This window comes from Hippopotamus amphibius, chromosome 9 (assembly GCF_030028045.1).
Source record: "Hippopotamus amphibius kiboko isolate mHipAmp2 chromosome 9, mHipAmp2.hap2, whole genome shotgun sequence".
Classification (NCBI taxonomy): Eukaryota; Metazoa; Chordata; class Mammalia; order Artiodactyla; family Hippopotamidae; genus Hippopotamus; species Hippopotamus amphibius.
Window position 1 is genome coordinate 58,296,952 of NC_080194.1, and position 1,153,433 is coordinate 59,450,384.

The window sequence follows — 1,153,433 nt, forward strand, 5'->3', positions numbered from 1 at the left end:
AAATTTGCAGAAGTAGCAAGGGGAGATTCCTAGATTAGCAACAGCCCAGAGGAGCCCATGGGCAGGGGATCTTGAAACAGTGACAGGGCCGGCCCTAAGGGTGGAAAAGAGGACCTTTTCCTACCTGGTAGCCTGTGGTCCTCAGGGTCTTGCCTTCTGCCCTGGATGCCCTTTCTCCTCTGTAGGGTTCTCCTCTCCTCTCTCAAAGACAAACCAGAGTGTTCCCTTCTTTCCTAATATCTCCCCTGATGAGCCACCCATAGGATCCTGCAAAGCAGAGCACAGATACCCGTAGGACTCAGAATTTGGAGTCAGAAGACAGCTTAGATTTTTCTGCTTGACTTCCTGTGTTACCCTTCAGCAATTTCCCCATCTTTAAAATGGGAAAATATACGTTATTTCATAGGTTTTTCTGAGAATAACTTAAGATAATATATGAAACACTTTAAAAAAAACTCTAAAGGGAAATGTGCTTAAGCAGCTTCCATTTTTCATTTTTTGTTGTGTGTATATTTGTTATTTGTTTGTTTTGTCCTGTTTGTTATGACTGTGGCAGAGATTCATCCAGCAGTTATTTGTCAGAGGGTTACCATGTGCCCTCTGCTCTCAGGATCCAGCAATGTTCCGGTGACCTGGAGACCTGGAAGTTGCCAGTTATGTTCTCTACAGCCACTGGTTTCTGACTGGGCAGCTCACACATGCCTTTGCTTTTGGGGGGGATTTAAAAAAAAAAAAAGGCATTCAACACAGACATGGGCTCTGTCCGTGGTTTGGAATCGTGATGAACTGTATAGTGCAAGTCAATGGGAGCCAGTTGGCAATTATCACAATGAGGCTATAATTGAGAACAGCTTATAATAATCTAATTTCCCACTAGGTGACAGCAGAGCCCATGGTATTACCTTAATCACTGTTCGTCTCCAACAGCTAGGTCAGAATTTTCTGAAAGAAGATCCTGCCACTTTAGGGGGAGTAATTATTGCTGAAACGATGATACATGGATTTGAGATGTCATTGTTGGTCTCCTGAGAGACCTAAACTCCAAATTTTTTAAATGAATTTTAGTTTTGGACATTCTAAGTTACTTGACTTTATGGAAACAACCACAACAATAATTTTAAAAGCTATCATTTATTAAGCATTTGCTACGTGCCAGGCATTGTTATAAGTGTTCAGGGCCCCTGAGACAACCCTACTTCTTAGAGGCGTCTCCGGGACGGAAAATCCCTCCTTTAATGAAGAGCTAAGCCTTCCCCTGGCTGCTCCTGTAACCATAATACTAACTACATAAACATGTCCTCACAGCTTAACTACCCTGCCTAGGAGAGGAGGAGTTTGAAGTAAGCATATTAATAGCTTAGTCAAGAGTCCTTTACAGGGTTGTATAAACAATTTCAATTATAATTGGTGTTTCTCAGAGTGCTTCTCTTTTTTAAAAAATGTTTTTCCTTAGGCTCATGTTAACCCTTGGTCGGGTCCCCTGTTGGTGGTTCATTCATCTTGGGAATGTGTGGTGAGTTTCTAAGTGATTCAGTGGAGTCTTATTTTCAGGGCTGAGGCTGAGAAGCCAGGCAGAGTGAGTATGGCTCACCGTGGCACAAAGCCTTAACCAGCAGAAGGAAGAGGGAACTAGAGCAAGTGGCTGGCATTTGACTCTGTCCCCTGAATGGCTCCTAAATGCTTGTCTTGGCCCTGAGCAGAGCAAGGACTGAGAATTAACCGGACAGGGCTGTTCTGGAACACGCTGATGCGCAATCAGTCCTGCTTTGGTTTTTTCTATCAGAATAGAACACAGAAACCAGAGAGCCGTTCTAGCTGGCTCCAAAGCAGCTACCTACACAGCTATTTAAAATTTTTAACTAATTTCTATATCTGAAAGAATGCTGTAAGTATAGACAAAATTTCAAAAGGCACAACAGGACATACGGTTAAAAAGTAAGTTTTCCCTCCCACACCTGTTCCCCACAGGAACCCACTGCAACCACAGTTACCAGCTTCCAGTGCTACCCAGCTTTGGCACCCAGAGAGAAACGCTATGCTCGGCAGAGTCGCAGCAGAGATGCTGACTCCTGAAATAGCAGCTGCGGGTAGCTCAGACAGTGGAGTCTGTTAACATACAAACACCTCCTAATGATTGTCAGGGGCTGGGAGATCATGGCATGTGGGGAAATGAGCCAGAGAAAACTGGGAATTAATGAGAAGATGGCCTTATTTGTACCCACAGACTGGTGTGCCGTGGGAAAATGCAGTGTACTATTATTACAGACATGGCATATGTTCTCAGATGAAAGTTTAAAAATACAGTGAAGTATATCTTCTTATGTAAGTGCAGATATATACATGTGTGCATGTATATATACCCATACACAAGTGCATATACATATATGTGCATTTTCATACGTACATATGAATATACATGTGATGCAGTACTTCCCTGCAATATGGACCCAAGAATTAGCAAACAGTGTCTCCATGAGAGTAAAGCTGAGATTCCTAAGGTTACCAGGAGCTGGATCCCACAAGGTTAGCTGGAACCACGAGAAGAAGCAACTATTGCTGAGTGACAGGCAGGCCGGGCAAGCACACCCCAGCCCCTGGCACTGGCCCAATGCGCATTCACCAGAGTGAGCACGTGTGCTGGTCCACCAGCTCAGCTGACACCTGGCATAATTACTGCATCCTGTTTCAGTCACAAAAAATGTCCCAAGTTTGTCGATAAATTTTATGATCACGCTAATACAAATTTGTGCCTCATCTTCCCCAGCACAGCTTTTTCAGGGGGCTGGAACGATTATGGACCTCTGAGTTAGGGCAGGCTTAGGGGTCTGGCATCTTACAGACCCCAAGCTGCAGCTGCTTTCTCTTCCTGGGGCCTCTTCTGGCTCTAGCACTTCCCTTATTTCTGGGGCCCTTGAACATTAAAAGGACAAATTCTGCCCTCAGCCCAGACAATGAAACTCCCCACCCTCCCTTCTAACATTGGTTGTCCTAGATCTCTATACCCACTTTCTTCAAACAAGACCTTCGCTCAGTGGCACTAAGGGAAGTTACTGCTGAGGAGGGTAATTTCTTGGGATAATTCTTTTGGGCCTCATCAAATCCCTAGCATGTCATCTCTAACACAAGGAAAAGAAGAAAATAAAACTCCCCCATAACCCTCAACTGGAAATTTCCAGGGGTTGTTATTATTAAAACATCTCCTGGATATATATATAAAGTCTTTTATTGGAGCGAGCAGTTTTTCATCTGATTTTTGTAGCTTTTCCGGGTAGACAATCGTGATTTGCAACTAATAATTATGTTGATGCTTTTCCAATATTTATTTAATCTTTCAAATATTCTTATTTTAGAGTCTAAAACTTCTAGAATGAAATTAAATATAACAGTGATAGCTAGCTTGTTTTCTTCCTGACTTTAGTAGCATGTCTCTGGTATTCTATCATAAAAAATAGTATGTACTATTGATTTAGGATAGGAATTTGTGTAAAGGGAGTATCCTCCTATTCTAAGTTTATCAATTGCTTTGGTTATAATTTATAGAATAAGCTGTTAAGTTTCTTGATTTTCACTTCTGTCCAGATAAATGGCACTGGAACTAAACCTTTGCTAGGGAATAATAATTCTGATTTCATCGCATTGTTGCATTAACTTATCACATTGCCTAGAATGTAACAATTGCTCAATGAATGCATTACTATAGATAGTTAATAATTATTATTATTCTATCCTTCGATGGGATCATAGTGCAAAATCTCCTTAGAAAGTGCTAAATCTAAGGCTATCTAATGATCATTCGAAGGTCACTGTGCTCTTTTCTTTAAGGGTGGTAGGGTGACCAAATGCCCTAGGTTGTCCAGGATTGAGGGGTTTCCAGGGATGAGGGCTAGATGTACATTTCTGATTGTCTGGTGTCCTTCTCCACCTAAGGTTGCCCATGGTCATTGCAAATACAGTATGTTTAAAACCAGACATCATTTTAGCTTTCACATATGATCCTTTTTCTGTCTTTCCCATCTCTGCCAAGACCAGTACCATCCCCCTAGCCTGAGCTCACGTATCAGAGTTATATCATTCCCTCCTCCCATCTGGCCAACGCACAGACCCAGCTGATTCTAATATGGTGTCATGTCCACCTCAGCAGAGCACGGCTCCTGTCACCTCCCATCAGGCCTCCTCACACTCCACTTGTATTGCAGGGGTTTGTTAACTCAGCACCCTGAGATCAGGCTGTTTCCCACCTGATTATTCTCTACATTGTTGCTTATGTTTTCCTAGAACTGAGATCTAATCACAAAAGTTCCCAGAAGATGAGTGGTTCTCAACCGGGATGTCCCCCAAAATTGCCCAGGAGTTTCGAACACCTGCACTGCAAATGAGACTTACTAACTCAGTCTCTGGGAGTGGGGCAAGGGCATGAGCATTTTGAGAAAGCTCCTCAAGGGGTTCTGATGATTAAGAGTCACTGCTGTAATGGAACCTCAACGCCTAGTGAATAAACCTCAGATTTTTTATTGGGATATTTAAGGCACTAACTTTTGCTTTGAGCCTTATCTCCCTTATTCCTTACATATCCCAAAGCCTGGCCAAAACTGATGACAACAGGTACTGTTTCCTGAATGCCTCCTGATGTCACACCTTTCATTAGTCCGTTCTTGTTGCAAGGAATACCCTCCCTTCTCCATTTCTATTTCTCTCAATTATGCCTCTTCATCAAGGGCAAGTTTAAATGAGACTAATTTAGATAAAAATACATTTAAAGTACTTAGAGCAGCTCTTGAGTGATAAAAAGCCCTCCATAAATACCAGTGGATATTGTTATGATGATATAAATTAAAAAATTCTACCTCCATGAATCCTTACCATCCCCTAAGTCAAAACTACTCTCTCCTTCTCTTTTGTTTCTATTGCACTTTGTTTCTACTCCTTTTAGGGTACTTTTCAGATTCCATTTCATTTTCCAGTTATTTCTGCACCAGCCTCACCTCTCCTGGCAAGTGCAACCTTGTTGGTGAACTCCGTATTGATCAAGGACCACATTATAGTCAAAATCCTATAGTCCCCACTTGGTCTTGCTCACAGTATATTCTCAACAAATTTTTACTCTTTTAAACTGAGCTCTAAATGATCTCTGTTAATGGCCAACCCAGCCAGAACCAGATGTCAAGGGGCATCTCCAGCCTTCTTCACCAGCAGGTTTTGCCTCAGAGCTTAGCAGGGGAGACGTCTGACTCGGAGCCCTTTAAATTAAAAGTGGTGAGAGAATTTCCCGTTGGAGCTGGGAGAAGAAGACATTAACATCGGCTGAGTACGTACGGGCTGCCAGGACACTATGGTCTGTTTGCCCTCGGAACCGCTGTGTAGTGTGGGGCTGCTGCTGCCCCGTCTCGTACCCTTTCCTCCCGCTGTGTGCTTAACGAAACGTTTACGCCTGACATTTGCTCAGCTCACCTCTCTAGTTGTTTCTGAGCCTCGTAAAGAGGAAACAGTTCACCGGTGGCAACGCCAGGTACTCAAATGTTCCTCTGAGAATTCGGGAGCAGAGCTGTTGAGCAAGGGCAGAATTTGTGACTGATGTATGAGCAGTGCTCTTTGAGAAGTGTAATGTACTGTTAAAAGTCAAAATACCTATAATTTGTCGTTATTGTCAACCAGGTAGCTATTTAAACTGCTTTCGGAGGACGAGTTTCAAAGAGCAGCAGCCTTACCCAAATCCACATGCCTGGGAAGGGTGACAGTATTGGCCCATGGCATTATGTCCCTGTGAACAGTACCGGAAATGTAGATCTAACTTGCTGGACAAGAGACAAGAGTGGCTTTCCAGGCACACGCTCCCATGTTGGAAGGTGGCTAGCCCTGTGCAGAGGTGGCCATATGACTTACCATTTAAACTGGGATACTCCAAACAACAGAGTAAATTGGGGCTATCCCAGACAAACTGGGACCTTAGCTATCAGAGCATAAATCATCCCACTGGAAATGTAGTAGAAGCAGCCACACTTTTCAACAACAGATAAGCGCCAAAAGAGAAGGTGTGAATCCTGAGGGCAAGTACAAAGATCCTCTGGACGTGCCAGATTAATTCTGAAGTGACTGAACTATTCAATAAGCCTCTGTACTGTGACCTAATGTAAGAGCAAGCTTCTCAATGAAAACAGCCAGTCACGCCCTGGGTAGGCTGAGGAGAGTCAGTTCTCTCTTGGAAACACCGCCCTGTGACAGTGGCAATGCATGCATTCTGCCCGTACACTGAAGCTAATACCTGAGCTGGGAGTGTGTGTGTGTGTGTGCACGCGCGTGTGTGTGTGTGTGTGTGTTGGGGGGGTGGGGGCAGGTTGTCACACTGATTGCATTTACTGTTTTCTGGACTCTCCAGCCAAATGGTCATCCCAGGGCCTCTCCAAATTCTGACCTTATCTTCAAGGCTCAGTCAGAGGGGAACTGCTCTGGGAAGTATTCGCACTGTCCTTCAGATCCTGTCGTCTTCCCCTTCCTCAGCACTGCTATACCTTCTCTACTACAGATTTTGAGGTTTAAGGGGAAATGCATCACCAGCCAAATTAGAAGGCATCTCTACTTATTTTTTAACCCTTGTCACATTGAAAAGTTAGTTCAGTCCAGCTGGCCCCTCACATACAGCTGTGCATGGGTAACCGTCCTTACACATGGTCTGTTTTGTCTTCCCAAATCGATTGGGCAAATGAACCATAAGTTATTGTCCTTCTTCCACCCACATGACTCAGTCATCAGTGAATACTTGTTGATTTTGAGAAGCTTATTTTGTATGTAGAATCATCCTGGGTTTGTTCCAAATGGAAGAGTTATTGGGCTTCCTAGGTGGCGCAGTGGTTAGGAATCTGCCTGCCAATGCAGGGGACACGGGTTCGATCCCTGCTCCAGGAAGATCCCACATGCTGCGGAGCAACTAAGCCCGTGCACCACAACTATTGAGTCTGTGTTTTAGAGCCCATGAGCCACAACTATTGAGCCCATGTACTGCAACTACTGAAGCCCATGCACCTAGAGCTCGTGCTCCGCAACAAGAGAAGCCACGACAATGAGGAGCCCACACACCACAATGAAGAGTAGCCCCCACTCACCACAACTAAAAGAAAGCCCGCGCACAGCAAAAAAGACCCAACACAGCCAATAAATAAATAAATAAATAAACAAATAAATAACAAATGGAAGAGCTATTAACTTTAGCAAAAATTACCTGAGCTTTCTCCTTATTTCTCAACACATTACAAAAAAAAAAAAAAAAAAACAAAAAACACCCTATCCTAATCCAGTATCGATAATCAGACTTCTTAGAGGCATGGAGTCAATATTTTAGCCTGTAGGGTGATGCTGGCAGCCTGAAGTATACAGTGGAAATAGTACAATGAGTAGAAGCTTTGAAATCTGTCAAATCAGAATTGGGGTCCTGGGTCTGGTTCTTACTGACCATGGGGCTTTGGGATTCACTTCCTTTCTGAGCATCAGTTATTTCTAAAATATTGAGAATAACATCTGTTTTGCAGGGCTGTTATGAGGATTCAGTGAGATAACATACAAGACAGCACTTAGCATGAGGGCTAGAACAAAGTAAGTGCTCAGTAAATGTTAGATAATCCTCCAGTTGAATGGGCTCCTGATGTTGTTTTAAGGGATGCCAAATCCTGTAATCCTATGACAGAAGGTGAGAGTGGGTGTAAGTAAAAGAGGAATAAAGAATCTTAGTGATTGTACCTGATACCAGATGCCTGGAAAGGAATGTGGTAAAGAAACAATAACCTGGGGGTTTGGATTGGCTTCTTTGGAATGTTTCACTTTAAATGTAAGCAGTTGTAAACTGTATCCTCAGCCTGAAAATATTTCAGCAAATTTGAGAAACTACAGAAAAGCATTTCCCAAAGTTTTGTCCATGGAACACCAGTCCTAAGAGTTAATTCATGAAAAATGGTTCTGATGTCAAGTGCATTTGTTAAATACTGCATCCTATATCACCCTCTTGGAGATGGCTATGCACGTTAACATATTAAAACTCTGCATTAAATAAAACTGTTTTGTTTTGTTAAACTTATTTGACCATGGCATGCTTTCCACATAACATCCATTTACAGAGACTTTACTATTTCAGAAAACAAATTTTAGGAAATACTGCCTTAAAAAGTGGCTCTCAAACTTTAGCACGCATCAGAATTACCCTGGTGGGCTTGTTAAAATACACGTAGCTGGGACACACCCTCAGCATTTATGAGTGAGTAGGTTTGGGGTGAGGGCCAAGAATTTATATTTCTAACACGTTTCCAGGTGATGCTGATGCCTCTGGTCCAGGGACTACACTTTGAGAACTACTGTTATAGAATACAGGAATTCCATCAGGCTCTCTCATGTTATTTCTTAGAACGATGCTTCTCAAACTTGAATGTGCATGCCAATCACGTTGTATTGTTTTACAAATAGAGATTCTGATCAGTAGATGTGAGATATTGGCCTGAGATTCTGCATTAAAAGACAAGGATGCTGTTGGTCTATGGACCCAACTTTGAGAAGTGAACCAAGAGAACATGATACTGCCCAAGCTCTTTGGCTCTCCAAGGAATGAGGCATCCTTCTATAAAAACTTCTGGTAAGTATTTCTGTAAATTCCAAGTTAACCAGAAAAGTAAACTGATTTCCTTTGTCTATCTGAACAAACATATACAAAATTTCACATAGGATTTGTGTGGGGGAAGTTTTCTACTGACATTATCTATCAGGCTAACACAGACTTGAGTAAGAGTCTGTAACCTTTTCTTCATATGATTTACCCTAAACCTTATGGTCATCTGAATGAAAGCTTGTATTCATTAGCTGTGGGTGACAGTGACCCAACGTAACAATGACTTATATAAGATTTCTCTCTCACAGAGAAGTCCAAGATGATGTTACTAGTTCTACTCTAGGAATCATCAAGGGTCCAGGCTCCTTCTAGTTTGGTGGCTTGTCATCCCTAGAGTGTAACCCTTATTTGCATGGTTCAGGGACAAGAATCATATGCTGCACTTACTCTTTCTGTTCAGATTGCATTGGCCACAGTCTAGTCATATGGCAGGCGTGGTTAGGTTGCCATGTGCACAGTTAAAAGTTATATTTCAATGAAAGAAAAAGAAGGGACAATGAATAAACTCTGTTACAGCAATGATACTAATAAATTGGGGAAGGGGAGGGAAAATGGAGGCATGGGAATAGCAATTTGCTTGAGGAACATTAACTTAAGATATGAAGATAAGCTTCTGTGTTGGGACTTCCCTGGTGGTGCAGTGGTTGAGAGTCCACCTGCCAATGCAGAGGACACAGGTTTAAGCCCTGGTCCGGAAGATCCCACATGCCACGGAGCAACTAAGCCCAAGCTCCACAGCTACTGAGCTTGCACTATGGAGCCTGTGAGCCACAACTGTTGAGCCCACGTGCCACAACTACTGAAGCCCACAAACCTAGAGCCTGTGCTCTGCAACAAGAGAAGCCACCACAATGAGGAGCCCGCACACCACAACGAAGAGTAGCCCCCCCCCCACACCGCAACTAGAGAAAGCCCATGTGCAGCAACAAAGACCAATAAATAAAGAAAGAAATAAAATTTTTCTTAAAAAGATACTTGTGTGTTACTCTATACCTGGTGAAAAGTTCTGTTGTAATGTACACTTTTTAAATGTTTCCTGGTTTGTATTTCTTTCTCAACAGTAAAAGAAGATAATTACAAAGACATTAGGTGGTTCAGCAGCAAATCTGTATAAACCTGTTAAATGTGTTTCAAAAGAGTCCTGCAAGGAAACAATTCCTGTGAATAGCAGCAGTTAACAACACGTTCTTCTATTGGCTTGGATAGTATACAGGAGAGCGGCTTTTTTGGCGGGGGGGAATTCTTTGACTATTCAGTTGTAACAACCTGGAATTCAGCCCAATCAGGGCTAGTGGTTTCATTTTTCCAGGACATGCCTAAAGAAATCAAGCTGTGGAACATGCATAGCAATTGCGAGGCACTATTTTGTATAGCATGAGGCTGTAATTCATGGTCAACTCCTGGAGGTAACCTCTTATGCATGGAAAACCTATCCGCCATGAATGGAAAGTTCACTCTATCCCCATTCCTACTGTACTAGTCCAGGTCCAGAAAGTATAAGGCCAAGCAAATTTTATGCATAGAGATCTGTATTTCAGAATCAAGTTTTTTTTTTTTGTTTTTACATTTTAAAATTAAAATATAGTTGATTTACAATGTTTCAGGTGTACAGCATAGTGATTCAGTTTATACATACATATATATGTATATATACATACATATATATTCTTTTTCAGATTCTTTTCTATTATAGGTTATTACAAGATATTAAGTATAGTTCCCTGTGCTATACAGTGGGTCCTTGTTGTTTACCTATTTTATGTTTGGTAGTGTGTATCTGTTAATTCTGAACTAATTTATCCCTCCACACCCCTCTTTCCCCTTTGGTAACCATAAGTTTGTTTTCTATGTCAGACTCAAGTTGTAGTAATTGACATGTAAATAAAGATTATAATTAAGAGCCTTATTTATAAAAACCTAAATGCTGTGATATAAATAGCTTTGTCTTTTATTTCCTTAAAGAGCCACATTTGAATGATCGCCAGTAAAGATAGTCAGACTTGGTAGATGGTAAAGAATTTCTTGACACAGTTAAAGCAGATCCAAAGAGCTGATTAGAGGATGAATGAAGAAACATTTATATTATGCAAAATGAATTGCTCCTTGGTCAATTTCTCACTTCTCTGACTTATTACAATGGTCCATCTTTAAGAAGTCAGTCACTGAACTAACTTATTATAAAATGGATGCAGTTTATTAAGATAATCAGGTCAAAGTGCTTAGCCATTTTATGAAGGAAAAATCAAACAATGAACAATTATCATGACTGAGAAACAAAATTGACAGGAACAGAACCATATAAATGGAGACTAACGTGGCTGGCTCCAGCTTGCCCTTAAAAGAAACTGGTTGGTGATATTTTCTTTCCAAAATGATACGTTTCTAGGACATCTTGTCTTACAAACTTCCAAGGACATGAGCTGGAATGCAATCCTCTAACTGGAACATCTCCTGTCTTCTGAGTCGAAGCTTTCTAACTTCCACATCACTCCTTTTTACACAAAAAAGCAGATTCCATGTTTGTATTTATTTTCTCTAATGAGGTCCACTGGGGATTGGCAGCTCTTAGGCAGATTTCCCTAGTGAGTTATGGTTTTACTCTTCCCAATGAGGCTGGTATCACTCAACAACATTAAGCTGTGAGCAAGCTCCTCAGATCACCACAGAGAGTGTCCTAAGCAGTGGAAATTCTAGGATTCCTCAGGCCTGACATGTCTCTGGTGACCTACTTGCCATAAGTAAGTCTTTCACATACTCCCTTTGAACTGTGATAAAAAGTAGGCTGCACAAAAGCTGACAGGTACAGCCTATCAAATCAAATCCTTAACCAGACCCTGATGTTAAAACTCTGAATAAGAGGGGACTTTTCAAGTTAAATTTTACATGTGAGGATAATGAATTAAGTATCCAGAGAAAACCCAGACTTCTGTACTCAGTATGACAATAGTTTCATTAGAAGACAACGCAGGTTAAATAACTTCCTTGTAAGTTAATATATAACCAATACATAATGCTTAGAATGGAAAGAAGCACATATTTGAAAGCACTCTTTTTCTTTCGAGCCTTTTGGAAGGACACTTGAGATTTATTTAAGTACAAGCTTTAAAGCCTTCTTATCATTTATATTAAATACCAAGAGGAGTATATAACATGTGGGAAAATACGTATGTGCTTCCTAGCACTTGCCATTAAGTCACTTTTTCTATTGGCCTTCACAGAGTAATATTTTCAGAGGACAATGTTGAATGTGTTAGTAGTGACATTTATGTCAGAGTTAAGCCCCAACAGTGAAGTTCAATTACCTGATTTCCTGAGGATTTTCCTAATGCTTCATTGGCTCTATGAGAATAGACAGACAGACACCTACAATGCTCTAATGACTCAATCACAGCACCAAGCAGTGGCCTGCAGTGTGGAACTGTACCCACAACCCACCAGCTCGTGAGTCAGGCCCTCTCTCAAGTGGCTGGGAGGCTCAGTGGTTTGGAGCATGCATCCTAGTGCTGCAATTAAACTTGGTTTACAGCTGTGGGACTTTGGGCAAATGGCTTAATCTGTCTAAGCCTCAGTTATTCTGGCTAAAAAATTAGGTAATATAACACCTGCCTTATGAGGTTGTTGTGCAGGGTAAAGGGGTTAATTTATGAGTGAAACTCACTTAGCATGGGGCCTGCCTCCATGAAAGTTAGATTCTCTTGTTGATATATTTATTACTGTCACTACTTTTAATAAAATTAACTAGACTATTGTGATGCGAGAACTCATTTTCTTATCCTTTTAAAATATGACTTGGAAGAGAAGAGCGAGAATCTGGTTAAAGGGGCCAAATCAAATTAAACTAACCTAGCTCTTACCATTTTACCCCCTTTATTTAACCCCATCTTTGCCCCACTGCCAAATGGCAGAAAAACGGAGCCTCCATGGACAAGTTTTCCAGGATAATTTACAATATAATATACAGCCCTAGGAACTGGACATGGGGGAGGGAAGATGAGAGGAGGGGACTGCAAAAAGTTCTATTCCCAATTTAACAGCCCTGAAGAAAGGAGAAGAGCCTGGAGATGATAGATGGATAGGCAGAGTGAGTGACAGATGATAGGGGCCCTCACTTGGTACCCATGTACTTCTCTAACCAGCATGCTTTACTTTTTTGGTCAGAAGCCTGAGTGTCTGGCCAAAATCAAGGCAAAAGCCGCTTTAGTAACTGCTGCCCTTCTGACAATTATTGGCCTGAATCAACAGCCACCCCCAAGAAAGTTATTGAGGTGGTAATGAAAGCCCACAGGATTCCAAATTTTAAGAACTTTCTGGGATGCGGATGTGATTTCCCATCCCCTGAATAAATGTTTCTGGAGACAATGTAATTGAATCTTGATACCACTATTGGATTTTGAGCAAACTGTTTAACTTCTCTTACTCTCAGTTTCGTCATTTGTAAAATGGAGATAATACATGAAGTCTCTTAGGGAAATAAATGTGCTCATGCATGTGCATTTATAAAGGCCTCACCAGGAAACAGGGCGTACGCATACACACTCACACAAAGTGCTCATGAGGAGAGTTGAGGAGAGGAACTATTTACAGTGATACGGGTGGGTTTTCAATATCAACAGGGGACAATGTAGCATCCAAGGGCAGGCAGTGGGGAGGAAGAGCATTCCTGCCACTAGGCCTGAATGGGAATAGGAAGGATGTTTACAGGGAAACCTGGAGAGGGCTGCCCAACAGAAGCTGTGACTTTCTGAGAGGGATGCAGCCAACCTGTAGGACTTAGTGAGGAAGGTACCAGAGGAATGAATCCCTGATCTATTTCACCTCTGTCCTATGATTGACCTCCTTCCCCCACCTCCAATCCTCAAAACTAACTGGAGGCCCACTGAAGCATTAGATACCAGACAGCCTTCTGGGGCCCAGAACAGGATGAAAAGGTAGGAAAGAGGATCTGAGGGGGAAATGGAAGACAAGTGGAAAACACTATCAATCACTCTGTATTGTGCCTGGTGCATAGATGGTATGTACTTATAATTATTACAGCAAAGAAAAGAATACACAGACCAGGTTTTAAATTCTAGCTATACCTTTGGGGGTAAGTGGCAAATAATTCAAGAATTTTTCAGAAATGTTCAAAGCTTTATAAAGTTAGATTTCTGAACATTTTCAGAAATGTGTTTCAGTTGACTGCTTATTGTCAAGGATTTTTCTTATAGTATTGTCTTGTATGTTCAGTGGTACACGTTCCAAGCACAAGCTTAACTGTATTGCTCCAACTTTCTGGGAAAAGACACTAAGTGTGGTTGATCTGGAAATAAATGGTGATTCTACTGTTAACTTGTTCTTCCATTTGGGCTTCCTTTGTCTCTGAAGTGCCATGTTTTTCTAGGGAGTCCTTCTTAGGTCCGTTAATGAAACAAGTATTTCAACTCAGCATTTTCAATAAATGCCATGTTATGTAGAGAACTTACCTCTTCCCAATCCAAATGACAGAAAGACATAATTTATGATGGTGATACAATTTTGCATATAAATAATTTTAAAGCAGAATGTAGCAGTAGTTGGGTAAACTTATATTTAAAAACTCTATTTCTTGCAGGTCAGCAGACTTTCACAAGGAGGTTCCCTCTCATTTTGACTATAAAATTTCAAAGGACTTTTCAGAAAAGCTACTCTCTTCAGTCTTTCCCAGTCATTCAAATGTAAATTCTGAAACTGCTGTCTCCCCAGTCACAGAGATAACTGATATTAAAAACAAAGAACTTGGAAACAACTACAGAACAGGAAAACATATAAATTTAAAAAAATAATAAACTTCACTATAGATGACTTTCTTAAATATTTGTCTTAACAAAAATTAATAATTGGCAGGGACCATGCTCTCCCTTCTTGTAAATTTAGTGCTTGTTTTTATCATGTACCCGAAGAATCAGGCATAATGAAAAACAAGTTCTTGCCTCAATTCCCCTTCTCAAGAGGCAACCACTTAGAACTCCTTTGCTAGTTTCATTTGGCATTTACCTCCATACTTGTAAACAACACACTTAGAGTAGTATTGATGTTTAAGCTTTTGATGTTATCTATTTTTTCACAATTATGAAAAGTGAGAATTTAGCTCTTTTACACAGCCTTCACAGAGAATATTTCTCCTCACCGCACCCACATCTTCAAACAGAGTTTGTAATACAGTCTCTGTTAACGTTACATTTTGTGTTTTTATTATTATGACTTGACATGTATTATTCACTGCCAAGGAAAATGGTGCACTGTACTTAAATTTCTTTTATCAATGTTTTGTTCTTGAAGGTATCACTTCTTGGTACCTTCTGCTCTCCTGCCCCAATTTGAACTGCTTGCTCTCTAGGCCTGCTGCACAACTGGGACCCTGAAATTTCCCTTTGGAATTCTCTTGGTGTTCACCTGTTCTGTGTTGAATCCTTGCTTTCCTGGATCCCATATCTACTTTTTCCTAGGTTTACTCCTTAATTTTGATGGAGCATTCCTCCTGTGCTTTCTAAGAAAAGGAACATAGGAAGTATATTTTTTGAGCTCTTATATATCTTAAAGTGTGTTTGTTTTAGGCTTTCACTTGATAGTAGTTTGACTAGGTATCAGATTCTAAGTTGGATGTGTTTTACTTCAGAAGTTGTAATGCAATGCTCCATTGTCCTCTAGCTTTTGATGTTGCTACTCGGCAGTTAGATGCAACTGCAATTTAATGTGAGCCCCCCTTTTATTTGTTTCATCTCAAGAAGCTGTTAGGATCTTCCTATTATTTTCAATGTTCTAAAATTTTACCACATCTCTTGGCTTAAGTCTGTTTTCATCTGTTGTATTGGACATTCAGTGTTGTATTGAGCAATACTTCTAATTTAGAAACAAATACCCTTCACTTCTGATAAATTTTGTTTTTTTGTTTTGTTTTGTTTAGTCTGCATTGGGTCTTGGTTGCTGCATGCGGTTGTTCTCTACTTGTGGCGAGTTGGAGGCTACTCTTTGTTTGGTGCGTGGGCTTCTCATTGTGGTGGTTTCTCTTGTTGTGGAGCATGGACTCTACGCATGTGGGCTTCAGTAGTTGCAGTTCGGGCTCTAGAGCACAGGCTCAGTAGTTATGGCTCACGGGCCTAGTTGCTCCAAGGCATGTGGGATCTTCCCGGATCAGGGATTGAACCCGTGTCCCCTGCATTGGCAGGCGGATTCTTAACCACTGCGCCACCAGGGAAGCCCTTCTTGTATTATTACTTTGATTTTTCCTTCTTTCTTTTATCTCTCAAGTTTCTGATTTAAGATCTTGGACCTGCTAGATGAATACTTAATTTTTTTATTTTTTCTATTTTCTTTTCTTTTTTTCTTTTTGTCTTACTTTTTGTTCCCTGAACACTCCTTCTTCTGTGGCATTCTATCCTTGTTGTATGGATGCATTAGCTTTCAAAATAATTATTTGAGACTATCAGGTGTCCTTTTTAGTTACCTTTTTCTACTTGCATTCTCTTTTCTCCAGACACAGTTTTCAGTTCATTTTAATCTACTAAATCAGTCGTAAAGGGTTAAATAAAACAAATTTATTGGTAATAAAAGTAAGGTTATCAGTAACAATTATTCCAACAAAGAAACTCTTAAGGGGACCAGTGCTGGTCAGCACATTTCCTAAATTCTTCAACAGAATATGGAAGTCATTAAGGTAGATATTAGTTAGAAGATGGTGAGAAATTATATACATTGAAAACATAAGAGGCTAAAATGTATCAATACTTAAGACACATAATAAGTAACATTTTACACAGGGGGAATCAAAGTAGAGTAAGCATGAAGGATTTGGTCTGCTCAGCTTCTCTTTTTGGAAACTCTTCCCTTCTTCACATTGTCATCCACATGATTTCATCAGTATCTACCACATATATGATTTTGTTCACTCCTCAACTGACTAGTCTGGGGTGAGAATCTGATCTAAGTTGATCCAATCACAATTCCTTCCTGGGAAATTTAAAAACTGAAACTGAAAAAAGAAAACGGTATCTTTCTGGACACTTGAACTATAAAATACAGAAATTGAGAGTTTTTAGGAACCATGTTTCCTGCCAGGTGAACCTGAGAAGCAGAGGAGCTCTGCAGCAAAAACCTGCACAGATACATGTGCAGGTACACAGAGAAAAACAATGGCAGGAGAAGGAGACAGAGTCTCAGAGGCATCAAACTCAGCTGTTCCTAACCTTAGTCACATCCCTGTCCTGGGGATCTCAATATCCTCACTAAATTTCCCCTTAGTTTTAAATTAGTTTAAGTTAGCCTCTCTCTCTATTGCAATAAAAAAATGTTTAACTAATATGCTCAGTTTATTTGATGCTTTCTATGAACTAGGCAATGGACTAATGCTCTAAATACTTTATCTCATTAAATCTTCATAACAAACTGTGAGGTTGGTAATATTATTTTACACATGAAGAAACTTTTGAGATCTAACTACTGTATAAAATACAGATGTTCCACGGGTGTCTCAAATCAACATGTCGAAAACAATCCTTTCTCCATCTGTAAAATGGCGAAGGCTGTTCTCACAGACTGAACTGCTCTTCTCCCTACATACATCTAACCAACACCTTCTGACTTTGAGGTGTCAGCTTAATTGTCCTTCAAGAAGACTGTCCTGCCTACTCAATCTAAAGTAGGTTCTCCAGTAGCACCCTACTATTATTTTCTTCACCAACAATCATAATTACATAGTTAATATTTTGGTTAGTTCTTTTCTTTCGCACGCTGCTATACTGGACTACTAACTTCAGTTCAAACCAGTGTTGTTTGTCATTAGAGACCCTTCGTCTAGCACAGTCCCTGGCACAGGGGAGGTACTCCATAAATGTGTTTGGATAAATTAAAGAGTTCTAAGTATCTCCTTTTATGTATCCATGAGGCTACATTCAACGACTTTCAACACCTATTTATGGAGCCACTGGTACATGAAGGGCACTGGGCTGGGCCTTGCTGAGACAAAGACATAGACAAAGATACAGCTTCTCTCCTGCAGTCATTCCCAGGATAGCATAAGACTGAGATGGGGAAATAATACAATGCAAGGGGAGAGGTGTTACAACAGAGATATGAAGAAAGCATGGTTGTTACAAAGGAGGAAGTAATTGAGATATGATCTAGGAAGTTAAAGTGAGGAAAAGAAAGGAATTACCACGGTTCAAACAGTCAGATTCTTTTCAACGTCTTTAATACAGCTTTTTCCTATACCCTCTTCCAATTTACAAGATCTGGAGCAGAAGTCACAGTAAATATCTTCTCAAGTTGTACAATATGAAACCATATTCTCTTGAATTTTATGATCATCTGTATCACATGGCTTTTCTCTACACCAGTCTGTAAAAACGCTGAGCCTGGCTGCCTGCCTCAGCAGGGGCCTCCATTACAGGTCAGACCTTTTTTCCTTCCACACTACCAGATCTGCTTTTCTTGATGCTGAGATTAAAGGACAATAGTTTGGATGCCTTTTAACACTCAAAGGATAATACTGCTCCTTCAAGATATGGTCCCAAGTGTTCTCATTACAATGGTGGTTTCTTGGACGATTACCTGTCTGATGCCTGTCTTCTCTCCCACTGATCTGTAACCAGGTACCCCATCCCAACACAGCTTAGGGACTATTCCCCCAGTTATGATCCATTATAGAGTTCTTTTTTCTCTATCTCCCCTACATCTTTGTTATGTGTCAGGAATATTTTACATAAAACTTTTCTTTGGGGCTTGTGGGTATAGGTTTGTGAGGGATCCGGGTTGACTTAAGGAAAACAAAGGGTTTTGGCAAACCAGTACTAAAACTCACAAAAGATTCAACAGGAGGGAAGATACAGATATTATATAACTGTGTACTTTTTAAACCTTAGCATTTTAAATATTTATCACTACCACTACGTAGTTACATCGGTGATCCTAGAGACTAGACACCTCCCTCCCCTTCAAAATAACAACAAACCAACTTTCCTCAGAAGACCCTACTGAAAGAGAACAGACAAACAGAAAAAGTCTTGTCTCATGTCCTGGCTTTAAAGAACTATGAAATGAGAGAGAGAGAGAAAAGAGCAATTTCAAAATTACAGCCTTTTTATTCTATCCAAAAGCCTGCTTCATCCACTGGTGCACCCACCTGAGGGGCCAGCTTTGCATGCTGAAAGCCTCAGCTCTGGCTGCAGACAGAATTCCGTCTTTGCCATTTACTACTTCACTATCCTTGGACAGGTTACTTTGTTCTGTGTGCTTAGTCCCCGCATCTGCAAAACGGATATATATACACATTAGAATTATCGCACAGCCTTGTCATCTGAATAAGACCACGCATTGTACAGTGCTTAAGGATATCTGACACGACATCAGTATAATCACTCTTAACCTTAATTTCCTTTCAGCACTGCAGCTAACGTCCGGTATCTTTGAAGGGCACTGACAAATTCTTAAAGTGAAACCGTTTGACTAAATAAAATGCTGCTTGAGGGCACCCTATATCTCTAGAGGCACAGAGACCGAGAAACAAGGAGTAGTCAGTACTCCAACATGGATGGGGCAAATCCCCTCCTGCTTTGCATTCTTCAAGGGGCCTAACAGAATGCTAAAACGCCTTGCAAATAGACGGGCTCTGGAAACTTAAGTTCGCAGTCATCTTTAAAGACAACCGCCCCACCCCCGCCCGCGCCAGGGAGCCATAGGCCTGGGTCTCCGCCAGCTCGAAGTTACTACCTCCAGTTATCTCCAAAACGTCCCTCCTCTCCCGTTATCCCGCCATTCTCCAGCCCGACCTCCTGTCACTCGAGTCTCCGGCCCCCAGCGCCGCTCCCTGGCTGCGCCCCAGCGCCCCCAGAGGGCTCCTGGAGCCCGGGCTCCCCGGCCGGGCCGGGCCGCCCCACCGCGCATGCTCCCCGCCGCGCGGCTGCGGTGCGCGGGGCCGGGAGGCGGGCGTCGGGCGCGGGTGGCTTTCGGCGGAGGAGGCCTCGGCCTGACGCCGGCCACGCAGCGTTGGGAGCGCGCGCCCCAGGGCGGCGGCGTCCTGGAGACCCCCGAGAGATGGAAGCTGCGGCGCCGGCGGCGGCCGAGGCGGCTGGGCGTGAGGAGCTCGGTGGGTGCTGCGCGCCGGCGGAGGCGCTGGCCGACGGGGCGCGGGGATGCGCGGCCGCCGGGGGCGCCGAGGCGCCGGGGGCCCGCGCTCGGCTTCGGCCGCCCACCCTGCCCCGCGCATCCGGCTTCGCGTAGCTCGTCTCTAGACGGAGAAAGGCGGCGTGGCTCTCCGGTCGTTGTGGGGGTTTCTTGGGGGTCAAGGCTCTTGGGGTTGTGGGTCTGGCGAGGGTTTGAATGTAAAACCAGCAAAGTAAACCCCCCCGGGACATTTGGGGTGAGCCGAGGCTTGGGAGGTGACTGAGCTTCGGGTCAGCACCTGCACAGGAGCCGGTTTTCGGACCAGGGAGCTGGGTCAGGCGAAAAGCCAGGCCCCGCAGAGGGCGTCAAAATGGGCGGGTGTGGGTGTGGGTGGACGGGTGGCGTGCGCTGGGTGTACGTGTCAGAGGCAGTCCAGAGCCTGCGCTGTGACTCTCAGTGTTTTTCCAAGGATGCTTTAAGGAAGTTGTCATAGTTTGGCTTTTCAGAGCTGCAGCCCTAGTCGGAGTCCCTGGTGAATCTTTAATTGACCCTCTGTCACCCCAGGGAGGTGCTGACCAGACAGCTACGTGTAGTTGGCTCACTAGGCAGAGTTTGTTTTCCTGCTTTCCTCTGGTGCCTTATCGTCTAGGTGGCAGGGAATGGAAAACTTTGTTCATGGTTTCCCGCTGTTAAAGGGAAAACAAAAGTAGAGATCGGGATAGTAATAATATTGTTCCTCCCATTTCTATGCATTGTATTAGGAATATTTGTAATTCTTTGCTAAATGATTAAAAAAGAAGTTGAGCTTTTAAGAAATACTTCATTATAGTAACAGATTGCCGTCCTGTAGTAATGTGCAGGGCACTTTGCAATTGATTTCTTTCAAGTCACAGTAATGGTAGAAATAAACGGAACGTGTTATTGAATGCTTACTGTGTGTCAAGCAGTGTAAGTGCTTTACATCTTTTGTCTCCTTTAATCCTCACAACAACGGGTGAGGTAGGTACAATTATTATCCCTATTTTATAGATACAATAATTTTAAGCTCATTAATGGCGGTACGTAGATAGGAACCCGTTTATCTGTTTTATTTTTTATTTTATTTTTTTAGGCTCTTTATTGGAATATAATTGCTTTACACTCTTGTACCAGTTTTTGAGGTACACCAAAGTCAATCAGCTGTATTTATACACATATCCCCATATTCCCTCCCTCTCGCGACTCTTCCCGACCCTCCCTGGCCCGGCCCTCTAAGGCATCACCCATCAATCGAGTTGATCTCCCTTTGCTCTACAGCAACTTCCCACTGGCTATCTGTTTTACAGTTGGTAGTGTATATATGTCTATGCTACTCTCTCGCTTTGTCCCAGCTTCCCCTTCACCCCCTGCCGCCCCAACCCCGTGTCCTCCAGTCCATTCTCTGCATCTGCATCTTTATTCTTGTCTTATCAGTTTATCTGTTTTAAATTCGTTAATAACCCATCTTAGGATGTGGGGAAATGTGCATTCTCATGCATTGCTGGTAAAAGCAGTATGATATGTTTATCCTTAAAAACGCACACATCACTTAACCCAGAATTTCTACTTCTAGAACTATTTCCCAAGGAAAAAAGTCATGTAACATACTTATATCAATAGATGTTCATTACATTATTTATAAATGAGAAAAGCTGGTGACTATCTAAATATACAATTAAAGGAATTTTTTTAAGTAAATTGTGATATAGCCATATAGTGATATACTGAATAGCCATTTAAAGTCATATAGGAAGATGTTTGCCGTATATATTTTTACTAACTGAAAAAATTTTCTAAATTATTTTAATTTGTTTAAAGTTATGTCTCTTCATTAATTCAACACGTTTGTTGAGCTTCTCCTAGGTGCTAGGCACAGCTCTAGGTTTTAGGGGTATGTCTGTGAACAACACAGATCAAGATTCCTGCTCTCATGGAACTTATATTCTAGTAAGGGGAAGCAGACAATAAACAGTAAAGGCAATTGTCAGTTAATTTATCATACATTAGGCTAAAAGTGCTGTGGAAGAGCAGAGCAGAGTAAGGGAAGTCAGGAGTGAGCGTGGGGGCTGGGCAGTTTGTAGTGTTTTATAAAGTGGTCAGAATGAACCTTATTGAAAAGGTGGGATTTGAGCAAAGACATGGAAGAAGTGAGGAAATTAGTCAAGTGGATATCTGAGGAAAGACTATTATAGACAGAAAGAACAGCTGGAGTGAAGACAGAAATAGTGAGGAGGGCAAGGAGGCTGAAGCAAAATCAAGGTTGTGATGAGGCCAGATTATGTAGGGTCTTGCAGCTCCATGTGAAGCCTTTGGCTTTTACTCGGAGAGAATGGGGAGCCAGTGTAAGGTTTCAACAGAGGAGATACATGATCTGACTTAAATTCTAAAGGGATCACACTGGCTGCTGTGTGAAGAATACACTGTTAGGGGCAGAAGTCGAAGCAGGGTATTTCAGCAATTCAGGAAACAGGTGGACATGTCCTTCACAGCAGTATGGTAGCAGCAGTGGGTGTGGAGGAAAATGGTTAGACTCTGCATATGTATTTAAAGTAGAACCAGAATGATTTCCTAACAGATTACATGAGGGGTGAAAGGGAAACAGGAGATAAGGATAACTCCAGGGACCTGAGAGTCTAGAATAATGAAATTGCCATCAACCGAGATGTTGTGGTGGTTTTATAATACGTCCTCAAGTTCTTTGATGTTTCTTTCGTGGAGGAGGAACTTAATTTCCCTCCCTTTCAGTGTGGGATGTATTTAGTAACTTGCTTCTATTGAATAGATCATGGTAGAAGTGATGATGTTTGACTTCAAAGCTAGGTCCTAAGAGGCATTGTCCTTAGCTCTCTCTTTTGGATCAGTTACTTGGGGGAAGCCAGCTGCCATGTTGCAAGGATACTGAAGCAACCATAAGGAAGGGCCCATGTTGCATTGAACTGGGGTCTCCTGACGGCAGCGATAAGTTGTTATACAGTAATCGATAACCAGTACAGATGGGTAAAGCCAGGAGGAGCAGGTTTGGTGGCAAAGATCAGGAGTTCAGTTTGAGGCATACTAAGTTTGAGATGTCTGTTAGACATGAAAGTGCAGATGTCCAGTAGACAGTTGGCTTTATGGCTAAAATTAGACGTCTGGTCTAGAGATGTGAATTCGGAAGTCATCAGCATGGAGATGATATTTAAAGCCATGGGACTGAGTGAAAACATATTGGAGTGAATGTATGTGTTTGTGTACATGGTAAAATGTTGCCAGTGGTAGTTTCTAGGTGAAGAGGTCATTTTAATTTAAAAAATGTTGCTTATCTTGTATTTTCTGATTTTCTACAATGACCAAATATTGTTTAATTTAAAAAAGGATTTAAAAAATTGGGTGTCTATGTGAAAAGCCCTGTTAGAGTTGTTAAGATATAGGTTTCCTTAAGCTTTCTGTACTTTATTTCACAGGGCATGGGGACCTCTGGAAGGTTTCTTGCTGTACGTATTTTCTGTGCCTTGGAAATGAATAAAATACTTACTGTCCCCAATATATAGTAGTTTTTAGATTTAGGTGGCAACATTGTGTTATTTTTTAAAAAAGAAACTATTTCTACTTTCTTTTAGCTTATCCATTCCCAAAATATAAATAAGTGGTTTCTTTTATTTTTCTATTATAAAAGCAATGCAAGTTTATTACTTTCTTATTTTTGCATTTTCCAGAGAAAGATAGAAAAGAGGTACTCAGTGCTCTCATTGTCTGTATATATCCTTGTTAATTTATTCACATTTTTAAAAAAATTATTTATTTTATATGTTTATTGGCTGTGTTGAGTCTTCGTTGCTGCACATGGGCTTTCTCTAGTAGCGGCGAGTGGGGGCTACTCCTCATTGTCGTGCGCAGGCTCCTCATTGCAGTGGCTTCTCTTGTTGTGAAGCACGGGCTTTAGGCGAGTGGGCTTTAGTAGTTGTGGCACATGGGCTCAGTAGTTGTGGCACACGGGCTTAGTTGCTCCACGGCATGTGGGATCTTCCCGAAGCAGGGCTCAAACCCAGGTCCCCTGCATTGGTAGGCAGATTCTTAACCAATGCGCCACCCAGGAAGTCCCTATTCACATTTTGATATATTTCCTTTCTTTGATTTTTTATTTAACTTTTAAAAACATCACTGCACTCATAGTGTGATTATCCAGCATTTTCCTCCTCAGCAGTTGATACATTTTGTCTGTTTTATTCAGACTTCAAAACCATAATTTTATGTCAGTGTCATGGTTTATAAAGTGGATGTACTGTAGTGAATTTAGCAGTTTCCTGATTGTTGCACATTTAGGTGGTTTCCAAATTTTTAACATAAACAGTTTTTCGATTAACATCTTTGTACAGAAATCCTTTTCTCCATATACTAGATTTGCAGAAGTAGAATTACTCTGTGAAAAAGATAAACATTTTAAAGGTTTCAATACATATTGTTAAATGAATGTGATTTTTCTTTATTCTGATGATAGCTGGAAATTTAGGTTGATTTTAGGTTAGGAAATTGAGGTTGAAATAACTGCCTGGGCAATATAAGAGAGCATAAAAGCACTGCCTAAGAATGTTCCAATTGTATGCATCATTAATATATACATATGGTGTATAATGTATGGTTTATAATATTGAATGAAGCTAGTGTTTCTTATTTATATTTTTCTATTTGTAAATGGAAATAATTTTGTCTAGGTAGTTTGATATCCATTGCTTAATAATGTTTTATTTTATAAGGCATTGTTAATTGTTTTTTAAGTTGAAATATAGTTGCTGTACAATATTATATGTTACAGGTGTACATATAGTGATTCACAATTTTTAAAAATTATACTCCATTTATAGTTATAAAATATTGGCTGTATTCCCCATGTTGTACAGTATATCCTTGTAGCTTATTTTATACCTAATAGTTTGTACCTCTTAATTCCCTACCCCTTTATTGCCCCTCTGCCCTTCCCTCCCCCAGTGGTAACCACTAGTTTGTCCTTCATATCTGTGGGTCTGCTTCTTTTCTGTTATATTCACTAGTTTGTTATATTTTTTAGATTCCACATATAAGTGATATCATACAGTTTGTCTTTCTCTGACTGACTTACTTCATTTAGCATAATGCCCTCCAAGTCCATCCATGTTGCTGCAAATGGCAAAATTTCATTCTTTTTTATGGTATTCCATTGTGCAGTCTACAAATTGAATGCAGTCTCTATCAAAATACCAATGACATTTTTCACAGAACTAGAACAATTGCAGTTAAAATTGTTTGGAAACACAAAAGACCCCAAATAGCCAAAACAGTCTTGAGAAAAAAGAACAGAGCTGGAGGATCACACTCCCTGACTTCAGATTATATTACAAAGCTACAGTGATTAAAACAGTATGGTACTGGTACAAAGACAGACCCAGATCAATGGAACCAAATAGAGACCCCAGAAATAAACCCACACACTTATGGGCAATTAATCTGTGACAAAGGAGACAAGAATATACAATGGAGAAAAGATAGTCTCTTCCATAAATAGTGCTGGGAAAACTGGATAGCTATGTGTAAAAGAATGAAATCAGAACATTCTCTAACACCATATAAGGCATTGCTAATTCTTAAATATAGTATATTAATTCTTAACTATAGTAGTTAATTCTTAACTATAGTAATCTCAAGCATTTTTCAGAGCTGTCTTGCTCAGTACTTGGCCAAAGGCAAGACATTGGCAAGTAATAGACTTTACATGTAATGTAGGTTGGATTTTGTAATTTTTAATTACTTTGCATGAGTATTCCTGTTTTATTTCATAAGTTCTTAACTCTATTAAAGCTTATACCATGTTAGTTTTTAAGTATTTGTCTCCTTCACTAGTCTCTATTTCCTTCTGTCTGGCATAACATTTTCTCTGTATACATACTCAGTACGATAGCACAGTTTGTAGCTCATAAGTGCTCAGAATTATTAATTATTAGTAGCAAATGAATTAATTTCATGTCAGATTTACATTTTAAAATCCTGTAAAGCATAATTTTTTTCTAATATTTCATTATGTAGGAAGGGGAAGAAAACTAATATTTATTAATTACTTATTATTTGCCAGGGATGAAGCCCTATGCTTCATGTATATTATCTCATTTCATTATCACAAAACCACTGTGCAGTAGAAGTTACTATTCTCATTTTCTGCATGAAAAGATAGGCCCAGAGGAATCCTGGTTAAAATACAAGTCAGATCATCACTCCTCTGCACAAAACTCTACTGGTATCCAGCCTGGTAGCCTTTAGCCATACATGCATCTGAAATATGGTTTGTCCAAATTAAAATATGCTGTAAGTGTAAAATACACACTGGATTTCTAAGACTTCATATGAAAAATAGAATGTAAACTATCTTGTTAATGACTTTTATGTTGATTACATGTTGAAATGATAATATTTTGGATATATTGAGTTAAATAAAATGGTATTAAAATTAATTTTACCTGTTGCTTCTTCACCTTTTGCTTTTTGATAATGGCCACCCTGCCATGTGTAATTGATATTGTGATTTTGATTTGTGTTTCCCTGATGATTAGTGACATTGAGCATCTTTTCTGTTGGCCATTTGTATGTCTTCTTTGGAGAAATGTCTGTTCAGATCTTTAGCCAATTTATTTATTAATCAAGTTATTAAGGTTTTGTTCTTTTTACTCTTGAGGTGAAGGAGTTCCTTATATACTTTGGAAATTAACTCCTTATCAGACATATTGTTTGCAAATATAGTCTCCCCTTTCTTAGATTGGCTTTCACTCTGTTGATTGTTTCCTTCACTGTGCAGAAGCTTTTTATTTTGATGTAGTCCCACTTATCTATTTTTGCTGTAGTTAACTGTACTTTTGGTGTCATATTCATGAAGTCATTGCCAAAACCAATATCTAAAGCTTTCCCCCTATGTTTTCTTGTAGGAGTTTTACAGTATCAAGTTTACATATAAGCTTTTAATCCATTTTGAGTTGATTTTTGTGTATGGTATAAGATAAAAATCTAATTTCATTCTTTTGCATGTGGGTATCTAGTTTTCCCAGCACCATTTGTTGAAGAGGCTGTCTTTTCCTCATTATGTATTCTTGGCACCTTTGTTGAAGATCAGTTGCATAGATTGATTTCTGGGCTCTCTATTCTGTTCCATTGGTCTGTATGTCTGTCTGTCCTTATGCCAATATCTGCTGTTTAACTACAAAGGCCTCAAATATCCCAAACAATTTTGAAAAAGAACAAAGCTGATCACACTTCCTGATTTCAAAATATATTGCAAAGCTAAAGAATCTTTCAGTATCTTAAAGCATAACTTTACTCTTGTGAAAAACTGTTGTGCTGAGTTCCAAATAGTACTGGGATAATGGCAGCTGCCTAAATCCTAATCTCTCCACATATCCTCCCCCAAAAGCTGTTAATTCAACAAGGAGCACAAGTAAACACATTCATGAAATTATTCTTATAGCATTAATAGAAGACCAAGGACTCCACAAACTTCAAATAATCTGTAAATAGAAAAATAAACAGAAAATTTCATACAGAACTCCTGTTACTGTTGCAAACATAGAGAGTGAAGGAGGAGTCTTTAGAATCTCTGTGGAAAAGAGGAGACGGGAACAGGAGGCTTGGAAGAAGCACAATAAAAATCTCCCTTAAAAAAGAGAAAATCTAAAGTGTTAAAAGTCTAAACAGAGGTCAGGTCTGGAAGTTGGTAATTCACAGCACTGAGGACAAGGAAGGAATTTGAACATTATCAGAAATAGAGGGGGCAGCCTTGGCAAAACATTGCTTCTGGAGGAGAAGGAGATTAAAAAGCAGTAGAGATGCCCCTCAGGTCCCTGGAAGTAAAGAGAAGGAGGAAAGTAACAGGGGGGAAACTGAAGATTCTGCGGAAATGGGAAAGAACCAGAAGACATGCCGGTTACTCCCTATGACCCCTGATAACTCAACATCATCCATTAAATAAACTGAACTTCACTTTGCTGACAGAAGGAAATACTCTCAAACTAGGATCCCTGATCATGAAGTGCCCAGCAATAGCAGAAATCATAAATAAAGAATAAATTACAAACTGTCTAAGGGAAATATATTGAAATGAAAATTTGAGTCATTGAATTTAAAAGAATATAAATGAGTTAAAGAAAGGCAGTAAAAGTGTCCTAGAGAAAGTAGTTGAAATGGAAGACAGACAACGAAGATCCAGCATGTAACTGGAATCCCTAAGGAAGAGAAACAAAATATTTGAACCAAGCAAATACTTAAAGATATAATCCAAGAAAAATTTCCAGAAATAAGAGAAAACCTAAATCTGTATATCAAAAAGACCCACTTTGTACCCTTTTGATTCAGAGTGCTCAACCCTAAGACGTATCATAGTAAAACCATTAGACTTTAAAAACAAGGGACAGTGCCTCAAGACCTCAGGCAAAAAGAACAAATTGCATAATGGCTGAGAAAATTAGTCTGACATCAGACTTCTCAAGAGTAGCATACAAAGTAAGGTAAGAGTGGAGCAGCATTTTCCAAGAAACTCAAGGATAGAAAGAATGAGCCAAGGATGTTATATCTAGCTGTCCTCCATATCAAGGCTATAAATATAGTTTGACACACAAAAACTCAGGGAATATTGTGCCCATGAGCCCTTCCTGAGCAATCTACTAGAGCAGTGGTTCTCAGAGTGTAGTCCCCAGACCAGAAACATCAGAGTCACCTGGGATCTTGTTAAAAATGTATATTCTCAGGTCCACTTCAGACCTGCTAAATCAGAAGCTTTGGAGTAGAGTGTATCAATTTGTGTTTAAGTAAGCCTTGCAGGTCATTCTGATGCCCATTCTATAAGAGAATAAACTTCTTCCAGCCAAGGGATGATTGAGGAGACTTTGGCAGAGGACTGATCACAAGCGTTTAATATATTGATTGTAGATTTAAGACTAAGACATGGGTGGGGACATGATTGGAACAACAGTATGTAAAGCATTTCATATATTGCCAAAGTAGAAAGAATACAACTGAAAAATGAGAGAATAAGAGACTCAGAGAGGCGAAAGTAGAACAAGACCATTAATTGTTGTATAGGTGGAAGTCAGAGGATACCATTTAAAACTGACAAACAAGATAGTGAAAGATTAAGAAAAAAAAGAGGATTAAGGGCATCATAAAAGATAAAATGGCAAAGGTAACTAGTAGAATAACTTCAGTTAAATGCAATACATGATCCTGCACTGCAAAATTTACCAAATTATCAAGACCTTTATTAGTACAATTGATGAAATTGGAAAATAGAATGTAGATTAAATAAAAGTAATTGATCAGTATTAAACCACCTGAATTTGATAACTATAATGTGAATATTCAAGAAAATATTCTTGTTCATGGGGAATACATGCTAATGGTAGGGTAAAATGGCATGATATATGTAATCTACTTTCAAATAGTTCATAAAAAGTGATAAAAATTTGAGAGAGAAAAAGAAAACATGGCAAAATACCGAAATTTGTTGAGTCTGTAAAGGGTACATGGGAGTTTTTCTATACTATTCATGCAAATTTAATGTGTTTGAAATTATTACAAAATAAAAAGTTTTAAAAAGTTATGTCAGTCAGTCATTCCCAATTAAATCATTTAGGTTACATTTAGGTTACCCAGATTTCCTGTTACATAGATTTATTGTATGTATTTGAATGAAACAAACTTTCACTTCTTTAAAACATCCTCTACTTCAGACTGAGGTCTCATGCATATCACTCATCTCAATAAATTTGAATTTAGTGAATTTTACGAGAACAAAACAGTGATAATTAGTGTTATCGTTCTCCCCGAAAGGAGAAAAATCATGCTAAAAATTGCTAGATATAAGAATAGATTTTGATACTAAAAATTTAAAGATTGGAATGGCTTTATAATTTTCTTAAAGCATTTAAAAATATGCTTGCCAGCAATTCCACTCCTGGGTATACATACAAAAACCCCAAAGCACTATTTTAAAAAGCTACGTGCACCTCAATGTTCATAGCAGCATTATTTACAATAGCCAAGATATGGAAGCAACTTAAGTGTTTATGAACAGATGAATGGATAAAGAAAATGTGGTATATATGTACAACGGAATACCTCTCAGCCATAAAAAAAATGAAATTTTGCCATTTGCAACAACATGTATGGACTTCGAAGGTATTATGCTAAGTGAAATAAGTCAGAAAGACAAATACTGTATGATATTACTTACATGTGGAATCTAAAAAATATAACAAAATAATGAATATAACAAAAAAGCAGACTCACAGATACAGAGAACAAACTAGTGGTTACAGTGGGGTAAGGGGGGGGGGACAATATAGGGGTAGGGGACTAAGAGGTACAAACTATTAGATGTAAAATAAGCTCCAAAGATATATTGTACAACATGGGGAGTATAGCCCATATTTTATAACTATAAATGGAGTGTAACCTTTAAAAATTGTGAACCACTATACATACACCTGTAACATATAATATTGTATAGCAACAATACTTCAATTAAAAAAATTAAAAATAAAAATATGATTGCCATTTATGTACTCAGTATGATTTGAAGCTAACAAGAGATGAAATTTCATTTGATTATTTCTTCACATTTTTCACCCCATAATTCTATCATCACTTACTGTAAACCTCCTGTAGGCAAAGCACAAAACCATTCTGCACTGAATACTTATGCTTTTCACTTTGCACTGCTTAGTCCAAACAAAATATCCAGCAAATAAGTCTAGTTGTTTCTTTCTAAATAAGGTAAAACTCAAAAGTATTAATGTGAATTCACTTAAGGTGGAAATAGTAAAGATGTGTGGAAATGGCATGTCCTACTATTAAAAAAGTTATTTATACCAGCTTTAAGCCAATTTTTAAAATAGTGAAGCACTTTGTTTTTTCTTTTTAAAGATATGGATGTAATGAGGCCCTTGATAAATGAGCAGAATTTTGATGGGACATCAGATGAAGAACATGAGCAAGAGCTCCTGCCTGTTCAGAAGCATTACCAGCTTGATGGTCAAGAGGGTATTTCGTAAGTGTTAGGGTTTATATGTCATTTTCTTTTCATTCGGTGTATATTTTGTAATCATCTTCTATAGACCAGGCACTTAACTAGATACTACAGAAGACACAAAGATGAATAAGACATAGTCCCCACCCTCAAAGCATTTATAGTTTATTTGGGAAAGAAGAAATACATCTAAATTACAGAACAGTGTATAGGAATTCCTAAAATGATGATACATATCAAATGCTGTGGATCTTGAAAGAAGGGAGATCAGATTGAGAGGAATAGAAATTTTAAGAGGAGAGGCTTCTGAAATGGTTAGGAGTTGGACCGTGGGAAGTAAGTAGTAAACACTTCTTTATGTTGAGTGAACGGTGTGAAACAAAGTCATGGTCCCAGGAAAGCAGTGGAACATTTTTTAAACCATTTTTGCTATTTTGTCATCATTAATAGATTTGAAGGGATGGGGTGGGGTGAATTGGGAGATTGGGATTGCCAGGTATACATTAGTGATATGAAAAAAAAATCAAATTGTACACTTTAAATATATGCAGTTTATTGTATATCAATTATATCTCAATAAAAGTCCTTAAATAGACTTGAATAAGTTATTATTCTAATAATGATTTAATAATTAAGCAAAGTAAGATTTTAACTGATCAAAAAAATAGTATAAACTAAAAAAAATTTTTAGGCAAGCATTTTTGTTTCATAAGTTAAAAATTTGTGCTATTCTTCCTAATTTGTTTTTTCTTGATCAAGAGACCTCCTTCAAATACCTCTTGAAAACTTTAATTAGGTGAAATCCCTTGAGAATTCATTATGTCTGAAAGTTAGTTAGTATTTATCTTACCTGCTGATACACATAGTTTTAGAAATTATATGTTTTTTCTTTTAATTAATTTCCTCTGAGGTTGATAATCATAGGTCAACTATTTTTAATGTCAAGATTACATAGTGCAATAAATTGCTGTTTTAGCAGCTTAACTGTATATGATCTTCAGTATTGTTCTGAATATCATAGCAGCAACGAATCTTATGAGAAAATTACCTTTTCTTTATTATTTTAATAAGTACAAAAATACTTTCGCTTAAATAACTTGTTTAATCTCCGTAGTAGCCCTCTGTATTCCACTTTTAAGTAGCAAAGATAGGACTTGAACCAAGTAATAACTTCTGGCTCATTCAACTTCTGGTTAAATGGAAATGTTAATTTGATTCCTTGCCTAGATTAATTCTTAGTTCCCTTCTAAAGCTAAAACCATGGTCTTGTGATCTTAATAGCTTTTGTTCTAAAATGTTTAAATCTTACAACTTTTACTTTTCAGATTTGTACAAACTCTTATTCATCTTCTTAAAGGAAATATTGGAACTGGTCTTTTAGGACTTCCACTGGCAATAAAAAATGCAGGCATAGTGGTAAGACTCATCTTTGTAATCTCTGGTTAAAATACAGTTATCAGTCTTAATTTACAGCAAAAATTACAAGTTAACACCTGACCTAGTCAAATATAACCTGGTCAGGTGACAACTAGATAATCATTTAGCTATTGTTGGTAAAATTATGTGAACTGTGATAATAATACCTAACTAAAATGAGAATTACTCTTTTCGTTTCTACTTATTTATTTATTATAGTTGACAGAAAGATCGTAAATCAGTATTTGATTTTTCCAGGTATGGTTATATCTTATTATTCTTTCAGATTTTCAATAATTTAAGTGATATATTCATATCAACAAATATATTTATAAAGTATTTGTATTGGTGAAATTTTATAGCTTTTTAGATTCCAAATAAAATATGTAGTTTTCAGATTTAAAGAATAATAGTTAAGAAAAAGAATAACAATATCTTTTGAAAACAAATATTCAAAGTTTCATAAAATCAGTTATTGTAATTATAAGGAATCCTGATAGGAGAGAATTCACTTATGAAGTAATGAAATTACATTTAACTTCTTTTAACTGACCAGTTTTCTTAAGAACAGTTTTAACTATCATCTTTCTCTGTATTGGACTTTGTCCACCATAATTTAGAGAAACTTAAAAATTTCTTATTATAAAAATAAACTTTGGTAATATTTTGTCTCTCAATAAACCAGGCATCATTTTAATTTTAGTAAATAAATTCTTGAAAATTTTCATGTACCACTTTTTCAAATAATTATTTTCTAGGCACAGTTTCTCACATGTAATTCTCATCAAGCAACCTATAGAAGAGGTAGATTGCCCACAATCCCAGATGATACAGCACTTCTCAGTCATTTAGATAATGATTCATAGTTGTGTACACTTATAATGGTGGGACGCTAGTAGTCACAGACTTGCCAAATGCTGTTAAATATGGTGTTGTATTCTGTCCTACTTTATTGCATATCTGTACTCTACATCCATCGGTTCAGATAGCCAGGTTGATAAGATGGAATCACATGTGGTTGTCTTAAATATTGCTAAATTTTTTCTGTATCAAGTTCATTAATTTCCCTTATGCAAATGACTCTTTAATCAATTTGTCTAACAAATATTTATTCACTGCAAATTAGTAGTCTGTTGTCTCATTGTTCATAAGGTAACTTAACTTTTATTAAACTTAAATATTTAAATCTTATAAAATGTTTCCCCCACAGCTTGGACCAATCAGCCTTGTGTTTATAGGAATTATTTCTGTTCACTCTATGCACATTTTGGTACGTTGCAGTCACTTTCTCTGTCAGAGGTAAATGTGGATTTGTTAAGTCTATTTAATTTATTTTAAATCTATCTATTTAAAGCATCAGATAGTCTTATATTTCTACTGTGTTTTGCAACTAGAAGCTGCATTTGGTATAATCTGTTACATAGGCAAGTCTAAGGTAATGAATATGGGAAAAGATAGCATTTCATGTGATTGAAATCTGGTCAGAATATATATACTTCTTTTAAAAGTTGTGAAATAGACTATAATTCACTAAATACCCTTATTTAGTACAAGTGAAAAAAATCAGAGAAGATATATGGGGAAAATGGAGGCAGCAGGGCTACTTTTAGTTAAAGAATAATGGTCTTCATTTTGTTAGTAATTTCGTTATGGGTGTAATGGCTGGTATTCTTTGCTGATATGTGGGTTGGTAGATAGTCAATAAAATAATATTCTCTTTTCTTTATTTTTGTATCATAAAATGATTGGATAGTGAACCAACTTTTAAAAAAATAAATATTGTCTATTCTGATAAACTAATATTCTAATCTTAGCTCTTTTTTTGTTGCTAAATGTTCTTAAAACTTTAGGCACATCATTTCTGATCTTTAAATAACAATATGTACTTGAAAAAAAATAGAAGAGAGAACACGGCTATTTTTATGATTAAATAGGGTAGTTTGTGACAATACATTGTAAAGCCCTGTGCAGATGTATTAAATAATGCTATTCTAAGAATGGAATAATTTAGCCATGAACAGCATAGTTGATGTTTTTAGATAATTGAAACATTTAAATCAGTGAAACATAAATAATTACATTATATGAATTCAACAAATATATAAACTTTAACAGTGCATAAAAACTAATATATTGGTAAAAGGGATATATAAAAATTTTTTAATTTCATGAGATAACTTTAGAAGTATGCAGATCTCGAAATTTCAAAAACTCCTCTGCCAGTGTATAGCCCATTTATTTGATGTTTTTTTCGAGAAATGGATTTATGGACCAATTAAAAATTTTTTTTTCGTATGCATGTATGTCATCAAATTTCAGGTTTAAAAAGTCAACATTAGGATATAGTGACACTGTGAGTTTTGCTATGGAAGTAAGTCCTTGGAGTTGTCTGCAGAAGCAAGCAGCATGGGGACGGTAGGTACTTGCTATGTTATTAATAATTATTTTAAGTATTAGTAATACTTAAAATTACATTAATTTTAATTATTTTCATCTGACAAGATACATTAACAAAAGTATGATAAATTTGGGAAGAAACAATCTTTAGCGTTAGATAGACTTGGATTCAAGTCTTAACTCTAGCATCTTACAGATTTATGACCTGGGTCAAAGTATTTTTATTTTGTTTTAGTTTTTCACTAAAAATGAGTTAATAATAATACTTACTTTACAGGATTATTATGATAGTTTAAATAAAATGGTATTTATAAAACACCTAGCTAACCTAAGGTATAATGATGTTCAATAATTTTTAAATAAAGGAAAAAAAGCAAGAGAAATGTTGCAATCTCTACTTCATATAAAATTGTGGTATTTAACTACGTGTTCATAAGACATCTGAAGTATGTCTTGTTTTTATTGTATTGTTTAAATGTAACTCTCATTGGTGGACATGGCTAATCAAAATCAGGTAAATACAAGACTGGAAAATAAGCATAGGCAATTCACAACATGCTAACTATGGTACAAATGATATGTGTGGTGGAAATTAAAAAAAGGAAAAGAACAGTGTCAGTAGAGTAGTCCGTGGTTAAATGTGGCCATTCTGGGGATTTTCAGGACGTTAGATGTGTTTATGAGCTGCTCAGAGTTCACAGGCTGATATGCTGTGTAGGAGAAGGAAGAAAACAGAGCCTTATGCCCTTGGGATTTCCCCCCAGAACCCTCTCTTCTTCCTTCTTCTCTCCCAGTCTGTAGGCAACTATGTTTTTTTCTATCAAAAAGAATGGCTTTCAGATAGAAGTGGCTGGAATGATTGTTGGTAAGGATACTAAAATCAAAGGTGGATGAAGCGACCTCAAGCTTGAATTACCTTAAATGTAATTCATCAGTGAGAAGAAACTTGAATTCATTTCAGTGTACCAAGATTACTAACAAATGAGATCCTTGAAGAAGCATAAAGAACTAGAGGGTTATGGCAAGAATGAAGATGGGCAAGGCCCCTTCCCATTCCAAATGGGAGGAGGAGGGTCTGTAGATTTTTTATACCAGGTTGCTTGACAGCTTGATGTTAGTGGTCAAACAAGAGAGTATAATGAATCAGTAAGTGCAAGCTCTTGTGTGACTTATCGTTACCAGAACAATAGGGAGAGGTGTGGGCTGTATACTAATAACATGTAGGCAGACTTTTAACTTGATTATAATAATATCCAAATAATGCTAATTTGACTGGTGATTTCCCTTCCCTACTCCCATACGCTGTTTTGTGTGGCTGGAATTTTTTAGAGTATCTAAAAAAAGATGAACAGGGCTAAGCTCCTGGAGAGGTCTCTGGTGGGTTGATTTAGGGCCATGCCTCTAGTCCTCTCCCATTCCTGTTGTTAGTGATTTGAATAGTAAGGAATACGTTCATCCTGTTTGCTGAGAAATACACTGGGTTGATCTGAAAAAGATCTTGAGAAGTAGGAGAGATGTGCTTAATTTAATTGTTGAAATGTTTTCATGAAATCATTTTATAGACAGATAAACCATTGAATTTCAGAAGTAAATGATGGGAAAATATGGACCTTTTAACTTATGTAACTTTTTTTTGGTTAATAATAATTCTAGTGATATACACATCATAATTATATGCTCTTTGTAGGAAATACTTTAAGCCTATTTCTTATTTTAACGAAGTAAAAAATATATACTATTATGAAATGTTTTAAAATAGTTAAAAAGAAAAAATACATCGACATCTCAGCAGCTCTTATTAATACTTATTTGCATGTATCTTTTCAGGAGTGTGGTTGACTTTTTTCTGGTGATAACACAGCTGGGATTCTGTAGTGTTTATATTGTCTTCTTAGCTGAAAATGTGAAACAAGTAAGTATTTTTCTCCAGTTTTTGAAATCCTTTTCTTCTGATGCTATGCTAATGGCATCATATTTCCTCTGAGTAAGCTGTGGTTGAATATGAAAATGTGTTTCTTTCATAAATCATGTATCTTTCTAGATTTTCCTTTAGTCTTTTTTGCAAGTTGGATTCTGCTATTGTTGATTTTTACATTTCTTGCTATCATACCAATAATGCTTGTTCTTTCAGATCAAAACAGGCATAATTTACTGATTCTTGGCTACTTGAAATTTAGATCTCAAAAGCAGATATACAGATATTTTGGTAGCATATTTTTTACATCGATGTTTTATAAAGAAGTATATAAAATGTTAGCCAGCAGCCTAAAAAGTGAAATTAAAAAGTGGGCATTATTAAAATCTAATGATTACTGCCATTGTCTGAAAAGATACTATGTCTGGAAATGTACAGTGTCCTGTAGTTCTCTCCATTTTAATAAAGGTTTGTTTTAGGAAGAAGTGGTTTGCAGTCTTGGTAGAGACTGTCAATTTGAACAAACATGCAAAGCACTGAAATAAAAAAGCTTCCCTATCAGAAAAATGCCAAAGCACATTTCTTTATGTGCTTAAACTGGTACTTGGCCTTTATTATTCCTGCTTTACTCTCTGCTCTTCTTTAATTATTTTAATCAGTAACATTTATTAATATCTACATGTGCATGGTGCAGTAGTAGGCATCATACGTAGTAATATATACAACTTCTCTTGTAGATATTTTAATGCAAAATCATGTGAATATGTGTTCTAAAGAATCTACATGTATATATCTAAGTATATATTTGACTCATTTTTCTAAGTTATAAACTGCGTCATTTTATGTTTAGACCAAGATTTGGCAAACATTTTTGTAAAGGGTTAGATAATAATTATTTTCTGTTTTGCAGGCCATATGATCTCTGTCTTAACTCAGCCATAGGCAACAATATATTAGATATGGCTGTATTCCAGTAAATTTTTATTTGCAAAAATAGGTGGAGGATTGGGTTTGGTCTGTGGGCCAAAGTTTGATAAAGCCACCAGCTTAGATTTTTAATGTTGCAAAGGGTCACTGAGTTTTTCTCTTAAAATAAGAGAATCGATAGTTTTATCAGCACTACTCAGTATAGATAATGTGTGCTTTTGATTTTACAAGTATTTAATTCCACAAGTCACATATTTTCAGGACTGAACTCAGTTAAGAGGCTATTTATTGCCAAGATAAGCATACAACCTGAGCAGTCATTTACATAGAATACACTGGAAATGGTGCCTTTCTAAGATTGTACAACATGGTAGTACTGTATCTTTTCTATCATCTCCTGAGAGAGCTACCAACAAGCTTGATTTAAGTTATAAGTAATGCTAATAATGCCTTATAATCATATATTTATAAGCTATGATATATATCCTTTAATTTTTATAACTACTCTGTAACATAAGTATTATGCTTATTTTATAAATGAGGAAACAGAGTCTCACAGAGCATAAGCAGTGTGCCCTAGGTCATGTGAATTAGGCAGAAACGTAGGTGCCTGACACAGCTGCCACACAGTATATTAACTGCTCATCACTGGACAGGACGTTGTCTGATTTTAGTTGTGTGTATGTGTATCACATAGACTATGTTAAGTACATAAAATAAATATCTATAAGCTTAGGGTTGGTGACTTTCTCCTATGAAATGTTATCAGATGCTTCCAAAGTTGAATGGAAGAATTTAACTCATTTGCATATATTCTAAGAAGACCAGGTAGAGAAAGTGACTATCTGGAAGATAAGGAGAAGCTTGCTGTAGATAGAAAAATGAAAGTTCTTTTGAGGCACAAAGAGCAACATGGAAAAAGACATTGAGTCAGACTTGAGAAAAGTCGAAAGCAAAGCTGAGCACCTCACTTCAGCAGAGCAGACAGGTGGTCACTGAAACAGCATCATAGAGATTTTCCCTCTCTGCACAGGTGTTCTCACATTTGAGAGCAGTCTCCAATAGAAGATACATGGGTTGATTAGACCTTACTAATTGCTACTACTTTTACAGTTAAAACTTGTAAGATTATTACCACCTTATTCTACATAAAATTGAAGGCTCAGTATTTCATCAAATCAAAGGATTAAGGGTTTAGTTCCCATGCAGATGTGTACATCTCCTGCTTTGTAACTGTCACATAGCTGTTCTTGGTCCCATTAAGCCACTGTGGACAATTGGCAGAGGGAAAAGTACTATGGTGCTTCCAGTGACTCTAGTCCATCGTGTCTATCTCTGTTCTTACTCTAAGATGCTCAAGAAAATGTCAGATAGACAAAATAGTGTATATGGGCAAGAAGAGTGGAGACGGGGTATTACATTCAGAGGGAAAAAATGTTGTGATAGCAAAGACCATGGACTTTAGAGTCAGAAGATGTGAATTCAAATCACAGTTTTAACTCACACATTGGATAAGACCCTCTTATCCCAGCCTTGGTTTCCTTATTTGTAAAATGGAAATAGTAGCAAAATCTCCCCATGTTCCTCATAAACTTACTGTGAGACTTAGCTGAGAAAAGATTTGTGAAAGCATTTGTAAAATGCATTTTGCATTTTATGTGCAGTTTGCAAATGTAGCATATTATGGTTTTAATTCTGCATTTTAGCTTTGCTGAAGAACATAATCTGCCTTTGAAATTTTAACCATTAAATTATTGGATCATTGAAAAGTTAATAAATAGTGGGATTTAGTAAATTTGAGCTCTAAATGAAAGCAACTGAATTTAGTAATTTTATTTTATAATATTTATTTCAGTGTTTTGCATTTTGGTAAACATGTGAGATCATAGGAAGTCCTATTAGATAGCCAGTCTCTGTCTCTAGAGGGCACCAAAGGACTCAAATGTTTACCTGAATCTTGCTCTGGGTATGTATCTACAATTTTTTTTTACTTTATTTTTTAAACTTGAGAATTTTTATAACCATCTTTCTGCCAAAGAATACTAAATTATTATGAGAGATTTGTGATAGAATTTATTTCAAATTCTCAAGCACCTAATGACTCAGCGCTTTTAAAAATTGGTTATGTAACCACTTTTCTCTTGCCAGGTATCCTTGCTATAGCTTAATTTTGATCATTATTGGAGATACTTCTTTGATACGGAAATATTTGGCTGTAAATAATTTGGTTACAGAGAAAAATTGGGTCAACAAATAAAATATGTCCTGAAAAGCCAAGTAATATGAATTATAATTTTGCTTCTATTTCACATTATGAAAAATAAAATAAAAAATTTTAATGGCTAATTACAAGATAAAGGAGAGCTGTGCATTTCTTAAATGGTGCATGGTATCACCTGAGAGTTTGTTAGTCCAGTATGAGTTATAAATTGCCAACATAACTTAAAACTAGTAGATGTATTCCCTACAGTTTACGATGACATGTGCATTTGTAGTGTATTTTCACTAAATGTTGGTTATCGTGGTTAGGTGTAAAATTAAACACCTGAATTATTAATCATATCAAGATTTTGTTCTGTACTTCTGACTTTTTGGCCTCTTAGTACTGTATTTAAGGAGAGAGAGAGAGATGTCAAGGTAGAGGCCAGGTGGCTACTTGGGCATTTTGGTCAGGTAAACATGTGCCTGTCACAAACTAGATTCTGGGGTCTCAGGCCTGGGTTTGAATCCTAGAACCACCACTTATTGGTTTAATATTATATAGGGTTTTTTTTTTAACTCTCCCCAAACCTCAGTTTCCTCAGCTATAAATTGAAATTAATACTACTACCCACCTCAGAGAGTTGTTTTGAGGATTAAATGAGATGTTATATATAAAGTATTTAGTTCATTACTTGACACAGTACTCAGAAAATACTTGCTAGGATTCCCTGGCAGTCCAGTGGTTAAGATTCTGTGCTTCCACTGTAGGGGGCACCAGTTCGACCCCTGGTCTGGAAACTAAGATCCCGCATGCTGCACAGCCCCCCCCAAAAAAAGATAGAAAGAAAAAGAAAATGCTTGTGTTATTACTGTAGGGTCTGCTTCTTAAGAATTTATGTATCCAGAGACTTGATACTGTCATTGTGTTCAAAAGAGGGTACAGTGTTTGGGGCAAATAGATTTTCACTGGTATTTATATTATAGTGTGATCCGGCTCTGCTGTGAGTTTTTAATATTATTTTTAAAGTCCTCTGTAATTTTATTTCTATTTTTATGTCGGATTTTGTGATTAATTTTGATTTTTAATACATGGAGCCTATAAATCATTGACTCTTTTGAAAGCTGAATATTGGTTTATAGAAGTCACTGAATAAATTTTGAGATGAAGTTAACTTATCTTGTAGAAGGTTTTTGCTCTAATAAAATTTTATTTATTGTGTAGCATGCATGAAGTTAGTAGATTTTTAATAAATATTTATTGACAGTGATTATAATTTATCAACATTTACTTTATAAAATGCCTTTAAAGTTAGACTCTGATTTCTAAGTTTCATTTTGACTATTGTACATTTCTAAGAGGTTCTTAGAGATTGCTTCTTACTTTGAAAAAAAGTATGTTAGTAGAATACCCAGTGGTCATTCTAGACAAGCATGCTTCCACTTTAGGCTATCTCAGAAGCAGACTGAGCCTTTGTAGGCATCATGAGCATCACAGTCAGAAAGCTTCAAAATAAATTAGTAAATCCATCCTCATATTTTTCTAGTGAACACTCATCGCAGTATGATAAACTTACTTTGCAAAGAATGTTGTCCTATTTTAATTATTCTTAAATTTGATATATATATATATTTCCAGGATGCTAGAGTATCTTGAAATAGTGTGATTTATTGTAAAGGAATTTATCATAGAGTGTATATAGATCATAATGTCTTTATATTTCTCCTTTGTGATTTTAAGTTGATGGAATTTTTTTCTCCCCCCTTTTCCTTATTCTCCTGGTAATCTTGTATAGGTTCATGAAGGATTCCTGGAGAGTAAAGTGTTTGTTTTGAATAGTACCAATTCTTCAGATCCATGTGAGAGAAGAACTATTGACCTAAGGATATACATGCTTTGCTTTCTTCCATTTTTAATTCTTTTGGTCTTCATTCGTGAGCTCAAAAATCTATTCGTGCTGTCATTCCTTGCCAACGTTTCCATGGCTGTCAGTCTTGTGATAATTTATCAGTACGTTGTGAGGGTAAGTAAAGCATGTTTTTAACTGTGTCATATGTTTTTTAATAAGTAAATTTTTTTTCCTTTGGAGGTAAAAGTAATGATAAGTAAAGATCCTATTCATATGTCGCACACAGGAGATGCTCAGGGAACTCTGGTTTCCTTTTGGGGGATACTGGTTAGTTTAAAAAGTGTATGACATAGAGGTTGAAAACAAAGGTTGTAATCAGATCTGCTTTTGGACCTTGGTCAATACGCTTCTGAGCTTTGTGGCATTGCTTCAGATGACTGTAATACCTGCCCTACTAGAGCTGTGAGATTTAGGGTCGTGCCTTAGTACATGAAACAAAGAACTCATCAGTGTTTTGCTTATTCCTTTAAGGTTTAAACCAATCACAAGAGATAGGAGTAAAGATGTAATTTTATAATTTTCTTTCACTTCTGAACCTTTATTTGCCACCACCACTTCATCTCACTGCCACTACACTAGGCTGTAACCTCTTTATCTGTTGTATGCAGTAACCTCAACTGATTTCATTGTCGGTAGTCTGGAGATTCTTAACCCAGTTTCTTTAAAATAATCTATTGATGGGATTCAGGGGATCTGCAAATCCCTTAAAATTATTTGTAAGACTTAGTGTTTCTGTATGTATATATGCATTTTCCTACTGACCAGCTGTATAGTTTTAATCTCTCAGAGGGACCAATGACTCAAAAAAGGTAGAGCATCCTTGTTTTATTCTTTCCTGATACAGTCCATTTTATACATTGCTGCCAAAGCAGTTGTCCTAAAATCTCCATTAGTAATTCATTACAAATTCTCTTATGATGGGTCTATGTTTCCTTCCATCTGAATTCCACAGCCCCTGGACTCTTTGTTACAGCACGTGAGAGTGAAAGGGGACAGGCAGGAAGGTCTTATAAGGCTTTCTGGAGTTCATGAGCCATTAGCTGGACATGTAGGAGTTAGTGGAGCAGAAAAGGAGGTTCCCTAGGTAGAGGGAACCACGTGAGCCTTGAAGTACAGATTAGTGTTATCCAGTGATCCAAACACTTTAATAATTTTTTCATTAGGACCCCAGCTTATGTTTTTGTCATGTTGTCACCATTATATCACACAGTTCTACCTATGCTTTAGATGTTCTAAACCTCTTTATTCCCCCAATTTTCCCTGTGCTGTCACACTTCAGTTTCTTTGTTCATCCTCTTTCATTGACTTTGAATTCCACTTCTGGTCAGGTAAAGGCAGAACACAGGATGGTGAGGAGACTTGGGGTAGCTGGAAGTAGTGGCCAGTGTGGACCCAGGGATCTTGAGCAAGATGTGCAGTCTGTGAGTTTCCAGAGAGTGAGCGTTAGAACAAGGCTGTATGAGTCAGGACCAAGTAATCAAAGCCAGAGTCAAGGCACATGCACAGATAATAAGGGTAATGGCAACTGTCAGGTCAAAGAGTAAAACGCTGAAACCAGGAGGAGACCTGTTCTAGAGAACAGCACAGCACTATGAGGCAGAAAGCCAACGTCGAGAAATCTTAGAGACCAAAAGAGCAATGAAAGTAGAGTGCGGAATGAATTTCATTGACACCATCAGCAGTGGTTGATAACTGACTATATGGCTCTCAGCTCAGACATTGAATATTGCTTATGTGTTTCCTGTTGTGGCAGGAGCCATACCCAGTGACAACAGCCTGGGACTTTCAGGTGGAAACAGGTAATCAGGAGCATTTAGCTCAGATGGAATATGTGGGCTTGAGGGAAACAATTGCTTTTGGCAATGAAATCCTAACAGCTTGGCCACATTTAACATAGGATGCTTAAAGTTTTTGTTGGAAGAATTATTCACATTTATAATACACATTTGCTGCTGTGAAGCTCAGAAGTATATGATTTCGCTCTTCCATTTTAAATTCTTTCAAATAAGTAAAGATGTAACTTATTGATACCTTATTTTTTCTTTCTCCAGAATATGCCAGATCCCCACAACCTTCCAATAGTGGCTGGTTGGAAAAAATACCCTCTCTTTTTTGGTACTGCTGTATTTGCTTTTGAAGGCATAGGAGTGGTAAGGATTTTGTCATTATTACTATTTTTTAAAATCTGAAGTCAACACAAAGACTTATTTACATTTAAAAATGTATGTTTTTCTTTTTCTATTTTTTTATTCTTAGAAAATGATTTGCATTTTAGTGTGGTAGACTTGAATTATAGTTTAGTTCTTCTACTAACCAAGAGTTTTATCTTAGATGTATTGCTTTTTCTTAATCTTTAAAATGAGAACATTAGATGATTTTTAATATTTTATTGTGAAAATTTCCAGACCTACACAAAACTTAAAGAATAGTGTGATGAACTCCTATGTAAACCTCAACGAGCTTCAAAAACCATTAACTTACGGCTAATTTTGTTTGACCTATATTCTATCTACTCTATCAAGTCTGGGTTATAGTCAGACAAATCCCAAACATCATATTTTTAAATTAGATGATTTTAAATGAATTGGAATTGTTACAAAGTTACTATTGCATAAGAAGAGTCGAATATAAATTCTCTTTTTAGATTTATACATATCATATTTGTTTTGAGAAATGATGTTATCATAAAGATAATACCAGGAGATACAGACATCCTGAGGATTCTGAGATCCTAAATATTTCCATTCTATGCTTCCAGTTCATTTCAAGCCTAGAATGTATAGATTTGGGGAAAATAGAATATTGGTGTTTACTACATAGCTTATGTTTCATAGTCTTATGGTTTGGTATGGAAGTAAAACCACTCATAAACATCTATCTATATGAACCGCAGACAAAATAGACAATTTTATGCCATTTCACTTGGGTTTCTGCTCTCTCTGAATTCTCCTTTATAGAATTCTAATTCTTACAGCTCTACTTCTCCCTGTTATAGACATAACTGTAGATTTTCATTTCTGCTTTAACTAGTAAGTTCTAGTTGTCTATTGGACATTTCCAGTTAAGTGTTGTTCCTCTGACATCTCAAATTCAACAACTCCAAAGTCTGACACGTACTTTTTTTTTTTAATCCCAAACCAGTTTCACTTTCTCATTTCTCTATTTCTTTTAGTTTACTTTCAGTCACTCAAGCTTGAAACAGAGTAATTCTTTTAACTTGTCCCCCTAGTTTTCCCATTCCAGTCAGTAATTAAGGCATCTTGAGTCTTCTTTTCCTATTTCCCCAAATCTATTCTATAAATGAGATTATATGTAAAACACTTAATGCTGCTTAACATAGACAGGGAGCCTCTGTAAATGTTCATTTATTTCTCTTCCTCCTTTTCTTGCTGCACTGACACAATTCTTGACTTTAGCTTCTTATTTCAGGTCTGGATTATTTCTGGAACATACAAATTGTTCACTGTTCTCTTTTCTATTAATCACTTAAAACTTCCATATAGAGCTAACACACCTGAAAAGTGGACATAATATTAGTTATTATCTCATGAGGTTATTGTGAAGACTATGTGAGATACTACATGCAAAGCTTTTGAAAAATACCTAGCACATTGTAAGCACTCAGTAAATACTTGTTATTATTATTACTTAGTGTCTTTTCCTGTATTGTCAAATTGTATGCCCAAAACCTCCAAAGATTTGCCTATAAGTTTAACTTTTCTGTTAGCCTTTTTTCCTTTAAAAATTTTTTTCCCATAATGAAAATATTTATTCATCTCATCAAATTGACAGACATTAGATACACATGGCTAAGTATAGAAACAGTTATAGACGTATGTGTACATGGTTAGTATACATACATGTATTTCCTAACTCTGTCTGCTGAGAGAACTGGAAGCAGTGGCACCCAGTAGCAATGAGCACACTCAGCACCCAGACCTGGAGTTGTAAGTACAATTTTCCATCAAAGGAACCAACGTTCTTTGGAGAAGTAGCTCATTGTAGGGCTGAAGCAAGGAAATTCAAGGTCTGGAGCACCTTGTAGTGCCAGAAAGTATGGAAGTGCTCAGAAAACAAAAGAACGGATGCATGTCAAAGGGACACAGGACCCAGCCTGATAGAATTCACAATGACCAAAGCTGGAACAATATGAGCAACAGGATAAATAATAGTGTTTGGGATTCATACTCAAAGTATAAAACAAATATACGTGAATCCATGCTAATACAAATAAATGATTAAGTAAATAAGTACATAGGCCAAATTTTCAAGTAACTTGTGTAGATGCCCCCCTCCAGGAGCTCTAATCTAATCCCCTGTAGTCTATCTGTAGTGACTTACTTCCAGTGAATAGGGTATGACTAGGGAGAAGGAGAGATCTTTACAGGCAGAGAAACCTGGCAAACAGCTGCCTTACCTAAGTGATCAAAATTAACTCCACCAGTGATCAGTCATGTTGACAGCACATGTGATGAGAAGGGCACTGCACCTCTGTGGTGTCCTTTTCTGAAACCTATTATCCCAGTCTAGTCATGAAGAAAACATCAGACAAACCCAAATAGAGCGACAGTGTACCAAATACCTAACCAATTCTCCTCAAAACTGTCAAGATGATGTACAACAAGGCAGGGTTGAGAACCTGCCACAGACCAGAGGAGGCGAGACAGGACGTCAGAATGCAATGTGCTGTCCTGGATGGGACCCTGGAGCAGAAGAAGGACATTAGTGGGAAAACTAGTGAAATCCAAATAAAGTTTGAAGTTTAATAGTAATGTACCAATATTGATTCTTGGTTGTAACACAGGTACTTTGGTTGTGAAATGTTAACAACAGGGGAAACTGGTCAGGAGTATGTGGGAGTCCTCTGTTTATCTCTGCATCTTTTCTGTAAATCTAAAATTATTCCAAAGTAAGAAGTTTATTTTAAAAAACCTGAGTTTTGCCTACTAAGAGCTGATTTCAAATCTTTTTATTTTAAGAATTAAAAAATCTATAGTGTGAAAAAATATATAACATTTAGAAAAATACATCAACAATTATGTGTTGCATATAAACTATAGAAAGATTAATTTGTGTACATATAAGGCAGGATATTAGATTGTTTTAAATTACTTGCATTCTCTTTTAGGTCCTTCCACTGGAAAATCAAATGAAAGAATCGAAACGCTTCCCCCAAGCACTGAATATTGGCATGGGAATCGTTACAACTCTGTATGTAACATTAGCTACCTTAGGATATATGTGTTTCCATGATGAAATCAAAGGCAGCATAACTTTAAATCTTCCTCAAGATGTATGGTAGGTAGACAAGAGTTTGTTAACCTAGTTTGTATATTTTATAGGTATAATTTACCAATATTTCATGATAAAGGTGTATTCTTGGTTTTATGATTTAAACATTTAAAAATCTTTACTGTGTTTTCTACATTTGTATAACAGATTTTTTTTTTCATAATTTTCAGAGGAGGTCATCTGTGATTTTATAGATTCTTGTGGGATTTTTTTTAAAAGATTCAAAATGATAAAGAGTGTTCCAAATTTGAGTAACATATAAGAGTAAAACATGAATCTTTTAATATGGACTCACTTTAATAAAAAAGATTTTAATACTTATCCTTGCTGTCAAAAATCTAACACTCTGGATTCCTGATAAAATAATACAACCCATCACTTATGGCCCTTGCTGTTTTACTGGTCAGCTTTAATACCGGATGTGCCTCAAGTCCTTTCTGAACGCAGTTAGGATACCTTGTACAGTTGACCCTTGAACAACATGGGTTTGAACTGGATGGGTCCACTTATATGTGGATTTTTTTCAATTAACATATTAGAAAAAATTTTTTTAAATTTTTATTGTTTTACAATTAATAAGAATTAATTGTAAAGCAATTGTGTTGTGCTTTACAGTGTTGCTTTACAATGTTGTGTTAGTTTCTACTGTACAGCAAAATGAATGAGCTGTACATATGCATATATCCCCTCTTTTTTGGATTTCCTTCCCATTTAGGTCACCACAGTGCATTAGGTAGAGTTCCTTGTGCTATATGGTATGTTCTCATTAGTTATCTATTTTATAATACATAGTATCAATAGTGTGTATGTGTCAATCCCAATCTCCCAGTTCTTCCCACCCCACCCCACCCTCTGTTTTCCCCCTTGGTATCCATACATTTGTTCTCTATGTCTATGTCTCTATTTCTGTTTTGCAAATAAGATCATCTATACCATTTTTCTAGATTCCAGATATATGCATTAATATACAATAATTGTTTTTCTCTTCTGACTTACTTCACTCTGTATGACAGTCTCTAGTTCCATCCATGTCTCTACAAATGACCCAATTTCATTCCTTTTTATGGCTGAGTAATATTCCATTGTATATATGTACCACATTTTCTTTATCCATTGCTCTGTGAATGGACATTTAGTTGCTTCCATGTCCTGGCTATTGTAAATAGTGCTACTGTGAACATTGGGGTGCATGTGTCTTTTTGAATTAGGATTTTCTTTGGGTATATGCCCCGTAGTGGGATTGCTGGGTCATATGGTAGTTATGTTTTTAGTTTTGCAAGGAACCTCCATACTGTTCTCCATAGGGGCTGTATCAATTTACATTCCCACCAACAGCACCTGAGGGTTCCCTTTTCTCCACACCTTCTCCAGCATTTATTGTTTGTAGAGTTTTTGATGATGGCCATTCTGACTGGTGTGAGATGATGCCTCATTGTAGTTTTTGATTTGCATTTCTTTAGTAATTAGTGATGTTGAGCATCTTTCATGTGTTCATTGGCCATCGGTATGTCTTTGGAGAAATGTCTGTTTAGGTCTTCCACCCATTTTTTGATTGGGTTGTTTGTTTTTTTGATATTGAGCTGCATGAGCTGCTTGTGTATTTTGGAGATTAATCCTTTGTTAGTTGCTTCATTGGCAAATATTTTCTCCCATTCTGAGGGTTGTCTTTTTCTCTTGTTTATGGTTTCCTTTGCTGTGCGAAAGCTTTTAAATTTCATTGGGTCCCATTTGTTTATTTTTGTTTTTATTTTCATTACTCTAAGAGGTGGGAAAACTGGACAGCTACATATAAAAGAATGAAATTAGAACACTCCCTAACACCATATACAAAAATAAACTCAAAATGGATTAAAGACCTTAATGTAAGGCCAGACACTATAAAACTCTTAGAGGAAAACATAGGCAGAACACTCTTTGAAATAAATTGCAGCAAAATCTTTTTTGATCCACGTCCTAGAAAAATTTTTTGAGATTTGTGACAATTTGAAAAAACTCACAAACTACATAGCTTAGAAATATCAAAAAAATTAAAAAGTTAGATATGTCATGAATCTATAAAATATATGTAGCTATACATATAATATACAAAATATGTGTTGACTGTTTATGTTATCAGTAAGGCCTCCAGTCAACAGTAGGCTCTTAGTAGTTAAGTTTAGGGGGAATCAAAAGTTATCTGAATTTTCAGTTGTGCAGGGTCGGCACCCAACCCCTGCATTGGTCAAATGTCAACTGTAAATAAATAATATTAATATTCATTTGAATATTATTTGCATCTTAGTATCCTCTTTAATATTAGAACCATATTCTGCTAAGTGAAGCAATATATAAGGTTTTTTCTTCTTCCAGAGATTGGTCCTTGGAGATTTAAAAATAATATTGGCAGTTATTACTATGCAGATTTGCTACCTTATTTATGAAATGGAATATAACTCCTTAGTTTTGATAAATGCAAAGAAGACATGCTATGTAATTAATATCACACTGCTCCTTTAGCTGCCTGGACAGAAGTCTGTGAAACCTTACATTTAAATATTATATATTTTGCCTGGCTTCCTAATGAGAGTTTGACTGCTATTTAGTAATCACTTGAATCCTGGGTCTTCACTGGAGTCCGAAATGTTGTTTGAACAAATGTATGTAGGGAACCATTTATGATAAAGCACCTAGAATACTTTCCAGGTTGCACAGGGGGCATACATGCAGTGTGTTTATCTTTTTTTAAAAAAAATTATAGTTTAACTTTAGCTCTGACATATTTACAAATGTATTTCAAAATGGAACATGTTTTAATGCTATACATTTGTTTCAAGCTGGAGATATATGCTTGTTCAGCATTTATTTCACTAACCTATTTTATAGTTGATTATGTAATTTTGTTTCCTTCAAATGCGCTTCTTTTTTATAATAGTTTCATATGGAGTAGAAACTTAAACAGCTCAATATAAGAGAATCGAGACTAAAAATTATGATAGTTTAGTTCCTCTTTCAAGGACAGTACAGGGTCTAGAAAATAAAATGGTATTTTTCTCTGCTTGGAATAATATTTAGACTAAATCCTGAAAACAAATTTATAAATAAATTTGACGAGTAGTTTTAAAGTCAACTATAAAATTTAGGTGGGGAAACAATCTCAGAAGTCTTCCCTACTCTTACTCTCAAAAGTATGTAAAGAAAGTCTTAAGGGCGAAGGTGGGAGTGCATGCATGTCAAGTTGAGATGTTCTTGTCTCCAGGGAGTTAAGAACATGGTGAAGGAGCAGTGGGCAAGCATGCGGAGGGAATGCTTTTGGTATTCACAGCTCATTCCTGAGGGGGTGATTCTGTCCCTGCAGTAGCGCTAATTAATCCTTCCCTTTTTCTGCATCCCCTTCCTACCTCTCACCTTATCCTTAATTGCTATGGCTCTCCAGTTAGAATGGAACTAGTTGCAAGCCTTGATTAAAAAGGGCCTATCAGATCATAATTTCTATTCAAGAAAGCCTAGCTAGACACTCGCTTTTTTTTTTTTAATTTATTTATTTATTTTATCAGCTGTGTTGGGTCTTTTTTTTTTTTTTTTTTGCTGTGCACGGGCTTTCTGTAGTTGCGGTGAGTGGGGGCTACTCTTCGTTGTGGTGCGCGGGCTCCTCATTGCCTTGGCTTCTCTTGTTGCGGAGCATGGGCTCTAGGTGCGTGGGCTTCAGTAGTTGCAGCACATGGGCTCAGTAGTTGTGGCTCACGGGCTCTAAAGCGCAGGCTCAATAGTTGTGGCGCACGGGCTTGGTTGCTCCGCGGCATGTGGGATCTTCCTGGCGCAGGGTTCGAACCCGTGTCCCCTGCATTGGCAGGCGGATTCTTAACCACTGCGCCACCTAGGAAGCCCAAACACCTGCTTTTTATTTAGAAGAGGAAAGTCTTGTATCCTAAGAAACAAAAATCTGGGAAAAGCAGGAAAGTGTGTCAAGATACTCTCCTTTAGAAAACTTCTGCTGAGTAACCCTTTCTCATTGTGGATATATGCCTTTTGTGGCCTATAGTCTTTTTCTTTATGGTCTGCAGCTGGGACAGTTAAAATCCTAGCCATGGCTGAGGGTTACTGGAGAGGAGATGCCTGTCTGTTATAGTGATAGTCTTCCAAAATGAGAAGTTTGGACTAGAATAGTCATGGGTTATATCTAAGACTCCTTTCTTGAAATGCTATGCATGAGTGTCCCCCCACTGCCACCCCATGCTTGAGTCAGTAGGCCCACCAGTTTAGAGAATATGCAGTGTACTCTCTGTTGGCTGGGTACGAAAGCTAATGACTGTTATGAGAACTCAGGGAACCCATAGCTTCTAGCTGTGGGAAGCTGTAAAGGGCTTTTGATGCCACATTGACTTAAAGTCTCAGAGCTCATATGGGGTATTTCTACAAGAAAAGACTGAATTAGAAAGCAGCCCCAGAATAAAGCAAGTATGGATTAGAGAGTCTCCAAGGTATTATTTATTACCCTCAGTCCTAGTGAGGCATCATCTTTTAAAACTAGTTATGAATAATATTGTTCAGGTTATTGCAGTTAGCTGTTGAAGTAAAGGGTATGTTTTAAAGGTGACAATGAAGTAAATTCACGATTCTGAGCTAGAACATTAGCACCTTGAGGGCAGGAACCCTGCATCTTCTGGGCTCGTCATGCATCTCCGCAATCCAGCACATTACTCAGCGCTCTAAGAGGCCCTTCGTAAACGTTTGTTAAATAGTATTCTAGGCATAAAAGCGTTTCCCTTGTTACTAGTAGTCTTAGTTGAATGATGTTTTAGCAGTGGTTTTCTAAGATTTCCACTAAAGTAACCCAAATAGCAGACACACTTCTACTAAGCGATGTCAAGCATTTTAGGTTTTCATATAGACAAACATTTAGAAGCAGTTAGGTGACTTCTGCTGTCGCACACGTGGCATTCTCTGTGAAGCACACTGGATAGGGAAAATTCAACCAAAAATAGGAAAGAAGCATATAAGAACAGGGAAGGTATGGAGTAGATATTTTAATTTATTTAGATAATTGAACTGGGACTTCATTTCCCCCCCTGAAACAGAATAAACCTTAAGTCTGAGCTCATGTTTGTAGCACACAGGAACCAGGAGGCTGAATATTCTAGGAAATAAAGCTGACAAATAGTGGCAGATAATCAAGCTATGTCCTAATTGATCCTACCAGGCAATCAGGGAGTTTGAACTCTGGCAATGAACTCTGAGGAGTTTGTTACCTAAGATGAAAATATTTAGGCAAGAATGGACTCACCGAGAGGCACAGTAAATAAAGAAGTAGAGAAATAAATTTAAAGAAACTGGAAAAAGAAGATTTGTATATTTCTGGACTATTCCCTCTGTCCTTTCCCTCAGAAATTGTTAATGATTTTCTCCCAATATTAAAGTTGCCTGTATCTAGGAATCCTGGCCCAAACAGCCTCTGCTTTTCCTTTCCTCTGCCTGTCATTTTTTTCCCTCACAGTGAATATTATTAAATTTAAAATGAGGGGCATGTGTCAAATTCATTTTTCATCTAACAGATATTTATTATATGCATTTTATTTACTAGGCACTGTAGCCAGGCACTGGAGATACAGCAGTGAACAGATACACGTCTCTTCCTCATGGTGCTTACAGCCTAGTGAGCATACCAGTCAGTCTAGTGATGAACACCAGATAACCCTAGTTGTCTTTTTTTTTTTTTGGCTTAGAATGAGATGAGGTTCTTGGTCAGGATTGTAGCTAGTTCTCAAAAAGACTTCTTGACAGAGCTTAACCCTTGAGATTCTTGACAATTGTCCAAGAGGGAAAGTGAGTTATTAGATTCTTTCCAAGAGTAGCTTCTGTATTCAACTTTGAGAGAAAGCAAATCAGTCAACCACTTATTTCCCAGGTTAGCGTTAAAAAAATTAAGATCTTCATATCTGTAAATTTAGGTTAAGCATTGATTTGTTAGCCACTGTGGGGAAAAGAATAGAAACACTGCAGTTTTTGAAATCCTATTTTCAAAACTTATGTTTTCACTGGAACACTTAGTTGTTTTCTCCCCCATGGTTCTATATATTGACTACAAAATAATTATTTGAAAAATGTATTTCTTTTCTTTACTAAGATATTACATTTTTTGCTACCAGTATAACAGACTTTGTTTTCAAGCAAGAGTCATTTTATTTTTGAAGTATTTTTATTTGTGATATTGATTAGATGTGGTTTCTAAGAATCACCTATCCATACCCATTTTTGTTCATGAATATTAATTTCATTAATATTTAATAAGTATCTATCCCCTGTAAGTGCATATACAGAGAAGAATAAAACATAGCCTCTAACTTTCAAGAACTTTGGCACTGAGGTTTTTTTTGTTTTTGTGTTTTGAAGACTTTTTTTTCTTTTTAAAATTTTTGTCTGTACCCCACGGCATGTGGGATCTTAGTTCTCCAGCCAGGGATCAAACCCACACCCCCTGCACTGGAAGACAGTCTTAACCACTGGACCACCAGGGAAGTTCCTGGCAGTGAGTTTTAAAATACCTTTTAATGTGCACCATATGTTATTTAAAAGTTGCTTTGTGTTCTTATATATCATCAAAATAAATTTGTATCACTTTAAGCAGGTTTTTAATCCTTTTGAGAGACAGTTTACTGGGTAGATTCTTCTTTCAGCTCTTCATTTCTAAAACTTGGTACATATGGCAGTTACCACAGATACGAGCTTAAAACTGAAATGAAAACGAAGGTTGATAATATACAGAAAAGTCGAGTATAGAAAAATAGAGTGCTTGAAAATATAGATATCAAACATAGAAGTTAGTGGGTTCTTAAGAAAGAAGTAAAAGTGGAATAGTTGATTTTAAAAGATTATAGTGCTTCTCTTAAACATTCTTGTTTCTGTATTACTCTTTGGTAGATGATTAGCAAATATACCAGCTTCTAAAAGACCCAAACCATTTTATTTCCCGTATTTACTGTGTGTAGCACCAAATGATAGTAATTACATATAATTAATATTACTGAATGGTACTAATAATAACCTATACAATTTATTTTATATCAGAAAAGTAATTATATGCATAATGATATATTTTTAGATATATCTTTAATCATATTGTAAAAACATGTAAGTTAAAAGAATTAGAAAAATAGGAATGTTGTAATAATAAACTAAGGATATTTACTTAATTCTCTGCAATTACATATCAGAGTATATGAAGCAGTCTTTTGGTTATTTTGTACATTTCAATAGCTTGACCATTTGTATTTAAACTTTAAGCATCAAGCTGAGAAATATATCTTGAGATAATTTTAAAATTAAGATTGTATTTTTGCTGGCCCTAAGACATTCCTTCTTTAATTATGCTGTTTGTGGTACTTTCAAATCTATTTCTACTCAGCTTTCTTCCTTCCTCCTTCACTCCTGTGATGAATACATTATAGAAGGAAACTTAGCAAATTCCTTCTTGCTTGGTGAAAGTTTAGGTAACTGTTTATAATCTTGACATATAAGTGGTACTAAGCAGTATTTGTCTTTTGCTGGCTTATTTCACTTAGCATAATGCCTGCCAAGTTCTTGCAAGTTGTTATCTTAATACAAATCTAATTTTCTTTTTGTTTTTAATGACTTAAATAAACAGAGAATAGGTTGGTGGTTGCCAGGCACTGGTGGGTGGGGAAAAAGAAGAGAGTTTGGTAAAAGGATATAAACTTTCAATTAAAAGATGAATAAGGTCTGAGGATCTAATGTATAACATGGTGATTATGTTTGATATGTGTTGCATAATTGAAATTTGCTAAGAGAGTAAAATCAAAGTGTTATCGCCAAAACAGAAAAAAAAAAAAAGGCAAATACGTGAGGTGATGGATATGTTTGTTAATTCGTTCTGTTGTGGGAATTCTTTCACAATGTATACATATATCAAGTCATCACGTTGTAGACTTTGAATGTATTATAATTGTATTGGTCAGTTATACCTCGTAAAGCTGGAAATAAAAGAATGACTAAATGTCAACATTTTTTAACAGGTTGTATCAATCAGTGAAAATTCTGTATTCCTTTGGCATCTTTGTGACATATTCAATTCAGTTCTATGTTCCAGCAGAGATAATTATCCCTGTGATCACATCTAAATTTCATGCTAAATGGAAGCAAGTCTGTGAATTTGCAATAAGGTCCTTCTTGGTTATTATTACTTGTAAGTATCACTGCATATTTACATCATAATGATTTTTATTGTTGAAATTCTTATAATGAAGTTACTTAAAGTATATTTTTTATAATTTTAAAACAGTCTTTCACCTACCTGGGATACATTTTGGTTTAAAATTCTGTTACTCGACTGCTATAGAAGAACAGAAACCAAATCCTATCACACTTCAAACAACTAATCAGATTATTATTTTGGAAATGACATCACTCATGATTGAAATATAAGTCTATGTAAATCAGATGCATAAGTGACCCCTTATATTGTTGATACACATTTTACTTTGGTTTTCTAGTTTTCCTCAAGTTTTTTGTATCTGTTAACTTTTGTATATTTAACATTTTAACTCTCCGTGACTACCTTTTCTGTTTTGGTCTTTAATAATTTCAGTGGCTTATTTTACTTATTATTTGAGGGAGTGTATATAATCTCTTATTAAAGTTTCACATTATAAAATGCCTCTACAAGGTGGAATTAATGATGGAGACTCATGGAGAGTGAGCTTGAGTTTGGTACAGTGGAAAGAGTGTGAGTTTTATAGTCATACTTACCTGACGGTTCAAACTCAGGCCTTCCCACTTACTTGCTGGTGTCTTCAGGTAGGTTACAAACCATCTTTGAGTCCTTCTTTCCTCAAGTATGAAACGAAGATGAGACATTTAAAAAAAAAACAAAGTACTTAGAAGTTATCATCATCGTTATTGTCACCACTTTTGCTATAACCACAAATAGAAAGGTGACTACAACACTGAACTAACTAATGAGATTGCCTAGAATGATACCAGGGACCAGATTACTGGTGATTGGGGAACAAGCGGCTCTGGAAATTCTATAGAAGATATGAATAACCATCTTGGCCCATTCAAGGTTAGAGAATGGTAGAACTGGAAATTCTGGGCAACTCTGTAAATTACATTGAGCAGCTTGGGGTGGAGCTTATGCCTAGATTTAAAGAATTGGGTGTATTACATTTTGTTCAAATAAAAAGCAAAACTTGGAAAATTATCTGAAACTTATTTTTCAAAGCAATCATTTAAATGAAATATGTCAACTCATAAGGGAAATCACATTCAGGAATGAAGTCAGTAAGCCCATACTTTGATGACTAATGAAACATTCAGAAGGCAAAAGTTATTTTAAAACATTTTGGAATATTTTTTACACATTGCTTTTATTGACATTTTGACAACTGTACTAAACAAAAAGACTTATTTCAGTCAAAGTCCTTTTATTAATAGATGTAAGACAGTTCTATTCTGAAAGTATATATCCTTTTAGAGTTGGTTACTGAATTTTAACAGCTCCATCCATTTCTGCACATTGGCTGCTGTTGTTATGTTGAGCTGCCTGTCTGTTGAGGTACAGCCCATACTGCACATCTGCTACCAGGGTTTATTACCAGAAGCCAGGGCTTTTCCTCAGGAGCTGAGTTCATGGCACAGAGGACTGCAGCTTTTTCTTTGCTGCTTCTTTCTTTTAGTTAAAAATAGGGAAACCTACGTAACCATATGTGAGGACTATATTCACAGCATACTTTGGACAAAGAGAACACAGACCATGCCATATTCTGTCCTACTTCATTGAAACACGTCATTGGATACTGAGCTTCATTTATGTCTTTGGCACATCCTTCCAAATTAAAGTAAAAGCCAACTGGTATTTATGACAGGACTGTTATGACTCCATTCTTCAAAACACCTGAAAAGATTCTGGGTCAGACTCTTTATTGAGGAACGTGTGGGGAGCTGAGGGGACCTTATCCTGTCCGTAGAGCAGGCTGTGCAGCACTAGCCTTGAGTGGAGGCTCAGCTAGGTTCGCATGTTTCAGTGTTCCATAATCCTTTCTAAGTATTAAATCCACGTTTGCAGGACGGGTCTTCAAAGTAGTGGGTTCATCAGCTTGGATTATATGTCCAAGTCTCCATTTAACATTTGTATCACCATTTCACGGTATCTTCTTGGTGGAATTCAAACGCTTGAAAGGATGCGTCAGACTCTTACCTGCTACATAGGCATCACACAAGTGACGGAGAAGAATGGATAGAAACCGGCCAAAGGCCACCTTGGGCTACAATAAGTGTCTTTTATCAATATTTTAAAAGCAAACCTGTAGAAAAAGCTGTTAAATTTTGATTTGAGACCAGTATTTTGATTCCCTGTTTGAATTGAACCTGTAGAGTATGTTAAATACTACTTATTTCTGTTATTGTCCAATTTATTGATCTTTCTAGTATTTCTCATTTGAAAAGCCCTTGGATTTGAGGGTATACTTTCTCCCTTTAGTAAACTATGACTACACAAAGCATAAATCTTTGGTAGTTTGTAGAATACTAAGAAAACATACTAAAATCCTTCATTTAAGTTAGTTGTCACAGCAGATGAGAAAACCTACTATTCTGTACCCTAATATTCTATCTTAGAGTCAGTAGGTACATGGAGAAAACCATTCACTCTTTGTGTCATTAAAATTTGTGTGCTAGAGTGTTTCTCACAGTTTTGTTGTTGATGTAATATCAAGTATTTTATTTTTTTCTCTGATATATCTGCTTTCACCATTTAGATGCAAAAACTGGACTGAAATAGGCTTTTTTTTTCTCATGTTAGAGGAAGCTTTGTACCTTAAGGATACATTCTTTTTCTCTATAATATAGTTTCGGGAAATAATGAATAAGCTTAATTAGTATTTAATAGATATATTCATAATAACTGTCTGTAAATGACATGGGGCAAGCTATTTAAACTGTCCTTATCCCAAGAACTGTTTTTGTGATTTTTGAGTTCTTCTATGTCAGATTTGCCTCTTCTTTGTCTACTAATAACATTATCAAATAACATTTCAAGCCATTTTTTACTCACAAATATCTATTGGTTATATAATATTTGAAGAATAACTGATAAATTTCATGATTTAAAATCATTTGATAAGTGGAATTTTAGTCTAAATGAATAAATTCTAAAATACTATAGTGTTCCTCCACATGGTTTTCCAACAATATTTCACTTGATTTACTAGTAACAGCTTGGAATATTGGAAAACACTGATGATGAAAAGTAGATTCCAAAATGAAAAGCTCTTCAGATGACAAGCTTGTAGTCATGTTTGTGTGGTTGTCCTTTTAAATACTGCCACCTACTGTAAGTAGGGGAAGCATGTCTCCACAAAATGGATATAGTCAGTGAATTTGGGGTTCTAATTTTGTTTGAGAGTTATGCTTTATAGTTCCCTTGAGAGAAATGTTAAAAGGAAGTAGCACACATCCGTTAAACAGGGGTCCTTTATAAAGTATTTCTAGTTTAGAGTTCCACATTCTTCAAATTCAGTTATTTTACTTAGGAAAGTTTATTGTACTTCAGTCTTGTAGGTGTGTAGCTACGTTTATGATTTCAAAATAATTTTTAGGGTTTTAGCTTTCATAATAATTTAAATAAAAAGTGGTAAATAATTGTGGTTCTAAGAAATATGGTGGCTCCAAATTAGTCCCACATCCTCTCTAAATTTAAACATTGAGAGGCACAAAGAGAATAGGGGAGGGGAAAAAAAATCATAAACTAAAAATTAAGACGTGAAGAACCCAGTAGACTGCAAACTCAAGACTTAATTACAAAGAGCATGGATTAAATTATATATACCACAGAAAGTTCAGTAAGAGACAAAGACACAGAAAAAAGAAAAGCAAAAGGAGGTAAGCTTAGAAATAAAAGAGAGGGATAACAAAGATAAGAGAGAAAACTGATACCTTTTGAAGACAAGTAAAGGAAAGGCAACACATAGAGTCCACACAGCCAGAACTGTGGTTATGCAGTCACGTGTGGTGGCAGTGGTGATAGAGTTGTCACAGCTTGCATGTGAGCAAACTCAGCTGTTATTTCTGATGTCAACTCCAACCCTCAACAAATCATTCAATGAACCATTTAAGGACAATTTGGAGAAAGAATATGAGTCTTGATTTTTGCAAACCTTCTTTGATATTTGGTAAGATAAAGATAAGATCAAGAAAGTGCCAGGTCAAAACTTGCAGAAAACTTGACAGTAGCTTGGAATAAAATCCTTTTGGCAATAGTGGTGCATTATTTTTTTTTTTTAACTTTTCATTTTGAAATAACTTAGAAAAGTTGTAAAAGAAAGTAGAATTACCATAAACTCTTTACTCAGTTTCCTTGAATGTTAACAGCTTACATACCACAATGCAATGATTAAAACCAGGAAATTAACATTCATACAGTGCTGCTACCTAATCTATAGACCTTATTTTGACTTTGCCAGTTTTCCTTTTTTCTGATCTAGGAGCCAGTCCAAGGTCCCACTTGAATTTAGTTGTCCTGTCTACTTAGTCTCTTCCAGTCTTGAGAGTTATCTTTATTTACCTTGACGTCTTTGAAGTGTCAGTAATTTTGTAGAATTTCCTTCAGTGTGGATTTGTATGATGCTTTCTCATGATTAGGTTCAAGTTAAGCATTTTTAACAAGAAATCCACAGGTGATGCTTTGCACCTCTCAATACATCACATCGTGGCATCAGTATGTCTTATTACTGGTGATGTTAACTTTGATCACTTGGTTAAGGTGGTGTCCGTTAGATGTCTCCGCTGTGAAGGTACTCTTTTTCCCTTTATAATTAATAAATATCTTGTAGGGAGATATCCTGTTCTCATCACCGTTTTTGCCCACTAATTTTAGCATCTTTCAGTTATTTTTCCAACAACAGTTATTACTGTGGTGTTTGCTTAATAATGATTTTCTGTTCCCATTGTTTCTTCTATTTTGGTTAATTGGAATTCTAATGTAAGGAATAGCTATCTCTTCTCTCTCATTTACCTAATGATTTATTTATATCGCACCACCCCAGGTTTCGTGCTTTGTAGAATGAGCAATATGGCAGAGTAATGAAAATGCATTCTTCACCCAGAATTTCATAGCAAAAATTAAAAGTTGTTTATGTAAGAAACTCTTGTTGAGAAGTCAGAATCCGAGAAATATCACTCATTGTTTTGGTTTCTTTTTTTTGTTTTCTTTTTTAGCTCAGAACAAAATAGGACAGATTCTTCCACAAACAATAGTTTAGTAGTGCCTACTTGCATCAATTAATTTTAATATATTGAAAGTATCTACAGTTAGTATTCACGTAAGTATTAAGTATTTACATAAGAAAAATGTGTATTTTCCATTTTCTAGGTGCTGGAGCAATTCTCATTCCTCGTTTAGACATCGTGCTTTCCTTTGTTGGAGCTGTGAGCAGCAGCACATTGGCCCTGACCCTGCCGCCTCTGGTTGAAATTCTCACGTTTTCTAAGGAACACTACAATATATGGATGGTCCTGAAGAATATTTCTATCGCGTTCACTGGAGTTCTTGGTTTCTTGTTAGGTACATATGTAACTGTTGAAGAAATTATTTATCCTACTCCCAGAGTTATCGCTGGCACTCCACAAAGTCCCTCTTTAAATTTGAATTCGACATGCTTTACGTCTGGTTTGAAATAGTAGAAGCAGAATTATGAGTCTCACGTCTGAAAATGATTAAAATAAGAACCAGTAGAACACATCACCATATACTTAAAAACTGTTTCTTTTGGCACAGCATTGATATTTTGGCAGTAAGTTATAATTCTTTACCAGTGCTAATAAACTACGACGGATTCTTGGTTTTACGTATTAGCAGTAATTTCAAAAATTTTAGTTTTGAAGACTGAAAAAATTGAAATGTTAAAAAAAATTAAAGAATAGAAACGATTCTTTTATTCTTCACTCAGTCAGAAATACTTTAACCAAGATTCTCTCTTTTACCTCCATTCTACTCTTTTGCCACCCAGTTGAGGAGAGAACAGGGTTTCAACAGTAAGAGAATTAAAGAAGGTGTAGGTGACTAAAATCTCACCATGCCAATGAATTTCAAAGTATACTTTGTATGTAATGTAGAAATATCTCGATTATGTTTTTATTAGAGAGCCAAGTACTTACTTTTACCCCCTGGAAGTTTAGAGAACTCTCATTAGCCATAATGAGAAATGAGCATCAGAAAATCCCCCAAACCAGAATTATTTTTACACTATTCTTTTAGCTGATTTTCATAATGAAAACCAAGAGGCACTGTGCAACATCCTCACTTAGTGTTTCAACCAAATTTGAAAGAGACTTTAAGGGTATCCAATACAAATTCCTTTTTTTTTTTTTACCTGAGGAAATGGACACCCAGGATGGTTAAGTAACTTGATCAAGACCACTCAGCCATGAGATCAAGAGAACCTGATCTTTTGATTCCCAGTCCAGGATTTTTTTTTTTTTTTTTTTTTTGTTTGTTTTGTTTTGTTCTTTTTTTTTATTTTATTTTATTTTTTTTATTATTATTATTTTATTTTTTTTTTTGGGGGGTACACCAGGTTCAATCAACTGTTTTTATACACATATCCCCATATTCCCTCCCTTCCTTGACGCCCCCCCCTCGAGTCCCCCCCACCCTCCCTGCCCCAGTCCTCTAAGGCATCTTCCATCCTCGAGTTGCCCAGTCCAGGATTTTTTATCTTTCACTTTCATCCTAGAAAAAGAATAAATTGTGTTCAGTTTAACTTCAGTATTAAGCCTATTTAATTACATTTTAATACTTTGTAAGTCATGATCTTTGACAAGTATATGTGACCTGAGCAGAAAGGGAACTCTAAAAAGCCTGCACTACAGCCATGTAAGCCTCAACATGGGAAAGAAGTGGTGCTTTTTAAACAGAATAGAAACACCTTGGTGGTTTAACTGCTGGCTGGTAGAAGGTGCCCAGCTGTCCTGTGTGTGGATTCAGCTCTCCTTATTGTATATTCCTTTCTAGGTTTGTAGGCACCATCTTTCCTAATGGCAAAAAATAGAGATCTGACACAATACAGGACTTGAGCACTCTTTCCAGCCTCATGGCTTTCCTTATCATAGATTTCTATTGATCTGAATGGGCAGAATAAGAGAAAGCGATTCAGGCTTAGGAAAAATCAAGACAGTAGTAAACTCTGCTAAATACTGAGACGCTCCAGGCTTCTTCCAGAGAAATACCTTCTTTTCCTCTGTATTCTTCAAGTCCAGTTATTAACCAAAACAAAGAATCCCAATAGGCATGGAATATGAAAATGGTTAAGTTTAAAACTAAGAATCTTGATATTTTTTCATATTTTAAAACTCATTGAACTTTTTAGTCAGGTTGGCGATACTCTAATTTGTTTTGTTTTTAATTTGAAAGAGTTTTATTGAGATATAATTGACATATAATAAATTGCATATATTTAAAGTGTACAATTTGATATTTTTTCTTATTAGTTATCTATTTTATACATATTAGTGTATATATATCAATCCCAATCTCCCAATTCATCCCACTCTAATTTGTAATACTTAAGATATCACCACAATCACTGACTGTAGTATATATATTCTATATTTTTATATGTAAATGTTAGTTCAAGTATTTTTTTGCTTAAATCATTGTCATCGATTATAATCCTAAAGATATATCAGAAGCTTTATTTTGGTACAAATTCTTAAGAATCAAAACTTTTTAAAAAACATTTGCATTGAGAATCACCAATAATTGTTTCTTACACTTTTATGTCAAATCTGTTATGTTGAACCTTTAGTCATGGGAGAATGCGGAAGAAGTTATAGGAAAAGTAATTGTCATTGAAACTAGTGTTATATAATCTTGACTCTAATAGTAAATTAGGTGGGGTTTTTTTAGTGTATAACTTGGTATAAAGTGACTTGAAAACTATTATTTAATACAAAGCACTATTAGGTTTTTGTCAGCTGTCTTCAGATAATATTTCTAGTCTGTGTGAAATTTTATTTTTATACTTTTGCCTTTGTTTATTTTCCTTATGGAATTTACCAAATTTAATGAAATTTCAAATGGTTGATCATAGCAATATGTAAATTTTAAATTCAGTGAACAAGTGTTGAGTACATTATCAACCAGGCTTCCTTAAGCAGTGAGTGCTGACTTGACATCCAGTACTCAATTCACTAAATTATCAGTACTTTAAATACAAGAGAAAAGTTGAAATGCAGAAAGGAAGAGGGGCTAAGAAGGAAGAGAGTAGTTTTAACTCTTAACAAGAAATACTATTTAGGTGTATAAATGCACTCTTATTTAGGGATTTTTGATGATATGTTTTATTTGCAAAAAATCAGGCAATATTTTTCCTCTGAAAATTTAGTTTTAATGAGTCATAACATTTTCTAAAGATTCTTGGAGAAGATACTTTGATTAAACCAGCTGTTGATTTTATTTGGGGACCTAGAAAAATGAGAGTGATTGCACCTGTCAAATTTTGTATCCAGTATCTTTGATCCATTACATTATGGCTTAAATGTAATTCATCTGCCACCACAGTAAAGCACCCTCTTCTCTGACAGCTAATCAGGTGCCTATGAGCCTTTTCTGCTACTGGAGTGGGGGAGAGAAAGGAAAGCTTTATTCACCTCTGATGACCTCTAAGTCAGTCATCACTGTTTCCTTACACTCAAAAAGGTTTCACCAGTTTCAGAGTCAACTTGTCAAAACAGTGACTCTCAGACCTTTATTTTTTATCAGAGAATCTTCTTTTCCCCACAGGGCCAGGTTTCTCCACAATTGAAGAAATAAGACCTAGTTTTTTCTTAAAGACCAATTTGTATCGTGTTACCAAATGAAAAAAAGTACTGTGTTAGCAAATGCCACATTATGTTTTAATTCTGTCCTCTCTGGATTCTCCTCTATTAATAAACAGTTTCTGCCTCTTGTCTATGTGATGCACTTAACATTTTTGTAAGCATTTTATGCAGTGTGCATGTTGTAAATGTCCTAACATGGCCTAATTTCATTCAGTATTTTTGTAATAGTTACAGAAAAGATCTCTAACTATAAAGTACTATACAGATATTAATTGGGATAGTAAATGAAGTTCTACATTAGTGCCATGTCCAGCTGTGGACATGCTTACTCTAGCTTAACTGTGGCATCTCCTCTGGGACTGACATGCCAGAGATGGCAGTACAGCAGCTGAGTAAGTACATTTGTTTACTGATAATATGTACCTACTCCTTTCTTCACTTGAAAGGGAGAAGATACGTAATAGAGCTAATGGAAATAATAAATACAATTATTTAAGTGATACCAGTAGCTCAGTGAATGTTTTCTGTTTAGAAAATAATTTAACAAAAATATTGACCATTGATACTATAAAATGAGTTTTTAAAAAATGAGTATTTTAATCTTTTTTGGCTCAACTAGCTTCTCTTTCGTAAGAAAATTTGAGAGACCTTAATCTAAAAGGCATAACAAGATACTTCCTAACACTAAACGGTTGACTGTAATAGTTAACACTTTGGCAGTGTGAGTAACCATAATTAATCTTACGTATGCCACTAGTGCTCACTAGGTGAAACACCTTTCTGAAAGTGGTTGGTTTGGACCTAGGAGACAAGAAGACATGCTTTAGAAATGCTATTTATTGCCCTATGATAAAATGAAATGACAAATCACTCTCATTCTTAAAATTTTATATCAGGGTTACCTAGTTCTTATGTATACACATATACACTCTCCAGTAGTCTGTGCGAGTTAGATACTAACACTAATTTGCCATTTAAATTGGGTCCAGAAAGAGGATGTGTTGAAAGATCACTCCGAAAATTATTCCAGTAGAGTTTTCTTGATAAGAAATAGGAAAATACATGTTTATACCATGAATAAATTAAGCTGTGGATTTTTGTTTTTCAAAATGATGTTGTTTGAATGAAAACTAAGTATCAGTGCACTTGAGTCAATTCTTTTTCTTTAACTTATTTTTCTTTATAATATGAAAAAATGTCTTAAGGTACTGTAACTTCTGAATTTTCAATAAAATATTATTTTGCTTGCAGATGCCTTTCTACATAAATTTGTCTTTTATAAGGTTAAATGACATTGACAAATGTCATAAGCTGAAAAGGGCACTAGTATATTCTCATAATAACATTTTAATCAGTCTTTGCAGTTAATTCTTTGTCGTGTGACCTTCAACCTTGGAAGCTGATACTATGCACATCTGAGATTTAAGAGCAGAAGCTGACTAGAAATGAAAGGCTGTACTCAAAACCATGACCTGAACTTCCTGCACAGTGAATGCAGGGAGGGCAGTCTGCAGATGCTGCATCCTTGAGGTGGTTTACCACTCTCTTAAGGTCAAGAATATGTACCAGTCATGCTAATACATTTTGCTTGTATTATGCCAACCTCAAGTCAAAGACCTTAAAGATACTTATACTTTTACATCAATAATCCTGCTTTTGTGAACTTAATAAAAGGACATATCATAGTTCAACAGAAGAGAAAGACTATACCTAAAGGTGCACTGGCAACATTATGTTTAATAATGAAAAGTTGAAAACAACCTAAATGTTCAACAATAAGGAAATCATAAATTATGATACCTTAGCCTTAGATTAGTAACTTACTAAAGAATAAATACATAAAATAAAATTTTAACTGCAGCTCTGTAAGACTATGCTTTTGGACCAAGACAGGAAGATAAGCAGAAAGTGGAGCCAGAGTGCTAGGAGAAAGAGATGGGTTTTACTATTTTAAGTGAGTAGTTAAAGGAAGGCTGTAAGAGAAAAATAAGGTTTTGAGAGGGGAACAGAGAGTTTATAAAGTTTTAGTAGTCCATGCTTTTGTTAAAAAATAGAAGGAACATAGAAACCAAAAAAACCCAACTAAAAAAAAAAAATACAAGGCAGGCATAGGACTGAGTACATAACATAGCGATGTAAATGCAATGAAAAGCCCTATGGAATACTTGCTGGAGGAAAAAAATTAAATATGGCCACGCTGTAAAATTAACTTTAGGGTTTTTTTTTTTTAATGTCAGAAGTTTAGTGTTTGTTCTTAACAGATAGGCACATTGTCTCAATATTTTGCATACAGATTGATGGGGTTCACATTTCAAGGGGTCCACAGACCCCAGGGGAAATAGTTCTTAAAAAAGGTACATCAGTTTCTGAAGAACGGGTTTGGTTCAGAGTTTCCCTATGGAGGTATATTTGCTTGAAGGCTTAAAATGGTATGAAGGTCTTTGGTCTTCACTGTTTCCTGCTGCCACCAAGCACAGGACGACCTGGTAGGAGATAATAGAATGAAAGCTGATGCATTAATCTTGCCAAGGAATTAGGGAGTAATTTCCCCATCCTCTATCCTGGATCTAGATCCGGGCTACAGGGTGAGGACTGGACACTAACCACTCAACCTGCACTGGGTGGAGAGGAAATGTGTGCTGGGTGTGGATCAGGGCTGAGCAGGTCTTGAGTAGAACAAGGAAGTGGACAATAATAGTGCAGAAGCAAGCACCTTCAGATCACAGACCTACAGTACCTTACATATTTTTGTTGCTCCAGCATCTAACTGCACTTCACTAGGGCACAGAATAGGTGCTAGAAAAACTGATCTTGTGACTCCCCTGCGATAAATCTTTTCTCCTTCCCCAAACTGCAGCTGTGCAAAGATGAAGGGTCTCACTCCCTGCCTTAACCTCCAAGTTACAGCAACACCAAAGTGCTGCTTGCATCACAAACATACCACACACCATCTGGTTTTCATCTGCTTGACTTCATCACGTCTTCATGCTGAAACTACTTTTTTTCTACTTCCTCCCCCATTGTTTCCTGGCCAATCCTTGGTTATTCTTAAGATTCAGTTCAGGTGTGTCCGTGTGTCCTACCAGGAAGCTTATCCATCTATCCTTTCCTCCACCCAGAATGAGTTGTTTACCCTTTCCTTCATACTAGAAAACGACCTTAGGTTTGTTATTCCACTTTACACACTGTGGTAATTTAGTTTCTGTGTCCATCTCTCCATTAAACTGGGAGTTCTACAAGTATGCTGTATGTGCATGAGTGTCTGTGTGTGTGTATGTATATATAGGCAATTTTGTCACTTGTGTTCAGTACTGGATATCCGGTGTCTAGAAAGAGTGTCAGACACATTGGAGATGCTCAAAAAATATTTGTTGAATGAGTGAATGAAATGAAAATAATAATAAGGAAAAGCCCATATTAGAGTTCTGGTACTTAATAAAATCTTCAAGTGCAGGGACCAAGTCATACTTTTTGTACTGACTCCTCTAGCCCTGTGCCTATTTGTTGAATGACTGTGGCCAACTCTCTTTTTCACTTTTCTCACTTTGTATGTGATATCAGGAGGCTACAGAGCTACAAAGCACTAGAGTCTGGATGTCATAGAAAATCCTCCGAATTAGTTAAGCCTTAAAAACATATTCAGGAGCTGCTGGTAATGGATGTAAAGTCTATAAGAAGGAAAAGACTGAAAACCCTTCTTTGCAAGCCTTGATGTCTTCATGTTTTATATGAGTAGATTGCAGAAAAAAAAATCAGAGGTTATACTTTCTGCCTATCATATAAAACTTACAGGGGACTTCCCTGGTGGCACAGTGGTTAAGAATCCACCTGCCTGAGGTATCACCTCACACCAGTCAGAATGGCCACCATCAAAAAATGTAGACACAATAAATGCTGGAGAGGGTGCAGAGAAAAGAGAACCCTCCTGCACTATTGGTGAGAACGTAAATTGATACAGCCACTATGGAAAACAGTATGGAGGTTCTTTAAAAAACTAAAAATAAAACTACCATATGACCCAGCTATCCCACTCCTGGGCATATACCCTGAGAAAACCATAATCTAAAAAGAAACATGTACCACAATGTTCATTGCAGCACTATTTACAATAGCCAGGACATGGACGCAACCTAAATGCCCATCAACAGATGAATGGATAAAGAAGAGTGGCATATATATACAATGGGATATTACTCAGCCATAAAAACGAATAAAATTGAGTTATTTGTAGTGAGGTGGATGGACCTAGAGTCTGTCATACAGAGCAAAGTAAGCCAGAAAGGGAAAAACAAATACCATATGCTAACTCATATATATATGGAATCTAAAAAAATGATATTGATGAATCCAGTGACAGAGCAAGAATAAAGATGCAGATGTAGAGAACAGACTTGAGGACATGGGGTGGGGTGTGAAGGGGAAGCTGGGACGAAGTGAGAGAGTAGCATTGACATATATACACTACCAACTGTAAAATAGATAGCTAGTGGAAAGCTGCTACATAACACAGGGAGATCAACTCGATGATGGGTGATGACTTAGAGGGGTGGGATAAGGAGGGTGGGAGGGAGTCGTGGCAGGGAGGGGATACGGGCATAGGGATGTATGTATAGATACAGCTGATTCACTTTGTTGTACAGCAAAAACTGGCACAACAGTGTAAAGTAATTATACTCCAATAAGGAGCTGAAAAAAAAAAAAGAATCTGCCTGACAGTGCAGAAGACACGGTTTGATCCCTGGTCTGGGAAGATCCCATCTGCTGGGAAGCAACTAAGTCTGTGTGCCACAACTACTGATCCTGTGCTCTAGAGCCCATGAGCCACAACTACTGAGCCCACAGGCCACAACTAATGAAGCCTGCGTGCCTGGAGCCCGTACTCCACAACAAGAGAAACCACCACAATGAGAAGCCCGCACACCACAACCAAGAGTAGCCCTGCTCACTGCAACTAGAGAAAGCCTGCACACAGCAATGAAGACCCAATGCAGCCATAAATAAATAAATAAATTTATATAAAATGTATTACATATGACCTAGAATGCAAGGGGCCTGTTTCTGCCTAAAAAGAAGCATCTGTCTAAAGTATAACATCTAGGACTTCCTAGGTGGCTCAGTGAGTAAGAATCTGCCTGCCAATGCAGGGGACACGGGTTCAATCCCTGCCCCAGGAAGATCCCACATGCCATGGAGCAACTAAGCCCATGTGCCACAACTGTTGAGCGTGCGCTCTAGAGCCCGTGAGCCACAACTACTGAGCCCATGTGCTGCAAGCACTGAAGCCCACATGCCTAGAGCCCGTGCTCTGCAACAAGAGAGGCCACCACAATGAGAAGCCCGCACACCATAAGGAAGAGTAGCCCCTGCTCACCGCAACTAGAGAAAGCCCGTGTGCAGCAATGAAGACCCAACACAGCCAATAAAATAAATAAATAAATAAATTTATAAAGTATAACATCTAATAGAGCTATGTGAGGGTATTGTCCCTAACCTTTGATCCTCAAGGAATCCCTGCTGGTAAGAGTCATACATTCAGGTCTTTGGAATCTTCTCACACAGGAGAGTATTCTCTGGCTGTTCTGAGAAGCTACCTCTTGTCAAAGTGCATCACACTATATGCCAGAGATGGACCCCCATGCAATTCGAAAATGAGAACCTATCAGTGTTGGGAAAAGTGACTACCAAGATGATCCTTTTGTAGAAATAGCTAGAAAGGAAAGTGAAATTAAGAAGAATAGAAATAAATATTTGGAAACTGGAATTAATGTAACAGAAAATTCACTTGCTCCAATACATTGTGTTTCATGAGGCTTTGCCCAAGTGTGTTGTTTGCACATGAAGCAGAGAGTGTTCTGTGGTAATAAGAGTGACCACAGTCATACCTTTCAGTAAAAAACAGATGAATTTTGCCACTGGAAAAATACAAGAGAACTCAAGTACACTCTTCTGGCAAAAAACAGATCTGGGTCATCTTTTTCACTATATACCTTTAACTTGGCCATCCAATGTTAATGACCGGTCAATATCTATATCAAAAAACACTGCTGGGAAACAGTATGGAGGTTTCTCAAAAAACTAAAAATTGAACTACCATATAACCCAACAATTCCACTCCTGGGTCTATATCTGAAAAAAATTATAACACTAATTTGAAAAGATACATGCACCACATAGTTCATAGAGCAATATTTACAATAGCCAGGATATGGAAGCAACCTAAGTGTCTGTCCATAGATGAATGGATAAAGAGGATGTGGTACATATGCACAATGGAATATTGTTCAGCCTTAAAAAAGAAGGAAATGCTGCCGTTTTCAGTAACATGGATGGACCTGGAGGGCATTATACTAAGTGAAATAAGTCAGACCAATACAGGTACTGTATGATATCACTTATACGTGGACGCCAAAAGATACAACAAACTAGTGAGTATAACAACAAAAACAGAATCACAGAAATAAAGAGCATACTAGTGGTTACCAGTGAGGAGAGGGCAGGGGGAGGGGCAGTATAGGAGTAGGGAAGTAAGAGGTACAAACTATTAAGTATAAAATAAGCTACAAGAGTATATTGTACAACATAGGGTATATAGCCAATATTTTGTAACAACTATAAATGGAGTATAACCTCTAAAAATTGTGAATCACTATACTATACACCTTTAACTTACATAATATTGACATCAACTATACTTTAATAAAAAAGTTAAAATTTTAAAAATTAAAAAAAAGACCACTGCTGGAAATTGCATAATATCAGTGGTAGAAGATTCTCATCAAACGGGTGTGCCTGCAGAGTTTCACTTTTCAGCCGCTGCAATATAGTATGTGTATGAAGGAAGTGCTTGATGACTTAAGGTTATTGTGATACAGAAAACTCATACCACAGGAGAAGAGATGTTTTAATTAAAAGTTTATTTTGGGGACTTCCCTGGTGTTGCAGTGGTTAAGAATCTGCCTGCCAATGCAGGGGACATGGGTTTGAGCCCTGGTCCGGGAAGATCCTACATGCCGCAGAACAACTAAGCACATGGGCCACAACTACTGAGCCTGTGCTCTAGATCCCGTGAGCCACAACTATTGAGCCCACGTGCCACAACTACTGAAGCCTGCAAGCTTAGAGCCCATGCTCCGCAACAACAGAAGCCACCACAATGAGAAGCCCATGCACCACAATGACGAGTAGCCCCTGCTTGCCGCAACAAGAAAAAGCCCGTGTGCAGCAGCAAAGACCCAACTCAGCCAATAAATGAATTTTCAAAGAAGAAACTGCGATACATTTTTTTTAAAGTTTATTTTGGAGCCATTATACAGACTGGTGATATGTTGTGCTCAATTCTTAACAAAGGCCCAGACTCTTACAAGATTAGAAGAGCAGCCCTTACATGTGAATCCACATACTGCTTGATTTCCAGACATTAATTAGCAGTCTATGATAATAGTGCCTCCTGATTGCAATTTTATGTTTAAGGAAATAGTGAAAATTATAACTACCATCAACTTGCAGCTATGGAGTGTCCACCTTTCCAGCACGTTCTGCCAAGAAATGGACAGGGAATACAAGACACGGCTTTTCCCCACTGAAGAATGCTGGCTGGCAGAGAGAACTATGCTTCCAGGAGCTGTGAAGTAAGGGATGGGGACATTCCTTCATGACACTAATAATGTTAATAAAGACCATTTCTATCATTTCAAATCACAATGCGTCTCAGCAATATCTTCAGTTATCTTGACAATCCTGGACTCATCACACAGAGATGAACTATTGCCGATTTTCCATGGTGAGGATAAGGTGTCAGGATTAAAACAAGACAAGACAAGACAAAACAACCTAGGGTACAAATGCCCCAGTCACTAGGAATTTGACTCATTCCCAATATTTGATGATTTTCTTCCTCATTAGAGAAAACAAAACAGTGAAATCATGGGTATGTTTAAAAGCCACATCAAGATGCAGCAATAAAATAAAAACAATTGCTTGACAGCGCGCAGTGCAGCCAGAGTAGATTGAGAATTTGTCACTAACCCCAAGTAAACCCAAACTGCCAGGTTTCGAATTGATTGTGGAGTTTTCAAGGTACTACTCATTAAATCTCTCCATTAATTTTGGGTCCACATTTGACTTGAAAATCCTGATTTATCAGATAGAGCCATCAAACGCTTACATTCCCAATCATCTATAACTGTCCTTTTAATCCTTTAATTTAGCAGCAGTAAAAGAGACAGGAAAGAAACATAATGCATGTAGAACCTAATGCTTGAATTATTGAGCCACAAGTGAAAATGTTAGCTATGAGATCATGCCTCTTACACTGACATGAAACAATTATTCTTACCATTAATATTACTTTCCATTTTTATAATCTAAATACTTATCATGTCTTTCTATTCACTTCAAAATTTTCTTTTTTTTTTTTTTACTTCTTTAAGAACTTTTATTGAGATACAACTGACACAATAAACTGTATATATTTAACTATTCACTTAAAATTAATGGTTCACAAGTACACTGAGTAAACCATTTGGTGGTTTGGGGACAACAAAAATTTGAGAAATGCTGGTGAGATTGTTGGTGTAAGGAATGGCTAAGGAAATTGTCTAGGCTACACAGGACCTGACAGTAAAGAAAGAGCGCCCCCAAGTGGTTTTTCCTGGTTGTGGCCATGGAAAATCGGGAATAAGCGCTTAAAACTGTTGCAGATTCTGGGATTTGCAGTTGATGATGACAGTGAATATGGAGATGAGTGAATCTTTTGAGACTCAGGATATAAGTGTTGGAAATGATCACATTAGTGTAAAATAAATCACATCATTAGTCACCATTTTTCAATAAAAATTGAGACACTAACAGAATGACAACAGATCAGAAACCCTTTAAATCGGCCAAATGATGTAAACAATTTTTCCTCTGACAAGATTCACTTGCCAAAATTTCAACACAACTAGCCCCCAAATATTGTATTTTGTACGGTATTCTGGGCATCTTCTCTCAATGATCAGTGTGATAAAACTCATTGAGTTTTGGGAAAAAAGAAAGAGGTGAAAGGAAAATAATATTTTTGGTATCCACACATTTTGGTCATCTTAGGTCTAGAAATATTTTCACACAAGAAAAAGGAAAGAAATTGCCTAGATACTAAATCTCATAACATTATCCTTCAATTCAGCCCCATTTTCAAAATTAACTCAATGAAATTGCATCATGATGGGTATAACCAGTAGGAAAAAATTGTTCTGATGTATGTTAAGACAAGTAATATAGCTGCTCAAACAAATCACCCCTATAGTCTTAGTGGCATAACACAATAAAATTTTACTTCTTGCTCATGTCACAGTGTGCTGTATGCTATATATTGTGCCTGCCTCTTCCGTGTGAGGGTACAGTGATAACCAGCTCTTTGCATCTTGTGTCACTGCTGAGTTAAACTCATGGCTTCCAAAGACGCCACAGAAGAGAAAAAGAAAACATGAACAACCTTCTGCGGAGTTTTGTGGCCAGGCCTAGAAGAGGCGTACATCACTTCTTCTCACATCCCTTTGCCTAGAACCTCATCACATGGCCTGTGTTACTAACTCCAAGAGGGGCTGGGAGAGTCTTTCTGTGAGTCCAAGAAGAGGGAATGGGGCTGGCAATCATGTAGTAAGTCTCAGCTGGAGAAGGTAATAAAATACTATTTTACACCAAAAAAGTTATACTAATACAATCCAAAAAGCATCTAAATTTTTACAATAAAGCATAAAACTTCAAGGAAATTTTGAGCTTAGGGGTTTTGATGGGGTTAAACTATGGACCCCTGAGAAAACATTCACACACTGCTGTTCGAAGAGGTACCTCGGTAAAGATATTTGAGGAGTTAGTAGCAATGCCCTCAGACTGAGCTAGCCACACTTTCTCATTTCAGTTTGGTGATCAAGATCAGAGAACCGGCATCAGGTACACAATCTGCACACTCAGCACAAAGCTTCTCTTCACACATTCCCTCCCATCATTCCCTTAATGAGATAACAGACTCATGAACAATGGAAACAGCTGAGGTGCTGATCTTATTAGCACTGAGATCTGAACCAAGAGACCTCAACATGGGAACCTAAAAAGAGGAGGTGATTGAGGATTAATTGCTACTGTAAAAAGGGTGGAAGGAATCTAGTCTGTTCAGATTTTAACATTTAAAAAATGAGAGAGAAACTTCGCAATGGAGAGGAATAAGGAATGATGTTTCATGTGTGTTTCGCTTCTGAAATTTGCATGTGACTTTTTTTTCAAAATAATGGTTAGAACTAAATAAGCATGGTACAAGGAACCACTAAACTAAACTTAAAAGTCCCTTCTGAACACAGCAAGGTGTCAATAAACATTTGATGAGTTGAGGAACTGAGGTAAAGAATGGTATTGCAATACTGACAGCTCCTGAGTATAGCATCCTAACATTTTTGATTGAAAAGGTAAATTTAGTAATTAAACTTTATGTTTTGAGAATTAATTACCTGGAATTTCAATAGCATTAAACATGTAATCAATACATGACTTTAAGTGAATAGTTACTATAAGTTTCATGTTAAGTAAAAAGCATAATTTAATACAGTTAGAATAAATACATCTGGAGATAACAGGTAAAAACGAAATCAACCAAACTTTTACAGTAGCATGTAGACCCCGCCAAGTCACAGATTAACCCTGGGTGGTTTGCAAATATTTTCCCCCAGAGTATAGGTTGTCTTTTCATCCTTTTCACAGGATATTTTGCAAAGCAAAGATTTTAATTTTGGTAAAGCCCAATTTATAATTTTTTCATTTTATAGAGCATGCTTTTGGTTTCAAGTTGAAGAACTCCTTGCCTAGACCTAGATCCTAAGGATCTTCTCTTACTTTTAAAAAACAGGTTTTACCTTTTTACCTTTTGCATTTAAGTCCATGATCCACTTTGAGTGAATTTTTGTTTAAGGTATGATACTTAGGTTAAGATTCATTTTCCCCTTCGATGTCCAATTGCTCCAGCACCAATTGCTCCAGCACCATATAATGAAAAGGCTGTCTTTCCTCCATTGAGTTGCTTTTGCACCTTTGTTAAAAACCAGATGGGGATATTTGTGGGTCTGTGTCTGGGTTCTTTATTCTCTTCCGCTACTCTATTAGTTTATTCCTCCACTAATATCACAGTGCCCTGATTGCTGTAGCTATAGAGTAAGTCTTGACCTTGGATAAACTGACTTCTACTAGTTTGTTCTTCATTTTCAAAATTGTTTTAGCTTTTCTAGTCCCTTTACTTTCCCATACAAATTTTACAATAACCTTATCCACTGTATCCACTAAAAACCATTTAGTAGGTTTTTAGCACAGTTATTTGCTCACAACTTTAAAAACAACAAATGTGAGACGTCGTTGTGTGATCATTTTATATTCCCCTCAGTTATGTCCCCTTGTTTCTGGAAGGTTCCAGCTTCAGCCTGTCGTTTTCAAGCTGTTTTTGCTTAATGTACGTATCCCTGTGTGAGGGAGCATAGAACGGCACTATCAGAAAGAAGTGGAGGTCCTCAGGCTCCCTTCCGCCAGCTTCTCACCCCCAAGAGTTTGCCTCACTTGGCGTCCTGAGTATAGTGCTGTCTAACCCCTTGGTTTGGCATCTTGCTCCTTACTTTTAACCTGTTGCTTTGTGTCTCTATTAGACTCCATTAGTGGAAGTCCAATGCAGAAAATAAAATAATCTAGGAATTATGCCAACTACTTTTGACAGCCACTTTTCCAACGGTAGCGGAGAGTTGCCACCCAAGCCTCCTGTCTAAAGATTTTTCACAATATGGCTCCGCAAGACTTAGGGGCACTTCACTTCATTTTACAAAAGGGATTTTAACATCCCCAAATTTTGGTGTTGGGGTTGGGGGAGGTCTGGAACCAATCCCCCATGAACAAGGAGGGACAACTGTATATATTATATTTATCACTTCTTTGTGAAGGACAATGACACTGAACAGTTAGGGATCAAATTAATTATCATCCTACGACATTATTCAGCTTTAATGGTAATAGCTCTTGGCATTTTTCAAAAGTCAGACAATGAAGCAGTAACTTCTTTAGGTGATTATGTGATTGCTTCCAGGTTGTTCTACTCCCCTTAAAAATGTCAGGAGACAAAAGGAAGGAGACAAGCTCAAATTGGAGCAGGTCAGATGTAAAAAAGAAGTTCCCAAGAGTATGATAAACTTGGGAATGTTTTACTGAGAGATGGAGAGCATTATCTTGAGAGTTCTGCAAAAGGTTTAAAGATTTCAGCCTGGAGCAAGTGGAATTGATTAAATTACTTCAGAAAGTCTTTAATGGTTTTCATTATTAAGAAAATTTTGAACTAAAATTCAGATCCCTGAAAACATATGTGTAAAATCTCTTTAGTTATAATAAGGCAAGACCAAACAATCCCAAATCTCTCTGAATTTGAAGATTATTCAGACAAGATTTTGGTATAAATTTAGTAAATCCATTTGGATTAATGTTGACTTCATAAATCTTTTTTTTTATTTATTTTTTTTATTTTTTGGGGGGTACACCAAGTTCAATCATCTGTTTACTTCATAAATCTTAATCTAAATGAAAATCTAAACAAAAACCTTAATCTAAATAAAATTAAGATTTTATTGCTAATTAAGCCCTCCAAAGAAGAGTTGGCTCTGCAATGAGAATTGCATTGTTAATTCAATATGGCTGAAATATCTTGGACACACACAGACATATGTGTGTTGCAGATGAATGTGTGTATACTCAGAGGTCATTAAAATTCTTCTAAAGTATTTATATAATTAAATGAAAACTGCTAAAAAATAAACTTGTTGTTTCAGTTACATGTTTAGAGACATAAAAGCAAACCATCTGACACCCAAATGTTGTAAATACAAAAAACCCTCAAAAGCTGTACTATAAATGACATGTTATAATTGTTGAAATCCCAACACTATGGATTTAACTGAATTCAATTTCATGAACATAGAGGGAGCATCTCCCAAGTATTGATCTCTATGTTAAGCACAAGATTTTCATCTCATGATGGTGGATAAGCACATACTGGGCTGTCCCCTGTCATCAGACCCCTTTGAAATAACAGTGAAGAGATACAAAGGGAATAAAGGAATTATAGCAAAACAAATTGCAGGAGAGTCGTCAACAAATGAAAGAGCCTTGAACTCCAGGACCTTGCTTCAGACATGTAAAATCCCCCGTCCACTAAACCATTGATGTCTCTGTTGCTGGCTCCAGGCTCTTTCTTCAGTCTTGAAGCTGGGCAAGTATAGGCCTTGTAGGCCTGAGGGGTGCAGCCCAACACCCTCTCAGAGGAACCTGAACAAAGTAGATGATGTGGTGCTAGGTGGCAACTCTTTTCTTTTTTTTTAATAATTTAATTTTATTGGAGTAGAGTTGATTTACAATGTTACATTAATTTCAGGTGTACAGCAAAGTGAATCTGTTATACATATAAATATATTCATTCTTTTTTAGATTCTTTTCTCATATAGGTTATCACAGAATATTGGGGAGAATTCCCTGTGCTATAGAGTAGGTTCTTTTTGGTTACCTATCTTATAAATAGTATGTGCATCTGTTCATCCCAAGCTCCTGATTTATCCCTACCCCCCATCCCCCATGTTTCCTCTTTTGTAACCATAAGTTTGTTTTCTATAAATCTGCTTCTGTTTTGTAAATAAGTTTATTTGTGTTTTTTTTAAATTAGATTCCACATATGAGTGATATCATATGATATTTGTCTTTGTCTGACTTACTTCACTTAGTATGATAATCTCTAGGTCCATCCATGTTGCTGCAAATGGCATTATTTCATTCTTTTTTACGGCTGAGTAATACTCTACTGTACATATGTACCACATCTTCTTTATCCATTCATCTGCCGATGAGCATTTAGGTTGCTTCCATGTCTTAGTTATGGTAAATAGTGCTGCAATGAACACTGGAGTGCATGTATCCTTTCAGATTATGGTTTTCTCTGGATATATGCCCAGGAGTGGGATTACTGGATCATATGGTAGCTCTATTTTAAGTTTTTAAAAGAACCACCATACTGTTCTCCATAGTGGTTGTACTAATTTACATTCCCACCAACAGAGTAGGAGGGTTCCCTTTTCTCCACACCCTCTCTAGCATTTATGGTTTATAGACTTTTTGATGATGGCCATTCTGACCAATGTGATGTGGTACCTCATTGTAGTTTTCATTCGCATTTCTCTGATGATTAGTGATGTTGTTTTTCATGTGCTCTTTGGCCATATGCATGTCTTCTCTGGAAAACTATTTAGATCCTCTGCCCATTTTTTGATTGGGTTGTTTTTTTGACATACAGCTGCATGAGCTATTTGTATGTTTTGGAGATTAATCCCTTGTCAGTTGCATCATTGGCAAATATTTCTCACATTCTGTGGGTTGTCTTTTCATTTTGTTAATGGTTCCCTTTGCTGTACAGAAGCTTTTAAGTTTAATTAGGTCCCATTTCTTTATTTTTGTTTTTATTTTCATTACTCTAGGAGGTGGATCAAAAAAGATATTGTTGTGATTTATGTAGGTGGCGCTCTTTAACCCTTGTTCCTTGCCCGCATCAAGAAAGCCCAGCAGGGAGCGGAACTTATACCCTTACTCAGCAGCAATGAGACAGTGTGAATAAATGCTCCAGTTTCACCAGGATGTATCAATGTGGTAAAACTGCGAGCTGAACTTCCACTCTCACCTAGAACTGTACACTACACCTAAACATGGTGACTGCCAGCAAAAAAGAAGAGAAATAAGATCCAGGATCTCACAACCTAATATCCAAACTGTAGGGTACAACCAAAAAATCACTTAAAAGAAGAACCATCTCAACTTGAATGAGAAAACACAATCCACAGATGCTGCGATGATACAGATGCTGGCATTAGCTAACAAGGATTTTAAAGCAGCCATCGTAAAATGAGTAACTAAGAACATGCTTGAAACAAAAGATGAAATAGGAAGTCTCAGCAAATAAGTGAATATATGAGGAGAACAAAGTGGAAGTTTTAGAATGGAAAAATATAATAACAGACATTTAAAAAAGTTGTACATAGACTGACATAAAAAATGAATCCTCACTGGATGGACTCAATAACAGAATGAATATGAGAGAGGAAAGAATCAGTGAATGTGAAGACAGGAAAACAGAAATGACCCAATCTGAACAACAGAGAGAAAATGGGCAAAAAATAAATTAATAGAACCCCAGGAACCTGTGAAACTGTAACAACAGACCTAACATTTGTATAATCAGAGACCCAGAAGGAAAGGAGGAAAAAAGTAAGACTCAGCATATATGAAGGAGATAATAATAATTCAGATCTTTTTGAGCAAGACATCCCTTTTTAATTTTTTATTGTATTTTTTAAATTTTTATTTTGTGTTGAAGTGTAGTTGATTTATAACGTTGTGCTAGTTTCCGGTGTACAGCAAAGTGATTCAGTTATACACATACATATATCTATTCTTTTTCAGATTCTTTCCCTGTATAGGTTAGTACAGTTTACTGAGTAGCAAACATTTTCAGAGGCTTCTGCACGGTAGTTGCCATACTTTTTATGTGTATCCAGAGGAAAAATACAAATAGCAAAAAATTGCAATGAATTTAGTGGTGCTTTTAAGTAAATCTGTATTGTGTTATCACAATTACCTTGGACATTAGCAAGCACGGGTATATGTGTGAAATATTTCCTCACTCTTCCAAACAATACTTGTTGTACCCCATGGTTTGCAGATCCCATGACATAACTCTTTGACTTCTAAAAATGGTCTCTGTTCATTCATTTGTTCATTCATTCAACAAATACTTACTGTTCCCTTTCTCTGACCCACATATTGGGAAGTGTTGTGCTATGGAGAGATTTCTGCACTGGACATTGCTGTTTGGCAGCTGGCCCAGCACGTTCTGCTGCTCTAAGAAATGTCTCCTCTTGGCACAGGCTAGCATCAGCTTACCAGGGTGTAGTTTATAAATCTGATGAAGACCTAGTTGGTCTTTTTTGGTTTTGTTTTTTGAAGTTCTATAAATCTTCTTGTATTAGAAAGTCATTTTGGTATTTGCTATTAAATGTTCTGTAAACAATCTTACATTATACTTGGTTTTTCATTTTTGTTTTTGTTGTCACAAAGTCCTGTGCTTATTCAATTAGTCACCAAAATCCCAGTCTATTCTGATTGGATCTTTCTGTTATGGGACTGCCTTCTAGTTCCCCATGACAATCGCTGCCTGCTTTACTGTTACCATCAATGTTATAACCATCAATAGGCTTAGTAATGAGCATGTGAATTACTGTCAAACGAATTGGAAATTTGGGTGAAAGGAACATGTTTCTACTTGGATTGAATTTTAGGCCCAGCAAATATGTTGTGACTGTCTTGCTGTGTTGACCAAAATGGCGAAGGTCACGTTTCTATTCCACATCTTACTAATTACTAAATTAACAATTTAGTACAATCACTAATTAACTAAAATGTTGTGAAAGTTAAATGTGATGTCAAATGATAATTTTCAGAAATTGATAAGAAATCATGACTTTCAGATATAAAATGAACAAATATTGTATTCAACTTATTATATGCCTGAATTATAATGCAGTAAGGAAATGTTGAAATAAACTTGCAAAAACTATCCTATGCATAGGGCAATAGTCAATTTTATTCCAGCAGGGCACAGCTAATTTACATTTCCATAGACAAGAGTTGTTTGCATTGCTGTCAGTTTGCAACAAATTAACTTCTATCTCTACAGAGTTGTAAAATAGCCTAGTCAAAGTCACCTGGTGATGGAATTAAATATCAATAATTCCTGGGGCCTTCAGCCTTTTATTGAAAGGATATCCAGTAACCTCTTGCCCATTTCAAAGTCTTAAATTTTTCTCTATAGTGATAAAAGCTATAGTTCTGACAGCACAGTTATGGAAGGCAGAATAAAGAACAAAAATATTTGCTGAAATTACGGAGAAGAAATTACATCTTTTATGTCTTGTGCTTAGTTTTTTTTTTAACAGATAAAAAGAATAAAGCAAACATAAATATTAATAATTATGAAGACATTGTAAATACTAACTTCACTTTAGTTATCCAAAATACAAATTAAAAAATGCAATAGCCATGGTAAATGTGTGTTTTGCTTATGCACAAAGGGCATACACTCTATCAAATGAAAACAGAGATTTTTTTTAAAGATTGGAATTATTCCAATCAATTCTTTTTCTCTTTAATGAAAAGACATGCACCCCCATGTTAGTAAGTCAAGCCATGGAAGTTGAGGAAGATGAACAGGGAATGTGGGCTATTCTTGCTTTATGTAAACAGCCTAAATTGACATTCAAATGAGTCTGGAAGCAATTTCCATTAACTATTGACATTTGGTTGACTTATTTGATTTAAGATTAATTTATTCTTTTGTCTACGAGTTCAATGCATTTTATTTTCAAACAGTAGTTTGTTCAGCAAGCATTTATTACATATCCTTACTAAGTGCCTAAAACCATACTAAACTAGCTTTATCTTCTATTATTCAATTCTATAAAAATGCTATTATTAAATCAAATTGTAATCAGACCTTCCTTAAAATTCAGTCTTCCTTGATCTTCAACTAAGATTAAGGCAAAATTGTTGAACTCAACTGGTAGGAAAGCTAAGTGGGTAAGACAGCACTGGAAAATGCTAATTTCTTGGACTTGGATTTCCAAAAGACACCAAGAGCTAAGCAGTATCTCTCTCCTGAAGCTCCCCACCCCCCATTACAAATTCACAAGCCTCACAGAATTCTTTGCAGAGTTCAAACAAATATGTTCATTCACTTTTCCAGAATTGTACCAAAACAGAATTCCAAACCTTGTCACACTAATTTCCACTACCTGAATCCCACCCCTACCTCCTCCTTCCCTATTAGATCAAGTTCTTTTGAGGGCAAGATTTGTGTCTTGTACCTATGTAGGGACCATATACATTCTTAGCATCTAGAGTGCCTAGCACATAGCAGGTACTCGAAAAGTTTGTTGATGGTTAAAAGAAAGAAGAAGTAAGTTGAAAAAATGAACAATTAGAAATTTTTCTGAGTTATCAATCAAACAACCTCCATAAAAATTCAAACTTCTTAGAAAGGATTACAGGATCATCAATAAATGACACCTAGCTGATTTCTTTCTGATACCCAGCTGAAATCAGAAGGGTGTTGAAAGTTTTGATGAAGAGCTTGGGGAAAGATGGAGATGTTGTTTCTGACCTTGGGGCAGGAAGGAAAAATGGTGCCAGGAACTGGGGGAGAGAGAGAGAGATGCAAGAGGTTGGAGAAATAATCTCTTTTCTTTTGAGAAATGGAATATTTCCTGCCATATCAGTAAACAAAGGATTGTCACAGTCATCAACAGTTGCAGCTCTCCAATGTGAGCCCTGAGGGAACTCAGGATGTGAAAATAGACGATACTGGCCCCAGATAGCTGAGGTGCATATCAAAGGAATGATTTCAGGGAACCCAGATTCTTACATCTTCCCATACACAGAAAAACGCTAAATTCCTTAACTTGGGATATATGGTTTTCTTTAATTAAGAATAATCATTTGATGTTCCTGACTACCTGCCCTTGGTTGCAAAATGTCTGTATAACTTGGGTCCCCCTGCTCCCTCCCATTGCCTCCTTGGAGCAGTTCTCTCACGGTTACTAGTCTCCCAGGCTTGAAGTCCTAAAAATTCCTGCTGAATAAAACATGACTCTCAAATTTAGGTTGTGAATAATTTTTTAAATTGACACTTCATAGCTCTGCCACTTACCTACTTGCCTGGGAATGTTAATGCAAGTTCATGTGCCTGACACAGTGAGGCCAAACAAACTGAAACATTGAAGCTTGAGCAGAGGCAGGTTTATTGCAGGGCCATGCAAGGAGATGGGTGGCTCATGTCCTACGGCAAAACACTTTTTAAAAGGCAGGTGAGGGAGGGGGGTTACAGGGTATATGATCAGCTTATACATAATTCTCTGATTGGCTGATGGTGAGGTAAAGGTGTCACAGGAGTTAACATTATCAGTCTTTGCTTTAGGAGGCCTGGGGCTATGTGCTCATGGTTGTCAAGTAGTTAACATCTTCTGTTTGCTTTGTGTGTGTGTGTGGTGGGGGTGGGGGGGTTACATCTGCAAAACAGGAAATGTACATAAAATACTATTATCTAGATACTTCAGAGAGAAGCTAAAGCAGAGGATATAGGGGAAGGCCCCACGGGGTCTTGCTTGCTTATAGGAACTGCTGGAGAACCATTTCTTTTTTTTTTTTAGAAACCTGTGCACAGTAGTAATAAAAGTTAATTGGGTTGATGAATGCCTAACATCACTCATCAACTACACCATGCAACCTCGGAGATACCTGGAGAACCAAGGATGCCAGTGCAAAACCAGGGTTCTTATAGCCTATGTGAGGAGTGGATTCTCTGGACCCTTTCACTTCCTATAATTTCTGTTTCCTGTATTAGGGAATGTCATCCACTAGGAAGAGCAAGGATCAGCCCTGAGGGGAAAAGGGCCCTTTTTTTGTGAGCAGAACTGAACTAGATTGTCAACTTGCATCTCATAGGTGGCCTTGCCTGTAACATCACTGACAACACAGTGACACTACATGGGAACCCCCTCAAGTTCCCTCTCCTTCCTTCTTTTTTTTATTTTTAAATTTTTAAAAATTTTTTGCTTCATTGCATCTTTGTTGCTGCGGCAATAGCAGCTACTCTTTGTTGCGGTGCATGGGCTTCTCATTACGGTGGCTTCTCTTATTGCGGAGCACGGGCTCTAGGCATGCAGGCTTCAGGAGTTGTGGTGCATGGGCTCAGTAGTTGTGGCATGCAGGCTCAGTAGTTGTGGTTTATGGGCTCCGCAGCATGTGGGATCTTCCCAGGTGAAGGATAGAACCCCTGTCCCCTGCATTAGCAGGTGGATTCTTAACCACTGCACCACCAGGGAAGAACCTCCCCTCCCTTCTTAACACCCCTCACAGCAGCACCATCTGCATTTCTTTCTCTTTTGGGTGGGCAGGTAGAGATAGAGACATGAAAAATGCTGAGTCTCACAAATAAGTTGTCCTCTAGTAGATGAATGGATAAACTGTGGTACATCCAGACAATGGAATATTATTCAGTGCTAAAAAGAAATGAGCTCTCAAGCCATGAAAAGACATGGAGGAATTTTAAATGCATATTACTAAATGAAAGAAACCAATCTGTAAAGCCTACATACTGTCTGATTTCAACTGTATAACATTCTGAAAGATGTCTGTGAAACAGATATCCTAGTTAATGGTTTTAGTGCTATAAGCAGTTTTTGGCAGGAAAGAGCTCTTTACAAGAGGCCCCTTTTGTCTTGTCACTAACTTTAAACCAGGCACCCCCATGCTCTACTCATCTCTGGCCCTAGGACACCTTTCAAATCTTTTGATCACATAATACCTTGCCTAATCTGTTGGTTCTTTCCATAGATTAAAGAAGTAGAAATGAAGAATAAGCAATTAACAGATGACCAGATCTCTCCCCTAGCTTCCCCTTCAGTAATCTCATGAACAAACTGTGTGAACAAGGTAGCATCTAAAGAACAATCACAAGAAGTCAACAAGCCTGCACATGGTGGGAGATGGTGATGACTCTGACCCCCGTCTCAATGATTAACTGAGATTACTTCCCATTTTCCCTTTAAAAACTACCATGGCTGAGCAAAATCTTCGGAGGTGCTTTTTGTGGGGACACTGAGTCTGCCCTCTCCCCAGACTGCCGTCATTCTGATTAAAAGCAATTTTCTTTTCTACCAACATTTGCCTCTCTTGAGTATTGATTTTTGAGTGGTGAGTAGCTGGACCTTATTTGTTAACAGTGCTTTTTTAAGTATGAGAAGATGCAAGATTTTGGGTTTGTAAAATTTTCTCCTAGAAATATCTAACTATCTGAAGCCCTGCTCTGTCAGTTTTCCTAGAGCATAAATGCCTCATTTCTGATCTCCCCAAATTCCTTTCAGTGTGTGTTGAAGGTCAGCAACTGCAGTGGCTAATGACTTAATTCTTGTAGAACTGGGTGGCTAGTGGCCTTGTTTAGTTGGCAGTAGTGTGGTGGGAGCTCCCCCAGAACAAAGTAACACTAGGGCCCGGAGGCCATAACTCAACTAGAAAGGAATGCAGTTGGATCCTGCCGTTATCTTTATGTGCCCATTAATTCTGAAGCCCCTCTCGCATGGTTCCTGCATAAATCTGTTGCTAGGTAACTCCTGCCTAACTCTGTAACTTAGCAATAGCCCAGAGGCCATAGCAGGGGAAGTACCCAATCAGGTTATATGTCCCTTTGCTTGTTACCTTATTTGGGAGACAAAAAAATTCCAATGGATAGGAGTTTAACAAAAGCATATAAGGGGGTGCCCCACTGTGTTTGGGGCTCAGTCTTTGGATATGAATCTGCTGAGCCTGTGCTGGTACAATAAACATTGCTTCCTGCTTGTAACCTCAGTGTCCTGTCTGCTGCCGCCGATTCCTGTTACAGTGGTATATAGAGGAGGGGCCCTAGTGAAACGGAGTCCCCTTAAAACCAAGTTCCCTAGTAGAATTTATGATTAATCTCTCTATCCAAAACTTCATTCCCTTTCTTGTCCCCTCTTACCTCAATCCTGTGCTAACTGAATACTAATCAACCAGAGTTAGATGACTAAGATTGCTATTGTTGATAACATCATTAATGTACTAAAATTTCTATTGTGGATCTCATCATTAATATACAAACTCAGGTTCTTTCTCCAGGGCAAAATGAGCTCACAGACACCTGAGCCATGGACCACCTGACCAGATAATCATAAACCAGAGACATCCTGACTCCCAAAACTACCATTAAGAAATGTCACAGAAATGTCACAAGACAGTGATTAATCCGAGCCTCTTTGTCCTTCCCTTTAAACAAAAAAAAACCTTTAATAAAAACTTCTAATTCAAAGACCAAGCTGGAGTAGATCTGAGGCTTGTCTCTCAATCCCTTACTTGGTGCCCTGCAATAAAGGCTTATTTTGCTGCAAACTCTTTCTGTTCGAGTTTGGCTTTCTGTGCTGTAGGCACAGGAGCCCTTTACTCAGTTACACTAGGTGGGGATAAAGATTTGGGAGTTATCACTGTTGGTGAAAAATGGAGGTTCTAGAGAGGACAGCTCATTAGCACTGAAAGCATAAGAAAGACACAAGTCACATACACCAATATTGGTCATGATGCTTTAAGTATTCAATATCATGGAGGGGGAAAATGACTAGGTATATGCACGCATCTGCCTAGTTCTGGCAGATTCCAGTTACATGGGTGAGTCTTCTAACCAGATGCTATTATACATTCACACACCAAAACTAACCCAAGTTGTTCCAAGTTCATGCTCACAAAGCAACTGTGATATTGTGATTTATTACAAGAAATATATATATTTGATCTTTGTCAAAGATTCTGGGCTCACAGCTCCCCAAACCCTTGGAATTTCCTAAGCAACAAGAATAATGGGAACATATTTTGTTATACTATATAGTCTCTTTGTCCTCAGTTCCTGAAATGGCTTTGGAGCCACAAGGGTGAAATGGGTGTCTTGTTATTCATATCAAGCTCTTTTCCACCACAACTAGGTTTATGTTATGAAATGACTTCGGAAAGCACCTAAGGAAGGGGGTGTTGGCCAGAAGAACTGATCACGTGATAGTGATTAGAAAACTGAAACTTGCAGTCCCACCCCCAACCTCTGGGGAGAGAGAAGCTGGAGTTCGAATCAATCACCAAAGGCTAATGATTTAGTCAATCATACACATGTAACAAAGCCTCCATAAAAACAACAACAACAACAATGAAAACAGAATGGAATTCAGAGAGCTTTTGGTTTGGTGAACATGTGGCGATTCTGGGACAGTGGTGCATCAAATCTTACGCCGTGCATTTCCTCCCTCTGCCTGTTTCTGAGTTTTATTTATTTATTTATTTTAACCAGTGATCTAGTAGGGTAAAATGTTTCTCTGACTTCTGTGAGCTGCTCTAACAAATTAATTAAATCCAAGTCAGGAGTTGTTGGTACTACCAGCCAGTCAGAAGCACAGGCAATAACTGGGCTTGTGACTGGTGTCTGAAGTTGGGGTGAGGGGGAGAGTCTTGTAGGTCTGAGCCCTAAACCTGTGGGATCTAATGCCATCTCCAGGTATATAGTGTCAAAATTGAATTAAATTTAGGATATCCTGCTGGTATCTGAGAATTATTGAATGTGTTGGAATTATTGAATACACATTGGAATTGGGTACTAGAATTATATTAGCAGCCTTCTGATTTATATTTGGCTCCTTACACAGACTGACCACAGGGATATAAAGCCTAATAAGGCCAGCAAGAAAACCCAGTCTTCCAGGATGATCTTCTTTGCCATAAATTGATACACTCTACCTTGTGTTTATATACCAGTCTTTATAATATAGCTTTGTTAGCATATGGGAGCAAAACTTGTCACCTCAAAATATCTCTTTGGCATGTGGATTACTTCCAGCTAAAAATTACCGAGGTCCAACAGACTTAGGAAGAGCCTTTGACCTTCCCTCCAACTGCCTAAAAGAATTCCCAGCACAGAGCTATCACCAGAGATATCTGCAAAGAATATGGGCTAGGGGTGGTAGGGAAACTCTGTGTCCCATTGTCTCTGCAGGGCCCAGCAAACATTTGTTTACCAAACGTTTGCTTTTCCATCTCCATGTGAATTGCCTTCCTCGGCTTTGAGATCCCAAACCACTACCCACAACATCCTCTTTTGTCTTTAGCTGAAGATGGTATTTAAGGTGAGGGCTTCAGCCATTTTGGTGAGTTACTTAGTTTTCCTGAGTCTCTCCCATGTATACATGTTATTAAACTTTTGTGTGATTTTCTCCTGTTAACCTATCTCATATCAATTTAATTCTTAGACCAGCCACAAAAACTTAGAAGGGTAGAGGTAAATTTCTTCCTCCCTGATATTAGCATATGTCAGCATCTCAGGTTTAATCAGTTCTAGAACCCCATCCAAAGGGAGCATCTCCATGCTAGACCCTCGTGAAGGCAGGTGCCCCTGGAGACTCCTGGCAGGGCTGCCAGTTGGCGTCTCCTGGAAACAGTCTGAATTCTTGATGTTTTTCCTCTATGGTCTGTGTATAGGAGGAAATTGCAGTCATAAAAGCCCATGAGAACCTGCAGAGAGTGGTAGCAAGGTGTAAAGGGAATCAGGGAGAGATCCTTGGGCATATCATAAGGGCAATCAGGAAAAAGTCACATATTATCTGATTTCCATTTATATGAAGTGTATAGAAAAGGCAAATTCACAGAAAATGGAAGTTGATTAGCAGTTGCCTACACCTGTGGGGATGCAAGGGTTGGGAGGGATAATGGGGTTTCTTTTGGGGTTATGCAAATGTTCTGAAGTTGACTGTAGTAATGATTGCACAGCTTTGTGGATTTACTGCCTTTGAATCCTACACTTCCAATGGATGAATTGGATTGCATGTGAATTATATCTCAATAAAGCTGTCGGTAAAAATGCCCTTGGGGAGGCCTCCCTGGTACCTTAATTTTGGCCTGCAGTGGCTGAGGAGTCCCAGGACGTGAGCCTTTCTAGGGATCCCTGCCTTGGATGAGTTACTTCACTTCTCTGTTTCTTCCTCTGTGTTTCCTTACTCTGGGGATGAGAGTAATACTGTCCTTATAATGACATAACACATGTTATTTGTACAGTGCCTGGCAGATGGAAAGATTTGGGTAAACGTGGGCTAGAATTATTATATGTGAAGTGAAGATAATAACACCAATCTCACATGGTTGCTCTGATCACAAAATGAGTTAATGTAAGGAAATTACTTAACAGTGTGCCTGGCACATCCGCAGTGGTCAATCAATGGCAGATAGGAGGGGTAGCTATCATTGGGATTATTCCTATTATGATTTTGTGTGATTCAGGAATAGGAAGAGGGAAGGAAGGGGAAAGAATTTCAAAATCTCAGTCCTCACACACACACACACACACTTCTTAAAAACAATCTCAACAAAGAATCAAGGTTGTCTTTGGCTTTAAATTAGGGCTCCAGCATCATTTAGTCCCCAGGTTGTGGTGTATGAGGATTTCTCCTGGATGCTCCAGGCCAGGGGAAAGGAGCCACAGGGCTGGGGATGCCTCTATCATTAGGAGGTGCTGGGCAGGAGCAAGGAGATGGGAGCCTGTCAGGGACCCTCCCTGACCGTTGTTTGGCTCCCACTGCACCAGGTGAACCATCAGAACTGCCCTTCAGACTACAGGGGAGTTAGGATGCCCTTTGACAGACCTGCTCAAAGTGGCTTTGACCTTGACTGAGTAGTTCTTCAGTGTGAGGCAGCCTCTCTCCTAACGTTGCCTCCCCCTCCTGATGTTGTTCAGTTGTGTCGGTTTTGGGGGGTTTGCTTTGATTTTTGCCTCTTCCTCCACTTATTCTGCTTATACCACCTAAAAGCCCAGTTACCACATAAATTACTTGTTAGAAAAACAGCAAGAGGTTCTTTTTCAGCCTCTTGCTCCCAAATCTTCATTTTTCTCTTCTGTTTTTACTCCAATGCCCCTGGAAGGAGCAACCAAAGTCTTCTCCAAGAAGGAACAGAGTTGTGCTGCTCCTAGGACTCCCAGAGGACAACATACTGAGATGCTCCTGTAGCTATGGGAGCTACGGGGTCCGGAGAGGCTGGGCTTCTTTTCTAGCTCGCAATGCACATGTTACCTGGGCTTTCCTCAAAAATCTTCACCAAGGCCTCTTAGAACCATGGGGCACATGTACTTCAGGGACAGAAGGGTCTGGAGAGATCAGCTTCCTTGCCTCCCAAATAGTCCTGACCCGAACCTGCTCCATTCCCCCATTTTGGCGGGGGGGGGGGGGGGTTCAAGTTCACACTGTACATCCAATGCATATGCAATTCCTATTAGCTCAACTTTCAAAATACAGCCCACATCTGATCCCTTCTCACTAGCTGCTATCACACTAGCCCATGTACCATCTCCCCTCACTTGGATTTTTAAAATAGCTTTATCATGAATCTCCCCATGTAAAAAATTAGTAAACAGAAACATCAATTAAATAAAGCTAGGAGGGACTTCCTAGGTGGCGCAGTGGTTAACAATCCACCTGCCAATGCAGGGGACATGGGTTTGACCCCTTCTCCAGGAAGATCCCACATGCCGAGGAGCAATTAAGACCATGCACCACAGCTATTGATCCTGTACTCTAGAGCCAGTCAGCCACAACTACTGAGCCCATGTGCTGCAATTACTGAAGCCCACATGCCTAGAGCCCGTGCTCCTCAACAAGAGAAGCCACCACAATGAGGAGACTGTGCACCACAATGAAGGGTAGCTCCGGCTAGCTGCAGCTAGAGAAAGCCGTGTGCAGCAACAAAGACCCAATGCAGCCAATAAATAAATAAATAAGTAAATTTATAATAAAAAATAAAAAAATAGAGCTAGGAGACTCGCTCTGTGACTGTAGCAGAGCCCTACAGGAAGAAGAAAGACTCCTTTCTTGGCAAGGACTCAGCCAATGAAAAGCCGTGGGCTAAACCAAGATTTACTAGAGCCTTTCCAACTTCCTTTTCTTCTCTATAAAAGCCCTCTCCTTCCCTGGCTGTAAGGGGACTTGCATGTGGCTCTCCATGGTTGCAGACCCTGAATTGATATTCTCAACTGATCCTGGTTAAACCCATCTTTGCTGGAGAAACATCTGGCAGTCTACTGGTATCAGGTCAACACTTGCATCAATCTTGCCTTCCTATAGTCAATCACCCTCAGTAGCCAAAACGCTTTTTAAAAATTTGTTATGAAATTGATCATATAGATTATTATCATATGAAAGACAGCATATATGATTTAAAGAATAAGTATAAAAAGAACCCCCCCATAGCCACCACTCAGCTGAAGAAGCAGAATTCACCAGCACTCTAGACATCCCCTGTATTTCCTCCCAAACTGCATTTCTCTGACTTCCTTCAGAGGTCACTTGCATCCTGAATTTTGTGTTAATCATTTCTTCACTTTTTATTTCATTAGAAAAAAAATCATATCCCTAAATAAGAGATCAGTGAGTATTGTTTGTTTTGGACTTAATCATTTTTCTCTGACTTGCTTTATTTTTCAACCTTATGTTTTTGAGATTCAGCCATGTGATTCATCTGAAAGCATAAATGAGATTATGCCCTTGGCATGTTCAAGAACTCTCAGTGGCTGCCCACCACATTAGGAATGAGACGTAATCACCTTTCTTTCCCCAGAAGGCCCTGCGTGATTGGCTCCTGCTTGTTCCTCTCGCCTCCTCTCCTACACTCCTCATCTGCTCTGCTCCAGCTACACTGACTTCCCCGTTTCTCAAATATGCCAGTATTGTTCCTGCCTCAGGGTCTTTGCATCAGTGGTTTCTTTTCCCTGGAATTCCTTTTCCTATCTTCACGTGATTTGTTTCCTTACTTCTTTCAGTTCTCACATGGCATCTCTCAGAGGAAGTCTACTTAATTTATTCTACTTAAATGTTTCCTGCCTTTCCCTTTACTATCTATCTCCTTACCTTGATTTATGTTCATTTATAATCATTTGTCCTTATATTATGTATTAATTTATGAGCAACTTCTAGGCAATTACCTGCCCTGTTCGCATATCTATCAGGGTCTCGCATGTATTAGACACTCAATAATATTTTCGTACTGATGAATGAATGAGTGAGTGAATGCGGGGAGGCACAATCGCCACCAGTTCACCCTTTCAAACTACCCAAATATACAAACAATCTCAATGTAAACATTGTGTTTGCTTTCTAAAGGCAGTTTTAAGACAGTTACCTGCCCCTAGCCCAGGGTCCACGCAGTATAGCTGTGCAGGTTGCTGTAGTGTAAGCCCTGGCACTTGGCTTTTCCTTTTGTAATGCACGTGCCTAGTTTAGGCTTTGATTGTGGTGGCATCCACTTCAAAGAAGCATCAAAGAAGCATCTGCTTCAAGAAGGCTATCGCAAGTAACCACACTGGCAGCCTCAGGACCAGACAAAGAGCCAGGACTCAAGCCCCTGCTGCCACTCTGAGGCTCCTTTGTTTTAGAGAATCTGGTTGATTTAGATAACTGGTCATTTGGACTGCTATTTTCTTTTTCTTACTTTTTCTCTCCGACTGTACTTTATATTCCCACTCTTCTGTTTTAAATTTGCCAATAAAAAGTGAGCCTGTGAAACCCTAGGCCCCCAAACCCTAATAAAAGCAGAACCCTAGCTCTGTTCCCTCCCCCTCCCTCCACCCCAACCTCCACTCCCGCCTGCCTCATACACTCCAGGGCTTGTAAGTAATACGCTCTTTTTTTACCCAAAGTTTCCTAATGATTACTGCTGAAGGATGTCTTACAATCTTAAGAACCATGAAATTGGTCCAGTGGTAACATTGGATTGGAAACGGGAGACGTCTGTGGGGACCTCGCTAGGGCCCTGGTGGATGCTCCAGGCATTTCTGGCTGGTAATGTAATTATCGATAGGCTGAGACCAGCACAAAACAGTCACACACTGCGCGGCGTAAGAGGCGTCACGCACACACACTAGCAGTGCTGGAATGGCCACTTCTTATTATGCACTAGAATACTGGCTAGAACATTCACTTGTCTTGAGTGGCACGTAATAGAAAATGCAATCCAAACTGGGATAAACAAGAAAGATGCTTTGTGGGTCTGTGTGCCTAGAAAGTCCATCAGAAGAACAGGCATCAGCCTGTCTGATCCAGCAGCTCAAAAATGTTGTTATCAAGGGTGCACTTAGCCCCCATGTCTTTCTGCTCTGCCACCCAGAGTGTTAGTTCATTTACAAGTATATCCCAGTAAGTTGGAAGCTTCCTGACTTCTAAATGAAGACTTGCAGGAGAAAAGTTTTCATTTCTTCTGCACCAGCATTCCAGCTGGAATCCTGATTGGACTAGATTAGATCATGTGCAAAGTCTCAAGAAAATGGAGAAGACAGTCTCATGGTCACAGGTACTGCTCAGCCCTTGGTGTCAGGGTTCATTGCAGGCTGGAGGGGAGGCTAGCCTCCCCAGGTATAGGGTCTGCAAGGGGCAGGGCTGGAAACCTGAGTACTGTAAGCAAGAGGGAAGAGTGATCAGTGCTGGGTAGACTCCCGTAAATGTCCACTAAGTCGCCTGTGGACTCTATGTGAACTGTGAGTTTAAGTGCCAAGAATCACTGGGAGTGACTGAGTGAAACCAGAAGTAGAAGTAGAATAATGCTGGCTGTGAATGTTGTGAGCATTTCTTTTTTCAAAAAATTTTATTGAAATCTAGTTGATTTACAATGTTGTGTTAGTTTCAGGTGTACAGTAAAGTGATTCAGATACATACATACATATATTATGTATGTATATATATTATGTATATATATGCATACATGCATATAATATATATATGTTTTTTCAAATTCTTCTCTATTATAAGGTATTACAAGATATTGAGTATAGTTTCCTGTGCTATAGAGTAGGTCCTTGCTGGTTATCTATTTTATATACAGTAGTGTATATATTTAATCCCAAACTCCTAATTTATCCCTTCCCACCTTTTTCTCATTGGTAATTGTAAGTTCGTTTTCTGTGAGTGCATTTCTGTTTTGTAAACAAGTTCATTTGTATCATTTTTTTTTTAGATTTCACATATAAGTGATACCATATGATAGTTTCTTTCTCTGTCTGACTTATTTCACTTGGCATGAAAATCTCTAGGTCCATCCATGTTGCTGCAAATGGCATTATTTCATTCTTTTTTATGGCAAAGTAGTATTCCATTATATGTATAAATCACATCTTCTCTATCCCTTTATCTATTGATGGACATTTAGGTTGCTTCCATGTCTTAGCTATTGTAAATAGTGCTGCTATGAACACTGGGGTGCATGTAGTTTTTGAATTATAGTTTTCTCCCATATATGCCCAGGAGTGGGACCTCTGGAAAAAGGTATTCCATGCAAATAGAAATTGAAAGAAAGCTGGAGTGAGCATTTCTTTCTATAGCTAAGGTCAGTCACTAAGTGTGAGTGCCTGTTTGTTTTCAGTTAGGAAAAGAAGTCCTTATTTTGAGGAGTCAGATCTGAAATGGTGCCTGGGCTGAGTGTGGGCTTTTCCCTTGGTTGGGTAGTTTTCTCCTGGGCTGTAAGCAATTTGGCTAAGAGTGAGGAGGCAAAAATTATTGGGCTTCCTGGAGGTCAGCAGAGCCTGTGATGTTCTCTGTGTTGGCTGACTTGCATTCTCAGGACGCAAAGAAAATAACAACTTGAGATTCTGCTTCTTTGGAGCAAAGACGCTCATAAGGAGATCTCAGAAGTCAGAAAAGAGCTTAAGCCAAGTGTCTGGCAGTATCCTGATCTGAGAAAGGAAGGTCTGACCTTGGGGAGAATGTCTGTTACAGAGGCTTGGCCTCTATTACCTGGCGCCCACCTCTCTATTTGGGGCCACTTTGTGCTCTGAGAAGAATCTGACACATCATGACTCCTGGGTTTCTTCACTGCCCTTCAACAATGCTTAAGGAGTTGGAGAGTAGGGATGATAATGAACGTGTGATGTGATGGAAAGCAGAGGAAAGAGTGGCTGGAGTGTGTGAGGGCGTGTGGGGCATGTGCACACATGTATGAGATGTGATTGGACCAGTAGAGGTGGACTGAATCCTTGGGGGCTACCTCTAGGCATATCCCAGAAAGTCTCCTGACTCTGTGTGTCCTCTAAGTTTTCTTGTTATCTGTATATCTAAAGAATCTGGTCTGCAGGTCTGAGTCACCTAGACGTTAAGTTGCTAAAAGGGCAAGTAGGAAGGGAACAGATGGATCAGAACACACAGTGCCCACATGGCGCCCACATGGGCACAGTGCCACTGCACACCGTCACAAAGCCGGGGAGGGGCCCGCCTTTTAGACCCAGCTGGAAAGATGAACCATGCTGCTACCAGCCATGAACTCGCACCAATGCAGGGAGGAGGTTTAGTCAGGACTCAGGTGATAAAGAGCAGGAAGTCTCTCAAGTTAGTGCAGATAAAGGGGAATCTTCTGGACCCCAGTGTGTCATGCGCAGCTGTGCCTAATGGGGTCTGAGAGGTTGCTGGGCAGCTGCCCTCTCCACCTCGTTCTCCGTGACCATGTGGTCTCTTACTCTGGGTTCTCTCCACTCTTCTGCTCTGGTCTCCTCTCTGCAAGCAGCTTTCTCTATCCTCCTGTAAATTCAGCTTGCATGTAGCTTGGTGCACCATGGTGCTGGCATCAGTATGCCAGCTTCACAAGACTTTATATCTCCAATGCTCAAGACCCTGTGACCACCCTTCTTGTGGTGTTAGTTAGTTAGTTAGTTAGTTAGTTAGTTAGTTAGTTAGTGAGATCAAGCAGCTGTGTGCTTTGGGTGGAGTCCCTTGGCATAAATGTGGCTACTTTGGCTCATTCCTTCAGTATGGGATGTGGGGATGAGGTAGTCACGGTTATTGGGGGCAAGCTTATATTAAAAACTAAATTCTTATTTACCTGAAATTCAGATTTAATTGGGTGACCTATATTTTTATTTGCTAAGTCTGGCAACCCTATGTGGAGGCACTCTGAGGGAGTCTCCTCTAGCGGCCAAGGAAGTGATAATCTTTCAAGAGCACTTTTTGTTTTTCAGTGAAGGGCAAATACTAGCTTTGCTACTTATAACAAGTTTGAATCATGTAATCTTCTGAATGTAAGTTTTGAAATGGGAGTCATTATCTTATTAAATAAAAATAATTAGATACAATAGTTACACTGTTCTAAAATAAAATATGAAATGGAGTGAAAAATAAAGCTGATGTGAGTGAGTGGCAGATTTGAGCCTATGTGTCCCAGGGACCAGGCTGAAGAACCACCAGGTAAAGTAAGTTAGGCTCCTGACAAACAGTGGAGACTCAGCAATTTTTGGTTCCTTTACAGCTTTCACTTTTCCCCTGCTTTAATCTACCCTTTTACAATAAACAACTCTCAAGACTGTCCATTGAGCACTCAGCATTTTTTTCTGGGGGTTTCTAATCAGTAACTTGAGAAATACTAATTAGTTGCAAAGCACATTTAATAATATATCTATGGAATGATGGAAACCGTGTTTTTTTTGTGTGTGTGCTTTTTAAGTATGGATAAGAATTAAAAAGAAAATGCAAGAACTGTTAAGGTAATGGGATGGTGAGGGATTTCTTTTTTTATAATTTTATTTACAGTTAGTATAATGTTGTATGTGCAATAAATATGAATTATAAAATACATTTCTGGGGGCGTTGTATGAAACTGTACTGTTTAAGTATTCAAAAAAAAATCTCTGTGTGCTCTGATTGTTTAGTGATCTGCTTGGGGAAAGGTTTGTAGCAGTTTCTGCCAGTCAGCGGCAGCTAGTTTGACAGAGAGAAATGAAGAAATTGCTAAGTAATGCCATTCTTTACCCAAAAAAAGACAGATTTGGCAGCCTCAAGACCCAGAGCTGGAACAAGGGACATGAGGAGACCACTCCTGTGGCGGTTTATAAAATTTGAGGAAATCCAAGTCTTCACAGTGAGGAACCTCACCTTTCCGTCTCTGGGACTATTACAAGAAGGCCAGGGGTTTGACTGGACATTAGGAGCCTCTGGAGCCAGGGACTCAAACAACAATAAGACTTGCTCTGTCTCCAGGTTGTGGCGAGAATAAATAGGTAATGCTTAAAGCAGCGGGCACGTAGGAAGCGCACATAAGCATCAGCTATTACTATGATTACCTCTGTTTCTCATTTCTCATGCCAGCCTCATTTTCTGGTGAGAACTGTCTTTGTCTACATGGCAGGAAATACAGCTACTGATAGCTTTTAGGTTTTATATGGTGTTATTTTCTTCCCTGGAAGGGATTTGTCTCGATTTTCTTAATCCAGTTAAAAAATCCCACAGGTGTAAGGATGAATAAGAAGTAATCCAAGCCTTGCAGGGGCTGAACACCAGGTCCAAATCAACTGGGTGAAAAAGATACCTTAATCTATGGCACTACATTAAGATAATCCTGATTATTAGCAAAAGCAAACAAAAATCCTCTCTGGAGGAAGATAAAATAATTGTAGACTTTAAAATATTACTTAAAAGATTTTCGTATACTACATCTGGCACATAATCAATGACAACCAGGTATTTGAGAACAAGAAACAATCAGAACAAACATCAGCAGAAATAATAGACAATAGAGACAGACAGGCAGTGAGTCCGGATACCAGAACTATTTGACACAAACTTTCGAATAAACTATGCTTATTATGTTTATAAAGATAAAGGACAAGTTTGGAAATTTCCCACCAAGAGTTGGACACTCTAAAAAGTGACACAAATAGTTTGAAAGGATTTCTGCTTTGGGGTAGGATGAGATAACTAGCAGTAGACCAGCATTCCACTTAGAACAATTAGAAAACATGGATCACTTAAAAAGTCATCTCTTTAAGGCAGTGGAGAGCACCTGAAACAATGGGCATTAGTGGTCCTAAGATGCCAGAGAAGTAAGGACCTTGGAGAGGTGGGTTGACTGCTGCAGCCACTTTTTCCTAAAGTCATGTGCCAATTCTGAGTGTTGTAAGGAGGCTGAGAGTCTGGTGAAAAGCCTGATACAAAGCTTGGGAAGGATGGTGCAGGAAAACAAGGAAACCAGCAAAACTTTTGGCAGCGATGTTGGGAGAGGGGGTCAAGCATGCAGCTGGTTTTTTCCTCTGGACATTTCCTGAATACTAGGAATGTGTGGGGTAGAAAGCTAAAAACTTAAGTGAGAAAACTGAAAAGCACAGTGGAGTTTTTCAGCAATCTTTTGAGGCAAGGTTAGAGCTTGGGGACTACTGAGGAAACAGGCCCTGTAACCACATGAGAGTCTTAGTAGAAAACCCAGGAGAGCCAAAGGCAGTTGTTCCAATTGGATTAAAATGATAAACAACCACTCTATCTATCTGGAGGGGTAAATTCTTTCTAGAGGAAGTCTACATCATCTGGAGCTTAAACACAGTTTTGTACACAATGCCTGGCAATGAATAAAAATTATTAGTCATGCCAAAGACAGGACCCTATGACTAAGACCAAGAGAAAAATAGTTGTAGAAACAGACCCACAGTGATCCAGTTATTAGAGTTAGCTAACAAAGATTTAAAAAGAAACATGATTAATACATTTTTTTAAAATAGAATGGGAAATGGGTAAAATAGATGAAAGGATTTCATTTCATTAGAGGTTTGGAATATAAAAATAACTAAATTAAAATTCTAGAACTGAAAAAAGATTGTAAAAGAATTAAATAAAATTTTAACTTTAAAATACAATAACAAAAATTAATAATTCAGGGGTTGTGTTTGACAGAAGAATAGACATAACTGAATAGAAAACTAAAGAACTGGAAGATTGGTCAGAAGAAATTATATAGAATGAAACATAGGGAAAGAAAAGGATAAAAAATTTTAAAAAGAGGGTATGAGACATAGAGGAGGAGAAGGTATGCTATATGCTTAAATGGAATTCTAGAAGGAAAGGAGAGAAAGAACAGGACCGATGTCATGTGTGAAGTGATAATGGCTGAGAAATTCCCAAACAGATGAATGATTTGTAATTCACAGATAAAAGAAAAATTCTGCAAACCCCAAGTTTGTTAAATAAAAATAAATCCACACCTACACACCTCAAAATAAAACTGGTGAAAATCAAAGACAAAAAGAAAATCAAAAAAGTCAGTAGAAAAGATTACCTTCATGGAGGAACTTTTACACTGATAGTTGACTGCTCAGCCAATGTTGAAAGTCAAAGTATAGAATTTTGCAGAAAAATAGCTATCAGCCTAGAATTCTATACCTAACAAAAAGTTCCTTCAAGAATGAAAGTGCACTAAAGACATTTCAGATATGCAAAATTGAAAGAATTAATCACTAGCAGTCTCTAAAGGTAAAAAGAATATTAACCCTGAAAGAAGTTTACAAATACTGTAATAAATAATGAATAATGGGAGAAGGCAAATATATCAGTAAATGTAAATGAATGTTGCTCTATAAGCTAATAATAATAATAATATATTGTGACATATCCATATGTTAAAGTAGAGAGGGAGGCAGAAAGGGAAAGAAGGAAATAGAAAGAGGAAAGGGAAAAAATAAAGTGGGGGTGGGGTGGGGAATTTAAATATATAATAGCATATGTATCAGCAAAAGCATACAAATTGGGGGAGGGTAAATAAAGTTAAATTATCTTAAACTCCTTGCTTTTTGGGGGAAGAGGGTAAAATATTAATTAATATTTTTTTTGACAATTCTAGAATTTGTATTATAGTTTCTAAGAGACTAGGAACAGAATAAATTATTTCTACAAGACCATAAGGAAACAAAAGGAATCATCAAAAAGAATCAATCCAAAAAAAACAAAAAACAAAAATGGAAAGGAAAAGGAACATACAATAGGAAGGACAAATAGAAAGTACATACAAATGTATGAACAAATATAGAGCGAATAGATGTAAATTCAAATACATCAGTCAGTATATTTTAATGTAAATAGTCTTATTCTAAAAAAGGCAAAATAATTCAGACATTAAAAACAAACACAATCCAAACACAAGCTGCTTGTGTGACACACCTTAAATAAGTAGATACAGAAGGCTGAATGCAAAATGACAGAAAAAGAGGCAACCATACCAATAACAGACAAGATAGATTTTAAGGCTGAAAGCATTACTAGAGATGGGTGGTGCTTCATAATTATAGAAGGCTCAATTCACTATGATAATATAGCACTTCTAAGTTTGTACGAATGAAATAACATGGACTCAAAATATATAAAGCAAACACTGACAGAATTACAAGGAGAAATCGACAAATTAACAACTACAGTGGAGCATTTAACACGTCTCTCTGTAACAACTAGAATAATGACACTAAATCATTAAAGCTATGGAAGACTTGAACAACATGATAAACTTAATTTAATAGACATATCTAGAACATCACACGTGACAGCTATGACTAGACATAACGGGTCATAAAGCAAGTTGCAAAAAATTTTCAAAAGTGGAAATCATACATTATATTTTCTGACCACAATGCAATTAAGCTAGGAATCAATAATAAGATATAATTAGAAAACCCTTTTATATTTAGAAATGAGTAAATATATTTCTAAATTTTTAAGATGTCAAGTGGTAAGTTAGAAATATAGTACCTTGGACATAGCTCAAAGCAACACTTAAAGAAAAATATTTGTTTTTAAATGCATATATTTGAAAAGAAGTGAAACTGAAGATTAATGAGCTCAGGATCCATCTAAAAAATTGGGAAAAAACCTGCAAATTAAATCTAAAGAAAGTAGAAAAAAAGGAATAATGACAAGAACAGAAGTTAAAGAAATAGAACAAAAGTGGACTAGATCAGCAAAGCCAACATGGTTTATAACAGCCCAGGGGAAGGGAACTAAAATTTATCGCACGCCTGTAATGTGCCTTACAGTCTGCTAGGGCCCTTAAAAATGCTATTTCATTTAATTCCTTTTAATAGCTTTATTGAGATATAATTTACATACTATAAAGTTAATCTATTTAACGCATACAGTTCAGTGGGTTTAGTATATTCACAGGATATGCAACCATAATTACAATTTAATTTTAGAACATTGGTCCCCACACAAAGACACCCCACACTCCTAGGCAGTCACTCCCCATTCCTTTCCACTCTCCCCTCCCCTGCCAAGCCCCTAGCAACCACTGCTCTACTTTCTCTCCGTGAGTTTGCTTTTTTCTGACATTTCATATAAATGAAATCTTACAATATACTATCTTTCATGACTGGCTTCTTTCAGGTAGCATAATGTTTTCAAGATTCATTCATGTTGTAGTGTGGATTAGTTCTTCATTCCTTTTTATAGGTGAGTAATATTCCATTATATGAATTACCACATTTTGTTTATCCAATCATCAGTTGAATGACACTCAGCTTGTTTCAACCTTTTGGCTCTTATAAGTAATGTTGCTGAGAACATTTATGTACAAGTATTTTTGTGGATGCATGTTTGATTTCTTGAGTTGTAAGAGTTCTTTATGTATCCTGGATACAAGTTCCTTATTAGATACATGATTTGCAAAATGTGTTACCATTCTGTGGGTTGTCTTCTCACTTTCTTGACAGTACTATTTGCAAAACAAAAGTTTTAAATTTCCATAGAGTCTTAACAGTCTTGTAGTTTTAGCAGTTACATTTAGGTATATGACCCATTTTTTAGTTTATTTTTGTGTATAATTTAATGTTTACAACAGCCCTGTAAGATTCGTTTTGTATGAAAAATAACTGTGACTCAGAGTCTAAATTAGTTCTGCAAGATGAAACCAACATGCCTGGAAACTGGGACTCAGACTCAAATTTTAAGTCAAATCCAGATACAAAGTTCACAAGACCACAAAGCCTGACTGGCATTTCTATTTTTGAAGTTGGCATTTTATTCAACGGTATACTCAGGATTCATCTAAAAAATTGGAAAAAATTTTAATGAAATGCTATTTCATTAGGTGTTTAAATTGAAAAAAATAAAGCAGTTTGGCAAACATCTTCTGGGGCTGAAGTTCATTAAAAGGACATGTACTATAAGATGAAAATACATATCAGAAGACCAACTAGACTTTCCAGAGCATGGTTAATGAGTCTCCTAAACCACATCCCATTACACTTTATTTCTTAATTAAATGCTACATAAACTATTTAAATGCAACATTTCTACTATATAGCTGGCAACAGTGCTAATATCAAAGGACGGTAAAGAGGTGTCTTAAACCAGCTGCATCATGGCATCAAATAGTTGAAGTTTTCTTTGGGTGAAGAAAACTCAGATGGTGCGTAAATGAAAAATAGTTACCAGGAGAAAGAAGAAAAGTAAGTCAGGGAGGAGGCAGCCTTCACTTATTTTTGAAGGCAAATGATTTAAACAATGTTTGTTTATGAAACTGTCAGTGTGAAATGAGTCTAATGAGCTGACTACTTAGGAATCTTTTGGGGGAATGTTTCAAAGCCCTGTACAAAGTACAGAGAGAGAAGGAGGAGCGAAGGGGGAGGGGGAGAGAGAGAGAGGGACAAATGATGACTGCTTTCTTCTGTATAAAAAATCTGATGACTAAACACTTGTTCCCTGATTTGGAGGTGGCCTAGAACTCTACGCTCCTTTGGATCTCCCAAGACATAAAGTATTTGAAACTACTTTGTTGGAAGAAGAAATTGGCAGCAATGGAAGAAGTGGGCCAAGCAGGATATGCTGACATTACAAGTGTATTAGCAAGAACTTTAAGGAGAATTTTGCTTTTGGCTTACTATCTTAGTCAATTTGGGCTGCTCTAACAAAATACCATAGACTTGGTGGCTTACACAATAAACATTTATTTCTCACAGTTCTGAAAGCTGTGAATTCCAAGAGCAAGGCACTGGCAGCACTGGTTCCCAGTGAGCGCTTTCTTCCTGGTGTGCAGACTGGGCATCTTCTTGCTGTATCCCCACATGGCCAAGAGAGAAATCATCTTTCTTCAGTCTCTTCTTAAAAGAGCACTAATTTCATTCATAAGGGCTCTGTCCTCTTGACCTATCACCTCTCAAAGGCCCCACCTCCAAATTCCATCACACTGGGAATTAGGGCTTCAACATATGAATTTGGGGGAGACACAAACATTAGATCTATAGCACTTAGTAATACATGAACCGCATAATGTAAGTAAAAGTGTAAGACAAATTAGCAAGAAGAATTTAGTGAGCTTCACACAAGTACCCTAGGCAATCAGCAGTCAAGAAGTGTTTTGTTGTTGTTGTTTTAGTAACAAACATCCTCATTTTCTAATAAAATCTAATCCTTCTCAGAACTCCCAGTATGTGAAATAGGTAAGTACAGAACCTGTCTTATCTTAGTGGAGAAAATAGCCCAGAACCTTAAATGGTTCTATCTCCTCCACTTTCATCTAAGACCTTTTGTAAAACATCGTGAAAACTACAGTTGTTCCAGCACAATAAATTTTCTTTATTTTTTTATTGCAGTAAAAATATTTTAAATGAAATTGTAGAATTAATAGATGGCAGGTATTTTGTTTTTAAGACTTCAAGACTTGGCAAAAACAAAGTGAAAAAACTGGCAACTATACAGAAGTAACTCAATTTAAAAAAAAAAAAAGCAATTAAACTGTTATGTGTTGAGTTTTGGCCTAGCAAAAAAGATGTTGAAGTCTTAACCTTCAGTACCTCAGAATGTGACTTTATTTGGAAATCGGGCTTTTACATAGGTAATCAAGAAGGAGTCGTGGGAGGGAAGGGATATAGGGATATATGTATAAATACAGCTGATTCACTTTGCTGTACAGCAGAAACTGGCACAACAGTGTAAAGCAATTATACTCCAATAAAGACCTAAAAAAAAATAAAAACCTAAAATGAAATTATTAGGATGGGCACTAATCCAATATGACTGTGTCCTTATTTTAAAAAAGGGCAATTTGGCCACTGAGGCATATATGTATAGAGGAAGATGATGTGAAGACACAGGAAGAACACCATGAGGTGTATGAGTCAGGGAATGCTGAAGCTACCAGAAGCTGGGAGAAAGGCACAGAACAGACCCTTCCATTATAGCCCCCAGAAGGAACCAGTACACTGAAACCTTGATTTCAGACTTCTCACCTCCAGAACTGCGAGACAATAAATGTCTGCTGTTCTAGTCACCTCATCTCCCGTGCTTTGCTCTGTCACCCTAGGAAGCTAAAGCAAAAACAAAGCCTGAAATCTCAAAGTCTGGGAAACACTGGATAAGTAGACTCAAAAGAGAAATAAGACACTGTTTTTCCCAGAGAACGGAGGCATCAACCTCAAGGGAATCCCTCCCATGTACCAGGCACTGGGAAAGGTTTGGTTTTCCTCATCATCACACCTAAATTCCCCTACAGCCCTAAGACATTGCTTATTAATCCAGTTCCGTGGATGAGGAAATGGAAACTTAGAATAATCTGATCTTGTCCAAGATTACACAAACAATAAGCGATGAGGCTGAGTCCAAAAAATGATAGGTAATATTATTGAGTATTTCCTATGTCTAGGAGCTATTATAAAGACTTTACGTGTTTTAACTCCTTCAAGTTTCATAACAACCCTGTGAGGCAACAATAGAATTATCCTCCAGGAATTTTCCACATAGATATTTTGCCATTCCTTCTTAGATTAATTTCTTTAAACCATAGTTTTGTTGCCATTATAACATTTTTCAGTTTATTGCTAGTAGAAATGAGTGTTATTAATTGTTGTGAGTTATAGAACAATGTGGTCAGTGTCTAAGCTCTAGATCCATACCATCTGTAGTTTCACCCCTTGCTCTGTGACCTTGGGCAAGGTATTTAATCTCAGCTTTGTGGTTTAGTTACTTTATCTGTATAACGGGGATAATAACAGCACTTATCTCGAGTTGTGAGAATTAAATGAATTAACATATTTAAATTAAATAACTGGTTTATAATAAGTATTATCTCTCAGCATCATTATTTATTGTTATCCCATTTTATCTGTAAAAAGTAGTTTTTGCCTGTTTGGCCAGAAACATGGGTTTTGAAGTCAGGCCCACCTGGGTTTGAATTGCAGTTCTGTCATCTACTACCTGTGTGACTTTCACAAAGTTCTTCTCCAGAAGATGGGGAAAAAGATAGGCTCTCTAATAAGTGGTGCTGAGAAAACTGGACAACAACGTGTAAAAGAATGAAACTAGAACATTTTGTCATATCATGTACAAAAATAAACTCAAAATGGATTAGACCTTAATGTAAGACTGAAAACCATAAACTCCTAGAAGAAAACATAGGCAGTGCACTCTTTGATATAAGTCTTAGTGATATTTTTCTGGATCTGTCTCCTCAGGCAAGGGGAAAAAAGCAAAAACAAACAAGTGAGACAATTAAACTTAAAAGTTTTTGCATAAGGAAGGAAACCATAAACAAAATGAAAAAGCCTACTGAGTGGGAGAAAATATTTGCAAATTATATGTCAGATAAGGGGTTAATATCCAAAATATATAAACAGTTCCTACAGCTCAATATAAAAAAAAAATCCAATGGGTAGAGGACCTGAATAGACATTTTTCCGGAGAAGATATACAGATGGACAACAGGCACTTGAAAAGATGCTCAGCATCACTAATCATCAGGGAAATGCAAATTTAAACCACAGTGAGATATCACCTCATACCTGTCAGAACGGCTATTGTCAAAAAGAGAACAAATAACAAATGTTGAGGTTGTGGAGAAAAGGGAACCCTAGTCACTGCTGGTGGGAATATAAGTTGGTGCAGCCTCTGTGGAAAACAGTGTGGAGGTTCCTCAAAAAACTGAAAATGGAACTACCATATGATCCAGCAATTCCACTCCTGGTTAGAGATCCAAGAAAACCAAAACACTAATTGGAAAAGATCATGCACCCAAATGTTCACAGCAGCATAATTTACAATAGCCAAGATATAGAAGCAACCCAACTGCCCATCAACAGATAAATGGATAAAGAAGATGTGGTATATGTATATACAATGCAATATTACTCAGTCATAAAAAATAATAACTTTGTAATTTGCAGCAATATGAATGGAGTTGGAGGGTATTATGTTTAGTGAAATGTCAGACAGAGAAAGACAAATACTATATGTTTTCACTCATATGTGGAGTCTAAAATATAGAACGAATGAAATAACAAAACAGAAACAGACCCACAGACACAGAGAACCAGTGGTTACCAGTGGGGAGAGGGGTGGAGGGGTGGGGCAAAATAGCGGAAGGGAATTAAATAAAAAAGATACCAGGATATATTGCACAGCATGAGGAATATAGCCAATGTCTCATAATAACTTTAAATGGAGTATAATCTATAAAAATACTGAATCACTATGTTGTATACCTGAAATTATTATAATATTGTAAACAACCATACTTCAATTCAAAACAAAAAAGAATTAAAAGAATTGTGCTGCTTTAGATTTTTGAAGATTGCCAGAGCATATCTATTTTGAACCAGTGCAGGCAAAAGATAACAAAATGACTGTTATCTAAAGTACCAGAATTATTTTGAGTTTCTCATGGTATTAAAGAACAATGAGTTCACTTTTAGGCAGGAGATGAGAGAGAGAGAGGGAGAAAAGAGTGAATAAATTCATTTTAAGTTCAGTTACATGTAAAGTAATTCATGATATATACAACTTATTAAAGACTTCCTACAATTATTAAAACATGTTTTATAAATCTTGGCATCTAGTCACACAAAGACATCTAAAGCAGATTCTTTTTTTAAAGTTCTTTATTGGAATATAATTGCTTTACACTGTTGTGCCAATTTTTGCTGTACAACAAAGTGAATCATCTGTATTTACACATATATCCCCATTAAAGCAGATTTTCTCAATAAAACAATTTAACATCGTGGGAATATTCAGGGACCAGGAGGAGAGCATCACAGTGAAGTGTCAGTTTGATGGAGGAAGTGACATAACCAATTCTGTCCTACTTGGGATCAGCAGGTGGGTTCTGGATTTTTAGCTTTGATTCAGCTACTTTGTCAGCGCTGAATAAAACCTTTGGAACATAGCATCTGTATAAACTAAGTACTTTCAGGAGTAACTTTCCTTTATATTTTTCCTTTAATTAAAGCTGATGCCCTTGTTATACAAATTAAATAAGTGTTTGCAAAGTTCTTAGCATAATGGTTGGTAATGAGAAAACAAATCTTATTATAATTTCCTGGAAACCAGAACATTAACTATCTATGAGGAGGAACATAAAGGTGATTCCATTATTAGCAGACAGTACCATTCAGTTTCTTGGGGAAATGTGTCCTTCTACTTCTCTACTTTTCTAACTATGAGCTTTAAAGCTTCTTTTCTTTCTTGAAGTCAGTCTTCTATGTCAAAGCTCTTAGACATTTTCAAACTTGTTTTTCAAACTTTGTCTTATTTTCAAAGAGCAAACAGTGAATAAAAAAACATAGAAGAGGATCAAAAGATATTTGAAACAGTTTGTGACAGTTTGGTCATCAAAAACAGCAATGTTTTTGATTCATTCATGAGTTGGGAAAAGAAATGCCATTTATTGACGTTGGTGTACATTTGTTCTCTAGAAAAATCACATAAAAACCATGGAGTTCAACTCTACAGGGAGTCATTCAGCCATCTCACTTCATCACTTCTGGAGAAGTTTGCAATGCTGTCTCCTGAATGACAAAAATGAAAGAACAGATGGCATGAAAGAGAAGTTGCACAGAGTAATAAGAATAATTCCTATTATTTTGAACCAGTCCTTCAAAAAGGATTGCAGTCACCTCAAATTATTGTGTAATCTCAAACAAACTATGTATGTATGAAAATCAGTATTTATACTCCATCTATTTCTCCCCCAAATTTTAAAGTATCTTAGAATAAAAAGCTTTGAAAAAGAATAATAAGATTAGAATAGAAAAAAAAAAGATAGAAGTAAAAGACTATTACCATTATCAGGAAATAACATGGTTGATGTAATTAGCCTAAAATTTTGTTCTAAACTTCCTGGAAGCCTAGGCAAAAAAGGGATCTCCTTATCAGAGAAAAAAGACACATTGCAAGGCTATTAAAACTGAAAAACAGAAGAAACACAGCACCACGGACAATTGTACAGTGCTTTCTGTGAGACCTTTTCATCCACTGGAAGGTCAAATAAAGCCCCCTGTGTGCTGATTCTCAAGCAACCCAACCCAGCATGGCCAAAGATTGAAATAGAAAAGTGTATGTAGCTGCTCAATGCAATTGCTCACATAAAGAATTTGTTTTGTTCATTTAGTTGACAGGTGTTTTTGTTTCATTGGCTGAAGTGAACTGACCAGTCGATCTGATATGATCAGAACAAGCTGGCATCATTTTGGCTGATACATCATGTTACATGTAAAAGGAACCACGACTTATCCAAATAGTTATCCCCTATCACACAAAGAAAAAGATTTATTTTTTTTCACATGAAAAGGAATCTGGAGTTAGGCAGAGGATGGGTTTGGCAGTTTCATGATGAAAGACAGGAATCCAGGTTCTTTCTCATTTTCCGTTCCACCATCCTTAGTGTGTGGCTCGTTTCCTCCTCTTTTCCTCTCTAGGTATATGTCTGTGTTCTGGGCAGGAAGGATTGTGGAAGGACAAAGGGTTAAGGATAAAAGGCAAAAGATGCATGAACTTTTTAACAAGCTTTCCAAGAACCTCACATTCGCATGCATCTCATTAGCCAGAACTTAGTCACATGGCTACTCCTAAGGGCAAGAGAGCTTGGAGAAGTGAATATTTTTAACAGGGCATCTTGACATCCCAAACAAAAGTGCGTGTTTGTTGATAAAAAGGAAGGGAGAATGAATATTGGGTGTGCATTTAACAATTGCTGCCATAAAGCTTTGATTTCCTTACCTTTAAAAAAAGAGAAAGTAAGGCATATCAATTTCCTTATTCTCATGTCTTCCCTGAATTTCAGGAGGGGAGGGGATGTGTGTGTGTGTGTGTGTGTGTGTGTGTGTGTGTGTGTAGGTGATTTCAGAATCTTTCATATTTTTAAAAATAGACAATTTTTTTTAGCAATTTTAGATTTACAGAAAAATTAAGGTAGTACAGAGAATTCCTACATACTCGTTTACCCAGTTTCCCCTGACGTCTTATAGTGTGGCACGTTTGTTGCAATTAATAAAATAATATTGATACCTTATGATTAACAAAAATTCACAGTTTATTCATATTTCCTTAATTTTATTTAATATCTTTTTCTGTTCTAAGATCCCACTCAGGACACCAAATTACATTAGTTGTCATGACTCCTAGGTTCCTCTTGGCTGTGAGAGTTTCTCAGCTTTTCCTTGTTTTTGATGACTTTGATAGTTCAGAGGAGTATTGCTCAATTATTTTTTAGGATGTCACTATTGGAATTTGTCTGATGTTTTTCTCATGATTAGACTAGGGTTATTCACTCTTGGGAGGATGATGGCCATGGTAAAGTGTCATTTTGATGACATAATATCATAGGTATGTAACTATCATCATGATTTATCATTGTTGATACTGACCTTGATCACTTGACAGAGCTAGTGTTTGTCATGTTTTCCACTATGAAGTTACTCTTTTTTTTATTTTTCTCCCTTTTCAGACTGTGCTCTTCAGAAGGAAGTCCCAATACATGACCCACACTTAAGAAGTAGGGAGTTATCCTCTTAAAATATCTGCAGACGTTATTTGGAACTCTTATGCAAGGGAGACATCTCTTTTTCCTTATTTATTTATTCAGTCATTTATTTGTATCAGTGTGGATTCATGAATATTTTTTGTATACTTTGGGTGTATAATCCAATAGTTATTTATTTATTTATTTAGCTCAAATTGTTCCAGCTTTGGTCATTAGGAATTTTTTTTCAGTTGGCTCCTATGTCCCTTTGACATATCCTCATCAGTCTAGGTTGCTTGTTTGTTTTTGAGAACTTTCTTATTTTCTGCTACAAAATGCTACATGCTCATCTTATTTCCTGCCCCAGAGCTAGAACCAGCCATTTCTCCAATAAGGAGGGCAGGATTTTTAAGATATTATTTTTCCCACTTTACAACTGAGATAATTGGGGCAGACTAGGCAACTCATTTAAGTTTCCAGAGCTAACTGTCAATCGAATTAGTAGAAGAATCCCAGGTTCTTTCCACTAGACCATAATTTTTATCTGCTTATTTAATAAATCTTATTAGGCTCTATGCAGAAATTTCTAGTAAGCACGGACTTCCAAAATTTCTTAGTATGGAATCCCAGACATATCCCTGAGAACTGTGAAATTGTAAACATTGAAACCCAGTGAATATTACACTCTAAAGGAAAAGAAGAAATATTATGGGAGTATTGAGAAGACTTGCAGGGAAACCTTGGCTAATCACCAAGATGTCATTTTTCAGATCATCAAGATCTCTGTGGGGGTCTACATAGCTGTTGGAGCAGTGACGGGCCCCTGATGGGAATGCAGTCACTGCCAGGGCCGCAGGAGTCCTGTGACTCAAGTCAGGAGGGCTGGGGATACCCCTTGGGAAGCTGTTGTCTGTAAATCTCAGGTTCTCCTGCACTTGATTCCTAGTCCTCCAGGGAGCTTATGGAAAGCCTTGGGAGCAGGTAACATAGAAATGGCTCAAAATAATTTAGGATGTTTTAGGTATTAAGTTAGCCTTTTGACTCAAGTTGGGGATTATTACAGAAACTGTGTGATTAAAGTCCTCAGACAGTTTGGAGGCATAGCACAGTAGCTGGAAAAGATATTAAAACTGCCACGCTAGGGATATAAGCATGAAGTGTGCTTTTTACATGATTGAAACTCATTAATGTTCATATTCTATCACTTGAGGGAAAAAACAGTTGTTAACCAAAATGAACTGGTGGGATTTATCATCCCAGCCTCAGTTCCCTATTGATTTCTTTTCTTGAAGAAATCCCCTAATGTGCTGATCCAAAGTTCCCCCAGAGGAAACCCTATTCTCCTATATCAGTTTAATTTCCTACCAATAATTTACTGCTGTATTAAATGTACCTTTTTAAAAAAGTTCATTTCATACAGATTTTGTTGCCCTCTCCAGTGGTTGTGCCTGTTATCTGCATGTTCAGAGGCCCCACATGAAGCACAGGATAAAATCAGATGATAAATCATCTCCATCATTGCTTGTACCAGAGTCTCTATTTTATTTCTCCCCATGATTTCATCACAAATAAAAGATTAAATATGTTAGCATTCTTGATAAATATCACAATTCCCAGGAGTCACATTCAAAGCTCTGGATATATATGATAGTCACCTAGGTTACATAAAACAAATATATTCAGTTCTGCTCTTTGCCTCTGGGGGTATTTTTAGCAATGAACCTTGGTAAGTACTGAGGAGACTATGTCTTGGTCAGGGTTCAATCAAGACACAGAAACCACACCAGTTATTTCACAACAGAAGATCATTTAATATAAAGGAATGTTAGCTAGGTATCAAGAATTGTTAACTAGGTAATTAAAACGTCAGAAAGAGGATAAGAAAATATCACAGAGGTAGTAAATGCAGGAAGCAGCTACTACCCTGGGCTAGGAGGACAAAGGGATGAGGTTGAGATTACTAAAATTTAGAAGCTTGAAGAGCCCCTGCCAAGGTGTAATTTAGATCTCTGAGGAGGGGGCACTGTTCAGCTGGTTCTGGTGCTTCTGGGCTTAGCAGAGGGGTCCCAAGGACCTAAGACTGACATATCTGAGGAGGGGGCACATGCTGACTGGTACTGGAGTCTCTGAGATGGTTCAATAAGTCTGGCTCTGTACGTGTTGGAAAACTCCTGCTTCTGGAAAGAAATGTCAGTGCCAGGGAAAAAAACACGTGGGTGTGGGGATGCTGATAGGAACAGAGCCCAAACTGGGTAGAATGATGGTTACAAGTATCTGCTGTGAGGTCAGAAGGACTGCTTTTGCATCTCAGATCCATCACATTCTAGCTCTGTGACCCTGGGCAAGTTAGCCTCACTTTTCCTATACATAAAATAGGGTAGTATCCTTGATCTGATAGTCCTTATCTGAGGATCAAGAGTAATGGTCTACACATGGAAGCAAACTAAATGTCCATCAACAGAAGAATGGATAAAGAATATGTTGTACAATATACAATGGAATATTACTTAGCCAATAAAAAGAATGAAATAACGCCATTTGCAGCAACATGGATGGACCTAGAGATTGTCATATTAAATGAAGAAAGTCAGACAGAAAAAGAAATACCGTATGATAGTGCTTATATGCAGAATCTAAAAAAATAATGATACAAATGAACTTATTTACAAAACAGAAGCAGACTCACAGACATAGAAAACAGACTTACGGTTACCGGCGGGAAGGGTGGGGAAGAGGGATAGTTAGGGAGCTTGGGATTGACACGTACACACTGCTATATTTAAAATGGATAACCAGTAAGGACCTACTGTATAGCACAGGGAACTCTGCTCAATATTCTGTAATAACCTATTTGGGAAAAGAATTTGAAAAAAGAATAGATACATGTATATGGATAACTGAATCACTTTGCCGTATACTTAAAACTAACCCAACACTCTTAATCAACTATACTCCAATATAAAATAAAAAGTTTAAAAAAAAAGTGATAGTTTATGTAAAGTGCTTGGCAAAGTACCCAGTACATAAACTCCCAAGGTACTACTGCTGCTATTGTTATTAATCAATGCATGAGAATTTAAATTAATGCTTCTCGATCCAGGCCAATTTTGCTCCCCAAAGGACATTCAGCAGTGCCTGGAAATATTTTTGATTGTCATGACTTCTGGGCAGTGCTCTGGCATGTAGTGAATAGAGGCCAAAGATGTTGGTTAACATCCTACAATGCACAGGCAGCAAAGAATCATCTGGCCCAAAATGTCAACCATGCTGTGGTTAAGAAACCCTGGTTTAAATAAAAACAAAAACTGTGTTTGAAGAACTATGAAGGAACAATACTTCAGAGGGAGGAGAGCTCAGGAAAGACTAGAGTAGTCCTGGAACACTGGGGAGAAGGAAGGCCCAGAAAGTGAATGAATTTGGCTCAATGAGCAGAATAAGGAGGGCCACTCCAGGCCAGGCAATGACATGAGCAAAGGCTTGAAGGTGGAACCTTGTCTTCTTCTCTACCTTTATTACCAAGTTGCACATCCAAACCCTCACAAAGGTGGTATAAATCACTGACTCAGAAACGAAGTGCCTAATATGAGTCTCCATTCAGGTTGCTTTTCTAACAGAAATCTCACACAACCACTTCCTCATTATGTGGGAGAAGACAGCCCTGCAGGCTAGATCCCTGACTTAGCTGTCCTGCCAATCAGCATTTCACACAACCAACGCCACAATCAGAAATACCTCAGATGAGAGGAGAGGCAAGTGAGACAGGCTGGCACCTGGGAGCAGCCTGCAGTGCTGCAATACTTGCACCTGGACAAACCATCTCCTGAGCAACAAAATACAAAGAAACTATAAGGGACTAAAAATAACTGTATACATGGGCCGTTGGGGCAAATTATGGACAAGAGGCTACAAAAAGACCAAAAACCCAACTGCCACTTTTGAAGACCTGGGAGCAAAAACAGAGTGTTAGGAACAAAATCAGGGTACTGTGCATGCCCCCTGCACTCAACACCACCAAAGGGGTGGGCAAAGCACCCAAGCCACTTCTCCCGACTGACTGTTGGACACACCCCCTACCCTCACCTCATATAAGGAACCAGTTCCCCCCCAGCCCGCCCCCTCAGAGAGTGAGAAATGGAACCTGTTACTTGTTCTCACTCCCCTCTGCTGCAGCAGGGGCCCCAATAAAGCCTTGCCTAAATTTCTTGTCTGGACTTTAATCAATTTCTATTGATTGGGGAAGGCCAAGAACCCTGCTCAGTATCAAGAGGAGACCTAGAAAATGCAGCTACCTTTACAGCATCCTGCCTTCTAAAATCATATCTCCTCTAGCAACTCAGTGACCTTCCTGAGCCACAGTCTTCACAGCAAGCTGATCGCTCTGGCTAAACCATAATCTGGCAAATCAGCTAGCCTTTGGACCCCATACTTAACCTCATGCAAGTAACCTTACACAATTACGATGAAAAAAGACACCGATTCAGTCTTACTGGTTAATTTTTGCATTTGTTGACTTTGCTTTTGGTATCAAATCCAAAAATCATTGCCAAGACCTATCTCAATGGGCTAACCCCTTATGTTTTCTTCTAGGAGTTTTACTGTTTCAGCTTTTACCTTGAAGTCTTTAATTAATTTTGAGTTAATTTTATCTGCATCCCCAAGCTCATTGCAGCATAATTCACAACTAAGGTACAGAAAGAGTCTAAGTGTCCATCAATGAATGAATGGTTAAAGATGTTGTATGTGTGTGTGTGTGTGTGTGTGTGTGTGTGTATAATGTATATGTATATACATACACTGGGAATACCACTCAGCCATGAGAAAGAAGGTAATCCTGCTATTTGTAACAACATGGATGGAATAGGAGGGCATTATGCTAAGTGAAATAAGTCAGATACAGAAAGACAAATACTGTAGGTTATCACTTATATGTGGAATTTTAAAAAAGCCAAACTCAGAGGCACAGAGTGTAGAATGGTGGTTACCATAGGTTGGAGGTTGGGAGAAATGGGGAGACATTGGTCAAAAAATACAAATTTCCAGCTATAAGATGAGTAAATTTTGAGGATCTAATGTACAACATGGTGATTATAGTTTATAATCTTGTATTATATACTTGAAAGTTCCTGAGAGTAGATCTTACATGTTCTCACCACAAAAATGAAATGGTAATAATGTGATGGGTTGGAGGTGTTAGCTAATCATTTTACATATATAAGTAATATATAATCATTTTGCAATATAGAAGCATATCAATCAACACATTGTACATAAACATGCACAATGTTATGTCAGTTATTTAAAGCTGGAGGGGGAAAGACTCTGCTCACAGTCAAGGCTGTGCCATACAAGAGTTGCCTGAGAGTTGTCAGGTTTCAGAAGAATGAAGACAACACTCAAGGAAGAAATGGGGTCAAAGATCCAGCTCTGCTATGGATAAACCATGTGACTCTCCTTGACTAAGTCCATGCACATCTCTTTGCCTTAGTTTTCCTCACACTGAGAATAAAGTCATTGGGAAAAGGCTTGCTTAGGTTACTTCAGGGTGTATATTCCTACAGCTTTATCTTGCTTTCTTTTTTAAGAATCTAAAATTCCCAGGTGTTCTTTACTAAAGTGAGAAAACACAATGTAGTAGTTGTTTGGTTGGTTTGAATCTGCCTTTCCTGCTGGGGTGGAGACTCCACAGGGACATGAGTTCATGGCTGTGTCCTCCGCATGCAGGGTATTTCCTGGCTTATAGTAGGCACTCACTGAATATTTGCTGAATGTTGAAATATCTCAAGTTTGCCATGGTTCAGGATAGAGCTAGAAAAAAAACAGGGGAAGAAGAAAGAGAACAACAGGTGTTTTCCTAGAGAGAGCGGAGAACAAGGAAAAGCTTAGGGAGATGTTACTAGAGCTGAGTCTTTTAGTATGCGTAGGAGTTTGCATGGGAAGAAGTTAAGGAGAGGACTTCGTATACAGAGTATTAGATATGCAAAGACTTGGGGATCAAAAACTGCAAGTTTGCCATAGTTTAGGTCTGGGCATAAGATGCAGCAGGGCAGCCATCAGGAGGTAATCTGAGAAGAGGGCCAAATCAGAGAGAGCCGTGTGTGCCTGCTGGCTTGTCTTCAAGGAATGGGGAGCAATCGAAGAGCTATGACATGAGAGGCTGGGATGTGAGGAGGCTTTTACTGACAGCAACAGGGAAAACAGTTACAGGGCTGAACAAGAGGCAGGGAGTATGGTCAGGCATGACGTCTGCCTGTGGCCTAGAGGGAGATGGTAGAGAGCAGGTTGAGATCTCTCTGACCCATCCTATTTTCTGCACTAGGCTTGGTAGGTTAAACTAACCATTCACCAGAGGTTTCTCTGCTTTTTAAGACAATATGTAAAGTTCTCATAAGCTTCAAGACTCAAAACACCTTGTAGATTATTTGGTACATTCTGCTAAACTCAAGTGAGGTTGTATTTCCATTACTAAAATTTTCCTTTCTATAATGTGTTGACTGCTTTTGATATGTCTTAAAACAGGTGGGTTTCTGTATTTAGGTCATATTGTATACATTTCTGTGGAAATTTCAATAAGACATCCTATTCCTCAGTCGTCACCATCATCATCAGATTGTCTGGCAGGTTATTACATAAGTGTATATGTTGTTTTGAACTTCAAACTGATGGTGCACATTTCTCTACTAAACTCCTCGTTTTTGGAAAAGTAGTATTTGCAATACAATCATTTCTTATTAGGCATTATCAACATTCCCAAAGGGGCTCAAGTAAGAGATTGACCGTGTCCTTCCAGACAAAGGGATACATGTTGCAAACGCTCTCATGTCATTGTTAACTTCTCCTTTGCCTCCCTTTACCATTAAATTGTTTTTCTCTTTCCGTATAGACCTATCTTCATATTAAGAGGGGAAGATTGGCCATTAGCATCCAGACACCCCCACATTGTTGGATTTATCTTGCATTTTATGTCAGAGGAGAGGTGGCACATCGACCTTCTTCTTCTGCCAGGGTTTTCTTTGTGTGTGCGTAATTGTAGTGTTTTTATAATGAAGATGGCAAGACCCCTTTGTATTTAGAACTCATGCTCTTCCCCCAATCACAGGTATGACACAAAGAGCACCACTGGATGGATAACAAGGAGTGTCATATCATTAGTACTTAGCTGCCTCATTACTCTGTTTTAAACAGCCCTGTAATTCCTTTCAGCTGCTACTAACGAGCTTCAGCTGTGGGGAAAAAACTCTTAAGTAAACATACTGAAAACTACATTTGCTCACCTTTTCAGGTCAGTGGAGAGAGTATATTAACAGGTTTGTTGGCAGTAAAAGTTAGGGCGATTTCTTTTCTGTGGATAGTCATGTTGAACTTACATCAGACTGATCATCTTCAGTCTGCACTTTGGCTTGTGTTTTTTTCACGAGTTTTCTCTATTCGGGGCTCAATTGACAGCCTAAATGCAATCTCTGTTTCATTTCCTTCGGTTCACTAAAATCTGGAGAAGTTTAGCTGAAAGAATAGTTTTTTCCCCTGGTGAGCATCTTCAGCTCACGTGTTCAGAATGATTAGTGTAGCCTCTTAACAACCTTGGTAAATCATATAAAGAATTATGAATGGTGTTTGCTTTCCCAAAAGTACCCTCCTTCATTCCATTCCTCAGGAATTCACTGAGCATTTACTATATGTGTTATTGCATCACAAGGCTGCTGAAAAAATTTCACTGGTGTTCCATTGCTTACAGAATAAAACCCAAACCCCTTAGCCTAGTATTGGGGATACTGGTAGGGTGATTCCATTCCCTCTCTTCCCCCAATTCCTACCAACACACACACACACACACACACACACACACACACACACACACACACACACACAAGCCTCCAAACATGAATACTATTCCTTCTTTTGGACCTTTGCTTATGCTCTGGCTACTGCCTGGAGTCCTCCTCTCATCCTTATCGATAAGGATCCTCACCATTTTTCAAGGCCAACTATTACAAGGAAGCTATGATGAGCTGGTAAATATTTCACAATCAGCTCTCCAGAAAACAAACAAAACACCCCACTCAACCTAACAAACAAACAAACAAACAAAGCATTTACTTATTTCCATTGAGCAAATATTCCCACTCTGGCCAGTTTCAGTCTATCAATGTGATGTCACTGAATGCAGAGTTGGGAAGAAATGAGCAGTAGCACATCTTTATACAGTATTTCTGTCATCAGATACAATAAAAGTAAATAAGCTCAAAAATACAGAAAATAGTAAAAGAAAGTAAAATAATTAAAAAGTAAGCAGTTGAGTGTTTATCACTTTTATTTATAATATATTTAATTGTAACTTTAACTTGATTTTTAATAATGGCTGTATTTAACCACTGAAAACTTGACACTTGTCTCTTGCAAGCTGGCTAAATCAGCTCCAGAACGCCCCTGCATGGGCCCTACCATACTTCTCCAGCCCACAGATGTTTCCCTCTGTATGCATATACCATCTATATAACTATTTTCATAATTTATTCAGCAAACATTTACTGAATGGTTACTATGCGTCAGGATTCTAGTTCAGGAATCTGGGCAAAAAGCACATAAAGAAATAAAAACACAATTTCAGATGTAATCAGTTCCACCAAGAGGACAGTGACTGCAGGGTGAGAGGTACCATTTACAGGGATGAGAGAAACTAATGGATGAGCAAAATTGGGGAAGTGAGGCAGAGCAATAGGGGTTTGTTTTTAGAATATGTTAGGTTTCAGATGACTTTTAGACATTCAAGGAGGAGACGCAATTGGACAATTTCTATATAGATTCTAGAGCTCAGAGTCAAGGTTGAGGGCATAGTTCAGTGTATTGATAAATGGATTATTTCCTGTCCTATCAGTAAACAAAGGATGTCACAGTCATTAACCACTGTAGCCCTCCAGTGTGAACCAGTGAGCTCTGAAGAAACTGCCCTCTGGCAGCCATCAGACTGCAGCCACTCTCTACAGTGAACCCTGAGGAAACTCAGGATGTGAAAACAGGGGATACTGGCCCAAGATAGCTGAGGTGCATATCGAAGCAATGATTTTAGTGAGCCCAGACTCTTGCATCTTCCCATACACAGAAAAGTGCTAAATTCCTTAACTTGAGATAGCTGGTTTTCTTTAAATAACAATACTCTTTTGATGTTCAGACTATCTGCCCTTTGTTACAAAACTTCTATATAACCTGGCTCCCCGCCTCACCTCCTTGGAGCAGTTTCTCAGAGCTATCTGAAATGCTGTCTCTGGTCTGCAGTCCTCATTTTGCCCCAAGTAAAACAACTTGCAACTCTCACATTGTGCAGTTTTTTTAAGTCAACAGTATCATCAGCATAAATGGTATTTAAAGTCACAGGAGGCGATGAAATCACGCAGAGTAAAGATGGAGAAGAAAAAAAAAGATAGAACCCTGAGATACTCCGACGTTTAGAAACCAGGTGTTATAGGATGAACTGTGTCCCCCTGGGATTCTTATGTTGCAGTCCTAATCCTCAGTATGTTAGAACGTGACTGTATTTGTGTTAGTGCAGGTTTGTGTGCCCGATGCACAGTGAGGCCAGACAAACCAAGACATTGGCGTTTGGAGCAGAAAAAGGTTTATTGCAGGGCCCTGCAAGGAGGCAGGTGGCTCACGCCCTAAAAAGCCCAAGCTCCTGGAATGGGGGTCGCAGGGTTTGTGATCAGCTTGTGCACAGTTCTCTGATTAGCTGATGGTGAGGGAACAGGATGGTGTCACAGGGGTTAACATCATCAGCCCTTAAGCTCCAGGAGACCTGGGGCTCTGTGCTCCTGGTAGTTATCTTCCATTTGGTAGGGGTTTTCATGCTTGTAAAACAACTCAGGAAATGTGCATCAAATACTGTTATCTTGGTACTTCAGAGAGGAGCTAAAGCAGAGAATAAGGAGGAAGGCGTGTCCCGGAAAGGCCCCAGAGGGTCCTGCTCTGTTACATTTGGAGACAGGGTCTTTAAAGAGGTAATTAAATTAAAATGAGATCATGTGGGTGAGTCCTAATCCAATGGGCCTGTGGCTTTATAAGAAGAGACTTTAAGACACAGACAAGTACAGAGGGAAACCACGAGAAGACACAGGGAGAGGATGGCCACCTACAGGTTAAGGAGAGGGGCCTCAGATGTAACTGATCTTGTTGACACCTTTATCTCAGACTTCTACCGTCCAGAGTTGTGAGAAAGCAAATTTCTGTTGTTTAAATCACTCAGTTTGTGATACTTTGTTATGATAGCCCTAGTAAACTAATACACCAGGCAAATAACTATATTCTGCCTCCCATCAACTTTTCAAATAGGTATTTCTTCTTTCCTTAGCTAAGCTATAAGCTCCTTGAAGACAGAAACCTTGTATCTCCTCAGTATCTATCACACAGTAGTGGCTCTCACCATGCTTGCCCTTGCAGGAGTTTAATTGGGCCCAATGGCAGCAGAAGAGTGGATGGAGCCCTTTATAGAAAGCAGAAAAAGAGCTGAGAACATCGGGATCTTTGTTCCATACAAAACAGCAATCAGGCATTCAAATCATCCCCTAGCAGTGTGCTTGTGCTTATAGGAATTCTAGAATGTCTTATATGTACATTGAATTTCACACATCGCCTTTTCCTCCAATCAACCACCTGCAAGATAGGCAGAGTGGGTATTTTCATCACCATTCTACAGCAGAGAAAGCAGTCCCAGAGAGGGGCAGAGACCAACTGAAGGCAGATTTGGGGCAAGGTTAGGGATTTAACTCAGGTTTCCCATCTCCCTGCCTGTGCAGAGTCCTAGGGAGTTCTTGGTGCAAAGGCTGATCCCTCAAGGGAACTCCAGAATCCAAGAAAGTATCAAATTAAAAATATCTTCAAGAGTATAGGGCAAGATTTCCCCAGAGAACAAATAGCACATAAACCCAGGAAGGGAAAAACAATGTTTGTACCAAAGTCAGAAGTAAACAAGTGTGTGTTATGCATTATTCAGAAAAGACATTCCCTATCATGACCGAGAGTGTCATTCCACTTTACTAGGCTGCGAATTGATCATTTCAATCATAGACTCAGGGGTTCCAGAGACAGGAACTCTTCCTGCATTTGTAAATACAACCTAACTTCCTTTCTTTTAGGAATGACCAAAATTCAGGCTTCGGGTACCACCAAGGAAATTCATAGAATTTGCTTATAGTATGTTTCTCCAAGGACAAACCTCGAATACATATTCTGACACTCCTTCTAACTCACAGTCTCTCCAGACTCGTCAAAGACTGGAGGCAGACTGATCTGCAGCGCGATTATCTGGCATAAGTTGCTTTTTGATCTTTGTCTTTGCACAGGATGTAATTCTCACACAGCTGAAGATCTTGCAAGTGCATGTTTGCCCTTCCAACAAGTCCACCAAGTGTCAGCGGTCCATTTCACAGGAATGAGCGCCTAGCTGCCTGTAAGCCACAATTGGAAACTTTCTGCACATAAAACTGGTCGGACCATTTTAAGAAAGAACTGACTGGTGCATTTATTTTTTGCTTAATGTTGTTTTTGTTTTTATTTATTTTTTAAAAAGCCACATTAAGTTCAGTTTTATTTACTTGCAGCCAGACACATCCTAAGAACAAACATGTGTTCACTCTTCCAGTCTATTATTTACGTCTGTAATATGCTATTTCTTTTTTTTTCCATTTTGTATTGTGGTAAAACATACATAACATAAAATTTACTATCTTCATCATTTTTTAAGTGTACAGTCCGGGGTATTAGGTACATTCATATTGTTGTGTAGCCATCACCATCCATCTATATACATTGTGTATTTTTATATTTTTAAAATATATATATTTTTTAATATTTTAAAAAATCATCAAATCAATCTCTTAATCAGAAAGTCACATCTGTAATCCACATAACAATCTACATACATCACAGACATGAGAAGGTGGGAAGAAGAAGCTGTGCTGTCAGAGGGGTGCTGTTGGATGGGGAGAAAGTGGACTAATGAAGGCACTAGACTTCCCTGGGAGACCTAGGAGTGTTTTGAGGAGGGAGAGAACAAGAGAATGGGAAGGTCATAAGTTGTGTTCAGTTAGGAAGATAATGTATTTTGAGACAACACAGAGGGAAAATTTCAGGAGAGAGTGGAGGTGTGGCCTGAGAGGAAGTAGAAATAGAACAGAGGTGAAAAGTCATGGATTTGAGAAAGTCAGATATCAAGTTGAAAAGATAGAAAAATGCCATCCTGTCTGCCTTGGGTGAGTCACGGAGGTGCCCCACCTGTGGGGAGAAGCCCTTCTGAGGGTTCAGACTCCAGGCTCTATCAAAGGGCTAGTTGCATCCATTGACCTGTGGCCTTAAATCAGCAAACAATGCTCAGACTGCTAGTCCCACCAAGTGGTACCTCAGCTGTCCTTTTGGTCTGCTGTGAGTCTCTAGGAAGATGCAAGGTCTGGTGGAATCTTGATAAAAATGGCTTAAAGCTATAAAGAGTTCATGTTCACATGCAATCAAGACTCATGCTGCATCACATAGTGAGTCCTGTAACAGTAGCACGTGCACCTGATTTCAAACACAGGCAGCAGTAAGCGGCAGCTGGCAGCAAGCAGCAGCGAGCATAAGCTGGAAACAAGATCTCAATTCTTAGTTCCCAGACCAGAAGTCCTTAACCACCGGACCACAGGGGCCAGTGGCTAGGGCCTGCATCCCTACTTTTTGCCTGCTTTGTCAAGAATGAATTCAGGAGAGGAGGCAGAAGGTAAAGAGAAAAGTAAAAAAGTTTGTTGGAAAAGCAAAGTATATGTGGAAAGACACATGGAGAAAGCTCAGGGAGAGAGTCCCCAGAGTTATGCCTTTGGGGAGTTTAAATTCCCAAAGGGGAATTTAAAGGGGTAGTCTTCCCGGTCTTTGTCTTCTTCTTGGCCAATCATGTTGTTTTGACCCCAGCATTAATTTGCCTCTGGGCCTGCCCCTGGGTGCAAACACACCCCTCAATTAAGATGGATCCTATCACAAAGGCCTCTGGGAGGGAGATGGCAAGACTTATTATGGTCTGGCATCCCCTGCCTTTTTGACCCCGTGAAGGCTTTTACGCATGCATAGTGTCTCCCTTGTCCCAAAGATGGGGAGTGTATGACCTCTTGATCTCTTAACAGCGTTAGCCCCTCTCCGTCCCTGCCATGAAAGTGTCCAAATGTCCAGTTATTTACCCTATTTCTGTTGCTGTTTCTTATATCGAGGTGCAAATCTCTAAATATAGACAGGAGTCTGGTCATAAATATGTGATCCGGAGCCCAGTTATCTCTTGCTTTAGGAAGTGTAAACAGGGAGCTGGTAATGGATTGGAGCTCATCTTCGTCTCACCCCAGAGGTGTGAACAGGCCAGATGTAAATGCCTAGCCTGGAGCCCATCTATCTCCTACCTCACACCTAGTCTGAGGAGTCAGGGATCTTCCTCCAAGGAAATGACACTTGGGCTGATATCTGAAGGAAGAGTAGGTGCTGAGTGCACCTGATGATGAACATTTGTACTGTTTCCAGTTTGGGGAAACGAGAGTTCCAGTTGCTTCATGTTCTCACCAACACTTGGAATTCTCAGACTTTTTAGTTTTAGTTATTGCAGTTGGTGTATTATTGTATCTCATCTCTTTTAATTTGTATTTCTCAGAAAAGTCATGAGGCTGAGTCTCTTTTTATGTTTATTCGTTATTTGGATATCCTCTTCTTTGAAGAGCTTAGGTCTTTGACCCCCCCCCCTTTTTTTTTAATATTGAGTTCTTTTTCTTTTCCTTATTGACTTGTAGGAGTTCTTTACTCTGCATGAGCCTTTTGTTGGATATTGTTATTGCAAATATCTTCTCCCAATCAATGGCTTGCCTTTTCACTTTAATGGTATTTTTTTAAGGAACAGAAATTCTTTATTTTAATGAAGTTCTGTTAATAAATCTTTTTTATGCTTAGTACTCTGAAGTATTATTGAAGAAATATTTTTCTACCCCAAGGTCATGAAGATATTTACTTCCAAAATTTTCATTGCTTTACCTTTAGTACTTAGGAATGCAATCCATATGAAATTAATTTTTGTGTATAGTGTGAAGAATAGGTCAATTTTTTTAAAAAATGAATATGCAGTTGCTTCAAAAAATTTATTTAAAAGACCATTCTTTCTCCTGAATTGCAGTAGTGCCTTTATTATAAAATGACTATATAAGTATAGATTTGTTTTTGAAATCTCTATTCCACTTCATTGGTCTATTTGTCTACCCTTACAACAATACAAATTGTTTTGATTTTTATAGCTTTAAAATAAGTTTTGAAGCCTGGTAGTTAAGTGCTTTATCTTTGTTTTTCTTTAAAGAATTCTTGGCAATTCTAGATCCCTGCATTTCCATAAATATTTAGAAATCAACACTTAAATTTCCAGTGAAAAATCTGCTGGGATTTTGATTGAGACTGTATTGAATCAACAGGTCAATTTGAAGATAATTGACATCTTAAAAAGATTGAGCTGTCCAATCCCTTAATCTAGTTTATCTCCCCACTAACTTAGAAATAGAGATTTCCCCCAGTATTGTTCAATAGTTTTCAGTACGAGGGTATTGCATGTCTTTTGTTAGATTTACTTAATTATTTGGTGGTGTTTGATGCTATTGTAAATGGTATTTTCATTTTCCAATTGTTCATTGCTAGTACCTAGAAAAACAATTCATTTTTATATACTGTCCTATGTTGGACCATGCTAAAATCAGTATTTTTTAATCATTTATTTGATTAGATGTTTATTTTGGATTTTTTAATAAATAATCATTCCATCAGTGAATACGAAAGTTTTATTTCTTCCTTTCTGATATTTACACATTGTATTTATTTTCCTTGCCTTATTGCACTGGCTAGGACCCCCCAGGTCAATGATGAATAGACAAACTTTGTCTTTGTCTTATTCACAATGTGCAGATGCACCTGTGCCTCCTGAGACATGGGAATACCTAGGGGAAACAAATGTTTTTTTAAAAAGAGGACAATAATTGGAGGCTATAGCAAGGTTAAAAAAGGACTCCTGTTGGTTTGGGATGACTTCATGGAACTTCAGTGATGATTGGGACAAGGATGGATATGAAGCTTCCCAGGCTTATTTTGAAAGGCTGTACCTCTTTTGAAAGAAATGTTGATATTTTTAGGCTTCACACGAGGACAGTTAAAAAGTATGACTGTGAGTGTGTTGAGGAATGTTAAAAGACTGGTCAGAAAAATATTGGTCAAAAAGTGAATGAGACTTCTACAGAATGTAAGAGGATATTTAGAAGAGAACTTTCTAAAAAGTAAAAAATTCAAACAACAATGTATCTGGGAAGGAAAAAGTGACAGTGAGCCTTACAGAATTCCCATGGAGAACCATACCAGCACTCCATAGATTTTTCTCAGTATGTTTTACACACACACACACACACTCACACACACACACACACAAACACACAGTGACAATGGCTTTTGAATACATATGAAGCACAGTAAATACATAGCTCAATGAATGAACCAAGTCACAGGGACCTTTTTGAGACAGCACACACATATATACACGTTGAAAAAAGCATCAGTGACAAGGTACAACCTCCAGGAATATCTGACCCCTCTGCTTGAACTATATATAACTAGTAATGATGGAGGCTTTTCTGCAATGAATATCTGTTCTTCCTGTCTTGTAAAATTAGAACAGAGGCGCTTCTGTGGACTAGTCAATAACTCCATCTCTTAATTAAAGGTGGGTCTGACTGATCAGCCAAAGCAATTTGCTATCCTTAAGGGACCTTTATTGAGTTGTCACTTAATAATAGTGATCATATATGATCAGGTCTGTTGAAGCACTGCTGGAGGGAGTGACACAAATGCCAATTTCTTTTATTTTAATTTGTTAAGATTCTTGAAGTATTGAGATTTGATACAGCTATTAAAACTTTAAGGCTACTCCTTTTCAAAAGTAAAACTTTAAGTAAATTAACTTAAATGATAAAATTAAAGTGAAATTAATTTTAATAATATGTTTCATTTAACCCAATGTATCCAAAATATTATCACTTAATGTGTAGTCAATATGAGATATTTTACACTCTTTTATCTCATATGAAGTCTTCAAAATTCAGTATTTTACACTATAGCACATCTCAGTTCAGACTAGCCTCATTTCAATTGCTCAATAGCCACATGTGGTCAATATTAGATACTATAGCTCTAGGCTTGATTGGATATAAACATTTTTGGCAAGAGTACTTCATAGACAATGTCGTATACTTCACATCAGGAGGCCCAGGATGTCATAGTGTCCCACGATTAGTGATGTAAATTTTATCATTTGATTAAGGAAGTGATCATCAGATTTCTTCATTGCAAAGGTCTACTTTCATTTGAACATTAGTGAGAAGCCTGTAGGCTGATACTTCGACACCATGCAAATATCCTGTTCCCCAATCAAATTTCACATGCAGATTTTAGCAATCAGTGCTGATGTTTGCCTTACCATGATAGAGACTGGAAACTACTAACTAATTCCATTATTCTTTTTACATTCATTAAGTTTATATTTGTAAAGAAGAGCTTTATTTCATTCTTTCTCCCTTTTTTGAGGATCACTATGGCTTGTGGGTTTTTAATTACTTGGTATGCTATAATTAAATCAGTTTTTAAAGTATTCAAATTATTGTAAATTTTGGTGCCTTAAAAGCTTATTTCTGTAAAGCAACTGGTAAATTTGTCTTCACTCAGACACTTGCCTAAACAATAGTTTTCCAAAAAACTTCATAATCTACTTTAAGGTAAAATACTGATAATATTTCAGAATAGGAATATTCCATAGTCTGTAACATGTGGCTATATCACAGCTATTTTTAAAGGTTCATTTCTTATATGAATGTTGGCAGGAATTATCTTTTAGCCAGAATGTAAAAATATATTCCATCTTACTCTGTCTAAATAATAGGATGGTTATTTATTTTGTAAATAAAACAACTGGTGCTGGAGCAGCAATAGACTGGTACTGCTAATTGTTCACTCTCTACAGACATGTATCTCCCAACAGGTGTTCCATCAACCATGGCGATAAAGAAGATTATGATTTGTCACTCATAAGCTGACTTGTGGTGGTATTTTGTTTATTTTGTTATTGTATGGGTGATTTTTCACTCTTTCCCCAAACTCATACCTTCTCCCACACTGATAAACTAAGAAATGTATTAAAATACATTGTTTTAAAAGAAGAAAAGCAGGAATCATTAAAAACACTCTTTCATAAAGTAAGCCGGGCTTTTCCCATATGAGCAACTATCCTCATTCAACATCAGGATCACCTGTAGTTCCCCAGATTCACCAGACAAGTGTGTTTGCGCAACTGCACATCCTTCTAGGCCTCCATGTTTCTTCAGGATAAACAGTGGAATTTGTCTTACACTTAAGTGGTGATAGAAACATCCCTTTCTTGAGCTGGTGCTTGTCTGTGCAAAGTAGCCCAGGTCAGTAATAACACACACGATGTTTCTTACTTATACTCCTATAGCCCTCCTCTGATCTCATGGCCACTTGCTTATGTTGCTTCATCTTATTTAGCAGAAGTGCTGGATTTTATCTGTAGCATTAATTCACGCTCTCCAAGATTTCCACACTTGCAGTACAAGTTTTGTACAGGGATGGTCCACAGACCCTCAGGAAAAACAAGTCTAAACATCTCCTCTTTTGACCACACTCTTAACCAGAGTGGGTATAGAGCACAGCTGGAGACTTTGTCTTCCCCAGTCTACTCTAATCAGAGAAGGATGAAATTTCATCATTAGTGCTACCCAGTAAAAATATAATGTAAGCTATAAATGCAAGCAACTTATATAATTTAAAATTTGCTGAGACCCATATATTAAAAGTAAAAATGAAAGGTGAAATTAAGTGCAGTGATATAGTTTAATTAATCAATATACCAAAAATCATTTGAAGACATAATAAATTTAAAAAATCATTAATGGGATATTTTATACTTTTTAGAAATGATATCTTTGAAATCTGGTGTGTATTTCACCCTTGCATCACATCTCACTTTGGACCAGTCACATTTCAAGTGCTCAGCAACACTATGTTACCTAATGACTGCATTGAACAGCACATGTCTAACCATATTTTCCTCTGAAAAGGAAGTAGAAGCATATTCTTCATTTGTTCCATCTGATAGCAGTTCACCAGATACAACTTCTTGTTATATTATACTAACAACTGGTGAGAAATCTCAGAACCAGACAGATAACAGAATATGCTAGCATTTGAGGAATCTGACGGTCTCCTTATACACTTTTCAGTGCAGATCTGGTTTGGGTGGACAGAGGGCTTTTACCCTTAAGTGTATTAAGGGCAATCTCTGAGATGATAAGAAATAGATTGTCTGTAGCTTTGCTGTATTTGGAGGATGCTCACATAAGTAATTCCAATAGGATCAGATTCCTTGGCCTGCCCCCAGACACTGCCAGGGCTGTGCAGTGCAGAAGCGTGTGGCCAGATTGCTGGAGGATTACCCTTCTTTCAGCCTCCCAGAATGAGCATTTCTTTGAGGCACTCAGAAGCAGCTGATTGGGTGCAAAGACACCTGCTTTCAGGCGGAGTTTGTCAAGGAGCCGAAATGTTGAGGAGCCTCAAGTGCATTTAATTTACCTGGAGGTCTCTGCAGGGACAACTAGGCAGCACCATGGAAGGCTTCAGAAGGAAGCACACATGGATGGAGGAAATCTATCTGGCCTATGCAGTTATCTGCAATTTGCCTTAGGCAGGTGATAAAAAGAACTATGTATTTTGTGATTATATTGACAGCATGGTTTCCCCTTGCCCTGATCAGAATATACTTAGAATAAGGGTAAGGACCGTGATGGTAGCATGACATGCTTGGAGAGGCGTTTATTGATCTTCCCTGTTGTCCATACCAACAAGGTCACAGAACCACTGCCCTGCACCACTCAGTATTGCAGGAGGCTTCCAAAGATCAGATGTGTGGGAAACAGTGCTGCTCCTCACTGTGTAAAGACTGCCAGCACCAGACAATTTCCTAAGAAACTTCTGATAACATCTTATTTCCATTTCCCATCAGTTTTGTCCCCCCACCCTCCCCCGCAATCACACGCATACACAAGTTTTTCCCAGAATTAAAGGGCCTGGCTGGAATCACTGTCAAAGGATTCAGCAACCATAAAGGCATGTTGTAAAGTCATTACTCATCGCAGGCATGGGGTCACCTTGCAGAGTTTCTTTTTCATATTTTCTTGATCTTTCACAGTCTTCCTCACAAATGGTGGCCTACTGCTGCTTGACAGCACTTGACAGTTCATTTTCCAATTTTGCAAAAATCAAATCTGGGGTCCTTTAACCTGTCAAAATTAACTTTTGCCACTCTACAGAGCATTCAGCATGGTATCATTATTTTGAGCCTGTCATGTTTTAGAGCTATAATACTTGGGGTCTGCAGAAATAAATCCTCAATGTGACACCCAAGTGGTAATTCACTCGAACGTTCACCTAGATGATTACTTAGAGATGGGTCCCAGTCCTCCTCCGCAATGCTGAAAATCTCAGGGCCGCACACGCCCAAGACACCTGCTCTGTAATGGATGCTGCAGTAACGTAGCCTCTGAAGATGTCTGCTCTACTCCACGTGGGGCCTTTGGCATCCTTCCAACAAAATAAAGCCGTATCAGCACCTCTGAATTTTCAAGAGGACATATCCTAAGAAGATGAAAACTGATGGTTGCAAGCTCCCAGACTTCTCACTAAAGTGGTATTGGAAAGATTGGACTGTACTTCAAATTTATTTCTCCAGCAGCAATCTCATTAGTATGCTGGGAGTTCAAAGTAAACACTCTCTAAAGTAACTGCCTTCAACAGATTTTAATATTTTCTATCTGATAACCGCATCTCAGCTAGGGGATTAATGCTTCCTGCTGATGGCGAAGGTGATGAACCTGATCACCAAAAAGCCTTTAAAGTGCCAAACTTCACACATCTCAGGAACATCAGCTGTCCCTTCCGGCAACACATTTACCCCAACAGCATCCTACAGAACACCAAGTCACTGCTCTGGCTTTATATGCCTAGAGGGCTGGGTTAGCAGATCTTAGCCTGGGTGCCGTAGAGCACAAATATTAGCTTTCCATCCATCTTGAGAGCAGAGTAGAAAAACATGTCCATTAGAGTGAAATGATCCAGATGGTTTTTAGTATCTCAAAATGATCATAATTAATCTGTGGGTGTATTTCATCTTATCCTGAAAGTAATATACTTATGCTATTAGAATGTCAGAGTGGTGCCCCATCTCACCCGTCTTTGAACTGTGGTATAAGCAGATAGCATTCATTCAAACTCCTCTCCCCAGAAGGAGTCCCTGGGTTCCAGAGGCAGGAGTCAACTGTGCAGCCTTAGAAAGTCCATCCTGAAGAGAGACTCTCTAGAGAATGTAACTGACCACCGACCTAGTGGACATCACTTCATGAGTTGCTCCAATCACAGCACTTCGTTAACTCCTCTGAAGTAGGTGAGGCAGCCACAGAAGAAGACAAGCACTAAATTCACAGGACGCTCTGACTCCAGTGATCGCTGCTCCCATCACAGCAGGCAGGGCACATGGAGAGGTTCTACAGTGCACCGGAAACCCTAGCACTTGACAACTAACCAGGATGAAGTGACTTTCCCACCCAGGGGTGGCCATCGGGGAGTCACCAAGTCAGCACACATGTATTGACAGTAAACTCTGCTCGACCACGCACACAGAATAGAGAGAGCATCACTCACTGTATACGTACTTGAAAAGATATATGTGAGTCGCCTGAGTACTGTCTTTGCAAAATACCAGCCATAATCAGAAGCTGTACATTCTTCATACAGCGAAGCCATCACTCTCTCTATGGATCAAACAACTTATTCTCTTCATTCCACTGTAAAAGCTCTTCTCTGTAAACTGGCATCATCTTGTCAACCTCTAATATTTCAGAGCTCTCATGGACCTACATATTTTTGATTCTGAAACATTTTCTTAAAATGGGGGCATTGTCCCATATTCCCCAGGAAGCCCAAGGTTCAGACTGGTCTCTTCCCAAGTGATTGTCTGCTGTAATGAACTCACGCTAATACTTGAATTGTGGGTGATAAACAGTTTGAAAGATCAGCACTGATAAATTTGTTTAAATATTATTAAAATTGGTTCTCAAGTTCTCCTTAATTTGTTCTGAAGATGATGTTGCATAATTCAATATGAGGTGTGTAGCCTGGGTCCTTATATATATGTTCTAAGTATTTGGGGGATCCAAAAACAGGTAGATAAAAGTCCTCCACTCATAAAAGTCCTCCACTTACACCATAGCAAAGCCTCACATTCGTATTTCTTTGAGGAAACACATCAAAAGCTCTGACCATTCAGTGTGTTTCCTGAAAACTGATCAGTGTGGTATTGTCTTTCCCTTGTGCCATTCTGAAAGCACTGAGGGGGGCGGGGAAGGCAGTGTAGAACAATTCTCATGCTAGGATGATGGACAGCTGTGAGAAAAATATGTTTGCAATTTTGGTGGTGTTTATTCTTATAAGTTACAAGGCATTGGCCACAAATGTGAGTCAACCCAGAAACATCCTCCTATTTGTCATTCTGTTATAACGATCAGAGTACAAAACTATAAAAACAAATTGGGGGCATTGCTGACCCCCCAGAAGCAAGGTGATCCCATTTACCATGGTCACATAATAGCCACATCTAAACGTTCCCCCACATCTCTTCTGTGTCATTTTCTGCAAGGAAGACCCCCCAGGCCTTGTGAAGCACCCCTACCTGGGGCACCAGCAGCATCTTGCTTTCCTCTGGGAATTTCATAAGAGCTGCAACAAAAATAGTAGTGAGCCTTTAAGGGATTAAAACTCACAAGGTGCTGACTGTTATAGTGAATCACCTGAGCACAAAGAATAGGTTTTGCATTTCTATGTGCCCTTTCCTCTGATTATTTACCACCGTCATGTTATCTTCCTCGATCTATCATCAGTAAACTCACTTTACTCTGCAACAAGGAAGCCCACAGCCTGCTGGACTCACATGAGGACCAGGGCTGTTCACACTTCTTTTGACTATTGGAGATTATTATTATTAACCTCTAGGCCCAGCTCTGCCAATGAGTCTCTGCAAACTCCTGATGGCTTCTATAAAAGATAATGTCTAGTTTTGACTCTCAAAATGGAATTTGTGGTCATAGTCAACGTTATGAAAATTTCACATAGAAACTCTCAGTTTCTTTAAAAAAAATATTTTCAACCTCCCCATCGTTACTCTTGACTGCTTTGGACCCCCTAATACAGCTCCTGCATGTTGTCCAAGTCCCAGAGTTTCAGATGTTTTGTTCGGGGTGGGAGGGGATTGCATAGAGCATGTCCCCACTATATCTCAAGAAGGCTGGCCAATCCCTTGGCACTCTGATGCCATTACAGGTGGCATCACAGGCTAAAGAATGATATATATGGTTCAGAGATACTCTTTCTGCTCTAGGACTAAGAACTGTATGGTAGCAAAAAAATAAAATAAAACAGGGACAGGTCTGCCTTAGCCAGACCCTCAGCGCTATTGGACACGTGCTCCTTAAAATGACCCTTTAACATCGTCTGCCATATTCTTAATAAGCTGTGTTTCTAACGTCAATTCTGTTATCGTAAGCATCCAAGCATTGCCATCAAGATGGATGAGAGCTTGCTAGTTTAACCCCACAGTGGCTGTTGTTTGCTTTCAGCCATACTACATAATATTAGAATCTACATACGTACAAAATATATATGTATATATTATATATACATATATGTAGTATTACAATTTTCAATAGCACATGCCTGTATCACCATTTCCAGCTCTTCGCCTGCTTATCACTTGCACATTTTTGTGCATCCCTGGGAGGACCAGGAGTGGTATTTGAAACTGTTTCCCCATTTTTATTGCAGCTTCTCTCATATCCATTTAACAACAACCATCACCATTGTACAGAAGACAGGAATATGTGTCCCCAAAACCCACACATTCTCTTAAAAAAAAGTTATACACAACCAACTTTAACCATACTTTCCTACTAAACCTCAGAAAGAAAACGTTTTCACTTACCTTGTGTTGTAGGTATAATTGGACACATGGGGTGAAAAGTTATCAGTACAACAAACCAGCCTCCCACCATTTCCCACCATATATTGTTCAGTGGGTAAGAACTGTCCCATATGCACTCCCAAAACATTTGCTTCAGATTGCTGGCAGGTGAGATTCAGGGATCAATCAGGGTAACTTGGTGGGATTAGCAGGAGAGCACGCAGCCTCTAACGTGGAGAGAAAAGGGGTCGGCTCAGACTACCCCTTTAATTTTGTTCATGAAGGCAAAACTAAAGCAGAAATTGAGAGGCACACCTCTCCTTCCAAAACCAGGTTAGTTACTCCACAGATCGTTTATATTTTTGTAAGTCTTTTCTAGGTTGTCAGGAAAGGACTCTTTTACCATGACTGAGGAATAAGGAGGCATCTCAGCCTTTTGAAGTCAACAAAGTGTCTCTTATTCAAATGTCCCCAAATAAGATCACCACCCCCACCCCGGGGATCTGTTTGCTTCAGTTGTTTTCCTGGAGAATTGAATCTTACTGGAGTTCAATGGTTGATCCAGAGATACCCCACTCAGAAAGCCTCTTTCTTCAACGTTGCAGGGAAGATCAACATTATACCATCTGATTGTTAGCAAAACTTACGACCCTGATAAAAAAATCCTGCACTTATTAAGTGGTTAATGGGACATGCTTTTGGAACTAGTCTATCCATGATGGTGCTGGCAAACCTTTATCCATTATTTTGGGAATCAAAGGATGCTATGTTCATATGCTGACAAGATACCTCTACATATTGTTGACAAAATGTATTAATAAAAATTGCTACTCATTCCTAAAAAAAGTTATAAAAGTAGTACTTAGAAGAGCAGAAATGAGTCTCTTGGGAGTTATTTTACCCCTTCTTACAATAATCTTTGGAGTCGATGGATTGCTGTGCCAGCATCTATAGATCCAAGTCCTTTCCTTCCAAGGTCATGTCTAAAATGAGTGGTATGCATGCTGATGGGATGTTTCGTTTTGTTTTAGGTCTCATTGTCTCTTTTTTGGAAACATTTAATTTTTCAGTGGTATAGGAATGGGAGGTGCATTTTTGTATTGTTAACTATTGCCAGAATTATCAAAGGTCAATGGTGAGAATTTTTGAATCTGACTTTGTGAGAATTTTATACTTTTAGAAAATACAGTCTATTTTCTATATAGTAATTTATTTAAAAGTACATTAGTATTAAAAATGAGGTATACATCCCTGTTCAGGTTAACCTTATATTATTCAGAAAAATTTGTTCAACGGGCAGTGTCACTCACCCCTCCCCCCACCCTCACTGGAGAACATTTTCAGAAATGTTGGCCAATGGGTGAGGCTGATTCCCTCTCTGAGCCACGCAGCATTGCTGCTTGCTGGTTTACACATCTTCTGGCATTTGAAGGCAGCTGTTCTCATTAGTACTCACTAACTGTGAATGGGAGTCAGAGGCCACCACTTCACCTGCTTGCTCACACTCCAGAAATAAGAGAGGAGTCACTTTACATTTCCAAAGGAGAGAGGTACCTTCCAGTATGGTTCATAGGGCAACAAAGAGCATTTTTCAGAAGAGATTAAATAGGCCCAGAACACCACAGCTGGGCTCTGCACATGGGCTCTCTGTCCAGAGCGAAAAGAAATGTTCAACTGCTTTGTGGGCTTTCCCATTCACCAAAGTCTTTAATTACCTTTAGAATAATGGCAGCTCCAGATCTATTCTCCCCAGCCAGGAACTCTAACCTGAGCTCCAGACAGACAGATCCATCCAGCTGTCTACTGGCTTCACTGTCCCACACATGATCATTATTCTATCTCCAAAACCTGTCCCTTGCTGCTGTTTCTCCTCTTCTGCGTCTATGCCACCCAGTGTGTCCTTACATCACCCAGCATCCAGAATCCTGTGTGTGTGTTTGTCTACACTAGTGAAAGGTGAACAGCTTCATTCAAGAGAATTTTGCTCTTCATTCATGGTGGGGGAGTCTGTCTCCTTTCTGTCCAGCTGAAAGATACCATTTTCATGTGTGGCTCCCAAGGTCGCTCTGGGCAAGGAAACCAGGAAAATGACAAAGGCAGAGGGAGTAGATTTGGCCTGCAACCTGTAGGCTGCTGACCCTTGCTTGAGAATGTCAGCTCCATAAGATCAGGAGGCTTACCTGTCTCATTTATATTTCCTGTACACTCAGACATATTTGACCTTCTTGGGGAAGAATCTTCATATTGTGTTTGAACTGAAATCTGCTAGGAGTGCTCTTTATTTCAAGCAGAATGCAGAGAGAAAAATATTCACCAGACTCTGATGTTTTCTTGCTAATGAAAGAAAGCACTCAGCATATATAAAACAGTGGGTTAATTAACAGTAGACTTGGTGTGTGCTATTAAGGCTTGTGAGCAAAATCAGTTTCCTTTAACAAGTATATTTTACAGTCTAAATGAACAAATAAAGTTTCCTAAAATAAATGTTAAACAAGTTTTGTGGTTCTAACAAATGTATGGCTAAAATTTACAGTGCTGTGAAGGTAAATGAAATTTTTGTAGTTAAATAACTGAATATCTTGGAGAAATGTCAGCTTGCTTTTCAATACCCTGAAACTATTGGTGGGAGAGAAAGAGAGAAAGTTTAATCAAGAGAGAGATATGTAACCAAGATTCATTGGATATGAGTTGGTATTGAAAAAGGGAACATAATACAGATAAGGGATTACTTGGGCCAACTTTCCTTCTAAAAACAACTGCAAATACTATATTTAAAAAAAACTCCTCTGTCCAGCTTACTTCACTTAGTATGATAACCTCTATGTCCATCCATGTTGCTGCAAATGGTATTATTTCATTCTTTTTTATGACTGAGTAATATTCCATTATATATATATATCACATCTCCTTTATCATACCAAATATTATAAGATATCACTTATATGTGGAATCTATTGATTAAAAATGGTACAAATGAACTTATTTACAAAACAGAAATAGACTCGGACATAGAATACAAACTTATTGTTGTCAAAGAGGAAAGAGGGTGGAAATAAATTAGGAGTTTGGGATTAGCAGATACACACCACTATATATAAAATAAATAACCAAGAAGGACCTGTGGTATAGCACAAGGAACTATATTTAATATCTTGTAATAACCTATAGTGGAAAAGACTATGAAAAAGCTGAATCACTCTGCTGACACCCAAAACTGACATAACGTAATAAATCAACTATATTTCAATTAAAAGTAAAAAGTCTCCTTAAAAGCATTGAAGTATGCTAGTTATCAGGGATGTTTACCACTATTTCAAGTTCTCCTTCTGAGCCCATGGTAGCTTTGTACTTCCTACCTCCTTAAAGCTTATGCAGCCATGTGACTTGCTTTGGACAGTAAAATATGAGGAGGGGTAATTGATTTGTGCTCTTCTTGGAAGACCTTTAAGATCAATGTGTAATTCACCATGATCCCTCCTCTGCCATGGCAACCAACAACCTTCCAGATGATCTTGCCTCCATCAACCTGCATGGATCCATGAGTAAGGAAAATATAGAACAGCACTGCAAACTTGACAGAGATGTATATAATCACGAATATAACTGTATTGTTTTAAGTCACTGATATTAGGGGGCTTTGTACTGCAGCATACATTAGTTTATTCTGACTTATACATTAAGATTGTAAGAAATTACCAGACTAAATTTTTTTAGAGGGAGAATGTGAACCCAGATGGCTTAAGCAGGAATAGAGCACATAGAAGCTGCTTTTACCCTGGATACACTGATCTGGGAAAATTTGAACTTGATTTTGATGGTCTTGTGGTGGCAGGGATAAAGGCCAAAGTCCAGTGACTATCAAAGGAGATCCCTATCATGTTATTCTGGAATCCTAAAGGAGCTACACATTAGAGTAAGGTTGAGTCAGAAGGAAACTCTCTTGCTGTGCAAGAGACTTCAAAGAAAGTTACCTTAGCATAGAGTACAGCCAGGAAGAAATTAAAACCAAAAACTAAAACTCATCCCTGTGAAACTGAAACCAAAACCTAGCCCTCTAATGGATTTATAGTCCAAATTCACATCACATCACCTGGTGACACTAGCCCGAGAATGCCTCCTTAGATGCTTTACAGAAGAAAATACAAATTCTTCCTACAGGACCTAGACCTAAAAGAACACCAAAAGTAATATTTCCAGGGCAGTGATCAGTATAGAGTAAGATCAACTTTACTAAGTACAGAAGGAAGCAAAGCACTATAAGTGAGAGCCAGCAAAAGACAAGAATTAGCAGACAGAGAATTATGAGGACTTCAGATATTAGAATCATCAGGGGCATTTTTGTTTTTGCCTTTTGAATAGAGACCGTAGGGAAGAAGGAAGTTATAAACAGTGATATAGAAGATTACAAAAAGAATCAAATAGAACTTCTAAACATGAAAGATGCACTTCACTATTGCAAAATATTAATGATCTACCAGACAGGTTTAAGAGGAAATTACGCAAATGGAAGTCAAAAGAAAGCTGGAGTAGCAATACTCATATTAGACACATTAGACTTTAAAGTAAAGACTATTAGAAGAGACAAGGAAGGACACTACACAATGATCAAGGGATTAATCCAAGAAGAAGATATAACAATTGTAAATATCTATGCACCCACCATAGGAGCACCTCAATACATAAGGCAAATGCTAACAGCCATAAAAGGGGAAATTGACAGTAACATAATAATAGTAGAGGACTTTAACACTCCACTTACACCAATAGAAAGATCATCCAAACAGAAAATAAATAAGGAAACACAAGCTTTAAATGACACATTAGACAAGATGGACTTGATTGATATTTATAGGGCATTCCATCCAAAAATTACAGAATACAATTTCTTCTCAAGTGCACATGGAACATTCTCCAGGATAGATCACATCTTGGGTCACAAATCAAGCCTCAGTAAATTCAAGAAAATTGAAATCATACCAAGCATCTTTTCCAACCACAACACCATGAGACTAAATATTAATTACAGGGAAAATACTGTAAAAAATACAAAAACATGGAGGCTAAACAATACACTATTAAACAACCAAGAAATCACTGAAGAAATCAAAGAGGAACTCAAAAAAATACCTAGAAACAAATGACAATGAAAACATGATGATCCAAAACCTGTGGGACGCAGCAAAAGCAGTTCTAAGAGGGAAGTTTATAGCAATACAATCCTACCTCAAGAAACAAGAAAAATAAACAACCTAACCTTACACCTAAAGCAATTAGAGAAAGAAGAACAAAAAAACCCCTAAGCTAGCATAAGGAAAGAAATCTTGAAGATCAGATCAGAAATAAATGAAAAAGAAATGAAAGAAACAATAGCAATGATCAATAAAACTAAAAGCTGGCTTTTGAGAAGAAAAATAAAATTGATAAACCATTAGCCAGACCCATCAGGAAAAAAAGGGAGAAGATGCAAATCAATAGAATTAGAAATGAAAAAGGAGAAGCAACAATTGACACTGCAGAAATACAAAAGATCATGAAAGACTACTACAAGCAACTATATGCCAATAAATTGGATAGCCTGGAAGAGATGGATAAATTCTTGGAAAAGTACAATCTTCTGAGACTGAACCAGGAAGAAATAGAAAATATGAACAGACCAATCACTAGCAGGGAAATTGACACTGTGATTAAAAATCTCCCAAAAATCCAAAGCCCAGGGCCAGATGACTTCACAGGTGAATTCTATCAAACATTTAGAGAAGAGCTAACACCTATCCTTCTCAAACTCTTCCAAAATATAGCAGAAGGATGAACACCCCCAAACTCATTGTATGAGGCCACCATCACCCTGATACCAAAACCAGACAAAGATGTCACAAAAAGAGAAAATCACAGGCCAGTATCACTGATGAATATAAATGCAAAAATCCTCAACAAAATGGAATCCAACAACACGTTAAAAACACCATACACCATGATCAAGTGGGGTTTATCCATGGGATGCAAGGATTCTTAAATATACACGAATCAATCAATGTGATACATCTTATTAACAAATTGAAGGATAAAAAACATATGGTCATCTCAATAGATGCAGAAAAAGATTTTCACAAAATTCTGCATCCATTTATGATAAAAAACTCTCCAGAAAATAGTCATAGAAGGAAATTACCTCAACATAATAAAAGCCATATATGTGAAACCAACAGCCAAAATCATTCTAAATGGTGAAAACCTGAAAGCATTCCCTCTAAGGACAGGAACAAGACAAGGGTGTGCACTCTCAGCACTATTATTCAATATAGTTTTGGAAGTTTTAACCATAGCAATCAGAAAAGAAAAAGAAATAAAAGGAGTGCAAATTGGAAACAAAGAAGTAAAATTGCCACTCTATGCAGATGACATGATATTATACATAGAAAAGCCTAAAGATGTTACCAGAAAACTGCTAGCACAAATTGATGAATTTAGTAAAGGAGCAGGATATAAAATTAATGCACAGAAATTTATTGCATTCCTATACACTAACAATGAAAGAGCAGAAAGAGAAATTAAGGAAACTCTCCCATTTACCATTGCAACAAAAAGAATAAAATACCTCCGAATAATCCTGCTTAAGGAGGCAAAACACCTGTATGCAGAAAACTATGATGCTGATGAAAGAAAACAAAGACGATACAAACAGATGGAGGGACAGACCATATTCTTGGACTGGAAGAATCAACATTGTGAAAATGACTATCCTATCCAAAGCAATTTACAGATTCAATGCAATCCCTATCAAATTACCAATGGCATTTTTCACAGAACGAGAACAAGAAATCTTACGATTTGTATGGAAATGCAAAAGACCCTGAATAGCCAAAGCAATATTTAGAAGGAAAGACCAAGCTTGAGGAATCAGGCTCCCTGACTTCAAACTATACTACAAGGCTACAGTGATCAAGACAGTATGCTACTGGCACAAAAACAGATATATAGATCAATGGAACAGAATAGAGAGCCCAGAGATAAAGCTGAGCACAAATGGGCACCTTATCTTTGTCAAAGGAGGCAAGAATATACAATGAAGAAAAGACAGCCTCCTCAATAAGTGGTGCTGGGAAAATTGGAGAGCTACATGTAAAAGAATGAAATTAGAACACTTCCTAACATCAGACAAAAAATAAACTCAAAATGGATTAAAGACCTAAATGTAAAGCCAGACAGTATAAAACTCTTAGAGGAAAATGTAGGCAGAACAACCTATGACATAAATCAAAGCAAAATCCTTTTTGACCCACCTCCTAGAATAATGGAAATAAAATCAAGAATAAACAAATGGGACCTAATGAAGCTTAAAAGCTTTTGCACAGCAAAAGAAACCATAAACAAAACAAGAAGGCAACCCTCAAAATGGGAGAAAATATTTGCCAACGAAGCAACTGACAAAGGATTAATCTCCAAAATATTCAAGCAGCTCATGCAGCTCAGTACCAAGAAAAGCAAATAACCCAATCCAAAAATGGGCAGAAGACCTAAATGGACATTTCTCCAAAGAAGACATGCAGATGGCTAACAAACACATGAAAAGATGCTCAACATCACTAACCATTAGAGAAATGCAAGACAAAGCCACAGTGAGCTATCACCTCATACCAGTCAGAATGGCCATCATCAAAAAATCTAGGAACAATAAATGCTCTTGAGGGTGCAGAGAAAAGGGAGCCCTCCTTCACTGCTGGTAGGAATGTATGTTGGTACAGCCACTATGGAAAACAGTTTGGAGGTTTCTTAAAAAACTAAAAATAAAACTACCATATGACCCAGCAATCCCACTACTGGGCATACATGCAGAGAAATCCATACTCCAAAAAGAAACATGTACCACAGTGTTCATTGCAGCACTATTTACAATAGCCAGGACATGGAAGCAACCTAAATGCCCATCAACAGATGAATGGATAAAGAAGATGTGGCACATAAATACAATGGAATATTACTCAGCCATAAAAGGAATGAAATTGAGTTATTTGTAGTGAGGTGGATGGACCTAGAGTCTGTCATACAGAGTGAAATAAGCCAGAAAGAGAAAAACAAATACGGTATGCTAACTCACATATATGGAATCTAAAAAAATGATACAGATGAACCCAGAGACAGGGCAAGAATAAAGATACAGATGTAGAGAACCGACTTAAGGACATGGGGTAGGGGGCAAAGGGGAAGCTGGGATGAAGTGAGAGAGTAGCATTGACATATATACACTACTAAATGTAAAATAGGTAGCTAGTGGGAAGCTGCTGCATAACATAGAAACATCAACTTGATGATTGGTGATGACCTAGAGGGGTGGGATAGGAAGGTTGGGAGGGATGCTCAAGGGGGAGGGGATATGGGGATATATGTATAAACACAGCTGATTCACTTTGTTGCACAGCAGAAACTGGCACAAGTGTGTAAAGCAATTATATTCCAATAAAGAGTTTTTTTAAAAAAAGCCAATTAGACAATAGATGAAAGGGAGAGCTGAAAGAGAGGCCAGAAAATGTCATATGCAGCATAGAGAGGTAAAATAATAGAAAACATGAAAGTGAGGTTAAGAGACTTGAAGGACAGAGTGAGATATTCAGAGTGCTCAAAGGAAGAAAGAATTGATTTGGCAGAGGCAATATTTGGTTAGATAATGGTTGAGAGTCTTCCAGAAGTGATGAAAAACGCCAATTCACAGATTTGAAATTGTGATTCCCAAGTAGGATAAGCATAAAGTAATCCCATCAGATACCATAGTGAAAGTGCACACAGTTTTGCATACAAAGAATAAATCTTAAAAGCAACAAAGGAAAAAAAAGACAGTTTGCTTTCAAAGGAGCGATTTAGTTAGATCATCAGCTGCCTGCTGAAGAACTTCTGTGGGAGTTGGGAGACAGAAAAGCGATATCTTCAACGTGCTGAGAGAAAGTAAACGTCAACTCCTATTCTCAAAGAGTAAAACTGACATTTTTTCAGAAAAACCAGCACTGCGAGAGTTCACCAAGATCAGTTCTGATTAGAATGAAATTCTGAAGGATGTACTTTAAATAGATAGAAAATAGCAAGAGATGAAAGTTTGAGGTACCAGATGGAAGGAAGAGCTAAGAAATGGTAGCCACTTAGGTAATTCAAAATGGGATATGGATTGTATAAAACAATATGAATCGGTTATAGGATTTTAAAAATAGAAAACTGACAACATAGGAATTATTAGAGATGAAAATGAAGTAAGTGCTCTAATATCCATGTGTGATCCAGAAGGAGGGTATAAGATTTGATTAACTCTAGAGGTCTGTTAAATATGTATGTTTAACTTCTAGAGTAACCACTAAAAGAAAATAAACTTCCAAACTAATGGAATTAAAATGAAATCACCAAAGAAATTAGTCCAAAAAAAAGCAAGAAAGAAGTAACAAGAAAAATAGAATAAGCGGGACAAATAGAAAGTACAGAATATATAGACTTAAACCCATGTAAGTCAGTAATCATATTAAATATAAATGTATTAAATGTCTCAGCTAAAAAAATTAAACACTGAGAAACCAGGGGATTAATTTTGCTTACATGAGGATAGAAAAAGGTCAAAATTAAAAGATAGAAAGATACAAATGCAAATATTAACAAAAAGAAATCTAATCTAGCTATATAATATCAGTTAAAATAGCTTTAGAGCAAAAAGACTTATTAATTGCAAAAAGGTCATTTTAAATGATAAAGCATTAATTTACTAGGAAGCATAACAATTATAAAATCCTATTCACCAATAATGTCACCTCAAAATATATAAATCAAAAATTTATAATATAAGCATAAATAAATTCAAACATGGCAACAGATTTTAACATACTTCTTTCAGTAATTTGTAGAAGAAGCAGAAAAATGATTTCTAACTATATACAAATTTTTAAGTTAACAATCCTGACCTAATAGATGTATACATGCTCTATCTGACAAATGCAGAATACATACTATTTTAAGCCTACATAGAATATTTTTATAAATTGACCAAAATAGGCCCATAATACATGACCAATATATTTCAAAGGTTTGCACTTATCCAGAGTATATTTCCTGACTACAATGAAATAAAGCTAAAAATATAACTAGGACATCTCTATATGTTGGAAATCATAAACACTTTATATATCTCATGAGTCGAAGCAATTATAACAGAACTTAGAAAACATTTTACACTAAAAATTAACAAACTATGACATATCAAACTTGAGATGTAGCTAAAGAAAGACTCAAAGGTAATTTATCCTTTCAATGTGCATAACAGAAAAGACGGGACGTTAAACAATTAAGAGCTAAGAATTCAAACAGCAAAATGAATACAAAGAAATATTTAAAGAAGACAATAAAAATAAAAAAAATAGAAAACAAACATACAACAGAATGGTTCTTAAAACTAAGAAAACTGACAAATTCTTAGCAAGATTCATAAAGTGAAAAAGAGAGAAGGTACAAAGTAAAATTTCAGACAGGGAAAGACAAAAACCATATGACCTCATTTATATGTGTAATCTAGAAAAAAAAAACAACACTTAGATACAGAGAACAGATTGGTGATGGTTGGGGTGGGGCATGGGAGAAAAGGGTAAAAAAGTTCAAAAGGTGCAAACTTCCAGTTATAAAATAAATGTGTCATGGAGATGTAATGTACAGCATGGTGACTATAGTTAATAATACTGTATTACATATTTGAAAGTTGTTAGGAGAGTTGATCTTAAAAGTTCTCCTCACAAGGAAAAAAATTGTAACTATGTGGTAAGGTGATGATTGTTAACTAGACTTATTGTGGTGATGATTTCACAATCTATGTAAATATTGAATTATTATGTAGTACACCTAAACTAATTTGTCAATTATATCTCAATTTGAAAAGAGAGAGGAGGTACAAATAACCAATGATAAAAATATAAAGAACTATTACTACAGATGTTGCAGATACCAAAATATAGTAAGAGGATACTGTAAATAATTTTAGGGCAAAAACTTTGAAAATTTATATGAAATAGACAAATTTGTAGAGAAATGCAATTTATCAAAACTGACAAGAAGAAATAAAAATTTTGAATCAAGTGAAAATCATTTAACAAACTGGAATCAGGTAGCGAAGAACTTCCCACAAAGAATACAAGCCCCGCTTATTCGAAATTAAAATTCTATATAATATTTAAAGAAAAAGGAGAAAAGGGAGGAAGGGGAGAGAGAGGAGGAAAAGGAAAGGAAGGAGAGAGAGAATATAAATATTGGAAAGGAAGAAATAAAATTATCATTATATGAAGATAATGCATATTTATTTAAAATGTGAATGAGATCTACTGGGGACTTCCCTAGTGGCACAGTGGTTAAGAATCTGCCTGCCAATGCAGGGGACACAGGTTTGATCCCTGGTCCAAGAAGATCCCACATGCTGTAGGACAACTAAGCCCATGGGCTACAACTACTAAAGCCTGCATGCCCTAGAACCTGCGTACTACAACTACTGAGCCCATGTGCTACAACTACTAAAGCCCTCATGCCTAGAGCCCATCCTCCACAAGAAGAGAAGCCACTGCATTGAGAAGCCTGTGCTCTGCAATGAAGAGTAGGCCCTGCTTGCCCCAACAGAGAAAGCTCATGCAGCAATGAAGACCCAATACAGCCAAAAAAAGGAAAGAAAGAGAAAGAAAGAAAGAAAGAAAGAAAGAAAGAAAGAAAGAAAGAAAGAAAGAAAGAAAGAAAGAAGGAAAGAAATCTACTGAAATTGATAAAAGAATTTAGAAAGGTTGCCACATTTTAAAAAGTCAATGTATAAGAGTGAATTATGTTTCTACACAATAACAAGAAAATTCTAGAAATGGCATTTTAAAAAATATTCCATTTACAATAGGATCAGGGTTGTTAGTTGCAAACAATGGAACCGACTCTGGAGATTGGGTAGCTCATGTTGATGTTAAGTTTCTAGGAACAAAGGTTTAAAATCATGCAGTAGAGGGAATTCCCTGGTGGTCCAGCGGTTAGGACTCTGAGCTTTCACTGCTGAGGGTGTGGGTCCAGTCCCTGGTCGGGGAACTAAGATCCTGCAAGCCTCTGCTTGGTGTGGCAAAAAAATTAAAATAAAATAAAATAAAATAAAATAAAATAAAATAAAATAAAAATTTAAAAATAAAAATAAAATCATGTATCAGAACTGCCCTAAAAAGGAGAGGAATTCAACTACTCCTGCCCCTACTGATGCCTTTTCTGTTCTGGAACTCAACCTTGTGGCTGCCCTTCAAAGCTGAATGATTCTACCAGAATCCTTACCAGTGAAGACTTTCCCACGAGGCCACCATCCTCAAGTTGCTCACTTCTAAACTGAAATCTCATGTGAGTGAATCTGTTTGGTGGAGCCTAGGTCACATAAGTCTGTCCCAGGTGAAAAGGACACTGGAACCATCCTTCTGGGTTCACTTACTTCAAAAATATGAAGCATCTTGGAAAAAAAAAAATAACAAAATGTATTCAAGAACTTAGAAATTAATAAATGTTACTGAAATAAATTAAAACAGACCTAGATAAATTGAATAGTTTACTACGATCATAGATTCAAAGACTCAATATTGTTAAAGTGTAATTTTCCCCAAATTTATGAACATAATTTTTTAATTCCAATCAAAATCCTAACATTTTTGTGGATTCAACAAGATGATTCTAAGATTTTTATAGAAATTGCAAGAATAGGGTAGAGAATTTGGTCTACCAAAAATCAAATCTCATTTTAAAGCTATAAAAAGTAATTTCAAAGTAATTGAGAAAATGTGGTTTAGTTCAGGGATAGATAAATAGATCAATGAAACAAAGAGCCCTGGCATAAATCTATTAATATACAGGCCAAGAAACATGACAGAAGTGGCACTGCAGATTAATGGAGCAAGGTCAGTCTTTATGTAACAGGGAAAAACAAATCTGACTCCGTGTTAGATCTTTTTCATGTACTTTAACCTTTGTGTTCTACTGCTTTTGCTACAAGTTAGTCACTAAAGAGATGTTGCTTGTTTCTTGTAACAGTTGTTTAAGTATATATAATGGTCCATCTCCTGGAACCCTGCCTCCCATGCCTGAGCTGAAGCTAAAATACCTTTGTTTAGCTCACAGGAAACATCCTAACCAGGCCTGCCTGTGAAAGACTGCAGGAAAGAAGAAATGAACACATTCCTTCCAGAGTCTGGCTTTAACTAGGATATATTTGCAACAACTTATTGCCTTTTTTTACTTTACCTTTGCAACCCACTCTCTTCTTTGCAAAAGAAACTAGCATCTAACCCTGAGCAAGATGGTTCTTTGGGACATTACCATCTTCTTGGTCTACTGGATTTCTGAATAAAGTCACTATTCCTTGCCCCAATAACTTGTTTCTTGGTAGATTAACCTGTCATGTGATGAGCAGTATGAACTTGGACTCAGTAGCTGCTACAAGAAACAAGAGACAAGTGGATATTGATATGGGTAAAAATGGAATTGCATTCCTACCTTACACCATAAACAGAGTCAATTACATGTGGAAGGCCAGACTATAAAGAATGGAGGATGATTCTTTCAAAAGGTAAAAGGTAAGAAAAAAAGTAGTAACAGAGGAATTGTTTGACATACTGGATCACATTAAATTAAGAATGACAACAAAAAGACATGACCCAAAATGTATGGGATGCAGCAAAAGCAATTCTAAGAGGGAAGCTTATAGCAATTCAATCTCACCTTGAGAAAAAAGAAAAATTTCAAATAAATAATCTAATTCTACACCTAAAGCAAACTAGAGAAAGTGAACAAACAAAACCCAAGGTCAGTAGAAGGAAAGAAATCATAAAGATCAGAGCAGAAGTAAATGAAATAGAAATGAAGAAAACAATGGCAAAGATCAATAAAACTAAAAGCCGGTTCTTTGAGAAGATAAACAAAATTGATAAACCATTAGCAAGACTCATCAAGGAAAAAAAGGAGAAGACTCAAATAGATAGAATTAGAAATGAAAAAGGAGAAATTACAACTGACATCACAGAAATACAAAGGATCACAAGAGACTACTACAAGCAACTATATGCCAGTAAAATGGACAACCTGGAAGAAATGGACAAACTCTTAGAAATGTACAACCTTCCAAGACTGAACCAGGAAGAAATAGAAAATATCAACAGGCCAATCACAAGCACTAAAATTAGATGCCTTAGAGGGCCAGGACAGGGAGAGTGGGGGGGGGGGGGAGTCACAGGAGGGAGGGGATATGTGGATATATATATAAATACAGCTGATTCACTTTGGTGTGCCTCAAAAACTTGTACAAGAGTATAAAGCAAATATATTCTAATAAAGAGTTAAAAAAAAAAAAACCTAAAAAAAAAAAAAATCTTCCAACAAACAAAAGCCCAGGGCCAGATGGCTTCACAGGCAAATTCTAACAAACATTTAGAGAAGAGCTAACACCTATTTTTCTCAAACTCTTCCAAAAAAGTTCAGAGGGAGGAACACTCCCAAACTCATTCTATGAGGCCACCATCAAAAGCAGACAAAGATATCACAAAAAAGAAAATTACAGACCAATAACACAGATGAGCATAGATCCAAAAAGCCTCATCAAAATACTAACAAACAGATTCCAACAATACATTAAAAAGATCATACACCATAATCAAGTGGCATTTGACTCAGGAATGCAAGATTTTTTTTTTCTTTCAATCTTTACCATAGCTTTACACTGTTGTGCCAGTTTCCACTGCACTACAAAGCAAATCAGCTCTATTTATACATATATCCCCATATCCCCTCCCTCTTGAGCATCCTCCCACACTTCCTATCCCACCCCTCTAGGTCATCACCAATCATCAAGTTGATCTCCCTGTGTTATGCAGTTGCTTCCCACTAGGTATCTATTTTACATTTGGTAGTGTATAAATGTCAATACTATTCTTTCACTGTCCCAGCTTCTCCTTCCCCCGCCCCCACGTCCTCAAGTCTGTTTTCTACATCTGTGTCTTTTTCCTTCCTCTGCCACTGAGTTCATCAGTACCGTTTTATTAGGTTCCATATATATGTGTTAGCATACAGTATTTGTTCTTCTCTTTCTGACTTACTTTGATTCTAGGTCCATCTACCTCACTACAAATAACTCAATTCCATTCCTTTTTATGGCTGAGTGATATTCCATTGTATATCAAAAAGAAAAAAAAAAAAAAAACAAGTAAACAAGCCCATCCAAAAATAGGCAGAAGACCTAGACATTTCTCCAAAGAAGACAAACAGATGGCCAACAAACACATGAAAAGATGCTCAGCATCACTAATCATTAGAGAAATGCAAATCAAAACTACAATGAGATATCACTTCACACCAGTTAGATTGGCTGTCATCAAAAAAATGTAGGAACAATAAATGCTGGAGAGGCTGTGGAGAAAAGGGAACCCTTCTGCACTGCTGGTATGACAGTAAAGTGATACAGCCACTACGGAAAACAGTATGGAGTTTCCTCAAAAAACTAAAAATAGAACTACCATATGACCCATCAATCCCACTACTGGCATATACCCCAAGAAAACCATAATTCAAAATGATACATGTACCACAATGTTTATTGCAGCATTATTTACAATAGTCAGGACATGGAAGCAACCTAAACATCCAGCAACAGATGAATGCACAAAGAATGAAGATTCTTCAACATACACAAATCAGTCAATGTGATACACCATATTTAAAAATTGAAGAATAAAAACCATATGATCATTTCAATAGATGCAGAAACGCTTTTGTCAAAATTCAACATCTATTTACGATAAACACTCTCCAGAAAATGGGCATAGAGGGAACCTAACTCAACATAATAAAAGTCATATATGACAAATCCATAGCAAATATCATTCTCAATGATGAAAAACTGAAAGTATTTTCACTAAGATCAGGAACAAGAGAAGGATGTCCACTCTCGCCACTCTTATTCAACATATTTTTGGAAGACCTAGCCATGGCAACCAGAGAACAAAAAGAAATAAAAGGAATCCAAGTTGGAAAATCCTAAAGATGACACCAGCAAACTACAAGAGCTAATCAATGAATTTGGTAAGGTTGCAGGATATAAAATTAATGCACAGAAATCTCTTGCATGCCTATACACTAACAACAAAAGATCAGAAAAAGCAATGAAAATAACTCAATGTGAAGACACTTTTAGGAGAAAAAATGCAAATGAGATAAAAACTTTGGGTGAACTTTTTAGGAATAAAACAAGATACTAAAACGTTAATTACTGCACACTGGCTTCCTTTTACAGATAAATAGGAGGTTTAGAACTATTAATAAATGTGTTTGGTGCCACACTGAGATATTTTATACTATCTGACTGAGTGTTCTAAACCCTTTTGATATTGTATGGTAACTGTTTGCTAATGTGGATATTCTAGAAATAATATGAAGTTCCTACAATTTTGAAATGTCCTGGTAAAGCATTATCAGTCATAGTTCTAGTTATTATCTAAAAGTGTGTATGTCACAGCAATAACCAAGTTACTTTATCAATTGCATTGTAATCAGATGTTATACATGCTTTCTTAAGTCTTTTGTCATTATAGACAGCTGCTGTTTCACTTTGATACCTTTGCAAAGATAAAAGATACTGCTTCTTCAAGATTTATAAAAAGGACTTTCTAAGATTAAATTAAAAGTGATTAGGTAAATAAATATGTTATTAACAGTAAGCTGATACCAGACTGGAATTTCATTTTCTCTCTCTGTTAAGAAAACAAAGTTTTCTTGGAATGCTGCTTTTGATAACAGACTATGTAAATTACCTTGCCTTTAAGTGATTTATATTTGCTTTTAAGATCTTCCGTTACTTTGGTTAAGTGAATAAGTAGTATTTCACAGTGACCTATGAAGACTATGGCACGTAGATAAAGTTCATTCTGCTTCTACAAAAATTAACCCCCCATTGTCAGACTTTTGCCATCCTTATGTCCTTAAAGTATGGCAACAGTCTACTCCAAAATCAGGAAATTTAAAATAGGTAAACAATGGCTGTAAACTAAACAGTCAGGGCTGTGGGAAATCCAAGACGGCTGCTTGGCTTTTCCTGGCTCCCTGACAAACTACATTTTTTAATTTTTATGGATTAAAGCCTTTTCTGGCTGCAGGGCTGATGTCCTTACAGTGGAAAAAATGGTTAAAATTGTGTTTTCCACTTGGGGTATGCCTTCTACAATCTCCAGTGATCAAAGGTACCCACTTCACTGGACTCAGAACAAAGTTAATTACATGGGATTAAATGAACTGCTAAATATGAGATCATTTTTATAACTTTTGTCTGACATATTGCTTGCTTTTAATCTTTGTTTTTTTCAGATATAAAGAAGCTCTTCTCCTCAAGCTACTTATGGTTTACAACAATTTGGTAATTTATGCCTGTGGGTAAAAGTTAAAACATTTATCTTTCTCTCGGCCTGCTCCCTCCTGAAATTGGAAACTCTAAAATTCTCAGCATCTTTAGCAGCTCCTCTATGCTGGGAACAATTAAATCATACTAAGGATAACCTGTCTAGTTACACTAGAAAATTGGGGCAAATGCCTTATAAACAATGCCAATATATAATTTCTCTGAAAGATAAGGATTGGTACAGAAGAGACTAAATCAGATAACCTGGGTATATACTAGGCTACACCTAATGAAATTTCTTGACTTAAATTCTTACTTGTGACCTTACTAATACTGCTAGCAATATTGTTTTCTATAATTGCCTGTTTCAAAAAATTTGTTGTTTCTTGAATTACCAAATGTGTGACTGAGCCTCTGATAAAATGACGATATATAGTTCCACATGAGATCAATGATTGTAATAGGGTAACTCTAGATATGGAAAGATGCAACAAGAGGGGATTTTTCCTAGACCATAACACACTAGGAATACACGTGGTCCAGGGACAGTTCACTTTTGTTTAAAATACCTAGCCCCGTAATGGCACATTGAGTGGCCTATCAGTGAAATCTTCGCCAGACCTAGGAATGAGGCTCCCTAGCACCATGGGATGAAATGGTCATGAAATGCCTCCCAAAGCATGGTCACATTTATGACCACGAGGGGGCTCTGCCAACTGCAAGTTGGCCCTTGCCACGGGCACGTGTCTTCTACCTCTACAAGGACTGAATCACACGTGCTGCTGGAGCTGCTGACCTTCAATATCCCCTGAAAGGAGTCAGGCTGAAAATAAAAAATAAGGCACTCTGTGCTCTGGGAAAAACTGGCAGGGCAGGCCTTCAGTTAGATACTTTCCAAAAAGCATTTTATGAGCCCAAACTCTTTCATCTTCTCATATCTAGAAAAACACTAACATTATTAATGGTAATGTCTGCTTTGGCTTCTAAGGAAAAACTTTCCGACCAAGAGCACCTGTTATCTATGTGTTACTACCACACCAAAGGTTAAAATCTACTTAGATGAAACTAGACAACTGGCTACCTGGCTACAAGTCTCCCCAAAGCTCCAGATCCAGACTAGGTTTTAGGTTTATTTTCCTAAAAAAAAAAAAGAGAGATCTATTTTGTCTATTAATGTTCAGGTTGTCACTCCTCCAACTTCTTCTAAGTGGTTCTGCTACACCTACATCAGTTATACTGGGCTAATAGTAGAGGACATAGAAAATGTATATGACCAGGCCAAATGACTCCATTCCTTTGGACAGGGTAACCCAAGCACTAACTCCTCCTGCTTGGACCCCTGGTTACAATAATTCTTTTACTGATCTTTGGCTCCTGCCTTCTTACTCTACATGTCTAGTTTGTTCTTTCTAAGGACACAGAGGTTTCCCAGACAAGATGACGGTGATGTAGAGGTTCCAGCCACTGCTCGAAACAGATCCTGCTGGAGTAACAACAGAAGTCACCTTGGGCCCCTTAATGAGACAGGACGAGAGCTCTGTAACCCCAACTAGGTAGGGCCTATGAGCCCCATGCCAGCATGAAGAAGCTGCAGAAGACAGACCTTCGCCCCTCATCTTCCCAATAAAGATTTATTGGGGTTCATATCTCTCCGGGGGTTTTGAGGTAGGAGATAGATGGGCTCCATTTACAACTGGCCTCCCGTTTTCCATCTCATGAGGCAGAGGAGGAGATGAGCTCCAGGCCAGACATTCATTACCAGCCCCCTGTTTACATTTCCTAAGGCAAGAGATAACTGGGCTCCGGGTTACGTATTTATGGCCGGACTCCTGTCTTTATTTTGAGATCTGCACCTCCATGCAAGAAATAGCAACAGAAATAGGGTAAATAACTGGATATTTGGACACTTCCATGGCAGGAACAGAGAGGGGCTAACCCTGTTAAGAGATCAAGAGGTCATACACTCCCCATCTTTGGGACAAGGGAGACACTACACATGCGTAAAAGCCTTCACGGGGTCAAAAAGGCAGGGGATGCCAGACCATAATAAGTCTTGCTATCTCCCTCCCAGAGACCTTTGCGATAGGATCCATCTTAATTGAGGGGTGTGTTCGCACCCAGGGGAGGGTCCAGACGCAAATTAATGCTGGGGTCAAAACCATATGATTGGCCAAGAAGAAGACAAAGACCGGGAAGACTACCCCTTTATAAAGAATTTAAACTCCCCAAAGGCATAACTCTGGGGACTCTCTCCCTAAGCTCCCCCGTGCGTCTTTCCGCACGTACTTTGCCTTTCCAATAAACTTTTTTACTTTTCTCTTTACCTTCTGCCTCCTCACCTGAATTCATTCTTGACAAGGCAGGCAAGAACTGGGGACCCAGGCCCGAGCCGCTGGCCCCTGTGGTCCAGTGGTTAGGACGCCCGTCTGGGAACTAAGAATTAAGACCTTGCTTCCAGCTACTGCTCCCTGCTGCTTGCTGCTTACTGCAAGCTGCCGCTTACTGCTGCCTGTGTCTGAAATCATCCCCACAGGGGGAGAAAACACCCTCACACGCCAGATTTGCATTGCTTGGAATTTCTCTGGGGGATGAACAGGAAACAGGGGAATGAACAAGACACAAGCCCTGGTGTGTTTGGACTGGAAGAAGCCACTCTCCTTCCCAAACAGCGGAGGACTTACAGGAAGGCCCACATTACCACTTAACCAGGGTGGGGCTAGAAGCAGTGCTGCCCCCTTGCGGCTGTTTCCAGAAACAGCAAGTTGAACACCAGGGCTCAGGGGCACGGCAAATCCCAAGCTCTGCAGAGTTGGAAATGACACCTGCCCTGGAAAAATGTCTTGGGGATAAGTCACTGAAAGACACTCAAAAACAAGGCAGAATTGCAGGAACCGGATTTTAAGAGGTAGACTGGACTCGGCACGAAAGCACAGGAAGAGCTGCTCAACATCACCAGTGACCGGTCTGGCCTGAAACGCAAATACACACAGGCAAAGAGGCATCATGTCACTTCAACCCGAATGGCCGTGGGCCCAAAGCCTAGTAATATTCCCCAGCAAAAGCTGTGCACATGTGCACCCGAATACATGGCTGTTCCTGGCATAAAAGAACACACGATGTATGATTCCTTTATACCAAATTCAAAAACAGGAAAAACTGACAGATGTTATTTATGTTGTATACATTGGTCATAAAATGCTAAAAAAAAAAAAAAAAGCAAAGAAATATTTATCACCCAATTCAGAGTAGTGATTAACTCTTTCGGTGGAGAGGTTTGTGTTGGGAAAGGGGCCCAAGGGGGCTTCTGGGGTGTTGACGATATTCTCTTTCTTGTCTAGGGTGTTAGATAGATGGGTATTTGCTTTGTAATTATCACTAAATCATCCTTACATACTTTTCACACTATTTTTATGGGTCGCATTTCACAATTAGAAAAGAAGCAGAGCATGCAATGTTTTATTATTTATTTGTTTGTTTTTAATTATTTTTATTGACATAACATTGTAAAGTTTCATGTATACTGTATATGCAGCCTGCTCACCACCAAAAGTTTAATTTCCATCCATGGCCATTGTGTTGATTGATCCCTTTTACCATGTTGTCCTCCCCCTACTCCCTTCTCTTCTGGTCACCGCTACTCTGTTCTCTGTATCAATGTGTTTGTTTTTGTTTGGTTGGTTTGTTCATTTTTTTGTCTTTGTTTTTGTTTATATTCCACATACAAGTGAAATTATACTGCATTTGTTTTTTAAGTAAGACCTTTGTTGCACTTGCCTAATCCCCTGAGACTTCTTTTTCATTGTGCTCCTGTGATCACCAGAATGCAAATATTCCCTGACTTTTTCTTTCTAATTTGTTGAGTATCCAACACTTGGATTCTGCAAATACTTACTTCAACAAAATTATTCTCTCTATGAAATATCATAGTAACATCGTTGCTTTTAATATTTTCTAAGTCTGATATAAGTTTGAGCTCATCATCGAATTCCACACAACGCAGGTGCTCCAATTGTCAAACGAAAGCATATTCCACGCATACGATCGTTTTCAATATGAAGAACATATCTCTTTTTTTCTTCTAGGAAATGGCTTTCTTGATTTTAAGGTGCACTGGAGGCCTCCGTGGGGACATGTAAACATTGTTGAAAGTGCTAGAAACCAGAGTTGAATTAATTCCATTTTTCATAGTAAATTTGCAAGCCTCTTACAGGTAAGGTTGAGGTCAATTCAAAGCAAGATTCTGGAAGGGTTCATTGTGAGCAGATAGATTTGATTTTAGTACTCTTAATAAAACAGGATATGAACTTTTTTTTGTAGAACTAAATAGTAGACAATGCTTTTTCCTGCTGAGTAAACAGCACGAACTTTTTTGCAATTTTGATAAGATTTATGTAGTATACTGTCTCAATTTTGCTGTAAGCTCCTAGGAAACAACTTTAGGCTCTACTATATCAGCTATGAAAACCTTTACAGTCTGCACAATTGGATTCTATTTTCTGCCCCTGGTCAGTCTTCCTATTCTGATTTAGAACTCGATCCTGCTTTATCTTGCTTATTTGTGCTCTACAATTATACTGTATGGTTTCTGTATAGGACACTTTCAGATACTTAGTAAACAATACAAAGGCAGCAGGAAGAGGGAGGAGGTGATAAAGGAGGCCAGGACATATAAACCTGGTAGAGAAAACCATGACCATACGTTCCAGCATGGTTTCTTTGAGCAACAAGTCACAGTGGACAAATCTAATTTCCTTCTTTAATAATAACAAGTTAGATTGGACAAATAAATAAGGAAGGTAGGGAGCATAGGTACCTCTGATTGGGCAAGGCCTTACCTAAAGTGCCATGATACCCTTCTTGTCAGTATGGGGAAATCTATAACAGCAAAGCACCAGGGAAATTTAGAACATTTGCCCTTAAGTCAAGACAGCGACCCAGAGGGAGTTTCTGAGTGGCAGGGCTTATGCCTGGACCCAGGCCCCAGCCATAGGCTCGGTACCTTCACCAGGGACTTGGGTAAAGACCTGAATAGCATCCTCATCAAAGTTGCTAACAAAATAAATCACAATTAGGACAATGCATGGAACACAGCATGTGAAAACCAAACAAGGCACCGGGTGGGAGTGAAAAAATGCTGGTTTCAAATTCTACCTCTGCCCACATATTAGTGTCATCTTGGGCAAGTCATTGATGAGCCTTCCTTTCATAACCTTTAAAATGAGGGTGTTAATAATACTTACCTTTAGGCTTCTTATGAAATTTAAAGACGATACATACAGTTCCTGACATAGAGTAGCTACTCAATAAATGTCGAATATATTTGATTGTATAAGTAGAATGAGAAAAGATTAGGCAGGCTGGAGAGAGGAATCAAATCTAATAAAATAACATGAGATGGTTTTATTTTATAATTTAGATTTGGTTAAAAACAAACAAACAAGTAAATATACCAAAACAACTTACAAAAGTTCAGGGAGAGAAAGCTGTGGGCATAGCTCTCTCTACAAACCTGTCTGCCCTGGGCTCTGACCGGTTTGCTTTGTGCAAACCTTTTAGCCAAAGCAGACTGCGTAAAGAAACTAGGAGCTTTTAGTCAAAAAGCAAACTCCCCATATGTCAGTTGTGTGACCTGGCACTGCCCCAACAGCACAAGCTGGTGATTATCCTCCCCAGGAGTCTGCGTAGCAACCTTCCAGTGGTGGAGCCCATAAATCCCACCCCAGTCGTTTACAGCCCCCAGGGCAGCACAAGGAAAGCATTTGCTAAACTGCATCTCCTTTATTCTGTTTTTCCTCAGTCCATCTCATCACTGCTTTGAGCACATCCCAGGAAAGCTCTGGCCCTCCTTAGATTTCAGAGGTAGAACTTGTTCTTGGTGAGGACCAGAGATATGTTGGATTAATATTTTATCTGGAAAGATTCATGATAGCTCCCAATTCATAAAGAATAAAAACGATCTCTTGAACTTCTTTATTTATGCCTAAAGAGGCCAGGAGGGTTAAGAATTTCCCACAAACCCCCTTCACCAGGTCTGAGGAAAAACGTAAAGTTAGCCTTTATTTTGGGGCCCCATTTGTTCAACAGAATTTGGTGAGTAGCTACCGTGTGTCAGGTACCACATTAGGAATATAAAAATTGTTGATGGAAATAATCAATACACAGTCAATGATAATAGAAGAGAGTTTTATTTGTGCCAAACTGAGGGTGATAGCCTGGGAGACACAGATGCAGGAAGCACTTGAGTTGTACTGCACCAGACCACCAAATGGGGGAGGCTTATAAAGGCTGAAGCCACAGAATTACACAAGTTGTTTATCAAAAATTATAATTGGAGTTGGGAAGAAGTAAGGTGCTTGTTAAGCAAGGATTCGTTGGGGTCCAAAATGGTTGCATAGATACAAGGGGAGATCTTGAGATCGTAAGGTTGCAGTTGGCAGCTGCTAACAGATACTCTTTTGAGAACGGCCGGTGGCATCCTTGAATCTGATACAGTTCAGAAAATTCAGGTTCTCAGTGACTCAGAAACATGTCTGAAACCGTGTCCACAATGGTCCACCCAGCTCCATTTTAAATGCCTGAACCACAGTTACTCCACTTTGATGTTTAAAATGCATTATTTTCTTTAATGGTTACAGTAGATGTACAATGCATGTTTGATAGGCCACAAACAGGCTGTTCTAGTTGGCCTAAAATTCAAGTTAAATCATGTATAAGCCAGAATGACTTCCCCGTAATTCAACGTGTGAAAATTTTTTCCATCAAGATGAATAATGCTGTCTCGTGTTGGTCCCTTAACTGGCCATGCCCAGTCATGGCAGTGGTCACCAAAACCCCGTAAAAAAGCAGTAAGCTCGTCCCTCAATTCTAGCTCAACTCCTCCAAGCTTGTGTACTCTACGCGCTGTGACAGTCAGTTCCCTGAAATCCCCAACCTGCTTGCCTGTCTAACTCCTCATCTATTCCCATTTGATTTATACATTAGTCTCAGACTGTTACCTTGGCTCAGAAGCCCACCCCAGGCTGCATCTGGTGATCGCCTCTACATTCCACACCCTATCCCATAGGCAAGTCGGGCCCAGGGCTAGGTCGCTGCAGGCGCCTTCACCACCCAGGAGGGGCGAAAGGGCAAACCTCAGTTCATCTGTTAAGTCCCAAGGCCCTCCAGACCAAGCTGCCCATCCCACAGCTTGAAGGCCTTCCTACAGGCCCCTTGGACCCCCACGTGCAGAGCAGATGGGCTCTCTGACTTCTCCTTGGGATGCAATCTATGCAAATGCACAAGTATTGAGTGCTGGCGTTCACGGTGCTCCCAGGACCTAGAAGGGATAGCAAACCTGTGGGATCTCTGCTTGCCTTTAGCTGTTGCTTCATAGATGGCAAGCCTGCACCTGCTTCAAAGCCAGCAGAGCCCCTGCTTTTGACATCCCACAGCTGCGCTGCGGAGCTAGGTAATGGTCCACACAGCTGGGGCCCCGGCTTCCAGGTGACTTCTGCCTCGAGCAACTCTCAGCAGCATATGCTCATGCTAGAATCAAGGAGCCTTTCAAAGGAACTCAAACGGTGACTGCATTTCAAAGCCAGCAACTCTCCTTTCCTGCCTTTAACCTATCTCATCAAAAATGAGAGCGCTATTCCCCAGGCTTGAAGAGCTGGAATGTTTCTATTAAGAGAAATTGCACAGTGTCGCCAGAAGTCTGGACTAAGCGGAGAAAACTAAAATTTATTAAGCACCTACTATTTTCCAGTACTTTAATCTTCATTACCATTCAATTTGCTAAATATTTTTTTATCTCCATTGTACTGGTAAGGAACCGCACGCCTTTGGGTCCCGTGCCCGATGCCATGTGGTTATTAAGTGGCAAGGTCAGCACGCGCACCCAGCTCTGTCTGGAAGGCTCCTCCGCCAGCTCCCCCACCAGCCTCCTTCAGGCTAGGGCCACGGGGGGCCACCTGGGATGGCGGCCATCACACACCGCATGGACCAGCCTCCTTCACTCACTGGCTGAGCCCGGTGTCTCCCCTCTCAAAGCGGAACGCCCGACCTCACAGCACTTGCGATAATCTTGTGTGAAGGCATGCTAACAGCTCTGAAGCCCTCAGGCCTGAACGACACCCGTGAGGTCAGAGCTGCGGACACCAGGGCATCCGCAGGTGCCCTCCGTGGGGCTGGGATCTTAGGCCGCAATTTAGGGTGAAAAGGGAAGTCCTCCCCAGGGTAGGCAAAGGGAGGGACACAGTCAGGAGATTCAGGTGCGCCGCTTCACTCGCCCTTGGACCTGTCTCTCCATGGGGGCTGGGAGGCTGTGACTTAGAGTCCGTCTTGTCTCAGCTGCTGCGCTAAAAAGCTGGGTGATACCTCGAGTGAACCAGGTATGAGTATGAGCCTCAGGGAACATGTAGGGGTTTTTCTTTCTGAGTAAGGGGGAAAGAGGGTCCTGTAACCTTTGGGAGAAGGGAGGAGTAGCAGTGAAGGCTAGCGGTACTGACAAGGCCAGTGGGAGAAACCAGCAGCAGCCTCCTGCCTTTGTGAGCAGGGATTACAGTCACTCAAGACAGGCTACACCAGTAGGAGGGCCTTCCAGGAGCAGCTACAGAGAGGGTGAGAGTAGGTGGAAAATGAGGAACCCGGATAGGGACTCTCAGAAGGGGACCTCTGAGATAGCAGCGTCTGGGGCAAGGGCACAGAAGGGACTCTAGAGTCACCTTTGCATTGGACTGTCCACATTAACCACAGGAAAGAAATTCAGCTCCTTATGGTTGGTTAGGATTCACCTGTATGTTAAGCTGTGGGGGAAACAGTGGATCTTTCTTTCTAACCTGACCAAGATTCACATCATCTCGACTATTCATGCCCTCTACATGAAAGAGGATAACCTAAGTTTTCTTGTGAGGGTACCAGTCAATTTGCATAGAAGTATATGACATCAAAATGAAACAGTATCTCTATCATTTTAAATCAATGATAACATTTTTTTCCCCTTATAACAAGGTCAGTGCATATTCATGGAAGAAAATTAAAATATGCAGACAAGTGAAAAGAAGGAAAAAAAAATACCAATTCTCCTGTGACCCAGAGATGGCCCCTTAATGGAATCTCTTGTGGAATTATCCTTTCACATATATTTCTACAGATATATTTTCTAGAAATAAGATCATGCTATCCCTGCTGATTCGCTACGTACCCTTTATTCATTCAATAATCAGTGTTAAACATATCAATAACTATTCATCTTCAACATCATTTTTGATGGTGACATAGTATTCCATAGTATTGATGTAACTTGCTGATTCTTCTATTGGTTGAATATTTAGATAGTTGAAAATAGAATTTTTAAATTTTGCAGAGCATATTTAAAATAGACCTAAAATATTTTTTAAAAAGCACAAAAATATACATGTGAAAATTCATTTTGACTACTATAAAATAGATAATGACAAAAATTCTTCGAGTTGAATTGTTGTGCTTTATCTCTAATTACATCATGGGGATAAATTCTTGGAAGTTAACTACCGGCTCAAGTTGTATGCACATTTCCTCCCAATTTTTTATTTTTAAAATATTCAAATGTAGAAAAAAAGCAAAAGAATACTGCAATAAATGTATAACCTTCACCATTATTCATTTCCCTACATTTGGTTTATCTCTCTCATAATTTTATATTGGAAAGTATTAAATTCTAGAAACATGACATTTCACCCTATCTACTCTGGTTTGCATCTTCTAATAACAAAAGTCATTAACCCTTTTAGCCACAACACCATTTTCACACCCCAAAATTTTGACATTGATTCAGAAATGTTAACCAAATTTCCCCAATTATCCTTCAAGTATCCTGCTAGCTGTCACCGCCATTTCTAGCATTCAGCGAAAAGTTCTGCCTTTGGTTGTCATGTTCTTTTAATCTCCTTTAATTTGAGATAAATCCTTTGCCTTTTATTTTCTTCACAATGGGTTAATTATCTACTTCTGTATAATAAATCACCTCAAAACTTAGTGACTTAACTCTAAACACCTGTTACCTCGCATTTTTCTGTGGGTTGGGAATTTAAGAATGGCTTAGCTGTGCAGTTCTGGTTTAGGGTTGGTCATAAGGTTGCAGTCATCGGTCACCTGAGGACGCAGTCATCGGAAGGCTTGTTTGGGGAGGGCAGGGATCACTTCCAAGGTGGCTTACTCACATGGCGGACAAGATGGTCTGGCTGTCGGAAACAGCCTCACCACGTGGAGTTCTCCATAGGACTATTTATGTGTCCTTCTCACCACAAGGTGATTAGCTTTCTCCAGAGCAACTGAGCCAAGAGGATACAAGGCAGAAGCCAATGTCTTTCATGACCTAGCTTTGGAAGCCATACACAGTCAATTCTGCAATACCCTATTATTTACACAATTCAGCCCAAGTCAGTGTGGGAGGGGACAATACAAGGGCAGGAATACCTAAAAGGGCATGGATACCAAAAAGCTAGGATCACTGGGGGGACCATCTTGGATGGTGGCTATCGCACATGACATGGACATTTTGAAAAGCCCAAGCCAGTTGCCTTATAGGAAACCACACGTTCTAGAGTTGTCTGATGTTTTCTCCTAACTAGATTCAGAGGATGTGTATTTCCCATTGTATTACAGCAGGAGATACATAATGCAGTTTGTTCTCTTACTGGTCATGCTAAGCCTGGCTACATGGTTGAGACATGCACGCTAAGTCTTTCATTCACTGTTACCTTCTTGACCGTCTCTCTTGGCAAAGCATCAAAATCACACATGCCAATGTCTGGGGTGAGATCTCCACCAAAAAATGGAGAGTTTCCTTGTACTTTGGTTGCTGAACTAAACTTAGGTCTGCTTACCCAAGCAGCACAGCAAAGCCAATCTACTCACATTGGGTTGTGGTGAAGGAAAGTACAGCATTTATTGCAAGGTACCAAGCAAGGAATATGGGCAGCAAATGCTCAAAAGAGCCAAACTCCCTAATGGCATTTGGGGAAGGTTTTTTAAAGGTAAGACGAGGGAGAAGGTTGCAGGGTGCCTGATCAGCTCACGGACATTCATTCTTCTAATTGGTGGTGAGGTCACCAGGTAGAATTTGGGGAATCTTAATCAACCACCTTCTGGTTCCAACTGGTCTGGGATCTACATGCTCGTGGGCAGCAGTTAAGTCCTTCTACTTGGTGGGGTTTTTTGGTATCTGCAACACAACTCAAGGATATGGCTCAGGATTTTACCTACAGCCCATGAGGAGGAACTAAATGTCCCTGACTTCCTTTTATGGCTAAACGATTATTATTTTATCTTGCTTGACTGTTTTCCTTTGTTTCTGCATTTTCTTACTTGTCTGATTAAATTTGCTCTTTGGAACTTGGGGAAGGCCTAGGAGGCTAAGGTTTTTCTACAAACAAGAGGCAGGGGACAGGGGTGAGGGAGGGAACGTCTGTCCCCAGGAAAGCCCTACAGGGTTGTGCTCCATTTCATTTTTATACTATCAGTCTCTCAGTTAGCAACAACCAGCTGTGTGTGTGTGTGCTGTGGGGGGCAGGGTGTTTGATGTTGATATCAATGGATATTCTGAACTGAAGAATGCCATTTCAATAGGGAAGAGGTGAAGGGGCACACCAAGGAGTGAACTCTGTCTTATTTTTCTTTGTATTCTGATTGCCTTACACAGTGTTAGACAAATACAGTAACAGGCACTTAATAAACATATGTTGAAGAAATGCAAAAACAAACCAAAAAGCAAAGAAACCAGGAGAAGTAGAAAGGCAGTTTCTAATTTATAAAAATGTAGAAACCAAAATATTGCTTTCCACCAAAATAAATGGTTACGTCCCTGGGGATTGCAGCCCCTCCCAGTCCCATCTCAGGCTGGTTTTAGGGCTTCCGTCCCTGCTGTCCTCAGGCCCTGCCGCCACGAGGGCTCTGACTCCTGACAGTCCAAGTTTCCAGCCCCCATGCTTCCTTAGAAAACACACTGCATTCTAAACCCAGTTTTCCTTTTCTCTACCATAATGATAAACTGCTCGCATGGCATCTGGAGTCTTGCTGGACCACTTAGTCACTCTAGGAAGGTAGTAAAGTACTGAGTAATGATATTTTCCTACTGGGGAGAGCCACGGTAAAGGGAATTGCCTGAGCTAATCTGAATGCACTTCTGTGTTCAGAATTACCCTCTCACATTCAATTCCATTTTCAATTCATTTTTCTCTGTGCCGTATTGATTCGTGAGACCTCCCTGTGAGTTGCATAGAACTGCAGTAATGCGTCCCATGGTGAACAAAATAATTAGAACAATAGGTCTCATTTTGTAACTACCTTTTCTACTATAGAAAAAGAACGTGGAAAAGCACCAGGTACCACTGAGTTAAATGCCCCCTCTTCAACCTACCTCAGTCAATGCCCTGTTACCCAGCTAAGCAGGGTCAGTGGAGGATGACCTTCTCAAACATTTTCTTTCTCTGATCCATGCATACAGATCCAAGAACTGAGAAGCCAGAACACAGCAGAAAGAAGAAAGAAAAAGAAAAAGGAAGGAAGGAGGGAGAGAGGGGTTTACTGAGCCTACTGTGTCCAGGCACTGTCACACAAACTATTAGTACCTCACTTGAGAGATGTGGGCTGAAGGGCATTGATAACTGACTCAAGGCCACAGGTAAGCAGGAAGAGTCAGGCAGAATTCCAAAGCCAGGGTCTCTCTGCTGCCAAAGCCAGTGCCCTGAACATCGCACCACCACACTATTATGCCTTTTTTCACAAATTGGGATAAAAAGCCCTTCACCTCCAACTTTTTGGGGCTATCTCCTGTACCTCCACCCACCCAGCACAGTCATACACACCCTAAACTTCAGTGATAGCAGATGATGCTCTAAAAACACCATATGCTTTAAAGTTATCTAAGGGTATATACATCCAAAGGAAATGAAATAAGGATCTTAAAGAGATATCTGTGTTCCCATGATAATTGCAGCACTATTCACAATAGCCAGGATACAGAAACAACCTAAATGTCTGTTGACAGATGAATGGATAAAGAAAATGTGGGATATATGCACAATGGAATATTATCTAGGATTTAAAAAGAAGGAAGTCTTGCCATTTGCAACAACAAGGATGAACCTGGAAGGCATTATGCTAAGTGAAGTAAACCAGATGCAGAAAGACAATATTGCATTGGTCTCACTCATATGTGATTAACCTAAAGTCAAATTCATAGTAGCAGAGAGTAGAAGTGTGGTTACCAGGGATCCTGGGGCAGAAGGAATGGGGAGGTGTTGGTCAAAGTGTACAAAGTTTCAGTTACACAAGATGACTAAATTCTGGAGGTCTAATGTACAGCAAGGTGACTACAGTTAACAACACTGTATTGTATACTTTAAATTTGTTAAGAGGTTACACTGTAAGTCTTCTCACTACAAAAATAAAAATTGTAATTATGTGAGATGACAGATATGTTATTTAGTTTGATTGTGGTGATTATTTATTACATTATGAATATCTGTGTCAAAATGTCAAGTTGTACACCTTAATTAAATATATGCAATTTTATCTGTCAATTATACTTCATTAAAACTGGGGAAAATTTATCTAATGTTGTTTGACAGGTAATATGGTTACATTCAGAAAGTATGTCATGAATATCTTCCTGTCCACTTCTGTACCCCACCTCCCAGTTTCCCTCCTCTGAGTCAACACATTTATGTTTCTTGGTCCTTTTCAGAGACATCTTATGCATACATTACTGAATATTTCCATTTATTCTTTATTCTATTTTGTCCACTTTATTTACACAAAGAGTGGTTTTCCCTACCTGCTGCTCTACACATTGTGCTTTTCCTTTATAATGTATCTTGGATACTATTTCACATCCGTTGTCACTCTTTAATGGCCCCACACTGTTGCACTGTAGGACTACACCGATGGTCCTCTTCCTTGTCCCCTGTGACATGCGTTTGCTTCCAGTCTTTTGCTACTGCAAGTGATGTTGCAATAATTAGCCTAGTATGTTTTGCACATCGATGGGTGTATCTCTAGGACAACTCCTTAAAAGAAGACTTGCTAGATTACAGGTAGGTGCTTTTGTAATCGTGAGAGGTGTGCCAGGTTGACCTCAGTAGGGCGCAGACCAGCTTACACTCCAACCAGCAACACATGAGAGGGCTTGTTTCCAGCACTGCTGTCCACATAGTATCATATACGTTTTTTAATCATTGACTATCTGATAGGTTAAAAAAAAATCAGACTATACATTTCAGACTATACTATACGCCTTTGCTTTTGCAGTTTCCTCTGCCTCACACACCCAGCTCCCTCTGACCAGTGACCTGTCTACTCTGAGCACTGCCCAAAGGCCAGTCTCTATAACTCCCACAAGCAAAGGACATGTTCCCACAGCACGTTGTCCTTTCTGCTATTGCACCTTCCACATTATTTGTTTAGGTGTCTATCTTCCTATTAATTTCTCCAAGACAGGAATCTTGGCTTACTCACCTTGGTGTTCTCAGCATCCAACACAAGGTCTAGCAGATATGTACTTGTTTAATGAATGTTAAAGATACTTTGGTTGCATATGAATTGGTGACAAAATTAGCACACTAGGTTTTTGTAGTTTGAAGTAATTTCTCCTCTCTGATACCCTTGGGTGATGCTCTGTCACACTGAAGCCTCTCTATATTAGGATCCTCCCCTGCTTTGCCTCTGAATACTCATTGCGTGCAGAGATCAGGGAGATGGTGACTGGGAAAGAATTGTAGAGTCCATCACCAGACCTGACTCTATACTTCCTGGAAATGATCTGGCTTTGACTTCTGAATGCATGTGAGTAAAGTTGGAAAAATATCAAATCTTTACTGCTGTCAGGCTTCAAGGGAACTCATGCCATCCAAGACTTAACCAGAAATGTGTTATAGCTTTAATATTTCAGTCATGGAAAATTTCTCCCAATTTTCCTTACAAATGTTCATTGCTTAAACAAAATGTTATATTATTGCCAGATAGAACAAAATGTTATATTATTGCCAGACTGCTTTAAATGAAAGCATGGAGCTAGTTTGTACTCTAAATATGAATTTTAGGTTCACTTGGACCACTCCTGACTACTCTGAAAAGGAAATGAACATGACTTTAGCACCAACTCTGCCCATTTTTCTCATTTATGCAATGTGTCTTCCTCCCAGCCTACCTCTAAGCTAGGTTAAATGAAGAGAAATGATGATGTATCATACCTACTTACCTTAATTTCATTGTTTCTCATCATAAGCAATTTATATGAGAACTGACATTAATTAATTCCATCTTCATCTATCATGTAGTTCAACATTTAATCTAGTCCCATGCATCAGGTAAAAATGTACTATTCTAAATTCTGGACTTTTTACCTTGAGCGAAAAAGGAGGTCATAAATCTAAGCCAGCACTTGTGTCTCTTCCTTTTGCATGCCACTCCATCAACTGCAAGTAGATACCGGCTTCAGGAAAGTTCGGGAGACAGAGCCGTCAAGATTGATGGGCTGAATGTGGAGGTGTGTGTTACAATGACCAGACTCTCAATTCCTAATGACCCTCAAAATAAGAAGTCTATTCTGAGGAATATTATCAGAAATTCTAGAAGCTTTCATTTTGAGTCAATACTATTTCTAATATTTCTTTATTATTGTGGATTCCTTTTTTGACTCACAATCCAGACCAAACACATTCTGACTGTAGAGCTTTGGAGAGCCAACCAAGAGGCTAAGGTCTGCAGCACTTTCTCAGTTACCCAGAATAGCACCAACACCGGCCTGTGGTCCCTCCCTACAGCCTTCTAACCTGGAGCTCAAGTGTAGGCTTGGCCTTGCCTCCTGCACTGCTCAGTGCTCATGTTGTAAGTGAATGGATCTCTTACCTCTGTTCTAAAACTGGACTCTGCCTTTTCCATTACAGGTCCATGGCTGTGGCCTGTCATTCTCCCTGACTCAAGTTTACGTGGCCTCAGAATGTTCTCATTTGCTCTTGGCATCTCCCTCTGCTCTACCCTAATGGCTGAGGCCCATGCCCTGCACTTGAGGCTTTGACTAGGCCTCTGATTGCTGCTGTCAAGCACATTCCAGCCTACACTCCTAGCCAGACACCTGGGGGTGAGACTATCCAGTACATCTTTGGGACCACAGACACTGGCTGCTTACCACGGCCTATTTCCTCTCACCGTTGTTCCTGAATACCTGATTCTAGGTGTTGGATGTCCTTCTTCCCAGTCCTATCAATGCGACAACATGTCCCCCAGCCCATCCCCCCGTTAGCACAGGTAGACTCGGAGAATTCATCCAGACCCTGCTCTGTCTGTCCTCTTTTGCTGTGGGTAAGCCATCCTTGCCTAGTGATATCATGATAGATGACAAATCCTAGCCATATAGTGGACTTAAAAACATTTTGGGGGAATTCCAGTGGTTAGGACTCCGCACTTCCACTTCAAGGGACGTGGGTTTGATCTCTGGTCAGGGAACTAAGATCCTACATGCTGTGCAGTGCAGACAAAAAAAGAAAAAAAAGCTTTTTAATCTTTAATTGTTATTAAATAAGACCTCCTCACATTGAAAAAAACAATAAAGAAGTAAAGTGAGAAGTGAGGGTCTTGCTCCTTCAACCACAATCCATCCTTTTCCCCAAAAGTAAAAATTTGGTAAATATATCTCGAGACTTTTTACTGTGTTTAAACACATTGTAAGTAGATGAACACACATAAAAAAGATACAATTTGGGGAGGGGGGATGATACCATATGATACATGATTATCTCCAATTTGTTGTTGTTTTTCATAATGGACACAATTCCATGTTGGTATATAAACCTATCTTTCAACACCTATATAGTATTCCATAGTTTGTATGTACTGTTTTCTATTTAACCATAATTCTGTTGATATAGAATCCAATTTTTCAGTGCTGCAAATAATGAGGTGATATACCTTCTCATACCAAATGGTACAAGTGATTCCACAAGTTAAATTGTTAGGTACATACATTTCAAAGAGAAAGAGATGATGGAGCAGCTGATCATACAGTTGGAGAGAAAAGCGAGGAAAAAATCACAAAGAGCTTGTGAAATTCATAAATGTGAAGACATACAAGAATGATTTTCATAGGAGGATGAAATCACCATTGGTATATTTTGGAAAAATCACTTTGGTTAGATGATGGAAAACAGGTCAGAAGAGAGTGAGATTAGAGCCATAGCAATATTTAAAAGGTTCTTGTAACATAACACCCAGGCTATTGTGATATGTATATACCTGGGCGTGGTGGGAGGAGTTGTTCACACACCGTGCAGTAGGTTAAATAGCCCTTCAAGCTACATTAATAATGATCCATCATTTTAAAAGGCAAAATAATTAATTCACATATATACTGCTAGCATATTGATTTTCGTTGGCAATGAGGTAAAGCGGTCGACGGAGTATGTATATAAACAGGAAACTGAGCAGTAAAAGTTGCCTGCGAATAAACTCCTAGAAAGATTTTTCTGAGTCACCAAAATAAAGGAGACTGAATCCCAGGCTACATTTTAAATTCCATCCAACCTAATCTTCTCCCTGGATGAGATGTTGACAGGGGGTATCCCTATTTTGAGTTCTAAAACACGACTTTGGGTCCAACCAGTTCTAGACAATGACTCTGGCTATGGTGTGGGGATAACTGGTGAGGCAGGCAGTACCCTTCAAGGGCTCTTGGAAGGGACTCCAATCAGATGGGGCTAAGGAGTGGTCCCCTCCCCAGCAGCAGAGAGCTGGGGGCCAACATGCTTAGAAAATAGTTCATTTCCACTTGGCCCCCAGGATGCCACCCACTGTCCCTCTGCATTTTCTAATGGACTAGAAAGAACACATGCATTTCCTTTGGTCTTAGAAATGTTCACATTTGTCTTTACCCAAATCTGCATTTTATACTCATTTAATATCAACTGATCAGTTAATATTTGGAGAGAATCAAAGAAACACCCCTGAACTGGTCCTAGCATCCAGCTGGAAAGTTTTCAGTAGTTCACCAGCAGATATCATCTATCTCAAGATACTAAAAGCTCGCGGGAAGAGGATTAGGAAATCTGAGGCTAAATAAACTGGGAGTCATTAGGCAGATTTGTGTCTCCTATCTTTCCTGATAATGGCTCTGTCACTTGTCACAGAACGTGGTTATTATAGTGACAGCACAGAGGAGTGGGAGGCGGAGAAAGGGCAAACTTGGACAACAGAGTGAAATGTAGCAAGGTAAAAGAGCTGCAGGCATGTTTCTTTCCACTCATTTAACCTTGCTCAAGTCTTAAGCCATCCATAGCCCATTGCCAGGATGAGGCCAAGAAGACCTTGGATTTGCTCATTTATCCTCCTTGTCACCAGCACGCAGGCATTCACGCAGGGTGTGTCCCTCTCTGCCGGGCTCCTTCCATTCACTCTTGATGATTTTTCTATCATTCCCCCAACCCATGCTATCTTGCTCCCATCACAACCACTCTAGCAGTACATCAACCGTTGTCTGGTTGTGCCTAAGCTTTCATTAGAAACAGGGTACCTGTGCAAAATAAGGCATGTGTCTAGATACTGGCGGTGTGCTGTCACCTGTTCTCCCCCAGCAGCACATCCGAACCTGAGCTCCATTAAGGGGAAGAAGTAAATAAGTATCTGTACACACCAAACCAAAGGTACAAGACTTCCATCCACACTTCTTCTCCTACAGGACAGCGATCCTGCTGTTTACTGCCGTTACTGTCAACAGCTCCTGGCACCGTCCCCCGCTCTCCACCACCACCTTTGTCTACACTGAGGAGCACTCTCTCTGGATCAGGCTTGTCTAAGTGCTCTGCAAACGGTATTACATTGGGTCTTCACAGCGAGTCATGCAGGGGGATGGGGAATGAGGCATTTAAAGAAGTATTTCAAGTTTAACTTCTAAAGGGTTGAGTTCTTCCATTTTCTTGTGAGCATTTGACTCCAGGTGGACAGAAGCTAGCAAGACTGGTTCCGACAGATCTATCATTTCAATTTTCATGCAGTTTTCCCTTGTATCATGGATTTTCTCTAAACCAATGAGACCATAGTTTCCACATTACCCAGGATAATCTGACTTGGACATATCGTCTTTACAGAATCATTAACAGCTCCTCTTTCATTTCCAAAAGTATTTGGTCATCCTACCTAAATCTGCTTTTGCAGCTAAGGAGAAAGAGTACATGTTTTGCAAGGTCGTAGGCTCACTGCAGTCTGTAAGCCTGTGCTGGTCTCAGAAAGCCTTGCCCAGTGGTAGCATCTTCGCAACCAGCAGGTACATCCCACCTGTTTTCTTCTGGTCCAAGCCAGGCTTTGTTCAGATGAGCGATGCTGGCTGTGTGTGCATAGTAGCTATCTCCACGTCTGATGGGTCACGATAGCCCAGAAGTGGGCTAGAATTCATCTTCACAGGATGAAGATGAAAATGATGTGATCTGTAATCCATGCTATGGAAAACAGATAGCCAAAGAAACATGAAGGCTGGGGAATTTTCATGCCCCACATCGAGATAAATTGCCCTTCTTCCCTTAGAATGCATTTGTCATCAACAGCAGTGTACAGGCTCAGGCTGTGGGTTGGTGGTGGTACAGAACCTGATATGGAAACAGCAACTTGGTTGCCGTTTTAAGTGTTAAGAAGGTTCTGTTTTTTAAACTTCCATACACAATTAGAAAAATGTGCTACCCTGGCTATTAAAGAGGAGTTAGTCCGTGAGAAGGGGGTTATTGGGAACAAGGAGCTCCCTCAGAGATACTCTAGATAATGAAGCAAAGTTAAGAATATTTTGAAGAAAAAAGATGCTTGCTTATAGATAATCTAAATTGATACCCGTGTCAGTGTGCCTGCCAAACACATAAGTACCTTATGAAATATCTACACCACAGGGCTTTCCCTGATACAGGTCTAACTAGTCTAGTCTTACATCACTCCTGTGGTGGTGGGCAGATGTGATTGTTTGGTTTATAGATGGGGCAACTGAGGCTTGGAGAGAGCCCCGGATTCTTCCATGTGATCTCACACCTCCTGCTGGGTCTTCCTCCTCCTCCGTTCCCCCCATCATTGCCCCTCTCTACCACAGAGGTGGCGGAGACCACAGCAATCAGGTTAGGAGGAAAGCCAAGCCTGGAGGAGTTTTCTCCTTGCTTTTGCATCTCTCTGAGCACCTCACCACAGGACGGTGAGCTGCTCAGAGATATGCGATCATGTGTGACTCCCATCTGCACCTTCTTCTTCTGGCCAAACAGTGCCGAGCACAGGTAAGGCAGTCCACAAAAGAATCACTGAGTGCAGCTGACTTGGCATGCGGCAAATCAATGCCACCATCCCTCTCTCAGACCTGGCCTGTTGGGCAATGCACACCGGCCACTTGAAGCAGGTCATTGGCAATTGCTTCGTTCCACCAGGCCCTCTGACGTTTTTTGTTTGTTTGTTTTGTTTTATTTTTTCTAATTTTCATTTTATATTGGAGTATAATTGATTACCAATTTGTGATAGTTCCAGGTGTACAGCAAAGTGATTCAGTTTTACATATACATGTATCTGTTTGGCCCTTTGTTGACCTAGCTTCAGGATGGGGTCTGCTGGCATGCAGATTTGGGCCCTATCCAAGAGCATTGCAGGTAGCTTGTTGATCTCCAAACTTCCACGTTACTACCATAAAAGAAATTGCACTGATGTTCTATGAGCGTACTCAGATCTGGTCATAACTTGCCAGCATGGGATTTTCCAAAGAGAAGAAACAGAGAAATTTATACTACTTATAATCTTTTTTTCATTGCCCAAAACTGAAAAAACAGAGAATAGTGTTGCTTAATTTACCTTATTAAAACAAAAATGCATTTTGGAAAATTTTATATTTAACCATTTGAATTTATTTGCTAAGGTCATTAGGCCAGTCAATAGATCTTTCACATTTACAGTCCCTCCATTGGGTCTATAAAGTAAAAAAGGCAAAATGTTTGCTTGAGAGACACTAAGATTCATACGTCCAAGTGTGTGTTCTGCACGACAGTCCTCTTGGGATGTTATACACTTCTTTCTGCCATGCTGTGGTCCCAGGGCATGTGTGGAAATTCCTCTTTGGGAACTGCCTTTAGAAGTCAGTCTATAAACTGCACAAGAAAATCACCCTCAGCTAGTGGGAAGTTGCTGCATAACATAGGGAGATCAACTGGATGATGGGTGATGACTTAGAGGGCTGGGATAGTGAGGGTGGGAGGGAGTCGCAGGAGGGAGGGGATATGGGGATATATGTATAAATACAGCTGATTCACTTTGGTGTACCTCAAAAAATGGCACAACAGTGTAAAGCAATTATATTCCAATAAAGAGCTTAAAAAATTTTTTAAAAAAGAAAGAAAGAAAGAAAATCAACCTCAATTTCCAGTCATTGTTTTCAACACTGGCTGCACTTTAGACTCACTTCTTGGGGCTTTAAACAAGACTCATGACTGGCCTCCCATAAGCCAATAAGTTAGAATAGCTGAACATTCATGATTATTTCAAACTTCTCCAATGATTCTAATGTGCAGCAAGGACTGAGAGTTACTCCTCTTTCTTTAACAAACAGATACACCCACCCGATTTCTCTTTGAATGATTTTTGACTGTTTCCAAATTTTAAATCTATCATCAAAAGGCAGAAATGTAATACACACACATACACACACACACACACACACACACACACACAAGAGCTATAGTTTCCCAAAGCAGCTCCAAAATTTTTCTGAACCATGCGATCTTGTTGTTAGAATAAACATATACTTTCCCAGGGAGACCATTCAGAAAAATACAGAACTTGTCAGTTGCTCATTCACTCTTCTATTAACATTTGGGTTGCTAAATTTTGGATAGTTATAAATAAACTATGAACAAGTGTGTGCAAGTCTTTGTATAGACATATGTTGTCATTTCTTTTACATAAATAGCTAGGAGGGGAATAGCTGAGTCGTGAGACTCGGCTATTTATATGAATGTGTATGTTTATAAAAACTGTTAAACAGTTTTCCAAAACTTAATTGTACCCTCTGACCTACAATGTATCTGTATTTTAAATATTTTTCCCAGTCTACTTATTTTCTTAATAGTATTTTTTAGAAGCAGACATTTTTAATTTTGATAAAGTCCAATGTATCGTAATGAAGACTATGGTTAGTTCTTCTATGTCTCATCTAAGAAAATTTTGCCTACTCCAGAGGCATAAAGATATTCTCCTGTGTAGTCTTCTAGAATTTTTATCATTACGCCTTTTACAGTTAAGGCTATAATCTATCTTGAATTATTTTTCTGTATTGAGTAAGGGAAGGACTGAAGGTTGGTTTGTTTTTTCCTTACTAATATCCAGTTGTTCCAGCACCATTTGTTAAAAAGAATCTACTTTCCTATTAAACTGACTTGGTGGTTTGATTGAAAGTCAATTAACATATAAGGAGGAGTTTATTTCCTGATTCTATTCTGTTCCATTGATCTATATGCATATCCTTATGCCAAAATCACATTGCCTTTATTAATATAACTTTATAATACAACTTGAAATCAGATAATGTTGATTGTTTTGGTTATTCTACATCATCAGCATTTTAATATAAATTTTAGAATCCAACTGCCAATATCTTCAAAAAAACTTGCTAGGATTTTGTTTGGGATTTCATGGAATCTATAAATGAATTTTAAAAATAGGTATTTTAACAATATTTTTCTAATTCAAGAACATGGTATAACTCTACATTGATTTAGCTCTTCCTTACTTTTGTTCTGCAGTATTTTGTAGTGTTCATTATAGAGTTTTTGCACATCTTTTGTTTGATTAAATTTGTGTTTATTTTTGTTATTGCAAATGGTATTGTTTTAAAATTTTATTTTAAATTTATCATTGGTAGTCTACAGAAAAACTATTTAAAAACTATTAAAAGATTTTAAAAATTTACCCTGTATCATGTGACCTTACAATTATGTAATCTGAGAATAAAGACACTTTTACTTCCTTTTACAATATGTGTGCATTTTGTTTCCTTTTCTCGACTTATTATAATGTTAGGACTTCCAGCAAAATATTGAAATAGTAGATATCCTTGTTCTGTCTCAGGGAAAAACGTTCATGGTTTTACCACTAAGTATGCTATTCAGTTGCAGGCTTTTCAAAGATACCCTTTACCAGACTGAGGACATTCCCTTCTACTGCTAGTTGCTGTCATGAATGAAGGTTGAATGGTGTAAAATGAATTTTTGCATCTATTGAGATAATCTTTCTCTTTTGTTGTGTTAATATTACAAGTTATTTTGATTTTAAATGTAAAAATCAATTTTATATTCCTGGGGGAACCCCCGCCCCCACTTGGTCATGATGTATTATCTTTTTTGTATATTTTTGAAATCAACTGGGTAATATATTATTATGGATTTTTGCATCTTTGTTCGTGAAGGATGGAATTTTTCTCTTCTGCATGTAATTTTTGCTGTTTTTTTAATGACATTGTATGCTATAAGGTTTATGCTGATTTCACAAAATACATTGGGAAATGTTTTCTCTTCCACTATTTTCTGAGTGTGTGTAAGGTTAGAGTTATTTCTTTCTTAAATGTTTGATAGAATTCACAAGTTAAATTATGTGAGCCAGTACTTTTCTTTGTGGGAAGATTTTTTGTACTGCAAATTCAGTTTCTTTAATAGATAGAGTTTTTCAAATTTTCTACTTCAACATTTATCAGTTTTCATAATCTGTGGCTTTCAGGGAATTTATCCATTGTGTCTAAGTTGTCAAATATACTGGCATAAAGTTATCGAAATTGCCATATTATCATTTAATGTCTCTAGAATCTATAGTAATTCTCCCTTTGTTATTCCTGATATTTGTAACTTGTTTCTTCCTCTGTCCTCTTTCACTCTTTTTCTTAGTAGGCCTTACTATGGGTGAAACCTTACATTATTGATTTTATATCTTTTTTCCTTTTATGACATAAGCCTTTAAAGTCACAATCACTCTAAGTGCTACTTTAGCTTCATCCCACAAATTCTGATACACTACTTTTATTTTATCATTCCGTTGAAAATATTTTATTTCCCTTGTGATTTTTCTTTGACCCATGGTTTTTTAAACATATGTACTTAATTTGCAATTAGAAAATGTGCAGGAAAGAGTTAACATAGCAGGTCTGAGACTGCCCTCCTTAGAAAGGCCTGTTTGTGAGGTTGACCCTTGGTTCCCATCTGGGAACTTGGATTTTGAGGGTGTTCTCACCATTCAATAATGGAAAGAGTGGTTCACTCTACCAAAATTGTTTATACAAATAATGTTTCTTGTGATGAACACCAGCTTTCTTTTGGGGAATCTGGAATTTTGGTCCTTGCTAAGTATAGGGTGCCCATGTGCCTAATCTCCAATAAAAACCCTAAACAGGCTCAGACAAGGTTCCCTGGGAGACAACACTTTATGTGTGTTATAATAATTTTTTCTTGGTCACGCTGTACGGCATGCGGGATCTTAATTCCCCCACCAGGGATCGAACCCATGCCCTCTGCAGTGGAAGCACAGAGTCTTAACCACTGGACCGCCAGGGAAATCCCATGTTATAATAATTTGTTGCCGGAATAATTGTTTCCCATGTGGTTCTACTAGGAGAGGACTCTCGGAAGATGGCACCTGTTTTCCTCCAGATTTCCCCCAGACCCCCTTTTCCTTTGCCAGTTTCGCTTTGTTTCCTTTACTCTGCTCTGTCCAGTTTTCTGTTAAGCCCTTCAAACAAACTTTTCATATGTTATCACATTTATTTCAACATTCCCATTTTTAAACATAATTTTCGTTTCTGTGCTAAAATTCATATACATTGTCCACCTTATCTACTATATCCTTTAACATATTTTTCAGTTATTTTAAAGTCCTTATCTTCTAATTCCAACATTTGCACCATCTCTGGGTCTCCTTCTACAGATGATTCTTCTTTCACCCAGGGGCTGAATTTCCTTTCCTCTTTGTGTGTCTCATATTTTTTATTTTTTGGTATGCTAGCCATTTTGTGAAAAGAGCAGTCAAAACTGAAATAAATAACACTTATGCCCAGAAAAGGGCACACCTGTTCTGTCAGGCTTCTAGTATGTGTGTGCCCGTGGCGGGGGTGGCAGGGGTTGCAGGGTGGTCCTGCCTCAATCTACCCTGTCATTACCCAGGTCTAGTCTTGCGGCTTTAGTTAGATTCTGTTCAACACCAGCCTCAAACATTTTGAAGGTAGGACCAGGGTTTCCTTGGAATTAAGCCACCTGCTCTGTGGTACTTTCTCATGCCAGCCGCAGCAAACTAACGCAGATGGGAAGGAAGGTTGCAAGGAGGTATCTTTGACCCAATCGTCCAGCATCAAAGAGGGAGGCGGTGAACAGAGTTCCCACACTACTGCAGCAAAATCGTCTTTATTTAAAATCAGACTCCACAGTGTGAAGCCACTCCATGTGAGTATGTACATGCCCGATGCCCTGGGTTTTCCCTAAGCCTCTTCATTCTCTCGGCTCCTGGATCATCACCAAAACCTACGGAAACAAGAAGAGGTCCCAGTTAGTGGACTGTCAGTGCTGAGCCCTGGCAAACCAGGTGACATCTATAGGCCCAGCAAACGGAAGCGAGCTTTTGTTCCTTCAGTCGTGTTCATTGATCGTGGGCCATATACTCAACCCAAAGCTAAAAGGTAGCGGTAAGGGGAGCAGCTGGGGGACACCCCCTTGCCTCCATGTCAGGAGTGATGGGCCAACCCCTGTAGTAGGTGCCAGCAGGTAGAAGGCAGGGAGGACAGAGAGCAAACACGTGCCAGACCGGTCACCGCAGGCTCCACCCAGAGCCAAGAAAAGTGGCTGCAGCCCAGGGGGAAGCCTTAGGCTCCTGTGTTTCTCTCTCAGCCTGAGGTCTGGCCTGGGTGGCCTCCCTGGGCGGGACTCTCCACACCGGGGAGCTGGGTCCCCACCTGCAGGTCACCAGGGCTGGAACACCTACATTCCTAACAGTCTGGCTGCAGAACCACCAGGGTCAGAGTCAGATTCCTAGACCCTTTCCAAGATCTCCACAGTGGAAACCTTGTTGGTGGAGCCCAGGGCATTTGCCTGTTTAACAAGCTCCTAGGTGACCCGGTGACTAGGCACGGCCCCCACTCTAATTGCTCATATTATAAGGGAAAGGGGAACATCCAGCCTGACACTGAGGTCCGCATTCTGGGCTCTTTGTTCTGCAAAGTAGCAGCTGCCTGAGACAACTTTTCTCTCCCCCTGGATTCCCCAGCTACCCCCTGCATTTCGGTACTTCACCCAGTCTGCTTTGTTCCTGCCACACATTCCGAGGTATATGTCTGGGGGACAGGCATAAGGGGGTGCTACTGCCAGACAGACCAGGGCTCCACCTAGCTTTCAACTCAGCTAGTCTGTGAACTCGGGAAATCACGTCACTTCTTTAAGTTTCAGCTTCTTAATGTAAACATGGATAATATCTTTTCAAAGAGTTTTGTAAGAATTAAATCAGATAATGCATATCCAGCACTTATGACCCTGCCTGATACAAGCAAACACCCGATGAATGTGAGCTGATCTGAAAATGTTAGCAGGTGCTGACAGCCTGGAGGGCTGCCAACAGGCCTTTTGTTCCCCACAATGGGCCCGCCCGCAAAGGGCGCTCAACTCCTGTTTGTGGAATTGAAGAGGGAGGCTAAATCCACTGGTGCCAAATGAGGACCTGAGACGGCTACAGATAGAAAGCCTGATGGGGGAACACCTGAAACGAACACAACATTGTAAATCAACTCGACTTCGATAAAAATAAGTAAATTAAAAAGAAAAAAACATGAAGAAGAGAACGTGGTAGAAAAAATGAGCTGTCACCCTCGCAATATTTTGCTTCTCTACCAATCTGTTTCTCACTTGAAAAGTGAGCATCTACCTAGTATCCCAAATGTGTGTTTTAGTGACCGCTAGAACAATCTAGCAGCTACAATGATGACTAACTGTCCCTGCTCTGAAATGGCGAGTGTTTAAAAATGATTACCGAATGTTTAATAGTAAAATTCCAATGTTATTAAGTTTGGGGGGAAAAAGAAAGGCTGGGAATACACAGTCCGAGGAAGGAACTGGGGTACGGCTGCCCCCACTTCCACACATACCTTCCCATCCTCTTCCCTCCCTCCCTGTCTTTGTGTGTCACATCTCTCCTTCAAGGTGGCCTTTCATTTTATGCAGTTAGGATAGTAACAGGGTGAATAATAGCTGGGTGCCAGCCGGTCCTCAGCTCTTGACCAGTGTCATCCCAAAGACTCCTCACACAACCCCGGGAGGCAGGCAGCCTCATGGTCCCTGTTTTAAAGGGAGGAAACTGAGGAAAACAGGTTAGGGGACCTACCCAAGTCACACAGCTTGAACTGGAGGGAAACCAGGAACAGAAGCTGGGCAGACTTGGACTCCAGACACCTTGAGGAGAGCGTGTGTCTGTGTGTGGTGTGCGTATAGTGTGATGTGAGGGGTGTGCACAGTGCATGTAAAGTGGTGTGGTGTACGTGGGTATGTGTGTGTTATGTGTGTGTATAGTGTGATGTGGGGTGATGTGTACACTGTACAGAGTATGGGGGGTATGTGTGTGTGTATAGTGTGATGTGGGTGTGTGTACAGTGTATATAGGGTGGGGTGTGTGTGTGTATAGTGTGATGTGGGTGGTGTGTACAGTGTATATAGGGTGGGGTGTGTGTGTGTATAGTGTGATGTGGGTGGTGTGTACAGAGTATATAGGGTGGGGTGTGTGTGTGTATAGTGTGATGTGGGGTGATGTGTACACTGTACAGAGTATGGGGGGTATGTGTGTGTGTATAGTGTGATGTGGGTGTGTGTACAGTGTATATAGGGTGGTGTGTGTGTGTATAGTGTGATGTGGGTGTATGTACAGTGTATATAGGGTGGTGTGTGTGTGTGTAGTGTGATGTGGGTGGTGTGTACAGTGTATATGGGGGGCGTGTGTGGTGTATAGTGTGATGTGGGTGGTGTGTACACTGTATAGAGTGGGGGGGTGTGTGTAGTGTGATATGGGTGTGTGTACAGTGTATATAGGGTGGTGTGTGTGTGTAGTGTGATGTGGGTGGTGTGTACAGTGTATATGGGGGGCATGTGTGGTGTATAGTGTGATGTGGGTGTGTGTACAGTGTATATAGGGTGGGATGTGTGTATGTGTAGTGTGATGTGGGTGGAGTGTACAGTGTATATAGGGTGGTGTGTGTGTGTATAGTGTGATGTGGGTGGTGTGTACAGTGTATATGGGGGGGGCGTGTGTGGTGTATAGTGTGATGTGGGTGTGTGTACAGTGTATATAGGGTGGGATGTGTGTATGTGTAGTGTGATGTGGGTGGAGTGTACAGTGTATATAGGGTGGTGTGTGTGTCTGTATAGTGTGATGTGGGTGTGTGTACAGTGTATATAGGGTGGTGTGTGTGTGTATAGTGTGATGTGGGTGTATGTACAGTGTATATAGGGTGGTGTGTGTGTGTGTAGTGTGATGTGGGTGGTGTGTACAGTGTATATGGGGGGCGTGTGTGGTGTATAGTGTGATGTGGGTGGTGTGTACACTGTATAGAGTGTGTGGGGGTGGGGGTGTGTGTGTGTAGTGTATATAGGGTGTGTGTGTGTGCAGTGTGATGTAGGTGGTGTGTACACTGTATAGAGTGTGGTGGGTGGTGTGTGTGTGTGTGTGTAGTGTGATGTGGGTGGTGTGTACACTGTATAGAGTGGGGGGGTGTGTGTAGTGTGATATGGGTGTGTGTACAGTGTATATAGGGTGGTGTGTGTGTGTATAGTGTGACGTGGGTGTGTGTACAGTGTATATAGGGTGGTGGGTGTGTGTATAGTGTGATGTGGGTGTGTGTACAGTGTTTATAGGGTGGTGGGTGTGTGTGCGTGTATATATGCCTGCACACGTGCACACACGTACATGTAGGGAAGGTCGGTGGGGGAGTGTGCAGGACGCTTGCCCTCTGCACCACGCCAGCCCCCGAGGCGCTGCAGAGCTACCCACCTTCCTGCACTGCAGAGCTTGCCCTTCTGTCCTTGCTAACAGAGGAGATAGCCACTCCTGCTGCCCCTCAGGGCCCAGAGCGAAAGTAGCAAGGAGGCCAAAGCAGGAGGACAAGAGGGCCGCCCGTGGGGAGGAACGAGCCTCTTCCGCCCCAGGCCCCTTGGAACTCCATTCCTTCCTCGGCCCTTGCCTGCGCCACGCCCCCAGCACACCCCGGAGAACGGATCTGCCGGTTCCTGAGCTGTGCTCGCTGGGACGTGGCCCCCAGTACCTGCAGGAGCCCCGACCAGCCTGAACCAAGGCTGCTGACCGGCTTCTTGTGCACAGGATGACGTTCCGCCAGCCACGTGTTGTCCTGTGAGTGGCTGCCACGGCCCAGGAGGCCGCCTAATTTCACCCTTGGAGCAGATTCAATCCCATCATTTCGTGAGTTTGTCACCCGGCCAGGGATCGGGCAAAAGAGCACGTGCCTGGACAGAGGGCTGGGTGTTAACCACGGCGGGGAGCTTGGGTCTCTGGCCCCTCCGCCTGGCTGCCCTTGGAAGAGTCCTGCTGGCAGCGCCGTGGGTTCCAGAGGGCAGAGACGATCTTCTTGTATTCCCTGCGGAAGTTCTGGTTCAGAAGCCCGTAGATGATGGCATTAAGACAGCTGTTGAAATAAGCCAGGAAGTAGCTCGTGACAAAGAGCCCCTCTGGGACCCGGGGAGCCACTTCTTCTGGGTCGATGGCCACAGCGAGGCCAATGCAGTTCAGGGGCGCCCAGCAGATGGCGAAGATCACAAACACCACGAACATGGTCAGGAAGCTCCGGACGTTCCTGGACCACAGGCACGGCTTGCTCTCCGCCTTGACCTTCCTGCGGGCCCGGAGCACCAGCACCCAGATGCGCAGGTAACAGGAGCACACGATAGCCATGGGGAGGAGGAAGTGGACCACCACCACGGCCACCGTGTACCCGGCGCTGGCCGTCTGGATGAAGGTGCAAGAGTAGATGCGAGGGTCATACTCCAGGGACCCCAAGAAGAAGTTGGGTACCACGGCCAGCAGGGTGAGCAGCCAGACAAGGCAGATGTACAGGGCGGTGTGCCAGTGGCGGTAGATGCGGTGGTAGGTCACGCTGCGGCAGACGTAGCAGTAGCGGTTAATGGCGATGGCGGTGATGTTGAAGACAGAGCCGATGACGCTCAGACCCATCACGAAGGCGCTGGCCTTGCAGTGCGCCTCCCCCAGGGCCCAGCCGTTGTGGAAGATGGCGACGAGGATTAGCGGGTAGGGGTACAAGGCCACCGCCAGGTCAGCCAATGCCAGACTCACCAAGAACAAATTACCTGGAGTGGGAAACAGGAAGCAAGAGTCAGGACGAGACCCCACGATCTCTATTCTGTAGAATATTCTCGCCTTTGTCCCTCACAGGAGGGACTCTCCAGGACACTGATGCTGTGGGTACACACAGAGGCTGCTGTGACCACCTCAGGGGTCCAAAGCCTTAGGCAGAGGGAAAGGAGCCAGAAGGCACAGCAATCAGAAAAGTCAGGCTGTGGTCTGGCTTCACGGGGGTTTAGAAAAAGGGAACCTCAGAACCACTCAGCTGGGAGTTCCCCTGAGTCAGACTCGCAGTTGAAGCGGACTCTGTACTTGCAGCTACATACAAACCCCCAAGGTAGAGAAAGGTCTATCCCCAGTCCTCCCTGTCCCGACACACACTCTCCCCCCACCTCGGCGAAGACTCCATGGTAGTCTTGTTCAGCCTCGTTTTCTGTCTCCACTGACCGATTTCAGTTTCTGACTCCACTACTCGGATTTTACTTGGTCTCAAGAGAGTGAGGGATTTCCTCTCTCAAACTTCTTGTTTTCAGCTGACTCAGGAGCGCTTGTCTATTTCTAGAATTTTGAGTGTTCATTTTTGGTTAAAGTACAGCTGATTTACAATATTGTATTAGTTTCAGGTGTACAACCTATCAATTCAGTATTTTTATAGATTATACTCCATTTAAGGTTATTATAAAATATTGGCTCTATTCCCTGTGCAGTACTTGTAGTTTATTTATTTTGTACATAGTATTTTGTTTCTCTTATCTCTTAATCCCTTATCACTATATTGCCCCCCCTCCCTCTCCCCACTGGTAACCACTAGTTTGTTCTCTATATTTGTGAGTCTGCTTCTTTTTTATTACATTCACTACTTTTATTTTTTAGATTCCACATACAAGTAATAACATACAATATTTGTCTTTCTCTGTCTGACTTATTCTACCAAGCATAATGCCTTCGAGGTCCATCCATGTTCCTGCAAATGGCAAAATTTCATTCTTTATTATGGCTGAGTAATATTCCATTGTCTGTGTGTGTGTGTGTGTGTGTGTGTGTGTGCGTACACTACATCTTCTTTACCCATTCATCTGTTGATAGACACATAGGTTGCTTCCATACCTTGGCAACTGTAAATAATGCTGCTATGAACACTGGGGTGCATGTATCTTTTTGAATTAGTCTTTTCTTTTCTTTTTTTTTGGATATATACCCAGTAGCAGAATTGCTGGATCATACAGACAACATACTAAATGGTATAAAATATTTGCAAATGATATGTCTGATAAGGGGTTAATATACAAAATATAAGTAGCTCATAAACTCAAAATCAAAAAAAAAAAAACCAACAAAACCCAACCTGATCAAAAACTGGGCAGAAGACCTAAGCAGACGTTTTTCCAAAGAAAATATACAGATGGCCAACAGGCACATGTAAAAATGCTCAACATCACTAATCACCAAGGAAATGCAAATCAAAACCACAATGAGATATCACCTGACACTTGTCAGAATGGCTATGATCAAAAATAACACAAATAACAAATGTTGCAGAGGATGTGGAGAAAAGGGAACCCTCATACACTGTTGGTGGGAATGTAAAGTGGTACAACCACTATGGAGAACAGTATGGAGATTCTCTAAAAAAGAAAAAAAAAGTTAAATGTCATTTTGACATTTGAAAGTGGCGTTGGAAGTTGGAGTGACCTGGGGTAATCTCAGTCCTGCCACTTTGAACTTGATCCAGTCACTGAGCTTCTTTTCCCTGTGACTATTGCTTCATCGGTTCCCTCCTTTTCTTTTGGAGCCCTCCTTGCCCCTCCTCACGCACACTCCACATGGCTATTTCTGTGAAGAAAATCCCTTCTTTCCAACATGTGAATACCGGTCTCTGCAGGGCCCACTGGCTTCCTGGCTGAGCGGCAAAGAAGCTTTTGGCCCTTGCAAGCACGTGCAGAGAAAGTCAAGAGCGTCTGGGAGCCGGTGCCAGATCACCCAGCTGTTTCCCAGGAAAGCAAGTCAAGCTCTGCCGTGTTAATGTGGCTCATCCCTTAATGATGCCCCAGAGGCTGGCAAACAGCTTGTAAATAGTGGGAAGAACACATTCAACTCCACGTGGAAAGTGATTCAATTACTCTCCCCCATTACTCTGGCTGTTCCTAAAAGGCTGAAATCAACCAGTTCCTGCTGTAGATCCATCTGCGCAGACATCATACTGTCTCCCGACTTTCCTGACACAATTCCAAATTAGACGAATAAAATTCTTGCTTTGTCTCCCATTTGTAAGAAGCCAGGCCCTGTCTAGATGATGGTCAAGAGGAGTGCGGGCTCGCCATTCATATTTTCCCCAGACAGGTGAGAAATCAACCAGGACACACAGCACAGCCCTGCTCATCACTCCATGCACAGGCTTCTAATGAATACTTACATCACGAGTCTTGGTGTGATTTACTTCCATGTGCCTCCATCAAACATGACGTATTAGTGGAGACAGACCACAACAGCAAGGTTTTGTACTAATATGGAGCTCCCTTCCAGGACTGATACAAAGCACATCCCTCCACACACAACCACCACAGTTCCCTCCCTCCTAACCTACTTTCTCCTTCTTTTTGGGAAATCTAGTCCTTAATGGGGATCTGGTAATCAGGGAAAGAACAAGCAGATGTTGAGCTATCTAGTCTTCATCAGATAGGAGAATTCTTGAAGATAAAGCTACCTGCATCCCTTGCTCCTCTTTCCTGTACCCACCCCGTATTCCCAGAAGAAGCATTTGTTGGTTTTAAATTAGGCTAAAATAGGCAATGTAGAAATAGATAGGCATTTGCTTAACAAATATTGCTGAGTATTTACTAGGTACTGGCTCTGCCTATGCTGGAACCAAGGGTAGTGTAGTGACCAAGAAAGACACATCCCCTCCTCTTACAAAGCTCATGATCTCAGAGGAGACAATTAAATAAAAGTGGGATGTGGTGAAGGTTACGATGGGGAAGTCAACAGATGATCTATCATTTCCAGTAGGGTTAAACTTCCCACGCCTTGAGGTCTTCTTCCATCTTCCACTTACTCAAACGTGTAATATATTTACTGAGCACCTATCGAGCTTGGGTAGGACACAGTGATGGGTGAAAGACACACCCCTGTCGCTGAGATCCCAACAGTGCCGCTGGGGAAAGAGGCACAGAAGCAGTGGCTTTTCAAGGTGGCGAGAGCTGGGTTGGAGGCTAGCATGAGGTGGTGGGAACAGTGGGGAAGAAATAAGTCGTCCCTGGGGCTGAGGGCAGTGGTGGGGGATGGGGCTGTCAGGAAGGAGAATTTACCAAGGGGCCGGACAAAATCACGAAGGCCCTGCTACAGACCTGCCTCTATCCCAGGATGGCTGTTCACCTCAAATGGGATCTTGCATAGGAAAGAATTTAAGAAATAATAACAATCTCCAAACAAATGTAAGATATTTAGTTACATTCTGGGGATGAAATAACCGAACAGCTAATTTATTAAAAACATGATTTCCTCACAAATACTAAAACAATGCACTTTTATATTAACATAAGCTCCTAATTAGATTCACAAATTCTTTGAGGGTGAAGGTTATTTTTTTCCAAAATCATATTATTTATGAAAACCCTGGAGCATGTGGATAAATCATACAAGGGCTGAGCTGAAATCTAACATCACTTTAATTTTAAAAGAAAAGGATTGCTAAGCAAGTTAATAGTGTAAACAAAAATGTGATGGGGGTATTTTAACCACTTAAAAGAATAAAATATACTAAAGAGCATAAGCATCCGTTAAAAAATTAACTGGTGGGATAAAGAGCAGGGGGCCTGAAGAAATGGCTCCTCTGTTTACAACACACCCAACAGGAATCTGGGTTCATTGTGACAAGGGGCACAAAACTTGTGGCCTTCCTATGAACAAACACCCAACACGTGTCCCCTTGCACCTCCCCATGGGTGCTGGGCAGGACCGGTGGGACAGGGCTCAATATTGGAGAAAAGCTACAGTATTTAGTGGGGGAGTTTGCCACCTAGAGCTTGTCCAGTCCACGCATGGGTGGGCCACGAGTGGTCTTATAGACATAAAGGCTTTGAACCTCTCTTCAAGAAAACAGAAGAGAAAAGAAAAATAGATTCCAACTATATGCCTTTATGGAAAAGGCAAAACTATGGAGACAATAAAAAAATCAATGGTTGCCAGGAGTTTGGGGGGAGAGGGGAGGGAGATGAATACACAGCTTACAGAAGTTTTTATGAGTATTGAAAATACTTTGTATGTTATTATAATGATGAATATATGTCATTATACTTTTTTTAAGAACTTTTATTGAGATACAGTTAACATATAACAAACTGCATATATTTAGAGTGTACAATTTGGGGTTTTTTTTCTTATTAGTAATGTATATATGGCAATCCCAATCTCCCAATTTATCCCCCCCAACCCTCCCCACTTTCCCCACTTGGTGTCCATATGTTTGTTCTCTACATCTGTGTCTCTATTTCTGCCTTGCAAACCAGTTGATTTGTACCATTTTTCTATATTCTGCTCATATGTGTTAATTTACGATATTTGTTTTCCTCTTTCTGACTCACTTCACTCTGTATGACAGTCTCTAGGTCCATCCATGTCTCTACAAATGTCCCAATTTCATTCCTTTTTACAGCTGAGTTATATTCCATTGTACATATGTACCACATCTTTTTTATCCATTCATCTGTTGATGGACGTTTAGGTTGCTTCCATGTCCTGGCTATTGTAAATAGTGCTGCAATGAACACTGGAGTGCATGTGTCTTTTTGAATTATATGTCATTATACTTTTGTCCAAATCCATAGAACATGCAACATTATTCACTTCATTAAAGTGAAGCCTAAGGTGAAAAAAAAATTAACTGAGGTATTTATTACAAAATCTTATTCTATAACCACCAAGGCATTGCTTGGAGACTCTTATGGAAGCATTTTGTTACTTTAATTACACTTGGTTATAACAACACCAACAAAAAAACAATTGGTTTAGCACCTTAACGTTTATGTGCAATCACATAAATTGACTCAACTGCTCCTCAAAAGAATCCTTTAAGGTTGACGGCATGGCTTCCATTTTACAGACCAAGGAACCAACACTCATAATGTGTGAACAGAGAAGGAGTAGGGGAAAGACAAGGAGAGAAACAAGAGGAAACCAGGAAAAAGAAATGTCAAAGGGATTAGGGGTGTACAGTTGTTGGTCATCCACAAGAGGGAGAAAGAGCAGAAAACTGCCCATGTCACCTGCCAGCTGAGATGAGCAGTGATGTTGGCCGGGCTGAATTCTGTTGCGTGTTGGAGGATAAACTTTTGCACTGGAGGCTGCCCTCCCAATCAGCTTTGCCTTCAAGAGAAGGTGAGAAATGAATTGGTGCTTGGAAAGGGCTATCCTCTGATGGAGAGATTGTGTAAAAATTTTTTAGTATATTTTTTATTATTCATTTATTTTATACATACTAGCATATATATGTCAACCCCAATCTAAGATTTGTTTTCATTTCCTTTTGTCTTTTTTAAATGAGAGAGGCTTGTATCTGACACCTAATAAGCAGATAGTAATCTTTTTTTAATTTGAGTATAGCTGATTTACAACATTGTGTTAATTTCTGCTATACAGCAAAGTGATTCAGTTATACGTGGATATACATCCTTTGTTATATTCTTTTCCATTATGGTTTATCACAGGATATTGGATATAGTTTCCTGTGCTGTACAGTGGGACCTTCTTTTTGATCCATTCTATATATAACAGTTTCAATCTGCTAACCCCATACATAACAATTTTAGCTGTTATTTATTATTGTAATTTTATAGTATTATTAGCTGTATTATTATTTATATTATTAGTTTTTATATTATGATTATAATTATACAAAATTATAATAATTTTATATTATTATTACAAAGAATAAGAAAGAGGCTCATAATGTTGGATTAGGCTCCCTGGGAGACAAGATACGAGAAGTCCTATAGGGTGAAGAAGTTAGGATGTTGCCCTTAGAGTGTACACTCCCTCAGAACTGCAACTTGACTTTCCATAAGATTTAAAACTGTAAGACCTAATAGCAGCATCAGGATCTTCTGAGTTTTGCAGCATATCATGCTAAATACAGACTCCAACTTTGTGGAGGGCAAAAAAAGTAGTCTAACATGAAAGTGTTCACACGCAGGGCTGCTGAGGGCTTCACTGGAGGAATTAACAGGGATTATGCATTTTCCTCATTATTTGGCTAAAGACATAATTAAGAGATTTAAAATGTTTTCATTTTTGCTCTGTGAAGAGAAAATAAGTATTCAGAGCCAAAATGTGAAGTTGGAAAATTCAGGAGACATCTCCAGGGGTGCTTGATGGGAGGATAGAGCCTGGATGAAGTGGGCTCTACCCTATCTTGTAAAACCTGGAGAGCAGGGGCTGTGGGTCTATTAAATATTTCCTCCGGGCCATTCAAGAGTTTTTGCCCAGGGCCAGCCTGTTTATTCAATCATCATTTACCTCCTCAATCAACAAGTGGGAGGAAAAGGGGCCGCATGGCAGGCTCTGCTCTAATCTAACTGGGGATACCGACACGTGCCAGGCTGAAAATCCCCATCAGGAAGTCTGCAATGCAGCCACTGGTTCTGGATAAGAGATGATGCAGACTCTAAGCATCGCTAGGCATCCAGAGGACAGAGTGGATTCTGGACAAGGACCTGGGTATCCAGCAAGCAAATCCTCCACATTTTCCTATGTAATCCCAGTATCAAATATTCCACATCCTTCTTCCTCAAGAACGTCCTATGAGCCATGCATCCGCTCACTAACAACACCTCCCTGACAGCCTGTAAATCCAGCTCCAGTACAAGAATCTACTGTCAGACCATGGCTCCTGAACGTCACCTGGGAAATTCAGGTGCCTGTGCTGATGGACCAAGAATCATGAATGCTGTTGTGCTTTCCCCTTGCTAATGGAGACTATCTTGATGTTACAGTAAGGACACATTTCTCTCAGCTCTCTTCTGTGTGGCTGACAGTCTGCATGGTAAGGGCAGGTAAGGGCAGGAGGCTCAATTTTACAGGCAGTTTATAGGGGCAGTCTCAAGCCAGACCCACAAGAGGCATATACACACTGCTATATATAAAATAGATAACTAATAAGAGCCTGCTGTACAGCACAGGGAACTCTACTCAATGCTCTGTAATGGCCAATATGGGAAAAACAAATCTAAAAAAAAAAAAGAGTGAATATATGTATATGTATAACTGATTCACTTTGCTGTACACCTGAAACTAACACAACATTGTAAATCAACTATACTCCAGTAAAAATTAAATTTAAAAAACTCCCTAAGGAGTCACTGGGGCACAAGTTTAGGGAGCCCGCTGACCACAGAGGAACAGCAGGGGTCAAGATACACCCTAGTGCAGGTGCCAGTTAGCTTCTGAGGACAAGAGCGAGGTGTACTTTGGGCTTTTAGTGCTCGAAGCAATTCAGTTCCACGAGAATCGTGCTGGTGGCATGAGTGGTGCTGGGTACACCTCACCTCATGAAGCAAAATTAATACCTTCTGTCCCACTGCTTTCCCAGTGTCTCATCCACTTCAGTTTGTTTCAACAGACCTATATTCAGTTTCAGAAATGCAATAAAAGTCTCTGCTCTTGACGATCTCACAGTCCAGTGGGGAGAGAAAAAAACTAAGAGCAACGCAGGAAAGGAGGTACTGTATGGGGAGGGCAAGCGGGAGCCTGGGCTGGGTGGGGGCCGGGGGTGGGAAGACAGTAACCACCCTTTTATGGTATTAATGATGAAATCAACAACCTGCCGGGGAGCTGAGGAAGGGGTTGGAGAGAGAGATTCGCTAGCTGAAAAGAGGCAGGGGAGCTTCCCAAAATGAGGATAGAGCATCACCCTAGATGGGTAGGATGGGGCGGGTAGGAGGCAGGTCCAAGGGGGAGGGGATCTATGTATACATATAGCTGATTCACTTTGTTGTACAGCAGAAACTAACACAACATTGTAAAGCAACGAAACCCCAATTAAAGGAAAAAAAAAGAACACAGACCATGTGGGAGAGGCAGCAGTTCATGTCGCACTGAGTGAGAGAAGCAAAACAAGGCTGTGACACTGGGTGGGTTAGACCAGTCCCAGAGGCTTGGGCCAGCCATGCTCTGGAGCTGGACACCGTTCTGTAGTCCTGTATATGGAAGGCAGTCCCTGGAGGCAGGGGTGACTCTGGCCGTGGTAACAGGGAGGGTGGAGGAGCGTGGAAAGCTGTCTGGTGACTATGGATATGGTTTGCTCAAGAGATGATGAAGGGGTATGGGACTTCCCTGGCGGTGCAGTGGTTAAGAATTCGCCTGCCAATGCAGGGGACACGGGTTCAATCCCTGGTCTGGGACGATCCCTCGTGCTGCAACACAGCTAAGCCCATGCCCACAACTACTGAGCCCGTGTGCTGCAACTACTGAAGCCCGTGCACCTAGAGCCTGTGCTCCACGACAAGAGAAGCCACCTCACTGAGAAGCCTATGCACCACAACAAAGAGCAGCCCCTGCTTGCCACAACTAGAGAAAGCCCGCACACAGCAACAAAGACCTAGTGCAGCACCACACCCCCCAGAAAAAAGAGATGATGAGGGTGTATATTGGGGCAGGAGTAGGGGGCAGGAAAAGGGGAAATGGAGAGATGCTGTGTGACAAAAATCAGGAGGACTTGGGGAATGAAGGAACCACGGGTGACTGCCAGGGATCCGGTGTCTGGGAGTGGAAGGAGGTCCAAAAGCTAGCATCAGGTAAGCGGTGGGAGTGGAAGTTACCCAGGAGGGAGTGGTCCTCAGTGTCACACACAGCACAGAGGGGCATTTCCCAGGAGGGCAGACCCCAGGAGCTGAGGAGGAAATGGGAAGCGGTGAGCTGATTAACGGATGTAAACTGTTATATTAAGATGTCCAGCTGTAAAGAGAAGAAAGGTAGTCATGAAGTTAGGACACATAGATAGACCAAGGAAAGATTATTTTTCTTTTAAACAAAGGAACCCCTGTGTGTGTGGGGGGGGGGGGGAGCCGCTAAAGGGAAGGAGACAGAAATTGAAAATACAGAGGAGAGAGAACGAACTTGATGGAGGAGGGTTCTGTAAGAGCAGGAGAGGAAGAGAGAGAAAATGCAGGGATGAATATTGGCGAGGTCTGGATAGGGGATGAGTGCCAGCGGCAGGGACAAGGAAAAGTCCTCAGATGCTGTCAAGAGAGACTGAAGTGTAGCAGGCCCCCAGAAAGCACACACTGAGAAGTATGAAATGCCATCAATGTCATATAATGTGTAAGGCTCTGGAAACACAGCAAAGAGTGTAACACACACTGGCCTTACCTTCTAAGTTGGGGCAGTGCCCTGAATCTGTCTCCCATCTTCCCTCCATCCCCTCCCATCTGTCTTGCTCTAGTGCCATCTCTGAAAAAGTCAACCCAAGGCATGATCAACAGAAGCTGCAGACAGGGGAGTCCCCCCCAAAAAGGACAGTTAATCTAACCACCTACCCTGCTATCAGGAACATCCCTGTTATAAATAAGGAGTCTGCCACACAGAGATACTGGCTTTATAATAGCCAAGTAGAAGATACTGATACCTGCTAAGAACGGTGCTGTGGCCTTAAGATGGGCTGTGTGCCTTAGCTATTGGAAATATACATGTTCTTATTGTCATAGCACTATTTTCTTAATACCTATGAATTAAGGAACCAGACTCAATTACAGAAAGGTCTAAGATAAATGTTTCTTTCTTTTTTTCTTTATCTCTCTTTGTTATACAGCAACTTCCCACTGGCTATCTATTTTACAATTGGTAGTATATATATGTCTATGCTACTCTCTCACTTCGTCCCAGCTTCCCCTTCACCTCCCACCCCCTCAAGTTCGTGTCCTCCAGTCCATTCTCTGCATAAGATAAATGTTTCTTAAAGTAAGTCCAAACTCTTCAGTAAGAGAAAACTCAATTAATAACGGAAGGCGTGCTAACCATTCAAAGTGCTATAGGTTCTCAAGCATCTTTTAAAATCTCAGTCTGACAAAGTTAGTTTACATTAATACTATGATTTTTCATGACTATCATCAGTAAAGCCAAAGGTCAAGTAAAAACTCGTTACGTTGTGTGACTGGAGCAGCCATCAAAGTGTCAGGAGTTAATATCACTTAGATATGCTATTAAATTTTTTTTCTGGCGCTGGACTGTAGCAGATCCAGCGGGATGTGGGAAGGATGGAACACAGGGTGTGCCAGCCGTTTAACACGCCCATTACCCACCCCAAGCAAGCTCTCAAATCAATAAGATTTCTGTGAACTTCACTAGGAGAGCAGAAGAGGCCAGCTCTCCTCGATATGGAGGAGAGGAGAATAATCTTGTCTCCTTCAGGCAAAGGGAAGCAGCACCCTCTCCTTTTCAGGCAAAAGGTAGCAGCACACTCTCTACCAAAAGGTAGGCACCCCACCAGGTCTCTTCTAAACACTCGGCTAGTCAGGAAGAGAGGCCCTGCCTCCTCATTGCCTCCTTGGGCAGGAAATGAATACCTGTGGCTGCTACCAAAAGGCAATATGATGGAAATATTAGATCCAGCTTCCTGATGGTAACCTGCTCTTTCCCAATAGACAAGCCTCTACTCAAAGGACACAATAATATCTTGAATAAGTTATTGCAGATAATACAAGCATCTACTACTGAAATGACTAAGTTGGAAAGCTTACTTTTTTCTTCCAGGTTTATTGAGATATAACTGACATCCTGCACTGTATAAGCTTAAGGTGTACAGCATGATGATCTGACTTATCTACACCATGAAATGATGACCACAATAAGTTTAGTGAACATCCATCATCTCATATAGATACAAAAAGAAATAGAAAAAAAGATTTTTCCTTGTGATGAGAACTCTTAGGATTTACTCTTAATAACTTTCATATATAACACACAGCAGTTAGTTATGTTTCTCATGTTGTACATTACATCCCTAGTGCTTATTTATCTTACAACTAGAAGTTTGTGCCTTTTGACTGTCTTCATCCAGTTCCCTGTCCCCTCCACTCCCGACTCTTATAACCACAAATCTGACCTCTTTTTCTACGAGTTTGTTTTTGAAGTATAATTTACCCATAACAATATGTTAGTTCCTAATGCATAACACCCGGAATCGATACTTCTATACATTTCAAAATGGTCACTATGGTAAGTCCAGTTACCATCTGTCCCCATACAATTACTTCTTCTTAATAACGTTAAGTTTCCAATATTATGAATAGAAGCTCACATTTTAACTTTTTGTTTGATCTTTAGATAAAAATCTTGGAGTCACAGGGCCATGTAAAATATATATAACAATTTACTAGAAATAGCCTTTCTGAATGGTTTGCCTCCTTAGAAAAGCATGTTTAAGCTATATAATTGGCTTTCTGCTTTTTCATTTTAATTCGCTCTAATATTTGAGTTGCCCCAAGGCCCAAACTGGGAAATGACAAATTGACAAATAGGTCATTGAGCATCTCCCCAAGCTGGAATGGTCAGCCTGCTCCAATGACCCTCAGGGCCAGAGTTCAGAGACTCCCTCCCTCTGGTTTTGTTTCCTGGCACACCTGAATATGGGAAAGTTGAAACAAGAGGAAAAATATTCTCAGGATTGCAACACTATTTTGCCAAATCATTATTTTAATCTTCATTTAGTCCTACGAATTCCCTGTCGTCATTAAAGACCACAGTTATCTCAAAACAATTTAGTCCTATCCAACAGAGGCTACAGATGTCTGCCTTTGCACTCTCTTGTTTGGAACCAAGATAAGGAGATACCTCTCGGACCAAAATTCACTGGATAGTTTCCATTAATTCACACATTGTCTCAGCAAATATTTTTTAAGCACCTACTGCGTGAACCACAGTGCTTGGCAGGGGAGGAAGGTGTTGAAGATGGTGAGATTTCTGTGGCCAGGGAGGGGCACCATCGGGACCCGCACCAATTGGGGCGCCTTGGAGAGCTAAGGCTTCCAGCCGCTTGGGTTTCCATAGCGCCCCACTCTGCCAAAAAGTGCGCAAGAAAAACTTTGCCCAATTCCCGCCGGCACTGACGCGCCATGCGCTTCCTGGTCCATTTGCAAGAGCCGCACGTCGGGGAAAGGCAGCAACTCGCTCTGACTTTTGAATTCAAGACCAAACTCGGAGACTGGTTAGAGAGAATGGGACGCGGCGCGCGGGGCTGAGGAGGGACACGCCGGCGGAGTGCGGGTTCAGGGTCAGGATTAAGATCAGACACCAGGTCCATGCACCAGCGGGCGTGGCTCTCACCTGCGTTCCGGAGCTTGCGGTTCCCGAGCACCGAGAGGATGACCAGGAGGTTGCCCACGATGTCCACCGCGGTGGTGACGATGAGCACGGCGGACAGCGCGGGCGCCACCCAGGGAGGCCGGGGGGTCCCGGAGGGCCGCGCGCCGCCCGCCCCAGTCCAGCCTGGGCTCTCGGCTCGGCCGCCCGCCTCGCAGCAGTTGGCGAAGGAGCGGTTCTCGGGCATCCCGGACCCTCCCGCGCCGCTGCAGCCACCACACACCCGTCTCTCCGCAGGCTGGGCACTCCTGCCGCCTCTTTCCCTACCAAGACCGCGCGGGCGAGGGAGGAGGCTAGTGGGGAGGGATCTAGAAGAGATAATTAATTAAACGTGGGCAGGGGGCGGAGAAAAAACGTAGGAAAGGGAGGAGGATTTGGGGTGCAGGCGTTAACGAAGGCGCGCGTCCCCCTCGCTAGCTCAGGAGCAGCTGCGACCGCCCCGCCCGCGCGGCCACCGGGAGCCCAGCACGTGCGTGGCCCAGTTCGGGCCTCAGTGACTAGCGTACCGCCAGAGAAGCTGTGTTCAGGGCCACCCAGGTTTGCGGACTGGAAAAGGTGCTGTTTGTCAGGACCTGCTGATTGGTTGTCGGAAGGTCAGGGTTTGAGGTCCCTCTCGGGCTGTGCAGCTCCGAAGAGATGGTAGCTACAGGCTATGGGGACAGATTCTAGAGCAAAATAAGGGAGAGGGTTACATTCTAGGCAGCTGCAGGAGAAAGACGAACTATTTATTGAGCACTTGCTGTTTATGTGGGAAGTATTAATGATGTCTCTGCCTTGTCCTCTTTATAAAGCCGCGATAGTGATTTAATAGATTTAGGAGAATCTATTTAAACATGAAAATACTTAATAGATGTATGGTCAATACTAGGGGTTAATGTAATATGGTTTTTGGAGGGGTTAGGACAGAAAGAAGAGTGCACTACGGTTGTAGGAAAGAAGGAAGTTCGATGCTCTTTATGTAAAATGTTTGAGCACTTACTCTGTTAAGAACAACTGCTCACCCCTCTTGAGGGTAATTTTATGCCAAGCACTGTCTTAAGCACTTTTTGCATCACTAGAATCAAAATGACTATCTATTTGGCGAAGAAGTAAAGTACCTGGAACTCTCATACATTGCTTTTATGAGAACGCAAAATGGTACAGCCACTTTAAAGTACTGTTTGGTAGTTTCTTATAAATTAAGCATATACCATCCTATGACTAGAAATGAAATGAACGTGAAACATATGTCCACAAAAAGATTTGTGCAAGGATTGTCCAGAGAAGCCTTACTTAGAGTAGCCCAGACCTGGAAACGGCCCAAAGGTCCCTCAAGAGATGAATGGGTAAACAAATTGTGGTAATTGTGAATACCACTCAGCAATAAAAACTACTGATATACACAACAACGTGGAGTAATCTAAAAAACACTATACTGAGCAAAAGAAGCCTGATACGAAGTAGTACATTCTGTACGATTCCAATTATATAATATCCAAAAACAAGGGAAAAAATCATCTAAGGTGATAGTAACCAGAGCAATGGTTGCCCGTGGGGGTGTGGATTGACTGGAACAGAACATGAAATAAATTTCTGGGATGTTATTTGTATATGTGTTATTGTATGAAAATTATACTCTCACTCCCCCCCCCCCCAAAAAAAACACCCAAAACCAAAAACAAAAAAGAATGCAGTGGAGAGGGAGGGCCTCTAATGGTGTGACAATGCAGGAGAAAATGGTAATTAAAGCAATAAACTCTTTGAGAGGTAAGCCCATCCAGAGCCCAAGAAAGGTAGAGTATTGTTAGGCAAGAGAGGCTCTCTCCCCCACAGTAGAAATGAATCAGAAGCCAGTGCAAATTCAGAAGAGTTTCTAGGTTGGCATGAGATGAGGGAGTTCCTCAGTGGCTGCCGTAGTCTCAGGGTGTTTAAGGCTACCTCGTTAGCCAGGATTCAGGGGAAAAGAGGGTGGAAGTCTTGAAGACAAGAGAAGGTCTGAAATGTCATTGCAGAAAATAGGAACTTTAACTAGCAAAGCATGGCAGATGTGTCAGGAGAGCGAGCACCTCAGTGCAGCTTAAGATGATGGCTTGAAATGAAGCCAGTCAGCCTTGTTGGTGGTTATTAAGCAGCAACTTGGAGCTGCTCAAGATAGACACAGAGAAGGCAGAGTGAACTTCACCCAGGATTTCGATTTCCCAGTGAGGACTAACTAACAGAAGGAAGTGTGAGGGCGTGATGGGAAGATGGACCCTAGGAGGACATTAAATGAGAGATGATGAGGAAATGGAGGGGGCTGGTGGGTCATGGGAAAGAGGTGGGATCAAGGGATGGGAGGGGTTGAATTCAGAGAGTTGTGGTGGGTGAATTTGAGAAAATAGATTGTGTATTGAGAGTGACTTGCTTGAAATGGAGATTTCTGAGGAGTGTGGATTCTATTGATGTGAGGGCTCTGAGGGTGATGATGGGAGTGGGTCGCTGGAGGAAGCTTGATGGAAATGAGGGGGTCTAGAAGCTGAGAAGTCACAGGCTGAATATTATGGTGGTAAGAGAAAAGGAAACCCATGATTTGGGGGCAAACCCCCAATAATGAGGAGGAATGAGCAGCCAGTCAATAGGAGAGCAACAGGGATGAGGAAGAGACACAGCTGGATGGTGTGAGTGTCCAGGGGCATTTTCAAAGAAGGGACAGCCATGCTTTCCCTGTTCTTACAAGTGTACATGTAGCAAACACAGAGTAGGACTTCTCTGGCTGACAGTGGCCCTCAGAGCAATAGGTAAGTTGAATGCAATATATGTTGCCCCAGTTCAGGCACACCAATAACACACAATTGGTTAATTGTGTATGAAGCACAGGGTATTTACCCTGTGCTGCCCTGATCTGGGATCATTCACATGTCCACAACCTTTGGACATGTCTCAAGACCTTTGGACATAAGGAATTGGGACACTCGCTGCCTGAGAAGTCCATACTGTCCCCTAGCACTGACCAGGCTGTGCCTTAAAATGTCAGAAGAATGGTGCAGCCACCTTGAAAGACAGTTTGGTCGTTTCTTACAAAACTAAACACACTTTTATCACGTGATCCATCAATTGAACTCCTTGGTGTTTCTCCAAAGATGTTGAAAACTTATCTCCACACAAAAGCCTGCACATGGATGTTTATAGCAGTTTATTCATAATTTCCAAAAATTGGAAACTACCAAGATGTCCTTCAATAGATAAATGGATAAATAAACTGCAGTACATTCATACAATGAACTATTTTCCAGCACTAAAAAGAAATGAGGTATTAAGTCATGAAAGGACATGGAAGAACCTTAAATGCATATTACTAAGTGAAAGAAGCCAGTCTGAAAAGACTACATACTGTATGATTCCAAATATATGACATTCTAGAAAAGGCAAAACTATGCAGACAATAAAAAAACCGTGGTTGCCAGGGGTTAGGGGAGGAAGAGAGATGAATAAGCAGAGCACAGAGGATTTTTAGGGCAGTGAAGCTACTCAGTGTGATACTACAATGGTGTACACATGTCATTACATTTGTCCAAACCCATAGAATGTACAACACCAAAAGTGAGCTCTGATGTAAACTATGGACTTTGGGTGATTCATACATCTTCAGGTGAAACAGAATCCACCCCACTATCAAGAAGACAAACTAAGCAAATCTAGGGAGAAAAGTCATGATGATGGGGAAGTTGGAGCTATGACATCCCAAGTGATAGAGAGGAGTGCCCAGATTTAAGAGAGGGGGTATCGCATTCAAGGAACTAAGACATCCCTGAAGAAATAAGTTCAGGGCTGAGAATCGGGCTAGAAAAGTGGGCAGGAAGGCATCACAGTCACCTTGAGGACTCTGGACTTGATCCCAAGCACAGTAGAATCTGTTGAAGGGTTCGCCAGACATCTGCATCCTGCCCCACCCTGGCAGCTTTCCCTTCCAACACAGAGAGGATGTCTGCCACAGAAAGCAATTCCCACATTGACATCCAAGTGTAGAACACTGGTGATTGCTTCCAGTGCTCCAGGCTAATGGCTTCTTAACATAAGAGGATTCTTTTCATAACAGGTGAAACCACCAATGGCTGCCAACAGTGAACTGAAATTATATGGAAGGAAAATTCAAACCCTAGAGAAGGGAAGGGAGAGAGCCAAAGGAGAGAGGTTCAAGATTCCTAGCTGAGGGGCTTCCTAGGTGGCGCAGTGGTTAAGAATCCGCCTGCCAATGCAGAGGTCACAGGTTCGATCCCAGCTCCAGGAAGATCCCACATGCCGCGGAGCAATTAAACCCGTGTGCCCAAAAAAAAAAAAAACTTCCTATAAGATTCCTAGCTGGTTTCTTTAAAAAGTAAATCCACATTTGAACACCTATGGAGTATCCTAGGGCTACAAAAATGAGCAGGACTGGCTTTCTTTACACCTGCCCCAGAGTTGAGTTCAAATGCAAATCAAAATATGCTCACACAAGCTCAACTTCCCACATCCCAACAATAATGCCTTTCACTCTGGATAGAACTTGAAACCTTTTCCAAACCACTTTCACCCAGACGATCTTGTATTTCCTTTCAACAGCTCTGTGAGGCCTGGGAGTCAGGTATGATTGGTCCAGCTGGAAAAGATAGGAACAGACTCTTGAAGATAAATAATGTGCTAAGGTTGATGGCTGATGAATGGCCAAGATGAGTGTGTAACCCAGCTGTCTGACAGAATACAATTCTTTTTTTTTTAATATTTATTTTGTTTATTTATTGATTCATTTGGCTGTGCCAGGTCTTAGCTGCCGCAGGCGGGCTCCTTAGTTGCAGCATGCGAGTGGGATCTAGTTCCCTGACCAGGGATGGAACCTGGAGCCCCAGCACTGGGAGCACAGTCTTAACCACTGCACCACCAGGGGAATCCCAGAATCCAATTCTTTGATTAAATGTGGAATGGCTTATATTCCCCCAGTATGAAATATACAAAGCATATAATCAAAACTTTCTGTAGGTAATAAGTTTGCAATATGCTTGAAAGAGCCACTTGCCCTTTTAGTAATACCAGAAGAAATAATTATAGCAGCCACAGCTAACATTGAGTGTTTTCTATGTGTTAGGACACATAGGGATACCTTAATTTAACCCTCATATCTCTATGAAATGGTTATAATTACTGTGAACTGTGAAGAAACTGAGATTCAACTGGTGGGTCTCAGAGCTAGGAGGATTCCAAAACCTGGTGCCGTTTTGCTCTTGCATCGGGGAATATTAAAACCTCTGGGCTCTTTTTCACTTCAAGAGAAGGGGAGCTCAAGGATGTTTGGCAGGTTGAACCCTGGAAGGAAAAGGCTGTGTGAGTTTTGAAAAAGATGGCTGTTATATAGATCGCTTAGAAGATATACCACTGCCTAACACTGTGAAGCAGCCCTAATCTTTTCCTGAAGTGAAGAGTAGTCTGGAAAGAGGGATATTGTACAACAAAGAAATGAAAACAAGGCAAAACAGCAACAAAAAACCCCCACCTCTGGGCAGTCTTCTTCCTGTTACCCAGCATGTGCCCGTGGCAGAGACTAGCAGAGTGATCCGGGGACCCAGCTGGGCCAGGCAGGGTCAGAACAGCACATTCTCTCCGCTGCTGGCTGCATGATCTTTACCTTTTCTGATTTTCCTTTCCCTTCAGGGGAAACATCAGCATGAGAGTTACTGTCCCAGTTACTTCAGATTCGAATCAAATCTAACAGTTCAATGTTCAAGCAAAAGGGGTTGACCCTTGTCCTGGAATCTAGTGACCTCCAGGTCAGTGTTTCTCTATCATCCCATACTGTCTACAGTGGATTATTTAGCATAGATAGATGATAGATAGATAGATGATAGATAGGTAGATAGATTGATAGATAGATGATAGATAGATATAGATATATAAATATGGTTTATGTATTTATATAAATAATTGAAATTAATTTTTGCTTTATTGGAGGCTTTTTTTCCACTTTTTTCATTTTTTATTTTTGGCTGCATTGGGTCTTCGTTGCTGTGTGCCAGCTTTCTCTAGCAGCGGTGAGCAGGGGCCACTCTTCGTTGGGGTGCTCAGGCTTCTCATTGTGGTGGCTTCTCTTGTTGTGGAACATGGGCTTTAGGTGTGAAGGCTTCAGTAGCTGTGGCATGTGGGCTCAGTAGTTGTGGCTCATGGGCTCCAGAGCACAGGCTCAGTAGTTGTGGTGCATGGGCTTAGTTGCGTTGCAGCGTGCGGGATCTCCCTGGATCAGGGCTTGAACCTGTGTCCCCTGTATTGGCAGGCAGATTCTTAACCATTGCACCGACAAGTCTGGAAGTTGTGTTTTGTTTTGTTTTGTTTTGTTTTGGTTATAGTTTACAATTTACCAGGACAGTATATTTTCTTAGTAAAAATAAATTGAAGCAGAAAATCATAAGCAGAAAGATTCAAATGAAAGCGCAACACCAAGGTTGAGATGGTTATAACTTCTGCAGAAGGAAATTTATTTTGGAATCTTAATGCTTGCTTTTAAAACCTGGGGACAAGGGGATCCAGTGACAGGGAAATCAGTCAAGGGACAAGCTATTAGGGAAGTGAGGTCCTGGCACGAACAGTCTGGTCTAGGGGCCAACATGGATTCCATCTCTGGGGACAGTGTGCTGATGTATCATCCTAGAGCCTCTGCTGGGTGGGGTGTGTAACCACCCTCCTGTCTCATGGAGGCGTGTTTATTTTAGGAGAATACCCCGTGTTCCTGCAGAGACAGACTAGGCCTCTTTCCCAGAGGTTGGCTGTTATCAGCCCCCAAGAGCCTCAGTCAATAGCGTTGAACCTTTGTCTCAAAGGCCAGTGAGTGGGACATTCAGCTTGGGGCAGAATTTTAAACACAAGTGACTCGCTCTAAGTTCTCCCTGTGATTGCTTAATTAGAGCTAATTTTTCTTCCAGCCAAGTTAATTTGTCAGGGCCTGGCCTGGTCCCCGAACTAATATCCACAGTCAGCTGAAGCCTTCTTGATTACAGAGATTTAAGTCTGCTTCTGTGCTTGGAGAAGCAGCCCTCCATCACGCATGGGAATGTCTGGATCTTTGGCCCAAAAGTCACCTAGACCAGAGAAGCCTCGTCGGTCATTAAAGAAAATATGGATTAAACGTGGAAAACTTGCTTGTTTAGAAGGGCCTGTCATCACCTGAGCTACCAGGCAGGGGCAGAGTGCTGCCAGCCATCACTGATGAGTTGACTCTCCGTGATCTGTCATCGAGGACGTGGGTGGTTTGATTTGGAAAGTGGACTGTCCTAAGAGGAGACTGGATTCTTCATCCCGTGCCCAGGAACATGATGGGAACAGGTGGACACTTGGCTGAAGTTCCTGAGAATTCACTGCCCACGGTTCCACTCAGCACATGCCTATCCCCCTTGCTGGTCCCTGCCTCCACTCCCATACACAGGATACTCTGGCAGCCAGGATGTACCTTCATCAACAGGAGAAAGCAAAACAAGGTTGGTCCTCTTGCGGGGTCCATCCCCAGACCTCTCATTGTCACCCTTTACTCCTTCACCTCTTCTTTTTATTTCTGCACCTACATTCCCTGGCCAGGGCTACATCTAATGATAATAGTTGTTTATTGAACATATTTAGATAATGTGTTATGACTTCTTATGCATTACCAAACAACAGCTCTCTGAGGTAGATAAGTTTATTATCTATATTTTACAGATGAGGAAACCAAGGCACAGAGACCTTAACTAATTTTCCCAAGGCCGTAGAGCTAACTGGCAGGTCCAGGTTTGTCTGATTCCAAAGTCTCTTGACCGTGACTGTCTTCCTGGTTAATAATATGTCTGAGATATACAGTGTGGTAGTTAACCCTGGAGCCAGACCACTAGCTGTGTGACCCTGGACAAGCTGTTTAACCTCTCTGTGCCTTAGTTTCCTCAAGTGTAAAATAGAAAAATGTAAAATATATAAAATGTAAAGTCTTCACATGCACATCCAGAAATGTCCTCATTTGACACTGAGGTCCTGGAGGTTAGTTGGCCTGCCACGGATTTAGTGGCTGGCAGGGAAGCCAGGCCAGAGGCAACTTCCAGACCCCTATGCTGGACCTCTTCTCTCTCACCCTGTGAGCTGAGACAGGTGGCCCACCCAGGGTTCAAAAACATCTCCTCAGGATCCAATCTCATTTGCCATGTTGCAGGCTCAAAGTGATAACTGACTCAGCAGAACTGGCGAGTTCTGAATGTCTAGACCCAGATTCTACAGGCAGGAAAAAGTATAACCAGTGAGGTTGTGAATGCCCATTGCACACATAAAAATGTTTCTAAGATCCAAACCTTAGAGTGACTATGTCTGACAGCCTGGTCTCTAAGGATGTGATGCTGAGGGTCTTGTCTACAATCCTTTGACACACTGAGGGTGAGAGAGCAAGCTTGGAGCCTCAACTGAATTAAAGCTAACCTACAGCTGATGATGACTCGGGCCCCCAGCTATCATGGAGACATATTCTGGGTGTAAAACTTCTGTTCACCTCTCATCCTCAGGATGCGCCAGGCAACCCTTCACCTCCCCTGCCCTTTGCCTTCTTGTCTCCCGTTTTTAACAAGGCTTCTCTTTTTTGGCTACAATAGCCAATCCTAGAACCTAGACTCTTTATGACATTCCTTTATGGTCAAATATCTCATTCTGTTGTCAGACCATGGGTTCCTCCCAATTCTTGGTTAGAAAATGAGGGCAGCTCACCTTTGTCACCTTTAGTCATTACCACTGATTGTGGCACAGGCTGAGGTAACCCAGCCTGGCTGTGTTTCATTCTTATCTCAAAGAAAACACAAATAGGACTACGAATGCACTGAAGAACACTGTATATTATTTTTTAAATGTCTTGGGTGTACAGGGGATTTTGCACACACCACGTGGCAAAATATGTTGAGGTCCCTTAGAGCTGTGCCTTCTGTTTTCCCAAAGTTGTTTTCCCTTCCATCTCCTGGCTTCTGCTTCCCCACCCCACCCCGCTTTGCCCCACCTTTCTCTTTCTCTCCAGATTCTCTGGCCTTGAGTCCATTCTTGAGCAGAGAAATGTTGGCCTCCACTAACTTCCTTACCCATCACCCTAATTCGCAAAACAAATTCTCAGTGTTTCTCTTCTTGCCCACTTTCCTTCTCCAAATGGAGGAAGGGAATTCACCCTTCTTAGAAAGGAATAGGAAAGATATGGAAAAGTATTGTTTCATAATGAGAAAGAGAGGAAGAGCTACATGCCATTATGTGCCAGAGATATGCTCATTTCCTGCCCAAGTTCATGTGTGTTATCCATCAAGGAATGTGGCAGCTTGGCTGAGGACAGGGCCCATTTCTTCAGGGAATGAAAGCAGTTTTGCTTGACCACAGCATTATGGCTCCAAAGTATTTTCTAAATATTTTAATTAGATGCCAACAGTTAGAAATAAGAAGATCTCACACAAAAATATCGACCTCTGGCTTCCCTTGAAAAATTGGAGTTTTAGCATGACTGGCATGACTACAGTCAGAGCTTAATTGGAGCTGCGGCTCTCACCTTCCTTTGATGGAGACTGCATTCTGCAGGGTACCACTGTCCCCACCGCTCCATATCATATTCTTCATACCAAAGTAGAATCAATTGTCATCTATCATCATGCTTGTACTGTTTCCTTATGGTAACTAGAAAATTAAATTCGAACATAGGTAAATAAGAGACCTCGGATGCAACATGCTCCTTACTCCTACCCACTAGTTCATTGATCTCACCTGCTTGGTCCCTGAAAGCACTTAGGTTTGAGCCTGTGTAACTGAGTGCTTCCTTCCTACCTTCTCGTGGTGCTGGTGCCAAGGTGTGGCAGGTATCTCAGAACTCCCAATGGATTGGAAGACCGGATTAAATCCCACAGGAATGTCTGCTGTCTAATGTCTGCTCTCCTGCACTCTCCCTCCCTCTTCCCTGCTGCTGCCAAGGAAAAGTAGGCCTTCCGCAGTCCCTTGACAAATCTTTAAGTGCTCTTTTGGGCCAGTTAGTCCAAAATCTTCTGAAACATCAGTGACTATGCAAGCAGGGGAAATATTACAAAAATATCTTCGCAGCACTATATTAATAAACCAGAGTAGAGAGTTCCCAATTGCTGGCTTATTATAAGCCGAGTCTAAGATATAAATAGCTCACAGTTTTGTGGTTCAGCCAATTTAGTCCAGAGATTGATTTATAATCTTTTAAATCATTCAGTTTAGGCCCCCTTTCTCAAAGATAATCAGCCAAAGGGAGGGCAGGGAAGGCATTGACAAAGCCATAAATAGTATTATAGGACATCTGTTTTAGATTTTTCCAGTACACCTAATTGTACCTTTTTTAATAATGATAATTTATTAATTGGATAATCAAATGTGATCTAATTCTTATGCTTTTATAAATTTTTTCATGTAAATAATTTTAAGAATTAGGGAGAAAAATTCATTGTCACACCATCTGTCCAGATTTTATATGATAGTTAAAACTATATACCTCCTTTCCCAATAAAATTGGTACTTCCTAGGGAAAGACAAAGAATCCTGAGGCTAAGGTGATGGGGTGATGTTAGAGCTGGGGAAATAAGGTATGTACCCCTCAAGTGTCCTTGGAAAAATGTCAGTTTTATTTCTTATTTGTGCCTACCTCTCTCTCCAGTCTACTTCACCTTTATACTCCATTTGACTCCCTACTGGTTTCTAATAAATGCACACTCTCCCCTTCATTAGACCAGAACAGTTTGAGGAAGGAGTGTACCTTCATTTTCCTTTTTTAGCCCCATTAGTGCCTCACATGGTACTCAACATGCAGTAAGCTGAAAATTGCTCCTCGAATTCACGAAAATATTTCTCTGCTGAGTAGAAACTCTCATACTTTCCATCACTTTCCCCTCTCACAGCTACTCCTCACTGCCCCCTCCTCAACGTGGAGGGAGAGCCTGAGTGGAATGGGGACATCAGACCGAAGAAACCAGAACCAAAGCCACCTGCAGTTTTCCCTCTTCTCGAGGAAGTCGGGCATGGAGGAAAATCACTGCATCATGATTGTGATGCTGGTGTGAGCTGGGGGTGTGGGCCCACAGGAAGGGGTGGCCAGCTGGACACCAGGCCCCTCACTGCAGTGTGCACCCACTGTGTAGGACCCACCTGGCTATTTTATAGATGCCCTCAAATATCCTCATGCCCTCCTTAAACTAGTCTACTGGCACCTTATTGTTAATGCTTTAAAAATGAAATTATCACAGCCATCCGCAAACCTGCTGGCTCTCTTTCATCTCCTTATAAGGAAATCTCCCGTATTCATCCAGTTCTTTCCATTTGCTGCCACCATCCTATAGGTGTTACTGAACTCAGTTTTGGCTGCTCAAGAATCCAATCCTGAGAGACAAGCGTTGGGTAAAAGAAAAGACAGCTTTACTGAGGAAGCCGGCAGTCTTAAGGAGAAGGTGGACCCATGTCCCAAAGAACCAACTCCCTGCTCCCCGGGTTTTGCTCAGAGATAATACAGGGAAAAGAGGAAAAGGACTACTCACTGAGGGGAGGGTTGAGGGGTGAGTGACTGGCTTGTGGACATTCTTCTGACTGGTTGGTGGTGAGGTAACTGAGAGTCAACATCATCAACCTTCTGGTTCCAACTGGTGTGGGGTCTACATGCTTGTGGTCAGCATATAGTAAACTTCTTCCACTTGGTGGGGGTTTCAGTATCTGCAAATCAGCTCAAAGGATATGGCTCAGAATATTATCTAGAGGAGGAACTAAAGGTCCTTGACTTTGATTAATGGCTAAACTATTATTTCGTCTTGCTTGACTACTTTCCTTTGTTTTTTCATTTTATCACTTCTCTGATTAAATTTATTCTTTGGAACTCAGGAAAGTCTCAGAAGGCTAAAGTTTTTCTATGAGCAAGAAGTAAGGAGAGGACATGGCAGGGATCTGTCCAGGCGAGGCCCCATTGGATCCTGCTCTTTTTTTTTGGATCCTGCTCTTTTTTTTTTTTTGGATCCTGCTCTTGACAACTGCAAGAGCCCCTGATTAGTCTCCCTACTCCTACTTCGCCTGCCTCCAACCCATTTTCCATAAAGTAGCCAAGACTATTTTATAAATGTAAATCAGTTAAATCCCCAGTTCAGTACCCTCTAATGGTTTCCTTTCACGCTTAGAATAAAAACTCCAGTCTCCTTCCCATGGCTGCATGATGCGAGCTCAATTGCTACCAGTGTCCCCTTCTCTCCCATCATTCCAGCCTCCAGGCCTCCTCATGGGCAGGGTCTCTGCTGTGTCTGCACCCTCTCTCTTAAATAATCCACTTTCACCTTGTCTTTGGTGGCTCCTTCCTAAAAGAGGAAGCCCCCTTGCCAACCCCGAGCACCACCATACCACCATGCTTCATTTTCCTCCTGGTACTTAGTATTAACTGCAATTATCTATTCCACTTATTTCTTTACTTGTTTATTACCTGCCTCCTCCATATTGCAAGATATAAACAACACACAGGTTTCCAAATACACTGTTTGGGGTCTTTCCTCTCCTTTGGTGAGAGGATTCCTGAAACTGCAGTTGTACATGGAAACTCTTTAAAGATAAAATCAGCAACCTCAGAATAGTTCATTTTAGTCAGCAAAAAGATTAAAGAATTATTGTTCATTTCTTTTAAGGAATGACAATGGTATTGTAATCACATATCTAAAAATTCTTGATCTGTTAGAGATATATATTTAAATACTTAATACTTATATTGACACGCACCAATGTCTGAGAAGTGCTTTAAAATAAATCGGAACAGGGCAATGGGGGATGGACATGGATAGGAGTACTGATGAATTGTGAGAGTTATGAAAGTTGAGTAATACACTCGTGAGAGTTCTTTCCACTAGTCTTTCTACTTTTGTGTATGTTTGAAATGTTTCAAAATAAAAAGTGAGAAAGAAAAAAATTCTTACAGCATTTTCTGAGACCTGTCGTAGACATAAAGCCTCTTTCATTTAGACAGAGACACACTGTCTGCATTTCAGATTATGCCAACTTAAGCTCATCCTTGGACTGGACTATGCATGTCTCATTTTAGCAGCTGGCAGAGATCCACTGTGCCCTCCCAGAATGTGAACCATGAGAACAGGGAACGTATGTGATGCTCCTGGATGTACTCCAAGCCTCCAGACCGGTGCCTGGGGAAAAAGGTACACTCAACAAACATTGTTAAGCACATAAATAAAGTACCATTTCAGTTCATGTCATCTTTATCTTCCCAGTCACTCAGACTACAACTTCAAGATGACCACTACCATCCTTCTCTGGACCTCCTATCTCACATGGGGGGGGGGGCCCTTTGGTCCACCCCAGCGTCAATGTCCTTCATCACCGCTCACCTCCACTATTGCAACAGCCCAAATTGGTCTCTTTATTCCAGCTCTTCCCCTCATGAGAGCATGCTTTAAATGTTACCATAGAGTTCTTTCTGAAGCATGTTAAAAAGGTACTTGAAAACTTTCCCTGGTGACTCCCTTGGTGGTCCAGTGGCTAAGACTCCACACTCACAATGCAGGGGGTCGGGGTTTAATCCCTGGTCAGGGAACTAGATCCCACATGCCTCAACTAAGAGTTTGCATGCCACAAGTTAAAGACCCTGCATGCCTCAACAAAGACCCCACACGCAGCAATGAAGATCCTGTGTGCCACAACTAAGACCCGGCGCAGCCAAATAAATAAATATTAAAAACAAAACAAAACAAAACAAAACCTTTCCCTGGTTCCCCAATCTGGCTCCTTATTAGTAATAGGCATATTTTATATTTTCATAATGTCTTATAGATGGCGAAGCTCTCTCACATGTCTTTTGATTGAATCTTTATGGTCCTCTGAAGCAGAAATTTCTCTCCCCATTTTATAGATGAAGAAACTGAGACTCAAAGACTCAAAATTAAGCAGCTAGTAAGTGACGGAGAGTGGACAAGAATTCAGTGCTGTACAGACTAAGGAGTTAATGGGAAGGAATGTGACTTGGTTGGGAGTTAGAATGGGAGGTAGACAGGTAGACAGAGTGTACATGTATTGCTAGGTTGTTCACATCTTTTGTGGATTCTTGTGTGTGTGTGTGTGTGTGTGAATTATAACAAGGTAGACATTTTCACTGAATTCACTTGAATCCCAGGAGGGCTTGTTCTTTGAGAAAAGCTTGCAGGCTAGGAGGTGAGCACACTTCCCTGCAGAGGGGCTGGCAGGGCCAAAAGAGGCTGGGAGGGAGAGCTTTCTAGCAGTGGCAGAGCGTGGACCTCTCAGCCAGGAGCCGTGTCTACAGAGGCCCTTCGGAAGGCTTGCTGTGTGGTGTGCCAGGGTAGTTCTCTCACAGCTCCTTCAAAGAACCTGCAGTGAAGGCTAGTGGGTCACAGACTGGAGGCTGTGGGCCAGGAGATATTGGCAGATGTGATTTTTTAGAAGTGTAAAAGAATTTTTGAGCCAACATTTGCAAATGTCCAGAGTCTATGTGGCTTAAAAATGGAAAGATCTGGCGTCCATGGCCTGTCTTCCAGCACGCCCCCCCTGGGCTGAGCCACATGACAGCTGCCCTCTGAGAAAAGGCTGAGTCCCAAGCCCAGCCTAAGCTGGTCCACTTCTCCATCATGTCTTCTGGCTCCTGCAAGCATCTGCGTTTGGGATCCTGAAGCTTCATTAGCTTTAAGACTTCTGGAACAAAGGCCACCCTCACATGAGATGGGGCCAAGAGGTTGCAGAAGTCTTTGGGTTATTGAATCTTTTCAATGCTAGTATATTATCTGTATGTAAAATCCATGTGGATAAAGAGAAGAATAATGGAGTACTCTTCCTTCCAGTCTACAGCAGCCTAACTCACACTTCTACCTTATGACCCAGCACACTTCTCTGTAACTCAGGCATTCGAGCTGTGCCCATCTACCCTGGTCCCTGTCTCTGAGCTCGTGCTGTCACCAGGAACATCCTTCCTGCCTACTGAAAGCCCACAAGAGCAGGGACCATGTTGTATTCAACTTTGTATCCTTCAAGTCATTTCCTACTCATTTGCAAGCATACTCACATATGGTTCTTTTTAACCTAAATGAGGTCACCCTTTAAGCACTGATCTTCGACTAGAATGCAAATTCTATGAGGATGGGAATTTTCCCTGAATAGCTCATTGTTGTAGCTCCTCACCTACATCAGTGCTTGAATATAAGTGCTCAGTAAATACTTACTCCATGAGTAAAGTGAATGTCTTAATGTCTTAGAGATCTTTCCATGTCAGTAGATATACATATCTATTGAATTCTTTTGAACAGTTGCAAACCAGTCCATGGTATCAGTATACCGTAATAAACACCTTGGTGGAATTTATATGCTTTCTGATTTTTCATTATTTTAAATAACACTGGGAATGATCATTTCTCTTTATGCACAATATGACTTATGCAAGTAATTTTTGTAGAAATAATTCCTGGAGGTGAACTTTATGGGGTCAAAGGGTATGCACTTAAAATTTTTTGAAATATAGCCACATGGTGTTCTTAAAAGGCCAGGCCAATCTGTAGTTCCAACAGCAGAGTTGTGAAAGTGTCTTCTTCTCTATTGCCTTGTTAACCCTAAATATTACCTATGTGTTTTATTTGGCCAAATGGATTTTAGCACCTTATTTTCCAGGGGAGGAAAGGGAGGGGAGAGAGAAAGAAGGAAGTGAAATTGTGCCTTGTTGGATCCCACAGGGGAAAAATTGGCAAGAGGTATTTCATTTTGATTCTATAAGTTTTATGGGATTAATGCTAAATCTGGAACATTTTATTGGCTATTGATGCTTTTCTCTGAAGTACTTCTGGAAAGGTTGTCAGAACATAGGAAATTGTGGCCAAGAAAAAAAAAAGAAGGAAAATTATAATTAGATCTCTATAAACATTGCAAGACTACACCATACACATGAGGAACAAAATTTTTTCAAGGAAATTTTAGCTATTTTGTTGTATCTGATATTCACAAGAACCTGTAAGTATGTTTCTCCATTTTTATTGATTCTCTAAAGCATAGAAAATCCAAGCGATTAGCCCAACATCACTCACTCAAAGGCCAAGACAAGACTTAGACCCCTGCTTCTGACTCTCAGACCAGTTCTCTCTCCTCTAGACTCCGCACAGTTAGTAAGCCACCCTTCAGTCAAATGTGGTCCACAGAAGCACAGCAGAAACTTTTTTCAGCAAAGCTATCCCAACATGACACCTTCAACTTATTGTTCACAGCTGGTTCATGCTGACATGACATCAGGGTTCTGAGAAAGAGAAAATGGTTACTAAGAAAAGATCTTCTGTGTGTGTGCTTGACTTAAATCTATTACATCCCAAATGGTGCAGAGCCTCTGGAATAACCATTGCTAGCAATAGAATTAATACAAGTAGCTTTCAAATGTAAGAACTCCTCAACGTGGGGCCCAGTTTTAAAACAAACAAATGAAAAATTAACAAGCAAAAAAACTTGACTAGACTATGTTCTCAATGGCAAAAATGATTTTATTCACCTTTGTTTCACCAAGCATGGTGCTTGGCATATAGAAGGAGCTGAAATATCTGTTGGACAGTCACAATGATAGCACTCATATTTAAAAACATAAAAAACAATAACTTCTCTGGAATTGCTGAAGAGGAAGACAAACAGTTGCATAAAGATTCTTGCATACAACTCAATGATGGGTGATGCCTTAGAGGGCTGGGATGGGAAGGGTGGGGGTGAGTCGCAGGAGGGAGGGGATATGGGGATAAAAACAAACAAACAAAAACAAAAAACAAAACACAACGATAAAGTAGAGCAAAACAACTGTTTAGAAAAAAAGTTAGAAATGATGAGTTAGTGAGATGAGATTGAACCATGAGATATAAAGTTGAGGGAGATTCTATCTAAACTAATTTGTAAAATTCAAAAACCAACCAATCAAAGACACAAAAAGAGAAAAAGGATAAAAGGAATTCTTACCCCCACTGGCACTAGGTGAGAGGGTCTGTTCCTCTGCACACTCACCAGCACTAAGCTGTGTGTGTCTGTGTGTCTGTCTGGGGTCGGGGGTGCAGTGCTGAGTACGAGGAAGGGTAAGCTTCTGAATCTTTCATTTGCTAAATTGTATTTCTAAACATTGTCTCTCGAAGTGAGAGAGTAGCACAGACATATATATACTACCAACTGTGAAATAGATAGCCAGTGGGAAGTTGCTGTAGAGCAAAGGGAGTTCAACTCGAGGATGGATGATGCCTTAGAGGACTGGGACCGGGAGGGTGGGGGGGAATCGAGGGAGGGAGGGAATAGGGGGATATGTGTATAAAAACAGATGATTGAACTTGGTGTACCCCCCAAAAAATAATAAATAAATAAATAAAAATAAACATTGTCTCTATGTGCTTGTATTGCTTTTCTAGTTAAAAAGCGTTTCTAACCAATGAAGCACAATAAAGAAACCTACGGACATACAAAAAAAAAAAAAAAAGATTCTTGCATATGTGCAGAATCTCTACGTTCTCTGAAATGTATGGATATGTAATTAAGAGCACAGGTTTTAAAGCTCAGATTTCCACAAAAAGTCTGTTCAAGGCAAATTAGGATTTCTCTAACTCTCTCCTCAATATCCTTCCAGGCTCCATCCACTGCCTGAACTCCTACTTTTTTAGGTATTTATTTCATCACACTTCATTTCCAGGTACCGAAATCTATATTAGTTACCTGTTGCTGCCTGATAATTTATCATAAAATTAGCATATTTAAATAACAAACATTTACTGTCCCACAGTTTCTGTGGGTCAGGAATCCGGTGTGATGAGCTGTGAGTCTCTGACCCGGGGTTTCTCACAAGGCTGCAGTCATGGCAAGGATCACAGGAAAGACCCACTTCCAAGCTCACTCACGTGGCTGTCGGCAGGACTCAGGTCTTCTCAAGTTGTCGACCACACATCAGGCAGGACCTTGCCTCCCGGCTCTCTCAGTGGAGCAGCTCATGACTTGGCAGGTGGCTTCCCTCAGAGCAAGGGTCAGAGATCAAGAAAGGGTGCTCAAGACAGTAGTTACAGCCTTTTTGTCACCTAATCTTGGCAGTGACATTCCACCATGCTTGCCATATTCTATTTACAAGTGAGTCACCAGGACCAGCCTGCACTCAGGGGAGGGTCACACAAGGGCATGGATACTGGAAGATGGGAATTACTGGGGGCCTTCTACCACATACACTGGCTTAACATATGTACCTTGTATTCTTTCCTTCCTTTTTTCCATCCTTCCTCATTCCCTCTCTACTTCCTTCTAGCACTTACTGAGAGTCTACCACCACAAGGGAGCTACACCAGGCTCTGGGAATACGAAGCCTGAGAACACGCAGGTGCCCAGCCTAGTGGAGGAGAAAGAGCCAACAAAAGCCCAAGCTCAGTCACTGCCATTCAGCCATGCACAGGGACTTCCTAAATCCTTCTTTCTTTTTCTTTCTTTCTTTCTCTTTTTCTTTTTCTTTTTCTTTCTTTCTTTCTTTTTCTTTCTTTCCTTCTTTCCTTCTTTCTTTCTTTCCTTCTTTCCTTCTTTCCTTCTTTTTCTTTCTTCTCTCTCTCTTCCTTCCTCCCTCCCTTCCTTCCTCCCTCCCTTTTTCCCTTCCTCCTCCCCCTCCTTCCCTCCCTCTCCCCTTCTCTTCTCCCTTCCCCTTCCCCTTCCCCTTCTTCTTTTTTGGTCACGCAGCCTGTGGGATCTTAGTTTTCTCCAACCAGGGGTGGAACCCAGGCCCTCGGCAGTGGGAGTGCAATGTCCTAACCATGGTACTGCCAGGGAATTCCTCTTTTTTTTTTTCTTTTTTAAATTGAAGTATAGTTGAGTTACAGTATCGTGTTAGTTTCAGATGTACAGCAAAGTGATTCAGGTGTATGTACGTATTTTTTTCTGATTATTTTCCATTATAGGTTATTACTAGATACTGAATATTATTCTCTGTGTTATACAATAAATCCTTGTTGCTTATCTATGTATAGTGATTTGTATCTGTTAATCCCACATTCAATTTATCCCTCCCTCCCCTTTTCCCTTTGGTAACCATTGGTTTATCACTTATATGTGGAATCTAAAAAGTAATACAAATGAATCTATATACAATACCGAAACAGACTCACAGACATAGAAAACAAACTCACGGTTACCCAAACGTTTTCTTATTCATTGTTTTCTTTAAGTTGATTTGCCTCTAAACTTTGACCTCATCTTATGCCAGATCTCAACCCTGGCCGCCGCGTAGCAGGAGGCTCTGTAGCCTGTAGGTGAAGGAGATGTAGTCCGCATGCGGCAGTTCTTCCCATGCCCCACAGTTGCCTTACTTATACCCACTTATGCCTGCCCCACCCCAATGGTCACCAGCAGGGAGGTGGCCGCTTCCCCGGGAGGAACCCTGTCTCCTGGCCCTGCGGCTCCAAGCTCCGCCCCCTCATTGCCCCTCCCCACCCGCTGTCCCGGCTCTTGTCCCTTTCATCAATGAAGGGGCAAAAGAAGCTTGCTGCAGCCACACACAGCTCTCATTTCCCAAAAAGAAACTCCTTTGCTGTCTTGGAAAGAGATGGAGCGTTAGTGTGGGCGCTTGTGACCCCCGGTGGTAGAGAAGGGAAAATACAAGCAGTGGCGTCTAGGAGGCTGGAAGGTAGCGTCTGTCCCCTATGCCCTGCAGCCTCCACTGACACTGTGCACAGCAGTGTCCACAGGGGGTGAAAGCAACACACGCACAACGATGAAACACCCTGCCTCGCACCTCGTGTTAAGCAGCTTTATTCACTTCTAATCAGTCAACACCTCTACCTGTACAAAAAACCTCCAGAAGATACAAATGCCCCTATAGTATCTGCATCTTTGTCCCCAGTGTTTTGGAGTAAGATGTTGGAGTAGCTTCTCAAACGTCCCAGGTACCCTACTTGCCAAGAGGCCTAATCTATATCTCTGGGGGCCTGGGAGGGTAGTCCAAAACTGCAGTAGCCAAAACGAAATTGTTCTGAAGTTTCTTGATTTATTATAAAAACTCATGTGAATGCTGCCTTCTAATGCACTACTGTATCACTATATTTAACATGAAATGATATTTTACTCAAATCTCTGAATAAAATCAACTCTGTAGAAGGATTCACCATCTTTATGCAAAGCATCTTACCCATGACACCTGGGCCTACGTGAAGGGCATAGAGATTATGGTGAGCTCATGGGGCCAGGCTCCTCTGGTTGCAGTCCCAGTTCTCCTGTTTCCTATCCGTGTCACGTTGGCAAATTAACTCCCTACTCTGAAGCACAGTTTTTTTATTTGTAAGAGCAATGCGAAGCTCTGAGCTGTGGAGAGAGCCAGAACTGCCGAGAATGGTAATACCATTGTCCATACAGTGTTTTACAAGTTACGAAGCATTGCCACGTGTTGCCTTATTTGGATCAGGCACCTTGATATGGAAGGAAGCCAGAAACCTTGACTTGTGCCCGGAGGGGCTCTGTGCTCGCCGGCAAGTGACTTAACTTTTGAGAGTATCCACAGCCTCGTGCATGAATGACCTGTGATAATGAGGTTACAGGTTATCGGGATAATTAAGCATAATCTCCCCCCACCCTTCATGAGTTCTTTTGGCTGCCCTAATGATTAAACTGACACAAGACGGATTAACAGGAGAAAAGAAAAAAAATTTAATTCATAGGCACAGGGGTTTTATAGAAAGAGGACAAAAGGAAATGACCAAAGTATCATTTTTAGACAAAGAAACTATTTGTGAAGATTTGACAAACAAAGGGGCTTGTGCTTGGGGTAGCTGACTAATGAAGAAGTAATAGTCTGTCTCTACAGCTTTCTTAGCCTTGAATTCCCTGACTCTGGTGATAAGGATGCTTTCTCTCCTCCCCGTATGGGGAGGACACTTTTACACGGGAGATTTATTTCCTGCACTGGGGGGAAAGAGAGGGGTCAGTTGTTTGGGGTTTTGTTTTTTTGATCTCATTTTCCCCCCAAAGGCTGTTTCTCAAGTAACTTTAGTTCAAAATAATCTATATGACATTGACGCATATTTGGCAGCAGCCAGCCCTGAACCTCAACAATGTGTCTAAGACAGTCAAGCCTCAGTAAGTAGTCAGTTTTCCTGGTGCCTGGAAGCAGCTGCCGAGGGTGGGTGAGCATACCAGCTCTGCAGTCAGACTGGCTAATCTCCTACTAGCTGGGTGACCTTGGGCAAGTTACTTAACAACTTTCTGTGTCATTTCCTTATCTGTCAAAGAAGGATGAAAACAGCATCCTCTCAGAGGATTGTGAAGATAAATGACTTAATATAAGACATATTCACAATAGTGGCTGGCCCATAGGATGTTAAGGATTCCAGTAGGTATTTGTGTGTAGTTGACGGGCCATAGGGAAACAGAGACTCAGAGCAGTTCCCCTCCATCAGCATGCCTTCCTTTTCCCAAGTGGACGATCCAGGATTTGAATCCAGATTACGATTCCAGATCTAGTCATATTTTCACTGTTCTCCAACAGGGTCTCCTGGGAGTAGGGGCTGTGGACTCTAATTTATCCTCCACTGGAAGCCTCAAACCCTTGCAGTGGGCCCTTGGAGGCCAGGGCTCACACACAGTATTCCCAAATACAAACAGCAAAGCTTCTCAGGCTAATTACTTCTAGTTCATGAAATAATGCATTATTGCTTCCTGGAGAGGTTGGAAAATAGACAAAAGCCCTGTGTCTAATGGAATTTCTCTCTGGGACTAAGCAGCCTTTTCATCATGGTTCTGATACCGAATACCTGCCTGGGCTCAACAGAGTTATAAAAGGTAAAAGCAGAAAGAGATTTTAGATTGTTTTCTCCAAACATGGAAGGAAATTGAGGTCCACAGAACTTAGAGCCCTGACCCGCACTGCTATATCTGTTTTGAGCTATTCTATGGAATAACCAGAGACTTCACCTGGACTCCACCAAACATCCTCCCCAACCTATCAACGCTGCCACCACCCACCCTCAGCCATTCTGTGTCCAAATGTCGTCTTCTTCTTTCCCTGAAAGGCTCCAAACTTCCCTCTCCCCTGGCTCTCTCCCAGCCCACGAACTTCCTCTTACTTACTACAGAGGGAAAATGGAAACCATGAGGGGAAATGCCCATGGCTTCCGTGATGCCCCAACCCCTCCATCTCCTTGCCTATCCCTGGAGAAGAGTCGTCTCTTCCAATGCAGTGTCTGGGTACCACATTATCCTGCCTTCTCAAGGAACTTATATCATATTGGTTTTCCTCACTTTCTCATAAATCTCCCACATCACCCTCTGCTGGCTCCTTCTAATCAAAATTTGCATATGGTTCTGTCTCTCCCATCTTTAAGAACCAATGAAAAACTTCCTTGAACTCACAGCCCCATCCATCTACTCACTTATCCTTCTCTTCTCCAGGTTTCAGCCAGTTTTCTCCTGGTTGCCCAAGCTCATGGCACTTCATTTCTTCCCCTCTCATCCTCCACAACCCCTTCAGTCAGCCTCACACCCTCACTGCACAGTCAACATGGCCATTGCCAAGGTCACCAACAGATGACCACTGTGTCAATTTATTCATGAATTCAAGGTATGTATTTGAACATCTGCGGTGCTGCAGACACTGCCCCAGGCACTGGCAATACACTGTAAACAACTAGTAAAGATCCCTGTCCTCATGTGGGTCACCAGCTGCTCATGTAGGAGTACCAAGTTCACAATCAGTCTTCACTTTGTTACCGAAGCACAGGTCTGGCTGCTCACCGCTCAAAAGCCAATACTCGAGAGGCAAGTGTCGGTAGAAAGGAAAGTTTGCTTTATTTTGGAGGCTGGCAACAGGGGGAGAGGGCAGACTCATGTCCAAAGGCCAGCTCCCCAATGCCGATCCAGTGGGCAAGAGCTTTTAAAGGAGAGTTTCAGGAGGAAATAGGCAGAGGGAGGGGGCTGCATGCAGAAACAGTAGAGCCAGCTCCAACAGTCATCTTGAAGTTAGTCATGTGGTGATCTGGCCAGCGTTGTCTTGATTGTTTTAAGTGCGGTTAATCTTCTGTTCCCATTTCTTTGATTCCAGCTCTCAGAATTGTGGCAGCTATGTCACGGGTACAGTCTGGTCATCATGTCGTTAACTTCTACCTGGTGGAGGTTCCAGTATCTACAACACAGCTCGCAGGATATGGCTCAGAATATTATCTGTAGACCTTGAGAGGAACTAAAGGTTGTTGACTTTGTTTAATGACTAAACAATTATTATTTTTCCTGTTTGACTGCTTTTCCTTTGTTTCTTCATTTTCTCACTTCTCTGATCAAATTTATTCTTTGACTAATGTTTTTCTACAGACAAAAGGCAGGCGGAGAACATGGTGAGGAGGGTTCTGTCCTGGGAAGACCCCATAATGTCCTGCTCCATTTCAATTTTACTTCCTCTTCAATGGAATCTAATCACTCACTTATTTTTTTAAATATCTTGTACTGGACATCACTTTTCTTAAATAACTAATATAGCTCAGATTCCTTACATCCTATCTGACTTTTAAATTTTTTCATTTAACAAATTTTTATTGACTGCCAAGCATGTGCCAAGCGCTCTTTCAGGTGCTGAGAAATAGCAATGAAAAATAGAAAGATAAAAATCTCAGCCTTCATAAGGCTTATGGTTTAGTGGGAAGGTAGACGGAGAGTGCCAGGTGCAAGTGGGGTTAAAGAGGATGATCAGTGTCACTTCACTGGTAAAGTGACATGGATCTAAGGAGGCAATCTATGCAGCATTTGAGGGAAAAGCATTCCAGGCAGAGGGAATAGCCAGTGCAAATGCCCTGGTACAGAGTAAGAGGGTGAAGAGTTGACAATAAGGTCAGAGAGGTAATCAGGTAGGGGCGTGTGTGTGTTAAATTGTGAAGGGCCTCGTGGTCCACCACCCTAAGTGAGCAGAGGGCTATTGGAGGGTTTTAAGCTAAGGAGAGAAATGATCTGACATGTGCTGTAAAAGGAACACCCTGACTGCCTTGTGGGGAACAGAGATGATGGTGGCTTGCACCAGGGTGATGGTGGTATAAGGGTGAGAAATCACAGGGCCTTGTGGAGCTCTGCAGGGCTCTTCTCCCTGGGGAGAAGAACTCTGACCTCTTCTTCCCAAGGAGAAGGACCCTGGCCTCTTCTCCCTGAGGAGAACCATTACCTCTTCTCCCTGGGGAGAAGAACCACGACTTCTCCTTGAGGAGAACCATGACCTCTTCTTCCTAAGGAGAGAGCTCTGTAGTAAGATGCCACTTGGGGGACCCCATTTCCTCGCACAGCTCCAGTTGCCTTCTACTGGCTGACAGGCCCTACCCAAGCATCTTCTCTGAGCTCCCTCTCAGTGTTTCCATCTGGTTCTCACAATCACCTCCAAGTCGGCATGTCTTGCCCCTCTTAGACATGCCAAAACTCACTCAGTTGCAAAGCCAGACATTTGGAAATTCACCTTTGATATGTCCCCCTGCTTCACCTCCATATTCACTTAGCTCCATGCCTTGGAGTCATCACTTCTCTCCACATCCTCCCTAGGCCACCATAGTGTTGGCACTAGCCTCTCAACCAGACTCACAGTGTCCATGCCTGTGTCCCCAATCCCCACCCTTTCCCTAAACTGAGGCAAAGAGAAGTTTTTAACATGCAGATCTCTTCAGATCATACCTCTGCTTAAAATCCTTAAATGCCCTTCCATGGCTCCTAGATAAATCTTTATGAAACAAAATCCTCAAAAACAAATTCCAATCATACCCTGAAGTGTCTCACTCCTTCCTGCATCTCCTCCAGTTTTTCCCCACACCCTCTCCTTCTTTCTCTGTGCTCCAGACTTGTTAACCTTCTTCAGCTGCCTCCCATGTCAGGGCCTTTGCACATGATGTTTCTTCTGCCTGGAAAACTGTCTATCACACACCTTACTTGCTATATCCTCCAGGTCTCAGTTCATGTAGCTTTCACAGGAAGACCTCCCAGAAACCCACAAACCCTAGATGATGTCAGAGCTCTTTCTCCACATACTCACAACACCTTGGCTTTCTTTTTCATAGCCTCACCACAATTGGAGGGAATCATTTGCTTAAGTAGCTGTTTAATGTTTGTTCGTAAGCTTGGCTCTGTACCCTGTCTGTCTTCTCATTGTGGTATCTCCCATGTAAAGAACAGTGTGAGTAACAAAGAAGGGGCTTAATGAATGGTACTGCCCTTAGACACAAACAAGAAGGTTCCTGCCTGGCTTGTGCTCCTGCCCTGCTCCAGTGGTGCCTCCTCCTATGGGGCAAGGAGTCTATAGAACCAAGGGAATTGTCTACTCAAGGCTCTGTTCTCCTTCTAGATGCCCAGGACTCTGGAATTATATATCCCAAAGGCCCAGGATCCACTTCAATTGCCTGCAACACGTCTTACCTGAGTCTCCCCTCATGAGGGTAGAGGATGCCATCAGGGTGAGCACTCCTAGGCCTGGGGTGGGCGAAGCTGTACAGTGCAGTTGGACATGCAAGCTCAAGCATCCGCATGCTGTATGCAAGGACCCAGGGTGCAGAACTGTCCTGGGGTGGGAAGAGAAGGTGTCAGGCCATGGGCGGAATCAAGGTCAGCAGTCCCAGCCCTGCCACGTTTGGGCATAGAACTCTGGGAATTCCTAGAATTCTAAATTCAAACCAGGCTTTCCAGGTCAATCTGAGAGCAAATAAACCATTTTATGTAATGATTTGTTACCTTGATTTATAATTGTTAAACAGACACGTGCTATGTGGATCTCTATTTGTATTCTAGCCCAGAGCCTGATAACAAATTTTGTTAAATGAATAGATTTTATCCCTGGATCTCAGTATTTACCACATGGAGTGACTAGATGAAAAATGTATGGATGGTTCATGCAAATCAGTCTCTTCAATAGCAAATGCATTTTATTTATTTAAAGTGAAGATCCAGCTGCCAAGTGTAATCTGTCTACAGAGGGTGAGATATTTTTCTCGGGGCAGCTCTGACTTGAATGCGTCCTATCCATGATTCAGTGACAAGCATAATTAATCACCATAGCCAACATTTATTGGGCCCTTATGTTCAGGCACTGTTTGAAGCTGTTTACGTTGATTTATTTAATAGTCACAATCCTGTGAAATAGGTACTGTTATCATCCTCATTTTACAGATGAAAAAAAATGAGATTCAGAGAAGTTAACTGACTTGCCTGAGGTCACCCAGCTAGCAAGTAGCAAAGCTAGAATTAAGTTCCCAGCAGCCTGGGTTACGTATGTTGTAGTATGATTTGTGCAGAGGCCGAAGTCCTCCTGTGCCTCCCCTCATTATCAATCCCTGGAGTCTAAGCCCGAATCTAAAGGTGTCAGAGCCACACTCCCTAATGCTGAGTTGTCTTTGCAGTGGGTGAGAAATAATAAGGGATTAAATTTGGAGTTTAGTCAGCTAGATGACTAATTACCCCCACCCCAGGAAGCATTCCACCCAATCTCTACATTCGGTCTCCTCCTGTAGCCTTATAGTAAGGCAGAGATAGGACAATGAACATCTCATTTATTTTCAATAAAGTTATTGGATTTTCATTTAATAAACATGACATCAAGGGGCCTGGATGGGGGGAAAAAGTCATGGTTCCTTAAAGGTGAATTTTTTACATGTTGTAAACTTTATTTAGTAAATATATTATCACCCTGAAAATGCTCTAGTCCTACCTGAATAGATATTTATTATTAGAATGGGAAAACCCAAATCCCAGAGTGAAAGCAGAGATGCCCCTTCCTGTTCTCAGGCAATAAGATTACTGGTCATAGCTCTAGGAAGCCCCAGGGGCAGTCTGAGCGTCAGGGATGGAGTCTGAGGACTAGGATGGGGGAAAGAGAAGGGAGCAAGGACTGGACATAGGCTCAAAGCTATGGAGCCTTCAGAGTATTATGTCCCCAGCTACATATTTGCAAAAGATGCTCATATTCTCCCTTGTGTGTGTGTGGCGGGGGGGGGCAGGTTAATGAGGCCATTACCAAGGTCATGCTCAGTATCAGATAGGCCCTGCCCCTGGGGACATTCAGAAGCCTCTAGAGGAATACAGGGTAGTTGCAGACAATGTCAGTATTAATCAACAATTTAGATATTTTTGCGTGACAAAAATATTTTTATGTTAGTCTTACTCTCTGCAGCATTAGTCATAACAGCAAAAAATAAAAACACCGTTGGACTCTGTAATTGGTGCTCAACGAATATCAATTCTCTTTTCCTCTTCCACTCTCATCCTGATCTTCCACTTCCAGAATCATAAATCTGTGTTTCATGGGGTCATTATGAGAATGAAATGAAATCAAACATTTTTCCGCTCAATACAATTGCCATTTACTAGTGACCACGATTTATTGAAATGACGTAATGTAAAAGTTCCTAACACATGGTAAACGTTTAACACATTTGCTAAACAAACCAAAAATAGTTGGAAAATGGCTCAACTTAAAAAGACAGTGCTCTCCCCTTCCAAGCTCCCATGGATGTGTCCCAAACCAGAGTGATGGAAATAAACCAGACTGCAAACTTGGGATAGTCCCAGTGATTTCAAAGCAGGTGACAAAATCCAGGCTTTGGTATCATGTTCCTGAAATAAACTGTACACAGTTCTCAGAGGAGAGTTACTTCCGGTCCAGAAATTGGCTACTTTCTCAAATTGTCATTCAGAAGGCACATTCATCCTGGGCCGGCAAGCACTGGCTGTCACTGAATCTGATCTATTCCTTGAGACAGTCACCTGGTCTTTCACCTCTGCTTGGGCTCCCACCCTACTATACAGATGGTTCTTCCTTTGCTGTCACACAGCCTGTTTTGGTAGGTAGGTCACAAGGGCCTGGACTTGGGAAGCCTGGAAGTAGATTCTGGCCTTGTCCTGACCCTGCTTTAGCAATTGACTCTCAGCAAGCCAATGGCGTCTCAGTGCTTCTGTATCTACATTTGCAAAATAGTGATGGTCTGGGCCTTCCCTGATGGTCCAGTGGTTAAGACTTCACACTGCTACTGCAGGGGGTGCCGGTTGGATCCCTGGTTGGTGAACTAAGATCCCACATGACACATGCCATGCACAATGCAGCAAAAAAAAAAAAAAAAAAGTAATGATCTGGTCATTGTGTGGTTGTCATGTTTGAAAATCTCTTTCCTAAAACATTTACTGAACGCTCCCATTCTCTCACCTCCAGTTAGTGCTACCCTAGCTGTGTATTATCTCCCTACTAAAGCACTGTGGAAGCTTTGGTTTCATCTTTTTTTCCTGCATCCCTGGATCTCAGTCTCCTTAGTGCTCGGACAGAGTGATGCTCAAGAATGTTTAATGAATGGATGAATGAATTAATTGTGCTAAAAAGCACAATGCTCTAAATCAGGCACACTTATCTATAAAAGTCCAGATAGTTAATAGTTAAGACTTCGTGGGCCTGTTGCAACCACTCACTCGGCTGGTGTGTCTGAAAGCATTCATTTACACTGACATAGGTAAATGAATGGATGTGGCTGTGTTCCAATTAACTGTTATTTATGGACAATGAAATTGGAATGTCATCTGATTTTCACATATCATAAATTACCATTTTTTCTTTGATTTTACTCAATCATTTTAAAATGTAAAAGTCATTCTTTGCACACAGGCTACACAAAAGCTGGAGCAGGACAGATTTAGCCCACAGGCCATAGTCTGTGAAGCTCTACTCTAAAGTAATAATAGGTATGGTTTTTATTACAGGTGATGCTGAGACTGTCCACGGGTCCCTTTCCTTTCATGTGGATTGATACTGAGATCCACCAAGTATGTGACATCAGGCCTGTGTCTCCCCACCATCAGCAGGGAGGATCCTCCTGTCACCTGCTGCCCTTTCATACTGGGGTCTGACCAGCTACCTTCCCTTCACTCTGTCCCCTCAAAGGATCTGTGACCCTCCTACCCCTGGGGTGCCTGGGCTGGTTTTCAACACACAAGTCATTTTCCCAGCAGTGGGTCACATGTGAGCAGAGCGAGGGTTACAGGGGTTCTGGCATTTTTTGGATGTGTAATTTAGTTAAAAATTGGGGTGAACTTGCCTCTAGCCTTCCTTTTTCATTGCGTAGTTATAAATCATGATTCAAATTACAACACCTTTTGTTTATTGAGCACTTACTATTGCTCAATCAACCCTATGCTAAGGGATTTTTCATGTCTTACCTCATTTATCAAATGATTTCAAAGTAGAATTGGTTTCTTCATCACCAAGATGGGCTTCTCTCTCTTTGAAGACTTATTTAACAGAGGAAGGTGGGTAGGAACCAGCTTTGGAAGTATAACAGATTTGTTGAGAAGAGAGGCAGAGTAAAACCATTAGTTACTGAGAGTTTAATACAGATACCATTCTCTCATAAGAGGATCAAAGGAAATGTAAGAGGGTAGATAATATCATTATTTCAATGTCGTGGTGTAAACCAAGGCTTATGAAGGTTAACCTGGTTGAAAGTCTTCTGTCTAGGAGGTAGTAGACTGAGGTTTGGCCTGAGTGGTCTGACTCCAGAGCCTCTTCCTAACTTCTAACAATTCTGGTCCACAACCTTGAAGTCATAAGTGTATTTCATCATCTTCCACCATCAGTATAAAGTACTGGCAAAGTCCCCTCATCTCCTTCTTTTATGTTATTTTTATATTGTTATATCGTTCCATACTCTTTTAAAAATTCCTATTTCTTCCACCATCACCATCATCTTCCCTAGATCTTGTTATGATCTTGAACTTGAAATCATTCTATCAATTCGGTGCCACAAATTGAAAAAGGTATTGGAGGGGAGAGGACCCTTCAGAAGCTTTCAAAAGATGAACTAGTGACCTTTATTTCAAGCTCAAAGGATCATTTAAATTTCCTTTTGGTGAGGGTCCCAGCCTATTCATTCCAAATGAAAATATCCACTGTGCTCCCATAGGCCTCCATAAAATGCCACTTCTACCATAAAGACCTGAGAATAACCAAATATATTTACATTTTATCAGGAAAGCAATATTCCAATGAGCTTTCTGTATCTCAGTAGCCTTAGCTGTAAAATAAGGATTGTAAGAGTGTCCAGCTCGTGGGGTTATAATGAGGATGAGAAGAAGCAATGCACGAAGAGTGCTCAAAACTGTGTCAGAAGGTCAATATGGATTCTTAATGATTCTTGTTATTTCTCAGGTAACCCAGTCTCTGGGGTGACAATTCTAGCGGTGATCTTTGCAGTTTACGGTCAGGCTCTTGCTTTGTTCAACCATCATCAAGATCGGCTGGAGGCCTGAGTCGTTTATCTCCCCAGTCCAGACCCAAGATGGGGACCTGCGTGGATCCAATGGTCAGAGACAGGGCATGGTTCTGTGTTTTAATGATGTGAGAAAAGGACAGCAATAGTTTATATTAAAAAAAAAAAAAACCCAAAAATTTTATTCTCATGTTTACCGAACCAGTAGGGGTTGAAGGGGTCATTTCAATGTCCCAGTTATGCTTATACTACATGACATAGAGGAAATGATAAGCATAGATCCTAGAGGCACATGTAGTATATGCAGCATTCAGAAGTCTGGGGATTCAAGGTTTGGGGATATCTCTTGTGATTGCTAAGTGCCAAAGATAAACAAGAATGTGATTTGTTTCTTTGTAAGAACTATAACCTCCATAGGGACTGCTCTTTTGTCTTGTTTTTCTAGGCTCTAAACCACTATTTTCCAAACTGTATTCCTTAGTACATTAGTTCCATGAGTGGTTAATAGTGTACCTCTAAAAAAAGGATTCTGCAATCAAATACATGCAGTGAACTCTAAGATGAGTTTTCTTTCTATGAAACAGGGTTCCTACAGAATCTAAAGCTCTGTTCTCACCACTCATGAGGCTGCTGCTTTATGCCACGCTAATGAAGACACAATTCTCCTGAGATTACGTTTTTATTGGCTTCTCAGGTACTTAAAATGCACAGATTATTGTTCAGCTGGGGCTGCTTCTCCAGAACATTAACTTCACCAATTGCTAATGAATTTTCTCCTCATTTCTTTTTTTTTCCGTTTCATTTTCTGAGGGTTAGAAACAGAGAATTTCTCCATATGCTGATGATAGCCTCAACTCACCTGCCTGATCTTACCTTCCTTCCTTCAGTTTTCATTCCTTCTCTTCTTGCCAAGTCTTCTGACTACTTCAGTGCTTCCCCAAAGGTGGTAACCTTGACCTTTTCTACTTCGTGACCATCCCCCTCCACACCCTCATTCTCTGCATGAAAGCTACAGATGTTTATGGCCTTTTTAAAGTAACTCCTCATTCATTCATTCAGTTGTTAAACAATAAGGTCCTACTATGGGCTCGGCATCATTGTAGGATCTGATGGAAAGGATCAATAAATGAATGGATTTCCTCCTCATTGGAATTTGGGAAACTCCATTACATAATGTATGGCTAGGGAGAAAAGTGCTCTATAAATCAAGGAACTATTATAATATTTACATATCAACCCCATGAAAAATGATTTAAGCAGTTTTCACTATAATACAAATCCCGATAATTTGCATTTATATAGCACATTATTGGCACAACAACTTTGTCCCTCTGAGTAGCTTCACTTAAAGTGGTTTTGCTTTAATTATCTCTCACAGAGCAACTATAAAATGATTGTAAAACAATTTGCAAGTATGTGCGTTATCCATAAATGCTAAAGAACTGTTAAATTATAAACGCTATGCAGTGGGATCTGACATTTCTCAGGATAATATTTTAGTTGTTCACCTGAGGTACTGTCAACTCTGGAGCATTAACATCTGGATAAGGACAGATGTGCATCTGAGGAGGTAAGGAAGAGAGTGCGCTTGCCTTAGGAGCATCCCAGGGGAAGGAGAATCTTGTTTTACCCTCCGATTTTTTTCCCTTATCTTACTATCTCTCAGTAGACCAAAGGAAGTGATTTCCAAAGCAAAGCAAGGTATTTGTAAAACATGTATGTGTTCAAGGGCCTAACAGCGTGAGTTCAGATACATAAGATGCTTTAAACGTTAACTAATGAATGGACACAATAGACATATGAGCACTTCATTTGATCCTTTATTAATGGGCTTTATGCAAATTACTGTGAATGACATCTTAGACACAGCGATGAATAAGTCCGTCATGATCCCTGGGCATCCATCAAGCAAAGGAAGCGCCTGATGGTATTTACACAATCACTTTTCTCCTCCAGTGCTCCAGAGGTAACATCTATTTTTGCCAGCATTGCAGAATTAAGTTTAAAATTCTCGACCTCCACTCACTTTGAGTATAGTTGCTCTGTGGATCCTGCCTGGGACCTATGATTTCACTTCCAACCCACTGTCTGATTGTCCTAAGAACTGGTGGAGGGAAAGGGCAGGAATGGTCATTAATCCTATTCTACAGGTGAAGAGCCTACGATTCAGAGTGTCAAAGGCTTATGCAAATTCACACTGATAAATGAGAGAAAGAACCTGAACTTAGATTTCTAGAATCAAGGGAGGGAAAGGTGCTCACAAATATGGGATATCCACAAAACGATTCTCCCTGTATCATAGGCTTCACAATGAAAAAAGAATTGGAACCATGTACATTCACATTGCTACATGAATGAATGAAAGAATAAATGAGGGGATAGTTCTATGCTGACATCCTCCACTGACTTCTCAGACACTTGCTGTCTTCAAAAGGAAATCTCCTGTGATGTTAACTTTACCTATGTCCTTAGCATCACCCTTCTAGCCACGCCACTACCACCACCACCTCATCTTCTTTCCTTCTCCATCCCTGTTGAACCACAGATGAAACGAGCCCCTTCTTTGCCCCAATTCTTCCCCTGGGACACTTCTGTGAGCAACACATGGGGCTGGAGAAGGGGCAGCCTTGACACTTTCAGTCTCCATCCTGTGCTCTCTCCTGCCTCTGGGCTGAAGTTCAGAATTCACTTGCTTTTGGATTTATACTTCTATCTGGCTTATGATCCAAAGTGAATAGAGCTTGGGAGACTGCAGATTAACTGCAGTCTTGGCAAAGAGATGTCACCCCTGCAGCACTGGGGAAGAAAAGCAATTATACAAATAAATATTTTCAGGGGCTTCCTTTATTGGACTTGGTAGATGCACCTGTGATCAAGGCTAACAGCAGGGTCTACTGAAGGCTTGTGTTCCCACTGCCTGTGTGCAGACCTCTGTATTGTGATAGCTTACTGTGTGTGGGTGTGAGTGTGTCACCCTAGCTGCCTGGGATTGTAAGTGTGTCACACTAGCTGGCCTGGGAATTCCTAGAGGTGCAGATCCTTCTTGAACCATGTCTGACCTGTAAATGTTTATGGATTCAAATCAGATTGAACAGGACTTGCCTGAGACTCAGTTTCTACATCTCAGATGAGGTGCTGCACGAGAATGATCCCTAGGGGACTTCCAGGAGGTAGCCTGTCCTGGCTGTGGTAAGTATGTCATTTTTTGAAAAGAACGTGTCTTGATTAAAATTCCACCACTGCTACTGCCTACACACTGGTTGTGTGGTTTGGACAACTCATTTCACTTCGCTCAGCAATATGGGAAATGAAAGTTAGGCAAAAACTGCTTTGGGGTGGGGATGCAGTAACACAAAGTGTTCAGGGAATATTTGTTGAATGAATAATGCTCAGAGAATTCATAGGAAAAGCTTTCCATTTTAATTGGGCTTGACCAGATCCTTTCACACTGCCCTTTTGCCTTAAAGTTGTCAAGCTCTGGCACTTAAAGGAAAGGACCCTCTCCCTCTGTCTCTGTGCAAAGAGTTGTTTGAGTAGAAAATCACTAATTTAGAGTTACTCCAATATTCAGTCCTTTGTTTCCTCTGGTTCTTGGACTCCAGCTCCTAGGGTGTGAGCTAGGTGAGCCTGGCCTTGCTTCCCCCTTGCGATGTAGAGTCAGGGAGAACAGATATCCTACTCTGCCTAATGCTTCAAGACCACCATGGGAAAGATGCTCTATAAGTATCTGTGCAAAGAAATAACTCCTTCCTACTTAGGATTTGATGTTCTATTTTTGCAGGTCTGCAAACTAATCTCCTTATTCAAGCAATCAGACCCTGGGAAAGTTGGCTTTCTCGACTTCTCATGCACATGCTTGAAATTGGAATGAACGAAGTCAAAACAATTCTTTGTTTTAATTAATTAATTTCTTAATTATTGTTTGATTTATTACCCTCTGCTGTGCAGCAAAGTGATTCAGTTATACATGTATACACATCGTTTTCCATATTCTTTTCCACTACGGTTTACCACAGGATTTTGAATATAGTCCCCTGTGCTATACAGTAGGCCCTTGTTGTTTATCCATTCTATATGTAATAGTTTGCATCTGCTAACCCCAAACTCCCACTCCATCCTCCCTCACTTCTCCTTCCCCTTGGCAACCTCAAGTCTGTTCTCCATGTATGTGTGTCTGTTTCTGTTTTGTAGATAAGTTCACTTGTGTGGTATTTTAGATATCTTCTTTATCCATTCCTCTGTATATGGTCATTTAGATTGCTTCTATGTCCTGCCTACTGTAAATAGTGCTGCAATGAACATTGGGTTGCATTATCTTTTTGAATTATAGTTTTATATGGATATATGCCCAAGAGTGGGATTGTTGGGTCATATAGCAACACTAGTTTTGGTTTTTTAAGGAACCTCCATACTGTTTTCCACAGTGGCTGCACCAGCTTTCATTCCCACCAACAGTCGAGGAGGCTTCCCTTTTCTCCATACCTTCTCCAGCATTTGTTATTTGTAGACTTTTTAATGATGGCTATTCTGACCAGTGTGAGGTGGCACCTCATTGTAGTAAGTCAAACAATTCTTAAGCTGGAAAAATTCCATTTTATAAATTAGTATATGAGAAGTTTAGTTACTAGGAGGAATCAGAGAAGTGGCCTTCCATATGCCCACCTCAACCTAACTGCTCATAGTTACATAGCAATGCAATAACTCCACCACTTGGTTAAAATTAGTTTTTTTTTAATTGAACTATAGTTGATTTACAATGTTGTGTTAGTTTCCGGTGTACAGCACAGTGATTCAGTTTTATATATATACACATATATATATCTGAAATATGTATATATATTCTTTTTCAGATTCTTTTCCCTTTTAGGGAATTATGAGATATTGAGTATAGTTCCCTGTGCTGTACAGTAGGTCCTTGTTTATTTTATATATAGTGGTGTGTATCTGTCAATCTCAAACTTGTAATTTATCCCCCCTTCCGCTTTAGTAACCATAAGTTTGTCTTCTATGTTTGTGGGTCTATTCCCATTTTGTAAATAAGTTCATTTGTATCCTCTTTTTTAAGATTCCACATATAAGCAATATCATATAATATTTGTCTTTCTCTCTCTGACTTACTTCACTTAGTATGATAATCTCTAGGTCCATCTATGTTGCTGCAAATGGCATTATTTCATTCTTTTTTATGGCTGAGTAGTATTCCATTGTATATGTATACCCCATCTTCTTTATCCATTCATCTGTCGATGGATATTTAGGTTGCTTCCATGTCTTGGTTATTGTATTGGTATTAGGTGTTGAACATTTACCTTTAAAGTTCCCCATGAAAAACTCCAGTTTGTTTCACTTTGTGGGTTTCTTCTAAAGTATACTGGTACTGTTGTGCAGACTCAGTCTATGTCTGTGATGGGTTCTGTCTCTAGAAGCTTAAACTGGGGAGATCTCATAGCTACACCTCTGCTTACTAACTATAAAGACCAAGGGGGCTTTGGTTAATAGTTACATAGATAGATAAATTAATTAATAGATGTATTCAGTTCATATGTCAATATTGGACACATTGTCTAGTTTTTTAGGAAGCAACCTTCCCTGGAGCAACTTTTCAGTACAAAGTCACCTCTCGTGTTTATGCAGTTGCCAACAAGCACCTCTTGACCATATAACTTCATTTGTCTCAGTGACTTCTCATTGCATTGTGCTTGTCATCCTAAATGAGTTTATTTTATCCTAACTTGTCTGAAGCCTGCATTACAGTCACTATAGATTCATTTTTAATTCTAAGCCATCCTATTCCAGAAACCCTGATGACTTTATGTTTATACATTGTAAATACTATTTCTAGTAAAATGATAATGAATTGCCAGGGTCCTTCAAATTTGTAAATAATGGGAATATTTCCCTAGCAACAGCCAATTACACTAGGAGGGGAAAGTCATCCTATCAGGAGCACTTACCCTTCAGCTTATTTCAATGTCAGAAAACCTCTTCATTCTGATTATTCCTTCATTCCTGAGTCAGCCAAGACCACAGAGATACTATGTAAATGCCTTAAATGGAAGAAGTATAATAATAATAATTCTTAATGAGGAGACAGTCTGGCTCAGCAGAAGCCTGGAAACCCAGAGACTGAGGGATATCCTTCTGTTTCTTCATTAATGTGTTCCATGACCTTGGGCAAACCCTTTGGTCTGTATGTGAGCACTTCACCTCTCAGTGAGTGAAGTCTGGCAACACAGGACAGGGAGAGGAAGACAGTACTATAGTAGATACTGGTTACGGATCACTTGCCACCTGCCAGGCACCGTGCAGGATGATTGAGTTCAGTTCTCAAACGGGGCTTCCTTGGTGGCACAGTGGTTAAGAATCCGCCTGCCAATGCAGGGGACACGGGTTTGAGCCCTAGGCCAGGAAGATCCCACATACCAAGGAGCAACTAAGCCTGTGTGCCACAACTACTGAGCCTGCCCTCTAGAGCCCTCGAGCCACAACTACTGAGCCCACATGCCTCAACTACTGAAGCCTGCGTACTCTAGAAGAGAAGCCACCACAATGAGAAGGCTGTGTACCTCGACAAAGAATAGCCCCTGCTTGCCACAACTAGAGAAAGCCCGTGCACAGCAACAAAGACCCAATGCAGCCAAAAATAAAATTAAATAAATAATTTTTTTTAAAAAATCCTCAAAAAAGCAGGTGATAAGTATTATCCCCATTTTACAGATGAGGAAATGGAAGCTCAGAGATAGTAAATTCACATAATTGGGAAATAGAGGAGGCAGGATTTAGACCCAGGTCTACCTGATTCCAAAGTGAAATTGTCTTACATACTCAATTTGCCTTTGTGCTATTTCAAGGAGGCCAAAACGAGATGGTACTATAGTTCCATTGTAAGACTAAGGAATTTCAGATCCAGACCAGGGAGCGATCAGCTCAACTGTACCAGGTGAAAAGGCTGCAGAGTCATGAAGGGGATCTAGACTCTGACCCTTTAAATGTCACTGCAGGGTCCTCTGGGAGCTGTAGCTTGAGCTTGACTTTGGAATGCTTGAGCTTGAGCTTGACTTTGGGATGAGGGAGAAGACGTTGACAAAGTCCCTTATTCCCCATCTTGATGGTGAGTGCTCCCATTGTCACTCAGGGTCCCCCTCCCTCTCTTCTCATCCCCCCCTGTTTATGTGGAATACACATGTCAGCTGCACCCCTTGGCTGAGGCCCCATCCCCTCCTTCCAGGACTCCTGCAGTAGCCTCCTAAGGGGCTCCTTGCCTCCAGCCTCAGTCTCTTGGAGCTTCTCATCACTGAAAGAACAGAGTAATTTTTCCCCTGAGGGCAATGAAGAGTAATCAAGAGATTCAAGCAGGAAGGATTACATAATTAGACTTACAGTTTAGGAAAATTAAACTCTGAGGAATTAATGCATAACGATCTTCCCCCTTCATCTCTTTAGCCATTGTTTTCTCCCACCCATTCTTTGCCCTCCAGGCAAATTGAATACAGAACTGTACTCAACAGATTATTCTGCCTGCCAAGCCCCTCCCTCCTCTATGGGCCTTGAGACACCTATGGTCTTGAAGACCTGCTAAAACTTCTCTATGAAGCAGTCTGGTCCTCATCACGCCCACACACTTGGGAACTCCCCAAAAGAACTTCACTCACAGCCCTCATGACTCACTCATGACACTGAAATAGCTTCTTTGTGGCCTGTCTCCCTCACCCAAGTGTGAACCCCTCAAAGACAGAGGCTGCATCACTCACATTGAATCCACAGCTCCCAAGGCAGAGCTAAGCAGTGGTCCCTGCTAGATGTTAGTGGAGTGAACCAATGGGTTCCATGGCTCTGCCTCTTCTCTTCTAGAAGATGACTGGATGAGGGAAAGATACTCATAGTGGGGGCCAAGGAGCTGCAGAATCTTTGGACAATGCTTTGACCATCTAAGACCTTGATTCTTCCATAAAATGGGGGAAGGGACGGGACAGTCACATGCAAAGTCTGATGCCACGCAGCATTCATTCCTGCCAAAATTCTTTATCTTTCTTCTTCTTTTTTTCCTATTTCCAAAATCTTCCCTTCCCCCACTCCACCCACACACCTTCTCACCCACCCTCTCTTCACCCATACATCCAGTCAGTCAGAGAAGCAATCTGTGCAAGTGGGCTTGAGGGCAGGGAGTGGCATTCCTTAGCCAGTTCCAGCTCTGGTATCAGATCTGGGTGGGACCCGAGCCGGGGTTCAGTGCTAGGTTTATAAAAGCAGGAGGCAAGACAGCTCTTCACCATTGTCATGGCTGCTGCAGCTCTCGCTGGATTGACTTTGTTTTTCTTTGGAGGTAGGGACTTGCAGGGGGCAGGGGAGAAACTGCAAACTATGGGGTGTTGGGGTTTCTTGTACCACACGTGGGTCGGGGCCAGGGGTGGGGGTTGGGTGGGGAGAGTGTAAGGATGGGAGGAACGGAGGGGTGGCTAAGCCCCCACATGTCCTGGGGAAGGCCCACACAGGAGGAAGGCGGGCTGGGCCAGGACTGCTTGGAAGTACCAGCGATGGCCCTGGGGTCGTGACCCCTGCCAGCGTGCAAGCCTGGCACGTCTTGTACTTTTCAGGTGACCCCACCATGTCCCAGACTCTGAGCTAGGCTGCGCAGTGGGGAGGGGGTGCTGGGCAGGAGCAGAGTGGAGGCGAGGAGAGGAGAGAAGTGGGTCTGGAATGCTTTGGCCTCACCCACCCCTGTGCTCCCCTGTAGCAGTGACTGAAGGAAGGAACCCGTGGCTATGGGCAAAGAGAAGACCTATATCAATATCGTTGTCATTGGCCACGTGGACTCTGGCAAGTCCACCACCAGAGGGCATCTCATCTGCAAGTGAGGGGGACCGACAAGAGGACCATCGAGAAGTTTGAGAAGGAGGCAGCCGAGGTAAGGCACCCACCCGCAGTGTTGGTGTCTAGCAGTGAGGGAAGGGGGTTGGAGGATGGATGTCCCACTTCCGGGCAGTCTGGTGATGGAGCGCGGAACACAGGGTGTTCTGTGAGGTCTGTGGTGCCACTGAATTTCCCAGGATAGACCCCCTTGCTCGCCATCAGTGTGCTCTACTCCCTCCCCATCCCTCCGCAGATGGGTAAGGGCTCCTTCAAGTACACCTGGGTGCTGGACAAACTGAAAGCAGAGAGAGAGCATGGCATCACCATCGACATCTCCCTGTGAAAGTCTGAGACCAGCAAATACTTCATCACCATCATCGATGCCCCATGAACATAAATCACAGGCACCTGCCTGGTAAAGCAGCCTTTGTTCCCGGGGCCCTCCCTTTCGGATGAGGACAGGAAGAGTAAGGGGAGGAAACTCAGGCTTTATTTCCAGGGACTCCAGGAAGGACCGTATCATAAGCCTTAGAAGGTTTTCCTCACCCATGCTAATCATCAATTCTGAAAGAACCAGAGGACAGACTCTAATGAGGCTAAGATACGGTCACCCTTTTGGGCTGGGGCAGGGACCAGGTTTTCTGACACCCAGACAAGAAGATCACTTGGGGTGCATCTGGGAGAAAGGAACTAAAAAGCTCATTTATGAGACTAGGTGAGAGTTTAACTGGGAGGCGGGGCCTCAGCACACAGCAGCAACCAAGGGACCCACCAATTGGTCAGCTTCTGGGGAGTATCGGGTCACCGAGATTTCCCAAGGGGACTGGGACTGCCAGAACATCTAGCAGGCTTCCCAGCCCATGCAGCAGCCCCTCCGCTAACTAACCCCTTGACCCTGTGGCGTCTGTGTCCTGCAGGCCGACTGCGCAGTGCTCATCGTGGCAGGCGGCGTGGGCAAGTTCAAGGCGGGCATCCCCAAGAACGGGCAGACCCACGAGCACGCGCTGCTGGCGTGAAGCAGCTGAGGGTGGCCATCAACAAGATGGGCTCGACAGAGGCTGCCTACAGCGCCACGTGCTTCCACGAGATCACCAAGGAAGTGAGAGCCTTCATCAAAAAGATCGGCTATAACCCAACCTCTGTGGCCTTCGTGCCCATCTTGGGGCTGGCACGGCGACAACATGCTGGAGCCCAGCAGCAACGTGAGCACGGGCTGGGTCCCTGGGCGGTGGGCCAGCACGGGTCCTGGTGTTGATCCTGGTCCTGTTGGGGTGTGCGTGCTGGGAGCCACGCCCAAGGCTCACCTCCACTCCGCATCCCCATCCCCCATCCCACAGATGCCCTGGTTCAAGGGCTGGAAGGTTGAGCGAAAGGAGGGAAATGCCACCGGAGTGGCTCTGCTGGAAGCTCTGGACTCCATCCTCTCACCCATCAGCAAACCCCTGAGGCTGCCTCTGTAAGACGTGTACAAGATTGGAGGTGAGGTGACAGGGCTTCTTGAGGAATGAAGGAGCTGAGGATGAGGTCCGGTGTCTGACTTGTCAGGGTTCGGATCCCGACTTTTAAGCTAGGATAAAGTACCACAGTCTCCAGAGTTTCCAGTTTATCTGATAGATAGATACACAGCATGAATAAGCCAATCATTCGGTTCAGGCGCCTCCTACTAGTTCTGCAGGTGGGAGGACTAAGGGACCTGCCTGGAAGCCGGTTCTCCCTGGGTGGGTCTAGAGTCTCTCTGCCTGCCCTTCTCCCCATTGCACAGGCATGGGCTCTGTGCCTGTGCGCCAAGTGGAGATGGGCTTCCTGAGACCTGGCCTGGTGGTCACCGTTCCCCCCGGCAACATTAACACTGAGGTCAAGTCTGTGGAGATGCACCACGAGGCCCTGCCCGGTGACGGTGTGGGCTTCAGTATGAAGAATGTGTCCGTGAAGGACATCCCGTCTGGCAGTGTGGTCAGAGACAGCAAGAACGACCCCTCCCATGGAGGCCGGCAGCTTTGTGGCTCAGGTAAGCTGCTCCAGAGGCCAAGGGCCTTGGTGCTTGGTGGTGATGGAAATGCTTGCTAGACATTAGCCCTTATTTCAACAGAAGCCCCAGGTTGTTCAAGGGTTGGCCCCAGATCACGGGTGCCATCGGATCTCTTCTAATTCCACCCCCCTCCCCCTGCCAGGTGATCATCTTGAATCACACGGGACAGATCCACACTGGCTATTCCCCGGTACTGGACAGTCACACGGCCCACGTCTCTAGCAAGTTTAATGGAGGGAAATGATTGACCAGCACTCAAGCAAGAGGCAGGAGGACAACCCCAAGGCCCTGAAATCAGGCGACACTGCCATAGTGCACGTGATTCCTGGCAAGGCCATGTGTGTGTAGACCTTCTCTGGGTACCCAACTCTAGGTGAGCCAGGGACTGAGGAAATCACCTCTGACTGAGGCCAACGAGCTTTTCCTTCTGTGCCTCTTTCCAGAAATCTCTTTCTTCCTTCCTCCCTCTTCCAGGCTGTTTTGCTGTGCGGCACATGAGGCAAACAGTGGCTGTTGGAGTCATCAAGGCTGTGGAGAAGAAGACAGGGTCTGCAGCCAAGGTCACCAAGTCAGCAGCGAAGGCCAGCAGGAAATGAAGTGTGTTGTTCTCTCTGCAATTTAGTTTCCTCGGCAACCTCCACTATGTAGATAAGATACTTCTGTCTATTGACTGAATAAAATTAATAGTAAAACTTAAACTAGCTGTCTTGGTTTCTTCGAAGGAGGAAAGCATGAGGTCAATGAGGAACCTCTGGGTAGATGAATAACTTAAGGCCCATCAGCTTCAAAGCAGTTTTATGCCCTGGGTAGTGAACATACCATTCAGGTCTAAACAGGCTTCTCTTACCCAGGGCTCCATCCCATCCTTCTCCTGTTTCCCACAAGGAAGAATTGTCTGGGGATGTGATAACGTGTAGTCACAAAGGCCTGGGGCAGGTTATCAGTGCCAGTAGGTTAGTCCAGCACTACCATGTCCTCGATTCCTGGTGCCAGGTGCTTTAGCATTCAGAGCCCTGAAACAGTAAATACCAATTTCTCTCAGGCAGAAGGGAGGGACTATACATGGATGTTTGGGCTTCAGCTGCTGCCCACCATGTTCGTTTAGGTTAGAGGTTACTATGCCTAGAGGCTGGGGAATGAATGGAGCTCTGTGGTCTTTGTTCCCTAATTTTTGTTATTCCATTTTTTTGGATGCAGCAGGATAAAGCCTCATGGAATTTTATAAGCTATAGTATATGTTCATTCATCATATACTGGGAATCAGCTCCTCAAGGTCTGCCTGTGGGGCATTCATTCATTCATTCATCCACCAAATATTGACAGATATTTGTGCCAGATGGTAGTCTGACCCCTTAGGCTTACCTAGAGTGTAGAGATGTGTAAATATCAGGTGGTGATAAGTGCATAAAACAAATGAGCAGTAGGAATAGTAGAGGTGGAAAGTAGACCGTGAAAGATGCAAAGCAGTGAAAATTTCCAATCATCCAAGCAAGATGGCAACCTGGACCAGGAGGTAGTCGTGATGGAGAGAAGTGGTGAGATGTTCTGAATATATTTAGAAACTGACAAATATCTAAAAATTGGATGTGAAGTATCAAGAAAGAGAGTCAAAGATAATATCTAGGTTCTTGGCCTGAGGAATTAGAAGGATGGAATTTCTCTGATGAGAGATGGGGGTGGATTGCTAAAAGAGGTGCTGGTCTAGAGAGGGGAGAGGTCCAGCCTGAGATAATCAGGGGAGTAATTAAAACATGGAAGTGGGGTCCCTCGCCCAGAAGCATCTGCTAGGAGGTGCTGGGACATGCACATACACCCAGCCTTCCTGGAAGTAAATTAATCAGCTGTGTAGCAACTGCAATCAGTTCTCTATTGGAAAAGTCATTAATCTTCAAACATTGAGGGTGTTATTAAAATGTATCAAGACCTAAGAGGACTGTTGGAGTCCTTTCAGAAGCCAGGTTGGGAACGGACAGGAAGTGATATTCCTAATCTCTTTGGAAATTTGGTGTCCAAGATTTAGACCAGGCGTGCAGTGGCCTATTTTTTTCACTGATCAATAACATGCCTGTTCCTGCCTGTCAAGTTGGTTTCCTTTCATGTGCAAATCCCAGGGGAAATCCCACACCCAGCACAAACCTAAAAATAATAGCAGGATGACACATCAGAGCTGTCACCATGCCAGGTACCAAAAAACTCACCTGTCTCCAGTGCTGGGAAGGCTGTCAGATTCCAGCTGCTGTCAGCATAAATCTGCCTAATGGAACCTGGACCAGCTATGGAGCACCTCAAACCTGTCAATGTCAAAGGCTACCCAGACCCAGGCTAGCGCAGGAGCTGTGGCTGGGAGAGAATGCAAATTGCTCACCTGTTGGAGTCCTTATGCCTCCTGGGGCCTGTACAGAATGGCTAGTGCTTTTTGTCCTCGGAACATTTTATTTAAAATTCTCTAAATCATAACCACAGCTTTGCTTAGAATAATAAAGGAAATAAACTTCCAACTTAGATGTCTCCTTAATACATACTTGAGAAACAGTTGTTGATTCATGAATGAATGTCAACCTGCTTTTGTTGAAATAAGTGAATGTTTGATTGCCATTTTACTCTTAATTTTCAAGAATAATCATGGTTTTGATCCTTGTTTCATAAAGATGCCTTAAATTCAATCTGAAAAGGAAATTAAAAAGTATCATGGTTAATCCTTTAAGTACCATATTCTCTACTCAATAATTCCACACTGGGTGGGAGCAAATATTGCTGGTACATGAGAGAATCTCATCTCATTAGAAACTCCAAGAGCCTATCTGTGCAGCACTGCAAAGAGCCACCAGAATTGGCCAAAGTTTGGTACCAAACCGTGGCTATAGCAGTTCAGACTAGTAGCGAGAGCGCTTGCATTTTATCTGAGTAATAGTGCCTGCTGGCCCAAGCCCCTCCTTTAGTCCTTAACATAATGTTGCACATGGGCTTAAGGCACCTTGGTCAGTCACAATGATTAGGTTCTTGGTTGGCCACTATTGGAGGCCTCTACTTGTTAGACATCGCTCCCACCCCTGAAAACCAGTTAGTACAATGAACCAAATCTCAGACTGAATTCCTTCATATATACTTCTATTAGTGGGCATAATACAATCACATGTCTATTGTAGAGTTTGATGAAGTCTCTGAGTCACCAGAGAACTTTCTATCTCTGATGAGCACCTTTCATGCAGGTAGGTATCAGCATTCTGGCAGTAGGTTTCGCTAGCTTTCTAGTGGGGGCACAGAAAGCCCTGAAAATGACTCAATACAGGAGGGAATCCTCAGGGTCTGGCTGCCACTTCAAGGTCGAGGCTGCTGGGTTCACCTGTTCATCCAGGAAGATGCCTGTACAATAGTTTTAGTCAACCCAGGTGTCAACGCTGCTCATTTCACCAGTGAACACGCTTTACTCATACCCATTACAGCAAACGACACTCCCCCTGATGCTGATTGGAGATAAATAAGGTTGAGCCTTGTGGTAATGCTGTCCCTTCCACCCCTGGGGGCGGAGGGGCTTCTGATTACTCTTTCAAATGCTAAATAACCATCTCTGGAGTGTATTATTCCAGTTAGGAAACTTCAAATATTAAACAACCACCCCTACTGTACAGAATAAAACTACCCTACAGACCACATATCACATCAGAACACTCCATGTTGCATCCACTCTTTCTTGAGAGGTCATGTTGCCCCCCCCCCAGCCTCCTCTCCCACTTCCCAAGAGCCTCGACTTGCTCCTTGGGGTGGTCTGGGCTTCTGGGAAGGGCGCTCACTCTGCGTTGACACACAGCTCTTACCCGGTCCCAGCCACCCAGCACTCCAGGCTGCAGCTGGTAGCCCCCAGTTCTGAAGACTCACTGTGGACGCCCTGCTTCCCCCACCTGAGTGAGGCCAGGAGGACATGAAGTCACTTATTCTTTCATGTATTCATCCCCTCTTTCACCAGATATTCATTGATGGCAAATGGGGTTGAATTGGATTGTGCACTTTGACCTGCTCACTTAGATCTCACCATCTGGCACGGGAGACAGACAAGTGAATAGAAAAATATAATGTGATGTAAGAAATGCTGTGACAGGGCTAACTTCGGGAGGCTAAGGAGATCACAGGAGGGGCAACAACAACGTTTGAGGAATCAGAGAAAACTTATTGGAAATATTGACCTCTTAAAAAAATACACATGGGACTTCCCTGGTGGTGCAGTGGTTAAGAATCTGCCTGCCAATGCAGGGGACTCGGGTTCGATCCCTGGTCTGGAAAGATCCCACATGCCGTGGAGCAACTAAGCCCATGCACCACAACTACTGAGCCTGCACCTTAGAGCCTGTGTGCCACAAACACTGAGCCCACGTGCTGCAACTACTGAAGCCTGCATGCCTAGAGCCAGTGCTCCACAATAAGAGAAGCCAATGCACTGAGAAGACTGCACACTGCATCGAAGAGTAGCCCCTACTCACCACAACTAGAGAGAGCCCGTACACAGCAACAAAGATGCAACGCAGCCAAAAAACCCCCAAAACAAACAGAAAAACATGTACAAAGGCCCAGAGAGGAGCTGAAGCCGGGAGGGCAAGATGGTGGGCCTGTGGATTAGGAATGTCAAGAATGGGCAGGTCTTTGAAGGGCCTTGATGTCAAGCTGGGGCATCTGGACTTGGTGGTGAGGACAGTGAGAAGCCAGGCTCAGGTGAATAGCCTTCCTCTGAATGAAAAGTGTAGGCTTTGAGCTGCCTCAGAAACTAATCTTGGGCCCTAATGCAAAGAGAACACTACTTGACTCTCCCCTCTGCTGCTAGGTGGTCAGGGTACACACCACCCACTTTCATCAGGCCTGAGAGGGCCTAATAGTGAGGACATCCATGTCATTGGCATGGAAATAAAGGAGCAAGTCTACCAGACTGAGACAGTCCCTTCCCAGGGTAGAAGCTAAATTGGAATTCTAAAATGACTTTCTTGTCATTTGTCTGAATACAATGGATTTCTTCTTGTTATATTAAACCAAGTCCCAGATTCCAGAAACAGAAATCCAAGCTGGGACTTCCCTGGTGGTACAGTGGTTAAGAATCCGCCTGCCAATGCAGGAGACACGGGTTGATCCCTAGTCCGAGAAGATCCCACATGCCGTGGAGCAACTAAGCCCGTGGGCCACAACAACTGAGCCTGTGCTCTAGAGCCCACGAGACACAACTACTGAGCCTGCATCCTGCAACTACGGAAGCCCGTGCGCCTAGAGCCTGTGCTCCACAATAAGAGAAGCCACCGCAATAAGCACATGTACCGCAACAAAGAGTAGCCTCTGCTCTCTGCAACTAGAGAAAGCCCGTGCACAGCAATGAAGACCCAACACAGCCAATAAATAAATAAATAAATAAATAAATAAATAAATAAATAAAATATTTCTGTTGTTTTCAAAGAAAATTAAAAAAAGAAAAAAAAAGAAAGAAATCCAAGCTGCCATTGCCCATTCACAGAAACAATTGGTATTTTGGCCTTGTGGAGAGACGCACCAGCTCATGTTTACAGAGCTGTTTGCATTTAATGATGGCAACATGACGCAACTGAGAAAAGTCATCCTATGGAAAATCTGTTTTCCTTCTGTTCTGAAAAGAACAATCCCACCACATCAGAGAGAACAAACATGTCCAGCATTCACAGATAGCAGTAGATGAAGACCCTCCAAGAGAAATCTGCTCCCCTCCTGTTTACCTAAAGGCCAACTGGGGGTTGGCAATATTTCCAGAGAAAAACTTCGTAGCTTACTCACATTCCCATTTCCCATAATTAGCCAAGTCCTAATTATTCCCTGTATCGTCTCTGGTGCATTCCTTTTATGAGACAATGGCATGTAAGACAATGCTGCATAACTCAAACACAGGGCCAATCGAAATGAGAAGCTGGCGGAGGGCTCACGGGATGATTGCATTATTCATGAAAAGACATCAGAACAATTGGAGGATAACATTAGATTTTAAATCACAGTGGCAATTACAAGACAATTATCCAAAATGGTGTAATTGCCACAGCTACAGGATGTGTGGCAGAACCTACACAGCGTTTGTGCCACTTTCTTTTAATACCGTGATGAAAACCGGTCTGTTTATTGTAAGAGGAAATTCTACAGAAGAAAACATGTGTATTCCCTCCTTCTATGCCCCATAGATCTGGCAACCAGAGCCGAAGTGAAAAATGGAACCAGAGGCCATGCTCAAGTCTTTCAGGCCCCCTCCCCTGCTTTGCTTACTCCAAAATGTGCTGTTCTCATTTACGCTAGCTTGTCCTTGAATTTCAATCCAAGCACAGAACCTGAATTCACTTTTTCTACATGACGTCCCTCAGCCAAGGACACCCATGTGGGGCACTGGGAAGTCACTTGCTTTGCAGGCAGCAAACTGGGGTTTACTCACTGTTCTAATACTTACAGACAGCACAATTTAGTATCTGCTATTATAAAGGCAGCTACCATGTACTGAGTGCTTACGATATGTAATACGCTTTTCATATCTATCTAGCTAGCTAGCTAGCTATTTATTTATATTGCAATATAGTTGATTTACAATGTTATGTAAGCTTCAGTTGTACAGCAAAGTGATTCACTTATATATACATACACACACATATATATTCTTTTCCAGATTCTTTTACATTATAGGTTATTATAAGATATTGAATATAGTTTTCTGTGCTATGCAGTAAGTCCTTGTTATTTATCTATAGCAGCACTATTTACAATAGCCAAGACATAGAAGCTACCTAAGTGTCCATCAACAGATGAATGGATAAAGAAGATGTGGTATATATATACACTATATATATATACACACACACACAATGGAATACTACTCAGCCATATAAAAGGATGAAATAATGCCATTTGCAGCAACATGGAAATAAGACAAAGATAAATATTACATGACATCACTTACATGTGAAATCTAAAAAAAACAGTACAAATGAACTTATTTACGTAACAGTGGGTCTTGCTTTTCTTTTTATTATTTATTCAACAAATATTTCTCTATCTAGCCTCTTCTTTTTAATCAGGCTTTGTTTTAAGAGCTTGGATTGCATCAATGACAAAACAGAGCTCTGCCTTCTTGGCAGTTACCTCGTGGGAGTCATTTTGCATAACCTCATGGATACAACGTACTGTCTGCCGCACAGGGAAAGCCAAATGCAGATTGGTTGCCAAATATTCTTCACCTCTTTCCTAATCTCCCTTCTTTCCTTCCCCTTCATTTTCTCTCTCCTTTCCTTCCAGGTTGGATTTGCTTATGAACTCTGAGTCTTTTTAAATCAATTCAACAGAGGTCTCCCTGGTGGCACAGTGGTTAAGAATCTGCCTGCCAATGCAGGGGACATGGGTTCGAGCCCTGGTCCGGGAAGATCCCACATGCTGCAGAGCAACTAAGCCTATGGGCCACAACTACTGAAGCCCACACACCTAGAGCTCATGGTCCACAACAAGAGAAGCTGCCACAATGAGAAGCCTCCACACATAATGAAGAATAGCCCCCGCTCTCCGCAACTACAGAAAGCCCATGCAGAGCAACGAAGACCCAACGCAGCCAATAAGTTAAAAAAAATAAATGAAAAAACGAATCAATTCAACAAACACTCCTTAAGCACCTGTTAATTTGATAAGATCTAGCAATATTTAAAATGAGTGTATCTTTTGATCTAACAGTTTAGCTATCAAATCTTTATTGTACAATATTCTTGCACAGGGTTGCCAAAATATGTTCAGTGATACACATTGCAGCGTTGTTTGTGACGGTCCAAACTGGAAGCAATGAAAAATATCCATCAATTAGGGAACTGTTAAATAAATCAGGGTACATCCATGCAGTCGCATATTATGCAGCTGCTCAAAGAATGTACTGATTACGGGAAGATGTCCAGGGACTCCCATAAAGTGAAAAGGGCATGTTTCAGAGCAGTGTGTACAGTTGCGTCCCATATTTGTAAAACAAATTTCACACATTTACATTTCATTATCAAAAAAGACCAGAAGGATATGAATCAGATTATTATACGGGGTGCCTCTGGGGAGTAAGTTGAAGATAGGAGAGCTTTTAGTTTTCTTCTTCCTTGTCTTCTGATTTAAAATGTGTGTATATTACTTTTATAGTTAAAATAAAAACATACGAAGAATACGGATCATCTCTCCAGCCCTGAGCACTGGACATTCAGAGATGACTAAGAGGGTACAGCTTTCTGCCCTGGAGGAGCTTAACATTATATGTCAACTTGGCTGGGCTATGGTGCCCATATATTTGGTCAAAAATTATTTCTGATGTTTGGTTAAACATTATTTTGGTCAAACCGTATTCTCTGAAGGTGTTTTTTTGATGAGATTAACATTTAAATCAGTGGACTTCAAGAGTCAAGCAGATTACCCTTCATAATATGGGTGGGTCTCACCTAATCAGTTGAGGCCTTAACAGAACAAAGACTGATCACCCCAGAGCAAGAAGGATTCCTGCTAGCAGATTGCTTTTGGACTTGAACTATAACTCTTCCTTGAGCCTCCAGACTGCTTGCCTACCCCATCAGATTTTAGACCCACTAAATCACCACAATCGCATGAGCCCATTCCTTAAAATAAATCTCTCTCTCTATACCACCTGTTGGTTCTGTTTTTCTGGATGACCCTGACTAACACAAAGAGTATATGGTTTAATGGACCCAGGGGAGGGGTGATTCCTCCAGGCCGTCCTTGAGGCTAAACATGTGATCAGTGGGAACACCAAGGGGTGACTTAGAGGGCGTTTTAGAGCTCCATAATTTTCGGCAACCCCAAATAAATGTGAAACCTAAGAATGTGCTTGGCCTGCAAAAATATCTTCAAGAAAGTCCTCATAAGACCTTGTGCAGAGTGCCTCTGGAAAACAAGGCACAGAGTTTTAGAAAGCACCCATACCCATTCCTCACGACCAGCAGGGTCCTGGGCTGTGGTCTCAAGGTCTCCCAAGCCCTCATGGAAGCATCCATGTCTCCAAGGGGGCTCATTCTCAAACAAAAGGTCCTCTAACCCCAGTGGACAAGCCCACAATCCTGGGACATCAGCGGGAAGGGGGCCTCCTTCTTCCTGATACCAGCCTCAGAAGATTCAAGATTCTTCTCATTCCCCCTCCCCTCAGCCTTCCCAGCTTGGGAGCCCCATCTTCCATGAACTCATCCATGATCCTCAAATATAAAGAAGGTAAATTATTAACACTTAATTATGATGTCTTTGTAGAAGCAAGAAAAATGTTTACATATACAGAGTGAAAAAATAGAATATGAAATGATGTCTATGCTGTGATTACAGTTACAAAACATTATGTAAATGAATGAAAGACTGTAAAGTAGAAAATGAAAACAGAAATTGTTAGTGTAGTAGAAGATTGGTGAGTTGTCCTCTTCCACAACAAAAGCTTATTTCATATTGCTGTTGCTGCTTGTCAATCAAAAAGTGTCAATCAAAATGAAAGAACGGTCCTTTTGCCTGAGGAGGAAAGGGTTGGTTATCTCTATTGGGCCTGTTTCTTACCGCTAGGCATCCTGGAACTAGAAACTAGAATTTTAGTGTGTGTCAAGCACCTATCGTATTTGCACCTAGAAGCAGCATCTCATTTAACCACCACCCCAATTCTGTAAGGTAGAGAGGCTTGTTAGCACCAGATTTCAAACTCCATGTGTCAGCTGGGTTGGTTCCTTCCGGAGTTTCTGAGGGCAAATCTGTGCTGAGTCTCTCTCCTAGTTTCTGGTGGTTGACAACAATCCTTGGTGTCCGCTAGCTTGTAGACATTCCATTTCAGTCTCTGTCTCCATCTTCATATGGCATTCTGTGTGTGTGTGTGTGTGTGTGTGTGTGTGTGTGTGTGCACGCCTTCTCTTCTTATACGGAATATAGCCATACTGGCTTAGGGGCCACCCAGTGGCCAGGGTGACCTCATTTTAACTTGCTTATATCTGCAATGACCCTATTTCCAAATGAGGTCACATTCACAGGCACTGGGGGTTACTTCAGCATCTTTTCAGGGGATAAAATTCAACCCCCATCCATGGATATCAAACCCAGGTCTCTCTGGAACCAAAGCTGCACTCTTGGATGGGACCCTCAGAAATCTTGATAGTACAATTAGAGATTTCATAGATAAAAATGAGGCAACAGATGTCAGAACTTCATTGTAATTGTCTTGAAAATGCACATTGGATAATTGATATATTAATTTAAAGCATCTCAAGTAGCCTTGGAAATATTTAAATAAGCAATGCCTGAAACAATGTGAAAAATGGGTAATTTAAGCATAGTAGATTGTAGCACATCTTCTGTGAATGCTGGGTTCATCAAAAAGAGAGTTTTTAAAAAATTGAATTTAACTTTTAATTTTTAATTCTATGAGTACTAACTGGTTAGAGAGTAAAAACTGTTGACAGCCTCTTCCTGTCAAGGAAAGTGAATTTAATTTTTTGGTAACTCAACATAACCTCCATTATGTATAAGAACAATTTATTCATCCCCTTTGTTCCAGGGCAAGTAATGAAATAGATTTACACACACACACACACACACACACACACCCCGCACAGTAATTATAAAAGGAGAAACACAGGCAACTTAGTATTCAGCAAGACAAGAGATTCAATTGTAATTTGTATGTTTTTCTCTCAAGTATTTTTCGGCTCTGACAATCCTTTCCATGATTTAGATTCAATCATTTGATCCTAATTTTTGCTGTAAAATCAAAATTAAAAGAAATAATTTAATTTGCTGACTGCAGTGTATGAACATTGCTCTTTATATTATCCAAATTCAAAATCTATGCCACCTGACAGGAAAACTAAATTTTCTCATTGTTAAAAATGATCAGAATAATTCAGCAGCATGCCTCCAGGTTAAGGTTTCTCTAATTACCTTGTATCCTGAATTCTTAATTAATTATATTCTGAGACATGAAGAAGTCCCTTTGTGCTCAGAGCCCATCCTAAGCCTTTTTCTGTGCTAGGTGAATTATTTACACAGTAAATCTTATCACTGCATTTCAGTTTTGTCCCTGAAGTTGCTGCCCTTTTGGTCATTTTAATCTCATTCCTTTCAGAGTCAATTTCCTACCATTTAGAACAAGCATCCAGACCATTAGCCTCCCCATACACCAAGAGCTCATCACCTGTCACTGAATTCCTTTGTGACCTAGTTAAATGATGTTTTCTTCTGGGTTACAGGCATGATACAGCCTTAAAATCTCTGCCTGGAGAAGGAGCTCCTGAAATTGATCAGAGACTCGGCTTCATAAGAAAATGACTGGGTGAGAGAGAGGATGAGCCTCAACACGGATTTGCAACTGCATCAAAGTCCCATTCCTCCTATCTGTGCAAAACACATTTATTTAAATAAGATGCTGGATAACGGCTCCAAAGAGTTTTCTGGCAAAGCATGACACCAGAGAACACCTGAGCTTTAGCTCAAAGGATTTTTCTTTTTTATTAATAACTTTAATCATTATGAACTGAACTGTTCCTCTAGCAGCCAGACTAGTTGGGGCCCTTGGAAATGAGGAAAGCTGCTTCTATACAGGGGAACCTGGACGAAAATTAGGAAAAATCACACATGGCTAAGATTTGAGTGTTTAAGCTTATTTGTCAGACACTCCTTGTATGCATTGCATCATTGTCTTCCTGTAACCTGCCTGTCTTATAGATGAAGCAACTAAAGTACAGAGTGATTAAGTAATGCACCCAAGTTCACACAGCTGGTGTGTATCAGAGTCCAAGTCAAAAGTCCAGCCATGCTTCCCAGACATTCACGTATATATAAACATATCACCTGGAGAACTTGTTAACATGCAGATTCTGATTCAGTGAGCCTGGGATTCTGTATTTCTAGCAAGCAAGCTCCCTGGTGAAGCCGATGCCCCTGGTCTATGGACCACTGTTTGAGGGGCAGGGTGGTAGAGTCTAACTCCACAGCCTCTAAAGCAATACATTTATAGTCCCTGTCAATGATCCTTTTCTGTTTCCAAATGACTAAAGCACATATGCAAAGTCATGTTTTAAGGCTTCCTTTGAGTTTTTCTACATCACAGAGATAAACAATTTCAAGATTAAAGGTCGTGGAATAACGATGGCTCAGATATGGACTGATGCTATGAGAACTTCAGCATTCAAGTTCTGTAGGATCTGCTTACATTCTCTTGCCAAAATCTGCCTTGCCTGGACCCTCCTGTCAAATGTATGGCCTGAGAGCCAGGCATTTAGCGTTTCAGTGAGAATGAGTTCTTGGTGGTTCTGCTGGTCAGCTGTCTAGTCTTCCTCTGTGAGCCTTGCTCCGGACAGGCACAGAAGAGTGGCATAGGTGACAATATTTATAGAAGATGAGATAGCAGGTCAGCTCTCATGGTGGCAGCAAATTGCCATAGCAGTCCCCAACCTAGGATCTCCTAAGAATCTAGAACAGCAGAATAGCTTCTGCAGTATGGGGCTAGCTGCATGCACTTGGTGGAGAGAGTGAGTTATAGGTTGCTACATACTGTGTGTAACTGTTGATGGGACTATTATTTGATGAAACCATTTTGAAAGCAATTAAAATGGGAGAAACTCTCAGACTTAAAAATGGACATATTCTTTGACCTAAAAACTCTGCTTCCAAAAGTCCGTCCTTCAGAAATCCTAACACATGTGCGCATTTACACAAGAACGTTCATAGGAGCCTTGTCTGCAATATCCAAACACTAAAGCAGTCCACCTGAAAGGGCATGATTAACTTATATGTGGAATAAAAATAAACAAACGAATGAATATAACAAAATATAAACACATTCACGGATACAGGGAACAAACTAGTGGTTACCAGTGCGGAGAGGGAGAGGGACAAGGTGGAGGTGTAGAATTAAGAGATATAAACTACTATGTATAAAATAGATAAGCAACAAGGATATATTGCACAGCACAGGGAAATATAACCATTATTTTGTAATAACTTTAAATGAAATATAATCCATAAAAATATTGAATCACTATGTTGCACACCTGAGACTAATATAAGATTGTAAATTAACTATACTTCAATCAAAAAGGGCATGATTATATAAAATTATGGAATAATCATGATGTGGAAAATAATGCAGCCATTACGCAGAACACAGCACTGACCTGCAAAGATGTCTAAGAGCGTGAAGCAAACACAGCAAGTTTCAGGACACTATATAAAATAGGATCCTATTATGTAACTCCCTCCCATCTACACATGTGTATTTGCACATATACAGGAAGTCTTCATTATCTGAACCCCTCACTGTGGAAGGTTGAGTGGAAAAGCAAAGGTATTCCCAAAAATAATTCCCCAAAAGTAATTCCCAAAAGTATATTCATAAAGACTCTCCTTTTAAAAAAAGTCAATATATATCTATGTAGACAATGTTCTGAAATAATATACTCTGATATACAAGTGATTGTTTTTAGAGACACATGTAGGGGTTATTTAAGACCTTTTGCTTGTATCCATTTTTCTCATTTTTGTAATGAATCTGCACTGGTTTGGAAGAAAAAGGTAAAGATAAAGAAAAGAAGAAAGGAAGGAAGGAGAAAGAAAGAAAGAGAGAAAGAGAAAGAAAGAAAGAGAGAGAGAGAGAGAAAGAAAGAAGGAAAGAAAGAAAGAAAGAAAGAAAGAAAGAAAGAAAGAAAGAAAGAAAGAGAAGAAAGAAAGGAGGGAGGGAGGGAGGAAGGAAGGAAGGGAGGGCAGTAAAAAAATTGAAGGAAGAGTTTTAACAGATGCTTTAGAATTTTCTATTTTTAAGCCACTTCTTCCTGCTTGGTTTGTTAGGCTGTTTTAATTTTGAGGCCAGTTTCTTCCAAGTGATCATTTATTGTTAGATACTTAGGTTGTTCCAAATCTTCTTTATTAAAAACAGTACAGAACAGGCATAATTGGCTGAAAATTAATTGGAAATTAAAAAACAAAGGAATGGAGACAAAAATGGGAGAATTTTGAGAAATGGGCCAAAGTGCCTCAAGATAAATATCTAGGTTGGGAAACTAACCTGTTGTGCACCAAAACAAAAAGTTATCCAAAACTAGTGACTGGGGATGACAATTTTTGCTGAAATCATCTACTGATGGGCTTGCTTTCACCCAGATGTTTGGGCAGAATTGTGTTGGTTGGATCTTTTGTTTCCACAGAGAAGGGCAGGTAAAGATCGGAAGAGCCCCAGGTAACCTGGAGGGTCCTGTGAAAAATGAAAGTTGTTAATTGCTAAGAGTTTGGACAATCAGGGGAAGCCACCATTTAGTAGAAATTTTGGAGGGTCTTTGCGGGGACTAGCAGGGCTGACACTGTCCTCTGAAAGCCTTGCTCACAAGGTTGGACGCTTGGCTTGTGCTTGGGAAAGTGAATTTCAGGGGGGGTTCCCACCATTTCACTGATGCTGAATACCTGCATTCCTTCTGCGAGTCTAGAATTTTGGTACATCCCAGACGAAGGCTGCTGACAAGACCAGCCTTCAGTAAACCCCTGGATAATGAATGCCCAATGAGCTCTCCTGGTTGACGGTATTTCATAGCCATGAGTAGAACTCTATGCTGACTCCTGAGTTGTCCTAGGGAATCATTGAATCTCGGAGTGGTCTTGGGCACCCCTGACCCAGGCGCAGAAAAAAGAAAATGACCTTTCCACAGAGACCTTTTTCCAAGCTAAAAAACCGCCCCTTTATTTCCAAGAACCAGCAGAGAATGGACATCGACATAAAAAATCTTCTTTTCCTCTTTCCCTAGCTTGACCAATGTTATTTCTTAATTGACATCCCTAGGTGGCCCTACCATATTGGAGGTACAGATGGAGATTTAAACAAATTCTCTGCCAAGGGTGGCCACAGGAAGGACACGGGCATAAATACTTTCCTGGTGCTCAATTCACGAACACATCACGGTGCTGTTGGGTTCAAAGCCAGGAGATTTCAAGCATTCTCAACACTTGCCTCTCTTGAAATCTTTCTCACTGCAGTTACTAAATTCACCAAAATGAGGAAGGATTTATAAGATCAAGGGGATTTAGCTGGAGACCTCATGGATTAATTTTTCAACCAAAAAAGTCTAACGAGGGCCAGTATTGTACTGGGAACCTGGGAAACAAAGACACTGAAGGCTCAACTCTGCCTTGAGAAGCTTCTGGTCTAATGCGGGAGCCAGTTGCCTGCTGGCATTGGCTCATACTGGCTTTCCAGAGCCCACTGTTAGTCACCCAGGAATTTGTGATCAGGTTCACATGACCTTGGTAGTTTGAAACCAGCCATGATACAAGTGTTTATACCAAAACTGAAGCCTTTCTGTGTCCCCCATTTCTTGTTTGTAGGGAATAGGCTTCAGCCTCCATGACCCTCCCTTAGTTCCAAAGGGCAGCTTCAAACAGTTATCAATTCGGGAAGGGAGGAGGTGCAGAGACAAGGGAGGAGCCACCAAGAAACAATAGTGCAGCCTTAGGACAGGTTCCTGGTTCCGCCTCAAGGGATACACATAACAATATCTTTGAGCTCTTCTGCAGAACTAAAAGCCCCAACAAATGGAAGATATTAACTACTTGATGAAGTATTCTTCATTCCAGAGAGAAAGTCACAGTTTGATAACCTCCAGAGAACCACAGAAGCTCATCAGGAGACCACCTGAGGCCAGATTAGAGGAACCACAGAAGCTCATCAGGAGACCATCTGAGGCCAGATTAGAGGAACCACAGAAGTTCATCAGGAGACCACCTGAGGCCAGATTAGAGGAACCACAGAAGCTCATCAGGAGACCACCTGAAACCAGATTAGAGGAATGCAGGTCCTGCACACACGCTGATCCTCATCAGCAACCCCACCCTTGAACCACTGCTACAAAACTTCACCAAATCCCCCCCAGGTTGGGACACACAGTTTTAAAGGGCGTGATCCCACTGTGTCCCCCTTTGCCTGGCAAAGCAATAAAGCTATTCTTTTCTACTCCACCCAAAACTCTGTCTCTGAAATTCAATTTTGCACCAGTGCACAGAGGCTGAGTTTTCGGCATCGATACCATAGAAGTTGGCAAATGCAACCAATTGGTGCACCCTCTTGTATCCAGTGGTAAGCATTTACCTGCCTACCAATACATGGCTAGACAAGTAAACAGAGATCATGGCACACCTAACTGCCCGCACAGTAAGGATTTCCAGCAAGAAGAGATTGAATGCCTAGCCAGGGGAGAATGGCTCTAGGTCCCCAGGATCCTGGTCAGCGTGGGGTGGGTGGAGTTTTGCTGCTGGTGCAGACAGGGCCCGCTCCGGCGGCAGCCCCGGGACGGAGGAAGGGCTCTTTTTGCTGCTGGTGCTCAGACAAGGGTGTTCTCACAGCAGGCCCTGGCCCTCCCTCACTGAGGCTGGGCGGAGGGTGCCCGTCCCCTTCTGGAGTCCTTCCTGGTCTCAAGCTAACTTCTCATCATATCACTTCTTCAAAAGATCAATTCATCCCTCCTCCCCAGCTTCTCCTGTATATATTTTGATGGTCACTCTGTATAAAAATATTTCTAGAGCTCTGCTCTTTGGAGGAAAGCTCAAGTGCTAATTGTGCCCCAAACTTTTGGATTTATTTATTTATTTGGGAAGAGACTGGTTGGAAAAATCTGCCTAGACTGCATGGGGATGTGTTTATGAAAGATTTCTGCAGAGATGCGGCTCAACGACCCTTATTTGCTCATATCTTCCGTGCTGTTTTTGTTCTCAGTAGGAAAAAACCCTGCAAGTTATGTGCCCAGTAAGAAGCTACATAAAATTCCAATATAGGTGCACCAGAGCCAAGGGAAGTCTTTCTGGAGGTAATAAGTTTCTGTGAAAACTACCACCCTTACAAATATAAGTGCCATGTAAGCAATTAACTGAAGACAAATAAAAGGCAACACTTTAAAAAGAGTCAACGCAATTGCTAGTTTCATTTTTTTCTTTTTACTTGAAAACTTGTTTTAACCATCAAATTTTGGCAGTTACAAACCTGTACACTGTTGGGGTTTTTTTTTTTTGTTTTTTGTTTTTTTGTTTTGGCTGTCTTTTTTTGTTTTTTTGTTTTTCTTTCATTTTTTTAGAAAAAGAACACAAGACTGAATACTGCCAACAGCATTATATGCAGAAACAATCCATTTCCATAAGGGACAAGATCCACTTGAAGTGTTAGCTCTCCCTTTGCATAAGGTTTGGTGTGGGAGGTGTGTGCGTGTTTAGGTGAGTGCACATGTGCGTGAAGAAATGATGTACTTCATTCCGAATCTGAAATGGCATAAAAATCAGGTACTTAGAAACTGGGCAAAACACACTTGTTTTTTAAAATGTCAATTAAAAACATTTTCTTGGAAACAAAGTTAAATGCAAACAGTAGAACCAAAGAAAGGTTACAGCACATTTGGAAATGATTAAAAAAACATCATTTTCAAACCTAAAATGCTCTGCGTGTGTGTGTAGTTACCTCAAAAGTTTGCAGACCAACAGCATGAGTGACTCAGAATTATATTCGACCCCCCAAATTAAAGCATCCTGATAGGCATCAAATACAGTATATCTACAAAAGCCTGGAAAATTGAAACCATTATATACAATTTTATAAACATTTTAAACACCAAAACATACATCTTTTACAAACCAGCCTGTTTGTAACAGGTAAATTTACAAGACAATCTCTCTGATACAGTGCTTAAAAAGAACTGCTTCCATTTCTGAACACATTTGAACACATTTGTCACTTCCCGAAATGCAGTAGTATGGGCTCATAAAATTGTTAAATAGTAGCGATTCAGATATTTGTTTGCTACAGTACATACTAATGGGTCCAAACACGCTCCAAATGACTCCACCATTCTCGAGTGCATTCTAAACACTGGAAGAGACTAATTATGGCCTTTGTGTAATATTACATACTTGTAATTATTGCTTTTCCATTATTACATGAGAAAATCTTATTCTTTTCCTATCTCTTAGCCAGCTGGCTAAATATTAACTGATGCCAAATCCACACACGGCGACTTTAAACCCTGGAATTACACAACCAGAGGCTTAAAGACACTGTGGATTTCCACCAGAATAATGTGCAGTTGAACGTTGCAGGACAAACCCAGCAAAAACACAGAACCCGCCATCTCACAGACCACACAACATGATGGTGCTAAAGAAATGCCTCTTCAAATCTCCATTTCTCATGGTTTGAAGCTAAAACCATAAAACATAAAAGCCTAACCACTTTAGCAATATCGGTGCACTGAGAGGGCAGCGGAGTGGAGAGACCAGACAGTTATCTGGGCAACCTACGCAAAATGAACACCAGATCTTCCTGAATTATTCCCCATGAAAGTGTTTTCTGGGTCCTAGGTGATTTATTTTTCTAATCTCTTGTCTTGATTCCCCTGCCTCAGCATTAGCAGGGGCAGTGGGTGGGGTGGGGGTGAGAAGTAAACAGGAGTTGGCCAATGGTGTTTTTCTTGCTTTTTTTCCCCAGGATCTACTAGTGATTCCCTAGGGTGGTTCCAGGTAAGTTCCAGAAACACATCATCAATTCCCTTTCTAGGTCTTCACCCTGATTGTCTGATAGGGTAAACCTCAGATGTAGACTTGACCTATTCATATCACTAAGTCTTCCACAATGGCATCTCATGAGCTGGCAGGATATGAGTACATGGGAAGTTGGCAATGGAATGAAACTCAACAGCAAAGTATTCACAGAAGAAAGCAAATAAATTCAACACCTACTTTATTTATCTTTGACAGCCCCACAGCTTCTGCTTACTATATGACAAACATCGCTAGTCCAGCTATTCTCAACCTAATCAGAATGTATGCCATACAAGTAAAGTGCCTACAACAGGCTGTGGAAAATGGCTTCTAGAGGTAGTACATACATGTTGGAAAAACATGTATGGGAAAGATATCAATTGGCTTAAATATCTCCATATGGTTCAGCATGGTGGATGTGGTAGGAATAAATACCAGGGCTGGGAGGCCGGGGGGAAGAAAAATAAATGCACCCAGTAGGTAATATAATCAAAGTTTACTGTTATTTGCTGACTGGTCTTAGTTCTATCCTGTAATTATCATTCCATCCTCATTTTAGAAAACATTCATTTGGCAAAAGCAGTTTTGATAGATGTCCAAATAAATGTGTGAATTCTGTAACTGCACCTTTCCTATGGGGGCTGCAAGGAAACCTAAGACCATGAGGCTTCCAGAAAAATACTCCCCATAAGTTCTCTTTTCTAGTATATTCCAAAGCAGGAATGGTGGGAAATCAAAAGTTCCAGCAGAAGCAGGCAGATGCCACGCCCCGGGAAGTTTAGTGGTGGACAACATTAATAGAAAGAATATTGGCCAAACTGATGGGTTCTAGTTCTTGTTCAGCTCCTTAACTTCCTAGGTGAGCTTGGGCAAGTCCCTTCCCCTCTCTGGGTATGTTGCCTCTTTTATAAAATAAGAGGATTGGACAAGCAGACCTGAAGGACCCTTCCAGCTCTTGAATCAGTGGTCACTCCACCTAGTTCCATCTTGGCCTGACTGTAAACCATTTCGGAATCTAGAGGGAAAGCTAATTATCCAAAAAGTGAAAAGATATCATATGTTTAAAGGTAATGAATCAAAACATAACACATGCTTGCCTGGGATACATTGAGCTGCAGAGCTACTCTGCAGAATATCTGAGGAAGATATCCTGAAGAAAGAGGTATTTTATATAGGTCAGAGCCACGAGTAGGCACAGTTTTCTTGGGTGACTTCACAACCGCATTAGGATCTATTTATTCCTTCATTACCGTGTTGGTCAGGCCCTCTGCCTGGAGGGGATGCTGTGTAAGCAGGAGTGACTCATGGGCATTCATCTCCTTCTAATATTTCCTGGGGGCAAGAAATGAATTATTGGTTTTACTTTGATTGTTTTTTATGTCACTGCATTATCGAAAGTGCAGCAACAATTCTCTTCTACACCATTAGTTTGTCATTTTCTCCGTGATTCTTGCAAATGGTTTATTACATAAGAAAAATATCAAAGACTTTGTTCTCCCAAGCAGCCTTCGTGAAATTCATTTATTTCAAGACCACAGGGCGGATAATGCTTCCATGAGTAGGTCTGACTAAGAGACAGGAAGAGGAGAAAAGCTGAAAAATCTGTGAAGTGTATGTATGTACTCAGGACGCTTGGGAATGAAAAGGAATTTTTTTTTCTTTTTATCACAAACTTTCAGAAAAACTGACTCCTAGAAAGAAGGGGACTGAACACAACTGAAGCAATTAAAAATACATCTGTGTGGATGATACACAGATTTAGAACAGTACAGTGGACACACCAATGCCATATGTCATCAGAAACTGTGGACACAGAGATTTGCTCATATGCAGAGAGTGCAAATATGCATTTATTTAACCATGGCCGCTGCGTAGGCAGTCACGATCTGATTGAAGCAAAAGAGGAAAGTCACTCAACTCGTCAACGTTAAGCTTCGACTACTGGGTTATTGTATTTCCGGTGGGCTGATTCTCCTGTCAAATTTGGAAACTCAAGGCTAAAGCCCATAGGTTGGATGAGAGGAGACCCCCAGGGTGTAACGCAACTTTACATATTTTTCAAATGAGAGTTTAGTTCTGGAAAATTATAACAAAATACTGTTTGTTTGTTTTTCCCTAAAAAAGCACAGTTTTGCTTCAAGTTAATATAAATGGCAGTACCAAAATAAAGTTAACTGAACCAGAATAAAATATGGCATTTGGTGTTTCTCTAATATCATCAAGATCAGAGAAATTGGAAGGTTGGCCTCGCTGGCAGCATTTTTGACACAGTCCATATCCCGAAACCTTCACGTCAGCTTTCCTCAAGAGCAGCCTTATTGAGTGCAAGCACATATATTTGTACATAGGCCCAGACACACACACTACTATAATTTATACACAAGAACTAATCTACTTTCTTCTCCTTTTTTAAAAACGTAATTGCATTTATAGGGATGATGCTACCAATTTAAAACAACACGTATCTTTTATCTGCATTATCAAGAGCTGTGATTATCTAGCTGAAAACTTTGAAAGTATTATATTTTCTTTTTTTCCTGAATTTGTGAATTCTGTTTAAACATCTCAATATCTCTCATTCTAGAGAACAATATACCAAAATATTCCTTTTTTTTTTTTTGTCTTTTTATTTTCTGATTCTTAGAACAAAGGCCAATTTCTGCAGCAATGTTAAAATTATAGTTACAGCCAAGAATATTTACTGGAAAACACAAAGACAGATAATCACATTCTTTCTAATGTTTGCACAATGTTAACCTTCCCCCAACCTACAAAATGGAACCCGAATATCTTCACATATTTCTCTTCATTGATATCTTTCTCAAAGATCATAAAATCCAACTATATTATATAGGATGCTTAACACAAACAAACAAAAATAACTGAGCATACTAAACATGTTACCCAAACCTAATTTTATAGCTGAAAATTGGGCAGCTTATTAAAAAAAAAAGTTGATTTGAAAGGCTTCAGCCCATTTCCTTATTTGTTTAATAATATTTATTCCTCTTTTCTTTCGCCTAAGAGACTAACTTTTCCAACAATCATAACTACTATTTTCATTTCCCCTCACTGGCTCAAAATTACATGCAACAATGCCTCTTGGCTTGTTGCCAGTTATTAATACTGCAAGGACCGATGCTGTAACACTTTCCAGGGCACAATACTGCACAAAGCCATACAGATGGATTGTATAACTTAATGGGTGAAATTGTTTCCCCCTTTAAAAACTCGGTGTGTCTTCCTGGTCATAAATGCAGGGATGCACTACCAAGGTGATGGGTCACCTCTCAGAAACAATTTCTGAGCCTTTCCTTTTCACCCAGCTGGAGTCCAGCTTGCTTGTGACAGTATGACTCGGGAAGAAGTTCCCAGCAGAAAATGCCGCGTTTCCTGCTCACTCAATACAAGACCCTTCGTGGAGATGTGAGCCCAGCCAGCCTCCCTCTGTGTTTCCGTAACAAACCGCACGCATCACCTGAGCTCATCCTCTATACTTGGGTCTGGTGCTGGGTCTCCATAAAGGGAATGTGAAGGCTGGCGAGGCTGAGCTCCCCGACGCTCTCATAGTCACTCATGGCTACTTCGGAGTCGTCAAAGCCACAGCTGGCTGACACATCTGAGGATGAGGTGCCTCGGGAATTGTGCAAGGAGAGAGACACACTGTCTGCTGGGCCCGCTGCTGTCTCTGTGCCCTGGTTCATGCTCACGGCAAAAGTACTGAATTCACAGGCGGCCGGCGGGCCCACCAAATCCGTTTCATTGGGGAAGGGGTGGGGAGGGAGGTACTGGCTGGGATGGAACTGGGGCCTTCTCCTGCAGTCTGGGCTCAGCGTGCTGGCCAGCGAGACAGGCTGGGAGGGTGGCAGGGCCTCGTACTGGTCCGGGAAGTCCTCTGGCAGGGGTGGGGGCAGCTGGTCCTGACTCAAGAACTCCTCTTCGTGGGGGGGTGGGTACTCGCTGTCGATGTCATAGCCACCTAGGTAGTAATCGCTTTCCAACTCCCTCGTGCTGCCCTGGTGTGCGGAGCCTCCCTCCTGGTTCTCGTAGTTGGGTACCTCTTCTATATCTGACAGGCGGGCCCCTGGCATCCAGTCAGAGGTGTCCCAGTGATAGGCTGTGAGAGAGAAGCCGTGACAGTTAGTTTCCTCCAGGATGGAGTTGGAGGCAGGACTCAGAAAGGAGCAGGCAAGGGACCTGACATGCAATTCTTAACATCCAGGAGACCCTAAGAAGCCAGGGTCACCCCCATGCTTTTTACAACGGTCTCTCGGGGCCAACCATGCTCTGGCCTGGAGAGTACAAGATGATGGCAACTTGGAGGATGACACCTGGTTGCTGCAGCTTTCTCCCACTCAGCCATGCCGGGAGTGATGGCTAGCAAGGGCACGCCCAGGAAACACAGTTCTGGAACCCTCTACCCTCCATTCCCTCTTCCTAGCCAGAGGCCAAGTGCAGAGCCAGGCTGGCAACATGCTCAAAGAGGGAGATGCATCAGCCGTCCTGTGGACCACAGAAGGCAGGGAGATGTGCGTGCAAATGAATGAGTCTCTGGAGCAGGGGAGAGGCTGGGGGAGGGAGGATGCTGGCGGGGCTTTCACTTCCAGTACCAAGCACACAAGACACCTGGAACATGCAAAATTCAGATCAAAGAAACTCAGAAAAGATGGAAGGAGAGGGACAGGGTAAGAACAAAGTCAGCAATTCCAAACGCATGAGTAACATGTTATGCTGGGGGCGTGGCAGAGTCACCTCGGTTGTAGTTCTGTCCTTGATCCATGACAGACACTGTTTAAATACAAAGTAAGAGGTAAAACTGGCAGTCCAAGACATGTGAAGAAGGTACAACAGAACATTTTAGATGACTTAAAAAAATGCTCCTATTTCTCCCTGTTGTTATTTCCAAAACAAGATAAATCCCATCTACACCAGGCCCTAATCATATTAAATCACTAATAAAAGTTACCTGATTGAAATCAATCCCCATAATATTGTAGCTTTGAATGATTTCCTAAATATCCCCAGCTCACAGTAGGTGCTCGATCAATACATGCTGAATGTAAGAATGAATTTAGTATTAATCTGGATTTCAGTTAAGTGGGTACTCTTCTCTTGGAAGGGATTTTATAAAAAGAGAACCTTACATACTAAAAAAAAGTTATGAACTGGGTTTTTTTTTTCAAAATTGTAAAATTCACTTCAATCCAGAGAGAGACATTCAGCATCTCATTTGAAACCACCTATTTACCACCCCACCAGCTGATTAAAATCACCTCTAGTTTGTAAAATAAATAAGCCACAAAGATATACTGTACAGTACAGGGAATACAGCCAATATTTTACAATAACTATAAATGGAGCATAACCTTCAAAAGTTTTGCATCACTATGTTGTACACGTGAAACTTACATAACACTACCATACTATACTTCAATAAAAAAATAAAACAAAAAATAAAATAAAATCAACAAGAAGTGATATTTCCAAAATGGTAACTCTGCACAAAGAAATGCTATGAAAGAAAACAGTAAATACCTTCATTCTCTATAGTGTCAACTACATTGTTGACAAGCTGAATGACAGTCACTATGGATGCTTGTGTCCAGGAAAAGAAGACAGGAGGGAGGAGAAGGACAGCTTCAGGTTAGTTATGTATTTTAAACATACATTCACTTGTCTTGACAACGACAATGGAAACAACAAAGGCACAGCATGCAAACACCCAAAGCTTCCCATAGTCCACCCACTGGACTTTTATCCCCCGGATTCTTGGAGGAAGGGAAACAGCAGCAAATCTGGGGCCAGTCCCCCTGAAAGGCATGATCAGCAGGAATTGCTGGGTCATAAATTCACGCCTCGGGGCCCAGTGAAATCAATCTAGGAAGGCAGAGGCTCATAAGTTCATGCTAATTTCTCATTAGTAACCCCCAAAATCTCCAAGGAAAATCTCACTATTCCCAGGGACAATTACTTGCTGGTCAGCCATGCTGCTCTGAGCCAGATGCCAGTGATGAAGGATCACCTTTGCAGGACTGGTGGTTTCACACTCACATGATGCCACTGATAGCCTAGAACGACCCGAGGCCCAGCTCCCACTTGTAAAGTGTAGGTGGGAGTCAGCACTTGGTCGCTGAAATAGTCACAAACTGGGAAGGATAGCCTAGAACAACCAGAGGCCTAGCTCTCACCCATAAAGCATAGATGGGAGTCAGCATTTGGTCGCTGAAATAGTCAGAAACTGGGAAGGAGATTTCTGTGCTCATAGGGGTTACCTCAGCACCTGAAAGCAGTAGCTTCTGGAGAGGTGATCAGGCTTAAAACTAATTGGTGGAAAATTCCTAACACTTTGGGAAGCCTGCTTTAGTCAGGACCAACCTAGAAGGCAAAGCATGAAAGCCCAAGTGTGTGATGAAGCAGAGCCTGTGAGAACAGTCAACCAGGCATCATTGCTGGAGCTGCTGCCTGGAGTTTGGAAAAACTATGTTTTTGGGTGCTTCTACATAAAATGCAAACCTGCGACAGCTTTTCTCCTGGCTGGGGATGAGGAAGGGAGTAAAGGCCAAGGCAAACAGATCTGGAGGCCTGCCTCTGACCTTCTGAGCTTGCTCAGGAGAAATCCACTGTTACATGGTTTGTAACCCCAATGGTCAGATACACTGATGCTTCTGCACCTCTCAGGAGTGCCAGGGATTTGGGAAGGAGGTGGAAGAGATTTGGGGCTGGTGATGGGGAAAGCAGAGTATTTTACTTCCATAATTGCTTCTATGGCCTTGGGGCTCCCCTGTTCCTATCTTTATCTGCGGGTGTTTGGGGGTGGGGGTGGGGCGTGGTGCCTGCAAATACTATGTTGTTTTCATTTTGTACTTCCAGGTACAAATGCCCAGCGCGGGATTCAACACTCAGGAGAAACTCAGCAAGGGTTTATGGGGTGAACGGTTACATAAATTAATAAACATTCAACTTTTGCCGATTGTTGATAAATGGGAAAATGGCATAAGGTATAGACTAAGGTAAGGCTGCCTGTCACTGTCGATGACTATTTGAAATTACTCTTCGTTCACCACCATGGGGTAAATTCTCGCTGTTTTATAACCACTTCTGCACCCCTTTCCAGCCTTGGGGAGACCAACCTATTCTCCAAAGCTGGTTCCTCAAGCTCAAAAGACAGTCCAGCATTAACTCCCTCTCCATAAACACGGGTTCACAGGAGGTAGAGGCAGCAGCTTTGGAGGGCCAGCGAGGTTCATGGACCACATGTAACCGTATGCAACATTTTGGGTGACTGTGCATTTTTCTCAGGAGCTGATCCATCGTATCTAATGGATTCTCCAAAGGCCCATGTCCCCAAATGAGTATAAGGGGGACTCAGCTGAATGAAGATACCACCTCTCTGGGAAGGAAGTTTTATGGGAAGGGGGTCTGGCCTCTGAACTAATTTCTAATGATGGGGAGGTTGGCTAGCGAAGAGTGAAGAGACCGTCATGAGTTAAAATAAAAAAGGAGCCAAATTACACTTTGCTAGAGAGTATCCTTTGGGATGAGGTAGTTCCATCATGAACCAAATCAAAGAGGACGCGTTACTGGAGGTCTGGGGGAACCTCCTTTACTTCTGCGCCTGCTCACAGCTGCGGCTCAAGGAACGCTTGCTTTTTCAGCAGACACACAACAGTGGAGTCCACGGAAAAGCTGTGCGCATGCGCAAAAGCCCACTCTCGGGTCAGGAGATAAAACGCATCCCAACACCTTCCTCTCAACCAGCAATCGCCAGCACCGAAAACATAGCCCTCTGGGGGGAATGAACCTCATGACTTCTTACCATTGTCGTCGCCAGAATCCGACTGGAAGGAGCTCAGGGACTGAACTTCCGAGTTGCTGCCTTTATTACTGCCTGCAAAGCAGGTCACTTCTCCAGGATCATCAACCCCTTTGTCTTCGTGGACAGCCAGAGAGAAAGCAGAAATGACACTGGTTACCTTGTGCGTATTTCCAGCCCTGTCCCCTGCCAGAGTTCACTTCTTGGGGCGCTTTCATTTGCTTAGAGAAAATAATTTAGCTGCACAATAGGAAATTGATTGTGCCACTGGGGGCAAGGTCTGTCAATCAAGAGATTTATATTATGGATTCAAAACCCTTAACCCATGGTAAATGAGCTTCCAAACAGTTGACAGCGAAAGTCCCTGTTCCATCCTCAAAGGGAAGCGACTAAGTGAAGAGAAAAGTGAGGACAGAGTGGCTGGGTTGCTCTTTGCCATTCAGAGTTAATTTAAATCATTTACATGAACCGATGTGGTGTCAGCACCAGGTTAAATGAGATTACTTTAAAAATAGGGGTATAAATATTTTATAGGCAGGAGTGCCATTACACTTATCAGAACTTCCATCTACGGGGAGCGAGTGGAGTTCTCAGCTTTGCCTTCTAGAGGGCAGCGTCACATCATTTTTGGGAATGACAGCATTCCGCACTCCGGAAGGAGGGCAGTCAGCAGTGTGGATTTGCTCTTAGCCACACACTTCCTCCTTCTTTACCTACAGAGACAGCCTGAACGCACACACAGACACACACACAGACACACACACACACACACTACAGGGCTACTTTCTTATTTGATGGCCTAAAGGAAGCAATAAAAACAACCCATATATTGAAGTTGTCAAGTGAAAAAATGGATTAGTCGCCCAGAGATTGTCTCGCCAGCTTGCTCTGCCTTGCTTAGCAAAGGAGGAAATGTATTTGATAAAAACTCAACAATACTTTGGGGGGACATGTGAGTTTTGGCCTGAGGTGGATTCTGGAAATAAAGCTGTCACATTACAAAGCAGGTGGAGGGAGCTGATCACCAGGAAAAGCTTCAAATCATCACAGAATGTGATGGTATGAAGGGATGGGGACTCCCTGTATGAAGGGAACAGTTGTTCTTCTTCATGACTAGAGAAATTGCTGTTTCTTCCACAAAGGGTGATGTTGGTAGCAGGCACTGCAGCTCTGAATCTGCTGTCAGATGCTGAAGCCACACAAAACGATGAGTTGGATAAACAACTGATATATGAGGAGGGAGACGCCGGGGAGAAATTCACCTCCCAATAGCCACATTGCAGAAAATATATGCCTTGGAAAAGTGCTAGGTGGGCACCAGGCTTAGCCCTGAGCACAAGGAAGGAAATGCCAAGTGATCCACGCTGGTGAGTACAGTGCTGGGCACAAAACTCCTTTCTCCACTCCTCCATTTATTCAAACCCCCTTTTTTTTCTTCATTGCTAAATAAAAGGAAGTTTTCTGCTAACCAGGGGAATGGTAAGGCTGCAGTAAAGTCTCACTCTACAGATAATTTGAGAGGGAATATATTTATGGTTAAAGTCCAAGGGCAACGTCTTGAAGAATAAGAGTGTCTACTCAAAGGCGGAGTCAGCAGAGAGCGTAGTTGGAGTGGCACTAGAATAGAATAGAGGCTCTCCTCCATCATCAGGAGACCCTCTCCCTCTTTTGTCCCTCTCCCTTCTCCCCGGTAAAGCTCCCAAGAGTGGTCTGGGCAAAAAGCACAGGCTTTGGACCCTGATGCACCAGATTCCAATGCTCGTACCTTCTTTCCTAGTTACTGATTTTAGGCAAGTCATTTCACTCCTCCACTCCTCCAGCTGGCACCCATGTGGGGCAGCTGTGCGGATTTAAGGAGACGATCCAACACACAGCAGTGGTGGTTTTTCATGTTCATCAGCTGCCTCTGTTTTCTCACCGCATCTCTTCGTCCTTAACCCTTGCATTCTGAACCCTGTCTGAGGACTCACTGGGACATTCTTGAGATGGCTAAGAAACTTCTAGGTGTTAAGTGCAGTATTTTTTTCTTCTCTTTTTAAGATTGTGTCCTCCGTGACGGTTTCACAGTGCTCAACCTTGCTGACCTTGTTGCCAGTCTTGGCTTCTGCTCGGCTGCCCTTTCGCCTTTCCCTGCTCTCTTTTTGTTGACACATGTTTGTTTCCTTTCCCGGCCCCGCCCCCCTGCCCACCTCCCACGTGTAGGCATCTCCAAGATTCTTTTGGAAGCCCAGATTGACTGTCCTCTCTCCACTCCTGCTCCCCTGGTGAGCTCACACTCTCAGAGATTCAATCATCTTGCATGCAGCTGACATCCAAACTTTCACCTCCAGCCTCACCTCCCTCCTAAACAACAGAGCCCGACGCCCCTCAGGTAACCCCTCACATGTCCCCTACACCCACTGAGCAGCTTCCTGTTTCCATTAGGCCCCCTCCAATAGTTTCCTCCCCAAATCTTCCTTCTTCCTCCTTCCTCCATGGAGATGCCCTTCGTCCCCTTGGGTGCATGTGCTCCATTTGAAACCAGCCTCCCCCTTCACCCTTTACCCCAACATATATCATAGTACTATAATCCTAGCCTTTGGAAACTCCTGCTACCCAGGGTGTCACTGCTACTCGAATATAAAGCCATTAGGCCTGATGAAAAGTCATAGGATATAATGGAGCTTGCCTTAGTTTCATCCTGACTGATGTTAGGACAGAGAAAACAATCACCACCTCTCCCCAGATGGTCTCTCTGGTTCCTTCCCTCTTTGGTCCTGCTTAGTCTCTTCTCTGTGGATCAGTCAGAGCCATCTTTTGAAAAACGCGAATTAGATCAAGCCAGTTACCTGCTTAAAAACTGCATTAGTGTTGCTGTTAAAATGTATCCACTGTCCCCAGTTGCTCACCGAGATCAACCTACATTGACCTTGTCTACGTTCTTCATTACACTAAAGTCTTTCCCGCCCCAGAGCCTTTGCACTTGTGGCTCTTCCCTTTGCCTAAAATTCTGCTGTAGGAGGCCAAAAGGAGAGGGAAGCACTAGCATCTGGCCCAGACCACTTTTACTGCTTGTGGTTCACCTTCTTGTTTCCTGGACCCTGCATTCCAGCCAAACTGAAGGATTTGCTTTTCTTCTGATCTTGTGGGTGCCTCTATGTGGAACGCCCTCCTTTTTGGACCTTTGATCCACCATGGTCCAACTCTAATGTCCCTCTGCTCTCCTCAAGCCTTCACCCTAAGGGTAGAAATACTCTCTTCTGACCTTCCAGAGCACACTTCCTGTATATCATGTTAAGTAGCTACACTGCTTGTTTTACTGCCAGTGGTGTGCTATTGTGAAAAAAGCATGGGTTTTACCTAAATGGGAAAAGAATTTGAAAAAGAATAGATTCATGTATATATATAACTGAATCATTTTGCTGTACACCTGAAACTATCACAACATTGTTAATCACTTATACTCCAATATAAAATAAAAAGTTAAAAAAAAAAAAAGAGCATGGGTTTTAGAGGCTGGCAGCCCTGGATTGCAGGACCAGCTCCCCCTTACTAGCTGTGTGACCTTGGACACCTTATGTATGTTCTCTGAGCCTCATTTTCTCCATCTGTAAACGCGAATAAGAACCAGAGCAATATTTCAGGGCTGGTGTGAATATTTAGTGCCAGAATATGTCATACTGAGAGCTCTGTGCCTTCGGGGTCGCTCTCTCTTCGGGAATTTCCTTCCAGTGAACACTAGTGCAAGAAATAATGATACACTGCTACTTTCAACTCACTTTCAGTTCCCGCATCCCAGCCATTCTTCCGGATGGAATCGCAGTCAGACCGGCAGGGGGACACGGCGGGCAGGTTGGGGGCCACACTGCACACGACCACACCCCGCCTGGCTGTCAGGATGCGTGGTGACTCGGGGTGAAACGTGGTCATCTCCTGGTGCTCACCGCCCAGCCCGTCCACAATCTTATCCAGGTTGCTTCTGGAGTCGCTCTGGAAACACGGGGTGTAGGCCATGGGACGCACGGGGACCTGTGGGGGCCCCACCTCCTGGTACACATTGCGGCCGTCCCCGCTGCCCCGCAGGTTCCGGAATGGAATGCCGTTGCTCTTGTTGAGCAGGGCGGCCGTGGCGGGGTCCTGAACCAGCGTGATGTTGTTGCGGGAGTAGTTCTTGCGGAAGACCTTCTTGCGGAAGACGATGAAGAGGACGACGAGGATGAAGATGACAAAGAGGACCACCGCGATGCCGATGAGCTCCTCCTTCCCCACGTAGGAGTGGCCGGCCTGGATGTTGGGTACCACGACAGGGCGCAGGCCGCAGTACTGGCCCACATAGCCCTGCGTGCAGTTGCAGAGGAAGGAGCCAAACACGTTCACGCAGGCTCCGCCGTTCTCACACTCCTCCCGCTCGCACTCGTTGACGTCCTCCTCGCACCTTCGCGACAGAACACACAAAAGCCCCCTCTCAAATACCAGGACCTGCAGACCTTCGACTTTAAACTGACATCTTTAAAAGATAAAAAGCATCTAAAGGGTACCCGAAGCAAGACAAAATTAATGCGATGCAGTGTCATATGGGATGTGAGTGGGCATTTATGTGCACACCCGTGGCCCCCAGTCGTCATCATGCACTGAGGGATTTCTCCTATAGCAATCGCTCCCATATTCTGACCCTACTCGGGTCGGTGGAGGGAAAAGGCTGCCGTGGGAGAGAAGACAAGGCGCAGAAAAAGAAACCACAGATGCTGTTGGAGACATACTGGTTTCCAAATCCTCGGGGCCAGATGCATCTCAGAATGTAAAATTTTGCAATTTTAGAAGTGACATACAGTACATATCTTTTATGTTATGTAAAGTACCCACCCCATTCCAGGAACTAGCACTGGCATAGGATCCATAATCAAATATACCAGTGTTTCTACAGTAAAACATATGGATAGTCACACTAAATGAGGGAAATAAAGTCTAGAAATAGCCTCAGAATGGGTTTGGCTGGCTTTGCCACCAAATTAGTTTGCCACGAATTTATCCTCAATCTTTTTAGTTCTCAAGAGTTTTTGGGATCGTAGAACTGCAGATAAAGAGCTGGGAACCTAGATACCCTATATAGAGTTTCCTGGGAGGAGAAAGTTTTTGGTTCTGACATTTTCCTCTAATGAATACAGTAATTTTTGGTCTCCCTGGGAAGCAGGAGCTAATAGGGCGGTGGGAGGAGGGCTACGTAGCAACACATCTGCCGGATTCTATGCTTATGTTAAAGGCTAATGCTAACGCAGATTATCAGAAAAAAATGATTAAAACATTCCAATGAGAAATAAATCAATTTTATTCTCTTTATTCTCTTTAAAGCAATCCATGCTTGCTTTAAGTACAATTATAAGGCAAACATGTAAGTCTTACTCTTTCTTAGTTTAACATTCCCTGTCCTCTAATTTTGCAGTTGTTCTGATATGTTCATTTTAAAGGCCCAATCACTTATATCTTTGGTAATCCACCTTTTAAAATGTAGTCAAATGTCCCTAATTTGAACAGATTGAGGCCAAGTCAGCTGGAAATTAGTCAGAATCATAGAGTATTTAAAAATAAATGCAGCTTTATTACTTTAAATTACATCCAACGATTCAAAGTCGGCTAAGTATTTCCTGGTAAAGTCCTCGGGAGATTTGCTTTAATGAATACATAAGACTGATCTGTAATTAGAATATCACTTTGCTTGAGATTACATATATATACTTCTAAAACCATCCAGGATGGTTGAAAGCTGTGTTTTACTAAGAACTTAAAACATTCCCTTTCCATTTGGCTAACACTTTAATTTCCGTCATTTTGGGGGGAAAAAGATGTGCAGGGGAAAGGTAAGTTTTTAGTTTCTCAGAATGATCATAAAACGCAGGGCAGTAGAGTCCAGTTGATGAGTTCTGGGGCAATGGGTAATATATCTATCTCAGAATTACACTGGAAATATTAGGGGTCATAGATGACTTTCTTTAAAAGAATTGTTTTCCTGATTATAGAACATAGTAATTGTATAGATTTTTGAAAACATAGAGAAGAATAAAGTAAAATATATAATTTACCCATAACCCCACTAAGCAGAGATAATTCCTGATAACATTTCTGTCACTTATAGGCACTCTTTATATAAAGATATCAACCCTTTACCCACCTTATTAGTGGTGAATATTTTATCCCAGTTAGTTTTTTACTGTTTTGTTTTCTTAGCAACAAGAAGCAGTGTAGTAAAAGACTAACTGCACAATCTCACTTACGTGACTCCAGTGAGCCCAGCTTTGCAATTGCAGATGAAAGTGTTTCCTATGGGGTCGCAGGAGCCTCCATTCCGGCAGGGGTTTGGGAAGCAGGCTGTGATCTCTGATTCACAGTTTCTCCCAGTGAACTGGGAGAGACAGGTACACTGATAACCTGGAGAAACAGAGGAGCTCGTGAGCCACGGCTGCCACTATTAATGCTCGGAGTGCTGAGACTCGGCCATAACGTGGCCTCCTAATTCCTCTGAAGCAAATCTTAGGCAGGGCCCAAATTCCCCAGATGATCAGCAAATTGGTTATTTTGAACTTGGAACACATCTTGCCACAAAAATGCCAAGTAACAGTTTGGCGCTTGTGCTAGTCCACAAAAATTCACCTAATTAACCACATACATGAATGCTAGTGAGAATGCTAAGAGACAGCCAAGGAACAGATCCCAAGAACAGAGACCAGGATGGGGAGAAAGATGCTTTCCCCACCACATTGCTACTGTAAAAGGCAGGATGTCTCCACATAAGAGTTTATCATAGGTACCATGCTTATTTCATCAGAACTCACTCTACAGTAGCTTCCTGAGAAGCGGTTTAGAAGAGGTCAATGTTGTGAGACCTTGCACATGTTTTTACTTCACCCTTACACTTCTTTGATAATTTAAGTATGGAATTCTAAACAATTCCCTCTATGTTACTTTTGAGAAATCCAAAGTCATTTTGGTTCCTGAAGTTTGTGTGTGACCAGATTTCTTTTCCTCTCTAACACTTTGGAAGGTCTTCTCCTGCCCCTAATTTTCTGAGCTTTCACAATGATGTGCACTTTAGTGTATGTTTACTTCAACCAGTACTGGGTACTCAGTGGGCTCTCACAATATGGAAATTCTAACAACTTTCAGAAATTTTCTTTATTTCATTGATGATTTCCTTTGTTTTCTCTGTCCTGTTTTTATGGGAGTTTTATGTTTTGGACCTTAGATTCTTTGGATCGTCCTTTAATTTTATCTTTGTCTCTTATATTACACCTCTGTGGGTTTTTGCTTTACTTTCCGAGAGAGTTTCTCATCTTTTGAAACTTTTATTGAGATTTTCATTTATGTTGTCATCTTCCAAGAGTTCTTAATTTGTTTGCTGAGGTTTTGTTTTCTTAAAACACATAGCATCCTGCTCCTGTTTTGTGGTTATAGTATCTTCTCTTATGTCTCTGAAGATATTAATAATATGTTAAAGAAGCATTCTCCCTGCATAGTTTCTTCCAAGTTGCTTTTCTCTGTTTCTGAGGTTTGGTCTCTGCAAAGGTAGATTTTATGTGTCAAGCTGTCTAGGCTACAGTGCCCAGTTATTGGTCAAACACTAGTCTAGATGTTGCTGTGAGGGTATTTGTGGATGTGATTAACGTTTACAATCAGTTGACTTTAAGTAAAGCAGACTACCCTACATAATGTGAGTGGACCTTATCCATTCAAAAGAAGACCTTAAGAAGAAAGAATTCTGCCTCAAGACTGCAACATAGAAATCTTGGCTGAATTTCCAGCTATGAGGATTTCAAATTAAAGACTGAAAAATCAACTCTTCATGAATTTCCAGCCTGCTGTCCTGCCCTATAAATTTCAAACTTGCCAGCCCCTGCAATCCTATGAGCAAATTTCTTAAAATCAATCAATCAATCAGCTAATCTGTATCTATTATCTATCTATCTATCTATCTATCTATCTATCTATCTATCTATCTATCTATCTAATCTTTCTATCTACCTATCTTCTATCTCTACCTATCTATAATCTATCATCTATCTATCTATCTATCTTTCTATAAATCATCTATCCATCTATCTATCCTATTGTTTCTGTTTCTCTGGAGAAGCTTAATACAGTCCATATCTTCCAAATGAGAGGATTTCCCTCCTTTGCTGGTAATCCTCACTTATCAGCTCATATTGAAGAATAGGATTAAAGAAAACTAGAAATCTGATAGGAAGCTCTAAGCATATCATGGGGCTTGTCAACTATGATACTGCATCATTACCCTTGGGTTGGTCAGTTTCCACAGGAATGGCCCTTATCCCCTGCCCACAGGGAGGGTAAAGGCCTGGTTTCTAATTTTCAGGGGAGTGGGTGGTAGCAGAGGAAGAGTATTTGTGGGTCTCAGCATTCAATGAGCACATCATATTTAATCCGCAAATAACCATCCTCACTCTTCTTTGAAGGGCTCTTGGGCTAATCTCTGCTCCCCTAGTGGTCAGTGACTGATGTTGGGATATTGTAGATTCAGCTTTATAGGTATAAGATAGCTAATAATCTATAGATTGAAATAGAGTATGCTCTCATGGATGTTTTACTGAATTCACACTCTAGGAGGACATTATGACTGTGTATGGTGTTCATAGGTTCGAAAAGAGAAAGACATCTTCAGGAGGCAAGTGGAAGGGGCAGGAGAGAATTCTGTATGTTCCCAAGAGGAAGGAACTGTGTAGCCCCAGCTTCCTTGGCACTAAGAACCACCGAGGGCCAGAGACTGAGGCTCAGAGAGAAACATGATACTCTTGAACACAACGGCAATGAAACACCAAGGAACTCATTCATAAGGAAACACACTGTAGTGTCCAGAGACAGCTGGCCTGAAGTCCATGGGCGGGATGCAACAGTCTGAGGTCTGCTTGCTTCAAATTATGCTGCTGACTTGGGGTAATTTTTTTCCAATTTGGGAAGCTGCTCACCTAAATGGAAGTGGGGATTGTTGAAAGCAGTTGCAACTGGGAAAAATGCTTCTTTATGTCACCTGGCTAGTCTTTGGTGAGGATGGCAGGCCATTTAGAGGGAGAGTGACTTGTGAGGATGCATTCGGTTCCTTTTTAGGCTAAAGGGAGGGGCAGGACAACCACAGGCCAGGAATCTGCTAGGCATGGCAACGAGAAGGAGGGAGGGCCGTCAGGAGGGAGAACCTAAGGCAGGGTGGGTGAGCTCACGTAAGACTCCTGCCTCTTCAGCTCCTATGTGACAAGCTTCTGACCGTTTCTCAAATAAAACTACAGCAGAAGTAGCTGGGGGCCAGGGAGGGGCAGGGAGGGACTGTCTGGAAATAGGGGACATTTGAATCACTGTCATGGAAACTGGATTCTCACGAGGGTCATGGGTTTGATTTCTTTGATTTGGTGTCTCTGTGTCTTGGAAAATCAGAATTTAAAATAAGGCACTCCCCCTAGTGCACTATTTTACTCCCACACATTCCCTCCTGCACTTTGTCATTTTCATTATCTTCTGCGGGATAGCTAGTGCTACTTGATGCAGCCGCCAGCCTGACTGATTAACCTATTCATTGAGCGTCTAAGCCATCTGCAGTGTGCTGGAGCCGGCTCATCTAGGGCTGGGGGCACTGACTTTTAAGTATTCGGGAATTTGGCAGTTATTAAACCACTGGTAGCCTGACGCCAGCCAGGCTGGGAATATTTATACCATAGAAATCAGCAAACACTGCAGATCGGGGCTTTTGTTTTTAGAGAGTTGGTTTACCAGCACACCCCTGGAATAGGGACTGGGGATACAAAGACAGAAATAACACGAACTACGAGCACAGAGATCACTACAAATCCTGCAGGAGGGAGAAGCCCTGTGCTTCTGAGAAAACTAGCTGTCCCTCTGAAGATGACGACGATGATGGCAGCTAACATTCAGTGACATGTATTATGGACTAAGAACATTTCGAAGCACTTTACATGTATTAACTCGTTTAAATCTCAAAACAAGCCTATGATAAGGTACTACTGTTATTCCCATTTCATAGGTGAGGAAACCCAGGTACGAAGAAATAGATTACTTATTTGCAGTCATGAAACTAGTGTGGACTTGAACCCCAGCAGTCTGGCTCCAGAGTCCTGAGTTGTTCAGTATTCTCCTGATTTGTGGATTTAACAATCACACTTCATTACACTCTCTATCTAGATTTCTCTGTTTATTAAAAAGAGAAGCAAACCTTCTCGGATCTGTTCTTGTGATCTCAAGCCCACGGAACAAGAGAGGCAGAGACCCTTTGAAAGAAATCTTGCTTTTAGAATTTTAAATTTGGAGGGATTTTTATGTCAACATGATGAAAGGGAAAAGTAACTGGATTTTAAAAAGTGGTCAGATTTTTTAAAAATTAATTAATTTTATTTATTGGCTGCATTGGGTCTTTGTGCTGCACGTGGGCTTTCTCTAGTTGTGGCGAGTGGGGCTACTCTTTGTTGTGGTGCGCGGACTTATTGCAGTGGCTTCTCTTGTGGAGCATGGGCTCTAGGCACGTGGGCTTCAGGAGTTGTGGCACAGGGGCTCGATAGCTGTGGCTCACGGGCTTAGTTGCTCTGAGGCATGTGGGATCTTCCTGGAGCAGGGCTTGAACCTGTGTCTCCTGTATTGGCAGGTAGAGTCTTAACCACTGCGCCACATAGGAAGTCCCTGGTCATTAACTTTTAAGGTACAAAATCCTATATAATTTCTTCAACCATAAGGCCCCCCAGGAGCTAAAATGGGATCTGATTTCTTAAAAGGCAATTTATCCAGAAGTTGAAGGACATCTCAGATTCATCAGTTGAAATGCTGCCTTTCATGCCTGGTTTCAGGACTTAATGAAGCTCTGGTTCTTGATGTCTCATTGCAGAAAGAAGTCAGTGACAAAGTGATACGTAAGAAGTGGATTTATTTAGAGAGAAACACACTCCACAGACAGAGCGTGGGCCATCTCAGAAGTTGAGAAAGGCCAGATTTTTTTTTAATGAGAGAACAGTTATATTTGCTATTTAGCCTTTGTGAAAGAGTCTTGTTGATAAAATTAACCTCTGCTACTGAAGTATTATTTATGATCTCATTATCCTGGCCTGGGCCCTATTATGAATAATTTTTATAATAACAACAAGTCTGCCAGGATGATATTAAGTGATCTGATGTTTTAGTGGTTTAAAGTCACTTTGTTATTTTATGAAGGATCACAATAATCCCATGAAAGAAAAATAAGAGGCCCCATTAATATCCTAACTCCATGGGGGTGCTGCAGAGATTCGTGGCTTGTTCAAGTATGTATAGCTAGTAAATGATGAGTCTGAACTTGAATTCAGGCTTTCAGATTCTGAGATCTTTCTACAAGACTGTATTGGTATTGGAACTTGTCAGTAAACTAGAAGTCACTACTTACGAGGCTCCCCACAACTCTCCAGGGAGCCAATGAGATGCAGTGAGATGGACAGCAACAGACATCCTTCTGGGAGCCAGATAATCATTAAATAATAAAGATACTAGCATAATAAATCTTCTGCTCTCCCGAAGCATTACCATATGTTGATATAAAACACAAATGGAACAGAATTCCAAAAGATAGCCAGGCATTATTTGAGAGTAAATAATATTTTAACACTTTTGTGAATGTAAAAGAAAAATAAAGTTCAGTGGATAATCTCAGAGTCTTATTAAAAAGAGGAGATTTTTTTCTTGGGTTGGAGAATGCCAAATAAGGAAACTATTAGCAAGAGCAACAGCTTATTATGCGCCAGGAAAAATGCTAAGAACTTTTCATGCATTATCTCACTTAATACTTGACAACAATCCTAGGTTGAAAGTACTATTATTTTACAAAATGGGAACTGAGGGTTACATAAGACTGTTTGTCCAAAGTTATATAGTCAGTAAGTGGCAGATGCTACTTCATACCAATTTCCAGATTTAAAAAAGATGATTGTCCACTAGCATTGAGATACACCTGAAAAAACAAAGTCATAGTTTCTCTCCTCTCAAATCCTTGTGAAATGAGAAGTGTATTTTAAAGCCTTGCCTCAAAGTTGTGCTCTTGTTTATATCCTTCTAGTTAAAGCCGATGCAGAAGGTTTTGAAATCAGCACCCAGATGAACTTAAAATGCCCCCTCCTTTCCTTGCTCAACAAAGAACATTGCAAACCTAGTAAATGCAAAAATAGAAACGGCTGAGCAATTATAGAGTGAATTTGGGCTGTGTAGGCAAATAATCAAGATAATTCCTATTTTACTTCTTTGACTTAGTAGTCGTTTTCCAACCTGATTCATCCAACTAATGGCTTCCACCCTTGGCCCCGCTCACCAGGTTTAGGTGCACACCATTCTGATCGGGTTTGGCTGCCTTGATAAAGAAACATCTGCCTTCCGCACAAAGGTGGAAATAAATGACAAACGTGCAGCTAGCACTTAGGACGTGAAGGCAGCGTCAACCCTATGCTTGCTGAATTATGGACTGCATTTAGACACCCCAGGAACTTCATGATTTGGGGAGGCGGCTGTGATGTGGTGGTGAGGTCCTGGGCACACATCTAAGTTCTCGCTGTTCCCCACCAGCTGGGTGTGATCACAGCTGAGCTGCCTGACCTCTAGGAACCTCCCTGTTTTTATCTGATAATTAAGCCTCACTAATACCCACTTCATAGAGATAATAAGGTTTCTGGAGTCATCAACCACAATGCAGCCCACAAACATTAGGTGCTTTATTGTTGTAATTACCATAATTACTATGGATTCTGAAATCAGCTTCATTTCTGGGTTGCTCATAAACCAAACAACAGAAAGCCATAGGAATTTTTTCACTCAGGTTTTTAGGCTGAATACTGGGAAATACTAAAACTTCTAGTCCACGTGAATCTGAATGAGTTTGAGAAAACTGGTGGCTGCATTATCACATGAGATGCTAATCACAGGTGGAGTGAGCTTAGCTGTGGACTATGGCCTCTGTCATGACTTTACCCTCTCGACTTGCAATCACTCTGACTTTCCTCTTTCACCAAGCAGGGTCCATACAATACCGTTAGACCTTGTAAGATGAAAACCTTTGAAAGCGGGACCTCTAACTTCCCCCTAGGAAACCTGGCTCACATTTCACATGTTGTATATTGGGCTTAGGCTCTAATACTTTCCTTGAGGATCTGGAAACATTAAATACGTTAACAACACTAAGCACCCAGTAAATTTTCACCTTCGGGCGTGTTCTTTTGTGTCTGCACATAACTTCACTGCTTTTGAGTTTTTCTATTAGTTTCAATATTCTATTATTAATGCTATTACCGTGAGGTTTTTCTAAAGTATCAAAAAAAAAAAAAAAAAAGAGTTGCCTCAGTATTTAGAAGAAAGTCACCCAGAAAAAAAAATTTTTTCCCCATAAGCTACAAAGCTCAGATTTGTCCACAGTATATTATCTGGGAGCCTGGCTTTTCCCTTCTCTGTTTCCCTGTGCTCAGTGGGCCAGTGGGCTGAGCACATACAGGGAACCTATCCAATTCCCTTAAGCCAGCTGTGAAGGGAGGGAGGCCACACGAGTGGCTCCATCAGTCACAGAGACAGCAACAGGACCCCAGAATCTAACAGAGAACTCAGCATAAATCCGGCACTTGATTAAAGTTTGATAGACTGAATTAATCCAGACACTTACAAGTTAAGGACGAAGCATTATTTGAAATAGCACAGGTCACTCTGTAGCTGAAGGTGCTTCTATACCCAACTGTTTGCAACACCTGGGACCTTATTGTTTCATGCACCTTGCTTAGAGGGAGTAGGTACACACTATTACTTTTATCTTTGAAAGGGGGCTTAGGGTGACCCCAAACTTCTGACTGTCTGGGGAACAGTCAATTAAGTCAATTATTAAAAAATGCAGGTTGTGCACCTGACATTCAATTTCTGAATGTCTTATGTCTCCTGGAATTCCCTGATTCACATTCTGGCAAATACAGAGTTTATCGGGATTCCCAAATGTCAGTGGTTCTCAAACTCAGAATTGCATAGAACTATCTTGGGGGCTTGTTAAAAACAGAGATGCCTGAATCCCACTCTTGCAGATTCTGAGATTCTGATTTATACGTTTGGGTCTTTTTCTTCCTCCAAACTTTTCACTGAGAAAAAAAATTTTTTTTTTTTTTGGTGGTAAGTTCAGAAATTTGCAAATACAACTCAGTGACCTAGCAGAAGGTTCCTCTGACGTGGACTGCGGATGACAGAGGCAAGTCAGTAGATTCTCCTTTACCATTAACAACCAAGAGACTCTTCTATAACAAGGTCTCATTTTAATTAGGTCCTCAGGTGATGCAGAGACACCTTGGAGTTTGAGAACCACTATATACAATACATGAAAAGAGAAAAAGAACTCGTTTTCTGTTTTTGTTTTTGTTTTTTTGCGGGGGTGGGGTGGGGAGGAGTTCAGAGATGAGAAATCAGCATATCACCTAGGGATCTTGTTAAAATACAGATTCGGATTCATTCTGAGATGATGCCTTTTTAACATTTCCAGTGATGCCCTGCTGCTGCTGGTCCCTGGAACACACTTTGATTAACAAGGGTTAAGAGCATAGGCTGGGGGCTGGGGGCTGGGGGCTGGGGGTGGGGGATGGGGAGGAGTTCCACAAACCTGGATCAAATCCTGGCTTCCCCATTCTACACGCTGTGTTGATTCTGGGCTGGTTACTTAACCTCTCTGGTCTATTTCTTTATCTGAAAAATGGAGGTTGTCGGGGAGGAAAGAATAGTACAGATCCAGAGTATTGGGGTGAGAACTGTGTCACAGCACATAAACACTTGCAAGATAAACCCTTAGCAAAGTACCAAACACGTAGTAACAAACTAACAAATGGAAGTTTTTACCATTTAAAAAGTTACCGACTTCTCATTTTAAGAGTTAGTCTTGCAGTCTCATGAAAGCCATCTAAACGACTATTTCTGGCCTGGTAGTCATCAGTTGCCGCATTGCTTCACCAAATTATAGTTTAGCCTCAACTTGGTTTTCTGGTCACGGGCTTGAGCTGAGCAGGATAAGGCACAAACGACTGAGGCCTCCTTTTCAAATCCTGCGTGCTCATTGGGCTGCTGGCTACCCACTGGGTCTGCAAACACAAGGGTCACAGTGGGACTCGGCCATTTTCTTTCCACGGTGGTTGCTATTTCCAGTTCGCGTTTATGAAATAGATATAATTTTAGGGCTTTACCAAGAGAGAGCCTTCCCTCTGTGGTTGATTTACAGAGTCATATTTACCCTCTTATTACAAGTCAGCCTTCTGGGCTTTGACTCCTCTGGGGTTCCCGTGGCTTGCTCCTGGGACGGTCAGAGGTATAACACTGGTCAAATCTGCTGACCATGCCATTCCAAGAGAGCAGACCTGGCTTGCTTGCCCCTTATGCCAAGGGTTTGATTGGGTTTGGCGGTGGCTGGAGCAGAATCCTGCTTCTCTGAAAGAAATCTGCTTCTTGCTGTGGGTTGCCCGCTTTTAAAACTCTGAATCCTCTGGAACAAGGGCCTGGTGCTAGGATTGTCACAATTAGAGAGTGGAGTCTGTCACCAGGAGAGCCAATGACCAATACTCCAGCATTCTTGAAGCGCCAGGAGGATGATGATGCTAAAATATGTGTCATTGGATTCTGGAGCAACACATAACTCAGGGTTCCGACAACACCAAGATGTTCAAACAATTAACCTATGTTATCAACATCCTCATTCACATGGAGTCATTTTAAGCACCTCACTCTACTTTCTCCAGCTCGGATTTCCTCTTTGAATACTCCATGCCTCCTAGCCTTTGATCTGGGGAAGCCAGACTCTTTCCCTGTGATTACATACCTTGGTAGCCAGAGGAAATTCTTCCAGGCATGAATATTCTTTCACTAATGACTCAGTCTTACTGTTTTTTTTAAACCATCACTCACAACTAAGATGATTTTTTCCTTTCTTTCAAATAAGCTTATAATTAGCTAACGAGTTTCATAGATATGAGTTAAAGGCCAAATTGTTGGTTCTTCCTTTTCTTGCTCCCCCCACCCCTCCCTACTATTTGGCACCACTTTAGGGAATTTGCAGATAGGATACAGGGACCTAGTAAAAATCCGCCTGATATGAACAGATAATGGGGGCAAGGGAATGGATTCTCTCTCCTCTTTTCTTACAAGCCAAGCCCTGAATTCTGGCAGCCAGGAAGCAGGCAGGTACCTCATCACACATCAGAAGAGGCTCCTGTGCCTTTGATTCCCCCAGGGAAGCAACAGAAACCCTCGTCCTGGATGTCCTGGTGAGTGGCCAGGAATTTGCTGGCCCTGGGCTCAGTAATGCTGTGCATGAGAGCATGGTACTGCCCCATCTGGACCATGCCCAGGGGGCTGTTGAGATAAGGACCACTGGACCCTTTCAACTAAACAGAGGTAGTAGGCTTGAGAGAAGGGAGTTGTAGAGGTAGAGGTGAGGAAAGACACTTTTCTTTGCCTAAGGAAAACATTAGCTCCCTGGTACAAAGGAGGGAACTTGAGCTGATATAAGGCTTTATGCCCTTGGAAGAAAGAGTACCTGCCGCAGACTCCCAAGCCTAATCCCAAGCCCAGTCATAGGGGAAATTGGGCAGCAGGGGACAAAGAGGAGTTTGAGAGAGGATGCAACCCATGGGCAAAGCTGGGTCCCTGGGGAGGGGAGAGCAAGTTCTTTAGACCATGTGAAAAAGTATATGGCAGGTGGGTCCTCAGTCCTGAAATCTGGTTAAACCAAATGAGATTAAAAGAAAGAGAGGAAAACTGCTGTTTCTGATGTGGGTCATGGTCATTTAATGAACATACCTACACTGAATACTTATCTCAGGGCTTTCATGCCAATTACAAAAATTAAAATGCACACTGAAGAAAAAGCAAGACTCCTCAGTCTTTTTCCTTAATACAGTGATTATAATTATTTTAAAGCTAACCCATTGTGGAAGCCCATAGCTTTGCCAGCAAAAACAACGTCCAGCAAAAACAACGTCCTGCCATCGTTAAAAGTATGTTACAATTTGTGGCTGTGCACCCAGCATTTGACATGGAGTGGTGTTCTATTTCAACCCAATTTAATTATATGTTCCTTTTATATATCGTAGATGGCTCATACTAGCAGAATTGTTTTGCCTGGTGAAAAACTGGCCATGACTTGTCATAATGGGCTGGTTTATAGAACCACCGAAGTATAGTTACTGCCCATCATTCGGGAATTATGGCACCATAACAACCCTTTATTTACATATACTGCTGAGACAGTAAAAACAGCAAATAGATTTCTTAAATCGAGACGGCAGAAATTTCCCCCCAGGGCACTTGGCCCTCATTGTGGCAGTAACATATGCAAGTCTAAATAACTTTGGTGTCTGTATTTCGGCAGTGCATCATTTCATGGGCAGTTTATAACATTCTAATAATAAAATGGACTCTAAATTTGGAGTTGGGCTTCACGATCATTAGATGGTAATGCACACAGCAGAATCTCTAAGTGATTTGTGAGGAAGGTTTAAATTTGCTAATCACACTCCCACTGAGAGACTCTGCAGAGGGGTTGAAGTGGAACCAGTGGTTGGGCGTTGAGGTGGCAAAGGCTTCAACCAGGACAGCGCCTGGCCTAGTTTACACTAACACAGATCCTGCATCTGGGTAAAGTCAGGGATTCCTTCTTCTTCAGACTCCTAGGACTCAAATAATCTTGGTTTTCCCCTCAAACAATAGAAACCCTCTATAAATCTACACCATCCCTCCCCTCTCTTTTGGCCTACCCTATCCTTTCTTTTGTCTTCATGATGTATCTCTGGGGGAAATTTTACTGGGGTAAATCATCATTGTCCTCAATGACTGTTTGTCCTGATATTTTATGTAAATTGCCCTCTCCTTATTCTTGACTTTCTATTCCTTTATAGAGTTGTCACTAGACTTATTTGTAATACACACGTTTTAAAAGCACGCTCTGAAACATCTCCACTCTACTTCTATTTCTGGGGTGGTAGGTTCACCCCACACACCCGTTAGCTTCCAGTAAAGTTATATGTCTACCAGTGAAACGACAGTGCATGGATGTCAGCATACAGACTGTTACCAATCCTTCTGCAGTGACATGCAAGTGGTCCAAAGGGGCAAATACTTAGAGGGATCCTATTCCTTCAGGCTGCTGAGGCTTGTAAGGGTGTGGAGTGGGCAAGGGTGGGGGCAGCGATGACACAACCTTCTGGGCTCCTGCAGCCAGCGCACAGCGCCCGTGGGATGCTGCGAAGGAATTGGCTAAACCGGACCCTCCTGTAATTGTCAAGCTTTGCGACTTCCCTAAAGGGGATTAAGAAGCTGGGTCGGCAACACGGGTGCATGCGTCTCTCTGGGAGAAGCACTTGGGTTGGTCATGCTTGTGAGAGCGAGCCCCCTGCATATCTGCACCGCCTCCCCACCTCCCCCGGGCAGGGGCAGGGTGCCCAGGACGCAGGCGGACTCACCCCCGGAGGGCAGGCCGGCGCAGCTGCCTCCGTGCTGGCAGGGGCTGTGCTCGCAGGCGTCAGGGTAGAGCACGCAGCCGAGCTTCAGCTCGGTCAGGCCCACCACCTCGGCGAAGCTGCTGCGCTTGTTCTGCAGCGGCAGCTCGTTGTTATTCAGCACCACCGAGTCCAGGCAGCCCTGGAAGCCGCTCAGCACCTGCGTGACCCGCGTGTCGGTCAGGCTGCGGATGTTATCCGCCTGCACCAGGGCCCCGAAGTAGATGGTACTCTCGGTGCTCAGCGTCTGGAAGTAGAGGGGCGCCCGGCGCCGCTCCACGTAGCTATCGTCCAGGGACAGGCTCGTGAAATTGCGGTTTAGCTCCAGGAAGACCGAGTGCCAGCTCCCGTCATTGACAGCGCGGCCCGAGATGCCCAAGATTCCGGGGCCGCTGCCGCAGTCCAGCTGGAACCACAGTTTGCCGTCCACGATCTGTGCGGGAACGAACACCGGAGCGCTTTTTAATATGCATCTGGCAATAGGTTCCTGGACACCCTGTTCCCAACCAGCCTGGGCTCTAGAATGGACAACGCTTTTGATCCAGTCATAAATCTGCTGTGGTTTGATTTTTAATGCCATGCAAATGCATGTCTGATAGTTCACAAATCTTCTTGTAATTAGCAATATGAGCACAGGTTCGGAAATCCACCAATATTTAAGGATGCTCCTTTTCTTTCCGTCTTCATCCTTTGAAAATTCACAGCTATTTGTTGTGTAGGAGGTCTGTTTATTCTCTGCCCCTTCCTAGTTACTACCAGCACAGGAATATTTTCTGTGAACTCATTAAAATTAATTTACAAATATTTATTGAACATCTACTATGTGCTAAGCAGTGCTCTAGGTGCTATGGGGACCACAGTGCGCAAAAAAAGTTATCACCTCTACCTTCATGGGGCTTATGTTTGAGTGAGGGAGATGGCCATAAATCAAATAAGCACTGAAATACATACATGCTCCCCAAATAAGTTTGTATAACTGTGCTGTAGGGGAGAGACAGAAGCCAGGTAGATTTCCTACTTCCCAGCTTCATACATATTCAAGATTTAAAAACCCTCCTGTTAAACACTAGCCATCCTCTTAAAATAGTTCTTCAGGACTGCTGCTCATCATTTAGGTTAAGATTAACTCACAAAGTGCCCAAGTCTTGTCCATTTGCTAAAAATGTATGTATAGTTCATGACCTCTGGAACTGGTTAACTGTTTACACCTTGTAGATTCTTTCAGCCCCTGTCTGGGTCAGCTACAACAGAGACTTGCATGCTTTTTTGATTGTACTGGCGCAGGGAGGGCATCCAATTCCCCCCACCCTCAGCAGGCTAACCCCAGAAGGACATCAAAATCAGGAAAGTGTGCTGCTGAAGGACGCTGGTGTGTTGAAAGCTGTTGGGCAGGTACTGGTCCTCCATGGAGACCCAGGTTCAACTGTTGCCCAGGAGATAGGCTGGCCTTTCAATCCTCTGTCCTCTACCCTCATCTACATTTCTTAGAAATGCAAGATGGTTTGAGGATCCAGGGAATGAGGGCTGGACCCTGCCTGGGCAACAATTATTGGTCCATGAAGGAATTCACAGCTAGAAAACTGTGAAACAGAAGCTACTTTTCTGGTCTTTGTCCATGACCCAGAAGAAGGATCTTGTGGAGGCCAGTGTCTCAGTCATGCCAGGGCAACTGGCCATTACTTAGGATCTATGTGTAGTCCTATGCCAAAATCTGGGTAGAGTACATGAACTTGTGGAGAGAGAAAGGAAAAAAGACAGAAGGGGAGGGAAGACAGACCTTCCAGGGCACTAAGTGCCAAGAAAGTACAAATATCAAGTGAATTCATAGAAATAAACTGAACCAGTCTTCACAAAATGCGTTTGGCTCCTGATAGACCTATTAGGGATGATTGCAACATCACCCACCCTCACAAATGAGGTATTTTTCTAGACTTCAGTACTTTCTGCAGACATCTAATTCTTAGGGACTCTCATTTCTGCCTCTGTGGCGACATGAAATCATTGGCACCCTGTCTTCCTGCATATAAAGTTTATGCCACATAAATGTGTGTATGTGAAAGGCAGGGGGCTCTGTGAACCAGGCAGAGCCTTGGGAATTTAGGAATGAGAAATCTAATTCCGGCTTTGTCATGTATCACCCAGGTCCCTTGGAGAGAATCGGTTGGCCCCTCTGGGTTTGAGACCTTTTATATGGAAAGCAGAGATAAGTGCTGTGGCTTATTTTATAAGGAAACTGTGTCCACCGCAGAATGGTCAGCTGCCTCATATATAGTTAGCACATACGTCCTGTGCTCTGTAATGAAAATGTATGAATGTAAAAGGCTGGAGACAAATTCTTATTTTCTTCCAGAGAGTTTTCATGTGTAATCTATGCTGTTGTTTTTGTCATTTTTTTCTTGTTGTTCAACAAATATCGTAAATCAAGTGAATATCGTAAATCAAGCCAGAATACTTGCTCAGTGACAGCTCCTGGATAATATCCATATTTTTATTTCAATGTAAGTAATAAAATGATCAAATGTGACTTTGGGGACTTCCTGCCTCTGGCACAGTCCATCTGCTGTTATGCTCAGTGGCTACAGAGTCTATCAAGGAAAATCTTGTTGTGAGGGTAAAATTCATCTAAGGTTTTGTAAAAGGATATGTTCAATTAATATATTACTTGGTTCATTCCCCTCCCCAACCCTAACCCCCATCTCTTGCGATAATAACCAAATTACAAACTCATCCAGGAGAACTGATGTGGCTCTGATGTCGTCACATATATCGATGTTCTATCACTAAGGAACATAAAATTACCTCATGGTAACACTGAGCATGGTAAAGTTTCCTTTTTTTTCCTGTTTAAATAAATAACAGCAGCAATGCCACTGAATAAGTAGAAAGCCAGATTCCCACATGATCCTCAGCCTTTTGAAGACAAAAATGATTCATACCTTCAAAATCTAGGAGTTTGGAATTATAAGCATTACCTAGATGACAAACTAGAATGCTGATGCCAAAAGCTACCTTGCAAAAAGTTAGTATTTGGCTACTTCACAAATATATTCTGCAAGGGAGAGGAAAGAACACTTTCATAACTGAGTCCTCTCATCTTGGAAAATTATACTCTGATCATATTTAGTTTTTCTGTCTTCAGAATAGGGTTTGTCCAGTTTTAAAGGATCTCTCTTTTAAGAGGACAAATCTTTCTCAAATCAGAGGGCCAGCTATTTTGAGAGAAACTGAGGTGTGCATGAAACTGTAAGAAAAGAATACAGCAAGGACCTGAAATGATGTGATGTGCGGGGTACAGGGGCGGAGGCAGAGGCAGGTAGGCAGTATGTTCCATGAGATGCATAATTCAGAGCATGGCCCTAATGTTATGAAATATGCAGGTATTCGGGGTTGTCTGAAATCAGTGATGTGCTTTAACCTGGATCTTCAGTGGCTTGGGGCTTGGAAGACAAGCTATCTGAGCTACAAGAAGTCATCCTGTAGGAAAGTAGGATTTTGAGTAAAAAAGTGTGAACTATGGCATAAAGTCTTACTGCTTCAGATTGTTGGTGTGTGACTCTAGCAAATGCACATCATCATAGAACTTGCAAGGGGGTTATTAAATATTCTTTGAGAAGGGAACTTTTTGAAAACCTATTTTTAAGGCAGCTGTTAATAGCTATCTGGCATACAGTAGGTGCTCAAAAATACACGTTGAATGAATACATGAATGAATAAATATCTGCCCTCCAAGTCTCTTCTTTTGATAAACACTGTCCTACTCCTGACCTGCTTGCCACTGCCAGAGGGCCAGGTCCACTATTGATTAGCTTAGGCAAGTCATTGATTCTCTCTGAATCTCAGTTTCCTCACAGGCAAAAATGTAGGCGCTCACATCTACGCACAGGAGAGTGAAAATAAAAATACATGTATGTTGGCCACTTTTAATCTCATGCAACAAATGTTCATTGTACTTTATATACATAAAGGTATATATACCTTTTATACAGTGTTTTTTTTTTTTCCCTTTGCTCATTTTTCTCTCCTATTGTACAGTTTGTATGTGTTTCAGATGATAAAGATACTGCTACTTAAAGAAAAAAATATATGTATGTGAAAGTACTTCATAAACTCTTAGGTATTTTATTATTATTATAACATGGAATTATTATGTTAGCTCACTTGTCCATGATATTCTTTCATATATCCTTGAAACTCTGGAATCTTGTGGGAGCTTCCTGGTTAGTCTTCTGATCTGTTGGAAAGGCTGCCTATTCCAAGTGGACTGTTTTACAAACCAAATGAGCTTTCCCTGACTATCTTCCTCTTAGTCCTGGGATCTTAACTAGCCATGTCTGAGAATCATCAAAATGGAGCCATGTTTCATCTATAAATTCCCCCCAGAATAAAATGTGATATTTCTAGATTAACAAGCAAGTACTTCTTGTGCTTTTGATATACTATTGGATCTGAAAGACTGACACAGAAAGAAAGTTACTTGCATCTAGCACATCTCTCCTGGTGACCTGATGTGTTTCTTTTATAGGTTTGAGGAGAGCCACATAACTTATCCCACCATTTTCATCCTGACTTTGGCTGCCAGGAATTTCAGTTATGGTTTGTGTTCAACTAATCTGTGGTCTAGATTTTTCAGTGATGATATTCTGTCCATCCCTATTTCGCTGACTGGGTCTTAACCTTTTGTTTTTATCTTTTTCCAAATTCACTTATAATTGACTTACTGTGTTAGTTTCAGGTGTGTCACATAGTGATTCAGTATTTTTATACATTACAAAATGATCATCAGCGGTGAGTCTAGTTACCACCCGTCGCCGTACAAAGTTACTACAGTATTACTGACTGCACTCCCTATGCTGTACATTACATCCTCGTGACCTATGTTATAACCGGAAGTTTGTACCTCCTAATCCCCTTCCCCTATTTCACCCAGCCCTGTTTTCATCTTAATGGTGGTTTGATTTTATTGTGTTTGAGTATTTATGGGAAGCCTGAAATCTCTTTTGGAAGAAGACAGGGTATCTATCAATGGTAAGCAGAAGAATGAGTGCCTTTACTGCTGCTAAGAGACAGCAGTGCTCCTTGTCCATGAGTGTTCACTTCCCAAGGTCTCCATGCAATTCTTCAACTGTCTTCAAGGGGTGCCCTTCACCCCACAGATCATCTGAAGTACTTTTTAGAGAATGTGCTTTAACCAGGAAAATATAAACTACCAAGAGGTGCAATTTAAACAAAGCATTTCAGCGTAGTCATTGAACCAAAGTACAAGGCACATACTATACCTAAAGCCAATGAAATTAAATCTTGCATGAGACTGAAAATGTTAAGCAAACAGATTCAGATCCCCTAAGTGGCTATTCCTGGCGACTGTAGGAGAGTATCTGCAATAGTTCAGTACAGCTGTGTCCTGCTTTGGGCAAAGTCAGCATATGAAAAGCAAACTTACAGAACAGACAGAATGGGGGTGATTATTCACATCACAAAGGGATTAATGGAAGGGTTCCTTCAAATAGCAACCATCCCTAGTTTATTAGAATTCCATTTATAGAGATTCAATTTACACAACTCTGAGAAACATGCTTGTTTCATGAAATCCAATATACCTTAGGAGCTAGAGCTGCCTAAAAGGTTTAATTATTCCTCTTTCCCATCCCCAGGGTTCTGCACATTTTAGATGTTTGCCAGTGAAGTGTCAAATGACAAGCTGCATTTTAGGATCAAGCCATTCACATCCAGTATTTTTGTTCTCTCTCAAATTTAATGCTATTTAAGAGAATTGCTAATATAAAGTATTTGCCGCCTAAGGATGTTCACCAATCACCAGCCCTGTTAAGGCTTGAAGGGGGAGAGGAGGAAGGTCAGTGACACCCAGGCAGAGCCCCTGGGAGCTGGCACCTCTGAATGGGCAGAGCACTTTTCCAGTAATTACACAGACCCTACCTCTCAGGGCTATTTAGAAAGTGAGCTAAGGACCCCAGGCGGTTTGCTGCATGGGCCAGGAGATTAAAAAGACAGGACTTACTAGGTTTTGAATGTATCTTCTTCCACCATGAAGATCTGCATTCATTGTTTTCTAAAACTGCACATCCAGAGTGTTTCTCTGGTTTTCTTTCGAAAACACTGCTTTCCAACCAGAGCTGAAATTATTCTCTGAGTTGAATGAGTCAAGGTATTGGGAGATTGCCCATGAAAATGGCCAACTTCAACTCCTGCTCACTCCCTGTGAACACCAAGTAATACCTGGCAGTACTAGGAGCAGGTATGTAAAAGTCTATGTGGTAGGAAGAGCCACTGGCATTTAATGTTTTACGTACTTTCTTCCGACCAGGATTAAAGCCTGGGTCATCTAATCTACTTGGATGTGACCTAGCAATCTAAGAACAGAAGCTAAAAAGGCCCACCATGATCCCAGTTAAGCCTAGTGACAGAACAGAGGAAGGAGAAAATCGCCAGCCATTTCCACTTGGATGGGCATCTCCTACTGGACAGACTTCACCCGTCTCTGAACGCATTACAGGGGGCCGGCATAGCAGCCTGGTGAGAATAGCGTTCAATTAAACATGCCTCCCTCTTACTCTTCCCTTCTCCTCCCATCCCGGGAGGCTTAATGTGCTCTACAGATGCCCAGATATGATTCTGGATAAAATGAATTGTAGTAACAAGACTGAGAGCTGGGGAGAGTGTGGAGATAAAGAGCATGGTGTGAGAGGGCCTGGGAGGCAGGTTCAGGCTTGCCACTCATTAGCTGTACAACTTTGGATAAATAACCTCTCTGAACCTCTGTACTCTCCTTGATCAAATGGGGATGATATATATATGTATATATATATAAACATACTTATTGTGTTAACTTTATAATACAAATCAAACGAGACATGTCAAGCTGTTAGTCTTATGGTTGCTGTTTTCATGAAGGGACCAGAAGCTCTGACCTGAATACAAATGCTAGACTTTCTCTAAAGGAAATCTGATGCCTTGGAGGGTTTCCGAGGCTGGGAACGTTTTAAAAACTGGGCTACTTGGGCCATGAAAGGGCATATAGAATCTTGTACAGCCCAGATCTCCAACTTCCACCCTGAGCAGGAACACAAGTGACCTTCAGGGGTCATTGGGGATAGACCCATGTGGTAGAAGAGCATACAGTCAGTCTTTTGAAAGGACCACCCCTGCCGTGGAATTGATTAGGAAACACATTCTAATGAACTGCTGAGTGATTACAGCTCAAAGGATGCCGGCCCTTGAACCCACTCTAGAGACAGGTGCCCCAGTCTCTGAAAAGCGAATTTTGAAGCCGAATGTACAAAAGGAAATGGGGTGTTGGCACACTTCCCAGTTCTGCTGCTCCTCCCCTGGCCCTAAAGTCGGCTTCTGGTTTCTGAACTTAAAAGACAAAATGATTTCAGACCCCAATCCAAGAGCCAAAGTACTAACATGAGAACTGACTGCAGGAAGAGATAACCTATTTTAATTACCTTCAGAATGATGCAGGGGTTTGCTCTGGTGTACATTATAATCCCATTACTTTGCAGGGTTCGCAGACGCAGGGCCAGCTTAAAGTCCTCTTCTTTGCTATTTTCGGAAAGCCGGTATTTGATGTAACTGTTTCCAGCAAAGCTGAGAGAAGTGTGCCCTGAAAAGACCATGACGAAGAGACATAGATACTTTTAACATCCAGAAATGAGCAGGGACATGTGAAATCACCCAACAACTACCAAGCAAGTGGATGAAAGACTATGAGAAGTCAGTGAAGGCACAGAGGAGGAATCATTTTGGATTAAAAACTGGTTCTCCATTTCAGGTCACACCCAAAGTGAAAAAATATTAACTGGCCAGATGCTAAAAAATCTTAGTTCTCATGTCAAATGCAACTTGGCCTATTCTCTAACCTGAATTTTCTTAGAGTCACTAAATTCCCAATGCCTGTTTTCTAAAATAAGCACTATTAAAAGATATCCCTTCATGCCTACCCTCATCACTTAGATACTCAAGGATTTTCAATACTATGAAACAACGGAAAGACAAAACCATTTTCAAAGAATATCCGTATTCCCCAAGTATCCTAATGCTGAAAAGACAACTTAGGTCACTTGCACAAATGTTGATAAAGATAATGATATAAAGTAAGCTCATGTCCTGTGCAGTCACAACTCTACCTTTTGAGCATTAATTTTAAGACTCCCCTTCCTACAATCGTTAGTTGTACCCACATCACCCAATTCTGAGTTAACCCTCTCTTTTTAATTGTCTCCAGCTTCATGTTTTAACAAGCAAAGTAATGGCTGAAAAGTTGTCTTGCTGGGGGGAAGGTGGAAAGGGTGGAAATGCACCAAATGGATGATGATCTTGGACAATGAAGAGTTTTCCACGTGGCAAGGAGGAGGGAGATGGGCAGAAAGGGACACCTGCAGTTAGAAGTCTTGGCCTTATTGTCACCCTGCAGACCCACCTGCTGTGCACGCAGCATGTGTGTTGGGGGTGGGGGTAGTAGCATACATATCTTTTAAGTCTAAGCCTTCGAAGGCTTCAAAGGCAAGTATGTGGGTGATCCCTTCAGTTTAGCGGCAACTCCATTCTTGAAGTCAACTCTGAAAGAGCTTTGACTTCCATTTTTAAAAGCAGTGCTTGTCTTTGCAAAGGCTGAGTTTCTAGAACCCAGTGCTTAGCAAGTGCCTTGCAAATACTGGGCGTATTTATTCCTTATAATAGCTATTATAATAATCACTCAATAAATATTTCTTAGATTCCAAAATTGGTATCAGTGTGCCTGTATTTGAAATACATCTTCTACCAAAAGAAAAAAAAAAAAAAGGATTCTATTGGTACCAAAAATGAACAGTACTCTTTTTAGAAGAAAGAAGTGGTAGAGCATATGTGAATCAAAAGAAGTATGGACATTGAGTGATGGTCAGAAATGAAGGATCATTTGGATTGAGACAACACAAATACTGATTTTTCTTTTCTTTCTTTAAGACACAGAGGCGAGCACTCTCCTTTTGGGAATGTGCAGTTAGTTGTACATTTGCAGTGCAGTCTTGCTTGGTCTAGGCTGGGCTTACCCTACAGAAGGTCAACTGAACTTGCTCAGCTTTACCTTCTGCTGAAAGGTAGAGGCTCTGAACATCAAAGGCCACGCCACAGATACTCAACTCCTCTGCGTAACCAACAGCCTTCTATTCTCTATAATTTCACACCCTTAACATCCATGGGACGTGACTGAAGCGCATGCTGTGGTCTCCCATTATATAAGGAGCCCACAGGCACTGCATGTTTCCTGAGCACAGGCTGCGGCTGTAATAAATCCCAAGTATTGAGGGGGGATGCTAGCTGGGGTCCATTCTGAAGGAAAATGATGCATGCAAACAGAATGTCTTCTGGAAGGGTTAGGGCAGTGTAATTTACTCAAGGGCAAGGGCTTCCAGCATATGAATTGAGACCCTTGTCATCCCGCCCCACTCTGCACCTGAGCACTCTCCGAGCTTCCCTGGTGGACACTGGCAGAGGAACGGTCTCCTGCTGGCTTCGTAACCGACACACTGCATGTCTCCTGGACACGGCTTCTCCACGCAAGGATCGTTGGACCCTGGGCACAGTCCTCCTGTGACAGAGGGAAACACGCATGATGAATAGAAAGGCAATCACGCTACACTCCAGGAAGTCCAGGAAGCACAGGGATGGTTCGAGAGCTGGGCTCTACAGGCTTTGAGCTGAGAGACAAAGTGGCCGCCCGGAAGCAGGGGAACGCCTGTGTGGGCTTCACCTGGTGTGGGTGTCCATCAAGTGTCGCTGCATCTGCCAAAGGCTCACTGCCAGAGTGAAGGAGGTTGGGGACAAAGGGTGAATGGAGCTTCTCCTTATAGGTTAAAATATGCTAAGGTTGTGACTGAACCAACTTCAGCAGAAGAAAAATTATACCATTTGGGCTCTGTTAGTCTTTATTGGATGGGGTCCTGCATACTGGGGGCCATTTGAATGCATCACTGGAGTTTGGATTTCTTCTATGCCCCTTGTCCACCCTGAAAAACTTAGGGGAAGACTTCAGAAGATGTTAGCTGTTGTTTTTCAGAGAGAGGGAAGAAAGATTTTTCTAAAGAAAAGCATGACTCATTCTCAATTGTGAAAGCACAGCTCCCATCGCTTCCCAGTCCCTTCTGCTCCCTGCTAGTGTATTGATCAGCTGTACGTGTGCCCTGCTGGCTCTCAAACACAGCAGAATTACCCTTGGCGAAGGAAGGCTCCCTTTTCACCTGCTCGATGTTCATAGCACAGTGAGATGAAAGGTTAATTCCTCAGAAAGGAAATTCTGGAAAGCAGATTAGCTGATTAAGGCAGAACGCAGGACCCAAAACTGTGGTGATGGCAACCATGGGTCCGCTGAAGAAAATGCACTTTCCAAAGGTCTCGGATATTTCAAATAGACTTAGGTGAGAGTTTACGTGGTAAAAGGACTGTAGAAAAGAAGACACAAAGTGAAGACAACCCATAACTCGGTTAGCAGTGGTCTAAAGAAGCACCTCTTCTCTGTGAACCAAGAACACACTTTTCTCAGCAAGATCTGGCCCGTTATCATCTTCCTTTCTATCCCAACTCTTTCCTCCTCATTAAGCATATTATCCCATTATACAGTCATTTCTTTGTCTAGGAGAAAGCAGACATTTAATGCGAACTACACATAAACATTTTAGGAGCTGTAATCCTGGAGCGGAGAGATGTAAGTAGCACCAGCAAACTCAGAATTCATAAATCCTATTTTCCACTGGTTGAGAGCTCGGACATAAAAGATACTCTTGGCAATGATCCAGCTTACAAAGTCTTAGAAGATGAAGGGATTTTTAACTGGAAATTTGGAATGATCTTCACAAATTGTTCTAAAAGACCTAAGTGCCCTGAAATACATCTTCCTTTCTTCGTTCCAAGAAATCTTTATTCCTGCCATGTGTTTATCAATATTTATGGAACTTAAAAACAGCTGTTCAACCACCTTATGATCTGTTTCAAGAGGCTTTTGATAACCAGTTTTGGAATTTTTGATGCATTCATCCAACAAATAATTTTTTAGGGCCATTGAGGTGATGGGCCTGGACATATAAATGTGAAAAAAAAAATCCCACCTCATCCTCCTCCCAGGAAACAACACACAAACAGATAATTACAATACAGTAAGGTAACTGCTTTGCTAGAGATATGTGAATGCAAGGGAGGCCCTAGAGAAGGAACAATTGTGTTTCCTGGGAGAATATCAGAAGTCCTTGCAAAGGAAGAAAACATTTTAAACTCAGGCTTGAAGGATGCGCTCTTTTGAGTAGCAAGGAACTGTGTTTCTCAGGAATGAATTAACCATAGTTAGTGACTTAATTGCACGCGTGCATCAATGTTTACTCAAGGTAAATTCACAACTCTCCCAGCCCACTCTGTGCTGTCTCCATGAGTGGCTTCATTTCCATTTCTGAGGCCTGCACACTTCTAGGTGGCTCCTACCTGTTGACTGGTTAGCATACAATCAAAAATGTAGACTGAGCCCAGTGCTGACAGTTAGCCACATGGAGGTGGCAATGAGCATAAATGAACCACAAAATGCATTCCATCAAATAGATGTAACTCTAGATTACCTGGGCATTAACTTCCACTTAGACATAGAAACAGTAATTTATGTATTTAAGAAATCTGTTCCTTTTCATTCCATGGACGTGCCTTTTCCCATGTCCTATTTTAGCCAGCAGAAAGATATCCTTCCTATAAATCTCTGTGTTTCTAAGATACAGCTACATTTTCTACATTCATAGTCTTTTCTGCCCTAATGCAATAGCAATATTGCTTGGAAAACTTGCATTATCAAAAATGAAGTTTAGGGACTTCCCTGGTGGCACAGTGGTTGAGAATCTGCCTGCCAATGCAGGGGACATGGGTTCGAGCCCTGCTCCAGGAAGACCTCACATGCCTCGGAGCAACTAAGCTCATGTACCACAACTACTGAGCCTGGGCCACAACTACTGTGCCCACGTGCCACAACTACTGAAGCCTGAGAGCCTAGAGCCCATTCTCCTCAGCAAGAGAAGTCACCGCAATGAGAAGCCCATGCACCACAAAGAAGAGTAGCCCCCACTTGATGCAACTAGAGAAAACCCATGTGAATCAACGAAGACCCCACACAGCCAAAAAAAAAAAATAAGGCAGTTTAAAAGCCTCTGTTTCAAAGGGGAAAAGAGGACTAGATAATTTCAGACCCATGATACAAAGCTATTTTCTCCTTCCAGGAGTTATGGTAACATTTTTTTAAAAACATTTTTCATAAGTAGGTATAATAAAAGCTAAACACTGTATCTTAGAACAAATACAGCATTTGAGTACTTCTCCCTTTTATTCACATGCTTTGACCTTTTCTTTTACCATGAGTCCTGCCCTGGGCTTCTCACTTTGTCACCCATATCGCTTATATTGGGTTAAAGCACAAAGTCACTTAGACCAGCAACTGGAGTTCAAATTTACAGCTCTTTTTCTTCTTCTTTCCTTCTGTCATAACCATAGAACCCATACAATTAATTAACTTATTAAATTAATGAATTATGTTAGATCCAGTCCCCCTTATAAAAGCTCTAGCTGGAGGACAGATAGGAAATATATATAATATAAATATTATATAAGTGAATTCTAAAATTAATATTAATGTAAATATTAGACATATGGTAACATATATTTCTATTCATCCCAGCAGTCATTGACTTTGATAGGTTATTTTTTCTTCTTTTTCTTTTTGATAGATTTCCTAAGGCAGAAGGAACAGTTCTGGCAAGGGATCTATCTCTTGATGCTTTAAAAATCCTAGGGGGCCTCCTCCCTGCCTCCCAGCCGGGGACAGGAGTAGCCATAAACATTTGGGCTCCAGCTGCTGCTGTCAGTTCCCTCTGCTCACAGTCTGCTCTCTTGTGGCTCAAGGAAGTATGAAGGCAGATTAGAGTCTGGAGGTCAGTGTAAATGTAACGTCCTCCTTAGCTGGGGGAGATGTGAGCGTGTGCAGATGAGAGCATGTGCACAAAATGCAGTCTTTTCTAAGTAGAGAAAGACTTCTGGTGGCTGAAAAACAGGTTTCCCCAAACCAAGTACTCCCACACACAATACTGTAGTTCTTCCCTATCAACTATAATAGGAAATTAGGTCCTTTCTGAAATATTTATTGTGAGAGGGACTTGACCTTCATACACCAATCCTCAACAATGCTGTGTGTCCTTCTGCCTCAGATGGACCTAGGTCTAGGTCCTGGCACTTTCCTGGGGAGAACAACCCTCTTCCCAGCCAAGGCCCTAAAGTTTCTGACAACATAAAATCCAGTATGCTCAAGGATGCTAAGGGGCTCACTTGTTTGTAGAAAACATATGCTCTCATCATCCCCTTTTCAGGGAAGCTCTTATACCTACTCTCGTTAGGAGTCTTAAAGACCCTGTCTCTGATGGAAGAAAGTGCCTCATCCGCTCCCGAACAAGTGTTAAGGGACAACAGTGTCTGCTCCCATTGGCTTCTGGGAGGAAGTTTACCTTATTAACTATCATTAAATAATCCAGGTTTAATTACCTTGCTCTGCACGCAGGCTCTAGACCTTCATGCACTGTATCTCCAGGCATCCATCAATTTGGTGCCAGAGTGAGCATGAAGGGAGAAGGGTCCCACTTTATCAAATCAACTGCCACCATTTGTGGTGAGTCAGGGCAGGACAGAAGGATCAGATGTTTTCAGCAATTGTCAGAGCATGAAGCAGGCAGAGAAATCTCTGTTTCCCATTCCTAGGTCCCCTTTGGAAGGTGGGGCAGTGTAATAGGAAAGGGTGTGGCATTGACAAGCAGCAGCCCTGGATTTTGGCCCTGACTAGTTATTCAACTTATTTCCTGTGCGGCTCTGAACAAGTCACTCGACTTCTCTGGGTCTTGCTTTTCTTTTGTGAAAAGTGAGGATAATGATTCTTCATAAAGTTGTGAGCATTTGATGGGCTAATGTATGTGAAAGCAACTTGTAAAGAAAAGAATTTAGTGTAGAAACAAATTACTAAAAGGTCCCCAAACTGGAGGCACTAGCCTGAAAATATGGCAGGGATCTAAACTCCAGTGTAATCCTTCTCTTGCTGTTCGTTTTGGGTCAGATTCACAATTTGTAAATTGACAGATGATATGAAATACTGTGCATGGGAGGAACTTATTAATCAGCATCAGAGGCCATGAGCAGCTGTGTCAACCCCTTCACAACTTATCTCTGGCAGAGGTATTCTTCTCACAAAGCCTCTCCACCAGAAGAAATGTGCACACGATGTGGCCATTCATCACAAGGTTTCCCACCTCCTGAAGTTTTGCTCGGGTGGAAATTTAGGTCACTTTCTACAGAGCTGACAACATACAATTCACTTGAGGAGAAGCGCAGAGCTTTGGAACCTGCAGGGAGGAGAAAGGTGATCCTTTCGTAGTTTTAAAAGGGTCTTACTGCCCTATGTATGACTCTCCCCTCCTTATCTCTCCAGAATTCCCACAGCCCCCTGGGCTAAATCTATGCCTTTAGCTAATACATCAGTATCTAGCTGTGATTATAATCGCTGCCGCTTTGAGCTTATTCGACCTTGATTTATACCACTGCCTCATTATACTGAGAATCTCATGACTAATGGTAAACATCCTACACCCTGAATTCACTGGCTTTGCCAAGATGCCATGTCTCAGCCAATGCCACCTAAGTCAATAAGCTTCCTTCTTAATTCCTGGCCTGCGTGAGGTTTTAGAACGCATCTCCTAAGGTCCCTTGGCTGTGAAGAGGTTTCTTGTGATTGATTGTCCCGGAAGCACAGAATCATGTTGATTGGTGTTTCCTGGTCTACGCCGTATTTTCTGGGTGGCTTTTTGCTAAAGGCTGAGTGTAGTTTCATTCAAGACATCCTCTCTGGGGCCGTTGTGTGCGGATGGAATATATAAAGGATTATCCACATGGTGAGAAGCTGGTACCACCTCCACAGTGGACACCTCCAAACCTCTCCTGGCACTTTAGGACTTATGCATGCTGGAGATCAGGGATCTGCGGAGACACATCTGTTGTGAATGAGAAATAGAAACTTCCCAGTTTGTAGGGGGAATCTGGTTAAGATTCAGAGACAACACTGAATTATTCAGAACCCCTGGGGTTGGCATTATGGGCTCCGTCCTCTGAGAATCAGCATTAACAATTCCTGGCCCAAGTGCAAACCCAATCTCAGATTTTTCTATGCTTTTTAAAAACTCATTAAGTTTTAAGCGTCTTACTGCCTCGCAGAAGCCATCATCTTTATTTTATTTTATTTTATTTTTTTATTGTGCGTATGAGAAGTACATCACCGTGGCTGCCTGTCACAGGGTTGATTTACCTGTCCCACCATATTTTTCCCAGGACTGTCCCAAGTCCCCATCATCCAGTCCAACTGAGCTCCTTGTTGTTCGCTCAGTGCATGATGCTGGTTCATGGTCCATGAGGATGGGGACCATGTCAGCCCCACTCACCACTGTATCTCCAGCAGCCTACCCATGGCTTGGAAAAGTAATTAATTCACTGTTGAGTGAATGAGCAAATGAAAGGGTGCCCCGAACCCCTGGGCCTTTCTCTTCACTGCTCTCTCTGCTCCAAATGCCTTCCCAGGACAATCCATTGTTTCCAATGCCATTCATGGACTTCTCCAAGTAGAACAGAGGGCTCCTTCCTTTATGCTCGTTCTGTGCCCCAAGTACACAAACTAAAACTCTTTCTAGCTCCTATTCTTCACAGCCAAGGAGCAAAGGAACTTCTGCTGTTTGTCTAGAAAGGAGGATTCAAGGGGTCCTAACAATTAACCCTAGATGTCTGGAGGGCAGCTTGTACAGGAGGGGTTAGACAGGTCGGGTTCTGTGTGGCTCTAAAGGGTGGAGCTGGGTAACACCACAAGGAGATGGACTTTGGTGCCCTAGACAGGAGAAGTTGTCTCAGGCCCGTCTTGTGAGGCAGTGAGTGCCTAGGCTGGGGTTTAAACCTTGGCGGAATTATTGTGCCAGGATGTTTGTAATGGGTGGGAAGTTGGATTGGGTGAATTTCAAGTTCCTTTCAAATCTGTGCAGAGGCAGTAGGGTACAGTGGTTAGGACTGCCAGGTGTGAATCCTGGCTTGACCGTTTATTAGTTCTGTGACCTTGAGCAAGTCAATGGACTTTCCAAGTCTTAGCTTCCTTAACTTTTGAGGAAAGTTTATGATACCTGCCCTCTCAGGTAATTGTGAGGATTAAGTGCAATTACATGTGTGTGAAAACCAGCACGGTAACAGGTCATGGCTCAATAAATGTTAGTTGCTGTGTTTGTCCCTGCCTTTACCTGTGCACCGGGTTACACACGGTTTCTTGGCTCTAATGCTCCTCAGCCTGGACCACGTCCTCCCCATCACCTACCTAATTCTAGGCATCCTTTCAGACCTAGCACAAGTGGCATCACCCTGAGTTCTCCTCTCACCGCCCTGCAGACCCTTGCGACAGCGTTATACCCCACTGGCTGAAGGCACTGCTGCTGTCACCCTCACCCCCACCCGCACAGGGCTCACCCACGGCAGATGCTCCACGCATTTTACTGAAGCTCCAATTTCTAGTCTGGGTTCCATATCTGAACCAAGACTGGACAAATCATGCATCCACTTCCACCAACACTCTCATAAACACACTGGTCTTAAACTCGGTCTCATGGTGAGTCCATTCTCTTGGACAAGCGTCTCCTTTTTGATGTATTTCATGATCAGACTTTTGAAAAATCAAAGAAAATTTTCCAAAATGGGCAATCACCACTGCCCCACGGGCTTCCCCATAGAAGCTCAAGGGCCTTTATCACTCCCCATCGTTTAGGTTGGTGTCAGGCTTTTTATCCAAGGGCCAATGTTCACTGAGCATCTAAAGCCTATCAGGAGCCATCTCATGACATCAGAACTCTTAAACGTCTGTTCAAACGTGATGCTCGACGGGGGCTGGAATATAACGAGCCTCTTTGCGCTAAATTTCAAGCCTGCTTTGGTTTTACTAAAGCAACTTAGCATTTTGGTTCAAGATGTTAATGATGTTAATTCAACCCAAAAAAAGTCTGCATGAAAGAAAGATGAATTGGAAGTCGGGAGGCCAGATCTGTATAAATACTACTACACAGCCCGGAATGGGCAGCTACCTCTATTTATCATCCTAATTATTCCACCAAGTGGTGGCAAAGTCCATTTATTGTGTCTGCCAACCTTCCAGGGTAAACAGATGAACAGCCAATACTAGGGAGGGTGTGCGTGTGTGTGTGTGTGTGTGTGTGTGTGTGTGTGTGTGTGTGTCCGTGGCTGGGCGGGGGCATTTATTCACTTCAATTACCTCTCCTTTCCAATAAATGGGAAAATGTCTAAAATGTTTATTGCTTTCCTAAATAGTTCTTCACTGTATTTTTATTTAAGAGGATACTTTGGAAAAACTGAGAGAGCTGTTACTATTATAACTAAGAGTTCACCCCCTGAACCCAGAGGAAATTTTTTCTATTTTCTCTTGCTGTGAGATTTCTTAGAGTTCGGTTGCCTAACCACCAGAATTCGAATCACCCAGGCTATGTATATATTGACTCCTAGGCTCCACCCAAAACCTCCTGTTGTAATTGAGTGTGGGGCTCGGGAATGAGCTAGGAAGTACAGGCATACTGAGACCTTCTGCTGTCCTGCCAAGGGCTGTGTGGCTGGTGATCAGTCTGTCAGGAAAAATGGGGTTATTTGAATATTCTTATAGAGTACACGGCACTGGAGTTATGAGTCATATAAAAAATGGAAGAGTTCCTGTTCGTAAGATGCAGGTAATAAAACAGGGGCCCAAGATGAGCCTTTATTGAATTAGCATGCCATTCTCACCAGCCGTGTGGCCCTGGGCAAGGCAGGGAGCTACCACAGTTATAAAATGGAGAATATCGTCTAAAGCTGCTGAAGCTGGGGACCGGGCCAGATGAGGTTTTGAGGTCCTTTTACCACTAAAATCCAGTATTTTATTTTACAGCTTAATTACAAGAGTGACTTATAGGTGAAAAGAGGATGAGAGATGGGCCTGAGTCTGCACAGAGTTCTTGTTCAGGAAATACTTTTTAAACTGAGAAAGCCTCCTCCTGAGATGTCTGGGGGCTGAATCACAAAAACGTCCAGCATTCTTGGTTTGCTGGGAGTAAGAAGGTTCATGGGGATGCGAGGACAGGAGTTCTGGGCAAGGAGACCGCCTTGAAACTCACTGCATTTATATCATCTGTGTCTCATGCAAATGCAGAGCAAGACCCCTCTCTCTAACAAAATCACCCCCTTAAATCCCTGCTTTAAAGAAAATCTGCCAAGCCTGCCCTCCCCTGTCTCTTCTTGATGAACTCATACTCATCCCTCAAAACCCAGAATATAGGTGGTCTCTGATGTCTAAAAGTCACAGAAAGCTTTCCTCTGGCCCACGACAGAGACTCTGTCCTTTTTCCTCCCCAGTATTTCTTATAACACTATGAATGCAAGCAGGTACTTGCAAAAGCTGAGTTCACAATAGTCAGTTCCTAAGAGCAGGGACTGTGTCTTCTTTCACTTTGAATCTGTAGCGCCTAGGACATTGCTGCCACCATATATTTTTACTGAATGAAATGAGTTCTCAGAACATAGGACTTAATTAGCTGGTTTAGTTTCTCCTGCAGGGGCTGCCCTGTCCTGTCTCAAACCTCTTTTGAACCCTGCTGTGAATCACTGCAGGAAGGCCCTAACAGAGCTTCAGTGCATAAATCAATTTGCCTACAAAGGAAAGCTAGGTAAGGTCTGGACAGCTGGCATTCATAAATTCTGCATGTTTGGTGGCATCTGCCAGAAACGCATTTCACCTAGCATGCATGCTTGGAGTTACTTTGGAGCTAATTTACATATTCAACAGTTTGGACATCACTGCATCGACCTGATGAAAACATAAACAGAATTCACTGGGGACCACAAAGTGAGTGGTTGGCACTCTTCTTGGCTGCTTGGAGGTCATCAAAAGTCTCTCGGGGGGAGCTGTGATCTCTGGGGCTGTCCTCTGATCAACTCATTCTCCAAAGTGCAACTCAAAACTTTCTACAAGAGAAGAGGGCAGGGGCCTGCCCGTCCTCAGTTACCGAAAGGGATGTTTTATAAATGGCTTCTCTTCTGGCCATAGTCCCTTTGGGCTAAGTTCACACTGGCTAGAAAAACTCCGGGTGCAATTTTCTTCCAAGAGGGCAGTGAATTTATGATACCACATGTCAGAGACAGAAAAAGAGGGCGAGAGCAATGCTTCTTGCTGACCACTGGGGTCATGCGGCTCTGTGCAGCTATGGCCTCTAACCAGGGAAGGTCAAGGTTCAGTGACTCTAGCTACGCTGACAAACACGAGCCATTCCATCTCTGCCGCTCTGACAGCTGACTCGATCCCTTGATTGTGCTCCCAAACATCTGGCCCCTGTTTTCCACTGAAGCAAATCCAACTGCCCTTACCCTCTGCAACAGCTTCCGAACTTGTTTCCCTGCCTCTGGCCTGGCCCCATCTAACTCATTTGCCTCTGCAGCCAGCAGGCTCTTCGTGAAAGACAGACCTGATTCTGTCACTTCTCCACCTCAAATCAGCCAACGGCTTCCAATGCTTTGGGATAATTTCTAGAACTTCATCCTGGCTAATGGCTCTTGTGTGATCACTGGGACTGCTCACAAGTCTACTTTGTCATCGCTGGAAATCTCTTTCAATCCCCTCAGTGTAGGTTACTGTCTTGCCCTTAAGCCTCATATAAGCAGCCCCTTTACTGGAATGCTGTTCCTCCTCTATCTGTTTTCACACATCTAATTCCTATTCATCTTTTTTTTTTTTTAATTGAAGTATACTTGATTTACAGTGATGTGTTAGCTTCAGGTGTACAGCAAAGTGATTCTTTTTCAGATTCTTTTCCATTATAGGTTATTACAGGATATCGAATATAGTTCCCCATGCTATAAAGTAGGTCCTTGTTGTTTATCTATTTTATATATAAGAGTATTATCTGTTAATTCCATACTCCTAATTTATACCGCCCCCCCATCCCCGCCTTTCCCCTTTGGTAACCATAAATTTGTTTCCTATTTCTGTGAGTCTACTTTTGTTTTGTAAGTAAGTTCATTTGTATCTGTTTTTTCTCTTTCTTTTCTTTTTTCTTTTTTTTTTTTAAGATTTCATGTGTAAGCAATATCATATGATATTTGGTACAGCCACTATGGAGAACAGTATGGAGGTTCCTTAGAAAACTAAACGTAGAGTTACCATAAGATCCAGCAATCCCACTCCTGGGTGTATATCCGGGAAAGATGAAAACTCTAATTCGAAAAGATACATGAACCCCATGTTCACAGCAGCACAGTTACATTATACAAGACATGGAAGGAACCTAAATGGCCATCGACAGAGGAATGGATAAAGAAGATGTGGTACATATACACAACGGAATATTACTCAGCCATAAAAAAGAATGAAATCATGCCATTTCCAGCAACACAGCTGGACCTAGAAATTACCATACTAAGTGAAGTAAGTCAGACAGAGAAAGACTAATTCCTACTCATCTTTTATCTCAACCTGAAGGACAGTATCTTCAGGAAATCTTCCCTCTTGATAGGGTCCTCCCACGGGACTTTGCACTTCCCCCAATGATGCTCATTATGGGATTACGCCGGCCTGTGTGTATGTCTGTGCCGCCCGTAAGCTACATGCTCCACCGGAGCAGCGGCTGAGCTTGTCTTACTCACCCTGCAGCCCCAGCACCTCTCATGGCGATGAGGCACATCGTGGGTGGTCAGTAAATATTTTGTCCAATGAGTGAATGAATGTACGCGTATGTGCAGGACGGTAACTCAGGTCACCTCTCAAAGCTCAGGACGGGGGACGGAACTCTCCAAACTGCACTCACCGTTGCAGGTGCAGCGCACGTTCCTGTAGAAACGTGGGCACACGAAGCTGATGCGGGCCGTGCTGTAGGTCATGAGCGCGTGGGAATCCAGAGACAAGCCTTGCTCGCAGTGCTGCTCCTGACAGTCCAGCCCCGAGCAGTTCTTCTCCAGGATGGCTGAGATGCGCATGACGTTCTCCAGATGCCTCCTGGCACTGGACAGCTTCTGGATCAGGTAGGCCGGTTTGTAGAACTCGCCGCTGTGCGTCTCCACTGCGAACAGCATGTCCAGCTCGTTGGTGCCCGCCACGGGCTGGATGCTGATGATGTGTAGGTTGTCCTGCTTCTGGGTGAGGACCGCGTTCCGCAGGGTGCGCCGGAACCCGTGCATGTGCAGCCCCACGAAGTCCTCGGGGGACACGTTCTCAAAGCGGATGGTGACGGTGTTCTGCAGCATCTCGTGCACCAGCTGTTCCACGTGCACGACCACGTCGATGGGCACCTGGAAGCGGCCGTCGCTCACCGACACGTTCAGGACGTACTTGCCACTGTCCAGGCCTCCCAGGGCAATGATTTTCCCATCATGACTGTTCACCTTGAACAAGCTTTTCTGTTCTGATCTCAGGGCGAACGTGAGGACATCATACACATCTTGATCTGTGGCATGGATCTTGCCAATGACCCCACCAGGAAAGTCGTCCTCCATGGTGACAATGAAAATTTCCAGGGGGATGGCTGTGGGCTTATGGATACTTTCCTCGATGACCCGCACGCGGATGTAGGAGTGAGAAACTTGCTGAGGTTTGCCTGAGTCTTTTGCCTAAAACAACCAAGAAGGAGATAGCCAAGGAAGAAAGAAAAAAACATAATAATTAAAAAAAAATCCGGGACTTCCCTGGTGGTGCAGTGGTGAAGAATCTGCCTGCCAATGCAGGGAGCATAGGTTTGATCCCTGGTCTGGGAAGATCCCACATGCCGCAGAGCAACTAAGCCCGTGTGCCACAAATACCAAAACCCATGCACCTTAGAGCTTACGTGCCACAACTACTGAGCTTGCGTGCTGCAACTACTGAAGCCCATGTGCCTAGAGCCTGTGCTCTGCAACAAGAGAAGCCACTGCACTGAGAAGCCCATGCACCTCAATAAAGAGTAGCCCTCACTCCCCACAACTAGCGAAAGCCTGCATGCAAAACAAAGACCCAACGCAGCCAAAAAAAAAAAAAAAAAAAAATCAGCAAAAGTCGGATAGGAGATGTCTGTTCCTTTAAGCACAGTTGCTTCTTCCTTCACTTCCTGCCACTATTCTGCAAAATGTTGAGGATGTGCATTTAAGTAAGAGGAGTGATTTATCACCTTGGGTCCCCATATGTACACTCTGTTATGGACAATAAAATGTGTCAGTACAATAAAGCCATTGGGGGTGAGGTGGGAGGGAGGACAGAGGGTGCCGTGAGATCCAGTGTGCCCTCAACAGGCTGGCCTTGTTTAATTTTGGTCTGAAGCCACAGGGGAGCCTCAGAAGGTGGCATTCCCACTTGGAGGAGAAATCTTTGTTCTCTTTGGCTTCTTTCCTTTTCACTGGACCAGACAGCGCTTTTCTGCACATTTAAGAAGCAACGTTGGGGCTTCCTAGGTGGCGCAGTGGTTAAGAATCCGTCTGCCAATGCAGGGGACACAGGTTCGATCCCTGTGCCAGGAAGATCCCACATGCCACGGAGCAACTAAGCCCGTGTGCCAAAAAAAAAAAAAAAAAAAAAAAAAAGGAGCAACGTTATTTTAAGTGAGAAGTACATAATATCAAGGTTGAGAATAAAAGATGGTACACTGAAGGGAAAAATAGGTAGCCTGAAAAAAAATTTTGTCTTCCCTCTTTATATAAGAATTGACAGAACCATCACTCTGAAAACAAATCTGTACTAAACACCTGCCATGAGCAACGTGAAGGTACTCAGTGCTGTAGAACTTCTGAGAAGGGCCGATTCTCAGAGGCTGGGTCCCCAGGGTGGGTATCTCAGGATGTGGGGATTCAAGGGACCAGGTGCCATCGGGGGAGAAGTGTCCTTGTATGCAGAAGGCAGTGTAAAACAGGGGCTTGGTCACCACAGAGGCCTGAGTTTGAATCTTGACTCTGCCTCCCTTTATGTGTCTGGCCTGGACTAAGTTCTTTGAGCTTCAATTTCTGTATCTTTAATTTGAGTAAAATAGTCATATCTACATCACAAGACTCTTGTATTGTGGGGATTAAAAGACACAGTGATTGCAATATACTTAGCACAGGCCTGACTCATGGAAGTACTTAGAACATGAAAGTTAATGTGATTGTTATTATTTTTACTATTTCCATCACCCTATGCTCTTTTAAATGGACTATATGAACCAGAGATGCTGGAATGAAAAATTCATGTAGGAGGAGATAAATTTAGCAAATTAGGTGGAACTTGAAGTCAAACTGTGTAGGGCCTCAACGTACAGTGATGAGTTTGGACTCTATAGGCCAGAGGCTGCCCACTCAAATGTCGGAAACCAGAAAGATGACAGAAAGGCATGAAGCCACTGGGTGTAAGGTGACAGAGTCAATGGCCTGTGGCCTGAGAAGGACTGGACAGGCATGTCTGCCTAAAGTCTGAGAGAGGAGAGAGCCAGAATTCACAAGTTTTCAGGCATTAGGGAGCTCAGATGGTTTTAGTTTAGGGGTTGGCATACCTTTTCTGTAAAGAGCTAGATAAGAAATAGTTAGGCTTTGGTGTTATAGGATCTCTACTAACTACTCAGCTATCATTTCAGCAGGGAAGCAGCCCAGAGCGTATGTAAGTGAATGGCTGTGTTTCAATAAAACTTTATATATAAAAACAAGCTGAGGACAGGATATGCTTCAGGGGCTCTAGCCTTGTTGACTTCTGGTTTAGGGGAATGACATAATCCAAGTGGAATGATTAGCCTGGGAGGGGTGTAGGAATAGATCAGAAAAGGATGAAGCTGAAGGTAGGGGAACACCCAGGAGGCTTCTGCAATAGCATGAGTAAACGGGGTGACACAGAATAAAGTGGGCTGGCGGCAAAGGGAATATCCCTGATGCACACTGGGACCTTATGAAGGCAGAAATGTGGGACTTGGTGGTAGTTTAATATAAGGGACTAGGAGGAGAAAGCGCTCCACAGTGTTTACAGAGTCTGAGATGTGATGTCTGCTTTCTAACAACCCAAAAAGTTGTGCAAAGAACTGTACTAGCTTCTGTGAGAAGGCACTGAAACTCTCTCCTTGCCCTTGAGGACCTATCCTGTGATATAAAATTGTTCACATAATATTGTTGGAGGCGTGGGTGGCAACTGAAGAGTTTACCAACGTGTTTGGAGCCAAAAGTCATTAATTTGGATGGTTTCGCGGAATAGAGTAAGCCATAACTTATCCAAAGAAATAAGATACATGATTAAATGGTACGTAAAGAATGGCTGTTTTGTTATTGCCACCATTAATAATGCGTTTAGGTTGCCCTCTGCGCCAACTGTGGGTAAAAATAAAAGTCACTCAGTTTCACTGGTGGGACTCACATCTTGGTACTGGCAAAATGTGCACCAAGGGACTTTTTGGTGCTCTCTCATGTCTTGCTCCTATCCACACCCTTCTCACAACTGCCACTTTTGCCTCTTTGTCTCACTTCATTTTACACAATGACCTTGAGGAAGCTGAAGTGTTGGGAGGCCATTGCCATCTGAGGCCCTATTCCCCTCCCTCCTCACGGGGGACACATACAAATAGAGGTCTCTTCAAAAGCAGAGGCCATGAAATTGCCAAATCACATTAGGACAAGGATTGGTCATTTCCCAGTTGAGGTTATTTGGTTATACTTCTTAGTACCAAGCGGCAAGCCTGGACCAATGAGTTGTCTTTGGGGCTCAACCAGAACCCCAGGAATTTTCAGAATGCAGATTTAAGCCCAGTGACTGTCAGCCCGGCACACCCTACAGGAATGCCCCTCTGGAACAATGATGCTTCCCTTCCTTCCTGTTCGATTTCACACACAGAGGCCGCTTTTATTGGTGTGAAATTGAATTTGAGATTAAAAGGGGAACATTCCTGCACGGTAATGAATTACGTTGACTTGCTCAACAAAGAAAAGCCAACTCACGGCACAGCAACAAGCACGAGAGAAAGCCGGCCTGATGCAGGCAGAGGGTGAGGCCGTACCTGGACATACAGCACGTACTCCGGAGACTCTGTGTGCCGGAAGACCACAGCTGAGCGCAGGATCCCATTCGGGTCCAACACAAACGCCTCCTCTTCGTTGCCCGACAAGATAGAGAAGGAGAAAGGAGGCCCGTTGTGAAAGGAGTCTCTGTCTGTCACCACGAGCTGCAAGATGCTGGTGCCTACTGGCTTATTTTCCTGCATAAGAGAGTATATTAAAAGGGAAGATAAAATTACACCCCTCTTCACATTTAAAAAAAACCCCATCATTAGCGGCTGAGAGTGCTGTGCTAGGAAACAGGGCTTTTAGCAGAAGGGATTCCCTGTGATATTATCTCGTCTTCTGAAAATATGCTGGCGTCTGGAGGCGTCACGCTTCCCATCCTTGGCTGCCTCCCCACAACTGCCCCGTGAGACAATGAGCTGCAGGTGAGAACACGAGGACTTGGCCTTGAATCGGCTTGTAGGTGCCAAGGATGGTGCCAGCTACACCTTGAACTTGAAAGGCTAGTATTGCCCTGAGTTCACCCGAACAGCTCCAGAGATACATAGTGCTCATCAGCCTTCACGACCATGTCAGAAATCCTCTCGGGCCAAGAAAGCATCAACCTTCCGGGATGGTAAAGCACTTCCTCACACTTGTCACAACACAATTATGCTGTGGCCCAACATGGTGACACAAAGTCACAATACTGGACTCTTTAGGGGGACATCCTGGCAACTTCGCAGTAAACGTACAAAGGCACACGTCAGGTGGAAAATAGGGCTTTACACCCCACCCATCATAACACAGTTTTGCTGTTTCTTGAGGGAAGGGAAAGAGGATGGACTATTTCTCAATCTGAGAACGAAAAGAAATCCGTAACTTCATCAGAAGTTTTGGAAGCCCAGATGTCATTATGATAGCATTATCTTGTAGAACCTCTGCCCGCTCATCCAAATGGAAACACAAAGGCTCTTAGTCACTCCTTCTTGCTTCCAAGGTTGTCCTTGCCTTGAAAACACCACATTAAACTCCTTGGTGGCTCAGGCCCGCTTTCCTTGCTCTGCTCTGTTTAGACTTCGGCACTACCACGGCTCAGGCCTGAAGTCAGTTTCATTAGTTCGGGCCTTCTGATGACGTCAACTTCGGATTAACTGAGTTTGGGTCACAGAGATGGAGACAATGATACCCTGCATGGCGGGGGTCACACTCGGGGTGGGCGCACGCATGGTTTAGGTGCTGAATTAGTCTTATAAGAACCATGTGTTAGACAAAGAAAATTATTCTGGGGTGAACAATGGGAGGAGGATTTTGTTGTTGGTTTTTTGTTTTGTTTTGTTTTCAGGAGAAAACAACCTCAGAGACCTCTCATTTTGCTTCTCCTCTCAAGTTGGCCTTTTGGTCATCGGGAATTAGACACTGTCTCCCTCTGGAACAAATCGTGGAAACGCCCCAGCCCCGTGGAGATTTACTGGTGCACACTCACAGCATCCTCAGCACCACACAAAACAGAAGATTTATTGATTTGTTTCCTCTCTCTATAAAAGCCATTTCCTCAGTAGAAGAGAGAGAGAACGAGGATGTGTGCCCGAGGGGTCACATAGGAGGAAGGAGGGTGAAATATAACGCGGACGGGCCCGGCGCGGCAGACAGGAGCCACGGTCACAGCTCATGGGCTCAGAGTCTCTGTTCTTTCCCCGCTGACATCCTGGAGTGCGCGTGAGAACAGTCCGTCAAGCTGATGGATGTGCGTCATAAAACCGAATGTTGAGTAGGCAGAGCCCATTTTGCGTGGGGCTAGCATGCAGAGGCAGCGGAGGGGAGGCAGGGAGAGGCACTGTGGGGACAGGTGGGGAGAAGAGCCATGGGAGAGAAAGAGCCACAGGGGACAGGGGCTGGGGCAGAGCCTGGGGGGAGCTCTGTAGAAGCCTGGAATGGGTAGGCATGCACAGCTGCTGGAAAAAGCATTGGGAGAGCAGAGGAAAACCAAAATACCATGGGGGAAGGAGTCGGGTTTCGCTGAGCAAGGGGTGGGAAGGAAGCAGAGAGCTGCTTGGTCTGATACTGGGGGGGGGGGGTGTCAGGGGTGCAGGGGCCTGGGAGGCTATAGATGGCCAGACTCAAAATCTTCAGTTTTGTTCCAAAGGGGCCCCTCAAGACCTGACTCACTCTCATCTCACCTTCTACCCATAAAGCCCTGGGAACCCATGGCCGGGGCGGGGGTGGGAGGGGCAGATTCTGAGGCCGCACTGGATCAGGCAAGAGCTGATTCTCTAGAGTATCTGTGGCCGACCTCCCCCACTACCCTCTCAAGACACATGTATCCATCCCTGTCTCCTGTAAGTCTGCTTACAGTATTTCTGGACTGGATCTCCTGATCCTCCTGAAGTCAGACTTCCAGCTTCTAGAAATACTGGGAAATGGAGGTAGCTCAGTGCTTAGTACCATGCTTATGAGATAGCTTTTGAATAAAAAAAAAAGTAGGTGGGAAGAAAAGTCGTTCTCTCTGAGAGCGGAACACCAGCAGTAAGTCTAATTTTAGAGAGCAGGTGGGTTTAAATTGCTAAACAAACTGCTTATGGACGACTGATTTTAATGAGGAGCAGCTCTAGCCTGATGGCTAATTTCCCTTTGACCAACGAGATGGTTCATATCAAGCTCCCGCCCCTGCTGGAATAACATAAAGTGGCTTAAACGCAGCCTGCCACTGTGGGAAGAGAACAGTCTTTTCAGAAGACAGACCTGAGTTCAAATGCTGACTCTACTACCTACCAGCTGCGTAATCCTGGGTGAGCTACTTGACCTCTCAGATCCTTACCTCCTCCACTATAACACTGGCGCTGGGCTGTCGTGGGGACAAATGGTGCAGGAAAAGCACCTGACACTTGAAAGCACCCCAACGGCGATAGCACTTATCAACATTTATTCATTGGTTGAAGTAGAAGAATCAGGCTCTTTTCAAACCAGCCATATAACGGGATGAGTGGATACTAGGTTAAAAACAATAATAAACCGAGGAACCAGTAAACCACAGCAGAGGAAGGAGGCTGAGTGCATGAGGACAAGTGCCCGGCAGGCAAAGCTTGCTCACCTGAATCACAGCGGTATAGTTAGCAGGTGTAAAGACTGGGCTGTTGTCGTTTACATCAGAAATATCGATGTTGACAGTGGCAGTGGATGACATCACAGGAATGCCGCTGTCTACTGCCTGGACCAGCAGGGAGTATCCAGACACCTGCCAAAGCACAAAGGGCCGACAGTAAAGAATCACAGTGCTTGCTTCATTCTGGGCCCACTCAGAGGTGCTGCAGGCTCCCTGTGCTTTGCTGGAGGTGAGCCATCTGCACGTTGAGTCTCCAGACCAGGGTTTTTCAACCTCGGTACCAACGGGTATTTGGGGCCAGATAATTCTTAGTTATCGGGGGCAGACCTGTGCATTGCAGGATGTTTAGCAGCCTCCCTGAACTCTACCTACTGGAAGTCAATATTGCCTCTGACCACTTGTCACAGCCAGAAATGTCTCCAAATATTGCCAGATGTCCCCTGGGGATAAAATCACCCAGGGTTAGAACCACAGTTCTTGGCCATTGTTCAAACTACAACAGTTGTCAGCACTAATCTGTCTTAAGTATTTGTTCTGATAATTTGGAAGTATATTACAGGGCTCTACTACCTAGTGAGGTCTTTCTACTTTTAAGCATCATGTCTATGGCATCTTTTTCCATATTTAATTTCACTGTGAAGACATATTTTTGGACAAAACAGACAGTGCTTAGAAACTTAGTTTAACTTCAGACAGAAGAATTTTCTGAATCATTCTTTCTGACCTAGATACCTTCAGCTGGTCCTTTTGTATCTGCTCACTTAGGGCCAAAGCTGCCCATGAAATCAGGACCACGAGATCCCAATGTTGAATGTACTTTTCTGCCTTCTCGCTTTGGAAAGACCGAAATTCAAACTATCCCGAAAGACACACTTTTACTCTTTCTTTAAAGCCTCCATAAATAAGAAACTGCCAGCATCTATTGGCAGCAAATTCTTTCAAAGGTCTAATGCAAATATTTCCTGCTGCATTTTAGCCCATCCCTATTTAGTGTGTTTTTTGCTTGTTTGTTTTTTCCTTTTTTTGGCCACACCGCTCGGCTTATGGGATCTTAGTTCCCTGACCAGGGATTGAATCCAGGCCACAGCAGTGAAAGTGCCGAGTCCTAACCACTGGACCAACAAGGGAATTCCCACTCCCGTTATTTAGGATGGAGAACCTTCCTACTTATACTCATGGAGTCCACGCCTGATTTCAGTGAAGGGGTGTGTGGGGATGGGAAGGTAGCAGGCCTGAACTAGCTTACCCGTTCCCGGTCCAATCTCTTCTTAACCTTCACAAGTCCCAGGACAGGATCCACAGCAAATTCATTGTCTCGATCTCCACTCACAATGGAAAAACGAATCTGTCCGTTGGGCTGGCTGTCTGCATCTTCTGCTATTAGCTTCAAGGGACACAAGTGAAACAGAGCAAAGACACGACACAAGAGACAGAGAGAAGGTTTATTCTTAGGGTCCCAGGTCTGTACAAACTGTCCCTGACAGTTTTCTTAGGCCCTCTACTCACCAGGGGAAGAGATTTGGGGTTGGCCAAAGGAGGAAAGCACCATTACTGGAGCTACCATTTCATTTCTGTTCCTTTTTATCTGTCTATAGCCTGATGCTTGTTAGGCCTGATTTTCCTCAGGCCTTGAGCCAGGAAGGATAGACCCAAAACTAACTGATAGGGATACTTTGGTGATTCTTTCCCAATTCTGCAAAACGAAGGTGTCTGCCACTGTGTTAGGCATTTTCTAAACCTACGCATTTCCACGTTAAGGAAGTCCAAGAAAATTCCCTTTCCCACATGGCAAACACTCCCCACTGTCTGCTGCTCCACATTGGTGATGTTGGGATTTATATATATGGAAATCGTCTCATAATAGTTTCAGGCCCCAGGAGAAATGGCCTGGGAAGTACCTAGGATGTGTAAAGAATGAACACCTGGTGCAGCAGGAGCCAGAGATGAGGGCTGAGCTGGAGGGAAGGGACCGCTCCAGCCTAGGGGTAGTGAGGATGCTGAGGATGGGACTGACTCACTGTTTCCCAAATGTAACTTCTATGTCTAAGAGAACCTGTATTCTCCGAACACATAGCTTGTTCTTATTGGTATTAGAAAAAATTCCTTCCAGAGGAGCTCCTCTAAGAGTAACCAATCAATCTCAAGCTTGATTCCATTTGTAGCTGCCCTACTCTGTGTGTGTGTGCGTGTGTGTGTGTATGTTATTGGGGGGGGGGGGGTGGAGAGGATTTTTTATTCTGTCCTTAACCATCTACTAACTTGTCATCCAAGGTCACAAACTCGTAGGAGCTATCATTAGAAATTCATTCCACGGTCTGTTTTGTTTCCTCAAAACACATACACTCCTGGGAGGAAAATGATGAACGATCACTTACACCTTGATACAAATGAACTCATCAGGCCTTTCTAACAGACAACATGGAGAAGGAGCAGTTGAAAGACTGGTGTCTGACTAAAGTTCTTGGGGACCAAAGGACCCTGAAAGAAGAATCCAAGATAGACTTTGCTCCCTTTTTCACTCTCTTGAGGATCGTTAGTCCCAGATATCTGGACCTCCCACCAGCACCTACCAAAATGACAGAGTCCCCGACCAAGGCATCCTCGCTTATGACAGCGCTGTAGACGTCTTGGCTGAACGCAGGAGGGTTGTCATTCACATCCGTGAGGTTGATGCTGACAGTGGCCACGGCACTGAGGGCAGGGGTGCCCCCGTCTTTCGCTTCCACCACCAGGTAAAACTTTCTGCATAACTCATAGTCCAGGATCTCAGACACAGAGATACCCCCTTTGAAGAAAAATGGGGAGCTTTAGATTCGATTAAGAAAAATTCTGGTCAGCAATTCCACAGTCACGGTAATATCTGTAACATCATTTCCAGCCAAGAATTTGAGGTATTCAGAAAGTTGTTTACTTAATGCCCTGCTGAAAACAACCCAGAGTCAAATTAATGCTGTCAGTTAAAACACGGCTATCCATCAGACACAACACTGAAGAAATTAAGTCTTTGTATGTTTCTGCAATAGTTTCTGCACTTCCCTTGGGCATCCTGAAAATCTCTGTCATTATTCACCCTCGTGCAATTTGGGAGGAGGGACAGGAGCATCCTCAGTGACTGTCTCCCCAGGATGCGTCAAGTGAACCCGGGCAGACTGAGAAAGAGCCAGCATGCATGGATGTGATTGTATGACCCCACCCCTCACCAGTAAGTATATGCCTCCTGACTTAACCTGTCTTGAATTGAATTAACCACTAAGGTGCCTCACCTACTTAGAATGTGCTTATCTAAAACCTCTATGGCACAAAGCGGACAAAGACCTCAGAAAGTTCAGGATATAGTGGTGTGATGGAAAAGGAAACACTCAGGAATCAGCAGTCAAATAAGAAGTCTGAGTTTAGTGTCTACAACTACAGAGCAGCACAGAGCATGGCACAGAGTTACTTAAATTAAGCAAGTAGAACAGGGGAAAGCAACTAGCTGGGTGCCCCCCCCCCCAATAAGGGGCTCTGTGAGTGTTCCCTCCCTCCCATCCTAGTCCTTTCTGGTGGGCGACCCACTCCTGTGTTCTGTGGTTGGTAGTTGGTCATTGTACCGTCTGCAGAGCAGTTCTCAAGGGCATTTACCTCTCTCCCACCTGGAAAACAGTCACTAGAACAAAGGTGAGTATATCACATCCATTCTCTTTCTAGACAGGCAGCCTTTCTAGGAGCTAAGGCTGCCCTTTTACTTATGGTGAAAAACAGAAGTCATACCTATAACAAGAGCCTCTTGCTCACCATAATTAAGTTTTCTTAGCAATTACCACCCCTACTGCTTTATTCTGCATCCCAGTCTCGTTATCCAGAGCCAAATTTAAACAGTACTTAACTATTTCCCCATGGTATTCACATACACCGGCCACAACTAGACAGGCTAAGGCAAACACATATTTAAATAAGGAAACACCCCATACATTTTAATTTGAAGTAATGACCTTAATAAACAGTGTTACTCCTGGGAGAAGCTGCTACTGCAATCTGTCCATTAATGTTTCCACCGTCCTATACTAAGGGCAGGGACTATATCTCCTCAGATTTTTGCACCCCCACAGCACAGCAGTGTTTTTGTTTGTTTGTTTGTTTGTTTTTTATTTATTTATGTTTTTGGCTGCATTGGGTCTTCATTGTTGCGTGTGGGCTTTAGTTGTGGCGAGCGGGGGTGGTGTGCAGGCTTCTCACTGTGGTGTCTTCTCTTGTTGCAGAGCACAGGCTCTAGGGCACGCGGGCTTCAGTAGTTGTGGCGTGCAGGCTTAGTTGCTTCACAACATGTGGGATTTTCCCGGACCAGGGATCAAACCCATGTCCCCTGCACGGGCAGGCGGATTCTTAACCACTGCACCATCAGGGAAGTCCACATAGCAGTGTTACATAGAACTTAAAGCAGGTATTCCAGAGTCAAGAAGATCTGACTTCAAATCCTGGACCCCCCCAACTTACTCACATTGGAGAAATTAACCTCTCTGAAGCTGTTTTTATCAAATGGAAAATGAGAGAAATAACTAATAAATACATACCAGAAATCTGGCATATTTGCTAGATTAAATGAGCATTTCTAATTATAATAATGTCTTGTTCATATTTACTGGATTATCCAACGGAGAATGGACCTTCTTTGTCCTTTGGCTTAACAAGTGCATATCCTTGAGTCATGAGGGAATTATGTCCAATGGCCAGAAGGTGTCAGAGACTCACCTTTCTTGAAATGGGACTGCCTTAATTATTCATAGGGTGATAGGTAAACAAATGAGAATATCCACAAAAGAGCTTTGAAAATATTAATACAAACACTCTATGAAAATACAAGGGTCAGTATGTTTACTTTTCGAAGAGGAGCCAAACTTTTTTCTGAATCACCATTTCTGAGTCACTCAAAGCAGCCCTAATAGTTATTAACTCCCTGATGAAGAGAAAGCCCCAGATTCCTCCTGTTCTCTTGGTTTCTTTCTAGACCTCTTTTTCCCAGGTGATGCCACGTCTTTCCCTAGAGTTTGAAAAGGGCGTGGTGAGAAGTGGCAGTGTGCTGACCAGGAATCAAATACACTGACCGTTCCAGCCGGCTGGGTGCTGGGTTCAGAAGGCCTGAAGGTCACCGTGCAGATCGTTCATTAACGTCTGCCTTGGTAGGTGACCAGAGGGCAGTAGCCTGAGTGTGGACAGTGGCAAGTGGGGGCTTATCTCCAGGAGCACTTCCACACACAGCAACATACAATCCAAGCAAAACAAATAACGAACAGAAGAGAGAAACAAACAAACTCTTATGCCATCTGCAAATACTATCTCCCCATCTTGAACCATATTACTGTTCCCAAGCTTGCTGACCTGAAAAATCCTGGAGCCAACCTGGGGGCCAAGGATTTGCCCAGTGAGCCCACAGTGAGGAGCTGAAACTTAGCAAGGGGCATCCTTGGAACACAGTGTCAGAGGGCACTCTGTGGTCTGTAGGCAGATCCTGCTACGAGAAGATTTGTTTCCACCAGGAAGGGCGGTTGATTACAGGGGCTGGAGGAGAACGAGGCTATAGTGAAGCCTTGGATTCTAAGTTGGTTGCCGACTACCCACCTGTCTTTGGGTTGATCCTAAACTTCCCTTGCTCATTTCCAGACCGGATGAGATACGTAATCTCAGCATTCGTGCCTATATCTTTGCTGGTGGCAAAAACAGCAAGGACTTGAGTGCCAGGCGAGGTGTCCTCAGGCACCGTCACCAGGTAGTCCCTCCTCTCAAACACGGGGGGATTGTCGTTAATGTCCAGGACGGTGATGGTGACAATGGCCAGAGAGGACAGGGCCTGGCCAGGGCTCTGGTCGGTGGCCTGCACGCTGATGTTGTAGGAGGACTGTTGTTCTCGGTCCAGCGGCTGCTCCAGGATGATGATGCCAGACGAGCTGTCGATGGAGAAGAACCCGTCGGCCGAGTCGGCCAGGGAGTACACGACCTTCCTGTTGATGCCTACGGGAGATGCGAGAGCGTAAGTGGAGAGGGACACAGCTGGATGCTCTCTGCACTAGAAGATTATGGCTTTGACAACTGTCTGAGTCACACAAAGAAACACAGTAACTATAGAAACCAACAGCTTTGGTCCTACAACAACTTTGGTTTGTAAAAAGTATACAGCTAAACAAAAAGGTAAAGAAACGGAAAATATGGGCAACAAATATCAGAAATAGTTGGATCTAAAGCAAAACATTTTGCATGTGTCACGTTGTTATGAGTCCTTACTTTACTGTGTTCAAATAACTGAAAAACTGTCTTGATCACGTTAGAGAACTTGACTTCAGTTCTTTTGAGTCATGTGACTTGGACAAGTTACAGTCTTTCTTACCTGCCTAGGTCACAAATAAGATGAAAAATGCTTTGAAAACAGTAAAGAACATATAAGCTATAATTATTCAAGCCCTCAGCCAATTTCTTTATATTTTTATAACCCCCATCTGAAACTGTTATCCTGAGGATTAATGTGCATCTCCTAATAAACAATCCAGCAACTTAATAAAAAAAGAAATAGTTGGGTCTTCTTAATATATTAAAGAACCCCACGCATCTTTAAGGAAAACTGTAAGACGCCAATAGATGTACGGGTCAAGATGTGCCACAGAAAGAGAAATACAAACTAATTAATTAATTAATTAACACATTTTTATCTAGAATCTACCAGGCACTATTTTAAGCGCTAGAGATTCTCTCAATGGACAAGAGTCGAACATTTCCTGAGGGAAATTTTTACATTCTGGTGAGAGTAAATAAGAAACAAACATGAACAAAGAATCAGTAAAATACGTGGTATGCTAGGGAGTAAAAAGGGAGAAAAACGAAGCCATTGTGGGGGGAGATCGTGAGTGCTGGGGTGAGAGGGAGTTTGGGAGCCGGAGGGAAGGTGGTCATTTTCATACAGGTGGTCTGAAGTTTGGCATTTGAGTGAAGTCCCGAAGGAGGGGAGGCAGTGAGCCGTGAAGAACTCTGGGCAAGAACACTGCAGGCAGAGGGACCCAGGCGAGCAGAGGTCCTGGGGTGGGAGTTGAGCTGCTGTGTCTGAGGAGCATGGGGGATAGGACCCGTGTGACCAGAGGGAAGGACGGAGATGCGGGGGTGGTGACAGGTTGGGGAGCAGATCACACGGGGTGGTGGTGAGGTGGGAAATACTGGAGGGCTCTGAGGAGTGGAGTCACGTGATGTGACTTAGATATTTTCATAGACTCACTCAGGTGGCTGGTTGTGAACAGAACAGCAAGACAGGAAGTAGAGACCTGCTGGCAGCCTCCTGCAGGAAGACAGGCATGCAATAAGGGCAGCTGGAATAGACGGCGGTGTTGGAAGGGGTGAGAGGCGGTGGGGGGCTCCAGATGTGCTCTGAACACGTAGGTGTGAGAAGGGCGGGCCCTAAATGCATTCGGAACTCGGAAGTGGTGAGACTAGATCACTGTCTCACCGTGGAGCTGGCAGGAGGTGGGATATAAATGAAAGAGAAGATCTTAGAAGGACTCCCGGGTCTTGGCCTGCGTGACTGAGAGAAGGCAGTTATCATCCGCTGCCATGAAGAGGGCTGCGGGAGGACTAGGATTTGGATGAAAGATCCAGCATGCAGGAGGCTGGACGTCCGAGGAGAGCTCCGAACTGGAGTCATATTTTTGAGGGTCAGCAGCATCCTAAAAGCCAGCAGAGCCATACGAATGCAAGTGGTCATAGGGAATGTAGCAAGAAAACAGAAATCCAGTGGCCAGGGAGCCTGGGGCACCCCATCAAAGAAGGGAGAGGATCTCGTCCGAGGGTGGTCTCCATCGGTGACTTAAAGAAATGCACTCAGTTATCAAAATACCACATTACCTTCATATAGACTAAAGCTAAACCATACCAACCAGGAAATGTCCATTAACAACCAACAAATGACCGAGTGATGATTGGACCGACTTCCGGTTCTGAAGATTGATTAAACTATTCTCATCCAAGGATCTCAACACTTCAAAATGGTTTATAAACCTCAAATTCACTAGGAGTTACCGTTTATAAGCAAAACACAACAACTTCATAGGCGGAAAAAGCATCATGTTGATCTAAGTGCTCTTAATGAAGACAGTTATTCATCATGACTTCAGCTATGACAACCGCCGGGAAACGTCTTTTGTAAATCACAGACCCCTAGAATGTAAGCTCTTAGAGGGAGGACCTACACAAGTGTTGTTTTCTTTTATAACATCTCACCATGGGGCCAGGCCGTTGGCAGTAATAAGAGTTAAACACGTCACTCCCTCAACGTACAATTTCCCTTAAGCCAAAATTCCCAGCAAACCAATAAAATCATATATCTGGAGGGAATGACATAAATTGCATTATGTGGCTTTAACCAAAAGGTCAACACTGAGAGCTTGTTCTTGGTTCCATTCCAGAGAGTCCATTTTTTTCCCAAAGTTTCATCATTTACTTTTATTTCTCTTTCAAAACAACCACCCCATGATATATAAACATCAACCTCTGATTTTACTGGTGCTGGGATTAAAAACAAGAAGTCTTTCCTCTTTCCTTGCTGCCCCTTGAAATAAGGCTCCAAAGCAGAGGTTTCAAGGGATGCTTTCTGGCTATTTTTAAAAGTGGCTGCGAGATTAAATTTTTCAACAGAAATTTCTGGGATGCATACACAGAGGATTGCACAGGTGATCAAGCTTGCACCAGAAAAACAATAACCCTGCCTGGGTGTCAGAGCTGACTGAATGCCATGGAAGCTGCCTTGACTGATTGGATGGTGTCAAGACACCTCTCAAAGGCACAAAAAGATGCGTTTATGGAAACACAGCAGTGATTGACAGAAACACACCACATGGGTTTTCAAATCACACACGTTCCCTGGGGATTTCACTCCCAGCCCCAGTATACGGAACAGCACTCTTACCAACAATAAGATGGGGCAGGGGATTCACACAGGGTCTTTCATCTGAACATCTGCTGACAACAACACCCACTTCACTGATGCATAAACCAAGGGCTGAGGGATTTGCCGGGTGCCCCTAGCATGTTTAGGTCAGCATGAGGGACAAAATCCTGTTTTCAGGAGATCTGCTCCTAGATAAACTTCCTCTTCAGGTGTGAAGATCACGTGGGAAGAAGGCAATTTCTGACTCTATTCTGAAAGCCATAGTGCTCCGACCTGCTGGGTTAGCAGAGGTAGGGGCTGAGTTTGCACCTTGCCGCTCTTTGTGGCAGCAAGGCCTGAAAGGAAGGTGCTTTTCATGACTGCCTGTGCTTCCTTCACTGGGCCAGGCAGCTGAAATCTCATTACAAATATCACCTGTGTTCCGAGGCTGCAGATTTCTCTCCCAGCCCTATTCGGAGGCCCTGAGCTCTGCTCAGACCTCCGAGCAGGAGAGCCCGTGTTCTCCAAGCTTCCAGCTCAGCGGGCTAGCCCTGTCGTGGAAGCCCTGAATCTACAAGGCTGACATTAATCAACCACACAAAGACCACAGCTCCCCTCCAGGCAGATTCTGTTAATTTAAAACTTGGTGACAGGGTTTTTCTGCTTTACCACAGCAGAAAACCATCCCCACCCCCACAAGTTGCTGACCTAAACTCCCCCCACCTCCCCATACATTTTGCTTCTGACAGTATCTTGGGCATTCACACCAGGAGGAACAGGGAGATTTACTGTTTACCTCTCCTTTCTGTTACCAGTCAGACTGGTATGAAAGGAAGACTGGAAAAGCTGGCGGGGGTTGGGGTGGGGTACCCAAACCAACAAACCTGCTAAGTGGTTTCACTTATGACTTGGTAGCTCTGAAGAAAACAGCAGGATATATTTTTAGAATGTATTAAAACTCCAATTTAGACACAATTGCAACAGATTTCAATGGTTTCTAGAAATAAAGTCAGATGCATAAAATGGCAATGTGCAGGCAGTACTTTTGGCGGAGCACTCGGGTCTTTGCTGTATTACCAGGCAGCGGGTGCTGTCTTTGTTAAATGAATGCAGGTCCTGCCGCTAAAGTGGAAACTTTCTATCTGAGGGCGTTTGATGAATGCCATCCTTCAAATCACCCTCCTTTTGCTACATACCCGGCAGAAAAGATGAACCCAAGCAGAGAACTCGCTTGCTAATTGATCTAATGCTCTCACTGCATGTCCCAACGTGTTATATTAAGGTATAACATTAATCCATCATTTTGCGTCTGTGTTTTTAAGTATGTAATTCTCTTCTCCAATTTGCGCCTAATTTAATGAGGATGGAGCTACTTAGCTTCTTAAGATGCTGAAATGCCAGACTACCAAGAGAAGTATGATTTTCATTGCATGTGAAGTTTCTGTGCGTTAAGTGTGGCAAATGGAGCAGGCAGGCCTTCAGAGGCTTAAAATCAAGGAAAAAGGGAATAATTAAAATCCTGATCTGCTCAAAGGAAGTAATAGGTAGCGGCATTTTGTGGAGTGGGGTGGGAGGAAAGAAAGAGCACGTACAAATTCCCAGAGGGAAGGCTGTGAAACCCTGTGGTGGGTGGGTTGCCAAGGGCATCTATATTCCCTTCCTTGGAAGATTTCTAAATGGAGGCTAGGTGCTTCTCAATGGGCCAAATGTAAAGATGGACTATTTGGGGGGCATGGACTGTACAGAAAAATCAAAGTTTTAAATGCTGAAAAATGAAGGCAATGTGGTCCAGTCTTGGAAGATAGGAGATCTTGCTTGTAACCCATGGCTTGCCCAAGCACACTCGTGAAATTTAACCTTGTTGGGTCTCAGGTATCTTCATTTTAAAAATGATAGAACCTAATCCACTGAAGTCTAAGATGACCTTCCGGCACTATGATTCATTTGCAAGTGAAATTAATGGAGTTGGTTTCATTTTTATTTTCAAAGGGCTGACCCTCTCCTCTAAATGGCCATTAAGCTGCTGGACCTGGGCGTAAATGGACCTAGTCACCAAAGGAAAAGTCCACATTAAACCTGATGATGACGAGCTGTAGCTATCGTCTGGATGGGATGAAAACTTAACATGGCAGATTCATACTATTCAGTGACGTGTTGAGAGACCACACATATAGTTTACAGCAAGGCTATTATACCTCAGTGAGAAATAACGCCCAGTGTCAGGTTCAACCCCAAGGATCTCACCTAGTGTCAGAATAGCTCAGCTTGATAGTTGAGATTGTTAAAGGTGTTAGAATCAGCTCCAAAAACAAATGGCCAGAGCAGCCAACACAGCAAATAAGCTGAGATTTTTATTTTTAACCTGGTCTTTAAAAAATGTTTTCTCCCCTCCTTCTGAGATCAAGGTTCCCGGGCTTAAGGAACGCACAAGAGCTCTGCTTTTTCTTTGGGGTGTCATGTTGGCAGCTGCTTTGACTCTGTCAGGGCGGGGACTTGTTTGTGACATTCACACTCTACCCTCCAGCAACTGTACAGGATCCGGCTGGTAGGCAGCGCACAGAAAATGTGGGCTGTGCTATGTTGCTGCAAACTGGCTTTTTTTAAAAAATTAATTAATTTATTTATTTTATTGGCTGTGTTGGGTCTTTTTTGCTGTGTGTGGGCTTTCTTTTTAGTTGCAGTGAGTGGGGGCTACTCTTCGTTGTGGTGGGCGGGCTCCTCATTGCCGTGGCTTCTCTTGTTGAGGAGCATGGGCTCTAGGCGCGTGGGCTTCAGTAGTTGCAGCACATGGGCTCAATAGTTGTGGCTCACGGGCTCTAAAGCACAGGCTCAATAGTTGTGGTGCACGGGCTTAGTTGCTCTGTGGCAGGTGGGATCTTCCTGGAGTAGGGATCGAATCCGTGTCCCCTGCATTAGCAGGCAGATTCTCAACCACTGTGCCACCTAGGAAGCCCTGCAAACTGGCTTTTATAAACGGACTTGAATTTATACAGCATAGATGTCTGGGGGAAAAATAATTTGAAACAATCTCAACAATCAGACTCTAGTAACACTTTAAATTTTGGTTCTAATCATTTATTTTTATATCAGCTTGATTGATATATTGAGGTGTCATAATTTATATACAATAACATGAACACACTTTAAGCAGCTAGCTCATAAGTTCTGAGAAATGTACACCTCCGTGGAACCACTGTCCTCATTAAGATACAGAGCATTTCAATTGCCCCTTAAAGTTCCTTCATGTCCCATGGCTGTCAGTCCCCCAATCCCATGACCTAGGCAATCTATTAACTTGTTTTTGAACCAAAACTTTCTCCTGCCTTCAAGAATGCCTATTCATCAGTGCCTGAAAGCTCACGAATACATTTAGATTCGTCTTTTTTGACCCAGACGTGGCGATTAAGGCACATTCTTATTTAAGCTCTAAGGATTATCTTTCGAAGAAAAATATTAAACAAAGCGTTGGTTCTTGAATATGTCATTGCATTCCTTTGCGACAGCCTTATCCTTAAAATACAGTACTTTTGAGAAGTGCAAGCGTTCTGTCTTCTCACCGGAGACCCTGGCAATGACCCTCCCATTTAATAAAGATTTGTCAAGTGCCACTTGTTGGACTATTCCAGGCACCACGTTGAGGTGAAGTGGAGACCAAAAGACACTTCCCTGACTCTAGAAGCTTAGCAACTTGACAAGGAATTACTTAAAACTATTAACTACGCATTAAAGTAATATCTAAACTATTAGATGTCTGCATGTCTCCCAATGCCGAGTTCTTTTTATCCTACCTCTAAGAGACCACTTGAATGCCTTGTGGCCTGGGTTCAAGGTCAGGCGTGGTTCCACCCTCTCTCACCTACACCATTGCAAGAGACTCCTAACGGCACACTCAGACTCCATCCCCTCCTGGCTAAATTCAACCAGAGTGAGGCTCCTAAAACTCTGGGTCCAGTCCTGCACCGGCTGCTCAAGATAGTCACCGACTTCTCACTTCTTACAGCAAGAAGTAAAAATGATTGAGAATGGCTTTCCAGTCCTTTCCAGTCTGGTCCCAACCCACACCCTCCGTGTCATTTCCTGCCCACTTCCCTGGTGGATAGTCTACTCCAGTCTCTCCTGAAGACACATGTGCATTTACTCCTGCAGGCCTCTGCTCAGGCTTTCCCTTCCACTCAGCACATTCTCTTCCCCTGCTTCCCTTGTCAAAATCCTACAAACTCTTTGCAGGGTCTCCTCTGGGACAGCTTCATTAATGCCCCCAGTTACTCCCTTCCCTTTGCTTCCTTAACATCAGTTTTGCATTCTCATTAGTTCTATTTATATCATCTCTCCCACTGGATTAATGTATCATTTAGGCAGACGGACGGTGTCTTTTTCTCCCTTTCCACTTAATTTTCCCCCCAGTTTTACTGAGATACAATTGACACACAGCTCGGTATAAGTTTAAGGTGTACGTAATGATCTGACATATATATCATGAAATGATTACCAAAGTAAGTTCAGTGAACATTTCATCTCATATAGATACAACATTTTTAAAAAAGAAAAAAAATTCTTTTTTTTGTGATGAGAACTCACATAGTATTTACTTTCTTACCTTTCACATATTACATATGGCAGTGTTAATTATGTCACATGTTGTACATTGCATTCCTAGTACTTATTTATCTTATAACTGGAAGTTTGAACCTTTTGACTGCCTTCATCCAGTTCTCCCCACTCCCACTGCCCACCAAGGGACTGTGTCTTATTATCTTTGTATCCTGGTACTGAGTCAAGGGCCTGGCACACAACAAGAGAGAAGGAATGCTGAACCGCAGAAGAAACAGCCGGGGGACCACAGCAAGTGTATGATGAGCCTGCGAACACGACGAAGATAGGGGTGGTGTGCACACTGCTCTTACATGCCCACCGCAAGTGCACGGGCTAGAGAACTGAAGAGGCTCAAAAAAGTGCAAAGTGGAGAACATTTAACACGAAAAATGTACATAAAACATTCATAGATATATACAAAGTTATTGCTAGAGAGATGTTTGCATTTGTGGAAAAAAACCTGGTAACCACCCAATTTTCTAAGAATAGGGACTAGTTGAACAAACTATAGTATATTCATATCACAGAATACTATATAAATCATCACATAAAAGTGTAAAAGAATATATAATGACACAGAAATATGTTTGCAAGCCAGTGAAAAAAGCAGGTTACAAAATAGTATCTAGTTTAGGAGTCCATTTTTGAAAAGAAAAAGGTAGAAGGGACTTCTATCAAAACCGTAACAGTGGTTAGAATTGACATTTGTTTCCGTTTTGTCTTTCCTTCCAGATTTTACACAGTGGACACAGATCATGTTTGTAAGAAGTAAAAGAACTATTATAAAACTCATGTATATAGAAAATGATTCTTTAGTCTCAATCTTAGAGAGCAGTCAAATTTTCAGGTTATTTTCCAGGCCAGTTTAATTCTCAACATACATACTACTTGAAATAATTGTAGAAAAAGATACTCATGTATTGTAGAAGATTATTTTTCTGTATATTTCCATTCCCCATTTTAGTTGTTGCTCAGAAAGACACTGACTTTACTTAGAAAATCTTTTTTTTTTTGGTAAAAGTTCTTACTATAAAGATATTCCAAGGAATACATTTTTTAAATTTTTATTTTTTTAACTTTTTATTTTATACTGGAGTATAGTTGATTAACAATGTTGTGATAGTTTCAGGTGTACAGCAAAGTGATTCAGTTATACATGTATCTATTCTTTTTCAAATTCTTTTCCCATTTAGGTTGTTACTTAATATTGAGCAGAGTTCCCTGTGCTATACAGTAGGTGCTTGTTGGTTATCCATTTTAAATATAGCAGTGTGTACATGTCAATCCCAAACTCCCTAACTATCCTCAAGGGATACATTTTAAAACTATTTTTGCACTTAATTAAGCAATAAAACAAAATTGCTAGCCTAAAATTCTTCTCTCATTGTCTGTGGGAGGCAAATAAAATTCCATCATTGTGAAAGAGCTCAAACTGACCGTTCTTTTCTGTCTTTAAAATATGCCTTCAGATGATAAGAAATAAAGTTGCCATGAGGAGGTCCATGGAATTGCAATTACTTCTGAAGTCAGAAATGTCTTTTAAATAGACTCTCTAATTATGTCTGTTTTAAGTGCCTTTTAAAAGTTTTTCATTGGGTGATAACTAACCCTGGCACATTTCCACGGGCAAAATCCCAACTCTGGGGGTCAGTAGTCCCTTTTGACTGTCTTTTTGAGCAGTCAAAAAGAGACAGAAGGCAGCACCAGGCACAGAGTCAGGGAGATCTTGACTGTACCATAAACTTCTTGGGGACTTGTAATTCAGGCTGGCACTGGCTCTGCTTGGTAGGACTGGCCATAAGATGTGAGGTCTCATGGAACTTAAAAATTCAGGGGCCCTTGTCTAAAAAATGTTAACAAATGAACTTATTTACAAAACAGAAACAAACTCACAGACAAAGAAGACAAACTTATGGTTACCAAAGGGAGAATGCGGGGGGAGGGATTAACAGATACACGCTACTATATAGAAAATAGATAAACAACAAGGACCAACTGTATAGCACAGGGAACTATATTCAATATTTTGTAATAGTCCATAATGGAAAAGAATCTGAAAAAGAATATATATATATATCCGAGTCACTTTGCTGTACATACCTGAAACTAACATAATATTGTAAATCAACTATACTTCAATTACGCAAAAATATTAAGAAGTTCAACGCAGCCACAGCAGAGCATTAAATCAACATGAGGCCCTTCTAAGCAGGGGGCCCTGTACAGTTGCAAAGGCGGCACACTGATAAAGCTGGCCCCATTGCTGAGACTGCCTTCTGTGATGTCTCAAAAGTTGCAGCTCATCAGGGTATAACTCTTTCAAGCATCTCTGGCTTGGCACTTTGCTAACTGGGATAGTCAATACATACATACATACATACATACAAACATACATACATACATACATACATACATACATTTTATAAATAAATTAATCCATCAACCACGTACTCAAAATTCCATCCCTACTGGGGCACAGAACTTCTATGCTGACCTGCTACTCAACAGTAACCCTAAAAATGTCTCCTGGGCGGGTCATTGACTATAACCATTGGATCAATTCATTCACCCATCCAATAAATATTCATAGGACTTCTGCCATGTGGTAGGCATTGGGGATGCAAAGAAGAGAGTCACAGCATCTCTACCCTCAAATGTCTCCTATATCTCAGGAGACAAACATGTATATTGTTGACTGTTGGAGAGAGATGGCCAGGGGAAGTCTCCTAGAGAAGGAAACAACTGAATTGAGCCATGAAGGAAAGACAGAAGTTGTCACGAGTACCAAAGTGGGAAAATGACAAACACAAAGGGAATTTCGGGTAATGAGAACACATGTGAAGTTAAGAAAGGTGAAATTTCAGGGTGTAGTCAGAGAAGGGTTAAGGGATCAGTATTGCAAAATTATAAATTTAGCATAGCAGGTGCTGAAGCTGTCTGTTTTCAGAGTCACTAACGAATTACCAGAGCTGTTATAAACAATTACAGCTAGAGTAAATGAAAAAAGGGGCATACGTTAATGGATAAATTAGCAGAGGGAGAAGAAAGATTGGAAGAGGTGAGATGGAGAAGGTGTGTGAGTGGGAAGAGCTATCTAATATGGGGAGAAGTTATTCCAAGAGCTCCCCACAGATGACGGACAACATAATTGCCCTGTCAAGGAGGCTTCACAAGGTGAAATGATAGCACGTATCCTGAAGCAAAGCTGATGAGCACATTTCACTGAGCTTCAATGTATCCTGCAGAGGCACCAAGTCAAAGCTGGGGTCCTTGGATGTTGCACAGAAGGCTCAGGGCTAGATGGAAACTCCCCCAGACACTCTAGGACTCCCTTAAACCCGTCCTGTGCATTGCTGTGGGCTGGGTCAGGATTGAAGCCTGTTACTGACCTGTGGCATCATCACAGGCAGCGTGTGAATGGGAGAGCTCACAGGAACGCGTCGCTGATATCAGCTCCTAGAAGTCAGGACTCCCTGCCCAGGGCTGGCCACTGAAATACTTCAGCAAGATACTCCTTTCTGAAAGGAAGGCACTGTTTGTTTCCTCTGACAACTATTGTTTTGACCCCTCTGCTTGGAAGATTTTTAAAAAGAGTAATGATAATAACTTATATGTATCTGATGCAAAGGCTCCTAAACCAGGCAACACATCACAGTCAACTGTGGGAAAAAAAAATATGTATGTCCAGCTCTATCCCAGACTTTCCGAATCCGATTTTGGAGATGGAGCCCTGGGCCATATGTTTACTCTTGTCTGTTTATTTTTAAAAGCTCCCAAGGGGACCCTGAGGCACAGCCAAGGCTGACAACTAGTCTGTCTGATTTTTGTGTGCTACTTTATCTCTGCTGCTGGATCCTGGATTTGGGAGAGGGTGGTTCCTGGGGCCTTAATCAACAGAAGGCATCCTATTTTCTTGGGCATAGGGGAGGTCACCCTATTCCCAAATTAAGCTCTGTGTGACAGAAGTATTCTCTCCAATGACTGGAGAGGCGAATTTCCAGCCTCTGAGATCCCCACACGAGGGAGCCCAGGCTGTGTGTGTGAGAACCCCTGAGGAAGGAATCCACATGTGCTCTAGACACGACGCTAGGGAATTTAGGTGGAATGTCTCACTTAGTTCTCCCAACAACTTGGCAGTGCGGCACCATGTACGGAGCACGTACGGGGTGGCTGGTGCCGTGCCCGTGCTGGAGACACAGGGGTGGAGAGGCTGATATGCTAGCCCTCCTGGAGCTCACGGTCTGGAGAGAAAACAAGGAATTAATGCCTCATTTTTCCAGGAAGGAAGAGGAGTTCAGAGGGGCTGGGTACCTTATTTAAGGCCAGACAGTTAGTAAGGGTTGGAACTGGGATATTTAATCTGGTCTCATCCCAAAGCCACTGTGTGACATTGCTTCCCAAAGTGACAGGACAAGGTGACTCAGAGGTGACCGCGTGTCACAGTCTGCCACGTAACTGCATGGACTGCAGAAGAAGTCCTGATGCTGGTGGGAGGTAAAGAATTCAGGGAGGGTTTTATGGAGTCCCAGAGTCCTTTACTCAGAACTACTACCCATTTTATAGATGCCTTGGGAGTGGGGTACCAAGCCTTTTTGAACATCAGTTTCTCCATCTGCCAGTGGGAGTGTCTAGGTCGGTCCTAGGCACAGCAAGATTACATGTGTAAGCGTTTGGGGCTCTTTGGAGAAAGGCTTCAAGCATAAGATTATCTTTTTTTGATATCTACAACAGACAAAGGGCTTTGGCCACAATGTGCTAAAGAGAATGGCTCATGTGTCTTTTTTAGGGGGATTATTTAGTTTTTATGAACATTTTAATAGCCTCTCAGCTGCCTTCAAAGATTTAATACTTCAGAAAATAACAGAGCTTTGGGGAAGGAAGAAAAAACATATTAAATCACTGACTTATGCAGTTTAAAAGTAACAATTTCTAAGGTATTAGGAAAGACAGAATATGTGATACTTAAGAGCAGACAGGCTGACATCAGAATCAAATCCCTCTCAAAACATCTTCTGGAATATATATATATATATATATATATATATGTATATATCAGTTTGCTGTATACGTGAAACTAGCACAGCATTGTAAATCAACTATATTTCAATAAAAGTTTTTTTTAAATTTTTAAAATAAAAGAAAAAGTTATCATCTCTGTCAGAAAAATTGATGAAGCTATTAAAAGCTATTAAAACAGAAAAAAAATTCCTAATATCTTCTGATAGAAACTACTGGAGAATAGAAAGAGCATTGCACTGAGGTATCAAGATACTATCGTTTTTATTTTTTATTTTTTAAGCTCTTTATTGGAATATAATTGCTTTACACTCTTGTACCAGCTTTTGAGGTACACCAAAATGAATCTGCTGTATTTACACATATATCCCCATATCCCCTCCCTCCCGCAACTCCCTCCCGCTCTCCCTGTCCTGGCCGTCTAAGGCATCACCCATCATCAAGTTGATCTCCCTTTGTTATACAGCAACTTCCCAATAGTTATCTATTCCACAGTTGGTACTGTATATATGCCTATGCTACTCTCTCACTTCGTCCCAGCTTCCCCTTCGCCCCCCCGCCCCCCCAACCCTGTGTCCTTTAGTCCATTCTCTGCATCTGCATCCTTATTCTTGACCTGTCACTGGCTTCATCAGCACCATTCTTCTTCTTTTTTTTTTTTAAGATTCTGTATATATGAGTTAGCATACAGTATTTGTTGTTCTCTTTCTGGCTTACTTTACTCTGTATGACAGACTCTAGGTCTATCCATCCCATTACATATAGCTCCATTTCATTCCTTTTAATGGCTGAGTAATATTCCATTGTGTATATATATATATATATATATATATATATATATATATATATATGCCACATCTTCTTTATCCATTTATCTGTTGATGGGCATTTAGGTTGCTTCCATGTCCTGGCTATTGTAAATAGTGCTGCAATGAACATTGTGGTACATGTTTCTTTTTGGATTATGGTTTTCGCTGGGTAATGCCCAGGAGTGGGATTATTGGATTATAGGGTAGTTCTATTTTTAGTTTTGTAAGGAACCTCCAAACTGTTTTCCATAGTGGCTGTACCAACTTACAGTCCCACCAACAGAGCAGGAGAGTTCCCTTTTCTCCACACCCTCTCCAACAGTTATTGTTTCTAGATTTTTTGATGATGGCCATTCTGACTGGTGTGAGGTGATACCTCATTGTGGCTTTGACTTGCATTTCTAATGATTAGTGATGTTGAGCATCTTCTCATGTGTGTGTTGGCCATCTGTATGTCTTCTTTGGAGAAATGTCTATTTAGATCTTCTGCCGATTTGTGGATTGGGTTATTTGCTTTTTTGGTATTAAGCTGCATAAGCTGCTTGTATATTTTGGAGGTTAATCCTTTATCCGTTGCTTCATTGGCGAGTATTTTCTCCCATTCTGAGGGTTGTCTTCTTGTCTTGTTTTTGGTTTCTTTCACTGTGCAAAAGCTTTTAACTCTCATTAGGTCCCATTTGTTTATTCTTGATTTTATTTCCATTATTCTAGGAGGTGGGTCAAAAAGGATTTTGCTGCCTAAGGAGGCAAAAGACCTGTATGCAGAAAACTATAAGATACTGATGAAAGAAATCAAGGATGATACAAACAGATGGAGAGACATACCATGTTCTTGGATTGGAAGAATCAACATTGTGAAAATGACTGTACTACCCAAAGCAATTTACAGATTCAACACAATCCCTTTCAAATTACCAACGGCATTTTTCACAGAACTAGAACAAGAAATCTTACAATTTGTATCGAAACGCAAAAGATCCCGAATAGCCAAAGCAATCTTGAGAAGGAAAGATGGAGTTGGTGGAATTAGGCTTCCTGACTTCAACCTATAAGGCCACAGTGATCAAGACAGTATGGTACTGGCACAAAAACAGAAAGGAAGATCAATGGAACAGAATAGAGAACTCAGAGGTAAACCCAAGCACATATGGGCACCTTATGACAAAGGAGGCACGAATATACAATGGAAATATACAATGGGAAAAAGACAGCCTCTTCAATAAGTGGTGCTGGGAAAACTGGACAACAACATGTAAAAGAATGAAATGAGAACACTTCCTAACACCATACACAAAAATAAACTCTAAATGGATTAAAGACCTAAATGTAAGGCCAGACACTATAAAACTCCTACAAGAAAACACAGGCAGAACATTCTATGACTATCCTTTTTAGATCCAGCTGTACCACTAACAAAGTCATCATGGCTAAGTCTCTTTATCTCTGAGCCCCAGTTCCCTCTTCAGAAAAAGAAGGGTTTTGCCTGGATTTGGTCTCAGGGCCTTCCCAGCATAACACCCCAAGATCTACAAGGACTATGATTCACAGAGGGAGTGTGCCTAGTGCCCCAAGGGGAATCCAAGAACCCAGGAAAACAGCAGCAAAGAGCAGCCAACAGCTCTTCCGTCATCACTCACCCTGCCCATGTCATGGCAGCTGTGTCTCAGCCTGGCTGAGCCCTCCTCCTGGAGGGAAGGGCATGTTTTGATTGCCCCTGACCCTCCTGAGCCCTTCTTCCCTCTGGGTAAAGCCTGTGGAAGGATAATGGCTATGGTGGAGAATCCTTAAGGATACATGGGTAGAATTCAGGAGACCCATGAACTTGCACTAGTATATTAGGTCTTTATTGCTCCATGCCAAATTACCCCAGAATGTAGCAGCATGAAACCACAAATATTTAGTATCTCATGGTTTCTATGGGGCAGGAATGGCTTAGCTAGCTGTCTGTGGCCCACGGTTTCTTATGAGGCTTCAGTCCTCCTGCTGGGCAGGGCTGTGGTTTCATCTGAAGACTCCAGTGGAGGCAGGGGTGGCGTCCACTTCTAAGCTCACTCATGCAGTTGTTGGTGGTCCTCGGTCCCCCATCACGTGGGCCCCTCACAGGGCTGCCTCACCATATCCTAGCTCTCTTCCCCAGGATGAGAGATCTGAGAGAGAGTCAGAGGGCATGCTGTGCCCTGAATTGTGTGCCTCCACCCCCAAACCCATATGTCAAAGAGCTAACCCCCAGTGTGACTGTACTTAGAGATAGAGCATTTAGGAGATATTAAGGTTCAAGAGGTCATAAGGGTGGGGTCCTTACCCAACAAGATTGGTGGCCTATAAGAAGAATAAGGCAGAGGGAACTCTTTCCCTCACTGCACATGCCAAGGGAAGGGCACGTGAGTGCCCAATGAGAAGGCAGAAACCTGCAAGCCAGGAAATGACCCTGCTGGCACCCTGAGCTGACATCCAGCCTCCAGAACTGAGAACATTAATTTCTACTGTTTAAGCCACTCAGTCTATGATATTTTGTTATGGCAGCCTGCGCAGACTAACACAGAGGGCATGACCAAAAAGGAATTCACAGTCTTTCTGTAACCAAACGACAGTTGTGGTATCAGGCATATTCTACCATATTCTATTCATCAGAAGCGAGTCAGGAGTCAGTAAGTCCAGCTGACTCTCAGTGAGAGAGATGGAAATATCAGGAGGTGGGGGGTCATTGGATGTCATCTTAGAAGCTGCCTACCACAGAGGGAAAACTTTACCTCTTCACTTTTATTAACCTCTAACTGGATTTAGCATCACATTCAACTGCAAATGTAGGCAACTGATCACTGCAGTATGAGCAGCACCTGTGATTCTGTAACCAATCACTGCAATTTTCATATTATGTTACAGTGGTGGCACGTAGCCCTGCTTACCACTGCTCCAAAATATAGAAATTGTGAGAGCTACTGTGCTAGATCTTATTTAATATATTAAAGCAGAAATTCATATTACTATATAAGAGACTAAAAAATATTTAGTCACCCTATTGCATTTGTAACCTTTTGCATTTTGTTTGATGAACGGTAAAACATTATCCTGAGAAAAGATCTGTAGGTGTCACTGAACTGTCAAAGTATTGGTGGCACAAAAAGTTGAGGAATTCCTAAGCAAGTGTGGTCCTGGCAACAGCAGCAATAACATCCCCTGGAAATTACTCTGACACACAGGCGATCAGGCCTCCTCCCAGACCCAGTCAGAAATTCTGGGGTGGGGCTAGGAACTCCCAGGTTAACAAGTCCTCTAGGTGACGCTGGTGCACACTGAAGGCTGAGAACCACTGGTCTCGAGTTTCTCATTCAGAGTTTGCATTTCCAACAAGCTCCCAGGTGACACTCTTGGTCCAGGGACCACTTTTTGAGAACCACTGCCCTTGACTGAAACATAACTATCAGCTGGATATCTGTTAACCAAGCCTCCTTTGGTGCCACTAACTAGTTTGTTGTTCAGGACAAGTTAACCCTTCAGAGTTTATTCATATGTTAAATAGAACAATAACAAAAATATCTGCCAACTTGCAGAAGTGGTTGTGAGAAGAAGAAATAATGTATCTGCAGTACTTGGCACCATTGGTGCCTGGTCTGCAGAAGCTCAAAAAGTGAATGTTATTAGTCATATTATGATTATTATCATTTAAAATTCTTATTAAGCCCCAGTCTCACCTTGCAGGGTTTAAGAGTAGGAGAGAAGAGATGTGTCAGCAGTTCCATGTAAGGAAAATCTTGAGATACTGCTGGAGATAAGAGCAGCCGATCCAGCAGCAAAGAAGGGAAATGTGGCTCAATGTAGTTCCCTCCTTTCTAGTCACTCCTGGGTGAGCCTCTCATTGACCCTCTGAGGTTGGCAAAGCAAGCGTACTACTGTCCTTCTAACATTATGTTGACAGAAGAGGAAATAGTCTGAGAGAGACCAGTTACTGGCCCAAGGTCATACAGCCCGCATACAGCACAGGGCACTAGTCATCCAGGGCTCTCCTCACACCCACGTGGCCTCTTGATCTATGGTTACTAGGAGATGTGTCCCTTAAGGACATTTAAGGATCATTCCCATGATACACACGGTCCAGAGAAGGCTGGGGTGCTGACTCAGCTAAGGTGTGAGGCTGCTAAGATGCTGTCGACTTGGGAAGTCCTAAGACAGAAAAATGGCAGGCTACCTGCATGGCTCCATTGTGGGATACAGGGCTACATCCAGCTTCCTCCACAGACTCTGCAGACTGACACCCCTCTCTGTCCCACACACCCGGGGGCCAAAGTGTGCGGAAAAGGGATGCTTCAGAAATTACCTCTTTTGTCAGATGTGACATGTTTCTTTTGCTTTTGGGGCCCAGTCCAAAGGTAACATATTCAGCTAAGTGCTTCTAAGAGTACATGCTGAAAGGGTATTTGTTTTGCTCCGAGACTAGAAGGTGAGGATGAAGACTTAGGATCAAACTCCATCACAGGGACCTCCATGAGACCGGAAGGGTAACGAGAGAATACTGAAAATATTTTTTAAAATATTAAACACCATCCCAGGAGTTGAAGCTTGGACCATCAAATCTGAAGGTAAGGGAGAGCTCCAGGTGTAGACAAACATTTCTGACTCTGACAGCCTGGTGTGAAGAACTCTCCCTTAGACTTCATGCCAGGATGACACAGGAAACGCCCAGCCCAGAGTCCTTGAGGCACCTGCTTTCCTGTCATCCTTGCAGCACTTTGCAGTGCACTTAATTCCTCTTTTTGCTGTTCTTCCTGAGTCTCTTTCCATGGCTCAACATGTGGCAGCCACACAAGGCTAGGACATGTCAGAAGAGGCAAGAGACAACTGGAGAGATTCACTTAAAGTGGTTTGGTCAGAAAGATCTCTATTTAATAACCCTCAGCAGTTATTTTCATGAACATTCCTTTTGGATAAAGTTTCCTGCTCCTTCACGAGGATCTATGTGCTTGGAGCAAATGATGTTCTGAGAACCTGGGCCAGCCCTTCATTCCGACAAGATCCGTGCTTTTCAAAGTCAAGTTCATTCCAGCTTCTGCCCCATGAGAGCACGTGGGGGGTCATGATGTCATCTATCTCCCTCATGAAATACTCAGAAAACGAACCCCCAACATGCACTGCAAGCTTACATTACGACAGTGAATGACAGTGCAAAATTAAGGATGCTGACAGCTGCTGGAAAACAAACACTTGGGTAAAAATGGAAAAGTTCTGGGAATTCCCTGGTGGTCCAGTGGTTGGGACTCTGGGCTTCCTAGTCGGGAAGCTAGGATCCCAGAGGCCGTGTGACATGGTAAAAAAAAAAAAATGGAAAAGTTCTGTCAAGAGATAGGTTTTCTCTGTTTCTTTCCTGTTCTCTCTTAATATGAGGATCTAACTATTAACTTTAGAGGGCAAGGCATCACTGTGGAAGACTGAGAAAGAATTTATCTTTTCTATTGATGCAACTCACTCCACTGGTTGGGTCTGTTCATTTCTGTCACCCAGCACCTACAGAGCCCTCAGTGGGTGAGCAATTTCCCTTCCCCACTTCTTGGTGACTTCCTCTCACGTTGCCTTTGGCTCCTGAAACTAACTCCCTGCACTCACCTCAGCGCACCCAGCTCAGCTGCCGAGTCTCTTCAGTTGATGGACCCTCTTTCCACGTGGAGATGCCTGAGGGCAGAACCTCCCAACTGGGTTATCTCCAACAGCTCCTCTTAGTTTCTGCCTGTGAGTTTCAGGTTTTTTCACCCTGCTTCTCTCCTTCCTTTCATTTCTAAGGTCAAGGGGTCTCTCCATGTTGCTGAGGCTCACCCTCCCTACCCTTATGAGTAACGCTACCCTCTCCCGCCTCTGCAGGACCTGCTGGGGCAGCTGCCCTTTCCTGCTTTCATCTTTGTGGCAGAGACGGTGAGTGCTCACTAAATACCCCGTGGCTTCTCCTACATTTCCCAGCCTCCTCTGACTAGTTCTGGGCAAGGGACAGTGACAGAGTGATGTGGGTCTCTCCCAGGCTGAGGTAGCTAAAAGCTGGTGTGCCTCCTTCATCCCTCTCTTTCTTCTCTTGCTGCAGTGACCTTGGGCGCCAAAGGTCAATAAGGTGGTGTTGACAGGATGGAGGGACCAGATTTCCACGTCACTGAATGGACTCATGCTGACCTGCACGTCACAGGGGCAAGAATTAAACTTTGCTGGGCTAAGCCACAGAGATTTTTTTTAAAAGTTACCTCAGTCTAGTCAAGCCTATCTTGGCTAATACAACCCTCACCTCTTTCTTTCTCTTTTGCTACTGGATCTTTCCCCTCTTCTTGTCCCTTAAAACCCAACTTAAATGCTAATACCACTTTGTGAATCCTTCCTGAATTGTCCCACTTGAAAATTCATTGCTCATGTTCTCATGTTCCCACAAGGACCTGTGCTAGCATTTTACATGTGTTAACTAATCCTTACAAAATCCCTATTTTTTCCAAAGAAAATCATAATCCCAAAAGATATATGCACCCCAATGTTCATTGCAGCACTACTTACAAAGCCAAGACATGGAAGCAGCCTAAACGTCCACTGACAGAGGAACGGATAAAGAAGGTGTGGTACATATATACGATGGAATATTAGCCACAAAAAAAGAATGAAATAATGTTGTTTGTAGCAATGTGGATGGATTTAGAGATTATCATACTAGGTGAAGTAAGTCAGAGAGAGGAAGACAAATATATGACACTGCTTGTATGTGGAATCTAAAAAAAATGATACACATGAACTTATTTACAAAACAGAAACAGACTCACAGACTTTGAAAACAAACTTATGGTTACCAAAGGGGAAACGTGGGGAGGGAGGGATACGTTAGGAATTTGGGATTAACATATACATGCTACTATATATAAAATACACAATCAACAAAGACCTACTGTATAGCATAGGGAACTCTACTCAATATTCTATAATAACCTATATGGGAAAAAATCTGAAAAAGAATGGATATGTGTATATGTATAACTGAATCATTTTAATTTTAAATTAAATTTTAAAATAAAAATTAAATTAAAAAATGAAATCCCTGCTTTTACAGATGCGACTCTGTCATAACATTGATTCCATTTTTCTTTGTTCTTTTGTGCTTACCTCTTTCCCACTATGACTGTAAACCCCTCAAAGACAAAGCCTCCCTACTCTGTCATCATTAACAAATGTGTTACCTTTATTCCTGAAGGACTGTACTTTAATTCCCAATGTGTCTCCAATGTTTCATCTTTCTACACCAGGTCCTGCTTCAGGCCACCTCGGTTATTTCTGTGCAGGCAGCAGCTTCACCTGGTGTCCGAGATTGAGTTCTTACCTGGCCTGTCCATTTTGCCTTCAATCTAGTCAGTTGCCAAAATTTACAGATTTCACATGTAATATCTCTCTCTCTCATCCGCTCCTTCTTCTTATTTATTTACTTATTTATTTGGCTGTGCCGGGTCTTAGTTTTGGCATGTGGGATCTTCATTGCTGTGTGCAGGATCTTTTAGTTGTGGCATCTGAACTCTCAGTTGCAGCATATGGGATCTAGTTCAGACCAGGGATTGAACCCAGGCCCCCTGCATTGGGAGCGTGGAGTCTTAGCCACTGGACCACCAGGAAAGTCGCTGCTCCTTCCTTTTAAATCCCAAAGCTACCACTTGAATTTTGGCCCTTGTGATCTTTCTTGATAATCGAAAAACTTTCCTAACACCCATGTTAGAGGCTCCTATCAGATTAGCATTTCCCAAACCCAGAACTGATGAATTTCTTTTCTCCAAAGTGTTCAGTGGTTCTTTTCTATCTATTGGTTTAAGCACACAATTCCTGGCCTTTGTGAACCACCACAATCAGGCCCAGGTGCCTTCTCTCATCTCATTACCTTCTCTCTGTCCTAGACCATGTGATGTTCTCCCAACTACTTAATTGGGTCCACAGTTTCCCAGCTTTGTGACTTCATCCTCCTGGTTCCTGTCTTCCTGAAGGCCTTCCTCCCTCTGCCTGTTGAATCCCATTCATTCTGGGAGCCCTGCCTTGTATTCAAGTCTGTGTGTTCGTGATTCATGCCCTTCACTACTGCACAGAACCTGGGCCTGTCACTGTACATTCCTCGTATGGTTCCTTCTATAATGCCTGCTATGTAGCTACTCATTAAATATTGGTTATATTGAATGGAAAATAAATGTTATGTGTGTTACAAGCTTCCAAGTTTCTCCAAAATCCCTGGAAGAAGTTCTAAACCTTGTAGGAAATATTTTACAGGGAAAGAGTGAGTTGCTCATTAGAACATTTCCTTGTTTTATGTCCCTGATCCATAAGAGGAAAAATATGTCCTCTTGAATCTCAAATATCTGGACATTGACCTCACAATAAATCATGGACTCTGGCATATTTTCCAGTGCAAGTTTACATTTTATTTTCATGTCACTTTGCCTAAAATGGTCACAGATTTTAGCTTGGACTTTCATCTCTGCCTATTTCCTTTGCTAGCATAAAAAACCCTTAAAATTGGGAACCTGGACACAAATCCTACCTTCAGAGGTAGGGTAAATAGTAAACTATTAACCCCAAAGAGGTGGTGCAACAAAAAGTCTCCTAATCTTTGCTGAAAGGATTGAATTTTTATAAATTTTAGGTCATAAAGTCATGTCATTAGTTCATGGGATTGAAGATGTTTCCATTTTACAGGAAAACTAAGAATTTAATGCTAAAATCTAGGCAGTTGCCATGCTATTTCTTAGAACTCATAAAATGGGTGCTAAAATGGTCTTGTCTTCCTCTGTTTTTATTTTATTCCTGACCTAGGCAGTTACTCTAACATTAGCTTTGGTTCATTATGAATAATGAATTTGGCATAGGAAAGAGTTGTTTGGCTAAAAGCAACAGTGTGTTTTTAAAATTTGAAAACCAGGATATGAAAGGTTAGTAAGTCATTGTAAGAGTTTTGAATTTATGAAGCAATGGAATCAGATTTCAGGTTCATATATCTTTGTTTTTTTACTGCAGTTTATAGTGACTTAGTATATATTGTAGCCAAATGTTGATGAAATCATTTGTAACTTTAGGTAAAGGAACATGCTTAACAAAAGAAGTTTCATGAACCAAATAGTCCTGCCATTTATACAAATGGAGCCAATGTTCTTCACCAGGGTCAGAAACCAATTAGACAACTTGGATGGATCTCAAGGGAATGATGCTGAGTGAAAAAGGCCATTTTCAAAAGGTTACAAACTAGGCGATTCCATGTAAATAATATTTTTGCAATAAAACTATAGATACAGAGATTAGTGGTTGCCAGGGGTTAGAGACTGGGAAGGAAGTGTGGGGAGAATGTGGGTGTGGCTACGAAGGGGTAGCAGGTGGATGAATGGGGTGGTGGTTACATGAAGCAACTTCTTGTGAACTTAAAATTATTTCAAAATTAAAAGTTCTTTAAAAATCAGGCATTTCCTTGTCACTTTGGAGAAAGGGCCTATGAGTTAGGCGGTAACATAAGTAAGTGAAATGGCTGGGGACTGGGAGCGTGAGAACTGGTCAGTGTCAATGAGGCAGCTATTAGGCTCCTCCAACTGTGAGACTGTGAGCCTGGAATTGCTGAGTCTTCTGAGTGCTGTTTTTTAGAAGACGCCAAAAGAAAAACAAAAAGGAAAATGCTAGAAATTGAAAGTTCAGATAAATGTCTTTTGACTTTTATTGACAATTAATTCAAACTTTTTGGAACACTGTATATAAGTCCAGCTAAAGATACTGGAGGGCTGGATTCAATCTTAACGATTCCTGTGCAAACTCCGCTTCAGGCCAGAGGCTGACTTTGGCCCCCAGATGATCCGACCACCCGACAACCTTGTCATCTCAGTTCGCAGCTCATGCTCCTCTGTGCTGCCTTCCAGAAGACTAAGAAATGGGGATCAGACCGCTAATGAAAACTGCAGAAGCTCCCAGTCACTGACACCTGGGGACTCTGCAGAATGGGGGTTTGATCATGACTCAGACTGACATCGCTGCTGCTGGAGCCCCCCTGCAGGCTCTGACCAAGACTTTCACACCTGCCTCCTCAGCACAGTGCCTGCACATAGCAGGTGCTCAATTTGCCTTTTTAGAAGTGTTCATTTGTTCTTCCCCAGCTCTCATCCTTTTTATTTTATAAAGCTAAATGAGTTCTCCAAAGACTGAGAAGGTGACCCAGAATCTGGTATCCTCTGCTAGGGTTTTACCAGAAGCGGATACAGTGGCCTGGTGAATGCACTTTATATGAACAGCACTCATAATCTCCGTGTCTCTTTGAAGCTCTGAATGTAAGCCTCTTGCTAATTAGTGCAAATGAGCAGACGAAGGTGCTGATAAGGTCGTTATTCTGGGTTTGGTCTTTGAAAGGCTTTATGATCTCTGCCCTGCTAATGCTCAGAGTCTAGTCAACCCTTCTTCCCCAACTGTCAACCCAGACAGCTGACTCAGAAGAAGGGAGAAGGACAGAGCTAACCGCACACCCTCCACCACAAGCACATGCGTGCGTCGATAACCTCTCCCCACCCCCACTGTCTGAAACATCAAGTGCGCTGGTCAGACGCCTCCTGTCTTCAATCTCTTAGTAGAGAGAGCACACCCAATTCCTTTAGGAAGGAGGTGAGTAGGAAAACTCCAGTTTTTTAAAATTGAAATTTTAATTTTAATTAAAAAATTTTGAATCTTAAAATCTCATCTCTGGCCCAATTACACATTCTCAAAGTCACATTTACATTATTAATGATTCATTCGCATGATTTTGGTCCTCTTTTCCTCAAGTCTGCTATCAAGAGTCCAGAGAGTGCTTTCTATTCCTCCTTTAAGTATTATACAATTATAAATCAATAAAAAGGGCTTTTCTGGGATTCCCTCGTGGTCCAAAGGTTAGGAGTCTGGCAGGGCTTTCAATGCCAGGGGCCCAGGTTCGATCCCTGGTCTGGGAACTAAGATCCTATGAGCCGTGTGGTGCAGCCAAAAGAAAAAGAGTCTTTTCCTGTTTATCATTTTTTCCCCAAGCTTTATATATGCAGATTTTTAAAGGGTAGGTTCTCAGCCTCGAAAATTATGCTAATGAGGTAAGAACAATAATTTATAGTGTAGCCACTAATTTCTCTAAGGGGAAATATGCTGAGACCCTAGGCTCTATGTTTGTTTTCAACTAATTATCATGTATTTACTTTTCCATTAGTCCAATAATTTTTCTTTCAATTCAGAATTAAGCAGTAGGACACTGAATTACATAAAGGTCTGTTTAGCATTAACAGACACACCCCATCATTCCCCAGTCCTCTGATTTACAGCTCTTAAAATGCACAACCAAGAGGCTGTCTATATGCCCTTTCATATTTAGATTCCATCATGCAGTCACCTCAATAACTTATGCATTCTCAGAAGGACTACCTAGCAATTAACTCCGGTCTTTTCTAACTCACCATCTCATTATGTAAAGTGGATTTGAACACAAACTTTATTAGTAACTTTCAATTCTAATTCCTTCTTATTCCCCCCACGCCCACCTCTCCTAGTAATATCAGTTTATATGAGCAAAATACTCTGGAAAATGGCAGTTAAAAGAAATCCACCTTGGACTGGCAGCACATTTAGTAATTGGTCTTTGCACTATGGGGCACTACTATAAATCGAGATTGTCATATTTCAGCTAAAGCATGGGATGCAATTCTTTATAGAAATGGAAATGAATTCTCCCGGCCAAACAACACAGCATTTTAACTATGTTCAGGAGGAATGGGCAAGTAAGAAAGCTATTACTTTTATTCTAAAGGTTAAAAAAAATGCAAACCCCAAACTCTGGTTTAAAGGTAAAGGAATGCATGGTATCGCGTCTTCAAACCCTAGAAAGAGGAGGGAAGATGCCTTGCAGAGTTCTCTCTTGCATATGAAGTGTGTCAGCAGAAGCGCTGAAATGTGGTTTAATGTACCTGTTCTCATGGTAAGGCGCCAAGGTGGGCTGATGACACTAAAAGACAGGGAGCACCTGAAGATGTGTCAAACATACAAACAGAGAGGCGTCCCATCAGTGCAGCTGACTTACCAACATCGGGATCCACCGCCTGAACTCTGGTCAACAGAGCCTTGGTGGCCGTGTTCTCGTAGACACAGGCTTTATAGTGGTCGGACGAAAACACTGGGGGGTTATCGTTCACATCCTCCAGGATCAGATGGACGTCAGATTGGCAGAACCTGCCACCCCCGTCGGTGGCCCTGGTGATGAGGCTGTATGCAGGGACCCTCTCTCGGTCCAATGGAGCCAAGGTTTTTAACTCACCTGTTAAAACAAATGGCCTGCCTTTTCAAAAACTGTCTTTCTTTGAAGAGCAGAGAATCAATTACATACAGAATCCCCAGTACAGGAGGGATCGCTGACATTTGGCTCAAGCGCCTCATACTTTGAAAACTCAAGCAAGTTCAATTTCTTTTTTAAGCATCAGAGAAAAATTTATGGGATTCTGGATGCAACAAAAACCCAACTGCATGACCTTCAAATGAATTAATCCCACTGTGAAGCCTCTTGTATCAGGGATTCCTTCTTTTGGCAGCATGGAGAAGCTCCATACTCATTTAAATCTCTCAAGAACTGTTCTGGAGATCAGCCATATTTCTGGATTTCTGCTATATCTCCAAAAAACAGCATGAAGAATGGATCAGTATCTTTAGTTCTCTGATGGTCAATCAGGTCAATGATCTATAAACTCAAAAGGGGTAGTCTCTCTGCTTCCAGATATTTAGCATCTTTTTACCCCATCTTTTAGAGGACAACAGTTAAAACAGGCTGGCTTTAGTGGAAAGAGGTCATGAAGGTCCTGCTGTGCTAGGCAAATCCCACTTGCTGGATAGTGGCAGGGCTTGTGGTTGCTGGGGGAGGGTTCCAGTGGGGAGATATCTGAGAAGCCTGGAGCAGCACCTGTTTGGCGACCAACATGGAGGGAGGTTATGTCTGTATTTTAATCACAGGGATTGCTGTACTGGTCCTGGGTGTCAGCCCCTGTGAGGATTTTATTATTATTGTTATCTAAATTTCAATGGAAAATGCCAATAAGCACAATGACAGACCTGAATAAATGCTGTTTGGTGAAAAGCAGGACTCGTGAAATATTATTATGTACTGTTAATAAAATTAGTAGAAGTCATCAGGACAAAGCCATCTATACGTATAAAGCTGTTCCTCCTATGGCATTCTGACTGCAGCTGGTTCTCAAATATAGGCTGGACAACTTCCCCCTTCTCAAAAACACCCAGTGGTTTATTAGTTGGGCATTCAAGACCCTCCAAAATCGGACCTAAAGTTATTTTCCCACCACTCTTCTCACAAGTCATTCTGTGGGTCCTCTGACCAGTGCCCGTGCTGTACATGGCATTCCCGCGATGTGCCGTGCTCTCTGCCCACGCTGCCCTCATGGCTGGCAGGGTCCTCTTTAGCTCCTGGAATCCTTGTTCAGTTCAAATGCCAGCTCTGCTTTAAAAGTTTTTCCTTCCCTCTTTTTTTTAAAAAATATTTTTAAAAAATTTATTTATTTTATCTTCTTATTATTTTTTAAATTTATTGCCTGCACTGGATCTCCGTTGCTGCATGTGGGCTTTCTGTAGTTGCGGAGAGCGGGGGCTACTCTTCATTGCAGTGCCTGGGCTTCTTATTGCGGTGGCTTCCCTTGTTGTGGAGCACAGGCTCTAGGGGCACAGGCTTTAATAGCTGCAGGGCGTGGGCTCAATAGTTGTGGCTCTCGGACTCTAGAGCACAGGCTCGGTAGTTGTAGTGCATGGGCTTAGTTGCTCTGCGGCATGTGGGATCTTCCCAGACCAGGGCTGGAACCCATGTCCCTTGCATTGGCAGGCGGATTCTTAACCACTGCACCACCAGGGAAGCCCTTCCCCTTCCTCCTTATCAGAATATTAGCTACTTTTTCCTCTGTACCCAGGTATGTCTCTCCTGATCTCTCTCCTGGGCACTCAAGCCATTCTGCCTTTCATTATTATTATTGTTATTTCTGTTATTATTATTATTGACTTACTGTTCTGTCTTCTCCACTGGGTTACAATAGCCCATGGGGAAGCTTTGTTTGGTTCATCTTGGAGTCTAACACAAATATCCTCTACAGTGCTTTTAGGTCTAGCAGTTAATAAATGTTAGCTATTCAATAAAAAATTGACGGGCTTCTACAGCCAAGTGGTATATTGTTATGTAGCTAAGCCCTTCCCAATAAGAGGCAGCTGATATGGGAGAAGGCTAGGGAGGAGCCAATACCTTCTGGAGAATCAGAAGTTAGATATTATTCATTACGACCACCACAACAGAGGGAATACACAAATTATTCAATCTTTACACCTCATTTAAAAATTGTCAATGGATGGGCCACCCAGTACATGACACTGAAATAATTTACCTCCATAGAAAATGTCTTTTCCATTAGCTTTGGCCTTCAATGTGGGAATCTGCCTTTAGTGTACATAAGCTTCTACCTTGTGAATTTTACCTCAATATGTAAGCAGCTCCGATGGCTCATAGCTTTGGAGAAACTAGGCAGGAATGATGAATAAAAACCAGACAAGTGTGCTAATAATAAGCACAGGGACCCAAAAGGGATTTCAACAGGGTAAAACTTTCCTTACTATGCACTGCTGTCTGGTTTGCATGGAAACCTGCATTTGTGATATAATTCTATTTATACTCTTTATAGGGCAGCTGCTTTAACTCATGGATATGAGAAAGAGGAGAATCAAACAGACACATGTGATTAGTTGGTGCTACTAAATGTACGTGAAGTCAGGGCAAGCTTTATAAGCCAAATGAGGTTTCGGTCCTCCATACACCATGTGCTACTGGTATTTCTTAAGAGTCCAAGATAGAAGGGCATCATATCAAGGCTCTTGTATAAAAACTACCTCCTAGTGAGAGTAACTTCTCTCATGGATTAACATTGGCATGTACCCAAAGAATAAATTCTGCCTTACCATTTTCTGGATCTAGAAAAAATTCACTGTTTCCAAATCCATAGAGTGAGTATCGTATATCTCCATTGGATCCAATGTCGGCATCCTTGGCACTGACCTTCAGGATGATTTTGTTTGATGGAATGTCTTCAGGAAATAACGCTGTATACGCAACCTAGGCAAAGGTAAAGAAAGGTGACTACATCATTAGCATTTGTGGGGCAATTGTCATATTTAGCATTATAAATGATTTCTTTAACAATACATTCGCATGATTTATCTTCAGCTATGTTTTTCCTTTACCACAGAATCATCTTACAACATATGAGGAAACATAGAATACCTCTTGCTCTAGGCCTCCGGTGCTCATTCATCAATATATATTGATTGAGCACCTACTGTGTGCTAGGTACCACTGAGATGCTAGGAGTATAATGCAGAAGGAAACAGACAAAATCCCCACCCCTGTGGAACCATGACACACATCACATGCTGATCAGGCTCCTCTTTTGTTTTAAGCACCAGTGAGTCCTTGGGACCCTTCAACTCTTTAAAGAGTCACTACCAACATCTGGCATTAGTATGAGAGATTAAATCTATTTTCTAAGCTAAAGAGCACTAGCACCGATATTGTCTCTCAGTTCGCATGCAAGGAAAAGGTAAATGAAGGGTGATTTAATGTTGGTAAGAAAGAAAATCAGATCAATCCCTGGCACCATGCATTGGCTGTCACACTTTGAACTGTGGTGGAAAGGCCACTTCTTAAGGGCCTGGAGCTTCATTACCAACCCTGCTACCAACCAGCTGTGTAAACTTATACAAAAAAAGTAATTTGTACCTTTGAGTGGTCCATTCTTCTTTTATGAAACCAGCCATTTAGAGAGAAAAATTCATAATGTCCTTTATGATTCCTTAAAATTATTTAATTTTGAGACTCCGGCTTTATTTTTTGTTTGTCTGATTTTTTTTTAGTGGGCAGAATTAGGCACTGATCATCCTACCTCTACTCTTTCCATGTTTATAATGTTTCATCTTAGAGTCCACATCTTACCCTCTTATATCCAACTGGGGCTCATTAATTAAGGAGATAAGAGCAGAAAGTAGCCAGGCCTTAAGGAGAAAAGTGAAATGGGCTTTGACTTAATTTTAGACAAGCAGAGTAAATGGCAGTGATATATCCGACATGGCTGCAAATCTCACCTGATCACACACTGGGCTATTGTCATTCACATCACTGACAGTCACTTCCACCACGGCCTGCGTGACAAAGAGCCCGTCGGTGGCGGTGATATTGAGGAAGTAAATGTCTTGTTCTTCTCTATCTAGAGGTCTCTTCACGTAGACCTTCCATTCGCTCTGTACCAGGCCCAGGGCAAACCTTCCTCGGGGGTTCCCTCCTGCAGTGAAAAAAGAGTTTTTGAAGATGTGCGTTGAAAAGCTTTGATCTCCACCTACAGTGAGAGGCCTGTGCCGGGTCATCCAGGTGCCTCTCCAACTGCATCATTTACGATGCTGAAAAAAAACTGACCCTCACTTCCTTTTGATTCTCCTGCAACAAAGTATGATATTTATATGCTTGGCTTGTGTGGAAAGTAAAACAGTAACTTTCTAAGAGAAGAAAATGCACTTAGAGAAGCTGGAGATGATCTCTTGTTTAGTTCTCCTTAAGGACAATCAAATTCAAACTGTGAACAATCAATCTTCTTCTCGGGATGATACAATTGTCTTTCCACTTTGTCTCAAGAGAGGATGTAATACACTATAGCTCTTGTTACCAAGACAATTTCATTAGCCGTTGATTATGTAATCAAGGAAAGGCAGTCAGCTCTATTAAGGGATCTTTTAATGAAGCCTTTATCATATAGCAGCTCTTCTTATAAGGACTGAAATTTGGGAGGGGGAAGTTTGTGTGACAGAGAAAGACGCATTAGGATTAAATAGCCCCAATGAGGGGTCATTGAAGGAGCGGTTCAAAGATAAGCACTGCAATTAGATCAAATTTATCAGAGTGAAGCTGGTGAAAATGGAAGAAAAGTAGAAGAGCTGGAGCGGAACCACTTTTGATGAGGCTGAAACACTGAAAGCAGTCCCAGCAATATTACTTTCCCACACCATTGAATTACAGGGAGACAAAAGTAGCTTGGAAGAGGGAAGAAGAAAACCACCTTGACCTTCCAAACGTCACTTCAAACATGGAGGAAGACTGGATGAGACAACTGGCAAGGAGCCCGGAATCCAGTTAGGTCATTGCTGACTCGTTCGTTTGGGCATTCAACACGTATTTGTCACCTGCTTGGACTGGGCGCTGTGCCAGGCAGTGGGGCTACAGCAATGGATGAAACTGACAAAAATCCATCTCTCGCGGTGGAGCTCACTTTCTGGTGGGAAAGACTGACAATAAACAAATAAATAAGGAAGTCCTACTACCTGCTGGCTGCTGCTTCATTGAAAAGGTGGAGCCATCTCACCTTCTTACAATGAATGTTTAAAAGAACAGAGGGCAAAGCCACAGTCCTGCCGGAGGGACTGAGTGAGAAGCAGTAGAACTCTGAGTGTCAGACTGCACTCTGGATGGAAGGCATGGGGGCAGGGCATGATCCTATGAGGCCTTCCTAGGATAGACCCCCACCTCTGTCCTCCACCTGCCTTTGTCTGTAGGAAAACTTTAGTCAAAGAATAAATTTAATCGGAGAAGTGAGAAAACTCAGAAAGAAAGGAAAACAGTCAAGTAAGACAAAAATAATAAGACTTTAGCCATTAAACAAAGTCAGGGACCTTTAGTTCTTCCTCAAGGACCATGGATAATATTCTGAGCCACGTCCTTTGAGCTGTTTTGCAGATAATGTAACCCCCACCTGGTGGAAGAAGTTAACGGCACGCTGCCCACAAGTACGGAGACCCCAGCCCAGCTGGAACCAGAAGGCTGATGATGCTGACTCCCAATGAGCTCACCACCAACCCATCAGAAGAATGTCCACATGCTGATCATGCCCTGCTCCTTGAACACTGTAAGACTCTTCACTACCCCCCCGCCCGGGTGGAACACATAGTCTTGAGGGTATTAGCCAGCTGTGGCCTGCTTTGCCTTGCAAAGCAATAAAGCTATTTCTTCCTACTTCACCCCAAACTCTGTCTCTGAGATTTAATCTGGCACTGGTGCACAGAGGCCGAATTTTGGCAACACAACCACAGGGTAAATGGACCATACTGGGCAGACAGTGCAGAGAAGGTGAAGGCTCTGCATTCCTCCAGGGCAGTGGTTCTCAACTGAGAGTGGCTGTGCCCCTCCCAGCCGGGACCTTTGTCAACCTCTAGAGACATTTCTGAATGTCACGTCAGGGGTGATGCTGGTGGTGGTGCTACTGGAATCTACTGGATAGAAAACAGAGGTGCTGGTCATTATCCGACAGTGCCACCTACAAGAAAGAATGACCACCCACAACAGAGACTTACCCAGCCCTCAATACCAATAGTGTTGAGGCTGAGAAACGTGCTCTGGTGAGGCCCTCCCTGGAATATCACTTTCCTCCACCACTGGCTAGGATCCAATTATACTTCAGTTGAATATGATTTCACCATGCACAAATGTAACCTCTCTATTAAATGCTTTCGGTGCAGGCCCACACTGCTCTTTTGTGAAATAAAATGATTAATGGTCCTTTGTTCATCTGTGGCAGCCCAGCCAAGTTGTGTTACATCAAGAGCAAAAGTTAAATCTAATTAAAATCAGTTGGTGGTTGGCATGGCTAACTGGCTTGAAGCTACTCTGTTCTCATTACTTCGGTAAAGTCAATGGGATGGTCCCTTAAACCATCCACTGAGAATTCAGAGACAATGTATAAATAATTAAAGCTGAGTATTTAACCATTCTTCCAAATAGAAAAGTATCCCTCAGAATGCCTAAGAAGCTTTTTGTCTGAAACGGAATGCAAATAAATCAAAGTGATGCTTTACTCACCTTTCTTTCCTTACCACTATCACTCATGTCTTTACTGCAGAAATATACATTTTAATGAAAAAAAAAAAACACAGTGAAAGGTATCAGATAAAGCGTAAATGCATTGAGACCTTAAATAGAAAGAAAACAACAGTTCCATAAAGAGAAAGAAGAGTAGTGATGCAGAGGGGAGGTGTGGCGGTCCCGAGCACTGACACACATGCTCTCCTGTGGATCTTATTCTGCAGTGATTAATTAACTTTCCCACTACCGTACTTAAGCAGATTCTGTGTCCTGAGGGCATTCTAATTAATTCATTTTTCACTTTGAATAATGTAGTTTTTCTAAAGGGAAGCCACCTGACTACAAGTATGGATGGATTCTTTAAAATCTTTTGGCACTTTGCTTATGTTCTGCCTTTGAATGTCACAACATCAAAATATTAGCTTTAAAACCCCCAAATAGTTTTTAGGAAGGCTGCTCCCACACTACCAACTCTCTCCTCTTTGCAGTTTAAGGCCAGTCACCCCCAGAAAGCTACCCCTGATCAGCGACACCCCTTCTTCATTCTGACATGAGATCCTCTGCCCCTTAGAGCAATGGTGATATTTTCTGTGCACTCTGGGTGATCTCATTTGTCTATCTCGGCTTTCCTATTGAACTGCTATTTACTATCTGGAAAGACAGAAAAGGGATCCAAGAAAATTGTGATATCAGAAGACATACCTTTGACTTTGAGTTATAACTGAAGATTTTTCAGCAAAATGTCGAACCATGCCCTCTGATTTCTATGTGTGTGTGTGAGTGTGCGCGCGCATGCAAGCTAAGTTTTTACTACCAGGAAAAACTTGCAAATGAAGCTATTTATTTTTCTTACCACTACAAAAAGTAGGAAAAAGGAATATACTTAAAAATATATCCCCCCATCAAAGAGAGCTCATTTTAATTTCTTCACCTGAGTTATTCGACTGGACTCTTTTAAATGATAAAAATTATTTCCAGGATTGGGTACCAATCTGGGTCATCTGTCATAGGCAAACCAATGAAATCCAAACTAAGGCTGAGTTAGTAACAACTAAAAAACTGATGCTACTCAGATGTTTTCCCCAGCCCCAGAGAGGTAAGATAACTTCTCAAACCCTCATCTCATCTTCCTTCTTCTCTTACTCTTACCCCCGTCACCTTCCAACTTTCTTTAGAAAGCAGAGCACAGAGTGAAAACCTTGAGTGACAGACTTACCTGTAATATGATAGCTCACTTGGCGATTAATGTCGTATGTGTCTCTGTCCCACGTGCTGAGGACGGCTACCACTTCGCCTGGAGGGTCACTCTCCTTCACATTCCCTCGGTACACCTCGTTGGCAAAGACCGGAGCGTTGTCATTTATATCCATCACCCTGACAGAGACCAACGCCGTGGAAGAAAGAGAGAAGGATTCCCCAAGGTCAGAGGCCACCACAGAGAAGGTGAATGTGGGGTCTGTCTCGTGATCCAGGTCCTTCAAGGTACTGATCCAACCTGTGTTGCTGTCAATGTTGAATGCCTCCATCACCTTTTCAGGCTGAGAATCGGAGTGGAGGGAGTAGGTGACCTGCCCATTGGCTCCCCAGTCCATATCGATGGCTCTCACCTGCGTGAGTTTGGTGCCCACAGGCATCCCTTCCATGATGATCGTCTCGTAGCTTGAAGTTTCAAAGACTGGCTTGTTGTCATTCAGATCCAGTACCTTGATGTCTACATCCACTGTGAACACAATGTCCACCTTGTCCAGGGGTATAGTGGCTGCTACTTTGAAGTGGAAAGCTGGGCTGATCTCATGGTCAAGACGTTTGTCCAGCTTGATCGTGCCTGTTTCTTGCTCAATGATGAAGACACCTCCTTTGTTATTTTCTGGCCGCTCCCCATTAACGGTGCTGAACTTGACCTTCTGAGTGGGCAAAATCCTTAGGGTGTCCACCGTGCTCCCAATGGCTGTATCTTCTGAAACAGTGAAAGAATACTGAGACTGGGTGAAGGAAGGCAAGAATGTTTCCGGGGGTAAGACGTGGATGTAGACGGGGATGAGGGAGTGCTTCACCGGAATGCCCCCATCCACTGCTTTGACAAAGAAGGACAGCACTGTGTTTTTCAGCTGGTTAAAATGGCCCTTTGTGACCATCCAGCCATTGTCAGGATCGATTTCCAGGAGGTCAGCCACCGAGACCGAGGCCTCGCTGTAGAGGGAATAAGTAATCCTTGCATTCACTCCATCGTCTGGATCCATGGCTTGAACCTGAGTGACCAGGTGGCCCCGTCCAACATCTGCCCTGACGCTGGCTCTGTACTCCACCGTCATGAACTGGGGGGCATTGTCATTTTCATCCACCACAATCACCCTCAGAGTGCAGAAAGTGGTTCTCCCTCCGCCATCAAGGGCCCTCAGAAAAATACTGATGTCTCCTTCCAGAGGGTTTTCCCGGTCGAGCCTTTCTGTTGTGATGACCTGTCCATTCCCGTCTATGAGGAATCGATCCTTAGCAAAGTCATTGATGATGGCATAGCTGACCTGCCCGTATGTCCCTGGATCCCCATCCGTGGCTCGAACGTGAATCACCTTTGTCCCAGCGGCCGCGTTCTCTCTCACCTCAGCTACGTAGGTGCTTTGTGAAAAGGCAGGGCTGTACAGATTGGCCCCGAGGACCCTGATGTGCACCTGGGCAGTGCTAGTGAAGAGCCCATCAGAGACCGACACATTGAGACTGTACAGAGGCTCCATCCGCTGCTTCCGGTGGTTGGACAGTGTGATGATGCCGCTTCTGCTGTGCATCAGAAAGCTCGCCCGGTCATCCCCGGATAAAATACTGTATTCCAACCGGTCAACATCAGAGCTGTCTGCATCGGAGGCTTGCACACAAGTTACAAAATGGCCCCGGGGGGCTAATTCACTCACATATGACTCATAAATGAGCTGATTAAAGACCGGAGGGTTGTCATTTACGTCCGAGATGTAGATATGAACCAGGACCTCGCTGCTCAGTGATGGGAAGCCATTATCTGTGGCTCTGACTTTCAAAGTGCAGTGTTGCACTAACTCGTGGTCCAGCATCCGCGCTGTCAGGATTAAGCCACTCGCGCTGTCTATGTGAAAATAATCCGTGCTGTTGTAAGTATCCTGGACAATCTGATAATGGACCATTTTATTGTTTTCTGAGTCTGCATCAGTAGAGACAACTTGTAAAACAGGTGTCCCAATGAGAGACGCTTCTGATAATGTTGTATTGTATGTGGGTCGATCAAAAATAGGGGGATTGTCATTCACATCATTAACAAGCAAGTCAATGGTGACTTCAGCCCTGGCCCCAGTAAGGGCATCACTGGCTCTTACTGTTAACTTGTAAACAGATGTAATTTCATAATCCAAAGGGCTAACGACTTTCAGGACCCCGGTGTCAAAGTCAATGTTAAATTGTTTATAAGGATCCCCATCAATAACAATGTATATGATGCCTTGGCCTTCTGGACTGGTGGCGTTGATGCTTAGAATGGGGGTATCCACGCTGATGTCTTCATTGACGGATGCAGTATAAAAGGGCTTATCAAACACAGGCATTGCTTTGTTGACAATGGTGATGGGAAGTTCCACAGATGTGGACAAAGAGGGTTTGCCACCATCTTTGGCTAGGATGGTGACTCCATACTCAATGTTGGATAAGTCAGAGTTGAAAGCTTCTTTTAAAATAACATTCCCTGAATTGGGGTTAATTTCAAAGTGGCCATAGTCATCTTGTAGGATATAGGTCACTTCTCCATTTGCACCTTTGTCTTTGTCAATGGCCATCACGCGGTAAATCAGAGTACCAGGCTCAGCGTCAACTTGCACAGCAGCGTAGTAAGGGAGACCCACAAAGACTGGAGAGTTGTCATTTATATCTTCGATGTTAACCCTGACCACCACCCTCGCCACCCGCAGATGGTCCAGCTCGCGGCTGGCTTCCACCACCAGCTCATATAACTCCTGTTCTTCACGGTCAAAGGGGACTCCAGTGGTCTGAATGACCCCTGAGGTAGATTTTATCTTGAACTTATTTCCTGGGTTTAAGATGCTATATTTTAAGGGCTCATTAAGGCGATTTCCAACTGCATTGACAATAGCAACTTTGGTTATGTTTGTGTTGTTCTCTGAGATGGAGGTGGAGTAAAAGCTTTGTGTAAAGTGGAGGCCGCTGTCCATGGCTTCTTTAACCAAGACGGTGACCATGGAAGTACTATAGAACTTTCCATCAGACACCTTAACTATCAGCATGTAGTGATCTTTGGAAAGGTTGTTGTTTTTAATGGTGAGCACTCCACTATTTGAGTCCATTGAAAAATGATCCAAGCTGCCTTCCATTAGGCTGTACGTCAGTTCAGGGGGCACCTCGGAGTCAGGATCCATGGCGCTAACTTTCAGAACCTCCACTCCAACATAGGTAGGTAGAAGTAAGACAGTCTCAAACACAGCCTGAGTGAACACAGGTGGGTTGTCATTCACATCTGCCACCTCTATGTGGACTTCAACAGGACTCTCTGCAGTCAGCTGGGGGCTACCACTGTCTCTCACGTGCACGTGAAAATGGAAATGGGCGATGGTTTCATGGTCCAGGATGGCGATTGTTCTGATCGCACCTGTGCTGGAGTCCACCGTGAAGAACTTCTTGGCCGTGGACTCCACGATCTGATACACAAGCAGGGCATTCCGGTTGCTGTCGGCATCGGTGGCTCGAATCACCAGCGGGCTGTTGTCCAAGCTCCTGACGAGGCTATTGATGGGGGCCGCCTCGCTTAGGCTACCCGAATATTGAGAAAAAAGAAAAACCGGCGCGTTATCATTTTCATCAACAACCTGAATATTGACTGTGACATTGGAAGCCATTCCTGCCATGTTGGTGGCCTGGACAATGAGCTGATAAGAGGAAGTATACTCGTAATCCAGTGCCTTCCGGGTGGTGATGACTCCAGAATAGGGATTTATGGTGAAAATGCCATCAACGTTTCCATCTTTGACTTCATAAATGAGGGTGGATTGACTGATGGCAGAGATCAGAATGACTGATGTTCCAATATCAACATTTTCGTTTACTTCTGCTTGGTAGTCTTTGTGAGTGAACTTGGGGTGAGAATTATCAGACATGGTGACAGAAATGCGCACAATCGAGGTGGCAGACATTGGTGGAGAACCCTGATCCGTGACTTTGACTGACAGGACAAACTGACCCATTGTCGTCATGTCTGGCTCTTTGGAAAGTGTGATGATGCCCAGGACTGGTTCGATCTTAAATGTGTTCCCGGTGTTCCCTACAATAGAGAAGTCAACAGGGAAATGAGTTCAAGTGGGTCATTTTCTGAAGATTAACTCTTCAACTTAAGGCTACTTTACACAACATGGCAAGTGTAAAGCAATTATTTGTATTCAGTCCACCTCATTCTGAAATGAAATGAGACATTTCCCTCTCAGGGGTATTCAAAAGCAACTGAAATGAGTTTTCCAGTAAATTGGGAATTTCAGATCAGTATCTTCTTAATCCAGGTTAAGAAGAACAACAACACAGCACTGTGTACATTCAAACAGGGAAATAAGAGAGCTTGTAGGAAAGACTTTTCTGCTAAGAATGCTTAGGACCTTCTTGTTCCCAGATTGGGCTGGCACATGCCGAAGACACTGGTAAAAAGGCATTTATCCTGAAACCAGTGCCACAATTCTGTGCTCTACGTTATAAGAAAGAGGGTTGTAGGGATCACTTCAGAACATTATTGCATGGCCGTTTGGTTTAAGATTATCCCAAAGGTAAGCTCTGCTACATGGAATTGGTATTGTATTCCATGAAAACCAGCTTCAACCCAAACACTACTTGGTGGGGGGGTTGTATAGGCATGAAGAATTCTTCTCAAGTCACCACTTTCTTTGCAAGCTGTGAGAATTTTTTCTGACTCTCCTTCTATTCTTCACTCTCCTACACCCCAACATACACACATGCACACACAGACACAAAAGTAGACATAAAAAGCTGTTTCATCTGTAACCATTCTCTTTGCTCAATTTCTAAGAGGTTTCTGGTGAAGTAGGAAACTGTTAAACATCTGAAGCAGCATTGAAACCAAGAACTTCAGGCGTAGCCCTTAGGAACCTGAGAACCTGGCACCCCACTTTGACAAACCTGCATGGGAAGGGCTGTGAACCATGACACTGTGGAAGCAGAGAACCCTGCCTCTGAAACCTGCGGTGGTGTGAAATCTGGGATTGTTGGGGATGAGGAAAAGAGGAGGAGGGAGTGGGGAACACAAAGCTTGAAGAATGTAAAGAATGTGGCTCACAGGTAGTGAAGCAGCATCCTTCACCTTGTTGCTTTTTTGCTTCTCTCAGGGGGCTTTCCCGCACTTCTCAAAGAACACACACTCATGCCTCTAGATTCTTTTACATCACGAGTTAAAAATCTCAGGTATTCAATTCTATCAGAATTTTTCTTTCGTTTTGAAGTGCTATCGTATGGCACCGAACAGAGAGTTTAAATGTCATTATCATTAAGACAGGCTCCAGGGTTGAGAGGGCAGATAGATAATGTGTTTATTGAACTATACAGTAAATACTGCTGTGGACACACTTCTTACTACATACTTATTAACTAAAGTTTTCCATGTCTGAAAACAAAAATGTCATGTTCATATAAAATCTATTTTTATAAGACGCTTTCTTATTTCTCAACAATGAGCAAGTCTAATGAAGAGGTAAAGAATTTGATTCTAGACCCCAAATATGAATATTAAACAGAATTATCTTTGATGTCAGCATGATTTTTTACTTTGCCACCTAAACATGACCATTTTGTGATGACAACCAGAAGGTCAATGAGCTCCTGAACAAACCTGCAAATTTTCAATAAATAGCACCGTGGAATTACACGTGACCCAATATTTGATTCACAGACCCTCACAAGGAGGCGGAAATCATTTCACTTTAGCGTCTCAGGGGAGGAAAATATAAAGCTACCTGAGTAATGTTCACTTTCTAGCAGTGGCACCAACATGCAACGCTGAATGATGAAAGCCACATCCTCTTATGTCCCACATGGAGTTTCCAGGTGAGTCCTTTCTTAATCTAGGCTCGGTACATACACAGCAAGATATTTATGGCAGGGATGAAGGAGGGCCAGCTTCCGACCTTGAGAAGAGTTTCCCCACCCTGCTGTCCCGTGGCTGCTGACCTGCTTGTCACCCTCCTCCAGGATGCAGTGCTCATACATCAGGTCCAATGGGCTCTTTGCCTCTTTCCTTCTTCAATGCACTGTCCCACTTTCTTAGGATCCCCTTCCTGCTTATTCCCTTCTGCTATACTTAAATCTTTGGAAACTAATCTCTGCTTATTTTCTTAGAAACTATGGCTTCTTATTCACTTTTGGCAACTGGGCAAAAGCTGTGCTAACCTTACTTATCATTACTAGTCTGGTATACAGCACAGTGCCTGGCACAAAAAACGGTGCTCAGTAAATATTTGTTGAATGATTGAGAGAGATCCAAAAAAGATGTTTAACTCTCTATCTATATATATCTTGGGGTCCAATATATCCCCATCCTAACTCAACCCTTCCTAGTCCTGGTCTTTCCTGTAGTGCCCTGTCTCAGAGCCACCCATGAGCCAGTGTTGGCACCAAACATCAAACCTGAACTAAATATAACACCTGAAGTTCTGCACTTGAATTCCACCTCCATCTTTCAGGACAAAATGAAAAGGTTCAGTAGTTACTTTAGGCCGGGCAGGGGACAGGAAACGTATGGCCCACCATTAAACAGAGTAAAATCCTGTTTCTCTGTGGTTTGTGAGAGCACCTAAATAAAACGTACATTTTACACCAACCTCTTGTCATTTGCTTCGAAGTCCTGAACTATCTGGGATCTGCCTGTATCCCTCCATGACCCATGGAGAAACTTGGCTTAACTAGAACCAGTCCAGGTCATGTGCAGGTCTGTCTGTCCTGTAATTCTCATTAGCTCTTTAGACATTCAATCAAAAGTTATTTTTTGAGATACCAAGCATTCCTGTGGGTTTTCTGGAAACTCAAGTTTTCTATATAAATGATGTTTTAAGGAAATAACTTTTCTCTCCAGTTTTAGTCAAATGTTGAAGAAATGACTAAGTTCTTTCACTATGTTCAGCACAGGGCTATAGTCTGTGGAAGCTGAAAGATAAGCGAGACAAAATTTTCAGTAATTACCCTTAAATTACTCTTTGAGAACCTCCAAATTGGTTCCAAAATTGTCTGGCTATCTGAGAGGAGTAGATGTAGTAGCCTTAATGACAAATACAAAAGGCAAGCAGACACACAGACAAATGCTTAGATGTTAGGAAAAGTAGAAATAAAATCCTATATCTAAATGATTACAACTTCATCAAACAATGTATATGCATGAATGAATTAGGAGAAAATAAAAAAATACATACGATTAGGGGAAAACTATAGAAAAAACACAAAAAGTTCTTAGATTAGGCGACATTTCCTGTGGTGTTATTTAAATATATATATTTTTAAAGTTTCCCTATATTATCTGTGAAACTAAAAGGACAAGGACTGTATAATGAAGTAATTAAAATGTCCTGTGATAAACAAGAGATGCAAAATAGCATAAAGAAGGTATTGTCAGGCTTTAGGCTGAAAGGAAATTCTATGGAAATCTGGAAAAGAAGGGGTGAATTCTCTTGGGACACCTGGCTGTTATGAACCAAAAATTTTCTTCTTTCTTTGTATAGAGTTTAGCACAGACTCATGTGAAATGTAGGTGCCTAAAAGAAGAAATAGTTTCAGATTGTCATTCAATACAGGGGCTATTTTTAAAGAAGGTTGTTACTTTTTTTTCTAATATTTTTTAGTCCAAAACTGACATTCTAGCATTCATATTTTAATTTAATCACTCACAAAAGTGCTCCACATTTAAATGAAGGAAAGAAGCCTTTCCAGCACTGGCATGAAAAGAGACAGCATTTGGCACTATGCACGACAGACATAATGTTGCAGAACATTTTAGAAATATGTGGCTTGAATATTCAAAAAAGACAGAACAGGGGAAGGGAAAAGAGAGCAGATAAAGGAAATTTGTAATTTTTAGGTTCACAGTCCTATCCTTGCTTGGACATTCATCTCTTCTCTCATAAACGTTTTCCAACTGTCCATCTCACACCATCAGTAAACTATGGTCTTGCCTTCTAGATACTAAAATTGATTTTAAAAAAATCTCAAACTGAACAACATGAGAGCCTGTATTTATTTATCTGTTAGGTTAAGCAGGCAGTTCAGTACCCACTGACTACTCTGCTACACAGATCACCTTCAGTGAAGTGAGTTTGTGCTGACAAGGTGGGGGCGGGGATGTGTGTGGGTAGGAACTTCTGAAGCCCACAGCCCACAGGCCACCTACTGACAAGTAAACAATGACCTTTAAGATTCAATTCACAGAACTGTCTGGCAGCCCTCAAATGATGGGAGGCTTTGGTTATTTTAGTCTGAGGCCACAACTTATGGACCCATCCGTAAAAGCCACTGAGTTTATTACACATTCTTCTCTCTTCTCCATTCCAGAAAAATCTGAGATTGAACACAGTAAAAGGAAACTCTTTCTTTGCTGTCAGTGACGGAAAACATGTTACTAAAATGCTAAGAACTTGAGAACTTGGTACACCGTTGTTATGCAAACAGGGCAGTTGCTTGGCCAAAAAATTCATTTGGAGACATTCCAGCAGTGACTATGTGAATTTTACACGGTGATACACACGACTGAGGGTCCAACGCCATGCGTGACGCTGCAGTCTGCACCAGCTCTCACCTGCTTCTATGGTATATATGAGTTCTGCATTTTCCCCTTTGTCTTTGTCCAGAGCCGTCACTTGCAGTACAGCTGATCCCAGAGCAGCCGATTCAAACACAGATGCTTCATACAGCGGGTTGGTGAAATAAGGGCTGTGATCATTAGCATCTTCCACGTTCACAATGACGCGGGCCAAGTTTCTTCGATAAGGAAACTCCTGATCTCTGACCTTTAGGCAAAATACAAGAAGCAGTAGGACTAAAATCTTTAAGTTGCAAAGAATTCACATGGCTGTGCCTACAGTGAAATCAGAATGAAATACTGCACACAAAGTGCTTGACCCAGTCCCAGGCCCAGAGTAGGTGCTCAATAAATGGTGCTGTTATAAAGTGGGCATGCTGACTGTGAACACGGTGAGGGCTGGGGCCACACTGTCTTTACTGCTCAGCCTTACGCCTGGCCTCTAGTGTGTGTTCAGTCTGTGCTTGTGGAACTGATGCCTGGATATCACAAACACAGCACTTTCCTCTGCCCGCCTCACCCAGATCCCCGGAATCTGTGGATACAGTTGCTAATGGAATGGTGAGTGGAGGCTCTTCTAAAGGGGAAACTAAAATGTAGAATTAATGAATGCATTGTAGGCATTGTCATTCATTCATTCATTCTTTCAACAAACATATATTATCATCTATTATCTATCAAGTCCTAGGATTGACTCTTATGGTTCAGCAGTGAATTAGATACAGTTCCTGCCCTCAAGAACCTTTAAGTTGACTGGAGAATCCAAACAAGTAAGTAGACAGATACAAGGTCCAGAGGTAAGTGCCAGAATATGAGTAATTAGTAAGAATGGTAGCCTAGCTTGGAAGAAGTAACAAAACCAAACAGAAGGGGTAAAATGCGGGGGTGGGGGGTGGCATATATTTTAGGCAGAAGAACCAATATAAATAAAGGCTCAGAACTATGAGAGAACCCTGATCGCTGGGAAGATGAACCAAAACTTAATTTTTGAAATGTGAGACCCCCACACCGTGAAATCACCAAAGAACCTTGCCTGACTGCTTAAAAGTTTTCCCTGGTTTGCACATGACAGAAGTTTGTAATTAATCAATTCTTTAACTCTAATGCATGATTTTACTACAACTGTATGTAGCATTAATGCAATGTGTGCTTTTTGCTTGTTCAATTTTAGATCCCCTAACTTCAGAGAGATTTGAAGAAATGAGAAAATATACCAAGAAAAGCTATCTAAGGGAAAGGGGTTTTCAGAAATATTACCTAAAAGGAATTGAGCAAAATGACTAAAAGGGCTTAGCTTGGAAAAGGCAGCATAAAGGAGTTGTTCGCTCTAAATATTCAATTACATAAATGATAAACGATATAGGGCAAGCATACTGAATTCTGAGTTTGTTAAGGAAAGAATACACAGAAATGGCTTGGAATCATGAGAACAGACTTAGTCACTGGCAGGAGACTTCTGCGCCTCAAGAGATATTAGCAAAAGCTAGCCAGTGAGTGTGCTGAGCTTCCCTGTCTGTAGACCGGCCTGCCCCACCCAAGGACTAAGATGGACTCTGTATTTTGGGATTACTGAAATCTAGGTCTGTCCCAGTCAAATGCCCAAGGTTACAAGGACTGTGTCTCTTTTATATCCATAATGCCTAGAACAGAACTTAGTACACTGTGGGTGCTTGAAAAATATCTGCTGAATGAATGAATGAACGGCCAGAGGGATGGGTTTGATGAGCCCCGAGTCCTTCCTCCGTTCCCTGGAGTCTCATCTGGAAACCATAGCCAAAGCCATGGCACTTAAGTTTCCTCTTGCCCAGAGATGTTTCCAGACTAGGAAAGCAAGAATAGCACTTACTGGAATATTACTTCAGCTGCTTGGGAATTGGTAGCATCTTCGTGTATTTTAAAGCAATCAGTACAAAGATTAAGTCTCTGCTATCCTACCTGGTCTAAGGAACTCAGGGGGGCTCTGACAGGCAGTGTCTGAGCAATTGCCCATAGGGTTCTTGGGTAGTTAAAAGAACAGGTTTTAGGTCACAAACAAGGGTGTTTCTTATTAATCTTTACTTCTCAATCATGTAAACGAGTCAAACTTCGCTTTAAAATGAAAGCAACTTGTACATAATTTGCTGACCTCATGAATCCAGTTCCAGACTTAACATTCTCTGCAGACTTTGGTGCGTTTTGAGATCTCTTTTGTGGGCCAGTATTTACCACTAGGTCCAATGCCAGAACGATAAGTAATAAATCAGTTCTCTAAACGCTTCCAAGGACTGAGCACTGCACAGGTTGAATAAGTGATTACCCTTGTGATTAACTTCTCAAGGAACTTCTTTTAAACTTTTCCACAAAATTTTCTGGATGCATACCAACACCACAGCCTGGGAGATTTACAGAAACACGGCCTGTTCCTTCCCTCTCAAATCAGGCTGTCAGCAGCCTTTACTGAGCGGCCACTGTCTATAGAGCTCATCTAATATCTCAGTTTGGCAAAAATATGGAGTCACTATCTAACAATAGTAATTCCTCACTGAACTAAAAAGGCAAGAATAAATGCAGCCCTGCTGTTGAAAAAACCAAATTTACTACTACTTACAAAATTTAAGGACCCTGTATGTCTGAAGGCTAAGGCGTGTGCCTTGGATGGTCAGTGATTCTGCTAGGAGAGTGTATTAAGCAGTCTGGTCCTACCATTATGTTCAGTATGTGCTTGTCCTGGGCCTCATGGTCCAGCCTCTCAGCCGTGTAGAGCATGCCAGTGCTGGGGTCAATCCGGAACTTCCTCATGCTGATGGAGTCGATGCTGCTGTGGACGGTGTAGCTCAGCTTGTGCTTCTCATCTCTGTCGGTGGCTTCAATCTGCAATATCTCCGTATCTGGAAGCACATCCTCGGAAATCGTCACATCGTAATTTGGCTGAGAGAATTCTGGGCCATTATCATTATTATCCAGCACTTTGATAAATACCTATAGTTGAAAGAAGACAAGCGTGATGACGAATGCCAGTCTACTCACTGCTAATGAAAGAGGCTCCCTCCTTCTCTCTTCCCTCCGTGTTCTTGGATCCCAGCTTCTAGCAGCTACTTCAGTATGTAGGAAGATTCTTATGAAAGCACTCTGTAATTAGAGGTTGACAATACACCAGTAGTTCACATCAGCAGGAACATAAACTATGAGGATCAATATTCTCACTGTTAACTGAACAGATGAGACAGCCCCTGGGGGTGGGGTGATAATTCCAGGAGATTATTTGAGGCTCAGTGTAAGAGATCACAAGGTGACCTTAGTTTGCTAAGTTCCTGTTATCTTACATTCTTGTTACGTGCTTCTTATAGCGGACGTAATGTGGAGGCAAGGACAGGATAAGTAAAAAAGAAGAGGCAGAGGAAAGGAAGGTGTGACTACAGAGGTCGCTCTCCTTCAGACAGGGAGTGTCTAGCAAAGAACGTGCTACTAATGATAGTTAAAATACGAAGTTCCCAATTAACGAACCCTTGAGTACTGATCACTCATCTTTGACAATGATCGATTCATGACTAATCTTGTTTCATCTTTATGCCCATTTTCATCCGCACCTGCTCCCTCATGGTATTTTGAAGCCAATCCCAGCCATCATATAATTTCATTGTACATATCTGAAAGATGGGGACTCAAAATAAACACACACATATTACACACACACACATACACACACACAACACCACTATTGCATCTAAATAGAGAAAACATTAAGGAATTTCTTAATGTCTTTAAACATTCAGTTGGTGTTCATACTTCTGCAGCTGTTTCTCAATGAGGTATATATGCTTGTGTACATGTGAATATATATTTTCAGTTTCTTTTAACCAGGGTATGCAAATAAAGTGCAGACATTACATTTGGTTGATATTTCCTTTATCTTTTAATTTGTAGGTTCTCCCTCTCTCTCCATCTGTTTCCATGCAATTTTTACGTTGTTATTGTTGGTGATCAAAAAATTGAGCCACTTTCCCTTCAGTTCCCACAGTCTGAATTCTGCTTAGTATCCCCATGGTTTTGTTCTACCTGTTCCTCTGTTCCCTGTATTTCCTATAACTTGGTAGTTTTATGTGGGAGACAATAAAATTCACATTCAATTTCCTTCTTCTCTCTCTATTTTTTTTTGACAAAATTCCCTCATGGGTGAGATAGTGTATTTCCATCTGGAGACACATAATATCTGGTTCTCTATCTTGTTCTGTGATATTAGCAGCCCCTGATGATCATGATATAGATAACACTGACTCATTAAACATGCAAAACAGTAATGTTTTATTTTAATTCTATGATTTCTTCCTTATTTATTAGCTACAATAGTTCTAAAAAGAAATTTCTTTTCAATTATTTGGTTACTCTGAAGTATACTTCATGTTGAAAAGAAAGGAGAATTCTTTTCCTTTATTTATCATTTCAAAATAATGAGTTGGTTCTCCAGCTCCTCCCAAAGTGATCGATGAGGTATTTTATTCAAGTATCATGAATTTAATCACATCTGCTGTGTTTCTGTTCATTGCAGTTACTGTATTTATTGATGCACACTCCTTGGTCATGGGGAGCCTCTTCAAGTTGGCTTTTGTGATGTTCTGACACAACCCAAGTAGTCTGTGATAGTTTCTTGCTTTCCAGTAATTGCTGCTGGTAATTTTTTCAGGGTCATCTTGTACATTTCTTCTGCCCCAGTCTTGAATTATCCATTTCTCCAAGAAGTATTGGTTTCTTTTTAGTTAGAAGTGGCATTTAGAGCCCACAGTCTGGTGCCAGGAATGCTTACTGCTGCTAGCTTTGCTATTTTCTCAGTGGACAGTCAGGAAAATGTTTTGTTTCTAATAACTGTTTCATGAGTTCATATTGATACTACTAATTCAAAATCAAGTTGTCAACAACCCCATCCATCAGTGGGCTGGCACCAGTCCTGGGACTCCCACCCCCAAGTCATGTAGTCAGCTAAACTGGGATCCAACCCCATCCACCAGTGGGCCAGCACTCACTGCATTTGGCAGGGCCTGGCAGCCAACTGGGCTGAGAGCCAGCCCACCTGTCAGCACATCCACAGTAGTCGACCTTGTCACAACAAAAGAGCCCATGCAGCCCACAGAGGAGGCACTGCTAGAACATATAGCCCTGGTGATAAGAGGGTAGTGTGCTTCTGGGCCACCTAGGACATCTCCTACACAAGACTACTTCTCCAAGATTGGGAAACATAATTGAACTACCTAATACATAAAACAAACACAGAAAATAAGGTAAAATGAAGAGACAGAGTAAAACATCCTAAATGAAAGAACAAGACAAAACCCCAGAAGAACAACTAAGCAAAGTGAAGATGAGGAATCTACCCCCATAGAGTTTAAGATGATGATCACAGAGATGCTTAACAAGCTTGGGGAAAGAACAGATGAGTGGAAAGAGAAGTTTAACAAAGAGTTAGAAAATATAAAGAAGAACCAGAGTTGAGGAATATAATAACTGAAGTAAAAAATACTCTAGAAGGAATCAACAGTAGATGAGATGATACAGAGGAAAGCATCAGTGAACTGGAAGACAGAATAGTGGAAATTTCCAGCTGAAAAAAAAATAAGGATAATATAAGAGACCTCTGGGACAACACCAAGCTCACTAGCAAGCATACTAAAGGTCCCAGAAGGAGAACAGAGAGAGAAAGGGGCAAAGAGCATACCTGAAGATATACTAGCTGAAAATTTTCCTAACCTGGGAAAGGAAACAGACCAGACACCCAGGTCCAGGAAGTACAGAGAGTCCACATCAAGACACATAGTAATTAAAATGTCAAAAACTAAAGATAAAGAGAGGTCCTTAAAAGCAGCAAGAGAAAAGCAACTAGTTATAAACAAAGGAACTCCTAAAAGACTATCAGCTGAATTTTCAGTAGAAAATTTGCAGGCCAGAAGGAAATGGCACAATATATTCAAGTGCTGAAAGGGAAAAAAACTACAACCAAAAATAATCTATCTGGTAAGGATATCATTCAGAATTGAAGAGAGATAAAGAGTTTTAAAGACCAGCAAAAGCTAAAGGAGTTCATCACCATTAAAACAACCTTACAGGAAATGTTAAAGGGATTTCTCTAAGTGGAAAGAAAAGGCCACAAGTAGAAATTTTAAAAACTATGAAGGGAAAAATCTCACTGGAAAAGGCAAAATATAGTAAAAGTAGTGGATCAAACACATATAGGTACTAGGAAGGTGAAAATGCAAAGGTAGTAGAATCATCTTTACCTACAATAAGTAGATAAGGAATACAGAAAATAAAAAAGATGTAAAATATGTTGTCAGAAACATAAAATGTGGGGGGGAAGGAGTAAAAGTGTACAGCCATTAGAATGCATTTGAGCTTAAGAAATCATCAACTTAAAATAGATGCTCATACATATAAGATGTTATATATGAATCTCATGCTAACCACAAACCAAAACCCTATAACAGACACAAAAAATAAAGATAAAAGAACCCAAACAAGCACTAAAGATAGTCAGCAAATCACAAGGGAAGATTCCAAGAAAAGAAAAGGAACAAAGAACTACAAAAAAAATGAAAAAGCAATTAACAAAATTGCAATAAGTACATATCCATCAATAATTACTTTAAATGGAAATGGACTAAATGCTCCAACAAAAGGCATACAGTGGCTGAATGGATAAAAAAAGAAAACGACCTACATATATGCTGTCTACAAGATACTCACTTCAGATTTAGAGACACATACAAACTGAAAGTGAGAGAATGGAAAAAGGTACTCCATGCAAATGGAAATCAAAAGAAGGCTTAGACAAAATAGACTTTAAAACAAAGACTGTAACAAGAGACGAAGGGCATTACATCATGTTAAAGGGATCAATCTAACAAGAAGATATAACAATTGTAAACATGTATTTACCCAACATAGGAACACATAAATACATATAGCAAGTATAAACAAACACAAAGCAAGAAAGTAACAGCAATATAATAATAGCATGGGACTTTAACACTCCATTTACATCAATGGACAGATCATCCAGACAGAAAACCAATAAGGAAACATTGGCCTTAAATGACACATTAACCAGATGGACTTAATTGCTATACACACACACACACACACACACACACACACCCCCTAGAATTAAGTCTATATATAGAGAGAACATTCCATTCAAAAACAACAGAATACACATTCTTTTCACATGCACGTGGAACACTTTCCAGTAGAGATCACATGCTAGCCTACAAGACAAGTCTCAAGTAAATTTAAGAATACTGAAATCATATCAAGCATCTTTTCCAAGCACTATATTTTGAAACTGGAAATCAACCACAAGAAAAAAACTGCAAAAAACACAAACACATAGAGGCTAAACAATATTCTATGAAACAACCAATGGGTCCCTGATTCCAAAGCTACAGTAATCAATGAAGTGTGGTATTGGCACCAGTACACAGATGTAGATCAACGGAACAGAATAGAAAGCCCAGAAATAAACCTATGTTATATGTTCCATTAATCTATGACAAAGCAGGCAGGAATATACAATGGTGAAAAGTCAGCCTCTTCAATAAATGGTGTTGGAAAAATTAGACAGCTATATGCAAAAGAATCAAGCTGAACTACTTTCTTACACCATACACAAAAATAAACTCAAAATGGATTAAAGACTTAAATGTAAGACTTGAAACCACAAAACTCTTAGAAGAAAACGTTGGTTTTAGCAATATATATATGTTTTTAATTTTAATTTTTTTCATTTTTATTTTTTAAGGACTTTTATTGAGATATAATTGACATACAATAAACTGCATATATTTAAAGTGTACAATTTTATTTTTTTATTATTACTAATGTATATATGGCAATCCCAATCTCCCAATTCACCCCACAGCAATATATTTTTTGAATATGTCTCTTCAGGCTATGGAAATAAAAGCAAAAAAACCCCAAAAAAAGCCCAAAACAAAAACAAATGGGACTACATCAACTGAAAAATATTTACACAGTGAAGGAAACTATCAACAAAACAAAATGGCAACTTGCTGAATGGGAAAAGATATCTGCGGGTGATATATCTGATAAGGGGTTAATATGCAAAATATATGAAAAACTCATACAACTCAACATCAAAAACCCAACCTGATTAAAAAATGGGCGGAGGACCTGAACAGACAGTTTTCCAAAGAAGACATACAGATGGCCAATGGACACATGAAAAGATGCTCAACATCACTAATCATTAGGGAAATGCAAATAAAAACCACAAGATATCACTTCACACCTGTCAGAACGGCTATTATCAAAAAGACCACAAACAACAAATGTTGGTGAGGAGACTGAACAAAGGAAACCCTTATTCACTGTTAGTAGAAATGTAAATTGGTGCAGCTGCTTTGGGAAACAGTATGGAGCTTCTTAAAAAAAATTAAAAATAGAACTACCATATGATCCAGCAATTCCACTTATGGGTATTTTTCTGAAGAAAAAAAGTACTAATTCGAAAAGACATATGTACCCTTATGTTCCCTGCAGCCTTATTTACTATAGCAAAGATATGGAAGCAAGCTAAGTGTCCATCAATAGATGAATGGATAAAGAAAGTGGGACACACACACACACACAATGGAATACTACTCAGCTATAAAAAAATAATGAAATCTTGCCATTTGTGACAATATGGATGGACATAGAGAGTATACGCTAAGCGAAATCTCAGAAAAAGACAAATACTCTATGATTTCAATTATATGTGGAATCTAAAAAACAAAACAAACATAACAAAACAGAAACAGACTCATAGATCCAGGTAACAAATTGGTGGTTGCCAGAGGGGAAAGAAGTGGGGAGATAAGTGAAACAAGTTAAGGGGATTAAAAGATACAAACTTCCAGTTACAAAAGAAATAAGCCACAAGGATGTAATGTGCAGCAAAGGGAATACAGTATAGTTGATAATATTATAGTAAATTTTTATGGTGACAAATGGTAAGTAGACTTATCATGGTGATCCTTTTGTAATGCATAAAAATATCAAGGCATAATATTGTACACCTGAAGCTAATACAATATTGTAAGTCAATTGTACTTCAATAAAAAAAAAAACAAAACAAAAAACAATATTAAGGTGCCTGTAAGGTTTTACTTAATCTCATTCTTTTTACATGTCTATCTTCTTTCTCCCATGATGACATTTCTCATGCTCAGTGACATCATAATTATTCACCTACCTGAATATTCACATATCTGAAATACATGCCCAGAAATTTCTGAATAACACCAACATTGTTATTATAATTGCATTACAATTATGGTCATTCAAAATAATTTAATATTATTTTGCAGTTCTTTTTGTCCTTCAGATTTATCCCACTAGGAGTATACAGTCAAATTAGTATGTGTATACCAAGTGTAAAATAGATTGCTAGTGGGCAGTTGCTGCATAACAAAGGGAGATCAAATCGATGAGGGGTGATGCCTTAGAGGACCAGGACAGGGAGGGTGGGAGGGAGTCACAGGAGGGAGGAGATATGGGGATATATGTATAAATACAGCTGACTCACTTTGGTGTACCTCAAAAGCTGGTACAAAAGTGTAAAGCGATTATATTCCAATAAAGAGCTTAAAAAAAAATTAGTATGTGTAAAGTCACTTAGAATAGTTCTACCCTGTGCATACATGCCCCCAGCTGGATACACATATATGTTCATCTGCTTCCATTTACTTTCAAATTTTAGACTTGGGTTTTTATAATTTAATTTTGTTTTATATTATATGTAAAATTACCAATGTTACATTTACAGAAAATATAGTCAAGCTTAGCTTCTGTATTTTCCCCTTTCATGTATTCCCTTCTCTGTCAGGTAACCTATTTTTTCAGTGATGTTACGTTTTAGCCATTTTATTAATATGAACATATTGTATACACTTCCCCTCAACAGGTTATTTCATTTAATATTATATTGATACTACTCAACTGAGGATAACTTTGTCTCCTGGGGTCATTTCACAATGTCTGGAGCCATTTTTGGTTGTCACAACCAGGGGAGGGATTTTCCTAGCCCTTAGTGGGTAGAGTGCAGAGGAGTTGCTAAATATCCTACAATGCACAGGATAGCCCCTTGCAGCAAAGAGCTATCTGACTCAAAATGTCAATAATGTCCCTGCTTTATATCACGAACACCATGCCACAGCAGTACAGAAATTTTCTTCCATGGATAGATGTACCATAGTTAACTCAGTCCTCTATTGATGTTCGTTCCTTATTTTGCTCTTCAAATGAGCGTGCAATGAAAAGCCTTGTGACTCCTTCTTGCAAGAGCACCAGAATTATGACTAACTGCTGGACAATCATTGACAGAAAGACACTGGAACTCACCAAAAAAGACACCCCACATCCAGAGACAAAGGAGAAGCCGCAATGAGACGGTAGGAGGCGTGCAATCGCGTTAAAATCAAATCCCATAAATGCTGGGTGGGTGACTCACAAACTGGAGAACAGTTATACTGCAGAAGTCCAGCCACTAAAGGGAGGGTTCTGAGACCCATGTCAGGCTTCCCAACCTGGGAGTCCAGCAACGGGAGGAGGAATCCCCAGAGAATCAGACATTGAAAGCCAGCGGGATTTGATTGCAGAACCTCCACAGGACTGGGGGAAACAGAGACTCCACTCTTGGAGGGCACACAAAAAAGTGTGCTCATCAGGACCCGGGGGAAAGAGCAGTGACCCCATAGGAGACTGAACCAGACCTACCTGCTGGTGTTGGGGGGTTGCCTGCAGAGGTGAGGGGCAGCTTGGCTCACCAAGGAGACAGGGGCACTGGAGGCAGGAGTTCTTGGAAGTGCTCATTGGCGTGTACCTTCCCAGAGTCTGCCATTAGCCCCACCAAAGAGCCTGTAAGCTCCAGTGCTGGGTAGTCTCGGGCCAAACAACCAACAAGGTGGGAACACAGCCCTACCTGTTGGCAGACAAGCAGATTAAAGTTTCACTGAGCTCTGTCCACCAAATTGGATTAAAGTCTTACTGAGCTCTGCCCACCCAGCCCTACCCACTATCAGTCCCTCTCATCAGGAAGCATGCACAAGCCTCCTAGATAGCTTCCTCCACAAGAGGGCAGACAGCAGAATTAAGCAGGATCAACAGTATTTAATCTTGTGGAACTGAAAACCACAGCCACAGAAAGATAGAGAAAATGAAAAAGCAGAGGACTTTGTACCAGATGAAGGGATAGGATAAAACCCCAGAAAAATAACTAAATGAAGAGGAGATAGGCACCCTTCCAGAAAAGGAATTCAGAATAATGATGGTGAAGATGATCTAGGATTTTGAAAAAAGACTGGATGCAAAAATGGAAAAGTTTACCAAAGACCTAGAAGAATTAAAGAACAAACAGAGATATGCAACACAATAACTGAAATGAAAAATACACTAGCAGAGGAAAAAGATGGCGGCGAAGTAGAGGGATGTGTCCCTCTACATAGATGCATTGGGAATACACCGAAGGACGCAATAATTCCTGCAGAGAACCAGCTGAACACCAGCAGACGGCCTCGGACGCCGGAAAGGACCGCAAGGAGCCCGACATCACTGGTAGGGAGGTATCTACGATGGCTCAAAGAGGGTGAAGTGGCGGAGCTGTGGCAGACAGGAGGGAGTGAGAAACATATGGAGGGTCCGCAGCGCAGCTTAGCATTCCCGGACCAGGATGTCGATCCACAGCTGAACAGAGGGTCCGGGAGCAGAAGTGTGGGAACCGGAGAGCTGGTTCAGGGTGAGAAACATTGTTGCCAGTAAGGTGACGGACCAAGAGGACAGGAGGGAAGAGGTCCACGGCGAGGAGTGCCTGCCCCTGAGAGCTGCCTGGCCATGATGGCGGCTTGAGGCTGTAGGCTCACGGGCGGGGGGGAGGAGCCACGTGCATAGCCTCTCTCTCTCTTTAGGCGCCTCTGCAACAGGCAGTGGAGAGAAGCCCCGCTGGTCACCTAAAGCGCTCAGGGATAACAAGCTCCCTCAGGCACTCAGGCGGGGCTAGATTAAAACCCCTTGGAATACTGGCAGCAGGGAGGCTGTTGAGAAAAACAACAATAACAACAACAAAAAACCCGAGAGCCGCCCAACTGTAAGACTTTCTGTTTACGCCTGAGCCACCGGCGTCCCTCTGCAACAGGCACCTCCAACCCCAACTGAAACAACAGTGTGCCACTGCTCACTCACTCCCAGGGGAAGGAACCACTATTGTACCCTCTCCCTCCCCACACACCGACGCTTACAGTCGAACAATAAAGGAACCTCTGCTGGTCACAGAATAATGCAAAAAAACCCAAGGCAAGTAGAAGGACACTTACAGCTGAGACTCTAAGGAAACAGAAATATTATCTGAGGCTTGGACAGTCTTCTATAAATACCTCTATTGCCAGGACAAGCAACCCCAAAAGTTTGGACAACCATGAGGAAACAAAGAAACACCATGCAGGCAAAGGAGCAGGAAAAAACCCCACAAGACCAAATAAATGAGGAGGAAATAGGAAAAATGCCTGAAAAAGAATTTAGAGTAATGATAGTAAAAATGATACAAAATCTCGATAACAAAATAGAGAAAGTACAAGAAACAGTTCATAAGAACTCAGAAAAACAAACAGCAATGGATAACAAAATAACTGAAATTAAAAATACTCTAGATGCTATAACCAGCAGAATGACTGAGGCAGAAGAATGAATAAGTGAGTTGGAAGATAGAATGGGGGAAATAACTGCCACAGAGCAAGAAAATGAAAAAAGAATAAAAAGAATAGAAGACAGTCTCAGAGACCTCAGTGATAACATTAAGCGTACCAACATTCGAATTATAGGCATCCCAGAAGAAGAAGAAAACAAGAGAGGGTCTGAGAAAATATTTGAAGAGGTTATAGTGGAAAACTTCCCCAACATGGAAAAGGAAAAAATTAACCAAGTCCAAGAAGCACAGAGAGCCCCATACACAATAAACCCAAGGAGAAATACACCAAGACACATATTAATCAAATTAACGACAATTAAACACAAAGAAAAAATATTAAAAGCAGCAAGAGAAAAGCAACAAACAATATATAAGGGAAAACCCATAAGGATAACAGCTGACCTTTCTGCAGAAACTCTGCAGGCCAGAAGGGAATGGCAGGATATACTGAAAGTCCTGAAAGAGAGAAACCTACAGCCAAGAATACTCTACCCAGCAAGAATCTCATTCAGATTCGACGGAGAAATCAAAAGCTTTACAGACAAGCAAAAGTTAAGAGAATTCAGCACCACACCAAACTAGCCTTACAACAAGTGCTAAAGGAACTTCTCTAAGTAGGACACACAAGAAAAGGAAAACACCTACAAATACAAACCCAAAACAATTAAGAAAATGATAATTGGAACACACATGTCAATAATCACTTTAAATGTAAATGGATTAAATGCTCCAACCAAAAGACACAGACTGGCTGAATGGATACAAAAACAAGACCCTTCTATATGCTGCCTACAAGAAACCCACTTCAGACCAAGGGATACACAGAGACTGAAAGTAAAGGGATGGAAAAAGATATTCCATGCAAATGGAAGTCAAAAGAAAGCTGGAGTAGCAATACTCATATCAGACAAATTAGACTTGAAAGTAAAGACGATCAAAAGAGACAAGGAAGGACACTACATAATGATCAAGGGATCCATTCAAGAAGAACATATCACAATGGTAAACATCTATGCCCCCAATATAGGAGCACCTCAATACATAAGGCAAATGCTAACAGCTATAAAAGGGGACATCAACAGGAACACAATAACAGTGGGAGACTTGAACACCCCACTTACATCAATGGACAGATCATCCAAACAGAAAATAAATAGACACACAAGCTTTAAATGACACATTAGACCATCTCGACTTCATTGATATTTATAGGACATTCCATCCAAAAACGACAGACTACACTTTCTTCTCAAGTGCACACGGAACATTTTCCAGGATAGATCACATCTTGGGTCACAAATCAAACCTCGGCAAATTCAAGAAAATTGAAATCATATCAAGCATCTTCTCAGACCACAACGCCATGAGACTAGATATCAATTACAGGGAAAAAACTGCAAAAAAGACAAACACATGGAGGCTAAACAATTCACTCCTAAACAACCAAGGAATCACTAAAGAAATCAAAGAGGAAATCAAAAAATATCTAGAAACAAATGACAATGAAAACACAACAACCCAAAACCTATGGGATGCAGCAAAAGCAGTTCTAAGAGGGAAGTTTATAGCAATACAGTCCTACCTTAAGAAACAAGAAAATTATCAAATAAAAAACCTAACCTTACACCTCAAACAACTAGAGAAAGAAGAACAAAGAAACCCCAAAGTGAGCAGAAGGAAAGAAATCATAAAGATCAGAGCAGAAATAAATGAAAAAGAAAGGAAAGAAACCACAAGAAAAATAAATAAAACTAAAAGCTGGTTCTTTGAGAAGATTAACAAAATTGATAAACCATTAGCCAGACTCATCAAGAAAAAAAGGCAGAAGATGCAAATCAACAGAATTAGAAATGAAAAAGGAGAAGTAACAACGGACACCTCAGAAATACAAAAGATCATGAGAGACTACTACAAGCAACTATATGCCAATCAATTGGATAACCTGGAAGAAATGGATACATTCTTAGAAAAATACAATCTTCCAAGACTGAACCAGGAAGAAATAGAAACCATGAACAGACCAATCACAAGTACAGAAATTGAGGCAGTGATTAAAAATCTCCCAACACACAAAAGCCCAGGACCAGATGGGTTCACGGGCGAATTCTATCAAACATTTCGAGAAGAGTTAACACCTATCCTTCTCAAACTCTTCCAAAATATTGCAGAAGGCGGAACACTTCCAAATTCATTCTACGAGGCTACCATCACCCTGATACCAAAACCAGGCAAAGATGTCACAAAAAAAAGAAAACTACAGACCAATATCACTGATGAATATAAATGCAAAAATCCTCAACAAAATACTAGCTAACAGACTCCAACAACACATTAAAAAAATCATACACCATGATCAAGTGGGGTTTATCCCTGGGATGCAAGGATTCTTCAATATACACAAATCAATCAACGTGATACATTATGTCAACAAATTGAAGAATAAAAACCATATGGTTATCTCAATAGACGCACAAAAAGCTTTTGACAAAGTTCAACATCCATTTATGATAAAAGCTCTCCAGAAAATGGGCACAGAAGGAAATTACCTCAACATAATAAAAGCCATATATGAAAAATCAAAAGCCAACATCATTCTCAATGGGGAAAAACTGGAAGAATTCCCTCTAAGAACAGGAACAAGACAAGGGTGTCCACTCTCACCATTATTATTCAACATAGTTTTGGAAGTTTTAGCCACAGCAATCAGAGAGGAAAAGAAATCAAAGGAATCCAAATTGGATAAGAAGAAGTCAAATTGTCACTCTTTGCAGATGACATGATATTATATATAGAAAACCCTAAAGACTCTACCAGAAAACTGCTAGCACTCATTGATGAGTTTAGTAAAGTAGCAGGATACAAAATTAATGCACAGAAATCTCTTGCATTCCTATACACTAACAACGGAAGAGCAGAAGGAGAAATTAAGGAAACTCTCCCATTCACCATTGCAACCAAAAGAATCAAATACCTAGGAATAAACCTGCCTAAGGAGGCAAAAGATCTGTATGCAGAAAACTTTAAGACAGTGCTGAAAGAAATCAAAGATGACACAAACAGATGGAGGGACATACCATGTTCCTGGATTGGAAGAATCAACATCGTGAAAATGACTGTCCTACCCAAAGCAATTTACAGATTCAATGCAATCCCGATCAAATTACCAATGGCATTTTTCACAGAACTAGAGCAAGAAATCTTACAATTTGTATGGAAATGCAAAAGACCCCGAATAGCCAAAGCAATCTTGAGAAGGAAAAATGGAGTTGGTGGAATCAGGCTTCCTGACTTCAAACTATACTACAAGGCCATAGTGATCAAGACAGTATGGTACTGGCACAAAAATAGAAAGGAAGATCAATGGAATAGAATAGAGAACTCAGAAGTAAGCCCAAACACATATGGGCACCTTATCTTTGACAAAGGAGGCAAGAATATACAATGGAAAAAAGACAGCCTCTTCAATAAGCGGTGCTGGGAAAATTGGACAGCAACATGTAAAAGAATGAAATGAGAACACTTCCTAACACCATACACAAAAATAAACTCCAAATGGATTAAAGACCTAAAGGTAAGGCCAGACACTATAAAACTCCTAGAGGAAAACATAGGCAGAACACTCTATGGCATACATCAAAGCAACATCCTTTTTGACCCACCTCCTAGAATCATGGAAATAAAATCAAGAATAAACAAATGGGCCCACATGAAACTTAAAAGCTTTTGCACAGTGAAAGAAACCATAAACAAGACTAAAAGGCAACCCTCAGAATGGGAAAAAATAATTGCCTGTGAAACAATGGACAAAGGATTAATCTCCAAAATATACAAGCAGCTCATGAAGCTTAATACCAAAAATGCAAATAACCCAATCCACAAATGGGCAGAAGACCTAAATAGACATTTCTCCAAAGAAGACATACAGATGGCCAACAAACACATGAAAAGATGCTCAACATCACTCATCATCAGAGAAATACAAGTAAAAAACCACAATGAGGTATCACCTTACACCAATCAGAATGGCCATCATCACAAAATCTGGAAACAACAAATGTTGGAGAGGGTGTGGAGAAAAGGGAACTCTCCTGCACTGTTGGTGGGACTGTAAGTTGGTACAGCCACTATGGAAAACAATTTGGAAGTTCCTTCAAAAACTACAAATAGAACTACCATATGATCCAGTAATCCCACTCCTGGGCATATACCCAAAGAAAACCATAATCCCAAAAGAAACATGTACCATAATGTTTATTGCAGCACTCTTTACAATAGCCAGGACATGGAAGCAACCTAAATGCCCATCAACAAGTGAATGGATACAGAAGATGTGGCATATATATACAATGGAATATTACTCAGCTATAAAAAGGGATGAGATGGAGCTATATGTCATGAGGTGGATAGACCTAGAGTCTGTCATACAGAGTGAAGTAAGTCAGAAAGAGAAAGACAAATGTTGTATGCTAACTCACATACACGGAATCTAAAAATGGTACTGATGAACTCAGTGACAAGAACAAGGATGCAGATGCAGATAATGGACTGGAGAACTCGAGGTTTGGGAGGGGGCGGGGGGTGAAGGGGGGGCGGGGGGTGAAGGGGAAGCTGAGACGAAGCGAGAGAGTAGCACAGACATATATATACTACCAATTGTAAAATAGATAGTCAGTGGGAAGTTGTTGTATAACAAAGGGAGTCCAACTCGAGGATGGAAGATGCCTTAGAGGACTGGGGAGGGGAGGGTGGGGGGGACTTGAGGAGGGGGGGAGTCAAGGAAGGGAGGGTATATGGGGATATGTGTATAAAAACAGTTGACTGAACTTGGTGTACCCCCCAAAAAAATAATAAATAAAAAAATAAAGTTAAAAAAAAAAAAAAAAGCAAAATACACTAGAAGGAACCAATAGCAGATTAACTGAGGCAGAAGGGCAAATAAGTGACCTGGAAGACAGAATGGTGATCATCACTGATGCGGAAAAGAATAAAGAAAAAAGAATGAAAAGAACTGAAGACAGCCTAAGAGACCTCTGGGACAATGTTAAGCACACCAACATTCGCATTATAGGGGTCCCAGAAGGAGAAGAGAGAGAGAAAGGACCCAAGAAAATATTGGAAGAGATTATCATTGAAAACTTCCCTAACATGGGAAAGGAAATAGCCACCCAAGTCCAAGAAGCGCAGAGAGTCCCAGGCAGGATAAACCGAAGGAGAAACATGCCAAGACATATAGTAGTCAAACTGACAAAAATTAAAGACAGAGAAAAGTTATTAAAAGCAACAAGGGAAAAACAACAAATAACATACAAGGGAACTCCCATAAGGTTAACAGCTGATTTCTCAGCAGAAACTCTGCAAGCCAGAAGGGAGTGGCATGATATATTTAAAGTGATGAAAGGGAAGAACCTACAACCAATAATACTCTACCCAGCAAGGATCTCATTCATATTCAACGGAGACATGGAAAGCTTTACAGACAAGCAACAGCTAAGAGAATTCAGCACCACCAAACCAGCCCTACAACAAATGCTAAAGGAACTTCTCTAAGTGGGAAACACAAGAGAAGAAAAGGACCTACAAAAACAAAAACAAAACAATTAAGAAAATGGTAATAGGAACGTGCATATTGATAATTACCTTGAATGTAAATGGACCAAATGCACCAATCAAAAGACACAGACTGACTGGCTGAATGGATACAAAAACAAGACCCATATATATGCTGTCTCCAGGTGAGCCACTTCAGACCTAGGGACACATACAGACTGGAAGTGAGGGGATGGAAAAAGATATTCCATGCAAATGAAAATCAAAAGAAAGCTGGAGTAGCAATACTCATATCAGATAAAACAGATTTTAAAATAAAAAATGTTACAAGAGACAAGAAAGGACATTACATAAAGATTAAGGGATCAATCCAAGAAGAGGAGATAACAATTATAAATATATAGGCACCCAATATAGGAGCACCTCTATACATAAGGCAAATGCTAACAGCTATGAAAGGGGAAATGCAAGGCAGAAATAGAGACACAGATGTAGAGAACCAACATATGGACACCAAGTGGGGAAAGCGGGGAGGGTTGGGGGGAATGAATTGGGAGATTGGGATACCAAATTGTACATTCTAAATATATGCTGTTTATTGTCTGTTAACTGTATCTCAATAAAAGTTCTTAAAAAAAAAAAAAAAGAAAAGCCTTGTGCTTGTGTCTTTTCACATTTTTGCTAACATATATTTGTGTCCCTAGAATTGGGATTGCTGGATCAAAGAAGAAGTGCTTATATGGTTTTATGAGATACTTTCCATGTTCCCCTACCCATAAATTTGATCACTTTGCCTTTCTATAGCAATATATAAGAATGACTGTCCTCCCACAGCCTTGCCAACAGGGTATGCAATAAAACTTTTGGATTTTTGGCCAATCTGATAGGAGAGAAATGGCATCTCAATGTATTTTAAATTTTCCTTTCTCTTGTTACAGTGTGGTTGAGCATCTTTTTGTATGTCTAAGAACCACCTGAATTTCTTTTTCTGTTAAAACTATATCAGCTCATGCTTCTACAATGTCCTTTTTTCCCCTTATTTTGGAAGCATGATGATATAAGTAGCAAATGTTTCCAGTTTTGTCATTTATTTTTATTTTGCTCATGGTAATTTTTTTGCCATGCAAAAGATTTTATTTTTATTTTCATGTAGTTGAATGCATCAATTTTTTTCCCTTATTGTTTCTGGATGTTATAGTTTAGAATATTTTCTACATTTCCAGGTTTTGGTTATCACACTTATTTTTTAAAAATTGAATTTAATTGCTTCTTTTTCTTACATTTATATCTCTAATCCATTGGAATTTTTCCTAGTATATTATGTGAGGAATGGATCCAGTTTTATTTTTTTTCCACATGGCTCTCCATTTATTTCAATGCTACTTTTTAGAAGACCATCACTTCCTCAGGGATTTGAGAAGCCACTTTTACTCTATACTAAATTTACATATGCAAGTAGTATATTTCTGACTTTTCTATTTTGTTCCATTGGTTCATCTGTCTTTTCATGCATCTATATCAAAATGTTTTAATTATAGAGGCTTTATAGTATTTTTTCCCTTCCAGTTTTCTTGAGATATAATTGACATAGAGCACTGTGTAAGTTTAAGGTTGTATACATAATGATCTGACTTACATACATCATGAAGTGATTATCATAATGAGTTTAGTGAACACCTATCATCTTGTATAGATACAAAATTAAAGAAATAGAAAAAACATTTTTCTTTGTGATGAAAACCCTTAGGATTTACTCTCAACACATTTCATATATAACATATAGCAGCATTAATTACATTTTCATGTTGTACATTACATCCCTAGCACATATTTATCTTATAACTAAAAGTTTGTACCTTTTTACTACCTTCATCCAATTGCCCCTCTCCCTCCCAACTGTCTTTGGTAACCACAAATCTGATCTCTTTTTCTATGCGTTTGTTTATGTGTTTGCTTTTGAAGTCAAATTGACCTACAACACTATGTTAGTTCCTGGTGCACAAATAGTGATTTGATATTCCCTTTATATGCATTTTAATTGCTTGGAAAAGCCACACCTTCTCTTTGTTCTTTTCAGGATTTTCTTGGTTATTCTTGATTGTTTCTTTCTCTCTCTCTTTCTTTCTTTCTTTCTTTCTTTCTTTCTTTCTTTCTTTCTTTCTTTCTTTCTTTCTTTCTTTCTTTCTTTCTTTCTTTTCTTTCTTTCTTCCTTTCTTTCAAGTCTTTATTGAGTTTGCTACAATATTGCTTCTGTTTTATGTTTTGGTTTTTTGGTCGCAAGGCATGTGGTATCTTAGCTCCCTGACCAGGGATCAAACCCGCACCCCTTGCATTGGAAGGTGAAGTCTTAACCACTGGACTGCCAGGGAACTCCTGATTGTTGTTATTCTAAATTAACTTTATATTCATCTGCTTTATCACCTGACAAAACGATAACATTTTAAATTGGGATTCTGTTAAAAGTACAGGATAATTAAGGGAGAACTAATTTTTTTATGATGGAGTCTTCCTATCCAAGAACATAATTTGTCCTTTCTTATTTGTTCAAATCTACTATTTTGTTTTTCAGGAGTGTTTTAGTTTTCCTCAAATGGGTTTTGAACACTTTTAAAGTTTATATATGTGCTAACCTAAATGTGTTCTTTTTCATTACACTTTTTCACTGTTTGTTTTTTCTTTTGGAGGGGCAGGCTATATATGTAGGCAATTAATTTTCATATGCTGAATTTATAACCTGTTACTTTACTAATTTTCCTATCACTTGAAGTAGTTTTTCCATTCCCCCTTGGAGCCTTTCAGATATATAATCACAGTATATGCAAATAGAGATCAGTTTACCTTTTTTTTTTTTTTTTTTTTAACAATTCTTACAACACAAATTGCTTATCTTAGCTAATTGTGTTGGCTAATACTTACAGCACAATGTTAAACAGTAGTGGAAACAGTGATTTTCTTGTCTTATTCCTGACTAATAAGAAAGCCTTTACTGGTTCTCCATTAAATAATATGCAGGCAATTGTCTGCATTCTAGAAAACTATTTACTTTTAGAAATAAATTTAGTCAGACCATGGTTGTTCTTATAAATAACTGTACTATCCATCATTTTGGTGGAGATGTGCTTTTTTGAGTGAGAGGAAAAGGGTGGTGCTATGACTTCTGTGCCAGGATAACTTGTCATGGGAGTGAGCTTGACATGGGGACAAGCTTTGCTTGTAGTTTATGGTAGAAAAAGTTTAGAGAAGTGTGCCTATAGCATTTTGGGTATTGTTTAATCTCCACTGTATTTGGAAAGCCATACTAGATTCTTTGAATGCCAATTCTTTCCCTTAAAAAGTTCCAGTTAACTTAGTCAAGATGCTAAAATATTTGTGTTCACAGAAGCAGTTATATTAATGGTATAAAAGAGCCTTTCCGGCCAGCAAGCCTGCCCTGACCTTCCTGAAGTTTCAAAGTTGATGTGCTCTTGAAAAGCTTGCCTCTTTCTGCTTGCTTTGTCCTGAGCCTAATCTACAGTCAGAACAAGTGTTTCTCTGTAAAAGACTTCCTTTTCCTCATTTGCTTTTTATTTCCCACAGTTGGGGCCATTTGTGAGCTCCTGAACTACCAAACAAAGCAAAGTAACTCTCAAAGATGTTGTGTTCAAAATGGTAATTGAAAGGCCTAAATAAATACAATGGATTCAAAGCAGGAGGAAACCTGAGTGTGGGAAGTCTCTTCAGAGCTGGTTTCAATGCTGCCCACCATAAACACTCTGGGTTTTGCGGGCTCGTCTAAGTCTGGGTAGATGCCAAGCCCAGCTTTACAAAGGCTCATGGCATGAAGTGTCCATGGAGTGAGTTGCCGGGTAAGGCCTCTATCTTTTATTAGAACCAATTAAATCCTGAATTACTGAAAATTCTGTTCTGCCTCTGTTTGCATTTAAAAACCATATTTAAAACATTCTATAGGATGATTTCAAGGATGATGCCTCTTGTATTTTCTCCAAGCTTAAAAATTTTGTTTTTGAATGCATAAGGAGAAAAATCATGTCAGCACGTGCTTGTTTTCTAGTTTATAAACCTGCATCACATTCATTTCTTAAACTTCATTATCTCTAGTTCATCAGTGAGGAAAATGAGAATCAGAGAAGTTAAGGGATGTGCCCAAGTCATCAGGGCAAGGCCACACTCAAACCTAGGTCTTACGGAACCAATTCTGTATGCATTCTATCCAGGGTTTCCACGTGCACTTAAATTATATATGCATTAATTATAAACGGACAAAACATACCTGTGAACAAATGTGTGCAATTATTATGTACCTTGCCATACAGATATCCTAATTTACAAAGCAGATAATTGACATGACCATTCTCATTTCAGAAACATTCATCATGGGATTATTCTGAGCAGAAAGTTCCCTGCTGCCTTTAAAATTAGAATCCATTTTCAAGAACTGATTTACTCATAAGTCGTCAGGCACGGATCTATTAATACCATGAGGTTTTATCATTATTATTTTTTAACAGAAAGTCTCACAGTAGAGTTGGCTTGCTGCCTTATTTCCTCTATGTAATTGCACTGGTTCTAGCACTGTCCTAACCTAAACACACAAGGAAGCTTTGGGCCACTGCCTCTTTCACCTGCTAAGAGGCAGATGATGTTGAAGGAAACAAAAGAAAACCCTCAATGAGGGTGTCCCTTGAAAGCGCCTGGATCCAGGGATCATGCAGCAGCATTAGCAAAAGTGATTCGTTTCTAACCTCCACCCCCTTTTAGGCAGATGCGCGGTGGAGGAAAAGGATAAGACAAAATCCACATCTTCAAGGTAAAGTCTGCTTTTTAAGGAAGGAGACCAGTTAGGAACTCCCAGCATCACCTAGAGATAAAAGAGGAATGGAATCCCCATGGCTGTCAAGGGCAAGGCTAACCCAGGAACGCACATCACGGACCTCCAGCCCCAGGGAATATGGACCCGCTGGCAGGAAGACTTAGCGGCCAATCTCAATTAACTGCCTTTGTGGGGCTTAAGAAATGTGGAGTGTCATACAGAGTGAAGTAAGTCAGAAAGAGAAGGACAAATATTGTATGCTAACTCACATACACGGAATCTAAAAATGGTACTGATGAACTCAGTGACAAGAACAAGGACACAGGTGCAGAGAATGGACTGGAGAACTCGAGGTTTGGGAGGGGGCGAGGGGTGAAGGGGAAGCTGAGATGAAGCGAGAGAGTAGCACAGACATATATATACTACCAACTGTAAAATAGATAGCCAGTGGGAAGTTGTTGTATAACAAAGGGAGTTCAACTCGAGGATGGAAGATGCCTTAGAGGACTGGGATGGGGAGGGTGGGGGGGACTCGGGGGAGGGTGGGGGGGAGTCAAGGAAGGGAGGGAATACGGGGATATGTGTATAAAAACAGATGATTGAACTTGGTGTACCCCCAAAAAATAATTAATAAATAAATAAAATTAAAAAAAAAAAAAAAAAGAAATGTGGAGATGACCTGAAAGAGATTTTTAATCTCAAGTTTGGCTGTGGAGCATACAAATACAAGCATATTTTCATATCTTTATAAATCAAAGCAGGACTTGACTAAGAAATGCATATTAAAATCACAAAAGCACATGAGTCCCTGAATAAAATCGATGTAATTTTTAGATTATTGTTTGGGCATGAATATTTCTACTGCCTTTCATGAATAACAATAAAAGCCACACACATAATATTTTATAGTTAGGAGGTATATTATTTCAATTTTAAGTTGAGAAAAGAATACAGTAATAAAACCTACACGTGTCTGACACGTCACAGATCTCATGATACCTCATAAAATCTTATTTTAGTCTTACAATAACCCATGAGGTATGTAAGATCTTACTCCCATTATGTCAGAGAAACTGAGTCTCACAAAGATAGAACTTCCTTCTGTGGTAACACAGACAACCATTGGCTAAGTGCTGACTTTGAATTTGGGCCACCTGATTCAGGGTCAGTGCTCCTTCCACTAGATCAAAGCCTTCTCCTAATGAATTAAGCTGTATATTTTGTATACATAGATATGTAGGGGAAAGTTCCTGAGATGGTATCTGATTTTGAGATGGGAGAAATGGGTTTGTATCTCTTTATCTGTGTACACCTAGGGCAGCCACCTAATCTGTCTGTGCCTCAGTTTCTCACTGGAAAAAGGATGTAATGATGAAACCTGATTGAGTTACTCCCAGGGTGTCAGGGAAATGAAGCTTAGAATGAAGATGGTTAAGTTTATTATGCAAATAACAAGGGTTATGTATTACTATGAATTCTCATCCCTTGGTCTTCTGAAAGAGCCAAGTTCTAGATTTATTTAAATCTGCTATGAAAATGCAGCAACTCATATGGGTTTGGTAAACATATGGGGAAAGTTGTTAAAATTCCTCGTTTCTCATCCTTGGTAATGTGTGTCTCTGTGGTCCATAAGCTCAGTGGATGGAAGGGAGGTCTATAAAGAGGTTGGGGTATTTTGCTCTCTTCCTGGCATGTATGACCGGCTATGAGACATTCCAATGGCCATAGGTGGCACCATGTTTGCTGGGCAGCCATCTTTAAAAGTGTCCCCCTCATGACCAGTAGATCCAGGTGAGTGTCTCATCCTGTCTTAGAATAGGTAGCAAAGATGTAATCGTACTTTTGAGAGGCAGCACAGTGTAGTGGTTGAAAGTGCAGAGCAGGCTCTGGAATCCAACTGCCTGCATTTGAACCCTGATTTATTCAAGTTACTTAAACCCATTTTACCTCAATTTCCTTATCTGTAAAATGGGGATGCCAGCAGGGGATTATTTTCCTATTTCTAACATAACAAACTATCACAAACTTAGCAGTTTAAAACAATACCCATTTATTACCTCCTAGTTCTGTCGGTCAGAAGTTTGAGTATAGTGTGGCTTAGGGTCTCACAAGCCCGAAATCAAGGGGTCCTCAGAGACGTGTTCCCTTCTGGAAGCTCTGGGGATGAATCAGTTCCAAGGCCACTCATGTTGTTGGCTGTATTCAGTTTCTTGAGGTTAAAGACCTGAGGTCCCTCCTTCCTTGCTGGCTGTCAGCGGGATCCTCTCTCAGATCCTTAAGGCTGCCTACATCCCTTGCTGTGTTGCGTCTTCTGTATTCAAACTAGCGATGATGTTTCAAATCCTACCACATTTGCAATCTCTGACTTCCCCTTCTGCTGTATCTCTTCCGACTCTAGCTGGACAAAGTCATCTGCTTAAGGACTCACGTGATTAGATTGGGTCCTCTGGATAATCTAGGGGAGTGTCACATCTTAAGATCTGTAACCTTAATTACATCTGCAGTGTCCCATTTGCCATGCAACAGAACATATTTACAAACTCTGAAGACTAGGAGGACATAGACATCTTAGGTGTGGGATGGGGTATATTCTGCCCACCACAAATAGTACCTGCCTCATAGAGTACTTGTGAGAGTTAAATGAGTTTTTTTGTTTTTGAGTATAATATAAACAACACTTGAGTTGAGTATAATATAAACACTTGTTTCACTCCACTGTAGTCATTATCCTTTTTGATGCTCAAATTATTCCATCTTCGACCAGTGGAAGGGAGTTCAAGTTGTCTTTTGTCACATTCTAATAAGATTCCACTAGCCGTTTCTGGCAGGATAAGATGCCCAGGCTTCTGCCCCAAAGCTGCAATCAGCTATTTCTACAAGGAATCCTTGTAGATTCCTTTTCTTGGGAAATGGTATATAGAGACCACAGTCTGGGTGCTAAGAGTAGAATCCCTCTTCAAGTGGACTTGCAGTGCTCTTGTCTGTTTGCATAGGAAGCTCATCCTTGTTAGTGTCTCATTATTCCTGTTCCTTAGGAACCTCTGGTTCCACCTGGATAATTCTCCCTTCCTCTATTATAACAGCCACTGTTCCTGTGATTCCGCCCCTTTCCGCCAACTAGACTATCCCACCTCTCTCAATCTTTTCACTCTTCCCTTCTAAGCCAGACACCCTTTCTCATCTCTGGCCTTCTACGACATCAAAGTGAGGAATACTCCCGTAATGCTGAAGAACAGTAGTACCTTTTTTCACAGATTATTTCTTATTTTTTAAAAAATTTCTTAAAGGAAGCTAACTTCCTATTTTCTCTCCAGGGCTTCGGTAGGAAACTCTGTCTCTTTCTTAACCCAGAAAAACAGTGCTTTGAAATACCATGGCAACAGCCAGCCCAGTCAACAGGGCAGGGAGCCATCAGAAAACCAACAACCCCCTCAGGTATGTATGTTTCCTAGGAAGCCTGGGTGGCTGCATGTTGAAATTTTTAACTGGAGTTTCCGAGTAATGAAAATATTGAGGAGTTAGTTTACCTTAACCATTTTTCAGCCACCTACCCATTTAAAAACATGATGAATACTAAGGAGCTCCTCTCTGAAAAAATATACATGCACACCAAAATTTATCAACACTTTCATGAGCTTTAAGGACCTGCCAGGGACTCACATTATCTTGGAGAGTTGAATTCATTTGCACAACGAGGTTCTGATTTGCATTGGCTTGTTGGAGGCAGCACGATGAAGAGGTTGGGAGGGGGTGTGGGCAGAAAGGAGCATAGCTGGAACCAGGGTGTTGGTTTTAGATTTCTCCACTCCACATTATCCATGCTGTGGTCTAGAGCAGTGAATGCTATTTCTGGTGCCCGCCATGAATTATTTGCTACCACACCACGATATTATATGTGTAGAAATTGGAAGTCAGCTTTTAAAAACTTGGGGTAATTCTTGGAATACAGAAAGCACTCAAAAATGTGTGCTGGTTTTAGGCAAAAAAAAGACTGTCAAAGAGCCATCCAAGGTGGCCAACCCGGGAGGGACCATCAGGAACCAGGAAGAGGCCCCCTCACATACCCTGGGTCTTGTGTGCTTACAGAGCCCTTGACAATTTCTATGTGGTTCATCAGCATTGACGGTGCCTTAATGAAACCTCTCTCACTTTCTCCTCCAGGACTAGTCAGTTTCCAAAATGGTTCTCCACTGAAGGCCTGGGACGCAGCACTGGATCATACCTTTTTCAGAGCACTGTCTCAGGCACTCACTGATTTCTCACAACAACCTGTGGGGTAATCCCCCGCGATATAAATGCTCAGAGAGGTTAAGTGATAATAGCAGTAGTAACAGTAGCAGTAGCTAATATTTATTGAGCACTTACTACGTTTCAATCTCTGGCTATTACTCTGCATATGTAAGCTCATGTAATCCTCACAGCAACTCTAATGATGTAGGTATTGGCACCCCCATTTCACACATAAAGGGGCTAGGGTGCAGAGAAATTAAGTGACCTGCGCTGGCTGGAGGTGACTCAGCTAATAAATAGCAGAGTTGGGATAAGGACATGGATTTATCCCTACGCAGCCCATTTTGTCAAATACTATGCTATATTACATAAAGCACAATAATATCCTACATAAAATCAACAACTCTTTGATACAGAGGGCCTTGTCCGTCTTGCCAGGAGGTTTTCGTAAAGAGGATGCTTTGTTCTTGCGTTTAGTACATCTGAGTCTTTATAACTTGAAGTCCACAGAACCTTTTTACATTCTGTACTCGTGCTAGAGAATCTCAGAGAGGAAAAGGATGTTTGTTCGTCACCAGATATTGTAGCTCTGAGGCACAAGAATCCTGGGAGAACAGGACAGAGCTGAAGATGAAGGAAGGGTTTTCATGTAGACACAGCGGTCCCTGAGGCTCTGATTTATTTGACATTTGTGAAGCGAAATTCAACAGGTTGTTTACGGCTGATTTGAAGCCCATGTCATACCATGTTTTATGGTTCCAAATGAACAAAGTAGAGAAAAGTTCCCCAAAGAAAACTGAGCAGGTGTTTTGGGGCTACAGGACATTTTAGTTATACGGTGAAGAATCTCCATTTGATGGTAAATCATTAAGCTGCCTCGGGTCATGGGTTGGAGAATGCTTTAGTGGTTTCTAAAAGAAATCTAGAATGCCTTTCCTCTCCCCAAATATCCTTTTGTAAAGATGTCCTTGACACTGAGGGCTGTGACTAACTCAGAAATTGCTCCTGTGAGCGCCGCCAGAGGGACTAGGCAAATGTGAGTAGAGGCCTGGATTGCGAGAGGCTGGCGGGTCTTCAGGCTCAAATACAGCCGGATGGAGCATTGGTCTTCTGATGGGAACGATGATGGCACACACATTAATGCTCTGGAAACTGCCGGTTCTCACCTCTGGAGAAGGCCGTGGCCCTGGAGACACAGAGTAACTTGGAAGCTTCTGACAAGAAGATCTCTGGATACCGTTTACTAACCTACTGAGCTTGACCTTGCCAAAGGGAACCTCCAAGTTCACCCCAATTCTCTAATTCCTGAGCTGCTCTGGAGACCAGTCTAACTGTACACTAGTCTGAAGTAAGAGCAACAAAAGCTGGATGTGAACAATGTGTACATTCAAAGTCTTATAATATGTGCTTCTGCATTAATTTTTTTAAAGTGGGTGCACGTCAGTTATCTGGGTTTAAAACTCTGAACCACTGTGACTTCAGGCATGTAGTACAGCTCCCTGTACGTGGTATGAACTCAAGAAATATTTGTAGAGTAGATGCTGTTGAGTGGTTTATCATCTGGTCCTAATGAAATTCTAAAATAAAAGTTTCATAGATAATTTTTTTTCTGTTAGTATCAACCAGTTGTGTACTTTGGTGATCCAGCATAACTGCCATTCAGACCCTATTGAAAATGTAATATCTACTACTCATTAATTCATTCCAAAATATTTAATATGTATCTATAACATTCCAGGCAAAATGAATCACCATTTAATTCAACTCTTATAAAACTCGATAAAAGTATTTAATGAATAGCATCCCAAGCTTTATTTGTATTTTTTAATAGATTTATTTATTTATTGGCTGAGTTGGGTCTTCGTTGCTGCACACAGACTTTCTTTAGTTGTGGAGAGCGGGGGCTACTCTTCATTGTGGTGCAGAGGCTTCTCATTGTGGTGGCTTCCCTTGTTGCAGAGCATGGGCTCTAGGCATGTGGGCTTCAGTAGTTGTGGCTCATGGGCTCAATAGTTGTGGCTCACTGACTCTAGAGTACAGGCTCAGTAGCAGTGGTGCACGGGCTTAGTTGCTCGATGGCATATGGGATCTTCCCGGACCAGGGATCGAACCCGTGTCCCCTGCATTGGCAGGCAGATTCTTAACCATTCTGCCACCAGGAGGCAGATTCTTAACCATTCTGCCACCAGGGAAGTCCACTTTATTTGTATTTTATTCAAATACATCTTATTTTTTAAGTGGTGCTAAAATGCTGAAGCTGGATATGCTAAGACATGGCTAATTGAAAAAGCTGAATTTAAATTCCCATTTAAAGTGAATTAGCACTAAAGACTTAGCAGTACTTCAAGTGGGTTGTTTTGTATTAGTCTTTAGATTGTGTGATTCCTGCAGGATCTCAATCCTGGGGTCCTTTCCAGGTACTTCTATCTTTTGAAGATACTCTGAAGGAGTCTAGATTTAGGTAGGGTGACCACATAATTTATAGTCCCAACTAGAGCAACTTTGAATGTGAATGGGGTACTATTGATAAATTACACCAGCGCAATAGGTATAAATGGGATTCTCTCAGGCAAATGGGGATGTATGACCATTCTAGGAAAGGACATGGATTGAAGGATCAGGAGTTGATACACCCTGGCTGCCTTATCAAGTGCCTGTCATGTCCCCTTTCCGCGTTTCAGTTTATTGGAATGAAAAGTAAAAGGGTTGTACTAAAACCAACTCTATTGTTTCCTTCAAACTCCGCCACTTTACAATTACAAACAGACTCAAAGGTAAGAGTCTCATCATGTTCAAACTCAGAGATAGACAGATAGACAAACACGTGAAACACTTCTCCCCTACCCTTTTAAAAACCACATTGTTACAAAAGCTTACATCACATCATATTTTAAATAAATCAGCACTTGCTTACTTTAGGGTTGGCAAACATTTCATCTTCAATACCCGAAGCATTGCGTTGAGAATGATTCTGAGGCCACATCTGGGCTCAGCAGGAAAAAAACCAAAACAAATAAACAAAAACCCTTGATCGATTAGGGATGGTTTCTGGGGTCACGGGAACAGCAGAGAAAGGCAGGGAGGGTGGGAGGGGTTACGGGCTATGTGTGTGTACCAGCCCTCTGCCATGACTGGCCTAAGGTCTCTGGTGCTAAAAGAGAAAACAAAAAAAAATCTCATATTTAGGGTAAATCTGCCCCAAATTGATATCTAACATTGTATCAGTCTCACCCAGAGATTCTTCTACTCTTCTTTGTTCTCAGTGCTCTTTCGTGAGCACTCAAGTAGCAGAGTGTAAGCAATGGTCCTCAACCCTGGCTGCGTGTTAGAATCACACAGAACCTCTGGGGATGGGGCCCAGGCTTCACTGGTTTTCACATCCTCTACCTCCACAACCAGCAAGGACAAAGGGGATTTTGCTGTGCAGCGAGGACAAAGAACAACTGGCACAGGTGCTGGAACGGGAGACGGGAGTCAGGGCACCCAGCTCTCAGTGCTCGTTCTTTATTAAGGCTGTGTGACCTTGGATATATTACTTAGCTTATCTTAGTTTGTAAAATGAATCTGGACTCAGATATTCTCTAGCTTTAACTTTCTGTGACTAAAACATGAGAAGGTGAAGAAAATCATGATGTGTTAACTCAGATGCTATAAATGTCCTTCCCTTTGTAAATCCAAAGAAAGCTGACTTTGTTGTCAAAGAGATAAATCTTATACTAAATGATCAAGAAACAAATACATATCACTCTTCCATGCATGAACAATCATAATTTTGTGAAAGAGGTAGCTAAGCTATGTAACACTGTTGATAGAATCCTTTGTCTAGGTTGTTCTTGCAAATGCTTTTTCTTTAAACATTAAAAATCCGAGGACATAATTTACTGCTTCCAACACATATTTTACTTGCTTGCACCTCTGACGTTAGCAGACTTCTCAGCATTCCCACTATTTAGTAATTTGACATCTTACCTGAGTGACAGCAACATTTGTCCCATCGGTGACTTCTACACTCATATTATAGATGGACCTCTGCTCTGCATCCAAAGGTTTTGCAATGACAATGGTCCCAACACCTTTCTCTGCATCAAAAGAGCTGTCAAAATTGCCCCCTGACGAGTTCACAAAAACAACATGAAATTAGCATATCTGAGAAGTTATTACATGTATTGAAGCATATAGCTTTAAAGGGAGCTCTTACATAGAAATGTTTTTTGACAGGCATTCCTATGGCTTAATTTTGTACGTCTTAAATGGGACCCTTTCTTTTCTAACTTAATTCATATTTCAAAACACAGCCTCTGCAATGCATAACAAATGTCACAAAAAAGAATGTATTGCAAAAAATCCCCTCAGCACTAATGTTAGAGCAGTGAAGCATAAACTGACTCCATAAAATATTTAGAAAGCTAAAGTCCCTTCAACCCCTTGTGGCTTCTGGACCAGGAATTGGTAGACCCTTTAAACTTCCAAAGTATTGATAGATTAAATTCTAAGTAAACAAAAAGTCCAATTACTATTAACAAAAATGAGTAGGCACTCTGAAATCTATTCCAGGATTGATGGTAAACATGTGGTTGGTAGAGTTCAGATTCCCTCAATTAGATGTCAGAAATAAAGTTACAAATACTAGAAAATAAGAAAAAGCAACAAAATTGAATTTCATATTAAAAATTCTCTATGCAAGTTGGGATATTTACAGAAATATTTTTTTTGCCATCTTGACAGTGTGAATAATTTTTCTCCCCCCAAAGTAGAAAGTTTACGGGAGATTTACAAAGTGAAATCTGGAAAGGAGAGGAAAATATCAGCTACGGGACATCAATTGAGAAGACAATTCATATAAAAGTTTAGAAAACTTTACTTCTCCCCCAGCCAGTTGTAACTCATAATCTGTGACCAATGTGCTTAAGATCGCATAGACTTTGTTGAAATTACTGTAGATGTTTCCATCCCTGAGAACCAAAGTGTGGTTTAAGATCTTTTCCAAAATGAAAGTTCTTTCAAGGGGAGAGAAGATATTGGTAGAAATGTTGGAACAATTTTAATTAAGTATCAGTATATATTCACAAGCTCTATTTACTTGAGCCTGAAATTTCATGATGTCAATTAATTTTGTTCTTGGACAGTAATTTTATTTAACTACAGCACATGTGGCAATTTATTGAATTAAATCTTGGCTTCTCTTTTTGCATTTCATTTTGCTGATCAATGAACAATATTATATACAATTTCTATGATATTACAATTAGAAATGGGCAGATGAGTTCAGGGAAAGGAGAATTTTAACTGAATTACTAGAATTTGATGTATAATGACACAAAATAAATAATACGATGTACTTAAAAGAAACCTGGTCATATATATTTCAAATACTTATCGCTTGCAGCTGTCATATACACTTAAGATTATTTAATTGCTAGAGAGAACATAATTGCCCTTGACATTTAATTAAAGTTATGGAGACATGGGGGTACCAGAGAATTGCTTGGAGATGATATATTTTCCAAAAATTTCATCTAAAAAGAGGCTCATCTTTCAATTAATATCTTTAATTGATTTACTGAGAAGTACTAAATGTTAACTCCAAAAAATGCCTTTTGAAGAACAGGATAAAGAGAAAGGGGAGGAAATGTAGGCTGAAAGGGAAACAAGCCTGGGTCACCATGCCTCTTTCAAAGGAATGTTCCATGTTGATAACCACATGAAATGAGAGGTATGGCCGATTCACGTGTCTTCAATAACTGTCCTAATGAGCAAAGACAAATCATTTGCTACCAAGTGGTACATTCTAAAAAAAAAACTTTGCCATGGAAACTTTCAAAGAGAAGACATAAAATTGCCTCAAACTGTGTAGAAGGAAAGATGAGAAAGCAACTTCTCAAGCCATTTCCGGTGGCTACCAAATCATATTCTAAATCATATTTAAAATCATCTTTAGAATGTTTTCCTAACCAAGATTTTTACTTTGTTAAATCTGAGGACCATAGTGCTTTTTTTTTTGGGGGGGGGGAGGGGGGACGCCAATTATTTCAGTAGGTGAAAATTTGTAGGTCAAAGTAAAATAGAAAGCACGTAATTATAAGACTTTGTTTTGCTCCAGTTTGAAGACGAATAAATGAAATTTAGAGAACCTGCAAGCAACGATTTCCAGTTTCAGCTGTTTCCATGGGGCAATTCTATATCCTCTTCCTCATTGCCTGAGACTCACGTTTTCCTTGGGGCCCTCCCTATGCAGGAATACGTCACCATTTCATGCGCTTAGTGGCACAACATTTACATGTTTTACATAAGGGATATAGATTGCATGCCTTCTTATTAGTCATTTTTTGTGTTAAAGAACATATTTGGCTACTTTTATGGTTGATTGAAAAAAATTTTATTTTATATTGGAGTACAGTTGATTAACAATGTTGTGTTAGTTTCAGGTGTACAGCAAAGTGATTCAGTTATACACATACATGTGTCTATTCTTTTTCAAATTCTTTTCTCATTTAGGTTGCTATAGAATATTGGGCAGAACACAGAGAACTCTGCTCCATTTGCAGGTCTCTCTCCTCCTGCACGCGTGTGCATATATGTGTGTGTATCTCCCCCATTCACCTTTATTGTTTCCAATACTCTAGACCAGAAACCTGGAAAGGAGCAGGGGAGATAGACAAAGAGAAAGCAGATCAAGGTGAGCTGGACAAAGAAAGCCTGTGAGTGTCTTTCCACCCATCAATAAGGCTAGCAACCTCTGATACTCACTTCTAGGGCTTTTGCTCCTAGGTAAACCAAGATTTCATGTAAAACCAGCTTCCCCAAATCTTCCCTGAGTTTTAAAATGAATTTCTGACAAGGGACACAGAATCTAGACCAGCCGTTCACCATCAACCCTCCCGCAATTTCATAACCTACCACTTAATCCTCCCATTTCATGAACGACTCTGTCTCTCCCCCCAGGCCTCATTTTTCAGGCTCCCTTTTAGCCTGAAAGGTGATTTCATTCCATAGGAACCCATGTCCAATTCATCTGGGGTGAGACTATCGAATGGAAGGAGTCTGCTTTCACTAGCAGCATTCTGTTTAAAGAAGATGTGCTTCCTCAGAGCCAGTAACAACATGCAAAGCCGGAGTGTGCTGGGGCAGCAGCGCTGGGCTAAACAAAGGGTGGGGAGGAGGGAGGACACCGCCGAGCTGGTCTGATTTCAACAAAGTGGGGAATTAAGAGAAGTCACAGCCTGAGCGTTGCTGCAGGGGTGTGCGGCAGAGATGGTTAAAAGCGAGGTTGTGAACAGCCCACATCACAGAGAATTCATGTCAGGGACATTTCTCTTTGACCATTTTCGGTCAAGATGGGTGTTAAGGAGTAAACAAAGAGCACGAGAGGCGTGTTGGATTTCTATTGGATTTTAAAGTTAAACATCACAAGTCATAGTATCTCCAAAAGCTTTAAAAATGGGTCAGGAATGAAAATATTTTGAGCCAGCAGTTACTGCTGCAGTGTGCTGGGCAGCAGGGTGTTGGGCCATGATTTAGTTGTTTTTCTTTAAAGAAGCACCGTCTCTCCATAATGAGATCCAGTGGTGACTATCTCATAGCTTTCCCTTTGGCGAAGCTTCCAGGCCTCTCCCCTAGCTATGCTTCCAATCCATTCTACGTGCAATAGTAAAAATACCAACAAAAATCGAGTAGGCACCAAGGGGGATGAGCTATGGGAGAAGCTTCCAAAACACTGAGCTGCTGAATCCCAATGAATTAAGGGAGTAGTTCACAAGCTGTTCGTTCAAGTTCAGCGTGTACACTGAACTTAAGGAAAAATGCTAAACACCATTTCTACGGTTTGGTCATGAGTAATTTTCTGCCTTGGAATGAAGCAAGCACAGTACCAGGCTAAAATGAATATTTACACAGAAGGCAGGAAGATGCAGGGTGGAAGTTGGAAACAGTGGTAGGAAGGAAACTCCCTTCTAGAATCTTGTTTAAAATCCATTTTCTTACAAACAATAATATCCGAAGCTATTTTAGGCTTTTTATTATTTTCCTAAAGTCTCTTCAGGTGTGTTCCTATGGACCACATTGTTGCTATGGAGCAAACAGAGGCATGTTTGGGATCCAATTAGAAGAAATGATGTCAGCTGATGACTCTGAGCAAGTGTCATCCTGATGGAGGAGGAGCTGTATTAGAAATGCGACACAGACATGGCGTCTCTCAGGAGGGGTGGGGGAGAGTTTTGTGATAAAGAAATCTGGCTGTTGGGTTAGAGAAGACCCAGAGAGATTAAGTGCTAGTCAAGGTGCCATCAAAGACTTTAACTTGCCTACTTGATGGAACCCTAATAAGGGATGGCTAGAACAAGGTTCTAGAAGGACAGGTATAAGCTTATGAGACAGAAGCAGTCAAGAACCCAAATTCCGCGGAAACCTACGACAAACTAAGGGCCCAGGCAGTCCTTCTGTACGTGCAACACAGCTGTACGTGCAACACAGCTGTACCTGCTAGAGCTGGACCCCTGCACTACCTTGTACCATCAGAAGATTATTTTCAAAGAACAGCCTTTCTCTTCTCTATATATTAGTAAGTGAGGAAAATAGAGTTATTTTAAGTGCTTACCGTCCACAAGAAAAACAGTTTTTCTCGTCTAAGTCAGGGGAAAAGCTAGAAAAGTGGGTGGTAGTATCCTCCGTCAAACTGGGGGTAAAGAGGGATTGTTTGAAGTGTGTAATGACGGTGGGTCTTTACAATACAAATATTTGCCAGTGGGATAAAGATACAGGGACTGAACTGTGAACCAGATTGCATGCACATTAGAGAGTATGTAAATCAAGATGCTGCTGAGTTGAAATCATAGTCTCCTGAGAAGTGTGAAGATATGTGATAAAGCCACAAAGGATTGTGGGTTATTTTTGTTCCCTTCAGTTTTCTTTCCCTTTTAACACAGGGAGGGAACATGCTGTGCGTTGGGCTGTTTAAACACAGAACAGCTGAACTTCATAATGTTTCCTTTTAATTACAGCTTTCTTAACTCGGTTACAAGTGGGCTTCTGTTTCTGGAAGCTAAGGAGAGTCTAGCTCCATAACATTGTAAGCAGCGGTCCCTTTGGAGGCACAAGAAAGTATCTGGCAGGTCCTTGATGCTGGGGTCTGGACTTGGGAATGGAAATCTTGCTCTCAACACTGTTTTTGTGAGTCCACATCATGAAGGGAGGAAAAGAAATGCAGTTAAACAAGAACCAGGCAGATTTGGAAAGATGGAAATGAGGAGACAGTACTCTCAGGGGAAAAGGCGTGCCAGAACATTATTTCTGCTGATTTAATGAGAATTCGTGAGGTACAGCATTTGTAAGCTGTAAGTGTTAGGCTGGGAGGTGGTATTGTCTGTAACCCTGAGTGTCTGTGTAGGTGTCTATCCAGCTATAGTACACTGCTAAGTTTCTTAAGCATTGAGAAGCACGTTCCCTTTCTCCCCTCTATGTTAGCCTGGCCAGGGAAGATGCTTAGGTAAGGAGGAAGGAAAGGGACAGAGGAGAGTTTCGGTGGTCAAGGGTAAATAAGCAAGAAAGCCTGATAGTAAGAATGAAACATCTGAATATGATAAAGGAAACAACAGGTTTTTAGAGAAGGGGAAAGGTGTTGTCAGCAGGTTGAAAAAAATATGACTCCCTTAGATCAGAAAGGATTTTCAAAAGGGGGATTTGGTGGGAGGACCATCTCCATTCTGAATGCAGCCAGTACCTGGGGAAAAGTCTGTACTTGTGCTGTGAAGTAAAGAATTGATATTTCAAGATGTTGGCTGGATGCGGGGATGGAAATAAAATCATGCTCTGTTTGGGCATCTGGCCCAGTAAGTTCAACTTGCAGGAGAAGCTTGACTAGATGTTACCAGATATACAGTGAAATATGTGATGGAAGTATCTAGACTAGAGAAACAACCTGGTAGGTCTTCATTAAAAGTACTTGTGTAGTAAAACTGAGAGGATTTTAAAAAAGAGTAAAGATTTAGGAATAAAGATGGAGAAACATGAGAACGGAGTCCATGTTTTCAATCATGACTCCTGGACATGGATTTGGAGCAGCCTAAAAGGACTCCTTGCAGGGAGGACTCTCATTTGTGAGTTGCCCGTCTCTTCTAGGACCAGTTCTCATTTGGTCAAAGGTGCCGTGGTTGCTGAGGCTGGGAATACAGTGGAAGGTCACACTGACTCTGGATGGGTCTCAGGGGCATCAGTAGGGTTAACACATGGGCTGCCTGGGGCATCTCCATTCGTCACCATCGTTGATTCCACTCACCCTGGGTGGACATCAGTGGCAGCATTGGCAGGAGGAAGGAATGAGGAGGCAAAGACCTTGACCTTAAGGGTTAAGATTAAGCTAGGATAAACACAAATGAAAATGTACACTAGCACTAATAATGCTAGCGTGGAATTCATGGAAAGTAAGGTTACATGTAGCATCACCAGGCATGCTTACCTATAACAATCATACACACACATGCAGGGACGCTGAGGAGTTGCAAACTGACTTGGGTAACTGGGGTCAGGTGGCTGGTCAGACTGAGCATCAGAGGAAGGTATGCTTGCAAAACTTCTGCAGAGGAGTACAAGCGAGGGCATCCTGGGGTGGGTGGGGTGTGCTGCATGTCAGGAGGTTGCACGCATCATGCAAGGGAGAGAAGCAGTTCTGTCAGGCTCCACAGGTGCTTGCACACTGGAGTGTCAGGTGAGGATGGAGATGAACTGGTGGCTGATGGCAGAGGGCAACTCCTCCCACATCTCAGGACAGCAAAGCAGGAGCCCTCAGCCTGTTGGCTTTCCACTGTACTCTTCTTTGAGCTATTTAAAAGAAGTGATGACTGCACCAGGGACATAGATTGAAACTGAGATGATTCTTCTGTGATTATGACTGGGTATGGTGGTGAAGGAATCACCAAAGGTCACCGCACAGACAACCAGGCAATGCACAGGTGTGACCCTCTGTTTACCAAGAAAGAAAACACGAGGTCGGATAACAACTTAATGACCTGAAAATGACCTGGAAGATACAGAAGTGGAGACATCTTTCATGGATCAGAAGAGGTTCCATTTCAAATGTGTTAAGTGGAAATGAAGAAGGAGTTGAAGGCTTTGGAACGAAAACGGTCCTGTACAGGGATGGTGTGATTAATGCCCGTTAAGTAAAACAAAGACATTCTACCAGCATTCCAGAAAATGAAATAGGTAGAGAACAAGCCCTTTATGTTGGGGAGTTCAGAGGACCCTCTACTGAAGTTTGATTGGGGGCTATGGGGCATTCTTTTTCTGTGCTTCCTTAAAACAGATGTGGAATGTTCTAAATGCTTTCCCCAGACCAAGCCATTCCTGGGAAGAGAGGCAGGTTCCTGCCCATCCTATCCAAGCAGTGACGTGTGGAAGGAAATGATTCCCCCAGACCAGCTCTCTGGATTTGCTGCCTCCCACGGAGAACCGTGGGAAGTCAGCTCCGGCTCAACCCAGTGTCAGATCCAGGGCTGGTGGGCACTCTCCCCTCGTTTTGTTTCCCAGTCCTCAGCACTTGTTTCCTCTCCACCGCCTCTCCCTGCCTGGTTGTGGAGGGCAGTGGTGCTGTCTTGCCCTCTCTTTTTGCAGCACGGTGTGCTGGCTTGCTTTCTTTCAAGGAACTTAAAGGGTGGCTTTCAAGGTCTATCCTGCCTGCATCCATCTGCTTTCTGTATTCAGCTCTCACGGGAAGCTCTCCCTGGCTATATATCTAGGCTCTATTTCCTGCCCTTCCTATCGTGGACAGCAGCCAGGGACTCTCCTGGTGGGGCTTTTTGGTCTAAGAATGGCACTCCTGCTGTAAAACCGAGGGGTTGGGATCTATTTGAATTTACTTTTCAATTGGAAAAGGCCCAGTTAAACCAACCTACAAAAAGATCAAAACAAAACAACAAAAAGCCCACATACCTCAAAAGCAGAGAAAAAACTTTTTTTAAGAAATCAAAACAACCCCCCACTCCTGCCCCAAATCCAAACCCCATCAAATCTCAAACAAAAGGAGTCACTGGTTACGAGTAATGCAATAGCTGTTAGAGGCATGTATGAAATCTGTGGGCTGCACTTCAGCCTGTCACAGGCAGTTATGAAAGATGTAATTTAATTTGCTTAAAAAAAAAAACCCGTAAAAGGCAGATTGGATAGCTGTATTTTAGCAAATGTGTTTGCACTAAGGGTACCTTCTGTTGAACAGTTCTGCCCACAAGCTGTCTGTAGAATATAGAACATCTCTCGAGCATGCTTGCCACCTTGAAGCAGGGCAGTCGGGAGCAGAAAAAAAAAAGAACAGAATGCAGAAAAAAGGTGAAGAAAAAGAGAGAAATGAAGGACAGCAAGTCTAGTACCATCAATACATTCAGAAATGAGATTAGCCAAGTGTGACAATAGAATTTAAATGACACACAGAAAGACATTAAGATTGCAGTAAATAACGTACTATGGAAAATCCAGCCAGAGAGCACTTTCTGTTCAGCTTAGCTACAGAGTCAGAACGAAAGCACAGGTTGGTTATTCATTTTACTGGCTCTTTTGCATTCCAGCACTATACATCTTTTATTCTTAGCGCTAATTGTTTTTTTGTTCATTTTTGTTTTTGTTTTTTGTTCTTTTTTGCTAGTTGCTCTGAACAGTCAATGATTACATTGCCCAGTACTGCTTGGGAGGACTCGAACTTACCAACGATGTCAAACCACAGAGGGGTGTTAGCTGGCTGCACAGACACCACCCCTACAATCTCGGTGACTCTATCGCTTTCCATGACTGTGAAGTTATAAAACGGTTCATCGAAGGTCAATGGTACAGGTGAAGGAGGTGGTTTCTTAATCCACTCAATGTGGAGGCGAGCCGTGGAGGACTTCTGAGGGCGCCCATTGTCCACTGCCTTTATCTACTCACACACGGAGAGAACAGAGAGCTGTCTTAGAGCCTGGATTCTGGTGGAAGTCTCGATCTGTCACTCATACGTTGCTGTGCTGAGAGTCCATCCTCATCACAGGGTCAGCAAGGGGAAGAAGACAGTGGTGACCTGGGGACAATGGGCTCAGGAATTGGGGAAAACAACTTGGTCACATGGGGGCCCCACACCACATGTGCCAGAAGGTGATCTGAATCACTGCCAACCTTGCAGATGTGAAAAACTTGAAAAATAAATGGTGCACTTACACTTAGTGTTTTATGGACATGAATGATAGTTACATGAGTAGCAAGAGCTAATTTGAATCCTTATACCTCTGGTGGTAGTGTTGGAGAGGGAACAAAGTGCATTGTCACACAGACACATAGAACTGTCGCATAGGATACTGGGAGCGTAATGGAAGGGGGCATGGGAAAGGCATCAACCTTGCAAAAACCTTCTCACAGGCCCTTCAGTTACGCTAACTCTGAAAGGGTGAAGGAGACCTTTCCCGGTAGAAACATGGGCTCTTTGGGGTAGTGGGGTGAGGAAAGCGTATTAATGACTCTTCTTTATGGTCTGATATAAGGGCTGAGAAAAGCATGTTTCCTTCCCCAGATGTGCAAGGGTTAACTGCTGTGGTGTCCTGGACTTAAATGCGCACTTGCGTGCCTGTGTGTGTGTGTGGGGGGGGGGGGGTTGGGGGGGTGTAGTTAAGTCCAACAAGCAGACATCAGTGACGGAAAATTTAAAACTCAAAATAAAAAAAGGATTTTAAAATGTTACATCAATAGTAGCATTTTTAGGTACATAGCTAATAGTTATAGCCTTTAAAACCTGACAACTCATAGCTCCCTAATTCTACGTTCAGGGATGACCACTTTGCCCCAGAAAATTCCTGTCAGATGAAGGACCCTTGAAGATAGATATCTTAGGTTGGGTTTCCTAGGAGAAGAGTCTGAGATGGGGATTTGCGTACAAATGGTTTCAGGAGGAAGTGTTCCCAGGAGAGAGGGAGTGAAGAAAGCAGGATGGACAGGGGAAGATGCTAAGCAAGGATGTGATCTCAGTTGAAGTCTAATCTTAGCCTAATCCCAAAGGGAGCTCTGAATCATAATTGAACCTAAGTGCTGGATCCACCTGGAGGCAAGGAGGTTGGACTTTTATATCTGGTATCAGTTAGTAGTTATTGGCTGTGGGCTGCTGGGCTGGGGTAGGAGTGTGGAGCCTATTGGGCCAAAAGTTCAGCCAAGGATGACTCTCTGGAGAAGGGGGCAGCTATGAGCCTTTAGCAGCCAACACACAGCAGTTGGGGGGTGTCTGCTGCAGCCTGATAAAGGGGATCTGGACAGGGTACCAAGAGTATCCACTGCAATCCACCCAGTCCTCAAAGATTCTCATTGGCAAGTCTTACACAACTGCAACAGCACATATTACATCAGAGCTGCTGATGGCAGAAACAGGGCTAGTTTTTATTTTTCCTTTCCTCTGCCCACTCTTCCAGATACATTAGTGAGCAGGGAAAGGAACCCAAATCCAGACCATAGGAGTACAAAGACAAATAAATGCACTCAGACCATCCCATAATAAAGGATTGACCATATACAGTGGATAAGGCTAAAGATTAAGAGAAGGATGGCAGATGGCGCTAACTCTTGATGGTTGTTGGGACCCTGGAAAGCACTCATCTTCTGTGAGGTTGACCAGTCCCATTTCTGGCATAGGTGCTAAAAGTCTAAAGTGGTTGGGTGGGGGGTGCAGGCTGGCACCTTAGGTATGGGAGTTTAAGTCTCTATTTGAGATGGTGCTCATGTTTGTTTTTATTTTTAATTTTCTAACAGTGAAAAATTTAGTCATTTTTTACATAAGTTTTTTCACTTTTTACAGAAAGAGCCTAGCTATGATTTGTCTCAATTTATATAGCTAAATTCATGTTCTATCACACTGTCAACAATTACAAGAGTTGTTTTCATTGGGATGTTTTCAGGACAGATTGAGTTGTGGGCGGGTTATGTCACTCTGCTACTCCCCTCCCCTCAGTTTACATCTACTCTCAGTACCTTTGAAATGATTTGGGGCCACAGGAAGTATAATTGAGTAAATGAAGGGGCAGGCTGTGTACTGGGAATGGGGAGTTTGGCTGATAGGACAAAACCAAAGGTCTCATAGTTTAAGAATATCACTGAAACAGAAAGTAGCCTTCCACTGTTGTGGGGCTGCACTTTTTACTCCAGAGATTTTTTGCTTAAAAAATATACATGACTAAGAAAATAACTTCCTCTCCTATATTAATGTTATTGAGGTTCAGGAAAATCTTACCGTTAGAATGTCATAACTCCCTGCTGTAAATTGCTTTCTGGAAGAAACCATGCCAGTTTTAGGGTCAATGAAGAACTTTCCATCATCATTTCCATCCACGATACTGTAGGAGATTTCTGCATTGGGGCCCTCATCTCTATCAAATGCAAAAGCCCTGTAAATGGGTTCTCCCCTCTTCTTCCGGTCACGTTCTGGCAGCTTGATCTGGTAGACCTTCTCTGGGAACTGGGGCTTGTTGTCATTTTCATCCAAAACCTGAACCACCACCCAAATGGTGGACTGTTTTGGAGAGAAACCGCCATCTGTCACAGTCACCTGAGTTTTGAAAGAGAAAGAATTTTACAATCAGAAAAAAGAGAAAAATTTTTCTTGCCGCTCTTCCCTCTGCCACCCCACGAAAGATCTATTCCGTGCCTTAGGGAAGGGGTCCCCAACCCCCAGGCTGTGGACTGGTACTGGTCTGTGGCCTGTGAGGATCTGGACTGCGCAGTAGAGGGCGAGAGGTGGGCGAGTGGGTGAAGCTTCCTCTGCCGCTCCCCATCACTCCCCATCGCTCGCATCACCTCCTGGGCCATCACTTGCATTACTGCCTGAACCCACCCCTCCCACACACAACCCCCACTCCCACCCCGGTCTGTGGAAAAAATGTCTTCCATAAAAAAACCAGTCCCTGGTGCCAAAGAGGTTGGGGACTGCTGCCTTAGGGCATCTCAACTTGTCTTATTCCTGTAGTTCATGTCAAATGCATAACCCTTCATAGTTCATCCATAAAAGCAGGGAATGCCCTAAATCCAGTCATGGAAATCTGAAAATCATTGATAAAAGGGTAGGAAGGAGGCAAGGCTCTTGCTGTGGTGTGCAGTGGAGAGAGAGATGAAATAGGATTGACTTTACAAAATGTGCCAGGTTATATAGACATAGTAGACCTAAAATATGCCCCCCTCAACAGACACCAAAAACACTATCACTACTATTATGTGTTAAACCATGGGTGTTTCATCTAACCTTGGGCAATGCCATCACCATTCAGATTCTTTCAGTAACCAAGTTCCTTTCTTTCTTTCCCATCTGCATGTAAAATTTGTGATTTTTACACTGTCACTGAACAAAAGGAAAACTCTGATGGATACGTCACAATTTTGATGGCTGGTTGTAAGTAGCTTTGATGGTTGAGATATGTTTTTAACAGTCACAAAATATTTTTTTTCCTCTCAGAGAAGTGGAGGGGAATGGTCCCTCCCTTCTCATATCTCTGAGAGGCTATTCTTATGTGTGTCTGTGAAAATTGAGAGAGGAGAGAAAAGAGGAACATGTAGATAAAGAATTTGCATGGCAGATGTAAACTGTCTTTGAATCTTAGTGTGAACACTCTTTTTCTTGGTCACAGTGATGATAATTATTATCATATTACTACTTAATATGTGGATAGTGAAATATAAAGCACTCTTCCATAATTATCTCATTCACTTTCCAAAACACTCTCCTCAGTAATAGAGCGGGTTTATTTATTCCCATTTTGCAGATGAGAAAACAGGCTTGAGGGTCCATTGTTACTAAGTCTAAAGTCAGGTACTGAACTTTCGGCAATTCTTGGTATCGTGTTTAACCACAAAACCTGGAGGAACCTCTACTCAATCTTTAGGTCATTACCTTGATTAAGACAGCTTATTACCTCAAAATATATATTTGGAGACCAGAAGGAACATAAAGATGCACTTGGCATCAATAGGAGAAAAACAACAGTGAACTACAGCACCTGGTCCTCCAGTTTTCCACCTAATGAAGCAACCGAACAGGAAAAATGAGAGGAAAAAAGGCCCAAAATGTGGGAAAACAAATTAATGGCTTTTTGCAAAATGGAACCGCAATTTAGTTTAGTTTCTTTTACAAGCTGCTTAGGAGGATGGCTTTAACAGACTTCAGATACATTTTCATAGGAGTTCTTGCTTTCTTTGAAAAATCAATCCAGTTTCCTTCCAAGGTTATTTTCCCAATTGGTTTGTTATGTTTCACAAAAGAAACTCATCAGGGCCAACAGGTGCCAAGGGTAGATTTTGACTCTGGAGCTCATTCCTGGACACGGCGAGTTCTGAAGAGGCATGTTTTGCTGTTGCTGCTGCTGAACTAAAATGTTACACTCCCAGGTGAGCTGTGTTGACCAAAACACATTGATTTCTTGGCTGCTCAACTCCTCTGCCTCTCTTTTCTGCTTGAACAGCCCCTTTCCAAATCCAGACAACTCTCACTGTCTTCACTGTGTACAAAATCATCTCCTCACTGCTTGTCAACACACGCCCTGCAGTGAGCTCCGAGGTGGAGCTCTGGGGCCGCCTCAGGGCCAGGTGGCTGCCAAGGAATGGACAGGCCCTCCCGGCCGTGGGTCACCACTCACTTGAGGATCCTGCTGCTATAAAGATGCTTCCTTTTGCAGTTGATCTGGATTTACAAACCCAGGTCCCCGAGATGTCTGCTTACAGGCAGGGAAGGGTGGCAGCTGCACAGGCTCACGAAGCAGCCTCCACATGTGCAATGGGGAGCCAGCTCATCTACAACACCACCTCACGCTGGGTACCAGCTCTCATGCTCCCTCAGGCCACGTGGGCATCCTTCGGGTCCTCCAAAACACCGTCTTCCATCTTGGGGCATTTGCACATGCCGTCCTCTCCCTCTTCCTTCACTGGATCTTGCTTACTCATCCTCTGGATCTAGCTGAAATGCCATTTCCTCAGGGATGCCTCCCTAACCCCACAGACCAAGTGCCGGCCCCCCACTCTATCCTCTTCCTGTATTACACACTCTTAAATTACCCTATACTTTTCTTTTGCCACACTTCTTGCTGTAGACATTAATTAAATGCATGGTTTTCCACCAAGCTGGTAGGCTGCATAAGGGCAAACACAGACTTTGCCTTTTTGTTCATTGCTCTCACCAGCGTCAAGCCACAGAGAACATGCTCCATGGGTACTTATTTAATCAATTATACTCTAACTCAGGTCCAGTTTGGACAATCTTTTTAGCCAAAGTAGCCTCACCTTATAAAACCTTCGTAGATCATTCAAGGCCCTTTATGAAGTCACCCCAAGCTGCTTCTCCACCCATGATGCCTCCATGTCCTTACCCATGGCTTTAACCACTACCACCACCATACTGCTCATGCCCCAATATGCACTCTTGTGCCTAAGCCTCATCTCCCAACCAACACTGTAACTATTTACTAGGAATCTACTCTCCAGACCCCTCACATGCACCCCAACATCCCAAAAATCACGGATTGATATCATTACTCTCAAACTTCCTCCGTCTTGTATTCGTATTGTTGCAATAAATGACACCCCCATCTACTCACACACTGGTCTGCACCAGAATCCTGGGCATCCATCTAGGGCCCCTGTTCTAACTATCCACGTCCAAGCAAATGTGGAGGCCAGCAGGCATCTCTCATGTGAACTCCCCACGCCAATCTCTTCTGCCACACTGCCCTGGGACAGCCCTCATTTGCATCTTGCTTGGACTCCCAGAGTGGCCTCCTGGTGTCCCAGCCTCCAGCCTTCACTTTTGTTGTAAAGTTTTATTTCTTCCTTAAAAATCTGATCATATCACTGACCTGCACAGCATTTTTCAGGGGCTGCTTGAGGCTGAGGATCTGGCCTGCCTTGATTATCACCATGAACTAACTGTCCCTTTCCATCCTCCATGCTCAGCTACACGGTGAGCCTGCGGGTCCTGAGTATGCCATGTTCTTACACCTCCATTCCTGTGCACAGCTGTTTGTCTCCATAGAAGGCCTTCTCTTGGGAATACACCTGACTCATTCTAGATGCTTCGATTCAAACACTCCTTCTTCTGCAAAGCCATTCCTGCCTCCTGCAGACTGCTGTAGACGCCCTCACCTTGTTCCCACTCCACTATGTGCATAGTTCCAGGACACTAATTATCATCTTGCAAATTTAAGTGTCTGTTTGTTGGTCTGCACTCAATCCTTCCAGACCCTGAGCAACCTGAGGTCAGGGACCATCTCATTCATTGTTATGTTCTGATATGTTACAGCTTTAAGTGCCAAAAAAATGTTATTGAATGAAATTAAAAATTAATATACCCCAAACTCTTCCCATGATAATAAAGGGAGAGAACATTCAGACGGTGAAAGTTCTCCGCTTCTTTATCTTTAGGAAATGAAGAGACTGATAATGTGAGATCTCCCAAGAGCTTTGTGATTCTCTGAATGGGGGTCAGGTAGAAGTAGACACAATTTTAATTGTGCACTCTGGATCCTGCATCACTTAGAACACTGCCAATCCCATGATTACTCATAATGATTTCTAGCTACTTCCAAAACTGTGCTGGCCACTGCAGACACTTGTCTACAATTTACTCAAGAGATCTATTTGTGTGTTGGCTCCTCCAGGACACTGTGAGCTACTTGAAGGCAGGCACTTTGTCTTCTCCATCTCTTTCCTGGAACCTAGTATACTGTTGATAAACATTTGCTAAACTGAACTACCTCAAAGTCTTAATGTCCATTATCATTCCTCTAGACCCCCTCATGTCTCCAGCCATGTTGGTACCTGGAATATTAATTGTTGATGATTCCATCAGATTCCCACACTTCACACTTCATGCTGCCCTAGACCTCAGCCCATCACGTGGAATTAGCCTATAAGGAAGAAGGAGCAGCACCGGAGACCAAAGCCAAACTGATTTGAATCCCCATCATCTCTTCCTCTGCGTCATTTTTTCATTGACGATGCACTGAATTAGCCATTGTTTAGAAACTATCCATGTGTCCTCTCACTCCAACCCCCTAACCTAGATTTTCTGCTCTCATCATCGGTCAATAATCACTGGCTTGGCAATTAAACAAAATTCTGAAAATTAATTTCTTTATTTATTTACAGCTAACAAAAGGAACCAGAAATAATGCAGTACCCGTGAAAGGACAGCATAGCCCGTTTCAATTTTCTATGATACCCTTGTGGTCTGTGAATACCAGGCAGAGCCAGAATGCAATCAGCATGGCCCAATGCACTATGATGACAAGATTACAAAGAGAAACCTGGTGCTAAGTCTATCCACGGAAGATGCAAGAGCTTTACAGGGCCCCAAATGGGTGAACGTTGAGGATTCTGGAGTTATGGCAGCTGGTGGAAGGCCATACTTCTCAATCATTGAATTTGTCTGATGTATTTATTTTTGTTTTACCTCTCCATGTAGTAGAATATAAGTACATAAGCTTCCTGAGAGCTGAGACCTTGTGTTTTGTCCACTGCCTTGTCCCCAGGGATGACAAGAGTGTCTGAGAAAATAGTCAATATTTCTAAGATGAAGAGTTCACTTCTGTCATTCTCTTCAACCCTTAATTGATCAAAAATGGCTATTTCCAGGCCATTAGCTGCTGGAACTCTAGGGAATTCCCCTATATTAAAAATTGTAAGCCTCTCTTCAGGAATTACATATCTCCCTCCGCTCCACTTTATATTTGTCTTTGGCACTTTATATCATCTGCTGTATGATATACATTTCACATATGTGCTTGTTCACTGCATGTCTCCCTCTTTAAGGATATGAGCTCCACAATGCACGGATTTTCATCTCTTTTGTTCAGAGATATTTCTTGAGCATGTACAACAGTGGATGTAATAAGCATTCAATAAATATTTGTTAAAAAGAAACATGTACCATAATGTTCACTGCAGCACTATTTACAATAGCCAGGACATGGAAGCAACCTAAATGCCCATCAATAGATGAATGGATAAAGAAGATTTGGCACATATATACAATGGAATATTACTCAGCCATAAAAAGGAATGAAATGGAGCTATATGTAATGAGGTGGATAGACCCAGAGTCTGTCATACAGAGTGAAGTAAGCCAGAAAGTGAAAAACAAATACTGTGTGCTAACTCACATATACAGAATCTAGAAAAAAAAAAAGGTACTGATGAACCCAGTGACAGGGCAAGAATAAGGATGCAAATGCAGAGAATGGACTGGAGGACATGGGGTTGGGGGGGGGCGGGGGGCGAAGGGGAAGCTGGGACGAAATGAGAGAGTAGCATAGACATATATACACTACTAACTGTAAAATAGATAGCCAGTGGGAAGTTGCTGTATAACAAAGTGAGATCAACTCGATGATGGGTGATGCCTTAGAGGGCCTAGACAGGGAGGGTGGGAGGGAGTCGCGGGAGGGAGGGGATATGGGGATATATGTATAAATACAGCTGATTCATTTTGGTGTAACTCAAAAGCTCGTACAAGAGTGTAAAGCAATTATATTCCAATAAAGAGCTTAAAAAAAAACACACACAGAAAAAAAATCTGTTAAATGAATTAATGAAATATTCATCCAGTCCCTTCTAAGTACAAAACTCTTTTCTTGGCAAACTGGGATATCAACCAACCAACCAACCAACCAATCAGCATGGATTCCTATCAAATTCACCCCTCCCCCATCCCCCAAATCCTCTGCAATGTTCCAGACCTGTAGTTATCTGGCCTTAATTTAGATAATTTCAATAAGAAGAACTAATCCCTTATGAAGCAGTCTACTTGTTGTTTTGATAGGTTCAATCTTCCCAAAGCTATTATTCTTATTCAGTCTGAATCTATCTACCTATTCTCAGCCTAGACTGACTGTAGTGTCCTACTTTTACTCCCTGTAACTATACAGAAAATCTCAAATTCCTCTTCCACATTGTCCCAGTTATCTACTGCTGAGTAACCCCAAAATAGGTGGCTTAAGATAACTAGAATTCTTTTATTAACTCTCCTCGTTCTACAGGTTGAATGAAGCAGTTCTTACTTGGAATCTCTCGTGCAGCTGAACTCATAGGTATCTGGGCCTGTGGTCATCAAACATGTCTTTTGGTTTATGGTGGCCACTGGCTGGGACCTCAGCTGGGGCTCAGGTCAACAAACCCGATATCTACAAGTAGCCTCTTCGTGTGGCCTGCGCTTCCTCACAGCATGGTGGTTGGGTTCCTAAAGGACAGGAAGTGGCAGGTGCCAGTTTCTTAAGGCTTGAACCCAGAAACTGACACAGCATCATTTGATCCATATTCTGTTGGCCAACAGTCCCAGAGTCCAGACTCAAGCAGTGGGGTCATAAACCCCACCTCTAGGTGAGAGGAGGATCAAGTAATTTGGGAGCAGTATTTTAAAACTACCATACTCATAAATCCTTAAGGATATTTGAGAATCCTCACCCCAGACTGAAAAAATTCTAATTCATATAATCATCTCTCAGGTCATTCATTATATGTAATGAATTGCTATTTATTTAACTGGTTGCCTCTGCTTCCTTCTTAAAGTACAATGGCCAGGACAAAACAATAGCATATCAAACTAAGACTTGCGTAAATTGCTGTAGTCTTTCAGACAATCTCAAATCTATTTATTCAGCTCATGACTCTACTTATATTGAGTGGCAGTCCTGTCACACAGCTTTGTGACATGATTGAATTAAACCATTTAGGTCTTTTTCTTATTAGAAGCAATAAACTATAAGTGTGCGATTTCCTTTTGAAGGCCAAAGTGCAGGATTTTATATTCATTCCTACTCAATTTCATCTTACTGGAGGTTTTGGCTCCCTATTCTAGGCTGCTGGGACATTCGCAATGATGACAGGAAGCAGGTGTCCAAAGCTTACTAGGCATCGAGGACTCACTGTGCGAGGCACAGCCCATGATTCTTTAACTGTTCCTTTCATTGTTCAAACAATCTCATGAGACAGGTACTACTATTACAACCCTCTTGATAGCTAAAGCAACTCAACTTATGGACTTGTCCAAGGTCACACTGCTCATAGTGGCAAGGCCTTGTTTTAATCTTGGCGGTTTGGTTTTAAACCAGGGATCAGGACACTACAACCAAATCTGGCCCCTTGTTTTTGTAGATAAAGCTTTACTGGGATGCAGCCATGCCCATTCATACCACCTATAAACATATTATCTATGACGGCTTTCTTTCTTTAAAGGTGTAGTTGAGTACCTGAAGTAGAGATTGCATGGGCCACAGAGCCTAAAATATTTATTATTTGATCCTTTAAAGAAAAAGTTTGCCACGATCTCTGTTCTAAGCCTTATGTTCCACTGCCTCTTTGGTTACAGGGATATCACTGACTGCATGCCTGCTTTGCTGAGTCCTCTGCGTGATTGCTTACATTGTCACTGTTTTTCACAGGAACCTTGGAGATACTGCCATTTTTATTCTACAGCTGGAGACAATAAGACTCAGAAGTGATGTAAATTTTGCTAGGCCACTCAGCCAGTAAGTGACGAGACGCAGGTTTGCACCCAAGTCATCTTGGCGTCCCAGCTCCTGCTCTTTTCCCTACCCTGTGCAGCCAGTGAAGCATCTGTTAACCATCTGCTTAAAATTCCCTCCCAAAGTACGGCTTTGGATCAGCAACAAGCTTGTAGCTGTGCTTCTAGAATCAAGCTTTTCCCTCCTTTGATAATTGGGACCATCTTTGTCTCCAGCCTTGTGGCACCCTTCCTGTTCTCCTCAATTGCTAAAAGACTGCCACCAGGTCATGGGTCATGGCTGCAACTTCTTTCAGCTCTCCACGACTTATTTAGTGCAGCTACATCTTCTCCTACGATTTTTTACACGTCTACACCTTCAGCTCCCTCTCACAGAATTCGCCATGCCTTTCTTCCTGATAAAGGTGATGGGAAGAAGGTGGGTGAAACTGAGTGGTCTCCAGTTTCTGTTATTTCTTACTCATCAGGCACTTAATGTTTATTCTGTGCACATACTCTTACAACTTCTTAATAAATATTAACTCATTTATCCTTACATCAGTCCCAGGGGGGAGGTGGGATAATTATCCCCACACTACAGATTAGAAAGAGGCTTAGTGGGACTTCCCTGGTAGTCCAGTAGTTAAGATTTCACTTTCCAATTCAGGGGGTGCCGGTTGGATCCCTGGTCGGGGAGCTAAGATCCCATATACCTCGTAGCCAAAAAAAACAAAACATAAAACAGAAGCAATATTGTAATAAATTCAATAAAGACTTTAAAAATGGTCCACATCAAAAAAGGAAGGAAGGAAGAAAAAGAAAGAAAGAAAGAGAGAGAGAGAGAGAAAGAGAGAGAGAAAGAAAGAAAGAGAAAGAAAGAAAGAAAGAAAGAAAGAAAGAAAGAAAGAAAGAAAGAAAGAAAGAAAGAAAGAAAGAAAGAAAGGAAAGAAAGAAAGAAATGCTTACAAAGTAAAGTAGATTCAACCTGGGCCAGGTCTGTGCCCCTAACCACCACCCCATGCTGCCTCTCACCTAAATGCCTGCCCCAACTCCTTCCTCTGAACACAGTGAGAACACACCCTTTCATTGGCCTTGGCACCATAGTTTCAGTTTTGAGCAAAGCTGGCAAGTCTACGGCACGTGGGCCTTGGCTGCTCCATTCTGGCAGATGCACCCTGAGGCCACAGTAGGCATCAGCGGTTCACTCTTCACACCACAGGTGGGATGTGGCCTCGCACGTCTACAATAATATCATCCAGAGCGCAGTTACTACCAACCCATCTGCCACTGTCTAGGCTGAACACGCCCCAAATCCCAAATATCTCGGCATCCCGACTTGGCTGCCGCATACCTTCTGCCCATCTGGCAATACCCCTTCTTCTTCCCAAGTACTCTGTGCCTTTTCCTAAGTCTCCTGATTGCTCTGAGCTACTTCAGTACCTGATACACTTCTAAAGCAGAAGACAAAGCTTAAAAGAGACTTATTTTTCCCTTCCCCTGTTTCATGATCAGAAGTCTCAAGGCCTGGCTAATGAATTCTGTGTAAGGAAGAAACCTAAAGATAAAGCCAGTTAAACTAAGGCGGAGCTTCCAACCACATGTGGCAAGTCGGTGTCAGATGTGCTGCAATATCGATCCTTTTAACTCTTGGGTAGATGTGTGTGACCTCTTACAGCTGGGTCTCCAACTGGGGTTAGCCTTTCTCTTTACCTAAAGGTATCATACAAATGTTATCATCTTCTGTGTGCACCAAAAAGGGAAAATGGTTAGGAAGCCCTATAATAAATTACAAATAATGTCACCCTTCTCTTGGATCTGATTGTTTTCTAACACAATATGCCTAGAGGTCTCTGGATTCAAAGGACATGCTCTCCATGGGTAGGATTTTAGATGCTAGGGCTGTTGACAATTAATTCTGGTGAGGATGCCTACCTATTTTCACTGTTTTCTTCCAGGACCAGTTGTGGATAGCAGTTTTCACCACTGATGCGTGCTTATGTGTCTCCATTCGTAGTCACCACACACAGGTAGGCACATGGATGAAAGGACCAACTGCTGAGTATTTTCTTACCCCTCTCATGTCGCCGCAGGTACTGCAGACCCTTGGCATAAGGAGAAACTATCTTTCCTTCCCACTACTATATTCAGGAAAGCACAGTCACTAGACGTTAAGAGAACTCAAGAGTACACGGAGTTTAGACACCATTCTGGTTCAATCTGCTCACTTTACAGATGAGAGTAGACTTAGGAGCTTCTTAACCCAATGTCATATTACTGGCAATAACCTCAATAACTAATCAAGAGATTAGTTCCACAATTCCAAGCTGCCCTTTGAGTTTCAAATGAGGCATACCTTCATAAATTCTCGGATAGAGATATCTGTGTGATTTCAGAATGGCAGACGATTTAGTTTACGTATTTTTCAAAGTGCTAGACTCAAAAAAATAGAAGAAATGTGTTTAGAGTAGACGTTGTTTACTTTTCATGTTTACTTTTTACCTTCAAAATGTTTCACAAACATTAAATACTTAATCCATCCAAGGTAGCAGAGAGGCTGAAAACAGTTTTATTTCTTCTTCACAAGTGAAGAAACAGAGAATGACTTTCTCAAAGAATACTCAGGGGCTAATACCAAGGCAGGGGCTGGAATTCAGAGCTGTCTGCCTATGGGTTCAGACTACTGCATTGCTGGGAAGACAAGTGCTTCCTGCCATTTCTAGAAAGGAAACTACGAGCAAACAGTAAATTAGAGGGTAAGTTTCAAAGGAGGAGCAATCTTGAAGGTAAACTTTCTGAAACTTCCACTATCACTCATATTTTCCACAGAGAAAAAGAAAAAAAAAAAAAACAGCCTTAAGCCATCTGCCTTCGGATTTATTACATGTAATTCCTCTCATCTGACCTATAATTTGTTATTAAGAAACCAAGTGGAGGACTTCCTAGGTGGCGCAGTGGGTAAGAATCTGCCTGCCAATGCAGGGGACACGGGTTCAATCCCTGCCCCAGGAAGATCCCACATGCCGCGGAGCAACTAAGCCCGTGTGCCACAACTATTGAGCCCATGTGCCTCAACTACTGAAGCCCATGCGCCTAGAGCCCGTGCTCTGCAACGAGAGGCCACCACAATGAGAAGCCCACGCACCACAATGAAGAGTAGCCCCTGCTCGCCACAACTAGAGAAAGCCTGTGTGCAGCAATGAAGACCCAACACGGCCAATAAAATAAATAAATAAATAAATTTATTTATTTATTTAAAAAAAAAAAAGAAACCAAGTGGAGATGGGAAAGTGTTGTCCCTTCCCACCCTGCCTTCCCCATCCTGTGTTGCTACCTATTAGATACAGTTGAGACATATTCTCAGGTATTTCAGGAGCTGTATACTTACTAGGTTGAATATATTTACAGAATGGTTTATTTTATAAGGGAAAAGCCACTACCTGAAATTTTTAAAAAGGAAGGAATGAGGAATGAAAGGAAAGAAAGGAAGAGAGGAAGAGATGAGAGGAAGGAAAAGAAAAGGAGGAAGAAAACATCAAAGTGTGGGGTGAGGTAGGGAAGGGAAAAAGGGGAGGTAGGAAATAAAGAAGGCAGGTAGGTGGGTAAACTTTCAGAAGAGGCGAATCTGGAAGGAATGGAGCAGTTTTCTAAAGAGAATCAGGTGTAATACTTTCCATACAGAGAAAGCCATTGACAAAGTCATGGAATCAAGAAAATCCATTCACTTGGATAAAGAAGATGTGGCATATATACACAATGGAATATTACTGAGCTATAAAAAGAATGAAATATTGCCATTTGCTGAAACATGAATTAACATAGAGGATATTATAATAGGTGAAGTTAGTCAGACAAAGGCAAATATTAATATTATATGACATCACATATGTGGAATCTAAAAAAGTGATAAAAATGAACTTATTTACAACACAAAAGTAGACTCTCAGACATAGAAAACAAACTTATGGCTACTAAAGAGGAAAGGGAGGGGCGGAAGGATAAATTATGAGTATGGGATTAACAGATACATATGACTATATATGAAATAGATAAGCAATGAGGATTTATTGTGTAGCACAGGGAACTGTATTCAATATCTTGTAACAATCTGTAATGGAAAAGAATCTGAAAAAAATATATATATATACAGCTGAATCACTTTGCTGTATACCTGAAACTAACACAATACGGTAAGTCCTGTACATACAAACGAGTTGTGTTCTGAGAGCATGTTCGTTAAGTCCAACTTTTTTTAAGTACAACAAAGTTAGCCTAGGTACCCAACTAACACAATTGGCTATATAGTACTGTACTATAAGTTTATGATAATTTTCACACAAATAATACATAAAAAACAAACACAAAAATAAAGAAGACATTTTTAATCTTACAAGTACAGTACTTTGAAAAGTACACCAGACACGTGAACTAACTTACATGATTGACATGTGAATGCATGTTCGCATCTTTGAAAGTTTGCAACTTGAAGGTTCGTATTAGTGGACTTACTGTATTGTAAATCAACTATACTTCAATTAAAAAAAGATCCATTCTCCAAATGCTAGGATTGCCAGTCTTTGGGGAACAAATGAGAAAAATATGATGAGAGTTTGCTCTGAATTGTCTTTCAGAACGTTTATTTTTCCTCAAGAGCTGTTTTTTTAAAAGGCATAAACCAGAGGGGCTCCGTGACCCACAGAATCTGGAACCATGGAACCTAGGTCTTCGGGCCACTGAATCATACTCTTCATTTCTGTGATCTTTCTCTTCACCCAAAGATGCCACGTTATCGGGAAGCCTCAGGACAAAATCTGCTTACAATCCACCCAGAGGCAGTGCGCCTGTGGTCTGTCTTCTGCATAGCACTGATTCCCACAAAGTCTGTGAGCCACTCCCAGGGCTGGCACAGGGCTAGCACAGAGCTGGTGGTCCGTAGGTATTTGTCGGTGGAATACACCTTTGAACCTTGTATCCCAGGACAATGAAGGCATCTTTTCCTCACCATATTTAGACGCAGCAACTGCGAAATGGCAGCTTTTTTAGAAAGACCCTTGACCAATTCACTTTGGCAGTGGCTGCTAATGTTACAGCTTTGTCCAAATCTCTTCTCTGCACTTCAGGAAATAAAGTATTTCCCAGCCCGACATCTCCTAAAGCTTTTCTTTCCCTGCAGAGAGGTATACATCAGCTACTAATCTCATCACATTTTCATTTCCTTCCAGGCTCATCTGCTCATCATTTTCTATTCATAAAACTTGCTTGATTCTAATCTTCCCTATCAGCAGGAACTAAACACCTCCTCAAAGTTTCTTTAGAACGATGGTGATTACCACACATGTGCTAACTCCTCCTTTCAAACAGATGGGTCCAATCTGTGTGCTCACATGTGGGCCATTAAGAAAGTTCTGCCATGAACCAAGATGTGACATCATATTAGCCCCGGGACTAAATCCCCCTGCACTATTTCGCAATTCCCCTGACATGAAGGCCTTAGTCAATTAATATACGATTCCGCACTCCCCTCTCTGTGAAACAGAATCTAGCAGGTATAAATTACGATGGGAAGTGTATATTAGTAGCTTTCCCCTCTATTTCACAGCACCGGACCTCACACTTTATGCTACTTTTATCCTGGCAGATTCTCATGTCTTAGCACCACTGATGATGCGATTTGGATGTAAGCTCTAACATTCTCCAGGCACCAGATTTTTGGTCTTTCTTTCCACAGTAAAGACTTAATGCAAAAATAAGGACACTGTTCCAATTACCAGCTCAGGAAACATGGCTTTGCTCCTCTTGGCAATTCAACCTAGGTTTGCAGGGCAACTCGGTGGGTCATTTAACACCTTGTCTACCTAGAAATATGAATTTTAAAGCTATCGACTTAAAAAATGAGGCCCACGTGTATGCATGATGGCACCTATGGACGAAGGGAGTGATCCTGAACTGGGGGCCCAGAGAGATACTTTTGTTTGGTCCATACAGTATATTGAAAAATTTCTGTCTACATGGAAAACTGGAGAGATATCACATAAAAATTCAAATACTCAGCCTCTCCTGAAAAATCACAATGACTGGCCCACCCCTCCCTACTGTGCTGCTAACAGCTGGCATGTCAGGTGTCATTCATCATCAATATTGTACAGACTTTTTTCTTGGAGTAGAGAAATATTTCTCACTATCTATATTGCTATCAAAAATGGCTATAAAATATAGATGGGGAAGACTATATATTCAAAGGCAAAAATGGAAGAGAGCATTTTTTTTTTTTTGGTAAGTGAAGTACATTCTTGTAAGTTTAATATGCAAACAGCCTGCTACATACTTCACTCATTTATGATGCTCGAGTGGGCTCTGTAGACATTTGAGTTTGTAACCCTTGGCTCAAGGTCTTGGTAAAAATCTCTCCCTAATGATAGGATGTATTTATATTTTCATGTGTGGTAGAGAGAAAAATACAACTCTTGGCAGAGGCTGTTAAAGAGCAATCTAGATGCACCTTCATCATCATTCCTTCCCCAGGTATTGTGACTGCAGATACTATGGTTTTAGAATAATTAGAAGTTTGCAAAGAAAAAAAAATAAGGCATCTTCAGCCATACAATCATTTAAAAAGAAACATGAGTCATCTTGAACACTTCTCTTGTTTTCGTCCCACATCTCATCAGTCATTAATTAGGGACCCTGCAGCTGTGAAATAGAAACAGGTGTCCTTCCCCAGGATGGATGCAGCCTTGCAACCCGGAGGCACGCTTTGGTAACAAAGAGTGAGGGCCAGATTCAGCGCCCAGGGACTGCCTCGGCCAGGAGTCCCTGAGCAGGGCACAACCTGTGTGACTCAAGTGACAGCCCTGACAAGTTCTACCTCTGAAATGTCAGTTGTAGCTCTTGGTTCTTTCTTCTCTCTTCTTGGGGTCCAGCTCTCATTATCTCCTGCCTAAACCAAGGCACCTGTCATCAGTCTGGTCTCTCTGCCTCTGGTCTTGCCTCCCCTCAGTCCATTCTTTGGAAGACCAGAGAATCTTCTAAAGTGAAATTCAGATGATGTCAATCCCCTGCTGAAAGGTCTTTAATGGCTCTCCATTGCTTAGGACAGATTTCCATAAAATGTGTCATGGAGAACACCAATCCTGCAGGGTGAAGAGGGTCCAGGATCTAAGAAGTTTGAAGAACACTATAGATCTTTCCTAGAGCTTCACAATGCACATTAGCAGAGTGATGGCTCAGAGAAAGTCTAAGCAAAGAAGCTGCTTTAACGTTTAAACCAGCATTTCCCAAGCTTATTTGATAACAGAATGCTTTTTTTTTTTAGTTTTTTATAGTCTTTAATGTTAGTAATTCTCCCAAATTTCCTTTGACAAAATCTGAATGTTTTAGACATGCACAATTTAATTGCTGTTGATAACAGAATGCTTTTGTGGAGGTGTTTATTAACATCCTTCGGATTTGACATTTCAAGGAATATAGTTTGGGAAGTGCTGAATTACAGGATGAAGTCCATACTCTTCATATTAACCTATGAGATTCTTTAGTATTGATACAGCCTGTCCACTGCGCTATTCTCAACCTCTAGTTTCCACCCACTCTATATCTAAAGTTTTAATCAAACAGTCAGATCACTTATTTAACAAACATATACAGTGCTTACAATGTGCAGGGTTTTGGACACGGGGTATCCAGTGGTGAGCAAGATGGGCTCCTTTCCCTGCAGGGGCTCACGGTCGACCTGTTCTTCTAACATGGAGCATGTACTTCAACACTCTCACAGCTTTGCTGGGGTTCCCACTGCATAGAATACCCTTTACTTCCCTATTCTTGCAGTTCTTACAAAATCCTCCAAGGCCCCGTGCAAATGTCTGTTCTTTTATGAGGTCTTCTCAAGAGATCATGTTCAGGTAGGATTACTCCTTTTCATGATTCACTTGACTTGATTTCATATACTAATACATTGCTGATCATATATCTAATTATTTCATGTCTGTCCTCTTTAACACCCTTGCATTGAATGAGCTTGTAAGCTCCCTGGGGATGAAGGCAATGCCACATCAATCACTGTATTGGTAGCATCCTGCATGATGTCGATACATAATAAATGCTAAACTAACATCAGTTTCTTTTGGTTTTCATAAGAGGCATCAGGAAAAAGGTCCCACATTGGTGAAGGTATTATTTATCCTGCTTTATTTTTCTACTTCTAATGGCATGTTATTTTAATTTTGAATCATAGCAGAGATCTTAGATTGCTAGTAAATTAGGATAAATTAGGTAGATATCCTGTGGGTTAGAAACAAACATTATTCATTATCCCATTAACATGGCCATTAAGAATCTTGTGTTCTCTTGTATTCATCACAAAACAGGTAGGGTTTGTTCTTTATACATGATAAAATAAAAATCCCCGGGGAAACATGTCTCAGGATACAGCTATTAAAAGAGAAAGATGGTTCCTCTTAGAGATTTAAAGCATCTTAATTACTTTCACAAGACAAAAGGGAGTCTATGCAAGTTTTAAATAAAGATCAATTCAGTAGATTTAAATAGATTCACAAAGATAAATTTAAGGTGAATATAATGACCCATACACGGTATCTAGGAAGTGTTTATCACGTATCTGAATTCAGCACATTTACTAGATGTGTATTTACATTCATCCAGGTTTTGCCTTCCAGGAGAATGCAGCACACACACATCCAGTCCCAGGTCTAAGCTATGTCCCCTCTTCTGGGAGCCTTCAGAATTTATGCTCTTTGCTATCAAACTATCTATAAGTCTGCATTAAAACTGTCTGTGAGTTCCTTGAGGGCAGGAACTATATCTTTCATCTTTCCATTCTCAGTACCTAGAGTAGGATGAATGAAAGCAATGTATGGAAAAGTAAACTGCCAAAGTTATGAAAACTCGGTCGTGAAAAATATTAGCAATAAAATAACTCCACTCTGTATCCAGAAAGTGAAACCAATCACAAGTAAAAAATATAAAACGTATCCATCAAAGAGCCTGGAAATATTAATATTGTAGTAAAGAATATGAAAGAAGAAAAATCACATGGATGCTCTAGTATCCCTTTTGTTATCAATTCTTGAAAATCTGAATGACTTGCAAAATCAAGAATGCAACAGTTTTCTTTTTAAGCATTTATATATATATATATTTAAAAATCCCTTCTTCCAGAGATAAGGAAAAGAAAAAAGCCAAATTATCTTTTGACCACGGAATCAAATAGATTTCAGAAATCCAATAAGTTAAGAAAATGAATAATCACTTGAAATATATTTTTTTTAATTCCTAAAATTTCCACTTTGTTCCTAGCCAACACTACCTACTGAAATCCCATTTAAAGCCTAATTCTTCACTTTTCACTCTTTCAGCAGTGGAGGCAGAGGGCTACGTAAAAGCATTCTCATCATATGCCCTAGGCAGCCCTTATCACCAGACCTAAGTAATGAAAAACTGTGGCTGGTGAACTTTCTGCCCATGTCAAAAGTAAAATAGATTAAATGTGTTAAATCATCGAAGATAAATGAGTCACACTGCCCCAGGAGGCAATTAAAAATGTATAACTCAGTTGTGCATCTGTAAACTCTAGAAATAGTCTTTTTGCCCAGCCAAAACTATTGAAAAGGCATTTGAAACAAAAGACCTCCAAGAAGTACCTAGTTTCTCTGCTGGGTGAAGGTATAATACAGTAGTTTCCACTTTACAATCTTGAATTCTATTCTTGGAGTGAGACCATGACGATCAGATATGACTCCCTACCAGGTACCATATTCACCCGGGCCACCGTTGTCCCCGGGCTTAATTGATACATTTTCTCCATTCATTTTGTGAACTGGGGCATGACATTGCCAGGGCAGTTCTACTTTCTCTATTTCCTCATCAGATTTTCTTCTCAGAAGATCACTGTCCACAAGTACCTATGTGTGCAACCTTCTGAGATCCCTGGTGGGCAGCGCTGGAGAAAAGTGAGTAATGAATAATGAAGGTCTCTTTGCAAGAACTCTACTTAGCAGGGAGCTGAAACTATTTTTACTTTATGGCAAAAGCACTTTGAGAGAAGTATTCCCAAACCACATTTCAGAATGTGTGAGAGGCAGCAGAGATTGCCAAACATTGGGTGAGATTTAACACCACAGTGCATACTCAGGGAAGGTTGAGTTGTTTTGCTCCAATCGTCCTGAAAAATCTCATTCCGGACATAAATGTGGAACTTTGTGAAGGAGCATCTTTCTTTTCTTTCTGGCTTTGTCAAAAGGGGTGTTTCAGGAATCCCAATATTTGATCAATGTAAGAAAAAACAAATCACTAAAATATATGGAGAATGTCCCAGGAAGCCTTGTAGTTTGACAGTAAGAGGAACTGGCTTATAAAGCTCCCAAACAGATTAGATTTTTACTAGAATAAAAAACTGAACAGAAACAGACTCACAGACATAGAGAACAGATTTGTGGTTGCCAAGGGGCAGGGGGATGAACTGGGAGTTTGGGGTTAGTAGATGCAAACTATTACATTTAGAATGAATAAACAATGAGGTCTTACTCTAGAGCACAGGGAACTATATTCAGTATCCTGGGATAAACTATAATGGAAAAGAATATAAAGAGAATGTATATATGTGTATAACCAAGTCACTTTGCTGTACAGCAGAAATTAACACAACACTGTAAATCAACTATTCTTGAATGAAAAAAAAATTCAGCAGAGAGCTTATGATAAAACTTTCTTTTGAATAGACTTACAGACAGTGGGAAAATCTATTGATCATAAAAAGTTATCAGTTTCCATGCTCCAATGAACAGACCCATCCCCATAGCATATAGGCTCACAGCCTTCCTTGGAAACCTCCAGAAATTATTCAAACAGAGATATCACACAAAGGCATCAGGACACTGTGTCAGCAGCAGCTGAAGGCTACCTGGCAACGAATGAGGTATGGCTGTTATACAGGTTCTGGTCCTTTTGGTTTTGAAATCTGAGTCAGGAGCCCAGGACACATCACTGTAGCCCAGGGCTGGCTGAGTGTGAGATGACCTGTGCTCTCACAAAGCTGCTGCCCTCTCACATTTTGGATCCCTGAGCCAGATCAAGTGTCAGGGCCCTTTCTCAGTGCTTTTGAGTTTGGTGGATCTGTTGCCAGGGTGATTTATTATTGAAAACTCCAGGGTGACAGGTACCCCTCATATTCTGGGTCCCTAAGCCACTACAATAAAAACATTGAGGCCACCTCATTCCTGCCACACCTTTGGAGCACTTTCACATCTGTGATCTCATTTGTTCTCCCAACGAATTGACTAGGGAAGTTGGTCAAGCAATATTAATCCCATCTGACAGCAGATGGAAGACCCAGCACAGCATGGTGGGAAATCCAGCCTGATGCTATGACACCCTCACAGACTCACAGGACACCAGCTCAAATTCACATATACTCCTAGGGAAAATCAGCTAAAAGCATCATATCTTCATACATTAAAGAGTATTGTTTATATGAGAATACTTAGAATTCACTATTATCAATCTGAAATATGCATTGCGTGTTCAATTATTACTTCTTTGGGACCTGCAATAAGAAGGCACTGTTGGGGAGAGAGATTATGAAGATAAAAAGAACACAGTCTCTGCCCTATGTGAACTTACCATCTGGAAGAGACAACAGGTATGTTTACAAAATAATGAAGGGATGATGGAAGAGAGAAAGCTCTATATGTGCGCTGTGTATGGAAGGGGTCCGTCTAAAACTTCCTAATGGTATCATCAATGCAATGGTGCCTGGGGTGTCCCAGGGAGCCCGGTGTTTTAAAGGAATATCCTTTACTTTTGGAAAATCAAAGTCCCAGAAAAGAAATCTGTATTACTGATTTCTCTTTTTCTAAGGCAATTATGGAATTCTTCCTCCTAAAGTGAGATGTTTTTAAGTGTATCTGGAGTGAGGGAGTTGTGTTGTCTTGGAGGGCTGCTCAGAGCAGCCCTTAAGGTCCTGCTCGTCCTTAAGACCTGTACTTCTCACAAAGTGCTATAGAATAAAAGCTCATAGCCTTACACATCTTTTTAAAAATGAGTTTATAGGATATCAAGGTTATTTACCACTGATTCTCAGATCCCCCACTTCCCCTGCCCCTCTATTCCTATGTCAGTGTAAACAAGGAGATAAGTAGTCCTAGTTGTTTCATAGCCTTCTTAGAACCAAGAAGGCCAAGAGGGATGCTCTCTTCTGGATGACCAGACACCAAGGACAGCAGGGCAGAAGAACTAGTTTCTTAGCATCTTTACACAATGGGGCAGTTCCTAGAACTACATGGCTTCTGGACTCCTGCTATGTGAGTTATGTGAGTAATACATTTTCTGACTTAAACCAAAGTTTATTCTTCCCAAATTTCAGTAACTAATTCCACTGAATTAAATAAAAGTTAAAATCAAATAAATAAATACTTGAATTTTTATTTTTATATTTCATACAGAGACTTCTGACCACTCATTTTTAGTAATTCTATGTGAAAATTGAATTAGCCAGGTAAATTCTTACCTAATGGGTCATCAATTTTCATTATTCACATGACTTTATCACGTTTTCCTTTATGAATAAACTTTCACACACACAGAGACACACACACGCATGCACAGACATATACACAGTGATGCAGACACACACACACTCTTTAACTATAGTTTAGGAAGATGCCCTGGGTGAGGTCCTTAACCTGCCTTTGGATGCTGTAGGTAGGGATTAGGATCAAATTACTTGCATCTGACATCACCATATCATAAAAGAACAAAATGCCTTTTGCTATTCTTTAGACTATAAATACCGTGGCTACCCAGAGAGAAACCCTGTTCATAATGAAAGGACCCCAGATGAATGGAAGTCAGAGACTAAAATCAAGGGCTGGTATATCCTCTTTGTTACAGAGTGTAATCAGTAGACCAGGCAGATTACTCGAAATTCCAATTTCTTCCCCCTCTGCTGACAGTACACTTCATCTTCTGCTTTTCCAAACATTTTGAATTGTGACTGAGAATTCTGTGAGGTATTACTGCTTCAGTCTTCTGAAAGTTGCAATTAAATGCGCTCTAAGTAGATGTCACCTTGCCACCTTTTTGGAAATGCATAAGAGAAAAAAATTAGCCATCAGAGGAAACGAATTCATAGTTAAGGCTCTTTCTTCTTCCTTAACCACATTCTGTTGTCTCTTCATGGCAACAAAGGTCTGTAATCAGAGTCTGATTCCAGCTTTCTAAAGGCATCAATGAGATGAGCAGGAGTGGGGTGGGAGGATCATGTCTCCTTTTACATGTATGAAAGGAGGGGAAAAAAAAGACCACCCTGGAAGTGACTGCAGTTGCATCTGAGTGACAGATCTTTTAAATAAATGGATCAGATTCTGACTGGATAGCTCAAATACTAGGAATTGTTCTTTTTCAAAAGGGTATAGGTGTTGCTATATTTATGACTTCCTTCCCAAAGACAAACTTTCTACAATCTCAGTAGCTAAATGAGGCCTGGGGGCTTTTTGGAGCTCTTGGTTGAACAATGCTAATGGCCTCTGGCAGCAGGGACTCAGAGAGAAGGTATACACAGGTACAGTCTTAAAATGAATTTGTTCTTTTAGCAGTCTCATGTGGTCTCTGACCAAGCACCTAAAGGGTCAACTGGCATTATTTATTTTCTATTACTTAACAATTCTGCCTCCACATGCAGTTCTTCTACTCCATTTCACTCTTTTGCAGTGTAATTGGGTCCTACTGAATCAACAGGAATCGTTTTCATGGTTATCTGAACGCAGTCTGGTGGCCTGTGGGTGAGGAATTACAGTGTGCTCTGCGGAGGGTGGCACATCTGGGCCTGGGGAGCACCCTGCAAGGCTGGGGTCATAAAAGTCATTATCTTGTTCATTTCACAAAGCTGGTGGGCCGGGGGCACCTCAGCTCAGGCTCTCTGCCGGTGCTTCTTAAACGGCAGCTCCAGATGGGGATGTGAATTGTCTGAGTCAGCACAAACAGATCAGCTGCTAATAGTGAGGCTTCTCCATGACCTGGAAGAATAACTTGGTTCCCAACTAGCGCACTGTGCAGAAGCTCAAGGAGGATCACACGATACCTTCAAAGAGCCATCCCCACGGTAGTGGAGAGCAAGAGAAAAACAACACTTCTGCATTCAGAAAATCAGGCAAGCGTGCTCTATAAGACAGCACAGGAGGGAGAATACTAAGGGAGGCACCTTCTTCCCTTGGTTCTTAGGATGGGACTTTGAGAGGCATGAACATTGCCGAGCTTGGAGAAAGGATGATAGTCCAAGTGAGGGAGCACTAACAGAGGCTATGGAGCCCTCCCCCTGGGCCCATAAGCAGGAAGCCACAGAGAAAGACCATGTTCTCTATCATTTTAAGGCTCTGGGTACACCAGCAGAAATTCACTGGAGGAAAAACCAGGAAAACACCCACATCTTCCACCTCTCTATTTCTCATTATAGTTTTCTATTTTTTTCCTTTCCCAGGTCATAAAATATAATGTAAAACTAAGATGGATTGTAGCAAAGCATGATCCAGATATGTAACTAATTCTTGCAACTAAGATCTTGAGACTTTCCAGAAATACATTTTTCACTTTATTATATGAAAAATTCAGGTAATATAAAAACTAGACTTTACAGACAGTTCATAATTAGCTGAAATCGTGACCTTTTCCAATACTCACATCTGCATAACATCATTCTTAAAACCAAAAAAAAAAAAAAAGAAAAGAAATGAAAAGAAAAACAATGCTTCTGGATGACAGAGGTTTGTGTTCTATTCCGGTTTTTCTACTGCTTCCAAGCTATATCAACCTTTGGCAGATTATTTAAATTATGCCTCAATGTCCATGTCTGTTATATGGGAATAGTGATATCTACCTCACAGAGATTTTACTATAATTAAATGAAATATTATGTTAATTATTCAGCAAACATTTTTAGAGCACCAGCTATCTAACCTGAGAATACAAATATAAAATATCCTCCACCTCTGTCTTCCAAGAGCTTTTTGTTTCCCCACTGCAAAATGATGACCACTATAGCTTACAACCCCATCGAGTCATTTAATTACTGTTTCTTTTTTGTGGTGAGAACAGAGGTGGATGGACCTAGAGTCTGTCATACAGAGTGAAGTAAGTCAGAAAGAGAAAAACAAATACCATATGCTAACACATATATACAGAATCTAGAAAAATGGTACTGGTGAACCTAGTGGCAGGGTAAGAATAGAGATGCAGACGTAGAGAATGGACCTGAGCACACTGGGGGAAGGGGAAGCTGGGATGTAGTGAGAGAGTAGCATCGATATATACACACTACCAAATGTAAAATAGATGGCTGGTGGGAAGCTACTACAGAGCACAGGGAGATCAGCTGGATGCTTTGTGATGACCTGAAGGGGTGGGATAGGGAGGTTGGGAGGGAGGCTCAAGAGGGAGGGGATATGGGGATATATGTACACATGTGGCTCTTTCATTTTGTTGTACAGCAGAAACTGACACAATACTGTAAAGCAATTATACTCCAATAAAGATTAAAAAAATAAAAAAACAGATTTACTCTCTCAACAACTTTCAAGTATATAATACAATCTTTACCAAGAAGATATGCAAATGTTTAACAGGTACATGAAAAGGTTTTCACTAAACATCAGATTCAAAACCACAGTGATCTATCACCTTATACCTGTTAGCATGGCTACCAACAAAAAGACAAGAGATAAGAAGTGTTGGTGAGGATGTGGAGAAAAGTGAATCTCTGTGCACCGTTGGTGGGAATGTAAATTGTTACAACCAAGGGCTTTGGGTCTAATAGTGTATGTAAGTGTCCAAAACAGTACCTTCCATGTAGCTGATATTTAATAAATGTTTGCTTTTTACTGAATCATTTTCTTTTACAGTTTTTAAAAAGTTATTTTAATGTTGTTTTAAAATTTTGTTTTTGTAATTTTTCTTTAAAATTGTTAACATGTTCATGGAAACAGAGTGGTAACTGCTATCATTAATTCCTATTTGCCTGTCTGCCTGCCTATCTATCTATCTATCTATCTATCTATCTATCTATCTATCTATCATCTATCTATCTATCTATCTATCTATCCACCCACATCCATCCATTCATCCTTCTAATCATTCATTCATGTACAGTCTGTGTCCATCGTTTAACACACGCACACATCTGGAATGAACAAAGGATTTAGTATTCAGTGGACTTCTGGGGTGGCTGTAAATTTGAGAGCAAAAGCTGTATAAATAATGACTTCCATGACACTAGCTTCATGAAATGGTCTTAATGCAAATGACTTTGTCCTAAGATAGTGAAATCGTCTTCCAGAAAAGACCCCTGTGTGAACTGCGATGATTGTTCTCTCTGAACTGCAATTCAGTTTTACAATCACGAAAGTGGCTATGATTAGCCCCCAGTGACCTGAAAGTGTTAACTCTACTTCCCAAGGTGTCAAGCAAACAATCAAGGAGAAGAGGAGCACTGGTGCTGGAAAAATCAGGCACATCATTCAGCACAAGGTGGAGTCAGATATGCCGGCTCCGAGTCAGACCTGACTTGCTCAGGCTCTACTGGGAGGATCATATAGTGGCTTTTGAGAATCCTTGCCTGTTCGCTCTGCCACCGAGTTCCTTTAATTCTACCAGCCAAATCTAGTTAAAATCTGTCTTCTCTTCTCCATCCCCACCTTAGTTCAGATTGTATCCATCCTCCTCTAGACCAGGCAATAGCCTCCTGACTTGTCACTTTTATTCTGGTCTTGGTCCAGCCATAACCATGCTCCCTGTTGCAGGCTCAGGGATCATTTTGTACAGCAAATCTGATCATTTGTTCGACAATATTTTCAGCACAACCTCCCAAAACCACCTGCATACTATGCCCACTCTTCCTCTCTCTGTTTTTGTACACACACCTCATTCTTTCTTTCTGGAAATAAACATACACTATTCTTTTCCTCACTTATGTGGCAAACATTTCTTTTTTCATTTTTGAGCACTTATATTGTTCCAAGGAAACAAGTGCATTGATTTTTTTAAAAAAAATTAATAGACTGTTTTTTAGAAGAGTGTTAGGTCTGCAGAAAAATACAGTTTTCACATGCCCCCTCTTCTCAGTTTCCCATATTATTTATGTTTTGTATTACTGTGGTGCCTTTGTTATAATTGGTGGACCAATATTGACATATTATTATTAATGAACTTCCCTGGTTACATTAGGGTTCATTCTTTGTGTTGTACATTCTATGGGTTAACAAATGAATAATGACATATGTCCCTCATTACAGGGTCATATACATTAGTTTCACTGCCCTAAAAATCCCCTGTGCTCTACCTATTCATCCCTCTCTCACTCCCTGAAAAGTCCTGGCAAACACTGAACTTTTTTCTATCTCCAAAGTTTGCTTTTTTCTACAATGTCATATAGTTGGAATCATACGTAGCCTTTTCAGACTGGCTTCTTTCACTTAGCAGTATGCTTTCAAGATTCCTCCATGTCTTTTTGTGGCTTGACAGCTCATTTCTTTTTATAACTGAGTAATATTCCATTGTATGAATATCCTATAGTTTGTTTATCCACTTACCTATTGAGGGACATAATAATTGCTTCAACGTTTTGGCAATTATCAATAAAGCTGCTATAAACATCTGTGTGGGGACTTTCCTGGTGGCACAGTGGTTAAGAATCCACCTGCCAATGCAGGGGACACGGGTTCGAGCCCTGGTCCAGGAAGATCCCACATGCTGTGGAGCAACTAAGTCCATGCACCACAACTACTGAAGCCCATGCCTAGAGCCCATCTCCACAACAAAAGAGGCCACCACAATGAGAAGCCCACGCATTGCATGAAGAATAGGCCCTACTTGCTGCGACTAGAGAAAGCCCATGTGCAGCAACGAAGACCCAATGTAGCCTAAATAAATAAATAAATAAAAATAAATAAATTAAAAAAATCTGTGTGCAGATTTTTAAAAAATTTTATTTATTTATTTACTTATTTGTTTTCTGTGCCGTGTCTTAGTTGCAGCATGCAAGATTGTCTCTGCAGTGTGCGGGATCTTTAGTTTTGGCATACAGAATCTTTAGTTGCAGCCTGTGGGATCTAGTTCCCTGACCAGGGATTGAACTCAGGCCCTCTGTATGGGGAGTGTGGAATCTTAGCCACTGGACCACCAGGGAAATCTCCGTGTGCAGATTTTTGTGTGAACACACATTTTCAACTCATTTGGGTAAACACTAAGGTGCATGATTGCTGGGTCCTATGTTTAATTCCGTAAGACACATCCAAACTATCTTCCAAAGTGGTTGTACCATTTCACATCCCCAACAATGAATCAGAGTTCTTATTGCTCCACATCCTCACAAGCAAATACTGTTGTGTTTTGAATTTTACTCATTCCAACAGGTGTGTTGCATGTATTTCATCGTTATTTTTTAAGAACTTTTATTGAGATATAGTTGACATGCAATAGACTGCGTATATTTAAAGTGTACAATTTGATATTTTTTTCTTATTAGTTATCTATATATGGCAATCCCAACCTCCCAATTCATCCCACCCCAACTTCATTGTTGTTTACCTCCTCTTTTTTTTGAAAGTCAGCTCAAGTGGTTCTATTAACTTTGTAATGAACTTAATGCCTGTAAGAACCCTCTTATATCAGGTGTTGATGCTCTTGAACTAGAACCTCTATGATTACTATGATTTTCAGATATCTGCATGCAGTGTAACTACCATTTACGTGCTTAATGAATATTTTGTTTGTCACAGCACTGTTTCTCAACTAAGTCAGCTAAACAACCTTATGATATAAACTTAGCTATAGATAGGTACTATTTATAATAAGTATACCTTAGGTTTGACATCACCAATAACTGCAACAGCTCTGAATCTCTCAATTTCAAACATAACCCTCTGTGACACCATCGCCTATCCTTCCAGCCTGCCTCCCCCAGCACTCCTGCTCAGATAGCACTCTTCCTTGTGAGACCCTGTATCCACTGGCCTTTCCATAGGTTCTCTATCCACCATGCCCTTCATTCATCCCCTCCTTACTCAGCTTGGATTCTACTCTAGCCCATTCAAGGGCTTTGCTATTGCAATTTTCAATGCTTTTCCCTGTACCACCATTTTTTAAAAACTTTATTTTATTGACGTATAGTTGATTTACAATGTTGTGTTAATTTCTGCTGTACAGACAAGTGATTCAGTTATATATATATATATATATACAATCTTTTTCATATTCTTTTCCATTATGGTTTATCACAGGATGCTGAATATGTTTCCTTGTGCTGTACAGTAGGACCTTGCTGTTTATCCATTCTATGTGTGATAGTTTGCATCTGCTAATGCCAAACTCCCAACCCTTCCCTCCCCACGACACTTTCTCTTTGGTAACCATAAGTCTGTTTCTGTTTTGTAAATAAGTTTGTTTGTTATATTAAGATTCCACATACAAGCGATATCATATGATATTTGTCTTTCTCTTTCTGACTTACTTCATTTAGTATGATAATCCCTCAGTCCACCCATGTTGCTGCAAATAGCATTATTTCATTCTTTTATACAGATGAGTAGTATTCCACTGTGTGTGTGTATGTGTGTGTGTGTGTGTGTGTATCACATCTTCTTTATCTGTTCATCTGTCGATGGACATTTAAGTTGCTTCCACGTCTTGGCTATTGTCAATAGTACTGCTATGAACATAGGTGTGCATGTATCTTATTGAATTACAGTTTTGTCCAAATATACGCCCAGGAGTGGAATTGCTGGATCATATGGCAACTCTCTGTTTAGTTTTTTGAGGAACCTCCATACTGCTTTCCATAGTGGCTGCTCTAACTTATATTTCCACCTAGGAGTTGTACCACCATTTTTGATTCCCTCCATACTGGATCATTTCCTTAGGAATAAGTAACAGTAGTAGTCATTTTAGACAAAACAAAGCAAAAACCTTTCTTAACTCAAAGCTTTTTTGTTGTTGTCATTGCTTCATTTCTTCACCCTCCTTCATAGCAAAACCCCCCAAAGAGTTGGATCTACTTGCTATCACCACTTCCTGACCCCCTCCTCCTGGTCAACTGGGCTTGTGCCTCCACAATTCCACTGAAATGGATTTATCAGTCTTACCGATGCCCTAAACTAGCCACAGCCAATGGTCTGTTCTGTCTTTAACTTACTTGACTCCTCACCACTTCTGATACCTCCAACCATAGCCATTTTGAAACACTATCTTCTCTGAGCTTCCAAGGCACCCTCACCCGCCTGCTTCCCTCCTGCCTTCACTGCCTCCCCCTTTGCAGTCTCACTAAGATGTTGGACTGCTCAAAGCTCTTAGCATTTTCCTCTAGTCTGTCTACATTCTCTGTCTCCTGGCTTCAAAAACCCTCAAGCTAGCTGGATGACTCCCAGATACAGATCTCCAGACTTGGATCTTTTCCTAGGGCTCTAATTCCCAGTGTAAAATCCTATAATGGTGTCCCATTAAATTTGGAGTAAAATACAGAGAGGTTTTTGGTTGTTTGTTTTGTTTTGTTTTTTAAACACAGGGTTTTCTTAACCACGTCTTATGCAGACTCTACATAAAATGCCTCCTCTTACTGCTTCCCCAACTCCACCCCTTGCTGCTAACTTACCCATTTAGTTGGTTCCTGCCACTCACAGTGGCTTTCTTTCTGCCCCTGAAATGCTCATTACTGCTTGGGGTCTTTGCTCTTGCTGTGGCTTCAGCTTGTAAATCGTATCCCCTACCTGCCTTCTTTTCATTTAGGTCTTAACTCAAATAGCACCTTCTTGGAGAGGTCATTTGCTGACTATATTTGCTAAAGCAACTCTCCCACTCATTCAACTATATTATTTTACTGGTTAACATATTTCTTGTCCATTTCATCCCACTTCAACACCAGCTAAATGAGGATAGGCACTGTGACTGTCTTATCTCTGCTTTATCCTCAGTGCCGGCACAGTGCTTGGCACAGACTAGATGCTCGATATATACATTTGCTGAGAGCTGACATTATCTCATTTAACTGCAAATGTTACTTAGCCTTTAGTGTTCAATTCAAATGATTGATTTTTCTACCCTACTTCCCTGGGCAAGGAGACGTCTACTTCCTCTAGAGCTTATATAGCCTTTGGTACAGAGCTCTATTTGAGCCCTTATCCATGTTCACTGTGATTGTTTGCTTGACCTGCTCCAAGGAGAATCTGCTGTGTCCCCAGTATTTGACCCACTGCCCAATACATATTAGGCACTCAAACATGTGGGGGTCTTGCTGACATCACTGACACCAAGCTGAACTTCAGCTTGCTTCTCTCTCCCCACCAGAGATCATTTTTTTCCCAGAAGAAGTAGGTAGAGTCCCATTCACAGGATCTGGTTATTAAGAACTCTCACCATAATTAAACTAGTGATGTTCCCCTATGTATTAAAACATCAGACACTTAGAGAGTGCTTTGGAGTTTGCAAAATTTCATGCAGCTTCCAAAAGTGCCAATTTATCACAAGGGAGTTACTGAGGACCCTGAACATGCTGGCTTATTAAGTAGAAGCACTTATTAAACAGATGCTTTCCAGCAAAAAAAAGTATACTTATAAGTGCCTCTCTGTTAATCAAATGTCAGACTAAAGCAACTAATTAACACTAGAAAACTTCTTTAAAAAAACTGACATAAAAAACATGAAGAATCATTTACTTAATTCTTGAACAAGTGTCTGCACTTTGATGATTCCTAGATCTCTACCTCCAGCTTCAATCTTTTGTTTCCCCACATATACCCAAGGTCCAAATGGCAAGTTTCACTTTTTTGACTGCCTTGCATCTGAAACATAAATAAGGTGCCAAACACAACTCACTATTTTCTTTCTCAAACCACAGCCTGGAATCACCACACCCTTGTTTATCTCAGCTTATAGACTTAGTAGGCTCTCCCCTCCCCCTTTCATACTGTTGGTTCTTCCTTTCAGAAGACTTCTATCTACCTCTTCATTTCTGTTTCTGTTGCTCTCCCCAACACCTGGTCTGTAGTTTTATAGTTAAGTAACAATCACATCTCAGGTATCAAGCCTCAAGGCTCTTCCTCATCCAGGACACTGTATGCCTGGTGCTAAAGCACCATGTTTGGCATATCACTTGCAGATAAGAGACCACCATGACAACCAAATTCCATCAGAGTCTTGCCTCACCCTACTTATTCAAATTGGTTTCCTGAACTTTCAAACGTGAGCCTTGGGCTAGTAACCCCAGAATATGCCAAGTCTACTTGAGTTTTCACCCCAATCCCTTCCAGAACACAAGACTGTGTTATTCATCTATTATATGGTTACCAAGCACTCTGTTTCTCCCAGTGGCTCCCAGTTGTATCCAAACTCTCTTATAAGACCCCCAAAGCCTGTTAACACCCAGCTTTGCTCCTCAATCTTCCCTGCTTTTGTGTTCCCACTGTTCCCGTCTCTTTCCTCTCTCCCTGTCTCCCTTCTCCCCTGGATTTCAGTCAGCTACCTACCCCTCAACAAACCTGCCATCTTTATGTCTGGAACACCTTGTTCAACTTCTTTCTGGGATGAACTTTAACTGTTTTTAGTATCAAATTCAGTGGTTTTCCCCTCAGGAAGCTCTCCTTTGCCACCTTTCCAGCAAACCTGCTCTGTGATTGCCTGCGTGGCACTTACCAAACTATCCTAGAAGATTTATTTACTGTCCTCTTTTTCCTCACCAAATCATGATCTCTTTGAGGGAAGAAACATTTTCTTACTGATCTTTGTAATCTCTAGAAACACAAAAGGTACTCAGAATGTGCTTATTGAGTGACTGAGTGATGGACAAAAGAATACTTTCGAATCTCATCCTATTATCAGGAGTGTAGATTGGGTCAATTCACTTTCACACGTTTCTCTATGGCTCAATTCTATTTCCATCTTTCTATGAATAGATTCCTACAGCATCCATACATTCTCTATTATAATTAAATTATATATTGCCATATTGTCTTTACTCAAGTCTTGTTTTCTCATTCCTGAAAGATAGGTTTCATATGCCTTTCTGGCCATGCTATAAGCAACTAGCATAAGAAATAATCAGCAAATTGATGAATGAATTAACTGGGTGAAAAAAAGATCCCCAGATGGCAAAAATAAAACCAATGGAAAAAGGAAAACTGAAGTTAGAAGGCAGAGTCATTCTGAGGAAGTTGATGGGAAACCATAGCCAACTGAAATTTATGATCAATAACTTGAATACGGAACTCTAAACAATGCAATTAAAGTCATACATTCAACAAACACCTATTATGCAGTTTTTATGTGCTGCCATTACTCTAGGTGCTGGCATTATGCTATAATTTCATTTACCAAGCAGACCAAAACAAAACATCACCCTTAACTTATAACAACCTCGCCCCCCAAAACCTATTCTATTAGAGATATAAAGAGAGAATACAGATGAAGGATGAAGGAGCAACCAGTTGTACTACTGAGGGTCTTTTTACTGTCTTAAATGCTTTTTCCCCGCAAAATGAACGTATGGTCTTACAGAAATCCTTAAGCCACCAGCGAGCAAGCCACTTTCATTACTTTAGATTTGAGATGATAAGGAAACCATTTGCTATGCCAAAGTTACGGAGAAGAAGTCAGAGTGAATCTGGATCTCTTGAATGATGCTCGACCTTCTGTTTTAAATGCATGTTTTGTAAAGCCTGCATCTCTGTGCCTTTCAGTGGGAAAAGAGGTGGGAACACCCGGGAGATGGAGCTGAAAGATGGGTGCTGTTGACCTATGTCAGCATTTCTTAACATGGGTAAGTACTGTTATTTGAGGTCATATAGTTCTTTGTTGTGGGGGGCGCTCCTGTGCGTTTAGGGATGTTTAGCAGCATTCCTGGCCTCAAACCACTAGATGCCCCCTCCCTTGTGACAACAACAACAAAATGTCTCCAGACTCTGGTAAATGTCCCCTGGGGGCAAAGTTGTCCCTTGCTGAGAACGAGTGATATACCCCATGCTTTGAAAGTATTTCAAGTTTGAGAACTGAAAAGCAAAGCATCAGTTAGATTCTTCATATGCATTTCCATATTCACAAAAAACACTTTTCCTCTCAATGATTTTTATTATGAGGGTTTTTTTGACATAGCTATTTAGGTATATATGGATAGGTGTGTCTTAGATTGTACATACAGTTTCATCTGTGGTCTTTCATTTACCTTTGTAAGAAACTCTAAATAATCAAGACCTGTCTTAATAATAGGGATAACTTGTCTTCTAGAATTAGTTATGACCCTAGTGATCTCAAATCTAGTCTCTGACAATCCTTAAAGTTCTAAAAAAAAGACTTCCCAGGACTATAAGTTCTAAAACACTACAGCAGCACACAAATACTCCCGAGAAAGTGTCAGAGACCCAAAGGCCACATCTAATGAATTTTAGGTCTTCAACCGTGCTGCATAGAGGCCCAGGAATGCTGTGACCAGCAAATATGTTCTCTCAAAGGCTGAGAAGTCTGAGAAGAGCAGAAGGGGACAAAGAATGAAAAGAATAAAAATGAAGAGAAGAAAAGGAAAAGGAACTGGTTAGACCAGCCCAAGTGGAGGCAATGGAAACTGTTATAGAACAGCATGCAGCAGGCCGAGGGAAGCCAGGAGCCTACAGGTGAGTGAGACAAAAGACAGAAACATGCGGGAACTTTAGGATGTCACCTTAAGGACAAAGAGTATCTTTAGGGCATGTGGGGACACAGTAAGGCCCCCTACACAACATGAACATGAGAGACTTTATAGAAAGCCAACCCCTGCTCCTCCGTCAGTGCCCACTTGGCCCTTGATCTGCACCTGCTCTGGAAGCCCCACTGCATCACCCATGACATGTGGTGATGCTCAACTCTCCTCCCGTGGTCTGTTTCAGCAGGCAGACTCTGCATTTTCTATTGCCATTCAATTAAAAATAAAAAGCTCCGCCTACCAGGTCCTCCTCTCAGACTCTCTCATTTCACACCATGCTTTTCTTTTTTAAAGCACTTATTACAACTCAAGCTAAATAATTATTTGTGTAACATTAATGTTTGTCTTACCTGTTACAGACTGTAGCTCCCACGAGTTCAGGGGCAACGTCTGTCTTAGTCACCTCTGTATACCTACTTTCATAGCCAGTGATTTGTGGCACGTGATATTTATTTTAAAAGAACGAGTCTTTTATTATCTGCTTTGTTCTCTGAGGGCACCAGATATCAGAAGAAAGCCAAATTGCTAAAAATCAATACGTTGAAATAAAAAATACGCAGAATGACGAGTTTGCCAAAGCCAATTTGCCAAAAATCAATGTGCTAAATTTACCAAAACATCTTCTTTCTTGTAACTGTTTACAAAGTTAATGGAAATTCATATTACATTGGGTGGTTTTAATAGCTTTTGACGATTTTAAGGAAGCATTAGATGACTGTTTTTTCATTCTATTGTGAGAGCAGCATTTTAGTGAATGTTCATTTTATTGAGAGAGTTAAGGATCCGAGTGATTTAGATTTCTATTGAATAGATTTAATGTTAAGATAAATTCGATAGTTTCCCAATCTTTTGAGCAGTCCTATCCTGTTTCCTTTCTATTGCTTTCCTTTCTATTGTTCTCACTTTTCACTGAATCTGCCTGCCCACTGCTACCATGGTGACATATCCCATTTATCATATACCCCAGTTGCTAGATAATAACAAACGAGCTGAGATGGAAAGGCTTTAGACATTCCAGATTTCTGTCGTTGTTTTTGAATTACATTTTCTATTATGTGAGAGTTTAACTTTTTTCATACTTTCAACCAGAATGACTTATCAGCCTTAATTTGGTGTTTTTGACAACTCATTAAATTTTATCATATCATGTGTGAAGGGGTTGTTTTGGGCATCTGAGTATCTTCCATCCTTTGTCATTAAAAACATAACAAATTTTATCATTTAATCATTCTTTGACCAATGACACAAAGGGTGTTTCAACTTAAGATTTGTATTCTACCAATGACTAACCAAACTCACCATATCCTATTGTTACCGTTGCTCTGGGTCTTTCCTCAGTAAATTCATATTTATGATGAATATTTAGGAAACTAGCATCATCCTGAAATTATGGTTGTTGGCAATAAAATATATTTTTTTAAAAAATTAAGCAGAATGACAAGAAACTTAAAGTACCTGTGCCCTTTAGTTTTTGAGAAATTAAATATTTTTTTATTTTATTTTATTTTATTTTATTTTTTTGGGGGTACACCAGGTTCAATCAACTGTTTTTATACACATATCCCCATATTCCCTCCCTTCCTTGACGCCCCCCCCCCTCGAGTCCCCCCCACCCTCCCTGCCCCAGTCCTCTAGGGCATCTTCCATCCTCGAGTTGGACTCCCTTTGTTATACAACAACTTCCCACTGACTATTTTACACTTGGTAGTATATATATGTCTGTGCTACTCTCTCGCTTCTTCTCAGTTTCCCCTTCACCCCCCGCCCCCTCCCATACCTCGAGTTCTCCAGTCCATTCTCTGTATCTGCTTCCTTGTTCTTGTCACTGAGTTCATCAGTACCATTTTTAGATTCCGTATATGTGAGTTAGCATACAATATTTGTCCTTTTGAGAAATTAAATATTTTTAAAGTGCTGGATATAGAAAAGAAAAACTTGAACTTTGTAGAAACTGTCAAAGCTGTTAAAGCAATTCCATCCAATGTGAAGTTCTGTATAGTTGGTATTTTAATAAATTTGATGAAGTAGTTTAAAGCTTTAGACAACAAAGACTTTTTTTTTGTAACTGATCTGTTGAAAAAATAAACTATCTACTCTCCAGTGTGGCACCCTGACAAGGTTTTTGCCATTATTCCACTCTTGACTCAATAGACAGAAATGTTGAAAAGGAGCCTCTATATAAATGTAAACCTGAGGAGTATAGCAAAGAAAAAGGATCTTGTTTTGAAGAAAAGAATAAAAGGTCTTTATAATCCTAAATTAACATGCTATTAAGAAATGTGCCCAGTACTTTCATTAGAAAAATCTCAACTGTATCTGAGGCAACAGATTATAGAAAGAAAATGACCGTTTAAGATACCATTTAAGACACTAGAGTTCTGTAGCTATAGAATTAGCTTTCAAAAAGTCTAAAGTAAGAAGGTCTTTTTTTTTCCTTCTTCTTCTATCAGGTATCTTGGAAGCAGGCATTTAACTTGATACCATCACGTGGGGAGCTGTGTTTATAGAAAATGAATGCATAGGGATAGGAAATCAAACTGAACACTCCACTTTGATTAGGTAGCTGGGTGATGGATTTTTCTACTTGAGATCCAAGCTTGAACCTGAAGAGGATTTTCAAAGTTGGACTGTGAAATTTTTAATGACTATGGACAAAGGTCTTTGCTTCTCTTAGCTAATGTCAAATGCTGTGGAGTTGAGTGGTTTTTCTGGCTTGACCCCGGCAGTCTGCTCTCCACCTATAAGGTGGGTGCCCCGCTCTTAGGGACAATTGGCAGTGAGATGATGATGTCACAGATTTAACAAGGTTGTGAGGTCATATGTGGCAATTTCTGACTACCCGCTGCTGATTTTGCTTTTGATGAGTAACTTAAACAAGATCGTGGATTTTTATGAATTTCTTTTCTAACATTAGTCAATAGGATATAGGGTGTTATTTTCCACTCTTGTCTTGATGTGTTTCTTGTTGTAGCCATATAAATGCTTTGGTCTACTCCTGAGCTTTTCCCATTGCTGTGCGAGAAGTTCTATCTGGTAAATAACCAGAATCAGAACAAAAATTAAAATGAAATTGATTCTCACTTAGCCAATGTATACTAATTACAGCATAATTTCAATGCCATCCTGGGTTTTCCCTGCTCCTCTAGCTTTAGGCTTCTGTTTAATGCTGTTCCCTTTAGGAACACAAAGAAATCTATATGCTAGATGAATCTGTGGTAAAACTCAAAAGCAAAATTTAAACAATTTTAGCAATAGCTGCTGTTATCCCTGCAACTTACAGTGGGGTGATTAATACAAAATCAAATACACATGTAAATATTATGACTGTATACTTAACAACACCCAGGGCCAAATCATCTTCATCATGAGACTTACTTTATTTAAAACATAAGGGGTGAACTGAATAGCACCAGCTAGATTGTTTGTCGTGGTGGACTGTAAGAATGGCCATAAAATTTTACAGCTCCTCATATCAAGAGGTGAATTCTATTTCCCCATCTTTTGAATCTGCTTGGTGTTCTGGATTGAAGGTTTGTCCCCTACCCGCCCGTCCCACTGTGACAGCATTTGGAGATGAGGCCTTTGGGATGTCATTATGTCGTGAGAGCGGAGTCCTCATGAGTGGGATTAGTGCACTTTTCAGAAGAGCCCAGAGAGCTAGCTTGCTCTATTTCCTTCATGTGAGGGTACAACATCAAGTTGTCAGTCTGCAGCCTAGAAGACGGCTCTTACCAGCCCCTGTCCATGCTGGTACCCTGATCTTGGACTATATAAAACAGTCTGTGGTACTTTTTTATAGCAGCTCAAACTAAGTAAGACATTTGTTGGCTTGCTTTGACCAGTAAAATGTAGTGGGAGTGATACCATGCAAATTTTAATCCTAGCTCTGAAGCTAGAGGATGAGAGGCCACATGGAGGAGAAGTGAGCACCTCGGATGCCAGCCTGCCAACTACCAGACAGGTGAGTAAGTCTGTCCCAGATCAACCAGGCTTCTTGTCAACTAAATACAATCTCTTACAAAAGTCCAGCGGAGGTCAGCCAAACCAGCCCAGATAAGAACAACCTAGGAACCCACAACATTGTGAGCTAAATAGAATGATGGTTGTTTTAAGCCACTAAGTTTTGTTACATGGCAATAGGTAACTGATACAAATGTGTCTCATATTTTATACTTTTGACTATCTGGGAGCAACTCCATCACAATGGGACTCAATAAACACCTGCTAATTGGCATGAGCATCAAGGATGCAGCATTTGTATCTTTTAAGATACAGCCATAGCCACAGACAAGACACAACTTTCAGGAAATTCCTTAGGAGGTTGATGTTTTCACCCTTAATTGCAGTTGTTATTCATTTCAACTAAAGATTTATTAGGATCACTGATGCCTTTATAAGTATATGTAAATTAAACCATTATTTCATTCCTGCACCAGGACACCAGTCTTAAAAAATCAGCTTTATCGAGATATACTTTACATACCATAAAGTTCCCCTGTTTAAAGTGTGCAATTAAATGGGTTTTAGTATATTTACAGAGTAGTGCAATCATCACCAAAATCTCATTTTAGAACATTGTCATCACCCCAAAAGGCACACAGCTTTTTTGCTTCATATTTTCCTGATACTGATAGCTAATAAGGACCTTTAACATCCCACTCAAATTGTGATAACATATTTCCTGCATCAGCCCAATTATCCTATATTGCAACACATGCAGTGCGCCTTGTTACTAAAAACCACACTATGGCATTTAGAATCCTGGACCATCACACAGAAATCTGAAGGGCATAGCAATCGCTGAGTTCAAATATGATTTGCATTAAAGGAGCCGATTTAGCACATTTTGAATTTGAAGCCCTGGTGTAGTTTAGTCATTTATTTTTAATGCAGAAAAATGAAGCAAATTTAGATGGTTATTAAGATACTTCAAATTGCTATTAACAAGATGAAGAAGAGTTAAGTGCCAGAAGCTGGAATGTGGAATCTAGAAATGGGAATGTAGAATAGAGTTGAGATATGCTGCACACTTCCAAAAGCATTAGAAAACCCACTGGCCACTCCCTCATCCAGTGTGCAACATGCCAAATTAAGGATGTTCCTTTACCAAATATTTCATAGTTCAGTATTTCAAGACTTGTTTTTAATGAAAACATATCTCCATTTGTATGGTTAAGACAAATGGCAGGCAAATAGTTTCATTTTATAGAAACTAATTCCATAGCTCACCTTAGGTGTGCCTATCTATTTCCTAAAGAATGGTTAACAGGATTACATTTTTAAAGCATTTTAAATTATAGGTTAAAACAGCTATATTAGCAATGACTTCTTGATTCATTTGCAGTATACCAAGCTCTAGGTAAAAGAAGATAATCCATCCCAGAGTTTCAAAGATATTAAAGTGCTCCTGAACATCAATTAGTAATTATTCCACAACAGGTTTCAGGGCCTAAGAGCGAGATGATATGACAAGCAGTGGGAGGATACAGATGACAGTCACCTCTTATTCTACTTAAGAGATATCCCCTGGGATCTCTCTGTAGAGTAGATGGATTTCAAATTCTAGATCCCTGCATCCTACATGTTCTGGTCATAAATAAGGACATGAACTAAGCCCTGAGGGCATGGAAAAAACTTCAAGGGAGAGTCATGCAACCAAGATTTATCAATCACTTCAAATGTGCTATGGGAGACACAGGGTGAATAACAATCTGACCCCCATGGAATAACCTGAAGGCATGACTCTCAGCTTTTCCCCAAGGGCCAGGTTTCCCTTAAACAGACGAAGGATAGTGGAAAGTAAAGTCTTCCTTGGACTTTTCTGTGTGTCTCAGGAGTAAGCATACACTTATTAATTATTAATACTGAACCAAAGAAGGTTTGAGGAGACTTAATAGGAAAAGTGGGTGTATACAGTTAATCATTAAAATTATGTATACACATAACACATGAACCAGGAATCCCACTCCTGGGCATATATCCAGAAAAGATGAAAGCTCTGATTTGAATAGATACATGCACCTCGATGTTCATAGCAGCACTATTTACAAAAGCCAAGATATGGAAGCAATCTAAGTATTCATCAACAGTTGAATGGATAAATAAGAGGATAAATAAGTATGGGATATTACTCAGTCATACAAAAGAATGATATCATGTCATTTATAGCAACATGGATGGGCCTAGAGATTATCATACTAAGTGAAGTAAGTCAGACAGAGAAAGACAAATATCATATGACAGCACTTATATGTGGAATCTAAAAAAATGATACAAATGAACTCATTTATAAAACAGAATCAGACTCATGGACAAAGAAAACAAACTTCCGGTTACCAGAGGGGAAAGGAGGGGGAGGGATAAATTAGGAGTTTGGGATTAACAGATACTCACTACTATGTATAAAACAAACAACAAGGGCCAAATGGGCGGAAGACCTAAATAGACATTTCTCCAAAGAAGACATACAGATGGCCAACGAACACATGAAAAGATACTCAACATCACTAATCATTAGAGAAATGCAAGTCAAAGCCACAGTGAGGTATCATCTCACACCGGTGAGAATGGCTATTATCAAAACATCTAGAAACAAGTGTTGTAGAGGGTGTGGAGAAACAGGAACTCTCCTGCACTGTTGGTGGGAATGTAAGCTGGTACAGCCACTATGGAAAACAGTTTGGAGGTTCCTTAAAAAACTAAAAATAGAACTAATATATGATCCGGTAATACCACTACTGGGCATATACCCAGAGAAAACCATAATCCAAAAAGAAACATGTACCATAATGTTCATTGCAGCACTATTTACAATAGCCAGGATGTGGAAGCAACCTAAATGCCCATCAACAGATGAATGGATAAAGAAGATGTGGCACATATATACAATGGAATATTACTCAGCCATAAAAAGGAATGAAATGGAGCTATATGTAATGAGGTGGGTAGACCTAGAGTCTGTCATACAGAGTGAAGTAAGCCAGAAAGAGAAAAACAAATACTGCATGCTAACTCATATATATGGAATCTAAAAAAAAAATGGTACTGATGAACCCAGTGAGAGGGCAAGAATAAGGATACAGATGCAGAGAATGGACCGGAGGACACAGGGTTGGGGATGGCGGGGGGCGAAGGGGAAGCTGGGATGAAGTGAGAGAGTAACAGACATATTTACAGTACCAACTGTGGCATAGATAGCTAGTGGGAAGTTGCTGTATATCAAAGTGAGATCAACTCGATGATGGGTGATGCCTTGGAGGGCCAGGACAGGGAGGGTGGGAGGGAGTCGCGGGAGGGAGGGGATATGGGGATATATGTATAAATACACCTGATTAAAAAAAACAAACAACAACAAGGGCCTACTGCATAGCAGAGGGAACTATGTTCAATATTTTGTAATAAACCATAATGGAAAAGAATCTGAAAAAAAATACATATATAGTACATATGTGTATAGGAATCACTTTGCTGTACACCTGAAACATAATACTGTAAATCAAGTACACTTCAATTAAAAATGTTTTAATGCAAATAGCCAGGATATGGAAGCAATCTAAATGCCCATCAACAAATGAATGGATAAAGAAAATGTGGCATATATATAGAATGGAATATTACTCAGCTATAAAAAGGAATGAGATGGAGCTATATGTAATGAGGTGGATAGACCTAGAGTCTGTCATACAGAGTGAAGTAAGTCAGAAAGAGAAAGACAAATATCGTATGCTAACTCATATATACGGAATCTAAAAATGGTACTGATGAACTCAGTGACAAGACAAGAACAAGGACGCAGATGCAGAGAATGAACTGGAGAACTCGAGGATTGGGGGGGCGGGGGTGAAGGGGAAGCTGAGACGAAGTGAGAGAGTAGCATAGACATATATATACTACCAACTGTAAAATAGATAGCCAGTGAGAAGTTGCTGTATAACAAAAGGAGTTCAACTAGAGGATGGATGATGCCTTAGAGGACTGGGACGGGGAGGGTGGGGGGAGTCGAGGGAGGGAGGGAATATGGGGATATGTGTATAAAAACAGATGATTGAACTTGGTGTACTCCCAAAAAATATAATAAATAAATAAATAAAATGAAAAAATGTTTTAATGTAAAATTAAAGAAATAAATTATATATATACATATTTAAAAGAAAGGTAAGAAGAAAAGGCTTGGGGGATAATAAGATGAGAAAATTTAGGCTAAGGGCAGCTACTACTGTTAGGCACAACAGTTCACTTTATAGCAGAGGACTGAAGTCTATCTCAGGGAGGAGGAAATGCCCCTTAGCTCCAGCTCTAAACTCTGAGATCCGGCTGCATGGGTCCTTCCTAGGAACAGTGAATAACATAGAGAACAGTATTCTGAGTGGCACTTATAAAAAAATATTCAGAGATAGCCATATCCAATATGGCTCTGTAGCATAAGAACGTCAATAAAAATCAAGAACATTTTGCGGTTAAACATTTCCATGAGAAGCCAGAGTAACCCAATCCAGACAGATGGTGTTCTGGTGATCTTACTTGATACAAGGATATAAGCTTAAAGCATAGAGAAGGACCAAAGGCTAACTTCTCAGCCATTCCTTTGAGGGCATCAACTTACAGGAGATGCAAAGCAAGTCACTTAAACTTAAGGTCATTAGAATTACCTGCAGTTCAACTGCTCTCTGATGGGACTCTCAGCATCAGGACTGGATACAGAGAAACTAATGTTCACTAGTAGAAGTTCATTCATATACACATATTTACTGAGTACCTACTATGTATCAAGCACTAATCTAGAGGCTGAGATTCAGGGGGAGAACATAAGAGACTTGGTCCCAGCCATTACTGAGTTTAGAATCTGTGGAGGGCAGAGAAGTTAGAGTAATAAAATACTACATACCTTTTTAAAAAAGATAATATCAGGTGCTAAGTGTCATGAAGACCCTTGCAATAAAGAGTAACAAAGAGTCTGACTCCATTTTTCAGTTTGCTGATGGCTTTCAGGTCTCACCACATTCTCTTCCCCTTACACTCCACATCTGGGCAAGCTGATGAGAAAGCTCAGGTGCACCTCTGGCGTTGGCAAGAAGTTCAAGCCATGTCAGCCCCAGCTCAAGGGCAGGAACCCTCACTCCAGCCCCACTCCAATCACCATATATATAACCCCAAGTCCGTCTCCTTTCCCTGCTTTCTCAAGTCATTTCTGGACCAGCTTAGGAGTTCACCCTGCTCACCCCAGAAAGCACATTATTCCAATAATAAACCCTTTCATACCTTCCTGGTGAATGTATGGCATCATGAGTCTTGACATTTGAACCAAAGTTTGGATGGAGGGGCCACACTGCCTCTGAGAAGTGATCACATCACAAAACAGGGTGAAGTCTCAGGATTACAATCACAATAAGAAAAGTAGCAAGATCTCTTGGGAGAAACTGAACCACGTCACTTCTGCCGAATGCTATTGGTCACAGCAAGTCACCAAGCCAAGTCTTCACCTCTTGCTAGGAGGAGCTGCGGAAATGTGTGGCTATTTTTACAATCCACCATGACATTCTAGCTGAATGCAGTTTGGCAACACCCAGTTTTACCCATTTCGTTGTAATGTGAGTAAAAATCTTTGGATGAGTAACACAACGGATCATTTTGTCTTGATGAAGGGCTTCGCCACTCTGCAAGAGGTGGGGGCTGGGGTCTCAGGGGGCCAAGTCTTATCACCTTATATCCCTGTGACACTGAACACAAAACCTGCATATCCTAGGCACTGAAGACATTATTACAGAAGTGAACGGATGTCAATTTTAAGCTAAGAACAATGTCATAGCCAAAGCATAGGAGTAAAAGGAAAAAAAATTCTCATAAAACATTCTGAAAAATCTTCCATATATGTTCATCCATCATCTCATACATCATTCACATTTTTCAGTCATTTTGAACTCAGCAGTGTCAAACTGAGGCCTCTCGTTAGGTGGATAACAAAGTCACTGGGGATAATTCTGACACTCTAATAACATAATTAGGCACCCGATCTGTGGGAGGGTGAGTCATCGTGAGCCTCCCGACAGACCTGTGAGATGGGATAGAACGGCTCACCTTGGGAAGTGTGATGCGCACACCCACAGTTCTATGGCTGCATGCTACCTGACGTGCTGAATTAACTTCCCCCATTGGAAGGCAAGCCTGTGTATTTGATTAGTCCTTTCTTAGACCTCAGAATGCCCTTATGCTTTTGCATTCATTGGGCAAAATACTGACTGGCTCTTCTAGGAATGTGCGAAGGCTTAGAAAAATGAAACATGCTGGGGTTTTTGTCTTGAAGAAGAAGGAAACTAACAATCGTTGATATATTGCTCTGTTAGTCTCTCTGAATATGCTTTCTGCGCAGCACTTATACAATGCAGTGAGGTTTTAGTATTATAGATTACTAATTTGTTTTAAGTCATTCACCGCATATATGGTAGAATCTTGATTCAAACCCTGGTCAACTTCAACCTATACACCCACGCTCTTTCCAGAGTGTAACAACAGGTTTCTTCCAGCTATGCAAACATTCCATCGGTTTCGATTCTTTGTTAGAACACTAGACCACTACTACAGTTATTGAAGGCAAACCTCCCTTCCTTCCCCCAATGAGTCTCTCTTTAGATTCTATCTCTACACAGTTGTGATTCCATTGGGATGATGGGTTCATCAGACAAAGTGGTCCTGGTGAATGAATGGCCTACTTCTCAGGGTCAAATCCCAAGTATACATGCAGTAAAGAAGAAAATTAAAATACATGGCTAAGTCAAACTCACCTCTGCTAGAAACAGTGCAGTTTCCAGATTAAGTTCTCCCTGATAAATCCAGCCCTTAACTCTTGTAGGACATACACACTGTTTCTCACAATTGGGCATATAATTTTATTATGTACTGTTCTACAGTTAATTATTGCTTCACTTGTGTTATTCTGGTGACCCCAACTGTTTTAGGGTTAACTTGAGTGTAATTATCATGTTTTATGTGTTGCAAGTACTCACATGTATGTGTGTATATGTGCATGTACACAAATACGTGTATCTGTAGTTATTTATTTACTGTATTAACCATGGTTCCAATTTCACACCTAATATTTTCATAGTCTCATGAATAATAGCTTACATAGATTTAATGTCAATTTAAATATTCCTAGAACATTTTATTACACTTATTGATAAAATAGATTTTTAAGAAGTAGGCTAGTTACCCTATAACCTCAAATGAGATACGAGAAAAGTTAAGGATTTTTTTAGGTAACCCCAACAGTTTTCTCCTTTTAAAGGTGGTTCTAGGAGAGTTGAGGATTTCCCTTCAAAGATGATTCATTCATTCATTTGTACAACTACATAGTTCCAGAACGCTTACTGGATGCCAGGTGCTGGGTCAGGTATCAAGGACATTACTGGTATCAGAGCTATCTGAGTAGTTTCTGTTAAGCTAAAAGGAAAATGCAATTTCATAAGAGAAAATACATGGAAGCTATCAAGATATTCCAAAGTCTAATGATAGCTGCATTAGTCTGACAGACAAACTTGGCTCTTTTGATTAAAAAAACGTGTTCCAGCTCCATTTGATTTCTGTTTCAACACCTTCCATGGACACAGATTGATTGAAGTTGGTCAGAGCTATTTAACTGTCACAGATCTACTAGAATGTTCTCTGTTTCTCTCCTTTTTTGTGTGTTAGGGGATTATGATGCAGATGGCTTGGAGGATAGAGACTGGAAAAGCCAGGATACTGAGCCTCCGAATGCCAGTTGTGGGAAGTAAAGTTCCTCTGCGTTTAAATGAATTCTTGGACAACCCAATGGCTTTGCTCCAAAAATATCCTGCTGGAGTGGAGGATTATCTCACACGGGTCATTACACTTCCAGGCTTTAAGCCTCAGAATGAGCATTAAATTAAAATTCCCTGCACCTAGTAGGCACAACATTGTGACACTCAAAAGATGTGGAAGTGCTAAAAGAATTCTGAGCAATAATATTATTACCACTGCATATTTACTGAGTTCAACAGGGTGCTAAGCACTGTACAGACAGATAATACAAGCAGCCTATATGGAAAAAAAAAGCACCAGCAGTAGTCTTATAACAGTATCCTATTCATCCGCTTTAGGAATAGACAGTGTAACTAGACTTGTTAGAAATAGTCTCCTCTTTTCAAAAGTATCCTTGAGGTTTTCCATGCTTTTGTTTGATTGGAAAGTGGCCGATTTTCTACAGTTACCATTTATGAATGTGGCCCAATTTCAAAATTACCATAAGAATGCTGCAGGCATTAAACTGAAAAACTTCATCGCCTTGCAACTGGAAATTCCGAATGGAGTTTTCTGGGAAATCTTAAATAAATCAGTTGTAAAATATGATATACGTACCATTATGTTTTGTATTCAACTGGGGAAATATGCATTTTTAAAATTAATAATATTGCTCTTTTAAACTAGCCTTCAATTTTCTGGAAAAAAAAACGCATACATTTGAATGCCAGAAGAGTTTAAAAATTAATGAGTGAAAATATTCAAAGTTGAAGCATGAGGCAAATTTCCTTTTTTTATAAATGTAGACACAAATAGAGGAAAAGTTCAAGTACAGTATACCCGATATGTACTTGCAAGAAGCAATCCGCATGTGGATGAGCCTCAAGAAAACTCAATTTCTGCATACACAGAAATGAATTGAATTTCAGAATCCTAACTTTCTTTATGTAAATGCTAGCCCATCAGGGTTAGAAGAAAAAAAAATTAAGCACTTTAGAGAAAATGGGTTATAAACTGTCATTGTTGAGTTTAGTGTTCTGACAACTTTGAAAGTAACTATAATGTAATTTCTCAAGTTGGTAGCTAAAATAATGGAACATCTGGATGCCATTGAAATGTATGACAATCAAGGAGAGAACAGAAGAGCAGCGGGAACAATGCTTTTCCTTTGCTTTTAATTCTTTGTGGTTTTGAACTCTTGTTCCAAACCTTGGTTATGGCAGTCAAGGGCGGCTCTCTTCTCAATGATTCACCTATCATTCCTGATCATATGAGCCCATGTCTGGGCCTACTTATCATTTCCAGGAGCTGTCCTTTCCATCAGCTTGTGTCCTTAATCAGCTTGTCAGGCCTCAAGCCTGAACACCTCTATGAAGTGGTAAGAAGTGTGTGGTGTCTCATGTAAATGCGTCAGTATTGATGTCAACCTCGTAGGCTGGATCTGGACTTTGCAAGTGGTGTCTCCGGATAATACCTTTATTAAACAACCACAACCCAGTGCATTCTGTCCCAGGGGTAAGTGACCCTAGAGTGGACAATATAATGAAGTTGAACTGCAGAGAAACATGATCCAGATACATGTGTCTTACCAACAGGCAACCTTAAAGATGGTGCTTCCTTCTACGGTTTCTGAACTGGCCTTGCCATTTGTCAAATAGCTAAGGTTACATATTTATGTCATTGGAAATATCTGGGCACAGGCCTATGCAGCTCAAGCTCCTCCTGGATAAGAACTAATTGTAACTGAGTTGAGATTCATTTTCTCCTTCCTCTGTCTAACCACAATAAAGAGGAAGAGGAAAGAACTTTTTTTTTTTAAAATTCAATTCAACCCCTACTTACTTGGAGTCTAATAAGTATAACCTCAGTGCCCAGAGGAAAATAGAAATTGTTATTAAGGACCTTGTAATCTATGGTCTCATAACAGACACATACTCATGAATGATATATTTCTTTCCGTTTTTACCTTAAGAGGGGATATTTCATAGAAGCATATTATTTTTCCTGCCCTCCCTCACTAAAAACCACACTTCAAGGTTGTCTGAAAGTGGAGTCTCTCTGGGTGCAAAGATGACTTATTCTTGGCATGAACACCAGAGTCTTTCCAGAGTCTCTTTTACTTACCGGTGCCAAGTTGAAACTGTGACATGTGTAAGCGAGTCAGGGCTGCCCTTCTTCCTACTAGTTCTCCTTGCGTCATCTGATGGGATTTTGTTGAAGCACAGGGAGGCATATGTACCCTCTCAAAGACATGTCAAGCCTCAGATACAGTTTGGTTTGGATCTTTTCCCTCTTTTGACACCACAATTTGTCACCAGTAGAGAATGCAGACAGCCATGCCAAATGTGAATGTCGCCTGCATGCCCACATTTGGCAAATGTTTACCCAGATCTTTAATTTGGGATTTAAACAGTTCATCATCTAGTAGACAATATCTAAGGGCTGCTTAGTGCTGAAATTTTATGATTCTCTGGGATTTATTTGCACTTTTGTAAAGAGATGATGACGATACATCATTTTGCCTTCAGTGAGAAGATGTTATCAAGGAGAATATTAATCTACACTGGAAGAGACAGGGATAGTTCATATTTGTGGATAAAATGTTCAGAAGTCTGTTACCTATCTAGTTGACATGCTCAGGTTTCTGATATAATTTTCCAAATGACATGAGTGAATATCCAGTAGTCCTTTTTTTTTCAAGTGTTTCAGAGATATTTATGTGAAAAATTTTTTACGCTGTGTACTTTTGCCTTCAATAAATGAATGCTATAAAGTAGGGCCTCACAACTCCAGCCAAGGGAAGGATTTTTGCTTATATTTGTATGCAGTCAGGTCAAGTGCCTGAAACAATCGCTATGTGTTATTAGATCATGTCCAGGGTCTTTCTTTCAGTTGATCCACAGGCAGGAGGTTAAGGAAACACCTGCTTGAAAGTGGCACCAAATCAACACTACAGAAGTGTGAATAGGAGAGATAGGAGGCTAGGCTGCATCAAAGCAGTCTTCCAAAATAAGTGATTCATGGTCCATTACTTAAGGTCGTTAAAAACCCTACCACAGACTGCTGTTTAATGCAATCTTATGCAACCAAAAAAAAAAAAAAGTCATATTGAATCTGAATTTTTAACATAAAAAATTTCCCACAATAAATTGATAAATGCAAAAAGGAGGTTACAAAACTCTTAGTATAGTATGATTTCAATCTTTTTTTTGGGCAAATTTTATGCAGGATTGTATGTAATATATAAGCTTATACACATAAATGCAAAATAAAAATTCCTAAAGTTTACTCTCCAAAATATAAAAAGCAACCATCATTTCATGCAGAAATCATGTGTTACATTTTTCTTTTTTGCTTATCTTTCTCTCTCTTCTTAAAAACAATGAACGTGTGTTATATATTACGTTTCTGGTACATCAGAGTTACATGTTTCTACTTATTTTGTAATTAGAAATAACTGTATTTAAAAAAAAATCCTACCATAGGCACTAAATAATTTCTAAAAGAAGAGTTTTGAAATAAACCCTAATTTTCTCCCTTTCACTGAAGTGTACAGATACATATTTTAAACCATTAGAAATTGAGTTCACTCTTCCTTACATATGGATGTCCTTGTGATATGACAGGAACTTTTAAATGAGTTGTTCCTGGAAGCATCATTTTTGAAGACAGGAAAATGGTTTTGTGCATGTATCAAAGCACATACATGGGTCTGCCACAGCGTTGCAGAGAAATTTGTAATTCTTCATCTTGAGGCGCAGCAAGCATGTCATGCAACCACTGACAGACAGAACAACGTCTCCTCTTGTAAAAATGCTAAATAAAAACCCCATCGTGTTTTCGAGCTGAAAGCACATCTCTAATTCCTGGACCCCACAAGAGTCTGTCTCCCGTAGCCCTGTCTCCCTGCTGGCTATGCTATAATGTGCTTTAAACTTGATTGCAGCCTTTCTGACTTTATCACATAATGAGAAGGGGTCCAAGGCCTTTGGATGGTAGTGATGGAACATGTAAAGCTGAGACTTTGCCAAACTTATTCGCAATGGTAAAGCGGCTGCCCCCATGTTGTAAAGAGAAAAATTTGGTCACCTGGTATCTTTGGGATACCAAAAGCTGCTTCGACAACACTCAATTTAAAGACTACACAAGAGAAAATCAGTCCCCTCTATATGGAGAAAGAAGACATTCTGCTTTTTCAGAACACAGGGCTGGACTGGTCAGAGGACTCCTGCCCCATGGATACTAGTTTCTTAGTTTGAAAATGTCTTTGTGAAGCTTCTTAAGAGGGCTATTAATGAGTACTTATACACTTAAAAAAATATTGAGATTTTCCTATTTTATTTGAAATAGTATCTTAAAAGATTTTTACCTCAATTACATATTAGCAAAGCATACCTTAGCATGGAACTTAGTCCCATGTCCAATTTCAAGATTTATCAGCATCTTTACAAATGTATAGTGGCATGCCAAGAGTTGTAACAGGGTACCTCATGAAAAATCTACAATCCTCTTTCTGAATTATGTATTTATGACCTCCTGAGGATGATAGATTTCAGGGAGGTAAATGTGATTTAGGAAGTGCTTTTAGGCTCCAAACATGCACTGGGGTTGGCAAGCGGCCTCTGTACTGACTGGGATGCAGTGGGGTGAAGCCTTGCCACTTTTTGCATGTCAGCTGGCATGATGGCAGATGAGCTAACCTCTTGCCTAGGCACCTACTTTTTGTGGGTTTCTGGGCAGTACAGATCACTGTAGCCTGGGAAGCATGGGTTATCTGGTTTGTGGATTTCCTGGAGCCCTAAACTTAAAGTGCAACCCATGTTCACTGGGTGCCCATGATGGTCCAGGTAATGTTCTAGGTGCTGGGAATACAAAGAGGGGAACTCCTCAGCTCTGGCCCCCCAGCCTACTGCTGGCCTTCACCAAAAACAGAGCCAGGAGACACTGCCAAATTTCTAGGGAGCCCATCCTGCAGCTTGAAAACAGAGCTGAGATGGCCTGAAAGAGAGGCTAAGCTTGAAACTACTAAGGGCAATGAATTTTGAATTATGATATCTGTTGCTGGGTATTAACCAAGGTGTGGATGACCTCTACTGAGAATCTCTTGCCTATTCATGATCTGTTTATTATTTCTATATATTTGAGATGCTGACATCTGAACAAAACAGGAAAAATTCCCATTTTGTGTTTAAATATTAATAGCTAAACACAATTTAAGGCTTTAAAGTTGCTATAATTCTGGGAAAGCTTGGCAGTTAGTGATGAGACTGGGTAGGCCTGGAGGTGGCTAACCTGGAGAAGTTACTAACTGTCTCAGACTAGTGTCAAGAATAATTACTTTATTGAGTCCCTGGGTTGCTGGGAATGCTATAGCTCTGCCATTTGAGCTAGGATGCCTTAGTCTCCCATCTCAGATTTTGACTTAGAAAGCCAGAGGGATCACACATCCTCTAGCAGAGCCCCAGTGACCTTCTTCATAGCTGGGCCAGATCCATGACTGAGTCCTTATTCTGCCTATCTTTGGAGAATGAGCTGTTCCAACTTAGATGGTCATAGTCCATTTAAATGGATGCTGGCAAATGGAAGATGATATATCTCTGAAACTTTGGGCTCGTCTTCAGAAAAGGAAGGAAGAAATTAGTACTCTTTTGAGTGTATACCATATGCCAGGACCTAGGTACATTCATAGATGCTATCTTGTTAAAGTACTATAAATATATTCAACAACCATGAGCCAAACTATAAATACAATGCACTATATAATGCACTAAGTGCTCTGAATTTTGCCACAAGAAGCCTGCTTCAGGAATCAAAAGGGAAATTTTAAGCTTTTAATCATAACAGCTGACACATATTAAACACTTAATATGTGCAATGTACATGCACCATGGCAATCCTCACAAAATCCTATGAAAAAGGTAGTATTATTAATATCCCAATCTTACAGGTGGGGAAACTGAGGCTAGGTAGATTAAGAAAAATTATGCAGCTAGTGAGTGGCTAGGCTTGTCTGTCTCCAAATCCTATGCTTTAACCATCTCTGCCTACATTTGTTGCACATGATTATTGTTGTAAACTTTAAGAGGATTACTGTAATTAGCATATTGTTATGAGAGATGTTTTAGTTCTCACTAAGTCAGATTAAATAATTGTGCAAAATATATCCAAAAAGATGAAATAACCAAGTTTATTATAGATTTTCTCAATTTTAAAGGAACTGTATTTGCCCAACATACCGATCTATTTTCTTTGGCTCTGAAATCTGAGATTCTCTTGACTTATCTTCCTTATAGTCATCTGTATCCTGCTGACAACTCTCTCAGCATTTCACTAAACCAGTCCTGCTGCAAAATAGATGAGGTTGGTAGCCCCTGATTTGCCACAAAAGCAAGTCACTTGAAAGGGCCCAAAACAACAGCTCATTTGAATAAAGCTGTCTGCAACATGCAGGAAGCAAGCCTAAGTAGTTTTCCTTTTTATTAATAGCGGCACTTGAGTTGAAATCTCAAGTTCTGAACCTGCTGCCATTCCATTTTTTATTTTCCCACAGATAGACTTCAAAGTGCTTAACTGGGTCACATATGGTGTAAGGCACAGGTGTGGATGGTTTCTGAAGGGTCCCAATGAAATTGAACTGGACAGATCATTCTGTAGCTCACAAAGTATGCTGCACAAATAAACTAGAAAAGCAACACAGTGGGAGAAGAGGGAAAAGGAGCTGGGGAAGCATAGGGCAGAAGGTCAATTTACCATCTCTGCACTATGGAGAAGCCAGTCTGGGCTTCCGGGCTGTACGACTTGTTGGGAGTTCTCATGATTGTTCAGAGACAGGCAGGAAATCTGAACCTCTTTTCTTTAAAAGGGATAAGCCATTTGTGTGATATCAGACCTGAGGGGTAAAAGGTCCCCCCACTGGACCATGAGACCCAACCAGCTTGAGGTTGGGAAATAACCTGAGGCTTGAAGGAAGTAACAGCAGGCACCACACCAGGGAACCATTCCTAAGTGAAAGCAAAAGCAAAGCCTCAGCTCCCTGCAGCCTGTGTGCCCAACTCAACAAGCTGTAATCCCACTGGAGCAATTATCTACCTGCCCGGGCAGCCCCAGTGAGCAGAGCGCAAAAGCCCGCTCATTCCAGTCTGAGCCACTGGCTGGAAGGACCATCACAGGTCCAAAGGAACAGGTCTCATTCTACTAATCAGCCTTCAGATTTAAGGGGAAACAAAGCAAATGCAACCTTTTGTAAACAGGTAAAATAAAGGTGGTTATTTATGGAGTCAGAGATTTATTTCAGACAACTCTTCTAGCATATATGTGTTTGCCTGCAGGTTATGGACTTGGAGGCTAACCAGGGGCACAGACAAGCAAGGCTAAGAGGTGGAGAACTTCCAGGGGCAGACAAAGCAGACGTGATGCACAAGCAACTCTATGTCACCCAAGGACCCAAAGCAACCCCTTCCTTCCTCGGTTCAGATGGAGGCTGAGTGGGAAGATGGCCCTCAGCTGAGATCCTAATCAACTCCTCATCAGCTCTCTTAAGACTCAGCCCTGAGCTCATTTCTTATTTTTTATGGGTTCAGAGGGACACATTGTGAAAAAATGTGGGGTGAAAAGATGACAAGAGATTAATTGCATACTACAATACATGTGAATTACTTCCTTTGTAAGAGGATTACATATTATGAGGCAAGTAAGAAAAGAAATCTTCCTTTATACCAAATGTTACAAAACAGGGGCTCATTGGCTTACACAGTATTAAAAAAATGGAGGTGTTAAATTTAATATGGGGAGATTTGGCATATGACTCTGATTTTTTTTTAAATAAGACTTTCTGTTGAAACTGCCTGCTTCCACAGCTGCCACTGGTTGAACATCTTTAGAGGGGTGGATAAGACCCACCACACAACCCCCTTCCACCCCCACCAGCACACATCACTCCTCTGAATTACCGGTCCAGCCCTGTGGACATCTTGGAATCTCTGTTTTGAACAGATTATCTTAGAATTAATATGCTTTGAAAAATTTGCTTGTTTGTCTGATTCAATATTTACTCTTTGGTCAATTGGGAAAATAAAGTGGTCCGTCTGCAATTCACATCGCGGGGAGGCTCTCACAAAAGATCGTTCTTAAGGACTACACGAACCTGGACTGCTATGCAGCAACTGGAACAGCAACCCTTGCTCTTACCTCATATACACACGAGTGCACACACACAGACACATACACCATCACCACCATACTCCTTTTTAACTGGACTGGAGTGCCCAAGGCCATCCCTGCCTGGCCTGCTGGGGCACTGCTTAAGACATAAGAATGACACCAATTTAGGAAAATCCACTGATGGGGAAAGTGTTTGTTCCTGAGCAAGAATAATTCCTGTGGGTAAAGGGACAAGATTTCTGGGAAAGATGGGCTAGAAATCCTCCCCACAGAGAGTGGAGGAAGCAGGCAGCAGGAAGGCAGGTGCTTGAGCCTAGGGAAGCAGGAAGACTCTTCTGTGAAGAATTTTAACTTGGGGATACTCCCCCTTTGTAGTACAGAGCATGGAACATGGAGATAATCATATTTACAGGGAGGTTTCAGCCTCCCACGCTGTAAGTGTAGTTGCCATGGTCAACTTAGTAAAGTCTGATGCATGTACATAGCCCTGGGAGGTGGTGGTGTGAGAAGAGAGGGGCAGGGACGGGCACTAAATGAAGTCTGGCCTGCTGGATGAGTTACTAGAGCTTCCATTACAAAGGACCACAGACTGGGTGGCCTGAACAACAGAAATTTTTTTTTCTTACAATTCTGGAGGCTAGGAATTTTACCAAACTAAACTTGGGTCTACTCGCCTGTGCGCAGTGAAGGCAATCTACTGACACTAGGTTGTGGTGAAAGCAAGTACAGCATTTATCATAGGGTGCTAAGCAAGGAGATGGGCAGCCCATGCTTAAAAGACCCAGAACTTCCCGATGGCTTTCAGGGAAAGGATTTTAAAGGCAGTGTGTGGGAAGGAGTCGCAGGGTGTGAGATCAACTCATGCACAGTTCTTGGATGGGTTAGTATCAAGGTGAAGGTTCAAGCATCATCAATATTCTGGTTTCAACCAGGCTAGGGTCGTCTATGTTCTTGTGGTCAGCAGTTTTCATCTGGTGGGGCTCTGCTTCCTGTAAAAACAACTAAGAAATGTGCCAGGCCTTTATCTATATGTTTCAGGGAATTGTGACTTTGGCGATTATGCCCTGTGGCAGATTTATAGTCTAAATTGTTACCAGTTTCCCAGCCCCGCAGCTATTCTTTGTTTCTATATCTTCACATTTCCTAATCATTAACCGTTGAGTCAGCCTTTAGAGACTCAAGGAAGGCCTGGGAGACTAAAGCAAAAGCCTTTTCCTTCAAAGGCACACAGGGGCTTGTTTATGGTTTCAATCCCCCCTTTCCTTTGATACCTCTTAATCTTGAGGGGAACAGGTTCAGGAAGAGAACGGAGTAAAGATTTGGATAGAGACATTAATCATAAACCCAGCAGAGGAACTCGGTTTTAGGGGGACTCAGTCCTAGGAGCCTGAGGTGAAGGTATTAGCAAGTTTGGTTTCTTCTGAGGCCTCTCTCCTTGGCTTATAGATGGCTGTCTTCTCCCTGAGTCTGCATGTGGTCTTCCCTCTGGATGTGTCTGTGTCCAAATTTCCTCTTCTTGTAAAGACACCAGTCATACTGGATTAGGGCTTACTCTAATGGCTTCATTTTAATTTAATTACCTCTTTAAAGACTCCAAATACAGTCACATTCTGGGCTACGGGGGGTTAGGGCTTCAACATATGAATTTTAGGGGGAATTTTAAGGGAATACAATTCAGCCCATATCACCTGGTATACAGTGACTCTTCTGCTGGAGTCCATGCTGGCACTCTCAGCACAGGCACAGCATCCTCGCAGGTGGACTTTGTCCTGGAGCAGGGGTTGGGGTCCAGCAGCAAAGTGAGCCCCTGTCCAATGCTGGGCCTGAGGGGGTGGTGAATGAATAGCCAAAGAGTATAAGAGAAAACCTCCTCTTTCCCTACATGTATATGCTGATCCTTGAGGTGGGAGTGGGGGCGGGAGGGAGGGGACTGAGCGGACCCTTGGGTAAATGTCATAAAACAAGAGTGGGAAAAGATGGTTCAATTTGCCACACTTTAATGTGCTGATGGATGTGTAGGGCTATATATGTTCTATAAAGAGAGGAAGACCTATACTGGACACTACTACGAAGTGACTGTGTGACCTTGGATCTCTTCTCTTTTCTAGGTCTCAGTTTCTGCATCTACATAATGGGAGAGAAGCAGTCTGGATGACACGAATGAAAAACAGTCCCTTGACTCCAAGACAGCAGCTAAGTGTAGTAGCTCATGAATAATCAGCAACGTAATCTCTAACACATCTCGTTATGAAAGGAAAACAAACAAACATTCAGGGAAAAAATACTAACTCCAATAACAGAGTCTTGGTGCTTAGCCCAATACCAGGCCCAGAATAAGCCTTTAAGAAAGGAAGAAAAAAAGAGTGAGTTTCCATTAACTTCATCAAAGTTGATACAAGAGAAACACGAAAAACTAAGCCTAGAGAAGGTACAGTCCTAGAAGTAAAGAACGGGAAGAGAGGGTTCTGGGGCTCTCTTGGGAGCTCTGGAAAACAGAAGTCAAGACCACTCTCCTTAGGAGGTCCGCACCTACTACAGGTGCTGTTTTTGTGCACAGATACACATCTTTTTTAAAGGCCTACTGCTACCTCCTGTAAAGTTTTCTGAGGGTGGTAGAAAAAAAGAACCTAATGAGAGAAATTGCCATTTCACTTGGAGTTAAATTATCAAAATATGGACGGCTTAATGGGTTGGAATAGACCTGCAACTCTTCACCACTAGAAATTACCATCATCTCAAAAGCAGCTGCTTACCAAAGTAAGAAACCACTAAGGATGTACATTCACTAAAGAAATCAATTTGCATCCCAAGGCAAGAGGAAATGTTATAAAAACTTACCAAAAAGCAATAATTTTTTCTCTCAGAAAATAAAACTATAAAAAGAGATGAGAATTTCAGACAGGAAGAAAAAATAGTCACAGGAGATGCACCTTACAGAGGACGACGGATGAGTATGCTAAAGAGACAGATAATAAATAATTTACATTCCTATAGATCTAGCATATTCCTCTGTAATGTGTTTTGTTATTTATACCAACTGCACTATAAAATCTCACCACCTTCTCTGGGCTACTTCAAGATATACCCACATAGACAACATAATTTCTCATCCTCTGTCTTTATACTGGTTACTGGGCCTTGTCATCTTTTTTGATTTGCAAATAAAATACACTCTCTGTTCTCTTCAGGAGACTTTTATCAGAACCATCCACCCCTGAACAGAGAAGCATTTCAAGATCAAAAGAGAGGCAAAATCATACACTTTTAGCAAGCAAGATAAAGATTCACACATAATTAGGCTGGGACTATAGGATTATTTAAATAGATATATCTTTTAAGAATAATCAAACTGCTGTAAGCTATTCAAACACTGGGACCAGCTCTGAAAAAGACAGGGAACTGACAAGGTGTTTACTGAGCATGAAGAGAGCAGGGAGGGGGAGAGGGAGGGGCAAGCAATGTGTCTCTACACACCAGACCCTCTGTGTACTTCACTGATGAAGTCGGGATTGGCAGCCTCATTTTCCCCATGAGGAAATGGAGGATCAGAGTTAATTTAATTTGGGAAAGCAGATGGAGAAAGGCAAAATATTCCCTTCTTTCTGTCTCCAAACCTGTGCACTTTGCTGTGTGCTAATACCCACCTCTGTGAGCTCATCTAGGGTTAAAATAGAGGTCTCTTAGAGTAATCATTCATTCATACATCTTTTATTGAGTGCCCCCTGTTTCCCAGGTACTGAACTAGATGCTGTGAATAGAGAGATGAGTAAGACAGTTGGTGCTGACAACACCCACCACCCACCACCGTTCCTGGAACACACTGTCTAACAGACATCATTCTGGGTATGTTTCATCTGTCATTCCATAATATGGAAGAACACATCTGACTCCATGTTAGATCTGTTTCTTTTACTTTAACCTTTGCATTGTATTGCTTTTGCTACAAGTTAAGAATGTTCTCCATCAGCCTTTCTTTGCCTTTATCCTCTTCCAAATGCTCCCCATGCTTGAAGGACCAAGTTAAGTGTCACTTCTTTCAGGAAGCCTTCCCAACTGCCTTCAGCAGAGCTTCAAATGAATCACCTACAGGACTCCACTATAAGAGTTACCATGCTGTAGAATATCACTCATTGCATGTCTATCTCCCCACTAAACAGCAATCTCCAGGCATTCAGAGTTGGTTATGTCTTGAGCTTCGTAGCCCCAGAATCTAGCAGCGTCCAGCATATAACAGATGCCCAATAAATATTAATACTTGTACATTCATTGAATTAATTACAGGCCATACGTTTTTTAACCAATAAAAATTATTGTGTATGAAAATATTAAATGTGCTGTTAATGTAACATCATCCATTAAAAATCAGTTTAAAATATGAAAAAAAAGAATGTTGCCTGTAGCCTGAAATATACAGGATAGCCCAGTCTCAAGCTCTGACCTTTAAAGGTATAACACTTTTCCATTCATACAGAGATAAAGTTGCAGAATAGAGAATAACATTTGTCTTGTTGGAGGAACATCATGACCTGACCTCCTGACCTACGTGAACAGCTGCAAGAACAAAGGATTCTGACGCCAAGAAGTTTGCAACAACCAACCGCACCCCTCGCCTTATAGTATAAAAGAAACCTGAATTCTAACTGGGGTAAGATGGTTCTTTGGGACACTAGCCCACTGTCTTCTCGGTCTGCTGGCTTTCTGAATAAAGTTGCTATTCCTTGCTCAAACAACTTGTCATCTCTTAATTCACTGGCCTGTCATGCAGTGAGCAGTATGAGCTTGGACTCAGTAACAATTTCATATGCTCTTTACACCAACCCCATGTTTGAAACCATCATCCCCACTTTACAGATGAAGGAAAAGGGGTCCAGAGAGGTTGAGAGGCTGTCTAAGCTCTGTGAGCAGCCCCCACATGTAACCTCAGGTGTGTCTGAATGGAACATCCATGTTTTCCCATACCACTTCCATTCACTGTCTTGATAAATCAAGTTTCATGCCCATAAGGAGATTAAATCTGGCAGGTGAGGAAACAATCTACACAAGTGATTATAATATAAGAAAGAATTCGTGTATTTATTCCCTTATTTCACAGCTGCCTTCTCTGATAGTGAGGTAATCAGGGCTAAAGTCACAACCACTAAGCTGAAACATTAATTCACTGTTTAGCTTATGCATCGTTTTCTACTTTGTGCATCTATTTGCTATAATTAGCCTTCTATCTCCACTGCAATCATAACTGGCTATCAAGGAATGTATATGACTTTGAATAAATGAGCTGAAAATTCCATATTTTTGCATTTCATGGCAGGGAGAAAAGACCAAGCCAACATTTTCACATAACAGATTTCCAAATTAGGCAAGAAGTAACACTTAGAATTCACCAGAGAAGTATAAGCTATACTTGTGAAGTTTCTGTAGTCCTTCGCTGCTCTTGTTTCTTTAGCAAGTCCCTTAGATTCTAATAATGACAATCCCTTTTTACAGTCACAGATTCAACGTGAATATTCTACAGACTCCAAAACCCTTACAGTACATACAGAGTCAAGCTAAATATCTGAAATTAATGTACGGGAAGAGTACTGGCAGTATACAGTTGAAGTGCTTTCCATCATGGGGACAGCAAACTATAAACAAATCATTAATGTCCTCCTGGCTATCTATTCAGAAGTGTACCTGCCAGGTCAGCTTCTAAATGCATCCTTTCAAGAAGAGTCCATTTTATTTGATTGGGAAGGAGAGATATGAAATAGAGCCAGAAGGTTAATGTGAGTTTAAAAGGAGCATGGGGTTATCTTGGCAATTAAAGGCTTTCCAGGAGGTTAATTACCCACACCTAGCACTTACAACTCACACAATGTATCAGCAGTTACAAAAATGTGTGTAGAGCAGAGAACTCTCTTGTGCACTCTGAATGATATGATTTTATTCACTTTTTTGCAGGGCTGAGTTAAAGCAATGTTCTTTCCACAATCTATTCAGAAAAAAGAAATGAATGTCATTGAAATGGTCACAGCAACGTTGTACAGAAGAAAAACAATGTGGCTAAGAATTGTACAATTTAGAAAGTGAGAGCATGTGTATGAGTGTATGTGAGAGAGAGAGAGAGAGAGGAGAGGAGAGGAGGAGAACAGAAAAAGAGAAAGAGATAGAGATTCAAGTGGGTTTTGAAAACCTTAGTAGGATAGTTTACCAAGTGAAAGAGCACCTATGGTGGGAAATCCTGGCGTGTCTGCAGAGCTGGAGGGTGAGCTAGTGTAATTCAGATGACCTAGAGGTTTTTAAATCTCTACCCTGGAAACTTCAGAAAAGCTATATGCTGCTTGTTAGCTCGAATCATGATGGGATTTGTATTACACCCTCATCCAAGTCACCAGCCTCTCTCACCTGGGTCCTTCTAAAAGCACCCCATCCCCAGTTTCCCTGCTACTGAAGCCCTGCCCCAGCCCGATTCTGCCCAGCAGAACAGTCAATGATCACTCACTCTGCCAGTCTTACCATGCCCCCACCCCTCCTGCTCAACGGCTTTCCACTGCACTCGGGAGAAAATTCAGAATCCTTCCTAGAGTCCTATTTGCTTTTTCCAACTTGATTTCATACCACCTTTACAGCTCTCTAACTTTATACCCTTAATCACACGGGTTTTGGTTCTGTTTCTCCAACAGAAGCTTGGCTGCATGTCACCAAATGTCACCTCCTCAAAGAAGCTCTCCTAATCACTCCATTGAATGTTGCCTACCACCCTCTCACTTTCAAGCACTATCACGGAACCTTCTTTGAGTAGCCTCAGAGAGCTTGTGTCTGAAGTGATAGCACGTATTCACTGATCTCCCCATCCTTCCTGTTCATTCTGTATCCCTGGGACATAGCTCAGTCCTGGGGACACAGGCTGAGTCCAGCGGTTGCTGCCTGTGGCTCCGTCTGCCCTGCAGTTACCTGGAGCTACTGTCTGTCCTGGAGTGTGGAGACGAAGCTGAATCTTTAGGAGATTTTAGGTATTGTGACACCATGTGACAATAATTGAAACCACAATGATTCTAACTACATTTCACTGAGCACCTGTGTTAGTCCAAAGGACCAAAGTGTTGGGTCAGTATTCATGTAAGTCTGTAAAGGATGTGGAACTGTTTAGGATTCTTTTGGGAAGTGAATTCAAGTGCCTGGAAAACAATTTTGTGTCGTTTCCTTAAAGTCACACTCTGCACCCCCCACCCCAATACGCCCCCACCCCCAGGACACCACCTTTCCAGGGACAAGGCAGTAAGTGATCTCAGGCAGACTCCCCAGCTAATGAGACCACCCTCCCTCTTCCCTGCTGGGAGGTAATGCGTTCAACTATCTGAGAACATAGCCTCTCCAGGAGGCCTGGACTCTGCTGCAAAGGAAAGAAGCCCATGAATATAATAAAAGGTGTTATTATTCTGGCAAACCTACTCTAATTCTGGACCAGATATGCAGCCCATTAAGATGAGTATGAAAAAAGAATTACAATAATTATTTTTTGGCAGCCTGGAGTCTTTCATGTTTATGTGATGATAGCAATGTTTTAAATGGGTTATCATAGGCCTGCATAATAATAATAATAATCCTTTATTATGTGTGATGCTTTAAGAGTTTTAAAAATACTTTGATATAATATATCAGGTTTGGTCCTAATAGCGATCCTTTGAGGTATACAAAGTAGCAATTATTTGCCACATTTCACAGTAGGGGAAACTGAGGTCCAGGGCGATTTAATAGCTTCCAAGGCTCCAAGCTAATCATGGCAGGGAAGCCCTAGGAGCCAAGGCACTGATTCCTAGCTCAGTGTTCTTTAAATAAATCATTACTGGTGAACTGACTTAAAGGAGACTAACAGAAGAGATTTGAGATGTGTGTGTGTGTGTGTGTGTGTGTGTGTGTGTGTGTGTGTGTATAGGACCTGTGGATTCCAGTGAGTGGTTCTTGGGACTCACAGATCATTTCAGCAGCATGGACACAATATAACAAAGCTCTACCTTCTAAGCATTGTCATGCATTCAGTATCAGACTGTCACACTTAAATCACAGCGTCATACCTACTACCCAGGCTTCAAGCTTCCCAATAAAGACACTCGATATATATGGAAAGAATGTTCCACAAGACTCTTTCATATCTATTTTCTCTTCCCTTGCCTTATGGTGTTTTTTGTGTTTTTCCTCCAGAAAGAATGCTCTTATAGTTTATATTGCTGCAGTTTTCTGTCTTAATGAATTATAGGAGCACATTTTATGGTTTCAGAAACAGTCCTCTCTGGCAGTGAATCAACTGGCAGCTTTCTCTTCCTCAATCCTCTCCCAAGAAAAGAAATGAGGAGCCCAGCAGCACACTTCTTCACAAAGGATGTACTGCACTTTAACTGCGGCGCTTTGGCACTCTCTCTTTTTACCTCTGAGGCCACAGTGGCTTACAGGGCTCTGCTCCCGAACTTTCTTTTCCGATTATTGCAAAAGGGGCCCGACGTCAAGGCAGAGATGTCGACACATCTGCTTGCTTTCAGGAAAGGCAAGGCCCCATCCCGCTGCCATCTACTCTCTGCACACAGGGGTGCGTTCGGAGGAATGCACCAGAAATCTCCAACTTCACAACCAATCAGCCCAGGAGAAATAGCTTCATTTTGCAACCCACTGTTCACATACATTCAAGTTCGAGTTCCCATGGAAGGTTAAAGCAGTTTAGGAAAAGTCAGTTTTAATGAACACCGTCTGCCTCTAGGCGCTTACCTCCAGAAAATGTTCTGCCTGCTGTTCTCGATCCAGTTTCCTTGAAGTTGTTGTAATCAGACCTGTGTAGAAATGAGAATATTTGACTTTTAAATATCTGGGGCAAGCAGCTTACTGAGTGTGGGAAGCAAGTCCAGTTAAAGGAAAAGCAAAAGCGATGGGGAACAGTATAACTCGCCCGTTCTCAGTGACAGTCAGATGGTTTCAGAATTATTCTTCCAACAAAATACAATTTACAAAGAAAACCTGAAAAATTTGTTTCTCGGTTCTGCTTACCACAGTTGAAGAATTTTAATCACTTTGGGGATATAAAACCTCACTAAAGAACTATTGTTTTTCTGTTAATGAGGAATTTCAACGATTCATTTGCATATGACTGAAATTCTACCATAGGAACCTTATTAAAGATTTTAGAGTTCTTGAACAATTAATAGGTTGTTGATGTTGATTAGATTCCGGCTATGAAACAATTTTTCTTATTTAACTTTTTTATGCTTATATAATTTTTTGGTTATCCTGGACAAAGAAGGTTATTTTTGTAATAACTACTTGTACCCATAATTATTTCAAATATAGTATCTCATACATGGAAGATCTCATCCTGTAGTTTTATCACTTTGCTTTATTTGTTTAAATCTTTACACAAAATAAGTTCCACGTGGGAAATATCTCTCTGTCTTTCCTATGAGTGGCATTTCTCATAAATGAATCACCCCTTTGAGTATAAAGGCAAAGAAAAGGGAAGAAGACAAAACCTTCGAGGCCACCCAATTTGTCTTTTGCAGGTTTTATTATGATTGTTGTCAAATGGCAATCAGGAGGTCAAATTTACATTCCATTTCTTGATTCTACAATGTCCCAGAAGATAAGAGACCATGGATTGCGCTGCTTTCATGGCATATGCTGATCGACGTGAGAGAACAAAGAAATCACATGAAAAGCTCACTCACCAAGCTGGTGAGGTACATGAAATATGGAAAAGGTGTTTTACCAAAATCTGCTGAGGTGCTCATATTTTTGTTTCCGGGTAGTGCGTAGGAGTACATAATTTTAGAGAAAGCCAAGAAAAGACTACAGAGGTTAAATGGCTCCCCATGGCCTTCAAAATAAAATCCCACTGCAGGTAACATGGCTGTTTACAAGCTGACCCTGAGACAGGAGGGAAGGACATAGGGCACAACCTTTAAGAGAAGACAGAGCTGCTGAAGATATAACAAAACTGGTTAGAACCGATTAGGCCCAAGATGGTGGAAGATCAGACTTCCAACAGACCTTGAGACTCATTATATGCTCATTGTAATACATTAGTATTAGCTAAATGACACACCCACAGGCACCATGACAGTTCCGAGGCTGACCTTAAAAGACCAGAAAGTGAGTGGTGCCCAGTTCCTGGAAATCCCCGCCCCTTCCCTGTAATAGTTGGAATAATCCTCCCCCTCATTAGCCTATGAAATTAGCCTGTAAAAACTGACCACCCCATATTTTGGGGCCACTCTCGCCTTTTGAGATGCACCACATTCTGTCTATGGAATGTGTATCTCCCCAAATACACTTTCCTTCCCATTTAGGTCCCGGGGCAGAGCCCCTCTTGCTGGCCTGCCTGTATCCCTCACAAGCATCCTATATTAATAAATCTACTTCTTACCTGTCACTTCACCTCTTGCTGAATTTCTTCTGCTCAGAGACATAAACAGCCTGAGCTTTAGTAAGTCCTGACCCCAGGTGAGTGATTTTAACTAAAAGACAGCGGGTTTGAGTTCCAGCCCATGGGTTCAAGCCCCAACCTGAGTTTTGGCTGGGTTCGAATCCTATCTGAGGTGCGATTGGGTTTGAGTCCCAATCTGAGGTGTGCGGTTTCAACTCCACTCCTCTGCACTCTCCTTTGTCCACACTCCCCACAGAGGGAAACCCATGTTGCCACTGCATAAAGGATCTGCCTTTCCATGAACGCCTTCTGAAACGTGCCCCACCTTACTGCTTCATCCATAGAGTTTTTAAATTTAGCTCAGGTGTTGGAGAGGTGACCCTGTCCCTCTCTTAGGGTTAGGGTCCATCCGATACACCCCAACAGAATGGGTTCCTCCACCACAGCATCATCTCTGGCCCTTTACTGTAATTCTTTTCTCACGCATCTGTATGTTGCTACTAGACAGGTTGACAGAGTGACTTCATGGGAAAGGCCTGCCTTTTGATTCAGAAGCCCTGGTACTAACCTAAGCCCCTGGCATAAAACCAAGAAGGGGGAATTCATTAAAGATCAGTTAACAAAGCTTGCTGTAGAAGAGACAGATGACTCATATTCTAATCTTCAGTTTAGACATAGAATGTGTTTGTTTAGGAAGATATTATTTTGTGTGTGTGTGGAGAGTATCTATGGATGGGGAGGGAGTGTGTACCTTTAGTATTCATTTAAAACCATTTCCTAAATTCCTTTATGTGAACAGCACAGTGCTAGGCACTCATGGGGTAGAATGATGAGCTATTGTCAGAGATGAAAGAGACAAGACTGCTATTGAGAGTTTCAGAACCTCCCAGGAAACTCAAAAAACATAGATCCTATGCCCCACTCCATCCCTCATTTACTGTGTCTGAATCTCTTGGGATGATGCCTTGAGATGGTCCTCTGATTCTAAGAGAAGTCTCTCCGCAATTCCACTATCCTTTGTTGAATCTCACTATGACATTTTACTGACATGAATTTTTCTGCCCATCCAAGAATGAAATCAAGAATGAAACACATGGAGTGAGTGGCTTCAGCAACTGCATCAGACCTTGGGCTCAGTGTGTGTGTGTGTGTGTGTGTGTGTGTGTGTGTGTCGGGGGCGAGCGAGGGGGAGATGAGATGTGTGAATGTAGTTGTGGGTGAGGTGATAAAGGAGGAATAAAGAGGAGCCTGCTCTCTGAATCATATTGACGAAGGGTCAGCGTGGTCACACCAGGGAGTGTCTAACACACAAATCTGATGCCTTCGTTTTCAGGCCATGCTATCCCACAAGGTCATATGTCACGGAGGCTCTTTCCAAGTGAGAAGTAACTGTGTTCTCAAAAGGGGGGTGGGAGGCTTTCATGGACCTCACCGCCCCCTCAGGGGGCATCCTCTGTCAGAGGTCACAATGGAAATGGGAAATACTTGTTATATGGAGGCTATAAATGGGTGAAAGGGCTGTCAGCCTCCGCTCTTGTTCACCTGCTGCTCTTCCAGGCACAAAAGACCAGGAACCCTTTTGCCCTCTGTGGACTCCCGTGTCATTTCAGGTCCTCCTCGCCCAGGTCATGCAGCCACAGCCCGTTGTGGTATGACGGTGCTCGAGAAAGAGGTCAGCTTCTGCTCCTGATTATCCTGAGGGTAATTCTTTAGGAAAGCCACTTCTTTTCACAAAGCCCATGTGTAAGTGGGAGAGCAGCGTGCCTCCCTTCCATCTGCGTACATTCCCCAGGATGTGCTTTCCACCTATTCATCAGCCAACAGAGGAGGAGACAAGCTTCCTGAAAACTCTGAAACAACATACACAACAGTGAACCTGGAGCTGTGAGAAAGCCAAGGAGTTTCTGTTTCTGAAGGAAAGGCAAGAAAACCTCTGCAGGTCTCAGTTCTCTGGGTTTCTATCATCTTTATTTTCACAGGTCTAAAATAAAAAGCAGGGGGAAAAATTCTAAGTCAAAGTAAAAATCAGTAGGAAATGGGACGAGGTGGAGCAAGGGACAGAGTGATTTCTAAGGGGTACAAGGTTTCTTTTGGGGCTGATGAAAACGCTCTAAAATTACAGATTACGGTGATGGTTGCATAGTCCCATGAGGATTCTGAAAACCATCGAATCATATACTTAAACCAGTGATTGTTATTGTATGTAAATTATATATGTAAATTATATATGTAATTATGAGTAAAGCTGTTTAAAAATCAGCAGGAGATCACAAACTCTGCCTTCTAGATTTTAACAAGTCTTTCACATTTGGAGGAGACAGATCTTTAAAAATACTTAAAAGGTTGAATGACTAAGTGAAATAAGTCAGGCATGTAGATTTTACATGTGGAATCTAAAACAATACAACAAATTAGTGAATATAACTGAAAAGAAGCAGACATAGATAGAGAGTAACTAGTGGTTACCAGTGGGGAGAAGGAAGTGGGGAGGGGCAAGATAGGGGTAAAGGATTAAGAGGGACAAACTATTAGGTAGAAAATAAACTACAAGGATATATTATACAACATGGGGAATATAGCCAATATTTTATAATAACTATAAACAGAATATAACTTTTAAAAATTGAGAATCACTATATTGTATATCCATAACTTATATAATATTGAACATTAACTATACTTCAAAAAAATAAATTAAAAGATACTTAAATGATTGAATGAACGAATGAATGAGTAAGTTAGTTTAGGAATCTGGTAAGAAGAGGGGCTGGAATGAATAGAGCCATCAGGTTTGTCCATGGGGAATCTGGAACATAAAAGTAATGAAAAGAACATTTTGGGTTAAAGTCACAACTGGTAGTTATTTGCACTGAAAATAAACCTTGTTGTCAAGACATGGCCAGCTAAACCAAGAAGGGGCAAAAGCTTTCTTCCTTCTAAAGGTACGTACTTCGGATGCGCTATGGAGCTTCAGCAGCAAGGTGTGTTTTACAGTCAGACAGGAATGAGGTGAGCCATCCCTCCCAGTCCAGAGGAATTAGTCAAAATTGCCAAAGCTGCATCTTCCTTTCTGATAACTCTGTTGTAGCTGAATGCAGTGGGGTCTTAGAACAGGGAAGAGACTGAAACAGAGCAATCTCCCTCTTCAACTGTTCTGATTCATCACTGTGGAAGGCACCCTCATCGTCTAATCTCTGCAAGAGAGAGGCGTGTACATCACACATGTAACTGTAGACCCACTGGGCACAGTAAATTGGGGACTGACATGATGAAATTGAATTTCAAAGATAAATCATAGGCAAGCTTTTGAATGTGGTTTGGAGATATACACAAACACATCATTTGATATAATTACATATGCAAACCTCCAATTTGGGAGGGGAATTATGCCAGTCCTAAGTGAATGATACTCAGTAAAGAAGTGGGGAGAGCATATGGTTGGAAGCATGCAATTACTTTAAAAAAGACTGCTTTTGATTTTTTTGTTGTGGAAATGGGGGAATCTAACGACCTTTCTGAGAAACAGTCTGAGCACGAAAATGTGGTTGCTTGTTCAAAAAAGAACTCAAAATGTTCTAAGTAGTTATGGTCAGAGAAGTGATACTTTGTAAGGATGACATCTTTCCCCTGCTTTTCCTCCCTGTGGGTGTCCTGAGTCACAGCTGTATAATCTATTGCCATGACACTGACATTTCCTTTAAGTACTACTTGAAGAAGTGTAGGTCTTAGCTGTTTCAGCATGATTTTCCAGGACTGTTGAAGCCGAGTTTGGTATTACAAATACAACTGGACTATCAGCCCTGTGAACTACAGTTAGTGCTTACTCTCTGTCTTTTTTCATATTCAATTTCCTCTGCTTACCATTTCTCCATGACTACCCCCAGCTATCTGGTAAACCCTCTCACCATCCTTCCAGATAGTTCAAATGTCACCTTCTCTGCAACGCCATCTCTGACCTTTCCTCCTCTAGCATGTTGCATGTAACTCATCTATTGTCTGGATCTCTTTCTAGACCATAGTTTCAGGAAGGCTTTAGGTGGTTCACTAGTTGAGCTCAGGAACCTAGATCAATGCCTATTATGTTTGTTGAATATGAAAATACTACTAGTACAGCAACCAATATTTGGTTCTAATTATTTGTTAAAGGGTCAGTTTTCCATAACAGTATATAAGTAAAAATGCAGTCAATAGATCTTATTCATCTTGTGTCCCTAGATTTTAATATAGAACCTGGTACATTGAGGGTATCCAGCAAAACTTTGAGTGAGGGTGACATGGATACAGTCCCCCAGAACTCTCAATACTGTCTTCTACAGAGTGGCCACAATGGCCCCAAAGCATGGGAGTTAAATTTATCTGAATGCTTTTATCCATTCTTTAAATAATTTTAACGTTTTCCCAATTTTTGGACACCCTCTTCGGTGCTGATAGTTGGAGGTCATTAGAACAGTTCCTGATAGACTTTTATTTTATTCTCTTTTCTCAGTGGCTGGTTAAAGATTTTAATCTCTAATGTTAGATACAGGGGCTACGTGCCCATTCCATGGTTCTCCAACATCATGGTTTCTATCTAACTTATGGAGAGACGTGGGCAAATAATAATGCAGTAATAACCAACATTTATTGAGTACTATGTGCCGAACACTATACTAAACAGTTCGCATATGTGACCTCATTTAATCTCATAAGAGTTCAGAGACGTAGGAACTATTTTGACTCTGTTCAGAGGAGGAAACTTGCCCAAAGTCAGCCATGACTGAGCTATGATGCAAACCCAGGGACTCTAACTCTGAAGCTTCTCCACTGACTTCCAAGCAGACAAGGATGCAGAGCCATGGCAAAGCCACCTGCCCAGGAGCCAGGAGACCTGCGTCCCAGTCTCAGCTTGGTCAACTGGTTATGAGATTAGAGCAATCACATCTTTTTTTTTTTTCCCTAGATCTGTTTCCTTCTCTAGGAATGTCCTAAAGTCTCTTTTCAGTGTGACGAATCTATAGTAATATAGAAACATTAAAAGGTGACCATTCTTCTTCTTCTTTTCCTCCTCCCTCACTGGACCCCACTTTCTTCTTGATGGGCCTGAGTCCAGCTATGCAGGACATGGGCAGATCACCCAGGAAGGAACAAGAAGGGCTGTGTTCTGGTTTTTATTTATCCACAAAATCAACACTTCAGCACTCACATGCATATTTCTCAAAAGGAGCAAAGTAAAAACATCAGTTAACTATGAATGTACGTTTTTAAGTAGGAAAAAAAAAAAACACCGTAGTTATTCTCATGTTTATTGTCTCTTCCACAAGATTCTACCTTCTAGAAATGTAACAGAGAGGAACAAACTTGACTCCATATTGGATCTATTCCTTTAGCTCTAGGGCTCTGCACTTGGGTAAAAGAATACAGCCTAGAACCTGAAATATACACCATAGCCCATTCTCAAGGCCTTGATCTTTAAAAGCATAACACTTTTCCATTCACATAGAGATTAAAAAGTTGCAGAAAAGAAAATAACAATTGTCTCATTGGAGGTTTATAGGAACATTGTTACTAGACTCACATGGACAGCTGCAAGAACAAAGGACTCCTGCACAAAGTAGTTTGCAACAAGCAGCCACAGCCCTTCCCCTTTTAGAATAAAAGAAGCCTGATTTCTAACTCAGGTAAGATAGGTCTTCAGGACATTAGTCCACCATCTTCTTGGTCTGCTGACTATCCAAATAAAGTTGTTATTCCTTACCCCAACAACTCATCTCTCGATTTACTGGCCTATTATGTGGCAAGCAGTAAGAGCTTGGACTCTGTAACAGAAAGTCTGTTTCTACCTCTCATTTCAGTCTATTAGGAAGCCTTAAAATATTCCCTGTAGTATTTACACATGGACATGAGACTGTGCAGTGAATGTGGAGAAAATGAAATGGACACAGTACACGCATATCACAAGATTGAAGAAAAAATTAAAATTGAGGTGAAGATGTATTCGGTTTGCTCAAAAAAAAAAGACGAAATAATGTTTGTTTAGACTATATGATGTTTCTTTGAAAAGAAAATAACCAGAAAGAAAAAAATATATACACCATCAGTTATGAGGTGGGTTAGAAAAAAACGATTCTGGAAACTGGTACCATCAAGCATTCTTCTTAAGTGAGAGCTGTTTCATCTGATGTAAAGATTTGGAGTTTCTCAGTTGGACAATGCTGCTATTAAATGTCCTTCAGGAAATCTGAAAGGGGAAATCACCGATGGAATTTTAAGCCTGAAGCTTGGACTTTCTTTATAAAAAGGGATTTCCAAGATGCTAACAGAAATTTTAAAACTATATAAGTGAAAGTGCATCTTAAACCAAACTATGAAAGACCCCGGGGGTCAAAAATGGTTCATAGTTGGTTTTCTGTCACAGGTAACTTTCTCTTGTTTTTCTTTGCAAGCCAATGGATGGAATTTCCCAATTCTGCCTTAGCAGTAGGGAAATCGTGGGCATGTCTCTTCTGCCAGAAATACTTCCCCTTTGGATACAGGATTCTGTAGCTGCTACAGGTAGCAAAGGGGAAAGTCCAGCTTGTAAAGGAAAAGTGTTGATGCTGGCACACACTTTGCACCTGCCCTTCAGGCCTGGATGACGGATGGACTTATTCGCAGCCTGGAGGGAGCGTTCTGAGGTTCAGGCAAACCCTGCTCCCTCGCTGTACCACTCACTACAGATGAAATCAATTGAGGGATCTGGGTCAAGGCAGCTCATCGTCGGAGTGAAAGACAAGATAGTGGCTAACGATGGAGGAGTAATGCTGAGGATGTATGGTGCAGAATATTTCCAAAAGCCAGCTCCTCTGAATAACTCTCTCTTGTACCAGGTGGTCCTGCCACACACGCCCACATACGCACACACACACATACATGTACACACACATACACTTGGGACCAGAGATGCTGTGTGCAAGTCTCATTTTGCCAGAATACCTGGATACTTACCAGTCCCATCTGTTCTTCCCTCAATTCCTCGCCTCATCATCATTCCTCATAGCTCTCTCCTCCCAGTCTTACATAGCCCTCTGGCTCTGCCTTCTGATTCAGCCTTGATGGAGAAGTATTTACGCACCTGAAGAAGTCTCTAGGCGATTTAGCTAAGCCTTGAATGCCATATTGGATTTCTTCAGAGAAATTAAACTGCAGATGGTGAACCAATATTAGGGATGTCGCACGAAAAGATGCCATTTTAGGTGCCATTAACATACCACTGATGTGTGTGCTCAGATGTGCAACATGGCACACGTCTCCCCATTTCTCTTTCTGCCAAGATATTTTTTTTGGAGAATTCTGAATATTGGATGATCAAAATAAGGAAGAAGTGGCTGGCAATCTAAATTATACTATATGGATGGGTTTTAAAGATTGTCTAGCCTGAGAGGCACCATGACCCATCACATACCATCAAGTAACCAGTACCCAGGCTCTGGCATCAGACTGCCTAACATCACATTCCAGTACCAGCCTTAGGAAACTGCCTGTTTTTCGGTGAGTTACTTAGCTTCTTTAAGTAAAATGAGGTTTATTAAATTAAATAATCCATTTAAAATGCTTGGCTTGGTTCCTGGCACATATTAAATGCTCAAAAATGTTACTCTTATTATTAGCTCTAAGAATAACGCCTGGAGCATCATATGTGTTCCGTGGTCTAATCTTGCTTCCTTCCCATCTTGAGATTCCCCTCACGTGGGTCTAAACACTGGGGCAACAAAAAGTAAAATTTCTACTTCTTACCCTGTCATCTGACAGATAAGGAAACCGATGCTCACAGTTTAAATAACTTGTTCAAAGATGTATTCGTAAGAAATCCTTCATCCATGCATTGTTCAATTTTACTGAGAGGAGAGTGTATGTCCTTATTTCTCAAAGTGCGGCGTAGGTTAGCAGCATCAGAATGATCTGGGAGCTAAGTTAGAGATGCAGAACTGCAGGCTCCTCCCAGATCTCGGTGGTTGGTATCTACACTAAATTTTGAGAAGCCCTGACTTTAGACCACTGCTGTGCAAACTTGGCTGGAATCACCTGGGGAGCTTTAAAAAATACTGATGTCAGGGTCCCACATCCAGACATTCTGAATAACTTGGTATGACTGGAGGCCTGGGTACGGGAACTTTTAAAAAGCTCTGGGTGGTTGTAATAGTCAGCCAGGGTGAGAATCACTGTATATACAGTCATTATCAGTGGGTGCTAAGGTTACGGTAATTAGCTTTTCTGGCTTATCTAAATGGTCTAGTTTCCCCACAATAAACAACACTCAATTTTATAATACAAAATAATTTAAAGGCCAGTAAAATGAGACACCTGGCACATGGACCCCTACATATCTTCGTCTGAATTCTGCAAGGTTCTATTCTGAACCCTCCCAGAAAAGGACTAAACTAAGTTTGCCAGGTCTGTTCTGCCTTTAGATCTGCTACAGGCCTGGTGTCTTCCCCTAAAGCACTGGATTATCTCAGCTACAGTTTTCCATCTTCACCCTGACACACTTTCTTATACTGTGTTACACCTTTCCTAGCATCTTCTGGCCCTCAGGATCCTCATAGCAGAGGTTAAACCCCATCTCCATGGTGATGCTACTTCTTTCCCATAAAAGCATATTTTTGCATGAGGCACGATGGGAAGAGTCAAGAGGATACAAGAGTAAGTACCTATATTTGCCCTCATGGAACTAACAATCCTATAAGGGAAACAGAGATGTATGCAAATAACTATGATAACTAGGTGTGAGCTAAATGCCCTGGACAACTCTTAGTGCCCCAAAGAAGGATTACTGATGAATTGTGTGACTAGAAAAGCTAAGGGAATAAGTTGAATTTGTCCTGGGTATTTAATGGTGAATAAGATTCTAGTAATGGAAGAAGTTAAAATGTCAAACCTGTATCTAAGAATCATGAGACAGAAGGTTAATGAAAAAATTAAATCTAGGTTTAAATCTTGGCTCTGCTATTTCCTAGCTGTGTGACCAAGGACAGGTTACATCATTTCTCTGATCTCAGTCTTGTCATGTCTGACGTGGGGATAGTAATAACTCCCTCATAGGCTTTTGATTAAAAATGATCCAGACGAAGTGCTTAGCATGGTGCCTTGCACTTAGCCGATGCTGTTTTAAAAAATGCAACAGCATTTATATAAGGCAGTGTGTTATCTTTTATTTCTATTAAAAACCCAAAGAGCACTGGGATGCTATTTCTGATTACATTTTAAAGGAATACCTTATAGTCTCTAGACTGGTCACTTCTGACAATGTCTAAAAATGTAATAACCAAGCAACTAAAAGTTATTCTGCTTCTGCTAATTCAAATGAACATTGTAAAGTTCTTTAATTCCTGCCACACTCCAGAGGTGTGAAAGCCACCACTGCACTCCCCTTAGAAATGATTTCACTGCAAATAATTTGTTTCTACATCTGTTTTCACGTGACAGATAAAATCAAGAGGACGGGTAAAGTGCAAATTACTCAGAGGATGTGCAAAGTCTTGCAGACACACACATGCTTTGTAGGTGTGCAGTCTTTTAAGATCATCTTTGCTCTATGAGGTCTTAGGTAAGAGCCATATTTTGAAACCCAATTTAAAAAATCTGGGAAAAACATCACTTGTTATGGAGAGCTTTGAAAGTTATCAGAAGACTGACAACACTTTAAAAAAAAAAAATCACACATTTTCCAGTTAATTTTCACATAACTCAATCCTTTCCTTTTGTCCTAAATTTTTATGTACACTGTAGGACCTCATTATTTTTCACTCTACCTATCTGAGAATTTGTAATGGTTCTGTGGCTGGTTGAAGTTTACCTTTGTACTACCTAGGTAAATTAATAGCCTGGAAAGGTCTCAGGGGAATATTTAATGTACTCCAGACAAACCATTTGCAAAGCACTTTAATTTTAACAACCCCCATTTTGATGTTCTAATTGCAAATGACCTATGTAACTGTCATTAGAGTCTGTCCAAGCAGGTCTTTTGTTTGGCAACATTTTGTTAATAGTAGCATTAACCTTATGTGTTTATTTGAAAGCAGGAAACGTGTGTTTCCAGAAATATTCTAGAATCTGCATTTTCAACTTTTGTAAAATCCTCCTCAATGAGAGTCTGAATTAATGGAATTTCATGGTCTTTCTCTTCTTGGGGAAGACCTACAATCTCTTGCAAGAATGATGAAATCTGTGCTTAATCATTTATCAATGAATGCAGCAACTTTGTGCAAGCCTTTAAAAATGCTGCGTGCCTTTAAAAATGCTGGGTGCCTTTAAAAATGTTGTGTGCCGCAGTTTCTCCCTCTGTAGCATAGCAATGACTTAATGAGGAAGCAATTATTAATACCTTCTTCCTTACTCTAGGTAACATATGCTATTTTTTTGCTTTATAAATATGAATGGAAATAAAGGAGGAATTAGAATCCTTTCTAGCTGCTTGGGAAAAACGTGTTATCACTTCCGGGAGGAGTTGTATACTCCCTCTGCTCTTTTGTAGGGAAATTTATGAATGATTCCATTATAGCTTTATCACTTTGTATTCTGTTTGCGTGTTTGTTTTCTTCAATAGACTGTGGCTTCTCTAAGGCCACTATATTTTTATTCATTTAATGTTCATTAAAGTAGTATCTTTTAAGAGCCTAGGCTAATCTTCATATCTTTCAAGTGCCTGGCATATGGGTGGTGATCAATAAATATTAGCCTATTGGATGAATAAAATATACTATTGAAAATGCGTATGGAAGTGTGGGTGAACACAGGTACCTGTACCACCACTCAAAGCAGGTAAAGGCCCACATCCACCGGAGTGATCACTCAGCATTTATGTTACAGCTTGCAAAAGCTTCCATGCCTTTTGGGAAAAGCTTCCAAATAAATTCAAAATGGAATTATACGCTGTGATAATTAGTGTTTTGGGTTTTTAACATACAATGTTACAAGTTCATAAAGCCACATTTTTTGGTATTGTATGTCAGAGTCTGCAGTCTGTGGGGGTTAATTGAGGTTAATGGGGGAAATGGCAGATTGCCAATGCTAATAAGCTTTTCTTGACTCTTTCTAACATGTATTTTATTTCTCTTTCGCCCTTACATTTTGCTTAACTGAGTTATGTTATTTATCCAAGGCTCTGTCACACATAAGCAGAGATTACCAATCTGTCAGAGAGGGTTTGGCCCATGTTTTACTTCCCAAAGAACATTAAAACTGCGGCAGGGAGGGTGCAAAAAACTGAAAGAGGGAGCTTGCAAAAAGCAGCGAACCTCTAATTCCTCCAGGTCCACTGAGCACTCGACGGTGAATATCAAAATGGAAGATGAGTCAAAGACCTTGTAGGATCACACTCCTGGGTGGGCTCTAATGTATTTATTCTTCGAAAATGCAACCAATAACCTAGTTAAAAGGAGCGTGCTAATGGGTACCCCAGCCATGTCTTATTGAAAGGGGGACTTAGGTGCCATTTTAGTTTCTTGATCAGAAAATGAAACAAAAACAAACAAACAAACAAACAAAAAACCCTGAAAGCACTGGCAACTAAATGAGTGAATCATTGAAAGAGTAAAAGCTGGGGCCAAATCAGAGAGCAGCAAATACTGGCTCTATGGGGGTGGGACTAGTGTGGGAAGTTGGGGGAAGGTGGGCAGCCTCAAAGACCCCCAAAGCATCTGTCTCTAGATCTTCATTATTCCATATTTATCAAACACAGCAACATAAATGCATGCCATTTATTAAGAGTTACATTACTACTAGCTAGCTCTGTGTGACTTCCAAATTTATGCCCTTAGCTAGTATACTGTAATTATTGGCTTGGCTTTCCTTTTACGGGTTCCCTTGGTAGAGGTGGCAGAAGCTTGTTTAGATTTTCCTCCTATTTCAGGGATGAGAACAGTGATGGCAGACCTGAAATGGAGTACGTTGTAAATTCAGGGCTGCCTCCGGTGGTGGGTCAGCTGGGTACCCATGTTCAGGTTTCTCTTTCTTATTCCTTCTCTTGTCATCCCAAGGTTGACTTCCATACCCTCCTTTGCAATCCAGCAAAGGGGCCAGAAGCAGAATTGCAAAATGTTTCTTCTACATTTTCAGCAATTTAGCATCTCCTCTTTGGGGCTAACAGTTTGTACCTGGGTAAGTACACAAGAGGTATCCATTTAATAACCAGCAAGCCAAATAAGCACGCCACCCATGTTAAAAGAAAATGTGATTGCCTTTGCTGGCACTCTGAGAAATTCAGTATCTTCCAAACAAATGGCTGTGCATAGAGTCTGAGAGTGGATTTTTAAACCATTCACAGCACTGTGTCAGTCCTTCTTTCTCAGTGAAAATGAGCTCAATTCTGCTGTGGTTGTAATTAGTGAATAATTAGTGCTTGTACATGTCGATGCGACATGTCATGGAACTGGTGCCTGGTTTAGCATCCATTCAACAAGATTATTTAATTTTGCTGCAATTTTCATTCTTGTGAGTCACACTGGTGCCCTGGCACTAGAAGACCTGGAACTCAAGCTAGATAGACTAAGGTTTGAAATTATATTAATGGGTTTCATTTTTCTCATGGAAAAGAAAATTGCTGGAAGGTTCTGCATTAAAAAAAACTGGAGCAGCAGACAGGACAGAGGGCAGGACGCATTCCACAGCCATCATACATTTCCAGCCCTAGTTCTGGCTTGGCATCGCGGTACTTGCCTTCAGAGAACGCTGACAGTACTGGCAGTGGATAAATAATTATAGCTAAGCTGTTGAAGGCTCAGGTAGAATTATGAAGAAAGGTTACACTGGGGCACAGAGGAGTCAGCCTTGAACTCTACCTGGGAATGCAAGGGAAGCCTTCTCAGCATGGAGTCTCTTGGTTGAAGAGAGTAATTTGTCATCTAGATAAGGAAGAGAGAACTTTTCACAGTATTCTCATGGGACAGGGAAAGTGTAGCAGGGAAGAACAAATCTGACACTATATTGAATCTGTTTATTTTACTTTAATCTTTGTATTCTATTGCTTTTACTACAAGTTAAGAATGTTGCCTCTAGCCTGAAATATACAGGATAGCCCATTCTCAAGGCTCTGACCTTTAAAGGTATAACATTTTCCCATTCAGATAGAGATAAAAAGTTGCAGAACATAGAACAACCTTTTTCTTGTCGGAGGTTTATAGGAACATTGTGACCAGCCATACATGGACAGTTGTAAGAACAAAGGATTCCAACACCAAGAAGTTTGCAGCAACCAACTACACCCCTTCCTGTTTTAGAATAAAAGAAGCCTGAATTCTAACTCAGGTAAGATGGTTCTTTGGGTTGCTCTTTGGGTTGCTTCTCTGTCTTCTGGCTTTCTGAATAAAGTTGCTATTCCTTGCCCCAACAACTAGCCTCTCGATTTACTGGCCTGTTGTCTGGTGAGCAGTACAGGTTTGGACTGTAACAAAAGCACACAGACAAGAAGAATCTCAGTCCTGTTTCAAAGTTACTTCAGGACACCTTAGGGGAACCTTGGAATTTTGTATTATTTATTATTGGAAATGGAAAGAAAATAATACTTTTCTTCTTACAAGTACTCAATCAGTCATCTCTGCAAAGTGCTCTTTTAACTTTTAACATGGAAGTGGTTTTACAGTATTGTAGGTGATGATGGGAAAAGTCCTCTCTCCACTCCTGTCAGGCTCAGAAAAAAGGGACCAAGACCAAGTTGCAAGCAAGTACTTGAGCCTAACAAAGTGAGAGGTAGGGAATGCTAGGAGAACATCAATCAGATACCACTTAAACAGAGCTTCCTCCTCATTTCCTTTGCCCCCTCTTGGAAGCAGCACTTTTGGAGGGTAAGCAACCATTTGTCCAAGACTATCCTGGTTTTAGCATCAAAAGTCCCAGTTCTACTTCCCAAGAAACCCTTCAGTCGTGGGCAAATCAGGATGATTCGTCACCATAGTTTTAGATCACAACAGAACACCATGTTTACGCAATGAACTTATTCAAACAATAGATTTTCAAAGCCGGACGCATCTTAAGAGTGTATACTATCTGGCCTGGCACCCCTGGGTTTGCAGATGGGGAAACTACGGCCCAGAGAGTGGTACCACCTTGTCAGATTCCACAGTGCTTAGCTCCAATTAGGTAATGGCCCTGCTCAAAACCACTCAGAGCTGCTTTATGATTTCTTTTTGTTTTCCGCACATAATCCCACATTTCCCCAATATAGCTAACAACTGGTACTGCTTTTTAATCATTCTCCATGTGGCCAGTGGTGTGCTGAGCGCTTTACATGCAACATCTCATTTAATCCTCCTAACAATCCTAAATTACTGTTCCTAAATTGTAAATACAATTATCATCCCCATTTTGCAGATGAAGAGATGGCGTCTCAGCAAGACCAAGCACCTTGCAGAGGTTACACAGTTAGTGAGAGATCTGAAACTTGATCCAGTTGTTTGACTCCAAAATCCTTATTCTTAACCACAAAGACACAAGACTTCTCTTCTTACTCAATTTTATCTTCCACTATTTCATGTAAAATGACTCCATCATTTAACCACAATATTTGAAAAAGCATAGGAATGATTTTATTTATTCTGTCTTTCATTCTGTCTCCCATTCATTATTCCATTCACTGGAAAAGCATCTTTGGGTAAGTGTCTATACTTGCTTTTCAGTTCCCAGTGGGTTTGGGGCCACATCAAATCTTTCCATTACAACATTGCTTCAGAAAAGTGCAAATTTGGTGTGTGGACAGTGTTTTTATTTTAAGCCACTGAGCTGTTGTATGATCAATTCAGTTAAATGTCATTGGGACCCCCATTAACCAAAGGAGACCCTATAGGGATCCAAACACCATGCTTCTCTTTAAGAACTTTGTCGGGACCAGACCAATATAATTTGGATTCTGTTGGATCGTCTCTGAGTTATTTCTCTCCTTAGTTCTGTCCTCTTCTGTGTCTCCTTGCTAATCTCTTTCTTTTGAAAGCAGAGTCTTCATACTTAACAAATTCAACTCAATTCACCAAAACATGGATAATTTACCAACAGATTCCAGCTCCTCAGCAATTCTTCCTTTTCCTTGAACATGTAAAGCTTACTTCTGCTTTAAGCCTTTGTTCCTGCCCTTCCCTTGGCCAGGACCCATATCCCTACCTGCCTCCACTCCCCACAGCTGCAGGGCTGATTCCTTCTTCATCACACAGACTTCAGTTCAAATACCATTAATGGAGAGAACACGTCCCTTCTCTGATCAACGCACCTAAAGTCCTCCCCTCCTTGTTTTATTTTCTTCTGACCCTAGTGACTAAAATTATCCTGTTTGCATACTTGTTTACTCATCTACTGTCTGGCTCCTTCTCTAGAATGTAAGCCTTGCCAAGGGGGGAGCTTTGACTCTGCCTTCTGCACTCCTGTATCTGCAGCACCTGGAAGAGTGGCTGGCACGTAGTAGCCCCTCAATAACTGACTGTTGAGTGAAAGAAGGAATTCCTATGTGCAAAACACTTACAAACATTGCCAAAGCCCTCTTGCCCTTACATTTAAATATTCAGCATTATTTTTGTTCCACTTTTATTTTCACAGTGAACGTTTTCAGTATGGGTTTTGACTCCATGACTAAAAATTTCTGGATGCTCTCCATCTGGGAACTAGCCTGAAGGACAGTGGATGGGAATCAAGAAAGGTGCAGGTTTGATTCCAAGCTTCCCCACTTCCCAGCTAAATGATCTTGAGCAAGTGACTCAAACTCTTTGAGCTTCAGTTTCTTTCCTCACCCATAAAATGAGGATGTTCATCTCTACCTCGTGGGACCACTGTGAATATGAAATGAGATGAGGTGTGTAAAAGCACCTGCAGTGCAACAAGGAAGGACTTGATATGCTCCTTACTCTCTCCTTATGTAGTTATTAAGTATATCTAACTTTTATAATTTTATTTAACTGTCTATACCAAACAAGCAAATGATGAATTTGAAAATATAGAGTTTGGAATACATGGAAATTCAGGGAAATCATAGAATTTTCTATTCTCTTTCAAAAACCCAGGAGCCTTGAGTGCCAATTGTCAGGAAAGGTCAGTTACAAGTTTGGTTCCGTAGCAATGTCTGGAGGTTAGCACCCTGCTGGCAGGAAGTTCCAGGGAGAGGATGTAACTTCTACCAGGAGACCAAAGAGGTCAGTGTGAAGTTTAAGCTATCTAACCTCATTTGAGTCAATGGACTGACTTCAAATCTCAGGGTTGATATTAATCTCCTACAAATGAGATAATCAGAACAGCTCTCTGCTCCTCTGGGCAAACACCTCTTACTTCCATATCACTTTGGCACAGTTGTAATCTTTTTTTCTTTCTTTCTTTCTTTCTTTTGGCCACGCTGCACAGCTTGTGGGGTCTTAGATCCCCAACCAGGGATCAAACCTGGACGCTGGCAGTGAAAGCGCCAAGTCCTAACCACTGGACCAACAGGGAATTCCTCAGCGGTAATCTTCTCCATGAGTAAATGGGCTCTTCTGTGGCAAGTCCATAAGTAGAAGTTTTCAGCTCTTTCTCTCTTTTTTTTTTTGACCCTGCCCCTGTTGTTTGCTAAGGGCATTAGTGGCCTTTGGTAGGAAGGGCTTCAGCAGAAGATAGCCGAGAAAATATCAGAGCCCAGAGAACAAGGCTAAACCTCAGATTCTCCGCTTATATACTCTATGGTCTTATGCAAGTCACACAGCCACTCTGATGCAGTGTCTGCATCCTCACAGGCATAATAACAACCTCCAACCACATGGCTCAGCCGTTTATCATCATCTGTGACCACCATCTCTTCGTAGCCGATTAAGTACAAAGTCTCAACCCCACCTGATGTTCAGCGCCTTTTGTGATCAGCTCCCAGCCTTCCCTCCTAGCCCTAAATCTCCTCTGCACGGTGTCTAGACATAGGCTTTAATAAATGCCAGTTGAGAGAATGAATGAAAATGAGAGGCTCCAAGTAAGACAACTTTAAAAGAGCTATTTCAAATGAAAAAGTATTCCTTTAACAAAAATAGGACAGTGATTAAAGTATCTTGTTTTTCATACCTCAGTATAGAGATGTGAATAAAAAAGGATACATAATAATAGACTCTCCAGCCTTTCTGTAATTAAACAGTCAGGCTTTGACTAAGATTCACTTCTCCTTACTCTTACCTCTTTCAAAACCCAGTTTAACTGTTATCTCATTTATTGAGTCAACAAAAATGCACTGAATGCTTTCAGGCTATGCACCAGGGATTCTTAACTCCTTTGGGAAATTTCTAGGTATGACCATTTGGGTCTAAGGCCTGCCACTTCAGGTGCCTGGGTGGGAAGTGTCTTTGTGGCAAGGATGCTGTCCTCAGCCAAATTTAGGTTAAGATACATAGAATCAAACGGACTGGATTCCAGTCCAAGCGTCGCTGTTTCCTGTCCATGTGCCATTGGGCAGACTCTCCTTCCTCATTTGTTAGGTGGGGAATAATACCAACCTTGTATATATTTACCTTACTGTAAATATAAATTATGATCATACACATAAAGGCATGAAGGATGAGGGTTGGAGCATAGCAAGTGATGAGCCCATGTGAATACCTGCCTTATTCTGGCCTTGGTTGGACCAAAACTAAACCACTCCCATTGGCAGTGGAGCCTTTACCTTGATGAAAGGCATAGTATTACAGCAAAGGTAACAACAGTTATCATAAGCCAGAAAGAGAACTGCTGCTCAGTACTTTACAGGCATTCCCTGTTTCTTTTTTCTGGCCCTTGTAACCCCCACCTCTACACTTATTGCCCGCTCTCCTGTTATTATAACCTGGAAGGGATGTCACAAAAGGCTGCTCCTGTCAAGTGATCTCTGGATGAAAACAGAAAAGACCCGGGCATCCCAGCAGCAGCATCCTCTTTACACATTTCTCACCTGCGAAAGCGAGAGGCTGGAGACATCACCTTAAATCACCCAATTGACCTAAAAGGGGAGACCATTTGTTTTCCTCCTGCGAAAACTTTTAACAAGGAATACTATGAGAGAAATCAATCTTGTGTTTAACTCCTCTAGGAATGATTCTTAGCCGAGAATACAATCAAGTGAAATTTAAGTTCAATTTGACCCAAGTTCTCATAAGATAAACACACCTCAAATGGAGGGTGATGGGAACCTCATTACTTAGAATTGGACAAATAACCTAAGGCAGTATGATTATAACCTGGCAGCAGCAGTGGTTTGCTCAGCAAACTGCCTGAACCTCTACTGGGAACATTTAACACCACTTGTATTTTGAAATCACAGGCTACATCTACAGGCAATAAAGACTGTTATCTCTCCGATTCATTGCAGTTGCACAAACACCCAGTTAATTCAGCTATAACACATCTGCCCAGAGAAATATTTACTTTTGGAGCCTCCAGGGTGTGCTTTAAATTTTTCCTAATTGCTATCCATTGAGTTTTAAGTTTAAGTGCTGCTGAGATGGACTGAAGTCCCATTTCTATCCTGAGAAGATCACCACTATCCAATGCAAAGAGCAGATTCTCAAATGACCTTACCTGTACTCCTAGGAACTGTTTTCTACCTGCAATCGTGCAGGTGAGATTCTCCCTGAACCTAAGAAGAAGAGTTTTTCTTGCTGCTCATTTGGCTTCTCAGTAGAGCAAATGGACGATAAATGTTTCTCAAGGATAGCAAAGAGAGTAACACTCGTACTTCTGGCTAGAGAATTAGATTTCTCAACCACTCAAGCAATAGGAAGTGAATTCTCAGGACACCTCTTTAAATTGTGAAGGTAACAAGCATTCTTTTTTTTTTTTTTTAAGCTCTTTATTGGAATATATTTGCCTTACACTCTTGTACCAGTTTTTGAGGTACACCAAAGTGAATCAGCTGTATTTATACATATATCCCCATATCCCCTCCCTCTCACGACTCCCTCCTGCCTCCCTGTCCTGGCCCTCTAAGGCATCACCCATCACCAGGTTGAGAGTAGCACAGACATATTTACACTACCAACTGTAAAAGAGATACCTAGTGGGAAGCTGCTGTATAACAAAAGGAGATCAACAAGCATTCTTATCCCATGAAAATGATAAGAATATTGAGTCAGCGGAAGATCAGTTTCAGAGGAGGAACAAGGAATAAAGCCTAGCAGATCTTGTTCTCAGAGGAGGTACTAATTATGAAAACATCTGAGTAAACATAACAGTTATCCTGCTCCTTCCAAATCTCTAATTATGGATATTTTTCCTAGATTATTATGTGCCTCTATGAAGCAAAGTGAAGGAACACAATTCAGAACCAAGAGGCAGGTTGGGGTGGGTAGGGGAGGAAGAGGGAGGAATACCACATTGACCCCAGGTTCTCAGTGTTCTTGCACTCAGATCCACATCTCTCTGTGCTCCAGAGCACACACCCAGAAATCTCTTCCTTTCACTCCTTGCCCAAGATCTTAGGAGCTCCCAGGCCTTGGAGGCACCAATGTCACAGTACTTTGTCCTCTACATCTCCAAATTCCTCATCGATTTCCACAACACCAGCACCTTGTCTGGACCACAGCAAGCGTTTCTGTTGGTAAATGTGAAGAGGCCAGGAAAAGTTAAGGAGGGCTCCTCACTTACCTGGTTTCAGACCAGTCTTCAGATTTGGGACCATCTCCATTCCAGACTACTAAGACTATTTTATTGCAGCTTTACAGTCCAGATTAGGTTGAAAAGTAATATATAATGATCATATTCTAGCAAAGGAAATAAAATAACAGCCCAGTACATAATGAACTAACATAACACCTTGTGAATATTTAGGCATCTCCTAGACATCGAAATACCAACTGAATTACAAACATTTGGAGGAAGGAATCATATCTCATCCTTTTTTGCATCTCAGTACCTACCAGCTAACCTCCTCTTGGAAGCCTCCCTAATCCCTTATTCTCCCCCAGGATGTCTTATACAGTCTTCTTTGCACTCACATAGTGCCATATGCTGACATCTATTCACAGCACTTACCACCAGGATTGTTATTGCTGATGTATTGATACTTGTTCGAGCTTGATCATGAGTTTCTCATGACAAAGTCTATGTTCTCAGTGTCTAATACTGACCACCCTCAGTAAATACGCAATAAAGGCTTGTTGGGACTAATACACACAATACGTGTTTATTAGCGTTTGTTGGATTGAATATAATCAGATATTTAACAGTAAAAGTTCAAATAAAAACGATGCTTGGAAAAAGCTTGATAGTTTATGACTTCTTTGCTGAGTACTGACTATGAGTTGGTCATGTGAAATTAAGGAAATAATCTAATTTCAATTTAATTCCCCTTTTAAATCAATTTCGAAAATTAGCCTGACCTTCTGATTCCAAGGCCTGAAGTAAAGTAGCTTAAATCCAAAGCCAAGTCACACTAATGAATGGTTTTTAATAACAACCCCAAGCAGAATAAGAATTACTAACTCCCAGAGTTGGAAAGAGCCTGAGAGTTCATTTCAGAATCAGTACATAAATACTGTTTGCAATATCCCTACCAGACAGTCAACCAACCTCTACCTGAATTCTTGTCACAATGTCATGACAGGTCATCCTTCACTTTTGAATCTAAAAGGGGATCATAAGCTCCTCCTTGTAGTGATGAAATGTGTGCCCCTGTAATGCTCACCTCAGCCCTCCAGCAAACACAGGAAAACCTCCTGTTCTACACGGCACCTATCTGAATACCTGATGACAAACATTGGATTTCTCCTCTGTTTGCCAAGAATAATCATTATGTCCCAGTTTCTCGCTCTGATTCAAGGATTTCAGATCATGTTCAATCATGGCTACCCTCCTCAAAACAAGCTACCCAATCTGTATATCTGGTTAGATCACAAAGAAATAAATACACGGTTGTCAGAGACTTCCCACCATAAATCTTGACCATTTAAAACAAAGGGCAGAATCTTCAGCAGTATTTACTTCAACGTGTCCAACTTCTGGAAACATTGCAAAACCCATTTCTGCCCTAAAGATGCACCTGTAAGATTTCCTGCCCATCCAGCAATGGGTAGCCTGCAGACCACGTGGCTGGAGAGCCTGTCTTGAAAGCGTCTTCCAAATGAGATAATGACACCAGGGTGCTGGGTCAAGTGAACCATGATTAGATCGATGAAGAGTCTAGGGATGAGAGGGTACCCACATATATTTTGTCCTTTTTGCTTAGCAGTCAGCCCTGTCAAAGGCCTCATTCATTCATTAATTTACTCCAGAAATTATCTAATAAGCCTCTATTATTGCCTAAGCACTTTACTCAGATATAAAAAGATTATAACAAAGAGCAAAACAGATAGCATCCCTGCCCTCATAGAATTTACAGTCCAGTAGGAAAGACACACATTAAACAAATAACACACAGAAATAGGACTGGATGCTACAGCAAGTGCTTTGAAGGCAAATCAGTGGGTGCAATGAAATGGAAAAAAGGGGACCAAATTTAGTCCAGAGGGTACAGAAAAGGCCAATTTGAGCAAGAGACCTTAAAGGTGAGTCCTGGAGAATGGATACCATTTAGTCAGCCTGAGAACGGGAGAAACATCCCGGGTGGTAACCAGCATATAGTACCAACCAGAGGTGGGAAAAGAGCTTGGTGAATTAGTGAAAATGAAAGGAGGTCAGTGTGACTGCAGAAGAGTTAGGGTGGGGCTGAGGCTAGACGCTAGAGGCAGGGGCTTTGTATGTTGGATTTAGGTTTTGTTTTTTTTTTATATTTATTTTTACAGCAATGGAAAGCTACTTAAGGGTTTTGAGGAAGGGAGTGACATGATTGATTATCAGCTCGGGAACTGGAGGCTTCCAGATCCTTCCTCTTGTCCTATGAGTAAGCTCCGGCTAGACACGAAGTGGTTTTGTGTCCAGACAATTTGTCTACCCTAACCTGTCTCGCTTCCCCACCACAGGTGTGACCAATTTATAAAATGCTTTTTCTCTTTTGAAATTCAAGCCATTTCTTCTGCAGATGTGATCACGGTGTAAATAATCTAGTACCCACTTTGCTACAAAAAAATTTCAGGCAATGGAATTCAGGAAACCGTGTCATGAAATACTGTTTGGTCCCAATTCCCAGGCACTCGGGCATGCTGGCTCAAAAGGACACCTGATATGTCAACACAACTCATCCCCTAAACGAGGCAGTTCAGTTCGTTAACAAAGTAGTTCCTCCCAGAGGTAATTCAAGTATCCTCTAAAAGGATGCGATTTGCTGTGTTTCATTAATAAAGGAGCACGTAATGCGATTGCAGATCTGTATCTAGAAAAGGCTGCACAGTGGTTTTGTCGAATTGGGCCAGGAGAGGCGCTGTATTTAGTGCTGATCAGTAACAAGTCAAGTGAAACTTGTGAACGGGAAGTCTACTTTTATGGAATACTCCAGAATGGAAAGCAGTTATTTCAACCCAAAGGAATGAAACACTACTATCACAAACACATTCACTGAAGATAAACTAGAGGTTTCCCATGCTTTAAAAGCATGTGTATTGCCAAAGAAGGCAAAATGGCCGAGAGGCACATGAAAAGCTGCTCAACATCACTAATTATTAGAGAAATGCAAATCAAAACTACAATGAGGTATCACCTCACACCAGTCAGAATGGGCATCATCAGAAAATCTACAAATAATAAACGCTGGAGAGGGTGTGGAGAAAAGGGCACCCTCTTGCACTGTTGGTGGGAATGTAAATTGATACAGTCACTATGGAGAACAGTATGGAGGTTCCTTGAAAAACTAAAAATAGAACTACCATATGACCCAGCAATCCCACTACTGGGCATATACCCAGAGAACACCATCATTCAAAAAGACACATGCACCCCAGTGTTCATTGCAGCACTATTTACAATAGCCAGGTCATGGAAGCAACCTTAATGTCGTCAACAGACGAATGGATAAAGATGTGGTACATATATACAATGGAATATCACTGAGCTGTAAAAAGGAATGAAATTGGGACATTTGTAGAGACATGGATGGACCTAGAGACTGTTATACAGGGTGAAGTAAGTCAGAAAGAGGAAAACAAATACCATATATTAACACATATATGTGGAATCTAGAAAAATGGTACAGATCAACCGGTTTACAAGGTAGAAATAGAGATACAGATGTAGAGAACAAACATATGGATACCAAGGAGGGGAAAGCAGGGCCGGGGTGGGGGGGGTTGGGGTGGGATGAAATGGGAGATAGGGATTGCCATATATACATTACTAATAAGAAAAAATTATCAAATTGTACACTTTAAATATATGCAATTTTTTATATGTCAATTATATCTCAATAAAAATCTTAAAGAAAAGAAAAACAGTTTTCAGAAATACTTATTCAACATGAATAAATACTATTCAAAATGAAAAAAAAGAAAGGCATGTCTAGAAAGCAGATGCCAAAGCATCAGGAACGAAAGCCATCTCTGGGCAGTACCAAAAAGAAGAGTTAGAATGTTAATAAAAATAAGGCTACAACTTCTGTTTTCTCCTTTCAGCCAGAAAGCACCATTGTGGTATCCGTATGAGAAGAATTATTATGCCTTTTGACAGCTAAGAAAACAGACACAAAGGAGTTAAATGGCTTCTCTGTAGTCACATGGCCAGTTGTTGATGAAACTAGATCTTTGACTTCAGATGCATTTCCTGTCTACAGCCCAGGCTGCCTGTTGGAAGGACAGTAGTACTAGCTAGCTGCCTTGGGATTCATTTGCACGCTCTCCTGTAATCTCTACCATCACACTGCAAGGTTGGCATGATTATTCCCATATTATGGATCAGGAACAGAGTAAAATGATTTGCCTCGGGCCTGTAGCCAGTAAGTGGGGCTGGAACTGGAAGCCAGGGTTGCCTGTCCGCAAAGCATATGCTCTTACCATTGTTACATTGTCACCAGCCTCTGGATAGGAAGGCTAGCCAACTTTTCCTAATTCAGATAGGAAAAATGGACTATTTGCTCATACAGGCCATAACAGGGACAGGCAAAGTATTAAGGAACTGGTAATTGATGTGTGTAAAGTGTGGATTCTGTGTAGGACACACCAGGTCTGGGAACAAGAGGCAAGGAATAGGGTCAAAATCTGTATATTCACAAAGGCATGGACACAGGCTTGCCTGTGAAATTCAGAAGGGGATTGTTGGCAGGATATGAATTATTTCATTTAATTAGCACAACTATGCAGTGTAGATTTTGTGATCACTACTCTAGGGGCTCAGGAGCATTAAGTGACTGTGTGAGATCACAAAGCTAGAAAGCTTTGGAGCTGAGATCTGTTGGTCTGAAACCAAGCCCAAGCTCTGAAGGGTGAAAGAATTAGTTTACAGCAAGTGAGAGAGAGGATTACTTGAGATGACAAGAGTCAACATTGATTCTTTATCTTAAGGCATAGCATAGTGTGAAACCATCAAAAAGATGAAAAAAGATCTAGGTAAATCATGGTTGAAGGTGCCAAAAACGGTGTCTCGGAATGCCAGGGATGTTTTACAGAACCACTTATAATCCTGTAAATTAAAATCACTGAAGACAGCTATGTCCTCACTAGGCAGCCTTTGGGTGCTGTTGACTAAGCACCCTGCTTGGTTTATGACGTCTGTATGTCAGCCCAGTCAAGGGGCTTCTTCCCCAGTGGGGGACCTTTTCATGCTGCTTGAACACAACGCACTCTGAAAGTGAACCCCAATGCCAGAGTAGCACCGTGGAATATTAAAGCTTAGAAGATACTTAGATGTCATCTAGTCCAACTCTCACATTTTACAGATAAGAGACTGAAGAAACTGAGACCCATTAACTAAGCAATTTACTTGATGCCAGGCACTGTGCTAGGAGTTTGACACACATTTATTCTGAATCTCACAATGTTCCTAGTGGAATGTATTGTTACCCTTATTCTACAGATTATTGGAGAGCCAGGCTCAGGAAAGTGAGATGACTTGATCAAGGTCACACAGCTTACAGGTGACAGAGTCCAGATTAAAACCCACATTGTGTGAGCCCAAAGCTCATGTGATTTCTCCCTCTCCACTGAAATCTCTCTTTCTACACTGGAGGCCATGACCACTGCCTGAGGCCAGAGTATTTCACAATAGCCTGGATCACTGTAAAAACAGAGATTCCTGGGCCCGCTCTGACAGACCAAAGGATCCTTCTGTAGGCAAGGATCACGTCTTCTTCTTTGTGTTTTCCACCTTCTGTGCTGAGTTCCTGGAGGGAACTAAGGCTGTGCATTTGTAAAAGGATCCCTTCCTGGGTAACAGGATGGAAAGCAATTGATTGAGGTCACATTCAGCCAGCCTCAATCTTGGGACAAGTGACTACAGGAAGGTCCAGTGAGAAACTTTCTGTAAGAACTCCTAGTGATTTCTGACAACTTTGTTGTCCTGCCACCCAGTCCTGAAGATGCACTGTGCTCCCAAACCATAGGAGACAAAAAAGGTAAAATACCAACCCACCCGCCCATGCAGGTTTCATGCTTCTCTGATGATCTTTCCTCATAGGGAGCCCAAGGCAGGCTCCTGTCCCTCCACCCTTGCCTGAGACAGGTTCTATTTGCACAAGGAAAGCACACACATCACAAACTGCTCTTGAAAGGATCTTGGTGGCGAAAGTCGCTCACGATCCACTTTTATATGAGAGTCTGACATTTGGGCAGCAGAAAAAAAAGGAATCAGTTCAAGCCAATGACACTTCTATGGGAAAGGCCCCAGCTCCACAAAAGAGTGAGTGAAAGTGGCAGTTAACCCTGTGGTGGCCTCATTGTTCCTCATTCATGACTGGGAACACTACGACCTCCAAGAGGAGGGCTCGGAGAAAGAGGGCTGCCACCTGTTGCTAGGGATGACATCACCAGCTCAGCAAGAGCCAACATTCTTTGGGAGGCTTGTGTATAAGTCGTTAATCAGCACTGGCTCCTCTGCAGCCCCATTCACTAAGGTCTCAACTGTCAGCACTCCGGCTTCCAAATTCCAAAGGGATCTGCCAAAATGCCTGGCCTCTGTCCTGAAGGGGCTTGGCCAGCATTCAAAATTACCTTGGAGGGGAGGGGCAGGGTGGTGTGGGGATGTTCTCTTGGTTTTTTGTCTCTGTTGTGTTTGTTTACAAGCCTGCGGGGGTTAAGTAGCAGTAGGGAAAGGGTATAAAGGGCTGGGGAGAAGAACGAGAAGAACCTACCTCATCCCATGGAATGGGGATAGGAAAGACTGTAATAGGAAAGAATAAATCTGACTCCATATTAGATCTGTTTCTTTTCCTTTAACCATTGTGCTTTTTTTTTTTTGCCTGTGCTTGGTCATGCTGGCTCTGTACCTTCTGTAGAAGAATGCTGCCTATAGCCTGAAATATACAGAATAGACTCTTCTCAGGGCTCTGACTTTTGAGTATAACACTTTTCCATTTTGGGGAGCACAAGCTACCCATCTCCTTGCTTGGCCCTGCACTAAACCTATCTCTGCCCCAAACTCCACGTTTTGGTTTGTTTGTGCTGGGCACATGAACTTGCAGTCAGTAACAAGAGGTCCAATGAAACGCTTCTTTTTAACATAAGTGCCGAAGCCCACTTCTCACTAGCTTTTCTTTTTTTTAAAATTTTAATTGCTGGAAAATTTCTTCAGAATTAACTGCAAATGGATACAAGCTACTGTATGTAAAATAGACAACAAGGTTCTACTGTATAGCATAGGGAACTATATTCAATACACCATAATGGAAAGGAATATGAAAAAGAATATATATATGTATAACTGAATCAATTTGCTGTACAGCAGTAATTAACACAGCATTGTAAATCAACTATCATTTAATAAAATTTAAAAAGAAATAAAATCTAGATAAATTCATCTATCAAGTATTATCTGTTTCCCTGCCAAATTGACATCTTGATCAATTAAACCATCAAACACAAATGTTTTACCCAGACTTCTCTCAAGCTTGATGTTCCTAGTTCACTGCTTTTACTACATTCATAACTCAACCTTTTTCTGAGCCTCTTTTTAGCAGCAAGTTGCCAACAGGCAGTGTCATAAAATTTGCATCAAGTGAGGCAGAGAAGGTGTTTCAGAATAGAGTGCTGAAAGAGAAAATGTAAGCTTGGAGTGCCAGCGATTTTTGAAGTGGAAGAAAGGGGAAGACGCAGTTAGAGCAATCTGTATCTCTCCCCCACAGAAAATGTCAGCATCCTTGGAAGACCCTGGCTATACAAGTAGACATGCAATGGTTCTCAAGGTGGCTGGTGGAGAAGAGCAGAGAAGGTGAGGACCACAATGAGTCAGAAAGGAGAATAACGTGCACATAGCTCATTTCCCTCCAAGCTGAGACCAGGAAATGAGAACACTGAGTTCCTGCTTGACAGATCTCTGCTTATTCCCTTAATTTTTAGGGGTTCAGTGACCAGCAACTGAGATGGCCCCACTTCTTTCACAATTCAGTTGAAGAAAGTTATAGAAACCCTAGAAGAACTCTCTTGGGGACTCTTTGAGAACTACATCCATTGTTATCACTAGTCTTCCCTATGTTGAGTATTTTCTCCTTTTTTTTTTTTTTTTTATTCATTAGAAAGAGAAACCTTGCTGTCAGTGGAACCAGATGAACATAACTACAGTTGGTACTTGTTACATTTTCAAAAATCTGTTATTTTTACTGGAGTCGTTCTTCCGTTACTTGACAACATCACGTCGTGAGATGCATCTGGACAAGCATTCGTTGCTGGCAAGAGCACAGCAAAGATGACTCGAGGTCAGGGATGGCGGGGCCGTGGCATTCAAACCAAATGCCAGCATGCATTTGTGGGAGGTTCTCGAGGAATCTTAATTTATTTTTGAGGCAAACAGAGACTCTTCTAACCTCTTCTGTCTCACAGTATTAAAATGATTTTGACTGTAGAACATAATTGGATAAAAATGACCTAACAAGCTCTTGGAGGAGTCTGAGCACAAATCAGCACAGCAACTGTCATGGATGACAAATGGGACAAATTGACTCCTTGCTGAGGATTTTTAGGATACGAATTTCAGACCAAACCTATGACCAAAATAAAGTGTTCCTTCTTCATTAAATCTAATACTGCAAACAAAACCCCAAACAAATAACCAATCCACTCTTGTTGGGAGTGAAGGTGGGTGGGGATGGGGAGGAAAGACTAAATGAGGGAAGAGGAATTTATAAAAGCCACATGGCAAACAGATAAATAAACAATCTAATAGTTGAATATTTTATGTAAGGAAGATGTTTTCCTAAAGGATCAGAAGTTAACCTAAGGATTAAAATTCTGGGACAAAAGTAGGAAAGACACATTTGCCAAGAGCAGACAATGTGTTAGATGTTTTATCTCTACTAACTCATTTTACAGAAGAATAAAAAGTAAATTTAAAGGAGATTTGAGAACTGGGTTAAGAAACGGCGCATCAATAATCCATCACACACCATGATGCTGACTGTAGTCACATCTGTCTTTCATGCATTTCACAGACATTGATTAGAGTCTCCTGCATATCAGGAAGCAGAAGGAGAACTAATGTCAATCAGACTATGGCACTACCTTCAAGCAGCTTCCAACCTGGTGGGAGAGGAAGATATGGGAAAATCACTTGTTAAAATGCAACAGATTGAAAGCACTGAGCTACTCACTCTATGCACTAGCACTACAGGAGCAAAGAGTAGTGAAGGGATTGATCATTGTGAAGAGGAAACAAAGGGAAGAATCCAGTGGTGTTTCAAAGGATGAGTAGGAGTTTGCCAAGCAGGGAAAGGACACACCATCCTGAACATGCATTTTGTGTAGAAACATGGAGATGAGAACAGGCATGTACACCTGGAAAATACAAGCCCAGATATGGTGTGTGGTGTGTTGGGGGTTAAGAGGTTGGGGTAGAGGTGTTAGGATTAAAAGGAGAGATGGTAGAGAAGGCCAAATTGTGATGGTTCTTTTTCTCATATTGTAAGAAGCATGGTTTTAGCCTTTGGTAACAAAGAGCCAATGCTGATATTAGAATCTCCAAGTCATATGAGCTTATCTGGGGTTTTTTTTCCCCTTTTTATTTATTTATTTATTTATTTTGGGGGGTACACCAAGTTCAATCATCTGTTTTTATACACACATCCCCGTATTCCCTCCCTCCCTCGACTCCCCCAGCTTATCTGTTTTTGAAAAATAATCAGTGGCCACATGGAGGCTGGACTGGGGAGGGAAGAAAATAGAATTGAATCAGCTGATGTAAGATGGCAGTGAGTAAGAGGAAACAAACAGATTTATGAAGTAGGAGTGAGAATCTATCAGATGTGATGACTGGTGTGATGTGGGAAGTGAGACGGCATGTAAGGAGGATCAGATTTTTTTTTATTTAAAAAAAAGTTGAGGGAGGGAGGGAATATGGGGATATGTGTATAAAAACAGATGATTGAACTCGGTGTACCCCCCCAAAAAAAAATCATGTATAAAAAAAAAAAATTTTATTTAGTTTGGCCAGCTGAGTGGGTGGATGTGCTGTTTCTCAACAAACAGGAAAAATTTAGATTGGTAGAACTTTTGGACATGCTGGATTCAAGATTTTACATGAGACATCCCAATAGTGGGACACCAGAGGCGGTTAGATATTTAGGTCTCCAGCTAGGAGACACGGCAGGGGCAGTGATGGTATCTCTGGGAGTCAGTCAGCAACTACCCTCCTGAACTGTAGGTCTATCACTTCGTGCAATAGTTTCTTTAGCTCCCCAAGGTCCATAGAATCAGGTGCAGACTCCCTATCCTGGCTTTCAAAGACTGCCCTGAGCTATTCTCAACCTCTCGTTTCAGCCTTCTTCCCTCACCTAGATGCTCAAGCCAAGCAAACCACCCCTGCTGCTTCCTAAGCACATCTTAGGTATTTGCTATTTCCCCAGCTTAGCATTCCCTTCCTGCCCACGTTCACTCTACTGGTTGAACTCTGACTCATTTCAGGTTTCATCCCAACTCCCATCTCAGCCATCAACTGTCCCCCCTCAGTAGTACCCCTCAATGATAAACAACCTCCTCTTCCTCTGGGCTCCCAGAACACGTAGTTCACACCTCTGATGCATGGCTTGCCTCCTCCAGCCTGGCGCATCACTGTCTCCATAAGTCACTCTCCCACGTTGTACTGGGAGTTTATCGGAGCAGGGCCATCCCCATAGGATGTGCTAAATAAAGGAGTGCAGGCTCCTTGGGCTTCGGGCATAGAACGTCCTTTGCTCTCCTCCTGGGAACACCCAGTCTTGCTACACATCAGAAGCTAAGAGCTTCAGAGCTGATCACTTGGGCCCCAGTGGGGAATACAGAATTCAGGCTGATGTGATGAAACATGACAAATGCCTCAGTGAACTGACAAAATTGCAAAGATTAGACCTTCCTTCTTTTCTGGTGTTCATCCTGCTTCTCTACTTGTCACGACCCTTCCTGCCATGCCTGAGCATGAAGACTTCCGCATGCAGAGCCCAAGAAGAGGGGAAAAGTGTTCTCTTTGGCAATTTACGCGTGAGGTTTTCATGTTTATGCACTCATTAGATTTTTTTTAAAAATGATTATTGCCACTTGTGTGAAAACATAAGCATCTGTGACCCTGACGATGGCTAAATTCAGGCTGTAACCTCAGCTGTCAACAGTTTAAGATCCTTCCAGGAAAACAACATAACTCGACCTCTAATTATAAAGGAATTATTCTGGAAAGGAATCAGGTTAATGAGGGGTGGACCTCAGAGCAGAGGCAACCTCTTCTTTGCAAATTCTCTCATTTTCCCAAGAGTTAGAGATCAGAAACAGGTAGAAAGATGCTCTCCACGCCCCAACTGCTGCCTCTAGTTTCTGCCGTTTGCGAGGCTGATAGCACACAGTGCCTGCTCCTGGCAATTCCTCCTGGCATAAGATGCCTGATTCCCACTCTACGTTAGCTGACAAGACATTAGCAACTTAAATTCTGGGTGCCAACATGAATGGCTATGTCCTTAGATCCTGCTTCATAAAATATAGCTCCTTCTCTATTTATACGGGTCAAGCATGTTAATGTTACTCTAATCATCACAGTAACAGTAGTAACAATATTCATACAGAGGTAGAGGAAACACAGCTCAACTGCTTGGCTACCAAGAAAACTGCTTTTTTGGTATAATCATCATCCACATTCACAGATGTGTAAGGCATGCATCTTACATCTGCTTGAGGATCTTCTGGCTGTCAAACAAAACACAAAGATTCTTTGTATCTCTCCATCTTATAATTCCTTTCTCACAGTCTCTGCCTGGACTATATAAATAGCCAGTGCTTATTTTAGTAAAAAATTAGATGCTGATTTACTGATCGTTTGTAAAACACCTCTTCCCCCTCTCCAGTTCTTTCTGAAATATTCGCTTTTTCGATTTCTAAAGACAAATGAATTTTTCCCCCATATGAATTTCTTGATGCTTCGAAACAGATCACTGGAGATGGGAATACTTATTTGTGTGAGTGGACATGTGTCAACACGCTCTAAAAAGAAAGAAAAGAGGACACCAGTGCTTCACAGGAGCGCTGCCAACCACACATTTTAATGCCCATCCATTATGCCTTGGAATCCATGTGTGAAACTGTCTTCATCACTCTAGGGGGTCCTTGGAGGCAGGATGTGGATCTTGGAATTGAATTCATTCCAAGGCTTCACCAAATATGGTAACAGCATCTCCCCCTCAGAACCGTGGGGCAGTACCAGACACATCATGGACCACGGCCAGGGTTCAAAAGACCACTCACCTTTCTGACCCCTCGACATGACCACATTTTATCACGTTTATCCCATGAATATTCTCTGCGTACCCTTGACTCAGATGTAATTGTGTGTTGTTTGTGAAATCCGACAATTTGTGTCTGATTAGCATATTACCACATAGGTACTCCCTGGAGAGCCACCCTCCCCGCCCCCCAACCCTGCCCTCACATCCCAACTCCACCTGCTCCTCTTGGTTCTGAGCCATTTCCAATACCACTCAACACATTTCCTGGGCGCAATCCCACAACTATTTCTGCTTCATTATCAAGCATGTACAAAGTGAAGTGGCCACATTAGAAAATACATATACATGTAGGTAGAGAAGTAGAATAATATTTTTTTAAAGACTAACTTTTACTAGGTCTGTTGATACTACTTTTTTTGCCATGGGACCTAAACATTGACGAATCCCCACTGTGAAGACAGCTGTTGCTGTTTAAGACGTATTCTAGAACACCATATATGTTATGTGCTTACGATTTTGGAGAAACGTTTAGGTGAAAGTTATATGCTGAAAGCCTTTCAGCCCATGAAGTTGGTGGCAGGCTGACTCTGTTATTTACCTTTGTCTCAAAGCTGTGAAATCCAGCGCAAAGAAAAGCTAATTCCACAGTTTAAGACCACAACGTAAATCACTGCCCAAGACCCAGCCTTCTCATCCCCTGCTTTCCTCTTAGCATAACACTGTCACAATTATTACCACCGCTCTCAAAAAGTCATCACCATGGGACACCTCTCCACCACGATGAAAACGAGATTTCATTAGCAAGTGGGGTGCAGGCTGGGGCAAGCAGGCTTGCTCTCTGTTGCAGGATTGGTCATCACTTTTGGACATTTTAGTGGACAGACCTCTACTCTGCACCTCAAAAGAATAATGCCTACTCATCTCATCACCCAGCTCCTGCTGGCAGCTGCCAGCCCTGCCCCTGCCCCCATCACTTGGTAAGATGGCAAAGAAAATGAAATGCTCTTGAGATTTTTATTCAGTCGGGATGCTGACGTTAATTTAGGGAATCATCTCTTTCATGAATTTAAAGACACCTTTATAGACCCCGTTTCCCCCAAACCCCAGAACAAATGTTCATGTATTTCAAATCATCAATTTATTCTTAGGTTAGATGCTAAATACTGTATGTTATCACTTACATGTGGAATTTAAAAAATAACAAAAGAATGAATATAACAAAATAGAAACAGACCCCCAGATACAGAGAACAGACTAGTGTTTACCAGTGGGAAGAGGGAATTGGGAGGGGCAAGATAGGAGTAGGGGAGTAAGAGGTACAAACTAGTGTGTATAAAATAAATAAACCACAAAGATATATTGCACAGTACAGGGAATACTGGCACTATTTCATAATAACTTTAAATGGAGTATAATCTATAAAAATTTTGAAGCACTTTGTTGTACACCTAAAACTAATATAATATTGTAAATCAACTATATCGCAATAAAAAAAAATAATTTTTATGTTAAAAATAATACAATACAATAAAATAAGTAAGCTACAATGATATATTGTACAGCACAGGGAATGCTGCCAATATTTTATAACTTTAAATGGAGTATAATCTATAAAAATTTTGAATCACTCTGTTGTACACCTGAAACTAATATAATATTGTAAATCAACTACATTTCAACTAAAAAAAAAAAAACACTTTGAAATAAATAAATAAGTAGCAGTAGAAACCCAATGAGTTATTGGGGTTTTATTATATTATACTCATACTTATGTGGAGCACCCTATAGTTCATTACACTGTGGGAAAAAAAAGTCCTAAGTGGTGCAGATCATTGGTACACTGTCTTCCTTAACTTACGTTTCATGTTTTCCACATGCTGCCTGGAAAGTACAACCATATTCTCAACAGGTGGCTCTGTGAAAGTCCCAAGAAAGAGCTCTAAATCTTGGCTGCTGCTCCTGTTTGGTTTGGTTTTGTTTCTAGCACCTTTCCAACATTCCTCAAAGAGTTACTATGTGAGAGTGGTGTTCCCATAGGGTTGATGTCCACACAAACAGGGGGCCAGTCTGAGTGCCCTGAGATGCTCTTGGCAGGAGTGCCATCATCCCTCCGCTTGGCTACTCCCTGCAGTGTGTCTTCCTCGCTGTCAGTCATCACTCGTCACTCACATTTTGGGAACAAGGCCATCTACTACCATCAGCTTCACAACTTTTCTTTTTCTCTTTTATGCTCCAGGCTTTCCAATAGGGGTTCAACTGAGGCAGCAACCCTCCTAAGATACTATTTCTCTAGAAACCAATGTTCCTACACTAACATTTGACTATTTTTTCCTCTCGGAATTTTCATTGGCAAAATGGGAATAATGACGAGGAAACTGTGAAGGAAATTGTAAGAAAGCATTTGTGAGCATTCTTAGAAAAAGGAAGTGAAAGAAGAATCCTTCTTTGATGCTCACGGGCACGGCTTCATAACAGATGTGTAGGGAGGTAGTTTTCTATCAGCTCTCTGGGCTAACAACTGCACTGTCATTTGGGAGTAGACACTTCAACGTATAACACAATTGTGTTACTCTGAGGACTTGCTGTGTTATTACGTTCCCTGAGTTCTGTCCTCTAACAAGGATGAATACTAGAAATAGCATGGAGCTGGGAGTCAGGCCCCCTGGATTTGCACCTGAGCTCTGCTGTGTGATCTTGGACAAGCAACTTCACCTCTGTGAATTTTAGTATTCCCAATTGTTGTCAAAGAGGGAGGGAACAGCTAGCCAGACTGCACTCAGCGAGGGTTATGTAAGAATGCCTAGCATATTTTAGTTTCTTTTCTCTCTTCCATAAATTCCTTAGTTTGATACATAGCATGAAAATCTGGGTTCCCCATCCTCAAACAGGAGTTTCAGCTGGAGAATGAGGGTTTGCTGGGCTGAAAGGGGGACAGGGACGATGACAACACTGATGATGATGATGGCCCAAATCACGAGGACAAGAACTAACTTCTAGAACCTTTACTCACAAGGCACTTACAACTCATTCAACAAGCCGTAGGCTAAGCTGATGGATGAAGCAGGCTGAGCCAGCTGTCTCTGCAAAAGAGCATTTACCTACTCGGAAAATGCAGTGGGTCCTTGAAGAGCTATAAGCGTGTCTACTTGCAGAGAAGAAGCTGAGAAAACAGGTAGCATGATAACTGTATTAAGACTAAAAATGCTCAGGCCTTGTGTTTTAACTAATCATGCAGTCAGCAGCCTCTGGGAAGGCAGCAAGGCAAAATGGCAAGGTCAGCGGACTGGGGCTGTGCAAAACTGGATGAACTCAGAGCAAGCCGGAGGCCACTCAGTCCCACTTCCTCTCACCATGTCTCCGATGGATGCCAAGCAAGTCCTTCTGTTCCGCCGCTCGTTCCTGACCGAGACCCTGTCTCACCCTAATGCCCATGCTGGGAATCTTTCTGAGTCTAGCCCCACGCTGCCCAGCGCGCTTGCTATCATCCTCACGTGGCTGCCGACCACGTGAAAGGTGGCCAGGGCAACCACGGGTCTGACTTTTAAACGTCACTGAATTTTCAGCGGTTCAAATTAAAAGTTGGAAACTGATACTGTTTTGGGAAAACTATTAAATAGGTTTGGAACCACCTGGATAGGTGAACGTATTTTTTCAACTGCACATTTTATGAAATCTAAATACAGATGAAGAATTTTTGATGAAAACAGCATTCAAATTGAGATGTGCCATTAGTGTAAAATGCACATTGGATTTTGAAGCTTTGGTGTGAAAAAAATGTAAAATATCTTGTTTATATTTTTATATTCATTATATATCAAAATTATGTCTTGTGCATAGTAAGTTAAATAAAATATATTATAAACATTAATTTTGCCTGTTTATTTTTACCTTTTTAATGTGGCTAGTAGAAAAATTTTAATTACATGTGTATATCATATTATATTTCTATTTAACAGCACTGACCTATACTCTCCAGATATAGAGATAAAATTTCAGACATTGTTGACCATCAAAAATGTGCTGGGAATATCATATCCTTTGTAATGGATTTGTCGGGTCTAACAAAGCTTAGGATTTGGAGCCAAGAGCTGAATTTGAATCTGGTTTTTGCTAATTTATAATAGATATCACCAGCCTCTTACTGCTGCCTGAGGTCTCCCTGAACACTGACGCAATATTTGAAAATATTTGCTTTCCCTTTTAACTCTACATCTTCTGAAAATTTGATAAATATGCCTTCTATTTGGTTGAATGACAAAATGCTATGGAATTCATCTGGGAGGGCTTCAAAGAAGACATGGGAATTCCACAGCACACTCCAGCTTCCCACCATCTCTTGCAACAGTGCAGACATCTCCTTCCATAACCCCACGGAAGCGGCGCTTCTGTACTCTACATGTTGATTTCATAGCCCTCACCAAGAACCTGGCTAACTCAGACTCCAGGGCTGCACCCACTATTTCCTTTCTGTGTGACCACAGTGCAAATAATAATCAAACGGTGCCTACTGAGCTTCTGCCATCAGAATTATTACCCAAGATATATTAAATGCATGTATTTACCCTTTCACAATTTACTGAGCAAAATTTGCTCATTCTAAGTTTATTGGGCACATAACAGGATGCACTACAGGAGCTGTAATTTGTGGATGACCAACCACTCCGTAATAGGGGATCAGCCCAATCCCTGTTCTGGGGGTGGACGGTGCGTCTTTGGTGAAGCCACTATGAAACAGACATGCCTTATACAAAGAGATCTGAAAAATGTTTAACAGTGTGACTTTCCAGTAGAAATGTAAGCTTTTGGTTCAACCCCACTCTCTCCTCTCCTAGGGCAGGGTCTTCTCTAGCTTAATTCTTGGTGGTGGTGATCAAGTTTTCTTTTGTGCCATAGATATCCCCTACCTTTTCTCTCTGGTAAAATGAGCAGCAGAGGAGGGTGCAGAGAAATAAATAGGAAGAGACAGAACTCTGAGGGGCACATCTCAGTCGATCTGTTTCAGTTCCTCCATCTATAAAAGAGAATCCAGGCTGATAAAGTCTTCCACCCAGGGATGCTGTATTAATTGGCTAATTAATGACTGTAACTCACTCTTAAAAATTCAAAGAATGCCATTAATGCTAAGTATTTGCTAGATATTTTTTACACAGAAACCATTTAAAGTAATTAGCGAAACTAGGGTTGCTCTAAATTAGAAAGTAAATTTAAACTTGAGAATCCATTATTGGGATGGCACAAAAAGCACAACTAATGATGGTCTAAGCCACCACAGTGGGAATTTTACGTTAGTATCTGGTGGTTTTGTTGTGTCATTACATCAAGAAGATGGGCTATATGCAATGAGCAGATGGTTTGGGTTATAAAAACAAGTATGTAGCAAAAAATGCATGCATGCAGGTGCAAAGAATAAAGTAAAAAAAGAAGGCATCTATATGTTGGAGGCGGACGGACCTAGCCCAGGCTAAGAAATCACTTCCATGCCCCCAGGTCAGTAGACCAGCGCTATAGAGTGGATTTTAACAGAGCAAAGCAAATTCTTCACCAGTTGGCTGTCTATATTTTATAGCTGAGACTAAGGGAAATTTAACAACCAAGCCCCATCTTCATACCACTGAACATTATATAATTTTGTTTCTATACCCAAGATGACCTAGCACTCATAGTTCCCAGCAGAAACATTTGTCAAAGGAAGCAGAGGCAATGGTTTGAATCAAACGTGAGGTCAAGGAACCCAATTCCAGGGACTCATATACTCAAAATTCAGAGGTCGGTGAGCCTTTGCCAGCATGTGGGCAAAGATTTCAAGCATTTCAGAGCCCAATCCATCTTGTGCCCCCCCAAGAAATGCAGTGATGGACAGGATGGAATGGATTTAGTGCATCTAGGAGCTTAAGATTCAGTCACGGTGACTCACTCACTCATTCATTCAGTATATATACAGTGAGGACTAAGTGCAAGGTGTACTGCTGGACAGTGTGAGGTTACAAAGCTGAACCCAACACAGAACTACTCTCAAGGAGCTTCCTGCCAAACTCCAGAAACCAACCAATAACAACCTACAAAAATAAACACACGTGCACCCAGCACAAAGCTCGGTACCTTGCGGGTACTTAAAGAAAGTTGAATAGCTGCACGCAAGGCAGAGGGGCAGAGGCCATGTTCAAAGCAAACAGTCTGGCAGGTCAGAGTCAGGAGACGGAACTTCCCACCAAGGAAGGCTGGTGGAGCACCTAAAGTGAGAGCTGAGGCTGAATGATCTGGAACAGACAAATGGGACGATGAGACAAAAATGTACCAAAAAGGACCGACAGTGATAACAAACGTTTATTATTGTTTGTTTTGCTAAGAGGCTTATACTATTACATTTTGTCCTGACAACAAACCTGTTTATAAAGAAACAAATCCAGAAGAATTGAGCAATATGTCCACAGACACAAAGTGACAGAGTTAATATCCCTTCACTCATCTACTATTCACTAAGTATCCACAAAGTGCCAGAAATTGTTCTAGGTGCTGGGGATACAGAGCTTTACAAAAGTGATGCTGTTGCTGCCCTCCCAGTGGGTTGCAAATCTAAAGGAAATGTATAAAGTATTTATCTCCTGTGAATTTATCTCCTGAATGCTGCAGAGATTGCAATCCTTAAGTAAGTGGATTTCTGCCATCATTGACCAAGAAAGATAGTCAAACTAATTTGAAAAAAAAATGCCACAAGAAAACATAGGAACCATAGCTTAAAATGGAATGATTTAGTAATTTATAAGCAAATTTTAAGGCAAAATATCAAAAGGCTTAGAAATATTGCAACATCTCCATAGGACTTCCAGAGAGCTTTGAGAAATGGTGGCTAATGTGCGTAGGAGTCATTTTTCTAGCACCATGAGAGGACTTATTTTAGAGGCAGCACAAATAATCTATTCTAGTGAAAAATAAAAAAAGGAAAGTGGATATATTTAAAATTCGCTGAAGAATTAATGCTAATTAGAGCCCTACTTTGGCAGCCAAGAAGAGAAGATGTAATTTGTTAGGTTCACAGTAGGAAGGCATAACAAGGAACTGGACTTTCCAACTGCAATTCATGAAACAGTGAACAACGCAATGCTTTAAGATTTATTGTGAACCAGACTCCATTGTTTCTTAATACTGCCAGAGCAACCAATTGCTTTGGGAAAGAGAGTTCTGAATGGCCCTCAACACACTTGTAATTCAATACATCTTTGGAAAGCAGAGATCTGGTTTTGATAGCCTTTATCAGTGCTAATACATACAAAGCATCATATTGGTGGGATGGTGGGCTGCAGAGATGATTCGGGGCTCCCACTTCCAAGGAGCTTACCTATCAGCTAAGAGTGGTGTTCGGAAAGTCCAGTACACCCCAATATGTTACACCATCTACTGTAACACCAGGCAGCAGATGAGGGCCACTGGAACGGTAGAAAGGGCCGCCGGGACACAGAAGCAGTTTCAGTGAATTCTGGCTTGGGGATTATCATTGGCTTCACGGAGGAGGAACATTTTAGTTGGTTATTGAAAGATGTGCACACACACACTTTATGACAAGCAGAGAAGAGGATTTTAAGCAGCCTGTGAGCCCAAATGAAAGATACAGGCAAAGGAAATGAGGCAGAAGCCAGGCCCAGAAGAGGTGGTAATACTTCAGGGAGTATCTCCCCAACTTTTAGATTTAAATGAAAGATGCAAAATCATTACAGTAATACCCACATATACAAAAGGATGGCTATTATATCCCAGCCAAGTGCCTTCAGACTCTTTTTTTTCCCCTCTGTTTCTGAGGTGCAATTAAAACAAAGGGAAACATTCATGTGAAGAAGACAGATTTTGGGTAACTGGGAGAGAATCGGAGAAGCACATCATTCCGTGGCTCTTTATCTCGGGTAAGTTACTGGTTTCTGATTTTAATCAAAGCCTTGTTTGCAGCGCTGAGGAACACAGGACCAGTTTTATTGGAAAATGTGGGCCAGAGTTTTGCATAAGTTTATTTCTTCAAAGTGGCTTAGTAAATTCTTGAAAGCAAAACTAGTTTGATGGCCTTAAAAGCGGTATTGGAATTAAATATTTTAAAATTATGTTAATTTGAATGTCTGACCTCCTTAACTCGACAGGCAAATGTCTGGTTATGGCTTACAGCTTTGATGAGCACCAAACTCCTTTCGGGCTGGATCAGACAGGCTGGAGGCAGTGCCTTGCTGTCAGTGGCAAAGACTGGGAGGTGATCAGAGCAGCAGCCTCGGGAGCAGCGCTTTGGGGTCAGGTTGCTCCAGTTTCACCCAGGACAAACTGTGGAGTTTGGGGGAGGTTAGAAACCCTGTATTTCAATAGGTATGTAAAAGGCATCATAATGGCACCTCCCTCACAGTTATACTGGGATGATTACAGTCAGGCTATGTGTTCAATAATGTCAGGGCATATATGAGTGAGTCCTTTATTCTCCAAGTGTTTACAGTCCAAACAGGAAGACAGACAATTAAAATGAATGTATTATGCAAATTATCAAATCAATTTCCATTTCTTTAAACCAAAGCATCCCTTAGATGTCAACATTCAAAATCTCAGGAGCTCAGGAGCTGGATAGGAAAGATTTGAGAAGGATGGCTTTGGCAGTGCCTAAGGGAGACGAATGCTGACCTGTTAGATGCTCATTCCCCACACAATCCAGAAGAGGTAAATATCAAAAGATTGGAGGAAAAACTGGGAAAACCGGCAAGTGTGCAGTGGGTCACCCACTCTTTTGGTGGAGGCATCCGTTCTCATCATCAGCTTCACTTCCAGATCCTGAGTGTGTACCGCTTGACTCTGACTGGCCAAGATGGAACTCTGTGGAATAGGGGCTACGTGGTTGTATTCTGAGAATTAAAAAATTTTGTCTTACCTCATATTAAAAGACCCAGATTTCCCCCACTGAGACTCTAGGCTAAATCAACACACAGTCCCACATGCGATTAGAAGAGTGACAGGCCTTTTTTATTCCACGCTGAGAGTGACTTCACACAGCAGGAAACCTTGCTCCACGTCTTACCGGTCCCTGACGCTGGGTGTGCTGACCAAGCCCAGCAGCCCTCAGGGGAGCAATCATCTTGCAGCACCAAGAGTGTTGCCCTGACTTACCTCAGCCCAGCTGGCTTCACAGTTCTGTGTTCCTCGTACACATCTGTCTCCCTCCACTGAACAGTAAGTTGCTTGAGTGAGGTTGAGACCTGCTCAGGTATTTCTCCTCACTGCATCTCTTTTGAGAACAGCTGCCGCTTCATAACCAATAATTGGTTACCAAAGAAACAGGATAATGGAGCTATAGGAGATGATCAGGGCTGCCAGCCCCACTGTGCTTGTCAGGTGAGTCCCCTAAGCCAAGGAGTTCAGTCCCTTTCCATAACTGAAACCAACATCATGAGCTGGGTTGCTTTATACTAGAAAGTTCACCAGAAGGGATGCTATTCCAGAGAGAGAGCTGGATTACTGATAGATAAAGGTGCCTAGTCCTCCTAGCTAACTGGGTATCCCTCACTGAGTGGTTATGATGTTCCTTGTGCTTAGCTAAGTTCTATGTATGAAATACCATTGAATACTCACAATTTCCCTCTGGAGCAATTATTTTCACATTAACTACATTTCACATGCAAGGAAGTTGGGACTTGGAGAGAGTAAATAATGCTCCCCAGGGCTGAAAAAGGCTGGATCATGGGCTCAGTCCTAGCGTTGATGGTGTCTGGTACCAGCATGTGAGAACCAAATGTGCTCTCATCTTTTGCTAGCTGTGTTGAGTGATTTCACTTGGGTAGCTTGAACTTGGCTATGGTAGTAGTATTTCACTACGGAAATCAGCAAGCACTATAAATCAGGTCTTTGTGTCTGTGTGTGTGTGTGAGAGAGACAGAGTGTGAGTGTGTGTGTGTGAGCTAATTCTTACCAGCACATCCACAGCCTAGGGCTGTCTGATTCCAAAACTCTGTGCTAATGAACCATTAGCCCATAGATAATCAATAAACAATACTACATGGCATGCCTGCATGTTGGCATGACAAGGGCTGTGTGTAATGATGAGTGCAAACAGAAGGGCAGAGGTATGTGGGGAGACTAGGAAAAGGACACTGAGTGTTAAGATTTGTCAGGAAGTTTCCACACACAGTAGATGAATACTGTATCTGGAAGACCCAAGCCACCAGAAAGTTATGTTCTTGTAAAGCAGAAGAAATAGTTCATTAGTTTCTACCACAGGCTGGTACAAATATCTCTTGAGATCAACTAATGTCCCTTCTCTGATTCCTAGTAGACTTCTGATACCCAGAAGGAAGAGCAGACACCAGCATTCTGGTTGTTAGAAAGTTATACACTCAACTGTAAGGACAGAACATGACACTTTTGTCAGCTCGTTGTGGACCTGGTCACTTGTTCTCTAATGCTTGACCCTCCTAGGTGGTCCGATGAAAGCACTCGTCTCTACACAAAGATGAGAACTCAGCAGTGTCCTCGGAAGGCCCTGACTTCCTCTTTGTTTATTTGTTCTAGAAATAAAGTGACACGGGAGAGAGAATAGGGCAAAAAAGAAAATGGAAGTCATATACACAGTGGTACAAAGTGGGTGTTCAATCAATGCTTGATGAACAAAGGAGAAAAGGTAATGAAAAAAGAAATCACAGTTTCAACTTGATTTCTAAGTGTCTCATATCTAGACCTCTGATGTCAAAACTTGTCTAGGACAGACCATTCTGGCTTCACGGGAGTACAAGGCCCATTTTCCTTCATTTGGTATCCTTTGCACTACATGGCAAATCTGTGAAGCTCTCTGAGATGAGAGTCTGACCAACAAAGCACTCAGCCAAGATGCTGATGCCTGCTCTGTACCTTTGGAGAGGATCTTTCTAAAACATGGGGGATGGATGCCAGACTAGGGACCTGCTGTCAATATGACAAGGAGATAAGTCCTCGACAGCAGGTACAAGAAGAGGCGAGTGAAAAAAGAAAACAGCCAATTTCAGAAGAGTTCTAGAGCTCGGTATTCAACTCAGGTGTGGCCTCTGCCTCAATCAGGCCAGTATTCCCAAGGATGACTGGGTGGCATTTGCAGATAAAGCACAAGCAATTTTTTAAGTCATAAACCCCCAGACAAGCATCAGAGGCTGATTTTTATGGTAACTCTCTAGAGTCTTACTTGCTATAAAACACCATCCTAAGGTATCTGTAGCTGTGGACTTCCATTGTGAAGGTTCATAACTCTCTACAAGTTAATGGAAATCAATAGACCCAGTGATCCTATATTCTTCATAATTAGTGAGAAATGCCGGTCTTCATCACAATCCCGTGTAAGACCTGTTTCATCACGTGCCCAGACACTCTCCCACATACTAGTTATGAAAGATAAATATCACCTTTTATGCCTCACTGCGCAGGTACATGAAGCTGAATTATGAAGACTAATAGAGGCAAAAGGACTCACAACAGCCCTGCGGAGGGAAGGGATGGGAGACAGGAGGAAAGCACAGTCAATTGCAAGGTTATCCAGGGATACTTTGCAGCATTCCTGGGTGATTCCTGTTGTTTCTTGACAACTTCAGGCTGTGGGGTCATCACAGGCCTTACTTAAATGTGCGTCTTCATGCCTGCTCTGAGTCCCTGGCCAAAAGTTTGTGCCTCCAATTGTTTGTTGGATCCTGGTCTTGGGATACAATTTTGAAGGCAGCCTGTGTTTGCGGTCAGCTCTCTCAGGAAGCAGACTGAAATGAGTTGTGTGTAGGCAGTTTACTGGGGAGCTTCTTGGGATCAGCAGTCATGGGGCTGGGCCGGGAGTAGATGAGGCAGACGGAGGAACTGAAATGCAACAAAAGCCACAGCCTATCCAAGGACAGCTCCAGAGCCAGGATGACCCTGCAGAGCTGTTCCACCTCGAGGAAAGTAGGCATTGGTATACCCCTGGATGCAAGCTATGTCTGCAGAGGGCAAGCTGGCTCTCTTCAGCTAAGACTATTCCCAGAGATGGAATCAACAGAGGGTCATCAGCTGTCGGCCTTTCCAGAAGCAGGAGGGATGGCGTCTCAGCCCTAAGGAGCCTGCACAGCACACCACAGCATCCACTGTACTTAAGAGCAGTCAAAGAGGCCATGCACATACGCTATTAAAGTGCCTTAGCTGGTTTTCAGAGGTGTCAATGACTGTAGACACCCTTCAAGTCACCATTTTCACCTTCTTTGCAGAAAGTGTCATTCCTCCCAACAAAAATAGGGCAACTTGATTCATCAGCTATTTACTCTACAAACCAGAAAGAATTTTATCATTTCCCTACCCCACTCACCCCTCCACTCACCAGAACAGACATGGCAGACCAAGTCATCAGAATGAAGACAAAAATGCCTTCTCCACCTCCAAACCTCCAATATCCCTGGGTCTCTTGACCACTTTCCTCTTCCTGGGACATTGCCAGGTGAATTTCTACTGAAATCTCCATTCAGGCCATTCTGCCCCTGGGAGGTGACAGAAACCTACTGAAATCCAGGTGTACCAGTGAAATGAGACCAGGTATACTTTTCATGGGGTGAATGTACAGCATGGGAAACGAGCACATTATCATTTCATTTAGTGATTTCCTGTTCTGTATATCTGACATTTATTAAGAAGCCCTACTCATGCTGGAGAGGTCTATTTGTCCCATCAAACATGAGGCAAATGTCTAATATTTCCTGTATTCCTTGTTTAGAAAGCCAGAAAAATTAAGATTCAGAAATATGTTAAGGGAAATAGAGCTTATTTGGTAGGCTGCTGATTGGTGGTAAACCTAAGTGTTGTCTCTCCATCTCCAAACTTGCTGAAAGTACAAAATGTTATCTTACTGTTCCTGACATCTCCCAGACATCCCAACAGAGGCTGCTGCTCAGTGCAGAGGAACCAAAAAATGTTATAAGAATTCTGAGTCACTGTCTCAATGAGGGAACAATTTAGAAGAAAATATCCATGAAAAATTTAACTCTTTGAGAAATGTACACACTGTATCAGTGAAATACTTTGTCATATTGATGTCAGACTTTTCCAATTTTCCAGTTAAGACTATGTTCCTTTATTCTAGTATCCAAGGACTCAGTCAGGTGATCAAAACTCACCTTGTTCACCTTATTTCTAGCAATTATCTCTTTTAAAGTCCATTCCTCAAATTTGCTGTTGTTCTTAACAACCTCCTGTACCTGGATCCTAACCTAAACTATATAGTCTCTTTAAATAAGGATGTATGTTATTTGTTTGTAATGATTTCTGTGTCTTTTTTTTTAACGCTAGCGATTTGCATAAGCACTCAGTTCCTGTTTGCTCGATTTATTTTGTGGACAGTTTTGGAGGTAGATTAAAGCAAAAGTTCATACAATGAACTAGCAAAACAGAAAGAGAATTAAAATATTACGATCAAAGAAAAAATGTTGCAAAAAATGACAAATGGAAGGCTCAACATAATTGCTAGAGTTTCAATTTTGGGTTTGAGCCTCCAGAAGCCAATAGGACAAAGAAAATAGGAACTGTCCTAGTTCTTATCAGAAGGAAGAAAGCAGGACAGGTCTAACAAAGCCTATTCTTAGCATGATTCAGAAAGATAACTCTTAACAAAGGATTCTATAAGGAGGAATGCAGTCAGTATTTCATAGAAAATTCCATCAAAAATTATATATGTTGTTTCCTACACTGCCTTTCCAAAATTGGTGTTGGTTATGTCCTTTTATCTCTAATTTACTGTAAACTAACAGCTTCTAGATAAGAAATGCTGTTAATCTTGATGATCCTGGTTCTATACCCATATTTAAGTAGAAGTTCCTTCTTTGGGAATACCCTCCTCCATCATCATCAGCTTTCAAAACCTTATCCTTTCTTCCAGGCTCAGATCAAAATTCATGCATGGCCTCCAAGAAGTCTTCCACCAAGCTGCTGACTTCTTATTCTGCAATCATGTGATAGTCACATATATAGCACATACCGTTCTCATCTAAATATTGCTTTTAGGTTGTTCAGCAAGTGCGCTTTTCAATTAGATGGTGTGCTAGATTCAAGATGGCTGCAATTATTTCTGCTACTAGAGGAGGAGTCAATTACCCTCCCATTGAATCTGGGCTGACCCAGGGACTCACTTAGATAATAAAATATGGTGGAAGTAGTGTTATGCCCATTCCAGGCTTATCCTCTCAGACAACTGGCATCTTCTGTTTTGCCCTCTTGAAACCTGGCATTGCCACCAGGCCACCTGGAAAGACCGCGTAGATGCTATGATCAATAGTTCCAGTTGAGTCCAGCCTTCCATCCATCCCCATCAAGGAATAAATATGATGAAGCTGTCTTGGACTCTCTAGACCAGTTCATCTGCCAGCTGACTACCACCAAATGACCTCCATCAACACCATGCAGATCAAAAGAACTCCCAGTGGAGTCCTGACCAAATCCTTAGCCAACAAAATCTTGAGATCTAATGAAATGCTAGTTGTTTTAAGCCACATAATTTTGGGGGTGGTTTATTATGAAACATTTGATAGCAAATCATAAACATCCTGAGGCTTAAATCATGCATTTCTACTTCACTTCTTAATCCACTGCAGCAAACAACCATGGCGTATCCACCGTTTACCAGGCACTATATTAAAAACTAAGAGGTACAACAAAATAAATACAACAAAAATCTCTCCCCCTTTGAAGCTGACACACTAGTGAGGGAGACAGACAATGAACATGAAAACAAATAATGTTACTTTTGTAATATCCAAATTGCCAGGTACACAGCTAACTATAGAAAGTGACTAAGGGATGCTGTACTTCTGTGCCCTACCACACAGCTCAATGTGTCACTCTCCATTGTACCTAAAAGCCAAAACCAAAAAAAAAACAAAAACAAAAAAACCAAACTGAATCCAAGTATTTGAAGACTGAGTTACTAACACAACAAGTCAGATAAGCCAGAGGAGTTTATAAACAACACATTTCTGGAACAATAGGTATAATGAAAGGATGTTTACCTTTTTCTCAAAAGCACTATCTCTTTTGCCTGTGGAGCCCTAAAACTTTTATTAGGGAAACGGGGTCAAACCCCTAGGTCTTCAGATATGTAGGTTATTCCCTAACCAGGGTAGAACGTATCACTCCATAAAATGTCAACATCAAAACAATATAGAAAAAATAATTACAGACAGTGTTAGTGTTGTAAGCTGATAAGGACCAGATGGTCTTTTGTATTTATGGTTTTCCTTGTGCATACAAATGCTTTGGGGATCTAATTAGCCTTCTACAAAACTCAAACTGGGTAATTACTATCATTATCCCCTTTTCAAATAAATCTGAAGTCTAAACTGCAATTATGTTTTTTATCTTGCATTTGGTATTCACATATTTTAAGAATTGTTCTTTGCCATCTACTCAGAAAACTTCTTAACATGAACTGAAGTAAATAAAGTGCAGGAGGATGATAAAATCATTTAAAAAAAATGTGTCACTCTGGTAGAGGAAAGTGCTGACGACCACTGAAGCACTTTCTCAACCAGAGCCCTGTCTCTGTCACATTTTCACTCCAATCAAGAATAAAGTCCCTGGTTCTCTGAGACTTTATATTTCCACTTATGCTTTGCACAGCAGAAGAGAAGGATTTCTACATGGAGACATAACCAGTCACGCATGTTAGAGAAAGGATTCTCTGTGAGATGCAATGTGGCAGCCATTTCAATTAACTTCTGACTCTGCCCCCAAAGTGCAATACCTGGGCTGGCGATAAGCTATGGGAAAGGAGCAGCGCACATAACAAGGCTGGCATGTCATCTTTATTGGATTTTTGGCCTTGGGACAGTCAAGTCACGTGCTAACAACATCTTTGGACCACAAGGCGAGGGAGATGCGATCATGTGCACCAGTGAACTCATAATAGAGAATTCATCAAAATCTATCGTCAGGGAGAAGTGTGTGGGGGAGGGGTGGTGTTAGGAAGCAACCGTTTCATTTCAGGCATAAGGCCAAGGATTAGAGGCGATCAGCGGCACGTGCGTCTTCCTTGACAGGACGAAACATGGAAAGTGACAGGTGATGAGGAACCACCACTTCTCCTGCAACAGCTCCCAGGGAAGAGGGTCAAGAACACTCAGAATGTCTGGCTGACATCTCAAAACTTAGCATCAGGATGACTGGTCCGGAGGGCAACATCCAAAAATAGTTGACAGAGGGAAAAAGCCAGATGATGAACCCAAACTGAGGAGGATGCCTGGCCTTGGGGAGGCACCTCTACAAAGGTGGGCTGTTGCATGTCGATGCAGGTTTCAGAGGTGGCCCCCCTGGCCTGCCTGACAGAAGGATGGCTCTGGGGCTGCCATCTGGGCCCTCCACCCTGGAGACAGCCCTGGGCTGCCCTGGCGGGTGACCAGGCATTGACAAGGATGGCTGCAAGTTCAGACTTTATATTCCCTGATAGGATGGCAGTAACCCCGCAGCTCACTGAAAAGAATCTTCAAGGCGTGCATTCACTGTTCCATTTAATCAACAAATATTTACCAGACACCTTCTTATGATTATCTACAGTGTGAGGCAATTTATGCAAGTTCAGTTGTCAATGAAGACACTGGCCTTACAAATACTGCCGTCATAAAAGGCATCAGAGACACAGCCCAATGCTGCGGCAGAGTCTAAGTGCGTGGAGCAGTGCTGGTGGCCTAGTGGGTGTGTGCACAAGCAGTGGTGAAGTCCTTGTGTTGGGGGATTTGTCATGCAAGGGACTGTCTATCTCTGAGTTCATGCATCTCCTTGTAATCCCATCTTAACATTTGTACAGTGATTTTTACAGTATCTCTTGACCATCATTATCTCTCTTGTTGGAAGCATGACAGGTGTCATTGTTCCAATTTTACAGATGCACAAGATTGATGGGAGGCATGAAAGGACTTGCCAGAAGCTAGACAGAGAGGAAGAAGCCTAAGCAGGACTCACACCCAGGTCTTTTCATGATAAATGCAGACTTTCCAGACACTTCCCTGTCTCATGGGGCTTTTGCGGAAGCTTCCAAACGGAAGTTTGGGTGCCAGTTCTGCTAGGCATCGTGAATGTCCCTCTTGCTTCTGAGGTTGCAGGTCCAGGGTCCCAAGGAATCTGAATCAGGGCAGGACCAGGGCATCTGCATTAATTAATGTGCAATCTGATACAGCCGAAAGAGCAAAGATTTCCCGGTCGGCAAGCGTAAGTTCAAGTCTCAGCCTGGCCTGGATGAGCTTCATCAAGTAAGTTAACCTCTTTAGGAGTCTGCTCCCTCACAGGTAGTCACACCTGTGGGTATGTAGCAATTAATAGTGAACCTAAAGCATCCTGGGGCTGACATCATGTTTACTACTTCATTTATTCATTCCCACCACATTACAAGGTCATGACAAGCACAGAATGAGATGATGGGGATAATGCACAGGTGCAAAGCTTGGCACAGGGTAAGGGTTAGTTCTGCTCCTCTTTCCATCAGAATCCCCTGTGGGTTTTGTCTATTATGGAAAGGGGAGAAGAGAGTTGCCACCATGGGAATGCCCCAGAACTCTAGGCATCTAGGGAAAGCCTTGTTCTGGCTAAATGTTAGGTAGGAAGCCAGAAGGAAGTGCCAGGTATGACATAGTCTGCTGTCTCCCCAGGAGGGCAGGGGGGAGAAGCCATGTCCCAGTGCTCTCCAGGTGTGCTTGGTCGATCCTCAAATAGGCAGCAGTGCTTCGCGGTGTGCCCTTGTTCGTGGATGCATACTAAAGGGAAAAGGTAATAGCAAGGATCTTTGCAATATCCTAAGTGTTTCTTGCTGATGTAAATATATTCTCAATCCTCCAGTTAGGATAAAATCCAAATCACCTTCTCACAACCACTGAGTAGAGTGGGCTTCCTGACAGTCGAAGAGTTTTGTGGGACCTGGACAATTATTGAGATGACAATCCAGTCTTGAACTGGATGTTAAAATAGCAAATCGTATCAGCTCTGTGTCCTGATGGTGATTCACCCTGTCAACTTGCTCTGCTGATGGGGCAGGTGGACCACGCACCCGCATGAGGGCATCTATGAGTCATGGGACTCGGGTACCCACCAACAACCATAGTTCAGGGCGAAGATGGAAAAGAGGATGAGGCTTAAGGCCAAGGCATTTCTGGCAGGTACTTTTTCTCTACCTATATCCATGGCTGCCTTGAATCAGTTCCTCAAGTTTTACAAAGGCAAATCACAAAAGGAGATTCACAGGCCCCTGTTTCAGATACATGCATCTCACAACTTACCACAGCTGCTCCCATTTTGGGGGACAGACATGTTGTCCACGTTAGATCATGCCTTTCATAGGAATTCAATCGTCCTCAAAGTGTGCCCAGCAATCACCTTCAACCTCATGGTCCATAGATCTCAGCATCTTAGTAGTAATTCGTATGTTGAAATGCTTTTTCAGCTAACCTAACAGCTATTGTTTTTGTCTGTGTTTTAAAGTTAGAGTGATAAACTTCACTTCCAAACTTAACACAAATGATAGAATAATAGAATGGTTATAACAGGCATGCAGAATGGTTTATAGATGTGTGTAGTGGGTTGAATGGTGGTGCGCCAAAAGATAGGTCCACGCGCTGCTAACCCTCAGAACCTGTCCATGTAAACTCACTTGGAAAAAGAATCTTTGCAGATGTAATTAAGGATGTTGAAATGAGATCATCCTGGATTATCTGGGTAGACCCTAAATCCAATGACAGGTGTCTTCAAAAGAAACACAGAGGGGAAGGCCATATGAAGGTGGAGGCATAAATGGAGTTATGCAGCCACAAGCCAAGGGACACCTGGGGCCATAGAAGCTGGAGGAAGCAAGAAAGGATTCTCTCCTAGAGCATTCAGCAAGAACATGGCTCTATTATACCTCGATTTTGGACTTCTGGCCTGTAGAATAGTGAGAGAATATGTTTTTGATATTTTAAGTTATCAAGTTTGTAGTAATTTGTTACAGGAGCCCTAGGAAACTAATATAGTATGTTTATAACATATAGATATGTGATCTATATATCCAAGTATTTATATCTATATCTGTGTTTCTCTCTCTTTCTCCAGTGTGTGTATGAATTATATGGAGAATTTATTGTTTTATTACATAGGATCTAATGTTCTTCAACATCCCAGGTTGCATGATGGGACAAAAAACAAGAGAGACTGTCACCCATTGACCAATTGCATTCAACATCTGTGGCTTATGTGGGGAAAATAAATAATTACACAGGGACTCTTAAAGTGAGAACTGAGTAGAAAGAAAACCATACAGGGTTATCTCTAAATCAGAAAGAATCATCAAATACTAAACAAGGTTAGGGTACTGAAAGAATTTGAGCTAACTGTATTAATAACAAATATATTCAAATGGAAAAGTAGGGTATGCTCAATGTTCAAAGGGATATACAGCACGACGCTTAGAGCAATGGTTCACATAAAGTATTTTGTAATTCCATGTCCTTGTTCTTATGCGGATGTATTTAGAGTAAAACTTCCTGATACGTTTCTAATCTGTTGAAATCATAAAATAATAGTTACAGTGGTTATAATTAATGATTACTAAGCATTTACTTTGATTCCGGCACCAGGCCAAACTATTTACACGCATTATCTAGTTAATGAACCCATAGAGAAGTCCAGTGAGGAATGTATCAGTGCACACTACATCTGTTTTTCCGGTAAAGAAGCAAACATCATGCTCATCGAGGTGAAGTGACTCACCCAAGCTGGCGGTTGTTTTAACAAGCAGGTCTGATAGGCCTCTGCCCTTGTCCTATCCAGCATCCCTGACTAGTACAAGTACATAGTGGGCCTGGGGCAGGGGGAAGCTAAAATCTGTTGTGGGACCCTCTCATCTACTCATAATTAGTGACAAGACCCTGATGAGGTCTCTCCAAACTCCCCGCCCCAATTCAGTTGAAGACAGAAAAAAACTAAACAAATAAACAAAACCCCACAATACTGAAAGAAAGATTTCCAGGAACTTGGAGGTATTAAAAAGATGAGTAGGGTTTAGACAGGGAGAGTGGGGAAAAGGGCATTCCAAGGAGGAAGGATCGGGAGGTGGAACACGAAGGCTCATTTGGAAACCTGTCCTGGCATTGCTTACCAGGATGCCTCCAATGCCAAACTCACGTATCTGAGTACAGCCCAAGTCCTTTCCTATATGGTGATTAAATAATTTACACTTGTAAAGAGGTTAAGAGTGAGTAAAATCCAAGTAGTTCATAATATGAAGTGGTTATTCTCAATGGCAACAGAGATTACCTGTAAATAAACCCCACAGCTGGCTGGTAAAGGACTGAAAAGCACAGTATATTCAGAAGCGAAGGCCCCAGGAGCCCTCAAACTCATGCACCTCACTGGTTGAGGACATTCACACAACTCTTAGACATTTCTGCTGTAGGGGTATTTCTCTGCTCAGGTATATTATCAAGTACCATGATGAGACACTAAGTGGCTCCCAGCAGAACTGGCAGGCCAGGTAGGCTGGGGACATATGAGAGAGAGAGAGAGGAGTGATACTGAATTTTTCACAACCACATTGCAGTGCTATTTGCAGAGAACTACAGGATGCTGTAATGTTCCTTGAATTGCAGGAAGAGGCACCCAGCTCTCTATGTATTCATGATCCTTGGAGTTTCATTTATTAGACTAGAGGAATCAGGTTTTGTTTACTCCCCAACGTAAGGAGAATGGGGGAAACATGAAAGACAGTGCCAGGGAATCTTGCTCTGGAGGGGCAGATACTAAATCTGAAGCCCCTGAGGTCCTCGGATGGCACCCTCGTTATTTCTGCCCCCCTCACGTGGATATGCTGATTCACATAGAAGGGAAGGGCTAGAGGGTTGATTCCAGGATGGGAGGGGATGTGGTCTGGAATGCAGCCCAACTTAATTTATCTGTGTATGTGCCTCGGGCTACTAGTATCAATATGCTTACCATACTATAATAACTAATTAATGTACGAATCTGGAGAAATGTGGGTCCATAGGGAATGAAATACGCTGACTGTGCTTGGGAGTATGGAATCTGTACCTTCTCAGTTAGACAGGGCTACTGTCAGACTAGCAGGGGCTCTAAGAGGTTAAGAATCAGTGAACAAGTACCGTTACATTCTGAAACCTGACTAATATCACTACCAGACCAATCGTCGTCAAGGGCCTTTATTGTGTCTGGTTGAACTTTTGGGAGAAGGGATTGATGAGTACTGGAAACCAGGTGTGTAGCCCACAATGAGTCCAGTTTCACTTCCTCCTACATGCATGTGTGCAATCCAGAAAAGCAAGATTCACATCAGAATGTCTTTATGACTTCTGAAAACTGTTACTGACATTGACACTTGCTGTGATACATGCTAATGTTTCCAATCCAACTGTAAAGTTCACAGTAGGTCCAAACGTGTTTCTGAAAGAAACCATATTTCAGAACTCCTTTTCATTTAGATTTAAATCCCACAGCGCCAAACATGGCTTTCCCCATTTGTAAAATCTGGACTCCATAAAGTCCAAAATTATGATACAGCAGAGCTTACTCAATTCACTTAGAGGTAAAGGGAGAATCAGAGAGATTCCATCAAGGTGAACAATCACGATGGGATATACTTGAGACTTTAGCTAAGGCCAACTGACATGGAAACAAGAATCAAGAACACACAAGGAAAAAGTCCTAAAACAGGACTCTGACTACTTTATTGTACTTGGGTCAAGATCATGTTCAATAGATCATGAAAAGACACAGGAGTTCAAGGTTATGTGTATACTTGCATACACATACATGCCTATTTGCTTTTCATATTATTTAATGTAGCTTAAATTTAATATGTGAATAGTAGCCCTATTGCCCTGTCCAGTGAGTACTTCTCAACCTTTGTAAAAGGCATTTTAGTGAGTTCTATGTATTGCAAATTGAAGCCAATAAAACCTATGTGATGAGATTCATGTTTTCACATGATCTATGCCAGCAGAAGCACCACACATGACATGGAGTACATGGACTCCCTGAACCTCAGTAGTACCAGTTACCTGAAGGAGGGGTATGCACTATATTAAGGCGAAAAAGTAATACTCACACAACATGCAGCTTTTGCTGAGTCAATTTTATTTCTAGTTGCCTCCTATGCCTCACATGCTAGTTCATTTATTTTAAAAACATAAGCCCCATGCATAATGTATAATGAGGAGGTATCATTATCCAGAGACATGACAGAGTCAGAATTATTTCCATAGTACGGAAAATATTCAGAAGCTCAGCAAGGTAAGATAAACCCCCTTATTCACAGTTACCTTGCTTTTATTTTCTTGGGAGATTTTCATAAACCTCATGGAAGTGAACACTCACAAAATGCCTACAGCTCTTTCAGCTCTTAACAATGTAGGTTGATGCCTGATCATAAGTTACTTGGTTATGCAGTGAAATGAACAAGGCGTGGCTATTTATCAAGCCCTGCTGTGAAGCAGTCATTGGTGACTTCAGTACCATTAATGATGGAGATACCATCATCTTTGTAATGATGCATTGCAAAAGTGAGGGAAAGTAATAACCTTTTCAGCAGGATAGGTAGCAGTTTACACTGTCTTAATTTTGTTCTTAAGTGCAACAAAGGGTATAGAAATGGGACTCATCCCTCCTGATAATCTCGTTAACCGTTCTCTCTTCCAAGATAACAGGATGGAGTTCTGAGAAGGGAAATGCAAGAAGTTTGGTACTTTTTCTTAAACTAATATTTGATGGAACATTGGTTTTTCAATCATTCATTCCAGCCTTACACCATCTCCTCAACAGGCTGTCAGCTTCATGAAGGCAGGGACTGTCTTTTCCTTTTCATACATCTTTGGACCCTGCTCCCTTTCTCACTTTGGTCCTGACTCTCCCAGCAGAATGCCTGGCACTAAATTTTTACCCAGTAAAAGTTTGCTGTAGTTGAATGAGGGGTCCTTTGAATATTGACAAAAATGGGCAAGTGGGAGGAGGGTGGAGAAACCACTCTGAGAAGAAAATGTGAATGGTAGAAATAAGACATTGTTGAGTTTGCAGTGACAGCAAGATGCCCAATTAGAGAGGATGGACAGGACCAGTGCTGAAATCCTGGGTGATATTAATATTTGGAGCCAAGATAACTTAATTTTACTTAGGATTGCTCATTTGTCATTTGAAGAATGAACCAGCGGAGGCTAACAATGAACAGGACACAGTTAGATTGTCACGATGGTTCTTTTGACAGAAATGGGCTTACTGAGTAATCTACTTTGCACCTTCACCTAAACAAAAGAAAGTCATCTGAAGCCTGGAGTCCAGTTCGAGCAAAGTCTTCAGTGAATTCCAAACTGTGCTGTCAATAGAAAGCCCAAGAGCTGTTATGAATCTTGCTGACTTTATTATTTTTTTAATAACACATTGATTTCTCCTTTATTGTTGGATGTTTGTTTCTCAGAAACTAGTAAATGCCCAGGGATGCTTTTGAGAGCTGCGAAAACTCACTGCCCAACAGTTAGGAAGATCTAATTTGTCTAAATTCTACCTAAGCCTCTCAAGCCATACTCCTCTCTGATGCATTAAGTCCTTTAAGAAGCTGTAATGACTGAAAGGAATTGTAATTCACAAAGAACTCCGACAGGAATATGGATTATGCATAAGGTAATGACAAGTCTCTGATTTATAGAAAGAAGAGTCTATGGTATAACTTAGCCTCACCTTCTTCTGCTCAGTCATGTATCATGACCAAAGTCAAAGGATGCCTTTGCATCTTTTAAGAATAAAGAACCCCGTAGGAACCACTTACATCTGTATCTTAGGCTGTGTTACTGAACACCTAGTGACCTGGTATGCTTTCCTAAAGAAATTATAGCCACTTCATATTGAAATATTTATTTTGAGTTGTAAGACAGAACACTTTTCTCCTCTGCTTTAATCTTCCCTTAACACAAAAGACTGTAAGTATTTAAGTCACTCCAGTTACATCAAAAGAGAATAATCAGTTTCTGTTCAGTACTGAGTTAAATAGCAGCTCTGTTTCCAGAAAGATAATAATGTCAAAAAATTAGGGAGAAAACAGCAGGCATTCTGGGGAATTTAACCATTGAACAAATGATTGGAAGGTGCCTCAAAGTCAATTTAAATAATTTTTAAAAAATTACACCCTGACTTGAAGCCTAAGAACCTTTTTTCTCTATATATAATTAAAACATAATGCTGAAGACCTCATCAGACAATGATTCCTGATATTTTAATAATAAAGTAGAACGTCCTCATGATAGAGCTCATTATTAAATAGATTTTAACATACTACCGATTAAAGCAATTCTAGTGGAAAGACTAACCACAGCATCCAGTAAAAAGCCTGGTTCAACCAACTCTTCTGCATAATGGATTCCTCCATATCAGTAACAGGAAAATGCCCTACTGAAAATGTCTTAAATATTCTGCTGGAGAAGTAGGTCAGAATGACAGGGGGAAAGAAATCTCAGCGTCCTAGCAGGCTCAGGCAGGAACAAACCTCGTGAGGATCCAGGCACAGAGGAGCAGGGTAAGGATTCCCCGAGAACAGCTTGTATGCGTCTGCTCAGGCTGCCACAATAAAAGACCACAGACTGGGTGGCTTAAACAACAGAGTTCCATTTTCTCACAGTTCTGGAGGCTGGAAGTCCAAGGTCAATGTGCTGGCGTGGTCAGTTTCTGGTGAGGACTCTATCCCTGGCTTGCAGATGATTGTCTTCTGGCTATGTCCTTGCATGGCCTTTCCTCAGTGCACGTGTACGAAGGACAGAGCCATCACTCTGGTGTTTCTCATAAGGTCATTAATCCTATCAGACCAGACTCTAGCCTTTTGAGCTCCTTTAATCTTAATTACCTCTCTAGAAGCCTCACCTCCATATATAGTCATATTGAAGATTAGGGCTTCAATACAGGAATTTTTGAGGGGGACACAAACATACAGTCCGTAACACTGTTCATCTCATTCCTGTGCTCATTGTTTTCCTGTCCTGCGTGGCATACCAAGTCCTTGTAGTGTGTATGAATGTCCCTAGCTGAGGACAGCCAGCGGTGGGGGGGGCGCGGATCTCACCACCTCTGCTTTCTGAGGCTCTGCAAATAAAACCCCACACTCTACTCCCTGGAGGACATGAACAGTGCATGATTCAAGGACTAGAAAATGAAATTCATGAGGAAAGGTCAAAGGAGCAAGAATTGCATAGCTGAGAGAAAAGAAGACAGAGGTCACTTAACAATCTTTAATATAGGAGGAGACAGTATACACAGACCAGCTATTCCTTGTTGCTACTGGGGGCCAATCAGGAGAAAAGAGGATTCAGCTACAACACTGGCAGAGATTAAAATGAGATATAATGGATAGACTCTTGGACAGTACAAATTTGTTGCCTGACCTTGAAGACTGAGAGATAGGAAACTAGATTACAAAGCGGGAACTTGGGCTCCAAGGAGCTGTCATTAATAGGGGTCCAATTTCTCTAATGAACACATACCAGTGGCCAATAGGCACATGAAAAGATGCTCAACATTGCTAATTATCAGAGAAATGTAAATCAAAACCACAGTGAGGTATTTCCTCACATCTGTCAGAATGGCCGTTATTAAAAAGTCTATAAGTAATAAAGGCTGGAAAGGGTGTGGAGAAAAGGAAACCCTTCTCTAGCACCCCATGGCTATTTACAGTAGCCATGACATGGAAGCAACCTAAATGTCCATCGACAGAGGAATGGATAAAGAAGATGTGGTACATATATACCATAGGATATTACTCAGCCATAAAAAGAATGAAATAATGCCATTTGCAGCAACATGGATGCACCTAGAGATGATCATACTAAGTGAAGTAAGTCAGACAGAGAAGGACAATATCATGATATCACCTACATGTGGAATCTAAAATATGATACAAATGAACTTATTTACAAAACATAGAAAACAAACTTATGGTTACTAAAGGGGAAAGGAGGTGAGGGAGGGATAAATTAGTAGTTTCAGATTAATAGATACACACTGCTATATATAAAACCAATAAACAAGAAGGGTCTACTGTATAGCACTGTATATTCAACATCCTGTAATAAACTACAATGGAAAAGAATCTGAAAAAGAAGAGATACACACATACACACACACATAACTGAATCACTTTGCTGTACACCAGAAACTAACACAACATTGTAAATCAACTATACTTCAATAAAAAACAAAAAAAAGAAAGAAATGGGAATGGGGTCCAAAATGGCAGGGAGAAGTAGTTGTAGATCAGAAACAAAGTGTTTAGTCTCACATCGCCCTTGTATAGAGTTCTGTTGTATCTTAAATGCTATCCATTGAAGACTTTACTGTTGGAATCTCTGCATTTCCAAATTTGTCCTGGTCTTGCAGGGCTGCCATGGTCAAGAAGAAGGCTGTTTATTCTATCGAGCAGGGGACAGAGGACCTCAATTCCTTGGCATGAGGAATGAACAGTTGTTTTATACTGAGATCATTATATTATGCTCCAGTCCCCTTCTCTGCTTAGTCCAAGCCCCCTGAGAGAATAAACAAGTCATTTAATGCACAGCACTTAGCACAGGAAAGGACAAATAAATCTTTCCTTCCTGGAGTAAAAATAGTGACACCTACAGGCAGATGAGGAACGCAACTGAGCCCTGACACGTTCAATTTTCCTGTATCTTTAACCTCATCTATTGAAGGTCTCTCTGGAAAAACATCACTGGAATGGAGATCAACAGTGATCAGACTCAGGTTTATCAAGTGACCTACTGCCTTCCATCCTTCACCTCCAAGACTAATAAGTTTCAAGATGGATAAGGGACCGATAGAACATGCTTTGCTGGCCAATGTATTTTCTAAAGAGGGGAGTTCATTGCCTTTCACCCTTATGCCTGAACCTTTTGTTCTCCTTTCCTAAACCAAGTCAGTCTCCTGAATTTGAGGACAGAGAATGAATGACACACTGCGGAATTATTCAGAAGTCTATTGGACTGTGCTGAGTCCCTACTCAATTGGCGACGTTTGTAGAGTTTGCAGGGCCATTATCCTGATTTTTAGGATGTTGGCAACAAACAAACAATGCTCTTAAAGTTACTCTCTGGCAACATATTTGCCTTATTTTGTTCTGGAAAATGTAGCCATCAGATACACTGTTCACTAGGAACACCTATCAGGCAAAAATGGCTCTCTGAGCCCACGTGGAGACACGACTCCCTTACATCAAACCTGGGAAAGCTCTCTCTTTTATATTAAAAACCAATGACCCACGAGGGATTAAACCCCCCTAAACTGTAGTCCTCTTGTAAGTGAAAAGCTCCTTAGGTTTGTGAAACTACTCATGCGCAGAGTTGGTGATATTTAGTCAACCCCCAATGTGTCACATAAAGTATCAGAGAATGAAGGCAAATAACCAGGAATGTACAACTAATTTATAAAATAGAGTCAATTACACTACCATGACTTCAGTGAATTAGTACCAATAAAGGTAGCAGGTACAAAATAAGTAAAAGTATGTAGACAATAAACATAGGGGTCAATATCCCCTCAAACACGAGACACTTTTTTGGAGGCAGTGAAAATAACTGTACCTACTTTCCAGCCCACGTGCTCTAAAATCTGTGTTTCTCCAAAGACTGAGGAATGAAGAGAGGCACTTCCTTTCCGACCTTATGCCCAGAAGAGAAATTAACCTCTGATTACACATCTACAGCGAAATTTGGAAGAATAAATGTACAAGCCAGAAGGTGAAACCCTGTCACTGCTTCTCTGCTTCCCACCTCTGACCTCACAGCACATGGCATTTCCCTGCTGACCTGGATCGGGGCTGTGTTCTATTATAGAAATTTGTGTACAACCATGTCTTGCTTATCTTCTCGACTTTTCTTGCAGCCCCCTGAACAGAAGCTGGCTCTAAGGAGGCCTCCGTCAATGCCTGAGAAAGAGAAGTGACTGCCGCGCCTTCAGGAGCAGTCCAGGCGGGTTGAATGATGCTTTTTGAAACTGTTTTTCAGGAGCTGATTATCCAGCTGTTGCCACAGCTCATCCCTGAGCTATAGCTTCTCCTCCCGTAACCCGCCTGCCTCTTGGCCATTTCACTTCTCATTAGTGCCTTTCATGAAAGCAAAGGAAGGAAAAGGATGTGAAATTCAAATGACTGCCTGTATGACAGCAGGAAAAGACAGATAATACAGAGTGACTCAAGATTCTCATATTACCTGTAGATTTAAATTATCCATACCATGCCTCGTCCTCATTAGCATGGATAGTCAAGGTCTTGCTAGAATGGCTATATTTACTGCATGGCAGGTTACGCAGCAAACAAGCCTACAAGCCTTCACAGATATTCCATGTGGATGGTTTTCCATAAAGAGTGGCTGAAGCCAAGAAAAATATTGCAGATATAATTCTAAAAACAGTAACTGGAACAAAGGGCTCTCAAATGTCACCTATCACCCATGGCTACACTAATGACCACTTATTTAAGTTGACATACTTCCTCCAAGAAACTACAAACACAGTCATCCAGAGAAGGGTCAGAAAACCCAGCAGGTTTTACAGAGGGAGGTGTAGGGTCAGAAGGAAGCTCCCATAATGTCAAAGGAAAAGATGGAACTTTCATTTCTCCCCAGTAGTCATCAGATTGGACAAGGACTTGCTGCCCTGAGCTATGCTTTCTGCCTGTCCCCAGGGGAAAAAAATGGAATGGCAGGATTGAATTTTTCAATGACATTTTATTGTGGCAAGTATTCCCACTTTGTGACAGACCCAACAGGGATATCAGAGACTCAGTGAGGAGACTGCCATAGTGAGCCCTTGTGACAGAGAAGACCCAAGCCACAAAGAGCATGTCTGTAATTCCCTGCTACTTGGAATAGGTCTGGAGAGAAGATACAAGTGTGAGTAATTCATTGTCAAGTTGTGATTCGTAGCGATGGAACTAGAGAAAGGTCAGTTTTAAACAAAATAGCTGGCTCTTGCAGTGTGAGGGAAAGAGTCCAGCTGACCTAGTTTGGTGCTGGGGACCCGAAGGAGGGAAATAAATTGAAAAATCCTTAACTTAATACCAATACCAATACCAATCTGGTTGCTGGCAATTCGGGTTTTAAACATGCTAGCCCTAAAGCTCATCACTTTGTGTATTTGATCTGTAAGTAAGAATTTCCAAAGAAGCTGTTTGCTGGATGGCTCACGCTTTCATTTATCTAACTATTGATCATCTGCCAGGCATTCAGTTAGATGCTGAGAATACAGCATGAAGCAGCCATATTTTCTAACTTCATGGTTCTAACCATCTAACAGGGGTAGCGAGAACATGAATTACTGCTAGATACCTGGCAGAACTGTTCACAGTCTGTCACGAAGGCTAATAAAGGCCTGAAGCTGGGAGAGGAGAAAATATAATCAAGAAATATTCAGGGACTTCCCTGGTGGTGCAGTGGTTAAGAATCCGCCTGCCAACACAGGGAACACGAGTTTGAGCCCTGGTCCAGGAAGATCCCACATGCCACAGAGTAACTAAGCCCGTGCCCCACAACTACTGAGACTGCACTCTAGAGTCTGCGAGCCACAACTACTGAAGCCCATGCACACCTAGAGCCTGTGCTCTGCAGTGAGAAGCCACCGCACTGAGAAGCCCACGCACTGCAACAAAGAGTAGCCCCTGCTCACCGCAACTAGAGAAAGGCCGTGTGCAGCAACAAAGATCCAACACAGCCAAAAATTGATCAATCAATCAATCAATCAATCTTTTTAAAAAAAGAGAGAAACATTCAGGAGAAAAGCTGGAAGGATTTGGCAATGTTTAATGTTAAGGGTATGAAAAATTAGACGAAGATGACTTCAACTTGTGGCTTCGTTGTCAGTGGGATCTCTCCTGGGAAAAAACATGCTGTGGACGATTTAGGGAGGAAGACAATTTTTGGACAAGCTGAGCCTAAGGCGCTTACAGGGCTTCTGGGCACATGTGTCCAGCACACGGAGATTCTGATGAGAATCTGAAGCTTAGGTAAGAGATGGTCAGGGTTGTAGGGACATGTGGGTGTCATCAACATATCCACGGTAGTAAAAATGCAAGAGTGGATGAAATTGCTCAGTGTCTGTAGGAAAGGATGATTAGAAGGTTGAGCATGATATTCTGGGGAAAACCAACATTTAAGCATAAGGATGAGAAATTAGGATCCACAAAGGATACCAAGAAGGAACCATTAAAGAGGCAGGAGAGATGCTTGGGAGAGCACAGTGTTACAGGTGCCAAGTGGGGACAGAGTTCCAAAGGAGGGGTGACCCACCATGTGCAGGGCTAAACAACGGGGCCAATGTGCCACTGTACCCAGCAGTTAGGAAGGACCATAGTGACCCTGGCAAAAGCACTTTCGCTGGCATGAGAAGGATGAAAGCCAGATGGAGGAGGGCTGGTGAGTGAACAGGAAGAGGGGCAATAAGAGGCAGCGAGGATAGATTACTGTCCCCATACTTGACAGAGTCACCCAGGGAACATGCTAAAAAGATCTCTGAGCCACATTCTGAATCTTCTGAGTCAAAATCTCTGACGAGGAGCCTAGGAATCTGTATTTTATCAGGCTCCCCTCGTGATTCTGATATACAGATTGGTTGGGAACAGTAGACCAGTCTTTCAAGACGCTTGGCACAAAATGGAATGAGAGAGATTGGTGGGAGTCTGATTTAGATGGGAGGAGGAAACAAGGATCAAGATGGGAGAGACTTGAGCATACTTACAGGTTGGTTCCTAGAAAAAGGAGTGAGAGGTCAGGGTGTCAGGAGAGAAGAGACAGAAAGAAGATCCTGGTGATGTTAACTGCTTATCACATAGGAAGAACTCAACAAAATGCTAGTCCTCTCTCCCTTCATTTTCCCTGTAGCAGAGTGGAATTTCTAGCACAGTTATGAGTAACTGAATTCTCTCCCTGCTGCTATATCTTGATTCATTTCCAGTTACACTGATTAATAAAGAATGATCAGCTTGTAGGAGAAGATCTGGGTGCATGCTACACATTAATTGGCTCTGCTAGGAAGCGCTACAGTTTTAGGTAGTATCTTATGTAAGAAAATTTGTACATCCTTCTTTCTCTTGTCGCTATTTTAATCCTGAATGTCTGAGAAGCCAGGCTGTTGGAGAGCAGAATATAAATTCGACTAAATTATAAAAAGAAAATCTGATGCATTTTGTCCTTCAAAAAGTCTGTGATAGGATCATTTTAAGAAGAACTCTTGCAGTGCCGTGTGTTTGTGTGTGTGTGCGCACACACGCTCATGTGTATGGGCTCTTCTTGTTTCAGGAGATCAGGCTGCTAAGTCACCACTTTAAATAATAGCTGCACACACATGACATCATAATAGTCTCCACAGCAACTGTGAATGATATTACAAACCTGTCTGGGACTAAATGGGAAAGATAAGCAAGAAGACAGGAGTGGGCAATCTCCTAAGCAACAAATGCGCTTTTTCCATGGAAACACCACCTCGTGGAAGAGAAAAGGAAATAGATAATAGATGTAGGTACACAATAGTTCCTAAATATAGCATTTCACTAAGCACTCTGTCAATTGCAATTTAAAGACCATTCAACCTATGAGAATAATCGCTGGAAGAAAAGCTTCTCCTAGTTTAATGCTTCAAGAGAAGGAGGGCAGAGGCATTTTTCTTGAAGTCAGTCATCACATATCATCACAGCTGCTCACAAAAAAGGGCACATGGCAATGGAGCAAGATATTAGTTAAGCGTTCAGGTTTGCTGCCACTTTAAGACAACACCAAAGAACAGAAGCCAAACTTAAGAAGCCAGATAGGTTATAAATAATTAATGGGCATTATAAAAATCCCCTTAAGAAGAGAGTCAAGTTAGATTCCTTTGAAATAGCAAGCTCCCTCGTGAACGGACGATAAAATGTACATTCTGAGAGTTATTTAAACAATTTTAGGGAATGATCTGCTCAACTGCTAATGACACGGTGCGTATATGCACTACTCAGAAGTAAAGATCAGATTACTGATGGCCCACTCTACGCAGTCACCTGCTACATCCTGGGCATCTGTATCTGAGCTATTCCATTCAAGGACCAGATGAAGAAGACGGTATCGTCCCGGGTGTCACATGAGAAACGGTGGTTGCAGGAGCAAACATTCTCCGTGACACATGGTAGGTATCTGGCTCTGATTCAGACCTGCTTCCTGCCTCCAAAGGCCCTGACTCTGTTCTCTGGGTTCTGTCGCCTCCCAGCACAGGCTGCTCCCTTACAAAGTTGTTCACACCGTACCTTTTCCTGTAATCCTTTCATGATTAATGTCAACTCATCCTTATAACTCTGTCACCCTATTTATCAATGGTGTGCATATTTTGCTGTCTACTTTATAATCATCGACTGTTAAGAGGAAAGGGAGACTTCAAGAGAGCCTGTCCAAGCATCTCTTTTTATTGCTCAGGAAACCAAAGTCCAAAGAGAGGAAATTCCTTCCACAGAAATGAGACTTGAATCACAGTCTTGCCTGGCTCTTGAACCCCAGCTACTCCCCACCCCACATTACTATGACCTAATCCTTGTTATTTATTGTTGATAAATTATTTTCCTAAGTGGGCTGCTCTATCCCCTCTTCCTTTCCCTTGCTTTGCCTCTACCAACTATAAATTCCTGGAGATTTAGGAGACATTTTATATGATAAAGGTTTAAACCCCAGGGACTTGTTTCACAAAGGACTCCCTTTCACTTTGTTAACTGCTATAAAGGAGACCTTCAGAGGAGCCGGCTGCCTTTTCCCAGCCCTCCCAGCCCGTCATAAAGTTGTACATCTTTAGGTTGTATGTATCTTCCCTGATGTACTAGAACCCTCACCTATGAATCAAGCTATCGACCCTATTTGCTCATAGAGGGCCACTGAAATCATTGCCTCTGTCTTCCTTGCTAACCTTTAGATAAAGAGGTCTCTTTCATTAATCTGTAGGAACATTGATTAACGGTAACATGAGTTACATGCATATCACAGAAGACCCTGATGCTTTGACAACATTCAATTTCCTCTGAAGACCTTTAAAAAGTAAGACGTCTAGATTACCCATCGCTAATAAATGGGGATTTGCAGGCTGATTAAAATTCACAGGGAGAGGAAGTCTATGTCTATTTCAACAACGTTGCAGCTTCATTAGTAAAATTCACTCATTTTTTTCTTAACTGTATGCCACTGGGTGAGTTAACAGCGTAGTTACATCAAATGGCTCTTACCAGGATGAAGAGCCTTAGTGATTGGGCCCCCTCCATATCAAAACAAGTACCATGCATAGTTCATGAGGAGTAAAATAAGCAACCTTAATAGCTGGCAGAACCAATGGAGCGAAGGATATCTGCCCTGACAGCCCTGTGACAGCCATCCCATTTACTCCACACTCTCCTTAACTCTTTGTTGGGTTGGGGAGAAAATTCAAACCTCTTCACAATCATCCCAGTTCCTCATGAAAACTCATGTCACTTCTCCATCAAGACAAAGTTCTAGAACTACTTCTCATTCATTCTGGAGCTGGTGTGTATGAGAAACTTTAGAGTCTTCTGGCATATAATAGTTGACCCCAAAAAGGACCCAAGCAAGTATCAGAAACAGAAGCTACCGAGTCATTTGACAAATGAACTCATTAAGGAAAGCATCAGGTTCATTTTTGGAAGAACCCCCAAAATGCGATATGCCATGACAATATCAAACTCCCTTTTCCTTAATCTAAAATATCTCCCTGCTTAGCCAACAAAATGATGCACATAAATTCTTTTTTCGTAACTCTCTAACCTAAAAAGACCCACCATGTTATTTCTCTAAATTCCCTGATTAAATCAGCAGAATTAAATCAGGTTATCAATAAAACCTTAACTTTTGAAACTACTATCTCAGTTGTCTTTCTTTAAAAGGAACTTTCAATAACAATAATTTAGGCAAACACAATACCAGTGTCTTTATTCAGTTGGGGAGAAAAACAACCTTGGATAAATCCAAAGTCAGGCTTTGGAGCTGCTCCAGGGGCTATAACAAAGGGAGTTTTCCAGAGTAACACTTGGTCGTTTTCCAAACCTCAGGCATCTTCCAGCTATTCCTCCATTAGGATGTCATTTGTTTGGTTCACTTCAAAGCTCTGGCTACTTTCTTGTATTTTTCTGAAAACAAGGAGTTATCTGTGGAAATGAGTCTGTTAGGTGATTTGGCAGGTCACTTACAATTCTCATCAATTTCACTTCTTTAATTAAACCCAGGAAGTCCCTCTGTCTGATGTGATTCTCCTCTCTGGGTCACAATTTATCTCTGCCTTCAGCAGGACCCAATGCTTCAAAGTGACAAAGGTGTGGACTCTCAGGCTTGGGGTTAGCTAAGTAGGTCTCAGGATTTGGGCAAAACTGATTAATCTGCTTAAAAAAAAAAAGAGCGAAGGATAGATACTTGGTTTACTGACTTAGGGTCTGACAATCTACTCACCCCACCTCACCCCATAAAGCATCAAATGACCATAGCCAACGACCACTTTAGGGAAAACACAGTCAGTGTGGCGTCTAAGTATATTTAGCTGCTAAATTTGACATCTTTGCTCTCTGGGCTATCCATCTGAGTTTTGTTGGGGGCTTCAGCTTCAATGTGATTGTAGAGAGCTTTGAGAGGCTGGTGTCATTCCCGGGAATGACAGACACTATCTTGAGGAGGAGGGAGTTGAAACACAGATGAATGTCATCTGAAAAGAATGTCTTTAATGCCATAGAACCTGACAGCCCTTGAATAAGCTGCACAGCCCATGGTTTCCCCACAGGACCACCCCCTTGGGCACTGTCAGAGGACTAAACCAATAAAGTAAGATAAGCACAGAAACAAAGGTGCTGCATAAGCATACGGTGAAAGTCACAAAAGCAAGCAGCTTATGTGACCATAATACTATAATATATTTAAGCAAAACGTGGTATGGGCACCATAGCATGAAACCAATCTCATTCTCTTACCCCCACATCTACCAAACCTCCTTCTCCTTGTGTTCTCAGTGAATGGCCCCACACCCACTGTTACAGATTGAGCTGTGTTACCCCCAAAGAGATATGTTGGATTTCTAGCCCCAGTACCTCAGAATGTAATTTCATTTGAAGAGAGGGTCTTTGTAGAGATTACCAAGTTAAAACAAGGTCATTAGGGGAGCCCTAACCCAGTAAGACTGGTGTCCTTAAAAAAGGGGGGTGAAATTTGGGTACAGGGACAGAGGTACATAGAGGGACGATGATATGAAGAGACAGATGGCCATCTGCAAGCCAAGGAGAGAGGCTCTGAACAGATCCTGCCCCAACAGCTCTGCTGACGCCTTGATTCCAGACTTCTAGACTCCAGAACTCCTAGACAACACATTTCTGTTTAAGTCATCCAGTTTGTGGTACTTTTAGCAGCAGCCCTAGCAAAGGAACACTCCCACCAAGCCAGACATTGACATTTCCTCTGTCTGTCTCTGTTGACCTATAGCCAAGTAGTGTTTGGTCCCACTAATTCTACCTACTTAATATTTTCAGAATCCGTTCACTTTTCTTCACCCTGTTGTTAGACTTCAGTTCAGACCACCATCATCTTTCACATGGGTCACCATCAGAGGCCTCCAGCTGGTTGGCTGGCCTCAAATCTTGCCATTCTCCAATTCTCACTGTTGCCAAGGTGGTCTTCCTACAATGCAAATCTGTTTCTAAACCTTCACCACATACTTCTTGGCATCACAGTAGAGAAAGTATGTTTAGCCTATACATTCCAGACCCTTTAGGATCTGACCCAGTCAGCTTCTGCTAGACTTTTATCTCATTAATTTCCCCTCCCTCAAAGTCTTGCTTCCAGCCTTTCCTGGTTTCCTACACCTGACAGTCTTGCCCACCTCCATGCATTTGTTGATGTTATTCTCCCTGCAGGGAACATCCTTCCCCTTGCTCTTTACCTGGCAAAATACTGCCCAAACACAAACGGTGTTATCACTTCCGGGGGCTTCTCTAGGAAGCTTTCTCTCATCCCAGGTAGGCTTAGCTCCTTTCTTGAACTTCTCCCATAGTTTCTGTGCATGGCTGTGTCCAAAGTCTTGCTACATTGTGCACTAATAGCATCTGGCCTGTGAACAACTTGGGAACAGAGTCTATGTCTTGTTTGCTCTCATGTTCTTGTTTTGTATCTAGCATAGTGCTGGACACATACTAAGAACTTCATACACATCTGTTGCATGGGGTAAAGATTTCAATATTTAAAAGCAGGTGATACTAATTCTATAACACTCTAAATGCTACAATTTAAAAAACCATCACAGTATCTTTCCTACCCCCACCCCCACCCAATTTAATATCCTTTATAAAGCAGTGAAACAGTGATAGGTTATCTTGCCCTCATACGACACTGATATAGCATATTCCCAGTCTCTTTTCCGTGCACATAACCAAAGACATGAGTTCCTATATACTCTGCTAATCCATCTGATTTAAGACTAATTAAAACCAATCTAAGTCAATTCAGTGCAATTCTAACAAGCACATATGTACTGTGAGTACTGCTGTATATGCTGTTGCACATTAGTAAGGGATTGAAGGGGGTGGGAGTAAGGAGAGCAGGTGGCATGGGGAAGGTCAGAAATACTACAGTGAATGACAAGGTCCTTGTCTTCTGTGTAAGCTCACAGATCCTTGTAAGCTCACAGATCATTGGGGGAGGCATACCTCCTTCTCTGCAATAATTAATTAAGCTGCTACATGGAACAACTTAGGGTAGACATGACAGAAATGTTTTGTGTTTATGTTCTTTTTTAAGTTTTTAAGATGATGTCAGGGCTGAACACAAAGGCTTTCAAGAGCAGAGCGTGAAAGGCTCTCAGACATCCCTGGGTTCAGCCTCTTTACCGGAGGTGCCTTGAATCCAAACTTGCTGGGAGGCCACCCTGGGGGAGCTTTCGGTCAGTGACTGATATATCCTCAATGAACCACCCAGGAACATGGCCATAATTCGTTAAGAGGAAGCTTGTTCACACACCAGAGGCAGACATGAGGCTGTTTTTGCAGCCAAGTTTCTTACAGGGAGTCTCAGGGAAGAAGAGCATCATTTCAGGCAGGAGATTTAAACTCCTTTTTATTAACCTCTGTGGCTTCACTATGAAACTAGTAGGGCTCAAAGGAGAACTCTATGTGACCCTGCACTTGAGAGGCCCTCCTTTCCTCTCCTTTCAGTTGATTTTTCACTTCTTCTTCCTAAAACCTCATGAAAACAGGTCACGCGTGACTTCTGATGTGTGATGCTTCCACTCAAAGGTTGATATATAAATACACACAGCATGTCTGTTTCTTATCACAAGGGAAAACCTCGCATGCTCCCCAGAAGTCAAGGTTGAGGAAGCAGCAACGATGGATTCACAATCAAAACCACTCAACAATGATCTCACCCTCTGTCTCTCTATTTGCTTGTGTAAACATTTACTGTTGTACATACTCTACTGCCTCCAAAGAACTGCTCAGCAAGGGATTATTGGCAATACTGTTTAAGATCAATAAGTAACATATATAATGGTATGAAAATAACTGCACTAATAAGAGGGACCAATCTCAGGAACTCTTCCATAATTATATTCTACAAAACTTTTAAGGTGCTGGGTGCTAAAGGTGAGGGCAGAATTCTTACCTACAATGGGGTGCCTACACAATAAGCCCCTAAATGTGGATCTAAAACTTGAATATATAAGAATTATGTGGGTTGCTAAAATGCAGATTCTTGGACCTCTACTCAGAGCTACCATGCCAAAATCTGATTTTTAAACAGGAATCCCAGGGGTTTCTGATAGAGGGCTTCTGTTGATCAAGTCATAAAAAACAACACTGTGACTATTTATTCAGGATAGCTTTTGTTATAGGCTCATACAACTTTCATGTCATTCGTATATGAACTCATGCAATTCAAAGAACAGACTTTAGAAAACACAAACATTCAAAGAACAGCATGGATTACAAAGATAAGCCTTTAAAATAAAAGAACAAGTAGACGAACCATCCTGATCATTAATAGCAAAAGAAACAAGATTGTCATGAGCTATATGTGCTGTAGAAATTAATGATGTTGCAGTGGCATCTGGAGGATGAACCCAGATCACACAGTGAAGCTTTTGCCAAGTGTCTTGTGGATGATTCTCTCAATCTCCCCCAAAGAACTGATCTGGTTAAATGAGGTTCAACATTTCAAGGAGGAGGATTAGGGAATGAAATATAAGCCTTAAGGATAAGCAGTAACTGCTGGTGAATTAATCCACTGGGAAACAGTTCATCTTAAAACTAATTTTTCTTTTCTCCTGACTTCTTGCACAAGAAAAAGAATTCTTCTGCTACCCCCATTTCTATTTGGATACTCTTGATTCCCTGATGAACCTAGAGCATATGTAAATACATTCCTTGGTTGACTAGAAAGAGATATTCATGGATAAAAGGCAGAGCTAAATTTTGCAGTCAAATTACAAAGGAGTTTTCAAGGTCAAGCCTTGATTTAGGATGGTACTTGTTATGAACTACATGTTTGTGTTCCTCCCAAATTCATATGATGAAACCCTAATGGTTAATGTGATATTTGGAGATGAGGGCTTTAGGAGACAATTAGATCATGAGGGTGGAGCCCTTATGATGGGATTAGTTATTAGAAAAGCCTCCTTCCTCTTCTGTTCTCCTTCATGTGAGGATATAATGAGAGGATGTCTGTCTGCAAACTAAGAAGAGAGCTCTCACCAGACACTGGATCAGTTAGCACCTTGATCTTGGACCTCCCAGCCTCCAGAACTATAAAAAATAAATGTTTTTTGTTTCAGCCATCAAGTTTATGATATTTTGTTACAGGAGCCTAAAAAGACGAAGGCAGGGACAAAGGGAACAAAAAACAACACAAAAAATCAAATAAAAGGGTTAAGGAAATAAACACAGTGGACTCAAACTTCAATTAAAACTGTGAACTGCAAGAAGAATTTTAAAAAATAATGGTATGGGTCCAGTAATCCCACTACTGGGCATATACCCAGAGAAAACCATAATCCAAAAAGAAACATGTACCATAATGTTCATTGCAGCACTATTTACAATAGTCAGGACATGGAAGCAACCTAAATGCCCATCAATAGATGAATGGATAAAGAAGATATGGCACATATATACAATTCCATAAAAAGGAATGAAATATACAATTCCATAAAAAGGAATGAAATGGAGCTATATGTAATGAGGTGGATAGACCTAGAGTCTGTCATACAGAGTGAAGTAAGCCAGAAAGAGAGAGACAAATACTGTATGCTAACTCACATATACAGAATCTAAAAAAAAAAAAAAAAAAATGGTACTGATGAACCCAGTGACAGGACAAGAATAAGGAGGCAGATGCAGAGAATGGACTGGAGGACACAGGGTTGGGGGTGGCGGGGGGCGAAGGGGAAGCTGGGATGAAGTGAGAGAGTAGCATAGACTTATATACACTACCAACTGTAAAATAGATAGCTAGTGGGAAGTTGCTGTGTAACAAAGGGAGATCAACTCGATGATGGGTGGTGCCTTGGAGGGCTAGGACGGGGAGGGTGGGAGGGAGTTGCAGGAGGGAGGGGATATGGGGATATATGTATAAATACAGCTGATTCACTTTGGTGTAGCTCATAAGCTGGTACAAGAGTATAAAGCAATTATATTCCAATAAAGAGCTTAAAAAAATGGTATGTTGAGAGTGTACTAAATAAAAGAAACCAATTAAAATTTTCCCTCATTAGCTGAGGAGGCAGTATGATTGAAATTTGGTTAAAAAAATAAAGCTAAGCTAAGATTTTTGCTACAGGAATCTACTGAAGAGGAAGGTTAAAAAAAATGGGGCTTAAGTCAGTAAAAAATGTATACTATTGAGATTTCTCTGTCAAAGCACACACTCCATAGAACAACTAGGCAAAAGATCAACAAGGAAATAGAAGACTTGAAAACATTATAAACTAACTAGACCAAAGGGACATCTATATATCACTCAGTAAAAAATTACATATTCTCAAGAACACATGAAAGAGGATAGGCCATGAAACAAGACTCAATAAATTTAAAAAGATTAGAATCATGCAAAATATATTCTCTGACCACAATGAAATGAAATTAGAAACCAATGATTAAAGGAAATTGGGGGACTTCTCATATATGTGGGAATTAAATACACTCGTAAATAACCCAGGAGTCAGTGTGGAAATCACATGGGAAATTAGAAATACCTTCAGAAAAATGAAATCAAAAGTATGACACACCAAAATTTATAAGATGCAGCTAAATCAGTGCTTAAAGGGAAATTTATAGCTGTGCATGACTGTATTTAAAAAGAATAAAAATTTCAAATCAATAACCTAAACTTCCACTTTAAGGCGCTGGAAAAAGAAGAGAAAACTAAACCTAAAGCAAGTAGAAAGAAGGAAATAATGAATATAGTAAGAATAGTGAAATAAAAATAATAAATCTATAAGTAGAGAGACTGAATTAATAATAATAATTTTAAAAAATCTTCCCTGAAATAAATGCCCAAGTTCAGATGGCTTCATTAGTGAATTCTACCAAACATTTAAATTAATTTGGAATTAATTCCAAATCTTCACAAACTACTCCAAAAATATGGAAGAAGGGAACACTTCCCAACTCTAATTATAGAATATTATCTTGATGCCAAAACTACCATAAGAAAACTACAGACTCATACCTTTTATAAGTATATATGTAAAAAGTCTTAACAGAATACCTGCAAACTGAATCAAGCAATGCCTAAAAGGGATTATACAACATGTCAAGCTAGGATTTATCCCAGGAATACAAGGTTGGTTTGATATCTGATAATCAATTAATATAATACCCTATTTCAATAGACTAAATAACAAAAACCACATGACGATACTAATAGATTCTTAAAAAGTGTTTGACAAGTCCAACACCATTTTCATGAGTAAAACACTAATCAAATTAGAAATATAAGAGGACTTTCTCAATTGATAAAAGGCATCTAAAAAATTCCCACAGCTAACATAATATGTAATGGTGAAAGACTGGATACTTTCTCTCTAAGTTCAGGAACAAGACAAGGATGTATATTCTTGCCAATTCAATTCAACATTGTACTGAAGGTTCTAGCCAGGGCAATTAGCCAAGAAATAACAGACATCAAGTGTGGAATAGAAGACATCAAGTTTGGAACAACAAGACATCAAGTTTGGAACAGAAGAAGTAAAACTACATCTATTTGTAGATGACATGATCTTGTATATAGAAAACCTCAAGGAATACACAAAGAAATGTTAGAGCTAATGAGTTCAGCAAGGCTGTAGAGTACAAGATGAATACACAAAAACATCAACTGTTATTTATATGCACTAGCAATGAACAATCCAAAATGAAATTAAGAAAGTAATTCTATATGCCTTAGCATGAAAAAGAATGAAATCCTTGGAAATTAATTTAACAAATAAGTGTAAGCCTCGTACTCTGAAAATTACAAAATGTTATTGAAAGAAATTAAAGAAAACAAATAAATGGAACGATATCCCTTGTTCATAGATCATAAGACTAAATACTGTTAAGATGGCAATACTCCCCAAATTGACCTAAAGATTCACACCATACCCATTAAAATTCCAGTTGGCTTAAAAATTCACGTGGAAATGTAAAGGACAAAATAGCTGAAATGATCTTGAAAAAGAAGAAAAATTTTGGATGAGTCAGTCTTGCTGATTTCAAAGCTTATTATATAGCTACAGTAATCAAAACAGTGTGGTACTAGCCTTAAGATAGATGTACAGTTTTATGGACTAGAATTGAGAGTGCAGAAATAAGCCCTTCCATTTATGATCAACTGATTTTCAATAAAGATATCAAGACAATTAAAAGGTACAAAACAGTCTATACAGCAAATGCTTCTGGGACAACTGAATATCTACACACAGATGAATGAAGCTGAATGTCTACTCACATTATACCAAAAAAAAAAAAAAAAGACTCAAAACAAATCATAGACCTCAATGCAAGAGATAAAACTATGTAACTCTTGGAAGAAAATATAGGATTAAATCTTCATGACCTTGGATTAGCAAAGCCTTCTTACATATGACATCAAAAACACATGTGACAAAAGAAAAATGATAAATTTGAGTTCATAAAAATTTTAAACTTTTGTTGTTCAAAGACCATCATCAAGGAGGTGAAAAGATAATCCACTGGTAAGGAGTAAACATTTGCAAATCATCTATCTGATAAAGAACTCATATCCAGAATATCTAAAGAACACTTACACCTCAATAGTAAAACAACTAAGAACCCAGTAATAATGTGGCAAAGAATCTAAATGGACATTTCTCCAAGAAAGAAATATACATCCTCAATAAGCTCATGGAAAGATAGTTAACATCATAAGCCATAGGGAAATGCAAATAAAAAATACAGTGAGACACTGCTTCAAACTCAGGATGGCTAGAATCAAAACAAACAGATAAAGACAAGTGTTGGTGAGGAGGTAAGGAAATTGTTCATACATTGCTCGTAGGAATGCAAAATGACATAGCACCTTTAGAAAAAAATCTAGCAGTTACTCAAAATGATAAACATAAATTAACCATATGCCCACATCCATTCCTAGGTATATTGCTAAAAGAAGTGACAATACATATTCACATAAAAATTTGTACATGGAATATTCATAATAACCAAAAAGTACAGAAATCTAAATGTCTATCAACTGATAAACAGACATACAAAATATTTCAGACAATGTAATATTATTCTGCAATAAAAAGTTGAAAAACTGATACATTCTACAACACAGATGATCCTTGAAAACATTATGCTGAGTGAAAAGAGTGTCATAAAAACCATATATGATTCTATTTATATGAAATGTCCAAAGTAGGCAAATATATAAAGACAGAAAGTAGATCTGTGGTTGTCAAAGTCTGCAAGGATTTGAGGGAGGTGGGGAATGACTGATAATGGGTACAGGTTTATTTTGGGGGTGATGAAAATATTTTAAAATTGGTTGTGGTGATGGGTGTACAACTATATCAATACACTAAAATGACTGAATCATACAATTTAAAAACGAGCAAACAAGCAATATTTCATCACTCATTTTACTACTATCAGCTTCTCAGTAAAGCTGTCTGATACTTTTATGAAGGAAGTTCTTAGGGAGTCAGCTGTCTCATTTTCCTTGGCCAGTTCCCAAAGATAGGCTGAAAGGTGAGGTTTGGAGAGTAACCCCAAAGGAGCAATGAGAGAGGAGAGTTGATGGGTCCTTAAATATGAGTGTGTGTGTGTGTGTGTGTGTGTGTGTGTGTTATATGTTCATGGAGTTTTTAAAAATGAATACTGAAAAACAGTGATTAGCAGAAGCTAGCACAATACTATAAAGCAATTATACTCCAATAAAGATAAAAAAATTTTAAAAAAATGTGGAGGCCTTTGTTTAAATATAGTGCTGTTAAAGGTAACTGAAATATTAAAAACTCTTTCTTTTTTTTCTGCAGTCAAAAAAAAAAAGAGGAGTTAGAATCAATTTTTTCTTCTCATTGCTTTTTAAATCAATCTAAATTTGGTTTAGAAGTTAATTGCATTATTTCAAAACAGTTCATTTTTTTACACTTAATTACTTTTGAACTCAATATTTTCACCCTCAATAAAGGTGTTTTAAAATGAACTCTCTGGTTTATTTAATTCCTAAATAGAATAGCTAGAAAATTCCACAAATGAGGAAAAGGGAAGAGGTTAAGAAATAACAGCTGTGACTGACCTAGTTTGGTGACTTCCAAAGTCTTCCTGACCCAAGAAGGCCAAGAGACATTATTTAAAAAAAAAAAAAAATTAAGACCGACAAAATAGAAATGTTGCACATATAGACCCGATTATATACTCTAACATGAGATGCAGGAAACTCTTGTCTTAGAATACAAGAAGGTGGGGACTTCCCTGGTGGCGCAGTGGATAGGACTCCATGCTCCCAATGCAGCAGGCCCGGGTTTGATCCCTGGTCAGGGAAGTAGATCCCACATGCATGCCACAACTAAGGAGCCCCAGAGCCACAACTAAGGAGCCCACCTGCCACAATTAAGACCCAGTGCAACTAAATAAATAAACATTAAAAAAAAAGGATTCAAGAAGGTGATCCTTGAGTTTGATAAGAGCTATGATTTTCATTTAAAGCGGTCTAGTGACTCAAAATATAAGAGATACTTTCAGTATGGTAAGTAAAGTTTACTCCATGAGCCCATCCTACTTTTTAAGTTTTGTTACTCAGTGTCTCCCTCCTAACACCTGCATAACACACATTCAGGCTTAACGGAAACATCACTATTTCCTTACACATCTACCCACCTTTGTGCCTTTGTTCACACTCTTCCCTCTGCCTACAGTGCCCTTTCAGGGTTTTATCTTCACCTATCAAAAGTGCAGCCATCCACAAATGAACCTATCTACGAAACAGAAACAAACACATAGACAGAACAGACTTGTGGTTATCAAAGGGGAGGGGCTGTGGGAGAGGGATGGACTGGGAGTTCGGGGTTAGTACATGCAAACTATTACATACAGAATGGATAAACAACAAGGTCCTACTGTGTCGCACAGGGAACTATATTCAATATCTTGGGATAAACCATAATGGAAAAGAATATAAAAAAAGAATGTATATATGTGTATAACTCAGTCACTTTGCTATACAGCAGAAATTAACACAACATTGTAAATCAACTATATTTCAATAAAAAAAAAATTTAAAAAACTGCAGCAATCATTCAAGGTCTATCTTCAATGCCACTGTCTTTTAGGAAGTGTCTCCTGATTTCTCCAATCAGCGCCATCTCTCCCACCTGTGAACTTCACACAGCACTTCCTTTGAACATCTCTTATTTAATTTTATATCACAGAGTATGTACTTAAATTGTTCCTTGACTAGAATTTAAGTTAGCAAGGGATTTGGTTCAGAGAAGGCTCTCAAATGTTTGTGAAATGAGAAAGAATGCTATCTCTTCTCTCTGCACGATCGATGTTATTTCTCTTCAGTCTTTACCAATTCAATTCCCCACATCAAGACAAGCCTTCTGACAGAACTGCATCTAAATCCTGGCTTAATTCAGATAAGAGAAATCCCTGCTCTAATTTCTTCCTGTTTTTCTTATCCTGCTGTGTCTATCTATCTGCCCTAATTAACCAGAACTCAAAGCCCTGTTTTAGTCTCTAACTTTCTGCCATTCCTCTAACTGAGAAAAAAAATCCATTGGTAAAACTGATAAAATGGATTCTTACTCTCATTATCAGTATAGATTCAGAGGCAATTTGCAAAATGGGGTCTTTTGTGGGGGTGGGATGGAGAGATAAGTAACCAGTTGTCATTTTTAAAATTATTCTGGGACAAAGAGAAAACAATGGTTTAGCAGAAAATTGTAATATTTTTTACAGAACACCTTAACAAGTAAAACAAGGGAAGAAAAATGTGGAGACACTTTCACTCTGGGTTAACTCTAAATAGAGGAAAACAATAAAATAGCTAATATCGAGTGTCCCCAACGTGCCTAGTACTGTGTTAATTAAGCATTTCTCATGTATTATCTCTTTTAATCTTTAAGCTGCCCTATGAAGTAGGTCCTATTTTTCTCCCCCATTTTGAAGATGAGGAAACTAAGACACAAAAAGTTAAGAACCTTGTTAGAGGTCACCCAGTGAGAGCAAATGTGCAAGCCAAGTTTCCTTACACAGCCTCAACTCCTCTACTCTTCTTTCCTCTGAGGTGTAGAGATGTTTGGCCCTTGGGGTATGTTCACAATATTTCCTGAATGACCTCTGTTGAGACCACTGCAATTGGATCTCTTCTCTCCCCCAGTTATTCCTATACTACCGAAGTATATCAAGAAACAGAAAGAAGACAGTCATTCAACAATCTTCTTATTTGGCCATTTACTAATTCTTCCTTGAATTAAGAAAAAACCTTTCTGAAGATCAGAAGCAGAATAGGGCATACTAGAGATCCAAAGTCAAAGAAAGAAACTAAACTTGCTTTAATCTCTCTTAATCCTAGATTTTGAAATATTCTCCAATTAATGTTCTTCAGACAAGAATATCTCACGTGAAGGAGGCCAAGGACTGAGACCAGTAACAGTCATTGTACATTGGCTGTTTTGTGTCAGGAGTATCTATTAATGCCTACTGTGTTCGAGGCATTGTCTTCGAGTCAGACAGACATGGTCTTCATCTAGTGAAGCTTTAGGTTGGGAAGAGGGAAGCACTAAAGAAATGTCTTTAATGATTGTGATTTCAATTATGATAAGCGCTCTAAAGAAATGTAGGGTGTTTTGAGATCTTAAGGAGGGGAACCTCACCTAATCTGAGATGCCAAAGACAGCTTCCCTGAGGACAAGACACCTAGCTTTCACAGATGAAGAGAGGAAGATCGGAAGCCTGTAACTTAAAAGGGAAGAAGTTTAAAAGACACTAAAAGTCTGGAAAAGAGAAATTGGGCCTAAATACTGGTCTGAAATATACAAATGATTGAACTTTAGAATATCTTAAAGGAGTGTAGCTTTATTCTTTTCAAATACATAATGTAACAGAAATAAGTGTTATTAGGGTATTTTCAGAGATGACACAAACTTGTTTTAAAGACTAGGTAGAACTCATTAGAATTACTCTGCAGAGTCCTGTTAGTATCTTAAAAAAAATTCAAAAGATAGTGTCCTTAAGAAGAATCTGTCTGACAAAAACCCGTAGATAGACCAGATGCTCAGTAAATACCTCCTATAAGGGTGACTGAAATACTCCTCCTAATATAGCTTTTACAGCTAATTTACTGTAATAATTGAATTTAGTTAACAATCCTTTACAGCAATGCAATAGTAAATGTCAGCTCAATCAAAATTAAATTACCTCAAAATTTCACTTAAAATTGACTTACTAAAGTTTATATTACGTGGAGAAAAAATTTCAAAAGGAATCTGCTTAAAAATGCATTATTAATGTGGAAAAAGGTGAACTGAATGGATATTCATTTCTTGAATTATAGACAGTTTCAAACTTAATAAAAAATTTTTTTCATTTCACTTACTAACAGAGACAACTTTAGTCTGCCAGTTTTAAGTAGTTCAATGTCAATTACTCAATGTTTGAACCTACAGATTGATAATAAATGATACAGCTTCCAGGCCCATTCGTAAAGTGGAACTGAAATGGTGTCAATAGAAAATGATGTGGTTAAACCTTAGAGAAGCACACCTACACACGCACACACACACAACATCCATCCAGTCTGCTCTTTTATTCACAAGATGAACAATTTTTTTAATTTTTCATTTTTTACTGAAGTACACTTGATTTATAATGTCATATTAGTTTCAGGTGTACAGCAAAGTGATTCCATTATATACCTATGTATATATATGTACAAACACATATTCTTTTTCATATTTGTTTCCACTATGGTTCATTACAACATATTGAACATAGTTCCCTGTGCAATACAGTAGGACCTTGTTGTTTATCTAATTTATATTTAGTAGTTTTTATCTGCTAGCCCCAAACTCCTAATTTATCCCTCCCCTCATTCCCCTCTGGCAACCATAAGTTTATTTAAGACGAACCAACTTTTACTTGCAGCTCTCATAACTGCTGGTTTTCACTTTTGTATCTGATCTCTAGTGTTGTTGGCTTTTCTAATCCCTAAACAAGCTTTGACATCAAAATATATTGTTTTGCCCACCATGTCACTCAGCTTAGACAGTACCTGACCTAGAATGAGCTTTCGGTGCACTTGTTTTTCATGAATGCACAAAGAAATCCACATTCAGATTCCATGAGGGATCTTGTGCTTCACTCCAAATATATACACATCCCATGCATCAAGCAAATACACAGAGCAACCTGCAAATTCCAAACAAGTTTTAAGCTACCTTTACACTAATTAGGAACTAGAAGCTCTCTGCACCCTGCTTTATGCCTCCGTAACAGTGCTTTGCTATTACCAAGGAATTACTTAAAAGTTCATTTCTGCTATGGGAGTGGCAGAGACACACCATGGAACAAGAGATAGGAGGTAGGCTGGAGAAGTTCTGAGGTAGGATGCAAAAGGAAGACACAGGCAGAAAATACGTAACCTGCAAATTCACTTATTTCACACCCAAGCAGGATTTTTCCATTTCACTTTCTATTAAAAGCTGAGTAATTGCAATATGAAAGCATGCACACAGATTGAAAAGGAACAACTAACAGCATATCATTCCGTGAGGAGTTGAAAATGAAAAGGAAATTAACGGAGTGTTGGCAAGTATCAATATCCTGGTCATATAAAACCCATCAGAACTCCTGTGTGTAATACTGCCTCAAACAACTCACTGGAAATGGAAATAAAATGCATTAACTTAACGTTTGAAGATTTTTAAGGTCAGGGAGTCAGTATTTGTTCGCAGCAAAAAGGCAGTGATGACTCAGCTCTTTCAGATACATGTGAAATTTGTTACACTTATCATCCATGTACCATCCTCTTACGGGGATCCCAGCTTTCAATTTCCTGAACACGCTTAAAACCTCAGCCACAATGTTAGATGTCATGGTATTTCATTTTAAGGTGAAAAAGATAAATGTTCCAAAATGGAAGGCACTCTTTGTTTACTTGACCGCATAGCTAAGGAAATTTAGGTAGATATGAGAGATGTTGGTCCAAAGCCTTATGAGGATAAAGGAAATTGGACGGGGCTCTGGAAAGTGGACACCAGTGACATTCAGGGTGACCAAACACATACTCATGTTTACTTACAGGTATATAGAGAACTTGCCTCACAAATGAATCAGCAAGAACAATAAATTACCATTAAAATGGAAAATTAAGAAATGAGAAAATGTAAATGAGAAATAAGTAATGATTTTTTGACTAGTGTGACTCATGTGCCAAGAAAAGTTTATAGTAATACATGAAATATTGGGGCAATTTTAATCACATGGTCTTCAAGAGGATGCTCTACATTTGAATTGTTTATTTTAAAGTTAAATACATGTTTAAAATATAGTTCTGCTTGGTTAATTTGTTTAAAGACTGAACAGCAAAACAATAATTATCCCTTCATATATGCAAGAAATTCCTAAACATTTGCTTCTAAGCTGGTTTGAAAACAGTGGGGGAAAAATAGATAAAGTTCCCTGAGGAGACATAATATTCTGTTACTAACCAATTGTTATATTAAAATGTCTCTAGAAGTTAATTTTTAAAATCAATGTAATTGTTGCCATGTTTCTTTGATCAAACAGATGACAGCTAGCTCCACTAACTGGAGCAAGTAATTTTCCCCCTCTTTTAGTCTCCTCTGTCAGCAGCCACCCTACGCTGCTTTCAGGGTGATGCAGCAAGAGGTGCGAGAGTGTAAGAGAAATGATGGGTCTCCATGGGATAATTTCACGAAGTAAATTTCAGCAAGTACTTTCACTGATCACCAACAAAAATTCCTAAGCATCACAGAAAATTCACATCTACCAAAAATACTAAGTGGGCTCCCAACCAAGAGATACAAACATTCCGACAGAGTACTCAGGTGAGAACTAAGGTCACCAATTGGATGTGATGGTTAGATTACACATCTTCATTGCCAATGGTGGGTGTCTTGGAACAGAGAGGATGAAGATGCAGGAAGCTGCTCTGTGATCTAACAACGTGTTAGGGTCACTGTGATACCCTCGATTTTCCCGCATCACTGTCTTAGTTGGGAAGGGATCCCCACAGTGAACCAAATGAAATTGAAGAGAGGTATGGGTACCTCCTACCCCCATCTGCTCCAAGGCCCACAGGAACTGATTAAGAACCAGGCTGGGATTGAGACAGAGCCAACCTTGAGTCATGAGCAAATCAACTGACCATCTTGAGTCTCAGTTTCCTCAGCTTTAAAATGTGATTTAATAATGGTGACCTCAAGATTAAATTAAACCATGCATATAAAGCAGTTAGATCGACCGGCATGTAGTGCTTTACTCAAGAAATGAAAAGTGCTTTCATTATTGCTATTATCATCTTCAGCAAATGGAGATGTTTGCTCACTGGTGAGCTGGAAAGAGGAGGTAGGAAGGCAGAAGCAGTCCAAAGCAGCCCACCTCTCCTGCGGCTGGAGTTCCAGGCACTGCCCAGGGACTGGGTCTGTGGGGTGCCAGGTCCTTGACCTAGAGACATGTCCATTCTGGGGCAAGGACATGCAGACTACACTCTTGTCCTGGCAGGAGGAGGGATGATCACACACTGGGTGATCCTAGAAGGGAGGATGTGGCTTCATTCTGAATGAGAACAGAATTTTCTGCTTAGTAATTAAGAAAAATAAATAATACCTCATTAGGAAACTCTTGGGACAGAATTATGAAGCTCGAGCACTGCAGTAACAGAAACTTCATAACTTGTTGGACTGAGAAAACACTGAGGCGTTCTAGACTTTACGGAAACAAGTAGAAAACTGGAGGGAGTTGAGGACTGGCAATCAGTCACTAGTTGTTGACGGCCTAATGAGGGACAAAGCAGACGCTTTATCACACGACTAACTCATTCAGCTTGTAAATGAGGAGAGAACATGCGTTTTCGGTTAAAAGATGACATTCTATGGTCACTGAATTTACTGTCTGCCCCCTCTAGCATGCTTCCCTGGCTGGTCACCCATTCCAAAACCTGATGCTTGCAGGCGATGTGGCGAAGGGGCCCTGGCAAGGAGTCTTACATACTGATCACCAGGCTATGGGTCCAAGACTGAGGACACTCCTGGTGGCAGTCCAGGCTCTGCCTTTCATGCAAGTCGACTTGGGTAAGAATGACCCTCCCTGAGTTTCAGTTTTCTCTTTTGTAAAAGAGGGATGATAGTAGCTATTCTACTGCATTATTTTGAAGTTTAAGTTTTGTAAGGTTTAATTAGTGTGATTTGTATAAAGTATACAAATTAGTAACCTCTAAATCATTTCAATTATTATTATGCCATTTGTCTGTTCAGAGGGGATTTCTCTGAATTTCCAGAGGGCTTTCTCTTTATTCTTTCTCACAGCCCTCTCCCTTCCCTCAATATTTACTAAGCACCTTTCAAAGCATCTTTTCCAGCAGATGATACCTGTCTGAGGGCAGAGTTCATGCTTGTTTGTTCATCAGGGCCATGCCATTGCTGCATAAGAGTTAGCACCTGGTAAACACTGTGGGATGAGGGCCCACTGACCACAGTCAGTGTCCAGCCCGCCCTGGACGTCAGAGAAGCGTGGTCCCACGTGCTCCAGGATCCCCTTCTTCGACACACATGCTGCTGATCTAAACCCTCGGCTGGAGGAGGCTGCTCGCTTTTGTCACTTACACCGCAGTCAGTAGGTATGTGTTAAGCCCTTCTTGTCTGTCAGACTAGGTGGATGTGAAAACTCAAAAGAAGTTACAATTCAGGCTTCTTCCTCGCAGGAATTCTGATTGTGAGTGCAGGAGGCAGTTGGAAGGGAACATATTCATGATGCTAGAGACACTGGGGCAAGTTTCCTAGGATGCAGCCAGCCCTGTTAAAACTGCACACCCCGAGAACAGACTGTGGGCTAGGCACTGTGTTTGGTGCTTTGCGTACTTCCTCATTTCCATCTTCATAAACATCTCTCAGGAGGCATTATATTTACTACTGAGGAAGTACAAGTTCAAAATGTTTAAATAACTTGCTCATGCACCCTCAACAGTAGATATCAGAGCTCAAATTTGAACCCAGGCCTGTCTGACCCCAAATCCTCTGCTTCAAGCATTACTGCATGTCCCCATTTTCCTGGCTTTTCTGAGGAGTGGGGGTACTGTGCCAGTGAGGGATGCACGGGACCAGAGACCAACCCTCCTGGAGTTCAACACTGCCTCTAGGAACAGAGTAAGATGATGTAGGATGGACATATACATTGGGGCCAACTGGGGTCAATGCCAAAATCTATAAGTTTAAGTAGTGGAAGGAAATTCTCGTCTTGGAACAGTGATTGATTATGAGTTAGAGCAGGGCGTGGCTTGGGGGAAAGACTGTGGGATTGGAAACCACCTAGGGAGGATTATAAACTTAATCACCTGCAAAAGAGGACAATTCTTGTTTCATTTATTTCTTCGTGATTCCCAACCTGATACTGGAGATGTAGAAGATATTAAAGGATAATTAAATATAATTAAGTTTATAAGGTTATTCTGTGCTCCTCAAGCACAAATTCATAACAAAAAAGAAGAAAATAATCCTCACCAGCAAATTGGTCCATATATATTATTTGCTTTTTTACAACATACTTTTTGAATATTTTCCTATTTGTTTAGCAATGTTACCCTGGGAGATATACTCTCAGGGATCTTCCCCTCTGGGTGGGAATATTGAAAACGCATCAGCACAGCTGATGGGGCACATTTATAGAACAAAACACATATAGAAACTGAGGGGGACCCTTGGAAATACAAGGGTGAGTCAAAAATTATCTGTACTCTGGCTGTAGAATTTAATTTAATTAACTTTTAGAAAAGACAAATACATCATTTTTCAACATAATCTCCTTGCTTTTCAACATACTTTGTCCATCTGTCACCAAGCTTTCGTATTCCCTCACTAAAAAATGTTTTAGGCTAAGCTGCGAGCCACGAATGCGTGGCTGTCTTCACTTCTTCATCAGAAGGGAATCTTTGTCCTCGTAGGGCTGCTTTTAGGGGACCAAACAGGTGAAAGTCTGATGAAGCAGGATCAGGACTATAGGGAGGATGCTTTAACACCTCAAAACGAAGTTTTTGCAGAGCGTCGATAGCGTGGGCAGAAGTGTGCAGACGTGCGTTGCCACACAAGATCACAATGCCCTTGTTGTGATAGCAGTTCTCTGCATTTAATTCGAAGTTTAGGCTTCAGCTCTTCAGTAAGCATCTCTATTCATTCATACATATTTCTTTGCAACAAAACACTTTCTCCATATTGTGCACAAAGTCTTCGATAAATAACGGCACCAGGTACATCCTCAGACCACAAAAAACGAATCACTGCACACTGCTCTTCTTTCGTGCAAATCACAAGTGGGGCATCCCTTTTTCCTTGCACCACAGTTACAAATGAACAGGTGTAACACATTCACACCTGCAGAGCAGTGACTGAGGAGACAGTAGCCTTGAACAGAAAGCACTGATAAGACAGTGCAGCCAACATAAGTTTTAATACAACCAGAGTGTGGATAATTTTTGACTCACCTTCGTGTGTGTGTGTGTGTGTGTGTGTGTGTGTGTGTGTGTGTGTGTGTGTATGACATCCAATTCGTTGTAAATGAAAACTGTGTTGACCTCCCCTACATAAGGAAATTCTGGTGCATATCATAGCATTTTATATGTAAGTGGGAGGGTATTTTAGACTGAGCTTTTAAGGGTAAGATAAAATATCAGGAAGCAGAACATGAGAATCCAGTACATGTGAAAACAGAGATCTTGGAATGGCTAAAAGTCAGGAAGAAAAATGTATCATAAAAGCATAAATTATTGCTTCTTTTTGGTATATATGTTCAAGGCTAGTTATTTAAGTGCAATCTGGTGATCTGTTCAGAGCTGTTCAATTTCACAAACATATAGTAGACACATTTTATGTACAAAGCTTGGAGTTAGGTGTTGTGACAATCCAAAGATAAGCCAAGACCTTGGTGGCATAGAAATCAATGAGACAGAAGCAGACCCCAGTAAGGACTCTGAGAGGCAAAAGAAAAAACATGCAATCTAAATATCTAATGATTTAAATGGAATCTATCTCTTTATGAGAAATGTAAAACTTCTGAAATTCCAACTCCTTATAGAAATTGAGGTGCAGTTTTATTTCATGGGGCTGTAATAAAAAGCAAAATCCCTTTACTGAAATGGCCAAGCGATTAACCTTGAGAATTGCAGATGAACAAACACAGCTCATTATTCTCTCATCATTGAGACTTTGGTGAGTTGAAGGCTCTTGGCCTAACTCATTCATACACAATCTAGTCCTTTGGAAGGAAAGCAGAAGTCACTATGGAACTGTGGGATCCTGGAAAGGCTTTTTCCAAGACAGCACGTGACAGGCATAGCTACCACAGGGGTAGATGGGGCAGCAGCAGAGAGCTGGAAAGAGCCTGCAATTCTCTAATGACTTGGAAGCCCAGTGAAGCTTACCAAAGTTCAGGAATTACTGAGAAGACATAAGCCATCACAAGACTTCTGTACATTAATTCTGATTAGTAAAGTTTGGGTTAAATGATTTACCTCTGCCTCACAGTATGCATACTAAAAGTAATGAAGTCTTTGCAATATGAACTTTCCTTACTGCACAGGGCTAGTAAATCTTTGTTGAAAAGCATGTGGAAGCTGCCAGGATGATTATTTTTTATTTTTTGGCTGACGCCGGGCAGAGCCAACAAATAAATGAAATGAAAATTTGCCATCAACCCTGGGTCCACTGAATCTTTTGTTCAAGGGCTCAGAGAACTTGCACCGTGTTTTTCTTTTTTTTTTTTTTAAAACAAATCAAGCAATAAATATCTACCACCTCTTCTATCAAGGAAGAAGCTGCTTTGGGGTTGGAGTAGATTCCAATAGCTGTTTAACAATGAGGAAAACAAGCAGATGAGGGTCAAGCTGAATAGCAAGACAGGAGTACCAAGTAGCAGCTCATCTGTGCCTCTCAGATTTACCACATGCTTCATCTGCATTTGTACCCCTGAGCATTCTTGCAGGAACATAAAGCCTGGGGGAGGCAGAGTGGTGAATAGCAGGGACTCAGAAGTCAAAAGGCCTGGGTTCAAATCCTGATGCCATCTCATTATCTGTCACCTTGAACAAGCGAATTGACCTATGGTGCCTGTCTCCCCAGCTGCAAAATTCAGATGAAAAGGGATGGGAATCTTACATGAGGTAATACACATGAGCACAGAGGACTGTGCTTTGCACATGCTGTAAACTCAGGAAATGTCAGCTATGATTACTCTTACTGAGGGAGAAGCAGAACCAAGTGTGTTCTAAATACCTGGCAGGAATCGAACCAGATTTGTCTTCCAAAGCCCCAGATTCAAAGAGCGCACGTGCCAGCAGAGTTTAAGGACGAGTTATTCTGGAATGAGAAACTGGGTGCAGTGTAATTTCTTCTATGTGAACTCTCAGAGGCAATCAAGTCTTGGCACTCATGGTGTGATACCAACTCTAAGCTGTTCTGCAGAAAGATAAACAGAGAAATGCAGCCTTCTCAGCTACAGAAGCTTATTCCCTATGTAACAGATTCCATTTGAAGATTCCACATGCCCCTCCTTCCAACTTTATACCCTCACTGCTATTCTTCTCAGACTATCTTCCCACCCCTCTCTCTCTCTCTCTCACATACACACACCCCCCCCCCACACACACACCCCCCTTGCATCCTATGCTTTTTCCTTTGAAGATGCCTGCTTGGAATGGATTCGCCTGTCTTTACACTCATCTCTACTCCTGCCCCATCTCCGCCTTCTTCTCCTCACAGCATCCAGGCAACCTTTCAAATAACAGTTGGTTCACATCATTCCCCACTTAAAACCTTGTCCTGCCCTCCTGCTGCCCTTATAATAAAACCTAAACTCCTACGGGCTCCTGCCTGGCACCCTCTCTGATGACGTCCCTCACCTGCCCCCGGCTCCTGCCTCAGCAGCTTTTCCTCTGGTCCTTGATGTTGCTCAGTTAGCTCTAGCCTCAAGGCCTTTGCACTTCTGTTCCCTTTACTGGAACTCTGTTCCTCTGCTCTTCCCATGGCCAGATCTGTCTCACCATTCAAGTTCCAGCTAGAAGTTCACCTCTCTTGCGGCCTTTCCCAGCCACCTTCTCTAAAGCAGCCCCTGATGGCCTCATCCCATCAGTCTCTATCATCTCCCCTGTTTTTCTATCTTATTTGTTTCCAGTAGTTATTACCCTCTGATGCACTCTTGTTTCTTTTTCCCTTACGTGTCCTGTTGTCTTTCTACCCTCACATACATGCTCCATGAGAACAGAAACCTTGCTTGGTATATCCACTGTATCTTCTGCACCTACAACACAACCTTACCCATAATCTCACTCCATAAATATTTACTGAATGCATGAAGGAGTGAGGGAGGGAGGGGATATACAACCCTAAGCAGCTTTCTGAGGTACAGCCAAAGCTTCTCTTGTTCTGCAAAGCCTTCTCTAATGGCTTCACCTAATCTGAACTCCCACTGCACCTACGATCACGACTAGGCACTTCCTCATGAACACACGTGTCCTGTTTCACCTGCAGAAATGTACGTCATCTCTCCCTGACTGGCTTCTAACTACCTTGAGAGCAGCAACCTTGACCATCTCAGATGCAGCTGCAAGTCAGGAGTAATCAGAAGTTCATGTACTCAACTTGGAGGAGAGGCTGGTCGGGCCTCACTAAGGGTCCACCTACTCTTATTTTAGGCACAGTTTTAGCATCCAAGCAGATTAAGACAATGAGAAATGATAGCTAAGAATAAAAGGTAAGGAAGACAGCTACAATAGAAAAAAGTAGGTATAAGAGGTCAAAAGGCACATATGGGAGGGGTGTGGCATTACATGGTGAGGGCCAATACTCTGCCTACCTCAACAATGTCATGACAGCTACTTCATTATGGCCCATGGGATCATGGATGCACTGTGGATCGTGATCAGTTTTAAAAGACACAGGAAAGTATTATGTATCATAGAAAAGTTTACTATCAAAAGAAGTCCTTTGATAATTGCTGGAGACGGTGTGGAGAAAGGGGAAGCCTTCTATACTGTCGGTGGCAATGTAAATTGGTGCAGACACTATGGAGGTTCCTTAAAAAACTAAAAATAGAGCTACCATATGGCCCAGAAATCCCGCTCCTGGGCATATACCTGGAGAAAGCTCTAATTCAAAAAGATACATGCACCCTAATGCTCATAGCAGCATCACTTACACTAGCCAGGATATGGAAACAACCTAAATGTCTATGGACAGATGAATGGATAAAGATGTGGTACATATACACAATGGACTATTACTCAATCATAAAAAATAATGAAATACCATTTGCAGCAATATGGATGGTTCCAGAAATTATCGTGCTAAATGAAGTAAGTCAAAGACAAATATATGATATCACTTATATGGAATTTAAAAAATGATACAAATAAACTTATTTACAACTCAGAAATGGACTCACAGACACAGAAAACAAACATGGTTACCAGAGGGGAAAGGAGGGGGAGGGATAAATAAGGAGTTTGGGGTGAACATACACACACTACTGTATATAAAACAAATAAGCAACAAAGACCTATTGTATAGCACGGGGAGCTATATTCAATGTCTTATAATAACCTATAACGGAAAAGAATCTGAAAAAGCATATATGTATATATCATTTTGCTGTACACCTGAAACTAACACATCATAAATCAACTATACTTCAATAAAAAAAGATATTATTGGGATAAATAAAAAAAGGAGTCCTTTGATGTATAAGCACTTACAAGTATAGGTCTCAGTTGTCAGGACTTCTCCCCTTTGTGTCGGACATCTTTTCCCAGTGAGGTCAAATAAATTAGGCACTCTTGTCGTAAGCTTAGCACAGGCCTGGGCACATAATTTTTACTAATGGAACTATTTCCTTGGGAAACCAGCCTAGAATGTGAAATTTAATCTCCACCATCACTAATTCACTTTGCTAAGGGACAACCATTTGATCTGATATTTGCCGGGTTAGTGATGTGGTTTGGTGATTGGCACTTCCGAACTTCCTACTAATGTTTCTTCCTGGGATGTTGAGACCATGCCCTTCGGCAGGAAATGAACTCCCTGTACAGTAACACCAAACGGAGAGGTGAGAAGAAGCAGAGGACCGTTCTCATCTCCAGATATGAAGCAGTCCAGAGGCGATATCCTCTTCTCGGAAGCTTCTTTTATGGCCAGCAGGTGCACAATGGTATGGAGGAAAGACCACAGGGCTAGGAGGCAAAAATCATTGCAAGAGGAACTTACACTTATTATTTCTTTTGCGCTAGGAACTGTGCTGAGTACTTTTTAACCGTTACCTCACTTCATATTAATAACAGTTCAAAAAAAAAAGAATGGTTCTATTAGGTCTTTTCTATCCCTATCACCACCACCACCACCACCACCACCACCATCATCACCATCATCACAGGGAAGACACTGAGGAATAGAGAGCTTCTACCTGACTAAGATGAGCCAAGTAGTAAATAGAGGAACAAGGTCTCAAATCCAGACTACTTGGTCCCACCACTTTCTAGTTAGATGTCTTACACATCATATAAACTTTCTGGGCTTCACTTTTCTCACATATAAAATGTGAATAATCCACACTGTTTCCCTCACAGAGTTGTGTGAAGTTCCAATGATACCCTCAAATCCCTATGGAAACTTCTACATGACACACAAAAGTAAGCTCTATATATCTGATTATGCAGATGACTTCTACGTGAGCACCCATGTAGCACAAAACACATGTTTTTCTCAAGCTTAAGAAACCCATTTTAAAAAGGAAAATGTACCTAGACTTTACATAACAAGTTCACGTTTTTCCCCCCTCATTAGAGTCTTCAATATGGATTTCAAAATTATTCTCCAAACATGACCTTCTAAGAAAAAGTTATCCTGCAGAGATTGTTCTCTTAGGAAATTCCAAATAAAATATACATCTTTTAAATGAATGAGGCCATTTGTATTCCGATGGGTTACTGATGCATTTTTTTTTTTTTTGCTTCCATATTTCAAACATTTTCCCAACGGCTTTTCTACTTTTGATTCATATTGGTCTGGCATGTTGAACTTAGTTATAAACTTGAGACTAGTCATGCATCCCTGGGTCATTTAGTTTTGTATCCTGTTATCAATAATATATATATAATATATAATATATATATAGGATCTACTTCAGAAGAAAAGCCTACATTTCTCAGAACAAACTTGAATGAACGTTTTTGGCAATCTCCAAAGAAGGCAAGAAATATGCCAAAGCTTTTACTCCTATTCTCCATGCAAATACATAGCTAAGGAAGAATTGCTTGAGAAATAGTCAAAGGGGCTTCCCCAAACCGAGAGCTCTCCATCTATGAAGGGGCCTCCATAATGTAAATGGTAGGGCTTAGCTAAAACCATAGAGACCAGAGTTTAAATCACGGCTCTATCCCTTCACCAGCAATGTAAGTCTAGGGAAAAGACTTCAACTCTGAGTCTTGGTTTCCTTAGCTATAAAATGGGAATAATGATATACGATAAATCGCCTTTCACTTGCAGGTACTCAATAAAATGTTATCCAGAAGAAAAGGATGTATTCATTTACTCAGAAAGGATTTGACGGATCACTATGTAAAGGCTATCAGTTAAGCTACAGCTTAATGCAGCTGTAAGAAAAGAACTCTGTAGCGTCATTTCTAACCAGAACATCTACCCATAAATGACACAAAAGTGACGTCAGACAAGTTCTTAGCAATTGAGCTAATTTATGAAAACACTGTATAAACCATTAGCACATCCAAGAGGGTGCAGTGAGATAGGTTTAATGAAAAAGAATATTGGGGGTGGGGGGATGGAAGGTGATAAAAGGAACAGAGTGAAGTAAGGAACAGGCACAGAGAGGAAGAGAAGAGGTTAAACTAAAAAATGAGGGGAACAAAACCCACACCAATTCAGTATTGGTCATTCAAGTGATAAAGGGGAGGAACATGGGGAAAGAAAATCACAAAATCTTAGCACTACAGGGTGGGCATATTAGGAGAGAACTACCCAGTAACTGCAATCAAGCTCATGAGAACTCAAGTGGCCTTACTGAGGGAACAGGGCACCAGCAGCTAGTGGTACTAAGAGGGAAAGGATGTCTGACAGCATTGAAGCTTGACGTAGGTTGTTTAGTCAAAATTTTTTGATAATCATGGCCATTAGGAAGTTGGGAGAAAATCAAGTATGTTATTCCTTTTTTTTTTTAAGAACTTTTATTGAGATACAATTGACATACAATAAACTGCATATATTTAAAGTGTACCATTTGATATATTTTTTCTTATTAGTAATGTATATAGGGAAATCCCAATCTCCCAATTCATTCCCCCCCAACCCTTCCCCACCCCAGCTTTTCCCACTTGGTGTCCATATGTTTGTTCTCTACATCTGTGTCTCTATTTCTGCCTTGCAAACCAGTTGATTTCTACCATTTTTCTATATTCCACATATATGTGTTAATATACGATATTTGTTTTTCTCTTTCTGACTCACTTCACTCTGGATGACAGTCTCTAGGTCCATCCATGTCTCTACAAATGTCCCAGTTTCATTGCTTTTTATAGCTGAGTAATATTCCATTGTATATATGTACCACATCTTCATTATCCATTCATCTGTTGATGGACATTTATGTTGCTTCCATGTCCTGGTTATTGTAAATAGTGCTGCAATGAACATTGGAGTGCATGTGTCTTTTTGAATTATGGTGTTCTCTGGGTACATCCCCAGTAGTGGGATTGCTGGGTCACATGATAACTCTATTTTTAGTTTTTCAAGGAACCTCCATATTGTTCTCCATAGTGGCTGTATCAATTTACATTCCCACCAACAGTGCAAGAGTGTTCCCTTTTCTCCACACCCTCTCCAGCATTTACTGTTTGTACATTTTCTGATGATGCCCATTCTAACCAGTGTGAGGTGATACCTCATTCCAGTTTTGATTTGCATTTCTCTAATAATTAGTGATGTTGAGCAGCTTTTCATGTGCCTCTTGGCCATCCATATGTCTTCTTTGGAGAAATGCCTATTTAGGTCTTCTGCCTGTTTTTTGATTAGGTTTCTTGTGTTTTTGATATTGAGCTTGATGAACTGCTTATATATTTTGGAGATTAATCCTTTGTCTGTTGATTCATTTGCAAATATTTTCTCCCATTCTGAAGGTTGTCTTTTTGTCTTGCTTATAGTTTCCTTTGTTGTGCAGAAGCTTTGAAGTTTCACTCGGTCCCACTTATTTATTTTTGTTTTTATTTCCATTACTCTAGGAGGTAGATCAAAGAAGATCTTGCTGTGATTTATGTCAAAGAGTGTTCTTCCTATGTTCTCCTCTAGGAGTTTTATGGTGTCTGGCCTTACATTTAGGTCTTTCATCCATTTTGAGTTTATTTCTATGTATGGTGTTAGGGAGTGTTCTAATTTCATTCTTTTACATGCAGCTGTCCAGTTTTCCCAGCACCACTTATTGAAGAGGCTGCCTTTCTCCATTGTACATTCATGCCTTCTTTGTCATAGATGAGTTGACCATGGTTTATCTCTGGGCTTTCTATCCTGTTCCATTGATCTATATTTCTGTTTTTGTGCCTGTACCATATTGTCTTGATTACTGTAGCTTTGTCAAGTTTCTTATTCTTGTAATTGGATACCAAAGAGCATGATATCTGATTCAACAGAATAGAGAAGAAAGCCCATTCTCACTGTATCCAGGGATGGCTCACTGCCTTGCACTACACATGAGAGAGTCAATAGCAAGATGGTTATGTCTCTCATCAGACATCATCATACACTGAACATGGTATCTGCTGGCCACCCAGTTCAGAAGAGCACGTCATCAAAGCATGGAGCCCAAAACCACCATCAGCCTCATGAGTTGCCTGGAACATACATGCAATCTGAGCAAAAAATTGTGTTGGTTCTGAAAATGTGGCCCAAGGCAAGTCCCTGAAGTCCCCACCACCAATCTTACTGCCCCCAATCCCACAGAGAAATTCTAAAGCTGCTGCTGGTGTGTCTCAGAAAGTGAGATTTGGAGGGTGTGAGAGGTGGGCGGTTGAGGGGAGAAGGTGGCCGAGTTGGGTTCCTCAGTGGGGAAGGCCTCACAAACTGGGTACTGGCCCAAAAAGGCTAGGCTCTCCCCATGAATTTTTCAAAAAAAGAATATATGTTAAAATGTAGTATATTTCTTAGCAAAACAGTGGTTAGCCTGTGGGAGTTGTGTATTGATGAGGATAACCTGGAAAATATCACGCTCACAAGCCTTCTCACACCAGCGAGCTCTCTCTCTACCACCCCAATCCCCCCAGTCTTTCCTGGACCACAGACACAAACATTGCCCAGAGCCCCATCTTGTTCTAGGTTAATCAATAAGACGTGGGTATCGATTACCCCTCCAGGCCCCAGAAACCTGGACGTCAAGCATGAAAACATAATAGTTGGGGTGGGGAGCTGGTCTAGGACTCTGACCTACACCGTTACTGTCTAACATTCATAGCATTTGAGAAGGTGCCTATAAGCACATGCAGTGTCCGTCTCAGGGGTGAAGCTCCATGTGAATGAGGTCATATTTATTTATTCCATCTAATGCCTGATGCACTACCAATGAGAACTTACCATGCTTCCTAATGAGAAAGTATGTCTTGTACCTTGGAATAAGATGTGGGAATCAGCTTGCCTTTATAAAGGACTTAATTATTACATCGTTATTTGGGTTACAAAGGTCTTGTTCTTTTCTTTCTTAGTTTACAAACCAACAAAAGAGAGACCAAATTCAACAACCATGGAAATCCTGGGCCAGGAAGTACCACCATAATGTTCGGGATGAAAAGCAATTTGTGTTGTAGACAGAATGCATTTCTCTCCCATTATAACCACAGCCTGTTAAAAGCCTGTCAGGAAATAAATAAAACACTTTTTGTTCTGTTGCCCACATCCCTGTACTCAATTCAACAGATTTCAGCCTTCTCAGAAATGCAATCGAAGGTGAAGCCAAAGAGGACACACAGACTGGGGACGGAAAGTGCCCCAGAGGAAGCTCAACAGGGACACGGGCCCCTCCACAGTTGGGTCGCCAGCCACTCGGCCTCCACCGCCCTCTGCTGAACTCACGTGCTCTTAAAATTAGATTCAACCAAGAGGTTCACATCCCTGACAAGTCCCATCCTTCCTGCCAAAAAGAAGCATTCATCTTACCAAGGAAAAGGGGGAGTGAAATTAAAGAACTTGCATGGTTTATGTAGAGTCCACGCGGGGATCAAGCTCATCCTTATTCCTGGCTCCAAAGGAATACTATATGTATGAATGAGTACTTTACGATGCATGCTTTTTCTAACATTATATCTTATTTTAAGTGAACCTTACTGTATATATATATGTATATATATATACGTATGTGTGTGTGTATATATATATATATATACACATATATATATACACACACATATATTTTTTTTTCCTGCAAGCAAGCCACCTCACACTCATTCAGAAGCACTACCAAAATAGAAAGCGTTGTGAAGCATACTGTGGATTCTGGCAGTGAAACATCAAGGGTGGGGAAGGGAGGCTGGGTTTTACGGTAAAGCAATCTGGGGTATCATTGCAAAACGTACAGGCAATCTTCCGACTAAAAGCCTCTGCCTTATGAATAATCCATAAGTACCAACAGACCCTAAGTGCCATGCATAAGTTCAGAAACTAAGTTATCTTTTTCACCACATATCCCCGTGCCCAGCACAGTGCCTGAGCCACTAGGCATTGAAAGGATGTGTTCAATACAAGTGTGGCCCAGTGACTAAGTGAAGAATGACAAAGATACGAGGGCAGTTAGTACACAGAAGCGACAAATGGTCTTAGTTTCATGGTTCTGAACACCTAAGAACCAAGAATTCAATCACTCTCTTATTCTCTTATGCAGATATGCAAGTTAAATAATTGGGATCCCAAAGTCCCTGCAGTGCACACCCACCCCCAGGGCCCTGAATCCTACATCTGATTCTTTCTGGTTCTAATGCTGAGCCCTCACTGTGACACATGTCACTGCTTATCAATGAGTGAAAGAAAGACTGGGGAGAAGGGGTGCCTGCTCCTCCTATATTTGTTCAGGGTATGGATGCAATGCAGAGCAGTGATCGCTATCTCTGAAATCACAGCCTGGAAGTGGGAACATATGTAACTGAGATAACGCTTTATAATAAGACCTATCATACTTAGTTATTACTTTTTGCTTCAATAGGGTTTCCTGACCTAGCTCGGGAATCAAATCCTATATTATAACGGTATGTGTTCCAATAAGACATTAGTAAATACATTTGAAATATAATCTGCTCATAATCTTAGGAATCCTTTAATGTGAAGTCTTGAGACAGCATATTATATCTTGCAACAGGGTCAGCTTGCAGACCCTTAACCTTATGTTACTTACCCTTCTAGAATGTGGAAGGCACAGAAATGCATCTGATTGTTAGCTGAAGCCACCAGGTAACCGCTGATCAGTTAACTGACTGCAAGGGAAACATTCTTGAAACTCAGTACAACCCAGTCCAGGGTCTTTTACCAGCAGGCACCCCATAAACATTTGCTAAATAGCTAATGAAAACCAAATTAGACCACCTCGCACCCATTAGGATGGTTACTATAAAAAACAACAGAAAATAACAATTGTTGGCAAGGATGTGGAGAAACTGGAACCCTTGTGCACTGTTAGTGGTAATGTAGAATGGTGAGGCTGACACAGAAACAGGATGGTGGTCCTCAAGTCCCACTCCTGAGTATATACCTAAAATAATTGAAAACAGGGTCTCAAAGGGTTACTTGCACACCTGTGTTCATAGCATCATTATTCACAACAGCCAAAAGATGGAAGCAGCCCAGGTGTCCATCCACAGACAAATGGATAAATAAAATGTGGTGTGTACATACAATGGAATATTATTCAGCCTTAAAAAGGAAGGAAATTCCGACACATGCTACAGTGTAAATGAATTTTGAGGACATTATGCTGTGTGAAATAAGCCAGTCACAAAGAGACAAATAGCACGTAATTCCACTAATATGAGGTACCTAGAGTAGTCAAATTCACAGACAGAATAGTGGTTGCCAAGAGCCTGTGGGAAAGGGGAATCGAGGGTTGTTTAATGGGTATAGAGTTTCAGTTTTTCGAGACAAAAAGAGTTCTGGAGATTGGCTGCCAAACAATGTAAATTCACTTACTGCTGCTGAATTGTACACTAAAATAATGTTAGGATGGTAATATTTATGTTATTGTATTTTACCACAGTTTTAAAAAAATAAGTGAACAGAAACAAACAAAAAAGATGTCCACAATACCTAAAGAGAGATAATTCTGTAATATCATCAAACACCCATCAGCAGTCAAATGTCCAATTATCCCATAAATGTGATGAACGTTTTAAATATAGCTTGTTTTAATCAGTACCAAAAAATGGTTGATATTCTTTAAAAAAAGAATTAGAAGATTTAGAAGATTCCAGATCTGTCACTGGGCAACATTATTGTCTACAAAAGAGTTATTGTCTAGACAAGTTTAAAAATGACACACGTTGGGACTTTCCTGGCTGTCCAGTGGTTGAGACTTCGCCTTCCAAAGCAGGGGGTTCAAGTTTGATCCCTGGTTGGAGAGCTAGGATCCCACATGGCTCGCAGCCAAAAAAAAACAAAACATAAAACAGAAGCAATATTGTAACAAATTCAATAGACTTTAAAAAATGGTCCACCTCACACACACAAAAAAAATCTTAAAAAAAAACATGACACATGCTCTTTGATCACAAGACAAAGAAGGACTTGAAGGCAGGGGCTGTGTCTTATTCACTCTGTATCCTCAATGCCTAAGAAGGAACACTGACTAAATGGTCAGTGCATTCTTTTGTTTAAACTACTGCGGAAACAAGACAGGTCCAAAGAAACTGATAGAAAATGTTCATTTTCCTTTGCAACAATTCATATGTCAGAAACTGGATGCTTGCTATTCTGCCTGCAGCTCAAATGATAAAATTCTATGCCTTTTTTAGGAGTAAAACTATTTCACGTTCCTGTCATGAGCTTTGTAAAGCAACTGGTATGCTTATAGTTTAGCAAAAATTGACTTGGTATTCCTAGCAGTCTCTGCAATAGTGAAATCGCATTAAACATTAAAAAAACTCTTCTGAGAGGATAACATTCCAGGTGGCATAAGGCAATTAAGAGTGACGTAATTAACACACTGAAGTCCTAGCTGCTATGCTTCTATTGCTGTGATATGGTTGTTTACATTAAATGAATGCATTCTTGGGACTGATAGAGATATGTGAATACACTCCACAGTGTTCCAGAATCCGTCCAAAATCCTCTTCCAGAGTGTTCCTCTCTTATACAAGGCCTGTACTGTGGACACACCCAATGCAGAAGCCCATTTGTGGGAAGCACAGGGGCCCATTAGGAACCATAAGCTATTCTGCCACTTACTTCAGAGATGAGGGATATTAAACTTCAGCCTTAGAGGATATGAGGTCACCAAAGCCACTTTTCAAAGCCAAAGGCCATCCTAAGTACTTTAAGTGGGTTTTGTGGCTTTGTTCCTAGGGCAGGTAAATTTACATTTGGCTTGGTTATAGAATTCTTTCAAAGGGTCCTGAATTTGAAAATGTCCAGGCCGTTAGCTTCCCCTCTTTTGTATTTGACTTAAACACACACAGAGGACAGCCTCCTTGGGTTTATGACTGAATTGTAAGTCCAGCAGTGGAAATGGGTTGTACTGGCTCCTTCTCAATTTCTACCCCTCTCTCCCTTGTAAGCAACTCAGCACAGCTTAGCCTCTGTGTCAAAATCCTAGCTCCTCTGACTGTATAAAAGCATAGAGGGATTGTTATCAAAAGACGAAGGAAAAGACAGGATGCAGGAAAAAGACAACAAATATCTCCTTTGTTTTCTACCTCTACATCAGCATGCTACACCCGGTATATATAGTGAATGCTAATAAGCTATTACAGTGAATGCTCAATAAGCAAATGCTTTTGAAGCATTTGTACCTGATCAAACGAGATGGTTACTGTAAACCAGAGGACGATTCATTCTATGGATAAATGGTAGTTTTCGAGCGCTCTCTCTTCAACCTTTTTTATATACAGTCAGTTATTTTTAGGGTATAACAGAAATAGTGATAACCAGTTAAAATCTGAGTTTGGTTTTATGATGAGAAGCTGTACTTTGTGAGCCTGACTGCCTTCTGTCACACGCATTCTCAGATGCTTATCCATCCACTATTTGGCCTCCACCTACTCATGTGGTTTTCTCCTTTACCCTCCGCCTCCCTCCAAACACACTAGTGTGCTCTTTCTGAACTTTTCCATCTTGTAGCTCAGCTCCCACTCCTGGCCGGCAAAGCCTTCCTACCATATGTGCCCGTCTAATGCTTAAAGGCCAAGTTCAAATCTTACTTCTCCCAAGAAGCCTCTGCCACACTTTCTCATTCTGAATTAACCTGTGGCTCCCCCAGCCTCCCACAGTGTATTGTTGATACCTGGATTATATCACTTATGAGTAAATTTTCTGGACTGAAAACAATCTCTGTGTCAGCCTCCATGTACTAAGCCCTTGAATCGTATACAAGCACTTGAATCACAGCAGCTGCTTAAAGAATGTTTATTGAAATGATACCAAAAGAAAACAATGAGAAAAAAAAGGTGAGATTCTACAGGGAGAGAAATTTGTTCCAACTTAGAATTCTACTGAAATTTAACTTGGGATAAACATGTGCACCTAGGCACCTATTTGCATTGGTGTGATGTAGCAGGCTGGTATTCCACGGGCTTGCTGATGGCACAAGATTGATTTCCTGTATTTAAGCATCCTTTTATGACAAACGGTGCTTGATATGGAAGGAGACAGCAGCCTCACAATATGAATAGCCTCAATTAGGCCTCAGTTAGACGTGTCACATCTTTGTTATTGAGATCGGAGAGGAAGAAATGTTGTTTATGTGGCCAGAGAGATAGAGACCATCAAAAGTCATTCCAAAAGATAGGCTTACTCAAGTAAAGCAAATATGATATATCCACTTTGTTGAACAAGTGAGAAAGTTTAAGCTTAAATCAGCAGCACAACTTAATTAGGAGGAGAAAACTGTGCCCAGATGGTGTGAGGGGAGAGGGTCAGGATTTGGGATCTGTAAATGGAACTTGCTATAATTCTTCATACCTAAATCAACTCATTCAATGAAAATATACTGAGTACCCATCGGTGTTGGTTACATGCTGTTTGACAAAACTTTTCTAGTAAAGGGGAAGTGCTACAGTAAGTCAATCTGTGGTGGAATCTGCCACTTGCCCACCACTACCTGTTCTCTTTCTTCACAGTAATGGAAAATCATGGCCACTCAGCTGGAAACCACATACATTCCTCGTTCCCCTTTACAGCTGGGTATGGCTAGTTCTAGCCAATGGAATGCAACACCCAGGTCATCTTTTTCTGTTTTTGCATATATTCTTTTTTTTTTCTTTAAGAACTTTTATTGAGATACAATTGACATACAATAAACTGCATGTATTTAAAGTGTACAATTTGACACTTTTTTCTTATTAGTAATGTATATATGGCAATCCTGATCTCTAAATTCATCCCCCCCAACCCCCCCAACCCTCCCACCCTGCTTTCCCCACTTGGTGTCCATATGTTTGTTCTCTACATCTGGGTCTCTATTTCTGCCCGCAAACCGGTTGATTTGTACCATTTCTCTATATTCTGCATATATGTGTTAATATACGATATTTGTTTTTCTCTTTCTGACTCACCCTAGGTCATCTTTGACATAGAGGTCAAGCCATACGCTCTGGAGTTCCTTCCTTTCCTTTTCCTGTGAGCTAAAACATGGATGTGCCTATGACTCAGCTTCAACATAGAGATGAAGACAATACCCAGGGAAATGATGGGGTCATAAGATGGAAAATTCCTAGTCTTTGACTGATCGCATGGAACAGAGCCACCCCATCTATCTGGACTGTCACCTCATACCTGTTACATTAAAGAGGAATAAACTGTCTTCATTATGCCACTGTACTTTGGAAGCTTCTTCATTATGGCAACCTAATTTTTATCTTAACTAATAAAGTTTCTCATTAATTCCCTAATATAAATTACCCCAGAACTATTGCAAGGTGGCTGCATTTAAGCCCTTTCTAGAGTCAGAATGGGGACCAGGCTATGATGATAATATTTTGTGGGAAATGTATCACATACTATTTGCTCTTCTGTGGATCTTTGTCTACTTTTGCTCCATCCAAACTCATCTGGCTGATGTCTGAAAAAACAATGGCTAATTTCTTTCTCACCTGATCTGATGGGTACCAGTAACTTGCTGAATGGCCTGGAAGAAGCCTCTTAACCCTTCATCTACGACAGCTTAAATACCCATTTTCCTCTGTGCAGTATTCTGTTAATTCATGTCAGTAGAGCAAAGAGTGTTCCAAAGCAGGACTATTACTCCAACTGCTTAAGCAACATTGGAACTAATCACTCAGGAAGTAAAATCAGTAGGAGTTGTCAAGAGGGTAAGCCTATAATTAATCAATGCGGTCCCTGCCAATAACAATAGTACATTCTGTTACATGTGTAACTGGCTTTAATGGATGTACCACACTGGCAAGTTACTGGAAAAAGAAAACATTCCATCTTTGCCCTGGAACAGCATCTTATTGCAAAAAGCAAATGAAAAATCTGTGCATCATGCCAAATAACATCGAAAGGAAGAGTAACAGCTAGAAACACTGTTACTCTACAAAGGGACTCAAGGTGAACGATGGAAAAGGGACACCACTGTTGAAAACATGTGTGCTCTCCAAGTCTGGAGCACAAATCTACTGAAAAAGAACCTATACCTTGTATGGTCATCCTCTTGTAAAGCAAAGTAGGAGACAGACCACCTAAAGTCTTGGATGTTTCTGAGTGACTCAGAGATGTGATGAAAGATTTTACAGCAGGCTCTGAATAAATACAGAGTTGTTAGCTCATGTTGTTGGCAAACCTTGCTCCAAGTACACTGTTGAGGAAAAATGAACAAATTCGTTCCTTGCTGAGATTCAGCATTAGGCAAAGCTTACAATCCCGTCTTCTCCGAAGCCTCCCTAGGAATGAGAATTTCTATATTCCAGTGCCATGATGTGGTCTGAGTCAATAGACTCACCATTCTAAGAACACGATACAACATTCAAGATCAAGATTTCATTTTGCTATGTTAAATATGCTATACTTTAGCATTTTTAATTATTAAAAAAGCTTAAGTAGTTAAAGTGCGGGGGTCATTTTAGTTTGTGTGACTGCAAGTATTTTGGCAACACTTATCAAAAGTCTCAAAAATATGCTTCTCTTTGACCTGCAAGTCTGCTTCTAGGAAATTTTTTCTAAGGGGGAAATAAAAGCAGATCCATTTACAAAGACGCTGACCAAAGTATCTTTTTAAAAATTTTTTTAATTTTATATTGGAGTATAGCCAATTAACAATGTTGTGATAGTTTCAGGTGCACAGCAAAGGGACTCAGCCATACATATGCATAGATCCATTCTACCCCAAACTCCCCTCCCATCCAGGCTGCCACATAATGTTGAGCAGAGTTGCCTGTGCTATACAGTAGGTCCTTGTTGGTTATCCATTTTAAATATAGCAGTGTGTACATGTTGATCTTCAAACTCTCTGACTGTCCCTTTCCGCCATCCTTCCCTCTGTAACCATAAATTTGTTCTCTAAGTCTGTGCAGTCTATTTCTGTTTTGTAAAGAGGTTCTTTTGTATCATTTCTTTTTAGACTCCTCATATAAGGGATATCATACATACTGAGTGAAGTAAGTCAGACAGACAAAGCACCTTTTTAATAATAGTAAAAGATTTAAAACAGCTCCACCCTGGATATTGGAGACAAAAGAAAAGGTAGTACATGGGATCTGCCGAAATGAAATCACACTAATAACCAAGGTAGTATAATTAAATACTACACTTTCTACAGATCAAGGTCTTTTTCTTGAGGATCCTAAATATAATTTAATGAATTCCTTTGAATTTAAGAGGAATATAAAAGTGGGCCCACTTTGACATCAAATTAAAAATCTTTAGAAAATATCACATTGATGTTTTCCCATGTCTAGAAGAAAGTGAAGTGAAGAGAAGAAGATCAGCTGTAAAGATTCTCATCACTACTATTTCAGGTAAATGTATACTAACAGGAAATTGGTTGTATAGCTTTGTACATTTCATTTCTGCCATGCCTCTCACATTTGAAATTATTCCAAGACAAGGAAAACATCTTTCCCTTAATTACCTGGAACCAGTGTTCTAAAAATCTCTACAGTTAGTATTATTCAGAAACATGATTTTTACAAAAGCAATTTAAGAAAAGAGGTTGCTGAAATTCAGCCCATTTCTTAAAAGTGTGGTATTTCAGTGAATCGGAGTATGTTCTCAAAAGAAAGCATATAAAAATATTGCCATTATTCAGACTCATTATTTGAAATTAACAGAAACTCTTTTTAATCCACAATTAGTGGAGTTTAATAATCCCTGATTCTGGGGACTTGGTTAAATTCCAAAATTTTAAATTTACTGACAAAAAGAACTAGAAAGTAACAACTATGATCCTGCCCAATATAACTATTTATCTTTTAATTTTTACTTCAAAATAATCTCAAATTTTCAGAAAAGCTGCAAGTAGAGTATAAAGAACTCTCATACATCCTTCACTAAGAGACGCCACTCAAATTTGACTAGTGGTCCTAATAATTTCCTTTACAGTCAAAGGATTCAATCCAGGATCACACTGGCACTTACTGGTCATGACTCTTTAGTGTTTGTCAATCAGGAAGACATTCTTCAGTCCCTCTTGACCTTCATGACCTTATCATTTTTGATGATGCAGGCTGGGCTCAGGTGTGCTTATTGATACTGAGCTGTCCGTAGTGAACAGAGCTAAGAAATATCTGTATATAAATACACACACACATGCCCTTGCATCTATATTTATTTCTACGGCTACCTATATATCTTGAAAACATACCAATGCCTCTAATTCCAATCCAACATCACAGAGTCAGTCTAGCCTTCCTCTTCTCCTATTTGCAATATCCTTCTCCTCTGACAGTAAGAAAACTGGCTTCCATTATCCACTTACTTATTTGCTCAATAACCAATATGTCACTAGTCTCATCTACCGACATGACCAGCCATTGATCTCAGCGCTTTCCTCTCTCCACCTCTGACCTCAGTGGGCCGACTCCAACCATCCATCCCCCTTCACTTGGGTTTTTTTTTCCTTTCTTCTGAAAAAGAAAGGAGGGGGAAAGAAGAAGGAAGGAAGGGATGGAGGGAGGGAGGGAAGGAAGGAGAAAAAAATTTTGTGGTAGCAGTAGGTATGGTGCATTTCAGGGACAAAGAAAAAGGAAAAGAAAAAAGAAGAAAAAGGAGGAAGAGAAAAGAGGCAGCAGAGAATAATAAGTAAGAGCATGGGCTCTGGATTCAAACTTGGGTTAGAATCATGAATCTGCTACTTAGTACCTGTGAAAATTTGGGAAATTTACTTTACCAATTTGTGCCTGGGTTCCCCATCTTTAGAATGGGAATCACGTGCGTATCTTATAGGACTACTGTGTTCACCTATGTAAAGCATTTAGAAAAGCATTTGGAACTTTGTAAGAATAACTGAATGCTAGCAATTTTATCACTTATCTATAGAAGTGCATAATTCCTCTCCTCAGGGTAACACTATAAGAGATGTCACTGTGAGACAATCATTTTAATGCACTCAGCCAAGCTTTTTACCTTAAGATGCCCTGGCAAGTATGCTGATGATGGAAACTACAGAAAGACAGTGCAAAATTAAGTTAACAGTCACCAGAATTTGAAACAACAAAAATGAAACTGCTTATCATATTCAGCCCTAACTCCTTCCTATTCCCCAATCCCTCATTTCTATAGAATGTCCACATCATAAGAAAAGAGACTGGCTTATCTTGATTACCAAAGACTTGCAAATATTAATTACTGTCCCAATAACTTCATTGTCAGTGACTGCTGTTATCATTTCCATCATTTTCCTTCCCACAGGATGTTAGATAAGGTTTTTTTTTTTTTGGCAGTTAGCATTTCTAAAGTGAAGGGCTCTACAATGAATACAAAAGGGTATCATTTTAAATTATAAATCTCTAGCTTAAGTAACCTAAGTAAATTCCACAGGCTATTCAAAACACAGCTCAAGGCAAAATACTGCCCTCCAGCTGACATAATGACTTAATTTTCCAGTCAGGGTTTTGTTTTGTTTTGACTTTTTTTCAATCTACTGAAAGTGTTCCTCTATATGTTTAGAAAATGAAGTGGGAATATTCTAATTTATAAACAGTTACCACACACATCTCTGTGAGGATCACAGACTATCAAAGAACTAAAATATATGCATTTCCACTCTTCTGTAACACTTGCCTTTTTACTCTCATCCTCACCGTATCAGTAGCCTAAGACTGGTTTCCACCCCTATTTCATATTCCTGGACATAACTCACGAGTCAATGGCACTCACATGGCCGCAAAGTGAAACACTCTTTCAGCCTATGCGCTCACCTTTGGCTCTACAAATGGGTTCAGAAACTGCTATTTACTGAATGTTTGTGTCCCCCCAAATCCATATGTTGAAACCTAATCCTGTGTGATGGTGTTTAGAGATGGGCCCTTTGGTAGATGATGAGGTCATGAAGGCGGAGATGTCATGAATGGGATGAGGGACCTAATAAGAAGAGCCAGGAGAGAGATCCCTCTCCCGTCCCACCATGTGAGGTTACAGTAAGGAGACAACCATCTGTAAGGCAGCGGGCCCTCGCCAGACACTGAATCTGCAGGCACCATGATCCTGGACTTTCCGTATTTATTTTCTCCAGACTTTGAGAAAAAAAAAAATCTGTTGCTTATAAGTTACCCAGTCTCTGATATTTTGTCATAGCAGCCAGAGCAGACTAAGACAGGCACATATGGATAATCAGGAAGAAAAAGCTCCCCCAAATGTATCGCTCAGCCTTCAGGAACAGGCTTTTAGCTAAATGTCAAGTGGCAAAAAAGGCTTTCTGTACCATAAAAACCACTTCAGTAAACTCCATGAATCACAGTTAAATCAACGTCTTTAATGACTGAAAATACAAAGACTGGGTCTTTGCAGAATCCAGGGCCCACCGCTATGATCACCAATGTTGTTGTGACAGCAAAGTCTCTGTGCCCTGGGAGGGAGCTGAGGAAGCTGTGGGCAGGTGGCTGCTGGGCAAAGGGCACACCTGATCCCAACCACTTGTATATAACAAGCATGACAGTAAGAGCCATTATTTACAGAGATTCAAAACTAGCTAAGCCACATAATGTCCTTTAATAATCTCAGAAATACAGAAAGGCAGCTGTATTTTATCGCAGCGTTTTAGACAAGGAAAGGGAAAATCAAAGAGTTTCTGAAAGGTGCCTGAAGTCACCCAGATAGCGAGGTCCAGAGCTGGAATTCACACCGTTTTCTACCGAAGGATGACCTTGCTTTGCCACAAGAATTTGCACTTTGCTTAGTACCCATAGGAATTTTGTCTAACCTTGATGACTCAATCAAAATACTTCATTTACTGTCTCTCTGTTTTCATTATGCTGCTTGAAGTCATTTTCTGTAGGCATGTAGAGTCAGATAACTTCAATTCTAAAATTCCTTCCAATTAAAAATGAAAGAAGGAAGGAAGAATTGAAGGGATGGAGGGAGGAAGGAAGACTCTTCAGTTGCTGAGCTGCCTGGGAGCTGCCTAAAATTAAAGTTTTAGACAAAATTAAGCAGAACACCAACTTCAGATATAGCTGAAAACAGTGACAACAGAGTTGTGGCCTGAGGTCAAAAGGTACAGGAGGTCTTCTGGGAGCTTTAGAGACAGGACTGGGTAAGTCGGCTAACTTTCCAGACCAAGGGTCATCAACAGAACTGTTGGCAAAAAGAGGTGCAGGGAAGGGAGAAAGACTCAGAAGGGAGGCAAGGAGGCCCCAAAGATGTACCATTTCCACTTTGCAGTTTTGTTAAAGATCTTAAAGGCAGACTATGTGTCAGATGAACTTTATCCTAGGTTGGTCACATCTGAGCTAATATATTAGTACTTTAGTTTGAGAGGCTACAGACTTCCATTTTCCTCTGAGTCTGGTTTCCATAGACCAGCCCAGAGGAAAGCTTTCCACCAAATCCCTGCCTTCACCCAACAGAAAGGAGGTAAATACAAAGGAAGGAAGGGCTATCTTGTAAAGCTTCCTACACTTTTTCCTTGTTTTTCTTCATTAATAGAGAAAAGAGTGTCTCTATTCAAGGGGAATATTCCAAGGCCCCCTCCCAAATGGGAAAGGTCTGTGTAATGCTAATTAGATTCACTAAATGCAAAGATATTTTCTTTTAGACAAGGGAGCCTGAATTAAATTTAATTTAACATAATTGTAGGAGATGGTGGTTTAAAAAAAAATTCTGCAAAGTGCTAATGTGATTTCACCGTAATAACAATCTAATAAAGGAAAGCAATATTTACAGGAAAGTATATTAAGTGAAACACAAAATTATTAAAGAGTATTTAATAGGTACCTTATCATACACAATATATCTCAACTCCACTGCTTTCCACAGTACCTATTGTGGCTAAGTTTTGCACCTAGGTTTTGCTTCTATGCTCAGAAGAGGTCCATTACCATGTTAAAATAACATTTAGAGAAATGCATTTGCCAACTATCAAACAGGACTTTTATCTTCACAACAGAAGATCTGAAGGTGAGCCGGAGTTCATATGATTCACTCCTTTAAGACAAAGTGGAATTGGCTTATCTTGAAGGGCGTCATGTCATTCTTTGTGCCATCACATTATTTCACACTTAACTAAGCTAAGAATAGTGCCCAGAGAACCTTTCCAGCCAACAGATCTCATCTGAAATCCAGCTCTGGGCAGATGACTGAATGTCACTGAGCCTCAGTTTCCTCATTTATAAAATAAAGATGTAATAAATGCTTATCTCTTAGGGATGGTGTGTAAAATGTTGCTAGATTTAGCAAATTAAAATACAGGCCACTTCCATGATTCTAGGAGGTGGGTCAAAAAGGATCTTGCTTTGATGGATGTCATAGAGTGTTCTGCCTATGTTTTCCTCTAGGAGTTTTCTAGTGTCTGGCCTTACACGTAGGTCTTTAATCCATTTGGAGTTTATTTTTGTGTATGGTGTTAGGAAGTGTTCTCATTTCATTCTTTTACATGTTGCTGTCCAATTTTCCCAGCACCACTTATTGAAGAGGCTGTCTTTTTTCCATTGTATATTCATGCCTCCTTTGTCAAAGATAAGGTGCCCATATGTGTTTGGGCTTACTTCTGAGTTCTCTATTCTATTCCATTGATCTTCCTTTCTATTTTTGTGCCAGTACCATACTGTCTTGATCACTATGGCCTTGTAGTAGAGTTTGAAGTCAGGAAGCCTGATTCCACCAACTCCATTTTTCCTTCTCAAGATTGCTTTGGCTATTCGGGGTCTTTTGCATTTCCATACAAATTGTAAGATTTCTTGCTCTAGTTCTGTGAAAAATGCCATTGGTAATTTGATTGGGATTGCACTGAATCTGTAAATTGCTTTGGGTAGGACAGTCATTTTCACGATGTTAATTCTTCCAATCCAGGAACATGGTATGTCCCTCCATCTGTTTGTGCCGTCTTTGATTTCTTTCATTAATGTCTTAAAGTTTTCTGCATACAGATCTTTTGCCTCCTTAGGCAGGTTTATTCCTAGGTATTTTATTCTTTTTGTTGCAGTGGTAAATGGGAGAGTTTCCTTAATTTCTCTTTCTGCTCTTCCGTTGTTAGTGCATAGGAATGCAAGAGATTTCTGTGCATTGATTTTGTATCCTGCTACTTTACTAAACTCATCAATTAGTGCTAGCAGTTTTCTGGTAGAGTCTTTAGGGTTTTCTATATATAATATCATGTCATCTGCAAAGAGTGACAATTTGACTTCTTTTCCAATTTGGATTCCTTTTATTTCTTTTTCTTCTCTGATTGCTGTGGCTAAAACTTCCAAAACTATGTTGAATAATAATGGTGAGAGTGGACACCCTTGTCTTGTTCCTGTTCTTAGAGGGAATTCTTCCAGTTTTTCCCCATTGAGCACGATGTTGGCTTTTGGTTTTTCATATATGGCTTTTATTATGTTGAGGTAATTTCCTTCTATGCCCATTTTCTGGAGAGCTTTTATCATAAATGGATGGAAATAAAATCAAGAAAAAACAAATGGGACCTCATGAAACTTAAAAGCTTTTGCACAGCAAAAGAAACCATAAACAAGACTAAAAGGCAACCCTCAGAATGGGAAAAAATAATTGCCTATGAAACAACGGACAAAGGATTAACCTCCAAAATATACAAGCAGCTCATGAAGCTTAATACCAAAAAAGCAAATAATCCAATCCACAAATGGCCAGAAGACCTAAATAGACACTTCTCCAAAGAAGACATACAGATGGCCAACAAACACATGAAAAGATGCTCAACATCACTCATCATCAGAGAAATGCAAGTCAAAGCCACAATAAGGTATCACCTCACACCAATCAGGATGGCCATCATCACAAAATCTGGAAACAACAAATGTTGGAGAGGGTGTGGAGAAAAGGTAACTCTCCTGCACTGTTGGTGGGAATGTAAGTTGGTACAGCCACTATGGAAAACAATTTGGAGGTTCCTTCAAAAACTACAAATAGAACTACCATATGATCCAGTAATCCCACTCCTGGGCATATACCCAAAGAAAACCATAATCCCCAAAGAAACGTGTACCATAATGTTTATTGCAGCACTCTTTACAATAGCCAGGACATGGAAGCAACCTAAATGCCCATCAACAAATGAATGGATAAAGAAGATGTGGCATATATATACAATGGAATATTACTCAGCTATAAAAAGGGATGAGATGGAGCTATATGTCATGAGGTGGATAGACCTAGAGTCTGTCATACAGAGTGAAGTCAGTCAGAAAGAGAAAGATAAATATTGTATGCTAACTCACATATACGGAATCTAAAAATGGTACTGATGAACTCAGTGACAAGAACAAGGACGCAGATACAGAGAATGGACTGGAGAACTCGAGGTTTGGGAGGGGGCAGGGGGTGAAGGGGAAGCTGAGACAAAGTGAAGAGTAGCACAGACATATATATACTACCAACTGTAAAATAGATAGTCAGTGGGAAGTTGTTGTATAACAAAGGGAGTCCAACTCGAGGATGGAAGATGCCTTAGAGGACTGGGGCGGGGAGGGTGGGGGGGACTCCAGGAAGGGGGGGAGTCAAGGAAGGGAGGGAATACGGGTATATGTGTATAAACACAGTTGATTGAACTTGGTGTACCCCCCCAAAAATAATAAATAAATAAATAAAATTTAAAAAAATAAATAAATAAAATAAAATACAGGCCACTCACTAAAAGTTGAATATCAGACAAACAACAGATATCACTTAGGATAATTCTTTAGTATGTTATGGGACTCAATATTTGCATCCTATATTTTATCTGGCAACCCTACCTGTGTTTAAGTTAAATAATTCATGTAGAGGTACATAGCAATATGTGTGTGTGCGTGTGTGTGTGTGTGTGTGTGTGTGTACTCACATACATACATATACACAAGTAAAATCATATTTTCTGAGCGAGGTGCAATGTCAAAGGAGAAGTCTGTGGAATCATCTCCCCTGAAGACTTTATAAGCTAGCTGGTAAGATGAGATGCCCATTCCTGGAACAATCATAAAATGACAATTCAGTCAAGGCCAAAATCATAAATGCAATATGTGAGTGAGGATGGGGAAAAAAACAGATGGCTTGAATTGTGGGACAAAAAAAATCATAAACAGAGTATATCTTGAACTGGGTTCCAAAGGAATTGTTATGAAAAAGATGAAAGTAAAGAGGAGGGTGCTCTAGATGGGGAGTGGGGAACCCAGTAAAAGCAAATTCCCCAAGGGGGCATAAGGCTGTGGTCCTCAAGGGTCACCAAGAATAGCCCACCCAAGAGGAAGGACTATTTGATGGAACAAGGCAAAGAAGTTTACCTAGAGAGGATGAGGGCAGATTACATTTTGGATGCTGGTGTAAGAAGCTGACTTGTTAGCTCCATAGGAACCATAATTCCCTTTCCTATAACAGAACAGCAAACCTCTGTGTCCTGCTAGGACCTGGGGAATGCTGGATGGCGAAGTGCATTTGGGCTGAAACAAATACAGGGAAAGTAGAGCCAAGAGCCAGTTCCTTGGCAGAATTGAAATGGAAAACAAAGCCAAGAGCTGTCCAGCGAGGGCCGTGACATGATGGAATGATCCAGAGAGGCCAAACTCAAGCATGTGGAAACAAGTTAGAAACTAGGAATCTCAAAGCAAACATGGGAAGATGGAATAGAATGAAAAAGGCAATGGTTGGAAAAGTTCCCTGAGCTCCTAAATTGTACCTGTGGGTTTTGATGCATTCTCAAAGCTTAGCAGGAGAGGGCAAGACTGCTAAGGAATCCAAATAGGCTCTGATGAGGTAGCCAGGGCAGGAATTCAGCTATAAATCACCAAGAGAAGCCCAGAACAAGATGGCAAAAGGAAGAATGACCAGAAGACATTCAAACCAAAGGCATGAAAAGCAAGACAATGGATGGTAGGTAAAGAGGAGGCAGGAGGGGAAGTAGATTCAACAGGTATTTAGTAAATATCCGATATGTGCAAGATGATGTTCTAGGCTTTGCAAAGAAGACAAGGATAAGTAAAACGTCAATGCCTTCAAAACAGGAGACTGTCTTACCAAGCTGGGGGTGAGGAGGGAATTGGAGAGAGGTTTTTTCCTTTTAATGTTTTTTTTATCAAGGTAAAAATCACATAATATAAAACATACTTTTTTAACCATATTTAATTGTACAGTTCAGTAGCACTAAGTATACTCACATTGTTGTGCACCTCTCACCATCAACCATCTCCCAAATTTTCCACTTTCCTAAACTGAAACTCTGTCCCCTTTAAACACTAACTCCCCATTCCCCTTCCCCACCCCCCAGGCCCCTGGCATCTACCAATGTACTTTCTGACTCTATGAATTTGACTATTCTAGGTACTTCGTATATAACTCCAAAAGATCCATGCACCCCAATGTTCATTGCAGCACTATTTACAAGAGCCAGGACACGGAAGCAACCTAAATGCCCATCAACAGAGGAATGGGTAGAGAAGATGTGGTACATATATACAATGGAATATTACTCAGCCATAAAAAGGAGAAAGGCTTTTTGAGTTGGCTCTCAAAGCATGAGTAGGATTTTAACAGGTGCAGCTAGTGTTGCGGGAAGAGCATTTCCAACAAAGGTGACATCAAACAATCATGGTAGTGTCACCAGCTGAAATGGAACAATGGGTCCAGTACATATTGAGACATCTAAGTAAGGTTGCTCTGGATTTGGGTGGAAAAATAAAACTAGAGTCAAGGTGAAAGTGAGAACCATAACAAGAGATATGTCATTATTCTTCCTGACCTAATCTTCTACTTAACACAAATAAAAAGCTTATATTTAATTTTCTTCCATGCTAACTTAAAGAAAATGACAAAAACAAGATTACGGTGGAGGCCGCTTTATATGCCTTAAGCAATTCAAGCAACTATTGGGCATATAAATGTACCCTGAATAACTAGGCTTATGTAATATTCTAGTCTATGCCAAATTACTTGTTTACCCTGACTACTGGAGTTTTTAAGAAATATCCATCATATTGAAATATTCAGAGATTATATAATTACTGCTTTTTATAAACTTTTAATAATTTTCAAAGAAGGCATCCCACGTTCTTTGCCACTTGGGGTACAAAGGTGTTCCATAAGGTGATGGAGTGCGGCTGGTCCCATAACTTCCAAAATCTTTCCAGAACAGATACTGATTACGGGGAATCTTTTCTGATGCCATTGCTATGGTAGTCAGAATTCTGTAGCTGTGAGAAAGAGTAATGGCATATTTTTCCTTGAAAGTGGAACACAGGTCTCTGCTTAATATGCCAACAAGCATTTGACTGGGGTCCTGTAATGCTGCAGCTCTTCTAGTGATAGACTCCATATACTGAAGTACTCTGTCCCCAAATTTAATTATCCTAGGGCACGACCACACAATATGATAGAATGTACCCTTTAATCCACAGCCTCTAGCAATCTGCTGAGATGGAAAGGTGGTCTATTATTAAATATATCTCCAGAAAAAAAAAAGAGCTTCTATAAATTCAATCAATAGTGCATTCCAGAAGCTTACAACCCTCAGACGCATCAGGGTCTCCCTTGGGCACTGCTTATAATCCTCTGGTCATAATTTAAGCCAATTTCTTTTCATTCTGTCCTCCAGTCACCATCCACCTCTCATATTTCTCTCATCCTGCAGCCTTGTCTTCTATTTTATTCTCTCCCTCCAACCTTTCCCTACCAAGTTCTGCTTCCTAATTCTGAGTCATTTTCACTGACCTTTTCCAAATAGTTCATTTGTCATAGGGTCCTGACATAGCAATTTAATAAGAACAGACCACTGATCTTTATGTTACAAATTTAACTCCCAGATTAGTCTGAATTTTAGCTTACAACACAATTAATGGGGCTATAGATACTCATCTGGTTTTTAATAAAGAACTGTCTTAGTAGAACCACAGGCTCAGAAATGCCCTTACAAGGTAATACCATCCAGTCCAAGATAACTGACTATTTTTATTTTCATCAGTTTTTCATTCCTTTCAACGCCTCTGTCAAAGCCACATACTTAATTATCTTTCCAGCATTGGTTTTTTATGACTTATTAGACGATTATGTTGAAAAATGTTACTTTGCCATGTACTTTTCTTCTAAAGAACATAAAGCTTCTCTCATAAGTGATCTAATGTGTCCTTAAAACACTCATCTCTGAGAGATGGAAGACTTATTACTCCTTATTTTATAAACAGGCAAAGTGAGGCCTCAGAAGAGGACACGATTAAGGTTTGACAGACGGGTAAAACGGGTGAGAACGGGGGTGCTCGTCCCTGGCTCTCTGCTGCCTAATGCAGCTGGAAGATTGCACTGGCTAATAACTCTCTCTCAAGTTCGCAGTCCATTATCAAAACAGGAAATATTTCCAACCCCGTGTAACTGTGTTGCAGGGAACAACATTACCTGGTGGAAAGCCCATGTGGTATGCAGTCTGAAGACTTCTTGGAGGCATGACTTCCAGTAGGTCACTCATGCAATCTGGCTTTTTGTTTTGCAAAGTGGTCTTGATAACAAAAGTGACCCACAGGGTAAATCAGAGAGCACACAACAGCACTTCCAAACTAGGTATAGAAATTATCACCTCAAATGAGCAAACCACGCTCAAATCCTCGAATCTTCAATGTATTGTATAATTATTTAAAATGACTTAGCCCACACACAATCTGTTAATAAAGAGAACCAGGTAACCCTGTGAACACTGCTAGTCAGTGTCGGTCAAATTACTATTTTTTTCTTATCCTTAGTATTTAATATTCAAATAGTTCTTTTCTGGCAACTATTTCATTATCTCTTTGAGTCCATAATTGATTAGCCTGCACATAATTTTTAAACATGAAGCTTAGAGTGTACATAAAAGCTATGTGTCCCATTACACCGTGCATACTATAAGTATTCCATAAGGATCTGCAGGATAATTTTTACTATATAGGTTACTTGCAAATGATTTACTTTTCAATGTGTGCACTCTCTAGTTCACAGTTCTCTCCTCTTTCTCTTCTCTTTTTCCTCTCTAAATCTCAGTTCCTTTCTCTCCCAGGTTTCCCACAAGACACAATCAAAGGAAGTAATCAAAAATTATATCACAAAAATTATATCACAAATAGATCTGCGTTTTTCTTCAGAAATGGCCATTATCTTCCAACATTCTGAATTCCTCTAAATTTCTTTGTTGATCTCCAGGCAATCTGCCTGCAGGAATCTCACTGCCACAGTATTAATCTTCTTCTCAAGCATCTTTTCTTTCTTGAGGAGGTTAAAATTTTTATTGTAATGAATATACTGCTTACTCTCTTCTCGGTGGTTATCAAAACCAAAATCTAAATTAGAGAAGGAGGGGGTTTTTCTTTGAGAGTTGTTTTTTAAGCGATTCTTTTATCACTTGCAGGAGAGGTACAAACAGTTCTTCCTGTGTTTCCCCCTCCTGTGTGACAAAGGCTCAACTGATTGGAACTTCTGCCTGGAAGTGAATGCCAACTTGCAGAGCAGGTATTCCTCAGAGGATGCCAACTTAGTGTGCTTCGCCCACACCTGCCATTTTTAATACTTGATCACAAAGGCTAGAATTTGAATGGATTATTCCAATGGCATAGAAACGTTTCACGGGCTGTACTTACTGAAATAAGAATAGTTTACACATCTTGCTTGGGAGTGAACACATGTTCTAAAACACGGAAATATGAACTCTCCTCTCGGGCTAAAGATTTATAAATTTGCTTGTGATACAATCCACCTGTTTGTCAAAATGTCCCAAAGACCTCACCACAAGATGCTATTCAATGACATAGGTAAGGTCATGTTAAGGTTGGAACGAACAAGTAATTGAAACCAAACCAAGTAACTAAATATTCTCTAGGAATTAACTTTAGGGAGCCTCCAACCACCAGAGAAATGGATGCAGCTCTGTGACACAGCAGGCACCTGGGAAGGCTGCGTTTTTTCTTGTTTCACCCCTTAAGGACCTGAGGTCCTTCCCTGAAAAACTACTCTGATCATTTGCATATACTGCAGAAATCGGTCCCAGGTCGAAACAACTAAGTATATTGGCAAAGATGATTTTTAAACTCTCAATTTATAATTCATTTTATGACAGCTCATTATTAAACTAAAGTGATTCGTATGTAAACCTCAAACTAAGTGTGGCACATTTTAGTACAACCTAAAAGGCTAGAACTCTATTTTTAAGAAACTCTGCTTTATCACAAACTCTGACTTCCCATTTCATCTCAAAAAACTGAAAATAGCCCTAAAGAAAACTCTTTTTCCTTCTGCCTATTAACGCATCTGGATTTAAAGAAACAATTACAAATAATTATAAGAAGAAGACTCTCTGAGGGAAGAAAAGAGAGAGAGGTAGGTAACACTTATTCATGTTATTGCTGAAACTGTACCAGTTAGAAGTGCCAAGTGTGGAGTCAGCATGGACTCATCACTAAAGTATAATGACAATTCACTGAAGTAACTATTATCAACCCCATTTTACGGATAAAGAAACTGAGACTTAATGAAGAGAAATGTTAATGTTATCAAAAAGAGACTCCCTCTCCAAAAAAACAACAACAACAACAAAAAAAACTAAACCAATTTGTTTACAAGACCTTTAGAAGCATGTGGTATATTAGATACTTGGATAATTAAGTTAAAAATACGAGACACAAAATATAGAAAGTGTTTAAATGCAAATTTGGTTCATTTCAGGAAATCTCATTACAGACTCCCACACAGTGTATTATTTTATTATTATTATTATTATTATTACTTCTTCTGCATCATTTGTAATCAATTTATGGTGTTGCCTGAGAAGTAGAAGAATAATCTGGACTGAGGGTGGTGCTGGCATTAGGCACTGAATGGGAACCCAGAGGGACAGTGTTCATTGTGTGGCTTTAATGTGTCAGAAACTGGGTTAGAGTTTATTACATTCTCTCAGGTAACCCTTATATCACCTGTTTGTCTTATATATTGTCCCTCAAAATTCATGAAATAGCTAAATGATATCCATGGCAAACAGTATAAATAATTAATAAATGAGAAAATCAGGGTAAAGAGAACAGTGATAGGACAGTTTTTAAAAAGCAAGTCATAGGCATCATAATAATAATGTCTTGTGTGGTTGGGAGCTTGGGCTCTGAAGCCACCAGATCCAAAGTTGACGGCAGGCCAGCCAGTAACCCCACACTCCTTAATAGTGGTAGATCCTTGAGTCAAAGACAGACACAACTCAAAGCCTCAGTTTCCTTCTCTGCAAAGTGGTGGAGATGATAATGGAAGCATCACTACCCCCATCCAGAGCTGGGATGACATAAAGTCCAGAATATAAATACCTTGGGACTTCCCTGGTGGTACAGTGGCTAAGACTCCGAGCTCCCAATGCAGGGGGCCCGGGTTTGATCCCTGCTCAGGGGACTAGATCCCACGTGCTGCAACTAAAAGATCCTGCATGCCTCAACTGAAGATCCCACATGCCGCACTAAGACCCGCAACAGCCAAATAAATAAATAAATAAATATTTTTAAAAAGAATATAAATACGTAGCACAGTGACTAAAATGAAGCAATGCTCTACACACATTAGCCATTGATACTAAAAATAGTGCACAACACATAGTGTGCAAAGAGGTGTGCCAAAAACCCAGTACATTTACTAGAAGCTCACCAGGATTTGGCTCAATCTCAAACACACTGAAATAAGAAGAAAAGATAGCTGCTTCAAGATTTACAGGTTGTATTAGCAGAAAACAAATCAACCACTAAAAAGAAGTATAGCTGCTTTCTGCTCTGGTTAGGGAGGCTGGCGACAACGCTTCCCGTGGTGACATCATTATCCCCATTTTATCAACAAAGAAACAAAGCCCTAAAAAGTTTAACTCCAGGCTCAGAAGCACAAATGAGAGGCTGAGCAGAAGACACAGCTCGTTCTCCTTGAGTCTACTGCCAGGTGAAGGTGTTTGGAGTCCACTGAGAGATTTGGGGCACACCATCACGGGAGCAGACACTTCTGTCATCTCTGACATGCACCACGAACACATTTCAGATTCTAAGTTTGATGTGGGAATGGAGAGTTTGGGGAGGGATTTTTATCTCTTGTTGCTCTGTTGAACCAGTATCATCTCAGACGTTTGTGTCTAACTTTGGCCGCCAGAGACCATAACACCTAAAACAGGTGTGTGGCACTGCTCTGTGGCAACCAGCCTCACCCACTGCTACACTGTTCAACCAGCAGGGAGACATAAATCAAATGTCTCTTTCCTCTGAAGGCCCTCGGATTGTTTGGAGGCACGTCAGCCTTGTGAAAGCTCTTTTATTAAACTTGCCTTGAGTGGAATGTGTCAGTTATATGCTGTGGCTGGATGGAGAACTTTCATTGTAGGGATTTTCATTTTCTTTATTAGTTTTTTTTTTAATTGACCAGTATCTTAGTTTCCTAAGGCTGCTGGAACAAAGTACCACAAGCTGAGTGGCTTAAAGCAACAGAAATTTATTCTTTTATAGTTCTGGAGGCCAGAATTCCAAAATCAAGGTGTCAGCAGGGTTGGTTTCCTTTGGAGGCTCTGGGGGAGAATTTGTTCTGTGCCTGTCTTCTAGCTCCTTGGGGCTGCTGGCAACCCTCAGCTTTCATTGGCTTGGAGCTGAATTAACTCCTTAGCTTCCATCTCTGCCTCTGTCTTCACATGGCCTTCTTCTCTCTGGGTGTCTCTGTATCTTCTCCTTTCTGGTCTCTTATAAGAACACTCACTATTGGACTTAGAGCCCACTTTTTTTTTCCTTCAAATTATTCCAACGAGAAACTTATTTTATTTTTATAATTGAAGTATAGTTAATTTACAACGTTGTGTTAGTTTCAAGTGTACAGCAAAGTGATTCAGTTATATATATATATATGCTTTTTAAGGTTCTTTTCCCTTATAGGTTATCACAGGATATTGAGTATAGTTCCTTGTGCTGTACAGTAGGTCCTTGTTGTTTTTGTACATAGTAGTAAGTATATGTTAATCTCAAACTCCTCTAATTGAGAGCCCACTTTAAATCCAGGATGATCTCATCTCAAAATCCTGAACCTAATTACATTTATTCCCAAAAAGGTCATGCTCACAGGTACTGAGGTTAGGACTTGGACGTATCTTTTAGGGGCCACTATGCAACCCAGTATAACCAGTAAAGGCTGTGGTTGTCTGTGTTCCCTTCCAACAAAACTGAAAGTAGAGAGATGTTCCTAGGAGTCATGGAGAGACTTCCTATTGGGGTAAGGTTTGATCCTTTGGGGCAATTTCTTCTATTCCTTACCAGCACAGTCACCCCTAGGGGGTCAGGGAGCAGAGGCTGAATTAGCCACATCTTCAGGATCTTCCCATAGTGCATTTATTGAAGCATTTCTGATCCAAGACAGTAATTTATCTGATGCTTCCCTACTAGTCTGTTGGCTTATGTGAAACAAGAACATCCCTTTTCATCTTTGTGCCTTAGCACCTGCACAGGTCCCAGAACATAATAATTAACAGAGTTAAGCTATAGGGAAGGTGGGGGAAAATTAAAGAAACTGAACTAGAAGATAGAACACAAAATAGCATCAATTTTGTACGACTCATCACTGTTGCCTAAACCAAGCCATGGCATTTCTCAATTTTGACATGAATCTATTTCTAACAATCCGTCTTCTCTTTTTCACTTGCATTCCGGGCACCATCTTTGCATGGCATGTTTCTTAATTAGGTTAGCAAGATACTGCATGCTTATCAGTCAACTCATGAGGAAATCAAATGCTTAAATTGTAAGCAGTGAAAATTCAATGTATATTACAGAAGATGAAGGGTTCTGTTGTCATGGAAACTGCATAAGCAGAACAACTCACCCATCCGGCAATTAGCTACTTCAATGACTGGTTAACTAGTTAAAAACACCTCAACGTATACAGTCATTTTAATTCTTTTACTCCTGGGAGAGACTTCAGTTTTAAATCTCTCCTGACATGAGAGTGGTCCTAATGATGAATTGCCGCATGCTGCCTTTCATTTAACTCTATTATTAAGGTCGCAATATGGACAGATTTAAAAAAACAAACAAACAAAAAACCATGGTCAGTTGTTAATACTCTGCTCGAATAGCACAGAGAGCAGCATTTTTAAAAAATATGCCTTGACATTTAGGGGATGGATGAGAAAGTGCTGAACTGTCTGTAGTGCTTATTTCATTTTGTTTTTATCATGAGATGCTCAGGGTTATCATTTCATCCTGGCTGGCTTCAGGCTGATTCTCATTTGAGAATCTACAGGCTTTTGAGCATAAAAATTACCCATGAAACTTGTTGGCAGAATAATACAGTAACTTAACACAGTAAATTATACCTTTAAAACAGTAGACCTCTAATGAGATCTTTCAATTTAAATTGTACAATGAAGGATGTCTTTCACAACGTTTTACCATAAATCACAATGGGTGGTGAGCTCCATGAAGGCAGGGGCTGTGTCTCCTTAATGCCCATATGAGTTTCCAGTGCCGGGGACATAGGTGACACTCAGCCAACACTGTCTGGATGAACAAGGGGATTTATGGTCAGGTACCTATGAGAGCTGTAAAAGCCAAATGTCAGTTTGAGGGTGAGACTTCAAGCTTTCCTTCCATCCCCAAATATGTGACAGGCAATGCTGAAGTTCAGATGTTTTCACACATACAAAAATGCTACATCCCTGAAAACTCTCACATAGTCACCTAAGAGAAAATCCAGGAGAAAAAGGGAAGAAGGATGGTGAGAGAAAAGGAAGAAATCAAATGTGGAAGGGAATCAAACTGGGGAAGAAGTAACAAAAGAGAAGCGAGATTTTGACAGAGAAAGGAAACCAAGGACCAGAAAAAAGAGCTAAGTACTGGAGGAGAAGGGGAGAGAAAAATTGGAGATAGAGAGAAAGCAAAAATGACAGCAGCTGTCCTGGTCTTACCAGTCTTGTGCAGAAGACAGGTTAGTGAGCTGACAACAGTATCCCATGTTCAAATTCTGGCCAAAAGTAACATTTTGCACAACTTATCTTAAGTCATGGTAAAACCTGCAAAGAGAAGCAAGGTGCCCCTGCACGGTGGGAATGGCGCCAACAGTCACTTCATGAAAGAGCAACCTTTAAGTTGAGGTGACATAGGCTTCACTGAGCCTCATCACAGTAGGAAGGAGCCTGCTGATGGTTTGATTTGGGGTACAGGGCCCGTGGGTGGTGGCCGCTCCTTGTCACTGACTCTCGGAGCCCAAGATGAAGCTGTCCTGCCCTCTCGCCTCTGGTGGCCTGTGCCCCAGCACCGAGCAGCAGAGGCCTGGAGCCGGACACCTGTCCCTAAAGAAAGGGGAAGGATCCTTCAGGAGCCTCCCTCCCTCTGCACTTAGGCTGCTCATCCAATTCCCTTGTCAACGCCCTGGTCTTCCCCTTTATCTCCTTCTTTCATTCTTCACTTCAAGGCTCTTTTGAAAGAATCTAGAAGATCCAGATGTTTTTATTTAGCTAGAGAGTTTTAGAAATGGCTAAGAAGAAGTTTGCTTTTTACTTTTAATCCAAGCACCCAGTACACTCCCTGGCATAGAACGGTTATAAAATGGTAGTTGACAAGCTTTACTGAACACTCAATAGAGGAGAGGCATTTCATCCTCAGAGGATAAATAAACCAACAAGTTAACAAGCTTCTGACACTGAAATTACACCTTGTTGGTAGTTCAGTTCCACCAGCTATTAAACAATGAAAATCTTAAGGAACCATGGAGAAGACCGGTTCTGTGTGATCAAAACAGGGTTCAAACAGATAGGGACTATGCCTCTTTCTATCAGTGGTATTAAAGTGCCAGGTAGAGCCTGCTCTTAGCAAATATCCCTTGGAGGTGGACAATGCAAAGTAAGTTGTGTATTTATTTAATTTACTGAATTATCTGCACATAAGTGTCAAAATCTTTCCTATATGTTTTCTTCAAAATAGTCTGATGGATGAAAGGAATGCTAGAAGTATAGGAGAAACAAGATTAGCCAAGGGTTGATGGCTATTGAAGCTGGAAGACGAGTGTACAGGAGTTGGTTATACGATTCTCTTTCTTTTGGTGAATGTTTACCAGTTTTCATAATCAAAACATTATGAAAATTTCCCAAGATAACATCACTAATGATTATCCAACACCACGCTTAGATTCTCACTCACGCAGTCCTTAATCAGACATGTACTGAGGAGTAATACATGCTGAAGCTGCTTTATATGCAAGCACAGAATGACCAAGGCTGTCTTAGGGAGCTTACCCTCTAGAGGAGAGATACAACATGTGCATCTATTATGATTATTCCATGGCAGAGGCTGAAAAGCGTTGCCCGTGCGCTGCCTGTGAATATGGGGCTAAAGAGTGAATTCAACTTAAATCAATTATAATTTTTCACTGTAGCCAATTACTGCATCCTCATTTTATCCTTTGCTCAACAGCCAAAATCCAGTTTTACTACATGGTGCCAGCACAACTGTTCAGGACGCACTGACCACAATTCTCATCACCAAGTGAAACTGTGGATTTCAGACACCTCGCTGTCAGAGACATTAAAGGAACATACATAGTCAGACAAAAGCAAGCAGTAACACATCACAGGCTGACAAGGAGGCCTGCGGTGAGATGAAGGACTCAGTCATAGCTCCAGATAGCTTGAGCTGTTGGAAATCACTTTTCCAACCAATTATTGCGATGAGCCACTGAGATGGTAAAGGCTTGCAATTCCCACAGCAGACACCAGTCTCCTGAAGAGGCAGTGAGCATGCTAGCTTTATTAAATATGCAAAATTATCATATTAAAGGTGGGAACTTTAATTGAGCAGGGATGTGTCCACTAGACTTCTTATGAATACAATAGGATAGGTAGTGCAGTTAGCCATTTCTCTTAGGGAAAATAACAATAAGAACTACGACAACAAAAATTACCCAAGCAGCAGTGTTTCTGCTCAATTTCCCACTGGTACAGCAGGAAATCTACCAAACTCACCAATTTCTCTTGGGAAAATAGGGGTAATAGTGCTTTTAGTATCCCAGTCTCATCTTTCTTTACTCTTCTTCCTGTGGTTGACATTCCCTCCCTCCATCTACCGCATCAAATGTTCAAAACAAGCAAGAACTTAATGACATAAATGATAATGTCATTTAGACTTTAACTGAAGGCTATGTATACTTACATGGACTTGCAGAAACTTTGCAGTTTGACCACAGTAGCTATATGGATTCAACGTTCTAAGAGCTGTGCCTTTATCACCACATTCCTCCTGCCTCAGAACAACGCTGTAAAGAAGCATGCTTGTTATCTTCGTTTTATAGATTAGGAAACTGAGGCCCTTACAGGTTAAGTAACATAAGATCATAGAGCTAGTATGCAAGAGAGCAGCAACCTAGGCTGAGTGGTACCCAGCTTAGCCACCGGGCCAGATGCAGATCCCCTAGAAGCTTCTACCTTTTATGTAAACAGAGGGCTTGGCTACCTGCTCAATGAACTTCAGTCCTGTGACACCTGATGGGGTAGACACAATGGGGGAAAAGACCTTTCAACTCCCAAAAATCAAGCTATACTCAGAATGTCCTTGGAAGCAAAACCACTGGTTTCTTTTTTTCTTTTTAAATTGGAGTACAGTTGATTTACAACAGTGTGTTAGTTTTGGGCAAACAGCAAAGTTATTTGGTTATATGCATATACATGTATATACCTGTATTCTTTTTTATTCAATGTTTCCATTATAATTTATTACAGGATATCGAATATAGTTCCCTGTGCTGTACAGTAAATTCTTGTTATTTATCTGTGTTATATACGGTGCTATGTGTCTGTTAATCCTGTGCTCCCAGTTTCTCTCTCCCCTCTGGTGACCATAAGTTTGTTTTCTTCACCTGTGAGTCTGATTCTGTTTTGTAAATAAGTTCATTTGTGTCATTTTTAGATTCCACATATAAATGATAGCACATGATATTTGTCTTTGTCTGTCATGTCATTTAGGATTATAATCTTTAAGTCCATCCATGTTGCTGCAAATGGCACTGTTTCATTCTTTTCTATGGCTGAGTAATAGTCCATTTATATATCAATATATATCACATCTTCTTTATCCATTCATATGTTGACGGGCATTTAGGTTGCTTCCATATTTTGGCTACTATAAACAGTGCTGCTATGAACACTGGGGTACATGTATCTTCTTGAAGTAGGGTTTTGGTCTTTTCTGGATATATGCCCAGGAATGGGATTGCTAGATCATACGGTAACTCTGTTTTTAGTTTTTTAAGGAACCTCCATACTGTTTTCCATAGTGGCTGCACCAGTTTACATTCCCACCAACAGTGTAGGAGGATTTCCTTTTTTCCACACCTCCTCCAGCATTTATTATTTATAGACTTTTTGATGATGGCCATTCTGACTGGTGTGAGGTGATACCTCACTATAGTTTTGACTTGCATTTCTCTAACATTAGCAATGTTGAGCATCTTTTCATGTGCCTGTTGGCCCAAACCACTGGTTTTCATGAGGACCGGATGGTGCCACTAGTTCACCGTTTTAGTCAGTGAAAGAGACAGGTAAAGATAATTAAAATACAGTGAGCTGAGGGTTGACAGGCATGCAGGTGGAGAAGCCACCAGAGGTCAGAGCACAGTGTGAGTAACGGTTTGAAAACATCGAGGATGACTTCACAGAGCGGATGGTCTTTCAGCAGAGTTTTGAAGGGCAAGTTGGAAACCATCAGGTAAAGAAGGTGAGGATGACATTTGAGGCATGTACAAATGGAAAAAAGAAAAGACTTAACAAGACTATAAAGCAGACAGGGGCCAGAGGGTGAAGGTGCCTGTACACCCCGTCAAGGAGTATGGACTTTATCCCATTAGCAACTGGGAGACATTCAAAGGTTTTAAAGACTGTATGATAACCAGTCTAGTCACAGTGATCTAATGGGTGCCTGAGGATTTGTTACACTTTTGTGTATCTGGGCCTAATAGGAACACATTTTCTGTTCTTTGCATTGCTGGCATTAATCACAACAAAGCATTGTCACCTACAATTTTTGGCTCACTCTAAAGCATCTGCACAATACAAAATGGCTTGTCTGCTTCTCCAGGATCTGGAGATGCCTTCAGGATACTGTAAATACTACAACTGGCAGGTCACCACCTAACTCGTGGATAAGAGGCAGTGCCAATACTAACCTGAATACTAAATATCGGTAAAATTCAAATTCTTCTGATCTTGGAGGGGAGGTTAAAGTAAATGTATTTAGAAATTACAAAATGCATTTTGTTTGTGCCCACTCTTCTGCTCCATGAATAACAGGTGGATTTGCCTAAGGACAAAGCTGTATGCATTTGTTCCTCGCTCTAGTCTCAGTGCCTAGAACAGTGCCAGGAGGCTGAACAGACATTCAATAATATTTGACTGAAAGGGGTGAATTTTTTTTATTTTTAATTTAAAAAAAATTTTATGCAACTTTTAAAGTTTACTTTCTATTTGCAGTTATTACAAAATACTGGCTATATTCTCCGTGTTGTACGTTACATTCTTGAGCCTATCATACACCCAATAGTTTGTACCTCCCACTCCCTCACCCCTATAATTCCCCTCCTCCCCCCCACTGGTGAAAGGGGTGAATTTTTAATTGGGTTTCAAAGCAGGTTAGGAGGAGGGAAAGTCAGTCGCAAGAATTTATTGACTTTTTCTTAAGCTAAAATGAATCATTTATCATAATGTCAACCCTTGGTTCATATCTTTTGGCTGAAAGTTAAAGAACACTGAGACATTTTTTAGTCACTATTAATAATAATAACAATATATTTGGATAACCCTTTAGTTTTTGAAGTTGGCTGACATAAATATGTTTTTCAATCATAGGTGACTGTTCAAAATGTTTTACTGCTAGGAGTACATGATCACAAAGTTGGGAGACCACTGTGTTAGTAAACTCCCACAATTACTTACAGTCCCTTCCTCTTCCTCACATATTTTCTGCTGCTTCTATAGAGCCAATATTATGAAGAGAATTCTTTTTATATTCAAAGACTAGTTACCCAGAAACCAATTCGAAAACACTTTCCGAGCAATTACTCCACAGATGACACTGGGCTAGAGGGGAGAAGAATCTATGGGCAGAAGACAGCAGAGAAAGAAGAGTCAGAAACCGCCTCCTCCAGGTCTTCCCAAATGTCATCCAAAAATTAAAGCTGCTCATAAAAATTTTCTCAGTGCATACTCACTGCAGCAGTACTAGATTTTATATTCATTGTACAGCTAAGATGATTGAGGCTCAGCAAGGTTAAGTACTAATTTGTACCAGAGTAACTGGAAGAATATGAATTAAAATAATACATATATATCTGTTTTCCATATGCAAGGGGTTATTCTAAAGAATATGTAAAATGCAGAAAGAAGAGAGACAGACAGACAGGATAGTTTCCATTAAAAAATTCCTGTTTTGTACAGTTTATGTGGCCACCCCGTATAGGAGGCAGCCACACGTACACATCACATATAAATATCCAAGTACTGACTCATATATGAAAAAGCTTCACGTTAAATGGTGAAAGGCTGAAAAGTGATAATCAGAGTTAAACAGAACCAGGTAAGGGATCCATTAACACTGCTGTTGGGAGGTGGAACAGTCCAGATAACAGGGCAGAGGGGTAAAAGGAAAAATTACCTTGGGCAGAAATTTTAACTATGCAACTTGGTGAATGAATATACATGCTATTAAGATCAACATCCCCTGATATTCCTTTTTCTTGGGCAACAGGTATTTCGAATTATCAAAATGACTGATGACAATCAGAAACAAACTTACTATTCCCTCTGAGAAAACAAAAGAAGAAAGTCATGGGAACTATGAAAGACAAGATCTTTTATGGAGTTGGATAAATTCTTCCACGTAAAAAAAAATATAGCTCAGCACTTTAAAGTACTTTTAACTGCATGGATTTTGGTGGAAATTTTATGAAAATTAAACAAATAAATAGTTGAATTTTCTCTATGTAAATGCTGTACTTTCCTTCAAAGAGCTCTCAGAACATTATTAGAACATAAGGCAGATAACATTAATGTATGAGGCAGATAAATGGAACCATTTTTGGGTAAACACACACACACACACACACAACACAGTAGAAGAATCTGAAAGACTGTCAATACTGAAGGAGAAGAACTATAAAAGTGTCAGCCACTCTGTATACACTAGGGTACTGTAGTGACAAAAACATCTATGAAATTTGCAGAATTCTCCTTGCAAGTGCCTCAGATAGGCTATTAAGTAGCTGAAAGAGAAATTTTCTTTTCTACTGATAAGTGCTGCCTAACCAGTCTTAAATCACCTTTTAAATATTCTGTCAAAAAAGTTGATAATATAAGAGGGTAGTACATTGACAGGCATTCTTCCTTTTCTAAAAGCATCTCTCAGAATATCTAAAGCATGAAAAGTTTTTGCAGTAAATACTCCAGTATTTCTGCATAAATGTTTAGAAGGCCAACTGGTGAGAGCACTAGAATAATAACAAAAAAATAAGCAGCAGATACATCACAGAAGCTGAAATATATAACTCAGTCAAAAACTGACCAATAAACAACATCAGAGCTCTAACCAGAGGTAGCCCAGCACCCATAATGAACAAAAATGATGTTTCATTGGGGTGAAGGAAAGCTTTAGAAAAGTCAAGGATAAAATTAGATGACAGAAGTTTCTATGATCATGCACAGTAGAAATAGTACTTTTCAACAAATGCCAATATTCTCAAACCAAGGCATATACTCATAAAAAGGAAACTATGTCTTAGAATAATAAAAGTAAGTAGGAAAGCACAGGGGTAAAATTTTGTGACTTTGGATTTAGCAAGGTGTTCTTAAATGTGACACCAAAAGCACAAGAAACAAAAGAAATGAGCAGAGAAACTGGACTTCGTCAAAATTAAAAACTCTCATTCTTCAAGGGACACTATCAAAAAAGCAAAAGACGACCCACAGAATGGGAGAAAATATCTGCACATCATATATATCTGATAAGAGACTTGTACCTAGAATATATAAAGAACTCTCACAAACCAATGATACAAAGAAAAAAGGACCCAATTAAAAAGTGGGCAAAGGACCTGAATAGACACTTCTGGAAAGAATAGATATACATCAGTAAAGAAGATATAAAAATAGGCAAGAAGTACATGAGAAGATACTCCACATTATTAGCCATTAGGCAAATATAAATCAAAACCACCATGTGACATGGAAACAACCTAAATGTCCATTAACAGATGAATGGATAAAGAAGACGTGGTTTATACATACAACAGAATACTACTCGGCCATAAAAAAGAATGAGATTATGCCATTTGCAGCAATGTGGATGGACCTAGAGATTACCATTCTAAATGAAGTAAGTCAGAGAAAGGAAGACAAATACCATAAGACACCACTTATATGTGGAATCTAAAACATGACACAAATGAACTTATTTATGTAACAGAAACAGACTCAGAGACGTAAAGACCTGTGGGACTTCGCTGGTGGTGCAGTGGTTATGAATCCGGCTGCCAATGCAGGGGCCATGGGTTCAGTCCCTGGTCTGGGAAGATCCCACATGCAACTAAGCCCGTGCGCCACAACTACTGAGTCCATGTGCCACAACTACTGAAGCCCATGTGTCTAGAGCCTGTGCTCCCCAACAAGAGCAGCCACCGCAATGAGAAGCCTATGTGCTGCAATGAAGAGTAGCCCCCACTTGCCACAACTAGAGAAAGCCAGCACACAGCAACGAAGACCAAACGCAGCCAAAAATAATTAGAAAAAAAAAAGGAAGGTCACATACTATATGTTACAAAAAGAAGAAAGGACCTGTGGTTGCCAAGGTGGAGGGGGCCAGTGGGGAAGAGATGGACTGGGAGTTTGGGGTTAGCAGATGTAAACTACTATACATAGAATGAATAAACAACAAGGTCCTACTGCATAGCACAGGGAACTATAGTCAATATCCTTTCATAAACCATAATGGAAGAATATGAAAAAGAATATATATATAACTGAATCACTTTGCTGTATACCAGAAACTAGCACAACATTGTAAATCAACTATACTTCAATAAAAAATAAATAAAAATCAAACTAACAAAAACCCCACCACGTGATACCACTTAACACCCTGTTGGATGGCTACAAACAAAAAGTCACATAATAACGTGTGTTGGAGAGGATATGGAGAAATTGGAAACTTCAAACACTGCTGGTAGGAATATGAAATGGGACATACACTTTGGAAAACAGTAGGGAATGCCTCAAAACTGTAAACATAGAATATCCATATGACCAAACAATTCCCCTCCTAGGTATATTCCTAAGAGAGTGAGAGTCTATATCCACATAAATGCTTGTACGTGGATATTCATAGTAGCATAGTTCATAATAGCCACTATAAACCAAATATCCATCTGCTGAGGAATGGATAAACAAAATGTGGTATATGCAGATAATGTTCAACCATAAAAAGAAATTAAGTACTGATACACAAGGGTGAGTCAAAAATTATCTGCACTCCCATTACATTAAAACTTCTGTTGGCTGCACTGTCTTATAAGCACTTTCCGTTCAAGGCTACCGTCTCCCCAGTCACTGCTGTGCAGGTGTGAACATGTTACATCAGTTCATTTGTAACTGTGGTGCTAGGAAAAATGGATGCCCCATTTGTGATTTGTGCGAAAGAGCAGTGTGCAGTGATTCATTTTTTGTGGTCTGAGGGTGTACCTGGTGCCATTATTTATCAAAGGCTGTGCGCAGTATGGAGAAGGTGTTTTGTTGCGAAGAAGTGTGTATAAATGGATAGAGAAGTTCAGGGAAGGTCTTGATGGCTAACTCAAGTGTTAGCCATCAAGAAGGAGCCGGAGGCCCGTCCACATTCATGGCTGATGACAACACTGAGCATATACATGAAATGATTCTGTCGAATAGACTAGGGACAGTGGATTATGTGGCAAATCATTTGCAAATCAGCCATGGCTCTGCCTATGAAATAATCCAAGACAAACTTAGGTTTTCAAAAGTTTGTGCTGAAGCCTACACTTCAGATTAAATGCAGAAGACTGATATCCAAGGGCGCTGTGATCTTGCATGATAATGCAGGTCCACACACTTCGATACTGTTGGCACTCTGCAAAAACTTTGTTTTGAGGTGTTAAAGCATCCTCCCTATGGTCCTGATCTTGCTCCATTGGACTTTCACCAGTTTGGTCCCCTGAAAGCAGCCCTATGAGGACGAAGATTCACCTCTGATGAAGAAGTGAAGACAGTGGTATATTTGTGGCTTGCAGCTCAGCCTAAAACATTTTTTAGTGAGGGAATATGAAAGCTTGCTGACCGATGGACAAAGTGTACTGAAAAGCAAGGAGATTATGTTGAAAAATGATGTATTTGTCTTCTCTAAAATTTAATTAAAATAAATTCTACAGCCAGAGTGCGGATAATTTTTGACTCACCCTTGTATACGACATTAATAACCTTGAAAACACTATGCTCAGTGAAAGAAGTCAGTCACAAAAGACCACACATTGTATGATTCAACTTATATGAAATGTCTAGAATAAGGGAATAAATAGTGACATAAAATAAGTTAGTTGTTACTCAGTGCTGGGGCACAAGGGGAGAGGAGGGTGACAGCTATAAGGTACAGGTATGTAAAAGCTCTAAAACTGATTGTAGTGATGGTTATACAACTCTGTGAATATATAAAAAACACTGTACGTAAATAGGTGAATCATGTGGTATGTGAATTATATCTCAATAAAGCTCTTAACGACAACGAAAAAAGTAAGTTGGTGGTTGCCAGGGGCTGAGGCTGAGGGTGAAAATATAGATGGCATCACAGGAATGGAAGAAATATAGTACAGAATGAGGTTTTGAGGTTGATAAACATAGCTTTGAATTCCACTTACAACACTTATTAACTGAATGATTTGGGGAGGGTCACTTATTTTCTCTAAACCTCAGTTTATCACTTCTGAAAAGAAAGTAACAATTACACCAAACTTACAGAATTATAATGATTAGCACCATATTCCCAGTTTGCACTGAAAATTCAGAATCATCTGGCTTCAGTGGCCCACACTATCCCCTGACAACCAGTAGCAAGTGCAAAATATAAACAGCTTCCTTAAGTTCTTGCCAATGAGCTACATCCCCAACCTAGAGGTCTGGGCCCTTTGGAGCATGGCGTTTGCCACTCTTGGAGTAGTGATTGAGATCTTAGGGTTGGGAACAATTACTCTTAAAATACAAAAGCAGCCTTTAAATACCACGTTACTAAGTCTCAAGTTCCTCACCTCTGGTGTGGAGAATAATAGCAGTGACTTCACTGATTGTTAGGAAGATGTATGCAAAGAATTGAGCACACACAACACCTAGCATGGTAGAGAGTTCTGAACGATTTCTTTGAATCATTGACAGAAGCCAGAAAATTGTGCTGAACAATGAAGGCTCTGGCTCACTGTTACCATTCACTGATCTGTGTTTTAATACCATCTGAAGCTCTCCTTGACCCACATTAAGTGGGGCCTGGAGGTGTGTGAAGGTGAACGAGTAGACCCTGGAAGGTCTCCCCAAAGTTAGCTCTTTGTCATCGAGGAAAACAATTCTCCCGCCAGGTGCAGAGCAGCTATTTGGAAAGGCTCCTGAAAAATTCTTCTCTCGGTAATCAAAAATATAAAAACACCACACAAACAATTTTGCCCTTGTATTATTAATTACCTTTCAGGACAGAAATAAAACAAAACAAATTACCCCTGCTGAGTAGCGTGATAACCAGAGACGGTACCAGATGAGCTGAGCCTGCTTCATGCCAGAGACAAATAGGGCTTGCTCGGTGCCAGAGATAAATTGGACAGACTCATCTCCTACTAGAAATAACCCTCAAAATACAAAAGCAGGTTTAAGCATTCAGCAGCTTAAACACACACACACGCGCGTGCACACACATACACACACACACATACACCCAGTAGCACATACGAATACAACACACTCTGCACTCACGCTTTGGCTTCTGAGAGACCATTTGAAATGTAATTTAATGCTGGTTAGGCAAGAGCTTATCTTCAGGAAAGGAAAATTCCCTCTTACCTAAACAAACACTTTCTGGAGCTATTCAAATAAATTCCTATCAGCGGTTAGTAATTATGCTCCTTGGAATAAGCACCCTGACAACAGTACCTCTGAGGACAGAAAATGTCCCCTCCTCTTCCAGAGATCCAAGTCTTATGCATGCCCAGACCCATCCTAGAGAATGATGGCCCTTTATGGGATGCTTCATATCTCAAAGCATTTCTCACAAGCCAGAGGCTGGCAGCAAATGCCTGATATGATAGCATGAAACATCTACCTTGGCCAAATATAAAAAGCCATTCCAAAATAAGGCCCATAAAATACGTGGCAAGAGCCCTCAGGCTTATGAAACTTTCACATTTTGTCAAAGGCAATCCTGGTGAATCTTTACCCCAAAATAAGTCAACCCTCAGGAATAGAGGATGAACTCTTTTATTTTCCTTATTAAATTCAGAACATTTCTAGGTTCTCAGCACATCAGAGGCCAAGATTTCAAGACATATTAAGGCATCCTATGATTCTATTTCCCTCCTTTCCAAACCAGGACGGCCTTACTAAAGCATAAGTTTTATCACCCCCTCAAATGCTCATGAATTTACAAAGGCTCCCTGCAGTCTGACTGGGGCAGAGAGCTGCAGGCTGTCACCAGACCATGGCTGAATTCAGGGTAGGCCCTCCATCAACACCAGAGTTTATCAAAAATAGCGCAATCCTATCTTGGCAAGGTCAGGGCTGCAGAGGTAAGGGAGGTGGGGTTAAGCAGGATAGAAGTCGGGGCTGTCTTCTGGTTTGATGGTTGGTCACAGACCACAAGGCCCAAAGCAAGCAGTGACGGTACAGAGACAGAAAATGTGACCCACAGTGCCAAGAAGAACTTTAACTGGTTTAAGGTCAGTACTCTGAACAGCTTTTTCGGAAGGAATTTAACAGTTAAATTTAAACTTCCTTTGAGCCTGTGCTATTTTGCAGGTCAGCAACCTAATCACAGTAGAAAACTCGGAGGAGAGTCCTGGGAGGAATAGGGACCCCATGATCCAACCTACTCTCTCCCATAACATGTTGGGTAAAGTGAAGGTAGAAGCAACTTAACGGGAAGGCAAGGGAACTCACATAAGACAGTATCAACACCCTTGATAAAATATGAGCCAAATTCTTCTGTAGAAAGTGAAGATGGAAGAGTAGAGGGTTCAGTGGTAAGGTCTGAAAGAGAAACTTGGAGGAATGGGACAGAGTGTAAAACAAAACATAAAAAAAATGAAAAATGGTTTTGCCAACCAGCAGTTAGATACTACTTACAAAGTTGAAAGTGAAAAATGCATTAATTGACATGAATTCAAATTTTAATTGAATCCCTACTACAAGCTAAGTTTGGATCGGGACACAGAGACATTTGAAACAGTGTATGGAGCTCAGAGTTCAGTAGGGACACAGATAAATAAATAGGAAGTTACAATTCAGTGTGTGGTTAGTGCTGTGATTGTGCCAAACACAGGGCATCTGTGAATAGTAATCTGTATTGGAGTTGTGATTTTTTTTTTCCTTTGTCTAACGGGGCTTGGCAGCCTAATATTAACAGACCGGAGGACTTCAGTGACCCAGAGGTATGGATTGATAAATTGGTTGTGGAAACAGTGTGTTCGTCACTGTGTTTCAGCACCTTGGAGAGTACCAGGCTCAGCAAAGAGCTTTGAGTTTTTTCCCCTGTTGGTGCGGGAATTAGAAGACAATTACATGAATTAAGTAATAAATCACCATGGGTCTTCACTGAGTAGGTAGACATGTGAACAGAGAAAGAAGACAAAGGAATTGTGAGAACTCAGATTCAGGGGTAGGACTCAATGAAAACATACCAGCTTTGCCATGTTAATGACCTGAAGAGTAGAGAAGTTGATTTTGTTTGAAATGATGAATTTTGATAATCATCATAAAGTAATGTAAGCCCTGAGATAATGGTGAAGGCAAGGATAGAGAGAATCTTGGTACGGAACACACAGTTCATGGGAAAACATCTTGGAGGCTGGTATATAACTGCTAAAAGAATGGAAAGATTTTAGAGCAAGAGACAACATGTTCTTCAATCCTTGTCCTCCATGTTATGCAGAATAAGAGAATAGCCTCTACTTGAGAAGTTTTCCAAAAAAGTGAAATCCTCTACAGTGAGCTGGCTATGGGTAAACTCATAAAAACAACAGTAGTCATAGCCAACATTTGTTTAGTGCTTATTATATGCGGGTGCCGACTTCATCACGGTGCATGCCATTACCCCATGCAGTCCTCGCCGTCACCCAGCATGGACAGCCGCATTATTAGTCTCATCTTAAAAATGAGCAGACTGAGGCTTTCAGGGTTTTTGTTGAACTTGCCTGATCATAAGCCCGTAGTAGCAGAACCAGGATGTCAACGCAAAGTGTACTCTTAACCAACAGGCTACAGAAAAGGATGACAACGTATGAGATTTGGGGTGAGTGGGTAATTTATGTGGTTCGTGTGTTTTTGATTAAAAACAGAAAATGGCATAAACTTCCCCAAATGAATCCTTGAGTACTGCTGATTCTGCAAATGACTGAGCCGAGTCTCGCTCTAGATCAGCCATGAGGAGGGTGGGTGGCTGCCAGGATTAGTCAACCCAGGCTGCTGCTCTCCCTTTCTGCTCAGAACACAAGGCACAAAGGGGCAGTGATAAGAGCAGCTTCCCTGCTTGGCTGGGCTGTGGGCGTTAGTTCAGAATCAACTGACCAGAAGGTGGCCTAGACACGCCTGAATGAACAAAGCAATACAAACCTTAAAGAAAAAACAAATTTGTCCCAGGAGTTAAAGGTACACAAACTGTTATCCCAGAAGGCACTTGGCTTAATAACAAAGAAAAAATCTTCAAACAACCACAACTTCCCATTTCATTTAAAACTAATTTTATGGCATGCAGTTCAAGTTATTACCAATGCAAAGTTACATAAGAATATTATTCCTAACCATAACCAAAGGAAACATATTTTTTCTTTGTACACTCAGCTCCTTAAGCCGTTAACACTGCAGTACAGTCTCTACTACCCCATGGCAGTGACAACCACAGAAACTCAGAATCATCTCATCAAGCCAACATGTTTTCCAGGAAAAGAAAAATGTATCTGGGCTTATGGTATCTCTGCAAATTGTCAATTTAAAGTACCAACTAGTTTTAGATATCACAGGGAAAAACTGGAATGAGATTTTTTTGCTGTTTTTTTTTTTTTTGGTCTCAAAGCTTTTTTTATGACCAAAGGATTGAAAAACATGCTTCTGTAATGTTAGGTATTCTCAAAGATACTAGTGAATTAGCACAGGCAGATGAATGAATAAAAAGTGCCACCAGCTCTTTAATCCCCAGTGGCAACATTCCCCCAAATCACATAAGCTTCTGTGCAGCAGACACATCAGAATCAGAAGGTGCAGGGAGGATGTTTCATACTTTCTCCAATGCCAGCCACAGAAGTGCTCGCAGCCAGCAAAGAAACTGGCAACAACACCCAAGGACACAGATCGCATATGGTTCCTCTTAAGGAAAGGGGACTCGTCTGCCTGGTAATCAGCACCCATGGGCCATAGGAAACTTAAGACCTGGAACAAAAGCAAGGCGCAGGAGGACATAATTTTTGACTTTTATATTATGTTAAGAGGAAGTGAGATCAAAGATTGGGGTTAGAGTTAGGTTGTAGATGTTACAAGCATTAATGTCACCCACCAAGCCACCTACTTCTGCTATACATCCTCCAGTTATGGGTTTGAAATACACAACCAATGCTGCCAAGTCCTCCATGTTCTTTCTTTCCTAAACTAAATCCTATCCCACCCTGCCTCTCACAATGATAAAGGAACAGTGAATCCTAGTACTTCTGTCCTCGACTTCCCCATGAGTGCCCCTCTAGAGCTTAGATCTGTTCCTAGTGTGGCAAAACAAACCCAGCTTCATTCTCTGTTTTGCCCATAAACTTCTGTGTAATATCAGCCTTCCCACATGCGAAAGCTGAACAGATGCCTGATAACTCCAGGGTCAGAGTATTCCTTTCTTTCTGGAAGAAACAAACTCTCCAACTCTAAGTTCTCTTAAGTCAGTACTTGTGTCTCGTTATCTTGGCACAAAGTAGAAACTCCACAAGCATTATTATTACTTCAAAAAGAAAAGGTGGAAAATATCTGACATATGGACAAGATCTAGCCTTTGACCTAAATATAAAGAGGTGATGCTTATAGTTGCAAAAATACAACTGGAATTTTCATTTATCGCCATTATATTATCAAATACAATAAGGGAGTAATATTATCTCTTGAAAACTGAGGATTGCCTTCTTTTTCGGTTTCTATTTTCTTTTACGCTCCCCTCCCATTTCTGATTTCTTTCTACTTTTCTTTCTTCAGCCAATTTTTTATTAAGACTTTATCAAGGATGTTAGAGACCATGTTAAAAGAAAACAGTAGCCTCTACAGCAAAAATACCAACAAATCCTGAGACTTTAAGAAACTTGCTTCAATTATTTATCTTACAAACAGCAGACCAAGGACTTGAATTCAGAACTCATTAATCTAAAACTGGAATTCATTTTGCCAAAAGCATCTGCCTCTTCTCCCTCAGCAGTCAATGAAGCACACTCCTATACTTATTGACAACAGTCAATATGAGCGCGATCCTTCATTTCAAAAGCAGAAAAGAGAATATTTTGTTTTCCTCTCTGTAAGACTCTTCAAGCGAGCTGGTATTTACTGATATGATTCTGAAACATGACTTTTTCCATTTGAATGTGTGACTTGCTATAAAAAGAGACACTCAAAACTAAATAATTTCATATTGAATTATTCAAGCTATAATTAGATACAAACACATCATAGTTTTATGTTAAAGAAAGAAAGAACGTTCCTTTAAGTGATTTTGCCATGATTTTCTACTGTAATTCAATAAGTGCTTGGTGCTGAGAAGGCTGACATTTTCATTTGAATTCTTACATTTAAATTTTTACATCACTGGCTGCAACCTCAGGGTATGAGCAATTTGTAATGTTAGCCACTCTTTAGATGCTGAATATTAAAATCTACCTTTGTATTTCAAGGGTTATTTCTAATTACATGCACAATTGCTGATCCATCTGCCTGCTACATAGATGTCTGTGGTTATATATGCTTGAATAATTACTGAAAATTAAATAACATCGTAAGCAGTCAAATTAATTTCTTTGAGCATACCAAAGGCAAGAAGGCTGTGCTAAGACAAAATATGATTTGCCCTGAGAAACGTAAAGACAGGCTTATCTTATACCTCACTGAATTTGTTACATTCTATCCTTACTTGATAGAGTCTTTTTAAAAATATCCTGAAATTCAAAACAAGTAATACCTGAGAAGTATTACTGAACAGCAACCAACCTTAGCTGGATGAGTAATTTAAAATTTTTTTCTAAAGATATTTCACTGTCAAAACAACAAGTCCATAATGTCTCCTGTAATAACATGACCAAGTGTAGCAGTTTCAGTAAGAAATGATTTCCTTTCATGTTCTAACGTAATAGAGAATTGTAAAAGACAAAAAATTCCTGGCCTGTCTTCTGTTTCTGTAATAACAGGCATTTGTTGTCAAATATGAAAAAAATATGAAAGGCTGGACTTGAGAGTCCATGAAAATTGTATTTATCCAAATATTATAGAGAAGTTGAGGAAACATTTATTGCTGAGAACACACACACACCCACACACACACACCCCCATACACACACACACACCCCCCCAAGATCAAGTTGCAATAGTGAAACAGGTCAGGTAGCGGGAAGCCTAAGGAATAGACCTCCCTGTTTTAAATATAAAAGGCAAGAGAAAATTAGACCCTCTGTTTTAAAGTTGGCTGAGAGCGCTGGTATTGACAGAATAGTTTTCGTAGAGTAGAGAGATTTAGAAAGTCCCAGGGAAGGCAAATTTGATCCTTATGTTTCCACTACAGGTTCTTTCAGAGAATGACCGCCAGGTTGATCCAGACATCTGCTGAAGTTCAGGATATTTTCCGGCCTCCAATTCGTCTATAGAAACCACTGGGGCTTAGCCCTGTCCCAGAGGGATCAGATCGAAGATACAGATAGAAGATGATGTACTCTGAGGTTCAGCTTCATCTGGGCCACAGAATTTGGGAATCCAGAGGCCGGGCCATGCTCAGAGACTGAGGTTCGTGCAGTTTCCAGAAGGGGGGCCTGAGGTCTGAGCCAAGTGGCAGCTCGGGTACCAGGAGGAAAGCGGAAAGCAAGTGGTGGTTCATGGAGCAAGTGACAAGCTGCAAGTGGGGATGAGTAGAGACTTCAGAGCCAAAGAGGCAGCTGGAATGCTGCTGAGGCAGGTCAGAGTGGCAAGCAAGGGGCCTGCTGAACACAAAGAAACCCACAAGGAGCTGCCAGAAGACCAAGGGCATACTCCACGTGGGGCCAAAAGGCAAGTGTCTCCAGGATCATCCAGGTCCGAGATATCCCAAAGATCCATGTATGTAGACACGTCATCCTGCCAAGCAAAATCCTTCTCCATAAGTGGTTTCTTAAAAGTACAGCTCTCTGTGATGTAGACCTAAGTTAGAATCCTGCTTCTCTATCTGGGGCTATGTGACCTTGGTCAAGTCAATTCACCTCCGTTAATATATATACCACTTAACATTGTGATGAGAATTAGAAAAGGAACTGTATGGGAAGTGTTTAGCGCAGTGCCCAGCATAGGGCTCTTCCCCAGACACCCCCTGTTCTTGTCCTCTTTTTGCTGGCTCCCTCCCAGAACGCCCTCCATCACACCTCCATCTATGGGTTTATACAAAATTCATTCCCAGACTCCTGGAATCTGGGTTCAGTGTCCCCCAACCCTGAATTTCCACAGAATCCTGTCTCATCAGAAGACTTATCACAGTGCTGTTCCTCCCCATCTATCTCTGTGCCCCCTTGGACCTTGAACTCTATGACGGCAGCAACCACGTGCACCTTATTTGTTGGCCTATCTCCAAACTCTAGGAAAAACAAACTCTAGGAAGTTTGCACATAGTAAGCAAAGCATTAACTTTGCTGATTTAATAAATGAGTGAATGAGTTCAGGGTCAAGATCCTCTGTAATCTCTTAGACAACGTTGTGCTCTCCTTTTCTCAACTAAAGTAGCTATTAACTATGATAATATTTTTCCTTAATTACACAGATGTATGCTGTGGCTTCTGTCCTGAATATAAGGAGGTACACCCAAACAATATATTTTAAAATTGTTATTATCTCGATGCCACCCCCTTCCACACATAGCAGGGGGTCAACAAATATCCAATGAACTAAATTAGGTTCATGACTTTTGGCGAATCATTTAAACTTTGTGTATCTCAGTTTCCTTCTCTGTAAAATAGTTACATAAGCTCCAAATACCTTTGATTCTATGGTTGTACTGAAAGAAAAAATGGTGTGAATTACCATCCACCATGCTGATATACAGCACAGACCCATATATACAATCTGTCTTCTTATAATTTTCAATTAAGGGGCCATAGGATATCAAGAAGCAGAAGACTCCCAAATCCAGTCCTGTATCCAAGGAAAGAACTGCATTTCCACATGGAAGGGCACTCATTTTGCCAAGCACCTGTAAAGACACAAATACACTCACACCAAGGACAGCTTTATTTACTTTTTTTAAAATTTTATTTATTTATTTATTATTTTTGGGGGGGTACACCAAGTTCAATCATCTGTTTTTATACACATATCCCCGTATTCCCTCCCTCCCTCGACTCCCCTCCACCCTCCCTTGACTCCCCCCCACCCTCCCCATCCCTGTCCTCTAAGGCATCTTCCATCCTCGAGCTGAACTCCCTTTGTTATACAACAACTTCCCACTGGCTAACTATTTTACAGTTGGTAGTATATACACATGTCTGTGCTACTCTCTTGCTTCGTCTCAGCTTCTCCTTCACCCCCCGCTGCCCCCAAACCTCGAGTTCTCCAGTCCATTCTCTGCATCTGCGTACCAAGGACAGCTTTAGCATGAAGGCTATCAAGTAACATACTTGCACACACAAAGTGTGGTTTTTTGAGACAAATGTGGCAACCAGGTGGAAGGAACAAGGTAATTTCAAAAGTCCTAGCTTTCTCTTGGCAGGGGATTTGGGTAATAGCTTGCCAATTGCTGGTTACTGCTGCCAAGGACCAAGACTGCTGTGTTCAAATTGCTGGCAATGGCCACCTATTGTTTGTGAATTTCTATCTTAGCAGGGACTCTGCAGAGAGGCTACTCAGGACAGCAGGGAAGTGGATGTGGCCAGTCCTCACAGGGGTCATCACTGCCTAATGTAGAGAAGTCACAAGAGAGCAACTTGAGAAAGAAGACTCCCATGAAAATCTCCCTGAAAAAATTTCCTGAATCTTTAGCCAAAAATGCACACACACATACACACACACACACACACACAGGTGGATTATGTCCTCTGCAAAATAAATCAGAAAATAATATTAATAATTATCTACTCTAATCACTGAACATTTACAAAACCACAGCTTGCAGCCTGCAGGCTCTTCTCGCTTGGCTGGTAGTCTATTCATTGACACACGACACAATAGCTCACACAACTGGATGAAAGAATCCATTTGGAAATTTTTGTTTGGTGAACTCAAATATAGACACTTTGGCATCTCTTTTATGATTTAATTCCCTAGTGTTATCTGCTAAATGCCACTGAAAATGATTTAAAACAAAAATTGGCTTTTAATTCTTGAGGGTTTCTCCCCTTTCTGGTCAAAAGGCCCAGTACTCTAGAGGCTCTGAAGTAAATCCCAACTCTTGTATTTACAAGCTGTGTGATTTGGGCACACTTATTAAAAACTCTCCGAGCTTCAGTGTCCTCATCTATAAAATGCAGCTAATCATAATATCTTCCTCTGGCTTTTTGGAATGAAATGGAATGAAAGCCTATGTGTCAGGCAGTTCCTATTACTAAAAAATGTTAGCTATCATTTCTGTCTCTGTATCCACAGAGTACTGGACAAAACACCAGCTCTCGAGTCAGTGTGTCTGTCCTTGAGTCCTGATCCTGCTACTTACTAGCTGAGTGACCCTGGCAAGTTACCTTCCTGAGTTTCATTTTCTTCAGTGATGAACTGGGAACGATCATATTGATCGTTAAGTATGCTTGGCAGATACACCAAAGTATAAATCACCATCATCATCAACCTACACCTTCGCTAAATGCCCAAATCACAACATTCTCATATATCTTCTTCTACCATCATTTGGGATCCACTATTTAACCTGTGTTCCTGCTCATTAGGTCATGATATCCATGAAGAGAGAAAAGAACTTCAATAATAGGCTGATGACAGGTGAAAAATAACAACCTAAATCTCCAACACAGCAAAACTATGTTATGACTAAAGGAGCAGGAAACATTTTGAGTGGGCTTCTTGGTTTGAAATATTCTTATATACAACTAGATCTCCTGCTTGTACTAAAACACGGGTTATTGCTTGTCCTAAAATGAAAATGTCCTAATAGTGTGGACAATGCCTAAGATAAGAAAAAATGTGAGTGAGTCTGTGAGGAAGTGGGTATCCAATAGTATCTATATGGCCTTTCCAAGATGAAGAGGCAATTATAACATTTTCAGGCATGAGGAACTTTTCTGCACATAAAAGAAGTATTCCATAATGGGGTTTTCAGGCTTATATAGCCTTAGAACAAGACAGTATTATGATCTTGGCAGGCTAATTAGCCAGACTTTCTTCTTTTAAACAACTGACTTAATATACTAAATAAAAGAGAATATTAGCCTGATGCCAGCACTCAGTGGTCATTGCTGGTGGCCAATGAAACCTGCAAATGCCAGCTTCTCCCATTTTGGTATTAAATTCTAAATTCCACACCAAATAAGCAGTTTTACAACTTAGGAAAAGCTTTGGTCTAAACTGTGCTTAAAATATTTTCCTCTTAGCAAGGAAACACTCTCTCCCTCTGTCTTTAAAAAGATCTTTTACTGATACATAAAAGCCACATGGGTATAAGTTTCCAGGGAAACTTAGGCAAGAACCTAAGCACCAAGTCCTTTGAACAAATTAATTTTAGAAATTACACTTAGCTTTGAAAATGGTTACAAAGGCCCTAACAATTAAAAAGTTATCACCATCAGATTCAGAGGAAAGACATAAACTTTTTCATGTTTAAACAACATTATCATGCTAATTTCCTTATGCTGTTCTTTTCTGATGGAAAAGTAAAAGATAATTCAAGGACTAGAAAGGCAGCTTCAGACTGTCCTTCTGTCTAAACAGAAGAGCCTAAAAAGCAGACAACTGTGGCTGTGAGAGAGTTCCATGGAGCAGACATTCCCTAGGGAGGAGAGTCTGCTAGGATGAACCAGTAACCAAAGGTCTCAACCACAATTGGTTAAAAAAGCCCTTGATAGCCCAGAATAAAATTTATTTCACCTCCATTTTCCAGAGGAGGAAACCAGGGCTCAAGGAGGCTAGCTAACATGTCACTGATCTGAAAAGAGACTGGACTAAGGATTAGGTTCAGATACATTAGACACAGTTGACTAAGAAGCCTTTGATTCTACATGAATGGACACTGCCTCTCATTAGCCAGGATTCTCCTCTGCAAACTGAGGCCTTGGGACTAATAAAATGATTTCTGAGATCTCACTGGGAACAAATAGTCTATAAATCAAGGGCTTGAACACTGCTCTGAGATTCCAGCCACCACAGCCTCTGCCCCTACAATACAAAAGGCTCTCCTTGGCTCTCCTTCAGCCATGCCTCCCCCAACAAGACCAAGAGTCTGAAGACCAAGGAGATGCGCCCACTTGGTGTCAGTGCATGACCCTTCAACACATTCTAAAGTCTAGATTATAGACCAAGCTGTGGCTTTAGGGATGCTGGAATTCTCTTCCTCAGTGACCAGGCCTGAGTGGGTCTCTTTCCTGAATCCATCCTCCCTGGCGTGGGCCACGCCTCCCCAGTGCCCAGGACAAAAGGCTGGTTAAGAGGCTGCTATTTACAGGAGGCGAGTCTTGGAGTGTGAGAGAGTAAGAGCTTGGCCACGTGGCCTGGTGTGTTCACACACGTGCACCTGGAACAGAGCCGGGGATGAGAAGAGAGGCTGGGCAGGAGTAGGGGCTTGGCAGGGCCTGCTCTTTCCATTCCACTTTGTCTGGTACTCGTAGGATGCAGACAACTCTAGGTTCAAATGCTGACCTTTCAGATTTGAATACTTGTCAAAGTCTGAGGATGGAACGTATTCTACTAACAGTTTTGATAGCTTGATTTATTACTTCTAAATATTTATTCTTATGGCATGTGGGCCTCTATTCGTTCTCTTTTTGATCTTGGACCTGCAAAAGTTAAGGCCATAGGCACGTTTTGTTAGGCTGGTGCCAACAACCACTTCTTTTAGATTTGAACTAACATATAAAAATCAAGGGATTTTGCATGAAAACAGTGATTTATAGCATCCTTTGAATAAAGAGCTGGCCCCTCCAATGCAATATTCTGGACTCAGTCATGCTTTGGGATTAAAAAGTGGCAGCCCCCTTTCATAGGTTGGCCAAAAAGTTCGTTCATCTTTTTTCTGTAAGGTGGCTCTAGTAGCGCTTAGTTATCTTTAACTTCATTTGAAACAATTTTGTTAGTTGTATTATGACAGCTGTCATATCAGCGTGCATTTAAAAAAAAATCTATCAAAATTGGTGAATTTTTTTTACAACAGCCAGGACATGGAAACAACCTAAATGTCCATCAGCAGATGAATGGATACAGAAGATGTGGCACATACATACAATGGAATATTACTCAGCTATAAAAAGCAATGAAACTGGGACATTTGTAGGGACATGGATGGACCTAGAGACTGTCATCCAGAGTGAAGTGAGTCAGAAAGAGAAAAACAAATATCGTATATTAACACATATATGCGGAATATACAAAAATGGTACAAATCAACCAGTTTGCAAGGAAGAAACAGAGACACAGATGTAGAGAACAAACGTATGGACACCAAGTGGGAAAAGCAGGGTGGGTTGGGGGGGAATTAATTGGGAGATTGGGATTGCCATATATACATTACTAATAAGGAAAAAAATACCAAATTGTACACTCTAAATATATGCAGTTTATTGTGTGTTAACTGTATCTCAATAAAAATTCTTAAAAAAATTGGTGAATTTTTCTGTAGACATTTTAATATTGAAGATGGAAGAAAAAAAGCAATGTTTTCAGCATATGAAGCTTTATGATTTCAAGAAAGGTAAAAACGCAACTGAAACTCAAAATAAGATTTGTGCAGTGTATGGAGAAGGTGCTTGCTGTGACTGATCGAACATGTCAGAAGTGGTTTGCACAGTTTCTTGCTGGAGATTTCTCACCAGACGATGCTCCATGGTCAGGTAGACCAGTTGAAGTTGAAAGCGACCAAATCGAGACGTTAATAAGAACACTCAACATTATACCACGCGGGAGATAGCTGGCATACTCAAAGTATCCAAATTAAGTGCTGAAAATCATTTGCACCAGCTTGGTTATGTTAATCACTTTGATTGTTTGGGTTCCACATAAGTCAAGCAAAAAAAAAAAAAAACAAAAAAACCTTTTTGACCTTATTTCCACATGTGATTCTCTACTTAAATGTAATGAAAACGTTCCATTTTTAAAATAATTTGTGATGGCCAATGAAAACCGGATACTGTACAATAATGTGGAACGGAAGAGATCGTGGGACAAGCGAAATGAACCACCACCAACCACACCAAAGGCCTGTCTTCATCCAAAGAAGGTGATGTTGTGTATACGGTGAGAATGGAAGGGAGTCCTCTGTTATGAGCTCCTTCCGGAAAACCAAACAATTAATTCCAACAAGCACTGCTCCCAATTAGACCAACTGAAAGCAGCACTCGAAAAACATCCGGAATTAGTCAATAGAAAACACGTAATCTTCCATCAGGATAATGCAAGACTGCATGTTTCTTTGATGACCAGGCAAAAACTTAGAGCCTGGCTGGGAAGTTCTGATTCATTTGCCCTATTCCTCAGACATTGCACCTTCCCGTTTCTATTTATTTCGGTCTTTACAACATTCCCTTAATGGAAAGAATTTCAATTCCTTGGAAGACTGTAAGAGTCATCTGGAACAGTTCTTTGCTCAAAAAAATAAAGTTTTGGGAAGATGTAATTATGAACTTGCCCCAAAAATTGCAGAAGGTGGTGGAACAAAACTGTGAATATATTGTTCAATAAGTTCTTGGCGAAAATGAAAAATGTGTCTTTTATTTTTACTTATAAACTGAAGGAACTTTTTGGCCAACCCAAATAGATGGGGGTGCGGGGCCGGATTGTCTGTTTGGCCACCTTCAGTGGTTTAAGGTAAAGCTTGAAGCTTACCGGTTTTCTAGGAACTAGAAAATTACACTGCAAATAACATAGGAGTTGTAAAGAAGTAAATAGGGAGTGAAGAAAACAGTGTAGCCAATGTCCTGTTTTCTGTGCAGCTATTTGACCAGTCCCATATCACTCCCTTATGTTACCACCTACCTGCCCTGGCCGGCATCTGAGCACAAGACCCCTGATCTGAAGAAACCTTAAGGTATTAGCTGAATCACCTCACCTAATAGGATCATCCAGGGAAATTAATCTAATTGAGCTTGTTTTGTGAACAAATAAGTGTCATTTGATGTGATTGAAGATATAACCCCTGGCCTCACGACTCTCTCACTTAAGACAAGAACATGCAGTAATCACTTGAATTGAGAGAGAAGTCTCTTTAACTATCTATCTTTCTCCGATTCAGGGAACGCCAGATGAGCAGTTAGTTAAAGAGGTCCTTCCCGATGGTGCTCACAGAAAGAAAATTACCCCCCTTAAAAAGCCTTGTTGAAAAATAATGAATCACAACAATGAGAATATCATTTGTATCCTTGTGTTGGAATCTCAATCTTTAAAAGAACAGCAGTGCTGTTTGTGCTTCATTGTGAGAATAATATTTTTTCTGGATGTTGAAAATTCTCGGGTGACTCAAATTTCAGTTCAGACCAGAAAGCACCAAGATGTGGTGAATGAAAGCAAAATTAATGGTGGCCTCAACATCCCTTCTTAGTTTTTCCTCCTTCTCATGTATTAATCTTCCGGGGATTGTTCTACACGTTAAAATACGGAGTATGAATTGCTGTTAATATGCTGTTGCCAGGTTAAAGTACTAGACAATGTGAAGATGTCAGAAAACAAATCCCAGAGAGAAATGGAACACTGTTTTCCTTAACTTACAATTACCATACAAATAGACTCCTTCTGAATTTAAATCACAACGACAAAAAAAAAATCCTTTACATTCACTTAAACGCGCTGACAAGGATGGAAGGGCCGAGGAGCCGTACACTGCAGTTCTGGGGCTATTATCACCATTTCTACAGCAAATTCACATGCAAAAATACAATCAGACAACACACTCTTGCTCTGAAACTTGGAAAGTATCGTGTTGCAAAACATTACGGCAGACGACATTTCTTAAATTAAAAGCAAAAATCTGTTATCTTCAACCACGGGGAAAAGTTATTATAAACAACGTATGGAAAAATCTAACAAGCACGCAGAGAGAGAAGCGGAAAAAAAAATGACAACTTCTCTAAGTACAGCTGTGAATGTTTCCAGGATCAAAAGCTTAATTTTAGAAATGCCCAGTCACATCCTACTGTCAGTTATTGTCTCAGGATGGGAAGGCTATTTGCTAAGCAACAACATGTCCAGAGGTAGCTCTGAAATGGCTTTGGTACAGAGCATGAAACATCCATGACTGCACAGGGGAAAATGCTATCTTTAAAGAGATGTCTGGCAAGGCAAATTCCCATACAAACCCAGGACAGTGAGAAAGGATGTACCTGGCTGCCTCTGCTTCCACACCTTCATGTATACCTTGTTGCTTCTCTCCTTGACCCGCTTGCCAACACCTGCACATTTTAAAGATCCAGTTCACGTCATCCCTACTCTCTGGCCTTTTGGTTTGGAACATTAATGCATGGCCTCTCGACAGAGCAAGTACAAATCTGGACCTCCTTATTTGTAACCTTCAGAGTAAGACTTCTGGCAAATTTATTCTCTAATGTATCCAATCATTCATGTATTCATTCAACCAATATTTACTAAACATCTACTACTTGACAGTCACTGTTCAAGACAGTATATACAGGGGTCAACAAACAGGCAAAAGCCCTGTCTTCATGCAGCTTCTGTTCTAGTGGGGAAATAAAGAAGAAGCAAAATAAACAGGTTACAGCAGCAGCGGTACCCAACCTTTGTGGCATCCAGCCTGGTTTCATGGAAGACAATTTTTCCATGGACTGGGGGGAGGAGGATGGTGGTTCAGGCGGTACTGTGAGCGATGGGGAGCTCTGGCAAGCAGCAGGTGAAACTTCGCTCGCTGGCCCCCAGCTCACCTCCTGCTGTGCGGCCCAGTTCCTAACAGGCCCGGGGACTGGGGACCCCTGGGTTACAGATATACTTTGTCAGATAGTGGTAAGTGCTAATGAGACAAATAAAGCAGAGAGGGGCGTAGGAAGAACTGGGAACTGAAACACTAGATGGAGTGGCCAAGGGAGGCTGCTTTAGAGGGTGACACTGGAGGAAGGAACTAGTGAGCCAGTCACGTGGGGAATGATCAAGGGGAAGAGCATTCCAGTCAGCAGGACCAGCGGGGCCACGGCCCCAAGGCAAGAGTGTGCAAAAGTGCTCAGGTGACCAAAGGACAGCAGTGAGGAGTGGGGCGTGGAGGGGCAGAGAGGGGAACCCATCAGGACTGTCCTTAGAGGCCAAGGGAAGAACTCGCACTTTGACCTAGTGAGACCAACCTTTTTTGAGCATCTGTGGAATAGTGAACATTAATTACAGCACATGCCTCTGACAGTCCAATAAGATGCGGGCACTGTGTCTGGCTCACCTCACCTCAAAACCTGTCAGAATGGAGTTAGTCGCTTCACTGCCATAGGGTTCAACCACAAGAATGACCATTCCTGCTCAACCAGGAGCTCCCTGAGGGCTGAGGTGGCCAGCTACTCCTTCCTGCCCCCATCAAAAGCACCAGGAGCCTTTGTCAAGTCCAAGAGCTTTCCTGGTTGGGGCAGGATTCTGGGAACCTCTGCTAAGGGTGATGACTTTGCTAAAGGTCCACCTTTCACAGTGTGATTTACTTCCTGGGTTGGAGGAGACAGGTCAGCTGCAGGGCATGTTTGATTTGTGGTTAAAATAGACCAGTGGCTCTACATTTACTTTTTTTTTTTTAACTTTACTGAAGTATAGTTGATTTACAATATTGTGTTAATTTCTGCTGTACAGCAAAGTGATTCAGTTACACATATACATATATTCTTTTTCATATTCTTTTCCATTATGGTTTATCACAGGATATTGAATATAGTTTGCTGTGCTATACAGTAGGACTTCGCTGTTTATCCATCCTATATACAATAGTTTGCGTCTACTAATCCCAAACTCCCAATCCACCCTTCCCCCAACTCTTCCCCTTTGGCAACTACAAGTCTGTTCTGTTCTCTATATCTGTGAGTCTGTTTCTGTTTTGGCTGTACATTTACTTTCGAAGAGATACCAGTTTCTCCTCACCAACCTCCTTTTAGAAAGGTGTTCACTTTAATGTGTAAAGGACTGTACACCCCAAACAGAACCATCTGAGATTCTTCTTTCCACATGAGGGCTGACAGTGGGGTCCACGCACGCTCCTCCAGTGCCTGGAAGTATTGGTTTACAATCATTCTTGTCCTGACAAAGAACCCAGGATGCAGGAGAAATTAAAACTACGTATGGGTAAGGAGCCATTTGTTCAGTAGGGATCAATAAAAATGACATGAAGTACTGCAAAAATTGTAACAAAAGTCTGAAGACCCTGCCTACCTTAAGGGATGATTTGTTATTCCTTTTGTATAGATACCATCACAGCCCCTGGCACAGAGAAGTTTTTCCATATGTGTTTGCTGAATTAATTAATTCATAATTATTACATGAGTCAAGGCACAACAATATCATCAACTCATGGAAGGCCAGAGAATACTGAATTTATTTACGGTGAGTTTATGATACAGAGCAAACCCATAGGTATACAACACACTGCTTTCAATATTTTGCTTCTAATGAGGTTTACAGACGTCTGGCCCTACTTTTACCACAACCCTTTTCCTTCTTTTAACTCTCTGTACAATGCTGACCTTCCTTAAAAAATAAGGGATCTAAGTAGGATTGGTTAGTATCCAAGATTTGTCTGCTGCTTTTGATTCTGAGGCATAAAATTCGAATTCTCGAGAACTTTTCTGTAGGTGGCCTAGGTAGGCTTTTATCTCGTAAAAGAGGTTATTCTAAACCTATCATAGATGAAATATGTGAGAGTTTTAATACTGTGAAGTATCATATACATTAAAATTATGATTGCAATTATTATTATGATATCTATTAGCAAAGACCAACTCCCATTTTCCTCCTGTTTATGAAAGTAAAAGGCATTTCCCAAATAATTACCTGCTTTCCCCCTTCACGTGTCAAATCACATTAAAATCCAACATAATAGAAGGACAGCATCACAGAGGTAGAAGGTCACTGTGACATTGTTTTAACCACGCCCACATCTTTAACCATTTCAGTTAATGATAAGACCTAGCACAAAACTGATGCTGCAATTCTCAAAGCACTTTGATAAACTAGGATACACTGATTTTAAAGAAGACTAATGACCACTTAATTTTCCTTTATGAACCCATGAGATTTTTCAGGACTATACACGCTCTGATGACTTGCAGACTATGTCAATATAAAATTTCTTTCAGTTCCTCAGAGGCAACTGAATCCAGAGATGACATTTTGAAAATAGTTCAAATGTCAAATGGAAGTTTAAACAAAAGCAATTAGTCAGGAGAATCTCAACCATAGTTGGATTTCAGAAAGATGTAAGCACTTTTTGCTACAAAAGGAGTTCAGAAAGCCCTGTGCAGCGTTAATAAATGACACATATTATCCAAAACATGTATCTCCTCCCTTCCTCCCTCTCTTCTTCCCCCCCTCCCTCCCTCCCTTCCCGCCTCCCTTCCTTAGTGCGCCTGCTGTGAGTAAAGGCACTGTTCTTGGAGTAGAAAACAACTTCCTATTTCCACTGTACCCTGGTGCCTACTGCAGTGTCTGGCACACAATAAGTGCTCAGTAAACAACACTGAATGTTGAATAAATGAACAAGTAAACAAATGATGAATAAGTAACACCTCTTTCCACTCTGAAGACTCTTGTTTTCTTATAATACAAATGATAGCACATTTCTTATACTATAAAGAGCCTAAAAAATAACAGAACATTTACTTGGTTTTGCTTGCTTTTGTCACAGATAGTTTGGCTGCTGGAAACCAGAAAACTAGAAATCATCGCAGAGATTAGCTAATAGGAATCCAAGCAGACAGTGATAAATGAAGATGCATAATTGTAGGGAAAACCTAGCAACTATGAAAATAAAAATTAAAATTAAAATTAAAATTAAGAAAAAAGGAAAGAAAAAAAGAAAACCATCCAGAATGCTCTGACATACAAATGTACTTATAATTTTTAAAAAAGTATAGCATGGTTCCCTTTAGGACAGGAGGACCTCAAGCAAGAACAATGCTTTGAAGGTACATGAACAGTTTGAAGGGACAGAAATTACTGAAATCTGAAATGTTCTCCCTTGGTCAACAGGGAATACTTCAGAGCTCATAAGATTTATGTGACAGGAGTTTCATGAAAAGAAACCTCACTTATATTCTTACCATCTATGATTAATTTTGAAAATTAAGTGGGCTTTGAAAATAGTTTGTTTCCAACAAGTTTCCTTTAATAGAAATGGACCAGAATCACATGGTCCCACCTGGTGTTCATACAGAGGCGGCCTCTCCACCAAAGCAGTCAGTCCAGGAGAGAAGCAAAAACGACCTGTGATCACTGAAATTAATGCCACAAAGCCTGGTTACTGATGCTGTGCACTTTTATTCTATGGGAGGAATCTTCAAGGTCACTCTTCAGAGCCTGGTGATTCTCAGCCTACTTAGTATTCGAATCCCTTATTTATATGATGCCTCAGCAGATGAGAAGCAGCAAATTAGAAGCCAGAGCCCTGGGAGAGAGAGGCATGCTGATAACAGAAGCCAGTGCTGGTGAGCTGAGCTCAAATGAGGAGGCCCAAACAGCAGTGCCTTTGATGGCCCCAGACAACCATTAACAGTCTAGAGGGAAACCCTGTATCCATGATGGTCCATGTAATTTGCAGGGCCTATTGCAAAATGAAAGCACCAAGCTTCTTGTTCAAAAATTACTAGAATTTCCAGATAATGCCAGCAGAGCATTAAAACTCACAAGTGGCCCTTCTGAACATGGGCCCTAGGTGACTGTCGGGATTGTAGGCCCATGAAACCAGATCTGCTGGTATCATAATGTTCAGTATACTATGCTTGCCAAGTTGAAAGACACATTTTATATACTTTGGAAAATGGTCCAGAAGCACAGGTGTTTTATTGTTGTTTTAGCACTTAAAGGTGTTTTTTTTTTTCCTTAATTGAAGTATAGTTAATTTACAATGTTGTGTTGGTTTCAGGTATACAGCAAAGTGATTCAGATTCTTTTCCATCATAGGTGATTACAAGATATTGAGTATAGTTCCCTGTGCTATACAGTAGGTCTTTCTGTTTAGCTATTTTATACATAGTAGTGTGTATATGTTAATCCCAAACCCCTAATTTATCTCTGCCCTCCACCCAACCCTGCTATCCCCTACGGTAACCATAAGTTTGTTTTCTATGTCTGTGAGTCTATTTCTGTTTTGTAAATAAGTTAAAGGGTTAAACTTCAGTTATATGGAAAAAAAACATGCATAATTTCACTGTCTTGAGAGGTTCTAGATATGACTAAAATTCTGAGATGCAGCTTCAATAACAAGCTCAGGATTCAGCCTCAAACACGGGTTTTTTCCTTTATTATAAAGTGGTTTTTTGTCTTGTAAAAACAGCCTATCTGTTCTTCTAGGGCTGAGAAGTTTCCTATTTTTTGGTGTTCCTCGCACACCTATGCACAGAGTCCCAAATCTCCCAAATCCATAAAGACCTATGAATCAGAGAGGAATGAAAACACAAAATAACTTAGGCCATGTACTAATTATGACAACCCAACAAAGCACTGAGAGAGATCTACTGAAACCATCTCTGATATTTCTAAAAATATGCATGTAAATATAAATCCAATAAGTATATTTGATTAACTATAAAAGTGAGACTTTGGAGACTGATTACCAAAGCCCACTTTACACTGAAAGTCACTTCACTGGGCACTACAAACACTTAAATACAAAATTATAGAAATATGTCTAAATCTAGTTTCATAATAAACCATTTTAATAAATAACCCTATTTCCCGTGCATGAACATCATTTCTTCAGAGAAAAGCATTTCTCACTGTGACAGAAAACAATTTAACTAAGTAAAAAATGGACAATTTAGTATGTACACAGCCAAGATGAAGTATGTCTTTATAAAATAGGAAATTTTACAGAGAAGGGAAATTAACGTAAGTGGTAGGAGGTAAAATTGGATTTGTCTTCCTTAACTGGAGTATCTGTAATGGCAACGTATTTAAAAATGGGGCACTGGCAAAGGCGCAGCATTTTCTGCCTGCAATAGTCTGTTTTGAATGTGAAGGATTTATTTTACATCTCCTCACTCATGTTCTCAGATGTTTTCCTTCTGAAAATAACCTATAAATATTATAACCATTTATTATTGCTGGGAAAGAGTCCCATAAAAGCCCTTAATATTATTTACTTAATCTATTCATTTTCAAGCTGTCTGACAGCAGCAATGAATGACAGTTGATGGTGAAATAATTCTGCACTATGAGATCTTAGAGAGTAGGTTTCTAGTTGTATCATCCTTGGACCCTCTGTGCCTACCACAGTACACTGGCATACAGTAACACTTGTAAAAAAAATGAACATTTAGTATTATCTGATACCTTAAAGGCATTTAATCAGACTGATTCTTTGTCAGTTTTCAAGAAAGTATTCTTTATAAGCAAATTTTGATGAAAGGCAAGAATGCTGAATACATTTAACACTAACTATGATAGTTAATGTTTGTTGAGCACTTCATACATACAAGGCTAAGCTAAGTGCTTTATGATATACGTTCATCCATTAAATCTTAGCAACAGCTTAGTTGGTATCCCCATGTTCCTCATGGACAACCTGATCATAAGAAGTTAAGAAATTTGTCTATTGTCATAAGGTTAGTATGGGAACGAGATGCGGCGCCCATCCAGGAAGAATCCATGCTTCTCAAGGGTGTGCTTGGCGAATTTCACTCTGAGAAAACAGGTGGTTAAAATGTATATCTTGTTCAAAAGATTAAGGATAAACAGGGTTGTCTAAAACAGGATACTTTGGTTTTAACAGAATTGTTGGCAAATTTCCCTATGAAACACTACAGATAAAATTTAAACCAGCAAATATCCATCTAAGAACTATTAATAAAGAGAGACAGGGCTTTATTCAAGCACATGCTGGAGACCACAAATATTTTAGGTGATGACCCGCAGAATGTCACAAATAAAAGATGAAAAGTGATGGTCAACATTCAAGCTCATGCAGATGAAAAATTCCAGCAATAACATGACTTATAAAGACAAAAGGCTTTCACTGATTTCGCCCCTAACTACCAAATCTAAAGGCTTCTTCTAGGCTTCAATCGTTGTGTACAACCGACATTAGAGAATATTTCTTTTTTCTTGAGTCTCTCTCCTGACTTGGTTTCCACAGCAACAGTCTGTTATGGTCCTTCCACTTACTAAAGAGACACCCATTTCGAACTTTGATTGAAAAAGTATGTATTATTACTGTAGGGTACATTAGAGAATCTAAGGGCAAAGAGGACAGCTGAGTGTCACTAACACCTGGACCAGAGATCGGAAAGCCTTCAGGATTAAGCCTATCAGAGCCTGTCTGTCTGTCCCTCAGCTGCTTCATGCCCATAGCCTCTGCCTTAGTCCATTTGAATGGCTCTAACAAAATATCGTCAGGCACCAAGCTGGCAGGTAATCCCTGTGTTGGTGTAACACGCTAGCTCGGAAGTGTTTTCTGCCCTGTCATGGTTCATCCGCTAAACTGCATTGTCGCTGTGTCCCAGAATATGGGCATCAGCGAGAACCGGGACCTGCTGTGGCCTCCGCTCAGGACTGAATACAGGTATTTCCAAAGAATGACTGCAACCTCTTCAGTAGAAGGTAAACAGAATTTGGTGATTATGGGTAGGAAGACCTGGTTCTCCATTCCAGAGAAGAATCGACCTTTAAAGGACAGAGCTAATATAATTCTCAGTAGAGAACTCAAGGAACCTCCACAGGGAGCTCATTTTCTTGCCAAAAGTCTGGATAATGCCTTAAAATTTATTGAGCAACCAGAATTAACAAATAAAGTGGACATGGTTTGGATAGTGGGAGACAGTTCTGTTTATAAGGCAGCCACAAAAAAGCCAGGCCATGTTAGACTGTTTGTGACAAGGATCATGAAGGAATTCTAAAGTGCCACATTTTTTCCAGAAATTGATTTGGAAAAATATAAATGTCTCCCAGAATATCCAGGTGTTCCTTCTGATGTCCAGGAAGAGAAAGGCATTAAGCACAAATTTGAAGTATAAGAAAAGAACAATTAATGCGAAAGTGTTTTCCGATCTATGTCAAGCCTCCTCCTCCCCTGCAAAAAACAATTATGTATTTTTTGTTATAGAGACTTTTGTTGATTTTAGATCTATTGATAGTTATTTCTAAGCAAGGTACTTTTATTCCCCATTAATCTTAACTAGACTGTATCAGATATCAGTTGTGAAACATTTCTTGCTGTAACTGCCTGAATGCCCATCAAGGGTCAAGAATAGGTTACCAGCACCTGCCTAGGGTAAAATATATACCAAGACAGCTCAAAGTGGGAGAGTCTCCTGGTAGCAAGAGTTGAAACTAGAGCATATAGAGCTAGGTAGGAAGATGTGTCCAAAAGTCAGAAATGGATTATAAACAGAAGAGCTAGCATTCAGTTATTAAAATTAGATCAAAAGAGGGACTATGAATTACTATATCACATTTCTGAAAAAAAATTCTGTTCACTCAGACTGGGAGTTAGTAAGTTGAAAACTCCAGGGTATTCCACAGGGATAGTAAAGAGGCAGGTACAAGACTACCTTTTTGATGGTTAAAGGAGAAGGTCTGAGACCTTTAAAAACTTTGTTTCTGATCTTCAGTGAGAGTTCATGGCATGCTACAATGATAGAACAAGAATTGGTTGCTCTTTACGAAAAAGAATATTATCAAGGATAACGGCTATAATTTTAAAATTCAAAGAGGTAATAAATTGAGAATGAATACTGCTAGAAACCAAAATTAGTAAATTAGAAACTAAACTTCACAGAATTAAAAAATGAAAATTAAAACATGTTTTACCCATCATGTTAGCAAGGATTTATCCAAAACAAAAAAACAAAAACAAAAAAAAAACCTATTTCTGCCTTATAAATTGGTACAACCTTTGTAGAGTATAAGTTAGCAATAAATTAAAATTCAAAACATTCTGGATTTGGACCCAGAACTTCCACCTCTAGATGTTAATCCTGAACAAAGAGATGGACCCAAGAGTATTTGTTGAAAACTTTTTTTAAACTTGGAAACAGCCCAAATGTTGATTAGTAAGAAATAGCTAACCAATATGTCTATAAAATGTAACATCTGTAGCAGTTAAAAAGAATGAAGTACTGACAGAAAAATGTCAAAAATTGCTAAGTAAAAGAAGCAAGTTGTGTACAATACTCAAAATGTTTAATAAATGTTAACATGTGGGAAAAGCATGCTGCAAATTGCTGACAGTATCAGAGTTGGGAGTGTTATTTTCTGCATTAGGTATGTTGCTTGTGATTAGATTTTTTTGAAGCATTATGTGCTTATTTTCATGAAAAGTTACTTAAGAAATAAATTGAGCCCTTAAAAAATAAAATAAAATAAACTGAAAAAAAATCATTAAATCGGTGGTTTATAAACAACAGAGATTCATTTCTCACAGTTCTGAATTCTGGAAGTCCAAGATCAAAATGCAGCAGATTTTGTGTATAGTTAATTCCAAATTCCTAGATGGCAGACTGCATCTTCTAGCTGCATCCTTCCACAGCAGAAGGGGAGAGGGAGCTTCCTGAGGCTTCCCTTATAAAGGCACTAATCCTATTCATAAGGGCTCCACCATCATGACATAATTACTTCTTAACGGCCCCGCCTTCAAATACTACCGCATTAGGGATTAAGTTTCAATATATGACTTTTATGGGGACACAAACATTTGCCCACAGTTGTCAGGTTTACAGCTCCTCAATTCCACCACAGCCAGAGATGATCTCTGAATCCCAATAACAAATTCCTGGAAGAGAGACTCTTTGTCCTAGTGTCAAGCAGGAGAGGATTGAGAGTCAGTACTAGGAGAAAAGAGATGATGTTGTGGGCGGGGCAGATATCTCCAAAGTTATTAATAACAAGGTATCTTCTCTGTGAGATTTGAAGCCCGATGCTCCTTTTCACTACACTCCGAAGACTGTCTTCGCCTCTCATGTTCACCTCTTCTCAGAGTCACCAAGTCCTGGTTAACTGTGTCTCTATGCTGCGTCTCCTATCAGTTCTCTTCTTTTTCTCCCTTCAATGTCACTGTCATTTACAGACTCAAAGACTGTTAGAGGTAGAGGTGGTTTCAGGGCCTTCAGTGGCAAGTAAATATAATTTCTCACACCAGCTCCCCAGTGTTAGGTGGACGTGGAGGCCAAGTATTATGAAAGGCTGTTATAAAGTGATGAATAATGTCTGCCAGGGAGCGGGAAATGGGTTAGCATTAGGTATCGATGTTTTTGATTTTTGTTCATACACTTTGATTGACAGGTGAGGATCCTGAAGCCTACAGACATGAGGTAAACTTGTCCCCTGTTATAATATTAGTTAGTGGCAAGGACTGAACTAAAATCTGAATAACCCAACGACTATTATTAGTGCTCTTTCCAAAGCATCATACTATTTTATTCTTGGGAAGTAGACATATCTAACATAGGGAGAGAGGTTTCTAGGAGCCTGAGAGAGGACTCTCTCTTCAGCCCCATCACAGTTGACTTTTTAGCTACCACTTAATTTACATGATCATATGTATGCAAGTCAACACGGCAGATGGACACAATCATACGAGATGAAACCTAATGAACCTATTGATAAAGTGTTGTACTTATTTGCAGTTTTAAACATCCACAGCCTATAGCCTTAATTATACAATGTGGATGCCAAATTAACTAAAATAAACTCCATACATGGGAATACAATATCACTTTACATTTATTAAGAGCTTACTACATGCTAAATACTTTCAAAAGTACTTTACATGTATTAACTCATCTAATCTCGGTGGCAAGCCAATTCATTAGTTACTGTAATTATTCCCATTTTCACAGAGGAATGAACTGAAACTCAGAGAGGTTAAGTAATGTGCCCAACATCACACAGCTAAGAAGTGGCAGAGCTGGCATTCAAATGCAAAGACATCTGATTCCAGTGTTCAAGCTCTTGAACACTACTGCATGCAGCTTCCCTCCTCCCAGCACTGTTATGAAGCCTGACCATGACAATGAACGGCAAAGTGCTACACAGACATTTGTCCGTGTGCTATTAAGTCATGAGACTGCTATCAGTAACTCACCATTGGCTGGTTTTGTAATTTTATTGTTAGATTTCCATATGCTTTTCTAGAATAATCTACCTCAATGTGAATAAAATTTATGGATTTTTAAAACACTTTTACATTTTTATAAGAATGTCGAGAAGCTAGGAAAAAAGTCATTTAAAAGTGACAGCAAATGCCAAGACAAGAATATAAAGTGGCAACAATACTAAAACTGGACTTTGGGTTCTCAAGATCAATGGTGAAACTACACTTCATCCTGTAGTTACTTTTCAGGCAGAAACTTCCAATGCCTTGAAAGAAAAATGCTTCAAGAGAAACTACTTTAAAGGACTGAAAAGTGACAAAATAAATGAGACTCTGATGAGATCCTGATTTATGAAGCACACCGAATGACATTAAGTAGTAACTTCCATGTGGCCCTGTAACTTACGAAAAAATTCTCCCACAGTCAGCCCCGTGGGACATGAGAGCAACATCCACAGATGATCTTTCAGGAGTCCGGAAATGATTATAGCAACTCAATGCCACACAAGTCTCTCATCAAATCCTCTATCCCTTTTAGAACTCCCCAAATTATTAAATTTAACCAGATCACAAGTACTGCAAAACACACAAAAAATGAGCTAACTAAAACCCAGATTGACTAATATAAAACCTGCTGAATTCTTAGATTCCACATATAAGCAATATCATATGATACCTGTCTTCCTCTGTCTGACTAACTTCCCTTAGTAAGATCATCTCTAGGTCCATCCATGTATCACTTATATGTGGAAGCTTATACAAAATGATACAAATGAACTTATATACAAAACAGAAATAGTCCCACAGACATAAAAAACAAATTTATGGTTACCAAAGGGGAAGGGGGGGGTGTGGTAAACTAAGAGTTTGGGATTAGCAGATACACACTACCATGTAAAAAACAGATAAACAACAAGGACCTACTGTATAGCACAGGGAACTGTATTCAGTGTTTTGTAATAACTTATAAGGGAAAAGATTCTGGAAAATAAATAGATATGTATGTATAATTGAATCACTTTCCTGTACACCTGAAACTAACACAACATTATAAATCAACTATACTTTAAGTAAAAAAGCAAGGCATAAAAGAAAACTTTAAAAAAACTTGCTAAATTCTTAATATTTGGTCTAGTAAGAAGAGCAGTGTACTATGAGCCCTGGGTTCTGCCAACTACCTTTACTTCCTTAGAACTCAACCTTCCCATCTGTACCCCGGGACTGTATCTTGCATAGTTTCCAAGGCATGCCGTAATGAAGTACCACAAACTGGGTGGCTGAACACAACAGAAACTTACTCTCATACAATTCTGGAGGTGTCAGCAGGGCCATGCTTCCTCTGAAGGCTCTAGGGGAGAACCTTTCCCTGACCTTTCCTGGCTTCTGGTGGATGCTGGTAATTCAAACTCTGCTTCTAGCTCCCCATGGCCATCTTCCCTCTGTCTGTGTCTCTGTGTCACATATCCCTCTTCTAATAATAAGGACAGCAGTCACTGAATTAGGGTCCACCTAATGCAATAGGACCTCATTTTAACTCGATTACAACTACAAAGAACTTATTTCCAAATAAGGTCACATTCACAGGTACAGGGGGATTAGGACATCAACATGTCTTTTGGGGGGACACAATTCAACCTCTAAATACCTGCAAAACAAAGAGTGTGTACAATCACCTGAAAGAATTCCCTGAGCACCAGAGTCCTCGGATCATTAACGCATGCACTGAGTTGCTTACATTTTCACACTCAGTGGCATTTGTCTTCAGCATTGGGGACCATGAATCAGAGCAACCCTAGTTCTGCACTATCAGCTGGGTGGCCTTAGGAAAGTCACCGAGGTGCCCACAGGCCCACTCTCTTACAGGACTGTGATAAGGGCTAAATTAGCGACTATGTGAAAACACGGGTATGGCTCCGCACGGAGCATACCTGCACTCCGGCTTCTCTGGTTTAAAGGTCCTCTTCCCACCCTTCCATCACCCCTGGGAGGGAGGGGGCACACACCAGGGAGTATCTAGGAGTCCCCTTAACAACGTCGGGGAAGAATGAAGAGAGGCGGGCAGTGGTTTCAATTAAAATTCACTGTTTCTCTCAGAACAGAAGAAAGTAATAAACCAATGTAGTAAATTACTGCTGTGGAATTAATGTCCAGATAAAAGAAATGAAAGGGGAATTTACGACCTTAATCAATCTCTTTTTTTCATCTATATATATAACTCCATCATCTGCTTTATTTACGTGACTCTATCACCCTCCCAAATAATTCTCAGTAATTTCCAGCAGCCGCGAGGCCGGCAGCTGAGCCCCAGGGGTAGGCTGGGTATCTACTGGATGTCTGTGAACACCACCCCTCCCTCCCCTCCCTCCTCAGTGGGCTAGAGGACACAGAGCAGCATGGAGGCCCAAGCAATACCGCTGGCCACCCAGGAGCGGCATCCGTGCCCTCAGGGAGGCGCCTCTGAGCCACCCGCATGCCCAGGGGCGGTTCCCAGCCAGTCATCTCTTCCCTCCAGCGCATGTTCCTTCAGTCTTCCCTCCCTTCTACCCAAGGTCCCCTGGAATTCAATTTTATAGAAGTCAGCACCTGAAAATCCTTTCTCCAAGCAATAGTCATATTAGCTCAAAGATCCGAATCTGTTGCTCACAAACGCTGTTGCCTAACTAGCAGTCCTGTCCATCGCAATGTGACTTAATTTGGAGGTCAGAGTTTTCCTTCCTATTACTGCTGGTGGCACCAGTTCCCACTTAGTGAAGTCTTCACATCCTATGGTGTATCCAAGGACAGTGATCTGGGGCACTGGTCTAAGTCCCCATGAATCCACCAGTTCCCTGGGGCTGGTAAATGAACACTGCAGAGATGCCAAAGACCTCAGAGAGCCTTAATCTAGATACAGCACTGCAGAATTCCCATCTGAGGGCAAAAGGATTATTTTTTCTTTTTCATTCACTTTTATCCCAGGGAAGAAACAATCCACATATTTATCTGTCAGAAGGCTGACGTTGAGCAGGAACAGGATTTGGAGCTGCTTAAGCATTTCAAGGGAATAAACCTTGGGACCCTCAAAATAATCCCTTGATGCTTTTTTCTGAAGAACGCTGTGCAAAACTGACTTTGATGAGAATTTTTTCACCAGCCAAATCCTCTCCAAATACTCGGAGTTGAGAAAACAATAACTGCATCCACGTTCATTCTGTTGGAAGTTTTGTTATTGTTTTGTTCTTTTTTTGCTAATGGATTTGATTTCAAATATTCATAAAGCCTTTAAAATACAAAGAACCTGGATTTAGAGGGAAGTGAGCGGCAGCTTTAGATTTCTTCCTTTTTTACTTTATTTCATTTTATTATTATTAATATATATTTGCATCTGTATCTATATATAGTTATATGCACACAAGCACTTTTTGCAAATGTTAACAATACCATCACACCTCCCTCATTAGTTACTCATTTTGTACAGGGTATTTTGTTAAAGGCATATGAAATAGAGTCTTAGAAAATACTCCACATTGGTTCGGTGGTTTTCAACGGGGGCAATTTTTACCCCAGGGGATGTTTGACAATGCCTGGAGGTATTCTGGCTGTCACAACTAGCAGAAGGGGCACTACTGGCATCTCGTAGAGGCCAGAAATGTTGCTAAACATCTTATAATGCATAGCACAGGCCCCCACAACAAAGACTTACCCAGTCCAAAGTGTCGAAAGTACTGACGTTGAGAAACTCTGAAATCAGTATTTACATTCAAAACCAGCATTCAAAAAAAAAAAAAAAAATCAAGCCACAGGAAGCCAGAGCCTGAATCCACACTAGCTGAAAGCATGTTCTCCCTCGAGATGCATCCCCCTCCCCGCCCCCTTGACACCAAGCCCTCTGCACCCTCACAACGCCCCCATCCCTCAGTCCACACTTATGAGTTGATCAAATGGGGAAACACACAGTCTCCCCAGAGACACAATGACAGTGCAGAAAAGTTCCCTTTGTCCTTGTTCATGTGAAGCACATTCACAGGGATGCAAAGGTCACCACTGAATTTAAATAACCTCCCGTGATAAATCTGCATGAGGCCGATTTGTTCTACTGGACTTGTTGGATTAAATGAACACAATTTAATGTTCTATAGGACAAGGCCTCCTTTCATGGCTGAAAGAAGGAGCGAGGGTGATTTACAGTTTCATACATACTCATTCGCTACATTATCTGCTTTGTGCCTGGACTTATGAATATCCACTCATCATCCAGCGGTCATTTCTATCCATTCTGGAGAATTTAGCTTTCCATTAGGAAGGAACAAGGAACAAGAGACTGTAACAAGAGATTTCTGCAATGTTCACTCAGAAGAAAAAGCATCAATATTTGTCCCCTTGTCCCTCACCTTGTGTGTTTTTTCTTTTTAATCTCTGATGTAACATAAAGCCAGATCTCCTTCTGTTTTCCAGGAAAAGGTGGTTTTCTAAGCAGATTATCCCCAAACAGAGCTGGACATGAATAGAAGGTTTTTACTTAAGATACCAGATTATTTTTGAGCAGCACTGTCATATGAGCCACCGCTCTTTTCATAATGATAAACTAATATCAATTGTTTGTTGATTCATTAAAGTAGTTCTGAATTCCACTTGGCAACAGATTCCGCTTAATTCTATATATTTGGAAATAAAAGTATATCCAAACATTAATATAACCCGGATATTTTGTTAAACACAAGTCTTAGGAATCACAATGTTTTTGCTCATGGACCATTAAAGAGACAGGATTTTCATTTTTCTCTACTTCATAAAACAGAATGTATAAACAAGGATATGATAGTTGATTGTGAGGGTGGGTGCAGAGAGCACTTTGCATTCTTGGTCGAATCTCAAAACCCTAGCACTGTAAGCACGAGTGTATACCTGAAACTAACACAACATTGTAAATCAACTACATTCCCATAAAATTTTAAAAATAAGAGTGCGTGGATAAATTATAAAGTTGGCTACCTTGTCCTCAGGTGCATCTCTCAGCACTGTGTTACTCCCTCTTTTCTTTCCCTTTGGATACTGAAGTCCAGAGTTTTTTTGTTTTTTTTTTATAAATTTATTTATTTACTTTATTTATTGGCTGCATTGGGTCTTTGTTGCTGCACGAGGGATTTCTCTAGTTGCAGCGACTGGGGCTACTCTTCATTGCGGTGCACAGGTCTCTCATTGCAGTGGCTTCTCTTGTTGCAGAGCATGGGCTCCAGGCTTGTGGGCTTCAGTAGTTGTGGCTCCCAGGCTCTAGAGCACAGACTCAGTAATGGTGGCACACGGGCTTAGTTTCGCCACGGCATGTGGGATCTTCCCAGCCCAGGGATCAAACCCGTGTGCCCTGCGTTCTTAGGTGAATTCTTTTTACTTTAAAAGAACTTTTATTGAGATACAGTAAACAGACAATAAACTGCATATATTTAGAGTGCACAATTTGGTATTTTTTTTTCTTTTTAGTAATGTATATATGGCAACCCCAATCTCCCAATTCATTCCCCCCCAACCCTCCCTGCTTTTCCCACTTGGTGTCCATATGTTTGTTCTCTATATCTGTGTCTCTGTTTCTGCCTTGCAAACCAGTTGATTTCTACCATTTTTCTATATTGCACATATGTGTCAATAAACGATTTTTGTTTTTCTCTTTCTGACTCACTTCACTGGATGACAGTCTCTAGGTCCATCCATGTCTCTAAAAAAGTCCCAGTTTCATTCCTTTTTACAGCTGAGTAATATTCCATTGTATATATGTATGTCAGGTGGATTCTTAACCACTGAGCCACCAGGGAAGTCCTAGAGTGTTTTTTTTTTTCTTTTTTTTAAGAACTTTGATTGAGATACAGTTAACAGACAATAAACTGCACATATTTAGAGTGTACAATTTGGTATTTTTTTTCTTATTAGTAATGTATATAGGGCAATCCCAATCTCCCAGTTCATTCCCCCCCACCCTCCCCACTTGGTGTCCATATGTTTGTTCTCTACATCTGTGTCTCTATTTCTGCCTTGCAAACTGGTTGATCTCTACCATTTTTCTATATTCCGCATATATGTGTTAATATACGATATTTGTTTTTATCTTTCTGACTCACTTCACTCTGGATGACAGTCTCCAGGTCCATCCATGTCTCTACAAATGTCCCAGTTTCATTGGTTTTTACAGCTGAGTAATATTCCATTGTATATATGTACCACATCTTCTTTATCCATTCATCTGTTGATGGACATTTAGGTTGCTTCCATGTCCTGGTTATTGCAAAATAGGCTGCAATGAACATTGGAGTGCATGTGTCTTTTTGAATTATGGTGTTCTCTGGGTATATGCCCAGTAGTGGGATTGCTGGTCACATAGTAACTATTTTTAGTTTTGCAAGGAACCTCCATACTGTTCTCCATAGTGGCTATATCAATTTACATTCCCACCAACGGTGCAAGAGCATTCCCTTTTCTCCACACCCTCTCCAGCATTTACTGTTTGTACATTTTCTGATGATGCCCATTCTAACCAGTGTGAGGTGATACCTCATTGTAGTTTTGACTTGCATTTCTCTAATAATTAGCGATATTGAGCAGCTTTTCATGTGCTTCTTGGCTGTCCGTATGTCTTCTTTGGAGAAATGCCTATTTAGGTCTTCTGCCCATTTTTTGGTTGGGTTGTTTGTTTTTTGATATTGAGTTGGATGAACTGTTTATATATTTCAGAGATTAATCCTTTGTCTGTTGATTCATCTGCAAATATTTTCTCCCATTCTGAGGGTTGTTTTTTCGTTTTGCTTATAGTTTCCTTTGCTGTGCAGAAGCTTTGAAGTTTCATTAGGTCCCACTTATTTATTTTTGTTTTTATTTCCATTACTCTAGGGGGTGGATCAAAAAAGATCTTGCTGTTATTTACGTAGAAGAGTGTTCTTCCTATGTTTTCCTCTAGGAGTTTTATAGTGTCTGGCCTTACATTTAGGTCTTTAATCCATTTTGAGTTTATGTTTGTGTATGGTGTTAAGGAGTGTTCTAATTTCATTCTTTTACAAGCAGCTGTCCAGTTTTCCCAGTACCACTTATTGATGAGGCTGCCTTTTCTCTATTGTATATCCTTGCCTTCTTTGTCATAGATTAGTTGACCACAGTTTATCTCTGGTCTTTCTATCCTGTTCCATTGATCTATATTTCTGCTTTTGTGCCAGTACCGTACTGTCTTGATCACTGTAGCCTTGTAGTCTAGTTTGAAGTCAGGAAGCCTGATTCCACCAGTTCCATCTTTCCTTCTCAAGATTGCTTTGGCTACTCTGGGTCTTTTGCATTTCCATACAAATCATAAGATTTCTTGTTGTAGTTCTGTGAAAAATGCCATTGATAATTTGATGGGGATTGCATTGAATCTGTAAATTGCTTTGGGTAGTATAGTCATTTTCACAATGTTGATTCTTCCAATCCAAGAACATGGTATGTCCCTTCATCTGTTTGTGTCATCTTTGATTTCTTTCATTAGTGTCTTATAGTTTTCTGAATACAGGTCTTTTACCTCCTTGATTAGGTTTATTCCTAGGTATTTTATTCTTTTTGTTGCAGTGGTGAATGGGATTGTTTCCTTAATTTCTCTTTCTGATCTTTCTTTGTTAGTGTATAGAAATGCAAGAGATTTCTGTGTGTTAATTTTGTATCCTGCAACTTTACCAAATTCATTGATTAGCTCAAGTAGCTTTCTGGTGGCCGCTTTAGGATTTTCTATGTATAGTATCATGTCATCTGTAAACAGTGACAGTTTTACTTCTTTTCCAATTTGGAGTCCTTTTATTTCTTTTTATTCTCTGATTGCTGTGGCAAGGATTTCCAAAACTATGTTGAATAGTAATGGAGAGAGTGGACATCCTTGTCTTGTTCCTGATCTTAGAGGGAATGCTTGCAGTTTTTCACCACTGAGAATGATGGTTGCTGTGGGTTTGTTGTATATGGCCTTTATTATGTTGAGGTAGATTCCCTCTATGCCCACCTTCTGGAGAGTTTTTATCATAAGTAGGTGTTGAATTTTGTCAAAAGCTTTTTCTGCATCTATTGAGATGATCATGTGGTTTTTATTCTACAATTTGTTAATATGGTGTATCACATTGATTGGTTTGCGTATATTGAAGAATCCTTGCATTCCAGGGATAAACCCCACTTGATCATGGTGTACGATCCTTTGAATGTGTTGTTGGATTCTGTTGGCTAGTATTTTATTGAGGTTTTTTGCATCTAAATTCATCAGTGATATTGGTCTGTAATTTTCTTTTTTTGTAGTACCTTTGTCTGGTTTTGGTATCGGGGTACCTAGAGTCTTGATAACCAAGCTTTCAGGGGAGCAGTGTCAGCATTACATAGGAACTTGTTAGAAATGCAAATTATCAAGCTCCACCCCAGAATCTATAGTCTAACAAGCTTGCCAGGTGATTATCATCACGCTGAAATATGGCCTAGTTTTTTCTCTCTCTGTTACCCTTCTGGGTAACACTTACCAGCTTTGTCTTATACCATATACCTAAAGGCAAGCTGATATTATTTAGAGTTGGTTAAAACACCAATGACATCCAATATTTTAACGTTATCCCTCCTCTTTGAATAGGGAAAAATGTCTAAGCCCAAGGGAGTCAATAGCTCAGGGTAGGCTTTGAGGTATTCCTACAGCAGACATTCTTTTGAAGAAGATCTCTTTCTCTCAACTCCCATGAGAAGAAGAGAGGGCAGTGTGTCTTCCTACACATAAGTATACTTTGATCAGGTTAATCCCAAGAGGCTCACACAAAGTAAAAGAAAGCTGAGCTTCATCTCTACTCAAATATAGGTGGAGATGCCAGCGGCCAGAGCACGGGCCAAAGAGAGACATCACAACTGCAGGAAGGCATTTAGAAAGCCTGTGCTCTGGCTAGTCAACCATCAAAAGGTCTGGATGAAGTAAAGCTCACTTCAGAGACACAGACACTCAATACAGCATATGCTAATCCTGGATCTATGTTTAACACAAGCAAAGGAAAGAATAAAGGGATATCTCTTAGGTATGTTTTTTCTCTCTAAAAAGTATTGTAATAGGTCGCTCAGAAGGAAGATATAAAACCCAAGGATTTTAAAAATCTAAATATCATCAAACAAAAATAAAAGAGATAAGCATAGTTGCTACTTCTAATATCTTCCAACACTCCAGACACTTATGAGTCTTTCAAAATTCCTTTTCTAATGATATAAATCTCTCCAACTAGCTCAAGTAGCAGTGGATGGGCTTGCAAGGTCAGCTTACCTTGCTCATAGTCCCTGGGTAATTTTCTCGCTTTTCTCTTTGCAGAGTGACCCATTCTTCATGGCCCACTTCAGGGGTCTGCAAAGTCCTCACATCATCCTCTCCCATTCCAGCTGGCATTGAACTCTGCCTCACCCAGACATGTCACCCTGTTCATAGCTTATATTCCACAGAGTCTGACTATTTATTTTTTATAAACTTCCTTTCATTCTTGCTAAGGTGTGTCATGTGTGTGATGGTCCTATTTTTTCCCATGAGAATAAATTCCCTGAATGCAGTCATGTCTTATACGTCTGCCCTATCACCTATCCCGCCAATGCCTGGGGTCCAGGACAGCAGTGGCACACAGTAGTGCACAACACACTTTACAAAACCCAATGGGCGGTCCCAGTGCCACATATCAACTAGGAAGGGAAGACATCACTGCCTTTCAAGTATGTCTCATTTGCAGCAACATGGATAGACCTAGAGATTATCCTACTGAGTGAAATAAGTCAGAGAGAGAAAAACAAATATCATATATCAGTTATATGTGGGATCTAAAAAATGATACAAATGAACTTATTCACAAAAGAAAAACAGACCCACAGACGTAGAAACAAACTTACGGTTACCAAAGGGGAAAGAGGGGGGATAAATTAGGAGTTTGAGATTAAAAGATACACACTACTATATATAAAACAGATAATAAGGTTCTACTGTATAGCACAGGGAACTATATTCAATATCTTGTAATAACCTCTAATAGAAAAGAATCTGAAAAAGAACATATATATGTATATACATAACTGAATCAGTTTGCCATGCATCTGAAACTAACAAAACATTGTAAATCAACTATACTTCAAAAAAAAAAAAAAAAGACAGGGCTTCCCTGGTGGTGCAGTGGTTAAGAATCCGCCTGCCAATGCAGGGGACACGTGTTCAAGCCCTGGTCCGGGAAGATCCCACATACCGCGGAGCAACTAAGTCCGTGAGCCACGACTACTGAACCCTCGAGCCACAGCTACTGGAGCCCATATGCCTAGAGCCCAAGGTCTGCAACAAGAGAAGCCACCACAAGAAGCCCGTGCACCACAATGAAGAGTAGCCCCCACTCTTCACAGCTACAAAAAGCCTGCGCACATCAACAAAGACCCAGTGTAGTCAATAAATAAATAGATTAAAAAAAAAAAGACAGTGGGGTTGGGGAGCGGTATGGTTGCAACTCATATAAACTTGACTCTAGTGGGGAAAACAGGATGATTAATAACAATAACAACCACATTTATTGAGTGCTCCACTAAATGCTGGTGTGCTGGCACTGTGCTAAATGGTTCCCATGCTGTAGACAAGACTACAATAAACACTCTGAAATCCTAGAGGAACTTCGCACACCTGTTCCCTAATTCAGCCTGGATGACCACTCAGCAGCCAGCTTGAATTTCCTTACACGTGCTGGAAGGATGCATTTGAGTTTCTGCTCACCCAGAGAGACAGGTGAGCACCAGCCTGCTGGGTGTCTCCCGCTTGGAACATGTGGGTAGGGCTCCGGTTACTGAGTAGCTAAGGCAGGCACATGCGGGAAGCTGCCTTTGATTGAAATCAACTGTTCAGCCTGGAATTAATCAAGGGTTCTCCGTACAGGCCAGAAAGGACCTCAGAGAATTACAGCTTTTGTTTTCCTTTTTAAGCCACAGGAATTACTGAAGAAAGTCCATAGACTACTGACTTTAAGTGATTTTAAGTCTGGTAGGAAAAAAACAAAAAACAAAAAACAAAAAGTAGAAAACAGGGTGTTCATTAGAGAAATCTCTCTCCCTTCCTGAGTCCAGGACATCTGTTATCTGCTGCAAGCTTTGGACCTTAAGTATTGACATTATTCGAGTTTGCATTAATCATTTTAATCTTTATTTATTATGGAGTGCATTGCCAAAGCAAAACGAAACTCTATAAATTTCAGCTGTACCATAGAGGAAGGAATGAAAGGTCAGTTTACCAGAGTCCACCTTCAGTTGAAAAAATTTAAAGCGTAAATCTTACCTAAACATATCAGTTAGGTACACCTCCCCCTTCATTCCTGAAAATGTTACATTAACATAGCTGTTGAAGACAAAGGACTTCAGAGAGACAGCAAGTGTGCCAAAAATTAAAGCATCTCTTTGGAGAGTTGCTTGAATTGGATGGAAATTGCTCCACAGGCAGCATTACATTTAGAGCAACAAACTTCACAAGAGTTATACCAGGCTCATGGTTCTGTGAATTTCAATAGAAATAGGCATAGCAATAACATGATTCTTATAGAACTTTGTAGTTCACCAATGGCCTTCAAACACATCATGATATTCAGACTTCTTGAGCAACTCCTATGAAGTAAGCAAGGTCATTTTCATTTTCTAGGTAAGAATCTGAGGTCTAAGGAGATTAAATGATATGCCTGTGATCAGAGTTACCGCAGTCAGGATGGGGTATCAGCTTTCTTTGCACAGTTTCAGTGTGCCACGCACTGTGGTAAGCATTTTACATAAGGACCCCATGTTCCTTGCAACACTCTTTTCTCACTAAAAACTGAAGTTCAGAGAGGTTCAATAATTTGCCCAAGCTCACAAAGCCCAGGATGTCTGATTTAGTCTATGTTTTCCCTGTCTGTGGTTGATGGTGTTTCCCAGTTAGAAGTGCAGAGCAAGGGTTTGAAAACCAGGACTTCTAATCCCAAATGTTACCTCCTGCGTGAAGCACTCCCTGACCACCACTCTGACCCACCTCATATTGAGTGAAACTCCTTTAACATAATCAATTACTGCACTCTTTCACTATATCATAAATATTTGTCATTTTGTTCATCTCATGTACCTTTGGGTCTCTGAAAGGCTTGAACCGTCTCTTACATTTATAACTGTATTTATTAGATCTTGTGTGGAAACTAGTAGGCACAATACATGTTTGGTCAATGACTAAATGGGTAAACTAAACCCAATATTTTCTTACTGTGTATGTCTGAGAATTACAAAGTGTGCTATGTATTCCTTTTAGACGATTAGAAAAGTTGGCCTAAAATGTCATTCCTGGCAAAAATCATTTTTAAAAATCTTTGGAAAGGACAGAGAAATTATAAATATGATTAAGGCTCTTATTATGCAATATAGGCCAAATTTTGATAATGTAGAATTCATACACAAACTTTTCAAAACTGTATAAAAGACAGCTCTAGTTACATGACTCTCTACATGTTCTTCTCTGCAAATAATGTGCAATCTATGGTCTTCCTCTCCAACCCAAATTCTTCCCTGTGACATTTATTCTTTCTTTAATTTCAGCCATGAGTAGAGGAAGAAATCAGTTGACACTGCCCTTGTGCAGTGTCTTTTAAAGAAGAGGGTGCTGGGTTCACTCTTACTGACTCAAGCACCAACGGAATCAAGAGGGAGGACTTAGAATCTGACTGGGGTTTTCAGATTCCACAGGGGCTGTGAAATATGAAGATGTCTATGCCCTCAACTTCTTTCCTGTGACTTTTTTTGTCTCTGTTCTTTCTCCCTCTTAACTTGCTGAAGTATCTGAATTCATTTCTCTGTCACCATATTACACAAGGCTCTTGGCTATACTGAGAAACTGAATCAGGAAGGCGGGTCTTCACATGCATGGGCAGCTTCCCCTGCTTAACGGGGTGCTGAAAGCATGGGCATGGCTCCAATTCTCTGAGTCTTCTTCAAGTTCAAGGAGGCCTGAATCAGACACTGATAGCTCATGCCCACTCTCTGTCTCCTAACAAAATGAGAGTCAGATTCTGATTCAACACTTTTCAAATGATCAAATGCTAAACTCTGCTTGACAAAATGACTGACCCACTCATAATTAGAAAAAAATCAGTAGTTTCGGGGGAAAAAAAACCCTTGGCGTTTTCTTTAAATTATATTAATGGGAATCAGGCATTTATAAAATGCTTGGAGTCAGCTGTATGTTTCTACTTGAACAAACATGAGCAGGAGAAATACCTATCAACTCAATCAGGCCTTTGTTAGGAAAGTGGGGCATGTCCCCACCAACAAACATCAATCACCTAGCCTAACTTTTGACCAATATCAACTCGCCCAGAGTGAAAGAGCAATAGTATCTTTTTTACATTCTTCTAAATTTCAATTAATTAAGCTCTATCCATCACAACTCTCACTGTTTTACCTGCTTGTTCAGATATAAGAGAGGCAAATCTCAAGAAAGCAACAAATTTCTGAGATTTACTCTGCAAAGCATTTTTTTTTCCAGTGTATGTACTTGTCTCAGAATGCATTCAACCAAACTCCACACCTGCCCCTCTGATCCTTAGTCAATAAGTTAAGTTTTCGGTGCAATCTCTAGAAATTTTTTGAACAAAAATCCAGAAAATTAAAAATATGTATGTTTTATGTAAACATTTAGATACTGGAATTTCTTCTAAACATTGACATTTCATTGATAGGTAGTACAGAAAGCACAAAAAATCTGGGGCTTAAAGTTGATGCTTTAAGGAGGTTATTTATAGCAAGTTGGACTAAGGCCAAGCAAAGGAGAAGTTCCTAGAAAGAGGCGTGTCGCAAAGCCAACTACCCACAGAATCCAGCATGGCCCAGGTTACTCTCTCCCAAGATAGAGAAAGGGGGCAGCTAGCTCTCTGAATGGCCTAGGAACTATTTTTTAAATTATGAGTAAAGCAAATCTAAGGCTTCCTGTGAAAGCCTCCAATTTTTATTAGATCACTTCACCTCAATGTCAGTTGAAATTAAAACATACCAAACCAGACAGGGAAAATGCTCACCTTTTCAGAGGCGGTTCCCAGAAAGGAGTATGCTGTTCTCCACACAATAAAATAAATAAGAGGGTATAGCAAGTGTCAGACTCATGAATTTAAAAGGTGGGCTAACAACTAAACAACATCACACGAGCATTCCCTTACCTGTTTTGATGTTGATGACAAAAAAGTTCTGAGGATTCCCACTTGTGATCCTGTATGTCAGTTTTTCATTGGAACTAGAGTCGGGGTCCTCGGCCTGGATCTGAATGACAGATACATCCTTTGGAGAGTTTTCCATGACGACAGGATAATAAATAGGTTCCGAGGTCAGCGGGGCATTGTCATTCACGTCTTCAATTTCAATGTAGACCTCAAGAGTGGAATAGAGTGGAACAACGCCCCGATCTGTGGCATACACAGTCAGCCAGTACGACCCCGTTGTCTCTCGATCAAGAATGTCTGCAGTGGAGATGACCCCTAAGAGAAAGCAGAGAAAGTGTGACTGCTATAGCAAAACTGGAAGACGTTAAGTCAATCATCCCAAATTGAGGAGAGCTGTGCTAAGTGATCTTGGCATACGAAAAACAAAATCCATCACACAAAATTAAATTAAGACGTTTCTCTTTACAACAGAACATTATGCAAAACCATACTAACTAGTTCTTCTACTGTTTGAGAAGTATAATTATATTCACAAATACTTTATTTGAATTTTGGGGATAGACATAACTATACACATGTGCGCGCGTGCACGCGCGCACACACACACACACACACACACACACACAAGACAATTGGGAGCAATGGGAAGAGAGTTGGCCAGAGATCAAAACATTTCCCACGATGCATGGGAAATTAGTGCACCATCACATCAATATTTCCATTTGACCTGATATTGAATTGACTTCCTATGCAACAAAGAGCTTTCAGGGATACATTATTTTGCCTGTTCATTCACGAAAATGAAAAAGATGTTTCAAATGTTCTTTTGCCTGTTAGGATGGAAAATATTTTGCATGAAAAAATATAAGCTGCTTTGGTACTGTTTCCCTACAAATCAAATGTCACAGTTATTCCAAAAGAATCAGAGAAGAAGCCATAATCCATACCAACATACTTTCTGAATGAGCTCCAGCCCCCTCAAGAACTCTACAGAGGGCGCTAAATAAACTCTAAGCCACTTCGAGGAACACTCATGGACAATCATTTTAAATTAGGAACAGAAAAATGCCCAATCTGCTCCCTGCCACCTTTCCTATTTCATGATTGAAACAAACACCAACCAGGAAATCAAACATCTGCCAGAAAAGCCAAAGAGAAAACACAGTGCTCTTGAATATCTTTACAGCCCTTAAGCAAACCACCAAGGCTACAGAAACTTACTACAGGAACTCTTAAGTACTTTCCATTGTGATGGGAAAACTCTGGGGTTCAGTTTATAAAATCTCTAAAAGTAGTCAGGATACTCATGGAAGGGATGTAATTCGTGTAAATCTTTATACCCTAAAAAACATCCATGGAAGGAGTCAGGAAACAGTTCTCCAATTCTGGCCCAAATTCTCTATCCTCTGTACTCCTGTTGCAGTTTTGACTGTATTAGGCACATAATTTTGTCTGTAGATCTTGCATAAGCAAACTGCCAAGTATATCACCTGGGACGGAGGAGGGCATCTGTCCAGAAACAGTTAGGAAGGAATAGTCAAAGCTGCTTAAAATTCAGAACAGCTATGCGATGTGTAGGGAGGTAGCCCAAACTGATTTTGAAGTTTCAGCTCTAAAATTATCCACTAAATAGCTCTGTAAGCTTTATAATTCTCTCTTATTAATAAGGGCATCAAGTCTCAAATGTTGAGTACATATCTTGTCCAAGGTTGTACGGCTGGTTGTAGAAGAATCCAGGTCTGCCTGCCTTGAATGCTCCAGTTTCAAATCCAGACTCCATTATTTACTAGCTCCTTCACCCTGGACAAGGTGTTTAAACCAAGCAAGCCTAGTTTTATTACCCATGTCTCAGTGCCGTGGTGATCATGTAATTAAATGTATGCTGAGAGTTTGGCAAAATTCTTGCAACACAGTAGATGCTGAGTATATGTTAAATCAATATGAATCAAAAGCAATACCCAAAGCCTTGTAAAATAGTAACCACAGCCCCAAAGCAAGGGACAATCTTGAGAGGAGGATAGATTGGGATGGAAAGTCTTGTTAGATTTTTTTTTTTCCTCTCTGGTCATGCAGTGTATTGTTGCTTGGTCTTTGTGACTTGCCCATGACACCTTTTTATGAAAATATCTGGCCTCTTTGGTGAAAAGCAAAGTCAGTCTATTAAAAAGAGAACTTAATAAGCAACGAAATCAAAGAAGTTAGGTCAGCTTTGTCTGTACCTTGCCTGATCACCCACCATGCATTCACTCACGTGCACACACAAGCATGCACTTGCGTGTACAGACACACACACACACACACACACACACAAAGTCTGTAGTCACAGAATTGCTCTGTGATCCCTGGAAGTCACTTAAATCTCTTTTCTTGCACCTGTCAGACTGGGAGGTGGTATATTACAGACTGTGGACATTAAATGATTTTGAGAAGTCCTTGGATGAAAGGCATCCACCAATATAAATTAAAATATATGGGTAGAATTTTACTCTTATTTTTTAATGAAACATCAGACATATCCTCTAGAAGTTAGAATTCTCTCTCACAAAGATAAAACATGTCTATGGCTGTATTTACTCATTAAGAAGTGCAAATGAGTTTCTTGGAATACAGTGTTCAGGCATCACTCTCATGATCCAAACATTTGAGGACAAAATGAAAAGAATGACTCTGAAATGTGTTGACAATTATTATAAGATTCATCCAAGGCTCCATATTAACCATATTCAACAACCAGTGATAGCATTTCCTCACTTTCTTCAATGCTTCACAGCTAGTTATGATTCATGTGGTCACAATTAAAAATGTAAATCCACATGAGATTTTCTGTCAAGCAAAAACTCACTTCTGAGGTTACCCAAAGACGGCCAAAACCATGTCATAAGCCCAGAGCTTTGTAACAACTACCATGCATTTCCTTATTACTTTTTTCAATTGAGGTATAATTGACATACAATAAACTATACACACTCAAAGTAAACAATTTGTAAGTTTTGATACTCATGAAACCATCACCACCATCAAGATAACGAATATGACCATCACCTCCAAAAGTATTCTCCTTCTCACTTTTAATCTAATAAAAAGGCTCTCAAATTTTCCCTACCCCCAGGCAACCGGATTAGCTTTGTCACTACAGACTAATTTGCATTTTCTAGAATTTTATAGAAACAGAATGATACAGTATGTGCTCTTATTGTCTGGCTTCTTTCACCCCAGATTAATTATTTTGATATTTATCCATACTGTCATACATAACAAAATGCAACAGACCTTTTAATTTCTAAGTAGTATTCCATTGCACACATATAGCAAAAATTTTTTTAACCATTGACTTGTTGGACATTTAGGTTGCTTTCAATTTTTTGGTATTATCTAAGTATCTAAGAAATCTTTGCCTACCCAAGGTCACAAAGATTTTTCTCCTGTGTTTTCTTCCAGAAGTTTAAAGCCTTAGGTTTTTTATTTATACATTTGATGAATTTGGAGTTAATATTTGTATATGGTACAAGGTATGGACCTAAGCTCATTTTTTCATATGTAAATGTTCATTGTGCCAGCCCCATTTGTTGAAAAGACTATCTTTTCCCCACTGAATTGCCTTTGCATCTTTGTTAAAACTCAACTGACGATGTAAGTATGGATTTGGACTCTGCATTCGGTTTCATTGATCTGTTTGTCTATTTTTACATCAATATCACACTTTCTTAATATAGCTTCATAATTAGTCTTGAAATCAGGAAGTGTAAGTCTTGCAATTTTGCTCTTCTTTTTCAAAGTTGTTTGGGTTATTCCAGATCCTTTGTGTTTCCATTTGAAGTATAGAATCAGCTTTAGAATCCACATTAAATTTAGAAAAATCTATTCGGATTTTTACTAGGATTATATTGACTCTATAAATCATTTTGGAAAGAACATACATCTTAACAACTTTGAGTCTACTATCCATGAAGATTGTATATCTCTATTAATTAATGTTTTCTTTTAATTCTCTAAGCAATGCTGTATAGTTTCAGTATACAGATCTTGCACATCTTTTGTCAAATTTATCTCTAGGCGTTTCATACTTTGATACTATCATAAATGGTGTCAACTTAAAAAAAGGGCACAACGTGAGAGTTTTGAGTTAAGTTTTATTTGGGGCAAAATGAGGACTGCAGCCCAGGAGATAGCATCCCAGATAGCTCTGAGAAACTGTCCCAAAGAGGCAGGGGGGAAGCTCAATATATATGTGGTTTGGTGAAATGGAAAAACATGCAATCAAGCACATATTGTTTACAGACGGTTACTGCTAGTCACAAGGAGCAGTCATCACCATGAAGGATTTTAGTGTTTTTCTACATATGAGGCAATACAAGAATTGGGCCCATAAAGTTGGCTCCTAAAAATATCTAACTATCTAAAGAGATGTTCTGCCAGTTTTTCACAGAGCACAGAGTCCCTCATTTAGCTCTCCACCCTGAACACCTTTCAGGGGGGTGTTGACAGCAGCTGCAGCAGCACATGATTTAATCTTTGTAGAGGTAGATGGCAAATGCCAATGGTGGATGCCATAGTTGACAATGGCATTATTATTTTAACTTCAATTGTTCGTGGTTAGTGTATAAAATACAACTGATTTTTGTATATTGACCTTATAGCTTGCAACCTTGTTATACTCACTTATTAGTTATAACAGGGTTTTTACAAATTCCATAGTGTTTTCTATATAGATGATATTATCTCCAAATAAAGACAGTTTTATAACCACTATCATCACCTCCACACTCATGACTATTTAATCATTGTGTGCTGGTATTATGATAGGTGCAATAAATGCATTCATCATTAAATTTTCTAAACCCATCATTCATTCAGCAAATATTTATTAATACCAAGCACTCATGAGATAGTTACTGCTTTCATCTCCATTTTACAGGTATGGAAACAGATTTAAGTTAAGTAACTTGTGAATGATCACTCATCCAGTAAACAGAAGATCCCATTCTCAAATCTTGGCCGGTCAATCTTGAGATTGGTTGTTAACCAAAACAACATTATTGTCTTTTTAATCCATACAGACATCAGACTCACATAATATTTTATGTCCAAAGAAATTATTTTTTCTTCTCTGCTAGAGAAGTATTATTAATTGGGCAAACAGTATTGAGTTAATATGATACTTTCCTACTTGACTTTTACATATTGACTGTAGAAATCATAAAAAAGTACTACTTGGTATATCTTTGTAGAATATAAAAACACAAACACAACAGTACTGAGTCTCTGCAAAGAGAGTCACTTTTGATTTATCAAAATATGCAGAACATAAATGTTTGTGACATATTCATAGTCTGTTACTTAACACAGTCCAGGAGTTTCATCTCCAGAAAAGAGTCTCCATCCATCTGCCTGTTAGAAAAAGTACATTTTACAAGGAGAGTATCTGGCTGCTTAATCACTGTGGTCTCACTGCATACAACAGTGCCTGGTATGTAGCAGACACTCAAAAAATGTTTGTGAATGAATTTAACTCCTCACACTGAATCAGCAGTAGGTTAGTTTACATCACTGATTAGAGAAGTCAGCCTTACTCAATCAGACCTGGAAGGGACTTTGAAGATCAATAGGTATAACCAACCCCCTAGTAATTAATAGGTATATGCCTCCCACATCAGGCCTGACCCAGCACCCAGCCTCCACTCTGAGTCTGGTGATAGATATGGCCCTTGTCATTTACTAGGGAGTTTCAGCTAATGCAGAGTTCTTCACACTGAGGCAAAATTTCAGTCTCTCTAATATGAATGCATCCCTTACTCACATTCCAGAGTAAAACAGAACAAGTCTGCAAACCACCGTTCACCTGTGATAGCTCTTCAAATATCAAAAGATATTTCAAACATCAACCCTCTCTTTCCAGGGTTCTTCTTCTCCAGTCTTCCTCACGTGCCGCATAGGCTGCTAATCTCTTCTTCCTCGTCTCTGCTCTGAATCAGCAGGGTATGACCTCTATCCATGCACAAACATGTACTGAGTGGGGCTAGGGATGAGCAATTAATAAATCTTATTTAAAAAATAAACTATCCACAGTGAGCTTCTAGCAAATTCCAGGGAGTGCTGCTCAGTAGACAGGACTCAGGTGGAATATCCCAGATGGAGATACATCCTACCCACTTTGATTTTCACCTATCACAGAAATGCTCAATGTGGATTCAGCTGAGATGCCCAAATTTATGCTGATATTTATGAAAATAAAAAAAAAATCTTTAGAAATACAGTTGGGATCTTTTATACTCTTTGTTTTTGAGACATGTTTATGTGTATAAAATTTTTCTTTCCCTGTTTCTTCTTTACTTGCTGTATAATAAGCTTAGTAGCAGACTAGAATTATTTGGGGAACCTAATATTTAATTGTATAAGCAGATACACAAACAGTGCTTTGTTTGTTTGTTTGTTTATTAGAACTGTGTACAGCTTGCAGTGGAATTAGTTGATCCCAGCATGAAGCACATGTTAGCTATAAGTTTTCTTTCTTACAAACAAATATTAGAAAAACTATATGCACCGTGTTCTTATAGACTAAGCTCTAAATATTGGAGATGAAAGGGAAAAATGTATGGAGCTGTTCAAATCAGATGACCATCATACACTGGATTTTTCAGTTTACCTATTTTCCAGCCCTATCCCCATGAGGCACCAACATCTCAAATGACATCTTGCCCCAAAAGAATGACACCCAAATACCCGCAACAACTCTAAAGCAATCTGTCAACAAATGGTTCAGGGAATGCTTTGGAGGCCATGTGCCCATAATGTGATGAAAATCCCTCTGCCTGGATAAGTATTATACATTTGGAGGAAGTTACAAAAAAAGACAACAAAAAACTTTTAAAAACCCCTGGTGGCATATTCTTTGTAGATACCTCTAATAGAGGTTTACTTGTGCATATGTATTTACTTCTCATCGCAATGAGGCAAAATATTAACTCCGAAATCTCAGTGCATTTAAAATTTGTGTTAACTTTTTATTTTGAAATAATCATAGACTAACAGGAAGGTGCAAAGAAATGGACAGGAGTCCCTGGGCCACCTTCACCCAGCTTTCCCCAATGTCAACATCTAAGTACATTTTGAAATTGCTTATTTCTTCAAGAATCAAACACTTAACTAAATTTATTTCTGAGAGAACATGGAATTCTTTCACAGGCTCCAGAATCCCTTTTGGCCAACGCTTGCTTGCCTTTATTTAGGAGGATCACACAGATACTATTTTTCTTTCTTTTCCTATTCATCCCCAGACTTGTATAAAGCTCTTATTGCCTTAGGAAAGATCAATGTTCTGAGCTGAATGTGGTGACAATTAAGGGAAGAATGGGGATTTTATCCTCATAAGCCCAACCAGGGTCATTCCATGCACACCCATGGTCATATCTATAACTGTTACCACTCTGAAATATACTGAAATCAACTAAAATCAGCTAAAAGGGGATGAACCAAGATGCACAGAGCAATTGTGGTGAAGAGAATCTTAACCTAGATGTTTAAAATGCTTCAAATATATTTTCACATATACAAGTTATATGTATACGCTTTTTTATACTTAATATATCACGTATTTGACACACAATATATTTAAATACTGTAATTAAAGGCACTTTTTAAAGTGGGAATTTTAAGTGAATCACCCAGCTAATCAAGTGGCAAAGTCAGGCCTGGAATCTGGAGCTGTGAATAGCAGCTTACACTCTTTGCATTACTGGAGTTGCCCACTGATTTACCCACATGTGTCCATTACCATGAAAAAGAAGGCAATTCCAGGCCCCTGCGCGCCTCACAGGGGGTTGGTATCAGCTCTTTGGTAATAGGAAATTCAATAGTTTCATTACTTTCCTCCATTTCTAAAAGCTGCTGTAAGACATTATTCTGAATCCATTTTTATATCTTCTCAGAAGATTCTCAGATGTTGGAATGGTTTGAGACCAGAAGAATGAGAAGACCAAGTCTTCCTTAAATATCCATTACTTCTTCGCTTTTGTACAAAGGAGTCTGCACACCCTGCTCCTTCAGTCCCTGCCTTCCCAAACCAAACCACCTTTCCTGTTCTTCAAGGAGGTTTCAGATTCAGAGAACACCCCTCACCCAGCCAGCCAGAGGGTCTGGGGTGTTCCCCATCTGCCTTTATCTTAGCACTTTATTTTTGTCCCTTTTCCAATCTACTACAAGCTCCCTATGGGTAGAGACCATCCTGTCTTATTTTTCTCTATTCTAGGATGGTGGCGAGAAATTTGGAACACTATAAATGTTGAATAAATAAATGAAGGATAACATCATAATATCTGGTAAATGCAGGCAAGTTGGGATGTCTGGCTCTTTATAGACAAGCACTCTGATGAATAGCTACATTAGGAAAAGCAAAACTTGAGTCATCTAGCTATCCTGCTAGCCTGTGATCACTAGGCAAAATAAAATGGGATAGATTGAGCTTGTCATCGATTTTACACTTCTCTAGCATATATGCAGAACTGACAGTTAACTGGCTCTGAAAGTCAACTCTCTGTCTGTGAATTATCCTATTTAATAAGACAATTTTCTTAAAAACCATGTCCAGTTTTGAGTTGTCCCTTTACTACCTAGAATGCGGATAGTGTCATGGTAATATCCTCAAGGCCTGAACCCAAGATGCAGCTTGATGAAGACATCAGTTGATTTTATCATGCACTTCCATACTGTACTGCTCACAGGTAACACAGCACAGGCAGCCAGAATTAAAGCTCCAGGCCTCCAGATAGAGAACCAGCATGGCGCTCTCTCTCTGGCCTCTCATCAGCCCAGACACTTTTGTTTTACTCTGTTCCCTCCTCTTCATGCCAACTCCTATTGATTAGATATCTTTCATCTTTGTAGAAGGAGAAGAAAAATCCACAGCTCAGTTGTGGGAAACAATTATGTCCTGAAATGCAAGCCCCCTTCATTCCATGTTATTTCACAAGGCTCAGAGCTGGAGAGCTGCACATTAGATTAAGGCAAAAGACTGCAGGCTGAATTCAAGCTTTTATTTGGAGTTAATGAAAATGGACAGCTCTCCTTGTCTGTTTGGGACCCAGGAATTCTAAAACTTAGCTGCGTGCTCGAAAGCCTCCCATGAAGTTCCGTGTGCTCAGTAAACGTACACATGGTATTTGTTTTTTGTTTTAAGAACAAACTTTTTGGGACCAGTTTTCAGTGGACTCAAAATGTACACCTGTTCTCTCTACAGTAATTCTGGTCTGTGCAGCTGGCACCAGGTGTCAAGAGCCTGAAAACAAGAATTGGATAGAGGACGAGGCTGTGAGCAACACATCCAGCTTGCCTTGTTTTGTTTTGTTTTCCTTCTTCTGTATCCCAGATTATTCCCAGCCTCAGATCCTTTCTGCGGTCTCTGCTAATTTGCATACCTCCCACACCCAGCACAATGACCTGGATCCACACAGGCAAATAGAAAGAAAGGTTGAAATTTAAAGCAATGGAGAAAATGATGTCAGACAATATATGAAATAAAGTGAAGAAGCGGTTGTGTTAAGTGTCTAAAAGCATGGAGGTTATTTCATGAAAGGCAGTAATTAGCTGGATTCTGTTTCTTTAGAAGAAATGAACATAAACTTCAGCACAAAGCATTTTGCTTAGCTAGAAATATTTTCTAGCGATGTGAGATGAACAAAGGGCTAGCTCTCTGAGGGAAGCTGGTTTCTGTCTATTCCTATGTTTCAGTGATAGGAGAGAGAGTGAGAGCAGAGCAAGAGCTAGAGAGGGAGAGACAAGGAAAGAAAGAAAAAGAAAGAGAGAGACAGGAAGAAAGGAAGGAAGGGAGGGAGGGAAGGAGGAAGGAAGGAAGGAAGAGAGGAAGGGAGGAAGGGAAAGAAAGAAAGAAAGAAAGAAAGAAAGAGAGAGAGAGAGAGAAAGAAAGAAAGAAAGAAAGAAAGAAAGAAAGAAAGAAAGAAAGAAAGAAAGAAAGAAAGAAAGAGAAAAGAAAGGAAAGAAAGAAGGAAAGAAAGAAAAAGAAGGAAGGAAGGAAGAAAGGAAGGAAGGAAGGAGAAAGAAAGAAAAGAAAGAGAAAAAGAAAGAAAGGAAGGAAGAAAGAAAGAAAAAGAAAGAAAAGGAGAGAAGGAAAGAAGGAGGGAGGGAGGGAAGGAGGGAGGAGAAAGAGAGAGAGAGAGGGAGGAAGGAAGGAAGGAAGGAAGGAAGGAAGGAAGGAAAGAAAAATAAAGAGGCATCTTTTGCCTAGCAGAAACTTTTGGCCCATTCAAATTGGTTACTAGGTAAATCTTTGTGTTGGAAAAAAAATGACTTCATTGTAGAAGAAAATACGCAAAATAAATATGTTTTAAAAACACTGATTATTTCATGAGCCAGAGATAATGACTGTTAAATCCTTGATGTATTGCCTTTGTTCTATATTACATTCACCCCAGAGCAGCATATTTCTCTGTGATTGTGGATCCTCACTTACCATCATCTACTGAACAGCTTTCCATATTGATAACTGTAGTTCTGAACATTTTGCTTTTAATGGCCGTGTAGTAATGCGCAGTTGCCCACTAGCCCATTAACAATAAAATTTAAGCTCCCTAAGTGCAAAATTTTTCTCTGTTGCTTCACTGTTGTACACCCCAGAGGAGTGGCTAGTATACACTAGACGCGCAATAAATACTTGTTGAAATACACATTGTTTATCATTTATTTAATGAAGCCCCTCTTGCTAAGTCATTTATTAGGTCATATTTTATCTTTTGCTATTATAACTCATGCTTAGATGAATAACCATGCATCTATATCTTTTTCAATTATTTCTTAGGATAAATCCTAGAAGTCGAAATGATGAGTCGAAGGGTCTGTACATTTTTAAATGCATTTGAATCAATTGTCTTCCAGAAAGGCTACACTAATTACAATCTCACCAGCAGTTTCTGATCACATTTTTTTACTAACTCTTTATAAGACCTGTATTATTGCTTGTGAACTAAAACCCGAAATAAAAAACAATCTGCAACTGACCATCAATAGAGGTAACAGCTGACCTTATAAAAACCTTTGAAACATTCCTCACTGTATTTTAACCATTCGACTCAATGACAAAATGCCATGTTTTTGTGGTGAGATAAAACATTATTGACAGAGAGATGGTGCTAAAAATTTTATTGAAAAGAAAGACTTTACAGGAGGCACAACTTTAATTAAATTAAATCTGTCCACAAAACCATTCTTCAGCCTTGAAAAGTGCTGTGGGATTTTTAAATGAAATGTCAAAGCATAACCTTTAGCTTTTTGAGTAAGAACATTAGATATTAGGTATTAGTCATACTTTAATCCAATATTTAGACTTATCTACTACCAACTTCCACTCAGCACAAAGGACACCTGGGTCCTCTAAGCAGACTAGCTCTGTAAGAGTCTTCATTTGGACTGGGAATTTTTTTCTCCTCCACCCCCCCCCACAGTTTTATTGAGATACAATTGATGTACATCCCAGTAGAAGTTTAAGGTGTATGGCATAATGGTTTGTGAAATGTTTATCACAATAAGTTTAATTAGCATCCATGATCTTATGTAGATACACACACACAAAAATCTGAGACTGGGAATTCGAGTTTTGCTTAGAAAAGGCTTTTCACTTTCAAGAAGTTAGACTTGAAGAAAGATCCCCTGAACCAAAATGGGCAAATGCTTTGGAGTCTGTGCACATACAGACATATTCTCAAAAGCTCCTGTGTTTACTCTGCAAGAAATGCAGGATAGTACAAAATCCACTCTTAAAAATGGGACTGCTCCACTTGAACTTTCTGGAAATTTTCCTTTTTGGAAAACTTTTTCTCCAAGTTAAAGGGAAGACTTTTTCCTTCTTTTTGATTTCTCCTATTATCAGAATACGGAAACTATAAGTCAAGCGGCATCCACCCAGATACAAAGAAAGCTCTTATCTACCACCCCACAAGGAGCATTAGCTTTCAGTAACTTCCTAATAAAATAATGAAAGCATACAGCTCACTTATTCTTTTCTCAAGTGAATGCGCTCTGACTTTCACAGCTGAGTGGATATTTACCAAGAAAATATCTTTACTGAGGTTACACAGATAACTGTGTATTTGATACCCAAATAGTGAATTGAGTCCCCTGGCAAAAACGCACTCTAGGTGATGGAAGTTAAACAGAGAGCAAACAAAGGAAGCTGGATGTGGGTCTAAGTTTAGTATTGTTGCTGCTTTTTCCTATATGTGGCTGAAAACTTATAACTACGTTTGTTATAAGTTTGTAAAAGCTTATCTAGCAGAAAAGTATCCTACAGAACTTCTGTCTTCTTTCATCCTTTCAGGTTAAATCTCACTAAATTGCTTTTTCCTTTCACCAGGGTTGTCAAAATCACACAGACAATGCCATACTTAGGTAATTAAGTTAGGTTGATTAGGTTATAGTGACTATACATGCCCATTAGAGCACATGAATAAAATCCTTGAAACCACCTTACCTTTCTTCACAATAGAAACAATAAACTCTTTGCTTTCCTATTTATAACCAAATAAGCACCTACAATAGCCCAAAGAAACCAAGGCCCAGAAGGAGGAAAGTGTCTGGTTTTCGCTAATTGAGTTTCTCCCATTCTCATCTTCTATAGATTCCTTGGATTGTTTTCCAATTTTCATTCGCATTTCAACCCATTAAATGGTTCTAACCTCTGACACGCGCACACCACCCCGGATTCATCTTCTATTCATAATTGAGATGAAATGTGCCCACTTGCTCTGTCGACAGCACCAGAGGCACTAACAAGACACAGAAAAATACTCACTCTGTTAGCCCAGCCTTTGAGGAGAAAACAAAAGCAGACTCCTCATCTAGCTACAGTCCTTAAAATCACTGTGCACAGGCACAAGGCTTACATTTTTGGTAAATATGTAATTGTTGGCTTGCAGTGAGAAGCGAAAAGAAGAGGGGAAAAATGCTGCTATTAAGACTAGTTTGTTGTTACCATGATGACTTTATGCTGCAGATAGGGCAGCTTTTTCAAAATTTCTATACTTAAAAGTGCTTAGCAATTCTAAGCTGTGTAAATAGCAATACAGGTAAATGTTAGTTTTAGGGCAAATTATTGAGATTTGTGAACAAATTGCTGTGCAGTTTTCTCAACACGGAGATGAAAAATCATGCTGATTTTTCTTCCCTTTGCAAGAACATTAATTTAGATACTGCCCATAATGTGACTCAAGTAATATGCATGGAATCAGAAACAACTATTTTAGGAACTCTAAAAATAAAGCAGTAATAAGGTGATCTGTATCACTGTGAAAATTTAAGATAATATGAAAATTATATTATATTATATTATATTATATTAACATATTGATTAAAACATGTTTGTGAATGGCTCCCACAAAGGGTTCTAATGTTAGGTATAGACAGTGTATGTACATTACTGACAAATTTCCAATATCCAAGGGAAAGTTGAGTCACTGACATTAAAATGTATAAGACTGGTATTTGGAGGCATTGCTCAACAAATGCAGTTGAACTCTCCTGGGTTAAACTCAGGATAGTTCCCTGTCAGACAATACGGATATGCTAGGATCAAAGAGAAAAGAGGGGAGGTGTTTGGAAAGGAGGCCTCTGGGTTCTCATCGCTACACCCACCCTTCCTCCTTTTGTGCATTACACTTTAGAGTCCAACAGGGGTGAAATCCCAGGTACCTATGGAAGGTTGCAACAGCAAAGAACATGGGAAATGTGGCATTAAAGAGAATGCAGGGAGAAAGACAAATACCATATAATATCACTTATATGTGGAATCTAAAATATGACATAAATGAACTTATCTATGAAACAGAAACAGACTCACAGACACAGAGAACAGACTTGTGGTTGCCAAGGGGGAAATGGGGGAAGGCTGGAGTGGGAGTTTGGGATTAGCAGATGCAAACTATTATATATAGAATAGATAAACAACAAGGTCCTACTGTATATATAGCACAGGGGAACCATATTCAATGCCTGGTCATAAAATATAATGCAAAAGAATATGAAAAAGAATGCATATATATGTAGAAGTGAATCACTCTGCTGTACAACAGAAATTAATGCAATATTGTAAATCACCTGTACTTCAATAAAAAAATTTTTAAAAACTAAAATAAAAAGAATGCAGGAATAACCCTGGATTTTAAAGAGATCATCCCAGACTACAGTTTGCATAGGGAATTTTTGTGTTGGGATCCATTCTGACCAGCTATCTGCTCAAAGCCTTAGGGGCGCTTTATAAGCAGAAAGGTATTGCCTTGCCTTTCTGAGGAATAGGTTTCATTGCATGCGACCTTAATTCTGGGCTTAGTGTCTATCTCCCCACTAGATTGTAATATCCCCCAGCGCACAGAGGATCACACATGTCTTACTCAACATAGAGCCCAACACCTATTTTAAAAAGCCCATCTCAAAGAGCCCCTGACAATTTGTGCACAAAATACTTGAACATTAAATATTTGTTGAATGAGTGAATGTTGTTTCTGCTTCCAATGGAGCTTTGATGGATGTGCAGGAAGATCCCAGTAGAGAATTATTATAAATCCATTAACAGGGTCGAACAAATGGCAATAAGTTAAAAAGAAAAAAGGAAAAAAAAAAAAAAAAAGCACCTAGTTAGCCCCAGGAGACTGGAAACAGGAAGAGCTGCTAAAAGCAAAGTTTAATTAAAATAGCAGGAGGCCCAGCTGAGAAAGTCTAAGCTTCTCACCAGTTGGCACAGTCTTCACATAACCCATGGAAAGCTGCAGTAGATGTGGATCAGTAACCTCACCCCGCTGCAGAGGCAGCCCCAGAGAAGGCAGCGATGCACACCAGCACCACACGGGGGGAACTCTCAGCTTCAGCTCCTCCAAAGTGCATCTGGTGCATAATCCGGAGCTGGGACCAGAGATGTAAACAAACACCCAAAGTCATGAGCCACATGGAACATCTGCTCAGTCTCCAACAGAAAGTCTCAGCAAGTCCAAGAACAGTTGCAGAGGGAGCGCCAGCCAGAAACATTCTCTCCAGCAGAGACCTGAGAGCCGTGGCTGAGAAAAACTTGGTCTGTATATGAGCAGGTGGGAACCCCAGCATCCAGAGTTGGTTCAAAGGAGGTAGCAAGTATACCTCGACAATCTCCAGTAGGCACACATGGTTATCTCAAAGACCTTTCCATTCCTCTCTTCAATCTCATCTCCTTCCAGCCCCTGCCCCACCCACCTGGACACTTCAGACACCCTAGAATTGCTCACATTGTCCCTCTGTCTGGAGGAACCACCCTCCCACACCTTTAAGACACAAATTCAGCACTTCCTGCTTTGTGAAGCCATTAACCCCCAAAACAGACTTGGCCACTTACTCTACCACTATATTTATAGCTGCCATTACTATGGCATTGAATACACTATTTTGCAGTTGTCTTTGTATGTCTGACACCTCAGTGAGGGTCTTAAAGGAGGCCAATGTCTTATTCATCTCTTGTGTGCTTGGTCCCTGACACACATAATCACTCAGCCAATGTGAACTGGATGAAAAGGAAACCTGTTCCTGAGCTACAGCATTCGCAGAAATGTCCTGCCGGGGAACGTGCCAACAGGTAAATCTTGTTGGGAAGATCATAAAGTCTGGGATAACAGGATAACTGTTCTTGTGAGAAGAGAAATTATAGCAAAGAAGTGGAGGCAAATGTGTCATATATTTATTCATAACCAGTTCAAGGAATGCTTCAAAGACACGGCTGACATAGGATTTTTAAATCAGCTATAAAAATGCTTTATTTTTAGTGGGTAGAATTGATCAGTCCTTTGCATGATTTCTTACAGAGAACCCGTATTAAACTCCTAAGTAACAGCTGTTCACAACCAGTGGACCTTTGGAATACTTTACTTCTGTTTCTGCTATCAAATCCGAGCCCTAAGCAAGCAGAAAGGTTTCAAATGCCCATTAAACAAACAGTCATATTCTCTGGGAAGCATCCAAAAAAGATGGGTGGAAAAAAAAACCACTAAAATAGTTAGACCTGCTCCTCCATGCCCAAGTCTGAGCACTGACCTCCCAAGAAGTTTGGCTCCTTCATGGAACCTGTGCGGTCTTCTGGCTATTACATTGTATTTTTCATGGCACAACTAGCTTTTGTGTATGATCTGGACCTGACAGCTACAGCTATTCTAAAATGAAAAACTACAACTATTTAGCTTCCATTACATAATAATTCACAATCACTGATGGAAATGTTCAAGTCACTTAGGACTCTGATTTGGAACAATGTATCTGTTTTAATTCAGATGACAGCAGTAATTCATTTGGACAACATGATTCATATAATGTGCTTCTCCTTCACTGTAACCTCTGCCGTTATGAAATGACAGCGTTTCATGAGACCACTTCGAAAGAGTAAGAAGCAAATCCTCTTACATATGAGTCCTATAATTTACCCAATGTATAGAATTTTTATTCCTACAGGAAGAGAATGAACAAGTGTGCATTTTTTTAAATTACAATTAGTACTGATCACTTAGTAAGATATGAAATCAATTTAATAGGTCTGACCCGGGTACTTTTAAAAATGAAATATAATAGGATGGAAGAATCAGTGTGTTCTATGTAATAAGGATGAATATTTCTTTGTACAATTTGTGTGTGAGAATGAAAGAAAAAGTACAGTGGGTTGTGATACAAAATGTATTTAAGTGTATTTTTTACTGAGGGTGATGGCCAAATAAGGTAGAAAACAGCTGATAAACTAATTGTAAATGACTCGAATTCTGATGTCAGGAAGAACAGTGAAAATGCAGGTGAAAAATCCTAATTTTATCTCTGTCATATATTTGTGATGTGACCTTGTGCAATTAACAACTTCCCTGCCTGTTTCCTTATCTATAAAATAGGGATGGCACCTCATAAAGTTATTTGAGGTTTAAAGAATATAATGTGTTTAATTCACCTGTTATGATAATGGTAGGCAACACTGTTTACTATTTAAAACGCCTAGCACAGTGCCTGGTACACAATAGACACTCTTTAAATGCTAGCAACTAATGGTTGTTTATATCATTATTTTTAAAGTATTACTATTGCTTTGTAAGGCAATATGTGTGATGATCAGGTATAGCCTAAAACACAAGAATCAAATATTACTTTCCAAGTTCACTGGACATAACTAAGCAAAGTAGATCGGGACTCTTTTTTGTCATTGCCACAATTTCTGATTCAAACAGCTTGACTTTCAGCTGTAAATTAACAATACCAAGGAACTGTGAACTGAGCATTATATTAGCATTTCACCAGCTGATCTTAAACTCACTTCTCAGACTAAAGCAAAGAAGAGTAGGTATATAAGGTTAGAGTGATAGCTACCTTTTACTGAGTGCTTACTGCACTGTGCTTACAGGCACTGTATTAAACCCATTTTAGAGATGAGAAAACAGGTTTGAAAGTTTCAATAATGTTTTCAAGGTCATAGTATTAGTAATTGAGAGAAGCAGGCTTTGCCCCCATGTCCATCTGGCAAACACTGATGTAATCAGCACGGTAAGTATATCATGATCATCAAGTCCAAACATCCACCTGTGGCAAGCCTCAGCTTCTAGCATCCTTTTGTTATGGGTTCGAAGGCCCATTATGTTCATGAGCTCCCTACTTTCCAAGCCTTTCTGCTCCATCAGTAGGCAGTTGTGACTGTTAGAAAGGTCTTTCTCATATCTGGCCTACACACTGCCTGCCTACACTTATCCACCCATTGAAACAGTACAGAATATATATCCAGTCTTTCTACTTCACATAACTTAACACAATGAATGAATCTCTCTCTCCTCTCTGTCTTTTCTTCTCTGGAGTCAACATTCCTAGTTGTCTTTGGACCTTGCTCTTATGAGATGGCTCTTACCCATTTTTCACACGCTGTTCATCTTCTCTTAGATGATATTCAATCTGAAAACATTCCTTAATGCAATACTCGTGATGTGTGTGGCAGTACTGGGGAACTGGTTTGTTTAAAACGACTTTTGTGTATCACTGTCCTTGGAGGTTGTGTTAAGCTCCTTGGAAACAAACTACCTCACATTCTGCTTCATCTCCAGATTTTGGTCACCTAAAGTATCAAGATAGTTTTCAGGCCATCTTTCCACCCTGCATTTCTACAACCACACTTCGAACCTCAGTGCAAGTTTTATTTTTATCCCTATAATATTTCCTTGCCCTGCTTTTGGCCTAGCTTTCCAGCCTAGAGAGGTCACTTCGATTCTTAATTCTGTCTTTCGTAAAATTAACTCTTATTCTCAGGAGTATATCACATGTAACTGCAAAAAGCAACTGTTATAAGCTGACAGACTCTTCGAGCAGATGGAAATATATATGCACACCCACAAAATCATCCATTTTTGCTTCTCTCATTAAACTGTAAACTCCACAAGTTCATGAGCACTGCATCCCTCTCCTTTTACTACATCATGTGGGCACAAAGGTCACCATATTCATTTTGACTGAATGATTATTAATTTGCACGTGTCAAAATTCACTGCTAGAATTGATGAGAAGCCAAGAGGCAGGAAAGGAAATAAAATGCTACACATCTGAAGTGTGGGTTCAAAGGCAAGGACTTGCATGTGTTGCTTCCCTGAACCCAATCAATCACAGAGTTGACAGAAAATGGAAACTCACATTAGAAAAGAGCCTGACAGAAAGACAAAGAAGAGAGAAACAGACAGGAAGAAAACACGCACATGCCTACACACACACACACACACACACACACACACACTCAACTGACTGGTGAAATTCCTTAAAGACGTTACTAGAAGGCTTTCACACTTGAATACCACCATTTAATGGCATTAGATCCTTGACTTTGTGTTACTATTAATAGACAGCCTATTAGGGCCTTGCTATTTACGGGTTTCCACAAGGCAACATGATTTCCCAGTAGTATATTACCATTAATTGGTAAAAGGCACTCTAGGAATACCAGTCTAAGACAATAGCTCAGCCACAATTAAAAGAGAATTGCATTTGCTGACCTAGACGACAAAGCAATGTATGCCTGGGAAATTCTCTGCTATATTTTACAACCTGAACTAATTAAAGATCACATTCTCCACACAGCCAGAGAGCAAATATAAGAAATACCCCCAGCTGAAGACTTTTTAGTTTGATGGTTACTATAATGAGTTCAGTCCCAAAGGTACAAGACAATAGAAAGCAGCTTCTATCTGAAGGTTGTGAAATGAAACTCTGACATCCCTTAATTTTGGAGCAATTCTTTCTTGTGTAGTATCAACTCCATCCAAAGGGCACAGTCCAATTTTTCTACAATGAACATAGGGAATGTAGGGGGGAAATTAATCTCATTGTTGCCTGCTAAATTTCTTAAACAGATTTAATGTTGACAAAGATTAAGAATAGCATATCCTCATTGCCAGACTGTGTGCTGGATGAATTTCATTTATTAACTTAGGGGAGTCTTCCTGCATCTAAAGCAGGCAGCGGACTAAAAATGTTTTTACTATATGATTAAAGTATTTTTACACAGGCAGCCCTAGGCACCCCCAGTGCCTGGAGGTAAATTAAGGTGATACTTTTCCTTTTACCCATCTCTAATAGGATTGTACATTCTGCTTCTGGCAAAACCGATTACACTATTACCTACTGCAAAAACCTCATTCCTGAATGCTGATGTGTGTTCTGTCACATTTGGCTTGAAAAAAATTACCTCTTACTACTTTGTTCTGATAAGGGGGAATCATGCAAGAAGGATGTTTTCTGGGAGAGAAAAACACAAAAGAAAAATGCTCATTAGGTACTTAATATGAGTTGTCAGAAATCATTATTTGAAAACATTTCATCTTGTTTTTCCTTCTTCAAATTCCTTTTACAATCAGTCTAATCATGTTGGCCAGCATTTTAGAGCATCAATGCTGTCCCAATAGGTGCAAGGTTATTTTTAATCTCCAAGATTAATCTGTCCTTAGAAGAAAAAAATATCTTATGATAATAAGATATTGAAAATTAAATTATATAATAATCTAAAGTAATGCCCTATGGCCCAGTACAAATCTTTGGGGAATTGATCCTTAGAGGAAAAAATAAATATGTAATGTATGTGATGAGTCTTAGTATTTGTGTCAATGAGACTTTTTAATTCCAGTCAACAAATATTTATTGAGTATCTACTACATGCACTTTCTAAGTCTGTGGATACAGTGTGGAATGTGAAAGCCCAAGGAGACTTAAAAGCATTTTCAATTTTACAACATTATATAACCTTTTTACAGCATATTGCATAGGCCTCAGTACAATCCCAATCTGAATATCAAAAATTTCAACACCTATCATACCCCTGACATTTGTAAAGGGAATGGATACTCTGCATTAATACTCCAAGTCTCAGATGCTGTTATAGGTTCTTCAACTTCTATGCTGTCACTTTTTTGAGAAAAGTCATATTTTTTGTGCATTCCTTCCCAACACAAGTTAATAACTGGCTTTCTAAGTTGTTCAAGATTTAATATTTCAAATGACGGTCATTTCCAACAAAGCAATCAAACCTTTGCTTGTGTACAAGATGACTCAAGGTCAGATGTGACTGCTGGGGAGTCAGCGAGGCTCACTCACTCTGCAAATCCCTAATTCCACGGAGCAGTCCAAAGCCAGGAGATTATAACTGGATTCTCAGCAAACTTAGGAACTGCTTGCATCAGGTACCCTAAAAGCAGTTCTCGAAAAATTAAAACCGTTGGTATTAAGTCCCTGATTACTGAAGGTATACTCTGCTGGGTACTATTTAGCAAGACTTCATTTGGTTATCACTTACAGTTAACATTTGGATAGTAAATGACAGTTGTACATTATAAAATGTGATAAAATACGTGGTCCTGAGCTGCCACTCAGAAAATCATCTTAAATGATTGGATCAGCTCACACCATATGGAGACTTTCCCAATTCCTTTCCTGCCTCCCCCCAGCGTCCACTAGATCTCCAAAATAAATTTTCTGTACCACTAATAAAGCACTCACATGCTATACAGCAATTATCCCTTTTAACATATGTATTCAAGGTCATAGGATATATAGTAGTCACTTCTGTATCAAAAAGACAGTAGGTCCTCAACAAATGTTTGCTAAATGAATGACACCAAAAAAGCCTTTATAAGTGTGCCTGCACTAAAGATTACAAATCATGCAAAGTTGCATCAAAGTGCAGAGCAGCGGGGAAAGAGGAAGCTCTGAGAAGCCCTTTAGTCCACCTCTGCTTCTAAGCAAGACCTTACAAAAAAGAACAAAAACCACATTTCTTTAAATAGTACCCTTGTCCTACTGATCAATGGTTTTTGACCAATTTAAGCTGTGTCACCTCAATAATTACCAGATGATGTCATATCATAAAATCTTGGAGACAGACCTTGATCAAGGTCTGACTCTGTCATGAACCAGCTGTGTGACCTCCAGCCAACTATTAAACTTCTCCAGAGCCTCTGTCTCCTCCTTCATAAAATCGAGCTGAGAATGGCACCTACCTCACCAGAGAGTTAAGCGAGAAATGTATGTGCCAGAGCTGCATCACCTTTATATTCGCATCAAATTTTCCATGCTAACATCATGTTTTCTCAACCAAAAGCTCTGCACTAGGCACACGCTGGTGGTATTTAAAATGCACAGACATTAACTTTCAGTTGAATCCTTTCACTAAAAATAACCGTCCCGACAGTGACTCACTTAGCAAACAAAAATGTGCTCCTCCCTCAATTAAGGGCCAGTGGAGAGACAGCCGTGGTCCCTTCTCTAATGGAGTGAAAAGACGAAGAGGGGATGGAAACCAAACCCACCACCGTGGAGAAGTGTGATGAAGTGTGTCACTGGATACACATCAAGTTCATAAGGAAGGGGAATCCCAGGGACCTAAGGAAACAGGTAATAGAGATCCAAACTGGGCTATAAAGTTCTAGATAAACTCTAGACAAACGCAACTGAACTCCATCACCAAAGTCAGGTTCAGTGCAAAATATGCTCTACGCAAGTGAGGAGGCTCACCAGAGGCCATCCTGCGGCATGTGAAGTGTTTCAGCAGCCACAGCGACGGGGATGAGGACTGAGTGCGCGTGCGTGATTCACCTTATGCTTATCACTTACCATCACGAACGCGAGGCAGATGTCAGCACTTCCCAGTTCCAGAGTGCCGCCTTCAGGCTCTCTGTGGCTCTTTCCAACAGCACAGAAGGATCTCTTCAAACCCTACTCTTGGAAAGTAAAACTTAACCCCCTCCCTCTTTTTCTAAAGTGGTCTGCAAGACTAATCCCTTTGGGTTAAATGCCGAATTCCCTCCGTCCTTCAATCCAACAAGCAACTGGCAAGAGTCTGCTGCGTGCCCACCACCGCCCTTAGAGACAGAACCACAGGTGTGAGTAGAGCAGAGGCCCCGCACTGGTCGGTACCGCCTGGGGGAACTCTGACGCGTGGCTATGAAGTGTGGCAGGGGAAAGAGAGGCACAAATGGGGATACTGTGAACTCAGATTTGGGCAGGTGTCACAGAAGGTCCCACAGAGGAAGAGCATGTGGTCCGCGTTCACAGGATGAGTAAGATCCACAGGCAGGAGAGAGGCTATGGGAGATGAGGTTTTCCAAGAGGCAGCAGAAAGTCTGGTGCTTATAAAGGGAGGCGCCAGGGTTAGAAGTGGGGAGGGAGGAAGCAGGGGTGAGGTGGAGAGACAGTGGGAGCAGATGGCAAAGGTCCATGACATTACATTCACGCCACAAATATTCACTGACTGCTATGTGCCAGGCACGGGGGATAGAATCATGGGCAAAATCTCAGTTCAGCTGGAATATTCTTTAAGTAAAAGGTTACATATGCTGTAAAATCCATTGGCTTTTAGAAAATGTCCATTCAGTAGGTGGGGCAGCTGACAGGGTGGTTATGTACCGGCAGAGGGATCCCAGTCCAGGCCTTCACCCAATACCCTGCACAACAGATTTAATTAATCCACGGCCCCCCAGTTTTTGCACTGAAAATTGTCAGTGCTCATCTTTTGGATGGATCGCACCAGAGAAAATGCACATCTGAGAAAGATTTTACAGATTACCAAAATTAATAACTAAAACTTGGAAATGTCTCTTCAACTCTGATTTAAACCAGCTGATTTGGAGTCAAATAGCTAAGAGCTAATGACCAAAATCATCCCCATCCCACGTGGCTCGCACAACAAAGAACTCTATTAAACTACTCTATGAAGGGTCTGAAAAAATAGTGTACCGTGTACATAGTTTTATTACTCTCTCAGGACCCTGCAGTGGTTGTTATGTCTCGGAAGTCGCTGGAATTGGATGGACGACCTCTCCAATATGAAGTTGGACTCCATTTACCAGCTGCAAGATTATTCCCTGTGATGACTAAAGAGAGGAGAGTGTGTGTCAGCTGTAGATTCGAAAAGTGAAGGTCCCTGCTCTGAAAAGCTTCAGGTGTCTGAATAAAAGACTTTCAAAAGTGATCAGTGGTTTACTTTGTGCTTCTTTCCAGCACACGGGCAAACTGGAGGCAATGTGCTTCTAAGCTACTTTCAGAACAACAATGGAAATCACAGTACAAATATCTTCAATAGTTTTGAGCTAAATCAACCAGTCAACATTTGTTGAAGATTTCATTGTGTACAAATTGTTGCAGCTGTCCAGTGCCATCCCACTGAAATAGGCATTTGGGAGAAGATACACCCTGAGCCAAGAAACCTGTCACTAATCACTTGGATAACTCACCCTTGCTAAAAGCCTCAGCCACCTCACCTGTTCACAGAGAAGGATGTCCTTTGCCCTGCCTACCTCGCTGGGCTGCAATGAGTAGCAAATGAGGTGAGTTTACAAAAGCACTTTGGAAAGTATGATTTGCTAGACAAATACAATGGTTCATCATTCAACAGAAGATGTTCTCCTATCCTTGAGGAGGTTATAGACCAGCAGGGGAGAAAAAAAAAAAACATACTAGACTGATGCAGATTTCTATTAACCTGAGAGCTTTAAAAAAACAAAAACAAAAACAAAAAAAACCTTTAAATTCCATCTCCCAAACTAGTTTTCATGCTGCCCCTAATTTATGCTCAGTGGTCTCATGATTTAAGCTTAGAATTTATGTATTAGGATTATTAATGTGTTAGGATTATTTGGTCCTTTGTTCCATTCCTGGGTAGAACTGAGAACTTGAAATATAGTGTTTTTAAGGTAGAAACTGGATTTTCCATACATTCTGTTGAGGCTCCCACAGCACCCAGGAAATCTTCACTTGGGCGTTTCCTGACAACACTGGCAGTAACATTTAGGGTGGTAGGGAGGAGTGCAGGTTCTGTAGTAGCACTGGGTGGCTTTAAAACCCAATCACTTATGGAAAATATTGGGCAAGTCACCTACATTCTCTAATCCCCAGTTTCCTCATCTGTGCAGTATGTATGGCAATACAACCTCTTATCTTACAGGGTTAGTGGGGAAAAATTAAACAAGAAAATGTACAGAAAGTGCCCACCACAGTGCCTGGCACATTAATGTTTATTAACGATGATGGCAACCAGAGGGTAGATGCAATAATCTCATACCATGGAGCAGATATATGCAAGGGACACCCTAAAGTCACTCACACATTGGGTACGTTAACCATAAAGACTTTTCATTGAGTGTCACCTATGGGTAAAATGTATTCTCTCTAGGTAGAAGATACTAACCACATTTTTACCAAAAACGCAGGTGAGCATCAGAAAACTTAATTTGCATAAGATCATAGAGATACTAAGTGATGGAATAAAGGCTCTCCTCCAGGTCTGTGAGGCTCCTGCTGATTCCAGTGGGCCATTCTCCCAGCCCACTGCTGATTCTGGCTAAACCTCTGAAACTCCTGGACTTCATATATGGTCAGTTCCCAGTGGCACCAAGAGAAGGAAGTTTGAAGGATCTACTCATAGTTCCACTCCTGCCATTATCCTTCAGCATGTCTGTAAATCCATTTCGCTTCCTCCCCCGTCTCCTTTTTTTTTTTACATGCATCGGTGCACAGGTACTTTATGCTTACATCATACTAGGGCTGTAAATTCAATGAAGACTCATTTTTTATAGCCCCTTGGCCCTAAGACCTCAAAATCTTGCAGGGGACACAGAGGAAACTAACACGCAGTGTAAGTATTATAATAAAGATGATCACACATGCTGTGTGATTACAAGAGGTAGAAAAGTACTCTGGGTTGAGCTTTAGAAATGACAGCCATGCCCATCCTTGAAGGAGGAAGGACAATTCAACCAAAGTGAAAAGAGCATTAATTAGCATATACAAGGAACAGCAAGCAGAAGATGTCTGAAGAAATAACAATAGATTGGGGCAAAGCTTACTTAAGATACCTGAACTCCAGGTGGAATTCAGTCTGGACCAGGGGAACTCTAAGGGCTTGAGATAGGAAACTACACACCATTAGTAAAGTGCCAGGGCAGTATCTACAGCACAGAGTAAGGCCAGTAGCCAAAGGGCAGGAGCTCTGGGTGTAAATAGGAAAATGCTGTCTACCTCCTGGGGGTCTAGTACAAGTAGACCCCCAGAGGCCATGGCAGAAGTGACTGAGCCAGATGAGAAATTATGGGAGTTCAAGCCAGGACCGGAGGGGATGCAACCAGGAGACTGGTGCAGACAGTGTTGAGACCTCCAGCCAAGGTTAAAATCATTCATGAGAAATGTCTAGAGATGTCTAGAGATCAAAGCAGAAGAATTTCACCTTGCAGAATGACAAGTCATCTGGAACCCACTGAAGTTTGAGGGAGAGAAGAATCTCTGTATCTCCTGCAAAACTTAAAGAAAACAAAGCCAAACAAAACAAAAACTCTGTAATTCCCCTTATTTTCACCCCTGACTTTTATTTAACCTCATTTGTTTTTGCCAGCAGTAAAATCCAGAGAACATCTTGATGATGACTGCCTCAGGGAGAAGGGAACCAGCATTTGTTCAGCATTTACCGTGTGCCAAGAATTTTAAATGTTTTATTTCATGTAGTTTTTGCAAATCACCCGGTGAGACTCAGAGAAGTAAAATAACTTACCCAAGGTCACAAAGCTCTGACTTAGCGCTGCTGCTGCAGGGTTGGTACCAGATTGGGATGGTGGGATTACTGTCGTGGTGGGCTGGAGAGGGGCGCTCTCAGTGTGAGCTCCAAAAGATAGGAATGCATCTTATCAACCTTTGTTTCCTCCAAAGCACCAATCAAAATGCTGCGCACACTGTCATCATCCTTGTTGTAATAGCAGTAAAAACAAAGCTAATATTTATGTAGCACATTTGCTACCATTGTTTTAGATTCTTTGCATACTATCTCTAATGCTGAATACAATCTTGCTCATTAAATGTTATGGGCTCCATTTTAGAGATGTGGAAAGTGAAGCTTAGAGACATGAAAGCATTCATCCAAAGTCACACAGCAAGCAAAAGCCCAAACCAGGATGCAAACCCAGATTTGACAGTGCACACACTCACACACACACATATATAGGGTTAACGAATATATTAAATAGAATTGATTTTCACCAAATTGAAGGTGTGGTATAATACAAAGGTGGGAAATCTTTGTGATATGAGCACATACGTAATTATAAATAGGTTCAGAAGCACACAAAGCTGGCAAGTTGCATCGACTGGAGATCTATAGCCCTGCATTACTGCAGATGGGCACTCTGGGTACCACTTCCATATGCTGGCCCACTACATTTCTCTTCAGTGTAGACTGTGCAGGGGACATGGATACAAAGTTAAGAAAGAAGTGTTTGGCTCACGTGTTCAAATGTTCACCTACATGTGGTTCAATTCCTAGAAACACCCACTGAAGGGAAATAAGCCCAGGTCTGTGAAACCCTGAGGCTGGGCTTCACTATCTGCCTACATTATCACTGCAGAGTGCTCCCTGCATGAGCATCTTAAGAACTGGTGATGATATTCACAGGCTGTCTGGCAGAAAGAATTATTTATTCTCAGGAACAAAATGAATTTACAGTCCAACACTTAATGTGAATTACTGCTAGAAAAAAGGAACTTAACACATCGTTTTAGTATCATCCCACTACTTCTCCTCTTAGAAACGTTATAACAATGCCAAAGAGCTCATTCTTACACATGAGGCACAATTTCAGACCTCTGTACTTTTGCATTCTTTGTCAGGAATGCCCTTTCCTTCCCTTGTCTGCCTCGAGAACTTTTAGTTATTTTTTTTTAAGTTTTTTATTGGAATATATTTGCTTTACACTCTTGTACCAGTTTTTGAGGTACACCAAAGTGAATCAGCTGTATTTATACATATATCCCCATATCCCCTCCCTCCCGCGACTCCCTCCCCCCCGCGACTCCCTCCCCCTCTCCCTGTCCTGGCCCTCTAAGGCATCTCCCATCATCAAGTTGATCTCCTTTTGTTATACAGCAACTTCCCACTAGCTATCTATTTTACATTTGGTAGGGTAAATATGTCTATGCTACTCTCACTTCGTCCCAGCTTCCCCTTTGCCCCCCACTCCAGCCCCGTGTCCTCAAGTCCATTCTCTACTTCTGTATCTCCACTCTTGCCCTGTCACTGGGTTCATCAGTACCATTTCTTCAGATTCCATATATATGTGTTAGTATACGGTATTTGTCTTTCTCTTTCTGGCTTACTTCACTCTGTATGACAGTCTCTAGGTCTATCCACCTCATTACATATAGCTCCATTTCATTCCTTTTTATGGCTGAGTAATATTCCATTGTATATATGTGCCATATCTTCTTTATCCATTCATCTGTTGATGGGCATTTAGGTTGCTTCCATGTCCTGGCTATTGTAAATAGTGCTGCAATAAACATTATGGTACACATTTCTTTTTGGATTATGGTTTTCTCTGGGTATATGCCCAGCAGTGGGATTACTGGGTCATGTGGTAGTTCCATTTTTAGTTTTTTAAGGAATCTCCAAACTGTTTTCCATAGTGGCTGTATCAGCTTACATTCTCACCAACAGTGCAGGAGAGTTCCCTTTTCTCCACACCCTCTCCAACAGCTATTGTTTCTAGATGTTTTGATGATGGCCATTCTGACCGGTGTGAGGTGATACCTCATTGTGGCTTTGACTTGCATTTCTCTAATGATTAGTGATGTTGAGCAGCTTTTCATGTGTTTGTTGGCCATCTGTATGTCTTCTTTGGAGAAATGTCTATTTAGGTCTTCTGCCCATTTGCGGACTGGGTTATTTGCTTTTTTGGTATTAAGCTGCATGAGCTGCTTATATATTTTGGAGATTAATCCTTTGTCCATTGCTTCATTGGCAAATATTTTCTCCCATTCTGAGGGTTTTCTTCTTGTTTTGTTTATGGTTTCTTTCTCTGTGCAAAAGCTTTTAAGTTTCATTCGGTCCCATTTGTTTATTATTGATTTTATTTCCATGATCCTAGGAGGTGGGTCAAAAAGGATCTTGCTTTGATTTTAGTTATTTTTAAACCTCAGTTCCAAAATCACCTCCTCCAGGAAGCCTTCTCTGACTCCTCCAGCTTGAGTAAGGTTTCTCAACCTCACTATTAACATTCTAGGCTTTACATTGTGAGAGGTAGAGCTGTCCTACACATTGTAGGATGTTTGGCAGTATCCCTGGTCGCTAACCATTTAGATGTCAATAGCACCTGGCCATTAGCAACAATAATAGGTGTCTCCAGATGTAGTCAAATGTGGTTCGGGGTAGGAGGGATTGCCACCAGTTGAGAACCTCTGAGCTAGAGTATTTTTGTGCTAGGTCTGTACTTTGGTCATACTGGCTGAGCCTTAGATGTAAGCAGAGGAATAAATCATTGAAAGCCCCTTCTAGTTCCATGTTTCTATGCTTAATGAAGGTTGAGATTTCCAAAGAAGAATTTGCCAAGTGGTCCTCTCTGGCAAACTCCAGATCCCTTCCTATATTATTTACAATTTCTTCACAGAAGAGAACTATCCCAGTGAGGACAAGAGAACGATGAATTCAAGCTGCATGACCTTGGACCCTGTCCTAAGTTTACTTATCCTAAAAGTGGAACTAATTTTTGCTTCCTCATAAGGTTTCTGGGTTAAGTGAAATACTTACATCAAGCTGCCTAGCACGATGACATCTCTCCTTGCACTAGAAGGTTAGGAGTGGTTAATGTGTGAGAAAATGCCTTATAAATTGTAAGTACTGAACAGTTGTGAGGTGATACTTGTTGGGAGCCATCTGGACAAGCCAATGCTGTGACAAGGTCACCAGGCTCCAAGGAGGACCGCAAGGCGGGAACTCCTTGGAAGGGCATTTTGGAGCAGGAGGATCGCAAGGCGACCACTCCACAAGGACAGGCCCCAGACCATCTCCACCCATTTTACATTCTGTTCTTTGTTTCTTTGTAATACTATGCTGACCACCCACTTCCCCTCCCTGTTTCTATGTCCCCAGGAAGGAACCAGGGTTTGACACATTCTTTCTGGGTGTCTGCCCCACCAAGTCCCCTCCCACCACTCCTTGGTGGAAAAGGCGGCACCTCAGGCTACTAAATGCTGGAGAAAAGGGAGGGGTGGCTCTTTTTGTAATGCTCATGATTGCAGCAAGGCATAAGTATAGACATAGACATTAGGCATAGGTATGGGTGCTAAGGGCTATAGTTTGCTTAGGTATAAGATTAAGAAGTTATTTACATATGTTTACCTCAGAGTCACAGGGTTTGCAAGCCAAACCTGATGAAAGAAAGAAACTGGTAGATGCTGAGGGAAGATATGCTCTGCCATAAAAGATTTTTTCTGAGATATGTTTACTATATAGACACACAAAGCTCTGACAATAAAGAGAGATCCTGCATAGCAGACACAGGCCTCCTAGTCTCTTCCTTGCACTGACGCCACTCATCCCTTGGGTATTCTTGGCCCCGCGGGAGCTGGACTTCGGCAGATACTGATTTTTAAAAATCAGTAATAAAATTTGAGCCTTCTTTTCAAAATCCTTGTTAAATAAATTAGCAGTAATGATGACCTCCTTTCACACACATGGTCTCTTTCGATGGTCTCTTTGCTCAGGGTGGCATTATCTGGAAAGTGAGGAGACAACCTAAAAGAACCAAAGAATCGCCCCATGTTCCCAGAGCCAGGAAGCCGACACTCAAATCCAGTTTGTGAGAATGACCTCTTTCCAGTGAGCACTGAAGTAATATTTTAAGTACAGAACAAAGAGCCATTCAGCCCAGCCTTTCTGAAATTTGAATTACATCCCTATATGCAAAACTAGGTAGACAGGGGAGACCATTAGAACTGATTATGTCAATGGCTATCATCATTAGTTGCACATAAGCCAGCATTAAGGATTTGCAGACATAAAAAAGAGCTATTTCTTTTGTCAAAAGCAATTATAATTAATTCTCAAAATATGTATATGTTCAACCCAAATCAGATGAAGGAATAAACCAAGGGGAGAGATGGGCTCCTGCCATAACTATATGCAAAAATTCTTAATTAAACCCAGACATTCAAAAGTATTTTCAGAAGAAAGGTTAATGAAGTGGGGTAGAGAGGGAAAACATCTCCAGAGAACCTTGCAGACTCTAGTTTTCTGGGCCAGCTCTTTTGTTGCTTTCAGGGTAAGTGAAAAATCTACAAAATGCATTTCTCTTTTTGGAATCAAGAGTGGAACTAAGCTCCTCTCCAGCACACTGCAAAGAGAGCTACGTTGTAATGTATTTTCCAGCATTCTGACCAGCCCTGGCGAAGAGGAGCTGAGTTCTGGACACACAGTACTCGATCTGAGAGAGAAGCTAATACAGTTTGGTTTAGAGCAATCATGCCTATTAGCATCTGGTAGATGTTACAACTTTGGAAATACATTAAAGCAAGAAGGAAAATCTTAAGAAGCAAAGATGCTCAAGTGTCTGACCTCATACAATGACTCAAGACTACCTCTCCTCTGTGCTCCACGGCAACAACAAATCAACAAATTATAGCTGATGGTACAGAGTTCCCTGGAACTCATGTTCAAGAACAAACTTAGCAGACTCTCCCTATGACCCCAACACAACCCCGCGGGTGAAGAGTGGGGCTTAAGGACCAGTACAATTAGAGACTGAAATACAGAGGAAACTGCATTCCACCCAAGTGGAGAGAATACACATGGATCTGGGAATAGGTCTCCTGATAATAGGTCCTGGCCCTGTTACCGATCATTCACTCATCACCTATGCACAGCATTTTTGACTGTCCATGTCATGCCAGGTACTGCAGGAAGCACAGGGGCTGAGACAAGAAACAAAAGTGGTCATGGTTCCTACTCTCATGCAGCTTATCATCTAGAAGGGGAGTTGGATGTGCATGTTAACAAATGCCAACTTTTAAGCAGTGAAGTAAAGGAATATGGGTCTACGGGAGATCACAACAGTCACAACACAAAAAGCAACACTGCCACCATCTATTGAGAGCATACCAGGTACCAGGCATAGTTCTCTGCATTGAACTCATTTGATTTTTCTAACTTGATTAAGTAACCCCATTTTACCTTCACCCCTTTTTACTGTGGAAGATGTTAATTTTCCTAACTTGATGAAGGAACCTACACTCATTGCTTTTGTTTTGAAGAAATGGAGACATAGAAAGGTTAACAAATTTGTCCAAGGTTCCACAGATAGTAAATGGTGGAGCTGAGACTGAAACCTGGACAAATGGATTTCAGAGCCCATATTTGTAACCTCCAAATTGCTGTGTAACAAAGACTCCTTATCCAGGCTGAAGTCAGAGAAGGCTTTGCTGATGAGGTGACCCTCGAGCTGGAAGGTTAGTATGGGTTCATCTAAAGAGAGATCAGAAGTTAACCTGGGGGGGAGGGGTGGTTCCAGACAGAGGAGGGAAAGTGGTGAGAGTGGCTTGAGTGGCTACAAAAGAAGAAAATGTGAGAAAGGTTGGGACCTGGGACCTGGGACCCTGTACTGCAGTGCTTGCACCTGGACAAATGTCTCCTTGAGCAACAGAATACAAAGAAACTATAAGGAACTAAAAATAACTGCATGCAGGCACAGTTCAGGGAAATTATGAACAACAAGATACAAAAAAGCCAAAACCCAACGGCCACTTCTGAGATGTCAGGGGCAAAACAGGGTACTGAGCATGGCCCCTGTTCAGAGCGCCACCAAGGGGCCACCCTGAACTCACCCCTACTCTCACCCCATATAAGGGACCAGCTTACCCCACCCCCACCCCAAGGAGCTAGCAAGGGAAGCTGGTACTTGTTTCTGCTCTCTCTTGCTGTAGCGCGAGCCCCAGGAAAGCCTTGCCTGAATTCCTCGTGTGGCCTCATCAATTTCTACTGATTAGAGAATCCAAGAACCCCGGTGGGTAACCCATGCACCTTGCAGGCCAGGGTAAGAAGTTGCATGTTTATCCTAAAGCAGTGGGAAGTTGCTGAAAGGCTTTTAGGAAGAAGTAATATGATTTGTGTTTGAAGAAATTCTCTGCCTTCATTGTGGACAATGGAGCAGAGAGGTTCAGAGGATGTAGAGAAAGAACAAGCAGGATATAATGCAACTGCCTAGGGTCTAGGCCAGTGATTCTCAATATGTAGTCTATGGACCAGCAGCATTGCTGCCCCCACGGATGCTTTTATAAATTGAAATTCTCGGGACCCACCTCAGACTTGAATTAGAAACTCTGGGAACATATTAGTCATCCACAGCTGGGTAAAAAAGTTACCAGAAACTGAGCTGCTTAAAACAGCTTATACTTATTATTTTGCAGTTCTGGTGGGCCACCTCTAGGATGGGTCCCCTGCTCAGGGTCTCATAAGGTGACAATCAAGGGATCGGCCAGGCTGTGTTTTCATCTGCAGGCTCAATTAGGGAAAATCGGCTTCCAAGCTTAGTCAGGTTGTTGGCAGAATTAATTATCAATACTTGTGATCATAGAGCTGAGGGCCCTGGCGGCTTCCTGCTAGCTGTCATCTGGAGGCTGCTCTCGGGTGCTGGAGGCTGCCCACAGTTCCTTGCCACGTGAGCTTGTTCAAGGTAGCGGATTACTTCATCAAGCCAGCAATGTCTCTGCAACAAATCTAGTAGCAAGACAGAGTCTTCTTTAATGTACCACAATTATGGGAGTGACACTCATTATCTTTGTCAAATACTACTGGTTAGAAGCAAGTCACAGATCCCTTGCACAAAGAGAAAGACATGAACACCAGGAGGCAGAAATTGTGGGGGACCACTCAGAGTGTGTCCACCACACACTCTGTATTTTAAGTCTTCCAGATAACTGTGACACATGCTTAAAGTTAAGAACCCCTAGTCCAGACTATGGATTTAAGGGGCATGCAGAAGGTACAATCAAAAGAACTAGGAGCTGTAGTAGCTCTGTTAGGTTATGTAGTTTAGCACTGTGGTCATGAGCATGGCCTTTGGAGCCATGAAGATCTAGATTCAAGTCTCTGCCACCTTCTGGATTGTGTGACCTTGGGCAAGTTACTTAACCTCAAGCAGCTTCTGCTTCTTTACCTGTATCATTGCATTCCCATGGATTCTGCTTCAACTTTAGGCTTGTGGTGAGAGATGATTGTCAGGGTAAACTATGTCTGGATGTCTGACACAGAGATATGCTCAATAAATGCAGGCTACTATTAAAAATATCTGTGGGATTCAGCTTCCTCTGTAAAAATGAGATTAAATCACATAATATATAAGGCTCCTGATTCTAGAACTCAAATACTATAGATGAAAAATCTTGCTTTACAGAAGGGTGGGCTTTTTTTTTCTTTCTTCTGCTACCTATAATGGTAATGGTAATAGCAGAACCCAGACTATGAGGTTTGTTGTTTTGTTTTGTTTTTTAATCTCCTATGTTACTGCAAGGAAGCCCCACCAGCCTCCTTTTGTTTGCTAGAGAAACATCTTTTGTGTAGACCTCCTGAATGCTTTGTGTACCCTCCAGGGACCCAGTTCCTCTGCTTGCCTCCTCTGAAAGATATAATCTGAAACAGATTAAAACAAGTCATACAAACACCCTCAGGGAAGTATCTAAACAATTACGAAATGAGGATCCCATTCTATGGGAACTTGTGCTTTAGGCACTTACCATGAAATGCTGTAATTGTGGACTTACTTTTCAATCTCCCTTACTTGACTAAAAATTCCTTGGAGGCAGGGACCACATTGCTCTGTCCTGGATAAGGGGGAGGAGAAGTTTCTTCTGGAAAGAGGTGATGACTTTTATACCCCACTTTTCTTTCTCCTCTGTTCTGTCATGATCCCTCCCTCCTCCCCAATCAAGGTTATACTTCCCAATATTTGGGAAAAGCTCTGCACTTAAGAGAATGCCTGCGAGTAGGGATCAGAAGGGATTTGGACACTGGGATAAGATCAGAGTTCATCTTTCTGTAAAGAAAGCTGCTTTGTTTAGGAAAGCCACCTGAATGGGCTTTTAGCCTTGCAAAGGTAAAACAAAGACTTAGAGAATAGAGATGAGGATGCAATAGAGGAGGACATGAAGAAACTTCTGGATGATACGAAACGTGCAGCTGTTGGTTGTAGAGTTCTGGGTCATGTTCGCTGGGAAGGCAAAGACGAAAGATGAGATATAGGATTTTTAAATTGCACTTGATCACAGTATCTTGCACATATAAAGTGCTTAAAAATGTTTATAAACTAAAGAATGAATGAATTAATGAAATCAAATGCTGTACTCTTTTCCCTATATTTTGTAATTTGACCTCTCTTCACTGACTACTGAAATAAGAGAAGGACATGGCCCCAATAAAGAGCAGACTCACGTGTAAAAGAAGCACCAAAAAATGCCCATCTAAAACAGGCACCACCATCTGCCTAGGTTGGAAAGTATAATTTAGTAAAGAAACAGGCAGAACACGTAGTTCAGAGAATGTTAATCCACAGTCAATAAAGTAACTAACCAATCCATAGTAACAGCCCCCCAAAGGACAATTCTGGAGTGTTTTATTCTGAGAGCAAATTAAAGCAAAACAAAGATGAGTCTACCAAAAAAACAGCAGACTCTCCTCTATTTCACATATGAGTCCTTAGAGGAATCCATGGAAATTATCCATATCTTTCCCATGTCTCCTACCTGCAGTGTACAGTGTCAACCTAAAATCTCCTTTGTTCAAGTGCAGCTATAGTGGATGAAATCTGAGCTCAGGTCTCTAACCTTTCTATTCCCTACATGCAGAATATATTAAGAATTAACCATTCACGAGCAGTATTGATCTAGGAACAGAGTCAGAGTTTTGATAAGGGTGCAGTGAGCCAGGTACTCAATCAGAAATTTTTTCATCAAATCATTAATGATTATTTTAAAACAGTAGAATTCTTAGGGTACATAAAAGCTGTTATTTTATTCTTTGCAACTGAGAGCTGTTTCCGTGCTTTTCTGGTGTGCTCCAGTGGCTGGCAAACATTACTACGGGATCTGTGGTTGTTCAGCACATAGGAATTTGTATGCTTGTGTTAGGTGGGAAGGCAGGATGGGGACAAATGTTTTCATTCACATCATATATACATGACCATAGAATTAGCTTTTCAGACACTAATTTGATGTGTGGGTCCTTTCATTTCTGGACAATTTATTGGATTTTGTGCTCTCATTACAATGATTAAAATAAGCCAGTCTATCAATATGTGGCCCAATTATTTCAATGGTCTAAACACAGCTTTAGTCTGGTCCTTTTCTGTCTCGAGAGAAGCATGACTTAGATCACTTTTCTGGACTTTTCTAGGACACTTGGGATACTCCAAGCTCCCTTATGTCTTCCAAAATGAAATCAATCAACGAGCAGAGAGGCGGAGAGGAGATGAACAACATATATCTCAGTCTTCAACATATATTTACCATAAATGTTACGCTTCAGTTTCCAGAGAGTAAGTCATGAACACACACACAACCCAATGCTGCGATTCCAACCGGTGAAAATGGCGGGTTTTCATTACATTATTGGCTGCCATGATCCAGGACAAGCTTCCCTCTAATTTGAAGAATTGTTCTGTTTGCAGTGAATTGAGAGTAAACACAACCTGTTTTTTACCTTAGAGGAACCCACCTATGGGCTTACTTCTCTATCATTTAACCTGTGAATCTTGTTCTCCAAAAATTGTACACTGAGTAAACCGTTAAGCTGTATAAATATACACATGAACAGTCCCTCATTCACTTTCAGCACACACATTTTCAAAGACGTTTCTCAAAAATTACTTGTCTAATTAACTTCTTTATGAACAAATAAATTCTCTTCACCTGTGGATGAGCTACAGTTACAATCTAGCAACCGAGTGTCGGATTTCAGAATATTATTAACGGTGGTTATTAGCTGAAGATGCAAAGTAGATGTGAACATACAGAGTGAAATTTACAGTTACTGCTCTGCAGAGATGGCGAGAATCACTCAGTCCCTCTAATCTAATTTACATACAATAAACTGGGTTTTAGATTAAATGATTTGTTTTTTTTCCTGTAGTTCAGTAATTTACATAAGATAAAACTAATCCGTTGTTATCATTATCCTCCAACACTTTAAATCTTTGTTTTCCTTTCCCTGAGGAGGCCTAAGAAAGACAGTATTCTATTGTTCTAAAGTAATTTTCCTGTTCTCCCTTTCTCGGGCAGATTTCATCTTGCCTGGCATGCTATACCTTTATCATTCCACCCTGTGCAAAAAGGCACCCTTATCAACAACAGTCTTTAAGCAGTATCTTCCAGAGGTTTCTTTCTTTCTGATACTAGTCAAACACTGGTGAAAATTCTAAAATGGGTAAAATTTGCGCAACCAAATTTTATTGTAATTGGTTGAAGAATCTACTTTATTGGCATAGTTCTAGAGTAAGAAAGTAAATAAAATATAAAAGAACAACAACAAAAAATAAAATTTCTAAGGGGGGAAATACCACAATGGAATTTGTGAAGTAACAAGCATTTGCTTTTATAATGTACGTAGCATAGACATAGGGCTAAAGTTTGGGCTCTGTGTCAAGAAGACAGACCTTGGGACAGAAGATGATCTTTTAGAAAATTCATGCAATGCTCACACTGAAGGAAGTGAAGGAATGACAGCCCTTGACCACTGTCTGTCCCACATGCTCTTCTTAGGATCATTAACACTGATTATGGCACATGACATACCACCCTCATCTTAGTGTGAAAGAGTAATAAAAACTATCTTAACTGGGCAGACAAGTTGGGAATTACTTCATGGTAACAGGCAATCCCAACTTGAGTTCTATGAGTGAGCAGACAAGCCAGTTAATAATCTTGAAAATCAGTTTCCTTACTATCTTTAAGAATTTAACAAATAAATGTAGTAAGTATTTACAGAGTGCTTTCTCTGTGTCAGATAGTATGCAAGAGTCTAGGTTATCCAGCCTTTTCTGTTAGATTATGAGCCTGGTGACAGAAGAGGCTGTATCTTCCACACACATCACTGTAACCTCTAGGGGTACAATGTGCTTGGCAGTGCTGGATATAGAAGAGATGCTTACTACACTTGAATGGAAGAAAGGAAGCAAAAAAGGGTAGAGGAAAATAGAGGTGAGGATAAAAGAGAAATAGGATAGGATTCATATCCACACAGTCTCACAGTCTAATAGAGTTGCAGAAATAAATATTAGAAAACAACTTTGTTTAGAAATAACAAAAGCAAATAAAAGAGAGGGAAAAAAGTGTTTTGCGGGGAAAATGGGAAAACATTAAGAAAGGAGTTGAGTCATGTTGGACATGCAGAAAATTTCTGGAAAAATGTACTCCTCCCACACGATGCCCAGAGGTCATTCAAATACTGTGTTATCTGTGCACTGTAGTTCATGTAGCTTGTCTAAGCATCAGCACCGGCTGGTGGTTATTTTTGCACTATGAGTTCTACCGAATGACACACTAACTTCTCCCAGTTCATTTACTTGGCTGCTCCCAATACCTGGTTGTGCCAGTGTAATTCAAAGCACCAAAGAGCATCTATGACTCTTTCCGTACAGTACATGCAGTAATTTTTGTTTCTTTTTTCTCCCCGATTTATGATGACAGCTGCTCTTTGTGACTGCTTCTGAGATTGCTGGTCAGCTGAAATCTGTTGGCTGACAGCAAAGGCATTATAAATCCAGGAAGCCTAAGGGGAACTCTCCCTCTCCTCTCAGACCTAAGAAGGCTGCGCTTTCTACCAGGAATGCAGGCTCAGCAATGGAGGCCAATATGGAGCTGGGGAAGGGTCAGGCACAAAAGAAGAAGGAGGAATTGGATACGCAGGCCTATCTTCAGTTACGAGGGTGAAAGCAGAGGTCCTGGGGGTTTCTACAGCAGGCTGGCAGCACAGCAAGGTGGAAAAGACGCTCAAGCTGAGATAAAAGGATGCATTTGGATGAAGCAACTCAATTACTGATGCAGACCTGGCAATGGAGGCCAGAGGACAGGGATGAGCTGTAAAATCAGAAAGACCACGGTTTAAGTCCTGATGCTGTTTCTTATTTGCTAGATGACTCTGGGAAACTTTTAAATTTCTTTAAAACTTAGTTTCCTTGGCTGTAAAATGGGGAAACATAAAAGAACATGCCCACTAGGGTTGTTCTAAGGAATAGAAGGGAACACTGAACATCCTCAGCAGAATAAGGACTCTGGCACATAGTAAGGATGCCAAAGTTACCAACAGCAACTGCTGTTATGATTTAATCTATGATCCCCACTATAAGATTTTAATTCGCAGAAATGCTCTCATAAGTGAAAAAGACTACCTATTGTAATGATGTTGGAAATGATGAAAAATGGAACACGATCCAAATGTTCACTAACAGAAGCAGGGTTTATGGTGTAGCACATCCTTACTGTATTAAAATGAATGAGATCTACTTCTGTGCACTGACATGGCAAGTGCCCAAATGTATAATTAAGTAAAAAAAAAGACCACATTCAACAATACGTATAGTATCCACCCATTTCTCTAAGTAAAATTCATTTTAAAAAACCTGAAAAATATAAACATCAAGTTATTAGAAATGGTTACCTCTGTGAAGTGAAATTAAAGGAGACTTTAATTTTCTAAATTATGCTTTGCATATTCACGTGTTTTAACAAAAATGTATCCACTTTGTAATCATAATTTTTTACTATTATTTTCAAGGAGCAGATTTTGAGATGGCTGAGTTTTTTCTTAATAGTCTTATTCTCAATACTTTGTGTCCTATGTGGTGTCCCTATGGGCACTAGAATCACATATCTGATGTTTTTCTACTTCCTAGTCAGCAATTTAAAGCCACCCCTGATCTGATATCTCACAAAGGAGAGAAATCAAAAGGTGCACTAATTGACAGGACAAGAGCTACAAGCATGAAACACGTATATTTTAGACGTTGGCTCAATTCATTTCATTAGTCAATTTGCTTCTTAAAATCCTGAGAACTTATTAGAACCAGTTTAGCATCGCTCTGTCATTTTCCTTGCATAATACTAAATGAACAAATCCAAGTCCTCCTTCAATTAGAAACACTTTTCAAAAATATTTTGAAACAAAATAAACTGAATTAATGCACTAGAATAGGTAATATACTATTTCCTTCATTATATGTTTCCTCTAACCTCATAGCTTATGCTCTGATTGTTTTTGTCCCAGAGCTTTAGGATTTGATATCTGAAGCAATAATGCAAAGCTAAAAATGTCACCAGGATCCCAATATATAATACAAAGAGGTAAATATTCTATACAAACATAATTTTTCAAACTATATATAATTTGAATATCATCATTGCCCAGAGAATTTTATTAGGATGTGCAAGGGTAGAAATGGCACGATTCCACTTTGACTGATTGAAATAATTGAGTATATTCCTTACAGTGCATACTTACATATGAGACATCAAGTTAACAAATGCTGAAATGAAGCAAAGATCACACTGACAATCCAAGTCTCCCTTCCTGATCACCAGTTTAAGTTCTTACAAATGAGGCCTCTTACTCCTCTTTAAGGAAGAAACTCCTACGTTTGCAACAACATTTTGTCTCTTACGTGAATGAACAAAAGGGACTGGACAATAAGAGCAGCTTAGTTGCTTCCCTAAGCTTCATTCACACAACACGTTTGTAGGAACTCCCTTTAGCATCTTCTCTTACGGCCTCGTCCACAAAGATCGTTTCATTCCACATGATTTATGCATTTCTTTATTTGGCTATGCAGCATTCAGTGAAAGGATTTTATTAAAGTCACAGTCAGCAACTGGTTGACTCCCCTTGTGCTTATAACAAAGCATTTACATTCACTTACAGTCACAATAAAATGGGCACTGCTTCCATTTACATGATCCTGGAGCCTTTCTGATCTCCCAGGAAAATCCACATACATCATATAATGCTATGGAAAGGGGACATATGGAGGATTAGATACCTTTTGCTGGTAATCTTTGAGAACACTAGAAAATTTGTTTCGTGTAAACAAACCAGGGAAGCAGAACACAAAGTCAGTTGTTCCTCTTGCCTTTCACCCTGTGGGTTGCATTCCAAAAACACACTCACCAGTGCAATTTTGGTATAGGGAGCTCTTTGATGCAAATGCTTTCCTTAATTTGATAGTAAAAGTTCTAGTATTAGTTTGCTTCATAATTCAAGTATGCAGAGGCAGCCAACTCCAACATACATCAACTCTTTGAACTTACTCCACTTAAAATGTGTGTTTCTGGCACTGTTTTAATGGCCTCCTATTCACCCTGTTATTAAGGGAAGGGTTCCCATCCTACAATCATGGGGACAGCTGGACACAGGATACTCAATACTGGACAGATGAGATCAACTGCAGTTTATTAGGTCCAAACACTCACAGGCCAGGGGAGGGGAATGCATGCCAGGGGTAGGACCACACAGGGGCTGCACTTGGGAACAAAGTGAACAAACAGGGGCTGTGGGAGGCAGGCTTTGTAATACCAAGACCATAGCATCCCCCCTGTTTCTCACCAGACGACGTGATTGGCTTGTTTGAATAATTCTGCAAGTTGGAAGGGATGAGCAGGAACTGGGCCTGGTCCCTTTGATAAGGGGGAGTATTTGACCAGGGAACCTTATCTGCAGCAGCAGAGAGGGGAGAGGAACTTACAGTCTGGCCACGTGCAAGGCCTTCCTGAGTTGACCAGATGCTATTAGGGCCACACATAATACTGAGCCTTAATTTTAGGCCTTACCCCAGAGGCACACAGTAAACACTCATAAATATTTGCTAAACGAGTGAGTGAATGAGTGTTGAAAGTGGGACCTTGGGCAAGACACTGAACATCCTAGCTGCACTGCAGCCATTTATAAAGTCTATAAAATGGGGATTGTAGTATCTTTTCTGTTTATTTCAGGAGGTTGTTTGTGGGAATAAAATCATTAACATATGTGGACAACATCCCAAAGGCTTCAAAAGGCCTCCACAGATGACCTGTCACCCTTCACATCTACCTCCCTCATATCCCCGGGCACACTGGGTCTTTTTCCATAGATGACTCTATAGCCTTTACGCGTGAGCCATGGAAGGTAAAGACATTCTCTTTATATGCTTTCAGAGCACCCCAAATTTCATCTACAGCTCAAGTTGAAATTGTCTGTTTGGTATATGCCTGCTGAAGGCCTGGTACACAGTAAGTTCTCAAAAAAACTGTGGGTAGAATAAAAGATAGAATGTGATACAGCTGTAAAAGCATACTTAGAAGTTATAAGCACGACACACGATTAAAAGGGCAAAATTATTACGACTTCTGTTCCCTCTTCAGTTGTGGGGGGAGTCCACTTACACCCTCCTCCACCCTGCCTCCCCACCTCAAGCCTCATAGCTGTGGCGCTCTCTGCCTTGCAGAGAAGGGTGATTTGGTCTGGACTCATGGGTCAGATCACTCAGGCTTTTCTACCTTTCCCTGCCCAAGAGCTGCCTTCGGCCAGAGCAGCCATATCAACTACCCACAAAGCCAGAGGAGAATTTCAGCATTAATAGATGACTACTTTTTTTACAGTGTAAATGGAATTTGGCATAACCAGAAAAGTCTGTAAGAAACCAACTGTTATAGGTATCAGATTTTCATGAAAAATTCTCAGTTTTTTAGAGAGCTCACAAATTGAACAATTTTATTGGTGGAAAAAACTGTGGATGACATCTGACCTCAACATTTCGTTTATAGGATGAAGAAATAGAGTCCCAGAAGTGACTTGCCCAAAGTTACACCAGTAGCTAGTAACTAAGCTGGAGTGAAATCCAGGTCTTTAGTTTTGTATGTTCTTTCCCGCATTTTCTGCAATGTGCTTTTCTTTTGAGCGTGTGTGTATGCATGTGTGTGTGTGTGACAATACTGAAGGTGGTGAGTTCCCATACTGACATGCAAGAAGGTGGACAGAAGCAAAGCAACATAATTTTTCCAAACTCAACTGATATGAGTTAAAATACACATACATTCTTTTTTTTTTTTTTTTTAATTTTTGGGGGTACACCTAGTTCAATCATCTGTATTTATACACATATCCCCGTATTCCCTCCCTTCCTTGACTCCCCCCCCATATATATAAATGCATGTTGGTGGTAGGTATTTTTGCCATCAAAGGGGGTAAAACCTTTTCTTCAAAGAGAGTTCTTTCCCCTGAAAGTAAATGAGTGGGAGAGATTTAAAACATAATAGTTTTGATTATCAACTAAGCACTGGCATACTAGTTGTCTGTAATTAGGCTGAACCATAAAAAACAACCATTTTTAAAGAGGTCAAAACAATCTAAAATTGTCAGGGTCAACTGGTTCACGTGCTACACATGAATGGAAGTAGAACGTCGCGTTTTCAAGAGGTTTACACTTCTTGGAAAGAAAAGTCCAAAAGCTATAAAAAAGAAAACTAACAACCCAGAGCAGTAGAAGGGGTGGGGGTGGGGGGGTACTAAACTGTGTAGCGTTGTTATGTAACCGCTGTCACGTGTTTCCATTGTGATGGAGTATAAATACAATAGTTTATTCTTTGAACAACTATTTTCAACCAGGCCCTATCAAATCACCATTTCCTGATTCTTAATGACAGGGTTGAGTCAATTCTCGTGACTTTTAGTTATTAAACTTGGCCCAGTCCTGTTTCCATTACTTTCCCAACATTATCTCAATTAATACTCCCAACATATCCAAGAGTTAGATACTGTTATTGACCTTATTTTCCATTGTAAAAAAAAATCTGAGGTTCAGAGAAGTTAGGAGACATCCCCATGAGACATTCAGCTAGTATATGGGAATGCTCCAGATTTACAAGCCACCTCCTAAGCAAGGAGGTGAGGATTCATGGTGGAGGCAGTCATAGTACTCACTAAATGAGCTTAAGGACAATGATGGTAAAACTGAAAGAAACAGACACCAAGCATTGTGCTGAAGTTAAACCTATAGAATTTGGCTTGTGACTCAATAAGGGAGTCCAGGAAGAAACTTTCAAAGAAGAGGAAAAAATTGCCTTCAGGATGTCAGGTTGGGGTGACTGGGAAAATGATCTTGTCATCTGAGAAAGTTTAGAGTAAACTGGTTTGAGAGAGAGCCCAGGTGATGAATTGCCAGCTCATGATGTTCTCTGTGAAATAAATATCTCGAACACGGAAATTAGTGTTTTCCAGGCCTAGGAAAGCATTTTATTTTGAAAATGTCTGGCCTCACATAGCCGTTCCTAACCAATAGCTAGCTGCCTCAAATAACTTTTTTACACTATAATTTTTCCCCTAAGAACACTTCAGAGGAGTAATGCACCTTGCTAGCCGACTCAGTCTACCAGGCCTCCTGGTTTCTACTCTGAAGGTCATTACCAGGGATAGCCTTACCGACTGTTAATGAGCCACCTGGTTTCACAGACCCACGCCATGCTGCCATTCTGACAGACCTCCCAGAGCACGCTCTTGTAAACTAACCAAGGTCAAGGCTGATTATGACTTGCATACCCAGAGCTGTCTGACCGATCGTGTGTTTTAATACGGACACAGAAAAATTCAGTGAACCTTGAACAGATTCAACCCTATACATTTCCTGGGCATCTGCTCTGGGGTCAAGCACCACCTGTGTTAAGTATAAGAGCTACAAAGCTGAATAACATATTTGCTGCCTTCAAGAAACCCACACCCAAGCCTGCACACGGACAAGAGAATAAATAAGTACACTAACACAAATTAAGTGCTAGAGGAGACGTAGATAAAGGGTGAGAGAGTAATTGATTCCAGTAAGATAATAAATAAGGTCAGGGAAAGAACATGATAGAATATTTAAAATAATGTCTGTAAGAACAAGTGCTTACAAAAGGGTAGGTGTAAAGAGTACCCAGAAAAGAGGAGAGAGGCACATTTAATTCAGGGCAGCAGGGGGTAGGCTGCATATCTCATCTTATACCTATTTATTCAATTCCCGAAAGTAGGAGTCTGAGAGTTTGTATTTTCAGAATGCTGCATTCACCACCTACAAAAAGCATGAGGCCATGGACAAAAATAAACATTTCACACCAGAAACCCCCAAAGAGTGAAATCTACTATACAGAACAAATAGTCTCATGTTACCATAGAAATCCCCACTCTCTTCTGGGGGACACTATTTTAAATAAAGCTGCTAGACAGTCTCAATTAAAAATAATAAATGAAAGACCAATCATGGTCCCTTTGGATTCACTAATAAAGTTCATCCATGAACTTTCCATCAGGTATTTGGAAACAAAAATGGTAGCATATGCAGGAATTTTCAACGCAATTAATGTACAACATTTAAATTTTACATTACTACCTTTGGCTGCTGGCAGTCTGAACAGAATAAAATAACTGGTTACAGAAAGCGAGGCCTCACATGATGGGCAAAGGGGTAGAAGGAATAAATAAGTAGAGAAGAAAGTCACAGCAAATATATTTGATATGGGCAATTTTCTACCATTTTCCAGAACAAATTTAATTCGCTTTTAGCTCCTCTGTATCACTTTCTTCAGCTTCAACGCAGAGCACTCATAATACCTGACATATTTTAGTAAATATGTGTTACTCTTTTCCATCCATATTCCCCCCCACCAAGCTCTTTGGGCATCCTATTTTATAAAGCTTATGGGCTTCGTGAGAGCAAGGGTTAGCTTCTTATTCTCACAGAGCTCACTTAATACCTAACACATAGCCCATTCAATTTGTTTTGATCAGTTCAGTGCAATCAAATGTCTTCTATGCCACTCCAAGTGAACTGCTAAATGACTCGCTCTCCACCTTCTGCAGTATCAGGCTATTGCCTCGTTTTGTGCATTCTGCATGCTTATGTTGAAGAGGAAAGTTAGAAACTTACACTCAGCTAAAAATAACTCCATGCTTGTTTTGCTTTTGTGAAATATGCTTGCTGCCCCCAGAAAAACCAAAAAAAACAGGATGACCTAGCAATCCAATGTAACTTTAAGATGTTTTGCTAAAAATGGAATGTTCTGCACCTGCTCTTGTAAGTTTCTGTTTGGAAACTTCCATACTCTGTAAGCATGTGCACTATAAAAGTAAAGCTCACCCTGAGCTAGGGGCCCAGAACTTTGGAGCGTTAGCTTGTCTGGGGCCGCCAGCTTAATAAACCTGAGTTCTCCATCTCTCCGAGTGTGGTGCTTGGTTTCTCAATGGACCGATTTCTGCAACATTTCTGGAGGCTCCAGCAAGATTCCAACCACACCAGCCCCTTGAGCCACCGGACCGGTGGCTCAGCCCAGTCAGAGCGAAGGAGCTCCGAGACAAAAGAGGAGGCACACCACCTGACAGTATTCTGGGTTCTCTTTCAGACCGGTGCTCTAACTCTCCGGACTGCTGGGCCCCGACCAGACTCATTGGAGGGACAGACCAACTCACCAGGAACAGCCACAGGATCAGGTAAGGCCCTGGGGGCACTGAACCCAGTCAGGTCCTGTCTCTGGATGGAAGAGGAGCTTGATCACCTCCTGCGGTCTTCATTAAGAAGATCACCAGTTAGGGACCTTCCCAGAGAGGGGAGGTACCCACCAGTTAGGGACCTTCCCAGAGCGGGAAGGCACTGTGATAAACTCTGGTCTGAATGTGTGTGTGAGAGAGCACCCTGGTTCGTCCTCGTTGCAGGGCGACTGTGTGGCTCCATAGCCTTCGTGGCTACGGAGTCCCAGTGGGCCCTAACCTGCGGTTCCGTGGTGACCTCATACGGCTCAGGGCGGTGTCTGGTTCTGGGGGACCCAGTCCCTCCTTGCAAGTCAGATCCAGGCCAGGAGTTTGCACTGGCCCGCCAAGGCTAAGAAGCACCTAAGTTCCCCAGGGGGACATGACCAGGTGGGCACCTGAATGGTCTCCTCTTTTGAGGGGGCACCCACCCTTGTTTGTTTTTGCGACACCGACACAGGGCGGGATAGACAGAGAAGGGGGGGAGACAACTGATTACTGATTTGATTTAGCAATTGCGTATGTCCAAACGCCCTTTTGCCCTAGGGCCCTCCACCAAGATTATTTTCTTAAAATTTTACGGCTCACTCTCCCCTTCCGTCAGCTGACTCTTTGAGCCGACTTAGTGAGAAATTAAGTTTTCCCCGAAAGACTTGCCCCATTTGCCAGACAGATCTGTACCTCCCTCCCTCTTGGTCCCCTGGACGGGTCCACGCAGAGCGACACACTCTGGCGTGTTCTTGTATACTTTCGGATTCTCATTACGAGGCTGCCTTCGTCTGTCACCTTTCCTTCATAATCCCCTGATTCCCCAAGGATTTCAGGCTCTTCACTTAGGCGAGGAGTAGGCATACTTGCTCCCTCTGCCTGCTCAGTGCCTACAAGAGGGTCAATCACCTCAGACCCCCTCCGGAGCCCCCCCTGAAGTTATTCCTCTGCAAACCCCATTACAAGAGACCGCCTCCTTACAGCCCTGTCTCCCTGAGACATTCAACAATCAGGACCATCTTTAAGGAGGCACGTACCCTTGCTGTCTGGGAACACTGGGCTTTCCAGGAGTAGCGACGTCAGCACTACCTGGGTTATAAGGCCCTAAGACAAGGCCCTTCCCGTGCGCGCCCCTCTCCTCCCTGGTCAAAGAGGTAGATGACACTTGTCAACATCGGGGGAGGTTCCTCTAAGCTGACTGTTTTGGATTGTATGATGAAAAACTTTAAGAAAGGTTTATCTGGAGACTATGGGGTTAAGATGACCTTGGGAAAGCTCCGCACCCTGTGCGAGTTAGAATGGCCCACCCTCGGGGTGGGATGGCCCGCGGAGGGTACTCTAGACCTTCCTACGGTTAGAGCTGTGTACCAAGCGGTGACAGGGACCCCCAGGCACCCAGATCATTTTCCATACATAGATTCCTGGTTTCAAATCGCCGTTCAGCTGCCTCCTTGGGTTCGGTTCTGTGCGAACAGGCAGGGACAGTGTAGGATCATCGTGGCTCAACCGGCTCCGAGGACAAGCAAAGAAAAGCTGGCAAAGGTTATCCACCAAGAAGACCCAGAAGAAGAGCCCCCTGTGCCTCCGCCCTATATGCCAGCTGCTCCACCAGTTCCCGTTCAGCCTCCTCACCCTTTACCAGACAGCCCTCCGCCATCTGTGTCTCCACCTCCTCCAGATTCAGAGCGCCCTCCAAGCCCGCAGCAACTTCACTCGGCCAAGCAAACAGCTCAAAAGCCCACAGCCCTGCAGATGCCTTTGTGAGAGGCCCGAGGCCCACCCCAGGTCAATGAGGATGGCTCCATCCAGCCAGGACGCCCGGTCCTTTATCATCAGTCCTTCAGCACCACCGACCGTCTCAACTGGAAACACCACACCGAGTCCTATTCGGAGAAGCCACAAGCAATGATTGACCTCCTCGAGTCCATTTTTTACACCCATCAACCTACCTGGGACAACTGCTGCCATCTCCTCCTGACTCTCTTCAACACCGAGGAACGCTGCCGGATTCTGTCAGAGGCACAGAAATGGCTCCAAGGGCAGCACCAGCTGGTACAGTAGATCCTGCAGCCTGGGCCCTGGGGGCTGCACCAGACAATCGACCCAACTGGGACTTCAACTCCCTGGACGGGAAGGACTCCCTTGATAAATACCAACAAGCCCTGCTGCAGGGACTGAGGGCAGGAGCCAGAAAACCAACCAACATGTCCAAGACAACAGAAGTGCACCAGAAGCCAGATGAATCACCCATGGAGTTCTATGAGAGACTGTGTGAGGCATTCTGGGTATATACCTCGTTTGACCCTGAAGCACAGGAAAACCAACGCATGGTCAACGTGGCGTTCGTGGCCCCGTCTCAGGCTGACATCCACCGTAAGCTTCAGAAGCTTGAGGGCTTTGCTGGAATGAATGCCACCCAGCTGCTGGAAGTCACAAACAAGGTGTTCGTGAACCGCGATCAAGAAGCCCAAAAGGTGGCTGACAAGCGCATGAAGCAGAAGGTGTCCCTGCTCGCCGCTGCACTGGGGAACCCAGGTCCCGTAAAGCAGACTGCTCCCCCGTGGAAAGGGGAAGCCAAAAGGAGACCGCCACTACGTTGCGACCAGTGCGCCTATTGCAAAAAGACCGGACACTGGAAGAATGAGTGTCCCCATTGTAGAGGGACAGCTGAAGGGTCAAAGAAGTTCAGTCAACCCAGCAGAGGAAGGTACCAGCCTGAGCCAGCCGTCCAAGACCTTATCTGCCTGGCTGAAGCAGAATCAGGATAGGGAGAACCAGGCTCCCTAATCCTGGGCTCCCGGGAGACTGTGCTTGCAAAGAAAGTAGAAGGCCAATCAATGACTTTTATGGTGGATACTGGAGCTGAACACTCTGTGGTGACCACACCTATGGCTCCCCTCACAGGTCAAACAGCAACTATCATTGGGGCCACAGGGGACAGGACTGCCCCCTCGTTCTGCAAGGCCCACTCGTGTCAGCTAGGGGGCCACCTAGTGACTCATGAATTCCTGTACTTACCAGAGTGCCCCATTCCTTTGCTGGGCAGAGACTTGCTGACAAAGCTTGGGGCACAGATCACCTTTGTCCCCGGGAAGCCTGCAAGCCTCATCCTGGGGAGACATCCAGCTCTGATAATGGCTGTGACCCTGCCCAGAGAAGATGAATGGTGTCTCTATTCTTCAGAAAGAGAACAAACGAATCCAACTAGCCTGCTAGAAGAGTTCCCTGCTGTCTGGGCGGAAAAGGGGCCCCCAGGTTTGGCCAAAACCCATGCACCCACTGTGGTGGACCTGAAGCCAGGGGCCACTGCCGTGAGGCAGAGGCAATATCCAGTACCGCAAGAGGCACATCTGAGAATTCGGGACCACATCCAATGCCTGCGTGACGCCGGAATTCTGATCAAGTGTCAAGTCTCCCTGGAACACTCTGCTCCTACCAGTCAAGAAGCCTAGAGGAATCTACTATCGCCCCGTCCAGGACCTCCGTGCCATCAACAACGCAGTGATAACCATCCATCCAGTGGTCCCAAACCCTTACACCCTCCTGAGCCTCTTACCCACCCAAGCAAGCTGGTTCACCTGCCTGGATCTCAAGGACACCTTCTTGCCTCCGGCTATTACCAGCCAGCCAGCCAGCCCTTGTTTGCCTTTGAATGGGAAGACCCACACACCGGGAGAAAGACACAGCTGACTTGGACCCGACTGCCAAAAGGCTTCAAAAACTCACCTACCTTGTTTGGTGAAGCACTGGCTGCAGACTTTGCTGCCTTCCCCGGAGAAGCTTTGAACGGCACCCTACTCCAGCACGTAGATGACCTGTTGCTAGCCAGCCCTACCCAAGAGGACTGCTGGAAAAGCACCAAAACCCTATTGGCCCTACTCTCCACCACGGGGTACAAATTGTCATGGAAAAAGGCTCAGATCTGCAGACAGGAGGTCAAGTACCTTGGGTTTGTCATATCAAGAGGGGATCGGGCACTCGGACATGAAAGGAAGCAAACCATCTGTTCAATACCTCGGCCAAGCACCAAGAAAGAGGTCCGTGAGTTCCTCGGGGCTGTCAGATTCTGCCAGATCTGGATACTGGGTTTCTCTGAAACTGCCAAGCTGTTGTATGAGGCACATCTGAGGCAGGGTCTGGTAAGGACCCCCTAGAGTGGGGGCCTAAACAAGAAAAAGCCTTCAAGGAGATAAAAAGACTCTTAATCAGCGCTCCAGCATTAGGGCTGCCAGATGTGACACGGGACTTTAACCTCTTCATGCATGAGAAAAATCATACTGCACTGGGGCTCCTCACACAGTTGGGCCATGGCAATGCCCTGTGGAATATCTGTCCAAACGACTGGATCCTATGGCTGCGGGATGGCCTCCATGTTTCCAGGCATTAGCTGCTACAGTGGTCCCGGTCAAAGAAGCAGACAAGCTTACACTGAGATAGAATATAAATGTGAAAGTCCCCCAGGCTGTTACCACGCTGATGAACAGCCAGGGACATAAATGGCTGACCAACACCAGCATGACTCACTGTCAAGGACTGCTCTGCGAAAACCCACGGGGCCGCCTCGAGACTGTGCGGACGCTGAATCCTGCCACCTTCTTACCTACGGAGGCGGGAACCCCTGATCGCGACTGTGAAGAGGTCCTAGATGAAATCTACTCGAGCAGGCCAGACCTAACGGACACTCCCCTCCAGAACCCAGAACTGCAACTGTTCACTGATGGAAGCAGTTTCGTCCAGAACGGACAACGCAAAGCAGGCTATGCAATAACAACAGCAGATGAGATAATAAAGGCTGAGGCCTTGCCACAGGGGTGGTCGGCACAACGGGCTGAGCTGTGGGCACTCATCCAGGCGCTGAGGCACACCAAGGGGAAGCAAGTCAACATCTACACAGACTCAAGGTATGCCTTTGCTACTTTGCATATTCATGGAGGCATCTATAAAGAAAGGGGACTACTAACAGCAGGGGGAAAACAGATCAAGAACAGAGAAGAAATCCTTCAGCAGTTAGAGGTAATTTGGAAGCCTTCCCAGGTGGCAGTCACTCATTGCAAAGGCCACCAGAAAGGAACTGATCCAGTCAGCAAAGGAAATTGGTTGGCTGACCAGGCAGCCAGGGAGGCGGTGACCCAACCGAGTCCCACAGTGGGCCCTGAACCAATCTCTAAGGTCCTCTTGGCACCAGAACTGCCCCCGTCCCCAAGGTATACCAAAGAAGAAGATCAATGGGCTTTAGGTGAGGGGGGAACTAAAGGAAAAGAGGGCTGGTGGAAGCTTCCAGACCAAAGACTCTTCATCCCTAGTGCTATAGCAGTTCAGGTGGTACAGCAACACCATGAGACAACTCACTTAGGGAAAACTGCAGTAGAAAGTCTACTGAGCCCCTACTATTTCGTTCCTAAGCTCCCAACCCTGTGTGCCCAGATCAGTGCTAGGTGTGTGACTTGTGCACGAAACAATGCCAGTCAAAGACCAAGACCCGGCCCAGGGGTGCAGACAGTTGGGACATTGCCCTTTGAAGATTTAGAAGTGGACTTTACCGAAGGCAAGCCTTCCTGAGGCTATAAGTATTTGCTTGTGATAGTCTGCACCTACTCGCGATGGGCTGAGGCCTACCCCACGCACACTGAACGGGCACGAAAGGTGGCCAAGGCCCTACTAAGAGACATAATCCCCAGATATGGGCTACCTCTCTCCATAGGGTCTGACAATGGGCCAGCCTTTGTGTCGGAGATAGTTCAGATTTTGTCCAAGACACTGGGAGTCAAATGGAAGCTCCACACCGCTTACAGACCACAAAGCTCAGGGAAAGTCAAGCGCATGAATCGGACCCTGAAGACTACATTAGCTAAGCTCTGTCAGGAGACCCAATTACCTTGGGTCGACATGCTACCCCTGCCTTACTTCGAGCCCAATGCACCACGAGGTCTGCAGGCTATTCTCCCTTTGAGATCTTATATGGGAGACCTCCTCCAGTGATAGGGAAGCTCAAGGGAGACCACAGCAACTAGCAGACCTGGAGATGTCTCGACACCTCCAGGCCCTGGGAAAGGTCTTCCGCCGTATTACTCGAGAAACCTTAGAAAGGACTTCCACTCCCTTGGGCAGTTGGGTTCATCCCTATCAGCCAGGAGATGAGGTATAGGTAAAAGACTGAAGGAAGGAACCACTTCAGCCAGTTTGGACGGGCCCTCACACGGTCGTCCTGGCATCCCCTGCTGCTGTTAAAGTTACAGGAGTCACCCCGTGGATCCCCCACACCCGGGTGAAGAGAGCAGCACCTCTAGAAGGGCGAGGGACCTGGACTGCCAAGGCTCATCCGCACCAGCTGCTTCGGGTCTTCCTACGGAGACAACAGAGTCCCATCTGAGATCTCCAGCCCTGCTCCAGTCACTCCAGGGCTGACTGGTCTACGCACGGCGGAAACTTGAGGAATTCGACGAGGGACATCTGAGGGTCAGGGTTACGATGACACCCTGCCTTGTAGGGACTGATTGCACCACTGGCCTTGATGTTTTCTATAGGCTAAACACAAGGGGTCGTTTTGGCTATAATCTACCCAAGGGTAATGGAATTATTAAGTGGGATCGAATGTTTTGTGTAGTAGCGATTTATATGCTACTGAGCTGTAATACATTGGAAAGCGAAATAGACCCCTCATGTACTCCATGCATTCCGTGTGACTAGATCAGGTCAGGGGGTCACCCAGACCTTGCTTTACCATACTCCTGCCAAGGGGAGGTCCAAGGAACCTGTTTACATAACAAAACGACCTATTCTATTTGTCAACAAGCAGGCCAATATATCTGTTTAACTCCCCCCCCAGCGAGAATTGGCTAGAGGTTCAGCACCAAGAAGGAGGGCTTCTGATCAATCGAGCACAAGTTACAAATCTAGAACGTCCGGTGTCGGTACACTTTGATGTGTGTGCTGCTATTAACAAGAACCCCCGGACAATATAAAATGTGGGGGCTTGTCGTGGGAACAAGAGTATCGACTCAATGACAAATATATGTGTGAAGAGGCCCCAGCCCCACCCACCTGCTCTGGTTGCCCTTCCTGGAGTCGTGTCCCATGAGCAACCTGGGAGAGTCAAAGCAAGACAGCTCTCCTTCAAAAAGAAACTGTTGACCCCAACTGCAAACTAGGGATGTGTAATCCTGTCAATTTCACTATTTTCAACCCTGGAGACTCAAAATGGAAAAATGGTCTCAAAATTGGTATTTATATCAATGGGCAGGGTATTGACCCAGGAGCTGTGTTGGGTTTCCGGAGTATTTCTGTTCCACTCCGGGCTTCTACACACAAGCTCTTCCATTCTTTTTATGAAGAGATAGAAAGTGGTCCTCCACCTCTTTCAGTCAGAACTAAAAACCTATTCCTAGCCCTAGCAGAAACCATAGCCCAGACATTGATGATTACTTCTTGCTATGTGTATGGAGGAACTAATATGGGAGACCAGTGGCCCTGGGAAGCTAAAGAATGAGATCCCCGGAGACCTTCAACAACTCAGGGGTATTCAAGACAACCAGGGTCGGGGTTTGGCATTTAAAGACTTCTACAATCGGCAGGAACTGCCTGGTGCAGTGGGGCCCATTATTCAATATTCCAGTAGGAAACCTCACTTGCCTAGGCCAAAAACACTATAATACAACTACTCACACTTCTGACTGGTGGGGAAGCCCAAATTATACAGAGCCTAACCCTCACCCTCTAGCAAGCGTCCCCATTTTAAAGACTAGATGGAATGACTTGCCCGCCTAAGGCCAGTGGCCTGCTCCAGAAGGATGATATTGGATGTGTGGGGCTAATGCCTATTTAGTCTCGTCAGCCAATTGGTCAGGGGCATGCCTATTGGGGACTATCCGCCCCTCCTTTTTCCTACTCCCCTTAGCCCAAGGTGAATCATTAGGAGTCCCAGTTTATGAAGGCAGAGGCCTCACCAGGAAGCACAGGTCTCTACAGACTGGAAACTGGAAAAATGATAAGTGGCCTCCTGAACGCATAATCCAATATTATGGGCCAGCCACTTGGGCAGAAGATGGGTCCTGGGGCTACCGAACCCCAATTTCCATGCTTAACATAATTATCTGGCTCCAGGCAGTGGTTGAAATCATTACTAATGAAATGGCCAAGGCTCTTAATTTGTTGGCAGGACAACAAACTAAGATGTGAAATGCTATTTATCAGAATCGTCTGGCCCTAGATTACTTACTGGCTGCAGAGGGGGGCATCTGTGGGAAGTTCAATGTCAGTAACTGCTGCCTACAGATAGGTGATAAGGGCAAGGTTATAGAAGAAATAACCGATAAGATGACTAAAATAGCTCATGTCCCACCCAGTCCAGACTTGGAAAGGATGGAATCCCAGAGAACTATTTGGGGGTTGGTTTTCTTACCTAGGGGGATTCAAAATGCTTGTGGGAATAGTCCTATTCCTCCTTGGGACCTGTCTCCTTTTACCTTGCCTCTTGCCCTTATTTATGAGGGTAGTTTCCAGCCTAGCTAAAGCCACTGCGAATAGGAGGGCCACCGCACATCTCCTAGCCCTAAGAGGTTATCATCCCCTGGGCTTAGAAGGTCAAGAAGTTGATGCCTTGTAAGATTTAGGGGGCATCAAGAGGGGGGATTGAAGAGGAAAGTTAGAAACTTACACTCAGCTAAAAATAACTCCATGCTTGTTTTGCTTTTGTGAAATATGCTTGCTGCCCAGAGAAAAACAAAAAAACAGGATGACCTAGCAATCCAATGTACCTTTAAGATGTTTTGCTAAAAATGGAATGTTCTGCACTTGCTCTTGTAAGTTTCTGTTTGGGAACTTCCATGCTCTGTAAACATGCACTATAAAAGTAAAGCTCACCCTGAGCTCCAGGCGCAGAACTTTGGAGTGTTAGCTCATCTGGGGCCGCCGGCTTAATAAACCTGAGTTCTCCATCCCTCCGAGTGTGCCTCTTGGTTTCTCAACGGACAGATTTCTGCAACAATGTGTATATAGTGTATGGTGTGTGCTGCTCTGCTGATGAGTCCCATAAAATTCCAAACTCTCTCTCTGCCTCTACAATAAGAGATAGAAGAGACAGTAGACTTTGATGCAATATTATGACCCAAATATATTTACATGGCTTCTAAGAATGGTTTTGAAACTGGATTACACAAATGAGAGAGATCCTCACTCTAACACTGCCATTTCGTCAACTGATTTGAGCTGACCCGGTCAGGTGGCTTTGACAAAAAGATAGTGGTGATCTACCCAAAGCTGAAATGAAACAAAACAAAAGGCTGCCCCTCTTGACAGGTATCCTCCAGTCATATTCTCAGTGTTTCGTAGATACCACTTTACTGCCCACTTACCCCATCCTGGAATTTTCTCCAACCCCCACATATGCTCACTCACACTTTTATATATACGTAGGCTCACTAACTCACTGCTGGCCAGCCTGGTGCCTCCATTAGACACATGAACCTAGAAAGGGAGTTGATCTCTCAGTTGGGTTGTCTCATAAATCACTTAAACTTCTTCCTTTGCTTCACATTAACCTTAGGTCTTTAATTTCTTTCTTTTCACTTGATTTTATAACCTGCTCTCTCAATAGAGCCTCTTCATAAAGATTTGTATGGAGGTGGCTCCCTAAAAATAAATTTCAATTTATGTATCACTATGATGATTCTAGTCTGTAACGGAAGATTTAAAATATCATGCTCCAAACGCATAGACATGAATAGAACAAAGGATAATCAAAACTCTTTTAACTATTTTGAAATATTGTCTTATATACTTCTTGTTCTCCTGAGGTTCTCTGTTTGTTTCTTTGTTTTGCCTTCCTCTGGTCAATGAGTAAGTGCTGAAAAATTAACAAAGAATTTAGTATGTTGTAAAGTTAGGAACTGAAAAATTCCACCCCTAAGAGTGAGAATTGTAAGGCTTTGTCTCCGTGGGGGGCATAGGGCCAGCTTTTCATATGTATATGTGGGTTCTTTCTGAACTGTTGCACCTTCCCCCTGACCCTGGGCTCCCCACAATGAATAACAGTTCAGAGCAGCATCCCAGGGTACATCCATGGCCATTGTTCATCAGTGACCCAAAGACAAGAAATAGACAGCCTGGAACAATAGAACAGCCAGCAGAGTGCTACTGGTACATGGAGTGCTCTGCCAGGAGAGGAGCAACAAGGCTTGGGAGAGGTCACTAAAAACAGCACAAGGATTAAAAAAAAAAAAAAAGATACAAAGAATCTTAGAATCTCCAAGGAGAAAGGAGAACTAAGGAAGACGGTATCACAGAAACTAGAGGAGAGATACAATCTCCACAGTCAAGGACCATGCCAGGAAAATGGTGAGATACTCATATAAAAAATGGTCTTTAATCAAGACCCACAATGGTAAGACCTAAAACAGCCATCCATATCCAGGTAAGGTATGGAAAAGGGAAAATCACTGAAGATCAGTGGACAACTAAGACAGGTGATGTTCCCATGGGGCCTTCCATGTGTCATCATCACGATGACATTACTGCTTATAATAGAATCAGTGAGGTACAACAGATTATAAAGACAGCAAAGCACATTTTTAGGCCCACCTTCCAGGCTTCTCTTTTGTCACCAGCCTAGGAGTACTCTGATATCAATCAGTCTTTACCTTGGCATAACCTAAATGGAAAGAAACACACTATTCATTCCCTCTTCACTTAATAACTTAAGGTTTTAGCTTTGATTTCTGATTTGTGTCTCAGAAGGCCTTTTGAGCGGAGGCAGGGGGGGGATGAATTGGGAGTCTGGGACTTTTATATATACATTACTAATAAGAAAAAAATATCAAACTGTACACTTTAAATACATGTAGTTTATCGTATGCCAATTACATCTCAATAAAAGTTCTTTTTTAAAAAAAAGAAGGCCTCTCGAGGGCCACTAGCTTATTGCAGTCACCCCTACTCTAGATGTCCAGTGTCCCCTCTTTTCACTGAGACACTCCTCACCCTCTGATCCCTTGTCTGAGGCCTCTTGTCTCTGCCACACTATATTCTAAGCATCTAGAGGGCAGAGGTGACATCTATCCCTTCATTCCTATACTCCCAGCACAACAGAACACACTCAGTCTGTGAGTTCTGACCAATTAAAGTAGAATCTGTGCCCACCTCACTACTTCAAACCCAGAATTAGTTTGGCTGTAGTGGCTCAAGGCTTTCATAGGAGTAAACCTATTCTTCATTATTCTTTATGTTTTATATATGCTCTCTTTAGGGAACATACTTGTATATCTCTCTATTATATCTCTTCCTCCTGGTAATAAATTTCTAATAAAGAAATGTATCACTGGCACAACCATCCTTTATCAGAAGAGAAATAATGATAGCCTCTTAGCTGGCCTAGGAGCCCTTGTTATACAAAATGACCCTGCACTTGCCTTGGGAACAACCAGAGAAGTGAGCCTCAGTACAGGGTTTATTGGAGACCACTGGGGCGGTCCAGGAGAGCCTTTCATCCCAAAGGAAAAAAAGGCCACTCCTTTCCCTCCTGACAATCAAGCATCATAATTTCTAGTTCGAGTTAACATCACCTAATGACAAAGTATCCATGCAATGTTTGTGATTCCGGCTTCACAAGCATGCTGGCACCAGAAGTGTCCTGACAAGAGCCTTAAGTGACAGCAATAGGTACAAAAAAAAAAATCCTATAGATGCCTGAGGTCACTTTCACAGTCTTTCTACACAAAAGGCAACAAGAACCAAATCCTTCTGGATTAGGACTGCAGGAATGGCATAATTTTTTAACCTATGTGAAAGAAAACATTCCGAGTTTCTTGCCAGTCCTGACAAGGGTGTTTCCTCTGTGAGAGGATTTGATGACCCAAGTCCTCTTATCTCCTGTATGAGGCATAAAATACATGATTCCTGGGACACCTGGCTTTAGGAGTTGGTATTTAACTTCAGCACAAAACCAATGAAAGCAAATGTCTCACAAGCACTTGGAGAGATCTACCAAATTTTGTCACAGGAATAAGTCCCAAAATGCAATCTATTTCTGTCCGTATCAATGCCTAAGATGAAGGAATCAAAGATGTGCTTACTAAATTTGCAAGTGAAGTTACACTAAGTGACATTCCAATACTATAAATGACTGGATAAAACTTCAAAATAATTGAAATCAACTAAAAAAGGATCCCAGTGGAAAAGGATGAAACGCTAAAGATGGAGAGAAGCGGGGAAAAGATAAGCTGGTGACTGACTAATCTGATCGTTTCTTTCTTTTCTCTTTCTCGCCACCCCACTCCCTGAACAGCCCTCTTCTCATACACACACACGACTGAGATTACTGCTAATTCCAATTAAGTTAACAAACATTTACTGGGTACCTGCTCTATGGTAAGTACTGCACCAATTAAGTGTACAAACATGAAGAACATAGTCTCTGACGCTAAGAAGCTTATAAGCCTAATTAGGGAGACAGATAAACCCACCAAGAGTCAAAAGTGAGGACCAAAGTGTGCAGATGTTGATATTGACAAGGACACAAGAGTCCTCAGGAGAGACTGAAGATCAGGGAAGACTTTCCCCAGGAATTACCATTTAAGCTAAATCTTAAAGGATAAGTGGGGTTTACCAACCAGATAAAGGGCAAAGAAAATTTCAAACATGCAGTAAGAACAATCTGAAAGTCACCGATGAATGGAAGAGTGAGTAGCCTTCTACGAATCATGATCTAGAGAGTTGGGTATGAGAGAGGCAGAGCTCAGAACATTAAAGGCCCCCAATGCCACACTAAGGGGCTAAACATCATCTAGCATCTTCAGAAGGGTTTCACTGCAGGGCTACATAAGAGCTTTACAAAGACACTTCTGGCCACTGGATAAAGAGGAAATAACGTGGGCACGGCAGGCAGTCTGGAGGCCATGACAGTTGCATCGCATTTACACTGAAGAGTGGATTCAGACTCTGAAAAGGTGTTGTGGTTCAGTTTTTATGTAGAAAATTCAGTTGCAAGGAGGCTTACAGCACTGTATGTTGTACATCGTAGACACTCAGAAACATGCTGACTTATTAGCTAAGCTGGAAACAACCTGGGAGTCTAATTAAGGGCCAGGTAGTTTTTTTACAGAAAAAAATTTGTTCCACTGCCTTCGAAAATACCCTTGACTATTGTCAGTGTCTTTAATCACTTGTTGGTTATCATAAGACAGACTAGAGAGTGTGAGTTCAAACCTATCACCACTGGTAGAAAAAATATTCAAAATTAAGCTACAGAGACCAGATGACCAAACTGTCATCAGAAACAGAGTTGGTCAGTGCTGGAAAAGGTAGGGGGAATGGATAATCACTTACAGTACTGGTGAAAGTAAAAACCATTCATTTATGTTTCAGAACACTAAAAACTGCAGTGGAATAATATAATATATACACTATGTACTGCTTATTTAGCTTAAGAGCTAAAATTTCACAGATATAATTAAAACCCCTATCCATTTCCCTCCATACATCACTACCGTGAATTTCTCATTTTCGTGCACAATTTTTAATATATTTACTCCATGTAAATATCTCCAAAGATAATATATAATAATGTTTTCCTTGTTTTAAGTATTATTTAAATGATATATGTAAAATGCAAAAAGCTGGCTTTTTCTGAATCCTCTTTTTTACTCTCAAAAGTACGTTTTTTGAGATTTATTTGTATTGATAAATGTAGCTCTGGTTTATTCTTTTCACATCTATATAGTATTCCACTGCATGAATACACTGCACTATGTTGATCCATTCTTCCAGAAATGGACTTTTTAGATGTTCCCAGGTTCTTGCTATTAGAAGCAACACTGTAAGGAGAGTTTTCCCCAATATTGATTAGCATCAGTGCATTTTCAACTCTTCTTTATTAGATATTGTCAAATTGTTGCCCAAAGTTGTTGAAACAATTTACACCCTCCTCAGCAGTGCATGAGTTTCTATTGCTTCACAGCCTCAAAATCACTTGGTTAGAGCCAAATTTAATTTTTGCCAAGCTGATAGGTGCGAAAGGTTCTTGTCATTTTAATTTGTTTTCTTGATTACCAGTGACGGTGAGCATCTTTTCATGTTCACTGACCATTTGGCTTACTTTTCTGTAAAATGCTTAGTCAAGACATTTGGCCATTTTTTTCTTTTTCTTTTTCATTTTATGTATTACTTATTTATTTATTTATTTTTATTTTTGGCTGCATTGGGTCTTAATTTCCGCATGTGGGATCTTTCATTGTGATTCGCAGGCTCTTCATTGCCGTGCTTGGGCTTCTCGCTAGTTGAGGCGCATGGGCTTAGTTTCCCCGAGGCATGTGGGATCTTAGTTCCCCGACCAGGGACTGAACCTACATCCCCTGCATTGGAAGACGGATTCTTTACCACTCAACCACCAGGGAAGTCCCCAGCCATTTTTCCATTGGACTATTTTTTGTAGAATTTCTTTTTACATGTTGATACTAATCCTTTGTTTAAAATTTTTATAGAAAGTAAATTATTGCTATGTGTTAATTTTAACGCCTTTAAAAATGCTCATACCCTTACCCAATAATTACACTTAATTAATTAAAACTAAGAAAGTAATAAAAGTATGTTAAAAGATTTAGGCTTCAAAGATGCTCACCATTACATTGTAATAACAAAACTTACAAGCAATATACTTAAGTAATAGCCATAAAAATATGAAATTCTCCAACAACAAAAAAGGAATTGGCAAATCCATAAAATAGACTGCTATATAGTCATTAAAACTGACATTTATAGAAGAATGTTTAATGTGTAGAAGAATGTTAATAATATATTAAATTGGAGAAGCAAGTTGCAAAAAATTCTCAAGGAAAAATATGACAGTGCAATCATTGCTAGTTTATGGGATTATAAGTATATTTTCCTCTTTTTATTCTTATCTTTTTTCAAAAATTTCTATAAAGGATATGAAATCATTTTTTAAAGTTATGCATATAAATATAATGGAAAAACTCTTTCAGAATTGGACAATCAGAGAAATTAATCTAAGAGGCAATTTTGAAAAGCACCAGATTGCAAAAAGCATTGAAAGCTACAAATAAGACCGGTGTGTAGATATATGTAAGTCTTCTGTTCTCAAGACCAGATATTTTAGCCAAACCCACTGAAAATGATCATCCTTGGACCAATGCTGTCTAACCTAATGGAAAATAATAACCTGAGAAGTTCTGTGGGTTCCATATACAGCAGGGTTCAGTGTTTCCCGAAGGCTTTACAGTATAAGTAAGACAGATGAGACAATTAAGACAAACAGACAAAGGATGGAAAAAGCAATTTGTACCCCAGTCATGAAGTAGGCATATGGCTTCTATGTCTATGCTTACATTTGAGGACAGCTTAAGGAGAGGCTAGCCAGATCTAAGTAGAAAATATAGCTAGAACTGGATTCTGAGGGTTACAAGAAGTAAATTTTATGCAGCTGATGGTAGAAGACATCAACTCAGAATGAAAAGACTCACTTTAAAACACCTTGACCAGAAGTCTGATGGTTTGAACCACTGGCATAACTGTAATTAGTTTATGAAACATTTGCTTATAATTACCCCTGTTTTTGAAAGAATCAAGGTCAAGTGTGAAAAAGAAGAGAGAGAACATCCTTCAGAGTCAGACTCAGGTCAGCCTTGGACATGTTTCTCAACCTCTTTAGACTCAATCTTCTCATCATAAAAATGGGGATAATAACACAGTATCAACCTTGCATGGCTATTGGACCTTTAGAAATAATGAGAATAAATACTGTGTGCAGCATTTTGGAAGCACGCAAAAAGCAGAAAATATGAATCCCAGGAATACAGTGGTTTCTTCTGCAAATGGAAATGGAGCGTCATTGGATAATATATCCCAGATATTTAACTGCTACACTATGTAAACTAAATGAAACTCTAAAAGCTTTGATTAACAGCTTACTAGCAATGCCCTTTGGTTTCAAGTTTTATTTTTTCTATTTAAAGTAGATTTATTTCTCATCTTAAATGATCACAAGGTAGAACAATTTAAAAAATACTTTATAAAAAGGAGTCACCCACAGTCAAAGGCAAATCCTAGCTCCCCTGGTTTCTTGCTCATGTAAAATATACAATTAATATTTTAATCTAGCTCCTAAAATAGTATCCAACCATTTCTCCTTTGTTTTGCCAAGAAGAGACAGATGGTGAATCAGCTTATAAATCAGCCCCCAAAATTCTTGAAGGCAAATAAGTGCTTTATAAATCAGGGTTTTAAAAAGGTCTCATTTTTATAACAGTTATTACTTTGAAGCAATCTTTCCCTAATTATCTTCATAAACATTAAACAGGGCTAATTTATGAGTTCCTGAACAATTTTGGGTTTTTGAATGAAACAATCAAGATCCCACACGCCTGCCTTTTCTCTTTTAATCATCACCAACATATACAATGACCTTGATCAGCCTTATGGTTCGTTAAGCTATGACCGTAATAGACAGTGAAACCACACTGAGAAATTATTATTCAGCATTAAAACTCAGAATACATTTGAGAATGACTTTGGAATAACGAGACACCTTGGTAGTTTGGCTATGGCCTCACATCCAAGAAAAAGAAATGATCAGGAAAGAAAAATTATATATAAGATTGACACAAGCCTCTAAAACTACCCATGCTCTCCACACACTGTTTGCCTTTGTGCTGATCTTATCTCAGTTTCCCAGAGGGAGAAAGGAGGGAATTATTCTACACCTCTCTTCTGAATATAGCGATAGCCAGTGCATTACACATGCTATAAGAAAGGGTATATATGACAATAGAACTTTCTGAGACTTCTCTCAAGTTCATGAAGCACCAAGTTAGGCCAACCATATTCTAATCTGGTGCTTTTTATTATAAGAAAACATACACTGTTGTCTAATTAAAGAACAGAAAGTCAGATTTCTATAACAAGACATGTGGTTTGAAGAGTTAATTTATATAGTGATTCTTCTATTAGTACAGGGCTACAATCCCTGATCTATCCACAATTCTAAAATTCCAAAAGCTCTGAAAACTCATTTAACTGCAAAACCTGATCTATCCAGAAACCATTTAATGATTAAACACAACCTAGCCCGATGTGAGGCTATTATACTCAGCCCACCGGTGTGACTCTCCGTATGTTTTGCCTTTGAAATATTAAAATATTTGATTACAAGCTACTGCCGAGAGCCGGCTGAGGATGTCATGTAAATGTTACAGTACACACCCCCTTCCTATTGCCTTTCAACAATTCTGGAGAATTCTGAATTCAGAAACACATCTGGCCCCAAGAGTTTGGATAGGGGATAATGGACCTGTGTTAACATTCATATTTTTCTTTCTTCTAATGCGAAGAAGAAGGAAGTTAATGCTGCAGCCCTAGGGCTGGAGAAACACTGAAAGCTCAGCAAATGTTCAGAGATGATGATGTTCTGGCCTGCAAATTAGAGGGCACTGTGGCCAGGTCAGCCCTCAACAACATTCATCATCAAGTGTGAGGTTCATTCCGGCACAGGAAGCAGGCACGGCCTGAAGGAACTGACAACAGGCGACAGAGCAACAAAAAGGAACAAATCTATGACTACTGAGCCCTGGACGTACACAGACGTGATTAACTAAATTACATAGAGGCCAAGAGATAAGGGCATGGAGGATTGGTGAGCAAGGTCATCATGGGTTTGCTTTTTTACACAGAGTAGGAATTCTTCTCATTAACCCAAGGAAGGGAAGGATTAATGGAAAAAAACAAGATAATAACTAAAGCGTCCCCAAGGTGCATGCATGCCTCTGTGTGTGTGTTCACAAAAGAGAAGAGGTGAGTTATTACACATGTCAAAAGATATTAGGAGTCACAGATGTGGCAACTTTTAGCCACATCAAGTAGACGGCATGATGGGAGCAAGGTGAGGGATGCTGAGTGCAGAAGTGATAGATTTTGAATCATGTTTCAGAACCTAGAGATAAAAATCTAGTAACTCAACATGCAGGAATGATTTTCTTCTTATTTATATATAAGCATACCTCATTTTATTGCACTTTGATTTACTGTACTTTTCACAAATCGAAGTTTTGTAGCAATCCTGCTTTGTCAGATGGTGGTTAGCCTTTTTTAGCAATAAAGTATTTTTTAATTAAGGTATATACATTGTTTCTAGACATAATATTATTGCACACTTAGACTACAGTATAGTGTAGACATAAATTTTATATGCAGTGGGAAACCAAAAAATTTGTGCGAGTCACTTTACCACAATATTCACTTTATTGTGGTAGTCTGGAACTGAACCCACACTATCTCTAAGGTATGCCTATACGCCCCTCAATTTTAGGTTTTTGATTTCTTGTTGTCCATTTTCTGTTTCCATGCTCTGGTTTAACTGTGTAATTGATAACAGTAATAATCATCTTGTACATCTATTTAGATAGTACTCTATAAATTAATAAATAACTTCAAAACATGATTTTTTGAGACAGCAATGTTCCAAGGACAGGTATTATTATTCCTAAAAATGACACTGAGGTTCAGAGAGTCAGAGTTCAAATCACGGTTTAAGCATATGTACTTTGGATAAATTAATTAAGCCATTAAAGCCTCGGTTTCCTCATCTGGAAGGTGAGAACCTAATACTTACTGTACAGAATTGTTAGCAGAATTAAATGAGGTGATATGCATGATTTCAACACTTATTAACACTAAAGCCCTATAACTAGTGTCTGTAACTGTGGCAATGACATTTGTGACTTTGTTCATGCTTTATTCTTAGGAATCATCCCCAATTTTTTCTCTTCTGCCAAGGCACAATTTATTTTTGAAGGCAGAGCTTTATAATATAGCCAAAATCAGTACTGGGAAACCTCAATTCAATTTTCACTTTAAAAATAATTCTGATAATTACACTAGCTTAATATGAACTTTCTGGCATAAAGCAAACCATAGTCTAGCAAGACACTCAACATTTAAAATGCAATTCCATTAGCTTGCAATTAGTAGTTTTCACACGTACCGGAAAAATAAATTGATTTAGCACCTTTCTCCTGTCCACAGTAATACTGAAGATTTTTTCCCCTGCCGTTATTGTACCCTGGCTGCAAATATTAGTTACCCTAACTGCGTATCACGTAAATCAAATAAACGCTTCCTCCTCCCAACCCTCCCCCTGTAAGCACGCCTGCAGCTGCTCCAGCATGTTTCAATGGCCATCCACTGGAACTCATTAAGGAAGCATTATGTATAGTAAATTAAAATGCAAGGTCTATGATCTGCAGACAAAAAGATGACAAAGCTTATCAACTGTATGCTTTGGCCTTCTCATTAGCTCTCAGGGTTTAAATGGCATTGTCTGCTCAAACAGGTCTGAGCACATTTTTATTTGTTAGGAGCAGAGCAAAGTCAGGCAAGCTTTATGTGCTACAGATATTTCAACATTTCAAAGAAATAACTTTAAACAGAAATTGAAGCCTGCGATTAAGGCTTGGGATAGTCTAAGAAATATTCAGAAGTACTTACTTTCTTATTCACCTTTTCAATGTTCTTTCCCAATAGCCAAATCCATCAACTTCAGCATTACTGGTCAATCCACAATTATCAAATGCTAATGGTATTATTTTATATGAGAAATAGTGCCCACAGAGGCCTTTTAAGGGGCTTTACATGCACTTCTACAGAGGCACTCACAGCATTACAGCTGTTCCCTGAGCTTCCCTCATGGTTGAAGGTATCCTTGCTAATGGGAGCCCAGTGTAGAGATGGGGGGAGCCCCAACTCATCCTGTATGAGAAACAACTGAAGTAGTTAGGGATGCTGACTTGGAACCTCTAAGCCAGGGGGTATATGAAATCTGCCTTCAGATATTTCAAGACGGCAACTTCCACCAAGGATGAGACTTATTTTGCAGGGAGCCAGAGGGGCAGACATGCCACCACCAATACTTAGAGTGCATCAGGAGGCAAACCCACGTGTAACAGAGTTGTGTGCCATTTAGACAACACCACTTCCAAGGAACGTTACATGAGTAACCATCCCTCCACCAGGTGAGACCAGGTAATCTTTAAACACCCTTCTGACTAGTACTGGGTGCTGTTCTTCATTAAAGCCCTAGTCAGCTTTTATACTGCTGACTGCAAACTTGAAGATGACTATAGTCTTCTGTCCCCAGCATCTAACACAGCAGGTAGCACACACGCAGGAGACCAGCAGCCATGCTTTACTGAGCATTTACTATGTGCTAAGTATTCCACATTCACTGTGTCACCACATTTATGGGCTTTCATGAGATACCTAGAAGGTCTTATCGCTATTTTACAAGTTAGGAAACAGAGGGTCAGAGAACTTAGGTAATCTTCCAAAGTCACACTGACAGGAAGGGGTTGAAAACTGCAGTTCAGACTCATGCTTTTCTAACTGTAAAGTCCAGACATTGATCCTTGGCGGTCCTGTAATGGACGAGCCCCAGCACAGATATGGTTACCAGAGTGCCTATGTAAGAATAACCTGGGGTGCAAACAGATTCTGGAAATCACCTAGAAAAGCTGATTGAATATCAGTGGGAACCAAAAGCTAGTATTTTTAACAAACTTCCAAAGTCAAATCTGATGCTAATAAAAATGGCTACCACTTATTGAACACTTATTGTCAGTTACTACACTATGTGCTTTACATGGGCCATTTATTTTCCTAGAAACTCTAGGAGGGAGCTGCAGTATTATCCCCATTTTACAGATAAGGAACCTGATCTTTGGAGGGGTTCAGAGTCCTCCCCGAATTTACACATGCTGTCAGCTAGCAGAGGTGGAATTTGTCAACAGGTTGTTTTGTTCTGTAGCTAGTACTCTTAACCATTGTACTACATCGTCTCCCAATAAGTACAAATGATTCAATAACTTACTAAAGAACATCAGCCATTAGTTTGTTCAGAAAAGGCTGGTATAAACTAAGAGCATTCCAGAGACTATAGCAAACAGTATACAAATGTGTATACCTCTGATAGGCATCTTTTAAGTGGTGGCACAAATATTCATTCCTTGGTGAAGCTTATACCCCTTAAAAATAAACTTCTCACTCTACAGTTGCTTCCAAAGCACATCAAACTACCCTCTGTCCTCTCCCACCCACCCCCACCCCCGGCAGGGCCTCTCTACAGACCATGGGACGTGTGGATCTGGGCGCTTAATCAGCACAGTTCTCAGCAGACACCAGTGTGTGCTTATGAGAGGAAAAAGTAAAGGGCATAAAAGATGCCAAACAGACAACAGATTTGGTTGCAGGCAAGTTGTGTTTCTTTCTGAGATAAAAGAGAACAGGAGGTGCTGGAAGTTTTCTTGGCCAGGGAATAAGACAAACACTCTTTTTAACCTCCTATATTTTATTGGAATTCCAATTCCCAAAACAATTCTCCCCACCTCCAGCTTTACTGAGGTAATCTGAAATATAACAAATGTAAGTTCAAGGTGTACCACCTGGTGATCTGATGTTTATATTGTGCAATGATTACCACAATAGGGTTAGTTAACAAATCTATCACCTCACATAGTTAGGTGTTGTGTGTGTGTGCACGTGTGTGTGTACAGTTAGGACTTTTAAGATCTACTGTCTTAGCAAGTTTCAAGTATACCACACAGTACTGTTAACTAAAATCACCATGCTGTACATTCGATTTCCAGAACTTATTCATTTTATAACTGGAAGTTTGTACCATTTGACCAATATCCCCCCATTTCCTCCACCGTCCAGCCCATGGCAACAATCACTCTACTTTCTGCTTTTATAAATTTGACTTCAAAAAAAATTCCACATATAAGTGAGATCATACAGTATTTGTCTTTCTCTACCTGACTCATTTTACTTAGCCTAATGCTCTCAAGGTTCATATATATTGTTGTAAATGGCAGGATTTCCTTCTTTTTTATGGATGAATAATATTCCATTATATTATATATAGGAATAATATAATATTCCTATATATAACATATTACATTTTCTTTATCCCTCATTCTTTGACTGTCATCGACAGACACTTAGGTAGTTTCCGTATCTTGGCTATCAAACACAATTCTTAATGAAAAACATTAACGAAGGAGAATCAGTCACTGCATTAGGTTGTTCAAACTTGAAAGCTAATTAATCATTTAGATTTGGAACTCTCCAGTATGAACAAAGAAATGACTCTGGGTAAAATATGCACAGAGCATCTTGGTTTTCTCTGAGAATAAAAAGGGAGGAGACTGCACTTTGTGGAACTTCTCGACGTGGGTCTCCATGCTCCCCTGGCTTCTCTCTTTCCCTTGGTGTTTGCTTATCTGCTTTTGCCTCTTCCACCATTCCTAAACACAGAAGGATGATGAATCTGCCTTAACACCCCAGATTAAATCTTAAAGGTAAGAGAAGCGGGCATTTGCTTTATAAGCCAAGGGAAAGAGAATGAACTAAAGACAACATAAACAATATAAAAACACTCACGGATTCGGAGTATGGGATTCTGGTACTAAGAATATCCATGGATACAGCCAATGGCTTTCCTGAACTCCAAATATTTATTTTTTGGCAGATTGCTATCCTCAGTCCCAAAGGGAGAGTAGCAGCAAGGCACTCCCTGAGTTCTTCTCAGCCAGCCTGGTGTCTGGCTACCAGCGAGTCTTCCTGCACACTAAGGATTAATTATGTCACAATGTTTATTGAACCCCATGGTAGACACAAGAAATACCAGTGGACAGTTAAATCGCATTCCTTCTCCTTGTAGAGTTTTCAGACCAGAAGGGGAGTCAACACATAAAAAAGCATGTACTACACTGTGTTAAGTACCTTGATGGGGAAGCTGCGGGCACACCAAGGTGAGGGAGAAGGAGAGAGAGGAGAGTTTCTCAGAGGAGATGTGCTCTAAACCCCTCCAAACCCTAGACCTCTGACCTTAACCTTCAAAGGCTTCTGTCATCTGGCCCCTGCTTCTAACTCCAGGCCTCTCTCTTGCTACTTCACTACACCCCTGCCCCGTCTGCTACTTATTTACTGAAAAGACCACCTTTTTTTCCCCTAAAGTTAGCTCTTCATCCACAGTGTCCCCTGCTTGGAGTCCCCTCCCCCATTACATCGTCATCTCTTCAGGTATTGAACCCAATACCAGCTCCTCCATGTGTGGCTGTTTCTAACTCTGCTCTAAGGAACGTTCTCCATCATCACAACTCTCATTCTTTTTCATATCACAATGTTCTCTTTTTAAAATAGTGCTTTGTATTTTGTAGAAAACAAATTATAAATGCGTTTACTCTAATTTTTATAAATGTGTTTACTCTGACTTTATAACTGTGTTTAATCTGATTTTGTCTATCATCACTTCCAGGCCATTAACTCCATGAATGTGGGGGCTACGTCTGATTCTGTTACTATCACAACTAGGCCTACTGGAGAAGGAGGAGAAAGTGCCAGGAGCAGAGCCAGGAGGAGGGAAGCTCTTATCTCTGTGCCCTCATCTTCTAGAAAAATGCAAAGGACCCTCCAGGGGACCAGGACTAGGTTGAGGCAAGCAAGGTAACTGTCCCAGGTGTAAAACTTCGGAGGGTGCCCCCTAAACCACCAGAATCTACACAGATAATATCCTAATGCAGCACTTTTAAAAACTCAACATTAATGCAATCCATGAAAAACAAAATATCAATATTTTAAATAAAGACAGGATCACTATTACTGATTTTTCCATTAACAGCAGGCTTCAATATGGTGAGGCATGGCACAGCCCTTTAAACATTTCCCTGGTCCTTACAGCTCAGAACAAAAAGAACCTCCTATTTGGTTTCTGGATGACTTCACAATACATCTGTAGGGCAGTGATGACGGCTTCTCAGGAGAGGCATCCCCTCCCCTATTCACAGAGAAACATCCTAAGTCATAAAGCTTCCCGCTATATGTCTATAACATAATTACACTTTAGCAATACAACATCCATGACATACATCTAATGAGAGGAGAGATACTGGGTGCATGTGTCCTGCGTGTGAATGAGCATGTTTCTGCAGGGTATAAAGGTCACTGCTTTGCAGTGCGATTCTAAATTTCATCTATTTGTCTTGCTAGCAATGGTGGCTTTGAACTGGTAGCAAACACACTCTGTATCACAGGGCCCCCAAGCATAGACAGATATACTTTCTAATACTGTTTCAGAAAGTTTTCAATTTCACATGAGTGCTCTCTTGCTTGCTAAAAGACCACTGTTAAAAAAGTGAAATCCAAACCCACAAACATTGCCACAGATAAGGCAGCAGCACTCCCAGGTCATTCATTTATGTGATTCTGACAGCTGCGTAATTAGTCCAGCCCTGCCGCCTGCCTGTGGGTTAGAGTCGGACCCGAGCAGCACACGACAATGCAGGGATCACTGCTATGCTTCAGCAGAGATCTGATTTCCCAAACGGCACCTCCCTTTGAAAAACATCACTCATTCACTAGAAAATAAAAACACATCAACATGCTGCCGGGGAACAGAAAAGAGCTTAATTATCTACCCTCTCTTTAATATGTGGATTCAATATTTATGCTTCCATTTCTCCAAACTCTGAAAGAGATACAAAATCCATTTCCCAGGACTCACTTTACAGAGCACTGTTAAAATTAAGCTGTGCCCAAATATCCAAGGCAGGCATCATTGGAGGCAAAACGAAGACAGAAAACAGCTGCTTTTTAAAGCTGCCTAATAAATAGGTCTCTGGCAGCAATAAACTCTGGGCTAAAGACAAAACAAAGGAAAACATATTTTTTCTTTGCCTTGCACTAACCATAGCCCTTCTTGTTTAATATTACATTTTGAAGGAGCTCCAGTCTTGCAGACAAGGCATGCAAAGCTCAAGATCAACCAGCATCTGAAGCAATGGCAAAAGCACATCATGTCCTGCAAGAGCTAGCTTCCCAATCTTGATCCCCAGGGAAACATGGGTTTGATGTCTGACCAGAGAGATGCATGGTGACATCGAACCAGTGTTGGCTGTTCCTCCCAATTAAGCAAGTAGGGCACTTGCTCTACCCTCAAATGAACAGGAAGGGAATGAGACTCCATCTGCTCGAATTTGAAAAGGTTTGACCAAAACGATCCATGTTGTACTTTCAGTTCATTCCATCATCGAATACTTGCAAGCTCCTCCTCTGCTCCAGAGGTAGACAGAGAATTTAGAGAGCCTTTCCAAGCACCTGACGACAGCCTGCAAAGTAGGCACATGTGGTGTATTATGGCTATAATGTGGAAGAGGACTCGGGCTCAGAGATGCGCTCAGATTTACCCACGCTGCAAAGCCCGCCAGGAGTGGAGCCAGGCAACTGAAGCCCTTCCTTCAGTTTCTCTCATTCCATGCTCTTTTGCCTCCTGAGCACTACAGGAGCAGCTGTCAGGACCAACTGGAAGGCCCCATGGGTAAGGGGATGCACTGAACCCCCCACGTGTGTGAAATGGTTTCTGAGACCACAGGCTCTGACGGCTGAGCTTCCACCCTGCGGGCTTGCACACGCCAACACCACGTCATTGAGGCACCTGTCCTGCCCGCCCTGTGCTCTAACAGGGTCCTTTGCACTGCTAAAGGACAGATGGACCCATGCCTTAGCAGACCTGCTACAGTGAGGGTCACAGGACCGTAACACAGGACAGTCTGTATTTCAAGGTTGTCAATCAGTGTCTTCTTACTATGGAGAGATGTAATCAACTGTCTCAACACATTATGATAAAAAGTTGCAAAATGTTGCTTACATTCAAATTTAGCTAAATGTTATCAAGTGCCTGTGCTTGGCCCCAAGAAGGTACAATGTTGGCTGATAAATTCTGCTGAATGAAGGTGATGGGCTAAACGCTGATGGAATCACAGTGCAAAGACTCCCGTGTTCTCCTACGCTGATGGAATCACAGTGCAAAGACTCCCGTGTTCTCCTTAGGACTGGCCTTAGTTCTACCCCAGACCACGCAAAATGGTGCTGCCTCTTGTCAGTTCTCCCAGTAGTACATCACACCATACAAAAGCCCATCATGTAAAACATCTTTGGGAAAGCCAAAGAAAAGCCATCTACCTTTCAAACAACAGTCACATAGCCTGCACCACTTCGGAAATTGAGTGGGTGTGGCATATACAGGAAAAGTCCCTCTGCTGTGGCTGGAAAGTGGAATGGCAGGAATAAGGGGGGTGGGGGTGGGGGGGGGGTGCAGATAGCAGTGGTAGGATTCTCAAAGTTTCATGGCAGAATACCGAAAACAAGTTCGACCTCACTCTCATACGAACATTTTTCCCTACTGAGTAAGTGGTGGAGGAAAATATATGTTATGGGAGTTCTAGAAATTTAAAGAAAATGATTCTGTGGGACATGCAGCTATGTAAACCTACACAGTCGGGGGCAAAGTGTACAAGCAAATGGCAGAACCTGGAAGGAGCCACGGAAACACTGCTTCCAAATACAGATGAATGGGCATTGTGGCATTTATTATTCATCAGTTAGCCCTGTATAGTTCTACTTTACCACTTCAGGTCCCCAGGGCAAAAACACAATAAAATTCCATTCGTTAAAATATTTAGACCAAGGGAGCTGGCATACCACAGTCTCATTATAGCGCTGTTCACCATAGAAGAAATAATTTGGAAACCACCTGACAAAAGGTGGTGTTTTGGGGAAAACTAGAGATTTTCTTCTGGTCATAAGCAGGAGGCTTTGAAGAGGAAGCTGATGCTTTGTTTCCTTAGCTGCTTCTCTGTGAAAGATAGGTAAAATGCTAGCTTAATTCTGACTCAGTGGTCTAAGACGTTTCAGTTTGTTCATTTTAATGTATAATTACATTAAATAAAGTCTTATTCTGGGAGATCAGGCTGATTTGGATGAGGTCATTTTTTTGGGGGGGGGTACACCAAGTTCAATCATCTGTTTTTATACACATATCCCCGTATTCCCTCCCTCCCTTGACTCCCCCCCCGGATGAGGTCATTTTTGATGATTTTTCTAAGGCAAGGATATCCGCCGATACTTATCGATTAACTATTCTTCCCCATATCTCTGGGCACGCAAGGTGGGCCAGCGTCCTCTCTGCCAAGCAACTCGCATGCAACTACCAGAGGCTCTGCAGGGTGATGACATGGACAAAATCCCACTGCTAGCTTCTCAGAGCTCACAGGTCCAGGCCACACCGGATCATACATGTTTCTCAGCCATCTGAAACACTCTTACATTTTCTCTTGACTTCTTTGTATTTATCTTGTATTTAACCCCCACAATATCTACTTCAAGAAGGTTTTCTAGTGCCCCCACTCACAGAGCTTTCGGCCTTTCTCTGACCTCTCGGTACATAGGGTCATAGCCTCAAAGAGAAAGGGACTCAGGCGACGGGGCAATGCAGGAAAAGCCTCTCCTGCCAAGGGAAGTTCTTTCTAGTCCTCACCTACAGGACCTCCAGGCTCTATCTAGCTTGCCTTGCCTGTTTTTGTCTAAACCATATTTTATACTCTGTCTGCCCTCACTCTTAGATTTGCTGCTTGGAACAGCCTTGCTCCTGTGTCCTCCTCTGCCCAGGAAACAGATGACCGTTCCACCTTGGCCCTTACCTCCTAGCTACAGAGCTGTGACCATCCTCTTCACTCAGAAGTTTAGGTCAAGCAAAACACTGGAACGAGCTGCATGCCATGTAGGCATAAGACAGTGTCATCGTAGTGCTGTTCACCATGGCGCACACACAGAGGAAGGCACCTAGTGTCCCGATGTGGGGGCTGGCTGAATGAATTACAGTGCGTCCATACACTGGAATAGTCTTTAGTTATTAAAAAAACACTTGTCGTTAAGGAACATTTATTAATACACAAAATATTCGCCACTAAGGATAAAAATAGGTTGTAAATAGTATGGGGAATAGAATTCCATTTTTTAGAAAATTTACACACACACACACCAAGACAGGGACATGAAGGGCTATATACCAAGGTATTAACCACACTTATCTCTGAGTAGCATGATTATGGATTTCAATGTTCCCCCTCACTTCGTTACTTTACATTTTATAGTTTCTCTAAGATGCCCATTTATTGCTTTTACAATAAGAAAAAAATAAAAGTTTTGTGGTGGTGGTTTTGCTTTTTTTTAACAGTCAGAGGAGGGAAGGATAAGGAGGTACTTGGGGCGAAAAATTTGGAAATTGTTGTTCTTGATTACAGGTTACACCACATATGAGGCAATGAATCATAGGTTACTTAGCATTTCATATGCTAGGTCTGCCTCCCCAGGGAAACTATAAACTCCAGAAGTAATAATATCATTATAAACAATAGCTAATTGCTCCTGAGTGTTTACCAGGAGACAGGTACTGCTTTAGGTACTTGATATGCTTTACTTATTTAATAGTCACAGAGAGCCTATGAAGTAGATGTTATTATTTCTGCACCTTTTTAGAGGAAGGAACCAGGTGGTGGAGAAACTTTCCCAGGGACACTCAGTTACATAGTAGAGGCAAGATTCTAGTCCAAGTCCTTCAAAACCACAACATCACACAGAACTGAAAGGCAAAAATCTCGTTTGCAGATTCTCAGAGCCCAAGGATCCAAACCACACCAGACTACACAAAACCTTGCTGCCCCATCTGTAACACCCTTCTATCTTATCTCTATTTATTTATAAATAGCTGAACTAGAGTATAATTATATATTCATATATATTTATATATATAATATAATAATATATTCTTCAAGAAGCTTTTCCATGTTGCTAACAGTGGCCATTGACACATATTTTCAAAATAATAATAATAACAGAAGTTAACATGTATTGAGTGTTTACTGGGTTAAGAGTTCATCTTATAATGATAGCTCTATTATCATTCTGTCATGCAGGAAGAGACTGAGAGGTTAAATAACTTTAAGATCTCAAACTAAGCAATGGAGCTAGGAATTAGATCCTAGCTCTGTTTAGGTCATCTCACTCAAGAATTCATGTTTTATACTGCCATTCAATTAACAGAATTTCTGCTGTGGCCCAATGAAAAAGATCATTTCACCAATGGCATTCTTTCCACCCAAAGTCATTCTATATTCCCAAGCTGGCAGAAGCAGACAATTGTCAATGTTTTCCTTGCCTCCTTGATTTGATTTCCCAGATCACTGCCTACAGGAAGCCATGCTTCAGCCTGGAAAACATCAGCCTATGAATTAACAACATAATTACCGCATGATATCAGCCAACACTGCACAGTAGTGAACAGGTGTCCTGGTAGAGTAAGATTAATGAAGTGACTACAGCAGGAACTTGTCAGAGCCACAATTTCTGGGAACAGAGAGAGTCATCATGTTGAAATTGCAAGGCTTGGATAAACTGAAACTATATTCAGAGAATTATCTTGACTCTCCGGACTAGGTTCAAAGTATCCCCTGATTTTTAAAATAGAAATGTTATAATCTTAACATTCACAGAAAGGAAGAAAGTATTTAGACATCCTAGTGTCAAGGATATTCAGAGATGTTCTCTAAAGCACATTCTCAGGTAGTGGCTGGTATACAGCCATTCTACCATGACTGCCCAAATTCAGCTTCCTTTCGGATCCTAGACAGTTGTGGATTCTTGAATGGAGAGGCATGTGGGAATCCCATGTTCTATAAGAGCAGGAGCTGCAGCACTGAACAGAACTGACAACGGTGCAAGCTCAGTCAAAATTTCCTAACCTGCGTAAGTCTTATTTTCCTCATCTATACAATGAGGCAATTCATAAAATTCTAAGGATTAAAAGAGATGATGCACATTAACAGGGCTTCGCCCATAGAAAACACTAAGGAAAGGTTAACTATTACTATTATCATCTGTTTCCTAATAAATACATGCACACATATCTACTTAAATTACACTGTATTTGAAATTCCTTTGGCCCTCAAAGACCAGTCCAATGTTCTAATGAAATACCTTTTTTAAAAAATCCACATCTACTTGTCTATCAGGGTTCCAACACACAGAAAGCCAAGTCAAGGGCCTACCCCAAGTAAAATTAAATGTTTTTCTGACAAGGTTAAGGGAGTTTTCTGGATGCCTTCCTGCTGATTTTCATTAAATCATAAAGGCTTCCCCTATTTGCGTTCCCTCTCCATTGGGGAAAACTGACACTGCAGCTGAAGGAAACAGAAACATCAAAGAAACAGAAATGTGTGCCTACAAATCTTCACCAACTGATCTGCATTCCAGATGATGTTGTTGAGAGTAAAGGAAAACTGGTTGCACTGCACCCCTCGAAGGAAAGGCAAGGAAGACTTTTCCACGGGGGCCATCTAGGAACAGTCCTGTATCGTCCAGAATTGTAGCCAACGGTCACAAGTGGCTACTGAGTTCTTGAAATGGAGCTGTTTGAACTAAGGAATGGTTAAGTGTAAAATGTGCCTTGGATTTTGAAGATTTAACGGGAAAAAAATGGAAAAAAATGTAAAGTATCTTTAATAAGATACTTTTATGTAACATTTTTAATACTAATATAACTTTTATATTTTGGGTCTAGAGGGTTAATAGAATATATTACAAAAATGATTTTCACCTTTTTTTTTTTTGTCCATTTTACTAGAAAACTTAAAGTCACATACGTGGTTGGCATTATTTGTCTATTGGATAGAGCTGATTTAGGCCATGAGGTCCACAAGTCATACATGGGTGTACAACATTTTGTTTCCCTTAAATGCGCAGTCTTTATTAGACAGTTAATAGGTGTTACATGAAAACAAAATTGGGATCGGCAACAAAATAATGCCTTGGACAATAGAGTCCCCCTCAATAAATGTTAGCCAAATGTTAGTTTTTATCATGTTGAATACAGTGAGTCAACGCGTAAGTTTACATAAAACAAATTTCTTTGGTCCACAACTTCTCAGAGGTACTACTCTACATTATATGGAACCTGATTCTCAAAAAGATATGTGACCAGTATTCTCAGACTCATCTGATCACAAATTGTTTTTACTCTTTTTTTCTTTTTGAGCACCTTAAGGGATTAATTTTTTTTTTTTTTTTTTTTTTTTTTTTTTTTTCAGAAAAATGTTTTGGGAAATGGCTCTAGTCTTTATCTGGAATGTGAACAGGTTAAAAAGATGAGTCTTCTATTTGGGACCAGAGAACTTGGAATGTGATTAGCACAATAAAAAGACCCAAATAAAGAGGAAAAGACCATTTGGCCTGACCTAATGCACAGGTACACAGTAGTACCTGATAAGTACTTAACTTATAGCATTTGGTTTTATTGGTGAACAGTATGAAAAGCAATATTTGAGCAATAATTTATCTTACTATGACCAATTCACTGAACCCAAGCTCTAAGAACATCTTTTGATTAGTTTCTCAACATTCACATCTTCTCAAAGCTGATTTATTCTGGGCAAGAAGAAAAGAGCTAATCAGCAGTGATGTGAGTGGTAGTGGGTAGAGATCAATAACAAAAACAGGGATATCAATTTAGGGTTGCCACAGTGGATGTTTCTAGGGCAGTTATCCCCCCTGCCCTCTTTTTAGTCATTTCTATCAAAGAACTAATATGTGCTTGTTCCATTTAGCATTAACTGAATCACAGCGCACAGGTCATTACAGCACTGTCTCTACGGGTACACGTTCCCATCACAGTACTTTAGCGATCCTTCCATGCTTTTCAGAAAATCTCTTCTCTGCCATATTCTTTACCAACTACCACTCCTGAGGTATTGATCAATCCCTCCTCAGTGGCAATGATGTTTATGATGCTCTTCACAATGAAAAAGGATTTCCATTAATCTCTAATTGCCTCTTGGTAGATACTACTAGATGCCTGGATCATTTCCTTGAAGGTGTATGGCGTCACTGTAAAAATCCATGTTTTTGAAGCTAGAAGGATACTCTATGGATCAACAGATACTATCACTTGCATATGTTTGGCACTAGTTACAAATGAAGTAAAGAGTGAGTCCAGAGGAAGAACACACTCTTTACAACAGCTCACCAGCAGAGAGTACACTAATGGAACACTAATGCTCATTGGCTGGGAGCATATCTACAGTCTGCTCTTTTAACTCCCATTGGCTGAAAGCAAACACCCACATTCAGAGCAATCATCAGATAGACAGAACTATATCCTCATGGATTGTTCTCTCTCTCTCATTCGTCCATCAGTCTCTCTATGTACATTTAAAGAAGATTTCAGAGAAAATAGTTCTATAAAGAATCACAGTTGTTTGGAGAAATGTTTAAAAAGACATACACTCTAAAACATTCCTTGCACATTTTTTAGGCAGGTACCTGTGACTGATTCATGCTAGGCACTCTCAGAGCTTAAGAAAAGAAAATGCACATTCACAATTATTGTGGTCTAAAAGTTGCTTTTGTTGCAAAAAAGTTAATACAGCCTGCAACTAACTTTTTTCTCGCCTGTTTAGAAGTTGTTTAGTTCTCACCCGTGTTCGTTAATTTGATTGCCAATTATTCATGTCCCTCTGTTTCACGTGATGGGTGCTACCAAGAAAAATAAAGGGAAAATGGATTATTAAATTTCAGAGAAGTATCTACATGCGTATAATAAGGAACATCCAAATCCTGCTGCGACCACAGAACTAATGTTCACTTCCCCTCATTCAAAAAGGTTTGCTTCTTTCCTCCCTTAATGTCTTTCATAAATTTGTTCTCCAGGGACTGCTGGCTGCTGTTAATTACGCATATCAACTCCCTCTGTGCCAGAGGAAACTTAATTATTCTAATTTCCAAGGTCACAGCAATATCCAAAGGTGCCAGTTTGACAGCCCAAAGAATAACCCAAGCTCAAGGGAATCAGAGACAGGACTTGTTATGGAAGGCTGCTTACAACCTCATCCATAGAGCTGTGCTGAAGCTTCACTAGCTGCCCAACCTGAATTCAGTTGTTCAGGACAAGATCCCCCCGGAGTGACCAGCCAATGAACCTCGCCATAAATAGAAAATATTTCTTCACCACATGCAGGGAGGGCAGTTTTCTTTCCAGGGTCCCTCAAAGCAGCAATTTCTTTCAGACAGGCAAGTGCTTACCTTTGCAAAACCACTTAAATCTTCCTGCTTATCCACTGAGGTTTCAGTCATGAGGACAGGAAAGAGCAAAAGGAAGAAAGGAAGTGCTCTGTAGAATTTTAAATAAAAGCTGTTCTGCAGTTTCTGGGAAAAGTAATTCCAGAGTAAATTTCCAGAGACTGACCAGCAAGAATCAGGATCCTGTTTTAAATCATCTTGTTTTCTTGAGGAACCCTTATCTGGAAGCTCAAGTTTAAAAAGATTTTCAATGCTATAATGAAAACAGGCTATACTGAAATATGAGTTTCTAAACAATGCAAATCTATCTGGATAATAATATTTCAAGGGAACAAAACTTATAAAATGTCCATACTATCAGTTTAGCCTATCCACAAAGGCAAAGCATATTTTAGCCTCCTTAAAATTACTAAGAGGTAAGTAAACTTTTGGATTTCATGGCTTCTGGAATATAACTTCCTATTCACTGGAAGGCGATTCCAAATTCTAATGTCCGACTCTGGGTACAAGATTTACCTCTTTCCTCCTACTTCCCAAAGCTTGCTGCTTCTGCTAATTGCTTCCAACCCCATGTCCTTCATAAAGCCTTTCGGGAAACAGAGACTGTGATACTATGTCTCCCTTGATCTAGCTCATTCATAAAGATCTTCCAGGAAGTCTCCTAGTGGAAATTGCACCCATAAATCCCTCCAGTATCACCCCACCCCTCCCCCACAGAGCCACAAGGAAGCTGAGCTCTGAACATGAACACAGTTTGAGAGCAAGGTCCCACCCCTGCAGGAAACTGTAAGCTGTCCTTAAAGATGATGACATTCAGCCATCTAATGCCAAAAGTTTAGAAATGCAATTTAAAATTTAAATATTAAGCATCATGATAATCACGTGTGGAAGAAGGGGATTAAAAAAAAAAGAAACACAAGGCTTCAACACAGTTAATGGGTCCTCAGCTGGCCTGCCAATGCTGAGAACATCAGGTCAGGCAGGAGGTATACAGATGGTTGTCACAGTCCATTGGTGCTGGGGTAGCATTCCTCTTTGGTTAAGGAGGTGGTACAGCTGGGCAAGAGATGGCACAGGAAAGGAAGCTGATTTCCAAATAATCTGTGGTCTAAAAGCAAGGTTCTCAGACATGGCCTTTGGTGTATAGGGTGAGAGTCTGTTTTCAGAGGAAGAGGTCCAGTGGCCAGGATAACTTCATGAGAAGGAAGTGACCTGTACTATGGAAGACAAGGCCACTAAAACTTTCAACAGAGAGTTAACAGCAAAAGTAGAGGTAGCAAACTTAAAGAAGAAAGTACCCGCCTATCATTCTTGCATAGTTTATGTAAAATCTTGCTTTAGATTCTAGAGAATGAATGATCTTTCACAGCCCTTTCCCATGTTAAGATTCCAATTTTTCAATTTGGAGAAAAGTTCTAACAGCCTAAGGTTGAAGAATGGAAAAGATTATATTAAAATTTTGGCTCCACTGCTAGGAAGCTGTGGAAGCCTTTTGCAAGTGCCAAGTTTCTCCATGCCTCAGTTTCCTCATCTGAACTTTACCCTACACTGTTTTCATGAGGACAGATTTTCCCAAAACATGCTCCTAAGGCCTCTCTCCAACACTTGACTTATTCTATTCATCTCTAGTTAGAGTGACTCATTGGTTCAGCACATTTGGGAAGAAAACTAGGTCCACTCCACTCAGTTCTATACTTTTTCCTCTTGGGGTTGAGCTGCCCATAGGGAAGCACAATGCTACTGCCCTTCCCAGGGCTTGGATGCTGCTGGGGTCAGGGGACCAGGTGAGGAAGCTTCCACTGCTCTTGTGACTGGCATGTACATCTTCCTAATTCTGGGATTCATTCTGCAAGCTCATTTGACTCTGACACTAACCTACATCTGCCAACTTAGCCTCTCTACAATAAAGACAATATTCTGGCCTCCATCTTTGCTCTTTTGCTTTATTTCTTAAATTGTTCAGAACTCAGGCTGAGAAGGATAATGCTCTTTCCTGGTCTCTATCAGGCACTCCCACCAATCTGCAGACTAGGGAGCAGGCTGTTGTGAGGAGTAAATGAGGAGGCATCTGAAACCACCTACCATTGAGCCCCATTCAGAATCAGATTTCATGAAATGTTGACTGAATAGGAATCTTGCACCCCTTTGCTGAGCTGGAGACCCAAGTGAGCCCCACACCAAAAGGCCAGACAACCACAAGCATCTCCACACTCAAGACAGAGGCTGGCACCTGAGTAGCCACATGCTGCCCTTGGGAACTATCTGAGCAGCAACATCGGTGATCCTTGTAGTACATTTTGGAGCAACAGCAAGAAAAAAGTTAATGGCAGAATTCAGATATCAGTGGCTTTAGAGTGAGCCTAGTGACAAGTCAAATCCCCAAGACTGAATGCAAAAGAGGCAGGAGGAGGAAGTGTGAAAGCACAGTCCTATTTCCTCACCACACTTTCAGCAGGCAACAAGGACAATAAATTAATGAAGGGGGAGGCAGTCCAGCCCTACTAAAAACTCCAGCTGTGGTTAGAGGGATTTATCACAGAGAATGAGAAAAGAAATTGGAATCCTGAGCAAACACGTTTGCTAAAAACGAATTCATGTTCTACCCTCAGAAATGTGTGGACTGGTTAGTTTTTATTCTGCCTGCAAATGTGTTCTGTGCTGCCCAGGCCTATCAGAGTACATATTTTACATCTTAAAGATTACGAAGGATGATGGACCATTCTTAATATAAAAAGAAACTATTTCCCTGACTTTAATAACAGAACAGGCTCAGGACTTATCATTCATAATGCTGTATATTTTTCTGACTCCAGAAAACAAGGAACCTTCAAGAGTCACCTCTTAAGTGGAAATGCACATAAATCCAGGTGCAAGCATAGTAAAAAGAGGGGGAAAAAAACTTGATGAGAGCAAAACTGACCGTTCAACTTTCTAGGGGTAGGTAGATTATGACAGCTAATATTTACTTTCTTTTTTGTCATATATTGTTCCGAGCACTTTCATAAATTAATTTCCTTAATTTTCACAACAAACTTTGAAGGTGGGTGCTATTTTCATCCCCACTTTACAATTAAGGGAATGGCCACAGTAAAGCAAAAAGACTTGTCCCAGGTCATACAACTAGTAAATAGCTGAGCCAGGAGCCAAACCCAGGCTATCTGGTCCCAGAATGCATTCATCCAGCCATCTCCCACAAGCCCTCCCTCTGGCGCTAGAATGAGCTTTTAAAACTCTAAGTCAGTTTGAACCTCATCCTGGATCCTGCCTACCTGTCACTATGTTTGCAAGATTTATTCAGCAGCCACCTAGCTTCCCCTCCTACTTCTCAAGGCATTAGCCTTGGAGAAAAGGAGCCACTCTGGTTCTTTTCTTTCCACTCTCCTTCCAGAAATGTTTCCACATCCCTGACTATTGGTCCTGGCTCACAGCAGTGGACGGACATGCTTCTATGAAGACACTTGTTTTGGCAGCATACACAGGGAAACCTTGCCCAGATTCAGCTAAAGAATTGTGTTGTCTATCTCCAAACAAGACCAGGGGAACTTCACTCCATGCCTAATCTTCACAGTACTTATATATACAAGTGTTACCTTGCTTTGAGTGAGGTTGAGTCAAAAATTATCTCCACGCTGGCTGTAGAACTTACAGAAGTTTTAATATAACCAAGCACGGATTTCTGACTCACCCCCATATAATTACTGTGTTTCAGGTTGGGGTCAAAGGAATTTTCGTTACAATACTGTTTAGCTGTTACTGGGCGTTTAGTGGGCCAGGCTGGCATATCCTGAAGAGCTCCACCTTTACTTTGTCATTTAATCTCCACACACAAGTAGATATTACTGCCCTCAATTTACAGAAAAGAAAATTGAGATCTGAGGAGATCAAATACTTCCCCAAAGTGACTTAGGGAGTGAATAGTAGAATAAGGGTATTAGTCCAAGTCAGCCTAACTCTGAAGCATGTGCTCTAAACCACTCTCTCTCTATATATATGTGTATACATATATATGTTATGTTTTATATATATAATATATATATAATATGTATTATGTGTGTATAGCATTTCTAGGTAGAGAATATGTGAATAACAATTATTAGGCTATATTCAATCAATATTTACTTGCTACCAAATTTGTCCTGCAGTATGCCAAGCTCTATAAATTAAAATATAGGTTTTAAACAGAACAGTCAACCTCAAAAAGCTTATAATCTAGGTGATTTTAAGAGCTAGGAAGTGATGAAAATACTATCAGAAAAGACTGCAAATTCAGATGTATCAACTCCAAGGACTACTTGCAGATATTTACTGTGAAGACTACCTGGAACTACCTGAAACTATACAAAATGTCTGTCTGCAAGTGAAAAACTGAATATGAAAAAAATATATGCTCCATTTGCAATGATAAAAAAAAAACACACCAGTAGGTTGAAGACTGAAAGACAGTAGGCAAAATGAAAATAGTTTTCATATTAGGATGGGATTATTGATATAGCCTATGGACATATGGGTATCTTTACAATTTAATACATGAGAAGACTATTATAGAAACACATTATGTTCAAGAAAATCATGGTATATTACTTTTTTGTTAAGTGAAAATAAGAGAATTGTGTAAAGGGACCACTCACTCTAAAAATATCTACTGCATAGTTTCTAGTCTTTGATTGCGAAGCTTGTTTTAAACCTGATATTAATTAGGAAACCTAAAATCCAAAATTAGATATAAAAGAGAGTAAAAGAGACTGAGAAAAGGGCTCATGGAGGAATTGATGGGAAGATATAACCGTTAAGAGCATACATAGGCTCTGGAGCTGAATTGCCTCTACCACTTCCTAGCTGCAGGACTTTGGGTGCGTTATCTAACACCTCTCTCTTGGACTCAATGCCCACATCTGTAAAATGGGTACAGCAGACATCACACAAGGTTGTTTTGAGATTATGAATATAAACATTTATATCATTCATGACACATCAGTTATTATTTTGACACTGACTTTTACTTTCCATAGACTTTTTATTTTCTTCCAAACAGATCTTAACTTGTTTGGTTGGGGATCTGTGGCTTTGGGTTCATGAAATGTTGCATGTGTATATGACTACACATGACAGATAAATTCCCCAAAGAGGCTGATTGGTGTATTCATAAGGAGGGAGGATTAGCAAACAAATGGATTAGGAGTTCAATTTACACTTCAATTGTGAAGGACAAAATTTGTTAGCATCAGACCTTTTACCCTAACAGCAGGTTTTATAAAGAGAAAATACTGATTAACCTGAGATCATTATTACAAAACTCCAAACTGTGAAATTCCACATCTACTTGTGAAAATCACTCCCAATGTCCTTAACACTTTCATCACTGAACTAATGATGGAAAAAGACATGGGGAAACAATCACAGATCAGAAACGTGAAGAGGCTCCTTTGTTGGTGTAATTATAGGTAATTTTTCCTTGTTGACAACACTGCATACATAATGGATATATACATACACACACGTACATAAAAATAAATGTTCAGTCATTCTTAATCTAAAGTATCATCAGAATCACTCATAAACCATCTTAAACATTCAAACTCCTTCCCACAGTCTCAGAACTCCAAAGATTCACAAGTCAGAATTTCTGTGAATCTGAATTTTTAAGCAGATATTCAGATGATGGTAAAGGATCAGCCAGGATGGACTGTTACTGGATCCATGTGGGATGTCTTCCTTTGCTCTGTAAGTAATGAGCTCCAAACAGACTGTGGATGGAAGATTTGTTTTCCCTCCCCAAAAGGAACCAGTTGGGAACGCTTCTGGGAAAACAATGTAAATCAGTGATTCTCAACCTAAAGTGTAGCAGAATCTCTGGGGAAGTCTTTGCAAAACACAGCTACCCAGGCCCTGGCCCCAGCAATTCTGACTCCATTGTTCTGGGATGGTACCCTGAGCATCAATTGAAAAAAATTCTCATATGATTCTAAAACACAGCCAGGTTTGAGAGCTACTGATTTAAAACTATATTAGTTACTAGGGCTGCTATAACGATGTACCATAGACTGGGTGGCTTAAACAACAGATGTTATTTTCTCACAGTTCTGGAGGCCGGGAAGTCGAAGCAAGTTTCGTTTCTTTGGAAGCCTCTCTCCTTGGCTTGTAGATGGCCATCTTCTCCTTGCATCTTCACACTGCCGCCCCACTGTGTGTGTCTGTGTCTAAATTTCTTACTTTTATAAAGACACCAGTCAGATTGCATTAGGGGCCATCCCAATGGCCTTGTTTTAACTTCATTAGACCTTTAAAGATTCAGTCTCTGAATGCAGTCACATTCTGAGATGCTGGAAGTTAGCAGTTCCACGTATAAATTAGGGAGTGGGGCAAAATTCAGCACATAATAAACAGTTTTGAATGTTATTGTGTACCATCAAAACGACAGACTCTTTTCCTTCTAAGACAGAAGCCACTAAAAGAGAGTAGTCATTACATTTCAATTCTGCAGTGCCTGCTAATTTCCTTGCAATGTATCTTTGAGAAAGGAAAGGGCATGTTCATGGACATCTGCCACAATCAGGTGTCCTAAGCATTCTTAAACTATGTTCTGCATTATTTTGCCCAATAATATTCATTCACGTCCTTAAGGTATTCTTCTTCTTGAGAACCTGGTGGACATTTCCCCCTTTGTCTGAGATAAACTCTAACAATTACCTATGTTTCATTCTTTCTTCAAATGACAAAGTTTTTATTATATGTCTCTATCAAATTTTCAACATAGCACTCACTCTGTGCAGGACCCTAGTTCAAGCCTTTTTACAAATAGATTAGCTCACACTGTAAACTCCACACTGTACATATACAGTTAGGACTGAAGATACAGAATCAGTTGTTTTACAGAAAAAAATGTCAGCCTTTGAAACAGAAATTTAATCTCTAGCTCTGTCACTTAAGCTATATGACACATAGAAAATAATGTCACACCAAAAAGTCAGTTTTTTCCCTTGTGACATCAACTCTCCCACTAACTCACTTTGTAAATTATAAAAGGATAAACAACTTGAAGGACATTATTATGATCTCTTTCCCCTTCTTCTTCCTCATCCCCCCCTTCTTCCTAACTTCTTTTTTCTCCTTCTCATTATTCTTTTTTTCTTTTTGTTATTATTACAATCCCACCACCAACAGCATGACACTTTGGAACAAGGGATTAAAAGAGAAGAACTCAATGAGAAATAGTCATCTTCCCACATAGAATGAATTGGTTTCTTGCAAAAAAGCCCTTCAGGAAATAGCTCAAAACAGAATGTTTTAGAACAAAAATAAAATACATGCTTCCTGCTAGACTGGCCTTGGCGACTTGAAATATTAACTGGACAATTCTCATGTGTGAGAGACCACATAGCTATTCATCTTTGGTTTTCAACTTCTGTTCACAGGGCCAAGTAAAGGGCTTAAATCACATACTGGCAACAGTTCAAAAGAATCCAGGAGAACCTGAACATTTCTATAAAAACAAAATTTAAAAAAAGCATGCTGTGTTAAGTTGTTAGAACAAAACACATGCGCCAGGAATTTTCTCAGTAGCTCTGTAAGCATCTGACAATACAGCGTGGCATGCACTTGGGGACTTTCAGCTACTGACATCCCATCCCTGCTCCCCAACAGCTGTGCCAAATTTGGAAAGTTTATTTTTAGAAACAATAAACTAGGAAGAGCCTCTCCTCTCTCAAAAAACTGGTTTGCTGAGTTGATTTTTCTCTCACCAATTTAGGAGATCTCAGAATTACGTTTCTAGGTTTGGAAACATAAACTCATGCCAATATACAAGATCTGAAAATATTCTTTGACAAAACCTTTTAAATAGTTATGTTTACAATTACAGTAGAATTGAAACAGCAATATAAGAGGAATCACCTTTTGGTAGGTCCATCAACAGAGAGCCACTGATTTGTGTTTGCCCATCACTGTAGAGTTTTCAAAGTGCTTATGTGTATCACACACTATTTCATTTGTGCTTAGAAACATTTCTTGGAAATAGGAAGAAGGGAAGCATTACCTTCGTTTTAGAGGATGCTGAAGCTCCAACAGCTCAGCTCAAATCTCTCAGCTAATAGGTAGCATGGAAAAAACTGGACACTCTAAAGATGTAGTTTGGGGTTCACAATAATTACCTGCCAAGCTTCATCAGAGAAGGAGGAAACATCCTGCTTTGGTTCAGTATAGTGTGAAAATACAGCCTCTCTGGGTACCAGAGCAGCAGGCAGATATGAACACATGAAAAGCAGGTAGCTGCATATAGTGAAGGAGCTTGACCAGGGTCATGTCTTGATTCTCTTTGCCATCCATCAGTTTTGCAGGAAACTTTCGGTGTCTGTGCCTGACCACTGCTTTGTAAAGTGCATTGTCTCCATTTGCCAAGCAATTTTTAAGTTTCTTCAATGAAGAGAGAGCATGGATACATCTGTTATATGTATATATGTATGTGCATATGTATGTATGTATATATGTACGTATGTATGTATGTATTATTGGTGGTGTTGCACATAGCAATCTGAATGCCACAGGTGCTTAAATACACTTCCTAAGTGTTGCATCTCAAAAGAAAGCCAATCATTTATTTCAGGGCTTCAATACCTCACAGAATGTCTCATGAAAGAGATGCACTATTTTCAAAACATAGCACGTCTAAAGTTAGCCTTGGCTCAAGAATGTGCCCGCAGAATGTGGGCAGCTGAAAGCAAAAATAAGTCTCTGCGGGGTTTTTCTAGAGTTTACTCAAGTAGCTTCCCATGCCCGGGAAATTGATGAGGTTCTGGATAAAACATATCCCTGGGGACTGCTGGGTCTACAGTGGCTGGATCTAGAATTATTCAGTTGTTACTATTTATATTTTAAATCCTAATGGAGCTCTACTGGGTCTATAGTCAGTTAAGGGACAGAAAGAGACAACTGTTTTATGGTCAGCCTGAGACTCCCCTAATGGGCTTGAGATGCTACTGTGAGTTTTAAATCAGCAGGACAGAGAGCAGATCCTCCGGGTTCTTACCGGGAACAGTGAAATCAACCAAGCAGCTAAAGACTGATATTAAAGGCCGGCGGCCCCCACGGTGGAGTTTCCATTGGTCACATTCATCCTTCCCAATTTGGGGGCCAGCTATAATTCACAGTCAGTGCTAAAATGCTTGAAGAAGTATTTATTATCTTCCAGACACAATTTATTGCTTTTGATTATTCATTTTTCATTACTATGGGAAAGCAAGATTAAATTGTTTCAGAAGCAACTGCTTATATTAATCTTTCAAACACATGCTCCACGTAAAATTCTCTGTCAGGGAAACGGATATAATTCCTGCTGCCAAAACAGCCATAGATAAAAGTAAACCAACGCCAAATAAAAATAATCCTGGAGCCCATTTGGAGGCAGAAGAACAGTAGCAGACAGAGAAGATACAGGGTGTGGGGTTCAGAGAATGGGCGGGGATGGGGGGAATGCTTGACAGTGCATTTATTAGACCCAGCAAATGAATTCTATGAACACTTTAATTTCAACAGTCATTTAAATTAGCTCTTTATTTAACTGTGAAATTAGATTACTTCTCTGTCTAACGTGCAATACACTTATGAACTTAACAGACGACAAGGAGTGAGGCAGGAGTCACATCGCATCTTTGAATCCATACAAATCGCCTCTTGGTGCTGGGAGAGACTTTAAACAACCACCTCACTTTACATAACAGGAGCCTGAGACCCAGAAAGGTTAAGGGATGTTCCTGAGGTCACACAGCTAGCGAACAGCAAAGCCAGAACTAGAGAACCAACTTTCAGAGCAAGCCTATTCCATTAGACCACTCGGTTAACACATATTTGGAGAGTCTGGGGTTTGAAAGCACAATTACGACTATGCTTTTAGTAAAATAATATTTTCCTTTCGACTTTCCCTCCTTACGGAAACTCTCCTTCTCACTGACTCCTAAGACACTGCACGGCATTCTGCTCCATCTCTCATTTCAGTTTCTTCAATTGACACCCCTTTCACCATGACCACTCATATAACGGACATGCCTCAACATTCTAGTCTCCTTCTTTTTACATGCTGAAGTACAAACACCCTGAGCATCACTGCCTGAGAGCTTTGGATTCCAGCCACAGAAGCACATTCCACCTGTGCGGGGCAATCTGGAAGGCTAGCATCCATGCCCCTGGGAGCAGTCGTCAGGCAGCAATGGTCCAAGAGCTGTGGACAGGGGCTGCTTTGGCCTCTCCCGGGTTAAATCTGAGGTGTGTTACACACTGTTTTCCAAAGCCTCCCAGTGGCACTGAGCTCCACAGACCCAAAGTGCTCACTGGCTTCATGACACAACTTTTACTGGCTTCTTTCCCTTCCTGGCCTCACCTCCTTACCCAGTACTAATGTTTCCCGGGATTACCACCCAATAAATGGTTTGCATTGAAATCCTTGCTTCCAGGACTTCCCTGGTGGCGCCGTGGTTAAGAATCCGCCTGCCAATGCAGGGCACGTGGGTTCGATCCCTGGTTCAGGAAGATCCCACATGCTGTGGAGCAGCTAAGCCCATGTGCCATAACGACTAACAACGTGCTCCAGAGCCCACAAGCCACAACTACTGAGCCCATGCACCACAACTATTGAAGCCTGCAAACTCTAGGAGCTGAGTGCCGCAACTACTAAGCCCACGTGCTGCAACTACTGAAGCCTGTGCGCCTAGAGTTCCTGTTCCAAAACAAGAGAAGCCACCGCAATGAGAAGCCCATGCACCACAACGAAGAGCAGCCCCACCACCACCACAACTAGAGAAAGCCTGCACTTATCAACGAAGAACAAATGCAGCCAAAAAAAATAAAAAATAAAAATCCTTGCTTCCAATTCTGCTTCTGGGGAAATCCATCATCCAAACACTATGCTGTACATCTCCCATTCTGCACTTCAACTTGGGCTATTCTTTCCATCAGAAGACACCTCCCATGTACAACCACCTTGTCTGAGTCACCCATCCTTCAAGGCTCTGGGCCAGGCTTCACCCTCCCAATCTTCATCAGCCAATCACCTAGGGAGACTGTCACCATCGGAGAACTGTGTACCTCTCAGTAGCACAGGTCTCCTATGAAGATGTTTACATGTGTATTTACTTTGAATACAATCCACAGATTAAATCATGAGCTCCTGGGAGGCAGACACCCTGTCATGTTCATTCTCGCCTCCACTAGAGCAACTGTGCTTCCATGTGGTAGGCTTTGTTCCATGTCTGCTGAAAAAAGGTGATCTTTTTAGAAACGTCCCTAAATAAACCCATGTGTTTCTTCTTGAAGGATGCATCCTTATGGAGTTATTTTTCTATATTATGGGGAGATCTGGCTTTCACATTGTATAATAAACATACCTAATAAGACAGAGTATATGAGAGTGCTAAAATACTCTCAATTCTGTTTTAGATCAGAGGTACTGGAGCCTATGTGTTGCAGAAAAAAAAAAATTAAATAGTCTTGTTTTTTGTTACTTTGAGACCATTTGTTAATGTTGATGCAACAAAGGTTCCTGTAAGTGAAGGAATTTGGGCATCAGAGAATCTAGTTATACACAGCATGAAATTGATGTGGAGATTCTTGATGCTATAACAAAGGAAGGCTCCCCCACAAGCAGCCACATGCCAAAGTAAGGATTTGTGCCTCTATCAACATTTTCCTCATATACACAACCTTAACCAGATCTGGGTCCCTGGATTTCCTGAGGTTGGTGTCACAGCTTGATCATGGATTTAGTGGCTTACCTGCCCTACAATCTACTGGGCGCACCAGAAGTCTGCAGGTCCCTAGGAGCTCCTAAGTCCAGATCCCATAAACTTGGTGTCCCAAATTTATCTCAGGGAAAAAGCACCGTCTAAACCAGCACCTCTCCACACCATCAGTCACAATCTTGAGTCAGGATGTGATTTCCCTCAACACGACAATAATTTCCCAGGGAGCCTTAAAACCTCGCTTTGTATTTTTTAACTCAAATTGTGTTTCAGTTATAAAATTTTAAAAATCAAACAATAGATAAAAGCATGAAGAAAAAAGAAAAAAATCACCTATGTTCTAGAGGTGGAAAATGGAGATAGCTACAGGACGATGTGAATGTATTTAATATCACAGAGCTGTATTCTTAAAGATGGCTAAATAGTAAATTTTATGTTAGGTATATTTTAACTCAATTAAAAAGCCACCCTAAGGTAACCACTATTAACATTTCAGTTTCAATCCCTTCTGGACTTTTATAAATGAAAGCATAGGTCTTCATACATACACATATTTTTTATGAAATCACACCAACATAATATTTTACACCTTCTAAATCATTTTAGCATTATCTTGGTGATCTATTTGATAAATAACATAATTTTAATGACTAAATAGCATTAAATTATATAGACTTGCCATCCTTTAACCAAGCCCTCATTATTAGTTATTTAGATTGTTAGTTTTAAACCATTGTTTCTGCATACTTTTCTAAAATCAGAATTGCCAGGCCAGAGGGAGACACATTTGTAAGTTTTCAACATACACTGTCAGACTATAAGCTATAATTTCACTTTATCAAAAGAAAGCCCCCTTTCCTGGACGTCCTCACCTAATTATTCTCCCTTAGCCCAGGTCTAATCATATCTTGGTCTGTCTGTCTGTCTGTCTCTCTCTCTCTCTCACACACACACATACACACAGACTAATGACTGAACTTCAAATTCCATGTCCTGGCATCCAAGACCGTCTATGATCAGGTTACAACTACTTTTTAGAGGTTGCATCTCCCTCTTGCACTTCCGCATTACACAGCAGAGCCGAGCTGGATTACTCCCAACGCTCCCATTAAGACACTCAGTTCCCTGTCTCTGTTTGTGTCCTTCCTTCCTGGAATATCCTCACCCACCACGAACACCTGTTGAAAATGTAATTTTGCAGCCCAGCTCAAAGTGGGTTTGTTCCTGCCGTTCTCCATACTCCATCATAATAATAGCTAATGTTTACTGAAATGCACTAACCAGTAGCTTATTTCATTTAACTTAAAACAGCCCTATGAGCTATATTGAAACAATTTCCCCCTTTCATGCAGATGAGAGAACACCGAAGCTTGCCGAGGTTAAATAACTTGCTCAAGGTCATAGCTAAAAAGAGAGAGAGCTGTATCCAAACCCAGTTTCTCTGACTCCAATTAATCACGGTGTAATTAACACAGAGAAATATTTTAACTTGGCTTTAAGTTTCCTCATTGTTAAAACGTGTGAAGGTAAGTTAAAGGACCACAAAAGTATTTTCAACTCTGATATGCTATGAGATTTTAAGAGTTTCTTAAATATTTCATGTCTCAGCTTTCAAGACTTTGCATCTCTCAAAATGAGGATGAGTGTTTATTTACTGTCTACTCAGACATTATTTAGGTAAATAAGATTTCATCCACTAAGTTCACTGGAGACAGGAATTAAAAACCACAACACAGTGAGTCAATGTCAGTGCTCCTACTACTTCTCAGTGATCAATCCATTGATGAGAATCGCAGCATAAATATTAACCAAAAATTCAAAGACAGGAATCAAGATAGCATTGGGAAACCGGTGTTATAAAACTGCTTTTCATGCAAGACTGAAACTTCTAGAGGCTTCCTGACAAGTATAAAAATATGCCTTCTCTTGATTTTTTCATTTTTCACCACACTATCCTGGCTTGTGCTCTGGAAGCAAAACAACACGGAAAGGCACCAGAATATCAGAGTGGACCCATCAGAAACTGGGAACTCAGAGGCAAAATGGAACAGATGGACCTCAAAGGCCAAATCCATGTCTTGTTGGTCCTTGCTCCAGGATCTGAGAAACAGGTTTTCATCTCTGTCCCTAAGAAGGGTGGTTCCTGATAGAACTAGGAACTGGGCTAAGAAAAGCCAGGTCCTCAAAGTCATGCTAAGGTGACAGATAGTGTCGAAACTCTGAAAGATGGGAATGCATTCCTTCCAGAAAAGATTCGTGGCAAAGCAGAGATAACTTTGGGTATCAAATTAAAGGGAGGATAAAGAGCCCTTCACATCTGAGAATCCTCAGGCTGTGTCACAAATGCATGAAAGCATCATCAGAGGTACTTAACAATTTAAGCATTTACATGTTAGAAATCTGGGAACTACTAGACCACAAAGAGGATGTGAGGTCATAAATAGTGTTTCATTCAACCTAAAATCCCCAGCACTTACCACTGTCCTAGACACAGGTAGATAATGAGAATATAAAGAAAATAGGAAGGGACAGAGAATCCCAAAGAATAAAGTCCTTAGGAGCTGTGTTACCACCTTTGGCTGTTTCTTGTGATTCTAATGCCACCTCCTATTAGTCACAGTACAGACAACGGGGAAGAGCTACCCACCGGGGCACTGAAACTTCACGCACAAGAGCAAAAATTTAGAGATTATTTGGGACAGCCATTAAAAACAAAACGAAAAACAGCCTTCGTTTAATGAATCCTGGCATATACTAAGTAACATGTGCACTGCTAGAAGTACATTATGTTTACCCAATCCCCAAAACAATTCTGGAAAGCAGACGTGACGTATTCATGCTACAGGGGAGCAGAGACACAGAAGGTCAAGCAGCTTGTGTCACACAGCTAATCAGCGTTGGCGGCTATTTTAGGTCAAGATCTACCTGGCTCAAGAACCAGTGCTATGAACCAACATCAAAGACTCTAGAATGAGGCAAAGCTTCTACAACAGCACATGCAGGAGAGATTCCAAGTCCCGAAATCCTACTTGGGTTCTCTCCACATTGCATCACGATCACAGGCTTCTGGAGTGGTGACCTCAAACTGGTCTGACCACAGTTTCTGTGGAAATAAGGCACTCTGAGGGTTCTTCAGATTAACTACTGATGAAATTCTATCCACCATGCATGTATTTTCAGGAGTAAAAAGAAGTACTTGGGCATGAGCCCGTATTGTGTTGGCTGTCAGCAGAAATGCTGTAAATAAACCTGAACATATGATTCTAAGAGAGTGACGGTCTCTCTTCATCCTCTTTCCTAAAAATCGCACTTGTGATGCATTGCCAGGGAGGAACGTGAGCATCTCCAGCAAGAATTTCCACTGCAGTCCCACCTTGCTTTCCTGGCCTATGAATTCTTTAAGTGCTGGGCTCACCAGGCTCCTTTAATCTCTTGTGAAGTGAGACACTCCAAGACTGATACTGCCTCTCACCTGATCAGTATCCTCTGAAGCTCTTCACTCTCTACACAAGTTAATGGCTCCCCTGAAAAAGTAGCTTTTTGTTGCCACTTAGCAAGCAGCTCAGCCTTCCATGAAGGTCTCCAAGGATGCTGAGGGTTGGGTCATCCCCAGCCAACCTCAGGACCCAGGGCAGGCAGGGCCCAGTAAGAAGGTCCTGATCATAATATTCAACAGCAACGAGGAAGCTATCTTTTAAAGAAATCCAAACAAAAGGAAAACTTAATTCACAACGCTGTTCACTGCAGCGTACTTTACAATAATAAAAAAGAATTAGCGAATATCTTGACGGTCCAACAGGGAAGAACACTAAACAACTTGAATGTGACATGCTCACATGATGAAATATTATGCCCACTACAAACATAACACTTATGATGGGTACTTATTGCCACTGGAACGTGTTCCGTTCTGAAGTTACCTGACAAATACACTGCATGTAGAAGTATGTAAGCCATGCAATCTTACAATTTTTTAAAATTTCATAGAAAACAAGATGAAGGAAAAACACAAACATTAGTGATCCTACTACACTATCAGAGTTATCATTTTTCATTTCTGATCCTTCTTCATACGTCTTCAATAGCTTCCAAATGTTCTATAGTTGGCAAAAAAAGTCCTAAAACAAGGGAAAATGCAAAACTTAAGGAATTCAGCACTAAGTTGACTATCGGGTCAGCAAAGATGAAGGATGAGAGTTTCACTTGGATATTTTTCAATATGAAACCTTCCAGAACTCCCTCTCCTTCTTCAAAGATCCTAGCAAGGCCAGCTTTCTGCTAAGGGTTTACCAGTTACTCTGTTGCAGTCAACCACAGGGCAAAGCTTCCTAATGGTTAGTTCTATGCTGCTTCATGAGAATTAAAGCTTTCAAAGATTCTCTGGCTCTTCAGAGCCCTCATAGTTTATCTTGGAGCAAGAGAAGTGGCAAGTCGTTGACTACTTACAAAGATATATTTGTAGCAGTTTCTATAGGACAAACAGTATGTACCAAGCAGCCAACCTATTCAGGAACTTTCTTCTCCAAATATTTCATAAAATATTTCATAAAACCATTTTATAAGATATTAAAACAGCTTTAAATACAAAGTTACATATAAGTCACATTTAGTTAAAAAATGATCTAAACCAGCAAAGGGACATGTTAAACCTTTTATAAAAAATTATTTTAAAAAGCCAAAGGTCAAATTGGAAATACTTAATAAATTCATTGCCAATAACTACGAATAAAAGTAAACAGCATGACAAAAATCCTGACAAATTGCCCAGCCTCGGCACAGCCTTGGGAAACTAAAGAAAGCTGTGTAGCTATGTTCATCCACTATTTGTCCTTCCTAAGTAACTGGTGTGTGCTGGACAATTTTCTATGACAGCTCAGCTAGGCTATGATGCCCAGTTGTGTGGTCAAACACGAGTCTAGATGTTGCGGTGAAGATATTTTTTATGTGATAAACAGTTAAGTCAATAGACTTTGAGTAAAGCAGATTACCCTTCACAATGTGTGTAGGCCTCATTCAATCACCTAAAGATCTTAAAAGCAAAGACTGAGGTTTCCCAAGGAAGAAGGGATTCCCTCAAGTCTGTACCATGAAAACCGGTACCTGCCTGAGTTTCCAGCCTGCTGCCCTGCAGCAAAATTTGGACTCAAGACTGAAGCATCAACTTTTAGCTGAGTAGGCAGCCTGCTGCTGGCCTGCCTTATGCATTTCCAACTTGCCAGCCCCCATAAGCACGTAAGCCAATTCCTTAAAATAAATCTCAATATCCCGCCCCCCACGCTCTCTCTGTCTCTCCCCGTCTGTATAGAGATAGATGAATCTAGATGTATATAGATCTGTATATCCCACTGGTTCTGTTCTTCTGGAGAACTCTGATTAATACAGGCAGAGTGACCATATTTCTTAATTAGCTTGAGGCAGTCCCGGCTTACACCTGTTGTGGTCTAATTAAGAGCTACCCCTTTCCCCCTGAAATGTGTCCTGGGTGGAGCGATAAATCATATGATCTCTTTACACAGAGAGCTAAAGATAGATTTATGATATTCCTAAGTAAGGAGCTCTTTTCACTTACGATGTTGTGTTTCAAACTTCTCTGTGACCCACAATAAGAAATATATTTTCTGTCACAAAACAGACTGACCCTTATGATGTGCAATGCATTGGGCTATTTTATATTTTATAATGTGGCATTTCAAATGCTCTCGGCAACCCACTAACTTCACTGTGTGATCCATGGATGGGATCATAACTCAGTTTGAAAAGCACTGACTTAGACGACTTCAGGGCTGGCTGGCAGGCAGTGTTCATAATTGCCTCAGGACACACTGCGGCCAGGGAAGGGGGAAGAGTGAGGCCCACGTATCAGAGATTTTACTTTGCCTAGACTCCGTACAGTCTTTGCATCACTTCTCCTAAATGTAAATGAAGCAATAGTAAATATAAACACATCAACTAGGAAGAGGATTCTGGCGTGTGTTCCTTTAGTGCACCTCCAGTTTCTTGTGAATCTTACACACAGAGAAGAGGGAAAATGAGCAATACTAGCATCCTGTTGGGTTATGCTGCCTCTCATTTCACACTCCTCCAGCTCAGTTAATTTCCCTTGCAGGAGGACCCATAAAGTCCAGATCCCATCTGTGGCCATTCAATAAATATCCACTGCCTGCCTGCCAGGCAAAGGGCAAGACAGGGTTTCCCCTGCCACTAAGTCCCAGCAGCTCTCAGCTGCCAGAATCCTACATTTGTATTTCAGGCTCCACGGCCCAGCGTCAGCCTCCTTTCAGCCTTTTGTTTCCTTTACCACACACCCTTCCATGCCCAATGCAAGCACACTCATCCACACATGTACCCTTGCCCCAGCATCCTGCCAGAGCCTCTGGTCAAGCACTCTTCTCCCCCACCCCACGCGCCCCACCAAGTTTCTTCCTTTCAAAGCCTCATTCAGGCCCCATCCCTTCTTCTTAAAACTATCACTGTTTGCAGATGACATGATGCCATACATAGAAAATCCCAAAGATGCCACCATACAACTACTGGAGCTCATCGATGAATTCAGTAAAGTTGCTGGATACAAAATTAATATATGGAAATCTGTTGCATTTTTACACACTAACAGTGAAATATCAGAAAGAGAAATTAAGGGGAAAAATCTCATTTACCATCTTGTCAAAAGAACAAAATACCTAGGAATAAACCTACCTAAGGAGCCAAAAGAACTGTACTCCAAAATCTATAAGATACTGATGAAAGAAACTGAAGACAACACAAATGGAAAGATATACTGTGTTCTTACACTGGAAGAATCAATGTCGTTAGAATGACCATACTACCCAAGGCAATCTACAGATTCAATGCAATCCCTATCAAATTACCAATGGCATCTGTCACAGAACTAGAACAAAAAATTATAAAATTTGTATGGAAACTTGGACTCCATCCCCTTCACAGGGTCTTCCAGCTTCTGCCAGTGACTGAACAAGCCCCACTGCTTCAAGATGGAATTTTTCTCAAGCCAGAGGGCCCGAAGGTTAACACAAGCACCTTCCCAGAAAAAGTTGCCCTTGGGAACCGAAAAAGTGAAGCGGGGCGGGGGGGTGGGGGAGGGCGGAGGAGGGAGGGCGGGGGGTGGGATGGGGTACAGAACAGTCAGGGAAGCAAAAGTCAGGGACAGGGGCAGGAGTGGAATTGGAAGGGTGAGGCCTAAAGGGGGCAGGACAGCACAGTCCCAGTTCAGGAATGAATGGGTCAGGACTCAAACAAATGAGAAAACATTGTGGAAGCAGCTACAGAAGAGAACTAGGTGTCTCTCTTGATGGCAAAATCAATCGCATTTTGACAAGCAAGGCCAAGGAACAGGTGACAGAAAGGTTTACCACAGGTGGCAAAGACATCAAACGCAGCTCAAAACTTTGATCTGCCACATTAGCTGGGGGACCCAGACAAAGGTCACCTCACCATCTCCATCTCAGTATCCGCATCTGACACACAGGAAGCAAAAAACAGCAGTTAATGGACAAGCGAGGCTATGATGAAGCATGTGAAGGCTTCGCTCGCTGGCTTCGGTCTACCCGAGGCTCAGTCAACATTTGTCCCCATTCCCTGGCATTTCACGCACCTGCTCGTAAATGGAAAGATGCCTGAGTCTCCAAGTCTCCAAGATTACAAAGGCACAAGAAGATGTGGCCAAGAGAAAAGGGAAATGCGGCTTCAATGTTTTGAGACTGTCACTCAATAAAATGCAAAATTCATTTTTAACCAAAAGACAGTATTTCAGAAAACTTCCTCTTCAAGTCTGTTTAGAGTCAAAAATTTAAGATCTCCAAAAGTTGCTGATGCAAATTCCATAAACCCATGTAAGCACACAATTGCTCAATTACCACACACATGGTCACTTGCCAAAAAAACAGGAGGAAGCTAAAAAAATAATGTGGATGCCTTATGCAGGCCTACATGGCTTCAGCAACAGACTGAAGGAGACTCAACAGAGAATAAAACACCGCTCTGAACCTTATTAATACAAGACCAGACATCTTTTCTAATTAATTTTGCAGACAAGAGCTGAATAAATGAAAACTGAATCATATCTTCTTATCTAAAAAGTAGAAATGAGTTTTTTTTTAATGTCTAGGCTCTCAGCAATAAGAAACTACTAAATAGCAAGCCACAAAAATTAATGTAATTAAATTCAAAGTGATATTCAGATTACAACATTAAAAGTGAAATTTGACTAAAACAAAACCTGAAGAATTATTCTTTGAGATATATTCAGATAAAATCATCTTAGCCAAACCTCAAAGAATGTGCTGTTCCTTCTTTTGAAAGACACATTTCTATTGAGTTATGCAATATCAATGGGCAGGCGAATTATCTGAGACAGGAAAACATCAGCTAATGGAAAAATGAGAAAGTTAATAAACGAAGTCAAATTGGGTATTTTATGAGCGCTGCTGAAAATACAATTCATAGAAGTAAAATACCATCGTTATGACTGAGCATAATAAACCGATTACTTGTCTTAAAGGCTATGTGTGATAGAAATCATTTAAATCAATTGAGTTACTGTTTCTTAGCAATTTGATAAAAAGGGAAAATAGTGTAGCAGGGAATCAAGTGCTCCTTTGGGAGCTTAAAAATAAGCCAGCTGGGTTTCTAAGTGCACTTTAATCTGTTTGTGTATTTTTCCCTTGTTTTAACGAAAGAAAGACCGGAAAGATTTACTGAGTCAAGCTGCCAAAGTCCTGAAATCTGTAGAATTTAAATTATTAGTAAGCATTTAGTTATGATGGGTATTCTCTCTGCCCTCCAAGCCCCATCAGAGTGAGAGGTTGATCGGCACTTCTTCTAGCCGTGTCTTCTGAAACTGTTGAATTCTTTGGGACCAGAACTTGGATGTGAAATCCCACTGTATATAAAACTGGGTTGGAGATAAGAACAGGGGCTCTAGAATATCTCCGTGAAGTAAGGCTGAGAGAAGCCATCCACGTGCAATCTTGATTCTGCCTTTCCTACAGCTGCATGCTTTAGGAGTGGTCAAAAAAATGTTCACTTTTGGGAAAGCAGAAACCATAATGTGTGGACTTATTAACAAGACTCCTTCCTTTTTTTAATTGACGTATAGTTGATTTACAATGTTGTGTTAGTTTCAGGTATACGGCAAAGCGATTCAGTTATACATACATATATATCTATTCTTTTTCCAGATTCTTTTCACTCACAGGTTATTATTATAGATATTGAGTAGAGTTCCCTGCGCTCTACAGTAGGTCCTTGTTGATGATCTATTTTACATATAGCAGTGTGTATATGTTAATCTAAGATCCCTTCCTTTCACAGCTTATAATTATCAGCTAAATTGCCCTAATAAATATTAAGCATCAATGATACCCTTAGGCAGGGTTCTGCAAACTTTCTCTGTAAAGGATCAGATAGTAAATGTTTTAAGCTTTTGAGTTGGAGGGTTTCTGTGGCAGCTATTCAACTCTGCCCTTGTATGGCAAAAGCTGTGTCCCATTAAAACTTAACAAAATCAGGTGGCCAGCCTGCAGGCTGGGCTTTGCTGACCCCTGCTCCTACAATCAACTCTAGAAATCAGAATGGGCTTAAAATCTAAATGAACTTTCCACATTTCTCCTGCCTCAGACATCCTTAAGGGAATGGTCTTTCATATTAAACAAGTTTCCCACATTCCCTAAAGACTGTGAGAGGTTATCCTTGAAAGATGGCAAGTATCCCTTGAGCCTACCTGTGATATTGTCATTTAGCTGGAAGAATGGCATGAAGTCTTTCAAATAAATTAAAAAGAGTACACCTGAAACTGACTTGCTAGCTCCAGACTGTCACTTACCTCATTTAAGACTGGTCAGGGGTCCTGGCTTTAGTGACGGGTACACGGTTGAGATGAACAAATATACAACAGTAACACCAGTCATAAATATAAAGCATTAGAAAGGCAGAAAGTGAAATTCAAAACTCCTCCGTTACCTTGCTAATCCAATCATGAAGATAAGCACTATCCCCACACACTTAGGGATGAAAGAAATCTGAGGTCTAAAAGAAATGTAATATAATCCTCCTATCTCTGCTTTATATCTTATTATTTATCTTCATGGGGATCTTCGGTTTTTTCAAGCCCTAAACTCTCTGCTTCAGGCACCCTTTATAATGGGATTAACAAAAACTAGGGCCCCATGAATTTCCTGGATCTTTGTAGGTCAATATAAACACTCACCTCCTGCAACCTATACAAGGTTTTCCTGGAAGTCAGGTGGCTTTAGAAATGTGGAAGTCCCTTAAACCACTTTGTTAAGAACACTACATAGAAATGAACATGGTATATTACCATGAAACATAAGAAAATTTAACAGCAACGGAAATGTTGTGTTCATGAAAGCTGCTTTATCATTAAACGCTTACCCAAGGAGAGTAAAATCCAGAAGTCATAATAGCGGTTCTGGTTTCCAAAGGGGTTTTGATAGAGAGCACTAATAAAGTTAATATAGAAGATGAATGGGGGATGGGGAGCAGGAAGCCTGCACTAAACGACTTTGAGATTCAATAAATATAAGTCTGAAGTCTGGTAGGGAGGGGGCCAGGGAAACGCCAGAGCCTCTTCTGAACACTCCTTTGCTTTGCTGGTAAATTTCTAAAAACTAGACTGATGTTTGGCCAGGAGGTCCAGATATTACAAAAATGTTTCCTTCCTCAGGCCCAGTGATTTCCTAAAAGCTACAACAGGCGCATCTATGTTTTACAAAGACTGAGTATAGCGGTTCTATCTCTGTTAGTAACACATACCATAAAGGCAATTCCCAGCAAAGTTATGTCAATTTAAAAAAAAAAAAAAAAAAAAAAACCACCAGGGTTTCCTAGGTGGCGCAGAGGTTAAGAATCCGCCTGCCAATGCAGGGGACAGGCGTTCGATCCCTGCTCTAGGAAGATCCCACATGCCACGGAGCAACTAAGCCTGTGCGCCACGGCTACTGAGCCTGCGCTTTAGAGCCCGTGAGCCACAACTACTGAGCCTGTGTGCCACAGCTACTGAAGCCCGCAAGTCTAGAGCCCATGCTCTACAACAAGAGAAGCCACGGAAATGAGGAGCCCGTGCACCACAACGAAGAGCAGCCCCCGCTCGCCACGACTAGAGAAAGCCCGCACACAGCAGTGAAGACCCAACACAGCCAATAAATAAATAAATAAATAAATTTATTAAAACAAAAACAAACCACCAAACAAACAGAATTCTGATTCAGAAAAGAACCCAAACAAATTCCCTAAGCAAACTACACTATGCTCGGGGATGAGCCCTCTTGGCTGGAGTGGTCCCCAGAGCAGCAGGGTCAATAAGCCCTTTAGATGCTGCCTGGGGACGTGCAGGCACTGTGAGACAGACGAGACAGACATGCTCTAAGTTGTACCTTTGCTCACTGCCTTCTGAAGACGTGGCACACCTGGTCACGTCTGGAGGGTGAAAGGGAAGATCGCAGCAAGACACCAAGTCTTACAGATGCCTGGTGGTGTTATAATGGAAATATATTTCTCTTTGGGGGAGAGAAGGTTGTTTAACACTTTCACTATTGTTGTTTGTTGCTGTTGTTGTTGTTATAATTATTCCTAAATATTATTTTTTTAAGTCATTTCTTCTCTAGCCTAGTAAAAGCTGGCTTCTTCAGGGTATGAGGTTATCATACATAAAATACATTACTAAGTGAAAGACTTAATAAGTGATATGGAATACTACCTCAGTTATCCAGCAATGAGGGAATTGTTGAGATGTGAATTATTCTCCATCGTGTGTCATTCAGGTATCATTTCCTCTCTGAAGTCATCCCTAACTCACACACTCCTCCTGGAAAGTGGACCATGACCTCTTCTATGCTCAGTTTTTACCTTAGCATTTCTCTGTCTACATTCACACATCACACCATTTGGTAGTTATTGGTTTACACATCGGTCTTCCTGCTGTATGATACATTCTAGGAGAAAAGAGTCCATTCTTCTCATTTTGCTATTTCCAGAATCCAGCCAAGTAACTAAGAGGTATCCAAGATGTATTTTTTAATGTTGAATTTGAGAGTGTACAATTCAAAATCGAGTCCCTGGAATGGGTTTCATTACCTAATGAGAAAAACAACCCTGTTACGAGCTGAAGGCAAACTCTTCCCCACAGCTGTGATTTAGAAATAACCTTCATAATAGGTTAGCATTTTTAAAATAGGAACAAAACAACAAAAAAATCACCACGAATCCCTAAGAACTATCAAAGCAGCAGATTGTACCAAAGCAATGATGACTAGTTCATTTCTCAACTTGAAAAGGGAGCTCAGACAATCTAAATGCCTCGATATCCTTTTTATCCTCCGTTCCCTTGCTCCAGCTCCAGGATTGTTCTGCGAGGCTGGTATTTTCCAAGGCATGCATTCAAGCTGCCTTGGCCAAATTCCCCAGGCCACTGCCTAACCTCCAGCATCTGTCCTGGTACCCATCCTCTGCTCCAACCAAAGGTCAGATACATCCATCTTTCTCAGCAGGGTGTGGACAGATCTGCATCTGTGAAGGATGTAGAGGAGCCATCAAGAAAGGGTCTCGTCCATTTCTGTATGTTTGCCTCTGAACTGGGACCCAATAAACAAGGGTATCTCACAGGTGACCTCACGCCTCCCAAAAATCTTATCCATCAGGCAAAGTTTCTGGGGTGGGTTGCTAAAATGTTAATTACTTTCAAGGGACTGGTGACAACTTTTATGTGAGTTGTTGATGTCAAAACCCAAGTCAGTGCTGGGTAATGGATAAAGCACTGACAAAATTTACAAATAATCTGAGCCAGGTGACTCTGCCAGTGGTTTCTCACATACACTTAACAAAACACAGCATATCCATTTTCCCAATGAAAGAAGAATGTATAAGAAACACTAATTTGAGTGTCATATAAATTAATTATCATTAATAATAACAAGAAAGGTTAAACAGATAGGTTTCAAGCAGTTCTGTCTGTGTGAAGATGGTTTGCTCTGAATTGTAGGGAATATGGTTTGAAACACAGCAAAAAAAAAAAAAAGCTAATGCTGGAAGACACATATATTTACCCACATGGTTATTCACACTCCTTCTCATCTTCAAAGTGGTAGAGACTATTACAAAGCATATTTCAGGGGCCAGCTTGGACCTTGCAAAGCCAATGGTACCAGGGAAACCCCCAAAGTTAGTCCTAGACTTCAGATGCTTTGCACCATCTGCTAGATGTTCTTTTCTTCAACCATGACAATGCAGTGTCTTCCTAAACCACAGCCACTGACACATGAAGCACGGAGGCAGCGTATGGTCTAGTGAGACTCCACTCTTCTGCAACTGCGGCCAACATGGGAATAAAATGCAATTCTGCTGCTCCAGTGATGCGGGAGGACAGATTAGCTAATGGCCTGGGGCATCTGTTCCCACTCCAAGGCTTCTGCTTCTATGCCCATCCTGATTCAGACATGCCAAGAACATGCAAACATCCAGGAATGCAGTACCCCAGCCATGTAACAAACTGAGAGACTAATCAACCTGTGGAATGCCATCAGCACTCACTGCTGGATAAATTAGATCAAATGAGAACATATTTAAAATTGGGAAATGGCAGGATTTTTCTAGGCTTGTAATTTACAAAGAGAACAAGTTAAATAGGGACTGTGGCTATTCACGCTGAAATTGGCAGGAGAATCCATCTTTTCCCCAGCACATCAGGAAGAGAAAGTTTCATATTTTTTCAACTGGGGATGTTCTGAAGCAAAGATGTCACTGCAAAAATATTAAAACACAAGCCAAATTTATCTAAGTAACTGTGTTCTTTAGATTTTTTTAAAGCCCAGTTGCAAGAGGGTAGTATGTTGTGCTCTCCTGCTGAGAAAATTATGTTGTTGTTATATGCAGCTTTGTCAAACGTGTTTCCAAGAAAAAAAATTATCTAAGCCCATGTGTTGCATTTTTTGTAGGCGAAGAGCTAGTGGAGAAATACAAAACTGATACAATGCTTTAAAAAGGCAAAATAAGAAAAGACAGGCTAAAGTTAAAATTCTATGAATGTAACTACATTTTATTTTGCAATGGAAAAACCACAAGTGCCAGAGAAATCACCTAGGAGGTCTAACTTTCTAATCAATGTCAAGCATCCTGTATTGGCCAGAACACCAAACCATGGAGCATTTTTCTGGTTCTCTCCACAAACATCAAACTCTCACTTGTTCACTAGGGCCGTTTTGGTTTCATAAGAGCTCCTAGTTCCCTGCTCTTGATTTGGGGACCTGGGGGATGATGATCTCTCCCAGCTTGTTTTCAGATAAGTGAATTTTGTTGTAAGCTAAATAACTCAAAACAAAGCCTAAGGGTAGAAGACAAATAGAAATGACAAAGATCGGAAATGATATACCAGCATGCAGCACAAGAATAAATTATAAGAACTGAGCAGTGACCCATCAAAGAAGTATGTGTACAAGGGCCCTCTCAGACCACCTCACATAAAACGCAAAGCAGACAGAGGAGGTAGGTGTGGCATCACCTGTTTCCATAGCAACAAATGAAAGGACAACCTATGCCAATATCACCAAGATAAACACACAGATCCCAGAGTTGGAAAGAGATTGGGCCATGAAAATTGCATCTCTTCCATGAAAGGCTCCATTGAGACAAGCCCCACCTTCATCTCAGCTCTGCTAAGAACATTTATTTAGTCTTCAACGCTTTACAGACTCCTGGGTCAGAAATTTTCCTCTCCTGCCTGTCAACATACAGGAAAATAATGTGCTTGGTGAAAACTCAAATGACTATATAGAAAAGTGTCTTAAATTTTCAACTTTGTGCTGTTCAGTAAACCCACCCACACTATTTCCTCTTTTATTGCTTTTAGTTCAAGCAGGAAATGCTGAAATTCTAGACATCCAGTAGAGTATGAAGGGGCCTCTCATGGCAAGATATAGCATAGGGAAGGCCAGCTCGGACTGAGGAAACTCTCCAAAAGGAATCTTTCCCCCGTCCCCTACCCACAGAAACTTAAACACAAGAAAGTGATAAGAGCAGAGGTGTAGATGGAGAAAAATGTGGCACCATTTGACAGATGTGATCTAAATACTCTAGGGCCAGAGGAGCAAATGATCATGGTGGCTTAAAAGGCACATGTGAGACACAAAAGTCAGTACCCATAAATAATAACTGACACTTGTTAAACACCTACTGTGTTCTTTTACATGCAATAACGACCTTTTTGACACATGGTTCATGATGATATCATGAAAGGTAGATCCTTTTCTTGTTATTGTACAGACGAAGACAGGGCACCATGCCTGCTGTCTGGCCTATTGCTGCAATAAATGTGTTTTCATCCCCAAAAGGGCTCCTTTGCTGACTTTAAAAATTCCATAGATTCCCACCATAGTAGTTGGAGTTTTACTATGTTAAGAAAGCATAAGAAGTTAAAATAACAGATTTTGAATTTTAGTGATCCCTATTACAGCTAAATAAATTAGGGAAAAAATGCATTTATGTGAAAATCATAATAGTTATTGAGTTTGCAGACAATGGCCGGTACTTACAAGGATCCAAGATGTCATGTGAACAATCCCCAGTTCCCCATGAATCCAAAGAAAATGTGTTAAAAAATACTACCGTACACTCTCTTACTTCTGTAGGTAGATTCTCACAAAGAAACATAATGTGGGGCTCAAGATATTCATCCACTTTACCTGCAGAGGCAAAGACCTCAACCAGCACCAGACATAATTTGGGTCTTTGTAACTTTGGAGAAATATGGAAAATTTGTAGAAAGCCCAGACAAGAGCAATGAAAATGATAAAAGGGTTGGAAGGTAGAAGAAAAGGCTGACAAATGAGGATTAATTAGCCTGGGGAAGAAAAGACAGTAGGGAACTTAATATTCTCCTTGAAATACAGCAAAGGCTGTTATACAAAATATGATCACCATGATTCACAATTCCACTGAGAATGAAAACAGAGGAAACTGCCTTATGGAAAAGCATGACGAATTTAGATTAAGTATAAAATAAATCTTTCATTCTAAGAGTTGGAGGCACTAAAATAGATGGTGGCTTAAGGACTTTGCAAATTTTGCTTTCCTGCAGTGCCTACTCATGTTCTGTCTGCTCCTCTTGCCCAATTTAAATACCACCTCCTCCACAAAATCCTGAGTCTCCCTTTATATACTGAATATTTCTCAAATTTTAGCAAGCATCAGTATCACCTGGAAGGGCTCATTAAAATACAGATTCCTGGGCTCCAGCCCCAGAACAGGTTCAGGTAGGGCCAGTCAAATTGCATTTCCAACAGGCAGCAGGTCTGCCGACACACTTTCAGAAGCAATGAACTAGATGCAATCTCTCCCTACGTTACCTCTCATAAAAATACATCTGTACTTCTCTGGGCATCTGTCATTGTTCTTACACAATTTTCTTATGGCGTTTTATGTACTTTCATACTTGACTTTGGTCTCATTCAACTTTGAAACTTCTACAGTGCCTCGCACAATGGGAGTAGCAGGCAGGGCCTAGGTAACACCATCTTTAACTTGTTCCCTTAAAAGTAGGTCATTCTATGAACTAATGCCATTGGCAGCAACATGGATGGACCTAGAGATTATCATACTAAGTAAAGTAAGTCAGGCAGAGAAAGACAAATATTATATATCACTTATATATAGAATCTAAAAACGTAATACAAATCAACTTGTTTACAAAACAGAAACAGACTCACAGACATAGAAAAAAGTTCTACCAAAGGAGAAGAGGGAGGAGGAAGGATAAATTAGGAGTTTGGGATTAACATACACATACTACTATACATGAAATAGATAAACAACAAGGATTTAATGTATAGCAAATGGAACTATATTCAATATCCTGTAATAACCTCTAATGTAAAAGAATCTGAAGCTATACACCTGAAACTAACAAAATGTAAATCAATTATAGTTAAAATAAATTTGTTTAAAAAGTGAGTCATTCTGACTTTGTAACTTGCCTAGAGGTTTTCCTGGCTTTCTCATTTCTCATGTATTTCTTTATCCTGTTTCTTTGCCTAAGTGACTTCACAGCTTTAACATTGTCCAATCTATTCATATGAAATTGTCACATATAACAGTTGTACCTAACATTCAATATTAAGAAGAAAAATCTAGTGTGATATATGAAAATTTCCTTCGATAAGGTTTATTTTTCTTCATTAGAGTTCTGGCTTATGTCCCCAAGACTATATTCCAAGAAAACGGCAGGAAAGAAGCCATATTTTCTAATTTATTGTTTATTTTGCCTAGTTCTGGCAGGAAGGCCAGGCAGGTCAATGAGAAAATGAGGACCTGGCATGTTTGAAATCATGCTGGTTACAGCTGAAGTCTGGGCCAGAAACTGATCTGGAAAGTTATTCAATAAACTCACCCTCCTTCCCATCAGCTACCAAGCTTACTTACTGGCTAAGAACTAAATGCAAAAAAGAAAAAAAAAAAGAGACACAAGAATTTACACAACAGCAAAAATACTGATCCCCTAATGGAAAAACTGCAGAAATGTCTCTTGGGCTTCAAGTTAACTCAAATTGACTCAACAAAGGTGTTTATCAGATTGTATGCCCGGCAACTGGGCCATCATATCATAATCTCTCAGATGTCTCAAAAGCATGGTTAAAGCTCCACTCTCTCCCCAAATTAGTCCCAGAGTGATTATTCACAAACACACACGCACACCATAAAAAATTCAAGTACAGTGAACTTTTAAATGGCCACATAATGCAATTAGCATGCGGGTGAAGAAGCCAAGACAGAAAACAGTACAAAGGATTTCTGGATTTGTGGAATCCCGAAGCTGCAGTACATCTGATGATAACAAACAAACAAACAAACCAGCAACAACAACAAAACAATCACAGATCGCCTTACACAGAGCAAATAAAGTCATAATCCTAAAAAGGTCCTCAGGTAAAAGAAATCTAAAAAGCGGACTTGTTTTTATTCCTTACATTTTGACCCTTGTTTATTCTGTGCAATCTTTTCTTTTTCTTTTCCTAGAATCAAACAATGCATGCTCTTTGTTACTTCTTCTTACAAATGAGAACATAAACCAACGCACCAACACAATTTAGCAGTCGAAAAGATGATGTCCACTCCACTCTACTTCATTCAAGAAAATTCAAGTTCTGTTATCCCAACTGCCAGCACAGAACACTGTGTGAAGCTGGCAAAACACAAAAGAAAACGAAAAATTAGAGTCCACTTCATCGAGGAACCACAACAAGAAGGGACTCTAAGCGGTAAGCGCTACCCTGCAATCACACCAGCTCATAACTGTGAAATATGGCCATTATCTTATAGAACTGATCTAATTTTGTACTCAATGCCTTAAAGGGTTTCTTCTGAATACCAAATACAAGGACTGGGACCAAAAAAAAAGATAATAATTTGACAGCACTTTCAAGCACAGCTTTTTTACTTCCTCCTGTCACACTAAATAGCACCAACTGACAACGACGCCACAGGCTCAATGAATGAAGGAAGACACATTTGCTGAGCTGAGGAAATGCCACCAATAAACTATAGCTGAGGACTGATATTAGCTCATTAGAGGGCTTAATACGCAGGCACAAACAGCATATTTAACAAAAATCTACAAAGGTACTGGAATGCAGCTGGCATAACACTTGATGAATTTTTTTCCTTCAGTACAAAGAAAGGGAGGGAAAAATATGCTTATCTCCTTAAAAATATCAAGGTTCAGGCTGCACTGACGTGTTTAAAAATATATATAAGAAAACAGTTAATTCAGGTTGATAAAGAAAGCAAATGTCCTGGGGTGACATTTATTAACATCTGTGCTAAAACCAGGACTAAGAATTATACATAACACTTGGCCAGAGGAATTTAATTTCAAATACCATGAAAAGAAAGCCCAGAGAAGATGTAGAATCTTTTCTCAGGAGACTTATCTGCAGAGTAGGAAATAAAAACAACACTCCTATACGTAATGTTTAATTCATTAACAGTTGACAGGATTATTAAAGAACAATATTTAAAGATGGGCATACTTTTAAAATGGAATTCTGCTGAAAATGATTCCATTTTATTTTCTCATCAAAGAAAGGCCTTAGCCTAATCCCATAATTTGAAAGAACAGAATTAAAGTCACTCTCTCATTTACTCAAGTCATTAAAAATGCCTTCCTTAGCTTCACTATTCCATAATTTCCACTGGCACTAATGTGCTTGCTAATCCTCTCATTTTCGCAATATCACCACTTATTCAGATCGTCACACGTTCCACATTTAATCCCTGCTGCTGAAGATTTTTCTGCCCTCCTAGAATGTGATCCACTGACCACTGAAAGGGGCATCCACACCAGAAATGTGCCTGAGAACCTGGATCCCAGCCTGGTCAGGCAAAGAAGGATGAAGTCCAAGCGGGCACAATGGGTAAGGGAGGAGGTGGAAGGCTAGCCTTTGGTGAGTGCCCGCTGTGTGCCCTGCCTGGGTGAGGGCTCTCAGACACATTTAATTCACTGCAATCTCGTGACTCAGGCTGTGATTCTTACTCCCATGGTATATGGAGTTAGGGGAATGAGACTCATAGAGCCTAAGCCAGCAGCCAGGCTCGAAACAGCTAGGCAGTGAAAGGGCTGGAATTCAAACCTGAAGCTATCCCACTGCTGTGGACTGAACTGTGTCCTCCAAATTCATATGCTGAAGCCCCAACCCTCCAATGTGTTTGTATTTGGAGACAGGGCTCATGGGAGGTAATTAAGATTCAATGAGGTCATGAGCATGGGGCTCTGATCTGCTAAGACTGGTGTCCTTATGAGACACCAGAGAGCATCTCTCCCTGCCCCCACCCCCTTCCTTCCTGTCCTCTCTCCATATCTCTCTCTCTGTATGCACTCAGAGAGAAAGTCCACATGAGGAAAAGGCAGCCATCGAACAAGCCAGGAAGAGAGCTCTCACCAGAAATGGAATCCTGCCCAAACCTTGGTCTTGGACTTTCCAGACTCCAGAGCTCTGAGAAAATAAATTTCTATTGTTTAAGGCCCCCAGTCTGTATTTGGTTACAGTAGTCCGAGGTGACTAAGACACTAACTCTAAAGCTCTTCCTTGCCGCTCTGCCTCACGTGATGCAAACGTTCATTCCCCTTCAATTTCTGCAGCAAAAGCCTCCCTCTGATCCCCTTGGTCTTTCATTGTCTCCTTATTAGCTGCATCCATATGAATGAAATGGATGATTCTGCAGGAGGCTCATCATAATTTAGCAGGAATTAATGTCCTCTTATTATAAAGGACCCTACAAGCCGCTGCTTAACAGTCAGCAACAACTGGAATTAATTCGTGTCAAATGAACATCAAGAAAAATCCATTTATGACCCCAAAGTCATGAAATTTAGCATAATTACACATGCTCTTGTTTGGGTAATTTTTTCTCTCCTCATTAAATTAGAGGTCTACATTAGATTTCCATCTGATCAGTCCTGACTAGTTATATGTCTGTAATCAAGAGCATTTCCTCTCAAATCAACCCAGGGTTTTGCAGGCAAACTACACTACATGCATGAACAGAAGCCAAGGTACGAGCACTGAAAAACTTAGAAAATAACAGTTCAATGACAGCAGAGAAATTCACTCAATGTTTATCCATGCTTTCCCTCAACAAACATTTATTGAGTACCTACTATATGCTAGACAGTGTTTTCGGTGTTTGGGAGATATATATGAAGCAATAACACCTGAGCATCATTCTAAGAAGCCCTGAAGCACCATGCCTGCCTTTCTTTTCACCACTGTATCCCCAGCTCCTGGACAGCACCTGGCCCTTGGTATTTGCTCCATTACCAAATGAATGAATTATCACATTTTCTCAAAAAGGATCCCTTAACTGTTACTAGTCAATCTCCATCTCCCAATCTTTCTCTCTTAAACAAACACATTCTGCCCCTCCTACTCTCTTGCAATACCTCCTAAATAATATTTCTAGCAAATAAAATCATCTGGTTTAAGCCTGAACAGAGAGTTCCCCTGAGGCTGGTCTCTAGCAGTTAGAATAATTGTCATCTTCAAAAGTTCAGCCTTCCAGAGTCCCTTTCTCTAATTGTCTCCAGGAGTCGAGCCTTCTAAGATATTAAGAGAAAATTTCTTAAATCATTACCTTGACAATGTTATGAAAAAACAGAGCCCTCTCAGGGTCCGTAGGATGGATTCCTCAGCTGGTTGGGAAAAGGGTGAAAACCTGGAGAATCTGCTATTGTCAAGAAGGATGTGTCTATCTGATCCATGTTGGCAGCCTCAGTTACCTGGTCCTGGAGGCACCTGGAATCCCCCGACTGGGGAGCTACTAGGATGTGCTGTTACTAGTTCCCGGAAAGGGATTGAAATCAGTGTTCCTCCAGGCTGAGCTCACGTGGAGCCCTTGATTGGAAGGATTCGACGTTAAGTTATCTTTCCCTTTGGAAGCAATTCTGGAAGTCCGTGCAGTCTGTACAACTTTCAGGCCAGCAAATTAAGCATGTGCACGAAGCAAAGAAATCAAAGTATGTTTGGGGAAATGAAATGCGGTTCCCTTGGTTACTCTAATTTAAGAAGCACTAAGGTATAAGAAAGGGAACAGTTAGTTACGAAGGAATTTTTAAGGATCCCTTATGTGCTAAATACATAATTAGAAAGGAAGTGTATAAACTGCTACTAAAATATGGTTTTATCAGGGACTGGGGTAACACAAGGAACACAAAAAAAATACCGCCAATTCTGGAGACTACTAACTCCTAAAACAATTTCTCAAAGAACAGGACAATCTCCATAGAAACATTAAGACAAAGTCATAGAATGTGTAGCTCAAATGGTCAGAGAATCCTTTTAAAAATTCTGCTGTTGCCACACTAAAACGCGAAAACTGAACTCTTTGTGATGCCTGGGAAGGATATATAAAAGCAGCCGTATATAAATCAAGCAACATATACTCATGAATCAAGGAATGAAGCAAGTTTTTTTTTGACTTTTACAATACCAAAGCATATTTCAAAGGTCAAGATTATGTTCTGAAAGAGTCAAAGTTTCAAAATGTTCATGGGTTTAATTAGGAAACAGAAAAGTCCAAAATGATTTTGCTAAAAGAAAGCAAAATGTCACTGGTCATAGAAAATTTTTAATTTTTGCAAATTGCCTAAGGATATAAAATTTCTAGCCACTCCCATTCCCTACCTTCTCTACCCCGCCAAATACATACTTTTTCTAAATGTTCTCCAATTAGTTCAAGGATCTTAATGCATAAATGGGGGTCTCATTCTCCTGCCATCCTTTGACACCACTCAAAAGAGGACTTGATGAGATCACATTATATAGCAAGTTCTTGCCAAATAATAAAACCTCTTTGAACAGGGCTTGAGAGGCTGTGCCACCATGAATGTTACATACAGCCCCTGGATGTACCTCAGTGATCCCTTTGCTTCCCTAAAGCATCACGGAAGGCATCAGGAACGAATCCTCCACCATCAGAGTGATATATGTAAACTTGGGGAAAGTAGAAGCAACCTCTACACCTGGAAGTGAAGTATCTGTCAAACAGGAGAGTTCTACTTGGGCAGAAATGGCCATGAGAACACAGGAAGTAGCAGTAAATAAGAGGTGTTTTAGGACAACTGCCAGTAAGCCAGCTTCACCCACTGGCCATACTGGGCTCTGAGGCCATGACCCACACACAGAGGGGTCAGGCCGTGACCAAACACAGATGGAAGACCTCCAAGGTCCACCGATGCTCAGTGAGGAATAGTGCTGAGGATCTGACAAAGATGGATCATCTACTCTAAGTTATCGAGGGTAGTTTACTTGGGATTAGATTCCTCCAGCTCTTTGTTATTCTTTCTCCTGCCTGACAAAATTAATCACTCCTTATTCTGGGCCTCTCATACCCAGTCATACATTCCACCAGTACAGCACCTGTTGCAGTGCATTTTAGTTACAGACACATCTGTCTTTTTAGTTGCAAAGATCCTTAAAGCAGGAGTCATTTCCTTTTTTTTTTTGTCCTGTAAAATCATTTTATTTTCTGCGACATACACATTTTTCTCAGGCAATGTTACTAGAACAACCTCTTTATGAGGTTTTATAGTTTGGAGTAAATATATTTTTTAAAAAACATCTCTATTATATAAAGTTGTAATACAAAAAATGATTTATAAGCTATATTTTCCAGGAAGGAGTTACTAAACTATATTCCTGTTGAAGAAACTTTCCTATTAACTCTATGATATGGAATGAAAAGATATAATTAAAAAGTCTTCTGATCCAAAAGCTTGAGATCACCAATGGAATATTTAGTTTCCTCCACAGAGAGCCACCAGGATTTTTTCATAATCTCCCTTAGTTTCATCCAGGATGGCTTGGCAGAGAGAAATGCCATACAGCTTCTGATAGCAGGCTTTGATGTCATTCATGTTAATTTCAGAACGGGAAACCATAATCCTGATCAGTATCTTATGACCAGTTCCAACACCCTTCATGGCCTGATGAAGTTTCTCAGCAAAGAACATTGGTTTGCTTGAAGCACACTTCACAATAACTGTGAGGCATTTCTCAATGTCACCTTTCAACTCCAGGTCCAGAACTTTGTTCATGTCATGCTTACTGTACCTGGAATACTTCTGAAACACTCTGCGAAGATGGGGATAGCTTCTGGTGGTCAGAATGGTAGTGAACACATTCACATCTGTCCCTTTTCTTCTTTCTCCTGCTTCATATAAGGCCCTGGCATCTGTATCAGCCAAGTCGTCATTTAGGGCAAGCTCCTCGGATCGGTCACCCTTAGCAAGAGAAAGCAAAGCCTTCTCATAATCTCCAGATGTGTCTGCGGCGATGTCTTTAGCCAGATCTCTCTTCAGTTCCTCTCTATAGCCTCTGTTAATTTCTCTGATTTCTCTGTTAGTTCTTGATGCCAAAATTTCATTCAGAGTGTCTTCGTCAGTTCCAGGGCCCTTCATGGCAGCGTGGAGCTCATCAGCGTGAAACTGGGCTGGAGTTTTCAATAGAGCCAAAGCAACTTCCTCAAGGTGACCTGTGAGGGCTTTCTTCAGAGCTTCATCCAGGGGCTTCCCTTTTTCCTGAAGATAGGCTGCTTTGATCTGCTGATGCTGTGCATTGTTTCTCTTAGTTAGAATTTCAATGATGGTTGCTTCATCCACACCTTTAACTGCGATTGCTTTATGCAAGGCCTCAACATCCAAGGATGGATTGAAGGTAGGATAGGGGCTCACTGCTGACCCAGGACCACCTTTGGATGTTTTCACAGTTTTGATGTACTCCTGCTCTTCATTGTCAATAAACCAGGCCTGCTTCACGAATTCAGATACCACTGCCATTTTTGAAAGATGTTTTTTTTTACCTCTGTCCAAAGACCTAAAGAGAGATTCTTCTCAGAACAGTTCAGGCTCAGGAGTCATTTCCTTTTAATTTAACCCTTGTACTCTGGACGGCAGCAGAGAAACTGGTATAGAATAGATGCTTGATATTTGTTAAACGGAGGAAAAGATGAATAAATTCATAGATGAAAGTCCCAAAACCTTTATTTTTCTTTATAGGATAAAATCCATAACCAATATTTCCCATACTTATCTTCCACCACTCCTCAATACAAACTTTTCCTTTCCACTGAAGCAGACTGACCTACACATTCCCACCTCTAAGCCTTTAATAATGCTGATGCCCTGGACTAGAACATCCTTAGAAATTCTCTCTACCTCTGAAAATGGCAAACCCAAATGTTAAGGCCTAGTTCAACTCTAACTCCTTCTTTATTTTGCCTTCTAGACGTTATCCCCAGCCTTCATCTCTAACCTCCTTCTGTGCTTGTGATCTCTAATATCCACATGACACTTAATCACATGTTGCAATGAACTGTATTTAACTTGCTTTTTCTGGGAGCCTATGTCCCAAAGGCAACCTTCCTTTTTATGGAATAAGTGGCAGTAAGAATGGCTCAAGAAAACACAGCTATTCTGTGAGGAACCTAGGAAGAGAACAATTTAAGAAGACGCTGGACTTAGAAGACTGGGTAAAATAGAGAAGAAACAAAAACCCTAATAGTTTTCTTTCTCCCTCCATCCTCACTTTTTTTGTCTTTGTTCAGAGACAGAATAATGGATGAGAGCTTAGGCTCTCAACTATGCAAGGTGAAATCTTACTCACCCATTAATAGCTATAAGATTGAGCAAATTACTTAACAAACCACTTTAATCTCTTAATCAGATTTTTTAGTTGACAAATGTCTTAATGTTGATTTCTCCTAGGAGAAATCCTTTTCAGATATAAAGTATTTTTGTATATTACACTGCTGGGCTCATTTGCTAATATTTTACTTAGAATTTTCACATTTATATTTGCAGGTGACAACTGCCTATATTTTTCTTATCCTGGGCTTGTCCAGTTTTGGTAAAAAGGTTAGGCTTATAAAACAAATTGTGCCATCTGCTTCACTTCCAATCCTCACTTTTTAAAATTTCCTGTAAAACTCTGTATAAAACAGATTATGTACTTTTTGAAAGTTAGGTAAACGATGTAAAACCACGGATCAGTATCTTGGTGATGGAGGCAAGGTTGGGTGGAAGTGGGAAGAGACTGGAATAGTTTTGATTTCTGATTCTACTGCCCTTACATTCACCCCACTCTTCCCCACTTCCTTTAAGATCTTCTCTTTGTCTTTGGTTTCCTGTAGTTTGAATATGACAAATGTAGGTATGGGGTTTTGGTATTTGGTGGGTTTGTTTGCTGTTTGGTATTTATCCTGCTTGGTATTCTCTGAGCTTCTCAGATCTGTGGTTTTGTCTATCATTAATTTTGGAAAGTTCTCAACCATTATTACTTCAAATATTTCTTCTGCCCTGTTCTTTCTCTCTCTTCTGCAGCTGCTCATAAAAGAAACACTGAATCTTTTATACCATCCCACAGTTCTTGGATGTTCTCTTTGTCTTTTTTCCCATTCTTCTTTCTCTTTATATTTCAGTTTTGGAAGTTTTATTGACTTACCTTCAAGTTCACCTATTCTTTTCTTTTGGCCATGTTAAATCTACCTATGAATCAATCAAAGGCATTCTTTGTGTTACTGTATTTTTTTATTTCTATCATCTCATTTTGATTTTTTCATAGAGTTTCCACCTCTCTGCTGACATTAACCACATGGGCTTGATTCTTGTCTATTTTATTCACTAGAGATTTTTGCATATTAACCATAATTATGTTAAAATTTCTGTCTGATCATTACAAAATCCATGTCATATCTGGGTCTGGTTCTAATGATTGTTTTGTCTCTTCAGTCTGTGTGTGTGTTTGTGTGTGTGTGTGTGATAATTTTTTCTTGCCTTTTGGCAGGACTTGCCATTTCCTACTGAAAGCAAGACATGTCATACCAGATAACATTTACTGAAATAAATAGGACTTCATTGTGAGAATTTATACTAATCTGGCTAAAAGATAATCTGTGTTTAATGTTTGTTGTAACTATTTGGTACCCAAGGCTTCAAATCCCTATAGTGAGCTTCTTTGCTCCTCCTCTCTTGGCTTTTAGGCTTCCCTTTTTACTGCTTCTCAGAGACAGCCTGTGCTTTCAGCCTCTTCAGCTTTACCCCACTATTATTATTACTGGAAGCTTGTTAGTGTAAAGGTAGGATGTGGGGGAGAGGAGTTGTTCTCAAATCCTCACTTAAGTCTCAGGCTTAGTGAGCCTGTGTCTCAGGGGTATGACTTTCAGAAGTGTTGTGTCCCTCTCCAGGAGTACAGCCTTATTTGTCCCCTCCATCTTACCCCCCTTTCTGGCTATAACATTCCCAGTCTATTTCCTCAAAGCTCCCTCCCCTGTTGACTATGGCTTTTATTTATTTATTTTTCCCTTAGGTGAGAGAAGAGCTCTGGAGGCAACTGTAGTAGAGCCAGTTCCCTTCCCTTAGCTGAGATAATGTTTCAGAATTGCCCTCCGAAGAAATCCTTCCCCCTGGATAGCAGACCTTTGTTAGGGAGAAGAGTCTGAGAGGCTGTCCTTTATTTCATCCCATCCTCTTTCCCAGGGCCAGGAGGGGAGCTTTCTCGGATCCTCCTCCTGGACACTGAGTGGGTTCCAGAGGTAAAACTTGTGAAAATGTGGTAACACACACACTCTCCTGGGTCTACCTCAGCTCCCAGGAGCTTTTCAATCTCCCACCAATCTACACTCAGCCACCAGGACTTCATTAAAATTACTATCAAAATGTTCCTACCAGTTTACAGCACCTGCTGGCTGGTTTCTGTTTCAGGTAAAGAAATTCCAAAAAAAGTCAATTTCCAGTTTGATCAGGTTATTGTTGTTGTTGATGTGGACTGAGAATGCTGCCTGCCACATCAGTAAACAAGGGATGCGCAGCCATCAGTGACTACAGCTGGCCCGAAGGTGCGCCCTGAGGGAACACAGGATGGAAACAGAATGCCTGCCATCAAGCCATCAGACACGGCAGGCACCCCCACATGGTGCACCCTGAGGAGACTCGGGACGAGCAGCAGAGGACACTGGCCCCAGATAGCTGAGGTGCACATCACAGGCATGACTTCAGTGAGCCCAGACTCCTGCATCTTCCCATACATCGAAAAGCGCTAAATTCCTTACCTTGAGATATGTGGTTTTCTTTAATTAACAGTAATCTTTTGATGTTCCAACTACCTAGTCTTTGTTGCAAAAACTCCTATATATCCTGGCTCCTCCCTTACCTCTTTGGAGCAGTCTCTCAGAGTTATCTGAGAAGCTGTATCCAGGTGTAAGTCCTCAGTTTTGTCCTGGGAATAAAATGTAACTCAACTTTTAGGTTGTGCATTTTTCCAATTGACATTGACATTGTAATGTTGGGAATGACAATATCCAAATTCTCTGTATGTCAGAGCTGGAACCAGAAGTCTCCTTTTTATGGTTTCAATCTTTTCAGGTTTTCTATTTCTTTTTGGGTGCATTTCATTTAGATTTTTAAAAATACTGGCACAGGGACTTCCCTGGGGGTCCAGTGGTAGAGAATCCACCTTGCAAGGCAGGGGAAGCAGGCTTGATCCCTGGTTAGGGAACTAAGAACCCACATGCCATGATGCAACTAAGCTTGCATGTCACAACTACTGAGCTCGCATGCCTCAACTAGAGAGAAGCCTGCATGCCTCAGTGAATATCCTGCATGCCGCAACTAAGACCCAACACAGCCAAAAAACAAAAACAAAACAAAACAAAAAACCAGCACACAGTTGTTCATGCCATTCTCTTTATGATTGTGTGCACATACACAAATTTTTTAATTTCTAATACCCCTGTAAATAAGCATTCTTTTGAATATTACTGATTTGTTCTTCCTCTCATTTGTTGATCATATCAATTTCCATTATTTTATCATATATTATACTTAATTTCTACTTTTATCTTCCCTCTATTTGGGAGTTTCATCCATTGTTATTTATCCGGCATTTAAATGTTCAAATCTCACTTTCTTTGGGAAGAAAACTACATAGAGAGTATTTTTCTCATAGAGATGTTTATTAAGAAGATGCAACCTGACAAAAATAAGTAATGCACAAATGTAAGATGATATGACCACTGACTTCCAACCCACACTGCTTTTAATTTCAGACATCTTTACTTTAAATTCTTCCACAATCTGGCTCATGTACAGTGCTTATCATTTCTTACCAACCTTATCTTCTCAGCATTAAGCCTGTTTGTTGAGCACTGTGATCTGCAGAGAGAACACTTAAAAGAGCACAATCAAAGTCAAAGCATATTCCTTGTGTGGATAAGCGATCCAAGGCTAAGACAGTTACAAAGAAAACGTCTCTCAGTTGTTTCAAGCCAGGCTGCAGACCTCTTGTGTATTTCTTTGGCTTTATCTCACCAAGTTAATAAAACACTACTTGACATTTCCTAGTAAATACCTAGTGAAGCTACATATCTGCCTTTTTAAAAGTTCAGCTTAAACCCATTTTGCTAGATAAAAATACTGACACAAGCAAAAAGTCACCTACATCAGTAGAGAAAGATCTGTCACTGTGTGGTGTGCATTCTCTTCCCTATAATCTCGGAGCTACTGAGGAAGAGCCAGGAGAAGCCAATAATCCCTGCACTGAGATAAAAGCATACATCCTACGTCCATACCAAGAGCATCCTTGAAGCAGAGCAGGCACAAAGAAACACATCTGTCAAGCTCATTTCTTTCTCCATACTATTTCACTTTTAATGTATCCCCCATTGGCTGATATATGGTCAGGCCACTCAAAGTGGCTGTCCTCTCACTCTCTGTACATCCCCTTTTCGAGCAGTGCCTGCTTCACCTACACCGTACTCACATGCCTACATACTTGCCCCCACCCCAGCTAGTGACTGTTCTTATCAAAGGGGCAGTGAGAGGCCTGCCCCTCTGCTAGTTTCCCTGGTAACTGATAAGCCAATTGGCCGTCAATTCCCCCTATAACTGACCATCTCCCTAGACCCCCAGAAGCTAAGGCTATAGCCATGTCCTGCCCACCATCCACCGCAGACAGCAGGGTGTCGCTCCGGGACCTTGCTTCATACATGTCAGCTTCCCTGTATCCGTTAAACCACTGATGTCTCTGTTGCTTTCTCCCGGCTTTTACTTTCACCTTAAAGCCTTGTAGGCCTGTGGGGTGCAGCCCAACAGCTAGGTTCTGCTTTCCCAACCACACGTCCTATTTCTGTGGTAGTTGTACAGATGGGGCGGGCTGTAGAAGATTTAGGCAAAACTCCTCTAAACGGAGAACTGATTTCTGTAAGTAGTCCTCAAAATATAATGGCTCCCTAATCCACGATCACTTAACCAACTCACCAAATCAACTACTGCTCTAGATTTCTTCTGTAAAATATGAACCCACATCCATGATCAGACTGAAGAGTCTTAGCCTGTAGGCACTTCTCCACCATACCGCCTCTTTTGCCCCCACCAGCTTGGCTGTTAGGCTCACTGAGAATCAGCTGGGTTTGTGCCCTAAACAATATATGCCAGTTTTACTTGTTAACAATGTTGTATAATTTAACTAAATATTGCATAAGCTAATAAAATATGAATGTGAACAAAAAGAAAATTAAGTTGAATGAGAATTGATTTTTGTTAAATTAGCCATCAAATTAGACATGAACAAGACCATTATGAAACTTTTCAGGAAAATAGCTAACTATTTTCTAGATCTGTAGAGAAAGCTTTACTCAGAATTCTACATTCAGATTGCTCTGTGTTTTTAGGACTTTCCTGGCAGTCCAGTGTTTAAGACTTGCCCTTCCAGTGCAGGGGGTGCAAGTTTGATCCCTGGTCAGGGAGTTAAGATCCCACCTCTCACCGCCAAAAAAACCAAAACATAAAAGAAGCAATATTGTAACAAATTCAAAAAAGACTTTAAAAATGGTCCACAGCAAAAAAAATCTTAAAAAAAAATTTCTGTATGTTTTTATTTCTCACTCCATTATTAAAAAAAAAAAAACCTCTCCAAAAGGAAACTATAAGTGATATGGGCTTTATGCAAGAAAAATGATGTGAAACGTCAACCACGGGACTCTTAAAACAACATCAGCAGCAATAAACACATTAGTCCAACATTAAAAGACTAGAGAATAAACGAATAATTTATATCTCGTATGGTATGTGTATAGATGTGCATATAATTGTTAATATTCTGAATTTTTTGATTAACAACTACAGATCCTGATTGCATCAGATATAACATTCCGTGCAGTTTCAGCTGAGCAGATTAAAAGGTATTGCTCCTAATTTCCTGCTCATTTTCACTTCCTTTTTATTATATTTAACTTATCATGTATCTTATCATATTTTCTTCTTAAATTTCACTACAATCTTGTAATTTAGGGATTATTATCTCCATTTTTTTTATAGGAGGAAACTGAAGACCAGGGAAGCCAGGTTCAAACTCAGAATCACTGTCCTAAAGAATATTTCAAACTTACATGAAATTAATTTCGTGAGAAATAAGCAACATTTTAAATAAAAGAAGAAAATAGACATTAAGACATTATTTAAGGGTTGGTGTCTCTGATGGGTTGAATTGTGCACCCCCCTCCAAGTAAAAGATAAGGTGGCATCCCAATAGGGGGTATTCCCCACTCCAGTACCTCAGAATGTGACCTTATTTGGCTATAAGGTCTTTACAGAAGTAGTCAAATTAAAATGGCTTTATTAGGATGAGTCCTAACCCAATATGACTGGTATCCTAATGAAGAAGGGAAATCTGACCAGGGACAGACACACACAGAAGAAAGACGATGCAAAGACACACAGGGAGAAGACAGCCAGGTGACTGCAGTGATGTATCTGCAAGCCAAGGACACCAAAGACTGACACAAAACCCCAGAAGCTAGGAAGAGGCAAGGAAGGATTCTCCTCTAGAGTCATCAGAGAGAACACAGTCCAAGCTGACCTTGGTCTCAGACTCTGGCCTCCAGCACTAAGACAATAAATTTCTGTTATTTTCAGCTACCCAGTTTGGAGTACACTGTTGCAGCAGCACTGTTACAGTACTGTCACACAGACTGCTTTGTGAAAGCCTCTGCAGATTCCCTTTGGAGTGTATGCTAGTGTGGATATAGATGTATATTCTGGCTCACAATGTAAACTTTAACTTCTCCTGTGGATTGTGGCCAAAAGAAGTTTGTGAAACAGTGTTCCATAACTGTCACTGCAATCTATCTGGGCAATCTCCTTAAGACAAGAGGCAGGAAAAAAAAAACTAGGGTAAAAAAGAAGAAAGATGGAGCATTTGTAGGGTGGGGAATGGAGGGTGGTTCCAGCACAAAATGAGCTTTCCTGGGAAGATGGACAGGGAGAGAAGTACAATTAAATAGAGTAGCTGGTGATCGGGATAATACACTGTATGAAACTGGCCATGCGTCATTTGCAAGAGAAGACAAAAAATAGCTGGTTTTGGCAGGTATTTGGGGAAAGGGTTTTAGCCAATCCACTTTGCATAAGCAAAAATGATTTAACCCAGCCCAACCTTCAAAACAAACTGTGTGAGGCGTGTTAATGACGTTGGGAACTCCATCCAGACAGGGAGAAAATCAGAGTAATGGAAAAGCAGACCTTCAGGGACCCATGAGCTGTTGACAGCAGACGGCAGAAGATTGCTTAATATTCTTACGCAATTAAACTAATTCCCTTTAAGCTTCCTTCACGTATCATAAACAAGATCTCCCGATCCCTTAGAAATTAACTTTTCACATCTGGGCAAATGTATTGCTTAATGCCCAAATCCCCAAAATTCCAAGTTCTTTTTTTTTTTTTAAACATTAGTCCAACCAAAAACTGCTTTGTAAACAGTTTTAGGCTTGCCAGTGTAATGCACACTGTGACACAAATTACATGGCACAAAATTCCTATAATGCACCATCATATTATCATTAACTGAAAAAACTGCATTATTAGTAAATCTCATGTATGTATAAACATATATAGCCAATAAGGGTGTCAAAGGGACAACAAAAGGAAACCCAATGACTTATTCTGTTACTAGAACAGGAGGGTGAGGTGGGGCAGCCTGGCATGACTTACTTGTGAGCTGCAATTGCTCATCTGATCACTGTACTTGCATAGGGTCCTGGGCTGGGGGAGGCAGCCGATTCATACACACCTCAGTACCCATTACCCACCGGCAGCAAACCATCCTATGATGCTATCTATCCCTGTGTGTAAACCAGATCTCCCATTGCCAGGTCAGATTCAAACAGGCTGGGACCTTGGACCCGGGACCCTTTGCTGTAGTGCTGCAATGTTTATGCCTGCACAAAAGTCTCCTCAAGCAACAAAATACAAAGAAACTATGAGGGACTAAAAACAACTGCATGCATTCCCAGTTGGGGCAAATTAGGGACAACAAGATACTAGCAGACCAAAAACCCAATATACACTTCTGAAGAGCTGGGAGCAAAAGCAGGGTGTTGGGAGCAAAAGCAGGGTACTGTGCATTCCCCCTGCACTCAACACCACCAAAGGGATGGGCAAACCACCTAAGCCATGCCTCTGGCCCGACCCCCTAGATACACCCCTTCCCTCACCGCAGATAAGGAACCAGATGGCCCCCCTTCTCAGGGAGCCAGCAAGGGAACATGTTACTAGTTTTCTCTCCCCTCTGCTGCAGCAGGGGCCCCAGGAAAGCCTTGCCTTAATTTCTTGTCTGGTCTCTTAACAATTTCTATTGATTAAGGAGGGCCAAGAACTGTGATTGGTATCAAGATGAGAGAAAGCAGGTGGACCTTTACATTCTGCCCCTCCAGCCCCAATGAAATACCTGCAATGAGATAGCAGGACAGCAGAGCAAGTAGGGCGACAAAGGTTTGGATAAGGAAACAAATCACTCACACTGTAACACTCTACACAGTAGCTCCACATCTCTGGTTTGGCAAGAATAAAGTGGATTTACCATCATACTCAACTCACAGAGTTTCTGAGCATTTAATGAGATGGTAACTGTAAAATGCCTAGCTCATGGATGGGCTCAGATTTATTACATGCGACTTTGATTTAAACTTACCTGTCTATGTGAGGGAAGCTATCACCCAGTCCTTCTATAAACATTTCAGTGTCCTGAATGGGCTGGGGACTGAGTAGGCATCAGGGTGGGATGACTGTCAGGAAGGGAGACAGGGAAGGACACAGGGGTGAAAAAGCTAGTTTCCCTGAGCTGGACAGGCTCAACACCTATAGAGAGACACTCAGATGAGTGTATGCCACAGCACAGTTGGTTAAATATTACCAGGGGTCAGGGATGCCCAAAGACCAGAGAAGGTGACACTGAACCCAGGTTATAAGGATTCAGAGTAAGGAGCGAAAAGAAGGCATTAAAAAAATAGTGTATCTTTATAAAACGGCAAGAAATATGGTGAAATGTGAAGCTGGAATGTAGGCCTCTTAGACAATGGTAAGAGAGAAAACTAGTAAGAAAGACCTGGGCATACAGTCTCATTTTGTAAATACAATGAGAAAAAAAGGTGCCAATATATAGAAGGGGACTGAGAGTCAATCAGATGGGCTGTAATATTTCAACAAATATTTTTTTTCAACAAATATTTATTGAGTACCCAGTAAGTGACTGGTGTAACTCTAAATGCTGAATAATGTCAATACTGTCAAGCAATTCAAGCTTCTATTTAAACCCTCAGTCTTTTCGTTTTACAGAAAGACATAACAAGAAATTGGTAAAGGACAAAAGGGGGATATATCTAGGGAAAACTTAGAGAAAAACTAGTACTATTGAAAATATTTTAAGTAATAGTCTTAAACTGAAAAAAAAAGGTTATTTATAGCACTCCTAACTGGGTTAGAAAGGATATGGGGTTCAACAAATACTCAATACTTACTATGTGCCAGGCATTCTTCCAGCCAAAGGATGAGACAGAAAAACGAAATAGACAAACATCCCTGCTCTAATGGGAGCTGAACTCTAGGGATATAGTTAATGTGTTCTAATTAGAAAAGTAAGAAGTAGGAAAATATTAAAAACTTTTAACCCCCTTTTAAAGATTCCGATAGCCTTCATCTGTGTGTAGATAGATTCAAATGCTTTATGGTGTACATATTAAGGGAAAATATTAATTTCCTATTAATTGTGGACTGTCCAAGAAACTCAGGAAAGACTGTGAATCTAATTCGGGATAAGAGAGTTTTCTGCTTTAACTCTTGAATATAGATCGCTCAATAAAAGTTTAAATTTTTATAATCTGTTGGTGACGTAACCATACTCTAATGCCTCCTAAATAAATCTTATCTGTCAGTGTTATTCTTTCATTGAGTGACTTATTGAGAACCTCCTCAAGGCTCAATGCTGTAGTGGATTCCAAGAAGTAGAAAAGAAAAATATAAGTAGCCCCTATTTTTAACAGGCTTATCATTTCTTTAGGAGGAAGAAGGGATAGAAAATAACAACATACATTTGAAACAACTAGAAAGCAATCAACAGCAATTCTTGAGCTATTGCAAGGTAACATGTCAATAGCATATAAAACTCATGTAATAGTGCCAATAGAAAGTGGAACCCTCCCCAACTAGAAGTGAAGACACTCTTTTCTGCCACTTAGGAAAACAACTGCTTCATGCTATTCTGTTTAATGATGCTTCTCACTAACAACAAGCCAGTAGATGAGGCCTTGGAAAAATACTGCCGCTCTTTGTAACTAATTAATCCATTCATTACACTGTCAATTACTGTGGATCAGAAGTAAATTCAACATTATTTTTAATACCTATTGTCTCTGAAATCAAAATTGCAAAGCACCCCACCCCTCCCCCTCAGCTATCAAAGCCAAGCACAAGCTGTGCTTATCTCGACCGAGACGCCGGTCATTGATCTGTGATGCCTCACCCCTAAAAGACCTGGGGATGTGGGTATTACTGCTGATGAGAACATATGGTTTGGGTGGTTTGGCAGGCAAAATCCTGGCAGAAGAGTCTCAGAGAATCAGCAGATGCTGCCATAGCACAGACATCCAAATGGTGGCATAACTGCCACTGCTGCTTTGATGCCACATGTTTCACTGTGATGACAGCAATGCCTTCCTAGAGAGGCTGGTGGCAAAACAGAACCCCTCCCCAATCCCCACAGACAGACACACAGGAGCGTGAACAAACACACACATGCCCCACATGCACATACGTGCACACGAAATCAGGTGAGGTCAGCCTTCCCTAGGTCTCTTTCATCTGTCTCTATGGTGTAAAGCCAGCTGGAAAAGGAATGGCAACTAGAGAACTATTTGGTTCTTCGCTTACATAACTCTGACATTTAGGTTCAATTCAGAAAATAGGGAGTCACCACCAGCTTTCCATCCAACTTGCAGTCAAAGAAAAGATGGCCTGTTAGCAACTCAGAGATGGGATCAGAGTACCCTGGTCTCCTTGTCAGCCTGAGGCACTGTCAGGTCCCAAAAACTGCAACAGATTGCTCAGATTCGTCTTCATCAGACTCATTCCATTGGCCAACAAATCCTTATTGATCACCCGTGATGGACTTAGAGGGGAGGAGGGTCCAAGAACCACAACTGCAAAAGAGCTGAGGGGTGCTGGGCACCACCCTTCTTCCATACCTGCCCTGTCACTTTCCGCCATTCATTGCCCCTTGAGCAAGCAGGGGCAGTCTAGCAATACACTCGGTCTGGAAATACAGTTCCAAACAAGACATATGCATTGGTCCCTGACTCTAGTAGAGGAGTTAGCCAGATAAACTGACCAATAGAGTGCACATGCACCCTGCTGCAATAAGGTTGCAGCTGGTGTAGAGACCCTGTGGGGCGGGCAGCACACTGAGTCCCAAAGAGAAATCACCATTAGCTGAGTGGCTAGGGAGGAGCACAGAGAGGCAGAGGGAGCAGTTCTAGAGCTGGGCAGAAATTTGTCCTGGTGCATCAACTGCTCCAAGCTTTCGCTCTTCATCTATTAAATGAGAGGATGTGAGGAAAGAACCTGGGACTCAATAATTGATAACCATCACTGTCATTACTATGGTTGTATTAATGATAACAATAACAGCAACATTTGCAGATGCTTGGAGGTAAGAAAACATATCATTCTGGAAAATTAACATGGTTCAGTTTGGCTGGAATATAATGTGTATTTGTGTACATGTGTGTGAGAGAAAAAAGAGAGGAAGACATGAGGAGAAAGAAGGAGAAAGAGAGAAAATAGGTGGATTATCTGACAGTAGATGTTCGAGTTACTTCCAACTTCAGCGTGATACTAAGCGGTTGAATTCCAGTGGAATGGACACAACTGAGCATTGCAGGCAACCATCACCACTCCACTGGACAGCAGTGTAACTTCTGGGCACTATGAACAGAACCCTAGGACACACATCCTTTCTATCTCAAAGAACTGTTGAGGTTAATGAACCCCATCCCTAACTCGGAGGTGTCAAGAAGAAACTCCAGAAAGGGCGGTTAGAAGTAAGTACACGGAAAAACGGCCACTGTCATGCTAATTTAGATAAATCTCCAAGTTGGAAGGAGTAAATGATCTAAAAGCACAAAACTGCGGAGCTGTCCATTTTGAATGTCAAACATTTGCATAGTCCACATTTGTCATTAACTGAATGAAAAGCAGACAAATTAATGAGCTGACAGAATGCAGACCTAAACCACATATAAATAAGAACTCACAGTAAAGCATACAAATTGTCCTCCCTTGGCACAGAAACGAAGTTACTCTGAAGAGGGAAGAAGAAAAACATTACACACAGGGATCTTTTACAAAGCACAGATCCAGGAGCTAAGATGTCAAGATAAAGAACCATTTGCCTATGGCCCTGGCACCAAAGCTTATGGGTGATTGACACTGATTTCACTTTTCAGTCAAAATAGAAATTAGGAGAATGAGGGGCCACACAACATAGGAATGGCTAGGCTAGAAAACCTTTTGGAGGACAGGGGTGTTACGGTCATTGGCAAGGCTTCAGGAACACTTCGGGATCTTCAACTGTCCATCCCCTTGGAGGGGGAGTCTGCAGTCTGACTACTCTGGAGCCAAGCATTACCAAGGATGCCGCAACCTGCACCTACAAGCTAAGGGGTGGCTTGGAACAGTTGGAAGAACACAAGATTTTGTCTCTGGCAGACAAACCCGGAGTTCAAATCTGCTGGGTTCTACCTCTTCCCAGTCATGTAGCCTCAGGCCAATTATTTAGCCTCTCTGGAGCTGTTTTTGAATATCAAGTGGGTCATTCGTACATCTGTGTAAAATGCTTAGTAGAGGATTTCATCAAGCCACTATGAAGCTCAATAAACAAACACACAAAAGATAGCTTCAATGACTCCCCAATGCCCACAGGCTGAAGTCTAAACTCTGATCGCGCAGTCAAGGCACCCGATGCCAGATTCTAGCCCTAACCTGTAACTACAGGATTTAAATACTTCCACAACACAAATTATGCTTTTCGACAGCCATGAACTCTGATCCCCCTCCTTGAAGGCTTCTTTTACCCTCTCACTTCCCGGGTCCTACTCATCCTCAAGGTCCAGGTTTGGTCCCACCTGCTCCTGGAAGCTATCATAGAGTGTCCTCACTTCTGAAATATAGTCAGTCCTACCCCGGTAAGAGTTAAGTTTCCTTTGCAAGGCATTGGGTACTCTGGGTCATGAAAAGGGGAATGCCCAAACTGGGTGATTCACATCAAGGCTCAGCAGAATCTCAGGGGGCAGGGAGGAAACACTGAAACTAGTGGGTGGCCCACAAGTAGCATGCAGACAGCCATCAATGAAGGCCTAATAAGCAGTGGTGAGAAAACACCATGGCTCCTTGAAGTGACATGCGGCGCCCATTCCAAAGGTGAAGGAGAGTAGGTGTTGGCTGGGCTCCCAGACATGGCCATGGCCAGCACCTGGCACACACTTACACTTGGCTTTGCTTGTCTGCCTGAGGCTTAGCCCAGGTCTGGTCCCATCACTGCAGGCCTCAGACCCCACCTCCCTGCCCAAGTCCTAACTAACTCTCCTTCTCTGCCAACCCAAGGATCCTCAGCCAGTCTTGGGAGAATCGGGTGGGGAGAGAGATGCTTCTACATCTTCCTCTAGTTTCTTTCCTATCTGCGATTATGGCATAAACTCTATGGCCAGCTGTTTCAGGGACCTTCAATTTTTATTCTCAGAAGGCTTTTCTTCTCTCAACAAAACTTAGCTCTTAAGATCAAAACCTGTGCTTTTAAAACTGTTATTTTTGATGTGGACTTCAAAAGCCTATTTTGGAAGTAAAAAAAATATATATAGATAGATAGATAGATATATAGATATATATAACATATATATCTATATATATGGCTTTTTTTCCTTTGCTTTCTTTGCTTTTCTATGGATATGCTTCCTGCTTATTCCACTTCCTGCCTAGAATGACCCTAATTCTCCACAGGCAACATGAAGACCACCAGCTGATTAGAAAGATCACACGTAAACCTGAGTGGAAAAGAACTCAAAGTTTAATATGTAAGGGTGTTACACTGCTGTAACTGCACAGTATTTAAGAGAATGAGCACTGGAAACCAACAGACCTGACATTTACTCTGACACTTACTAATATGTGATCATTAACTTCTTTGTGCTGATTTCATCCTCAGTAAAAGGGAAAAGTAATAGTACACACATAACTGCTACTGAGAAGATTATTACAAAGCACTTCACCAAGATGGTCACATCCATACCACTCAATAAATGAGAGTTTTTATTATGTACCACGCATTTGACAACTGATTGTGTTTTGCCTTAAGGTATATATAATATCATTAGTCTTTATTATTGAAATCTATTTTTATTTCATTTTCCCTGCCACATAAGCCTGTCACCCCAACTAGATTTTAAGGTTGCCCACTATTTTCTCACATGTAAAACAGGAATAAGAATAACGTGCCTTGTGAAGTTATAATCATTAACAGGAGTGGTTATGAGTATTTAGTCTGATGCCAGGACAGAGGACAGTAGCCATTATTGTTATATCCCTAAAGGACAAAAAACAAGTGCTCAGGAAACTCACCTGTGAGCTTGCATCCATGCCAGGAAGGAAGGAGGCTTGAGAGATACTGTCAGGGCCCCCACTGATATCCTAATGACTTTGCCATTTAGGGTGCTCTGTATGGTTTCCCTCTGCATCTCTGTGTCTGAGAGTTTTTCTTGAAGCTAATTAAGGCTATTTTGCCTATCTCATAGCAGGCTGAATGTGCCAGGGAACTAATCTCCCCCATCCCCCAGCAGCCTGCAACCAATGACTGAATGAACAAGGCACCTCAATACTTCAGCTCCCTCACCCCTTGAATAGAATAATTCCAAAAGGTGTTTTACAGCATTTCCCAGAGTTTCTCCTTGGAATCAGCCCCAGTTATTCTCTGTGGTAAATGTCCCTCGTTGGCTGCCTTCTGTTCTTGAATTTCTTCCTCTCTCCCTGTAGGAACACTCTTTGCTCCCCACTAATAATCTCCTTAAATTCAAATTATGGGAAGCCCAAGCTAAGAAAGGGGCTCCTGTACTGGTGCATTGTTCACAGAGCTTCCACAGAGATGTGGTCCCCAACCCCACCTCCAGGTACGGTGATGCTGGTGAATTGGGTGGTTTAGTGAAAGGAGCCTAAGTCATAAGATCTAGATTTGGTCTTGGCTTTCACTCAACTAGCTGTGTGACCTTGTGCTATGGGTTGAATGTTTTTGTCCTCCCCAAATTCTAATGTTGACATAATCCCCAAAGTGAGGAATTTGGAGATGCGGCCTTTGGGAGGTAATTAATTAGGTCATGAGGGTGGAGCCTTTGGGATTAGGGGCCTTTATAAAAGCCAGGAGAAACTTTTAACTTCTCGCCCTGTCATCCATTCTCCTCCCGAGTTCTTGCATCATCTTTATGATCATTACTCTGAACCCTTTCTCGGGTAGACTGCTGGGCATATATCAGGAGAAAACACTAATTCGCAAAGATATATGCACCTCAATGTTCACTGCAGCACTACTGACAGCAGCCAAGACGTGGAAGCTGCCTAAGTGTCCATCAACAGATGAATGGATAAAGATGTGGCGTATATACACAAGGGAATACTACTCAGCCATAAAAAGAATGAAATAATGCTATTTGCAGCAAGATGGATGGACCTAGTGAATTTTCATACTAAGGAAGCAAGTCAAAGAGAGACAAACATCATATGATATCACTTAAATGTGGAATCTAGGAAAAAATGACGCAAATGAACTTATTTACAAAACAGAAATAGACTCATATACATAGAAAAGAAACACCATTACCAAAGGGGAAGTGAAGGAGGGATAAATTAGGAGTTGGAAATTAAAATACACATACTAGATAAATAACAAGGCCCTACTGTATAGCACAGGGAACTATACTCACTATCCTGTGATAACCTATAATGGAAAAGAGGAATTCCTTTTTAGAGGCATTTTTATATATATATATATTTATATATACATAAATCACTTTGCTGTACACCTGAAACTAACACAACATTGTAGATCAACTATATTTGAAAAAAATTTTAAATAAAAAGACAGGAGAGAGCTTGCTTCCTCTCCCGGCCCCCACCCCACATCCCCCCCCCCCACCCCCCCACCCCTGCCATAGGAGGACGCAGAGAGAAGACAGATGTCTCCAAACCAGGAGGAGGGTTTTCACCAGAACCTGAACATGCTGGCGCCCTAATCTTGGACTTCCAGCTTCCAGAACCATCAGAGAACAAATTTCTGTTGTTTAAGCCAGCTATGGCATTTTGTTAAAGCAGCCGGAACTGTCTAAAACATCTTGAAAACAGTTTTCAATGTTCTGACTTTTAGTTTTCTTATCTTTAAAATTGGGGCTAACAATAACATCTGTGCCAGGGTGCTATTCCGAGAGTAAAATGAGAAATTTTATGTGTTACTATGGCATTTGCTGTGCACGGCAGGGAATAGGAAAGTTGAACAGACAGGGGTCTTGCCCTGAAGAGGCTCTAGGATAGTGGAGGAGAGAAGACTCAGACCTAAAAAACTGCAATACAAAGAAGCACAGATAAAAATGTAAAGAAAGTCCAGTTCAGGGAAAAGGACATGACCTTCAACAAGTCCGGAGTCAAGTTTAAACAATGTAAACAAGCATGCAGACTGCCCAGATAGCACTCCTCTGTAAAGAATTCCTTAGCACTCCCCAGGCAATTATGCTCTGAACCCCTGTACTATTTTGGATATACTTCTATTACAACACTTTGGTCACTGTTTTGCACTTATTTGTTTGGAAATCCATCTTCCCCAGGAAGTTAATAACCTTCTTCAGGTCAGGAGTACCAGGCCTTGTTATTTTATACACACAATCCCTTTATCATGCCACCAGGAAACTTACTACAAATCTGATACACAATAGTAAGTCCTAAATAAATGCTGTTGAAACATGAACCCCATTCTGTATCCTGCATCTATATGTAACTTGAGAGCAATTGAGAAGTAAATTATAGCCACAGGTTCATGTTTCTGAATATTTCTTTTTTTAGGTTTTTTTTTAATTGATGTATAGTTGATTTACAGTAGTGTGTTAGTTGCAGGTATACAGCAGTGATGCAATTATACATATATATTTTTTCCAGTTTCTTTTCCCCTATTGGTTATTATAAGATATTCAGTATAGTCCCCTGTGCTATACAGTAGGTCCTTATTGGTTATCTATTTTACATATAGTAGTGTGTTCCTGTTAATCCTGAACTCCTAATTCTTCTTTCCCACCATTTCTCTTCCAGGAACTCTCTTGACCTGAGGCACTGAGCACTATAAAACAAATGGGCAAGAAGTATTACCTTCCGCCCACCGTGGTGACGGTCAGAGGATCAGGAGGCATCCCTCTTGAAGAGCATATTAAAATGACCTGACCCAGTGTTGGCAGGGAAAGGGCAGCGTCAGATCCAGGCACAAGCTGAGGGCACATTTCCCTCTAAGAACCGGTTATTTCCTTCACTTTCAAAAAACACATAAATAATTATGACACATCTACAAAACCACGCTGAAATCATAAAACGTTCATTACTTTGTCAGCTTGGAGCCAAAGCATCAAAAACTACTCAGTGCTAATCTACATCTCCCTGCTTCTAAGTGTTGCCTCCAACAGCCTGGCAAAAAGCCCCCAAATGGAAATTTGTTGTTCAGATTAATTCCCTTCATCAGAAAAAATCCTTGTCCTGTATTTAAAACAAGCAGAGCATACAATGGTTCCTTGTGGATGGGACACTTACTCTAAGAAGGCATAACTTAATGTAAGTATCTCCCAAAACTATTTAATGAGGAAAAACCAAGAGATGTATATCGATCCAAGCAGAAGACCACCTGCATGAAGAAATCCATGCTTTCCAGCACCACGTCCACAGTATGCCTTCCCTGTGCCACTCCTATGAGAAGCTCCATCTGATGTGTCAGAGGCTCATCAAAATCCACTGGTATGTTTGCTATCTTCCCATTGAACAATGACCTTTCCCCTATATATTTAATCTAGGTAAATGGTCTCACCAGCCCATGCACATCATGACAAGCCAGAAACTTGAGGACTGTCATTAATTCACCCCCCGCCACCCTTCCTTCCAGCACAGACACATTCATGGGTTGCCAAATTCAGTGAATTCTGCCTTCCTAATATCTTGTGAATCGGTTCCTTCGCTTCATCCCTGTTGCCCACTCCTACTCTAGCCACTTACTTCCGGATTTTCCACAACTAGTCTTCCTGATGTCAATCCACACACCCCCCCCCCCCTCCATATACACATGGCTATTGACTAGCTTTCCAAAATGCTGCTCTGATCTAGTCTTCCTGATGTCAATCCACACCTCCCCCCCCCCACTCCATATACACATGGCTATTGACTAGCTTTCCAAAATGCTACTCTGATCATGCCACTCTCTACTTAAAAATCATTCAATGGCAAGCAGGCCCATTCAGCATTAAACTTAAAGACCCATTACCCTCCTCACCCTGGACCTCTAGCCATGCTGAACTAAGGATGATTTCTCACCTCCCTAGCTTTCTTACGCTCCTCAGTCTTTGCAAATGCCACTCTTGTGTCCTTGGTTTGTAATGAGCCCACCCACCATATGAAGTTAATAGCTAGTCTTTATTGGGATGTAGTTCCAACTGGACCTTCTTGGGGAGAGGATGCTCTGATACCCTCTCCCTCCAACACATGTAAGCACACACCCACCAGCCCCCACAGACCCTGGGCATTGCTGGCTTTCAGCATATATCATAATACATTATAATTCCCCTTTAAGTCACAGGTCTCCCTAACTGTGTCCCCTGCAAATGTCTTTGGAGCTCCAGAATCTGACGTAGCTCCTGCTACTCAGTAAGAACTCAGGAAACGTTTGTTGAAAAAAAAAATGAAAAAGATGAATGCATGACCAGAGCATATTTCTTATTCTGTGATGGAATGATTTGGCCCCAGATCCACGACCCAGTAACATTCAGGCTGTAATGGGAGCAGTTTAATCAACTGAACACACCAAGGAAAGCTCCCAGATGAAATAGCCCCCAGGGAGCTCTTCCCTCAAATGGGTACCAAGTGATTCACAACCCATTTATTATTTCATGAATGTTCTCTTCTCTCACAAGTTTAAATGACCCAAGGGCAGTGATTGACATCCATTCATTCAGGAAATATCTAACAAATACTAATGTGCCAGCAATAATCATAACTGACATTTATACAGTACTTATGGTACACACACTGGGCTAATCAAGCTCCGTTATGTTTTCGTGTTGCTGTAGGTAATGGACTAGGGGCCAGATACACAACTTCATACCACGTGGGAAACATTTCACCTAAGCATTAATTCAATGTCTCTTCCAACAAACATTTATCGAATGTTTACTCTGTTCAATGTCTTTTAATTGGACCAAAGCATTTTCTTGAAGCAGGTATCCTTATTTCATTAAAGAAGAAACTGTGATAGAGAGGGATCAATTGATTTTCCCAAATCCCAAAGCTGGGAAGTGGCGGAGCTGAGATTTCAATCCAGGTAGCTGGTTCCAGGGCTCCTTCTTTTTTAAAATGCTCTAAACAAAGCCACCTCTTGCTTAAGGCTTGAAAAGAATAAGAACGCTTATCTCCAAGTGGCAGCAGTAAGAGTTTTCTTCTCTCACTTTCTAATCCCCACCTCCTGTTTTGCTTATTTGTGTTTTCTAGTTTTTCTACATGGAGTCATGTCATCTTGAGCATAATTTATAACAGAAAAAAAATGATTTGGCTGACCATGCAGTGAAAACAGTTGCTGCTACATTATAAAGAAAATATGCAGAGAGATAATAAAATGCTAATTTGATGAGCTGTCTGAAATCAGCATGAGTCCACTTCCAGACTCTCCACTGATGGACACTTGGGGACATCAGCCCACTTCCTATGCTGCTAGCTATCCCAGCCAGAGCCACAGCCAAGAAAGATGCTGCCGTAATTTCAATGCTTAAAAGACATCTACACGAATTAAGAAAGAGACATGATCAAGAAAAAAACAGGAAAACCTAGGGCTGGTGCTGTTTTCTTAGGAGAAAACTACAACATGATTTCTAAGTGACAACGTTCAAGTCCAAGCTCTGTGATCTGCGCACAGAGTAGGTGCTAGGTGTGCCCATGCTGTGCTGTGCAGCCCGAGCTCGCAGGTCCTCTTTCTGCTCTGTCTTCTGGGTGTCTGCAGAAATCTGGGTCACTCAGTCACATGGCTGACCCACATTTACAGAAAGCCAGCCTTCCCATCCTATTAGAAAAACAGCAGCTCTGTGGAAGCAAGCTTTATGAATAACTAAATTTACAGATAAGCCCGTTTTAATTAGCTAGAGAAGACGAACCCCACTCCTTCTTCCAGACAAAGCCAATACTGATTTTTCTACATCAGCACATCTGTAAACAGTTCCCGTCTATTCCACTGCCCTGATTAGTCTACTTTAAATTCCTTTTGAATATCATTAATTTGCTTCCCCCACTTTTTTACTTTGTACTTCAGAAGGGTAGTGCTTTTGAACCATCAGTTGTCAAGGGACGATGGCAGTGCGTGATCCCCAGATGCCTGCTTCTCCAGCTTCTGCACATACTTAAATGCACTTTGCTTCGGATTTTCACAATGAATCACCACATCCTGGGGTGGGGGTGGGGGCTGAGAGAGGGATTAGCTTAAGTGAGTTGTGCGTTGGGCGTCAAAGTTCTTTTCTGCGGTTTCATGGTCAGAATTCTGAGACACACATATTCCTATTACTCCCTTTCCTTTCTCTAGGAATAAACCCTCTGAGAAATACAGTTTTGTCATTCAAACGTGCTACAGGAATTTCCCTTTCTCTTTGGGCAGCAACCCTTTACCTGTTTGCTCCCTGATACACAGGACAAACAGAGAAAGGATCAGGGCCATTTAGCAAGAATGGGAGGAGGGGCATGCAGATGAGAAAGTAAGGGAGGATCAGTGTGAAACCTTCAGAGATTCTTACAGGGAAATGCCCATCTCTGCACCCTTCCCCAAAATCACTGCTTCAGAGTTAAAAGATGCCCCCTTGCTCCCCATTACACAAAGAGAGAGGCTGGTATTAATGACTTATCACACTTATGTCTGCATGTGTTCCTGTGGGGAGGCAAAACCTCCCTGTAAAATACATGTTGATGTCTTTGTTAGGCTCTAGTGACTCCTGGGAAGTATACCTTACAACCTGAGCGTTCCAGATGAAATAACCAAAGAACTTTGTAGGTTCGTATTTATATGTTTGGATCAGGAGGAAAAGGGATAGCATGCCAAATTAGTCTCATTTTTCTTTTCCTTTTTAAAAATTTTATTTGCCCATCTCTTTTCTTCTTTCCTTTCAAAAAATGTGTCTGCTAAACTGAGCATGGGGAAATTCTATATGTCTAGCACAGTTGGATGTCAGCAAGGCATTTGACAAAATCTCTCATGAGATCCCAGAGGACAGGACAGGGAACATGTGGGCCGAATGACAAGCCAGGGAAAGGGGTATAAAACGGATTGAATTTCAGTACACACAAGGTAATGTCAACTTAGAAAGGCGTCTCCAGCAGCTTGCCTCGGGACTCTGAATCTAGTCTTGCATCCGTCAACATTTTTCTTAATGACTGGGATTAGGTCACGAACATCTCACCAAATTTTCTCATGACTCAAAATCAAGAGGGACAGCAAATATGCTGGATAAAATAAGCAAGGCCCCCAGGGGCTTCCATAGGCTAGGACGGTGGTCCTCCAAGTGTGGTCTGCACATCACCTATCTCAGAATCACCTGATTTAAAATGAATCATCCAGTTTGAAATGCAGATGCTTAGCCCACTCCACACCTACACTTGTTGCAGACACTCTTTAAGAAACACATGCACCCTAATGTTCATAGCAGCATTATTTACAATCGCTAAGATATGGAAGCAACCTAAGTGTCCATCAACAGATGAATGAATAAAGAAGATGTGGTACATGAGTACAACAGAGTATTACTCAGACTTAAAAAATTAAGAATGAAGTTATGCCGTTTGCAGCAACATGGATGGACTTGGGGGGCATTCTGCCAAGTGAAATAAATCAGAGAAAAACAAATAGGTACATGTGGAATCTAAAAAGTGCAACAAACTAGCGAAGAAAACAAAAAAAAAAAAGCAGACTCACAGATACAGAGAAGGAACTAGTGGTTACCAGTGGAGAGAGGGAAGGGGAGAGGGGGATACAGGGGTAGGGGATTTTTTTTTTTAAAGAGTTATTGTGGGATTATATGACATCATCTGCGTGAAACTTTTGAAATTTTTAAAACTGTAGAATTTAAAGAATCTTTCATTTAATTAAAAATAAATTAAAAAAAAAAAAAAGAAACAGTGAACAAGAGCACAGTCACTTGGAACAGTGAGAGTCCTGACTTACAGTTTGGTGTGTCCGTAAACAACTTTCCCCATACATACTTTAAAAAGGCCATCAAACTATGGCTATCTCAAGATTAGCAAAACCTGAAGGAGGAAAAACCCTCCAGAGTGGTGTTTGTTGTTGTTGTTGTGTTTAATTCAGGAAAAGACCAAGGAGTGTCTTAAAATGAATTTAAGCTGGAGGCTGACAGGTTTCTAGGTACTGGCAGATGGAGTAAAGCCAGAGGACACTCAGGTAGAATGAAGGAATGTTCCAGTTTAACCCTCAGGGGTCCCTCTTGTGTGGCAGGACCTCATAGCAACCTCCCTCAGTATATGAAAGGTTTTGTTCCAGGTGCCTTCCTGGGAGAGAGCACTTCAGCAGGTAATTCCATTAGCTTTGTCACTTTAATAACAACCAGATTTACCGAATAAAAACTGAAGAAATACTGAACAAAGAACAATGTAAACATTGCTTATTCCTGAAAAGGACACTCCAGCTGACCCCTTACCAAAAGTCTCTGTGATTCTTAAATTTTAAATAGCGATTCTGAAATCCACTTCCAAGGGTCAGTGTAAGGCTCATGCAACTTTCAAATTTGAGGAAATTAAAATACATGTGAAGCCATGTCTTTTTACTATTAAATACTGGAAGTCGATATTAACATCTGGAATCAAAGGAAAATTCAGCTCCTGCTCCCTAAGGGGAGGCATTTTCATGAAGTCTGCTGTGTTCTAACACAATATGCAATTGATTTGAGCCAAAAGGTTCAATCTTCTGGATCTTCTGGCTTTTTATGAGATCTGGCCCTCTGAAAGTAACTAACAATGAAGAAGCAACACAAACTCATGAAGCAAAAATCCTGCTGAAAGTATACAAACTACCCTCCAATGTTTGAGAAAAAAACAGCATCTCATGTTTCTTTCATTCTCTTTTTAATGCCTGGCACACTTATCTTCCCATAATGAATATTCAATGTTTCAAAAATATTTCCATTTAAGAAAAAAAACAGAAGGGGGTACTTAAAATGGGACATTAATCCATACATTTCCAGACTGTTGCTAGGACTCGCTAAAGAATACAATTTTAAAATTAAAAAAATTATCTTTCCACTATCTGGCTATCTGCTTGAACAAAAATATATGGGTTTACTTCTTAAAAGTCAGATCAAAGGTGCTTCAGAAAATTCACATCTTTCTTTTATCACTAAAGGAAAGAAAAAGCAAGATGTGGTTTTATTCTTGAAACTCACCTCCTGGATTTATGATTACATAAAAGAAATCCCAGTCCCTAAGATCCCACCTTCTCTTTTAACAATGGGGTAACTGAATCACATGGCATCTCATTCTTTCATATGGCTACACTCTATGCTTATGAAAAACAAAAACAAAAGACAGAAAACAGCCTGGTGGTCACCAGGTGCAGGGCAGAGAGAGGACTGGAGAGTCAGTGCTTAATGGGTAACCGGTTTGGAACTAGATAGTGGTGGTGGTTGTACAACAGTGTGAATGCCACGGAATTGAACACTTTAAAAATGATTAATTTCATGTTATATTAATTTCACCTCAATAAAACAAAACCTGAAAACAAAATCAGGAAAATGCCAGTGTTTCCCATGAACATCATCCCATGAGCGGTTCACTGACAGAGAGGTCAGCTGGGGGTATGGGGCCTGGAGTGGGAGTCTATATTCAGGCACCCACTCATGGAAATGTGACCCCATATCTTTCCCAACCTATGAAAGAATTCTAGCTGCTAAATCAAAGACTGAACGTGTTACCAAGAGGTTATCTATTAAAAGGGAGTTGGCTTAAGGCTGAAGGGTTCTGGGTTTTGCCTCGGCTCTACGAGCTAAATTATGCTGTGTATCTGCATCTCTGAAGTCTGGATAATTACGCTTCACAGGGAGGCTGCAAAGGTCACATGGGCACCACCTCACATGATGAGCACAGTCGACATGGCTTCTTTGGGGTGCTCAAAAAAGAAGACAAGAAACAGCTGTATAACCACAGCTGACAGATCAAGCAGACACCCAAGTCTGGCTGGAAAAAGATGATGGGGGCATGTAGAACCGTTTAGGAACCACGAAACACTGAGGGCCACAGAGCAAGTGGAACGTTCACGTACCAGGTCCACACTGTTCACCCTAGGCATTAGCAGAGGCACAGGAAGTGTCAAAGGTCAAGCACAAAAGGGAATTCTGAAGATAAGAGACACTCTACATGAGAGGCGTACTCACATTTGTTTTCAAACTGAACCTTCCCCACACATAATCCCTGTTATAAAATTTAACACCAATTATCTTGAGAACAGAGCCTCACCTGTACCATTTTGCTCCTGGCTTCCTTGAATACACACACACACACACACACACACACACACACACACACACACACAGTAATCTGATTACATGATGGCGTTCCAACCCGACAGTGTCATCAAGCAACAGCACTATCCATCCTGTCTCTCAGGGTTACTTCCTCCAAATGTTCTTCCAGCGATGATCTAACCAGCCCCTTCAACCTGACCTAACCTCACAGCCCCATTCCGGGACATCCATCTTTGAAAATCTGCTCTGATTCCTTGTTGAGCTTCTTCCTTCTTCAAACAGATAGAACTGCAGCCCACATTCTCCTGCTCCAAAGACCCTATCCTAATCATGTTAGCAATTCTGAAACAGTGACAAAATTCAAACCCAATTGCAAAACCTTTGACTTTTTCCCCCCTTGTATTTAGGTTGTTTTTGATGACATCTGTGAAGATTCTGGCCCCTAGTATGAAAAGATGAAAATGACAAAGCCAAGGCCTGACCTGTAAACTTTTCTCCCATTTGTTCACAAGAGTCTCCCGGCTATCAGAAAACGAATTGCCCCAGTCCAAAGTGTCAGGCTGCTTTCTCGTCTGTAATCCAGCAAAGTGATTTTGGCGGAGGCAAAGACAGGATGATCTTCCTTGGTCTGGGTTACCACAAAATAGCCTTAGAACTGCCTGGAGTGTACAAAAGAGATGATTCCCTGCTCATGGGAACCATTTTTTTGGCCCCATGAAACAGTGTAACTCCATCAAAAGCAGTGTACACTATGTGCCAGAAGAAAGAAGAAGTCATTGCTTGGTAAATACAGAAATGTTTGATAATTGAATGATTTTGTGCTTCAAATTTATGAATGTCTGAGTTTTTCGGGGCAGGTACTACTGAGCACCAATAATGCCCATGACATTCCTTTGGAATGAGAAGTCTAAAATAAGTATACAAGGAATCCTGGTCATGTTTGGTATATAAAATAACTCACTGAGTATGTAATACAAAATCAGTTGTGGAACAAGCTTAAAACTATGCTGTCCCAAGAAGGAAAACAGAATATTTCCTACCGAAGAAGAAGATGAAATGAAGGGGAAGACAGAAAATTTTTAAAGAAGTCATAGAAGTGTTGCCAATAGAAAGCACATGGATGGAAGGGCAGTAGGTGGGCTGACAAGGCCAGAGATGTAACTTGGAAAAATAGTCAAGTACTTTTGCAAAGAAATAGCAAAAGAAGTTAATGCATATAAAGTAGAAATTGAGGATGAAGATATTTAAAAATAAACTTTAAGAGAGTAGTGAAATTGGAGGCCCTTGGCACCGTGGAAACAGTATGGAAAATCTTATATAAAAACTAGTCCCTGAAATGAACTTCTGCTGAAGGACACAGGGATGCAGAGGGGCTTGGTGAGCTGAAGTGACTAATAATAGGTTTATGGGGCCTTATTGAAAAATAGAGGGGTGAGAAGAAAGAGAATAAAAGAATTATGTGGAGCATAAAGTCCTTCAGATAATAGAAATACAAAGAGTCAGCCTGAGAACTGGCCAAGAGAGCATTAAACACATTGTAAGAGAAGAAACCAGGTGACAAGAAAGCAGTGAAAATCTGAGAGGATGGCATTTATAAGAAAGCGATGGGCAGCTGTGTTGATATTTTGTTAGCTCTGTTCAGGTAGGGAGAGAGAAGCCATAAATATAAGCTAAAAACCCTACTGGGGTCAATGAGATGTAGTGAAAATTATTAAAAAGTCCAATTATTTTTATTTTTTTAAATTGGACTAGATTATTTCCTTGTTTAAGAAAGTATTTATTTATTTATGTGTTTATTTTGGCTGTGTTGGGTCTTCGTTGCTGCTCATGGGCTTTTCTCTAGTTGTGGTGAGCAGGGGCTACCCTTTATTGTGGCGCACAGGCTTCTCAGTGCGGCATCTTCTCTTGTTGTGGAGCAAGGGCTCTAGGTATGTGGGCTTCAGTAGTTGTTGTGTGTAGGTTCAGCAGTTGTGGCTCACAGGTTCTAGAGCTCAGGCTCAGTAGTTGTGGCACACAGGCTTAGCTGCTCCGTGGTATGTGGGATCTTCCCCGACCAGGGCTCAAACCCATGTCCGCTGCATTGGTGGGTAGATTCTTAATCACTGCGCCAGCAGGCAAGTTCTCAAATTATTTTTAAATGTAAGCTTTTACCGTTATTTTTGTCTCTACCTTCAATGGCTGGGAAAAAATAAGCCACAAACTCCAGTATTTGCAGGGAAGCCATTCCATAGATCATCCATATCTCAGTTTTTTTAATCTACATATTTGTTACTCAAAGCTTTGAATCACAGAAGAACAAGAAAGATACTAGAACAAATCCCCACATGCTCAGAGGTGAAGCTTATGGCCAGAAAACGTGTCTCCTCATCTAACCCAATCTTTGGAGAAAAATGAGACAGAGACATAGAGCTGCTATTGGATATACACAGTCAACTCCTTCCTTCTCTTCCTTTCCTCCCCAAAATTCCTACTCAGCAGTGATTATATGCCAAGTTCTGACTAGGCAAGACATAGGACACAAACGTGCATGAGATATAAATCTTTGGGATTTTGGGACTGACATGTACACACTGCTATATTTAAAATGGATAGCCAACAAGAACCTACTGTACATGTATAGCACAGGGAACTCTGCTCAATACTATGTAACAACCTAAAGGGGAAAAGAATTTGAGAAAGAAGAGATACATGTGAATGTATAACTGAATCACTTTGCTATACACCTGAAACTATCACAACACTGTTAATCAACTACATTCCACTATAAAATAAAAAGTCAAAAAAAAAAAGAAAGAAAGAAATCTTTGGAAATCCTTTGTAGTGTATGTATCTAACATCTTCTTAAATCAATCATCTGTTGATGGACATTCAGGCTGCTTCCATGCCTTGGCTATTGTAAATAATGCTCTATGAACACTGAAATGCATGTGTCTTTTCGAATTAGAGTTTTTGTCTTCTGGATATATGCCCAGTAGTGGGGTCGCTGGATCATATGGTAGTTCTATTTTTAGTTTTTTGAGGAACCTCAATACTGTTCTCCATGGTGGTTGCACCAATTTACATTGCGTTACATTGCCGCTAACAGTGTAGGATGGTTTTCTTTTCTCCACACCTTCTCCAGCATTTTTTATTTGCAGACTTTTTGATGACAGCCAATCTGACTGGTGTGATTCATTGTGGTTTTAATTTGTATTTCTCTAATAATTAGGAGTGTTGAGCATCTTTTCATGTGCCTGTTTGTCATCTGAAGATGTGGTATACACACACACACACACACACACACACACACTGGAATAGTACTCAGCCATAAAAAAGAATGAAATATTGCCATATGCAGCAATGTTGATGGACCCAGAGACACTATCATTCTAAGTGAAGTAAGTCAGACAAAGACAAATCTTATATGATATCACTTACATGTAGACTCTAAAAAACAGTACTGATGAATCTATATAAAACAAAAACAGACTCACAGGGCTTCCTAGGTGGCACAGTGGTTAAGAATCTGCCTGCCAATGCAGGGGACAGGGGTTCGATCCCTGCTCCAGGAAGATCCCACATGTCGTGGAGCTACTAAGCCCATGAGCCACAACTATTGAGCCTGTGCTTTAGAGCCCATGAGCCACAACTGTTGAGCCCATGTGCTGCAACTACTGAAGCCCACGTGCCTAGAGCCCATGCTCCACGCAACAAGAGAAGCCACGGCAATGAGGAGCCCACGCACCACAGCAAAGTGTAGCCCCCACTCACCGCAACTAAAGAAAGCCCGCACACATCAAAAAAAGACCCAACACAGCCAATAAAAATAAATAAATTAATTAAAAAAAAAAAAAAACAGACTCACAGACATAGAAAACAAACTTATGGTTACCAAAGGGAAAAAGGAGAGGGGGAAGGGATAAATTAGGAGTATAGGATTAACAGATACAAACTATACAAAATAGATAAGCAACATTGATTTATTGTTATAACACAGGAAACTACATTCAATATCTTATAATAATCTATAATGGAAAATCTGAAAAAAATACATATATATATAAATAATTGAATCACTTTACTGTACACCTGAAACTAACACAACATTTTAAATCAACTATACTTCAATTTTTAAAAAAGGGGAAAAAAAAAGAGAACTAAATCCTGCCTTCAAGGACCTCACAATCAAGCAGAAAGAATAAGACAAAGACACAACTGATGCTGAACCAAGATGATGAGTGTAGTTCACGCTGGGGCTGTACACCTAAGTCTTGCACATGCTCAGCTATTCCAACAAAATCAGCCATCCCACAGAGCTAGGGGAAACAGGAAGTTCAATACCTTGGTTGTATGACTATAAAAAAGTTTCGAGAAAGTTTTGTCACCTATCCTCTGGGCAGCTGAACAGAATCTTAATACAGACAGAATACACAATACAGAGTCTAGATATGATTTTACATGGCTAGACAACAGTTTTTATTTCCTAGGTAAATGTGAAGCACTGTTGGATTTTTTTTTTTAATTATCCTGTATAAACTATTAAGTTTAACCACCAGCAATAACTCCTATTGCTGGCTGAGTGTTCCTGGAAGAAAAATATAATTAAACTTTGAAGATAGATTGTTCAAACTGTTAGTCCTAAAAATTACATATTCATAAACACAAGAAGAGGCAACATAATACGCTGGAAAGATGAAGTATTTGGGCAAGTCACCAAACCTCCTTGTGCCTCATTTTTCTCATTTGTAAAATGGAGAGAGGATAATAACTCACAGGATGCTGTAACAATAAAATGAGATTCCACATGCAACAACACCTTTAAAACTCTTTATTATTATATCATTACATGTTCTCTCGTTCAAGTTGCTGTATTCAGCTACAGAGAGACGATGGTCAGAAACCTTAGTTCCTATGCATGAGCTCTCATTGGGTTTCATTCATTTCTTTATATCCACATGTGTACAGAATGCACAGGTTTGAAAATCTGTGCCTCAACATTCTTAAGCCCTTAAAGCTGCTTGCAATTGAAAGTCATCTTTTGAATGTCCATGGAAGGGAATTTACACTGTATTTATGGCCTGGACATAATCATTACCTTCCAATAAAAATGACTCATTAAATAAAAAGCAATTTTTACCCATGAGCTCTTAGGATGTATTTGCTTACTAAAGGAAATCCAATAACCTCGTGCTCAGTATTTTCTGCATTTCTTACTACAATTATTTGGGGTTCATAGGTCTATTCAAGATTTGCCAAATCTGAGCAACTCACAGACACTAAAAGACAGAAAACAATAACAAGAAACACATAAGTGAACAAAACCACCCTCGTTATCTGAAGTGAGAGATGCTAGGATCCATGTGAGAGGGACAGAGAACTTCTGCTCTTTATTTGGCTTCTGGTGAGAAGCCAGAACACAGCAGGGCTGCTGTTTCCAACATCTTTATTAAGAATCCCACGTGCCATCAAGGAAAGATTCCCCTGCAATAGACAGAAATCTTGAGAGTGACAAGCCATCTACTCAAACCTGGGTACCAAGCTCTGCAATGTTAACTGAGCATCTGAGGTCTCCAGAATGATCAACTATTTGCCCCAGAGCCAACCCCACCTCCGCGTTACCCACACGGTTGCTTTCCCACTGTAGCTCTGTTTGCCTGAAACCAGAACTGGTACTAGACAAAGCAGATGATTTAATTTTACTAAAGGGCTGGAAATTCGACCTCACAGCTGCAGAAACTGCATTGGGTTTGATCAGAACAAAAGAAGCAGAAACCTCTCCCTCCCACCTACCCCCACTAGTAGCTTGGCTGGCCAATTCCAGCAGAGAATTTTCAACAGCCAAGTGTTCAGGGACGCCAGAGGACCAGGGTTGGGGGCTAACATCACTGGGTTTAACAGGCACTGCCAAGAGTCACAGGGGGATCGTCACGTTTGTTTGTGTTTTTCATAGCTCGCTAATATTTTATAACGACAATGCTACTGTTTCTCGTTGTAATGTGTAGTGTTTTAATGTTGGGCTTGCTTATTTATCTTACCCCAAACAACATAATAATTGCAGAGTAGAAAACTACTTTGGGAAAAAGAGTGTTTGCATATGCTAATGATTTCATTTCAAGAGTTGTGTGACTAAAAACTGAGCGTGTGTGATTTAAAAAAAAAGTGTGCTTTCATCTTTGCTTCAAATGCTAGATATGATGTTTTTAGGTCAGTTTACAACAGAATGTAAAATAAGTTGTAAAATACCATAAAGAACAGTCACTAAAAATCCTCACAAGTATAAAGTGCACATACAGTCAACTCTGGTGTCAGCCATCTAGTAAAAGGTGATGTCTGCTTATGGCCATGTTGGTAACTCCACATCTCAGTAATAAATACGGTTAACGATAACAACCTAAGACATCAAAAGCATCTTCTGAATCTTCAAAACAGCTCTCAGCAAAATCGTGCTCATGCTTTTCAGTCTTGGGTTCAAGGCTCAGTGGTACCACTGACCAACTGTGGGGTTATGGAAAGTCACTTCACCTCAATAAGTCTCATCTTCCTCAAATGTCAAAGCAGGGCGCTGGGTTAAGTGTGCTCCAAAGAAACATCAAAGAGTTTTTAAAAACCCAGTTCAATTAGAATTTTAGCAGAAAGTGTATTAAATTACTCCAATTCTTTGAAAATTAGTAATTTAGGTACAGGGCGTGTACATGTTGTTTTTATTAAACAGGACAGCACACTTCAACACTGCCTGTATGCATGCCTTATCCTCCCAACTAGAATAGAAGTCCTCCAAGCAAAGAACCAAGCTCCACTCCCAGCAGTTAAGACATCACACCTAATACAGCACCTGCTCAGTCGGGTAGGGTTTAATACAATACATTTGATAAAAATGAAAGTACAGTTGCTGCGAAAGAGTATCAGAAAAATAGACTCTAGAAGGAAGATAGGAAATAGTTATACAATTAACAAGGGAAATGGTTTTTCCTCTTTTGATGTAGGCATTTGGAGTTAAACGAAATCTGAGATGGGATCAATTTACATCAAGACTTTTGAGACACTGGAAAATACTTTAAAACAGGGTACTTTTGTGTTGAACAAATCTGCATTTACAACTGTGTCTTTTAGATTATATTCTTCCTGCAGTTCATAGTGATTTTGTCAATCACAAAGAGTAGTTATCAGAGTCTGCCTCTGGCAATCAGCTGAGTTTGCGCCCCATCTTTCTTGCCTTCCTCCAAGTTGAAATAACAAGTTTCCACATCTAAAATCCAGAGGCTGTCTTCTTAGTGAGGCCTCCTTTGGAGCACTCCACCACCTGTACACTTACTTTCTCCCTTACTTAGGTGATTTTCTGCTTAGCACTTAAACCCACCTAACATATGACATCTAACATATTTCAGGTTATACTTATCTTGATTATTATCTTCTTCTCCATTAGAATGTTAAAAGGATAGTGATTTTTGTCCATTAGAGTCACTGGTCTAGCTTGGTGCCTAGAACAATGCTCAGCACATAGTAGGTGCTCAATATATATATAATATATCATAACATACCATATATGCAAATACCAAATATATAACATATTATAACTTGTATAACATAATACTATATTATGTATTTTATGTGCTATATATCATATTGTTTTATATTATGTATTTTATAATTATATTTATATTACATAGTATATTATATATTATATTTAATACATATTCTACTTATATTATATGTTCATTATATTATATATTAATGCTATAATATACAATGCATATTATAATGAATGGTTGACTATTGTAGGTATTCCCTTTAAGCTCCTAGCAACAAAGGCACATGAGAGAATGGGATGCACGGGGTGGGGGCAGGGGGAGGCATTTTTCTAAGAGGACCCAATCATGTGGGCTCCAGGAGCAATGTGTGGTCAGGACAAGAGCAAGGGCTGTGTAGTTAGATGATCTGAGTTGAAGCCTTGGCTCTGCTACTTACTATATTTGTGAAATTTAGCAAGTTATTCAACCTTTTTAAATTTCAGTTCCCATACCCATAAATCTGGGGTCATCAGAGTCCCTGCCCATAAGGTTGATGTGAGGACTGCATGAGTTCCAGTACGTAAAACACCCTGCAGAGCATCTAGCAGATAACAGGCTCTCCAATAAAGTGCTAGATGATAGTGGTGATGATACCAATGAGGGGTATAACAAAGATGATCCCACTGTGACAAGGAATGAAGATGGGAAAGTAAGTTCAGCAGACAAAACTCTCACAAAATCCTCAGCCTCTAGTCTCTCTTCTACCTCCCCCTGCATGTCTAGCCCATGAATTCATGCACAAACATTTGATAAAATAGCACTCAGATGTCAAGGAAGGAGAGGTGTTACACAGAGGTTGTGCCCACATCAATCAAAGAATATGAAGTGCTGGCACTTCTTCCCATGCAGTTCTTAGCAGTTCAGGGCCCAGCGAAACAGGAATCACAACACCTTGACAAGTCAGAGCTATTGGGAAATGTGTCATTCTGTGTAATTGAGTTTTCTAAGTAGCTGAGCATCTGCTCAAGTAGGCATCACCATGTTATGAGTTGTGTTTTCCTTTGCTTAGGTTTTATTTGTTTCGATGAAAAATCTTTCTCAAATACATGGCAATTCTCTGCCCAGACCCAGTTTGTGCAACGCCAAGATCCACTCAGTTCAGTCTGCTCCACAACCCTCCCCCGGCCTCAACTGTTCATCAGCTTCCTGTGAGGAACCCCCAGTGCTACAGCAGGAAAAGGACCTCCCCCACAGTAACGCAGCAATGCTGACCCGACTGTACCCACAAAGTATTGGCTTCCCCACCAGCTGCCCAAGCATATCCAACGCAACCTAGAAGATTTGAGGAGTTGACGCTCTGGGTGGCAGATCTGACCAATAAGAGGTCAAAAATGGGCAAGAGGCAACAGAAAAAGTGCTTGCCCTTCCATCCAACTCCAGGCTGAGTGGCCTAAGATACAGAGGGTCTGTGTGGCCTCCCTGGAGACAGGCAGGATGACTGAGAAACAGGCTGGTTTCTGTTGTAAAGCTGTGACCAATTTAATAACACACAAATTTATATTTGGTCTCCCTTCCTGAATGCAGGCCTGGCTTCCTTTTTTTCCTCACTCTCGTTCCCCTGAGATTGTACCCTTAACAAAACATTAGCAAGTACTGTAACTTTTGCCTTGGGCTCTGTTTTCTAGGGACTCTGGGCCTCTTCAATGATTGGGACTCTTCATTAAAACAATCAGCTCTTATACTGTGTGGTAATGAAGATGGGCTACCTTTGGGTCAGCCCTTAAGGAGATACTTAGGGCTGTTTATCCAGAAAGTATCTGAAGTGCAGTGATTCAGAGCTCAGACTGGTGCTGACTTGCCTCATTCAAATCCCTGCTCTACCCCAAGCTGTGAAATCCTAGACAAGCAACTTAAAATTAAGCTTTTGTTTCCTCATCCATAGATGTGGGTAATCAGAGCACCTACCTCACAGAATTCTTGTGAAAAGTAAATGAGTTAATACTTTTTAATGCCTGACGCGTAATAAACACACAGTGGGGGTAGCCATTGATTTCTCTCCCTGTCTGATTAACAGGGTTATTCCTTATTGTTGTTAGTATACCTACCTACAGCAATCTCTCTGCTGTGCAATTTCTAAAATACTGTAGGATTATACATCAAGAAGTCTACCTTACTAGAATTGTGTGCAAAGTAAAAGCAAAGAAGGTCTAGGTAAAAACACAAGAGTTCGTGTATATCAGAACAAATTCATATGAAAGGTTATTTAGAAGGTTCCCAATAGCAATTTTTGCTTACACTCTGGTTGCTGAACATAATTCTACCAAATTATCAAGTTCCAATTTAGCTAATTACACATTTTTGAGTCATGCGGTATGACTGTGGACTGTAGAAGTCTGACAGCATTAACACCCTTGAGAGCCTACACTACCCTAGCTGTGAAACAGAGGAATTTAGTGACCATAAAGGAAACTCTTACTCATTCCCATTCTGATTATTTGCCTTCTAGGGTAAAACTACTGGAGAGACAGATGGACGACGCCTGCACTTTTAGCAACTAGGACAATGTCTAATGAAATTGTTATCCAAAAGTTAATCAGCATGTTTTCAACTCAAGGCTCATTCAGTCTAATCATGTGGCAAATATTTCTTTAGAAGTACCCTCAAGGGGACTTCCCTGGTGGCTCAGTGGTTAGGAATCTGCCTGCCAATGCAGGGGACCCGAGGTCAATTCCTGGGCCAGGAAGATCCCACATGCTGCGGAGCAACTGAGCCCGTGTGCCACAACTACTGAGCCTGTATACTGCAACTACTGAAGGCCACACACCCAGAGCCTATGCTCTGCAGCAAGACAAGCCACTGCAAAGAGAAGCCTGTGCACCACAACCAAGTGTAAAGTGTAGCCCCTGCTCGCCCCAACTAGAGAAAGCCCATGTGCAGCAATGAAGACCCAATGCAAAAAAAAAAAAAAAAGTATCTTCAAGGTGTGAGAAAGATATATATAACTCTACCCAGGTTCAGGGAAAGATACTGATATGCATGGGAGCAGGAGATAGACAAGCATAGAAGAAGACCTTAACCTTGCTTTCTATCACCACAGCCTCATTCAAGATCTCAGGGTCTCATGCTGGCTCAAGTATGTGATATCTCTTGAATAGAACTCCCTATTAAAGCTGACCTCAAGTCAATGTTTATTTTTAAAAATGACAGGGCTTTATCAACGTTCTAGTCAATGAAATTAGAAACATCTTACCGATGCCAGAAGCCCATGGGAATGGAAATTACTGATTGTGAGATGTGCTACTGATAGATACACTATAATAGTAATAAATTAGATTATCAAAAACATTTTCATTAATAATGCTGAAATTATGATTAAGTGAAACCCCTAATGATTTAGGGGAAACCTCAAAGTCATGCTTTTAAGATACAGATAATGAGTCGAAGCAAAAGAACTCTGTGACAGTCACTAGGACAGCTCTCAAAGATCCTTTTTTCTCGGCTTCCAGATCCTGGTGTATTCTTCCTAGTGAATTCCCAAATAGGTGTTATAAAAGAGAGTGGGCCCAAGGAACGATGCAGTTCTCTCACCAGCCAACCACTTAGAAAAGGCAGTGAGCTCAAGACTCTGTATTTTTTGAACGTGCAGAGTTTTTACTCTTCACGTGCTGCTTTGGCTACACAACTTTCGGGGCACATCCTTGAGATACTTGGAGATACCAGGGATCCAGATCCACTCACATGCAACCTTGATCGTATGTCCTTTGCACAGTTTTGTCTGTTGGTTCAATAATACAGGAGAGTGACAAGAACCATAAACCTGGTCTAGGTGCAATCTACAAATCAGGACCAGCCTTTGTGGCCTGGCCCAGCTCAGTCCCTCCCTCTAATGATCTTGAAGCCTTCTTTCAGAAAAATGTTCATTTACCAACAGTCCTAGGCAGAGGCACATTTAATATGAAGCTATCAAAGTCAAAGCTTCCGAGCCCCACGGAGGACCTTAGTAATGGTTCACGTGGTTACACATTTTTATAAATTTTGCACAAGTAACAGATCTTAACCACAATCATTTAAAACTTCTTTCTCTTTCCCCTCAATTTCTCCTCTATTATATTCTGCATCACCAGGTAGAGTAGGTGTAGGCATCTGAGGGATCTGTCTAAGGGAGAATGAGTTGAGGATACATTAGGTTTGCATTTAATAGCATATATTTATGTGATTCACCATCAATTCCATGTATAGACAAAATTGTTGTTAGCTGTCCAGTGTAGGAATGGCTTCTGAAATCCCTTCTACTACCCATTGCACCGAGACACCCAGCCCTGTAGCATGGAAGTGAAGGGATAGAACTTGTATCATGACCATATCCATATCTAGAGCATAGCACTAGAATTATGGCCATTAGGGAGGAGAAACAAGGTACGAAATGTACAGAGCCAGGAGCTAGTCTGTGGAAAATTCCCTAATCATTAAACATGCACACTTGTAATTGGAAGATTTGGTTCTTGCTTATAGAGTCAAAATCAAAGTTTTCTCCTGAAATGCAGCATACAAATTATAAGTGCACCATGAGTTCTTTCCTTTGCTTGATTAGATTCTCAGAAATGGAAATTACTAGACATTTTTTGTTTACAGAGCACAGACCTGTAGCAGTCAGTTATTATTAAGAGCAAATACATCTGTAACAGCTCATATGAGAAATAAACTTGATAGAGATTTTTTCAACTTGACACCAACAGAGAAAATGTACATAGCACTACCAGTAACAAGCTGTGATTCTAGAGAGCATTTCTAAACTCTCAGTGGAAAAACAAACTTCAATCAACCGCTTTGGAGGAAAAATAAACTTTCTGCACTTTTTATAGAAACAATTACAAGATTATTATCCTATAAGAGGCAATCAAAGAAAAAAGGCAAAAAAAACTGCAGGGGAAAAAGTATTAGAAAGGTGTGTCAGACAATTAATTAACAAAATATTATCTTTTTTCTGAGCTTTGTGATATTTGTGTTTGTTGACTTTCAAACTTAACAGTTACTGTGATTTCTTTCCTCATTCTAAACAAATAGCAAGATTTTGTAGCCATACCTTTTACACTTTTTCTCAAAGCCGGCACCCCAAATTGTATGAGCTTTAAACCCCACAAAACCTGGATCCATTTCTAGGGTTATGCATTCCTTGACAATTGAGCCTTGCTTATATATCATCATCCACTGACTTTAATGCTCTAGTTATCTCTGACTGTCTTGTCTCCAATTGGAATTTGTAAAAATCATCCCACAACACCAAAGGGTGATGCTAAGGCTGCAGTCAACATGATGAATGGCCTGCACAAGGCACTCACTTACACTGTGTCACTTACGGATCCCACGGTTTGCAATTACATGCTTTTCTGTCTCTACTAGTCGTCCTTGACTTAATCATCTATGCATCTTCTTCAGTTCAAAGCAGGGAATCTGTGCACTATAAACAGTGGCAAGGAGAGAAGGAAGAGGTGGAGGAAGAGGGAAAAAGGGAGCAGAGAAGCAGTGAGAGTGAAGAGGTAGACTTTTAAGGAAGAACGTGGAGAAAAAACTGAAAATGGTTTAAGCTCTATTTTATTAGATCTTGGGGCTAAACCACAAACCTTTATGTTTTTACCATAATGCGTGTGTGTGTGTGTGTGTGTGTGTGTGTGTGTGTGTGTGTGTGTGTGTGTGTGTGGTGTGTATATACCTCAAATTTTTATTTTAATTCCTTCAACTTTTATTCACTTTCTGACTCAAGATATTTCCCACTCAATATATTATTTTTCTCAGTACTATTCTCACCAGCATACTGCTTTTTAAAAGCAACTTGAATATTAACTATGTTATGTAAATGAAAATCAGTGAATTTAATCACAAAGAATGGCCCTAGAGGAGCCACTAAGTCCTGCAACATCCAATGGGAAAATTTGGAGAGTCCTATTATATTCAATAATTCTTATACCAGTGCCCAGAATTTAATATAAATTGAATTGAATCCTACACACAACTCTTTGTAGATTCTGTCTGTCAATAAGACATGCTTTCATAAAAACTGGCAAGCTAAAACTACAGACTGCAGCCCATTTTCATTTTCATTTCATTTTCTTTTCAATGAAATACTATGAATATAGCAGCATCACATAAATATTTATCAAACTCTATAATTCTTCCAAATGTAATGATAAATGAAAGTATCCTTCAATGTGCATATAAAACACCTGCCAAAAAAAAATTTTTAGAAGCCTGAAATGAGATGCAAGCTATCAAAAGTCACGGAAGGCAATAAATTTACCCAACTACCTTCTGGAGAGCCAGTAACACATGAAGCAATTATTTGATCGTTTTTGTAACCTCTGCTTACTAGGCCTCTGAAATTTAATTCTTTGTTAACTGAAGAAGTAAGTATAATTCAGTATCCCTTGGCACTGGGGAAATCATGAACCTGACATGAACGGCCAGGTAAGCCATGGGAAATTTCTATTATTAAAATATGAAAGGGAGACTGATTTCAGAGAAAAGACCACACAAGTTTCCAGGCTGTTGGCTTGCCACCCTATTTGGATTTCCTCTTTACACCGGTCATTACTTTTATCATTTACTAGTTACATAGGGACAATAGCACCTCAAAGCTGATACACAAGGCAGGCATAAATACAGATTTGAACCAACAGTCCTCTGTTAAAAGCTAAATTGCCTTCAGCCAACAGTTAAGAAAAGGTCAAGAAGAAGGCACCTGCTGAAAAGAGTAATAAAAACATGCTGTTCATTAGTTTCCAGAAGCTTCTAATCCTCTCTCCCGCCTGATTTACATGACAACTACTACGTTCATCTGAATGTTGTGGAGTGTTCAGGGCTCCTCCGGGAACATTATATTTCTCTCAAATAATTATGATCAAAAAGTCTAGAGCTAAGGTTAAAACTCCAGAGCCAAGAAAAGTTTCTGGTATCCCTTGATCATAACTTCATTCCTCTCCTTTGCTTGCTCTGGTCCCAGGGGCAAATTTTGAGCCAAAATTCAATGAGTCTCTTTTGACCTAAATGGGTGGAGATAAAAATATCATCTTGAAAAACGAATGAGGATGGAGAACACTGTTTAGTCTGGCATTATCATGAATTGCACCAAAGCCACAGAATCACATCTGCCTTACACTTCAAATTGTCCAAAGGGGTGTAGCAGGCAAGTTTGGAGAGAAGAAGCTTGTAAGATTAACAACCAATCATAAGATAAAATATGATTTCTGATGCCTCTGAATATCAGAAAAGAGAAACACATTTTATGACTTTTTGCAGGAAACATGATCCTATGGAAATTACCCATCTCTTTAAATATCTGGGTTAGGACATCCGGTTTTTGCAATGACAAAAACTCCTCATATTTCTAACAATACGAAATTTCCCATTCTTGGTTTTCATTCACCTGCTCTTGACTATCTATTGATTAGAGGCTACAGATAAAGAGTATTAGACTCAGCACTGGCAGCTAGTAAGCAGTTCCTCAGTTGAACTAAATAAATAAAAGCTATATAGTTGTACGTCTTTTTTTTTTAAGCTCTTTATTGGAATATAATTGCTTTACACTGTTGTGCCAGTTTTTGAGGTACACCAGAGTGAATCAGCTGTATTGCTACATATATCCCCATATCCCCTCCCTCCTGCAACAGGACATGGAAGCAACCTAAATGCCCATCAACAGATGAATGGATAAAGAAGATGTGGCACATATATACAATAGTTATACATCTTTATTCTTTCCCTGGCCACCAGTTGAAATGAATCCTTTTCACTACAGAAGATCAAGTACAGCATCTCAACATTAGAGAGCTTGAAAGATCCTGGTCCCACTATAGAAGGCCCAGGTCTGATACCTGTAGCTCTTTATGTCACCACTGCCTGGTCCAGTGCCTTCCCCAAAGGTAGTGTCCAACTAACGTTAGGTTATGAAGACAATAGTGAGAGCTGTCACATGCTATGTTAGGCTGTATTATTATTCAGTAATTATCCATTCCTCTTCCTCCCTCCCTCTGTAAGAGAAGGGAATGTGGGCCAGTCTTGAGTAGAGGCTTTAAGAGGTACCACAATCTTCCATCAGCCTCTTGCACTCCTGACCTGACTTTGAGAAAACTACATCACAGACAGTGAGTACTCCCTTCAGCCTGGGTCCTAAAGTAGGAAAGCCATGTAGAACAGATCGTAACTCAATCTACAGCCTGCAACAACTTCAACTGTTTCCCAGACTTAAGAGCAAGAAGAAAAAAAGTCTGCTTTTATAAGCCAGTGAAATTTTGTGATTGTTTGTTATGCAGCAATAATACAGAAAAACCTGACTAATACATATGCTTAGCAGGTTATTATGGCACACTGAAGTGGAAAAGAGGGGAGCTGACATGAGATTTGGAGTCCATTGCTCAACAGCACCAATTCCAGTTCTGACAACTTTCAGATGCCTGATCCTGATTGGGCAAACCTCACTGAACCCCAGCATGCTGGATTACTGTGATAATTAGAAAGTACCCACAAAGCACCTAGCATAGTGCCTAGCCCACAATAGGTCCTGATAAATGGAAGAAATAATGTAATTAGTAGTAATGGATGGTAAAATATCCTCCTAATTACCCATGATTAATGTGCTGAACTGGAAATTGTTTATGTGGATTAAATATTACTTTAACACCAAGTAAATAAAACAGTGAAGTCATTGCTCAAGTTTGCAGTTTACAAAAGAATCCAACAGAAAAATCACAGTTTAAAATGTACAGTGTACTCTGTCTAAACCTTCTAAAACTTCTCAGTAGTCAAGAATACGAATTCCTATCATGTCAAAGAATAAGAATGTGTTCTTTGTGAAGGAAAAAAAAATGATTAAATTCCATCTTCCAGACTGGTCATTGAAATTGTGATCGAATCCACTGTAGTTGGGGGTCCCTCAGTTAATCCATTTACTGTGAACGTTATTAAACATTTATTAAATGCCTGTGCATGGTAAAGAATTTCAAAGGTATGGTTTTGTTCACTGAGCTCCAAAAAAGTCAAGAACATAAAACTACTGAATGGATCAACTAATCCCAGCATAAGCTGTTTCACAAAACAGGAGCACTGCAATTACTGAAGCACAAAAATAGATTTTTGATCCATTGGAAAGGCATTCAGAAAACTATCACCACTAATGAATAATAGAAGATTTACTTGGATTGGAAAACTTGACTAGAAAGGAAATTTATCTAAAATATGAGCTCAATTCCCCGCCTTTCCAAAGTTCAGGTAAATATAGGGTAGTGTTTCTGAACCACACGCAAATGGATGGCTTGGAGTACTTAAATGAAGATTCCTGGGCTCCTATCCCAGACCAACTGAATCAGAATCTTTGGGAATCAGGCCTGGGGATCTGCATTGCTAAAAAACTCTAGCTGATTCATGTGCATGCATATGTTTAGAACCATTAAGCAAGGCAAGCTACCACGGAACCTTTGGTGGGTGACTTAAAGGTCCCTGAGAGACAAAAATCCAAACAAGTTTAGGCTGCTTTATGCCTAGGGGGTCAAATCAAACCACAGAGACCAGACTTAAGACTCAGTAACAGCTATAGGGCTAAACAGCCATTCGTTCTACCAGCATCTCAAGCCATGATTTTTACAGCTTGGAGGCAAAGAGCTGATGGGTCATTCAACAGTAGCGCAAATCCAATGGTGCTATGGTGATGGCTTCTCTTGTTGGACATACATCTGCCAACCTTCTCCCCAACCCTAGCATCCCCCTGGCACAAGTCCAGGCAATCATTCCTCATCAGCTTTTTGGGGTGGGATGTTAAAATCTACAAGAAGTGAGACAGAAGGAAGATGATTAAGAATACCACCATATGGAAATTCTAATCTTCATAAAAATTTCAATATCAAGTCCAAACTTTTTTCTCATTACCAACAGAAAAACATAGTTTTACTTCCTAAAAGAGGGAACCAAAATGAAACAAAAAAGGAGGAAAAGAAATAGTCACTATGGTTTTAAAAATGAATAATTCTCTAGGAAAGTAAATTGGAAACATGGGTAATGAATGCAAAGAAAAGAGCACTGAGTTAGAAGTGAGGAGAGATGGTTCTAGATCTATATCCTCTAATGGGCATGTGACTTTGCACCACACACTTAGCTACTTTTTACCTCAAAGGAGTTAATGTCATAAGAAAAGAGAATTTTAAGTCACAAAGCAATATCAAAATGAAAGTGGCATTAGTATCACTCATGGCAAAATTTATTTTATACAATCCAGAATATAAGGGAACAAATGCAAAGCAGAGAGTTGTTTTCTCATCAGAGGCAAAAGATAACAGCTCTTGGAGTCAAAAACATACACCCCAATGCTCATAGGAGCACTATTTATAACAGCCAAGACATGGAAGCAATCTAAATGTCCATAGATCGATGAACAGATAAAGAAGATGTGGTGTGTGTGTGTCTCTGTGTGTGTGTGTGTGTGTGTGTGTGTGTGTGTGTGTGTGTGTGTAATGGACTATTACTCAGCCATAAAAAAGAATGAAATAATGGCATTTGCAGCAATATGGATAGACCTAGAGATTGCCATGCTAAGTGAAGTCAGGCAGAGAAAGCCAAATATCAGATATCACACATATGTGAACTCTAAAAAAATAATACAAATAAACTTATTTACAAAACAGAAACAGACTCACAAACATAGAAAACAAACTTATGGTTACCAAAGGGGAAAGGGGGTAGGGATAAATTAGGAATTTGGGATTAACAATTTGGGATTAACACACTACTATATACAAATTATATAAAAACAAGGGCCTACTGTATAGTACAGGGAACTATATTCGATATCTTGTCATAACCTATAAGGGAAATGAATCTGAAAAGAAATATATACAAATATATATTTTATATTATATACATGTATATATATATATGTAATATATATGACTGAATCACTTTGATGTACACCTGAAACTAACACAACATTGTAAATCAACTAGACTTCAATAAAAATAATTCCTATTTACATAAAGAATTATAAGAGCAAGTATATCATCAGATGATTATACACACATTTTCTGAAATAACACCCAAGATGAGAACAAAATAGCACAGTAAAAACAGGGAAAATCTAGGCCATTCTCTCAAATTGTTCCTGCTCTTCCCTGAATCAAGCTTACCAAGATGAAACTTCCTAATAAAAACAACTCATTGTGGCTTGATGTAGTCATCTAGGTTGCAGTGGTTAATGATTCAGCCTGACACCCTCCTGTTGACCTACCTACCTACATCCACCTGAGTCCCAAAGGTAAGCTTCTCACACTGGAGAGCCACACAAACAATGGGACTGCTAGGAAAAAGGAAGGTGATTAATGGCCGGTGCCATTAGTCAATGAGCCTAGAGTTGTTAAGGCCTTTGAAACCCATTTAACACTTTATTGCCTTACAGATTTTAGATCAACACAAAATTCAAGTGTATCTAGAAGCATATAAGGAAGCCCATACTTGTCTTTAGATGGGAGACAGCAGTATATCCTGCAGCTACTCAGAGCTAAACTTGAAACCAAGGCTCCAAGTTTTGAATCTTCTCTGACCATCAGTTCATGAATTGATGAGTATTAGTTCTTGTAGGGCTGCTGGGAGAATTAAATAAGATCTGACTATAAAACTTTTCATATGGTTTGCTGTCCATTGCAAGCACTCAATGAAGTCATAATTATTAATAGTAAAGTATTAGCACAGAATAGACATTCAGTAAGGGTAACTACTTTTCCTTTCTCATTTTGTACTTCAAAGGTAAAAATATATTCTAATTGAGTGGCAAGTTATACTATAATAAAAGTACATGGGTAAATCTGAACCCAGTTTTCTTGACATTTACCTTTTCCTTCATTATGGCTATGGAGATCAATTTTATAACTTATACTGACTGTAATCAGAAACCATGTATACAAAAACAATTTACAATTTACAGTTTAAATTTCTGACAGTACACACAGTTTTGTAACTCCTATCCAATATTTAATAGTTTCTCAAATCCTTTTTCTCGTATAATTAACATACAACTAGTATCCCTATGATGACACCTTCCCACTATCTGTTTTCATCACCATCACCATCATCATCACATCACCATCATCATCACCATCATCACCATCATCATCTTCATCACCATCATCACCACAATCACCACCATCATCACCATCACCATCATCATCATCATCACCATCACCATCATCACATCATTATCATCACCATCACCACCACCACCAACATCATCATCACGATCATCATCATCATCACCATCATCACCACCATCATTACTGGGAAAAAAACTCCCTGTGAGTGTTACAGAAAATAATTTATTGGATACAAATGTGCCCTAAACTGTAAAGTGCTCATAGAACCGTTCGCACAGCAATAGAGAAGACATAGTCCCTGTCTTGAGATGTCTACAATCTGAAGAAGACTAGAAAAAGGTACTGTGCTAATCAAGGAACACACACACACACACACACACACACACACACACACACACACACACGTCCAATCACCTGTACATTTAAAGGTGAATCATGACAATAAGAAGAATAGAAATAAAATCTATACCTATATCTATAGTGGTGTGTAAATAAACAGGTAGGGGACAACGAAAACATTGGGACAACTTTGTCCCATATTTTAAAGTATTTCTATAAAAGGTAAAATTCTTATAAATAAAATCTTAAAGCCACTTTTTATAAATAAAATCCACAACATGCCTCCTGTAGTCTATCATGAAAACATTTGTAGAAGGATGCCTCCACGTATTAGTGGGGCGGATACAGTGCAAATGCCTGTCATTCTAGGGCCAGATGTGCCTGTGAAACAAGCGACCATGCAACTAATGTAATCACTTTAGCAAAACCTTACCGTAAAGGGAAAGACTGGTATATAAGATCCATTTGAAAATCCATTCCACACTTCTCATTTAAAGCCAATTCAAATGTAATTTACTTTACCAGTGCCCTTAATTTAGTGAAAGTCAGGAGTGCACTCAACAGAGGTGACAATTATTTACACTTATCAGAAGATAACTTCGCAATGCTGAACAAGAAAAACAAAAACCAGGGACTCCCAAAGAAAACCACTGGCTATCACTGTATAAACAGGTCTTCTCACAATCAATGCATTCTAAGGAAAAGCTTTTACTTGCATCACCTCTGTGCCAAATGCAACCTCATCTGTCATTCCGTTTGAGTACAAGAAGAGCCCTTCACTTTTCCCATGTTGACAATTCATGAGAAGTGAAACAACACTTCTGGCACAAAATATGAAACTTACCGCTCTCGTCATCTATATTGAACCTTCCAAGACCACTGCCATCCCTGATGGAGTACTGGATCTCTCCATCCCTCCCCGAGTCCTCATCATGGGCAGTCACCTGCAGCACACTTGTTCCAATCCGTGAGTTTTCTTTTACAGATCCAACAACAGCAAAGTCTGGGAAATAGGGAGTATGGAGGTTTTCATTGACATCCACCACTTCCACCTCAACAAAGGAAACGGATGACAGAGAGACAGGCCGCCCTTTGTCTTTGGCCCGAACTGTGAGGTTATAGAACTGTTGCTTTTCATAGTCGAGCTCTTTGCTCAGGCGGATGGCGCCACTTGCTTTATCTATTTCAAATCTCCCATTATAATCATTGACCAAAGAATAGCGCACTTGACCCCCCAGTCCCAGATCTGGGTCATGGGTCTCCAGCCAAGCAATCACAGTGCCCACGGGGAGATCTTCAAGAACCTTCACACTATAGCTACTGGGAATGAAAGCTGGGGAGCAGTCATTGACATCATCCAAGAAAACCTTCAAGGTAACAACCGAAAACAGCTGCTGGCCACTTTCTGCCTTGTCTCTGGCTTCTATTTTTAAAGAGTAGTTTGCTTTGGATTCCCGGTCCAATTGGTCAGCTACATAAACTATTCCAGTGGAGCTATTGATGGCAAACTGCTGCGTATCTGTTAAGACTGAGTAAGTAACTTCACCATTAGAACCCAAGTCTTTGTCTCTGGCTTCCACTTGAATAATCTCAGTGCCAATACTTGAACTTTCAAGAATGTTAACTGAGTAACTGTCTTGAAGAAAAATCGGGCTATTGTCATTGGCATCCTCCACATTGATGGTGAGCAACCTCCATGAGGACTTTTGTGGATTACCTAAGTCATAGATGGTGATATTAAGGAGATAGAGGTCTCTGTGCTCTCGATCCATGGGCATAAGGACTTGAAGCTGCCCAGTTTCCATATCGATATTAAAACAACTATCTGTATTCCCATCAGATATTGTAAATAGCACCTTCCCATTGAAGCCAGAGTCGGCATCATAGGCTTTAATCTTCAGGATGTTAGCACCAACTGGCAGATTCTCCTTCACAGCTACATCAGAAGGAAATGACTTGTCAAAATGTGGTCCCTGCCTGTTAACTGAATAAAAGTCAAGAAATCCATCTTCCAGATTCAGCTTCCCATTTGCTTTGGCCTTTATGAGTAGCTTCTCAGCCAGCTTCTGAGCCACACGAGTTTCTCGGCAACTGAAGCTCTTCGAAGACACCTTCCCATGTAGGACTGAAATGTTAACAGACATGGGGTCTGCAAAATTTTCCCCATCGGTGGCTGTAATCCTAAGGGCAAAATTTCCATTTTTTATGCCAGAATTCATCAGTGACTTTTTAAGCTGCAAAACACCAGAGTCTGGGTTCAAATAAAAGAATCCAAGTTCATTTCCAGAGATGATTTTATACTTTACAAGTTCCAGTTCATCAATATCGATTGCTGAGACAGCTGTGATATGACCCCCAACTGGAAAGTCATAGGAAATCACTCCCTGGCAAGCCACTTTCTCAAAGAGAGGGTTGTTGTCATTGACATTTCCTATTCGAATAGTCACATTGACCTCACTCTCATGGCGGTACGGAGAACCCCAGTCAGAGGCTCTGACGATGAACCTGTACGTTTCTGGAGAGGATTCAAAATCCAGTTCTTCAGTTGTGCTAATAACACCTGTAAACTGGTTAATGGCAAATGGCAACACATTCAAGCTGGCAATACTATAGGTGATGTACCCATTTTCTCCTTTATCCTTATCAGAAGCCGAAACTGTCAAAACACTTGTTCCCACAGGAACGCTTTCATTCACAAAAGCGTCATACAATGGCTGCTGAAATTCTGGGGTGTGGTCGTTCGCATCTTCTATGCTGATGGTGACTTGTGCTTTTAAATCTCCTTCTTTATTTGTCACTCCCAGTTTATAAACCTCTTTCTTAATGGTATTCAGTGGCTGTGCTGTGACGATCAGACCTGACCGAGGATTAATTTTGAAGTACTGTGCATCCTCTCCAGGGGATAATTTGTATTCCACATCTAGCGGTTCGGGACTTAATTTTACTATAGCAACCACAACACCAGGAGGGGAAAATTCACTAATGCTCACATCGTACTTTTCTTTTTCAAATCTAACTGGGACAGTGTCTCTTTGGGGGTTGGCAATGTGGACTATCTTTACTGCTGAAAATTTCTGAGGTGACCCCTTGTCTTTGGCTTGAAGAGTGAGATTGTAGCCATAGGGAAAGCTCTCCCAGTCAACCTGCTTCTTCTCCTTAATCCTGTACTCATTCATCCACTTTCCTTCCTTAGCCAGGAAGAACTGATCTAAAGGATCCCCAGCTACAACGGAAACAGATTCGATCTCTCCATTGGCCCCTTCATCTAGGTCATCGACTGTCACCACCGCATATATGGGCTCTTTGTCCAATGAGAAAGGAACATGAGTGACCACGTGGAGAGTTGGGGCATGCTCATTTATTCGTTCAACGTGAACATAAAGCTTTGCAGTACTGCTCACTCCGTTGTTTCCATAGAGCTTCATCCCCCGGTCCACAGCCAAAATTTCCAGATCATACCTATTCTTTTCATCATAATTTAATCGTCCACTTAAAGAGATGACACCACTCGTGGGGTGAACTGAAAAGAGATCAACTTTGTTTTTAAAGTAGTAGTAGAATTCTCCATTAGAACCGATATCTGCATCTGTTGCTGTCACCTGGGCGACACTAGTCCTTAAAGGTGTGCTTTCTGCAATTGTAACAGAGTAGGTTGTGGGTGAAAATAAGGGTCTCAGATCATTCATATCTAAAACCTGTATGTTCACTTTGGTCCATGCTTCCAAATCCTCTCCTCGGACAGAACCTTTTACTATCAATAAATAATTGTCCTGAATTTCCCTATTCAATATGGCAGAATTGCCACCTTTAGTTCTTATTCTGAGAAAACAGAAATCTGCAATGATGACTTCCTCTGCTTTGAAAAACCCTTCCTCATCTCCAGACACTATTCTGTACTTGATATCCCAGGACAGATCTATCAAGGTGATGCCCATTCTACCCTGGCTGTTGACATAGGTCCTGGCTGCTGAATTCTCATACACGGTAGCATTATAAATGGAATGTGTGAAGTGGAAACCAAGGGTCCCGGTCCCCGGCAGCCCCTGAGAGACGGTGGCCAAAAGCTTGAGAAGCAGGAGGATGAGGCAAGAGGGAGGCCGTGTACCCACACAGTATCCCATCATTATATCCATCACATCATACTTCCATCCTGGAGGGGAAAAAAAAAAGAGAGAGAGAGAAAAGATAAATTAACCTAGAGGACCATGGGAGAAGGAACAGGAAATAACTGTTACAAAACAGTGCTTTTTAAAAACTTTATCATAAAATCGTTTTGTTAAACTTCAATACAAGAAACAAAATTAGAACACTCACCACTACTAGATGATAAGGAATTCAAAATCACTGGGATTTAAACTTATCTTCCTGGATTATTTTAAATGACACTTTTACACTGCTGATAGGATTGTGCACAGGTATAAGGTTTCTTGCATTCTGAAGGTCACTTTAGAAATACGTACTGAAATTCTTAACAAGCGAATTTACCTCTGACATAAAATTACCTTCTAGGCAATTATCCTATGGAAATTATTAGACAAGTGTACATTTACAGCACAGTTTAAAATACAAAAAATTGAAAAGATATTAATTTCATATCAGTTGAGCAGCAATTAATTTGTGGCATATTTTATAAAACGAAATACTATGCAGCCATTAAAAATAATGATTAAAAAGATGTGTATTTGCAGATGCAGTAAGATGCAATGCTAAGTGAAAAAAAGATCATGAAACAGTATATATGATATGATTCTATTATTATTTAAACATGTGTGTATATATATATATATATACACAACTGCATTTTTACCTCTGAAATGAATTAACTGTGTTGTGAGTTTGGGGGACATCTTTGCATTTTCTAATATTTCTTCCATTCACATTGTTCATCAATGGTTGTGTAATTACTTTTATAATTATGATCTTTAAAGAATTGTTTTCAAGGCATCACCATCTTCCATCGTGTTGACTTTTAAACTGATCAAGGTTTATGCATAATCCAATACCACGTGGATGAACAAAACATCATGTATCAAGCAAAGCACAAAGAATCATCCCTAAGGAGTTGCATGATATAAGTGATATCCAAAAGCGTACCATGCCACTCAGAACAAGGGAGGTAAGAAAGATTTTGTGCAAGAAAAATTTAAAGAATGACAAGAGATTTATTTTCTTAAAAGCAACTGAAGGAATTACTTCCAATTATTTTTATCAGCCACTATTAAATTTCCACAGTCACCACAGCTCTATGACTACATAGATTAAATGATAAAAATATTTTCCTATTTTAACTGTAAAATCCGTCAAGTGCTTTAAAATTAGACAGGGGAAATGCTATTTAACAGTGAAGAGCTACGTCTATTTATACCACGATGGCTCAGATTTTTAGAACAACCAAATCTATGTATTCTTCCACCAAGACATACTCACCGGACCCTCACATTTCCTTTCTAGACTCTCTCTTCTATGGGAAACAGAATGGGAGAGAAGAGGAGATAGGAAATGAATCCTTTTGCAGACATACTGTGACTTAGCCTTTTTGTTACACTTAATCCTCACAACAACCCTAAGTCTATTCCACCCAACTGCATGTTGGAAAACTGAAGGTTAGAAAAGTTAACCCATTTGGTTGGAACACTGGCCCAACCAATGTCTCCCAGCTGGTAAGTAGCAGAGCAGGATCTCAAACCCTGGTCTTTCTTGCCCTAAAAGCCATGCTTTCTCCCACCACACCATCATTCTCCCTAAATTATCTATAAGCAAGAATGAAATAATTAAGGCTCCTTAGAAGCACATATGACATAATTTAATTCTATTGAACTAGTCAGTATTTATCATTGATGGGAAAGCGTAAAACCCACCCACCCTCTCTATTTGGTTATCTCCATTCTACCTTCAAACTAGTTGCAATCACTGGCTGCAAGCTGAAAATTCCCTAGGGAGGTTTAGCATCTTCAAATATTACAAAGTATTTTTGTAGTTTATAAAAATATCCAAGGTTGGCAAGGCACATGTTATTATACCCTTTGTAGATGAGAACTTCAAACCTTATTTTCCCAGTAGCAGAGTCTGGATTAGAACTCAGACTCTCGCTATACCCCACAATGCTTTCTCCTTTTTTTCCCCAACTCTGCCTTACAGGAGACTCTCATAAGTGAAATTCTGGTCCTGCATTTGCTTAGTTCCAACTGAGGAAGAAATATGCCTTGCTGCTGTCACATGGTGAAGTATCTAGGAAACACTGAGTAGTTGGGTAGAAGGAGTACAGTTTAATATAGGAATTTCATAAGCAGAATAGACAATAAAAGTGAAAAGCAGAAAGATGACTTTTTTAATAAAAGAACTTAGTTACCCATGCAGTTCCTCTGGCTGCCTGTTCTTTGGAAATGCCCCATATGCTAAGTGAAGCACAAAGCAGCAGGTTGGATGCAGAAGGTTCAAATATCCCACCCAGGAGAGTGAACCCCAGGGGACCAGTGTGACTGGAGGTGCCTGTCCATGGAGCACACTCAGCTAAAAGAGGGGAGTGACAGAGCCCTCTGTAGGGACCACAGATAGAAACCAGCAGAGGATTTAATAAGAACTCGTATGACTCAACAGATTCTTTTATTTCATCCTATGAGAATGCTGCAAAACAGAACAGGCATTTTTAGGTTCACTATGAACACAGTGGAAGGAGACAAGGCTTTATAAAGGGATGACCGAAGGCATGTGCGCTCTTTTAAGGTAGAAAACAGATTACTCCCAGCATCTCCAGGGAAATACAAATACAGTTTCTGCCTCATTTCCCACTCACTAGTCTATGCCCAGGGCACTCCTGTGGTTTTACCAATACTTTGCCCAAGGAGCCTGGACTCTTCGGTGACCAGAGAAGAAAACCACTCTAATGATAAATTCAGTTCAGTTCACGTTTTCTTAGTCTGTCCCCCCATCCCCACCCTAAGCCCAGATGGAAGGAAACCTGATGGGATGAGCCAAACTTGGGCATCATTCTATTCCCAGCATCCAGTCCAGCATGTACCACCAACCATATACCACACTGGAAGCATACAAATACTAGTTTGCTGAACAGAATATTAAGGTACAGAAGTAAACAGAGACCCAGAGGCCTTTAACATCTTCAGTTTCCAAATGCCAAAAATAAGCACATTTTACTTCAGGAAACAGAATCAAGAAATTATACAGATTCAAAGAAGCCTTAAAGATCATCTGTTTCAATCTCTTGAGTTTACAGATGAGGAAACTGAGGCCCATAAAAGAGGAAGATATTTCCTAACCTGAGATTCTCAGATCTCCCAGGTTAGAGCTGACACCAAATGGAAATGTGTGTCAATTGAATTAGTTTTCCTTTGAGTTACATTACAATTTTAGCACTGTGGTTTATCATCATCTTGCAGTCATCTTTGTTTTCTGACAACTTATTACTCCCCCTGGTGTTACTCCCTCCTCTGAGTAGTTAACTGTTTATAAGTAAACATTTAAGTGCCCTGGGGGACAGTTACTTTTACAAACCCTTCTGGTGAATCCTTCAAAACACAGAATGCTGTCATAATATGAAAAAAATCATTCATTTTAACTATTCGAAAATTGGTACTTTTCCATAATGAGTATTTCTTTCAGTAAGATACACTGCTGGAATATTTTTTCTTATAAAGCGGAATCAATGGTTTTAAATCCAAATGAAAAGACTTCAAACCTCGCTAAAATGGAATTGTATTCTTGTGTTCTGAAATTTGCATTTAACTCCAAAAACCTGAGCAGGACTGAGCCTGTCAGCTTCAGTTGTTAAAATCAAAATATCTGATGAGGTTTTCATATCTTTATTTTTGCAAAAACAAAAAGTCTTATATGGCACAAATTAATTCAAAACCTTGCAGTTTTCTCCATCAATTTAGAAAACAAACATGTTAGAAGTGAGAAATTTTTTTAAAATTCTGCAAAGTAAGTACTAGAATAAGATTTTGGCTTCCTTCTTTTAGTATGTTAAGATGACTGTTAAGATATTTTCTTAAAAAAAAGAGTCCTGCTTTTTCCACATTGAAGCCAAGCTATTTGTGAAACCAGTATGATAGTGATGGTGTTTCAGAAGCTCTGCACATTGATTTATTTTACTGCTTCTGGATTATTTTAAAGGAAGCACTTAGTTCCCAACCTCGAAGCCTATTTTCTATGACTTAGTAACATAATCAATAATTTTTGATATAATCTCCAAAGAGATCATCAAGTCATCAATCTTGGAGACATTTTATTTTCCAGAGGCAGTCCGGCGTGCCTCACCATCCGGCCCTGCCTCCTCAGATAGAGGAGATCTTAGCCTGGGATGTAGAATGGCATGCGGATTTTCTTTCCAGGGATGAAAAAAACGCAACAGACCTCAGGGCAGTGAACAGCTCCTACACAGGCCACCTCTCTGGGAGTGCCTTCACTCAGTGGAGGACCTCTGCTTGCTTGAGTAACCCGGGAAAGCTGTATTTTTTGCCATCATTAAACTGGCCTCTTTAAACAGCTGGGATTTCTCAATAGTAGAAACGGCATCTTAGAAAAGCATTCTATTTTTACTCCATCTCTTCGCATCTTAAATATTTTCAAAGGGTTTTATAAGCAAGACAGAGATGGTGCTTGGGGACTGTGCTATGAGAGCCTGTAAAACAAAGAACAAAGTCAGTATCTGAAGGGCCTCCCCTTTACAGGCATCCTTGACAAAGATGTCTTATGTTCGAACTGCAATGGGAAGGTTGGTCACAGCTCAGGTATGTGCTATAATTGTGTCTGAAATCTATACAAACGCTGTGTGTGCAGTGATTCTAGAACATACACTCTGGTGCCTGACTGCCTGGGTTGAATCCCAGCACTGCTCTTTAGTAGCTGTGTGACCTTGGGAAAGTTATTTAACCTGTCTGTGCTTCAGTTTCTTCGACTATATAATGAGAACAATAGGGCCTACCAAATCAGATTTGAGTTAATAAATATAAAGCACTTAAAATAGTCCATGGCATGTGCTAAGTAAACAACTGCTGGCTATTAACATCATTAACTAAGGTAGTTTGTAGAGAAGGCAAAAATCTGTGAGTCCCAAGAGAGGGGTAATGGAGGAAATTTACAACTTACACTGACATTTTCTTTTCCAACAAGAGAAGCCACATCGAAGGGAAAGGAAAGGATGTCTTCTTTAGTAAAGGCAGTGGATCACTACACGAGGCCCAAAGGTCAGAGAAACCTGACTTGAATCCAGGCTTTGCCACTTACTGGCTGGGTGACCTTGGGGTAACACTTAAAGCTTTTTAAGCCTCAGTTTCCTTATCTTAAAAGGTAGGGAATTATACAAGTTCCCACTCTCATGAAACAGGCTCACAACTGTGTCTGGCACACAGTAAATGTTTCACAAATATGAACCAGCACTATAATTATTAAGGTGTTCAGAAAAAGGGATGTGAAAATAACTGAAAACTGGGCTAAGGAGAAAGGGTCAAGAGGAAGACCACCCATGGTGTAGTCCACCCCTAAGAGCAAAGCCATCTTTCCAGAGCCCCAGGCTCCTGCCATGGGTTGGGGTCAGAGTCAGGGAGGGGTCCCGTGCGTGGTGACATGGGCTAAGGGGTCTTGCCACAGCTCTGTAACTTATTCCCGACTCCTGAGTGTACACTTTCAAACTTAGGAAGCTATAGCTGCACTAGGGAGCTACTCCTCACACTCGGCATGTGATTCCTGAAGAGTTCAAGCAGGACCGCTCCTTGCAGTGATGAGCCCCAGCACAGCAGATGCTGCTAAACTCTACCCTCCAGAGCAGCATGTTCTGATACGGCTTAAATGACCATCCTCATGGCGCTACTTTATGTTCTGGGTCCTTGCTCCTGAAATCTGTTATAGACTGTCTGTACAACACACGTGGGAATAAAGTTTTACTCTCTGGCTGATGCTAATGGCTGCCTGAAAAGTAGGGAAAAAAAGTGTTTACTGTGTAGTTTTCTTCATACAAATCATTGTAGCTAGAGAGTGTACAGGATAATATACTAGGCATTTGGGTCACAAATAATTCATGGCATGCCATTACTCAGATGATATTATGATATACTAAGCCAGAGGCATGTAAACCCACTGAGTTTTACAGTCACATAAAATTGTCTCATCCAACACCCCAGGTTTAGAGTTGAGGAAACACACTGAGAGAGGTTATGTTATTTGGACAAGGTCACACAGCTCCCCAGTAAAAAAATCTAAATTCAGACCTCAGATCTCTACTGTGACTTTGCCTTGTTGCTACTGCTTTCTTTATAATACAGGTCTCTACCTGTTCCTGTCTATCATTTTTTCTCATCTTCTCAGCTTTAGCTAAAATGCCACATATGCTATGAAGCAATCCCGGAGATACCTCTCCCCCATCCAAAAGTGAGCTGCCACATATAAAGCTGCTACTCTTAAACTTTAGCAAATATCAGAAACATGGTAACACTTGCTAAAGCTCACACTGCTGGGCTCCACCCTAAAGTTTCTGGATCTGTTGGTCTGGGGTGGGGGCTGAGAATTCAATTTCTAACAAGTTCCCAGGAGATGCTGGTCTTAGGATGACCAGTAATCTGAGAACCGCTGCTCTAAAATTTGTCTGTATTTTAATTACACGCACCTCCCGGATAGCACTACCTTCCTTGTATTAAAGTTACTTACATGTGTTTGTAAAGCACATACTGGACGGTAAACTCCCTTGTTTCTTCTTATAGTATCTAACTAAGGGCCTTGAAAAGGCAAAACTTTAATCAATTTTTGTTGAGTGAAACTTGTCTAGCCAGTTTACACTGTAACTCCACAACATGCTCCAGGGAGAGGATGAAAATGAGCACTGGACAAATCAGTAATTATAATCATCAAACCTAGAGACCCTGGGTAAAAAGCTAGTCCACCATTTCCCAAGCTGTGTCCCAAGACACATCATTCTATGATATGTGAACATGTGCAACTAAAAAACGTTTTGGGAAACGCTGGTTGAACAAAGGTAAACAGATTTCTTAATTTAGAACTTCTTGGAGCCTTTAGTATGCTCCAAGTTAAACTTTCCCCATTCTCCCTTCCTCAGTCATCTCTAATAATTTGCCCTGCTTTGCTATCTCCCTAGGAAAGCACAATCTATATTTACCATCTATTTCCACTAGTAGAAGTAAAGTTCCCTGGTACTTGGTTGGGATTCAGTAAATGCTTGTTGCATGCACGGACATACTATGTAAATTGTGATTCCAAGGGATATTATATACACAATTTCTCAAATCTAATTGATCATGAATTTCCTCCCCATTCATACCCCGTTCCCCACATGGCCACCGGCAGGAGAAGGAAGACTATTTTATGAAATACGGTTGGGGAAACACTAATTGAGTTCAAGCTAGCTATCATGGCCCAGACAGGTCGGACGCTGCCTGGAAAGCTTTGGGGATGGGGGTAATCCCAGGATTCTTGAGACTGGTTCATTATTCTTGCTACATCATATCACAGGGTATGTATTCTCATTTCAACTAAGCTGAGACTCATCCCTGAAGAAACTGCTTCAATACTTGTCATACAAACACATCTCCATGCTCCAACTGAAGAAAAAGCTGCAAGTTCCATAGTGTGCTGTTTTTTCTCATTAAAAACAAAAAAGGCAAATAGAGAATTCTCACAGTCCTATGAGTTACAAAGGCTGGTATGAAGGGAAGAGCCTTATTAATTTTAAATAACCAACCATATATTTTCATAGTTTTTATAATCTGTTTTTACCTAGTCAATGGTCAAAAGCACTCTGCCAAATCAAAACCAGTCTGAGATGCAAAACCTAAAACTAAGTTCATATTTCCCACCTCACTGGAAAATTCTGCTTGTCTACTTGAGCCCTAAGTCTAAGCAGGGTTTTTTAAGCAAAACGTTATTTCATTGACAAGGATAAGATATCACTTTCTGTCATTCTGACCAAGGATCAAATCCCAAACCAAAGCCTCCAATTGGTTCTGCCAACCAGCCAAGCAGACCGTTACCCAAACCCAATCTTTTTCATTATAATAATACTGCAAATTCTCATTTTTTCCAGTGGTGCAAATCTTTCTGCTGTTTAAAAGTGATCTCTCAGGAAAAAAGTCAGTCAGCATGAAGCAAGTGTAATTCAAGTTGGTTCTGAGAAAAATGGGAGATTCAGCCACACAGCGGCAGTGTTAAGAACACCCTCCTTTATTTTCTTCCCAGGTGCGAGAAATATTTCCATACAACAGTGGTTAATGTCAAGTATCATTTCATCAGTAAATGCTTCAGATTCAGGGGTAATGCAACCAGGGGCTATCGGAAGGAAAGATTAGCGTGTTGTTCAAGCATTTTAAAAATCACTTCACCCTCTGGAGAAAGAAATTCATCATGGGGTAAGAGAAAAAAACATGTATGGAGAGGATATAATTTGCTTCTATGCTTGGCTGTCTGAGAAAATGTTCCAGAAAAATGCATGATTTCAATTTTTCTCTTGTGGGCCTCACTGACAGAAACCAAAGAGTAAATACATTAGTATTCACTTATGCTCAGGAGTTTTTAAAAATGGAGGGAAAAAACAGAGAGCCTTTTCCAAGTAACAGCATTTACTCTGGAGTAACTGCTTGAAAGAAAAAAGAACACAAATAGTTTCAGATGGAACAATGCCTTTAAATAGTGTTCATTCCAATAGTTAGGGGGCGAAATGCAGATGAAGGGAAATGTGTTCTCTGAGCCCTTTGCTTACTACATTCTGACACAACCCGTACTCACTTGCTAAGTCCCTGTGGTCTGTCGTATTTCCAAAAGTTGACATCCTCTCAGCCATCCCAATTGCCGTTCCCCTTTAAAAGCAGGTCTTTTGGGACTTCTCTTGTGGCTCAGTGGTTAAGAATCCACCTGCCAATGCAGGGGACATGGGTTCGCTCCCTGCTCCAGGAAGATCCCACATGCAAAGGAGCAACTAAGCCCCTGCGCCACAGCTACTGAGCCTGCGCTCTAGAGCCCACATGCCACAACTACTAAAGCCTGCACGCCTAGAGCCCATGCTCTGCAACAAGAAAAGCCACCACAAGGAGAAGCCCGCACATCACAAAGAAGAGTAGCCCCACTCGCTGCAAGCGCCGCAAGCTAGAGAAAGCCCAACTGCAGCAACGAAGACCCAACACAGCCAAAAAAAAAAAAGTGGGTCTTCTTTAAGGAAAAGAGTATTCTTCATAGTAAAATCAGGTAATCCCTTTAGCCATTCCAATTGTCATTCCCCTTTAAAAGTGAATCTCCTTCAAGGAAAAGTATCGTGCATAGTAAAATCAGGCATCAGGAGAGTAGAATATGGGGCAGCATCCCTCAGTACCTCCCTTTCCCGCTGGGATAAGTGATGATAACGTTAGGGAGTGCATCCTTGGAAGAACTGAGGCAAGGTGAGGTACACAAAGCTCTAGGACCAAAACAAGATAAGAGGGGATCAGGTTTGCCTCTTCCCAAAGAACTGAATCACCAAAGGAAGATGGAAAAATGATAAAACATCCTAAAGACTGTTGGAGGACTTCTGGGAGAGTTCAATTCAATTCCAAATTTTTCCAAAATTACACATGGGATCAGGTCTTACTCTGGAGAAAGCACGTCACAAGTTCCAGAAGGCAGTTCTGGAAAGCTCTGTGTGTTTGGCTGAATGTCCCCCCCCTCCCCTAAATGTAAGGCAGCAACACTGAGCCCTAAATAGTCTGCACAATCTAGCATTGCTAAATGAATCTAATAAGAAAAAAGATACACACTCAGCTCTCTACAATGGGGTAATACTCTATGGGTCAACTCATGTAGGCTGGGGAACAGGCAGATGAGGCTGGAAAAAGATTACATGGGAAAGAAATTTAGAAAGAACACACCAGGAAATGGGTGAGACTCTTAAAAAAATGTATCTAAGGCAGCAATCCTGATAAACTCAAAAAGGAGAAGAGATGACAAAACACGTTATCATATGGAAGATGAACACACTATGGTGAGAGGTAAAGAATATAGGGGAAGGCAAAGAAGATGATTTGGAAACAGGCAATGAAAAAAACTGGCCAGGATTTAAAACAGCTCACATGTAGGTCAAGAAATGCAGCCTCGAAGTTTGCTGACAGCTCAGAAATCTTGTCAGTCACGTCTCCTCACGTTGCCATCACTGACAACTGTGTCTCAGCAAACAAGGCAAAAATGCAAATTGGCTTCCTTCAGCTCTCCCATACTCCCCATTAAGGTTATTTATTATCGACTCATGGGTTTATACCGACATTGCTTGGATTAGTACCCAGTGCTAATGAGACCAGGGTCACAGGTTCGATCCCCACACGGGACTACCCAGAGTCTACCTAAGAACAGCTCAACAAGGACAGCTGAGCATCAACTTCCTGCCCTCTCAACTGAGAAGCCCAAGGCTGCAGAATCATGTGTCGGTGCAGCCCTTACGTTCACGAAAGAAAAGATATTTCCTGAGAGGGATGAGACATTTGTAACATTTCTATAGATCCAGATCGAAGGAGTTGTCAAAGAAGCTCTGAGCACCCAGAGAGTAATTTTCAGCATAACCAACCTTAGCCTAACACACTAGGTCCAGGGCAGGGTTACTATCCCAAAGCAGCCGTAAAGGGACTAGGTATGAACACTCTACGCCTCAGAGCTGGCAAGAACTCTGCCCTCTACAATGAAGCCAAAAGGCCAAGGGTAGGTCCTATCTTTGGAGAATAGCCACTAAGCACACGTGGACAAGGCTGGTCAGTGGAGTCATCCTGAGAGATGCTGAACCGATGCTTTCCCTCTCTGTCAATCCCGCTGCACATCACAGTTTTAGAAGAATTAGGACCCAGAGTGGCTGGTGTGACTAATGAAGTGGTTTTCTGGGATAGCCCCTCAACCCCCTGCTCAGGACCCTGGTATCACTTTGGAACCTGAGAGCCAGAAGTGGAAAAGCAGTCAAATGTAGTAGAGTCAAAAAGGAAATGGATGTTATAAGAATGAAGTGAGTTGAAATCCAGGACTTTGGCGTTGGAACAGGTCAAAGTTCACTCACAGATGATGAGAATGAGGGTGTCGCTGAGGGCACCTGTCCTGTGCTTTAGGGCAACAAAGAGCAAAACTGTCAACATGCCTGCATGTTGAATGAATGAATGAATGAATCTGGCCCTCACTTCTTTTCTGGACTCATCTCTAATTACTCTGCCTTCAGCCACGCTGGACTTTTTCCTGTTCCTGGCAGATCCCCTCCTGCCCCAGGAGCTCTGCACATGCTGTTGCCCCTGAGTTGAACTCTTCCCAGCCCCAAATCCCCATCAGGAAACACGTGCACGGTCACCGAAGCATCTGTATCCCTCCAGGCACCTTTCTCGGATTCCCAAGAGTCGCTGTGACTTCTGGTTATCAGTCCTCAGAGCACCCAGAATGTTTCCTTCATAATAGTTATTACCATTTTGATTATATTTTAGTAAGACTGTTGGATTAATATGTGCTCTCCCAACTGGACTATAAAGTATATGAAGGAAGGGACCATCTCTTAGGGTCACATCATTCTTGTCTCACACCAAACCTACTGCTTGGCACATAACAGGTACACAATATTTGCTGCTGGGTAAACTATAAATGTCTTATGAAAATATAGGATTAGAGCAGTGGTTCTCAACTGGGGACAGTTTTGTCCCCAGAGTACATTTGGCAGTGCCTGCAGACATTTTCTCTTGTCACAATGAGGAGAGAGATGCTGCTAGCACTTAGTGGGTATAGGCCAGGGATGCTGCTGAACGTTCTACAAGACACAAGGCATCTCCCGAACAAAGAATTATCGGGAGTAAGATGTCAGTTAATGCTGAGGTTGCAATTGGACTAGGCGAACGAAGGCAATTATATTGAGAAGGGTAGAAGCAAGCATATGGAATAAAACAACTCCCAAGAAGAATGGTTCATAGCAGAGACACTGCATGGAGCCCTTCTGCGGCCCTTGAGATGCTCCCAGGGTAGTGACCCAGGGAGAACAGCTCTGAGTAGCTGGTACTAAGAATTGAACTCCCCTCTGTTAAGGATAGGATGACTCCTATCACCACAATATGAATCTGGCTGGGTTCTCAGTCCCTGCCCAAAACACAGAATGAAGAAACCTTCCCCTTTCAGTGGTAGAACTATTTGACCTGATTTCTCCAGGAAATATTCACGTGGCAAGACCACGTCACCCTGACAGCTAGACTCCCCATTTGTTCCTAAGGCGTAATGTTCTCCAGTTTTCCACCAACCTGACTTGGGTCTCACTCTTTACAGAAGCATTTATTCTGCCAACAAAATTAAGACCCTGGAAGACTGATCTTTCCACATCAATGGAAGGCCACCTCTCTTGAGATTTACATAATTTTCTCTGCATGACTACTAAGACCACAGCCTCCCCAGCCTTTGACCTGCCTCACTTTTCCACGGCTTCAAGGCAATCATTTTCCTCTGCAGCATGGTGTACAAGGCAAGGTTCTCAACCCAGTCCTGGACTGAGAGACCAAGCCCAACTCCCACAATTACCCCAAGCTACAAAAACCTAAACAGATTTTTAAACACCCCTTTACATCAACAGCTGCTGGAAAGCAAATGGGATTGAGACACTGACGAGCCTTAAACCAACTACTCCCGTTCCATGAAGTTAAATAGAGCTTTCTTCTAGTCCACCCTTGAGTATATGTAGTTAAAAAACCAAGTATACACTTTGCCACTAATTATGTATTACAAATAAATAGTTTACACAAGCATATGTAAACTGGGAAAGGCGGGGGCAGCCATTCTGAGCAGCCACAGCAGATGTTTAGGGACAGCTGTACAGGGAAGCTGACAAGAATTTAGATGAAATTTACTTTAAAGTCCCACAAGAGTGAGGGAAGGTTTGTTTAACCTTTATCAAACCATTCCACCTAAGGGGTTCAGATCTGAATTTTCCTCTAGAACAGATTTCTCTGTGTTTAACATGCCTTTCCCACTTCCTTTTTTAACTAAAGAAAGAAGCCCTAGTGGTTTGACCATTATGAGCAAATTTCATCCAACCCTTACAAACATAAGCCCAGAAGCATGCTTTTCAATGTCCGTGTGTTATCAGTAAATGTGAACAGACAAGAGTAAATATTATTAATAAAGAACTTCGCAACAGAAAAGTCTGTATACCAAGCACTTTAAGTTCTGAGCTTCAAGAATCCACTAGGCTACCCTATTGTTTTCAAAAACCTCTATTTCCATATCAAAAAGAATGATGGTAACCTTTGGGCTCTGTTACCTGTGCTTAGTCATGCTGGTTCTGCACCTTTCATAAAAGAATGTTGCCTCTAGCCTGAAATATACAGGAGAGCCCATTCTCAAGGCTCTGACTTTTAAAGGTATAACACTTTTCCATTCATATAGAGATAAAAAGTTACAGAACAGAGAATAACATTTGTCTTGCTGGAGGTTTACAGGAACATCATGACCTGACCTACCTGGACAGATACAAGAACAAAGGACTCCAACACCAAGAAGTTTGCAACAACTAACCAGGCCTCTCCCTCACCTTGCCTTTAAAACTGCTTTGCTGAAACCCTTGGGGCGGGGGGGAGGGCATTGGAGGTTTCTTGGGCAGGAGCCACCTGTCACCTTGCACGGCCCTGCAATAAACATTTCTTTGCTACAAACTCTGACATTTCAGTATTGTTTGGCCTCACTGTGCCTTGGGCACATGAACTTGTGCTCGGTAACAGTTTGTTGCAGCAACTTTGCCATGGAGATCGAAAGATGAAGCTCAGACTCAGTACTCGTCACAGGGGCTTGCTGATGGCAGGGCCAGGATAAGAACTGAAGCTCTAAACCAAAAGTAAACAGTTATAATACTATTATCTTTTAAAATAATTTTCTAGAAGTACAAAGAGAATGTTTATTTACCATTCTCTCATAGAATTGCGAATGGAAGCCATATGGTCTGTGACCCAACCTCTCCCAATCGAGTTTATTTGCATCCAACATGTCACTAAGAAACAGTCAGGAAACAGTATTTGGTAGTTTAAGTTTATTTGGTTTTACAATAAAATAGTTTTACTGGTGATTTGATTTTATTAAAAAATGGCCCCCAAAAGTCAGTTCTGTTCCAGATTATCACAATGTTAATCTCTCCACTAAGTAAGCGTGAAGCCAATGAATAAGTGATTTGTATATTTTTGCCCTTCACAGTTCACAGTTCTATACATATAGAGACTATATACTCATATGATTCAATACATATCAATTTGCCTTTCAAACTTTGGACTTTGATTTGGGGGGCAATTTTGGAATGTCTTTCTTGCTCTAGCTTCTTCCTTTTCCACTGATTCAGTTTTAGTTTTAGTTCCAGAATCTTTTTTTTTTTTAACAACATGTTCACAATCTCACACTGTATCCACTTATTTCTGGACTAGGACCCCCTCATGGTACTCATTAGCCTATAGTTAGAAAACCATGTCAATACACTTAACACTACTGAACACTATATGTGAAAAAGGATAAGATGGTAAATATTGTGTCATATATTTTTATCACAATTTAAAATAAAGCATAAAAAAATTAGCCTTCCTCAAAGCTCATGCTCTTACATTTTTTACATCAGATTTATATACTGATACACTATGCAAAGTCTCTGAGATTTCTGAAAAAGCCACAGTTTTGTTGGAAGGAGGGAGTGATTGTTGTAGATGACATAATCGCAAACTATCACCTCACTCAAACCCAAGGAAGTACCCAATAACTCTAATACATCACCTCTGTCGGTCATCCATCCGATTAATTGCAAAACTCCCCTGCCTCACAAGAAAACCATAATCAACCACTTAACCTAAATAAAAAGTCAGAGTAGTGAAACTTTCCATTTCTAGTCATTTGGGAATTTTGCATATGTTCAGTGTCTAAGTCAGGGGAAAGACAGTTGGGGAATTTTTGCCTTTTTAAAAAAAACAAAAACAAGTATTTAGATTTCCCCATGCAAATCAACAGAAGAAGGATCCAACACACAGGATGGGAGGAAATGGGCTAAAGGTAATTCCCGGGATTCTCAAGGTGAGCAGATGACAGAGGTGGTGTCCTGTCTCATGTTTCCGCGGCAGCATCATCAGACATTTCATGCAGTCAGTGCTTCTCCTTTCTAATATATACAGAGTTCCTCAAGATCCCGGCATTAGAGTGCCTTCAGGATAAGAATTTTCACAGGTCTAATCAATGGTGAACATACAGGGCAGTCCCTCCAGCCCGACATTCCCTCACAGAAGCCTAATTTAATTGTGACCAGTTCTTATCTTGAGTCAGCTCTTCACTGACAGAAGAGAGCATCTCTGAACAGGCTTCACAAATGCTGGCCCAGGGCTGTTTCAAAGTCTTCCCGTAATTGAAGCAGCTATCTTTTCTCCTCAAGGTGGTGTTTTCGTATTCTACCTGGGAGAGAATTATAAGCTCAATATGAATGGCATTATTTGAAAGTAAGATGCACCCTCCTGACTCATGGAAAGAATCGCTCCTCTGTCAAAGGCACTCTCTGGAATCCCTCTATAGATGACTGAAATTTAAAAATGGAGAAAGAAAGAAAGAAAATAATCAGCTATAGATTAGACTCTTAGGTGGGAGGGTAAAATAAATCCTGATAAAAGTCATAAGGTCCTGATGTTACTTTCTTCAAGTTATGACTCTCACTTCCTTCATGATGTCACTCTAGAGGAGGAAGGCAATCTGGAAATACTGGAATGCTGATCAGTTCCTTTGCTTATCAATTCAATTTTCACCCTCAATCCTTTACCAGTTGTAACCTACTTAACTGGGAGTTTTAATTTGGGTTGAAGGGAGCAGAGGTGGGGATTAGGGGAGGGTCATAATTAAAGAGATGCTTTAGGAAGAGTACTAATGCTTCACAGCTCAAGTGTGTGGGATATAACTGGGGACAGCCCCTAACATCTTGTCCTTTCTTCAAAAATGTCTCGCTGCTGCCTTAATGGAGAAATAAAAATACTTTTAAATTAAAACCTACATTTATGAGGCAGATGTAGGGAGGATGATAATTTGAACATGATTTAAGGTTGGAAAAAAACTTTCACAGTTTTTCTTGTCTTTGGTACTTCAAGATGAGAATCTGGAGAATTCTGAATACATTCCAGGACTTGTGGCTCCAAATTCCCCACCAGATAAGGAAATTCAGAGAGAAAGCACAGATGTATAGAGAAGAGGAGGAGGAGAGGTGCAAAGGGACAGCCAAACAGTGAGCGCTGACTATACCTCCCTCCAGGTCACAGCTGGGGTGCCAGCTGTGCTTCATTTGACTGCCTAACTCTCTTACACCAGAGTTTCAGTGACTCAGGTAAGTCAGTTAAAATTATTAGAAAGCTAGCATTGCTAATATCATTTAATGAGAATCTAAAACACAGAAAAATCACCATTACAATAAATATCTGTAACTTTACAAACAGTAGAGATCAAATTACTGGTGCCAGTGTTCAAATACTCTGGATGCGATTCCATGTCGAATGACCTTGCATCAGCTATTTGACCTCTTTGGTCCTCCCCAGCTATTTACAATTTAAGTATCTGGCTTTCAATGCTGCTTATTTCCAGCTCAATTTCAGTTATCACACTATCAAAAGGATGCTTGATTTTTGGCATGACCTAGGAACCATTATTTAAAATTCCCATTTATTTTATGATGAAATCCTTTAAACCCCACTGTTATTAAGCACTGGTTTAGCATCTCAACTGAATTCAACCAACATTTGTGAAACACCTAGCAGAGATAAACTTCAAGGGGCTTAACAGAAGGAAAATGCTAACAGAACCTGGCGATCCTATAAAGATGCAAAGTATTATGAGAATTCAAATAGGAGGCTAATTGCCGTGTAGGATGTAAAATAGAGAAACTCCATGAAGAAGGAGGCATTTAATAATATTTTACTGAGTGCCTACTAAATGCTAGGCATTGTGATCATATATGCCTTCCCTATATCATTTTATTTCCTTCTCACAATAAGTTCATGAGGTATCCACTGTCTCCATTTTACAGATGATGAGACTGAAGTCTGGGAAGTTTAAGGTTCTCAGCCCTGTTCTCCTTCATGTATGACAGAACTACAATCCCACCCTGGTGTGTCTGACTGCAGTGCCCGCGCTCTCACCCACCACAGTGTTAGGCTCTCATGTGAGGTGGGTTACGAAGGGCAGAAAGAATTCTAATGATTGATGGGAATCTTTTCGGTCCCAACTTCAAGAAAGTGAAAACACACACGTGGGAAAGTGCAAGGCCATGAAAGAACCAGTGACCCAGTGTAGCTGGACTAGAGGAAGCAAGAGGACTCGATAGGGAAAGAGGTGAATAACGCTCAAGAGGTTGGCCTCCAAGTCTTAAATATCAAACTGAAGACCATGAACTTTAGCTTAGAGGCAATTCTGGAGCCCTCTCCCTACCTATTTTTGTCGATCAGGGACGCATCATGATGGAAATGCTGCTTCAGGAAGATTATAGCTCTGTAGCTAATGTGTGTGGGATGTAATTAAAAGAAGAGATAAGAGCCAGGGAAGTCTGATAAGGAATGCTAAGCTAGAAGAAGGCAATCTTAAGAAACATAATAGCCTTTAGTCAAGTTAATTCATCTCAGCTTTAGTGTATTGTATATGCATGCTTGTTTAATGTATTATTTCTCCATTTATAAATCCCCGTTGTTACACATCAATACTATCTTTAGTCAATAAAGTAAAAAATGAGTGAGTCTCAAAAATATAGTAGAGAAAACTCTTTCTTAAAAGCAAAGTTCCAATGCTGTTTTTCATTCACATTAGGTTTCACTGTATTATGAATTTCACAAGCTAAAGACAAGAACGTTAGTACTGCACTACTGGATTGTCTCAGTCCATGATCAGGGCAAAGAAGTAAGGATGTGGTGTTACAGCTACTTTGATTCAAAAGGACATCATGGATACAGAAGATGTGGCATATATATACAATGGAATATTACTCAGCTATAAAAAGGGATGAGATGGAGCTATATGTCATGAGGTGGATAGAACTACAGTCTGTCATACAGAGTGAAGTAAGTCAGAAGGAGAAATAAAAATATTGTATGCTAACTCACATATACGGAATCTAAAAATGGCACTGATGAACTCAGTGACAAGAACAAGGACGCAGATACAGAGAATGGACTGGAGAACTCGAGGTATGGGAGGCGGCAGGGGGTGAAGGGGAAGCTGAGATGAAGCGAGAGAGTAGCACAGACATATATATACTACCAACTGTAAAATAGATAGTCAGTGGGAAGTTGTTGTATAACAAAGGGAGTCCAACTCGAGGATGGAAGATGCCTTAGGGGACTGAGGCAGGGAGGGTGAGGGGGGACTCAGGGCGGGGGGGAGTCAAGGAAGGCAGGGAATACGGGGATATGTGTATAAAAACAGATGATTGAACTTGGTGTACCCCCCCCCCAAAAAAGGACATCAGCTGCTCCTGAAGCCCTGTGGCAGGGACTTTCATAAGGAGGGGTTCACTGCTAAAATTACAGCCCACACCTGCCCTGGGGTGGGCTGGGTCCAGTGCTATTGTACTCTGATCTGCATTTCATGTGCCTCTGTCACAAGCCTTTATTTGGTCAAACAAACTATAATATATGATCTGCCTGAAGAGGAAATATTTATTCAGATCAGAGAGGGACTTTTAATATTGTAGAGAGGTTTCGATGGAACCCACATTTAGAAAAAAATGGAAGAAAGAAAACACACCTTATGTGCACTGCATTTCATGATCCATTCAACCATAGATAATGTTTAACTGTGCAACAGGAGTGCTAAACAATGTTAAATTACTCTTGATCTATTACATCTAGAGATAGGCTGAAAACTTATCTCAAATGGCACTCCTAAGTATACATTTTATTTGACATGATAAAGTATTTTATTACAGGTTTTATTTTCTTAACATTTATTTACACAACTCTGTACAGATCCAATAACAGAATCTGAAAAGCTGTAAATGTGGTTGTAGATGTTTTACACACACACATACACACACAGGCGTACACATTGTGCTCCTGTCAGTTTCACTAACAAGAAATCCCTTCCTTTACTCCATTACCATAATTTGCGAACTAAAGTCAATGGAAACTCATTAAAATGCTTCACATTATTCAATATTTGCTATGTTTATCAGATATTTAAAGCCTTTCCTTCCAAAGTGCTAATGCTCCCAATAATAAAACAATCACACATTTTGGAGACATAATAGCAACATGTAAATGAATATTTACTCAAATAAATAACAATGGAGCAATAAAGTACTCCACTTATTTGCATAGTTTTGTCCATTACCCAGTGTCAGGTCCTTACAGTTTATAGTAAACCCTAGGCAGGCAGTAGAGCTGAAGAAACTGGATTTGGAAAGTGAATACCAGGGGAACTGCTTGCTTACGACCCTGGGCAAAACATTCAACTCTCTGACCCTGTTCCACCTCTCCTAGCCCACAAAGCTCCTATGAAACTCTGCATTTGAAAGTAACCCGAAAGGTAACATATGAACTGTCTCTCAGTATACTGAGGAGGAAGCCAAGGACAAGAGAGAGGAAATGTCTTAGAGAGTCAAAATCCAGAGGGCAACAGAGCCAAGACAGCTGGGCTAGATTCCCCAAGAAGCTGACTCACAATTGCTGGGGCATCAGCAAAGCAGAAAGAAGAAGAGGGCAGCTTCCATAAATTCATGCCAAATTCTGCAACCACACAGTCAAGAAATGTACGTTTTTGATTTCAACATACATGGAGCCTTATGATGTTTCCCCCAAAATAGCGTTTTATTTTGATCTACATATGGTCTCTAGGATAATAATTCAGGTCTTCTACTTTTCCCTTCAGCTTTCTTTCCACTATCCTACAACTGCTTTGGGGTTTATCTGTTAGTTTTCTTCTTCTGCTAAGGATTTATAACCTTTGTTTTAAAACATGTAAAGTACAAAGCCATTTTAATGTTTGACGTTAAGAACATGGCTGATTTCTAGTAACTGTGAAAAATATGTTCAAATGAGGCTAAAGTTTATTAAGCCCAGGTAACAACTTACTATGATATCACCAAGTGTACAAATATCAGTCCTCCTTCACAGCTTATTACTACAGAAACTGTTAAGGTACTGACTCACTGACAGCTAAAGCTAGGTAACAATCTGGAAAGGGAGAGGTTCTTCAGTTGGGGGGGTGTGTGTGTGGTGTGTGTATTTTAGAGGTTTTGGGTTTTTTGTTTTTGTTTTTTTGTTTTGCATTCAGCAATAGCCTCCTTTTTGCAACCTGTTCAGACCTCCTTGCATGAAGCTCCCAGGCTATCACAAAAGGACTGGATGCTTGTGCAGCCATTACCCTGTGTTTACTGTCTGAGACAAGAAACAAAGAAAGATAGGTGCCCAGCAACGGAAACGCAGCAGGAAGAATTTGAGTTGGCCCCCATCTTTCAGAAGCTGAAGTTAAAACAAGTTAGCAAACAGAGGCAATTTTGCCCCAGCAACTCCCTGAATCCTCAGGGCTCAGCTGGCTTGAGGTTTTAACGGACAAGATTGTGTTAGGTGCAAACAACTTAAGGATCTATGAAAGCAGAAAGACTAGTGCCTGTTCAGAAATTGCCTGCCAAGATCCATTTCCCATAGAGTTCTCCAAGGTCTAGTTTTTGGAAATGTGAGCTCTGAAATAAATGAGGAGTCATGGGTTTTTGTGGCAGGTAAGTGAAAACACAGCCAAAGGGTGGATGGATGCTCTAGTGCCTGTCTCTAAACAGCCCTTCATCTCCCCAAAACGAGAGATGGGGGGATTTTTTTGACACTCCAGCTGGAATTCCAGCATTTTAATTTGAGCTGGTTCAAAAACGATACAGAAGCACTATGAGATTCTAAGAGGGACACTGATACGCCCCCAACTCTCTGCATTGCAGGTAAATCTGGGGCATAGTTCAGTGATAATCTGTGATCATCACCAGACCTCTGCTTAGCGTCTTCAAAGCACACAGCACTATGCTAACTGGACACTGGGGGATAAACAAAAGTAGACAAGTGATCTTCACTTCAGAAAGCTTAACTCACCACCCCCACCTTTACAATGTGGAAAATACAATTCAAATTTCCCTTTTAATATCATAGTTTTTTAAAATGTATCTATAATGCCAGATATTTCAGGGTACAATGAGTCAAGGTACAGCCTTTAATGGCATCAGAGGAAACTTGACCTATATCAGAAAGAACTCCAAAAAAGGTTCACAATCATTTATAGCATTAATACATCTTATAATCTCACCCTCTGCACAGAAGTTTCCAAATTACTCAGGTAATTTTTATATGGACCAACTAGCTTTGTCTTCACAGCAAGACATCTGAAGCAGGCATTATTTCTCATCTAACAGGTAGGGAAGCTGAGACTCAGAGAGATTAAGTGACTTGGGAAAATTAATCAGCTCCTAAGGCCCACAGCAAGGACTGACATCCCAGGGTCTTGGTTCACAGGGGCCTCGATGATCATGGCCCCCAAGCAGAATAACTTCAGCTATGCTTCAAGTCAGGTGAGACAAGCATTAATTCATGAGGACAGTTTGTTTCTCTTCAGTAGATTTTAGTTTTAGTTATAATTGTTTTAGTGAAAATCTAATCTTGAGAGACTTCTCTTGAAAAAAAATTTTTAAGAATTTTTATTGAGATATAATTGACATACAATAAACTGCGTATATTTAGAGTGTACAATATGGTATTTTTTTTCTTATTAGTAATGTATATATGGCAATCCCAATCTCCCAATTCATCCCACCCCAACCCGCTCCCCTGCTTTCCCCACTTGGTGTCCACATGTTTGTTCTCTACATCTGTGTCTCTATTTCTGCCTTGAAAGCGCTTTTGTGATGTAGCAGGCATGTGTGTGTGTTCCATCCTGACAGAGACACCGCAAGGCTCAGGGTCTTGTTCCCTCACTGCTCTCACCTCTGACTGTGGGATGACCACATCCTTCACATCCTGATATCCTTTTCTGCTCCCTTTCGTGAATCTAAAGGTATCTTTAGAGAAAAAGGGACTCAAAATAGATCAAAACTTCACAAGTCCTGTCCACCACCTTCCTAACCTAAGATCTGGTTTCTGTTTTTCTAAGAAAGACTTGCTGAGGATAAATTCCTTCTGTGTGCAGTTTTGTCCTGACCGCATTTCCTCTATAAGCAATCCTCTAAAGCAGTTACATGTATGTGTTCCCTAATTCATGCACTTGGATTACTTGAAGATATTTTTCATGAATTCTGCTATTTTCTCCTTCTGCACTGACAACAACGCATCTGCTTATGGGTGGGATTCTCTTCCAGAAGAAATATACTCAATTCTGCATAAATGCAAGTCTTTGCCATACTCCACTAAACTCTCCCCTTTGTCTCAAGATGCTTCCTCTAGCAAATGTCTTCCTGGTCATCAAGCCTGTTCTTTTGCACTGTCTACTAAGGAACCAATTCAAATGACTGACTCATTATCTTTCATTAGTCACTAAACCCTGGTGGATTGGTCCTGAATCACATCTTGATGGGTTTAATGTAGGGGCATGCAATTGTTTACAGCTTCTAAGATCTTGGTAGGGAAACTGCTTCGACGGATCCCAATCCCTTGTGAGTGATCTGGACCACTAACCTCACTTCGAATGGTCCTCCAGATACTGGATCACTAGGAGTTCATTTTATTTTTGGTGCAATTTTATAACTTATTTTCTTTCCTAAACAACTGTCAATTTTTAAGACTTTGTAGTAAAATGAGAAGTCTACCTATAGTCATACATGAATCAGGAATCTATACCCTAAAACAAACAAACAAACAAAAGCAAAAAAAAAAAAAAAGTAAAAGGACTAGAAAAAATATAGTATTTCCAAAATCTTGGCAAGCAGGAGTCCTCCCTAAAGATGACACAATGCTTAGAAAGCCATAAAGAAAAAGGCTAACAGATTTGACAACATATAAATTAAAAACATCTGAGCAGCAGAAGATGCCATAAACAAAAGACTAAGGACAGACTAGAGAGAGCTCTTACAAAAACAAATACAGTCAGCCCTCCACATCCACAGGTTCTGTATCTGTGGATTCAACCAACCATGGATCAAAAATACTCAGGAAAAAGTTGCAGAAATTCCAAAAAGCAAAACTTGAATTTGCTGCATGCCACTCACATAGCATTTACATTGTATTTACAATTATTTTTTTGCCTAGCATTTCCAATGTATTAGGCATTATAGGTAATCTAGAGATGATTTAAAGTATACAGGAGGATGTGCCTAGGTTACATGCAAATACTATGCCATTTTATGTAAGGGTCTTAAGCATCTGAGGATTTGGGTATCCAAGGCTGGGGAGTGGGGGGCTAGAATCAATCCCCCAAGGATAGAAAGAGAGACAGAGAGAGACAGAGAGAGAAAGGACAGTACTGAAAATGAAATTCGGAACAAGGACAAGCCCTTCACAACAAAAGACATACAAATCACAAAAAACCTATGAAAAAGATGTACAACCGTCACATGACCAAGGAAATATAAAGCAAACGAGAGCCTGCTTTTGTTTATCAAATTGGCAAACCGGAGTGCTATTCCCCAGTGTTGGTGAATATGTGGGGAACTGGACACACTCAAACAGTGCAACTAGAAGAGTAATTTGGGGTGGTAGTTTTGGAAGACAATGAGCAGAGCTGTTACAATTTTAATGTGGCATATTCTTTGACTCTGCAATTTCACTGCTTTGAATCTATCTACAGAAGTGTTGTCATAATACATTTTACAAGCCTGTTTTTAGTAGCGATGTACTAAAGAAAGACTAAATGTCTTTCAGTAAGGAAGGGTAAATACCTCTGGTGACTCCATCCAGTAGAATATCAGGCATCCATTAAAAAGAATCAAGTAAGTCCTTTTTACTAACAGGAAAAGATTTTTTTAAAGCAAATATGATTCAATTTTTCAAAAATATGTATATACATATATATACATTGTATGGTATAGAAAAAACGTCTGCAAGATTACGTACTCAAAAATCACCCAAAAGAGAGATTTGAATGGGGTAGGAGATTTTACATTTTATTTTATAATCTTCCTGTTTGAAGAATGAAGAATTGTTAAAAGCATACTATTTGAGGAATGAAGAACTGTAAGTTTTTATTTGGCAGTTTAAACACAATCTTCTAAAGCATCAAAGCATATGGCAGTCCTGTACCATCCCCCACTGAACTGTCTTCCTTGTGTCACATGAAGTACTGTCACCAGGTAGACAACTGTCCATGTCATTATATAAAATAAACCCACTTCTCTATACCACACAATCCAACACCTGTCTTCACTGAGTCCACTTGTAAAAGATGGGGAAAGCTAAACAAGCACATAGTGGTAGATGTTTTACGGCTGCAAAGCTGAGACAACACACAGCTGAGCTCCGTCTAATTTATAAGTCATCTTCTAAAGTCAGCATGTCCCTTAAATACATGGTGGCCCTTTGGCTAGTGTACTTGATTCAACAGGGAAAAAGAGGATAAGGAACAGAAAGTGGAAATTGTGACAACGTGGCTCCTACAGAAGCCAGAGCTCAGGATGGGAAGACTTAGGTGCAAGGTCTTGGTTTTTCACTTTTTAGCCAGCTGACCTTTAGCACTATCTGCTCAACCTCTCTGAGTCTCGGCTGTTTGAATGAAATAAATAAAATACCGGAGGGATATCACTATGTACTTCTTTTGCCTGGAATGAGAATTATGGTAAATGTGATGACTGATGTGAAAACTTTTCAGTGGATAAAGCATTATATATGGTGTTATTATCTCCTTCACATATTCCGCAAACTGGAGATCCTTTTCAGGGGGACACTGTGCTTTTAACAAATACAAACAGCCTTGCTAAAGTTCAGCATCATTTGACAACCTGATATCCATCAATGTCATCAAATAATCTGGCAGCTAGCTGAGTCTGGCTTACTGTTCAGATAATGGAAAAGCTAACTGGAGAGGGGAGTGGCATTTTTAAGCAAGAGGGCATGTCTGGGTGGGGTACGAGAGTCGCAATCACTTAACCTCTGAGCAGAATTGAGAAGAAAGGGAGAGGGACCATGTCCCTAAATCCCAGATGCAGGGGCAGCAAGAACATGACAGGAACCAGAGCCCATGCAACACTCAAAGTTAGTCTCGAAAATTAAAAATCACAGCTTTCCTGAGTACTGCCCTGTCTCTTGTAGGAAGAGGAAAACAAAGGTAGTGACGGGGGCCCGTGGAAGCTTCCACCTCTTCTTTACCCATTTTTAATATGTTTGGGCTCAGAGCAATCACCCAAGAATTCCCAGATTACCTTAAAACTGCTCACCCCAAAGTGAGAGTAACACCCTGATTTTAGAAGTTCAAGAGGCCAAACAGAGCTATTGTTTTATTGTTAAGAACTCCCTCAGGTTAAGTCACTTCCTCAAAGTCACTGCCAAATGATCTTCACTGGCAAAAGCAGTGGCTAGGACCCAGGGCTCTCATCTCAGGGGGGCCAGCTGCTGTCTCCATTACTCAGCCACGTGGGGAACTGGTGATGTACAAAAATCACTCAAGGCCTACATGCCACAGAAAAGACACATTCAACCCATCTTCTAATTATCTTGGGAAAAGCCACTTGTCTCTTCTTGACAAATGATTAAAGAAAAATGCCCAATTCCTTTTACTAGGAAAAAATACGCAGATTAGTAAATGTTTTCTCAATGTTTTACAGGCTGGCATAAACTATAAATCTTGGCTTCTGACTTTTCTGAAACACTCTGGCCCCAAATAAGAATCCATCAGTCTGTGCACTGCAAGAAACTCCTCATTGTCCTGGTTTTTCAAACATGATGCGACCTATTTCTGTCCAGTCCCTGCCTCACTCTGCTTGAACTATAAAGAAACTTGAATTCTCTGATTCCATGGTTCTGACTCCTGGCTTTGCAAGTAGAAAAAGATGATAATAATAAAAGGAAATCTTCCATTCAGCTTTGGTGCCTTTGAATAGGGAAGCCTACAGAAGTATCTTTTTCTTTTTATGCAGAAAAGAAAAAGTCAGTAACAACTTGCATCATAAGCAAAAGTGACTCTATGTCTTTTCATAAATATTATTGAAAAGCTATCTAGACTGTACAAGGAATACCTTAAAGTTCTGTTTATGCCTGTTTCACCTTGAGCCAATGATAGAAGAAAGGAAAGGGAACTTTGAGTTTGCTTCTCAAATACAATACTAGGATAAGAAGGTAGCTACTTTGCATTGGGCCAGTGAGTGCTGATTTTAGGAATGGTTTAGTCCCTAGAACTATTACAGAATCATTCAACTTTGACTCACTAATCTAGATAATGAAATTGAGTCAATATACTTCCCTATTTCTAAGTGAGTCTTATGAGTTAATAAGACAACAGGAAATCAGCCCCCAGCTTCTGGTAAAGTAGGGGTGAGGGTGAGGGTGGGGAAGGGTGGGCTCCCACCTGGATGAATGCAGACTGTGCAAGGAGAACACATCAGGGGGCGGCTCATGGTCCCAGGAGGATGAGTCTGGAGCAGCAGGCTTCGTGCTTGTTAGGATGTTTTCTAGTGGGGAACCAGTCAGTCAGAGATGGTCCAACATCACATCCATTATAACCATCATAAACTACACCCATCCTGACAGATGTAACCAAGGGAAGGGAGGCCATCCTGAAGCAAAGGATGGAGACTGGGGCAGGCAACTGGTTGGTTCAAATAATTCCTTCTTTATACTTTGCACCTAATAAATAATACAGAGATTAACTGTGTTCAGTTCACATGGAGGAGAGTTAGAGGGATTGGGATTAACTGTTCGTCCCTGGCATGTAATTCCTCCAGTGCAGAAGGCAGCTTGTACAGAAACTAAACTGAAGTCTGCAACATTGCAGAAGACCATTTTTGTCTACCCAGTGGTCATCACCCTGCTTTTGCTTAACACCATATTTATTTAGAGAGTAAATATGTCCAACTCCAGGTGATGATCACAGTTGATCTCCTTTGCAGCTAGGATGTGATTCAGTTTAGGCCAATGAGACCAGCAGAAATAAGGGATGATACTGGGTGACAGGCAGCATGCCCCTTCCTTCTTTTTCCTTTCTTCCTACCTGAAAAGGGATGTGATGTCTGGAATTCAATAGCCATTTTGCAACTATGTGGAAAAAAAGGAGGAATTCTTCTATGAGGATAGATTCTTCCATGAGAATCGTATAAGCACTGACCCTAACACTGCTGAGGTCCTTAACCAAAAACTAGCAACCACCCACCTTAGGACTACTTGCTAAATTAGAAAGATAAGTTTCTATCTGTTTAAGCTATTGTAGTTGGGTTTTCTATTACGTGCTGCGAAATGCATTTCTACAGAATACAAATATTTCCTAACTTCTTCAGAATGAAGGGTTAGATAAAATACATTTGCATATAACTAAGGGGGAAACTCTACACACAGCCAAAGCAAAAAAAGAGAAGTTAAGGAACACCAAAGACTTAAGAACAGTAATCTAAAGCTTGCGGATGCCAGTCTATTCTGTTTTCAATCACAGCCATCAACATAAGATAATTTCCTGAGGGCAGACATGCATTAATTCAGAAATTCTATTCCACATTCATATCCATATCATTTATCACTTAGGCTGTCAAGGAAAAAAGATTAAAAAAATACATTTATTTTATGTAAGTGAAATTGACTCCAAACAATAATGACAGTACCACTTATAAAGTACGTACTATGTACCTGACACTTGTGTTTTAAATGCAGTCTCACTTCACCTCATGATGACCCTAGGAGGTAGTTTTAATGACCCACTTTTCACAGGTGGGCAGCCAGGGAAACTGAGGCTTAGAAACGAAATGATTTGTGCTAAATCACATAGCTAGCACCAGATGGGCCCTGGGTGACCCCAATCCTAAGAGTTCTTAGTAAGATTATGTTGCCTACTCAAGAAGCACTTGTTTTAAACTACTTTGCCAACATGAATATGGCTTGGGAGCCAGACATTAAATTACAAAGGCTTAGGCATGCATGAAAGAAATGCACACATCCCCACAAATAAAAAGAATGACCCTCAATCTATGTCACTCAAGCTGCCATAGACATGCCACAGTCCTGCATTCCAAAAGCACAGACATCATTTTAGCCAGATGTCAAATGAGAGTTAAGGTAAGGAGTTATCTGTCAGAATAAGGAAATGTCTGCCTTCAATTGAAGCACAAGTAAAAACAGAAAAAAATGAAGAGGAATTATACCTATTCTGTACACCTAGGGAGTCATCGATAATAGGCCCAAGGTTTCTAACTTAATAGCAACCGTCCACCTGAGGGCCTTCTACCTTTTCTCAACAAAAAGTTCTTTGATGCAGCTCTAGCCAGAGGGAGCAGAGTATTTTCACTGAGCTACAAGGAACCAAGAAGAAGCGTCTTCTTGTCCCCACCAACTGTTTGGAGCTGTCAAGTCTGGCAGGCACATCAGAAAGGATCAAGTCTAGCTTGTCATAATTTCACCTTAATGACTTCACAAGCTGTAGGGCTCTCACCTGCTCTAAATGTCAAACAACAATCCCCAGAGAATGCTCAGATTCCAGAGATATCTCCCCAGAGCCTTGACATAATTTACCTAACACGCTTGAAATGGGTTTTAAATGTGATCAAATTAAAGGTCTTGGTTCCTGGAATATCTCTGTGAGACTCATCTTCAAATTCCCGGTGGCAGACTTCAGTCAGGGCCTCTGTCTAACCCACAGGGAGTTCCAGCCTGCAGAATGTCAGCGATAATTGGTCTTTTCTTCAGAGATTCTTTAGATCAATTATCGTCATGAGTCGTGTTAGAGGCCACCATGCGTGTACTGTTATCGGTGCTTTGTTATCTTACATGCACATGGTTTTGTTGGACCCTAAGATAAGGCCCACATTGAACCTGAGTTTGCACTTCAGAAATTAAAGTTTATGGATGATGACTGTACAAAAATTTTCAAAGCCTTTTTTCATCTACCTATGACCTCAAAGGTCCATGGTATTGAACCTCAGCAACAGTCACTTGAACAGAAATGGTGATTTGGTTGGCAGAGTCTTAGTAAGTGAGCAGAAACTCAAATATGAGTTTATGAAAAACAACATTCCACACAGAAGGTTATTCAAAACAAAAAGAAGGTTTTATTTACATTTAATCTGATTCTAATGGCTGTAATGGGAGTTACCGTTAGAGCGTATTATCTCCTCTCAAGATACAGCTTCACCCCAAACGCCTTCCTGGCTGTCCCCACAGAACCCCAAAGTCTGCAGTGAACTGACTCACTTACACAGCTCAGCTCTGAGACTCTCAAATGTGGCATCAGAGCATGTAGGAGGAGAAAGTTAAACTCCTTTGGAGGGGTTTTCCCAATTTTTTTTTCCCTCAGAAAACTCATCTTCTTTTCAGGACCAGTATTTTCTGTATTTTATTTGTCTAATTATATCACTTTAATTAAGCCACTGTCATAACCCCCTTCAGCATAATACATTAATAATCTAGAGTCCAGTACTAGAAACAATCAAGATTTTTAAAAAATGAGATCCTTCACTCTCTCCTCTCTTAGAAGACATCTATTTTACGCCAAGAGCTTATCAAATTCACTTTAATTACAAAATTTCCTATCTCTGGGGATTTGGGTTTTATAAATCAAATAAGTTTAAGCTTTATTCCCTAACAAAGTGAGAGAACAGAACAGTTTACTACATATTACATTCAACCTCTTGGGAATGTCCGCTGCAAAAAAGAAAAAAAGTCTAAGGATAATATAAATGAAATAAACACCACTGTAAGAAACAATAAATAACACATCAAGGTGGGCTCAAAAAAATGGGCGTGATCTTTAGTGCTATCTGAAGCACCACCACACACAAACTATACAACTCAAAGGGAAGTCCCAAACCAGTGCTTGATGATGATTTTTTTTCTGTAAGCTTTTAGTAAGAGAATGCATTGACCAGCATTTTCTAAACTGTTAGTTCCATAAATGTCAACATGCATTTCTTGGATAAAAGCAGCTCTGCAGTTAAATCGGGGAGGGGAAGGCTGCACTCTACATGACAGTGGTGCCTTGGACCCTTGCTAAAATAGATGAACTGGCTGCCTAAAGGTGGTCTCCCAAAGGTGTTTTCAGTCAAAGTCCCCAGTTCCCAGCTCCCCAGATTTTGATTCAGTGAGTCTTTGGAGCCCAGGAATCTGGCATGATTTCAGATTTGGGAAGTACCTCTATAACCCATGTTGGAGATTCACAATGCACATCAGCAAAGTAAAGATTACAAAAAAGCATGTGTAAGAAAAACCTGCTTACTTCCTTTAGCGCCAATGTTTGCTAAACTCCTTTGACCAGGGAAACGCCTTCTGTTCTCCCCCTTCCTCTCCCCTGTAACTATTAACATTTTTCCACTGAACAAAGTTCAGGAAACATAAATACAAGCGAATGCACTGTTTTCATAACCTTCCTATTCTCAGTATATATATACTTTAAAAAAATGACTTTCAGAAGAAGATTCCCATAATACTTACAAATCCAAGGTGGGATATCTAGGCTGCCACACCAGTTGTCTATATCTCAGTTTGCCCATTTCTAGAAATCCATGCCCAATATGGCATTTCCTCTATCCCATGGGATGTTACGTGAGTTGGACTTTGCAAAGTACTTTACAAAATATTTTCAAGGTAAAGGCAGAATTTCTGTTAAAGAAAAAGCATTCCAGCAGTGGTAGGTGATTTGGAATAACTCTTTCCCTCCAGTCACTTTGGGCCAAATTTGATCACAGGCAAGAGCTTTCATATTAAATAAATGCAAACAGAAAAATAAAGACTATCAGAATCAAGGCCCCATATTTTAAAGTTGGATTAGGCTGAGGCCAGGCAGGTAAAAGGAACTGCTCAAGAGCAGTCGGTTAAGAGTAGTGACTGCATTCCTGACTCCGGCCAGAATACTTTCTTCCACCATGTCCCCTGTATCCTGTAACTCTAGGAGTCTGAAGACAGGCAAAGCCTTCAAAAAAGCTGTGAGCACTAAAACAGTGTAAGGCCACTCTAGCTGGTCTCAAGTATATACTTACTGACAATCAGAAAGAAGCCACAGTCAACTGCAATAGGCTTTACCCAACCCAGCAAAGAGAACCTGGTATTCACAATACCTATGAGCAGGGCTTTGAATAAGACTGATTGCCCAACAAAGACTCTCCAGCTCTCACTTAATTCCAAAGCACAGTCTCTTTCCCCACCACCAGCTTGGCCTCCTTCTACAGGACTACCTTAAGCAGCACACCGGGCAACTTTCCTTTCTGATGCTAATGCAGTTCAAACAGCCAAATCCTTTGATTTCCCAGCAAAACTGCCTACCTGAGGTGACTCTGCTATCAAAAGGCAAAATGGAAAGAACTTCCACTACAAAATTTAAGCATTATATTCCACAAACAAAAGAATACAGCTAAAGTTGAGGAAGAGTATCTGTGAATCTCCATGGAGGGAGAGGACGAAAACATTTTTAAAGTACATGTTTATAGTCTTCATCCTTCATTTTTCCTTTATTTTCCTCCCCATCCTCCCTCCCATCCTCCCTCCCTCCCTCCTTTCCTCTTTCCTTCCTTCCTTCTTCACTTCCTTCCTTCCTCCTTCCCTTCAGCATCAACAGTCCTGAGGTCCCAATTCCTCCTCTTCGACCTCCTTAGTGGCACAGCCAATATGTTCCGTATGTCCTAGGATTGGAAGGGTGACTGGTTAATTCCTTCTTTGTTCAGATTAAGCCATGGGTTTCCCTTTTCCCAAAACACCTGGCTCCAGAGTGGAGAAAAGAGAGGAATGTGAGAAATCATTGCCTAAAAGCTACAATGAGCCTATTAAATAGTGTACTCAGCTCAATACACAGCAGCAGAGAAGTCTCACAGACCTTCCCTCACCTAGACCCATGATCAAAAGTAGAGCTGATGTGAAATCGAATGAGTCCAAAGTGTGATCTAATCATTATTTTTTCTTCAACACAAAGAGAAGGTGGGTGCCATGCAATTCCAGCTGTAACTTATTCTGTATGCATTTTTACAGCTCAATTTTGCACGGATATTAGAAAACAGATCAACAATTTATTTGTGTCCTTTGCCAAGACTAACCAAAGCAGTTAATTCTGAAGTAGTCAAGAGGTGAACCAATTCAACTTGTTAAGCATAGATAACTAAGGGCTTATCTTTGGCATGATATTAAAAGGACCATTGTAAACAGAAAAGTAGACATTTTGATTGCTTTTTTTTAAACCAAAGCAACTAATAAATATGTATTTTGTATATATTTCTTCAACAACCAACAGTTATACTGCTGCCAACAAGCATGTTATCTTAGGGTGCAGCCTGTGTTTGAGAACTGAAACCTCTCTTTTTCAGCGCAATGAAACCTTTTATACTTACAGAGCTCCAAGTGGAGTATCTACTTTATACTTCCTAAGGAATCTCTTCTTCCTATTCATTTTTGTATTCATAATTCTGCTTGTTCCAGGCATATCAGAAAACTGTAGACTCTACAGAGGCTTTTGGGTATCTCTCAGCCTTGCATTGTCTATTCATTTTCTACTTGGGAACCCTTTTTTCACTATAACGTATCATCACTGGAAACCCCCTAGGAAATCTTTTAATCATTTCATCCTTTTTGCATGGTAGATGATAAGGGATTTAAAATAAAGCATTTCACTTGAGATCAATGTATTATTAAAGATTTTATCATAAATTTCATTAAATACAATTTTAATAACATTCATTATATATGAAGACAAATTTCAACTTTTCCCCATTTAATGTTAGAAATGCTATTTCATTTACCTTAAGTTTGTAAGAAAAATAATCATTTGTCTACAATTTAAATTTAAAATAACATTATGTCAGGTTTTACCTTAGGCTCAAGAACATATTAACAGGTACATTGAGGCTTAACACCATATTGTGCCAAAAAAAAAAAAAAAACAACTTTGTGATCTGACAGTCGAAATGTTTGCATCATATGCTTACCCCCCCCTTTTTTTTTGTAATTTTCATGGTTTTAAATTTCTATTTGCAAATAAATAACATCTCAATAAATAACCAGAGTGGATATGAATAATTTTTAATCTTAGTAAATGAAGAGTCATAGTGGATGGAACAGGTACTGTGTCTTATATTTTTAACACCTGATACTGCTGTATAAGAACCCTGATCAACTCAGCTTGAAGATTGCTCAGGACAATCTTGAGGTTATTAATAGGGTTATAATTTTTATGCTCCTTGTAAACCTGTTTGTATTTCAACAACAATTTTCTTGTTTCCTCTCTTCAACCAGAAATTCATTAGGTGATAAATTAAACTATGTATGTATATTAGTCAGCTTTGGCTACAATAACAAAATACCACAGGCTGGGTGGCTTAAACCACAGAAATTTATTTCTCACAGTTCTGGAGGCAAGTCCAACATCAGAGTGAAGGCTGTTTCAATTCCTGGTGAGAACTCTCTTCCTGGTTTGCAGACAGCTGCCACCTTCTCAACGTGTGCTCACATGGGGAAAGGGAGAGATCTGGTGTCTCTTCTTAAGGGCAGCAACCCTATTGACTTAGGGTATGACCTCATTTAACCTTTATCATCTCTTCATAGGCCCCATCTTCACAAACAGTCAGATTGGGGTTAGGGCTTCAACATCTAAATTTGAGGTAGGTACACAAATGTTCTATCCCTAACAGGATATTTAAGAGTGAAATCAGGTTAAGCATATATAATGATCAAAAGACCAGCCCTCTAGCAAAGTGAGTAAGTTCTGAGTGTCATCATCTAACCTAAGGACTGACCACAGATGTGTCCAGAAAGCTTTCAAATGGCTGCACTTTAAAGGAAAATATTCTCGTGATGGAGTGGGAGAGAAGCTCTATTTTACAAGTCAGGACAAAAGAGCCTGCCCATGTGGCCTGACAGGCACCATAGCTAGAAACCAGTGGAGACCCTAGGACAACTCAAGGGCCCTATTTCCTGCTCCAAACTGTGGACCAGTCATGTTTAATTCCGTGGAGAAGTTCTGAAAATTTCTAGAGTGCAAGTTCAATGGTGAAAGAAACATTAACCTAGCAGGAAGTGGCAAGAGGATAACCAGAAGAGCATCAGACTGTAACTGTTTGTGGCCAAAAGTCAGAACCTTGAGGAGCATCAGAAACAAAAACCCAAACTCCAATTCCCAGGCTCACAGTAAGCAGACACTGAAAACAAACCAACAACCCTGCAGTATAGATTACCTCTCTATCACCTCTGAAGATGACAATCCCCTTTCCCTTCTCCCAAACCAGGCCAGCATTCATCCTTGTTTCATATAGTGAACAGTTCAGCAATTTCCTTTTTTGGTAAAAGTAAAAATTATCAAATTTGGATTCACTTGATAAAGTTTTACACTTGTTTTATTTCCATGTTCTAAAATCTGAACTTTAGAATTGGTTAAAAATTACATCATCCAATGACCTTAATTATTAATAAGCCAAGACCAGAAAACTCTCCTTATTCCTAAGATTGGACCAAGTATCTAATTATCTTTTAATGCTCTTCATTTTGGGGGACATTATGCAAGTTTCTCTGAAGTTTGGAGTTTTGGAAAATGATTATTCCAAAGCAATCCTATAAAGCCACTGGGGAAAAAAAATGCAAGGTAGGAAAAAGCATGCTAAGTTGACCACTCTCATAGAAAGCAACGCTAGGACATGCTAAATGCCCTCATCACTAGCGTCTAAGAATTTTATCACACCAAGACCCATTACAGTCATTTCTGCTATAACAAACATGTGTTCTCAAAAATCGCTATGCAATGCAAATTGTGCAATAAAAACCATAGGACTTAGGGGGAACATGGTGTTGGGGTACAGCACTCAAAAAGGATATCAGTAACATTTTTAAAATGCAGGACTTTCATATCAAAGTTTTATGTGTGTTAAATGGTTAAGAAACACATGAGAACTACATATAAATATGGCACTTTACTTCATCAAAAACAAAACTATGGTTTGCTTTGGACTTGAGTGCAGGAAGAGATGCATTTATTGTGCAGTGTGGTAGGAAGGCTATCTGAAGTGGGATGGAAAGTTGTTTAGCACCAAATGTGGATGAATGGGGCTCATAATTCACAAGTAAATGAGTGTATAGATAACTGAGAGGTGCACACATTTGGGGGTAATCCTATGTGGCGTTCAGCTTGGCTGTAGTTTTCTGCCTTCCCCAATGTTTCTTTAGGAGGAAACTGCACATAAGCAAAATGCAACATCTCTTTTACGTCTGTTCGCTAATACATCAATTGCTTTGCAACAAATCTGCATTTTCAAAACAAGTATTATAGCAGAAATGACTACTGAGAATTGATTAAACTTATAAAAGCAAGACTAAAATTCAGAAATTAGAAACCTGGGAATGATTTAAGGATCATCTCTTCTAAGTCAAGTCTTCTAATCACAGATAATATTAACATATTAGTATCTTTGAACTTTTTTTAAGGGTCTTGCCCCTATTGTCTAGATACTCAAATAATTTTTCAAGACTCAGTCTAAAGTAGAGGAGAGAAGCTTTGATAGGAAAAACAAACGCTTAGGTCACATACCAATTCCAGGTCTATGGATACAGAGCCTCATCTGATATGTAATTTCTGCCTAGGTACCTGCAGAACTGCTTGGGAAATACATAACTACTGGGTTGGCCAAAAAGTTCATTCAGGTTTTTCTGTATGACGTTGTTATGGAAAAACCCAAACAAACTTTTTGGCCAACCTGGTATTATTCAAGAGGCACACTTCTACTGGTTCAAGTGAGAAGATACACACATAACTCAAAAGTACATGTGTAAAGAGAATGTTTTCAATTGGCCAGGTTCCCTCCACTGTATCATTTTGAGATTCCTGAGAGTCCTGGGACTAGAGTACGCCCTAATTTCTAAGAGGTATGTTAGTATCATTGCTATGGAAGTAACTTTGTATGGTAGAAAATGATTAGAGGGCCCTTATTCATCTATTTTCAGAGGTTTAAAAAAGTCTGCAAAAGAAGTCCATCGTTTCAAAGAAGCCCTATATTTCTCAACATACATATTGGAAGCATAGAAGTTGGGAAATTCAACCAAAGAGGAAGCGGAACAGATTTTGCAACGAGTTTCATCCACTGTGGCCTATTAGAAACACTTTGAAAACATTTCAGTATTTGACACCCACTAAATATTACTGAACACTTACCATGTACCAGGTGTGGATGCAGACTTCCAGAACAAACTCCCTGATGGCGGCATCACTCAAACACTTCACAGGTCAGTCCTATGGTCACCCCACCCTCAGGCTGACAGTCATTGATTTACTACATGAAAAAGTATCCAATTTTATACAAGGGAAAACCTAGTTTAAATTTTAGAAAATGAAGTATGAAACATTTGGAAAAGAAGAAAAATTTTATATGAAGATGTATCGGTTTCTTTTTTTTCCTCCTTGTTTATTTTTTCTTTGTATTAAGAAGAGATGTTTGGAGTAAAACATGGGAGGTAAGATTTTTAAGGTCTCCGTGAGTATGTGCTGATCTGAGTCATCTCCTGTTGATTTTAAATGGAAGGTAAATCCTAGTTTTGGACTTTCCTGGTGGTCCAATGGCTAAGACTCTGCACTTCCAATGCAGGCGGCAAGGGTTCGATCCCTGGTCTGGGAACTAGGATCCCACAGGCCATGTGGCCAAAAATAAATAAATAAACAAACAAACAAATAAATAAATAAGTGGAAGGTAAAGCCATCCTGCTGACACATTAAAGAAACCAGAGGAACTTAATGACAACACTGGGCAATGGGGAGATGGGGGTGAGGGGTAGCTGTGGGAGAGAAACAGGCTCTAAAATCTGGGCCTTACTCTATCTACTCAATCTCTCGTAGTCTCACTAGGAACCTGGATGCCAGGGTCAGGGAAATAAAACTTTTCCCCTTTACAGACAGCATCCTCCCTTCAGTATCCTATTACTTCTTGTTTCTTCTCAGTCTCATCGCTAAAGAAATCCAGTTTATTTTGCTAATATCACTAGGTTGGTTAAGTAGATGCATCCATACGTTCAAGGAATATGCATCAATATTGGAGGAAACATTCCCCACAGGCTCTTTGGTCCAAATTTTGTAAAGTAATAAATAAAATAAGTTGACTTAAATTGGGTATCCAAACATATACCTTTCCTTCATTTATGGCTCATGAGACAGATTGATAAATAGAGCCAGACTGCAACACACAACACATGCAGCCATAAAAGAAAATATCATTAAAGGGATCTCCATCTCCAATAAAATACATCCTACACTCCTACCAAAGAGTCCCCATAAATCACCAGTGCTTAAGAAAATAAGGTGTAATCATTTTTTTCAATAAAACTCAGTTGGTTTCCAACTGTACAAATTCCATAGTGATGGGCAATCTGTTTTTGAAGTTATGTTTCTTTAGCCAAAGGTAAGTTTTTTCCCAGAGATAACAGGCATCTGATATTCTAGTTTCAATTACTTTAAGTAGGTAAGTTTGAAAAACATGTTTAAGGTCTATGTAATTTTATAATAGTTCTTATTATTAAGATCCTTTTGCCTATATTTCAGTTTATATCTGAATTCTAAACAGAAATACAACATTTCCTCTAAACACACATAAAACAAGGGGCATAACTGGTGATTTGTATTTATCAAGATGTATTTACTCACACTAGAGTAACTGACCAATCAGTGTAAATGCTACTTCTTGTTTAAATAGTCCCCAACTTTCCTTATTCTGACTACTCAAATCCAGTATAATTCTTAATTGGTAAAAATGCAATCTGCTGAATTAAAACATTATTATCTTGGGATAAGACTACAAATCCTATTCCCAAAGTTTACGGAAATCATTGAAAATAATGACTACACGTACCCCATACCTCTTCACTGGTAAATGAAAAGTTTTAGATGCAGAGAAAGAAACATCATGGAATCAGAATTCTTTTTCCTTGAAGACACGTAAGTAAACATTCCATTAACGGCCATGAGATTGCCAAGATTATATTTTCTTCAGATATTTTTAAAAATCAGAGAGATTTAGCAGGATAAGCTGCAGAAGTCAAGCAAAAACTCTCATTCCAATCTTCCCTCAAGAGCCAATTAGTTGGAAGCCTTAGAAATAGAACAATGCACCAATTCTTTGCAGCAGCAAATTGCAGAAGCCCTTACCTTTTAGTCAGAATAAGTGACAGATAACCAGCAGAATAAACGCAGCAGGCATGCCTGCAACACACATTTCTCAGCGTACTCCTTCTGCAGCCCGCAAAGAACTGTGCATAAAAACTCCAGCCTGCCTGTTCCATCCTTCACTGTCTGAGATACCCACCCGCTACCACGGTAACAAGAAAGGGCAGAACTAAGCAGCAGTCTTACTTTCTTAAAGACCTTTGTCCTGGAAAAGGAGAAGGGAAAAGAGCAAGGGGTGGGAAGAGGGAAAAAGGGAGAGGAACAGAATAATGACTTTCATGAAGGTGAAGTGGTGTTTGCCATAAACTAAATGCACAGCAACCAGCCTATTAAGTTTGAATGGGTCTGCTGCAAGCTCCTAAAAGAATCTGCCTCTTACCTCTGCATCTTAAGGGGAGAAAAGTGTGTGTGTGTGTGTGTGTGTGTGTGTGTGTGTGTGTGTGTGTGTATGTGAGAGAGAGAGAGAGAGAGAGAGAACTAGCAAGCACATGCCAATGCCTGGATGCCTGGACAGGGAAGTGGAGACTACTGAAGGGATTGGGGGGAGGGGTGGGGGAGAGAGCTAGGATGTGACCCACATATGGAATGAGCCCTAGAACAATGAGGACAGGACAGCCAAACCAGTGCACTCTGGGGCAGCAGTTTTCAAAACAAGGCTTCACAGCTTTGCAGGAAAGCGGGGGTGGGGGGGTGGCGGGTGTGGGGAAACATAACACAAAACAAGCTAATTGAAATAAGCAACTGGATACAAAATGCATTGGCCAAACCACCAGCAACTGGGACATTCTGGGCTCCTGGATTTCATTTCTATGCAGACTGCAGGTTATTTCCCCTCCTCACTAGAAAGCTTTCAGTCCCGAGGGTTTAGAATTCCAGAGGACCCAATTAACACCATACTTGGCTAGCTCCCTGGTATGATCAATATGAAATAAGCTGCCTTTTAGCATCTCTGTAAAATAACACAGCCCGGAAACTGGGTCTGCTGCTTTTTCATTTCTCTGCAGAGTGATAGCCAAATTGGGGGCAGTGGGGGCAGGAGGAGCCACATGCATATCAGACATTATGTAAGGACAGAAGGGCATGATGACTTGGTTGAACACATTTAGGAACCTTAACTCTGAGTTTTGAAGCCAATGAAATCATCCCTGCTGTATCCTCAGGTCTTTAATGGCCAGCAGGCTGTTTCCTGAGCTTTAACTCATAAGGGACTCTAAGGATTGCTGTGTTCTTCACAGCAGAATTCCAGTGTTTTGGCAAATGATTCATTCATATACATTTTAGAGAACCTGACTTGGTTCCCTCAATACCCTTCATAGCAAGTCTTCCTTAAAAATGATAGTCTTTCTGGTTCTGATTCATCTGATTATCAAACAATTGATTTTTTTAAAGCCCAAAGATAAAACATCAAAAAAAGCATTGCTAATGGGAACCCTCCTACCCTGCTGGTGGGAATGTAAATTGGTGCAGCCACTGTGGAAAACAGTATGGAGATGCCTTTAAAGACTAAAAATAGAATTACCATATGATCCAGCAATCCCACTTCTGGACATGTATCCGGAGAAAACTATAATTCCAAAAGATACATGCACCCCGAATAGATACAATGCAGCACTATTGACAATAGCCAAGACATGGAAGCAAGCCTAAATCTCCATCAACAGAGGAATGGATAAAGAAGATGTGATACATATATACAATGGAATATTAGTCAGCCATAAAAAAGAATGAAATAATGCCATGTGCAACAACATGGATGGACCTAGAGATGATCATACTAAGTGAAGTAAGTCAGAAAGAGAAAGACAAACGCCATATGATATCACTTATATGTGGGATCTAAAATATAACAGATGAACTTACTTAAGAAACAGAAACAGTTTCACAGTCACAGAAAACAAACTTTTGGTTGCCAAAGGGGAAAGTGGGTAGGGAAGGGATTAATTAGGAGCATGGGATTAAGTTAAATTAAAATTGCTAGATGTAAGTATTTCATTAAAAACAGGAATCACTGTCAAGTGAGGGTTCTATCCCATTAGCTCTTCATTTAACACTATTTTATTTTAAGCACAACTAGTTTAATTTGTGATTTCAAATTACTTATACATTCTGTCCTCTGCTTACTCTGGAAACAGATACAGAAGTAAAACTTTCTACACACACACACACACACACACACACACACACACACACACACACGCCCAAACTGCAAAAGTTAGGAGAGAGAAGGCAACTTCAGAATGAGTGCCTTGTATCTTGTGTTGTAATTTTAAGCTTTGATTTCAAAAGTGTGTGACCAGGAAAATAAAATGTCCTTGGTAAATTCAGGGTTAGAATAGCTAGGTTTACACCCAGCTTTAAAAAAAAAAAATCACTCTGATAAAATTACTAAGCATCAAATTTCCATAAGAATAAGCTTGATTTAAAATGTTCTCAGAGAAAGAGGTCATTAGTTCCCGTGTGTTACAAAAGGTCTTAAAGAGTTAAATCACAGAATATGAAAACCTGTGTTTAAATAATTTTAGGTAATGACACAAGCTAAGGAGAGAAATAAAATTAATAAGTGACAGGAATGAGGGGCTGTCAACACCAACCCTAAATTTCATGCTCCTTGGCTTGATCCTGTATTTTATTTAACACAGATTTCTGCATATGGATAATTGGCCTCTTCTTGTGAGGTCTGGTACTTGAAAATCTGGGCTGCAAGCTTATCTGAGAGATATGATGAAGTGGGATGAGCTCCTGGAGGGGCTGGGGGTGGAATTTACAAGTATCAGCTGCAACTCCAAGTCCATCCGAGCTATGTTGCTTCTAGTGTCCAAATTGTGCTCCTCTGGGCAGTGACCTTTTGGATGTGGCAAATCTGTTCTGACCAAATGTATTCAGGTTCTGCCTGCTGACAAGAATGCTTTTTCTTTGCATTCGCTTTTATTTGATTCTAATTTTGCCTAGCGGAGTAGTGAACCAAATACAACAAAGGAAAACATTTGAAATATTTGATTCCAGCAGCCTCTTGAATTTTTCTTCTCTGCTGTTTTAAAATGTGAGCCAGGAAGTAAATGGACTGTGTGGTCTTGTATGGGGCTGCCCTAATATTCCCAGGAAGCAGGAGCATTGCAGGTATTGTGGGACCTGAAGCTTATACCACATAGAGGACCCTCTTTAAGAAACAAGTATAAAAGTATGAATTCCAAATTAAGTCACAGGGCTTTGGAAGAGGCCCGTGAGAGTGAAGGGTTCTGAAGCTGAAGCTGAAGCTTCAATAAATTCACGATATATATGCCGTTATCAATGGAAAAGCTGGACTGTCCCTCCCCTCTTCAGTAGCACTTTCAGTATCCTCTCTTATTGGTGATGATGAGAGGAGAGAGCAACCTTGAGAAGCTGAAAAACTGAGTCTGAATATTCAAGTAAAATGATAACATCAAAGGGCAGTCTCCATTTGCTTTAATTTTCTTAGAAGAGTGACTGGATATATGCAGAGACAGGATAGGTGGGAGTTAATGAAACCATTAGTTCAAGGAATCTTAATATCTTCTAAAGAAAAGGGTTTTGCTTTGTATATTTGAAGTTTACAAAACAGTTGAAAAACTAGCACCAAGAGTTCCCATATACCTGTCACTCAGCTTTCCCAGATGCTCACATCTTCTACAACCATATAACAATTACAGGAAATTAACACTGATGCCACACTATTAACTAATCAACAGACTACTCAATTTTTGCTGATTGTCACAATTATGTCCCTTTGCTGGTCCAGAATCCAATTCAGGAGTCCGCACTGCATTTAGTTGTCCTGTGTCCTTACTCTCCTTAAACCTGTGACATTTCCTCAACGGCCATCACTTTGACATTTGAAGAGTGCTGGCTAGTTATTTTGTAGACTGTCTCTCAATTTGAGTTTACCTGATGTCGCCTCATGATTAACTCAGGGTATGTATTTTTGGAAATGATGTGAAGGAGAAGTGATGCTCTCCTTTCTCCTGCATCAGACCAAGGGTTACATGATACTGATATGCCATGTAAAAATAACTTTGATCATTTGATTAACGTGGTGGTTGGCTAGGTTTCTCCACTGTAGAATTACTATTTTCCCTTTTTAATGTATACATCTCTTGTAGGGAGATACTTTGGGACCATGCAAATATCCTGTTTCTCATCACACTTCATGCAATAATTTTAGCACCACTGATAATTCTCGACTGCGACAATTATAGTTATGGCCTTTGCCAAAGGATGATTTTCTATTTCTACTATTCCTTCTACAATTATTAATTAGAATTCTACTGTAAGAAGAAGCTGTCCCTTCTAGAACAGGGAATTTTAAAAGAAAAAAATCATAAAAATTGAATTACCACCCCAAACCAACATAGTTGATTTATCCATAAAAACAGAACCTCTCTGTGTCACCCGGATTTTGCATGATGGGAGGACTCTGAAGCCCTCCTTTTCAACTTTCTGCTGGCATTTCAGCAGCTCCACTGCAGGGAAGGAGAGGGCAGAAGCAAGGAAAAAACAGAGAAATGCCATCAGTGTCCCATTAGCAACTATGGCTTATAATGAGAGACCTTTGAAACAAATGAGTAACTTTTCTTACAAATGTCTAGGAAGCAAACTTAGTCAATATGTCCCATTGATGTCCTTTCTCAAGTCCAGAGTTGAATTCAGCAACTCACACTGCATTCGGTGTCATGCCTGGGTTGGTCTGATCCATTTAAAAGATCACCTCTGCCCAGCATATGCACCCGCCCTGACAAAAGGACCCATAGGATGGCCTACATGCCACACCTCATATCCCCATTGGCTCTCCGTCCACTGTGGATCTCACATCTGTGCCATGTTTGGGACCTGCCTCAACTTACCCCCTCCAGGTCTATGAAAGATCTGGTTTCTCTGAGTCCTAGACTGAAGCTGTCCTCTTAACTTTTATTCCTCAAATAATGTCCTCTCAGTTAGAACAGGACAGACCTCATCTTTCGCACCCTGGGGTGTCCTGATCAAAGGCAGGACCCAGATACTAGCCATCTTTGCCCCTTCATGTCTACAAACAACTGAGAGACAACTGCAGAGTTGATTTAATGCACTAGTTTTAGGCTGAAATTTCAGTCATGCAATTTACACTCATAAAAATAAACTCATCGAGAGGAAATTCTGTGAGAGCAAGAGTAGACATCCATTCCAGAAAGAGGTGACCATCCGTTATGAATATGGGGGCACTCTCTCATCCAATGTACACGTCCTTCCCAGTTCTTTCTCCTGACACCTATAAAGGAGAGGTACAGGCCTTGAGGTTTGGGCCTATATTAGACCCCATCAGCAAGAAAAAGAAGGGGACTGAGAAGCAAAATACCAGATAAATCTCTTCCCAGAGAAATCAGTCTGTAATGGACATCTAGACCCAGGAGGAAACCTGATTCATTAAGCAGGAAGATAGGTAGAGGTCAGCAAAAAGTTACCAAGCTCCCTTCTGAGCACCCACGGAGAGCCATCCAGGCTCACTCCTCAAGCTGGTATGCCTCGGAGAACCAGAATCCACCTGGAGAGAATTAAGGAGGGAGAAGTCTTATGAGGAAAAGGTTAGAGTGGCTTGAAAACCACATCACATAGCTCCCTTACTTTCCAGGTACATGCACTACAAATGCCTTTTGGTGTAGACCACCAAACAGGGTTATGTCATCAAATCCCATGGGCTCCGCATCAAAATCTTTACATAACCGTATGACTACTAAAACAGGCTTCTATATTTATTATATTACTAGAATCGAAGAACTTCTAAATTACATTTTAATAGGCTGTCAAAACTTCCTCTAGGTTTTCAACACCAGGTGCTAAATTTTCATCCAAAATGAAATGATTACGTGATGAGGTGAAGCCAGCCCACTCCCTGCTTTGATACCATGATTTCTCTGGTTATTCATCCCAGGCTACAAATGTTTCCTAAGGGAGAGAAATTAAAAAGCTAGTTCAGCACCTAAGCTCTGTTACTGGAACTCTGAGCTAAATAATACATTTATTGTTCTTAAATTCATCTGTATGGCCAGAATTTCAAAGATCTTCTAGACTCTATAAGAGCAGAATACCGAAGCAGTGCCTACCACTTGTTTCAAAATGCAGGACTCAATTCTTCAAATCCTAAGGTGATCAAGACTGTGTTAGCCCCTTTAACCAACTCTGTTAGTAAAATATCCCAAATGGCACTTTTAAGAGCTGGAAAACTAAATACTCTCAGAGGTATACCTTTGGAAGATAACTGACAAGATAACAACCATGCGGGCTAGTGTAAGAAACAGATATCTCTATTCTGACAAATGGGTTAATAACCCCATCACCATGCAATTAAGAGAGGGAAAATGGAACAGAAAACAACACAAGAGAATTTTAAAACTAGCACCAATCCTGTTTTTAAAATAAATTTTATCTACAAGTTTGTAAATAAATTCCTTGCAAAACTGATTTCCACTTAATGGGAAATCTGTGCATTAAGAGAGTCAGCACAAACTTAATTATAGAGGGGGGTCTCAATCCTTCTCATTAACTGACATCGACCAAGCAGCCACGGACACATCACTCTGGCAGAAGCTAAACATCTCTGATCCAAAACCGCAAACACTGCAGTGAGGTCGGGCGCCCCTGGGACTCACAACCCATTTTTCCACGAGCACCTGCTCCATTCATTAGCTATGCACTAAAAGAGAAGGTGACAAAGTCTGAATCTGTGCTTTTTCCCATCGTTGTTATTAAGTAAATACCATTTTGGTGAATAAAATTAAACTAAACCCACATACGTGAAATGACTTCTTCCCTTTCCTCGAAATCTTATTAACGTAACACTGCCAGAAAATTAATGAACACCACACAATTGTTAAATGATTAATAAAAACAGTGATTATAATAATAAATTCCAACTTGAGACTAGTTTTCATTCAAAACAGGTCTATGAGTTCTGTTTGGATTTTCCTGTCAGCAGGAGAAAAAAATGTTTATAAATGTAGAGACTGTTTGTAAATGCAGTGCCTTCTATGCTACTACAGAAGTTAGATAATGTTGCACAAAGAGGTGATTTCTACCAATTGGTATTAGCAATTTTTTTTTTCCTTTTCCCTAAATTAAATTCAATATACATATAAATGGTGCTGAGTCTGAAAGAAAAAAACTTGGGAAGTAAAACAACCTTTCAATAACAAGCTTAACATGAGAAAAGGTTAGGTAGATAATTACAATTTACATCCACACAATAAACTGCCAGAGTTTTTCAGCTAACTAAAGGCTACTTAGTTCATTATGTAGCCATGCTACAAAGGCCATTTTTTCCCTTAGAATTTCAGTTTCTGTGACATGAAACCACCAGGAGGTCTGAATATTATCCAACAGTATTTTAAAACTTCATAGAGGAATACTTCCATCTTTTGTTAGTCAGTCTCTACCACTCAAGCTGACCATCACCAATGAGAAACAAGGTAACCACACTCTCTTATGGTGGAGATGGTTATGTATACAGTTGACCCTTGAACAAACACAGGTTTGAACTGCATGAGTCCACTTATACACGAATGAACTTTTTCAGGAAGGCCAGTGCCCCTAACCCCAACATTGTTCAAGGGTCAACTGTCCATGTATTTGTGTGCGTGCGTGCGTGTGTGTGTGTGTGTGTGTGTGTGTGGGTGTGTGTCTGCATCTCCATCCCTAAAGTAGAGTCTACAGGAGTTAACAGCCTGACATTTCATTAGGATGTGTCAGTGGAATTCTAGGAGGTTCTGCAGACTTAGCCTGTACCCTGAATGATCCAGGGCTTCGATGGGCCCTTTACAAAGAGGTGGGGGATTTGGGGGATACTTGTGCTTACAGCTTAACCTAAAACATACACGCACATGTGTGTGCGCACACACACACACAGGCACACACACACACACACACACACTCTAGACCTAATACAAGGCACATGAAGATGATCCAATTATGACATCTGACACTTCAATCATTCTAACCCCCATGCTCCCCTATAATAACTGCAGCAAATCACTTGGAACAGAGAAACAATAATAGCAGCTTAACTGGCTGTTCTGAGTCCCAAGGCTGAGAACAGTAGGGTATAACTGTCCCCACAGGATAGGGGTGATGGACTTGCCATCCAGGAAAGCTAGTTCCACACCCCGTACCCCACGGCTCACCTCTAGACGACATAGAAGAGGGTGGTTAAAATAAGGGTGACTGGTTGGCCAAGAGCTGCGGGCCCAGAACTGGGGCATTCTGTGTCTATTCTGCTCCTTCCTTATGGAAGGAGAAGCAGATTCTACAGCGGGAGGGCGAGGGGTGCTCACGCAGCCACCTCCACCCAAGTGAGCAGGGCCCTCTGCACTCAAGTGGCTGGAACCCCAGGATTTCCCAGTCATGGGCTTATCCACCGTTTCTCTCTCTCCTTTGCCATCCTACTTCCTCCTTCAACTCCATGTCCTTATTCCTTTTGGAATAGTCAGCAGTCTTTAAGGAAAGAAGAAAAAAACTCCCCTGCTGTCCCTCAAATGTAACTCATATACCAGGGTGGGCCAGCTGACTTGATGGAGACAAACAGCTGAAAAAGACAAAGAAGATCAGAAACCAAACCCTGACCCTAGGATGCCAGTTCCCAAAAGCACAGGAGGCAAGGCTCCAGGCCTCCCTGATTCAGAAAAAACTCAGTGTCTGTGCAGCACCTGCTGAAGACCACTCAGGGAAGGCCAGCAGCCTAGAGCCAAATGGGGCCAAAGAAAACATGCCATGCTGCCGCCTTATCTTCAAGGTGCCTGGAAAACTCAAACCAGCCCAGAGAGAGAAGAAAACACTTTGAAAATCTGTGAAGAGCTCATTTTTTAATAATAAAAGTGTAGTTAGACGAGAAGTACAAACCAGGTAAAAAGGGAAATAAATGCCTTTCATGGATTAGACAAATACATACTGAAGGCTTTCTATGGGTCAGGCACTCTTCCAGGTGCAAGAAATAAGACACGCAAGATCCCCACTCTTAGAGAGCTGACAGTTAAGAGCAACAGACAAAAGCCATTAAGAACAAGGACCTCCTGTATAGCATAGGGTACTCAATATCTTACAATAACCTATAATGAAAAAAAATCTGAAAAATATATATATTATATGTATATATGTACACTTTGCTGTACACCAGAAAATAACACAACACAGTAAATCAACTGTTCTTCAATTTAAAAAAAGCAACTAAGAAGTAATTTCACACAGTAATGTGTGCTACAAAGATGACACAACTCAACAAAGTGATAAAAGAGAAACCTGGATGAAGCAAAGGGTCTAATTTAGAGAAGGTAGTCCGGGAAGCCCTCTCTGAGACTGAGTCATCAATTCAGAGATTTGGGACAAACATACTCTGGACAGAGGGAATACAATGGCAAAGGCCCTGCCGTAACAGTCAGCCTGCATGCCTGTAAACTTTCATTAAGCCCCTATTCTTCACAAAAGTGAACTAGACAAACTCCTTACCTTTGAACATTCCATGGTGTAGTGGGGAACACAAACCCAGTGACACAATAAGTGTACCCCAAACTCCCACCCAAACTCCGATGGGCAGAGTCCATGAAAATTTCAAAAAACTGACCTTCGACCATGACCTCGACTGAAGAGCTGGATTTTGCCACTAGACTTGTTAAAAACAACATTCTGGGCCCAGGAAATATAATGAGGAAATGAACAGTGGCATGAAAGTGTATGACATGTCTACAAATGACATCTGTACCCTTTAGAAATTACTCTTACGGCATTTCAGCAGGGAACTGTATGGGTTTGTTCCATGTCGTCCCCCCTTGTTAGAATGTACATTCTTTAACAACAGCAAACTTCCTCATTTTGAATCGTTATCCTTTAGCACAATGAATTGGATGAAGAGTAGAAAGACAGGTTCGTGACAGTTTGTGAAGGTTGGAAGGTGAAGGTTGGAGAGAGCTGGACTTCTTTCTGCAGGTATGGGGGCCATTAAAGGTTTTGCAATTCACAAGAAAACCTCAGGGGTGACAACAGAGAGCTTAACCTACCAGTGAACCCAGAAGCCTAGCCTTATAAAGCCTATATTGGTAGTGCTGACAGCTACTGCGGATGTTGTTTAAATGAAGATATGGCTTTTTGTGTCCCTCACTGAAGAGGCATATATTAATTGCAGTGCCTTTTAAGACATGAAACATGGTTTTAAAAGCTTGATAATCTCTTCTACTAAAGGTTTCCTGCTGTGATTGTCAAATATAAGTCTTCACCTCTTCCCTGTGATCCGCCCCTCTTGCCATTACATGGCTCCACACTGAATCAGTCAACTCAGATGTATCACCTTCTTCTGTGCACAGCAAGGAGCATCGTGTGAGATAACATATCCTTTACACATCAGAATCATAAAGCAGCCTTAATGGCCTTTGAATAGAGGAAGAAAGTTTACAGCATTTGGGGCATTTTTGTTCCTCCTGTACTTGATTATCAGTCCAACCCTTTCATCTCATCTTAAAGATCTAATCCAATCCAGGTAACGTGGTTGGCTCCTGGAGGAGCTCAGATGATAACCTGGGTTTCCTGGCTTCAGACAATCAAGGGACCATACTTTGTCCTTCTTGGTTACTTTGAAGGATGCCTAACACAAGGGCTCAGAACTTCCAAAGCTCAATGCATTCCGTCAGAGTATTCATCCATCCTGTGCCCCACCATTCTAACTACTCTCAAGTCTATCGCTGTACCCCAGTGTACCTCTCCAATCTCTACTCTCTACTTTTCAGACCTCAGCCAGATATCAGGGAACCAGGCTCACAGAAGCCCTGATGCCATAAGGATCTGCCCTCCTATGGTGTAGCTGTGTTCACCAGCAGGAACTCTGGAATGGCAACAGATGCCACATTTGGCCAGCCAGAAATAACAGAGATGTGGCCACACATCTTCGGGCATACAAGGTACTAAGATTAGATAAGTGTCTGAATTTCAATAAAAATGAAGTAAAGATGGGGGAAGCCCAGTTAATAAAATAGATCCATTCCTTCAAGAGACCCACCTCAGTTATGGAAAGGTACCAGAGAGCTCCACTGATCAGGTTCAGATGCAAACTGGACACCCTGAGCTTCCCAATCTTACTTACACCCTGACAAGTTCAAAACTTTGTTGGGATGAAAATTTTTAGTTATTTAGTCTGCATGGGGTTGTCTGGCTTAGAGATAAAAACTGGAAGTAGCTTAATGACTATCTTTAACAATAAGATGGCTTATCATGAGAAAGATAATGGGAGGTAGTTGTCCAGGTCAAAGATGTTGAGCCAAAAATCAGATCATCATGAGACTTTGTATGATGAGTGTCCCTTTCACTATGCTACTATTTTTAATTCGAGTTACTTGCTAATGATCTAATACCACCTCATTTTACAAAACACCAGTTTGGAAATTAGAAAGGTAAGACACATAAAGGAGACATCACTACACACAGAGAAACCAGAAACCCACCAAGAGAAAGAGAAACATTCACTCTCTAAAGGAATGAGACCCATGGGAAAAGGGCTGCATATTCAAAGTAAACTAACAAATGAAGAACTTTTCTTCAACAGTTTTGCACATTTCCATTTACTAAGCACAGAAACGTTTCCTTAAGCAGAATGCATTTATCTCTCCAAGACAGAAAACCATAATTTAATTAAAGTGGAAATGAAGAACTTAAAGATTTGCTATATTATTAGACCCCTTTGAAAGAGTTAAATGTTCCCCTGCTCAGATCTCCTCTCTTCCTGTGCTTCAAGATAAGTACTGGGAGATTTATGTGCCATGAATTTCCAATTACCCATCTCCACCAGCTGGGCTGTCAATCACCACTTGTCTTATCCTGGATGTCTTCACCACCCCCATTTCCTTGTTGTACACACAGCCACAAGCTTATTCTTCCCCCAAAGAGCTTACCACCAGGCAGGCAAAGGCTGGTTTTTTTATGTCCAGCTTCTGCGGGACAGAATTTCTGACTCAAATTACTGCCACCTCGTCATTCCAACATATTCAAATAAACCCAAAGTTGCCACAGATTGTGAACAATTTAAGATTTCAAAAGAGAATTTACATCGTGCATCTGCCCAGTGTCCACTGAAGCAGAACTGATGAGCCCTCAGGAGCAATCCCTCCCCCACCTTTGACATCTGGAAGCAGGTGGGAGAATTCTAAATGATAACGACACTCAGACAGCAGCAGAACACAGAAAACTGCACCTTTGTAAATGTGTGCTTACGTGATAGCTGTGAATTTGGAGGAAAAAATATTAATGGTAAAACATCTTCATTGCTTTTGGCCATGGGGTTTGTATGGAAGATGGACATCAAAATTAAGGTATCAAAAAATTCTTAAAAGGACTCTACAAGGTCTGGTTATCAGTGTTGCAATTAAACACCTGAAAAGTAAATGACAGCTATCATTCAGTGGTTGAGTCTTGAGGGTACAGATTCATTTCTTGTAACTGTGCCCAAAACATGCATCCATTCAGTTGACAGGACACTGAGTACTTACTTTGTAAAAAGGCTTAGATGTTAAGGGAGATAGAAAAAACTAACACGAGTCTTTCCCCATAGAAAGCTCATAGAAATATGTGTATAAATAATTTTAATAAAAGAAAGCCTCTCATTAAAAAGTCACAGAAATACTGCGAGAATTCAGGAGAGGCAAGATTTACATCTGGCTGGAGGAGGACAAGAATTCAAGGAGAGCTTCATGAAGGCGAAGGACTTTATCAACGATGAACTAAATCCAGTCAACTACAATATTCCAGTGCTGTGGCTCATCTAGTTCTTGGGCTGCTCCTCTTCCTCCTGTCATACTTCTCTTGGCTTGTTTCTAGAGGCAGAAACAAGATAACTAAAATTCAAGCTCTAGTGCTGCTGCTTATTGAAGCATGGGCAATGCTGATGCCTACAGAGGTTTTCATTACTAAAATGAAATCTAGGGATCACTTAATACTCACTACTCTGGGTCACTGAGTGGTCTAAATAACACAGGAGGGATATTCAAATCCAGAAAAGAAGTCAATCCTTCAAGTTTCTGAGCCTGGAGAGGGCTAAGGCATTGGGACTGCCATGATTCAGGCCAACAGGAGTCATCCTTCACATCCCATCTTGGCAAACAGGGAGGTCAGTGGTGAGGTGGAAAAGGCAGGCTAACCGCTAGCTCAGCTCCATTTCATTCTGGGCTTCAAAACATCTATTAAATATTTTATCCATTTATTCCACTGATTGTCAAACACCCATGAAACAGACTGGCCCATGACAAGTTGGACCTGATATGCAGTCAGCCACTAGCGACTTCCTGAACTTGCTTTCCACTCCTAGGTCATCATTTAGATGGTGGTACCCAACATTGCTAGTGCTGGCATTGGCACCCAGAGCCCAGGATCTCTGGTTGACCCTCGTACTAGATACACAGCTACGCTGATGGTCATTATCTAGTGAGCCTCCCTCTGTAGCCAATAGAATGAAGTGCTTATTCTTTGTGCACAGTCTGTTTTAACCATTAAAAATCCTTAAATGCATGCATTATTCTACCATTTTCCATAGGTGGAACTAAGCCATGAAAACATAAAGTAGCTGCTCTAGACACACACCTGATAAGTGTAAAATCTAAGATTTGAATTCCTTTCTTTCCAACTTCAAAGGCTGTCACCTTGACCATGTGCTCTTAGCCAAAACTCTGTAATGCTTCCCAGATATTGTGTAGGAATTAGAGGTAGAATTCTGAATTTTTAACCTAGGAAAGCTGTCAATAATATGGGTCTATATCTGTGTGAATTATTTCACTAAGCATAATATCCTCCAAGACAAAGACAAATACCGTATGGTATCACTTATATGTATAATCTAAAAAAAACAACAAACTAATGAATGTAACACAAATATAAAAAAGAAACAGGCTAACTGACATAGAGAACAACTAGTGGTCACCAAAGGGAAGTGCAAAGGGGCAAGATATGGGTTGGGGATTAAGAGGTACAAACTATTAGTATAAAATAAATAAGCTACAAGGATATATTTTACAGCACAAGGAATATAGCCATATTTTATAATAACCATAAATGGAGAATAACCTTTAAAATTGTGAATTTTAAATTTCAGGTGTACTGTGTCGTACACCTGAAATTTACATAATATTATAAATCAACTCAATTTTTTAAAAAAGAATGTGGATCTAGACCTGGGAAAACTATCTCAACTATATTTGTACACTCTGAGTTTGGTCCTGACCACTGAACCAAGAGAAAGCACCAAGTGGCTTCCTTCATCTGTTCCTCAGCCTATCCCTCTTATTTACCTGGAGCAGCTGCACACGATCAATCACCCAACCAACCGAAACCTGGTGAAAACTGAACTCGACCTGGTAAGATGGTGGTTCTCCACCTTGCTGCACACTGGACCCTCAGGCCTGGGTACCATCTCAGAGACTCTACTTGTCTGGAGCAGGTCCTGGGTGTTCAAAACATCCAAAGTGATTTTATTGTGTATCTGAGAATTATTTCGTTAAAACACAAAAGTCAAAGGTTTGAGGCCCTTTTTTCCCACAGTCAACAGAGCAGCTGGTTTCATCTCATGCTTTTGTGGAAGTACATGGGGAGATATATATATATATCCCTGATGACAATGGACTACTCTCTCAAGAAGAGAGCAATTTCCTGACTGTAACCTAAAATTTAAGGAGAAGGGGAAGAAAAGCAACAAAGAAGAACTTTTCAGAAGACTAAAATGTGTTTCTACATTAAACATAAAATAACTGATCATCACAGGAGACTTTTTTCCAACTGAGAGGATGCACTTTTTGACCCTGCATGCATAATTCAGTGAAGGAATTGTATTCAGACATCACCCGGCCCAGGATGGCAAACACACAGTCTGCAAGTCACTACTTCCTTTTCTATACATACAAGGCCCCCACCAATCCAGCAGAGCCTCCTGGTGGAGTCTGCACGCAGCCTCAGAAACATTTAACGTAGCTGCTCCTAACAGCCTCTGTGAACTAAGTTTGTGTATGAACTGCACAGATTTTCCATCCTTGTGCTAGCCTACACGCGTCTCCAAGTGAAGAATTATCTCATTCTGCCTTGTACCCACTAGTTCCACCTAGAGAGTTTATGACAAGTAGTAAATGCTCAGTAAATGTAAGTTGAATGAGTAAATGAGGCAGCAACATGGGAAATGCATTTTATAGAAAATCTCCAGCACTCTGATGCCCTTTTCTTAGCAAACCAAGATTTCAAATTTGCTCCTGACGACGTGACCAGAAAGACCTTGAAAGAAGAAACCATGCCTATGGCCCCTGAATAAGGCAAGCAAACTACCCTAAGAGAGATCAATAGGGATTGACAGAGATTACACAGCTCTACAAAATCTTCCAACTATCTCTTTAAAAAGACAAGACTTACAAGAGGGAAACAGAGAGCAGCACATGCCTGGAATTAACATCATGACAACTGCCTGACTCCAGGCCCTGCATTTTATTTTATTTATTCACATTCCATCTTTCCAAAACAAACAAACAAACAAACAAAAAAACAGAGGGATAGATTAAAGGATTTGCAAGGTTTACAAAATCTTCTATAATCCAACAAGATGATGTTAAACAGAACAAAAGAAGAAAGAAAAGGCAAAAATAAGTTCTATTTTTTTGTGCTGGAGGCAGACAGCAACATAAAGTCAAGTCTTGATTGCTGTCTCCTCCTCTGCCTGACATCTACGGGTCTCTCAAGGTATAACTCACATGTCACTTCCCAATGGATTTCCTTTCCTATTTACAGTCCTACGTGGGTTCACACTTCATTCCACTATAGCATCATATGGCAATTGTTTCTGGATATGTCTCCATCCCTTGGATCCCTTAGCTGTACAACAGCAGTGGGTACCTAATAGTGTTTGTTGCATAGTGTTATGGACTGAATACTGTATCTCTTCAAATTCATATACCGAAGCCCCATCCCCAGTGTGGCTGTATTTGGAGATGGGGCCTCTAAATAAATAAAGTTAAATGAGGTCATAAGGATTGGGCCCCAAACTGATAGAATCAGTGCCATTTATAGGAAGAGACACCAAAGTTCCAGAGAACTCAATACCTCTCCCCATCCTTCCCTCTCTCTCTCTCTTCCCCCGCTCCCCGTTCCCCCTACCCACCCCCTCACCCCCATGTGTGCACTCACCAAAGAGGGACATGTAAGGATAAAGTGAGAAGTCAGGAATATGGCCCCCACCAGAAACTGAATCAGCTGAAATCTGGATCAGGGACTTGTACCCTCCAGAACTGCGAGAAAATAAATGTCTGTTGCTTAAACCACCCAGTCTATGGTATTCTGTTACAGCAGCCTGGGCTGACTAAGACAGCAAGAAATTGATGTATGTAATAATATGGTGAAAAGGCCACTTAATTTGAAATCTGGATCTGTATCCAACTATGGGCTTGAAAGTAAGCTACTTTAGCCCAATATTTTGTTTCCTCATCTTCAACATGGACAGTCTAAAACTACTTTATCTACTCTTAGTGACAAGACAAGGATCAGAGAACCTCTGAATAATTATAAAGAGCTTCATGAAGGTCAGGCTGTGCAGTGTTATTCTTACAACCAGAGCTGGGGTCCTCTCCTGTGTGCTCTGACACTCGGTCTCCATGGCCGTGAGTGCTGGGAGGGCTCCGGATCCCCTCCTGAGGCCTCTCTCTACCCACATGGCCATTATTTTCTGATTGGTCAATTAAGAAAGCCGATGGCTGATATATTAACTAAAAGGATAGGTACTGTATATTCAAATTGAATAAGGAAAAAATTACTTACAGAATATCTGAGGCTCTACCTCAAAACGGTAACTGGTTATATCAGGGTCAGGTGGTTACCGGCATGATTATAATTTATAATTTTCTTCTTTATACTCCTGTACATTCTCTAAATCTTCAACAAATAATTGAATTACTTTTGAATGAAGATAAAGAAAAAAACACACAGAGTGCAGGCTATTGACTTTTCTAAAGAAAAGACCTTCCCAGCAACTTCACCACTGCCCCTCCCTCCGTAAGAACAGAGAAGAGAGCAGCCGTGGAGCTGGTGGAAGGCCTCACACCTCCTCCAGGAACCCACCTCCTCTCTGCTTTCCACGGCCGCCCTCCCTCAGGAAACCAGAGAGGTCCTGGAAGAGTGCCTGCCACAGTTCCCAAATTGCTCTTCTCCATCAGTTCAGGTCACTGAGAGCTGATTTCATTCCGCAGTGTTCAGGATGTTCAACCCCATCACCCTGCCCTTCTTAAAACACCCCTGCTTTCAGAGTTCAGTAGGAAATGCCAGCTCGTGCCCAAAGCATGCACCTAGCCCACCGCCAGGCACACAGAAGGCTCTCAGTAAATGTCAGTTCCCTTCCTTCCTACTGGGTCTCACACTGAAACTCGCCTTTTAAATAAAAGTGTCATTTCAGGAGCATAGAAATTTGCTCTAGGGGACTTCTCTGGCGGTCCAGTGGTTAAGACTCCTCGCTTCCATTGCAGGGGACATGGGTTCGATCTCTGGTTGGGGAACTAAGATCCCACATGCCGTGTGGCCAGGAAAAATAGAAGAAAGAAATTTGCTATATACAGTACAGTCTAAAATTTTCTGCACATAGTCACAGAACTATGCAGGGGCACAAACTGTATCTGCTTAATCAACACAGTAGCATCTCCATTCTGTGGTTTAAAACAACACACGCTAACTTTCTCGAAGACAGAAGGCGAGTGTCACACAAATTGTTTCCTCACAGATAAAAGCAGCTGTCTTACCTCACTTCCCATCCCCACAGTCATGTACAACAGCTCCAGCTTTGAAACTACGGCTGGAGGTACGTTTAAACTTGAGGGAAAATACAGTTCTGGACATCTGGATTCATTAAAAAATAACCTAGCCCCTTCTCTCCCTAAGGAGAATAATGATAAACCCACACTTAATGTAGTCACACACTTACGCTACACACTTAGCGTATATTTAAAAAAATATCCTTTGTTTATCATTAATCTAAGAATATGTGTAACCAACAGGCTGTGCCTTGATTACAGCCCATCAATATCCATGAATTAATACACTTGTTTGGGTTTCACATCCATGGTTAAATTTTGCCTTGTAACAGATAAGAGGGATGAAAAGATCGACCAAACTTTCAGACGCTAGCATCCACATAGGCAAATCAATATTTTTTCAGAGAATAAACTGCAAACATGAAAGTGAATCATGATATTGCTAAACATCCTTAATTTGTATTAAAAAAATAATTGCAAATCTTCAGTTGTGTTCTCGATACTAGGCTAAATCCTAAAGTATTCATCAGAGAGACATGGAAGGAACATTTCACGGGAGAGGGAACAGAGCAAGCCAAGGGTCACGGTGAGGAGAGAAGGGTGGGCGGGAGCACTTGCATGTTTTTCCTGATGGCTGGAGCACACACGGGAAGGAAGCGCTGCAGGATTTTTAAAATCCATTTCAGCTCTGAAATCCTCTGATTTGGGTGATCAGAGTAGATCAGGGCTTCTCCTATGGCTCAGACCTAGGAAAGCAGAAATAACTTTTGGCCCCCAGAGCAGGACATACGTTTAGACCAAACTGCTTTGTCCAGAGAGAAGTAGGAGGCAGGCACTATGTCTATGTCCAGCAAAGTTACAGACTGGGCTTCTCTGCCCAACTGAGTTTCTAATGAACTAACTAACATTTCTCCCTCCGCAGCCTGAAGCACGGAGCTGGATCCCAAAGCTGAGGGTACGGACTGGACACCAGCCCACCCTTGAGCAAGCATTCCTGCTGTTCTCACCCTGCCCTCTCTCTCCTCTCCCACTGGACCTGATTTCATGAGTGTTGAGTGTCAGGCTCCCACCAAGGGCAGAAGCACCTGCCTGGTGAGAAAGGAAAGACCCACCCACTGAATCCCTGAGGAGTCATTCCTTCCAACAGAGCAGAGTGGTTAAGACATCTCCTGACTTGGCCACTTCCTCACCTTTGAACTTGACATGTTACTTAAGCTCTTTAACTGTTAGGGTCCTCATTTGCAAAATGAAAAAAATGTCTATCTACCTCACAGTGTGTGTATGTGCGCGTGTGTGTGTGTGTGTGTGTGAGAGAGAGAGAGAGAGAGAGAGAGAGAGAGAGAACAAAAAGCATTTAGCAGAGGACAACTTAGAATAAAGACTCAACAAGTGTTACTTATTTTTGTTATGGTTGGTCTCTTTAAAGGACAATTGGGGGACATCTGGCTTCTCATTTAGCTTAACCAGTCTAACTAAGCCTTTCAATTTAATATGTATAATATCACCACTATAATTATGTGAAAATTCCCTGATTAGCTGGACAAGTCACATTGGTGTTCCAAGGTGGCTGGTGTGCAGCTGAAGAAAGCGTTATATAAACTAAATCCATTCCTTCTGCTGGTGTGCTTGGCATACCTCTTATTAAATATTAACACCACAGAAAACAGAACCTTTGAGCCATGAAAAAGCAGATTTTGCTGGAGAGCAGTCATTCATTTATTCAAGGCACCGATGGCTTACTATGAACCAGGCACCATGAAGGAGCTGGTGACACAGGCCCAGACAAAGAGCAGATGATAATCTTTGCCCCACAGGAGTTTACATTCTGGTGGGGGGAGACAGAAAAGAAATGGAGAGAATAGCTAAAATACAGGATGACAGGGACTGTGGAGAGGACGAAGGCAGGAAAGGAGACAGGCAGCACGGCAGGCAGTAACAGTTTTCACAAGGGCTTCAGGTAAGGTGTCACCGGGAAAGTGAAGCTTGGATAAGCAAAGGAGCCAAGGGAGTGAGCTATGTAGGTAAGCAGGGGAGAGGATGCCAGGCTGACGATGTAGCAGGAGGAAAGGCCCTCAGGTGGCAGCAGGCCTGCTACGCTGAAGGGACAAGAATGAGGGCGCAGTAGCAAGAGTCAGCGAGGTAGAGAATGGAAAAGATGAAGTCAGAGAGGAACAAGGATCAGATTCTGTAGAGTCTTTGCCAAGCTGACTCAGGTCAGAGAGGAAGTCTTTAGGGTTTTGAGCAGGGGAGAGAGACAACCTGATGAAGGCTTACAATATTACTGAGCGGAGGTGTTGAAAAAGACCACAGCACAGAAGACCAGAAGTAAGGGGACCAGTTAAGAGGCTGTTACAGTAATACAAAAGGCAGATAACAGTGACTTGAACCATGGCGGGAGCAATGAAAAGTGGGCAGATGCTGAAACTATTTAATTTTTAAAATATATAGTAAATATACTTAATATAGAAATACATAATTTATAAATATAATTTATAAATTGTATTATAGTTTATTATACGAGGGTGAGTCAAAAATTATCCACATGCTGGCTAGTAGAATTTAAGGAAATTTTACTATAACCGGAGTGTGGGTAATTTTTGACTCACCCTCGTATATAGTTTATTATAATATATATATCTACATATATATATTACGGAGACTCCAGGGCTGGAAGGATTGATGGAGCCGCCATAATTGAGGAAGATGGCAGAAGAAGCAAGTATACGGGGTAAAGACTAGCAGACCCTTACTGGCCATGTGAAGTTTCACATGCCCTCTGAAGATCCCATTTGGATGTTGAATGAACCACAGAATATACAAGTCTGGAGTATGAGGGAGTGTCAGGCTAGAGCTCTACATTGAGGACGTGTAGATGGCATTAAAAGCCATTCTTTAGCGACTGGAGATCACTAAAGAATGACTCTTGTTTCAGAAGAGAAGGGAACTGATCCCAGGGCACCCCGATGTTTTGCGACAAGGGAGACCAGGAGACATCAGCAAGGGAGACTGAGAAGGAACAGGCAGAGTAGCGAGAGGAAAGCCAGTGTTTCCTTCCACGAAGAATGAGTCTCAAGGAAGAAGGAAGAAACGATGGGTTGTGTCTAATGTGGCTGATGGGTCAAATAAGAAGAAGGTTGAGTACTGACCACTGGATATAGTGACACCTGGGCCACTGATGATACTGACAAGAGTAGCTTCAGGGCAGTGATGAAGATGGAATGGAAAGGAAGTGAAAGAAACAAGAATACCCAAGCCTTAAAGAGTTTAACTGAAAGGTAAGCAGAAAATGGGGCAGTGTCTGGAGGGAGATGTGAAATCTAATGAAGGATTGTTTTAAGATGAGGGGAATTCCAACATATATGCAGGCCACCAGAAAGTAAGAGAAAGCAGAGGATGACACAGGAGGAAGAGACAATACAACAGGAATTTCCATTCAGGATCAAGGGACCCAGAAATGGGTCCCCAAATCTGAGCCTGGAACTAAAACACAGCTAAGAGGCAAGGAAAACTGTCCCCACTTCAACCAGCACTGGAGTCAGACCAGGGGATTAACCCTTCCAACACTGGAAGGTTCCAAACTGGCAGCAATGTGTGTGACTAAAACCACCAAAAAGGTCATTTCGAGAACACCTGCTCTTAGATGGACCCCAGAAGGGTCATGTCGGATTGTTTTTACAGCCCTGCCCCTCTGCCTCCAGGCCTGACCTAGCACCCTGACTCCTGAGCCCTGCCAGCAGAGCCTGGAGCTCACAACAGATTATTTTCAGGCTCCAGCGGTTCTGAGGCGGAGTTGTCAGCACATTTTCAAGGAATAGAAAGCGAGGCAGTGACACGGGAAACCTTGCTTTTCCTAGATCAGATTTAACTACCCTGCACCAAAGAGCTAACCAAGTGCGGTTCCGCAAACCAAGAAGATTAAAAAAATATGCAAATATTTGATTTATGAGGCTCATTCTCTAGCAGCGTTTTTCGAATACTCATTGGCACACGACAGAATTTTAGATGCTGTAGGTTTGTTTTTGTTTCAGCAAGGTCGGCATCTTCCTGCAACTCCAATTTGAGGGGTGGGGGAGGGAAGGCAAACAAGATAGGCAATTGCTTGCAGATTTACAATATGGATAAACAAACATGATAAGAACAAAAATGTTAAAACACAGAAGGCATAAATTCATTCACTTATTGATGTGCTGCCCTGTTCCAGGAAAGATTTGAAATGAGGAAATGTGCAAATAGCCAGATTATAGAGCTAAAGGACAGGAGAGGCAAGAAGCAGACTCAGATAGTGTTTGGCTCTAAGGCTCCAAGGATGTTCTTTCATCGCTCTGAGCCACGGTTTCCTCATCTCTAAAGCAGGGGGTAGAGCCAGAAGATAGCAGGGCCTCCTACACCTCCATACTTTTTCGACTTCACAGTTCATCTTATTTCCTAAAAGGTATTTCTCAGCCCAGCAGTGACTTCCCTTTGACAAGTCCACACCTCCATACGCACATCTAGATCAGAGACAACTCATTTGCTCTGCAACTTTTCTGCACCTGCCAAATGGCTTCAAACTCAGGCCACTTGAACAAAGGCCCTCAGTTCTGTGGCCATTCCAACATGTTCGTGTCACAGCAGACCCGTTCTGGAAGAGCTGGCCCCGGCACATAGGGCATTCTGGACCAGACTGGCTCTTCCCAAGTCAGCACCAGAGTGCTGAAGAGGCAGGGAGGGCTCAGGGCAGTGATCATGAAACTTAGCAGCTTAAAAATCCAACTCCACAAAGCAACTCATGAAGAGCAGGGCTGGCTTCTTCAAGAAATACTATGGCCGCTGGTTGAAGACAAAAAGGGAAAAACGATGGGGATCACTTAGAGGGGAGAACAAGGATTTGGAAGGGCGAGGGGAGGTCTCATTCAAGGAGGAAAAATGTGAAATAGATGATATTGGAAGATTTGGGATTTGCTTATTATTGCTGCACAAAATTCTACTTCTTGACAGTGGCATTTCTTTCTTTTTTCCCCTGCATTGGGCTTTCTCTAGTTAGGCAAGTGAGGGCAACTCTTCATTGTGCTGTGTGGGCTTCTCATTGCAGTGGCTTCTCTTGTTGCGGAGCATGGGCTCTAGTTGCAGCGTGTGGGCTTCAGTAATTGTGGCTCACGGGCTCAGCAGCTGCACGGGCTTAGTTGTTCTACTGCACGCAGGATCTTTCCAGCCCAGGGATGGAACCCATGTCTCCTGCACTGGCAGGTGGATTCTTAACCACTGCGCCACCAGGGAAGTCCGACAGTGGCACTTCTGATTCAAACAGCAAGATGGGAAACCCAGGTCCAAAATAAGAGCTAAATATGGCTACAGTACAACATATTATACTGTACACCAGGTAGAAGAACAGTTATATAGGACTCATGGTGCTTCTGAATAAGTTTGCCAACCGCACTGCACATTTACTACCTTAGATATCACAGCAAGTTCTCACTCCAAAACATCTAAGTATGTAGATTTTTAAACACCACTTAAACGATCTTCTCCCGAAAGAATTAAATTACCATGTATAGCCTATCCTCTATTAAAAATTAATAAATTTACTAGCTTTTAGGATGGAGGCCTTCATTTGTTTTATAATGAAAAAAGCTTTGATCTGCAATTCTCCAAGGCTGCAATTGTTTTTATTCTTCAGCTCTTCTCATTAAAAATAAATACCTCCATTCTCTAAGATACACCTGCAAAGCACTTAAAACACCCATTTGAACAATAGGAAACCTATTTTCGTCTCCCTGCAAAAGAATCTACTGCTTCAAGTGCTTCTGCAGTGGGAAAAGCACTTTTCTTCAGTACCCAGGCACCATCCTGGGTGGTGAAGGACCAAAATTGAAGGTTTGCGACTAATCAGTATTTACAGAGCAAGCTCAAAGGGCAATGTCTTAAAGCCGAAGATATGAGCTGTAATCAGAATTCTTCACATATTGTTTTTCGCTCAAGAGGGAGTAATGAGCCAATGTGAAGTCACAGATTGATTCACTGAATACTTCAGGCTACACCCCTAACACAGTCGAAACTACCAGGAGCAGCTTTTCTTAAACAGATGCCGCAAGCCTTAATATTAGGAAAAGGCAAATGAGCTCTCAGTGTATAACCTAAAAAATGGCTGGCAGCAGCTAGAGTTTTTTCTCCCATGCTATGACTATAGTCAAATGCTCATGGTCGGGCCCCTAAGTGTTTTGTGGATTATTAAGAGAAGGAAATGGTGAGGCATTTCTGAACGAACTAGTTATCAGAGACTATTGCCACTTTACGTGTGGTCATTCAAGAAAACAGTTACACCAAAAACATATTCTATATTTAAATAACAGGACCCATTCCACTCCAGTAACTATTTGTTGATCACACACAGAACAAACAGAGTGAGTTCCCTCCCATGTACATCAGGGAAGGTTTCTCAAAGCTATTTCCAGAATCTGGGCATTCGCATCCTTTATTCACCGCTGGATAACCCAGCCTCCTGTGACATGAAATTTAGAATAATCAAAAACCCGAAACTGATCCTGTCACTAGCAGTGATTGCCTGCCTAGAAGTCGATAAAACAGACTCGAACCCTGAATTTTTCCAATCCGTGTCCACCACATACTGAATCTCTGCAATAAATCATCTGCTGGAATGACAAAGCATCACCAGCAATGTGTATCCCACTGCCAAAACTGGGAAGAGTTTCCCATTAGGAAGCGTCTCTGATCTAAAGCCTCGAGCCAACAGCAAAGGGAGGCAGTCAGTCTCCAGGGAGAGGAGCGACGTCGCGCTGCTCTCAAGCAGCAGCTTTTGCCAGCACTCCCATCTTGGGGAAGAGCATTCGCAGTGGTACTCTCACAGTGCTGCCAAGCTGCTTACCCACTGCCTGCCATCCTGCCCACCACACCCCATCGTCCTCCAAGGAGGGGCGGGGAGGCAAGGTGGACATTCTAGAAAACAAAACACAGTATACCCCCCAATATGCGGCCATTTCCACCCTCTACTGCCCGCATTCAACACACATACACAAACACATAACTGACTAAAGCGAATTTTTCTTAATTTTGGCACCAAATTTAAAAATATACGAATGCCTCCTCTTGAGACAAAACAATGACATGCACAACAGAACCAGATAGAAGATTCTTCTGCCAAGATACTGCTTTTCCCTAAGTATAAAGGAAACAATTCCAAATTTGGCTAAGATTGATTATTTCATGAAAACAGAGGAGACCTAACTGCCTGCCCCAGATGTCACACTGATGATCAAAGAGCCACTTAAGTAGACTCCACAAATAAGCTGCAGGAAAGGGCTGACTCTCTGAATAAAACACGTTCAGCACTTCATAAGCTGTACTATTACTTCTGCCCTGTATCCTCTTTCCCATTCCTACGCATAGTCAATTTACTCCCATTTTAGAAAGCCTAACCATTTGACCAAACAATGGTAATGATGATAATACCATGTTAATAGATAGCAGCTTGTTCCTAGTAAAAACTGGGTGTGCACACCAGTGTGTCTAATTGGAAAAACAAACAGACTGGGTAAGTTTTCAGAAAACTCAGCTGCGTGTGTGGCTGTACACACGCAACTCATAATCAGAGCCTGTGTAACTGTCTTAAACACCCTGCACTCTCTCACTCCTGCCCTATTAAAAAGGGAAGACATCAATCTCTGACTTCGCCAAGCAGCCTCAACTTTCCTGAACCACTCCCTCATTCACATCCCAGGGATAACCACTGATTTGATGACCGTTTGCTACCCACCTCTCTCTGCCCCCTCCCAATCCCACAGCATAAGGAAACCAGGAAGATACTACCGTAGTGTCATTTTCCTAGCAGAAAATTCTATTCCCCATAAGCTATGAGCATCTAACTCCGATCTAGGTGGAAAGTTCTGTTTCTGTTGTCCCCAAGGTGAGTAATACTATCATTGGCTATATTTCAGCAATTCAATTTCACTCAGATGACATTTACAGAGGATCTTCCATGTGCCATCACCACACTCAGTCTGAACAAAGCAGCCTCAGCCAGTTGCAGCCATCTGTGGAGAAGACTGACCTGCAGAGCATCCCTAGGACAATACAGTAAGTCCCCTACATACGAACGAGTTCTGTTCGGAGAATGTGTTCGTAAGTCCAATTTGTTCATAAGTCCAACAAAGTTAGCCTAGGTACCCCACTAACACAGTCAGCTATGTAGTACCATACTGTAATAGGTTTATGATACTTTTCACAAATAATACATAAAAACCAAACAAGCACAAAAAAATAAACATTTTTAATCTTATAGTACAGTACCTTGAAAAGTGCAGCAGTACAGTACAACAGCTGGCTTACAGGGGCTGGCATCGAGTGAACAGGCAAGAAGAGTTGCTGACGGGAGTAGGGAGAGGAGGTGGGAGATGGTAGAGCTGAAGGACCATCAGCAATAGGAGACAGAGGGCAAGCTGCAAGTTCACTCATGCCGGACATTGATGGCACAGGTTCTGGTTCCTTCTGGATTCAATTCTATCTCCCCTCTTGAAAAAATGATCCAGTGATGTCTGGGTAGTAGCTCTTTTTTTTCTCCTCATAGATGACAAGGTAGCACTGGATTTTGTTCTGAACGGCTGCTGCAACCTTCACATACCATTCTATGTTCAGGTCCTGTGCCTCAAAAACTAACAGTGCCTCCTCAAATACAGAAAACCCCCTTGCTATTTCCTGTGTCATGAATCTCTTCAGTTCTTCAGTTACTTCTTCCTCTTGTCTCTTCGTCATTTCTCTGGGCCTCCAGTTCCATCAGGTCTTCATTACTAAGCTCTTTGTGTTGCACAGCAAGGAGTTCAGTGAAGTCGTCCTCTTGCAGATCTAGCTCCAACTTCTTGTTGACGGTCACTAAGATACGGAAGACCTCTTTGGACTCCTCATCCACCTTCTCAAATCCATGAAAATCATCAACAAACTGCAGGCAAAGATTCTTCCAAACCCCATTCATGGTGATGGCTGTAAGCTCATGCCAAGCAAAGCCAATGTTTTTTACAGCCATGTAGATGTCACAGTCCTTCCAAAATTGTCACTAGGTTGTTCCTGATTCGTCACTCACCTTTACTGCCTGAAAAAAAGTGTGATATATATAATATTTCTTGAAAGTCACTATAACTCCCTGGTCCATAGGTTGGATGAGTGACGTAGTATTCGGTGGCAGTTGCGCTACTTTTGACATTGGGATGAAAGTCGTTTATGAGTGGGAGGTGGCCCAGAGCACTGTCAAGCAGCAAAAGAATGTTGAATGGGACGTCCTTCTCCAAGAAATATTTCTCTACCTCTGGGATAAAGTGGTGGAAAAACTAGTCCTGGAAAATTGGCTGTGTAACACAGGCTTTGGGGTTACTTTTCCACACAACAGGGAGAGAGCCCTTGGCTATGCTTCGAAGAGTTCCTGGGTTCTCTGAATGATAAACTAAGAGAGGCTTCAGCTTCATATCACCAGAAGCACTGCCACCAAACCACAGAGTTAGCCTATCCTTTGCTACTTTATAGACTGGCATCAACTTTTCCTCCTTATTGTTGTAACTTTGGTCTGGCATCCTCTTCCAGTATAGTCCTGTCTCATCCACGTTAAAAAACCTCCTTGGATAAATACACACATTCATCAATAATTACTCGAAACGTTTCAGGAAATTCATGGGTAGCTAATGTATCTGCACTCACTGCCTCATCACCTACTTTTATGCTGTGAAGGTTGCCTCTAGCCTTGAACCAATGAAACCAGTCATGGCTGGCATTAAAAGACATACCCTCTGATTCTTTGCCGTGTTTCTTTTTTTTTTTTTAAGATTTATTTCATTATTTATTTATTTATTTTAATTTTGGTTGCATTGGGTCTTCATTGCTGCACATGGGCTTTCTCTAGTTGCGGCCAGCAGGGACTACTCTTCGTTGCAGTGCACAGGTTTCTCATTGTGGTGGCTTCTCTTGTTGTGGAGCACAGGCTCTAGGCATGCAGGCTTCAGTAGTTGCAGCATATGAGCTCAGTAGTTGTGGCTAAAGGCTCCAGAGCCCAGTCTCAGTAGTTCAGTAGTAGCAATCAGGCTTAGTTGCTCCAAGACATGTGGGATCCTCCCGGCCCAGGGATCGAACCCATGTCCCCTGCATTGGCAGGCAGATTCTTAACCACTGCACCACCAGGGAAGCCCCTGCCATGTTTCTTCTTCAAGTCCTGAATCATCATTAAGCTGAGTGGGACTCAATGCTGATGCTGGTCCTGCATCCACATACTGAGAAGTTTCTTCATCTCCTCCATCACTTTTCCATGCTTCTTCAATATTATTGTCAACATCATAGACACAGCAGACTTCACACACTCCATGATCTTGTCCTTGTCCTTTAGAATTATGCCGATGGTTGAACAATTCATGTTATAAGAGCAAGCGACATCTACCATCTTCTCACCTTGCTCCACTCTCTTAATTAATTATTTTCACTTTTGTTTCCATCATGATCACTTGGCGTGTCTTAGCAGTACCAGCTGCATCACTGCTGCTTTTACACTTGCTTCCACACATCCTGGACTTGAAATAAAGATACTGTACGACTGTACTCTATACAGTACTGTACAGTAAAGTACACAAAAGCACAACCACTTGTATGTGACAATGTATGCCAGACACGTGAACTAACTTACTTGACTGGACAAGCATCTTTGAAAGTTCACAACTTGAATGTTCATATGTAGGGGACTTACTGTATTTGAGGTACTGTGTTGGAAGCACGTGCAAAGAGTTAAGGGGCAGAGCAACAAAGTCCTCCAAGCACTCAGCCTCTGCAAAGTTCATCTAAAAGAAACCCAGCACAGGTTTGTTCAAACACAGCATGGCCCAAGACTGACAAATGAAAACAACATGTAAGTACTCTAGGGTGGGATGGGCCCATTCCAAGGGCCCCGGCTTTCTTCCCATCCCAGTCCTACTCAGTCCTGGGCTCCATGAAGGATTGTCCAGGCTGTGATCCTCATAACATGATATTCCCATTCTGACCCTTTACCTTGAAACCTAAGAGATGGAGTCTTTAGAATTGGTGCAAAGACCAGTGAGATGCAATATTATTGGCTATTCATTGTCTCCTCTGCAAAACCCATCTTGGACCCAAACTTCTTTTCCCAACATGATTTCCATTCTCCTACCTTGGTGAACACCACACTCCATCCAACAGGAATCACTCCAGGAATCACAGAGGCCTTATGCTTTCCCATTTCCATATTTTAAATATGTTGCATCCATTGCTCTAATGCCTTCCCTCCTTTTTCTTCATGTCCACCCTTCAAAGCCAGATCAAATGCCACCTCCTCTACCATCTTCCCAATGGAATTGTACTTCATTCTGCACCTAACTTTCTTATGTGTTTATATACTCACTACACATTTATCAAAAACCTATCCTGTGCTATACCTGGTACTAGGGAGGTAGAGATGAATGAACAGAGTTTGTTCCAAGCCCTCACAAAACTCACAGAGACCTGTACATATAGAAAAACAATCCAATAGGATACGAGATTTAATAAAGTCTCAAGAAAACTTTTATGTCCCAAGACACAAAAGAAAGAACATAATCTCCTTTAGTGGGTCAGCAAAGGCTTTAAGGAAGAAGTCTTATTACCCTTCCTAGACATTAAGTTACTTTAGGACAAAGTCAGTGTCTGGTTGGTTCCCTCAAGGTGCACTAGCCCAATAAACAGTCTGTTAAATGAAGGAATAAATGCATGGATGAATGAATGACATAGCCAACTCACCCCGTGGCTCTCACTTTCTGCAAGGCCACTTTAACAAAGACTTCCAGAAAGCGCCAGGATTCCAGTTGCACTGAGAGGTACATCACTAGCTCTTCCTAAATTGAAGGTGAAACCAGTGAGCTATTCAAGTGAATAGGCCATCATTAACTGTAAAAGTTGCAAAAGAAACTGGATTCAACTCTTTAGGGCATTCACTGAACTGCTAGCTAAAAAGTCTCTGAAAGCCAAACTAGGAAAACTAATGAGTAGAGAATCTACGAGGTGTTACAGAGCCAGTGTCTTGATAGAACCAGGCTTACCTGACTGTCACAGTATCTAAGATGCTTCAGAAAATGATCTAAGGTTTAATTCTTGAGGTGGCGGTTTGGTGTCAAAAATTTTGTCTGATGAACTTTATAATACTCCAAACTACATGTCAAGTAAAAAAATCCTAATGCCTCTCAACTCAGGGGCAGAGCTTGCCACTGATAAGTAAGTCTCAGATTTCATTTTGCTTTAATGGGAATAAAGTGGTTAGTGGTATGATCTTTTCTGGGGAGATAACACCAAGATGACAGAGGAAGATTTTCCAGAGAATTGGTCTGGGCTGAACTAGGATTTGCATAGGAGTAGAATTCCAAAAGTCATGTTCCCGTACCAGCCCCATAACTTAATTGTGACTATGAAGAAATCATACAAACTCTATATCCTAGTTTTCTTGTCTATAAAGCAATGAAAGTAAAGCACGCTTACTTCAAAGGCTTATTTTGTGAAAGGTTAAATCAGATTGTAAATTTCAGGTAAAAGCAATGGATAAATGATAGAGCTGATGTTACTAAAGTCCCATCCAGTGCTGAAATTACCTGCATTTACAGCAAAGTTAATGTTCAATAAAAATTAATTTATACTTCCTAAACAGTCTCTTTAAAGGAGGCCAAAGAGAATTACTATTCTTAGTCTACAAATGAAGTGACATTAATAAGTTCAGTTCTACTGATTCTATCTCCCAAATGTCTCTGCACCACTTTACATCATAAACTCTCAAGCTCCATGGATAACTCTCTAAACTCCTGCCACCCAATCCAGCCTCTTATCAACTCACATTAAGTGGATTTCAGTAGACTCCCAACTGATCTATCTTCCTCCTGTTCCTCCCCTTTGACTCCTGGTCTTCCTCACTACAAACCACCTTTCCCAAGACTTTACAACATGGCCTTGCTCAATATCCACAGGAATGCTCATGTCTGTAAGTAAAATTCCAAACTGCTTCCTTTGTCATTCCCTTTTATCCCCTTCTTTTAAACTAAGACAAATGACCTCTTTATTGTCCTCAAAATTCATTTAGTCATTTCTCACTTTTGTTTTCTCTGCAGCCATTCCCACCACCTACTATTTTCTATACCACTCTCCAGATCTTACCCATGTTTCAAGAGTCAGCTCATATTTTACTTCCTCCAAGAAGCCCTCCTAGATACACCTAGTGGAAATCTAGTCTTCTACTCCTCAAATTCCCCCCAGACACTGTCAGTATTTTTATCATTGCACTTATCAAAGTTCATGTTGTACTGTGTCTGTATACAGTATCTCTTATGAGACTGCGAAATAATTCTGTGGACCAGAAGCCATGCTTTCTCATCTTTATCTACAGTTCTTTTCATAGTGATTTACAAATAGTAAGTATTTTGTACCTGCTTGTTGAGGTAAATGGAACTGAATGTATTTATTCTTCACTGTGCATTCTACGAATATGGACTAAACATCTTCTACATACCAGATACAGTCATAGGCTCTGGGGATACAGCTGTGAACAAAACTACTATTCATCTCTACCATCTATTGGAGGTTACAGAGAAATAAATAAGTAAACTATATATTCTGTACAATAACTATATAAGTAAACTATATATGTCTATATGACTATACAGCAAAACAAAATAAAATAAAACCCAGATCAGAGACACGTGAAGTTCCAGGGCAAAGCAAATTTTCAATTTTAGACTGACTGGTTAAGGAAGGCCCAAGTAAGAAAAATTCCTAAATCAGAATTGGTGATACAAGGACACAATCATTTACAGAGTACCAACTATATACCAAATATACAAAAATATCATTAGGCACTCACGGTTAAGGACTGAAATCTAAACAAGACATGCTTCATATGCTTGAGGATCCTTAAAGTCTCCTAACAGAATAAGACGTAGACAAAAATAACTAACACAAGGCACGAGACAGGTCCTGATAAAGAAATTTCAAATCTCTGATACGACTAAGACATTAGGAAAAGCTTAAGGGAGCAGATGGCATTTGAAACGGACCTGAAAGAAGGGGCACAGTTTGTAGAGGTCAGATGGTGGGGATAGAGATTTGAATAGTAGGACCCTTGAATATGAGGACTCTAGGTTAAGTTCTAAGAAAAGGAGTATTCCAAACCTGCAATCATTTCTCCCAGGTCTCAGTGCTCTCCAGGTCTACTATTATCACTGATTAGTGATTAGGGTGGCTGCCTAACTCCAGAAGAGGTGTCATTGCTAATTTATAGATTCATGACCTTTGGCTGAGCACTCATCATAGGGCAGTTATTGCGCTGGGGAGAAGTCTTTTAAGACTCCTGCCTGCCCTGAAGAATATTACAGTCTAGGATTGGGGAGAGATGAATAAATCAGTAACTAGCATCCCCTACCACAGATGCACAACTGAAGTTGAGCACAGGGCCTGTGAAAATGTGGAAGAGAGGGATCCTGATGGGTAGGGGAGCACCTGGAAGGCCTCCCAGGCAGGTGGATCCTTGAACTCATTTGTATGTGTTTAATTAGAATTGTTTTCTCAATTATAAAATACACATACACTTGAGGAAACTTGCAAAACATAATAAATTAATATAAAGAATTTTATATAATCTAAATTTTATGTATTACAGACCTATAATACAGAAAAATTAGTCATCTATAATTCTACCACCCAAAGAGCATCTATCAATTTTAAGATATTTCCTTCTAGTGATATTTTCCAATCTCTCTCTTCCCCTCCTCATTAAATATATGAACAGACACTAAAACAAATAAATGAGAATAAATATACATGTGTACATGTTTCATACTCTTTTAATTTAATATTATCTTATAGATGTTCTCTTATGTTATCAAAAATCTATGAAAATGTAAATCTGATGTAATATAGATGCAATATCACATAGTATTTATTGAATCACTTCTCTACTACCGGATGTTTAAGTTGTTTCAAATACGGTACTTTTGCTATTATAAACAGTAGCAATAAGCATTTGCACATAAATATTTGTTTCATTAAAGTAAATTCTTAGAAGTGGAATTATTAGGTCAAAGAGAATATACACATTTTAAATAGGCTTGAGTTTTGAAGAAGAAATGAAAGTAAAGTACTAGGAAAAGGAAGGGCCATGTTGGTACAAAGAAGAGTGTGTATGAAGGTACATGGACAGGAAACAGCGTGACAACATTCAGGAATTTCAAGCAATTCAGTAAGGCTAGATCAAAGCATGTTGAGATAAGGAAGAGGCTGAATGGAGATGAAGATGAAGAGATGGCCAAGGACCAACTCATAAACACTAATAGCATTGGGAGCTGAGCTATGGGAATTTAACTCCATCATAGTTAGTTATGAGAAATTCTGAAACATTTTAAGGAAAAGGGGAACATGATTGTATCGTGATTTAGAGGCCACACTTGTGGCAATGACAGATGAGGGGTACCCTGAAGGGGAAAAGACACCCTAGAGACCTACTTTAATAATCCAGGAGCAAACCAAGAATGGCCTGGAGCTAGGCAATGATGATGCACAAAAAGAGGTACATACAAAGGATACTAAGCTGCTTGAACCTACAAGATTTGGTGACTGATCTCAGAGACGGTTAAAGCACCCCTATCAAGAAGACCTGTAGCTGACCCTTCCCATTTAAGAGGGAAAAGATGGTATGAACAGTATGAACTGATTTCTATGTCCCTCTTGCCAGATTCACTGTTCAGGTTCTCTCCAGAACCTTCACGGTGTCAATATTTATTCAGTGTTCCTCCTTTCTCCTGATAGATAATATGTCTTCATTCCCTTAGAACTTTGCCTCCAAACTGACCTACGCTCACCCTTTCTACCTACGGGGGAGATGAAGGTCTCAGCAGCAGTCAGTGAAGGGGAGGTTGAGCTATATGTTGGGGTGGGTCACAGCAAGGACAAGAGATGGGTGGAACCCAATGGGTAGTTAGACAAACCTGCATACCCTAAGATCATCGTATGCACATTTAAAGGGCTTAAACACTCTTACATAAAATGTACAGCAGTGTGATTGTAAATGACATCACTTTTCTTTGGATCCATCTTTACACTGCTCAGGCTAGTATTTCCTAATGGAAAGCTATTGTTTTCCCCCCTCTTCTCTTGATATTCCTGTGGTCCTCAGAATTCAGCAATGCCCACCACAGAGGACAGGAAGCCACCCACGATGTAAACAGGCAGGAATAAACAGGGCACACAATCAACAAACACTGTCTCCTAGGATAGGCTGGTCTCCAGAAGAACGTCCCCTACTTTATCACCATAACTTTTCTAATTGGCACTCATGGCAAGGGCACCTAACATTAATCACTGCATGTTGCAAATTATCTTTGTGCAAATAGGATTCAAAACTAAAAGCTGAATCACAACTTGTGTTTATTCATCCATTTATTTTGACAGTTGCTTATAATTTGCTTCTATAGGAATCGTGTATAAACATTTCTATCTCTCTCTCTCTCTCTCTCTCTCTATCTATACACACCCTATAATTTTATGAAGTATATGTATGTGTGTATATATATGTATTATGTCCTTCATAAAGAATACATGGGTAAAATATTTATATGTATAATCATTCACCCACCACAGCTTTCAGTTTCCATTAGTACGTATTATCTAAGTTACTTCTAGATTTAATAACCCCAAAAATGTGACACTTAAAATTGTACATGGGAAATCCAAAGAGGCCCAGAATATTCTAAATGCATAGAACATCCAAATATATGCCTACCTACAAGAAGAAATATTATAATGAAGAACAAACATGAAGGAATGTTTATTCCAAAAGTGAAAACCTCATCAATGTCCCAACAATTTTTTACAGGGAGCAAACTCCAATGAAATATCCCTAACAAAGCTGCTCTCCAATCCAACAGTTGGTCAATTAATCAAACAGGTGATTAAAGTAGGAAATCATCGTAGCTTAAACATGTTATTTTAACATAAACAACACAAATGTAAGTTCATTCACCCATCACTTGAGACAGCCAAGGCCTGTCTCAGCTCCATCTTATGTGAATTGCACACACAGGTCATTGCCTATGATTTCTAGTTAGACATTCTTTAAAGCAAAGTAGTAACTTAGGCATACTTCCAAAGCAACCTTCTAGGTGTTACAATTTTTTCCCATTTTTATACAGTTATCTCACTTGTCTTATTTGACAGAAACTTTTTGGAAACTAGCTTCTTCCCAGCATTTAATGTGGTTTCCCAGAAGCAACCATCTTTACACAGATGCATGTCACTAATATTTAATTAAAACATATGTGTACAACTGGTATCAAGAAGTCTGAGCACAATTAAAACTTATTCTTGTAAGCATGTGGGCACAATAACGAGTAAGCTACGAGCTGCCAGTGACCCGTGAGTCACGGGCATGTCAGACTGTTTTATCAGAGTGGGAAGGGAGTGTGTGAACCCAGAAAGGACCTTAGTGAGCGGGTTAGTTAGGAAAGTTTCTACCAGAAATGAAAATGCTTTTAGTAATAAATATGGTTGTCCTATGAGACTATGTGAACTAACAATTGCCACAATAACACTACATAACAAATTACCCCCAATGCAATGGCATAAAATCAATCATAAGCATTTCATTCTCACGCTCATGGGTCCCCAAGTCAGCTGTGATCTAGGTGGTCAGCATCTTCACTTCAAGCTGTGGGTCAGCTGAGCCTGATTCTTCACTGCAGGTGGGGCTGGGTCTGCTCAACGCACATGTGTCCCCTTACCCAGGCTACCTGGCGGGGGGTTCTTCTCACGGCAATGGCAAAGCACAAGGCACCTTTCAAACCTCTCTTCGTGTCATGAGTGCTAATATTCCACTGGCCACACCAGTCATCAAGGGACAGGTAGCAGACTCCACCAACCTTGAGGGCAAATCAAATCACATGGCTAAGTGCAAGATCCCAGAGTGAGAAATGTATTTCTCCCATGGAGAGACAGGGAAGGGAGTGAATATTTTCAACAATAATCTACCATACAGACTACAGTTAAAGGCTTACCTGTGGTTGTGAATAGGTCAAAATTCTGCTTAAAACTGATTTTCAAAGTCACTTTTAGTGCTATCATTTTATGATGTTACAATTTTGTGACTACTTTGATAACAATGTATTGCTGGACTGATTGATACTGTTAAAGGAAATAAAAAGAATTAGTGTTTTAGGCATTGTTTTGTTAAATAGTTTGAGCTAAAGAAAACGTTTTTACTCAGGTCTAGTTGCCCGTGCAGATTCAAGCACAGAGAACCGCAATTTAGCAGAAAAAAATGTTCCATCATATGACAGCTAACGGCCTCCTTGTCACATTCAAAGCTTGATATAGTGAGTTAGGTTCTCTTAAAAAATATTCTTATTCTATATGTATTACATTCATATGATATCGTAAACATATGATGAACTATGCATTCAAATTTGATTGAAATTTTAATGGTGAAAATATTCTAAAGATGAGACACTTAACTGCTTCATTTTATAGGTTACAAAAGTTGCTGGAAAACTGGAATTATTAAAAATAAAAGGTTGTGATTAATAGCATAAATGTACACAAGTCTCAAATTTGGGAATCACTGTCAACAAAATGAACATTTAAAAGGTGTTCCTTATTTTCCACAATGCAGGCGCTCCTGAAGAGTAACCATTCAATTGGTAGCTAACTGTTAAATTAGTGGTTTTAGACTTAAGCTCTATCTTCCAAGTGAGGAAGAGCAGTGATTTAGGCACATGATGAAGGCAAGAGTCAAGATGGACTTTACAGGACAGATAAATATTGATAAAATGAAGAAGACTTAGGAAATACAGTCCAGAAAGGCTGGGGGAAGGGAGTCATAACTGATGTCATGGAAATAAGAAGCATGGTATGTTTGCCAATCAATGCAACCAAAGATGAACAGAGGGGTCTCTTGGCATTTAGAGGAAAATAAGGTAGAATACAGAGATTGAGACCAATTATGGCAGCTTTTGAAATCCAGACACAGGTGTTTGGATTTAATATGGTGAGGGAGTTAATGCTGAAAGTACCTGAAAGTGGGAAGTTACTCTGGCAACTTGGACAGACAGCTAGGGAGAAAGAGAAAAGACAGAGAAGTCTTGCAAATGGCTATGGTCCTAACTCAGCATAAGATAAGGAGATGAGGGTCCTTCCCAGAATAATAGCACCCTTCAGGGAGAGATGGAGAAGATGGAGAAGGCTCCTGCTTTCAGTGGGGAGCCTGGTAAGACTGGAGAATCGAGGTTTAGAATTCACAGTTCATCTTGCAGCAGAAGTCCCCTGTTATCGTTACTATGTTGATTCGTATTCCATTAAATATTTGCCATACACATGTAAACTGTGGAAGTGACCATCATGTATGTGCACAAATGGGTCCTTATAAGAAAAATGTTTCCTAGTAAGCCCCATTTACAAAGTCACCATTCTGTCATATGGATCTACAGGTTTCCAACAACTATGAAAAGCTCTTTATGTTAACATTCATACAAGCAAACAGGACAGCAAAATAAATATATAGGAAAGGCTAGACAAACGTGGGTGCCTACAGAATCATAGGAAAGGTCAAGAACTCAGTGTCCTATTTTCCTCTGAGTACAAAAAAAATGGGTAAAATGAGACTATTAAGATGATAGTGAGGTCAATATATTCTACTTCTGACCCCAAACTGATAAAGAAACCACAGACATATAATGAAATAACATGAAGCTTTTCACAAAGTGTAAAATATTTTTAAAGATTTAAAAGTGTATGTACACCCTTGCCTAAAAGAAGAAATCCTGCACAGTTTAATCATTTAAAAATGCTTTATAACTCACACATCACATTCACAGAAGATGAGACTTGAAAATAAACCAGAAGTGGTCAAATTAATGCACCTAAAGTGCTCAAAATTCTGGAACTTTCAGTTTAAACCATTTACAATCTATTTAATAGCAATTAATTGCAATACTATTTAATTTTTTAGAAAACCCTCTTTTTATCAATAATTCTAAATCAAACATTAGTGACCGTCCAAGTAATCAGAAATTTTAATTGAAGACCAAATCAAGAAAACTTGCAGTATTATTACAGTAACAAAAAGAAGAGTTACTTTGTGAAATATTAGGAAAAACTACGTATCTATATAGTGGTCTCTGCCCCCAGTTCCTGGCACAGAGTTCCTAACACGTTTCTAATTTCCTAAGTGATCACAGCACTAGGAGCACCATTTTGTTCCAATATTTGGTGTTTGACTCTGGTTCTTATCAAAGAGCTCCTAAATCCCTTGGAATTTCCTGAGCAATGGAGGTGTCTTTTGTTCTAATGAGGTGACTTTTGGTGAGCTCCTGTATAGCTTCAGGATGGGGTTGGTCACCAGAAAGACCAAGCCATGATTAGAAGCTTGAAAGTCTCAAGACGAAGCCATGATTAGAAGCTGGAAACTTTCCACCCCACCCTCATCCTTTGGGAAGAGGAGATGGACAGGAGACTGAATTAATGATTGAGCATGCTACTTGATGAAGCCTCCATACAAATCCCCAAAGTACAGGCTTCAGGCAGCTTCCAGGCTGGAACACGTGTAGGTGCTGGGAGAGTGGTGTGCCTGGAGTGGGGATGGATGCCCCACACCTCTTCCCCGTACATACCTTGACCTGTGTACCTCTTCCATCAGTTGTTCATCTCTATCCTTCATTGTAGAATAAACCGGAAAATATGTGTCCCCTTGACTTATGTGAGCTGTTCTAGCAAATTATGGAATACTAACAGGGGGTCATGGGAACCCCAATTTATAGTCCAGTCCATCAGAAGTACAGGTGATAACCTGAGACGTGCCATTGGTACCTGACATGGAAGCAGTCCTGTGAAACTGAATCCTTCCCTTGAGGGACATGATGCTACCTTAGGTAGATAGTGTCAGAACTGAGCTGAACTGTAGGATACCCAGCTGGTGTTGCAGAAGTACCTACTGTGTGGACAACCCACACATCCAATGTCAGACAGGAAGTAAAGTGTGGTAGTAATACAGGAGAGTAAAGGAAAACACAGGAGCGTGTTTTTCCAACATATGCCTATTTTCCAAAAGAAGAAAGAGAAATCTCCCTTAATTATGCTCCACCATTCCTCTGTAATCATGTTCTAGGTTATACACGTGAAGAAAACAACGACAAAACAATACTGACAAAAATGTGAAACTTCAAGAATTTTCATGCCCAATAAAGATAATGAGAGTACAAACTGATTAGAGTAATAATGAAAGTTTTAGAAATAACAAGACCTGATTTTTTAATAAGGAAGCTGAGAAATACCATCATAGTTTTCATTAAATTTTTGATAACAGCAGACATTTCATTATGGGCTATAAAAACCAATGTGTTGAGCCATGCACTAAACTTGCAACCTGCTGATAGCAGTCCACTCATAAAGTCAGTTTACTATACCAGAAATGTTCTAATAAACATAATCATATTCTACAAATCAAGCAACTTTGCATGCTAACTTACATCAGCTCAGAAGAATAATAATGGTTAAAACAAACGAGGGGATGAGAGCATCATTTTTTACTCTCTGTAGAATAACAGGGCCCAAAGACTCAGAGCCCCATGTTGACGTGAACTTGATTTTCAGAAATCTATTCTGGCTACAGAGCTTTATAGTTCTCCCCTAATTTAGTCCTGCAGGACTGAATTTAGTCTGTTCTTCCTCCTTCACCATCTTCTAGACCCTCTGACTTCCATTTCATTTTACACAGAAGCTCCATAACAACTTCATTTGCCAGCTTTTAAATTATTTTGATAAAGTGTATGATATTATACACTTATTACAACTAGGACCGCAGGAAACATTACCAGATCGATATCACCATCTCCCATTAAATGGTGATTCAGTGTGTCAGTAATTTCCTTTCATTGCACTTCAAATCCTAAAATACCCAAGATCTTTTTTTATTATGTCCTCTACGATCCCTGCAGGCTTAGAATGTTATGGAATCTGGAAGGGCGGAGGGAGGATGATGGCAGGGGGACAGGGTAGAGATGAAGGGGAAGGGCTTAATAGGACTGCTACAAAGATGGCAAAGAAGTAATGGCATTTTTCCCCCAAAGCTGAAATGATTTTAAAGGCACAAGACATAAGTTCCATATAAACAGCTTCGGCATCTCAGCATCACTTATATAAAATACATGAGATGAATGGTAGGTGATTTATAATTTGTGAAACCATATAACTGGTACATCAGACTCATGATTTCCCAGATACTATTCAGGATGAGATTCGATTTACCTAAGTAAAACAAAGGATTGATTTAAAGAAAAATATGACATAAGTAGGGGTACAGGGGGTACCCTTCAGTGGCACGTCAGTAGACAGTGATATATGAAAATCTGACTTAGGGAAACCACTTAGACTGCTGACCTCTGTTTTCAGAAGTGTGTTTAAATTATTCAGTGCTAAGAATCATTTTTTTCTTGCATTAATGTTTATTCAGGAAAGGAAAGCACAGTCTCAGCAGTTGAAGGTTCTCCATCATCCAGCCAAAGCAAAACACTGTTTCCCCAGCCTTGGCCTGTAGGATGTGCCAGTTCCCTTGTGTTTCCAGTTCCTCCCAATGTGGTAGGACAGGTTCATAGAGGACACTTCTGATTAGTTTTCTTTTTGTTTTCCTTCATAATTTACTAAAATAAAGCATCTATTAGTGTCAGACCTAAGAATGTAAAATGATTCTGTATCAATGTAAATAAGATTATCTACTGCAAAAAAGAAGTGGACCTCAGAGTACACGGGGTAGCTTCCCCCAGTTTCCCTGCTGACAGATGCAATACTGACAAGGTGTAGGATGGGATCTCCATCTGAAGTTAGACAGCAAGTTTGCAGACCAATACTTTATTGGGCTCAACAGATCTTATTTTTGCAAAAGGTCTAGCAGGCTTCCTTGGCAATCCTTTCTTTAACAAGGTTGTCCAAGGTCATTGACAATAACAGAAGTGAAGGACGACTGAGAATTACCCTTCCTTAACATTTCAGTCATTTGAGGCACATTTTCCCTGGTTGCCCCACCCCCACACCACATGTGCTCCTCAAATGGCCCCTCTTCATTCTCAAAGCAGCCTTCCCTCTTCATTCTCTCCCATCCTTCCTCCAACCTACATGTGATCTCCCCTCTTTCAAATACCTACCACATTTTGCTTCTTTCTTTCCTCCGGCCTAAATCATATTATGCCCTTTATGTTAATTATTTTCATATTTATTAATGAAGAGCTCCCTGAATACATGATTCATGAATCATCTTCCCAACCACTGTCACCACGACTACTTAGTAAGTCACAAAATGTCACACATGTATGAGGAACTCAGAAAGTAGTCTAACTGTGCCATGGGAATGCAAAGTTCATGCTGGAACAGAGAATCCTTAGCCAGAAAGATGGTATAGGCCACTCTGCCTCACATGCTAGACTTCTATACTGCTTGGTCATCTGCAACCAGGTGGGACTCCCATGAAAAACGGGGTACCCCTCCTCAATTTCCCCGCTAATACCTTTCAGTGGCTTGACTGTTCCTTCTCATCATCACCTCTACATCTGATGTGAGCAGGAATTTACAACGACATAAATAAAACAGCTCTCTTTGATGAATAAGCCAGGGATTTTTCCCTCTGCAACCCCAGAGAAGTGAGGTGGAGGATGATGACTGCTTGAGAGAACTGATCTATATTCTTACACAGCTATATAATGAAAAATGCAGTCTCAAGGAAAGCCACTCCCAATCCAGGAGAGAAGGGAGAAAAATCAGTAGAGTCTGCTTCCAAGAGTTGTCACGCACAGGTTAAAAATGAGACAACAGTTTCGCGACATAAAATAAATCCACATCCAAAATAGGTACAAGGAGAAGACAGAAAAAGGCAAGTTACATTAAAAAGATTAATAGGCTCTGGCAGGATAATTTCTTTAGATGAATGGGGCAAATCTAATTTACTCACTCCAGCATATCAAAGGGAATTGTTACCTCTCTCTTTAAAAGATAAATCAAAAGAGCTACAGAAATCAAGAAGCAAATATAATCAACCAGTGTTCATTGAGTGGCTATTATGTACCAAGCACTGTTCTGGGCACTGAGGGAACAGCAGTGAACCCAACAGACATGCCCCTAAGGATCGGAAGTTCTTGTGGTGGAAGACAGAGAGCAGAATATATAAACACAATCATTTCAAGTATTAAAATGTGCTGTGAAGAAGATGAAATAGGATCATTCGAAGAGAGAGGGTTAAAGAGGGATTAGTTCAGATAAGACAGTCAGACATGGCTGTTTGGAGGAGATAAGTGAAGACATAAATGATAGAAAGCAGAAGATGGAAAACTTGGAGGAAAAGGAAGCAGAAGGAGCAGCAGAGACAAAGGTCGTGGAACAGGACATCTGGGAAGTTCATGGTACAGAGAGAAGTGGCATGATAACCAGAGAGGTGGTGGAGGGAGAGGAAATCAGAGAGAGAGACAGGAGCCAGATCACAAGGAACCTTTAGGCAAGGGTAAGGAGTCTAAATTTCATGCCAGTATCAATGGGAAGCTACTGGAAGGTTTTAAGCAAGATAGTGATGTGCCCTGATCGACACTCTGGCTCAGCGAGGAGAATGATTTTAAGAGTGGGAGACTGGAGGCAGGGAGTCCGCTCCTGGATGGGAGCCGTGGCAGTGGTCCAGGGAAGAGATGCCGATCACCAGAACAAGGGTTGGAACAATGGAAACGGTGAGAGGTAGTCAGGTTTAGGATATATTCTGGAATAAAACACACAGGATTTGATAATGGTGTGGATGTGAGAAATGAGGGAAAAAGAGGAATTGAGGATGATCTCAGTTTTTAGCCTGAGAAAATGGGTGGATGATGGTGCCATTTATGGAGGTTGAGAAGACTGGGGTAAAAGCAGCTTTCAGGGTGGGGATTGGGAGAACATTAGTTCTCTTTAGACACATATGTATATGTCCCTCAGACACCCAAGTGGGAGTTCCATCGGATATATAAATTTAAGAGTAACCTATAGATGGTATTAAAAGCATAGACTAAATGATATCACTAGAGGTAAGGAAGGAGACTATAGATAAAGAGAGAAGAGGGTCCAATTTCAAGCTCTGAAACACTCTAAATATTTAGAGGTTGATAGGAGGGTCAGTAAAGGAGACCAAGAATGAATGGCCAGTGAGGTGGGAGGAAAACCAGGGCAGGGTACTATTATTGAAGACAAAAATGAAAATATTTCAAGCCAAAGGATGTGGTCATCTCTACCAAAAGCTGCTGAAAAATCTCACCACCTCTGGCAGCTTAGAATCTTAAAATACAGACCAACAAGACGTCATCAATCACCTGGAGAGAAAGAGCCTTAATGAAGAGGAGAGTGGCTACGGCCAAAGTAGTAAGGGAACATCTTATTCTTCAGATGGCTTCACCATCAATTATTTCTGAAGTGTCCAAACTAATAACTTAATGCATGTTAAAACAAGTGAGTTTCAACCAACAGCAAGAAAATGAAATCTTGGGTAGCACCAGAGTGTGTATGTAAGGTCGAACGCTTCCCAAAACCCAACTTTCCAAATTCCCAAAGCTGCCAACTGGGAAGGGGAAGTAGGTCATAGTGGGCAGACTGGTGTCAAGAGAACGGCATTCTTGATTCGATTCTGCAAATTGTCTTACTCATTTCTAAAATGGTGATATTCAACACTAAGTACCCTCTACATACACACGAATAAGGAAGAAGGCAAGTAAATATTTTATTGCTTAAGAGCACTTGCTGCTTTGTATATGCACAGTATTGCTATATTACCCTTTCTTTTGCCATCATTTCTGATGAGAAATCTGTTTGATATTGTTTCCATCTTATGACTTCAAGCCATAGACTCTTTCAACAAATAACTTAAAGATGAATTGAAGAGCAGAAAGTTCTGTTTGTTCTAATTATACAGCCCAGTGTGAACCAAATTCACTTTTTCATGGGATGTGGATAAACCAGGAAAATGAAAATAAATCAATAGAAGAATTGCCATTCTCATGTAAATATCTTGTGAAAAGAACGAGTGGGAGTATTACCCAGTACACACTTGCCTACAGATCTAACACAGACCTAAGTGATTTGAATTCAGAGTACTTCTGAGTGGTCGAGGGGCTAAATGGCCAGGCAAAAGAGGGGTTTTAGCTCATTAAGACCACACATGTCTCAGCTCCTGCGGCCTTTCTGGAATCTGTCAACATTGTGAGTCATATCATAACTATAAGGAAATGTTTTAAACTTAACTTTTGACCTTCAGTCTAATGAATCCTCTACCAGTTCAAACTGTTGAATAATTCAACAAACAGTGTTCTGACCCAAAGCAATTTAAGATATGGTGATATTTTTGCTCTGAGATGAAGAGGAGAAAAGAGCTGATTCTGCATTCCTTTCCAGCTCATCATGTTAAAAACACCTGAATACATCCATTTTTTAATTTCTCCTATGCCAAGGAAAAGGCTGAAGTGGAAAATATAATTGGTTTCAAACCAGAGTGTCTTTACTGTAACCAAAATCTCCCTTGAAAATGTCTCTTTCTCTCCCCCCTTCCTTAAAAGGAAGAAAATTGTAAGTTGGAACACTGCTTACCAAGGGGTATATTTTGTGCATGTTTCTAAATGCCAGAAGTTTTCTGAAGCCAAGGGTAACTTATATTTTAGTCAATTCTGTAAGAATGCCTGGGGAAATATGTAAAACATTAATCAGGGTAACCACAATTGCATACTTATCATCTGAACAGAAAAGAAATATATACAGAAAAGCAACCAGAGATTAAAATTAAGTTAGTGAAGCATCTGAAAGCTCAATTAGCCTCTATGCAAAAAACCAAGCTTTAAAAAAAGGGAGCGAGGATTGTGAAATTACAGTCTCAAGGAAAATTATTTTTACTTTTGAAAAAATTAAGAAAAGGAATTCTATATTAATCTCTTTTACAATTGGAATACATGTTCAAATTTTTCCAAGGTAAATAGTGTCATATACTGGAAAGATCACTAGTTAGGGGAGTAAGATACCTGGGTTCTAGTCCATTCTCTTTATCACTAACTAGTTCAATGGCCTTAACTTGGGGTAGTTGAAAGAGCATAGGCCCTGACACTAGACAGATCTAAATTTAAAACTTATCTCTGCCTTATGCTGTGTTTCCCTGGGCAAGCTCCTTAACCTTTCTGAGTATCAGTTTCCCAGTTTGTGAAATGGGGATAATAGTTATCACTCAAGGTCAAAATTAAATAAGTAAATGATCTGAAATGATTAGCACAGAGCTGGTATCAGGGTTTGTTCTCCTTCCTCTTCTTTCTCTGAACTGATTAGTTGTTTTTGTTTTTGTTTTTCCTTAATGAGGAACTTAGGGCAGATAACTAAATTCCCTTTATACTCTCAAAGTCTGCAATAGTGATGCACACTGAAAGAAGAAGAGCCTCAATTTTCAGTAATTTAAGCACCTTCGCGAGGGAATGCTACCTCATTCAATCTGAAGAAACAGCTCCCCAAATCCTAACAAATAAGAGCATGCCCACTTTCTGGAGAGTTTTTATCATAAATGGATGTTGAATTTTATCAAAAGCCCTTTCTGCATCTATTAAGACAATCATATGTTTTCTATTCTTCAATTTGTTAACGTGGTGTATCACACTGATTGATTTGCAGATATTGAAAAAACCTTGCATCCCTGGGATAAATCCCACTTGATCCTGGTGTATGATCCTTTTTATGTATTGTTGGATTTGATTCCCTTGAAAATGATGGGGTTAGGGCACCTCCGCACAGTCCAAAACCCAAGCATAACTTATAGTCGGCCCTCCGTTACGAGGTTCCTCCATATCTGTGGTTCTGCACTGGTGAATTCAATCATCTACAGACCATGTAGTACTACAGTATTTACTACTGAAAAAGAATCCGCATATAAATGGACCTTCACGGATCAAACCGGTGTTGTTCAAGGGTCAACTGTATCTCCACATAAATAATGGTAACCAATAGTTTCCGTTGAGAACTGTCAGAATTAAACATTCCATTTTTTACTTTCCTTTAATATACTTCCAGATAAAACTACATTTTAGCCACTTCATTAGAGAATACAAAAAAATGGATAGAACATGAGTAGTCTAATTGGTAGATGTATTTGGGCCGGGGGAGTCCTTTCCCATCACCATCACTGCTTTTTTCCATACTTCCAACCCCTTTAGTTGTTCCTTCCTAAAAGCAATTGTTCCAGAAACTGCCAGTCTTGGCCCAAGGACCCTCCCCAAGTTCTATGCACCTTCAGGCTGCTAAGGGGGCCTCTAGCTTCTGTGCTTTCCTTCCCCTGACCCCAGCAAAACATATCCATCATGTTCTTCTTATACTTAAGGTTAACGAATCAGAATGAATTGACATTAGATTTCTGGTAAGAAGTTTCAGCATTTACTTAGAAATTCTTTACAAACATGAAAGACTGTACCTACAATAAGCATTCTCTACACTGTTTTCATCTTTGAGGAGTGTAGGTGCATACAAAAAACATTTGTAATGCCATACACTCACGAAGGCCAAGTAGGTTTCTTTTCCAGTAAATGCTTTTCAATAAATGAGCTGGTACAAAGCATTAGCATGGTGCACATTTAGGGAGCTATGGCTAGTGACAAGCAAGACACTGTCAGGCAGGCAGCCTTTCAACGCCTTTCCACCCCAGAGCAGAGCAGCGGCCAAGTCCAAGGTTCTCCTGGAAGATTTCTATCAGCACAGGGCAGCACGCAGACACATGCTAACGGGCCCTTTGCTTGTGGCATGTTCCTCTGTGGGTGATACGCCAGAATTAACTGAGAATCTTGGGGTGTGAATCACAGAGAATGAAAATCATCAGATAAAACCAGAAAAAGGCACCTGGAAAGCACAGCCAAATTTTCAGACAGTGTTTCCATAAAAGTGCCGGCAAATAGTCACCTTACAAATAGAAGATATACTCCCTCTGCAAAACAGAACTGTACATGAGGTGAGTCTGAGAACAGTTCTTGCTACCCTCAGCAGAGGGCTTTCAACCAGACGGTAGGCAAACAGGCTTTTTAGTCACAACCCTCCAGACAGAGAAGGCTGAGGCTGTCAGAGTGGAAAGGGACATGCATTTCTCCAAGGCAAAATGTTGTACTATATTCCCTAATATAAAATATACCCACTAGAGTTAATAAAGGAGTGAAAGCACCCCAGATTACACTTAATTTTTCTGACACAGACAGTGATAAAAGCTGAAAAGTACCTATCAACCGAGGCCACACAGCTCAGTATGCCTCCCTAATGACATTTTATCAAGGAGGATTTGTACGTGTCAAACACGGAATAAATAGCATTTTGGATCTGAAGACACTTCTTTAGCTCTTGCCCATGCTAAAGAGAAAATACAGTTTCAAGGATGTCTGGGCATAATTTTTCATTGTGAGGCCGAGTTCTCAAACTAGAGAATGAAATGAACAGCATGAACTGCTCAGAGAACTACACTGATGAATTCTGAAAAGAAATGTAGCTTATTTATTATCCCCTTTCTCTTAATGAAAATCGGTATTTCTTTAAAAGCAGCATTTAGAACCTGAGATAAATCTCCTTTAAACTTAAAAGACCTGGAGGAAAATATTATAAATTGTGCCTTACGTTCAATAATAAAAAAAGTAGTTATTGAAACCATAACTTCAGTTGGGACAAATACTCAATCTCAAAAATGGGAAGAAATGATGTAAGGAAAGAGGAAGGAAGAACGGAGAAGGGGAAAAAGAAGTCTGGAGCCTCCTGCCCTTCCCCCAACATTAGCCATTCTCCAGGAAGTCCTCCCAGCACCAGAAGCCTTGGTGTTTCCCCGCCCTCTCAGGGAATGTTGAGTACCATGTTGTAATCTGCTGGCTACCCATCTGTCTTCTCCCTGAGAGACGGGGGCTCTATGAAGACAGTAAAAGATGTCTGCCCAGGCATCATTTTACCTGCAGTTCCTAACACCATGCCTGGTGCTCAGTCAATATTGGAGGGTAGAGAAAGAAGGAGAAAAAAGAGAATGGAGGGGGTGGAGGGAGAGGATATAGGGGAGCAAAAGGCCGCAGAGTTGTACTTTTTAAAATCTCCTGGGAATTCCCTTGTGGTGCAGTGGTTAGGACTCTGCACTTTCACTGCCGAGGGCTCAGGTTCATTCCCCAGTCAGGGAACTAGGATCCCACAAGCCTTGCAGTGCAGCCCAACAAATAAATAAACAATCAAAATGAAATAGAATAAAATAAAATCTCCTTAACAACATTCATTGTTAGCCTAGTGGGGCAGAAGCCAGTATGTTTGCTATTTTTCAAATAAACATAGGGTTTCAGCACCTAGATGGCTCAAAAAATGCTGAAACATCTACAGCTATTTGATTCTTCCATGATCCTCTTTTAACTCACTTCTGTGGGTCCCAAAGAAGAGACCCCAAGACAAAAAGCCTCAGGAAGCCTGGGGTAATTTCTAGGCTCTTGGCTTAGCAACCGTTTTGTTTCTTTGTCCTCTCTTCTACTTTTTTCTTCTTTCTGAATGTCAAGAACACCTTCCACAGAATATTCATAGAATGAAGTCCCTACCATCTATAAAACGGAGGGAGGCACTGTTTATCTCTGATTCTGAATCCTCTTTACCCAAGAAGATTTAGATTTCAAATCCAAGTCGAAATAAATATATGCTAATCTCTGAATGAGAACAGTAAGGGAAGATGTCTAATCTCTCCTCAAAACTGCCCTTAAGAAGAGATGTCAGTATAGTCTAGCGACAGCCAGGCTGAGTTCCAGAAGCTCCACTAGGAGATGAGATTGAAAAAGAGAAACGACTGCGTAACTCTGAAGAAACACGGCTTGTGTCTTCCTCACATCTTTGTCTTTGTAACATGAAGTCAAAAAAGATAAATATGAAACGGGAGCTTAAGCAATAGTCTCGCTTTATGTGTTTGTACTCTAAAAAGGAGAAAATGAAAATATTTCCATTGTCATAGCAACCTGGATTCACCCACAGTAAGTGTAAGGTATGTGACAGTGGTCATCCTGAATTACTGGTTAAGCTCCCTCTAAATGCACAGTATGTTCTACAGGACAAGGGGCAGAGATGACTTTAATGTTCTTAAAACAACCCAAGATTGGTTTCAACAATTTAACCATTTCAATACACACGTCACTTACACTACAGATAATCATTTCCATGTTCTGTTCTTCAGATGTGGAAACCAATGCAATAAGACCCACTGTCCTGAAATGGGTACAACAAGAAAACAAGGCTCAAGATTCAAGTCTCAAGTCATTCCAGATTCAAATCTGAAATACACATTAGCATTAATGTCCCTTGGCTTGTCATGAGACAAGGAAAATGTCATGTTACCCTGGTTTCTATTATTTATCATTTCTATACTTAAATTAGCCAAAGTCAACAAAATGACACCTTAGAGTACATGAAGTGGAAGAGGCTTAGTGGTAAAATCAAAATGAGATGGTGGGCTTGGCAGTGCTTGGTCAGTAGCTCAAATGTCACTACGGGCCTATAGTTCTTAGCTATTCTGCAGTCAAGTTTCTCAATGGAGGTAGTAATACCTACCTCATAGCATCTCTCTCAGCACTGCCTCTCTAGTACAATGCCTAGAACACAGTGGTTGTTTAGGATATGTCTGCTTTCTTTCCTCCTAAGAACTAATACCAAATGTAGAGAGAGAGAGACGATTAAAAACAGTACCAAGTAGGATATGATCAACGCTAGTAGCTAATAAATTGGGGAAATATTCCATCATTTGTTCATGGGGAAGCATTTAGGATTAAAAATTAAAATTATAACACACATATATACTTATATTCAAATGCTACACTTATCGTACCACATTTTAGAATAAATGAAATTTTACCTAGCAGATCCAATCTTCACAACTTGTGCAGACACAAGGAAGGAAATTTTAGACAAAGGATAAACAGTGTTTTGTAAACCCTTAAAATCTTTATAAAGCAGTGATACGGTTATTACTCCCATAGCGTTGATGATATGAAATCTTTCCCAAGAAATCAATTTTCTGTTTACAACTGTCTAATGTGACATAATGGCAAATACATATATACACATACACATAATTCCAGACTGCGATATGACACAAATCCCTGAAGAAAACCCGGTTAAAAAATTGAAAAAGAAAATGATGGACAGAACCTTGAGAAGTGTGGAGCCCACCAAAGGTTGGTGGGGTTAACACAGAGATGCCCCACCACACACAAACCATTATCTCTTCAGCACTGCACTGTGAATACTGGGAACAAAGCCACTAAGGATTCCTAGGTGGATATGACCAATATTCCATTCATTAGAAGAAACAACGTGGGGTACAGCAGCCAGTTTCAAAGGGGAAAAAATAAAGAAGGAAAAGAAGATAAAAGACATCATTGTAGGGTCACCACAGGCCCCAAAAGGAATACCTGCATTTCAGCAGCTATTTTGACCAGAATAACTCCATTTCTCTCAGCTTCTATTATTCTGTTCTTTATGGGACAGAATGGACAGTCACCCTTCAGAAGCATTTACAATCACTCGCTTTGGGGCCAGGTGTTATAGATTCAGAAATATGGGTACTGCCACTTCACCCCTTCTTCTGGGAACGTTTTCTAACCCCGGTCTTATCTCAATCCTACGTGGAATCTTCTAATCACCTCAAGAAGGGGAAGTATAAATTCTCAAACAATTATCAAAGTGAAGTTTGTTTCAATTCTTTCATTAAATTATTTGAAATATATCATTCTCTGTCCGTTCATAAAGGACCAGCAAAAATTCTACTGAATGGGGAAACGGATTTGTTTAATTTCCTGAGACGGTGAGTGTGTCATTAAAGGTTCTGGTGATCTTTTCTGAGTTTCAACAAGAAGGATCAGGCCAAGGATGCCTTAAAAGCTTCTCATAATGGTTCAGGGATTGGAGTCTCCAAATTCTGAGCTAAGGTTTCTTCAGCTGATGGAAAGAGCTTAATATGTCAAGTGACTCCTCTGAATTCAGTAAAAGTGGGTATATATTTACTCCTTCTATCTAGACCTCAAAAGACTTACTGAAACGATTTCTTGACATTTATTTACAAGAAAAAATAGGAGAAGGAAAGACAAGGAATTCTGAAGGACATTAAAACTACCCATGAGCAGTTATTACCAACTGAGGGCAGCTAAAGAGGGCTCCTTCTATTTTGTGATCTGTTCAAGAGTGGAATTTCCAATTAAATGTTCCTTCTCTGGACATTCTTATCATAATTCTGCCATTTCAGATGCCTATGGTAAGCAAAAGCTATATCTAATATGGTAGCCTTTGTGCAAGTTTCTTTAGGTCACATGGAAGCAAAATTAACGCCTAATTTACTAATGTCCATTTACTCTTCTAAAGACTAAAGCATTTTTTAAAAAAAGGAAAGAAAAGAAAAAAGCAAATATGTAATAAAGGGAAGCAATATAGGAATAAGAAAATCTGGAATTCAGGGGAAAGAGGACAACATAATTTAACTGGATAATTAATTAGGAGGCATTAATTTGGAGAATCCTCAATGAAAGGAAATGCTAAAATGCCTTGGCATCCAGCCAGCATGAGGTCAAAGAGCCACCAGTGCTTCAGAGATTCAAAGTACACTGCCCTTAACTCTTAGTTGTGGCTTTATTCTGCTTCTAAAAAGAAATCTTTTGAGAAATCAAGTACTAATATACAAGATATGTAGCCACCTAAGGGTTGGAATAATACCAAAGTTTGGAAGCTACAAGACCCTTAGATTGAATATTTTACTAAACTGGGTCCAGCTGGTGACTGCAATTTTACTCTTCTATTCTGAGCTGGACTAAAACATCCATAAATAAGAAAACACCAAATTAAAACACAAAGAGAGAGAAAGAGCAAACTAAAGTTTTCATCTTAAAATACCTCACCTTAAAGTACACTTCTCAACTCTTGTGAGTATAAGGCCCTTTTAATACTGACCCCAAAATAGAAAGGAATTTAGTTTTTATTCATTAAGCCTATAGGCAATGCAGGTCGGACACACACTGCAATCACCCAGAGGTCTGCGGCCCCAGGTTGGGGAGAGTTGTGTTAAGATATCTTTAAACTGGGCATATTCCTCCTTACCTTTTCTATTTAATGATATGAGCTCAGTAAATGGCTTTCTTGCTTGGATGAATTCCTCTTTACGTGCTAAAATTCCTCCCATGAAGAAACTGAAATAATTTTGCCTCTGAAAATACTATCTTTTCAAAAATCCCCTGAGTACAGGGATTTGGGATGATTTATGGGAACAACACTCATCTGAAGTACTACATTGTCACAGCATTTTTTAATATGAATAATGATAGGGCTCTTTCTTTTTCAGAAACTCTGTCCTATAATAAACTATCACCACACTACCCATGAATAATGATATAACAATTTTCCCCAGCTATTCACACTGCTTAATACCTACAGACAAAAGCGAATAGGATACCCACTACTTACGTTATTTTGCTGTCTATCTGATGTCCTATATGTCCGTGTACTCAGCCTGCAATTCTCAAAATCTCCTCAACTCTAATGTCCATTTTAATTTATCAAAGACAAGCTGTCCACTACATGTACCCCCTCAGGTACAACCTAAGATGGTAACTACACTATCTCAACTTCAGGATGACAGGTGAATATATTAACTTTACGATCTCGAGGTACATAAAATAGGCTTCCTGGTCTAGATCTTGGGTCCTGAATTAGTTTCAGGCTTCTTTCCTGTAACATACCTGGATGGGAGCTTGTTACACTGATGCATTTGCCCACAGGGCCCTAAAGGCCCTAAAAGAACTGTTGAAAGTGGGAGTTTACAAAGACTTTAAAGAAACTGTCAGCAAAATTCAACTAAAGGAGATCAGTCTAGCTATTTTTATGCCATCTGTTTCAATTTCATGCCTTACCACTTTTATAACCAAATAAGAAAGCTGATAAGGACTTCTGCTCTTCCTTTTCCCTATAGGGCAAAATTTTCAGAGCCGCGAGTCAAGGTTTTTTTGTTTGTTTGTTTTTTGTTTTTTGGGGGGGTGTCTGTGTCTGTGTGTGTGTATGTGCGTGTGTGTCTGTGTGTGTGTGTATGTGTATGACTCCTGGAAGACAAACAGAAGTCTGAGTTCAAGCACACAAATGAAGACTCTTAAAACACACACACACACACACACACACACACACACACACGCACGCACGCATACCCTACTTATAAGCTGCTAAATCTGGAACATTCCTAACAGGAAACAAAAACAAACCTGATGAAAGAAGAGGGCTAGAAGGGAAAGAGGCTACAGCCAAAGGCTGCATCTGCCCAAGAAACCAGGCCACACTGACAGGTTTTGTAAAATGGGTGCTTAGAATTCTGCATGACAGCTGTACAAAGCTCTTCAGCCTCACTTTCCTGCCTCAAAAATAGCAGCTGCTCAGGGTGTAAGAGATCCTATCCCTGGTAAGTAAAACTGTCTTATCCTTGAAAGACTGCAGGGCAAACTCCAGTCTCACCTTAAAAACACCCCAACCATGGCTTCTGTTCTCCATCCCTTACATGAAAAATACCCAGAGGAAGAGGAGATGAAAGCAGGTTGAAAACTTTCTCCTTTAAAACCTGGGGAGGTCATTTAGGTGCCCTCCAGTATTTAAGAAAGCTCAATCCACTAGTTTTCAATAACAGGTCTGGTTCCTTTCCAATTCATTTCAACTCAGCAAAGTTTCAAGAAGCTTAGAAGCCATAAAGTTACTTACAATCTGTTAGATGTAGAGAAAGATTTCAGTTCTTTCTGAAGTACTGAGTTTTGAGCACTAACTACATTCACGTACACCACCAATCCAAGGCGGACCTCTTCTTGGATCATTTAACACATGGGAAGGCAAGACAGGAACTTGAAGGTACTCTTTTTTTAGCTTGTAATATTCATTACATGTCCATTACTGTGGATATCCTTGGAAATTTCAGCCCATTTCCTATTTATTACCCAATGCACGATTAGCCTTGACTATAAACGTGGCCAGTGTAGGTGCCACCCCAAATTACTGCCATCTTAAGTGTCAAAGGGGGAAACTTCCTCTTCACGAACTGACTAACCTACCCTTCCATCATTCATTTAAACTGTATTTCTCCGCTGTAAATGTCAAGAGTCTAAATCTTACACAGCAGCAGAAAGTTCAAAAGATTTCCATATTGTATTTCCTGTTCCTCTCTTTTCTTACTTGCTCTATTTTTCTTAAGCAAATAATATTTGGAATAATAAGCCATAAGAATTAGAGATATATTTTACAGATGTAGAAGCATGCTCAGAGGGGTGAATATGCTTGCCCAAGATTACGTGGCTAAGGAGGTATCAGATCAGGTTCTGAAAGAATGCCAGCCTGGCCACAGCTCCTTCCTGCCCAACAACCCCCAACCACACATATCACCACCTTTGTCTTTGTCATCCAAACTCTATTCCTTCAGTTTTTCCCCGCACCCTTCCAACCATACTGGTTCAACTGCTGGTTCTCCTTCCCCAATGACATTGGTCTCTGGTCCCATCTCCATCCCACTTGCTCTAGGTCCATCCCCTATCATCCTCATCCTAACTCGCCTAATTCTTTTGTGTCTGTCTCTGCCTCCATGTTCCTACAATCCACTGTGCACACCACACTGCCTCCAGATAACTCTACAATAACCACTGTTCTCATAATGACACCAAGATGCTCACATCCTTTCAGCAAAGCCTGACTGCCCAGTGAATAAAGGCCAAGCTCCCTCCCTGACATTCACAACTATTTAAAACCTGACTCAGACTTTCTTTCCCACTACCATCCTCCAAACAACCAATACTCCAATCAAATGAAACCATGGTCCTGAGCCTCTACTGGTGCTGCTGTACCTAGCGGGACCCTCCCTTCTTGGCACAGAGCAAGACTGTAGCTAATTCAAATGGTCTCTCCCATGATCCCTCAAGCCAGGGTGAACTTCACAGCACTGGGATCCCTTAGCGCTCTCGCCATAACATACTTGATATTTTTGTTTCTTCTGTAGATGAATTACCTTCTCCCGCTCACAAAAGCAGCTAGTCAGTGTTTGTTTCACGTGTGCCGAATGTCATGTCACAGCTGTAACATGACATTCGGCACACAGCAAGCATTCACACTTACTGGTCCAATGAATGCATGTGGGATCACAGAGGCTGGCTCCGTCTATTGGAGAGTATTTATTCCCAAAGCCAAGCACAGTCTTACACACATCGGCCAATAATAAGAGTTAGACGGGTAAAGAGAGCCAGGAACACTTTATCATCCTGGGACAATATGAATAATAATCAAACACATTAAAATAGAACAGTTATTGGGATGTATCCAGTGGGGGAGAAACTGAGTTTAATGTTCCCAGTTCCAGATACAATTTCCAAGCAAGATGAAGGTGGGAGGTGGATGGCATTTTGGTGAAAACTGATTGCATAATGGTCCCCTTTTGAGCAGGAAACACTGATATGCAAACAGCTAAGCCACTCAACAAATACCTTTATATTCCATGGAAAAACAAAATGTTCCATCATAATTAGGTTATACTGGTCATTAAAATACAGTTCCAGCCGCACCCAAAGCCATCTTGAATGGAGCTGAATCTCAGCCTTCAGCAGCGATTCAGAAGGGGGAAATAATGCTGTGGAATGTGTGTTTCAATCACACTTCAATTCAATTTCTCCTGCATGTGTCTCCCCTGGCCTGTCTCTGTCCCAGAACACACCCATTCTTCAAAGGTTAGACAGGAGGGGAGGAGTTTATAGTCCTGAAGAGAAATCAAGGAGGTTTGGGTTTCATGTTTCTGTTGTTATTTTTTTAAGGAAATTTTTTCCTTCCTAAAATTTTGAGAGATGGAAAATCCATTAGGTAATTATGCCCAACCCAAGAGACCAATTCAAGCTTGCTCCCTACACTTCACTCTCCAGCAATTTTCCAGTCCACTTCCCTGGGGAAATGCTCAAGTTGTCTCCCCCACAGCTCCTTTCAAATTTAGCCTGAACCTGGTACCACTGTAAAGCTTTAAATGTAAACTTTATAACAAGACCTGAGCTGAAATTGCAAACAGCCATAAAAACCAGGACCTCAGCTCTTCGCAAGGGGTCAAAACCATCCTAGGCACAAATAGAGAAGACCACGTCAGGTTTTTTATGCATTTCTGAGTTAATGTCACTGTAGCTGTTCTCCGCGGCAAGGCTCCACACGTGGAAATGTACATTTTGGTGTTGTCACTCTCAGAAGAAGTGACAACAGTCTGAGCTAAGGCATGAGGTTTTCATTTGGATTCTTGTAAGTCAACACCAGAATGGTCAAAAGCAGGCTACAGACTTCTAAAAGTCAAAAAAATTAGTAGAAGAGAGGAGCAAGATTTGCTCGTCAACCTAAGACATGCTGCTAGTATTACCAAAAATCCAAGTTTCCCAAGGGCTGAGATTATATGATTCACAGCCTCACTATGGTCAAGAGTAAAGCACTGGTATCAGGGCAGATCTGGGTTGCAATCCAGGCTCCACAATTGATTAACTATATTATCTCAAACAAATTAAGTGACGCACTAAACCTCTGTTTCTCCGTGGGCATAATACTACCGACCTCAGAGAACTGTGATGACCTTGACACAAGCAAAATGTTAAACACAAAACATCCGGTGGCCCAGAGTAAATCCATAGTAAATGCAAATGGTAATAAAGCACTTAAATGAGTATTAAACCCAGAAGAACCACAGCACCTTAGAAAAGGCTTGATCATAAAAAAGAATGAAATACCAGCATTTGCAACAACATGGATGGATCTAGAGATCATTATACTTAGTGAAGTAAGTTTGACAGAGAGAGACAAATATGATACAATATTGCTTATATGTGGAATCTAAAAAATAATACAAATGAATCTATATATATATAGCAGAAACAGGCTCATAGACAGAAAACAAACTTACAGTTACCAAAGGGGAAAGGAAGGAGAGGAGGGATAAATTAGATGTATGGGATTAGCAGATACACATACTATATATAAAATAGATAAGCAAAATGGATTTACTGTATAGTACAGAGAACTGTATTCAGTATTTTGTAATAACCTATAATGGAAAATAATCTGAGAAACATAAATAAATATATATATATGTATAAATAACTGAATCACTTTGCTGTATACTTGAAACTAACACAATATTGTAAATCAAGTATACTTCAATTTAAAAAAAAAGAAAGAAAAGGCTTGGTTAATTCAGTTTTGTACTTTGGTTTTCTAATTCTCTATCTCCTCTTTATTTGGTTATCTCCTTGTTCGTTTATAATATTAACAATCTTAAGTTTGGAGGGCATTTTTTATCTTACAACCAACAGTGTTTTATAAGCTCTACAAATGAGTCATGTACAACCTTGGTCACTTGGAAACTCCTTGACTATAAATTCCAAACATTTAAAGCATTCCTCTGTCACTGAGGGAAGCCATGAGTGTTTTAACAGTGAATGTGAACTAAGTGTGCACTCTTCCCAGGTGGTCTCCTCTGGAGACCCATCTGCTCCCTGGAGCAATACATCCTGCGCCATGAAGGACCTATGCACTGTGCCAACAGATGGAGGCCACATCCTTTCAAAGTGAAACTGGGAAACAATGAAACAAAACAGCCAAAGATACGCAGCATCATTTAGGCTCAGGACAATAGATAATGTATCCACTATCACACTTCAATATCCAGGTAAGAATGATGGGTTTTTGAATCTTGTAAATCAGTTTTTCACAAAAGTTAAGGGTATTCGCATCAGAACTCAACATTCTAGTTTTACAGTTGGCCCTTGAACAATAAACCAGATTTGAACTGCATGGGTCCACTTACTTATGTTTTCCAATAGTAAATACTATAGTACTATATGATCCAAGGTTGGCTGAATCCACAAATGCAGAACCTCGAATACGGAGGAACTGCTTATACAGAGGGATAAGTTATACCCGGATTTCCCACTGTACCCGACTCCCATGTTCAATGGTCAACTCTACTTGATTTTCTCTGCTGTAATGGGGTAGCTGTCACCTCCGTATTTCAATTACTTGGGTCTTCTCTGGTTTCACCCAGTCCTGACATCCTTGTCTTACTAAAGGCTCTATTTTCTAATTAGCGACAGTCTGAAATACACATGGCAGCAGAGTTTCTCCCTACTTAGTCTTAGAGCCCGTTCATTCACCTTCACCCCACGCTTCTTGGGCACTAACTATCTGCCAGGTCTCCCTTCAAGTATTCAAAAACACTCTACAGGGTAGTTGCTATTATTATCACCTCTTATGGAGAAGAACATTAAGGCACAGAAAGGTTAAGTCAATTCCTGATGTCCTAAAAGCTGGAGCATGGCAGAGCCACACTCAACCCAGGGCACCATGTCTGTAACTACTCCAGTGGACTGCCTCCTTGGTACCCAAAATGCCCACCACAGTTCTTCTTCCCTGATAAAAATGTAGAAATATGATTGTTTTGGCATTCATTTATTCACTCATTCCGCATGCTCTTTTAGTTAAGTTTCTTTTACACGGCAGAGACTGTGCAAGATAGTGGGGTTCCAAAGAAGGCACACATTGCATCTGCCCTCAAGGCAGCTATTGAGAACTTTTTATTCAAAAAACCCTAATATCAAAATGTATCCAAATAGTTAAATAAAATTTACCAAAGAAAGCCCTAAAATTAAAAATTATGTAAGTAATTACTTAAAGTCAGGATCATTGCTACGAGCTTGGGAGGACCCTGTGAAAGGACAGATATAGCAGAGGGCCAGCCCCATCTTGGTCTGGAGGACCAGGGAACACAGATCTCTGATGCTGCCGATGGGGCCCTTAGCTAGGGCTAATTTTAGCCACAGCATCTACAAAGGCAAAGTGGCCACTGGATTTGTTTCTATACATCTGGATCCCTGAGTCCAGCCAGTGGAACTGTTCAGCCAATAGCTTTTTTTTTTTTTTAAATAATACAAGATGGCTGCCAATAAATCTTCAAAGTGGCCAACTTTCCTTGCACCTCTCCCTGGCTGTCCACATATGCCTAGGAATTGGGCAAGTTCCTAAAAAAGTTTGATAAAGTAACATGTCATAAAATGTTTTCCCCAGCCTTAAAATCTCAAGTAGTTCTCTACTATCTAGCCTGGCATCCACCACCAGTTTGGAGTTTATCTAAGGTTTCTCCCCACCTAAGGATTTGAAAGTTTTAATATAAACATGCTTGAATATATTGCAATGTCTTGGTTTTCTTAAATGCTTTGTGAACAGGATTAATATTTCTAGCCATCAAAATCTTAACTGTTTGAAACTTCCTTTTTATACTTTGTCCTTTAAAGTCTTTCTAAAATGCATTAATACAATGTTTTATCTTAGTAACATTCTGGTGACTAAAACAAAACTGATCTCTGATTAACTCAGGATCTTGGATCCTTCTGCAAGATTTCTCAGCATATCAACATTTCTTAAATCTTGTCTCATTGCCCACATTTGGATGTGCAGAATAGGGCTTTGGTGTGGAAAAGATGGTATAGTTTTAATAGAGTTGCTGGATTTCTACATTTCCTTCCATGTCTCAGCAAGAAGCAATAGGTAGAAAGGACCAGGGGACATGTGAGAATCCTTAATTCAGAGCCCTCTTCCTCTGCAACCAGAGAACTTTGCTTTCATCTATTTCAAATCTGAGCCTCCATAAAGAATTTCAGTGTCAAGAAAGGATGCCACTGCTTTCAAAGGTTAGAAAACTACCAATACCTGATTGGAATTAGTTCAAGTATTCAAACCCAAATAAATTAAATCTTGGAGTGATCTAGGAATTTGTAATGTGATCTTTTCAGTCCAGAATTCATCAATAGTAGAAGACTAACAATCTTTCCTAAATCCCTTCCAAATTGAGATTCTATGACTTAATGAATCTGTTGTCAGCCTGGACCGCTTACCTTGGACATTTCTGCAGTAAAAAAAAAAAATTCCCCACAAAGGCTGACTTTCTTAAAAGTTGTCTCTTAAAAAAGTGCTGGGAAGAAAAATATGGCTAACTCACAGCTACAATTTAGTGGTTCTTATGGTATAAGAATGGTATTACTTCACATTAAAGAAACCTGAGTTACTTTAAAGAAATGCTCTCTATAAATTCCAAGTACTAAATAATTATCCTCAAGCTTTCCAGTTGGTTTACTTTCCGAAGAGCCAATAAATATGTCCTAGGAGCCTCTGGCAAACAAAAGCACCAGGTCTTATCACATGGAAGAAAAACTCACAGCAGAAACCAAGGAAATAAGCAGGAAAAACTAGCAAGAATGGGAGGGGCAATGCTGTTAACTATTAAGCTGGTGTTTTACATGATAGGTTTAAGTATACCAAGAAGAGGACAGATCAACTGAAGAGGGCTCCCGCAAAAAAGAGGAGGCACCAAAGCTGAAGTTCATGGGTGGGGAAAAGAGAAGCAGAAGCCATCCAGGATGTGGGGAGGGGAAGAAAGGGTATAGCCCTTTTATGGTGTGATGGACCAGTTTTCCTCCCTCTTGAGTGGATGTATTACCCAGATGCACTCAGCAACATGGGACAGGGAGAACCCATTTCAGCATTACAGGGAGAAGCTTGGGCAAACGTGTGAAGGTCCCACTCCAGGCCATTCACAACTGCCCAAAGGGAATAAAAGACACACCTCCAGGTTGCTCCCCAGACAGTGCGGGAGAGGTGACTTGAGTTTATGCAACAGGCCCAGGGGCCTGCAAAATACTGCTTGATTCAGGAAAAAAGGCAGTAGCAAAAGGAAACTATGCAATAATTTTAGAAAGAGCAGGAGGTACCTCGGCTTGAGTGCTGACTTCAGAGTGACAGTCAAATCCCCTGGGAAAAGCAACATAGACTATTTGAGACTTATTTCTCCCCACAACTTACTCCACACCCAAAGTTCTATAGGGCAGGAGCAGAGGAGGGAGGTGATGAGAAGATGCCCTTCCAGGACACTTGCAGTGGAGGTTCAGAGAGAGAGAATTACTTATTGCTCTTGGAAGATTACTTGCACTTACTTGCTTATTCTTTACCAAGAAAATGACCTGAGACAGCAGGACCTGTGAATCTGAATTGCAGAGCTCCTCTAATTCTAATGCACAGGCAGATTTGGGAACCACGACTTAGGAAACAGCTCTGACACTAGCACGCGACTGTGAGAGACGCAAGTGGACAGGGCCATGAAACAGTGAAAGGAAAGGAAATGATGCACCGTTCCAATGCTGTGCTTGCAGCCAAGTAAATTCTTTGAGATGTTCAGTGACATGATTTAGAGGAAGACTATTCTCTCCTTGATGTCACCTCAAAGAAGAACCACAGCACAGGATTCCTGAGAAATGGTTGTAAAGTTCTAAGCCTATCTCTGCAGCTGTGTCACCATGTCACTTTGGGGCAATACAGTTGACAGGGTCACAGAGGGCAGCTGAACCTAAAGGACTTCACTCCATTTGATTCCATGTTTCTGACCCAGCACTGACACGGATACACAACTTAGGAGAAAGAGCTCTCAATTCCAAGGAATGCACAAAAAGCAGGTCTTTGGCAGAGCTGCTAAATTTATTTTCTGTGTTCTTCCCTCTGGCACTTCATTCCTTTCATCAGACATGTGGTTCCTGACTCCCCGGAGCCTTCTAGAAGCACCATCTGGCCACGTGGCTTCTAATTCCTTTACACATCTATAATCGACCATCAAAGCCTTGATAATTCATTAAGTAATAATTGTTGAAAGGGGGAAGGAATAAATTAGGACTTGGGGGTTAACATATACACACTACTATACATAAAATAGACGTGTGTGTTTGTGTGTGTGTGTGTGTGTGTGTGTGTGTGTGTGTGTGAACCACTGAATCACTTTGCTATACATCTGAAACTAACACAGCACTGTAAATCAACTATCCTTCAATTTAAAAAAAAAAAGATGGAGTACTATACAACCCCGGATAATCTAATCACATTTTTAAAAGTAACCAGTGACTAACTTATGTGGAACTTTCAAGTTTGTTAAAGCAAAACAGGAGGGAAGGTTTCCCCAAGTAAACTAATAGTACTTTCAACACATCAGTTTTTGTTTGTTTCTAGGATCTTCCCAGATGACAGCTAATTCAAAATGGATAAAAGCAAATCAGATCTTAGTTATTAGCTATTTTTCCGCTCAAAAAAACTGGAAGTTTCACGAGGGCAGGACTTTGCCTGTCTTGTGCCCCATGTATCCCTGGCAGCTTCAGAAGCCTGGTGCAAAGTAGGCACTCCAATTTCATATGTACTCAATGAATTGATGAAAAGGTAATTTTTAATTATGAAATATAATCTGTGGACGTTTATCCATCAGGTCATCTTTTTAAAATTAGATTTCTATTTTAATATTAAAAGAAATGTTAATTCCTGAAGCAGATTACTGGACACGTAAAAGATAAGGAAACCAGGATAGAAAAAATATCTGGTTGTGGAAAATCATGGGGTCATTGTATTTCAGTTAACTTCATCAATTCTTTTTCATTGTTTCAGCAATTAAGTACCTGCTTTTTTTGTCTAAATGCTAACATTCTAAATATTCCTAAAAAAATTAAGATGAATAATTGGATGAATTCAATTAGTATAACCTGATATATTCTACAGGTTTTAAAGAAAATCTGTGATCACCAACTTACTCAGTTTCCATCACTCTTCATTCATGGAACCATCCACCTGTTAGCCTCCCTCAGGCTCTGTTTTCTCATCTATAAAGATGAAGGACGGTATTTCCCTCAGAGGCCAGAGGCAAGGAAGCTTCCATGAGACTACGCACACAGTATTTAGCACAGTACTGCCTTTCAATGAATAACGATGCTTATTTGTACTAAAGTACTTGGAATGTATCTTATTTCGGTTTTTCAGATTCTGGTTTCAAGGGAATTTCTCTGGATCTGTTCATTTACTAAAACTGTCTTAAGAAAACACCACATGTAGTGTAGACACTGACTGATGCACATAAACATGGCTATCTTTATCACCTCACTTCGTGGATCTGACTCTCTGTAGCAACATTGTGAGACTTTATGTCATTTGACTAAACTAGTGCAAAAGACTCACTTCTGCCTGTAAATTCTGTTTGCAAACTCTGTGAAGAAAAGACAGCTATTCCCAGAACATTTCCCGTCCTCCTTCTGCCTCCTCCTCACAGAGAAAATAGAAGCAAGGGCTCTGAATCACCAAAGTGGAAACTGCTTCACAGTCCCTCTTCTTGAGCCTCAATTGTTTTGCTCTTTCAAAGCACCATCCCTTCAGAATAAGCCACTTCTCACATGTGAGGGCTTAGCAGTCTGGAGTGCTTCAGAAGTCAGCTCTATTAATTACAGACAACCTCAATGGCAGTTTTTGCTTTCTTTTTTCCCCCTTTTGATGTATTAAACTGGCTGTCAGAAATTAAATTAATTCAGAAAGGAATGACTGAATATCTCCAAATTAAATCAGCTGTGAAAGAATGCCTGGAATATGATTTTTTTGTTGCTAATGCTGGACTACCAACCTACAAAGCAGACTTCCTTGTTATTTAAGAGGACAATAGACATTAATATCATACAACTGCATGGGCCTTTCCATAAAAGCCCCACATTACTGGTTTATATTATAATAAAAAAACGCTCAGATGCCAAAAGTAGGAAACTTTCCCTTCAGTGTTCACATGCCAGTTTGTGTCAGTAAATTAGAAAAAAAAATGAGTATTTTAGGATTCATCTGTAAAATAAGAATTTTAAATGTCATGTAACTGCTTTATATTATAATCAAAAGCACTTAGGTGCTAAAAATAGAAAAAGAAAATTCTTTCAGAGTTTAAATATCAGTTTGTATCCAGAAACAGAATTGGATGTTTTAGAATTTATCCATAAAACAGGAATTTAAAATATCCATAGCAGAGAGAACAAAGATCTTTTTTTTTTTTTCATGAAAAGGATAACAAACTTCAATTCCTAAGATTTATAAATTTGAAAAAATTTTAGGAGCGGAAGAGATCATAGGTATCAAGTCTTTTATTATTCTACTGCAGGCACATAAAATCTCACCCTCCAAGACAAAAATCTATTCTATCCGGTACCAGGATTATGGATTTGCAATCAGGTAGCAATATCTGTTGTTATTTGCAAGGGTGGTGTTTCGTTACATAATTAATACTGAATTCTTTTCTTGGTTGTGAAGTCTCTCCAGATCTCTCCAATCCTTTCTTGTGTGTAAGGCGAGAGTTTCCTAAACCCAGGAGGGCTGGCTGCTAGCACTCCAGGTTTTTGTAAGGCGTTTCCACTGCTTTTAAATCTATTTCATCATAATGACACTGTCTTTTGATGCTTCACTCTTGCATATGAAGCTGAAGGAGGGAAGATGAAGTTCTTTGTTACTGTGATTTGAGTATCAATCTTTTCCAGTACTCTCAGTCTACACACACAAAAGCCAAGAAGCCTCTTCAAAGAAGGTGATTTATGAACTTGTAAAACCCAAGAAGTCAATCAATATGTAATGAAGTAAAGAGAAAAAGAAAGAAAAGCAGGCAGGTGTGACAGAACGCTCGGTCTCGGTCGATGGCAATTACTGACATGCCTGGATTGAAAGCATTCAGTTCACTTACGAAGACCTCCAATTCTGATAAACACTGATTGATGAGTGAGAGACACACTTTGGATTACACGTGCCTGTGCGTTTTCACTTCTCAAAGTCACAGGTGGTGGCTCTGTACTTACAAACACAGGCTGCCTCCTTACAGTCTTCCATTCCCCCTGCTAATCATCATTTTCATCTCAGTTATTCCCTGCAAGTTCATCTGAGTTTGTTTCCAGAATGACGTAGTTGTCAAAATGTTCCCATATTTCATGAGCTAGATGGAGGTACTTTAACTTACCTTTAAATCACAAATAAGCCTCCAAAATGCCTACCACACCTTCAAATTTAGCCTGAAAATGCTAAAGGGCTTAAATCTGGATGACCAATTAGTGTTGGAGCACAGAGTTTGGATTTTAGAATATTCAAGTCTAGCTCCTCACTAGATCCTGAATTAGTTCCATGATTCTGGGCAATTTATTAGCCCTCTCAGAACCTCCGTTCACGTGTAAAGAAAGAAGATTAAATCAGATTCACTCTAAAGTTTTTTCCAGGCCTAAGACTCCACAGTTTTTACATCTTTTCAGGATCATTAATGGAGCTATGGTATTACAATTTATTCAGTCTCTTAGGAATTGTCTACCTAGTATAGGTTACTCAAACACCAAGCGCTATGCCTTACCAAAATGTATGTGGAAATGTCATTGCCATGCAGTCAGTTTTGAGACTGTATGTTTGTCTGCCAAGTACAAGCACCACTGGTTGTTTTTCTTTCTTTTTTTTCCAATATCTATTATTTCCCCCAGTGACAATATAAATAAAGTTGGAGTAGAGTTTTTGAAAGAAAATTTTAAATTTCTTTTTAATGTCTTAGTTCTAAAAATACTGATGGATGTCAAGTACAGGGTAAAATTTTCTGCACAGATTTAGTCAAAGGGAAAACTTTTATACATTCCAGCAAAATAGGGTATTCATAACATCTGACAGCTATTCTAATAATCTTTCCCCAACATTCATTACCTTTCATATTCATATCTTTCCTTTGGCAATTCCAAACTGGAGGAAAAAATATGCAAAGGGTAATGCCATCTGTATGAGATATGAAATCTAGTGTGAGATGTGATAATTCAAATATTAAAAAATGATATACTCTTTCAATTCATTTTCTCTGATTTTTTCAGCTGATACATGAGAGCATGAGATATAAATCAAGCCATTCCTGTGGGAAAAAAAGCTTCAAAAACAAAGACAAATTTAAAACACAGTCCTCTTTTCTGTAGGTAAAATAAAATGATTGTATAGAAAAAGAAAGAGGGGAAAAAAGGAAGGACTGGGGCAATGGGGAGGTACTCCTTTTGAAGCATGAATCCTCTATGGTAAAACCATTTAACCATTTATTTTACACGCTTCTTAAATTTTCATTTAAACATTATTTTTATTTAGTTTATTAAAGTTATCATACATGAGCTTGCATTTTTTAGTAGAAAAAGATCCAGTTTCTTTTTAGAGGGTAATTTGCAACCAAAAGCTGGAAAATAAGAGACAAGTGAACCCAATATTTTACAACAGATAGGCTTCCCCAAAGAAGTCAACCACAGTACAGACTTGCAGGTACTAACAAATGTTCAACGATGCCCAATAATTAGTAAGCCTTGGTAGGGAGAAAGACTTGCATTCTCTTTTATAGAGGAAATTGGAAAACAGCTCCCTTCTGATTTGCAAAGAACAGTCATAGAAGTTCAAGTTACCAACAGAGAGTCACTCCATGTGTCTATAATCTTTCTTCATGCTTCTGCCAAGGGGTAAAAATGAGGAAAGAGAGTGAAAATGTGTGGTGAGTTGTTTCAACGGTCACAGAAGAGCTACATCATAGCAAGCAATGGCAGAAACAGACCAAAAGAGCAAGAACTGGGGAGCCCCACAAAAATCAAAAGAAGACAGTTTCGAGGCTCCTCCACGTAGAAGGGGAGGCAGGTCTCCTGCTGCGGCAAGAGCTTCCTCCCCTCCTGCCATAACTTAAGTGACTTCAAGATCTACCTTGCTAACCTACCCAACCTACTCCCCTCAATTCCTGAACACAGCCCCCCTCAATTCAACTTGATTGATCCTAATTCCACAGTCACACCCCAGGCCCTTGGAATTGCCACATCTCTGAAGTCACAAAGCAATCCCAACATCTCTGATGATTTCCAATCCTCCTCAAGCCCCTTACATCTCCCTCTAAACCTGCTCTTCGTCTTTACCAAGATTTCAACCTATGACACGGGTACCACTCTTGGTTTCCTTTCCTTCTCCACTTCATTTTCCTTCATATTCCCATTCACAGAGATTTCCAGTTCTATCACCTCATGCCTGCCTGACCAACATCTCTTGACAACCTGCAATTCTGAAGTAACCCTTCAGGTGTTACATTTTCTAGGCAGCTACAGACTACAGGAAAGTGCCACATATCAGGGTGACATGATGCTCATTAATGAACTTCCAGCCCAGCAGAGTCCTCCATGCTGCCTGGGGAACATGGTACTTACCTTTGGTGTACTCTCGGTCTCACCACCTACTCCAAACCATCACCATGTTTCTTAAAATCCCTACTTTCCCACAGTCTCTCCACTCTGGCCTAGCTTCCAACCTCTCCAAGGAAACAAAGGCTATGTGCTGGGAAGTCTCTTATTTTCCTTCCTCAGAATGGAGTGATGCTCACCCACTCTTGTCTCAGAGGAAGTATTTCTCTTCTCTAGTCTAAGGACAATTTCTGCCTGCTCTCTTAATTCCTTTCTGCCCTGTTTCTTTTGAGAACTCTTCTCTTGTATTTTCATCTGCTCCCTATTCACTACCTGCTATAAAACCTGTGGGGCACCATCTTCTTAGGAGACCATGGGTCTGCAGCCCAGGCTTCTCCTTCTACTGGCCCTTTTCCCCGCTGCTTATAAACATACTTGTTTTCCTCGCATTCTCATAAACACCTTCTCAGACCAATTTCCTCCTTAAGCTTCAGCCTCAACCCCCTCCTTTCCTTCACTGCCAGATTTCTTGAAGGAGGATTCAAAATTTGTTGCCTCCACCTCTTCCTTCACTTCAGCCCACTGCCATCTGGCAGGCATCCCTCCCCATCACCCTGTTCAAACTACTCAGTCAACAGTCGTCATCACATCCTAACTGCCAAATCCAAAGGCCTCTTTTCAGCATCTATCCCCTCCCTCACCCTTAATGGCCCCAAGACAATAGATGAGGGTTACTCAAGCTTTCATTCTTGAAAATCTCAGATTTGTTGGCTTTGGGGATACGCCTCTCCCCTGGGTCTTCCACCATGGCTCATATCACTTTTCCTCCGTTTCCTTTCATTCCGCCCAGTTTTTAAACCCGAATGTCCTCAACGCTCACCTTTTTTTCACCCTAGAGCAGGGGCTGCAGACTGAAGCTGACCCAGGGGCCCTATCAAGCCAGTACCCTAGTTTTGTAGATAAAGTTTAACTGAAACATAGCCACACCCCATTCATTTACATACCACCTGCAGCTGCTTTCAAGCTGCAAAGGCAGAGTTCAGCAATCATAACAGAGGCAGTACAGCCTACAAAACCTAAAATATTTACTATCCCTCCATAAAGAACCTACACAGTAGCTGCCAAAATGTAGTCCCAGATGAGCAGCAGTGACTTAAACTGGAAACCTCCTGGATACGCGGTCCTTGAACCCCACCTCAAGTTTACAAAATCACAAATTATGGAGAGGTGCACATAGGAATCTATGTGTTACAAACCCGCCCAGTGATTCTGATGCTCACTGCAGTTTAAGAACCTTAGGTCAACACAATGACCCTGGACAACCTCCAAGGCTTCATGGACCACCTGTGCATGTGATGGTGACTCTTGAATCAAGCTCTACCACGCTCTTAGTATTTTCAGCTAACTCTCGGATATCTCCCCTTGGAGGCTCATTCAGTCATTCAACAAACCCTTTCTCAATACCCTCTATAGTATAAGCTGTGATCTGTGCAGGAGTTGGGTGGACAGATAAAAATATGTCTCAGGCAATACTGGAGATATACTTACGGTAAAGAATTGCTGGTTGTTCAAATTCAAATTCAAATTTAACTTGAGATCTGTATTTTTATTTACCCCATCTAGCAATCCTATGCAGGAGCTATAAAGTGAACATCAAAGAGTTCTTATTCAAGAGCAGTACAGAGTTCAATCAGGGAGCCAATGATACAAACACAGTACAAAACAATATGATTACCTCAAAATGCCACATTTCAAAAATCTCCCTCCCCTCTTGCTATGTCAATTAATAGCTGCAAGGTCTTTTCAGGCTTAGCTACTTCTAAATACCCAAAAAAGAGATTCATCTTAAAAAAAGACAGAGAGATTCTTAACCTAGAGTTGAGGGAAAAATTGTAAGGCAGAGAGGAGCATTTTAATCAAGTGTGTGTTTAAGAAAAGGCTTGCCATATGAATCATAATGGAATGATTAAATTTATGGGGTGCTCATTTCTTTAAACTCTGATCTTTATCCATCGTTATATGTAATGAGCAGTAACAGAGTTGATATTTACTATCTTAAGGCATTTTAATAAAGATTGGATCCACAATTTAAAAAATCATACCCAGTGAAAAGCTCATGATTTGGAATCTGGATCTAAAATTAAAGTCCTTGGCTTATGGTTCAGACCACAAACCAAAGCCTTGTGGCTCATCTGGTAGCATTTTACCCTATTAGCAGCCCAAGGATCCAGGAAGAGCTCTTTAATGTTGGGTTTGCAAACAGTGATGACAACAGAGAGTGTAGAGCAGTCTATCAAGAAGCATCTTTTGCAATAAGGAAGTCAATTTCTAAAACAATGGATTGGGTGGGATGCAAAATGTTTGACCTGCTACTTTTTACTTTTCTGACAGTTTTCTACTTAGAAAAAAAGACAATTTCCTAAAACACAGAGCAAGGCGATTTTTTTTAAATCAGGGCTTCCAGCAATGAACATTTCCATCTAACTCTGAGCAAACTCATTTATAAAACTTTCCTCAAAAGCCCCAGAAGAAAACTTACCACTGTGATAATTCACCCATGCCTGAAAGCATTCCACTGAATCATCTGTGCTAATGGAAACAGTGACAGCAGAGACAAATGACACTCAGACTTTATCTCATTTTAGCTTCTACATTCTCGAACTTTGTCTCCTCTTTTCATTTTAATCAATATTGGTTGATTTTAATTCAACAGGTCGCACACTCAGCATCCGGTTTAGGTAGAAAAATGAAGGCCATAGATAAAGGGCTGCTGCCAGGCATCAAGATAAGCTGCAAACCAAATATAATTATTCCCGGATTTTAACATTTCTAACATTGTTTTGGTAAATCCAAATTTACACCTCAAATTATATTTGTCTCTTTACAAAAGAATAACTTGGAGGGCTTCTTTGAGTGAAAAGATTTCACAACAACTGAAAAAATGACACCTCTGAAAATGATATATTCTGTTTCCTAGAACACACCTACTAAGTAAGATTTCCTTCTAATTGTTGCCTGAGTAAATAAGAATTGCCAGGATAGATCAGGAGCATCAAGATGAGAAATTTGACTCTTCAAGTGTGAGTTACTGGGTAACTGGCCACCCTTGGTTCCTGTATCAGGATGTTCCAGCATTGAACAGGGAGTCCTGCTTTCAGAGGTGTCCATAAGAGACAGATCAATTCCCAGGTGAGTTCAGAGAAAACATTTCCATGTCCAAACCAGCAGAGCACAGCCACTGCAGCAATACCACGTCTTATTCATTGATAGTTCCTTATCTCGCCCCCATGCCTTAAGTTCCTTAAAGTCAAGAACAGAGTTAAATTTATCTCCCCGACCTTCCCAGCACCCAGCAAGATGCACAGTATAACAGGGTCACCATGAATGTTTATGATCCAGTAAAGAACAGGGTAGGAGGTGGAAAGCCACAGAGAAGGTGGTTCTAAGCTTTCCCTCTAATGTTGCACTTAACTGGCCCTTGAAATACTGTTCCACTGTTTTAACTACTGGTAGTTTCCTACTGCCCTTGATCAAAATCATAAAGGCGTAATGCTCCTCTCAGCAGAATTCAAGATAACCTGTCATTATCAGATGTCTGAGCAGTCCTTCACACCAGTAGGCAGTCAGATATGACACTTTGAAAGGTACTGGTTTATAAAAGGCCAAAGTAGCTTTTTAAAAAATTTTGTATTCGATTCAATACCTTAATCCAGAGATGCCTATTTAATCCATGAAAAGGGTTAAATCCTCATTCTGGAATTCTCTATGTGAAACAGCACTGTTCAAGGCACCCCTCTCATCAATATCATCATTTTAATTCTTCATGTGTAGGGGACTGTGATGTAAGATGAATGTTCTTCTCCAGAATGCCCAAGCCTTCTTACACCAAGTATAAGGTATAAGAAGTTGTAAGCTTTCTTTGAGTTAGCAGTTATTTCAGCCAAAATCTCAGAACTAACTCAGTGTTTACACAGCTCTGTATCTGCTTGTGTGTAAAGAAAATCCACTACACTGAAATAATTAGTAAGAGAATAATTACTTAATGAATCAACCATTTAAAATATGGCCAGTTGCTCAAACTGCAAAAGGCTCATTGAAAACTGTAATTATAAGACAAGTGGATCACACTTTTATAATCATATTTTTTAAAGGAATGAATCATACTAGCAAATTAAAAACACCCTTTAACCAAGCACATGAATCACCAGCAATAATCTGTACTCATTAAAGGTAGTTGGTTCTTACTGAATTAAAACCAGATTCCACCACTTTCAGTAACTACTGTACTTACTAGTAACACATCTGCTAAATCAGATGAAATCAAATTTGAACTGAGGACAGTTAATTTTAAAGTAAGTAACATATGAACATTTACCAGCCCAGACACACATTTTTCTATGGAATATCTGTAAGAACTTGTCACAGATGCAAGTGAATAAAACATCTATCTAAATATATAGCATTTAGCAATGATAAAAATACTGAAGACAGCAAAGGAAACATCACAAATGAGCTTTCCCAATACTGTCTTGGCATACAAACAAGTGTATCTTGCAGATAGGAGTACTGGGTTTCCTGAGGTACCTACAGTCCGAGAAGCTGAGCAGACATACAAAATGAAAACATCCACTAAAGAAGGAGCTGTTGAACTCAGCAGCCTCCAATAGCGGATTCAAAGCCAACAAAGAGTTAAACACCTAGGCCAGCTCAGTAATGAATGCTTAGTCTAAGTTTGGCCAACGAATATCAAGTAGATACCAGGGCTAGAGCGACTGCTAAAGGGATGACCTCCTTGAATCTCATTTGCATAGCAATGAGATGTCACAAAGGCATTAAGTCTGCAACTGCAATGCTGTTTCTAATCCATGCTTTATTTTGTTGTGACATTTAGCAAACTGCTTTTTAAAGTAAAACAGAAATGATTCCAGCAATGCAAGGCTGGGGGTGGGGGGAAGAAGTAGGGATTATAAAACAGACTGGAAAACAGCTACGCAAAGAGCTCCTGAGTCACTTTGAGCAAAACCAGCTGAAAAGAACAATAAAATAATAACTTGCAAGGATATTTCCAAAGTGAGACCAGGTAAGTAAGTTGCTGGCTTTGGTCAACTGATACATGTTACTCAAGCCAAAAATAATGCATGTCTACTCACAACAGACAAAACAATATGTCAAAAAAATGAGCCAAACTCTCTCCAAGTGTATCTGTTACAGCCTTAGGCTGTTGCCGGTAATGATGCAAAAACCTTCGATTACAGTTTGGGGTTTGTTTTTGTTTTGTCTTAGTTTGTTTTAAAGAATTTGTGCTTGCAAATATTATTATCATTAGCTACTACTACAGGAGATTGAGGGCTTTTTACTCTACCATTGAGGAATGCAACTTCTTTTTAATACACTGGATTAAATTACACATACAGCCAAGGCTGCAAAAGAACAACAGGAAAAAAAAAGCATTGAAGTCAATCTTTTGTGTTAAAGCAGTTACAAACTGAAAAGGCATTCAACAAAACCTTGAATATTCAAGTTCTACCTATGCGGCGTGGAGGTGGGGGGCAGGGTGCAGACTTCCAAACTTCAAATGTCACAAGTTCATTTCTCTCTCAGAGTCATGCATCAAATTCAAACCCAGTCACAGTGCAATTAAAGGAAAACAAAACAAAAAAAACCTCCTCCGTGATGCCTTAAACATGCAACTTACCCAGTTACAGTTGTTTCACTGCAGTAATTACCGAAGAACATAAAGCGTTTTCCTCATTTCTGTCATAAACACAGGCAAAATGAGAGTGAAATTTTAGCTGCCTATTACTCAAATTCCTGAACCATCTTTCCAAAGGCACAAAAAATAACTCTCTCACTTTGTGATTTTGACAGAACCTCAAGTTATTCACCAGACCACATGAATCTACTTCAGGCAATGAAATTAATATTTCAGTAAGTCTTCATCCACAAAACAGGAAGCCTTTTAGTAATGACCTTGGACCAGATGATAAGAAAGGCAAGAAGAGTGGGGGTCCAAAGCCAGAGGGTAATTGTGATTCAAAGACTCTTTCATGCAAATAAAGCCCCTAACCAAGCTAATGCAATTTTCTCCACTTTTATCTTCCATCTTTTTATTTACACTCAGCTGAGAAATCAAAATCAGAAAATAGCAGATTTCCAGCTTCTTGATCCAACCTGTCCTGTGCAAGCAAAGCCATGGATAACTGTAGGACAGTCACTTGGAACCTAGCAGCCCAACTCCCAGGAGTAAGATGAACTCAGACCAGCCCAATTCTGAAGTTAGTTCCAGCAAGGTTGCAACAACCCATATTTATGGGCATTGATTAACTTTCCCATTTCCTTCTGTGTTGTCATATTATCCTGGAAGGGAAAAGTAATTTCCAAGAGGAAATATCTGTACTCTTCCCATGACCCTCTGGAAGGACTCAATTTGCTTCCTGCTGACCTGGGTTGCATACTCAAGTTTTAGAAAATCAAACTCAATTTGCCACGCACTGGCTGGTGTTTTCAGGGATATTGCAGTCTGGAGAAGCCTGGCAGCCTCTATAGTGTCACGACAGGGTCACTATAAGCGAGGCTGAGGACAGGCCAGGAACTGAGAACTCCACCAAGCAGAGAAACAACTGGTAGCCCAGCAGAGGGATAAAGAGCCCAGGTAGTAAAGTTAGATAAAGTGGAGTCTGAATCCTGACTCTGACACCTCCCGAAGTATGTCACCTCAGGCAAGTCACGTGTCAGCTCTGTGCCTCAACTTCTTCATCTGTAGAGGGAATAATGGTACCTGTCTCATAGAGTTGTTGGTGGATAAATGAGATAACATATGTAAATCTCTCATCAATGTCAGCTGTTGTAAACAAATGTAAAAATGAATGACAAACTGCAAAATAGTAAAGTTCTAAAGGAACGCAAGTTATTATTAATATGGTCAGGAATTACTTTCTAATAGTCTTCTACCAATTCAGTGCCTGCTGACCAGCAGAAGTTTGGGAGTATTCTGTTCTTCAAGGATTTTTAATCCACAAGCTTTTCTCTAGTGTCTCCTGTAAGTTTTATCATTCATACAGTCAAACTAGGATAAAATGCCATTTGTAACTAACCAATTAATCATATGCACAGTAATTGTTACTGGTGTCATTATTATGATTCAAATAATGCAGGGAAAAAAAATAATGCAGGGAAGTATGGTTCTGTGCCTGCTTCTCAAACTTGGATTAACAGCAGTTACATCAAGGGTACTTAAAAACTCCTGGATAAACAAAACAAAATCATGGGGAGTTCTGGCACCTTCTGCATCTCTAACAGCCCCGGGCCGCAGCAAATAAGCATGCAATCTAAGTAAAAATGTACACTTGCGATAGGAACAAAATATCAAGATAGGTTCCCCAGTCCCTCTCCCAACAAAACTGCCACTTCTGATTCTCTCTTCATGAAACTCCCAGAGGGGTCCCAGAGGATAAACATGGAACAACTTTAGGTGGGTCCATGGTCATTAAAGATTTGGGGCAGAAAAATTAAGTACCTTGATAACCAAGTAATTTAAAATATTCTTTCACATTCAACCAAACACATTATGGAACAGACTGTAAAATGACCATAATGGTTTATAGAAAAATACTCAGCCTTCAAAGAAATCTGACTGATGCTTATGTCCTATCTTTGAGCTCCACCACCAAGCTCTGACAGTATGAGACCAACCTCCTCTTCCGGTATAGGGACTTGCATAGCTACATTTGAGAAGCCCTGGCTGTCAACAAGAGCTGTGGGTTCAAATCCCAATTCTGCCAATTAGGGTCTGTGACCTTGTTTCAATTCCTAACCATGTATCTGTCACCTGTGAAATGATGATGTTAACCACCTCCAGGAACACAGCTGATGCTGGACCAAAAGTACATATGCAAAGAGCCTGATGTAGTAAATGCTCAATAGATCTTTTCAGCCATTTTCTTCTTCTGTTCCCTATTCCTTTTCCTCGTTGTTATTCAGGATCTCAGGTCATAATAATGCTCGCAACTCCACCAAACATCATCTATAACGTCTCTCAAAGATGCTAAATCATTCCAGCATCCTAAAGCTATACAACATCCCATTCCTTCATCCATCCAGCAGATATTCACTGTGCATCTACTTTGTGGCAGACACTGCCTGTGAGTGAAAGGGTGTGCAAATACACTATTCAGGTCATCATTTCAGAGATGAAGCGTTTTCTGTGACATCAAATGACTGTGAAGCCTTCTCAGTTGGGGGAAGGAGGAAAGCAAGGGCAAAACATGCTGAAATTCCAGGTAATTCCAGTGTAGTTTAATGTTCTCACCAGTGTTCACTAGGATACTGGGGTCCCAATTCAGTTCTCATCAGGGATAATAATAACCAAAAGCTATTAGTGAGGCCAAGAAAAAGAAACGAAAAACCCCCAGATGCAAACAAAGAAGAAGGCTTCCTGCAGCAAAGAGCCACCAGGAAGAAACTGCTGGAACTTGTTCACTGGAGCTTCATCCACACAGCGTGCCCAGTGCAGTGGTAACAACCATCACACCATTCAGACTCAGCACTCACAGACTGCTCCAGCCTGCCCGGAAATCTGCATGGAAGCAAAGGATCAAAATGCCTTTTCATCTAAAGAACTGTGAATTAACTCTCTGCCTTTTTAATTACTCTCAATTACTTTCCCACTATTTATAAAGATTTTTTTTTTGCATAACAAAATCCAACTCTAATCAATATATGCAGTATATCCCAGCTGATTAGGGTAATTCTTACTCCACCATGATGCTGGAGTTGTGCCAGCCTTACCTAGCACACAATTAAATGTCTGCTAGTCCCTGCTGCTACCCAGCAGGCCTCATGAGTTAATAGGGAAAAAAAGGGATTCACATTTGCCTCTACCAGCCCCTAAGTGCCCTCACTCCCTCTCATCTGCTTGTAGACACGTACAAAGCATGCCTAGAGAAATAAAGGCCTTGCACAATTCACACAAACCTAAAAGGCACAGAAGCATCAGAAAAGGATCTCTGAAGTCTAACTCATCATCATCTCATTTCAGTAAATCCTTCCAGAAATAAGCTATCACTCTTCCCACCCCCTATTGAATACTGCACTTGTAAGCACATTCTAAGTACAGAAAAGACTCAGATATCTAGACTCACCTAAATCCAATATTATGAATTATGTTCGGTGTACCTTCAAGCCAATTTTCAATAAACACAAATCACTTAATAAGAAATTAAGAGCATTATACATTTCTCATGCTCCCATGCATTCGGTGTTAATGAGATTTTGTTTGTTACGCTCACAGAACGACAAAGTGTCTAAAAGACAGACACGGCCTTTTCCAATTCCCATTCATTCAGGAAATAGTTATTGAACATTTTTGTAATATGACATTCCCAAGACACACACCTGTTCACATGCTGATTTCACCAGCCTGCCCCTCAAATAACGCGTTAGTGCAGTGTAATTGAAAAAAACAAGACACTTGGAATTTTACAAGACTTGCTTTTAATCTATTCTATTATTAACTGCCAGGTAACTTTGTGCATTCATTTATACACACAAGCTTTACTACGTGCCAGACACTGTAAATCTGGCCCTTAAAGCCCACAACGGTCAGAAATGGGTAAGCAACACCTCTGGGAACTTCTGTGTCTTCGTACCCACTGGAAAGGTGCACTGATTGTAATTTAGCGTAACAAGAGTTACAGCAGGGACTTCCCTGGTGGCACAATGGTTAAGAATCCACCTGCCAATGCAGAGGACACGGGTTGGAGCCCTAGTCCAGGAAGATCCCACATGCCATGGAGCAACAAAGCCTGTGCGCCACAACTACTGGGCTTGCGTGCTGCAACTACTGAAGCCCGTGTGCCTAGAACCAATGCTCCGCAACAAAGAGAAGCCACCGCAGTGAGAAGCCTGTGCACCAAAACAAAGAGTAGCCCCCGCGCTCACCGCAACTAGACAGCTAGAGAAAGCCCGTGCATAGCAACAAAGACCAAACACAGCCAAAAATAAAAATAGTTACAGCAAAGGTGTTTATAAATAATTCAATTTTCAATCACAGGTTTAAAAAGCTTCAAATTTTCTTATGGAAACAACATTCTTACATATGTATTCTATGCTTTCTTGAGACAGGAAAGACACAGCACTGAGATGTGCTCACACCTCCCAGTAAATTTGACCTTTGACTGTGAACATCAACATCCACATGTATGTACCATTAGGTTAAGTAATTCCTCTAATCAGAACCTCATGGCAAACAATAAAGTGGTGCTACTGAAAGGAAAGAAACATTGGAATGTACCCAACTTGCCTTCTTGGTGTCTTCACCACACTTGCTGAGAACTTATTGGAAAGATCCACAGCTTTGACAGACCAGCCAATCAAGAACCTGGGTGTAAGTGCCTGGAGGGTCTTTCCTTCAACTAGAAAATTACCTCAAATATACTACAGCCGTCCCTCAGTACCCACAGGGAATTGGCTCCAGAGTCCCCCCAGCTACCAAAATTCATGGGTGCTCAAATCCCTTACATAAAACGGCACAGTATTTGCATATAACCTACACACCATCCTCCCAAATACTTTAAATCATGTCTAGATTATTTATAATACCTAATACAATGTAAATGTTATGTACGTAGTTATAAGTGCAATGCAAATATTATGTAAATAGTTGCCAGCGTGGCAAATTCAAATTTTGCTTTTTGAAGCCATTCGGAAATTTTTTTAATATTTTTGATCTCTGGCTGGTTGAATCCACAGATGCAGAACCTGTGATATAGAAGGCTGACTGTATATCCCACCAGTACAGAATCATAAGGAAGTCTGAACAGCTCAGGGATAAATTTCAATGTTTCGTCTTAGACGTTCCATGGTGAAAGTCAATCACATACTATTCAAGTTGAACATCAAGAAATATGGTCATTCAGTTTTAAATATTAAACACTGGTGAGATCCAGCAGTATTAAGAGGGGGGGATCAAATATTCATGTTATGTCACTGAGCCAAGGGAATGACGGTCTGTAGGAGGGAAGAAACATGAACACAGGTAAGTTCATTACACGGCAGATGGTATTAGGTACCATGACAGTAACACAAACTGTAGTAGGCAACTGCATGTAGAAATATACAAAAGCAACACAGCAGGTAAGGCTGAAGCAAGACCTTTAGGATAGCACAGGACTCCAAATAGTGACTGCAGGAGTTGGGGAGGTGGAGAGGTACCAAGACTCCAACAAGCACCAAGAAGAGCAAAAGGCAGGAGGAGGGACTGTGGAAAGTGGAAGAAGGGACACTTCTCTGGATGTTCCAAAGGCTGGGAAGGGGACTGGTCCTACACAGCATCTTCACTGTGAACTTTATAGAGCTGCCAACTGCATATCAGTAAACAAAGGATGCTGTAGCCATCAGCCACTATAGGCACCCTGAAGGTGAGCCCTTAGGGAACTCAGGATGGAAACAGGATGCCCTCCATCAAGCCCTCAGCCACGGCAGCCACACCCCGCCATGGTGCACCCTGAGAAGACTCAGGATGAGGAAGCACAGGATACTGGCCCCAGATAGCTGAGGTGCACATCACAGGAATGATTTCAGTGAACCCAGACTCTTGCATTTTCCCATACACAGAAAAGCACTAAATTCCTTAACTTGAGATATCTGGTTTTCTTTTATTAACAGTCATCTTTTGTTGTTCTGACTACTTGGTCTTTGTTATAAACACTCCTATATGTCCTGGCTCCTCCCTTAACTCTGAGAGACTGCTCCGAAAAGGTATCTGAGAATCTGTGTCCCAGGCTTAAGTCTTCAGTTTTGTCCACCAAAGAAAACCTAACTCTCAACTTTTAGGTTGTGCATTTTTGCAGCTGACATCACAAAGGAACGGATATCAACAGAGGTGTAATTCTGGGTTGCACTGGCCTGGCCCTACTGCCCAGAAACTCTAAAGTTTTATAACATTTCCTCAACTACACAAACGACTTGGGCATTCCCATCATCTCTAACTCTAGACGTGTCTTCCCCATTTAGCTTCGAAGCAGTGCAGAGGGAGGTCAAACTAACTCTCAGTTCATCACATGTTTAAAAGAAAATATATTTCCCATATGTATACACTCTTTCTTTAAGAAATGTGGTACACACACATTCAAAGTTTGAAAAACAGATAAATTAAGGAGGAACAAAATACCCTTCACTTTATAAAAGAATGTGCCACAGGATCTGGTTAAATAGTGAGTTTTCCCTAATTGAATGCAGTTAAAATGTGATTTGCTTTGAAAAATGTGATTTACACTCCGATTTAAAAACATATCTATTGTATAAGAGCAATCTAGGCTTATTCACTTTGATTATTATAATAACCACTGATGAGCTGTATGAAAGTGGCAAATCTTATAAAATACCTGTATCTCCCTCTCTCTCTTTGGAGAGGAAGTATAATATGTTATTAATCCTACCTATTTAACAGACATAGAGTATAAATTGAACAGACTGTGTGTACTGCTGAATACAGCTTTGGAATAAAGTGATTAATGCAAATAATTACACATACAAAATCTGCACTTCCAAAGTAAAAGAAGATTATCTAATTATTGGATAATTCAAGGAGATCTAGGAAACTGATCTGGCAAGGCAGTATGTTTTTGTCTTACATTTCTCAATCAATTGCCTAGACTGCATAATTTCCTCACTGTATTCACTGACTTCTGAATAGAAATGGAAGGTATATTGTCCCATTGCTAATGCAGGCACTTCCAAGTAGATGATGTCACTTCATCTCAATAAAAGATGCTGGTGCCATCTTTCTGACTTTGGGTCACATATGCATTTTGTCCTCATCTGGGCTTATCTAGGTAAACAAGAGCCAACTGAGAAAGCTACCTTTTGAAGGGTCAGGCACTGAATTTGTTTAATATGCTCAATGCAAAATCAGTCCAAAGTAATAAAAGCACTCAGTGCATTTTTGCCAACAATGACATGGATCTGAGGAACCCAGCACAGACCATCAGAAAGACTAACAATGGAATGTGTACTTGGTTCTCCCAGACTGTGAACGCTCTGCTATGTCTACAGGAAAGATGGAATGCTAGATTACATTAAACTGCTCCTAGTTAGAAACATGCCTATGAAGATGAGGAATAAGAAATTGTATAAATTTCGCTGTTCACATTAATAGCAGTACAGGAGGCAGCTAAAATTTAAACTGTAAACGGGTAATGACAAATCCTCAAGGATTAGGTGAACTGTGTTTCTCCCTCTTCTCACTTTTTGTCAACATGCCCAAGTTATTTCTTTGTTAATTGCAGTATTTTCAAGCATTTATAATCATCAAATGCAGTTCAAAAAGAAATACATCCCACAACAAGGATAGTAAAAATGAAAAAATATTCCCAATCTCCCGTATGATTGGAAACTTTTCCATAGCCATAGCAGTAAAAAGGATTTATACCATCAACTAATCAAGCATAAAACTGAAAAGGACACAGAGAAGTGTGGATTTCAATATCAGATAAATATATTCGTAATACAGAGCTAATAGTATTAGGAAGAAATCCATCTCACAAGTTCACAAATTACTTTAAAACTGCTAGAGCAAAAATTCCTCTGTAATAATTTTACTTCCCAAATCCTTGTTTTTCAGTGGTTCAAAGCCCCGTCTGATGTTCTGGTGACACTTCGTACTGTTAGGAAATATCACGGGTTCGTTCCGTGGGAATGGGCATCCATGGGAGAAGTAACATGATCCGTCTCGGTTGCAAAGTCGAAAAAAAAAAGCACACATCACTAAAGTCAAGAAGCACAAAATGGCAAATGGTCAAGTTCCAACAGCTAAAAAGATCCAAGACATTATGAGCTTTTAATGAGTGAAACACGCCATGAGAAAGAGACCTTCTGTCAATAAATCCAAGTCCTGGTTCACTAATTAAACCATCGACTACAATGTCTAAATATGTAGACACTAGACTTCAACGTTTCTTAATTATATTCAATTCCAGGCATATTTTTCCATTTAATTGACATTCTGAAATGCCTTTAAGGTCCTATCAGATAGGTACCAAATTCTCAAGGGAGGTTACTACACACTTCTGTATTCTGGTTCATCTGATTGAAATGGTTACTATGGAACTTTCTTTTTTGAAATATGGAAAAGATTCACATTTTCTCCCTAACTCCAGCAACGTTAAAGTCGTCTGCATTTGGCCCACTTTCATGCGTACATTTCTTTACAGTGAGGCTCTCTACGGCCAGGCCAATCTGATGAAACCATAGCCACACACTCCAGCCTGGCACAGGACCACGCCACATGTATCACACTACACGCTTCTCAACCAATCATGACACCAACGGCCATCATTCAGCCACCACTTAGAGCCAAACAGAGAATTTCAAACCAGTTTTAAAAACAGACTTCAGATGTCCAATATATTAATCACATACTCAGATTTTTAAAAAATCAACAAAACGTCATTTGTAATAGATGCTCTAGGTTTCAAAAAAGACCAAGCTACCCCCTTCCCCAAGATACAGCCTCCTTCTGCTTTTGATGAAAACACACATACTCACTGTTTATCTGATAGAAAAAAATGATATTTATACTGTCATTAAGCACATTTGCCACTAGATTTAATCTCTATCATCTGGCATGCTTTCAGATGTTTACAAGTGTTAAGTAATGTTCAATGATATTTAGTAGCACTAATAATTTGGAGTTTATTTCAAAATGTGAAATGTAATAGCTGCTCCAGTGTGCTCACTTTTTAACCTTCCCTGGTACTGTAAAGGCTATAATTTTTATCAGATTGTTGGGAATTTAATTTAGTTGAAGTCCTAAAGTTACAATTAAACTTCCAGTTAACCTTTCCTATCTACACGTCACTCAACAGCTGGGCTTATCTCTGACATCTCAAAAAAGAAAACAAAAGAAATAAAGAATAACTGAAACAGTATTCGCAACTGCTTTCCAAAGTGCAAGTATCAGCAAATAATGCTGAACATCCAAGGTAAAAGTTCTGGCCTTTTCACCTACACTCTGAAGGCTAGCATTACTGGGCTTATCATTTACTTGACATTTTTCTTTTCTTGCATGTTAAAAAGCCAGCAACAGACCTGAATGCTTACTTCCTGAAGCACAGAACCCCTCAAAGTTCTCTGTGCTAAAGCTAATTCTGAGATTCCTAACTAAGCATCAGAGGAAAATGGAACTAGAAGATGCTAATTACATCAGTCTAAGGGAATGAAGTTTCTTCCTAACACGTACCACAAGCATGCCTGCCAAACTTCATAGATCCCTATGACCTCCAACATTAAACAGTGCTGTGAATTTTTTCCTTAAGTGTACACATCTTGAGCCACAACTAGATTGTAAGCGTCTTGAAGACATGATTCATTTTTTCGTGCAATGCTTTTCTTGTAATCCCTACAAATAAAAAAATGGAGCATATATTGATGGATTACACTGAATTCACTTCCCAAATTCAGAACTACATACACAAAAAGAAAACAGACTCCAGAACAAGAGTCCAATATAAAAAAGGGAAGAATTTCTGCTCCTGAAGATGTTTGAAACTTTCCAAATATCATTTACCAGCTCCTGGACCACACCATGATTACTAGCTAGAGAAGACACTGTGGCAAACTAGAGTCAAACTGAGGATAAATCCACATTAGGCAACAGAGAGAACATTAAATGGCGGCAAAATTAAGAACCAAAAAAAACACAGGACAGAAGCCGTGACCCTTCCAAGCTCCCTCCTTCTGGGCCAGTCCAGCTTAACTTCAACTCAGCAGAGAGAGAGGGAGTGTGTGTGTGTGTGTGTGTGTGTGTGTGTGTGTGTGTGTGTGTGTTTGTGTGTGGGGTGGGGGGAAGGAGGGGGTACAGTCACAGCAGGAGAATGCACAGCACCTGTTTTTGATTTTCATTCAAATTCCCTGGGGTCTGGGAGCTTTGGACTGGAGTGAATTCTGACTCTGTACTGGAGGCACAGCCTTTGTAGCAGTGGTCTTGAACCTTTGCTACTCAATGAAATCCACTGGGAGGCTTTAAAAAATACTAATGCCTGGGTCCCACCCCCAGAGAGTCTGATTTAAATGGTCTAGATGCAACTTGTGAGTCAGTTTTTTTAAAAGCCTTTGGGTGATTCCAAAAGTGCAATCAGGGTTGATGACTCCTACCTTAGGATCACTTTGGGGAGCTCTGGGTGGTGTGAGAAGCTTCCCAGAGTTAACTGTTGAATAATCATAGATAGTGCCATAAAGGACCCATTAAATTTTATGCAAAACAGCAAAAATGAATGATTATTTAAAGGACCCCCTAAAAGGCAGCTTATTTGCACCCACACTTTTTAAATACTACCAGCATAAAAAGAAAAAAAAAACTTTAAAAACCCAGCATTGGTGATGGAACAACTAGGAAGCCAGAGTGTGTACACATGCAGGGGAGGAAGTAGGGGCATGCACGTGCACCTGTATGCAGGCTCCCAGACACATTTCAAATGCCTACAGGTCCTCTTCGAAGTTGAGGGTGGGGAGATGGGGAACCATTATAAGATAATGGAGAAAAGGACCTGAATAAATTCTGGTGTCTTACCAAAATACCGAATAACATTCCAACAGCCTTTTTGGCCTGTTCCATGAGTATGTTCTTCCAAAAAGAAGCACTGTCCTAAAGAAATGAAAGCATTGATTAATTTTGTACTGTCTTGCTTACATTAGAGTTTCACTAAGAATTATGAAATTCGATTATATTCATTTTATACTCCTCGTAAAAGTTTGCTCCAGCTCATATTAATCTCTTCCTCCTCCTCTAGGACCCTGTTCAGTGACACTCTTTTGTCAATTAAGAAATATGTCCATGTGTTGGTTTCTAGTTTGCACACATGTGTATCTCCCATCTTCCCAACAACACAGTAAGCACACAGATTCAAAAGATATATTTTACTTTGACAAGGGGTATATCTGAATCCTGCATACTGCCTTGCAAAGGAAGGTAGGGTCAGTAACTATTACTGAAAAGAAATACAAGTGAAATAAATTTCTTCAAGAAACTAAAGAAACAAAATAGGTTTAAAAAAGTAAAGCTTTTTTTAAAGAAAAAATAATCGCCGAAACGACTTTAAATTCAGTGTGACTTAACAGAATAAAAATAAAAGGATAAATTTAAGACATACAAAGGCAAGAACTACTTAAACAAATTTCTTTTATTAAATAGAGTTTGTAATCCACCATCTTGGAACCCTGGAAGATTGAAAAGGTGAAATACTAAACTCTGTTCAAGGGTTCCTCTCAAGGTCCTATGGATGACTTTTCTGTCCAGGCAAGGCAACACTCTCCTAAGCATTGTCTAAAGAAGGACAATCTCACAACCCTCCCCAGACCTCCTCCCAGGTCTCCACATTCATCCATATCTATCCAGCAAAGGAAGTAACACACTGATTATATGAACAGTTTGCTCATTAAGTTTTGAAATGTTCTCTATTTTCTCTGACAATCATCATGCCAGGAAATCCATTCTCAAATTTTCATCCCTTCTACTTTAATACAAAAATATCTCAATCCTAGAATTGGCTAAAATTAAGACTAACCAGGGAGTGCCATTCCAATCCAGAACTACTAGAATGGTCATTTGTCACTGTTACATGTAACGGATAGCCTATTTTGGTGACCAGAAACTGGCTCAAAGCCACTAGACAAGTGTCAAATACGTTCTCAATAAATTCAATCTGTGGCATTAAACTGAGTCTTTTTGTTTTTATTTCTTTAAGGAAAGGTAAGCTTCCCTGAAGTTATTCTTGGAAAGAAATTTGGGGAAAAGGAGCAGTGCAGACAAAGAAAGAGAAAAGCTTATTAAAGAAGTAGATACTCTTCAACTGACAGAAAAACCAGTAAGTTTGAGAAGCCTATACAGTCAAATGGAGTGAAACACAGAAACGATATGCACCAACATGGTCTTCCAGAGGAAGTCATCTAAGTCATCTAAGCCACAAATATTTATTGTCTATTGGGCAGTAGGCATCGTAGTCATCCTCAAAGGAAAGACTGTAAAATAGAGACCCAACCCTCATAATGGGGTAGAAAGATGCTCTTGAAGACATATTCAACAATTAGAGATTGAAACGTATTTCTGAAAATTGTATCAGTAAGCAAAGCAATCGACACTGGGGTTGTGTTTCTGCAAATTTTTAAGACTCCACACATCTGTGGAAATCAGGGGCTCTCTTATCTGCAGGAAGGAATTGGGAAGTGGGACATGTTCTCCCTGCTAGGTCTGTCAGATCTCTTTCTTTTAAATTATCATTCCTTCCTGGTGTTTGTCACAATCTGCAAAGACAATGGTTCATCAATAGTCCTTCCCCAACAATCAAAGGAAATCAATCCAAATGCACCTGATCCCATCAGATGATCCCCACTCAACGTTCTTGCAGAAGGAAAGGACGTAGGAATGACCCACAATTCAAGTAACTGAACATCACCAATATTATCCTTTCCCTCTTGACGCACAGGAAAAAACCAACCTACCAGTCAACTGGACAGATGTGGCGTATCAAGGAAAGCCACACCCAAGTCCTCAAACAGGAAAATAAAGCCACCTTGGTCCTCTTTGCCTCATGTGCTATTAATAAAGCATAATAACCACAAGAGCACTCCTCAGACCAGCTGCTAATGACTAAATATTCTCTTCTCACTGTTAACTGCCTACTTCTTTCTGTTTAACATAATTCATCAGCCAGATTACAGCGGGTCATTTTGCAGTATATGAAGAAAACAAGGCTGATAACATAACCTGAGACATCAAAAATGTTCTGTGAGCAGCCTGAAGAGCTATTGCTTTACAAAAAGCTGTGAGCTGGCAAAATAACCATATAGCATACAGGTCAGCGGGCAGCCACTCTGTTTATTGCTACTCATTTCATTTTTGAGTAGCTCAGCACAACTGTAATTGCTGGTTTACAAATAGACTGGGTCCTGACTATTTTTTTAAAAATCCCCAAAATGATTCTGCCGGGAACCAGAATAAATAAACTTGAAAAAAAAGGTGGTGGTGGGGGGGGTTTGACAGCCAGTCACTGGTCAACAAACACTGGCTGTGAAAATCCTGCAGCTCCAAGACATGGAGCCAGCCCAGCAGCTGACCGATTTCTGATCTCTGAGCCAGCTGCCTTTTCTGTGAAGTTCTCTGTGTGGCTCTGATATGAAGACATTATAACTGGACAGTTCTGGGAACTTTCTCATCCCAGCTCACTGTGCACAGAAACTGGCCCCAGCACCATTCATTGTCCAAATTCCAAAAAAGGCAACAACAAGGATTCATGATAAATACCAGCATACCGCTTAATTCTGAGACAACTCCTTTCCTTGTTAAACGTTAAATACTCTTCCCCCACCCCACCCTATGAGGGAAAAAAAAAAAAGGCACATCAAAGAGCTAAAGTTATTATGCATTTTTTGTCTTTGTCTCTTGGCGCCCTGGTTTTCTTGGCTGTCCTTTATTCTCTCACTGCTCAACTGCTCCAATTTAGGAATAAGAACTCAAAAAAAAAAAAAAAAAGAGCAGTTGGCTCAGTGCAGTTTCCAGGATTCTGCAGAATCTCAATCTCTCCATCACTCTCCCTCCTTCTCTGTCTTCCATTCCCTCCCTTCCTTTCCTTCTCAGATTCAAATCTCTACGTCACAACCCAGAACATCATTCAAGCGTTCGATAAACGTTAAGAGAAGTTCCGTGCCTGCCGGTGGAAGCTAAACCCGGGCTCTCTTTGATCAGTACTGAAAAGGGGGCACCTCAGTCCTCGATTCCTAGATGGCGGGCTTCCCCATTCCACCACCTGGACTTGCCGCCTGGATGGGGGCAAAGTCGTCTGCAGTCTTTCTGGCCGGTTCTCAGTCTCTCTGCACGTATTTTAACTCAGCCCGGGCGCAATCAGAGAATCTAATCCTAGCAACAAAGCCAGGAGCACAAATCCACAGTGATGAACTGGTCGGCCTGCTCCCCCCGCCCCCTGCCTCCCACCACCCCGGACTTGCCTTTGAAAAGACAGGCGTTGGGGCCAGAAAATTAATACGTCCGAGGCGAGGAGGAGAAAAGCGGCGGAATACAAGTGGCCAGAGCGGTTTGGGTTTCGCGGTTTGTTTACGTGTCTCTTTTTAAACAGCAAGGACCCACGGATGTTAACCCAAGCTCGTCCAGCCCCCCGTGGGAGCTGCGCACAGCCCCAGGCGCTGCCCAGACAGCTCGCCCCCCGCCCCTCTCCCGTCTGGCTGGGGCCGGGGTGAGTGGGGGAGGTTCGCGCGGATTGGTCTGACACTTGTAAATGGAAGTGGGATCCAACTTGGAAAACAAACGCGCCGGAGTCTGGGGGCGGGGAGGAGCGGGAGGCCGAGGGAGAGGAGGAGAAAAGACTCTTCAATCAGCAGCGCGGTCAGCGCTTCGCTCCCTGCCTCCCGCCGCGGCTGCCGCAGCTTCCCCGCAACCAGAAGCTGAGTCCCGGTCGGCGCGCGGTGGCGGGGAGACTGAGCCCGGGGCCGAGGCGGGTTGAGCCGGCCAGACGCCGCGAGCCGAGGCCATTGAGCGCCCACCCTCGAGTCCGCAGGCGCCTCTCCCTCCCGAGAGCCTCTCCTAGCCCCACATGGTGACCTCGCCAGGTTCCTGCAGGCTCCCCTTCTTCCCCTCCTTGCCGGGATCTCCTTCCACTGCCAGGTTTGCCCCCATTATTACGCCGAGCTGCAGCGCATGATGATGCCGCCGCCGCCGCCGCCGCCACCACCACCACCACTACCACCACACACACATCCCAGGAGCGCCCTCCTCTCCTCTTGTCGCAGGCTACCCAAGAGGTTCCCTTAGCTCGCAGCCTGATTCCCGCCACCCCCGCATTCTTGCCCCGGGCGCGCCCCAGCCCACGAGAACTGGGCAGGGAAAAGCGAACAATGAAAGTTGCTTTCCGCGAAGCCTAATCGCGGTCAATGTTTAACTGTCTCGGAAAGCACACGCGACAAAAGTCAGCGGGAGAGGGGAGGGAGGAGGACGGACCACAGTGCTGCTAAAAATACCCAGGCTCGCCACCGCGCGCAAACCCGGGGGCCAGATGCACTTTAGCTCAGCGACCCCCACTGGCTGAATCCTGGCGCGCACGGCGCGCTGCGCGCACACGGTCCCGGCTACCTCCGCTGCCTCCCCCGCCCGTGCGCCTCAAACCTTCGCCCCCACCTCGCACCCACACTGGTCCCCGCGAGGGAGTCCACCCGGCCCCGCCCGGGAAGGGGCCCTGAGCGCGGAGCTGGCGCGCCCTCGAGTTCGTCCCCACTCCCCAAACCAGGAAGAAGCGCAACGCACCCCCAGGACACTCACACCCGCGCGGCTTTCTGTTCAAAGACAAGCAACCTTCACGCCCGCCCGCCAAAATCCGTGCACTCCCAAGGCACTCTGTTTCCCTCTCCCTGTGAAGGGAGCAGGGAAAGTCCCACCTCCCCGCCACTCCGTCAAAGACTGTCGCCCCAGTCCGAGAGGCGCCGCCATTCAGCACCCCTCACCCTGCCCATGACCCCCGCAAACCGGAGTCAAGCATGTTGTGGCCCCGCAGAATGTCTAGGAACCCTTTCACCTCCCTGGCCAAAGCGGAGTCTGGGCTCCCTGCTCCACCCGGCGCCTCGCCAAGCGACGACCCAACTTGAGCCTCTGGGTCCCTCAAGTGCATCCACTGGCATCTGAACGTCCCCACAGCGCCCGACAGGCCACGGCGACCAAGCAGGCTCGCCGCCTGGACCCTCTCATCCACCTGCAGCGGGCGGCCGGGGCTCGGGGGGTCGCGGGATGGCTACACCGATCCGCAAGCCTCCTTGCGTCCCCTCTCCAAATCCTGAGCCCCAAACTTGGCCAACTCTCCATGCCAACCTCCCGGCTACCGCCGCGAGACCGAGCCTCCTTCGTCTCCTTGCTGCGGCGGCAGCCAAGGCTGCTCGGAGCTGTGCTGAGGCAGGAACTTTACAAGGTGAAAAGTTTCCCCCACGCGCACCACCGGCTCTCGCCGGCCGGAGCCCCACCTCGCAGCCCGTTTGCACCCGGCAGCTGGAGCTGTGCTCCTGGAGGCGCGCTCCAGCCGGTGCACCCGGCAGCCAAATAAGCACGTTAAAAATGCCCACGCACCCTTGCCTCCGCCGGCGATCCTCCGCTCCACCAGGCGCTTCCCCCGTGGTCTTCCTCCCCGGGCGCTCTTGCCCGGGGCGAGCCGGCCACCCGGCCGTTGCCGCCGCAGTGCCCGCCGCGCTCACGCTGGGACTGGAGCCACGAGCAGAGAGGCGCTCGGCGCTTGGGACGCCGCCGCCGCCGCGGGGGCTCGCAGGCGGAGGAGGGGAGCCAGGAGGAGGAGAACGGCAGCGGGAGGAGGGGGACGGGGGCGCGAGTTCCCAATCCGCAGCCCAGATCACAGCGCAGCCTGCCGGGAGGAGCGCCGGCTCTCGTGTCTGCTCCGAGCTGCCGCCGCCGCCGCCGCTACTGCTCGCCGCCTGACTGCTCCCAGCTCCCCATCACAGCCGACGCCGACGCACGGCCAAGCCCCTCTCTCTCGTCTCCCCCTCTCCCTTCTCTCGCGCTGTCTCCTCCTCCCAAACCGCGAGCGCAAAGGGCGAGGGGGAGAGAAGCACCGGCGTCCGGGATGACTAGCGATCTCCGAGCGCCGCGCGGGGAAGAGGGGGCGGGTGGAAGGGGGGGTGATGGGGGAGACTCGGCGAGCTGGAGGGCGCTCCCGGCGCCGGGCCTGGAAGCTGAACTAATTTTAGAGCTCGAGTCTTCCCCTACCAGGTCCCTGGGGCTCCAGGATAACACCAACGTGCCTTCCTGGCGCGGGTGGAACGTGGTGCCGGCATGAGAGAACTCATACACACCGATCTCAGTCTCTTCCCTACCACAGCCCCGCGCAGAGGTCGAGCACATGTTACTCTCCTAGGACCGGTGAGGAAACTGAGGCACATCAAGGTTAAAATGGCTTATCTAAGATCCCGAGGTTACTTTGTAGTTTGAAGATGAAACCATCAAATCAAACCTTGTGATTTCAGTGCTTTCCAAACAGGGCTCCTGCTACTTTCCCACACATGTTTGGATCCTGGGGTCATCTGATTCCGCTGTAGAGGAGGAGGGAGTATGAGACTAAAAGGTTAACCATGGCGCAGTTTCTTGACTCCTTTTCTGCCCCCAAATCGTTTTAAACTTTTTTTTTCTTTTGTAATGGAAGAGAGGTGCTCTACATGGAATGAGTGAGTGATCTGCGGCTTGATGATTTGCAACTCCAACCTGTCAGTACGCCTGTTCCAGTAACTTCTTCGCCTCCACCCCTCCTCGGATTCCCAGACCACACCCCCACCCCAACCCCCAGGCACACTCTGCCGCTGCGGAGCTTGCGCTCGTCCCGCTCTGTGTTTCCTCGCACTTCGCCTCTCTTCTGCTCAAAACTGAGAAGCAGTCTTAACACCCTCCCCACCGCCGTCCCCCATTCCCACTCACCACACACAGCAATGCACATCTGTCCCTTAGGCAGGCACACAAGCTGGCGCATTGCCTCGGATGCTCTCTCCCAGGCGGTTTCTCCCCCAAAACTACCGTTGGCACCGGGGGAGAGGTGAGCCAGGCCTGCAAATCTGTTCTCTGAAAGAAATCCTTACTTTATTTTGAACCGTGAATTTCTCCTTGGGAAATGAGGTGGGGGTGGCGACTGGGGGCTTTGTGCTCTGTCAGTAGAGCGAGCCCTTTGAAGAGCCAACTGAGTTTACCTTTCCATGCTTCCAGCTCCCAGCCTGGGGCCTCTGCCCTGTGGCAGCTACACAATGGCCCCATCACTGCCCACCACAGGTGGAAGGTTCCCGTTGAAAGCCTCCAGCAGCCTCGCTGCCTTGACGGCCCCATAAAGCACCGGCATCCGCTGGTCACTCTGCCCTGAGAGTTTAATGTGAATGCTAAAGAACAGTGACAGCTCCCTATGCATCAGCTAATTCGGAGGTAATCAGCATGATGTTACCTAGGGCTTCACTGTCACAGAAGGCCAGAAGATGGGTCTGGAGTGAGGGAAACTACCGACAGGGCTAGGAAGACTTCTCTGTCCTCCAAAATATTATTTGAATAATGTAATTCTGATTTTGTTATTATTTCAGTAGCTTTCTGAGGCACTGGAAAGTTTATTAGGTATATATATGGCATTTTGCTTGTGACCAGCAGAATTCAGCTAACTGTGCATCAGAAATTTTAACGAATGCATGCATTTGCCACCCACTTCTATGCAAGTGCTGAAACAAGTTGGTTCCTGAAACCAGGAGCTTTGGATCGAGGCAGCTAGTGGTTGTTTGGCCACTAGGATCCTCAAGGAAAGAGTGCTGGCAAGGAGACAGGGCATCTTCCACCTTCTGCCTGGGAAGTCTGCCAGGTGCGTGTAGGTGTAGCTGCTGTTACAGCTGCTGCTGTTCCTGGATTTCAGCTCCTCAGAATGTTCTCTTACGCCTTGGAGGCACCTTACAGATAAGTACAGAAATCTGTCTAAATTTCAGCCTCCCCTATCCATAGGCAGTACATAGATAATAAAGTAAACAGTCTTTACTCCCTTGGCAGACATGAGCCATTACAGCAGGGGGTGAGAGACTTCCTACAAGAATGATAAAGTGGTTTATCTAGTGGGACACCCCTCTGGTCATTTAAGATTTGCATAGCACTTAATACTCATTCTTAGAAGGCCACTTTATTTCTTTAAAAAGTGCCTACTGTGTGCTAGTACTGTGGTAGGCTCAGCATTGACAACATAGTGAGCTTTACGACAGTAGGAAATCTGTTTATCGTAATTATATTTCTATCCCCAGTTCCCTACACAGGCCTGATACCCTCAATGAATATTAGTAAATACTCAATAACTATTCAAAGAATGAACACAAAATGAAAGCTTGAAAATATTCTATTAGACCCAATGAATATAAATAAGGCATTCCTTATAGGAAAGGAGGCCAAAAAATGAAAACCTGTGAATCTGCAATAAAATAATGTTACTTGCTATATCACACCTCCCATGTAACACTTCCTATGCTCTGGACCCCACCTGTCTCTTTTAGCTGCTGCAGGAGCCAAGTTCTAAATGGACTCCAGCTGGCTTCACACAGGTCCAATCTGACAGTGTCTCACCCTAGGCCTCTCTTCCATCTCTCCTCCCACCCACAGGACTGTTGGTTGAAGTTTTGGTGTAGACTAAAGCCCAGAAAGAAGTGTGAGAGCTTAAACACCCTGTGGTAAGTCTTTGACAAATGGGAGCCCATGGATAAATGTTCTTTTTCCATGCTCCAGCAAAGCATCCATAGAGCTTCCCAGGTGGTCTTCCTGAGGAGCCAGTCTCCCGAAGCAGTGGCCAGCTTGATAACACATCCTTGTACTGGCTCTCCATCCTTAGCTGGGTCCCTCCCTTTGTTCGTCATGTGCTCCCTGGGGTCACACTCCCAAATAAAGTACTTTCAGTGAGTTTTTGTTATCAGGCTCTATTTTCTGGCAATCCCAGGGAAACACCCACCATCAATCCTAAATACTAACATTAAAGAGCAAATGGTTTTTCGAAATGTGCTATAGCATACACACACACACACACACACACAGAGTCTCCTCTTTGTGATCAGTTATATCCCACCTGGATCTGTTCTTATTAATCCCATTCACTTTGTTTCTGTGCTCACAAAAGCGATGATCAGAGAGGAACTTGTCTAGTATGAGGTTTGAGGCAGGGCCTACCTCATTGTTAGCCTTCCATAAACATTCCAGAACAGTTTCCTTTAAAGAAGAATTTGTTACCAAAATGGACTACTGAGAAAAGTGGTGGAATTTCCTCCCTGGGAGTATTTAATCAAAGAATAGGTGTTTATCAACTTGGGATAGGAGTGGCTCTGTCAAGAAACTGTGGTACTAGGATGTTTTGGAAACAGATAAAGTCGGTTATATTATGGTAGGGAATCAGTTTAGGGTGGTGGTGAAGTGAGCTGGCCCCAGAGGGAGGCAGAATGGCTGAGTTAGAATCCTCACTTTCTACCTTCAAGCTGTATTATCTTGGATAAGTTACCTAATTTCCCTAGATTTTAGTTCCTTCTTATGTAATATAGGAGCTGCATAATGATGAGATTATTGTAAGAAAATGAAATAATCATAAAGCACGTGCTCAACATCTAATAAGCAGCCAACAAATCTTAGCCATTATTGCTCTTTTAGAGACAAATCACTAGGCAACTATTTTATATTGTCTGAACTAAAGTCAGTGCTAGCAGCCAGGACAAAGTTCAGACTTACTACTGTCCCTTCCATGCTAAAATTCTGTGATTCTCACTTCAGCTCTGAAAGGGCATCTTTCTATTCACTTAGCTGTTAAAGGCCAGTCTTTTATTCAAATACAGCAAAATGCTGTTTCAGATATTCAATATCATGTAATCCATAAAATATATGTATTCAGTATATAAGGGGATCACTTGTGGATGGGAACATCTATTTATAACCTTTTTTGCTCTTTATTAATAAACCTCCTTAGATTTCAAATTCACCTTTTGCAAGATTATTATATATAATATTAATATATATTATAATTAATATTGACATGTCGTATGCTACATATATTAATTATAATTCAAACATCTTCATAGAAAACTGTCTCCTCATTTGACTGTGTATTTTAAAACATCAAAGAATATAGAAGAGACATAGGATACATTATGTTTTTTGGGTCACAGAACATCATTTCAAAACTTACAGAATGTCTTTTTAAAAATACACATATACACACATATACATTTTGCATTCTATTTCAGGAGTTTCTGAGTCCCTCTCAAGTCCCTCCATAGAACCCAGGTTAGGGAAAAGGTTGCGCATGAAGAAATTTAGCCCAAAACTCATGATCCATTTCTTCAAGTTTGCAGTTACTGTACTAGCATCGCTCTTTCAAACCTACTGGAAGGAATTCGCATTATCTCAGGGGTTGGAGGCACAAAGTGTACCTGAAATAAACTTGGATAATTCCAAAATCTTAAGAACTTACTCTTAAAATAAACACGTATAGCCAAGGTCACCTGTGTTGGGGGACCGACTATACAACTAGAAGTTCTCTGAATTAACTCCCATTTAGACCACAAAGCTTATTAAAAGATAAGGAATTAAATGTGCTAATTTGGAGTTTACAGACTCCAAATTAAAATTCAACAGTAACCAAATTAAAACAATAGTAACTGAAGGATTTTTTTTTTTTTTTTTTTTTTTTTTTTTTAGAACTTAGACCAAAAGAGATCTTGTTGCAGAGGAATATTTTATCAGGGATGTTTTTAGAGTTGCAGGTATATAGTAATACTAAAGAGCAGACTGACTTTTAAAATTTTCTTTTGAAATTCTCTATATACAGATAGTGCTTCCATCCAGTCCAATGCCTGCACACTGGGCAGACCTCTCCTACTGCCCCACCTTTTATACACAAGCCTCTGATGATTCTTGCAGGGGTCCTTCTTTGCCACTGAACTATCTTTGCCACCAAAGCTGATCAATCCCAATCTCCCTTATTTTGAAACAGCAACCAAAGAAAACTTGGACAGACCTAACCACCTGGCTTTCACCAAGCAAATTGTATTACCAACTGTCTTATCCTTGGGGAAATTTCTTTTTATATGTCTAACGTTGGCTACAACTCTCCCCTCTTTGGCTACGCAGAGACTAATAATAAATGTAATATCAGCCACTCATTTTTAACACATCTACAATTCTATATTCTTCTGACCATTCCTCTTTTTCTTTTTTATCCACTCAAAAAAATACTTTCCTGCAGCTACATGCTTGGCTCTCTGCTGAGTGCTGACGATATAAGGGTTAGCAAAAACTGACAAGATATCTGCCCTCTTGGATCTTTGGGCTAGTGGAGAAGTCACTATTTATCAAATGATTATATAAAGAAATGTAACAGTAAGAAGGGCTACAAATGAATGCTTCAAGTTGTTTGTTTAATGATCACTGCAACCCCAGAGGGAACTTATCATTCATCCTTCTTCTTTATTTATAAACTAAAGTTCAACATTAACCACGGCTAATAAGCAAACAGGATATTTAGTGTTACACCTGATGTATGTTTTGACATAATATAAATGATAAATGTCATCAAATACTAAGTTATTGGGCCTTCCTAGGTGGCGTAGTGGTTAAGAATCTACCTGCCAATGCAGGGGACATGGGTTCGATCCCTGCTCCAGGAAGATCCCACATGGTGCAGAGCAACTAAGCCTGTGCGCCACAACTATTGAGCCTGTGCTTTAGAGCCTGTGAGCCACAACTATTGAGCCCACGTGCCGCAACTACTGAAGCCCACGTGCCTAGAGCCCATGCTCTGCAACAAGAGAAGCCACGGCAATGAGGAGCCTTTGCACCAGATAGATGTTATATTATAAATAAAATATGCTTATGTGGGCTAATCTAGTCAGACCACAATTTATAACATATTTCTGTGGGAAAAGGATTTGAAGTTTAAAACAGCTGGCTTACAAACTTTGGAAACATGGCTTGTTTGTAAATTAAGACATCTCTTTACCAATCAAAGGGAAAGTTGCTATGTAACATAAAAATGTGAAGTCACCATTTATTATAAGTTCCATAAAATCTTGAGTTAGAAAAGTAGTTAGAATTTATCTCACTGTCTTTTAATTTGCCTAAGTGTCATGTTACTTCAACCTTTAGTGCATGTGCAAAAAAATAGTCCAGGCACAGAACAAAGACTTTTGTCTACTTGCTAAAAGGAAGGAATACGTGATCTTCTGCCTTATTCATTGACTAAGGCAGAAAAGGAACATTAAAAAAAAAAATCCATCTAAACTCAGGAGCCCCCGAACCAAAGAAAAGGAAAAAGCCTTTCCAAAGGTTGGTGAACAAAATTATAGCAATTGATTTCATTACATGATCTAATTGAATCAGCAAAGTATTATTAAAAATACATGTTGGCATCTTGCCTGAAATTAAGGAACATAGACCCCTTTTCATTTTGAATTCAAGAAAAGGTCTACTTACCCTTATTTTTGGAATACTTTAGCTCAACAAATTAATAGCTATTTCATTGCACCAGGCCAGATGTTAGCCATGAATGTCAGCATAATTTTTCAAAAGTGTACCGTATCGAACTGTTTGCATAACAAACATGTCACTGTGAACCAGCACCTTGCTGCCCGTGGCTATTATCAAGGGAAGCTGGAAGAACATCATCTCTTTCTGTATCTGATAACTGTGTTCATCTGAAAATAACTACTTGCCAAATACAGTTGATTTCAGTAAGGTGGAAAAAAAAAAAAAGCCCTACCGATTATGAGGAAGTAGCAGGTTCAAGGAGGTGACGGTAGGATTCAGGTTTGGGGGGGGAGGGGGGCATTGGTTTTCATTTCAAAATCTGCCAATCCAAATTCAAACCAGATTTGTGGTGACTAAATGTTCTTTTCCTCTGACTCTGATTCAGGAGTCAATTTGCAAAAAGGTACTTCTCTCCCTATATTTTTCCATTGGACAAATCGGGTCATTATACAGCATTTATTAAGCACTGGCAGCAACTCATTCATGCACTGAAAACGTGCTGTGTGCAGAGGGCAGATGTTGGAGATCTTTGTGTCATAAATGGTCCCTGATATCAGGAAGCTTACCCATAACAAGCAGCCCTTGGATTCAGTAAAACTGACTTTGACGGATATCAACAGACCTCACAACCTTAACACCTTTATTTTCAGTTCTTTGCTACCGCACCAAGCCCGGGCCTTTTCTTGATAAAACTCCAGTCCCAGTGGAGTGTCTGTGTTCCCAGTGGCACCCAGTCTTTACCTCTGTGATATCACTTCTCACACTCATCCTCATCTTCGTCTGGTTTTGTGTCTGTCTCTCCACTAGAATGGGCGCCTCTTGAGGATAAAAGCTGGTGTTTGTCTCTGTATCACCAAGGTGAGCACCACATGGTGGGTACTCAACAAAATGTTTGCAAGTTGAGTGAATAAATGCATCTCAGCCTTGTTTGAGTTTCCAGGAGGTGGCAGAACATGGAGTTGCCATAAGAAGCCTTGTACTGTTTCCATTTTCATGAGAGAGAGGCCTAGATCAGTGGTTCTCAAAATGTGGTCCGTGGACAGTGGCATTTGTTGCCTCAATTGGGACGTGTTAGAACTGCATGTTCTCAGGCCTCACGCCTGACCTAGTGAACCAGATATTCTGCAGGTGGAGCCCATGGATTTCAGTTGTCACAAACTCTCCTGGTGATTCTCTCCTCCCATGCTTGTTAAAACTTGAAAACCACTACTTTTCACATACATGCATGCATTCAGAGTTGAGCCCACGTGAATCCTGATCTGTGTCCTCAGGGATGAAAGTGCCACACCCCTTTAACTCAACCTGTAAATCGATGCACAGGCTGCAGTCAGTTAGCCTGACTAATGTGTCAAAAACTCCACGTTCTTCTCTTTGCTCCGAATGATGGGGCTGTGTTTGGACTTGAATTGCCAGGTAATTGCTTCAATTAACCAATTCATTTGGCTTAGGCAGGCACAGCTGGTGGGGAAACCATCCACAGTATCCAAAAGGTGTTCTAACCTATCCCCCTCAGGTTGGAACCAACTGCAGACCTGCCGGGGAGGGGAAATGAACCATCTGGGGAGAGAACAGAGCCTATGTCTGCACTTACTTGGCCCTGTTTCCAAGTTTCTTTCCTTTACACCCTGGTTCATAGGTTTTTATGCTACCAGGGTCTGGCATGTGAGTGACAGAAGAAAGTGCTTTCCCATATGGGGTATCAAGTGCCCTGTGGGTGCATCTTCCCCATCATTAGAATCTCAACAGGGGATGTGGACTAGACTGGGGAAATTCCTGCTACCTCAGCAGCTTTGATTTTCCTGTCAATGTCAAGTGCAGTTTTGCATGCATGTGAACTTGAGTTTGTCTGTGCACCTTATGAACACTGTTGCCATCATGGTCACAGGGGCACATCATTTCTGAAACCTTGAGATGGGAATTTCAAGGCAGGTAATTATAAGCAATTCTGGTTGGTTTTAAGGAGTAATTGGATTACTTACACAGATTAGACCGCTGAAAAAAATGAAAGACTGTTTAAGGAGTTACATGGAAAGTATTTTCATTGTCTTCAAGTTGTGCCTAAAATCACTAACTTTTTGTTAGCCCTGCTGCAAGTATTACTTTCCCTGAGATATTGGAAACCTGGTGCCAATAACTTTTTATTTGCCTTTAAGACAAAATTGACTGGCTTTATAGAGTCTTCTATCTTTCTGAGTTGGAAGGCTTAGGTGAAGAAATGTCTGAAGAAAATTTCATTTCTCAGGACATATTTCTGAGCTTGTTTGAGAGTGACAGTAATGGCATTACACGGTATTGAAGCCCTGCTTCCAGAAGCTAGTGGAGAGGCTAGAGTGGTATGAAAATCTCTTGTGAAACTGCAGAGCATCCTTCAGCTCCTAAGGGTAGCACAGGATGTTTTTAATAGTGGTCCCAGTCAAGGAAGCTGGGCTAGTCTTCATATTGACAAATAACATTTAGAGATCAAATTATATTTTTTGCTTGGTGTTTTTTGAAGTGGGGGCAGAGTATTGTTTATTTTTTACACTCTGAGTAAACATGCATGCTTTAGCCCATGATGGCTAGAATATTTGGAAGCTCTAGAGAATTCAGGAAACACCAGGTTTTCATTACTAGAAATCTGAGTGTTACTCATGTAGAGGATTTATAATAATATTCTGGTAAGGTTAAGTTTGGAGTAATATACTCCATAAGAACCAAGATGGGAAAAGACTTTGTTCATTTATTAGCCCAGGTACTCACTTGGGCAAGCATAAATGCATTCTATACATACCCCTGAGTGTCTATCATGTTCCAGAAGCAGAGGGCCTAGAGGTTAATATGACACAGTTCCTACCTCAAGGAACTTGCATCCTACTCACGCTGTATCTACTCACCTTTTCTGTGCCCTAGAACACAAGTTAGCAACAATTTTAATTCCACTTAATCCTTATACTTACTTCCTTTGCCGGATCCCTGTCCCTTTCAGAGTATCTCTAAGTCCCCAGATTGCTTTTATTATACAGAGAAAAGGAAAGCTTTTTTTTTTTTTGAGTGAACAACTATTTCAAAAACATTTCCAGAGCAGCTGTCTCAGATGTGTGTCTCTACTTCACGTGGTGTAGAGGCCCCAGGACTGAACAGTCCCCAAGGGATTATTTCCAGTAGTGGTTTCTCTTGGAGAAACTGGATTCCTCTGGGAATAGGAGCAGCTGCTGATGGGAGATTGCTCAGCACACATCATTCTCTTGCCCACAAAAGGGTTAGAAACAACCTTTCTGGGAACTGACGTGGAAGCTGCTTCTTTACTGTGGTGGCACGTGCCAGGGCAGGAAGGAGATAGCTTCTCCCTACCTCCACTCCGAGAGGGCATATCCTTGGTCGGTTTCATTAGCATTTCCCTAACAATTGATTAACTTGGAAGAAACAGTAGTGTTTAGTCTGAATGATCCTTTCATCCTAAGTATAAGCAGTGTATCATTGTGGTTTTGAGTAAACAAGTGTTGCTAAATAACTGTCTTTCCCAATTCTTGCTTTTCACAGTGCCATTCCCTAACTTGGCCCAGCATCTTGGGTGGTCCTCATCACATCCCTGGTAAAGACACTGAGAAACTGCATCAGCAGTGATCTCGCAGCAGAGTCTGCCACTCAAAAGTCCATAGCTCTTGAGTGGAGCCAGTTTGAAATATTGGCCAGGATCTTTGAGCTCTAGTCAAGCCTCCAGGCTGAAGCGACCCTGCATTTGGCTCCCAGTGGCTGTCTCCCAGCATTGGCAGTCTCTGCCCTGCAACAAAGATGCACAAGGACCCTGCCAACCTAAAAGAGCAAAGAGGCAGAGAAAGAAGGAAGGGTAGGGACATTTTATAGTCCCTTTTTGTTCTAAACCAATAACCTCAGATACATATTTAATATATGCCATCTAGCTAGCTTAACCTAAAATACATAGTTGTATTAACCATTCAACCAACTATTCTTAGGTGCTATATATAGTGTCAGTTTTCTTTGCTTCTGGCCATATTTCTTGCTCTTAATATGTTTACACTCATATTTTAGACTCCTGACAAAGACCAGCAATCGTAAGGAACATTTTCTAACTGCCTAGAATGTAGGGCACATAATGAGAGATTTGTCATTTCTGGGACATGAGAAATTGTTGCATGCTGAGGTAGTCAGAAGCTTTGTTGAAGAGGTGCAACATGGGCGAATCCTAAAGAATGGGAGGGAATTCAGAGAGGGGGCAGAATGAATTGGTAATTTCAGATATTAAGGGATCACTATGATGGGCAGAAGTGCATAAGACCTAGGGACAGTGAGAGTACTGGGCTGGAGCTTTTCTGTGGGATTTTAGTGGAAAAATACTAATGTGAAGTCCAGATTTTAAAGATCCTGGAAAGCTAGGCAGGGGAGTCTGAACATCATCTTAAGGCAGCTGAGAGACACTGAGGATTTTCATTTGAGAAGTGACAAGATGAAAACAGTGTTTTAGGGCACAAATGGTGGTGTGTGTGATCTGCTTTGACAAGGGAAGAGCCTAGAGTCAGGGAAACCAGTGAGAGTGAGGAGGGCCATGGCTGAGGGGGTGGAATTCCATGTGTCTATGTTCCAGTCTTAGCCACTGCATTTGCTAGCATGTGCAAGTCTCTTCACCCTTCTGAGTTTCAGGTTTGGATAATAACCTTCAGCCTCTTCATATGTTCAGTAAAAACTGAGAACCTACTCTGCCAGGCACTGTTTTGGGCACTGGGGATATCGTGGTGGCAAAAGGAACAAACCCCCTACCCTGGGCTCCAGTTCTCGATGGCTGTAGGAGAATCGGGAGGATGAAATGAGGTAATGAATATGGTGCCCATGGTGTAGAGCAGATGCTCAGTAAATGGTGATTAGAAAGTCCATGGTAGTTGTAGTCAGGTAATGAAGTAGAAAAATCCCAACAACATGCTTTTCTAGAACCACTGGTTGCTGGAGAACAAACACAGGTATCTCTCTGGATGCCTGGGCCATGACGTCTGCCGCAGGCCTTTCCTTAGCCAAAAACAAAAAGGCTTTCCTCCCCTCAGTCAGTCCCATAACCTCGTGCTTTCCACCTGACAAAAGAATGAGAACTGGGATTATCTCCTTAACATCCCTGTGGTCAGGCCAACTCTGCTAAAGCAAAATGTATCCTTAAAGGATTTTTTCATGATCTGAGCACCTATAGTTTTCCTCGCCAGCTGGTGGACCAAAAGAACAAAGCATGTTTGCTATCTTTAATATCCTCCAAACCAATGCCAAGCAAAGCACTGAAACACATTTTATTTTTATTCTGCATTTGCAACTCTATAATTTGACTTGGAGTCTGCTGCCAGTGAGTTATTCAACAGTATATCCTGACTCTCCATTACATGTGGAATATTGTGCTGGGTGTTAGAGTTGAAAGTCTGGAAAAGTCTGTATTCCCCATTGTTATACTTAAAAGGAAGTGTTACAGGTCTGGGAGGCAGAAAACACGGGTTCTAGCCCTGGCTGCAGCATGTGATCCTCAACAAGGCATTTACATTCACGGTGAAATCTGAACAATATAAGAACAGTTAACATTCACTGAATTACTATGTGCTTGATGTACTAAGTGCTTTACATATATTATCTTATCTTATTCTCACAGCACCTGGATGAAGTGCATATTATCATCATTCTTCTATTATACATGAGTGAAGTGAGGCTTGGAATGGCCACTCCACCAACCCCACTTGCCACTAATGGAAAAACCAAAGTTGAAACTACATCTCTCTAAATCCAGAGCCCCGAGGCTTAACCTTCATTCCCCAGGGTTATTATAAACATCTAACTAGTTAATACATATAAAAGTATAATTTGAGCTTGTAACAAATGTAGAAAATGCTCTTTTTTCAACTGTAAAACCCTTGGAATAAAGGGTTATATCTGATTCTCGTGTATATCTTACTCATACTTGGTGTGAATGAGTGGGTGATCAAGGTGTATTGGATGGACGAAACATTTGTGTACTAGTGCTACCTGATTTCCAGCCCTGCTGCTGTATCGAATTAATCTCCATGTCCACTGAACTGCCCCAAATGTTGCTATTTACAGAATTGGATTCAATTGGGGATTGGATATCATTTATGTATTGAAATGAAGTGCCCCTAGCTCTCAAATTCTATTTTAAATTACTACACAATTTCGAGGGCATGCATATCTATAAAAGGCTAAACTGTCATACTTAGGAATTTCTACCTTGTTAAACTGAGAATCTGTCCTACGAGACTGTCATGACTGCAGTATGAAGTGAGGACAAAAATGCCAAGGGAGAACCAAACGAGCAATGCTCATTCAGGGGGAATAAATAATGAAAGGCATCCCAGAGCGGTTATTTTTAGGAGGATTTTGAAGGAATGGCAGGTGGCTGTGACTGTCCTACTAGGATATGACACACCAACCCCTCTCCCCTGGTTTCCTTCCCTTATACTTCCCTTAACGTTGTAAGACTAACTGTAAAATTAGTAGTTATTTTAAACAACATTTACTGTTTTTTGGTTTTGTTTTGTGTTTTAAATAGTCGTGAAGTGGCAGACAGAGTGGACAAGGCATTAGATCAGACACCTGTTCTGCACCACGTCCCTGTCTCTTTTCCGCTCAGCACCAGCTCCCAGGACCTCAAGCGGCCCCCACTGGCTGTGCCCTGCCTCTGGCTCATGATCAAGTATCCACCTGGTGCCCATGCATGTGCAAACCCAAAGTGCAGAATTAACGCTCCATGGACTGAATGGGAGATGGGTACATGTGGATAAAGGCTCTTCCTCTGTGCTTCTATGGATGACCCTGAGATTCTGGTTATACAGCTTCCCAGACAGTCCCATGGCAGCCAGCTGGATAATGCATCCTTGCATTGGCTCTCCTTCCTTCCCGACGTCTCTCCTGTTCTCCCCACTCTCGCTTCTAGTAAATTAAGCGTGTACATACCCTCTGTCACAGGCTCTGCTTTCTGGGAGACTCAGTTATGACAAACATTAAGAATGGGAGGCCAATATCTTAGCCATGAATATCCTTAAAATGAGGTCTTTATTTTTTTATTTTTATTTATTTTAAGAACTTTTATTGAGATACAGTTAACAGACAATAAACTGCATATATTTAGAGTGTACAATTTGGTATTTTTTTTCTTATTAATAATGTATATATGGCAGTCCCAATCTACCAATTCATTCCCCCCCAACCCTCCCTGCTTTCCCCACTTGGTGTCCATATGTTTGTTCTCTACATCTGTGTCTCTATTTCTGCCTTGCAAACCGGCTGATTTGTACCATTTTTCTATAGTCCACATATATGTCTTAATATACAATATTTGTTTTCCTCTTTCTGACTCACTTCACACTGGATGACAGTCTCTAGGTCCATCCATGTCTTTGCAAATGTCCCAGTTTCATTGCTTTTTACAGCTGAGTAATATTCCATTGTATATATGTACCACATCTTCTTTATCCATTCATCTCTTGATGGACATTTAGGTTGCTTCCATGTCCTGGCTATTGCACATAGTGATGCAATGAACATTGGAGTGTGTGGGTCTTTTTGAATGATGGTGTTCTCTGGGTATATGTCTAGTAGTGGGGTTGCTGGGTCATATGGTAGTTCTGTTTTTAGTTTTGCAAGGAAACCTCCATACTGTTCTCCATAGTGGCTGTATCAGTTTACCTTCCCACCAACAGTGCAAGAGCGTTCCCTTTTCTCCACACCCTCTCCAGCATTTACTGTTTGTAGATACTCTGATGATGCCCATTCTCACTGGTGTGAGGTGATACCTCACTGTAGTTTTGATTTGCATTCCTCTAATAATTAGTGATGTTGAGCAGCTTTTCATGTGCCTCTTGACCATCCGTGTGTCTTCTTCGGAGAAATGCGTATTTAGGTCTTCTGCCCATTTTTTGATTGGGTTGTTTGTTTTTTTGATATTGAGCTGGATGAACTGTTTATATATTTTGGAGATTAATTCTTTGTCAGTTGATTCGTTTGCAAATATTTTCTCCCATTCGGAGGGTTGTCTTTCCATCTTGCTTATAGTTTCCTTTGCTGTGCAGAAGCTTTGAAGTTTCATTAGGTCTCACATATTTATTATTGTTTTTATTTCCATTACTCTAGGGGGTGGATCAACGAGGTCTTTACTTTTTAACTTATGTGATCATGAGAAATGTAGATGTGAAAATGTATCAATTGATTTGTTGAACTACCCTCAGTGCATAAAAATCATGTCCTTCAAGAATATTTAGTGAAAATGATCTGGGTTAATGCCTACAATATTAAAGATGAATAAAAAGTAAGCCATCTATTCTCTGTGTTCTAATTTTATGTAAAATATCTATTTATGTATATGCAAGAGTAACATGAAAGAAAAATACTAATGTGTTAACTATGGTTGTCTCTGGGTAATGGAATTAGGGCGGATGATTTATTCAGTCTTTTGATAATTTTCCCTATTGTTTATAACCATGCTCTTTTCTTTTCTTTTCTTTTCTTTTCTTTTTTTTTCTCCTCTTTTCTTTCCTTTGGCCTTACCATGCAGCGTGTGGGATCTTAGTTCCCCCACCAGGGATGAAACCCAGGACCTGGCAGTGAAAGGGCCAAGTCCTAACCACTGGACCACCAGGGACTTCCCTTCACTTTTAAAATGAGAGGGGAAAAAATCTAGTTATTCAAAGTGAGACTAAAGAGTCATTTATTTCTTCTTTTAGGTATTTTTCTCCATAAAGGCAAATATGTGTTTCTGCCTGAGGAAGCATCCCAGAGCCTTCTCTTTTTCACAGATCAAGAATTGCTGTGGTTTATGCTGTAATTCAGTTGCCAATAGAAGCGTAGAGATGGCTTTACACTGCAGGTCTGTGGGAGCTGCCACGGCAGCGAGGCGGACCACATTTACGGGGGGGATGATGTTAATGACAGTGATGATGGGGGAAGGGCCCCGAGTGCATGCTGACAGCATAAGGAGATTGTCAGAGCACACAGGTGCACACAGTCCCAAAGTCTAGATTTAATCTACATTTCCATGAGGCATCCGGGCAGCCCTGAACCTCACCTTTAATTGGCGATGATTAATAAGGAGAAATAGGTACAGGGACTTTTCTGGGCCTTTAGCATCATAATTACTTTACATATGGATAAAACAGGTGGCTGCCTATGTAGAGTAGTAGCTGTGCCTAACCCCAAAGTCCATCGCAGGTGCCTGAAATTCCTCCATTATTACCTCTTTGTGTTAGATTAAGTAATATCTACCACCAGGTTAGGCAGCATCCCTCAATGTATTCCTGGGAAGACATTATATTATACCGTTATCAGTACTTATTTTATATTGAGTATTAGATTTTTCCATCTTTGGAAACAAATTAAGAGCAGATTAAAAGGATAAGGAGTAAAAAAAAGGAGAGAGTCTGACTTCAGATACTCTACAGGAGCAAGCTACTGTCTACTGCAGAGAGCCAAAGCACTATGTATCACCAAAATAATAATTTCACATATTTCTCTCTGTCTCTCTCTCTCTCTCCCTCTATCTGTCATATATCTATCACACACAACCTCAGGCCTATTTGCCTGCAAGGTCCCATTTGACTGCAAAGTCCGTAGGGTAGGTTGCCCCCAGTTCTTCACCCTTTCTATCTTTGTTCCCCTTGCCATGTGACTTTACAGTTTCTCCCTCTAAACTTTGAACCAGGCTATAAACCTTGCTCTGACCAAGGATGAGTGAACAGAAATGGCAGCCCTTGCTTACTTCCACTTGCCCTCCTCCTCCTCGGCCATTGTCATGATAAGAACACGCCCCAACCAGCCCACCGATCCAACATGAGAGATATGTGAAGCAGGGCCCCCTCACAGAAGCACAGACTAGATCAGCTGGCCCCCAGCTGACCCACAGATGTGTGTTCAGTAATTAATGATTATTATTTTAAGCCAACAGGTATGGAGTGATTAATTACAGAGCAATAGCCGAGTGATACCATGTTCTTTCTGGTCTTACAACCTAAATTCACTGGACCATAGCTCAGAAACCTTTGAGCATCCATGTGGGCAGGAACCATTTTTCCTCCAGCACAATGTTTGGCACTTGATCTGTGATTGATAAATGTTTGTTGACTCAGTGATTCTTCACAATGGTTTCCAACTGACATTTTCAGCCTTAACTCTATGTTAAGGGTTAAATTGGTCCCCCCCCAATAAAAGATATGTTGAAGTTCTAACTCCCAGTACCTCAGAATGTACACTTATTTGGAAACAGAGTCTTTACAGTAGTAATCAAGTTAAAATGAGATCAGTACAGTGGACCCTAACCTGATATGACTGATGTTGTATAAAAAGGGGACAATTGGATACAGAGGCAGACACACACAGAGCAAAGGTGATATGAAGACACCAGAGAGAATATGTCCAGGTGACTGGGTTGAAACATCTACAAGCCAAGGGACACCAAGAATTGCCAGAAGCCACCAGAAGCTAGGAGAACACAAGGAAGGATTCTCTCCTAGAGCTGCCAGAGAGAGTATGGCCCTGGGAACACCTTGATTTCAGGCTTTTAGCCTCCAGAACTGTGCGACAGTACATTTCTGTTGCTTTATTTTGAAAACAAACTTATGGTTACCAAAGGGGAAACGTGAGGGGGGGGGCGATAAATTAGGAGCCTGGGATTAACATACATGCACTACTATATATAAATAGATAACTAACACGGAACTCTACTGCAGAGCACAGGGAACTCTACTCAATATTCTATAATGGCCTATATGGGAAAAGAATCTGAAAAAGAATGAATATATGTATATGTATAACACGACATTGTAAATCAACTGTACTCCAATAAAATTGTTTTAAAAAAGACACCTAGTGTTTAGTACTTAGGGCAGCCGCAGGAAACCAGTGACTCCACTACTTACTCTCTACTCCAGTCACGTGTAGCCACTGGCTCGTCCACGTACTCCTCTCTGCCCTTATACATAAAATTCCGCTCTTTGGGAATTCTCCTCTTTTTCTTCCTCAGCTGTTCAACTTCCTATTCAGCTTTCAAAACCCAACAGAAAGCTCACCTCCTCTGAGAAGCCTGACCCAAGTACTGCAGGGAGAGTTTGTTTCTCACTCTGTGTTCTTGTTTTTCTTGCTTCATAACTGCCCTGTAGTATTTGTCACATTGTGGTTCATTACCTGTTTGGATGCATTTTTTTTCCTTGTAAGCCTGTAGACTCCCGGATGGTAGGACCGCTGTGTTATTTATCTCTCCTTACATCTTCCACTTCCACTGTAGTTTCTGGCTGATAGAGGTCCTTGTTCCACACTGGCTGGCTGACCACAAAGGCTTACTGAATGAGGCTTCCTTTGGGAATAAAGGTTTGAGAGGCGGCCAGGGGACACCTGGATGGTGGCCGGGGACACTGTCTCTGTGGGGAGAGGGCATGCCATGGGCCTGGAGAGGCAGACAGAAAAGAAGATACAGGCTGGCTACTTAAGCTCTTTCTCAAGGGACAGTCCAACTCTCCCCACAGCAAAGGTGTGAGTGAAAGTGCACTTCTGGTTCTAGTCCATACACTTAGCACCTGATTATTATGTTGGAAGCTGACAACTGGAGAGAAAAAGATGAAGAGAGCTGAAAGCCTCTGTATCACCAACCTTCTCGGAGCCCTCCTATGAGAGCGTGAAGATCTTGTGGAGGAATGAGTATCGAGCAGGGCTTCTGAAGTCAGGAAGACTGCGGTTGCAACTTCCCTTGTACCACTTGTCTGCTGTGTAACCTTGACCAAGTTCTTTAACCTCTCTCAGCTTCTGTTTCCTCCTTTATAAAAATAGAGATGATGCTTTCTGCTTCAGAGAGCTGTTGTAAGCATCAAAGGATACACACAATCTGAAAGAGATGAGATCATAGAAGGTGTTCTTAAACACCAGCTTCCCTGCTTTAGGTCTAATCAATTAATAATTCAATCCAGAACAGGAATGTTGCCTTTTTGTCAATAAGAGCAAGCAATTAGAACATTCTGATCTTTTAGATCACACTGCTTTATCCTGCACTAATCACAGTAAATATATATGACAGTGATTAGAGGGCAGAAAAAAATTGGTGCAAACCCCACAATTCTGAAGAATTTATATCAAGTTCAACCCTTTATACAGTTTTATAGATGAAAAACTTACAGAAATCAAGGTTAAAATGAAGATGGACAGACTCAACTCAAGCAATAAAAGGGGTCTCTTTTTGTAATGCTATAAGTACAATAACTCTTGGTGAAATTTTACAGGGTTCACAGGTTTTTCACTGTTGGATAGAAATTGCAGCATGGTACCTGGATTCAGGAAAGAATATAAATAATGTATTTATAAATGCCAACAATTTTGTGGTCTCATTTCATACCTGTCACCTCACATTAGGAAATACATCTTTCTGTGGGTATTCAAACACACTAACCTTCCTTTCGCCTTTACAACTGTTTCCATTTCCATTATTAAAGCCTGTTCAGAGACAAATTCTTGTTCTTGAAAGTTGCAGTTCATGAAAAACATTTTCAAACTAAGCAAAATTATTTCCATAGCATCTGGTTCCTTCATGTACGCATTTATTTTTATTTATTAGAAGAGATTTTCTGGCAGCCAAATATAGATTCAGCAACAGGTTGGCAGGTATGCCAGGTGCTTGACTGTCCTCATAGCCTTGTGTCATCCTCTGCTCAGAAGGGCCACCGCAAAGGCACCTTCCAAATGGAGATTCTTCTCAGCCTCAGTGAGGGAGGAGAGACAAAGCTTTGCTTTATGGTGAGTACACATATATTTAAAATATATTTACCCCTGGAGGTTTAAGGTTTACTGTGTGTAAAAAAGAGAATGTGTGTTTTAGTGCCTTTCCTAACCAAGATCTCCTATTAAAGTCTTTAAATTACATATGAGAAAAATAAAATTAAAGAAAAGCAATATAAATAACAGAATTGTAGAGCATGTACAATAAACACCTCTAAATCAAAAAGGCTCATAAAAATAATGTTTTGAAGCTTTTACTAGTAATATTAATATAGAAACACTTAAAAATTAATATACCTACACAGTGCTGCCCCTTTTCCTCTAGGAAGCTGAAAGTGTTTCACTGACACTCTTAACCAAACTTTAACACATGCTACAGGTTGTGGAAAGCACATAATTTATTTCTCCTGATTTGTGTTTGGAGAGACCAGACCATAGAGAGGTCAAGAAGATCTCCTGATTGTTAAACCCCACATTACAAGCTTAAGATTATACTTTTTCAAATTCTTTCACACAGAGCATCTCATTTCATACTAGCCCAGAAGATCAGGCTCTAGTCATCCCACACTGCCTTCTCCCGCCCAGAGCCAAGTGGCTTCCTTCATAAATCTGGTGTTCACGCCTCCCTTCCAATTATGAAGTTGCTTGACTCCTCTCCCAAAATCTGCCCTCAGGCAGAAGCCAGCTCAGATTAGGAGAGTTTTGTGCAATCTTCTTCCTCCCACGAACTCCTGTCTAACAATCAGACATTCCTTGGGGTACTGACTCAGATGGTATAAAACTAGCTGAAAAATTCAAAAACTAAAGACAAGATTCAGACCTGACTACTTTAAGCCTCAAGATAGTCCTGTAAGGTGGGAATTACTTTCTTCTTGAAGGAGAGTCCTGAGTGCCCGCACTGAATTTTTAATCGCTCATGGATAAGCTGTGCTCATTACTGGGAATACAAAGATAAGAGACCTTGTGTTGAGATAATGTTGTAAATTGTGCATTTAAGTGCCATCCTCTCTCCCAGAAAGAAGAAAAATATAGAATGAGAAATTTTAAGAGATTTTGGTGCTTTAAAACAAGACAAGTATCTCCATGGACCAGAAATTAAATTTAAATGCAAACTAGGGAGCAAGGCTGGGAGACTATCCAATTGGCCTCCTGGTTTCTTGTTCATAAGTGAGCAGAGTCAATTAGGAGGCCAGTTTATGCAGGACTACTGAATTGAAAGTGCTCCTCAAAGAGGTGGGGAACTGAGCCAGGCTCACTGCTTGAAAGCAGGGCCTGGGGTGCATCTCCCACAGGTGAAAAGATGTGGAAAAAGTATTGACAACTGCTTTCTAGGCTGGAGTCCATACAGGCTACAGAGCTATGGAAACTGGAGGACACATTACCGCATTAAATTTTTTGTATTACATGTAGATGTACAATATATATTACATATCAGAAAAACAGTCCTGCAAGTGACATAAATACGTATACATAAATTGGATTGCTACCTCAAACATGGTTCACTGCTAGGATGCCGGCATCAAATAAATGTGGAGACCGTGCAATGGAGGAGATGCTTTCGGTGCTCAGGTGATGGGGCACTTGACACAGGTGAGTGCAGAGTCATTTGGGGAGGTGATAATCCAGCATAGAAGAAATTAGGGCTGAAGGATGAAGGGCAGGTAGTGCTTAGCCAAGCACAGAGGGTTTGGGAGGGCATTCCAGGCAGAAGAAGCAAAATCAGCAAGGGCATGACAGACTTGAAGAACAGCAAGTCATACTGATGTCAAGTTGCCAGTGTTTTCGTTGGGAAGCAATAAAATGTACAGGTTCAACAAAGAAAAAGAAAAGAAAGAAAAGTGCAGGCTTTAGAATCAGACAGACTGGAGTCCAAGCTGTGCCACTCGCTCTGTGAACTTAAGCTGCTTTTCTTTGATGACCATGGATGCCTTATCTGCAAACGATAATAACCATACCCATCTCATAGAATCACTTTGAGGGTCACCAGAGAGGGTGTGCTCTACTTAGCACCATGGCTCACCTGTGTCCAATGTTCAGTGATTGCTGTAGGTGGTAAGGATTTTTTAGGAAAGATTAGTGCAGGGAGGCAGCAGTGGTCCAGATCCACGAGGGCAGCCTGCAGGGTGCACTGTGAGCAAGGACACTTTTGCTTGCACATCCTACACCGAATCGCACAGGGCAGGAGAAGGAAGGCTTCAGCACTGTGAGGTAACAGGTTAAGAAACTGAGGGGCAAGGAAGAGACTTTTTGAATGAGTCATGTTGGAATGCAACAAAGTATTGAAGGAGGTAAGAAAACACTTAGAGAAATTCCCTGTGGAAAGTGCTTTTAAAATACCATTCTGGAAGATGGCGGAGTAGGAGGATGTGTGCTCACTCCCTCTTGCAAGAGCACCGGAATTACAACTAACTGCTGAACAACCATCGACAGAAAGACACTGGAACTCACCAAAAAAAACCCACCCCACATCCAGAGACAAAGGAGAAGCCGCAATGAGACGGTAGGAGGGGCGCAATCGCATTAAAATCAAATCCCATAAATGCTGGGTGGGTGACTCATAAGCTGGAGAACAGTTATACCACAGAAGTCCTGAGGATTCTGAGCCCCACATCAGGCTTCCTAACCTCGGGATCCAGCAACAGGAGGAGGAATCCCCAGAGAATCAGACTTTGAAAGCCAGCGGGATTTGATTGTAGGACCTCCACAGAACTGGGGGAAACAGAGACTCCACTATTAGAGGGCACACAAAAAAGTGTGCTCACCAGGACCCGGGGGAAGGAGCAGTGACCCCATAGGAGACTGAACCAGACCTACCTGCTGGTGTTGGAGGGTTGCCTGCAGAGGTGGGGGGCAGCTGTGGCTCACCGAGGAGACAGGGGCACTGGCAGCAGGGGTTCTGAGAAGTGCTCATTGGCATGAGCTCTTCCAGAGTCCACCATTAGCTCCACCAAAGAGCCCGTAATCTTGAATGCTGGGTCGCCTCAGGCCAAACGACCACCAGGCTGGGAACACAGCCCCACTCATTGGCAGACAAGCAGATTAAAGTGTCACTGATCTCCAGCCACCAAATCGGATTAAGGTTTTACGAGCTCCACCCACCCAGCCCAACCCACCATCAGTCCCTCCCATCAGGAAGCACTCACAAGCCTCCTAGACAGCTTCCTCCACAAGCTGGCAGACAGCACAATCAAGCAGTATCAGCAGTATTTCATCTTGTGGAACTGAAAATCACAGCCACAGAAAGACAGAGAAAATGAAAAGGCAAAAGACTTTGTACCAGATGAAGGGACAAGATAAAACACCAGAAAAACAACTAAATGAAGAGGAGATAGGCACCCTTCCAGAAAAAGAATTCAGAATAATGATGGTGAAGATGATCCAGGACTCTGAAAAAAGACTGGATGCAAAGATCAAAAAGTTGCAATAAAAGTTTACCAAAGACCTAGAAGAATTAAAGAACAAACAAACAGAGATATGCAACACAATAATTGAAATCAAAAATACACTAGAAGGAACCAATAGCAGATTAACTAAGGCAGAAGGGCGAATAAGTGAGCTGGAAGACAGAATGGTGATAATCACTGATGCAAACAAGAATAAAGAAAAAAGAATGACAAGAACTGAAGACAGCCCAAGAGACCTCTGGCACAATGATAAATGCACCAACATTGGCATTATAGGGGTCCCAGAAGGAGAAGAGAGAGAGAAAGGACCTGAGAAAATATTGGAAGAGATTATAGTTGAAAACTTCCCTAACATGCGAAAGGAAATAGCTACCCAAGTCCAGGAAGTGCAGAGAGTCCCAGGCAGGATAAACCCAAAGAGAAACACGCCAAGGCATATAATAGTCAAACTGACAAAAATTAAAGACAGAGAAAAGTTATTGAAAGCAACAAGGGAAAAACGGCAAATAACGCACAAGGGAACTACCATAAGGCTAACAGCTGATTTCTCAGCAGAAACTCTGCAAGCCAGAAGGGAGTGGCACAATATAAAGTGATGAAAGGGAAGAACCTACAACCAAGAATACTCTACCTAGCAAGGATCTCATTCAGATTCGATGGAGACATCAAAAGCTTTACAGACAAGCAACAGCTAAGAGAATTCAGCACCACCAAACCAGCCTTACAACAAATGCTAAACGAACTTCTCTAAGTGGGAAACATAAGAGAAGAAAAGGACCCACCAAAACAAAAACAAAACAATTAAGAAAATGGTAATAGGAACATACATATTGATAATTACCTTGAATGTAAATGGACCAAATGCCCCAACCAAAAGACACAGACTGGCTGAATGGATACAAAAACAAGACCCATATATATGCTGTCTCCAAGAGACCCACTTCAAACCTAGGGACACATACAGACTGAAAGTGAGGGGATGGAAAAAGATATTTCATGCAAATGAAAATCAAAAGAAACCTGGAGTAGCGACACTCATATCAGGTAAAATAGACTTTAAAATAAAAAATGTTACAAGAGACAAGAAAGGACACTACATAAAGATGGAGGGATCAATCCAAGAAGAAGAGATAACAATTATAAATATATATGCATCCAACAGAGGAGCACCTCAATACATAAGGCAAATGCTAACAACTATGAAAGAGGAAATCAACAGTAACACAATCATAGTGGGGGACTTTAACACCCCACTTACACCAATGGACAGATCATCCACACAGAAAATTAATAAGGAAACACAAGCTTTAAATGACACAATAAATCAGATTGATTTAATAGATATCTATAGGATATTCCATCCAAAAACAGCAGATTACACATTCTTCTCAAGTGCACATGGAACATTCTCCAGGATAAGATCACATTTTGGGTCATAAATCAAGCATTGGTAAATTCAAGAAAATTGAAATCATATCAAGCATCTTTTCTGACCACAACGCTATAAGATTAGAAATCAATTACAGGAAAAAAACTGTAAAAGACACAAACATATGGAGGTTATACAATACGCTACTAAATAACTGAGAGATCACTGAGGAAATCAAAGAGGAAATAAAAAAATACCTAGAGACAAATGACAATGAAAACACAACGATCCAAAACCTATGGGATGCAGCAAAGGCAGTTCTAAGAGGGAAGTTTGTAGCAATACAATCCTACCTCAAGAAACAAGAAAAATCCCAAATAAACAATCTAACCTTAAACCTAAAGAAAATAAAGAACAAACAAAACCCAAAGTGAGTAGATGTAGAGAAATCATAAAGATCAGAGCAGAAATAAGTGAAATAGAGACAAAGAAAACAATAGCAAAAATCAATAAAACTAAAAGCTGATTCTTTGAGAAGATAAATAAAATCGATAAACCTCTAGTAAGACTCATCAAGAAAAGGAGGGAGAGGACTCAAATCAATAAAATTAGAAATGAAACAGGAGAAGTTACAACGGACATCACAGAAATAAAAAGCATCATAAGATGTTACTATAAGCAACTATATGCCAATAAAATGGACAACCTGGATGAAATGGACAGATTCTTAGAAAGGTATAACCTTCCAAGACTGAATCAGGAAGACATAGAAAATATGAACAGACCAATCACAAGTAATGAAATTGAAACTGTGATTAAAAATCTCCCAACAAACAAAAGTCCAGGACCAGTTGGATTCACAGGTGAATTTTATCAAACATTTAGAGAAGAGCTAACACCCATCTTTCTCAAACTCTTCCAAAACATTGCAGAAGGAGGAACACTCCCAAACTCATTTTATGAAGCTACCATCACCCTGATACCAAAACCAGACAAAGATACTACAAAAAAAAAAAAACAAAAACAAAAAAACTACAGATCAATATCACTGATGAATTTAGATGAAAAATCCTCAACAAAATACTAGCCAACAAAATCCAACAACACATTAAAAGGATCATACACCATGATCAAGTGGGGTTTACCCCTGGAATGCAAGGATTCTTCAATATACGCAAATCAATCAATGTGATACACCATATTAACAAAGTGAAGGATAAAAACCACATGATCATCTCAATAGATGCAGAAAAAGCTTTTGACAAAATTCAACACCCATTTATGATAAAAACTCTCCAGAAGGTGGGCATAGAGGGAACATACCTCAACATAATAAAGGCTGTATATGACAAACCCACAGCAAACATCATTCTCAATGGTGAAAAACTGAAAGCTTTCCCTCTAAGATTAGGAAAAAGACAAGGATGTCCACTCTTGCCACTACTATTCAACATAGTTTTGGAAGTCCTAGCCACAGCATTCAGAGGAGAAAAAGAAATAAAAGGAATCCAAATTGGAAAAGAAGAAGTAAAACTGTCACTGTTTGCAGATGACATGATACTATACATAGAAAATCTTAAGATGCCACCAGAAAACTACTTGAGCTAATCAATGAACTTGATAAAGTTAACACACAGAAATCTCTTTCATTTCTATACACTAACAATGAAAGATCAGAAAGAGAAATTAAGGAAACAATCCCATTCACCATTGCAACATAGAGAATAAAATATCTAGGAATAAACCTAACCAAGGAGGTAAAAGACCTGTACTCAGGAAACTACAAGACACTGATGAAAGAAATCAAAGAAGACACAAACAGATGGAGAAATATATTATGTTCTTGGATTGGAAGAATCACCATTGTGAAAATGACTGTACTACCCAAAGAAATTTACAGATTCAATGCAATCCCTATCAAATTACCAATGGCATTTTTCACAGAACTAGAACAAGAAATTTTACGATTTGTATGGAAACACAAAAGACCCCGAATAGCCAAAGCAATCTTGAGAAGGAAAGACGGAGTTGGTGGAATCAGGCTTCCTGACTTCAGGCTATACTACAAGGCTACAGTGATCAAGACAGTATGGTACTGACACAAAAACAGAAATATAGATCAATGGAACAGGATAGAAAGCCCAGAGATAAACTATGGTCAAGTAATCTATGGCAAAGGAGGCAAGGATATACAATGGAGAAAGGCAGCCTCTTCCATAAGTGGTGCTGGGAAAACTGGACAGGTACATGGAAAAGAATGAAATTAGAACACTCCCTAACACCATACACAAAAATAAACTCAAAATGGATTAAAGACCTAAATGTAAGGCCAGACACTATAAAACTCCTAGAGGAGAACATAGGAAGAACACTCTTCGACGTAAATCACAGCAATATCTTTTTTAATCCACCCCATAGAGTAATGGAAATAAAAACAAAAATAAATAAGTGGGACCTCATGAAACTTCAAAGCTTCTGCACAGCCAGGGAAACTATGAGCAAGATGAAAAGAAAACCCTCAGAATGGGAGAAAATTTTTGCAAACAAATCAATAGACAAAGGATTAATTTCCAAAATATATAAACAGTTAATCCAGCTCAATATCAAAAAACAAACAACACAATCAAAAAATGGGCAGAAGACCTAAATACGCATTTCTCCAAAGAAGACATACAGATGGCCAAGAGGCACATGAAAAGATGCTCAACATCACTAATTATTAGAGGAATGCAAATCAAAACTACGATGAGGTATCACCTCACACCAGTGAGAATGGGCATCATCAGAGTATCTACAAACAGTAAATGCTGGAGAGGGTGTGGAGAAAAGGGAACGCTCTTGCACTGTTGGTGGGAATGTAAACTGATACAGCCACTATGGAGAACAGTATGGAGGTTCCGTGCAAAACTAAAAATAGAACTACCATATGACCCAGCAATCCCACTACTGGGCATATACCCAGAGAACACCATAATTCAAAAAGACCCACGCACTCCAATGTTCATTGCAGCACTATTTACAACAGCCAGGACATGGAAGCAAGCTAAATGTCCATCAACAGATGAATGCGTAAAGAAGACGTGGTACATACATACAATGGAATATTACTCAGCTGTAAAAAGCAATGAAACTGGGACATTTGCAAAGACATAGATGGACCTAGAGACTGTCATCCAGTGTGAAGTGAGTCAGAAAGAGGAAAACAAATATTGTATATTAAGACATATATGTGGACTATAGAAAAATGGTACAAATCAGCCGGTTTGCAAGGCAGAAATAGAGACACAGATGTAGAGAACAAACATATGGACACCAAGTGGGGAAAGCAGGGAGGGTTGGGGGGGGGATGAATTGGGAGACTGGGATTCCAAATTGTACATTCTAAATATATTGCTTATTGTAAAAAATAAAAGAAATTAAAAATTAAAAAAATAAAAATAAAATACCATTCTGAACTGGAGCAGGGGGTGGGGGTGCGGAATGACCATTCTCCCTTCTTGGAAGGAAAATCTGGCATACACTGCTGCCACGCTCTGTAGTCAGGACATGCCTGAGGGCTGTGGATGGAGATAGGGCAATGTTTCCATTTGTTTCTTCCAGTTGTGGGTCTTAGCAATGCTTCGAGGAATCAGGGAAGCACAGTAAGTGGAATCTTAGACAAACTAATGTCTTGCAAGAATTTCTAGCACCAAGAAGACAGGAGAAATAGAGTTTTGTGTGTGAGTGTGTGTGTGTGTGTGTGTGTGTGTGTGTGTGTTTCGAGGGAAGGATGTGTTGTTTTTCTATGTTGGAGAAATCACTGGAAGAGAATTCAATCATTCTATGTCTGGAAAAATTAACTCAAAAGAATGACATTAGAAATCAGATAGGAGGCTGAGTTCTTAGCTTCGTGGAAAACCCCACAGCATGTTGTCACTTAATCGTAGCATTGGTCACAGTTTCCTCATGGTGTTGTTGGTTTTTTTGTTTGTTTGTTTTATCCACATGACTCTTGACCTCTGTCTGAATTGGCAGCTTGTAGAAGGCACAGGATGAAAGACACTGGGAATACCCACCAGCTTGAATTTGCTTTAAATCCTTGTCTGCAACATTCAGGCTCTCCCCTGTGTGTGTGTCTGGTGACATAGCCTGGTAATTAGATGGTGGCACCTCTCACCACAGCCATGCAGTGAGTACATTTCAGAGGAGTATGTCTCTTCTAGGTAGTGATAGGGCTAGACTTGGCCTCTCCCCAACTCAGCTCTCTACACAGGAATACCCATCTTTTCTATTGGAGGAAAGAAGATTGGTTGTGGCCACTGGACAGTTTTCATGTCTGTGGAGATGGTTTATCCTCATGTGGTGTGATGGAGAGAGTTCTTTTACTTGGTGCTCTGCCAAGTACTGAGGATTTGATTTTGGGCAAGCAAACTGACTTCTCTGAGCCTTAAATTTCTCATCTACAAGTGGGAAAACAATACCCACCTAAAACACTGTTGCAAAGACTGAATAAGATAATATGTTTCAAGTACCAGGCACAGTGCCTGGAAGGTAATGTGAGTGCAACAAGGGCTAATTACTTCATTTAATTAGAAGTTACTGAATTTTCTGGAAAGGATTTCTCCACTAGGTGAGGAAGATGACTCTAGACTTGAACTGTCCTCACTGCTAGTGATCCCATAGACAAGAGGGTGACCCCTCTCTTGGTAGCCATGTGAATCTTCAAATACACCAATTATCCCTGTTCTGTTTACATGTCCACCCTCAGACCATGACAGTGATCAGAATGGTGAGCTCCTCTGAGCAGCCTATGTCACTTGACCACTTCTGTGATGAGAGGGTTAGACAGGTAAAAAGTGCCCGTTATTCAAGTGTAAATGATAGAAAGTGGTGAAGAGACAGGAGAGATGCAGGATGGAAGAACTGCAAGGCTAAACCCAATTTTCTTTTTTTATAAATTTACTTATTTATTTTTGGCTGTGTTGAGTCTTCGTTGATGCACACGGACTTTCTCTAATTGCGGTGACTAGGGGTTTCAGGGTGCAGGCTTCACAGTGCGGTGGGTTCTCTTCTTGCAGAGTACAGGCTCTAGGCACTCGAGCTTCAGTAGTTGTGGCGCTTGGGCTTTGTTGCTCTCTGGCATGTGGGATCTTCCTGACCAAGGGCTTGAACGCGTGTCCCCTACATTGGCAGGCAGATTCTTAACCACTGCGCCACCAGGGAAGTCCTAGACCCAATTTTCAATGAGAGCTTTGGCCTCCTAATCTTTAAGGTTCTTCCCATTCCTTTAATTCCATCATTCTAAAACAACTGGTCATTCTAAAAATACACCAACTAGCAATGATATTGTGTATTTAGTATTAAAAAGAATGAATAAAGAAACAATAAGGAAAAGTAAATTATCTGGAATAACAAGACTATGAGACAAGAGCCTGAGAAACCACCACCATCTACATCTTGGGCTTTATAAAAATCTAACTGCACAAAATCGTAGGAGATCTGAATACCTGCATACCTCTAGTGGGGCTGAATATCTATCTCTAATTTCTATAAGGTGGCCAGAGAATCCTGGAGAAATCTGGATGAAGCAACAAGAAAGAAGTTGGAGATGTGAACATGGCTCAGGGAGATGGTGAGACAGGTAGCCATGAGATAGTGAAAATGTACCTTGGGAGTATACCTCCAAGCAGGTACAGAGCTAAAGTCACATTTTCATGTATATAATAATAACAATAAACATAATAAAAAAAACCCAGCTACGTGTGTATAGCGTGTATTGTGTACCTGTACTGAACACTGCATATATCATGTAATCCTCGCAAGAATCCTCACAAGAGGTAAGGATGGGATATTGATCTCATTTTGACACCAATTAGAGGTAACAAAAACAATGAGAGGGTAAAAGTCTACTTATTAAAGGAAATGACATTTTCCCCTGACGAATTACAGGCTTCTTTTACCCATAGGAATGTCGATTTGACACTATTTTCATATAGCACAGCAATTATCTTTAAATATTACCATCAATTTATTTTATGTAAAATTGTATGCGAGAAATCGTGTCATTACAATATGAGAGATCTTCCAGGTTTATCAGTGGCAGTCGTAGGACCCACATCACCTGCAAATTTTGCTTGTTACTTTCGGCCTTGGTAAAAGAACAATTGTACATCTCTGTTTCTATAGAGGGAAAAACATTTAATTTAAAAGGATATTAAGTTAGGAGATAAAGCACTTTCTGTAATTGACAGTCTCATTAGAATGTATTTTTCACTTTTCCTGGTTTATGACAGTGTAATTCTTTTAAAAGAATTAATGAAGGAATGTCCAGAGACAGATCATAGGTATTTCAAAGCATCATATTTGATAAAGGATGTCAGCTGACCACCAAGGAAGTGTACTCTGTTTAAGCATGGTTTAGTTTTGTCTTTAGTATTTCTATAATACAGAGTGTCCTTTGATCCATCTATCACTCTTTAAGAAACTGTGGTGACAAAGCTACTGAACAGCGTGTTCCTCATGGGTATGTGGTGAGCCAGGTTTCTTTTTCACTCCTTGGAGATGAGAAACAGAATTAGTGAGGTCAAACTATTTGACCCATGTTAGTACAAGTTGAGAGCTAGGCATAAAATCTAAATTTGCATATTTCTTATCTTTGAGCCAACTGCTTCCCTTTACAATCATGTATTTTTATGTTTCACATATTTTCAAGATAATGAAAAATCTTTAATATAAAGGAAATAAGTGACTCATAAACCCATCACTCTCTATTTCATGACAGTTATCACTCCCTAGTCCTTGTCTATATACATAAATATTTTACATATGTGTATCTCACAGTGTAGGTTTTAGGAACTACTCTCTTTTTTAATTTCCAAATGCGAATAGCTGGAGTTCTCATCCTACTATATTGCAGGAAGAAGAGTCTGTTTTTAGGTTCTTCTTCCCCAAAGTTTCTACATACCCCAAAGAAAGCCTAGTGTTCCACAAATTTCATTCTGCTACAGAAGTGGTCCAGACCCAGTGAAGTGCTTGTTCAACAACTGGCTTGCTGGAAAAAAATGTGTGCATATATATGTACATAAGTTTATTGTTAATTTTACTGATATGAAGGATGCAACACACAATTTACAATAATAATAAAATATGCAACATTTTTTATAGTAAATTCCATATCACAATTGATTCTTATGGAATGATTTCATTGATTTTTGCAGAACCGTTGTGCCCTAGACAACATATGGTTGCAATTGACAAGTATATTTCTGACATAAATGCTGTTTGATATTTTGGTTTATATTAAGGAATACAGCAAAAGTGAAACAATGAAAACATAGGCTGAGCTCCAATCATTTTGTTTTGGGCAATGTTTTGTGGTATTCATAATGTAATGACTACAGACATGACACAATTTAAAGGTTAATCTGGATTTTAAAATATTTTCTGTATCACTTTTTCCAGTCTGGAAAATCAACAAAATGGTAAATCAAGCCCTATTTTATAGACGTTGTCAGTTTCCATGGTGTAAATGGAGCCAACATGGCGGATTTCAAGCTATCAACATGACACCATCAAACATGAGTTGGGGAGGGCTGGGCAGTAGCATTTCATTATATCAATACAATATTTCCACCTTACAGATACAGGGGATATAAGTAAGCTTCAAGAGCAGAGGTGGTAATAAAATATAGTGAAATAGCAACTGATGAGTTTTGATTATTTGTTAACTTTCTTGCTTTCGTTTTTTTTTTTGGCTGCATAGTGAGGCTTGCGGAATCCTGATTCCCCAACCAGGGATTGAACCCAGGCTCTCAGCAGTGAAAACGAGGAGTCCTAACCACTGGAGCACCAGGGAATTCCCTAACTTTATTTTTAATAAAATTTACTTAATTGCAAGATAATATAATGAATTTTTAATAATGTGTGCTTTTAACAATGATTTCACAAAACTCCTGAGAATTTAACAATTGGGTCTTTGTATTACTCCCTAACCCTTACATCTACACAGAGGTTAAGTTCCAGCCTCCTTGAAAGACCCTCTCCACCACTGCTACCCAAAGGGGAGGAGGTTGTTCAAAAATGAAACAAAATCTAGAGAGATGCACCTCTACCTGCATTGAAGACAAGATCGTTACTACGCAGAGCAGTGAAGTTCCACACAACTCCTCATTTCAGGGAAGGAATTTTGGCTCTCTCTGTATAACTAAAAGGTCCACCAAAACATTCCTTTGTAGACAAAGGAATCATTTGCTGCAAAGCCAGACTCTACTTTCCGCCTCAGAAGGCAGACCCGGCTTACAACTTTTTAAATAGAAACCTCTCTCTTTATAATCAGAATTGGTTTTAAAAAATATGCCCATATGTTCTAATGGGCTCAATTGTATTGTAAATGTTCTGTGTATCTTCAGTGTATACATATTGTAAAGATTATGTTAATAATATTATAAATGTTATATACAATTGTATTTCACATAACATTTCCTATTTTGCTTTCCTCATGTAATATATTGTATACATTTCTCTGTTGTGTTTGTAATTTCCATTTTACTGGCTGCATATAATATAGAATATTTCCTACTGATTCTAGTAACTTAAGTTCATTTACTCATTTAACAAAAATTTATGGAGAACCTACGTGCCAGTTACTCTGGTGCAAGCAAATCATGAATGATGCATAAAGCTGTCATGGTCTTCCTTCTTGCAACTCGCAGCCTAGTGGAGGAGAGAATCCTTACAGCAAACACACAAATACTTAGAAACTGGAATAAATGCTGAGTGGAAAGTTCAGCATATGCTTGGAAGGAATAGCAGAGACAAGACCATACAGGGTTTTGTAGAGCATTTTAAGAAGCTTAAATTTTATTTATTCTGAGTGTAATGGGAAGCCCTTGAAAGTTTTTAGTAGGGGTGCGAAGGAACCCAGTTCACATTTTTAAAAGCTCTCAGTGACTGTTATTTGGAGATTGGTTGGGGTGGGAGCAAGAACATAAGTGAGGGGATCACTTTGGAGGTTGGGAAGATGCTAGTGGTTTGGGTCAGGGTGGTTTCCGGGATGCTAGAGGTAAGTGGAGTTTTCCGACATGTGCTCTGGGATTAGCATTGACAGCGTGTGGAAGCGATTTGATGGAGGAATTTGAGCAACTAGGTGGATGCAGCTATTCACAGTTCAGAGAGGAGAGGAGGGTAGGAACAGGCTTCAGGGGTTGGGGGTTACTTGGCAGTGGAGGGTCAAGGATTCAGGGTATTTGTATGTTTTTAATTTAAACATATTCAGTACTTCAAATTTTGGTAAGATGAGCTTAATCTACCTACTTATTTTCTTTTCTGATGACTAACATAAAAAGTCAATTTAAAGTCTCAGAGTAAATTAAAGGATACATCTTATAGGCAACAAAATACACAAGAAACAAAAGAGCCTTGGAAACTACAAGAGAGAAGAAAGAAGAAAAAATTTTGAAAGTTTCTGTCAAGTCACAAAGAACCATTGGAAATATACCATGTTATGAAATTCTGCAAGAACTAGCTGGTTATTGGCATGCAGTGATTAGAATCTTATAAGTTTCAGGCATGTGATTTTTTTCTATTATTAAAATTGACTTTTGCTTAAACCACAAAAGAAGCTAGGGGTTAAATAGTGTAATAAAAGGGAAAAAAACTCCTTATAAGTGATTTAGCTTATATTGAAGTTATATCTTCAATGATCTGAGTTATAAGGACATTGAATAAATTGCAAAGATACCTTCAGTTTCCTTTCTAAAAACAAGAGCCCTTCTGCAATGTGACACAACAAATATGAATAGACCAGATTTAGTTACTCTCTGGTGCTTCTAACCTGTGTACTTTGGGCTCCAGAACCTTGGTTGTGATTGTTATTTGAGTCCCACAAATTCCAAGTCTTCCCTCTAACAAAATCTTAAAATGTTCTTATGGGAAACCCCAGAAGGACATCTACCACACATATCATTAAATACACAGGTATTCAGGAAACTACACATAATATCATAGAGCTATGTTCTTGGAAAAGTTGCTTAGTCTCTCAGACTTGTTTTGCTTATGTGAATTTTATAGATAGTGATAATGTGTAGGGTTATTTGAGGATTAAAGGAGATCCTGTTTGTAAACTGTTTCGCACAATATTTGGCAAAGAGTAAAATAATAATTAGTAACTATTATTATTTTATTTACTAATGTCAGTATTGTCATGTTTTTTATCTCAAGTTTGCCCCAATAAACATTTGTTGAAACCCCTATTTTGTACGCCTTACTAGAGTTTGATCTTTCTGTCACTTTATTCCATACTGTCTGCTTATCTTGTATTGGGAATTTCTCCTGCAACGAATTGCTGCTAGACTATCACTTATTGAGTCAGTACTGTGGGTTACAGGATGTTTCAAAAGGATTATTCCTGTCTCAATTTGAGCTGAGGCCCCAAATCAGTAGGTGCAAGTGTTACTGAGTTCAAGCCCATACTGCCCACCAGATGATAGGCCAATTGATTGAGAGATGAGCTGTTGGGACAAGGAATAGCAGCTTTATTTGCAAAGCTAGCAGACGAGAAGACGGTGGACTAGCATCCCAAAGAACCATTCAACTCCAGTGAGAATTCAGGCTTCTTTTATACTAAAAGGGGAGGGGTGTGGTTGGTTTGTGCAAACTTCGTAGCGTCAGAATCCTTTGTTCTTGCATCTGTCCATGACGGTCAGGTCACGGATATTCGTGTTCCTGTAAACCTCCAACCAGACAAATGCTATTCTCTGTTCTACAACTTTTTGTCTCTATGTGCATGGAAAAGTGTTATACCTTTAAAGGTCAGAGCCTTTAGAATGGGCTATCCTGTATATTTCAGGCTACAGAGAACATTCTTACCTTGTAGCAAAAGCAATAGAATATAAAGGTTAAAGGAAAAGGAACAGATTCAGTATGGAGTCAGATTTGTATTTTCCTATTACCCATGTGCTCTTCTATAATGGAGGCCACCTATGCAGGATTTGCAGAAAAGGTTTCAAAATTCAGTGTTGTAGCCCTTGAATAACTGTCCACTTCTGAAAGAATCATGAAGTGACAAGTAGAGAATGTGTGTTGAAAAGTTGTCGGAGTGCTGAGGCATTTTCTCTCATGTTAGCCCCACTCTATTCACACTCACTCCAAGTTGAGTGAGAGAGGCGTTGAGGAAACCACTTAAACAGATTGACCTGGGTCTTCTGTAAGACATAGGTCAAGCCTAGAACAGCCTAAAGTTTCAAGGCTATAGTTTGTTAGTGTCCATAGCAAAGTGAGGGGAGGTGGCAGTGTTAGGGAAGCCTGAGCAAAGGATGATGAGGGTTGCCTGGTGAGCAGATGGGGGACAATATGAGACAATCTGCCCAGAGCTAGTTTACAGTGACTTTCTCCAATAAGGAGAAGTGATGGGTCCCCAAAAGGGAGAATCTGTGCGGATCTGACTACTCAGATGAGGGGATTTTAAAGGATCAGCAGATGAGGCATTGCTTTGGTTACGGGAACTCAGGCAAAGGTCTCAGTAATGACACTGTCCACAAAGAACTAAAAAAAAAAAAAGTCTAAACTTCTGCCAAGCCCAAAGGACTTATTTGTAAATTTTCACCCAGTCTAAAGGAAACTAAGGGTCGATGATTGATGTCAGGTAAGCAGTAAGCAGTAACTTTCCTGCTCCTTACCTCTTTTCTCTTCCTTGGCTTCTCCCATAGAAGGGGATGTGAAGCTCAGGGCTGGTAGAAAAGAGGTGGGAAAGGAAGCAATAGCTCACCCCATCGTCGGAGGAGGTCACTGAGAAGATGTGACCGCTGGTTGACCTGCAAGCTGGACCTGGGCAATAAGAGGCTTCTCACCTCTCCCTCCCCATGCTTGGAATGTGGGTTCTGCTCACCGTTCCCACAGTGGGAGTCATTTTCAAGGACACAGCCTTGAGAGAGCAATGTGTTGTCGAGAACTTCTGATGGTACATGAGACTGATTGTTCACATTAAGGCCTCTAAATTAACATTTAAGGTGTCGTTGGGGAGGTGCAAAGATCTACATGTCTTGTGGCTGCCCAAGACAAGCCTGTATGTAAGTTCTCTTGCTTATTAAAACTGCCACCTACAAGTCTGGAGTACAGTAAGTCCCCCCCCTATGAATCTTCAAGTTGTGAACTTTCAAAGATGCCAATGTGCATTTGCATGTCCAGTCATATAAGGTAGTTCACGTGTCTGGAGTATATTGTCACGTGTGTGCATCTTCTACAAGTGGTTGTGCTTTTGTGTACTTTGCTGTACAGTACTGTATAGAGTGCAGTAGTACAGCATCTTTATTTCAAGCCCAGCATGTTGGAAGCAAGCGTAAAAGCAGCAGTGATGTAGCTGGTACAGCTAAAAAGTGCCAAGAATTGGAGGCCCAGAGAAAAGACAAAGAGAGACAAGAGGAAGAAGTAACTGAAGAACTGAAGAGATTCATGACACAGGGAATGGCTAGGGGATTTTCTTTATTTGAGGAGGCACTGTTAGTTTTTGAGACACAGGACCCCAATGTAAAACAGTACATGAAGGTTGCAGCAATTGTTCAGAAAGCAATCCAGTGCTACCTTGTCATCTATGAGGAGAAAAAAAAAGAGCTACTACCCAGACATCACTGGATCGTTTTTTCAAGAATTGAATCCAGAAGGAACCAGAACCTGTGCCATCAACGTCAGGCGTGAGGGAACTTGCAGCTTGCCCTCCATCTCCTATTGCTGATGGTCCTTCAGCTCTACCATCTTGCACCTCCTCTCCCTCCTCCCATCAGTAACTCTTCTTGGCTGTTCGCTGGATGCCAGCTGTTGTACTGTACTACTGTACTTTCAAGGTACTGTACTATAAGATTAAGAATGTTCTTTATTTTTTGTTTGTTCTTTTTTTTATGTATTATTTGTGTGAAAAGTATAATAAACCTATTATAGTACAGGATAGCCGATTGTGTTAGTTGGGTACCCAGGCTAACTTTGTTGGACTTTTGAACAAATTGGACTTAGGAACTTACTCCCAGAATGGAACTCATTCGTATGTAGGGACTTACTGTAGTCTGCCTCTTTCTTCAGTTCTTTTTTTGCCCTCTGTGTATGGGGGCCAGCTTCAGATTTCAAACAGGAAGCTCCTGAGGTTCCAAACCAACACCCATCCTTCTGATAGAGGAGAGGAGGAGCTTTTATTTTGAATGCCTTTATCATACTGAAATGAACATGCATTGTTGAAACAAGGCTATTGTTTGGACTACTAGTAACCCATGTATGTATGTCTTATGTGTGTGTACATATCATCCAAGAGGGAGTAGCCAATGTATGGAGACACCTGGGATTTCATTTAATGGCAGAGGAAGAGCACATCCCACAAAATGAGACTGAATGCACAGTTGGAGGGCAGGTTAACTGCATTGCCTCTGTGAGTCCCACTTAGTCAATCTACTAGCTACATTTGTGCCTGGCTCTGTACCAAGTGTTTGGATAATATTTGCTGCCATTTTTTTGAGCACTAACCACACGGTAGATGCATTGTGTTCTGTCTGCCTCCAACACACTGTTCCTGACCCAATCTATTTGCCATATTCATTATTATACCTCCGCCCCTCATCAAAATAAAATTCCCTTATTTTCTACTCCCACAGGTCTTTGAAATTCCCTAATCTAGCACTTACTAGAGATTTTTTTTTCTTTTTGGTTTAAACAATTTCTTGTTTAATTGTCCATCTCCTCGAATAAACTGTAAAAAGTGTGAGGACAGGTCTTCCTGGACAGTGACATATTCAGTAAGGTATTTTCAGAATTATCTCAAGTAATTATCCTAACAATCTAAGGTGTTATTTTGCAGGTGAGAAATGGTTCAGAGGTCATAATGTGCCTAAATTCAATCATCTGGTGGGTGATGGAGTTTGAATGCAAACCTTGGATTGAAGTTGGTCTCCCTCTTGCCAAAGAATGTGAGAATTTATATGGTCCACTCTCCTCTGAAAAAAATGACTTGATTGCTGGGACTTTCCTGGTGGCACAGGGGTTAAGAATCCGCCTGCCAATGCACGGGTCATGGGTTTGATCACTGGTCCAGGAAGATCCCACATGCAGTGGAGCAACTAAGCCTGTGTGCCACAACTGCTGAGCCCATGTGCCAAAACTACTGAAGCCCAAGGCCCCTAGAACTCATGCTCTGAGACAAGAGAATCCACTGCGATGAGAAGTCCCCACACCACAACGAAGAGTAGCAACGAAGAGTAGACCCGCTTGCCACAATTAGAGGCAGCCTTCACCCAGCAAAGAAGACCCAATGCAGCCAAAAATAAAAATAAATACAATAAAATTAAAAAAATTTTTAAAAAGTCAGTTATATCTTCATAGTACATTGATTGAACAGATGAATTTTTTTTTAAAATGACTTGATTGCTGTCTAAACATCTCTTGGTGTTGAAACTTGAAGATTTTAAGAACAACAAAAATAACCATGAAGGATTCTACCCATTGATTGCATCATGTTACCTTAAACTGTAATGCAGAATCCCAGTAGCTCTTTTTAAAAATGCCAGGGTGTTAAAAATTAAATGTAAATTCAATAATTTGTTGGTCACTACTGTCTGTTTAACTCTTCTTTATTAAAGAGCTAAATGTTCTCATATTTTGTACATTTTAAGTCAAAATAGAATATACATTCATTCTTCATCCTAATTCAAAAGTTTAACAAAATTCCTTGGTTTTTTTTTTTTTTTTTTTGTATCGGTGTGAACATCAAAGCAAAACTGCACATTAAAAGAAAAGTAAATGCTACTGAAAGCCTTTCTCTTCTGAGTTCTCATGATTTAAACATTGTACAGTAACTGACACAAAGTGAATATTTTTTAGACTTAATTCAGTTTAGAACTCATTTTCTTATGATATTCATGTCCAGGCCACTGTGCTAGGTGTTGTAGGAGAGAAAAAAAAATCTGTGGATTCTTTGCCCTCAAGAAGTTTACGATTTGGTGAAGATAGCAAAAAGTGAAGTGCTGCAGAAAAACAAAATAAAGAGTTCAGAAAGCAAGGGGAAAAGCAAGGAGAGGAGGAGGTTGTAAAAGAAACAATAGAACAAAACTTCTTCAAGTTGAGTTAGGATAAGACTTTTGACTGAAACCCCATTCAAAACAGAGGAAGAGAAGAGAAAAGCATCATACTTGATGTGCTGGCTACCTTTTTTTTTGTCTGGCTATATACAGTCTCTACCATTTACCACTTTCTAACATGATGGATGATACTATCTGTTTCCCAGCTCTCGGGCTTTTGGGTGGATTTGGCCAATGGGAGTCCTAGTTAGAGATGGGAGGGAGGAAGAACGGTAGGCTCAGGGTATTTATCTGTGGGTCCCTCTATGTGGAGTCTCTTCAGGCTGGTTGTGTACCTCAAACACAAGTCATTGCTGCTGTCAGGATGGTTTTCTGTATCTGACTCCCTGGCCATCCAATCTTTCCTTGTTCCTTTGAGCTTAGGAGTGGTAACAGCTCTGTAATAACTGATCCTGGGTCATGGCAGCATCCCTTGTGATTCTCCCAAATCTCCCGTACTCAATACTTTTGTAAATATCTTCCAGATTATATTCTTCTCAACACTTTTTTCTTAACTTGAGTGGGCCATTATTGAAAGAGGTCATTGAGAGGATCTGACCCCAGCTTGACCAGAGAGCTGGACCCAGACAATCGAGGCTCCTCATCCCCCCTCCCTGTCCTTGGAATGTATGTTCTGCCCACTATCCCCTTCGCTGGAATCATTTCAAGGACAAGGATACAGCCTTGAGCGAGCAATGTGCTGCTGAGACCATCTGGACAGTATATGTCACTGAACACAGTTAAGAAATAAATAAACTTTTAAGATTCTGGTGGGTGGGGAAATCTACACACCTTATGGCCACCAAGACAAGCCTTGTATGTAAGTTCTCTTGTTTATCAAACCTGCCACTTACCAATCTGGAGTGGTCTGCCTCTTTCTTTGGTCTCTCCCTGCGCTCTGTATACAGGGGCCAGTTTCAGTTTTCACCTGGGGACCTCCTTTGGTTACACACAGCAGCCATCTCGTCTTATGGGGATCCTGACTGATAAACTGAGATCAATCATCATGAAATTCCAAAATATCAAGGAAAGAGAGAAGGACTTTAAAGCTTCTGGAAAGAAAAAAAAAAAACCTTCAGTAGGTATCTACAAAGGAATGAGAGACAAATTAGCAAAAATTCTCTTCAACAACACTGGCTGAGAGATGACAACAGAAAGATGCCTTGACTATTATTCTAAGTGAAAACTATTTTAAATCTGGAATTCCAATCCCAGCCAAGCTATTTTGAGGGCAAAATAAAAACATTTCATACAAAGATTATACCCTTCCCATCACATCTTTATGCACCCTTTCTAAGAATGAGACTCTAGGGGAATTTTTGGTGAAAACCAAGAAAGAAGATAAAAAATTCAAGATATGGTGGGACTAAACCAAAAGTATGATTAAAATTTATCCTGTAATGATGATTTGTGCAGAGGTCTAAAAAAAACAACTGTTGTAAATTGCAAAAGATAGTCAGAAGTTTTCACGAAGAAAGTCCTCATGGAAAAAAATGGAGTGGATTATATGCAGTAGAGAGAATACTCAGAAAATTGGCAATATTAGTAAGTTAGTGAATTATTTTGTCAAGAAGAAAAATGAAAGGCAATTAGAAGTTTATGGGAAAATTAAACAGAAAGTTGTATCAGAAGTCATGGTCCAAATATGAAGGAAATAAGATATATTACATGAATTAACAACATATGAGGTAAAACATTAGTGAATCAATTGAATCTGGGTAGTAGAAGCATTCTCCTTGGAAGGGCGGTGAGGTGGAATCACAGGTTGGAGCACTAATATTTTCACTGTACATACTGAGAGTCAAGGTGTACTTTCCAAAGTTGATGAAAAAAGATTCGCAGAAATCAAAAAATTGGGAGGGGGATAAGAATGTGGAAAACAAGGTAAATAAGTTGAAATTTATTCTTTATGGCAGGAACCAAGATATAATACCTTAAGTATATAACTCAAAAAATAGGAGAGGAAAAGATGGCAGCGAAGTAGAGAGACGTGGAGTGCATCCCTCCCAACAGATGCATTGGGAATGCACGGAAGGACGCAGTTATTCTCACAGAGAACCAGCTGAACACCAGCAGACGGCCTCGGACACCGGATGGGACTGCGGGGAGCCCGACATAGCCGGTAGGGAGGCATCTACGAGGGCTCAAAGAGGGTGAAGCGGCGGAGCTGTGGCAGACGGGAGGGAGTGAGAAACATTCGGAGGGTCCGCAGCGCAGCTCAGCGTTCCCGGACCAAGACATCGATCCGCGGCTGAACGGAGGGTCCAGGAGCGGGAGTGTGGGAGCAGGAGAGCTGGTTCAGTGTGGGAAACATTGTTGCCGGTAGGGTGACGGACCGAGAGGACAGGAGGGAGGAGGCCCGCGGAGAGGAGTGCCCGTTCCTGAGAGCTGCCCGGCCATGATGGTGGCTGGAGGCTGCAGGCTCACTGGCGGCTGGGAGGAGCCACGCGCATAGCCTCTCTCTCTCTTTCCGCGCCTCTGCAACAGGCAGTGGAGAGACGCCCTGCGGGCCACCTAAGGCGCTCAGGGATAACAAGTACCCTCAGGCACTCGGGTGGGGCTAGATTAAAACTCCTTGCCATGCCAGCAGCAGGGAGGCTGCCTAGAGAAAAAAAAAAAAAAAAAAGAAAAGAAAAAAACCCCCGAGAGAGGCCCAACTCTAAGACTTTCTGTTTACGCCTGAGCCACCGGCGCCCTCTGCAACAGGCACCTCCAAGCCTGACTGAGACATCAGTGCGCCACTGCTCACTCCCTCCCAGGAGAAGGAGCCACTGTTGTACCCTATCCCTCCCCACACACCGACGCTTACAGACGAACAATAAAGGAACCTCTGCTGGTCACAGAATAACGCAAAAAAACCCAAGGACAAGCAACCCCAAAAGTTTGGACAACCATGAGGAAACAAAGAAACACCATGCAGGCAAAGGAGCAAGAAAAAAACCCACAAGACCAAATAAATGAGGAGGAAATAGGAAAAATGCCTGAAAAGGAATTTAGAGTAATGATAGTAAAAATGATACAAAATCTCGATAACAAAATAGAGAAAGCACAAGAAACAGTTCATAAGAACTCAGAAAAACAAACAGCAATGGATAACAAAATAACTGAAATTAAAAATACTCTAGATGCTATAACCAGCAGAATGACTGAGGCAGAAGAACGAATAAGTGAGTTGGAAGATAGAATGGGGGAAATAACTGCCACAGAGCAGGAAAAAGAAAAAATAATAAAAAGATTAGAAGACAGTCTCAGAGACCTCACTGATAACATTAAGCGTACCAACATTCGAATTATAGGCATCCCAGAAGAAGAAGAAAACAAGAAAGGGTCTGAGAAAATATTTGAAGCGGTTCTAGTGGAAAACTTCCCCAACATGGGAAAGGAAATAATTAACCAAGTCCAAGAAGCACAGAGAGTCCCATACAGAATAAACCCAAGGAGAAATACACCGAGACACATATTAATCAAACTAACGACAACTAAACACAAAGAAAAAATATTAAAAGCAGCAAGAGAAAAGCAACAAACAACATATAAGGGAAAACCCATCAGGATAACAGCTGACCTTTCCACAGAAACTCTGCAGGCCAGAAGGGAATGGCAGGATATCCTGAAAGTCCTGAAAGAGAGAAACCTACAGCCAAGAATACTCTACCCAGCAAGAATCTCATTCAGATTTGAGGGAGAAATCAAAAGCTTTCCAGACAAGCAAAAGTTAAGAGAATTCAGCACCACCAAACCAGCCTTACAACAAGTGCTAAAGGAACTTCTCTAAGTAGGAAACACAAGAAAAGGAAAACACCTACAAATACAAACTCAAAACAATTAAGAAAATGGTAATTGGAACACACATGTCAATAATCACCTTAAATGTAAATGGATTAAATGCTCCAACCAAAAGACACAGACTGGCTGAATGGATACAAAAACAAGACCCTTCTATATGCTGCCTACAAGAAACCCACTTCAGACCAAGGGATACATATAGACTGAAAGTGAAGGGATGGAAAAAGATATTCCATGCAAATGGAAGTCAAAAGAAAGCTGGAGTAGCAATACTCATATCAGACAAATTAGACTTGAAAGTAAAGACTATTAAAAGAGACAAGGAAGGGCACTACATAATGATCAAGGGATCCATCCAAGAAGAACATATCACAATGGTAAATATCTATGCCCCCAATATAGGAGCACCTCAATACATAAGGCAAATGCTAACAGCTGTAAAAGGGGACATCGACAGGAACACAATAATAGTGGGAGACTTGAACACCCCACTTACATCAATGGACAGATCATCCAAACAGAAAATCAATAAAGACACACAAGCTTTAAATGACACATTAGACCATCTCGACTTAATTGATATTTATAGGACATTCCATCCAAAAACGACAGAATACACGTTCTTCTCAAGTGCACATGGAACATTTTCCAGGATAGATCACATCTTGGGTCACAAATCAAACCTCAGCAAATTCAAGAAAATTGAAATCATATCAAGCATCTTCTCAGACCACAACGCCATGAGACTAGATATCAATTACAGGAAAAAAACTGCAAAAAAGACAAACACATGGAGGCTAAACAATTCACTCTTAAACAACCAAGGAATCACTAAAGAAATCAAAGAGGAAATCAAAAAATATCTAGAAACAAATGACAACGAAAACACAACAACCCAAAACCTATGGGATGCAGCAAAAGCAGTTCTAAGGGGGAAGTTTATAGCAATACAGTCCTACCTTAAGAAACAAGAAAATGATCGAATAAACAACCTAACCTTACACCTAAAACAACTAGAGAAAGAAGAACAAAGAAACCCCAAAGTGAGCAGAAGGAAAGAAATCATAAAGATCAGAGCAGAAATAAATGAAAAAGAAAGGAAAGAAACCATAAGAAAAATAAATAAAACTAAAAGCTGGTTCTTTGAGAAGATTAACAAAATTGATAAACCATTAGCCAGACTCATCAAGAAAAAAAGGGAGAAGATGCAAATCAACAGAATTAGAAATGAAAAAGGAGAAGTCACAACGGACACCTCAGAAATACAAAAGATCATGAGAGACTACTACAAGCAACTATATGCCAATCAATTGGATAACCTGGAAGAAATGGATACCTTCTTAGAAAAATACAATCTTCCAAGACTGAACCAGGAAGAAATAGAAACCATGAACAGACCAATCACAAGTACGGAAATTGAGGCAGTGATTAAAAATCTCCCAACACACAAAAGCCCAGGACCAGATGGGTTCACAGGCGAATTCTATCAAACATTTCGAGAAGAGTTAACACCTATCCTTCTCAAACTCTTCCAAAATATTGCAGAAGGCGGAGCACTCCCAAACTCATTCTATGAGGCTACCATCACCCTGATACCAAAACCAGGCAAAGATGTCACAAAAAAAGAAAACTACAGACCAATATCACTGATGAATATAGATGCAAAAATCCTCAACAAAATACTAGCTAACAGACTGCAACAGCGCATTAAAAAAATCATCCACCATGATCAAGTGGGGTTTATCCCTGGGATGCAAGGATTCTTCAATATACGCAAATCAATCAATGTGATACATCATATCAACAAATTGAAGGATAAAAACCATATGATCATTTCAATAGATGCAGAAAAAGCTTTTGACAAAGTTCAACATCCATTTAAGATAAAAGCTCTCCAGAAAATGGGCATAGAAGGAAATTACCTCAACATAATAAAAGCCATATATGAAAAACCAAAAGCCAACATTGTTCTCAATGGAGAAAAACTGGAGGAATTCCCCCTAAAAACAGGAACAAGACAAGGGTGTCCACTCTCACCACTATTATTCAACATAGTTTTGGAAGTTTTAGCCACAGCAATCAGAGAAGAAAAAGAAATAAAAGGAATCCAAATTGGAAAAGAAGAAGTCAAATTGTCACTCTTTGCAGATGACATGATATTATATATAGAAAACCCTAAAGACTCGACCAGAAAACTGCTAGCACTAATTGATGAGTTTAGTAAAGTAGCAGGATACAAAATTAATGCACAGAAATCTCTTGCATTCCTATACACGAACAACGGAAGAGCAGAAAGAGAAATTAAGGAAACTCTCCCATTCACCATTGCAACCAAAAGAATAAAATACCTAGGAATAAACCTGCCTAAGGAGGCAAAAGATCTGTATGCAGAAAACTTTAAGACATTGATGAAAGAAATCAAAGATGACACAAACAGATGGAGGGACATACCATGTTCCTGGATTGGAAGAATCAACATCGTGAAAATGTCTGTACTACCCAAAGCAATTTACAGATTCAATGCAATCCCGATCAAATTACCAATGGCATTTTTCACAGAACTAGAGCAAGAAATCTTACGATTTGTATGGAAACGCAAAAGACCCCGAATAGCCAAAGCAATCTTGAGAAGGAAAAATGGAGTTGGTGGAATCAGGCTTCCTGACTTCAAACTATACTACAAGGCCATAGTGATCAAGACAGTATGGTACTGGCACAAAAATAGAAAGGAAGATCAATGGAATAGAATAGAGAACTCAGAAGTAAGCCCAAACACATATGGGCACCTTATCTTTGACAAAGGAGGCAAGAATATACAATGGAAAAAAGACAGCCTCTTCCATAAGTGGTGCTGGGAGAACTGGGCAGCAACATGCAAAAGAATGAAATTAGAACACTTCCTAATACCATACACAAAAGTAAACTCCAAATGGATTAAAGACCTACATGTAAGGCCAGACACTATCAAACTCCTAGAGGAAAACATAGGCAGAACACTATATGACATCCATCAAAGTGCCATCCTTTTTGACCCACCTCCTAGAATCATGGAAATAAAATCAAGAATAAATGAATGGGACCTCATGAAACTTAAAAGCTTTTGCACAGCAAAAGAAACCATAAACAAGACTAAAAGGCAACCCTCAGAGTGGGAAAAAATAATTGCCTATGAAACAACAGACAAAGGATTAACCTCCAAAATATACAAGCAGCTCATGAAACTTAATACCAAAAAAGCAAATAACCCAATCCACAAATGGGCAGAAGACCTAAATAGACATTTCTCCAAAGAAGACATACAGATGGCCAACAAACACATGAAAAGATGCTCCACATCACTAATCATCAGAGAAATGCAAGTCAAAGCCACAATGAGGTATCACCTCACACCAGTCAGAATGGCCATCATCACAAAGTCTGGAAACAACAAATGTTGGAGAGGGTGTGGAGAAAAAGGAACTCTCCTGCACTGTTGGTGGGACTGTAAATTGGTACAGCCACTATGGAAAACAATTTGGAGGTTCCTTCAAAAACTACAAATAGAACTACCATATGATCCAGTAATCCCACTCCTGGGCATATACCCAAAGAAAACCATAATCCCAAAAGAAACTTGTACCATAATGTTTATTGCAGCACTATTTACAATAGCCAGGACATGGAAGCAACCTAAATGCCCATCAACAAATGAATGGATACAGAAGATGTGGCATATATATACAATGGAATATTACTCAGCTATAAAAAGGGATGAGATGGAGCTATATGTCATGAGGTGGATAGAACTACAGTCTGTCATACAGAGTGAAGTAAGTCAGAAAGAGAAGGACAAATATTGTATGCTAACTCACATATACGGAATCTAAAAATGGTACTGTTGGACTCAGTGACAAGAACAAGGATGCAGATACAGAGAATGGACTGGAGAACTCGAGGTATGGGAGGGGGCGGGGGGTGAAGGGGAAACTGAGACGAAGCGAGAGAGTAACACAGACATATATATACTACCAACTGTAAAATAGTCAGTGGGAAGTTGTTGTATAACAAAGGGAGTCCAACTCGAGGATGGAAGATGCCTTTGAGGACTGGGGCGGGGAGGGTGGGGGGGGCTTGGGGGGGGCATCAAGGAAGGGAGGGAAGATGGGGATATGTGTATAAAAACGGATGATTGAACCTGGTGTACCCCCCAAAAAAATAAATAAATAAATTTAAAAAAAAAAATAGAAAGCTAATATCAAGAAGCGCTAGTATAAAAATATTAAAAAGCAGTTACCTTTAGGCATTGGGGAGGCTGGTGCTTAGCAAGATAAGGACGGGCAAAGACTGTTGCTTTTCATGAGGACTCTTGTATGATTTCTAAATCATTATCATATGTTTATATTGTACAGTTATGTTACCTTGACACAAAATGAAATAAAAACCTTTGAAAGGTGAACACAAAGAAATACAGTAAGACACATAATGTTGTAAAGTGAAAGACAAATGGTAAAATATATTTGAGGAATACAAGAGGGAGAGGTAATCCTGGGCTGAGAAAACTAGAGCAAGCTTCATGCAGGAGGTAGTTTTAAATCCAGGTATATTTTTGAGAAAAAAATTTAGCATCAAGCCATTTTAACTGTGTGTGTGTGTGTGTGTGTGTGTGTGTGTGCGCGCGCGCGCGTGCGTGCATGCACATAGTGAAATGTGCATGTATTAATCACACTAATGAAAACTATAGCCTTGAGAAAGAAGTCAACAATGTGTTTTCCTTTCGTCAGAGATAGCTATAAAAACCAAATGAAACTAAATTGCAGTGAAATAATTATGAAAAATCAATTTTGTACCCCTAACACCTAGCAAGTTGAGTGACACAGAGTGAACACTTGCTAAGTAAAGGTGAGGCAATTAGTTAATAAATGAGTGAATGAATCACAAGTGGTTAAGGAATTACTTTAGCAAAGCATACACATACACAGCAGGAAAGTCATGGCTTGATATATAAAATACATCAACATACAATATGACAAATGTGTCATAGAGTGGAAGAAACCCCCACACTGAATGCCAAAGCTATAAGACAAGGCCATTGTCAGGTTTATGTTCTATAAATCATCGAGTGCATATGAGGCTCAGTAAGATCATAGGTGTGTGATGAACTGCTCCTCTCTGGTCTTGGTACTCACATCATTTCAGATACTAATTGGAGGGAGGTTTAAGGTAAGGTAACAAGCAACTATGTTGAGGAAGTCCAGATTTAGTATCCAAGATACAAAAACAAAACAAGAACAGAACTGAATTCGAGGCATAGGCAGTCAATTAGAATTTGGCTGTCTTCTCACGATCATGGCTAGCTGAGGGTTTCCTGGACATAATTAAGTAAAATAAGTCAGAAAGTATTGCTCTCTGCATTTCTACTTTTTCAACTATAAGTTTTGCAGTTTGGAGGAAAGAACGCTTAATATGATAACTTTAACCAAGTCTTTCCCAGGCTGGAAACACATGTGCCTGTTCACTAGCATATTTCCAGGCTATACAGTTCTTGGCCGAGAGCAGGGACTTTATTGATAACCTTTTAGGATGGAAAAAACAAATGCTGAAATTCTGATTTAATATTTCACTTCAAAATTGATCTCAGTGTTTTCTGTGTTCTCTGAACACCTTCAGTGATGGTGACTTCACACTGGCTGGAAAAAGGAGATTCTATTTGTGGACAGTCGTATATGGGTCATATCCCTCCAATATGACCCCAGATCCAAATTACTGCCCTGGATGTGACCTCAGTAGTAGAAAATAACAGGGCACTACTCCCTGCCTTTTTTTGAACTCCGTGTTTCCATTGTATTCTGTGTATCAATATTAAGAGTGAATTGACATTTTGGTCAATCACGCCAAAGGGTTTATTCATAGTGAATATATAATTATTTCTCATACTTCTGCATGTGTGCATAATAAATCATATCTTTCTCATTTTGTATTTATGAATTATGAAAACCAAATAAAGTATGTTATGGTTATCCATGTTATATTTTTGGAGGGGGATATTTTCCATATAAAAAATGCTGTTATATTTTACATGTAAAATTTGCTTTCTTTACTGTACAGTTCTTTGAGTTTTGATAAATTTATACAACCATGTAACCACGACCATTCAGATAAAGAAGTTTTATTGCTCCAAAATATTCCCCAGTGCAGGTTTGTAGTCAACCATTCTCCCACTCTCATGTCTGGCAATCACTGATCTATTTTTTTCTTCCTATAATTTTGCCTTTGCAAGAATGTCATTTCAATGAAATCATACAGTACGTAGGCTTTTGACTATGACTTTCTTCATTCAGTAGAATTCATTGGAGATTCAACTATATTGTTATGTGTATCAAGTGTGTTTGTTTCTTTTTGCTGTTGAGTAGTATTCCATTTTACAGATATACTGGGGGTTTATCTATTCCCCAGCTGAGAGAAACTTGAGCTGTTTCTAGATTTTGGCAATTTAGAGATAAATCTGCTCTAAACATCTGTGCACATCTTTTGGTTTAAACGTAGTTTCTCATTCATGTGGGTTAATATTTGGTGTGGAATTTCTAAGTTGTTTGGTAAGTGTACGTTTAACTTTATAAGGAACTGTCAAAATGTTTCCCAAAAGTGAATGTACTATTTTTCATTGCTCTGAGAAATGTTTGAGAGTTCCACTTATTCTGCATCATCATCAGTACTTGATGTCAGATTTTTTTATTAGATTTGATCCTAATAGGTATATAGTACTACTTTATTGTGATTTTAATTTGTACTTCTGAAGTGAGTATTGATATTGAGCATCTTTCCATGTACTTAGTTGCAATATGAAGTTGCAATATCAGGTGTCTACTCAAATATCTCCCCGTTTTAAATTGGTTGTTTGTTTTAGTATTGAATTTGGGGAGTTCTTTACATAATCTGGTTACAAATTCTTTATTAGAAACACAATTTGCAAATGTTTTCTCCCTCTCTGTGGCTTGTTTTTTCCTTCTGACATTGTCTTTCAAAAAGCAGATGTTTTTAATTTTGATGAAGTCCAGTTTATCAAGTATTTTTTTTATGGATTGTGCTTTGGGTGTAGTATCTAAGAAATCATTGTTTAGCTCAAGAACACTTTTTTTTTACATTTTCTTTTAGAAGCTTTATAGTTTTAGGTTTTAGATTTAGGTCTCTGATCCACTTTGAGTTAATTTTTGTGTACAGTGAGAGGTATGGATAGAGGTTCATTAAAAAAAATTTCCCTGTTGTTATCGAATTGTCTCAGCACCGTTTGTTGAACTGAATTTCCTTTCTTTATTGAATTGCCTTTGTACTATCATAAAAAAATTAACTGATACTATATGTGTGCTTCTACTTCTGGACTCCCCTTCTGTTCCATTTATTTATATGTATTTCTTCTTACCAACATCAGACTGTCTTGACTTCTGCAGTTTTATAGTAAGTTTGGAAATCAGGTAATGTGAAACTTCCAACTTTACACTTTTTTCCCAAAAGTTTTTTGACTAGTTCCTTTGCCTCTCTATATACATTTTAGAATGTGTGTTGATTTCTTTAAAAAAAATCCTTAGGATTTTGATTAGGATTTCATTAATTCTGTAGACCAGTTTGGAGAGAATTGATATAACAATTTTGAATCTTCCAATCTTTGAACTGGTACATCACTCCATTTATTTATATCTTCTTTGATTTCATTAATCAATATTTTATACTTTACAGCATACAGATCTTACAGAACTTTGTAATATTTGTACACAAATATTTCATTTTTTGGTCCTATTGAAGATGGTACTTCAAGAATTTAAACTTCTGATTATTCACTACTAGTATATAGAAATATTACTAAATTTTTATATTGACATTGTATCCTTCAACTTTGATACTCACTAATTAGTTTTAATAGTTTTTAAAGGGTCTTTAAAATTTTCTATATCATGTTTATACAATCATGTAATTTGCAGGTAGAGACAGTTGTATGTCTTTCCAATGTGTATGCTTTTTATTTTTTTCTTGCATCTCTACTATATACTTTTTTTTTCTTTATTTAGTTCACTGTTCTAGCCTGTCGAAAACTTTGGAATCATGAACTGTCATCTATTTTTTTCACTGTTGATCAGAAAGTTCACAAATTCCTCAGACTAAGTTTTATTTAAAAGTACCAAACCAGATAATTTTTGTATACAAAACAAAACAAAACAAAACAACTTTTTGTTAGGAAAACTGTAAAGAATCTATAGATGTGAAAAAATAGTATAATGAATACCTCACTCCCATTACAAAGCTTCGAAAGTTATCAACACGTGGCCAATCTTGCTCCTTTTGTTCCTCCACTGATGTCCTCTTTTTGTCCCTACCATTGGATTATTTTAAACAACATGTTATCTTCAGGTAGAGATTTGATAGTAAACTCCTCCACTATGCTATAAGCTATCCAAAGTAGGGAATGATGTCATATTTACAACTTTATGTCCATTGTAAAGCTCAGCGTCTTGTACATGGAATATATTTTCAAGATATTTTTGTTGAACTAAATATTTATGGAATCTTTCATTTTAGTATAGTTCTAGATGCCCTTTCTTTCTTTGCTTTTTGAAAAATCTGTCTAGTTTACTTTGAGATCTTTTTCTATATTTAGTTATTGGGTGGGCCAAAAAGTGCCTTCGGTTTTTTAATTAAAAATAAAAGACACACTTTTCATTTTCACCAAGAACTTTACTGAACAATGTATTCGCCCTTTTGTTCCACTACCTTCTGCCATTTTTCAGGGAACTTCATAATTCCATTTTCCCATAATTTTTTTTTAATCTTTTTGAGCAAAGAAGTGTTCCAGGTGCCCTTTACAGTCTTCCAGGGAATTGAAATTTTTTCCATTAAGAGAATTTTGTAAAGACAGAAATAAATGGAAATCTGAAGGTACAATGTCTGGTGAATATGGCAGATGAATGAGAACTTCCCAGCTAAGCGGTAACAGTTTTTGCCTGATTGTCAAAGAAATGTGCGGTTTTGTGTTATCTTGATGGAAGATTATGCATTTTCTGCTGAATAATTCTGGATGCTTTTTGTTGAGTGCTGCTTTCAGTTGGTCTAACCGGGAGCAGTACTTGTTGGAATTAATTGTTTGGTTTTCCAGAAGGAGCTCATAATAGAGGACTCTCTTTCAATTGCACCATATACACAACATCACCTTTTCTGGATGAAGACTGGCCTTTGGTGTGGTTGGTGGTGCTTCATTTCACTTGCCCCAGGATCTCTTCCACTCCACATTGTTGTACAGCATCCACTTTTCATTGCTCGCCACAATTTATTTTAAAAGCGGAATGTTTTCATTACATTTCAGTAGAGAATTGCATACGGAAATATGGTCAAGAAGGTTTTTCTTGCTTAACTTATGTGGAACCCAAACATCAAAGCAATTAACATAACCAAGCTGGTGCAAATGATTTTTATTGCTTGATTTGGATATTTTGAACATGTCAGCTATCTCCTGTGTGGTATAATGTTGATTGTTCTCAATTATTGTTTCGATTTGATTGCTACCAGCTTCAACTGGTCTCTCTGACTGTGGAGCATTGTCCAGCGAGAACTCTCCAGCACGAAACTTCGCACACCACTTTTGACATGTTGGATCTGTCACAGCACTTTCCCCGTACACTGCACAAACATTTTTACACATTTCAGTTGCGTTTTTACCTTCCTTGAAATAATAAAGCATAATATGCCAAAAATGTTGCTTTTTTTTCCTTTCATCTTCAATGTTAAAATGGCTACTAAAAAATTCATCAATTTTAATGTCTTTTTTAAATGCACGCTGATACGACAGATGTCACATACAATCTAACAGAATTGTTTCAAATGAAGTTAAAGACAACTAAGTGCAACTAGAGCCATCTTACGGAAAAAAATGAACGAACCTTTTGGCCCACCCAATATTTATATAATCTTCTTTTGAAGGTATTTTATTTAACACTTATGACAAAATGTAAGTAATGCTTATGTATCAAAGAATAGTAATACACTATACACTTCACATCCAACTCAAGAACCAGAATTTCAAAAAAACAAAAACAAAAACAAAAGAACCAGAATTTCACAAAATCGCTGGACTGCTACACTGCCCATCTTTTTCTAGAGGAATCTCTATCGTGAATTTATCATTCATACTTTAAATAGTTGTATACGTATGTAGGCTTACATCTTTAAGAAGCATGTTTAGTTTTGCTCATTTTTGAGGATTGTAAAAATGCTATCATGTAGTTAAGTGTCTGCGAATTATAATTTTTAAAATAACAGCATTCAGACAATTTACATTTTATATAATTATTGGTATGGTTTGATTTAAATACTCCATCTTGCTTTCTATTTGATCTGTTCTTTGTTCCTTTTTCGGTTTTTCTTGACTTCTTTTGGGTTAATAGAATATATATAGGATTCTCTTTCAATGCCATTTGTTTTTTTTTCTAGTTAAATTTCCTTTATAATTTTTTGGTGATTGCTCTAAGGTTTACAATATATGTCTTTAACTTATTATAGTCTGTCTTCACATTATATCACTTCATACAGATTGTGTGAACTTTGTAACAGAATTCTTCCATTTCTTCCCTCCCATCTTTGGTACTATCATTGCCATACATTTTACTTCTCATATGTTATAAACCTTGCAATACATTGTTACTACTTATGCTTTAGACAACATAGGAATGTGAGTCAAAAATTATTTGCACCCCAGTTACATTAAAACTTCTGTAAATTCTACAGCCAGAGTGCGGATAATTTTTGACTCACCCTTGTATTTTCTGTTAACATTATTAAAAATAAGAAAAATTTCCCCTACCCACCTCCTTTCCCCTTTGGCAGCCATAAGTTTGTTTTCTGTGTCTGTGCGTCTCCTTCTGCTTTGGAAATAAGTTCATTTGTGTATTTTTTTTTTTTGGATTCCATATATGTGATATCATATGATATTTGTCTTTCTCTGAAGTAGTCTTTCTGTGGCTACTTCACTTAGTGTGATCATCTCTAGGTCCATCCCTGTTGCTGCAAATGGCACTTCATTTTTTTTTACAGCTGAGTAATATTCCATTGTGTGTGTGTGTGTGTGTATATACATGTATATATACCACATATACACACTATTTTGTATAAAATAGATAACCAACAAGGACCTACTGTATAGCACAGGCAACTTAACTCAATATTATGTAATAACCTACAAGGGAAAATATTCTGAAAAAGAATATATGTGTGTGTGTGTGTGTGTGTGTGTGTGTGTGTGTGTGTGTATAACTGAATTACTATGGTGTACACCTGGAACTTACTGGTATTGTAAATCAACTATACTTCAGTAAATCATTTTAAAAATGAAATAAAATAGGGACTTCCTAGGTGGCGCAGTGGGTAAGAATCCGCCAGCCAGTGCAGGGGACACGGGTTCGATCCCTGCCTCAGGAAGATACCACATGCCGCGGAGCAACTAAGCCCGTGAGCCACAACTATTGAGCCCATGTGCTGCAACTACTGAAGCCCATGCTCCTGGAGCCCATGCTCTGCAACAAGAGAGGGCACTGCAATGAGAAGCCCGTGCACCACAATGAAGAGTAGCCCCCACTCGCCGCAACTAGAGAAAGCCTGTGTGCAGCAATGAAGACCCAACACAGCCAATTAAATAAATAAATAAATAAATTTAAAAAATGACATAAAGTAAAATAAAATAAAATAAATGGAACAAGATAACCAAGAAAAAATAAGAAAATATCATCTCAGTTTTAGCCAGCACCTATGCACCTGGACCTTGGGAATAGGGCATTCTCAGTGTTTCCATCAATTCCACCTGTGGCAATCAAACTCTGACTTTTATCTGTGGCAGGAATTGGGAAGGAGAGTTTCCTGACCCTCGCCTAGGGTAACAGACTTCTGCTTTGTGTTGGTGCAGAACACTGGGACTTAAAGGTTTTCCTTTGTGTCTCTTGGGGAAGACATATTTGTTTCTACCTTTCCCTGAGAAGCTCTCTGGTGGCAGGAAGGAGAGAGTCATACTCTTCCTACAGCGGCTGATGGGTTTGCTACTATTTCTTCCCCAGTGACCCTGGATGCTAGAGGATTTTCTGTCCTTCCCAAAGTGGCTTTTGTTTTTGATGAGAGATGGGTCCAGGGAAGTGGATGATGTTTTGTGACTGAATCCAAGCAGATGCTGTTCTCCGTCTGCATATACCACTGAAGGGAGACCTCTCTGGTCTTCTGTCCTGCCCCTAATCTTTCTTGAGAGCATTATTGGAGCCCCATGGAGGAGAGTTGGTGTGTGAGTAAGAACTGTCCTGGGTCTGGGGCTCTTAGTAGTTCCAAACCTATATGCTAGCACATATTTGGCCTTTAGGAATTTGTTAAAATTTTAGCTGATGTCTTAGCTTCTTCTGGAGTGGCCTCCTATTTCTCTTGATCTCTGGCAAAGGTAGAATAATTTTCGTGTCTTATCTTTCTTTAGAGGGGTTTGTCTGGTTTTGAAATTCAGTCTTTATGGTTACCTTATGACCTCAGCTCCCTGACGGGTTCAAGATAAGTTATAATTTTGTATATTATCTGGTTTTTGTTGTGGTTTTTAGGATGGGAGCAACATTCTCTTACAACTTTCTGTAGCTTAAGCGGAAGTGGGGTTTATAAGGCTTATTTTTTTCACTCAGCATTAAATTTTTAAGATTTATGTTATTACATGCGGCTGCAGTTCATTTATTTCCCCCTATGTGTAATATTCTACTACATTGCTGTAGTTACTATGCATCACAATTTATCCATTCTCCAGTAAATAGGCATTTGGGTTGTTTCCAGTAGTTTAGTTTTATAAACAACATTGCTTCGAACGCTGTTAGTCATATCTGTTGGTCCACCTTTGTGAGTTTCTATAGCTTGTATACCTACAAGGGGTGCTGCTGGGTTGTAAGGTATGTACGCTAATGTTCAACATCACAAGATAATGTTTTTGATTTTTAATTTGTGCCGTCACCCCTTCTGAACAATAAAGAAAAGCTGCACATGTCACTTATATTTATCCTTTTTTGGGGGGGGTCATCACCTACGTCTACCCTTCCTTTCCTTATGATCTCTTGAGTTCTAAATCCTTCTGTTTTTCTCTTTGGATCCTATAGCTTATGATCCAGATCTTGCATTCATCTTAATGTCATTACTTCACTTTCTTGATTTTTGGCTTTTAGTGTTTCCTAAAACATTTTGGCTTGGACTTGCTGCTGTAGCTTGCACTCATCTTATTCAGCCCCTTATTCCCCCATCTCTAGCTCTGGATAACTGAGCCAGCATCCTGACTCAGTATTTTACTCCTTGGCCTACTGTGTGTGTGTGTGTGTGTGTGTTGGGAGCATGTGTGTGTACATGTGCATGTGTGTGTATTACTATCTAAACACTTAAGGTGGAAATAACTCTACAAATAATTATCCTTTAGGTGGACATAATTTCATCCTAGAAACTAGTTTAAGGAGTTAACTAGTCATAACTCCAAGCCACATTTCTCTGCTTGGTCTTCAAGGATATCAAGAAAGACAAAATTGAGGTTTAGACAAACAGTGATTTTTTTGCTCTCAAACTATATGTGACTCAGAGAACTTGCTTCATAATAAGACTTTTCTGTCTGCTTTGCGTTCCTTGTAATGACTCTTTGAGCCAGAATTAGATTGCTCATGGGAAGGCATTAATACTTGGGCCATAATATGTATGAGGACAAATTTAGTGAGAGAGTCAGTGTTTATGCTGGTGATGTCAATTTTCTGGGAATATGTTTTATGAGAACAGAAATATAGGTAAAGAGCAAGAGAGAAGTTATGGGAGGAACTAAATAAAGAAACCCTCATTTTCTATATGCTATGAGTTTTATTTTCCCTGGGGAAATATTGATTCAAAGCAGCTATGTAGTGCATAGAATTCTCTTCCCTTTATAGTTGTAAAAATAGGAGAAAACATGGTCTGTCCTCCCAAGGATCCTAGAATTTAACAAAAATTAGTATCCAACCAATACCAATGAATGCATCAATACACACGTGGTAGAAAACACATTTAAATAAATATAGATACTCAGAAGGCTGTAACTCAGTGTTAAGAAATAGCTGAATCAGAATGAGATAGGAAAGGACAGTTCGAGAATGAGTAGCCTCATGGAAAAGAGAATATGGCATGAGTAAACACTTCCTCACCCAAAGGTATATTTTAAAATATCTGTATCTTTCCATGCTGCAAACATTGAAGTACTGTACTGGGTGCCGTTGATGACCTACTGAGACACCCCTTGAAGGCCAGAACTTCAGGCTTCTAGCTGCCTTGTGTGCTGGCTGCAAAGAACTCACTGCTGCCCCTCCTCCAGAGAGCTGTCTGAGCTCACTGACCTCAAAGAGTGGTTCCCAAAGCAGCCTTAACTTCACCTGGAAACCTACTAAAAATGCAAATTCTCAGACTCCACGCCAGATCTACGGAATCAGCCACTTCAGGGGAGGTCCCAAGTAATCCGTGTTTCATGGAATTCCTTGTGACCCTGATTCACAGCTTAGTTTGAGAACTACCGTCCTAGCTGGATGGAAACCACTTGGTCTTGGAGGTAAAGCACCACCCCCACCCAGATCCACAGTTGATGACTGACTGATACAGGGGACAAAAGGCCAAACTCCTTGCCTCTGGAGTGAGGAGAAGGCAGCAAGTCTGTGATGTGATTTATACTCTAGTGAAGGAGTCAGCAAATCATGGCCCTTGGGTTAAATCTGGCTCACTGTTTGGTTTTATAAATAAAGTTTTATTGGAACAAAGCCAGGCTCATATATTTTAGTGCCTATGGCTAATTATATGCTACAGTGGTAAAGCCGAGAAGTTGCAAGAGAGATGATGAAGCCTGTTGACTCTTGTTCTAGAGTCTGCTTATTCCCATTGCACGAGGCTAACCCCAGACTCCACTTGACACCCATGCCTTTTCTTGGTTCTCTCTCCTTTTCTATTCTGTTTCCTTCCTTCCCTTACAGATTGCATCTAATCTCTTCCTCAGGCTCTGCTTCCTGACAAGGGAAACTGACAAGTATACTCACATGCTTCTTCATTTTCCTGCTATTTGTTTCTGCGTTTCCATTGGCTTTAAGGGAGCTGTGAAGTGTCCTGACACTGCTCAATAATTAATTCCCGTCCAGCTTGGTCTTTTGGAGCAGTGATGCTCCTCTCAGAAAGGGAAGGTGCTCATCATCTCTGCAACCCCAACTTTTCTTTCTCCTGCTTCTCTAGTGGAGTGGCAGCGATTGCCCAGGATGGTCTTTGTTACCCTAATTCCAAGGGTCACAGGTTACTACTATTTCATCTGCATTTATAATATTTTTTAGAGCACTAGAAGCTTCCAAGGCCTTTATCACCATATTATGCATGATATAGCCAATGTCCAAAGACCTCTGGGAATATAAAAATATTCACCCCAACCACCAGTGTTGATAAAGTATGGGCAAGAATTAGGTAAGGATATTGTTGCAATTCATTCTATTAAAGATAAGAGAAAGACAATATTTTGTTTGCTAAATGTCCTACAAAAAGAATGAAGCTTTGTTTAAATAGCATCCAGTTCTTCAATCTACCTCCTGAGTTGTCTACCTTCATAATAATGAAGCAGCACCGAATCCTTTCCATGTTGGGATGTCTTCCTTGTGTGATTACTTGCAGTTGATGCTTAGAAAAATATCCATGGTTTCTAATGCATGTTTAAAATTTTTTTCTGACTGAGAAAATAAAGGAAGTAGTAGGGCTAACACACAAAATGAAAAAATATAATTAGTATCAAGAGTTGAAATAGCCAAAGTCATTTTCTGGAAGGATAAAGAAGGGAATGAGAAGAAATAGAGAAACATTAATGAAATAGGATCAAGCGTGCTGAGGTTGCACTCTGATACCAGCTGAGGATTTGGGCTGGGATGAGCAGTGAAGGGACTGTTCTTGTCTGTGTGTAGAGACAGCAGATCATTTCATAAAGTCGGAGGCTGTTTCTCAGGAGATAGGAGACGTATAGTTTCTGTCTGTCTCCTCTGAAATACCTGTTTGCAGTTCAGAGGCCCACTGTAGGATTTTCAAATGGATGGTTGCATACAGCTTGCAGGCAGGTGCTATATGTATGACATAAGAATAATTTCTTTACCAGAACAGGAATTTTATGAGCTGAAGCTTAATTTAGAATGTCATTTGTTGATGAACTTCAGTAAAATATTTTACATCTGAGGGACATTTACCAAAGCCCTTTTCAGCTTTCCAGTTGATTAAAAATCATTGCTGAGTACTAATAAGTGAATAGTGGGGTACTCAAGATTGGGAATTACATACTCGCATACAACCATTAAATTTTAATATAGTAATTCAAACCTTACCATGATCAATATGAAGGGGTAGCAGATAATAAAACACCTCACATTCGTACATCGCTTTAAAATTCAAAGTACTTTTCATGTTTTTAACTTTATTTTACCATCACAACAATACTGCGAACTGGAATGGGTATTTAATTCAGTAATGAACTGAATAACCAAGCTCAAAATAAGCTTGTTATAAAAATATATACGTACTATAAGCATATAATTAATGTTGTTAAGTAGATATATAGTAGAGTCACAAATACGAGCATATGCTTTGGACAGAACTAGAAAAAAATCTGGGTTCAAACACTGACCCTGCTTCTTACTAGTTTTGTAACATTGATAATGTTCTTTGATACACCTGAACCTCATCTTTAAAGCAGAATATGATATTACTGAATAACACCTAAGGTGGTAAATGTGAACTACCTGGCACAAAGTAAATGTTCAGTGAATTTTGATTACTTTTCTACTTACCTTCAGCGACATGCCTCCTAAATTTAATAAAGATAAAAAGTAGCTTCCAAGATAAATATCATGGAAAATGGATAGTTCATGACTGAAACAAGAAATGCTATCTAAAAAAAAAACACCACCCAAAATAGATAGTGCTATAAACCAAAGGTGAGTTAATTTCTAAGGTATGTATGAATTTAGCTCCGAGTTTCCTGACATCTAAAAGGAAACCTCGTTAGTTACCTAATGCTCTCTCCAGACAAAAGAAAGCGTACCCATTTACAGACAAGAAACAAAACTTTCCTTGGAATCATGTTAAATGAGGTGAATTTCTGTGGGCCTTTTAAAAACTGATATTTGCAGGCATAGTGGACACAACTTGGCTCCAGCTTTACAAAAACAACAGAAATACTGATGAGACAGCTTTCCTATTGACCCTCTATAACAGCTCAGGGCAAGACCTTATATCATCAGTCAGTGAAGGCATTTCTATGGAGAACAGAGACAATTTGGCCCAAGTACATCGCTTCTCGATGATCTAACTTAAAATGCAGCGAGCTTAGAGATCTAGGAGAAAAGGTCTTTAGCATACCCATTACACTGTCTTTTTCAAATATCAGATGCCTTAAGGCAGCCCTTGGCAGGCGCTGGCTCACAGACACTCCTGATTGAACAAGTACTGACGACTTGGCTATTCTACACTATTGGCTGATGTGAAAGTTGTATGCTTTAGACACCAGACATGAGGGAGGCAGTGTTACCATTATGTTATGAACGTTAAGAACTTATATTTTTGCCAAGTTGGAGGACCAACTCATTTCAGTAGAGGCTTGGGAAGCGGGGGTATTTGCAGGTAAGTTTGCTCTTTCCCTTACAAAAGAGCTCTGACTTTTCCTGAGGGCTTGCATTCCTCGAGTTCTGTGCCTTACAATGCACAAAGGACAGTATCATCTTCATATTGCAGAACAGAGGTGTCTTTCCTAAGGCTGCAGTCAGCAGCATAGGTGTGACTAGAACTTTCCTTCTTTGATTCCCTGGACCAGAGTGGTTTACTGTAGTAGGCACTGCCTAGAGCTATGGAAACAACCAGATCGTGATTCGACTTTCGCTTAGTGCTTCTGCCATTCCTTCTGGTTCAATCCATTTTAGCTCAAATTCTCAATAATCTTGTTTCATGTCCTAAAATTCTGCTTGTGTGTTTCCACAGATGAGATTTTTCATACTTAGCTGCCTGCCCTAGTGTCAATCTGTGTTTTCAAGGACTTTGGCCTAATTATGTAGAGTGGACCCAATTTTTTAAAAAGTCTATTTCTATTCTTCTTAGAAACATTTCCATGCATTTTTTAAAAGACTTTTTTTTCTTTTTTTGACGTGCACCATTTTTAAAGTCGTTTATGGAATTTGTTACAATATTGCTTCTGTTTTATGTTTCGGTTTTTTGGCCACGAGGCACGTGGGACCTTAGTTCCCTGACCAGGAATCGAACCCGTACCCACTGCATTGGAAGGAGAAGTGTTAACCGCTGGACCTCCAGGGAAGTCCCTCCATGCATTTTTATGATTCCTCTTTCAAGAGATGGTAATTCCAAGATGTGGAAGACAGGTGTGCTTTGAAGGTTTAAAGGCCGCCCCCTCATTCACATATTTGACTCACAAGTGGAATTATGTCAATGCAGGCAGCATTTGTTTGAGAGATTAAACTGATGTGTGTACAATACCTGCTCACTTATTTGTAAGATTCTTTTCCTGATGATGTTGCCGCTTCCCTACGCTATATACCCCTGATATCCACAGTGAAGGGGGATGATGGCAGTAATACATGAGCTTAATTTTCTAACCCATGTTGCACCTGGGTTCCTAATTAATGAAGTATTTTTTAAATTGTTATCTGTATTTTGTAAAAGAAAATTTCCCAGACATGGGAAATATATCATATTCTCCTGAGTCTCATCACAGAATTAAAATTTGTCAGTTACTGCCTTCATCTTTATTGTTTTTTTAATTACAAAAAAGTCCAGGTTCTGAAATGTTCAAAGTGAAACACGGAGCTAGTTCTTACCCCAAAACCATCCCCTTGGGGGTAACCCAAGAAAATACTTTGATATCAATTTTGAAAATTTTTGATTAATGTTTAGTCTCAACTTAAGGGTTGATCACAAAAAGAATATGTTCATAAATATATTGACTCAATAGGTTACATAAAAAAGATTTTGTGCTGCGGACGATAGCTGTTGAGGGAGGTATTTTTAAATATGCATGTCTGATTTTTAAGCTGTGATTAAAAACCAACAAATCAAATAAAAATAACATGAAAACCCTTCTGTAGCAAACACGAAATATCTCCATTGCAACAGCTCTCCTTTTCAGAACCAATCAGCAAAGTTATTGAGAAGGAATTTTATTCTTCATTGTTCTAGTTTCACTCAGTCAGGCACAAGCTGATGCAGATTTCCAGGGCTGAAGCAAAGACTGTTGTGCCTCAGAAGTTTAGAAAATAAGTTTATGGTCTTTGTGCAGAATATCTTCATTAATAAACTTGCATGAATGAATCGTTTGCATATTTTTATCTACTCTGTGAACACTTCAGCCGGGACTGGTGTTCATTTAGCAAGATTGAGCCACACACGTGAGCTAACTACATCTAGCTCCGCTCTAGGCCTTTGCAACACATCTCTGTTTATCTCAGGAGAGGATTGTCAAGACCCCTGCGGCACAAAATGAATGCACAGAGATGTGCGATGAAGGTCTGAATTAATCAAGGGCAAATGTGAGGTAGGGTCTCTAAATCCTTTTCTAATTCTTTCAAGATTGAGTGTAGAGATTGCCTTGACTGAGAAGTTTTCCATGATCCCTTAGATCTGGGTTAACTGCATCTTCTTGTTTCCATGGTATCCTGTGCACATAGAACATTCTATTATCAATGCAGGTTATTTGAATTTCCAAATGGTAAGCCTTTTGAGGGTAAGAATTATGTCTTATTAAAGATTGTCTCCCCATCTCCTAGCACGCTTCTTGACACACAGTGGTGTCTCCATGTGTCTATTAAATAAATAAACACATAAACACATAAATAAATGTTTATTAAATTTTCCAACCCCAACAGTGGCTTCCAAACTCCAGCTTTAGGGTTTCAGGGTTTTTTTTAACTGTCAACATTAGTCACTATACATGCTTAAGAAGGCTAGTTTGCTCTCTTCTGAGACATGACTCAGTTGTCACCACTTTCATGATTCTTAGGGAGGGGAGCTATTGTTCTGAGCTGTGTATTGACACCCTTATAAACAGCCACATGTAGGAATTTGAGAAGGTGCCTCTCATTTGCATCACCTAAAATTCTATCTCAAAAACGAAATACCCTATTAACAGGCAATGCTCTTAAGGAAGTGCCAACACCTAATTTATTTTGCTTTGTGGTTGAAGATCTAAAACATACCTGCTGGGACTTCCCTGGTGGCACAGTGGTTAAGAAACCACCTGCTAATGCAGGGCACAAGGATTCTATTCCTGGTCTGGGAAGATCCCAAATGCAGTGGAGCAACTAAGCTTGTGTACCACAACTACTAAGCCTGCCTGCTAGAGCCCGCGAGCCACAACTGCTGAGCCCACATGCCACAACAACTGAAGCCCACACCTAGAGCCTGTGCTCCACAACAAAAGAAACCACTACAATGAGAAGCCGGCACATCAAAACGAAGAGTAGCTCCTGCTCGCCACAATCAGAGAGAGCCTGCGCACAGCAACGAAGACCCAGTGCAGCCAAAAATTAAAAACAAACAAACAACACCAAACAAAAACATACCTGCTGATCACTGCCACGACACTGATGGGCATTCCCTGTGGTGGGCACAAGATGGAACACAGTATCTGTGTGGTGGGGGTGCTGCTTTCACAGTGGGGAGATAAACAGTTCTCCTGCACTTCAGCTTCCTGTCCTTGGGACCTCCGCTCAAAAAGTAACTTTCCAATGAGAGTTACAACATTTTCCATAACTGAATTATAATTGCCTGGTTTCTTGTCTTATTTCTTCACAAATCAACAAATCCCTTGAACCATGATTGTATCCTGTTCATTGTTATGATTTAGCTCTTCAAACATTAGTATAATACAAGAGTAATGGAGAGGTAATTATTTCTGCTCAGTGGGGGAGATTTCTCAGGTAGTATTAAACTTGGAAGTATATCAGGAAGATGAGTTAGCCAAGAATGTGTTTTTGGTCCTTTTCCTTCCGTAACTAAACAGAGACAGAAAATTAAAGCAGGCAGTTTCACCATGCATGTGTTGCAGAACTGGCCCCTAGGTTCTTGCACCACACAGACATATCCAGTGACAATTAAGAAAGTAAAACCATGTTTAGAGCTATAGAAATAAAGATAATAGAGACCCTCCTGAAATTGTTAATTTCTGGAACTAGTTTTAAAAACCACAAAGAAAGGGGGGGGAGGGGAACCTTTAATTATGGGAATTGGTAAAATAAGTGAACAGTGCAGAAAAGAATGAAGCAAGACCACAGAGAACTTTAGCCCACAGCCTTCTTCCTGAGAACTGAAGTGAACCATAATGTCTTCATTCATTCATTCAACAACTATTTTCTAGGCAATGATTATATTTGGGGGAATTAAAAAAAAAAAAACAGTTCAAGCCCTCATGGAGTGCATTGTCTAGTAAGGAACAGATAAAACTAAAATAAAATAAGAGAGAAAATAATAAAACAAGAATAAAGCACTTTTGGCTTTACGTATAAAAGAGTAACGGAAGGGAAACTTGAGAAATGAGAGATGAGAGAGTAGAAAAGGTGATGTCTGAGCTTAGGTTTGAAATCTTGAAGACCAAGGTGAAGAAAGAATACTGGTAAAGGCCCCAGAGGTTTAAAAACAATCCCCAGTGTCTGGTGGCACATAGGGTAGGACTCCACGCTCTCAGTGTGGGGTGCCCAGGTTCCATCCCTGGTCGGCAAGCTGGATCCCACATGCACGCAGCAGCTAGGAGTTCATATGCCACAACTAAGGAGCCTGAGTGCCACAACTAAGGAGCCCGAGTGCTGCAACTAAGAAGCTGGCGAGCTGCAACTAAGGAGTCTGTGAGCCACAACTGAGAGACCTGCCTGCCGCAACTAGGACCTGGAGCAACAACAACAACAACAAAAAATCCCCAAACAAGTAAAAATCATCATGCTCTATGTAAAGGAATAAAAATATTTAAGTGTTTTGGAATGTAAGAAGTAAGACACGGAGTTATTGGAGATGAGACTGAAAGGTAAGCAGGGTCACTTTATTACTTTGTTAGGAGTTTGAACCTATAGTGTAAGTCATGGGGAGTCATTGAAGGGCTTTAAACCATGGAAACATTGGGATATTACATAAACCATGGTAGTGACTGGTTGGAGGATGGATTCCAGAGAGAAAATAATGAAGGTAAGGAAGTGTGTAAGTGGTACAGAAAGAAATGATGAGGGTTTAAACCAAGGAAGTAGTTACAGGAATGGAACAAAAGGATATCTTCTGGGAAACATTTCAGAGGTCAAGTTGGAATTATTTAGTAATTCATTGTAATGTGGGGATCAGAGAGAAAGGTAGAGGTATGGATGACTTTTGCTGGTTCAGTGGGTAGATGTTGACATGAACAGTAGAGGGATATAGGAGGAGGATGAAGAAGATGACAAGTGCAGTTTTGTGGCTATTGAGTAGATAAGTTTGAAATTCCAACTGAATATATGGGTGTAAAACTGACAGGTAAGGAAGAAAATGCAGATATGAATTTGTATATGCATCAGTATACAGTTTGAAATCACCAGAAGAACATCATTGTACATTGTTTTCTATATGTATGTATTAAATATTTGTGTATTTTAAATATTTATATATTATATGCGTAGTATATAATTTAACATATTAATTCAATAAATTAATATTTATATTTGTATAATACATTATCAATATTAAATGAATATATTATAATATAATATGGATTTATGGACTATATAAATATTCATATATTAAACTTACATATATAATATTTGCATATTTGTATTTACACTTAAGCTACTTTGCTGGTGGAGCATCTTTCAGAAGGTAGTTACTCTATATTCCAGAAAACAGTGATGCAATATAGTCATTGTCCCTATGCTCTACTTCCAATACTTCTTCGGCCAGGAATGAATGGTTGGGCTCAATGACTTTGTGCCCAGTGGTTATTAACACTTCCTCTAGTACACGGACCCTCAAATTTTTAGGAACAAGGGGTTGTCTACAATTCCAGGCCTCCCATCCTTTTATTTTCTGTGTACAACAAAGAAATGTGTTCTGTTTGAAAATTAGAATTGTAATCATTCCAGAGTAATCAAATGAATTCTCTTTTAATTTACTAGACTACTCTGTATGAAGTCTCCAAAAAAGAATCAATAATCTTAACAGGCATTTTAGCTCTATAACGTAACCAGGGTTTAACATCCACACAATCCTATTTTCACACTATTAACCAAGAAGTATGCAAATCAACAGTGGTTTGGTCTGTGCTGACATTTCGTTAATACTTCATTAAGAAGAGTCGGCTTTTGGACCTTGAGGTTGTGCCAGAGATGGAATATTTCTTTTCCTTGAAATCCACATATTTTTCCCCAAAACTCCAGGGCTTCTTGGAATATCTATTAATATTTATATATATTTTTTCAGCTGTAATTCAAAAAAGCTAATGGCTTCTGCTAACATCCCTGTACCTCCCAGAGGGCCAGGAGTTCTGAGCATCCTCCTAAGGATTCACTTTGGATCCAAAGTGCTTTCCTTGAGAATAGTTGTTCTGACAGGTAACCCTGGTGGTGGCGGGGTTATGGAATAATCTAGGATGGGCTAAGTTTGTCCCATTCAAGAATGTTTTTATTCATTCAGCATTTATTAAGCACTTACTGTGTTCCAAGCACCCTATAAGGTTTTGTGGATAAAATATAAAGAGGTTTCAATCCTCATCCTTGAGGAATCCATTGAGTAGCTGGGGAGTGTAACTATATATATCTTACAATGTAGTAAATATAAATATCTATCTTACACTGTAGTGTATTAAATTTCAAAATCAGATTATGAGCAGTGTGCAATGGTAGCCCTGCCTCTGGGCGTTAACACAGAGAAATGGATATTTAGTCTGAGCGTTTGAGGATGGTTAAAAATGTTCCATATGAAGAAAAGCGTGTCTCTGTGTGTGTGTTTGTGTGTGTGCATGTGTGTATGTGTGTGTGTGTGTATTCCTGGGGTCGACAATGGAATGGGGCTTGATATATCCCAACTGTGTCCTGTGGTACAAGAGGGAATGGTATACTGAGAAGAAAAGTGCTATTGAAGCCTCGAGTATTGGGCCAGAGAAAGAGGCCCACCTTAGGTAATTTTTTTTTTCCTTAAGAACTTTTATTGAGATACAATTGACATACAATAAACTGCATATATTTAAAGTGTACAATTTGATATTTTTTTCTTGTTAGTAATGTATATATGGTAATCCCAATCTCCCAGTTAATCCCCCCCCCACTTTCCCCACTTCGTGTCCATATATTTGTTCTCTACATCTATGTCTATATTACTGCCTTGCAAACTGGTTGATTTGTATCATTTTTCTATATTCCTCATATATGTGTTAATATATGATTTTGTTTTTTTCTTTCTGACTCACTTCACTCTGTATGACAGTCTCTAAGTCCATCCATGTCTCTACAAATGTCCCAATTTTGTTCCTTTCTACAGCTGAATAATATTCCACTGTATATATATACCGCGTCTTTTTTATCCATTCATCTGTTGATGGACATTTAGGTTGCTTCCATGTCCTGGCTATTGTACATAGTGCTGCAATGAACATTGGAGTGCATGTGTCTTTTTGAATTATCCACCCTAGGTAATTTTAACTAGACAGTTGGACCTCAACCAATTTCAGCTCCTGGAGCCCTATCGGAAAGTCTAAGGAAATTTCAAATACCTAAAGTTGCTACTTATTAAGCAATATCTTCAACGATAATAGGCATCGGAGTCTGAAACATCTGGGTCCTAAGACTGTTGAGGTCCTGCACTGAAACCCAGTGGAGCCCCCAAGTTTTTACTTAAGTAACTTCAAGTCCTAGGATTAATGTAGAAGATTGATGATCAATCGCTCATGACTTTCAGGCTCATGTCTGTCCACAGTGCAACCCAGACTTTGTTTCTCCTTGTGTGTGGGGTTCTAATGCCACCCTGAAAGAGCAAGCAAAATAAATGTCATCCCCTGCATCCTCAGCCCCTGAGCAGTGTGTGTCTACACTTTCAGGAGGCACCTGTGTGCATCTGGCAGCCAATGTGCTGAGACAAAGTGTCACTTTTGTGAGAAAAGAAGGAAAAATGTGGGCCACATTTAAATAACGGCATTTCTGGAGTAGAGTCAGTTTCACGAGGGACTAATAGTTCTTCATCATCAGTTAACACTGCTGAGCTCTTATGGTGGGATTAACAGTGGTTGAAATGGGGTTTCCTGGTAGAAAATCTTTCAGTTATTTCAAGATCCTGAAGACAGAGTATTAGCAACTTGAGGGCAGTCACTGTGTCTGTCTTGTTCACTGTTATTTCCCTGGCACTTACAACAGTGTTCATTATTTTTGAATAAACAAATATTTCCTGGATAGTGTTATCTAAAAATTTTCTTAGATATCTTTAAAGTTCTGTTGGGAAGTATTTAAACTTGCAGGATGACAAAAAGCAAGGTAGGCACCAGTCTGTATACTGGGAATTTTCTTATAAAGTGTTCTTATGACTTTCCCTTGCAAACAAAGAGTAACAGAAGTCATAAAGACTATATTTAAGGTTCAGAGAGTGAGTGTAACTTGACTTAAAATGAATAGAACAGCAACAAAAAAAACCCCCCAGATTTACGCATATTGGTCAGCATGACCCAGTTAGAAAAATGTTTCAGCTTACTATAATTCTCTAGTTAAGACAGAGCAGTTAAGCCAGTAGTAAGACCCTAACCCTTTGCCCTAGGTTTCAGAGGAGACAACAGAAAGGCAAAAAGAAAGCTCCCATGTTTGAGGTAGTAGCCTTGGGGGAGGGGGACCAGCTCAGTTGGAGGTGGGAAGGAGGTGGTCATCAAGCACTCTATGAGGCTCTAAGCCCTTGTCAGAGCTTGGGACTGACATCCACAGTTGTCATCCCATTCATTCAGATGGTCCCTTGAGACGCAACTACATCTCCATTTCTCCCCAGGGCAGGAAAAGACAGAGTACAGCTGAACCCTAGTCCAGAAGGAGTCATTATGGCTGCATCTGCTTTAAGCCGTATCTACCCTGAGGGTCTCATGATTGATAGCGAGGGTTTATAGGGTTACCACCTGTCAAGCTTCCAGAAAGGGCCATTCCCATTGCTGACCATTGGAGGGTCCCTTGGAGGTGTGCAGTAAGCAGTGTGGCCATGGGTGGCCCTGATCTTCTATGCTGGGAATAGGACTAGAAACATGGTGGCTGTGGAGGTGGTATGACTCCCCTTTCTTTGCCAACCCCAAATGATAAGCCTCTTTCCCTCCTTTTTAAATATATGCTTGATACAGTGCTCACATTGTTTGAAACAGAGAGGTAAATTAGAGACAACAGAAACAGATTGTCTGCAAATAACTCAATTTGGTACAGTAGCCTTTCTGTGATTCCAACTAGAAATAACCACTTATAGGGCAAAAGGAATAAATGCCTATCTCATTTACATCAGCTAAATGCTTGTCAAATGAGGGATTTATTGACCTTTTCATCTTAATTTTAATTATCTATCAATTATTTATCGCTGTCTGTAAGCCATAGACTGTCTTAGATGCTTAAAACACTCTTGCTGGAGGAAGGAGCTCACCATCTTTACAGGAGAGAGCCAAAACAAAGTTTGCTTCCCTTCTTTTACTCTCTCTCTCTTTCAACATTTTATGTTTAAAGGAATTAAGAGCTGATACATAAAAGAGGGAAAAATAACTCAGTAGTTCTGCTCTTAGCATTGGGGGCTTCAATAGGAATATGCAATTGACAAACAACCCAGTTTGACAATTGCATGTTATGTATTGCTGACATGTTGTCTGTGGCTGGTGGCTGTATTTTGGTGATACACTGGCAGTACAGTTGGTTTCACAGCTAGAATGCTCCCTCATTCTTAGTAAAACAAGGTTTCTGTCACACATGACTTCAGATATCATAATTCTTAGAACAAGAACCAGGAAGTTTTTTGGCAGTTGCCTGGAGCAGGTGAAATTAAGGCTGAGTACAAGGTTAGTATGTTTCCTTTGATAAAATTGCAAAGAAAATAAAGTTGCAGACTCACAGGACTACCTTTGAGGATTTGCAGAATAACCATTATCTCTATAATTGGTAGGAATTTCTGGTGCTTTTATCTACATAGTGTTTCAGAATGTGATGTGTGATAAAAATGATACATTCTGATTTTTGTTAAGTAAAAGAATTTCAGAAGGAACAGATTATTTATTTATCTGAGATCTTTGTTTCACTGTTAATAAAATCAGTATGGAACTATTTCACCACATGCAGGGGTTAAAGAACAGCTTAGAGAGAGAATGTCTGTATGGAATCCTGTGAATATTTTAGTGGCACAGAAATGCTTATTATCAATAAGAATAGTAATAAGCAGTCAGGGATTCAGCTAAAGTAGTCGAAGGCAAGACATTGTCACATTGTTGTCTTAGAATTAAAAAAAAACTTTAGCTTTCTTGTGCATGTGACACTTTCAATTGTGCTGGAGAGAATAAGAGCTCTAAATGTAGTGCTTGGTTGTCTAAGGAATCCTTGTTGGAGACAGCCTTCACAGGAAGTCTAAACTGTGTCACACACTGTCTGAGTTTTAGCATTAAGATCTTTAGAAGACAATTTGTTTATTCTTCGTGTAACTGCAGGCTAAATTCTCTCAGGTTATCATAGAAGAAATGTCACCCCAAAGCAGAAAATATCCCTGAGATTGCTTCAGGTTTGAGCACACATTTTCTTGTCAAAAAATTAAGTCCAATCTTGAAGGTTATGTGCATGTATATGCCCCATTCTTTTCGGTTCCCTGGGACTAACGGACAAAGTGAGTAGAGGTGGGAGGAAAGATTATTCTTACACTGAAAAATACTAAAAAATTGGTTCATAGCATTTGCCAAGGCTGAGTACATGACAGATCACTCTGTATCTGTATGATGTATCTCTGAGTCACTGCAAAGAAATGTCATAAGTTTTTAGCTTTGTGGACAAGATTCCCAAACAATTGCTTATACTCAAGTGCTTTTATCATTTCCTCCCCAAATATCAGTTTATTTTAAGGATAGGTACTTTTTAAGTATATATGAAATTACATATAAATTACTTTTAAAGTAGTATGACATTATTGCAAAGGGCAAATTAACAATATTTTCACTGTATAGTATGGATTTTTTGTGTTTTCTCTTTTGAAATTAGAAAGGCAGCATTCACAGTACATTCATTTGATTTAGCAATGGTCTTTCACTCATGGAAAGTAGCCTTGGTACAGAAGAGTAGATATTTTGGAAAACTAGAGAGAAAAGGGTAAGGGAATGGAGGCTGGTGAGCTGCTGGGAGGGTGTGTGACTCAAAGCATATCCTTGACCCCCTAAACAGAGGGAAAAGAGTAGGGTCTCATTCTGTAATTACAGCGTGGGCCTTGCTAGTGATCTGATGCATTTTTGAGTCCAAGATATTTCCTGATGAATTTCAGACATTAAGTTACCCTAGAGGGATTTCGTTTTTGTTTTTAAGCAGATGTTCACAGGGCTACAATCTTTGTTAAACACCAGCACCAGGGAAACGTTACAGACAGGAATGCTTCCTGTCCATCACATAGATTGGTTTGGCAAGGAATTACCAATGATTTTGAAAATTCCAGAGTGAGTTTGATGTCAGGGAACACTTTATGCTGAGCCCAGAAAGGTAACTTTGAACCTCTGGGGGTAGTCAATTACCTAACCAAACCACAGCTGTTTTATTCAAGACACTACCCTAGGCCTTTAGAGGGGAATGTAAAGAATTATGACAGTCTCTGTAGCCAAAAAGCTTGCATTTCGTTGTGGAAAAATTCAAAAGTGGATGGAAAATTAATGGGATAAGGCAGTATATGGACTGTGCCCAGTGAAAGGTAGGGGAAGTAAAGGTTAAAGAGAAGAATGTATATGAGTTAGGGCTCTTTGATTCAAATCAACAATAATGCTATCTACTTGAGCAAAAGAGCGTTTACTTGAAGAATTTTAGGAACTCACAGACTTGCCAAGAAGTCTTGAGGGCCTGGCTTGGAGGCCCAGGGAGACCAAGCTTGGGAGGGCTTAGAAGACAGGCTTCCAGGAGCAAGCCAGAAATCTGGGGGTGCCCTCAGTCCTGGAATTTGAACAAATTCTGTGGTAGATCACTCCAAGGGGTGGAAATGATTAGACACTTTCTTATATTCCACCATAGATTTAGAAATGATATTTATTGTATACTTGGGTTGATGAATAGTTCCTTCTGCTTGGAATGAAGGGTAAATGCATAAGGAAAAGAAATCAACTTGGTAAAGTAAGTGGGGGCCAGGTTATGGAGTGCCTTCCTAAAATGATCTTACTGACGGTGGGGAGCTCTTTGGCATGTTTAGCAAGAGTGTATCATGGTAATAACAGCAATATTTTCCACCCTCTTTTTTGCTGTGGTGTTTTCAAAGACAGTAAGCACTCCCTTCCTTATTCCTGATGTTTCTGAATTCAGCCTGTGGCTAGTCTCTTCCGGAACTGCTCGCCTTTCTGGTAGGGGTCTCCTGCCTGTCTTCCCTAGGCCAGTGTTTCTGAAAAGAGCATCACGAGGCTACTTGCATCAGAAGTAACTGGGGAGCTTTGTTAAAAGGCAATTTCTGAGGGCTCTACTGAATTAGAATTTTTGGAAGTGGGGGCAGGAATCTGCATTTTTAACAAGTTCCCTGAGTGACTCTTGTGCACCGGTGTTCAAAAACCACTGCCTTGAGGAGTGTTTAATAGACCAGAGAGTCACAGAGGAGAGGAAAGATGCTTTCTGCCTGCCTTTCCTTCTCGATCATCTCCTCTTCTTCCTTTCAATCCCCAAATTTTGCTCCTCTTCCTCTGTCTTCTCTGACTTAATAAACATTCCACTCATTGAGCACCTATTGGGTACAGAACACTGTTGAACGCTTGTATGGACACTGGAGGCTTAAAGACATACCTGAGGAGCTTAAAATATATGTCTGTTCTAAATAAGCATTGGCAGAAAATCAGTGCTATTTCAGGGTGAACCTTTTATGGAAAAGATGTTTAGCATTTGCTTTGAGTAAGGCTGACTTTGATTTGCAAGCTTGGTAAGACTTGAGTCAGGAAGATCTAAAAATTTTTGGCTGTTGATAAAGGGACAGCAGCTGGTGAAATCAAATGGCAACGATTAGGATAAGAGAGTCTCCTTCAGATCAACTCAGAGCCTCAATGAGAGGGTAGAGCCAGTTAGCAATGCTTGGATTGATTCTCTCCCCTTATTCACTGTTCTTGTTTGAGATGTCATAAGGAGAAACAATACTTGTTTAGCATACTTCCTGCTTTATAGATATCATCTTATTACTAGTATAGTACGTAGCACATAGTAAGCTTTGAATGAATATTACTGTTGATGGACTCACTCATTTACTCATTCAGTAAATGCTAAACAATGTTCTCAGCACAGGAAATACAGCACTGAAAAAAAAACAAAAAAACAAAACCAAAAAAACCCAAAGGAATCCCTGCCTTCATGTAACTTTTCTAGTGCTGCGTGTTATTTTATGTCAACCCTAGGTGGATAATGTAATTCCCATTTTACAGAGGAGAAACTGGAGCTTGGAAAAGTTAGCTTGCTGGAGGTCAGACAGCTACGAATTTGTGAAGTCTGTAGGAAACAGATTCCCACATTTGTTTGATTTCCAAACATATATTTTCTATGATATCATTACAGCTTCAGGCAGATTTTTAAATAAAAAGCTATCTTCTTTCCTCTGGATGTGTTGGTCACCCTTTGAAATGGAAGTGAATTTCTTAGAAAACAACCTTTATGCAATAAGAAGCGAAGAAGAACTGAGAAGAAACCAAACAATACATCTCCCCATTTCTTGCACCCTGTGTATAAATCAAGACTCTGGTTAAACTCCCCGTAAACTGAGTCGAATTGAAAACTTGCATGCTGTTTGGCAATGTCTCATCTCATATCTAAAGTAAACTCCTGCCTCTGACAGTTCTGCCCATTCCTTCTGGGAAGGGCTTTGTGCTCCCAAGAAAGCAGCCAACTTGCTCCACGTTAATACTCCTGCATGTGGTTCAAGCAGTTGAAAGGTTATACTCCAAGCCTCTCGCCCATGTGCTACTTCCTGTTTCCTTTCCATCCTACTATCTCTTTTCTCTGACAACCTAGTGGGCTGACATTCCTGGAGCCTGTCAGACACTGCTGAAAATGATCTTAAAAATGACCATGTAAGAGATGTGATACCTTCCTTTTCCAGTGTTTGCATTTTAGAAGAGGGCAAGACTGAACCCCAAAGAATGACACTCATCAAGGCTGGCTTAGAGAGGGTGCTGTCTCTGAGGTTCACTGCTGCATCCCTTCCACTCTGCAGTTTCCCCCTTCTTTCCAAGCAGAATTAATTACTTTTTCCTCGGAGTCCATAACATGTTGCTAATACTAATACTTATCACAGTCTCACCTGTTTGATAATTAGCCGTGATTGTGGTCTTGTTATAAGGCAAGACTGGATCTGCATCTTGAAAATATTTGTATGCCTGCAGTGCCTAGAAGAGTCTTTGCACTCTGCAGGAGCTCCACAATGGTTTAGTGCATTGAATGGAATTGAAGGAGTTATTCTGGGAGAAGGCAAAGTAAAAGAGAGTGTGAACTTGACTTTGCGTCCATTCAGAATAATTTGCCAGCCATGTAAATAGGTGTAGGGAGATGAGATGGGCTTTCCAAGTCATTCTCTGAAAAGATCAACTAAATGTCATTTTTTGGTCCCGACAATACACTTAAACACTACAAATCTGGATACTGTCTGTCCCTTAATTAACTGCATTATGACCTTGGACAAGCTACTTTCTCTCTCAGTGACTGAGTTTCTTCATCTGAAAAATAATATGTTAATTGTGAGGATTCAATGAGATCAAGCCATGAGAATACTCCCCAGCACATAGTAACTCCTCACTATACTTTGACAGTCACGAAAGCTTCCTTTTACAGATAAAAACACCAGCCACTATCATTTATTGGGTGCAACCCTGTGTTCAATTTTTACAGCAAGCTTGTGTGGAGCCATCATCATCATCCGCACTTTCGCAAAGAGGAACGGGCTCTACTCGTGGTCACCCAGCTGGGTAAGCGGTGGAGCTGGAATTCAGGTTTAACTCCCGTGAACTCCCGATATTTCATTCTCGCTGCTATGACAAGCTGCCTGTAAGAAATGATTGCCACTTCAAAATTGCACTCAGCCTTCTTAAAATACTTCTGTTCTTCAAACGAAATCCCTCACATCAATTCTAAATCTGTAATACTTGGGGAATTAGAGCTTCATCTCATGTAATGCTGCAGTGTGCTCTCTGTCCTGCTAAAACCTCAGACACGGGGGTTTCTGCCCCTGAGGCCTCTGCATTTCACAACTGGGTGGCTGATCTTACGCCATCTAGGAGGTGCTGTGAGAGTCCTCTGGATGAAGGATGGTTGCAAATGTAAGCCAGTATTTCTGCACAAAATGAATTTGTTGCCACTACGGAATATATGAGTTCATTATATTTACCCCAAATACTGAGAGCGCATGTGCAACACACATTATAGACTGCATCCGTTTCAAACCCTGAACTGGCATTTTACAAGCATTAGTTATTAACAGTGAATTTGAACTCTTGTTTCCTGCCGGAGGTAACCGATGGCAGAATAAAAAATGTTGAATATAATTTCAACATTCAAATGCAAACGGATAGGACCAGAGCAAAATCTTCTGATTGGAAACTGGCCCCTTGCCAGCTCTTGAGTTCTGAGAGAGATCTGAGACCTGGGGGAAAAGATAGCCAAGATATAAAATACGATTTCCGTTTGCTTTCACTTTATTTCTTCAAATGTAACTTTCCCATGTAGTTCTCAGTTATGTTTGATCACATCAAAGCTAGCTTAGATACATCTTCTGAAACACTCAAAACATTTTGCTGAATAACCTAGAGAGGTCATTTATTTTAGTGTGAATAAAATCCAGATCTATTAGAAGTGATTGCCAAGTTTGTTTTTTTCCCCCCAAGATCTGTACTAGTCCTTGACAAAAATTTTCGCAAGTCTTTGCCAAAATGAAAAAAAAAAAAAAAAAAAGAAAAGAAAAAAAAAGAAGGTCAATGTGGCATATTTTCCATGAAGCTAAATACATTCAATAATAAGTGATGATCTTCTATTTTGAGATTTGATTTTGCAAAGTTGTTGGTGTTGACATGTCCCTTTTATTATGAAATGGTGGTATTAGTAGACTGAAGTTTTTGCTTTTAACTTTTTTGGCAGTATCTAAAATTGCTATCTCTTTCTGTTTGCCAAATTTTTGTTTTTTCTTAATTTACTGGCCTGTATAATGTAAATCTGGAAACCACTGGTGTGGTAGACAGAGCATAGGCTTTGAAAGCAAAAGCCCCTGGAATCCCTTCCTTGTTGGATCTGCTACAAGCCAGATGAGCTGAGCACTTACTGGCTCTCTAAGAATTTCAGTTTCTCCATTGGTAATGTAAAGGTAATATGATTTTTGAGAGATTAGGTAAAATCACATATGCAAAATGTCTAGTTCACAATCCTGCCTAATAAACAATAATCTCTCCTCTTTCATTTTTCCTCATAGAAGGTAAATTCATGAGGAAAAGAAGAATATGATCATTGGCTGAGATTTGGGGGTGGAGCAGGTAAAGGGGGAAAAATCGTAAAACAGAGAGTGAAGATCCCAAAGGCAGGTTGTGTTTGAGGTAAGCCTTTCCTTCTACACCTTATAACATTTTCTTATATTGAGAAAAATCTTGGAGGGTAGGGACGTATCTTGCTGCCTTTGATTCTCCAGCATCTGGCCCAGGGCAGGCTCAGAGAAGCACTGCTACAAGTGGTATGACCTAGGAAAGTAGAGTCTGATTTAGCTCTTTGCATGTAGGAAGTTTATAAGGGTGTGTTTTCCAGTTTAATGCCTGCAGGGCAAGTGAAGGAAGAAGGCCTAGGCAGAGACTTCTGCCCATGCTACAGGGAGCTTTGGATCTGGGATAACGCTGCAAAATTGTTCTGACTTGGGGCAAGGGATCCGGGGCCTTTATATTCCCTTTATTGATCAATCATGGGATGTAGGTTGATACTGGGAGAGGGCATAACTTGAGACAGGTAGCTTTCTTCAACTGAGGACTATCTCAGCAGGGGATTTAGCTGCAAGCTCTCAGTGGCTACTATGGAACTGTGTCCTCCTAAAAGATGTTGAAATTCTAACCCCTGATACCTGTAAATGTGACCTTATTTGGAAAAATGTCTTTGCAGATGACCAAGATGATTAAGTTAAGATGAAATCATTAGGGTGAGTCCTAATCCAATATGATGTTATAAAAAGGGGGAAATTTAGACAGAGAAATAGACGTGTAGAGGGAAAACAAGATGAAGACACAGGGAGAATGCCGTCTATAAACCAAGGGATACTTGAGGCTACCAGAAGGCAGGAGAGAGGCATGGACCAGATTTTTCCTCACAACCCTCAGAAGGAACGAAGCCTGCCAACACCTTGATTTTAGACTTCTGGCCTCCAGAACTATCAGACAATCAATTTATGTTGTGTAAGTTGCTCAGTTTGTTTGTGGTACTTTGTTACAACAGCCCTGGGAAACCTGAACAGTTTCCAACACTCTGGACATCAGTGCCATGTGTGCCTCAGTTCTGAAGTGGGCAGCCCTTGGCACATTGCAGTGTTAGTAATAGAACCTCATGATGTTTATGAGATAAAGAAGCCTTCATGTTCCAGTTTTGAACAATGCTGGCTCACATTTCTCTGCTACCGAATTCTACTAACTAGGCATTGGACTCATCCTTTCTTCTAATGATGTCCACACACCTCACTGCAATGAAACACCCAGTCATGTAAGGCTACCTTGAGGCTAACTGTATCCAGAAACTGACAAAAAGAGAGGGCTATGCACATGTTCAGAAAACACTCTGAATCTGAGGTGCCCTAGAAACCAGGTATATTTATGGAGTGGAGTCCTAAGATAGGCTAGGACTGTTCTGGGGCTTATGACCGCTCTTGCATTGTCAAATTTGAAGAGCTTGTTTAAGGAAATGAGGTTTTAAAATACATTAACGGTCCTGGCTGTGGAGAAGGAAGGGAGCATTACAAAGAGAGAATAAGGATTCTTTATGTCACAATATTGCTTAGTGTAAACACTAATGAGCAATTCTCTTAAGATAGAAGAGAAATGAGGATGGATTCACATAATTTAGATTGAGATCTGCTGATACTACGTGTCTCTCTATTATCTTTGGGCTTTGTCCAGCCTTCCAAAGGCAAGAGATGTGTCATATTCATCTCTGTAATCTCAGCAACAAGCAGGATGGACAATGCTGAAGACTGAATGTGTGTTTAGATCTGGGGTGGGTGGTGGTATATGAAATCGGCTTGCATAGTTCTCTTGCATCTTCCTGCAAGTTGTGGGTGTTAGCTATATTCTTCTTCCATCAACAGAACAGGGGGAGAGAAGGAATCCATTTTCTCACTCATGCCAACAACTAAATTCTCATCAGAGTTTGAATTACAAAATCTTTATTTCAGGTCAGAGACAGGAAATAAAGAAACAACTTGCTTTCTGCTGAACTCCAGGTAAGTACTCAGGGCTTGAGGTTGAATAAGGTCATTGTTGAATGGATACTGAAGGCACGATTAAAGCCCAGCAACACCCCCAAGTTTTTATTTTTGGACTGTATATGATGAGTTTATGCCCATTAAGGAAACAACACAATTTAGTGAGAAAGGCCCAGATTTCCATCCCCTACTTGCAAATCATACTATACGACACTGAGGATACATGACAAGCATGTAGTATGTGCTCAGTAAATATCTTTGGAATGTAATTCCATGCTTTATGATAGAAAGAGGTTCCCAAAAGGGAATACATCAGGGCTTCTCCACTGAAACGTCTTTCAGGAGAGGAGAGCCATCTCTTAGAACGTACTCTTCTCATCTCCCCTTCCTTCTCCTTTCTTTTTTTTTCTACTGTTTATTTGTGAGCCTCCTACTCACTTCCCAGGGCTATAACTACAGCCCCAGGGAGGAGATGCAGTGGTGGGGACTCCGGGCAGCTCCATCTGCTAGGGTCATTTTTTGTGGGTGTCCTCAGCAGCAGAGGTGACAAATGCCCACGGTGTGACCAGGATCACTGTGCTTCTCCTTTTCCTCTTTTCCCCGTGGGGTGAAACCTCTCTGAGGGGATCCCTCTTGGTGCCTAGCTGCTCTAGACTAGGGGTGGGGCAAGACACGGAAAATCTTTCCTACCCTTTACTATGTGGCTATCCTCAGTTTTTGAGCTCTGCAGGATTTCTGCTGCTTCTTCATTGTAGTCTAGAGCTTTTCCAGACCTAGTTTCATTTTTTGTTTCTGTGAGGGAGACAAGCATTGGGACCCCCTTGTCCACCATCTTTTTGACGTCTGTCTGAGGTCTTTGCAAGACAGATCCTACTATATGTTGGAAGCATTCACCTCAGGAATACTCCTCCGGTTTGAGGGAAAACTGAGTAACACAAGAACCCTACATCCAAGCAACTTCCCTCAACAGTCTAAAGAGTTGAGAGCCATTCCAGCCAAGCTAGAATGAATTCTAGCTTCTAAGGTGATTCTGAAACTCAAGACTGGTATTGTATAGACTTTTCCAGACTGTTAGCCCTGTCAAGTCACCCTGAGGCCAGACTCACATCTATTGTCAAATAAATCTGTAATAATTCCTTGTGGGATTCTGGAGAGCAGAGACTATCCATCACTTACTTGGACAAACGGCACCACACATGCCACCTCTCATAAGGGATCCAACAAGTATTTGCTTGATGATGTAATGACCAGTGAGGTTAGGATTCTGCTGTTAGCTTTGAAATTTAGGTAACTTTTTTGTTGTCGTTGTTTTGTTTTGTTTTTGTTTTTAATAAATAAATAAATTTATTTATTGGTTGCATTGGGTCTTTGTTGCTGCGCGTGGGCTTTCTCTAGTTGTGGCGAGCGGGGGCTACTCTTCATTGTGATATGTGGGCTTCTCATTGCGGTGCCTTCTCTTGTGGCAGAGCCTGGGTTCTAGGTGCACGGGATTCAGTAGTTTGGCACACAGGCTTAGTTGCTCCGCAGCATGTGGGATCTTCCCTGCATTGGCAGGAGGATTCTTAACCAGTGTGCCACCAGGGAAGTCCCTGGAATTTAGGCAACTTTGAAAATCACTCTGAGCTTAACTTTCCTTAAATGTACTATATGGGATCGTGACAAAGATCAAATGAGAGAGTGGATATCAAAGCTCCAAACACATGTTTGGTACACAGTAGGCATTACAGATCTCTTTATTTCTCTCTTCCTCCTTCCATCTCTCTCCTAGATCCCTCCCTCCTGCTGTACACTTACCTGTCATTGCCACCTCAATACTACACACAGGACCTACGTTCTTTTCTTCTTTCTTCATTCCTCCCTTAAATGCTTCCTTCTTTCTCAACGTTTTCTCCCTTAGCCTCTTTCTTTAGCATCTTTATTCTTCCCTTCTCAACTCAACTTGTACCCGGCTTTTCTGCCTTTCTGAAAGTTTTACTTAAACACCTATCCCTTCTAGCCTACCAAAAGACAGGTGATGGAGACTGTGCTCTTTAGACCTAAATACTAGTTCTCAAACATCTGCGGGAAAAAGACTCCTTATGAGGTTTGTCTTTTGCTCCCTACTGAGACCAAAGGGCTTCCTAAGCCCATGCAACCCACATGCTGAAATATTAATAGGGAAAGACAGAGAGGCAAGGGCATAGCAGTTTGGGTGCGAGACCAGCAGGTCTTCTGGAGCTCTCTTCTGTGTGGAGCCCGCGGGAGGGATGACATTCGGCCTGCCTCCACCCGGAGGTACAGATGGCTGCTAAGCCTATTTCAGGGAGCAGACAAGGAAGGGGGTGGGAGAGACTGGCAGAACAGAGCCACAGTTCCCTTCCATGGCATCAAGATGCCAAGATCGAAGACAATTAAAAATGGATAAATTGAGGGAAGAGACACACAGGGAGACAGTTTGTGCCTTATTAAAATGCATTGAAAAATTTTTTTGGGAAAAGGAGAAAAAATTATTCTGCTTTGTTTTTAAGTTACAAAAAATCTCTCTCAAGATTGGCCTCTCCTGAATAGGGTCAGTAGGGGCGTGACTATGTAAAAATAAATCCAAGAGGACTTCCCACAGTATTTTCCTTAAAAAAGATGCCAATAAATTTGTAATACTGCCAAGTTCCAGAAGAACAGATTGAAGTACTCCAGATTAAAAATTCAAAAAATGTTTTCCGTTGAAATGGCATTTTAATTTCCTTCCCTAGAATACCCTGGGGTGGGGAAGGGGTCACTGTCTTTCAATGGTTTCTTCCTGTCACCTTTTCCCCCCCAAGTGGTGGGTTCTAGTTGCAAGAGATACAAATACTTAGGTAAATTAGATTAGAAATCACTTTGGGATTTCCCAGTAAAACCCCACGATGGGGGCAGTGTCCGTATGTGAAGATGACAAAACTATGAGCTCGATGTAGTTTATTATTTTGGTAACGCATTCAGGGCCAGGCAAAGTCCATCTACTCTGTTTCATTCACTTTGTAATAAATGAGACTTGCATTTAAAAATGTAAGCTATTCTTTCATTTTTGGCCCTTTCTTCACCACTGTAAAATTTACTAGCTCATCTTTATAGTATAGCGCTGAAGAGCTTAAGCTCAAAACCTGGATTTCCTTTTGGGTTCTATTCCATCCATCATTTATTAGTTGAGTGACTTTGGGCAAATTGCCTCACTGCTTTGAGACTTGGCATCCACAAGATGGAGATGTTAATTCCTGCCCCTGACGCCAGTGAGAAAGGTATGGGGTCAGCATGTAAAGCACTGAGCACGCTGTGTCTGGCAGGCATGCAAGGAGTCGATGTTATGTTAACTAGTATTATTCCTGCTGCCTGAGAGTTTGTATGACATCAACATAATAAGTTCTGATATTTTCATAGCACTTTGCAAATTTCAAAGCATTTCCACTCATATCATGGATCCTGTGATGTTTGATAGGGTGAGAATAACCCAATATCCCTTAAGGTATCATGTTTAGACATTTACCCAGACTCATGCGGTTAGAAAGTATTAGGTCAGGCTTGAACTTGGGTGCTTTTTTAGTCCATTGCTATGTTTATGAAATGTTAATAATATATTTAAGATTTAGTGAGTCCTTACAATGCACCAAACACTGTTCTATGTGATTGACATTAATGATCTCATTTAATTCTTACAATATTATGATTTAGATCCTCTTATTTCCCCATTTTACAGATGAGCAAACTGATCTTTAAACATTCATACCTAGTCTCTTAACAGAATGGCTAACTTTTAGGTAAAAACACTCAGGACTACTTCAAGAATGTCTGAATTTTCAGCTGTGTAATCTTGGGGAATTTCTTTGCATTCTCGCTTCCTTGTCTATAAATTGAGACTAATAATTGAAGCCTTCTTCCCAGAGTTGTGAGGATAAAATAAGACATTCGAATGTCTTTTGGAAAAATAACATGGAGGTACTAATTATAAATATGGTAATAAATCAGTTATGTGGTTGTGTGTAGCTAAAATAACCACCAATGATCTGGGTATAATTTTTTTTTTTTTTTTTTTTACTTTTTAAAATGCTGTGTTGGCAATCTGTAGACACAGATATGAAAAGAGCTCACTAGGAGCATGTCAGCCTAATCAGTCCAGTTATAACAACTGTGATTTCTTTAAGAAATGGCTAAATTAGCAGCATTTCCACAGCTTAGATAATTTGGCTTTCGATGCCTGAATTGTCCACAGCCAGATCTGTGGGGGTGCTGATGTTTCCAGTTCATGGCTTCTGGACTGATGGCCAGGAAATTCCAGACATCACTCCGTATTGGATATGAAGTAGTTCTAAATTCATGGAAGGCATTTTAATACTTGTGCAGGTAACCCATATGGAATCAGCAACTGCAACTGATTTTGGTTGTTCATTCTTCAACCTGAAGTTCACTTAATGCAATTGTTTGAGGAATGGTGTCTGAGTAAATATCTGTATGAATAGACTTAGGAGCCCCTTCACCAGTCTTGTTTACCTTAGTATTTAAAGAAAAAAAGTCAAACAGTGGTGAATTGAAAGACATGACTACGAGACACTGTACTGTCTTCTTTGAGCTGGTTTCCAGGCTTGCAGGATGTCATGAACTTCCTAAACGTGTTAACATTAGTAAAGCCTGGATATAGGCACCCCCCATAAATGATCCTTCTCCTCTTCCTTCGTCTGCAGGTCTCCCCTGCCCAAGTGTATGGGAGCAGAATGGCGAGAGCTCTGCTTCCTGGCACCTTGGTGGGGCTCCTGACTCTAACCTGTGTTAGCACTGCAGACTTGGTAAGTTCCTAATCTTCCTGACTCTCTTTTCCTCATCTGTAAAATGGGACGAATAGTAGACAGTTTTGGATTAACGATAAAGAAGATGCTAGAGCTAAAAGTGCACATACAGTATAAAAACTATTTCATTAATTTTCAATGAGTTCTCCCCCATTGATCCTCTTCTCTTACAATATGAAGTTCTAAACCACAGGCCTTTAGGGAAAGTGTTGTGGAAGGTGGGATGAGGTTAAACATGGGGTGTTTTACACTCATTATTTTGTTTCATCATCACAGAACTCTGTGAGGTAAGTATCATCTTTACCTTCCAGATAAGAAAATGAGCCCATAGATAGATTGTCACGTGTCCAGAGTGCTCCATCTAATAGATGAAAGGTTCGGACTTTGACTCTTGTGTTCTTTATTAAACAAAACACCAGATTTGGAGTCAGGTGACTTTTGTTCAGATGACAATAGTGGAGTTAATATTCCCTGAGCCTTCATCATATACCAGGCCCGTGCTGAGCAATCCCAAGCACCAGCTCATTATGTTCACAATAACATTCTCCCCATTTTACATGTGAGTAAACTGTGAGGTTACCTGTCTTGCTTCAGGTCAACAAGTAAGCAGCAGAGTCAGGATTTGGCCCCAGGCAAACCGGTTGGAGAATCTTTGCCTTCTGTTCTGTACAGTATTATCTGAGGCTACGTTCACCTCTGCCACTCTCAAGCATGACACTTCTCTGCTCTGGGCCTCAGCTTGTTAATTGGTAAAATGAGGAAGTCATTTAGGTTAAGGATAAAATCCCTTCCATGAGTCTATTCAATAGAGCAAATCGATGCTGTCATAACAAAAATCACATCAGGGCATGCCCTGCAGGTCAGGCCCATACTTATCGCTGAATCCGTGAGTAATAGGGACTGTGTAGTTTTCCTCTGTCACAGAGCTGTTGACATGAAGCTGAAGTTTATTGGATTCCAGAGAAGTGTGTTATCTATATGGTAGGACCTTTCTGTCCTTTGAGGAGATTCTTCCTTGTTCTCCTTGTAATTTTCTTCCGGAATTTGAACTTCCTTTCACTACAGTCAGAGTCAAGATACATGTGGCAAAGGGATGGATTATTACAGGGGTTGTGATCCTGGTTCCCAAATGTGTAATCATAATAGACATACTTGGCAGTTGACAGAACCCTTAAATTGGTTTCTGGTTCTGTAGAGTGGGAACTATTGTAAAACATGCCAAATTGAAGCTCCCCAAACTTCCCCTCAAGTAAATGAAAATAAGAACACTTTTTGTAATGCCAGCAAGTAATGTCACCCTCAGGATCGGTGCTCCCCATCATATCCCTGTTTGCTTCATCAGTCTGGACCCTGCAAAACCCAAGTGGATCGTGGTGGATGACAGTAGATCACCCAAACATAACTAAATGTTAGTGCCAGTGACAAGTATATACCGACGTGGTAGCTTTCCTAGAGCTGATCCACACAGCGTACTACTCAGCCGTAAAAAAGAATGAAATAATGCCACTAGCAGCAACGTGGATGCAACTGGAGATGATCATGCTAAGTGAAGTAAGTCAGAAAGAAAAAGATAAATACCTTATGAATCTAAAATATGACACAAATGAACCTATCTACGAAGCAGAAACAGACTCACAGACACATAGAGAACAGACGTGGTTGCAAGGTGGGAGTGGGGGTGGGGAGGGATGGACTGGGAGTTTGGGGTTAGTAGGTGCAAATTATTACATGTAGAATGGATGGACAACAAGGTCCTACCGTATAGCACAGGGAACTATATTCAATGTCCTGGAATAAACCGTAATGGAAAAGAATATAAAAAAAGAATATAACTATATAACAACTATATATATATACATATAACTGAGTCACTTTGCTGTACAGCAGAAATTAATACATTATAAATCAGCTATAATTCAATTTAAAAAAATGAAAAAAATAACCCACACAGACTTAGGTACATAGTATGATGCTATTAATTAATTAATTTTCCATACTCATCAAGGAGTATGATTAAGAGCAGTTCACATTCACAAAAAACAGGTAACAATACACATTCATGGTCTAGTGACAGCACTGTGAACTCATATGTTCTCTGTCATAATATATTCCAAAGGAGCCTCTACTGTCTGGACAATTCAGAACATCACATTAGTCTACAAAATTGATGACGTCATGTTATTTGACCTGATAAACATTAAATGGCAAGTAGTTTGGATGCCTTAGAAAGGCACATTCACTATAGAAGATGGGTGATAAATCTTACAAAGATTCAAGGCCTGCCACATTGGAAATTTTAGGGACCCAGTGGTCTGGGCTATGCCAGGACATCTCTTTCAAAGGAAAGGACAAGTTATTTCTACCACTAAGAAAGAAGTACAGCACTTGATAGCACTCCTTGGATTTTGGAGCCAGTCTGTTCCATGTATGGGAGTTCTGTTACAACCCATTTATCAAGTGATGCAGAAGGCTTCCAGCTTTGGTTGGGGAGAGAGAGTTGAGAGTTATGTGAAATCTCTGGCAGGACCCAATGGGAGAGTCATTGAGCAGAATCTCGTGGTTCTGGAACAAGGCCCTGCCACCTGCAGCGCAGCGCTGTGTACCATTCTGAAATTTCTCCTGATGTCCTTCTGGGCCCTGATTGAAACTGATCCTCTGACTATGGGTTATCAGTTGACCGTGTGAGCAAAACTGTAGCTCAAGTGATGTATTATTCTGTCAAACCCACCAAGTCGTAAGGATGAGAATTCCAGCAGCAATTTGTCACTAAATAGAAGTGGTACATCTGGGATCTGGCTTGAGAAGGCCCAGAGGGATCAAGTAAACTAGAGGGCAGGAGGCCCAGACCCAAATGTCACTTCTTATACAGTCACCTTTTCCTCAGCTCACACCTAGACCCTCATAGTGGCAGGGGTGGGGTGGGGAGCGGTTTCCACAGGACCAGCTGATGATGGAAGAAAAAGCCTGAGTTTAGTTCATGAATGGGCTGGCTTTGTATGTACAGAGTACGAGCCATACAGGCACTATTGCTTCTCTACAGCCTTACTCAGGAGTGCCCTTAAAACACAGCGGCACATGGAAATCCTGCCAGCGTACTATATTTGAAAGAAATGAGAGAAAGAAGAAAAAGGAGTGAGAGAGAGAGAGAAACACACACACACACACACACACACACACACACACACACACACACACAGCAAGAGAGACAGAGAGACAGAGAGAAAATACATGAAAATCTATTAATGCCACTGAAAAGTTAGATAAACCTCCCAGTTGCCTATACATGCAGCAGCACTGTTGTCCCACAAGGACAATGGGCAGAGCTTTGGGCCTTGAACCTGGTTACCCATTTTGTGTGGAGAGAGAGGTGGTTTGGAGCAAGGGTATATACATAGTCTTAAGGGCAGTAGTGAATATCTGAATTAGTTGGTCAGAGATGACCTGAAAAGTGCAAGATTGGACACCTGGGGACAGAGTCCGAGGAAAGAGCTATATGAATAGTCCCAAGAAAGTGGGGAAAATGGGTGAGGATCTTGTGTCACATGTCATTGCCCATCAGAAAACATCCATGGTGGAAGAGGATTAAAATTCCAAGTAGAAAAGCTAACACAGCCAGTAGATGTAAAGCATCCTCTGTCGTCAACGAACCCAGTAAACAGACAGCCATGGTGGCAGAGATGGAGGCTCTGCATGGCTCACCAAGGCTGATGTATCTACTACTACTGCTGAATATCCAGCTTGCCAGCAACAGAGACACTGAGACTGTGTCATCCTTAAAAGAGACCAACAAGTGGCAAGTTGACAGATTGGACCTCTTCCATCTTGGAAAGGCCAGTAATTTGTGCTTACTGAAATTGACAAATAATCTAGTCATCGATTTGCCTTTGCCTGTCTGCCATGCCTTGGGCTATACCACTATTAAAGACCTCAAAGATTATTTGACCTACCAACATGGAATCCCATATAACATTGCTTGGATCCACTTTCCAGCAAAGGAGATGGGATTGGGAGCACATGGCTATGGTATCCACAGGTCCTACCCCATATCATATCATCCAGAAGCTTATGGCCTAATAGAGCAAGGAAGATAAACTCTTGTTGCTATAGCTGAAGCACTGGCTTTGAAAAGACACCATGCAATGATGGAGTGCTAACAGTGTACACCTTAAACCATTAAGCCTTATATATTGTCCTCCCAATAGATAGAATATGTGGTTCTGAGAACCAAAGATTGGAAGTGGAAATGACACCATTCATTTCGAGTCCCTGTAATCCATTTAAGGATATTTTGCAAACCTTTTCTGCAAATTTAGGCTCTGTGGGTTTAGAGGTTTTACGTTCCAGAGGGGATGCTTCCATTGGTAGACAGAGTAAGAGTACTTCTAATCTAAAGCTGTGGCTGCCATCAGCACTTTGGGATCCTCAAGCCAGCTGACCAGCAGCCAAATTAAGGAGTTACCATAGTGGTGGAGGCATTTAACCCTGATGATCATGAAGTGGTAGGACTGATCATACATAACAAAGGCCAGGAGAAATATGTCTAATGTAGAGATAATCCACTTAAGCATCTCCTGGTACTTCCATGCCCATTTGTAACTTCAAACTGACAAATAGAGCAACCTAATAATAGCATAGTAACCAAGATTTCAGACCGCCTATGGTTAAAAATTTGTAGCAACCCATCAGACAAGCCACCTTGACTAGTGGAGATGCTGGCCCTGGGGGAGGGAAATCTAACATGGATTTTAGAAGCTAGGGGTGATGAATATCAGTTATGCCTCAGGAGCAGAAGGGGATGGAGTTCATCCCAATTAACCACCCTCTTGTAAGTTTTCCAGGAACTGACATCAATTAGAATTCTGAGAAGCTATACTTGGAAGGAGTAAACTTAATGTAAGAAACACATGAGTACAAGTGGTACAAGGGGTGGACTGTAGTGGATGCTGTTCATGCCTTGCCCAGATTTTTAAAAATCAACCAATGCAGTCATTGTTGCCTGAGAATAGTTCACAACTGTTCTCTTTTTTGAAGAATTGCCAAAAGATCACCTCACCTTGGAGGCTGTCTCTCCTTCCCTCTTTTGAGACAAAAGACTCACTGGCATAGTGATATAAAAGGTCAGCCAGCCCACTTGCCTGAAGGTGGCACTAACTCTGTAATGCACTTTGTTCTCCAGAGCTTCCCTGTGACATCAGAATGATGAGACATCTAAACGAGACTATTTGGTTTTTCTCCCTCTTGCTTATTCACTATCACTCACTCCCTTACTTTGAAAATGCTTCTTGAATAAATCTCTCGAATACATTTTTAGGGGACCCTACCCAACACACCCTATAGCTTTCACTCCTTTTGTACCTATGGTTCTTTGCATAAAAGAATGGGAAATCTTTGTGCTAAAATATAAGGGGAAAAACAAAGCATGGTATGGTGATAATAAATTGTATAAATCTGTCTTTTCACTATTACAAACTCAAAAATTGAGGCCTCTTGTCACCCATCTCTAAACTCATTTCCTTACTAGTCTCTGAGAATAATCTGGTTTAACTCTAGGATGGCTTAAGAAAGACTAGTTAAGAAGTTGCTAAGACATATCATCCCATTTCACATTTTGAGCGTTTCTCACCTTCCGTGAAGTATTGTTCTGCTCTGACCACTTCAGATTACTGTATCCCAATCTTACTGCCCATCCTTGAGTTCCTGCTTTGCTATCTTGCCTGGTACTTAAGTTCCCTCAAGACTAAGACTTGGCATAGTTTAGATGAGCCCTGCTAGGATCTATAGTCATGGCCCTGAATCTTATTTCAGCTGTGATGTCTTACTGCATGAAACAAGACCCCACTGATGCTAACTGTTTGCTTACCTACCTGGATCTTCCATTTCACCTCCTCTGAAACTGGCCCTTGTACCACTTCCTGGACCATCCTATCCCTACACCATATTTTTCTGGATCCTGTGTCCTTCCTACCTACCTGCCTGCCTGGACTCCCTCTCGGTACCTTCTCCAAGGAATGACTCATCCCTTTGGGCTCTGCTTAGATTTCAGAAACCTTTTGCCTGCCCTTAGCTTTTCCATTCAGTTTCTACATGACCGTGTGAAGGTTACTTAACATCTCTGTTCCCAATTTTCTTATCTAATAAATGGGATTAACAGTTTATGAAGAATAATTAAGAAAATAGAGCATTCAGAAGGGTGTTTAACAAATAGTATCACTCAATAATGGGAGTTATTTCTTATTACAAGCTGCCATGCAGATCTGTCAGGAAAACGAAAACCACTTTAGGAATTTCAGGCAGGAAGGACGTTTGACAAAGTAAGAGATAGGCTTTCACAACTTGGAAGGACCTGGGACAAGAGGCTTGGAAGCCTGCTGCTAAATTTCAGAACATGCTGATGTTTAGGAATCACAGAGACGCCACTTCCTGTGGTCTCAGCTGCCAGCCTCATGCAAGGGGGTGACTATCAGGTGTTTGCTAGGAAGTTTCTGGAAAAACACGCTACCTCTCAATGACCATATGCCTGCATATAGCTGAAAAGAATGACTTTTATGTTTTAGAAATCTTGTGCAAGCACCTCATTGGTTAAGTATAAATCTTGGAGGAAGAATCACATTAAAAATAATAGGTTTTAGGCTTTCAGTTCTTGTAGTAGAGGGGAGCTTAAGAGCGTAGGGATGGTGCTTAGGATCGACAGACTGTATATGCCACACTTATTTGGTGTGTTTTCTATGATTGCCTTTCCAGCTCTAATCTGTTAGGAGTCACGTAAAGGGAAATCTGAGATGGAAGTCAGAGGATATGATAATTGCAGGTGAGCACCAGAGCCTTCCTGGAGGATTCTTTTTTAAAAAAAATTAATTAATTAATTTATTGGCTGCATTGGGTCTTCGTTGCTGCATATGGGCTTCCTCTAGTTGAGGTGAGTGGGAGCTATTCTTCGTTGCAGTATGCGGGCTTTTCATTGCAATGGCTTCTCTTGTGGTGGAGCACAGGCTCTAGGCATGCAGGCTTCAGTAATTGTGGCATGTGGGCTCAATAATTGTGACTTACAGGCTCTAGAGCGCAGGCTCAGTAGTTGTGGCACACGGGCTTAGCTGTTCTGTGGCACGTGGGATCTTCCCTGCCCGGGGATTGAACCTGTGTCCCCTTCATTGGCAGGTGGATTGTTAACCACTGTACCACCAGGGACACCCCCTTAGAGGATTCTGAGTGGATGCCCAGTTGGCTGATCTGCAGAGAGGAATGAGCAAGCTCAAAAATAGAGTTTACGTGATCGGCTGTAATGAAGAACAAGCCAAAAGCCTGGTCACGGATGTTCTTGGGCAACTTATTGCTAAGCCTGTCAAAGCAGCTAAAAAAAAGGCAGAAACAGAGATGCACATGGTGGAGGGGACATCATCTCATTGGATTTTGCTGCTGACACTTCATGCCATTGACCCCACCACACTTAATTCCAGCAGCAATGCTTCTCCCTGTCACAATCAGGAATTGAGGCAGGAGATAGTTGGGCCCCCAGGACAAACAGTCTGCGTTCATTCCCTGTGGACCAATACTCTGAGACAGGAATAACAGGACAATTGGGAGAGGAGGCTGGGCCCTGCCCAGATAGAAGATAAGAGACCAAGTATTCCTCATTCTCGAAGTCAGCAGTCTCCCCTGACCACACATGCACAGGAAACCTCCTTGGAGATCAAAAGGGGAGTGATGCCAAGTGGTCAAACCTACCCATAGGCCTCTTCAGTGGAATCCATCTTGGCTAAGAGATGTGCACGCGCACGTGGGAAAATCCTGAGATACACCAAATACGGACATTGAACCAGGGAAATCAGAATGATTGGTCAAAGGAAACACAGAAGAAATGCCCCATATAAGTGATTTAAACTGCCACAAGGGTGCGACTTTCTCTCTGAGCCCGCCTGTGTGTCTATCCACACGTATTCTGCTCCTTTTTTTCCCTAATAAATACTTTACTTATTTCACTACTTTTCTTTTTTGTGGGAATTGTTTTCTGCAAAGCCATAGGGCCAGTGCCTTTGTCACTGACCACTGGTCTAGTGACTAGTGCCCTCACCACCGCTACCCCACCTCAATCACTGACTGGGAGCTGAAACCCTGCTTCAAGCCGCCACAGGCCGAGGCCACCAGAGATCAGAGTGACCTCTCAGTTATGGCACAGCCTTCACGGAGATCCAGATACCAAGTATTATCACAACACCAGCGTCGGAAACTAAGAGTAGGAAAGGCAAGTTCCAGGTAGCTCCTGTATTTCCAGGGGTTTGCACTATGCCTGTCACATAGAAAGTGCAACAGTATGGTTTGTTAAATGAATGAAAGAAGATTTCAACCAACTTCTACGCTTCAGTGTGAAGGGCCCACACCTTCTAGCGGCAGTTTATTCCACTGAGGGTTGATTACTCAGAAGAAGACTCCAAATGTCCTTGCAAGGTTTTGGGGATTGTGACCACGAGGGTAAGGAAACACTGAGGGAGAAACTCCATGGTTCCACCGGGGCAGCTCTCAGACAGTCTATCTTACCTGAGAAAAACAGTGAATTCTAGGTCACTGAACACAGGCTGAGCAAATAAATGACTCGAGGGGCTATCTAGGCTCTACGAAGGAAGAGCATGCCCTTTGGGAATGCTGAAAGGCTATGCTAAGTGCTTTCCGTGATACTCCAAGAGAGTAGGCGCTTAACCCAAAGGATTTTTGGGTTTCTTTTACACTTGACAGAGGATAAACAAACAAATCCCTTTCACATTCCATAGGGTCACAGAATTTCAGAATCAGAAGGACTCTTGGAGACTTTCTGGCTATACTCTTATGTGGCACCTGAATTTCTTTTTTATAATTTTCAAAAAGTTATTGTCCAGCTGCTATTTGAATCCTTCCACACACAGAGAGCTCACTGCCTTCCTATTTGTTGCATTACTGTTTAAAATTTATTGGGATCTGACATCTCCCCATAGTTATCGGTGTTTAAATTTATTACTCCCTGGAGCCCCCAGTGTCCTTACTTCTTCTTCTCTCCCTTCTTATATCTTAGCTAGAGAAGATCTGTTGTCCAGTCCACTTTAACACTCTCTTTGTGGGGGACCATGTAGTTAACAAAAGTCGTGGTAAAATCGAGATGGGGTCCCAGGGTTGTTTGACACCCAGGCCTGGACTCTTAACCATCACATTATCGTGTTGGGCGAGCACGTGCCTATGTGTGTTCACACCATCTTTCCATCAGAGTCAGGTGCTCCTAATTAAAATTTGGTCCCCAGAAACATCCTTCTCATGAACCTTACAGAGCAGAGGTAGATCTTTAAAGAATCCTTAAACCCTAGGAGGGATGTTCGTGTGGCACTTTACCTTTCTTGCAGACTTATTGACTTGACTCTCCAAGCTAGAAGGGGTCTTAGTGAGTGTTAAATAAAACTCTTATTTTATTAAAGGAGAATTTAAGAACCACAGTGTGAGTGCTGGCCCAAGTTCTCTCAGTTAAGTAGCTGAAGCATCAGCCCTCGACCTCAGGCCTCCAAAGTCTTGCTTGTATGAGCGGCAATGCCTGGCACCGTGCTGCTCAGAGTGGGCCAATCCCACATATCAGAGGACTGGAAGACTGGGATCTCTAATCCTCTAGCTATCTAGCTAGCTATCTACCTATCATCCATCTATCTATTATCTATCTATCTATCTATCTAACTATCTATCATCTATCTATCTATCTATCTATCTATCTATCTAATCTATCTATCATCTTCCATCAATACCTATCATCCACGTATCATCTATTATCTATCCATCCATCTATCTAGCTAGTTAGCTAGCTAACTATCATCTGTCTATCTATCTATCTATCTATCTATCATCTATCTATCTATCTGTCTGTCTTTAGGTTGGCTTTTAACTTTCTTTGGAAAACTAGACAAATCTATCGGTGTAATTTTCTGTTGTTATTTTTATTCAATAACTCACATCATTCACAGCTATCTATGTGGACACAAATGATTGTCAAATAAGAGAGCAGAGGTGAAGGAACAGATGGGGGGAGGATCCCTGGTATTAATGGAAGGCAGCTGGACCCAGGATTAGAGCTACACTTCCTCCATAACATGAGACCAGACTCATGATCTCAGGAAGCCAGAAAGTGGCAATGATAAGAGCCATGCAGATTTGGATTCAAATCTCACTTCTTGAATTTTCTAGCTTACATGAGTTTCCTACTCCTGCTTGGCCTTAATTTTCTTAGCTGTAAAAAAGATTTTATAAGGATAATGAGACCACATATACATGGGATCTAGAAAAATGGTACTGATGAACCTAGTGGCAGGGCAGGAATAGAAACGCAGACGTAGAGAACAGACTTTAGGACACAGGGAGGGGAAGACGAGGCTGGGACAAAGTGAGAGAGTAGCATTGACATATATACACTACCAAACATAAAATAGCTAGTGGGAAGCTGCTGCATAGCACAAGGAGATCAGCTCGGTGCTTTGTGACAACCTAGAGGAGAAGGATAGGGAGGGTGGGAGGGAGGCTCAAGAGGGAGGGGATATGGGGATATATGTATACATATAGCCAATTCACTTTGCTGTACAGCAGAAACTAACACAACATTGTAAAGCAATAATACTCCAATAAAGATGTCAGAAAAAAAGAGAGAAGCATATATATAAAAGTGCTTTGCTTGGTAACTGGGGCATAGTAAGTGCTCAATAAACATCATACCTTATTATTATTATTATACAGTTTATTGAACCCCTTGTTCTTTTTCCACAAAGTGGGTATTCAATAGATTTGCGTTGAATGAATGTATAAAATTCACAAACTCTTGTTGTTACAATAAGGGAAGAAAGATGGTACCTTTCATTCTCAACCCTGACAATCAGAGGAAGAGGGCTTCTAGCACCAGGACTACTGAAGGCAGATCTAGATCAGGGTTTGGCAAACTCCAGCCCACTGGCCAAATGCACTCCACTCCCTGATTTTGTAAATAAAGTTTTATTGGAACACAGGCATGATTATTTATTTACATATTGCCTATATCTGCTTTTGCACTACAGTGAGAGTTGTGTCATTGCCACAGAGATCATATGAACCTCAAATCCTAAGGATTTGCTATCTGGACATTTATGAAAAAAATTGCTGGCCCCTGATCTAAATAGATATGAGCCAATTGGATGCATGATGGAGATCTCAGAATGCCTACATCTGTGAACAAAGGTGTGTGAGGGACAAGAGAGAAATAGAGCAACTGGGCTGCATGGATTAGTGGAGAGATTATGAACTTAAAGTCAGGAGACTTGGGTGACAGGCTCACCCTCACTAGCAGTTAGCTGAATGACTTTGGGTAGCCACTTCACTCCTCTAGGCATGCTTCTTTATCTGCAAAATGAAGGAGTTGGAATAAATCAGCTCTGTGGTCATTCAATCGCTAACAGTCTATGATTCTTTGAAACCTAAGGCTAGGGCAAAGAGGAGACAAGGCTTGGACTGATGCTTCCTTTATAAAATGAAATTCCATTATCTCTTTAGGATGTAGGAAAGGCTGGGAAAGGTACCTGGAATGATATAGAGGTGGACTTGAATTCAGAAATAATTACAAAATAGCCTTACTTCTCCCCAAAACTGGAAGTGAAGTATAAACTTTATTAATACTTTTCAAATTCTAAGGGGAATAAAGAGGCTGCATTTTATAAAGCTATTTTTGGCTTTTGTCAAGTGCAATAACCACATGGTTCGGATACAAGAGCCAAGCACTAAAAGCATTAGGGGGAATTCTTCTCCACAGAGCATTGCTAACATGAGATTACGGCAACAGAGCACTCAGGTTGAAAAGTTTAAAAAGCCTTTTAGAAAGTTACTTGGGAGAAATAGATTTTAGTGTTTAAAAAATTTATATAAATGTACATATATATACACTTCTTGAGATATAGATGAATATATCGTTAACCGGCCCCTAGCCTGACATTTAGTAGTAGTTGAATAAATACTTTTGAATGAATGAATAAAACCCACTAGAGCTGCTATATTATAGTACTTACTCCTTCAATTCAACGTTTCATGGCTATTATGTGGATTATTGGAGGCTTTTTCAGGGGTAACCTCCTCATAGAGTGTAGTGAGTTCCTTTTAGCACTCCAGATGTTATTAATAATGTTCCTTAGATGAAATCCAAGGAGGGAATCCTAGAATCATAGTTTTACAGCTGACAGGGGTTGGACAAATCCCCTTAACTATTAGATGTCTTCTTCCTCTGTCTCTTACCCAAGGTCCTAGGGCAGTTAGGATTAGAACCCTTTCTTTAGATTTCTGGTTCTATGTTTTTTCCTTTACAATACCTCAACTTACATTGTAGAGTTTAATAATGATATTCTAATACAGAAAATCCTTAACCATGATAAGAAATTTGGGTGCTCTTGTTAATGGCAATATGCTTCATTTATTTATTCATTCATCTCTTCAACAAGAATTTATTAAATACACACCATAGCTATTGAAATTTGGTACTCTTTCTCATGGATGAAAAGTAATGAGACATAGCCCCTTCTCCTGACTCAGGAGTCTCCTACAGGAAGATTTCCCTGAACCTCTTCTCCTGCACCCAGGCTCACCTCCAGCAATATGCCTACCATATTACATTGTAATGTCCTGTTAACAATCTATCTCTTCCATTAGTCTGAAAGACATTTGAGGGCATAGACCATGTTTTACTAATCATTCGGCACATCCTGTCCCATTCTGCATTAACCTGAACTCAATATGTACTCGAGGGAGAAAGTGACAATATGTAGCTTGTTGGTTTAATATATATGTTATGGACCAAGTATTTATGCCCCCCACCCAATTCATACATTGATGCCATAATCCCCAATGTGATGGTATTTGGAGATGTGTCCTTTGGAAGGCAATTAGAATGAGATGAGTTCATGAGGGTGGGGCCCTGGTCTGATGGGATTAGTGCCCTTATAAGAAAAGACCACAGAGCTCTCTCTTTTCTTTCTCTTTCTCTTTCTAGTTCTCGTTCTCTCTCTCTCTTTCTTCTCCTTCTTCTCCTTCTTCCCCTCCCTTATCTCTCTTTCTCTCCCCCTTCTCATGGCACTAATAAAAAGCCACGTGAAGACACAACAAGAAGGCAGATACCTGCAAGTCAGAGAGTCTTCACCAGTACCTGACCATATTGGTACCCTGATCTCAGACTTCCAGCCTCCAAAGCTCTGACAAAATAAATATCTGTTTTTTAAGCCACCTAATCTGTGTTATTTTGTTTTGGCCACCTGAACTGACTAATACAAATTAATAAATAATATTTTTACATCATGCCTATACTGAAAATCAGTCTTCACAAAATTACACCATTCAAAACTTTGTAGCCTTTCTGGATTTTTGTGAGTTTCCTAGTGAGCCAGTGCATCCCTAGTTGGTTAAGACTGACAGTTAACAAAGTGCTAGCTAAACAGAGAGACCCTACTTGGGTAAGAATCATGACTGTATTAGTTTCTTGCAGCTGCTATAATAAAGTGCCACAAAGTAGGTAGCTTTAAATAACAAACATTCTCTCACAATTCTAAAGTCTATAAGTCTGAAATTAAGGTGTTAGCTGAACTATACTCCCTCTGAATCCTCTGTGGATGATCCTTCTTGCCTCTTCCAGCTTCTAGTCCCCAGGGACTTCAAAACTCCAATCTCTGCCTCCAGTTTTACATGATCATCCTCTCTCTGTATGTCTCTATAGCATTTTCTCTCTGTGCATGTCTATCTCTGTGTTTCTTCTCCTCTTCTTATAAGGACTCCAGTTATACTGGATCAGGGCCCACCCTAATGACCTTATGTTGACTTGATCACATCTGCAAAGACTCTATTTCCAAATAAGAACACACTCACAGATAAGGGTTTAGGACTTCAACATATATTTGGTGGTGGTGGTGGGGGAATGTGTGTGCACAATTCAATCCATAAAAATGACCTCGTCCAAAATCCTATTTTTCTCTTCCTCACAGTAATAGCATCAATTTCTACCTTTTGGATCATGAATTACATACCAATCAAGCTGCTAGATATTTAATTATTTCATCTAATCTTCTTAATAAGCATGAGAGAAGGGAAATTTTAGCCTCGTTAAAGCTTTCAAATTGAGGGGCTTCCCTGGTGGTTCAGTGGTTAAGAATCTGCCTGCCAATGCAGGGAACATGGGTTTGAGCACTGGCCAGGGACGATCCCACAAGCTACAGAGCAACTAAGCCCATGCACCACAACTACTGAGCCTGCGCCCTAGAATCCGTGAGTCACAACTCTTGAGCCCATGTGCCACAACTACTGAAGCCCATGTGTCTAGAGCCCATGCTCTGCAAGAAGAGAAGCCACTGCAAAAAGAAGCCCACGCACTGCAATAAGAAGCCTGTGCACTGCAATGAAGAGTAGCCCCCGCTCTTTGCAACTACAGAAAGCACACACACAGCAACGAAGACCCAATGCAGCCAATAAATAAAAAATAAAATAAATAAATTTAGAAAAATAAAAGCTTTCAAATTGGGAGTCAAGGAGGTTGAATACCTCATACCAGGTCCTATACTAATGGTAGAGCCAGCATTTAACTAAGATCTCACTGATTTGTAGGTCTATATTCTCAACTACAGTGCAAGCATTTCTTCTTTTTTAAAAGTACCCATGAGCCTATTAACCATTTTGGGATTCCCTACATCTTAAAACTTTAAAAACTCTTTTTCTAGTGTCTGCCTTGTGAAATATCCTATGTCTCATATATTCAGCCATGACCTAACTGAGGCCAGACACAGGTCTGCTGTTGCCTGGTTAGGTTCTTTAAGACTCTATTTCACCCCTTCTTTAGGTCAGCTCATCTGTCAGCATCCCTTCTCATCTTTCCCTTTGTCTTGGTAATCCATATCATCCCTGAAGCCATTTCTAAATGCTAGGTCAGGTCCCAAGGAGAAACTTAATAATTCTTGTATAGACTCTATTATTCCAACCTTAGCCTGAAGTTAGCTTCTGTATCAAGAGAGTCTAATTCTCATACTGCTGTGTTTGGTCACTGCATCTTCAAATCTGACCTCAGACACGAGTTCAGTCAATTCGTCCTGGATTTGAAACTCTACCATGCACTCCAATGTCTTCCTCATTCTCTTTTTTTGACCCTGAGCCCCAGCCAGAAGCACATTCACGTACCAGCCCCACTTAGCTCTGCATGGATTTTCCCAAGGCAGTTGGAAGACTCGTCAAATTATTTGCAATTGTATTTCTGCATTTTGCAGCTGTTTGAAAAATTCCAGATTGATTTTCAGCAGAGCAGTGCAGCCTCAATCCTAATAAGGTTCAAGCACTGAAAAAGTACAGCGATGAACCATTGATTAAGTTGACACTGCAATCTATTTTCCCTGCCCCTGGTAGGCTAAACTGGCTGCTTACACTTGCATTTGTTAAATGTTCCAGGCTTTTGTCTTTGTGAATAATCTTATCTGAAACCAGAGACGGTCCTGTTCTTGGTTGCTCTGACTGGGTATCTGTCAGTGCCTCTTTCTAGGGATGTGAAAATGAAAGCTGAGGAAATTAAGGGACACGCACAGGGAATTCACCAATCTAAAAACTTAGTGTCCTGCTCTGCTACTGTGCAGTCCCAGCTTTAGAGCAGACAAGGAAGACTGTGGTTGGAAAATGAGCATGTCCACGGGGAAATAACACAGCAGGAATGCACACTACTGAGTGTCAAGTTTAAGGCAGGAATGGCCTTTCCACATTAGGCAAGTGTCCCTAGAGAGTGGCAGTTCTGTTGCAAACATAAATCACCAAGATATACAATAGCAGATCCTCTTCTCTCCATCCTAATTCATCCACTTCTCCAGCTTCTTTGAAATGATGCATTTCATGGTGAATCTGATTCTTAAAACTTACCTGATGTATGATCTTGGGAAAGATTTTAACTTATTTCAGCTTCAATATCCTCATCTCTAAAATGGGTCTATTACTGATATTGCTCTCATAGGATATTGTTATGATCAAATAAGCTAATGGATATAGTGAACCTAGCCTACAGTAAGCATTCAATACATTAATAATAATGAAGCAAGGTTTCAACTTGAGACAGATAAAAGCATGTTGAAAACAATCCATTTCAACAAAGATTTTTTTCAATAAAGTGATATTTAAATGAGTGGATGAAAAGAAGTGGTGTGGTTCATTCCCACAATGGCAATGGGTGGGAGGGAGCAGGCTGACAATCAGAGAGACCCCCTGATGAAGCTGTCAGCCAGACTCACAATGTCACAGCAATGAGTCGTTACATCCACAGTGGCAGGATGGAAAAAAATGACTGGGGAAAAGGCATATTGCTCACAAGCTGCCCACCCCTCCCTGCTCTGCCTAGCAAGGCAGCCTCCCTGCTCTCCTTTCTTCAAAGTGATTTCTAGTTGTGTAACAGTTGTTCTAGGATGGCAAACATTAGGTCTTTCAACTCTAAGGTAGATGAATTTTAAGTGTATGCATACAATAAATATATACACACATCCATACACATATATTATCTTCCACGAATATTTATGGGGAATATATAAATGATTCACACACAAATTCCTCTTATCCTAGGAGAAGAATAGAGAGATGCACTGTTCTTTGACCTGACCCCTCAACCCCATCAGAATGCAAATCATCTAACCCTGGACATGTAATTGCTCCAATAACACAGGTCTTAGAGAACTGATTCGCATGTAAAGCACACCCATATTCCAGACATTCTCATCAGTCTGTGCCTTTAACAATAATTCCCCAGACGTTTCCGACCAGCTCTGTGCCTGCCTCCAGATTATTCTGAAAAATTGCAGCATTTCTGTTTGTGCATTTTAAAACATAGGTGTATGTGGAGGGAAGCTTGAATCAGACTCTAGAGGAAGTTGCTGCCTTCAGAGGTGAGGGCAGAAGGAAGTCTTTCAAGCAGCACTGTCCAACAGCACTTTCTGTGAGGGTGGAAATGTTCTTTGTGCCGTCCACTATAGTGGCCACTGGCCACATGTGGCCAAACCCCAACCTTCTTTTAAGGAGATAAATAGGAAGTAGATGGAGAGGATTGGGTGAATTGGGTGCGAGGAGCAGGAAGGAAGCTGATAACATTTTATCTGCTGACTAAAATAAACTCTGAATACTCTAGATCTGTTTTCATGAGGAAAAATGGAAGATTTAAAGATTACTTATCATCTCCTCAGTCATTTACTGAGAATGTTTCTGTGCCATTTGATATTCTCATTATGCAAGCAAGTGAGGATGAAGAAATAAATAAAATTTAAAAAAACAACACACCTTTGCCCAATGCCTGTGTATTCAGAACCTCAGACAGGCACGCATTAGAATAACCTTATGCAGTGTTTAGTAGAAGAGAGGCCATGAAAAATAACCAAAATATTACTACATTTTGAGATTAATTCTTATTGGGGTTGACAATTCTTATTCATAATGGTATTCAAGAAATGTAAAGTATAACTACATGGAGTTAATACATTTTATAAAAAGTTGAAATATAGTTGATATACAACATTATGTTAGTTTCAGGTGTGTAGCATAGTGATTCAACATTTAAATACTTTATGAAATGATCACTATGATAAGTCTAGTGACCATCTGTCCCCACACAAAGTTAATTCCAGTATTATTGACAATATTACTTATACTGTGTGTTACATTCCCATGACCTATTCATTTTCTAATTGGAAGTTTGTATTTCTTAATTCCCTTTACCTATTTTACCCAAAACCCCCTCTCCCCTCCTCTCTGGCAACCACCCATTTGTTCTCTGTATCTACGAGTGTTTTCATTTTGTTTGCTTATTTTTTTGTTTTGTTTTGTTTTCTAGATTCCACATATAAGTGAAACATACTGTATTTTTTTCTCTGACTTATTTTACTTGGCATAATACACTCTAGATTCATTCATATTGTGACAAAAGGCAAGATTTCATCCTATGTAGTATTCTATTTTATATATATACACACACACACACACACACCACCTCTTCTTTGTCCATTCATCTATTGATAGATACTTAGGTCTCTTTCATATCTTGGCTATTGTCACTGATACTTCAATGAACATAGAGGTCCACAGATTTTTTTTCAAATTAGTGTTTTAATTTCTTTAGGTAAAAACCCAGAAGTGAACTTGCTGGAATGTAAGGTAGTTTTATTTTTAATTTTTTGAGGAACCTCTTTATTGTTTTCCACAGTGGCTGCACCAACTTACAATCCCACCAACAGTGCATGAGGGTTCCCTTTTTACCACATCCTTGCCAACATTTGTTATTTTTTGCTTTTTGATGATAGCCATTCTGACAAGTGTGAAGTGATACCTCATTGTGGTTTTGATTTGCATTTCCCTGGTGATCAGTGATGTTGAGCATCTTTTCAGGAGCCTGTTGGCTACCTCTTTATCTTCTTTGGAAAAAATGTCTGTTAAGATTCTACCCCAATTTTTAATCAGGTTCTTTGTTTTTATGCTATTGAGTTGTATGAGTTCTTTGTATATTTTGGATAGTGGCACCTTATTGGATATATCTTCTTCATTCAGCAGGCTGCCTTTTTGTCTTATTGATAGTTTCCTTCTCTGTGCAGAAGCTTTTCAGTTTGATGTAATCCCATTTGTTTATTTTTGCTTTTGTTTTTTGGATATGTTCGGAGGCATGTCCAAAAGTATATTGCTTAAATCAGTGTCAAAGAGGGTACTGCCTGTGTTTTCTTCTGGAGGTTTTACTGTTTCAGGTATTACGTTTATCCATCCTGAATTTATTTTTGTATCTGGTGTAAGAAAGTGGTCCAGTTTCATTCTTTGTGTGTAGTGGTCCAATATTACCAATACCATTTATTTAAGGGTCTGTCCTTTCCCCATTGTATATTCTTGCCTTCTTTGTTGTAGATTAGTTGATCCTACAAGCGTGTGTTTATTTCTGGACTCTCTATTCTGTTTCATTGATCTATGTGTCTATTTTTGTATCAGTACAGTATTGCTTTGATTACTGTAGATTTGTAGTTTAGTTTGAAATCAAGGAATGTGATGCCTTCAGCTTTGTTCTTCTCCTAAAGTTTAATTTGGCTATTCTAAGTCATTTGTGGTTCCATACAAATTTTAGGATTATTTGTTCTAGTTATGGGAAAAATTCCATTGGTATTTTTATAGGGATTTCATTGAATCTTGTAGATTGTGTCAGATAGTATTGAAATGTCTACTGTGTGCCACGCATTTTTATAGCATACTGGAAAATTTGCAGAACAATGGATAGTCTCCTGGGTTATGTCAAAGTGGAGTAGCCCTAGTCCTCCCAGGTCCTCCTGCTTACAACTTAAAAAATCCTGGTGGTAATACAACAAACAAAGCCAGGAAGACTCTGAAGGATGGAAAGAAGAAAGTGATCTGCATAGGGACATTGGGGCTTGAGGAACAGCACAGTGATAAGTTCCCTGGGTTTCCTTATTGCCTCCAATATGTCCCCAACAGGGTTTTGCAGAAACCTCCATCCCAGAACCACCAACAGGCACAGATAAAATTCTCCAAGAAAGTCCTATTCCCTTTAGCCAAAGGGCTAGGGAGAGTGTCCTAATAACAGAAAACCTTGTGGCAATATCTACTTTAGTCCAGTCAAACACCAACAGAAAAATCCTATTGCACTTTCCTCCCATTTCAGCTGACCAGTGAGTAGCTGATCTTTCATTCCATCTCCTATCCCTTTTCCCATGGAAGCAGGTGCTGTACACCAATTCCCTACTGGCTGAAGTCAGCTGGGTGGAGCAGGGACCTACTCTTCCACTCCCTGCTTGGCAGAAGCTGGTGGCAACACTCCAACATCCCCACCAGATAGTATTGGTGGGCTCATTGGGAAGCTGATCTTCCACCCCTTACCCAGAAGAACCTGGCAGTACTTGAATCCCTCACCATGTGGTGTAATGGCTGTCCACTGGCAAGTTGAGCCTCCAACCTTGACATCAATGAGGCTGACAAGGTGGTACAAGTTGAGAGTAGTATACACTTTATTCTCCCCCATCCCCTAGCCCATGTCAGTGGGCCCCATTGGGGACCTGAGCCTCCACTCCCATTCTTCAGCAACAAAGTGTTATGAGTCAGTACTTTGCTTATCCTGTACTTGGTGGTTGCATGGCCCAGAGTCAGGACCTAATCTTTACTCTTACTTGGAGACAACAAGGCAGTGTGACCATTGGTGCCTCATTTTTAAAGGAAAGGAGTCAGTGGAGCAGAGAAGGGAGCTGAATGTCTTCTCCACCAACCTGAAATTGGGCAGTGTGAGTCAGTGTTCCTCTATTGCTGGATGGTATTATGGTGTAGCCCTCATGCTACACCTCAATAGAAGAATAAATGACTGAAAAAAAAAATTAAAGGAAAAGGTTAAATAAGATCTAGAGTCTCATAATATCTAACAAGTTCAGGAAATTACTTATTATACCAAGAATCAGGGAAATCACAACATGAATGATAAAAAACAATAAAAAGAAACCAATACCAAAATGAATCAGAAGACAAAATTATCTGGCATGGATTTTAAAGCAGCTATCATAAAAATGATTCAACAATGATCTTGGAACAGAATAAAAAATATACAATCTCAGCAAAGAAATGAATGTTATAAAAAAAGAACAAAATGTAAATTATTGAATTGAAATATACAATAATTGAAGTAAAACAAAAAAGAAACACCTCACTGGATGGGCTCAAAAAGTAGAATGGAGATGAAAGGGATAGAATCAGTGAACTTGAAGACAGATCAATAGAATTTACCCATTCTGAATATAAGAGAGAAAATAGACTGAACAAAAAATGAACAGTCTCAGGGATCTGTGAGACAATAACAAAACTGCTAACATTCAGGTCACTGGAGAGCCAGAAGGAGAAGAAAGAGTGGTGCTAAACAAATAAAGAAATAATGACCAAAAACTTCCTGAGTTTGTCAAAACACAAAAACATTGCATAGGCACATGAAAATTAAACTTCTGTGACTAAAGAAAAAAAGCAGTCAGAGAGAAGCAATGCATTACTTTTCAGAGGAACACCAATTAGAATAACAGTAGATTTCTTATCTGGAACCATGGTGGCCAGAAGGAAGTGGTGCACCATTCTTTGAGGACTGATAGAAAGGAACTGACATGGCTGAGTTCTATACTCAGTGAAAATATCCTTCAGGAATGAAGGGGGAGAAAACATTTTTCAGATGAAGAAAAACAAAGAGAATTAGTTGCTAGAAAACCTCTCTTAGAAAAATAGTTAAAGAATTTCAAAGAAAATGATAGCAGAAGAAGGCTTGGAATTTCAGAAAGAAGAAAATATCATAATGGGTACAAATAGACAAAAATATAATAGGTCATCCTACTTCTCATGAGAGTTTCTTAAATAATATTTGAAGATTGAAGCAAAAATTATAAACATCTGTTGTGGTTTTCAATGTATGTAGAGGAAATACTTAAGATAATTATATTTTAAAAGTAGGAAATGTAAAGAGACATATGAAAATAGATTTCAATACTTAACTTGAAGTGGTAAAACATCAATACCACTATCACAGACCACAATAAATTATGTATGTTTATTGAAATACCTAGAACAACCACTAAGAAAACTCTACAAAGTGTTATACTCAAAAACACTGAAAATAAATCAAAATGGAATGAAAAAAATGTTCATATAACCCATAGGAAGGTTGAAAAAGAAAACAGGAATGGGTAACAGAGGAAACAGAGAAAACAAACAAACCAACATAAAACAACAGACTTAAACCATGCCATATCAATAATGACCATAAATGGTCTAAATTACTTAAATTAAAAACAAGAACCAACAATATGTTGTCTACAAGAAATTCACTTCAGATATAACAACATTGGTAGGTTGAAAGCGAAAGAATGGAAAAAGTTACACCATGCAAACAATGATAAAAAAGTAAAAGGAGAGGTCCTAATATCCTTAAGTAAAGAAACAATCTCTGCCCTCAGAGAGCTTAACAATTTACGTTATTTGAATGTTAAATTTTCAATTTTTGGAATGAAAATTATAGTTAACTGTCACCAAAGCCAGATCATGGGCTTGCAGAAACAATTAAGCAGCAATTTCAAGTTAATTTCTTTTTATATATAATCAGCCCACAGTGTTTATTTATTTACTTTTTAATTATTTTCTTAATGCATCTTTCTTTTAAAACTTACTTCTCTTTGTTTTATTTTTTGGTTGTACTATGTGGCACGTGCAGTCTTAGTTCCCTGACCAGGCCTCAAACGCATGCCCCCTGCATTAGAAACGAGGAGCCTTAACCACTGGACAACCAGGGAAGCCCTACAATGTTTATTTTTAATGTGTACTGAGCATTGTACAGTGTGCTCTTGAGTGATGCACGTAACAGGGAAATTCCTTGAGAAACATGGTGTAATGAGATTTTGAGTAGTTTCTGTGGTTTAGGAAAGTGATCTTTTGAGTAGCAAACTCTTTCAGTTGATTTGTTAAAGCATAGATGAATAAGACAAAACAAGGCAGATATGGTTCCTGCTGTCATAAAAATTAGGCAGTAATTAACTTGCAAAGTTGGAAAAATAGGGTAACGATGAAGTCACATTAAGGAGTTAGGAAAGGGATTGGTAAAAGGATTAACCATTGCCTTGATTTTGTTTCTTGCTAAGTTCATACTGAAAATTGACTATATTTAATAATGAAATTCTTCTAATAACTGTTCAATATTTGTAACAGCGATTCTTTAGAAATATGTTTAAAATTTTATCCTATAGTACTAAGTAAAATGAAACTATTTTTTTTTCCTGCCCTGTAGTTACTATCTAAAAAAATGTTCATGCACAAAAACTTGAAAGGAAAATAGCTAATTTCCTGAGGTTGTGAAATTGTGGGTGATTTGTGGTTTATCTTATTTTATTTTATTTTGGCCACATCAGTGCGGCTTGCTGGATCTTAGCTCCCTGACCAGGGATTGAACCCATGACCCCTGCTTTGGGAGACCAGAGTTTTAACCACTGGACCACCAGGGAAGTCCCAGGATTCCTTTTAAATGACCTTATTGATATAACGTAATCTTTCGAGTAAGTGGAAATCAGCAGGAAATGGGTAGGCCGATCTCAGAGAAGGAGCAGAAGGCTCATGAATTCTGCTGTCTACGTGTGTGAGATCTGAAGGTGGGAGGGAGGGTGGTGGGTCTTTCCTTACCACAAGCATGGATGTCTGGCCTACTCAGGGATGTGGCCGTAACTGCCAGAGCCTGTCTTTGTCTGAGGCTCATGTTTTAGGATATACTGTCAGATGCTGCATATGAATTGGCTGGGTTTTCTCTCTATTTATCAAAAAGACAGATGTAATATTAAAGATACTTCATATTTGCACTTTTCTGAGCATTTTGTGTCATTATCAATCTTTATGAGAATGCTGTGAGGTGGGCACAGGGGGAGTTATGTCTACATTTAAGAGACAAGGGAGAAAACCATAATTCAAAAGGATGCCTGCACTCTGATGTTCATTGAAGTATTATTTACAGTAGCCAGGACATGGGAGCAACCTAAATGTCTGTTGACAGAGGAATGGATAAAGAAGATGTGGTACATATATATAATGGAATATTACTCAGCCTTGAAAAGGGAAAAATAATGCCATTTGCAGCAACATGGATGGACTTAGAGACTGTCATACAGAGTGAAGTAAGTCAGAAAGAGAAAGGCAAATATAGTGAAATATTGCTTATATGTAGAATCTAGAAAAACAATACAGATGAACTTATTCCCAAAGTTGAAACAGAGTCACAGATGTAGAAAACAAACTTATGGTTACCAAGAGGGGAAGGGGGAGTGGGATGACTTGGGAGATTGGGATTGACATATATACACTACTATGTATAAAACAAACAACTAATGAGAACCTACTGTATAGCACAGGGAACTCTACTCAATGCTCTGTGGTGATCTAAATGGGAAGGGAATCTAAAAGAGTGGATATATGTATATGTATAACTGATTCACTTTACTGTACAGCAGAAACTAATGCAATATTGTAAAACAACTAAACTTTGATAAAAATTAAAAGCAAAAAAGAGACAAGGAAATAGGCAAAGACTCCACTGCTTAGTACCTGTGGAACTTTTGACTATAAACCTTATGTGGCTCAGTTTCCTTATCTACAGATTAGTGATGATGATACTATTAAAACATAAAGAATTTATGTAATTAAAGAAATTACATATAAACTACTTTGAACAGAGCCTGGCACATAGTAATGACTCAACAAATATTAGCTATTATTATTAATTAATAATTTTAATATTATTATTACATTACTTAATTTTCAATGTTTATTTAATCCACTGATGATATTAGGACTACAACCCTGTTTTCCTGCTTTCCTACATCCTATACTTCTTGAGAAAGTAGTGTGGCAGAGAAGGAAAAAAAATGTGGGCACCGTAGTTGAGGAAAAAAATCCTTATTTCCAATCCTAAGGTTTTCATGAAACTGTGAGATGTGGAAAACTCTGAATCTTAGTTTCCTCATGTTTAAAATGAGGACAATGATGATAATATGAATGATTTTTGGCTTTAACCTCAGTTCTCTATAATACACAGCCTGGGGAAAGGATTAATTGTTGTTGTTTTATTTGGGAAATGCTATCCCAGGGCATTAAGAGTGAAAAAGGAAGTGTAAAAGGTAAGAAAGGGAAATTAAAAGAAGCAATAGGATGCATTAGTATGCCAGCCACTCTGGCATGATCTAAACAGACATAGCCAGTCACTTGGCAGGTATACCAGTTTGGCCTGGCATGTTGTCTCCAGACAAACAATACTGTGCTTCCAGACTGGCCATCAGTGAAAGGAAGAGAGAGGGAATTTACCTACTGTATCCTGTCTGCAACGGGTCACAATTTATCCCACAGGGAATTAACTACGGCAGCTGCTCAGAAAGTCAGATCCCATATCCTGTAGCTCGGCAGTATATCCGAGTCTGGAAGTAGAAGTGGTGGGAAGGGTTAACAACTATAGGAACTGAAGCTAATCAGCTTGTGGAGGCAGGAGCTCCCAGATCTGCACAGTTGTCTTTGCTGTGGCAGTACCAAGTGAGGACAAAGCAGCCAGTAGTCCAGAGATCTGAGGATTCATAAGATGAGCCTGTTATATCCTCAGAGGGTGAAGTAAGATGTAGGGCTTGCCTTAGTTCAGGCTGATATTCCTGTTGGTAACAGAATGGGCTGCTACTTATTCACAATTTTGTTACCTGTTCACAGTTTTGTAGGCTGAGAAGTCCAAGATCAAGCCTCCAGTAGATTCATTGTTTGGTGAGGACTCATTTCCTGCTTCAGAGATGAAGGCTCTCTTCTCCTTGTTTGCTCACATGGCAGAAGAGGCAAGGGAGATCTCTGGGGTCTCTGAATGGGCATAAATCCCATTCATAAGAGCTCATCCTCATGACTTAATCACCTTCCAATGGCCCCACCTCCTAATGGCATCACAGTGGGGATTGGATTTCAACATATGTATTTGGAGGAGACACAAACATACAGCCTATAGGTGGGCTGTACTAATATTGGTTATTGAATTTCATCAACTCTGTATTGAATAGTGGTGGCAACAGGGATATGGGCTGCTGTGTGGAACTTTAGAAGGGGCTTTTAAAACCATAAGAGCCCACATGTATTAGATACTCTGAGACACAACATCATCTACCAAGTCATTCTGAAGGCAAAGCTGTTGCAGGTGTTCACTTGTGATGCTTTATTTCCTTAGCCGGGGCACCTAGTGGTCTGGCACATAAAGAACAGTAGCAAATACCTATTAGCAAGAGCATAAATATTGTGTATTATTTTAAAAAATGCTTATAAATTTAGAAACCTCTATCTCCTATAATAAGATGGCCACTAATGTACAAGGGTGAGTCAAAAATTATCTGAACTGTCTTATTAGCGCTTTCCACTCAAGGCTACTCTCTCCCCTGTCACTGCTGAGCAGGTGTGAACAGGTTACATCAGTTCATTTGTAACTGCAATGTGAGAAAAAAGGATGCCCCACTTGTGATTTGCATAAAAGAAGAGCAGCGTGCAGTGATTCCTTTTATGTGGTCTGAGGGTGTACCTGGTGCTGTTATTTATCGAAGGCTGTGTGTGCCGTATGGAGAAAGTGTTTTGCCACGAAGAAGTGTGTATGAATGGATAGAGATGCTTATTGAAGAGCTGAAGCCTAAACTTTGGATTCAACGCAGAGGACTGCTATCCAAGGGCATCATGATCTTGCATGACAATGCACGTCCGCAGACTTCTGCCCACATTGTTGACACTCTGCAGAAACTTCATTTTGAGATGTTCAAGCATCCTCCCTATAGTCCTGTTCTTGCTCCATCGGACTTTCACTTGTTTGGTCCCCTGAAAGCAGCCCTACAAGGATGAAGATTCGTGACTTGCAGCTCAGACTAAAACATTTTTTGAAGAGGGAATATGAAAGCTTGTTGACGGATGGACAAAGTGTATTGAAAAGCAAGGAGATTACGTCGAATAATGATGTGTCTTTCCTAAAGGTTAATTAAAATAAATTCTACAGGCAGAATGCGGATACTTTTTGACTCACCCTCATATATCTTATCCCAAATGACCTACTTACAGTGTGACATTTCTACTCCTCCATAAGGAGGTTGAGTTTACCCCTTAAAACTTGTGTGGGAACTTCTTCACTGCCTCCACCAATAGGATACAGTGGAAATGATGCTGCATTTTTTTCAAGACTGGGTCATAAAAGGGAAACTAGCTGCCCCCTGGCTTTCCTTCTTGGCACATGCATCTTGAGAGCCTGAGCTAAATGTTAGAAGACCAGCTCCCCAGAAGCTGGCTGCTGGAGACCTGATGTGGAGAAATCACAAAGAGAGAGAGATGGAGAGACAGAAAGAGATGTTAGAGTTGCTGCAGCTGTTTCAGCCCCAGCTATTGAAATCTTCCAGTACAGGCACCAGACACACAAGAGAAGAAGCCTTTGAGATGACCCCAGCCCCAGCCAACCATCTCTGACTGCAGCCTCATGAGAGAACAGAGCCACACAGCTGATACGCCCCAGATTCCCGGCCCACAGAAACCTTGAGTGAAAATAAATGATTACTGTTGCTTCAAGCTGCTAAGTTTTGGGGAAATTTGTTTGCAGCTATAAAAACTAGAATGTCTGTGGAGCCCCGGGTGCTTTGATCCAAGGCTATCATGGCAGTTGTTTTAAAAGTGTTGTCTTTCATCTTGTTTAAAATGTTTAACCTTAATCAGTTTGTAAAATATTTATTGAGTGCCCACTCATTGCCCAAACTGATCTAGTTGCAAGAGGTATGAGGAAAGCAAAAATAGTCCCTGACTTCATGATACCTAGAGCCCAATTGGGAAGGGAGGTTTAAAATACATAAAAAAGAACCACGTGATACAAAGATGCCACTTTTACAAAGCTATTATTCTCCCTTTGGGGAAAACTATATATACGTGTGTATATATATATATATATATATATATAAAACTATATATATAATATATATGCACACACATTTATATATATAAATACAATATAATTTGCAAAAGTAAGATATTTTAACTGAAAGCATTTGAAACTGATGACTAAAAAAAGATGCACCACCTAAAAGTTGAAAATTGTGTTTTATTCTGCGGGTTTTCTGAGGTATTTAAGCTTGGAAGACAGTCTCTCAGATAGTTCTGAGGAACTGCTCTGAAGAGGTAAGGGAGGAGTTAAGGTATACAGGAGTTTTTGCAACAAAAATCAGGCAGGTGGAACATCAAAAGATTATTGTTAATTAAAGACAATCAGACATCTCAAGTTAATGAATTTAGTGCTTTTCTATGTATGGGAAGACACAAGAGTTTGGGCTCATTGAAATCATTCCTGTGATATGCACCTTAGCTAACTAGGGCCAGTAACCTGTTGTTTCCTGTCCTGAGTCCTCTCAGGACTCACCATCGGGAGAGGCTATAGTGGCTGATGGCTTGATGGCTGTAACATCCTTTGTTTATTGATATGGCTGACAACATTTTTCATCCACACAACCCGTTTCTTTTTGCTGTGGCCTCTCCTCCCCATTGTTCTTCCCGTCCTGTCTGGTGGTGGTGTCTGGCTGTGACATTTACGGTATCTGCTAAGAGGAGGTTAAGTTGAGGATACTTTTGGTTTGACTTTAGTGAGTCATATGAACATGACTTCCAGTTAAGTTACTGCTGGTTGCCCTGGTGTGAGAACGGTTTCCAAGAATACTCCTGCCGTCCACTGTGCTGACTCAATCAATGTCCTGAAACAAAAGTTCGAAACGAGAAATTATCTTGTGAGAAGAGCACACCCCATATAGCCAGCACCTGCCACTGGAAGTTCATGGGTACTGAGAGAGAAGTAAGATTTAATATGTATGGAGCCAGAGCTGGTCTGTGGACAATTCTTCGACACCTGAAGAATTTTAAACTGAGGATTTAATTGTAAATGAAGTTGTCAACTGAGGAGTCCATCCTCACTCATACCTGGTCAAAAGAGAAATCCTCTCCAATCAGGAGGATTCTCAATAATGTAGTGTATACAATTTTAAATGCAAATGATTAAAAGTTGACAAATAACTCGTGCATTACAAAATCCAGAAAAATAACATGATAGTCTTATTATTTAAGCATCAAATCAGCAAGAAATTAAACTCTTTGCCCAGCATTTTTGTATGATTCACTCCCCTTCATTAACTGCATTATCAAACAAACCTGAAGTCTATTTATTAATGCTATTCAACGTTCACCGTGTCCTCTTCATAAACTATTGCCTTGGGTGTGATGTGACAAAATTATTTTTACAATCTTCCTCTCCATGTCAAAATAGTTTCTGTTGATTTCAGTGCTTATCTTGTTTGCTGTTCTTTCATATTTCATTAACTTTTAATTTGATTTTTCTCTGTTCTTTAATAAGTAAATATAAGACAACAAAGAAGGTAAGCTTCCATGTTGACCAAATTGTGTGTAATTTCTCACTTGCTTGGAATTTTTGACGATTGTGATATTTCTCTCATTGTAGAGAAATGAGAAAAATACCTAATTTTGAATGCTTTCTATTAATACATTAGGGTTCTGGGGGGACCACTTAATCTAATTACTGCTAGTTTTGAGATGTCCATGTGAGTAGGGTTGACACAGATGCAACAGTGTGGAAGACTAGGAGATGCGGTCACACTTATTTGTCTTCCTCTGGAAACTATTTGAATATTTGTTTTATATGGATTTTTATTCACTTTTCAAACATGCTACTAAAGAGTGCCCTTCAACTGCTGAGCCAGTCTTCATGGCTTGTTCATTGGCAGAATGGGCCAGAAGCTTAGTGTTATTACTTTTTAAAAAAAAAATAAAGTATCTTGAAATTAAAAAAATAATTATAGCAATTTTGGATGCTTTTTTTTTTTAATTAAAGCAGGACATTCAAATTATCGAAGATTCAGGTCTCATACACCTGGACTCATTCCTAATTGGACATCGGAAAGAAGTGAACAAACCTGTTGAAGCACGTCTGCTTCTGGGAATTCTGTCTCAATCGCCCACCCTAAATTAAGCACTCTTTCGATTTCCAGATTGTCCTGTGCTAATCTCTAGAGCTCACCACTTTGAACCAGATGCATAGTTTTTCTTTTAGAGTTTACAAAAACTCTGTAAGGTAGTGTGAGACACAACTTCGCGTGTCAACTTGGCTGGGATATGGTGCCTAGTTGTTTGGTCAAGTACTAGTCTAGATGTCGCTGTGAATGTCAGTTGACTTTAAGTAAAGGAGACTATCCTCGATAATATGAGTGGGTCTCATGCAATCAGTTGAACATTTTAAGAGCAAAAGTAAGGTTTCCTGGTGTTACTACAAAACTAATAATGAGGTTTTCCTTTCCTATTAGTAAACAAGTGAATAAGGAACAAGTGAATAACCTTAGAAATAGCACAAACAAGCCTGAAAGAGTTAAGCAATTTTAGCCTTATTTTAGCTGTTACTAATCTGTAGTGCCTGTAACTAGACCTGTCCTTCACAAAGCTAATCCCTAACCACTCTCTGATTCTATGTGGATTACATCCTGCACCTGGCATATTTTCCCCCCAGACTCCTTTGTGATACTACCTTGTAGCATTCTTCATTTCAGAGAGAAGGTCATGGGCTGGTAAATTCAGAAAAGACCAGCCCCAGGTACCAAGTTGCCTGACACCAACTGTACTGCCTTGAGCCTTACCGCCTACGCAAGACTAGGAGCCCTGAATATAAGACCTCTCCCTATTCCCCAGGGAGGGGGGCCCGGTTCCTTTCAGCATTGGTGCACAGAGAGCCAACATTTTGGCAACACTGGCAATGAAGCAATTGTGTAATATAAACTACTGCCTCAAGAGTGGAATATAGACTACTGTATAGCACAGGGAACTATATTCAATATCTTGTAATAACCTATAATGGAAAAGAATCTGAAAAAGAATATATATGTGTGGTATACATATATGTATATATATATACATATGCATATAACTAATCACTTTGCTGTACACCTGAAACTAACACAACATGGTAAATTAATTATACTTCAATTTTTTTAAATGGTTAAAATCAATAGAGTGTAATATAAAAATTCTGTCTGGGTTTCCAGCCCACTGAACCACCCTGTGGATTTAAAACTTGCAAGCCCCCACAGTTGTATGAGCCAGTTCATTAAAATAAATCTTTATCTCTCCCTCTCAGTACACACACACACACACACACACACACACACACAGACACTCTGTTACGTTATCTTGTTGGTTGCATTTCTATAGAGTACCCTGACTGGAAAAGGTAGCAATTATCGGTATTTTATGGAAAATAGACAAAGTTAGCAAGTAACTTAGAACACATAGCTGATAAGTGATGGACCAGGTCAGTAGACAGGTCTTGCTCTCTCTGCTCTGCAGCGTTGACTCTTTCTGAAGTCAGAAATTCTCCTTAGTACAACTTTGTCTCATTGTGTTGAGTGATCTTGGAGGTTTGGTACCTAGCCTCCCTCAGTCTCTCTTTCCTCACGTCTCAAGTGTGGTAACAATGGCTCTTCACTTAAATCCATCACATGGACTGTTTTGCAGTTCAGTGAGAGAAGTAGGTGAAACCAAAACAACTCTACAAATATAATTCATTGTTAAGTAAGAAATGAATTTCGTGACTTTTCCCAAAGAAAGAATTGCTTTTCCTTTTCCTAAGCATTAATTTCTTCCTCTTCCTATTGCCACCTCTTTCTCCCACCTCACAACTCCTTCTCCTTTCCAGTGGTATTAGACTCAAACTTTTGTGCTCTCATATACAATATTTTGTTTAATCATTGGAACACGCTTGGTTATGTAAATATTATACCCATTTCACAGATAAGGAATTGACACACAGAGATGTCCAAAGTAATATGGCCAGATAACAATAGAGCTGGAGTATTATTTCATTATATCAAAGTGGAAGAAAAAAATACTATAAAATTTTAATCAGTTTGAACCCTATGACCATTGCTATAAAAAAAGAATCCCTTGCTTTGCAGGAAGAAATGTCTTTAATTCAAATTCCCTTTCTGCCCTAAAGGGAGCAAATTATAATTTCAGTGATTAAGCTTTTAGAGTCAATATTTCCATTGGAAAACTCTGTGTCGGATTCACCTGCCAGTACATAACTGAAGCTATCAAGCATTTGGTGCCCAGCTGGCTGAAGAAGATTAAACTCCGGAAAGGTATTTAAATAAAATTTAAATAATTCATAATTTGCCTCCTTCTGAGTAACAAAGCATCTCTAGTGCAAGTGGAAGACGTAGCAGTGAAGTCTTCTATAGAAGGTTGATTTAGGGAGAGAAGAAAATCCTGAATCTGATTTTCCAAGTAGATCGTGGCAGACAAGGGGAGTTGTTATCTTTTTCTTTATAAATCTCTAAACTAACTACTCTGCAAACTAATTTAAAATTAAAGTGTACAGAGAATGCAGTTTATATGGAGATGAATTTGGTTACCATATTTTCAGCAGGATATTGACAAACCAGCATAAATTTTAGGATTGTGAAGACCCTGTTGTAAGAGTCACAGTTGAGGAGCTTGTGACTGCTTTTCAATATCTGAAGGGTAGATGTTTACCTCCAAGCGCCCCATGGATAGACTATAAATGGAAGCAGATAAAAATCCTTTGTAACAAGGAGCGTTGTCTAAGTATGGAACAGGCTGGTTGGTGATGTGGGGCTCCTTGGACTAAAGGTGGTGACCAGTGATACTGATATCTGAATTCCTGCTTTGGGGTGTGTGGTGTTGGACTGCCCCAAACTTAAGGTCTCTTCTGTTGTTAATATTCAAAGATAAGATGTTTATAGGAGCTGTCTTTCCATTAAAAATATACAATGGCTTGAATCCATTTAAGTAGAAAACTGTGACTTGCTCATTCAATTTGTCTCAAGGGTAATTGATATGTATTAAATCCTTTTACTCATTTCTAAAAATCTTATTTCTAAGTTTCAGATTCTTGGTACATAGAATGGAGTAACTGTGGTTCCTACTTCTTAAGGCTGTTGTGAAGACTGGTTTGAAATGATGCACATCAAGTGTTGAGTGCCAGGCACATGATAATTTCCTAATAATTTTTAACTATTATTATTGTTGTTGTTTATATGTAAATTTATTCTGCCTTGTAACTTTGTGAGATTGATGATGTCATCCATGTTTTAGAAATAAGGCAGCAGAGGCCTCTAGGTCAAGTAAATTGCTTGAGTTCCTGTAGTTGGAAAGATGTGGAAATAGAAGTGTTTGACTATGCCTTGTTGATACCAAAGCCTCAAGTTTCTTTAATATTCCACATGGATGTAAAGTCTTCTTGTTTTCTCAGCCATTTGCCGTGAAAATGACCCTCTTATTTTCACTTTGATGTTTAATCATTCTGAGCTCTAAAGCAAGCAGAACTGTGGCTTTGTGTTACATACATCCAGACACACATGCACTCATACACACAGCCTCAGTGACTAAAGTAGAAACTGTAGGTATTAACATGACTCTATTATTTGAAGCATCATTTACTGAAGGCTCCGGCAAAGCTTTTGATCCTGCCAAGCTGTGTGGCTCAATGAAATCCATGTATAGAATCCTATCTAGCTGCAGAAAGATTGCATCAGAGAAGGCTGAATGGTTCAATTGCTGCTATCCTAAAGCCAGCATTCTGGGGAGAGCATTAGTATTCACAAACATTATAAGAGTCGCTAGAATGGAAATTGACCCTGTCTTGTAATATAAACAGGTCAGCTGTTTGAGAGTTTTCAAAGACAGTTATGATGTAATAGCCTATATACAGTACTCACAGTCTAATCTGTTTTAAGCTTCTCCTCTGGCGTTTCTCTTTCCCAGGAATGAAATAAAAGGAAAAGTGAATACAGATAAAGAAGAGAGCTCATCCCTTTTGCCATTTAAGAAATGGCCTATTGTTTGGCCTCCATAGGGAAATGGCATTGCTGGTAAACTCAATATTTACATCGCCAGGGCTGTTTTCTCAGAGCCTTTTTTTTTCACGTGAGATAGTATCATCTTGTGATTTATGAACTATGCATCTCGGCTGACATTTTTTCTAAAGTTTTCATTGTTCATAAATGTACATGACACCAGGCAAATAGCTAATACTGATCGAGGCAGCTGCAGGTGCAGCAGACATTTTAAATAAGAACACAATTAAATGGAAACCTGAATTCTAGCCAGCAGGATGTTAACAATAATACAGTGCACTGGGGTGCCCTGTTATATCGATCCTGTGGTGTCTCTATAAGCAATGACTCACAGTGTATTTGCCACCAAAAGACGGACATATTTCAGCAGAGCCTTCTCCTACTCAGTGGGGTAGGTTATAGGAGGCAATCCGTTCAGATGTAAAATGTAAGTCAAGGATGAAATTATACTCTGTTTTACCTAGGCTCTCCTTTTGTTTTAAATGTGCTGATTTCACTAGTTTCTTGACAATACCTCCTTCCCCCAAACTCCTACAACAATTATCGGTGAGCATAAAAATTGAGTGAAGAATTAATTTACACTGAAAAACATAAAATCACAGTTTTTCCCGAAGTGACTTTTTCTAAAATTAAAGGTGAAAAGCTGCCAAGAAATTGCAGTTGGCAGAAATGCGGACTGATTTAACTCATTGCTCTAAAGACATTGTAGTTGAACACAGGACTACAACATTGTGTGAGTTTTACCCAGGTCAGTCTTTTGGGGGGCATGTTTGATCTGTAAGACTCAGACCAAACGTCATATATTTTTCAGAAACAGGTTAAGAAGTCCATGACTCTGAGTCAAGTCAAAAGCATGGTGAATTTTTCTTATGGCTGTAGAATTTTCAGTTGAGTTTTTCACAATCCCCGCTGTAGATCTCTGAAATTTTTTTCCTGTAAACTTACTTACTTCATCATGGATGATGTGCAAATATGCTAACATTTTTGGAAAATCTCTCAGTGCATGGTTTCAAAAACAGAAGTTAAATGGAAAGAAAACAGGACCTTACTATATGTATTTTTCCAATTTATGATTTTTTTTGCATGTGTAAAAATTAACTATCCATTAGCTATCCTATAAAATCAGCTACATTAGAGCAGTCTATGGCCAATGAGTCCTATAGCCACTCCCCATTCTCCTAGAATCCCATTAATTTCCCTAATTGCCCAGTGGCAAGTCAGAGTCTCCCATCACCACCCCTGACACCCATTTAGGTGTGCAATATCATTCTCGTATTCCAGCATTATGTACCCTGTCTACTATCACAACTCCATTTTCTATGTAAAAAAGTAGAAAGAGCAATTGAATCAGAGAAACTGAAACCTGAGTCCCAGCTCTGCTGTTTCCTATTTGATTTTGTCCAATTACTTATCTCCTTTGAGTTTTGGGGTTTCTTATCTGTAAATAAACAAATACTTCACAGAGTTGTGAATATTCAATTAAATAATGAGTGTGAAATGCCTAGTACAGTGCCTCGTGTGTAGCTGTCGCTCAATAAATGTTGGCTTGCTTTTTCTTTGTGTGTATAAAAGAGATGCAATGAATCACTCAATATTTTGCTTTCCTTGACATAATTTTTTTGTATTTTAAAAGGGATCCCTTATAAACCCAAAGGAATAAAATATTGATGGTAGAATTTTAGAGAGGAGAGCAGGCTGGTGTGAGAGTTATTTTTAAATCAGGAGAGTTTCCTGGTCCACTAACTGTCACAGTGAGGACACCTAGTCCATCCATATTTCTGTTAACACAGAAATAAGAACATTATCATAAAAGTGCATTAAATTATGCCTCTCATATGCTCAATGATCCTGATTTTAGGAAATTGAAGATCATTATTATTTGATCGAATTTAATTAAACAGAACCCACCACCTTAGAGCCCCTGGGCTTCTCTAAAGCGTCTATGAATGCGATGATTAAATTAAGGCCCAGCCAATAAAGATTCTCATCAGAAAAGAAAACGGAAGGAATATCTGATTGAGAACCCTGAGTCAATTATATGCCTTGGGTGTTTCATGAAAAGTCATTGAAATTTACCTGTGCTGAAATGGAGAAGAGACTGCTTAGAAAGTATAACTCATTTATTTGACCACTCATTCATCCCATATTTATCAAGCCTATTCTCTGTGGTAGATGCTTTGCTGGACATCTTGTGAGAAATACCAGGATAAATGAGATGTATTTCCTGGCTTCCCCCAAAACCTGGAGTAGGGAATACTCTGAAATAAATGTAACCCATAGAACTTGGGATGCAGAAATATATATCAATTTTGATCTGAAAATATGAAGAAAGTACTCTTGAATAGATGGTATTGAGTTTAGGCCACGGAGTTAAGATGATTCAAAGAAAGTAGTTGAAGCGCCTTTCATTATATTCTTACCAGATGTCAGGAGCTATCCTAAGTCCTGGAGATACAGTTTCAGAGGGAATGGGATTGTGTCTCAGCTCTGCTATTCTCTGGCTATGAGCTGTAGCATAGCCAGAAAACTGATTATTATTTAATCTTTAAAATTAAAGGTTTTTAAAACTGAAAATTATTTAATCTTTCAAATTCTCAGTTTCCTCAACTCAGATAAAATAATTTCTGAGCTCATAGGTGAATATTGAATGAAATAATGCACATAAAGGTAATTATGAGCTCAAGAAAAGTTAGCTATTGTTATTATAACATTCTATTGAGCTCCTCTCTTCTTCTGTCTTTCTCTAAACTCTCCTATCTCTGGCTGTCAGTTTCAATCTCATTAAGCAAAACTTTACCGAACAAAATCCAAGCAATGGTAGTTTTTCAGCATCTCAAGAAATTCTAAATAAACACTTCACTTTTGTATTCACGGTGTATCACGATCTGTTTCTAACCATTTTATTATTTGTACTGTCTAGTTCTGGATAAACCAGATTCCAGGATGTTGTGAAAATGTTCCCTGGGCTCTGCTGTCTTTGTGTCTTTAGACATCTTTGAGGGAAATGTCTTTGCCTTTCCTTCGATTAGTATTATTTCTTGAAATAGTATTCAAGACCTGGCTGAAATGTCACCTCTTCCGTTAAGCCCTCCCTGATTCTCTCAGCTCATTACCCTTCTTTGAATATAGTGTTAATCTAAGACACTGCTCAAGAACTTTGTTGGCTTTTCATTCCATGATGAATCAAGTCTAAACATTTTAGCATGACATGCCCTTTGTAATCAAGTCATCCACATGATTTCCCAAACATGCTATGTACTTCTGTGCCTTTCTTAGGCTATCTTCGTCACATGGAATGTCCTACATGGCTTTAAAATCTTTGGCCTTTTTAGTGGCCAGATCTGGGAAGCCTTTCTGGATCACTTCAATAGAACTAATCTCATCCATCCCTACAACACCTTGTTTACAGCACTCAGCGACCTCTCAACACACACAGCTAGCTGTATGTTCCTACCTTGCTTCAAAGAGTATGAATTCCTTAAGACAGAGTAATTTCTATTTACCAGTAATTGACCCATTTGTATCACAGGCCTGTCACGTAGTAGGACTCAAATGTTAACTGAATGGTGTAGTGAGCACAGAGTGTCCCAGGGATAGAAGAGTGGTTCTCAATGTGGTGATCATTTTGCTGATTCAAGAAGTGGCTCATTTGAGGTTCTGTGCCTCATTTCGGTGTTAGAAGCGAGTAGAAAGAATTCCTCTTGGATTTCTTCATCTCAGAATTAGGGCTCTTGTTAGGTTGTTTACATAAGTCATTTTGCTTGCAATGGGCTTTGAAACCAGAAACCTTGAGGGAACCACGGGATGGCTGACACCAGTTGGCCTAACTGGTCCCTTGAGGGACGATAAGTACTGGAGAACACTTCTGTAACTAAGCAGATTCTTGGCTGTGGGCTCAATGCCCAGGCTTCAGTTCCACCTTCTAGGTTTAGTCGTTGCCTTTGTGAGGACTAAATAGCAACGTGTCTGGAACCAGGCCTGGAATATTATAGTTTCTCAGTAAAAATGAGATTGATTTCTCTTTCCTTTCTCTCCACTCAACCAGTTTAGGACTGGTTTTATATTTAATAGAATATACAATTAAAGAAATAATCTCCATCTCTCAAAATCTTCATGAAATCTTGAAACAGTATTTATTTTGTGCTGATGTCATGGTTCAGGTCTGCTCCATGTGCTCCAGCATCCTCTGCTCCGTATCCACTTAAGGCCTGCTTCTCAAGGTCAATGGCTGGATTGCATTCCAGCTTCTAAATGGTGACACTCAAACTACCAGGCAATCACAGCCTTGTGCCTTCTCTTTCTTGGGTGCATTTTAGATGGGAGCAAGTTCCCTGCTTGGTTTTCTTAAGGATGTGTGGTACTCTTTAGTGTTTGCTAATCAGCTGCTCTGCTCTATTATTCTGCACTTGAGATGAGAAGAGAGGCTAACACAGCACTTCTGTCTTTTCTCTCTGGTCCATGATACTTTGCTGAGAGTGAGGATGGCGATAATGATGGGAAGGGAAAATGGGGAATAATGACAATAGTAACATTAATGACACAATTTAAAGAGATAAAACTACCATTAAAATCTAGAGCAAAACATGCTCTGTATTTTGGTTGCATTAATCCTGAAATAGGGAATAAAATTCAAGTCATTATTTTCCATGTAGTGAGCTTCTCAGTCATAGTGACATGCAAATGGTAACTACTTTTGGAGGAGAAACAAAGAAACTTCATGATTAATTTTCTCTCAACTCTGAGATTCTGTATTTTCATGAAAAGTTGACCACAAATCCCACGAACCCCTACATCTCCAGACATCTTTGAGGCCTCAGATGTGATAAGGACTCCAGAGCTCCAGGTGGTATCATGGAGCTGCCCAAGGGGTTACAAAATCCATTGCCCATGATGTCTACCCATGGTCATTGTGTTGACTATGGAAATCTCCAAATCCACTTACCTTCTGTATGGGTAAAAGAACTGAACACTCTGTGTCCAGATAAGGACCTTGGGAAAAATCAAAGAGTCTTATTTCTTTTTTTTTCCCCTTCCTGACAGGTTTCAGCTGACAAGGATATGAGGTGGAGGATGAAGGGAGGGCTCTGGTTCCTGAGAAAGAGTGAAGGTTGGAAGCATCCTAATGTCCTTTAAATTTTAATCTTTAAAGCTCTTCTCACTGTTGTAGTTAATGAAAACTAAGATGGAAACCTCAAGAGATTAGAGGTGGTTTGAAATGGAGAGTAGCTGTGCTTTTTCTCAAAACACAATCTTCCTGGTAATCCTGAAAGGATTTGAGCATTGATGTCATGATATAATAAAACAGGCACTCTCATTGTAGGCAAAAGTACTTTCATTGTAGGCAAAAAATTGTGAGCAAAATGTAATGATATTTGATCAAATAACATAAGGTCCTCCCCTTTTAGCTTTCTGTTCTATTTGATCTGATCCTGTTACATCCCCAGGCCAGGTCATAATGGGTAATATCACAGGATGTGAACTCTTAAGGAAAGCAAATGAATACTTTAATTCTATAAATAGGAGTGAGAGAAGTCTTGAAGAATTTGCAGTCCTAAGGGTCAGGCAAAGTCATGGGCAAAGTCACCTTCAGAAACAGTGAAATCTCTAAATGAATTTGTCATCACTCAGTTACCATTTGAAAGATAAAGAATAATACATTTTTATTTAATTTAATTAAAGTAATTAATTGGCTGCATTGGGTCTTCATTGCTGCACACAGGCTTTCTGTAGTTGCAGCGAGCGGGGGCTACTCTTCGTTGCAGTGTGCATGCTTCTCATTGTGGTGGCTTCTCTTGTTTCAGAGCATGGGCTCTAGGTGTGCGGGCTTCTGTAGCTGTGGCCTGCATGCTCAGTAGTTGTGGCTCGTGGGCTCTAGAGCACAGGCTCAGTAGTTGTGGCACATGGGCTTAGTTGCTCCACAGCAGGTGGGATCTTCCCAGACCAGGGATCGAACCCGTGTCCCCTGCATTTGCAGGCAGATTCTTAACCACTGTGCCACCAAGGAAGTCCCAAGAATAATACCTTTAAGATACAGGACCAAGAATGATGTGAATACTAAAGTTAGTGGATTCCATCGCTGAAGAAAGTAAAACACTTTACATGTCTTTTTAAAAATAGTAGCTTTAATGAGATATAATTCACATACAACAAAATTCACCCTTTTAAGGTGTACAATTCAGTGGGTTTTGGTGTAGTTACAAAGTGTGCAACCATCAGCTCTATCTAATTTTAGAACATTTTCATCACCCCCAAAACAAACACATACCCATTTTCATTCATTCCTCATTTTAACTGCCCCAACCCCCTAGCAAACATGAGTCTACTTTCTATCTCTGTGGGTTTACCTATTCTGGACATTTTGTATAAATGGGGTCATACAATACATGGCCTTTTTGTCTGGCTTTTTTCAGTTAGCATAATGTTTTCAAGGTTCATGAATGTTGTAGCATATATAGTACATTTTCTCTTTATATGGCTAAAAATATTTCATTGTGTGGAAATACGATATTTTAAAAATCCATTCATCAGTTGATGGAAATCTTTTTTTTTTTCTTCTTCTACTTTTTGGCTATTTGAGTAGAGCTTCTATGGACATTTATGTACGAGTTTTGGTGTAGACATAAGTTTTCAATTCTCTTGGGTATGCATCCAGGAGTGAAATTATTGGGTCACTGATAACTGTATGTTTAACCTTTTGAGAAACTGACAAACTGTGTTTCAAAGTGGCTGCACCATTTTACATAAATACATAATGTCTTTAATCTCCAGTGTAGATGAAGAAGTTTATTCTGCCCTGGAGACCATGTTGTCCTAGAATTATATTTTTTTAAAAGTCCATCACATTTTGAGGATATTAAATCTCACCATTCTGGCTCTCTTCCTTCTGCCTTGGCAGAGTCCCCCTCATAAACATTTATAGGCAGTCCAATTATATTGAGAAAGGGCCTAAGCCAGAGAGTGAGACAAGGCCTTGGGCTACTGCATGCCACTCAACCTTGAAATTATTTCCCACATTCTTCCTCCACTGGGAAGTCTCTGATTCTCTTCATCACATTTGCACTACCTAATTTCAATAGCAATAAGAACACATGATAAGTGAGTGTCTACTTTGTGCCATGTACTATATTCATTCCTGGAGAGAGTAAGAGGTCTGACAATTCCCCACAGGCACTGATAAGTGCTTCAATAGATATGCAAAAGAATATATATTTTTCAAGGCATAATGATGTAAAGCAGAGTTTTTTCAGTTTCAGCTATTGGTATGTTGGGTCTGATAAATCTTTGTTGTGAGTTGCTCTTCTAAGCATTGTAGGATGTTTATCAGTATCTCTGGCCTCAACTCACTGTATGTCAATAGCACCCCTCCAACTGTGATATCTAAAAGTGTCTCCAAATGCTGCCAAATATTTCCCTGAGGAAAAATTGGCCCTGGCTGAGATCCACTGTTTGAAAGTTTAGAGCATGGGCTTAGGTAGGATCCAGGTTTCAGGACGTTGAAGAGGTAGCGAAAACTTTCTGATCCTTATCTTTGAAAATGGAACTAATCAGAGCTACCTTATAGGGTTGTTGTATGGATTAAACAAGATAATGCATATACAGCCCCCTAACAAAAGGTCTGGAGCCCTTTTCTCCTGTACTGTGATGAGGGTAACTCAGGAAGGTTTGGATCTCAATGTGAAGATATTGGAGAGAATGGCTCTGCGTTTTTTTTCCTCTCATTTTTTCACTTTTGTTAAACTTGAATTTTAAAATGGTAAACTAGGAAAAGGCAAAAGGAATGAATGAGTGGGATTTTATTGAGTATCCTTGTGTGACTGAATGGCTGGAATGTTGGATGGTTATGGAACCAGACTCCTGTTCATTGGTGTGTTCACTCATCCATTATTTGTTCATGAGAACTATTTACTGAGTGTCTGGTCTGGATCCTTTTCTGCCCTTCTGCTCTCCAGTCATAGGGTCAGTTCCTTGATGTCCCATGCTCCCTCCTGTCTCAAGGCTTTTCCATATTTTCTTTCCTCTGCCTGGGGCACTCATCCTAGTTCACTCCTGTTCATTGTTGTGATTGCAGTTCAAATTTAGTGTTTTCAGAGCTACATTTGCTGACACCCCCGCATCCACTCAGTCCCAGATTAAAGCAGAGCTCCCAGAGCCAGCACTCAAAGCTCCTGGATTATTTTATTAGTTTAGTTCCTGTGCATCTTACTAAACTCTGAGTCCTACCAGGGAGGCAGTTGTGTCCATTTTTCTCACCACTCCTCAGGACAGCACCAAGCACATAAGTATTTGGTAAATATTTTCAGAGTAATTGTCTGCGGACTGGCTGATTGAATGAAGGAACAAGTGTTGGGCACTGTTTAGGTTTCCTCTGGCTTTTCTAAAGAAATAATGGATTTGATGGTGACCCTGTCCTGTCTCAGGAGCTATGAGCACTTGCTGGCCAGGTTGTCTAAGGCTGACCAGTGAGTGTCCTCTGTTGATAGGAGTGAAGGTGAGATAGTCCTGGGAGAGGATGGATGGGGTGGGGCCAGCCTTTGACTAAAGTTGGGCCTGAAATCATCTTAGGGCAGAGCTGCTGTCTTTAACTATGGAATAAAAATCCTTCATTTGCTCCCCACCTGATACATGCACTCTTTTTTTCACCATTTGAAACTAAAATCCTACTTCACTACTTTTCAGGTTTTTTTTTTTTTTTTTTTGCCCTACGAATTAGCTATCCTTAATTCTTGAACATATTTTTCTATGCAAGACAACTTTCCCTAGTCTGGTCTGAAGTTAGGTTAGCCTTTGTATTTCTTTTGGCTTATTAGTAATTGTCACGATCATCGGGATGGCCAAATATGTTCTCAATGTACATAGAATTTATCCCATAAGCCTATAAAAAGCAAATTTAAAATATGCATATTTGTTAAACAGTCCTTAGCCTGCTGAGAAGAATGGCTTTTTTTAAACATAAATGAGAGCAAACAGCCTTCATATGGGTTAGCAATGTGCATGGTGAAATATTAACCTCTCGTCTCCCGTGAATGAATGCCTTGCTCAGCACAGGCTGAGAGTTCTGCTGATTTGTGACACTGACACTTTTGGGTTCACCAGAGAGAGGCACCTAGCTTGTTCCTCTGGTGAATGGGAAGCAAGGTCTTGTTCCCAGCCCTGCTGCTGCCCACCGGCTCTGAACATACATCTTGTTGCCCCAGACCGGAGGCCTATGGTGCAACATAGCGCAGCTCCCTGCAAAGCTAAACACTGAAACTCTAGCGTGAATATTTATGTGTCATTTTGGAAAGCTGCTCCTTTTTCCTGTGGCTGAGGCTGGAAAGCGAGACTGATGATCAGCCTGGAGTGGGTCAGTGAGGAGGGAGGGGAGAGATGGAGAGAAGGGCCATGTCTATATGCCTCCATCCATTTCCTTGATTGCTGATGCAATTTGGGTGAATAAGTATATTTTTCTCCCCTCTCCTGGAGGCCTGTGAGTCTTCTGTAAGTGAATCTGCATTAACCAGTTTAATTGTGAATTCTGAGGAGGCCATTTTCAGCATTTTGTATTAAAGGTATCATCTGTGGATGAGATTTTTCATTTCTCTGTTTACGGCAACCTGGAATTAGACTTGTTTTGTTATTCACAACACTTGTTTGTACAGTGGTCTCAATAATTAAACCAAAATGTCACCAGATCCATATGCCTTTCCATATCTTATTTCCTCATTGAAAGGTTTATCCCATAGGAAGTATCCCAATTTCAGTCAAGTTCTCATCTTGCCTGGGGGAAAGAAGACACACAAAAACAACTTGTCTTTTCAAATGTTTTACTTAAACTGTAGGACAATTAAAATTATTTATCTACAACCACGCCATGGAAGTAATGAGATGATTAAAATATTCTTAATGAGTTTGCATTTTCCAATTGTTTGACTTGATGTAGCAATGCATATTTATGATTTTAATTACTGTTTTGGCCTCAGAAAGTGTCTGTTTTATAAAGATCAGCAGGGTTCATGAGAGAGTTGATATGTTGACTTGTTGACTCCTGTTTTTTTCCTTAGACTATTAGCAATTAAAATAATATGCTGTGGTGGGGAAGTGGTTTAACAAATTTATTTAAACATGTTAAAGCCTTTAAAAAATATAATGCTAAGGTCTCTTCTTTTTTCTTTTTAAAGTAATTTTTAAGCCCACAGGGTCTGGTGAGCATAGCATAATCCACGTAGCACTTAGGAGTGAATAACTTGTAAAATGGGGGAAGAGTCTTACGTGCCACCTCCCCTTTCATTCTCCTCTTGGTAGATGAGCAGTGGCTCCAAGAGGTGGAGGCTAATCCTACCATCTGTGCTCTGGCAGTTTCATTCCCTCAGCGACCCAGTTCATCAGTTATTCCTCAGTCCTGTTTCTTCAAGTTCTGCCACTGCTTTTCTCTTGGTCTAAAAATTACTCATATCCTTCCATCAGTATAAAACAAAATCATCAGAAAATCCTTCCTTTACTGTAAAGCACTATTTTTCTATCTCTTGGCTTTTACTTTTCCCTTGACTTCTAAGTTGTTTTTTCTTTTGCACTTATTTATTCTTAAACCTCAGGCAAATGGCCTTTTACCCCATTTCTTCACGGAAAAGGCCCTCCCTTTTCTCCATACCCTCTCCAGCACTTATTATCTGTAGATTTTTTAATGTTGGCCATCTTTATGTCTTCTTTGGAGAAATGTCTATTTAGGTTTTCTGCTCATATTTTGATTGGGTTGTTTGTTTTTTTTTGTTATTGAGCTGCATGAACTGATTATATATTTTTAAAATTAAGCCTTTCTCTGTTGCATCATTTGCAAACATGTTCTCTCATTCCTTAGGTTGCCTTTTTGTTTTGTTTATGGTTTCCTTTTCTATGCAAAACCTTATGTTTGATGAGGTCCCATTTGTCTATTTTTGCACATTTCCACCTTAGGTCATCTTTAGCACTTTAGATCAAGCTTCAGTAACCAACTGTGGATTATTGCATTAAGTATTCATAAAAGTCCACCTTTTGATCCATTCTATTCTCCACAAAATTGACAAAATAATATTTCTAAAGCACACATTCTTCAAAGTCTCTTATTACTTTGAGGAAACAACCTAAGCTCATTAGTAAGAACACTGTTCATGAATGCTTCTTGACTTTTTCTACAGACATTCCTTAAATGCTGCCTCTTGGTGACTGTCTATATTGTACTCCATGTATTTCCAAGAATTTCCCATACTTTCTTTTATCTTTGTGGCTTTACACTGAAATCTATATCTACAATGAATGTCCTCCCACTCATTCTTCACCTGAATAATTTCTGCTTGTATTTCAAAATTCAGTCACCTTGTAGGAATGTAAAATGTTGCAGCCTCAGTGGAGAAGATTTGGTGGCTTCTCAAATAGTTAAATGTAGAATTACCAGGTGGCTAATCAATTCCATTCCCAGGTATATACCCAAAAGAACTGAAAACTGGGACTCAAACATACTTGCACAGCAATGTTCATTGCAGCATTATTCATTATGGCAAGAAGGTGGAAACAACCCAAGTGTCTGTAAACAGCTGAATGGAAAAACTAAATGTGGTATGTACATATAATGGAATATTATTCACCTATAAAAAGGAATGAAGTTCTGATACATGCTGCAGCATGGATGAGTTTTGAAAACATTATGCTGAATGAAATAAGCTAGTCATGGAAGGAAAAATGCTATGTGTATATTTTTAGATATAGAATATCTAGAATAAATAAATTTATAGAGAAAATAAGTTAGAATTTACCAAGGACTGGCGGGAGAGGAAATGGGAAGTTATTGCTTAATGAGTACAGAGTTTCTGCTTTGGGGTGATGAAAAAATTGGAAATAAATAGTAGTTGGTGATGGTTATACAACATTGTGAATGTAATGAATGCCACTGAATTGCACTAAAATTAATTTCATAGAAACTCTCATTAATTGCTGGTGGAAATGCAAAATGGTATATCCACTTTAGAAGACAGTTTGACAGTTTCCTACAAAAGTCAACCTACTCTTACCATGCGATCCAGCAATAACACTCCTTGACTCAAATGAGTTAAACACTTATGTTCACACAAAAATCTGCACGTGAATGTCAAGAGCAGCTTTATTCATAGTTGCCCAAACTTGGAAGCAACATGGATAATTAAACTGTGGTACGTTCAGATAATGGGATATTATTTATCACTAAGAGAGTTGAGTTATCAAGCCATGAAAAAATATAGACGAAACTTAAATGCATGTTACTAGGCAAAAGAAAAAACTTCAAAGGCTACATACTCTATAATTTCAAATATATGACATTCTGGAAAAGAGAAGGCTATGGAGACAGTAAAAGGATCAGTGGTTGCCAGGGGTTATAGGGGAGGGAGTGATGAATAGGCAGGCACAGAGGATTTTTAACTACTATGTAAGACACTATAGTGATGGATACATGTCATTATACATTTGTCAAAGCCTATAGAGTGTACAACACCAAGAGTGAAACTCAATGTAAATTATGGACTTTGGGTGATAATGATGTGTCAGTGTAAGTTCATCAATTAGAATAAATGAACAACTCTGGTTTGGGATTTTGATGGTGAGGGCTGCTTTGTATATGTGGGGGGCATAGAGTATATGGGAAATTTCTATACTTCTGCTCAGTATTGCTGTGAACCCTAAACTGAAAAATTGTCTTTTGAAAAATGATTTCCTCATTTTGGCCTCCACCCTATGCATCTAAACTAGCTCCTTCTCTCCAACAAGAACCTCTTCAGTTTTCTGCCTGTCTAGTAAAATAAACCAGCAAAATCTTGCTCTCTCTATCTTTAACCCAGCTGCTACTAGCCTATCTCTACTGGTTTATCTCACTCCCTGTTCCTTAAGCAAGCATCTTAGAAGTATGAGTCTCTATAAACTTGCTAGTTTCACTTCCTCCGTTCCCTTTGTGTCCTCAGTCACCAACAGCATGGTTTCCATCCTTATTGGACTGACCATGCCATCAACAATGACTTCCTGTTGTCAAATGTAATAGGCATATTTTGGTCCTTATCTCATTGGACCTCTTGCCAGCATTGGTACTTTGTACTGATCTTCTAGAGCTCTTTTTGTCTTGGCTTTTGTGGTACCTTCTTTCCCCCAACTCCGAGACTCTGCCTTTACAATGTTCTTCGAAAACACTCCTCTGCTTCTCTAGAGTGTTGCTGCCTGCCCCCCCGCCCCGCTCCCCCTGGCTGTGTCTGTAACCCACCTTTCTTCACACTGCCTATTTTGCCTGAATTAGCAACAACTTGAGCAGTTTTTAAAGAACTCTTATATACAAATTATTCTCAAGTCTACATCTTTGCCCCTGATTTCTCCTTTAAGCTCAAGACTCCAGCTTCTTCCTGATGATGAATCTCCATCTGGAGGCTCAATATTTACCCTGAATTCAACATGTTTAAAACTGATTTCACTGTCTGCTTCTCCGACCCCAGCCTCTTCCCCTTCCTGTATTCACTGTCTCCTAACCTCTCAGTGTCACCCTCTGGCTCTGAGGTTTCCAGTGGGGATTAAGTGAGTTGATATGTGATCATGTTTAGCACAGGGCCTGGCAAATATTTACATCTCAAGAAATGTGTGCTATTATTACTATTGTTATTCTTGTCTCAGCTAGTGATATCACTGAACCACACACTCCAGTCAGAATATTGAAAGTCATCACAAGTTTCACCGTCTTCCCCAAGCCTCTCCTTCTCCTCTGTAACCAAATAACCACATGGCCTCTGCCTACTTGTCCATCCTTCACTCCCACCACTCCCTGCCTCGTGAATTTTGTTCTAGCAGACTCAGATATTTGAGGATTTTTAAAATTCCCCCCTCTCTCTTTTCTTGTGCAGTTCCCTATGCCTAGAACCATTTTCCTTTCTTTCTTTACCTGCTTCATTTTCTGTTGATTCTTCACACTTAGTTCAGCATCATGTCCTTCAAGAATCTTCATTGTCTCTCACTCCTTAGAATGATTTGGATGTTTCTTCTCTGAATTAGCAAAGTGTCCTTCACATTCTTGTATCACACACAAGAACTGGCCTGTGAGTTTCAAGGACTGTTTCTTATTCATCTTTGTTTTCATTTCACTCAGCAGAATGCCGGGCATATATTGTGTAACTCAATAAATATTGGTTAAATTAAACTAAACTGTTGATTCAGTTTAAACATTGAATGATAACAATCTCAAAACCTTTTCCTCTATTTCCTCATATGTTTCAGAACCCAACCCTTTAAGTTATAGAACCACAGATAAATCCCCATTCAATTTTCTTCATGTTAGATTCTATGTGTATTTTGAATACTAAGGAGGAGGTCTTTTCAGATGCTGAACTTTCCATTTTTAACTTGATGATCAAGACATCAAAGTACATATTTAACCTGGTGCAAAATTAGACTAGTTCTACAACAGATTCCCCAGAATACTTATCTTCATTAATAAGTACTATTGGGTGTGGACTCTTTATAAATTATTTTTTAAATTTTTACTTGAAAAAAAGTGGTTTGCATTTTTTTTCCCTAATTACAACAATAGGGAAACTCAATATGGTAATATTAGAAAGCATGGGGATTTACAGAGAAAGGAAACAAAAATTAGCTATAATTCTACCACAAATATAACTGAAATGTTCAAATTTGGTGTATGATCTATCAAGATTTTCCATAGTTTTTTCTCTATAAAAATACCACAATTTAAGAACTGTTTTGAGATCTGTTTTATTTTTCTCTAAGCGATATAAGAAAAACATTTTTCCAGGTCAATGAAGATTTGCCTGTAATGCTATTTTTAAAGTTCTACTTTTTAAAAATAAAGTGTTTTTATTGTATGGGTATATTCCTTTACTATTAAACATTAAAGTTTCTAAAAATTGTAATACAAATTTTATGCACAAATCTTTGCTATATCATCTATTTAGATATTCTTTGTGTGGTAGATACATACATACATACACAAGAATAAAGTTTACCCATACAAATACATTTTAGAATGTTCTTTTGTTTATATGGGAGTGTCTTCTGAAACACTGACTGAAAAGGGCCCACCTACAGTGATTCATATCTTTCCATTCTGTAGCTGAAATGAAAAAAGTACTTCTTTGCAGATTCCTGGTGCTGATTTGCAAGTGATTCATTTATGTAGGATCTGTAAGACATGTAACTTTATGTTCCTCAATGTTTTACCTGTAAAATGGAATTAATAATACTTGTCTCCAACTTTTGTGGAAGATAGGAGAGTGCATTAAAGCACAGAGCAGAATGATGCCACATAGAGTTTTCATAGTTATTGGTTTTTAATTTTTCTTATTATTCTCCTGTATTGTAATTTTTTGGGCATTTTTACTGCCCTGCCCGTCTTATGAATGAATGATGACTCAAGTGTAATTTCCTTTCTCTTTGTGCGTGTCCTGTGGGTTTCTTTCTTTTTTATAAAACAATATTTTGTGCTACACAGAAATACATAATAAATATATTTCTAAATTACATTTCAAAATGAGCTATTGTTTCAAAGTAAACTTTAAAATATGGGATGTCTCTGAGGAAAAGATGAAACGGATGGATTAAATGAGATGTGGCCACCACAGGGGACATTCTACTTCATACGAGTCCCAGAAATCTCAATGAAATCACTACATAATTTACGCATGTTCATAAATAATCCATCTCAACATTTTTCTTTAAGGATCCAGTTTTCAAGTGCATAAACTAAGCAATCCTTGTGACCCACCTCCAGCATGAGATGGGGAAAATATATTTCAAGTTTAAAAACATGGCTTCATGCGTTGTGGTTTAATGGAATATTTGCCAGTTTCTTTATCGAGGCCAAAGGGACATTAGCAAATGCACACCCTTTGATCATTTATTAATGCATCACGTGCTGCGCCTGTTAAAATAATTTTAGCATTCAGGAGTTGGCTTATGAGAATGGATGAAGCTTGAGGCGATGGCTGGACTGTATTTTGAAAAGTGCTTTTACTGCCCTGGCTGAACTGTGCTACATAATCCTTGCCCTTGCTATAATTAGACACAGGTATCACTATTACAACTCCAGTTTTATTAGTGGGATAAAAAGCAGCAGAGGAGTTAAAGGGTAGGGTTTTGTTCCTCAAATGATTCAGTCTGCACAAGAAGACTGATGCAGAATTCTAGCATCCTGCCAATGAGGTCTGCACTCCAAGCCTCAGAATTATCTTCAAATATTAAAAAGCACAGATTTCCCTTCATTGATGGATGAGGGTCTTGCGTTAGCCAGGATAGGAGCCTCACATGTGCCTAGAAACTGGGGATTAGCTCTGTGGAGACCAGACATGCTCATCCCTATCTTCCCTGAAAGTTATTCCAAGGGCTAAGAGACCATTTATCATCAGTGAAAACACAATTCACTTCCGTCTTCTCACACACGGGATTGGTCTCCCAAATGTGCACATCTGGAAATCTTATCTGGGCCTGTGTAATGACCAGTGTTTAAGCATAATCTGTGTGTTAGTGAATTCAGCTGAGAGGGAATTTGCCTTTCGGCTTTTACTGTCTGAAGCCTTGGCATCACTGAGCTTTCTTCTGTTAAGTTTTATCATCTGCACAAGAAAATTAATAGGAGATGGACAAGAGACTCTAAACTGTTGATTTAACAAAGAATGTGGCCTTGCTTCTTGTAGTAGCATTGTATAGACTGCATAGCACCACTGGATAGCTCCGTAGCTTTCAAGGCTCTGAGTCAGCTTTTGTGGTCTTTTGGACTAGAATGTCGTCTGATTTCAAGGGTGTGTGTCCATAAGGAAGAGTGGGTATTGCACAAGGGCCTAGAAGTTGTCTTCTTTGTGTATTATCAGCAAAGAGTCTTCTAGCTGTCTTGTGTAGGTTATCTCAATCAATCCCTACAGAGTCTTGAGAGGGGCATTATTGCCCAGGTTTATAGATGACAAACCTGACGGTCCAAGGAAGAAGTGACATGCCTAGGAAGTAGTGTGGCAGATACTGAAAACCACCTGTATAACTTCGTGAGTTTCCCTTATGATTTCTTTCACAAATATTGTCTGTGGAGCCCAAGAGTCCACCGATGGGCATGTGACTTTTTTATTTAATCCACTAGTTGGCTCTCTACCTCTGTGAGTCTGCTTCTTTTTTCTTATATTCACTAGTTTGTTTTATTTTTTAGATTCCACATATAAGTGATATATCATACAGTATTTGTCTTTCTCTTTCTGATTTATTTCACTTAGCATAATGCCCTCCAAGTCCGTCCATGTTGTTGCAAATGGCATGATTTCATTCTTCTTTATGGCTGAGTACTGTTCCACATCTTCTTTATCCATTCATCTGTTGATGGACACTTAGGTTGCTTCCATATCTTGCTATTGTAAATAGTGTTGCTGTGAATAGTGGAGTGCATGCATCTTTTGGGATATATACCCAGGAATGGGATTGCTGGGTCATATGAAAACTCTACTCTTAGCTTTCTGAGAAACCACAATACTGTTTTCCACAGTGGTTGCACCAATTTCCATTCACGCCAATAGTGTATGAGGGTTCCCTTTTCTCCACATTCTTGTGAGCATTTGTTATTTGCGGTTTTTGATGATAGCCTTTCTGATAGGTGTGAGGTGATATCTCTGTTGACTTTTTTCTACTGTCAAACTGCTAGAGAAAAGGATTGGAAAGCCATCTCTGGCAATGGAGAGAACTGGTAAACATGAAAAGACTGCATGGAAATCCATGGGGCAACCGCTGGCCTAGTGATACATAATGTCACTGAGGGTCCAAACTAAAGGGGCCACTTTCCAGGGGCTTTCATGTGAATGGTCATTGGTGGGCTTATTTGGAGCAGTGCTGTGGGTGGATTCCCCACAAGTCCCTTCCCAACCAGAGCTGCTTGTAATCTCATCTGTAGTTTTGCAGAGGTCCTAGAATTTTATTGAAAGCTCAGAGTTCCTGAATAATGACACATAGAAATGGAAAGAAATACTACTTCTAAAGGGAGTCTTGCTACTTCTTGTTGTCTCTTTGAGATAACTGAGAATGTTTTAGTTTTATTAGGATGTTAATCGGTGTGTTGCTTTGGTTAAGAGCTTGGGCTCTGCATTCAAGCAGATCTGAAACTCAACTGTGGTTCTGCCAGGTCTCGGCTCTGTGACCACTGCAAGTTGTTTAACCTTCCTGAACTCATTTCTTTATGTATAATATGGAGATGTTTGTAATTCCTTACCATAAAGCATTATTTTAAAGGTCAAATAAGAGAGCGATGGTAATGCGTTTAGCACAGTGACTGGCAATGTTGCTATTGATTAGTTTTCTTTGTAACATTATTTCAAGTGATTCTAGAAAATGTTTACAAAAATGTTAAACAAAGATAGCAGAAGGTGATGTTCACTATTGTTGACACTTCATAAAAATATGAATGACTACAAATGAAGGCAGAATAACTTAGCCATGCAGAACTTGCCTCTAGAATCTGACAAGTCTGAGTTCAAAAGCTGGCCCAACTTATCTCTGTGTGATTTTGGGGATTTTTTTCCTAACTATTATAAACTTCAGTTTTCCCATTTGTAAAATGGAATGAATTATATTTCTAGTATCCTCAGTGTGCTCTGAAGATTAAATGAGATGGGTCTTATAAAGGTCTTAGCCCAGTGCATGAAGTATAATAAGAGATCAATACATATTAAATATTGCAAGGAAAGGAATACAGGTGTGCCAGTGTGATGAGATTACTGACATTTTAATTTAAACAGAATTCATCTAATACCATCTTTACACGTTATCTCAGTATAAAAGTGGGAACACCTCCCCTGAATCAATGCAACCAAAGTCTGCCCTTATAATTAGGATTCAATATGATATTTATCACAAATGAACCCATCTATGAAATGGAAACAGCCTCACAGACATGGACAGCAGACTTGTGGTTGCCAAGGTGGGGGTGTGGAGGAGGGATGGATTGGGAGTTTGGGGTTAGCAGACGCAAACTTTTATATATATAGAATGGATAAACAACAAGGTCCTACTCTATAGAAGTGTATTCAATATCTTGTGATAAACCATAACAGAAAAGGACGTGTAAAATAATATATATATAATATATGTTCACATATATTATATATATGTGAATCACTTTGTTCTACAGCAGAAATTAACACAACCTTGTAAATCAACTATACTTCAATAAAAAAACCCCCAAATTTTAAAAATATGATATTTATGATTTCAATATTACATCTGTGACTCTTGTGATCATTTTTAATGGCCTGAAAATATTCGAGGAAGTCTATCTTGTGACAACGCCAGACTGAAGATGACAAATCAAAGGAAGCAAAAAAGAGGAAATGAATTGTTCTTTGTACATATGGAAACATGATTGGTGTTTGCGAATATGCTTTTCCAGATGAGGAAGTTGAATTATAAAGAGAACCTCATTCTGCTCCCTGTGGGAAGAGGGATGACAGGGCCATCCTTGCAAATGGAAAAGTGAAGGAAGCAGGGTGAAGATCCCAGTAATGTCATCACTATCAATTAGGCCCACTGATGTCCCATGAGATGCATGCCCGGCTCTAAGCCTTTGAGCCTGTCATGTGGAATCCATGTGTCATTGCCAAGAGTGACCTTAGCAAACACCCTGTCAAATCTTCTGCTTTACAGAGTGGTGAAGTGAATTTCCCTTTTATGGAGCTGAGAAGTGGAGTAGCCACTGCGTAAACTTTCTCTCACAGCTCCTAGTCTAGCTCCCTTTCCACTCTGCAGGTAGTTTTGAAAACATTCCTTAAGGAGGGGGGCACAATGCCTAAAGAAGTTAAGATCCTGTGGGCACCTAGGACAGTTCCTCTCTGAATCTCAGCTGCCTCAACTGCACTGGGGTGAAAAGATTCAATTAGGAAGTCTTCATGAACTCAGCTACATAACAATAAAAATTAGCAGAAATTGGTCACTTACTATGGGCCAGGTACTCCTCTAACTGCTGTCTGATGTAAATATATCATTTAATCTTCACAACCACTATGCAAAATAGATGCCGTCATTATTCCCATATTATAGATATACTAGCCAAAGCTTAAAGAGGTAAAATAAATTTCCCAGTGTCATATATAATTAGAAGGTAGTGTAGTGAAATTTTATAGGGATTCTGACTAAAAATGCACATTCCCAATTACTCTGAAATTCTGCCTCCGTAGTTGGTACTCTAAAACGGAAGTCACACTCTCATGACCAGTTTCAGGCAAAGGTATTTGACAATCTAAATGATAATGGTATTGCTTTATGGTAGGGACTTTGTCAGTATCTCTGAAACAATCAAGACAGATGGTGATGTTTCTCACAGGTAACCAGAGGAGTCTCCCTGGTTGTTTGCATTATTAATGTAGTTGTATTTTTTTGTGTTTTTTGTTTTGTTTGGTTTTTGTTTTTGTTTTGGCTGCATTGGGTCTTTGTTGCTGCTTGGGGCTTTTCGGTAGTTGTGGCAAGCGGGGGTACTTTTTGTTGCGGTGCGTGGGCTTCTCACTGTGGGGGCTTCTTTTGTTGTGGAGCACAGCTTCTAGGTGCATGGGCTTCAGTAGGTGTGGCTTGTGGGCTCAGTAGTTGTGGCTCATGGGCTCTAGAGCACTGGCTTCTAATTGTGGTGCACAGGTTTAGTTGCTCTGCAGCATGTAGGGTCTTCCTGGACCAGGGATTGAACTTGTGTCCCCTGCATTGACACACAGATTCTTACCAGTGCACCACCAGGGAAGTCCTGTTAATGTAGTTCTTAATGACATGGTAATGGCAAAAATGAGTCTGGACGAATGGGGAGAAGTCTCCCAAATTAAAGAGCATACTAGTAAGGGATTCTTCCCCTTTCAGAAGAGAAAAAGAAAAGACACTAATGTTTGTGAGGTGCCAGCTGTAAGCCAAGTACCTTGCCATTTAATTTGCATAACTCTTTCAATTACATCTTACCACAGCAATTGTTCTGTTCTGTTGAGAATTCACTTAAACCCAGAGAAGTGAAGTAACATGTCCAAGGTTATATGACAAAGTAAATGTGAAATGTGAGATTTAAACTTGTCTATTGGTTACCAAGGTCCATGATCTTCCCATATCACACTACCTTTCTGACATGTTTATTTTTATATTTTTACCTCTCTTAACCACATAGAGACTAACACACACTCCCCAATGCCCACACACATCTTTCCTCACACACACACCTTGCATGCCAGCCGCCCCTCCAACAGTGTCCCCCATTGTCTTTCACTTCAGGTGCATCCCATGACGTCTTGTGCTTCTTCAACATGATAATTAAATTGATTCTTAGAAAATGACGAGGCTGGAGAGATAATAGGTGCTGATGGAGGTTATGAATCACTGCACTAATGCGCTATATCATTGATTCATCTATGCTGACCTGTACACTACATATGCGTTGAGAGAAAGTGATGACTCCTTGTAATAAAACCTAGATGAGCTTGCAGAGTGTACTCCACTGGGCATTTAAATTCATAGGCAAGCATCAAGGCTGCCCTTTGAACAGATGCTGCAGCTGAGCCCTGGGGGAATTACAAGAAGACCCTGAATTCACCCAGAAGACTGTGGGTGTCCCCAGGAGGTAAATAGGAGCTTCTCCATCAGAATCTAGGGCTCACTCTCAGACCCACCCTGATCATCAGACTGAGAAAGACTTGGCCTGTAATTTGCATTGAAATATATGGTGTTCGTATGCTGCTGTCATTCACTTACTCATTTAATTTTTCATTCATTTGTTTAACAAGCATTGAGACTCTATTGTGTGAAGACACTGTGCCTAAAGACACTGTGTTAGGTGCTGAGCACACACTTAACAGTGAATCAGATGCAAACCCAGGATTTCTATACAGATCTATCCATTGAGGTACAATGCTTCACCACCTTTTTATCTGGCTGACTCATGTGATAACAACTTAGGCATATAGTGATTATTATTGCTCCTATTCTTCATAAAATTAGAGTTACTCTAGTGTGTTACAACACTCTGGGCAGGGAGGGATAACAAATCAGTATATGTGGTCCATCTGCTATTGGCCAACCTCTTATACACCTCATATTGCAGGGTCCTCTATCAAGTAATTGAGTGACTCAAAGTCACTTGGCTGTCCTTTCTGTTGCAGCCAATTTGATCACCTGATCAAGTCTATCCTCTGAAGCAGGAGTCAGAGCTCCCCTTCCCAGAAACTCAGACACTGTTCAGACACAGTTTGATATTCACATCCTTATGAGACCATGTGGTGCAACAGAAATCAGACATATCTGAGTATGCACCTCGGGCTTGCCATATATTAGCTGGTGATGAAGGACAGTCCCTTAGCCACAGGGATTACTTCCTCTGTAAAAGAGGGTAGCAAACTCTGCCACTGAGAGGTGGTGGGATGAATTGGGAGACTGGGATTGACATATATACACTACTATGTATAAAATAGCTAAACGAGAACCTACTGTATAGCACGGGGAACTTTACCCGATGTCCTGTGGTGACCTAAATGGGAAAGAAATCCTAAAAAGGGAGGACATATGTATACATATAGCTGATTCACTTTGCTGTATAGCAGAAACTAACACAACTTTGTAAAGCAGCTATACTGCAATAAAAAATTAATTAGAAAAAAAAAAAAAGAGGGTAGCAAACTCTGCCTCTGAGGTCAGTTGGCAGGATTAAATGAGATAAAGTAAATGTTTGTTCCTCACACCTCAAGCAATTACTCAGTTTCACGTCAGTTCTTTTGCTACCCAGGAAAGCATGTTTGGAAATATTTGACACAATTATTTTTGTGTTGTGGTACAAAAATCCTCCTAAACTGGGCCCAGTTTATTCTCTACCCTCACGAGGAGAGAATGAATGATTATCCTGATCCCAATGTATTGTACACAATAACTCTGTCCACCAGACCAGGAATCCTTGCGGGCTAGAGTCACAGTGAATTTATTCTTGTATCTCTAGCTCAGTTCTGGCCTACCATGTCGCAGGCACTTCCTAAATGCTTGTTAAATTAAAAGATGTCTCAATCTCGGAACCCCACTGCTATATGCCAAGCACCTCAATGACTTTATCTTTATGATGGCATTTGAATGTCTTCACCATCAGATTAGATCTCATCTCCAGAGTCTCTTTCATTTCCAGAGCTGTTATCTTTTTTAAAAAATAATAATTTAGAAAGGCTTTGTATTAAGAATGTCATTTCAAATGGCTTGACTGTCTTGGGTTACAGCCATTTGATTATGCAGCTAAGAGTGATACTGTGAAGTCTTGCAGCTTTCTGGGAAAGCCCATAAGGTTCATACTGTTATAAAATCAAGTTTGCCACAATTGGAACAGAGCTTGTACCAGCAGAGTTTCTTTAATGAGAAGGTGATTTGAACTGAAATGTCTACATTATTTTGTTTACTCGAGGTCTAAATGTGAGACCGTTTCTTCATGTTTCATTCAGTCACATTAAACCCTTATTGTAAAGCATCTTATTCAAACACAGAATTTTTAAAATTTAGTGAATTCCAAGTGCCAAGAAATAAGCATTGTTCCACTATTCCTATTTGAGGCATTAAAAAAAAACTGAGATTGAGATTAAAATGTGTATAGGTCAAAGAAAAGCCCAAGGGTCAATACAACACTCTTTTGGATTAACAAGGGGAATGGTCTGTATAAATTAGTGAGAAGTCTGAATATGTATTATAAAAGTACAAGATTGTTATTTCCAGTGACATAAAATTATACAGAGGAAACTCTTCCTTGATATATAGTTCTACATAGCAAATTATTTGGTAATAAGAAAGATGGATTTAAAATTAATTTGATTTTATGCAACATTGATCCTATGAGAGCAGTCACTAAAATAATAAACTAAACTACTGAGTTTCCCCCCATCGTATAGAAATTAAAAATAGGGGAGAAATAGTTGATTAATAGTGATAACAAATATTAAAATAATAGGAAAAAAAATTATGGTGATTTTTGGCCAGACACTAAGGATTACATGACTCCAGTCTTGGTCCAACTTTGCTTCCTTAGTGTGAAGTCTCTGGAGGAGGTCTCTGTACAAAGAAGTCTAGCAGGGCTCACTACCCTTTATTACTCAGGGCTTTGGTCTACTAAGTTAGGCTGGACCATAAGGACTGCTTTCTCCCAGGCTATTTGGGATTAAATTTGCTCAGAAAGAAAACAGTAAGACCTATTCTTGCTAATTTTTCCAAGCGCAAAGAAGAACTTTCTTAGTGGGGAAGAGGACATTCAAAACAAATTAGAGACAGTAAGTGAAGCTAGGGACAGATCAAGAGAGGTGGCTTCCCTGGTGTGCAGAGCTGAACTGGTCCAGGCCCAGTCCCTCCGCCTTGCCATGCATATGAGAGGAGTGGGCACGGGGGAGAATAAGAACAAAAGCTAATAAGCACTGCGTATTCTTCCCACTCAGATATAGTGGAAAAACTAAAAAGGAGAATGAGGTCAAACCAGGAACAAGAATCATTGAATTCTACTACATGACTGCATTTAAGGACTCAGTGTCAAGAAAAAGTTGTAAAACCTAATTTAACTTCTTTGTGTCTCCTTTCTCTTGGGATGCAGTAAGGGAAAGGCACATAGAATTCCTCCTGAAGGGCACTGCTAGAACAACTTTCATATGTTTTTTCACCAGGTATGTGTGGGTGTGTGTGGGTGTGTGTGTGTGTGTGAGAGATCCTATTAATAGACCCATTTTACAGGTGATTAAACTGAGTTACAACAAATTTAGGAAATGTGCCCAATTCACAGAGTCAGTAAACTATGGAGATTCTAACACCAGTCTGTCTGACTCCAAACTTCTAAAACCAGATCTGGCAACAATTCCAGGGCCACCAATTATTCTTTGCATGACCTCCAGCAAACCAGACAAATAAAAAGTTGTTGGATGAATACATTCCCAGATGAAGCTATCTGGTTTCCTAGCCTGAGAATAAGTAATTCTACTTCGTGGGGTTGCTGTAAAGATTAAATGAGATAGCTGAATGATAAGCTATAGATGAAAATATAGTAAGACTCTTAAAGGGCTGAAATTCTTACTGGTTTAAAAAAGAGGGCTAAGAGATTTTTTTTCTTAATCTGTAAGCTTTGAGGTCGGTGGCAAAATGAGCAAGTGTTCTTTTACGGTCTATTGTCAGGAACATAATGAGGTGTAAGACTGAGCAGTCCTCTTTGAGTAGACTGTGACCACTCTGATACTCTTATGTCCATGTACAGTAGGTGCTTTTTTAAAGTGCTTTCAAGCACTTAGTTCCCTAAAGAAATAGAAAAATTCTTCCTCATTATCTTATGCACAAGAGTATTTTACCTGCCTGCTTTTTTTCTTTGCTAAGTACAAAGATACCAATTCAAAGATGAATAATCCCATTTTCAAAATAGGTACAGAAGTAGTGAATTTTTGCTTCCTCTGGAAATACAAATCAACTCAGATGCTCGATGAAGCACCACAGACCATCTGAGTTACTCTGAAGCTCAGGTTGATCTGAGGCAAGACTTTTAGTGTGTGAAAACTGCATGCAGTACTTGGCAAGGGTCAATGTCTATTTACTTTGAAATTTTTCATTAAGACTTTTTGAAATTGCTAGTTTCTCTGTGTTTAAATCATGACTAAATTTGGAGAGATTTGTCAGAACCACTCAATAATATGTACGGCTTCATCAAGGCTTGCCTAGAGAATTCAATCCAGGAGTCTCAATTTATATTCTACATGTTAAACTCGACACCAATCCCCACCCCTCCCCTCCATTTTTCCCTCCACCCACCACATATAATCCCAACGAAGTACCGTGTATTTTCCATGCCTCACTCTCTCTAACCAAATTAAGAATATATCTTAGTGCTGAGAAGAATTTGATTTTAATCAAATATTTTCTCTTTGCTCTTGCCACGCTTCTTATAGCTCTCAAAAGGACCTATTTTATCTTCACTTTTTTCTTATCTTCTACTCCAAGAGACACCTGCATTTTCACAGCCGAACTCTGAGAAAACACAGAAAATTTAACACATTTTATTTGGATCCAACTGATAACAACACCAACAGAATTCATCCTCAGGTGCTAATCTGCTCTTCTCTCCTTTTTTAAATCAGCATCATCATTCATCTATGTCACCCAAGGTGGGAGAATCGCCTTTGAGAGCACATTTGGTCTGCAGACTTGATAAGAGAACTTTATAACTTGCAATCCTGATTCCCATATTTTATTCATGATTTTGGTACTCCTAGTCCTCATTTCCGGTAACCTTCCATTCAAAGGCTGCAGGTTAATGTGTATGATAAATTTCTCTGCTAATGGCTTTAACAATTGACTAGCAGGGCTGGAGGTGGTCTCTGGCAAACAGTATTAGGCTCTTGGTTGGAGGTGCAATTGTATGTGCAGACTAATTCAAAGGGACCTATTTGAAGGAAGGAACTCAACCAAATTATATTTCTACAATGTGAATTTTAAGAAGCAGAATTAAGCTCATGTTAAACATTGTTGTTCATAACCTTACTTCTGTAGCATTTTAGGGAGATAGATCTGAATTCATTCTATTGAGATAACTGGAACATTCTTATACATAAAACATTGAACTATGATTAATGTTGGACTGAAATAGCTGTATTAAACTCAGTTATGTCAGTAATTATCTGTGACCTTAATTAAATTAATTTCTTTGGGTCTTAGTTTTCAGATGATGGTTTGAATCCTTTGATAATAGATAATAAACAAGTACTGTTGAGTGAGTGTTAGAATGTAAAATCCTCTGCAGCCAAAAGTTTATTTGGCAATCATCCAAATAAAATTGTCTGTTCTCTCTACTTCTATGCTCACTCTTTTGTTCAGATCACTATCATTGCTCTCCAAGATTATGTCAACTTTTGCCTGTTTTCCTACTTCTGATCTTGCCCCACTGTGAGTGTCTTTTTCACGACACAACAAGAGTGATCTTTCTGAAACATGCACTTGATTGTCACTTTCAACTTTAAGGTTTTTGCCATAGACTGAATTTTTTGCCATGCCCCCCTCTTTGTATGTTGAAGTCCTAACCCCAACATGATGTTATTTGGAGCTGGGGTCTCTGGGAGGTGATTAGGGCATGAGGGTAGAGCCTTCATGAATGGGATTAGTGCCCTTATCAAAGGGACCCCAGAGAGCTCCTTCACCCCTTCTGCCACATGAGGTTACAGAGAGAAGATGGTCATCTCTGAAATAGGAAGCGGGCTCTCACCCAACACCAGATTTGTTCCAGCCTCTAGAACCGTGAGAAATAAATGTTTGTTGTTTAAGCCATTCAGTCTATCGCTCAGACAGTTCCTCTGTTGCCCTTACTATGAACCGCAGGTTCTTTGCCCTCTCTTAGAATTGGCTCCAGTTTACTTCTTCAGCTTCATTTCCTCATTACTCCTTTCCTCTTTGAACACATTGAGCTTCTAGGGACATTCAGATGTTCTCTCACCTCTTTGCATGTGACATACTTTCTCTGTAAAACACCAGTCTCTCCTCCCTGACAAGCTAGCTTTTCCTACTTATCCTTCAGATAATACCTTGCAAGCTGGTTTCTTTAAGAGGCCTTTGCTGACGTCCTGAATTTAGTGTTCTTATGACCCTCTGTTCCTCACCTATCTCAGCAACTTTAAAATTGTAGTATAATAGCCAATTTTTTTGTATGTAACTGTCCCTAGTCTGTAAGTTGTACTGAAGGATGGGAACTACATCTGTCTTGATCACTGTGGAATCACCAATCTCTAGCAAAGTGCCTGGCATATTATATATGTTTATTAAAAGGATTCACAAATGCAGTAGATGAAAGGATGTTGCTAGGTTCTTTCATTCTTTTTCTATGGAACATGGAGGCAAATGTGTTACTATGCACTATTTTCAATTTTGTACCCCTATCTGATGTAAAATGCATTTTATAACATACAGAGAAAACAAGAAACAAGAAAGAGAGAGGAGAGAAATATGTAAGTATTAAGAGATGGTAACAAATGATTTCTTTCTTACTAATTACCATGCAGGCACACTAAGCTAAAAATGGTATGTCCTTGATTATCCTCACATACCTTAAATTGTATTAATAAGCTCTCTGGAGTGCCAAATGAATAGTATTATGCTCTTCTGGGGAAAAAATAATCTCTTTCTAATAATGAACTAGCTGTGAGACATTAGCATCTGTGGAGAAAGATATTTAGAAAAAAATAAAGCAGAGATTAAACCAAAACTTAATTTTCTTTTGTTTAATATGTTCAGAGAAGAAAGTCAAAAATGTAGTTTCAGATGGCATATGCAGATTGATTAATAGGTTTATAGTATGGTACAGGAACCCATGTGAGAATGAACATGAAGTGATGCTTAAATTATATTTCACTAGTTTGAACTGTGTTTTTTTGTTCATAAATATTTCTGGAATGGTTGGTTCTCTGGTTTAGAATTTTGAAGTTAGAGCCAAAGGGATTGGCTGATTAATTGGATGTGGGTGTCAGAGAAAAAATCAGTAAAAGATGCCTGTAAGTTCTGGCCTGAGCAAATGGACAGATGGCATTGCTAACCACAGAGGGAAAGAAGACTGAAGATAAAATATATTTGGGGGAGAAGATCAGAAATTCACTGCAGTCATGTTAAGACACACAGAAATGGAGATACTGAGTAGGCATGGGATAGATGAGTCTGGATTTTGGGAAAGAAATCTGTGCCTTGAGTACAATTTTGTACATGTTTGAGGCTCATAGGCATACAAATGATACCTTCAGCTCTGAGACTAGCTAAGATCACCAGGGGAGTGAGTGGAGATAGAGAAGGGGAGAGGAACAAGGACGGAGCTGGGAACACTCCAATGTTGAGGGTAAGGGAAGAGGAAGAACCAGCAAGAGAGAATGAGAAGAGGGGACCAGCAAGGGAGAAGGAACACCAGGAAAGAGTGGTATCCAGGAATCCAAGTGAAGAAAGCATATCTAGGAAGAGCAAGTGATCTTCTGTGCTTAATATTAATACAGTTGGTAGAACCACACGATGAAGGCTGAGAATTGACCATTAGGTTAGCAATGTGAAGGTCATTGGTAACTTTGAGAAGAATGAGGGAGGACAGAGCAAGATCCTGAGTAGAGTAGGTTGAAGAGAGATTGCGAAAAAAGGAATTTTGAAGTGAGAGTGTAGACCACTTTCTATAATCCATGTAGCATGTATTTAAAAGAACTTTGACCCAATTCCTAATGATCCTTTTCTGGGTTTTTACATATCAAAACGTTCCATGGAACTAGAGTCACTCTTTCTTCAATGAAAACAATTCCCTAGTAACAAAAATACAATATACGTGAGCAGCAGTGAGGCAGCATATGGGTTTTAATGATTGCTAAGAATACTACAACCCACCTACAAGCTTGCTCGTTAAAAGGATTTTATTTTAAATGGCATTTGCGATGAACATATCGGCAGAAATATATCAAGTATCTTCATGAAGATTGTAGATCTCTTGGTTTTGCTAGTCTTTTTCCATTGAGATCTGGTACCTAACTGCTTTGTTTTGTGTCATTTCAGCTCTATTAATGCCTTGCACATTAAATAAAAGGCTACTCTTTGCTTATTGGGCTTTAGAGAGGACATTATGGACCAGTATAGGAATGGAACTAGAGAAACTCTTGCCCTATCTTCCAAAGTAAACTTCTGTCTCTTATTCTAAGTCTCACCTTTCTTTACTAAAACAAGTTAAAAAAAAAAGATTCTTCTTTGCCTATATTTCCAGAGACTATCTTATTTTAAAAATATTTGTTAGCTTTCTGGAAAATGAGTCAGTCAACGTGACTAACATGGAATGTAGCTTTTATCTCCAGTTTAAAATTTATAATATAATTAGGTCATGGTTTCCTATGTTGATATTTGCTCCACAGTAATTCTGATAGCTGATAGTTTAATTGAATTTTCATGTGTCTGAAACAGATGCTATAAGATAACTCTCCCATCAAAGTGGAAGTGTTAGTCATGCAAATTTAGAGGAGAGTGCTCCCTCATTGTTTATTCCTACATTTCAGGGCTATAGCTGATTTAGCAATTGACTCATTTAACCACAAACATTGACATAAATCATAGGAGTTGTGTTTAATTGTAAGTGGCCACCAAAAGAGACATTTCAAAAAAGATTCAAGCCAAGAGTGTGATATAAACTGCTTTTTAAAATTGTTTTCCATAAGCAAAGACTAGGGAATGAAAATGACTAGCCTTTTCACGATCCTATGATCTGTTAAAAAAAAAAAAATTCAGTGTGTCAAAAATTATTTTGCTTTTTCTCTTGATTAATGTCAGAGCATACTGTGTGCATTTTTGGTTTAATGACTGAAATTTGGGGGGAAACAGATGCACGCATCAAGAGAAGCTAAAATAACATTACCATGAGTTCTATTGTAACATACAAAACATCTAGAATTTATAGTAATTACATACAAACTTATAAATAATGGAAGAGACTTAATCACGTTGACCTTGCTCCACCATAAATAACAAGGCTGCTTTAAACTTACTCTAATTGCCCCCTCATTATACAGAAACTTTTCTAATCCTTTCCAGCCATGGGAAGCTGTGTAACCATCTACAGTGCTCCTTTGGGTGGATGGATTTCTTTTTGAGAAATTGTTCTTCGGTTATACCTTTTTCCTTGAACTCTCCCCTGTTCTCTGTGTGTTATCTCCCACTGAGATCTCTGTCTTACTGATACTAGTGATTCTCCATGTGTTTGTCACAGGAGTTCTGGGGGCTTGGAAGAGCCTACCCGTGTGGAGGGTTAGTCAACACCTACTGCCTTTAAACAGTGACGCACAGAAGTGCAAAATTTCAGTATCGAAATTGCCACTGCTGTGTAGAAAATGATGTGAATCATTTCTCCCCCCAATGTTAAACAACGCCTTTTGAGAAACAGGATATATAAGTGATCTGAGAATGAAATCTATTTTTTAAAAAATAAAGCAACATGTATTTGGGGGACATAATGTAATATTAAAGGGGCATAGTAAAATTCTATTACATTATTTATACAATAAGAAGAATAAACATATGAAGAAAGAACAAAATTTTTTAAAATGTGGGTAGAATAAGGGTATGCCCCAAGTCTCCAGTGAAACACTTGGAAGATATGACCAGAATATGCTAGATGGGGAATTTTTTTTCCTTAAAATTGTATGTATAATATTGTAATAGGGAAGAACAAATCTGACTCCATATTATCTCTTTCTTTTACTTTAATCTTCGCATTCCGTGGCTTTAGTTTTGAGTTAAGAATGTTGCCTATAGCCTAAAATATTCAGGATAGCCCATTATCAAGCCTCTGACCTTTAAGGGTATAACACTTTTCCATTCCTATAGAGATAAAAGTTGCAGAACAGACGATAACATTTGTCTTATTGGAGGTTTACAGGAACATCGTGACCTGACCTACGTAAACAGCTGCGAGAACCAAGGATTCTGACGCCAAGCAGTCTGCACCAACCAACCACGCCCCTCCCTCACCTTGCCTTTAAAAATACTTTTGCACTCCTTTGGGGAGTGTGGGATTTTGGGGGGCATGAGCCACCCATCTCCTTTCATGGTCCTGCAATAAACCGTTCTAGGCTCCAAACTCTGATGTTCCCGTGTTGTTTGGCCTCCCTGTGCATCAGGCACCTGAACTTACATTCGGTAACAATGTGCAGACAACTACATGTACATAAACATGTATGTTTGTTTGTGTATATGTATAAAATAAACCCCAGGCATTGAAAAAAGATAGCATACATTAAAATGTTAACAGTGAGTATTTTTTGGAGAGATGTGAAACAGTAGAAATTTTAATATTTTTCTATTTTAAATATTTCTTCAATATGGTTATGTCACGTTAGAATGATACATAAACTTTAAAAACCCAGCAACTCTTTGGACTGAGTTGCACTGTGCACATATTTGGTTCCAACAAGAGGGACATCAGTAGTCTAACATACATGCTCTGATGCCCACACCTGTGCTCGGGAGGAGGCATCACTAAGAACTAATTACCAAACACCCCTTTGTTTTCTACATGTAGCACAGCACACGGGTGAATGTAAAGAAAGCAATGGCACAATTATCATAAACGATTGCTGTTCTGGTCTTAGCGGTTAGTATTTTTCATCCATGTGACTTGGGCATGAATAAATAATGGGCATAGATATACTGTTCTTCGCTCTCCGTGACTTTGTTGTGAGCATGCCATTCTTATCAGTGGGATAAATTGATAAATGCCTGGAACACAGGTTGCAGAATGAACCATGGGAAGTGGATCCACATTAGTTTTCCCTGTTCTTCCTGCCAGCTCGTAAGGTTGGTTCTGTAAAGATTCCCTGGGCTTGCTACCAGCCACTGAACACATATTTCTGGTTAACAGCAAAATTTATCAATAAGCAAATGGCAAACAAATCAGCTTAGCAATAAAGTTGAAAAATAATCACAGCCTTGTAGAGGAAACCTACAAGGTGACTTCACAGTAAGAATGATAGCAAAATTGCTGGGATGTGACTCGAATTTACACTGCAGATGACTGTCAGGGGGCCGTACCACCGAGTGCCAAATGACGGTGATATGATGGCTGTGCAAAAACATATTTGTGCTTTCCAGTTACAGACAAGAATGCCAAGAGCTTTCGGAAAGTAGAATCTCTGAGTACTTTGTCATGTGCTGTTTCAGAGTAGAAGGAGTCTTCTTGTTCAGCGTGGACTCACACAGTATAAACAGAGCAGACATCATCTTACTAGCAAGTGGCTTCTGAGCATTTAATGAAGATAATGAAAATGATAGCTACATTTTTGCCTGTTTCCTATGTGCCAGGCATTGTGTTAACGATTTTAATATGCCTTGTTTACTGACCTCAAATCCTTATGAGCTCTTCCGCACCAGTTATCTCATTATCTCTGGACTGACTTTCTATCCTAGACACACACTTTGTTCTTAATATTTGATTGATAGGCCTGACCTTCTGGGTCTCCTTCTCAGATCTTAACTCTCACATGATTTCCCTGTCCTGTGCTTAATACTCCCAAGGTATTAATGTATAATAATAATGATAGGAAAGACTTTTCAAACGCTTACTATGTGCCAGTGGGCACTATTCTTCTCTCTCTCTCTCTCTCATCCCTCTCTGATCTCTCTGTCAGCAATGCTCTTCAGCCAAAAGCCACGTGAGCCCCAGAACTTGAACAAGTTGAGTTTATCACTGGTTACCTAGAAGGAGAACACACAAGAACAGGAGAAGGGAACTGTGGGGTGTCTCAATAATAGGGTGTTAGAGAGTACTTAATAAAGGGTTTAGGAGCTAGTTGAGGGATTTGAGGGGAATGTCCAAGGAAGCAGCAATTTCTTCTAAATTGGACATTGTCAAAAAACAGGGGCAATTTTATGGTGGAGTATGTCACTAAAACTTATCTATAGGGAGGGGAGATTAGCTCTAGAATCAAGCTGTTATTGGGAAAGAAGTAGCAGTGACTCTTTTTAGCCGGGGGGGGGGGGGGGTGGTTAGCATTTTATAGGCAGCACAGTGACCTTGTTTTTGTCTGTTCTTAGACAAAATTATGAAGTGGCTTTGCTTTGTCTTGCTTTATCATGGGCTCAGAGTAACTTTGTCTGAGGTTGGTATTCTGTGAGATTTTTTTATGTCCAACAAGAGAATACTATGGCCTGACTGTGAGTGCCCAGCCAGATTCCACATGTTAAGGACTGTTCTTCTTTTTTTTTTTTTTTAAATTATCTATCATCTCTCTCTCTCTCTCTCTATCATCTATCATTTATCTCCATTTACCAATCATCTATCTATCTATGTTCTTTTAATAATCACAACACTTGGGGATAGGTATTATAGTTATTTCCATTTTACAGATGGTGAAACTGAGTAACAGAGAGAAGCAATATGCTCAAAATCTTTCTGCTAGTGTATAAAGACCTGGGATTCAGACTCAGGCATGAATAGCATGAATATTCATCACTCTTCATCACTCTCCTGTTTTGGTTGACCATGAACCCTTCTATTAGGTAGTCCATCATTCCATCACAGATAGCCCAGACCTTTCTATAATGATCTGCCACACTGTTGCTTAAGTGCAGGAATGATAGAATGTTGGGCTAGTTTGGAGGAAAGCATGCTCCTGACATGGCAGCCTAATGGGCAGAGATTTTTTGTGAAGCAGAGGTTTAAAGGAATCTACATTTCATCTTGAGGACAGCCACCTAATTCACCCAGACTTAGCTCTGAATGGGCTGAGCAACTTAGTGGGTGTCAGCTACAGAGATCTGGAAAGGGAGCTGCACCAGCCTGGGCTTCCTCACCTCCTGGGAGGAGACGAGTGTCTGAAGACAGGAAGACTACAGTCATTTGGTCAAGAGGAAGAACGAGAAGAAAGTAAAGACAGCGTGAAAAGGTGGAGCAGGGAGAAGGGTAGGGGACATGGAATGAGAAAGAGGGGAAGCAGGCTCTGGTCCTTGCCGTACTTCCCTTGGGTTCTAAGAGTGGGAGAGTCCCCAGGGCACAGAAGCAGGGGAAAAAGAGATACCCAGAGCATCCCTTGTGTTCTATTACTCTGCTTTGGTCCATGGAGGCGTTTGCCCTATAGAGGCTGCTTGATGTGCTCCTGCAGAAGATTGTCCCTGCTGGAAACAGGGGTCTGTCCACATCGCTAGGGCAGAAAGGGGAGATAATGTGGGTACAGGAATAAAGAGAAGGCCCATGTCCTGCTGGAGGCTAACAGCAGGAAGGACAAAAATCACACACTCATGATGTCTGCCCTGAGCCTTGATCTAAAAATCCAAACAGGGTGAAAACTCCTAACATCAGAACTTCCTGTCTATCAGATTAGACAAAATGGAAAGTCAGAACAGAAAGAAACAACCAGAATCCTAATTAAATAGAAATAAGTGACACACAACACATGTTGATAATAATTTTGGGTTTAATTTTTTTATTTTCCTTTTTTCTCTCCTACATTCATCACATATTTATTCATAGTCTACGATGTTTCAGGCACAGTGCCAAGCCTGGGGACACAGTGATTAATGAGTCAGTCAGGATCTCTGCTGGTCATAAAGTAGGCCCCAGACACTAGGTCATACCACTGATTCAAAGACAAGAAGCCTCAGAGCCTTAAATGTATTCTGAGAGCATCCATGAATTGGAGTTTTGAAGTGTTAGACTTCCACCAATCAGGCTGCTGCATGGGAGCCAGCTTACCTAGTTAGAAGAAATGTAATTTAAATTTTGAATCACTGTATTTCCATGGTGTCAGGAAGCAGACAAAAGCCTGGCTCTCCTTGCTTACCCAGAATTCCTATGAGATTAGGTGGATTGAATTTGCATGTCTCATCTGCCTTTGCTTTGTGCCTCCTTTTTATAATTTAGGAGCTGAAATCTCAGTTGGGTCAATGCTTCACCAGGTTCCCCGTGGAGTGCAGATGCTCAGTAAATGAAAATAGGATATCGTCAAGGTAAAGGGACCTCTGAACCCAGGTGAACACACTTCCTAAGTGCTGTGTATCATTGTTCACTCTCTTCTTCCTTTTTAACTCTCCCCAAGGGAGGATGGGTTAGCTGACAGGTCCCAACCTTTCCCACCTGAATTGAGTCTTCTAAATAGCCACATAAAGTCGGTCCTCCAAGCCTCCAGAGATGGTCAATAAGTCCAGTCACAAAAGAGTATTCAGGGATTTTGTTTCTCAGTTGAAAGAAAGTAAAGGAAAAATCCTCTCTGATACTATCGCTCTTTTAGCTTTAATTTCTCATTAGAGAGATATCTCAAAAATTCTAAAGAAAGCTCTCAATAGCCAGACATCTTGTGAATACAAGCTATTGTGCTGCTAAATTGTCTGTTCCTGTCAGAAAACGCGAGGTCTGGGTGCGTTCGTCCTGTTGATCCACTTTAGATACCTTTTCATTGTCTCTAAGAAATCTTTCATCACAGACCTTTTACCTTCCCCTTCGCGGTGGAGTTACAGAGCAGTAAGTCTTAGGGTATACCTCATTTTCTGATGAAAATGAGTCATCCGATTCAGTGTTAATTTTTTGTCATTTCTAAGTTGACAGTTGGGAAATCCTGAAAGACACCACCTCCCGGAGTTGGACTGTGAGATTTCTGAGAAAAAACCCTCAACTTCAGCAAACCAAACCCAAAACCAAAATCAAAACCCTACCAAAATAAATAAATAAATAAAAACAAAAACCCCTAAACCTAAAAGCAGAGAAACAAGAAAAAAACAAATCCCAATTAAAAAAATTAAAACCTCTGTAAAGGGCAATTTTCATACTCTATCTCAGGCAAAAATCTTCATGAAACCTTATGCAGTCTGCATTGTAAATGTACATCTGCTTTAAAATAGGGGGATGAAGACATGTTCTTATAATGCCCGAGATTGCAACTGAAAAGTCTCTGGATAGTCAGGGTAGCATAATTTCAGAAAATCGGCAATTTATTAGCCATCTATGCAAGCAGCATCTGTGGCTCTGTTTGGAGTGAACAAAGAGATGGACTTCCGTATTTCTTTTTAATGGATTTTAATGGGCAGTCATCTTCTGATGAGTGAGAATGAGATACTCCTGAATTGTCACTAGATACCACAGGGGACAATGTGGTTTCATTCCTCCTGCTCATTCTTATACCATCTAGTCTCTAATCTGATCAAAATTCCAAATACTATGGCTTCAAATCTGATTATGTCTGTTATAAATGATCTCAGCAGAAGGTGGACTGACCTCATGAATTGGATCCTATGAGGTTTGAGTCCAAGATTTCCTGGCCAAAGATTTGCTTGCTCCCAAATATCAAGCTAGGAACCTACCATTTTCAATGATTTCTTTGGAATCATGTAATGACTCCCTTGCATTATTTCTACCTTTCACAGCAGAGATTCAGCTCTCTGTGGGCTTATTAATAGCTGTATTTTTAGCTCTAAGCATGGTGTGGGCAGCATATTTGGTGTTTAAGCGTTATTTATGTATTTATTTTTATTTTTACTCAATAGTTATTTATGAAAAAATAAGAATAAATGAACAGTGTATGTATGTTAATCCCAATTTCCTAATGTATCCTTCCCCTCCATGTTTCCCCTTTGCTAACCATAAGTTTGTTTTCTACATCTGTGAATCTGTTTCTGTCTTGTATATAAGTTCATTTATATCATTTAAAAAAATTAGGTTCCACATATGAGTGATATCATATGATATTTGTCTTTCTCTGTCTGATTTACTTCACTTAGTAATAATCTCTAGGTCCATCCATGTTGCTGCAAATGGCATTAACATACATATTACTATATACTGTTGATTACTATATATAAAATAACCAACAAGGACCTACTGTATAGCACAGGGAACTCTACTCAATATTCTGTAATAACCTATATGGGAGAAGAATCTGAAAAAGAATGAATATATGTATGTGTATGATGGAATCACTTTGCTGTACACCTGAAACTAACACAACATTGTAAATCAACTATACTCCAACAAAATAAAAGAAAAAAAGGCTAAATGAATAAATTAATGAGGGAATAAATGGATTTGAAAAGTTTTTTAAGAACTTTTATTGAGGTACAGTTAACAAACAATAAACTGCATATATTTAGAGTGTAAAATTTGGTACCCCAATCTCCCAATTTATTCCTCGCCAACCCTCCCTGCTTTCCCCACTTGGTGTAACCATATGTTTTTTCTCTACATCTGTGTCTCTATTTCCACCTTGCAAACCGGTTGATTTGTACCATTTTTCCATATTCTGCATATATATGTTAATATGCGGTATTTGTTTTTCTCTTTTTGACTCACTTCACTCTGGATGACAGTCTCCAGATCCACCCATGTCTCTGCAAATGTCCCAGTTTCATTGCTTTTTACAGCTGAGTAATATACCATTGTATATACGTACCACATCTTTTTTATCCATTCATCTGTTGATGGACATTTAGCTTGCTTCCATGTCCTGGCTGCTGTAAATAGTGCTGCAATGAACACTGGAGTGCATGTGTCTTTTTGAACTATGGTGTTCTCTGGGTATATGCCCAGTAGTGGGATTGTTGGGTCATATGGTAACTCTATTTTTAGTTTTGCAAGGAACCTCCATACTGTTCTCTGTAGTGGCTGTATCAATTTACATTCCCATCAATAGTGCAAGAGCATTCCCTTTTTTCCACAACCTCTCCAGCATTTACTGTTTGTAGATTTTCTGATGATGCCCATTCTAATCAGTGTGAGGTGATACCTCATTCCAGTTTTGATTTGCATTTCTCTAATAATTAGTGATGTGGAGCAGCTTTTCATGCACCTCTTGGCCATCTGTATGTCTTCTTTGGAGAAATGCCTATTTAGGACTTCTGCCCATTTTTTTGATTGGGTTGTTTGTTTGTTTTTTTTTGATATTGAGCTGGATGAATTGTTTATATACTTTGGAGATTAATCCTTTTTCTGTTGATTCATTTTCAAATATTTTCTCCCATTTTGAGGGTTGTCTTTTCATCTTGCTTATAGTTTCCTTTGCTGTGCAGAAGCTTTGAAGTTTCATTAGGTCCCACTTATTTATTTTTGTTTTTATTTCCATTACTCGAGGGCATGGATCAGAAAAGATCTTGCTGTTATTTACTTCCAAGAGTGTTCTTCCTATGTTTTCCTCTAGGAGTTTTATAGTATCTGGCCTTACAAAAAAAAGTTTAGGTCTTTAATCCATTTTGAGTTTATTTTTGTGTATGGTGTTAGGGAGTGTTCTAATCTCATTCTTTTACAGGTAGCTGTCCAGTTTTCCCAGCAGCTCTTATTGAAGAGGCTGCCTTTTCTCCATTGTATATCCTTGGCTACTTTGTCATAGATTAGTTGACCATAGTTTATCTCTGGGCTTTCTATCCTGTTCCATTGATCTATATTTCTGTTTTTGTGCCAGTACCATACTGTCTTGATCACTGTAGCCTTGTAGTATAGTTTGAAGTCAGGAAGACTGATTCCACCAATTCCGTCTTTCCTTCTCAAGATTGCTTTGGCTATTCGAGGTCTTTTGCCTTTCTATACAAATCATAAAATTTCTTGTTCTAGTTCTGTGAAAAATGCCATTGGTAGTTTGATGGGGATTGCATTGAATCTGTAAATTGCTTTGGGTAGTATAGTCATTTTCACAATGGTGATTCTTCCAATTCAAGAACATGGTATATTTCTCCATCTGTTTGTGTCTTCTTTGATTTCCTTCCTTAGTGTCTTATAGTTTTCTGAGTACAGGTCTTTCACCTCCTTGGTTAAGTTTATTCCTAGGTATTTTATTCTTTTTGTTGCAGTGGTGAATGGGATTGTTTCCTTAATTTCTCTTTCTGATCTTTCATTGTTGGTGTATAGAAATGCAAGAGATTTCTGTGTGTTAATTTTGTACTCTGCAACTTTATCAAATTCATTGATTAGCTCAAGTAGTTTCCTGGTGGCATTTCTATGTATAGTATCTGGTGGCATTTCTATGTATAGGATTTTCTATGTATAGTATCATGTCATCTGCGAACAATTGGATTCCTTTTATTTCTATTTCTTTTCTGATTGCTGTGGCAAGGACTTCCAAAACTATGTTGAATAGTAGTGGCAAGAGTGGACATCCTTGTCTTGATCCTGATCTTAGAGGGAATGCTTTCAGTTTTTCACCACTGAGAATGATGTTTGCTGTGGGTTTGTCATCTATGGCCTTTATTATGTTGGGGTAGGTTCCCTCTCTGCCCACCTTCTGGAGAGTTTTTATCACAAATGGGCATTGAATTTTGTCAAAAGCTTTTTCTGCATCTATTGAGATGATCATGTGGTTTTTATCCTTCACTTTGTTAATATGTTGTATCACATTGATTGATTTGCATATATTGAAGAATCCTTGCCTTCCAGGGATAAACCCCACTTGATCATGGTGTATAATCTTTTTAATGTGTTATTAGATTCTGTTGGCTAGTATTTTGTTGAGGATTTTGCATCTAAATTCATCAGTGATATTGGTCTGGAATTTTCCTTTTTTGTAGAATCTTTATCTGGTTTTGGTGTCAGGGTGATGGTGGCCTCAGAAAATGAGTTTGGAAGTGTTCCTTCCTCTGCAATTTTTTGGAAGAGCTTGAGAAGGATGGGTGTTAGTGCTTCTCTAAATGTTTGATAGAATTCACCTGTGAATCCATCTGGTCCTGGACTTTTGTTTGTTGGGAGATTTTTTTTTAAAGAACTTTTATTCAGATACAGTTAACAGATGATAAACCCCATATATTTGGAGTGTACAGTTTGGTATCCCAGTCTCCCAATTCATACCTCCCAACCCTCCCCACTTTCCCCACTTGGTGTCCATATGTTTGTTCTCTGCATTTGTGTCCCTATTTCTGCCTTGCATTTCCTCTTTCATAGTTGTAAGCATTTGGCTTATGTATTGAGGTGTTCCTCTATTGGGTGCATATATATTATAATTGTTATCTCCTCTTCTTGGATTGATCCCTTGATCTTTATGTAATGTCATTTCTTGTCTCTTGTAACATTTTTTTATTTTAAAGTCTATTTTATCTGATATGACTATTGCTACTCCAGCGTTCTTTTGATTTTCATTTGCATGGAATATCTTTTTTCCACCCCCTCACTTTCAGTCTGTATGTGTCCCTAGGTCTGAAGGGGGTCTATCGCAGACAGCATATATATGGGTCTTGTTTTTGTATCCATTCAGCCAGTCTGTGTCTTTTGGTTGGTGCATTTAGTTCATTTACATTCAAGGTAATTATTGATATGTATGTTCCTATTACCATGTTCTTAATTGCTTTGTGTTTGTTTTTGTAGGTCCTTTTCTTCTCTTATGTTTCCCACTTAGAGAAGTTCGTTTAGCATTTGTAGGGCTGGTTTGGTGGTGCTGAATTCTCTTAGCTGTTGCTTGTTTGTAAAGCTTTTGATTTCTCCATCAAATCTGAATGAGATTCTTGCTGGGTAGACTATTCTTGGTTGCAGGTTCTTCCCTTTCATCACTTGAAATATATCATGCCACTCCCTTCTGGCTTGCAGAGTTTCTGCTGAGAAATCAGCTGTTAACCTTATGGGAATTCCCTTGTATGTTATTTGTTGCTTTTCCCTTGTTGCTTTTAATAACATTTCTCTGTCTTTAACTTTTGTCAGTTTGACTACTATATGTCTTGGCATGTTTCTCCTTCGGTTTATCCTGCCTGGGACTCTCTGCACTTCCTGGACTTGGGTAGCTGTTTCCTTTCCCATGTTAGGGAAGTTTTCAACTATAATCTCTTCCAATATTTCCTGGGGTCCTTTCTCTCTCTCTTCTCCTTCTGGGACCCCTATAATGCAAATGTTGGTGCATTTAACATTTTCCCAGATGTCTTGTAGGCTGTCTTCAGTTCTTTTCATTCTTTTTTCTTTATTCTTTTCCACATCAGTGATTATCACCATTCTGTCTTCCAGCTCACTTATTTGCCCTTCTGCCTCAGTTAATCTGCCATTTTTTCCTTCTAGTGTATTTTTCATTTCAGTTATTGTGTTGCAAATCTCTGTTTGTTCTTTAATTCTTCTAGGTCTTTGGTAAACTTTTCTTGCAACTTTTCTATCTTTGCATCCAATCTTTTTTCAAAGTCCTGGTTCATCTCCACCATCATTATTCTGAATTCTTTATCTGGAAGGGTGCCTATCTCCTCTTCATTTAGTTGTTTTTCTGGTGTTTTATCTTGTCCCTTCATCTGGTACAAAGTCTTCTGCCTTTTCGTTTTCTCTGTCTTTCTGTGGCTGTGGTTTTCACTTCCACAAAACGAAATACTGCTGATACTGTTTGATACTGCTGTCTGCCCTTTTGTGGAGGAAGCTACCTAGGAGGCTTGTGCGTTCTTCCTTATGGGAGGGACTGGTAGTGGGTTGGGCTGGGTGGGTGGGGCACAGTAAAACTTTAATCTGCTTATCTGCCAATGGGTGGGGCTGTGTTCACACCTTGTTGGTTGTTTGGCCTGAGGCAACCCAGCACTGGAGCTTACAGGATCTTTGTTGGCCCTAATGGTGGACCCTGGGAGGGCTCATGCCATTGAGCACTTCCCACAACCCCTGCTGCCAGTGTCCTTTTCTCCTCAGTGAGCCACAGCTGCCCCCCACTTCTGCAGGCAACCCTCCAACACCAGCAGGTAGGTCTGGTTCAGTCTCCTATGGGGTCACTGCTCCTTCCCCCTGGGTCCTGGTGGGCATAATACTTCTTGTGTGCCCCCCAAGAGTGGAGTCTCTGTTTCCCCCAGTCCTGTGGAGGTCCTGCAATCAAATCCCACTGGCTTTCAAAGTCTGATTCTCTGGGGATTCCTCTTCCCTTTGCCAGACCCCTGGGTTGTGAGGCCTGACATGTAGTTCAGAATCCTCACTTTAGTGGGTGGACTTCTGCGGTATAAGTGTTCTTCAGTTTGTGAGTCATGCACCCAGCATTTATGGGATTTGATTTTAATGCAATTGTGCCCCTCCTACCATCTCATTGTGGCTTCTCCTTCTCTCTTGATGTGGGGTGTCTTTTTTGGTGAGTTCCAGTGTCTTTCTGTCAATGATTATTCAGCAGTTAGTTGTAATTTTGGTGCTCCTGCAAGAGGGAATGAGCGCACGTCCTCCTACTCTGCCATCTTGATTATCTCTGGATTTGAAAAGTTTTGAGTCTTTGAATACCTCATATGACCACAGATGGATTCTTTTCTTGAGCAAATATGAGCAAATTTTTTCAGGTGCTGTGAAATGAGACAATACAGGGAAGTTTCTGGCACGCAGCAGGTGGTCCACAAAGGCCAGTCCTCTTCCCAGCTCATGTCTTGGTGGTGGTTTGGTTGAAGTATGAAGAGAGTGGGATCTTGAAAGTATGGGGGAGGATAGGCCTTGAGTGCTGGAAGGGCAGAGAGGGCTGTTTTAAAGGATGTGGGAAGGTACCCAAGCCACGCTTTCCCAAACCCACAGTTTTCCTCACATTGGGCCTGAAGCACTACCTGAATTACCATTATTCCCTCCTTCTCAGGGATCCTGACTCAATAAACCACCTTTTTTAGAATTCCACTCAGTGATGCCAGGATTTCTTGAGTAATAATAATGTTTAAGCTTCTATTTGTGACCTTACATCATATACAAAAGTTAACTCAAAATGAATCAAAGACTAAACATAAGACCTAAAGCTACAAAACTTTCAGAGGGAAACAGGGGCAAAACTTTATGACACTGGATTTGGCAATGATTTCTTGGATGACATCAAAAGCATTGGCAATAAAACAGCAGCAAAAAGTGAATTGGACTACCTCAAAATTTCTATTTGTGGCAGGTATAAATGCCACCAAAGTTTCCTCTTTCCTGTGTGAGACTAACAGATGGGGTTTGTGCCTTTTATGGATGGGTGGATTCACTTACACATCATCTCCTGTGTTAACTGCACAATGAAAAAAATACATCTGAACAACACTTATTTCCACAAGTCTTATAGTTGACTGAAATTATTCCCTCTCAGCACTGCAAGGTTGGGATATCATTGCATTTTCTGTTTTTAGTTGTTTTCTTTTTTGGGGGGGCGGGGGGTGTCATTAGGTTTTGGTTTCTGGCAGCAAAAACCCATTCTGGCCAATTTAAACAAAGTGGTTGCTTAATGAATGTGTCTGAGCTGATTCACAGAACCAAAGGAACATTTGAGGAGCCACCATGGGAAGGGTTTGAAAACAAGAGAGCTCTTGGGGACTTCCTAGGTGGCACAGTGGTTAAGAATCCACTTGTCAATGCAGGGGATATGGGTTCGATCCCTGGGCTGGGAAGATCTCACATGCCTGAGAGCAATTAAGCCTGTGAACCACAACTATTGAGCCCATGTACCACAACTACTGAAGCTTGTGCACCTAGAGCCCATGTTCTGCAACAAGAGAAGCCACTGCAATGAGGAGGGTGCACACCACAATGAAGAGTAGCCTCTGCTCGCTGCAGCTAAAGAAAGCCCGTGTGCAGCAACGAAGACACAGCACAGCCAATAAGTAAGTAAGTAAGTAAATAAGTAAATAAATAAATAAATAAATAAATAAATAAAATACACCAAAAAAATTAAAAAAAAAAAAAAAAGAACACTTCCTAGGTGGTGCAGTGGGTAAGAATCTGCCTGCCAATGCAGGGGACATGGGTTCGATCCCTGCCCCAGGAAGATACCACATGCCGCGGAGCAACTAAGCCCGTGTGCCACAGCTGTTGAGCCTGTGCTCTAGAACCCATGAGACACAACTATTGAGCCCATGTGTTGCAACTACTGAAGCCCATGAGCCTGGAGCCCGTGCTCTGCAACAAGAGAGGCTACTGCAATGAGAAGCCCACGCACCACAAGATAGAGTAGTCCCCGCTCGCCGCAACTAGAGAAAGCCTGTGTGCAGCAAAGAAGACCCAAAAAAGCGAATAAAATAAATAAACAAATAAATAAATAATTAATTAAAAAAAAAAAAGAGCACGCTCTTGGGAAATCAAATATCAAGAGTTAACCTCAGTCTCATCAGGTAACACTGAGGAGCAGTCAGCTCCAGGCATCTTTTCAAGTCCTTTGTCTTATGCTCAAGATCATGTTGGCCAAGCTTGAATCGTGGCCACCCTAGTCTTCCCTTCAAGAAAGAAATAATATCTTTATTTAGGATCCACCAAGGCTGCATGGAGTTCAAGAGCCCATTCTATCAAAGGAAACAGGGTGCTCTTTCCAGAGAAATGGAGCTTGCTATGCAGCAAACACACAAACACGACAAACAAATAAACAAACAAACCAACCCAAGTCCACATACTGTGAATTTGCAATTATCACCCATTCAAGGAGGGAAACTGAGGTCCAAGAATTAAATCCAAAAGGAACATAAGGGGTGGTAAAGCTGCCACTGAAGTCACTCTTTCTCTACCTGAATTGTATTCCTATGTTAGTCTCCTCCAGCCATACTGCAACACTTGAGGCTATTACAGTTAAAAGAAAAACTTGTTTCTCATTACAGAGCAGTCATTTAGTCTTTAATTATGTTTGACTGTCCTGTTTCAGGTTTCTGGCCACATATTTCAGAGATGATGAGTTCCAAGTATATATGAAGAATCTGAAACTCTGGATGGTAGCCAGTCTGGATCTTGGTCTCTCTCCTTGAGCTAAAGTCTTAATTGTAATTTCTATAGGAAAATAAGTAGGGTTTCCCAAAGAGTCTTCATCCTGATTATTGCTCTGCTGCCCCTTGAATCATGCTTCAAATATCATTAGGCAGTAGCACAGCTTTGCAGCCCCTTGCAAAGTCTACTGAATTATTAATCCTATCAGTAATTGTGATCCTATCGTGTCATCTGTGTTGATGAACAGAACCACACCAACAGCTCACACTCTCACAGTACATTTTCACAGATACTTTCTCAACTTTCTCAATCAATTCTCATCAACAATCTGGGAAGAGAGAGATTTATCATTCCCAGATGAGGAAATGAGGCTCAAATGGGCCATATCTTTAACCAGAATCACAGAACAAGTCAAGTACATTTACTTGAGGCCAGGTCTTCTGTTTCTAAACTGTAATAGGAAGCACTTGCTCAAGTCAGGATCATCTTTTCTACTGCTTTCTTATTACTTTTTTAAATTTCTGGTAACGTAGCAGAATGTTGAATGTAAAGAAGTCACTCTATAAATGCAGAGGGCGGAACGAACTTTCTCCTCTCCCAGTATTTGGTTTTTTTCTCTCCTCTCTCATTCACTCTTTCTTCATTCCTCTTATACCTTGCTCTGCTTTTGGTTAATTTCTCTCTATTCTCCAATTTATTTTACATTCACTCATGTCCTTTAAGTACTGGAGGGCATAATGATATCTCTATTTGTGTAGCACCTTGTTATTTATAAAGAAAATTCACCTATATCAGCTTGTCTGATTCGTCTGATTCTCTTAACAATTCTGCAAAGTAGTTATTATTATTCTCCGTTTCCAGATGAGGCAAACAAAGACTCGGAGAGCTTAAGTTTCTACTTTAATGTCATATAGCTGGTGAGACCTGGAACCAGTTATGTAACTGAGATTTGAATCCAGATGTTTTTTAAACTTTACACTCTGTTCTTTTCCTGTTGCTCACATTGTCTCCCACCAGCTCATCAAAATGCAAGACAGGACATACCAGAGACTGAAGTCTTTGTAGCCTCATTCACCTGTCCTCCAGCTGTCTGCTAGTCAGGATATATTCTCACTGGGAAATTATTAGATTGTATATACATAATAATGAATGGAAGACAATTTTTTCATGCTCACAAACAATAGTATTGCTTAGATGTTTCCTAAATATAATATTTCTTTAGTCTAATTTTATCATGCAACCGTGCTTTGTGCCATGAAAATGTGCAGTCTAACATTTCTATTGCACTTGGTTTGATTCAGATTTGCTTTGCTGAGGACTTACTGTAAATGGAATAAATGACACTTGGAAGAGTCAAACAATGGATAGATATGCACTTAGTGATCTTATAGAAAGTACTCATGTTTCACGACTGGAGTTGGGTTTGATTACCCTAAAGTTTCCTTCCATAAGCTTTACTGTAGTTGTCTTGGGCCAGTTACATACAGATTAGGGAAAAAATATGTTGTAGATAGTAAAAAAGGTATTTTAAAAAAATGATGTAATTTGGTTACTGGTAATCTATATGGAGTGGATATATCAGCGCAAGTAATAGGAGTTTTGGGGTGAAATAGATATTACTTTAGTGGCCCTGGGGAAACATTTCACCTCTGAGTCTTAATTTCTCAACTGCAAGTTGGGAATGATACTAATATCCCTTTCAGAATAATTGTGTAGTGAGAGAGAATTCCTGCAAAGCTCTGCTACCTGGCATATGTTAGGCATATATATTGGTATATGACAAACACAATTAAAATGGTAAATAATTAAACCACAGAAACCATACTGTTTACACACCTAGATTTTCTTAAGCATTAACTCTTTCACAAAACTTTCCTTTCATAAAACTAAATTCTTCCTTACTTCTTTCAGGGTGCACACTTAGACAGGTCTGTCTTCATGAATGTGCAGCCTGTGAAGTTTCATCAGACACCATGCTCAGAGGGCCCTGTACTCAGTTAACGCTCTGCTGTCTCTGTCCTAAAATTACTAACAATTTTATTTCTGATCTTGTGTTTTGTAAGTCAAGTCAAATGGGTAAAGAGAACACATGTACAAGTAGGGGAGCAACCCATAACATGCATGTCCACTGCTCTCTGCTGTTCCATTCGCGTATAGCTTTTGCGATGCCTCATGAGCACAGAATTCCGGTGTACCCACCAGCGTGGAAGTTCAGCGAGGCTCAAGGTGAGTACAAGGCCAGTGCATTTCGCGTATGAATAAAGAAGTCACTGACAACCTTGAGAGACTGCCTTGAGAGATGTTTGAACCTGAGCTTGCTTTGAAAACAGAAGCCAGTAATAGTCTAAGAAATACAAACAACCAAGAAACGCTATCATATCCTTTCTTACTTCCTTATATTAGTCAATCACTTACTCTGAAAATGATAGCATAGAAAGAAAGGTAAAGAAAGAAATTTTTCTAGTGGGCAGAGATCTGAAGATTTAGCTGGTCATGGACTTCCTGTGGAGGGTGGTCGGAGATTAGGATAATGACATACATACTCTTGGGAAGTGGTAAATGGCTCAGCTGGTTGGTCTGAAGCCTGGAAGGAGCAATTTTGGAAGATGAGTCTTTTCTTCCTGGGGAAGAGGCAAGTGGATGGACTTAGAGGAGTAGGCGCAAAATGTGTGGATCTCTGCGTCTCATGACAATACCCATCAGCGATTGTGGCAGGCAGATGCTAAGATGGTCCCAATGATCTTTGTCTGTTGTTATCCATGCCTGGTGTAATCCCCTCCTCTTTATTGCAGGCTGAGCTAGCTACTATACCAAGGCAATATATTGTAGCAAAGAGGATGCAATGTTACTTTCAGATTTTGTTACATAAGATAGTTACTCCCATCTTGCTGGCAGTTTCTCTCCTCCACCCCCCCACTCTATCCACCCCACCCCCACCCCGTCTCTCTGTCTCTATCTTTCTTGCTGGCTTTGGTGAAACAAACTACCATAGTTAGAAGACCCACGTGGCAAAAAACTGAAAATAGTCTCTAAACAACAGACAGCAAGGAATTAAGGCCCTCAGTGTAACAGCCTGCGTGGAATTGAGCCCTGCCCACAACCCCTTGAGTTTGGAAGCAGATCCTTCCCCAGTTGAGCCTTCAGGTGAGATGGATTCTAGCCCTTGAAGAAAAATTCTTGCAGCTTTGTGAGATACTTGAAGTGGAGAACCCATAAAATCAGTGCCCAGATACCTAACCCACAGAAGCTGAAATAATACACTTTTTTTTTAACCTTGTTCATCAGGTTTATTCCTAAGTATGTTCTTGTTTTTGATGCAGTTTTATTTTTTATTTCATTTTTTAATTGTGAGTTTTTAAAAATCAATTTATTGGAGTATAGTTGCTACATGTATTGTTTTAAATTGTTTTAATTTAAATTAACTTTGGGACTTATTTGTTATGCGACAATCAATAACTAATACAGAGAACATATATCACAGAAGAAGCATTGAGAAGCCAAGTGAGTAGAAACTCATCCAGGTAATACCAACCAGTTTCTGTTCTCAACCACCCAGAATTGCACAAGAGGTCAATGACAGACTAGTTAGGGTGGCACAGATGGAGAATATGCAGGAACTCCCCAATATGGACTCTGGCTCACCATAGCTGACCTCGCTACTCCTGGTGCTGAATGTGTGACCTGTCACAACAGAGGCGATGCTGACCCTTCAGTACAGTATTGTCCCTACAAAAGGCCAAACAGCTACTTGAGCTATCTGAGCTTAGAGGGCTGAATTATAAACCCATGCCTTGCATCCAAGGCTTTTAAGTCAAAGTCTATGAGCAATTTCTATTAAACTCGACTAATAGCAAGGCTAATTATTAAGTATGCCTCCTACTTATTATATTCATCCTTTGTTCTCTGTAACTTTGCTGTTAAAATGTTTTGGCCTCTTCACTTTTACTGACAGATTGGCCCTATAATTGGAATCACTTTCCTAAAGGCATCACAGAATTGATATTCCCCCAAGTTAATTAAGCAACTATGAAAACCCAGTAGCTCTAATTAAGGAGGAATACAAATACAATTATTTGGAAGGAGAGAACCTAGCAGAATGGATAGAATGTGTTTTTGTCATATTAATGCAGACCTCTATGAAATGCTGGGCTATTGATTTATTCTGCTTGGTAAAGAGCAATACTTCCTTTTTTGTGTCCATTTTATTAAGCAAAATCTTTTTGAAACCATCTAGGTGTGCAGGTATTATTTCTGATTCCAAGGCTGAAGAATTTAACTTCCAAAGCCTCATATTAGAGGCCAAAGGCTATCTATGTAATCCTAGAGCTGAAAATAGATGCTAGGACTCTCGTTCCTCGCTGTATCCATCAGTCACATTGCTTTCAACCTCAATTTATTCACCATGAATTCCCATTGACCTAGGCACTGTACAAAACATACATCAAAACAGGACCCAGCTCTCAAGGACCTACCTTGGCAGCAGGCAGAATCTATATCAAATGAATTGTAGGTGTGATTTTCCATACCCTCTAGATCCTCAGGCTGTGTTCCTCATTTTTACTTTTTAGTGCTTAACAAGGAAAATAGCAACCTCATATCCTTTTAGGAATAGAATATTAAAAATTATTTTTAAGCTAACATTAATAGTGAGCCTGGAAAAAAAGCCAGTTCACCACTTTTTTCTTTTTATAATGATTAATACCTATTATTCATGAAACACTATGTTAGAGAAAAATAAAATGTGAAATCTTCCCTCAAGAAAATTTTAGGCAGTCAACAACCTGGTACAATAAAAGACAGGATAAGATAAGCTCTGTAACAGAATCCCTATCCAGAATCTCTGGAAACAGAGAAATGGCAGGTGAATTAGAGACCCATAGAACGTGACTGAGATAGTCGTGCCCATATTTTCATTGTCAGTGATGTACTTTATTTTTTTTCTTATTTTATTTCTTATTTTTTTTTGAGTTACACCAAGTTCAATCATCTCTATTTATACACATATCCTCATAGTCCCTCCCTCCCTCAACTCCCCCCACCCTCCCCCAGTGATGTACTTTATTATCATGTTTTTAATTTGCCTCCACTAACATTTTGGGGAAAAAGTGCTTATGAAACAATCATTTACAAGTGATTAATGAATGAAGTGTCATTATCCGGCAATCAGAAGAACAATTAAGAAAAGCTTGTTCCATCTTAATTGTATCCAAGTTGACTCTTTTGAAAAGAATATTTGGATCTATAAATTCCGGTGTATTTCTTAAAAATCATTTACATTACTACTTATATCATGTATAATGCTACCACACTTAGTGCTTTGGACTTTATACTGCTTAAATCCATTTAAAAAGGGTATGATCTTCTTTTTGGTGTAATTTCTGGAATACCTTGAGACCATTTTCATTTAATTTTGTTTGAATACCACCATGATTGAATTAGTTCTCAATGTCCTTAACTAAATTTATGCTGCCAGATGGAACTGTTTTTGTTAATGAATAAAACAAATTATTAGCAAAGTCATCAAAATAAAAATTAGTTGATATCTTGAAAATTGCCCCACAAAATGTGAAACTACATTAGGAAGCTATCCTTATAGATTAATTACATAATGAATATACATATATTTAAGCTTACTGGAAAACTGAGCAGGTCAAAAAAAGAAAAAAGAAAAAAGAAAAAGGAAAGCTTGTTTGTAGGATGGGGAAACATTTGAAAGCCAAAGAGAAGTGGACAGTGGCACAATGGAAGACAGTAAAGTCATGAGAGACGGAGAGCTAGAAAGAGAATTAAGGAAACAAGGCCCCTGGGGAAATGAGAGGGATTTTAGACAATGGTTGGGGCAGGGCAGTAAAGATCTCTGACTGTTTTGCCTTGGGGAAAGATGAGAAGAGGTGGAAAGAGGGGAATGTGCTGTCAGGGTGAGGGTGGGTAGGTGGTGGGAAGGATGAGAGTAAGGAAGGGTGTTCCTGCCAGAGGAGGAAAAGGAAGCTGAGGAGGTTAGATGTGGGTGGCCACACTCTTCTCAGGCAGGAGGCAATTCTATTTGAGGAAATGAAGGAGGGAGTGTGTAAGCTAGGGATTCAAACCTGGTGCACAAAGTCCAGGAAAGCTGTTGAGATCACTTGGTACAAGGGCATTTGGGGAAAAGAAGAGGGATCAGTGGACTCCATTTAAAGTCCAGAAGAGATGGGATATTGTTATTCTGGAGCCAATCAACTGAGTACTTTGATATTTGCCGACAGTCCTGAGAGTTCTAGGAGCAGAACTGGAGGATCAGCTGACTGGATTGCTAAATGCATAAGGCATAAGAGAAGCTAGGATGTCTGCAGATAATCATGGGTCTTGGGGCCCAGGCAAGTTCTTGACAGGCACAATGTAAGGAAGAGAGTTGATAGATTGGGATGACAGGGAAATGACAAGGAGTAGGAATTCACCATTATGGCAAAGGTTGGGTTCAGTAAGTAGAAGTAGGAGAACAGGAGGTTGGCAGTATTTACAGTGGGCATTTCCTGTCTGATAGGGCAGTGTGTGGGTGGCCAGCAGGAAGCAGAGGGGGAGATCTCTGAATTCTGCAGAGAGAGACCAGGATGAGACTAAGATGAGACTAGGAGGTCTTTGGCAGGTCATTTACAGGGATGATGAGGTTGCTCAGGGAGCTGGAAAGATGAGAAATAAATTATTATCTTCTTTCTACTGCAGAGTGATCTGGTGGAAATACTTTAAGACCAGGACTGCGACTTCAGATAAGGGCTTTTTCCCTTTTTTCTTTTTTTTGCAAACATTTTCTTTTAGAATAGCTCTAAATTTTCAGAGAAGTTGGAAAATTGTACAGAGTTCCCATATACTTCACATGAAATTTCCCCTAATATTAATATCTTACATTAGTATGATAGATTTGCCACAATTAATGAACCAATCTTGATGCGTAATTGTTAATGAAAGACCAGACTTTATGCAGATTTCCTTAGTTTGTACCTTATGTCATTTTCTTCTCTTCCAGGATTCTATGTAGGACATCACATTACATTTACTTATTCTGTCTCCTTAAGCTCCTCTTGGCTGTGACGCTTTCTCTGACTTTCCTTGTTTCTAATGATCATGACAGTTTTGAGGCCCTTCTGGTCAGATATTTTGTAACATGTCCCTCTATTGGGATTTGTTTGATGTTTTTCATAATTAGAGTAGGGATATGGGTTTTTGCAAGGAAGACCATGGAAGTAAAGTACCATTCTCATGATTTTATATCAAGGGGACATACTACCCATATGACTTATCTCTGTCACTGTTGACCTTGATCACCTAGCTCAGGTGGTGTCTGCCAGGTTTCTATTCTGTAAAATTCTTCTTTCCTTACTTTTTCCGTACTGAACTCTTTGGAAGGAAGTCTCTATGGGTAGCTCAGCTCACTGGAAACTGTGTTCTACCTCCCTGAGGGCAGAATATCTATGTAAGTTATTTGGAATTCTTCTTCACAAAGATATCTGCCTACTATCTATATTATTCGTCAATTCTTTTGAATTTGGATTTTTTTTTCTTTTTGAGGAGAAGCACACTGGTGAATCTGGCCTCAAGGTAGACTCAAAGTAAGAGCAGAGATTGCCCAAGGGCCTTGACCCATCCAAATAGCACGAGATTCTGCCTCCTTCCCCTTCTAGTTCTTAGATTCTGAGATTTTACTATCTGTTTTGCCATATTTTTGCTATAAGAGTAAAGTGAAATAAATAGAAGTGGAAAACCACTGAACTATGCAATGTTAAAATATATAAAATAATTATTTTAAAAATGCTGATCTGAAAACCAGAAAATTCAGTCATGAAATACTGATAGATCAAAGTAAAAACATTCTGAAATTTTCCAGTCCCTCCATTTGAACTGTGTCATTGGCTATCATTTTCCCCAAGCATCTCCATATAATCAGACTCTCATGAGGGTAGGGAAGTGTCATTCATTCAATCAGTCAACAAATATTGATTGAGTGCCTATGATATGGCAGGAACCAGTCAAGTGGCTAGTGATACAATGATGAACAAGACATGATAGGGTTGATTCTATTCCAGTGTTTGCTGGTGGTGGTGAGAGGGGGAAGCAGTCAACAGCTAAAGAGACAAATAGTTGAGATAATACAGATTGCTAATTATCACTATGGCCTGTACATTAATGTATTCCCTAGTACATTGTGTAGTAGGTACTCAATAAATATCTGCTGACCAAAATATAAAATATATATCTGTTTCTGACATACTTCACTCTTTATGGTAGTCTCTAGGTCCATCCACATCTCTGCAAATGACACTTCGTTCATTTTTATGGCTAATATTCCATTGTATATATGTACCACATCTTCTTTATCCATTCCTCTGTTGATGGACATTTAGGTTGCTTCCATGTCCTGGCTATTGTAAATAGTGCTACAATAAACATTGGGGTGCATGTATCTTTAGAAGTAAGTCAGAAAGAGAAAAACAAATATTGTATATTAATGCATACATGTGGAATCTAGAAAGATGGTATAGATGATCTTATTTGCAAAACAGAAATAGAGACACAGATGTAGAGAACAAATATATGGATACCAAGGGAGAAAGCGGGACGGGGGAGAGGGGGCGGGTTTTGGGGGTGGAATGAATTGGGAGATTAGGATTGACATATACACACTTCTATGTATAAAATAGATAACTAATGGGAACCTACTGTATAGCACAGGGAACTCTACTCAATGCTCTGTAGTGACCTAAATGGGAAGGAAATCCAAAAAAGAGGGAATATATGTATATGTATAACTGATTCACTTTGCTGTACAGCAGAAACTGACACAGCAGTGTAAAGCAACTATATTCCAATGAAAGAAAATGCAAAAAACAAAACAAAACAAAAAACATATCTAGAAACTCATCTCCTCAGAGTTTTAACACTCTGCTTTTTTCAACTGGTAACTCAGTTGAACTAATGTATTTTGTCTCAAATGTGTATTTCAACACAAGTTTGGTTAATGTTGGACCAGAAAGAGACACTGAACTGGAGCATTGGTAAAGCCAGTGGGAAGCTGTTGGGGGTTCAGAGACTTGGGGTGACATTTTAGCTTTCACTTACTCTGGCACCTCCTTTCTTTGAATTCAAGGTCTGTCTTTCAAGCAACTGAGGTAATACAGTGTTAACAGTAAGTGAAGGGAATTATAAACTTCTTTTAAGATGGCTAATTCTGAATTGTTTGAACATCATTCAGGTCATTATTTAATCAAAAACAAGCTTGCCAAAGACTCAATTCAACTGCATAGACAACTTAGATGAATTATTTGCTTAAATGCTTGCTAAGTACAAGTGTAAAAATAAAACCTTAAGGGACCTCTTGAGGGAATAAGATACTTTATAAGGACGTTGGAGTCTTGATTAAGAATGTAATTTAAACAAAAAATCTCCGTGGGCTCAAATAATAACTGTTTTCTAAAACTTTAACTCAATATAGTACTCTACAGGTTAAAGATCCTGCTTCCTTTGTGCCATAATTTGGCTGCTTGATTTTTATAAAAGCAATAATTGGCCATAAAGGATGATATGTAGTAGAATTTAATGTAGTATTTGCTTAATGGACAATTTAAAGGTAATACAGCATACAGATAATTAAAAAATAATTCTAATTTTTCAAAAGATAACATCCTATTTGTTTATATTGATTAGTTTTACAACACTGTATGTTTCAGTCCACTCTGAATTCTGAGGGAGGAGTGAAGAGCAAGAGTATGGCTTACGGAACCAGGACTCAGGTAACAACAGCTCTTCCAATAATAAGTTATGTTGCCTTGGGAGAATGAAAAAGTTAACTTTTCTGATTCTCTTCTTCAAAGCTCTAAAATGTGAGGGTTGGAAAAGGCGATATACTATCCTTCTAATATTGGGTGATCTTTTTGATGCTTGATTTTAATGTTTTAACTGGGGAAATAGGCAAGAACCATTTCTTTAATATACAAGTAAGAATTACTGATAAATTAAACACAATGTGATATTACTCATTGTGTGTCCTGTATCAACGATACTTAAAATATTCTGACTTAATTTAAGATTTTTCTTCTGGTTATAAAATACCAATTTATGTTAAAGATTTCTCATTTTTAAAATTCCTGTGAATTAATTATCATTCTCTTAATAAATTATTAGAAAGTAGTGACTCAGAAATATAAAAACAAAAGTATCTACATAAATTCTCTAGTTTAGCATTTCCCCAAATTACACAGGATGCGATTTTTGCTACAGGCTCTGAAGGAAAAACTGATGTGGAAATTGCTATTCCACTGTGAACAACTAGCACATTGGGCAAAATCTATGATACAATTATGTTCAGACATTGGACCTGAAAGAGGATATGCAGGCTGTGACCACTGAGAGAAGGGAATACCTGAGGTGTGTCCTGTGATTGCTTTGGCTTTCTGCCTGGAGGCAATTTATGGGCCATGGTGTAGGAAGAGAGAATTCAAGTAGAGCTTGGTGTCCTCCTGAAGTGTGAAATAAAAATTTACTGGATGGACTTAATAGAATATTAGAGTCTACTGGAGAAAAGATTGCTGAACTGGAAATCATTGCAATAAAGAGACCTACAAAATGCAGCATAGAGAGCAAAAGAATGAAAGAATTTTAAGAGCACCTCAGTAACCTGGTAGACAATAGCAAGGAATTTAACTTTGGCAATATGCAATTGAAATCTAAGGAGAATGGAAGCAGGAAAAAAATATTAGAAAAAATAGTTTAAAAAATTTTCATATTTGAAGAAAGCTTTTATAGTATTTTATAGACAAATCCATGAATTTCAATGAATTCCAAGTAGGGTATACTCCAGAAAACTAAACAAAGACAAATTACACAGAGGAGAAAAAAAGATAAAAATGTCTTCAGATTTTTTCCAAAGTCAGGGAAGCCAGAAAACAATAGAAAGACACACTGAAAATGATTAAAGAAAAATAATCAATCTAGAAACCTATATCCAGTTTAATTGTATTTCAAAAACAAAGGCAAAATGAAAACTTTTTTGAATAACCAAACCTGAAAGAATCCACTGTTGGCATATCTGAATTATAAAAAAATATTAAAGGAAGTTCTTCAGACTTCCTTTAATATTGGAAAACAATACCAGAAGGAAGCACAGCTATATAGAAAAAAATTTAAAGTAGAAATAATAAATATTAGAGGTTTTCTTTTTATTTCTTTAAAAAATAATTCAATGTGTACTGAAAATATAGTAATATATCACAGGGTTTATAACATAAGTAGAACTAAATTATATGTCAAGAATAATACAAAGAACAGGAGGGGGAGAAATGAAGATTTTTACATTATATGTGAAGTGACAGACTATTTGATAAGTCTAGGGTGTAAACCCTACAACACCTGCTCAGAAAAAGGGGACGTATGGCTAAAAAGCTAATAGCAGAGGTAAAATGGAATTTAAAAATTCACTTAATCCAAAAGTAGACAGAAAATAGAAAACAATAAATGGAATAATGAAAACATATAAGAGTATTATAGATTGAAATCAACTGTATTGATAATTACATTAACTATGTGGCCTAAACATAGCATTTAAAAGTGGAGATAATCAGACCAGGTAAAAAAATACCCATCCAATTAATTATGAATCCCTAGATAAGTTAAAAGTAAATTAATGCAAAGCAAACATGAATCAGAAGAAAGTAGGATTAGCTGTATTGGGACCAGGCCAAGTTTCTCCAAAATAGAGAATATTATTCATGAAAATGAGGGAATTTTTCTAATGACTAAGAGGTTAAATCATTATGAAGAACTAACAAATTTCAATAAAAGGAGATGTTGTAAGCATTTGGAAAAGGAAGCAATGATTATTATTAGACTTCGTGGGTTCACCAAGAATAAATCATCCGTGGGTAAAATCATTTCCGTCTTTGGTGAGTTAGGTATATACAGTACATGTTTAAATTTCAACATGGTATTGGAGTTCCCTATGACATCTTCGAATAGGTGGAACAGTAAGAAGATGATTTACTATAAATAGAGTAATTCACAGGAAGTCCAAGGGCTAGATTCAAAGGGTCAATGTTTATCTGAAACATATTTCTAAAGACATAGGACCCTTCATCCAACCGTGTGTGTGTGTACGTGTGTGTGTAGCTTTTTGTTTCTTTTTACTTTTTAAACAATGTCAATTTGTTTTTTTAAACAAGTTCTTATATCTTTGGAAAACATTTTAAACAAGGACATGCGATTCAAATACGATATTTTATAAATTTATAAATTTATTTATTTATTTATTGGTTGCATTGGGTCTTTGTTGCTGTGCACGTGCTTTCTCTAGTTAGGCTGAGCGGGGACTACTCTTCCTTGTGGTGCGAGGGCTTCTCATTGTGGTGGTATCTCTTGCTGCGGAGCACGGGCTCTAGGTGTGTGGGCTTCAGTATTTGTAGCATGCAGGCTCAGTAGTTGCAGCACGCAGGCCCTAGAGTGTGGGATTTAGTAGTTGCAGGGCATGGGCTCATTAGTTTTGGCACATGGGCTCAATAGTTGTGGCTCATGAACTCTAGAGCGCAAGTTCAGTTGTTGTGGCACATGGGCTTAGCTGCTCTGTGGCATGTGGCATCTTCCCAGCCCAGGGACCGAACACGTGTCCCCTGCATTGGCAGGTGGATTCTTAACCACTGCGCTACCACAAAGGCCCTCAAATATGATATTTTAAATAATATCATGCTAGCCAGAATTTTATATGGTTCAAAGTTGAGAAGGGTATAATATTTGATTCTTGAAATGTTATCCATTAGGAATTCAAGTGACTCTGAAATAATAGGTGGACATTGAAAGAAATAAAGGTAAATAGGTAAAGGTGAATTTATGCCACTGGTTCACAATAAAAATAATTCTATTAGTGAAATGTGACATATAAAATTGTTTAAGGATTTTAAGATGATTGTAAACGGAATATAGATTAACCATTGGCATGCCTCGCAAAACACCAAAATTTATAATAATAGTTGTAGTGTATTGAACATAGATTATATGTCAGGCATTATTAAGGACTTTGCACACATATTTCTAAAAGTTTTATGTCCATCTTTAATTTTTAAGGTTAATTTTTGCTATTTTACAAATTGAAATTTTAAGCTCAGAGAGATGAAATAACTTGCTCACAACTAATAAGAGTAGGGACTAAGATCGCTGATCTCAGATCCTTTTTACACAAGATTCTTCTTTTTTTTTCTCTTTCTGCCTCATTAGTGTGATTGTAGGGTGCATTAAAGTGGAAAAATAACTAAAATAAAGAATGTAATAGACACATTTTAATCTAAACTGTTCCAAGTTCCATTTTGAGTTTTCCCTTTGATTGAGAACACCAGTTTATGAGGAAAGCTGGAGTACTTATAGAGTACAGGCAATTGGGTAGAGAAGAGATTTGAATTTATTTTATATGAGGAACAGTCCAAAGACCTAAGAATTTTTGACCTGAACAGCAGAGGCCATGGTAGCTCAACATTGGAAGAACTATTATTTGAAAGAGAAGTTACAGTTTTCTTTGTGACTCCACAGAATGGAGCTAGGACTAATAAATTAAAAAGTGATGAAGCCAGCCTGGCATAACATAAGTTTGAATTTTCCAACAGATCTGTCAGAAAGTGTACTGAAATCCCTGCCTAGTGGTGAGCTGTCTAGCACTGGAAGTATTCAAACAGAGGGTAGCTGATCACTTAGTTGGAAATCAGTGTAGAATCACTGGTAGTCTCAGCTGACTTTTAAATTTCCTTCGATGCTTGGAGTCTTTAACATTATAGAAACTGCAGTATATTTAAGTGGTGGTTGTTAGCATACATTTCTTAAAAGATAATTTTATTGAATACTTTCATTATGAAACCAGATTAAAACAGAAACAAGCAACAACAACACACCTGCAAGTTAAAGCAGGCAAGTAGTCGTTGGTAAGGAGAGAACAGGATTTATGTACGATTCTATCCATTGTTCTAAACATTTGCCAAACAATAGTTATTTACTTTTGGACCAAGATCCCTGGTGTGTATTTCTGACATTCTTAAAGGGAGCTGACTGCTAAATGTTTTCATCTCTATCTCCAGCATGAGTCTTAAGTCTTGGCAAAGGAAGAAGCCAGGGGAACCTTTTCTCTGTAGAAGGTGAATGTTCTTGGCTGTGATGGAGGTAACTGCAGTTACATGGGGCTCATTCTTTCCATCTTATACATTGAAAAGACCTTCCAGGAAGAGCTGCCAAGACATCCATGGTCCACGTGGCCTCCTCAAGCAACACTAGGATGCTTTGTGGACAGCATGGTGGGCCTTCATGTAGCACTTGTAAAAGATAAGGCATATTCTATGCTCCCCACCCTTACCCCCCAAAAAGCTTCCATTGCCTGTTTTCTTTATTGGTCTATATTTAATAATAAATAATGGCCTTCTGAGTGAAAGTGTCTAGAATGTCTCTTTTTGAATTTTACAACCTGGATACTCAAAGTGTGGTCTGTGGACCAGCATCAGCATCGCCAGGGAGTTTGTTAGAAATGCCGGATCTTGGGCCTCACAGCAGACCTACTCAACAAGAATCCACATTTTAATAAAACTCCCAAGTGATTTATATACGCATTAAAATTTGAGAAGCGCTCTTTTAGACTACCTGCTCATTTTATAAGCATGCTATGTGGTTTAGTACTTTAACTTTTTATTTTATATTGGAGTATAGGTGATTAACAATGTCATATTAGTTTCAGGTGTACAGCAAAGTGATTCAGATATACGTACACACGTATCTACTCTTTTTCAAATTCTTTTCCCGTTTAGGTTGTTACATATTATTGAGCAGAGTTCCCTGTGCTGTACAGTAGTCCTTGTTCATTGTCCATTTTAAATACAGACGTGTACAAGTCAATCCCATACTCCCTAACTATCCACCCCTCCTCCCTCTTGGTAACCATAAGTACTTTCTCACATTATTCTAATTTCACTTTTTAATACTTCAAGATGTATCTCTTCGTTTGAGGACAGTAAGATTTCTGGAACTATTGCCTAAACTCGAACCTTCAGCCAATCCTTTACTCTCAATCCTAATAACCCTGTTGCCCACCAATTATAGAACTTTAAATCCTTCCTTTTAATTGCCACTTCACCTGCCACATTGGACCTGGATAAGTCTCCATCATCTCCATCTGGACTGTGATTATATTCTCTCTGCTAGCTTTTTTCTGCTTTCATCCATTTTCCAAACTGAGGGCAAAAAGTAGTTTCTATTGAAATATATCTTTACCCCAGGACAATGTCCAAACTTATTAGTTTGCATTCAAACTCTTCTCTAATTGGTCTCCAATAACATTTTAGCTTCTGCTATTGCCACATTTCTATCAGATGGGTTAATTCTAACTATAAGCTACTACTGGCCATCTGCTCATTTTCATTTTCCTTAAAGCCCACCTTCACATCTTCTCCTCCTCTTCTTTCTTGACTTATCATGAGAATAAAGCCTTCTACAGTTTTCTGAGAAAGAATGAACTGCTTCTTCCTCTGCTAACATAACACAGTTTACATGCTGTGTCATTTTCCAGTGTTATTCATTTTCGTGTCCCCACACACTGTTAGATTATGATGCTTGTATGGCAGGGATAAAGGAGGCATTTAGTGTTTGGTTTAAAAAAAAAAACTAGGTTCTGGAGTGAAAAACTATATCAAATTCACTCCCTCCTTACTACCACATGACTTTAGGTCAATTACTCCTCTAAGCCTCAGTTTCCTTATCTATAATATGGGGATAATTACACCTATATATTTGGATTTTGTGACGATTAAAAGAAGATGTGAAGGTTTAGCACACATGATGTTTAGTTCATATTGTAAAAATAACTCAGTTTTGTTCCACAAAGAAATGGTATGTTGGGAGGTAATCAAGGCAGGGGCAGGGGCATAACCATGGAAAGTGGTGAATCCAGATTCTAGAAATAGAAGACAAGGGTGAGGCTTCACCATAGGGGAAATAAAGAAACCCAATAATTAGAACTAAGATGTAGGACTGGAGGATTCACAGTGAGTGGTCTTAATGCTGAGTTCCCTAGACTGGAGCTTCTGTGGATTGACTCTAGTGGCCCCAAGAGGGTGGGCACAGGTGTGCAGAGCAAGAGAACAAATCGTGTCCCTATGAAGTGACCTGTAGTCACCTGTATAAAGTGTGGGGTCATGCTTTCCATTTGGCTTCTATTGTCCTTCCTGATGACACCCAGCATTTTGTGGGTCTTTTGGCATGTGAGATTCTTCCTTCCCTCCATCCTTCCCTCCCTCCCTCCTTCCCTCCTTCCTTCCCTCTCTCCTTTCCTCCTTCCTTCTTTCCTCTCTCCCTCTGTCTCTCACTCTCTCCCTCTCTCTCTTCTTTCTTCTTTTTTGGGCTTCATTCTCCCAGCTGAAAATGCCAGAAAGAACTAGCAGAGTTAGTGACAATGTATATTTGTTCAATATACACTCAATTAAAACCAACAGACAGAGCGCACACAGATGGAGACAATTGTCTGTCATGATCAGCACTGACAGATTTGAACCAGTATCCTAGAATGGAAAGTGACCTGCCCCTTTCTGTGAGTCAAATGCAGTGATTCTGAGTGAAGAAGACAGTACTAAATTAGAGACATAATCCATATAATAAAAAAAAAAAACAAATCTTGAATCTTAATTCCTAACATGTGTGCTAAAAAAGCTTCATTCTTAGAGTACTGAGTTATCATCCAACAAGTTCTTATTCAATTGGAAGGGAAGTAGGAAGTGAGAAAGAGGTGTATTTCCTAGGCTGTAGCCTGGGTACCTAGGGCTCAGGCAGACTTCAGGATTTTCGGGTGGGAGAGCAGAGATCTGTAGACTTAGACTTCTGATCTATTTGAAGCCCAGTCGCAGCCTGAGACGAGCAGCACGCTGGTCATAACCATGTACCAGTTTGCTGTCACAGGTGTGCTGCTACCTGCATGCATTAATGTGCCTTTTAATTAAGGCACGTTAATTTTTGCTACAACTGAGTATATACTCTGTTTTAGGATGTCAGGGAATATGGTATAGGATTGGATGCGATCTGTTGCAAGAAAGAAGAGACAGCATGTGAGGCCAAGCTGGTGCCAGAAGAATGGCGTTGACTGGATCACATGAGAACTTGGCCTCGTGAGTATGAGGTGAGCACAGTTACGGCAGCAAACAGTTTTAATCGTACAGGAACATGGTGCTGATGGGCAGGTGACAACATGGATAAATTATATGATAGCTGTGGATGTTTTTATGCTAGAGAAGTCACTGGGTTGTATTTTTTTGTTTACAGGTCTAATGTCTTGCGTCTTTGTTTCATTCAAGTTTGACCTACAGTTCTAGAATTTGTGTGCTGAAAAACAAAAAACAAAAAACACTGCAACAGTGCTGTTATTGCTTTCTATTCTTCACTCAAATTTGTGAAAAGTATGGGGAAAAGTTTAATTTTTACTGCATAGCTACTATGTGCCAGGTTGTACCAGGTATTTTATCCATCTTGTTTCATTAAATTCTCAAAATCATTAAGGTAGAGATTAACATTTCCATTTTATAGATAAAGAAACCAAAGTTTCAAGGGTTTGAAAAAGATCTTTAAGATCATGAAGCAAATGAAGAGAAGTTTTAAATACAAGTCACTTGGAATATATATATATATATATATTTTTTTTTTCCCTATTTGTTTTTATGGCTCAGATTACAGGATCCACAATCTCAAGATACCCTGAGACAGACACAGGCCTGGACTCTGTTACTTTCCTCACTTCTAACTGTGATATTAAACAAATACTCTCAACCCTTCAGGGACTCAGTTTTCTAATCTGTAAAATTAGAGGATTTGACCATTTGCTTTCTATAACGCTTTCATGCACTAATCTCTGTGTTCACACAAAGTTTATGTATAAGAATTTCCACTTAAAATTCTACTTGGGGACAAAAAAGATTAGAATAGAGACGTGAATAGCACTAGGGAAAAAACTTTAAGGAGCCAAGTTCATGGCTTAGTTGGGTTTGAACTAGCCAGTCTAGTTGGAGTGTCATGGACTTTATGGTGGACAAGCAAAAATGGGGAAAGTTCAATTAGGAGTAACTACTGCTGAGACAGTGTTGGATTGTGGTCAAATAGAAAGAGCATGGAATAACAGAACAGACTTTGTATCCCAATTTGATCAATTACTAGTTATATCACCTGAGCATAATTCTGAGTCTGTTTCCTGTTCTGTATTTTGGGAGTGATTGTGGAGCTCTTGTGAGATGAAATGAGGTCCTATGAATGAACCACCTAGCACATGACGTAGAACATGATTGGTATTCCATGAGTGCCAGCTTCCTCCTCTTCTCATATGTTCAACACTGGCACACACTTTGCACGCTAAAAATCTGAGCTGTGTCAGTACAAAATTCCCCAGACGGTATCTCTGGACCAGCAAACAATTCTAGGAATATCAGAATTGCAGAAAAGAATCTAGACAGACTCCATTCCCACCTCCTGTTCCAGAAGTACCACACCATTCCTTTCCCTGGTCTTTCTATTTTCTAACAGTCTCTGAGTTATCCCTTTTGCATTTTTTGTGGAAAGTTTGATATGTGCAGACGTGGAGGCCTGGCCACACACCATGGTTGTTTGATTTTCCTTCTCCCTCCTTCTCCCACCATCTCTCTTGAGGAAGCCTTAATCAGAGTTGTTGCCAGGTGATGAGGTCTCCACATTCTTTCCAACAGCTGCTCTTTATGTATGGTGTCTGCTGGTGTTTTAACACCTGGTTCAATATTTACCTGTGAGGGCTTCACTTTACTCTCTGACCTCAGTCACAGAATGGAGCTGTCCAGATAATGCTACCTTGGGGATTGCTATGACGTATCCCCAAAGCTGACCACTCAGTATTCACTTGTCTTTCCAGAAACATTCTTCCAGTTCTGAAATGAAGACTGCCACCATTTTTGCCTGGACTCTTGGAGCTGTGAACACCAGGAACATGGTGAATTAATTAAAAGAAACACATCACAAGTGTGTGTGTAACAGAAAATTAGAAACAAGAGAAGAAATAAAACAAAATTCACTGACTATTAAACTCTTCTTCAGCTGCAATGCCCACTTCCAAAGTCATATTCATGCAGCACTCTGCAATAAATATAGTGTGTTCAGATCCATTATTTCATCCCAGTAACTCCATGTGTCAACACATGGTGGTGTTATTGTCGCCATTTATCGAAGGAAATTGCAGAGCTAGAGCAGTTGGGTAAATTGAGCCATTTCAAAGGCTTTGCAGAATGAAATGGGAAGTAATTGGGCAAAATAATACACATGTAGAAAGAAACACATATGATCACTTAACAATAAGATTTATGATAGGACTGTTACCATCAACCCATTTTACAGATGAGAAAACATGGCTAACAATCCTGTCTTAATTTGCCCGATTATGTCAAATACTTTTCAGAATGATGGAGAGGATGCATTTGTGCATTGTTAATACAAAATGTTCCCCTATGGAAGTAACTTACCTCTTCTGGCTTTGATCCTAGTTGCTCATTGCTCTGTAGCTCAGTTTCCTAATTTTTAAAATGGGCATGAATAATTTCTAATTAGCACTGTTTTAAGAACTGAAGTCTGTATCGTGTCTGGTATATAGTCTGAGAGACACTCAATGCTGGCTCACTCAATGGAGATTTGTTGTCAGTGTTTACAATTCCAGAAAGGTGCACACCATTTTGGTTTGTCTCTATTTTTGGCTGAGCCTCTGGGAATTGATGAGAGAGAGGAACTAGCTTGAAGCAAACCACCCTTGCACGTACAGAGTCCTGGCTTGCTGGCCAGGTCTGTGTCCTCTGTAATTACTATGACATCTCAATATGTTTTCAAGTCTCAAGTAGTCTTGCTTGTAACACATCTGCATTTGAAAGTTACAGCTCCGGAACCATAAATGCTGAAAGGTCTCCAGGTAACCTGATGCTGTTTGGAGCAAAGAGCTTGCCTTCAAAATGCTGCCAGGAAGATTCACTTTTTATAGCACTTTTTATAGGAATTCCTGTGGAGGAGCATTCTCAGGAGAAGAATTTGGCCTCCCGGTTTGAAGCACATCTGGTTCTTTGAGTTGTCAAAGAGTAAGTAGTCCATAACAATGGAGAAAATGAGGTAAATGTGAAATTCGAGCTGGACCAAGTCAGGAGAAATTCAAATGCAGACAGCTTTGTTTATCTTTCAAAACATCCTGCTGGTTCATAAATTAGATTGAGATTCCTTAAATTAATCAAAATGAAAAACCAGTGGCGTCCCAGTGGAGCTCTGTGATAATATTAATTCTCTTTATTCAGAGGATACTTACCGATTTGTGGATTTTCCGGGACCCTTGCCTTTCCCTATTACATCCAGTTGTTTATGTTTTGGTCAGTTCTCTGCTTAACACTATCCTCTGTAATGTGTGGATAGAGAAGGCAGAAGGGACCCAGGAAGTGAACTATTAGTCTAATCTAGGAACCTAGTCTCAGCATTAGGTTTGTACTAGACGAAGGAAATCTGCTACTTATGAGCAGTTTTGAATTAATTAGTTTCTGGGGTTGCCATGAAGATTGTTAATCCATTTTATTCTCATTCTCTGATTGAGCCATCAGAAGTCATAATTAGAGTTTTTCCTTTAGGCTCTTTGTATTTTCATGAGACTGCTTGGGTTAGAGAAAATATTCAGATTTGGAATTTTGTGAAAATTCAATTGTAACCAAACCAGTAGAGATATCCAATTATGCTAGTCAGAGGAAGTTTCTGGTTGCTCTGAACTCTTAAATAGCCTTGCATATTTGTGTTTCTCCCTTTGGCAATTACCACATGCGTTGCATTATACTGCTTCAGATACAGTCCATTTCCCCCACTCAACTGCTGAGCTGGCTCCCTGAAGGCATCTCTGTACTCATCTTTGCAATCTCCAGAGCAGCCCAGCAAGACTATCATGTTAGCCACATTGGTGACTTGCCAGTTTCTAGTGGCCACATTAATGAAAATAAAAACAGAAAAACAGATGAAATTAATTTTAATAATAGATTTACTTAAGCCAATGCATCCAAATTATTATCATTGTAATATGTAAGTGATATAGGAAACCACTGGAGATGTCGCACATTTTAAAAAATAGGAAGTCTTCAACATCTCGTATGTATTTTACACTTGCGGTACATTTCAGTTCAGGCAAGTCAGATTTCAAATGCTCAATAGTTACACGTGGCTACTGGCTTTCCTACTGGACAGACCAAATCTAGACCACTTCACTGTGGGAGGTGAGATAGTGCTCTGCTAGCAGACTCTGGATTTTATGGGTTCAAATCCCAGCTCTGCTGATTCTTTAAGCCTCAAATTCCTCTTCACAAGTAATAGCAATAATGAGACTATTTGGCACATGGTGTGTGTTCAAAAGTCATTTGTTCAACGAATCAAAGTATTTTTCATAGAGGGTTGTTTGAGGGTTGAATGAGATAATGTAAAGCCCTTAGCACAGGGTATGGCACATGGCATCTCTTCAATAAAAATTAGCAATAAACATTGTCACTAAGATCTCATCTAGACACTAAAATAGATTCAATAGATACACCTCCTTGTGTCTGCTGGCCAAACTTTTAGCCATCCTTTATACACATGTCACAGAGGATCCTTGTGAAGCTTTCCTCCCTTCCAACCAAATCTATATGAATCGTTTCTTCCTCTGTTCTCTCACAAAACTTGGTTCATCTTTGTAAAATTCCTTATCACGTGATAACTCAAGGATTTTTGTGTTTTCATTTTCTGCAGATTGTAAGCCCCCACGTGCGGGGGCATTGTCTGTTTAACTAGGATCCTCTGTGACGCACCACACATTACCTGGCACGTAGTGAGCGCTCAGTAAATTTTTAATATGTAAGTAAACAAATCCATTTCTTTGCAGCATGAGAGGTTGAGATCTTTTCCAGAAGAAAGCTTGATGGATTACTCTTCTAGTCTGAACTGTTCTTAGAAATAAATAAATATGCTGTCAGCTTTGTGTTTCCTCTCAAACATTTATTGAGCTGATAGAGATTTGAGATATTAAAACTCATAACTGGTTTTAATATGACAGTTATGGGCCCTGAGGAGAAGATAAAGTGTCCATGATTGCTAGGTGATGGAAACTTTGTAAAAAGCCACTGAAACTAATATAACCGACACATTTAAACTGAAGATAATATGTTCCTTTTTCATTGTGGGTCACAGCTGTGTAGGGCACTAGCTAATTCATGAAGGGTGTATAGTTACCCAGGATTTAAACTTAGATAAGCTCCAAATCTGCAGCTGCCAATCACAGAATATCCCCTGTATTGGCCAGAGTGGAGCTGTCACACAAATTCTGCTTTTGCTCGTAGGGTTTGGCCCTCAGGGGCACATCTGTATTGGACCCAAGAAGCTTCTCTTTTGGGGCTAATGTTATTCCTTTACTTCCATCAGATAATGTGGCAGTGGGGCTGAAGTCATAATTGCTGGTGTTAGTTCAACTAATTTTATGCATGGTAAGATTGTGTAGAAGATATTAACTTTTGTTTGTTCTTGCTGTTCATCAAACCTGCCCTTGACTTTCATTGCCATTTTCTCTGTCTTCCTGCACAGTTTAAGCAAAGGTAAATAGTTAGTGCAATCAACAAGTGTTTACTTATTCACTGATACTGGTGTCACTGTGTTAGGCACAGGGCACAGACATGAATAAGACGTGGGCTGTTCTCTCCTACATGAAAGGAGAGACAGACACACATACAATTGCAAGAGAGTACTGTAAGGGCTGTGGTAGAAGTTTGTATAGATCGGTATGGGAGTATAGAGTAAGGACAATTAAGAGTTGTTGGGTATTAGATAATAGGTTAAAACAGAAAAATCATTGGGCTCTATCTCTTCTTGGCCAGGTGACCATAAGTGGGTGAATTAAGCCATTGAAACCTTGGTTTCTTGAATCACAAAATGGGGATAAAGTACTTGTCTCTGTGGATGGAGATGACTGAGACCCTATGAAGGATGGCCGAGCAGCAAGAGGACTGGATACGTAATCGGATACGTAATCTGATGTGTACAGAGCACGTGGCACAGTGGTAGGTGCTAAATAAGTGTTTGCTATTGCTGCTGTTGTCCAAACCTGAGATAATTCTTTGAAGTGCTGATATTTTCTGTAATGAAACAGATTTTGACAGAATTTCACTTTATATTAGATTTAAGGTTTTCTGGCAATAGAATGAAAATTTACATTTTTTTTTTTTCAAATCAGGGTTTTCTAATTCAATCCCAAGCTGTATGGAAGACTAATTAAGGAAACTTGCTCTGTCAACATGAAGAGATATTATAAAGCCCAAAACATTTAAACTTGTGATGTTGGTGAAAGAATAATTGGATAGATGACTAAATAGAATAGACAATTCGGAGGCAGCTTTAGCTTATACAACTTTATACCTGACAAAGGAGGCATCGCAAATTTATAATGAACAAATGAATGATGTATTAAATTGTGTTGGCTACTTGGAAATTGGCTACTTGGAAAATGAGATCAACATATACCCCCTTTCAAAGCCTATATAAAATGCAATCTCTGTGGATTAAGTTTTAAATACTAAATACACACGCATATACCACACAAAACAAAACACATATGACCAAATACTTGCTCTTTGGTTAGTGAGATGACTTCCCATTGCTCCTAGACCAAAGTCTAAAATTTTTAATACAGCTTAAGAGACTCCCTCATCTCTGCCTTGTTCTCTGTTCTTACCCAGAATCATTCTCCCACCCCACTCTGTGCTCCTTCTCAGGGGATTTCTCGCAGTACCTTGAATATGCTGTGCTTGGTTCTACCAGCCAGACTTGACTTTGTTATTACTTTGTCTGGATGGTCTATTTCTCTTCTCCACACTCATCCCTATTCCCCAACCCTTAAACTTTATTTAAGTCAACTTAGCCTTCACTTCTTATACTTACATAATGTTAAATACCTTTCCTGGGGAAGTGATTGCACAGAATTCTGAATGCTTCCTTTCACAACATCCTCACATGGGTAACTGTAAGTTACATGAGGGCAGAGCCCACGTCCGTCTGGCTTACTGCTCTTACCTTTTTTTTTTTTAAAGCTCTTTATTGGAATATAATTGCTTTACACTCTTGTACCAGTTTTTGAGGTACACCAAAGTCAATCAGCTGTATTTATACACATATCCCCATATTCTCTCCCTCCCGCGATGCTCTTACCCTTGACATCACTTGACATATGTCAGACACTCAAAAACTATTAGACCAAGTGAAGAAACCAAGGGAAATAGAGGTTTGATTAGATGAAAATTAAAATAAATAAGAAAACCTTTCATGCCATTATAAATCATTGTAGAAAAAAAATGATTTCAAAATGGTAGAATAAAGATGTTTCCACTTTTTTTCTCTACTCATAGATCATCCCCAAAACAAGGAGAACTAAAGGCAAAACACAGACACTGTCTGCAATGAAACTCTACAACAAGTGGAAGAATGGTACGTTAATCCATGGCACAGAGGAATGTGAAAGTTAAATGCCTCCAGACTTTGGCATCAATGGGAAATATTCTGATTTAACCCACAAACTTCAATAAGGCCCTGGAACTGGAGGCACCAAGCCTAAGTTACAGATAAAGTGTGTGGGTGTGGCGGGGGAGGATTAAGGAGGGACTTGCTGGAAACTGAAGATTTGCTTGAAGTCTTTTAAAGGAGCAATTAGATCCCTAGGTGCTCACCCCCTACTCAGAATAAGCTAGTGATTCTGGTAGGATGGAACTAGAGAGGCTAGAGGGAATGGCAGGCATGGAGAAATGGGGAGCTGAGGCCTGGGACAGCATATAGATGGACTAAGTACAGGTCTTCTTGCTGAGCAGGGCCCGGTTCCAGAGCTGAGCAGCCAGGCTGATACTTCTCAGGGAAGAGTTGAGAGGGACCTTCCCTGGAAACCTGGCAACACCGCAGAGAAAATCTTAGCAGGGACTTACTTTTGTCCACAGCCATTGAGAAGGGGAGCTGGCCACCTGATCACTTCTCATTGACAAACACTGTTTGATAGGCCTTGCTTCACCCCATCCCCGAGAACCTCCAGTCAGCATTTCTGTATTGCACTGAGAAAAATGTAGACTAGCAAGGGTCACAGGTATTTGAAGAAGCCTCTAACATGAAACAAGAAGATTAAGATAGTAAATAAATCACTAGGTATATAGATAGGTAGATAATAAGAGGGAGATTCTGAGTAACAGAAAATGCAGGAAGAATACAATGTTGAAAAAACAAATAAAATTACCATTGATATCTTTGAAGAGTCATGAAAATATATTGCATTCATGAAACAAGAACAGGATACTGCAAAAAAATAGGCAATTTAGCAAAAAAAAAAAAAAAAAAAAAAATTTAAAAAATGTTTTAAAATAACATTTTAAATTAAAATGAAGGGTCATTTATTTACTCAACAAACACACATTGAGTGCTTATTATGTGCCCAGCATGGGTCTGGGTACTGATGGAATGAAAGGCCTTGCCATCTGGTAGCTTGCATTCCAACTGGCAGAGACAGATAATAAGAAAATACATTTACAAGTAAAACATGGAGGCTATCAGCTGAATGATAAGTGCATTGGAGAAGTAAGATAGGGTAAGGCAGAAAGCACCAGAAGTGAGGGGTTACTCTTTTACAAAGGGTGGCCAAGGAGGTTCTTACTCCTCAGGTGAAGCTCGTGCAGAGATCTGAAGTAAGTCAGTTGGAGATCCATGTGGATATTGAGGGGAGAGCATTTCAGGGAGGAGGAAAAGCTACTGCAAAGGCCCTGAGGTGAGACCATGCTTGGATTGTTAGGCAAGGAGCCTAAGCAGAGATGGAGGTGATTGGGCCTTGGTGACCTCAGATATGACACTGCCCAGATCATATAAAGTACACCTATCAGACCCAATGGCCCATACCACAGCAAATGTTTTGCAATGCCTCCGATAACTTTCTTGAAACAAAATTTGTAGATAATATGACCTACTTATACACATAATTAAAAAAAAAGCTTATGTTACTCCCTAATAGTAAAATATGTGAGAAATTTCTAAAAATATATGTAATCTCTAGTGTAAGATTGCATCAGAAGACATAATGAAGTGGACAGATGCTTCACTTTTAGTTAGAATATCCATAACTATGACATGAAAATGTAGATTGATACAGATGTGATATACTGGTGACTCAAATATCATGAATGACATTGCCATTGATGATATGGCTTTGTGAAAAGAACAATTCTTGATAAAGTTCCAAATGAAGTGATGTATAACGTCCAGAGGAAACACCAGAAAGCCATGCAGGAGGCAAGGAGACTCCTATTGTGTGGGCTGCCCATGCATTGCAGAACATTTGGTAGCCCTGTCCTGCTCACTAGGGGGAGGAGAATGTCATTCGTGGTGACAGCAAAAAAAACACCCTAGAGAAGTATGGTACTGGCACAAAAATAGAAAGGAAGATCAATGGAATAGAATAGGGAACTCAGAAGTAAGCCCAAACACATATGGGCACCTTATCTTTGACAAAGGAGGCACAAATATACAATGGAAAAAAGACAGCCTCTTCAATAAGTGGTGCTGGGAAAATTGGACAGCAACATGGAAAAGAATGAAATGAGAACACTTCCTAACACCATACACAAAAATAAACTCCAAATGGATTAAAGACCTACATGTAAGGCCAGACACTAGAAAACTCCTAGAGGAAAACATAGGCAGAACACTCTATGACATCCATCAAAGCAGGATCCTTTCTGACCCACCTCCTAGAATCATGGAAATAAAATCAAGAATAAACAAATGGGACCTCATGAAACTTATAAGCTTTTGCACAGCAAAAGAAACCATAAACAAGACTAGAAGGCAACCCTCAGAAGGGGAGAAAATAGTTGCCTATGAAACAACGGACAAAGGATTAACCTCCAAAATATACAAGCAGCTCATGCAGCTTAATACCAAAAAAGCGAATAACCCAATCCACAAATGGCCAGAAGACCTAAATAGACACTTCTCCAAAGAAGATATACAGATGGCCAACAAACACATGAAAAGATGCTCAACATCACTCATCATCAGATAAATGCCAGTCAAAGCCACAATGAGGTATCACCTCACACCAGTCAGAATGGCCATCATCACAAAATCTGGAAACCACAAATGTTGGAGAGGGTGTGGAGAAAAGGGAACTCTCCTGCACTGTTGGTGGGAATGTAAGTTGGTACAGCCACTATGGAAAACAATTTGGAGGTTCCTTCAAAAACTACAAATAGAACTACCATATGATCCAGTAATCCCACTCCTGGGCATATACCCAAAGAAAACTATAATCCTAAGAGAAACATGTACCATAATGTTTATTGCAGCACTCTTTACAATAGCCAGGACATGGAAGCAACCTAAATGCCCATCAACAAATGAATGGATAAAGAAGATGTGGCATATATATACAATGGAATATTACTCAGCTATAAAAAGGGATGAGATGGAGCTATATGTCATGAGGTGGATAGACCTAGAGTCTGTCATACAGAGTGAAGTAAGTCAGAAAGAGAAAGACAAATATTGTATGCTAACTCACATATACGGAATCTAAAAATGGTACTGATGAACTCCGTGACAAGAACAAGGACGCAGATGCAGAGAATGGACTGGAGAACTTGAGGTTTGGGGGGAGCGGGGGGTAAAGGGGAAGCTGAGACAAAGTGAGAGAGTAGCACAGACATATATATAGTACCAGCTGTTAAATAGATAGCCAGTGGGAAGTTGTTGTATAACAAAGGGAGTCCAACTCAAGGATGGAAGATGCCTTAGAGGACTGGGACGGGAAGGGTGGGGGGGGGGGGACTCGAGGGAGAGTGGGGGGGGAGTTGAGGGAAGGAGGGAATATGGGGATATGTGTATAAAAACAGATGATTGAACTTGGTGTACCCCCCAAAAAATAATAAAAATAAAAAAAAGGAAAAAGAGCTGGGGCAGGCTGACACACTCAAGCTTCCAGGGTTACATGCATGTGCACATAAATTTTTTCTTTTTTCTAATTTTCTTCTTCAATTCATCAATGTCTCTAAATCTGCTTTTGAGACATCTAAAAACACAAAATGCTTTGATAAACTAATAAAGGAACTGACAAATGCCACACACACACACACACACAAAAACACCTAGAGAAATTTACAAGAGGACGGCTTCATTGCTTTATACCCACATTGAGAAACACTGCCTGAAAGCCTTGAAAGCCGTATTAAAGGTTTTGGCATTTACTAGGGATGGATATAGAAAGCCACTGGAAGATTTTCATCAGGGAAATAATATGATATGACTCATGTTTTAAAAGAAGACTGTGTTGACAATAGGCTATAGAAAGGAAGGACAGAAGCAGAGTTCTGTTAGGAGCCTCCGCAATCAGCTAGGACAGCCGCCTCTCAGGGTGTCAGTGAGAAGTAGCTGGGTTCTGGATATATTTTTTATGTAAAAGGATTTTCTGATGAATTGCATGTGAAAATGATAAAAAGGGATGTCAAGAATAACAAAATTAGGCATTAGGATTTCTAAGCTGGTGTTTGAACACATTGTCCATGATTCCTTTGTCCTGTATTGTTGGCATGAAGACTAATCCTAAATTGTCAGGTTTTGCAAAGATATACCATTTGTTTGTCACGTGTCTGCTAAGTTATAATTCCTTCACTTTTGTCATTGACTCATTACCCAAAGCCATCCATGGAGACCAGAGCTATGACTAGAATATTAAAATGAGTACTCATCTAGGGTTCTTTTAATGAAGGTGTAGGCATGGTCCAAAACTGCAAATCTTATTAACCTAACTGACATAACATCATTCTACTACCTGATCATCTTATCCCCGCACAGCTGGGAAACTGGAGAAACAGGTGAAATGAGTGTTCTAGCCCCCAGGGGAATAGGGTCAAAGCAACACAAAACCTCTGCTTTTCATGAACAATATCCTTCAAGCCTAGAGGCTAATCACTAAAAACAGAAGTCAAATTGGGTTTGATATATACACACTACTATATAAAAAATAGATAACTAATAAGGATCTGCTGTATAGTGCAGGGAACTCTACTCAATATTCTGTAATGATCTATATGGGAAAAGAATCTAAAAATGAGTGGATATATGTTTATGTATAACTGATTCTCTGTTGTATGGCAGAAACTAACACAACATTGTAAATCAACTATACTCCAATAAAAATTTAAAAATAAAAAAAAATAAAACCATTGTAGGGTAGTTAATGTTCTAAAATTCTTATGTCTTACAGCAGTGAGGAGTCAATGTGTCCTAGTGGCTGAATGAAAGAATCAGGGAGTGAATCTAAAATGACCTCCAGTGGGTAATAAACTTCCTTCAAATCATATGTCTATAAAATTCATGTGAATTTTGTATTCTACTCTATGTTATTTCTGTGTTTTCTTACAAACAAAAAGTAATGGAATAAATTATTTGCTATTAAGTACAGTTGATGTATTATTTTTGTTTTGTGGCTGTCTGCACCTTATGTATGCGGCAAGGGTAACCAAAAGGCAGTTGTATTAGATTGGATCAAAAAGGTGATACAGACAAGTAGAGGGACTGAGGAAAGTCCAATGAAGGCATTATTTTAAATGGGTACAGGCAGCGTTAAAGAAAACCAACATAGAACAGTGAGGTACTGCAGTGGGTTGAACGGTAGCCTCCCCAAAATATACATCCACATCCTAATCTCTGGAAACATGAATATCGCCTTATTATCTTATTATTATAAGACAATAATCTTATAAGGTATCAGTTGTTGATTATGTTAAGGATATTGAGATGAGGAGATTATCTGGGATTATTCAGTTGAGCTCTAAAAGCCTTCTAAAGTGTCCTTGTAAGAAAGAAACACCACAGAAGGGAGATAACGGAAAAGGAGGAGGCCATGTGAAGATGGAGGCAGAGATTGGAGTGATGAGGCCATAAGCCAAGGAATGTGGACAGCCACCAAAAGCTCAAAAAGGCAAAGACTGGATTTTCCCCTAGAGCCTCTGGAGTAGAACCCTGCTGGTCCCTTGATTTCAGACTCTGACCTCTGAAACTGAGAGAATAAATGTCTGCTGTTGTAAGCCACCTGATTTTGTGGTAATATTGGGGCAGCCACAAGACAGTAATACAGGTACTTTTGTGGCAGCAATCACATGGAGCCATTAGCATCACTAGGTCAGAAGCGTTAGGGGAGGCAGTGGCTGCCAGCAGTGGGAGAGAGCTGTAGCTGTAGCTCCAGCTGGAGACAGAGGAGGGAGCCACTTGACAAGTGCTGGGGCATCGAGCAGAGGAACGGTTCGACAGGATGGAAGCCGGGGGGTAATACCCTGGCCTCTGTCTCCCTGCATCTTCTGAATCATTTTCCGTGATTCCAGCTGAATCCAATTGGAAGCTTAGCCTCAGAAGAGACAGGTTATTACAATCCATAGAAATCAGCCTCCCTGGAGAGAATAGAGTGGGGCAGGATGGTTGAGGGGGAAGAGAATATATCCAGCATCGTATTTGTACCTCAGTTTGGTCACTTCAGGATGATGAAGATATTATTGGCTTATGAGTCAGGAAGCTTAAATTCTAGTCTTTCTGCCACTATCTCTCCGTGTACTTAGTTGTCTCTGGGTTCCATTTTCTGATCTATTAAAAAAATGACATACGGCACACGACTATTCAGGTCAAAGCAGGGACCGCATCTCACATGTTGGAGAGCTTGCCATGCTTTTCTAGACTTTATGGAAGAATCTATTGCCATACACTGAGAGAAGCAGGAAGTGCTACACGAGTTGAAGGTGAGTGACAGAACATTTCCTGTTGGCTCTAATTTTCTGGGAGATAATGTGGGAAGTTGTTTCTGTCCTTTGCAGTTACAGTTCCCTGTTCTCCCTGCCCCAGCCTCTATCCCACCCTACCTCAGGCCTCTGAGAATAAATCAAACATCTGTTCCTTAGGGATGCCTTTCCTGACCAACCAAAGGAGACGTGTTCTTAAAATAACCTGGGGCACCTGCGTGCTCTGTACATTTCTCTATTATTTCACTCACTGCACTGTATCTCAGTTATTACACTCCCTGTTTCATTCTGCCCTTTGACAGCACTCCCCTCAAAGGCAAGGAAAGTGTTGTATTTTTCCTTATCTTCAGGTCTTAGCATAGTGCCTGGCACCTAGTGGATCTTTAATATTACTTATTCAATGAATGAATCAAAGAAATGCATGAAATTGTGTAAGAGGATAACTATGCCAGAATCTAGATGAACCCAACTATTTGTATTATGTGTCCAGATTCACTCTAGGATTCAAGAATAGTTCAGTAAAAACTTATTAATTCAGAAATTAAAAAAAAAAAGAGGGAATTCCCTGGTGGTCCAGTGGTTAGGACTTGGCACTTTCATTGCTGGGGCCCAGGTTCGATCCCTGGTCAGAGAACTAAGATCCCGCAAGCGGCATGGTGCAGCCAAAGAAATAAAAAATTTAAAAAAAAAACTACATTAATTCAGGCTGGCGCCTTGACTGTCCTAATGTTTTCTATCCACCTGAGTGATCCTATATCTTCTTGGACAAACAGCAATCTAGCATATACCATGGTGTAAAAAATTATCTATCTGTTTGTGTCCTCCACTATATTGGGAGCCCCTGAGGATGGAAACTGTCTTGTTATATTCCTAGCATACATCACAATGTCTGCCACAGAATAGATAATCAACTAAAGTTTATTAAAATTAACTGAATGTCTACCTAATTGACTTTAATTGTATTATTTCTTTGACAGTTGTCACAGTATGTAAGAAATGACTGGATAGATTTTTACCTTTTTTTTGATGGTATGTTTGGAAATGTATGCTATAAATTTAAAAAAAAATGTAGCATATGCAAGATTTATTTTTGCAGGAGTCCCAGGGAGCAACTCAAAGAGCCATTCTCTGGAGTGGCTGAAACTGAATGAGTGAAGAGCCCATGGGACTTTGGATCCAGAGAGACATGGCATATGTATGAGAAAACATATAGCGCTTTCAAACAGAGCATCAAAGCAAAAGTCACTGGGGTAGGTGCTTTAAATAGTCAGCATTGATTTGTGTCCAGGCTGCTTCTCAGTTGGGCATCCCTGTGTTGCCTGCTCCGGGATGACTAGCAGCAGGGATTTTTAATTTAACTACAGGTAATGATTCTCCCCAGCAACAGGAGACAGCCAGCTAATCTTCATGATGGCAACTGCTTTACAAGTACCTTCTTGTATATTAGTCCATTTGCTCCTCCCAATAACTCTGTGAGGAAGCTATTTTATACTCAATTTATAAGAGGGAGCTAAAGCTCAGAAAGTTTAAGTGACTTGCCCAAGCCCACAGGACTAACAAATAGTGAGGTGGAATGCAACCACCAACTCCTGATGACAAAGATAAAGATCTTTTCGCTAAATCACACTCCCTTGCCTGATAAAAGTTGCCAAAGACCGTCAGTCTTCCTGTGGACTCAGTGCTCTGATGGATCAGGTCTTCCTTCTCCAGCCATTGATGGATTCACATGTTAATAAAGGAGAAGCCTGAGTAACTCAGGGCTTAATCTCCTGCCTGACTGCTTGGAGGTTTCTGATGTAGTTCTCTGTCTCTTAGCAAGTTTTTAATTTGGTCTTATGATAGAGACTAATGACGCAGTTAGAAATTCAGATAGAACCTTCTAAGAGGAAGCTCAAAGAGAAGGTTTTCTGAATGCGGCTGAGTCCCTAAAAAGTTTTTCCCTGTCCATATCTGTTTTAGACAGTGAACAGGATCTAGGGTGAACCCAGGAGAGACTTAGATGCTTAATGGCAGGTGATGGAAATAAGAGAACCTATCGCACTCTGTCAGGAAACATGTCTTCTACCCTCAGCTCTCGCCAGGGTAGGGCATTTATCAATTGCCTCCTGGTTCTGATCCCTCTGACAAGGCAACTGTCAATCTCATTTGCCACCAATTTCATTCCTCCTGCCAAGTACATTTGAAGTGACATTGAATGATTCCAAATGGTAATTTTCCATTGATCCATTTGGTAATGTGGTTGGAGGAGGAATGAGATGGTGGGACAAAGTGGTCAGCAAGTAGAGTTTGAGAAGACTAGGGGGAAATCTCCTGTGTTCCCATCTCTGAAAGTGAATTAACTGATAATTTTGCCACTGCCAACTTTTAGCTGGCCTGGGCTTTTGAACTCTGTTATCTGGCTTAGTTCCTTTTAGGAACAAAGTGGTATGACTGTTAAAACTACCATGTGATTGTGATGCTTCACTTTACTGTAATAAAAATGACCCGTGGAACTTGTGCCTTCCTGGCATTAGTTGGTGGCTACCAGCTTGGACTTCAAAGACAAGAGACCCAAATTCAAATCTCTACATTCCCTTTTTATATCTATGGGACTTTGGAAAATTATTTATCTCTGTGAGTCTCAGTGTCTTCCTGAGTAAAATAGTAGTGCTTCCCACATAGAGTTGAGAGGATTAAACGCTTAACAACGTGGCCATGCTTAGTTAGCATCCGTACGCACTCATTCTCACTAGCCTTTAACACATACAGTCTCAACACTGGCTACACATTGGAATTACCTGGGGAGCTTTTAAAAGTCCCAATGCCTAGGCCACACCCCAAATCAATTAAATCTGAATCTCTGGTGTTGGATATCAGTAATTTTTAAAATCTCCCTTGGTGATTCTAATGTGTGGCCAAGGATGAGAACTAGTGTTAAAATCTATTATTAGCCCATAAAATTTCATCTAGTGCAGATTGTATTTGGATAAAAATGAATGATGGAATGAAGTTAAATTCTGCTTAAGATCAATCATGCCTGATGCTTTTCAGGATATTCCCATTTTACGGGTCAGCAAACTGAGGGGCTCGGGATGTTAAAGTGGTATATGATGGAGCTAGAAGTCCAATTCAGGTGCTCTAAATGTGAATCAATGCAATTTCTGCTGCATGAGTTCCCTGTACTGTTTTTAGGCTGGTGTTTGGATCATTTCAAAATTTGCTCTTCTTGTTAAGATTTGGAATAAGCTCTGCAGGAAGCAAGCAGGAGAGCATTATAAAGTATTTGTTGTCCTTTTACCCATTATCACACAGCTAAAAGGCGATTACAGAGATAGTGGGGGGTTATTTGACTGAGTAGAGGCCTGGGAGTCAGATGTCGGTACAGATTCTGCTCCTATTATGTATGACTCAGATGGTCTTAGGCAGGTCACTTAGCATCTCTGAGCCCTCCACGCCTCAGCTATAAAAGGGCAATAGACAATGCCCACACGAACTCTTTCACCCAGGTGTTTATAGCAGCTGTATTCGTAATTGTCAAAACTTGGAAGCAACCAAGATGTCCTTTAGTAGGTGAATAGATAAAGAAATTGTGGTACATCCAGACAATGGCATATTATTCCACACTAAAAAGAAATGAACTATCAAGCCATGATAAGACATGGAAGAAACTTAAATGTATATTTCTAAGCAATAGAACTAATCTGAAAAAGCTACTTACGGTATGATTCCAGCTATATGCCATTCTGGAAAAGGCAAAACTATGGAGGCAGTAAAAATATCAGTAGTTGCCAGGGGTGGAGGGGAGGTAAGGAGGGATGAATGGTGAAGCACAGAGCAATGAAGCTACTTTGTATGACACTATAAAGTTGGATACGTGTTATTATACATTTGTCCAAACCCATAGAATGAGCACCACCAAGAGTGAACCCTGAGATAAACTAGGGACTCTGGGTGACAATGAGTTGTCAATGTAGGTTCATCAGTTGTAGCAAAGGTACCACTCTGGTGGGGATGTTCATCACCGGGGAGGCTATGGATGTGTGGGGGCAGAAGGAATATGGGAACTCTCTGTACAGTCTGCCCAATATTTGTGTGAACCTGAAACTCTTCTAAAAAGTAAAGTCTATTAAAGAAAAAAGGTAATAGACTTGAAAATTATGATTATTAATTCTTTATTTTTTAATGGTGTAATTAGCAAAGCAAGTGCAAACCTCATGCAGGACACCTCATAATCCCTCTCGCACCTTTCGCCAAACAAACTCCAGACAAGCCAGACACAAACCAAGGAGGCACTGAGAGGCAGAGTCTTCTCTGATCATCACAGTCTAGGTTAGGTCTCCAAGGTCGCAGAATAAAAAGTTTATTGAAGAGAAAGAAGAGCAGTGGTCAGTGTTGGGGCCCTGCAAATGCTCCAACATGGAACTTCCCAACCAGTGACCTGGATTAATTACAGGCATTTATTCTTGCAGAAGCCAGGTTGTGCTCATGATGGCCAGAGCCGCAGGCCATCCCCTTTGGCCCACAGAACCTAGTCCATAGCTCAGGGTTATGAGATATGATCCCCATCTTTGTAGGTCACGGTGTGAGGAAGCTAAGAGAGATACTTTTTTGTTTGTTTTTTTTTACCCCTTTGCTCACCTCTACTGAGGTCTGTCCTGGTTGCCAGGCATTAAGGAGGTTCTAGAAAGAATATTTACCATAACATTACCAACTGTTGTAGCCACAGGATCCTGGCCCTTTGAGATGACTTCACAGTGGCTTTGGGAGCCACAGAGGGTCTGCTGAGGGCTGATAGGTTTAGTGTGATGTTGATCCTGGAGTCCCTGAGCTGTGGTAGCAGTGCTGCCAAGGTAGCTTAGCCCAGGCTCAGATGCCCAAAGAATGCTGGGGAAGGTGGTGATTTTATGATCACCGTGTGGGGGTTGTGCTTAGAGCTTTCCATTGCTATGCAAGGAGAGACAAGGGATTGGCTACTGGAATCTCTGCCCTTCTAAAGGAAAACTCAAACTGTTGATATGTTTAGTCACATTTAAAGAGAATTTGGAGAACTCATATCAACTGCACTAGGAGTTAGACTGGGAAAAAAACTCTCAGATCTAGCAAACATAAAGTCCATTAATAAAGAGCTTGAAAGTTAAACCTCTTTGCTTTGTCTTAAAATACATTCTTATAGAAAATCATGGGGAGAAGAGCAATCTAATATTTACAACAAGTTTGGCTGATGACTAACATTGCAGGTGAGACTTATCCCTTAGTGGACTCACTATTTGCAGCAAAATATCTTTGAAAACCCATCAGAATAAATGGAGACCTGGTTTGAACAGCACTAAATTTCAGTCTTCGGAGAAGATAAAGGTACTTTCACAAGAATCTGAAAAATGGCAGAAAGTGTGGGCAAATTTATTATAGAGGGGTATAAAGTTGCAAAAAAACCCTAAACTGTCTTGAGCAAGTTCTTCATAATAAAGAAGTCAGGTCAAGCCTGTAGGTGACCTTGCTGAAGATGAGCAGGTGGGCTGCTCCCCAGAGTCCCTCTAGTTTGACCGACTTCATCCTTGGTCAGCAGGTTCCCAGTAGAGCAAGACACAGTTGATCTTGGTGATTTTCATGCAGGAAGCTCTGCAGCTTTCTTTGATTTAACCCTCCCATGTGAGAGAGGAGCAGCTGGCATGGGCTCTTGTCCCCCACAGTGTCCTCCCATCAGAGATCAGATGCTGACGAGGGTCCCTGGAGGAAGGTCCTGAGCTGTGAATACCCTGCCCTCCCCGAGATTCTTCATCCTCTTCTAAGACGAAGATCCCAAGAGTCCTCTCCACCAAAGTCATCCCTGGCTCAGCACTATCTTCCACTGGCAATAGGCATGTCTCAACACCAACCACAGATTTGTTCCTGTAACCCAACCCAAACACATGGGGAGCACATCCAATGTGGTCTGCCTTCTTTTGAGTCTATTTTGAAGATCTAGAACTACAGCAAGACGTTTTTGTATCTCTCTACTAAATATCCTTTTGTATTTTTAAGTATTATTCTATTAAGGGACTATGCAATGACTCAATTGGAAACATGATGGGTTATAATTGTTAGTGTAATGTATCAGAGCTGTAGAATATAATATGAATCTTATGTCAATAGGTAAAATTAGAGGATTTTTGTTGTCATTAATTAAAATAAACCAGACACACAGTATATTGGTGCTTGTTTAACATCCCTCCCCCCCATAAGATCAACCTTAGTAAAGATTTTAGATGAAAAGTTTCCCTAGTGGAATCGTCAAACTCAAGGTTTATTTCTATGGAACAAAGCCTCATTACCCTCTGGTTATAAGACTGATATTATTTGCCATTATAAAATATGATTAATTAAGAAAGCCAAAAAGCTTTTCAAAAAGGATAATAGACCCATATTTCTGAAATTACTGTTGCTTTTCATTGGGTCACATATATGAAAAATTAATTATCCAGTATTACTGAGTTATTGTGGAAAGCAGTAGATTGAAAATACATTGTAGAATGCCACACTATTGTCTGTTTTTATGATGACCTAGCCCATCTCTGTAGTTATTGGTGAAAATATAGTCCCTAGAAGTGTTAGCTTGACCAGCAAGATAGTAGGTTCCTGTGAGGGGTGGGACTGTATCCCAGGTTTCCTCAATCCCGGTAGTGTTCTTTTTTGTGTGAGTGATGGTCTTTATTCTCCCTCCATCAAGGTATCTGCTAGTCACGAAATGTGCTGTACTTAATATCATAATTAGCAACTAGAAAATTAACTCAATCACAGTGGGCATATACATTTGTATAAATGGCAGATTCAGCATCAACTGCTTTGTTTAGGGCACTATCAGCCTTTCAGATCACCTGAATCATTCTGTTACACTTACAGATTATTATAATCACCATATCATTTGGTTTGTATAAGGGTTATATAATTAATATTTGGTTTGAGTTGGGAAGAAAATATTTAAGCTAATGCTTATTTATTCCAAGCTTAGAAGTTTGATACTTGAGACCTGAGTTGGAAGGCATGTAGAATATTTAATTTTAGGATTTGGGGATTTATAATAAAGTCATTTTACTTTTTCAGCTTAATGTGTCTGCAAGGTCAATGACTGTTACTGAACACTGCAATTTCTGATAATCCCCGTGGTTTGGCAGGCAATTCACTCCAGGGTGCATACCCATGCATACCTTCAGAAGGAAAGAGCTTGGCATGGATTTCTGTATGTGTGATGTGTGCCCAGGGATCTGCATTATTTCAGTGCCTGTATTGAGGCTGAATGACTATTTTACTTACTGTTATCCAGGGTCACTCTTCATCAAGCACATTGCAGTGTATCAAAAAGGACAGAGGCTTTGTGCTGAAGTGCAGTGGGGAAAGTCATATAAAAGACCCTGAAAAAGTCAGTAACAGAAGTAGGAACTGATAGAATGAGATTCAGTTTTGGTAAATGCAACCTGATAAGTATGGGGCAAAATCATGTGAAATACAGATACTAAATGGGTTAGAAAAACCTGGAAAGCACTGATGGTGAAAAAGACCTTGGAGTCTTGCTAGCAGATGATAAATTAGATTTGGACTTATAACGGGCAAGCAAAATAAGCTCATGCTATTTTTGACTAAGGAGACTAACTTAAGTACCACATTATTCAAGATATAAATCTAGTATCTTTAAAAAAAAACTATTATTCTTATTCTACTATTCCCTTTTCACAAATTTATGCAGCCCACCTCCCCCCGGTTTTTCTGTAGTGTTGGAAGAGTTACTAGTTTGGTGGGAGATAGGCCTGCAGAATGTGGGATTTTATTTCTGGGACATCTCATTCCACAGCTATATATATCATTTAATGGGATAGAATTGACATGATAGTTAACAAAAATGAAAGAAAAAGAAGTAGATTAATCTTTTGTGGAGTAAGTAATTTCCATTTCCCTACTGATTAGAGGTGAAGAAATAACCTTCTTCTGGGTAAGAACAGATCAATTTCTGTAGGAGAAACTCAGTGTGAGCCCACCAGTGTTGCACATACATCTGAATGCCAGCTGGCGATTAAAGTAGATTTAGGATTTTGTGTATGTGGCCAAGACCAAGGAGTCTGAAAATGGTTGGTCTAGTGTTTTTGCCTGTCTTGAGGAATTAATGACTGGATTTTAAAAGTTGAGAGCCCAAATTCTGATTTGATTTTAAAAATCCAACTAATTTATTTGTCAGCTGTGCCCTGACACACATAGACTGGGTTTGATAATGAATTACTTATAAATGTTTCTTTACTGGGTCCTTTCTAGTGTATGTATATGCAACAATAAGTGTAGAAATTGTTCTCTAGAGCCTGAAGGACTGGCTGATATATCTAAGTGTAAGAATTCTGAGCAAAGTTTCCATAAGAGGGTAAAAGGCAATGAAGCAGTTACATACTGAATCTTTCCAAGCATTTCTATTTATTCAAGAAAAGTGACCCCAGAGGTCAAGTTTTAGATGATTAAAAAAAATAAATCCCCAGAAACATATGTGAGTAGGAGAATTACCATTGCAGTAAAATAACTTTTCTTCCCCCTGCACTACTGTATTTTATGGCATACTTATAGTGCGTTTATTTATCACTTTATTTTTCACATATACAATGTTGCACTAGACACTATGGAATACAGAAAAGTATAAAACCTAGTTTTTATGCCCTGGAAGATAAAAGAAAGAGTGATAAAATGATATACTGACCGGTGGAAATTGCTGGTGTGTATTAACACTCTGACCTTAGCAAATTATTAACCTCTCCAAGATTCAGTTTCTTCATCTGTAAATGGAATGAGTGTATGCCCAACAAGAGATTTTTAGAATTAATTTAATGATTGTTTATATGCCCATACAGTACCTGATACCTAGGTAAGCACTTGATGAATTTTAAATTGCCTTTATCTTAGGGCTTCCCAAGGGGAAGGGAGCAGGGAGGGATAAATTAGGAGTTTGGGATTAACACATACACACTACTATATATTAATATAAAATAGAGAAACAACAGAATTTACTGTATAACACAGAGAACTATATTCAATATCTTGTAATAACCTACGATGGAAGAGAATCTGAGAAAGCCTATAAATGTGTATACAAATAACTGAGTCACTTTGCTGTACACCTGAAACTAACACAATATAAGTCAACTGTACTTCAATAAAAAATGTCTTCTCTCTTTTAAATGACAGTATGTGGCAGTATGTGGTAATTACGGAAAGTGCTTAAGAAGGGAAAGGTTGGTGTGTAATGAATTAGTGAGAAAAGATTTTGCAAAGATATGGGACTTTAGGAAGGGAAAGATGAGCTCAACACCAATGTACTTTTTGAATAGATCTTTAAAATAAGCAAGAACCCCAGTGACTAGACACTGACACTCTCTCACAGATAGGCCAATGTAGCTTTGTGAAAGAAAAAGGCAGGTGTGGGGAGTGTGTAGTGTAGAGCCTAAAAGCCTGTGTTTTGGCATCAGAAAGAGCTATGCTCCTATTTGGCTCCATCAGTTACTTGCTGTGTGATCTTGGGAAGTTTACCTAACCTCTCTGAGCATTAGTTACCTGATGCATAAAATGGGATAATGGTACCTCCCTCAAAGGGAGTCTGTGAGGAGTAAAACAATTAATTGTATTTAAGGTGCTCAGAACAGTGCCTGGCATTACCTATAAAAGAATTCACACACATTAACATTTCTGAACTCAGAATACAATTTGTAATCAATGACATGTCCACATTTGCAGCTCTAATAGCTGCAGTATCCTAGAAAACAGGGCCTAAAGCCAAGATTATACACTGATGCTTTTGTGTGGGGAGGGCAAGGGTGGGTGAGAGGTGCAGACTGCAGTCCCAAAAAGTGACAGAAAGAAGGAAGTGAGTCAGGAACAGAGATAAGCAAATCAAACAAAGGTGATACATTACCAGGCTGGCCATAGCTTCAGAAGAAACCCAGCCATTTCAGGTCAGAAAGGATGTGTCTGGAAAAGACGTATGGGACCACTGTGTCTCAGAACACTTTGACGTGTGTGGGGGAATGGAGAAGAACTTCCATAACGTCTCCTGTCTCTCATTGCTTAGAGTTTGGTTTAATGGCCCTCACTTCTGGGTTATGTAATCTGACCTCCTTACTGGGGCAGAGAGACCCTGGAAGGATCTGGGTAGATTGGACCCGAGTGCTGGAGCTGGGGAGGCTCCTACAGTGAGCCTGGTGGCTGGTAGGCCATAGCTGGGTGTTCCTATGTTGGAAGGCTGATGAATTTCTGGCCTGCCTGCCTTCCTAGGCCTAGGTGGCCATGTCTTTATATCCAGGGAACTTCTGGAGGCATCACTGGAGCTGAAAGCAGGACAAGGAGCCCTGGCTTGGAAGTCTCATGAGACTGAATAGATCTGATGTGGAATGCAGCTGGGTCTAGGATAGAGGCACAAACATTAAACTAAGATGGTATCTCAAATTGACTTAAATGCCATAATATCAGCACTAACTTCTTGGGGTTAAAGACTAAATGAGCTTAGCACCACGTCTGACACACAGCAAGTGCTTATTCAGTTTTAACTCATGTTACTAATATTGTGGCTCTTTTTCTCAGAAATCTATGGAGACAGAAAAAGGTTAAAGTAAGGTGATAAAAAAATAAGACCTTAGGACTGATGAAAAGACCTTGACAGGAAAGCAAAGACAGGCCTGTTTCTTCTTCAACCTGTACTGTCCTTATTTCTCATCCTGGATGTAGTCAGAATTTTTCAGGCCTATCTTAGCAGGTTTGGTGAAAAAAAAAAAAAAAAGTCAATCTCAAAAGGTCACAGACTGTAAGATTTCCTTTATGTAATATTTTTGAAATGACAAAATTATAGACATGATGAACAGATTGATGGTTGCCAATCTGTAACCAAGGGGTAATCAAGGGGTGGGTGTGACTATAGAAGGAGATCTTTGTGATGAAAAAAAAAATTCTTTAAACCAATACTACATTGATTTTAACTTTAGGGGGGAAAAGGTAATTTTCTTTGGTTAGTATATCTCCACTTAATCACGTGTAAACATTTGAAAAATCAACAATTTGTATATACAGTCTCCTTCAGTAAGTCTATATTTGCTCAATGTACCAAGTTGTGTAGATAGTATGGAAAGACAATGCAACAGATCAGCAATTGTTCACAGCAAATTCCCAAGAATGTACGGGTGCAAATTGATTGCAAGTTCACGACACTCAGCTTGAGAGAGAGCATGCTTCATTGAATCTCAGCATGAATGGGAAGAACTTCTTGGAAGATAATGGCCCCATGATGAACCACACATTTTGCAGCATGTAGAGGTTACACTTGTTTTAATATTTAGGTAGTTGCATGGTTGTGTTCCAGTTTGCGATGCAGTCCTAACTACCAGAGCTCATTAATGTCTTTCGTTGCTTCCTCTTTACAATCAAACTGAAGCTCCATAAATTAGATGTTCATATTCCTATCCAGTAATGTGACTCCTTTTCTCACTTGCACAGACCCATAATCACGGTGCATCAAAGAGATCTGGGATCTGTGAAGGTGACATGAAGTACAGAAAGGCCTGATTTTAAAAACTTTTGTGTGTATAGAGTTTTTCCAGATTCTTTTCAAGCAATTTTCTGAATTTCTTTAATTAAAAAAAATTATTGAAGTATAGTTGATTTACAGTGTTGTATTAATTTCTGCTATACAGCAAAGTGATTTAGTTATACATATATATATATATCCTTTTCCATATTCTTTTCCATTATGGTTTATCACAGGATATTGAAATTAGTTCTCTGTGCTATACATTAGGACCTTGTTGTTTATCCATCCTGTATGCGATAGTCTGCTATTTCCTCAATTTGGAGAGCATACAACGTACGCTAATGAGATGCTTCTTACACAGACTGAATATTAAAAACTAGGAATAAGTGCTTAAAGGTTTTGCTATCCATACAATCTTCAGTAACTGTCAAATTATTTGCAAGTGGCATGTAATTCTTTATGCAAACATATTTCAAAATATTATTCCATGGCTACAAGGCAAAAATTCTGAATCTTGTACCCAGCTCACTTAGAAAAGTGAGCCCCCACTGTCTGCCCTACTGCACAAGTGCCAGGTAATTTAGAATGGTTCCTTTCCCTTCATTATCAGTTGTCAGGGTTTTTGTGTGTGTGTGTGTGTGTGTGTGTGTGTGTGTGTGTGTGTGAAATGATATTTAATTCAAGCTTAAGGCTCAAATACCACACAAATCCCAATTAAGAGTGGGGCACAATAAAAAATTAATAGAGGAGCCAAAGCAGAATCCAGTGACTGAAGGTGCCACTGACAGGTGTCAAGGAGCAAAATTTACTTCACACTCTGGTTGGATAAAAGTGCCTTTGATTGCACTGCTGACTTATCATTTTTTAAAAAATTATTCAGAGCCCCTCTTTAAAATATGTAAATGTTATGTCCTTGGTGGAAAAGAATACAGAGTTGTTGGTCATATGCTTCTATTAAAAAAATCCCAACAATTCCTTATATTCCTTAAGGTAAAAGGCAAACTCTGTAGCAAGGGACTATGGACCGAATTGTGTCCCCCCTAGAATTCATATATCGAAGCCTTAACCCCCAGTGTGACTTCATTTGAATATAGGATCTTTAGGAGGTAATTAAAATCCAATGAGGTCATGAGGATTGGACTCTCACCTAGTAAGGCTGGTAAGGGGAGACACCAGAGCTGGCTCCAAGTGAAACCTACTTTACCCACACTTTGACCTTAGACTTCTCGGCTTCCACACTGTAAGAAATAAATTTCAGTTAGTTAAGCCACTCAGTCTGTGGTATATTTCGTTGTGACAGCCCTAGCTGACTAATACAGACTTTGGTATCAAGAAGTGGGGTGCTGCTGTAACAAATAACTAGAAATGTAGAAAGGGCTTTGGGGCTGGGTAAGGGGCAGGGGCTGGAGGAGTTTGGGGCGTATGCTAGAAAAAGCCTAGGTTGCTGTGAACAGAACGTGGGTCTAAATATGGATGCTAAAGGCCATTCTGGAGGGACCTCAGACAGAAATGAGGAGCAGGTTATTAGAAACTGGAGGAAAGGTGATTCTTGTTACAAAGTGGCAAAGAACTTGGTTGAATTGCCTCCTAGTATTTTGTGGAAGGTAGAATTTGCAAGCTAAGAAATCAAATATTTAGCTGAAGACATTTCTAAGCAGAGTGTTAAAGGGGCAGTTTGGTTCCTCCTGACCTCTTTGGTAAAATGTGAGAGGAGAGAGATGAATTGAAGAAAGAATTGTTAAGCAAGAAAGAACCAGAATTGAAAGATTTGCAAAATTATCAGCCTATCCAGATTGTGAAAAAATGAAGAAGCTTGTTCTGGAAAGAACACCGACGATGTAGCTAGATAATCACTCCTTAAAGAGGTTACCCACAATGTTAATCAGGCCTCTCAGCAGAAGCCAGGGATACAAATGGGATGGTACCAGCAGAGAAACTGCCAGTATGTACTAAAGGGTACAGAGAAAGTGGGAGGAAAGCTGTCAGACTTCTTGGCTTGTACAGGACCAAGCCATAGGCCTATTCCACTGTGAACACGGACTATTTTCCAAGGAAAGGGAGGAAGGACACCAAAGTTAATGCAGAGATCATCAGAGCTGCCACTTCTGCTACAGATTTATGTGGCAAGGGATGTTTCCATCTTAATTTCAGAGGGCAAAGCCACCACAGAGAGCTGCAGGGGGTGATGCTGTCATCCCGCTGGGCCTGGAAGGAAGAACATTGAGCCAGGAGGATTATACTCAAACCTTAAGATCTAGTGGAATTTGCCTTGCTAGGTTTTGGGTTTGCTTGGGATCTATCATCTTTTTGGAATGGGAGTGTCTATCCTGTGCCTGTCTCATCATTGTATTTTGAAAGCACAAAACTTGTCTGGTTTCACAGGTTCACAAATGGAGAGGAACTATAACTGAGAATGAATTGTACCTTCAGTCTCACCCATACTTGAGTTAGATTATATTTAGATAATACTTTGGACTTTAGAGTTGTTGCAGGTGTAAGTAAAGACTTTGGGGGTGGTAGGGATAGAATGTATGAATTTTGCATGTAATAAGGACATAAATTCTGGGGGGTCAGGGGCAGAATGCCATGGACCTAATTGTGTCCCCATACATTCATGTGTTGAAGTCCTATACCCCAATGAGTGGAATCTTATTCTGACAGAATTGTTGTTCTTACAAGAAGGGAAAGACACCAGAACACTCTCTCTCTGCGTGCTCACGCACCGAGGAAAGGCTATGTTGGCACACAATGAGAAGCCGGACATTGGTGTGACAGGAAGACAGCCCTCATGGGAAGCTGACCACACCGGCACCCTCGTCTTGGACTTACAGCTTCCAGAACTGTGAGAAAATAAATTTCCGTTGTTTTAGCCACCCTGGCTGGGGTATTTTGTCTGACAGTTCTTGCTGACTAATACAGATTAGGACCAGTCAGGTCCCAGCTACGTCTGTAGTCTTTCAAACCTATCCTGTCAAATTCACCCCAAACCCCACTTCCAGGAAGCTGGATTCACCCACGCTATTCCTTTTTGTTGCAGTTCATTCTCACCTGTTATGAAAGGCACATCTGAAATGGAACTTGTGTTAAAAGCTTTCCCCCATCACTCCAGGCAGAGGGCTGGGATCATGTCCCCTTTGAATTTTATACATAACTCAAATATTAGCCACTTTTTTACACAATAACTATTCAGATATTTGACTCACTGGACTGACCCTGAAGGTAAAACTTCATCCTATTGGTATTTAAATTCCTTGGACCCCTAGGGAAGCATGGTTCAGGGGTTAAGGTCTGGCACTTCAGACTTAACACCTGTAGATCTCTCACTTGTTAACTTGGACAAAGTACTCAACTTCTCTTAGTTTCTACATCTGTAAAATGGGGATGATAACAAGGATAATTGTGACTGGAGGACTTGTTAAAACACAGATGGCTGGACCATACCGTAATTACAGATTGAGTAGGTCTGGGTGAGGTAGGGTATAGGAACTACTTTTCTAATATGTTCACAGGCAACTCTATGCAGCTGGTCAAGGAGTCTACTGTGAGAATCATGGCAATTTGAGATTCACAACAAAGTGACTCATAGATTCATTTAACACGTATTTATTAAGTATCTTTATGTCAGATTCTAAATAGGTGTTAGGGATGCAGGAGTAAAATAAGTCAAAGTTTATTTTCTTAGAGAACATACAAATCTCTATTGGAAACAGATGTAAAACAATAAATGAACAATAAAACCAACCAAAATAACTTCAGATGGTGATCAACGTGAGGGTGAGAAGATGAGAACTTCATGAAAGATCTTTAATTAGATTGATGAGGGAAGGCCTCTCCTAGGAGGTGATATTTGATTTGAGATCTGAGGATAGGAAAGAATCTACTATGTTGGGGACAGAGAAAAGAAGTTTCTAGGCAGAGGAGAAAGTGAGTATAAAATTTAAGAGCAGGAAAGAGCCTGGCTTGTTCAAGGAACAGAAAGGAACTCTATTTTGCTGAGGGACAATGTGTGCAAAGGGAAGATGAGCTGAAGTACGATAAGCGGGAGCCGGGCCACCTACTGACTTACAGACGGGAAGCTGTTTGGGATTTATTCAGAGTACAACTGGTTCAAGCATAAAGAGGGGTGTCATCTACTTTACTTTTTAAAAGATGATTGGATGCTATGTGAAATGTTGTAAGGAGTAAGACAAAAGCTATCATCACGTTTTGCAAAACTTCAGGGAAGAAATGGATGTGGCTGACATTAACATAATGGAACCAGGTATGAAGAGCAGTGGACAAGATTTCAGAAGGAGTTTGAAAACAGAGCTGGTAGGACTTGGTGACGGATTAGGTGTGGGGATGAGAGGAAGAAGAAAGTGTTCAATAGAAATTAGGTTTTCAATAAAAGAAGTGTAAATGATTGAAATGCCATTAAAAATGCCTATCGGTTCCATGCCTGATATTTAGTTTATTACAAATTATCATGGATAGCAGATCTATTTCCCCCACCCCCCAGGTAGACAACTGCTGACCAAAGCTGCCAAGATATCTCAGGCACTGTATCTGAGGAAGTGGGCACACGCGTCGGGAGCACGGACTGATGTACTCATTAAAGGCAGTTACGAGGGACTCTGGATGAACGCATTTCTACCCCGAATTCTTGACTGTGTAGCAAATCAAGCTCCAACAGTTAAGGACAGCAAGTCATTTGGAGGAGAAAGGGGGCTGAGTAGTGACATGGGCTTTTTCTTCTACCCAGATCTTTGTATCTTCCCTTAATAAGCCCTGTTCTCTAGTCTTCTTAAAATTCCCTTTGTGAACTTAAGAAAAGTAATGAAAACAATGGTAGCGACCTAAGTGCAACAGCGGGAGGTAGGTTGAACACATTACGGCACATGCATCCTGTGAAATACTATTGAAACTAGACGCTCTTTGACGTAGGACTGAATGCATTCTCTTTTCTTGTTGTGTCTGCCTCTGCCCTTCTTCCATTACAACTAGGCTTTCAGCTTGAGCTGATGGCTCTTGGAAAGAAAACTGTGACATCAGACAGAAGGTAATCATTTCATTGAGATATTATTTCAGGAAGGGGTATCTAAGAAGGGTAGGGAGAAACCCTGAGAGACAGAGGAATTACCCTTAAGTGAGTGTTTTAAACAGGAAGACAGGATATTTTCACTTGGCAAATTTGATATTTAATCCTCAGTGGGAATAAGAGCTCAATAATACAAAGAGATTTGCATTGGAAAATAAAAGAAGGCTTTTTGATATCTATTGCTATATTTAATATTTGTGTACATCTATTTAAACCTTTAATTCAGCTATATTACATTATGTAATCATTTTTTATATGATGAAACAGAACATTTATTTATATGAAGCACTTTTGCCACTGTTAAAGTTTACAACGAAAAGAAGGCCATGGAGTGTTTTTTATAGTGTGAAAAATTTGTGGGAAAAGTACAAAAATATATATACATCAAAGTTTAAATCATGACCTGTGGGTGATGGTATTATGAATAATTTTTCCTTTGTGATTCAGTTTTCTCTACATTTAAAAGGAGTAATTTTAAAAATCAGTTCTGTTGAAATACAATTTACATGTAATGAAGTGCAGAGATTTTAGGTACAGTTCAGTTGGGTTTTACAAATCTATAAATCCATGAAAACATCACCTTTATCAATGTCATACAGTATTTGCTTGTGTCCCTTTGGATGTGAAATATACCTTCAGCCCCAAGCTGATCTGATTCCTATCACTATAGACTTGACAGAATTTGTGTTTGACTTATTTGGGTCAAAATAATGTCTATAAAACCTATTCATGTTTTTTTGTATACTAGAAATTCATTAAAAAATTTCTAACTAGTATTCAATTGTATAGTTTTTTTTCACCTAGTAAAGGATATTTGGACTGTTCCTAGCTTTTTAAATTCATTTTAATTAGTTTCTATAGAGATTAATATATGAAATCTTAAATTATTATAGTCAGAAATTATATTGAAATATGTTACGTCACTTCAAAAATCATATTTCACAAATGTATAAATGTAAATCTTGTAATAGTTTAATTTCATTTGCTCTATTCATTGTGCTATGGTTTCCATATATTTTAATTCTCTGTAGATTATAGGTGAATATTACAATACTATTACTTTTGTTTTAAACCTTCATTTTCCTTTTAAAGAAATTAAAATAGAAAAATACTATTCTTTTTTATTAAGGCACAAATTGCTTTTTCCTGAACTTTTTTTCCTTTATGTAATCTGTTCCCATTCTGTATCATTTCCTTTCAGCTTGAAAAAATATTCCTTTACCATTTCTTATGATACATGCATGTTGGCAACACTTTCTTCAGCTTTCATTCATCTAAAAATAAATCTGTTTTGTTCTCACTTTGTGGAATGTGTTCATTAGACACATAATTCTGGGTGGACAAACCCTCCCTCTGTTCCCTTTCCCCTTCCCCAAATTCCAGTTCTTTAAATATGGACATTACTTTGTCTTCTGACTTCCATTGTTTCTAACGAAGAATCAATTTATAATTTTTTTTTCTAATAAAGAATCAATTGTCACTATTTTTTTCCTTTTGTACGCAACGTGCCATTTACCTCTGGAAGATTCTAAGATTTTCTTTATCTTTGATTTTCAGCACTATGGTATCATTGTGATGTGAATAGGTTTGGTTTCATTTTTATTTATTATGCTGGACATGTAAACTTTTGGAATCTGTACATTGATATTTTTCACAAAATTTGGGAAAAATTTCAACACAACTCCTTTAAATATTTTTTCTGCTCCATTTTCTCTCTATTATTATTATTATTATTATATTCTCTCTCTATTATTATGGGACTCTATGTACACATGTATTAAATTTCTTAATGTCTTCCAACAGGTCGTTGAGGAGCTATTTTTTCCCTACCAAATAGGTTCTCTGCTTTTCACAGAAGTTAATTTCTATGGCTGTCTTAAAGTTCATTGACTTTTCCTAATGCTATTTCTAATCTTTTATTAATGTCAAATAGTGACTATTTTAAAATTTCAGAGGTTATAATTTTCAGAGTTAGTATTTCTATTCACCTTAAAAGGATAATTTCTATTTTTTGGCTGAGATTTTCCATCAGGTCACTTATTAAGACCTATTTTTGTTTAAATCCTTCAACCTATTTAACAGCTGCTTTAAAATCATTATCTGCCAATTTTAATGTTGGGTCATTTCCTTTTGATTGATATTTTTCTTGATCATGGATCCTATTTTTCCTGCATCTTTGAATGCATAGAACTTTTTTCTTTTATTGTAAGATGGACATTGTGGAGTATATATAGTAGAGTTTGGACTATTTTGTCTTCCTTAAGAGAACATTGATTTTTTTTTTCTGACAGCCAAATGATTACTGGAAGGTTTCCTTCATTTTATTGAAGCAGTGTTTAGTGTTTGTAAGGGCATCTATGTTGTTGCAAATGGCATTATTTCATTCTTTTTTATGGCTGAGTAGTATTCCATTGTTTATGTATATCATATCTTCTTTATTCATTCATCTGTTGATGGACATTTAGGTTGCTTCCATGTCTTGGCTGTTGTGAATAGTGCTGCAATGAACATTGGGGTGCATGTATCTTTTTGAATTATGGTGTTCTCTGGGTATATGCCCAGGAGTGGGATTACTGGGTCATATGGTAGTTCTATTTTTAGTTTCTTAAGGAACCTCTATACTGTTCTCTGTAGTGGCTGTACCAATTTACATTCACACCAACAGTGTGGGAGGGTTCCCTTTTCTCCTCACCCTCTCCAGCATTTATTATTTGTAGATTTTTTAATGATGGCCATTCTGACTGGCATGAGGTGGCACCTTATTGTAGTTTTCATTTGCATTTCTCAACTGAGTACTATTTTTGATGATAGGAATATGCATAAGCATTATTAAAATTCACTGTGTATGCCACTTTGTTACACGGGAGCCTTGAGTTTCAAGGTAGAGAATTCAATATTTGTTCAAAGATGTAGGTCTATAGCACGTAGTCAGAGCTCAAATATATTTGTGACTGACTGACTGACATTTTTTTTTCATAGTTGGTAAGAATTTTGTTTCCAAATTCAGATTTTTTCTCTGTTATTCCCAGATTACACAATCACTTTTGAAATGTGACAGAAATTTTCACATGCACAATTCAGGATCAAGCCAGGACATGGCCAGCCTATGTTGTCACCTATAACAGGAAATTTTATTTTATTTTGTTCATTGTGAATGGTCAAGGAAAAAAATAAAAGAGAAATGCTGTATTACCGCTTTTTAAACTGCCATTCTGTATGAACCAAACAATCCTTCCCTTATCCCCTCTTGCTCTTTCCCTTTAATTCTTTTGTTCATTAGATATATTTATTTTTTCTTTTGATTTGTCTTTAATGTTAAGCATTGGAATCACATATAGACTTCGCTCTATTTCTCCTTACTTCATATACTCTATTCTATCTTTAACCACTAGATTAAGGATATGACTAAAGACATTTTAAAACATCTAAATCAGTTTCTAAATCAAGTGTAAAATGGTCTTCCTTTTAACAAGTTATTTGAAGAATCCATCTATTTAAGCTTCTAAGTCAGATCTGGAAGAGCAATGCCTGAAAAAAGAAAAATGTCTGTTTATTTTAAAATGTTAAGTCAAGCAATTCTTGACTATGCAGTTGATTGTCAATATGACTTTCATAGCACAGTACATCTATTTGTTGTTGTTGGTGGTGGTGATGGTGGTCTGTTCCTTTTGGAAATTTATAGAGAATTTTGCTCTTTTTGAATTTAGTATTTATTGTTTCATGTTATAATACTTTGGGTAATTGCCCATAAGTTGCTTGGCAAAGGGACATCAAAACACAAGAGTCTGAGTTACTAATTTTAATTTTTTTCATTTTTATATAATTCTTTTGCCTCTGGTTTCTCAGCATACTACCTATTTTGGTATTTTCCCCCATTCCTGGAAGAAAAATGACCCTAGGGTCCATCAACTGACACACCAGCAAACCTTCCCGTCCTGTAATGTTCCTGGAAAAATCTATTCATGGTACATTCACTCAGCGCTGCACCACTGATCGTTCAGCTTCACATCTAAATTCTTCTCTCAGATACACATTTATACAGCCCTTGTTCTCAGTCATATCAAATTTTAAATGGTGCCTGAAATTTCTGATACTGTAAGAAACAGTGGAAAGTGCACCAAACATGGAATCAGATAAACCTGGATTTGATTCTTGGCTTCATTGCTTGCAAGTTCTGTAGCTACTCTAAACCACAGATTCCTCACTAGTAAAATTCAAATCATAAATATCATTCATGTCCTACAGGTATGTACCTTGCAGGATTTATGAGCCAATGTAGGAGCTCTTAGCAAGTGTATGGTATTTGTAATTCTTTTTTTTTTAAATTTTATTTATTTATTTATTATTTTTTTGGGGGTACACCAAGTTCAATCAACTGTTTTTATACACATATCCCCGTATTCCCTCCCTTCCTTGACTCCCTCTCCTCGAGTCCCCCCCACCCTCCCTGACCCAGTCCTCTAAGGTATCTTCCATCCTCGAGCTGGACTCCCTTTGTTATACAACAACTTCACACTGACTATTTTACAGTTGGTAGTATATATATGTCTGTGCTACTCTCTCGCTCCGTCTCAGCTTCCCCTTCACCCCCCGCCCCTTCCAAACCTCGAGTTCTCCAGTCCATTCTCTGTATCTGCTTCCTTGTTCTTGTCACTGAGTTCATCAGTACCATTTTTAGATTCCGTATATGTGAGTTAGCATACAATATTTGTCCTTCTCTTTCTGACTGACTTCACTCCGTATGACAGACTCTAGGTCTATTCACCTCATTACATATAGCTTCATCTCATCCCTTTTTATAGCTGAGTAATATTCCATTGTATATATATGCCATATCTTCTTTATCCATTCATTTGTTAATGGGCATTTAGGTTGCTTCCATGTCCTGGCTATTGTAAAGAGTGCTGCAATAAACATTGTGGTACATGTTTCTTTTGGGATTATGGTTTTCTTTGGGTATATGCCCAGTAGTGGGATTACTGGATCATATGGTAGTTCTATTTGTAGTTTTTTAAGGAACCTCCAAATTGTTTTCCACAGTGGCTGTACCAACTTACATTCCCACCAATAGTGCAAGAGAGTTCCCTTTTCTCCACACCCTCTCCAACATTTGTTGTTTCCAGATTTTGTGATGATGGCCATTCTGATCGGTGTGAGGTGATACCTCATTGTGGCTTTGACTGGCATTTATCTGATGATGAGTGATGTTGAGCATCTTTTCATGTGTTTGTTGGCCATCTGTATGTCTTCTTTGGAGAAATGTCTATTTAGGTCTTCTGCCCATTTGTGGATTGGGTTATTTGCTTTTTTGGTATGAAGCTGCATGAGCTGCTTGTATATTTTGGAGGTTAATCCTTTGTCCGTTGTTTCGTAGGCAACTATTTTTTCCCATTCTGAGGGTTGCCTTTTAGTCTTGTTTATGGTTTCTTTCGCTGTGCAAAAGCTTTTAAGTTTCATGAGGTCCCATTTGTTTATTCTTGATTTTATTTCCATGATTCTAGGAGGTGGGTCAAAAAGGATCTTGCTTTGATGGATGTCATAGAGTGTTCTTCCTATGTTTTCCTGTAGGAGTTTTCTAGTGTCTGGCCTTACATGTAGGTCTTTAATCCATTTGGAGTTTATTTTTGTGTATGGTGTTAGGAAGTGTTCTCATTTCATTCTTTTCCATGTTGCTGTCCAATTTTCCCAGCACCACTTATTGAAGAGGCTGTCTTTTTTCCATTGTATATTCGTGCCTCCTTTGTCAAAGATAAGGTGCCCATATGTGTTTGGGCTTACTTCTGACTTCTCTATTCTATTCCATTGTGTAATTCTTTATAAATACTAATCATTTAACTTCAGGAAACCTGGAAGCAATAGATTCTCTTCTCACCAGAGTTTATTTATCAAATGATTAAGCATTCTCTTTTGCAATTAATTCATCTTGTCTTAAGGAGAGAGCCCACACCACCCATTAGATAGTTGGAGCCAGTGGGCTATCCCATGTTGGCCAAGTCATGTGGGAGCATAAGTTATCTGGCTAACTTGGCAATGGACATTTTCTCAAAGGAAAACAAAAATGGTTTATTTTGCAAAAGTCAAAATTCGTTACTCTCTGCTGTAGATCTCATTCAAAGTTCACATCTTAGTAGGTTTTTGTTAAGCCATTTTTTTAAAAATTAATTTTTATTAGATTATAGCTGCTTTACAAGGCTGTGTTAGTTTCTGCAGTACAGCAAAATGAATCAGGTGTATGTATACATATAATCCCTCTTTTTTGGACTTCCTTCCCATTTATGTCACCGTTGAGCATTGATTAGAGTTTCCTGTGCTATACAGTAGGTTCTCATTAGTTATCTATTTCATACATAGTATCAATAGTGTATATATGTCAATCCCAATCTCCCAATTCCTCCCACACACCTTTTCCCCCTTGGTATCCACACGTTTGTTCTCTATGTCTGTGTCTCTATTTCTCTTTTGTAAATAAGATTTTCTGTACCATTTTTTTCCAGATTCCACATATATGCGTTAATATACCATATTTATTTTTCTCTTTCTGACTTACTTCACTCTCTATAATGGTCTTTATGTCCATCCACGTCTCTACAAATGACCCAATTTCCTTTTTTATGGCTGAGTAATATTCCATTGTATATATGTACTACATCTTCTTTATCCATTCCTCTATTGATGGACATTTAGGTTCCTCCCATGTCCTGGCTATTGTAGATAGTGCTGCAATGAACATTGGGGTGCATGTGTCTTTTTGAATTATGGTTTTCTCAGGGTATATGCCCAGTAGTGTGATTGGTGGGTCATATGGTAGTTTTATTTTTAGTTTTTTAAGGGACCTTCATACTGTTCTCCATAGTGGTTGTACCAATTTACATTCCCACCGACAATGTACGAGGGTTCCCTTTTCTTCACACCATCTCCAGCATTTATTGTTCATAGATTTTTTGATGATGGCCATTCTGACCAGTGTGAGGTGATGCCTTGTAGTTTTGATTTGCATTTCTCTAATAATTAGTGATGCTAAGCATCTGTTCATGTGTTTTTTAGCCATCTGTATGTCTTCTTTGGAGAAATATCTATTTAGGTCTTCTGCCCATTTTTTGATTGGGTTGTTTGTTTTTCTTTATATTGAACTGCATGAGCTCTTTGTATATTTTGGAGATTAATCCTTTGCCAGTTGCTTCATTGGCAAATATTTTCTCCCATTCTGAGGCTTATCTTTTCATCTTGTTTATGGTTTCCTTTGCTGTGTAAAAGCTTTTAAGTTTCATTAGATCCCATTTGTTTATTTTTGTTTTTATTCTCATTACTCTAGGATGTGGGTCAAAAAAGATATTTCTGTGATTTATGTCCAAGAGTGTTTTGCCTATGTTTTCCTCTAAGAGTTTTACAGTGTCTGGCCTTACATTTAGGACTTTAATCCATTTTGAGTTTATTTTTGTGTATCATGTTAGGGGGTGTTCTAATTTCATTCTTTTACATGTAGCTGTCCAGTTTTCCCAGCATCACTTATTGAAAAGGCTGTCTTTTTTCCATTGTATATTCTGGCCTCCTTTGTCATTGATTAGGTGGATCATAGGTGCGTGGGTTTATGTCTGGGCTTTCTGTCCCCTTCCATTGATTTATATTTCTGTTTTTGTGCCAGTATCATACTGTCTTGATTACTGTAGTTTTGTAGTCTGAAGCCAGCTCCATTTTTTTTCTTCTCAAGATTGCTTTTGCTTTTCAGGGTCTTTTGTGTTTCATAATTGAAAATTTTTTTTGTTCTAGTTCTGTGAAAAATGCCATAGGTAATTTGATAGGGATTGCATGGAATCTCTGCACTTCTTTGGATAGTATAGTCATTTTCACAATATTGATTCTTCCAATCCTGGAACATGGTATATCTCTCTGTGAGTTTGTATTGTCTTTGATTTCTTTCATCAGTATCTTCCAGTCTTCTGTGTACAGGTCTTTTGCCTCCTTAGGTAGATTTATTCCTAGGTATTTTATTCTTTTTGTTGCAATGGTAAATGGGATTGTCTCCTAATTTCTCTTTCTAATCTTTTGTTGCTAGTGTATAGGAATGCAAGAGATGTCTGTGGTTTAATTTTGTATCCTGCAACTTTACCAAATTCATTGATTAGCTCTAGTAGTATTCTGGTGACATCTTTAGATTTTCTATGTATAGTATCATGTCATCTGCAAACAGTGACACTTTTAACTCTTCTTTTTCAGTTTGTATTCCTTTTATTTCTTTTTCTTCTCTGATTGCTGTGGCTAGGACTTCCAAAACCATGTTGAATAATAGTGGCAAGAGTGGACATCCTTGTTTTGTTCCTGATCTTAGAGGAAATGCTTTCAGTTTTTCACCATTGACAATGATGTTTGCTGTGGGTTTGTCATCTATGGCCTTTATTATGTTGAGGTAGGCTCCCTATATGCCCACTTTCTGGAGAGTTTGTATCATAAATGGGTGTTGAATTTTATCAAAAGCTTTTTCTGCATCTATTGAGATGATCATATGGTTTTTATTCTTCACTTTGTTAATATGGTGTATCACACTGATTGATTTGTGTATATTGAAGAATCCTTGTGTCCCTGGGATAAATCCCACTTGATCATGATATATGACCCTTTTAATGTGTTGTTGGACTTGGTTTGCTAGTATTTTGTTAAGGATTTTTGCTTCTATGTTCATCAGTGTTATTGGTCTGTAATTTTCTTTTTTTGTAGTATCTTTGTCTGGTTTTGGTATCAGAGTGATGGTGGCCTTGTAGAATGAGTTTGGGAGTGGTCCTCCCTCTGCACCTTTTTGGAAGAGTTTGTGAAGGATGGGTGTTAGCTCTTCTTTAATTGTTTGATAGAATTCACCTGTGAAGCCATCTGGTCCTGTACTTTAGCTTGTTGGAAGATTTTTAGCCACCATTTCAATTTCAGTACTTGTGATTGGTCTCCATATTTTCTATTTCTTCTGTGTTCAGCCTTGGAATGTTGTACCTTTCTAAGAATTTGTCCATTTCTTTCAGGTTGTCCATTTTTTTTTGGCGTAGAGTTGCTTGTGTCAATAGTAGTCTCTTGTGATCCTTTATTTTTGTGACATCAGTTGTAACTTCTTTTCCATTTCTAATTTTATTGGTTTGAGTCCTCTCCATTTTTTTTGATGAGTCTGGCTAAAGGTTTATCAATTTTGTTTATCTTCTCAACAAACCAGATTTTAGCTTCATTGATATTTGCTATTGTTTTCTTTGTTTGCATTTCATTTATTTCTGCTCTGATTTTTATGATTTCTTTCCTCCCACTAACTTTGGGTTTTGTTTGTTCTTCTTTCTCTAGTTGCATTGGGGTAATGTTAGGTTGTTTATTTGAGATTATTTTTGTTTCTTGAGGTAGGATTGTATTGCTATAAACTTCCCTTTTAGAACTGCTTTTGCTCCAACCCATAGGTTTAGGCCATCATGTTTTCATTGTCATTTGTTTGTTTCTATGTATTTTTTTGATTTCCTCTTTGATTTCTACAGTGATCCATTGGTTATTTAGTAGCATATTGTTTAGCCTCCATGTGTTTGTTTTTTACAATTTTTTCCTGTAATTTATTTCTAATTTCATAGAGTTGTGGTCAGAAAAGATGCTTAATACAATTTCAATTTTCTTAAATTTACCAAGCCTTGATCTGTGACCCATGAAGTGATCTATCCTGGAGAATGTTGCATGTGCACTCTAGAAGAAAGTGTATTCTGCTTCTTTCAGATGGAATGTCCTATAAATATTGGTTAGGTCTATCTGCTCTATCATGTCAATTAAGGCTTGTGTTTCCTTATTAATTTCTTGTCTGGATGATTTGTCCATTGGTGTAGTGGAGAGTTAAAGTCCCACTCTCATTGTGTTACTATCAATTTTCCCTTTTAAGGCTGTTAGCATTTGCCTTATGTATTGAGGTGCTCCTATGTTAGATGCATAAATATTTACAGTTGTTATATCTTCTTCTCACATTGATCCTTTGATCACTATGTAGTGTCCTTCCTTGTCTCTTGTAACGGTCTTTACTTAAAGTCTATTTTGTTTGATATGAGAATTCTTACTCCAGCTTTCTTTTGATTTCCATTTGCATAGAATATCTTTTCCAACCCTTCACTTTCAGTCTGTATATGTTCCTAGGTCTGAAGTGGGTCGCTTTTAAATAGCATATATAAGGGTCTTGTTTTTGTATCCATTCATCCAGTCTGCATCTTTGATTGGGACATTTAATCCATTTACATTTAAGGTAATTATCAACATGCATGTTCCTATTACCATTTTCTTAATTGTTTTGGGTTTGTTTTTGTAGTCCTTCTCTTGTGTTTCCTGCCTAGAGAAGTTCCTTTAGCGTTTGTTGTAAATCTGGTTTGGTAGTGCTGAGATCTCTAAGTTTTTGTCTTGTCTGTAAAGCTTTTGATTTCTCCATCGAATCTGAATGATATCCTTGTTGGGTAGAATAATCTCAGTTTTAGATGTTTGCCTTTCATCACTTTAAATATATCCTGCCACTCTCTTCTGGCCTGCAGAGTTTCTGCTGAGAAATCAGCTGTATCCTTATGGGGATTCCCTAGCATATTATTTGTTGCTTTTCCCTTTCTGCTTTTAATATTTTTTATTTGAATTTAATTTTTGTTAGTTTGATTAATATGTGTCTTAGCATGTTTCTCCTTGAGTTTATCCTGTGTGGGACTCTGTGCTTCCTTGACTTAGGTGACTATTTCTTTTCCTATGTTAGTGAAGTTTTTGACTATAATCTCTTCAAATATTTTCTCAGACACTTTCTCTTTCTCTTCTTCTGGGGCCTGTATAATTTGAATGTTTAATGGTATTCCAAAAATTTCTGAGACTGTCCTCATTTCTTTTCATCCTTTTTTCTTTATTTTTCTCCATGGCAATTATTTCCACCAATCTATCTTCCAGCTCACTTGTCTATTCTTATGACTCAGTTATCCTGCTATTAATTCCTTCTAGTGTATTTTTCATTTCAGCTATTGTGTTGTTCATCACTGTTTATTTGTTCTTTAGTTCTTGTAGTTCTTTGTGAAACATTTCTTGTATCTTCCTTATCCGTGCCTCCATTCTATTTCTGAGATCTTGGATCATCTTTACTATCATTACTCTGAATTCTTTGTCAGGTAGATTGCCTATTTCCTCTTCACTTATCTGGTTTTGTGGGTTTTTATCTTGCTCCTTAGTCTGCAACATATTTCTCTGTCATCTCATTTTGTATAACTTACTTTGTGATCTCCTTTCCACAGGCTGCAGGATCATTGTTCTTTTTGCTTCTGATGTCTGCCCCATGGTGGGTGAGGTTGGTCCAGGGGCTTGTGTAGGCTTCTTGGTGTGAGGGACTGGTGCCTGTGCTCTAAGTGGTGGAGTTGAATCTTGTCCCTCTGATGGGCAGGGCCATGTCAGGTGGTGTGTTTTGAGGTATCTTTGAGCTTAGTACAACTTTAGGAAGCCTGTCTGCTGATGGATGGGGCTGTGTTCCTGTCTTGCTGGTTGTTTGGCATGAGCTGTCTAGCATTGGAGCTTGTAGGCAATCAGTGGAGCCCAATGTTGGTGATGAGAGGGAGACCTCTGGGAGAGCTTGTGCTGATTAATATTCTCTTGATCTGGGAATTCTCTGGTGGTCCAGCATCCTGGATTTGGTGTTTCTACCCTGGAGGCTCAGGCTTGACCCCTGGCTGGGGAACCAAGACACTGCAAGCAGTGCAGCAGCGGGGAAAAAAAAAAAAAAAAAAAAAAAAAAAAAAAAAAAAAGGGAAAGAAAGCAGACAAACAAAACCCAAGATAAAAGCAAAAACACAAACAAACAGCAAAAACAACAGAAAGAAAAGAAAAGAAAACAAATAGAACCCAAGACAAATGCTAAATGCAAAACAAAACAAACCAAAACAGAAACAGACAAAAAAAGTAAACAAAAAACAGGAGAGAAACCAACGAAATAGAATAACACAAAATGGAAACAATTAAAACAAAGCTAACAAAAACAAAATCCAAAACAAAAGTGGAATGCAAACTTAAAAGAAAAAAAAAGCAAAGAAAACATAAAACAAACACACAGAAATGATTAAAAAAAGATGAAAACAAAGCAAAGAACAAAAACAAAAACAAGAAAAAAACACAAAACAACAAAAAGTAAAAATAGGAAAACAAAAAATATATTTAAAAATTAAAAACAAGAAAAATAAATAAAACATAAAAATAAAACATTACAAAATGAAACAAAATAATAATAATAATAATAATAATATTTTCCTGGAGCCTCAGCAGTCAGTGTCCTTGACCCCACATTGAGCTACAGCCAACCCTTGCCTCCCAAGGGGCCCTCCAGTACCTCTAGGTTGGTCTCTGGACCCATTGTGGGCACTTTGGGGGCAGCTGAAACTCTGACCTGGGCCAACTCCCACACGTACTTGCCACCCAAATCCACAACTGCTTAAGTTAGAACAGTCTCAGGTGTGGGATCACTTGTTGTGCATTTAGATATTCTGCAGATGCAGGGTTTATCAAACCTATTGCTGGGATTTAATCTATGGCTTGTGCAGCTGCATGGAGAGATTTCATTTCCTCTTCCTTAGTTGCACTGTCCCTGGGACTCAGCCTTGGTTTTGGCCCCACCTCTGCCTGTGGGCTATGCTCAGATGTCTGTTCCCCGCTCAAGTGAGAGAGGGCAGAGCAGCAGCTGGTTGGGGCACACTTACTCATTCAGGTCAGGGAAGGATGAGGTGGCCACTACTGGGGCATGAGTGAAGTGCCTGCTTGGCAGAGGCTGGCAGGAAGTTGCACAGAATGGGGTGCACTGTGTGCTCTCCTGGGGAAGTTGGCCCTGGATTGCAGGACCCTTGGCAGTGGTGGGCCGTGCAGGCTCCTGGGAAGGTGTCGACAGTGACCTGCTCTTACTCACAGAGCCCTCAATGGCAGTGGCAGTTGTCCAAGCCTGCCTCTGGTGTCCAAGATGGTAACTGCAGCTTGCACCCACCTCTGGATCTAGTGTAGGTGGTGCCCTGCCACCTGTGAGTACACAGAGAAAGAAGCTTCCTATGGCAGCCTGGCCCCTCTCCTGCCACACCCCCCCAACAATGTTCCCTTGCCTCTCTGGCATGCCCATGCTTCTTCCCAGACTCCCTCAGCTGTGGCACACTACACCCTACCCCCCTCAGGCTGTCTTCATGCACCCTACCTCAGTCCTCTCCCCAGGGTCTGACCTCCAAAGCCTGAGCCTCAGCCCCCAGCCCCCACTTGCTTTAGCAGGTCAATGGACAAGCATCTCAGGCTGGGGAGTGCCAGTCAGCCCCGACCCTCTGAGCGGGTCTCTCTCCTCCGCTTTTCCCTCCACACATCTGCCGCTGTGCTCTCCTCTGAGCTCTGACGTTTCCCCTACTCACCCCTGTCCCTGCTGGTGAGTGCACTTCCCAGTGTGTGGAAACATTTCCTCCTTCACAGCTCCCTCCCAGAGGTGCAGGACTCATCCAGATTTCTCTCTCCCTTTCCCTCTTTCTCTCTCTTTTTCTTTTGCCCTACCCAGTTATGTTGAAATTTTCTTGCCCTTTTGGAAGTCTGAGGTCTTCGGTCAGCATTCAGCAGATGTTCTGTGAGAGTTGTTCCACATGTAGATGTATTTTTGAAGCATTTCTGGGCAGAAGGTGAGCAGCATGCCCTACTCCTCCACCATCTTGATCTGAACTCAAGCCATTTTTAAAGATAGGCCAAAGACTCTGTAGCCAGAAAGAAACTGAATAAAAATCCTTACTTTTCTACTTCCTAGCTGCACGCCATCACTCAAGTTGCCTATTCTTTATGAATCTCATCTTTCTTACTCATTAAATAGGAATAACATCACCTACCTTTCAGGGTGTTTGTCATGATTAAATGAGGCAGCCTATGTAAAAATGTTCACCCTTGACTGTCATCAAATATTAACTACCTTTCCATTTTCCCCTTCTGCCTCTGATCTATGCTACTGAATAATGACTTGAAAGATCTGGATTTTAGAAGCCAACTTATTCAGTCTTATGACCAAAGAAGTGTATCTTGTACTTTGGTCATTTGTGTTGGTCTAACAATCTATACAATTTCTGAATCTCAACTTTACTTTAAAGTTTTAGCATGAAAACATACATGTGATTGCAAGTGTATAAAAAGAATTTTAAACCATTTGGCATTTCTCTTAATGTTATTAAAAGCAATACTTTCATGTCAAACTGTGAAGCCCAACACTATTTTGGTCAAACACTTGGGATAATGTCATATCTAAAATTTTACACATGTATCAAGATGATCCTGTGTGATAGGTACAACATCAGAGGCCCAAAGTTTTTGAATCAGTGATGAGGAGAAAATGAAAAAATCTGGCTTGATATTAGGGGATCTCCCTGCCTGACCCCAATTAAGCTTTGTTATTTAGAGCATAATATCAAATACCTTGGTAAATGTACAGATTTGAGATTGTGTGACTGTCATTGGGGTTCCAAGAGACCAAACTGTGTAAATCATTTCGGAAGGAAATGAATTTTAGCATGGGAAATGAGTACATAAGAGACAGGCTTTGTGATGAAATAAGACAAAAGACTTTTTCCTTTCCCTGGGGCTGAGAGAGAGTTTGGTCTAGATACAGAGACATAGAGAAGACCTGAGCCTTTCTGGAAGTGGGAATGGGAATCTGCACTTGATTCCAGGGAGGGAGCCAAGATGGCACAGGGAGGTGGCCCTTAAAGGAACATTGGGAGTTGTCTGGGCTCCTGCAGTTTGTTGTAAATCATTCCATGTCTTGCCTGTTGACCTCCCATTATCCCTGGACCACCTATTAACCCTCATCAAGAGTAACAGAACGGGGAGGATAGGGGGGACTCGAGGGAGGGTGGGGGGGGAGTCGAGGGAGGGAGGGAATACGGGGATATGTGTATAAAAACAGATGATTGAACTTGGTGTACCCCCCCAAAAATAATAAATAAATAAATAAAATTAAAAAAGAAGAGTAACAGAATGATCTTTCTTATTTTTTTATTTTGTGAGAGATTTAGGAGAAGGGCATGTTCTACACTTGAAACAATATAAAAAAGGAAGAGCTGTATTGCCTCTCCAGAGTCTGCAGTGGTGATGGCAGCTGCGGTCATCAGCAAGGACAGCTGTGTACACTGAAGCAGGGAGCTCTCAGAGGTTGCTGGAAGCAAAAGCAATCAGTGGTGGCCCATCAAGAAGAGAAGAAGAATGGGGTTGAAAATACACACAGACGTATTTCTGGAGATGGTGCCCTGGAAGTCACTGACAAACCTGTGAACATATACAAGGGTTTAACTACAAGCAAGGAAGGCAGTGGAAGCTCTTATTTTTAGAGCTTGAATTACACATTGACTAAATAGAATTTACTCATAGGCTGTTTTGAGTTAACATTTAAACATTTATAGAAAGAATTCAGAAAAACTCAACTAATTCAGTTATAAAAATATAGTTAATATATTTTATGTTAATCTTGGAAGTGGAGTATTTTAAGCAAGATAATACAGATTTGTAATCCTTGCCACTAGGAAAAATAAATTGTTTTCCAGATCTGGAAATTGAACAAAACAGGTTGGAGTGGGAAGAAGAGACTGAAGAAATGGAATGACAGGGCTTGTATATCTACACAAAGAGCATGGGCACAGTTGGGATAGGAGATTTCCGAGCAGCTCTTTGGTGAAGGTCATGGACTACAGTTTGTAAAGATCTTTGATCTAAGGAGAAGGTACATACTTGAAGCATTTGAGCTGCATAATTAATATCACTTTAAGAAAGCAAAAGTTGTTCATTATCCTTTAATCAGTTTATCTTCTAGCCTCTGTGATGGTATTTCTGCAGCAAGGATGTACTGCTTTATTTGGCCAATATTGATTATTTTCCTTTCTTTCCAGCAGAGCTTGAAATAAACATTTGTGTTAGCATTCTTGTATGCATTAAAGCATCAGGAAGTTAGCCACCTTTTACTTCTAGGATTTAACATTAAACCAACAGAGAATTACAAAGGCTACTTAAAATTACATATTGTTCCTTAAAAAAATATCTCACAAGGTTAAACCTATTTTATTGGCTCCTGTTAGGTACAGAACCTCAATTGGCTGAAGAATATGACAGATACTGTAAGATTTTAGCTTTGGAAGTTATCTTAGTTGTCATCTTGTCTGATCGTCTTAACCATTCAGGGATCTTTTCTGCATTACCTTTAATGTTTCTTCTGTTTAAATGTCCTACTTCTTATTCCTTATAAGTAATACCATTTGGAACAACTCTAGTAAATTTGACTAGCACATAGATGTTATGAACTTTCTGAGGCCTAAGCCATTAATCTTCAAATTACATACAGAGAAGGCCCTGATAAACTTTACCACCCTCTTGCCCCCTTTAGAGACTCAGCAGTCCCCCCGATCAACTATTAACTTCCCTCCTTTTTCATGGGAGGTTAAGCCCAATGACCTTTAAGATCTCTGCCTGCTCAAAAAATCTCCAGTTATTCAGAAGCCTATAGTCTGGGGGCATGCTGAAAATCTGAGGTCACCAGATCTCTGCTCTAGCTACGTAAGCAGCTCAACCAATGTTGGGAGATCCTCACCCATTACTGAGAGATCCAGAGCTTTTTCTTTACTAAGGGATTATCTGTTTGGGATGCTTCCTCAATTGCTTCTCTGTGGTTGGTCACAATTAACACGAATAGAGAGAAACCATCAACTACATTGTCGCTACACACATGCTTCAAGTGCTCAGGGATGCAGCTGAACATGAACTGCAAACTCTGATGAAGAGTAGTGTTCTGGCACAAGCAACAGCACACCCAGGACCTCCCATAAAATGAGGAAAGCTGCAACAGGATTTAATCAGGCAGGATGTTGAAATATTGGACTCACAGTAGGGACCTCTTCTCCCATCTGTGTAGTGTCTCCACATCTCTGCTGCTTACTTGGACCTGGTGGGGTTCTTAGTCTACTCAGCAGGACTTGATATTAAACAATTGGATAACTTGGTAGAGATGACTTTCAGAGTTGTTTGTCGATAGTATTTTCAGCAATTATTCACTGAATACCCATTGCCTTCTGGCATAATCTCGGAGGCTTCACCAGCTTTGTCTTACTAGGCTTTTTTTTTTTTTTTCATCACTAACCTGTAAAGTAGGTATTATTACCTTCAGTTTATAGATTAAGAAACTGAGACTCTGGGAAGGTTAAGTAACAAGCTCAACTCACATGGCTAACGAGTGGCACAATTGTACTTGGACACAAACACTTGTATTAGTTTCTAAGGCTGCTATAACAAGTTACATAAACTTTGTGGCTTAAAAGAATGAAATTTACTATCTTACAGTACTATAGGTCAAAAATCCAACACGGTCCCCACTGGGCTCAAATCAAGGTACCCATAGAGCTTCTTTCTTTTCTGGATGCTCTTTGGGAGAATTGCTTCCTTGCCTTTTCCAGTTTCTAGAGACCACCTGCATTCCTTGACTTGTGGCCTTCTTTTTCCATCTTCAAGGCTATCAACATGGAATCTCACTGACTCTGCTTCCATTATCACATCACTTTCTCTCCACAGCTGGGAAAGGTTTTCAGATTTTGAGGACCTATCTAAGAGGACTGGGCCTAGGAGAATCTCTGCATCTCAAGCTTCTTAACTTAACCACATCTGCAGAGTCCCTTTGCATTTGGGGGACATTGTTCTGCTTAACACCCCTCCTTTTGATTCTATTTCCATAAACCTATTGTTCCAGACTAGCCTTGCTTCATAAATTTTTGACATTTCCAGCATTTAACCTCTTCCTGACAAATGGTGAACACTCAATAAATATTCTTGAGCAAATAAATAAATATACCGAAATACCAGAATTTGGAGGAGTTGTTTCCCTGCACACAAATGGACTAATAATGATTGATTCAAGGGGTAATTGTTTGCAACATTATTCTAGACTCTTAAATGGAAGGATAAAGGTTAATCGGTTTTCCCGGAGGAGCAGAGATGCTTACTTGGTGTGCAGTTGAAGCAACAAGATGCGCTCTTGCCGCGCAGCCCTGGATAATTAGTTGACAGCATTGCTAATGCATGTATTATTGGGAATATCATGGATGCAACTGATCTCTGCTTTAAGGGTGATCCCTTTGGTCTGGAATCCTTCTGGGAAAAGAATATTCAGAAATTTCAAGCAAGCTAAAAAATTCAAACAGAAAGCATTGATGAAGTTTTCTTATAAGTTTTTTCTTTTTCTTCTTTTTTTTTAAATGTGGTTCAAGTGGAGACTGGATATAAGCAATTAGTCAGGATGCCAGAAAAATAAGCCCCTTATGGATGCACTTTAATTGGAGTCAGTGGGAATACTGCAGGAATGCTTCCCTGAATTAAACACTTGGTGTTATCTAGCATGAGAGGGGAGAAAAATTAAAGTCTGATAATTTGATAAAAAGTAATTGTTTCTGGTATTAAGCTTCACTGGACAGGGGGCCAGAATGGGAACCCTGGAGGAGATAACTGAACTAAAGGTGGGCTACCTGACACATTGCAAAGACCAGTCTGGATGCTGAGACTTGAGGATGGGCTTGGAGCCAGTAAGCTCTCTGGATAGTGCTACAAGAAACTGCAATTGGTCCTAAACCAATTTTTAGACAAAGTGTGAAATTAGATCAAGTATCATCAGGGTACATAACAAAATAATACCTTGACTAGGTTTTGGCATCTTTATGTGATTAAAGAATCCTGTTTAAACAGGGAGTGAAAGATGGTAGAGTGCCTTTGGCAGGCTTTCAAAATGCCCAATGTCTCCCTTTGGTTTGCCTCTAGTCTCCCTAGCGATGGGTACCTATGGATATTACACAAACCCAAACAGGCAGTTGAGCAAGGCAAGTAAACTCTAAAGGGGAGACCGTGTGCCTTTAACGAAAAATGGAGGGTGTAAATGTGGGCTTCCCCAAACAGAGATAAATATATGCATTTCTCAGCGGTACTGAAAAATAACTGTGAACATAACAGCAATGTCACTTCAAATTACTTACTGCTTGCGTTAGGGGAGGCAAATGTTTTATTAATAAACAGGCTGTTAGAGCACTGTTTGTTCCCAACTATCAGAGTCTGGGAGGGCAGGGGAGGCCAAGCTGAAACCGCTGACAAGAGAAATGATTTACTGATTTCATGTGAGTGACAGACTGGTGATGAAAAGGGACTCAACTGTGCAGTGTCAGGGAGCAGCTGAAGTGAGGTGGTCAGAGCTCTGGGAGGCCCAGCTTTGCTGGGATGGAGAGCTTGCTCACAAGAGTGAGATCCTCTCTTGCCTGGATTGATTAGGGTGGACCTAACTAATCCCTCCTTGAGGATGGAGGGAGAGACAGAGACAGAGAGACAGAGAGGGAGAGGGGAGGGGGGGAGCTGCGGGGAGGCAGAGACATATGCTTCATTTGGTGCAGAGTATAATTTAGGAACTGCACACTCATCTGTCACAAGTTGGCTAATAACTAATCAATGATTGCAAAGCCTTTGGAAGGTAGTAAGTTTTACACAAATGCTAAATAACAAAAATGCTGGAATTTGGTTCAGGACTGCAGCCAAATCTAGCCTGCCAGGGGAAAGCTGGGAAGAGCTGGGGTGACTCTAGGACCCTCACTGTATAAAGCACAGCTGGATTCCCCATGTGTGTGGTGGGACGTGGTGTTGAGGACCTCAGGGGCTTAACTGTGGTGTAATTAGGGGTATTGCACTCTAGGGGGCACTCCTGACTCTCCTGGATTCTTTGCCACTGCATTCAAACTGGCCTGCCCCAGGGACAAGCTCACAGGACTCGCTGGTATGTATGAATGAAACTTCCGGATTAGAGGCTGCACTGGTTGTGATTTATCAGTGTAGAGCTGCCATAACAAAGTCATTTTTAAGACCACCAGCGTTTACTACCAACACAAAAGCTGCCTCCTTTTGCAAAAGGCTTTGGCTTTCCATAGATACTTGCCTCTTCCCTTAGGAATAAGACCTCACAGCCTGGTGATTCTTCACCCCGTGACAGCTCTTTGAAGAGAAAAACTTAATACACTTTTGATTCCCAAAATTCCTTTTGCCGTTTTAGGATCTTTGATAGTTCTCTACCTATATAGTTGCTACTATAACCGTTTTGTTTATTTTTTACGAAGAGAGTTATAGCTCCTCCTCTTTAGGAAATTTAATTACCAGGGTATTAATCTGTCAATTTCAGGCTGCTCAGTGAATTCCTATTGCAAAAACAGCTGTAGCCAACAATATTGCAACAGTGTATTCTTAAGCAAACAGCAACGTCTCTGGAACGTGTGTGCATAAATATTAATTAGGAAGAGAAACAAGACAGCAATGAAACCGTCCCTATTAATTATTTTGGCTCTTTTTCAAATTTGTTACAGTTTATCTGACTTTTTTTTTCGGAAGATCTTGAAACAATCTGTCTTAGCCTATTTGTGCACTGACGGTTTCTGAAAGTCAGGGACTAAATTTAGTGGTGAATCCTCCTCAGAAGAATTTTTTTTTCTTCTTTGCTAATCTAGGCGCATGGTGAAGGCAGAGAGGAGTTATCTTGATTTCCCCTGTTTTGGCTAGATGGTTCTTGTGGACAAGCTGTCGCAGGATTCCCAGGACTTCTTGGCTCTAATTGGACCTTTTCCCCAATAATTGTTGACTCAAAACCTCCCAGAGTCTTGTGGTGCTAAAGAGCTCAGTTCCCATTGAAAAGACAAAAATAAATAAAGTGCCAAAGCAGCAGATTCTTAGTCATTCAGATGAATTTACCTGGGAATATCCATTCTCTGTAGCAGAGTCAACACCTAGAAGCAGAACACAAAGTTTTCTGAGCAGCTAAATGAGGGCCAGGAGAGAATTTCTGAGTTAATTTAACATTTTATTTGGCAAAGTTCTAGTCAACTTGATTTTTTTTCCTATTTTTTCCAATCTGTTTACTTATTTATTTATTTGAGCTCATGGAAGATTAGAAGTAAGATGTGAAGAAGGTAAGTACAGTTCAACTGCTAGAGATGTGTAAAGACAGGAGCTGGAAGTGATCCCTGATGCCAAGTTAAGAGAGATTAGAATAACTAGACAGAGCAGCAGGTCTGAAGGCTGCAGCTAAAGCACTGAGAAGATGGAGACAGAAACCAGCATGTCCCCTCCATCATCAGACACCTCACCAGAAAATATTCCACATTCTGAACCACAGCCTGTATCATCAAGAAGAGAAGCAGTTTAATTCACAAAAGAAGAGTCACGAAAGGCAGATAAACAAAGGAAGAGATGCTTGCCACAGGTAATCAAATATATACAAATTAACCCTGAAAGGCATATTTATGTATCTGTCAAATTGACAAAGCTTTAAAAACCAGATGACAGCCAGTGTTGCCAAAGGGGCAGAAAATCAGGTGTTCTCAGCTGTCTTGGGTAGAGATGTGAATTGGTA

General features: G+C 40.4%; 4 protein-coding genes, 1 non-coding gene and 2 pseudogenes across 8 annotated transcripts; 4 read left to right on the plus strand and 3 right to left on the minus strand.

Moving 5' to 3' along the window:
• The first annotated feature begins 19,560 nt into the window (after positions 1–19,560).
• Positions 19,561–63,790, plus strand: SLC36A4 (solute carrier family 36 member 4). 2 transcript variants are annotated; one of them, XM_057749588.1, is made up of 11 exons: positions 19,561–19,742; positions 30,692–30,815; positions 32,120–32,210; positions 33,421–33,509; positions 34,530–34,625; positions 36,435–36,519; positions 41,445–41,672; positions 43,610–43,708; positions 46,687–46,856; positions 54,857–55,026; positions 60,211–63,790. In XM_057749588.1, exons 1-11 carry the CDS (start codon positions 19,691–19,693, stop codon positions 60,516–60,518), a joined length of 1,512 nt encoding a protein of 503 aa, XP_057605571.1. In that variant the 5' UTR covers positions 19,561–19,690; the 3' UTR covers positions 60,519–63,790. The 2 variants fall into 2 exon arrangements, with proteins under 2 accessions (XP_057605571.1, XP_057605572.1); XM_057749589.1 differs by lacking the exon at positions 19,561–19,742 and adding an exon at positions 32,430–32,468 and having other exon boundaries at positions 30,801–30,815.
• Positions 63,791–178,766: 114,976 nt separating this feature from the next.
• MTNR1B (melatonin receptor 1B) lies at positions 178,767–192,228 on the minus strand. Its single transcript, XM_057695168.1, has 2 exons — positions 191,996–192,228; positions 178,767–179,688 (listed from the first exon to the last, which is right to left on the minus strand). The coding sequence occupies exons 1-2, from the start codon at positions 192,216–192,218 to the stop codon at positions 178,850–178,852; spliced, it is 1,062 nt and encodes a 353-aa protein (XP_057551151.1). The 5' UTR covers positions 192,219–192,228; the 3' UTR covers positions 178,767–178,849.
• Positions 183,472–183,602, plus strand: LOC130829583 (small nucleolar RNA SNORA11). The gene has a single exon (XR_009047606.1). It is a non-coding gene; the product is annotated as a small nucleolar RNA SNORA11 (small nucleolar RNA).
• A 38,738-nt stretch (positions 192,229–230,966) lies between the features above and the next one.
• On the plus strand, positions 230,967–233,679 carry LOC130860325 (elongation factor 1-alpha-like; annotated as a pseudogene).
• Positions 233,680–255,111: 21,432 nt separating this feature from the next.
• FAT3 (FAT atypical cadherin 3) lies at positions 255,112–795,365 on the minus strand. 3 transcript variants are annotated; one of them, XM_057695199.1, is made up of 28 exons: positions 792,077–795,365; positions 631,086–631,400; positions 458,247–458,308; positions 396,632–396,946; positions 394,096–394,306; positions 393,600–393,668; positions 385,378–385,517; positions 356,798–357,073; positions 354,113–354,323; positions 345,524–349,597; positions 341,547–341,743; positions 340,368–340,521; positions 337,453–337,686; positions 311,703–312,092; positions 308,678–308,892; positions 307,354–307,491; positions 306,096–306,239; positions 303,022–303,219; positions 298,858–299,656; positions 287,391–287,525; positions 285,403–285,560; positions 277,901–278,369; positions 265,682–265,835; positions 263,192–263,847; positions 259,437–259,550; positions 257,156–257,215; positions 256,373–256,408; positions 255,112–255,737 (listed from the first exon to the last, which is right to left on the minus strand). In XM_057695199.1, the coding sequence occupies exons 1-28, from the start codon at positions 795,363–795,365 to the stop codon at positions 255,112–255,114; spliced, it is 13,839 nt and encodes a 4,612-aa protein (XP_057551182.1). The 3 variants fall into 3 exon arrangements, with proteins under 3 accessions (XP_057551182.1, XP_057551183.1, XP_057551184.1); XM_057695200.1 differs by lacking the exon at positions 393,600–393,668; XM_057695201.1 differs by lacking the exons at positions 256,373–256,408; positions 257,156–257,215; positions 393,600–393,668.
• Positions 613,292–613,855, plus strand: LOC130829055 (dihydrofolate reductase-like; annotated as a pseudogene).
• Positions 744,905–745,967, minus strand: LOC130829054 (annexin A1-like). The gene has a single exon (XM_057695202.1). It carries the CDS (start codon positions 745,951–745,953, stop codon positions 744,913–744,915), a length of 1,041 nt encoding a protein of 346 aa, XP_057551185.1. The 5' UTR covers positions 745,954–745,967; the 3' UTR covers positions 744,905–744,912.
• Positions 795,366–1,153,433: the final 358,068 nt, after the last annotated feature.

Bases quoted from the DNA above. Each gene is read 5' to 3' on its own strand.
- SLC36A4 (XM_057749588.1), top strand. From the start codon at position 19,691: ATGGAAGCTGCGGCGCCGGCGGCGGCCGAGGCGGCTGGGCGTGAGGAG. The intron at 32,211-33,420 runs GTAAGACTCATC...TTTCCCCCACAG, and splicing joins TAAAAAATGCAGGCATAGTG to CTTGGACCAATCAGCCTTGT. The intron at 41,673-43,609 runs GTAAGTAAAGCA...TTCTTTCTCCAG, and splicing joins TTTATCAGTACGTTGTGAGG to AATATGCCAGATCCCCACAA.
- MTNR1B (XM_057695168.1), bottom strand. From the start codon at position 192,218: ATGCCCGAGAACCGCTCCTTCGCCAACTGCTGCGAGGCGGGCGGCCGA. The intron at 179,689-191,995 runs GTGAGAGCCACG...TTCCCACTCCAG, and splicing joins CCGCAAGCTCCGGAACGCAG to GTAATTTGTTCTTGGTGAGT.
- FAT3 (XM_057695199.1), bottom strand. From the start codon at position 795,365: ATGGATATAATGATGGGATACTGTGTGGGTACACGGCCTCCCTCTTGC. The intron at 357,074-385,377 runs GTAAGATGTCAA...TTTCAACTATAG, and splicing joins CAAATGTTGCTGTCACTCAG to GTATTTATCAAAGTGCTGGA. The intron at 257,216-259,436 runs GTAAGAAGTCAT...CCTGGACACAAG, and splicing joins GGATTCTGGCGACGACAATG to CATCCATAGTGACTGTCATT.
- LOC130829054 (XM_057695202.1), bottom strand. From the start codon at position 745,953: ATGGCAGTGGTATCTGAATTCGTGAAGCAGGCCTGGTTTATTGACAAT.